A 1,153,433-nucleotide genomic window follows, 5' to 3' on the forward strand; every position below is an offset into this window, starting at 1 on the left:
GATATAAATATTTTTCTGTGATTAAAAACCAACGGAAGCATTAATTACATTACTTGTTTGCCAATTTCTTAACATTTAACATATTTTTATGTTTGCCCCTTTCATTAAGAGGTCAAACTAAGTCTTTCCCCCTCTTCGTTTCTTTTTTTCTGTTGGAGTCGTTATTGGCACGAGGTGATATCATGCATGTGAATGTCCTTACTTACTTTAATCTTAGCAACGTTAATGTGTTATTACAAACTTCGAAATCCTCAAAATTTTCGTTACCTCTCCGACCCCCCCTAGTGCTGGGAAGTGACGCCCAGGACCGCACCTAGCCCCCTTGTCCCTATCCTGGATCCGCCACTACTAGCGGCAACTCCCTCAATATATGATCTCCTAAAAACGAATGCATGAACCATAAAATGCAATGAAGTTACCAACTCGTGGAAACTGGGTGACAAATTTCGTGTTTTCTTACATTGAACTTAAAGGAGGAAAAAATACATGGAAAGGATGTCTGGTCGAAGCTTATCTTAATTTTCCATAAAAATTTATTTCAAAGAGTTGCGACTTTCTGTGTGAACCATTCAAAATTTAATTCGCTTAGTGCATTAGAGATCAGCTAAACATTATCCATAACAATATGTTTTCTTTTTTCACAGAGGAATCGCATTGATTACGGCAATGCATGGGAAGGTGGAGAAAGAAGACATCATTCCCACACCATTGCCGTTAATCCATGGAGGAAAGAGATCAGTACCAAGACAGAACTGAATTTCTGGGAAGAATTGTTGCTGGTGAAACCCAGCTGCGAGGAAGACAGCGGAGAGGTACATCAGATATGGCTTCCGATATCCAAGAATACGAATAAATGGTACACGCATTGAAATGTTTGAGAAGAAGAGGAACTCCTTGTTAACGGCATACAACGAAGGGCTGGAGAGACTGTCGAAGCTGAATGTACAACCCCAGGTTGTAAGAATACCACATGGCACAGTGCTGGATAACGTCACATGCAAGATAAATATGATAAAATTACAACTGTCACAAATGGATCAATATTATGGAATTGATATCCAAAACATTATTCACTCTCGTCAACCTATGAGGCAATATTATTAGTTTCACGGTTCTTATGTCACAAAAGGTGATCAAGTTCCTTTGTTCTTTGTAAAATCAAAATTGTTAGTTGTCACGCATCTTGTTCATAAAATGACATGAAAAATTGTGTGAGAGCATAGGTCATTCACGATGAACTATACTATCTTTAATAATATTAATCGAACGCTTACATTCTGGTCATTTTTCAATTCGGTGTGTTAATGTGATTTTCCCTCCATGGCCAAATTCTCCTACATATCATGATGCATGTCACCAAAGGCATCGTCACAATATCACCATGGCATGCAAAGTATCAAATTGTATTTCATTGAATTTACTTAGAGTTGAATTAAAATTTGATGACGTGGTTGGATGTCTAATTGCATTGCATTATAATTTTTTACCTTTATTCTCCCATTGATCTTTATAGATTATATATTCCATCGAATTTCATTCTTTGAATAGCATCCAGTACGTATTTATTTTTTTTTATCAACGATACTGAGCAGTTAGCTAATTATTTGTCCAGTTTTTTAGTTTGTAATTATTGCCACTATAAATCTCTATTTATGGCAAATTAAGCTAGAATGACGCGAGCAATATCCACGCACTTATTCAGGGATGGCGAAAATGACGGCTTAAATTTAGACTCTCACACGTAATCATTTTCAGAGATGGCAAAGGTAATCACAGTCCCTATTTCCATATTTTTTTCATTGAGTTTGCCATCACTGAACACTTACGTGGAGTCAACCTAAGTATTTTTTTCGATCGAATAAATCGATAATGTAGGGAAAATACGCAAAAATAGCGCGAGAATTTCGTATTTGTAGCCGTGTGGCGCTGGCCAGAACGCCCCAATCCATCACCATACAGTTATATGAAGAGTGGTAGTGGTGGGGGCTGCTGGTGCTATGACGTGTCTAATCTCCTGCCTCAAGGCCGCTTTACACGGGGCACGGAATTGCGCAGGTTAGAGCTGCATTAATTTCTAAAATGGCGTGAATGCATGAACGAAATTAGAACAGGGGCTAATTTGCCGTCTCGCATCCACGCTTTCTCCCATGTGTTCTAGCAATTCACCGCTTTACACGACGCAATTTTGATTGCGCCTTCGCACGTACGTCAGATTGCGCAATTCCGTGTACCGTGTAAAAGGGCCTATATGGAAGCCTTGGGACGCCGCCCGAGCATGCGCAGAGTGACGTATCTAGGGAGTTGACATCGCCGCACCGCCATACTTATAACATAAAACTCTCATGCTAACCAAACCAGCAATCATTGAACTATGCTGGATTTTGCGATATATGTGAGGAAAAATACGCTAAATAATAGCTGCGCGCGCATCTTTCCTCACAAGTATCGCCTCCTTCCTTACTTCCCTTCCGCGGCACCGAGTTCCACGATGCATGATACCCCTTTATGAAAGACTCAGAAAAGTGAGATGTGTAGCGGTATCTTTAGATTGTAATCTAATATTTTTTCACGGTGACCTAATTGGGGTGTCAACTGCCCACAAACACAGCTGCGGGGGTATCGGGTTTCGCTTGGGATCTGCGGAGGAGGGAAGGAATGGCTCAGCGCTGGAACAGAAGGAGGAGAAGGAGAGACGCGAACAGCGCAACAGTGCAGTGGCGCAACTATGGGAGGGATGAGGGGGATAGTTCCCCCACAAAGCCTCAGAGAAATAAAAAAAAATTAAACTATTGTCTAGTTTTAACATATAATAGGGTAGTTTCCTACATCAAAGAAAACGAAAGGCATTGATTGCGATTCGTTACCCACTAATAGTGTATTCATAATATACAAATTATTTCGTTTTAGAAATCCCAGTTTAGACGAATGTTAATGGGCAATTTTAACTTCATTTGAAATAGGCCAGATTGGCGCCTATGCGATGCCACTCCACGCGACGTCAGAGGGAACTAGACGAGTGGTCTGGAGTTTTACATCGTCTGATATTACCAATGCTTGCATGAAGCACAGAGCTCAGGGAAGTACCTCTTAATAATCACCTATTAAAATGCCTAAGATCCAAGCGCTACCTGCTAGCAGGGTACTCTGCTACCTGCTAGCAACCTGCATTTCCGCGGCGCACACATCCTCGCCCCAAGGTCACCTCGCACGGCGACAGCGGGAACCAGAACGACGTCACACAGGGTTTTCCCAGCATTCATACTTAGCCGGCGCGTTTTCGCGTGCTTGAAAATGTTCACTTTTCACTTAATCGCAGAAAATAGATATCGTCCTAAATATAAATCTGAAAGCCTTAAATGCATACTCGAGAAGTAATAATCTTTCTATTTAGGCAATAAAAAATAATAGCAAACCACCCTTATTCCCGAATGGATGACTTTTTTGGTTAGTTAAACTCGCAAGTGTGAACTGTTTTGTTTTCCTAAATATGAATTGTAGTCTACTACTCAATCACTTTATCTCTTAACCAATATTCCTTTCGTCAAAGTAGTATAGATCGTTAAAATAGGTATAGGTTTGGATAAAATATCACTGAGCATTTGCCTTACGAGTTTCTCCTTCCGGTGAAAAAACATTTTTAACATGAGGAACAGCAATGGAAACTCCACCGCACCCAGCAAAAGCCAACATATTGATGAAAAGCCTGGGGAATACAGAATGCCTCATACGAAAGAAAAATGTGGATCAGGGGTGGATTGAGGTCGTTATTTATGTTGAAGTTAAAATATTACTGCCGTGCCTTAGTGGAATGCAATACCGCACATCGATATTTCGTCAGTGGTCTGATAGGCGGAGAGAAGGGCCTTTTAGATATCAGTTAATACTTTTTAAACATTGTTCGCTTCATTTTCATCAACAGTCGTTAATTCTATGATTGATTCGAAGCTGAGGCCCCATAGATTCAGGGGCCTTAACTTACACGCGGGCCGTACCATCGCTGCAATTGAATTTTCCTGCCGGTTGTTAAGTGTGCTGCCGACGACCCCTTACGCAAATGTTTTCAAAAATCCCCGCTTGAGTCGCTAACCGCAGAGCGAATCGAACTTCTCGGAGAAATAAGCAATTGTTAATCTTTAAACCGGAAATTGTACGCGTCATCATATCATTCACCAAAATCATTCATCAAATCATATCATTAACGTTGCCACGTACGTTAATAATAATATTTGTTAAAAATGAGAATTCATAGTTCGCTTTCACCTCACGTCGTGCAACGGATATTTTTGAAAACCGATTGAAAAGCACCCACACTGCCAATATATCGCATACTTCTACGAGACAGACTATGACAATCTACATATAGTTTCGTAGGTAATAGTGCTGACTGTATTTTCCAAATGTTTTTCACAAATTGAGCGGCGCCACTTTCGCTGCAGTTTGGAAATTGAGTTTCGGTATTTTCTATGGTACTAGCAGGAGGGAAATTTGAACAATATCCCCATCTCCCGCAATATTGCTATTGCTAAATCATTTAAGGCCAATGTATGCGGTACACAAGGTGATGAAGGAGAGGTGGTCTGTGTCTCCCGGCGAAGACCTGTGACGTCACGGCAGACACCCAGCCATACTCTACGTATGCACCGCATTAAAATTCACATTTTTGTCAAACCCCTCAAACCCCAGTCCCCAGGGTGGGAGCCGGAAAAGCTGACCACTAGACCAATCAACCCATCTATAGACAACCGCGTTATTATAGAATTATATAGCGCTTGTTAAAAATACCGCTCGAAAATTAACTAATTAAAGCCAAATTGGGCTTAATTGAGTTAATTTAGCTAAGGCCCATTCAATGGAACCACTATCAGTTCACACATGTGTTCGCCATTCCTAATGCCATAAAATATACAGCATTGAAATAGGCGGAGCAAGGTACGTGGTCTCCCCTTGTAAGTTGAAGGCATTGGTTACTGAGATCGTAGATAGATTTTGGTTGGGAAACGTTCAAACGGAAACCAAAGTAAACTAATGTTAACTATCGGTTGGTCTCTCAGCTATTTAGCGAGATAAATTTCAGGCATTCTCTTATAAAAATAAAGCAACGAGGATCAATAATTATATTATAAAGGTAGGGAAATCGGGAGCCTAGCGTGATTCACAGGGTCATTCTTCACATAGATCTTCATTTCTGAAGACTTTATCATCTGCGATTCCGCGAAGTGTATGCTTATTTGATTTTCAATTCTATTACTGGGATAAGATCATAGTTTATGACAATGGTACCCAACGTTAAAGACTTGGGAGATAGAAGTTCATTCTAGGAGGCGAGAGAGGAAGAAAGAACGGTTGACTGAATCATGCTTGTACCAACCAATGCCCTGATTTTTAGAAGTACTTACTAGTAGTTAAGAAATGTTGTATTCACGGGTTAATAAGATTGTTTTTGTAAATGGCACTTTTAGTTGTTCTTCGGATATTTCGCTTTTTCAGTTTGGTGGTGACTATTCTGTGCGTTGGGAAATGCAAAAATAGCTGGCGTTCAACGTCGTCCTTTATTTATTTACTTTTTATATACATTTAGAACATGACAAGCTATTTTATTGAACGAAATCAAATGCCAAACATATATACCACCAACCCACAGTCGTTGCATCGATATATCTAGCTAATCGGTGAGAATTTAAATAAATATGACAGCAAAAACCCGGGAATAGCACGTTGTTCCTGCCAGGCGGCCGAGCGAGGTGTCTGCCGTGACGTCATTCACGAAACGTAGACAGCGAAGTGAGACCACCTCAGTTTCTATCACCTTGGGCGGTACATTTGAAACGTTTAATACCACATTAATTGTGCAGCTGATTATAGTAAATACCTCCAGAAATTCAATTTATTTTCTCTCGTGATTCATCGAGGTAGATTTCCATACAATTATAGCGCGGTAGCCTTATGATGAGAGTGAAAGGACGTAAAATACAGAAAAAGACATGCCGCAGTTCCAATGCAAATAATACCACACAATTCTAGTGTCAATTCTAAATGGCATTCAGTTTGATTTGGTGACAATAGAAGACTGTTTCGTTCCCGTGCATGACTTAGGAAAACAGGTGAAGTGACGCCTTCGATATCAGTGAGGAAGTTGGTGGTAAAGCAGCGGGTTTTCCACTGCAGTCAAATGAAGGCAGTTGCCCGTTCTTTTTAACTTTTCTTATTCTCGTAATTTTCGTGTTATGACCTGCGGTCGAAATTTCTACATGCAAAAGTGGAGAAGGTAAGTCAATGCTTCACATTTTGCAGCTTGTTTATGGCATACCGGTAACTTTTGTTCGAGCGACTTAAATGATCAAACTGTTAAACAACTCAGCTAGCGTATAAACTAATGGCTCAGAGTAACATAATTTGGGCTGTTGTGCCCTCAGAGTGTACGTATACAACGACGATTTTCGGCTTCTGCGCATTGGACCAAGTTTGAAATGGCCAAGACCGAGATCACGAGATGGGCCTGATTGGTTGACTGCGACGATATCGTTTGTTTTTATATTGTTTAATTCGATACTTTTATTGGCAAAGAGCGCTTTCTACAAAAAAGGATCATCTTACAGCTGAGAGTACAAGCATAGTAGAAGAAAGGGAATTATTCATCGGATGCTACATATGAAGCATGTGTCTCTATGGGAGCGAGGCTTGGACGTTGGCAGCAGCAGAGAAGTCGAGAGTGGAAGCATTCGAAATGTGGTGCAACCGAAGAATCACGAAGGTATAATGTTATGAGGAAGTGCTCAGATGAGTGGAAGAAAACCTTAAGATTGCAAAAACCTTAAGGAGAAGACGGGACAACTTAGATGGCCACATTTTGTGACATGATGGCCTGATGAAAACTATTTTGACTTATATTGAAAACTTTTTCTTGAGTCCTCAGCATATATTATGTTGATGTTCAGGAGATCTTCTTTAAAATGTGAAAAAGGTATTATAATTTCGGATTCGAACACTTCCAGAACTTTATTGCTACTACTACCGCGCACAATATAGACCTACTGGGCCACGGAGCGACGCGACGTATTAGTAAGAGATAAACGGTGAGTCCAAATATGAATCTAAAGATAGGAAAACCCTCGCCACGGAGCCCGGAAGAAAACACTCCGACGGCCCAACGTGAGCGTGGACGTGACTTACCCCAATACATTCCATCCGCTAATATTAATTCTGAAAGGGCTTATGCTCCTTGAGTTTGACTCCAGCTCCGGTAGCTAGGTCGCGTCCGCCTCCGTCATCGTCGGCTCTTGGTGACATACGAGTGAGGGATGCAGGTCGCTTTATGTGCCAACCTCACAACTTTTCACGACCCAGCCCCAGCAGTAAAGTGGGACTCCAGGGTGTCTACATACTTTTGAAAAAAATAGTACGTGTTAATTTCTGATTGCATGAACGATTTTTTGGACCGGAACGGAACGTACATCTAAAATGCATGAATTAAATTATAAAATGGTTCTATTTTCAGTTCATGTATTCACACTAGCTGGGTGGGTACACGGTGTATTTTGGCGTCCATACATTAAGGCATCGCCTTCTACGATCTAATGTGCGGTGTAAACAGTCCTTTGCCTGGCATTTTCCTACCGATGCTAGTTTTCCCACTACATTGTTTCCATTACTCGAGGACCTTGATGCACAGAAATATCCCCCTATTTGTAAGCCTTGCTTGCTTAAGCAAACCTGCGGGGTAAGTATCCTCGACCCTTCCTCTCATTACCTGAAATAGCCCGGACAGTTAGCCGATATCTGCCATTATTGTGTGATTGGCGTGTAGAATTGAGTCAGCGTCCCTAATTAACGAGAGCTTGGGGTAACTTCCCCGATGAAATCGGGTACGGATAGTCTCATCCAATGTCTCAATATTCAGAATCATCAGCTGCTAACAGCGGTACCTAAGCTGATTTGGTAGCCAATAGGGTGGTTTCCTTTTTTTGCCTAAATCGAAAGATTATTACTCCTGGAGTGCGCATTTCACGCTCGTAGATTTTCGAATGACAATATTTATTTTTCGCGATTAAACGAAAAGTGAAAAATTTCAAGCGCGCGAAAACGCGACGGCTAAGTAGGAATGATGGGAAAAGTCCATGTGACGTATTTCTGGTCCCAGCTGTCGGCGTGTGAGGTAACCTTGGGGCGAGGCTTGAGCGCTGATACGACGGAGGCTGCTAGAAGGTAGCTGAGTACCCTGCTAGCAGGTAAAAGCTTAAATAAGGATTATTATTCCCCTATCAAACGAAGGAAACATTCCGACCTTAGGCAGTTTTATTTGGTGATTTTTAAGACATGTTTCCCTGAGCTCTGTGCCTCATGCATGCATTAGTAATCTCGGACAATGTAAAACTCCTATCTACTCGTATAGAAACTAGGTCCCTGTGACGTCACGTGGAGTGGAATCGCATCGGCGCCAATCTGGCATTTTTCAAATGAGGTTAAAATTGACCATTGTCATTCGTCTAAACTGGGATTTCTAGAACCAAATAATTTGTATATTATGAATACACTAATGGTGGGTAAGGAATCGCAATCAATGCATTTCGTTTTCTTTGATGAAGGAAACTACCCTATTGATGCCCGTAATATTTCAACTGTATTATCCTGTTTAATCTTCACTAGGTGAAATGTATTGGGAACCAAGGAGAGAGGTGGCATAAACTTTCTAGGTAGGGACGGTCCCGTAGATGGACGGATCCTCTCGAATTTTCATGAAAATATTAGTAATAGCGACCACCTAGCAAAGACGGAAAAAGTGACAAGTGACAATAATTTCATCAAATATCGATTAAAGATCAGTTTTTGGGCAAATTTACAGTATTAAAGTTCAGAATAATTAATAAGAACGATATTAAGAAATATTTTGTCAAAGAAAAAGTTTAGACTTCTGCTTTAAAAGTTGAAAATTCTCAGCAGATCCTTTGACATCATGACCTCATAATGAGTCCTTGCCTTGGGGGACGCTATAAATAAAATTAATTTGTGAGAAAGATGAAGAATAACAGTAAGACATTCTATATAACCAGGATCGCAAGGGTATTTCGAAGCATTTAATACAACATATCTTATGGTTACGATAAAATGGCTTTTCAATTGCATTCACTCATGTTCTACACAGCAGTACGCAGAAAAATGCTTTCCACGAGGAAATAAGGGCTTCAGACTATTTCGTAACTCAAGCCTGTGAGGAATTCACAAGACTTGAGCGCGCCCAAAGGCGGTTGACCAGGTCGGCTATGGTCGGCAAACAACGAGGGACCCGAGCTTAGGGGACCCTTACAACACTTGCGTCTATCGTGAAGCCTATATGAAAGTGTAATTTGAAAAATCAGATTACTAGAACTTCAGTTTTTTTTGCTATAAAAAATTCTGCGTTTTCATTAGTTTCTTTATTTACAACGTAGCAGGTGAAAAAATATTATATAAAAAATAAATGAAATAAAGGTGCCAGAAGATAAAAGGGACCCTGATGCTATTTTGAACGGGTGATTCGAAAATTTTATTTTAGATGTTTATTAGATTTCAGTGTAGTTTCAGCAAACTCACCAAATATATAATGCAATAGAAATTCTATAAGCTATGCAATTCTAACTTTTCATCGTATTTTTTCTCACTGAATTGCCATTTTAATTAACTTTTACCTAGTTTTTAAAAGCCAGAATAGCGTCAAAATCCATTATCGGGCTTGCAATTTCCGATAATTTTTCGGGGGAGGACCCGAATCCCCTCCGCAATATGGACTCAATGGTCATGAGCCCGAGCCGAGGGACTCCTACCACCCCAGACCGCCCCTGGGCGCACCCCATCTCGCCAATCACTAAGCTGGTCGAATTCCCTTACTCGATGAACTGTGTACTCCTTTCCGACCGCACCGAAGAATAACTCATAGGGTTTGTTGTTCTCTGATGGGAAGGCGTGGTTCAATGTCATTGCCAATTTGGATAAACTTTCCGGCACCTTTGAATGAAGATTTTTGTGACTGGGACTTAGCTAATGCTGCACCGTGAATGTAAAGAGCATTCTAAATACATTCAGTGTGATTTATAAAGCCAGTACAAATTTTTACTAACAAACAACTGCATAGGTTGAATAATAATTAGTTTTAAAAGGTGAAAATTAATGTTACTTACCCGTTTCCGCGGATTTGCAGCCATTTGTCAATCAACTATTCCCCGATGATGAAGCCAAATCCTGAGATCCGAGTATAGTATTATATCTTATTCCTCTCTCTATAACTCTCATGGTAACACAATCAACTACACAATATAACACTATCAGCACAAAATGCTTCCCCACATACACCATCGAACACACGTAACACTATATCATGCGTTGACCCAGTGATATCCGTATTCAGATTTTTTTCTTGCTCCACAAATTCCCATGCACTTCTTCACAATGCGCAACGAACAATTCACATGTTTTAGATGCATCAATTACTTCCTTCATGTCATTGGGAATTGGGAATAATTACTTCACTAAACAGAAAAGCCGCACCACTATAGGGAATAAAATTCAACACTCTCATGACACGATTATCCTGCGACTGAACCAGATTCTGAGTGGCTTCGCTTCGATTCGAAATTTTCTCCGACCACCAACTCTGAATTTCGTCATTTCGAAGGCCTAAAGACATGACCTCATGCTATGGTTAGTACACGCCCACAGTTCACTACTTTTTTTAGTACCAAAACTATAAAGCAAATGCGACCGGTTCAGTGGGAATGATTCTCCGTGTTCAGTGGCGCGGCGAGGGGACCCCCATTTTAGGAGGCAAACCCCCCCCAAGAGCTCAGAGAAATTTTGAAGTTTAATCCATTTCACTTAATTGGATTAATATTACTTATAGAATACTGTAAATATTAATTAAATATCCCTCAGAAAGCCGCTAAACTTACCATTTTGAACCATTTATCTTAAAATTCCGCAATTTATTAATCTCGTACCTACCGCTTATCCTGGTGGGTATTCCATACCCCCACACACCCCGGTGTTAGTTGCACCTAAAGCCCCCCAGCCTTAATTCCTAGCAACGCCCCTGTCCCCACATCCCGCTTACCCTGGCGGGTATTCCACACCCTCAGATACCCCAGTGTTTTGCGCCTAAAACCCCCCTCGCCTTAATAGGGTGGTTCCCTATTATTTTTTTATTGCCTAAATGGAAAGATTATTACTCCTGGAGTACGTATTTCACGCTTTTAGATTTTTAAATGACGACATCTATTTTTCGCGATTAAATGAAAAGTGAAAATTTTCAAGCGCGCGAAAACGCGACGCGTAAGTATGAATGCCGGGAAATCTCTACGTACGACGTATTTCTGGTTCCCGCTGCCGCCCTGTGAGGTGACCTTGAGGCGAGGCTTAGCGCTGATACGACGCAGGCTGCTAGCGGGTAGCTGAGTACCCTGCTGGCTGGTAGCGCTTGACTTAAATAAGGATTATTAATACCTTATCAAACGAAGAAAACTTTCCGACCCTAGCCACTTTTAATAAGTAATTATTGAGACATGTTTCCCTGAGCTCTGCGCCTCATGCATGCATTGGTAACCTCAGACGATGTATAACTCCTATCTTCTCCTATAGAAACTAGGTCCCTGTGACGTCACGTGGAGTGGCATCGCATGGGCGCCAATCTGGCCCTTTTCAAATGAGGATAAAAACGGACCATTGCCATTCGTCTAAACCGGTATTTCTAAAACGAAATAATTTGTATGTTATGAATACACTAATGGTGGGTAACAAATCGCAATCAATGCCTTTCGTTTTCTTTGATGAAGGAAACTACCCTATTCCTAGCTGCGCCCCTTGTCGTGCTAAACACACTTGTAAATTCTACCTATTATTCATGAAGGCTTCGTATAACGAAATCTAGAGTCATTCTTCCTTCCTGCATTGTCAAACATAATACGAAGCGAAGAATAAAAGACCAGCCCTCACAACGGCGTAAGAAGGAGTCGACTCAAAATGAAACGCATAATGTGAGCAGAGGAGTCACAGATCCATTCAATGGAATAAAGATCGCCATATTTCGCCATCAGCTGAAGCATAGTCGCCCATGAAACGCACCAAGGGGACTACTAAACTTGGAAAGGACCTCGACCAATTTGTATTTTACGGAAAGCTCCGTCAAATTCTAATGCAAAGGGCGCGAGTATTGCAAAAATAGAGGACTCTCTTCCCAGGGGCGCAGCTAGGAATGAAAGCTGGGGGGGTTTAGGTGCAACTAATACCGGGGTGTGTGGGGGTATGGAATACTCACCAGGATAACTGGTAAGTGCGAGATTAATAAATTGCCGAATTTTAAAGATAAATGGTTCAAAATGGTGAGTTTTAAGGCTTTCTGAGGGATATTTTATTAATCCTTACACTATTCTAATAGTAATATCAATCCAATTAAGTAAAATGGATTGAACTTAAAAATTTCTCTGAGCTCTGGGGGGGGGGGGGGGGGTTTATCCCCCAAAATTTTTCCATATCTTTCCCATATTTTTCAGCAAAAACACGACTCAACCCTTAGACTGCGGGAACTTTTTTAAACGTTTTGTATGCTGACTGTGGTAAAAGTTTTTAAACGGTTGACCATTGCTCGACTACCTATGGTAGTCTCCCAAAATTTTTATTGCTGTCCGAGTAGAGCCCAAGTGCGCTTTCCCACTTTCACTGTAGGGATCGCTAATGCGGCTAAACTCTCCCTGGCCATCCCTCACAGCAGGGGGTGCCTCTCATAATAGGGTGGTTTCCTATTATTTTTTTATTGCCTAAACCAAAATATTATTACTCCTGGAGTACGCATTTCATGCTTTTAGATTTTTTAATGACGATATCTATTTTTTGCAATTACACGAAAAGTGAAAATTTTCAAGTGTGCGAAAACGTGACGGCTAAGCATGAATGCTGGGAAAAGCCCGTGTGACGTATTTCTGGTTACCGCTGTCACCGTGTGAGGTGACCTTGGGGCGAGGCTTTGAGTGCTGATACTATGCAGGATGCTAGCATGTAGCAGAGTACTCTGCCAGCAGGTAGCAGAGTACCCTGCAAGCAGGTAGCATTTGGCGTAAATAAGGATTATTAATACCTTATCATACGAAGAAAACTTTCCGACCATAGGCAGTTTTAATAGGTGATTATTAAGAAATGTTTCCCTGAGCACTGTGCCTCATGCATGCATTGGTAATCTCAGATAATGTAAAACTCCTATCTACTCATATAGAAACTAGGTCTCTGTGACATCACATGGAGTGGCATCGCATGGGTGCCAATCTGGCCATTTTCGAATGAGGTTAAAATTGACCATTGCCATTCGTCTAAACCGGTATTTCTAAAACCAAATAATTTGTACATTATGAATACACTAATGGTGGGTAACGAATCACAATCAATGCCTTTCGTTTTCTTTGATGAAGGCAACTACCCTATTTTCTATCGTACTGCCCATTTCGTATTGCTTCCTTCCCACTCCACGCTGTTACTATGTCTATTGTAAGGGCCCAAATGCAGGCCCATCCTTTGGTAAGAAAGAAAGAAGGGTTGCCCCAGATTATAAGGGTACACTCTTTTGGGACACTCGGCCAAGGCATTACAAGGGGACACTCGGCCAGGCTAGAGAACAAAATATTTCTTGGCTCTCCCCCGCACAGGCTGGCAACTAAAACCATGTACTCCCACAGCTAAAGGGTATAATAAGTCAAGGAATTTTGATTTTCTATAGAACTTAGGGAAGAAAATGACAAAAAATATGAAGCACACCATCTCCTTTGAATTAGCAAAATTTGTAATAATGAAGTTCTCCTACAATTTAACTTTAAATTCTTAAAGACTGCAAAAAACTATTCTCCTAAGCAAACAACGTAAGTTAATTTGACATACCACAGTTCTACTGCACTCATTTTTTAAACAGCACTTTAAAGTCAATCAACAAAGCTCTGAGCAAAAAAATCAAAATATACAACCCCCTAAGGGTTTGAATTAAGTCTATATTGTACGATACTTAAGTAATTAGACTAATTAGTTATTGCATCCATAAATTAATCGTGTTGGGATGAAGGAAAATCTATCAAAATGCATCAAAACATAGCTTAAAATCATCCTGTTGTAATATGCACTCAAGAGAAATAATTAAATTTGATAATGACAGCTTCACAAATGTATTACCTTACTTGGAAAGCAATTACTTCTCCATGGCCTCCCAGGCTGCCTCATGCTGCCTAGTCATAGTCTGCAATGATTAAGGCTGCTGTAGCTGGGGTTGAGTTGTCCGAGACGCTTGGTCACCAACTTCACCCCGAGCCTCCACTTCCACTGAATCCCAGATTATTTCAACAGGACCTGCCTTAAGGAGCAGGGTACTTAGCATGGATATGCTGGGTGTCACGGCTTCCCACCTTCCTAGTTACACAAATTTTTACACATATGGTGGACTTACTTGCACAACACTTAGTTTTTCCAGAAAACACATACGCCTACCAAGACCTGTGAATGAGATCAACATCTATACTGATGCAACCTTGGCCACCAGAGGAGTGATCATCCCAGAATGTAAGGTGTCACAGTCCTATACCATCCCTCTCCTGTCTTCGATTAATGCATGTGAGATTTACACTGCATTAGAGGGCCTGCAGAAAGCCCTTGATTTAATTACTCGTTTTGGATTGATTAACATGCAAATGAACATGTATGTAAATAATGTAACCACCTTCAGGCATTGTCCATAGGTCAAAGCATTGTATTTCATTTAAATCCTGTTCTTATTAAAATGTGCTTGACAACCACTATTAAAAAAAGGGAGTCACACAGCGTGAACTGGTCCTGGATCCCATCGTCCCTCTATCCAGCTGACCAGCCCTTGTGTGCCTGTCTAATATGCCATGGTCAGCCATATTGGATTCCCACGGTATATAGGCAGGCACGTGCCTGCAGGGCTCGATCAAGTGCTTGGATTGAGGTAGATGGTCTTGAGGGCCTGTAGTCATTCCATTCTTTGAGCCTCCTTAACTTTTAAGACACAGAAAAGACACCAATCAAATTAAAAAACTCAAATATGCCAAAAAATTTAATTATACAATATCAAGTGAATTTTGGCTCTTTCAAGATTCATGAAAACATAATAGGAGAGTAGAAAAGATTGTCATAGGCTTTAACTTCAGGACATTGATCAAGACGTTGAAAGATAAACACTTCTCCATCAAATATTCATACTTTGATTAAACATACACAAACTTGGGTTTCAAAGGGTGCCCGTCATCCCTCAAAATCTAGGTCATAGTGTGCTTAATCAAAAGTGAGGATAACTAAAAGAAAAGTGCTTTCATTTTACCCCAAAGATAAAAGTAGAGCTATCCGTCCATCCTCATTAACTCATTATTGAGCCAGTTGGCCAACTTATTGGCCCGGGGGGAACTTGCGAAGAGTGCCACATAGCTATATATCAGCTGAGCTTTTTTATACTCCCACCTTTAATTTTTTGAGCCATTTCATTCATAAATTGTTTAATTTCATGCTAATAACTTCCATATTAAAATCAAGAGAATACTTTGTGTACAGTAATTTTTGTATACATCTTGTTTTATATCTCAAGGATGAAAAGATTGTTTGCCTGCCAGACCCTTATGCCCCTCCAGAAAATAATCATTGATTTGCCCTTGAATGCATGAGCAGGAAAAAATTAGTAATCATGTATTAATGAGATTTGATAATTGATGTCAACATATTTTGACAGTGATATAGAAGAAAAAAGCAAAATGATGACACAGACCTGAAAATTCCTTGCAATAACTTATTTCGGTTGAGCAGCATTAAAATGGAAAAATTGTAATACAAAAGAGTGAAATGGAAAAATTATGTGAAATTATGGCACCAAAGTGGAAATTCTATCCAACAAACTGGCTCAACTTTGCTTAAGTAAAAACTAAAATATTTCATACTTAGAAGCAAGGGTGGTCTGGGGTGATTGGGGGCCTTCAGCTGGGACTCATTATGGGGCCCCTCCTCCTCATTCCCCCCCCCAGAAATTGCATGTCTGGAATTGGATTTTTATGCTATTCTGGCTCTTAAAAACTGGACAAAAGTTATGAAAAAATATTATTTCACAGCTGTATTATTGTAATTGTAAACTGTAATATTGTATTATGGTTCCATTAACTATTTAGTGAATTTGTTCCATGTGATTACACTGGAATCTAAAAATCTCTAGATGACCTTTTCGAAGAGCCCTTTCAAATAAGCATCAGGTTCTCTTCAGTCTTCTAAAACCTTCATTTTATTTATTTATTACATGTATGTTAATTTCTCAATAAGTATGTTGTAAATAAAGCACTTAATGAAAGTGTAGAGCTTTATCAATACCAAAAAACTTTGGTTCTAGGAATCTTGCACCACCAATACACTTCATGATAGACACGAGGGTTGTGGGGTCCCCTATGGTATGCAATCGCCAACCTGGCCAGATCGCCCCTGTATAGAAGTGAAAATACTGTTCAACAACATGTTTTCATTGTGCCGGAAGGAAATTCAAATTGATGAAATAGAAAAAAAAGCAACACATTTTAGAGGGCCAGGAATATGTACACAAAATGATGACGTGGAATTGAAAATTCTTTTCAACAGTGTATTTTATGAACGAAGAAATAAAAATGTGAAATGATGATACTGCATGGACAATTGTTATTATCAATGCATTTTAATCCACCAGAACGAAATTGAAATATTTTGGAGAATTATGATACCAGTATCAAACGACACATTTTGAATACTCCGGACAAAAAATGCGAAATAATGATATAAATGTGAAAAATCTTGTGAACAAACCAGTTTAACTTTGACAGAATACATTGCAAATTTGCTCCAGACAACTCACCACTTTGAACGCTTTGCCTGCCAGAAATCGCTATGTATCCAAGGTATCCGACAACGCAAGGCCAATTGGAGTGCTTGTCTCAAAGTTTCTGTGGTTTCTAAATAGTGGATTTTTGTCCCTAACATCACTATTAATTATGCTTCCTACAGGCATTAGCTAACTAAGGTAATAATTTTGTAATTTATTTCTCTAAAATTTCGTTCAAGTATTTCTCCACCTTGTGCATGAAAATAACAAGATTATTCACTCGCATCAGTAAAATTTCAGAAAGCCTGGAAATGAATTTAGATTAACCCTTTTGCACCGAATGCCTCACCTGTGCGGCGAGGATTTTCTTCCCTAAACAACGAATGCCACACCAGTGCGTCCTGAATGTTCTTACCCTAACCAACGAATGCCGTGCCTGTGCAGCACAGGCCGAAAAAATTACCGTCGCGGACATAATAGACCCACGGACGCGGTCGCCCCTCACGATCCGCCTTAGCGCGAGCCCAGTCCCATCTTCGGCCGCTCAGGTCGACCCTTTCTTATCCTCTCCATGCAGTCAACTACTGTAATTTGCAGTGTGTTTTCCAAAACTATATTTGTTGCTTACTTTTCATATCTATTGCTATAAATGAATTCATCTTTTATTGCTGACCACATGGAAATTTCAAACAAAATTCTAACGTTAATCTCAATGGAGTTATAGAACAACTAGTAAATACATTAAATCCATCTAAATCAACGTTAGAACTTCCTTTAAATTTCTGCACGCTCAGAAAAAAACACAAAATTCATTTTGAATGTAAAAAAATCGGTGCGAGCAACAAATATTTTCGTATATTTTGCATTAACATTTTAGCCAGTTAACCGTGAACTCGTGCTAGGAAGGGGCTTTTAATCCTTCTAGGGTCTGGGACAGAGGCCGAGGAAAGGGATCGGCACCCTCTGAGTTGGGTCCAAAAATAGTTAGGGAGGGAACCACTGCCTTCAGTTGACGCGAAAACGCTTCGTACAAGGGAGCAAAGAAAACTTTCAAGAGACTCGTATTGAGGAAGAATTTCCCTGAACCAAGGTCCGGCGCGAAAGGGTTAAAATATTCAAGAGTTTTATAAACCCCATTATAAAGAAATATAGAAGTATTCCTCGCTAGAGAGGGCTGTGACACTCCCCCCCCCCCCCTTGCAAAAGGCCTGTGGCCTGATACGGTCAACATGATTGGTCATACAATTTTTGTCTCTCATTAATATTGGCTGGATTAGATATTTCCAATTTCACATGCAAAACATAGTTGGTTACCTAGGGCACAATATAAAAATTAATTTTCATAAAATAGCATCGTTTTTAAAAGAGGCTAAAAAATAAATTCTAAGCCCGCCAGACTCTCTGAATTTTTTATATATTTTATTTTTTATTTATATATGCTCAGTGTCTTTGATGCACTAGCTTACTGATAACATTGCGTAATAAAATGGAAATTAACAGAAAAATTAACCTAAGCAAAATTAAAATGCTCTCGACTTGATAAAAAATGAAAATAAAATCATTTTTACCTACCTATCTCATGAAGAAGGTTTGTTGAGGAATCCTTCAACTGCAATCGTGCATCGGCAACAAAACAGGAACTACAGTCCACAGTACATTAAAAAGTGACATTGTTATGTTCACATGTTACCCTTGCAATAAATAACAACCACACATTTTATACACAGAATGCAATTCATCAAAAATAATATGTAATTTCCTATCATATCTTTCTCTTCTTTTCCTTTGAATATGCTTTGATGCACACAAATTTTTGTTCATATGGGAAGACTTTGACTTTTCACTAAGTAGATAGTAATTTTCCTACCTTATATTTCTCACCTTTTTCTTTTGGGTCTTTCTTCTTCTTTTCCACTTTTCCTATTTCACTTTGCTCCTTTGGTTTGCATAAAAAAATTGTGGCTATGATGATTTGATTGCAATGATGCTCTTGGATTTTGTTGGCCATATTTTGAACTAATCTCCACACTCAAATTTAAATGAATACATAGATGAATAATAGGAAATTTTGTGTTTTGATTATTTTTCCTTGTGTTTCAGACGATTTTAGAGGTGGTCGCTCATAAGACTTTTTATCATTCATTGCAAAAATTTGTGTGACATGTCGGAAGTGGGCTTCATAGCTCATAGATTCACTCGGTAAAATGGCCTAAAAGCATGGAAATTGAATTTATAAAAAAATATTCTGATGAATAGAAGTATTAAAATTTATGTGTAAAGCAAGGTAAAATCCCTTGGTAAAATGGTCATAAATGCTGGCACATGTATATGAATTTCATATAAAAAACATAAAAATATCCCAGGTTGGGCAGAAGCACAGGACACAAAAAGATAAAAAAAACACCACTCACAGAACTAAATTTTTGGTGGTATACATACACCTTCCTCAGAGTTAGGTAGGAGACTATTTTCATATAAAATATATAAGTGTGTCAAACAACATGAAAATAGTAAGAACATTCATTAGATGCACAAAGGTTAAGAAAAGACTTAGCTGTTTCACAAAATAAAATATATTTGCGACCGGTTTCAATACAGCGTATCATCATCTGGCGATGATACGCTGTATCGAAACCGGTCGCAAATATATTTTATTTTGTGAAACAGCTAAGTCTTTTCTTAACCTTTGTGCATCATGAAGGAGTTTCACCATGTTACGCCAACCACCATCGCAACATTCATTAGGTAAAATAATCAGAAAGCCTAGAAAAAAATAAGATTAATGGAATATTCAGAACCATTAAACTGTATAAAATAATAAGCAATACTAAGGTTAACTTTGTTAATTGGTCACAATTAGGCTTGATAGTGAATTTAAGGTAAAGAAATTCAAGAAGTAAAAGTAACCAATAAATAAAAAATAACAAATTATATAATAGGTAAGATGGTGGGAAAGGTGGAAAATAAATTTTGATAAAAAATATTCAGGTTGGTACAATTACCAAAAATCTGAAATCAATAGGAAACAGCATGGTTACACTATTATTGAAATGTTCAGAATGGCTGCAAATGCATGTGGATAAATATATTTGATAGTGTCAAAATGACCAAGAAAATAAAAAGGTCATTAACTTGGAATAATGTTTGTGTAAAATTATAAGTACCTAAGTAACAAATAATGGTTGTGTAGTCAATTTAGATAAAATAAATATAGGAACTAAAGGTAACCAAACATCCGTTACATATAAAAAGCAAGGTCTTTAGTTGGTTACAATTGTAAGAATAAAATTGGGTAAAAAAAATGCACAGGAGTGTAAAAATAACCAAAAATATAAAATTTGCAAATATGTACATATTTGTTAAAATTGCCTGAAAGGCTGCAAAAATGCATTTAGACAAAACATATTCCGTTAAAGCACCCAAATAGAAAAATAAAGCCATTACCAATGTGAAGGAATGCCATGGAAACCTCAGATCCAACTTGGTGAACTAGGTATATCTGAAAGGCTACATAATGCAGTTAGAAAATAAACATTAAACATTGTTAGAGTATTCAAAAATAGGACAATGCAAGGTCATTCACATGTTAAAATGGTCTTAATAGTATGATAATGCATTTATAAAAGTTAAATTCTTGAATGTCCAAGTGATAACGTGTAAAAAAAACAACATTACATAAGTCCAGAAATAATTAAACTAATTGAGATAATGAATATTCTGGAATGTTTAATTACTAAAAAAATATGAAAATTAGCAAGGTTTGGAAAAATGTTCTGAAAGGCTGGAAAAGCTTGTAAAAAGTAATACTTATGAGTGTAAAAGTACCCAAATATAAGAAAATATGTATCATACTTACGTATATGTTTGGCTAGATTCTGTAAGACTGGAAAATGAATTTAGGAAAAAAATTATGTATATCTTTTTCCTAACCTCTCTCTATGTTTTCTATTGATTGTTTAAAAAAGAAAATAATGATTATGTCAAAATTCTTGTCAAATACATTGCACTATAGCGATACCCACCCACATTCCTTACTTCTTCGAAAGCCCGCTTGAGCTCACCGAGTCCATTAGTCCTCCGCAGGATGACTAACGGATGGCGCGGCATCCGTGGCATTGATGACTGATAGGTGTATTCTCCTCTTCGTCCGGGGTATCCATGAGGCAGGAAAAGTGGACGACAGTCGCCAAGGCGTTGAAAGAAAATTCGTTATTGGCTGCATGCCCCCAAAAAAGGAGCCCGAAATCCATAAACCTGCCTGGTTTAGAACACAAATTCAACGTCAACATTCTCATGGGTAAACATGGAAGGAATAAACATGCCATCAGAGAAGTTAAAACGCTAACCTCCAATTTTGACTGCAGTCACCACCACTGACCTCGTTCTCCCCTTCGCCTTAATTTTGATTAATTCTTGCCGTTAACAACCGTCAAAGTACCAGGAAAATATTTATGCCATCAATCTTTTCATGCCAAAACCCACGCTAACCACTCGTCTTTTTCTGCTGGCAACTTGAGAGAAATAACATCAACCGACAACTTGACGCGCGGGAAAAGATATACGTGTTGCCAAAAGCTTAATTTAAAAAAATACATTGCCGCGTTGCCGCTGACTACAGGGGTCGCGTATATGTCCGGTAGATGGGTTCTGTACGGATACATACGTATGTTGGCAAAACTTACGATGGGTAGCACACGTGCAGCAAGGGAGAAGCAGTTCAAATCCATGAGGGAGAGGGGATACCCAAATGCTGCAGCAGCTCTGTGGCAGGGCAGTAAAGACATTCGGCAAGAGAGATTCAATGGAGTTATTAAGTTGACCAGGCATATGAGCCTACCGTCCAGTTCAGTGTCAGTAGGGCTCATGTGCAGCAAGGGAGAAGCAGTTCAAATGCAATGGACTTGCAAGGGAGAATGGCATCAGAGTTTCAGTTGAGTGCTCTTTTTCTTGTTGAGGACAAGGCAATGCAGTGCAATCACAAGGTTGTTTCAAGGCAGTTTTCACACATTCAGTGGAGTTTCAGCCCAGAACCAGCTGTTTCAAGGGAGAAATTTTTACTTGAGATAGTACGGTTATACACTTTATAGAGTGGTCTCTAGCAGAAGGCAGTTAGTAAAAAAGTTAATGCCTGTTAACTTGTTAATGAAAGTGGCAGGGACGGAATCATTAATCATGGGAAATTTGATAGTTTTTTGAAAGTAATTATTTTGGAAATTTTGAATTTCTGAGGCAGGAGAGGTCTGAGGTGATTGGGGGCCCTCGGCTGGGACTCATTATGGGGGCCCCCTTACTGGATTTGAGGGTCCTCCCCTGAAAAATTTTAGGAAATTGTATGCCCACAAATGGTTTTTGGCATTACTCTAGCTCTTAAAAACCAGGTAAAAGTTAATAAAAATTACAATTTCATAAGAAAAATTATGGTGCTAGGTAAAAATTTCATGGCTTGTAAAATATAAAATTAAAATATCCTCTAAAATAACCTAATCGGATAACCCCTTCAAAAAAGCATCAGGTTGTCTTTTATCTTCTAAAAATTCCATTTATTTATTTTTCATATACTCAGTATATTGTAAATAATTCAAAATTATGGAAACGTAGAATTTACAATTGCAAAAAAACTTTGGTTCAAGTAATCAGTCTTTTTTTTACCCCTATCATATGTGCTTCACGATAGATGCAAGCGTTGTAAGGGCCCCATAAGCACGGGGCCCTCAGCAATTGCCGACCAGCCGGCCTGGCCAGACTGCACCTGTTCTGAGGGAATAATGCATTGCATGAATCAAAAAGTACTGACAAAACATCAATGACAATTTACAAAATAATTTGCAGGAATGGCCAAACATTTTGGTGAGACTTTGGTAGGAATTCATTGACTTTTATTTTGTTCATGAAATAATATGTTCTGTCTGGAGTGGTTGTTTGAAAATTTTCAACTTCTGAGGGAACTTTGGATTAAATTTACATGCAAGTATTCGATGAAATCTTTTAAATTTACTGATAAATTTATAGTTACAGAATAACATAGCAACATTAAAAATGATGAGTGAACAGTTAAATTTAGACATTTTTACTGTGCATCAGATTTTGATGGATGATTGGAACATGGGAAAGATTTAACACTAAGAGTGATTCATGTGAGACCAGCCATTGCAGACAAGTGGATGCTTCACCATGGCAATGCCCCGTGTAAAACGGCCATTTTCATTGGTGAATTTTTGACCTCTAAATGTGTTGCTGTTGTTCCTAAACCCCCCTATTCACCTAATTTGAGTCCTTGTGACTTTTTCCTTTTCCTGAAATTGAAACATGCCCTATGACATCATTATGGAACCCTGGAGAACATTCAAAAGACCATGACCAACCAGTTAACCCTTTCGCGCCGGAAATCGGGTGGAGCCAACGGTCATTTTCATATGCAGAACACCTGACAGCTGTCGTGGATTTTTCAACGCAGATGACCGGACGTCGGCTCTGGCGGATGCGAGGGAAGAGAAGTGACTGCTGAGATAGAAATTGTCGGATGCATTCAGGCCCGGCCTGAAACCCAGCTTAGCGAGTCCTTAGGGCCACTCCTAGACAATAAAGCCCGACCCTCCCACTCATTTATGACCATCCTCACTGCAGGAATCCGTTGCATAGTAGATACGTTTTCAATAGTTTTTTCAGTGATATATTTTATTGCATACTGCTATGTTTTTATACTTTGAAATGAATTTTTTGTTTTGTTCTGTGCCCAAGCAATTTTATAAAGAATTTTTAGTGTTATAAATAACGGACCTCTGGACTTATAGACATATTACCTTATATTTACTAACTTTGTTGTTATTAATGCTAGAAACCCATTTAAAATTCCACAATGCATAAAAAACCGTTAGTAATTCTTTTAGAAGAGTAAATCATTTAAAATCAACTACAGTGTGTGGCTGAAAAAAAACACTGGTAACGCAATAAGTTGACTGTGGATTCGTACTATGATAGGGTTGGAGGGTGAAGTCCAGTGGCCAGGTTAAGGGAGGGGCGCACACTTTGTTGAGCTGGGCCCCAAATCTGAGGAACGAAAATACCCACGAAACTCACCCCCAAAACAGAGCTCCTTACAGAGAGGCTTAAAATATTCTTATGCTACTCGTAGCACGAAAACGTTTTTCTATTGTAGGCGCCGGCAGGAAAGGGTTAAAAGCCATTTCGAGACTTCCAGCGCAACTACCAAGAGTGGGGACAACACCTCCGCCAGTAAATAGCTGCCTAAGGGGACTAGTTTCAAGGGGATAACATTATTTTTTGAAACAAATAAAAACTTTAGTTATTACAAAATCAAGTCTCATTACTTTTCTAACACACCTCATATTTATGCATTAAACTAAAAAAATGACAGGCAAATCTGCCATCACTCCATTCACAAGGCACAAGGGTAAGTAAATCAAAACACACATTTAGGTTTCTCCAAATTCAAGCTCATGTTTATGAAAGAAATTACAATTATCAGAGATTTCTTCAACAATTTGATGCAATTTTTTACCATGACCAATAGCCATTCATCAAGTACGTAATGTCAGCAGAAGTTAGGTAGGAATGTAGTTTGAAAATTACTCCTATTTGTCATTTTAAAATGTTTCTCTCCATATCTGCCCTTATTGCTGAATGCATTAAGCTGGGTGATACAAAAAATAATTTTGCACCATTGTTACATTAAATTATATCTAACAAGCCTTTCTCTTTCTGCTTATCTCTGTCCTCAGCCTGTTGCCTTAGGTACGAAAGGCCAGCACTTATCGCATCATCCAAGGACGCCTGGCCCTGTGGTTTTGGCTTTGTCTTGCTTGCACTGGGACCATAGTAATCAAACGTAGGTGGGGGTGCAATTTCTGCACCTTTGCGCTGACCAGAATCAACTCCCCCTCCATCAAGGGATTCTTTATATGCGCTGCTGTGAGAGGGATCTGAAGGAGGATACTTTGGGCTGACATTCCCTTTTTTCCATTTGACTTGCCCACTGCCTTTCCCTCCACGGGACTTTTTGGACGTCGCTCTCAGATGAGATGTATTCCAGCCAGAGTCTGTGGCCATGAAATCATCCAAATCGTCCCCTTTGTATTCAGGGGGAGGCGCAAACTCCTGGGGCCGCTCCTCACGCTTCTTCTTCACCCATTCCTCTTGAGACATTGCTAGAGAAAATGACAAAACTCAAATTAGTTACATTAGTTACAGGGCACTAAAAATAAGTAGAGGGTTTTAAACTAATTTTGACACATTTCAGAATCGAAAAATTTCATTTTTCAAAGAAATATTTCGTAAACTTGTGATTTTTCAGCATTTTGCTTTCTTTTATGAAGCAAGTAATTGTGTTTTTATATTCTGGAGGAGGGAAGTGGCAGACCCCCTGGTCTTCCTCCTCACTAAGCCACTGCCTTAAGGACTTGACAAGAGAAATATGAATTTTTAAAATAAAATAATGTATTTTTTCAAGGAGTTGTGATATTTTTGACGCCTGCTAAGTAAGGTATCTTAGGGAGGCAGGGATGGGGTTTTAATGGGCTTTCACCTTCCCAGAAAATTAAATAAATGACTCTTTTGGATGAAATAACAAGGGAACCAAAAAATTAGGGTTTGAGCTACATGAATGCGGACTAAGGAAAGGAATATATGAGTATTTAAGTAATTAGGACTGATTGCTTTATGTCGTATCTCTTTGGTTATGAAAAAGTGTATCAGGAAGACCAATGTATATGCCTACGACGAATGTCTATTGTTGTCTTCCCTTTTCCTTTAAATGTGCCAGTTAATATACATACGTCTCTTCCAATTGCATGTTAAAGCTAAGTCAAGCCAATTCTTCCTGTTTTTTCCTGACTGTAGGTTGGGTTTGAGATTATTCAGGCAGTTATTCTTTGTGCATCCATTTTCCAAACACACTTTTGCTGCTTACTGGTGCATTTTGGGTGGCTGAGATGATCATATTCACTCACGGTCAGTTTCCTGTCCCTGGTATCTCTTCCCATGATCTAATATTTCTTGCTTACTCTATTAAAATGCCGAAAGCAAAGCAGACTATAATTCCTCATCGCAACTTAAAAGAGATAAATAACGATGATTTGCTTAGTGAAGCATGTACACTACCATGGTCCTCTATTGAATTCGTTGAAAAGGTTGAGGACAAAGTTGAAATTTTAAATAATCTTCTAACGTATCTTTTGGATAAATTTGCCCCGGAGAAATTGGTACGTATCTCTAAACCAAATGCACCTTGGTTGAATGCGGAAATTAAACAATCAATGTCAGCCCGAGACTTAGCCTTTAGAATTTTTAAGAGAACAAATGATATCAATGCATTCAGCAGGTACAAATGTCTCAGAAATAAAACGAAGCAGCTAATAAGGAATGCAAAAATTAAATTTTTTCAAACTGCTACTAAATCTAAAAATTCACCAACCATTCTCTGGAAGCAACTTAACTCAATCGGCATAGGTAAAAGCAAGAGCATTCCCAGCCCAACGAATGTATCCCTTGATAGATTAAATCAAACATTTTCACAGCCACCAAATGAAATTCCAAATGAGGACAAGGAGCGAGTCATACAAACATACTCCATCAAATCAGCCGCGACACATAACCATACTAAGAAGCTTACTTGGAAACCTGTGACTCAAATGCAAGTACACTCTGCGTTTAAGTGCATCAAGTCTAAAGCTCAAGGCTCAGATGGTATTCCCCTTGAATTCATTAAATCATTACTCTCATTAATTCTACCATACCTCACCTACATTTTCAACGCGTCACTATCACAAGATCATTTTCCCATTCAATGGAAATCTGCCCTAGTTAAACCCATACCAAAAAAGGGAAACACTCAAGATCAATTAACTTTTCGCCCAATTTCTTTTCTTTCAATCATTTCTAAGGCTCTAGAAAAACTTGTCCACGAACAAATCACTACCTTTCTTAAGCAAAATAAAATACTCAATGATTATCAATCTGGCTTTCGGCACGGACATAGAACCACCACTGCTTTAGTTAAAATAACGGATGATATGCGACGCTCCATGGACAAGAAAGAGATCACAGCACTCGTACTGCTAGACTTTAGTAAAGCCTTTGACTCGTTAGACAAAGACATTCTTGCAGCTAAAATCCATTGCATGGGTTTTTCTCCTTCTGTTGTTAAATGGATTACTTCTTATCTCTCTGATCGGAAACAGAAAGTAATTGCTAATAATTTGGAATCCTCTTGGATCCACCTTACTAGAGGAGCCCCACAAGGCTCCATCCTCGGTCCACTTCTATTCTCACTTTACATCAATGATTGCTCATCAGGACTAAATTGCAAGTATCACCTCTATGCAGACGATCTACAAATCTATTTGCATTCCACAGTCAATAATTTAAGCAATAGCTTGATGTCTATCAATGATGACTTAGCATACCTCCAAGAATGGTGCAATAATAACTTCCTATGCATAAATCCTAATAAATCTCAAGCAATACTAATTGGTTACCCAAGAATTTTAGTGAGAGTGCAGAGGGATAAACTGCCAAATTTACGTATCGCCGATTCCCCAATTTCTTTTTGCGATGAAGTCAGAAACTTAGGATTAATTATTGATCAAAATCTCTCTTGGGCATCACATGTAAATAAAATCACTAAATCTGTTAATCAATCACTTTATCCCCTATTAAAATTTAAATATGTCATCCCTACATCTCTTAAAGCGCAATTAGTATCTAATTTAATATTACCTTTATTTGACTATTCTGACATTGCCTACCAGGACCTTTCTCAAGAACTTAGTCTTAAGCTTCAACGTTCCATGAACAGATGCATTAGATTCATATTTAACTTACAATTATCGGATCATATAACCGATTATATTAATAAACTGTCATGGCTGAAACTTGACTCTCGACGCCGGCTGCATACTCTTTCTCTCCTATATCAAATTCTAAACACAAAAACACCCCCTTACCTATCATGCGAATTCAGGAGTCTTGACACTGTCCATATGACTAACACAAGAGGGAATCACAATCTTGTTATACCTCATCACCGAACTGTCATTTACAACAAATCATTTACCGTTACTGCATGTAGGGAATGGAATAATCTTAACCTTTCAATTAGGAACTCATCATCATTGGCATCTTTTAAGAGGAGGCTACACAAAGCACTTTTCACCTCACAACAAGTAGGTATACATGACACTGAGCAGCACCTGCGACAAAGTGATATACTGAATGCTTGTATATATATACATGTTATATTTTATATCTTAATTGCTTGTGTAATATTTGTGTATCCTATGTATCTCATGAACTATGTTGTATTTTGCATGTAACATGACATTAGCTTTCACTCAGTAGGTTTTCGCAGGTTTTTCACGCCCCCTTTCTTGAGTGGGCGTTTTCCTGCAGTGGGTTTTTTCACTGAAGGATATTACACCCTTATCCTCATATTTTTTCCCACCAACTCAAATCTTTTTTACACAAAAATGTCACATATAGTTGTTTATATTTTTTGACATTTCACAAACAGTGTATATTGTATATTCTTGGTACTGAAAACGTTTGTCTAATATTTTATAATATGCTTGCATTGACGTTATCGAGGGGTTAGGTGGAAGAGGGGACTTTCCAGTCTCAACCTCGCCCGAATAAAGGCATTTTATTATTATTATTATTATTATCATTGTCAGTCGAAGAAGGAATGCAATGGCCAATGGAGATTGCAAAAACTTGCCCAACTCTTATGGAAAGAAAAAAGATGACATCTCTGCATTCAGCCACCAGTAATTGTGCTGGTTTTTTGGCCATATTTAAGTACAAGAGGATAAATTCTGTACATGAAAACGTCGGCACCTGTCCTGAAAAGACTAGTTTGTAAAAATATGACCATGAGAAGGTGTGAAGGAAAAGTGCCTGATAATTAAAAAAAAACAGGGTACTAAATAGAGGGTTTTAAACTAATTTTAACATTTTTCATAATCAAAATATTTCATATTTCAAAGAAATCTTTTGTTAAATCATGAGTTTTTAGTATTTTTTTCTCTTATGAAGCAAAGTAATTGTGTATTTGTATTTTTGGGGGCTGTCCGGACCCCCACCCCCCCCTTGCTATGTCAATGGTTACCCGTAACTATATACTCAATCACTCCCCATCTATGGTTATCACCAAGAAATTTTCCAGGTATATCTCTGTTTTATATGTTACACAAGTGTGCTGCACCCGCTCCCAGTGGGCTACCCCTGCTCTTTTCAATGCAGGTCCACAGAGGGATAGGCGCGTTTCTAATTTTAAAATGTAGAAAAAAAGGCAGGGTCTTATGTACAAATTTAATTGGAATGTTCATGTACAAATAGAGGTCAAAGGACCTCTTCAAACACAGCATTGGAAGTAATTACACCATCCTCTGTTAAATGCACATGATGACTCATACTCACGTATCAACAGGAGACATGAATGTGGAATCAGCCACATTTTGATAAAAGTTATTTAAAGAATGCGAGATATTGTTGCAAATGAACAAACGTATCAGTTTGTGCGCCGTTAACGCCAGGAATATTTACCAGTTTTTGTTTTTTTGTTTTTTTTTAATTATTTAAAAACCAATTTTAGGAAACAATAGCAGTATTTAGGAAGTAAGGTATGCCGTCGCATGTTCTCTGATAAATTCTGTGCATTTTGGTACCTCATTTGTAGAGTTTGGTTGCGTATAAGTTGAGAAAAAGGTATCTATACAGTAGAAATAATATAGAAGATAAAGTATAAGGTAATCCATTACTGGCAAATTATTTGGGTTTAGTCTTCTTGGGATTTGCACTGGTTCAATTCGTTGTGTATCACCAACATTTCAATTGACAACTTGTACATCATCATCATGTCATCATGGTGAATAAATAATTTTGACTACAAATTATTTTGCCAAGCACTGGTGATGATGGACGAGTCATCCGTTGAAATGCTGGTGATATACCATGGATTAAACCAGTAGTAATCTCATGAAGACTTCACGCATATACAGGAACACCTCTTGGGTTTTCCACTGCGTGTAGATTTGGGTCACAGGTCCCAACGTTTTGATGACTAAGTCCACTATCATCTTCAGGGGTCATTCAATTCAATGTTGGGATCTGTGACCCAAATCTACACCCGGTAGGAAACCCGAGAACTATTCCTGCAGAGCATATTCTGGGAAAACTCAAATTCTTCATGCACATATGTTATATCTTCATCATCATTTGTCAGCATTCAATGTGTAAAAATTGAACATAAGATAAAATAAAGATGAAATTTCAAAATTTGAGACACAGGCAACGGTTGATATCTATTGATATGCCTATTTACTGAATAGTTTAAGGTGGCAGCAAAAGTTTTAACACTGTAATGCGTCACTGAAAAATACCAAAGTAACTGGAGTGATGCAAACTCTAAGGAGTTCTCTTCAAAATCTTATTAAAAATACAATGGTCATACTTCTCTTTCAGAATCTTTTTTCCTGAGCTTAAAAGGAGTGAATTTTACCAAGGGAAATAACATACTGCAGAGACCAATTTAACATATTCATGCATTAAAGTCAGTTTAGAGAAAAAAATTGACAATAAATTATCCATATAGGACACTAGCATAATATTTCAGCAACCAAATCGATACCTGCACTGCACAAACACTCAACAATTCCCCACCGAATCAAATCCGCTCATCTATTAGCCGAAAAATACAAATGCGCTCACTCATGGTATCCAGAGCATAAACGCTTACCTCCAATTCCCCAAGCTTTGGAGGTGAGCGTTAGTGCTCCGGACAACGCCAGCTGAGCGGATTCGTATTGTTGTGTATAGATGAGTGTATTTGATTCCGTGGGCGATTTTTGAGCGTTTGTGCAGCAGAAGTAATTATACATACACTCATGGGAAAACCAAGCACAGAATCTGTTGAAGTTAACATGAAAATTAGCACGGCTTTTGGTCAAAAGATGAGAAAATCAGTGTGAAGTGTGTAGCAGTCATTTGTTTCACTCTCGCTTCATCCGTTTCATGTTAACTCAAACCATGAGTCATGGAAGAAGACATCCATGGATGAAAAAACCATGGATGCAATATGAAATAGAGAAGTGAACTCAGGAAGAGACTTTTATGCTGGTGAGAAGCAACTTGACTAACTTCATTTCAAAAAAGTGTTTGTCGCAGTTTGTCGTTGGTCCTTAAGAAAAATAATCGATGGTATCCAGAGGGCATTTATCTTTTGTAGGAGAATTGAGGAGTAAATTCTATTTGTTTTGTAACTATGATATGTAGCACAATGTGGTAGATATTATCAATATGTATTAGTTAAATTAGAAACTGCAATAAATATTTCGAATTAATTCAGAAAAGTTACCTTAATGGCTTTGGAGGGTTTAAAATAAAACGAGGAGATTAGTTAAATAAGTTACAATAAGTTATGCATTGAAATATTTCCATTGAATTTTGTTTAGACGAATATTACTTACCTAATCACCTCGTCTCACTTCTAATCCCAATAAGCTAATTTGTCGCCAAGAGCTCTATTGAAATATTTGCCAATAGCTTTCTATGACCTAAAATAACTCACGGTCAGCAGATGAGGTGGAGGCTCCAGCCACCCCTTCCTTGCCCATGTCCCACGGCCGCACTGGAAGGGGCCTCTTCTCCAGCCTCTTCCTCCTCTTCTCCTCCGCCTCCTCCAGCTTGGCCTTCCTCCTCAGCCTCTCCTCCTCCTCTGCCTTCACCACTTCGGCCGCTTTGCAATCTGGCCACACTGTCAAAGTCTCATCTTCTTCTTTTTCTAATCCAAGCAATAGAAAAAGGTGAGTTAAGTACGACTGAATGAATGCACAAAATATCTCTCACTCACTCAGTGTATCAACTGGAAGGTTAGATTGGTTTCGTGAGGGTAGAGCTCATCCCTGACTAGGCCGCAGGTGTGTGTACTTCACAAATTCAGGGAAGGAGTAGCAGTTCCTTTCCCCGGGCCATCACACAGTTTTAGGATTCCTGCATGAAGGTATCCAAACGCTTGAGCCGGGATTTGAGCCTGGGACCATTAAGTCGGCATCAAAATGCTCTACCCAATACACCAACCCTTACAAAATGTCAGTGCAAAGAAGAAAATTCCATTATATCTCTTTTGAAAATCGTTGAATATTTCAGGGATTCACTCATAACATACCCCGAAATGCTTTTTTTTATAGTTTTAACACGAAAATGGAATCGAAAGAAATTATCATCAACCAATACTCTAGTTAAGAATGAAACAGATTAATTTTGCAATCTGACATGTTTTTTAGCATAAATGTAGCTTTAATCTCAGAAACAGTGGTTGGCAGTGTGTTTAAAGTCTCTCCTATGTTAACAGCCTTGGATGTATATACTATATATATATACATACATCCAAATGCATACACTAATATATACATGGATGTGTATATTACTGTATGCATGCTGCACATCTACGTACATTAAGCTCAATTCAAACACTCTTCCATTCTTTTCTAAAGAGTTAAACCTTCTATTCTTACGTTAGTAATGTCAAAAAAGTAAGCAAACTTGTTAATCTCCCCCCTCTCCAACTTCTTACTTAACACTTGAATATACCCTAAAACTCTTAAGGGCATATGAGAATTTAATTTTAGACCGATGTTTTGAGGGATAAATGGTAATATTGCATATTTCAGGGTTCAGAGTTTTAGGCAGGGCCGGATTTACCAAATGTAACGCTATAGGCACCTCTCCATTTAGTGCCCCTCCTCACTTGAGCCCCCCCTCTCTCCCCAATTTTTACGATAAGGCATAGCCACTCGCATGAGGTAAGGATCGGAAAAAAAGAATAAACAGATATACAGCTGACAGCATAAGTTTATGGTTGATTTTTATGCAGGGAAAATATAGAAAATTCTATTTAAAAAAAACAGCTTGGAGTAAAACTGTATGAAACAGTTTAACTTTTATGCAACTAAAACACTTTACGAATACCATTTCCAAAAATAATGTCTAGCCTTAATTCATACAATAAAAAAAAAGTATCCTCAAAAATAAAAACAATACGTACTGGTGTAACTGAATGACCTGCGGTAGCACGAAATATAGTTTAAATGAGTGGCGTAATTATGGGGGGATGAGGGAAATAGATCCCCCCTCCCCAAGCCTCAGAGAAATAAAGAAAATATTTAAAACTATTGTCTAGTTTTGACAAATAATTACTGAATTTACTCAAAGTGAAATTTTAAGTGCCAAAAAGATATAAAATGTATTTCCAGGCATGTAATTTTTCAAAAATTTTCCCGGACCCCTGTTGCTCGGAGGGGGGGGGGGGCCTCACCCCCAGACCCTACCATCCCCCCCCCCCCAAAAGCATATACCTAGTTACCCCACTGGTATAAATGAACTAATTTTAAAACGCTTGAAGAGCAGTGGTACGAACTACATTTTCAATTGAACAAAGCCTCTAAAACGCAAATACTCTCAACAGAATATCTTCCTGCAATATCTTTAAGAGAAATTAAAGTTGAGATTAAAAATATGAATGAAGACATAACGGGGCCTGCCTCAAGCTCAACAAAAACTACTTCAAAAGTTTCCTTCCTGTCTTATTTTTGGCAAATTCATTAATTATGGCATCGCATATTTATAGTTCTGCTATAATCCCAACTTACCACATTCAAAACCCTAGCAAAGAGGGCACCTGCAGGCAGACGGAACACACATTATAGGCCTGCTGACGGTGGTGCCCTTCGAGGTGCCTCCAGTACGGATCATCGTCGGTTGCCTAACAGAAGGCACCCCTTGGACTGCGACGCCCCTATTGGCACGTGCCTATTTTCCCTTACGGTAAATCCGGCCCTGGTTTAAGGGGATGTTCAAGTGTTAAGTAAGCACTCCTCGAAGAGGTGGGAGATTGATGAGTTGGCTTCCGTTTGCTGACATAAGAATGCAAGCTAACGTAAGAATGGAAGGTCTAACTCTGTGGGTGGAAATAAACGTACCAGGTGGCTTTTCCTCTTCCTCTGGCTCTGGCGGTAGTCCCTCGCGGGCCCTTTTCCGGGCCCTGGCCGCCTTCAGCCTGGCCGCCATCTGCTCCTGCCTGCGGGCCCTCAGCTCCGACGCGGCCGCCTGCCCTTTCTCCGTCTCCGCACGCAGCTTCCGCAATTCCTCCTGCTCCGCCTCACGCGTTTTTTCCTCTCTTGAGAACGCATAGTATGCCACGCCGTGAGAGCGGACCTCTGAAAGAATAGAAGCACATGTTAAGGAGGTCCAAACCAACACTAAGGACACAGGAATATTCGTACCATTGGAATCTGCCGGGGATAGCAAAGGAATTCGGTAATATGTACGCCGGGTTCTAAATTGTACATCACAGCCTAAGTAACTGTTTATATTTTTAATGTAATTTGTTTTTTTAAGAGAGAGTTTCTTCACCAGGCATTTTCATGGCACATTTAATACATTATTAAATTAAACCTTGCGGGGGCGCAGCTAGGAATTAAGGCTGGGGGGTTTAGGAGCAACTAATACCGGGTGTTTGGGGTACGGAATACCCTCCAGGATAAGCGGTGGGTGCGAGATTAATAAATTGCGGAATTTTAAGATAAATAGTTCAAAATGGTGAGTTTTACGGCTTTCTGAGGGACATTTTATCGATTCTTAGATTATTCTATTAGAAATGTCAATCCAATTAAGTAATATGGATTAAAATTAAAAATTTCTCTGAGCTCTGGGGGGGGAGGGGTTTATCCCCCAACCCCCCCCCCCTCGCTGCGTCCATGAAACCTTGGTCATTAATAATTTGGTTTATAACGGGAAAATATCTGATATATTAAGGATTACTATTTTCTTTAGACGATTGATTAAAATATGGCTCGCCTAAGCCATATTTATTTTCGAATTTATTCAACTGAGGGTAAAAAATTTCTGGATATTTACCACAATATTTTTATTAGCTTCAAATTTTTTCTCGACGCAGAATTTCTGGGAAAAATGGGCATGTCTCAATGATTATATTCTAATTTGCTCTCGGGGACAATGCATTAACCGTGCGCGCTTTTTTCAAACGAACTAATGCTGTTAGCCATATGGCTACGGTGGGTGGAAATGGGTTTATACATGAAATATGATTTTATGCCTTTCGAATAATGTGGGTAAACTTTTCTCGGCATTCCCACCGGGTTAATGTTTTTATAACGGCCAACGTTTCAAGTACCGTCTCGGCACTCATCATCAGGGCTGAATATTGATTTATTTAATGTTTGGTTGCTAAGTCTCATTGTTGTAATAAATTTAGTTAAATAAAAATAAATATTTAAAAAATAATAATAAAATAAAATACGATATCAATTCTTTTATCGCACCTATAATAAACAGTCTAATTTCCTTATGTGGCCTATTTACATAAATGAAGTTCTTTAACTGTAATTTCGAAAAAATATTGTCAACTACATCAAGATTGGCTATCTCTGTGACTGTAGGTGGCGTTAATTTTTGATTTTATAGTATAGATATTTATTAATATATATTATAAATTATATTGCTATATTATTATATTATTATTATATTAAATTATTAATTATATATCATATTCATTTTTTAATATTCAGCCCTGAAGATGAGTGCCGAGACGGTACTTGAAACGTTGGCCGTTATAAAAACATTAACCCGGTGGGAATCCCGAGAAAAGTTTACCCGGGTTTATACATGTTTAACTTTACTTCGATCCTTGTCCAACACCCTTCAGAGAATTGTTATACGCCTGGATTGCGTCTTCTCGGGACGACGGAATAATGAATAGAGAGAAATGTTAGAGGAAAGAGGAGGAGGACATGAGCAATTAATTAAGGCAGCCATAGGGGGAGGAGGGAGTTATGGACGGAAATAAAGGCGAGAAAAAGGGTTTGTGTTTACAAGATGAATGGGAATTAGGGCTGAGGGGCGCGAAGTGAGTCAGGGGAGGGGGTTGATGTGCAATCAATATTGAGAGGGGGGTGAGTGAGAGAGGTCTTTGACGAAAGTCTGCGGGTTTTCACGCGCGTTGCCATTTGGATATGAAAAGGGCTGACCTACTGCAAGGGCATGGCAAGGGGAGGCAGGGAGGGAAGGAGGTTCGTATTCCGAGAGTGCCCACCGCGAAAGAAATGAGGCGAAAGGACAGGAGAAAAATTTCACCTCGCAAGTTTTTTGGTTTCCTTTTCCTCTTTACTTATGGATTTTTCAATCTTTCCTCATCTTAATGTTTTTTTTTCATCTTGCCATTTTTAAGTAACCTACAATGATTTTCATAACTTAGTATCTTGTAGCTTGTTTCTCGTCTTTAGTTGGGAGAGTTTTTATTCCACAGTAGAGAGACCTATCAACTAAATATCTGCGCACCGGCTGAGCATGGATGTTTTCGAAATTTAATAGTTTTTAACACCTTTTCAGCGCATATAAGGACTGTGTTACCATTAATTTATTATATTTCTCAATACTTTTTAGCAACTCAACCTACTTAAACTGTGTAAATCCCCATTTCCATTCAATGACATCGAATATCGTCGTTTCGAACAAGTGAAAAAAAAACAATATTTACCTACTTTATTGGTAAACTTCTTTTAATGATGGCAGTCAACCTTTTAAGCATGTACTCTCGCTTTCTCCCCACTGTAGCCATAAGTTATTTTTTTAGTATTGATCGGAGGGTGTGATAAAATGCCAACAATTTTTCCACAAATTCAGAAATTTGTAAAAATAAATTTGACTACGCATCAATACATGCTAACAATTAGATAAAAAAATGATAGAAGCACTTTAATATTGGTGGGTAGAAAAGTGAGAAATAAAAATAAAATAGTATAAATCATACACGGGCAAATGAGCAGTAAAATTACGTTACATTTCTAGCTAAATTTCCGGTTGCTATAATCATTTTTGTATTCATTGTATGCAAATATCATGTAGTAGCCCTTTTTCGCTAAGAGTGTGCGCGTAAACTATCCAAACAAAGCATCATTTTCATTTAATTAAATAAATAAAGCCCAAGTTTTTACGAGTTTAAAATATAAATACAATGAAAAAATAAAGTTGATAAATTATGATAGCAGTTCACCATCTTGCTTTCCTTTCCTACGATGATATTACATTAATTTCTCAATTTAATTTTTCAACTGAAATTAAAATCATAATTTTTGCTCAATGACCTCGAATGCCGAATTTCAATACTTAAAAACTAGATCCAATAGGACAAAGAAACTTGGAAAAGTTAAAGAGTAAAAAAATATGAAAAATCGGAAGCAATTTTCGTACCTAATTTTAAGTGTCAACAGCTAGAGAAAGTACCACATTGTCCATAGGCATTAAATGCAACCCCTAATCTACCCAACGCTCCAGCAATGAATCACCTCACGCATTCGTTCTATTCTTCGTTCGAACTAGCGACTTCGTTTCTTTGTTTCAACGATGTCGCATTTCGATCCATAGCTACATCAACTCTTTTGAAAGACACATTTTCACTACCCTATGAGCGCATATCGATACTTTCACCGCACAAACGCTCAACAATCGCCCACCTAATCAAATCCGCTCATCTAGTGCTACTAGGGCTACTATAAGAGGGGATTTGATTCAGTGGGCGATTGTTGAGTGTTTTTGCAGTCGAGGTATCGATGTACGATAAAAATTTTCATTAATTTCTCACATTTAACAAGAACTCAGCCTCGGAAACCCACGTAGACAACCCCTTAGGTTACAGGAACGTACCCGTTTTCTGGACAACCATTACAGGCGAGCCAAACAAAACAACACAAATGGTAAAGCGATTCTCGGCGTAAGCAATGCATAAATGAAAAAAATGTTGAAATAAGCACTTCCGGATTGTGCGTCCAAATATTAGGCACATCTGAAATTCGACCGATCGTGAGGAAAAAAAAAATAATTGGCACGCCTGAAAAAGAAAGATCATTCATGTTAACGTTTCCTATCGATCGTTCATAAATATTTACGAGAGATGGCGTTCGAATACACCGCCGCCACGCGGAAAGCAAACTAATTAATGAAGCCGTCAAATTCACTCGGCCTGCGTAACAACTCTCGTTCCTGAGTTCCATTGTTCAGTGTAGTGAAGATGAAAATGGGAGATGTCAACTTTTTTGACGCTGTTCATTATTTATTTATCGCCGACCAATACGCGCGCAAAGGGAGAAAGGCAGCGAGCTTACATCCTCCGTTTGACTTTTATTCTCACGCTAAATTCGAGGGAAATTGCAAATCTAATGACGCATGAAAAAATATGAAAACATATCAGTCAATGAATTTCCGTAAAAAAATGTTCGGACGGCAATAAAGGAAAAACGGCGAATTAGCAGAACTACATTGTCACGGTAAATCGTTTCCTCGGAAAAGACTGTGAGAGGAAATCAGTCATAAAACCAAAATGTGGCTCGACTATGAAGTCCGTTACGTACGGGACTCGTAACTTGCACAATCTGATGTATGTACGAAGGCGCAGTCAAAATTGCGTCGTGTAAAGCGATGAATTGCTAGAACGCATACGAGAATGCATGGGCGTGAGACGGCAAAAATATAATCCTGTTTCTAATTTCGCAAGTGCATTCGCGGAATTCCACGCCAGGAAGAGAAATGAATGCAGTCCTAACCTGTGCAATTACGCGCCCCGTGTAAAACGGCCTTATGAATCTACACTAAATGCTCGCTTAATAAGCACTTCGGCGCTTAGATCATAGAGTTCAGCTTTTAGCTCAATTTGTCTCATATTTCCATTTACCGGCGTCAACATAGAAGTCTTCCTTCAGCCAAATGACTATCAACTGCACATAGAAACAGAGTAGATAAATAAGTATAGAGAATAAAACAGAGATAAAACAGAGTAAATAAATGGATTCCCAAGGAGAAACATCTGAATTTATACGAACGCATCAATATGATTTCAGGAATCGATAGTTGATATCCGACGGGTGGAAAAATAACAAACCTCAAAAAGGATAATGAATTATGAGCAGATTTGTTAAAGGATCATTACGGAAGTTCATCCGCTGATTAGTCACGCTATAAAATATTATCTTTTCGTTGGATACGGGTAGCTAAGAGACTGGAAATCAAAATTAAATACGGTTATTAGAAATGATAAATGAAAGAAGAACACTATGCGTGAATATAAAATGAATGCACCACTTTATGAAACTAATTAACTTTTTTGAACCCTTAATCGTTATTTTTTGACAGAAATTTACATCAAAATTAGACACTACCACATGCTCTAACTATAAAATCAACTCATACCTGCATAAAATTTCATCTGACATTTACAATTTACTTCTCAAATATAACAAATTAGTGCCATAAATAATAAATATCGGTGACATGAGCTCTTTGGATGATTAAAAGACTCGGATGATGAGTATACTGCTCGCATTACGACGCATCGCGACAGTCTGGAGAAATTCAGTCCTCTACATTGTCTCATAATAACTACGAAGTAAATTCGTTGCAGCAAACAGCCAGCAGCCAGTTCTGCACGTCCATAAAAATTGTACCCTAGAGTACGTATAAATATTAACATATTATTACATAGTTTAGTAATGTTACTAAACTATATAATAAAATACTCTATTTCATCCTAGCGTTTGTCCCGCGCTATTGCAGGGTCCCCTGTTATATAATAATATACTATGTAATGTTTTTACCCACAGTAGAGTATTTATAAGTATATTGCATGATATGCATGCACAGCCTCTACGGCCACATCACAAATACATAACGTTAAACACTTTTTCCTTCTTTGAATATGATTTGAATCGCCACTAAAAATGACGTCCTTAAAATTAATGCCAAAACATTTTTCGACAAAAATATTTATAAACAACAAAGTAGCAATTATGTTAGGTAGTTGACTTCTTGTGGGATTAAAGTCGGATTTCATGAATTCGACTAGAATAAAATTTGGATATATTAAAAATTATAACATGTAATATATGAGTATATTCAAATTTTGGTAATCCAGCTTGAGAAACAAAGTTTATTATGAAGTCATGAATCACTGGGTATCATAAATAAATAATTTGCGAATTCCGTATGCTTCTGAGAAAGTGAACAGTATTCAAATTTTGTCACAGTGTAGAGTCAAAGTTCAGCTTAACGAGGGACGGATATAGTGTTTCGCTTTCTCGTGATTATGGAACGCTGTCTATCAGTCATTATTTCTAAAAAAAAAAAAAAACGATTTCAACATGTCCCTCAAGACCTTCCCAACATTTCGCCGTTCGCGAATTTTTGCGCTTTCTCCGCAGTGTTGTATTTTCACGGATTTGTGGAAAAGAGTGAACCAACGATTTTACTGCGTAAATAAAGTTTTTTAGACGTAAATTAATTTTTGAACATTTCAATGAAGCTATAAAGGAACAATAGCTAGGATGAGTAGCAATTACGTGAGGAGAAGGGTTTTTTTTCACGCCACCAACGTCACAGCTTGCTGAATTCGTAAAAAGTAGTCACCACCTCAAATCATTATCTCAAGGTCAGCAATGTATTAGCTAGATGAAGAAATAACATTTGCTCGCGCATGTTTTGCATGAAGTGGTTAAGATGAAATACCATTGAATGAAGAGTTTTCCTTTTTACTTTTTGCGCAACGACTAATTATAATCATTTTCAACTATAATAATTAAGGAGACAACATCATTATGATTCAATAATTATTTTAATATTGGTTAGACGGATATTTCAACTGAGCTCAGAAGGAAGGCTTGTGCTTTGATAATTAATATGCATTCTAATACAAACATCATGCTTCACTCAACTCCGTCCTGATATTGAATTGAGTATATAGTGTAATTGGTGGGTATTTTTATTTTTTTTCACGCTTAACCCGTGATACCATTGAATGCGACTCGCGTGCGGATTTTCACGCGAATTCGTTCGCGCTTTCACGAGCAAAACCGCTCCAGCGACCTCAAGTGGGAGGAGTGGCATGTTCGTTGAGTGACCGTGTTTGTGGGTCGAGGTCGATAAGCGCGGCGAATGCACCTCGTGTCCACTTGCATGCGCCCTCAGTGCTGCCACGGCTAATTCCACGGCGGAAAGGGAAAATAACCTCGACAATATTCCGTCTCCCATTGAAATTATTTATAAAAAAGTTATCCTCAAGTATAAATACGTAAAAAAATTCACGCCGTAACCAAATAGGGTGGTTTCCTATAATTTTTTTGCCTAAATCGAAAGATTATAACTCCTGAAGTACATATTTCACGCTTTCAGATTTTTTATGACGATATCTATTTTTCGCGATTAAATGAAAAGTGAAAATTATCATGCGCGCGAAAACGCGACTGCTAATTATGAATGCTGGGAAAACCCCGTGTGACGTCATTCTGGTTCTCGCTGTCGCCGTGTGAGGTGACCTTGGGGCGAGGATAATGCAGGCTGCTAGTAGTTAGTGGAGTATCTGCTAGTAGGTAGCGCTTGGCTTAAATAAGGATTATTAATACCTTATCAAACGAAGAAAACTTTCCGACTATAGGTAATTTTAACAGGTGATTATTAAGACATGTTTCCCTGAGCTCTATGCCTCATACATGCATTGGTAATCTCAGACGATGTAAAACTCCTATCTACTCGTATAGAAACTAGGTCCCAGTGACGTCACGCGGAGTGGCATCGCATCGGCGCCAATCTGGCCGTTTTCAAATGCGGTTAAAATTGACCATTGCCATTCGTCTAAACTGGGATTTCTAAAACCAAATAACTTGTACATTATGAATACGCTAATGGTGGGTAACGAATCGCAATCAATGCCTTTCGTTTTCTTTGATGAAGGAATCTACCCTATTGGTTGAGTTGGGTTCTCGCGTAATTCGGACCCATGTTTCATAGAAAGGCGTAAAACCGAAAAACCAATCAAGGATTATTGGCGACGTAAGCATGTCAAAGTGCAACTTGGCAGACGAACAGCGACATGATTTGCCAGGCCTTTAAGGAGGAAAAAAATCAAAACGGCAAAAGAGAAACCTTTACCTTCGCTCCCTATGATAATAAAAGAGCACAGAATAACTTCATTTTGATAATTAAACTTATATTATAATATTTAATATTTTATTTATTATTATTTTACTTAATATTAATATTATATATCATTATTTATATATTATACAATATATTGTATATAATCTAATATTAAATCATTTTTTCTGAGAAAAGAGGAGGAAATGCGATTTCTACTTGCTATACATCTACATCTACATAATACCCTGCGAGCCACCTCTAGGGTGTTTGGCAGGGGGTGATCAATCACCAGCATGCAGCATGCATTTGGACTCCCACATGCACACCACACCGTCCAAAAAACGTCCCGTATAATAACAAACTATACTACTATATGCTGTTAGAAATAGAATATAGAATAGAAATTCAGAAACATGCTTTAAGTTTTACATAGGTTAGTAGGCTACACTACAGGTCATGCAATATATTTACGAGGTCTATTGCTGCCGTTATAATCTCTTATTGATCGAGGAAAAAATGACATTCGGAATCTGTCTGTTCTGCAATCTATCTCTCTTATTTTATTTATATGATCTGATCTTCCGTAGTACGTTGGCGTCCGCAAGATATGGTTAACTTCGTCAGAAAAGACACTGCTCTTGAATTTATCTAAAAGGTTTAGTCTATTTTTCAATCTACGGTCCGACAGAGATTCCCATCCGAGTTTATCTAAGAGGTCAGTTACACTAACAAGACTATCATAACGACCTTTCACATACCTGGCAGCTCTTCTTTGCACGCGTTCTAACTCTGTTATTAAGCCTTTTTCATGAGGGTCCCAAACACTGGCAGCGTATTCCAAATGTGGTCTAACGAGGGAAAAGTAGCTAATTTCTCTCACATTGTCGTCGCACTTTCCTAATATTCTTTTAACAAAACCCATTTTACGATTAGCTTGACCGGTTATTTCTCGAATATTTTTATTCCACGATAGATCATTATTGAGTCTAACCCCTAGATATTTCACGGATTCAACTGCCTTTAACTGGGTGCTCCGAATGATATAGTTACGCTGTAGGGAGTTATTCTTCTTCCAGAAATTCATTACGACGCATTTTTCTAAATTTAATTCTAACTGCCAAGCATCGCACCAAGCTTGGATAGCAGCAAGGTCATTCGTTAGTTCATCTATATCTTTGCTGGAACGGATTTCTCTGTAAACTACAGCGTCGTCTGCAAATAATCGTAACTTACTCTGCACTACTTCGCCAATGTCGTTTATGAGCGTTTCTACGTAACTGTCATACTAGGGTTCAAAAATTCAATTTGAGGTAAATGGACCGTTCAAAGTCCTGACATGGTGTAAATATTCCAAATTTTAATAATCCGTACCTGTTTCTCCCCATACTCCAACCATTTTTTACGAAAACGCCGCGGAATTGAGCTCTCGTATCACATGAGCAAATGATTCCGTTTACAGAGCCATTATATTACTGAAGATTTCGCAACTAAGATAAGATTTTTCTATGAAAATTTACTGTTAACCATTCTCCCCAATCATGACTGTGTCTTACCAATCCATTTCATCAATACTTGAAAGCCACATGGTCATGCAGAGGAATGTAACGCAACAGTGCGTCGTTTTGGTGTCAGTCAGTGACGATTGACATACATTTTTTTCCGCTGACCAAAATCGAGGGATGCGGGAGATAAATCGTTTCGTATCCAAATCAAGTCCATCCCAAGAATGAAAGATCAGAATAAAAACATTCCCCAGCATTCACCGTTTTTGTTCCTGAGGGCCGTCACTGACTGACATTTTAACCTGTGGTATTGTTCAAGTTTCAAATTTTGGTGCGTGCGCTTCATTGGCCCCGACTGGTACACTAAATTCGTGGCATAATATGTTCCTCGAGTAATAATGTTATATCAGTTTTATTTTTCTTGGTAAATTGTTTGTTTATGCAGCGGAATATTTTATTTTTTTGCCAATTGTTGACTTCGGCATGCCGCGTATCACCGTCACCTTCATTGTCGTCGCGTCGCTTCGGTACGTTTGTTGTGAAAGCGGGACATAGGAGCAGAATGATTGTTGAGATCTGAAATCCTTAATTGTAACATATGTCAGGATTTATTAAGATGGCAAAGACGGGAGCAGAGAGACAGCGCGAGCATCGTGAGAGGAAAAAGTAAAGAGGTGAACGCGAGGAATTAAACAGGAAGAATAGAGAGCGGCAATGAAGTCGTAACAGATCATGGCGAGGGTGGTGTTGATGCAGTTGGGGGCAAAGGTAGAAACATGACCTGGGAAGCTTTTAAGTCGGGTTCTCCTGTAATAAATGCAGTATGAGTGTGTAATTAAAACAGCATGAAAATAAAATTTGCAGAGATCCCTGTACACGGCATTTCTGCCTCCAATGAAATGCTGGACTAACAGTGGCACGGCATTTCACCCATTCGGAACACACTCTTTGTTCACCATGTGAAGTTAGTTGCTATAAATATAATTAAGATGTCTCCTTACGCAATAGATCATAGTGCTAGGAGAACTCACCATTTTAAGCGAGAATATAGAAATCGAAGCAAAATTACTGGATAAAATACATACTATGTGCTTATGTTTCAGTGGGGTAGCCAGGAATTTCGTTCAGGGGGGGTCACACAGGGGGAAAATGCTTTAAAAACAGGGTACTAGGTAGAGGGTTCTAAACTAATTTTAACACTTTTTCTGAAGGAAAATAATTGTGTTTTTCTTTTGTGAAAATAATTTCGGGGGGGGGGGGGGGGTCCGGACCCCCTGGACATACCCCTGGCTATGCAACTGTATTGTTTCTTTTAAATAAATTTCTGTGTTCAATATAAATATATTTTGTAATGCTCATTCCATGAAAAAGAAAAGTTAACACGCATCAAATCACATGTGTCAGTAAGTGACAATTCCCGTCAGTCAGTGACGCTCCATTTTTATGGCCAAAGAGAGGAAACCATTACTTACACAAAGTCACGATTTTGCATACGTTTGGGCAACTCTTAGAACTATTTTACGTATTTCGTGGATTTTCTTTATCTTGCATAATTTCAGAGCAATGCGAAGAAATGTGACAACGTCACAAAACGGAGTTTCATTTTTGTCAGTCAGTGACGACGACTTTAAAGTTTAAAATCTCCGGTTCTACTGGGGTCACATGGTGGTACCATAGCCAGTGTATGATTTCACTAACTTGTTTTTGGTGTAATCCTCCAGAAAGTTCCTAAATTAATTTGTATTAAGTCAAAGGGGAAATACATGAACAAAAACAGGGTGTAACGGTCAGTCAGTGACGCGTAGAAACGCTCTTATATAAAGAAGGAATAGGAGTGGGCCAATGACACTACCCTGAGGAACGCCAGAAGTGACTCTAACCGCATTGGAGACTGCACCGTCTAATACTACTCTTTGGACGCGGTTGCTCAAAAATTCTCTAATCCAGGGAATGACATCTTCGTCTAGACCATAAGATTTCAGTTTTATCATTAACTTTCCGTGGGATACTTTATCAAATGCCTTTTTGAAATCAAGAAAAATCGCGTCTACTGGAATGTTGTCTTCCCCGGAGACTAAAATATCGTGGGCGAAAAGCGCTGAGTTTCGCACGATCTCCTTTTCCTGAATCCATGTTGAGTTCCCATTAATAAGTTTTGCGCGTCTAGGTGTTTCATTACCGAGCTGACTACGATGTGTTCAAGGACTTTGCAAGAGATGGACGTTAAAGATATCGGCCTGTAATTAGATGGCTGTTTCTTGTCTCCACTTTTAAATATTGGCGTTACATTAGCGATTTTCCAGTCATTAGGTACTTCGTGTTGCTTGATGGATTTACTGAATATTAACTGCAAGTAATGGGCAATTTCTGAGGCTAGTTCTTTATATACGCGAGAAGGGATTTCGTCTGGACCAGGTGATTTATTTGGACTAAGCGATTTCAATATATTTTCTATTCCGAGCGTACTAATGTCAATATAATGTCAATCAATGTATACAGGGATTGTCATCGGTCTCGGGTGAGTTTTCGTAAGGCTCCGTGATCACGCTCTTAAAGTAGGAATTTAATAAATTGGCTTTATCGTAACTGCTTGTCAACACATCTCCATTGTCGTTTCTCAGCGAACATACGGTAGATCGTTTACCTTGAACTTCCCTAACATATGACCAAAATGCTTTTGGGTTATCCTGTAACTGCTCTACTAGTGTTTTTCTTTTAAAATTCGTGAACGCATTCCTAAACGCTTCCTTCGTGGCGGCTTTAGTCATCCTATATTTTTTAATTATTAGCTCGCGTTCATTAGCGGATAAATCCGTGCTGACTTTTTTCATTTTAGCATGACACGCTCTCTGTCGCCTCAATGATTTTCTCACTTCCGCGTCGTACCATCTCGGTTCGCTGCCTTCTTTAACTATTTTACTAGGGATGTAGCTATTTATTCCCGAAGTTACGAGCGAAAGAAAATCTTTCCAAGTATTCTCTACATTTAACTTTAATACTGATTCTTGAAACTCGGGGAAAGCATTTTTCAGATGACTCTTAAACCCATCAAAATCAGCTCTTTTAAATATGAAAACTTTACGCTCTTTTTTAAAGTTTACAGCGGTATTTAGAGAAACCTTTGCAGTTACTACATTATGGTCACTTATTCCTTCGAAAGTGCCAACGTTTATTACCTGATGTGGTATATTTGTCGCTAATAAATCAAGAATATTTTCTCCTCTGTTTGGTGCGGATGCTATTTGAAACAATGAATTAGATGTAAAAGTGTGTAATAAGGCCTCGCAGATCACTTTATCCCTCCCACCAGGAATGAAGCTATAAGTCTCCCAATCTATAGAAGGTACGTTGAAATCTCCACCCGCAATCAAGTTTCTTTCAGGATACTTGGATGCTACGCTGTTGATTTGATTTTGAAAATCCAACATTGACGTTATATCTGAGTTAGGTGGTCTGTAATACGAACATAATAAAATAGTTTTGAATTTTGGACATTTAATTGAACACCACACAGATTCAACGCTGGTCTCAGTTACGGTTATCGCTTGCCTGACGACTGAATTCTTTACAGCTATAAAAACTCCGCCCCCAACTCGATCAATTCTATCTTTCCGATAAACAGTGAACGATTTTGGGAAGATCTCATTGTCTGAATCATCATCTGTTAGCCAACTTTCTGTTCCAAAAATGACGTTACACTTCGTACTATGAATTAAATGGTGGAATTCGGGAATCTTATTTCTTAAACTACGGCAATTAACCACAGCCACGATTAAAACTTCGGAAGTAGTATTATTGCGATTCGGGAATAATTCTGATTTACTTTTGTCGAATGGACTATTCACAGGCTCTATACCGCTGATAAATGGAAATGCATGTCTTATTGTCTCACTATCAAAATGACTTGAGCCTTGACTGCCTTTGAACGTATTGCTCGACTGACGCTTCTCATGCTTAAATGTAATACCTGAAACGCTGATTTTTCTTTCTACTTCTCTATTCTCATTTCTGGAAGAATTTTTGTCTGTGAAAAAGTTTTGAACTTACCCCTTTATTTTTCAACCCACTAATATATCTACACTCTGCCCTACTCTCTACTCTAAAAAAGACCTACAGTGCTCAAATATGCTACTCGCTACACGACTAGCCGACTCGGCCGTGTAATGGACTCCCGAACGGTTCAGAGGGATCCGACACGATCGGATTGCCGGCCTAAGGTCCACGAAGGAGGCTCCGATGTCCGTGCAGAAACGACGCAGCCTCTGGTTTATGCCTTCCACTCGGCTCCAAACCAGAGAACCACGATCGATCCTCGGGACAAGACTACAAATCGAAAGCTCTATGCCTACCCCAATGGTCCCACCCACGCTTCACTACTTTCCTCGCTTTCAATCCTGAGAGTTAGCTTTCTTATGCATTGGAAGGAGATCTAATGGTTCACCTTACTCAGGCATTATAAAACACTCATAAAAAAGTATCATTCCATCCTAAAAGAGCAATATTTCATGTTTCTGAGGGATATAAAACTAGAAAATATTATGATAGCAAATGAAAACCGAAGGGAGAAGGAAAACGTTAGAGAGATTAAAAAATTTTTGAGCCGGAGATTTTTAACGTCAAGGAGGAGCTAGAATTAAGGCTATCTATAATGCATACATTGGATGATTCTGGGCGGAGGGGACCGATGAAACAAGTTCAGGATCCCAGTTCTCTGCCGAGGAAGGATCATAATTTTAAGATAGCAGTGGCGCACCAAGGGGGGAGTTTTGGGGGATAAAAATCCCCCCAGAGCTCAGGCAAATATTTAAGTTTAACCCATTTTACTTAATGTGATTTATTTTACTAATAGAATACTGTAATAATTAAAACATTTCCCTCAGAAAGCCGTAAAACTCACCATTTTGAACCATTTATCAATAAAATGCTTCCCTCTAAATGTTTCCCTCAAGGGAGTACCCAGAATCAAAACTAAGGAGGGGGAAGCCATGGAATTTCAAGTTGTAGATAAGTTTTCAGCATGGAAAAGGCAAATGAAATCAACATTTTAATGGAACTGTAATAGATCTTTATTAGTTTTTAAAATTATTTTTTGAAAAATATTATTTTCCTTTCAGACATTTGCGATTTAGCCTCTGGCGGCTGGCAGCTGCCCCTCCTGCCCCTCGCTGGGTACCCCCATCGCACAGTGGGCGGAAATCGAAAAAAGCTGGCCAAAACCTCTGTGGAAGAATTTTTGGCTAATTTATGGCTAATTAGTGGTGATTCTAGACGTTTTTGATCTGAGGAATCCAATTTTAGTGTTTTTAGGACTCTATCTCCACAAGAAGACGCTCTAAAAACAAAATGGCGGAGAGGCCGTTTTTGCGGTATCCGATGGGTTGGTCTAATTTTTGGAAATCTACCCCAAATATTTTTCCATTAGTGTAATATTTTGATATTTACTTTATAAGTCTTCTATTTGCAATACAAATTAGAATTTTAATAACTTTCTCATGCAAACAATATAGTAAACTCTTATAGATTCGAGGATGAGCTTAGTTCTATTTACATAGAATGGGGAGGATTAAAGTTATTAAACGCATTATCATATTTGAGTTTTTATTTTTACGAATGAAATAAACATAATATGAACGATAAAAACATCAAGAAGGTATATGAAAAGTCAAAATCTAGATATGATCCAGAATCTTCCTCTTTAGCATCTGAATCAATTTCTTCCGTCAATAGCAGTTTTCTGACTTGGTCAGATACCTTCTTCTTTGTATTTTTACCAACTTTTGGTTTAGATGAAATATATGGGTCGGATGTAAGAAGTATTCCGTGAAAAAGGTTGTGATTAGTGGCTAGTCTGTATATTTTTCCTTAGCGATGTTCTCTAAATCGTTGAATATCTTTATTCCTTGCTTCCAAGGACTCCTCGGATATCTGGCCAATACGAATAATTGCGTCCTTAATAACTGCCGCATCGTGAATCAAACCTTAATGCACATTATGCGGCATATAGAACCCGAATAAATTTTGACATAAATTTTGGCCGTGGAACAACGATATTTTGTTAATACAGCTTCATTTATTTGCAGCTAACAGGTAGCATTTCATGCTGCTCGTTTCTGCCAATGCATCGCATACCTACAAAACCAAGCTATGAAAGAATTTAGATATAAATTGAAGAGTAAACACTTGATAAAAACTAGTTATTATTATTTGCTTTATATGCCATATCTTTCCATCAATCACTATAAGCAATAATATTAAAGTCACAAAAATACTGTCGATCTGAATTCGTCAAAGATTCTTTATCTGCTCATTAATATACCTATCTTCTTCCACGAAAACCTCTCTCGTTACTCGGGTCCATTGAATAGTTATTGGTCCACAAAATTTGGTCAAGGATGGGCGAAGATTAGACCATTAATATTTACCTGCATCAAAAAAACTCTATCATTTACGTTTCAGAATGAGAACGTTGCGTGGTGCTAATACTACTATTTCCAAATGTGCTTACCTGATGCAGTGCCTAACAAGTGAAGTGGTACAAGAGAGGTCGCGAACTAGCTTTCGTATCTTACATTAGGTTTCTCACATGTGTGCTTGTGCTGGGAATAGCCAGAACTTCCGTCAAAACCTCATTTACATATTAGGATGGGTTGTTGGGGCAGACTTTCATTAAAAACTTAAGTGAAGATATTATCCTTAAGGCTGTGTGATTTAATGGAGACTGCAAGTTAGCTTCACATTTTACCTTAGAAATAGATATCCCTCAGGATATGCTGCACTTTTTGCCAAACTGATTTGGTCGTAACTTGGGTATGTTTTGTGGCCATGATTTCTCGCCGTTTCACGAATTAATATATACAGCGCCTTTGTCAGATGGCCCGCTACAATAAGGGACCTCTTCCCCGATAATTTGTTTGAGCTATTTCTTTCCTTCTCCATTTGTCAAGCATCCTCTTGGTCCTGGTTGGTGTAATTGTTGTTGCTTATCTAACATTTTTTTCTGCAGCATCATCTCCTTTGGTACGTAACTGAATTGAAGTTGCCACACATAATTCCTCTTTCGAAGTGCTGCTTCTCACAGTCTTCTGTTTTCCTTCTTTTGGACCTATCACTTGCTCTCTCAAAAGGCGTCAATGGTCTTCCTCCACGAGTAACTAATATTGAGGAAATAATTTTAGGAAAAAGCAGTTTATGAACAATACTCCTCGCACGTGCCCCTAAAATTTTTTGCATGCAGGAACCAGCTGCCGCTGTAGACAAAAGACTGCAAGGGACAGTGATAAAGGCTATTTATTGCCGTCTTGGTGAACCGCGGGCAAAGTTTGAACACTGCGGAGTTCTAGGAAAGGATTAAAACACAGGAGCTGGGAATAGCCCAAAAAGGAATAATGGAAATATGTGGAAAATACAAAATGAACAGCAAGTGTGATTACAATCCTAGTTTTCCAAAGAATTGGACATTCAGAACACCCTCAGTCCCGAGCGCTGCGACGCCGCTCCTCTACGCGCCGTGCGTCATTTTACTATATTCAACAAAAGTGGAAAAGTTGCAAGTATGCGCAGGATTTTATCGTTCCATTACATAGAATAAACCTCGCTCTAACTGTTGATGATAATATCTCCGCGGAGATAAGCGGAGATAAGTAAGTTTATCTCTGATTTAGTTCAAATTTAAACGAAAAACAGTTAATTTTTAATTAATATATAATGATCATTCGGAAAAAGTTGTTTTCAACTACGAATAGCGTTACAGTATCTAAAAGATGCATATTATTGTTGTGTATTCGCCAATAGAAAAATATGTAAGTTTTGTTTACACACCAGGGCAACAAACACAGAGATTTTTGAAAAAAACGTCGATTTGGAACTTTATCACTTTTTTAATCACTTTTGAAGGATATTATACATATAAAGAGCATAAATAAATTTTAAAAAGTTAACGTATTTGGAAGTATAGACATTCTAGAACAATACTACGTTACTTTTGGATTTTAAAAAAATAGTGAAAAATTGGGGTTTTGGCCAGCTTTTTTCGATTTCCGCCCTCTGTGCATCGGTGGATGGAGGACTGGAATGGCATAGGTACCCGGGAAAATATTGCAGCCCTTTCCAATTATTAATATAATTTTGAAGACGAGGCGAAAAAATTGAACTGTCAGGACCTTTTCGTGTACAGCGTTTTGTATTTTGAACTTAATATTTTTTGTACTGTAAAAAACCACACGACCACATGACTGACTTGTAATTTAAAAAAATGATGATAATAATATTTCTCGAGCCAGCTAACGAGCCCATTACCGATATTCACACGAGGCAATTGTCGTTTCAATTCGTGTTCCATTAAAAGCAAAGTGATGGAACTTAATACAGTCTGCTTGCAATGCAGACGGAACGGCATTTTTCTACGGGCGTTGAAATGGTCCATTCTCCGCTTCAATTCGTCCGAAAGAGACGGAGCGAGTCAAATTTCACGAAGCACGAGATGACTTCGCATGGAGGACCGAAAAGGGGAATCGCCGCGTGATGGCACCACCGTCGAACAGATTTCCAGCGGCCAGAACGAGCCTTCGGAAAGCAAAAGGAAAAGACTGGCTGCGCATGGGTTGAGATTGGCAACTCCCCATAGAAGCGAGGGGAAAAAGGCAATTGCAGACTTGATAATCGACGCAGTCACAGCTTAGGAACTATTTTTTGGAATCACGAATTCTTGACTTCCGACAAAGCAGAAAAATGCACTGCATTTCTCTGGTACACCACGTCCATCATAGTCTTACTGTTAGCGTCGAAAGGTTAGTGAATGTGAGATGAAAAGATACATTATATTTCCAAGGCCAATCTTTCTGACAATATCAGTATTTTTATATTTTAATACGAATTGAATGCCAAAACTACAGCAAAAAAGTGAAATAATAGAATGAAATTTTTTTGTTATCGTGTAACCGTGTTATCAGTTACCGCTGTTATCCCTGATCGTACTAGGAAAAATAATGAAATTTAAAATACCTATGTTTGCTTCCATTTCTTTCTCCTCTCTTAGGCCGACCCTCTTCCAAAAACCTGGGAGGTAAAAACAAGGCACGGACGACAAGCGAATAGCCGCCCACTTGAGCAGTCGTTGTCAACCGCTCCAACCCCACCTCCGCTCACTTCCCCCAAATTAAGTCCGCCAATCATAACGTTACGTTCGTCCTTATCATATCATACGCTAGTTTTGTTTTTTGTATGCAAAGCGTCAATCATTTAGTTTAATTTAATAACTTTTCTATTTAAATAAAGAGAATATTTCGCGTAGCAATTGTTGCACGTTGTTTTGAATCTCAAGTACGAGAAGACCGCTTGCCTGTCAGGTCCTTGTGCCGCCTCCCCTTCTCCCCCACAAAAAAATCCTGGATCCGCCAGTGTCGACCGTAGTCAGGGAAAGCTGTTGTTCTATAAACGATGTGTACTCACTAAAAACCTGAAAAAGGAAATTAGAGTTAGTTGAATGCGCACGACCTAATACGTAACTAACGCATGTAATTTACTCATTAAGGTTAAGTCAGAGGGCAGAGATTTTATAATACCGGTTATTTAAAAATTTAGCAACATTTAGAACTCCAATTTTCCCAGCCCGTTAACTTTATCAGCGATGACATAAGTCGTCATATGAGTTGAGTTTGCGGTGAGCTTGGATGTCCTGTGTCCGTCGATGTATGACTCTATTTGTAGTCTCATTATGTTCAAACAAGTCATAGAAACGTAAAATTTGGGAATTTGAACAGACAAAGTCCCAAACATAAAACCGTTTGATAAATTTTGCAGTGAGAATTTATCCGGCTCATATCACTAGCCATAAAATTAACAGTAGCTTTCCTATATTTAAGTTCAGTTAGTTATTGGCCTCCTGAATTCCGTTAAGAAATTAAGAAAAAATAGTACAATTGGAACTGGAAAAAATTAGAACTAATAAGCCTTAGTGGTAATATTAGAGGGAAGTTCAATTTTGGGTTTTGCGGAGTGATTAGTAACATGCTCCATTCAAACCCAACTTAACCGGAAGAAAACCTTTAATGGTGATTACAAATGGTAAAATGCTACCAATAATTTTTATAGCTATTTATATTTTTTATAGCTATAGCACTTTTTATAGCTATTTTTATAGCACTTTCAATTTATACTCCATGATAACCTACTCTCTACGCTTAGTTTTTTTTTAGCAATGGAGAGTAGATATCGTTCAGAGAAGCACGGAAAACATCATATTAGAAGTCCATAATTTTTCCAGGTCCGATAGAAAAAGTAAATTAAGAGAGATACTTTGCCGAACGGATAGGCATGTGGATTTGTTTAACCCAAACAATAAAGGGCTTAAATAAATACTTAGGAGGAACTTAGAGGATTTCCTTCTTATTAGCTAAAGGCTGTGTCCTAACATCCCCCGCCACACGCGTATTAGGGCAGTCTTCGGGGTAGTATGCAGATGTAGATGTAATCGTTAATAGAATTCAAATCAAAAAAACAAGAAAGATTTGATGCTTTCCCGGCGAATGATGTGAGTAAACTTCTCTCGGGTTTCCCACCGGGTTAAAGGCTTCATAATGGCCCATTATGAAGCCTTTAACCCGGTGGGAAACCCGAGAGAAGTTTACTCAAAAAAACAAGATTCACGGAAAACTTTATATTAGAACAACACTATATTTCCAGGTCCTACAGAAACAATAAATTAAGAGAGATAAGTTGCCGCGCGGATAGTAATGAGTTTTCGTTTTTCCCCCGAGCAATATAGAAATTAAATAAATGCTAAGGCGGAACATTTAATTTCTATTTGTTAACGGCTGTGTCTTAACATCCCCCGCCACACGCCTTTCGTGGAATTTTTATAATGGAGGGCCTCTGTTAGGTTGGAAATCGGCGACTTCGGGTGGAAATGTTAATACGACACACGCCTATTGACGCAGTTTGCAGGGAAGAATGTAGATGTTCAATTTAAATAAAAAATACTCATTTTCTTCTGTCAAATAAGAACTTTTTTTGATACTTACAAACTGAAGCTTACAATAGATAGGTATTTTTTTGGGTAGGGATGAGGCGGGGAAAGTAAATAACTGAAAGAGCTGGCAAAAAAATAAAAAAGATCGGAGAAATAGAAAGGGAAGAAACAAATGAGGTGAGATGGAAGGATAAAAAATATGGACGTAGGATGGAACGAGGGGCTGGGGAAATTTCGTGGATAGGTAGGTAGGTTAGGGTGTGAGTTGAGGCATTGTCCGCTGAGACTAGCAGCCAGCAATCACCGCGTCCGCCGATTTCCAACAGAAAAGAAGCCCTCCATTATAATAATGCCGCGATTTCTCCAGTTCTGTGAAGAGAAGACCCTCCCGACTCAGATATTTCACCATTCTTTTTTTTCCTCCATATTTGCCCATCTCAGCAAATTCCCGATATCCCGGCGCGAAATGAGCGCCTACGAACGGTAAAAAAAAATGACTGAAAACGTGCGCCAACGAATGGAAATTTGCCGACAAGGTATGCACAAAATAACGATGATCTCTCAGACGTATTTATTTAAGGAAAAGGACTAAAAAGATTTTTAACTGTAACTGCTTTTCAATATTAATTCTGCAAAACTTAGGCGCCGCCAACAAAAAACTTGTGTTAAACGCGTTTCCGGTTTGACTTAGTGGAACCACGATGTACGAAAATAAAATTTACTCGGCACGTTCAAAGCTGACAATTTATTACAGGCCATGGTTTAGACACTTGGTGAGTATCGAAATCAGGGTCGGTTAAACATTGTCCGTGGAACGCACAAAGAGAATCATATTTTCCTTCCACATTTGATGTAAGGTGCAGCTGCACAAGGAAACACAGTTTGAAATATTAATCAAAATAATTCAATTTAATGTAATGTAAGATTTTGTAATGAATTATATTTAGAAGTTAATCTTTGAAAAAGAAAGATTACAATTACGATTACTTACTTTTAATTTTGCTCCTGATACAATTAATGTCAATATTATCTTAAACAAGGATTACGGACATGAAAACCATAATAACTTAATGCCATTGTTTTAATTATTATTTGATGGCATTGCATAAAATATTAATTAAAATGTGTGATTCAGGCTCTTTAGGCATAAATAAATACGTTCTACCAAAAGTTTACGCCTTTGGTTTATGTAACCAGAACTGCCTTACGATCATTGCGCGGGGAATTAAAAAGATCACTATTGATGACTAAAATGTAATGATTATTCGCACGAGAATCGGAGTAAAAATCAAGTAAAAATTAAATAACTTTAAAAATTGCATGGATTTCCAGTAAAAATTACCAAAGATGTAATCGTTGACAATAAATAGATCATTTTTACTCGTCATATCACATCACTGATGACTCCACAAGTTTTAATCAAGCCAAACGTAAAAAAATAAGGCAAAATAGGCACGTACACGAGGGTTAATGATTCTTAAGAGGAAGTATCACTCCCTCTCGACAGGTCGTCTGCATCATTTTTTAACTTATTGCCATAAAATTCTCAATTAAGTAGTGGTGCGCTATGAAGAGGCACAGAGTTAAGTGGTATGTCTAACATTTTGCTTTATCTGCTATTTATCTAATATTTTGCTTTGATTCTGCTACTTTGGAATGGACGGCTTAAATTCTGTTTATCAGAAACATTATTGCATACTTGATTCTTTCCAGTGGTAAATGGAAAAAAGCGTCGTATCCTGTCCATTGCTTAAAATTGCTCAAACTAGATATTGATTAAGATGATACAATTAAGCATCTTACATTTCCAATAAGAAAGATTTACTCGGCAGTTTCTCATTCAAAAATTCTTAAATTTTGATGTAGTGGAAAATGTAGATAAAAATGTACTCTATATAATCTTTTATATCTAGATGAAAGTACACTTTTTCAACGAGCAACACCTTATGGAAAAAATAAATACGCCCGGTAGAGAGGCAAGAATTCTAATTACGAGCACGAAATTGTATCTCGCCGGAAATAGAAGCAAAAGTCAAACAACTCAGTGTAACTATAAAAAAGCCTGTGTCACTTCAATATTTCCCATGTGCCTGATGATGAAGATATTCTTCGAAACCTAGATCGCACAATAGATGTGGAATAAGCATACCTATTCGGAATTAAAAATGTATGATGATAATTTGGTTCTTTCCCGGAAAACAAATGCAATGAATTCTTCTTGAGTTTCCAGCCAGGTCAAGTCTTCTACTTATATTACCTAAGTACCATTCTTAAAGAATTCAGAGGTGTTTTACGACCAACTTAAAAGTAGATGGCGATACTTTGTAGAACCCTGCCACACTCGATTTGTGTTCAGAAAATAACGGGATATTTATTTATTTTTTTGAAAAAATATATTTTTTATTCGTCCGCATTAATTTCACCGCCTTCAAAATAGTCCATTAGATATTTTGCAACAGTGACAACGCTTCTTCCAATCATCGAAACACTTCTCAAATTCGATCTTTGGGATAGCCCATAGCTCTGCCAGCGATTTCTTTTAATTGCCATCTATGCTGGTAAAAGGACGAGCCATTTAAGGTTATATTTATTTTTTGAAATAGGAAGAAGTCGCACGGTGACACACGCACGGTCAGTCTTGCGAAGATGGAAGCTGGGATAATATATTCTCGTAGTCATAGACATCTTTGTGGCCCACAGATGTTCTGTTTCCGGTCAGCTCTATTTTTCTTACAAGTGGAATAGTACCGTTTAAGACAAATAAGGGGTGGTCGACAACTAAGTCCGTGGTCCATAGCTTTTATATGGAGCATACAAGCATTTAACTGAGATTAAGTCACAAATAGTTTTACAGTTTTAATTCCTCCAAGGGGATAGCTTTAGAAAAGTTTAAAAAGGCCTAATCGAGATGAAAATATCAAGCTGATAACTCAAGTTTTGAACACGTAAATATCACCAAAAATACGAAACGACCATCCGGTCGTGCGAGAATGATGCATTCTCTTACCATAGCAACCTTGCCAGAAAAGACTCCCCTGCTTGAGCAGACTGGATGCAGAACGAGGAGTGTAAATAGTGAATAAGCGAAACATTTCAAGTCCCAGAAGGGATTGGCGAGAGATCTCCCGCATCCTTTACGACCCCGTCCCCCCTCCATCATCTCCCCGACAAACTCTCTTCCATGACCCTTTCTCTCGAGGCGACCGCATGCCCCAAAGGGGTCAGCAGCAGAAATTGACATCAACGAGTTAAATCCATTTGTGCGAATGGCCCCTTGCATTCGGAGTGGACCCGCTTGATTTCCGGCTGCAATTTCACCCGCAAAAAGTGTCCGACCAATAATATTTCCTGATATTCTGGGCGAGAGTATCAAAACTATTGATGGAAAAATCGATTTGGCTTAAAATCGAAAATAGAGTTTAAAAAAATGGAGCGAGCCGAGATCGAGTCTTAATCTTCGAGTTTCGATCAAAATTCGATTTTTTGACTTCGATCAGGACCATTTCAATTAATCTCATTGTCAGCAGTATTAAAAAATAAAAGCTAAATTAAAAACAAGGACCGTCGATTTTTTTGATCAATCGAGCTTTCGATTCAAATTTGATTTTTGTTGAGAAGTCGAGCGTTACGATTGATTCTTCTCTTCCATTTCTTCTTCGTTCCAAGTTTTCCTGGCCTATCTTTCCGCACTTGTGGTCCATTCCCCCGTGACCATCCGCTTCAATCATCAAGTCTACTGTACACCTCCAATGGGTTGGAGGTTATCTAGGAACTGTTATGTAGGCGCCGTGGAGAGGCGCTGAAAAGTTACGTGTTTCGCTTCTCGAATCGGGTATAGATACGATTGTATTTATATTTTACGGGGGATAAGGTTGTGGTGAGGGATGTGATAAGGTTTTGAGTGCTCCATGAAATTAATCTCCATCTAGTTTAGAGTTTTATATTTTGCAGTTTAGAGCTAAAATTTACAGCAGAGTTTGTATGGGAAATATCTTATGGAGATAGTTGATACTCGTGAATAGTTTTAGGAATCCTCTTAAGGTTTGTGCTGTGAAAGTTTTCGTGCCTTCAATGTGGGGTAACGGAATGGAGGGGAAGGAGGAGTCCCCTTGGTTTGGGGCGAGGGTTTTTACTGTGTGGAATGGTATCTGACCAGCGAGGGGAGGGCGGGGTTAAGGTGGGTGAGGAGACGAATGCTAAGGGTGCCTTCACAGCTCTGCGTTGCGTCGATGCCACTAGAGCTTCCGCCCCGCCAGCAAATTTTGCCCTTCACAGCTCTGCGTTGCGAAAACAAATGAAAGTCAAAAAGCGTCGGCTACTAAAAATCAGCCCGGGAGCATATCATCTTATGATTTCGAGCCAAACGTACAATCCATAGGTTATTTTGTGCATTTTTACGAAATTTCATTTCATATAATATTCTTCTTGACTATAAATAGCATTGCAGGTTAATGTGGCGATCATAAAGTCGATATAATGTATGTAATGATGGCCCTTCCCTATGTATTGTTATGACCTTTAAATTTTATTTCCTAATTCTGAATATTCGAAAAATAACAAATTACATGCACTCAGTGAACATGAGTAACGTGGAATTTTATCAGGAATATTTATTAATGATAACTGTTGTTCAAACAGATTGTCCTAGTCACATTATCTAAATAGCTCCAACTGAGCAGATCATGAGGGCACAATTATTAGATATCAATTGGACTTTAAACGACCGTGGTCACCAGCAAGGAGCTCTCACGCTGTATTTATCTTCTGAAACCATTCACGGGTATATGTTACGCTAATCTATGCACCTCAGTGATTGTAATCTAATTTAGGGTTGACATTTGTATTATGTTTAGGAAAGATGCGAAATATCTATGCTTAACACTTCAAAATAATAGTAAAAAATGAAATCAATAGCATTTGTATCTCCCATTACAGCTAATCGTTGATGTTGGAAGAAGAGTTAAAGGGTGTCAATACCGATAACCATGGAGCCCAGCTGAGACATGCTAAGTCGCCGGCTCCTTGATATTCTGGTATTCACGCACTTGGCGACTCCATTAGGTGCTTTCCATTCATGCGACTCACGCGTCGACCAGTGTCGACTCACGGAAACTCGTTATAACTCTTCAATTCCTACGCGTAATCGTTTGTTGACTTGTGTCACAACAGTCGGCGACACACACAGAATGGAACACGAAAACTGCAACGTAAGTCGACATGTGTCGACGTGTGTCGATGAATGGAAGGTACCACTTGAAGGGGTGCCGTGTTTGATGAAAAATTAAGTTGTCTTTGTGTGCAGCCTCGGAAACAACCAAGACGCAAATTTTGGGCGAGATATTACTTTTTAATACAAATATTTTTTAAACACCCTTAATTAAGCATAGAAGCTAACTAACTAAACAGCTACATAAAAGGAATGTCACATACCTTTTTTTAATTTGTTTTTTTTAATGTTTTACATCTGTTTTTTTTAATGTTTTATTGAATTTTTTTCACTCAAAAATAATATTTAACACTTGACCACTTATTTGTATTACTTATTTATCGTACTTTCCATCTTTTTATATAATAGGCTTTGAAAATGGAAAATAAATTTCCAAAACGACCACAAATATGTTTTTGATAAAATAACTAAACATCAATAATTCATATTTATATACAAACAAGAGATCGGGAACAAAATAAATATATTGATTATATTTAAGTTACTTCTTTTCCATCGAGGGCATTAAAATACAAAATAAATAAAATTTCGAATCGAGACAAACAAGATGAAAACGAACACCGTCTTCATAGTCAGCCCCAATCTGATTCATCACGCAATCATGGATTTTTCCATTTGTACTTTTTCGCATCGAAAGGAGACCAACAATATATATTTCACTTTATTTATTCAAATCCTCTTGTCTCTCTAAATCTCTGGATTTCCGTGGTTTAAAAGTTCAACAGATTCAGGCGATATATGCTGGAAGTTCGACATTTAAAAAAAAAGCTGGCAGCACTTTTCCGCAATGATATTGTTTATTGTTTCCTTTGTTGTTTTGTTTATTGTTTGTTTGTTTTTTGTTTTGTTTATTGTTTTTTTTGTTTTTACAGTTCTATTGTGGAAAAGGTTTACCAGCTTTTATTTTTAAAATGTGGTTAAAAAGGTTTCTGACCGTAATATATTGGTCCTGCAATTGCACCATTTTACCTAAACTCAAATTCATTTAGTTCCTTCATTGAACGTTACCTGGAGTAAAAATATATCCAGCATATAATATGATGGAGAGAATCATATATAGGCTATATCAGTATTATCAGAGATTCAAGGTACAAATGTTGCCTAGCGCATTCAATGTACACACTACACACCATTTATTCCTGGAAGATGATGTAGTAAAATTGAAACCTACGTCGTAATAAATTTTATAATCGTGAAAAATTGCAATAGTATATTTCAATAATCCCTTGAAAAATTAAGGTAAATTTAGTCTATATATAAGGACATTTTCACTTTTAATACAAGTACTTTTATCCAGTTACCCATGGAGATGAATATAGCGATGCATGTGGAGGCCACTGCGCTAACACAGATTTGGAAAATATTCACGTGCTAACTTTCTTTCATAGCCTTAAAGTGCAGATGTCGACCATAACTTTTTTGGGAAAACTCACCTCCCTCTAAACGGGTGGCCTGAAAGGTAGATTAAGTTCCATATCCTAATCACCACAATCAATGGACTAACTCTCCAAGCTGGTCAAGATTTAACCAATTGTCATTTACCACCGCCTATATTTAATTATGATATCAAATTAAACGCATTCAAACAATCTGTGTCAAGAATCTGGAGCTCACCGACTTACCGACTTCCTGGTAAAGACGAATGCATGAGTTAACCACTTATAAAAAGATATTTACACTTCGTACCTACTTTTCTCTCTAAATATATAATAACTCTACTGCATATTCTTCGCACAACTCTGAATAGTTTGAAAATTGTTGAGTTGATTTAGGATCGTCAACTCACTCACTCAGTAATTCGATCCGAAGGTTGGCTTGGTTAGGAGCGGGTAGAGATCACCCCGACCTAGGCCACAGACGTGTGAACTTCACACGCTAAGGGTAGGGGGGCTGGCTCTGGGCTACCTCGCACTTAGAGAATTTTGATTCGGGGTCTGAAGGCTTCATCCGGGATTCGAACCGGGGACCACGCTCCCCAAAACTGGTTGATAAAAATTACAGGCCACCTAAGCAACATATTGGTTGTATATCACAGAAATAAATAAAAGCCAGATATTCATAAATACGTCCTCGTTCGTATATAACATCTTCTTAGAGGAAACGCCAAAATATGGTAATTAAAGGCATTCAATTAACCTACAGCATGAATATGGAGCACGCTGACTTCCAGGAGAGGACGAGTGAACGAATTTACCCGCCTATAAAGAGGTATTTAACGTGTGAAGTCAGGCGTCTGAAGCAATCTCATTCGTGAGATTACTGACAGCCTCAAGAGTTAGAGCGCGAGTTAAACTTTCGACGCCGTAACTGTGGACTCGTATTTGCAAATTAAGCCACGAACCTTTCCTCCCTTCTAGGAAGCACCAGAGAAATATGAAAAGAATAAACCGACTGTATCATTCGTCTTCAACGACCGAAACTCAAGCCCGCAACGCCACGATGCGAAATCCCTTCAGATTCATATCCTTCGGCATGACAGCGTTATCATAATTTTACGCCCTCTCATTGAGACGAATTCACCTCGCAGAATAATTCCTTACAGCCAAAATATGAGGATTTCTCCCTATCCATCTTCGCATTGGAATTCTGCTCACCTATTTGCTCACAATTTTGATGCTTCATCTTCTTGAATATTTGTAAAATGACTACAAACACCAAAATAATTTGAACCGTATTGAAATGAAATGTATGTTATCAAATTTCACTCCCGATATATAATCTGTTTTCAACATGTCTCGCTTTGAGAAGCAGTGAATGGTGATTGAGTTTGAATCACTGTTAGATTTAGTCGATACCCATTAAAAAACGTACCTCACGTTCTACCATTAACAGTTTTCATTTACCACCGCCTATAATTTAAACTAAAATCAAATTTTAAGTGCTGATAACACTAATAATCTTGCATTAAATAGTCTCACTTCAAGAGGTTGGAAAATAAGTCAAATTCCTGCATAGTTTTTAGCGCATCCTCCAAATTAAATGCTAATTGTAAGTCGTCAAAAGTACGATTGAAAACAAATTCATTTTTTCAGCCTTTCGTAAATATGGTATAATTATACTTCCTATAAATTTTATACCCTTTTTAAGTAAATGTGAAAGTTTAATAATTCATTGGCCAATTTTGCTGTTGAGCTCTATTATGACTGGACTGCATGAGGTTTTTAATTAGATATATATATTTTTTGACTTCATCACTGAATTACTTAATCTAAAAATGTCACCGTAGGCTTTGGGTTTCGATTTTATCACAGTCTCCCTCAATAACGGGCCTGATATAAGCTTACGGTCAAAATGAAACTTTACGATACAGTTTCAAACTAAATTTAAACTACTAAGACGAAAAAACCGCCATAAAAACCCAAAAGCAAATGCAGATTCCATATTTGATGTAGCAAAAATCTAATGGATCAAAAGTTAATTTGAAGTTAAGAGGATGACTTCAAAAGGTGTAGCATAGTAGCTACAAATAAACTAAACTATAACTACTAGTTAAAAATAAGAAAATAACGCTTTTTTCTAGTAGATGCTAGGAAAGAAAAAATGTATCGTGAAATTCAAGGCTTATGAAGTATTTTTAATAACACAATGCATGAAAAAAATCAAAACAAAATAAAACAATGCATAAAAAACCGGTTGAAACAATTCGATTAGTAATAAAAGTCGGACCGTGCTTCAAATTTCGTAATATCATGCATAATTTACTTCTTGTGCAGGTAAATCATTGCATGGGGAAAATTCCTCTAAATTATCCATAAATTGTATAACATAAGTTTTGGTGCATACAGGCATAAATTTTTCATTCGAGAAACATAGATATAGAATTCAAATCGCGTGAGTTTATGTTCAAATCATAGTTGTAATAATTTTATTAAAATATGGAATTATAATCCTTACTACTATTGATAAAATTTCCAATTTTTTCATAAAACCATTTTTCATATTTTCATTGTTATTATTATTATTTATTTTCCACTTCCCCGCAAACAGCTCAGAACGGCCTTTACAACGAGTGCTTCAAACATTAACAATAGAACATCACAAACATCTATGCCCTGGATAGGGACCACCTACCCAGGTGGGATAGGGACCACCTACCCAGGAAGGATTCGAACCCGCGACCTACGGAATGGCAGGTGAGGACTTTACCCCACCGCCACCGAGGCGATTATTTGAGTAAGTTTTCCTGGATATTACACTATTACTTATACCACTGATTTAATAGCGTAATATCCCAGAAAACTTATGATGTAATACCACAAAGTTAATAATGAGTAAGAGAATTTTTTTATTTAAGTAAGCATTTGCATCATGTGAAAATTATTTACTGTGGAAATAAATTTCATCAAATCAACACACGTTAAGCTTTACAGAAGTATACAATTTTCAATAGAGGTAAATATAACAACGCGTCTTCATGAATTAAGTACGATGTTTTTGCGCCAATACATCCAATGTGTACTACTTTGATATTAGTTCACTAATTTTAAAGCTTAATTTAGACCATACTAAACATAGAACCTCTAGAGTTAAGCATCTATTTCTTTGGTAAAAAGACTGTTGTGCTGAGTTTTCTGCAACACTTCAAGACTCTTCTAAGGCCAACACTCATAATGTATAAATAAAACAGTACATTATATATACATGATGTTTTTACTTCTGCTAACCCACAAAAACGGCATTGAATGAAGTTGAGTGCAAACTTTTCGAAAACGCTGCAATGGCCGGCCCTTGGTACCTCCTTGATTGAAGCGAAATCATTCATTAAAAATGCAACGGTCGACTAATTTCAAATTCTGTGCAATAGAATTTGCTTCACCAATAGCATGTCCTCGGTGAGAGCAGTGAGCATATTTAGCAAAACGTCAAAAATGAAAAGAAAACGTCGAATATTTCATTCGTTTAGACGCACGCAGTCACTGAGATAATCCCCTCAAGTTAAGTGCGGGGTCTTATTGAGGCAAAGGGCAATGGAGACTGCAGGCGATGGAGGGGAAGTTCAGGTGAAGGGGAGGGGGCTGTGGGGAAGGGAGGGGAAGGAAGGAAGGGTTTCCTTCCCTCCGGGGCCAACGATATATCAAATTTCGAGAACACCGAGAGATGGCAGGCGCGAGGGACGGGAAAACGTCGTTATGAGAAAGACCCGACATTCAGACTCGACCTCCAGAGACGATATTTTTCCAAGAATTTAAAATTTTTTGCCATCATAAGGGAGATGCAATTTGAAAGGTCACAAAAGAGCTAAGATTTTCATACTTTAGAAGGAAAAGCACAGTTTGAGATTAAGAAAGCTTTCTACCATTTTTATTCGTGTTTCCATCTCGAGTTAAGCCATGTAAGAAGAAAGAAAGAAAGATGAACCAAGTATGTTTCAAGAAGTGCCCGATGACAGTCACCGCTCTTGACGTAGATATATTTTAGCCCACTATTTATTCAACCATTTGAAGAGAAATATTTATTCAGTCGTTTGCCCTTTAACGGATAGGATCTGTTAGGTGCGGTTTACTACGTTGGGCGCAAGATCAAATACTAGAGACATTTCTCATAAACTTCCCGATCCCTGCTTGAGTGTTAAGCGTGAACCACTTCAAGTGCAGCACTCCGTCCGTCGGATAGGACGTTTGGCTCTTGTCCCGTAGGTGCCTTTCGTACGGAACGGGCATAGGCTAACGCTTGGATTCTCTCCACCCTGCCTACTCTATCCTTCTTTAGGGGGAAAATACGATGGTAAACTTAAAAGTAGGGTCTCCTTTTTTGTTTTTAATCATTGAATATGATATTTGTTTACATCGTTGGAAAGGTCATGGCTTCGGCTATTTTTCGATGTATTCACCCTGGTGCTCCATTACTTTCCTCCTCCGTACGATGAATTTTTGAAATCGGTCGTCATAGCAGCTCCCGTCCGCGTTGTTATGATGGGCGTCGATCTTCTCTTAAGGCCGCTATACACGGCGAATGATTTCATTCGCGTGATCAGGGATGCCGACTTACAAAAAATATTGGGGGGGCACAAACCAAATATTGGGGGAATCTTGCCGCAGGAAAGATTATAAGTAGTGAGTTTTAAGTTTTTCAAGCATTTTAGAAGAGTCAAATGATCAAAATAAGAACCCTGATAACTCGAATTTCGATATCTGGACACTCCGGAGAAAATCGACAAGCCTCACACATTTTTTTCTCACACGCATTACGAATTTTTGAGGGGCGTCGGGCCCCCTCAAGCCCCCATGGAGTCGGCGCCACTGCTCATGATCATTCAGCAAGCTCATGCGCATGATAATTCACCGTGTATAACGAAACAATTCGCGAATTAACCTTCATGCGCATAATCATTCGGTGAAAATTATAACATGTTCTATTTTGCTTGCATGATCCTGTGAATGATCACGTTATCATTCGCATGATCATTCACGATTGTATAGCGGCCTTTAGGTACATCTCGTCGTCGGTCGCGAACTTCATTCCTCCTAGGTGTTTCTTCAGGGCGAGCCACAAGATGAAATTACTGAGGGATAGTGCATTCCTCTTCAAAATGGCGCAAAACTTCTTCAGCACATTCCACGCGCTGCCTCTGGTGGTCTTCGGTAGGCTGTTGGCAGTGGACGTACGCGCGGACGAAAAGGAACTTGTAGCACCACTTACGTACGTTTTTAACATCCGTACATTTTTCACCGTAAACCTCAACCAATTGGCAATTAATTTCGGAATGGTGCCACCTTCTTCCTGGTCAAAAATCGCATGACAGACCGGATTTCATACCTGGACGGAGACGTGAGCATTTCCTGATTTCCATTCAGTGCGTGAAAACATCGATTACTGATTCCTGCAGGATATTTGAGCCGTTTGCCCAACAAGAGATCTAAACAAATGCATTTCGAAGCGTTCGAAATTGCATATTAAGTGATTGAAGATCAACACTTACACAAGAGAACCAAAAACAAAAAGAGTACCAAGGTATTTACAGAGTAACTACAAATTTAAGCAGACATTTTCCACGATTCGTTAGAATAGAATTCTTTAGTGTGGGCTCTTGTTGAATAATGGAGAATTTTCTCAAGGGGGAAGAAATATTTTTGCAATCGCCAGCACTAAAACTTTTATTGAAATTTATTTCAATGAACCTGAAAACCATTACTCCTTACGCTAAACCGTAAACCTGAGGTAAAATCTCAAAATTTTCTGTTCAATTAACGGCTTTTCTCCTTTCATATCAACAGCATTTATGCCTTTTAAATCAAAATGCAATTGGCGAGCATTTACATATACGCCGTATATGCCAGGCAGTAAAAGAGGTAGATAAAAATCTATTTTGCTGGAATCATGTTTTATTCAGGATTGGTAAAATTCTTGATAAACGCGAGAAATCAAAATGTATTCTGAATATCCATTTTGTTGGTCAAACTTTCCTTGAATACGATTTTGCAGTAGTTAATTTCAATTGTTTACACGAATACGTGCAAACAACATTGTCCGAGACATAATTTGCCGGTACACTGTGTATTAGCGGCCTTTTCCGCGATTAAAGCACAACAGCTTTATGAAAATGCCGTGCAAACAAATTACCCATTCGCATTTTGCGCTCACTCATGAGGATTTTCGCGTTAACGAGTTACACGCTTAAAATGCTCCACAGCGCTGTTTGAAATTTTCCAGATCAAGGGCTGCTCATTTTCCAATCGCAATTCAGCAGGTTCTTAGCTTAAATATTCCATGCTACACACCTCTTTCATCCCTGGATTGCAGATGCAAAATTGCCATACCAACACTACTGTCAGCGCACACTCACCGATAAAGTGTTATCGCCCGGAAAATATCTACAATATAACAAGCAAAGATTATCATAATTTCGTGATGGAATATTTCATTGTATCCCAGGAGAATGTAGGGATTGCGAGAAATTCCATTCGTTGATAACAATTGAAGAGGCAATGCTTAAGTTCTATCCACAACAACTTGGCTTATAATAACTATGCAGTAACAATTTTGAAAAGAGCATGAGCCAGTTTACAGCATAAAGCGGTATGACTTGACTTGGTTGACTGGAGCAAAACTAAAATTTCGCAAGGAAAACATCAACAACAAAGGAGTTGGTAATTTCTATCGAGAATCACGTAAACTGCAGTTAAAATTGATTAAATAATTGATGCGCAGTCTGAAATTTGATTTGTGCAATGTCTTACGAACTGATCCAGCGCATAATAAGGAAAATCAAGTTCAATAGCCTTGATCAGGGCTTATGTCTCTCAAAAAAGAATAAATGCAAATCCTTGTCCAATCTCAGCAAAATCAGATTGTAATAACAAATAATCTCTGCTGCGGGCTGCTTTATCGTTCTAACAGGTAACAAATATTCGAAACGGAGTAGTGAAAGAGTTCAAATATTTTGAAATAAGACATGCAACACGAGAAACTTTTGGACTGAAAAATGAGGAATCAAAGCCGTGGACAAAATACAACCATGAAGAAAAGATATCTCCAGAAAAGCCCGGACACATTTATAAGTAATTTACCAATTGAAAGAATTTTGAACCCCATATTCTGTCACTAACTTATTTATCACAATCATTCTTTATAAATAACATACAGTTCTGTGGACTGGTTCAACATGCAATTATTGAAATTACATATTCGATTTTAATAATGCCGAAATTTATATATAGATTAAAATTTTTTTATGTTGTATTAAGAAATGATTTATGCATCAAACAAAAAACAAATGCAATCAATGAACGGACATAGGAAAATATATTGCAATGTAAGAAATCAATATGGATGTAAATGTAAAAAATATAAATATAATACTATAACGTAGCAGTAAAAACATATGAGGTATGTAACATAATTTTTGTGATTGTTTAAAAAAATTTGAATCTATTTATTGAAATGTTTCATTGGATACTTTTGCACCACGAATAAGCTTTGAAAATGAAAAATAAATTTGCTAAACATTGAAAAAATATAATTTTTATAAATGTCTTAATGCTCATATATAAGTATAAGACAGAGGTCAAGAAAAATAAATATATGTCAATAAATATGTTCCGCTATTTACAACAATAACAAATTAATTGATATTAAATTCAAAAGGGTGAGGTGGGCTGGAAATATCCGAAAACAGGGCAATGAGCGTCGACTGAGGAAGTTATTTCTTACTGATTCCGGGGATGACGACCGAGAGGAAGACAGCGCCTAAGGTAATGGGACCATGTTAGGAAAGATTTGGAAAAGATGGAGGCAACAGAGTAGGAGGAAAAAAACCTGATGAGATGGAAGACCATTGTTAAGGATGCCAAATATACACTATGTCACAGATGGCAAAGGGAGAAAGAGTACTTAACTATCTTGAGAAAAATAGTGACACTACTCCGCAGTGCACATGAAGCAGATTAATATCTTAAAATAAAGATTAATGTTCCGCGTTAAGCCTTCTTGGAAGTTTAAACCATTCAATATCAATGTAGTTATTGGCAAAGAAAGAATAGCATCATACGTATTTTTTGCTTGTACATCTTTAAATAAATTTAAGTATGAATTAATTACTTAAACTTGGAAATCACATACCCTGGCATGTTCCGCAAAAATTCATAAATGAAAGCATTATGTTGAAATTACTTTCCGATCCAGCGTCCACGACAACAGTCCTGCATCTCGATGAGGGTCAGAAGGGAAGCACACATATTTATAAAAATTGAAAAAAGTCCTCCATCCCATACTTCCGGAAGCATGTATGAAATAACATAAAATTAAATTACAATAGAATCGAAAATAAAAACAAAACTCATCGCCCCCATATTTTGTCTCAGCATTTTAAAAGTAAATTCTGTATAAAAGTACAGCAGTATGACTTTAAGATGAAGTTTGGCACGTAGATATACGTCGTCTGAAAATTTTAACGCAAAGCTCATTGGCACCTGAATTCGCCAGCTCATGAACCTTTTTAGGACGTCCGCCTCCAAAATATTTTCCGCATAATGTTCTCATACAACCTAGAATTTTCAAACTATACACCCCCTGTATTTGAGAAATTCAATCGCATAGGTTGCAGTACTATAACGCATTGGAGACCTAACTACGAATCCTTACTCATATTTTCTGCAGTAGGCTTCGCCCATGTCTCTCCTGGAAATAGATTTTAGCGCAGCTAGGAACTAAGGCTAGGGGGGGTTTCAGGCGCAACTAATCAGGTATACCCGCCAGGGTGAGCGGGAGATGCCCTCCGCCAGAAAAAAATTAATACATATGGTTCTAAATGTTGAGTTTTACGGACTTCTGAGGATATTTTGTTAATCTTCACACTATTTTATAAACAATATCATTTCCAATTAAGTAAAATGGATGTAACTTAAAAATTTCTCTGAGCTCTGGGGGGGGGGGGGTTATCCCCCAACACCCCCTCGCTGCGCAACTGGTTTAGCGTACTTCGGAAAGTAAGAGGAAGAATTCGTAGTTACGTCATTTAAGCATTGTCATATTACGACGGATGTGATTGAATTTCTCCGTTGTATAGGGTATGCAGTTTGAAAATTCATGAGAGAAAAGTCATTCATAATTGTATGAGAACGTTTAGAGGACAAATTTTTTTGACGTAATTCAAATAGGTCCTGAGCCGGCAGCATTCAGATGCCAATGACATTTACGTTAATTTTTTTCCGCCAATGTACTAGGTGAATAAATGTCATTCATGAAAGTTTTATCTAGGCTACAAAACCAGTAATTACCTTTTCAAAATAATACCAACAAGAAAGAATAAATGTTTAAAATTGCAACATAGATAATACAAGAAAAAGAATAAATCCAAAACTACTTGCAATAATTCGTAACCGTCATCGCTAGTCTCAAACAGAGTAAGAGCGCCAATATTACATTTGCTTTTATAACAAGTTGCTTAATTAACCATGTAATTATCCAATTCACAAAGGATGCACAGTAAATTGTTCAAATCATTACTTCCAAAACCAATAAACGCGTTCCAAATTTTGAAGTAATTTGGAACGCGATTTAACTGACAATGGTAGGTAATCGACGCATTATTTTCTAAAGCTAAAGCCTGGAATTCAATTGGGGTCGTAATTATAGGATAGTATGCTGTCTCAATAATCATAGCTTCACGATCAAACTGGGAAATTGATACCAATTTATTTAATTAATTTAGTTATTAGTTTACCACATCAATATAAGCAACAACCTAACTGGTTTTGATTTTTTTTAAACGGATACCATTTTTATGCGCCCATGAAACGAAAATGAGTTCAAAATTAACAGCATCTCAGATGTGATCCACAGTGAAAAATTATTTGACTCTCACAGATTTGTGCCCCGAAAAGATGTGCTCCTATAGCATGATCACAGATTCAAATCCCTAGGTCCCGTTAAAAAGTCAGCCAATCGGTGAAAACCTAAGATACCGGTAAGATTAAGTGGAGCACGATACAGGAAAGACACTTTGCGAAATAAAAATGAAGGCTTCTGTTTACAGCAGATTATTGGGTCATCATCGATAAGTTTTCATGGATTTCATCAACTATTCACAATTATGCTATCTTTACACGACTGCTTTTACAATACGATTAACATTTACAGCGGAAACCGGCCTTTGGAAATTGATTTCTCTTCACTTTTACGATAACGTAATGTATTTTTTTTTCTCTTTATCTACCGTGGTTGCTCTTTTTTTAATTATTACCCATAGGTTTAGCGTAAATATCCCTTGCACACGGAGTTTCCTTTTTATATAGTCGTAAATATAAATGCGCTCCCTTCCGATAGAATAGATATCATCATGTTGATGGAGACTTTCGCGGGGTAGTGCAGCATGCCTAGCAAGGTTTTCGGGTTGACCTCCGCGTCGTTTCATCTTCATGACGACAGTTTCGCCGGCGTTGCAGCTGGCGTCTGGTGACTTAGAACCTGAAGGAGCCAACTGGACCGCCGGCGAAACTGTCGTCATGAAGATGAAACGACTCGGAGGTCAACCCGAAAATCTTGCTACGCAGGATATCATAATATTTATTCTACCCCATACACCCTACACTATTGTTCTATACATTCTTGATTACACTCCTACACCTCACTACATCCTACGCTCAATACATTCTAGACTATTGTGCTATCTCAATTCATAGCCATTTTAGAGCAAATCCTAGACAAAATTCGAATTCATCAATCCAAGCCATTTTTGCTCCTCAGCATCCGTCCCCTTAATTCCATGGGACAGCTCCCATGAAACCTTAAGTAGCAGTTGAAAGGCGGTCACCACACAGCCACGACCGCGCCCTAGTCGACCTCCAGCCACCTCCTTCGTGGTCACCTCGGGGTCAGAAGAGGAAGAGCGAAGTGCGTGAGGGAATTAGACTCTGATGAAGATGAAGTGGTCCACGAAGGTGAGATAATTGGGGGAGCTTAATGGCAAGGCGAGTTTCCCGGAGACAGATACAACGAGGCACTGTTGGAGGAGAAGATGGAGTTGGGACAAAAAAGGTACAGAAATGTTCGAAAACCTAGGTCGGAAAATAATGAAGCGTAGAATGAACAAAAAGTATTTTTTCACGAGAATGAAGGTATCTTAAGTGCACAATGCACCGCCAGCCACTTCTGAGAAAAGGTACCGTCTACACAAAGGACGAAAGAGGCAGTAGTTATACCGTAGCTGTGATGGAACCGACATATAAGTTTGTCACAAAGCCATACATGGCGATAAAGCGATAGTGCGGCCACATCGGTCGGAATTAACGATGTGTGTGGGTAAGAGAGAGAGAGAGAGCCACTGCTTGCAAGTGAACCAAAGTCTCACAGAATGTAATAAATAAAAATCCATAAATAAATTAAGATATTTTGGAGAAATTTATAGCATAAGGTGCGCGGAGTGTGTTGTTGCTGGCGCTCATAAATCATCCCGTCTTTCATAATCCAGATGATGTGGAGAGGGATTGATGTTCACCTGCTCTACCCATGAATTCATTTAAATGGACGATCAGAACGTGTACAGTAATTATGTAGTGTACTGCCGCGGCGGCGGTACCCTGCTTCTTGAATAATTCCGTTTTACACCCGAGGTGGTCTAGAAAGTGTTGGAATATAACAGCCGAAAATGTTTGCTATTATATCATATTTCTTTCCCATGAATCCATTTTTTAAAAGTGAAATCATACTTTGTGGTGGGAACTATTTTGATTATATTGATTTTAAAGCGAATATACAGTGAAAAGGATATCGAACAAAAAATACCGCCAACTGCTTGAGAGGGCAGGCAGTTGATTGCAACTATAAGTTTCTTAGAAAATGTATCCAGTGGTCTTTCCGTAGATATTAAAACAACTCTAAGCTGTATCGAAAAACGCATTATTCTGATACTTTTACAGATGATAGCCGTAGAAGATATGTGAAAATATTGAACTCTCCAGCAATGACAAAATACATCGAAAGTTATTCTCAAACAACCAATACTTCTGCCGAGTGAATTTTAGCGTATTATGTGTTAAACTTTAAACTTTGCCATCAAAAATTCTTAATTACACTTTTTCCACTACTTTCTCAGAATAAAATACAGCAGATGAATTATTTAAACGGAGAAAAATGTTAGATAGCATGAAATTTACCAGCTACAAAAGCAGTTGTTTATTTTTCAAACTCCTAAGTATTTAGAAATATTAGAATAATGTGAACCAACTGCTAAATAATACTATAGCCAAAAATCAGTTTATTATTTTTGTAAAAGATTTTTTATTATATTTTGCAAACATCTCACTAACTAGCGTAACAAAACTCACGGAAATAAGCATATACATATATTGCGAGAGTATAAAAAAATGTACGAGCCACCATTAGGAGTGCCTTAATTTTTTTATGATTGACTTAAGTGTTTTATGATTTTGAACGATTCAACGCCTACCGCCAAAAATACTTATTAACATTCCCAATAATACTTTCTCTAAAGAAATTCTTCGGTTGCTGCATTAGCAATAGAGATATAAGAAATAGCAATTTACATAATTCTTTTGCTTTTACCAGAGAATACAGCAGCCTCTCAAATGTTCATCCCAACTTGGGGGCGTAACTTTTTAGGAATAGAACCCTAAGTAATCTCGCAGATTTTGAAGGAATAGAAGCAACCGCTAAATCAATTCACTTTGTGCATTCGTGTATGTTACATTTTAAACTTTGCCATCGAAAATTCTTAATTACACTTTCGCCACTACTTTCTCAGAAAAAAAATCCTCAATTTCAACATGGACAAGAAAAATAAATGTAATAATAACAGCAATAATTCAACAGCATGTTAAGTTACATATTTAAGAAAAATTCTATCAAGCTTCTTCAATGTTCTTTAAATAGCACTCGGAACACCTAATGGCCCGAATACGCCGTGGTGGTGCAAACATGTACAGTGAACAGAAAGTTTTTAAGAACTGTTCAATTGCGAACCGGTTCATTTTGGCAGTGCGGTCCTTATTATCTCATCTCTATTTTTAGAGGGGTTTGAATATTGGAAAAATTGAAAGGGAAAAGGATAATGGATTATTCTCTCAAGGCCATGGTTCTAAGGATCCATCATCAATTCGACATCATCTCTCGGCACACAAACCAAATGAAGCCATCTCCCCTCTTTTCCCCTCTCATACCCCCACCGTTCATCTTTAAGCCATTGATTTTCCAGATATGTACGTTCTGAGTTGCGGGATTTTAATAACTGTTATTTAAAATACCCGAATTATTCACCAGCACGTACAATACATTTACTGATATACGGGTGGTAAAAAGTGGGAGAGTACAAATTTGGGGAAGAAAATGAAAGTTAAAAAGTAATCTCATGATGAATTTCGGCTCCTTTGAAATCCATAAAAATAATCCATCATGGAAACAAATAAACAATTTTGCATCCCTAATTAACGCAATAAATTCACTCCTAACTTATTTTACGAGTACATATTCCAAAATACGTAGTATCTCGTGAAAGTTAACTCCATACATATTTTACCTGGAGGGGAGTGATAGGAAAAAAAAACAGTTTATGGCCCACAGGAGTCAAAGTTATTCCTTATATACATCGATGCCCTGATCTTTTTTGTTTTATTGAAGAGAAAGAGCATAAAAGACCATGAGTAGAGAGTTTTAAGGATGCAGATTTCATTTACGATTACTTTGTTTTTTAAATTAGTAGGAAACGAGTCGATTTGCATAAACCAACGGTTTATTTTGTCAGCATGTTATGATCATATCGCACAAATGTCAGGAATAAAGATCCTACCCATTCCATGCGTACTCGGACAACATCGTTATGTAAGCGGCAGTTGATTCGTCAGCACCACTGACAGCAATGTCGAGTTTGCCTTCGTTTTGGCTGAGGATTCGGGAAAGCGAGAATTTAGGAATCAACAAACAGTTGAAGAGCATAACGTGATCCACGGTTTCGGATTCTGGCCTTCACTCTACGAAAGGTGACCAAACAAGCTAAAAATCAGCGATTCCCACGAAGGAAAATTTGTTTCAAAATGCAGACACATAATTTCTACTGCCTCCTCCTGGTGCACCAGTAACGCCTGCTAATAGATTGAGGGAAAACACAAAAACTGTATCAGATATCTGAATATCTGGTATTTCAGTCTTATAGCAGAAAGGAATTAGTTTAAAAATGTACTTAGAGTATCACATATTAAATGAGTAGATTATTTAGAGATTGGAATAAATTGATTGACTTTATTTCTAAAAAAATAGCGTCTCAAGAAAATTGACGTACTTATAGGTTCCAGAGAAGGATTTGAAATTCATCAAGGGATATCAAGTTCTCTTCACAGCCTACAGCACTCATGCACATAATTATTGGTGCTGCAAGACACAACAACAATAGCACGTGATGACGCACAAGAAATCTGAGATCGAATGGATATGGTGTAAAAGTAAGTAGAGAGAAGGAAAGAGCGGTCAGAATTTCCGGAAAAACAAACGCAAACGAAGTTCACAGTCCTGATGTCACACGAAACCCGATTCCTTTATTTCTCCGCCATTTTTCCCTCCATATCATTCATTCAGTCAACACCCCCGTTTTGCACGAGTGTTTAAGATTCATTTATTCGTCACCAGATGCAAATTCTGCTCGGACTCGCAGAAAGGGGATGCATAAACGATTGAAAAGGAGGACCGGGAGACAGAAAAAAGAGCGTGTCAAAACTACTGATGGGTAACTTTTTAATCTCACGTGAATCACTGAAATAGAATGTTACCACATTTTTTTTTCTTTTTTATACACAGAATCTTCAAATGTGTTTTAACTGTTTCAACCTTTGCCTGAAAACTGAGATAAAACCCTAGATTCATGGCGTATAAGTTGACAAATTCGTATACACTTTGATGCGAAAAGACATCCTGCTTCAGGTAGGTTTAATTAATTTTAAGCTTTTTATTCTTTGGGGAACTGGAAGTCGTGATTACAAGAAAATGATGAGGTATTGTTGTACATGACAATTTCCGACGCCTCCAGACCAGAAGTGTTTATGGTTCTGCCGATCAAATTTTGACCAGCCGACCTTTTCTTCATCCCCGGTAATCCATACCATCATCTACCTCAACTGAAATAACATCAATAGAATTCCACAGTTCCATGCCAAAACCACTGAAATAAATTTCATCAGTTATCTCTTTAAAAATTAATAAATATGTCATATAACAACAGTATGATTGAAGTTCGGTTCTCGTCGGTAAAGCGTAATAGAATTTTTCATTATAAACATGCGATCACAAAAACCGCAAACAAATCAATAAAAATGATGGTTGGTACGAAAAAAATCAACATTACATGCAATTGAGAGCGATGCACTCAAAATATTTGATAGCTATAGTCAAAACGGGAATTAAAATGGGAAAAATATACTTGGTCTCATAAAGCATTACACAGATCAATAAGTCTGCATATATGTCATTATATGGGTAATATTTACTTGTAATCGTTATCTTTAAAAAATAATTCGGATCTATTTATACTCGTCAACGCTGATTATCATTATATTCAAGCTCTTGTGACTGTACAAAGGCTTTTAAATTCTGGAAACCTTTTTTGACAAATCTTAAGGAAGCCCTGAAATCTGAGTCTTGGTGGTGGAAAGTCAGATTCAACTAATGAAATGATACCTCAATAGTTACTGGCGCATGTAAGATTGATCATCTACTTGATTATAGTAGCTTCAGGTACTCAAATCCTGCTATCGGCTTTCCAGCCAAGGAATTTAGATGATATGGAAGAAAGTACTTTGAAGAAAATATTACATGCATTGTCAAATCTGAAGAACCTAGTTTGTTTTAGAATACATAAGTCAACACGGCAGAATTCGGTATCCAGTGCAAATATTTTATCATTTATTAATACCAACACTTATAACATTAGTAAAAGGCAATAGAAATAAGAGAGAGATCCAAACCAATGGAAAGCCATTAGGACGTTAGGATTGTCAAATGGTCAGGTGTTCCTCCATATATGTCTCATTTATAAGAGCACGGAAGTCGCTTCAAAGACCATGGTCTAAGCTGAACAGCGAGACAGCATATAATATAACCGGAGAATACACTGGTAAAGTATTGCTAACACACGATCGTTTCAAGTTTTGGAGGCGGGTAAATTCTCAAATTTCAGCGTATTTCATCGACAAATATCACAATTCTCAACGATTGCCAACATTTTAACGAATACCGTTTCCGAAACATATGCAAATAGCAATGAACGCGAGAGAAATGGGATGTAGAACCTAATTTTGCAAATATTTACAAGACTGTATTTAATAATTTCGATAGGAGATCAACACGTTGATAACGAGACTCACATAGTTCGAAACTTCGTTATTTTCCTTCCTGAATTCGAAAGCCTCTTCATAATTGCGGGCGAGCATATTTCACCTGAAAGTTTTATATTTTTCCGTAGAGCTCAGTATCTCAAAATTAGGAACGTAAAATCGTACATGAAGTGAAATTTGGAAAAAAAACCTATAATGTAAGTAATGTTACACTTTTTTGAATAAAATTAAACATTTGCTGGTGAAACTGAAATACTGCCATAAATATGACAAAACACATAATGAGGTCATTTGAGATAGTTTTAAACAACAAGCTTTTCAGCAATTTCACTTTGAGCAAAAGATGGATTTGACAACCTCGATTCAAATCTTTCACACTGGGACGACGTAGCCTGCTTTTCAGGATCGATTTAACATTCACGCAAAGTGTTTACCACCGTGCAAATAAATCCGTTTCGAAGCTCGCACAGATAAAATCCAATCCGTTGCTACCAAGTCCCTAACCAAAAGTTTTCCAATCCTTAAAATAAGTGAAAGAATTCCAAATGGGCCTCACTCATTGGAGCTCTATCCCCTATGCTAACGCCTGTCATGAAGTCTAACTCCAAAGAAATGAGTAAACTGGATTCTATCGCTATTTTCGTAAATGAAAACGAAATATAAGCACATCTCTGTACCATGTAAATAAATAAGGATAAATCTTGCAGCGAAAAAAACATATATCTACAGGAAGGAACATACAAAAGCACCCTCGGCGCAGCATTGATTTAACCCTATTAAAAACCTAAAGCACTCGAAAATAAAATTTCTCTCGAAGATTAAAGAAGAGCTTAACAACCAGAGACTTTAAAGCTCCATCACACGGGAAAAAATGATAAATTCTTGTGATATATGCGCCGCATGGAACATAGCCCTTTAAGGAACGAATTAGCCGATTTCTAGCACAGAAACTTGTCTCCAACTCATCTTTGAATAGACCATCATCCTTTTTTTTTCATAGTTGCGTTCCAACCATTATATTTGCCTAATGACCATTTTCTATCCTCCGTAGAATCCACTCCGTGATTGCCAGGATCCAATACATACGTATTGCCGTAATAATTAATAATAAAATTGGAAATTGTTAAATTCTGATGACTATTGCTACAAACTTTGTATCTTTTCTCGTGGATTATCCTATAACGACCTAACATAAGAAAAATATAACTAATTCTTGATTGTACTCACCAAAAAAATAATTTGTTCCATTTTAATTAGACTGCAGTCGTTCTCAATTTTGGTATATTTTTTTAAAATTATTAAATGATCCCATTTTCAGTCAAAGCGGATATTTTGATTTCCTATCCTGGTTGACTACAGGACTAGAACTGGTCAAATTAAAACTTGTTGAAAGTTCGGATTAGTGGGTTTTCTACATAGTTTGGTTATAAATTCAGCATAAAAGTTATTGCTTCAGTACTACAATATTTAGCGACAGAGACATTCATTATATTATCAACAATTCAGTTCACATCAGGGAAAACCATACATTTTCCACTAGAGCGTTTTCGGTAACATAGAAATCGAATGTCTATCTCAATGATGCGGAGCCGCTACCCCATAATTTGCATGAAAAGCATTTAAGCATTATTTTTAGATATAACTTGGCCAGAAAAGCTACCTGCGCATACCCTCGGAGACCTATCAACGATTCATGGAAAAAAAGTGCCAATGTGATTAAACGAATGGAGTATTAATGTCGGTTCAGAGTGTTAACAGGGAAAGCAGATCTGTACACTAGAAATACCTTCCGGCCATACGCTTCACCAGTAGCGAAGTTTTACGCCAACTTCTTCGGAATATTAATTTCAGTCCACAAAGTTTATTATTTTGATTGTGATTGTATTTCGATTGACGCCGATGTCGCTATCAATATAGAAACCAACACTAAAATTTCCACAAAAATTCCATTTCTTGCCTAACCAAGGTTAAAATTTGAGATGGGTCGAATAGCAGATTTCTCGAACTCGAACATCGAATTCAAATATTAAATCATTGGTCGAATATTCGAACACCTCGAATTTCGAATACCTCGAATACTAAACGATGAATGCGGGAATGTTTGACTCGGTTGCCTATGCCGCAGGAAACCCAAGATAATGGGGATTAAGTTTGATTTCCTTTAAAGGATTCGAACAGGAATTTAGCTGATTAATGGAATATTTTAATTTTATGGAAACAATTGGGCATATAATTGATTCAACTAACATCTCTTTCAATTATTCTAAGGGGACACACCACCTCGCGAAAAATGATTGCATTTCTCGGCATTTACACTGCTACGATGGATTTCTGTCTGATGTATACATTCTTATCTACTAAACGCCATTTCAGCGGTACGCCCATCTGATACTCGGCCTCATACAACTTCTTATTTTCAACAGGTAGCTCGCTCTACCCCCACTCCTGCTGTCAAGTGCTAGCAAACTATCTGAGGCGTTTTTCTACACCGGATTTTCTTCAATTATTTTCAGTCCATCTTTGGAAGTTCTCACGAGATAAGAAGATGAATTCGTATTGCTAGCAGGGATAAACCAAATATCCTGTGAAAATATCCCTTCGTCTGTGTCTGTAAAAATAGAGATTTATAGCACAACTCATAAATTGTCACTTGATATATGTTTTCGGAAAAAAAATACCCATCAACTTCCGAGAAGCTCTGCTGCTCATATCGAGTCTCGCCAGAATGCTAAGTCTCCGTCGTATTTTGACATTTATTTCCTCGCGTAAAATGCTTAAATAAAGTCAGAACTGCGTCGCGTTTGGTCTTATTCCTTTTTAAATTACGCGCACATAACTAATATTTCAATCCAATAAAGGTGTAATATCAATTGCCGAAAGTCATTGTTAGACACCTTTTGGGCTAATAGGTGATTCATGCAGCAGTTGACCTCCAGAAACTGGGAACGTTGAAGCAGGCAGCCAGAAAAAGGTTAGTGGGCGAGAAAAGGGGCGAGGGCGTGAAACACGTATTTATTGTTCTGGTGTAACTTGATATTTTTTTCGAAGCTAAGGTCTTCGTAATACGATCCCTGCGCGATCTGGGACCTTTTGTTTGATTTCGGAGAAGGGGAAAGTGTCACAATGGGTGAGGCGAGAGCTGAATGGAGGGGGATAGCGGATCGTTGGAAATGCCCTAAGGTTGCTATCTCACGGCACTGAGGTTCTCCTGGTGGGGGAAACCGGGGATTTTCGGATTTTTTTTCACCCAATCATTTTCGGTTCCCCACGTCGAACTCATTTCACCACTCTAATCCGCGAATTTGATGTAGTTCGTCAACTTGCCTAAAACGGAGCTGCATGCACTAAACGACTATAGTTCTTTACAATTTTCCGAGTCAACTACCAACGACAGTGTACGGCGTGAAATTCAAAGTATTCGAGAGCGTAGCTTTAGCATAATTATTCGAGACCTCGAATATCGAATAATTTCTAGTATTCGAGGTATTCGAGTATTCACGGATACTATTCGCACATCTCTAGTTAAAACGTTTCGTAATTACAGTGCAATTATTAAAGTAGCATTTCCACAGACAACTGTACCTCAGTGACCTAGAAAGGAGGGTGCAACAACAGAGACCCGTGACGGGGTTGAGTAGAAACTAAAAAGAATACCGTAGACACGCTTAGATAGGTTGCAATATTAGGCTTGGAGCCGCCAGAGACTCGGAGGCTCGCGCAAGGCGCAAGGTTCAATCCCAGGTTACCCGGGTAGATAAAATTCATCGAAACACAAGCCGCTGCTTGAGCAACTGATAATAGATTTACTTCAGAGCGACAACAAGACCATAATATTAGAACCTCACAAAAAGTGTAACTAGAGATACGCTTGGGAAGGGGGATGAGTGGCGTTACTGGGGACTACCCCCCAGGAAATGGGGAGTTCAGGACAAATTTTGAAAAATAACATGCCGGAATATGCATTTGACATCATTTTGGCACCCACTATTTTAATTTAAGCAGACGCAGTTATTATACATCAAATCCAGACAAGATTTTTAGATATTTTTTTTTGATTTCTCGAAGGCTTTGGGGGGGAAAAATCCCCTCATCGTCCCCCCCCCCATATTTACGCCACTGGAACCTCACTATGTTTCAACGCCGGACAGAAACGATGACTTAAGAGGAATAATTTATCAAACGGATATCAAATGGGCATTCGTTTTCCCCCGAACAATAAAGAACTTTAGTAAATTCTAACTGCGGGGCATCGTTAGAGCATTTCCATATTATTTTGTTAACGGCTGGCGTCTGAATACCCCCCACCACGCGCCCATTGAAGCTATCTGTGGGGTAGTGTAAAGTTGTAGATGTAGACACAGATGTAGACACAGATATAGATTAATTTATAAAAATTGTATTTTTACAATAAGTAAATACATATGAAACATTTTCTGCTGGCCTCGCATTGGGTGGCAGTTAAATCACGTGAATCATTAAAAGATACACATGAATGAAAGCTAGGAAATGCGGTATAGATGAGGCGAGTAAACAAAACACATCGAAACGTGATCCGGGGATGAAGAGCCAAACCTAAACAAGAAAGGCTCGCTAAAATTGCAGAAGCCGAAACGTGTAAAATAAAGCGGAGAAAGCATAGAAGAGGGTTTGGTGTGTTAGTGGGTGGGGAGGTGAAATAGGTGGCGCTTATTGCCCGAGCGGGAAGCATTTGGCGGGAAAAAAGGTCATTGGCTGGCGGGAAGGGGAGCGCTCTGGTTAGGAATGCATGTCTCCGAAGGGAGAGCGTGAGAGAGAGAGGGGGTAGTCGTGATCGGTTTCAGAGATGATGCGATAGATGCGTCCGCAGGGGAAACCGGTCCGTTTATTCCCGCAACTATGCTGGAATACTTTAAAGGTTCTAGATTAAAGACATCGCCCGGGAGACTAAAAGTGCTGGAATTTATCAGGGAGTCCGCCAAAGACGAGGTCAGGTCTTAGCTGGAAAACTTAGTCAGATTTTCCACTTCAAAATTACAGTTTCACAGGCTTTCAAGATAAAAAGTTTTAAAAAAAGATTTTTGTTCACCATGGAAGTAATATTTTAACGAGGAATTCCGGTCCGATTTGGTTTTACTTTGACTTCCAAGATTCCACGGCCAAATTTAATGAGAGAAAGATATTTGTAGCAAAAGTAAAGAAAATTATTCAGGCGAGTAAAATCTTACGTTACACCAAGCGTTTGATTATGTATGATTTCAATAAAATAAGACAGGCGCATAAAACTCACTCACACCTATTTTGTTCATTTTGAATGAAATTTAGCACCCTTGTTCTTCCTCATTAATTTTTTTAAATTGCCCGAGTGCACGTTATTATCAGATACAAACACTTTGATATATCAAAAGCTTTGTTGAATCAAAAATATTTTTTGGAGTGTTTGTACCTGATATGTTTTCTCTGTGTTTCACGTACGTGTTTAATCATAGTAGTTGTACCAGATGATGATTTGTTATATCGAACCTGGATCCTTTAAATAATTTACGCGTAATAAGAAATCTGTTACTTTAAAATCAGTATTATAAGCATATTCCATTGAAGTCACGCCTGAGATAGACAACGTCAACATAACAGAAAATATCAAAATTTTGACAGTATTGAGTTTCAAATGTTAGCGATGTTCGTCCGATAAAAACCCTAATACATCGCCCTATATAAAAAATCAAAGCATCGGTTTCCGAAAAAAAATTACGAGATATTAAAGTGAAAAGGCAATCAATAGATTGTGCGTATATTCTGAAATGTGTCTCAATATAATCGGTGATGAATGGCATATCGTGATTACCTGCAAAAAAATAGTGTAACAGAGGGATAAATCGCGACAGTTTATAGGGAGGCGAATTTTAATCACGACATATATCAAGTTATTTTATCGTCATGTTTTCAACTGGCCATAAATAGCGATAGTTATCGTCCCGATAGTAATTTTTGTGATATTCGATAATCAAAATTCCTAAAGTATCACATTCAAGATTGAATTTTCAATATCGACCATGACTCCTAGATACGACTGCATTTTCACTTGTTTTCAAAACTTTTACCTAAAGTAGTGAAGCGGTCCAGTGGCGCAGCGAGGGGGGGGGTTTGGGGGATAGCCCCCCCCCCCTTGGAGCTCAGAGAAATTTTTTAGTTTAATCCATTTTACTTAATTGGATTGATATTACTAATAGAATAGAATAAGGACTAATAAAACATCACTCAGAAAGCCGTAAAACTCACCATTTTGAACCGTTTATCTTAAAATTCCGCAATTTATTAATCTCGCACATACCGCTTATCCTGGCGGGTATTCCATACCCCCACACACCCCGACATTCGTTGCACCTTAACCCCCCTCCAGCCTTAATTCCTAGCTGCGCCCCTGAAGCGGTCCACGGCAGAAGTATATGGAAAACGCACCACCAGATGACTTCCGAGTGATAAAGGATAAAGCAAAATCCCGATAAAGGTTAAGTCTAATTGGCAGAAGAGTTGAGGACCCAAAGGAGACGATAACGGAGCCGAGACAACAAATCACGTCGGAATGGCTTTAGCGCTTTGGCCAGGATATTGATCTCCTCGAAGGTATGTCGCACTGGGTCAGAGGAATGTCCGGATTTCTGCAGCAAAGCCGAGTTCATGCCTCCCTCTTGATTTACATTATCGACTGCTCCACATTACCCATCGCGAAAAAAAGAAAGAAGCTGCCTCCCGATTCTATTGTCGTCAATACAGTTTGAGCGACACAAAGAAACTCATAGCAACATTCAAAAAACGTTTAGGATGATATGAAAAGAATTCCTCGAGTTCTTCCGACGAATGACCGCATGCTTACGCTCGAGAGGCAGTAGTGTAATATACAGTTAGGAAGTTAAAGGATTGCTATTTCCATCTGTCATTCTTAATAATAATCAATGATTCGTCATAGCGTAATATTATGTAGCTGAAAACGTAATGGATGAAAATCCTATGCATGCAAGAAGTTTGAAAGAATTTTACGAGGTGAAGAATGACAGGGATTAGCAACAATTCCGTGTTTACGGGGCACATATACATGGCAATATGACTACGTGGTTCCTAAAGGTAAAAAATTATGAAAGATGTTAAATATTTTAGTGAAATATTAACCCTTAAAGGCCTGGTTATACAAATAAAATGCGACTTCAGAAAATAACGGGAACTAAATTTTTAATGCGAGTTTGAAAAAACCGACTGTCAAACATTTTTGGTATACATGCCTCTAAGTACGAAAAATTTCAGATGTATTATTGTATTACTTTGTCTGCGGCAGCCGCTAAGGATAGACGTGTTTTTACAAGCTTGGTGATTTTCGGCTCATAATTCACTATTTTTTCGTGAATATTTGGCCATAAGCAATGCTTACCGATGCTCCAGTCTCCATATTCACCAGACAAGCTCTCGTGTCACTTTTTTCCATTTCCAAAAATAAAGAGAACCTTAAAGGACCGTCGATTCACAAGAATGCATGGCATCAAAAGAAATCACTGGCAGACAGATAAAGACTATCCCAAAGATCGAGTTTGAGAAGTGTTTCGAGGTTTGGAAGAAGCACTTGCACAGTTGCATTATAGCTAAAGAGGGTAGGGCAGAAATCAACATAAAAATTAGTGGAGGCGATTATATGAACATTTTTTCAAAAAACAAAAATTGTCGTTGGTTTCTAAACACACCTCGTATATCAAAACATATCAATTAATGTGAGTATGCATAAACCTAATAAAGAATCATCAAATTCATCGTGAAATAATCCAGCTGCACAGTGCGAATGCATTATTTGATCCCATTCTAATTTGGTTAATGTATCCCACATTTTGCGTTCCGATCCACCGAAATCGCTCCCTCACTCACGTATTAACTCGTACGTGACAATGCATTTTGTTACTACTCTACCAAAATGAAGATGGGAAAAAATCAATCGGTCACACCACGAGACAAATGATGACAAAGACAATGCCTAAAGAACAAGCGGATGGAAATAACGGTAAAATATGGTCTCGAATGAGATTTATAAAACAGGTGATTTAGAGGGCAACAGAGAATGTTATAAAAACATATATACTGCCTCATGAAGTCACTCCTCAATGAGTCGTTCTTGTGCCTTTCCTTCTTCTAGTTTTTGCATTTTGAATTTATTAATATTTTTATTGTTATTAACATATTAAAAATAACTATAAAATGCTACTTGCAACAAAAATAATAACAATTACTGAATTTATTCATTTAACCCTTAACCGGTGACGTGCGGTCGGAGAGACCGCTGCGTTTATAAAATTATGAACATTTTAAAAATTGCGATTGCAAAATATCTATAATCCCCGTGAGCGTCTTAATTTTGTATAATAAGGACATGAAACTCTTAAAATTTAACGTTCCTATTATTCATTTCTGAAAATTTTCAACTGAATTTTAGTAGCGGTCTGTGAGACCTCACGTCACTAAATTGGAAAAACCAATAAACGTAATGCTGATGGAAATAATCCAAAAAGTTGTTAAAAACAATTCCTAGTGATTTCTCAAGAATAATAATAATTAATAATTGAATGAAATAAAATAACTTGGTTTTATTCCACACTTTATTTTAAACAGCACGACCTGATGATAACACTAGATGTTGAAACCCGGGTCGTGCTATTCAAAATAAAGTGTGGAATAAAACAAAGTTATTTTATTTCATTCAACAATGAAACAATTGCACAGAATAACGCCAGAGACCGTGTCTTATAATAATTAATAATTTGTAAGGAAGCATTTTAGCTGCATAACGCGGATAATTAAGTACTTAATTTAAAAAAGCACGATAATAATTACAACTCAAGTGTTTTTGAGATCAGTTTTTTGATCCTGTTTCAAATCACAATTTTTAATGAAAAAGTTGCTTCATATTGGGAATGTATAATATTAAATATAAGTTTTATAATAGTTGAGAAGTCAAAGAAACATTAAAACTAAGCAATAAAAATTACTTTGCAACGTTTTATGAATTTTTGTTTTATTGCGGTCTCCCAGACGGAACGTCACTGGTTGTGTAACAAGAATTGCACGTTACTGGTAAAGGGTTAAAGGTCAGGTACAAATAAGTTCAAGGGTCGGACTAAATACGACCAAGAGCAATCATTGGCGCATGGCCCAAGAGTGAAATGGCTAATCCGAAGTCTCGGGGAGGGAACTGACTGGCTGACTTCGACGATGGCGTATCTTTACCAAAGTTAACTTCAACTGAAAAGTTTACTTATGCTAATTAATAATTACAAAATGTATGGCTGGCTAATAGGGAGAAGTATAATGATTTTACTAAAACAAAGTTAGTATTTCATTTGATAATTTTTCCTATTTCTTGTAATTGAGTACACTTAAGTTCGGGTTGGTTTGGTGCTGGTCATAGTACTTGGTTTTAGACACCTCCGGCGTATTATCCTAGAGTAAGTATATACGTACTCTATGGTATTATACACATAAATTTCCTCAGAGGTACTCGATAAATTTTAGGGGATAACTAATTTTTTTCTTCTTACTTTGACCTCGTTTAATTAATGGTAAAATAATTCTTGGAGTATAGGTCAAATGTATGTGATGCAAAAAGTTTTAGCCAACGTTTCAGTTTATTTTGAGCTATCATCAGGCCTATGAAATAAAACGTGATCACAATATAAAATACAATGATATAAAATATTTTTACATAAATAAAAGTTACGATACAGTTTTTTTTACGATAGAGTTTTAAACTGAAATATTGGCTAAAACTTTTTTGCATCACATACATTAGGGGATAACATAATAGGGGATATTAAGATGACTACGTTAAATAAGATGCCCATAATTGGGCACTAAATAGTTTATTGTCCTCTTATGGGTGTAAACATATGTATCCTAAAAATATTTTAGAATTTTCATACTTAAAGCCACTAACAAGGGATAGAGGCAGTGCTTCGTCTATAAGCGACCCTCAGTTTGTGATTGTTGAATTATCATCCTCGACAGAGAGCCTTCGCTTTATGATATACAGTATAAATAATATGAAGTTCAATTTGAATAGAGTTAAAATTAGCTCACTGGTTTTAAAAGATGAATATGACTGAATAATTCATTTTTAACCCAAAGAAAAATATGGCCTCCGCTGAGTAAATATTTTAACTGAGTGGTGTTTGAATAAAACAAAATTCAAGTGGTGATTTCAGTGCATTGAATATTTAAAAATAATTCAAATAGTATGTTAATTGGCAGATAAAAGGGTGGCACCATTAATTGTATTGACTCAATAATAAAAATATATATCGCATTTCAACCGTTTCATGCATTGTCTGAAAACATTAACCATGAAGTCTACGAATCATCCTGACATTAAGGTGAAATTTCATATCTATAAGCTCTCGTCATATATTTCTTAAATTTATCTCCGTAAATATTACATATCACTACGAGCAATAAAATAATCATTACACATCACCTATCATTCATAGCTCTCTTAATGTGAGACGTATTTCCAACCTCTTTTACTTTTTCTTCTGAAAATCTTCTCACAACACGCTTCACGAATCCTAGCTTCTTCAGGGCTGTGCAGGAGATTTTTCTTATTTGTGTTCCCCACGATAAGTTCGAAGTTGTAGCAACTCCCCCATACTTCACTTAATCTCTCATCTTCACGTTAAGATCCACAACATATATATTGGGACGATAGTTGGGCGACTTACGCATCTACCTATGATCCGCCGTGCATTTGCTCCGATTAAGCTCTAGTCCCCCCTCATGGCCACACACGAGAACGTTGTTTAAGCGTCTCGTGTGTGTCTGTAAACGTCGCTTCAAATTCTTGTGTTCAACCGAAATGAAATTTCCTATCCAATTAAAAAAGGCGGAAACAATCACTACGCTAAGCGCTCGGGCACGTGGACCAATCACACTCATCACGTGATCTCTGGTCTGAATATTGCAGTTTCAATCTCGGTCTCATGCGCAGAAGACGGAAATAGTTCGTGCTTGTTTTTACTCACCTTAGAGGTTAAGGTACACGAGGTCAGGTAAGGTTGTTTACCGTCTTCCAATAAGGCACGCGAACAACAGGAAGTAAAATTCATATCTCAGCAAAAAATATCAGTGACCCGGAAGAAAGGGAGGTGGGTGCATGAAGGCGAGGGCAGCGACAATGACCGACCTTGGTCAATCGATTTTTTTTCTGCCGGTTGTTGACCTTCCCTCGTTAAAAATTCGATAAGGAGTCCGTTTCGGACAGAGAAATTCATGCAAAGGTCTGGACAATGTCCCCACATTCGGAGTCCTAAGAAAGAGGGCCGACTGAGAATTCGAAGTGAAATTTTCTATGATTCGTGAGTACCAACCGTTAAAACGATTATTTCAATGCAGGACTCAGGACTCTCCAGCCTTCATGCTTGCTATAAAACGTCACCCTTCACCGAGAATTGGGAAATGTTATCGACGATGAAAATTGCAGATGAATTAATACACGTAAAAAGTTTATATAGATCGTGATGCTCCCCGTTTTTTTTTTTTGACTCGTGGTGAATTTTGAATTTCTTGGACCCGAAGGAAAGTTGTAAATGAAAACAATTCTGTGTTCACAGATGCAATATTTCCGCCATGTATGTTCCATTATCTTCACAGGCACGAGGTGAATGAATTACCCACCCATGCTAAGATATAAATATATCAAAATACATGGAAATGGTAATGTTTGCATTTGAACAAAAAGAAAAAAATAATAATACTGGACCTATACTTATTGTGAATCGAATAAGAATAAAAATAAAAATAGAATTGCTAGAAAAAGGTAACAGAAACTAAGTGAATGTAAAAAAAGGAAAACATTGATTTCAGACAGGCGAGATTAGGATATGGACATGGAATTAAAACAAAACTGGAGAAAGTTCACGACAGTGATTCCTGAAATAAATCCCCACAGTAAATACTACAAATCAATACGCATAGAATTTTAAAGAGAAATCATAAAATATTATCCAGAGAAGAATGGAAGTTCAATTTTAATATCTTTAGTCCAGAGGCATTGAGAAAAATAATTTTTCCTAGTCAGAATTGCATCAACAACAAGGAAATTTATTAACCATAGAAGACCTTACCTCAATTTCGAAAAATATTTCTAAATATACACAAGAGAGAAATAGTTAAGTGAGTCTTATTAATGAGCTCTTAAGAGGTAAAAGTGAAAAAAGCAACACTAGAATTCTTGAAGAGCGAGCCGAAGCTGGTATACATAATAAAAAATCCTCCCCGGATTTGCGATAACATTCCATCGGATGAACAAAGGCAAAAAGTTGCGGTGAATTTACTCACGGAGAGCCTCACGAAAGAGTTTAATAACCCACGGGTGAATATTTGCAGAGGAAATGGCTGAATCCTTAGGGCGGTATGGCACTCGGGGAATTGTGAGAGCCAGATAGGGAGTTCGACGACCAATTAAAAGGAAATTTCTATTCCACGCTATCTCGCGGGCAGTATCTGCACCACGGTCTGCTAGCTGGAATGCTTGCTCTATACCTTACCATGACCGGAATTCCGGATGCACTAAGTGCAAGACCGTAATGAGATTACTTTAGTTCAATACTCCTTCATTCTCACGGTACGATACACTTAATGTGTACCATACAGTGTATGGAGAGAGAGAGAGAGAGTACAAATCATAGATTCTTTCCATTTAGCTCTACAATTCTTGCTTAATCGCCGTCCAATTTCTATTAATTGCCACCATACCTATTCATTACACAAACGAATCGTCTACTGATTAGATTATAAGATAGCCTTCAGATTATTTTTTCCGCGTAACACCCGGATACGTGGTCCGTGATGCGTGCTGTGAAATAGATACCCACGACGCACCCAAGCGGTAAATAGGAGTCCGAGAAAAAATTCTGGAGGAAGGGAGAAAATAAGGAGGGACTTATCGAAAACTGCAAACTATGAAGAAGAAGTTCTCGAAGACAAATATCTTGCATAACATAATATCTCAATATCTTGAATAAGATTAAAAATAAAAATAGAATTGCTAGAAAAAGATTACAGAAACTAAGAAAATTAAAAAAAGGAAAACATTGATTTCAGACAGGCGAGATTAGGATATGGACAAGGAATTTAAACGAAACTAGAGAAAAGTTCACGACAGTGATTCCTGAAATAAATCCTCATAGTGAATACCACAAATCAATACGTAAATAAGTAGTAGACATTGCTGTAATGAATATCAGTAGACATTGCTGACGTTGCCATAACGATGATGGTAATGTAATCCAGCTTAAAATACAGGGTAATCATAAAAGAATGGTACTGTTTCAGCAATGCTAAGGAAGGTAGATAGATAACGCAAAGAAGGGATATGGTGGCAGAGAGATTTCAGAGATTGCCCGATCCCTGCTGAGTGCTTTAGGAGGTTATTTCAAGTCGAGAACTCCGTCCGTCGGATGGGACGTTAGCCGTGGTCCCCTTGGCGCCTTTCACTAGGAGTAGGCTAATGTCGACCCAGGGATTCTATATTTTCGTGCGATAAATGGCGCACATTTTGAAATGTATTAATGAGAAAACCGTTTGAGAAGATGAATTCGAAAAATAAAAAAACATATGCAGTAAATAATCCCGTTTTCATTTAAATCACGTTCAAAAACGCACCCTTCATTTATGATAATCCTGTATAATGTGTCGGGTACGCACAAGAGTAGCGAGCATTAAATACACGATTTTTTCTCAAAATTCTCAAGGTTCGGTCGTACAATTATTGTGGTTTATCTCTGGTGGTACTTCAATCATAGTATACACGAATAATTCAAAATGTGATATGATGTTGTGCCTAAGCATATCTATCGCTACTCTTGATGGCATTGCTCAACATCATTTTCAGTTTTTAGGCAAAAAACTGATGCCAAGATTGTAATTCACACATATGAGCCATGCATTCATGCAGCAGCGAAAATGTCCCGAAAAACAGTACCTGCATGGGAAAAAAAACTTCAGGTACTAAGAAAAAGTATGAAGAGGGCATTAGTCAACATTATATTATTAATTAACTTTTTTCTTCTTATCTTGGCCTCGTTTAATTCATGGTAAAATAGTTCTCGGAGTATAGGTCAAATAAATATGTGGAAAGCTAAGCCATGATGATTGTTTAAAATAAACTGAAACGTTGGCTAAAACTTTTTTGCATCACATACATTTGACCTATACTCCGAGAACTATTTTATCATTGCATTATTCATTATTTGCATTCTAATATTCTTGCCTAATGGCCGTTCCATTTCTATTAATAGCTGTCATCCTTATTAATTGCGCAGAGGAATTGTCTACTGATTGAGCCTTTAGATTATTTTATCTTCGTATCTCTCGTAAAATTTTAACTTCGTAATTCCCAAACTGTTGTAGTTTCAGATAGATCTGGATGGAAAATGCAATTAATCTAACGTTGCTTGCACATTTTATGATTGAAATTAATCATTTTTATGTCAAAATGACACTAGTACAATTTTTCCCTTCTTTCAGTACATTGTTGTATGTTAAAATGATAATATAATTTTATTATTGATAAGGAGAAATTGTGTCCTCGATGCAATCACGCAATTCATTTGGCAAATGTAAATATATTATCATTTTATTAACAGCCAAATTACAAATTGCTATTATTATCGTAATACTTTATATACGTAATAACTTTGTTTGCATGTTATGATATACCATTCCTTATTTTCATCACTGCCATTACTTTCATCGCCATACGGAACCATAGTTTTTCCTTTAATTTAATCCCTGTACGTTACCATGATGAAACTAGGTCAGATTAAGTAACAACTTTATATGGGAATGAATTGAAATTTAAATTGAGGCTCAAGAAATCCAAGACAATATATTTTTTCTATATTTTGAAATTAAACGTTTTGCGGGAAAACATCTTGCCAAAAAAATTAATTCCACATTTCTTGACCCCAAAACTTATATTCCGATTTTCAAAACTAACTTTCCTCTATTTTGTTCTTCGGAAAGAATTCGAATACTCCAAGGATGGATGTTCAACTGGGTTTGAAAACAGTCTTTATAAAAAACTTTAAATAAAATATCGTAATTCATTCCTTTTTGTAACAGAATTTAATCTAGGTTGAGGAATTTTTACCAGAGAGTCGATGCGGGCGGAACCCAACTCCTCCCTATAGGACGAGAGAACACATTTGATCTCAATAAGGAATGCAGGCCTTATCGGCTTTAAGTCGGATTCCCAGCTTCAAGAGTTGTTTGGAGAGGGGAGCAACCGAACTTTTGAGAGCATTTGCCGGACCCAACATTGGTGAATGACCTCAACGATGGGATTCGAGAGGAAAACACAATTACAAGTTCTTCACAGTCCTCTTTAAGACTCCTCGAGCATTTAACCTTACAAACTTACAAATTTATGCAAAAATTCGCTCAGGTTCTTCAATTTGTGATCTAAAAAGATAAAAATATAGCAAAAAATACCAAAATATACTTTTGTATATAGTCAAAGCAATCCAATTGTATGGTTTAGAGAACGATTCAGTCTTGAACGAACATATCCTCTTCTAAGTAATATTTACCCAGAAAGGTATGGTTTTAAGGGTTTCTGAGAACGATTTATGAAGTTTATCTATTGAAAATTTTAGAAAAAATTATTTTAATGTAATTTTCAATTACGTGCTGATCCATTATGTCATACCCAAATCATGTTTCATTGAAGAGAAAAAATGAAATTATAATTAATGATTACTTATAATTAATGGTTGGCTTAAATACTGCAATATTAGTGATTCTCAACTTTAAGCGGGAATAGTTTCCGAATGGAAACAGAGAGAGAACCTCATCCAAACTTTCTTTCTCATACCCATCTAATCTAGAACCTTTCTCCCTTCATCCACCATGCATAGATCGACCAACGTAATAATAACTAGGATGGAAGCTAAAAACGTAAAGGTTGTGAATTTTAATATGAGAGTTTACACAGTCAATAGCTATAGTTTCGTGTGCATAATTGGGTGCAGAGTGCTAAATAATACCGTTCTAAATTGCGAATTAGCGATTTTCAAAAATCATAACAAAGCAGAATATAGTAAAACACGTCGAAACAAAGCAATTTACATTTGCTAAATAAAATGTGTGATTGCATTGGGGCAACAGAATATCTCCTCATCGCTAATAAACTTATTATATTATTTGAACGAACAAAAATGCCATAAAGAAGGAAAAAATCATACAAATGTTATCTTTTATAAAAATTACTAATTTCAATCATAAAATGTGCATACAACGTTAGAGTAATGTCATTTTTCATACGTTACTGTCTGCAACAATAACAGGTTGGGAATTATTATGTACCCATAACTGACGCTTACGCATTTTACGACTTATTCCTAATTTTTAACGCACTAGTGTCACATTAAATAGATGAATTAATTTATCAGCGAATGACAGAACTGCGTTCATAATTTTAATAACAGGAATAACATTCTAATCATACCACCATTTATAAATTTGCACTGGAAATGGAATTACACATAAAGTTTCTATTTATGACGAGCTGTGGGGTTTTAAATGGAAGAACGTGTTATGATTTAAAATTGCACCCAAAGTTACCAACTGATAGAAAGAAGAGGACGGCGATACTGCAGGGAGAACGAGAAGAGATGTCGTTTTCTCAGCCACAATTAGACTTTCGAATCAAATAATACGGGTTGCATGAGGAATTTAGTTTTTTCGCCAGTATTTTCTGGAATATATTGTCAACAGAAAATAATATGAGGAGGTTAAATAGATTATAAATATTTAGGGAAGATATTACGCATAATATGCCGGAATTTTAGTACAAAATTTCAATGGGCTTGTCAGATCAGCGAAAACTGATGATTACAACTGGGTAGAAAAAGCCGTGTAAAACACTGGTATAAGATGCTTAATAGCACAGAAACCATGTAATACATTAAAATTGGCTACCTCAACATGCTATTTACTGCCATATTATAAAGTTATGTTTCCAATAAATCGAAAATTGGAGAGAGTTCAAAGAAAAGCGGCTCGATACGTTTTGGGTAGGCATCGGAGGATAGAGAGCGTATCAGGCATGTTAAAAATACTAGGGTGGGAATCTTTGGAAAGTAGGAGAAAAAGAAACCGACTCTGCGGTATGTATAAAATATACAAAGGGGATAAAGCATGGAGGGAATTAAGCAATGAAGTGGGAAAACCTAATTTCATTGGTAGGAACGATCATAAGGTCAAAATCAAATGCCGGGCGCAGAGGACCAATGTTAAAAAAATTTCATACCTGAATAAAACAATTGAAGATTGGAACAGATTGCCTGCAGAGTTATTTGAGCCCTTTCCTAATACTGTAAAAATATTTAAGAAAAAGCTGAAAAAGTATTTACTTTTTTTGGAATTTTAATTAAATTTTAAAATTTGTACAACTGTCTAGTTGATATGTGACTTTGTGGGGATGTTGTGTTTTTATTTTTGGGCGCAGAGGACCAATGTTAAAAAAATTTCATACCTGAATAAAACAATTGAAGATTGGAACAGATTGCCTGCAGAGTTATTTGAGCCCTTTCCTAATACTGTAAAAATATTTAAGAAAAAGCTGAAAAAGTATTTACTTTTTTTGGAATTTTAATTAAATTTTAAAATTTGTACAACTGTCTAGTTGATATGTGACTTTGTGGGGATGTTGTGTTTTTATTTTTTGTATATACATGTTACCACCTGGCCAGTTGCCAAATTGTAACTTATGCAATAATAATAATATTCCTCTTGAGGGTTTGTCAATGAAAAAAAAAAAAAATTCGTCATTTAATTGATGATGTCACCACAATTGGCTCAAACCGCCGGAAAAGCGGTACCTAATTAAGAATGTATTCAGTGAATTTCACAAATTAACTGTACCCTAATTTTAGTTTTTAGTCCCGTGGAAATGCATGAATGGCAAAAAAAACATGAACAACGTTTTACAACGATAATTTTTTTGTATCTCCCAGTCATATTGAAAGCATCTTCTTTAGTACAGCTCTTCATTTAGGACTGAGAGAAAGGAATATTTCTTCCATAAGTTCGGCAGTTGGGTGTCTCTTCCTCAGTTACATCCAGCATTTCCAAAGATGTAAGGCGAGGTTAAATCAATATCCTTTGTTTGGCTAGAAAATAGCGTGATCTGAATCCATAAGGTAATTTTGGATAGGCGCATATTCGCGCAGTCACTACTACTATCTCTCCCTAAAATCAGCTGCGTAGCATTCTCCATCTGTGGAGCAAATACAAGTTCCAACGTCGCTATAAGCGAACCAAAACACATATCATTATTATTTAAATATAAATACATTCAGTCGGGTTAAGGTTGGTTTACATAGAGAGTTATGCGAGTTAGCTCAGCCTACTCAGATTGGACCTTCTCTTTGGTTGACAATAAGACCTATTCCCTTTCATTATATCAATAAATCCTCCTCTCTTCCATTCCTTCCATCGCTTACTTAGGTTTCTTCCTTTTATCACGGATTTTATCATCCCCATCCCGATCAGTATTTACCTCATCCAAACTTTCTTTCTCATCCCCATCTAATCTAGAACCTTCCTCTCTTCATCCACCAAGTCTAGATGGATCACTTCAACCTTGTGTAGCTGTGAAGAACCTTCGCGTTGAAAACTACCTCTTGAAGGCCGAAATAGCGCTATTCGCACATATCTTCATCTACATCTACATAGTACCCCGCAAGCCGCCTAAAAGGCGTGTGGCAGGGGGTGTTAGGACACCAGCCGTGTACGCATAAAAAATGAAGTGCTCTAACGAATTTGGGGCTGGCATTTATTAAAGTCCTTTTCAGGTTCAGGGGAAAAACGAATTCGCACATCTATCCGTTCGGCAAAACATCTCTCTTAATTTATCGCTTCTATCGGATCTGGAAATACAGTGTGGCTCTAGTATTATGTTCTCCGCGTCGCTCTTAAAGATATCCATCCTCAATCGTTCAAGCAATCTAAGCCTATTGCGCAGCCTCCGAGTCTCCAGCGGCTCCCAGCCTAATTCGCTTAACACCTGCGTCACGCTGTCTGTACGCCCGTAGCAGTTTTTGACGAAACGCTCAGCCTTCCTTTGTATTTTATTCAGTTCGCGGATTAAGTCTTTCTGCACCGGATCCCATACGCTCCCTACATATTCAAGGTGCGGTTGAACGAGAGCGAAATAGCAACTTTCTTTTACTTTCTCATCCGAAAATCTTCCCACAATGCAATTGACCAATCCTAATTTCTTCAGGGCTATGCCACAGATATTCTTTACACGTGTTCCCCACGAGAGGTTCGAGGTTATCATAACTCCCGGGTACTTCACTTCGTCTGTTGAATCTTGTCTCATTATACATAATGACCCGCTCTTCTCTAGCTTATTCTCCAGTCAATTTTAGATTTTGTATTAGTGTGTACGTGCACGAGTGTGTGAATGATTGTCTAGGCTTGCCGCTTGAGAGGGTGTGTTTGGTTCCTGCGGTCTTTAGTTCATCTACGCAAACCAATAGAGTAATACCCGGGTCGATGTAAAACAGACAAGTAGAATACGTTAGGTCTATCGGAGCAGTTCATCTCATAATATAATGTCTAGAACTTTGGCATTACTGAATAAGGCTCTCTCGGGTCTCCAACCGGGTGGGAATGTCCGTTATCTTCTTCGCTTCGAGGTATAACACGTTCCTCGTCATCAGGGAATGATACTGCTGCGGTGGCAGCGACCTGAAATTATACGTGGTTTGCATTTGTAGACTCTTACCAGTAGTTGGAGTCGATTTTATTCATAGTATATGTCGCGCCGAAGGCGCGTTTCCGCCGTACCGGTAAACCATGTTTACCACAACCAGCCACATTACATTACAATTTTATTTTGCGCATTTGTTTGCGTTGTTTGGGAAAGTGTGGTGTTTGTGTTTGCAGCAACTTACATACTAGAACACTTATTGAATTTAAAAATTCCACAGTAACATACATATATATAAATTTTTTTCATTGGATATATTATTATTATTTATTATTTTGATAATATTTTATTATTGTTTGTTCTTATTTTTTGTTACATTATTTTTTCGATGGTTTATTTTCATTTTTATGTAATTTTTTGAATTATTTTTTTCCAATATATTTTTTTCATTAAACAATACTGGTGGACACAGTTATATTTGAGTAAAAAAACAACTAAATCTAGAAGAAGGAAAGACATTGAACAGACTCATAGAAGAGTAATTTGCAGAGGCAGTATGTATGTGGTGAGAACTTCAGGATCGTAGTTCCAAATGTATGTAAGAAGTTTATTTTTTGTAGCCCCCGAGCCTGGATATGAAAATTTTTACAAGGTGATTGATGAAATCATTAATTGAAGGAATTCTCAGAGCACAGCGGACGTCATACATATTAGTTAATTTCGTAAGATTCAGGAGGAAGCGAAGCGATTTATTTTGAAAGGTTTCTAATTTGTTATTTTCGTTCCCCAATGACTAAATAGTTTTCAGCACTGGCCCCAAAGTGTTTCTCAGCTAAAGAAGAGACCACAGCCGCGATGTAAGTACAAATACATGCCCCGACTGGTGGAATTTCCCTTTTTTCCCTAACGCATGACTTGTTTAAACATTGCCCTTTCGCCATGAAATTTTCAGGGAGTGTAATAGAGATCCTAGTTATAAATCAAATATGTACACCTCGTATATATGGACACCTAGCCTGGGAGAATATACAGGGGAATGCCTCACTATCTCAAATACGAAAATCCCAACGCAGCGAAAAGATAGATGTACATCTATTTCAAATATCAATAATTGACCTCATCATTTACTTTTCCGGCAAAACGTTCACATTTAAATTTAGAAAAATGAAAAACTTAAGTCATTGAAGGACTAAAATCGGCGTCAACCAATGGGAAGAGACCACAATTGCGATTAATGTATAAATACAGGCCACATTTATCGCACCAGCATTAATTCTATTGTAAATAAAAAATTTAAAAAGGTAATAAAAATAAGAAACGAATGGCAAAAATTCCTAAATTGTAAATTATTTTTCAACCAATAGTTTTAACTTTCCTCTTTCACACAAACAAAATCTTACGCAGCCAACGGTACACATGTGCCATTGTTTAAATTTCTTTTTCTTAACTGGCTCGTTGGGGCGAGTTTGGACTCACTGGTATAGGTATGGTATTGGAGGAGGTGACCGACAGCTGAGGCCATTTGCGCCATGAGGGAAGAGGTTGGTAAGGATGGGTGGAGAGAAACCCGGCGTCGACATTAGCCTGCTCTTAACTAAAGGCGCCATGACGACTACGGCTTAACGTCCCATCCGTCGGACGAAATGTTACGCTTGAAATGTCCTCCACACAACATTCAAGCAGGGATCTGGAAATATCTCTGAAATCTCTCTTCCACCATACCCCTTCTATGCGTGATCTATCTACCTTCCTTAGCATTGCTGAAACCGCACCACTCTTTTATGATTACCCTGTATTTTAAGCTTGATTACATTACCATCATCGTTATGGTGACGTCAGCAATGTCTACTACTTATTTACGTATTGATTTGTAGTATTTGTAGTGTAGCAGCTGAGGCCATTTGCGCCATGAGGGAAGAGATTGGTAAGGATGGGTGGAGAGAAACCCGGCGTCGACATTAGCCTGCTCTTAACTAAAGGCGCCATGACGACTACGGCTTAACGTCCCATCCGTCGGACGAAATGTTACGCTTGAAATGTCCTCCACACAACATTCAAGCAGGGATCTGGAAATATCTCTGAAATCTCTCTTCCACCATACCCCTTCTATGCGTGATCTATCTACCTTCCTTAGCATTGCTGAAACCGCACCACTCTTTTATGATTACCCTGTATTTTAAGCTTGATTACATTACCATCATCGTTATGGTGACGTCAGCAATGTCTACTACTTATTTACGTATTGATTTGTAGTATTCACCATGAGGATTTATTTCAGGAATCACTGTCGTGAACTTTTCTCCAGTTTCGTTTTAATTCTATGCCCATATCCTAATCTCGCCTGTCTGAAATAATATTTTTCTTTTTTTTTATTCTCTTAGTTTCTGTTACCTTTTTCTAGCAATTCTATTTTTATTGTTAATCTTATTCAAGATATTAAGTTATGCAAGATACTTTTCTTCGAGAACTCCGTCTTCATAGTTTGCAATTTTCTCTGAAAATCCCTGCCACCGTCGGGATTTGAACCCGAGCCCGCCGGGTGGGAAGGCAACACTATAGCCACCACACCAACACCATCCCCGACTGACCGGTACAGCTATTTGCTACACCCGGTCATTTCGTGGTTATGTACCACCAACATCATTCCCTGATCACGAGAAACGTGTCGGACCAAGTAACATTGGAGAAAATGAACACACTAACCCACCTGCAAAACCCGAGAAAATCTTATTACGTCCATTCACTGGGAAAGCACCAGACCTTTTGCCATTCCTCTCAATCCACTCTACCTTCTCCATTCTCCTCCACACCCATGTCTCGGAGGCCAGTATTTTAAATTTTTTATGTAAATTATATTTTAATGTCTTCTCGGCTTAGGTTCTGCTCAAGAAGATTATTAAAAGAAAAAAAATGCGAAAATTCCGTCCCGTCCACGGAATTTCCACCCTGCAACATATTTTTCTTTTTAACTTCAGCCAAAAGATGTAGACTCATAAAGAAGTTGGTTTTAATACCACCAGCGGTCATAACGTTATCTTTGCGTATTTGCCACTTCTGATGGTAATGTGTATTCCCACAGCGTGGGTGTCTTTCTTAATCGCGAATAATTTGGAAACTAGAAACTTTCGACAAACTATGGCATCATTATACATTCCACAAGTGCGTTCCGTTACGTGAAAACAGAAAAATTGAGGAAATAATCTCAACACAAAACGAAACGGATGAGAAACGCATTTCAAACACTTAAAAGCATCGCAGAGAACAAATCTTTTTCAACAGTCCAACCACATATTTCCCTAAACGCAATTTTTTTGAGTTTCGGCGACAAGATATGTGCAACATATCTTGTCGCCGTTAGCTGCATGATATTAAAAAATATTGCTTCAAATAAAAATTCAAGAACGTCTGGTGGGAAGCAATATTCAAACATAGGCACACAGAAATATTAATAATTAGATAAAAACCTGGGGTGGCCAATCCGATGCATTTTACAAACAGTACTTAAGCAAGGCATTATTCCAGAATCTTTCAAAAGTTGATAGTACAATTAATACTTTGAATATGTACCACGCACTTGAACGGAATCAGCTGTTTAGGGCGTTAAGCTACCCACAGGAAAATATTTTGGTAAAATTATTTTATTTGATGGAATATCTCATCTTGAGTTCACCCTGATAGGGGCATGCCCGGGCAGTGGAAAAAAAACTTTTATTTCCTAGCAAGGATATTCATTAAGCCCAAATTTACTCTTTCTTCCCATGAAACACACCGAAAAGTTTAAATCCAAAACTTGATAAGCCCAGGCATACGGTGCTGTAATTAGATATAAACTGTACTTTTTTTAAGGAAATGAATCCAACACACAACCTTAAGGCGATACATAAGGGAAATGCGATGATAAAAGGAATCTCGACAAGAAAAATTATGTTTTTAAGGAATGCATGTTAGGACTAAAAAGAAAATTTTGTAACAGGAAATAAGAAAAGTCTTTGTTGTCAAAACTTTACGGCACATGTCTTCTTCGGAGGAAAATAAATTGAATTCGTTGCGAACGAAGCCGGGAAGACGTCATTCGTGCAACAATGGAGTTTCCATCCGAAAGATTATAGAAGAAAGAATTTGCTACAAGGAAAAAGTGAAAGCATGATAACAGAATCAAAGCCGTTTTCTAGGCTCTTAATGTTGCCGACCAAACACCTCAGGAAGAATCGGCATTGAATAACTTCTCATGATTCTCAAAGAAAAAAATAAATACTTCACGTTCATTGCAGCATAACTAATAATAAATTATCTCTTTCTTGGCCACTTCAACTGATCCAAATTTTGGAAATGAAGTTTGTAACTACCTACACGATTTGGTCATCTCATTGCTGGCGTCGCGTTAGCAGGATCTGAACGATAATAATAAGGGGTTTAAACCAATCACTCACATTAGGGACCACCTCAACTTTTTCATATTTTATCCCATCGATCTGGATTACTTCCCAGCCCAAGATTACTATACATACAAAACTTTCAAGACGGCGTCCATGTATTTCAATTTAACTGAATGAGTAAAATTGGGTTGTTTTATCAAATTGACAACACCACCGAAACATCTCAAAACTCCTCTTAGCCTATCGATTTCCTGCCGCCATAAGGGTGCGAAATCGTTTTACATTATATATAAGTATATAGCTAGTTATTATATTAACTCTTATGGATAAAAATACAAACGCGCGTTTCATGTTTTGATAATCCAGGATAAATGTGAAAAACTGACAATTCATCAGCGAATTCCATCAATGTTAAATGCACCTTTTACCCGTATTTTTACAGAACTTTACAGTTATATTTGAGTATTATATATACATCATCTCAATTGAGAACAAGCAAATATCATTTTACACAGGAAGATTAGCATTAATTTTGAAAATGCAAATTCCCAAGAAAAATCAACGTAATCGTCAACATTAAAAGTAACTTACACGTTAAAATATCATTTTCGCTAACGTCAAAAATCATTGGAAAGTAAAATTACTTTTAAAAGAAGTAAAAGATGAATTATGATTACCTTTCGGCTTCAACCACTGCTAGATTTGCGAGTAGGTGCTTGTAATTACATGCCATGCAACACCGTCGTGGTATTTCAAGTATGATGCTTAATAAATTATAAATATGGCACTCAAAGGCGATTACCTATTCCACAATCATAAACAGTCATAAATTTTACCGATTCAAGAACCTAGAGGTCGAGGTTTTCTTTTTCAATCACATACGTGGAATACTAAGTTCCTGCATTCAAACGAAAATTGGCGTCTCGGTCGCGCTTCTACTTAAAAAACCGGTTATCGGACAAGTAACGACCGTCAGTAAAAAGAAAACATTTTTGTTCATTCACCCGCAAGTTGAATTTTAAGGATAAATGCCACGCTGAACTCCAAATACGTGATTCAAAATAATCCCAAGACCGTATTCGGAGAACTTGGGCGAGTTACTTCCTCCTGAGATTCAAAAACAGCCGTGGAAATGACCTCGTCAGATGATTTTGAAGACATGAACCGGAGACAGGTTGGAGATGGCCAAGAAGAAAAAAATTAGCCTGTACATCACGAAAGTGCAAAATTATGATCAAGGAAAGTGTGCTGGGTTCAAAGGTGAAGGCAAGAGAGGGATAATTTGGGTAGGGGCGAAGAGATACCCAATGGGGCCTTAACTCAAGTGTACGCAGCAAAGGAATCTGCTGTTTGGCGAACAACTCCACAGCCATTTCGAGGCTCTTGACAACCGACCAGGAAATCTTGGGTTCAAAAATAAAATCACGACGCACGACTTCTCTTCCTTGTATCATTCCAGACTCCAAAAAAATTCAAGAATTCTCAACTCACAAATTCTATTCCAATTCGAATGAAGTCTCCACACAATAAAGGAACAATCTTTGAATCTATAATCTACTCTATGAATAATGCAATGAACTCGTGTGTCCCACAGTTATAGTTTTTATTATTTCTATCTCTATGAAGCACAAACACGTCTAAAGTATACCGACAGAATAAGTGGTTAATTTTTCCCAACAACGAGGTACCAAATTTAGGAGTAAACGTCATTGAATACTCTGCCAACGCGGGCTGCAGTATACCAATCTTAAGACTGGAGGGCAATAAAGAATAAATACATGAATTTTTTACTCCAACATATGATTGTTTTGAGCCAACCTTAAATATAAGTGAATATTAAACTTGAACGATTATTAAATACATGGGTATGGTCGTCTTACCATTCCCGATGAAAAACCGTAATGGACAGGAGAAAATGATCTTTCAACCGCATATGTACTCACCTGCAAAGAAAATAAGAATTTTAATTAGAAAATTAATCACAAAATATGAAAAACTTGATCCTATTTTTTTTTAACTTTTCAATACAAAAGCAATTAAAAATGATAAGAACCACTTCATCAACAAAATCAAAATTCTAGAATATATTTTAAGTCAACATGTATACGGAAAATTCATTCGAATTAAATTATTTACGAGCGTTTCAAGCAATAATCAATGACGAAAATATACTATGTTAAGAATGACACAAACTTAAAAATTCACTAGATAAAATAGCACAGGATCATGGAAGTATTACGTACCAATTCTTTTTATAAAAAAAAATTAATTCTTACATCTTGAAATACGTTATATCATGATCATTTTGTCATCGAACGAAAATAATCTGACTCAATGGCGTCAAAGATGGCAGATAATACTCTACCTAATTAATATATTTAATTTTAAAAGCACTAGAAATATTTTGGAGTTGAAGTGCTTGATGATCATCAATTATAAATGTAAAAATGTAAACTCTATCGCCATTTTTAATTCGTAACTAAATGACGGAAAGCAGAATTTAAAAGTCATATTAGGATAGACATAAAATAGACAACAAAATTCAGACGAATAATCATTTTCTACGACGTAAAAGACGTTTTCCGTTCATGTAAAGAGACAAATTGCAATACATCCAGAAGATACGTATACTTTTTACCATTTAGACGGATTAATGGTTGTTTACAAATTTCTCTTTGTCATTAGGAAGGTATTTCCATTTCACTATGGAAAATAAGGGCTTCCCGCTTCCAAGAAAGGTCACCAAAAGACCAACACATTGCTGTCGCTTCAGAATGTACGCATAACGCAAGTAACGAAAACACTAATGAAACGAGCGCTAGGGGGGTTAGCTAATGCTAAAATACTTAATTAATTGATATACCTAATATATTTTCAAAATACTAATAAATTCATTAAGTTGTATATGCTCCCATTGTTCTGCAATCGAACAACCTTTATAATTTAATCAGCATATTTGATAAAGAAAAAGTTATATTTTTTTTAAAACGTTGATGCAATACGCTCCGACAAAATGTAATGAGCGCTGTTTGGATATCCAATAATATAAAAAAATGTGGAAATTTTAATCATAGTTGGCCACCGCTGCATAAATAATGCTCATACGGCCTGCGGTGAAATGTAGCATGGCAAAATAACTTTAGGATTCTGAGTTCTGATGTCTGAAAATAGGAAACTTTTATATTTAAAAAATTCCTTAAATAATGGGTAAATTCGGATAACTTTTGGACATATAAAGAGCTTAAAACAATAATTAGCGAGAGGAAAAAAAATCACCTTTATTTTACTTTCTGAATCAAATTATTACAAAATAAAATCGTAATTCAAAAGGAAATGTCTCAATAAAACGGGCAATATGCTATAAACTAATTAATTACCTTTGTGAAACTCGCTCACAAGGCTTTCACTGCGGTCCATTAAGATATTAATGTGAACATGGAAAAAAATATTCCCATTAAACTTGGTGGTGTTATTAATTTGACCTACCAATGGAGAAATTGCTAATACAATCAAAGCTTACGCGCTCGCTGCAAAATTCAAAGCTTAGAATATTTTAACTTTTAGTAAAGGTAGAATGTGCGTCCATTAGTGAACAAAAGCAAACGAGTCGCTCAGAAAATGTTTTTCTCGCCACATTCCAGGAGTTGGAATGGAAGAGTGGGCTATGAATCACAGCGAGAACAAACCCTCCCATGGGCGTCCCTGCTTCCCTGATTACGCTGACCTTAACAATGACATTGATTCCGTGGCTAATTAGGCCTGCGGAAATCGCATCAGGTGAAGTACGTACTCCACCCATGCAATAGAGCATCTGAATAACGACACCGCCTATGGGGAACAGTGACGTCAACAACAAGAAAAGTCCCGACCTGAGAGTAGGGATTGGTAAGGAGGGCGCGTGACGTTACTACTTTCGTCCCGACATACCTAGAATGGTCTCCATAGTGACGTGGTATTGAGTCACGTGACTTTCTTATGATTATAGAACGGTAAACCGCTGCTGTGCTTTGGGAATTAAGACAAATCATTCAAGGGAAGGTCAGCGACATTTTATTGGTGAGTGAAGTTTAAAATATTTTAATATATTACGTACTTCATCTTGTCATGCGGCCAATTTTTCCTTCCACGCTCATTGAAAGAATTGATTGTTTGAGGCGTAACTTTGTGAAAGCCATTCATTTATAAATTAAAAAGAAGAACTTTGTTCTTTCACATTAATATTTATTCACAAATTTACGACCATGGTTTCAGCGTTAGACGTCATCATCACCTGACCTGACTATGGTCGTAAATTTGTGAGTAAATATTAATGTGATAGCACAATAATATTTACTCACAAAAAGTTCCTCATTGAAAGCTTTCCACGTAACACCATACATATGATGGGAACAAGTTTTTACCGAACAGGGTGCTACTACACTCCCTCTACGTACATCCTTACTGTAAAGCATGAATCGCACGATCATTTTTTCCGTCCATCAGAATGATAGCTTCAGCGATAGATTTTCAAGGACCTAAAGAGTAATCGCTCGACCCGTCATTTTCTGAATCACACGGTCATTCCCACTGTCCCTTCTCTCACCGCTCATTTCATCACTTTCCGCATTTATAAATGCAATGCCAATAAAAGCCAAACGCGGAGTAATAATCACTGTTAGAGCCAGTGCGTTTTGATTAGCCGAAAGAGGTTGCCGCATAAGGTTTCAGAGACGGAAAAAAAGACGTGCCGAATGATAGAAAATGTCAAGGGGACTGCGTAGAGTAGGCCCAATTCCATCCGATAAAACGCTGATTCCCGTTGCCACTTCGGTCGCATTTTAATCGGTGTCCAAAAATGCCCGCGACGCGGAGATGAGTGCATTGTGATCCCTTTTGTTTCCAATATTCTGCAGAATAATATTTTTAATGGCAAGGAATAGCATTGAAAAGGTATGAATTTGATAGATCACATCATCATATATAGCAGTTAAGTACCTAAGAGTTACGATAACCTCGAACCTCTCGTGGGGAACATACATAAGGAATATTTGCGGCATGGCCCTGAAGAAATCAGGATTCGTCAAGCGTATTGTGGGAAGATTTACAGATGAGAAAGTAAAAGAAAGGTGCTGTTTCGCACTCGTCCAATCGCACCTTGAATATGCAGCGAGCATATGGGATCCGGTGCCGAAAGACTCAATCTGCCAACTGAATAAAATACAAAGGAAGGATGCTGGGTTCGTCAAAAACTGCCACGGGCGCACAGACAGCGTTACCCAGGTATTAAGCGAATTAGGCTGGGAGCCGCTGAAAACTCGTAGGCTGCGCGATAGGCTTAGATTGCTTGAACAATTGAGAATGAATATCTTTAAGAGCGACACGGAGAACATAATATTAGAGCCCCACTATATTTACAGGTCCGACAGAAGCGATAAATTAAGACAGATATTTAGTCGAACGGATAGATATGCGAATTCCTTTTCCCCCGAATCATAAAGGACTTTAATAAATACCAGTCGTAGTTTCGTTGGAGCAAATCCTTTTTATGTGCAAATGGCTGGTGTCCTAACACCCCCTGCCATAGGCATTTTAGGCGGCTTACGGGATAGTATATAGATGTATCTATATTCGCGTTCTTTTGCCTCTATCCCTGTTCATTTTTTTTATAAAATCTTATCTGTCGTTATTTTACATTGTCAAATTGAATTTAAAAGTGGAGTACCATCTGGGTATTCATAAGATTGTGCTGGAGTGCATTTGGTACTCTCATACCGCAGTAGTAATAGTACACCGTTAGGGAGCCTCCCGAGAGGCAATGAAGAGTTAAGTTTCTATCTATTTTCAGGTCAAATGAAATCAATCTCTAGGTTTCATAAGCCTTTATGCAATCAACCCGTCAAAACTGGTCTCTCTACGTTGATTTTAGACTTGGAGGGGTAGTGTTTAGTGGTAGGTAGTAGTGTAAGATACTAGGCTCAGTGAGAGTGAGTATAAGTTCAGGTGATACGTGATCATAAAATATCTATGCGTAGACCGTAGACGTTTTTATTCGGCTACTTATTGTCTCGAATGTATAATACGTGGTCTCCCAAGAATGATATCCACACGTTTTTAAAACTGCAGCCGGATTTCGATTGCTTCAGAATAAAACAAAAAGTTTTAACAGAGGCCAAGGGTTTTACCTCAGTTAATCATGGAACCCAATCATAAGGAACATCCACTAATCACATCGGGCTGTCCTAATAACCCCTGCCACACGCCTTTTAGGCGACTTGTGGGGTATTATGTAGATTTAAATAAAAATTTCGGTTAACACCTTTAGGCCGTTTTCACACGTACCGGCAAAGCCGGTGCCGGTGTCGGCGCCGTCACCGGCACCGGCCGTAGGCCATTTCACACACATCGGCATCCCCGGGATCGGTGACCAGTTAAATTCTGGTCGTGTAAGAAGAAAGATGTGGTCTGAAGATAGAGAGGTCATTTGATCTTGCTTTTTACCTTAGCGGAAATACAGGAGACGAGAAAGATAGTTCTCAGTGCATCCACTTTTGAAAGTTGGATGTTTGGGAGGACATTTCTGTTCTACATATGAAAAACTTACAACGGACGACTCTTATTTTTTTTATTTTTTTGGTGAGTTTTCATACGAATGATTTTCTCTCATACACATAGGATAAGCTATTCAGTACCAAGATGCAGTAAATAGAGCATTTACACCGCCGATATACACCACTATAACATTTAATTAAGATTATAATAGGTACAGAGAAAAATTTGATAAGATTTTGTAACAAAATATTTAAAAAAAACAAAAGTCCTCGAATGGAGGGGTTTGAAGGTTAGATTTGCGGGTCACAGGGGAACTGCAGCTGTTCACGTTGAGGCAATGATAATTGTCTACTGAAGACGATTGTTGCATGAAATCTGTTATTGACGCTGATCATAAGATGAGGAAGACAGAGAAGCTGATGAAGAACGGGAAGGAGATAATTCTGAGACCGGTGATTTATCTCATGGGTTTCCTATTTTAATAAGTTTTAAGACACCCAGACGGAATTGATTTTTTTCCTCATCGCCCATTTTCCTCTCAGCGAGTACAACGGATAGAAAAAGTGCTTGGTCTACGTCCTCTCGGCACCTGAGTTTTTTTCCGTGAGTGGCAGGCTTTGTCCCAGTCATAAGATTCCTCATCATGTGCCTATATTTCTACTTCAATGTCCCTCAGTATATGATACCTTCTCCTGTGACCCCTCTAGACTTTATACAGTATCATCTTTTTGACATACTGCCGTTAAGCATTTTAAGTTTTCATGGTACGTATATTTCTTCGTATTACTTTGACCAGATCTCTTCACGTAAAATGTGCATTCGGTTTTCTGTGCAAAAAAAGGACAAATTTCCATAGATCCTCTTATATGTGGTCATACCTTATTTCCCTGTGAAACTCGGATCACTTTGTCCGTCAGCGACGCGAGTGGCGACTTTTGTGAACCCATTTAAATAAGTGGTGGGTGACAGCACATTTAGAGGCCTTGAGGATCTTTTTTCGTAATATTCATGGAAAAAGTGATCAAACTTCCCAATCCTGGATGCTATGGGCGTACCAAGCGAGGGACAGGAGGGGGCAGCTAACCCCCTTTAGAAGCAAAAAAACGCAAATTTCTTTAAGGAAAATAATATTTTTTCCAACAAATAACTTTAAAAACTAATATACTTAGAGCTGCTACAGCTTCCTTAAAATGTTGATTGCATTCACTTTTTCCATGCTTAAATCTTATCTACAACGTGAAAAACCATGGAAAAACCACTTGCCCCCCACGGTTTTTATCCTTGTCACGCCCTTGCTGGATGCAATGCGGGAAATGATCGCGAGAAACAATAATTGGCGCTATCGCTGGGAAGGGACGAGGTAAATGATCGTGTCATTTAGGCCGAGACGAAAAGTCTCGGCGCGACTTCATATCAATTATTTTTATCAATTTTACGAGAAAAATTAAGTTTTCTTTCCATAGGGAAAGGATGCTTAGATTGGTTCACTTCAGTCCACCATTTTCCCAAACAAGTTCTTCCAGATCGTTGATGTCCCTAGTCCTTGAGTTCTCCTTTATCTGAACCAACAAACTGTTTCTTTTTTCGCCTAAGTTTTAGCGGATAACTGCCATTCTCTAAGTGCCAACCTCCAGGTTAATACCGAAATATATACCCAACGGCGAAACTTATTCATATGATGTAAAATGATTGAGGCTCCGTAATATACGAAACTAAATTAACGTACTGATAACCGTATTAAAAATCTTGTCCATTTTTTAAGCGCCTTGGGGGGGGAGGGGGGGGGAGGTCACGTACCATACCCCTCTCCATCCCCCCTGAATTCCGCCTATGTATATTCCTATTAAAGAGGTATCACATCAATATGTAATCGGCTATTTCGTAACCGACATCTCGTAAATGGACAGTTCGCAACCGCGACAATTGGTAATTACCAGACAATTCGTAAGTGACTATTTCGTAAACGCGAAAGTTGATATTAAGTCGTTTCGTAACCGGAAGTGATGAAACCAACTCATGGAAGGTATGAGAAATATTAATACTCAAACTACCAAGAATTTTTTCTATTCTCTGAGTACGATTTCGATATTGTTTGAAGTTCATCCTTGTCTGAAATGTTGTGATGTATTTGATCCGCAGATGCCGAATATACAGTTATATTTTCTTAATCTTTGACAATTACTTTTATACCATTAAATAATAAAAGTTGGGGTGAGGAAACATAAAATTTGGGATGGGGTAAGAAATATTCAGGGGGTGGGGATAAGGGGGATGATGAGGACATGCACTGTATGAGACACCCAAACACGCTAACCAAAATACCAATCAGTCCACACACACACAAGACCAAGAGCATGATGAAAGGACAGCAAGGTCGTAAAAGGGAATATTAGGCAGAGTGGAAGGAAATTGCGAGTAACTCACGGATTATTCCTAAGAGAAAGACTGACAAATTGCCATTGTGAGTAGAATCAGGAAACAAAATCGTTCAACAAAGAGTTTTTGACAGAGGCATTGCCAATTTGAATTTACATGGATATTCAACGACCAAACGACATTAGCTCGAATCATATATTGAAAGCAAGCACTTGAGTAACCACCGAATCACGTAATTATGAGAAATCGTTAATTTAACTATTTGAGAGCGATGAAATAACTGAGTATGACCTAAAGTAGCTGCCGCGTTGCCATAAAAAAACAGCTTTTATAAATTTTCTCCTCCGTTTACAACGTAAATTCAACGGCGATACGATGAATCGCATGCGATGATCGCAATGCATTTTGAGATTCAAAATACATGGAAGTGAAAGCTATGAAAGTCGCTTTTTCTACTACTTAAATTTGTATAAAATCGGAAACAAATAGTTAAAAGTCATTACTCTACCATCAAAGTAGTTCATGCACCACTATTACGAAAGAAAAATGAAATTAAGATTATGAATTGAAAATGTATCGAATTTAATTACGATGCTCAAAATTATCAATAAAATAAATTTAATGGGGAAAATACTGTAGGAATGTAAGCTGGGGTCGAAAATAATAAACAGCTTTCAGAGTTAGTCGTGCAGATACAAAGAGGACCGCATAAAATTCCATTACTTCCGGTGGAAGCGAATGATTTTCGCATCAATTTTCCTGGAAAACTTAAACACTCAAGAGACTATTGCATTAAAAGAGCACGCACAATTAGCCGACAAGTTCAATGGCAATAACACATTAGCGGCTGCATTGGGAGGATGTTTCAAAGACCAGAAGGAACCTCTGGTTATACTCCGGTTCCCTTTTGCGCGAAACAAACTTTGGGCAAGTGATAACAGCGAAGTAGAGCCTTTTCGACTTCGGTGGAACACTCAGCATTTACGCCCGAGTTTCCAAAACCGCTGACGAAGTTCACAAGTCCCTCTCGACAAAACTTGGGCGTTACAAGTGCTCTTCCGATACACCCAATTCAATACTGACGCACCGGCAAGACGCGTTGACTCACCAGTGAATATAACCAAAACACAGATGTGGGAATGTAACACTAAAAGACTGAAAAAATAGTTTCCCTCAAGATTGTATTATGAATAAATAAATATATGCATACATAAATTGTTCCAAGATGATAATCTGTGGCTGATTTTTCTGAAAACTTTTTATTATACTTACAATTACCAAATTATCACCTTGCAACTATTTACTGCGTTAAAAATTAATGAAAATACAGAACCGAGAAACTAAGGTGTACCACACTGGACATAAAAGAAGGAGTATTTGCCAGTTGTTACCATTTTTAAGACAAAAAATAGCGAGGAGTGAACCCTTAAATTAGTGAAGAAAAATATCCTGTTACTCATGATCCCAATGGCCAGTTGTCTTTGAATTCGTTTTTCGCCTAATTCATCACAATACTGAGTTGAATTTTAGCACCCTAATTAAATATCTCCATGAAATAAAAAGGATGGTTCTCAAATAATAAGCCAAAATCAGTTTAAAACACACGAGAGTCTTCTATTAATTACAGATACAACATAGTAATTGCTGGCCAGATAATTTCTCGAGCCACTCTACTTTTACAATGAATTACGGAGCAAGCTTTCCATTTTTCCCATTAATTGAGTATCATCAATTATTTTCTTTTTAAGAATATGTTGAGTGAGCTATAAAAATAATTGCACGTACAAATAACGTTTTCATTTCAAGCTATATCTCATATTCCATTGCTCACTACATATTACTTATGATGACCTGGCATAGTAATATTTGCAACCAAAAAACAAATATTTAACTTAAAATTTTGTTTAAAGTCTAATTTTGGATTACGTCAGGGAATATTTTATCAACGTTCACATGCACTGATTGGGCATTCAAAATTATAAAAAGGTTGCTTTAGCCAGGAATCATAAAATCAAACACCAGCAAATCCGTACTTGATTAATCCATATTTCCTTAGTAGATAGGTTAAAAATCTCTCTCTAGCCTATGAGATACCGGAAAATTACTTTGAGCAGCAATTAAATAAATTAGATACAACGTTGAAGCTATATGTAACGTAACAAGTTAATTCAAAGGGTTCAAAGTTAAAATGTTTACTGAGAAGACCAAATGAAAATATAACTCATAAATGATTACCATTAAAATTTATTTGACATTTACCTTGTGAATGCCAAAAAACTGGAAACTTGCATAGCTCATGCAAATGAATATTATTCCGAGAAGTTACAGCGGGATCAAATATTTAGAGTGGGACCGCCGTCCTTTGGCACGAGATGGGAAACTCTCAGCTCTCTGCATAGGTTCGAATCAAAAGTTTTCCCCCGTAACTTAGTGTGTACCATCAGGGGCCTCCAGAATCCTTCCCTATCCAAATAAATCTAACTTAATCAGTCCTTCGTATAACACGTTCATAGGTTGACTGAAGGTGATATATATGCACCCGAAATGAAATCCATGTGTATGCTTTCGCTGTGTGGTAAAGATACAACGTGGCTTACGAGATATGCACTACGTTAGTTAATGTACGTTTGCGTGGTTTAGTGTTCTGATGCGTCAATTAATATTAAGAAATACAGTATGAACTAACAGTAGTAACACATGTCTCGATGACTTTTTACGATCTCATGTACCTAATAAGTACCTCAAATCATGATATATCGGAAGACCTGGTTAAACGGTACATTAACATGTACGAGTTAATGTGCATTTGCGTGAATGATTTTGGTGAACCGGAACGGAACATGTGCGAATGCATGCCGGTGCGTCATTGTGGCTAATTACAGACAAGTCTGGAAATTTGTGAATAGAGGTCAATATTTCACGACTTATTTTTTATTTACTCAATTATTCTACAATGTTCTTACTTCAAATTTTTATAAAAGATAGTGTCCGGCGTGATACGGTGGAAATCTTTGATATTCAGCTTAGTAAAACCACTTGTCTGTTTCCACACACTTTTATTTACACCGACCATGGTTTCGGCAACTCGTGCCATGGTCGGTTGCCGAAACCGTGGTCGGTTTAAATAAAAGTCTGAGGAAACACACAAGTGGTTTTACTAAGCTGAAAATATTTTTACTCACTCCATATCACTATTAATTGTATGAAAATAGTTTATTATATTTTTGATACAATTTAATTCCATACTTAAATAAGGACAAAAGCGAATTTTTATCGTTTTACAGTCCACACGATTTAATTATTACATTATTAAAATTTCAGGAAGGTATCCTAAGTTTTAATTGAGCAATTCGTCACAGGATGAAAAAAGACCGATCGGGTGGGCGTACAGTTCAATCAGTCGGAGAACAGTTGGGGCGCAGGTGAAGGACGCCTCTAAGCCTCACCGCGTTTCAGTAACTGTGGGAGGAGGAGGACACAGAGGGACAGAGAGAAAGGAGAATTTGTCAGGGGGGTGGGTTGGGATATCGGGGGGGGGGGGGGGGGGGGAAGGCGGGATGGGATCGTTGTGGTGACCCTTGTTGTAACAGCAACGGCGGCGGTCCGCGGAAATTCGCTTTCCTCGCTGAGCAAACGTGCGACCGCCGGTCCCGGCCGATGTTTACGCCCACAATAGAATACACGCCGCCTCTCACACAATACAAAGAGGAGCAGGGGTGAACACACTTCGGCGCTGTTTTGTTTGCATCCAAACTCCCGAGAGTCGATTTTACATCTGTCCGGCAGCAGCCGAATGGGAAGGGAGAAAAATTACGCCTGCGACAATACTCACCCACGCGCGTTCACAGAAACGAGCAGTACGTGCTCTGCTATTGAAAATATCACTCATTAAAGTATTTAGTTTATATCCATAGTCAGGGTGATTACAAAAGCAGTATTCTTTGCCAAAATTGCGGAGTTTAATGAATTCAATCTTTAAGGCTCATCATCATCATCATTAGAGATTGGTTTGACGCAGCTCTCCATTTCTCTCTCCTACCCGCTAGCCTTTTTGCAGCGACGTATTTCTTCTCTTTTACATCTTTTATAATCTGTCCTATGTAACTCATTCGGGGCCGTACCTTGCCCTTTTTCCCTTCCACTAGTTCTTCAACGATAGCCTTTATCAGGCCATCGTGCCCCAAACTGTGGCCAACTAGCAATAAGTTTTCCCGTCTTCTGCTTAAGGTTTTTAGGAGGTTTTTCTTTTCTCTCACTCTTCTTAGCACTTCCTCGTTACTTACACGGTCAATCCATTTTATCTTCATCATTCTTCCGTAGCACCACATTTCGGAAGCTTCCACTCTTGACTTCTCTGCTGCTGTCAACGTCCAAGGCTCGCTTACATAGAGAAAAATATTCCGTATGTAGCATCTGATGAAATGTTTCCTCACTTCTATGCTTGTACTCTCAGCTGTAAGAAGATTCTTCTTTTTGTAGAAAGCTCTCTTCGCCTGCGCAATTCTCTAAACTATTTCTTTCTTGCTTCGTCCATCGTTGGTAATTCGGCTTCCCAAGTAAGAAAACTCTTTCACCTCTTCAAGCTTATGCTTTCCACGGAGAAAACATTTTTAGGGCTACAGAGGAAGAAACATTTAATGGTATAAAACCTTCATCTCATAGCTTATTTAACAAATATCGATACAATTTTAAGAATATCGCAGCCAATTATTGCCTAAAATTCATCATTATTGCTACTTGATATTTGGATTAATCTTCCGACACTTATTGAGAGTGGAATTAATATAATATTAGAACTTAAAAAACATCAGCATGATGTTTCTAGGAACAACCGAAAGAGGCCTCTATGTGTCAACATATACAACATGAAAACGACATTCAATCGTTTACACCGCAAGAGAGCAGCTTGTTGTCGGTATATATAAAATTATAAACACCATATAAATCCTTAAATAACAATAAAGCGTAAATATACATATATAAATACATTGATAAATATATTCCATTTATCGGAAGCCAACGCATACCGACCTGTTTCTCAACAGACAGAGCCATCCATCCATCCACCATCAATCGCAGAAGGCCGCTGTATTATCTAACTTGGTCCATCGAGCCAAGTTAATATCAGATAATATGAGCATCTCATCCGAGATAAACCACCTTAAACAAAACATTTTTACGGAATGGCTATGGAAAACAAGAAATTTTTAAGGCCCTAACTAGATTCAATATAAAACAAAAGAGTTGCCCGGATGAGCCGCCTGAAAAACCGCTGTCCAAAGCCTTAATCCCATATATGTCAACCATTTCCAAGTAGGCATCCGCGGAGATTATGATGATATCTGGTGATTTTTCCGGGTATTCTTCCGCGTTTATCCATTGGATAATTGGATATCCAAAATAGATAAACGCGGAAGAATACCTGGAAAATCACCAAATATCATGTGTCAACCATATTTGGTAAGATCCACCGCATTCTACGACGGTATAACATCAAAACCATCCAACTGCCACCACCTAAATTAAGGCACCGCTTGGTGAGGGTGACAGATCCGATCGGCCTGAAGACACCGGGGGCTTATGGAATACCTCGTGAATGTGGTAAAATATATGTGGGGGAGACAGGCCGAACGATTGAGACGAGGCTAAAAGAGCACCGAAGATTTTTCAGATTAGCGCCACCAGAAAATTCGGTCGTGGCGGAACACAGCATTAATGAAGACCTTGCTATGAGATGGGAAAATACAAAAATTCTTTGCCACGCACAACGTTACTGGGACGGCATAATTAAGGAAGCAATAGAGATCCGCCTCAATCCCAAAAATTTCAATCACACCGGACACCGGCTTTCATCTTAGCAATACATGGAGACCTGTAATCAGCTGTATAAAAAACACAAGGGTTGAACGTGAAGAATTTCAAAAGACCTACAGCCAATCGAACGACACCTGAGCCGCATTGTTGTCCTCGGTAAACGGTCGATCCGGTTCAGGGTGACATTGGACTTCCATAAAGTAACACGGCCTTGAGGATGGGAGACAAGTCGTCTCTCGAACCGTCGGCTTATATAAAAGCATTAACCTGGCTGAGAACCCGAGAAATATTCGTCAGTAGCATTCACCAGGAGAAATTAAAATCGTTTACATATTATTTTATTTGTAGGGCTAAACCTTCATCAGACTTTTTTTCTATGTAGCCCCGAAGATGGAATTCATGTTACTCCGAAGCGTTGGCAAAAAATAATGATATTTTTTGACCTCCCAAACTGACGACCTAAACTCGATACTTATAATTTATGCATAAATCAAGAGGTCGAGAAGGATGATAATGTTGCGAGTTAGGGTAAAATAAAAATATGCAAAACTTTATCGGCCATATCATGAGGCATAATAGCCTGATGAGTGCAAAAGTCGAAGGAAAAAAAGCAAGGGCTGGCCCCGAATGAGGCACAAGAGAAGTTATTGAGGATGTAAAGGAGAAGTCAATGTGAAAAGAATAACATATAGGAGAATGGAGTGGAGAGCAACGTCAAACAAATCCTCCGATTGTTGACTGATGATATCGAGTATAAAATTTGTCAATTCCATCACATGTCAAAGTCAAACCAATCTGAAGATTATTGACTCATGATGAGGTTTCATGGTTGGATAATCTTTACTAAAACCACTTCCTTTTTACATGAAAAGACCAGGATTTCAATTAATTAAATCATCTTCATCAGGAGTAAATTACTAATAATATATTTATATCTTATAAATTAATAATATTTATATCTTACTATTGTAACCTTGTTACCTAACGAAGGAAGAGATAAATTTTGAAAATTTGATGGAATAATAATAATAGTACCTTACAATGGAATACCACACAGTTAAAAAAAGTGTATTTTGACTTACTTACCTATGATGAGTTCAAGTTTTGACCTACGTTATGTTTTTAAATGAGCGATTCGGCTCTATTTGAGCAATACATTTAATTATTTATTAATTAATACGCAACGACTACATTGAGGGTGACATTGAGAAATTTCCTTAGATATATCACGAAAACATTAACTATTGGATAATATCTATTAAACAAGAATAATTGCCCAAAATAGGACAATTTCGATACGAAAATGACACCAGCACGTATTGAAGAATAGCCGAATCCTTGGCTAAATTGTTCGCCGGCAATCATCGAGTTAATTGGCTTTTCAGACTCGTGAAATTACGCGACAATTATCCAACGTTTAAGCTCAGAGGAACGCCCGTACTTAAGGGGTACGATGATTGTTAACCTCAGATAATTGTTCGCGGTCGTGTGATTCGGGTATCCGTTCAACCAAATCCAGATGGCCCTCTAAACCGATTAAGTGGTCACCACAGGCCGGACTCATAACGGGAGGGCTAAATCGACCGACGACGGGTTGGATGCATTGCAAGGGCACTACAAAAGTGCCAATGGTCACATGCCTATAATAGAGCAAGGGAGACCTGGGGGACGCTTTGGTTCAAATTAGCCCAAATCAAGAAAAGGATCGCTCGAAAGATAAAATGCTGTGATTTTACGAAACAATACAAGGTAAATGATTATCCGGATTCAAAGGACTGATTCCAAATGATTCGGATGGAATCCATTTGAGGCTTTAACCGCAAAAACGCACTGATATCCTTATCAGGTAGGTACTGATTAAAATCACTGAATGATACTGAAACTTTGCGCGCAGTCACCTGCAATGGTTTAAATATAAAAAATAAATAAAATAATCAGAATAAATAATACTGTTTAATTGTTTAAATATTTAATGGTTTCATCCAGGATAAAATTCGTCATGAAGAAAATCATTTGGCTTAGCCGGGAATCGAGCTCGGATCGCCCGATTTCCTTCAGGTAAGCTACCAGTGTAAACTAAGTGCCACAGTGTAACTGGTAACCTACCTGTTACCCAACTGGCAATCGAGACATCCGAGTTCGATCCCCGGCTAAGCCAAATGATTTTTTTCGTGGCAAAATTCATCCATAGCTTAATAAAATGCTGACGCTAGTATGTAGAGCCATGTTATTTATAAAAGGTCGGAATATATTACCTACTGTTTGTAATTATTTTTATTCGGTAAAAGGGTAAATCAATTGATTTTATTAGATGATCTATTTAAAACGATCGAACTATATATTTTTATACATAGACTAAGATTTCAAATAAAGCACGAGAACATTTATAAACCTAAATTTTAAACCAATAGAAAATATTAGAAAAGCCGAAAATAGCATTTTCAAAATAATTATAACTGATTAAAAATTACACGCATTCATATCCAGATGAACATTCTTGTGTAACCACCGGGAACAATTTTATTTTGCGGTATTTATGAAAATTTTGTATTAGAAATTAAAGGCTCAACTGATTTTTAACGGGATGAACGGGTACATCGACCATGAATACTTTGCATATACATGGGAAATATACTGAATAGGACGATTGAATAAACACAGTCCCAGCAATAAGGGTCAAAAGTCACTAGGTACATTGAATACTAGATAACATTGCCACATAATAACGAGAATTTTAAATAATTTAGAGTAAAATGAAGCAATCAACAGGCGAATTTAGCTTTCTCGCTCTCTGTGACCTTTAACACTGGTCAATGTTAAGAAATATTAATGTGTATACTTTATCAAACTGAATCCAAATCACATTCACAAACTCTCGGCATGGATTTATTTGAAGAAATTAGAGGAAAGCTCCAGTTCGTATACTATAAATGTTAAGCAGTCTTTTCGGCCCTTAAAATTAGTTGAATTCGTATTCCGTCGTTCCAGAAAGAGTTCAATACGGATCCTCATTTTTCCAAATTCGCATCACAATTTATTATAAATATTACATCATTAATCGTTAAAAAGTTGACGACCGGCTTTAAATCTTCAGAAATCCCGTGAAGTTTATAGGTGATTGCCAAAACTGAAATTTATTCGTTAACTTAACGATACGAAAATTTGAAATTCATGGATTATCTCTCAAATGAAAGACACCAACAAGTGGAAGGGAATGTGTCAAAGAGGGTGATAAAATTTTGCCACGCCTAAAAGACACTTAAAATGCCACTCAACTGCTCAAATGACACGCCTGGAAATACAGATAGTCGTGCGGGATCGTTCTCATCAAAGAGACAAATAATCGGGGGGGACCGAAAAAAATTTCAAAGTGGAGGAGGAATTCAATCTTCAACACAGAGAACTATAAAAGCGAGAATTTCTCAATCATCGTTTCCTTTTTAGAACTCGCATTTGCGCAAATCATATTTGAAAAAAAAAACATCGAATTCAACGCAAAAAGTGCAGGTCAGAAGACTGAACAAATCCTCATAATTTCTAACGAATATTTCGGAGCATGAGGCAATTCTATTTCTATGGCAATAAACACTAAGGAGTACCACATTATTGAGAAAAAATGAACGTAGGAGGGTCATTCAACAAGTAATGCTCCATATTCTTTTCTTAGAACATACGGTTAAATTAGTCTCCTGCTCGGAACTTTCTTGACTTAGCGCTCCGATCGCTGCGATTCACCAGTCACATCAAAATCCTTTCCTTTTATCGTAATAAAAAAATAATCAAGACACATTTAAAGTGTAAGAAGGTTTTATTTCAACTGATCATACACATACAGGAGATAATATAATCTTATGACATTAAAAAGTTAAAATTGTGATTCTGCAATGTACGGCAACGCAGGCGGCCTCGCAAGGGGGAGGGGGGCGCGCGCCCCCTGTACGAAATCTCGATATCAATTCTCGAGATTTCGTAATCAGTGGATGCATAGCTTAAGGCTAAATGCAACATGCCAATAGTGCGATATATTCCCCAAGAGATGGAACTACCATAGGGAGAAACTCAGCGCCATACCATGGTAACTACGTCGCACATTTCCAAAAATCCGCATCAGCCCTCCGCCCTCTCCTGACGCTTTCCTCTTCTGCAAGACCACCCAACAGGCCCCAGACAACCCATATCAAGAATTGCTCAGGTTTCATGTTACGCAGACATCAGATTTAATTTCTAAAAAAAAATAAATATCAAGTTACAGGAATAAAGCTGGAATTGTGTTTCGCCCCTCCACTTTTCTTGCCAACTGACCCTTTTTTTTTAGCCGAAATGGTTGAGTTTCTTGAGGATAATTGCTCCTGAAGGTGTAGTCTAACATTGACTTTCAGCGATGGATGAGGTATCCTTATAGCATTGGAATATGATTAATATTCAAGTAATTCATAACATAATGACACAATACGTGATTTATTTATGACGCTATGTACTTAAGCTTGTTAAGCAAAGAAATAGCTGCCCCATGAATAATCACCAATGGAAGTGGAATAGCACGTATCTGGATATGGAAATAAAAACGTTGCACGTCCACCAACCTTATGGTTGATGACAAAAAGATGAAGTCCAGATATTTCGAAGCAGAGAAAACCCATCAACATGTGAATTAATTCTGCATGGTCTCTTAAATTAAAAGGCTCTCAAGCGCGGCGTGAAACTCAACCGACACATATCAACGCTATTTCCCGCGTGAGCGAGAAACGCAGTTTTCCTTGTGACCCGCGACCGGCATACCTTCATTTTGGTGACCGGATGCGGGCAAATTGTCTTTCCCAAGAAACTGGAAACAGTGCATGCAACGCTCTTCGAAGCCTTGCGACGGATGACGTGATGAGAGAGTATTTCGGCCATCGCTTTGTCCCATCCCAACCAAACAATCGAGTAACAACATCCCCCAACGCTGAATAGCCTTGTGCTGGTACATTTTCAACGATGCCCGCACAAAGCCACGAAAACAATGAAAAAATAATAACATCAAGGTGCACGGAGGCGGGGAGGAATGGGAAATGCATGCAAAAAAAACGCGAAAAATTAAATGCTGGTGGGCGGGACTGACGACGGAATAAAAAATAATAAACGTATTCCCGAGTGGTCTTTTCGCTGCGCTAAAGTCGTCACGCCTACGTGGGGAAAACACTTCAGTACTGTATGTATTTACTGCACGTAGAGACCACTCATATACAAACGGGACTGAAATTGACATATGAGGGAGTTGGGTGGGTGGACCATTATCAGCATAAACATTCGATTTAAGTTTTATTTGAGGCAGGCGATGTGAAATTATATCGCATGCACCTGAGGCTTCTGCTAAATATTAGCTGTCTTACCCCGAATAAATGTCCAAAATCGCAAGAAATCACCATTTATAAAGGCCTGGATACACGGAACGTTAACCCGTAAGAGGTAGTGTTGTCGCGAGACTCGAGACGAGACTATACCACTTCCATGAGATACAGATATATGTCCTTAATTGGCATTTGGTATAGCTTTATCCAAAAAACTATGCCCTTGTGTTAAGATGAAGTAACTTTTACGTTTTTATTAAATATTAAATTTGAAATATAATTCAATATTATTTTTCCGATAAATTATCTAACTACAAAAAAGGATTTTTTCTGAAAAATCAATTTCTGAATGCATGAGCGTGACTTTTGCAGCCATGTTAGGGATAATAACCTTGGAAAATTTATCCGGCAAAAATTTATCTATTTTCTAAAGTGGAAATTTACAGTGCTTACTCCTACGACATAAATATCTTGGATAATACGCGCATACATGTAAAGTATCGCTCAGCGACGCCTGCAATCCTTCTTATAGTTTGCTTGCTATGGGAAAATGATGGCTCATTTGGAATCGCGCAGATCACATTACCTCGGCAGAATGACAGATGATAGTTGAAATAACTATTTACCTCTTCCTGTATGATATATCTTCCGAGGTTAGTGAGGATAACTAGCATAATATCGCTAGATTGTGTTGAGGATGTTAAAATCATAAAAATGATGACTGCAATTGACTTTCCTATGAATTATTCTGATAGCCAAAAGTCCATTTAATCGAAAAGTTCATACTGGATCATCTGACCGGCATTTATTCATTAGCCATACATTCTAACTTCATTCATCATATTTTCTCCGGAAACACCAGTTTGCTGAGGGAAATCATTACCTTAACACCGAAGTAATTACCATCAGTTAAGTATATCATTTTGGTGTAGAGAATGTGTGACTTGATAATATGCATTTTAGGTCAAAATATGGATGCTACTTTAGCGGGGAAAAAATGAATATTTTTTTCAGTATTTTCTTAAAACTGCTTTGATGCGTTTCTGAGAAAAATAATACCCTGCCGAAGTTTGGCAAGTAACTGCAACTTATTGTTATATTACATACTTCGGTTACATTAGGTAACTTTTTGCCAACAACATTTTTCTCCAACATTTTAGTTCAGTTATCCAATTTGATGCATACCATTATTAAATGAATTTTAACATCACCCAAGTCATAGAGACAAATGACATGACTTTGATGTAAAAAGTGATAAATAAAAAAAGTGATAAAAAATTGATATGACTTTGAGTCAAAAATGCCAAGAGATGGTACTTGGAGTTATGTTTAAACCAGAATGCATGAAAGACGCGCGCCGTGACTTAGTCTAGGGTGAGCTCCCAAATAAGCCTTCTGTTCTTCGGTGTTTAAGCGTTTGGTGAGCAATTCATGTTAGAATCCGACTGGTACTTACCACGTCAGTATAGTGAGGTTAATTAAGTGTTTAACGTGAAATGGAAATGTCATAAGACGGATGTCGTGCTAATTTGAGTCCTTTTGTCTGAAAAAAGAGAAAAAAATAATGTAGGAAGTTCGATGGCATTTTAGTACCAGGTTTCCTATCTGAGGTAAAAATAACCAATAATTAATTATTTTCAAACATTTTCTTCAGTTGATTCTTGAGAAAAAGGGGAAATGGGTCGAGGGTGGAATTGAGCAAAATAAATTAATGACTTTTAATCTCCATATCATAATAGCAAAGAGAAAAAACTATATCGAAGTTAGGGAATACTTGACTCTATCAGCTTGAATGGCCTTTACGATGAGGCAATGGAAGCAGTTAGATACACTGGCTTGCAAATCCCACAGATACAGAGTGGGGGAGCAGTTGCATTTGGGTAAGTGTCCAACAGCTTCAACCCGAGACCACTCAGTCAAGCGCTGCACAACTACGCCAGGCTATTACTTTACCACACAGGTCTCATTAAATAAATCTTATAAGCAAATGCTACGTTAAATATTTCCAGTGGAAGTATAAGGCTTATTCTAGAAAGTTTTACCCTTTACTTTACTCAGTCTTTTTGAACATATGAACCCTGTCATAGAAAGATTAATTCACACCACATCCTCACTTCTCTATTGAATATAAAATAAACAAATCATGCTCTAGAATTGAGAGCGCGTGCAAACCGCTCATGAGCATTCTATAGTCGATTCGCTTGATCTAAAAATAAACAAAGAAAACAAACTCTCCGCATGCGCCACTGGCCTCCATTGACCGACATCGAAAGTGTTTCGCTGTTCTTTTTATTTTCAGCGAAATTTTTTTCTAAAAAAAATTAACAGATGATGCGATGGAGGAACGGAAACGGGGAAAAGAAAATAAACATAATAAAAACCGTGAGAAGAGGATAAAATATACGACGGATTAAAAAAAAACAAAACAATAACTGGGCCCGGGAGGCACCCATGATACCATGGTGACGGATTAAAATACGCGAGCAGGATACGCGGAATATGAAATTCTGAACGGCAATGTTTTCGTCACTCGAGTCGAAGTTCCGTGCACGCTTTCGCGTCGGAAGTAATGCTTGAAAAAGGAAAGCGCAAAATGACGGTGGTGCTGGGGAGGGGGGGGGATCCACTATTTCCCTTTCATCGTATCTCAACTCTTGCCTGCACACGACTTTCACGAACACCTCAACTACATGCTCCAATTAAAAACAAAACACGGAACAATGCATGGAACAAAAATATCTGACAATTACGTTTAAAATTAATAAAAATAATCAGGCACAGTATGAGGACGAAATGATTTAAAGAGAACCGGTTCCTCCCTCACCACCGGTCGAATTTTGTCTTTCATTGATCAATGAAAACCAATGCTACTTAATGTTAAAATAATGTAATAAACGATTTTAATTTTTCCTGGTGAATACTTCTGACGAATATTTCTCGGGTTCCCAGCCAGGTTAATGCTTTCGTATAAGCCGACGTTTCGGGAGACGACTTGCCTCCCATCTTCAAGGCTGTGTTAATTTGTGGAAGTCCTATTTCACACTGACTTACAATAACGTTGGCTTATATAAAAGCACTAACCTGGCTGAGAACCCAAGAAATATTCGTTAAAATAATGTAATTTGAAAAATTTCAGAATGTTGCGTGGAATTTTGTTAACATTTCTTTTAACAAAGCCCCTTTCTCACATATTTAAAAAATCACTATGCGTCAAATGCTAAAAAAATTCAATCCTAGTCTTAGCCCTACCCTCACCTATCCACACCAACCTTCGGGTTCAATCACTGAGAGAGGGAGAGGACTTACTGAATGTCACTCAAAAATGAAATGAAAACCTGAAATGACGTCATGAAATTTTCAGAGTAGGTATTAGAAGTAGACCTTTGCCAAAATTCTCCTGATTATAAAGAAAAATATTTAAACCTGAGAAAACCTGATATGATGTTTTTAAATATAACATACTGGAAAACAGCTCTTGAGAATGATGCGTAAGCATTGAAACCGGTTGAGTAAGATCAAATAAGTGCGGAAAACTACTACAGTTGTCTCCATTATTACTATATATGGACTTCCACAAAGTCAAATCGTCGACAATCAGGTTGATACTGGAAAACGTTGACCAGGGTAAAATATTTACATGCTTACAATTTCGATAGACTGACGTTTGTTTTTACGTTGTATAAAGTTATTCGGCGCCAAAAAAATGGCCGGCCGATGCCGAGGTAGTATGCGGGGAGTATCGCAAACCGGGTCTCAGATTTCAATCAATAATTGTAGAGTTGTAGTCTATCGGGAGCTGTCCACGAATCATCCCCATATGCAATTATGCAACCTATAAAGCACTCCAGGAACAAGTGACTTTGGACGCAGTCACGCGCACGGGTGCAAAGTTAAATACACCAAAGGATGAAGTTCGCCATGAAAAAATATTTGATAATATAATGGTTCTTACCCCGGCTAAGTCAATTATTTTTTAATAGCGAACTTCATCCTTTGGTGTATGTAACCTGTAGTTTAAATAAGAAACGCAGTTAATAATTTACACGTTTTCTATGATATACATATATTCCCCGGTAGCCCGGTGGTTAACAGGGGCGGATCCAGGATTTCTTTCTGGGGGGGGGGGGGGGGCACAAGCAATGCCGTATCCAGGATTTTTCTCTGGGGGGGTAAAAGGATACCTTGTAATATAAAACGATCGCAATGATAATGGGACCGTTTTAAAAATCTTGACTATTTTTTAAGGGCCTGGGGGGGGGGGGGGGGGGGGGAGCGTGCCCCCAGCCTCCCCCCTAGATCCGTCTATGGTGGTTACGGTATTCGACGCCTTAGGTTCGATTCGTGGGTGCGGCACTTTTTTTCGTAATTTGTTTCTACCTTTCATTTTACAAAAGGCAGCTTCTCATCATTATTTCCATGATTTTTAATCAAAATTTTATTTTTCTGCGAGGAAATCTTTTTCTACATATCGGCAGCATCAGTTGTTTTCTCATTTTTTAACACGGAAGCTTAGCTTCAATTACTTTATTTTCTTATCGCAATTATTATTTACTTAAATTAATTTATTTTCATATCGCAACACGAAGGATTTTTACGTTGCACATGTACTTGGTTACCTTTTATGCAGCAAAAGGGAGTCTTATTCTTACAATTCCAGCCTAATTTTTTTGCAATTGGATTACTTTATTATTCGAACTTTCAGCACTAAAGGCAATGAATAGAAAGGAAAATGATGACCGTGAAGCAATATGTTTAACGTATAAGAATTGTTAATTCTCTTTCGGGGTAAACAGCTTAAGTTCGTGGCTTAAGAGGTAAAAGCATAATTTACCAACAAGATATATCTGGTAAGCCTCTAGTTCCAGATGAATGGATTCAAGAATGGAACCTAGGACCTCCGGGTAGGGGTCTAATACCGTAACAACCTGACTACCGCTCCTAGTTGACGGGAGGTCATTTCTAAGGGAATATAATGGACGTGCAAATGTTTAACTGCGTTTTTTGTTTAAACTATTGGTTACATAGCCCCATATGGGGGTGATTCGTGGACTCCCGAAGGACTACAAAAATAAAACGTTTGTTTGAAATCTTAAGGCCATTTTACACGGGGCACGGAATTGCGCAGGTTAGAGCTGCATTTATTTCTAAAATGGCGTGGAATTGCGCGAATGCATGAACGAAATTAGAACAGGGGCTATTTTGCCGTCTCGCATCCACGCATTCTCGCATGTGTTCTAGCAATTCATCGCTTTACACGACGCAATTTTGACTGCTCCTTCGCACATGCGTCAGATTGCGCAATTCTGTGTACCGTGTAAAATGGCCTTTAGATTTTTTGAGTAGTAGAGAATAGATATCTATTTCCTATTATTTTTATCGCCTAAATCGTAAGATTATTACTCCTGGAGTGCGCATTTCACGCTCTTGGATTTTCGAATGACGATATCTATTTTTCGCGATTAAACGAAAAGTGAAAATTTTCAAGCGCGCGAAAACGCGACGGCTAAGTAGGAATGATGGGAAAAGTCCGTGTGACGTATTTCTGCTTCCAGCTATCGCCCTGTGAGGTGACCTTGGGGCGAGTCTTGAGCGCTAGCAGGTAGCTGAGTACCCTGCTAGCAGGTAGCACTTGGCTTAAATAAGGATTATTATTCCCCTATCAAACGAGGAAACTTTCCGAACTTAGGTAATTTTAATGGGTGATTATTAAGACATGTTTCCCTGAGCTCTGTGCCTCATGAATGCATTAGTAATCTCGGAAAATGTAAAACTCCTATCTACTCGTATAGAAACTAGGTCCCTGCGCAGGAGCGCCGACTTATAAAAAATATTGGGGGGGCCCATATCGGAGGTCTTGCCCCGGAAAGACGTTAAATTCAAAGTGTGTCGCAGCACCAAAACACTATCTAATTCACACCACTTGATTCAGTTAACCTGCTTAACCTTATAATTATTTGTTTTAACATATTGTTCAATTTATTTTAAAAGGTAGCTATCGTCAAACATGGGAAATAAAAATTACCAATGTATTTTTGTGATTTCACAAAGCATAATATAACTTAATTATTTTCTTGAATTATTGAGGGGGCTCCGCCCCCCCAAACGAATTTTTGAGGGGGCTCGGGCCCCCTCAGGCCCCATGGAGTCGGCGCCACTGTCCCTGTGACGTCACGTGGAGTGGTATCGCATGGGCGCCAATCTGGCCTTTTTTCAAATAAGGTTAAAATTGACCGTTGTCATTCGTCTAAACTGGGATTTCTAAAACAAAATAATTTGTGTAATATGAATACACTAATGGTGGGTAACGAATCGCAATCAATGCATTTCGTTTTCTTTGATGAAGGAAACTACCCTATTCCGTGTACCGTGTAAAACGGCCTTTAGAACCGGTTTTGTGACACCCCCCTTCTGATATAACCTCGCCATCGGCCGATCTTTTTTTTGGCGACGAATAACTTTATATTACGTTAAAACGATCGCCATCCTCTCGAAATCTTCATTTTCAGAATCTAAAAATTAGACCCAGGTCTACGTTTTCCAGTATCTTATATTTAAAAATAACACATCAGTATTTTTTCAGATTTTAATATTTTATACCTTAGAATCAGGAGAATTTAGGCAAACTCCTACTTCAAGTACCTACTCTGAAAATTTTATGACGCCATTTCAGGTTTCCATTTCATTTTTAGTGACATTTGGTAAGTCATCTCTCTCCCTTAATGATTGAACCCGAAGGTTCGTGTGGATAGGTGAGGGTAGGGCTCATCTCACACTAAGATTGATTTTATTTTAGCATTTCACGCATGATGATTTTTTTTAAATATTATAGAAACGGCTTTGTTAAAAGAAATATTGAGTGGACAGCTCCCGATAGGCTACAACACTACAAAGTTTGAATGAGAATCGATACCCGTTTTTGTAACACTCCTCTTGTTGGAGGAAATGAATGACGGATCGACTTTTGCAGCCGGGGCGAGGAATGAAATGGTAAAATCCCATATCACGTATGCGGCTGATTGTCTGACGTCATTTAGGAATTCTTCTCGGGTTTTACACCAGCACATTGGCTTCATTTCCACCGTCGTTTCGGAAAAAGACTTAATTCCCATTTTTAAGGCGTGTTCATCTCTCCGCGTCAAAGAGTCGACACTGAATAGAATTTGCTTTTGGCCAAACTCAATGCGAGAATATGGAACATTCAGAGAGATCTAAAAATTACGCTAATTTTAATGTACCTAAAGAAATACGAACTTACAACATTTTCAAAATCATTTTCCACCACTAGGAATAAATTATCAAGTCACCTCTGGGACTACGATCCTCCTCTATATCCAAAACACCGTTAATCTAAATATGCCCTTAACCCTAAGATTACCGCATACCCCAACTATACTCAAAATCCTATATGCCATTAATCGATAGATTTAAAAAAATTGTTATATTATTGATTTTATTAAACAAATTTTACACAAAATATCCAGGAGACAGTCATTTTGCTGAGGACTGTGGCAGGTTAATATCAAAAGCGAAAACTACTTGGACTTGGTCAGGCTCAACAACAGGGTAGTTTCCTTCATCAAAGAAAACGAAAGGCATGGATTGCGATTCGTAACCCACCATTAGTGTATTCATAATATATAAATTATTTGGTTTTAGAAATCCCTGTATAGAAGAATGGCAATGGTCAATTTTAACCGCATTTGAAAAAGGCCAGATTGGCGCCCATGCGATGCCACTCCACGTGACGTCACAGGGACCTTGTTTCTATACGAGTAGATAGGAATTTTACATCGTCTGAGATTACCAATGCATACATGAGGCACAGAGCTCAGGGAAACATGTCTTAATAATCACCTATTAAGATTGCCTATGGTCGGAAAGTTTCCTACGTTTGATAAGGTATTAATAATCCTTATTTAAGCCAAGCGCTACCTGCTAGCAGGGTACTCTGCTACCAGCTAGCAGCCAGCATCGCAGCAGCGCACAATATCCTCGCCCCAAGGTCACCTCACACGGCCAAAGCGGGATCCAGATTGACGTCACACGGGCTTTTCCCAGCATTCATACTTAGCCGTCGCGTTTTCGCGCGCTTGAAAATTTTCACTTTTCATTTAATCGCGAAAAACAGATAATGTCATTTAAAAATCTAAAAGCGTGAAATACTCCAGGAGTAATAATCTTTCGATTTAGGCATTAAATAAATAATAAGAAACCACCCTATTACGTTTTGCTGTGCCCGATTGGCTTTGTTCAAAATTGACCTTCAAATTACCTTCCGATCTTCCCTGATGTGTTTTATGCATTTTACTACAGGTGTTGCTGGGGTGAAATCCAGTATCACGATTGAATATTATTTCGGATTAAGGATGATTTCGATGGTCTCTTGATTACACGGTCCCAGTAGCGCTGCGAGTGACAAATAATTTTGGCATCTCCAAATTGAATGGCACGATCTTCATTGAAGCAGTCTTCTACCGCTTACTGCGGTTGGACCGAATACCTAGGGACCTCTATCAGTCTCGTCTCAATTATTCCGACAGTCTCCTCCACATATATTTTTCCAAACTTGCATGGATTCTGGTAAACCCTCAGTGAGTTCATGCCGACGGAATCCATTGCCTTATTCCTAAATATTTCTTACAAAGAAACACTTCTTTTTTTATTCTTGCAGTCTTATGGTTCTTAATCTCTGACTTAATACTTGCTTCACGTTCTCATCGATCAGTATAATCAGTCATTTATTTTGCCAAATATTAAAATAACACAGAAATTGAAGTTTCAACTTTGGCATCCATTTTTGGTTGTAGCTTATCCACCACGTGTGATCTTGCATATATTTTCTCTAATATTTTTAACGGTAAAAATCTCCTCAAAAATGACTCAGAGAATAAATTATGCACTTCGATGCTGATGACAGACAAATAAAATATGCATAACTAAGATCTGAAGCATTGCCGGCGAACTATTTGAAGAAATACTTCTCGGGTTCTTCACCGGTTCAAGATATGACCGAAGATTTCATAAGATCATTCGCACTTTGTGGATGCCCATTTAACACATTTACCATTTACACCCATTTGACCCACCCGAAACTTAGAAAATAAAATTATCATAATTACATTAACCTACCACAGTTTAGAAATTCGATACTTAACTCAATTCCTATGGGGTTTTCGGAGTTAAATTTTTCTCTGACTAATGGCAATGAATTTAAGTTTTTCATTTTTCAAATTAACACTGTAAGATAGAATTGACAAAAATAATTTTCATAGAAATATTTCTCCTGACATATTAAAGGCCCAGACAATCGTTATACTTCGAATATTAAAGAATGAAAATGAAATTAAATTAGATAGAAATTTTGGTCAATCAACTAGTAGCGGTTTTAGAACATAAATATGAAAATGACATCAGCGCCACAGAAATTCCAAATTGGCACATTTACGTATCGTAAAATTCATTCGTAAAAACATTTTAATGCCTGGAAAAAAATTTAAGGCCATTATTAACCAAAAGAGATCTTCAAAACAGTACACTGTGCCATTTGGATCTACAGATGGAGAGCAAAAAAGCGATTCCTGGGTTTGATAGATATAAGAACTTCTCGTTCATATTAACTTTAAAACAAGAAGATGTATCATTCAAAATATCAACTGGAGAAATAAAAAGAATTTCAATAATTCTCACAGGTATTTATTCATAGAATTGTTGAGAACAATTCAATTCCTTCCGAAAATTACATTTCCAAATAAACGCACATTATTCGCTGAAATCAACGAGGGTCCATTCTCCAGACACCTTAGAAACTCAATTAAAATGTATATTTTGCAAAATAATCCCACCATCTCAATTAAAAGAACGTTCCTCTATTTAAAAAAAACTAACAATAATTGAGGAATCATTCCCCGAACGAGGGCAAACGGTAAAGGTCAGGGGTGTGACGGTGTAAAAAAAATAAATCATGCACTGCGCTGAAAAACGATCGAATCTTTTCTCAAAATACAAAAAGCGACATTGCACGGCGGTGCAGACGATTGCAAAAGAGTTCGCTGTCAACGCCACGTTTTCCGATTACAAAAGAGAACCAGAGCGATGAATGAGAGTTCAAAAAACAAGCAGCACGGCGCGCACGTTGACATCGTCAACGCTGAGGGAATTTTAAAGGGTATCCCTTTTCGGAAGTCAGTGAATATAAAAGGGGACACGGCTTTGACCAACAGAATTGGAAAATACTCTAGTAATGGCAAGTAAGAGAGTTTTGTAACTCCCGACTTATCACATCCGATGCAAATAAAATGATCACACAATTACTCGGTAGGTTCAAGTGTAAATTTTGACTCAATAAAAAAAAGTGAAGAGCTCGGTGCGGTAACGGTGTATATCCTCCGTGATTAAGACATTAAAAAACGAATAGCTTGTTTTACGAGTCTATCAAAGTTTAGCACATATATGCTTCACACCAGAATGAAATTCGTTACGCAATAATGTAAAATTAATCAAGTTGGTATTATCTGCTATTGATACCAAGATTGAATCTATTTACGAGGATAATCCGCACTCGCTAAACCGGTCAAATGTGTCTTTTTCGTTGTAAATAATTTGTAAAGATTTCAAGGAGAAATTTTCAGAAGCATAGAATACCACTTTTTCAACTTTTGACTGTGTCAAACAATTGAATTCAATATAAAGAAAACAAAATCTAATAATTGAGAATATAAAGAGGCAAGACTTCAAGACTTCCAAATTTCAGATTAGGCAAACACCTGAAAATTTCAAGGTGATAGTTTAAGTTTAGATTAGCTATGCTCCACGAAAAATATAGGAGGAACGAAAGTCATGCATCCTTTTAAGTCATTCACGGCATGAAATTGTGGATAAATACCATTATATCACCCCGTATTCTATTTAGCCCACGCAAACGAAACGCATTGACGCCGAAACATAAAAAATTTATTTCCACCTGAATTCCTTTGAACAAGGAAGAGAAAATTATAATTAATTGGTAGGTAATAACATTGCGTAACGGCAGGAATTATTTTCTTCAATGTCCATTCCAGCACAAAAATTAATATGTCATACACCAATCAACTTAGTCGACAGTCTCATGAATGTATGTGAGGGATCATTTCTTGGGTTTCACACCGGGTGAGGTCCTTCAAATCTCCTTACAAAGTTTCGATGTGCAGCTCGCACAACGTCCTCAGGGATTCATGAATCCAATGTCATTCCGTCACGCCATTATAATTCGCGTTAAAGCTGTCCCGGTGAACCATGATCACCACCATCAGCCAGTTAACAATATAAAAATATTGTATTTGTTTACGTTTTGGGAGTAGTGTGTTGCGTTAGCAGAAACTTATACCTTAATATTTTGAACACTGAATTAAACAATACCCGGTGGGCCCGGGTTCAAATCCCGGCAGCGGCAGAGAAATTTCGGAGACTGCCCGATCCCTGTTTGAATGTTGTGTGGAGGACATTTCAAGCGCAACACTCCGTCCGTCGGATGGGACTTTAAGCTGTGGTCCCCTTGGTGCCTTTCGTTAAGAGCAGGCTAATGCCGACGCCGGGTTTCTCTCCACCCTTCCTCACCTACCCTTCCCTCATGGCGCAAATGATCTCAGCTGTCGGTCACCTCCTCCAAATACCATACCATTAAACAATTTTCGCATAAACATCGATGGCAGACTAATGTTTTTGTCGTTATCTTCTATTTTTGGTGTTTTTTCCATTTTGATTATATTTTAAACTTTTTTTGAAATTAGCTAATTTTTTTCGAATTGGCTTCTCCGGAGGTGTTCGCATATTTTGCTGATACTGCGACCACAAGATTCACTGGAAAGAAACGAAGCTCCCGCGTTGATCATATGGGCACTGGGATCGTGTAGTGAAAGGATCTATTGAGATCCGACAGCACGACCAACGGAGACTGAGGCTGCAACGCGAGGAACCCTTCACTGTCATTCTGTTCGACGGGGGAAAAACAAATATGTAGAGTATGTAAGTCATCGATCGTAAAGTCGTAGAGTATGCAAGTTATTGATCACTATTGATGACCCACGCCTGACCCTGTTTCAGATATGATCGCCCGAGAAAAAAAGGCTGTGGGGCAGTGAGATAGTTTCGTAACGAGATACACAACAACTGTAATGTGGTGTTAAATAAGATGACAAAAATGCGCTATAAATAGAAAACATGAAGAGTCACTACAAAACTTAAGACTTCAGAAAACAGGAGATTTATCCCACGAAATATCTAAAAAATTCTTTGATTCCTGCGTACAAGACAATACTGTGTGATTATCTTTATCCCTTAAAATAGCGTGTGACCCGTCACCTTTCAATTTAAAAGCTTCAAGTCTACTTATAAGCACGATAAGTATGTTGAAAGACAAATTAACAAAAGGGACGAACATTTTCACACGAGATATAATTGTAACTTAATACTTTGATATATGCTTCGCGGAATTTCTCCTGAGCATTTAATTTTAATTTTTCAACGGCTGGTGTCCTAACATCCCCCGCCACATACCTATTGAGGCGGCTTTGAGATATTATGTAGATGTTTAACATATCCAGTTATCTCAAATTTACGAATTTTCCATAACACATTTTCAGAAATCACTTAACGGAACCACATGAATATATTTGTGAATAATTTCACTTCTAAAGTAATATTCCAAATAAAGTTTTAGAATTTACTACAAATTACTTATTGAGGAGATATAAATAAATAAAAACGTTAAATTTGACGGGCCTAGGTAGAAGACCACTCTTTAAAAGTCATCCTCAAGGTTATTTATTAAAAATCGGTTACCTATTTAGAGTTGATGTATTAGGCGGAACTGAGCGTGGTAACACTCCGTGGAAACTCACTTAGCAAAATTATTTTGAAGCACCTCAAAAATTATCCCTCTCCATTTTCTCACATTCAATGTTTTTATCCATGAGATAAACAAATGTTTTCTAATTTCAAACCTTGTACTCCAAAAATGTACAGGTGAAAATATTCAAACGAGTTATTTAAGCAATTAATAAATGAAAAAACACGAATGATCAAGAAGGAATGGAATGTACTCCATACATCTCCTCTTCTGGGCGCGCTTCCTCAATAGGGTTGTTTCCTATTATTTTTTTATTGCCTAAATCGAAAGATTATTACTCCTGAAGTACGCATTTCACGCTTTTAGATTTTTAAATTACCACTTCTATTTTTCGCGATTAAATGAAAAGTGAAAATTTTCAAGCGCGCGAAAACGCGACGGCTAAGTATGAATGTTGGGAAAAGCCCGTATGACGTCGTTCTGGATAAATTGAGGTTCTACGAGAGATAATTGATTAATCCTAACACTATTCTATAAGTAATCCTAATCCATTAAGTAAAATGGATTAAACTCATACATTTCTCTGAGTTCTGGGGGGGGGGGGTTTATCCCCCAAAACCCACCCCTCGCTGCGCCACTGTCTGTCTCTAACATACTATTTTCACACCACTATTGAGGAGCGGAGAGTTTACTTAGGTTTTACAACCCCAATGATATACTCTGTATCGTAAATGAAAAGAAAAACTTTGCCATATCACAACAATTTGTTTTCTGGTACAAATAATTTCGACGCTGCGGCGGTTTCATCTTCAGGTACGACGCCGCTACTTCGAAACTAGTTTTGCCTGAAAATAAATTGATGGATTGTAACAATGTTTTTCTTTTCATTGAAGGATACATGAGCTTCCACAAGGAGGAGCCTCAGATGATAGAGACAATATAATCTTAATTCGCCCGCGTTTCAAGCACTTTCTTAGTGTGGTTCAGCTGATTATCAGGCCGAATTCCTCACTGCGCTTAAATTCACGGTGGAGGGAGGCGGGGGATTGAGTCTCGTGCTCCGAAAACTGGAAGTCTTGCGGGGAGGGAAAAGAAAAGAGAGTTGCCGGAGAGCGAGCGAGGGTGTGGCGGGGAGTACAGCGGAGTAGGAGAGGGAAGCTAACACTCGGAGAGTAAGGGGAAGGGCGGAAAGCAGGAACACGACGCTCCAGTCCCTCAGTGTGCCGACACGAGACAAAGCGTCCACAGCTCTCCCGCAGCTGAGCGCCCGGCCCGGGACCGGTCGACACGACGGAGACCGGCTTCACTGCCCGCGCGAATCGGAGAGACCGGCCGGCGAGCGAAGGGGTTGCCGCAGGAGAGAGGCGACGAGAGCCGAGCGCACGGAATTACCGCCGCCCCGGCTCGAAACCGTCCGAGTACGCCGACGAAAACACCGATTGAAAAACTGGTTTCTAAACGGCCCATTCCAGTACCACTACTGACGATCCTTTCCAGGGCCGCCAAAAAACGTGAGGTACTGCGAAAGAAAACGGTGTTCTCCAACGCAACTTTACTGGGAAGGCACAGATAACAAAGGCACCGCAAGCGGCCCCAAGAATACCATAAGTCTTCAGGAAAGTCCCGCTTAAGGTCCCAGAAAGGAGACCGCGAAAAACGCCCGGACCGCCTCCAGAGATCCTATACAGGGACACCACATACTGTCCTTTCCAGGATAGCCTAAAACACCAGGGTCCCTTAAAGACCAGTAATACCACCGGTCATCTCTGGGTCTCTCTCTGCATCTTCAGTCCATTATTCTCCCATATCTACGCATATTACAAACGGTATTTCACAAGGCCTCCAGCACATACAGAAACAGGCCTTTTCAGGACCGCCATAAAAAAAGTCCTCTTTTGCGGTCATCCTAATCTCCGGTGTCACCTTTCACGTTTTTTTCCCCCCGACGCCACCGCAAGCCTTCCGCATTTCGTGAAGGGCTCCCCACACGAAGAGCGCCGAGGGATCACAAGGAGTGCATGAAAGGGGGTGTTCACTGAGGAGAAGAGTTCCCAGGGAGAAGAGGAGCGGCAAGGGAAGAGGTTTCTTTCTTTTTCTCCGGAGGAGGGAAGTGGGCGAGGCCGTCGGTGTGTCTGTGTGTCGTGTGCTTGCTCTGCGCCCCACCCCCTTCTTTTGTTTTCGCCCCCAGTGGTTTGTTTTCCTCGTGTTTCCGTGCGTCCATCCCCCCCGATTTCGGGGGTCTCTCGAGTGGCAATGGTTTCCGCGGTCTCGCCTTCAACTGTCCTCCTCCGAGCCCTCGCTCTGCTGCATGCCCTAGTGCTGGCGCCACACCCCGCGGGATCCGTGCCCGCCGCCAACGGTGAGTCCCCGAAACAATCCCTGCCCTCTCCAATAAATAAACAAATGCACACCTCCCTGCGACACATGAGATTAAAGGAAAACAAAATGTTGCCATGCCCCAAATTTAAAAAATCCTGTACCCTTATTCTCATACCTTTTTTTGGTTTATAACCCCAGGTACCCGTTTTGATTAAAGGAAAACAAAATATAAAAACCACTCCCCTCCCACCCAAAATCAGAAAATCCTAAAATCCTGCCCAATATCTCGCACCAATACATTTTTGCATGCAATAATTGATTTATAACATGTAGAAGTGCGAAGAATTGAATAAAACACTTTATTACAAAATGATGGGAAACCAATTAAATTCAACCGTGTCAGGCGAATCATAATGGAACTCCTTCATGATGCATCAAAAAAGGAGATACATTGGCAGGTTCCACAATGTATTAATTACTGCGACCAGTTTCATACCAGACCATCAGGCGGATGATGATGATACTATGTAATCGAAACCGGTCGCAGTGATTAATAAATTGTGGAACCTGCCAATTGTGTCTCCTTTTTTGATACATGATGGGAAACCAATTAAATTTGAAACTATGGGAAGTATTTTACCAGCAGTAACTTTTAATGCTGTTGCAGCAATTTTTAGGGAATTCCTAAACATGAGTAAAGTGTCCACATGCCTCACTAAAGATATTATTTATCAAACATGAAATAACGATTTAGCAAGACGAGTTAATTCCGGAGCTAGTAAAAATTCGTTAGTCCACCTTGAGCGCCGCTACTAATTCTGGAAAAACTATTGAGACAGCGCGAAATATTTCCTCCCACGAGAAACCAACGCAGTAGATAAGATTTTTACGATTTACTCTGGGATTTTCCCAAATTTATCATCTTGCAGTGTATTGCATGCACTGCAAAAACGATGAAGCCAATACACACATTTCTTCCAAACCCTTTTTTTGCGAAATTAACCAGATGTAAACTATTCATTACTATTTCTAAAAAGAGGAATACATGTCAAGGTACATGAAAATAATTGTTTATTCTCATTAATTCGATTAATTTGAACTTTATTTAACGAAATCTTACCTAACAAAACAAATAAGATTGGTTAAACACTCGAAATCTACTGAGGAATTAACAATTCAGGTGAGTATACTCATTTATAGTTACTTTGCTGCTCCTTACTGAGTTTGATTTCCGGGAGCATAAATCGGGCGTTGCAATTGTTACGCTAACAGATTTCTGTGGTGATCTTTTCTATTTTATCCAACTGGCGTTTAGGTAAACGTTGAAGCCGAAAAGAAAGTGGCGACTTCTATGACTCCATTCCCCCCAGTATCACACACACTCATGCGATTTTTTAAAAATTTTATATGAGCAATTGTTGACATTAACTTTTTAGAAGTAATTTTAAGATAACAATCAGGAATGTGGATGAATCAAGGGCACATTTAGATTACTTTATGCGCATTAGGGTAAGTTTATACGTTCAAAATTGTGAAATAAATTTCATCAAAAAAAAAGTACTCCTTAGCTGCTTCTTTTATGAGACCTTTTTTTTGATAACCCATCCTTTTACCTACTCTTCGATTAGTTCGATTGAACGACTTCGAAAATTCCGTGCATTTAGAGTTAGAAGTGTACTCGGAGACTTCTATGGCGCTTACACTTAAAAATACTACGCATTTTGAAGTTATAATACATGCAAGGAGAGTAATTCTATCGTGACTAGTTATGTATGTGTAACAGCGCTAAAGACATTCATTAAAAAATAGCTTCAGATGGTCCTTCTAATTTAAGATACTCAGTTCGAGGTGGAACTGTTTCATCATCTACTGGTGAACAAAATGCAAATTCAACTTTTTTTAATGCTTACTGTGAGAGAGGTTTTGATGCATAATTTTCCAGCATGGAAATGCGACATAATAGAAATATAATTGAAAATCAGCCTGGTATCGCAATCTACAATGTAGCTTATCTACAGACTGGAGAATTTCAATATCCTACCACATCTAGACTAATGTCTTTGTATGGGTGTAAGGATATGAAGGGAAAAATGAACTATACGACGCAGTATAAAGGTACAGTGATTAGGATATCACAGTTTGTGCTAGAGGCAATGGAAGAAAAATGTATCGATAGTAAAGAAAAATGGTAACCCTGAAACCATCCTTGGTGTCGCCCAGTCCAAATTATTAATAAAAGGCGCAAACCGGATATTAGGCGTCAAAAGATTAAAATAGGGATGAAGAAGAGGTTATGACAAGAACGAATTTTGGCAGAGTCACGAAATCTTTAACCTCTGCGACACGGGACATAGCGGCGAGCAGTGTGCTTAATTGGGGCCGATCCCGAAATAATTCGTGGACGTGGGATGTCGATCAGCTGTGACAAGGCAGGAAGGAGTGGTTGCATGCGGGGAAAGGCGTCCATGTCGCCTTTAGCCGCAAGGGATTGATGTGTAATTAGGCGTTGGCAGGATTTCGGCGGGCTTGGACAGACAGACGTGTCGCCATGGAGAAGTGCCAAGGCGTGTATGACCAAAGGTCAACGTCCCACGGACTCCGAGCTCGTTCAAAGGTCGACTTTGCCCGTCGATCCGAATGATAAAAAAAGCAATGCTAAACCTATGAAGGCCTAATTTCAATTGCATCTATTTCAGTTGTTAAACGCATGAGGCTGGGAGCCTCTAGGGGCTCGGAGGCTGCGCGCTAGGCGTAGATTGCTTGAGCATTAAAGAATAGATACGATTCAGAGCGACAAGGAGAACATCACATTGGAACACCACTGCATTTCCAGGTCCGACAGAAACGATAAATTAAGAGAGATATATTGTCGAATGGATAGATATGGGAATTCGTTTTTCCCCCGAACAATGATGGACTTCAACAAATGCTACTGAGAACTTCGATGGAGCTTTTCCTTATCATTTGTAAACGGCTTGTGTCCAAACAACCCCCGGACACGCCAATAGGGTAGTTTTCTTTTATTATTGCCTAAATCGAAAGAGTATTATTCCTGGAGTACGTATTTCACGCTTTTGAATTTTTAAATGACAATGTCTATTTTTCGCGATTAAATGAAAAGTGAAAATATCATCCGGTCATGTAAGGCCGAAAATTGTGCTTAAACTTTTCATTTCACAATCATGAGTAGTAATGACGTCAATCAATTGATCAAATAAAACCGATTGACAATCACAGGCCGACAAAAGATAGAGTTGTTCCTTGATAGAGTTGATAATGCACATTTTTTAAACGAGATCTGTACAAATTTCATGTTGCTTGTAGCAACACTAGGTTAGAAAGGATTAAAATTCACTAACTCATGATTAACTTTGTGGTATTCTATTATAAGTTTTCCTGGGTAATAATTTTCCTGGATAAAATAATTCATCGAAACCCGGGTCATGCTCAGTAAAAAGAAGTGATATAGGTAAGTAATTGTGTAATATCCAAGAAGACTTAGAAAATATTAAGCTGAGGCCTGCCAATGGCACCTTTCTATGGTATCTGAAAGGTCAAAGTCATTGACCATATGTGAATTAAATCCTAACGTTACATGCACAAGAAATAATGAAGCATAAAATTATCGACAGTTATTAAAATTCACTTGATAACCATGCAAGAGGGAAGATTGCTAGGAGGGAGGGGCAGGGAGAGGAATACGAGTACTTTCAGATAGAATTAAAGGGAGTAGGCCTTACTGTGAATTTAAGGCGGAAGTCAATGAAGGGAGGGGAGACAGCAGGAAGAATTCGCAAATTCTCCGCGCAAACCTATCTCAACAGGCAGAAAACTTCATTAATAATAATAGTCGGATCGCTATATATTCAGCGTCGCGAGTGGCATCTTCTGTAAACTCATTTAAATATGTAGTGAAATGACAACAGCACGAATACTACAGTAGGTGATTCTCAATTTGTCCTTTAGATGTGTTGTCACCCACCCCTCAATTAAATGGGTTTATTAAAGCCGACAATCGCGTCGCTGAGGGGCAAACCGATGCGGATTTCACGGAGAAATAAGCAATACTCAGGGTTCAGTTAACCAAAAATTATATTCCTAACAATGTGATCTATTTTGTTAATAACTATTCAATTCTATTCCCGTCAATTGCGAATACTATTCTTCAAAATATTGGAAGAAAAAAAAGGATCGCATAGCACTCATCATCGAACAGCGGAAATGTTTTTAAAAGCGATTAAAAAGTGATTGGAGTGGTGACAAAAATCAATCTCCTTTGGAACAGCCTTGTCTCTGTAGTCCCTTTGGACAACAAATTCAACATTAGAAGGACCAGACCCGGGGTTTTTAGGATTAAACTCTACTTACTTAATCATATTGCCAAGAATTTTTTTTCTGACGTCTTCGTTTATTCTGAATTTCACTTTTTTTATGGCACGTATTCTGGTAAAATATAATTTAATTTTTTCGTATGTAAATGGATTTATTCCTTAGATAGACGATCATCTGAAAGACACTCAAGACTCGAGGGAATGGTATTAGTGTTTTGCTACAGTGGACACTAAAGAGGCTCAAATAATTATTATGTAGCATTTAATTTCTCGAAAATGAGATTGGTATGGACTTCCCTATTTTAGACCGCGTGATATGCGGGAGGTCATAATTCTCTGTTGACATTTTATAACCATGTGGTTGTGGGTATTAGCGTTCAGATTTGTAATAAGGACCGCATCCGATACTTGCTTTGTCGTCTTCTGGTAGTATCCGAAGCTCTTGGTTTCCGCTCTGGAAATCTCAGGTGTTACATTGGTTGGTAATGCCAAAAATGAGGTTAAAATATGATCTCTCTCTATTGAAAAAGGCTCCTGAGTGTAACATGGAGTGAGAACCACATAAAATGTAATGCAGAGCATATTTTTGTTTGTTATTTAAAGGTCAAAATGTGTAAAAAAATACACCCGCGAAAATTACGGGTTAATAGTTTCTATTCTATTCGAAACAGTAGCTCGTGTTTTATTTAACAAAAATAACTACACGATATCACGTCTATCCATTTTGATATTTTAGTAAGCAAATTTATGCATTTAAAATTCCTTATTACATTTTGAATGAAAATAGCCCGCATATTTGTAGTCCCGAGTGGCGTGTGGTAGCCAGGTCAGGGGAAGCAGAAAAAACGTGATCGCCGTTCAATTGAAACATTTTATTGGACAATAATTCATAAAAACTACTCAGATTAACTTTGCATTGATAAATAAAGGAAATAGTGATATTTAATGAAGTTACCAATGAATTTCTACATAACGAATAAATACGTAACAATAGGGTGGTTTCTTATTATCTTTTTATTACCTAAATCGAAAGATTATTACTCCTGGAGTACGTATTTCACGCTTTTAGATTTTTAAATGACGACATCTGTTTTCGCGATTTAATGAAAAGTGAACATTTTCTAAGGTTCGAAAACGCGACGGCCAAGTATGAATGCTGGGAAAACCCCGTGTGACGTATTTCTGGTTCCCGCTGCCGCCATGTGAGGTGACCTTGGGGCGAGGTTATGAGTGCTGATACGACGCTGGATGCTATCAGGTAGCAGAGTACCCTGCTAGCAGGTAGCGCTTGGCTTAAATAAGGATAATTAATACCTTATCAAAGGAAGGAAACTTTCCGACCTTAGCCAGTTTTAATAAGTGATTATTAAGAGACGTTTCCCTGAGCTCTGTGCCTCATGCATGCATTGATAATCTCAGACGATGTAAAGCTCCTATCTACTCGTACAGAAACTAGGTCCCTGTGACGTCACGTGGAGTGGCATCGCAGGGGAGCCAACCTGGCCTTTTTCAAATGAGGTTAAAATTGACCATTGCCATTCGTCTAAACTGGGAATTCTAAAACCAAATAATTTGTATACCTATTATGAATAAACTAATGGTGGGTAACGAATCGCAATCAATGCCTTCGTTTTCTTTGATGAAGTAAACTACCCTATTTCTACCCGTCAAAGTGACGTGTAATGGTCCTCCTAGGTAGCCATACAACCCTGGTACTGCTAGTGTTAAGTGGCTGAATCATTTATTGTTACTTTATTTTTGCTAGGAAATAGAACGTGTAGCTAAACTGATGCCTCGGAAGAAGCGGAATAAATCCCCATTGAAAGGCAACCAGCTCCGTCCAAGTGCATCGCGATCACGTGAGGGCAGGCTACGAAACAATTTCCCCGCGGGCGACGACCAGCCCTGCCCGTCCTCATCGACACCCAGCCGCTGCGGACACCCTCCGCCACCCCCCGAAGCACCTGGCCCCCGGCACCAGTCCCCCGCGACCGGTCCGCCCCCCCCTCCCTGCCCCCCACACCCCCGCATGCCCCCGACTACTTGAAGGCGGCCCGCCGAGATCAAGAGCCTCGGAGAGCCACCCACCGCGAGAAAATGCCCGAGTACCCACGGCGCTCAAAGCCGAGAGAGACTCTTGTAATATGCCGCTGCAAAAATAATCCCTGCGGTAAAAATTCAAGGCTGCTTCGAGAAGACTAAAGGTAGAGGAAACTGGATATTTCAATACCCAGAATTTCTTACGCTTCTCAAGCAAACGTGTCACTTTCGATTGCTTGATTTTTATAGAGGAAGTGCAAAGGTTGGTGCGGTGGCTAGAGCACTGGCTTCCCATTCAGTGGGCTCGGGTTCAAATCCCGGTGGTAGCACGGAATTTATAGGGACTGGCTTACTCTGCTTAAAAGTTGTGTGGAGGAAACTTCAAGTGCAACGCTCGGTCTTTCGGATGGGACGTTAAGCCGTAGTCACCTGGGTGCCTTCCGATAAGAGCAGGCTAATGCCGACGCCGGGTTTCTCTCCACCCTCCCTTCCATGCCCTTCACTCATGGCGCAAATGACCTAAGCTATCGGTCGTCTCCTCCAAATACCATACCACACAAAAATAAAAAATTGTAACATTATTTGATAAAAAAACCCACCTTCTTATTCTAACAAAATTTAAGAAAATAAACCACACGGTTTTAGCCCGAGGGCCCACGTTTAAATGCACAGATAAGAAGACTAAATTTTCAAAACCAAAAACGTGATGTGCATCAGTTTCAACATCTTAAATCAAATTCTTCTTCTCTGCAAATATTAATAGCATACTAAAGCTAAAAACTTAAATGCATGATGAAAACTTAACGATGATGAATTTATTTATGAAACCAAGAGCTTCGGATACTACCAGAAGACGACAAAGCAAGTATCGGATGCGGTCCTTATTACAAATCTGAACGCTAATACCCACAACCACATGGTTATAAAATGTCAACAGAGAATTATGACCTCCCGCATATCACGCGGTCTAAAATAGGGAAGTCCATACCAATCTCATTTTCGAGAAATTAAATGCTACATAATAATTATTTGAGCCTCTTTAGTGTCCACTGTAGCAAAACACTAATACCATTCCCTCGAGTCTTGAGTGTCTTTCAGATGATCGTCTATCTATGGAAATGAGCAAGGGATTACAGAGGATGCTTTCCGACGGTAAAGACTATTAAATCCCAAATTAAAAAAGAATAATCCGCTCTTTATTTAATACAGGTCTAAAAATAATGCTTAACATTGTAGTGGTAAAATTAATAAAACACGTGAATTTCTGAATAAATTACTAACAATAAATGTAGGCACGTAATGAGCACTTTAAACAAAAAAATCATAAAATTCATTCTGTTTAAAATAATTTAATGGTTACCTCACTTAAGTTTGTCACAAAATTAATAAAACTAAAAGTAAAAAATGAATACATCATTTTAATTCGCCTGTGCTCAATACTACGGAAGGCCTCATTATTTAATCTCCATGAACTGAAACAAAGAGAGCAAGAAAACAAAAGGAATTACTAATTAAAACTATTAATTACTTATTCACAAGATTTCACTCCAAGTTCCTCTTAAAATGAATGCTCACTAAACATTTATCTAAATTTTTCCCCAAACCAAAATCACAAAATTTGCTGGACTTGCGACGGAGATTAAACAGTCGGTGCCCATGGAGACCTTCCTTAACCCCAAAATGATTTCCCCTTGGTTTCACATAATCAGGACACGATTGGGTACCGGAGATCGATGCCCCAAAACTCAACGGTATATTTTGCGATTAAAGAACAGTTCCACAGCCAAGGCCTAGGTAAGGGTCTTCGACCTCATAAATCGAACGCGGACTCCGATGGAGAGTGATAACAACCAATCTCATCACTGACGGCAATTGACTTTGCTAGTTAATCTAGAGTCAGCCTTCCACCGGCCGCTGCGCATCCCGGTGGTGCTAAATAAAATATTACAGTGAGTTAAAAAATTAATGAAAAATCCCAAGTTGTTATACGATCGAAAAGAATGAAAACAAACCATCAACCACTAGTTCAAGGTTAAAATTTTCCAGACAAAAGTTCAAAATTGCTCGAAAGTAAAACCGTGGTTGGCATTCGATATGAATATGATACTGGACTGAATAATCTGGATCTGTACTGAAAAATTACACTCGAGAGCTAATCGGGAGTTGGGTTGGATTGGAGTTGCAAGATATTTTTTCTAAGGTTAAAAAAACAAACGTAAAAGAAGGTGACTTCATAAAAACGTGGTTAACATCACTGCTACCTCACTTGACAGCTGAGAACCTTAAGAGTGAATGAATACGTTTGATTGAACAAAACACGTTTAGATATAACTATATTGTAAGTTACAACTATCGGGTTCCTTTTGATTGGCTGCAAAGATTTAGGTGAATCGGTTTGAAAAGTAAAGAGTGGTTTTTAGATAGATTTTTTTAAAGATATCGTAACATTAATCTCTTAATTTAAAAAATAAAAATACGGTCTTCAAGGCTACCAAAAAAGTCTACATAAAAAAGGGCGAAACAGCAAAGCCTAAAAAAAATCGGAAATTCACTCTTTTGACGATAGACGAGTCGTGCGTTGAAACGTTGGAGGTATACAGCGAGTAAAATCGGTGGAAACTCCAAGAAGACTTTACCTAGTATTTAATTTGCTAAATAATTAATTTCCCATCGTAATACTGTAGGGGGGTTTCAATGCTGGTATGTTGGCCGAAGCTTTTGGCTACTGTACTCCCACCTCGAGTGATCTTATTTATATTTACTTTCAGATCAATGGTGGACATTAGGGATGGTCGGATCGGATTACTCGGATCCAAATATCCGCGGATATTACCCTTCATCGGATACATCCGATCCAAAGTCGCGGAAGACATCGGATCTGGATCCGAAATTTTGAATAATATCTTCAGTGAATGCAACGCCCAATAAGGGTGGAAAGAGTTCCGATTCTATATTCGAATGCGCCGTCGCATGCGACTCTTGTCCTACTCATGAACCGTTTTGTTTGAAAGTTCTCGCAGAGGTTACGTAGGAGAATTTCAGCCGTGAAAATTAAAAAAGGCAAAATACGGCTGGCACATAGTGTGACTCTTCCCAAGATATTGACCAATCATCGGGGGAATCACAGCGTCAGGAATTTGAAAATGCATTTGGATCCGAAAATATCCGATCCGAATCCTGATCCGAAAAAAATCGTGGATCCGTCCATCCCTAGTAGACATAACGGATGAGAGTGAGGTAATATGAGCCGGTACGGGATTTTGGAAGGGCTGGTCGACTCGCCCCACGCATAAACTACACCAAACTACACCGATAACCGAAACTGCATAAACACAAGGGAACTGCGTGGCCCTAGGCGATCATCCAATAGCAACATTTACGAGAGCCGATTTAGTTTACGGCCCAAAGCATACCATGTACATACAGATAACGAACCTTAAAGCTATAGCGCCTGGCCACGGTTATTTATTCATAGCGTTCATTAATTGAGCTAACCAAACGTTCAACAGATATTTCAATATTGATATATATGTATTCTCTTCTTATTTTTTTTAAATTATATTATTGTAAAAAACTCTTTCGTAGCATTTATTTATGTTACAATAGGGCATATGATTGTATTTTATTCTGTTCTCATGTTTTCTTTCATAGCCCTGATGAAGGTTTTAAATCAACTGAAACGTTGGCTAACAACTTTTTTGCATTATATGTAATTGGCCTACACTATAATAATTCTTTTATCATTAATATTTATATATTTGCAAATATACGTAATTGCTAATTATATGGGTCCAGCGATATTTATTCATAGATGGGCAACTATTGATAATCTTCATTTACACCAGGTCGTAAAAATGAGCATCAGTACTATACCAGATCAAATTTTCATACAAATAGACGTAGCCCCGCTTAGTTTTAAATATATTTCCATGAGTAACAGAGCTGATACACCGATTTATTTCATTCTGCTTTCATAAGCGGCCGAAATCCCTGGAGTAATAAAAACATTACAAAAGATATTTACGTGACCTCTTTCACATTCTGCAAACTCCGAAAGGTCATAAAAAAGTGACAATACGTTTTTATAAATAATTATACCACGTAAAGTTTATAAATAGTGGAAATATGCACGTTGTGATTAGAGTCAGTCACTAATAATCAATAAGTATATATATTTTTGGAAAAGATTGCCTAATACATAAAAAGGTTCAGTGGCCAATGGAAAATGCAATTTATTATCATTCTCCGCCTTTATCAAATCGATTAATTTACTGCAATAATAATGGCTACACACAGTTTCAGGACTCTCAGAAAAGTTTTTTTTACTATTTTTTAATTTACACAGTTCCTTTTTCTGAAAAATATTGCAACCAGAAAACATGCGATGTGTAAATAAGATTTTACGTTTAAGATGCAAAAAATTAGCTAATCTTCAGAAGATATAAACTGGTATCTTAATCATACCTACATCATATCAATCAGATATATTATTATTATTAAACAAAAAAATTAAGACAGATATAGATAGATAAGAATGTAAAACAAAAAATTATAATCCTGTTCCACGATATATGTATCGAGTAGCATTAAAATTAGACACTAATACAAGATTTTGATAGAGAATAATTATTAAGCATAAAGCATGACATAAAATGTAAGTCAATTTCAATATAATTAAATACGCCCAAGAAAAACTTTACTTGCGATTTTTTAACTGATTTCACAACATCTTACCAGTTTTTAAATTTGTCTTTAAGGTTTCTGAACAAATATGTACCACAGTCTCATGGCAGAAAATGGTTTCAATCTATCACGAGAACTATGTACGTTGTATGTATGATGAGTAAAAATTGAATTTAAATCGCCGCGTCTAACTATCAAATAAAATAAAAATAAAAATAATCAACTCTTCTTACTAGTTAATTTTCCGCAGAAGTTTTAATACTGTTATAGTAATTTACACTATTTATTAGCTTTTCACACTATTTTATTTCCTGGTAGAACTTTCAACAAAGAGTAAATTATGAAAAATGAAATATTTAAAAAAGTCTAATCGTAAACGCTTTATACGCCAATGTATTAAAAAATATTAAAAATGCAAACAAAAGTTGAAAAAAAAGCAGTCAAAATAAGGAATCGATTCTTCAAGGTATCAACAAGTAACTCTCATGGTTAACACGTAACTCTCACACGAGAACTATGTAAGTTGTATGTATGATGAATAAAAATTGAATTTAAATCGCAGCGTCTGATTATTAAATTAAATTAAAAATAATCAACCCTTTTTACTACTTATTTTCCGCTGCACGTTTCAACACTGATATAGTAATTTACAATATTTATTAGCTTTCCACACTATTTTATTTCCTGATAGAACTTTCAACACAGAGTAAATTATGAAAAATGAAATATTTTAAAAAGTTTAATCGTAAACGCTTTATACGTCAATGTGTTAAAAAATATTAAAAATGGAAACAAAATTTAACAAAACAGTCAAAATAAGGTATCGATTCTTCAAGCTATCGACACGTAGCTCTCATGGTTTAATCCCAAGGCAATATCTACCACCAAGGCCTTCTAACCTCACGGCCTAATGGCACTCGGACCGTATTCTAGTCACGATGTAATCACGCCCTAACAAGGAAGTGATGACCGGATAAAATGCTGGGTCCTCGCGACAGCGCGACTAATTGTTAATGACCATAATTTTGATAATGCTTCGAATCAACTCCGCTAGCCAGGCGTCAAACGTTTTTCGGGACTCAATTAACAGGTATTACAATTCATCCAATAATTTGCTGAGAAGTAGTACCTGTAATAGAGCATTAACAGCTTTTTAGGTTCATTAATTATTCAGCATTATTAAATCCTGATAATGATACGCGTTACCACAAGTCGCAATTGAAAAAGATGAGCGAGTTTGCCTGGCAATCATTAAATAATAACGAACCACCTTGATGGGGAGGAAATTAAATCAAATAACTATAAGTTATTAATAAAATTATTGATGCAATGCTAATTGAATTTATTTCACTGCTAAAAATATACTCTAAAATACATAAGAAAAAAGTGAAATTAGGCACCCCTGACATTTATGTATCATTAAATTAGAATTAAATTAAAACTAGTAAATTTTTATTTTATTCATTATTTAGGTTTGAACATGAATACATTTAAAAAATAAAAAAACATCATAAGAAGGACAAAAAAAACAATAGGAAATTACGGAACCAATTCTTCACGCTATCGACACCTAACTACTATGGTGCAGCCTCTAGGGCAAGAATGAATAAAGCAATATCTACTTTCACAGCAAGGCTACCGTCTTCTAAGCCCGCGGCTCTCAGACCTTATTCCTGTTATGATGTTATCACGCCCTAACAAGCAAGTGATGACCGGATGAGGGGCTGGGGTGCGAAGGGAGTAAACACACGGCCCGCCCAGAGCCACACGAGGACAGAGGGGAAGTCGGGAGGGAGAAGTGAAACGTAGCGAGCCCAGGCCGGGATTTATAAGGCCGGTCACGCGCGAAAAATTCACTCCGGGTCCCGGACCCGTTTGTTTTGCCAACAAAAACAACAACACACACACGCACCGGCGACCTGCGGCGAATGGGAGAAGTACAACAAAGGAGTGACGAAAAAATTGAATGACGGGGAGGAAGGGAAAAAAAACAAAAGAACAAATCGAAGGGCCCTCCAGGTGAGTCGAGTGGATTGGGACGGAGAAGGGGAGAAGAGAGAAGAGCAGCAAAGAGTATATATTTTACTATACAGCAGACTATATATTTTCTGAATTATTTTTTACGACTCGTATGTTATATTATTCGCCCGGCACTGGTTTGAGTTCTGTGCCCAATTGTTTTGAGAGGTAGAAGCAATGATTTAAGAATCGGCGAGTCTCTTAGTTTATGACCTTGAAGTACCGAAAACAAACCAGTCTTCAACACCCGCAATGGAAATGTAGTTTTTCAGCAATAAACCGGTTTTGGCCCATAAACAAGCGAACATGAATGTCCATTTCACGAGAGCGATACTTGAATTTAAGTGTCTTCAGACTCAATATGAGTAAAAAATAATTGAAATGATAAAATTATATCCTTAATTTATTTCGACTACTACGAGGGGCACTTTTTTAATCAAAGTTTTACATCTTCATATTTATTGCAGCCGTACCAGCGGTTAGTGAATGCGTGTTCAGTGGCATCTGGATACCAGCATACTCGAGCCATAACGCCAACAAAGCGTGAATTTGGCAAGATTTCATTAATTTTGTAAAACTTTGTTTCATGTAGTGAATTCGAGTATGAAAGCCCTCTTTCAATGCAATTTACGGTCGGTAAATGTGAAGCCGCCTAGTTATCTTACACATACATTTTACCGCCTGTTAAAAAATATTCTCTTCCAATTATCTTCTGAGAGCACTTCGAAAGAGAAGAGTGAAAGAAAGTTTGCAAGCGCAATTATGAAGTCCTCGTTTTTGTACTTCTTATTCCGGCATGTATTTTTGATGAGATACTTTGAGTTTCATAACAGATCTCACTTTATTTTAAAGAAAAAAAGTTTCAACATGTCTGCGAACCTCATCCCCTCTTCCTTATCTTCTCAATGATGGAATGAACTTTGATTTCTCCTAAAACTCTCCACGCCAAAAATATTTTTCACAAATAACATCTTCCACGATTAAGTCGCGACTCGCGAAACCTCGCGAGGTTTCACAGGACTACTGACACCCGAGGATGGTACAATGTGTTTCAAATTTCATATGGGACAATTTTCTTGACTTCTAAATCCCTCTCTCAGAAATGGGATACAAAATAAGCCATTCATATTTTGTGAAAGCAAAATAAAAGTATTTAGACCTGACTAAAACCTTTTCATGCGACGTAACAGTGCTAATTTACGAGAGAATTGCCTATTTTACTGCCGTCTCTCGAAGTCCGTGCTACCGCATATGTTCATTGTCAGCATACAATGCTTTTCATGGTAGAAAATCATCAAACTGTAACAATACAAAAAAATCGAAATTAACAAATTATTATAATAGTATTCTACCGAATAAGGTAGGTTTACATGGAGTATTCAAGAAGTGATCTGGGAGCCTCCCTTTCCTTCCAGCACTGCCTTCTTTAATTCACTGAAAGGCCTACTCCCTTTCAATCTATCTAAAAATCTTATTCTTTTCCTTCCCCTCCCTCGTTTCCCTAACATTCTACCCTCTAACACGATTTTCAACATCCCCTCCCCGCTGAGTACCAACTCCATCCATACCTTGTCTCCTCCGTATCCCATCTAAAAGCTGTCTCTCCTCACCCACCATGTCCAGCACTTCGTCGTTCCTTTTCCTCTCCGTCCATTTCACCCTCTCCATTCTTCTCCATACCCACATCTCGAATGCCTCCAATCTTCTCCCGTCTTCTTTCCTCAGTGTCCACGTTTACGCACCGTAGGGAGCTACACTCCAGATCAAACTCTTCACTAACTTTTTCTTTAAACTCTTAGATAACGATCCTCTCAGAAGCTCCTTCCTGTTCATGAACGCCTCCTTTGCCAGTGCAATTCGCTTCCTGATGTCCTTGCTGCTGTGTCCATTTTAGAGGAAAAAACTTCGCAATTCTATCAGAGTATTTGCAGTGCAATTAATACCCACATCACGGATCCGGAATATGTATTTTACCTCAAAATTAGCGACGGGTACGGATTATGCTGAAAGATGACCACCAACAAGAACATTGCAACTTTTCTACACTGCTCATAAATCCGTTGAAGAGTGGCTGAAACACCTATTACTGTTACAGTTTTCTAACGATTAAGGTATGTATTAAAAAAGTATTCTGGCAATTCCTTTCTTCATGGACTTCCCTCTTCAATTCATAATAAGGCCTACTCTCTATCAATTTATCTCAAATCCTATTTTCTTCCTTCCTCTCCTTCGTTCGTTTACGCAGCATCAGTGGCCCAGCCACGGGGGAGGGTTTCCTGGATTACAACCTCCTTCCCCCCTCCTTGAGCCTTTAAAAGAGGCTCTTTCACCTAATTAATACACTTTAATTTAATAAATACTCGTACAAAATTACTTCTACGAGTCCTAAAAATCACGTTTTAAGAATCAAAAATCCCAAAATATTCCCGACTCCCTTTTGCCCAGGTTTTTTTTTTCCATACACCCCGGAAGGGCCCCGAAATCTCCGGTGAACCCCACCCGTTTCATAATCCTGGCTATGCTACTTCCAAACATTCCACCTACTCACACAGTTTTCAACATACCTTTTGGGAGAAAGGAGGGATTAGGACACCAGCCGTATACACTTAAATGGAAATGCACAAACGAAGTTCCGCCAACTATTTATTAAAGTACTTCATTCTTCGGAGGGAAAAATAAATACCCATGCCTGATGGCAAAATATCTCAATTAATCGGAAAGAGTCACCTGACGATGTAACCAAGTTACGAAACCCGGGTCGTGCCCATAATAAAATAATAGTGAACCATACAAAGTTTTATTTCTTTATTTCCAATATGGAGAGGTTTCACAAAGTAAAGCCTGAAGTTATCAGTTACATCTCAATTAATCTTTTCTGTCGGACCTGAAAAACAGTGGGGTTCTAATATGATCTCCGTGTCTCTCTGAAAAGGCCGTTTTACTCGGGGCACGGAATTGTGCTCTTTAGAACTGCATTAATTTCGAAAATGGCGCGAATTCATGCACGAAATTAGAACAGGGGCTATTTTGCCATCTCAAGTCCACGCATTCCCGCATGTGTTCTAGCAATTCACCGATTTACACGACGCAATTTTGATTGCGCCTTCACGTACACACGGCAGATTGTGCAAGTACGTGCTCCGTGTAAAACGACCTAAAGACATCTTTTCTGAATTTTTCGAGCGATCCAAGCTTATCACGCGCAATCCCAAGTCTCGAACGGCGCCCAGCATAATGCTTTCGGCATTAGAGTCACGCTTTTTGTACGTCCGCAGCAGTTTTTGACGAATCCCGCAACTTTCTTTCGCATTTTATTAAGTTCACGGATTAAGTAATGAGTATGCTCACCACTCACCGACCAAACCGCCAGCCATAAAGCAGGAGGGACAAGAAAAATTTAAGGGTATGGGATTCATGACTTCTTCATCCCTCTCTCGGAATTAGGGTACGAGATAAGTAATACATACATTTTGGGAGGAAGGGAAAGAGGAGGGAGTTTACGACCCGCTGAGAAAGCTTTTCATGCAAGCGAGTGCCATTTCACGAGGGCACTGCAGATTTACCCCGCCCCCACATCTCGCCCCCCCACCCCATCCGTGCTGCCGAGCAGCGGCGATGAAGAGGATAGAAGCGAGGGAAGGTCATCATCATCTTCTTCCTCCTTAGGCTGCCACTCCGCCGTGCCCCGTTAATTACCACAATTACCTCCTCTTCCACGGCCCCTCCCCCTTCACCCTCCCCCTCCCCGGAACGAAGACTGAGCGTGCGTCTCTCGTGGAGGTTTTAAAAAGGAGGAGAAAGTGGCCTAAAGGAAAGGCTGTTCTCGGAAGGAGATTACCAGCCCCAATTCTTCTCCTCCGCTCGTGAATTTTTACTCTCAGAGAGGCAACACGACCGCATCAAAGTACTGGAGACGGAAGCTAAGAAGCTTTCTTTGGCTATATACCAGAGAGTACTGAAATGACCTGTAAGGCCTTAAACAGCCCTACCCGGTACCAAACACGAGAAGATGTTATCAATAATTTTCGTCGGGAAAGCTTACGATTTTTTAAGGCCGTTTTTTCACGCGGCACGTACTTGCACAATCTGACGTGTGTACGAAGGCGCAGTCACAATTGCGACGAATAAAGCGCAGTGAATTGCTATAACACATGCGAGAATGCGTGGACGTAAGATGGCAAAGTAGCCCCAGTTATGATTTCGTTCATGCATTCGCGCAATTCCGCGCCATTTTAGAAATCAATGCAGTTCGAACCTGCGCAATTCCGTGCCCCGTGTAAAATGGTCTTTAAGCAAGCAGATCTTGCACGCCTATCGAAACATGTGTTTTAGAGCTGCAAAATAAAATTAAGTGGGCAGTAGGATATCTTTGTTCCTCATTCGATGTGCTACTCCACGATATCTCTCCGAAAAAGTTCACTTTAACTAAGAGTACCCCTAGGGACGCACCCCCAAAACAAATCCTACAGTGAGTCGTGACCTATGGAAGAAACATGCCCTCCTTCCCGAAATTCTAAGGATTTTTTTGTTGTTGGTTGCCAATGGAATGAACAGGGAAGGAGACCTGATAAAAGACCAGATTACTCTCGTCATCATCATCACAGGCCTACAGTCCTAACAATGGTTAAACACGGACCTCTTTCCTATCCGCTAGCATTATCATACATACGAATTCCTTCTCTTTCACAATTACATAGAGCCCAGCATGAATTCGGGCATACTGTGTAATGCCTGGACGGTAGTTTACTACCAGTGAATGTAGTTTAGTACCAGTGAATTTAATTTTAAGGGGGTAAGTAGTATAGCTAGTAGGAATTTTCTGATGTGTAAGAGAAGTTCCTTGATTTAACCACATTGAATAAAATACCACGAATATTATAGCCTTCAAAGTTTCCCAGAAGAGTGGTTAGCCTGGTAATGTTGTAATTAAAATAAAGACATGAGAAATGTGTTTCATCATCATCATAAGTCAAGAATCCTAAGGTTGGTTTGACGCAGCTCTCCACTTCTCTCTCCTATCCGCTAGCCATTTTATAGCGACGTATTTCTTATCTCTTACTTCCTTTATAATGTCCTATGTAACTCATTCGGGGCCGTCCCTTGCCCTTCTTCCCTTCCACCTGTCCTGTTGCGATTGTTTTCATCAGGCCTTCATGGCTCATCATGTGGCCAACTCAGTTGTCCCGTCTTCTGCTTAAGGTTTTTAGGTGGCTTTTCTTTTTTCTCACTCTTCTTAGCACTTCCTCATTACTTAAAAAATCGATCCATTTTATCTTCATCATTCTTCGGTAGCACCACATTTTGAATGATTCCACTTCTCTGAATCTACCATCGTTCAAACCTCGCTCCAATAGAGAAACATCCAATTGTAGGATCTGATTATTTTTTTACTAAAGAAAATCACCGTCAACTTGAAAGACGAAATTTCGATGCCCACCAGCCTTAGGGTTTGGGAGAAAAAAAAAGAGAAAGCTTTGTTAATATAAATCATAAACTTCCTCATTACTTACTCGGTCGATCCATTTAGTCTTAAAATATTAAGGTAGTATATTGAAATTTTGGATACAGTAATGTGTGGAAAAGAGTCTCATCTAATTATCCTGTAAACACCATGACTAAAGCGTAATATTTAAATGAGTAATGTTTTATTAAAGAAGACCGGGAGTTTAGAGGGAGTAATGGGTCGTCGTAAGGTATATGGTAGACAAAACGTGCCGACGCACTCAAATGCACATCAGCCTTATGATCTCCTTTAAGGACCGCGGAGAGGTGTGGGGACCGCGTGAGATGACAAGCGACAGCCGCCTCAAGCAGAACAGAATCGCCGACAAGTGTCCGCCGGGAAAAAGGCAATCAGCAGAGCTGCTGCTGCAAGGGGCGACCACGCTCGCTTTTCCCGGAAGGCGGTCGTCGTCTTCTTGCGACAAGGCTCGCCAATCGGCCGAGACGTGAGCGACGCGACGTGACGGACTTCAGGCCATCTTTGCAGCCTCGCGAAATAGACCACGGCCGGCTAGGAAAAAATATACGAGGATTTAGAAGCCACCCATAGTTGCAGTGGCGTAGCCTAGGACAGTTTTAAGTTGTTAAAATCCCCCAATGTAAAAATGGGTTTTCAAGAGAAGTCTTGTTATAATGGAGTTCAATCAATGTAGGTACCAAGTTATCATTGCAAATAATTTCAATAATAGATTTAGGTGCCAATTGGTTCAATTAAAAACTTTTATAAGACATTAAATCAGATTTACCCTCAACTGACATTCACACTTTCCTATAAAGGGACTGTTCAAAATACGTAACTAATACCGTGATTTTAATTTTCCTAATGACTTGATACCACATTTTCCGATTTTTTGTAAAATTCATTTCAAATTATTTTCTTTGAGGTGTATTTTCCATTAACTTACAATATATATATATCGTTAAAATAAATAGATTTTTTAAATCAAAGGTTAACCAAAATTTCGAGTGGAAACAGAAACAAACAGAGAATGGGTAACTATATGAGTAAATAAAAGTGTAAATACCTAGAACAGAACATCCCAAAGATGGTTATATTTTACATTGCTTTTAGTTAAGAAAAACTTTTGCAATATTTCCACTGAATCTATTTTCGCACTAAACGTTTGATTATCAAAACAAATGTGAGCACTTGAAAATATTGTCGTAACAACGAAATGAATCGTGCGAAAATAAAATCAGTGGATAAATTGCAAATGTTCATTTAAATAATATTAATAACTTCCACCACACCTTGCCAAATACAAGGCTAGCCATATTTAAACGGTTTGAAGTTCCAAAAAATATTGAACATAGTTAATTGAACAGTTTATTGCACCCTATACCCTATTTTCACGATATTTTTCCCATAATTATCGAGCCACATGTGATTGATTGCTTTTAATCATAAATTATCTTGATTGCCTAAATTTATACCAAAGTAGGCGAATTACAGTTTTTCAGCAAGTGAGCCAGCAAGTGGATGAGGGAGGGGGACGGGGCAAGGACAAGTGATGACATGAAATTACTGCTGGTTTCTCCTAATTACTCTCTATTTTACGTATGTCTAGTATGAAAACGGCTAATTAACAGTTAATGGAGATCCTGAAAACCGAAATTCAAAATCACTAGTGTGCTGAAATATTTATAAAAATATTGAAAACGGCCAAAACTAGACATGCCGTTTGTCAAATAACTGTGCATGATGGAATTTTTTCTCTATTTTTCCCGTAATCAGCGTTGAAAACACTATAAAAATCACTTTGAAATTTTAAACAATTTTTAAGTCGCAGACCTTTGTTATATTTTCATCTGATCAATCGAAACTGATCTGGGAGCAAAGCCGCGGGATGATGTTGATCAACGCTTCTGGGTTGATTGGTCGCTTCAATCGCGGCCTTTGAGCTGAAGTGCACCAGTGCCGCGTGGGAGCAAGGAACGCCTGAGCACTGCGTCAGTGAGCGTCGGATATTGATCTCCAATGATCTCCTCGAGCGTACGGCAACACTCTCCCTTTCATTATTGGGTGGTTTTCTATTTTTATTAATTGCCTAAGTCGAGAGATTATTACTCCTGGAGTACGCATTTGACGCTCTCAGATTTTTAAATGACGATAAAAAGAAAAAATGACAATAAAAAATTATATCAACCCAAAAAATTTATATCCAAATAAAAAATATATAAACAATCATAAAAAAGATAAATATATTAATCAAAGAAATAAATAATGAAAAAAGACAAAAAAATATATATGCATATTCATCACTGATATTATAACACAATTGTAAATTCTACCCATATGTCAATGTACCCCAAGCTTATTAATATATGTACCCCAAAATATTTGTCAACGTATTAAATGCAAAAAATGATATGGTTAAATTCCTAATTTATTAGTTATAAGTTTATGCCCACACTACCCCCACAACATAAACAATTGCGCACAAAATCAATCAATTGTCATCTGCCTGGTTAGGGTGAACTGGTTCACCGGAACAGCGGGAACGCGCCTGCGGCGCATCAATTAATGCGTGGTTTCCGCGGAGTGGTGTCGATGATTGGCTGCTTTCAGGTTCTCTCCCGCGTCTGTTTATCTAAGGCGACGACATGTTTCGCAAGCGTTGCAGTTTGCATCTTCTCGTGGAGTGTCGTGCTGATAAACAGCTTTCATTTGCGCTTAATCGGGTCTCCGATTTTTTTGCAACGTTCTTACTTCTTTAATTCCCCTTTTTTTAGGCTACCCCGGCCTGATTCACAAACAGAGCTCTTTCCGTCCTTGTTTATCTCAAGTATTCGCTTTGATAGTAGCTAAATCCTTGATACCTAATTATTTCGTCAGTTTCATCGAATGTTTCGTAATATGTTTTACAATGTTCCCTTATAAGTGATTCTATAATTTTAATTCCGGCTTTTTTTTATATTCCTTCGTTTTTATATTCCTCTGAAACTCGTTTCCAACAGATAGGCAGTGTGTAGCCATCTTCTCTATTGAAATTATTTGGTTTTTTCTTTATTTACGTGGCTTCTTTCAGCGTAAGCAAGAAAGCGCACCAAAACGAACCGGCCGAAGGAAAGGTATATTAGAAAATCACCAATTGCTCCCTACACTTCGGACCTGAAGAAGCAAACTGCAACGTTTGCGAAGCATGTCGTCACCTGAGATGAACAGACGCGGCGGAGAACCTGAAAGCAGCCAATCATCGCACTTAAACGTTGATTGCCATTACCCTCTCCTCCAACGCCTAAAATCTGCCATTTATATTTTTTATATTTACCCTCACCGCCCCGAAAAAAGCGCATTTAAAGCCTTCATATCGGGGAATCTAACAAACAACAATGTATAACGATCACAAGCACTCATCCCCTAGATAAGTCCAACCTACCCTAGCGTTACTACAACACATGACAATCGGTTTGATTGGCGATTGGCGGTTTTCATTGGCGATTAGCACGGCCGCCACTGATGTCGGCAAAAACGACAAGGGTGAGATTCGAGCACATGGCGTATAGCTTCAGAACAACCTGTTCTTCCCAATAAACCATCTCATCACCCCTTTCAAGGAGAGAGCATGTGATGAATGTGGAAAATGCGCACGATAGCTGTTATCCTACATCGACCCGCTGAAAGAACGCAAAAATGTATACAATCCAACCGAAGAGACGGCTCATCTCCTCCGTAATTTTTCCACATTTCAACCACTTAAATTTAGTTTCTAACGATCCATCGCAGGGAAAAAATAAGTCTAACTACTCTTAAAATTTTGTGTGGGACACGTCTTCGACTCGCAAAGGAAGGATAATTTCGTAATTAAATCCGACGTACCACAAAGTATACGCCCGTATGTCACTTTTTAATGAAGGATAATTTCTCTCCATAGCACTCCATAACCTCCCTCTAGCCTAAAAACATTCTCTTTCCACTCTCTTCGATAAAAAACAAAATTATTTTGCTTTGTTTCTAGCACGCCTGTCAAAAAAACAATATTTATTGAATACCTTTCGATTTAAAGTTAAATCATTGATTGCTGTATCCAAGATTAATCCATGGGCGACAAATCTGACCCACTTCTTATCAAAATCAGTGGCAATGGTAGGCTCTATCACATGAAACATTGACCAAAAAATATTAATGGTTCTGCGTAATTAAATATATAGGCAAGAAAAAGGTTTAACAGCATCAAAAAGAAAAACCAGTCTCCTTACAAATTATTTGACTGGCAAATCTAAAACCATTTATATTCAACGTTAAGTTTTTCTATGTAATTTGTACTCCTAATGCGTAACTCATCTGTTTCCTAAAATTAAATTACTGAATTTTTTTCGAAAATATTTTATTAAAACGCCATAACTAATCCGAAAAAATTCATTTTTATAATTTTATACTGTCACACATTAAGCTGATTACGGTTGGATAAACATAACATCTGCTAAATAAAGTTTCTTAGGCCATCTTCCAACTGATTTTCACAGGCTCGATTCCCAAGAATTGAGTGGACAAGGTAAGGAATGCAGGAGTTATTTATTGAGAGTATACACCGAGTGTTTCTCTCCCCTAGGCCGCAAAGCCACGTTAAACAGGTTCTCTTGAAGGGGACGTAAAATACGGAGAAAATCGATGGGGAATCGCAGAACAGCCATAAAATAATTAAAATGGGAACGCGTACAAGTTGCCGGGTTGCAATTCACTGCTAATTTGTCGCCAGAAAAATCAATTTTTCTGAATTGAAGTCTCTAACTGGTTTTCTTATCATCCAAAGAAGTACATAAGAAAGATAATTGCTCTATACTTGCAAGATATACAAAATACGTTTAAAATATCTGAATTCATTTAGTGAGATTAACATTGCATTGGATGTTTGATCTACCGAAGAACTATAGAAACAAGGGATGAGCAGATACTATTTCTGTATATATAATTATGTCACCAAAGCTGTGTACATCTGTATCGAAGAGTAGTTTTTATCATCAGTTTAATACGTGGGAACGCGTACAAATTGCCGGGTTCCAATTCACTGCTAATTTGTCGTCAGAAAAATTAATTTTTCTGAATTGAAGTCTCTAACTGGTTTTCTTAGCATCCAAAGAAGTACATAAGAAAGATAATCTCTCTCTAATTGCAATATCTACAAAATACATTAAAAATATCTGAATTCTTAAGTGGGATTAACATTGTATTGGATATGAGATTTACCGAAGAAATATAGAAACATGGTATGATCAGGTATTATTTCCGTATACATATCATAATTATGCCAACAAAGCTGTGAATGTCTGAATCGACTGCTAGTTTTTATCATCAGTTTTCTATGTCGAGAAATGAGATTTTGATCGTAGAGGAAAATAATAGTCCGACTACGCCAGGGGTTTCCTTTTGGCTATTATGAGTCAATTTTTTAAATTACGCGCTCCACTAGCCTAGCATGCCAATCCAGCGGTCTCCCAGTGTGTACTGAAATAATTGCCCCGCGTGACGCTTTGGGCACGCGTGACATATCCCCGCACGTCAGACAATATCGCTACCTTCTGAGCTTTTTTGCGTTAAAATCATGAGAGTAAGAACATAAATGATTCGATAGGATGTCAATTAATAAAGCTTTTGAGTTGACCCGCGTCTTGTGGCTTAGAATTCAACGTTTCTTCCCCTCTACCGGGAACCTCTTTGAGATTAATGGGATGGGATTCAGCAGAACTTTCACGTTAACTGAAAGTGTAGGAAAATATACTCTGCCGTGGTTTTCATAAATAATAGAAAACATTCCTAAAAAAAATGCTAAAAATAGCTGAGGCGGCCGAGATACAGTGGAAGGACATCATGAGTAAACAAAAAAGAGTGATGGTATTTTTCCACGAGTTTCTTGCTAACTGTGCAACGCGTGCCAACCGTTAGATAATTCTCAAGTACACTAACAGAACACAGCAAATATCTGTACAAGCAGAGTAGTAATGTCTTAACGGTCGAAACGCTGTGTAGGATGTACGCGATAAACTTGTGGAAAAATGCCATCACATTTTTTCGCGAACTCAAACGAAATTCTATAAGAATACACTTGGCACTGAGATATCATAATATATTAATCCGAGATTTCAATGAGCGTCCGTTGCTTTCCTTCTCAATTGATAGCATCAAATCAATACTTGGCTGATGGCTCCCGGAGCGAGACGCGAATCTTCACACCTGAAGACGCCATCAAAACTGTCGCGCAAAAGAAATCGAAGCGAAGGATATCCCGTAAAGAGAGCAACGCCTACACACTTTTTGTTACGTATATAAGGCGAAAAAGCAATAAAGAAGCGCCCAAGGAGACGTCAACGTGCAAGAACTTCACAGTTTTTACAGTCCAAACACGACGCAAATTCAACGACAATAGCATAAGTCTCCTCGTCTTCCTTCCAGGACATCCTCTTGGAATCTTGGTCGTGAAACGGCGTTAACGACCACCAAAGCCACCTTTAAGGGCAGGCAACAGGAGTAAAATCGCAGGATCGGAAAACGTCACCAGAGCCAAGTTTCCTAAGAATCACGGGGTCAGCGGCTGCAAAACCTGTCCAAGCACAAAACGCACGAAGTGCACATAAATTTAAGAATCTTTACGTACCCATATTTTGTTCCATGACCGTTCGACTTCTCTGGAGGGCAAGACACAAAAGGTGTTTCTGTAGTGCATTGCTATTTTATCATAAGTTCACGTTCCGTGATCCAAGAGAAAACTAGTAACCAAACAAATACCACGAAGAAACCATAAAAATCACGACGTAGTATAAAGCATCTTTTAGAATGAATAAGTTTCGAACCTGAGAGATATTTAGAAGTGAATGTCTCAAGATTAAAATGAAAAAGGAATGCAGTTACCGAGCATCTCGTGTTTCGGAGTTAATGGAAACACTATATGTTGTTTCTTATTTTGCACTCTTATTACTGCCACTTATTGTTTACCATACTATTTTACAGAGTGGAATTAAAAAAAGCAGCGCTAACTCTAAGCGCTGCATTTTTCAAATGATATTTACGTCAGAGGAAAACGAGGACAAGTAAGAGAATGCCACAATATCGATGGGATGCTCAATCAAAGCAGATTTAAAGAAGGTGTAGTTTTAAAATTATAATATTAAAACTATTTTCATTATATTATATATAATATTAAAACTATTAAGTTAAAGGAACTTATTGAATATCGCTTGTGCCACCATATCTACCCTAAGAACCTCAGCTGGTATCTACTCTATTATTTCTTATTTACGTTGCACTAAGTATTTGTTTTAGACAATTTGTTCATATGCACATTTTATGAATCAATTTAAATTGGTAGAAGAGATGGCGGAAATGAGATTTTTTTACAGATCTCATTTCAAACCATAATTTTATTACTACTTGGAGACATCTCCAAAGTTATGTTTGGGATCTGAATGCGGATGTTATTTTCTGAAACTATATAGGTAAGGTTAAAAAAATGACACGGCTTTCTTCCACATAGGCCCAGGTTCGAGAGACATTCGCATGTAAAGATGTCACGCACGATGACTTCCCTTGAGTGATCTTAACGAAAGCAGTGGCAGTGCGTTGTATCTGCATTCAGATCCCGAACATCACTTTGGCGATGTCTCCTGGTACGAGGAAAGACTTTATGTCCAGGGTTCTGCATACTTTATCTTGATCATTTCAAAGCGATTTAAAATGAAATTGTCCACAACAACAACATGTCACCAAACTTGTCACGTACACTGTTCATTCACAAGAGAGGACATATTATAACCATAATTTAGTTGAGGCATATAAAAAAGCTGACAACTATTTCACAAAGTTTTAGGGAAATTAATATTTACAAAAAGGAGATATTTCATACAAAAAAAATGAGCATGCGTGCATTCAGATCCCGCAAGAAATAAATGGAGTACAAATATTACTTCCACCACTTCCCCAATCTATCTTCGATAACAACAGCTATCTCCAGCATTTTCATTCGGAAAAAGACGTACTTTTCACGGATTTCAGTTTTCCGTCCTTTGCGCACTGACGTTGCGATCGGGTATGGACCAAAATAGGGCAAAGCGGAATATTTAAAGGGGCTTCCTGTTATGCGCTCAAAAAATCCAAGTCCATTGTATGCAGCCCTATCCGTCGAGATGAAAAGAGATACCGGCACTGCGTTTGTGCAGGAATAGTATAGAAGCTGCACCCTCTATCATTGGTGCCTACTCATGCGTTTCAGGAAAAAAAAGGTTTCGATAGCGGAGTGATTTAAAGCGAAAAACAAAATACTTCGATAGGGGAGCGCGAGTCATGGAGTAAAGCAGTGAGGTCTATGCAGCACCAGATCAAAGGCACTCTATCACCCCGTGTCGCGTGGAGCGAAAGGCCTGTCATTGAAATCTCCACTTTAAACTTTTATCATCGTCGCGCGTCAGATTTTCCGAGATTTTGCTTTCTCGCTCGTTCCACAAGTAAAAAATGTCAAAATTTACGAGCACAACAATGGAATATGAATGAAATCGATCACATGACTACGAAAAACAACGATCCACGCGATAGCCATTCAAAAGGCCAAGGGTTAGCTAAAAAGAGGTGAAACACTCGGAATGAGCCCGTGACGTCATCAACTTGTCTGCGAGAGGGCTCAGGGCCACACATAGCTGGAGAATAGGGTGGTTTCCTATAATTTTTTTATTGCCTAAATCGAAAGAGGCTTTCAGATGTTTTAATGACGATATCTATTTTTCGCGATTAAATGAAAATTGAAAATTTCCAAACGCGCGAAAACGCGACGGCTAAGTGTGAATGATGGGAAAACTCCATGTGACGTCATTCTGGTTCCCGCTGCCGCAAAGTGAGGTGACCTTGGGGCGAGGTTATGTGCGCTGCAGCGATGCAGCCAGCAAGCAAGAAGCAGAGTATCCTGCTAGCAGGTAGCGCTTGGCTTAAAAAAGGATTTTTAATGCCTAATCAAAAGAAGGAAACTTTCCGACCATAAGCAGTTTTAATAGGTGATTATTAAGACATGATTCCCTGAGCTCTGTGCCTCATGCATGCATTGGTAATCTCAGGTGATATAAAACGAGACTACTCTCATAGAATCAGGGTCCCAGTGACGTCACGTAAGTGGCATCGCATGGGCGCCAATCTGGCCTTTTTCAAATGAGGTTAAAGTTGACCATTGCCATTCGTCTGAACTGGGATTTCTAAAACCAAATAAATTGTATATTATGAATACAGTAATGGTGGGTAACGGATCGCAATCAATGCCTTTTGTTTCCTTTGATGGAGGAAACTACCCTATCAGGCTGAAATCGGAAATAGTCGTATATGTGCCAAAATAACATTTTTTGGCACATATCCGACTTGAAATTTAACATAAATACTCATGGATGATAACCAATTATGGGTTTCTACATCATTCTGCATAAAGGTGAACATTCAAGGAGATACAGTATCCCCTGCATGACCAATTTTTCGAAAACACGCGCGATCTCATTGATCTTCGAAAATATTTGAATTCATGCAAGCGGTGTTGCGGCGATAAGATTTTTTGTAGAATAACAAACACAACATTTCTCTGACCTGGTGCTTTGCCTATATTTTCTATGCCCCTGGACTTTCAAGAATGATGTCAATATGCATTTCATGTCATGTTACTTCCATGGAATATTTTTGTTTCTAACTGCTAAGAGAATTGGGTAGTTTCCTTCATCAAAGGAAACGAAATGCATTGATTGCGATTCACTACCATCCATAAGTGTATTCATAATATACAAACTATTTGGTTTTAGAAATCCCAGTTTAGACGAATGGAAATGGTCAATTTTAAATGGGTTACTCCCCAATGATGTTCTATTGGTGGGGACTGATCGCATCGTGTTTGAATTGGAAATACAAAAATAACCTCTTCATCTCGAGAAAGCAGTCAAATTCTGTCAGACAGAATTCCCCAATGCACGTCCTTCCATCACCGAGATGCACTCTCCATTCGGTAAAACAGTTTTTCGCTCGAGTCCTATCGAACCGCTACAGGGAAAGGGAGATCTCGAATTCCAACCCCTATAGTGCGAACATAAGAGAAGGAGACAATGACTCAATGGGGAATATACGATGTCTTGTGATTAATGATTCGCACCAGTTGACGTCATATTAGCGAGTCGGGGCAGGTTCTAGGGGTTCATAAGCCTTCCCCACCGATATTTTCTGGTTGTACAGCCTGATGTGAGCCCTCACTAAATTAGCCATCCCCCCACCCCACCCTAATGCTACACTCTAGCTAATAAACACCCACGAAAAAAATTTCTGCGACGGTATAACAGTTGAGTATTAATAACGAAGGTTATACGTATACTAAGGGCATATGAATATGACGTCTATACATCATTTATAAAACACATACTTGCCGACATATCGAAAATTTATTCTCCATTTAAAAAAATTATAATATGAAAAGATGAGCATTACAGTAAATAAAACAGTGGTCAAGTATTAAAAATTGATTTTACTCTGCAAAAAATAAAATATTTAAAAAATGAAGTTTAAGTAAAAGACGAAGAAAATTGATGTGACATTATTTTATGAAGTTGTTTACTTTGTTTGATTGTGCTATGTTACAATTTTGTGTTTATATTTTCCACACTTAAATAAATTTTGAATAATTACATTACAATATATTTAGCTTAAACCATCGATGTAATTACTTTTATAACAATTTTTGTGTGCAAGCATTTTTGACCATTTCTTTCAATAATCTTCTGGAAATATTACATTCTGCGTCTAAAATTTCAGTGTTATCAAAAAATATAGTGTTTTCTTGCTATGCCTTTTACTTTTGCGTAAATACTTTACCCACAAAAATACTCTATATTCATGATGTTAAGGATATTTATAGCCTAGGATACTCAAATCCTGTTGTGAGCTAGCCCCAGTGGCGGCGAGAGTTAAGCAATGAAGTTTGTTTTAGTGAGAATATTCAGTGGATTGAATTGCATTCAGGGAAAAGTTTTGCATTAACAAGATTGGAGAAAGGTGTATTTAATAATATGTACAGTTTGATTCATTCCTTCTTAGGAAATCAATAATCTAAGCTCAAATGAAGATACTGCTGACCGATTAAGCTCGTAATTTCATATATATGCTCATTTTCTATGGTATGCATACCGTTAAAAATATCTTATGAAAAAATACCAACATTATTCCGTCAAATTAACCTGGCTTTCATCGCTACAAAAATAGTAAGATTTTTTACTTTAACAAATAGCAGCCGTCCTCGAAATTTATTCTGGGACCATACACAGCTTTCTAGGCACTATAATAATAATTTACTTCATTTCCCATGACCTATTTCTTATAAACAATGCATCAGCCAGCTATGATAAATCACTGGAGGGATAACTGCCATCTGTGTTCGTCAAAAAAAATTAAAAACACAACCTTTTAAAGTTAGATACTGTTTCATGTGCGTTATGATTAGCAGCGCTTGAATCATACTTGAAGCTCATAATTTACGCATGCACTAAGCGTCCTTGAAATACGTGAAAAGAGCAGGATGTACCTTTAATATTTATCCACTGAATGCTTGGAAATTTCCATAGGATGTTTGAGAAAAGAGGTAACCCATTTATTTCTGGTAATTTCTAAATATTTCCAAGTTAATAAAAATAACTGATAAGTATTTACTTCCACATCCAGCTTAATTTATCTTTACAGGCCACTTGAGTATAAAGCCTGGAAAATACATTAAAAAATAGATACGCAACTAAAGCAGTTAGGTAGCACATTATGGGATCATTGTAAAAACAAATTTCAGGCAAAACGTGGGAAATTAAAAGAACTTTCACAGTTAGGAAAAAATGTTTCACTTTTCCTAACTGTTTTAACTAAAAATGTTTTCAACGTAGTTCCTAACGTTGTCACTTTACGATGGTTAGGCGCTGGGAGATCGGAAGAGGAAGCGACAAGAGAAAGACGAAAAGCTCGTAAAGCTCTAATTTTTTCATGGATTTGTCCTAGGAAGGAAGAATATGGGCGGAAGAAAAATTATTCGTTGAATACACGTTGAAAATAGTAATATCTTGTCCCTGCATACCTCAACACCTTTGCTAACGGTCAATTTCTCGTTCACTTTAGATGTCAGCACTAGAGGGCAGCACAGGTTTTAAACATCGTTTTTGTGAATGCACGGTAGTTCCAAAGATCGCTGGAACGTAATCGTAATCTGAACGAGGCATAAAGGCCGTTTTACACGGGGCACGGAATTGCGCAGGTTAGAGCTGCATTAATTTCTAAAATGGCGTGGAATTGCGCGAATGCATGAACGATATTAGAGCAGGGGCTATTTTGCCGTCTAGCATCCACGCATTATCGCATGTGTTCTAGCAATTCACCGCTTTACACGACGCAATTTTGATTGTCTTCGCACGTACGCCAGATTGCGCAATTCCGTGTGCTGTGTAAAACGGCCTTAAGATTACGTTCTCGGCAGTGCGTGGAGACCTACGAAGGAAGCCACGCGAGCTGTTTTTTAGCGGAATAAAAAACCTGATCACTGGGATTATAAAAAGTGGGCGAAATTTTGCTGCCGTGAGTGAGCGAACCGTCGGCGCCACTTCATCCTGTTGGGAGACGGATTTCTCGCGTGCACCGGTCGACCCAGGCGACGTGGAGGGCGACACCCCCGGAAAAGCCCCGGAGGACCACCCCCCCAGGGCCTGCGGTCGCTGGGGAGTATGGCGGGGGTTGAGTTGACCGAGTGTTCAGGCGTCCTTCAGGAAAGCAGTGCGGCCCGATTTTCTGTGGCCCCCAGGGTGGGAAGAGAATTGCCGAGGGAAACCCCCGGTGAACCAACGGCCTCTGTGAGATGGAGTGGATCAAATGCGTACATCAAACATCCCTGCCGTTCCAACTGACGTATTCTGTCTTGTTTGTTGGCGTAATGCGCGTAAACAACAGCTATCATTAGGCTTATTTTAGTTTACGCGTCAATAAATTCATAAATATTCTTAAAATTTTCGTGTTATCAATAAAGTAAGATTCTGAGATATTTTATGCGTGTATTCGAATGAAAATTATGTTAAAGGACGACCAAAATTTCTAAATCTAAATTGAAACCGAAAGCAGTCACAAATGTATGCTTCTCACCACCATGAACATATAGTATATGATATCTGGCACACATTATAAAGGTTTATCATAATTGAAATGATTAAGTATACATAATTAATATGCATTGATTAATCCATGATTAAAACACAAAATTTATATGCATTGCTCTACCATATAGTCCATACAGATCGTCTCCATTGCGTATTCCTAACCTACTACTAAGCATAAAAGTTAGTTCATAAGTTGACGAATGCGAGTTACTTGAAGAAAGCTGTAGAAATCATGCCATAGGTAGCCTATTTACATTCATGAATTCAAACCGCTGATTTCCATCCGATTCTATCCACGAACAGGTAACTGTGATAATCGAGCATTATTCGAAGAAAATTTACAATGCCATTTCTAAGTCTCTCCTCTTGCGCAAGCATTTATTGCTGGTCTAATGACCTACCCTCATGACTCGTCTAACGGTCATGGTAAGACGCAATCGGTCGCGCATTTTATTTAAAAAGTAATCACTTGCAATTACCACTGCCCATTAAATCGACCACCCAAGCTAGGACGCTGTACAAGGACTGGAGATGATTCTTCGGAGGAAGTCTCCAGCAGATACCAATTTTATCGCCAAGGAAGGAGAAACAGGACTTTGATTCAGAATGAACCCATTCCGCGGACACGCCTATAAAAATGACCGTAATGGTTAGCAGGATCATAAATCAAGCAAGCCCAAGTATGCTCAATAAAAATAATGAAAAAGATAACTTATCATCCACGGTCGTAACTATTTCAAGGCATGCCATATGGTAAGAAATCACGACAGAAGCAGCATCTCCTTTCTAAAACTGGTTCTCGTACAACGGCATGTCATCCACGGGACACAAATGGCAATGCAAAGGATATTATTCTTTTCCAATCACTCCAAAAAGCTCAATAACAATGTACATACTAACTCGCGAACCCACCGAACTAGCTAAACGCAAGGGTCATGCGAAACGCTTTCATTTATTACATCTCCCGCAGAAATGGGCATCGAAGAGGCTGCCAGTATACACTGCGAAAGGTTGAGTAAGTTATTGTTACCGAGCAATATGTTAATGGAGTGACTACCGCATTATTACATAATTACGCTTGCCTCACCGTACTAAAAAATCTTACCTTACTCGATAGCTAGGCACTGCAGCATTCAAACTTCAAAATTGATATAATACTTCATGCGTAATCCTGAGTTTACTGGGCTGAAATTTTCAACTTTTTCTCGAGTTTAGCACAGATGCAGAATAAATGGAAGCGTGCGAGAAAATTGGAAAACAGTTTCCAGAAAAATAACGCATATTTTATTTACGTACATTTTATTTTCAAATTAAGAGCTTATGAATGAAATATGATGATTAGCTATTCCCTCCTGAATGCCCTTTATATAGGGTTCTTCAGGAAAACAAATGAGTGGAAATATCCTACATTTTGTTTTCTGTGAGCTTAAAATGGATCGTTTAAGTCGTTGAGCTATATCAACACATACAACACAAAACATTGTGTGACATAAATTGGGCTGTCACCAAGAAAACGCCGCTACACAGTGAAATTCAATACGGGAAGTTATATCATACTGTTTTGCATTAAAATTAACGTTTCTTCATCGCATTTAGAACGCTAATTCAGATAATTTAAGAGTTTAAATTCATTAAAAATAATAATATACATCAAGAGAAATGTTTGCTTTGGTGAAAGCATTGAAAAAATAATCGAATTGACAGAGAATTTTTAAAGCAGTACTAATTATCATATTCCTTTCATTAAAAAACCTGCTGAAATTTATTTATTTGAATCTCATTTTTGGTTTAAATCTAGTTATTTTCTACCTACAAGATAATTTAAACGCATGGACCACATAAATTCGTGAAATTCTATATTTTTCATTTCACCACCCCTACTAAATTTCACTTATTTTTTTAATTATTCCCACTAATGTTCAATGCCAACTTCGACTACAGGTATGAAATAAAATAAACAACATTTACGATGCCGCAATATAATGCGCAGTTTCCACCCAGTATTTTATTTAAATAAATAAATAAATTTTATAACATTTATCTATCGAAAGAGAATGCTTAATAATGTCTCCAACACCACTTTCTCAAGTACTACAAGTTAAACTATCCATAAGTAAGTGATCTTGTATGCTATCACGCGAAAGGTTTTAAACTAATAAACAAAAAAGAGATCCAGGTTCGAATGCCGGGCAAAATTAATTTTACAATTATTTTCATCTTTTTTGTTCAAGCTAGAAAGCAAGTGTCTATAATGCTATTATTTATCCTGATTATAACTAGGAAAAAATTTCATGAAATCAACGTAATAATCAGGATAAACGCCTAGCTATGGGTCGAGGAATCAGAATATTTATAAGTCACCAATCAGAAGACTGGTTTGACGCAGCTCTCCAATCCACTTTACTATCCAATAGTTTGTTTATATTTAGAATTTCATCTCTTTTACATCCATAATAACATAATAATTCCGAGAATTACTTCACCATTCTTACCATCCTGTCCTTTGACGATTTCTTCATTCAGAACTTCATGTCTCGGGCGGATAGGTATGGGAATTCATTCCGTCCTCTAACCAATGTTTTCAAAAGAATAGGGTGGATTCCTATTTTTATCGAAAAACTATTACTCCTGGAGTACGTATTTCCGGCTTTTAGATTTTTAAATGATGATATCTATGTTTCGCGATTAAATGAAAAGTGAAAATTTTCAAGCGCGCGAAAATGCGACGGCTAAGTATGAATAGTGGGAAAAGCCCATGTGACGTAATTTTGGTTCCGGCTGCCGCCGTGTGAGGCCACCTTGGTGCGAGGCTATAAGCGCCGATACGATACAGGCTGCTAGTAAGTAGCAGAGTACCATGCCAGCAGGTAGCGCTTGGCTTAAATAATGATTATTAATACCCTATCAAACGAAGGAAACTTTCCGACCATTGGCAATTTTAATAAGTGATTATTAAGAGATGTTTCCCTGAGCTCTGTGCCTCATGCACATTCGTCTAAACTGGAATTTAAAAAACCAAATAATTTGTATATTATGAATACACTAATGGTGGGTAAAAAATCGCAATAAATGCCTTGCGTTTTCTTTGATGAAGGAAACTACCCTATTGCTACCTTGCTTCACCGCTTGCATTCCCAGCTGTATAACTCGTAACTATTTACAGGTTTAAAAAAAGTTTACAAAATCGCAACTCGCCATATGTCAGGGAATCAAAATATTAGCATATCTCTCGGAAATTCAACAACGGGAACGACAGGAAGATTCTCTCTTGTTACCCTCAGCAGAGTGAAAATGTCACCGTAAATTATAAATATACCCAGTCATTTCTTATTCAAGAAAGGCTACGCGCGTCGAATGAAAATATCCCTCCTTCGCTTGCCCTGTCCAACGAGTAATTTTCCTCTGGCTCCCTCTCGTTACGAGTCAAAGATGGAAGCTACTCAAATATTCCTTCGTTTCGTGGAACCTATGGAGAAGAATAACTCTAGTCTATTCGCTACAGTTGATGAATTGAACATGAGCTGAAGACTCGCTTCCATTCAAGTTGATTGGTGCCAACAACTCCGCAACCATTAAGTAGCAATATCGATGAAAAATTTCTCGGGATTCCCACCGGGTGGGGTATTGGGTTAATTCTCCCAACGTTTCAATGGCTGAGTCTGCCATCGTCTTCAGGGGTTTTCTCATAATGGTACTTTATTTTAGTGTACCGTAAAAATGTACCATTAAGAGCAAACCCCTGAAGACGATGGCAGACTCAGCCATTGAAACGTTGGGAGAATTAATCCAATACCCCAACCGGTGGGAATCCCGAGAAATTTTTCATCAATCTATACGCCGGGAAAACCTAAAATTTACAAAGTAGCAATATTGCTTCACTATGAGTACCGTTTTGATAGTTACCATTCATCAATTCATTTTATTGTGTTATTTCTGTGATTGGAATACTGCAATTCTACATTTCTTCCTATCCCATTTAAAATTCCTTAGGGAAGAACGACGCCTCGGTAGCTTAACTGGCTAAAGAACTCGACCAAAATTCGGGAGATCGGAGTTCGTATCCCCGTAAAGGCGAATGATTTTTTCTCTGTGGATTTTTCGCAAAATCTGTGCGTTTCTGGCGACTCCGTAAAGTTATCACCGTGGCTAGTCCTGGTATACTTAAATTAACGGTACATCTACATAATACCCTGCGAGCCACCTCTAGGGTGCTTGGCAGAGGGTGATCAATCAACAGCATGCAGCATGCAATTGGACTCCCAATTGCATTGGTAGATGATGGTCATTCCCATTATTATTCATCCTGTAAAACTGCCGTTGCAAAATGCTCTAATTACATTCACATGATCACGCAAATGACGAAAAATTCGCCGATTTTCTGTTTTACACGGCAATGATGCACACGTTCATTCAAATCGCCATTTATCTTGTAAAATGGCCTCCAAGGGTAAAATTCACGATCAAAACACACCAATCTCCATCCCTCGTGCCGTTGTAGTTTTCAGATGGCGCAATGTCCGCAAGGTTGCTGGTCCCTTGACCCCACTTCGACCCTAGGATCCACAACACAGCCACCGACACTTCCCTCCCTTCACTCTCAACAACTCCTCCCACACCAACATCGATTTTCATTTGTCAGCGAACCCTCTTGGTTCCCCTGGCAGCCACTATAACTGCCCAAACTCACGCAACACCCTCTTTTCCCTTTCCGGGAAGAACAGCTACGTCCGTGTTCATCCCTGATGCTATCCCACAAGGCACCGCACCGCATGACGTCTATACCATGACGCCGCCTTTCCCACCAGATTTGCCAGCTATTAGTGGACGTGACGACAGCAGATGTCCGTCACAATACGGATCTGCTTTCACAACCGGGGTTCACAGAATATTTCATTCGGCGAAAACGAATCACCTCCTCCCACAGTTAATCAACGCCAAGGTGCTCGAAGGGCCCTCAAAAATAAACATTTTGAGCAACCGGCAGTAGCAGAACATGCGTTCAATAATCATCAAATGTCCTGGCCAAAGAACGATTTTATTTTCCTCCCATCGTGAGGCTATTAAAATCGAAAAATAAACAGAAAACTTCAATAGAGGTGATGGGCACTAGGCCGGCCCTTATTTTTCAGAATTGCGAAAAGTTATGTTTTCCTAGTCTCAAAATGATCCAAATGAGGTTTATATTCATGTGTTAAATTTTGGTTACTTTAAAATAACGGCAACCCGTGCCCCAAGGGCCCTAAGTACTGAGGACCCTCAACTGAGTTTTTTGGAACAGAAAAAGTGCTATTTCCGCATAAAACGTATAAGTAAAGGCCTTTAAGAACGATTTTCTGTTTATTTTGACCTATCTCTAAGCATTTAGGAGATATCGTCCGTCGTAATACAATCCCCCCCCCCCCCCAGGGTGCCACCCCGCACCGCGGCGCCGCTGAGGTAGGGCCCGCACCACTTACTAGAGACTTCCCCTTCACCCCCTCCCCTCCCTCGACAAAGATTTTACTCCTGATGACAATATCTACATGCTAGTGATACAGAACTGAACAGGTTGTTCCTCTTGTGTCCTGATTAATGTTGTTTAAGCCTACAATGTCAATTTTAACCCTTCACTGCCCTGCTATGCACTGGGTACCGACCCCTTAAACCTTAATTTGTTGCCACCATTCGGCCGCGAACCATTCCAGCAAGTTCCAAAATGCTCTTTATGTACAAAATATTATAAGCATGTGATAAAATTGTGTCTGTGCATTACCAAGGAATGAAGGAGATGAGCAGGGCTTCCAAGGCTCCAACGGTAGATAGAAATATTCAAGGAAGAAGAAATAGCACTTTTTCTGCTCCAAAAACTCAACAGAGGGTCCTCAGTACTTAAGGCCCATGGGGGACGGGTTACCTTTATTTTAAAATAACCAAATTTTAACATGTGAATATAAACCTCATTTGGATCATTTTGAGACTAGGAAAACATCACTTTTCGCGATTCTTAAAAAAAGGGCCGGCCTAATGGACTTACCATAAATACTACCTGGAAAAGACTTATACGCGAAGCAGAACGCCAAAAATCGAGGTCCTTGACGCTATAGGCCATCCTGAGGATTGTATTGATAGCGTGCCATTTCCTTCTATCGGCACTCAGACATGATCTGAAGATGTGACCGGTATAGGCCACGAAACGTCATCTGAACTCAACTCCGACGCAGCTAACCCAAAAAGCAATGGAGGGAAATACGACATTATAAGTTTTCATGCTGTCTTCACTAGCTCACTCAATCACATCTTCCGTTACCAAGTAATAACGCTGGTTTAGAAAGGGTTGAGCTCATCCCCTACTAGCCACAGAATAACACACACTCAGATTTTTTTCGGGTTTTCAGCCGGGTGAGAGTGACCCTATTCTCCAAAGTTTCCAGATCCGAAAGGTTCATTGTCAACAGGGAATTGTGCTGATGGCAATACTAGGGAATAATGCTGGTGTATTTACAGGCCACTGTCATGACACCAACATCATTCCTTGATGACCTCGAAAAGTTGGAGAAAATGGACACTCTTATCCCTCTGGAAACCCAATAAAACCATTTTCAGTCTATTCTCCAGAAAGGAACCAGATCTTTTTTAATATACATCCGGGGGGGGGGGGTAATTTCGTTACCCTGGGACACCTGACACTCCCGAGGATTTTTGTTTGCTGCGTTTGGAAGTTTTACTCGGGATTGGAACCCTCGACCCGGCTGGACCACCACTCTTACCCTAAACAAACATTTGAGGATATTACTTCGAAACAGTTCATCCTGCTTGGTTTACTGACTGTTTCGGGAAGTGAAGACAGCCGATGCCCGTCTCACTTGAATTCTGCAACCAGCATTTCCAGTGGGACAAACATATTTGTCCGTGTTCATTCCTGATGATAGTCCATTAGACATCCCTCCGGGTGACGTATACACCAAAAGGTATGCCAATCCTTTCTAGGGTTGAGTTTCCGGGAGGTGACAATAATCAAACTCTGTCACAGAAGTATTCTACTTTAACCAACTTCATGATTCGGCTCAAACAAAACACTCGCTCACTCAGTGTTTCAGCCCGAAGTAAGGTTTGGATAGGTTAGGGTAGAGCGTAGTTCAGACTAAGCCACGGGCACATGAATTACACACATTCAGCGTAAGGGCAGTTCATTATTTTTTCAACGCAACCCCGCATTTCGAGGATATCTGTTTGGTGAGTCCGAAGGTTTCACCCAAGATATGAACCAGGGATCGGATTTAAACCTTTGGCCAGTAACTCATAGTCCTTACCACTGAGCCATCATCCTCCCTTACAACAAAGAGTGAACATAAATAATATCCCTATAGTGGGGTATTTTATCCCACCAGGTTTTCAGACAATTCAGATAGGCGAAGACAGTCTTTTCCCGTTCCGTCAGGGGTCGGCTAAAAGTGACTCCACATAAAATTTCATTGGGCTCGTAAAGTTATAAGAGAAAAATTAATTTTACACTTTAGATAGGGGATTATTACTTCCTCGACGCTTAGCTATCAAGTTGGCAGTACAAATGAAAGCAGTATATTATGGGTAGCTTTACTTTTCACACGATCATGACTTCAATCGATAACGGATTGGGACGAATCAGTCACACAGTGACTACCATTACATCAGCTATCGTCATTCGTATCACGTCAATCTCAGGTAGAAGATTATATCAAAAGGTTTAGAGATTCAATCTAAATCGATAGTAAATAATCAAACCAGATTTCCGATGCACGTCTCTCTACATAAAATGATCGGAACACATAAAAAAATAGACTTTTCCGCAATTATCACAACAAATCGCAGTGTTCGAAAACAGGATATACCTATTAGTAATGTTTGAAACCGTGATTCAATATTGTCATAAGTATTTGATAGACTCTTAACAACCATTATGTAACGACCAACGGGGTGAAGATCAAGAGAATGTTGGAAGCAGTAGGTAAAGAGCACATCTCATCATAACTTGCATCGATCAACAACGCATTAATTTCGATTCATCGCAAACATTGCAAAAATTGAGATACGTGAATGAAATATCGCAAGCATAGATATATTTATATTGCCACGGAACTACAAAATTATACCGCGGGTATAGTATACATACATACAACATTGTAGCTTTTAAAAATACATGGGATAAAAAGTCAATCGACATCTCCTCACAACGCAAATCGATAAGGACTGCATTAATCTCAAATATTTGCGCCCATGGAGTCAAGGGTACTGTGAATGGAACAATGGTAATACAATACCGCAAATATGTTTGCTACAAAGGATTATCACCCAAATATTTCAAAGTATATGCCCAACATTCCACTGTACCCCACAAAAAGTAACAACGCTGAAAAAGGAGGATCTTTGGAAAACCCTGGCGAGGCCGTAATTAGAATGGGGAAAAAATTATTTTTCGCACGAAGGGCATATCAAGAGTGTGTACAAGAGGTAGCGGTGAAGTGGTTGGCGGGAAGGAGAAGACGAGAAATCTTTTTTTATTTCCCTCAAACTAAGGAAGGAGAGAAAGACATCCAGCCGTCGTCTTAGAAAGTAAAAAATGAACCGAGAGCGAAAAAAATGAATGCCTCTTAGCCGTGCGTTAACACCGTCCGGAAACTCCATTGATATCTCCCTGCGCCCCGCTCCACGCCCAACCACAGCGAAAACGCGAATCAGCTGTATCGGAAAATCCTCCTTCAAAACTACAGCCGGTATTCTCATATTCATGGAATCACTATCATCATCAGATGATTTACCATCCGAAGATTGGTTTGACGGGTTTCATCACTAAATTTCCCCTCAACTAACCTTAAAACACTGACATGAAGCTTCAGTTTCACATCCTTATCTGCTCCATTAATATTTTTACCAACGGATGGTAACGGTTGAAATTAATGGAGTTCTATTGTATTATTAATTTAAAGTGATGCCATTAAAATATCGCCGACATGAACATGATTCAAAAAATTTGAAATAATTTTTATACTTGCTCATCAATGTTTACACATGGTTGCTACGGTTATTTTCTTCATGCAAATGGAATAAAAATGGATAAATTTTAACTTACATATACAATTATGGTTTGGCAGTAATATCTTAAGCCATGATCTCAAAATATTCAGGATAAATACAGTAGGCCTTTCTCAACATTTAACTGCATCTTTAATACGACAATAATAATACCTCACTATTTTGTCTGACAATATATCCTGTATATCCTATATCTACCAACTCCGTGCACATCGATATTTCAGCACGCATTTCGATTTTTAAAAAAATATACACTTTCATTGTGGAGATTTTGCTTTTGGTCTTTAGTTTATATTCAAAATTCAAAGGAAAGCGTAGTTACAGATATAATTTTTCATTATTAATAGATACTCGTGTGCGTTAACTAAAAATTCAATTCCATCTTGTAAAAATGTTCCATTTTGAATTCAATTTATTCGGATTTTACATTGTGAAAATCCATGTTGAAATGAAAACACACAACCTTGGTAATTTTCCAGTGAAAAATGCTCCATTTTGATAGAATGTACCTCACAGTTTTAAAGAAAAAATATCTAAAACACTAAATCAGAGTACATAATAAAAGTAATTAGATAAAAAACAATTGTCCAATCAGAAACGTGGGAGCAAAGATACCTAATCCAGCATTTACTCCCTCGGTACCCGGCGCCCGTAACTGTAAAGAATGCATGAGACGACAATTCCAGCGCGACTATTCCCGTTACACAATGACTATGAAGAGCATGAGCGCTGTTTGCACAGAGCAAAGTGGCTTTTAAACTGTCGACGGGGGATCGAATCGAGTGGATTTTGAATCGAGGACTCGAGAGTAAACCGCTTAAGTGTTGTATGCCCACTGTCCCTTTTAAAGTCTCGGAGAAAATGCCAACGAAAGAAGAAAGGTAAACCAACATTGAATACTGTGCTACTTGTGGGAATGAGCTGGGTATGCCAGACTAGGTCTCGCTTATTGCGAAATTTTAAAATATTCAGCATTCATTATTTGGGAAACATTGATCTCCCAAAATTCTCGAGAACGCTTTCAGTGTCATACATATTTTGAAAATAAAATACTGCATTAAATTCCTATGAAGCCGACGTATTGGACACCAAAAGGCGTAGCTAAACCACGTATATAAAATAATCGCACTAAAATGTGATTTATCACATTCCGAATAACAAAATCTAAGAAATCTTCTCCAGTAAACGAAAATGTTCACAACTCGGTTATCTTCTCTCCTTTATCTTCTACGGTTTCCGATAGGTGTCTCCCATTGAATAGAAGATTCCTGATTGGTTACCAGTGAACGGGAAACGTGAAGAGATGGAATGGATAAAAGACGGCCATTGTATCTCATGAACATGACCGGCGTTCGCGTTCATAGATCGTAAAAAAAGTATTCATGGTTAACGTCCTTGCAACCATGAAAATCCCCACTCCCATGCGACCCACACTTCTACTACTAGCCACCATGTTAAGAGGCACATTAATGATTTTGCTTGAAGGTTTTCTAAGCCATTTTACTTTATAGATTTCTGTCTCTATCGGGAATTTCTGCGTCCGATGCACGTGAGAGGACTGAAATATTGTCGGACGCACCATACCCCGAAAGAAATAGCAATAGGTCCATAAATGGCTATGCTTAAGTTGCGAGCCTAGGTTTTTATGAATTTTGGGACTTCGATCAAGTGAAAACTTGGGCAAGCAAAAGTAAATAGGAACTCCTTCCTGGAAAAATTCCCAAATCGTTTGCATATATACTTTTAGAAGAGTTGGAATATTTTTTTTTTTACATTTCTGGCAACTGATGCATTTTGTGATAAAACTAACTAAATTGAGCATTGCAGGAAAAATTTAACTATTAAGGTGACACATTGAAATATGCAAAGGTTAAAGTATATTTCCACATTAATGTTAAAGTGAACACATACAAAATCCATCGCATATTTCATTTTACATCACACATGTTCCACAACATCTCGCTTCACGCCGTTAATTTCATTTAAGGAAGAATTTTTCCAAAATATTTTTAAGAAGAATGTTCCATCACGAATTACGTTGGTAGCGGTGATTCTTTCCAAATCATACGAACTTCATCAGCGCATGACTTGGCCTAAAACAATGCATGAAGTCACCAATTGTTATTATCCAGTTATTACAATAATCATTACAAGCTATAATTTTCGTTTAAGCAATTAAAATCAGGGAATTTATGGTATTTTTTCAGGAAGTGATTTATTAGGATGTGCAATCTTGAATTATAAATAACCGGGTATCGTAAGCCACCGTTCACGCCGTCTTTCTTTTTCCGCGAGGAGGTTAATGCAGGCCAAGAGGATAAGGGACTTGGGTGCATAATTCAGGGGAACGGTCGCCGAAATGCGCCGAAGTGCCCGCCCACAGCCGACCGGACGTCATGGGAAACCGCAGGAGGGAGAGGAGGGGGGAAAGAGGGGAAGAATATGCCCTTCCCCCGCCCCCACGCACCCCCTTCGGAAGTGGGGTAGACAGGAACTGGAGGAGCATAGCCCGCGGCACAAAGACGATCGGCCAAGCAATGCGCGTACAGCTGCGCGGTCCGTCAAAAACTTCAACGGGCGTAAAGAGAATGAAACGTTAATGATAAGCGAATTAGGCTGGGAACCGCTAGAGACTCGGAGGCTGCACTATAGGCTTGCTTGAGAAATTGAGAATCTTTCAAAGTTACAAACAGAACGTCACGTTAGTTCCCCGCTATATTTCCGGGACCGGCAGAAACGGCAGATGAAGAGAGATATTTTGCAGAATGATTTGGTAAAGGAATTCGTTTTTACCCGAACAATAAGGACTTGAATAAATGCTAGGTGGCACTTCGTTAGAGCATTTCATTTTTATTCTGTCGAAAACTGGTGTCATTACACCCCTCGCTATTCGTTATACGCCCGTTGAGGGCAATATGTAGATGTTGGTATACAACTGAAATAGGAAAATTTTGATGGTATGGTATTTTAACCAGGATTTGTTCCTAGACCACGAGACCATGCATGATAGCAAAAAAATTTCCACATACCTAAGTCCTTCAAGCTGGATTAAACTTCATTTCATATAAAACTTGTATTTTCACGCAGTATTGTTTTTGGAAATAAAAAAATATAAAAACTTAATTTTCCACATCATAACAATCGATGGTCTGATGAAAAAATGAATGAAGGACCTCTGAAAGAGAATAACGCTTAATATTGGTTGAAATAAAATTTTCCGTATTCAATAATGCGATACGTTCGATGCAACGTAAAGTAAATATAACTAAATATTAAAATCATGTCTACGTTTTCGAAATCGAATATTTTTCAATGAATGATTGATGACTATTGAAGGCCGATAGCAGTCGATGACAAGAACAGATGCTATCGCATGGGAATTCTGCAAATACGAAGACGTAAATAATATTTCAAGCAAAATGATTGCGGAAGTCAAATACTATATCTCAAGCAAGAGAGGTTCTAGAAAAATAAATAAGAAAGAGGCAAGAGCCGTAACCCTGATAAAAATTTGCGATGAAAATGGCCGGAAAATACCGATCAAATTCAACGGATAAGGTCACCGGGTACACGCTTTTGATATCACCAAAAAAATTAGAACTTCCCGGAGAATGATAGCCGATCGACGGATAGGATGAAATAAAGGTGAATACAAAACCAATAGCGAAATAAATACAGACTGTCCCAAGGGTCGTGTGTCATTTTTGACCTAAAATTTTAGTAACTTTCCATCGAGCAATTTTCATGAAAATTGGCACACTTATGGGGAAAGGTCCTAAGTTTTGTTGAATGCAAGCAAAATTTTACAATTTTGACCTTTTGACCTCACAATTTGGGTCCAAACCAAAAATTTGAATTTGCCTTATGGGGTTTCAATGTTAAAAAAATCGAGATAAAAAAATGTCTGAATTTCATTGACCAATATGTCAATTCTTAGGTTTTCGGACACGAGAAACCCGAAAATAATACTTTTATTTACGAAAATTCAACCATTGACCCAGTAAGGTCACCGTCAAGGTCATAAGGGTAACAAAAAGAATAGCATACCAACAAAGGTGTCGATCCATGGGTTTTATAGGGTGCCCAAGTCATTGGTATTGTCCAAATACCCGTATTATTCACTTATTGACCTCCGAGGGTCACAATGGGGGTCAAAGGTCATAGAGTTAAACGTCCGGCCATCATGACAACCAACGTGTCAAACCATATGTTTTTAAGGGTTCCAAAGTCGGTTAGGCAGTTCATAGATCCGTATTTTTTGATTTTTGACCTCCGAGGGTCACAATGGGGGTCAAAGGTCATAGAGTTTAACATCGGGTCATCATGACGACCAACGTGTCAAACCATATGTTTTAAAGGGTGCCAAAGTTGGTTTTTCAGTTCATAGATCCGTATAACAGATTTTTTTGATATCTGAAAGTCATAATGGGGGTCAAAGGCCATAGAGAAAATATGCAATGCGCTAACCCCTTCCTTCCAAAATTTTTCCATTTCCTCGCAATCTTTTCCGACAGACCGCCATGCCCTCTTATTTTCATGCCGCAGTTGATTATTTATTTCTCTAAACATTCTTTTGATTTGCCGCCCAAAGTGAAAGAAAAAACTCAGTTTAAAAAGATATTAAGGTAAAGCATAAAAGAAATGGATGAATCCTGCTTTTATTTTGATTGTATCATGCAATGTGATAAAAATTTGACCATTAAAGAGAAATATCATAAAACGACAAAATTAACCCATTTACGGCCAACGTTGCGAAAACGCAACATTATTGAGAAATGCAAAAAAATGTTTCAATTGAATTGTATTCATGTAGAATTCGCTTTTGTCGATGAAAATAAGTTTAAACTGATTTTTAGTGTGATTATAATGACATTTAATAGGTATTTCGATATTTATAAAAATACTCAAAATGTGTCAATTTTCGAGTCTCCTGTTAAGCAAGATAAATAATTTTTCCTAAGAGTAACTATTCCCTTTATTAAGTTTTTTATTCGTCCATGTGGACGTAGAAATTTCAATTAATAGATATTAAAGCTTATATTTCGTCAGGGAGTCAACATTAAGCGAAAATCAGATCCGGAAAATAATGTTGCGTTTTCGCAGTTGGCAGAATCCGATATCTATAGGCAGTTATGCAACCCGCATTATCACATATTTTCGTCTCGTAGGAATATGCCGTTTTTACTGTCAGATATAATCCTACGCATTTTTATGCCTCGTATTAGATAGATATCGTCATATTTGATTATTAAAATTCTTAGATATTATATTTCCAATGAGATGCTGCATTATTTTACCTAAATCCAATATAAAATTGAGATGCATTACGGCTTGAAAGAAATGAGTCAAAGTGAATATTTTTACAGAAGATAACGCATTATCCTGTTTTTAATAGACATTTTTATCACAAAAGATTGAATTACAACAAATAATGACTATTTATGAACTACATGAAAGCGTTCTGGGTGCAATGGAACAAAAACTTTGTACTTTCAATCCGAATTAATCCTTCCTTACTTCACGATTCAGCGACTATCACCGACTTCCACAACAGGATATTGGGTGAATGAAGACGATAAGGCGTAATTTGGTTCGGAAATGATTGAACCAAGACATATTTAGATTAATAAAAAATAATCTACACTTTTCAGACAATTCCTGTCTGGACCTAAATGACAGATTTGTAAATTATGACCTCAATTTGACGACTTGAATAAAAAATTATAACAATTCGGAATATTTGCGCATAAATTTTGAAATAATGAGCAAATGGTACCTTACTTTGGTCACTACAGTGCATAAATGTTCTTTTAAAACAAGACTTTTAGATTTTGCTTTTAACTTTGGTGCTTATGTTATTCAGACGGTTTTAGGGTATAAAATTACTTATATCGAAATTTAGGTTTGGAAGCAAGTGTTATTCTGGAATTTGTCAAGGTTATCCCTGATCCCTCGAATCATCGTATGTTTTTCGATAACTTCTTTTCATCTTGGACTCTATTTATTGTTTTGAAAGAAAAAGGATTATTTGTCACTAGAGCCATCCGTGAAAATACGAGTAAATACGTATAACGGAAGAGTGTCTGATAGAATATAATAAAACCATCGATGTGAAACCGAGAGGAACATGAAAACAAGCATTTGATAAAGCCAAAGGTCTTAGTATTGTTCGGTGGAATGATAAATAGATTGTCCCTGTAGACAGCAATACAAGTTTTTCGCTTCCATTTGGCACAGGGAAAAGTTTCAGCAGAAAAAAGAAAATACTATTTCACATACTATTCTATGTTAATAAAAGAAAATACTATTCGTGTTATTGGGGAATATAGTAAATACATGGGAGGTGTGGACCTACTTGATACTGCAAATGCAAATTACCGCACTAGAATTCAGGGGAAAAAAGGTCCTAGCTTATCAACTAACTGGACAGCGTTTGCACTAATGCCAGGAGATTGTACAGGTTATGCAACGGAAGTAAATTTCACTGGTAGACTTCAAATTGTATCTATCAGGGACGCGTCTAGAAAGTGAAGTGAATCAGTCAATAGATGACGTACTCCTATACAATTCACGTCCATAAACATAGAAAAAGTTAGGCTATATAATTCATTGCAGATTCGTGAAGCATGAAGGGACGAATTTGGCCATAGAGTTAAAAAAAATTCATTAGTTGCCGAAACACTGTAAAAACCAAACCATGTATGAATGTACGAGATTTATGTTCCATTGCACCCAAAATGCTTGAGTATTTCATAATTAGCCATTAATTGTTGTAATTCAATCTGAAATTATAAAATTAAAGTCAATGAAAAAATGTGAAACACATGCTCTTCTGAGAAAATTTTCGCTTTGACTTATTTCTTTCAAACCGTAAAGCATGTCTATTTTATAGTGGATTTAGGTCAAATAACAACAACATTACGTTGGAAACATAATATCTAAGGATTTTATTTATCCAATATGACGATATTTGTCATATGCGTGGCATAAAAAGGTATAGGATTATATCCGACAGTAAAATCAGCATATTCCTATGAGACGGCAATGTATTGTAATGCGGGTTGCATAACTGCATACAGATACCGGATTCGGCCAACGTTGCGAAAACGCAACATTTTTTTTTACCATAAGCAAATTTTTTTGAAGACCCATATTTTCAATTTACCTTATTTAGCATGCTACTAGGTAAAATGAAGAGAAAAAATTATATATTTTCAAGTATTTCTTTACTCGGCCGGTAATGGGTTAATAGGATTATAAACTGAAATGTGAACACGGAGTTTACATTATGCTAGTTAACCATTCAATTGCAGAAATATTTTCGATTGCCATGCGCTTCTTCTCGAAGCTCCTGCACCATTACACTTTCCAGGGCTTCAAGTTTAGAATATTTAAAGTTCGTCATAACGCACACCTGGTATTGTCCATTAAACCAATATTTTTAAAACCAATGGCATTTCAGCGTAGTTATCAAGAAAGTCCTATGTGGCGTTAGACCTCCATAGGACCTTCTTTGCAGAGAGATGTAGTGGAAGAATGTGGACACAGAGTCGGGCAAAAGGATGTCTAGGGAAATAAATAATCTACAACGGCGTGAAACTAAGAGGGCAAGGGAGGCTTGTCGGAAAAGACAGTGGATGTGTGTTCTATGCCACTCACTTGGTCACCATTCAAAACCTTTGGTTGGGGACATTAATTTTCCTATTATTTCAAAACACACATCTATGACCTTTGACCCCCTTTATGACCCTTGCAGGTTCAAAAATCGACAATATGGATGTACGCATTGCAAAACTGACTTGGGCACCCTTTAAAACATATGGTTCGACACGTTGGTCGTCATGATGGCCCGACGTTTAACTCTATGACCTTTGACCCCCATTGTGACCCTCGGAAGTCAAAATCAACAATACGGATCCATGAACTGCCTAACCGACTTTGGAACCCTTAAAAACATATGGTTTGACACGTTGGTTGTCATGATGGCCGGACGTTTAACTCTATGACCTTTGACCCCCATTGTGACCCTCGGAGGTCAATAAGTGAATAATACGAGTATTTGGACAATACCAATGACTTGGGCACCCTATAAAACCCATGGATCGACACCTTTGTTGGTATGCTATTCTTTTTGTTGCCCTTATGACCTTGACGGTGACCTTACTGGGTCAATGGTTGAATTTTCGTAAATAAAAGTATTATTTTCGGGTTTCTCGTGTCCGAAAACCTAAGAATTGACATATTGGTCAATGAAATTCAGACATTTTTCTATCTCGATTTTTTTAACATTGAAACCCCATAAGGCAAATTCAAATTTTTGGTTTGGACCCAAATTGTGAGGTCAAAAGGTCAAAATTGTAAAATTTTGCTTGCATTCAACAAAACTTAGGACCTTTCCCCATAAGTGTGCCAATTTTCATGAAAATTGCTCGATGGAAAGTTACTAAAATTTTAGGTCAAAAATGACACACGACCCTTGGGACAGTCTGTACACGTTGTGCGTCGGTTAAGGGACCACTTGATACCAGGCTGAAGGCAATTACCCTCAAAATGGCCGACAACTATGTTATTTTAACAATCTGGTAACTGAATTTCATATTACTGGGTCAATTGTTGAGTAGATTTGGGGGTACTGCAGGGACCGCAATGATTTTTTAATGTGGAAACGAAATTATTTTTAATCATAGCTTATCGATTTTCATCACCAGCCGTGATAATACCAAAATTTTAACTTTTTTTCATACATATTTTTCTGAATAAACGAAACACTTGTATTTCAAAAAAATTAATATTACATCAACATTGTTCCTTCGCGGAGCGGGACAACAGTCCATGTGAGGTTACTGACAGCAGTGGCACAGCGAGGGGGGGTTTTGAGGGATAAACCCTCCCCCCCAGAGCTCAGAGAAATATTTAATGTTAATCTATTTTACTTAACTGTATTAGGATTAATCAAATATCCCTCAGAAAGCCGTAAAACTCGCCATTTTGAACCATTAATCTTAAAAATTTTCTGGAGGAGGGCCCCCGCAAATCCCGTTTACCCTGGCGGGTATGCAACACCCCCACACGCCTTAGTATTAGTTTCGCCGAAAACCCCCCAGGCTTAATTCTTAGCTGCGCCCCTGACTGACAGAGGAATATTATGTAAACTTACAAATTTTCATAATATTTTAACTTCCGACAGAAGATAAATACGGCCAGCTAATGCGTAAATTATGCTTCAATATTAATGAAATTTAAACAACACCTTAAAATATCACCAACGAAGAAAATGTGTAACAGTGCGATAAGCATCGAATACCACGAGGTACTTATATTAGCGTTGGGCAAACTGGAAGTCTTCACTCTGGTAACCTTATCCTTTTTATTTGCAACTCTATCGCCCATGAAGAATAGGACAAAACATGACTTATTTCCCATTTATCACCAAGATATTACTAAATTCCTCCGCCAAATACAAATATATGCGATGCAACAATCACAGTAGCCTAGGATTGCTCCCTGCTGCCATCTGACCTCCAGCTTCAAAACAGTGAAACTAAAAATGTACAATGAAAGCGCAAAGAGCATGTTGGATCTGCTTCCGGTAATCCATATTTTGAGAGCTCACTGATCATCACCAACGACATTGATCTAATAAAGATTTTTCGACGACCAACCAAGAGTAATCTGATTCAATTTAACCACCAAAAGTAGACGAAGAAGATAGCCAATTTACCTTAATCGCGTTAGAAGCTGTGCCGCCTATGGTGGAACGTCATCGGAAGGCGGGTGCAAAAATAGAACAAAAAACCTTTCGCTTCGACCTTTTTTCAACCCAGACTGCCTCCGCTCTCGGAGTACCCGCTTGCTCCTTTTATTTTGCATGTTTCCTTCCAAAGTGAAAAGTAAAACCAACCAACCCACCTTCGTTCCCCACCCTGCCTCGCCCACCCCATCTACGCTTTCCTTCCGTCGTGAATGGGGTTGGAGGGCCTGATGAGGCAGCCGGAGGCAGGCGTGGCAACAAATGAGAAGACCAAGCACAAAGGAAAGGACGAACTGGAGGTCGTCCCACGATAGGCATTTACCACACACTTAGATGCGATATCAGAAGGCGTTACTTATGACAAAAAAAGTTAATAAAACAGTAAATTAACAAATCTTCAAAAATTTTGAAAAAAAGCGGCCTTATATGCGAAATTGAACCTATTCTGTCATCGGGCAGGTAAGTAAAGTTTCAAGATACTGTTCAATTAATACTAAAATACTAGAGTAAAATTTCGTTACGCTGATTGCATGATAATTTATCAATTATGCTTACCTACTAGTATTCAGTAATTATAAAAGTTTGGTGATAATTCATTTCTCGAGGATGTGAACTTCTAAAAATGCATAGTAGTGTTCGAAATATACGAATGGGTATCAGTTGGTGTAAAGTAATTTGGGTCTGGAAGACGATGCTGAAATTGAACAGACAAAGCGTAAAGAACTTTGGGAAATTCATTTCACCCGTGAAAACAGAAAAGAAATAAGATATTTTCCCACAGACTTCCCTGCGTGTGCAATTCTTCCATAGGGCGACTGACCATACTGCCTCCAGCGATATGATCGATGGATTTTTCTTCCTCATAAGAAAATCCTCCAAAATCGCTAGAATAGTAATGGCTTTGCCTGGTTTCGCTATTTAGTTGGGCCCTTTTTGCTTCTATAGCGTTGAGGTGTTTTTCCCCGTTCCATCCCTTCCGCACCTCTCCTCTCCCAGAGGCGTCGTCGGGCTCCTATCGCGGCGGCGCCTCTTTCCCTTTTTTCCCCTCTCCTCCCCCTCCCCGGGTGATCGGGCGTTAAGTCTCTGACTTGGTTCCCGGCCCCGGTGTGTTGTATCCCTGAAGTGCTCCCCTTGAGCCCTCATTCTGTCTGCCCATACTGCCATCTATTGATCGATCGCGAAGGCGACAATAGAGCTTGAATCTCACAAGCATTCTTACCTTTCTTTTCTATATTTCCTAGTTGGGAACTAAAACTGAAAATACCCTCATACCGAATACATGGAGAGAGCGCTCCAGGTGGTTGCCCATTTAACAACAGCCCAGCCCAACACTTAAACACTAAACTTTGGTGGTGTAACTCTAAATAAAATTTACAATCGACATATACATCTTAAGAAAAAACAATCTAGCCAGAATCAGCGAATCAAAAGAATCGCCCATCACTTGATTTCGGATATAGCCATTAAAATCATGATCCCAGGCGTGGAAGACGATTTTGTACCTCTGTCACACTTACAATGGTACCCTAAATACGAATTAGTAACATTAAAACACGGAAATACGTATTTTTAACAAAGGATCATGAAATTCAAAGGTATAACGTAAATAATGTAGACATTCTTTGAAACGAATCTGCCGCGTTTACGTAAATTTCGAAACTTCGGTAAGTAAAGAAGTCTCCTCAACTGATCTGGGTTGATTAACTGATATATTACATATCTTTCAAAAATCACTCAGTCGAACCGAAAACGAAAAAATAATCCATCTTTGGGATTACGCACCGGACGCAAGGCAAAAACACAGAACACCTAATTCAGCATTCCTCCCATACCATATTCCCTCCCCCTAAATTGTCTCACCACCCGCAATTCTATAATCAAAATCTGAAAAAACTTACCTGAAATGAAAATTATAGCAACTCATTGGAGATAGCCAGAAGGCTGGGACTAGTCCAGCACAAAAAACAGAAATTCCGGCGAGGCGAGCCGTGATATTATTATTATTATAGTATTCTACCGATTAAGGTAGGTTTTCATGGAGTATCTCCTTTTCCTTCCAGCACTGCCTTCTTTAATTCACTGTAAGACCTACTCTCCTTCAATCTATCTAAAAATCCTATTCTTTTCCTTCCCCTCCCTCGTTTACCTAACATTCTACCCTCTATAACAAGAAAAATTACCTGGTCGAGAAACTTTCTGAGGCATACAGAGTTGGCATTGTCAACATTTACTAGAAGATAATTAGGGTATATAAACATTGACTCAATAATTTTTTCAGCGTATGATACAAATAAGCGTTCACAAAGATAGAAGGGATTTGAACGCTAAAAATGGCATCCGTAGCCATAAATTACTCGTAATGTAGACGGGGCAAACATAAAATAAAATCATAGGACACGCTCAATTAGGGAGATAAGAAGGAAGAGCGATAGTGCACACACGGAGGAGATACGTAGTTTTCAGCTGCGGACTTAATGCCCAAGATGAACTTAACGACCTTTCATGCTGATAACACGATTAATGACCCTGCCAGACGATTGGTGGGCAAATAATCGCATAAAATAGTATCGCGGATAACGTGCAAACGTGTGCGATGACGAAGAAAAATGCTCATAAAATTATCATCGATAAACCCATGCCAGTGTTTTCGTATTTACTTCAACGAGGATTTGTTTGGAAAGTATGCAGTTGTAGTAATCGATATTTCATAACCACAGAAATCAATTCTAACAACGACTGTTACCGCCATTCACTGAACAACTATAACCTGTAAAATGCTCAGTTAACGAATTCTAGGATAGAATTTTTTTCAAGTGCTTTAACTGCCGTCTAGGGCCCCAGTACATAAACTAAATTTCAGAATTATACCAATTATATGAGCTGAGGAAAATAAAATGTGAAATGTCATGATATTTCATGCATTAATAGGAATAAAATTGCTCGAGGTCCATTCCGAGATGGCAAGACGCGCAATATAATGGCTTCTTACGAAGAGGGGAGGTCATCATACCATTGAATTGAGCTCAGTAGTTGGAGGTACGCATCGATATTCTTTATTTTGATAGTATATAATTTGTCAATCACCAATCAGGTGACAATGGCCGATCGATATCGAATCCCAATTATTAAGTCACTATTGAGGCGCTCCCATTCCTGTGGATAAGGTTGACTGTCATGGTGGTGAGTTCTTTAGTGAAGCATGCGTTTTTTCGTTGTATCTGAAGCAAATAATTTAGAGACTCTGTCAGGCTCACAGAAAATTTATTTTATTACTTTTAGTCCTTTACAAAAACGCTGTTTTTTATAAAAATTTATTTTTAAATTGTCTTCTATATACTATGCATTCTTTTAACAATTGAAATTGAACTATTTCCTATTTCGTTCTCCCTATCCATCGGATAAAAACGATCCTTTGGAAACAAATGGCAGACAAAAATTGCCAGAACTGGTGGAGTGACCTTACCGGGAAGGTCCGCGGGAGGGATAGTCAGCCCAGCGAGCGAAAGCGAGTCACAGCTAATAAAATCCTATCATTCAATGAAGATGACACATCCGTTAAACGTCCGCGTTGCTGTACTTGACACCTCTCACACTACTTTTGATGTGAATGACACACTATTTTCGACTCACCCACGACTGATGGCGGACGCCAAAGATGATGATACTGCTTCCGATCACGTTATACGGATGTACATACAAATAAAATATCACGCCCGGACGTGGAAATCCCGTTGAAAAAATGTTGCTGATGAAAAGTCAGGAGGTGCGGTCTAAACTGCGCACATAGGGGTTATGTATTGTAAACGTGTTTTGATGACTAATACACGTCATCAGCTGGTCTACTTTACAATCAATTACCTAGACTTTGTTTACAGAAGAAAATTCAGAAAAAGGGATATCACCACTCTACCGGCCAGTTTCCACACGCATTATTTGTTTAAAATTGTGCTATCGTTTTGAAATTTCTCGGATTTAGAGAGCAAGCCCTTGACGATGTTAGCACGCTTACCTCAAATAACAAAATTACCCCATAATTTTCTCTGAAAGAAGCTTTTCTTATGTCAGTTACAGATGATGGTTGACAATGTCCAACTCATTATGCTCGGAAAAGTGTTTGATGATGCTGTAAGATGCAGATAAAATTTCAGAGAATTGAGACAAAACATGATTGGTAAACCTGGAGATATGCGCCATCCTAACGCGGAAACACGTAGAAAACCGTAAAAGCTTTTTTAAAGCCAAAATTACAAAGCGAAATAATCATTTTCCTATCATGGATTCCGAACCCGTAACCTTCCATGTTTCATCATTGACGATTTCGAATTCTTTTCTCCGCGGAGTTCTTATTCTTAAAATGCATGTTTTTTAAAATAATATAAAAAATATTCATAAAATGATTTCTATTCTTAAAATGCATGGAATCATATGGAATTTAATAGTTAGTGACAGTAATATGCAATATCTTTTCAAGGATTCAATGGTGTACTGGTATTTCCAACAATGTTGGATTCCAAAACCAACTACATAAGTGATTATTGAATACACTGATGATTGAATTAGTAAGCCTGAAAATCCTCTTTATCGGTGTATTTAATGGGAACGACGCTATTAATCAAGACACAAGGGTGTTGAATTGAATTTAGCTTCATCCCATAATCAAACTCAAAAACAGGACAAATATTCTGTTTTCCCCAAACTTTATTCGTTCATTGCTATGCCTCATGCTTCAGATTATTCGATGCGGTGATTAAAACAGGATAACTGCTCGATAAACAGCAGTCATCAACGGTGGGAGAACTGCACGCCGTTTCGCAAACATTTAGTGCGTCGAATTTGAACTATCCTTCGGCGTCAACTGCATCGTGCATAAATATTGAAACCGGAACGTCGCGTCGCTCCGTGGCGGTAACGGAAAATGTCGATCCCACTGCATGCTTGGCGTTGAGTATCTCGTTACTACTCGGGCCCGCAGTCGTCGTTATTATAAAGCGGAATCGGCAATGATGCCTCGTAAAAATATATGATTCCCTCCGCCGGCTCCAGCCGTGCCTTGCGGGGCTCAACCTTTCTCCGTCCCTCCATCATCCCGCATCTTGCTCTGCACCTACTTCCCCGACTTCGCTCCCCAGATTCATCGGTCCTTTCAGACCGTCTCCGGCGTAGGATTTTTAGCCTAAGGAAGTTTTTCTAATCATTTATCCTATCTCAATCTCAGTTCATCATTAAGTATTTGCGATCAAATAGTGAAATCAAGTAAACATATCATTCTGCCCTCATGCCAAAAAACATTTCTCTCAAAAAAAAAAAACTTTTCATGCTAGGGTTGCAGGTGGGAAAAGTAAGAATTGAGGAAAGTAATCGCTCACTAAAATTTAAAGAACAACGAGCCATGCGAGGAGCTTGTGCAAGGAGAAGACAAGTAGCTGAGATGCGGTAACAATTTCGGCAGGAGTGCCTGACGTCATCAACTTATTTTGAGAGGGTAAGGACCGTCCATTTTTCGCTACGAATCGCTGAATCGCAACAGAACGAGAAACCAAAAAATAGGGGACCCCATTATTTTTCAAGCTAAATTAAAATCGACAAAAAAAAGAAAATATACGATGAACTCATTCTTATCCCTGGGTCATTTCGCACTGCAAACGATTTTTCAATGAGTTTCCATAAGGTTCACCCGCGATTCGAACCCAGGACCCTTTAGGTCAACCGAAGAATAAGCACCATCTACTCTCAAGGCCACCCAGTACCTTGATTGAGGATAAGAATCAAAAAGCGGGTGTACACATTGGGAGGGTGAAACGAAGTCGGGTCTAGATAAGACGGAAAGGAAGATGAAGGTGGTACATGAGAGGAGATGGGAGTGACGAGTTGGGAAGATGGGTGAAAAGTGATTGGGAAGAATGGGTTTGGGATTTGGAAGAGAGGGAGCGAGGTGAGAATAGGCTATTGGGGAAAGAGAAACACTGGGCCGCCTTGGAAGAAGAAATTGGAATTGAAAAACTGGGAGAGAGTAATCTGGAAGATAAAGCCTCGGGTGGAGGAGATAGGTGGAGGGATCCGAGAGGGATGGATGGATGGGGACAGAATGATTCGCGAAATTGAAACTTGAAAAGTGAGGACCCAGAAAAAGGAGTATGGCAGAGGGCAGAACGGGGGGGGGGGGGTTGGGGTCCGATGCGAAATGGGAAGAGGAAAATCAAAAGAATAGTCGGAAAACAAGAATTTATCAAAGGAAAAACATCCATACATTGTTCCCGTGTAAATGCGAAATGCCTTAGTGTGAATTTTTGTACCTCGTTACAATGAAGTTTTATTTATTCATAAACAAAAACTAATATTTTGTTATTCCCGCCACTCATTTAATTGCAAACAATAACATAGCCTTAGTTACCAACAAACTGCAGCAGGTCATTTTGCAAATATATCACAATCATCCAGTAAACTTGCATAAATACATCTTTTAATTGAAATTCACGAATAAAATATTTTTAAACAAAATAAAAATAGCATAGAACGTTAACTTAAAAAAAATTAAGATACCGATAGATAGGCCTAGAAATCCATAAGATTTTGAATGATGACTGTTTAATGAATACCTGACTTTTTTTGCACCGAGAGTCATCCGATTTCATAAGAAAAAGTTATGAAATTTTTATTGATTAATGGCAAAATAATCGCAAATCGTAATTAACCAAATGTAGACATGTATTGTAAATAACAAGTATTTGAATATCCCAATTTATGATTGCCCATGCTAACACTTACAAATTATCTATCTATAACGTTCATCAAATGCATGTTTTAGTAAAATTCATTTGCTGATAGTCTTACTAATAGTGATTGGAAAACAGAAATATTTTGAAATTATTACGACGATCATAAGGTTTCTTGACAGAGCCTGCTCTACATAAAATTACACTTAATTTTACTGTATATCGATTGATGCTGATGCTACCGAGGCACAAAAAATTTCATACTCGAATATCTAGACTTTCATTTGAGTGAGAAGGGTGTTGGCCCTTTGCAATGTTAGGGACTGGAGGAGTAGCTTTGTTCAAGGAGAGGCTATTCCAAGGGGAAAAATGAGAGGGAAGATAATGGATGAGGGGCGGCCTTCACGCTAAGGAGGAAAAGATCCAGTCAATTGGTAAAAAGGGAGCAAGCGAAGGTTATCCAATCAACGAATTCGTTCGGCGAAATCAAGAGATTGTAAAAGAAAGGGAGACAATTACTCAGACCTCTCCCCTACCTTCCATTTTCATTATCACGACTGACGAACGCATCACACCCAAAGGTACATTAAAATCGCACCCATCCATTTCATTGAGCACAGAATGAAATTCAAAATCAAAATAAAAAGATGTTTCTACGTTCATTTAACGAATATAAGTTTTTATTTAGTTGCTGCTTCGATAAAAAAATGCGTTTCTCACGAATTTTCCCCTGTGCCAGATTTTCCAAGGCAGTGCTCATTTCTATTCACAGTGATTTATAAGTACCTAGGTCTGCATGAAACTTGACGAGACTCATATTGTATCATAAATTCTTTTTGAGTATTATTTTTAGCGATATTTTTTACAATGGGATCCGTTTTCATTTAAAATCAGGAGTAATTCCGTCTTTAACGCGCACATAACGAAGTAAAAATGACTACGTTTAATACCTGTTTTGAGTACAGTTGAGACGGCTAAAATGGATCCACCGAGTAAGAAATGAGAAACTGCTAAGTGTGGGAGAAAAAGTCTCTATAAAGCTACTCTATAAAAGTCTCTATAAGAGGAGGGCGGAAAAACTTAGTTAGCCATATCATAATCTACATCTACATAATACCCAGCGAGCCACCTCTAGGGTGTTTGGCAGGGGGTGATATATCACCAGTTTGTAGCAATGCAGCACGCACGAGCATTACCATATGCACACGACCAGGGCCTATATATGTTACCAATAGGGATGGACGGATCCAGGATTTTTTTCGGATCCGCATTCGGATCGGATCCTAGATTTTCGGAGCCGGATCTTTCGTATCGGATATTTTCGGATCCAAATGAATTTTTAAATTCCTGACGCTGAGATTTCCCCGATGATTGTTCAATCTCTTGGGAAGAGTCACACTATGTGCCAGTCGTATTTTGCTATTTTTATTTTCTACGGCTGAAATTCTTCAACGTAACCTTTGCGAGAGCTTTTAAACAGAACTGTTCATGAATAGGACAAGAATCGCATGCGACGGCGCATTCGAAGATAGAATCGGAACTCTTTCCAGCCTTATGGGGCGTTGCATTCACTGAAGCTATTATATTTTAAAATTTCGGATCGGGATCCGATGTCTTCCGCAACTTTGGATCCGATGTATCCGATGAAGGGCAATATCCGCGGATATTTGGATCCGAGGTATCCGATCCGACCATCCCTAGTTACTTATACTAACAAATTTTACTACCTCAGTTAACCTGCCCCGTTGGAATTCCCGAATAACCTTCCTCGAACAGGTGGACGGGGAAGGTTATTCGGGACGATCCCGAATGAGTTACATAGAACATGTTACAAGGAATTTTAAAGATAATAAATATGTCACCATGAAAAGGATAGCAGAGAGGAGAGAGAAATGGAGAGCTGCGTCAAACCAACCATAAGCCTGAATTAAACCATCTTTCCCAATAAATCATTTTTTCCGTCCTCACAGCAGTGGCGTAAGTATGGGAGATCCCCCCAAAAGCCTCACAGAAATAAAAAAAAATTTGAAACTTTTGTCTAGTTTTGACAAATAATACCTTAACAACATACATTAAATACCTTAACAATATATATTACTTATTTTATAACTACATATTCTTAAAGTTAAATTTTTAGTTCCAAAATGATGTAAATTGTATTTCCAGGCATGTCATTATTCATAAATTTTACTATATTTAGGCTGGGGGAAGGAGTCGCCATCACATCCACCCAACGAATATTCCTAGTTACGCCACTGCCTCAGAATGATAGCTCCAGCGATAGGTTTTCAGGGACCATGATAGGGATCGCTCGACGCATCATTTTCTGAATCACACGGTCATTCCCACCGTCCCTTTTTCCATCGCTTATTCCGTCACTTTCCATATTTACAACTGCCATTCAATTAATAGCCAAGCGAGACGATAAACCGTTGTTAGGGGCCGTGCGTTCTAATACGATGAAATACGATAACAGCGATGGTTTCAGCGACGGAAAAATGCCCAGCGATGGGCCAAAAGGATGGGATTTCCATGCTTGGAGCCATCGCAGAAAGTTGATCGAGTGAAATGGTCATTTTTCCGCCATCATTGAAGCGATCTCTGGAATTAATGCTCTGAAAAGATGGAAACAACGATTCAGGCCAATGGTGTAGCCAGAAAATTTCGTTCGGGTTGTCCAAAACTAGGGGTGGAAATTTTTTAAAAACAGGGTACTAAGTAGAGGGTTTAAAACTAATTTTAACATTTTTCATCTCCGAAAAAACTTCATTTTACAAAGAAATCTTTTAATTCATCATATTTCAATATTTTTTTTTCTTTTATGAGGCAAATTAATTGTTTTTCAATATTTCAGGGGGTTTCGGACCCCCGGATCCCACCTTGCTACGCCATTGATTCAAGCTTTCAGATTGTTGAATTACGATGACGTTGAAATATATTTTTAGTTTTTTTTCACCTATTCACGGAAGACATTTTGTATCCACAAGACTGTTCCACGGTAACGAGCTATAAGCACATTTCTGCTGCTCCCAGCCGCAAAGAGGTATCTCAAAAAATCATTCCATTCAGCCGTATCTTGAAATTCTAGTCCAGAAAAATCGTGTGTGTAAAATATTAGCCATAAAATCGTACCTGAAGTTTCGTCCATAAAATCTTATGTGAGATTACCAGTGAAAAATCGACAAAATTTCAGATACGAATATATGGCTCCAATTTTACAAGTTGGATTTTGTGGACTAGAAATTCATGATACTCCTGAATGGAATGATTTTTTTTTAGATAGCACTTTACGGCTAGGAGAGATCGATTTTTGAACTTGCATCTTAATGGTATTTTACGCATCCTAACGGGTGATCAGGAGCAGTCAACGTAACTTTTCTCTCGCTAAAAGGGGTAAAAGGAAGCGGAGGGTTCGCTTTGCAAGAGAGGCTGGCTTGCGAGAAGCCTTGCTAAGGTAGTAGACACCACTCGCCGGTGCCAGTCGGGGAAAAAAAGAAGGGAAAAGGGAAGAAGCGTAGCGTAAAAAAAAAGCCACAGGCCAAAAGCTGCCGGCTCGATACTCTCACTGTGACCCTCATCCTTAGGGTTAATTCAACCGAAAATGGATGTGCTTCGAGGGACAAGAAAGGGGGAGAAGGGCCGGCCTTTTTTTACCCCAGAAGAGAGACCGACTTTGTAGAAAAAGTGTCCCTCACACGCTACTGGCTTACCGATCAGTCTAGCTTCCAGTATCGCACGATCTTCAGGCAATCGGCAGGGCGCAGAGCAGAAGGTCTTAGAACGTTTGTTCAATCAATCACCTCTATGTACCCGTTTAAAGTTAGGTTGCCGTGGAATTCAAATGAGACCCAACCCAGAATGATGCGGTTAATAGACTAGATAGAATGTCTCTTTCTTCATTGGAGGTTAAAGGTATTCCTCGGTTTGGAAACATAAACATAATTAAAAGGACAACCGACAAACTACACGGTAGGTTTTATATTTATCCGAAAAATCTGCAATGCGATAGGAAAAATGCTGACAGATTAGTTCCAAGCGAGATTAATATGCCTTGTGAAGATGGAATGAAAGTTTTGGTTGCCTTTTATGAATAATAACTGGAGGTTCTATCAAGTACGAATAAACACCATCTAACTCAATTTATCAATTATTAACAATCTTAATATCCACATACTACCGCGCAAGCCGCCTAAAAGGCGTGTAGCGGGGGGTGTTAGGACACCAGCCGTTTACAAATAAAAAGGAATAGCGAAATTATGATTAGCGTTTACTAAATTCCTCTATGGTTTGGGGGAAAAACGAATTCCCATATCTATCAGTTTGGCAAAACATCTCTCTTAATTTATCGCTTCTGTCGGACCTGGAAGTATAGTGGGGCTCTAATATTACGTTCTACGTGTCGCCCTTAACCCATTTTATTCAATTCAAACAGTCTGGTCCAAATTAATTTTAGAGAAAAAGGAATAATTGACAGGATTCATTGGTGCCTTTCGAATTTTTTATTTTGCAGTTTGAAGTACACTTCCACTGACTGCAATGTTATGCTATAGGTTGAAGTTAAGAGTTGATTATTTAAAAATTATCTATGTGTGATATCTCTTGAAACATTGCCCTCGTAAAATCCCTTATATACACAATGTACAATCCTTATATATATTATACATCCCTTTATATAACCTTGTGATGTTGGGCTCAACTTGACGTTGGACCTGATGCTTACACCAGGCCTGTCGAGCCAGCCTCGACGTTGGACCGCAAAGGGTAAACATATCTCAGTCCGCATGACTGTAATGTGTATAAAGTAAAAATATTACCTTTGTATAAAGAAAATACGATACAAAGGGGGTAACAACTTAAATTATAAAATGGAATAAGAGATAATGATCGGTTTTTTTACATATAACTTTCCTTTACTAAGTACTTAGACTAGAGAAAGCTCTTACCGTCACGATTGGGAGACATTTTCATAATCTCAAAGAATAAAAAATAAAATCGGAAACATTAGCAATGAACATAAAGGGTTCTCCAAAGCACCCCAACAAGAATATTATCATATTATGCATAAGCGGTAACATGGAAAGATCGGGAAATTAAAAAAAAAATATTTCCAGAAGAAATGATGCAAATGGTAGCATAAAATGTTGAAAGATAAAATTATTTTATGACTTTCCTAGAAAGGCAGGGCAACTTAAAATCTTGAGTACGTACAGGGTTTCGAAAAAGGGAAAAGAGAAAGGGTCAGGATAGTGGCAAGGGGCAGGGGAGAATCGCCAAGGGTGAAAACGGCGAGCATGTATGAAAATTTTAAAGGGGCGAATGAATTCTCGGTCCGAACACCTTCGCAGTCACCAGACACACTTCGGTGAACGCATAAAGAGCGTAATGGATGGGAAGGAAAAACAAGGTCAAGGAACTAGATAACGATCGATACAGACAAACTAAGCAGAGACTCTCCAGGCAGAGTCGTATTTATTTCTCCGCTAAGTTAATTAAGCAGTAATTAATTTTTTACGATACAAATTAGAATCATTTACCACAATTGCGGTAAATTGAAGGACTGGGAGGCATGTAAGTACAATCAATTAAAAACTGATATAGCAGCGGTGGAGGCCGTAAAAACATAAAATTTTGCATTTATACCCCCTTTGAAACAGCAATTGACTTGCTACTGATGACCGCAGTTCGCTAAAATTTTCAAAAATACATTTTTGCAAGCTTGAATACGGTGAAAGTATTTTATTTTTCAGGCGACATAGAAAATACGAATTTTACGTACCTTACTTCGAAAAATATACATTTGATTTAGCAAAAATGGCACCGTTATTTGAATCGTGCTATGGAAGGCCTACTGAATTTTCATTCAATATTTTTTTTAAACTTGGCAAGAAATTGAAATCTTTTGCCAGTATAATCCTTGAATATCATAAGAATTCTTTGTGAAGGTTAACAAAAACCTAATAAAATAGAACAACGCCAAAATCACCTTGAGCCTTCTTCCAACCTGCCAAACATAAACCGGGTAGGAAGAAAAAATTCTATAATATAGGTTAACCTCCCCAATAAAATTTTCTCCTTGGAATATCGACAGATTTTGAGGATGAATACTGAGGAATTCAAGCAACGCGAGATGTTGAAATGCGATAAAGTTTTCCCACGAATTTTCCAAAATCTAGGTCTTTCCCAATGGTTTATGGCCTTTCCTACCGTACCACTGATTTGGAATAAAAGACAGAAAAAGCTTTCTCAAGACTTATAAGTTGCGGGTCGAAAACAAAATATTGGATCGAATGAGAAAATATATTAAAGGAAATCCGAATGGAATCACGGGAAAAATTATGAGCTCCAGCAGCGCAAAGCAACTTTTTTAATGCTTTACATAATCATATAATCACCCAAAGGGAGTGCGACACCGATCAAGGCGGTGTAAAAAAATATATCCGGGATAGTTCAACATATTCAGGAGTTATATGGTGGAAGTTCGACATATTTAAATAAAAGATAGCAGCACTTTTCCACAATATTTTAATGCATACCACGCGTTTCAGCTCACAGAGCCATAATCTGGTACAAGAAAAGGCAAGATTTTTATTAATTAATAAAAAATTCGGGAATGATTAGTTGAAAAGGTGGTAGAATTCGGGGAGAGAAGGGTTCATTTTTAGGCAGTGGACTTAGCCCTCTGAGTGTCACGCACAATTACCCCATTCCAAGCGTGAAACTACAGGTTATTTTACATAGAAATATCTTTTCAAAAATTCCAATAGATAAAATAATGGCAATCCAAAGTTACCTTGAGAAATTGAGTCGCTTTAAAAACAACCCACTTCCTGATTTGGTAGTCTTCATTTAGAAACAAAGCAAAAGAATTGATATGGTGAAATTTTCTTTTATAGCAAAGATATTTTAAGAGTCACTAACGGCCAACGCGACGATGGCACTTCAAGGAATATTTTCCATTTCCCTCTTAGCGCGAGGTCTCGTCAATTTCGCACACATATCGAGTTAGCTTGAACCCCTTAACCCTCCAGCTTGGTATAGCCGTGCCAAAGATATCATTTTGTGAATATACGATTAAATTTTTGGTATTTTAGCGTGTTTTCTAATGAAAACTAACGTTATTCTTACCTGCTGGATGATTCCCCAGAGACATATCTGGATTTCATAAGTTAAAATGATGTATATTATCCGTTCTGAAAAAGACCTAGATTGCCGAGTAGAATAAGGAACGTAAGTTGATGTTTAAACGCACGCTGAAATTAACCAAACAATTTAATCATATAAATCCAGTGGTCCCTTAAGATTTCAGTCAGTTGTTTATATCACCTCGCTCACAGTAAGAATACAATGGAATCATTTCCCGGCACTGAAGTGCCGAAACAGTGATCCTTAAATATTGTATACCGATGGCAAATAAAATAGAGATATCACGTTTCGTGCGTAGGTTTCCTTCGATTTGAAGACGAAAGCAGGGTGGCTTTCGATGCTGTTGTCAGTCATAAACAAAAAAACGCAGCCGGAGAACCCAGAACCGTGTTTTAATCATGAGATCACTAGCTTTCAATAGTAGCTGGAGACTTTTTATTACTAATTTATCTTCATTGCTTTGAAAATAGTACATTTAAGGCCTTCACAGCAGGGGAATATGACGGCGTTCGAATAAGAACAATCACTAACACACGTGATCATGATAGGGGCAACCTACTCAGGCGAGGTGCGATTCCGCGACCTTCACTTTGGCAGACGTGGACTTCAATCCACCGCCACCTCGGCAAACAGTATGGCCACGAATAGTACTTTTTTAGTCCGCTGCAATAATTGCTGTCGCTAAGCGCGTATTAAAATCAGATTTCAAAACCGCCACTCGCAGAGCTACCAGCCATCAATATCGGCTACTTTCGGCTCGCCTCGGTGGCGGTGGGGTAAAGACCTCGCCTGCCAAACCGTAGTTCGCGGGTTCGAATCTAGGCTAGGTAGGTGGTCCCTATCCAGGGCATGGATGTTTTAGTCGTGCTTTGTTGATTCCTCCGTTGTAAAGATCTCTTTATGCTGTTGACGGGGAAGTTGGAAATAAATAAATAAACATGAATAAAAAATAAATAAATATACGGAATTAAAATGCAACTGAGCCAATAAATCATATGAACTACTCATTTAACGCATGCGAGACAATTCTCAACTAAAAAAGACCACTTCCAAAACGGTCAGTGGCAAAAGTACACTCAACGAGATACCGCGCCGCGGAATAAAATGCGCGCGAAACGGCAATATATATAATGCTTAATCGCCATGTTCTTGGGCCTCATTTAGTGTAGTCCTCTTCAGTAAAGCCTTACTTTCCTTACGCTGATGATTACACGATACATTAACACGTACGGGTTAGTGTCGAAATGTATGAACGCGAGAATGAACGCCAAAATGCACCGTGTAACCACCCTACTTGTGCGAATGCATGCACAGAAAATAGAACTTGTTCCAATTTGGTTCATACATCCGTACATGTTCCGCTCCGGACCACCAAAATCATTCATGCAAACGTACATTAACTTGTACGTGTTAATATACCGTTTAACCAGGCCTTTAAACTCGTATTTCATTACAAATTCGAATTCGGCGTATAAAGATCGCGGTCATATATGAAGGCCAAATGCATGACGCAGAGATCATGAAGGAAACGTACGCGCGGAGGCAGTGAGTCCGAAGAGGGAGGTGGAATTGGTTTCGGCTCATATTGGGTTTGGGCTGTGCTTTCGCCGATTGCCGCCGTCGCTCCATCACAGTCGTTTTTTTTATTTCGTGCGCGGAGAAAATAATAGAGAGACGGGGGTGGATACCCCATTCCATGGGGTACGTGGTATTCCTTGCACCATCCCATTATTTTAATGGGTGCGGGACAAAAAATGTATAAACAAACGTATCTGAAAAGAATACGAGCAAGAAAACATTCCCATTTCTACACGAGTGCGGATTCTTTTTCTTTCTTCAAAAGGACAAACTCTAATGATAGCCTATCAGCCTATATTCGCTCTTTCATTCGCTACATTTCCTTCTGTTATGCTTCACAGAGAAGCCTGGAATCATAACTGAAACTATCACCGGACATAAATGAAAATACATGAAAACAAATGGAAGTTAAGAAAATCAGGACTCAAATTCGTGAAAGATAAAAGAAATGAAGTCCAATTTTTTCTATATAAGTTATTAAAATTGTGTAAAAATCACAAAACAGAGTCAAACACGTTTCTATAGTACGGAGGCCCTTCAGTACACTACGTTTACGAGTCAAAGCCCCATAGTCCACAACAACCTTCAACCCAATGCACATCACCTTCTCTCCTTACATGGGTTTGATTCTTAGGATCTGGGAGAAGAGCTCTTCAAAATGAGGTGGAGCCCTTGAAATTGGCAAAATTACAATTTAAATAACTGTAGTACTGCAAAAATGAATTAATTACCATGGATATAATGCGTTTTTTTTCACAAAAAGTATCAAAATAAAGATTTTTAGTGAAAACAATAGCAATTGATTCTACCCCTCTAGGAGTCTCACTACCTCTCGACCAATCATTTTTCGAGTCGCCTAATAGTTTAAAACTAGCGTCTTTATTAGGACCTTTTCAGGATATAAGGTGTAACAATTTATCAGCCAATATTGAAATTACACGAAAATTTAACCTCAATAAAAATGTAACACATGTGAAATAACAAAGTTATCATTACTAAAAACTAGGGATGGTCGGATCCAAATATCCGCAGATATTGCCCTTCATCGGATACATCGGATCCAAAGTCGCGGAAGACATCGGATCTGGATCCTAAGTTTTAAATAATAGCTTTAGTGAATGCAACGCCCCATAAGGGTAGAAAGAGTTCCGATTCTATCTTCGAATGCGCCGTCGCAGGCGATTCTAGTCCTACTCATGAACAGTTTTGTTTAAAAGCTCTCGAAGAGGTTACGTTGAAGAATTTCAGCCGTAGAAAATAAAAATAGCAAAATACGACTGGCACATAGTGTGACTCTTCCCAAGAGATTGAACAATCATCGGGGAAATCTCAGCGTCAGGAATTTAAAAATTCATTTGGATCCGAAAATATCCGATACGAAAGATCCGGCTCCGAAAATCAAGGATCCGATCCGAATCCGGATCCGGAAAAAATCCTGGATCCGTCCATCCCTACTAATAACTCTTAACTGTCATATTTCAAGCAGTCACATCTGAAACAACGCAATAATGGAGTAAGGTTTGAACGAGTTGTACTACGTTACGAAAAACACAAGAGAAATAGGATTGGTCGTGCGTGCGCAAGGGGTCTTCGGTAAGTCCTTCTATCTCAATTTATCACCTACGCCTATAATAACTTACCTTAGGCCTATAACACGCCAATGCACAGTCGCACTCATTTTGAGCATCAACTCAGACCATGTGTAAATATTCAAGTCACTTGGCATAAACTTGCCTCGCACCTGAAAAGTATTCCAAATCATGTAATAGCACTTCGCGCTTCAGGAAAAATCACAAGAGTACAACGGAGCAGACCAAATGAGAGACCAGCACGACCCATCTGGGACTACGCCGAGATGGGAGTTTGCAAGGATGTATGTATGTATGTGCATTTGGCACGATGACGCTTGCTCTCTATGACGATTGCCTGCTATGAAATGGATGAGGGCAGGCGAATAGCCAACGATTGAAAGGATGTGAAGTGGAAGAGTGTCGCAGCGCCACCGTCGCTCATTCAGAGTAGGAATTGGACTAAATTCAATTCAATTTAATTAAATATCTCACCAAGATATGAAAATTTCATGTCTTCAATAACTAATTCCATATATTCTCATATTTTATGCAGGTCAATTATATTACTATTATTACTATTATGTGTATATATCATATACACGCACATCTCCGCATTGGGTGTACAAATAATTTGATCTCTTTGGCGACGAGGCAAAGTCTTTGCGTGCCAAACAAGAGGTCGTGGGTTCGAATCCCGCCTAAGTAGCTTTCCTCTATCCACGGAATGTTCGTAAGCGTATAGTTATTGAAATTTTTAGTAAACCCCAACGTAAAAGGCCAATAAGTGCTATTTCCGGGGGTATGGAAATAAATAAACATCTCACATAAACACAAAATAAGTATTGAATAACGTGAGCTATCATTAGGAATCGCAAAATAAACGATGAAGGGACTAACTTCAAAAATTTGCTTTGCGAAAACAGATGAAAGGTGGGAAGCGTCGATTCCAATAATCGACCCGGGAGCATGGTTATGTTATGACTTCAAACCATTTCTACTCTGCGAATACATCTTCCCGTTGCCTTGAGCATTTTCTCGACGATTGTATTACTAAAACTATACTCATAAGCTGTAAATTTAATTAGATGTAAACATAGCTATCATACTAACGTTAATCGTGTACATACTGCTGGCACTAGTATTTGCATCATTACAGCCTTCGAATTTTATTTTCTCATTCAAATTATACGAAAAATAAGACACATCATGCAGGACAACGAAAGTTCTGCTCCCACTAACGTCGAAAATAATGGAATTGTACAACTAAATCTTTGTTCATAGAGTGACAACCCATACCACATTGCCAAGCCAAGTTGCCACATTAATCAAATATTCATCAGCGATATTGAAATAATCGAAATACTGGAAAAGATTAATATAAATTGGCGCCTTGTTTTAAATTTGGTTTTCAAGTCACGAGGAGTACGAGAAATAAAAACTATCTCACCGCAAAGCATATTAACAGGCTTCCTGGACCAGAAAATTAGCAATGCTGTACCAAGGAAGAATTTTAAATCGATTGGTGATTCCAATAAGCACAGGGTTCAAGGAGCTAGCACGAAAGTAAAAAGTCGAACAAGAGACAGATGTCCGGTTGTTAATTCCGCGCAGGACGAGGTACGGATCGACACCGTACATATTGATCACTTCATTATCAATGCACAACTTTTTTTTCATTCGACTCTCAATGCACATTTCGTAATTTCTCTCATTTTAATTCCCATCACTCAACTCTCGTTGGAAGCAGTCAGACGTCTCACTCCCTTCCCAACATGCTACTCCAGAGCGATGAGGACTCCAAGCGCACGCGATGGAACGTCACATTGAGTCTATTAAATACATACAAACTACACCTTCGAATGAAGAGGGATGGAAAAGTATGAAAGGCACTCCGTTGATTGAGAGGAATGTGAAAAAAATATAAACCGTGCATCACTGAAAAGCACCAACTAGAATCACGGAAATACAGAATTTAGATCTTTATTTTCGTTCTGACAACAAAATAGCCTTTTAGACTATTGACCGCATAGCAACACAATTTCTGAGAATGCGGGCTATATGGAAGTACTGGAGAAATAAGAATAGTATTTCCTCTTCCATTTCACGAGCCTAATATACAGAAAGATATCATGAAGATATTTTATCGCGATCGAGAAAGTGCAATATTCACATATTTCAGGAATAACTATTAAAAATTGTCAAATAAACTACGGTAACTATTATAAACGATAGTATGTACTTCATAAAACATTTATACGAGTAATAACCCTGAAAATTATGAGTAAAAACGCAGTAACAAACAATATAATTACTATGCCATTAGTACGCTTCCATTGAAATAATCAATTTCTCTAGATCTTTAACATCGTTGAAGGGGTACGCATTAAAAATTAAACATTTCAATGGTCAACCAAAACGAACACCTATTCAGCGTTCATGTTTCCACACCGTTAAGCACGTCTCCTCAGATCGGATTTTTAGGAAGCCTTTTCTTAAAGCACAGTTACATGCAACCAATATGTCATCAGCCCTTTCCTATTCATAAAAGCCCCCTCTGCGAAAGCGATTCTCTTTCTTATATCTTTGCTGGTGTATCTATCAGTTGTCCATTCAGTTTTCTCCTCAAAGAGATTAAACTATTCCACAATTTCAAGGCTATAACCACCTAATGTCAAGACTCACGGCTCTTACAGAAGCCCTTGGAAGACCATGCGACTTTTTTCCCATCATTTCTGACTTAGTAACAACAAATTTAGGTACTTAGCATTTTTACAATTTAAAAATGTTCCAGCCAAACTAATCACCCCCAATTTGTGGTTTACTTGCGGCAGTAATAAGATTATATCGAATAAAAAATACGCAATACTGCAACGTCATCATAAGCGGATGATGCTTTCCCAATCGTCCGTGATTGGTTAAAATTACGACTTTCCATCAACCCGGAAAAAAATTAATGCATGAGATAGCGGTATTATGGGTAGTGTACGATAAATCTAAATCGCAAATCACGCAAATGCAGAGATTACAAAACATTTATGAATGCTCACATAAATAATGATCCGCGATCGACATTCATACGAACAGGACGATATGCTTGAGAGTTACGTAGTAGAAATATATCACTGGGAAGTCACTCTCATTAGGGTTCGAACTCCAAGCGAATTAATCATTCATCAACGGTAATGGCCCCTCGTGATTCATTGCGTAATTGAAGCCGAATTTTCGTCATCCAAGGCAGATTAATAATTCGAAAATTGAACGGACAAATATAATGAGAGAGAGAGAATATCAGAATATTCAACAAACTGGATGGTACGACACTCAGTTCGCCGTACACTAATTAAAATTTCCAACGACTTACCGGCTTCTAGGAGCTTCACAAAAAATTCGCAAAACAACATAAGGATCACCGGGTGTTAATTCCAAACAGAAGCTATACATGCGTTTTTTATACGCTAGAATGTTACATATATCTTCCAACGGTGTCAAAGAAATTTACGAGAGGATCGCCTGAAGCAATATGTATTGAGTCACATAAAAGTCAGAAAAAAATTTGCTCAAAATTGGGAATGGAAATTCAATGTTTTGAGGAAGAAAAGAAGCCACATCAGCAAATCATCGATGAACAAATTTTGTGGCCAAATGAATGAGAGGATCTGAGCCTGGGAGTAAAATATCCCTAAAATTTTGCTAGCTTGAATTACGTTGCCCTAAGAATAAGCAAACGATTTCAAATTATTTGTGAATTTTTGACGCGTCACAGCTCATTATATTTACGTAATACGTACTAGAGCTTTATACAGCACTTTTCATGACAGAAAATATTGGTTGGCACCAGTGGCGAATCCGGGATTGGGACAAGAGGGGGCTAAATGAGGGTCAATCTACCAGCAGTAGTGGAGATTCGAACAAAATTACAATTCTATCTAGTGTAAATTGGATGCCAAAGGGGGAGGGGCTGCTATTGCCCTATTAGCCCCCCCCCCCCCATAGATGCGGCACTGGTTGGCACTATTTAAACGACCACGAGGGGTTTGAGGAGAATAAAACGCAATGGTGGATATAAAAACCATGGATTAACCCAGGACTTAAGGAAAACAAGTATTGACTGGGCGTATTTGGTCTCTTTTCGAGGTATATACCGTTTTTAAAACTTAAGCTGTAACCTTGAAATCTTCCGGCCATGCAGGGTAAATTCTAATTCAAATTGCGAAAGTTTTGAGCGAAAGAATAATTGTTTAAATAGGATTTTTCGAACTGTATTATTTTCTTGCGAATTTATCGCAGTCATGAAATCCGAGACAATTATTTGGTCAAAATTAATTACCAAGAGAGTGGTCGGTATTCCATTTGCGAATCGTGTTTCAGCTTTTGAAGTCCACTTATTTCTTCGCACGAATGAAAAATAACGATTCCGTACATTTGTAGGCATAATTTTCAATTCCGGATATCGAGTTTTTGGATGCTCTTCTAGCATAAAAAATGTATGGGATGCGTATTTGTTGCCGACAGAGCTCTTTAAAAACTGGAAAATGATTTTCGGGGTTGGTCTTTAGGATAGGTCTGATAGGAAGAGGCCATAGCACGTCCAGGCCGTCCATGGAACGATGCGTCCCCTTAATATTGCGGGTGCCATATAGCGCAGTGCATTGCCCCGGTGCGCTGAGAAAAGAAATATTCCGTTCCCTGGCCAATTCATTCAACTCTTTCACGATAAAATCCAAAGCGAGGAAACATACAAGCACGACTGAATGTCCCGGCAATCTGTCACAGCCCGAAGCGACAGCGATTCCCAACGATACGGACCAATGCAAGCGACAAAGGACCACCAACATGTAGACGCGGAAAAATATGTAGGAATTATTCCGGCAAAAAAAGAGCGGCTCTCGGCTCCGTTCTCTGCGATCCCTCCGTATCTAATTATCTTGATGGATTGATCTCATTTCTTTAGGGAGGCCAGCCTTCGGCGAGTCTCAGGCCAGTCATCCAATGCAGTACTAGCGTCAGAAGCATCGATTATCCTCACAACAGAGGAGGAAAGCACCCCCTTCCTCACTCTCGCTATACATTCCAAACCCCAGCGCCTGTTCGCCCCCCCTCGGAGACGGATAGTCTCCGAAGAAGAACGAATCAAACCGAGAACTAATCTTCCGATCGAGAAAATCGAGACTTAAAATTAGTATCGTTATTGCTCTGGGACTATAATTCCAATGGAACACAGAAATAATTACAAAAGATAATAAATTAATATAAATAATGATTACCCAGCAAAAATAATAATATTAATCGTAATTAATTTATAGCAGACAAATATGTGTTAACATCATATAAAAAAAAAAAATTAGCAATTTTAAACAGGTTATCAGCTATGTTTCTCTTGAACATCGAAATTGAGGAGGAGGTTCTAATATTTATGGGTAAGCAATTCCATGACTTGCAGAAGGAGATTAACAAGGGGTGCTTGAATCACAAGGCACGGAACTTAGGGATAAGGAAAAATTCGGAGACACGAGAATATATTTTTCCCGTATCTAAATACACAAAACATTTTCACAAAAATTGGTGGAGTATTTGGGTTTCAGGATATTGATCATGCATAAATCCTTTCACAGCTTTCAGCGTTAATCCATTTTGCGCCATTTTATTTTGTCATAATAAGAAGCGACGTGTTCATTGCAGTCAATGTTGAAATCGAAACTCAAACAGGAGCTTTGACGACGCCGCAGGTTAATGCACAATTTTGAGTTAACACCGAGAAAATGTTTGAACGGTAGTCAACATCTGGGAATAACAGAGTTTGAATCATGTTCTAGCAAAGTGAAACTGGGAGCTGATGCCTCAAGTGCTTAAAGAGGAATTTAGTCTTAAGCCAGAGTCACGTGATCATTTTTCCACCTCTCACAATGATAGCTCCAGCGATAGGGAGCAAAAGTGTGATCGCTCGACCCATCACTTTCTGAATCACGCGGTAGTTCCCGCAGCTCATTATGTGAATCTTATTTTTACAGAATGCAAATATGTTAAAAACGATAAATAAAAAATATAAAATTGTGCAAGTCCCTAATATAGCCGGAAAATATTCATAAATTGCTGACGAATTCGGTTTTTACAAAAAAATTTCGGTAACTGTTCCAGATATCTGTCTATGAGGCTAATTTAAAAATACCTAATTGACAATCGTTCTCTACGGTAGAATTGTCGGTTGTTTTATCCATGGACAAGCAAGAACCTAATAGGGGCCAAAGATTTGGAGACGAAATTTTTGTTGTGTAAGAAAGGAATGGCCGATCCGTAATAGAACGTGTTATAAAACTATCAGTATCAGTTATTAGTATTTCGTATACACGGCGACATTGAGGACGTAAAATCAGGGTAATGGCCGGCAGGAACGAATCTTAGATGAGCCATTCCCTTCGATGAACTAGACAGAAAGGAACCAGCTCAGAAAATGAACGAAACAGCCCATCAATATCCTCTCAGCAAAGCAACTCTCGGCGCTGGGCGCGAATATAAAACGTTGCCGGCCCCTCACATTTTCTCTCCCCTCTTGTTTAGTACTCGGCCAGATAAGAACGACCCGCCGCGGACTTCGGAAACATTTTTTTATTCGAATCGGCTAAAAATACACACAAACACGGATTCACTTTCTGCTGCGCCACGAGAAACGTCATAATTCAACGATGGAAGATACACGGGGGAGGATAAACGTAGCGAGAGAGGGCTTTGCCAAGTGGATTACATTTTCGAGAGAGGCATCGAGGCAGTATGGCAGCGATGCCAATTCGCAACTGTAACGTCCTTGCTCGGATATGGACTGGCTAGGTGATCCATCACAGTGCCCCAAAAGAGGATTGCAATACCTACTTTCTTTGACAACTCGGGTGTCTTGAATTTTTCACACACAGTAGAGTTAGTCATATTGTAACGCTTCGGTAAACTGAGTATAGTCATATAGCTTTACTCCACTCACAAACAATAAAAGAATACCCTTCAAAAAATCAGTGGAATACATATATAGGTACCCAACATGAAACTGTTTTGTGGCGATCATCACACATTGTTCCAAGAGAACCGGTGCTATCAATATATGACAGAAATTTTCTTCAAATGAATTCGGTGATTATTTTATTTTCTTATCGTTTATGCATTCAGTTTTAAGAATCCAGTTATTATGCATAAGTATTCAATTAACATTCGTTCTAAAAAATGAGCATGAACTTTTGGTAGCAGCTCCCCTTTAAATTATATATAAATAACCATCAAACATTCCCTGAATTAACTTCATAAAATTAAAAAAATAAATATTTTATGAAAATTAAAGGATGTCTTTTAAAGCTAAAAAATCAATAAATGATTCGGATACAAATCAATAAATATAATGGGGGCACTTACTGTGGGAGAAACTGCAGCTAGCAGATGGAGCGTTTGTTTTAGAACCGAAAGAGGGACTGAGTAATTAGGTCAACTAAGGTCAATATTAAAATTTGCCCTCTCGCGATAAGTTTAGGCGGAGAACCTGACCCTCCAAGATGGTCTCAGTAACACAGCATGAGATTCAAATAAAATATAAGTACAAACTAACAATTCCGGGGAAATTATAGCGCTATAATTGACGTTACAGACAGATTGTCGCATTAGAATTAAACCAATCAGAAAAAACCTGGGTAAGCTCCTTAAATAAGAGAGGAAAAAATCATTGCATGACCCAGTGGAGTTCGTGAATCGAAATGTCGTTGATGGAATTAATAAACCTCAGTACTTCCATCGCCCATTTGGGAGACGAAATCAATGTATAATTTATTTATGCATTAAATTGCTATTTCTGTTAATGCAATTGAATTAACCCCAATCCTTTAAATCTGCAACATACAAATACATTAAACAGGTTTCAAATATTGAAATACTCGAGACCAACCACGAAATTCATTTTTCAGTTTTTAAAGAGCTCTGTCGGCAACAAATACGCATCCCATACATTTTATATGCTAGAAGAGCATCCAAAAACTCAATATCCGGATTTGAAAACTATGCCTACAAATGCACGGAATCGTTATTTTCATTCGTACGAAAAAAAAGATAAGTGGACTTCAAAAGCTGAAATATGATTCACAAATGGAATACCGACCACTCCCTTGGTAATTAATTTTACACGAATAATTGCCTCGGATTTCATGTGACTGCGATATAAATTCGTAAGAAAAATAATACAGTTCGCAAAATACTTTTTAAATTCGGATGCACTGGCCTACTGACGCAAAGAGAATCGCTCGTATTACGACTTATTACGGAGCGCAGACAAAATCGGAACGCACTAATTTGCCAGATGTGGAAATTGAGTGGAAATTCTATGCAATTAGCGTCGCTCGAAAAGCTGGAAAAAATTGGTTTGGCCTTTTCCTCCGCGAACGGGCGTAACATCCGAAAGGTTACATCCACGCTCAAAACGTTAGCGACGACTCTGCCCCTCTCGAATTACTACGGCCTCATCTCGATATGAAAAAATGACCTTCACCGGATCCCGCGCAAAAAAATATGCAGCAAGTTTCGTTTTACAAAAATGTATAAAAAATATAACAACCATAACCGGATGGAATTCGGATAAAAAGTGTGGATAAAAAATTCAAATCCCTATTTCCTCGGTAGTACTCCTCTAAAGGAAGAGCGGCTCAACCTGAAATGCCTCTCAAAGCCGTCTCTAACGGTAACATATCCCAGAAGCGAATCCTCCTCGTCCCATCAAAAAATGAATAGGGCATAAAATAATTCTTCGAGGCTTTTTTTTCGCCAACTATCTCCAGGGAAATGTCTACGGATCCCTGAGCTATTCGTTTGAAATTTGGTGATCAAGGGACAAGACGAGGGCTTAGCCGATGCTAACAATTTGAACACGTTTGGAAAGTCAGGATGTGGACATGCCGTTACAAAAAAGGTAAACCATTAAGGGTTAAAAAATGAGATATAAAATGCTTTTGCAGGTATGACACCCGTACATAGACGTAGTCCATTGCCAGAACCATGCCTGCCTTTTTCATCAACCGTGGCAAGCCAAATTATGGTTGATCAAATATGGATTCTTGCACGCAAACATTTAATCCGACATATTTTGAAACATTCCGCTAATGTTCATATTTAATGCATTTCACAGGGTGAGGAAAACGTGTTTTCCGGTGAAAAAAAAAATTTCATGTCCGTGGTACCGTGAAAATGGGCATTGAATTCTGCCAAAATTATTCGAAGATGGACTAGAAGTCGATAAATTAAAATTTTCTGGAAGGACCACCCCATTTAAATCTTCCTTTAGGTAAACAACTCAGGATGGGTTGGAAAATAAATTTTTACCGCAAAAGCCATTACTTTTATAGGTCTAGGTGGCATTTTGCCGCAGGACAGCCTAAAAGAGACCTTATTTATCTAATGCCAGGGGAAAAAAATTTTGAAATCGCACAAGCGAGTGGTATGAAGCCAGATATATCGGGGAGTGAAAAAAAGTTGAAGGGGAACACAGCTCCTGATATGGCTCCTCTGGCAAACATGAAAAATGATGCGAGATAAAAGTTACATTGGACGCGGATCGAGAGCTGCGATAACCCCGTCAACTGTCCAGCTCGCCACGAAAACCTGCTAAAAACCCATGAAAGTCCCCGTCCAAACGCACAACACGAGTCCAAAGGTGAGGCCCAGGGAAGACGATGACGCCTTATGAAGCCTCTCCACGAAATAAATGTACTCGGCGCATTTTCAGTATCGGTCCACTCAACACAGTGTTCAGAAAATGCGTGCAATGAAAATATGAAGATACATTTTTCGTGGAAGATTATTGGACGCGTATAATGGATAATTCTCCGCATCTGAATTATTGCTGACGGTAATTTTTTTTATTTTAATTTATCGAATCGTTAAAAAACAGCCGAAACAGCCTTTCCATTGAATAGAGAACTTAAAATCTACATAATATTAATAACTTTAATACAAATTTTATAAGTATTAATAATTTATTTTAAAAAATGATTCATAAGACAATTATAAACATAATTGGAAGTTGGGTTCCCCATTAATCAAAATGCTTAAGTGTACCAGTAGGTTTTGCGTGCATTATTAAAGTGAAGTAAGGATATTTCATTAATTATAAGAATATTTTTAACTAGACAACAAAAAACCTGCTTTTCATACAACGTGACTCTGGTAGAAAAAGAAATCTCAGCAAAGCACATTTTTAATAAACGATTAAAATTTTTCCTGGTGAATACTTCTGACGAATATTTCTCGGGTTTTCGGCCAGGTTAATGCTTGTATGAAAGCATTAACCTGGCGGAAAACCCGAGAAATATTCGTCAAATTTTTTATGTTTACGCAAGACAATGACCAATGTTTAACTAATTTTTCAAGATGAGTCTTGATACTGCAGAAGTGCAGTGAAACATGTTGAATCGGCTGAAATAAAGTTTTTACGTGGAAAAAAGCACAGTATTATCACTTCATATCTTATGATGGATCTCCACAAAGTATCTGCCTCCTCAATTCAATCTATTAAATACCAATAAATTTAATTTGAAAAAATATTTATACTTTTTATTCATCGTGAACATTAACTTAGATATAATTTCCCAACGAAATAAAGGGGAGCGTGGTGGTCTAGTGGGTTGAGCACTTGGCTGCTGATCGAGTGGTCCCCAGTTCAAATCTCGGGTGAAGCATTCAGACATCTCATATGAAAATTCTTGAAAGGCGAGGAGGTCCAAGGAAAGGAACTACCCACCCTACCCTTAATATGTGATATTCACACGCATGTGGCCTAGTCCGAGGCGAGCTCTACTCTAACCTAACCGAACAAACCTTCGAGTTGATTCACTAAGCGAGTGAATGGTCTACAAATATTTAAAAGCACTGCAGGAACAAGTGACTTTTTACGCAGTCACGCGCACGGGTACAAAGTTAAATACACCAAAGGATGAAGTTCGCGATGAAAAAATATTTGACTTAGCCGGGATTCGAACCCGGATCTCCCGATTGCCGGTCAGTCCGCTCTGAGAAAATGGCTTGGTGGTGGAACTGGTTAACACGCCTGACCGGCATTCGGGATATCCGGGTTCGAATCCCGGCTAAGTCAAATATTTTTTCATGGCGAACTTCATCCTTTGGTGTATTCGTAAATATTTAATTTAGTTCTTTTTTCCGCATAACTTAGAGCTTTGAAGATATGTGTCTCAATCATGGTGTCTGTTTTCGGACACTGCGCAGCCACTATAAGCACCCTTGTAAATGAAAAGCAGAACCTTTTCAGGTGGTAGAATGGACTTGGAAAGTGAAGTGGATAAAATAAGAGAAAGAAATTCAAAATGTACACGGGGAGGAAATTCACACGCCTGTAGTCTACTCCGAGGTGAGCTCCACCCTCACCTAACTAAACCAACCTTAGGGTTGAATCACTGAGTGAGTGATCTAAATAAATGAACGTGAAAACAAACAATTAGGAATCAACCTATCAACGTCATCTGCTCATCAACTTAACTCAGATTTTACTATTTCAATATTGGTCGCAAGCGCTAACGCCGGATATCAGTATTGTTTATAATTGGTCTAAGGCTTGCGACTGAGTTTCCTCGCGGAGTACACGAAAGGATGAATCATTAGGGCAGCCAAATGCTCCAGTTACACCCTCCCTACGATATGAAGCCCAGAGCTTCCCCTTCGCCCATCCTTGCATGCAAGCATCCAGCAGCCACTCACCTCCATCCTACACACAACCAAACCCTTCCTTTACCAGGGTGGAGATTGGCAACTCGATCCGGGCGAATCGAACACCCCTTATCCATTTGACCGGCCACCCTCGATGGATGCGGCGGGTGGTTGGGGGCGAGAGCAGCTGTGGACATCACCCCCTTGAATCCCTAGCACGCGAAATATCAAGTCCCCCCACGCCCAACTTCCACGCGGAAAATGGCAAAAGAAGCTTTAGCAATAGAAGGCGTATCTACGCAAGGCTTCTTTCTCCTTTTACATCCACGGCGAGGACGTCTTTCATTTTCGGGCTGGTTGATTGAAAATAAGAATGGATTTGCTATCCCCGATACGAAGAGTCCGAAAAATATATTTTTTTTTCGAAAAAAAGAGATCACGCACATTGTCAAGCAACTGAGGAACTAACGTAGTTTTATGAAACATTTCTCGGGATTCCCACCGGGTGTGGTATTGGGTTATTGGGTTCTCCCAACGTTTCAATGGCTGAGTCTGCCATCGTCTTCAGGGGTTTACTCTTAATGGTACTTTTTGGTTCTTAATGGTATGCCATTGAAACGTTGGGAGAATTAACCCAATACCACACCCGGTGGGAATCCCGAGAAATTTTTCATCAATCTATACGCCGGGAAAACCTAAAATTTTACAACGTAGGTTACTTTGGAAATCCTGGAAAAATATCCTTGTGGTACAATCATTGGTAAATCAATAAAAAAACGTGTTTTAGAGCGGAATGGAGACGTTTACCATTTTTAATACCCATTGTTGAAGACATAACCCATTCGAAGATAAGTTGGTGACGCCGCACACTCCTACCCATTCGGGCACCGCTATACAGCCTCGCGCATGCTTGGATGTTGTTTTTGGGTCCAGTGAGCCATTCATACCTTCGATCGCAGAACGAGTTGACCAATGGGTAACCAATGACCAAAATGAAATGGTCAAGATCGATGTTGAAAAATCGATTTTGGATCGAAACTCGAGGATCACGGCTCGATCTCGATTTCCTCGATACTCGGAATTTAAATCTCGATTTTCGATTTTAATCGAATTCGATTTTTCCATCACTAATCACAGTGTTGTACCGCCGTAGATTTGCGCGTATGCAAGAGGCAAAAGATGGACCACTTTTCTCACGCGGGCCGTGGTTGTCTTGGCGTCCGTGTGAGCATCTCATGAAGAGTCTCAGGGAGCCAGCGTTATGATGACACCGCGTTTACGGTGCGAAATGACCTTCGATAACGGAGCTTGAAGTAAAATTCCATGAGGAGCGATACCAACGCCTCTAATGGCTTGAGGTGAAAGGGGTGAGAGTAAGGGTTACGTTGATCGTTAAGCGAAGAAAGGTAAGTACTTACTGGGAGTGGAAATGGTCGCTCCAGGAAGAAGTAAACAGGGGAGGGTGATTAAAGGCATTCAGAGTGTTTACCGCAAAGTGGATTTGTGCAGCTGAAGTTTCAGGCATAAAGTAGTTCACGAAGGACTTCATTGCGCATTTGTTTTTCATGATATTCCTGAAAGTAGAAATTGACGACTTACAAAAATAAACTGTTCGACACTTTAAATGGCGGTTTAAGGGCATAAGAGGTTTGAATCTCTCCCTATCGACCGGTATTTGAATTACTCGCACGTATCACACCATCAAAACTTATGTTACCATTTTTATATTAACAGGGTACTTAGGAGGGACCTTTTCTAACGATTTCCATTACATGGAATTTAACATCACAGATCAAAAACACATCTTACGATTAAAACTCTGAAAGAGTAATTAAGTGCTGGCAAATCTTTTTTTTTCATTCCACGATTCGCTACAAAGGACATTAACTAATTTTTTGCGGTAATTCTATTTTTGAAGAAAACCATTCACTACGCGATTCAATCTGAGGGTTACTTTGGATGGGTGAGGATAGATATCACCACGGTCTAAGCCACAAGCGTGTTAAGTGATACACATTTATGATTGGCGGCCAGTTCCTATCACTGGACCACATCGCAATTCGAGGATTTTTGGTAGGGGAGTACAGAGCTATCCAGATATTTAGATAATTTTGCAATATGTAACCATCCTCTACCTTCCCGATTACTCTGTAAATAATGCAATCATCAGCAAACATACGTATTGGGCCGGTTACGTATCTATTTATGTCATTCGCGTATAATATGAAGAGTATAGGTCCCTGCACACTTCCTTGAGGTACCTCTATTGCGGCATATAATTCCTATTTTTACCTTCACCTAACTAATCGCTGGCTTCGGTGGCGACGGGGTCAAGCCCACGCAAGTCAAACAAGAGTTTGCGGGTTCGAGTCCCGCCGGGGTAGGCTGCCCCTATCCAGGGCAACCGAGATTTGAAGCCAAAAATCTATGGTCAGAGGCCAGGCGACCAAACCACTAGATTACCGCGCCCCTCAAAGGCAATTACGGTCCGTATATTTTGTTAAGATTTCTGAATTTTAGAAAATATATGAATAGAGGCACAAGAAATCATTATGATATTACGTAACGTGCTTCATGGTTCTTGGAGGTGGTGCGTTGAAGGAATTGACCGCTCTAATCCGAATTTAAGGAAAATAATTCACGTCCCCCTGGCTTAGTTCGAGGTGAACTATACCCCCAACTAAAAATTAAAATTAAACATTGATGCTCCCATGAAGAAAGAATATATAATTATAAACACTAGTGCTTGAGATATAACGTTGGAAATTTTATTTTGGCTGGAGAAAAAAACGTTGGAGAAGAATTTATTTCCATCATGATCAGCGTAAACGTGATTATCTTGAAGCATTAAAGGCTATATAGGCAATTTCCATTCAAGTGCAAGCGTAAAATTTTCGCTTTACCATAAACGTTGAAAAAATATATGCATGGAGAAACCCATAAACAAATACTAAGATATAAAATTTACCCTAAATATAGTAAACATACAAAAATGAAAAATTTCCCTCACAATTCAATTTTATTTAGCTCTCTAACGAAGTTTTACGCGGGAACGGTTCCAAAACTATCGGACTTAGGCGATTAGAACGGTCTACGCGGGTAGACCGTTCCAACCCCCTACGCCCGATACAGGAAAGAATATTTCGCAGCGTTTGAAAGCTGCTCCGGAGGGTAAATTTTGTGCTTGTAATATTTTCTTGACACATAGTGCAGCTTTTTAAGCCAATTTATGTTGTATATCCACACTGGATCGTCAATGTAGGATTTGTAACAATCGTATGCAAGGTTATCTGGCGAAAAATAGTGGAAATGCCTCACCTTTCCAATGAACCTCCACCCCACTCCCTGCTTCCCTGCTCCACCAGTGCTAAATAGGCCAACATTAAAATTGGGTGAAAATTCACTACTGTCTTGCTATCCATCCCCTTGCAACAATGGTCATAAAATAATGGGATATCCTTCTAGCCCTTAGAATAACATAATAAGTACTACGGAGATTTTTTCCGTCATGATCAGCGTAGACGTGATTATCGTGAAGCATTAAAAACGAGAAGTGCAATTTCCATTCATGGCTTGAGTGCAAGTTCCGTTTTCCCAGCAGCATGGCACGGAGGAGAGGAGGAAGAAGTGTGAGTGAGTGAGTTGAACGAACGAAGGAGAGGAGAGATGGCCCAAGGGCAACGTTCGCCGAGATCAGGGAAAATGCTACACACATTAAAACGACCTTTCCCCAACGAGTCCTCACCGTTTCAAAAGCCTCGAAGCATGCTCTCAAAATTTGCCTGCCGTGCAAGGGGACGAAGCCTGCCGTATTGGAAACGGCACTTTTAGTAGCAGGCAAAACTCTTTAAAGGTGATTGGCAGAGGGAGAGAGAAAGTAAACCACCACGATTGGTAGAACACTTGGATACTAATCGAAGGGACCCAGGATAAAATACGAGCCAAGCCTTCGGTAACCTTCAAACAAAATATCCGCTGTTGGCGCAAAGAGGCACAGAGAGAGAATCTGATAACATGAATCATGAAATTCTCACGTATGTGGCTTGGATCGGGGATTACTATTATTATTAAAAATGCAGATACAAGTTGACCATTCGGTTGAGTGGTAACATTTATTACTTTTACTCCAGTAAATACATGATGGTGCAATGTAAAAAAGCACATATACACGGAGAAACATATAACCAACTAATAAAATATAAAATTTACCCTATACATAGTAAACAAACAAAAATGAAAAAGAACCTGACAATTCAGTTTTAATTAACCTCCTCATGAATTTTAGGTTAGGTTACGCAATTTGTGTTACATGCGATGGGTTCAAAAACTACTTATGGAAGATCGTTCCAATCCCCTATTCCCAGATACAGAAAAGAATACTTCACAGTGCTTGGAAGCGGTTCCGGAGGGAATACTTAGTGCTTGTGATCTTTTCTTGAGAAATAGTGTGGCTATTTGATTATATATGTTGATAGCTACCCACACAAGATCACCAACATAAGATTTGAAAATTCCCTTTAACCACGGTTTCTTTCTCCTTAAGTGATTCACATTGCAGTAAGTTCATCATCATCGCTACATTACCCTTCCTTTTGAAATTCCCAGTCACGAATCTGGCGGCTCCACGGTGAAATTTTGACTTTTTTATGTCCTCTCCCACGTAAGGATCCAAAACTGTCCCACCATATTCTAAAATAGGCCTTGCGAATGTTTTATAGGCAAAATTTTCAGTGCTGGTGCAACTTTTTCCAAGGTTTCTCATCAAAATCCGTAATAATGTAAAAGCTTTAGTTGTAAGGTGCTATTGCTACATTCCTACAAATAACCTCCATTTACTCAAGTTTGTACAACATGATAAAATGCATATGCGTCACTAGTATCGCGCATGCCTTCGAGAGGAGTAAAAAGATAAGGGTAGAAAAAATCAGTACTTTGCCATGGGTCCCATCCCCAATTGTTACACGTTTTTTTTTTATTTGTTTCCTGAATACAACATTTACTGTGCTGTTCTGGAATGTACGCAGAGGCAGAATATCGTAGAACTGATAGCAGTTAGTTCATCGCAAGGTTATTTCTATTATTATACGGCTAAAACTAATCGTACCAGTCCAAAAATTATTTTTTGGCGTACTCTGCAACGACATAATTCTTTAGGTGGCGCTTTGAAAGAATTGCTCTTCCGTATTTGTAATAAAGAATTCATACACGGAGAAAGAGAAAACTTATGGAAACCCTTAGAATTATGCGAAACAACTTAATCGGCTACAAAATGAAACTAATTTCAACAGAAATGATGGTCAAACGAAGACAATCATCGAAGAATAGAAGCAAAGAATACAATAACCACCTCGTAACTGAAATGCGCGAATAAATAGCGCCATGGACAGAAAGCTCAAAATGATCTCAATGTTTTTTCAAGTTGTTACGCTATTTTTCGATTTAAATTTTGAATATTTATATAATAATCAATCACGAAGTTCCCTATAGGAATAAATGATGCTTCCAGTATTTAAACTACAAATAAAATGTTACTACCAGATCCAAATTGCCCAAAGACAAACGTGGAGGCACTTTAATCTCAGTTAAGTAATGTATTCGTTGAATGATGACAATGGTGAATTTTCGTTTCCATCACCACGGTAACTAAATTGACAGCGCCTTACATGCTGGCTTAGTAATCTTATTATTCCTAAAACTTTCAGCAGTAAAAATAAAAATAAGCTCCGGCAAATGAATAATTTATTTTTCCGAGACACGGGTAACGAAAGGAAAGCAAATGCAGCGACTACAACGAACAACAAAACTACACGTGGCATTATGTAAGAAATGGCGCAAGTTCTTGAATCTGAATGACGGGGAACGATTTGAAATGGCGTATTAAGGCGAACAAACGTATGCCCTAATTTCAAATTTCCATAATGCCTTGAAATTGCGATTTTCTCCAGAGCGCAATGAACACGAATAATTCAGCGTAAAATCGAGGCGACCGAGAGAGACACAATTGCACGCTCTGCCTCACACGAACACTCTTAGATTAAGCTCCGAGTTTGAACCATAACTTAGCGCAATCATAGCTGAAAATAAAGGGCGTGATTAATTTTTCACCTCATCAAAATCATGTAGTAGCACCTGTTCTTGGATTTAGTCAGAAAATCACTACGTTGCTTGAAAAATACCGAGAAAAGTTTAACCCTAGTTTTAAAGTAACGAATTCAATGCTTTACTAACGAATCATTCGTTTTCCCTTACGGAACATTTTCACGCAGTCATCATTATTTGGTCTTCGACAAAATAATACCTGAACGTACTCGTTATGTTTGTGTTAACATTGATTGTTCAATAAAAAATTCTCAGTGCATGGATGGGAATTTTGCATGGAACATATCGTTACGGAAAGTTTTCTGAAATACTCCCATAAATATCCGAAAGCGAGCTATTTGTTGAACATAAAATAATTATTGACGTAGAGACCAATTTCTACGCAAATATTTTTATCGTCAACGGAAGGCATTTTAAGAACGCAAAATAAATTTACCTGGCGAGCGAAAAAGGGAGATATGACGCAATAACAACGCTCGTTAAATAGATGATTAGATTTGGAAAAGATCTAATTCTATCATATTTTTTAAAAATTTCACTTTCTCTTTCAATTCCTCTGAAGAGATAATGTTTCTCTGAAATTTTCGAAAACATTACCTCTCTTAAGCTACGGATCAACGGATCTAATTTGGTCTAAACCTTAGAATGCTTAGACTGAAAATGGGTTCGTTGATTTTTATATCCTTCGGTGAGTTTTCATTCCTCTAACCTCTGCCCTCGCAACAACTTGCAAGGGTTCCCGTATCAATTTTCCTTCAATATTGGGTTTACAGGGGGAGAATTCAGACCCTTCCCATCTTCAAGAGAGTGACGATTCCAATTGGCAAAAAGGGATGATGAGCCAACGTTTTCTACCGCGACCTTTCACAGAGTTAGCCTGAAAAACGTCTTAGCCGCCCGAATTATTCCTTTAACACTTTGAGTACCGGCTGCTAATTTTAAATCCGTACTGACAAATCCAGCCATTTTTACTAAATTCGTACGTTTTTGAAAACATAAGCATCAAAAATACATTTATATCGATGTGCATTTCAATAAAAATGGACTTTGCTCTTCTTTATGAATGAGTTGAATAACATTTATTGCTAATTTTTAATTATATAATTTAACAAATGAAAAACTACTATTTTTGAAAAATAAAATAGTTTCAACAAATGCTGTACCGCCGCAACATGCAAAGTAATTTTTTTGATACGCGCAATTTGAACTATTTTAAGCATGGAAATCATAAAAAAGCATTGTTCCAAGCAAACTATTATAAATCCTGGATGACGAAAAGGGTCAATGCACCCTCAACGAACGGTCCATTGGCCCAAAGAATTTTCACACTAAGTGGCCTAAGATGAGGAAGCCGGTAGCTACAGAGGACTTTTCGTCCTCAAGACATAAAGTGAACTCTTTTCCCATCGAGTAGTTGATTTTTGAAATAACAGAACCCCTAAGCAGTAAACTGGAAAAGTACCACGGGCGAAATATTACGGCTTCACGCATACAAAGCCAATTAAATGGAAAGGCGTAATATTACGTCCATGGTAATCCTCAGAATGATTAGCAGGACGTAATATTACGTCCATGGCACGAAAAGTGTTAATGAATAAAACATGAAGAATTTCAGGATTAATAGTTCCCGGACTATTCGATTTAAATCGATTAATTCATCAAAAAAACACGAAAAGAGCCGAACGTGTATCGCATATGTTTTCTGCTAAAAATAAATTTACATGAAACCAGAAGGTTGGTTTGGAGAGGTACGGGTAGATCTCACCCCAAACTAAGCCAAAGATATTTGAATATCACACATTGAAGGTAGGTGAGTCAGTTTCCCTAGACCATATTGCACTTCGAGGATTTTGTTCAAGTCTGTCCTATGGCATAACCCGGGATCTGAACCCGGGACACTTCGATCAGCAGCCACACGTTCTACCCACTTCGATACTACGCTCCCCTCATAAAAGCTGGGTGACATAATTCAAGAAGTTTATAATGAAATTATGTTATAAAATATAATTAAAAATATCCTCGATTAATCAGTGCCCATAAATGCTTAAATTTCACACGTCTGATCCTTAGTTCAGGGTGAGCTCTAACCTCAACCATCCAAACCAACCTATGGATTGATTAGCTGAGTGAGAATAATGATTACCGATTAGTCAATGATATTGTGTGGCCTTTATATTTGCGCTGATACTTGTCGCTGCCGTTTCTTATGTTTGACATGAAAAACCATCTTTAACTATTGGGTGAAAGAAAATAATAATATGTGCTGGCACCAGCCACTGTCTACTGATATTATATGATGGTAACCACAACAAAAGATATCAAGGGCGTACCGAGGATCATAACTAGGGGGAGGGGGGCAAGCCAAGTTGTGGCATCTTAGCATGGAAAAGGTGATTGAAACCAACATTTTAAGAGAACTATAACTGTGCTTTATTAGTTAATGAGGTTATTCCCTTGAAAAAATAGTTTTATTTTAGTTACATATCTTATGCATATCATTTTTCGTGGGTTTAAAGAAAATTTATTGAACACTTTCATTTCAATCCAGTACTGATTTTGCTTAGGCGATTTTTGCTTCTAGGGGGGACAGCTGCCTCCCCCGCCCCTCTGGTGGTACCTCTATTCTCCCATTAAGTTTTACGACCTGAATTTTTTATTTATTTTTATGATGTGGAATAAAAGTTGTTATCATTATATTCGAACATGATGACGAATATTGGTTTCGTTTCAGTCCTTACAGACCTTAAAATTATCCTAATTGATATGAAAATGTGATTCCTTGGCCTCGTGATATTCTAACTCGATACATAAATCTTCTCCGAGTTGCTATTACAAAAAAGAAATTAGCAACCACTAGCAAGTACGCTTCATGTATGCCCTTAATTCTCTTCGACAGATATTTGAAGACAATTTTACCTATTTCACTTCTCTCAAAAACTATGTATTCAAATACTCCGAGTATATTTACTTTTTTGCATGAATATATACACACTGAAAGTGTAGCTTTCAGTTTGACTGTATGTTTTGAGAACACGGAAAGTGGTCGTGGCGAAGAATTAGGAGGGAATGAGAAGAGTAAGAATTTTAAATGTGTGGTCCGTTTGTGGCTCTGGTTATCGTTCTTGCGTGCGCATTCGTACATTTCCCCTCCTCCCCCCACTGGTGAAATGTGTGGGAGAGCTGTCTCCCGTGATTTGCTCGACCGAAGAAAGTGATTTGCCACTTCACACGAGAGCGTCCGACCACACCAATTTCCCCACCTCAAAAGTTTCCTCGGTTCCATAGAGCAAACGTTAAAAGTGTATAATAGCCAGAAGAAAATATTATGCGCCCTAAACATTTTTGCGTGGAATAGAGGCTGGGTATTTAAAGCTGAAAATTTTTGCATTTAATTAGCATGTTACTTTTACGAGTTAATTAAATAGTGGTGGTAGGCCGCCCTGAAAAATTTACTCATTTACTTTACCTGTCCCTAAAATCATTTTCAAATTGCCCTTCATTTAAGTCCAATTTTAAAATGTACGAATGAAAACTGTACTCTGTGATTGAACCGCAAGTTTTATATGGATAAGTGAGGGTGGAATAGGGTAGAAAAATATCTCATGACAATCCAAAACAACGATGTCCTCTTGCCTCAAGCCATGTAGCTTTTGTGAATGCCTCAAAATTCAGTAACTACAAAGTTAAATCTAGTACTCATATTTACTTTGATCTTAGAAGAATGGTAGTTGGAGTAGTGGCTTATAGTAAGTTAGGCAGGAGTCCGATAGCTGCACTCCAATAATGCACATATTCGTGTACATGTAATAATGTACTCATAGATATTTGAGGAACTGTACTCGAGTACTGAACTGTACTAGAAGTTGATTAGTAGCAGAGAAGTTGCGTGGTATTCCTGCGTTCGAGTTGTATTCTAGTGTTCCAGTTGTATTCTAGCGTTCGAGTGGTACACAAATGATTGATTAGCATAATAGTGGTCGAGTTGTACTCGAGTGTTCGAGCTGTACTCGAGTGTTCGAGTTGTACTCGTATATTCGAGTCGTACTCGAGTGGTCCAGTTTTATTCAAGTCATCGAGTTGTACTTCAGTGTCCAGTTTCATTACAGTACTCGAGAACGATTGTACTCGCGCACTCTAATATATTTGCCACAGTCCAAACAGCAGACACGAGAGTGGAGGAGAATGTCCTGTGAGGGGGAAAAAAGAATGCTTGGAGGAAGCGAGAGTGAAGTGCGGCCAGGAGACGAGGAGTTCTCGGAGGCGGTGGTGTGGGTGAGTGAAGGCAGGTGGAGGAAAGCACTCTGGGATGTGGAGGCTGTGGGTGGGATTCGGGGCAATTTGGACGCGGGGATATTTTTCCTTCCTTGGTCCACGGAAGAAGGAGGATGGGGGGGCGTGGTCGGTGGGCTGGGAAGGATACGGTATGTGTACCGGAGGACGTTCACTCGACCGCCGCCACGCTACCACCCAGTAGGGAGAGAATTCCGAGCAGTTCCGGGATGGAAGTGGCGGAAGGGGATGAGGAAGACATTAAGGTAGTTCCGCCAAGACAGCGGGACTCAAAAAAATAATGGAAACTCTTCAAAAATATTTCCAAAAATTCGTTATTCGTTAATAACCCAAAACTAAAAATTTTGAATTCACGAATATATGATTCAAAACATAATTAAATACAACTTTTAAATAAATATTCTAAAAAATTATTTCTCACCTAAAAATCTACCATTTATTAATTGTGACCGAGAGAATAGAAGAAGACGTAAGTAGATAGTTACTCTCAACATGTACAAATATTGAAAAAAACTGTGGTTTAACATCTTACAGCCTAAAGTTTTAGGAATCAACGTTAAGCCATAATCTATGAATGAAGATTTTTCAGCAAATATTTCCCAATGTAATCATTTACAGTTGGCACGATTCGCTTGAGCCGATCGTAAGGCCATTTGCATTCAGGGATCGTAATATGCAAAACTGCTACACTTATTAATGGATCGCCATAAGATCCACTCCTAAGTAAACATTTATAGCAGAGGTATCAGTACATAGACGTTGCACCCATTTATTTTCGTAGAGCAATTTATGCAAGTGATTTTTATCAAAATAGTTTCTTTTCTAGCATATGCATGAATTGGATAGCATCCAAAAAGTATGCATGATTATAAAAATCATCAATTCAACAATTTTGACGATCATTTGAAAGCAAATTCCCGAATTTCAACCAAAATGTTTTTTTTAATGGTAAAGCCACATTTTCTTTTTGAGTTTCCCCTCATGCCAACAACCAATGATAAGAAAATATAACGCTTTTGTCAATATCATACATACTTATGATCTATAACGCCTCTTAAACCTTTAATTTCGTTCTTTACCAGCAATTAAGTACGAAAGAGAAGTGTTCCCCAACGGATAGACTTGGAACGCAGTTTTTCAGCTACCTAGGACAGTGAAGACAAAGAGATAAAGAGAGGATTTGAGGACACACCGACCACATGGATATGTTCTTTCTGTCGGAGAACAAAGCCCAACCCCCTCTCCGCCCAGAAGCGATTATTCATGGCGATGTAATGAACGGACAGATCGACCGAAGCAAGCACACACCGCTCAAGTTTTAAAATCACCCACATCATCATCATCGACGTAGTACTTTTTACATTATTATATTCATTATTTCTCTTTCCCACTCTTCCTCACAGCCCGATTCCACTGCTACTGCGGAGCGTGGATTAATTAAATCCATGGCCATTGTTGAGTCCCACGAGAGAGGGGGAGTGGAATCATGTAAAAGGGATGTAGCGGGAACAAAAGGGACCTTATAGAACGGAAGAGGGTGCGAAATAATTAAAAAGGCGTCAAAAATATAGCTATGTTTGCCCAGAATGAGTAATCACACGGATGTGTTCTCAGCAGGGAGCCTTCCCACAAAGCAACCCATCAATCGCAATAAAATAATAAAACACTCTGCATAGAGGACGCCATAAATAAAAATTTAAGGAGAACTTTTTTTTGTATCTTCATTATCGACCTCTTCATTTCTATATCGATTAAAACTATCAAGTGTAGATCACCAGTTTGGGTGATAAAAAAATCATTAAATGCCAAAGTTTCGGAAGTGAATGATTTCCATCTTCAAGGCTACGCAAAAAGAATCATATGCGAGAAGAACACCCAAATCTCCTACGTTATTTAACAAAATTGATGCAATTTTATGAGGGAATATTACATTTGACTTTGTTATTTGGCTACATCATTAATATTATTTCATATGAGTGGGTGAGAAGCCAAGAGGTACAAGTGATTTCTCGTTTCTAAACAGAGCTAGGTACGGAAATTAGGTACCTAAAGATAACTAACGAGATCAATTAGATATTTAGGGTGGCATTTGATTTTCCACTCCATGTCAGCACAGAACAGAGACTCTCTCTTGGCAACCAATTTTTTGTGCTTTTTTTTCTAACAATTAAGTTTAGCTAAAAATGTGGAGAAAATATCACTTTTAACACTTAGCTTCTCATCCCCTCATATCTGGATAAATCCTTCTACACTTATAGTTAAAGGAATAAATATAATAATGGGACTTAAAAACCTCAAGCGTGATGTGTCATTTTTGATTAATTATTCTCGTCGGCAATACTTCTCGCCCCAGAATCGATTCGATAGGACAAACATATGGTAGGGAAGGAATTAAGTAGATAGTTGTGGATGAGGAGGATTTATATTGCATAATTTACCTCATTTGTTTACAACAATGTAGTGTTTATGATCTTGGAGTATAGGTCATGATAAATAAAATACACATTTGGCCAACGTTTCGGAGATTTATTCTCCTTCCTCAGGGCTTAATAATAAAAATAATAATTTATTTAAATAAAATCACTCTTTCTGCTCTTGCAAATCACAGTCTAGACTATAGCCATCATTTTGATTTCGAGAACACCAAAATTTTAGACATAGAAACCAATTTTAAGAAAAGATTATTTAAAGAAATGTTTTACATATCAAAATCAAATAACAGTTGCAATAAAAGATCGGACATCGAACACCTAAGTAAAATTTATTATTATTTAATTCATCGAAATTAAAATTGTTTAGTATAATTTAGATACCATTTGTTAACAAATGAATCAATATTTATAAGTAACCATGATTAGCCTAGTAACGAAACTTTTCTATCACAGGTATGTTGTTTAATTCTGTTCACAATTTTTAATTTACCAATGAATTTGTACTGCACAATTGTATTCAAAATTTTTGTAACCACTTAATTAATTTATTTTCTTTATTTTCTTTGTAAACATTCATTATAATTAAGAGCCCTGAGGAAGGAGAATAAATCTCCGAAACGTTGGCCAAATGTGTATTTTATTTATCATGACCTATACTCCAAGATCATAAACACTACATTGTTGTAATAATAAGGAAGGTCAGGAGAAGAAACTTTACTCATTTGTTTACAAATTTTTATCATTTGACCTTAATATTTTCTAGGAGGATAATTTAAATTTTGGTTATATCATAACGCGATACAAGTACTTGCGGCCCATATGATAATTTAAGGTTTTCATTGCTTTAATAAAGCGGAAAATATAAGAGAACATTCTACACAAGTAATTCTTTTTTATGCACAAATTCTTTCCACAATAAGTATCTTAAAACATAATTTTTTGTAGACAATTGGAAAAATCAGCATTTGAATCTCATTTATCAAGCGTTGAGGTTATTCAATACTTGTTCCTTAAAAAAAAAAAAAAAAAAAAAAAAAAAAAAAATTCACATATTATCTAAATATTCTATATACTTTCGTGCATCATCACAGATGTCAAGATATACGAGAAAAATAGAAATTATAACAGATACATTTGACCCATTGTAGATACTTTCACGGGTTTTCAAGTCATGATAATGAAATCGGACCATGTTCTCTCTTATTCTCGTATCTTTATCTCCAATAAGTTGAAAATACAAGGAAGGCTCTGAGAATACGGAAAAAGAAAGTCAGAAGTAAGGCGATTTCGCTGAGATGGAATAATTAATTATGTGCGTCAGCGCTATTACTCGTCCTTCGCTCCGGAATCGATACACTAGCGCCAAAAGAAGAGGCAGCGGACGGGGCAGGTAGTTTACGTGGTCGGGAAGGAGGGGGTGGGGGCGGAGTGTCGGAGCAAGCGGGCAGGGGGTGGGGGAGGGATGTAATGGAATGAGGGCTTTGCCGAATTACCTGATTTCGGGGAAGAGCAATACAATTTACTCGCATTAAGGGTTCGTTTCCTCCATGGAGAGCCGGAGGTGGAGGAAAAAAGAAGAACGGAGTTGAAATTGAATTTCCCAAGAGGAATTTCTTCCCTTTCGAGTGAAAAGTGATGAAGATAAAAAGGTAAAGGAGTACGCTACGGAGAAGCGAGGGATTGAGTGTTGAATATAAACAGGAGCTACTTCGCGCACTTTGAAAAATGCTTACGGCGGAAACAAGAGGAAATTTTATGTTAAAAATATTCCAAACTAATGTTATTTAAGTCATATAAAATTAATTTGGAACTCAGTTATGAATCATTCATGTGAAAATATTATTATAGTATTCTAACGATCAAGGTTAGTTTGCATGAAGTATTTAAGAAGTATTCTGGCAGTATGTTCTCCCTCATGAACTTCCTTCTTCAATTCACGATAACCCGTACTCCATATTATTTCTTTCTACAAATTATATTCCCTTCCTTCTTCCCCCTTGTTTACCTAGCATTCAACCCTTTAACAATGTTTTCAACATCCTCTCCCCGATAAGTACTCGCTCAATTCATACCTTCTGTCTCCTCTGTATCTCATCTAGAAGCTTCCTCACCTCACCCACCATGCCCAGCACGTCTTCCTTCTTCTTTCTTTCAGTCCACCTTCACCATCTCCATTCTCCTTCACACCCACCTCTTGAACACATCCAGTCCTCTCTCCTCCTCCTTCTTAAGTTTCCACGTTTCTGCACCATAAAGCACTACACTGCAGATCAAACTCTGCGCTAGCCTTTTTTATCAACTCTTATATAACGGTCATAAGTTCCTTCCTGTTCATGATCACTTGTTTTGCTTACACAATCCTCTTCCTGAAGTCTTATTTCTGTATCCGTTATCCTCTACTGTGCAGCCCAAGCAGTTAAATTGCTCCACATGTCCACGTTTGTGCTCATTTACTTTTATCTTGAGTTTCTCACTCCTAGCTCGCGATGCTTCACGAATCCCGCATAACCATGGTCGTTTTGAGAAATACTTGCCTCCATTGAAACTCTGCTCTTCGCTTAGGCTATTAATTTTTTTTAAATTCACTTCTTAGCGATTCAATCCTTTAAGTTCATTTTGATAGCTAAGGGTAGAGCTCGTCTCGGACTAAGAAAAAGGGGAGTGATATGTCACACATTCAGGTTAGGGGGAGACTTCTTTCATTATGACGCCTTGAGCTCCGAAGATTCTCTTCTCGTTCTTGAAGGCTTAGTCTTAAAAATTGAAGCTTAAACCCTTCCATCCATCACAAGCCCAGCGTTTTACTCACTGGGCGACCATGCTCCCAAGCCTACTTAATTACCACAAAAATATAGAATACAGAGCTGTATCACTAAATAACTTCGCATTTATAATAAAGAATATGCATTACAAATATTGCAAAGACCGTCGAATTTATTGAAATATCTATACATACAATAGATAAATTTTCAAAATATCATTTGTAAAATAACTCTATTTAAGAAATAAATGCAGCAACACAAATGAATGCATCAACGACAATTTTCGCCAATTATCGACAAAGGGTATTCATCATATCCTTTGCCGTTAAATATCAGCATTCCAACTTTCACAAATACCTGGATTCAATAGCTATTGACGGAGATTCCCCTAACGTTCGATGGAGGAAGGAGAATCCAGTTTCAACTAACCCCAATCCCTTCCGGAAACAGTGTCAACTGCAAACGATGAATCGGCTGCAGCGAATTCTGCTCCCGATCCGCTCATCACGAATGTTTACACGGCAGACCCATTCGAAGTTGAATCCACGGTTACCTGCCGCCCGTTATCTCGACATACCCAAAGCAATCACCTCTCAACGAATTCCTCATCCAACACACAAGGCTCCAACGTCCCTGCCACATACACCACATGTCTCCGGCTCAAACACGGCACGAAATCATTATTGACCGATTCAATGGCTATATTGTACGATTGTCTCAATGATGATGCTTTCTACATGTCTTGATTTCTCAGTGGCAATAAACAGTATAAGATCTCACGGGGTTGATAGCAGTGGGTACCACAGTTGTGAGAACAAGGAATTTGGTACGTCCGCTATGCAGGACAATTAGAAATTCAAGATTTTTTCCACATTTTCCGAAACGAAAATAACCTTTTTTTCGGATATTCAAAATAAGTTCTCAAGTTTTACCATGATAGTAATTTTTTGGCACGAATTACTTCAGAATAAGGGCTCAAATATCAGGTCCCTTAAAATTATACACCAATGGATAGGTTAAATGGTAGTATTTAGAAAAAACAGCATTTCCAAAAGTAGAGAAGGACAGTATATAGCCTGAGGATTAGTATCGATGCATCCCTTAAAAATGCTAACACATTACTTTGCTCATGCCCTGATTCTTCCTCATTAAATAAAATTAAATAACTTCTACCGTTTTTTTTGCAGAAAAATTAAGACCCTGGTGTTGTTCTTCTATGCATTAAATTACGCATATCTATTCCAACCGGCCATATCAGTTACAAGGAGAATTTTTATTCCCTAGCCCCAGGCTGCTTGGTCATTTCATATCAAATTATCAATTATACACATTTAATATGGATGGTAAGCTTAAGTTTGAACTTGGAAAAAGAGGAATTTAATTTGAAAACCAGGAAAAGCCATTAACTATAGATTAAAAGGTCAATGGTAGAACTAATATAACTAATGTAACTAATATACTCCTACCATGATAAAATAATGCCCTTGGCATCGAGGTTTATTTCAAATTATACTCTTGATAAATTTCCTTGTGAATGGTAAAAAAGATGACAGAACCACATTATAAAAAAATGATCTCCTCAGTCAAAAATTTCGTATAATTCTTTTCACTTCACATTACCACCCGCCATTCATTCCCATTTCGTAACAATCACCTATCAAACCAACCTAACTTCCGTCTTTCTCTCTCCCAGAGATCATTCTTTCACAGACTTCCAACCTTGTTCAACACTTTTTCGTCAACCTACCTTTCCCTGAATCTCTCAACGTCCTGCGAGAGGCAGCTTTTTTTAAAACCCGTTTTCTCCTAAATCTTTTTTTATTTTTATAGTTCGTATTTGCTAAAGCTGCAGATTATAATTTTCATATTCAATTTAAAGGTCAAATCGGAATTTTTTGAATGATTAAATAAATAAATTCTCCCCTCACTACTTGGGGGAGTATTTCAACAAAAATTGCACAACATTACTGGAGCAAATAAAGAGGACAACCTGCAATTTATAAGCACTCAAAAAACGGACGAAAAAATCGGACGCGTCGTTGAGTCTCCTAAATGACCTAATTTGGCGGTCGAGATGAGTCCAGAATTAATTACATAATTGCACATCTTGTCGTCTGATTTGGAAATTTAGAGAGGAGTACGTGCACGTCACGTAATTTCGAGCTTCTTGTATCCTCCGATCAACGGGAAATAGTCTCGGGAATAAGTGGGGCCGCACTGTTGCAGAGCATCGTCGATATTTCAGGAGATTAATTATCATTTTGGGGCACTAGGACAACCCAGGATGATGGTCCGCTAAATTTTTCCATCATCCCATTGCCCTAATTCAGTTTTAGCGTAAAAAGTATGCGTAATCCACTTTCAGCGATACGGAATCAATCAAGTTCCTAAGATTTGCCCGAATTGTATTGCCCAGGCCAGATCTATTTCCCCAATTAGGTATTTACACAGTATGTACACATTAAATGAGACCGCTTGGTAAACCATCCACCGAATTTTAACCCATAATCCCACCAGATTAGGCCTGAATCAGCTCTCTATATTCCCTCGTGAGTTAAAAACAAAAACACGTGAAAATTTCCGCCTTTTTTTCTGGAGTTGGTGACGACGTTGAGTGCCGTTGGAGACATGAGTTCCGTGGCGTGAACGCGTTTTGAGAGAACCGCTAGTCCAAGGATTGAATCGCTTGCAAGATAGCAAGTAACAACGAACCACGCGAGACCGAGGAGTGGCGGAGACCTGCACTGCAGGTGCCAGTGATGTCATCAACTGTTATGCGAAAAGGTTAAACCCGATATACAAATTTAACGCCGATTTTTTTTACGCAAATAGCTCGCAAAAAGAAAATATACGGCTATATCTCCGGAAATCTATCACAATCGACACTTAAAAAAATTGTGAACGAGCCCATTGCTCGAACAATAACATTTCGTGGGCTGATTTTCCGCACGGCGTGAATTATTTGGCTAAGTACATTTTGAAAAACTTTTATCTTTGTCTTGCATTAAATATAAACCCAGGCGAGACTTGGTGGAATAACTATGATTCGAGGACGCTCGACAAAACAGCTGAATGGCGTAACGTCTGTTTGAAAGGGATCACTGGTGCGATTTTAATGCTATTAGCTTACGTTGCATGAATAATGAGAGGATGTCGGACTTGGTGAAGCAGCACGCTCTTGCCACCCTCTGTAATCTATAATTATCAAATGGCCGAATTTCGATGAGCGTGAACTCACCTGAACACAATCTTTGAATGCACCGTTACCCGATATGCCCCCATTCGCGAAAAGTATAACACGGTATGATCATTACCACATCCATTCATACATAATTAATCAGATTAGATTGAGCAAATACGCCCGTCTTTATCATTGAACACATCTTTTTTATGACTGTGTAGAAACCGAATTGAATTTCCACTGTTACAACGTTAAAAGTAAGACACATTAAAAAAAGGCATACATGTTAGCCAAAGGTATATCGGTCATTGAGAAACAGTGAAAATAAAAAAATAAAGCTTCTTTGATGAATTCTTCCACGAAAGGCATTTTTCAATTAATTAATCGCACAGAATATTCGTAGGAGAAATCAAGATGATCTAGCATTGAGCTCAAATGAACCAATTTCAATCAATAACTTTTTTACTGCGCTTTTAAATATCAAATTCACAAGAGTCCAAGCAGTTAATGGTAGTTTGGTGTTAAAATTTGTATTTTTCTCAAACAAGGAGTACTAAAAACCAAAACAGCATTTTAATAGGGTGGTTTCCTATTATTTTTTATTGCCTAAATCGAAAGATTATTACTCCTGGAGTACGTATTTCACGCTCTTAGATTTTTGAATGACGGTATCTATTTTTCGCGATTAAACGAAAAGTAAAAATTTTCAAGCGCCCGAAAATGCGACGGCTAAGTACGAATGCTGGGAAGCTGTAGCTACCGGCACCCTTTTCTCAATCTCCTTTGTGTGAAAATTCTTTGGAGGAAAGAACCGTTCGTTGAGGGTCCAGTGACCCTTTTTGTCATCCAGGATTTTTAATGATTTGCTTGGAACAATGCTTTTGTATGATTTCCATGGTTTAAAGAGTTCAAATCGAGCGTAATAAAAATATTATGCATTTTATGGCGGTACATCATTTGTTGCTACTTTTTTATTTTTCAAAATCAGTCGGTTTTCATTATTTTCAAAAATTTAAAAGTTAGCAATAAATGTTATTAAACTTTTCATAAAGAAGAGCAAAGTCCATTTCTATTGAAATACACATCGATATAAATATATTTTTGATGCTAATGTTTAAAAAAAAATGCGAATTTAGTAAAAATGGCTGGATTTATCAGTAGGGCTTTAAATTAGCAGCCGGCACTCAAAGTGTTAAAGATATAACTATAACTAATAATAATTATGGATTAACTTTATTGACCCAGCAATTTTCCCATTGTATTTTCCCCGAGTTACAAATACCCGTGTGTTTTGCATCGCCATCCACAACTGCAGTCAACGTTACCTGATATTCCCGGGTGCACATTAACTACGAAGGACGCTCTTATTCAGGAGCTGTCTTCGTGCTGTCGCGTTCCTAGGATGTCGACCGCCACCCTGGGAGATCCCAACCGTAGCCGCACACGATGCATCAACGGCACCCACCGCACCCGGAGAGAATGTAGGGATAGAATTGATGCGGCGACCCGCATTCCGAAATGGCCGCGAGTTACGCTCTGAGGAAATTGGACTCCCCCTCCTGGCTCTGGCACTACAATTGCATTTCACCGTCCCTAGAGGTAAGACGAGGCACTGATTTGCGAACACATCATCCCGCTGTGACGGATGTTGCTGTCATTTCTTAAAAACTAGCATAAAAGTAAAGGCATCTTCGAACGACGACATCTGTGTCCCCGAAAAACAATTTCCGCAACTACTCACCCATTAAATGTAAATACTTAGGTCTGGTTATATAATTCCCAGTTCAAGTGGAATTTAGCACTAAGCGTCGGCTAAATCCCAAAATTCCGTTTTATAATTGACCTTTAAGTCAAATTAGGACATTGAAGTGGTAGCCAAGCTAAACATTGGATTTCCAAGGTTAACGCGAGGATTAACGAATCCCATCACAGTATTATTGACTGAAAATGGCAGTACTTATACCTGGCAAATAGTTGAGTACTAATACCTGGATATTGACTCAGAGACCTGGGAAAGCATACAGAATTTTATGACCTTCATAAATTTGTTTTTATGGTCAGGATTAAAAGAAAATTTTAAGGAACTTTAAATAAACTACATTTTGATTTCAAAAGGACTATTTACAGTAATAAATCTATAGCCATAGACAATTTTGAAAATTCATATACTTACCCCCGACGGACAGTGTGCTAAGTCGTTTACATGGAAACGGTTCGGATCTAGGAGGGAACTGACATGAAACGCAAGGAAATAATATACGGAACATAATACAGGTTTTTAATTGCTCCTGCAGTTCTTAGGCCAGGTACTTCAGTTCCATTTCTATAGCAAATCAGGAATAACAGTAGTAATCTAGCACAGGGAAGGAGGGCTTTTTGCAAAAGGAAGAATCTACGTAAATACAGAGAATATAAGTATAAATGTGAGGAAAAAAATCATCAGATGCTACACGTGGAGTATGTTTCTCTATAGGAGCGAGGTTTGGACTTAGGAAGATGCAGAGAAGTCAAGATAGGCAGCATTCGAGACGTGGTGCATTCAAAGAATGATAAATATGTATGGATCGACCGAGCGAGTCATGAGTTAGTGCTAAGAAGAGAGGGAAAAAAGAGAAGTCTCCTAAAAACCTTGAGGAGAAAACGGGACAAAGCTGGCTAAAATATTGAGGTATCATAGCTTGATGAAAACAATCGTAGAAGGACGGGTGGGAGGGAAGAAGGGCAAGGGACGACTCCGAATGAGTTACATAGGACAGATTATAAAGGATTTTTAAAAAAGATGAAATACGTCGCTAGGAAAAGGCTGGCGAATAGGACAGCTGAATGGGGAGCTGCGTCAAACCAATCATAAGATTTTGGCTTATACTGACGAAACTTTTTCCACAAATATCTCATCAGTTGAATTTTTACATTTCCCATTGCAATGTTGGAGTTTCAATGCTGGCCTCGGATTCGGTTACCACTCAAGCGCTCTCGCATGCATGTGACTCTGAGGGTGAACTCGAGCACCGCCACATGTGTTCTATGCCTATCAATGAAATGCATGGAGCCACGGAGCTTCTCGTGGAATTCAGACGCGTTGCGGATCGCCTTTCGGACAGGGCCTGAGATGACGACGATGGATCAAGCGAGGAGGACGGAGCAAATCCACGGGGGTCACGCAATCAAACACACTAAGGCAGGGAATTGGGGCCGATCGCATTTCACCACGGACGCGGCCGCGCGCGCGGAGATTCCGGGCGGATCCGTTTCGGAAAATACGAGGGAACTTAAAGAAATGCACGCATACGCCCACAGTCGAAAACAAAGCTATCTGCATTGGCCACGTAAGTTTACTATAAAAAATAACCAACTATGTACTCTCAAACCGTAAAAGATACAGTATCCGGCGTGATACGGTGGAAATCTTTGATATTTTGCTTAGTAAAACCAATTGTCTGTTTCCACACACTTTTATTTAAACCGACCATGGTTTCGGCAAATCGAGCCATTAATCCCCCCCCCCCCCAATGAACACACCCCAATAACCCTCCTCCCCCCTCCTGAAAAACTCTTCCGCTATAAAAAGGCTGTCACCCAAGGCTATGTACCTTGATAATGGCACGAGTTGCCGAAACCATGGTCGGTTTAAATAAAAGTGTGTGGAAACAGACAAGTGGTTTTACTAAGGTAAATACTCTAAAACAGATCCAATATCCAATGTTATCGTTTTAATCTGCAACGTTGAAAGTGTGCAAGTGGATCTCTCTTTCCTGTGCGATCCTACTTCACTCCTATTTCACGTACAATGCCTTTAAAACTCATTTGAAACTTCTGTTCCCATCTTGAAATTTTCAGAGTCGGTATACAGGGAAGGACTTCGATTACACATACCTGTATCTCGAGCATTAAAAAATCATTTCATAGAAGATAATACAGTGAAACCTCGGTTAGCGAACGCCTCTGATAACGAAGAATTCGGATAACGACCGAAAATTTCGCTAAAAATTTGCCTCGGATAGCAAACAGATGTGTAGCGGCTATGTTTGTGTTCCGTGCTGTGCGATATCAATTGGATACAAAGTAACCCACTCACGCCATCACATGGCATTAAAAACGGTTGGTTTTCCTCATAGATAACGGTATATTTCCTAATTTTTAAATACTTCCTTTAATGTTTTTATTTATATTTAACTCAATTGTAATGTATCATAACTATTCTCATTTAAAAAAGCATACCTATATAGCCTATAACTTTCATATAATAGCGAGTCAATAGGAGCTAGGAACCAATTATTCCTATTTCCTTTATTTCTTATGGGGAAAATTGTTTCGGATAACGACCAGCTTTCTGGAACGGATTGTGGTCGTTATCCGAGGCTCTACTGTACATAAAACTTTTGAATTTGTAGCACGGGCCAATGCTGGAAGATGTCTACTCAATATAAACTCTGAAATTAAAGATGAAAGCATACGTTTTGAATGAGAAATTCGTCGTGGAAAAAAGACTGGTCAAGTGATGCTTCTCGTTAAGGAATAATGTCAAACCTCAACACATAATTAAGTTTAAAATTATGGATTGTAAGCATCAAAGATTCTTATTATGGCACGAAAAATGGAGCCTGTTTTGGCATTGAACAATGGAGGCGATTGAGACAGTCAAAATGAGAAGTCGAGTCGAATTCATAATGAGTAGTCGAGGCACTCCCTTTATTTTCTATTTTCAATAATCATCGTTTCCCGATTAAAAATCGCAGATCACGTTCAAAAAGTAATGACATATACCGAAAAAGCAGATACCCACGAAAATTAGATGCACTATTGAAAACTTCAATACTAATCAGCGACTCCGTCGTCAATCGTTGCATTAGGCCATAGAGTATTGATGGGTAAAGTCATCCTTCGAATATAAAATCATAAAAAAGTCACAAATTTCCGCCCATCGGCCACTTGGAGGGATTGTCTCTTTTTCACCTGCTACCCCACTAGTCCTGCATTCGGCTGATCCAATCATATAGCCACCGTAGAGAATATTTTTTTTAAATATGCAACTCATGGCCAAAGTTTTGTTCTTCAATGAGAACATCATCATATTTAAAGTTAATTTTTTTATAAAACTACATAACCTTTCTGAAGCATTAAAGAAGCGTAAAATAAAAAAAATATATTAATAGTATTTACACAAGGAAAGTTCTACGAGGACGAAAACTAAAGAAAGTGATTCTAGGGCCTGAGGCAGGATAAGCAAAATCGTTTTTTTTTATATATATACACAAGAATCGCAAAGAGGCACACATGAAATCCGAATGGAATACCGAAATACAAGACTTTAAGGGGTAAGCCAGGATACCATTCGTAAATGAAGCGAGTGGCAGGGGAAGAGAGTAAGTACATCCAAATCTACAAAATACCCTTCGAGCCACCTCTAGGGTGTTTGGCAGGGGGTGATCAATCACCGGCATGAAAATGGACTCCCTTATGCATACCACACGGCCCAAAAAACGTCACGCATACTAACAAATTGTACTATCATATGGTGTCAGAAATTATAATTAAAATTCAGAAACATGCATTAAGTTTTACATAAGTTAGGTAGGCTACACTATAAGTCATCTAATCTATTTATGAGTTCTAACGCTTCCGTTATACTCTTTTACTGATCGTGGAAAAAAGACATTCTGAATCTGTCTGTTCCACCGTCTAGCTCTATTATTTTATCTATATGATCTTATCTTCCGTAGTATGTTGGCGTCCGTAAGATATGGTTAACTTCCTCTATAAAAGACACTGCTCTCGAATTTATATAAAACGTATAATCTATTTTTTAATCTACTGTCTGACAGAGATTCCCATCCGAGTTTATCTAAGAGGTCAGTTACACTAACAAGATTATCGTAACGACCTTTCACATACCTGGCAGCTCTTCCTTGCACGCGTTCTAACTCCGTCATTAAGCCTTTTTCATGAGGGTCCCAAACACTGGCAGCGAATACTACATGGGGTCTAAAGATGGAGAAGTAGCTAACATCTCTCACTTTGTCGATGCACTTTCCTAATATTATTAAAAAAAACATTTTATGACTAGCTTGACCGGTTATTTCCCGAATATATTTATTCCTCGATAGATCATAATTGAGTATTGCTCCGAATTATATAGCTATGTTGTACGGAGATCTTCTTACAGAAATTCATTACTGCGCATTTTTTTTCAAATTTAATTCTAACTGGGCAATCGTCCGCCAAAAGAATGACCCTGCACACCTTTTCTTACTATTGTTTCACGTTATCAATATCGGTTTTATGGACATATGAACACTAACTGCATATTTTTGAATTTTGAGCAATTCTGACACTATATTATGAGTGAAATGTTCAAGACTCAAAATTTTAAAAAATTAAGCAATTACTAGTTGGAAATTAGAACACAGGAATATAAGTCCTGGATAATTATTTTGATGCATCCCTGCGTTCTCCAACGCTAAAAGTTCTTTCAGCGTTTTCTCCTAAGGCCAATTTTGCAAACAAAGGAAGGAGAAATAAAAACACCACAGCAGAACTCTTTGAAGATGAATGGGAGAGCGATTCCCCCTCCTCCGTGTTACAGCAAAAAGAAGCAAAATGTCGCACACGAGAACTCCAGACGGAGAGGAATTCTGACGCACCGGAAGAAAAAAAAAAGTATGAAACTCGCAAAAAAAAAAAACACCCGCGCTGCAGGTGCCGATTTCGCTCGGAGGTTATCTCAACTCACATTATAATACGATTTTTGAAGGTAGGCATTTGTAGGGCTGACCCCTCTGCCTCGCTTTTCGACAAAAAATGGCAAAAACTTGTTTCCTCGGCCCAGAACTCGGACGCTTCCGTTACGAAACTTTGCTAATGTCCGTGGACCGCGCGGAAAATGCTCAGGTGTGATTCGAGAACGGAGAGATATTTGGCTGGATTTTGGTATTTGGTCTGGTATTTGATGAGACAATTCAACGTGAGAATCATTTGATAGCGAAGACAACTTGCTCTATGAGGTTTTACAAAATAAATGGAGCAAAAATATTTATGAATAGAGAAAATCATGTAAATATAAATCTATAAAGGTTATAACAGGTCCAACTTAAGAGCATTCCAGCTAATGAGCGATTTAAATCACATATTTAAGTCTAAATTATTTCGAATACTGCCAAAACCCGAATTCAGGATTTTTATTGGGGGGACTGAAAGGCAAATGGTCCCTTCACATTTGAGATTATGAGAAACATACAACAATTACTGTACGAAATATAATCTTCATCTCCATACTGCGTACAACAAAACGGCAGTAATGATCACGGGACCGTATTAAAAATCCTGTCTATTTTTAAGGCCGTTTTACATGGGATGCGGAATTGCGCAGGTTAGGTAAACACATGCGAGAATGCGTGGATGCGAGACGGCAAAATAGCCCCTGTTCCTATTTCGTTCATGCATTCGCGCAATTCCACGCCATTTTAGAAATTAATGCAGCTCTAACCTGCGCAATTCCGTATCCCGTGTAAAACGGCCTTAAAAATAGACAGGATTTTTAATACGGTCCCGTGATCATTACTGCATTGTTCGGCTGGTAATCACCAAGCCAACCACAGCAAGTTGCCTACGGAAAAATTCAATTTTTTCGAATGTTTTTTTCTTGGAAAAGCTCTGCCAATTGAATAAAAAATTCTTTATCATAATTTTGCTCGATTGACTGAATTTACTCACTCATTTATTCTCCAAACACTTGGTTTGGGTCGGCGAGAACTTATCCAGGACTATACTGAGGGCATATGAAATTCGTAGATTGCGGATTCTGTAGCCAACTGCTTTCCCCGAACCCCTTTTGCACCGCTGATATTTTTGTTTGAGGTGAACCCTGTCTTCATAAGAATGTGAACCGCCGCAGTCATCATCAAAAGAAAAAACATCGTGGGAATCATGATAGAAATTATCTATAATGAAGGGAATTTTTTTTGCGAGCGCCATGATGCAATGAGATTTTACCGTGAATCCACGGCAAGAAAATATTCGGAGGTAAGCAAAGCAAATAGCTAAGCAAAAATACTTCTCATGGCAAAGCTATTTGTACTCCCAATACCAGACGGCCAAGAAACTCAATGAGTAAATAAGACGCATAGAGCAGACTCAAAACTTCAATGAAAACAAAACACCAATCATGATGCAAAAACTTCGACGAGTCTTAGAAAACTCGTAAGACAATAAACCTCTAGGTCTACTAGCTCTAGAAAATTAAGCACTTATGAAAAGAATTTTTTTTATGATAAAGCACACGCACAACATGACTTCGTTAGCAGAAACTAATAATGCTTACAAATCATATGCTAATAATCTGCCATAACTTTAATCCAAAGTTAAAAATTAAGAGAAGTTCAGAAATGTCTGCCTATCCATTATTGAAATTGGTTATAGTTTATACCTAAGAGGGGAAATTAGAGTACATGATACGATAAACTCATGATGTTGCCGCTAAATACAACGATTGCACAGAAAAAAATCGCTAAACCACTTTGGAAAATTTATATTATACAGTTTATGATCGGCAAAACTAAACCACAGAATTTAATTTAATTTTCTGTATTCCTAGTCTCAGATATCGTACACGGGAAAATATTGAGAGTAATTGCACCTCTAATATTCCTAAATGGAAAATTCCTTGCACAATTGCAGTAGGTTTGTATAAAATATACTAGTACATATCTTTAAAATATATTGTAGATATGCATGAGGCCACGAAGCAAAGCCTTGTGAATAATAGCCAAAGCAGAGGACAGCACAAGAGATCTTTTGATTCCGCCGCGATCCGTTCCATTTTTTCTTCGATCTCAGGGCCATTATATTCTCGGATGGGTCACCGCAGCTCCGTAACCGTCTCGGAAACGTAAACACCAGATTTAGAGCTGAGGTTAACCGCACGCGGACGGGCAATTTCACGGGATATATCTTGCCCGCCAATCCTTAAAAAAAGAACGGGGCGACCCGTATTCATTAGGAAGCGGCTCGAACTCCTCTAGTGCCTATTTCCACGCCATATATCACTGTCTATCTATTCAATAAAAAGTTCCGGAAGCTCTAAGAATAAAAATACCTACTCTTTGTAGTCTCGAGTACACTTTTACTATTATTCACCACAATGATCTTCATTTTTGGCCACCGTTTCACAAATAAATATGTGCAGAGCTTAGACAACGCTTGGAAAGTCCAATACGGACGTATTCATTATTCAAGGCTTCATTCTCTCCCTTATAAAAAGTAGAATTTATTCCGCTTTGATATTAATGAAGAGCTACTATACAATTAACACATGACCGAAAAATACCAACTTTCATCACTCACACATATTATTTTTTTTAACGGTGAACACTTTTTTATAATTTACACATGCGTACAACCAAAAGTAAAAATATTCTTCAGGAAAAATGGTGGAGTAGCTAGCCGTGACCCCTATGTCAGTCGAATTTTGTCAATATTTTTTCCACAGTTACAAGATGGACACTTAAGGTGTGCGCACGAAATTATCGAAGCATAAAGAACAAAGTTTTATTATCTACTTTACTCAGAAAAACACGATTTGCCCTGCTAGAGAAAACAGAGGCCAAACTTTTTCGCTTGAATTTCAAGTAAATACAAATATAATAATAAATCAAGGCTTATCAGAATGTGCCCAAAGAATTTGAGGATGAGTGTATGAGTTGAAAATAAGCAATAGGTAGGGAAATAGACAAAATACGACCGGTTGAGCGGCAGTGATTCGTGGTTCTAACGAGATACCACAGACAAAAAAATGACATTTCGTCTTGGGGAGATTTTCAAAATGTTTAATTTTCTCGATGCTCCACCGATCGTTGCTTATAAAAACTGAGTCTACCATGCTACTTTTAAAAAATCTATAGAATTAAATTGTCTATTATTTTCGAAAATTAATATCCACTATATCTATAGTAAAAAGGCAAAAACTGATGTATGGAACGCAGTATCATATAAACATTGATAAAAATAAAACGCAAGAACTTCAACTTACTTCTTAATTATTTCACATAGTCACTGTCCTAATGAAAATTTGTCCTACCAATTTAAATGGGAACCACAAATGCGTTGACATTTCAAATGTCCATAATTCAATTCCTCGGGTCGCGTTTTTCTTTAATATTTGGTAGTATTTGATAGATGTCATGGGTAACGGTAACGATAGGATTCCAAAGACTTTATTTAATATGCAAGGTCTTGGTTTTTACAAAAGAATCAATTTGTAACAATTTAGTCACAAACGGATGAAAATTTCCAAGTATTACAAAATATGTGTTTCCGAACTATCAATAATGGTAATATAAAGAGACAAATAATCCAATTCAGGGAAAATTACGTAAATCAATATGGTTTTAAGACAATATGATGATATAAATACGTATGAACATAAAATGTAATGCTAAGTACCTACCTATTCTCGGCAGTCGTTTAAAAAGAAATATTATCATATGTGAGCGGAAGATTTCACAGAAGCAGCAAACCCCATAAAAGTTTCCAAAAGTCCAAATAAAGCAACACATCGGTACCTAATTTTAATGAGAAGGCTGAAGCAAAAAGCAAAAAAAAATAAATACTTTTCACTTCGAATACCGAGAAACCACTGATGTGTATTCCTTATCCAAAAAGGAAAAAAGTAACTGTCAAAAGGAAAAAAATGGACTGCATTTTGTCCCTAATGAATCATACTTTTTAATTAGGCCGAAGATAAAAAACGTCCATTTATTTGCGAAGGTACAAAAAATGAATGCAAAGCATAAAATATATATATTTATACAGGTAAAATTACATATCAGAGCTTTCATATCAACAATCGCTTAGGACGTGAATATATTATATGATCTATTTTAGGCTAAAATATTTAATCCCGTACATTGGACGGATGCATTCAATGCTGCAAACCCAATAACGACCTGGGTCGAATGTCCGACGCAAACACTATTTCCTGATTAAATGCAAACATTAATCGCGATTGATGACCGAGGAGAAAGGAGGCTGGCGAAATTCCACATTTCAAAGCGTTCCCCTGGGAAGTATTCTAAAAAATAAAAAAATCTGCACTCGGCATTACTAAAATACGTGAGTTTGAGATACGTAAGCAAGAAAATACTTGACGAGAACGTGTTTACGTTGCCTAGATTAGAATAATTGAAACCTCTTCCTGTCTTTACGACGGATATTTGTGAATTACCTGACAAATAAAACCTCGCTAATATAGGATTTTATAATCACCCCTTTGCATATGACGTATGATTTAAGCATATATTTTCTTTCCATTAAAAAACCTCGAATGGCAAAAAATTTTCTTGCATTTTCTTGAAATACCTCTCCCTCTTTTCAGGATGGGTGATTTTGAATTACTCGAGTAAAGCATTTTCATTCATAAATGCGATGCACTCCAACTTTAATATCACCAGCAGTTCTCTAAGTTCTCCGCAATTCGCCACGAAAATAAATGCCACCAACAAATTCATGCAGAATTTCTTTGTCACGGTAGATTTATGAACATCCGAAGACTAAATATTGCGTAAAATGGGAGAATATATGTTTTCCGAATTGCGATGAATCCTCTCCAAAAAATAACCCCGGATTTTATTTTTCATTTCATTTATAAGCATCCAGCACTAGATACTATGGAAGTGGATCCACTCTTCATGGAAGTGCATGTTTTCTTTCTAAATATAAATTGATGCACTCCATTTGGAATATCATCACGGACTCTCTTCACTGCGGAAATAAATGCCACCACCAAATTCATGCAGAATTGCTTTGTGAACGTAAATACCCTGACATTTAGGTTCCGTGAACATCCGAAGAATCCAGAAATACATACTACGATTCGCAGAAGTACAGATTTTCTGAGGAAATATCTGGTGCTTTCCCGGTGAATAGACTGACTACGGTTTTCTCCTGTTTTCAGCAGCGTGATAGGGTCCTTATCTCCAATCCTGAGCCAAATGAGAAGAATGGCGATAGCCTCCTTTCTCTTGACTCATCGATCGTGATAAATGTTTGCATTTAATCAGGAAATCAGCGTACGCGTCGGAGAGAATTTGTCGGCCTCGGTGGCGGCGAGGATAAGTCCCCGCCTTCCTCACCGAAGGCCGCGGGTTCGAGTTCCACCTGGATAGGTTGCCCCTTCCAGGACATGAACGTATATGATCGTCTGTTGTTGATTGTTAAAAATCTCGTTGTCATGGCCTCACTGTGCTGATTTTCGGGGGCAATTGAGATAAAAAATGGACACTCCCAACCGCTTGGATACCCTAGAAACCCTTATTCACCTTATTTTCTTTCCACATATGTATATATTTTTATCCAAATATTTTCTTTCCACATACAATGCATCGTTGATGCATTCCAACTGGAATATCACCAGCGATTCTCTGAACGTCTCCATTTCTCTCTCCCTATCTTCACCACGGAAAGATATGCCTCCGCCAAGATTCATGCGGAATTGATTATGTTACCATCCGCCACGTCTCGACTCGGGCGCGGGGAAATGTTTTCAAAAGGGACGGATGCCGCAGATGACGGACTCGTCTCTATTTGGGTCAAGAGTGGGCACACGAGAGAGAGATAGAGAGAGGGAGGGAAACAGAAGAGGCACGAGAGGCGAGCGTGATTCCAAAAGTGCCCTTCCCACCGGCGCGCCGCCCGCGGTCGCCGCTGCTGACCGAAGCGCCCTTCGAGAGCCCGCGTGTGTCGCACACGGGTCACGCGAACGCCAGAGTCCGGGCACGCGCCGTGCGAAAGAGCGAGGGAGCCGTGCCTAAATATTTCATTCGCAGCGAAAGGTTATCCACGAGAGACTCGGAAAATCCGGTTGAGCATAGCGACGGAATGGCTTCCGAAAAAAATAATTCGCGATAAATACCACCTGTGCTGCGAATAGCTACTGGACTAGAGTGATTTAAGAATGAGCTCCGAACGGATTGCACTAAACTTTACTCTAAAGAAGACAATAGTTTTGCCCTATAGAGAAAATAATCACGCCTTCACCATTGTATGAAAATTTATTCGTAAATAAGTATTCGATTGCCACAAGATACTTTACTTTCACTTGGTAATTTAATGGACAAAATGCTTTTCAGATGTATCCTGGATACGGTTAATGGAGATTCCTTATAAAATTTAGGATACTACATAAATACATAAAGTTACAAAATAATAGGAGTAGAGGTACGATGGCCTAAAAATATACTGTGCGAAAAAATCCACAGAGAATAAATCATTCGACTTGACCAGGATTATTTATTCCTTACGTTATACCTAAGTTATCACCGTGGCTAGTCCCGGTATACTATAAAAAACTACTGTCTTAGTTAGTTACGATATGTCACTGGCCAAACCTGTACACCCTAAAACAAATTTAAAGAGAATCAAACATTATTAATCATATTCGAGTGATTGCCTGATTTTTAGAAAAACACGTTTCGAAATAATAGTTAGCTCGTAAACTTTAGAAAAATATTGTCTACGATATTATAAGATACAGAAAATCACACATAATATAAGAATTGGGGAGAAAAATGTGTGAAACCCTAAAAACAAGTTTGAGAATCGGCATAAAAATGAAGTTGGTTTACGAGACCATTGAGGCTGTCGGCGGGCAGGTAAACCCCTACACGAATGCATGGCATAGGACCGGCAGAGAGAACGGAATGGCAACCAATGCCAGAGCGAAAGAAGTTTGATTCCCGCGGACGGAATACGTGAAACGTGCCACAGTTTAGAGTCCGCAGCGATATATATGTATCATGGCGTGAAAGAGTGACCTTTCGGCTGAGTGACCTTGTCAACTGTAATTGATTGCTGTGGAGGGAGAAAAGGTTCGCGAAGACCAATGAAAGTTCCACGAGAACGAGTCCGACACGCTTCCGTTTCGATTAAATGCACCTCAAATGCGGCCACCACTCCATGGGTTACAATTTATGAGGACGCTTGTCCACCGTATCTTCCAAGTCCTTCGATTTTAATTTTATAGCCTTAAAAAGCTCATACTTCAGATCGTAAAGAGGGAAAATGATTCGACCAATTTGCCTACAACTGTAGGTTACTATCTTGTAATTGAGGTCGGTTTCTTTCATTCTTACTGACGCATTCCATTTTTTTAATAAATAAATAAAAAGGGCGCAAACTATTCTTAAACTGAACCAAATCATCAAAAAAAGTAATTTTCAGCCCGAGTATATCTTTTTTGAGGAAGGATGCGAACGCCAATTATAAATAGATAGGGGAGGTGAACAAACTGGAACAGATAGGACTCTATGTATGAGTTTATCGGGCTTTTAGAGCCTTTGAAAGTTTCAGAAAATTCGAGCCACGTTGCTGAGACTTATCGCACCTCATTACAGAAAATGAAGTCAAATATATATCTGATCAAAAGAGTTATACTACGCACTGAGCTGTGCCAAAGCCACAGCAACGCTCTCTTGTCTTATCGCATTAATTTATAGCTAAATCAAGTCAACTGTACTCCTAATCAGCAGATTATTCCAAGCACTGTACTTTCCACAAACAACTGCGACGCGTATGCGCATAAGGTTTTCTTTTTAAGGTACATGTACATTAATCACCCAAGTGACTAGACCGCGTAAGAGAGACTTAAAAGGTAGCCAAAATCAAAGAACGCAACCTGTGAGTGACGAAAAAACATTTGGTGCGTTTAACGTGCTCACCTTAAAATAATTAAACATGCTAATTGTTAGTTCAAGTAATTACTCCACTCCTCGCAATCGCACTACTCATGTAAACCAGTTTGCGATCTCCACATCCAACAATTAATGATGGAGGATATGATACAAGAAATACCGATCAACAGTACTTTTTGTTCAACATAACGCATCACTGAAAGTATCATAGGTAGCATAGTAATAACCTTGATTCGCTCCAATTACAGGTCAAGCAGAAGTAGAAAAAAAACTGACGAAAGCTTCCAAGAATTAATCTTACTCCCAGACAAAGCTCAACATTGCGATCCGCGTTGAAATATGCTCACCAAACAATCGCTTTCCGACGAGTAAACCGAAGGGAATTAATTACCGATAGAATTGCATGGAAAAATAAAGTCAACGTGAATTACGAAGGAAATCGTGGAAGAGGTCACTTTCCCCATCTTCAGCCTAAAGTCAGGATCACGCCACAATACGAACGGAATGATGAAGTGTTTAGAAAACCGTATTTATCACCAGAACTTCCTTCTAACAAGTAAAGTTTGCATGGGAATAAAGATATGCTTGATCAAGCAAGCTTTCTTTGAAAATTAATGTTAGCCCTTAATAAGGACATGTGCCTCGATAAATTGGTTTGACAAGGTTCTGACGGACATTTTGGCCGATAATGACGCCAAGTCGTAAAAACCATATTTGAATATGCCTGACATGCAAAACTGACCTTATCAGGATTTGGCGAAAAAACTAGATGTTGCAGCGAAAATCACTACATACATCCTTACGAAAGTGCCCACCAATCAAGATTGGGAATGGGAGAAATACATGCAAATACGAAAGATAAAATATATCCAGGAAGGCATCCATCGTAATACGATACTGTAGCATTAATAATTCTACTTAAGAACATTGCAATAGAATCCCAGATGCAATGCCTATTAAAGTAAGCGGCTATTTTCCTCTATCAAATTTGAAACTCGAAATCGCACGTCCGGAAGGAAAAAGGATTGTGCGGTGATTTTTCAGAGCACCTTTTTTTCATTTGGAACCTCGGATGGCAAGGGGAAAAAAAGACAGAAGAAGAGTCGGCTACATCTTTTCGCATATCAAAACAGCCCCTCTGAAGCAGAATACAGCGGGATATAAAGGAATACGAAATCGAGTTTGCCGCGGAATCCACACAAGTCAACACGACGTTGATTCCGGAACGATAGCGAAAAACAAATCGAAATTTTTGCGTGGCTGGAAGCTGGGGAGATTTTGAGAGGAGATGATAACGGTGGAATTGCTTTGAGGGCAATGCTGGATGGGTGAAAGGTCGCATCGATCCCCATTTTGGGAGTAAAAGAAGTGCATTATGATAACGGAATAATATCAACCCCGTCAACACGTTCCAGGTTCACCCAACCACAAAGAATCAGGCCTTGTTTTTCTGAGAAAAAAAACGTAAGTAAAAGCTAAAAAAAGGAGAGTAACCATTTTTTTAAATTCAATAACCCAATGAAAAAATTGTATCCAATCAATAAACAGTATACATACCAGGTCTACTAATGTTAAAGGCTTCCAAGGCAGTTATTTAAGATATAGAAAGCGCAAACAAGTAGTGCACAAAAAGTATAACTTATATTTAAACAATTTCATGACGTTAGGCATTAATATGTATGCAATTGCGCATGGATTTTCCGAAATGTATTTCTTGTACACGATAAAGATTATCAGAACACTCATTGCATTTACTTTACACAATTTATGCTTGATAGAAATGCAAATGCAGATAGATGCATTATAACGGATAGAAATTGAAACAAAGAGACAGAAATATAAACACAGGACAATGACACTGTTATGAAACTCACAATTATCCAACTCCGCCACTAGCAGCCTATGCCATAGAAACAGTTACTCACCTGCAAAAAAGTAAAGGCAGACTATTAGGAACAGATATAATTTGTAAAAATATATTATATTTAGCTACTTGTAGCTATACCTAAATTTCACGTAAAATCTCCCAGTATTATGAATTTTACATAAGACTTTTTCCACAAAGACATTAACACTCCAGCACTATTCAACATTTTCCCCATGCTTTGGACAGCATTACGGTAGGAATAAATTTAAAAATTCAGAATTTCAAATGCAATTTTCAAAGGATGCATTTATTTTATTTTCCCGCTGATCGATGAAGGTCCTTCAGAAGGGGGTTATTTTGGATTGTCATGAAGATGGATTATCCTCCATTTTTCGGTGGAACGTCCATAACGCACACGAAGCAGAAGCTCAACACATTTTATCTAGTGGGCGATGGTACACCACCAAACTTCTCCACGTAGACGCATCACAGAAAAACGACTTGGGCTACAATCCACGTTTGTGCAGGAGAACTTAAATGTCCCTAGTTCCCGGCAGTGTCGTCACATTTTCGACTTCGGGCGAACTTCACGACCGAAATAAAAAGACGTAGAACAGTTAGTAAAGATGAACCCGTACTGAGGAGTTGTACCAGGCTGACTAAAGAAGCATAGCGTACACGGGCGAAACGAATGGCCATACTCTTTGTTTTTTAAATATTATTTTAAGTATCAACCTAAGCTACGCTTTAATGATAAAAAAGGCTTTTAAAAATTATACACTTATTAAACATATAGAAAATAGCCAAATGTAGAAAAGCTTATAGTTACATTGAAATTTGTAACCCTTTATCTGTATGACGGAACTACTTTGTGTTTGTGGGAGTATTTTTTACTGCGCCTTTGTACCGAGATGTCAGTTGTGTTTTGTCTTTCGCTGAAGAAAGACGTGTGCGATGAACTCCAGTTTTAATCACAGCAAATTAAGGGCCCAGGCAACCTAAACTGCGCTAGTAATCACGGTAAAAACTTGCGTTTACTCGGTAGTTTTAAGTTTGGAGCTAAGCGATTTGCTGCATTCAATTTCGTGTTGCGTACACTGCACTTATCGCCTCAATATTGATTCGTACGTTTCACTGGTTTTTGCGCGAGTTAAAAATATTTCGACAAGAGACATGGTGGTTTGGTCGGATTTTATGCATTCGTTTACGCTCACGCTCATATGATAATTGAAAATCGTGTTTCAAAATTAAACGGGGGCTAGCCTCTTTCAGTATTTATGATTTTAAATTGATTAATAATGCATGAAATTTAACGTAATCCATTAAAATTGAGGCTCTTCGTCAAAAAAATTCATAATTGAGCCATCTGCTGAATTGATTCCTCCAACTATCCCCGTATAAACGCAATGATTCTCCAAGAAACCCTAAAATACACTAGAACGGTCAGAAAATTAACAGTTCATAGTTCGTTGGACGGCAGCACTGGTGAACGAGCGCTTATGTCGTACGTAGGTACAGTCAATTTCAAACTTGGTGGCCGCCACGCAGGCATCGGTTTTGGGCATTGGCAATCTTTAGGATATTTTAATAGGTTATTTTAATAAATTAACGATTTATGACCACACATTTCACCAGATAGTAAGCATCGACCCTCTTGGGATTGCCAATGTTTTGGTAAAAGTGGGCGTGGCTAGTACTACCCAAGAACCCCTATCGATGATTTACTTGAGCTGTAACGCGGTATATACTGTGGGGTATTCATGGATCGGAATTCGGCCTAGGTCAAGGTGTTTGTGTGCCGCGGTTGACCGAAAGATGGTGAACGCTATATAGCAGGGCTCTTGCGTAAGCCACTCCTCCCTCGCCCCGTGACCCCTCTCCGCGGACAGGTAGTGTCGTGTCCCATCAAGCTTGGAAGGTGCACGCGCCACTCGTGTGGCAAGTGAGGATCGATGCAAGGGAACGAGGTATTGCAATGGGGGGAATGGGAGGCCCTGGTCGGATTTAGAAATTCGTGAAAGGGTGCGGCTGGGAGGGGAGGAACCTACCCTCATAGCCATTCCCGCTCATTAACGAATCCCTGGGTCACGGAGGAGTATGTCGTGAGCATCGTGTAACTTATATAGAGGCACTTATTATCACGCCAATACACTGAAGCCTAAAACAATGGAAAGCTGGTCACTACGCAATGAGCACGGGAGAAGTTCAAGCCGGGTACTCCAAATATGGCCGACTAGCATGTATTTGAAATGGGAAAATTTAATGAAGAAACAGCGAATTTTTAAGGTGAAAAATACAACTGTATGTGATATGAGTAATTTAACTTCCAAGATGAATTGCTATCCGAATTACATTTGCTGAGAAAAAATTTTGACGCAGCGCGATTTCACGTATCTTTAAATGGAGATCAATTTGAGAGCTACTTCTCAAAATGGCCAGATGCGCAACATATTGGCGTCACTAAGAAAGGGAGATAGACTTCCATTGTTTACGATTCCATTGGTCAAGGGCAACGATGCATGATCGATTGTTCAATTAGCCACTTTACATTGGCCATTGGCAGAGCGACAATGAATTTTGAAGTCCATTTATCTCTATGGGGCCGTTGACTCAAATTCGAAATCGCAAATCAGATAAACAGTTCGGCAGATGGAAGGAAAACATATGTTAGAACGAAAAAAAATCTTCCTCATTCAGCCATAATGCTTACGTTTAAAATATAAAAAAATGCGAAAGCTGATGTCTACTTTTAAAGAGTTGATGTCATCGTTATCGTCACTAGAATTAAACACCACGAGGTACAACTTCTCACTAAGGGAAAGAATCGATATCTAGAATGTTAACAACAACAAACCGAACCAGGCCTATTCGGAAGACGGAGAAGTAATTGAGACGCGGTGATCATGCACAAGTTCGTGACGTCATGACCTTATCTGAAAAAGGCTTAAGGCCGCTGATATTTCGTGGAGGATAGCACGATAGGTAGGTGTCCATTGGAAAACTTCGGGTCTCCTTATTCTCACACAATACGACAACCAACAATAAAAGATAATAGGCCAAAGATCCTATTCTAGCTCACCTCCTACTGTATACGGTTGTGTAAACCCAATTTGAATTTCGTGTGTAGTTGTATATTTACCCAGATATTCGAAATTCCAAGCCCCAGGAAAGCACCCTGGTACTTTCTTTGAATTATGAAGCCCAAAGAATTATCAATTTTGAGAGTGGTTGCAGCATAAATGTTGGGACGGGAAGAACCAATCACGAATTACTCGGCCACGGACGAGTGAAGTCCATGTAATATACTTGTAATCCATGTAATAGCTTGAGTTTAACCCAACACGAAATATAGAGGGAGTTATCCGTTATGAGAAATTCAGGGACTGAATATAAGCAGACGCGATGCCAATAATGAGCTCTTGCCTTCCGAAGCTTTACTGCTACCATTTAACTTCTGTGGATTATCAATTGAAGATTAATTAAGGTTTTATGGAGATATCACGGGGTGGGTGCGACAATGCTCTCAAGCCATCACGCATCAAGTCACTCATTACGAAAATGCAAAGATCATTCTCCATTCCATTAATTTATACACTTAACTCCATTAACTTCTTTAAACTTAATTAGCGATTACCACTGAATCGGACCAGTAATATACAAAACATAGTCCAGTATTGAAGATTTTCAGCTCCTAATTCTTTGACACTATACCAATTGACTTGAAATTTTGTACTTACAGTATCTTCCTTCTCAACCTCTTTATTTATAAATACATTAAAATATCGAGAGTACATCGCCAGTTCAGAAGATTTAAAAATCATTATTGGCCAACTTTTCTGAATTTAATGAATACACCTCCAGAGCTACATAGATAGAATAATACAAGGTACAACGTTTACATCTCATAGCTTTTTTTTAAAAAAATCAACACAATTTTAAGAGGGCTAATCACCTTAGAAATTGCTATATGCGAGAGGCGTATGAATGAATTAATTGGTATTTCATCGCTTTACAGGAAAAAAACCTCATACATTTAAGTAGCTACATTGATTTGTAATTAACTGGTTATTTCACACGATTAAATACTTCGATGTATGCTTCAAACGCTAAAACGATCGGATGTCATCCCTCCGTTCCCATTCCACTCTATCCTGTCACGAATCACTGGGTCACGGTCGGGTGGAGTCCACGTAATATAACGACCCATTGAGTCTGGGTGCCACTCAATTCGACAATAACATGCCCTCTGTGCAAAAATGAATTGGTGTAGGGATCGTACATCGACACTGCGACAATTATAATGGACATATGGTCATTAAGACATGTTCGATTGTTTATTTTTCGAAATCATTGTGGATAACCAAAGCTATCGATAAAGCTTCAGTGACTTTCAATTTCCAGGGAACTTATGGTAGCCTCCGTCGATTGATTCATCACCGTCAGCTGTGAAAAGTATTTGGTGAATAGTGAAGAGTGTATTTAAACACTGATATAACCAGGGTTTCGACACTTGTCGTTCGATATAGGCATCCTGAGTATTCGCCCTGGTTTGTGAGTTAAAGACGTTTAATTAAACATAGTAGCGGCAAACGATATGCTGGAATTGGAGGAAGCTACCCTAATAATATCACAAATAGCTAGGTTACGAGCGAGAGTAGTCAATGTAATTAACTCATTACACTTTGCTACCAATTAATACGAGATATGCCTCATCCATGAGAAAAAAATGGCGTAGAGATCGTGTGTACACATTGCAGCAATTAAAGCGGACTCAAGTAACCTTTGTTTCATAATATGGCTACACATAGGCATAGACTGCAGTACCTTTGGTTAAGATACAAGGTAGACTGCCCATCAGGAGCAGGAGTTGGACAATTCACATGTAAAAGATAGAAAACTTGTAATTTTATAGTCTTCTTTGTATAATTTTCATTGTTTTAATGTGCAATATAATTGGCAATCTTGTTGTATGAGTACCATTTTCTATAAAATAAAAATTACAATTCTGATGTAAAAATTTGCTTTCAGGCATTTTGAAAACCGGTTTGTAATTTACAAAAAAGTGTAGCATTTGAATCAAAATCTCATCAGTTCCCGAGCAAACTTAAAAGGGATAGCATTATTATAGCTTTTTAAATGGAAGACAGCTCAAAAAGACACTCATTTAGGAAATTCAGAAAGTAATCAACAAGGGTCGTTCACGAAAAAATTCATGCAAAAAAATTTATGATCCTCAGATACATTATTCCGAAGTCTTTTTCACCAGCATAGTCACATAAAATACATAGGGAAATGCAATTTTTTTTAATGAACACTATCACACTGCGTGAATGCCAATTTGGTTGGCCGTATTTTACCGCCATTTCTGCAAGACATTTCTCACTGTCCTACGCCTCTTTTTCACCGGGTTATGAGGAGTACGGAGCACGTATTAGAGCGTTCCATTACGCCTCGGTGGCACTCAATACGGGATATCGACCGGTGGCGGGAGAAAAAGAATTGAGGTAGCGCGGGGGTACGTAGTATATCGACGTGGCGGCAATTATCGGGCCATTAGCGGCAATACCTACCGGATGGGTATCGAGCATAACCAATCAAGGGAAGCAGAAGGGCTTTATTGAGGGTAGGGTGTCAGGAAATCAGGACGTTGGGGAGAAAGAAAGCACTTGAAGGCGAAAGATTACAGCAAAGGTAATGTCAGACTCTTTAAAGAAGAAAAATGTACCAGCTGTGAACTGAAAAGAAAATAATGGATGTTAGTGTTACATCCGTAAATTTAAGAACATGTTAATAGAACAGAAACGAAAATATGTGGCGAAAAGTGCATGGCGAGCAGGTCATCGAAAAATCCATGACTTCCCTTACAATTCGAACATTGGTCTTAGAAACAGGGCAGGGTGGGTTTTCTTTTAATATTCTAAATTCCATTAATTTGCGAACATAAAGAAGCTGTAAAAAATTATGAACAGAGTAAAAATTTTACACCTTTAAAATTCCACCAAGTTCTTTGACCAAATTATGTTACGGGGATGATATTTTGCAAATCACAAATTGTAAACCCAAATATGATTTATATTGCTTCCACTAGACAGTTCTTTCGTCACTTCTGTTATTTTTTGTTTAATATGCAAAAAAGCTGAAAATTTACTAATTTTTTAAGCAAAAAAAAATTCATTGTAGATTTGTAAAAACTTGCCTTCCAAATTTTGATAAGAGCACCTGCCATCTAGATATATTTTAAACACCATTCTAGCTTGCTTAAAAATATTCAAAACAAACTCTTTTCAGAATTTTTTCCCCGATTTCCCGAAGGCAATATGAAAATGTTGTCTTCAATTCTAAGAATAAATGCCTGCCAAAGAGATATACTGAAAAGGATATAAAAAATGAATGGACGAGAAAAATTGCCACGGGTGGTTGTTTTGTGCATAGCAAATTTTGGAACCCTCGTTGAAAATGCCGTGTTGTGCTGTTTACGGGGAAGACGGAAATTTAAAAAAAACGAACGATAGACAGGATTGAGGCGTTCACGTAAGGAAAAACAAAAGAGCATCTTATCAAAAAATCGAAAGCTTTCTATCATGGTAGTTGGAGCGGCATCGTCTGAAGCCAAGTGATGTACTCGGGCTACGTATTATTTGCTAAAAAGAGCCGCCAAAAATATTTAAACAAAGTAAGACATAATTAGGAATGGAAATTGGTTGAAATTTTGCACCTCAGCACAATGCAAGCGTCAAAATGATTTAAAAAACGTATTTACAGCATTCAACTTGACTACTTTTAGCACTGCTTCGAACTTTTCACACTTAACTAACTGTTGATGACACATTCGACTAAATATTCACAGTAAGTATAAGCGGTAAATCCTAAATAAATAAATGTATTTATAAACTAAAGGTATGTAAACGCCGGTAAATATATTTACGTAATTAAGACGAAGTCGGTGTAGTGGATTTCGTTTTGCGATGTTGGTACTAGAGATTCCCAGCCGCCTTGCCAGTTCCATGCAGTTTTTTGCAAATATCTTTAACATTTCAGCATGAACTTATACTTTCCCGCACTTATTTAGACTTTTCACAAACTTTTTCTTCTGATGAGTGCCGTCCAAGCAACATCTTGTAACAAACAGCTTTACCAACTGGAAAAAAACGAATTTCTCCCTTATGGGTCATGTTAAAGTATCCTAATTTTACCGCCAAATATCTCTAAACAGCTCATGAGAATGCCTTTTTCTTCGGATCATTTAAAGTGCGTCATTTACAGAATATGTGACCAAAGCTTCAACAAGTTCTTGTTACCTCTACCGAGGAGCTCTTCAATCGAAAGCATCGCCGTCTATTGACTGCCGTCGCCACAATTCTTGGGCACCAAAATAAGCCTCGTTCTCAGAACCACACTAAACTTGGGAGGGACGGGTGGAAGACGGGTGAGGGTAGGTACAACTTGAGTCTTGCTCTCGGGGCGACCACCGCGTCACGGCGCGTTCGGAATAATTCAGGAGACGAGCGGAGGACGGCAAGGGACGAGCCCCAATCGTCGAAATCAGGGTAACTACGTTTCCAGGGACGGAGGGCAGGGATTAAAGGGAATGAAATTTTTATCCGGCCGCTTCCCGACACACGCGGGCAGGGAGGCCGACAAAACGGAAGGGAGGTAATTAATTGATCGGAACAATCCAGCACCCATCTACCGGTGCGAATTCGGAGGCATTTTCCGATCGAATAACAACTTGCGCACCTGGCAACACAGAGAACCTTAAATCGTTCCAGCTTCCTTAAAGAATAATCAAAACAATCACTTTTCGGAATTCGTTTATCCTATTTCCCGAAGGCATTGCGAAAGGTTTTACCCAAGTTCTAAGAATTAATGCACACAAAAGATAGATAGAAGGATAAAATATACAGATAAAATTCTGGAAGCTACTTATTCGTTTCCCTATTGATAAGATAACAGTTTTCACACGAGCAGCTGTGACAAATTAGCATATTATCAACGGATTTTCATGTCGTTAGTACTATGGTTAGATATTTTTCCGGCATTCAGTACAGGAAATCTAATTAAATGAATTAACGTCTAAAAAATACACTCTTCTGAATGCTTCCATACGTTAAAAGCGCGTTCCAATATCATTTTAAGACACTTCCGTAAATATAATGCACTACCTATTTTGAACTGCTCCACATCTATAAAACTGTAAGAACATAGCAATTCTGGTATGGTTTTTATGGTATATTCATATGCTTATATGGATATCAACTCATGGTATTTCGTTTCTTTAGTCAATCAATCACTAGAGGTGAGAGCAGACACGCGGCCGACGCCGAATCTGCTGATTGTGAGAAAAATATAGTAATTATAACAGAATATACATGCACTGTGATGAGTAATTGATAGTTTAATTTTCGCAGAGGTTTCTCGATCCCTATGCACAAGCCTAATTTAACGATGTATAAAAGGAGTTTTTTGTATATGGGACCAAAATTGTATAATATTTTACCAAATACAATTAAAGAGACAACTTTTTTTGGTAAATACAAAAGGTTGATAAAGAAATGGATAATGACTTTTGATGACATCGAAAAGTTATGGTAAAGGGTCGGTATATTGCAGAAAATACCCTAGGCATCATATGTGTTGTACATTACACGTTGTATTTCATCTTACGGTCAGCTCAGTTATGATATTATTACGCACATAATGTTTTTTTCTTAAGGTATTGTGTATTTTGGTTCTGTGTGTTATCATTTCCGCAATTTATGAAATTTGAAGTTAGCCTAAACACAGGCTTATTGCCTCATGGGCTTCCTTACTTCCTTGAATGGATGTAATAATCTGTAAAAAAAATATGTATGCATGGAAGAATAAATTATTATTATTATTATATTATTATTAACCTTAGTTTTGGACTTATCAATTATTGACTAAAATGGCATAGGTATGTTACAAATTCCGTTCTTAGAGACCATACAACAAATACACCCGGACATTGCGCAGCTCCTCGCCGCCTTCAAATATATACAGGACGGATAAAAATTGTACCACGAAATTTTAACCCAGAATATCTGATCCCAGTAGGAACCAAAATTAATAATACGATTTACTCGAAAACGCATTTTTAAACGACAGAAACTTTGACGGAAGCGCTCCGATTGGCCGCGAGTTTGCCCTGTTGCCGGATGCTCTGGACAACTCATGACCTCGAACACTTTGCCTATTGGAGGTCACCATCTATCCAAGGCATCTGGCAACAGTATAAACTCGCGGCCAATCGAAGCGCATGACTAAAAATTCATGCTGTTTTAAAGTTAAGTGTCTTAACCAAATCATCATCAGTAATTTTGTTTTCTACTGGCATCAGCTATCCACGGTTAAAATTTCGTGGCAAAATGTTACCCCAAATGTTATTGTCGGAGATTTAGTCTAAAAGTAACGTAAGCTATTCATTTTTATTGCCCTACGGCATGTGGCGTTTTAACAATATGCAATATGCAAAAAAAATATCTGGGCACCTATATTCGGCCGACTTACCATTATCATCAGGTGGATTTTTCATACATTAAGAGACCTTCCGGGCGTATGTAAGCACGGAATGTTTCTCAGGTTCCCGCTCGAGTTAAAATCTCCATTGTCCCCAACGTTTCGATGTGAGCGTTGCTCGTCTTCTTCAGGGATGTCTGATGCAGGGATCGAACAACCGGGCTTGTATACGATACAGCCTGAGTATAGGGTGGTTTCCTATTATTTTTTTATTGATAAAATCGAAAGATTATTACTCCTGGAGTACGTTTTTCACGCTTTTAGATTTTTTAATGGCGATATCTATTTTTCGCGATTAAATGAAAAGTGAAAATTTTCAACCGCGTGAAAAAGCGACGGCCAAATATGAATGCTGGGAAAACCCGGTGTGACGTCATTCTGGTTCCCGCTGTCACCGTGTGAGGCGACCTTGGGGCGAGGCTTTGAGCGCTGATACGATGCAGGCTGCTAGCAGGTAGCAGAGTACCCTGGTAGCAGGTAGCGATTGGCTTAAATAAGGATTATTAATACCATATCAAACGAAGGAAACTTTCCGGCATTAGGCAGTTTTAATAGGTGATTATTAAGAGATGTTTCCCTGAGCTCTGTGCCTCATGCATGCATTGGTAATCTCAGACGATGTAAAACTCCTATCTACTCGTATAGAAACTAGGTCCCTGTGACGTCACATGGAGTGGAATCGCATGAGCGCCAATCTGGCCTTTTTCAAATGAGGATAAAATTGACCATTGCCATTCGTCTAAATTGGGATTTGTAAAACCAAAACATTTGTATAAGAGGAATACACTAATGGTGGGTAACGAATCGCAATCAATGGCTTTCATTTTCTTTGATGAAGGAAACTACCCTATTCGGCAGTCGCATAGCACACCATCAACAATGGCCACGCCATTATGTAGGAAAACACGAACCTGCTCTGCCAACCCCCAAGACTTCTGGGAGAGGTTGGTGAAAAAAGCTAACGATACACGGCTAATAAGAAGAAAAAGTTTTAACAGAGACCAAGGTTTACACCTCAGCCAATAATGGAGACCAATCAATACGTGCATCCACCGATCACATCACATCCAATGGACCTTTGAGCAGGTGGATCTATCTTGCAAAAGTAAAGTCACGTTTACACCCAACGTCTTCGATTTGCAAAGAGGGTTTGGTGAATTTGAGCCAGTGTAGTTGCCGACAGAAATGTTTGGGCCATTTTTGGCAGTCGAAAAGTTTTATTTTTTTATGCTGGCCTCCCTTCCACTCCGGTGGCGTATTTTTCTTTGAAATTTTCGTTCTCGTTAGAAGAAGCCTATTTTTAGCCTCGTCTCCTGTCATTTTTTTTTCTCTCGTTCCCTCGCCTGTTATTTCATTTTTTCCTCTTCCCCCGAAACCTGTCCTTTTTCATCGGATCGTCAATTCTTTGAAACCGCCATACGCCCTCGGATTGATTTCAAACTTCTCTTGATAGAAGCATTTTAAATATCCATATTTTCTTGTTACAATTTTTATTTTTTGTTGTTATTGCGCACTATTTATTTAGATTTAAACATTTATCACAGTTTATTCACAAAACAATCTGGAAGAAGCCGATATCAAGGTTAGGAAACGTTCTTTATTAAAGAATTGAATTTAGCAATTTTGTCAAATTTTCATAAATGCATAACTGTTTCCCCGCAGTCGCTTGATGCAAATATTGACTAAAATTTCGATAACCATATTGTCTAAATTTTATAAATTAAATGATCAACAGATAACTCTCGGGACTCTAAACATATTTAGGAAAACGGTGGATATAGCGAAAAGACTCAACGCAAAACTGAAACTAACTTACTAATAAGCATTTTTCTGGAAGCACTAGATTTGAATGTTGGCCGGTACAGTTTGAATTGTACGCGCCTTCGGCGCTGCCTGTGAGTGACTAAAAAGGTCCATCATTCGCCCCGATGACGATGGCAGAGAAGGCCGTCGAAACGTTGGCAGCAATATCCATCCTGACCCGCCTGATTTCCCGAGAAGACTTCATCAACAAATATTACAATAGTTAATTCTCATCGTTCTGTTTTACAGTCTTGTTAATTCACCCTGATGACGATGAACAAATCGTCAGTTGAAACGTTCGCGTTATAAAACGAATTAAACCGGTAGAAACCGAGAAGACTTCATGCAAATTATTCGCAGGGAAAAAAATTCATCATATTTTGGTTTACGTTTTAAGTAAATTCGATACACCAAACTCTTGTAAAGCCCAGTTGTAGGGCCAAACCTTCAAGTCAAGGGACCAAACCTTCAGTAGTAGCCAAACCTTCAAAGAGTTCCCTTATTGATTTCAAGAAAATTTTCAGTGAAAACTAACAATTTTAGTCCCCTACCGTGGTATAATTCTTATAAATAACTCTATATATTCTAGCGGAGTGAAATATTTTGCAGCCAGCCTCCAATGGAACACTTTTCTATCATTGTGACTGCTATGAGGACGATGGCAAAGTGTTCATCAGCAAGATTCGCCGGGAAAGCAAAATATCCTTCATAACGTTTGTTTATCAACAACATTGAGATAAATTATTAGATTGTTTGTTTATAGTTACATCTCAACGTTTTTTGTTCAGTCGAACTGACATATTCACCCTGGTGACGATGCGCGAGTTCTCCGTGGAAATTTTGGTTATTTAAAACGAATAAAGTAATTGCGAAAAGTCTCAACGCAAAACTGAAACTAGCTCAATAATAAGCATTTTTCTGGGAGCACTAGATTAGAATGTTGGCCTCTTCTTTCTGGCTACAGTACAGTCAAGTGAGGCGCTCTTGTTCATATTTACTATGAAGACCCACACACCATTTCAAACAGCAGCCGACCCCCCCCCCACCCCCACGGAAGCACACGCGATTGGTCGGGTAAGGGGATGTGGGAGGAAAACACGTCGATACAACCCCCTCTCTACCTTTATTCATACAAATTTCCCTTCATCTCGTCTTTTGTCGTCTTTTATAAAGGCGTGATCAATTCCTTCTCGTTTGCGTTTTTCTGCCAATGAGCCGTAAAAAAATTGATAAAATACATCAAGCGTTAATCCGCTGTCGATCGTATCTCTGTTGGCCATCCCCTAGCTCGCCGTTTAATTGCCCATCATGGAGAACCGGAAAAATAAGAATAAAAAGTAGAGTGAATGAATAAAAAATTGTAATAAAAAACTGACATATCTGGTTTCAGAAAAATATATTGTAATCCAATTAATTAAAATTGATCTAGCTACGTATATAATATTGCAAAAAACAAACTGTGGAACAACATAAAATGTATGCCACATAGATTTTCTTAATTTATTAAAAATTTAAATATATTTGCTAAAATTTTAATATTAGATATTTTTTGGTCCGTAAAATTTTATTTTTAATACTTGACCTCTTTTATACCTATTGGACCTCGCACATTTTCATTTAACAAGCCTTGATAATGGAAAATAAATTTCCAAAACATCGACACATATTTTTTATAAAAAAGCGAAACCACAAGAGTTTATATTTTAATATAAACAAGAGCTAATGAACAAATGAAATATAACAAAAAGTAGGATGATACCGAGGAATTTCACACCGGAATTGGACATTCATTGAGTAACACGCCATGAAAATGGAAGGCAAGTCGTCTTCCGAAACGTCGGCCAATACGGTTAAATTAACCTGGTCGAGAACCCTAGAAGAATTCTTCAATATTATTCACCAGGAAAAATTTAAATCGTTTATTAGGGTGATACCGTTTGACGGAAAAAGTCGGCCTTTGGTCTATCAATCATCCTCGCTCACTAATTGGATTTCCGGATATTATTCGATAGCTTTGTATTGGAGTAAACGATCAACGCCCCGAAACACAGTGAAGTGGGTACAAGTAAACAAAAACAGTGGTATGTTTACTAACGACGTCATACATGGCACATACCTATCTCTAAAGGCGTGAGAAATAGACCAATAGCATACAAACATAAAAGAGCCTTAAAATTACAATTTGGTAATAAAAATTATAAAGATATTGACAAGAAAAAATAATAATTAAACGCCATCTCATATGGCTGAAACCTATTAATGATTCTCCTTTTTATAAAAAAAAGTATTAATTTTTAAGTTTCAAGATTTACGTTTCCCTTTTTCACACAAACCACACTCAACATCGCTCCCCAAAAAATGCGCAAAAAATCATTGTTTACGTAAACTGGCTGGTTAAGGTTAGACACTGGACTTACCGTGACGGATCTCGCAAAAGCGCCTTTGGCACGGTCATAGGAATGTGAGTGGTAGCAGAACGGTAACCAAAGCCGAGGACAACATAGACAGTCAACTGCGGTGTCATAATGGGAAATCGATTAAGTCAGCACAAGAAGTAATTAAGGATGAATATCATTAAAACCCTCATAGTTCCCCAACGCCATACGCATTAGATGTAATGGAAATAAAATTGCAAATCGAAATAAACAGAATGCAATCCATATCGATAGAATCAACCAACCATGACAATTATACCAATCCATTGATCTCCGCTTTTGTCTTTTCAATTTTGATCGCAAGTTCAAAAGCAGATTATCTCTCTTGTTCATATTTCCACAGAGTGTGGGAGCACGTAGGTCGGGGCCGCAATGCCTTTTTTAAAGGCGACGTACATCGCACACTGCCCAACAGGAGTGGGACTTGAACCATCCACTAGTAAACGAAAGAACAGTGGGCTCGTGTATTAAAATGTAGTGCTATTGCAACACGAAATATATGCAATTAACAGTCATGGATACAGCTAATTCCAAATCGATTCAGTAGAGCATAGCAGATAAGGGAAGTTACATCAATAAATACGTTTCCGCCTACCATTAAGTGCCTTGCACTTATTAAGATACTCCATTACTCACCAATGTTGTATTTTACAACATAATGGCGTTCCATCCTGTTATAAAATCAAAAACTTAAAATTATCACAAATAATATCCAATTACGCCTTTAAATAGGTGAAATAAAAAGTATCTTAATTAATGAATATTTTCATCCAATAATTCTATAAGGCACAGGCCTTTAGATCTCCCACCAACAATTTCAGAGGACATTGTTCCTTTTTTCTTTTTTTATTGATACACATATCGGCCAATTACAAGGAGTATTTCGCATTAAAAATTATGAAGGCGAGCAGACCACTGATTTCCCCCATCCATCACCCTTCACGGAGCAAATAAAAAGGTATTGGCGAGGGAATGAAATAATTCGAGATCTCCACCGCAAAGAGAAATAAATAAATGTCCAGAGAAGATAATAATGAATGCCCTCCGCACAGCATACCACCGCCTCCACTTGACTCCACCCAAGAACGACAAAAAAAGAAGAAGGGAGAAATAGAGACATAACGAGATAAAGAAATTCGCTTCTTTTTTTTCTCCTCCTCCACCCGAACCCAATATTTTTTCACCGAAACCCGGAATCCATTTTTTTTCGGTCCGCCCCCGTGAGATTGAGGCTTTTTCTTGGCGAACGGGGAAAGAGAGGAGCCGGGAGCGATTCCTCTTTCCCCGATTTAAAAGGCAAATGCATTCCGGATGGACGACTTCGAATCGGGAAACAAGCAGAGAGCGCAGAGGGAAAAGGAAGGAAGGAAGGGGTGCTCGTTGAGGAATGCGGAGAATGCCAGGGGGAGGAATGGGGGGGGGGGTGGATAGAGATAAGGACAAACTGCGGATCGGATGATAAGGCGGAATCGAAGGGTACGACGAGGTGGAATATTTGCGGCGGACCGAAATCTACGCTGAAACGCATGGCAAAACTTCGGTATGTTTCCAGTGCCGAAAAGTAAAGTGCAGTTCAGGGAAATATATGTTACTGTTCGCAGGATTTTCATAACTAACTGAAAGAATTACTATGGACATAAAGGGCGCGGCAATTTCCTTTTTTCAAAAATTAATAAAACCCGTTGCATGAATAACATTTTCTTTTTATTTGTTTTGTGTAATGTAGGCAAATATCTAAAGCTCTGTTTTACACATTTTTGATGATCATATCAGGTTGGTATTGTCCTCACTCTCCATACACCGAGTAAACCGATTTATGACGTTTTTCAAGACTCTTGTCAGCACAGCAGGGGCTATTTCGGCTATTCCTTCCTGGATGTTGGACTTCAAAGATTGTAGGGTCCTTGGACGGTTCAAATAAACACGATCATCATCATTATCACCGGTCAACATTCCTAGGATTGAAATTATTACGGAGGCTTCCGCGGTGAGATAATTGGTGATTGTTTTTCGGGTTCATTCCGCGTTGACTCATATTTTGCGGACGACAGTTTCGGGCGCGTTCCAGCTCCCGTAGACGGGAGTTTCGTCTTCTTATTAAGGCATTTCCAGAAAACCCATTGAAAAAAATCACTATGGACCAAATTGAACAAATTGTTCTCATACCAAAGTAATTTATCGATCAAAATATGGGTATGGGTAAAATCGGTGGGGATATCAAGTGCAGAAAGATTTGCAAAGGCTCAACGTAACTCTGGAGCTGATGCGGGATAGAGACAGATGGCTAGCAGCAGTTGGCGAGGCCAAAACCATTTGTGGGGGTTGAGTGACCGCATAGAGAGATAGAAATATAGTTTCAGTGCCGAAGCAACAGTGAAAATAACACATTTGTTACGCTTGGAAGTCCTTATACTTATTCTAAATCCAGAGGAAATATCCATGCCCAAATCAAGTGCCGAAAGAAAGCAATAAAATTTCAACTTTAACTTAAAGCAAATTTTCAAATAGTTTTAGGACACCGAGAAGAGTGAAAGAAGTCATCACAAAGCTGACAGAAATCTAGACTACGTCGGGGCCTCCTTAGGAATATGTACAGGATAACGATACAAAATTAGCGAACTACAACCTTCTGATCTTTGTAACCGGTGGTAATGTCAGGGGAAATGAAAACTACCAGTGGTCCCAAAAAAATACTTACGAATAGACTCATCACGGACAAAAAAGAAAAATATGCAGTTCGAAAGCTTATTTGACGCCAGCATTATAAAGTTGTATTAAAATACTGGAAAATAAAAAAAACTACTGCAAGGTAGATGTAAAGTTTGATGAAGGGTAACCTGAGTAATTAGTTCCAGTATCTAAGGAACATGTATATAGACTTCTTCGAGCGGAGATAAAGGCAAACTTGGGATCATTCGATAAGGGGATCCGGAGTACGAGGAGGAGGAATATCTGAGGCAACGCAAGGCAGAGGGAACGAGAAATCGGGTCAAAGCATCAGGTTCTAGTTCAGGCGCAGGCATACTAGCTCTGTTTTTTTTTGCATGTAAAATCATCCACACAAAATCGCCTCGAAATAAAATGATTTCATTATGAGTTATGATTTCCCTTCTGATTACAGGGTTATTCTGAGGAAATAATTGGAAAATAATTTACAGATATAATTTTCAGAAGAATTCTATGCCTAAAAGAGGCAAAATCGCCACTTCTACACTTTTAGACAATTACCGCCACAGTTTTTTAAAGAGTTTTTACAATCCTGGAGAGAATTACAAGAACAAGTCATAGAGGACGATAGAACGAGATTACGAGCAAATATTTATGGTATTGATACAAATCCTGAAGCACCATCTGATACTGAACCAGGTGCTTCAGATACAGCACCAGAAATTAAAATGGAGCAGCCTACAAACGGAATAGTTTGTCTCAAAACTTTACGTTAGTAAGTTACGAAGAGTGTAAGATTACTTTTGGTAAAAATACTTCAGATGCGATTATTTGACCTTAGCTCACTTAATTAAAATGGAATGATTGTGTCGCTGCAGAGGGAAGAGGTGAGAAGTCATGGCAGGATTTATCTAACGCGAGAAGACCGTGAAATACTCGCGGAGGAATACCCTGCGGAGTGTACATCGCCCCAGTGCAATTTCGGCATGACAAGACAGCCACCCCCGAATGGAATTCCTATGAAACCTTGTTACAGGCTTCCTCTCTTTCCCTGCCTTATCTCGTTCGAGGAAAGGCGGATGGATTTGCACAAATCCTTTCCACCGAGAACATTGAAGTGGATTTGACCCTTTTTAGATTTCTCAGCGGTGACAGAAAGAGGAATGTATACTTCCCGCACCGTTTCCAAAGATACATATTTCCTCTAACTCCTCAGATTCACCAAACCAAAGATCTATCACTTTTCCTTCAGGTAATAGTTTACAAAATATGTTTCCTAAATATACATAGAACCAGGAAAGTCGCTTCCACAGGCGTGCGGATGGAGGAGTCAGGATACCAGTTGTTAGGCAATAAGAGAAAATTTAGATGCAAAGGAGCAAATGAAAACACAACATTACTATAAAATACTTAGTTTATTCAGACAGCCAAATTTCGCATCACGAGAGATTCGGCTGCCAAAATAAGCTTTTATTTACGTCCCATATTAATGGGGAAATACAAACTTCTTTTCCCATCCTCTCACCAAAATATCTCTCATATTTTATCGCGTCAAACAGAATTTTTTTCTTTCTGAAGCTGATGTTCTCAATCTTAGAAAAATAAGCCTAGCACAAATCATCCGAGTCTCCATTGGCTATCAAAATAATTCGTGTGAAAGCAGAACATCCATCTTTGCTCACTTGTAACAGTTTTTGATGAATCGCGCACATTATTAGAGTTTTTTTTTATTTCGCGCGCATTTCATTAAGTTAAATATCTCTGCGCCGGACCCCTTATGATTGCTGCGTATTCAAGATAGGATGGAAGCAATCCAAGATAGTCGTCCATATTTAATTCTCTGCAAGCCGTCATTAGCGACGCGGCCAAACATCCAATGGATATACGTTAACGGATAACGCTATAATGAATATATCCAAAGTTATTTCTTCTAAGCATAAAGATATAAGCTCAGCAGCTAACGAATAAAAAAAGCAAGAGGTGACTGACCAAATATTACGATGAAATCTTAATTATATAGCGGTTTTACATTTATTCTTCCTTATAGAATCCAGTGTATTAGATTCATTGGTTTTCCATTTCTACAGTCAAATAGATTAATAGGTAGTAATAAAGATAGAAAGTAAGCCAAAGAGAGATAGATGGTAAGGAAGGAGCTGTAAATTTTATGAATTTCATGCAATACTTATAGTTACAATAATTAGAGACCTACTTGCTAGTCAATTGTCTCAACATGTGTATCTCGAAAATAGGAGAAAGTTTTGGTGAATTAACTTCCCCAACTATTCCAAGGATAGCGGTTTCAGTGCAACACTTACAGTGATGAAGAGAATCACGACTGAGTACTTGCACAGTGCTTTGTATAAATAATATAAAATAATAGAACCTAAGGAACTAGCTTGGGAAAGGGATAAATACAGATATGCCGGACTTAGGATTGCAATGCTATGGAAAAACGACTGTAGAACACCGGAATTCGTAAATCTGAGGACGCGTGCTCGAAAAATATTTCATGGACTCTCGCGAGAGCCCTCGAAATAATATACTAAAAATATTTTTCCTTTTCAAAATATTTTCTTCGACGTCAACTTCCTCTGCTTCAACTAAATGTTCAACGTTTTAATGGTAAATACATATGATAAATTCACTAACATTTTGTCAGAAAAAGCTCCTCTTACTATAAAAATGTCTTTTCCGACTTTTCATTGGATTCATTTCAAAACTCGTGTATATAAAAAATAGTAAAAATACTGAGAATAGTTCCATTTCTGGCACTACACTCATCTCTATCTCTCATCTTTCGTTTTATGACAGAATATTTCGCAATAAATCACCAGCAGAAATACCTTTATCCGACGAGAAATTCGAATTCAAGATTGTCAGAAATCCAAATTTAGAAAAACGTAGCTCCGTCATTAGCATATGCTAATCTAGAGAGCTTTATATTATTTATCCAGACCCGGAAGGCTTCTAAAATCAAATAAATGCTAATAGTTACGCCACTGACGGGATAAGGTACAGCATTATTGAAATCATATGATCATGAAGTTCATATTTTGAGACGGCGTCATGCCACAGGTAGACATTTTTCTCTCAATCAATGATAAATTTATACTTTCTCATCAGAATAGAATAACGATAAAAACGTAATTACTAACCAAAGGAGTTTACGATCAATTCAACTGTCTCATATCAAGTAAAATTCAGCCGTCTAATCTTCTTAAGTATCTCCTATCATCTTAAAAATTACGTTGTACTTTACACAATTAAAACATTTAAAAATAACACTTAAATATGAAATAAATAGAACCGTAACATATGGAAAAAAATTCAAGAAAAATTAGATGGGACTGATCAAAAATAAAACAACTACATACAGATAAATATACTTTACGTCACTGCCATGAATATTTATTTCCCCTCAAGTGTGAAATTGAAGGGTTTGAACGTACTTAAATTATAAAAAATAACTTTCTCCTGATATTTTCCTGTCCTATCTTTTGAGAGGGAAAAAAATTATCCGTAAGAAAACTCTTGTGAGAGAATTTTTTTCCACGAAAAATAGAAATGGAAGTAATATTTCTCAATACCTATTTTGAATATCCTTGATACATCGAATCTGCATAAACTTCAATGTCCATAGCCCTAGATATACGCCAAGTGCCTGCGAGGCTTTGTGAGAACAAACTCGAGCCCTACTTCGATGCATGTTTTTTTATGAAATTTTTTTAAAATTCTTGAGATACTTGAATCTCAGGTCAATCGAAAGAATAAAAAACAATATTACTCTAAAAATGTTAGGCATACGCAAGGCATACGTAATCATATTTTTTTAGCAGTCAAATATCTTTGCGGGAATCTTCGAAAGAATGTGCATACCTCGGGAGATTTTATATCTATTCGTCGATGCTGTACATATTTGCTCGTAATATCCTTCACAAACTTATGCAAACGTTACTTATGGAATCATGTTTTTTTTTAGCAGCCAAAAATGGTCGTATGGAATTTCTCATAATTAAATGGATTAAATATATGTAAATATGGTTCTTTGGGTACACTGAAATAAAAAAATACAGAGAATATTCCTTTTAAGGCTCCTTTACTTGAAGAAGAGATTACTGGCTCACTTTACCCAAGGATTGGTGCTCATGGCTAAATGAACTAGATAGCGAAATGATTTTCAAAGCCCGTAATAATATTCAGGAATCATAAAGAAACGCCACTACTACCTATTGATAAAAAAGTACTTCTCAAAAAACAAACAAGTAGATATTTTTGCGTTGTAATATTAATTTCTAAAACTCGACCAGCTTTTGTATTTATCGTAACACTCCTATAATGTAATAAGCCTTGAAAATGGGAAATAATGCTCTGAAACGTCGGCACGTTTTTTTTTTTTTTTTTAAATAATAAGACCTTATCCTCAGGATTTCATATTTTTTTTAAACGTATGTGTATCGCAATTTACGATTTGAATTGTATTCAATTCAATACAGACGCGATGAAATAACGAAGGTGGGATCATATCCCAAGTCTAGCGAAATTAAAATATAGTATATCAAAAAGATCACCTAAATTGTTATGGAAACCTACTGAGATGGTCTTTCATTTTCCTCGACGGTGCCTAGCTGGAGCCCTTAAGCGCACACATGAATTCGGAAAACCCAGGATAGAGGCTGGGCGATGAGGAGAAAATAAAGCGTACAGGTCAAGAGAGAGAGGAGAGGAAAGGTCGACTACTTCATCCTCTCAGCGAGGAGATCCAATTAATTATCGATGTCAATCGTGGGCAAACGGCGTCTGCGGTTCGCGGAGAAAGTTAGCCAATGAGAGAAGCAAAGAGAAGTGGTGAAGAATCCTGGTGCTTTGACCAGAAGAGAAGGAAAAATGGGAAGGAGGACCCATCCCGAGTAACAACGAAATATTCTAATTACGCCGCAATCTTTTTACAGAGTTATCATAAAAGAATGGTGCAATTTGAGTTATTCATAGGAAGATGTTAGGGATAGGGTCGGAGGGATTTTTCCGAAGCTGCTCGATCCTTGCTTGAGTCCCATGAGGAGGGTATTTTAAGTACAGAACCCCGTCCGTCGGACAGGACGTTAAGCCGTGGTCTTCTTGGCGCCTTTCGCTAGGAGTGGGCTTATTTCGACGTCGGGTTTCTCTCTTGTCGAGCGACTAAGGGCGCACATATTGCAATTATGTTAAGTTTGTAAAAAAAACTGTGTGAGGCGACAAATTAGAAAAATTAAAAAAACGTAAGCTGCAAGTAATGCTTTTTTCATTTAACCCATGTTCAAAACCGCACCATTCTGTTATAATATCCCTGTATTTATCAGTTATGATTTATTACTGAAATTAAATTTGTTGATATGCGGAAACCAACATCGGAAAGTATGTTTTGAGTCGCTTCACAAAGGGACATTCCTTCCCGCACGACCTATATTTTTGGGTGAATAATAACTTTTTAATAATTTTCGTTCTAACTCGGAATTTTCAGATAGCATTGCACGCCTTTTTCGACATTTGACTAGATATAATTTTTTTTAATTTTACAACTAAATTTTATTAAATTAAAAAAAATATATTCACATCTAATAAATAATTAAATTTGGGCTGGAGTCTAGTCCATATAATCTTCATACTTCAAGAAGATATGTTAATTTTTTTAAAAGAGACACAAACGAAAAAATAAAGAACGTTGATCCAATGGCCCGGGAAAGAAGCTTCTTCTTATGGTTTGCAGAGTCAACGTTGTCAATAAAAAATCAAAATATCACTCCGTTATCATCAAAAGTCAACAAGATTGTTTTTCGCAGCTCCCCATTCCTCTCTTCTATCAACCCTTTTCGTAGTGACGTAGTCACTCTTTTACATCCTTTATAACACCTTATGACATCATATATGACCTACCTTATGTAACTCATTCGGGGCTGTCCCTTGCCCTTCTTCCCTTCCATCGATCATTAAACGATTTTTTTCATCAGCAAATCATGTCACATTTGTAGCCAACTAAGTTGTCCCTTCTCCTCCTATAAGGCTTACTTTAACACTCCTCTAATACTCTCTATAACGTTGCTGAATGTTCATAAAAGCAGTTGTGAAAAAGTGTTTTCATTCAAATAAATAAGATCAGTCGCTTATACTACCACACGCGATATATACTTTCCTCGCTGAGGGATGTCGTGGATTAGGACAGAGGGCCTTCTATCGACCGGCCGTGATTGCGACATGGGGGAGCCACAGGCAGTCGGCGCACGAATTATTTATTCGCTCCGTTTTCTAACCTCTAGCATCGCAGCCATCTCCACTCGCTTCGCCGCGGACACCAGCCCAACCCGCTCTTTTAACAAGAGGAGAATTAACAGGAAGACCGATTCACGGTGACGAATGAACGTTACTCACGACAGTGTCTCCATTGTGTCCACGACATTTCGCTCATTACAATTTCAAACGGGAATTGAGGGATTTTTTTTCTAAAGAAGGCATTTCCCTGGCTGGGCTGAGAATGAATTTGAATCCTTTCGGAATCTCCACGTCAGCGTTAGGCATCCTTTTCATACCTGCAGCTACTAAGTTTAACTTGGCATGTCTATGTCAGGCTTTACCTTGTGGAAATTATGAATATCCATCATAAAATGATAAAGCTGGTAAGTTCCTCACTAAATACTTATTAAACATTGGCAATGGGTTCAACACACAGTGTCATTATCACAGCGTCATCCACCTACATAGCGACAATGCGTCTGGAAACCATGGTCGGTTTAAAAAAACGTTTAGTGTGGAATTTTATCAACTTTCTCACTTCAATATGGTTATAACAGCTGTACAATATACCAGTTATGCCTCGTTCAGACGACGATTGTTCCAGCAATTGTCAGAAATATCGTAAATTCACACAATGGTTGTTAAAACCTGTGCTACCCTCTAGTGCTGACATCAAAAATGAACGAGAAATTGACGGTTAGCAAAGCTTTTGAGGTATGCAGGGTGCTAGATATTACTGGGTTCAACGTGTATTCAACGAATGATTTTTCTTCCGCCCATATTCTTTATTGCTTGGACAAATCCATGAAAAAAATAGAGCGAAGGGAGCTTCAGGAAAGTTTCATCTTTCTCTTGTCGCTTTCTTTTCCGGTCTCCCAGCGCCTAACCATTAAAACAATATAAATATTCCAAAATATTCTTTTTGGGTTGCTTTTATTCCATAATATTTATTATAATATGAAAAATCATTTGTCCTACCGAAAAAATCAAAGGCCGTGGACTGGACAGGAAAAAGGGGGAATTATTCATAGGATATGGTGGCAGCCCTAAACAACCAGTGTGTAGAGAAAGATATTGTTAGCTACATTAGGTTTTTTTAGTTTATACTTGATTCAGTGAATGTTTTAACGCTGGAAGAAAAATTTTGGTTCAGTATTTTGAAAGAGCCAAGATCAGTCATGCCCGTGGACAGGTAAAAATTAGTAAAAGTAAAATCTTTTAATAATTACAATTGAGAAATCTTTTGCAGCTATAAAATGTAAGTTCAATGTAGTAAGGACAGTGCCCTTATTGTAAAACCCAACTATAACTTAATTTAGAGGAAATCGCCATATCCGTGGACGTCATGTCCGCGGACATCGTGTTCGTGAAATCTGCACTCCATGGACATGATAGATGATAACGGACATCTACATCTACATAATACCCTGCGAGCCACCTCTAGGGTGTTTGGCAGGGGGTGATCAATCACCAGCATACAATTGGACTCCCAAAATTAATGTAAAACTTGTCGCCGTATGATCACAATGAATACAGCAGAATATACTGCTATGACGAAGCCTCGAACCCTGGCCCCCTGGGTGGGAGTCATGTACGCTACAACTACCCCATCTCACCCGACTAAAGATTTCAAGAGGAAATTTCTACACGGAGGGTATGAAGGAGCATAGTAACCATAGACAAGATTTTTATTAGAGACCGATAACATTTCTTTCGTTTTTTTATTTCCAACTTCCCCGTAAAAAGTCCATAGAGAGCCTTTAAAGCGGAGAATTAACAAAGCACGACACGAACATCCATGACATTAATAGGGACCACCTACCCAGGCGGGATTCGAACCCGCGACCTAGGGTTTGGCAGGCGAGGAATTTACCCCACCGCCACCAAAAGGGAATAAAACTCTCGACCTTTGCTTCACTGCCTTAACCCAATACGCCGCCATCGCTTCTTGACATGATGATACCTACACCATGACTAGCTAGAGAATGTCAAATGACAAATTGAAAAAACATTTCTCGTGAGTTAACACAAAATTACTCTTCTGCTACGTCCGTGGACATATATATCTTCTCCGTAGACAGCACAAAAGTAGAAATAAAAAATAGTGTAAATATTACTAATGATCTCTGCCACTTACTTTATTAGATTGTATGACTTACAAACTGTAATTACACATAAGTTTCCTGGATATCAGACAGTTACTTATACCACTTATTTTTTATCAGAGCGCGACCCGGGTTACAATGAATGAATTATCAACATCTTCAAGCGGAATTTTTATATATATATGCGGAAATATCATCTTCTTCAGGCGCAAATTTAAAATTTAATTTAATTTTTAATTTATGTTTTGTAAAATTTCCGCTTGAAAATGTTGATAATTCATTGAAACTCGGGTCGCGCTCTGATAAAAAATAAGTGGTATAAGTAATTGTCTGATATCCAGGAAAACTGTAATAGAATACCACAAAGTAAAGCAAGAGTTAGTGAACTTTGTAATTACACAATTTTTGTTCTCAAAAAACAATTTTTTTTTTTAATTTTGACTGTAGAGAATGTACGTTTTTTGGAGATTGATCCGTATGCATACTTTATTTACACCAAGAGATATTAGCGTCATGCCACACCGCGACCTACACCGAGAGCTCATGAGCATGACACAGTCCAGTAGTCGTCACGAAACGAGCTACAACAACAGTAATGAACGAGGAGAGCCCCGCTCATTCCCCGAAGTACCTAATAGATCAGCAATCACCCGCCGATTCTATGTATCTTCTTGTCCGATGACGGCGACTGCTGCAATTTGAATGACTGATCAGCGTCTGAAGACGTGATTACGCCAACACCTATACACGTGATTCCTCGACCAGTGAATGATGCACGCGGAGAGTGAGAAACCAAGTCACGAGCACGTCTTAGAAAGAAAATAAGTCATTTTTAACACGGATGTCAACTTCACGGGCACGAAAGAGAGCCGGAGATATTAGCAAGGAAAGCGAGATCAACCTTTCAGAGCAGACGCAAGCCACGTCAACACTTCCACGCAGCGCAAGGCTTATCGAAATTGCAATCTCTTTACGCTTTAAAAGGGTTCTTATCGCACATCCTGCCTTCTATTCTGAGTCGGAAGACTCGCGAAAGATGGCAATTAAACGGTATTACACATTACTGAGGTCTCCGATCTTAAAGGCAAATAAAAAATTGAGCAGTTGAGGCATGCACGCCAGGTAGACTTTTGCTTAAGACACAATGAAGCCCATTTTTTTCTCTATTACACCCGAGGTGCACCGCAGGAAGGGGTTAAAAAAATCGTTTGCTAAGGTAAGCTCGCGGGCATCTATTTACTATCAAGCGCAGTTCATAAAAATAAAGATCCCTCTCAGCAGAAATGTGTGTGCACGAAAGTGGGTTACAGTCCAGGAGACTTTATCAAAGAATCAACTCATGAATATACAATGTATTCGTGTAGACTAGCCATTTCAATTAAAATGAGAGCGATTTGAATAAAGAGACGGGACTCGGGAACGACCCATAGGCCGTTAGCAAACAAAAAAAGAACGAAAACAATATTTAAAAAAATACAGAAAGCCAGGCGCACGGGAATGAATTCGAAAACTGAAGTGTAAAAAAAAATCAAAAAAAGAATGAATCTCACGGGAGACTCCGGTTCAAAAAGGGAGGGAATTTCAAACAAGTGAAAGAGGAAGTGGACAGGGTGGGGGATGATGGCGGGGGAATAAAACAGAAGAATAACGCGACCCGTTCCACCAATCACTGCACGTCTCTGGTCTCTTATGGAACAATTACCTCCCATTTGATTAAGCTCACTCCTACTGTTCCACAAAAAAATCTTTCTATCGGGCGAGAGAGATGGGTACAGTCAGCCAGCAAAAACAGTTTAATTTCACTCACGCGTGAGGAATGAGGGATTTCCCATCAGACAGCAAAAGCCAGAAAGGTAGACTGCGACTCGTTTTAAAATATATTTTGTCCCATACTACGAATGGGGGATGGATCCAGGATCGACAATAGGAAACTCAAAACGGGAAATTAAACGATGATGGCAGTCCCTGAATATTTAGTCATGCTCCCGGCCGGCTACACAACTTTTCGTCGCTCTGAGGCGGAAAGTTCTTGGGCGCATATCGCCACAATTATAATCAGTTCAGTTAAATATAGTACCAACCAAATATTGCCAACACATTGGCAGAAAAACGAAAGTAGGAATATGTAAATAAACGGTAGAAAGTGAAATTATTAATTATTGATTGACAAAAACAAATTATGCACATAAAATAGTGCTATAATAAAATAAATACCGAGGACATTCCTTTTCAAGCTATTCAAACTTAAAGAAGAGAAAATTGGCTCACCTCAACTAAGGAGAAGTACTCATGCCTAAATACTTTTTCTAAATGATTTTTAAAGGCCATACTAATATTCTGGAACCATTGGCGAATCTATGGGGAGGGTGAGGGGGCTATATCCTCCCCCCTTGAACATCACATTTACACTAGATAGAATGGTAATTTTTGTTCGGACCCGCAATACTTCTGGAAGTTTACCCCATACTAATCATACCCCCCCCCCCCTTGTCCATATCCTGGATCCGCAACTGTCTGGATCCATAATGAAACGCCACTACTTCTATTAATGAAAGAAATATTTCTCAATCAAATAATGTGTAGATATTCTTTCACAGTAAAATTAATTTTTAATACTTGACCAGGAGATAACCTGAAGTGAAAAGGTATAGGATATAAAAGAAAAAACAGAAAGAGGGAAATTACGACAGATTTAACGAAAAGGAGCAGCAGACAGAGTCGGTTTGATAAAGATATAAATGATGCAATAATGGAGATGAAGGAATAGCTATAACATCCAGTTGAGGGGGTAGAAAGGAAGCAACTACTTTAGTTTGTTGGTAATAGGATGGATGACACCAGATGACCAAATATTGGATTGAAAACGCACAAAACAACTAAAAAGAGGAAGACCAAGAGTGAATTGGAGAGTACAGGGAATACAGAGAGCAATGGAAGCTAGAGCAATGAGAGACGAGGAGTGTTATTACAGAGAGAAATGGAAGCTGATTATATGCTGAAGCTGACTGCCAATATTTATATGTACTATGCATATATGTAGAATGTATATGCACTATACATATTGGCATGTAACTGTCAATCGTTTTATTTATTTATTGAAAATTCAATTAGTTAAATCTATCAATAAAAACTACGCAGAGAAAGAAGAGGCAACGAGACAAAGAGGAGAGGAGGCAGATAGGAATTTCAGCACTTTATGCGTCCATGTAAGCGACTCCGTTGTTTATGGCTTAAAATTCGGATTTAATAGGGAGGACGAAAACTTTTAATTTCCACTTAAGCTAACATTTCATAATAACACTCCAAAACACATCATTTCCGTTTTATTTGTTTTGGAGGTACTATCTGATATTTTCTTTAGCCAATAATGTCATCATCGCTCGTACCATGATATGGTCTTCAACTCACTCAGTTATTTATGATGATAAGTTTTCAACAATCTTTAATGGAAAACGGTGATTTATAACCTCGGACGGCACTGTAGCATTGCTGCGTGGGTCAGAGGAAATTTATAAAAGATTTTTAAGTAAAAATCGTCTGGATAATGAGATAATAGCTGAAAGAGTGAGATTTTGTTTTCTTTGTAATTACCTTTCCCTACCACCTACTGAATTTTTTATATTAATTGTATACTTAATGAATTAGTATGAACTACCACATTAACCAATATTTATGCATTATAAAAAATTATGAACTATCACGGTTCTCCACTTTCTAGTAAATATTAAACCAAGGTTCATGCAATTGAAATCATTCTGTGGGCACGGTTACCTACAATAGATTTTGAGGCAGAAACTGAATGTAGTGGGAAAACAATTAAAATAACGTCATATGTTAGTAGAAATCAATTGGGATCACGAACAAAAATCGTATACGTGACCTGCTGTGGTAACAGCATTACAATTCGACATTAATCGACTCCCATTCCGTCCGACGAATGTCACTGGAACAGCGAACGATACTCAATTCTACCGCAGCGAGGAGAGAGACAGCCTATCGCGTGACACTTGATCACGTTCGTTCCCATTGGCCGAGTATCGGAATTAATACGTCGCCACACGGCAATTACGAAAATAAGAAGAAATTCAACACGAGATATGAACCCACTCGACTCGGTTTGACTGCAATGGGAATTTGTATCGCGAAAACATGATTGCAATTTAGACAAGAGAGAAATGATCACGAGGACAGACGTTTTGATCACGACCTCAGCGACTATAATTAACTTTTAATAATATTTAATATCTCTCCTTACTGATGTCATTTGAAACTACTATCAATATCATGCAAATGTTTGGCACTCGCCAAAAATCGCAAGTAGATGCAATTATAATATTTCCGTCACGATATCACTCAGCTCGAAATGGAATATTATTTGTATGACCCGAGCCAAAATCCATCTTGCGCGATTTTTTTTAGATACATAGTTCCCCACATTACGATAAAAATTATTCTAAACGTATTAATGAGGGCAATAAAATTCATAAATGCACTCTCCAAAAGCTTGATTCACATTTGAGGCCAATTTATGACGTGAAAAAGGTCAATATCCGAACCACTTCTGACCACGCAAAGAAATCAAAAAAAATTTAAGATTACTAAAACCGATTCCAATTACAATCTCCTTTAAAAAAAGGATCCGAAAGCTTATAGAGATTTCAACGAGCAACGCTGCATCTGAGGAAATTTCAAAATATTATCCCTGAATTATTCATTCCAAAATTAGACAAGTAAACTGTAGGAGCGGTTTCCATGAATATATCATTAGAACATCACCTGCGACTAAGCAACAAAGTATAGCAACAGAATCATAGAACAGTTATTATCTAAATCACCATCTAGATTGTTAAGTATTATGACCGTTATTATTTGACATGGTACTGCAAATATTGAGACGTCGTAAATAAAAAATTACTCATTTTTTCTACACTTAAGTTTCTGAAATTAATGTATTCGATCTTCAAGGCTTGAAATGAAAAAAAAACTAAATCTAAATAATTATAATACAAAGCAATCATTCCATAATAATTGCACGTCATAAGAATTAATAAGGTGTGCAATTTAGCTTCGTGTCTTCATGGATTATCTCTTGGCAAGGGACCATTTTCACTCCAAGACGTGAAAATTAATACCAATATAAAATTTCGATTTGTAGGTAGAGAATTGAGAATTAATGCCCTACGCAAGATATTTACATTTGAATATGTATTTAGCATAAAACGTTAACCTAAATGTTATCCCGACACCACTACTTTGAGCAAGAAAAAAGGCGGAGCCGGTGGATCAGGCATGCGAACCACTTAGACCCATCCAACTCCCGCGATCATTAAACGGAAGGCACAAAAACACTGCACCACGGATTCTCCCTCTGACTCTAGCGGCGTCTCGACTGCTTCGACATTCCTGCGGCTGAGCGCCTTTCAAAACGTCTTGAACCACGAAACGTGTCGTTGCGACCGGAGTTAAACGAGCTACACGAAGAAAAAGCAAGACCGGCAGGCTCAAGATTGTAACTTGTGCTCGCGATGCACCAGAAATAACACGTAGTCTACCATAAGCTGCTCTGCCCGAGAAGGAAAGAGAACTTTTTAAAGGTGTTCGACTGAAATACCAAACAACTAACATGTCACACTAAGGTAGTAGTTTACACCTTATTTGAATCCAACCTTGGTTTCGGAAAAGTATGTAATCACCGCCAAATTTAGTGGCCTAAGCTTATTTCATTTGATTATGAAGCAGCTCCATAGAGTAACGTCAGGGGCAGTGTACTGTTACTAAATATTATTTTCGCAAAAATATCAAAATATAAATGTACCAACAACTGAGGCCTTTCGACTATTGTTACATGAAATTAAACCGTCCGTAATATGACCATTGGTAAACATATTCATAAATCGTCAATTTTCGCTGGGTTATAATGGCGATGTCTATCCACGTGATAAAAATTAAGTATTTGTAAAATAAAAACGACAAATACTATTCACCAATGCGTACTCGGATTCCCGGGTGTCGGAGGAGGTAATATTTTACCTAAAAAAATCAATGACGATGCTACAACGAGCAGGTGTAAGGAAAATTATGATACAATACTCACGATAAAATAAGAGGCACGTCAAAGTACTGCGTTTTTAGTTACTGATTAGTGATTATTTGATGATAAAAATTGAAGCTAAAACACTCTTTTCACATATCTCTCGCGGAAAAGGTAGCCTCTGACAGCTAAAAAAAAGTGATTACATATGGACTCATATTCACGTGTGGACTTAAGTGATACGCACCCTGAAATTAGAACCTTTGTCCTGAAAATCACCTGCTGATAAGCCGGCGAAACTCATGGAGCTCAATCATGGCGTTTAGAATCTCAATTCATGTGTAAATATTTTTCTTTTTAAGCATCAAAAGCTGCAGTCTATCCCAGCATATTCTAGTAAGAAATATTCAAGAAACACGAGTAAAGAAGAATTACTACAATGTAAAGTTTTAGTTTTTCCCGGCGTATAGACTGATGAAAAATTTCTCGGGATTCACACCAGGTATGGTATTGGGTTAATTCTCCCAACGTTTCAATGGCTGAGTCTGCCATCGTCTTCAGGGGTTTACTAGAGGTTCAGGGGTTTAATCTTTAGGGTTAGGGGTTTACTCTTTAGAGTAGACTTTACCACACCCGGTGGGAATCCCGAGAAATTTTTCATCAAGAATTACGACACTTACAGTAATTACAGTTCCATATATTTATAACGGATACTTCCCGAATCTCGTATAATATTTAAATCTTGATATTCCTTTTTTTTCGTTTACACCGAGCCCAACGTTGCCCTTGATTACAGTTTCGTCAGTCCTCCCTCCGGCATCTTCAGGCTTTACGCTCTTTTTCCGCTCTCATAAGATCCTTGCTAACCGAATAAGGGTTTCTCGAGCTTCAACGAGTCGGACCACGAAAAGCTGGAGAAAATGAACACTTTCACTCGGTTGGAAACCCGAGATAATCTTATTCAGTCTATTTGCCCGGAAAACACTATATATTTCTTCGTCCATCCTTGTTGTCATCATTGTCTAGCCCCTTGGTGACGTTTGTATTCTATCCTCTGGACATGGAAGGCGGTAAGCAAGGACTCTACATATGAGGGGGTGAGAAGCCAAAGGGTACAAGTGATTTTTTTTAAAACAGAGCTAGGAGCAGAAATTAGGCATTAAAGAAAACAAACGAGATTAATTAGATATTCAGTGGTGTATTTGATTTTCCACTCGATGACAGAACAAAATGGAGACTCACTCGTAACTCTTGGTAACCAAGTTGTTGTATATTTCTTCTATCAATTTCTGAACCTAGCTCTGTTTGAATAAAAAATCACTTGTTCCCCTTGGCTTCTCACCCCTCTATATTTAACGCCGAAAAAAGCGTAGAGTAACGCCTTCCAGCCGAAGACGCCCGGAGGAACACAGGAGAAACTATAATCAACGGCAGCAGCGATCCAGGACAAGGGGGAGCTAGGAAGCTCTCCTCTCCTGCATATATTCGACAACTGAACAAAATTATCTATTGTTAATTGGATACCGAAGAAGGGGATATGGCTCCCCCTAGCCCCTCTCTGGTTCTGCCACTGGTCAATGCCAATACTGGACACGGCGGTGTAACAAGACAATAACTAGTGATCGGGTATTACAATCGCCGGCAGAGTGTAGGTACGTACTGGAAACCGATTCGCCCGCAGCACTTTCAATGAAAGAAGGTTGGAGAACTTTTTTAATCCCGGGAGAAAGGAGATTTTTTGTGGTTCTAAACGACTGGATGATAAAGTTGACTCGAGCAACGCCACGTTTTAAAGCCAAGGAAAGATCGTAGGAGAGAAGGAAGATACGGGAGCTGGCGGTGATGTAAAATGCTTGGGTATTCACGACTTGTGTGATAGACATAATCTCAGAGTGAATACAAGAATGCTCAAAGTGACTGTGCAACCCGTGGTGAATAACCCTTCGGAAATACACAAGGGAAATACGACCAATGCACTACCTTATAAGTAATTAATGACATAATAGGGTAGTTTCCTTCACCAAAGAAAACAAAAGGCATTGATTGCGGTTCGTTACCCACCATTTGTGTATTCATAATATACTAATTATTTGATTTAAGAAATCCCAGTTTAGACGAATGGCAATGGTCAATTTTAACCGCATTTGAAAAAAGGCAAAATTGGCGCCCAAGCGATGCCACTCCACATCACGTCACAGGTACCTAGTTTCTATACGAGTAGATAGGAGTTTTACATCGTCTGATATTACCAATGCATGCATGAGGCACAGACTTCAGGGAAACATCTCTTAATAACCACCTATTAAAACTGCCTATGGTCGGAAAGTTTCCTGCGTTTGATAGGGTTCCTTATTTAAGCCAAGCGCTACCTTCTATCAGGGTATTCTGCTACCTGCTAGCAGTCTGCATCGGTATAAGCGTTTCCAAGATAGCTGTGAAGGCGTTGAAGATGAAGAACGCCCCAGAATATCAGAAACAAACAAATGAAATAAGTGGTTTTGAATATCTACTCTAATGAATGTGTAATTGGATCTATTTTGAAGGCGACAACATTAATGGAGGTGAAAAAATAAAATGTTTTCAAGAACCAAAATTCCTGTTATTTTCTGAACACATATCGTGCGCCTAATTTATGATTCAAGCGAACGAATTCCGATATGATGGAATAAAAATCCTAGACATTTTTTACCCTTTGGTGCCAATTACATCTTCAGGGTAAGTACTTACAAGAGAGCTCAATGCAACTGAGCAGTAATCTGAGGCCAACAAATTACACCCCAACTTAAATATGAGTATGGTAAATAGAATACGTTAAAAAATAAAATGCATATTACAAACAAATTTTACAATCACCTCTCTTTCATAGAGGGTGTTTAACATATTGGAAATAATATAGCCAATCTAAATAAACAACAAAAAACACAAGCTACTAATATCGCAGTCAGCCAGCCAATGAGATATATCCGATAATTTCGGATTTTGCCATTTCAATTTTGGTCAAATACCCGAAAATTAGAAATTGCTCTTGCTAATATTTATTCTGAGGTCATAACCCGCCTTGAGCCTAATGCCTACCATATTGAAGCGGGGGTAAAGCATCTCGGTTTGCATACGTGAGGATTGGAATTTGGAATGAGCTGATTCTGCAAGCGAATAGCATTTGTTTCTATCTGTAGAGTAGAAAAAATAGTCCTATCGAAGACAATTGCTTATATCTTTGTGAAAATTACCGAGGTGTGAAAACAACAAATAGGATGGGAAGAATCCCTCAGGGTGCAGATTCACATCAAGGGAGTCACGGGGAACAATGTGAGCTTCAGTGGGGTCTGCAGATCATAAATTAAATATAAAAGTCGGTTTCAGTAAAAAAAAAGTCATATAAGCACTAATTATACCATAATTTAAGGGTGACGACTAAAATGAAGCGCAAATATAACCACGTCTATGCCCTGTGCGAAATTTCAGTTATTCGCATATTAATTCCGAAATCTAAATACGTAATTAAAAAAATGATGCTACCGTTGGAATAAATCTATACCGAATTAATTCGCTAGATGACTGGTTTTTGAATGTCCTTTTGCAATGCATCAACTTAACCTTTAAATAAATCTTAGATGTCATTTTCATTAGTGAGACAAACTATGGGTAGCTCCATGAGCATTTATACCTTTTATAAGAGAAAGTACCCATATCGATAAATGCCCTACTACATTACTACAAGACGAAAATAGGAGAGAAGGAGGGAGATCATTGAAAGCCCTCAGGTGGCGGAGAAAGGAGAGTTTTTGTGCTCCTACACGGCAAGGCGATAAAATAAAATAAAATTCCCGCTCGAGCAACGGCAAGTGTTAAGGCCAAGGATGGCGCGTACGGGGAGGAGATACGGAGGCTCTTTGGTCGGGAAATTCCGAAGATAAGTTATGGTGCAACGGGCCAGGAGAGGAGTCAATTGGAGTCGTCACATAAAAAGCCTTCCCCGGGGCATTCGGGCGCTGTGCCACCAGAATTCCATTCGCGGGAGAGGATGGATGAAACATATCTCGTTGACACGCGGAGCGGCAAGAAAGACCAATGAATTCCCGGACCGGATCATAAGAACGGTCTTCCACGCTTCACGGCACAATCTGATCTAATTTCGCGTGAGAGACGGGGCAAATTTAATGGAACACCTTGATCGAGGTTTGATCATAAAAATTCTACCACTAATACTTAGTCGCATGGCATTCTTATAAAATGTATATTTACCCAGGAGTTTATTTAGTTACGACCTCAGTGAACTCCGGACATGAAGGTTTTTCTAATAATTAAATTGCTTTATAACCAAGCAGTACCTAATTATTACGATTAAGTTAATTTAGTCACGACCTCATAAACTCCCAATATGAATATAAGGTTTCCTGAGTGATAAGGTTTCCTGAGTGAAATTGTTGAAGTGTGACATTGCACGGTCTTCATCGAAAACCAACAATCAACGGTTCTTCGGCGTGGGTTAGTTTAAAATGAAATAAATTATAACTTACGAATCGAAATCATAAAAATTTGTTGCCTCGGAGTCACGATACGATCAGCTCTTATTTCGCAGGAAACCCGAGTGGCTTAATGGAACTCCGCGTTGCGGGGCTATAAAATTCTCCGACCATCGCACCAGCCTTCGCTCACAGCAGGAGTGTATTCCGATCGGTGCAAAAACGAAGCGATACCATGGCGATAAATATGCGATGCATATCCGTTGACGGGAGTCGTACGCAATGCGAGATATTTAGTTTTAATGTTTCCGGCGACCCCAGCTTTCCCCCCACGACTCTCACCATTCTCTTTCTTTGAATTGATAACACTCTGCCCGTCATCTAAATGTCCATACTACCCCGCAAGCCGCCTCAATAGGGGTGTTTGGACACCAGCCGTTACAATCCGTACATTGGAACCCCTTCGAGTGTAGTAAAGTAACACCGGGAAAAGATTTTTTTTAAATCTCTCGTAATAATATTATAAAAATCATAACTGCCCAATTTTTCAAAGAGTGCAGTATATATATTACTAAAAAATTAAGTATTTTCACTATTTTAGGTACTTACAATCTCGAAGCGATGTCTAAAACACCGAGGGCCAGGTTTATAATGTCTTGATTAACGTTAGCCATAAGACGATGCATCCTCTTACTTCACCTAGAGGCGGATGCAAGTTCTGGTTAGCATCTATGCAAGATCAGACTTCCAGCAAGCCAGAGCTTATATCCACCGCCAGGTAAAATTGAGGGCTGAATCATTTTATGGTTAGGGCAAACCAGTAAACTATAAAATCAGCGATAAATGTTTCATAAGGTGTGAATAATGCGGAAAAGCTATGAAGAGTGGAAGAAGAGAGAGCTTCTAAAGCATGAAACGGTACGAATTAATCAGCCTTATCATGAAGTATAAACTTTCTATGAAATAATGACAGAATTATTAAGAGTGACAAAAAAAGGAAAAGGAAGGCTTTGTAGGATAAATTACTAAGGAAATAATTGAGAAGATATGCATTTACATCTGAAAAGCTTTGCTGATATCAAAACGGTAGGAATAGCTGCGTCAAGCCAATCCCAAGCCTAATCACTTATAATAAATTAATGGACTTTTATCAATGCTCAAGGGAACCCTGTAAAAGTAAAGAAAATATTTTCTGTGAAATTTGCGCTCTCGTACGTGTAAGCTGCTCTGGACATTAATATATTCTTTCAGATTTAAAAAAAATGTTTCCAAGCTACACATAGATATCTTTTATTCTTACAAGGCTTTATAAGTAAGCTGAAGTGTGAATGTACAAGGATACGTTGAAATCAAATGGAATGGCCCGCAGGCAATAATTTAAAGAAAAGAAACACATCGGCGTACGTAACGGCCGCGAGGGATACAACAAGTTTCAATAGCTTATGTTCTCGCAACGCGAATGTAATCCCCTTGCTAATGAAACTGTGCGCAAACACCCAGTTCAAGAAGTTTTCAACTTCAGGCAACAGAGATAAATGGATTGTTATTCTGAGCAAATAAGGAGCAAGCACAGGAAAAAGTAGGGAAGCAAAAAATCTGCGTTGATTCCCTCTTTCCAATTACTGCCACTGGGTTACAAGACGCATGGTGATTGACAATGGGTCTTCCTCAACATGCTCCCTTGGAATATATTACAGCAGTAGCAGTTAAGTTTCGGTCCAAATCAACGTCAACGTATAACGAAATGACGTTAAAATCCAAACCCTGCACTGGAGCAAGGCTTCACGTGGTCACATAAAAAAATTTAAAGGGTAGCGAGAGATAATTAAATTTCGTGAATGACAGAATAATGGTGCTCATACGACATCAAAAGAAAATAGGTTTAGCCGACACAAATTCTCGATTCAGGGCCTTTCCTAACAAAGCCGTTACGATATAAATCCTCAAAGGCATTTTCCCTTCAAGGTACATACGAAGCCAACTTGAATTCAACCCTCTTCCTTTCCAGTTATTCAGGGAGAGTTTTAGAGACATGGAGGTCCACACAGTCGCTAAGCCAAGGAAGACCGTGGGCGGATTTTTCATAACGTTTATCTATAGCATTGTAAATTTCTCATCTGCAGACTAATGTTTGTCAAGCAAATCGGAGATACTTATATGGATACATTTCAACATCTCCAGCTAAGGATAGTAAAGGCAACGTGATGATTTACCCCATGATTTATACTACTCTTCAAATATTTTCAGTTACATTTAAAATATATTTTATGAAGTATCAATAACTGCTGTTGGTCATTATGCGCAGAAACCGTAATAAAATAAATACATTTATTTCATAATTTTTAAGATGAATAGTAGGCATATACCTGAATGACGTCCTGAGAATCTACAGAGCCTTGATAGATTTGCTGAAAATAATCGCAATGATGTAGCTTACACTCTCATTCACACTGATACAGCTCGAAGGTTGGTTTTGGTTGGCGAAGTTAGAGCTCGCCTCAGAAAAAAACAAAGATTAGGAGTAGGAGGTAAAGTTCCTATCCTTAGACCACCTCGATCTTCGAAGATTTTATTTGGTGGTATACGATGGATTGAACCGCGATTTGAACCCGTGATCCGTCAATCAGAAGTCCAGCGATGAACGCACTGGGCTATTACGATCCCTTATGTGATTCATATTTTCAAACCGACTTTTGATGAGAAACCGCCGACACCGCCGAAAGATGTGAAAAACCATTTGACACCTGTGTAATATTTCTAAACCTGCCGCGTTAACGGCGGTGAAATATACAAGAAATGCCATGAGAAAAAAAATTTAACACCTAGTACCATGAGCCTCGGTATAATTGCCATGAGAATTAAAGAACCTGGATAGCGTAGTGGTCTGCGCAGTGGCCCGGAAAGCCAAATGTCCGTGGTTCGATTCCCGGTCCAGGGGAATTTTTCTCATGGCAATTCTTGTACCATTTGGCACCATTGAGAATCGAGCCTACGAATCAAGAGTATACACAATGTAAAGTGCTCTAGTTATCACACCGCTACGCCACCATTGATATATTCGGTGTTATAAAATAGAATTTTGATTACCTCCAGGAAAAGAGATTATATTCATACCAGGTAACTTGCATAACAGCCTTTTTGAAGTTTCCATGAGTGCATCAGCTTGTTTCAATTCCACCAGAGCCGAAACCTGTAGCACAACTTCAAATGAAATACTGAGTATTATGAAGAGGGTAATCTAAATATATTAAATTGCTCATAAAAGTATACATAAAGACCCCAAAATAAATACTCTTGATTTTTACACCATTTATCGCCATCATTTTTTATAACCCCGAGCTAAATATCGATGCCGTACTTTTGCAAACATAAAGTGATACCAAAGATATTAAAGCTCGAAAAATTTCGTATTAAGTATTCCATTATTAAATTTTGATATCTTCAGTTAGAAATAAAAGTTAGAGGAGTTTACTTTAACCTCAAACTTTTGGAGCATAGAATGGGGAAAATAAGACGGTCTCACCAATTTTTTTAAGGTGAGCATGGAATAAATCACGTATCCAGTTAGAAAAATAACAAGCAGCGGAGAATAATATTTTTTCTCAAAATTATTGACTGTGGCATCTTGTACATCTTTCTCGAAAAACCCAAGCTTTTAATGAACGATGAAATCATCACAGAAGGACAGGAAAAATCCTAGAAACGACAAAGTAATTACTATCAGCAAAGTCATATCAAGAGAAGTCATAAATCTTTAATAAAAGGATATCAGAGCTGAACAACGCAAATCCCTTTCGGCTAAGACAGCACAAATACGCCTAGATTTCTCATTTGCCTCCACCCTGGTATTTGCGAAGAGGCCCTCAACAACAAGGTAGCCCCAAAAGGTGCCCTTGCTGAACCCTAACCTTTACCCCGCAACAAACGTTTGCTTAGGAAAGCAGCCGCCTTACGCGTCCCTGCAAACTAACTTCGAAGGCTAAGTAGGGGTTACGCCGTCCTTCACCATAACATCTTATGAGATACGGGCGTCAGGAGTGACACAGACAAACTACACCCGAAAACTCAGGGTTCACCAAAGCACAAAGCCACACACCCTATAAGAATCCTTCCCCATACTACGGACCCTACCACTGAGTCGACGTCAAGCCAATTTTTCTGCTTCTAACAAGGGAATTAAGGAATTTTATTACGGTGTACATATTTATGGGAATACTATTATTGATGCCTGGTAATTATAAAAGCTTTAGGTTTTTTTAACTAATCTAATTGATAAACGAAATATTATTACAAGGTCTATGGCGATATGAAATTCTTCGACACACTGCATCAAATTTAGTAAATCACTAAATGTTTTTAAAAGCAGGCTACCAATATTGGCTGGGGCTGTAACTCTAGACCTGAAATTTACCGAGCAAATTATCATTTTTATAAATTACGTCAATTTATAAGCTTTTCTACACATTATTCATTGCTATAACGGGACCCTGTGCTTATAATTCAATAGATCATTTTATTTCATTGATTTTCATGAATAAATTCCCGGCTTTATTTCTCCAGGATATGTTTATGTGTCCCAGAAGTTTCTACGAGTAATTTAGAGCCCATTATGAACACGTGAACATTCTATTGATTATCAATTCCGCAATGTGCCATTTGCATTAATTATTTTTATCATCTGAATGGTAGTACTAAGATAACCAGGCTCTCTTAAAAAAACATGGAACAAAAACAAATATTCATTAAATTTTTGAAAATTAAACCACGTTATAGAGTATAAGTTAATTAAAACGAGAAAATAAAAATTTATGTACATTTCTATTAAGCTCTTTCAGTCGAAACCGCAATTGCTACCAAGAGAAATAATTCTATAAGATGAACAGTTCTTATCAGGTCTTACGTTCAGAAACGTTTCTACTCATCCGTTAAAGGGTTAAGATCGCCAGAGCTAACAGGAGTGTCGACAATTACGAACCACGCAAGGGCCATGCACCCGATGGAGTAGCCGAGAAGTGGTGAAATGCCCGGAACGAGTTAGTGACGTCATCAACTTAGCCGCGAAAGATGTAAATCTGTTACGATAAATTTTAACGATTTTGATAACATAACAAATAGCTTTAATTTAAAAAATAAAAAATATGGTAATATGGATAATAAACCAAAGAAAAATAGCATGCAAATGGTCTTTATCGATGGCTAAGTTTTAACAACTCGTATCTCAAAATTTGGTCGGTTTGACTCAGGTATCATAAACAAAGTATAATGACATCAAAAAATAAAATTCAAGGAAAAAACAACTTTGTTGGCAAGTGTATGCTTCTTTTTCAGTTTCATGAATTTTTTGTTTTTTAATTTTAGCGTACAATCAGAAAAAAAATTAATCGTTTTTTTTTTTGCTCCCCTGAAAAGTCGCTATTTTCGAGATACGTTTTGTTAGGACTTAGCCATCGTTATGCAGAAAAATTGTTACTTGCACTGAATCTCACAGTTTGAAAAGCAACGTTTTGCATGCGACAGAAGTCATTACAGAAGGAACACTAGAAGGATAAAAGAAACGCCGGTTTGCAAGAAAGTAGTAAGAAGAAAGCGAGAAGTGGGAGCGGTGAATAGCCTTTGCAAATCCAAGGAGAACTTTTTTTTTGAGTCCCCAAAGCAACACCACCAGCCCCTTTGACGGAGCAATACACGCTTCCTCCACTGAGGGGAGGAAAGACAGTTTCCTCCGAATCTCTTACACCGCGCACTCCCCTTCGTCTTTTTTGCACGAACGTACAACGTTTCCCCTTCTTACCCCAGCTCCCCGCAAGAGCGTCGCAAGTGGAGAAAGACATAAAATAAGAAAGGGCGGCGGAAAAAAGAGGGGGTGGGTGGAATGAAGACATCCTTTACTCCGCATCCTATTCCACTTTCCACCACCCTCCGTCTCTTCCGAACCAGAAATTGTCCTCCCGGCTTCCCTTCTATACGCGTGTTCACTCTCCGTAAAGAGAAGAAAGCGGTAATGGAACCTCATTAATATTTATGCTCACGGCGGGATTTAAAGTATTGAGACCATCCATCGAAAAACATAAATCTTCGCGGCTCCAAGAGTTTATTTTTGTACTTATCTTCACCTCCCCGAAAACAGCTCATTCTTAAGGACTTCACAACAGGGGATTTAAAAAAATATAATTTTTGGTTTTCCCAGGCGAAAAATTGCAGTAAGTTTTTCTCGGGTTTCCCACCGGGTCAGGTCCTCCATATATCCATTCAACGTTTCGATGAACAACTCGCCCATCGTCATCAGGGGTTCAGGAATCCAAGGATATGTAGGACCTGACCCGGTGCGAAACCAGAGAAAACTTTACTGCGATTTTATAAAACTCATTCGTGCGAGAAATTGATGAATTTCACGAAATATTTAACAGAGAATGATTTCAACTAATATTATTCGTTCACTCTGGCATCAAACCTTAAATGATTCAGCTTACGATGATGAAACTCGGCGATTCAATACTACACGACTACCGAGACCTATTTCGCATTTGGAATTTCAAAAGTAGGATTTTTCCCGCCACAATCTGAAACCAGGGAAACGAGGGAACCCGCAGAATTTGGTCAAGTTTATGTGTACGTAGTAGGGATGTGCGAGTATTCGAAAATTCGAGTCGAGTCGAGAAGTTGGTACTTACTCGATTCGAGTGTTTTGAGTAGCATTACGAATGTCGAGTCGAGTAGTTTCAGTTAAAGAGCTGTCGAGGACTGTAAGCCAGTGATAAATTTACGTATGTAATATTTACAACTAAAGTTTAAATGCCTATACTCAGGGCTCTTGCAAGCCCTTTGGATACACGTATTAATTAAATTTTCGATGTATAACTGGGAATTAATTAATTTAAACTGTGCTTAAACTGTTTGAGATACATTAATTTCCTTTCGCCTCCTAATGCCGACACAATAGGGTAGTTTCCTTCATCAAAGAAAACAAAAGGCATTGATGGCGATTCGTTACCCACCATTAGTGTATTCATAATACACAAATTATTTGGTTTTTGAAATACCGGTATAGACGAATGGCAAGGGTAAAATTTTATCCTCATTTGAAAAAGGCCAGATTGGCGCCCATGCGATTCCACTCCACGTGACGTCACAGGGACCTAGTTTCTACACGAGAGGATAGGAGTTATGCATCGTCAGAGGCTACCAATGCATGCATGAGTCACAGAGCTCAGGGAAACATGTCTTAATAATCACCTATTAAAACTGGCTAAGGTCGGAAAGTTTTCTTCGCTTGATAAGGTATTAATAAACCTTTTTTAAGCCATGCGCTACCAGACAGGAAGGTACTCAGCTACCCGTTAGCATCCTGCGTCCTATCAGCGCTCAGAGCCTCGACCAAGGTCAAGGTTCTTAGACGGTAAGGTTGCCTCATTCGTAACTGCGCATGCGCCAGCAGAGGTCCCGTTACGTCACGGTAGACCAAACTTCCAGCGCCATTTCAAATTCTAGCCTTTCCGCGGGCCTAACTGCTTACCGCGGCGAGTTCTTGAATTTACCCTCTATCGAACACTATAAGCCGAATTTTAAATTGAAGGCCGATTTATGAAAATAATGATGATAAGATTTAAAAAAAGATAAATTCGTGTATTCAGACGCCATAATTTCCTGATGAAGTGATGAAATGGGAAGGTGTGCGAGTTGATTCCGTGTCCACACTTCCTTCCTGTAACTCTCAAAACACTGTTTTCCTTGCTACTTCCGCAATATAATTTAAACTTAGATTAATATGGCTGGGAGGGAAATACGCAAAAACCAAATTAGTTGCTTCAAAAAATTACAGTTCTGCAACTTTTTAAATAGAAATTATGCTCGTTTTCATTCTTCGCCGGGCTTTGAAAATACAGACTGTCACAAGGGTCGTGTGTCATTTTTGACCTGTAAATTTAGTAACTTTGCATAGAGCAATGTTCATTAAAATTAGCATATGTACTTATGGGAAAAGGTCCTAAGTTTTGTTGAGTGTAAAATTTTTTTTACAATTTTGACCTTTTGACCTCACAATGTGAGTCCAAACCAAAATTTGCCTTAATTTCAATGTTTAAAAAATCGAGATAGAAAAAAGTCTGAATTTCATTGACCAAGATGACTATTCTTAGGTTTTCGGACACGAGAAACCCGAAAATAATACTTTTATTCACGAAAATTCAACTGTTGACCCAGTAAGGTCACCGTCAAGGTCATAAAGGTGGCAAAAAGAATAGTATACCAACAAATGTGTCGATCCATGGGTTTTATAGGGTGCCCAAGTCATTGGTTAAGTCCAAAAACCCTTATTATTCACTAATTGACCTCCGAGGGTCACAATGGGGGTCAAAGGTCATAGAGTTAAACGTCGGGCCATCATGACAACCAACGTGTCAAACCATGGGTTTTGAAGGGTGCCAAAGTCGGTTAAGCAGTTCATAGATCCGTAGTGTGGATTTTTTGACCTCTGAGGGTCAGAATGGGGGTCAAAGGTCATCGGGTTAAACGTCCGGAAATCATGATAACCAGCGTGTCAAACCATAGGTTTTGAAGGGTGCCAAAGTCGGTTAGGCAGTTCATAGATCCGTATTGTTGATTTTTGACCTCCGAAATTCATAATGGGGTCAAAGGTCATAGGGTTAAACCTCGGGCAATCATGACAACCAACGTGTCAAACGATAGGTTTTGGAGGGTGCCAAAGTCGGTTAGGCAGTTCATAGATCCGCTCATAGACTTTTGCTTTTGAGGGTCACAATGGGGGTCAAAGGTCATAGAGTTAAACCTCGGGCCAATATGACAGCAAAAGTGTGGAACCATGGGTTTTAAAGTGTGCCCAAGTTAGTTTTGCTGTTCGTAGATCCATATTGTCGATTTTTTTACCACCGAGGGTCATAATGGGGGTCAAAGGTCATAGAGGTATGTTTTGAAGTAATAGGAAAACTAATGTCCCCAGCCAAAGGTTTAGAAGGGTGACCAAGTGAGTGCTATTAGTACACATATCCACTGTCTTTTCCGACAAGCCTCCCCCGCCCTCTTAGTTTCGAGCCGTTGTTGATTATTTATTTCCCTAGACATCCTTTTTCCCGACTCTGTGTCCGCGCACTATTGTCCGCGCAGCGTGTACTAGAAGATTCCAGGTGTGCGTTATAACGTATTTAAAAATTCTAAACTGGAAGACCTAGAAAGTGTAATGTTGCAGGAGCTTCAAAAGAAGAAGAGCATGGCAATCGAAACCATATCTGCAATTGGATGGTTGACTAGCACAATGAAAACTCTATGTTCACATTTCAGTTTATTATCCTATTAATGTTGTCGTTTTATGATATTTCTCTTAAATCGTCAAATTTTTATCACATTGCTTGATACAATCAAAATAAAAGCTGGATTCATCCATTGCTTTTATTTTTTACCTTAAGGTTTTGGACATAGCCAATATCTTTTTAAACGGAGTTTTGTCTTACACTTTGGGCGACAAATCAAAAGAATATTTAGAGAAATAAATAATCAACTGCGACGTTAAAGAAGAGAGCACGGGGGGCCTGTTGGAAAAGACTGCGAGGAAATGGAAAAATTTCGGAAGGAAGGGATGGTAAGCGCGTGGCATACTTTCTTACTCTATGGTTTGACTCTATAACCTTTGACCCCATTACGAATTTCGGAGGTCAAAAATCAACAATAATGATCTATGAACTGCCTAACCGACTTTGGCACCCTCCAAAACCTATCGTTTGACACGTTGGTTGTCATGATTGCCCGAGGTTTAACCCTATGACCTTTGACCCCATTATGAATTTCGGAGGTCAAAAATCAACAATACGGATCTATGAACTGCCTAACCGACTTTGGCACCCTCCAAAACCTATCGCTTGACACGTTGGTTGTCATGATTGCCCGAGGTTTAACCCTATGACCTTTGACCCCATTATGAATTTCGGAGGTCAAAAATCAACAATACGGATCTATGAACTGCCTAACCGACTTTGGCACCCTTCAAAACCTATGGTTTGACACGCTGGTTATCATGATTTCCGGACGTTTAACCCGATGACCTTTGACCCCCATTCTGACCCTCAGAGGTCAAAAAATCCACACTACGGATCTATGAACTGCTTAACCGACTTTGGCACCCTTCAAAACCCATGGTTTGACACGTTGGTTGTCATGATGGCCCGACGTTTAACTCTATGACCTTTGACCCCCATTGTGACCCTCGGAGGTCAATTAGTGAATAATAAGGGTTTTTGGACTTTACCAATGACTTGGGCACCCTATAAAACCCATGGATCGACACATTTGTTGGTATACTATTCTTTTTGCCACCTTTATGACCTTGACGGTGACCTTACTGGGTCAACAGTTGAATTTTCGTGAATAAAAGTATTATTTTCGGGTTTCTCGTGTCCGAAAACCTAAGAATAGTCATCTTGGTCAATGAAATTCAGACTTTTTTCTATCTCGATTTTTTAAACATTGAAATTAAGGCAAATTTTGGTTTGGACTCACATTGTGAGGTCAAAAGGTCAAAATTGTAAAAAAAATTTTACACTCAACAAAACTTAGGACCTTTTCCCATAAGTACATATGCTAATTTTAATGAACATTGCTCTATGCAAAGTTACTAAATTTACAGGTCAAAAATGACACACGACCCTTGTGACAGTCTGTATTTTCAAAGCCCGGCGAAGAATGAAAACGAGCATAATTTCTATTTAAAAAGTTGCAGAACTGTAATTTTTTGAAGCAACTAATTTGGTTTTTGCGTATTTCCCTCCCAGCCATATTAATCTAAGTTTAAATTATATTGCGGAAGTAGCAAGGAAAACAGTGTTTTGAGAGTTACAGGAAGGAAGTGTGGACACGGAATCAACTCGCACACCTTCCCATTTCATCACTTCATCAGGAAATTATGGCGTCTGAATACACGAATTTATCTTTTTTTAAATCTTATCATCATTATTTTCATAAATCGGCCTTCAATTTAAAATTCGGCTTATAGTGTTCGATAGAGGGTAAATTCAAGAACTCGCCGCGGTAAGCAGTTAGGCCCGCGGAAAGGCTAGAATTTGAAATGGCGCTGGAAGTTGGGTCTACCGTGACGTCAAGCCAATGGGAGCCCGAGTCGCGAATGAGGCAACCTTTACTTTAAGAACCTTGGATCAAGGTCACCTACCAGGCGGGAGGGGGAACCAGAAATGCGTCGTACGGACTTTTTCCCTTCATTCCTACTTACGCGTCGCGTTTTCGCGCGCTTGAAATTTTTCACTTTTCATTTGATCGCGAAAAATAGATATCGTCATTAAAAAATCTAAAAGCGTGAAATACGTACTCCAGGAGTAATAATCTTTCGATTTAGGCAATAAAAAAATAATAGGAAACCACCCTATTACCATCAATGCTCCTCATTATTTTTTTCCTTTTTACATCAGGATAAGCATTTAGAATAGAAAATTTACAAGGGGATTGGAAACAGAGAATATTTTGGAGCATGCCTTGTAGTATTTCCTGGTCCAGAAATTATCATACTCGACTCGACTCAATACTCGCGCGAAGTTGTCAACCCGACTCGATACTCGACTCGAGATCAAAAAGTACTACTCGCACATCCCAAGGGCGTAGTGACCTGATGGCAACGCTGAGGAATTAAAACATTTCGCTGATACAGATGGCCAAGGCAGGAGTGTGAATACAGGTTGGCAGAAACAGAGTGTCGCGGTTTTATGGTTTGGAGAGGCCTCGGGCAGGATTGCGGCAGCTAAAATGGAGCCATCTCCGAATGAAATTCCCCTGTCATCAGGGGGGATTATCCGGTGGTTATTTCTCATTGAAACAACCCGACGGAAACACAAAGCGGATGCAAGCTCCCACTCTCCGCATGATAAACGCCTAATATATTACCTCACCCAGCTTTTTTCTAACACATTAGGACTAAGCACGGAAAAAAGGTGGCATTACGGGTGAATAATGCGATATTTCCTCAAAACTGTGAAGCTTGACGAATGCATTGTCCTAGTTTCACAGGCAACTTCAAAGTTATGACTTTCTGCATTGCTTTGTACAGAGATTGAAATCTCAAGTACTTAGTCAAAGAATGAAAACACGCAATGGAGAGGAAGAAAATATTTCTTTGGGGATTACAATATGTTACCTTTGAGGTAGAAAAACTAAATATCAAAGAAAAGGTACACGCTCTCCTCGTAAGAGAGAGCAAATACGTTATGTATGAATTTCATTTTCTCGCAGTAGAATAGGAACTTCTGTGATTATTTCAACAGTTCTCATTCCACAAGAGCATTGATTCAAACCAAAAATTGTTTTGTCACATGGTAAAGAATAAATCTTCTCTCGGAATAAGCAAATTCGAAATTATTTCAGAAGTTCATGCGATTAATAATTTCCAAGAATTCACGCTTGCACAATTACTAAGATAACGCAGGATGGTGCATAAAATGTGGCACTATATTTATTCCACAAGTACATGGATAGAATTCTTAAAGAATATATTTGTATCTCTCAGCCAGCGTTGACATCAAGAGGATAAATATTGAATATTTCACAGCTCTTTTTATTAATCCGACCGACAAGTTCGAAGACATAAATGAACTTTGTCCCCATTCACCCACCACTTTATCTAAAAACTTAATCGCAAGACATATATTCTAATCTATAGTATTCATAGAAAGAATTTTTTGACTATGAAGCATGGAATTCTTTAATCGTGAACCACAACTTGGTTTCTATTAAATATTTATGTGGTTGTGACTAAATATTTAAACATTTATACAGAGATCAACAATAGTTAAAGGAGTAAATCCGAATCGCTACTGTTGAAAGACGAATTGGTATTAACATTATTAAAAAATAGTTTCATTTTCAACTCAGCCAGGGTGATGCAAAGTGATTAATCAAGCAGACAGGACATTCCACCATTTTTCTAACGAAACAGTAGTATATTCGTTGAACAGAGAGACCATGAGATTAAATTAGGCAATCCTTTAATATAAAATTCACTGATATTTGCGAAGCAAAACAGAAAATCTGTTTTTATTTCAATCGTAAGCTATTTTAAGGGATAATATACCAAGTAACACAGCCACATCACCTTTAGCTAAGCCTTAATTCGACACGCATTCCATCAACATAAAAAGTCAAAAATACTAAGATTGGTTTGACGCAGTTCTCCATTTCGCTCTCATATCCTCTAGCCGTTTCATAGCAACGTATTTCTTCTCTTTCAAATCCTTATAACCTGTACTATGTGACTCATTCAGGACTGTCCCTTGCCCTTCTTCCCGTCCACCTGTCCTTCTGCGATTGTTTTCATCAAGCCATAAAGCCTCATAATGAGTCCAAATAAGTTGTCCCGTATTTTGCTCAAGGTTAAGAATACTTCTCTTTTCAACCACTCTTCTTAGCTCTTGATCAACACTTACACTGCCGATTCATTTCATCTACATTATTCTTTAGTAGCACCACATTACGGTAGTTTCCTTCATCAAAGAAAACGAAAAGAATTGATTGAGATTCGTTGCCCACCATTATAGTATTCATAGGATACTAATTATTTGGTTTTAGAAATCCCAGTTTAGACGAATGGCAATGGTCAATTTTAACCACATTTGAAAATGGCCAGATTGGCGCCCATGCGATGCCACTCCACGTGACGTCACGGGGACCTAGTTTCTACACGAGTAGATAGGAGTTTTACATCGTCTGAGATTATCAATGCACGCATGAGGCACAGAGCTCAGGGAAACATCTCTTAATAATTACCTATTAAAACTGTCTAAGGTCGGAATGTTTCCTTCGTTTGATAAGGTATTAATAATCCTTATTTAAGCCAAAGAGCTTCCTGGTAGCAGCCTGCATCGCCGCGGCGCACACATCCTCGCTCAAAGGTGATCTCATAATGCGGCAGCGGGAACCAGACTGATGTCACACGGGATTTTCCCAGCATTCATACTTAGCCGTCGCGTTTTCGAGCGCTTGAAAATCTTCACTTTTCATTAAATCTCGATAAATAGATATCGTTATTTAAAAATCTAAAAGCGTGAAATGCGTACTCCAGGATTAATAAACTTTCGATTTAGGCAATAAAAAATAATAGGAAACCAGCCTATTCGAATGCTTCCGCTCTTGACTTCTCCGCTCCTATCAACTTCCAAGCCTCGCTTCCATAGATATACATGCTCCATATGCAGCATGTGGTAATTTTTTCCTCACTTCTACACTAATATTTTCAGCTTCAAGTAAATCTTTTTTGTAGAAAGTCCTCCTCGTCTACTACTTATTTCTTGCCTCGCCCCTCGTTGGTAATTCGGCTTCCTAAGCAACAAAACTCTCTCACCTCTTCAAGCTTTTGCTTTCCAAGTACAATGTTTGCCCAAACCTCCTCTATTCTGCTGCATGTTAATATCTTATGTGCCTTCTTTTTGTTTATTTACAGCTGATATCTCGCCATTATCCTCCCCATATTCGTCAGATAAAGAGACCCCAAAAATAGAATTTTTAAGAACATAAAGATGAATATGACGCTAAAACATGACCGTCGCACGGCGAGAAGCCTGAATGAAAGAATAAAGGGGTGAAAAACGACACTAAAATGCGACAAAACGCGGGTTACGATCCCGCAGGAGAGGACCATAACTCGCAAGAAACATTGAGCCGGGCGGAAAAGGCATAAATCTTAAGAACAGCACGACAAAGAAAGCTAAGCCCCGCGGCAAAAATGACGATGATTACGGGTCTAGCGTATTGATTCGTCTCGTTTCTTCCCACTTACACGCTAAAAATGTTATTATTAAAGTATTCTACCGGTCAAAGCAGATTTCCATGGAGTAATTAAGAAGTATTCTGGCAGTCTTGACTCCCTTCATGGACTTCCATCTTCAATTCACAATGAGGCCCATTCCATTCAATTCTATCTAAAAACCCTATTCTTTTCCTTCCTCTCCCTCAATTACCCAGCATTCTACCCTCTGACACTATTTCCATCATCCCCTCCCCGTTTATTAATAAACTGTCAAAATTAATTTTTTCACAAGCTATTGCGGCATACAAGACTTTGATTGACGTTAAGTTGTTGAGCGTCAGAATTATGCAATGAAGCGATTCTCTTGGATACCAATTTTAGTTCGATTTTTTTACTATTGAAGTATTCACTGATTTAAAAAATGTGCTTCAATAGAGAGGCATTGGTAATAAGCGCTCATGAAACAAACCTTTGCCCAGCTTCAGCGGCTATTTATTCTTAACACAGTTTTTCATTCAATTAAACCAAACAGCAGTTCCAGTCTGCGAGGCACGGGCGATGTTCTTGATTGGCACCTCCTCCGGTCTCACCTACAGCAAATGAGATGCACTTGAAACCCCACTCCCTCGTTGAATCCCAACCGGAAACTGATCGATCCGGAAATTAACCAGCCGCGCGGAGATTGGTTACATCGACTCCGAGAATTTCATGAAAATGCAATCGCTCAGTGGTCTTATCGATTGCTTCATATTTTTTTTAATTTTTATCCTTTGTTTTCCTACGTGTGGTTCTGGGACACGCGATGGGTCCCCGCCGAAAGCCACGGATATCGCGTAAGTCAGGGTCGTTCATGATGTCAATGATTGAATTCCGGCGGAAGAGGAGGATGTTTTATTGAAACGCTCTTCCCTCGTAGACTGGTTGACATTACCTTGTCGTGTCTTTTCGCTGGCCACTTCTGTTTTATCACGTCATACGAACGTCCTGGAGATGGATCCGTTTGTTATCTTCCGCCGAGCTATCTTTTCCACACACAAGGTTGCAAGTGGACATTTCGCAGCCGTATTAAGCCTCCATTTCTTTAATCCAGTAGAGTATAAATAAAACAAATTTGGAAATATATAACTATAGAAAACAAACCTTGTCCATTCTACATCGTAAAATTTAATATACGATCCGTGATTCGATAGTTACGTAGTTATAATAACAAAGTAGCGAGTGACATTTTACAAATTTAAATCAGCAATTGTTTTTTCTTTAGCTAACACACAGAAACTTACCATTGGGGTACTCAAAATACTGTACGATTAATGCAAACATTCTCAACATCTGCCAGTTCACGACAGAGTTAGAGGAACCAAAATCACACATTCAGCCAAACTAAACGTCTCGAATGACAGTTTATAAAGTTTACGGATGATAAGTGGGCTTACTTGATTTGATAATAGTGATATTAAAAAGATTTCATTGATATTTCTTTTTTTCACCCTCTCGCCAATTTCATTATAGAGCTTAGAAGAACTGACATTCAATCCAAGGCTCTATCACAAACAAATTTAGCAGATTGTAACATTATTTTTGATAGCTTATCCATTTTTCTACATAATATGATACGTCTTTGACTCTCGTAATTTCACTGAAATAAAAAATGAAGGAGAAATATATGGGTTTAATCGGAGTAATCGCTCATAGAAGCCCTTAAATTTTCAAGTATCATGAAGAGGAAAGACCTGATGAGAGGATCGCTATGTAAGAGTTTAAAGAAAGGTTACTGGAAGGTGAAACGGCTGATCTGGTGTGTAGCGCTTTACGGTGCGGAAACTGGATGAACAGGAAGGAGAACGAGAGAAGATTGGAGGCATTCGGATGTGGGTATGGAGAAGAATGGAGAAGTTGAAGTGGCCGGAGAGAAGGAGGAACGAGGAAGTGCTGGATATGGTGGGTGAGGAGAGGCAGCTTCTAGATGAGATAAGGAGAAGAGAGAAGGTATGGATGGAGCGAGTAATAAGAGGGGAGGGGATGTCGAAAGCAGTGCTAGAGGGTAGAGAGTTGGGCAAAGGGGGGAAAACGGGGAAGAGAAAAGGATTTTTAGATAGAAGGAAAAGGAATAGGTCTTAATGTGAGTTTTAGAGGAGTCATAAAGGAGAGGTCCATGAAGTGAGGTGAGACTGCCAGAATACTTCTAAAATATTCCATGCAAATTTACTATAAGAGAATGACTACTTTAATAAATATATATCTCTCTAAAAAATGGGCCTCTCCTGTTTTACAAAAATGAGAATGCGTAGTTGAAAACAAAATTGACCGATGTTTCAAGAGAAATTGCTTCACAACCCTACATACAAAAACCTATTCATAAAATTTGAGCAGAGTAACGAATTGCTACCATTCAATAAATTTATGCAAAGAAATCAAATGAAAAGGTATATTTTTTACGTTTATAAATTGCTTAATCATTGCTAAGGCTTGCGGAAAATTGCGATAAAATAAGAACAATCTATGAAAGAATCAGTCAGAAACCAATCCCAATGTGATGTTAAAGACATAATGAACCTATACTCAAAGTCATATTGCATTGCAGCCCCATACACACAATCTGGTTGGTGTTAAATGAGCGTAACTAATCGTTGAAGTTAGGTTAAAAATTGACATCGTTTAGGTAAATTGCGCGCGTGTATTTGCATAAAAATAATTGCTAAGACCATCCCAGGAATATACAGCAATGTGTCTCTACCCGTGTCAATATTTTAGCGCCCCGTTAAGCTGCAATGTGTCGTACATCACGCTAGAATTAGCACGGAATGCCCGTCGGCCCTCCGAGTCCGTTAATCACGCAATCCCGCGAATTATGTGGTCTTTGACGCGCAGATGTGTGGCAAGAGGGGCGGAGGTGATTGGCGAGAGGCGTGCATGCTTCGGAATCCTGTTGATCGGGTGATTTCCGGGCGCTGATGGACGATCTTCGGGTGAATCTATTCGGGAATTAACGGTCGTCGGGAAAAGGTGAGGAGGAGCATACAATATTGCAATGCGACATGGAAGCAATCCTCACGCAACTTCCATCGCTCCATGTCCATTGCGAAGCACACGTCTCATTTCACGGCATTCGTATAAGCTGCACACGGAACTATGCGCAATTATTCTCATTTCTCCCCAAATGTTAGGGAACTAACTTTTTCGACGATTAAAGCCCTGAATACCAAAACGGGAAAATATCATTCGGCAGGAATTAGAGGTGAACAGCTTTCGTGTTAACCCTGGGGGCTACAAGACTTACTGCTTCGTTATTTCGTGAATTCAAATAGCTCAGAGAAAAAACAAATGCACTCTGCAAAACAACTATTGTTTTACTGTTTAAGCAAAGGTGTCCATGGAGGGAGCAATCGTAAGCCGGAAGTCAATTGATTTTCCTTTGCCAGAAAATAAAGGAGTTAGTTTCCTCTTTCGACATTGTCATTTCTTTTGCCCTTCAACCTATTTCACCACTAAGAATTCTCACAGTACTAGGACTCCTCTGCGTTGATAATTGTGGCGAGATATTCCTGATGATCACCAATAAGATGCTAGTCGAATGCTAGATGCGAGCTCCTTAAAACAGTATTAGAGCAACTCACCCGGTTTGAAGGCCCGAGAGAATAGGATTAAAATACAGTAGACATTAAAGATAGTGCTTCAAGCAATGTTCCTAATGCAAGGAGTATACCTGATGATGACCAACGAGACGAAGGTCGACACGTAGAAGGCAATGGAGCGATTCACCCTGAGGAAGACCCGAGATAAAGGCAGTCATATAGTGTTAGAGATATATGCCAGCTTTCCTCAAAGACATATCGCATTATGACGCGTCACATGGCAACAGCAGCACAGCCCTACCTATAGGTGAAAAGGGGGACGGTCCCCTTCTAGTATCCGCTCCTACCGTCCCGGTATCACTCGAGAGCGGCCGCACTCAACTCTCGTTCCCGCGCCTCGGGTCGATTCCCGCACTCCACACGGCAGAGAGCGTGAGTGGAGGAACAAGAGAAGAACAGAGGGCGAAACGCTGAAGGCGGAAGACGCGACACAGAGAAGCGTTAAGGAGGACAGGGTCTGCGGAAGGATGAACTCCTGAGGGGTACACATCGATACACTGTCACAATCGGGAGCATTTTACTCAGTGGGGATGTACCGTACACATCGATGTAACGATAAATTCGAGAGATTTTTTTTGCTGAAGGAGTGTGCGGTATACATCAGAATATCGATTCATTCTACACCTATGCCGATTAAAAATGATGGAACGATTCATGATTAAGATACAATTATATAATCTTAACATAAACAAGAATAGAGTCATTGAAAGCTCGTGCATATCTGCAGCTACATTCTACCCCGCAAACCGCCGAAATATTCGTATGGGGTGGGGTGCTAGGATACCTTGGATTAGCATATATTTACTTTCAGGATATAATTGGTGTCGTTTTCCGAGAACAGTTTGGGAAAAATCTCTAGTTGACAATGTGGCATAAGCATGTACTTCGAATTTCATTTTCATTAGCTTCTGGCGAGCAGGAAATGGTCGACTGTCGCATATTTATGCTAACATTTTGGAAATAATGAGGCGAGAACGTTGAAAATCACTTCATTCAGAAGAGATTTTTCTTACTGTCCATTTAAAGTGCCTCTTAAAACGAATGAAACTTGTTGAAGTGTTAAACTAGGTAATTTTAAGGCGAAAACTACTATATCATCAGGGGTAAAACATATTTTATTGAGGAAATATTATCGCTGCCGACCCATAACTTTTCATTGAGGTTTAAATGGTTTTTCTCGAAAAGAAATCCTACGGCGAAATCAGAAATTGATTATTTAAATAGACAGTATTCAAACTCGAGCTCATAAAAATTTGCACGAAGGAGTTATTCTCTGCATTCAGATTTCGCCGATCTTCCCAATCTAATTCACTAAATTTTCTTCCACCAAAAAACCGATAAAGCTGAGCTTGAAAGATTTCCCTTTAGGATTTCGGTGTTTAAAACACGGTAACATTGATTATTTAAAGGCTCAGAAACCGAAAATATGGTCAAGCAGTGAAAGCATACTAATGCTTCCAGCAATTAAAACACTACCGCTTCAGAAAGAGGAAACAGATAAAATTCATTTATCATTTATTAATGTACAAATTATTGAGTTATACATTTTCTCTTTCAATAACCGTGGAATTTTCTTAAAGTCCTAAGTAAAATAGGTGTAAATACTCTAGTAATATAACACGATTCTTTTAAAAATACTCCTTTTGCCAGCATCAGAGGCGGCGGTAAAGTCCTCGCTTGCCTCCCTCCTTGGTAAGTTACATAAATCCAAGCATGGGTGTTAATGATCGTCCTACGTTGTCTTTGTTTGATTATCCCACTGTAAAGGTCTTATTGTTAAAGGTGATGTTTTCGGCAAGGTGAAGATAAATATAAATAGTATTGACGTTCTGGACTAATAGGGTGGTTTCCTATTTTTTCATTGCCTAAATCGAAAGATTATTACTCCTGGAGTACGCATTTCACGCTTTTAGATATTTAAATGACGATATCTATTTTTCGCGATTAAAAAAATTGAACATTTTCAAGCGCGCGAAAACACGACGGCTAAGTATGAATGATGGGAAAAGCCCGTGTGACGTCATTTTGATTCCGGCTGCCGCCGTGTGAGGCCACCTTGGTGCGAGGCCATGAGCGTCGATACTATGCAGACTGCTAGCAAGTAGCAAAGTACCCTGCTAGCAGGTAGCGCTTGGCTTAAATATGAATACCCTAACAAATGAATGAAACTTTCCGACCATAGGCAGTTTTAATAGGTGATTATTAAGAGATGTTTCCCTGAAGTCTGTGCTTCATGCGTGCATTGGTAATCTCAGACAATGTAAAACTCCTATCTACTCGTATACAGGATCTAGGTCCCTGTAGAACTGTAGAATCTAGGTCCCTGTGACGTCACGTGGAGTGGCATCTCCTGGGCGCCAATCTAGCCTTTTTCAAATGAGGTTAAAATTGACTATTGCCATTCGTGTAAACTGGGATTTCTAAAACCAAATAATTTGTATGTTATGAATACACTAATGGTGGGTAAGGAATCGTAATCAATGCCTTTCGTTTTCTTTGATGACCCTATAGTAAGTTTTAAATGGCCACGGTTAAAAAAGTCAATGACTACGTATTTCCCCGTACCTACTTAACCCTACACAGCATATTACGCTTCATCTCCACTCCCGTACATACCTATATAAAAGAGCAAACGGGGCAGAAATAATGCATGCAGCAGAACAGAGCTCCACACTTAACCCCACGCGCAGGACCAACGGCACCATCCCGGGGACTCAACTCGAGAAAGGGTTCATCTATTATGCTCAGACCTATAAGGTGAGATTGTCGTCGTGAAATTTAACGGCCACGTCCATGCTGCTTCTCCTCCAATGAGAGAGAGTCGCCGAGTGCATGCCGGGAAAGTCTCCGTGCCGAACTTTAAGCCACGATTCCGAGCGAGAAAAACATGAACGAAAGACTTCAGACGAGAGGACGGTGTAGCATTTGAGGGACCTAGGAACACGCCTAGCTTTGCTTCAAGCTCTGACTGAACAGCAGGCATTCAGGCGATGCATTTCTCCTTCTCAACCGGTCGTAAATATTTTTTTGGTTTCACATTTAAAATGTACCCTATCACCGTAAAATATTCAGGGTAGGTAGAGATCTCTATAATTTTCTGAACCTATAACATATATTTTTATTTATTAATACAGATTTGAGAACTTTTTATTACCGGAGTGGTGAATTACTTACACCCAGGGCTTATGAATTTAGATTCAATTATAATTATTTACTGATACCTAGGCCAAAAAAGAACTATGTAGAAATGACTATGTATTTCCCCTCCGCCCCCAGATTTGACCAACGTAAGTAGTTAAATTAAGTTCCTTAAATATGTTATAGATTGGTAGCTAAAAACTGTAGAGGTTGAGTTTTTTCTCATTTCTAAAAAATGAGAGCTGCCGCCAATCACAAAGAGAAATGGAGGGATAATATGAAGTGTTGTGCGTTTTTTTTTCTTCCTTTTCCTCCAGTAGTTCAGCGCAGGTTAACAAAAACATAAATGGAGCACAGGCCGTGTAAATGTTTACTTGTGAGTACGTCGCCAACCCTGAAGCGAGGCGATAGAGTAAATTGGTTTCTAATTCCTAGCTTTTGTTTGTTAATTTTATTTAGTTTTTATTATGAGATATAAAATAATCATAAAATAATCAATAATTAAGAATACCAACGTTTCAATGGCTAACTCCGCCACCTTCCTCAGGGCGTGGGAAACTCGAGAAGAATTCATCTCATATATTACACATATGATACTGGGTATTTACTATGCTCACGTCCATAACATATCCAGCAGGAATGAAAAACGTTTGCAACGTCAACACAAAATTTGGCGCCGGAGAATTGCATTGAACACAACTTTCTCGAAATATCCTCGGATAACAAGCGCAACACAACACAGGAGCATTGAAAATTTCACACGGACCAGACCAAATTCGCACGTGCAAAAAACATGGACAGCAGTATCAAGTAACATGATAAAAATCCTCCCTCTTGAAAGGATTGAGTGATCCCTTCAACTTTAGCGGGCCCGCATCCTTCACTTAAGTGGGCGAACTTTAGGGGAGCAGGAAGAGCGTGGGAGAACTCAACTTAAGGAGAAAAAAAACATCAGGAGAGTTGTCGAGGGGATTTGAGGGGCCAAAAAAATATAGGCGCATCCTCACTTCCTGTTTTCCGAAATGAAGGCGCATACTCGCTGGATACGCGAAGCGGGCATCATGCACGAAAAGTGATTTACACAATGCCTTCTTGAGATAAAGATTTTGCCGTAGCGTCAGCAATGTAGAATTAGGAAAAAATGGCCAATTTCAATATTTAGCAATCCAGAAGAAATTATTTGGCCTCGAAAAAGGACACGTTTGATACGAATATTTGGCTTTAATTTGAAAAAACGCATGCTCTATACAATATGTTGATTCCAACATAACCCAGTAGGGCCAACCCAAGAATGAAAACCCAGCATTTATTTAAGGTCAACCCATTCAGGCGTGATAAAGTGGAAGTTCGACGTAATGAAATGAAAGGTAGTAGTACCTTTCCACGATTATTTTAATGCTTATGACGCGTTTCGGTTTAGATAGTCATCATGTGGTCTTGTTGGTTCTATGAGCCGAAACGCATCTTACCTACAAATTAAATAATTGTGAAACAGTGCAACAACCTTTCATTTCAATTCCCATAATTCATGATGACATTGATAATTAATTGAAGTATTGATCCATCGCAAAATGAGATAATAATAAACATCTCTTTACCCGGTAAATGCATCTGATGAGTATATAGTGGTGTACTCCGCATGCCCACAAAGAATAGGGTCTCATTCGGCATTTAGCCACACCACATCCATAGGATCGGAAATACCTAAGAAATACCTACAAGCCGTGGCTTTAACCTCTGGTTGTACTTCCGCAATATTCGAAACTAGGAGTTGCATGGTTTTCCACATTCTTCAAGACTAAATTAACTTTTAACACGCTATGAATAAGCCTTTTTCCATTAATGCCGCAGGTTGAAATTTTACTTGAAGGGATAGAAAATCCAAGGGCTTAAATATCTTATCAGTTAAACAAATAGTAAATTCGAAAGATTAGGTAAAAATTATCACTTATAAAACAACTGCCCAATTTTCTTCAAAATCTAGAAACGAGCGCTATATATTACGGTGAATGATGACTTGCATGGCAGGAAGTATAATTTCAGGTTAGGCGGCTGTAGTGAGAGTGTGTAGCAGATAGCATGCCTAAAGGTGTCCATTAAAGTACGAAGAATTAAATTTTGCAGTTTCAGTAAATTCTCTTTTAGCGCTCGGGAGCTTTGTAACCAAGTGGGTGGAGCGATTGTGCAGATCTAAGGGTCGCGGATTCGTACCTTTGGTGATGACATCGGATATCCCATAAAATATCCTCTAAGTGCGAGGTGGCAGAGGGAAAAGAATTGGCGACCCTACCCTGAATGAATGAGCATTCCCGAGGTTTAGCTTGGCGATTGGTGGGCTACTCCATAACCTCAGCTATGTGAAACTATTCGTCTATTCGAATGAGAGCGTGAAGTCTTCTCGGGATTTCCAGCAGTTAAATTCGTTGCATATCACGAACGTTTCAACACACGAATCATTCATCGTGATCAGGGTGAATCAATAATTTGGACTGAACAAAACACTTAAAAAAGGTAACCATAGCCATGCACAATTACAATAATCTGGTTACTCCTTATCCTCCGGAAATGTCTAGGCGATTCGGATGAAAAGGAGTATCTCTATCACCTTTATTTTCCTTCAAACGGGATTCCACACGCTGCTAAGTCATTCCCGAGAAAATTTCACGCAAATAATTCGCCGGGAAAGAATTATTTCACTGAGTGAGTGCTTGAATGTTATTACGAATTTTCGGAATTCATTGGCCCACCATTTTTAACTTCAAAATGCCATTATTTTGTTACCACTTTACTTACTGGTGAATTGAGAATTACTGGTAATTTTCCTGATATCACTTCACAATAGGTTTCGATACATTTTGTGTTATGTTCATATTGACCTCGAATACTCTCCCGATGATAAGGAAACATGTATCGAAGCAAGTCGTGAAAAGGAACTGAAGCAGTCCGAACATTATTCAGTGGGTTACCTTTAATTTACTAATATGCTAATTCCCTCTGATTAAGCCTGAAAAAATTCGCTACACTAAATAGGTGTTTCCAATCCCTTTTATTGGAATTCCTAGGCCTCATTCATAGTTAAATGCTTGAAAACTTGTTATCGTACTATCAGGTACTCTTAACCATAAAAACCAGCCACCAATATGGCATTAGTATGGCACAAAAACGATTTCATACACAGATTTAAGTACCTTGAAACTTAATGAAAACATACGCCATTGTGAGTTACTACAAAAACATTTTTTCAAAGATATCGTCCGAATCAATTTGGAGACAACAGACAATCAAGCCACTCACACCGGTTTAAAGTGCAGTAAGTTTTGGATTAAAAGTAATCATTACTTGGGAGCATTCAATGTCCTTATTACCCCGAAAACAAGGAAAACACGATACTGCTGTGATTTCATTGCATTAGGACCTACCCTTTAATGTAAGCCTAGCATAATCCATAATTTTTATTGATAAAATTTTTAACTGTTTCAGGTGAGCTCTCATGGGTGAAATTGGTTAAGACAATACTAACCAATAGCAGCAACTTCAGGATTTGCGAAGGGGAGAGAGAACCAGGAATGGCACGTACCTTGCCAATGGTGGGGACGCCATGACGATACGGTATTTTATGCACCTCAAAATGTGAACGTGCAATCCAAGAAATGACATATTATACCTCACAATATATGACGCTATACTGAAAATGAAGTGAATGGGATGGTTTGCTATTCAATGGAAAAATGAGAATTTTCTTGAAGTTTCTTTTGCTAAAACCTAACGTCGTAAATCATAAAGGGAAATATTTAACGAGAATTTTTTTAATCAACAAATTAAAGAGAGAGATTTTCATGAATTTTTAACAACGTCATTACCAAGTCCACTGAAAACGTTTTTATAATGAAAAATAAACGTTGTGGGAGAACATAATAAAGATTCCACGCATTCTCTCACTATAAGATTGTTCTCTGGTATGAATTCACCGAAATAATGCATGAAAGAAGCAACTTTGTAGGCACAGATGTGAAGTTATATGAGCTAAATAAAATTATTCGACAACGACATTTGACCATCAAAATACCGTAAGTCTTTGCCAAAATACCGTACGGTATTGTCGAGATTCAAACCCTAATGTGAACAGAAATTCTTGTTCGAATCTAGGCTAATGATTTATTTCAAAGCGAATCTCGTCTTAAAGTTCATGAATGTTTTAATCATGTTTAATCTTTAAGTTAGCATAATCCCCGCATGAATAACTGATTTTACTAACTTCATTTTTCAATAAAACAATAATTTCGAGGTGTAACTGGTGGTGCATTTGACCGGTACCTGGGAAAACCGGGTTCAACTCCCTATCGGGCCGAAAGTTTTTTTTCACATGAAGTTCCGCCTTTGATATTTTTATCTAAGAACCAGTGCGCAAAGCAGAGTACAAAGGAAATTGCTTAAGAAGGGGTTTACTAATTCTATAAAGTAAGGTTTTAAATCTTTTTCTTTTATAATTTGTTTTTCTAAACGACAGCAGTCGTCTTATGCCAAAGTCACGAGTGTACAAACAAAATTCGGTATTGTGTACTATGCTACGGCGCGCCGCGGTGCACGGAAGACCCTTTGACTTTATGCCTTAAAGAGACACATCAATCCTGCATTACCGGTCTTTCTCTGTCGTTTAAGTATCATAATATGCTAGCTATCACATTGAAATTTTCAGGACATATATATCAAACCATATTTTTAAAAAACTTCCTGCATCAATGATTTGAAAATATTACCTCATGATTCACTCGAATGCAAAATTCGTGTATTTGAGATGCGGGACACTTTATACCAAAGGATTTTTTTCTATTTTCCCTGATTGGCTACATCATGATAGCATCATTTTGGGACGATCTTACGAAAAAAAAAAACAAAATTCAATCGGTCATGCGGGAGGGATGGGTCTTCCGAACACTAACGCACTAGCCTACAAAATAATTCATTTATGTATTCATCATTTTATTAATTTAATACTGTAAATTTTATCATACTATTTATTTTTTCGACTGTTTTTTCTTAAAATGGTTTTTCCTTAGAGTACTCACAGCCTTTTCCTGGCCAAGGCTTTTCCATAGGAGCAGTGATCGTACTAATGGCACATACTAATTCACGATGATACAGATAGCTCCTTTTCCCGGCAGTGTCCCTCAGTTTCCATTGAATGCTCAATCGTTGAACTATTTTCTACTTTCTTTTTTTATTTCCATGGCATTTTAAATAAAATAGTTTGAACCAGCGAAGGATGGCAACTTCATTTTAATCTTTATTCAATAATTATTGCATCAGAGCTAACTTCTACATCATAGCCCTACCTAATGCGTTGCATACGAACCCGGTGCCTTCGGACTACGGATTTTTCAAGTAGGCCGGACACGTTAATGAGAACGCTAACCGCATTGCTTACAGCCACCTCAAAGCACTTCTTATATTTCCCACCTGCAAAGCCATAATAGTATGGACAGCAAAATAAGAAAAAAAAACAAGGGCCCACGTGAAGTTTTCAAAAACATTCTTTTTTTTCACACCCTATTCCTCGTTCCCTTTTTTCCGGAAATCCTTCGCGAGGCCCTTAAGGGTAGAGACGGGGGTCAAAAAACTTTCAACCTCAGCGTCACCTCGAATTGCGTGAGAGAAGGAAGCAGGGAATTGTCTAGAGACAAAAATAAATTCTTTTCCGAGGAATTTCTCAAAGAATTCCATTCACGTCATTTCGGTGACACACGACGACTTAAAGGGATAGGAGGTGAACGCTTAATATTGAAGACACACATCTCACAATAACAACTTGTCTTATTTGTCGCACGATGTGGTGGATACTTATTAAAAATCAGTCAATATTTCCACTACATTCTTTTAACACGATGCGTTTCGTTGTTAACACAACATTTTCAAAAGGAGCCAAGTGTTTCCTGCATATATCCCGCAGGACATATTTAAGGAAAAACTCCGGCATAAAATTAAAATAAAAAATGCCCTGCATATGTCCCGCATACATAACTCAGCCATCAATAGTATCCGTTCAATGAAAATAAAATAAAATGGTAAATTTCCACAAAATTTTATTCACAAATTACCGACCCGGTTTCGACAGGTAGTGTCATTATCAAGGTTTATCAAGTATATACCTTGATAATGATACTACGTGTCGAAACCGGGTCGGTATTTTGTAAATAAAATTGTGTGGAAATTTACCATTTTATTTTATTCTCATGGATATAAAACATTTCCACCAGATATGGCCGGACACTGTGAATTATGTATCCGTTCAGGTTTTCCACCGAATGAAATACAACATTATAATAGCGACGGATTCGGGAGTCATAGGGTCAGAGATATTGGAAACAATTTTCCTCTCTTTTATTTTTAAAACACGCCGCTAGTTTCAGCTCACAGAGCCATCTTACACGAGTACTCACCGTCTACAGTGTTTCCGTAATGGATACTTTTCACTCCTTAACACGCGAATTGGTCGATATTATTCAGAATGCGAGCAAGACATATAAAGGCGAGGCTTTAACTTATTTGTCCGTGGAATTCCGCAAGGCGGAATTGAAAAAATACTTCTTTTAAGGCAGCTCAATACGAGGTTCAGCACCTAAATATGGCTCTAGGAGTTAACACTAGTAGAATCTGAGTAGTACTACTACACTGCAACACTAGTAGTTTGTTGTAAAAAAAAGTGGGGAATTGCAGAGGTGATCCTATTTGTAAATCATATGTTTTGAAGTTAATATCATGTGTCATTTTTTTCCTTCTTGATTATTTTTCACTCTTAGAATGTAGGTAGGCAATATTTATAATAAGAAATTTCTCATGTCTGAATAACTTCCAACAAAGCAAAAGTACGAATATAATAGCGAGTGCCATCATAGATTTCCGGCTATCTTCTAAATCTAAATGCAAGCCCGTAAGCCGGAAAAACGTATGTCTGGTGGGACGTTCTACGATACTAGCCGTTAACCTACAAGGGAACTTAAAATATTAACGAAAATAACCATTAAAGTGTGCGTTGTTAGAGATATGACTGCCTGAGTTAGTATTTATTAAATCGTTCGGGGGAGAAACGAATCCCTATACATCTAACTTTTCCCTTGAATGTCTCCCTTATTTGATCATAACTGTCGGACCAAGAAACGAAGAGCACGTCTTAAAATGATAGTCTCCGTATCACCCTGTACGATATATGCTTATAGCTGCTCCAGAAATCTAAGCCTTACACGTATTCTACGAGTTCGTAGCTGCTCCCGGCCTTATTCCCATAAAATATGTGTATTAATCTCCGCTTGCTCCTGCTTTTTGTCGAATTGCGAAGCTTTTCTTTGTATTTTATTACGTTTACTTTCATTAAAGACGAGAATACAATTCTTAAATGAATTTTACGGTCGATTTAAAATGTTCGCTTGAAAATTTGTGGGGAGATGAAATCTAAGGTAACGAATTCTTCCATTTGCCGACCTCGATAGCGAAGATGTAAGAGGTCGCTCGTTCGAGTCCCGCCTGGGTAATTTGCGTCCAAAACCGATCCAGGTTGCATGTATGTTCGTTTAAGTTTGATTATTGAGTAACAAAACCCCGAGGTTAAAAATCCAATGGAGCTATTTCGGGCAGCACAGGAATAAGTAAATAAATTTAAGAATTTAAGGCCTCTGAGTACCCTTGTTCTTGACTACTAATCTTGTTTTATGCAGATTTTATTTATATTCATGCGGATTTTTAAGTGAAAGTAAAGGCTGTAGCAAGTTGAGGTTAACGCTAGCCTGACGTAAAAAAAAGCCCTTAAACATCCTATTGAAAAACTCTGACTAAATACTTGCACCAATATGGTTCCCCTTTAACCAAAGTCTAATCCTCACTCAATGCGGACGACAACTGAAAATCCCCGGTGGATGCACTCCCAATATGACGTCACACGGGGCTATATTAAATCACGTTATCAGAGCGCCGAGCGCCCACCGAACATACGTCGATAAGAGCGCAGGCGAGATTCAGTGAGTAAACGGACTTTGGCTACCTTCCAAGGTCTGAACAATTAATGCCCGCGAGGGCGGAAGGGGTCAGTGATTGGTGCTTGATGGCATTAAATCCGTTCAAGTGCATGCAGTAGGTATAAAAGACTCGTGAAATATCGCTATCTAAAATCCTTTTGAAACGAACGAATGGATTCCACCAGAAATTACATGATAAAAATGAGTGGGACAAAGGTAGAGCCACTAAATATTCCACACGCCCGTTTCACGGATAAATTACCGGTTGTGAACAACCTTTATTCGAAATGTGTCGGTCTCTTTATTTCTCAAACCCAAGTAAAATCGACAGCAAAAGGAAATCATTGAGAAAGTGCATTTAGAGCACCTTTGTCTTTTTTCGAGGTGAATCCATCGTTAAACCTATATGCAGGTATACAGCTTCAAATTGTCAGGGTACAAGGGAGCAGTACCTTTATCAGCATACCCCTACATCTCAAATATAAAAAAATACGCAAGAGAATGTCAAGAGGTAGAAACTTAAAATTTAAGACACATTAAAATGCTGACAATTTTTCAATCAAAACACCCTGAAATTTTCAGGATATTAAGTTATTAGTCGCGATAAAAATATCTGTAAAGCGGGGTTGACGCGATTTCCTCTTAAGTCGTTTTCTTACATCGGAAATACCTGTACATTATCTTATATGATTGAATCAAATGGGGAACTTGCATGAATTTTTTTTATTTCACAGGCGGACAGAAAATTATTTTCTGAATACAACAAAGAAAACCGCATGTTTATCTGAGTTTTCCTTCGCGAGATATTTAATGATAAATATTACGAATTTTAAAGCGCGGGAAAAACTACCTCACCCCCCAAGCCACTGCCGACGAAGCCTCGATGACGTCAAAGGTGCCTAAACATCACGCGAAGCTATTGTCGTGATTGTTTGTAATAGTTGCCAGCAGTTGTGAAAGCTTCGTTTGTTAGACGTGTTGATTATTTTATATTTAAAGATAAATATCCGACGATAGAGGCTTGGAAGCCCTCATATTTTGCATTATTTATAATATTAATATCTGAGTACGGGCATAAAATATAAAACTGGTGCAGTTAAACCAAAAATTATATAATACCTAAATAACATCGTTGTAGGAGTCTGAGCCACGGCCATTGGAAGGGGGATACGTTAATTGTAAGTTGATGTTATCGACGGTATATCATTCATTTAAGTATGCAATTAGAACGATTTTGATGTTTACTGATGTCCGCTTAGCTTTTATATACAATAACTTCATCCGTTTATTCGTAGGTACCGGAGAATTCGTCGTTTAGGACTGTCTGTGCTTGTATTATGGGGTGAATTCCAGTCAATGCAACTTTTGCTCGCTGATTGGAGATCTCTAGGAACATTTTTGTGCCAAAATAGTGTTATTTTCAACGTGACGTCTCCCGTTAAACTACTGCTAATAATCACAGTGTCAGTGGTTGAAATGCACAAAGTTTGACAAGGTTGAAAAATATCGGCCAAGAGTTGTCAGTGTTCCATCGTGATTGAATTGTAAAAAGTGCTATTACGCTATCGATAAATGTTGTCAGTAGTGTAAAAGTTGTCAGTGGCGTGCTAATCTCCGTTGTCACAGTAGATATGACATTTCACGATCACGCTATTGAAATAAAAACTGTGTGTGAAGTTTGTTATTCCATTATTTCAACGAATAGTAGTGAGAAATGTCACCTGTGTCACTTGTGTGGGCTAATTTAAGGGTGAATCAGTGAATAAATAGTTGTATTCATCATAACGAGTTCTGTTATTGTAAGTTGTATGTGATGAATATAAGAATGTGACAGTGACATCCAGTTTTTGATAAGAGTATTTGCCTATTTCCCGCTATATTTTTATGGTATATGCTAGTATATTGTTTATGGATTTACCTATATTATTGAAATAGGTTGTAGCTTGTGTGTGTGTTGGCAGCGGAACCGATCGCGATATCACATGTGGATTGTGTGCAGACTGTTTTGCTGTGAATTCGTACCGTAGGACGGATAGGACTACCTTCTCCGCTAATCGGGCGTTGCCAAATTCAACAGCACAGCTTACGATCGTTATCCTCCAGTATTACAAGTTTCTTTTACAACTCGATTTGCCGCCAACGTATAGCAATAATTTGTCTTAGCAAATTCCATGAGGGTCATGGCATCAATTTTTGGTGTCCTAAAAAAAGGCTGGTGTCCTAACATCCCATGCCACACGCCTTAAAGGCGGCTTGCGGGGTATTATGTAGACGTAGATGAATTTCAGGTGTACTATTCGAACGAGTGGCAACGTTATCATCCATTTTTCTGATAACTAAAACACACGAAGTGAAACGCTTGTACTTCATCATCCCGATGCCGCGTTATTAATATCCCAAGTAATAATCTAGGCACAATAGCAATAGGAAAACTTGCCCAAGAATAACAGAACAAAATAAAGTGATGATGAGCGGCTAAATACTCCCTCAAAACAAATTTTACACCAAGCGCTTAGCGTATTTTCCAACTCCCTGCGGTTGTTTAGGCACCTATGACGTCACGCCTGGCCTCGGCAACGCTCGGGTGTCTTCGCGCAGTGGTCGGCTCAGAGAAATTTTTCTCGATTTTAAATGCAATTTTTTTATTTCTTTTGATGTTGAATGGAGAAACTGAAGGTATTTTTGCGAGCTAATGTATCCATTTGACCTATTCAAAATAGTTTTTAGAGCAATCTACGACCCATGCAAGTTCCTCATTACATTAAATAATTTAATGCCATGGTTAAATTAAGAGAAAAATTAAAAGACACGGTCATCTCGAAAAAAATAAAGTAATTAAACAATTGTCAACTTCACTCTTTAGTCTCTATACAATAGGGTCCACAGGAAAAGAGTTTTTGTTTGAAATTACTTAATAACGGTAACTTTTCCCAAAATCGACGTGGAAAAATAGAGGAAGAAGCGAAGCGATTTATAGACGTTATACGGCTGATATGTGAATAAGTTTGGCAGAAAAACAAACTATCCACTTTTTAAGGTAGATTTCGTATCGGTACGGAAATTTTTCTAGTTTTGTTCCAAAGTTCTTGGACATTTCTTGAATTACGAGATGCTATTAACAACAAAACAAATTGTAGAAAGTGTACTTAAATTGCAGATTGTAATGCGTGAAACCTTTTTTTTTTATTACATATCTATCATTGAACGTATCTAGTTGGCTCTATAGTATACCAGTGAAAATGGAAAAAAAGTGTTTTAAAAGATATTCACTATTTAGGCGGTGTCCAGCAATAGCAGTCAGCAGTGAACTTTAAAATCAGTATCATTAAAAGCTGCCATCCTCACATAAAACGAAGCAGCATAATTTCAACATTCGATGGCATAAAAAGCCTTTCAAAAAACATTTTCACGGAAAATTTCAATATTCCATGGCACCCAACGACTTTTTCAAGGTTGTTTGGAGTGAAATTACACGTTTCGAAGGAAACCTTCCCTTTCATTTTTTTCAGTGGTAATGATGAATACGAAATTCAGCGCGATTTAATTTAATAACAGGAGACGTACTTCAAACGAGCACCTTCTTAGACGTTCTCGAAGAGATTGCCACTCAATTAAGCCCGTAAAAGGAGGTTTAAAGCCCACGAAAAAAAACCGCAGGCGGGGAAGCCACTCTAATTTCAACGCGGTGTCCTGAAACACTTGCATTATACACATTGCAATAACTTTCATCGCCTCTTCCATACTTATCCCCCCAGCTGTGCAAGAGGACTGTGCTATCTTCAATGCGATCTTTTACGAGGTAATTTACGACGGGCGCACGGGAAAACGTAAATCTTCGGTATTCTTCCGTTTAAAATTCTAATGCACGTTTCTATAAATTATGGAGTTCAGTTGTTAACTTGGTAGCACTAGAGAGGAAATGGAATAGTTAATTAATTTAAGTCTGCTAGCCTCATCATCTAATTACAGAGAGTGCGTTTTACCAATAACTAGGAATTCCCATTATTCCTGACTCAGCGTGCATTAAACTCTTGTAAAGTCCTAGATACTCCTCCAGCTGTGAAACACAGATCGTCTTCCTCGATAAATTTATGAATTACATACGCCAATTTTTTATCATACCCATTCCTAATATCGTACCCATTAAATTATCGTACCCGTAATATTCCATACCCATTTCGTGTTACTACCGCGTCGGTTGTGATGTGTGTGTCGCTGTGGTGATGGCAATAGTTTCGCTGGTACTACTGTCAGTGTCTTCCGAGAGAAGAAACTGTTGTCATCGCCATAGCAACCGACGCGATAGTAACCGCAAATAAAGAACTTAATCGCACACCGCGGAAATCTCTGTATTCATAAAAAAAATATATAATTATGACACAGTCCCGCCGAGTAGGCTATATACAGGAATGTCATTGACACTTCATATAAAAACCTACGAGGGAGCTATCACGGAGGAATTAATATTTCAGAGTTCAGTCCACCCCAAAAATATACCATTTTCAAGCATAATCTGCTAACAAAACGCTACAAATTAGGGACAATTTTCATGTTGGAGCCGCAAAAAAATGTTACCGTCTAAAATTTATAAATATTATTACTATCAACATTTAATCCAGATTAGCACCCTTGCATTATTCTCCGAGAGATGAAAAACTTATATTCTAATTTTAATGCATTTTATACTGCTTTTGGGCAAAGCGTGTATTTTTTATATTTCTTTTAATTTTATTTTTATTTTCTAACTTTTAGAGGCGAATCACGTAATCGCTCTTTGCAATTCACTTACTTTTTGGTGATGGATCTGAAAGTATTGGATCGCAAAACAATAGTATTTACTATTAAATTTCTCACTAATAACTGATTGTGAAATACTTAGAAGTTAAATTTGAGAAACAAAAAATCGGAATGAACTGTCCTTGAGCTTGTTTCTCCGGACAACTTTCAGTGACAAAAGTTCTGGAAGAAACTAACGCCATTTATTGAGAAAATTTAAAACTTCTTTTATACTTCCATGCGTAAATTCAGGTAGTTCTAATTTTTAGTATACCGGGACTAGCCCCGGTGGTAACGGGAGTCACCCACAATGCACAAATTGTGCGAAAAAACTACATTTTAAAAAATCATTCGCCTTGACTAGGATACGAACCCTGATCCCTCGATTTCCGGTCGAGTCGAATCCTGTTCAAGGCGAATGATTTTTTTCTCTGCGGATTGTTCACACATAAATTTCGTTCATTGATTCCAGCACTATGAAACCAAACTTCAAATGTCAAATTATTGAATATTGTCATCAGAAGCATGCAAGTGTGCAAAAATTCAAGCCGATAAGATTACGGGAAAAGGGTTAATAATAAATTACAAGTTGTAACAGACAAACAGACGACGCAAGTTAAGAAATAGCGTGTAATAAAAACAGGGAGCAGCATGAACGAGGGTGTGGGGGTGGGACACGCCCACTCGCTGCGTCCTTGTCCTCGAAACCTTTCCCTCGTTCCTAAAATAAAGCAAGCGCCACTCTCTTTCCGCAAATTTGTTTAATCGCAGGAAACAATTTGGTTCCAGATCAATGCCCGCGATAGGGATGAGAGCGGCCGCCAGTGGTCTACCTCCGTTCACAACTCACGCATCCGCGACGATGCGTCCCCACCATGCGCTCCGCCACACTTGAATGAGGAAAAAAAAAATTACAATAAAAGCCTCTCTCTTGAGCCCCCTTCCCCACTTTCCCATGCGAAAAACCACGTCGGGGTTTCCCTAAGGCACTGGCGAAACGATCATGATAAATATAGAGAGCGATGGAGTACAGTATCCCAATCACAAACCCACTGCCTCATCAAATTACATCATATTTCTACGTCTTAACCTCCTTCAAATGAAAGCTCTTATATCACTGTTTTTTGCATTCAATTCACGAAAATAAAATAATTATACATCAGAACATAATCATTAAATTCACTGATGCGAGTAAATCCTTAAAATAAGAAAAGACAATAATCAAACATAGTAATAAATAGTTTAATTAACAAAAGAAAATTCGCAACATTAAAATTGAACAAATAAAAAACATTGAAATAATTACCAAAAAATATCATTGTAATCAACGAATTTTTATGTGGTTATCAACTTGTAATTCAATTTTTTTTAAGTTGCATTTTCACGCAAACAACACTACAGATGTTAACAGTCCATATGCGCCAAATCATGTAATTTTAAATTAATAATCTGACTGGTTGAGGAGAGAAAGGACTAACCGGAACAGTTAACATGATTGCGCCCTCGTCGTTGTCATGTATCGTGTGGAGGACAGGATTTTGTTCTTTCCCGTTGAACTAATGAGATGAATTCTTCCCGTTATGCATGATAATTGGTGGCCTTAGATTTTCTTACTCGCTTACTTGTCAATTCTTCCCGGGTTTCCACCCGGGTCAGGGCTTCTGCTGCACACGTTTCAATGAATATAATCAGAAGAACCAAGCGTGATGGAAGGGAATCTTTTCCATTTTAAGATAAACTTGTTTGCTTCCACTTGCAATCTTTACTATCATAAACTTTTACTCCCCGGTTTCCATGTAACTACATCAATCGTAGGAACCATTTTTTACCTTGAAAATGGTTCATTTCTCTAGCGATGGAATTATTAAAGTGGAGGAGTTTAGAAGAAACAAACTACATACCTAGCTCAACCAAAATGTAAAGCCTATTTTATATTTGGCTGCCATAAATATAACCTTAAAAATACTGATATACACATAACTTTACATTATTTAATAAACGAGCACAGAAATATCCAAAGCACTGCATGAAAATATCATCTTCTTCACGTTCGTGATAAAGAGTTCGAAGAGTAAAGAGGGCCTATTTTTCCATTTTTGGATCCGTCACCACAATAGCCGTAACCCTATCGCTGATAAGTTGATGACGTCACGCGCTCTTGCGAATCGGATCACCGCTTTTAAGCCCCTTATCGTTCTCTCCTGATTCGCTAATCTTCATACTCTAGCGAGGGATCCCTAACCTTCATGAGAGCCACTCCTGTACGAGTAAATGAACCGGAACTCTAATGACGTCACCAACTCGTGACAAGTGGGTAGAACGACTCTTTCGGTTTCATTTATTTTAAAATCCTTAGAGAATTCAACGCAAGGATTATAACCCGCCGCCACCGAGGCCGAAAAAAACGAACAGAAAATTGGTAATTTTGTTAAAATTAAGTCAAGGAATAACCACGGAGTAGCCAGCGGTGCACCTTTACGAGGTCACCCGCAGGTGCACAGTTTAAAATTTCACAGATGAAAATCATTTTCGTTGGCCGAGATCTTTTCGTCGAAGGCATGAGAAGTCCACGGAGGAAGAAGATGCGACCGTAGTCCAAGTAGTAGAAAGAACACTTGGCGCGACCCCCGGCCAAGGCAAATAATTTTTTCTCTGCGAAAATCTTCGCAATGTGTGGTAGAATGATAAAATAAAATAAAAATTCTTTGTTCTACTCCGTAGATTATTTTAAATAGTGCGAACCGGGTTTCTGCATGTCATGCCATCATCAGGTGATAGCATGACATGAAGAAACCCGGGTCGTACTATTTAAAATAATGTACGGAATCGAACAAAGTATTTCTATTCTATGATGAAGCAGTTCCACAAAGCAAAGCCGGAAATCGTGTTTTACATTAAAAGTTGTAGAATGAGTTTTAAAATAGTAATTCGCAAAATAAAATGTCTGCAGAGCGGGAAAATAGGTCCGTTTCAGAAATATTTTAAGATTTACAATTTTTCTCCGAAGATAAAAGCGTATACAATTCATGCACACCTACGTTAATCGGTAAAAAAAGCAAGCAAAATAAATGTGAATGAGAATGCATGATTTTTACCATAATTCGCTATTCTAGAAAGTTTTCCCATTCCTTGAGCCATTTTCCCATTTCTCTCCGAAGAAATTGCAGAACCTCCAAGAAAGTGAGAGCAGAGGGATATTCCCAGCTGTCAGGCACAAGAGAAGCCCAAAAACCCCTTGGGATTCTACGGAGGAGAAAAATTCGCTTCGTCCCTAAGTAGAAGTTTTCGGATTAAGTGGCCAGCTCTTGCGTCATCCCTTCCCGGAATTTTTGTCTCAATGATTTTAATGTCATATGCCTCGCCTTAATGTCCTATTTGCACTCTTAACACTTATTTGACCAATCGTATTTTGCACTTTTTCTGCTGTATTACTTGCTACGTACTAAATCTACCATCAAAAAGTTCAGAATATTTCGATGATATTTTTAGTATTTTATTTATTTATATGATCGATCCTTAACTCAAGTATCAATAAAAAAAATCTGACTACTATCATTGAGAATTTTTTTATTTTTGAAAGTTATGAATTTTCAGGTTTAAGTTTCATATTTGAATTTAATACAAACTTTACTTTTGAAATAAAATTCTAATATTAAATCACTTGAAAGAAAAATATTTCATATTTTACTATCATAGGTGCACTATGTGCTGTCTGAACATTACAATTAAGTATCAAACGAGAAATTGGTCACTAAGAAAGAGCAGTCGAGGGGGAGTGATTCATACTTTACGGCAGGAGACGATTCCAAAACTTATCCGGCCCAAAAAAAAACCTCTTTTTACATCAATCAGAATGAAACCTAAGTTTTACAGCCTTAGATATCTTCCAAAAGGATGTAATAAATAAATGTAATTGTTAAGGAGGAATGCTCCAGACTGCAAGAGTCAGAGTGAATTAGCATCGAATATAATATTCACAAAATGTTTTGGCATCATGTATCAGATTCATCAAAAGTAAATGCAAAATGGAGGTATGAAGAAAGTTTAAAATTCGATCCTCATATATTTTATTTGATTAATTAATCCAGATTTAACTTCAATAGCATTACAGAAATGGCTTTATTGTTTTAAAGCATTATACAATTATATTTTCACCAGTATGAATCAATATAGGAAACATTTTTACGCTAAGTGAAACAAAAATTACTTCATAGAAGCAGGTAATAATTTTCTTTACAATTGGAGTCCTTCTGAGCCATATGTAGATAATAAGAAGGTTCTCTGCCTTCCATTTTCTCCTTTTTGCAATAAAAATATGCAGTTAACAAGTAACGGTATACGTACCATGATATTTGCAAGTAACGGAAAAGTATTACAGTGATTCTTAAATCATTGCGAACATTATATCAGGTTTTTATCCAACCTGCATATTTATTTCAGCATCACTCAACGTTTCTCCCAATGTTTCGGCACATATTGCCAAAATACCTCGTACAAACATGAGGATTTTGAAATGTTATTTCCGGAAACTATTGCTTGGAAACCTTTTTTGCCACCACTCGTCTCGTGTCTTTTCCCAAAGCTCTTTCATTTTAGGAGAAACCACTAGGAGCAATATCGATATTTTCATAAAAGTTGCATCTTCAGTGAAACCCCTGTTCGCGGACACCTCTGACTTAAAGACAGTATTATACTCCCCGGCAAAAGGATATGCATTTGGATAGAACTCTTTGGTTTTTGCATTAGGATAGAACCCTTAGTACGTAGACTATCCCACTTACGGATACAGACACTTTTTAGGCACAATTTTACTCCTTTACGGACACCATCACCGTAGGTTTTCTGAACGATCAACCAAAAATTGAGTTTAAAATAAAAGAATTGCATTCATCTGACATAAATTACTACACTATAATGCAAGGTTCTTAGACTCTACGAACCTTGACTATAATGCATGCGGGTTAATAATAAGGGTAAAAAGAGGTTTTCCTTTAGGTCACTTCTGACTTACGGACACATTTGTGAGGACTGCAAGAATTTCGGGAACGTGATAATTACATACAAAATATGATAAATATATGATTGCTGGAGCTATCCCTCGAATAGGACAGAAAAATGAACTTGTGAGACAGGCTGAGGAACTATGTAAGTGTCCGTGAATTAGAGCACGACCAACCTCCTCAAAGGATGAGCCCGACATAATCTTACGGAGCTTATGGTTGGTTATCCAGGCAACCAGTAAAGTTATCTCCATGGAGTGGGCAAAGATTCAGAGAGTGGCCGAGAGAAGCTAATGTGGAGAAGAGACCGGATTCGAGCCCTGAGGTCAAAAAATATAAATCTCTCCCCGTGGCACTCCGTTTTATTTCGGCGAGACTAAAGCCGGGGATGGCGGTGGGCAAAGGCCTCCCTCGCCTCTTCCCCACTCCGGCTTCCACGCTCACTCCGACCCGCCCCATTACTCTCTGTTCGCCACTCAGAACGCTACCCCTTGTTGCAGCAGACACGCGACTCTCTACCCACGAGAACGAGTCTCGATTCCTTCCATTCTAAAGCCTGTCTCACAAGATCGTTTTTTCTGTCCTATTCGAACGATAGATCCAGCAATCACATAATAGGGTGGTTTCCTATTATTTTTTATTGCTTAAATCGAAAGATTATTATTCCTGGAGTACGCTTTTCACGATCTTAGATTTTTGAATGACGATATCTATTTTTCGCGATAAAACGAAAAGCGGCTTTCATCCGGCCCGCGCACCCGTTTCAAGTACCGCGCGATTCTAGCACGTTGAACTCTGTGAGACGCCGCTAGGAGCATTGCAGCGCTGTACTGCACGTCAAAGTCGCCTTCAACTGTTGGTAAATAAGAAATACGCCACCGGATACTTCAATCATCGTCAAATTTGCTATCCGGCCCGCGGGGCGATTCGGAACTCGGAATGTGGCCCTAGTGGCCTAGTAAATTGGAGACTCCTGCGTTAGACAGAAGCTAACTAGAACTTTCGGCCACCGTGAGGTAAAGTTGAAGGCAGCATCTTCTAATGGTTAGCGCTAACCAGACATTATAAAACCGGCTCTTGAAGTGTATTTGTTGAAGCTACAGAGGGAACAGGCGGATGAGTTAATGGAGAGGTGAGTAGGGAGAGGTGAGTATGGTGAGGCGGAGGAGAGGGGGGGAGGAGGCGCACGAAGCGTGCAATTAATCGGCGTGCCCCGCCCACCAGCCAGAACACGCGGGGAAACCCAAAGAGCGGGGGGAGGGGAGGGGACGGGAGTTGAACATCAGCACGTGGGCCCCCGTAGTAGCCACGCTCACCCGCCCAACTCAACTTCCTCCCTATCCAGATACTATCCCCTTTTTCTTAAATCTTTTTTATCTCATTCTACGACTTCCGAACATGATGTGGACTGAGTGATAGATGACAATGGACTTCAAAACATACGACGCTGTAATAGAAACACCAGAGCACTTTTCCGATTTTTTCTCAATTAAACCCACTTGTAGTTTCATAAAATAAAATAAAAATACTTTGTTCTATTCCACGCTTTATTTTAAATAGTACGACCCGGGTTTCTGCTTATCAAAAAATCACGTATTTATTTTATTTTATGATGAAGCAGTTCCACAAAGTAACGCCGGATAACGCGTCTTATGTTAAACACTTCTAGTTTCAACTGACAGAGTCATCTTCATCTACTTGCCGAATGTTGAGCTGCCTTTGAAGAAGTACATATATTCTCAATTCCGCTAACCGGATTTCACAGAAATGTCAGGTAAACCTTTACCCTATGTGACATGCTCGCATTCCTAATAATATCTTTTTGATCTTATTCTACACATTCATCTACATGATGTGAGATGAATGATTGATGACAATGGTTATCAAAGCATACGCTGCTGTAATTGAGACACTTGAGCACTTTTCTAAATTTTTATCTTTAAAATTCACTTCTGGTTTCAACTCACAGAGCCATATTCAGGAGCTCACCATATTTTGAGCTGCCTTGAAGAAGTATTTTCTCGATTCCCCTTGGCCGAATTTCACCAAAAAGTCGGGTAAATCTTCGCCCTATACGCCATGCTCGCATTCCGAATAATACCGACGTATTCGTGCGTGATGGAATGGAAGGAAATAATTTAGAACGTGAGCACTTACATGCAGATGGCTCCATGAGCTTAAACCAGTAATTCTACATCTACTTGCTACTCCGCAAGCCGCCTCAAGAGGCTTGTGGCGGGGGTGTTAGGACACCAGGCATTAACAAACAAAAAAGAAATGCTTCAACGAAGTTCTGCTTAGCATTTGTTCAAGTCCTTTAAGCCGTGTCCCAATTGGCCATTTGGCTATGCCAATCCTAGGATTTAGGCATGACGCCATCTTGGAAGGATGTCCTAACTCGTTAGCCATCATAAGGGAGAGAATTCAGGCCGCCAGATTTAGGCATCGAGGAATGCATCCTTCGCCCCACTTTTCCCATGATTCAAAGCGTGCAAAGCGTCTTCGGGAAGAAATCAGAGAAAGGGCATCATGGCTGTCAACAAGGGATAGTACTTGTTTGCAAGTAGCATTGATATTTTGAGACTTGTTCGAATAATTGTGTCTTTGCTCTGATGGTAATCCTCCCACAGGAATGGCATGAGACGAACTACTTTAACTTCTATACCCTATGACACACTGGAGAAATCTTTCTTTTCTTCCGTATCCTTCTCTGCGCACGGATACGCCAACCCCTATCAGGGCACTGCACATTCGATAGCCAGGGAATGAGGAAGTTTATTATTGAGCAAGTGCGCGAGGTCGAAAGGTTAGAAGGTCCACGGCCCATGCCCTCCGGGAGCCTTCCACGACAGACCTACTTTCAGCAGCAATGCACGCGCGGGACCTTGGGCCAAGAGTGCAGTACATATTCGCAAACTTTCGCAGAAAAACTAAACAGAGATGCTATCATAAATGGGGGAGGGGGGTTTTCACAGAGCGGATAGAGACCGCCATGTTAGCAGAAGCACGCAACTGAAATTCAAAACGAGGGACACCGTCTTAATCACATCAGGGCTTTGAAATTCCGTTCGCCAGGTCATAAATTGCGCGAAGAAGAAACGGTGTCTTTTGTTTACGACCACAGGGAACGGCTCACTTCCCATTTAGCATCCCGCTTTGTGCCTTTTCATTGTCTTATCGCAGGAATCTCACTCACTCAGCGGTCCAAGCCGAAGGTTAGTTTGGATAGGTGAGGGCAGACCTACTGATTACGGGAAATTTCGAAGGCGCCAATAATCAAGTTAATTTGAGTTGGATTTGACTTGATCACGATCCCTCGATTAAAATTCTCTCCTAATGTGCAAATAACACAAAATTTCAAATGACGTCACCATTTCATAAAATATTGGCGGCAACTTTTGCGTTAGGGAACGACTAAGTTGCCACCCGATTTTTATACGTTGGTGACTACATCAAAATTTCACCTCATAAACACGTTGATTGAGGGAAGGGATTGCTCACAATAGAATAAACAACAACGAACCACACGAGGCCCATGTACGAAGCCGAGGAGTAGAGGAGAAGTGATTTCGTGACGTCATGAACTTATCTCCTCGAAATGATTAAGGCCATCGATTATTCCACGCGATTCGTTCGAGAAGTAGGCAATGCATCGAAAACGTAAACGTAACACATATACTGTACAGACTGAAAGTTTCAAAATAAAATTGCAAGTTTTAAACGAACTATGAGTCACAAAAAACAACGACTGGCAGAGCGATGCGTCCTTTGACATTGCTGCACACCTTTTCTGGAGGTAAATCCTTCCAGCTAACCTGCTACTGACCGGAAATCTGTGGAAGATAGACTGCTTCGCCAAGGCGGAACAAAAATACTCACCAAATAAACAAGGCAGGAGAATTAAGACCCGGATAATAGAGAGGCAGGTGGGGAAGAAGGAAGGAGGTTACGTTCTGAGGTCACTCGGTCATTACTACGCCCAAGCACTCCTCTTAAGATCCCTAGCCAAGCTAAAGTAGGCAGCAGGTTTCGTGCACGGTTGGACGTTTCAAGGTTCACCTCCTCGGGAAACTAACCTTTCTCATTATCGATTCTCTTCGGGTTGAAGTCAGGCTTAGCACATTCCAAGACAGAATAACATAGAAGTCAGGACGTCCTCTAAAGTTGGACATGGGTCACTCAATATCTCCCACGACTGGCATAAAATTAAATTAAATTTAAACGAAAGTAGGCATCGGAATAACATATAACGTAAAGTTCGCTTATAATGATCACGCATGTAACGAAATCCCGCCTATAACGAGGTGAGTTTCCGGTCCCTTGGACTTTCCTACGATCGCTAATGTTATTTTTCCCGCATGTAACGAGTTTGGATGATACGAAATCCTTACAATGTACACTATTTCATTCTTAAACACCTATGAGAATTACATAAGATACAGTGTCAGGCTAATAAAACCTTGTCAGGCTTATAAAAAAATGCAGGATCATGCAATGCGTGGCGACCGTAAATTGTATTGTTGCCGAGGAGGCCGAGATGTTTTTTGTTTACGTACCTGGAATGTAAAAGGGCCTTGAATGTGGAGCACCGTAAATTAATTACATTACCGTGGAGACCTTATGATTCATCCATCTCCACAAATATTAATGTACCTGCGATTATGTATGTTATACAGTTCCACCAAATATCGAAATCCACCCTTAAACTTCGACCCCATCGTGCCACATATCATGATTGGTAATCGGACTAATAAAATATATCACATGATTAGTAACCAATAAATGGCGTTCGAAGAGTGCTATTTTAAATTAATTCAATAACCGCCAAGTCAATAAAGACCAAAAAACAGACTTGATGCTTCCTTTTCAAAATAAATCGCCGCGCAACACTACCCCCAAGCTATGGTTTCGACAGAATTCAATCGCTTTTAAAAAATGATGGTAACATGAATGCTTTTAATTAATTTATTTTTTAAATTTCATTGATAACGCCAGGGAATTATTCTTCACAACCACGGCAGGAGATTAAATACAGATATACACGTTGTTTAAATTCATTCTGAGGTTTATTTGGCTTCAATTTCATCAAGCCAAGAAGTTACTGTAAATAAAAGAGATTTAAATAAATAGCTACTCCCAAGCCCTGATTCAAATTGCTTTCAGAGTTTAAATAAACACTACAGTTAAAATAATACGCGACACAAAATTAAACTAAACATGAGGTAGCAGTAACATATGTATGCCATACCTTTCCGTAACCGTCAATGGTCTGTGCACGAAAACATTCGAATTAACCTTCGGATCGGCCTCTTTAAAATCCTGTATGAAATCAGTCGCGGCCAATCAATCAACCCCTGTTAAATCAATTATTTTTTACAAACGTAAATTACTTATTGAAAAATGTGCTGTGCTTAACATTTTCGTATTCCTAGTTCAATATCTCCCACACTTTGCTCACAGTGAGTGATTTAACCACCATTCCTTCACTTTTTTGTTCGGAAAACATACGTTGGAATGTTACAGAAAAATCAAGTGAAGTCAAGATTTCCAAACCAGCGCAGGTCCACTTGGAAGGATTGTGGGATTGACAGATTGCTTCATAGCTATCGGACCACAAAGCCTGTTACTAACGTATTTTACATATTGAAAAAATTCATTAGCCGGGAAAATTTGAAGCGAAGGCCACGGTTGCTTTGATGATGCGCAGAGGAAGTACTTTTTTGCATTCACAACTGAGTAGACCTGTGATGTTTGGGTAATGATGCCTTCAAATGTCACACGATAGAACGAGTATTTACACAGTAGTATAAGCTTCGGCAGAAAGGAGAAAATTATAAAAATAGTGGAGTACTCAAGATGAAGTACGAGAGCTGTTGCAGCAAAATTTGATATTCCGCTATTGGCTTTGTCAACGAAGCATAATTTATCCAAATTTGTAATTATATAGACAATTAAAAATAAAAGTTAAATAGAAATTATCAAATTCATGGATCTAATGTTCAAACATAGAACGAGAGGATCATCAGAGACCTTTCACACCAGTCACTCATAGTGGGAAATTGTTGAATATGCTTACACAACGAAATATTTCTATTAATTCAGAAAATTTCAATATTTCTACTTACAGATTTCACAAACTCCTCAGGATTCTTAACCACCAATGAAGTATCATAGATTCCACTTACCTAGAATTTGAAAGAAATCATATTAGAACTTTGGTGTCATCGAAATCGGACTGAAGTCGTGAACTAAGGATTAAAAGGGATTTATAACGAAGGGACTTATGATTAGAGGGATTTATAACGATATGAATTATTTTTCAACAATTAATTCTAGCCGTAATTATTATTATTATTATTAATATTATTTTGTACACGATGAAAATGGAAATGAAAACGATATGAAATGGCTTACATGCAACCTTTATCATAGCTATAAGTGATCCATCGACAACAGAAAAGGAATTCAGTAGACGTCCTTTTTCCGTCAGAATGACCTCAGCATATACAAAGGCCCATCTTAGTTAGAAGTACCAGGATCCGACTAGGAAATTCTGATACCGATAACATTTTGATGAGTTTTACCACGCAATTAGCGTGAAAGAGTTTGATAATTATAATTTGACGAATGGACATCGATAAATGAATAAACTTTGAAAGCGACAATTTCAAGACATCATAATTAGCAGCTCTAGCAATTTAAATTAATACTAATTATACCACTTTAAAAACGACCGTCTTTTTCATCTGGTATCGATGCATGAGGTGACACCGATAGCCAATGAAACGGTAAGAGGTTTAATTTTATTGCATAGGAATTCGTGAAGAAAATGTAAAATTGATTAGTTATAATATTCAAGGTGATACACAAAATGGGCCCAAATGTGGTGCACAGCAATTTTCATGCAATTTTATACTTCGTCTCCGTTTCAAATCACTACCAGTTGATGAAGACGGATTCCGTATGGTGATGATATGCAGAAATCATCTATTTCTACGGTGCGACCAGACCACCGGTGTTGAAAGGGTAGTAACAGAAGACCCGGCCACGCCACTCATTCAAAAAAATGGCATGAATATATAAAAAAAAACACAGGTCATTAGCAGGGAAGATGAGAGCAGGTACGCAAGAGGGACCAGGCAGGCAGCTAGCTTCTTTGACGGTTATGCAAATCAACGAAAACACAAGAGTTTCCAACCTTTCCTAGGAGCTCGATACAGCAGAGAAGGCTTTTGAGCCTTTGGACCTTGAGATCAAGCATACCTCTCGCTCGTTATTTTTTCTCGACGAATTACTCGTTTAAAACTAACGCTGTCCACTGGAAACTTCCAAGGAACAGGAGTAGATCCTCTCTGCATTTTCCTGCCATAGTATTTTCTCAAATGTAAAATTTTAGCCGGTGAACCAGTTTCCGGCGTTAACTCTGTGAGATTTCCCCATCACGGAAATAGAATAAATTAAGCACTGCAATTCTGCATAAATATTTTATACAAACAGTCCAATAAAATATTAATGTGAAATCGGAGTGTTTTATTTATTTAGTCTCCATAAAACTTTATTTTTTGAAATGGAGAAAAAGATTGACGCAGTAAAACTTTTACAGCATAATTTTGGTTTAAAAACACACGCGGTATTTCTAAAATCAATCCGGAAAAACTTTATGGTAGTTACCTTGGTAATCCCTAGTCTGCGACAGCATATATTTACTACGTCCATAAAATACAAGATATGAGTACAGATAATGGAGAGTCAGTACTAGATAACTTCGCACTGCAATGTAGTAAACAAAGGAATTCTAAAGTGCACAGTGACTCACTTATAACAAGATGTGACTACTTCTACTTCGTAGCGTGGGAAAAAATATCATTTTAAGATATTAACGATTGGTACGCCGAGTTGATTTTTCTTGGGAAGCTAACTACCTACTTTTCATCTTAGCTAGCCATAAATCTTTAGATTTGTAACTTAATTTTACAGAAATTTATGTCACCTGTCAACATCATACGATTTGAAAATATTCTTTCAATGCCTGTGAAATGAAGGAGACGGTTTCTTTCAGTATTACCTTAGGATATCACCAATCGCAGACATAAGCGAAGTTTCACGCACATGTGCAATTTTAAACAGACATTCTTTCCATCATTAAGGCCAAGTTGTAGCTAAGAATTATATTTTGCATTTTGCCTTCTTTGACTTAAATCTTCTCCATGACGCTAAAAATAAATTTTAATAGTTATTTAGGGATGATTTTCATGGATAAGCTAAGTTCTCTTGTAAAGCTTTATCACTACCTCATACACAATACAGCATTCCAGAGAAGAAATCTGTACATTTGAAACCAAACTATGCAATAATTTAAGCCAATTTCAATATGAATTCGTGTTAATATTGCATTGCATATCTTTGGAATGAAGAAAAAACTCACCATTCTTTCTCCTTTGTCATAGAACATCATAAATTAAGCATATTTGCGAAGTTTCACAGAATAGAAATTTTCAGAATATACCGAGTGGACTCTAGTTAATTATTGCCTACATTTCAAAGTTTGAAACTTTACCTAAGCACTTTCTAAGGTGTTAAAAGTTTATATTTGAGACCAGCCAAAGAAAGTTCTCCAAATATTTCGTTACTATATTCTGTAAGTGATGAGGATCAAATGGATCGACCGAGTAACTAACGAAGAAGTTCTAAGAAGACTAGAGGAGAAGAGAATTCTCATAAAAACCTTAACAAGAAGACGGAACAACTTTATAGGCCACATCTCGAGACATGATGGGCTGTTGAAGACAATCGTCGAGGGACAAGTAGAAGGCAAGAACGGAAAAGGAAGACCTCGAACAAAATATATGGAACAAGTAAAGAAGGATATGAAAGAATTGAGTGAAGAGCTGCGTCAAACGAATCTTAGGATTGTAGACCAATGATAATGTTTCTGTAAGTAATTTCAGGTCGATAGCATTATTTTTAAGCGAGTACTCCATCACCAAAAAGGACGATACACGATCGGTCGAGAGGGAAGTCTTACAACTGTGGACTCTTACTAGGATCCGCGGAACTAGAGGGGACCCAGCACAGGCCCTTGGTGGGCCATCGACCTTTAAAAGCAATGCAAAGCGGGAGGGGTGGGCGGAGGGTAGGTTTGTAGGGGAGTAGGGGGTGGAGGTGTGGGGGTACGTATAGCGAGGTTTGCATGCGAGAGAGCCCAGGAGGATAGCAGCAAGGTGGGGTCAGTGAAGCACAACTTCGCATGCTGGAGTTCCCAGGAGCGGTCGGTTAACTTTATTCATTAATTTGGCAAGTAATCCGGAAACGAGCCGGATGGCCTCTGAGCCGCTACGTTCGAGGGAGGGGGAGCTGTATGGAGTCCCACTATCATCGTACACCTGCGAGTACAGACTTCAGACTGCGTTCCTTCACAGAAGAGGCGTAGGGATGTCCTAGATTATTAGACCTAATGACTAACTAGGCGTTCCTAATTCGCGCACATTCTCCAATGTAATCTAACTTAGATTATGACAGACCTCAAAAAATTAATATTCCCATATGGAATGAAATGGTATTTGGAGGCGACCGACAGCTGAGGACATTTGCGCCATGAGGGAAGGATAGGTAAGGAAGGGTATAGAGAAACCCGGCATCGGCATTAGCCTACACTTATCGAAAGGCGCCAAGGGGACCACGGCTTAACGTCCAATCCGACGGACGGAGTGTTGCGCTTGAAATATCCACCACACAGCATTCAAGCAGGGATCGGGCAGTTTCTGAAAATTCTCTGCTACCGCTGGGATTTGAACCCTAGTCCACGGGACGGGAAGCCAACACTCTAGCCACCACACCATATGTCTGATATTTATTTGTCACTTTATAGTGCCGTCTTTCACCCCTTTATTCTTCCAGTCAGGCCTCTAGCCGTACGACGGCCATGCTTTAGCGTCAAATTAACCTTTACGAACTTAAAGAAATCTATTTTTCTAATCTCTTTATCAGACGAATATGGAAGGGACAGTGGAAAATGACCAAATATCATCTGAAAATCGCCAAAGAAGGTACATAAGATATTAGAATGAACAAGAAGAAAGGAGACTGAGACAAACATGGAAAACAACAGCTTGTAGATGTTAAAGAGTTGTATTACTTAAGAAGCCGAATTACCATCATTTAACGAAGCAAGAAATAAATAGTCAATAGAATAGCACGGGCAAGGAGGGCTTCATACAAAAAGAAGGATCTACTTACAGCTCAAAATACAAGAATAGAAGTGAGGAGTAACACATTTCTCTATGGGAGCGAGTTACAGGGCTGTTGACAGATGCAAAGAAGTCGAGAGTGGATGCATTCGAACTGTGGTGCTATCGAAGATTGATGAAGATAAAATGGATATACCGATCAAGCAATGAGGAAGTGCTAAGAAGAGAGGGAGCAAAGAGAGGTCTGCTAAAAACCTTACGGAGAAGACGAGATATTTTAGGTGGCATAATTATGAGGTATGATGGCCGGATGAAAATAATCTTAGGAGGACAGGTGGAAGGGAAGAAGGGCAAGGGACGGTCCCGAATGAGTTAAATAGGACAAAGGGTTATAAAGGATGTAAAAGAGAAGAAAAGCGTCGCCATTAATACTCTCCGCTCTATAGTAATATAAACTCTATGAGCGTCGCTATGAAAGGGCTAGCGGAAAATAGAGAGGAGTCTTGTTGAGGATCTGTTGAATCTTGAGGATTTTGAATCTTGTTCAAACCAATACTACTAGGATTGTTCAATTATGATTATGAGACACACACGAATCCGTTATTGGATCCGCCTTTACCTTCTCCAGCTATTTGCAACGAATAATTTACGGCTTTTCCACACCCACACCAACAGTACAAATAATATCGGAGGGCACTTATTTTGAATTTTCGCAAAGTGTAACATTTGTTTTATTTAGTACTCGCAAAATATTTTGCAGCAAGGCTTTCATCAGCAATAAAATGTGCACCCGTGCAATATAACTGCGCATTTGAAAATGTAGCAAATTAATGCATACGAGGCAATCAGACGTGAACGAAATAACACAGTTACTGACCATAATTATCGACGTTTATTGATTGAAAACGACCCATCAAGGAGGGGTGGGAAAGAAAAATGATGAGCAAGGACTCTGTTGCGGGCATAATTATGCCAAACCATCAATTTAATTAGTTTTACCACCCAAAAAACTGGGTACCATAATATTTATACGCCCCTACCACGATGAGATTCCAGATTCAAAGTCTAGAACCCAGTGACACCGGTTATAAAGCATATCAAATAACTGAATACAGTTCGCCCGAATAAATTCAATTAATGGAACAAAAAATGATAATTTATTCCAAAAACGAGTTTGTGAAAGCTAGCAGAAATTTCACGGTAAATGATCTTCATATTCATGCTCATTAAAAAGAATAACATAACGCTCCGCTGCAAGCACATCCGCGTGAATGCCAGAGGATGCCACAGGAAATCGAGGCACGTCATAATTTCACCTTTCACTTGCGCCAACGAATTGACTTTTTGAAAATGAGCATGCACATGAACTTGTATGGGAAACCAATGTAATAAACCGTATGAAAAGCAAAACCTTTGCGGGGAGTAGAATGGAATTAGGCAGTGAAGTGGATAAAATATGAGCAAGATATTCTAAAATTATACGAGAAGGAAACGATGAATAACACCTGAAGATATCATTCAGTTATTGAATCAAGGAAAAAACACGGGGGCAATATTATACAGTAAAATTTAGGGTGTACTTATGTGTATTTTTTCACCAAGGTTTGAACTAATCCCAGTTTATACATAAATTATTATCAGTTCGAAAACTTACAATTAGTTTTGTTATTTTTTTTTCTGATACTTTTTTTCGCCTGAAGAGATTTTGCATCTGCGCCAAACCTCCTTCATAAATTTCTTTCAAACGCATAGCAACATCCACCGAGTATATCTCCATCCCGATGTCCTCTTTGCTTATACTGAATCCCCACTTACCATTTTATCCTCCTTGAAATAGCTATTTACGAAATATGCACATCATTTACACATATTTCCCTGCTAATATCTGTCCCATTTACTATCTATCTGATCTGAGCTAACCTGAGGATTCAAAGTATTAAACCGGGGTCATGCGATAATTAAAATTGACAATCACTCTCCACATTATTACTAAGCCCATAATTCTCTCCCATATTTAGAAATCGTACCCACAGAAAATAATCAATAAATGCCGTGAAATAAAATGTTTAGTTAATTCCTCTCGTTCGTAGACGCCATTAAAATGGGCTACATAAATGGATCCCCACCTCTGTCGTCTTCCATAATGGATGGTGCACAATAACTACTTACCAAATTAGGCCGACGGAGAGTGGAACCTCAGATTAAATGTAAAAATTGAGTGGCTTTAGACCTCTAAGCATGGGTTCAAGGTTGAAACGGCAAACTCCGAAATAAAACGATCTCTGATGGGACAAATTAGTCCGACAACAGCGTTTGTTTACATGTTCCTCATTTCTCTTGCTATTTATTAGCATTAAAATCGACACTTAGAAGGGAGGAGAAGAAGAGGGTTTTAATCAAACCTATTGGCGGATAAACCTCGATCGTGGAGCGTGGTGGTTTAGTGGCTACCACGCTTCGCTGTCGAGGGATTCCGGGTTCAAATCCCGGTTAAAGCCTCTGGGCATCCCCGAAACAAAAATCTTTGAAGTGCGAGGTAGCCCAGGAATCCTCCCTAACCAGAATGCGTTACGTTCATATGCCTGTGTTCTAGTCTGGGGCGAGCTCCACCCTCACTTAACCTATTCAAACTTATAGTTGAATCACGAAGTGGATGATCTAGTGATGGGTGAAAATAATCGATTTTCGATGATAATCGATTATTGTGGTCCGATTGTTTCGATTATGTAATCGATTATGGGGTGTCGATGTAATCGTTGAATCGATTATTTAAGCTCGATCTTCATTTGAAAAAATCGGCAGCACTAGTCGTTGTTTTATTATATCTATAATCGCGTGATAATCAAGTACCGTTGGCTACATTATTATATAACAATTATATCGCAGTATATTTGAATTGCTAGTGATAGGGAAAATTCGTATCGAAAAATCGTATGATATCCTCGCGATTATCCAACATAGAATCGGTAAAATCGTATGATTCGATGCTTACTAAAAAATTCATATGATTCTACCGATTTTCAAACTGATCGATTATGCCTTCCCGATTTTTACACTGAATCGCTACTTGAGAACCGATGATCATTTGATACGATTAATCGATTACGGCGGAATTTCGCCCATATCTAGGATGATCTATAACTACTATACATAATTTAGTTACTCTTTCCATATTTCGTAGAATGTCATGTCTTCATGTAGGTCTCGGTTTTCTGATACTGCGCAACCACCATACGCACTCTTATTTATATTTACCCGGAGGGTGGAATCAGTCGAGCAAACGTAGGGTTACGCCCCTATGCTTAGCGACGTCAACTCATGCGAGCTTGTAAACGTTTAAGCATTCAAGACGCCTAGAATTTCCCGCGAGCGACAGCAAGGGATAGTCCCCGGTTGAACGGAGCCATAACTCAGCCCCGTTTGACGCGGGTGAAGCGAGATCGGGCTTCCCTCCGCCGCCGCCTCAGCGGGTGGCCACAGGTGCCGCTTCGAGCGTCCCAACAACGCAGGGAATTTCAAAAGCGAGCATCGCGGATGCAGGCGCCTCCACGATTGGGCCCATTCACACAAGAGGAGGCCGTGAAACGCGGAGGAGCATAACCACGGCGCGCAAGGCATTATGGGCGTTTTGCATGACAATGGGCGAAGGGCATGGGAGCGGGTGACCTTCAACGTCTCCTCCGACAAATGTCTACAACGTTTCTAAAACTCTCCTTCAGGCTAATTCGAGATAAAACCGTCCAACGCTACGCCAGAAAACCTTACGCTCCACTACAATAAAACGTTTGGCTCACAGAATTGAAGCGAAATGTACAAATTTTGTCTCCTCCAGAATGGAGAAATATCTCATTACTAACAAATTATAATGTCTTTAGGGTGATTTGGAAAATAAATTTCCATGATGGAAATTAAAACAAAATTTGGGCAAATTTCAATTATGAATTTTAACTATTACACGAACGCGGTTGCTATACTTCAATAGATACAGGATCATCTTCAGGAGCCTGAACTATCCTGAAGACAACACAAAGTATTGAAACATGGGTCGTGTGATAATTAACATTAATAAGAAAAAATATGCATTTTCTGTTTTATATCCGTCTCATTATTATGAAGAAGAATAACCACTTCAGAGTTTGTATACTGCCTTAGTTTCACTGAGGCGTAAAACTTATTGAAAACATTCGCAATTATCATTAAAGTGATAAAGTGTAGCGCACAGACAATCGAGATTCACCTACATCTTTAATTTTCAATTGTAACTATAGTACCGGTACCTACAGAGGATATACATTTACAATTGAGGGATATTATTATAGAGTGAAAAGGTCCCTCTCTAGTAATCCAATAAAGTTCGAGCTGATAGCATTTATTCTAAAAGTCATACTTTCGTCAGAATCTCACGTCAGAGAAGATGCGACCAGTTGAGAGGGGGTGAAGTATGTGTCCTCGTAATCCTGAAAATGTACGAGTCTTCATACGCATATTTTACTCGATGTAACTATGGCGTATTTTTCAAGTAAACCTTCAAGTAATTGATTCAAATTTATAAGAGTCTGAGCATTAATATAAGAAGAAACCGAATCCAAGGCGATCACAAACTTTATAACAGCGTGTACGAAAAATAATTAGAAAAAATTGAGTGCACGTTGGGAGCTATTGAAAATTACGTACTCCATTTTAGAATCATTAATATTGTTAGGAACACATAAAAATAAAAAAATACTTAAAATATCAACTAAATTGAATTTAATTAGATTGTATAATTTAAAATTGAATTCCTAACGATATATATTTAGTTCAAGCAACCCTATTTAAGTGTAACAAATAGACAAGGCCACCCATTTTCTTCCGAAAGTAGGACACGAAAAATATTTCGCGCTGATAAGGAACTTTCTCGACGGTATTGCTCCCGGATAATCCTAAGGAATCCTAAAATTTTTGAAAAAAAATAAATGGAATGCAGATTTTATTCATGCTTCTCCCTCCTCCATTATCCTATCATAAACAACAGCCAGAACGGAAAACACCGTTTTTTTCCTTGAGTTTAAAAGAAAACTAGAATGAAAGGATGATGCTTGCTGAATGTAGAGAGGGTCATAAAGTCCCTATTGCGTTGGTCTCACGACTGGGAACACGCAATGCCCACCTACTGCCTCATGCCAAGGACCGACGCTCGGAAAAGGAGTTATTCCACTTCAACCCGGCAGTGACGTTTTAACCCTGGACGCACCAAAGGGAGAGGGCTTGAATGAAAGGAAATAGCCCATGAATTACACGAGATCTTGATCTCGCGTCAAAGAGAAGGCTTGGGACAAATGTCTCCTTCAACCGCAAAAGCCACCAAGAATAACACTATCTCTTATCTAAGGACTCCCATGCGATTTGTGCGCTCCGTAAGCTATAAGGGAAAATGCTTCACATACACGGTTAATAGGATGCTCAGATTCATAGCCAAAATAGCGAAAAATGTTATAGGATGTATAAGAAACTTCTCCACTGCGTTACGCTTACATCTAAGAAAAGACTTCTCAGATATGTCATTCTAAAAGAATATAATAAATAAACCTAAAAAGAATAATAAATAATAGACCTAATATGAACATATAAATAATTGACCTATACTCCAAGAATTATTTTATCATTAATTAAATGAGGCCAATATAGGGGGAGAAAAAAATCTAATACGTCATTCTATGGACACACAGAATGACTGTCCATAGAATGACGTATTAGACGTTATCATGTAAAGATAACGCACGTAGATAATAACGTATATGACGTATTCTGTGTAACGATTTTTATACGCTTCTAGCAGAATCTAAGTTCAGCTATGTTAATATACTTATGAAAGGACACGGTTTGAAACAATGGGCGAATTATGAACCACCCTAGCATTCATCATGTTTCTGAAAATTTGCTTTTTAGCGCGTAAGCGACGCCGCATAATGCATGTTAAATCTTTCCTTACAACTAAAAACTTAGCTGTGATGCTTCGGAGATGCAAACTTTTACCCTTGACTCTGACTACGTACTAGTTAAATATGTTCAATATTTGGCTGCAGCCCCCCCCCCCCCCCCCCCCCCCCCGTAGATAGGTATGGTAGGTAGAGTGTGTCGACGTGGGGATCTTGGTCTCGGGTTCGATACCCGAGTGAATCCTTGAGACATTTAAAAAAACATCCTGTGGAACGCGATGATGCAGGAAAATGAAATTGCCCCTTATAGGCACCTTTGGCTCAGGCTTGGGCGAGCTTTACCTTTCGCGACTAACATTTCAAGGTCCCAGTGAGTGACTTGAAGGTTTGGAATTTGGAAGACTCAGAAAATGTGGAAATCCAAATTTGTTAAGTACGTTGAATAAAAGAGTGTAAAATTTACAGGAATGGAAACTATAAGAAATTTACAAGGTTTTTTTTAATTCACCATGAAGCAATTTCACCAAATCACGCCTCAAACTATCGATTTTCTTTATGAGGGGTATTTACAATAAGTTCATAGATTAACGTCTCAGAATTATTTTTCCCAGATGCAAGTGCAAAACAGGAATGACCTTAATAATGGTATATGTATTGAAACTAAGGTCGGCGTCAACATATATTCTGTGAGGAACGAAAGAAGTTAATTATATTTTCCTAATGGCAAGTAGGCCGTGCATGGAAGTTTAATATTTATTATTGGGTTGGCATTTCCCTAGGATCCTACAGCCTCGAAGTTTTACTTATCTCATACTCTGAGCTGCTTCCTTTTTTTGCAGCGGAAGACCGTGTGTGACGCATTGCCCAAGTCTTGAGCAATGTATGACTTAAGTTTCGCCTTTCGCCTGGATGTGCTTTGTTACGAGGGGAAAGCAGGGCGAGAGTATCCTTTCATTTTACCCTTAAAACCTTTCCCCATTCCCGCTCTTACACAACGCCGAATTACTTAAAGGGGGAAAGGGGTTTTCCGGAATTTACGACGGCGAAATGCATGGGTTCCCCTCTCATGTCTCGCCTCGGCGCAAAATTTAGGCTTTCCCCTCCCTCCACATTGATCCTACTCCAACCATTATACTTAACTCTCAAACAGTTTATCCAGACGTGGCCGGTAATCAAGTAATCATAATCGACTTTCCTAAGGCGATTAATATTCGGCAATATTTGTGTAAAAATTTAGATGGTAATATAAAGGTGATAGATGATGATGATTTTGATGATAAAATAACTAATTTTTCATTTAACAGCTTACCTGTCAAAATTCTTTGGAATTTTAAAATTCTTTCTACATTTCCTACGATAATTTTTCGTTTTTACACAACTAGCAATTAGTTTTATTTGCATGGTAGCACGTTCGTGTCCTTAGCACACTCCTAATTTCTGGTCTGAGTGCTTAGCGTGTCGTCCTGAGTGTTTAGCATGTGCGCGGTGATCAAGTGCGTGTATTAATAAGACTAGGGTGAGTGCTGCATGTAATCACCCCTATGCCACACATCCAGGTGATGGCTTGCACGGTACCTCGTAGATTTTATTTCATTAATTGTGAAAATATAGTATTCCATGATTAAATGTAACTGTGGCAGGCAATATACAGTGTAAATACATACAAGTTTTATCCTAAAAGATTAGTATCACCCTAGGATAAGAATAGGATTAGGACCATCCACTCGAAAGATTTTTCGCAAAGTTTACTCCCATAAGTTTTTCCATCTGTTTTCATTGTCAGTTCATTATCACGCACGTTTTTTGAAGTGTATTAGGCATTGAGATAATAATAAATACACTTAATGGGAGAGTATCATCTTGTTTCATTTAAATTTATCAAGATTGCATATTAAAGTCAGAATTACTCACAATATTCACTTTTATACCTATTGAATACAACAATTTTAACGTATCTGCGATAAATTAGTTACGTTGAAACTTAACTGTCCAAAATAACAACAATAATAGAGACTTAACAATTACCTTTAAAGAATGCTTCACCAAAACTTATGTTCTGCAATACAATATCACTTCAAAAATATTTCCTCATAAAATTGAATGAGTTCGTTCTTCGCGGGAGGTTGTAATAAGCCGGTGATGCACGCCCCCCTCCCGCCTTTATCCGCTGCAACGGCCGTGCCTTTCCTATCTATCTCTCGTTTCCGCGGCGAATCAGTTACGGAAGTACGGTTGAAGATCTTGTCTCTTGTATTTCCTTCGTCCCAGCGATGGATACCGATAGAAACGAGTTCATTTTTTTTATCTTTTTTCGGTTATCTCGGCTTCCTATAGAGGGGGGACTAATTGAACAAGGGTTTCCTCTCGATCCAGGACACATCTCGAATGGAATTACCCATCGATATCTAAATGAAATCCTTGCCTCGGTCCGTAGAATGGCGGACAGGATTGAATTCTTTGGGTTCTCGTGATTGAAAAAGAAGAGATTCATCAGTTTCGCGGCGACCATGTCGCAGGACGGGTGAATCCCCACCACTGGTCCACTCTATCAGCCCACGGGGTGAGATTTGAAAGGGAGTCCAACATTGCAGCCATCCGTCCAAGTTAAGAGATTTTCCCATTGAGGAAATCAGTTTTTGGCCTTGATTTTCCTTTTTAGTACGTGGATGAATCTACATCTATTTCGGCTTCCTTGCTCAAGCTTACGTGGAAACAACGTGAACACAAAAGAGAACAAACACCTCGGTCAATGACTTCTTTCTTAAATATACACCATTGGTAAATAATCAATATCGCGTGTTTTTTTTTAAATAACATAATCTAACTCGGTGAACGTAAACTCTTACAGTTAAAATTAAAATAAGATCTTTATAAAAGAAAAAGTGAGTGTCCACTAACTGATGGTTTCTCTTATGTTTTAAAAAATATGACATATTAAAGTAGCACATCAAATATGAAGAACTCATGGAAAGACTGAGCGAGCAATGAGGAAGTCCTAAGTAGAAAATATTAAAAAGAAGTCGAAACAACGTAATCGGCCACATCTTAAGGACTGTTTATGACAATTCTCGTAGAACAAGGGGTTGGCAAGAACGGAATACTAAGTCCTACGGATAAAATATTTGGAATGGTAAATGATGGATGAGAAAGAGAAGAAATACCTAAATGTAAATAAGAGCAGGTGGTAAGAGAACTGTTAAAATAATTTTAGGGTTGGAGGTGAATATTTTTGGTTTTCACACCAAGTACGGTCCCCCACATCTCCTTCCGACGTTTCGATGTCCAACTCGCCCATCATCCACAGGGATTCAGGAATCAAATTCCGAGTATGAGGACGATGAACATGTCACACAATGACTCATCGGAAGGAGATATGGAGGGCCATACTCAGTGCGAAATCAGAAAAGTCTTCACTGCCATTGTTTGCCGAAAAAAAACAAGATATTGCATCAATATTACCCCTTTGAATGCCAACCGATTTCCTAGATACTACGCTAAAAGTGACGAGGCATTTTTTCTAATTTTTCAGTCGGTTAGGAAATGAATTAGGTCTCAAAAAAATTAAAGGTTCATATCCACAAACTTTAGGAAATCTTTATTATATGTGGTTTCAGCTTTTTATTGTATTATTTGACGACTTTTTGGTAATATGAGTTAATTTTTATAATTTAAAGAAAAAAGTGTCAATTTTAAAATAAAATGTATTGACTATTGAATGATTAGTAAACTATCAGTATCTAAGAGTGACATTGGACGGCAGTTTTCGCGAGAGATAGGATGATCGCGATGGCGCTTCCCGGCACTCTAAGAGTTAAGATTGTTACCTATTGATTATAACTGATCAAGGGAATCCTTTGATTTCCAAAAATGCCACTGAAATTTAATACTAAAGGAAGGGAACTTTATGAAGCTGTTTTTTGCAGCGATTTTAGGTTTTATGACGTGATTTGATGACTACTTCATAGATAAATACCAGTAAAAGCTTTGAAAATAAGAACAAAATACCAAAAGAGAATGGACAATTTGTTTTTTAAAATTTAGAACCGTTAGCTTCAACGGCAACATAAGCATAAACAATTGTATTTAATAAATCTTGAATCTGAATATTTCTTAAATTAAACTTAGCTAATATTTATGATCAAGATTTCACCGAAGTAATAATTAGCACGCACTACTATCAGCTCCAGGGTGAATACTTTCCATCCAGAATATGATGATAAACAACGAAGTTGAAGCGTCGAAATCCGAAAAGTTTTCATCAAAAGTGTAATCGGGGAAAACCTACCAAATCTCATTGTGCTAAATATTATTCGTCAGTAATCTCAATTTGTAAGAACATCACGTCTCTCGCCCCATATTGAATATATTAGTTTCCTCCCAACTATGGAGGAAATGGAGGAGATAATGGAAAGCAAAGCTGATTCCTTGAATCGCTGAGGCCTTTATTATCCCCACGAGCAGCGCCGCGGAGCGAGGAGAGACTAAATAAACGCGAGCTGTAGGTAACATCCGGTCGGATGTGCAGTCCAAAGGAAGGGTTGGAGCGAAATGAGAGGGAGGAATCGCTTAATTTCGGCCTCGCATGAGAGAAGAGTAGCGGAAGCAGTGCACGGACGATCTACTCCCAAAGGAAAAGGCTTTTCGAATGAAAGAGAATGCCGTTGGCCACTTATTTCATCTACTTCTACACACTACCCCGCATGCATCCTCGATAGGCATGCGGCGGGGGGTTTTAAGGCCATTTTACACGAGGCAGGTTATTGTACACAATCTGACATGTGTACGAAGGCGCAATAAAAATTGCGTCGGGGATAAATATTGGGGGCGCAGGGGGCGCGCACTGCCGAATATAGGGTAGTTTCCTTCTTCAAAGAGAACGAAAGGCAATTATTGCGATTCGTTACCCACCATTAGTGTATTCATAATAAACAAATTATTTGATTTTAGAAATCCCAGTTTAGACGAAAGGCAATGGTCAATTTTAACCGAATTTGAAAAAGGCCAGATTGGCGCCCATGCGATGCCACTCCACGTGACGTCACCGGGACCTAGTTTCTAAACGAGTAGATAGGAGTTTTACATCGTCTGAGATTACCAATGCATGCATGAGGCACAGAGCTCAGGGAAATGTGTCTTAATAATCACCTACTAAAACAGCCTAAGGTCGGAAAGTTTTCTTCGTTTGATAGGGTATTAATAATCCTTATTTAAGCCAAGCGCTACCTGCTAGCATGGTACTCTAATACCTGCTAGAATCCTACATCGTATCAGCGCTCAAAGCTTCGCCCCAAGGCCACCTCACACGGCGACAGCGGGAACCAGAATGACATCACACGGGGTTTTCCCAGCATTCCTACTTAGCCTTCGCGTTTTCACGCGCTTGAGAATGTTCACTTATCATTTAATCGCGAAAAATAGATATCGTCATTAAAAAATCTAAAAGCGAGACATACGTACTTCAGGAGTAATAATCTTTCGATTTAGGGATTAAAAAATTATAGGAAACCACCCTATTACCCACGCAAACAGCACAATGTGGCCTTCACATCAGGAGTTTTTAATAATCAACAACAAACGATTACACTCACCCATGTCCTGGAAGGGGAAACCTACCCAGGCGGGACTCGAACCCGCGACCTTCGGTATGGTATGCGAGGAATTATCCCCGCCGCCACCGATGCCAACGCAGAGCCACAGAACCACATTACGGAACCGCATTTGGAATTTTTTTATATCACAAGATAGCATTGTCTCGTATATACGTATACTCAGTTTTAATAAAACCATCTTATATTTTGCGTTTAACTTGACTATTTGGTTGTCAGTTCCCGTCCTTTTTTATTTATCATAGCCTCTCCATGTAAAGGCCAAATCGAGCTGTTTTTGGGTGGCAAATAAAAATAAAGTCCGATTACCACACACCCAGCTTGAATGCTCTTGTTTTTCACTCTACATTTTAAGATACTATGGAGAATAAAAGAGTAAACTTTATTAGGTCCAGAAATATATTAAATAACTACCGGGGTTCCTTTTTGGTCGGTGAAAAAAATATTTAAGGGTGTTATGCGCTGCTTGATCAACAATTTAAAATGAAAGTTTTCTCGTTCTGTGTTATGTATCATTTTGGAAAAATTTCACACAGTCAAGTCGGAGGTTATCAGTTATCTTATTTTATATTGTTTTCCCGTCCCGAAGGAGGATCATATATTCATTTTAAAAAATCCCAGACAGTGGCGTTTGGAGTTACTTGATTGCTTCGAAAAACCTCTTTCCTTCGGAACCCCTTTCATCAACGCTGAAGACGAGTAGTTAACTCCTCTCCACGGGGAAGGCTTCAAAGGGAAGCGAACGAACGAGTTCTCTGAAGAACAGGCACTCGGCTAGAATATGCAGCATTACGGGCCAATTCAACACACGCGTTGGAGGCAAAAAAAAAAAATATTCATATTTTCGCTACCCTTTCGAGGGAGTTCGCTTTTTTTATCTTTTATTGTTTTTCTTCGTAGCGGGAACACGCGAGCATTATCGCACCGCGAAAGCAAAGAGTAGGCTGGGTGGGTCGTACAAACGGGCCGCCCTTTTGCCGCGGCAAGGACGATTTGGGCCAACTCGCGACGCTGCTACGAACAACGTGAACAATTGCGTGCCCTGCCGTGATAGTCAGAGAGCGTGCAGCTAAACAGATGGGAGATGAAAAAGCGTTTTCATTCATTTGGCAGAGACTGGATATCAGGAGTGGAAAAATATCTCGAGTGAGCAAACGGTGGCGGACAAAATAAACGCGAAACCCATCGTACTACGATTGCAGCGAACACGGTAGCTACTTGACAAATAAAGTGGTCTTCTGAAAATGTTCCCAAATTCAATTGCAACTAAACTTCACGTTAACTGTTCACGCCATAATATTTCCAAAAGGTAACAAGCGGTGGAGGTGAAGGAATGCATTGTTCTTGTAACTGCATCATCAACAAAAATTTCATCCTCACAGTTTACGGAAAACGCTTAATTAGTGAATTTTATGGATGTATTTCATTTTCATAGGGCGAGTAGATTGTTCGCTTCGTAACTCTGTGATTAATGATGATAAGCAACTCAATGAAATCATTCTCATCCCACGAACATCAAGTGTAACTTTGAATGGAATGAAGTACGGCGAGGTGGGAAGTACTTGAAATGCTAATGCCAATGATCGTCAAGTCAATTGTTTCTGCCATTATATCTGCAAAGGGCAAAGTTTACCTCTGAAGGACAAATTCTCAATATTTCATGGCTTTAAGAACCATCTAAACATACTCTTAGAATTGAGGGAATAAACCGCGTCATGCATAGACATGTAGCATCTCTAACTACAACAAAGACACTAATTACGGTGATTCTAAAGCGATATTATAATAATTCGGCTTAAATCATCACAGAAGCACTGGATTGGTATTAAACTCATAAGAGAGTAGGATAAGTTCAACAGATTCAGGCGTTATATAATGGAAGTTCGACATAGTTAAATTAAATATGGCAATATTTTATTTAATTATGTAATCCACAATATTTTAATGCGTGAGGCGCGTTTCGGCTCACAGAGAAATCGTCTGGTACAAACCGAAACGCGTCGTACGCATTAAAATATTTAGGAAAAGTGCTACCATCCTTTATTTAATAAAGGAGTAGGACTCTCATCTAAACGCAGCGGTAAACGACTAGAAAACTTTTATTATTTATTAATTATAATGATATACGAAATTACATTACTGCTAAATCGTACAATCCATTTATATCGCAAAATGGAGAGAAATAAAATTAAAGGAAAATGCATATTATATGCGACATTGTACGGACTATCTGAAACTATTAATACTGGATCGGAGACGATACACTTATGAGCAGTTATTCGGCAAAATATCTCTCTCTTAATTTTATTATTTCTATCCGACTTGGAAATATAAAGGGGTTCTAATACGATGTTCCCTGTATCGCTTGGAAAGATATATATTCTCAATTGCTCAAGCAATCTTATTGTAAGTCTAGCGCGCTACCCCCAAGCCTCTAGCGGCTACCAGCCAACTTAAGATCTGTGTAACGCATTCTGTGCAGCCGTATAAGTTTTTGGCGAATCGCGCAACTTCACTTTGCATCTAAGTACACGGATTAAGTGTTTCTGAGATGGATCCCATATGCTCACTGCATATTCAAGGTATAACCAGACGAGTGCGAAATAGCACTTCTCATATATTTTTTCATCCTAAAATCTCCCAAACCTCGCTTGAAGAATCCTATCCTCAAATTAGTGCCTACTAAAAAAGAGAAAATAGACATTATGCATAAAAACTTTTGGGCTATGTCGCCGCGTCAATTCTTGTGTGGCCCCAACGTTTCCCGACCGATGCTGGTCGCTTTATCAATGGATTCTGAAGAGGTGGGAATTTAAAATCTTTTATACAGGTATCTGTGTCAGGTGGTGGGGGGAGGGAAGCGGGAGGTTGGAGGTGTGGGTTGCTGATTGTTTTTTCTTACTACGGGTTGCCAAGTACAGCTAATGTTAATGCCAAAATAATTTCAAATCAATTTCAACAAAAAATAACAATTTCAACAGGGACACCGGCATTAAAATTAGCCGTACTTGGCAACCCGTAGTAAGAAAAAACAATCAGCAACCCACACCTCCAACCTCCCGCTTCCCTCCCCCCACCACATGACACAGATACCTGTATAAAAGATTTTAAATTCCCACCTCTTCAGAATCCATTGATAAAGCGACCAGCATCGGTCGGGAAACGTTGGGGCCACCCAAGAGTTGATGCGGCGACATAGCCCAAAAGTTTTTTATTCATAATGACGAGTACCCGCGAAAGTTTTAACGAAGAGAAAATAGACGATTAGAGCCAATCGCTCTGAAAAAAAGTACGTTCTCCAAAAACCCTATACAGGTCGTCTTTAAGTTTCTTCAATTAACTCTTCTCACCCCTTCACTTCGCCTCTGCAGGGACGTTGAAATTAATGCTGCGCAACATGCAAGCCCCAAAACATCGCCACGAACGAGGCAAGAAAGCCCTCGACCCCAAAAAATACGAATACGCGAACGCCAGAAGGGTCAGCTAAAAAGGTTGTAAACTCCCATAACCCTAAACCTCTTCCCCTTCCAGAGAATAAAATAATAACAAGCCCCGAGGAGGGGAGGGTGTGGAGATAGTAATTTAAGGGACCCCTCACCCTCCACCCCTAACTCCCACTCAAAACCCTGAGCCTTATCCGCAACATCATCAACTAGGCACGCCCCCCTCGATCCGGATGCCATATTGAGGGCGAAAGAAAAGTGCCAAATTAGGTCCACTCCTCTCGAAAGCTTTATGCCACTCTATACGCAAAATTCAAACATTATTAAAGAAAATAAATCGTTCAATCACACCCGATATAGCAATTCATTAAAATAATTCGATACGTGGAAAGGATAAACAACTACTGACGAAAAAACCTCCTAATGAATGTGTAATTGTGACCATTTACCTACAACAATGTTATTGGGGATGTTTAATAGAAGTAAGTCTTTCCAAATCATGTTACTTTTTTTTAATTTTTTAATTTAGTTCCCATTTCAGAGTTTATTTATCATTACTTTATATTGCTTATAATTCAAAAGTTCATCTACAAGATATTTTTACTCAATAATATACACAGTATTACGATTGTTCTCTGACGGTGATCACACCCACACGCAAATCATGACTATCGATGGCTAAGTTCTAACAACACGTATCTCAAAAAAAGCAACTTTTCAGGAGAGCAAAAAAAAACAATTAATTTTTTTACTTGAACACTCAAATTAAAAACCATAAGTTCATAAAACCGAAAAATAAACATTCATTTGCAAACAAAGAGTTGTTTTTGCTTCTATTTTATTTTTTTAAATGTTAATACACTCATTTTAAGATACCTGTCTCGAACGGGCCGAATTTGAGATACGTGTTGTTGGAACTTAGCCAACGATATAGATGTGCTTAGTCAACATTTTACGTGTCTCATATATTAACGATTGACAACAGAGAAAATACACAGGTGAAATTACAATGTTTCATTTAATGGAAAACATTGACAACGGTCTACTCCACCGTGAAAATTTCAAGATTACAAGTGAAATTTTCAACGGGTTTAAATCCGGTTTGCACACTTCGAATTTTCGCAGCTGACGCCTTGAAAGAGAGTAACGGATCAGAAGGAAAAAATAGCAAAAATCAATGCATGATTAAATGCCCAGCACTAAAGTCGAATCGACAGTGCAAGAATTTGTTGAAATAGCCTTTTGCTCCGTGCACCACTTGAGCCATGCTTCTATAGTTTCGCCATTTTAAGAACCACATGCTTTTACTCACATTTAATTTTTTTATGAGCCGACTAATGCCTTCCCATTGATGCAATATTGAAAAAAAATAATATGAAATCTACGAATTGAGAAATTAAAGCGAGATCTTTCCGAAAAATATAAATAGCTGTGCCTACCTCTCGAGCAAAGGGAAAGAATGGATTGCAATAAGTTAATTTTAATAATACTCTTGGCTCTTATCGTGTGCACACTGTGGTAGTGAAAATATTCTTGTTCTATGGATTATTTTTGGCATAGATTTTAGGTGTCCAACATTCAATAGCATGCAATGGAATAGTAAATCCCCACCCTATATTCCCACCCCAGCCATAAAATAGTACAATTTGCCCCCATCTTACGTTCGACCTTTAAGTATAGAGTTATATGGCTGCTTACGTAAAATTGATGCACACCTACCTCTTATTTTTATCATAGAGCTCTAAGTGGACTGCGAGACTGTATAGCTTAGATATCTCGTTGCATATTGCCTTGTTCTTACGTAGGTCACCGGCAGGAACTGTTCTCTACCCTGTAGATCCTATCCTATTGTTGCCACAACCATTCGCCTCACTGATTCTCCATTTACCCCTAACTCTTACCGCTCAGAAAAGGGCCCAACTTTAGTGACGAGGGTACCTTTTAGCAAAAACCCATCCGGAAGTGACCTAACGACATGCGCTTCCGGTTCCACAGGCAGCTGAACCTCCCTCACCCCAACAAACTCCACACATCTTTTTATCTGCACTGCCATTTTCTGCAACTCCGAAGGGGGAGGCAAAAAGGAGGAGGCTTTTTAGCTCTCATTTTATTCCGACTCGTGGGGTTCCGGTCACTAAAGCACCACTTAACGGGAGCGCTATAGTCGGGGTAGGGGGGGGGGTGAAAAAAAAGAGAATTAAAAGATTCGAAAAAAAAGATCGAGGAGAAGGGAAAAAAACATGGCATGCCGACGCTCGGATGCACTCCCAGTTTTTTTTGTTTTTTGTACCTTGCTCTTTTGCTTCAGAAATGTTTTTATTTCCAAGCAGGGGACGAAAACTAGAGAAGGCGAAAATACTACATATTAAAATTCAACAATGCGCAAGAGGCCATCCCATGAGGAAGATATGGAAATTAGGTAATAAAGAAACTTAACCCTCAAATGAGGATAATAGATATTGTACACTGCTCGTCCTAGCTATCCTCTCCTTTTAAAAAAAATCTTGAGTTCGAAATACTTAGAGAACAAAATAATGTGAACAGTGAAAATAAATCACTATATTTCGCTCTCAAAAGTCTGAAAATAGGTTTAAAAAAATAAGTATAATATCATGTTTATAAAAAATAAATATGAAATATATACCACCAAATAAAAATGAATACATTGAAATCAAAAAGCAAAAAACACAGAACTCGTTTAAAATATAGTTCTGGTGAAACGGATACACATTATTTCATAAATGGAAACCCCAATTGATGAAGATGCAAAAATGGAAGGTAATTTTGGGTATAGGCGGCATAGTTAAAGTAAAAATATATAATTTCATCACTTTTTGATTGCCCAAAGACTCCTGAAGGCTTTATGTCCACCCCCCCCCCCCTCTTCCAAAAAAATGCTTTTCTGATAAAATCTCGAGGGAAAAATTAATTGCATGATTGTTATTAAAACTACTTTTTCGGAGAAGAGCACTAAATTAATAAATAATTTCCTTCTCGTTTTCACGTCCGCAATTAGCCCACGGTGAAAATGCGCACAGGTGGAACTGGCGATACCACGGCGAGATTTCGAGCGACACGGATAATTTGTACGCGAGGATTTTCCGCGATCAACGGAGCGTTAAAATACATATTTCGGGACGATGCGAAAAAATAACAATGCCACGCCGGATGAATAACAATGATAGCGTATTTCCCCGTTTCAACTCTTTAGTGAAATAGAGACGGAAAATGGAGCATTTAAGATCTTGTTCCGAATAAGAACACCGTGAAAATGCGGAGTGGCTTTTAGAAAGGAGAATAATTATTTTTACTGTAAGCGAAGAATTGGAAAACTGAAGGGGAAAAAATTGATTAATCGTGTCAAAAAATATTGAATCCTTTAGAGATGATATTTTATATCGTACCTTAAACGGACAAAAATCATCAAGACATATTAACACATGGTTGTAGACTCACTTGATTTTCTATTGGGATGATTCCCTTGTGTATAAAAATCCTGTAGAATAGTAGTGGAGTGAAAACTATTCCCCTGCCGAATAACCAAGTGTGTCGTGTTGACACACTGGTTTCCCTCCGCACAAAATAAGTGAGGCAGGGAAGATCAAAAAATAAATACAAAGAATTAACTATTAAATCATTTTATACTTAAAGCATTCAAGCAATATACATATACTTAAAATCTTTCATTGCCCGATTTTCGTAAAACATGTCCAAATATACTTCACGACGGTAAAAAAAATAGCAGTCAGAAAAAATCAGTTGCTAGTTTGTTACAGTCTCTGTAGCAAAATCCTATTCGAGGATCGTAGAATTAGGACTTCACCATAATACAAAATTTACTCTGACGATAAACTCTATGGTCAAAGCTCATGCCAAATATCGTGAAATCAAATTGGAGGAAAAAAATAAATATTTTAATTAAATTATTGGCCAGATGAAATGTCTTCATCTTTCGCCATAATGACCCAAACGTTCTCATTCAAAACTAACAAATAAACCAAAGGGTTATCTATATCCACAACCATCGCCTTAATATTTATAATAATACTATCGTAATATTTATAATTTTATATTTAATAAATCAATATCGTAATATTTATGTCTATTAGCATAATTAATAACGAAATGATTAATCATACGCATTACATTTCACAATTGCTCAAATCATTTCACTTCAAAGCTGACAAGGAAATATCTCCACATTAAGTGTTCTCCGCAGCCGTCAGGTACCCTATTGTAATTAAATATCCGCAGTAATTAGGTGCAGAAATATAATTAAATAATCAACCCCTTGGAGGTCAATTTTTTTACTGGCATTGAAAATTGAACGATTGTGCACTAAAACATTGAGCACTCATAGTGTTGTCGAAAACATTAATTTGCACATATCATTAAAAAAAGTAACAAAACCGCATTCAAAATAAAATTATACACCAACTGCCACAATCAACGGTCGAAGTCATAATTACGTTGAATAATTCTTAGATTACCCTAAAGGAGATCGAGTTGGAAGATAAACTTATTAAGAGAATAAATTCAACTATATTATATTACAATTAATATAAGATAATAAATTCATTTCAATGTTCATACATCGATTACTTGGAAAACAACTCATGCGCAACAATGGTTTAATTCAGTGAGTAAGCATTCAGCGAGAACCACATACACTGCGGCTGAACGAGAAAAGTTAGCCGGGAACGTGAATTAAAACTTTGCAGCCCAACCTTCTGCATAATTAATCGCATTTAGAGCACTTAGCACTGCTTCGGTTCCTGGAATTAATTCATTTAACGATAAACGGGTCCACAAGAAAAAAAAAAGATTTCGCAAGATCTTTTATATCGGCACTCTACTCGATGTGTTCAACTTCAGATTCCCATGTCAAGAAGTTCAAACCGGCGCGGGAGATTTCTCGAAAGCGTACATAACGATGAAAATTAAAGACATGCCTCACCAAAGACGCCAGATGATTTCTCTACTCCGCAAAACCTTAAGCCTTTAAACACGCGAAATGGAGGTTAAAAAAGAGAAGTGGCAAGCCAAGAAGTCTAAGTATTTCCTAGGCACAGAATCTCACCCTTGAAACACTTCTGAGGCACTCGGCTCGAGAAAATGAGATCGTTACTTTGCGGAGCACGCAAGGGGCCCGGAAACGTAGAGTTCATAAATCTCCCAATTAAAAATAGCGAGAAGTTTTGAGGTCGTAGGTTAAAACGTTCAGGCAGGAGCTAAGGGTATCAATTTTTGTGTGGGGGATTGAACGCTTCGATAATTAATAATCGTCAACGCCAGAGCTATAAACGCATCGGCAGTTTGGAAGGATTACAGACGTCACGACTAACACCCGGAAATGTACTCGAATTATTTATTGTGTACATCGAGGAAGGCATGAATGGAACCAATGAAAAGGCTATGGATGACAATATCCACGGATATTGAAAAAAAATACGAATATTCAAGCAGATTTAGGAAACAAGACCCCAAGGAGAATATTTCATTGCAAATAAGGACATTCTGATTTTAATAAATAATGACTATTAGTTTCACTTCGTATTTTAAGAAAAGCAAGGGCCCAAGAGAAGCAATTTAGGCTCTTAGGCTGCTTATAGAGCAGATAATGGAGGAAAGCAAACCGAATATCATCGAATTTGTCGGCTTGGAGAATGCGTTTGATAACGTGGAATGGCATTAAATGCTTAGGAAAAAAACAGTTCCTGCCAGTGAACATCGCAGGAAAAGGTAATGAGGTCTCTACCCTATACCATGTCGCAGACCAATATGTTAAACATGATCAATAAAAAATAAGAGCTGAAATTGCGTCAATTTCACGTAAGGAGTCATATGACGCCATTCTTGAGGTCCTCAAATCGGGCAAGACAGCATTTTACGGCTAAAAGATGGAATGAGAAATTATTATTTCATTGCATACAGTTCAGTTTTAACCACATAAATTCGATGCCAAAAATTACCCAAAGAACAACAATATTTTCAATACCCTGTATACCTGCAGCACAGTGTGAATACGATAACAGTCAGGAGTATTATACAAATTCACTTCTAACAATCCATTCTCTCTCTTTACACGAGAGGTAATCACAGATATTTATGATTTTCGCAAAGATCTCGATTTTATTAGTGAATTTATCAGGTTTCATGTACTGTTCTTCAGAATCGCATCAAAAGGAAAGCATTGGTTGGCATAAAAAATGAAATAGGAGTAAAAACAAGGGGTTCTAAGGTTACAGAATTAGAGCAAAATATTTTTTGACAGCGGTGACGCAAGTTAGTTTTCAAGGTAAATAAATTATCTCGATATGGCCACCGCCATATATTTCGGAAATTGAAAAGCGAATGACTCATTATTTGGTTAAAAAAAAATGAACCGTTCACTTTCGAATTCACCGCATCTTTTGACATCAAAGCACCTCTTTTCGCAATAAAGTTAATTGAAATATTAGCTTGATCCGATACCTTTCGACAAAAAGCTGGTTCACCGCTCAATGATAAAATTTATATTTGGAAGTAAAGATGAGGCAGGAAAAATGTTACGATCGTGCCCACTTAGCATTGGAAGGCATTAAAATTTACCTGGGAGCTTACTTCCACAATCAGCGAACAAATAGACACACTGTTTTACGGGCCAATCATGGAACGTGAACAACACGGGATAAGGATCTAGTTACGCTTTAAAAAAGAAAGAAAAAAATGATTAGTATCATCGGTAGCGAGTACAGTGGCTGCCTCTAGCTATCGAAGAAATCTTCAACTCACAAACACACACAAGAAGGCTTCTCGTTATCTAAGCAGCACGCACGCACTTTTAATGAACTACCGCCAGACATTTTCTTGCTTGTTCCCTCCACGGAGCGAGTGTAGGCAAGACCGTGAAATTCCACTTGCTTTAAAAAAAAGTCGCGGAAAAAAGGATCGAATATTCATGAAGACGCTGAAATAAATGGCCCTGCCAACCTACTGATTGGCTTCTTGTTATGCAGCAAGTGTCTTTCGGATGATCAAGAAGAAAGGAGTTTTATTGAATTAGGAATGAGGTTAGGAAAGGCATTTCAATCGAGGAATACCAGAAGGAAACTAAAACTGTCACTATACGCCATTCTTATCCACAAGAGTGGCCAACTTAGCACTCCAATTACATTTTTAAATTTTCATTTTATGCAAGCGAGATAGCGGCATGAAAATGGAGAGTTCGACAATGAAACTACACTATTTCCTCTCACGATGACGTGCGGGCAGTGTATTTTTTTAGCTATCGACCAGCAAACTGACTGAAGCACGCGAAATGTAGTGTATTGCCTCCTGAGGAAAAGAGATGAGAATTTTCCATAGGGTTACTGGGTGCCGTTCTACGTGTTTCGACGGTTACGTAATTCTAGAGTAAGTACACTGCGATATCGTTATCTCTTGAGCTATGATTATCATATTTGGATGAGAGGGGTTTGAAAGTGGAATTCTCAACCTTACCCTTCTACTTCACACCCCCACCCATCTAAGTAGGGTAAAAACAGCTCCAGAAACTGACAATATCGTAGTGTACTTGAGATTAGCGTACCCTGAAGCCACACGGCTACCGCAACGTATTTATGCTCAGTAATCTACGTAACCAAATGCTCACTTTCACACGTAAGGTATCAATCATGCGGGAGCTGTCTCCAGTACTCTGGGCTTGTTTTTCTTTGCTCGGTTTCAGTTTGTGTGTTTTGTTTGACTTCTAACAATAATGGAAGGAATAGACCATTAAGTTTTGATTCCGCTTGTTGCGTGATAAAACCTGTGATGTGGGACAAAACTTCAACTGAATTCAATGCAAATGTTGGTGGTTGCTTTCGGGAATTGCTGCGTAGCTAACGCTACACGGGTATTGGCGAAGACGGAAGAATATCATCCGCGTCTTATACGTGAATCCGTCGAGATAGCGAAAAGGCCAAATAACATCAATAGGGAGGATGGATATAACCTCAGCCGCATTTTATGGAGAGAGTTCCTGGCCCAATATAATGATCAACGGCTATCGCCTTCCGTGAAAATTCAAAATCGGGTCAACAATGGGTTAACGAAACCTATAAAAGCTCGGGACGAGAACGGTTTCCTCCCATTCTCTTGATAACGCTCCCAGTAGGAGGAGTGAAACGTTGAGTAAGAAAATGTTACCTATGCAGCAATTCCCGAAAACAATCACCAACATTGATAAATGAAGCTGTGAAACTCTTCATACGAAAGTAGGGTAGTTTCCTTCATCATTCATCAAAGGCATTGATTGCGATTCTTTACCAACCAATAGTGTATTCATGATTTACAAATTATTTGGTTTTAGAAATACCGGTTTAGGCTTTTCCCAGCATTCATACTTAGCCGTGGCGTTTTTCCCGCGCTTGAAAATTTTCAATTTTCATTTAATCTCGAAAAATAGATATCGTCATTTAAAAATCTAAAAGTGTGAAATACGTTCTCAAGGAGTAATAATCTTTCGATTTAGGCAATAAAAAAATAATAGGAAACCAACCTATTGCATTCAATGTACTTGCCGTGTACTGTGGGTGTACTTGATAATTACTTAACGGTCGAAACGCGTCGTACGATACACAATAAACTTGTGGAAAAGTGGGATCTCTTTCTCGTTTACAATCGACCATCAGCCAAAGCAAATTCCCCTCATCTTATTTTCTTAAAGTCCATCATGAATTCCTGGCCAGTATTTGTCTACTTTTCATGCGTAAGTATATCCCCATCGGGTTCATTTCAACACCTCCCAGGGAAGCCACGGGCGAATAGGATTTCGTGCTTTATCGACGCACCTACTCCAAGATATTTTCTCGTGTCGTCCACCGGGTCGGATCCTATCGTCTGGGCGTCGACCTAGGATCGAGGTTCATTTTCAAAACGAGATGGAAGCAGTCACGGATCGAAACGTCGCGTCAGCCCAAGTGGGCGCCTTAAACAGGTAGACGACGCGAGAAAAAACTTCTTAAAGGAATTAAAAAAAAAAGTCTTGAAGTTAGGGAAACGACGAACGTGCGGACTAGTATTATACATTTTATAGGGAACTGCGATTAAGGGCATCGCTCCATTGGTTTGATAAGGTTTTTTCTGGAATTTTTGTCGAAGATGAGGCTGCCGTAAACGATAATTTCATGTGAAACAAAGATTACCAACTTACCCAGTATTCTAGATCAAAAATGTAATGAAAATCAAATTAAAAACTAATTTTTAGAGACATTAGTAAACCAGCTCCAACAGGACATTTCACAATGCAAAAAAATAATGTGGTTACATATAGGAGTACAGTATCCTGTTCGCAAAGAGCAGCCGCTGTTTGGGTTGACCGATAACAAGCCGAAATCATTTCACTCCTGAGGCCATAGATATCAGGGCATCGATAGCAGGGACCTTTTAGATCACTTATCTCCCCGCCAATGTAGCCAGCAATCTGGAGTGGTCCTCTGAGATACATCTATAGATAAGAGGTATCCATGGTATTCCAGGAACGCAACAACGTCAATAGGTCACTTGCGTGGATACAAGTGGGAAATTCGGCTAACGCAAAATTGGAGAACATCTGGTAACATAACCCACGGAACATTTACCATGAGACTTCAGGAACCTGGATTGCGCAGTGGCCCGGAAAGCCAAAGGTCTACGGTTCGATTCCCAGTCCAGGAGAAATTTTTCTCATAATGACTCATGTATATTTCACCACCGTTCACTCAGCAGGCTCGAAATATTACACATTACCGCCACGTGCCGCTTTAGCGCAGGTTCGAGGGTCTCAACCGTTTTTGGCTTCATTGAACTCCTTTCTCCCTCGTGTTAGTATCCTTGATGGACCGCGAGGACCTAGCATCTAGTACCATGAGCCTCGGTACAATGGCCATGGGAATTCAAAAACCTGGAAAGGTCTGCGAAGTCTGGTCAACGATCCGTAGTTCGAATTTCGATCCAGGGGAATTTTTCTCATGGCAATTGATATAAATAATTCAAGCACAAGGGATAGCTCAAATTAATTATTTAACCCTTTCAATAATCACAGAGTATTTTCTTCCGAGGAAGTGCCAAATAAAAATAATAATCGGAAAGAATTTTTTTAATGTGGGCCAAGAGACCAATAATTCTTAAGCTACCATGTAATTCAACACGTAATTTAACCACTACGTTAGTCTGGACAGGTGAGGGTAGAGCTTAATCCGGCCAAAGTCATAAGCGTCGGAATTGCTCATATCCAGGGTAAGAGGGTCACCTTCTTTCCCTGGGCCGCATCTAGCATAGATTTTTAAGGGACGTCCATAGATTTCACCCGGGATATAAACCCGAGCCCATTGTTCAGAGGTCCAACGTCATACCCACTTGGAAGCCACTCTCCCCTCCACATTACTATGCGCCGCGTGATTCCTGGGATGCCAGGTTTCTTACCCACAATGTGGGTCAATTGCTGATTTTGAAACTAATAACATATATAAGGGTTCCAATAATTTATTGCCCCCAGGGAGGACTAAAAACTAGTGGTATGACAGATAGTCAACAGGAACTATCTCATCTGTTCTGCCATAGCATTTCTGAAACATTCAGAAACAGTCTTACAATTAGTCAAAGATGATATAATCAATCTGAGATTTGTTGAAGATGAATCTATTATCCGAATATTTTATTCCTGCGATACGATTTTTCCTGGATTTCTCGAAAGGAATTACAAGTCCAAAGACTTTAGATTTGCCTCCTAAGATTATAGGGAGCGGTAAAAAAGGATAAAATAAAAGACAATGATGATCAAGTGAAAGATTTCTTCTAAAGAGAATCTAATTTTAATCCTTCGTCCATTTCTGATCATCGACTACGCTCCTCATAGAGCTAAATTCAACTACATGAGAGTGAATCGGTCGGTGATTGTTTTTCCGAAAGCTTTTGTTTGTACAGCGACCAAAAACTAAGCATATTTAGCAGGGTCTCTCCAGCTCTGCGAAGAATCCTGGGTTGTCGACCAGGAAATCTTAGTAAGTATAGTTTGTGTCCCTTCAGCCCTCAAAAAAGGATCTTTTTTGGTTGGATGCGTGCGTAGGTGTGTGTCTAAGAGAGTTTCGATATTCCGGCTGAGAGGCTGGGATTTGGTCCCTATGATAAAACTTCACTTCCCGCACACCAACGCAGCGATTAATTTTTCCCAAGGAGGACGAACGTTGGGAGATATTATGCGTGCATCGTAGTTTTTAATTTCACGTAGCCCCTTTCAAATTACAACCCGGTTGATGATTGCGGGATACAGAACGAAGCTTGGAGTTGCAGTGAAAAAATATATCCAAAGATTTTAATAAATGCAAGGCAGACCGGATTTCCGCACTGGAGTAAACGGGTGGACGAGTGCATCGCATACCGATCGGCCAGCCTCTTCACTGCTAGTCCGCATATCCGCCTGGAATACCGTTCCGAGTGAAGTGGACGACCTCTTCGTGGGGAACGGGATTCCCCGGCGGAAGTGAAAAAGGGGGCCGGTTGTACTTTATCTTAACTAGTTTACTTATTCGTTGAACAAAACTAATCTCATATTTCTCCAATCATAAGTTTTAAACAGTCCCCACACGCATGTGTAAAGTTTCGAGCCTGTCGCGTGAACTGTGGTGAAATTTACATGATGTGTCATTTAACACTAGAACCGCTGAACTTTCCAACCCCTCCAAAACCGCGGCATGGGGCTTTTTTGCCCCATTGACAAAATACGTTGATCCTGTCATGTTTAAGTATAATTGACGGTATTTTTGTGGTTTGTGTGAGCAAAACACGTGTTTAGGTAATGTTTAAAACGTTTTATTAAGTATATCTAGGAATACAGTAAACTTATTTTGACGTGTTGGTTGAAAGCTCAGACCTGCAGACGCGCCGGGCTGAGGTGACGCGGCCGGCGCAGTGCACAGATTATTCCCTTCTGCGCTTCTGACTGGCAGAATAACGGTATCTGTGCATCGATCCCCTTCGTAATAAACTGTTATTATGCTAAATACAAAATAAGCGTACAAAAAAACTGAAATTGTATGTTTTCCCCATATGGGACAAAAAAGTCCCACCCCGCGGTTCTAGGTAAATCGTCGTTTTTCTCGCGAACCAAACATCGTACAATATTTTCGATACGACCATTCGAAATAGCATAAAAAATGAGCAAAATTCAGTAAATTTCAAAGGTATCAAACCACTAGTACATGAATGGCAAACATTTGCAATGGGCGATGGGACAAAAAAGTCCCGTCCGCGGTTCTAGTGATAAGGCCGTTTTACACGGAGCACGGAATTGGGCAGGTTAGAGCCGCATTAATTTCTAAAATGGCGTGGAATTGCGCGAATGCATGAACGAAATTGGAACAGGGGCTATTTTGCCACCTCACGTCCACGCATTCTCGCATGTTGTCTAGCAATTCACCGCTTTACACGACGCAATTTTGACTGCGCCTTCGTACACACGTCAGATTGTGCAAGTACGTGCCCCGTGTAAAACGGCCTTCACAATTGGCTTGAGATGAAATTCCCTTCGACCGGGAATCGAACCAAGGATCCTTGACTTTCCCGGCCACTGCGGATACCATAATGCCAACTAAGTTTCAGAATTTGCATGGCAATTATATCGAGTCTTATAATGGTACCAGATATAAGGCTCTCGCGATTAATGAAGCCACAACCGTTTGAGAACCTCAAAATTTCGCTTAAGCCGCGGATGGCGGCAATGCGTAATATTTCGAGCCTGTCGCGTGAATGGCAGTGAAATATAAATGAATTGTTATGAGAATAAAATTACACTGGAATCAACTCACAAACCGCTATTCGTTTCCCGGTCCAGGGGATATTTATCTCATGGCAATCCATCCAAATTACACCAGCATATTTGAGTTTACATAGAGTATTAATAAATACCTGTACCTCAATAATGAAGAATTTTTCCTTGATTTTCTGACACATTGCCTTTTCATTTCTTAAGATATCATCTCAATATTCAGGGTGTACAGAGCTATTTCCAGAAATAATTAACACGTCTGTATCTAAAATATGAAAACTTTACCTGACCGAAAATGCCGATGCATAATGTTCAAATTTCAACCAAACCTGACACGTTCTAATTTTGGGAAGCGTAAATTGGTTAAAACTTGGATTAAAATATTTAAATTATCAGGGTACATAGGGAAGAAAAAAAATTCTTTCGTTTCAAATGTGAAAATTTTATCTCAGCATTCTTCCTAGTTCAAATCATCAGCTAAATTTTAGACGCAGATTCTCAGTGAATGGACCTGCTCTAAACACCCCAATCTTTATGTATTTAGTTTGTTGCGAGTCAGTCCGTCTGCATGTTGCCCAGTCACACTTTAGGGTCCATCTCAGTCGTAGCAATAGCCACAAGGATAGGGTTTGGTACGTTCGACGCTGACTCTCTGCGCGCACATTTTATACTTGCGCTGTAGCTCGACAATGCGTAAAGTTGCGGGCAAAAGACGGACCAAAAACAGCCTGTCCATAACCGGGGCGCAGCTAGGAAATAAGGCTAGGAGGGGTTTTAGGCGCAACTAATACTGGGGTGTCTGAGAGTATGGAATACCCGCCAGGGTGAGCGGGAGGTGTGGGGGCCCTCACACAGATAAATTTTGGGATAAATAGTGAGTTTTATGGCTTTCTGAGGGATATTTTTATAAATACTTATGAAATTCTATAAGTAATGTTAATGCAATTAAGTAAAATGGATTTAACTTTTTTAAATTTCTGAGCTCTGGGGGGTTTTATCCCCCAAATCCCTCCCTCGCTACGCCACTTGTCCATAAAACGAGCGACAAACAGTGGATAGCAACAATGAATACCTGTCGCCCCAATGCAATGGTTCTCCATTGCAAAACTCTAGCAACCAGTAACAGGTGCAACACTATGATACGATAGGCGACAAGGCAACGACCGGTATCGCAGCAGGGTCGACCTGACCGTGGGACAGGCACATTGGCACTGCTAGTCCTAACTTTTAAACAAACAATACGTCTGCAGGAATATTTCTCGGGTTTCCCACCGGGTGTCGTATCCCTGATGACGATGACCCCTGATGACGATGACGGACTTAGTCATGGAAACGTTGGGAACTACAACCCGATACGACACCCGGTGGGAAACCCGAGAAATATTCCTGCAGAGCATACGCCGGGAAAAACTCAGATTCTAAACAATACGTCATGAAAGTGAGAACAAATACGACGGATCTAGCAGGAGGGATGCGTCCCCGCTTAGAGAAGACTAAGGGTAGTCGCATAGTGGGGGGTAAGAGGTGAAGGTGGAGATAGAGGTAGAGGTTGCGGTACCTCGAGGTAACACAAATGCATTGTGTGTTACGGGCGCGCGCATAGTCAGCAGGTCGACGTAGAGTGTACCTCGCGGTTCACCAGGATGTCGCGCGGGACCGCTTTCAAAGGCAAACGAGTTTGTCTTTCGGACGGTGTGTCGCAAGGTATATATCGGGAGGCTTCTTCGTGATTGGTGCGTTCAAGGCCCGTTTCATGTGACATCCTAATATTTTCCCTAAATTTGTCAGGGTAATACTTAAGTTGCAAATACAGATGGTGATATTCTTCCAGATCTTGTCGCGCTTTGATTTTTGGGATGAACACTGAATTCGCGATTACTTAACGGCCAATCAGCCACCACTTACATGCTGATTACATGTCGTCACCATCACCACTACTATCGTTTAACATTTTAAAAATGTTACAATCAACCAAATAACCGTTATATGTGATGCCACACGGTGAAAGACTGGCTCATGGTCGAGGTTGTGGGAAAGCTGCATCCATAAACCTCTTTACTATGCGATACTACCTCGACCTGCACCTCAATCTCCACCTTTACCTCGACCTCCTCACTATGCGAGTACCCTTAGGGAGGAGTGAGGTTGGCACAAAATAGTTGGCCCAATCAAACTGCGATGACCGGAGGAGGACGGCCAGCAGTCAGGTCCCCTCTCTTCATTGTTGTTGATTTTTTCCCCTCCTCTTTACCCTTCGCCCCCACGCACTTTTTTTTTGGCCATCATTCTTACTCCGTCCCCCGAATCTCCAGGTGGCCGCGCTCCGTCCAGGAGACCCTCCTCCCCTTCAGACGTTGGACTAACAAACCGGTCGAATCAAAGTGTGGCCACGGACGCGAGACGGGAAGGCGTGCAATTTATTCACACTTCCCACCCACCTCCCCCTCATCACGCCGCGATTCTCCCCACCACAGAAAAGGAAGGGGAGACGGTGAGAATACGCAGGGATAGATGAGAGAGGAATGCACACGCCAGTAGGCTAACACTTTATGGTACGCATGGGGGTGAATATTTCTCGGGTATAACACCGGGTCAGGTCCTCCATACCTCCTTCCAGACCGAGGACCTGGGAAGGAGATTTGGAGGACCTTATCCGGTGTGGGACCGGAGAAATTTTAACTGCCATTGTTCAACGGGAAAAACCAGACTTTACAAGTTTATGGTACGTATCATACAGCGACGTGGTCGAGTCCGGGGTCAGCTCTACCTTAACATGTCCAACCCAACCTACTCCTGTGGCTATGTAAACCCATATGATAATAGGGTGGTTTCCTATTATTTTTTATTGCCTAAAATGAAAGATTATTACTCCTGGAGTACGCATTTCACGCTTTTCGATTTTTAAATGACGATATCTATTTTTCGCCATTAAATGAAAAATGAAAATTTTCAAGCGCGCGAAAACGCGACGGCTAAGGATGAATGCCGGGAAAACTCCGTGTGACATCGTTCTGGTTCACGCTGCCGTAAGTGAGGTGACCTTGGGGCGAGGCTTTGAGCGCTGATACGACGCAGATTGCTAACAGGTAGCAGAGTACCCTGCTAGCAGGTAGCGCTTGGCTTAAATAAGGATTATTAATACCTTATCAAATGAAGAAATCTTTCCGACCTTAGCCAGTTTTAATAAGTGATTATTAACACATGTTTCCCTGAGCTCTGCGCCTCATGCATGCATTGGTAATCTCAGACGATGTAAAACTCCTATCTACTTGTATAGAAACTAGGTCCCTGTGACGCCACGTGGAGTGGCATCGCATGGGCGCCAATCTGCCCTTTTTCAAATGAGGATAAAATTGACCATTGCCATTCGTCTAAACCGGTATTTCTAAAACCAAATGATTTGTATATTATGAATACACCAATGGTGGGTAACGAATCGCAATCAATGCCTTTCGTTTACTTTGATGAAAGAAACTACCCCATTAGCCTCGTCAACGACCCACCTCCACCTTTCTCCGTCTTGTCAAATCTCATCGTGGCCCTAAAATTATTGTCACCAAGGCATTTGTATTTATTCAAAGTCCTAAAACTGTTTTATGCCAGAAGTGATATATGCCGAGTGGATGTGATAGATACAAATATAATTTACGGAGTGAATCATGTGTAGTAACAAAGAGACCAAGGTTAACGTTGTTTTCTTTACATGGGGCCGAAGTTTTGTCATTTACTGCCCGCAAAAATTTTAAAAAATAAATCACTAAATAAAAAGTTAAGACTTGCCAAAGACTGGCTTTTTTCACAAGAAAAAATTGAACATTTACTTTTGTGTTATTTCTTTAAAATGCTCATGTATTATTTACTGCATTATTATGTTATTTCATTGGCATGCATTTTTGTTATTTGATGGTGGCTCAATTCTGGTCCTATGACGTTGGAGACCACCCAAATTCCCTTTCTTTTGTTACCTTGCATTCAGTTGTAAAATCAAAATGTAGGAGTAAATAAATTATTATTATTATTATTATTTCTATTTCTGCTCCAAGTGTTATTGTCAGTACTTCCTTCAGTACTCGCTCTTTCCAATGCGGTCCTGGTCTTCCTAGAGGTCTTCTACAATCGGGTCCAGTATCATAAACCTGTTTTATCACGCTCCTCCCTTCTCAATATATATGACCCATCCATCTTTGCTTCCACGTTTGCTTTTTGTCGTTGTAATTATATCCATCTCATTATAAATCTCTCTCAGTTCTCCATTCATTCTCGTTATTAGGTACACAATTTTTATTTACTACTTCGCTTTCACAGGATATGAGCTTTTTATTAAAATTTTGCTAGTGACTAAATTCCCCAGCCGTAGAGAATTATAGGTCGTAGCAGTGCAATAACTATGGGGGGATAAGGGGATAGATCCCCCCGCCCAAAGCCTTGGAGAAATTAAAATAATATTTAAAACTATTGCCTAGTTTTGAAATTTTAAAATTGCATTTGCTTGTAGTTAAATTTTTAGAGTCAAAATGATTAAAATGTATTTCCAGACACGTCATTTTTTCAAAACTTTTCCCGGAACCCCCGTTGCCTGTAAGTGAGGGGTTCCCAACCCAGGCCCCTTCATCCCCCCATGGTTTAATCCTAGTTACGTCACTGGGTTGTAGTACTTATAGTCTTATGGATCCTGGTTTTCGATTTCTTCTTAAGTAATTTGCTGCTCAGCAGCTTGTTTAGACCCCAGTGACATCTATCCACTGAGTTACTTCTATACATGATTTCATTTTCTTCTCTATCACTACTAACTATTGTTACAAATAAATATTTAAATTAGTCACTTGAATAAAATCTTAAGCACTTTCAATGGTAGGGCTCTATTCATCGCCTCTCTACACCTTTTACGGGTTGCTTCACAATAAATCGGGATAATTTGGATCAGTTACAAATATATATCCTGCTTTCTTTATGTCATGGTAAAAACACGTATAGATAATGAACGATAAATATCGGAAACAATAGTTTACCTCGATAGAAAAAAAAACAGTGCGAGGATGAAAAATCGATATTTTTAATCCATTTTGGAGAAACCAACGTGCCCAATCAGCACACTTCCTCTTTAAAGATCACATAAGCTGAGATTGATCTTAGCTCTGTATAATTAGTAACTGATTAAGAGTGAGTTCAAAGTTGTCAAATAAGACACTGCAATATTTTCACTGAATTCTTATTTAAACTAATACTATCAATACAATGATTTGTTAACGAATATTAATAACTGCCGTCATATCGTGCCACATATCCTGCAAAAACACCCAATTTTACCTTCCCCTCCCGAGTGCATTTTTTAAAGCAGTATCCAAATTTATCACATCCCCAGCCTAATAGCTTTTTCCTTCCATCCTTTCGTTTTTGTGGCTGATGGCCCCAAAACCCTATTTGGAGGCTGGGAAGGAAACACGAAAACGGTCAGGGGATGGTTAATGGGATTGCAGCATGGGACAAGGGAAGAAGACGGTGGAAAAGGTCGTGAGGATGAGAATAAAGAGCCAAGGTGCGGAGAGAAAGGTACACGCGGACCGAGGGGTAATTAATGCAAATTTAGCATTTCCGCCCGAAGCAAGAGGGAAGTTGCCAAGGGAGGAGTATGGGGGGGGGGGGAGGAGGTTGACCGTGGCGCGACCAGTAGTATAGGAGTGAGCGATACAAACATCGATACAAACACACACATCCTGCATATATTTACCTATGCATCGATACACGATACGTTTCTAAATTAATACCGGATATTAAAATATGATGAAATTGTAGGTTCCAAGACAAAGGACAAAATCCCACAGGACCTTTACGAGGGAGTATATCGAGTGCCTTGCTCATGTGGGAAAGATTACATCGGCGAGACTTGCAGATCGTTGAAAATCCGATTGCAGGAACATCGAAAGGCTACAAAGAACAAGCAGAACCAACTTTCGGCCATATCCGAGCATGCTTGGAATGAACCTGGACATAACATACTCTTTCAAGACTATAAAATAATAGCAAAGGAAAATAAATACTAACCTCGCCTTATCATAGAAGCCATTGAGATAGCGAAAACACCGGCAAATTTTAACAGAGATCAAGGCAATCCCCTGCATAACGCATGGAAAAGGATTCTCCAACCACCAACCAATGGGAGGCCGGCATTGAGAGATGGACAACAACCGATAAATGAGAGAACAGCCGCGGGATGAAAAGGCCTATTTAAGGCGGAAATTTACCGAGGTACTTCACCTTCGACCTGAAGACGAACGCTGACTAGAATTTCAGCGAAACTGTTTTCGCCAAAACACAACGGACGCGGTGAAAACCCGAAGAGAATGCAGTGATCATCATTAGAGATGCGTGAAAATCGAAAGTGCCATAAATGCGATATAGATGCGATGTGCGCAAATAAATGCAACAAAGATACGATGACTGAACTTTTATGATATTTTTACGCAAATCTGCCTTTTCGACGGCAAAATTCGTAGGTACATTTTGTGCCGAGTGCAGTTTAAATGCTCCGCCGACACTCACCGCTTTAAAGCATGTGAGCGACTGGCCAGCTGCTAGTCGGCTGGGAATCCACCACACGACTCGCCCGAGCATGGCTGCGAACTACAAGTGGGCGCGGACAAGCTACGCCTTCGCCACTACATGTCTTATTACTTAATTTATTATTGTTCTACAACATAATTATTTAAAATATTCTGTATTATGTCATATAACTGTGTTTCACTACATTTCATCGTCATCTACCTCATTATGCAAATATAAAATAGACGCTACTAACAAGGGAAATACACGACCTTCGCATCGCCGATCGAGCTCAAATTTTGCGAATCGGTAGTTTATGGGTACAAATGTAATATGCCGAAGCGAGACGACGCACTTCTCGTAAAATTCCGAGAAAAAAGCAATTAAAAATCGTTAAAAATGAAGGTACGCTATATAAACTGTTTTGAACTCTTATGTTAAACAATTTGTCGACAGTCCAGTGGATACGGTGTCCGACTGTGGAGGAGAAGGTAGCGAGATCGATGCTCACTCAGGGAACCTTTTTTTTGTGTTAATTTTTAAGAATTTTATTGTTTAAATTTTTAAAGTTCGTTTTCTTATCTTCGTTACTACTATGGAATATATTTTTAAAAGAGTTTTTTTTATATTTAAATCAGGAATGGATCAGCTTGGGATTAGGAACTGAGGATGAAGGGTGGATAGAAACCCGGCGTCGGCATTAGCCTGCTCTTAACGAAAGGCGCCAAGGGGACCACGGCTTAACGTCCCATCCGACGGACGGTGCACTGCACAACTAGTGTAATCCACATTACACGCAGGGATTGAATTTAGGAATGCCCCTTAATTCTTTACCGAGATTTGGATGTGGAAGGCCAGTACACTGCCTCACCACTCCAGTTAATCCTTTATTTGCAATTTTCAGGATGGAACTCATCATAAATACATGTAAAGCAAAGTGATTTGTGGCACCACGAACAAGCAGAAAAGCTTTTTTCTCGGAATTTTACGAGAAGTGCGTCGTCTCGCTTCGGCATATTACATTTGTACCCATAAACTACCGATTCGCAAAATTTGAGCTCGATCGGCGATGCGAAGGTCGTGTATTCCCCTTGTAAGTGCGATAAAATAAAAATGAAAGTGCGATTTTCACGTATCTCTAATCATCATATAATGTAATTGCACTATCCCACAATTCTTTTAATGCCCACGACGCGTTTCATCTGATAAAGCTATCATCTGTTAGAGGACCGACAAGAATAGTTTATTCACAGGAAATCAGCTCGGATTTTATGCCGAATTCAACGCTTTTCGACCTCATTGCAAATCGAGTGTCACCTAAATTACCGAGTCTTAAATCTCGGATAACCCGAAGAAATACAATAAATTCAGGCGCGCTAGATTGGAGGTTCGACATATTAAAATAAAACATAATAGCATTTTACCAAATTATTTTAGTGCGCACCACGCGTTTCAGCTCACAGAGCCACTATTCTTGTCGATCTTGTACCAGATGATTGCTCTGCGAGCCGAAAAACGTCGTAAGCACCGAAATAATTTGGTGAGATGCAATTATATTTTATTTTAATAAGTTGAGCTTCCACTCTATCACGCCTGAATCGATTGAATTTACTCGGAATACCGCAGATTTAAGACTCGGTAATTTAGCACACACCTGATTTACAGTGGGTTCCACTTACGATGGATTCGGCATGCTATCCAAGCTGATTTTGCGCGTGCTTTACAAAATTTCAAAGAATCAAAGGAGGGTACAACACCTACATCTCAGAGCTTATTTAGTAAAATGGACATAATTTTAAGAGTGATATTTACCTTAGAATATTTTATATCATGGGTACACCATTTCTGCTATTCCATATTTGGATTAATTCTCCTTTCTAAGCATCCCTGACGTTGGAATACAAAAAAATTCGAAACATTGACGAAGAATGATTTTTGAATCATTCAAACTGAAAATCTTCATTATATATTTTTAATTGGAAGGTGATTATGACTGCCGTTATAAAAAACAACCCGCATATTTTCAATCAATACATATTGGCCGATCGTTACAATCGAAAAATATCGAATTTCGATACATCGGTATATTTTTTATGCGATGCACATTCCTCTGGGTGTGGCACCTCTTTGGGTGAAACGGATAAGGTCGTCAGCGGAGAACACAGTTTACCTTATCCACTTAGACACTTCTTTCCCTCCAGGGGGAAAGCCTCCACGGTGATTGAGGCAATCATTAATTCCGTTGATAAAAACAAAACAAAGAAATACTCGCCTCGCTCGTAATTCCATCCCCTCCTCCTCCTCCTCCTTCCCCGCTACACTTCCAGTGAGCCTGGAACGTGTCTCCCTTGACAGCTGGACATGCGAAAGCGTTCCAAAGCTCGTCAATTCGCAACGGGATTGGTCTCGCGAGCAAACTTGTTTCGGAGTGACTTCGCGCTTTCGATATTAACCGTACACCTCGTACAGCAAGAGCAAGTTTTATATTATAGGGCAGCAAAATGTGAACTAAAAAGAGTGACAGTGTGCGGAGAAAAAAAAGTGTAGCTAAAACTACCACAGTCATCATGGCTGAAATTCTCCGGGGTACAACAACATAAATCTTGGTTCAAATTTACAGAATCCTAGCTCGTATTGCCAGAACCAGTCCATCATTATGAGCCAGAAGTTGAGTAGCGGCTGCCTTGTTAATTATACCAGACAACGGCTTAGGGACCATCTAAGTAATACGTAAAGCTAGCGTCTCACGGTCAATTCTTCCGTAAATTTATTCATAAAAATAGCAATTACCAGAAAATGTAGTAAATCTTACCAGATTACTTTCTACTGCACCTTATAGTAATTGTAACCATGAATCTGGTTGGTTCATATTTCACTACACTGTACAGTAAAATATAATCAAACCCTAGTTATTCTAACTAAAACTTTTTTAAAGCACTGAAGGAACAAGTGACTTTGTACGCAGTCACGCGCACGGGTGCAAAGTTAAATACACCAAAGGAGGAAGTTCGCCGTGAAAAAATATTTGACTTAGCCGGGATTCGAACCCGGATCTCCCGATTGCCGGTCAGGCGTGCTACCAGTTACACCACCAAGCCATCTTCTCAGTCGGGAGATCCGGGTTCGAATCCCGGCTAAGTCAAATATTTTTTCACGGCGAACTTCCTCCTTTGGTGTATAAAACTTTTTTGTTAGACCTCTTGTGGTACGTTGCTCTTTGAACTTGCCAGCGATTCCTTCCCTCGATGAAAAGTTCTTTCTAACCGCTAAAATCTAAATCTTACTAAAAATTTCGACTAAATGAAGCCGAAATATATTGACGCCAACAACTCATGAAATATGGGTGGCAACTTCGGCGTTTTTTTTTCTATTTTAAACTTATAATGTAATGGCTTCACTACTAGGAAGACTTATTTTGCAAGGTAACAACTTATATTTCCCTTCCATCTACTAAATTCTTAAAATGAATTTCGATTTCGGATGTGTGAGGAAGACCCAATTAGTATATCTGGATTTTAATCTAGGGTATGCCACATGAGTTTTCCATGGTGAATGTCATCCTTTTGAAGTTATCTTTCGTAGTTACTCGAGTTTCTCAAAATTATGAGATATTCATATTTTAAAATAGCTTAAAAATTCACACTAGACTCACTAACGTGATTAGAAGAGGTAGGCCTCCAAAACACTATATGCCTTTCATCACACGGAATGAAATACGAATTTTACGTTGCATGAGTCACAAGGGATGATTGATTTTCTAAAATTTACAACATATCCAAGGCCTCAACTGTAATCGTGGTTCCCACCCAAACTGAAATATAAAGTTCACGGTTTTTTTCAGGTTTTCACGGTCTAGATGTCGTCAAATCCACGGTTTTTAGATAAATTATTTCAGGCAAAAATATTGATCACGTAACGATCACCGGCCGCATGTTAACTAAAAATTTGACAAACGCGACAGACGCCGTGAATGCGAACGCAGCAATGAAAGTGCTATCTCTCTCTCCTGACGTCGCTGGCAAAATTCAGCTCCGGCTTAAGTTTGTGAGCGGGAAAATGGAGGGAGCAGTGTGCCAGGGAAATTAACCCGGTAACGCCTGAATTAAAAAGTTTCTGCGATTTTTGTGGTAATCATGTAACTAAATGTCAATGAAATTCTGAGTCATTAGGTGCAAAATTTATCCTTTTACTACCACTACTAGTTACGCCCAGTGGTACCATATGGTACCACCAAAATGTTTTGCATCATATCATCCCAAATATTAGGCTCACATCAAATAACCATCCCTTATTTGATATAAAAATGTTGTAACAATAATAATTACACAATAAAACTTTTGTATTAATAGTACATAAGGCGTAAGTAATGATAATCGTAATGCTTGCTCTAAATAATTCCGTTTTTTGGGATAGTTGATAATTCTCAATTTTCAAACGGCTCTAAATGCGTTATTTACAGCTTTAAAATAGCAAACTTTTCGGAAAAATGTTATTGACAATATTCTTATAAATTTAAAACTTTCAAAAACCCCATTAGGTTTCGATAAATGACAAAAAAAGTTACGTTTAGCACTACACTCCCAGCTGGTACCATTTGGTACCGCTAGGCGTCAACGGGTTAAGAAGTGTCTGAATTTTCGCCAGGGTTAATGAACACTTTGGTCACCAGTCTTCCGGCTTTGGTACAGGCTCAAGATCACTGTGTCATCACGGCACACGGAACAACAATTGCGCTTAAAATATACGTGTGGTGATAAATGCGTGGACACTGTCTGCGCATGACTGACCATGGAACATGATCGACACATCAAGTTTTCTCTTGCTCTTTCAATCGTAGTTCTAAAATCAAGTTTAAGAGATTTTTAAGGTCTCATGGCGAAATTCACGGCTTTTTCCAGGTTTTTTCACGGTAGAAAAATTCACGGCTCATTCACGGTTTTTAGGTTTTCACGGTTGAGTGGGAACCCTGGTAATGAAATCACAATACATAACTTCAGTAATATTTAAGATTTCAGAATATGGAATAGTTAAAACGTTTCCGTAATTAAAGCGGATGAAAGAGGCCAAGAAAGAACAAATGAACTCGACCCTCGGTTTTCATTGCGCACAGGTTCGTTGTCGAGCCATAACCACCAGCTTGGAATTCTTCCCGAACCGGATGCGAATGTTTAACCTTCAGGAGTACAAAGCAGTGAAGCTTCACTCTACAGTCCAGCAATTTATCATGGTTCTCGAGTCGGAAGATAATGAAACGGAAATACTGCTATACGTTACACATTCATGCTTAATTTAACGTAGCTTCATTTCAATAACGAAGATACCTCCTTCGAGATAATCCGCAGCTCTTGTATATCTATTGACCACGATGCTGATTTTTACACAGTAATTTCATGGTAGAATATGCTGATAAACATGATAATAACACGATCAGAGAGGTATATAATGTAAAGAAAAAAATACTGCATATGATATATTAATTTTGGCATTTAAATGTGTTTTCCATGTGTCAAAATTTCACAAAGAGATAATTATGTGTACTGATCGCGATCTAAACCTATATCTCCCGAACTCTACGGCTAAAAAATCCAAGATCTCTTCAGCCACTATGGAGTTTTTGTTAAATTTAGAGGATAAGAAGGTTTATACTACCACAGTCTCGAGGTCAAACGGCAGGTCTATCAATGTTCGAATCCCGGTAAAGGCAATAGATTAATCCTCTGCAGAATTTTCGCACCTTGTGGGCACTTACTGGAGACTTGCTGAATGTATTCCACCGTATAGTCCATAGTTAGTGTTTCCCTTGTTAAGATCAAAGGCCCTGAGAAAATACTAACTCTGCCAATGGCGATTAGGATATATTTTCGATTCTATACCCATTAATAGACCAAAAGATTCTCACAAACATTTCAATTCGACAAAGTATTCCATCCACGAGTGTTGGAAGCTCAGGAAGCATCTCTAAAAGAATAAGTAAGAGACATCGCAGCACCGACGAACAAAGAACATTCAACGGTAATCATTATGACAATGGTAAAGAAATCATGTTCCCATATTCAACACGACTGAAAACGAAGGACATTCCTTAAGACATGAGGAAGAAATAAAACGTAAAATAGGGAGACGAGCACCACACACATATTTTTTTCTTTTAATAACAAAATCTAATGAGTAATTTAGGGTTTGACAAAGATATCCCATCACGTAAATCATTATCCTACGCTGTGCCATGTCATACATATATGCTATACACACATTATTTCAATGTATGATCAACCAATTTCTTGTCAAACAACAAAATAATACCCATCCAATACCACGCATCACCTTCTTTATTTGTCTGTTTTACTTTCTTAGTATATCCACGACGTTCTCTTTAATCCATGCTATGCTATTAAACTGAGGCAGCATACTAGATTTTGAGGAGAAAAAACATAAATGGTGCTCATAAAAAAGATTTTTTTACTACTGAGGAGCTTAAAACTACGCTATAGAGTTATGGATAAAAAGATGCTGCAATACCAGCCAAGTCAACAATATATCTTTGCAAGAAAAATGAGACTAACTGAGATTAATTAAATCTGAAAGATTGAATTAATCTCAGTGGAAATTGAAATTAAATGAATAATTAAATGATAAAAAACCTTCAATTCAACGCATTAAAATTTACGTTTCTTTTAATTCCACCAGGATCATTTTTCCGTCCCTCAAGTTGATAGCTCCAACGTTAGGGATGAAAATAGTGATCGCTAGACCCATCATTTTATGAATCACACAGTGGCTCCCACCATCCTTTTTTCCATCGTTTATTCCGTCATTTTCCGTATTCACAACTGTCATTTAATTAAAAGCCGAGCGTGGCGTTGCAGTCGCTGTCACCGTCCATGCGTTCTGATTGGCTGAAAGACAATACCAGTGATGGTTTAAACGACGGGAAAAGGGGCGTGCCGAGTGATAGAAAAAGGGATGGAATTTCTATCCCTGGAACCATCGCGGAAAATAGTGTTAAAAGGCCCTTATTTCCGCCATCATTGGAGCGATCGCTGGAACAGTCCCTCGAAAGGGATGGAAAAAATCATCCTGTGATTCGGACTTTATCATCATTGGAGACTGCCATTTTTTTTAAACTACAACAAGAAAATGATTAACAACTGTAAAAAAATGCTTTGGAGCAAAAACGGCCAGGAAAACACTATTACAAGGCCACAATTACTGCGGTAGGGTCATCTTGCTAACTACTACTTCCTCCGCATTCTGAGTGATAAATATCGAATTGAATGAAAGCAACTGAAGGATTTTATTACCACTTGATGGTGGATATCATGAAAGGATTATCATGGTGGGCAGGCATGCTTTCAAATCCAATTTCTCATCCCTCTTCCACTATACTGTAATATTAATTCCTCCTTCCACGGTTATCTTTATAGACACTCTGGAACTAGACTCATCGCCAACAACTCTTATAAATGCAAATCCTGATAGCGAGAGGGATTAAACGATCAGTTTTACCGGCACAGCTTTCCCTTTTTATCACATCGAAGATGCCTAGCAACGACAGGTTTACGAAAGACAGGTGCACACCCATGCTCTTGGCTCCGCCGACAAACGCCGCACTGAGGATGGCCTGGGCCGTATATTGCCCACACGCTACCTCCAGGATGACGCGCCGATCGACGGGCAGAATATGTAGTCCCCCCAGATAACGATCGCAGGCCGGTGATAACGTGCGTCAACGTCGCGTCGGTCTCAGCCCACCTTCGCACCATCCTCCCTTTCCACTAGGAAAAGGATTTTAATTCCACGAGAGGCGGCGGTCTAATCCCACATGCTCAGAGCGACGTAATCCCAGATGAGCAAAGGCAATATAATCCCTTTATCGATCGAAAGAAAAAAATGACCAAAAATAGCACCATATATCGATAACCAATGAACAGGTAACATCGCCACATCGAGCGATGACGTTGTATTTTATCGCCGAACGGTTTTTAGGAGTATATAAAAGCAAATGACTGTTCCCGGAATCAATTAAATCGACCCTTGAGACATCGCGGCAGGGACTTATAAAGTTGATGAATGTTAATTTCCAAGATACCGAGCAAGGGTATGTTCAACTATTTTTCATTTCGTAACAATATTTCTTCCAATTAGTTTCTCATCAAAATAGCTCAGACTGCGTGATGAAACAAAAATTGCAGCAAGCAAGAATTAAATCCTCTCCGACGGATTTCAAAGTACTACATGAAGTAAGTAACTTTGAAAATAGTCACTCGCACGGGTACAAAGTTATGTGCACTAATGATGAAATTCGCCATGAAAAAATAATTGGTTTGGCTGCGATACCCAAACCCCAATTTATTATTAACCCAAATATTGTTTCAAGTTGAATTTAATCCTTGGTATATATTTTCGAGGGAGTTCCAAATGCCCGGTGTTCGGATGAATCAACTAGCTAATTACAAGTATTGATAGCATATAGTATGTAAACTAACGATAGGATAGTGTAGCAACATGATAATATCTTAACCTGAGCAAAGCGTGGAATCACAGTAGTTGAAGGTAGTTGGAAAAGCCACTTCCCGCTCCTCCAGTCAAAATCGCCCTCACCCATCAACAAATAGTACATGAGTCTGTCGCCTAAGCATTCGGCATCAATCAGCCCAGAGAAGATGGAAAAGTATTATATAAAAACTTCGGCGGAAATGGAGGGCCCGAACCGGGAGGAAACATAAAGCCTGAATCACACGATCATTTTTTTTCGTCGCGAAAGTAATCACTATCGCAATCACTTTTCCCGTCGCGAAAAGCGATCGCTCTAGTGATCATTTTTCTGAATCACACGGTCACTCTCGCCGTCGCTTTTCGCATCATTTCCGATATCACAGCTCGTTGTCATAGGACCCACATCACGAAAATATATAGCGTGTCTATATCTTTGTCAATATCCATGTCGTTCCCACAATTGTCAAACGCTGCGCTGCAATCACACCATACGGTTATGCCTTCTGATTGGCTGATATGCGGTTTTAGGGACGGTTTCAGCGATGGAAAAGCGACCGGACGAGTGATGAAAAATAGCGATGGGAATCCTCATCGCGATAGTGAAAAACAATTGCCGGCGACGCTGATTTTGCGAGTGATCACTCTAGTGATCCCGACAGTGATCACTTTCACGACGAAAAAAAATGATCGTGTGATTCAGGCTTGAGTAAGATTCATATCATTCCATCTAACTCAACTCGAAGGTTAGTTAGGATAGGTGAGGGTAGAACTAACCCCAAACTAAGTCACAGGCGGATGAATATCTCACATTCAGGTTAGGGGGACCAGTTCCCTTCCTGGATCACCTCGCATTTCGAATATTTGGTAAGCGGGTCACCGAAGACCCCCTGGGATTCGAACCCGGGACACCTCGATCAGAAACCAAGCGCTACATCCATCAGACTGCCATTCTCCACTTAATATAACTAGCAGTCTAATTTTAACAATGACAAAAACGAAGAGATATCATCAATTGATTTCACTTTCGTAGTCAATAGAAGTCAAATAAGCGCGTACACGAAAGCCTCAATACATTAATTTTTAAATTTTCCATCATTGCTGAAAGATTCATTTTACCCGAATATTAAATTCCCAGATCATAAGGAATCTGAATTAATAGATTGTTTTATTTTTCTTTTTTTACCGAACGATTTCAAGAAGGCCAACACCACATTTGCATTATTTTCCAACGATTTTTAAATATAAGTAATAGATAATTGGTTCCCGAAATAAAGCTCTATTTTTAGCGAAACTCGAAAATCAAGTTGATAGAAAATCAGTTTGTCTAGCTCAATGCCTTTCAAAAATTAATCGGTATCAATAACATGTAAATAATAAGCAAACCACACGGACGAAATTAAAATAAAACTTTGATCAGTTTTACCTTCATAAACAAAACAAGAACATAAAAAATGCACGAAGGCATTGGAGGCATTTTATGGAGAGCTGCGAGTAGGGATTTCGATAAATGCTACGAGTTAACTGTAAAAATGGAATTAAGCCATACACTATATATGTCTGAAATTGGAAGCTTTTCTGGCTGTTCCAGTTTGAATAACTATCCCTAGGTATTGCTCCTAATAGAGTAGAGTGCCAAAAATGGACCGTTTTATGCCCTGAAACTTTTTTGTTGTTTCCGAACAAAAGAAAAGCTACAATAAAACCTAAATGAATGAGCAAGTAAGAGAGCATAGGATTTTCCTTTGTTTGTAACACGTTAAGCCCATGGTACATTACAAAAAAACCGGTAAAAGGTATCGAACGGAAAAAAAGTACACGTAAATTTTAACACCTCACTGCATGAATGGTAATTATTGCGAAGCCTTAACACCTCCGGAGTCGGGCGATACTAAAGCAAAAGAATTTCAAAAACCATGACCTGCACCTGTGTAATAGCGATCCAGAGCACAGAATTCCTCGACACCCGAGAGTAATTCTAGAGATTTTTTTAAATCGCCTTTTCTTTTTGAGGAGCCGAAAATTGCCCCGTGACCATGTAAGCCGATGCGTCTTAATGGGCGATAAAATTATTTTCTCGGACGAATTCTTCTGCTCGAGCTCGCCAGGGGGCATACTCAACGGCTCAGAATGAGCCACGCGAGCGGCGGGATGCCTTTTGATTGGCTCATGCCGGCTCATGGCCGCTGAGAATACATAAGCATGCGAATATATTATCCCTGCCTTTCATCGCGGAACGCTAAAAACATTTTAAGGAGATATTAACGTGAAACAAAAGGAATACAAATCGCCTGGCCTCACTTTCCTCGCGGCAGAAAAAGGAAAATAAAAGAAAAATAATGATGTCCGGCAAAAGACGGGTAGTGTTACAAATAAAAATAAGTAAGCTGAGATACCGTCTTCTTTCAAACTAGTAATTAGTTTCTAGCACCAAACACAATTGGCAACGGGAACTAATCGCAACTAGTCGTTGTTTGATAACCGATTAATACCATGATTTTTCGACATTTTCATTTTTTACAGAATGAAAGGGAGTAGGCCTTACTGTGAATTCAAGAGGGAAGTCCATTATAAGAAGGACACTGCCTGAATATTTCTTAAATACTCCATGCGAACTACCTTAATTGGTAGAATACTTTCATAATAATAAATAATAAGTATTTTTTCAAACTTTTTTTACGCTTCTTGAACAAAGGTATTATCATTTTTTTAAATTGGAGATATCAACCTTCTCTATTTATAAATTTTGTTGGAAAATATTAAGTCGTGAGAGAAAATAAAGCTGTAGAAAATATTTTTTTCACTTCAGCATTTATAACGAGGAATAAATAAAATTTGAATATAAGATCATCATCAAGAAGCAATACGCTGATGTTGTCTCATAGAATAATGCGCTCCGAAACGAAGCCTCTGACGGAAAAGAAAAGGCGAGATTAAAAAAAAAGGAAAAAACTTTGCAATCGACGCACTGCAGTTGTTTCGCTCGGAGTGAAAGGATGTGTGGAGGGGGGGTGGGAAGACGAAGGGGGGGAGAGAGGGGAAGGGGTGACAGGTGGGGGAGGGGGCGTATGGGAGGGGTGGGGGTTGCATTAATGGGAGGGAGATTGAGTCGGGAGATAAGGCGAAGAAGGATGGGGAGGGAATCTGCAGGCGAGAGAAATGTGGAAGGAGAGCGTAGTCGCGCCGGCAAGCATAGGGAGAAAAAATGTACAACCACACACACGACAGTCCCTTGCCAAAATAAAATACATCCACAAACTCCACGCTAAAGCAGCGGGCTCTCACTCACGCGCGTGAAGTGCTGCACACACGACGGCGTCACGCCAATAACGGCGCTCGCTTCCTGCGTTTCCGCTAGAGGCCCGAGCCTCGCATTCCCTTGCCAAAGAAGCACCCTTTTCCACGACAGTGCAGCTTTATCAGCATCCTATATATTCATATAGAGAAAAAACAATTCCTTTGGCAAGCGAATTTTCAAAGATTTGCACACGATATTTTGAAACATTGGGTTGCACAAAGGCGGATTCTAACTGTGCTATAGGCTCAAGTGCTCTTATTTCTTGGATTTTGAGAAGGCATGCTTCACCCTGCTCCCCCATCATTTACAAAATTAAAAAAATCCCACGATGTTAAACAAAATTGTTGCATGTTCGTGAAAAGCATTACTGTTTACAATAACTATTAAAATACTAACAATTTTAGAAATTTACCCTCCAAAGCCAAAACTAATGTTAAGTGCGACCCTAAACTTAACAATTTCCCTAAAACTTAATGGATAGAAGGACATCTAAACCATGGAATGTAAGAGAATTTTGCTTTTATTATGCCAAGAGTCTTCTAAATAAGTTTCGAAATTTCTAATTTTTTCCTTAAAAAAATGCTCGGATCCCAAAATTGCTCAAGTATGTCCTTGCACGTAGTTTCTCCAATCTTCTAAAGATTTATGAAAGAAAATATAAGCGCATATATCACTAGAAAATGAATTTATTTTCCAGCATTCCTTCGGTAGGCAATGAAAAAAATGTCTCCAATTATCAATTCACTTACAAACATTCCGTACATAATAGTTGGGCCCTTCATTCCAAGTCAATAAAGGTAGCTCATCCTCAGAAGGCCACAAACTTGAATAACGTCCTACTTCATACGGACCACTTTAAAAAAATGCCTGCTTATTTTCGTTTTATAGGCAGTTTTCTTAACGCTCGTTTCCCGTTGTTCATTTCCCTAGTTTTTTCCTCTCATTTTGAGAGAAAATTAGCTCTCAAATTAAGCCATGAAATACTCGTAAACGACTTCATTATAGACATTTTCAGTCACAAATTTTTCATCGTCATCATCAAAAGTCAGCAATACTAAGATTAGTTTTACTCAACTCTCCTTTCCGCTTTCCTATCCGCAAGGCTTTTCATATTCACCCATTTATTTTCTTTTAAACCTATTATAACCTGTACGATGTAACTCATCAACCGTTCTTCCCTTGAATCAGTCATTCTAATATTGTTTTCATCGGGCCGTCATAACTCATAATTATACCATCTAAATTATCCCGTCTTCTCATTAAGGTTTTTAGAAGTCTAGTAGCACAGTAGAGGAAAATAGATGCAGAAGTATGGACATCAGGAAGAGAATTGGGTTAGTAAAGGAGGCGTTCATGAACAGGCAAGAGTTTATGAGAGTATCGTTAGGTAAGGGTTGAAAGAAAATCCAGGTGAATAGTCTGATCTGGAGTGTAGCGCTTTACGGTGCGGAAACGTGGTCACCAGGGAAGAAGGGCGAGGAAAGAGTGGAAGCATTCGAGATGTGGGTGTAGAGAAGAATGGAGCAGGGGAAGTGGACGGAGAGGAGGATGAACAACGAAGTGCTGGACATAATGGGAGAGAGAGGCATCTTCTGCATGAGATTCGGAGGAAAGAGACGGCATTGTAGGAGCGAGTACTGCTATCGACGCAAAAAAGAACGCTGTACTTCAAGAATATTTATGAAATTCTGCCAATGGGTCGTGTCATGTATCGTGTCGTGTTCGTCGAGGTCTCTCTATAAAAAATACAATGGAATGCACCAATCAAATATTTTGCGCGGGACGAGATGAAGAAGACGACCGTTTCAACGTTCTCATCGCTTTTCGCGTATTCTTCTCCACTCTTTCGGCCGTATAAGCTAAAAATTTACGTTTAAACAATGTTCAATGATTCATTGTTGTAGTAGAATAAAATATGAGTAAAATGATACATGACACATCCCTAAGGAACTTCGGCAAAATTGCATAAAAATATTTTAAGTTCAACGTTCTAACTTTTTTTGCGCCGATAGTAGATAAAAGTGGATGATGAAAACGGTGTTAGACGATAGAATGGGGAGGATAGGGCATAATGCCAGAATACTTCGTAAGTCTTTTTTATTTCAATTTTCTCTCATTTTAGCTCAATCTACATCAGTATAAACACAGGAATTGGGCAACAACCGTAATCACACCAAAAAAAACATAACTGACATACGTCAACCCTCACAAAAAATAACGTGGCACAAAAAGTTTTTTTTTACTACTAACGTCTCCTTCTTCATTAGATAATTAAAGCCTATATAAGACTGTGTACATGTTAATAATGCTTGGAATGTGGTTTATTTCTCTAATTTCTTTTTGTGGTTTATTTCTCTCTTTCTAATGTGGTTCTAATTTCATAGTTTATAGGTGACAGGGTAAGAAAAAAGGACGAATATACCAGTCTACTATTATACCGCGTCAATCACGACAATATGTAAGCTCCGATTGAAAGCGCGACAAACAAACGCTCCGTAAACATCAGCACCGTGCCCATCACTAGAAATAATTATTTCCTTTCCTCAACCAAGAGGGACAGCTGACGCCTATTATCCCTGCATGATTTACAAATTTCCCGCAAGTATTACTCACTTGAGTGGTCTAAAGTGGGCACGGTGAATTAGCCTGGGGAAATGACGAATACGAGGTCATCAGACGGCGTAATGTCAAATGTCATCGTGAGACAAAGAAAAATCATCTCCAGTCTAAAGTCGCAGGACGCAGGAGTGAAAATCAGGAAATTGCACCATAGAGTGTCTGAATTGGGCAATCATTTTTTTCCGTCCCTTGGGGCGATAGCTCCAGGGATAAGTTTTCAGGGACCAAAAAAGTGATCCCTGGACGCATCATTTTCTAAATCACACGATCATTTCCACAGTCCCTTTTAGTCATCGCTTATTTCGTCAATTTACTTATTATCTACGTAAATGATATTAGTGGGAATATAAAGAGCACGATTAGAATGTTTGCATATGATTGCATTATTTATAGAGTCAAAGACAAAGTAGATGATTATATCATCTTACAAAATGGCCTACATACTTTGGATAAATGGTCTAAAGAAAATAAAATGATCATCAATGCCAGCAAAACTAATCTAATTAGATTTCGGAAAGGTAAGAGTTGTGTACAAAATGATTACTATATTATTGGTGAGTTACTGTCAGAAACCAAAAGTTGTAATTACCTAGGAGTGACATTAAGCTGGGATTTGCAATGGGGACCACGTATCGAAAAAACTGCGACCAAAGTTTTCAGGGCATTACATTTTTTTATGAGGACCCTTGGAAAAAGCTGTAAAAAAAACAAAGGAATTCGCGTATAAAACGTTTGTTAGGCCCATTCTAGAAAACAGTATGGGATCCTCATTTGAATCGGGAGATAAAGCAACTGACAAAAGTTCAGCGATTAGCAACTAGATTTGTTTTGGGAAATTTCAGAAGGAAGGCAAGGGTCACGGAAATGTTAAAAACGCTGGGTTGGAAATCTTTAGTCAAGGAGGAAGAAAGCACGCTTGAAGTGTATATTTAAAACTTACAGTGGACTTCCTGCGTGGAGGGACCTAACGAAGCGGTTAAAAGGACCAAGTTATCTGGGGAGGAGGGATCATAATTATAAGATTAAGGCCCCAAGGCAGCTGACAAATAGACTAAAATTTTCCTTCCAACATCGGGGGATAGAGGATTGGAATGGTTTACCGGAGGATATTTTTTTTTAGTCCTTCCCAACTCACGCAACTATATTTAACAATAGGATAAATAAACTTGAATTTTCAGGGCTTTATAAACGTATATTTTTTTAATTTGGTGTTTCTTGTCTTTTTTACTTTGGCCTTCGTATATTCATCTACATGTACATCTATATAATACCCCGCAAGCCGCCTAAAAGGCGTGTGGCAGGGGGTGTTAGGACACCAGCCGTTTACAGCTAAAAAAAAAAATGAAGTACTCTAACGAGGTTGGTACTAGCGTTTATTAAAGTCCTTTATGGTTCGGGGGAAAAACGAATTCCCATACCTATCCGTTCGGCAAAACATTTCCCTTAATTTATCGCTTCTATCGGACCTGGAAATATAGTGTGGCTCTAATATTATGTTCTCTGTGTCGCTCTTAAAGATATCCATTCTCAATTGTTCAAGCAATCTAAGCCTAGCGCGCAGCCTCCGAGTCTCCAATGGCTCCCAGCCTAATTCGCTTAACATCTGGGTAACGCTGTCTGTACGCCCGTAGCAGTTTTTGACGAAACGCGCAGCCTTCCTTTGTATTTTATTCAGTTCGCGGATTAAGTCTTTCTGCACCAGATCCCATACGTTCGCTGCATATTCAAGGTGCGGTCGGACGAGAGCGAAATAGCACCTTTCTTTCACTTTCTCATGCGAAAATCTTCCCACAATACGCTTGACGAATCCTAATTTCTTCAGGGCTATACCGCAAATATTCTTTATATGTGTTCCCCACGTGAGGTTCGAGGTTATCGTAACTCCCAGGTATTTCACTTCGTCTGTTGCCTTTATGTTAATACCATCCACTGCATAAACATAATATATTATTATTGTGTAAATTTCGGTTTATACAGCTGTCGTTCAATTAAAAGCCAAGCGTGGCGTTACAATCGCTGTGTTCTGCCCTGGGTTCTGATCGGCTGAAAGACGTGTACAGCGATCGTTACAGTGAAGGAAAAAGGGACGTGCCAAGTTATGGAAAAGGGATGGCAATTCCATCCCTGGGGCCATCGCGGAAAATGACAGCGTGAAACTGTTATTATTCCGCTATCATTCGAGTGATCGCTGAAGCTATCGTTCGGAAGAGACGGAAAAATGATCGTGTAAATTCAAGCTTTAAAATATTCTCGGTCTTACAGCGGTATTCATACTCATATTGCCCGGGTGATTGCATTAATTACTAATTACCTTCAGCGATTTAATTACCAAGCATTCATTCCCGAAATATTAACGAAACTAATAGATCGTTTTATGATTTTTGAAGATTCCAGTATGGGTCACAGTTTAACAATGGTGTAATTTTTTAAACCACGATTGTATATTATATCGTCTATTAATACCAATACCATGTATATCTAGGATAATGAGACTGCTAATTGAATACAAATCAGGTTCGGAGATTATTAGTTTCTTTTGTTAATAGGCATTTGAACTTTTACGACTTCCGACATATTCAGCTACGTCAATTAGTAGCCCAACGCAGTCAGTAGTCTGATTGTGAGCTTCAACCCTGAATACGATTGTTAAGTAACATGTCTACGCCAAAAACAGGAAAAGCGCACACGAAAATAAAACCGAAAAACAAATGAACAACGCGGAAATACAAATTAATTCTGACCAACACGTCAAAAACTGCTACGGACGAAAAGAAAGCGTTAAAAAGATGATAAAGCGGCTGATAGCCGTTAGAGACTCGGAGGCTGCGCGTTAGGCTTTTATTCCATGAGAAATTGAGAATTTATAGCTTTCTGAGCGACACAGAGAACATAATATTAGGGCCCCACTATCTTCCCAGGTCCGACAGAAACGATAAATCACGAGAGATATTTTGCCGAAAGGATAGGAATGAGAATTCATTTTTCTCCAAAACATTGATTTACTTAAATTAAATGCTAGATGGAATTTCATCATACCATTTCCTTTTTATTTGATAACGGCTGGTGCCCTAACACCCCCTGCCACACCCCTTTCGAGGCGGCTTGCGGGCGTAGTGTGTAGATGTAGATGAAGAGAGCTTGCAAACTCTACTCCAGATTATGTGGTGTCTAAAGGTGGACTCTCCGCTGGTTAACATCCGTTGGACATTCGGATGCTGCGGGGCGTACTTATCCTGGAGACGGCGAAGGAGGACGATGACTAATTATGGAGATGGCGAAAGCACTAATGGGATGAGAAAGGGAAGGGAGTCATCGGGCTAAGATGCCCGTCTTTAGCCGCACGAGTTGTCTTAAAGGGGAAACGGGAGAGCAGCGCTAACAGACCACGGAAACCAGCCACTCTCAGAGGCTTGTATGTATTTGCTGCGTGAGCGACAATAGGGTGGTTTCCTATTATTTTTTTATTGCCTGAATCGAAAGATTATTACTCCTGGAGTACGTATTTCACACTTCTAGATTTTTAAATGACACTTTAGGCAGTCTTAATAGGTGATTATTAAAAGATGTTTCCCTGAAGTATGTGCCTCATGCATGCATTGGTAATCTCAGACGATGTAAAACTCCTATCTACACGAAGAAACTTGGTCCCTGTGACGTCACGTGGAGTGGCATCGCATGGGCGCCAATCTGGCCTTTTTCAAATGAGGATAAAATTGATCATTGCCATTCGTCTAAACTGGGTTATCTAAAACCAAATAATTTGTATATTATGAACACACAAATGGTGGGTAAGGAATCGCAATCAATGCAAACTACCCTATTCCAAAGGATGATATCCATCAAAGACTTTCGCATCGAATTTCGATGTCGAATACCAATCAAAGGGATGCGAAATAAGTGGAAAAATACAACGAGCTACTTCGACGAATTCTCGAATGGATTTTTCTGCGAATTCAACTCGTCTACGATTTATCCTGCACGATATGGGTGATAAAAATCGTAAATCTGAATCGACGGTTATTTATGGTATTTATTGATGAATATCTGGATCGTTAATTACCGATGTATTTCGATAGTTAAATTGTTTTTCGAACCCATCGATTGTAAAAGAAAAGACTGACACTTGCCCATCCTATAGGCTATTGATCAAATCAGGCAATCGCTTGGTCATCGAAAATCTATGATTAATGGCCATGCGATTGAAATAATGATAAGTTTCGAATATATCTAATAATTGTGTCACAGCCACTAAACATCACATGGACGCACATAATGGTGACGTAATAGCAGAAACGTAATTTTGGCTACAAGTAATTCATACAGGAGATTGTTAATTAATACTATATCTTACTTTGTAGAGAACCCGACAGTTACAGTTATGGTAGAATTTATTATTCGAAGATTTGTCCTCCCTTTCCAACGAAAAGGAGCGTACAATAGATCTGAAACGAAGTTACAAGAATTAAGGCACTTTATTCACTCATACGTATCTTAAAGTGTATAAACAAATAAAGAAATCATTCCTTCACCATGTGTTCATCTTAAGCCGCGATAATTTTCATATTTACAACATTGTATTCCATTAAAGCAAATTATTATAAATGTAAACTATGATGTAATTCTAATCTAGGCGAATCATTTTCGTGAAGTATTCCCGGTATTTCCACTGGTTTCATCCGTTGTATGTCTCCAATGTTTCATCGGACGACTCGTCCACTATTATCAGGGTGAATGAACAAGTTTGACTTAACCTAATTTTCAATTTTACCAACATTTCACCCCACCATCATCACCTAATTTTGATTTTATATGTTATTTCTCTCCCTACATATAATCTAATTTGCTAACCCACATTTTTACATAGATGCAGCCATTATAACCATATGGATACTGTTCCTATTAATTCTTTCTCCAATATTTGCCAGAGGCATGATTCTTGTAGCAATCGCACTTGTACAATGAACATTACACCGTAGCTTCAATTTATGGAGATGAAGTGGGAAAGCATGCAAGGATATTCATTTATTTTTTTTATTAATTAATCTTAGCCCTAATTAGTAAAAGCCCAATACTGGTATCCTCATCGGTCTACACTTAACTAAATAAGTTTCAAACTTACACCCAACACTTAGTTTCACTTCAGTGAGGAATAAGCTGCAGTCCAAGTGATATTAAGCCATAATGGGAGTTGATTAAAAGCAATTAAAAGGAAAATTAAGCTCGTTAAAGAGAACACATCATATTCTCACTGAGGATGTATCCCAATCATTATTTCTAAAAATCCTGCGCTGATGATCTACATACTCCTAACCCTCAATCAAAACTATTTGCTTCGAAATTGGTAGAGTAAAATATTTCAGACAAAAAACAAACAGAAAAGAAACTGATCGATTTCCGATGAATAATAAGACTATGTTGTTTATGAGGCACAGGCCTAAAAATAGACTGGAAATATTGCAATTGCAAGAGCTATACAACTGCGAGGATACCAAAATAATTGGAGCATGTTATTATATTTCTATATTCCAATAGGGGTCTCTCGTCGTCATACATTCCTTTGCTCATTAATAATTATAAATAAAATTTACTGGCGTAGTACTCGTTTAAAACTTGTCACCGTGAAATTTTCAGGGTATATAGTGTATACCTTAGCCAACATTTTCTCGAATCTGAGTTATAAAATTTCATCAACTAAAAAGAGGACAACTCACTACACCCTTTAATATATAAAACATTTGGCATTAGTTTTAATTAAGTAAAGCGTCGTTTTAAGCACTTAATACGACTGGTAGCATATTATAAACATTTTATATTGACCTAAAACTCCAAGAAATATTATTAAATGTAATAAACAAGGTCAAGAATAGAAGAGGAAAAAAAATAATTTTAATTATTGAAACACTTACGCTATGGTCACTAAGTTTAAAGTATCTAGAGTGTAACCCCAAATTGTGATGAAGATTAGACTCTCCAGACTAACCCGCAGTACCGCCGTATTCCAACTATCAATAAAGTTTTGGTTTCTTCAATACGTGTGAACAGCAGCTGTATGGAAATAAGATGACACTAAATAATATCACAATAGCCCAACGCCTTCGAAAAGAAAACATTAAGTGGTAAAATCTTGTTACTCAGCAGCATTCATATTCATCTCATATATGATAAAAGTATCCCAGTTTATACATCTCGATGATAGATTACTTTCACTTGAAAAACAAATAAATTTTTAAAAGGTGCTAGTGGTCTCCTCAAAAACGTTTGCAGCAAAAAACATTGGGAGTTTAATTTATAAATACGATTCGCCGAGAAAAGAACAGAATAATATCCAACCTGAAATATAAATTTTCTAAAATTTCCCGTATAAAATACAAAATAATACTAGAATTAGGTCTTTACAGAGATAGTGTTTTGCATACATTCTTGGTAAAATTATGATGTTTTCTCCTCCAAGGAGCTATATTTTCCTTTTAAATTTTTTAATCGACTCTCATTATGGCCTAATATCACTGAAACTGCAGCTTCTCGCACGCCGATGTGAGATTTGTTTAGATTGGAAAATTTTATAATACAGATTTGAGAAAATGTTGGCTAGGTATATACACTATATACCCTTAAAATTTCATGGTGAGAGCCCAAAAGTTTTATGAAAGCGAAAACCATTCATCATGTTATTATAAGTCATTAAGTAGATTCAGTAAATGGTAATGACAAAACGAGTTAAAACCAGGTTGGTGTTTTAAAACGTTTATTGCGGACTTTTACCAGATTTCGCATTTCAACATGGCTTTTCAGAATTTCCATTAAAGGAAAGCGTGATGTCAGTTCACATGGATTAATAAAAATTAATGCTTTCATTCGTTTCAAATATTATGAAAACTCAACCGAGTGTCGCCCGATGCGATCACTGCTAGCCAGTGGCGTAACCAGGAATATGCTTTGAGGGGGGGGGGGGGGGGGTAATGGGGAATGAAGGGAGTTAGTGGGAGCTACCCACCAAGGAAACCCCCCCCCCCCCCCAAGTTCAGGAAAAAATTTTGAAAAATAACATATCTGAAAATACATTTTACATCATTGTGGCACTTCAAATTTAACTTTAAGCAGATGCTGTTATTATAAATCAAATCAAGACAAGAGTTTTCAATAATTTTTTCATTGCTCCGAGGCTTTGGGGGGGATACATCCCTTCATCCCCCCCTATAGTTACGCAATTGCTGCTAGCCCAAGTTTAGAAAGAGTATTACGCTACCATAAAAGATTCGTTTGAGATAAAATGACGTATCCTCTTAAGGAACTGACTTTTAATGGTCCATCTAGGTAGCCACACTACCCCGGTCCTTCTATTGTTAAGAATGTTTGCCTGCAGTGGGCTTCGTTGAGTGTTGAGGCAGTTGGTCATTCGACACAAACACTCTGTCTACGCCGTCGCCGCCGCCTCCTGGGTCTTGTTCCGGCCGGAATCGCATAATTGCTCTTCCCACCGACAATCGTGTACCTCATCCGTCCTTCCCTTCCACACTCCGTGGCCTATCGGCGCGGCGGCGATAACCGTGGTTCCGGTCACCACCAATCACAAGTGGCGTCGAGTATCCGGGTAGTAATAGCTCAAACCGAATGGAATGACCGAGAGAGCAATGAGGAGGACGCAAAGAGAGTGAGAAAGAAGGCAACGATATAGTTTTATCCAATCGCCAATTTTCGTCGGATCATCACCAATACATAACTTATTTCACATTCTAAACAATTCTAGGGATGGGCGAAAGCGGTTCGAGTAAAAATAAAAATTTACTAATACGGTACTTATCTTGGTGTCTGATGGGTAACTTTTATGCAAAAGCAGCCATCATAGTCGAGAATAGACGATCGAAAACAAAGAACTATCACAGGCGCACCTTGGTACGTCCGCAACTCATTAATACACAATAACCTACCCATTAAAACAATACCACAATTATTACATGGCACCGCAAAAGCCTTTGAAGACTCACAACAGAAAACACAAAACACACTATTAACACATATCTGGACATATCAAGAACATCCACACTTCAAATATTACAGATCCAGAAGAGCACTCACTCATCCCACACAGCAACACAAAACTAGCCATGTAACACATTACCACCGATCACACACACTACCAAAAGCCGATTACCAGCAACAGCTGAACATCAGGTTAATAACTGCTGACCACAGTTAACAAACATGCGATGCGATGCCAGATTTTGGCGAGGTCCGTTGGGTTTGGGTAGAGACGGGGCATGATGTGTCTTGTAAAGGCTGCAAATTTTCCCTTCTAAATTTTGTAAAATCCCAGCGAATGAATGGCTTATCCCTAGAGTACGGTCGTAGGACCTGACGGGTGGGTTGGGTAGCGAGTTATTTATGCGTAGACTGACTCCGACAGACGGGCTTATGACGGCATTAGCGAAATTATGTGGTCGGGTGGGTTGGGGCATGGTTTTCGTATTAAAGTCATTAATTAGTCCCTCGAAATTATATCAAATCCCTCCTGATCACCCGAATTGATACAAACTAATTTGTTAGCCTTAGCAACAGTTTGTTTCCGATCGTCTTTTCTCATCTATGATGGCTCCTGTAACGCACAAGTTATCCATCCGACACCAGGATAAGTACCGTATTAGTAATTTTTTATTTGTACTCGAAGGGCTTTCGCCCTCCCCTAGAATTGTTCAGAATGTGAAATAAGTTATGTATACTAAGTTTGGTGAAGAGTCGACGAAAATTGGCGATTCGATAAAACGATTCTGTCACTAGAAAGAAGTTGAGACTGAAGTAAGATCTGATGCTTTCCCGGCGAATATATTCGAAAAAGGATATTCGGGCAATAGAAGAATGATGAAGATCAAATGGATCGATCGAGTAAGTATAGAAGAAATCATGAGAAGAATAGGAGAGAAAAGAAGCGTCATGAAAACCTAAATAAGTGACGGAACAACCTTATAGGACACATGTAGAGACATGATGGCCTGATGAAGACAATTACCAAGGGACAAGTGGAAGGCAAGAACGGATAAGGACGACCTCGAGCAAAGTATATGGAACAAGTAAAGAAGGATGTGAAAGAGAAGAAATACGTCGGTGTGAAAAGATTAGCTGATAGGAGAACTGAGTGGAGAGCTGCGTCAAACCAATCCTAGGATTGTTGACCAGTGATGATGATGATGATGATGAGTGGCAGTTGTATTTGAAAAGGCAAACTTCATCCACTCACCATTAGCCCTGAGGATGGAACCCGACTCGTGTTCCGAAACGTCGGCAGAATGGAGAGAGACCACCCGGCAGGAAGCACGAATAGTCTTTTTCGAAGTGAAGACTGGTTTAAAACGTTGGACAAGCGTGATCAATTGATCATTCATCATCATCACTAGTCAACAATCCAAAGATTGGTTTGACGCAGCTCTCCAATCAAATTTTTAATCAGCTAATCTTTTCATGCCTACGTATTTCTTATCTTTCACATCCTTCTTCACCTTTTCCATGTATTTCATTCGAGGTCTTCCTTTTCCGTTTTTGCCTTCCACTTGTCCCTCGACGATTGTCTTCATCAGGCCATCATGTATCAATATTTGGCCTATAAGGTTGTTTCGTCTTCTTGTTAATATTTTCATGTGGTCTCTCTTCTCTCCCACTCTTATCAGGACTTTCTCATTACTTACTCTATCGATCAATTTGATCCTCATAATTCATCTATAGCAACACATTTCGAAGGTCTCTATTCCTGAATTCTCCGCGGCTATCATTGTCTATATCTCACTTTCGTAGAGAAGCATATTACAAATGTAGGCTCTGATACCCTAATTCCTTAATTTCTATATTTAAATTTTCTCTTGTATGTATCTTTCTTTTATACTTATCAATGTGCAGAACTTTAATACTTATGGGGCTCAAAAACGATATTACTATTGTCAACAAAGATGTGTTCCAAGCGTACCAGTGACGATTTTTCGGGTTTTCCACCGGGTAAGGTCCTCCACATCTCCTAACAAAGTTTCGATGTGCAATCCGCCCATCGACCGCAGGGATTCAGGAATTGGATTGGAACAGGATTTGGATTCCTGTATCCTTGGAATCATTCATGGAAAAGTATTTCATTTCACGCCATGCGTCAAAGTTGCCTTCCAGCCCCCATTGCTTTGATAGTCAACCGCAATTTGTACCTTGAAATCACGTTTGTGTGGCGGTCAAAGCGAAAACGATGCAGCTCAGTGAGCTAAGTTGCAGCGATGAAAACGGCTCGCCCTCAGGGAAGCTTTGAGAACTAAATTTGTATTTCTCCTGTGGCCGGAAAATTTATGCGCATTCGTGTTTAACTGTGAATTGCCAAATAACGCAAAAACAAACTATACTCATCCTTTTTTTCTTTTTAATTTCTGGATTAATTCGAGCGATTTTTAAATGAAATTTCTGTCATTGAAAGTAAATAAGACAATCATGGCAAGCGAACAATCCTAAGATTGTTTTTGTAAACGTAATTATTGTTTTCTACCTGTTATATTGCATCTTCGTCCTCTAATTTATGTGTTGCTACAAGGCCAGTATAAAATGGCAACTATATGCTGAATGTGATTCTCTTTCTTTAAAATAAAAAATAAAATAAAAATAAAAATTTATTCGACGCAGTTCCCCATTCTCGCGGCCGAGCTTTAAGCCACCGAGTGTGTTAACTGGGTTCTGGAAGCGTTTCGGAAATGTAGACTTGAGAAGTCAACACCATGTTCGGTTAACCAAGTCTGAGATTCGTCTAGTAATAGATGGCTTAGAGGTGTAACTGGTAATAGAGATATCCGGGTTCAAATCCTATGTAAACCGCATGATTTTTTCAGAGAAATTTCATCCTCGGTGTAGGTACATAAAATTGTATTATTATTAAAAGAAATCCTCATTTAATTTTTGCAAATCATTTTCGGTTAGCACGTACTCGAAAAAAATTCTCTCTTTCAAATATGAAGGATCAAGAAAAACATGGACATGCTTGTTTTCTTCTCTTGCTTCTACATTCAATAGTACGTATGCGGTGCATAGGGTCATTATTAACGTCACCAACGCAGGCCTGATCCAACGTTTCCTACAACCACTCGGAGAGAGATTACGCCGTTAAGCAGCCCGAAAGGACTGCTTAACGGCTAATGAGAGGAAGGGAAAGGTCACCTGATTTTCTCCCCGATCTGATGAGTTCGCCTTTAACGCTCGTTCTCCGTACCAAGCACCTTGATTAGGCTTTTAGCATAATTGGAAACTTAGATTTTTACCATGCAAATACACAGCAACGAATAAGCACGGTCATTGGTCTCCAGGAGTGTTAATCTGTACATCCAGAAAATAAGACCTAATTCGGGTGACGTCACAGATTTAGACAAATAGTGGAATCGTTTGGAAGCTAAAAATGTGACCGCCGACGGCGTGCGAGTAACGGATCACTATAAGGGCCCACTTCCACAGGAACAGTTCATTTTCATTGCGTAAACGTTGCTATCTCGAGCAATTAATGGCTGATTGAACGATTCGTTCGAATATCTAACAGTTCCCCGATTGCAATTATTTTCATTCGGACATAAAAACCAATAAACAGAAAATAAGATTCATGATATATATGATAGGATAAGGTTTCGTTTCCAATGGTTTCGTTTACTTCTGTTCAGATGAGGTATAATACACCTCAATCATATTGTCTCTCTCAAGGAACTTTTAGACAAATAATATTGGCACATAAATGGAGTGAGTAAAATTATAACCCCACGGTCGCACTGTTCAATGGACAATTAAAGGGAATGAGTAAAGGAGAGGAGTATTTAATTCTTCGTTTTTTTTTCAGCCTAATTCCTTCTTTCATCCAATCCCTTGAAATGGCCATTGAAGTTTGCGATCTTGGGGATTTCCTTTGATTCGGCTAAGTACTGCAAGGCCGCAGAGGAAGCATAGATTGTTACGAGAATGGGTGATCTCTAAAAACCCTTGAAACCCTTCAAAGACGCATACAAAAATTGACTGGTAATTTCCGTGATATTGGAATGAAAATTGCCATCGAAAGTAACACACCACCACATTAATTTGACAAGGATCTTTTAATGGAATTTCACTCGTGAAGTGAAATGGAATCAACGAGCTAGATTTAATCAAGCAGATGTCTGGCGGTGAGGTCGAGTCACCTATGATTCTAATTATCTAACTCGCTAATTTGCCAACTCAATCGCGCAGTACAAGGCTGGTAAATACAGACATCTACAATGAGCCGAGGTTACGCAGAGGTATAATTTAGCCTGGGACGTTGACTGAAATACGGTTGGTGAGGCGCAATATCCTTCCATTATTGAATATAGGGCGACATTAGGGTTCATTAGCAACAGTAACCAGGTAACAAGCTGCGGCTTAGGCATCAATATTGCGCTGCTGTGCGTCAACGTACTCGAGAAATGTGGAGCACGAGTATACATGAACTGCTCAATTCCTTTTTCATTGTAATTATCACCCGAGACAAGTTTCCAAACATAGAAAAGACTCCCAAAGCAACATGTTTCAAAGGCCATATAATATATATTTTTATATTATTTCGTTCTTGACCTCTTGCTTATACTTAAATATGAACTCCATATGAGGCTTATTAAATGACAAGATGACAGGCATAAGGAGAAGAAAAAAGTGGTCAAGAATTAAAAATTAATTTTACACTGCAAACAATATCCAAAAAATCGGAAATTTTATGTACAAAATGTAATTTATCTAACAGATTAATTAAATAAATGGTTTAGATATGCAAACACACAAATAATTGACATAAAAAAACTGATACAGGTGATTTGAGCAAAATATACTGCTAACTGATTAATCACAATTGATACATGGAAAAAATATGAAAACATTATTTGCTAACGTAGCAACTAACAAAAAATCTAAAATGCTACACAAAAGGTATGTCACATCAATTTTCTTAGTTTGTTTTTCTACATTTTAAAGGTATTAGTTCGAATTTTTCATTGGAATTTTTGCTCTCTCTAAAATTTATGTTGAATACTTGATCATTCATCTATTTACTGTGCCTCTCATCTTTTCACGTAATAAACATTGCAAATGGAAAATACATTTAGAGAAAGTAGGCAAATATGTTTTTTTTTTGTAAATGACCAAAACCTCGAGAGCTTATGTTTAAATATTTGTTTTGAGTCCTCTCAAATAGTGGATCTACACTTTAATTTACAGTGACTAATTGGAAAAATAATCAGTTTCATTGCGAGAGGGAACGAAAATGGCATATTTCCTACAGCAAAAATAAAAGAAATTTCCACGATAAAAAATTAACTGAGGGAAAATTTTCTCGGAAAATATGCATTGTGTAAAAAATTAAGTCACATAGCGTACATTTTGCGTAGTAAAAAAAGCAGCAAATAATTCCAAAATCACTTTTTCAACGAAAACGGAAGAAAACGGTATCCACGCCTGAAAAAAAAATTCGGAAAACATCGAATTCACAACGAAAACATCGTACTGAACATATTAAGTTGATGGACGTTAAGGTGAATCGTCGACGTAGATATTTTAAAAGAAGAAAACGGCACACATAATGATTTATTTTTACCTTGGCGCCATGGTTAGACCGGACGCATAATTTCGAATTGTTTCAGAGGACAAGTACGGCAATGCAAACTGCTACTATGAAATTAATACGCCTGACGGCCGGGCAAAGATGTCGTTGGAGTGCAATTGAACTATTTTACGGACAAGCATGGAATGAAAGCTATAGAATGAACGTATGCAATGCATGAAATTACATCATCAAAGAAAATATAGTTCCGTTGTGGCAAGCATTGACGCAGCCATCCAGCACTGCAGTAACACGCAGACAGTCAAATCGACAACTTCTCACAAGTTTTAGTAGCAAAAACCAGTTCCAACGTAACACTTGCCCTAATTTTGACCTACATTTACAGCGAAGCCCTCAGCATTAACTAATTTGGAGGCTTATTAAATTCCCAGTACCTAACCTAAAATAGTTTCCATACATATTCCCTGCTATGAATTGAATAATATCGAACATATGAGAAAAAATACAATACTATCCGAGCGCTTGACGAACATAAACATTTACAGGGCATCATTAAGACATTCTAACCCTTTTTCTTAAACAAATTTCCCAAAACGTCCTCATTAGACCATTTTAAACCACAAAAATAGCCCTACATTTTTATTAACGATTCTAATAGCAACTACAAAAAAAACCCTCAGCACTTACAAAAGTTAAAAAAAAACACTTCAGACGCGTCGTTAAATTATTCGAAGATTCTTTTTCAATCAATTGCATAATGCACATCTTATAATATTCAAAATACTTTTTCCGCAATAATTATACTTAGTAGTACATTTATTAGTTGGAAATTAAGGCACAATAATGATTTACTGCCTCATGCAAGAGATATGACAACACAAGACAACATTCTTCACGTTTCGAGGCGTCTAAAGGTCGGGGTGTGGTAAGCACATCAAGCTTTGAATAATGTCAAAAATATTTTGACACAAGGACCCTTCCAAATAACCTCTGTCAATGTGATTGATTTCTCGGCGATCCGCTCCGCACCAATTGGAACGAGAATGAAGATGGTCACGAGCAGAGGATGAAATCGGATGAAAATGATAATTCTACTTCAATGGAGCGTAATTGACACAGAGGGACATTTAGCCTTTCATCCATTATATACGTACGAATTTTATTTCAGCTTGCGATTGACAGTAAAAAATATGAGGAATAGATAATATCAACCAGAAATTGAGAAATTCCAGAATAAGTAAACATGAAAAGCACATTAAAACAGGGGCAAAAATGAAAGTTCGCCATGAATGATTAAACCAATAAGGTGATAAACTCGTAAGAGCATTAAAGTAAATTAAGTAATATCGAGTTACTACTCGCGAGTATCAAGTCCATTCGTGTGAACCATGGTAATTTCTGGTCAAGATAATATCATAATGCATGTGCCAAAATATTCTCATTTTTCCAATTCCCTAGTGAATTTTCCCTTCTGAAAACTTGGCCTAATGTAAAAGGTAATGGACGTTAAGGAACGCTGATGGTAATGTGTCACAATTCGGAGATGAATGAAAATTAATATATCACGATCAGTTCTAATAGTTGGAAATGAATTTTCCTCTGGCACTTTTATCGGCAGCGCAATTAAATAATGTATTCTATAATGCATTCTAATGGATGATAACGCTATTTATGGGCAGATTTCTGAGCCTACTGGCATCTACAGCTCTGTAACCGGAACTACTCGACTCGACAATCGCTACAGAACTCGAAGCAATCGAGTTGAGTACCATCTACACCACTCGAATGTTAGAGTACACGCACATCCCTGGTAGAAAATAAGGAGGAGCGGCGACGGAAGGTTAGAAGAAGTTAGTTAATATTATGTCAAAATTTGTCATCTTCCATCGGATGTTGTTGTCTTATTGAAGGTCTTAAGTCAACTGATCCAATACCAACGAATAAGTCATAAAATAGAGAGCTTAAAGGCAGATGAACCTGATCCTGAGTCATACGTAAGGGTGAATCCTCAAAAACGCTGCAAAACTTCCGAAAACGGTAAACTGGGGCAAGAGTTACATGAATATAAATGAACTTGATTTTCTTAAGACACATTCCAATTTGGGCCCAAAAAGTTGCATTAATTACGGCATCGCCATCGCCATCTCATGTAATTACCTAATATAGGAGGTCATTGAAATTTACCAAGCAGTATTGAGTAAATTTCACAATTTTTTTTCCTTGGTCGATATAATAAATATTTTGTGACTCTTTAAGCATAGTCTGTGAGACAAACATCGACTTCACACTATCATGCCTTTAAAAAATGTCATAAACTAGGAGAACTCAGAAACCAATTTTTAAGCGTTCCATAACATAAAAAACTGACTTATCATTTGATAAAATAAGAAAAAAAGGTATGTTCAAGGCGGAATGCCAATTTATACGAGAATGTAAATAACAGCGCCACGATACCACAGGACAATAATTACAGAACTTAATCAACGGGAGGAACATAACATGAGCCTAAGAGGCAAAGCCATAAGCATTTTTTCCCCCTACATTCCGTCATCGCTCCTCATCCATCACGCCAAGTTAAGCCAAAACAAAGCCCATCTGGACTATGGCTCGGCTTAAATTTTTTATGGATGAATAATACTTCTAGACGTAAATTTTCATAGCGTCGCACGGAAGTATATCCTGGTGGGCTCAGCAAAGGGACATAATCCTGCGATAGCACGCGGGTAAAGTCCAGTCCTGCAATTTCAAGCTCGCTAAAATCACCCGCGCTTGACTAGAACGCTCTAATTACAATGAGCACCGGAATTTAGGGCAAAATGAGGGTATTCATAGCAAAACTGGATGCATAAATAATTGAAAATCATCACAATTGTAATGGAAGGTACACATGTTCACACAAAACTTAAAACATAGGTCGTTGGACAGCCAAAGAAGATTACTGCAAGATAGAAGACACGGTCTCAGGCGTCACTTTGTGGAATTGCTTCATCATAGAATAAAATAATATAAAATTACTTTGTTTTATTCCACACTTTATTTTAAATAGCACGACCCGGGTTTCAGCATCTTGTGCTATCATCAGGTGATAGCATTAGATGCTGAAACCCGGGTCGTGCTATTTAAAATCAAAGTGTGGAATTAAACAAAGTAATTTTAATAACAAAACGTTATTGTACTTTTCCACACGATTTAATTAATACGACCGGTTTCGTCGCAGAGGCGACATCATCAGGTATATAATCCGTTATAATAACAGTTATTTTGTTCTTGTTTAACTGTTTATAACTTTCTTCTTTCTTTTTTTGTTCTTGTTTATAACTGTTATTATAACGGATTATGTACCTGATGATGTCGCCTCAGCGACGAAACCGGTCGTATTAATTAAATCGTGTGGAAAAGTACAATAACGTTTTATTATTAAGAATGGATTTTCACAAAGTAAAGCCAGAAACAATCAAGTTTAAAGTAATTTTAGTTTGATTGTTTGAGGCGTAACTTGGTGAAAGTGATTCATAATTAAATTAAAAAGAAGAACTTTGTGCTTTCACATTAATATTTATTCACGACCATGGTTTCAACGTTAGACGTCACCTGATGAAATCTAACGTTGAAACCATGGTCGTGATTAAATATTAATGTGAAAGCACAAAGTTCTTCTTTTTAATTTAATTAATTTTATTTTATTATATGATTACTGCAAGACCCCAAGCAGAGATTATTTCTCTTCTTAGTATCAGAAAAGGACAAAATTTTAATGTAAATATATGAAAATAAGAAAGTGAAATTCTAAGTCTGATAAAAATACATGCTTTTCAAACATTTTCTTCAGTTTGACAAAGGTAAAATTATTGCACTTAGCCGCAAATTACTTAGAATGACTCTCGGATATCTAAACAAAAACATATAATGAATTTTTTTAATAGCTGAAACACGCAGTGATAGATATAGATACATGATGCAGATTTATAGAATTCCAAGCACATACAAATAACATACAGATTTCTTCAAGTCTTAATTATATGTATATTATACGATGAACTAGTAATCTCAATAATATGAAAATATATTTACCGAAGTATACTATACCTAAGCGCAAGTTCGGCAAAACATGTACTTTTAAGTTCAAAACAATTTCCACCTGCTGAAATTTCTGAATAGGTTTTTTTGCCTTCGTCAATCACTCTCTATACCCAGAAAATGTCTGTGATTGATCCATAGTTGTAACGTGCGTAGATATCCCAATAAATGTAAGACCACTAGCTATCATTATTAATCAAAACCAAAAATATTCGAGGAGATAAGATTTCTCAAGGTCGTTTGAATACACCAAAATTACTTCGTATGCGGTAAAGAAATAAGGTCGTCAAAATGCATTTATATTTATAATGAATTTAATTATTAAAATGCCATCATCAACGAAACTGATTATAGATGGATTCTTGACAGGATTTCCATATGTAGGGGCTTTCGCTAACTCGTTAACGAATTGTTGTTAACGCGTTGTTAACGAAATTCCTCTCTTGCAACGACACCCTCTTATCGAAAGTGAGTTTCTGGAACTCACCTTAACGACAGCTCGTCGTTGCAAAACAAGACCACGGCTCGTCGATAGCAAGCAATACACCGTCGGCGCCAGCGAGTGAGGCAAGAATTTTCAACCAATCACAATGCCTAGATTTTTTCGTGCAGTAACATCAAGAAGCAACACCTAACTACGGTCACTGATAAACAATAAATAGTCACAAAAAATAAACAAGAAGCTGATAAAGAACGCATCGATCGATTTGGTAAAGTATAATAGATGATGGAGAAAACTGATTAGTATTATTTTAGTGGTGGATTTATTTACTGTTTTCATGATGTGTAGTAATATGAATAACGATCCATAAAATAAAATAAGGGGGAAATTAGAGCGAATAAGCGTGTGTATTTAAGGAATTAACAGTCTTCGATGGAAGATTATCGGCAAATTTTGGTTCATTACAAATCATAATTTCCAAGTGTATTTATCTTGAAGTGAAAGTGTTCCTATGATTTTTCAAGTAAAAATGCCTTCATAGCTTTGTTGTAGCAGAATTAAAACTTCACCACTTACTGAGAAACCGATACCGAAAAACATTATGGCGTGCGTTGATAAGCCTAAGACGTGCTCTCAAGCACCCGGACAGGCTATCAACATTTTTCGTTAGCGCTTTCGAGAAAATATCGTTAAGCGAGCATAGAGAAAACCAATTGGCATTAGTTGAGATTTTCGATGAGCTAACGACGTAGCCACGTCAGTAAGACTTAATATCGAGTTACAAAAAGTCCCACAGGTGAGCTGTTGAGTCAGAGCCGACGCGACGTTCCAATGGATAACTCTATGGTCAAATGACGTTGAGTCCTGAGGACGATGGAAGAGTTAGCCATTGAAACGTCGGCTATGAATGAACAGCTCACTAGTCGGTAAACCCGTAAAGAATTCATCTACATCGTGCGCCAGTATAAAAATGATTATTACGCGAAACAAAATAATATCTACCTCTTCCATTATTTTTTTGCATTCACCTCCTGCTCTCCAACGGAAGTTCAGTGCATTTTACTTCCACGGCTTTTATGAGTTTTCACCTCGGCGCTCAAGAAAAGAGAGCCTACTAAAGACGGTAAAAAATTCTCGATAGGGTGACGAAATTCACCTGAGTGGAGGGCTTGAATTCTGATAAGCGCGCCAATTTTCATGCGCGCTAAATAAAATACAAAATCAACAAGAACTTTATGAAACTCCGCGCGGCGATGGAAGACGTAACGCGGGCTTCATAATGTAAAATACACAAAGTAAATAAATATAAACCCGTCCGCGTTAAATAACAGGAGGGGGGATCATTGTGAGGCACTTACTCGGCTCCCACTGGTGAGAACACCCGACACTCCTTAGGCCTTAAAGTTGACCTTGTTTGAAAATCCAATTTTCACGGTGCAAGAACTTCACCTTCAAGGGGATGATCTAGAACTTGGTCCACGGAATATTCTGCATTAGGGCCTGTCCCCAAATACTTTGGAGTTGTGCCACTATGCAGTCATTTTTTTTATTCATGTCAGATTATTTGTAAAGACTTTTGTGGAAATGTGATAATAGTGAAAATAATATGTCCAAGTTGAAAAAAAATCCTTCATGACAAAGAAGTACATGAATCTCTTAAATCTATATAAAAATTGGGTATCCAAGAATACCATGGTTTTAGCAATACCCCATACTTTAGGAGTTTCTCGCGTGAAACATTTATTTATATTTTTAAGGCCAAAACTGATTTTAAAAATGCTTAAATGTTTTTGTCGCCATGCCATGCAAATTTTTGTACTCAACGAAAAAATACGAAAGTCTTACTTAATTAAGAAAAAACCATCTTAACTCAGAATCGTGATTAAAATAAAATTCAGGTATGCAACCTAATCCCTTAGTGTTAGAATAATTATCAAAAAGAAGTGAAGTCCACTTAAATTACTTAATATTATAATGACTATTCGGTCGTCTCAAAATGCTGCTATTCTTGTAGATGAAAAAAACTAAATGCAATGAATTGTCAATATCGTGAGTTCTAACCCTAGATAAGCTTCTAAACACCTTATAACTGCGTAAATAATTATAAAAGTAAAGTATATTTCACAATTACACAAGAATAACAACATAGCTTTAAATTACTGAGAATCATCATCCGAAATTATAACGATGCTTGGACATAGAAATCAGAGTTACTTCAACAATTCTTTATCAATGAGTACATAATGATTACACATCAAATACCCGGACAACAACTGATGATAATTGTCAGATATCCAAATTTTGATCATTTTCCATGCAACCGCACACTTGCTAATATCATTTAATTTAATTAATAATGAAGAACCCCACGAATTTTCACTCGGTCATTTGTCGTCAATAAAATCAGGTTCTCTAGGATACAGGCAAGAGGTCGATTTGGATAGGTGAGGGTAAAGCTCCTCACGGAAAAAGTTTGAAATATTAGGGTAGGAGGACCATTTCCAATCACTGGGCCACCTCTCAAATGTCAGATATTGAAATCTTGATCATCTTCCATGTAACCGCAAACTTGTTAATATATCATATGATTGGTGAATTTCCGAAGGTACTACTCGGATTTGAACCCCGAACCCTAAGATCAGGAGCCAATTCCTCTATCCTATTTTGCCACTCGTTTCCCTCATTAATGAAGGCTAACCATTTTATTAGAGACATCGTCATCATCATGGGTCAACAATCGTGCGAATGGTTTTACGCAGTATTCCCTTGCGCTCTCCTATCCGCTAATCTTTTCATAGTGACGTATTTCTTCTCTTTCACATGCTTCATTACCTGCTTTACGTAAATTATTCGGAGCCGTATATTGCCTTTCTTCCCTTCCACCTGTCTTTCGACTATTGTTTTCATCAGGCTATCATGCCTCATCAAGTGGCCAACGTGAGCTGCCTCGGTTAAGGACATTTAAACCCTCTTAAAGTTTATAGAAGCCTTCTTTTTTCTCCCACTCTTCGAAGCACTTCCTCTTTATTGATCGTTCGCTCCATTTTATCTTTATCATTTTTTGTTAACACCACATTTCAAATGCTTCAACCCATAACATCTCTGCTACTGTCATCGGATGAACTGTTTCCTTACGTAATTTTTCCGCTGTGCGTAAATTCTTATTTTTTTAAATGCCCTCTTGGCCAGAGCTTCCACTTACGATTCCTTTCTCGCTTCTTCCGACACCGGTTAATCGTCTTCCAAGCTATCAAAACTCTTTCACCCCTTCAACCACCGCGGAAATAGTTTTCTTTGAATTGTGCAGCCGAGGGGAACAACCTTAAAGTGAATCATTGGTGATTTTTGTTAACGAAATTTATTGTTCATGGAAATGAGGAAGCCCATATCATTCTGCCTCGTGTTTTTTATGGAGTGTATTTTGAATTTCTTTTTCACTAATGAAAATTACTTATTTAGCCAAAATGGGCAACATATAACAGGATATAGATTGCATGAGTTAACAATTAATCAAAATTTTTGGAAATAAACTTTGTTCAAAATTGCGCCCAAAATTATTTCCAATATTCGAAAGAGTTGCTCCGCGTTGCGAATCTTCTTTTAATGATTTTATTTCGCTTTGGAATAGTCTCTTTTGATGTCTTTTCAAATTGACCATACAATTTTAGTTCTTTTTCGTAAGTTCAATATATATACGACTATCTTTTCAATGGAATAATTTGATTTATTGAGAAAGAATAGACGAATAAAATATACATGTCAGTGTAGCATCTTGCCTCAGGCATAGGTGGCGCCAAAATGTACTTCTCTCTTTAATGACACTTCCTAATGCGATGGGAGGTAGCTAATTAGCTTATGATACACATAGGTTTATCTTTCTCTAAATCTGCTTAATTGTAAAAGAATATGTTCACCTCAAAATCGGACTTATTGAACAATTAAGGGTAAAGAGATATATCCGTTGCTGGGGTGACACTCGTAATTCTTGATCAACCACCACTTCTCCTAAAAGCCTCCTCGTCCATTGTTGCTGCGCATGACCCAAGCTCCAGATCCGGCACTTCGTGACCTTCGGAAAAAAGAAAATAAACGAAGGAGACGGAGGGAAACAAAAATACGGGGGAAAAGTCAAAAAAAAAAAAAAAAACCTGCCCTAAAACCAACATCCACTCGGGATTTTTATTTGCACTAGTCTCGTCCGCTTCGGGGTAGGGTATAGAGGATGGGTATGGCTGAAGGTGGGGTGGGGGGGGGTAGAGGCAGGGTGGAAGGAATGGGGGAATAGCGAAAGGTGGAGAGGAGGGGAAATGAGACGAAAACGGGAATACACTTACGTAGGCAAACACGCCATACTTATATGTTTGCACACTTCCCTTCCCAAGGCGTTTCCCCACCTTTTTTTCTAATTTCCCTTCAACTAACCTTTTCCACGTGCACCAAATGCCTACTCTTTCCAGTGCTACTGATTTATTCACGCGCTCCCTTTCTTTCCCCATCTTACAACGCTCGGTAGAAAATGGCATTAGGGTAAATGATACCCAACTAGGCATGCAACGATCATTTTTTTCCGAAAGATAAAAATCACATGAGAATTGTTATCGGCCGTCAGTTTCACCAAAACAGTGTTAACCCTCTGGAACGCGCAATCAAAAAATTACGTGGGAACGCGCAACGACCTGAGAGGTCATTTTCGTATTTCCCCGCAGAAACTATATTTTATTTTTCAAGTATTGCGAAATTCTGTTAATTTAAACTTAAGAACCGTTGTGTATTACTTTTTTTGTGGTTGAAGTCTTCTCTGGTCTTCCACCAGGTCAGGTATTCAGCTACCGCCGACGTTTTACTGGATGACATCGTCGTCCTCAGAGCGATGACGCCGTAATTGACGACGCCCGAACATCTTCACTGATCGAAGACCCGGAAGACTTTACCCACATCTTATGCCGGGAAAACGACAAATCCTTCATTACTTTATTCAAAAACGGATAAACTCTAAAATTTACAATACATCTGGAGGTTACACGGAATGAAAATAATTGTTGAAGGAACAATTAGTGCGAGCAGGAAGACAAAATAGTAGATTTCACCGAGGAGTGTAGAATTTGAAAACAAAATTCAAAATATCATTTTTATTGAAATAAAATGGCATAAATATGTTTAAAGGACATTTACAGGAAACATTACTGAAGAATAATTGTCATGTTACCATTTTTATGAGCTTACACATTGTTTATGTTTATATCATACTCTTTTCTTTGGCATTTCAATTGAAATTAAAATCACACTTTATGCCCTAAAAATCACAACAATATATATAAAAGAAACACATCAATAAATCATTATGGTTATTTATAAAAATTACTTCTTAGAGCAAGAATTACATGTGATTACCGCATGCTCAAGGCACAAATACGTGTCACCAAACTTGCAGCTGAATCTCGTTGATTTTTCCTTTTTTTCATGCTTGCAAGGCATGCACTTTTTCCTCTTTACCCCAGGTGTTACAGAATTTGAAGCTTTACCACCTGTCTCAAATCTTCCTTTTACATCAGGTTCTAGGCTCCTTGTTCCTCCTGAAGACTTGTCGGTTGGCTCCTCCACCTTCCATTGACTCAGCGCCTTGGTGGCTTTTTTGAGATTCTTGGCTGATTTTGGAGCTGCAGGGTGTAGGTTCAGCAGTGGCTAGCGTGTGTTCATCGGCAGTGATTTCTTGGAGTGGTTTACTCTCCATTTTTGAAGTAAGCTCTTTTATTTTCAGCTGAAGAGGGAGAGTGATACCCCTTGAGGTCATTTCTCTTCGAATTAGCTGGTCTTTCACCAATTCTTCGCCATGATTCTTCAAAAAAACACGTCGTCTCACAGGTTTTACATTATTACCAGCAAGAATAACTTGGGAATTAATACCAGCCAAATTGAGCATCGAATAAAATATTACCATCGGCCATCGTCTTGTGCTTCGATTGACACTGTAGGTTTCGCACATTTCATCACTAGTGTCCACTCCACCCTTGTGTTTATTGTAATACGTGATGATTTCTGGTTTTTTATTTTCACCCGTGGTACTGTCAATACCATCGTCGTCGTGCATCGTTGATATGAGAAAAACATTTTTTTTTTCAGTTTTGGTACATAAGACACCATAGTTGTTTTTTGGCGAAAACAAAAAAAGCTTGATTTTACTTCGCGTCCTGACACATTCTTCAAGGGCAAAGGAATTTGAACATTATTTTTTTTCAGTGTTCCCACAATGCTGATTTTCTTGTCCACCAATTCTTCTGCCAGTCCTACATCCGAGAACCAGTTGTCCATAGTTACATTACGGCCTGTGTTATGCAATGGTGTGGTGAGTCTTCTGACCACATCAACAGGTAAATTGCTCATTGCAAATGGAGATTCTTCAGGCTGTTTTCCCGCGTATATTTCTAAATTATACGCATAGAACACTTCACTATCGACCAAGGCATAGATTTTTATGCCATATTTTCGAGGTTTAGATGGTAGGTACTGGACAAAGGGACATCTGCCTCTAAATCCTTCCAGTTTTTCATCGAAAGTAACATCGGCTCCAGGAGAGTAACTTTTCTGGCAATTATTGACGAAGTTTTGGAAAAGTTCGCGAACATGGCAAAGACGATCTTTTTTCTGCCGCTCTTCTCGGGTAGTCCTGTCATCAAACCGTAGGCATGTAAGAAGAAAATGGAATCCCTTCCTACTCATTACCAGACCAAAAATTTCAACACCATGGCCTTGGTTGTTCCATAAATCAAGGGTGTTGAGACGGTGAGCTCGGAGTCGTCCAGCCAAATACAGCAAACCAATTACAGCCTTGATTTCGGTAATATCTGTGAAACGGGTATCCCTTTCTCGCTGATATTTTGCACGCTTCGTGAGTTCAATGAACTGATTAGTGTATTTTACGATCAAATCCAGCATGGAATGATCAAACAAATTCTCCCACGCTTCTAAAGGTGTTATTGCAGCACGACTTACACCCATAACAACCCCTATTTCACCATGTAGAACATTTTGTTTTCCTCTTTTCAACCTCATTGGGGTTTTCTTCCATCGCCAAGAGTCAATAATTTTATTCTTCTTTTTCCTGTATGCGACGAAATAATTCTGCTCGTTTTGTATCCCACTCAATCTGCATTCCTCCTCATCATCTGACTGCTCCGTTTCCGAGTCCCCAACGCGTGCCTCAACAACCTCCTCCTCATCTTCGTCTTCATCACTTATTAGTTCATTTGTCATATCAAGACCATCTTCTTCTTCATCGAATAGAGCACAACGAATTCTATCACTGTCGACTGAATTTTTCGTATTATACGTTCTCCGTTGCGTGGTCATTTTTTCTGTAGAAAAAAACGAAATAAATCTACGAAAACATACACGCAACATAGACACGCCTAAACATGAACACTTGGCTTTTATTACTTACCGATAGAAAAAAGCGTCGCACCAACTGCACGCAGATAAACTCAGACACACCGAAACACAGACACTTTGGAACTATAACGGCCCAAAATATTCACGCGGAAGCACAGACACCATGAAAAATTGACACGCCGCGCCGTATGGTATACACGAGCAAACTGAGGAAAGGCGTATCACATACATGCCGCAACATTGGAAACCTGCACTACAAGCACGTCGAAACGAAATACACCGACAATCAGAAAAACGTGCCCAAAGTAACATAGAAACAAAATATCACACACACCACAAGGCAGACACGCAAGATAGACACAAAAATTAATAGTAGTATAAAATGAAGCAGAAAAACTTGGGAACGCGCAACAGACCTACGAGGTCTTCTTGCCCACCAGTCGCGCAGGTACAACGGAAAAAACAAAAGAACCTACTCTAATATTAGAAGAAAGGGTGTAGTAGGCATCAGCGGAACCCTCCCCTCTATAGAAATTAGCAGCCTTTAGGAATTTAAGAAAATGTAATTCCAGGCGGACCTCACAGGTCGCGCGTTCCGAAGGGTTAACTGTTAAATCCCGGAAATCTATTTTCCTTTGACTTAATCCATTTCATGTCACCCAGGCAATGTTGCTCGACATTTTTAATCATCTTGATTTCTAATCAATGGTCACCTACAAGTAGACAATCACAAAACACCATTTGAAAAAAATTTAGAAGCCATAATTTTTTTTGGCAGTCATTTTTAAAAGGGCCGCCGGGCAAATTTTGATGAAAAACGTGTTTTGCACAAAGTTTCATTTCGAAGCTATTTTAAAAGGTATCATAATCATTTAAAAACCAGCTTTTTGTAAAGTTATATATGAATAGGGGAGCGTGCTAGCCTTGTGGATAGACCACTTGGCTGCTGATCGAGAGATCCCGGGATCAAATACCGGTGAAAGCCTTCGGAGACTCCCAAGCAAAATCCTAGAAGTGTGAGCTGGCCTAGAGAAAGGAACTGGACCCCCTTCCCCTAATATAAGAACCTCACACGTCTGTGGAAAATTACTGGTGAGCTCTAACCTTAATAGGATAGTTTCCTTCATCAAAGAAAACGGAAGGCATTACCCACAATTAGTGTATTCATAATATACAAATTATTTTGTTTTAGAAATTCCAGTTTAGACGAATGTTAATGTTCAATTTTAACCTCATTTGAAAAAGGCCAGATTGGCGCCCATACGATTCCACTCCACGTAACGTAACAGGGACCTAGTTTCTATTCGAGTGGGTAGGAGTTTTACATCGTCTGAGATTACCAATGCATGCATGAGGCACAGAGCTCAGGGAAACATGTCTTAATAATCACCCATTAAAATTGCCTAAACTCTGAAAGTTTCCTTCGGTTGATAGGGTAATAATAATCCTTATTTAAGCCAAGCGCTACCTGCTAGCAGATTACTTAGCTACCTGCAAGCAGCCTGCGTCGTATCAGCGCTCAAAGCCTCGCCCCAAGGTCACCTCACAAGGCAATAGCTGGAACCAGAAATACGCCACACGGGCTTTTCCCAGCATTCCTACTTAGCCGTCGCGTTTTCACGCGCTTGAAATTTTTCACTTTTCGTTTAATCGCGAAAAATAGATATCGTCATTTATAAATCTAAGAGCGTGAAATGCATTCTCCAGGAGTAATAATGTTTCGATTTAGGCCATGAAAAAAATAGTAGGAAATCGCCCTTTTGTTCATACCGAATTTCGGCTTGAATCACTGGGTGATGTGAGAGAACAAGACGGCTAAGTTCTAACTAAACGTATCTCAAAAATAGCAGATTTTCAGGAGAGCAAAAAAACGATTAATTATTGTTACTTGCACACTGAAATTAAAAACCAAAAGTTCATAAAATTGAAAAAGAAGCATTCATTTGCAAACAATGAGTTGTTTATTGCTTCTATTTTTTGTGTTATTACACTCATTTTAAGATACCTGTCTCGAACCGGCCGAATTTGATACACGTGTAGTTGGAACTTAGCCATCGATATGTTGTCTTACAAAATAAATCACAGTACTTGATTGTGGGAATATACGTCCTTTCTACGGAAGTCCAAGCATAGGGCAAGGATTACAATATATTGCCTCGATTTCTGAGACAATAATGCACATTTTAATAAAAAAGGTATTTTTCTAAAAAAAATACTGGCCACTATAAAAATAAGACACTATTATAATCATAATTTAGGGGAGGGGAAGGAAAGTTCAGGAATTAGTATCTGAATTTATATGCTTACACGCCAATCTACCGTAGACCAACGGTTTCTGGATTCTTTTTCACCACATTAGACACAATATCAACTTTAAATTTGAACGAACGAAGAAGCTACCCCAGTACATGGTTTCTTTAATAGGTGCATACATTATTTCTTAGTCCGAAATGCAATTACATTAAAAACAATAATACGGAGTACATGACGGTGAGGAATTTAATGTCGAGAAGGGGTTGCGAGTTACCCCCAAACTCTCGAACAAAATATTGGCAGCTAGTTAGCGACCTTCCACCGCATTAGGGAGTGTCATTAAAGAGTAATATTTTTGCGCCACGGAAGCAACTTTTGGCTAAGGTAGGATGCTCCAGTGATATCTATATTTCAATTACCATTTCTTTCTTAGTAAAGAAAATATTTTCCCTTAGAAACGTTATCGTGAAGATACTAAATTTATTAAAAAATCTAAGGATCAATTTAAAAAGACATCAAAAGAGCTTCTTCCAAAGCAAAATAAAATATTTACAAGAAGATTCGAAATACGAAACAACTACTTTCAACATTGGAATTAATTTTTTGCGCAACTTTTTGTTAGGAACGTACATTAACTTTGAAACAAACACTCAAAATAAGTCACACTAATTACATAAAAACTGGCCAGGATTTTGGAATTTCAGCACTGGATTTCCGGTCTCCTAGTTGCCGCCGATCTGCCGAAATCCCGGTTCAATATTGATCAAATAAGAGTAGAGTGTTACCATTATTTACTTCAACATGAACCTACGACGTCGAATATGACATAAATGTGTTACTTGTTCGACACACAATGTCAGCGAAAACTATGATCCTATAGGTTAAATGCGGTAGGATATAAAAACGGAAATGCGATATTCGGCTAAATACAAGGGTCTCTTTCATTGATTATGTCACTTACCGAAACTCCAATTATTACAACCTCACAGATAATAGAGAGCAGAGCAATAAAGAGACAATAAAAACAATATATTTCAGATGAGCTACTCGGCTAAAAGAACTTATTATATAATCAATGCTGAAGGACTAATAACTTTTAGTTTGACGCCTGCCATAAATTGTCACAGCCTGATTTCTCGAATTCCATGTCATAAGAGAACTTTAACAACATTCTCATACCTTGCCATTATTGGAATTAATTTTTGCGCATTTTTTTTGCTAGGAATGTACATTATCTTTGAAACATACACTCAAAATAAGTCACACTAATTACCTAAAAACTGGCCAGGAATTTATCATAAGGAAAACCGACCAACATAGCATCACCTAAAGTTTAGAGACTAAAAAAAAGTTTACAACTTAATGGTATAACAAATTATATAAAACAAGATTAATTTTAATTACGTTACAAAGATTGCATGCATAGTTGGAAAGATTTGACATAAAAAGACGTCTTCGTAAAAATATAAAAATGAATAGCAGAAACTTAAAAGCTAAAGTACGACACGGTCACACTAAGTTTCGCGATAGTGAGACGCGCAAAAAATATAGTTCATAAAGTTTGCAGATGAGGACAAGTTTTTCTTCCCTCCTTCCTCATGCATTCCCTTAAGAGCACAAATCTTGATTTCCTACTCATTTCAATGTGAGAAGTTTAATCCTCTCTAAACTTCTTGAAAGTGCACACCTTCGGCCGTGGGAAGACAAAAGGGAGAGAAAACGGATTCTAGCATTGCCAAATACCGCCAAAACTGCCTTTCTGCTGCACAATGGCTGCTTTTTTGCATGAATAATTGATGGAGAGATGGTGCACTCATTCTGGAATTTTACCCTTGCCCGAAAACACAATCGTCATAAATGGAGATCCTTCATTTCGCGAATTTGAATTTTCACCACGTCACACTGTTTGCAATTTTCACACGATTTTTGGCATTAGAGGCATGATTTGCGATTTTATTTACACGTTTTAGAAAGATATTTAGACCTTGCCTCCACATTTAAAAACTAAAAACAATGACGGAAACGAGAAAATAAAGTTATAAATCTACATCAGCGAAGACACGCTTCTCACACAGCAGATATACATGAAATCAAAACCCAACACACAAGAGGGAATGTGCGAATTTAAGAAAGTTGTGTCGTAATAGCTTAGAGAGCAATAAATGTTCATTAAAACTTTTCGCTAAGCAATTGAATTTCATATATTGTTTACTGAATAGGCGAGATGAAATATGAGACTGTCTAAAAAAAAAAGCTCAGATGACGGGATAGAATCTCCACTGATACATATTCGACGACGTCGGAATTTAAATCAAAGTTAATTATGAGTAAGTTTGAATGAACAAAAAACGTTGAGCTGTAACTATAAGTCACAAGAATCAGATTACCCCCGATCGGCCGGAAAGACCTACGTATATCGGCTAAAATGGAGATTTCAAAACATACTGCCTCATCGCATACTCTTCTATGAGTCTTTCCTACGTCTTTCCTTCTTCTGGATTCTAAAGGCCTGGTTACACGGTGCATTAACCCGTACGGGTTAATGTCTAAATGTATGAACGCGAGAATGAACGGAAAAATTCACCGTGTAACCACCCCAAAATGTACAAATGCATGAACGCGTGAACGGAAAATAGAACCTGTTCTAATTTCGTTCATGCATTCGCACAAGTTGATAACAGAGCCACCTGGTGGGAAACGACACAATTAGTTGTCATCTGCAAGGCTATTCAGTAACTCTTTACAAGTATTTGTACTGTATCGTAAGAGCTTGAATCCTACCATAAACTCACCATTTGCATCTACACTAATATTCATATATAATATCCCTGTATATATGCCGGACATACTAAGATTATGCCTATGGTATCTTATTGGTTGTATTATGCCGGAACAAAACAATCGATGAGGTTATAACAGAGTTTTCAACACGACATTTGTGAAATACAACGGCTATCATACGACTTATAGAACACATTTAAACATAATTTATATCATACGAATTAACGGCAATTCTACCTTTTATACGTCCGAGGTGGGAATGCAATGGCCCACCACAAAAAGACGACTAACATTAACAAATTCATAAATCGACCAGATCTCTAAACCAACATCTTTTCCATCAACAGCAAATATCTTCTTAACTTTATAACCGACAAAAGTAGAACAAATTATTAAAAATATCTACTCTCATACATCATCTACACTAAGTGAAACAGATGACAGAAAAATGTCTGGTAAACACGGCTTAAAACAAAATGCGTCAACAAATTTTCAGTCTAAGTATTAACTTTGATAACGCTTTGATACAAATAGAGTACTATTAAGATAACATTAAGCGAGTGATAACGATAAACATGAAATATAAATAAATATTACTGGCACGAAATGAAACAACTTGGGCAACTACAATGAACACCACTGTTTACACGGCAGCGCAAATATATTACCAGGATGTGAAATTTCCTGGTCCTACAGGAAACAACGAAAAGGGAATTATTTTCTGGTAGGTATCGTCTGCTTCCTACCTAATGATACTGTTTACACATTTAAATTTTGCGCACTGTAAAGGGAATAAACAAAAACTAAACGCCTCGCGTTACGAGAAAATGTGTGAAAACTTGTGCGAACGCATGTACCGTGTAACCACTCATTCATGCTTCTCGTTCACGCAAACGTCCATGAATTCAGACATGCAAACAGACTCGCATTCATACATTAACCCGTACGGGTTAATGCACCGTGTAACCAGGCCTTAAGTGATCAATGCATGACCATGATTGTTGAAATATTTTGAGCTCAAAAAGCAAAAAGGACAAAAAATATAAAATAAAATGATATGAATTGCCACTTGCAAAAAAAAGGAAAATGTACCCATAAAAAAGTAAAACAAATAGTAACAATCGATTTTTCAAAGTCTCCAAAAAACATTGACCTTACTATTTATGTCTCTTTGCAACAACAATGTAGTGTTATGATCTTGGAGTATAGGTCATGATTTAAATTAAATACACATTTGGCCAACGTTTCTGAGATTTATTCTCCTTCCTCAGGGCTCTGTGAACGAAAATTTTCTATCACAGAGCCCTGAGGAAGGAGAATAAATCTCAGAAACGTTGGCCAAATGTGTATTTAATTTAAATCATGACCTATACTCCAAGATCATAACACTACATTGTTGTAATAATAAGGAAGGTCAGGAGGAGAAACTGTATTCTCTTTGCAACCACCAAGTTTATCAAACATCATGAACCAGGCACATAATTTTCCAGAAATCATCTGCACATGCGGAAAACAGAGCGTTTAAATAACCAATTCCAAAGGAAAGAATTGAATAACAGTTCACACCTTCATATTTGATTATTATGCCTTGTCTGAAGTAAATTGTCCTGATTCTTGCTTTTAACGTTTAATTTTTCAGTTTCTACGAACTTAAACAACACAGTACTGACACTACACAGGCAAATGTGCTCCGAAATTATTATATTGTTAACTGGCTGGTTGGGGTGGGCATGGTTTACCGGGACAGCTATGAACGCGCCTGCAGCGAGTCGAATAACCTGATGCATTTTTCTCTCACCCTTACAAAGATGGTCGAGTCGTCCGTAGAAACATTGGTAATTTACAACGAATTAAAGCGGTGGAAATCCCTAGAATCCCTGCATCAGACTCGTTCTTTTCTGCTACATTCTTTCAGGCATAGCACGAAAAGGTGACACCCAAGGTCTTCGTGAATGCAAGGTAATCTGAACCAATATCTAATAGACCGAAAAAAGTCTCCCTTCTTTCAAATGAAGCAATAAAGATTTTTATGACGCGCATAAATCAACCTCCTCGACTCAAAGTAACTAATTCCACGGACGGAATAACTGAAATGAGCATAAAACGGTAGCGGTTAAAATCAGAATAGCCGCATTCAGCATTTGCGGAGGTAGTTCAGGAACCGGAAAGGTAGGGCGATAAAATTGTTACATCCCCACATAAACTCCGGCATAAAGATTTCCATCCAAGCCACTAGGAAATACACTGGAATAAAACTATACGCCCCGGTGGGATTCCAGGAGTCAAATTCCACCAGATAATTCAAATTGAGAGCATTCTAGCTTAGCTAATGAGAAAATCCGCTTTAGACAAAGGCCGCTTCCCTTCTGAACAGGTTGCGGGATTCATGCAACCTGGTCCAGACCACTTTCAATGTATGCCGCTTGATATCGTAAAACAACTCGGTGAATCTTATTTATTCATTTTATGATTTGTGCTAACAAACTGCTAAAGTGAAAAACAATGCAGAAACTAACACTCATTAAACGTCGATATTATCGAAAAACACTGAAATTTCATAGCATATATATATATTTTAGGACTAAATAAAAATAAGAAAGAACAGAGGTTCTGTAGTCAGCATATCAGAGCCAAATACAAAATAAAGTAATCTTGTCCAGAACTCTTTAGAAATTCTGTAGGTAGTTAACAAATAAATAACAAAACATTGGAATTACGAATAATTCCAGTTCCTACCACGATTCTAACAGATGCGATTAGAATGCCTAGGGAATGCTACCCAAAAAATCCAGCCACATACGCGATCCAAAATCGAAAAACAGGGGACAAATGTTATTTCAAGACTTTTTTGCGAGAAATTTAAAACTAAGCTTACCGATTTGCTAGACTTGCTAACAACGCGAAGACCCCTAAGAGCGGCAACGTAAATTAAATCACTCAGGCAAATAATATGCTACAGATTGGGGGAGCTGCACGTGAATATAGATATTATGGCCGCCGCAGAAATTATAACACCAAGCCTAATGAATTCACGCATACCGACCATTCTGTAAGACCTCTCTTCGTCACATCAACGATATATAATAACAACAAGACTCCATCCATCGATCACCTTAGGGGGACGCACCCATTTCGAACTCGCGCAGCAATGATTAGGCAAATATTTTGCGTTTAACTCTCGGGAACTTGTTTGCAAAGCACTTAGCCCACGAAAATAAGCTAGACTTGACGCGCGAGTCAGCGTGGGGTAGGGAGTAAGGACGACCACCGACGATAGGGATCGCAGCCGTACGCAAGGAGGAAAATGACGCAGCGGCAGCGAGTGAGGGCTTGGCTCAGGGCTGACTACGACGATGCATCACACTTTCCCGGTCTTTCTCATGGAGTTCAACGGTCATTTAAAAAATCGCCCGCCATATATTCGTCAACGCCAGTTGCGCTCGAAGGCGAGATAAGTAACGCATTGACTCAGTAAGCAGTTTGATTAATTACGACTTGGGGAGATAATCTGACCCCGAGTTGTGAGCCGTCACAAAGAGAGATCCTTCATTTTCGCGAATTTGAATTTTCACCACGTCACATTATTGGCAGTTTCCACACGATTTTTGTAACCAGAGGCATCATTCGCGAATTTTTTTACACGTTTATGATAGGTATTTAGATCTTGCCTCCTCATTTAAAAACTAAAAACAATGACGAAAATGAGATAATCGAGGATCTCTGGTTATAAAGCAACATCATCGAAGTCACGTTTCTAAAGAGCAGATATAAATGAAATCAAAACCCAACACACAAGAGGGAATATGTGAATTTAAGAAAGTTCTGACGTTAACGCTTAGAGAGCATAAATATTTCATTACAACTTTTCGCTAAGTAATTGAATTTTATACATTGTTTAAAGAATAGGTATACTCAATATGAGACAGTCTAAAGAAACACAGATGACGGGATAGGAAACATTTTAATACAAAGAAGTGTAATGAAATCGCTTTCTTCACAGTGTTTACGGATAAGCAAAAAAGAATAGGGTAGTTTCCTTCATCAAAGAAAACGTAAGGCATTGATTGCGATTCGTTACCCATCATTAGTGCATTCATAATATACAAGCTATTTGGTTTTAGAAATCCCAGTTTAGACGAATGGCAATGGTCAATTTTAACCTCATTAGAAAAATACCAGATTGGCGCCCATGCGATGCCACTCCACGTGACGTCACAGGGACCTAGTTTCTATAGGAGTAGATAGGATTTTTACATCGTCTGAGATTACCAATGCATGCATGAGGCACAGAGCTCAGGGAAACATCTCTTGATAATCACCTATTAAATCTGCCTATGTTCGGAGAGTTTCCTTCGTTTGATAAGGTATTAATAATCCTTATTTAAGCCAAGCGCTACCTGCTAGCAGGGTACTCTGCTACCTGCCAGAGGAAACAAAAAGAGTATGACTACCTCACCCTTTCATTTACATTTCTGTTCCTATAACTGCATTGTGCAACTAAGCTCTCGATTATTTCCAACAGTTATTTTTTCAATCAGAAAACTATATCTTCAGATACCGACTTCTCTTTTAAGTGTCACGGGAGAAAGGGAGAGTGGGAACACAAAAAAAAAGGCTTCGTCGACCCGGGAGCCAAATGTTATTAACGTTGCCCACAGCGATCGACCGTACAATATTTCACCCGGGTCGCAAAAAGAAGGGAGGAGAAGACCACAGCGCCACCAACGGTGAAAATGTCAATCTTCGGCCGAGAAAACGTTCAGCAGTCCCACGGCCAACCCCAGGGGCCGCAGCCGGCAACGAGGTCGGTAAACAAAGCGGGGGAGACAGGAGGAGAAAAGGAGGAGCAATCATTCCAATAGATGGATAGGACACTGGAAGGGTGGAAGGAAAAGCTTGCGAAAGGACAAAGTCCTAGAAAGATTAAACTAGGGATGGTCGGATCGGATACCTCGAATACAAATATCCGCGGATATTATCCTTCATCGGATGCATCGGATCCAAAGTCGCGGAAGACATCGGATCGGGATTCGAAGTTTTAAATAATAACTCCAGTGAATGCAACGCCCCATAAGGGTGGAAAGAGTTCCGATTCTCTCTTCGAATGTGCCGTCGCATGCGATTCTTGTCCTACGTCACTGGTCAGTGGTTTATCCGAAGATTTTTCCTACTTTCATTTCCAAACCCAAGCGTAACAGCTTAGCTCCTGAGCATGTAAAGATGCTTCAAAAAACAACTTGAAAGCCTATAAAAGTGATTTTTAATTTATAAAAATGTTAAAATGTGTATGAAAATCTAAAAAGCATTCCTTCGACTGTACGTACCTAGAATAAACTTGAATAATTAATTCGTTCAATAGCAGGAATTTGAAAATGCATTTGGATCCGAAAATATCCGATCCGAAAGATCCGGCTCTGAAAATCAAGGATCCGATCCGAATACGGATCTGAAAAAAAATCCTGGATCCGTCCATCCCTATATAAAACCAATTCACTTATGATGATGATCGTGATGAGGACATTTTTGATTTTCCATGGGATGAAAATGAAAGACTATAAATTTCCACATGATTTTTATGCTGACCGACCCGGTTACGACACTTGGTGTCATTATCAAGGTGCAAGTAGCTGCTTTAAAACCTCTATATTTACTTTTAAGCGCGGGGGAAGAGATAGGAGCAGCAGGGTGGGAAACGGTTTGACAGCTCAGGGGGCGTCCTTTAATTACATGAGGTGATTTTGGAGATTTTTGAACCCTCTCTCATATACACTCCTCTCTACAGAGACATCGTGATATTTGCCTCGACCCCCTCCCTCTAATCTCACGCGAGATTGTTAAAAATAGGCATTTCGAAGGTAAATGGGTTAATCTATGCTTCATTGCGCAGGATATACTAAAATGAAACAATTTGTTTGATTATTTTCAATTAAGACTAGTTAATACTAGTATTTAAGATTGCTAAGAACGTAGTGTAGAATCAATTAATACACTGTTTATTGCGGAAAAAATACGTGATACTTGCCATGATCCCCCCCGTGAGATTGGGTGAGAATCGGCTTGATTCCCTTACCCCCTAAACGCCACACGTAATTAATGGATGACCCCTTAGGTGAGTAATGGGCATTGGCGGATTTAGGAAGGGGGCACGGGGGAAAGTGCCCCCACCAGACGCTTAAAAAAATAGACAAGATTTTTAATACGGTTATCATTACATTCGTTTTATTTTGTGCATTACGGATCCTCGATCATTTAATTTCATATTATTAACTTTCATTTCAAAACGAAGCGAATATTTTTTACAGCAATTGTTGTATATTGTTTCCAATCTCAAATATGAGATGACCTGTTAGATCCTTGTGCCATCCCCCCCCCCCCAAGAAAACATCATGGACATGGACAATGACATACATCAGGATGACGTGAAGGCAATGAGCAGAGGCTACGATGAAATTGAGCGGTTAACTACTGTCTTTAATTACCATCCCATGGATATTAGGTATTTCCGCAAATTTTCGCCAGATACTCTTAAATGCTTGGCATTTTAAAAACGTGGTAACCTGGTGGGTTTGACTACTGGCCGAAACAGGGACTGATTGAGGTTGGTGTTTTGGGCTGTATAGTTCATTATTTCGGTGATAAGCAATACTTCTCATCGACTAATATACATCAGGTCTAATATACGAATACAAGTGACTTCCAGACATTCATCTATTATTTTGAAATAATGTTCGCTAATCTGGTAAAAGAAATTTTTCAGGCACGCTAAAAATTGCCATTTTTGAAATTTTTTCAGAAATTAGTGCGAGTCACCCCCCCTTACTCCGCCACTGGCTCGAAAATTCCTCGGTTCAAATCCCGGGTGAAACCACCACACCCTCCAAACAAAATCCCCGACGCGAAAGTGGCGCTGGGTTAAGTCACTGACTAGAAAAAAACTGAATGTGTTCCGTTCACACTGCTGTGGCTTAGTCTAGGTTGCTCTCTATCCTCACCTATACGAGCCAATGCCCTATTTGGGTTGAAACACAGAGTGAGTGCATCTCGAACAATATGGATCAATACTTTTTTCGGCTTAGGAGACATACACATAAAAAATAATTGCCTTGAAAGGGTAATCTTCCCCTCTTTTCTCTGCTATTCCCTAAAAGATAAAAATATCATTCATTAATGAACGATATATAGCCCTTCGAATACCCACTTATGGAATCAATAGAAACGTAAGCGTCAATTATGAAATAAAGGTATTCACAGGGGTACATAGAGCTCATGGTAATGGGTTCGTTCACCATTTTTTTATATGTTCGATTGAAATAAAGTTTGAAAAATAAAGAGACCCTCATTTTTCCGTTTCTCTATCCGTCGCCTATCCCTCGGGGGAATCCCGGAGAAATATGGACGAGCTTACTATTATCACCAAAGAAAAGTTCATGACGTAACTGACTCTTGACGAGCGGTTCACCGCTTCTCCGCTCCTTCTCGATCACGCATGCGTCCCACGTAGTTCGTTGTCATGAAAACCCTAATGAGCGATTCTTTCCGTCAAAGATTGGGTTCCTCTGAACGATTAAATGACACGGCACTTTAATGGCGTCACTAACTCATGAAAAGTGGGCGGCAACTTTTGCATTTTTTCATGTTCAAGTTACCAGAAAACGGCTGAATAAGGAAGACTTTTATTTCTTTATAATTTAACTTTTCCATCCACTTACGGAATTATCTTAATGAATCGCGATTTCGGGTCTGAGTTTACGACGCAATTACCCGCAATATATTCCAGTAAACACGCATGCCGAAAAACGAATTACAATACGATATCTATCTGCAAAATATCTCTCTTAATTTATCGTTTCTGTTGCACGAGATAAAAATATAGCGGGGTTCTAAATTATAATAAGTTCTCCGTGTCGCTCTTCAAAGATATATCTTCTCAATTCCTAGAGCAATCTAAGAATAGGAATATGAAAGTAGTTATCTACACCATTGAATTTTGCAAGAAACATTTAAAAAGGAAAGTTTACACGGAGGAGTGGAAGATTTAACGGAGGAATATGGAGGCCCAGTGTGAAGGCGAAAGTCTGAAACAGTAAGGTCAAGATTAAATAATATAAATGGAAGGAAATATACGAGGGAAAGACGTGAAGCGAAAAAGGGCGGCGGGACGGAGTTTGGGGAATGTAGTGGGATGGAAAAATCCCAGAAATCCCAGAGGAGGGAAGTAGCAGGGCAGATACCCTGCGGGCAATGTACGCGGGCGTAAGGGGGGGAAGAGTCCCACAAACAGCAGGAACCACAGAAGCAGAGTTAGGGGAGGTTGCCAAGGAGTGTTCACCACGACTGCGCAGTTCAAATATTATAAACTAGGTAACCCGTGCGAAAATTTCCCACGACTAAACTCCCACACTTTACATATTAATTCATATTATTCCCTACATTTAAAACAATTTCATAATAAACTCCCACTCTTAAGGCCTGTTTACACGATACATTAACACGTACGAGTTAATGTACGTTTAAGTGAATGATTTTGGTGAACCAAAACGGAACATGTACGAATGCATGAACCAAATTAGAATAGGTTCTATTCTGTGCATGCATTCGCACAAGTTGGGTGGTTACACGGTGCATTTTGGCGTTCATTCATTTAGACATTAACCCGTACGTGTTAATGTATCGTGTAAACAGGCCTTTATGCATAATTTTATACCATTAGCCCATGCACAATCGCTACGCGCATTTCGTACTATTGTCATTTTTGTCGTCCATTCCCGTTGATAATAATTTTTGAATACGTTCAGGACGATATTTTATTTATTCGTGATATGCGTTATCTACTAAGTTCCTTATACACGATGTCTGTTTTAGAGAACGTTTAACATTCTTCAAACTTCTTCGATTTTATTTTTAATATTTTGCCTCCTAATGTTACGTTTCTTTGGTTTAGTCGTGAATCTTAAACCTTATTTTGAAGTACAGAATTAAAAAATGTTAAGAGTCAATAGACATTGAGATGGCATTCGGCATATAAAAATCGAAGGATTTGAATCACATTAATGATTAAGATTGTGTTTTCGTAAAAAAAACAGTGATTCATCATTTAAAATAATACCTCATTTATCACTGTGTGTGCAGTATTAACGTGGCATATACGAAATGACAGAAAAAGACCTCTCTGTAATAATATATATGATATTTCTTCATACATAAATAAAATTATTTCCACTCAAGGAAGTTAGGAGGCCAGCAAGGCAATAAGCCTGTAACTAAGCTGATTTCAAAATTCTTAAATGCGGAAAATGAAAAAAAAACAAAACCAAAATACTTATTATCTAAAAAAACATTGAAGGAATTGGAGGCGTAAAAAAATTCAAAACTGTAGGAACTTTAACATACAAAACATTGCAGAATAAGCAAAAAATATTAAATTAAGCATAATATACACAATATATGCACAGACTCTTTACAATAAAGTTTCCATATCATCAAAAGTTATTATCCGTTTTTTATCAACCTTACGTACTCACCCAAATATATAGTTTTTTTCATTGTACTAGGTAAGAAATCATACAAATTAGGCCCCATATACTAGAAAATCCTTACGTAATATGCTAAATTAGGTATGGGCTTCAATATAATTTTAGGCTGTATCCGCAACACATAAAGAACATTTTTAACACTTTAAAGCAATACATATATCTCAACGGGAGTATGATAAGCTCAATAAATATAGGATGGGAGTAATCATAATGTTGACTAAGCAATATAAGTCCATTTCTTTCTGCACAAAGTAGGCCGATTTAATAGTGCTGTAGTATCAATCGCCATCAGGTGTTATCGTTGTTACATCTAATACGAGCGTCATATTTTAAATGGAAAAATGAAACTTAAATGAATATTAATGGTATTTTTTAAATTTCATATTCATCGCCACAAAAGCAGTACAATTAGGTCTTAACGTCAGTGGGCTACAACAAATAACAGTTTACCTTGACAGACTTCTACGCCCTGGATAGAGGAAACCCACCCAGGCGGGATTCGAACCCGCGACCTGGGGTTTGGCAAGCGAGGACTATAATCCGTCGATACAGATGCCGGGGATTTGATAAAAATGAGTGTTTTTTTCAGTAATAACCGATGAATATAATGAGTAAATTGATAAATACAATAAAGTAAACATAATATAGTAAATAATAAATATAACGAGACGAGTACATTTTATTAAAAATAGTCGAAATGAGAGACGCAAGCAGTATGAGGGCCATATTTGGATATAAGAATAAAAAAAAGAAATATATTTCATTCCTCGTTGGAACGAGTAGAAGGAATTGCGGGGAAAAGGAGCAAGAAGCTGGTAAGGATGTTAAGGTCGTGAAGCGGGCGTTGGTCGCGGGAAACAGACGGAAAAACGCTGCGAGGGACATTAAAAAATAAAAAATAAGGGTTCGCAAAAAGGATGGCTTGATACGGTAAAGGGAAAACACAATAGAGGAAGCGGTCGTGAGAGGAGGGAGGACGGGAAATATATCTTCGGATGACAAATACAAACGGCTGCTTATTTTTTCTTTATTCCGAGATAAACCGAGACTCTAAAGCCGATCGAGCTTCTTCACCTCCTCTCCTGAAGCGAAAAAAATTGGCGCGGCAGTAAAATTAAGGGACCGTTTCGCCCCTGAATTATTTCGGTGATTAAAAGGGTTCGGAGGTAAATGAGGGAAAGAAGATCGGGGTAGTCACAGAACGATATGACCCGAAAGGAGCGGCATTATTAACAGTTTCAGAAACAAGGCCGTTATTGCGACGTTTGGGGTTAACAAATGATCTCATGCGCATGGCCGAATGAATCAAATTTTTAAGGGTAGAGGGAAACCAGAGGTTCAACAAATGAACACTCGCCTTAATTTATATATAGGAAATTCACGAAAAAACTGCCCATCATAGATTAATCCCTTTCCATATTCGACAATTAATTAATTTATAAACACATTCACGTCAAATTGCTGTGATTTCTTCCTTCCTTCCTTCTAGACCTTCTGGTGGTAGGTGACGGAAACATTAACGTGAATAATGAAGTTAACTTCAAACAAGAAAGCACAATGAGGACCAGTTTCACAGGAGAGACTTGAACAAGCTAAGCACCATTGCTACAAAATACATTTTCAATCCTGTCAATTATAGTACCATGCTGATATATGAAATACTTTACCATGTACAAGTTTGACTATTTATTCATAACCTAGGAGTAAATAATGTAACCGTAAAATAATACTATATTGTAATTAACTCTACTAACGCCTATTATTTTGCTCTTTTCGTAGAATTAAGTCGTGCTCATCCTCGTAAAACTGCAAAACCCCAGAGACCTTTCAAGGAGACAAAAAAACTCGTTAACTCGCCGCACGTGAGTGAAACAATTAATTGCACCCCTTTTATGCGAACTTGATAATTTCTCGGCTTCAGATTCCATTGAAATACAAATAAACTACTATAGTTTGTAGCAACGACAAGATCTATACGTGAGGACACTTGCTCCAATGTTACACTCAAAAGAGCAGCCCATCAAAAATGATATTCACGGAAGAGATAATGGGAATTTACAATACAAACGCCGATTTTACATTTTTCATAAAATAAAGTCGAGCATCGATATCCATGTATAACTGCAAAAACCCCAGGGACTTCTCAAGGACACAAAAACAAACTCGTTAACGCGCCATACAAGGGTAAAAAAGTTAATTAAATCCCTCTGACGCTAACTTGATAATTATTCGGTTTAATATTCCATTGAAAAACGAAAAAATACAATACTTTGCATCAAAGCAAGATCTCCACATGAAAGTAAGGAGCTTGCTCCAACGTTACACTCAATAGAGCCTAACAACAATAAATAGAAGGGATAAAGGGAATTTACTCTACTTACGCCAAACTATTTTATGCTTTTCGTAGACTTAAGTCGTGCATTGATATCCTCGTAAAAATGCAAAACCCCGGGAACGTTCCAAGGATACAAAAAAAACTCGTTAACTCGCCATACATGGGTTAAACAGTTAATTAAATCCCTTCTACACTAATTTGTTAACTCCTCGGTTCAAGATTCTATTAAAATACAAATAAACTAGAATATTTTGTAGCAAGACACGTTCTCTACAATAAAGGGATGAGGTTCCTCCAATGTTACACTCAATAGAGCCGACCAACAATGATACTCACGGAAGAGATAAAGGAGAGGATGGAAAAAGCACGCGAAACCCCTCAGGAACACCGCGGGAACAGTATGGAACGCAATCGAAATTAAGGGAAGAGGCGTGGCCAGGGCCGTGGGAAACGGGAGAGGAGCTTATAGCGGGCAGGAAATAAGGAAGAGGAAGTGAGTGGATTACGGAGGTGGATAAAAGCGGGATAACACCGAGAGGAAGGAAGATTTGGAAATATGAGCATGTGGACGGTGCGTGGAAATGAGAGGAGGGTGGAGACGCAGATTGAACCACCAATGCGAGGGAAGACGTGTGCGCGGGAAAGAATCCAGATAATAGGGAAGGGAGCGGAGAAATTTCAACATTTCCATAAGGTATACATTTTAATCTACCACTCAGTATGCAGGCAAGCTGCACTAATGTGCAGTCATCAGAACTAAGTATAAAAAAACAACGCCCAAACTTTTTACATGTACAAGGAGGTAATAACTTGTGGTTTTCAACTGATGGCACCGCCTACCATTAGAGTATTTAGTATTTTTTTTAAAGAACTGATAAATATATTGTCCCTTGAAAAAGAAACGTTTATGCTTATTTGGAAGAGACAGTGCCTCCACCATCAAAAGACATGCTAAAATATCGGAAGGATGAAAAAAGGCATCCATATTTGAAGAAGTTCTATTAAAAAACCTCTTGCAAACAACACCACCATCTCTTAGAGACTATTGAGAACATTAGGGATAATATTTGATACAAGAATCGCATTAGAATGGACCCTGAGCACGCCGGAACACTAGTTTTTCTATACGAACACCTCCATTTAAAGGTTGTTTTCTTTTAGATGCTTCTTATTGTTGGGGTTTTTTCTGCTTTATATGCAAATTTTAGTTGTGTATTGCTTTGATTTATCTTAAATTATCGGCAGCATCAGCTACAACTCTTTAATGTCTATAATAATTATTATTATTAATTTTTTACGACGTATTAAAGAGATTAGAGGGGTAGGAGAACCTCTTTCAATTCGGAATTGGATTCGAGAAATGTTAGGATTCGTTTTCAGTGCTACTTTTGTTACTCATTACTTTAAAAAGAAGTGGTGAGGCAGTGTTGAGATTATTTTTTTTGTCCTATAAAAATGGTGACGGAAATTCATTATTCCTTGAGGTTTTATTTATTAAAAGTTGTATTTCCCATATATACGTAGTGAGAATGGAGAAGCATAACCGATATTTGAAACAATTTTGAAACCAATGAAAGCATGAATCGATGCTGCGGAAGGCATTAAGATTCCTTAGGATAAAAGCACGCTTTGAGTTTACATAACAAGTCATTTGCAAAACACATTTCTGAAGTTGAACAGATTGAGAGATGCAGGACGACAAATGTAAAAACAGCCCTTGAGTTTCAATATGCAGGTAAATTTGAATGTGCCGATCAAAAAGCAAGAAGAAATGCTAATGTAAGCATGGAGCAACTCACTCACGATTTGCTCAAACATAACACGGGCGTCTCTATCCACCAGCACTCGGAAAATTTTACAGAGCGCTCCTTGTACAACCCAAAGGTCCGATAATTTTTCAATTTTCATCATGCGCCTGGGGGAGTGCGCCAAATTTTCCCCTGGCGGCCATCTTCAACAGATGGAATAAATAAAAGAATGAATTCAGCCGCGCTCTCGCCGAAATTTTTGAGTCGAGGCACAGCTCTCGAGATAATTAATGAGCGAAATATGAGACTGTGTTCCTACACAAACTACACCTACTTTCCTCTTTCCGCAGCGTCTATCTTTTGATGTAAGGAGCGACCTTTGAGCGGCTTAGAAAGGAGGCAGGAAGCAGATGCCAAACAAGAATCGTCGGCGGAAGGAAATAAAGTCGAATGAATAGTAAGAGATAGAGAGAATATAATACGGAAAAAACATCTGAAGCATACGGTTGAACTGGAGGGCATAGTTAAATACCCGATAATGCGGCGCGGGAAATATTAAAACGAATAACAAGAATTCCCACACACAAGGATAATTGAATGAATAGATTATTGCACGAGCAATTCACTATTTCCGATTCCGTAACACAACCTTGGCCTTCGAGCACTCCATTTTTTCATCATACTCAAAAGCAAGGAGGAATTTGCAGTCATTACCAAACGTTGTTCATTCCACCGATAAAATGAAGAAAGAGCAGAGGTAAAACTTCCGTTTTTATTCAGTTCCCTTTTCCAAATTAATGCTTTTTGTTCCCCGAAAAAATTAAGATTACATATGATGGAGTGAGAAGCCAAGGGGTGCAAGGGCTTTTCTTTCTAAACAGAGTTAGGTTCAGAAGTTGAAAAAAAATATACAACTCTTAATGGATTAAAAAGAATAGAACTAACTCTGTTATGTAGTGGCATCTAGTGGAAAATCTAATGCACTAAAAAATATCCCGTTGATTTCGTTTGTTTCCTTTGTCAAATTTCTGTTCCTAATTCTGTTTATAAAAAAATCACTTGCACCTTATAGCTTCTCACCCCCTCATATAATAGCTAACGATTTTGGCCATTTCTCTCGCATGAATGACTTCATTTGTGAATAAAAGGCAACATTATTGAAACTATTTACGTACATTTTTAGATTTCTCACTGCTGCTCTTCATGGCGTTATCGGCAAGACACAAAATATTCGTTAGTAAATTATATACTGTGCATATATATTGTAAATTTACTGTTGCATATAGTTAAAACAATAAAGTAGAGGACGAATTGCGCTACTTATTTTCCAGCGTTAAACATTCCACCTAAGTTATGAACTTCATTTACGTAATTTTAAGACTTTGTAACTGAATTATCAGATCTTAAGACGCGAAATTGGAAATCTCCAGGTTGGCCTACATATCAAGACGTTTCAGACTGCATCTCTGCACGAGCAAATTAATTTTTACGCAGTCAAGCGTAAATGAAATATTTTCCGTTACAAATCTAAATTCGAAGTTAGTCCGGGTGTTTTTCATAAGGACTTGAGAACGTAAACATCTATTCTTGGAAAAATTATTCGTGTCAAATTATAAATTATTTTTACAATTTTATTTGCCATTTTTAGAGATTTATCCCGCATTCTTACGGGTCTAAATGGTAGAAAACTTCGATATATCCCCAATGCATAGGCCATAGTTTTCATAATTCTGTGATTTTTAAAGATAAATAATTTTAGTTCACATTTATAAGTTCTCAGTCTATAGCTTAAATAAACGATTAAAACTGGTTTTCATAACCGTAGAATAAATGTGCACATTCCGTACGACTCAAGCATAAGTTTATTATCCGTACTAAATCCATCTAAATAAATAATAAATCATACAATTAAAAATATAATAAAAAAACATACATAAATCTAAATACAAAAAAAGCTTTCATAAATCTATCTACTCTTTCCAGATTCCGTAGTGGGTAAATGTGTAATTTCTAGGAATTTCGAAATGGTTAAGTTAGCATAATACGCTTACTAAGGTGATTCAACCCTATTTTCACGCAAAAAAATGCTTACAATCGCCTCCCATACACCTCGTTGTATAATTGAACGTCAACTCTAGTGAATCCTTTTGTATGGGTACTGAGCGTCAATTTATTTGGTCTACAAGATGAGCAAACACTTCCGACTTTAGCGGAAGCATTAATGACTGCAAAAAAAAGTGACGAGGGACAAATTCGTCCGCGCTGTTCCCTCCCCAGTTCCTTAACCCCGTCTCTCTCCCACCCTCACGACTGACGGTCGGACATCCCCTGCCACACTCCGGAAGCCTGCTCAGGTAGTCATGGAATGTAATGAGTGCACCTCTCTCCAATTAGACACTTGCGGTGGGAGGGCGAAAGTTATGTGGCAGAGGGGAAGAAGCGCCTATATCTACCAGATGGATCGGGTTGATGAGTTGGGAAAGTTATGCAAACCTTCGGTTACCGCAGGAGACGAGTGCTTTAGTGCCTCGTTGCTGAATTTACTCCGCTGAGGAGGACGTTTAAATGAAGCCGAGGAAATTGGAGGGATAGGTAATTACAAAAAAGCTCTAAATCAAGTTGAATGAAGGAATTTAAGAGACATTGAATTAGTCTCGTAGATAAAGAGTCATTCAAGTATGTGAGATTATCCGGCGAGACTTCATGGATATGCCTTATCTCCAAGGGATGAGAATTAAAGACTTTAATTCTCATCCCTTGGAGATAGTAATAAATTTACTAACAATTGTAATGTTGACCGACTCGATATAAGAAAGTCACGCAGTCATTAACATCTCTGTCAAGTCAAAGTAAAGTAAGACGAGGAAAATATTAGTCGCGAAAAGAATCATTTTCCTAGCAGTTAACGTGAGGATGGCATCAACATTTATCGAAACCATGGTCGCTAAAAAAAACTACTCGGTGAAATTTGCTAAATATCTCTTTTTCTCCACACTATCCGCCATGCGTCGATGCAGTAGTTCTCCGAGTAATAAGCGGCTGAAGTCATCTCCGTACTGACGGAAGACTCCCACAGTAACGCGATAGTTTTCTTAATTCCCAACACCCCATCCCCCTTCCAAGCTCAAACATTTCCTCGGTCCTCTCCTCACCCAGTGCCGCCCCACACCTAATTGGAAGCGTAGCGCACTCATTAGAAGCGGATGGACTAACCTACCGAGATATTAGTTGCCGCAATCCCAACATCTTTCCGGCACATACACATTTCCCGTCTCGCGTCTCTTAGCGACCCCCCGTTGATTTTTAAATACCCACAACAATTACCCGTCTCGGTAGATGTAATTACTTCGCGGGCGCGTTAACACGCCATCGCATCAAATTAGTACTTTTTTGTTTTCTTTAATGCGGTCCCTTAAGCAAGAGCTTTAATCGTAGGCATAAAAAACCGCATTCGGTCGCAAAAAAGGGTGTTCCCTAAACCCTTTGAACGAGGCTCGAATTTTGGGTCATTAAAGGTGGTGTTGAAATCTTTACTTGAGAAGAAAACAAAACTAAAACATCACGAGCGAAAGGGTCGACTGAATTCCTTCCCTTCATTTTTATCGGTAAGATGCAGTTACTCTTAAAATAATGCAAACATATGCCTAACACCATACTGGATGGCAATTAATTCATTGTGAATAGCACTTTACCGACTTAAAGAGAGTCATTTACACTCAGTCTAAAAGTAAAGGATGATAAATTATGCCTCGAAAAATTGAATGCGCTAAGGTTGTGTTTAATCAACATGAAGGCTCATTAACATTAAATACGAGCAATATTTCACACTTACCAGTATGATCAAAGTTATAGAGAAAATATTATTTTGTTTAATTTCAAATTACTGTCAGCGCTATAACAGAACTTTCACATGTTGCCTTAATTTTACTAGGAACGATGGATAATTGACATAGTACTATTTATCTACAGAAAAATCCCACAGTATCACCATTAGGAGATTAACAAAAACTTAACCAACTTCGTGTACCATCAGAAATAAGAAGAACCCTAACCGAGTTTTCGCGAAGGGAAGTGTTTCCCTTTAAAGCTTCTCCACGTGTCCAAACTTTCATTTCCGGATATGAAGTAAAGGGGCCTCTTTGAGAAGACCTTTCAAACTCCACGTCGCTCGATAAACTCGGCATAGAGAGCCTATTTTCGAAATGCAAGCGGTACTACATCCCGCAGAAAGAGCTCCACCGTTGAATAAAGCCTTGGCTGGCTTATCTCGCCAGATTTCGCACACATTAGGTTCACTAGCGTTAAATCAGGAATTCCGTATTCTGCCTTTCGTGCGATTTTTTATGACGTCTATAAATATAGAAGTAGGCGTTGAATGTATGTCGGAGATCAATTCAAGGCTTTGAAACTATGCCCCTGATCACCATGAAATATGGTACATTTACATATTCACCAATAGATTTCTATCCTGTGAATGTACTTCGTTTTGACACCCCACAAGGGCCCCCGCTGTACTTCCCTTTCCTTGCCAACTAATCATAAGGCCATCCTAACTAATGGGTTCTGTGAAATGGAATTAGATGGCACACATTACCCAGGTGGCTGATAGTTTCTTATCCATTTGATCGATTTTATTTTCCTTTGCTAATTGTAAAATAACCTCTTATATTGTATATGAAGAGACTCTTTCCCAGGGTATGTGAGTACTAAATGTTTCTCGGGCAAGCAGGCGAATCCACGAATCACATCCGACCAATGGGCAATCAAGTACAATCACGGTAGTCCGATTCCAGCATCAGACTGTCCTGAAGCCGATGAGCTACGCGCTCTTCAATACGTTGGCGACAATGGAATTCTTAACCCTAATTTTTACAATTAATTTTTAACCCATATTTTAACAAACCCAAAATAATCAATTTTTAAGCCCGAGAAGCATTCAATACTCATTTTTTTCACTCACAATTCTGACATTTTGCCTTGTAATAAACTAGAGCATGTTTCCTTGACGACTAGTCATAATAGGTTGACATAATGATAAAGAATTTGATTTGCAGTACCACTTCCATTCGAATCCTGTTCAAAACTGGGCTTTTACAATCATTACTCTTCCCAATGGTGTCTTTTCATATACACTGGAGTAAAAAAATGTACCCTGGCAGAAAAACGTATCCCAGCTAATGTTGGTGAGATATATCTTTTAAATACTTGTATGGCCCGTTTAACAACGTAAAAAATTACACGACGATGGTTCCAATTCATAAATAATTCGAACTTGTTGGGCCGTTCTCCTGCATCAAAATAGTCATCATTTACTCAAGGCCTTAGTTTATTAACAGCAGCCAGGAACGCAACAATAGTAAAGCCGTAGCGATAAATTTCTCATTTATATATCATTCTTAACTACAAGAGAAATGAGCAATTTTGGTACTCATAAAACAACAATCATGGATGTATCGAACGTGAAAATTGAGAAATCGTGTTATTTGAATAAAAAGGAGCGTCACGTAAGTAAAAACAAGATCATAATTCTTCCGAGTTAAATATTCGAGCAAGCCTCAAATACAATCTAGGCAAAAAAATGAAATATAAGTAAAGTTAAATCCTGAAAAAAATAATCCACCTCCGCTTTAAAATTTGCATTGTATTGGCCACCATATCAACAGATATCCTGAGAATTTATACTAGCACATGATACACTCATTCAAAGATGAAAGTTTCATATATGAATTCATACCAGGAATAAAATCGGAAGATTTAACTGTGATGGTTGGATGGTTCCATATTGAAATAAATGGTTGCAATTTTCCACGATTATAAAACTTATTACGACCTAGATTTCCATGTTACTGCGCCATATTCATCACCTTGAAGATGGCGAAGTAAAATAGAAACCTAGGTCGTAATAAATTTTATAATCGTGGAAAATTTCAAGTATGCATGTCAATATCATACTTAAAATATAAGTTGCGTTAAATCCTAAGTGAAAATAATCCCCTCCGCAAAAAAAAATCTCATTGCATACGTCACCATAACAACACAGACAATCTGAGAATTCATACAACAATTCAATTTCGATAAAAATACACAGTCGCACTTAGGATAGCCATGGACGCGGTCCATCTCAGTCCACGAGGACACCAAAGAACCACGTAACATTGTCCCGCATTCGGACGACACCGAAAGTCAATTTTTACGGGAGCGGGTACAAGGCTCGTCCGTCGGTGAAAGGCATAATCCCACAACACTCGCCCGCATCCCTTCTCCCGAAATGTAACATTTCCCCCAACCCACTGCACACGACACACATATCCTCTTAATCTTCCCACAGGCTCCAACTGGATCCCTTAAGGACTTAATAACTCAACCGTGGTTCTCCTTTTTCTCGACACCTGAATCCCTTTCCACTCGCGCTTTCTCCCCCGAACATTCCCAAGCAACTATTCCCGTTCCTCTCTATCAGTAATGATAAGTAATTAACATGATACACCAAAGTTCTAATAAAAATTGTTAGTAACATTATGCTTGTTATTTCATTTTAATACGTAACAAAAACCACTAAAGCTAACACTATGGATAATCTAAAACAAAATTTGTGAATTCTAAACATATCTTGAATATGAATGTCGATTAACACCCCTAATTGTAGCTTAATTCTCCGAGAAATTCGAATCCCTCTGCCGTCAGTGACGAACATCGTAAACCAATTTAAATGCGCATGGTTGACAACACATCTGAATATATAGAAGCTTCCATAGAATGAGGATGAAAGGCAGTAGTGAATTTCCACACAATTTCAAAGTTGAGTGACCCGGTTTCGGCACTGCGTAATTGTCGACAAAAAATCGAAAAGCTAGAATTCGCAGCACCGGTGACGTCATGACAAAGTTAGCAGTGGCGGAACGGATTTTCTTTAACTTTCTTTAGAAGTGAAGTATTACTCTGTGTTTTTTTATTTTAGGCTATCATCTACATTTTATCACATTATTTGTTTTGGTTACGAATGTTAATATTAGAAATATTGAGGAAACAAAATTGATAAAAGTTGTCCATTGTGTTTTACTTTACCGATTATTATTTCTTTTGGCCTACTGACTATGTATTATGTCTTTTGTTAACCAGTGCCGGAATGGCGTTCTGGCGCCTTCCTGCACCATGACACCATTACGGAGCTCTTGATAATGACATGAAGTGTCGAAAGCGAGGGGGGGGGGGGGGCGCCAACTTTAAAATTGTGTGGAAATTTACTACTTTCTTTCATCCTCATCTCACGGAGATTGGACATTTTCGCAAAGATTCGGCGGATAATCTTGCAGGGGAATCCTTCATTTTTATATTCGTGTCTTAAAAGAACACTATGGCGGAAATAAACAGCATTTTCAACATAACTGAATTTAATGAAAAGAAAATAATAGTATTCGAGAATCCAGACAAGCAATGCGCCAACTATTGGCCGAATTTGGAAGTAGAGCTCGGAGGATACCAAGGAATTCCCTATGTTAACCGCGTTCTCAAATCATTTGTATTTCTGGGAATTTGCTGGTTTTTCTAATTATATTTTTGGTATTAAGCTATCATGACGTCGTAAGTAATATATTTTATCCATTCATATTCATGTAACATGCTTTTTAGTAGCCATTTATTGCTACAATACATCATTTACTGGAAAGGTGGTTTGTTTAATGCACTTGGGGTAACCGACGTATTGCATTTTTTCTTTTCTAGCCTGCTAAGAATAATGTTTTTTTACCGGAGTCACGCATTTATGGTCATTAGGAAACAGTTGAGTAATCGCCGTGAGATAGTGGAGGATATTTCAGCTACAATTTATTAATGCCTGAACCTAAAACTGCTATTTGTCGTTGCCCCTGGGCATCATCACAAAAATATCATCGATGCGTCAGCCATGTTGGCAAATTACGTCACTGTCTACAGCGCCGCCATCGGTTATTTGAGTCTCGAATACAATAATTACTGTGGCGTCGAAGGACCAGCGATGATCAGGTAGATGAGACGGCAGCAGCCGCTGTCCTTTTGCTAATGCAATACCTTTAAACGAATAGATTCAGGCGGAAAACAAGCAAGAGCGCAAAAACCAAATATAAAACGACGCGAGAGACTGAGAGCACATGAATGTCCATTTTGCGGATTGCGAATGAGCGATAGGTTTTTTTCGTGCTCAGAATTGGATCGACCCTTGAATCTTCCTTCGCAGTAGAAAGAGAGATGGAGAGAGAGACGTTGGAGACCATTTTTTCTCCTCCGACAATATGGGCTCCCTTCATTACTTTATTTTTTTACACGGCTTGCTCGCGCTACGTCAGGCGTGGCGCATTTCACGAACTCCATCCGTCATCATTTACTCACCTGACGCGAGAGTCGAAAATATTAACTTGCGATCTCCTTCCTCGCTCTCACGCCCCATTCCTCTTTTTTATGAAGAGTTTTCGGGATGCGGAACGGACCCGGAGATGCTGTGCGCACGGCAAGGTTTGTATTTGGGTACGGACTTTGGTGACCGCGAAGCAATATACATATCGATGTGGTGATGGAAAATCGATTTCCATTAAGGCCGTTTTACACGATACACGGAATTGCGCAAACTGACGTACGTGCGAAGGCGCAATAGAAATTGCGTCGTGTAAAGCGGTGAATTGCTAGAACACATGCGAGAATGCGTGGATGCGAGACGGCAAAATAGCCCCTGTTCTAATTTCGTTCATGCATTTGCGCAATTCCACACCATTTTAGAAATTAATGCAGTTCTAACCTGCGCAATTCCGTGCCCCGTGTAAAACGGCCTTTATGCCTCGTTCACATTACGATTGTCCGAGCGATAGTCCTAACGATAGTTGGCCGAACTAGCCGTGTGAATGCATGTCCTGACAATAGTTCACGTAGTTCCGAACGTTGCCACTTTACGATGGTTAGGCGCTGGGAGACCGGAAAAGGAAGCGACAAGAGAAAGACGAAAAGCTTGTGAAGCTCTATTTTTTTCATGGATTTGTCCTAGGAAGGAAGAATATGGGCGGAAGAAAAATTATTCGGTAAATACACGTTGAACACAGTAATATCTTGTCCCTGCATAGCTCAACAGCTTTGCTAACCGTCAATTTCCCGTTCACTTTAGATGTTAGCACTAGAGGGCAGAACAGGTTTTAACCATCGTCGTGTGAATGCACGATAGTTCCGACAATTGCTGGAACAATCGTAATGTGAATGAGGCATTAGAAATGAAAATCGACTTATGACAGTGAAATGTCGATTAAAATCGATATCGTGCCCTGATCTTCAGATTTCAATCCAACTCGATTCGATTCAACTTCGATCTTGACCATTTCGTTTGATCTTAGCAAAGTCACTGCCGGCCAATAAAAAAAACTTCCGTCCCACGTGAAAGAATTTTGTCTAAGGCCAATAGAATTGGAAAGACACACCCTTTATCTTCATGAAAGTATCGCAATCATCTTGATCTTTATTAAAAGATTTAATGAATCCAAATGATTCCAAGCGATGATTCCAAAACTTAAATGTTCGTGAATTTTTAATTAATTAATCTAATAGGAATTTCTTTTTCATTGCAGGTACGTATCCATTTAGCTGATCGATCTTTTTTGGATTCGAGACTGCAGGGTAAGTAAGTTCCTACACAACAGCCCACCACATCGCATTCGAAACTTCACAACCGCCAGCGAGCCACTTCATATACACTACATAGACACAACCAGACCGAAAAATGTATGTACTACAACAGTGGCTTGACTAGGAATATGCTTAGGATGCACGTAACTAGGAATATGTTCGGGAAAATGTTTGAAAAAGGACATGCCTGCAAATACATTTTGCATCATTTTGACACAAAAAATCAAACTGTAAGCAGATGCAGTTATTAAATGACAAAAATAGACAATAGTTTCAAATATTTTTTAAATTTCTCCGAGACTTTGTGCGGGTGGATCAATTCCCTCATCCCATAGCTACGCCAGTGCACTACAACCTCTAAAGATGATTTCAGCTCTATATATACGTTTCGTTTCGCACGCATTTCTAAGCTGTGAATTATCTTTAAATACAGTGGAATGTATAAATATAATGTACAATACATAAATATATGATACAAATGTACATACATAGTACATGATATAAATGGTATGGTATTTGGAGGAGACGACCGACATATAAGGTCATTTGCGCCATGAGGGAAGGGTAGGTAAGAAAGGGTGGAGAGAAACCCGGCGTCGGCGTTAGCCTGTTCTTAACGAAAGGCGCCAAGGGGACCACGGCTTCACGTCCCATCCGACGGACGGAGTGTTTTCTCTTGAAATGTCCTCCACACAACATTCAAGTACGGATCGGATAGTCTCTGAAAATTCTCTGCCACCGCCGGGATTCGAACCCGAGCACACGGGGTGGGAAGCCAACACACTAGCCACCACGCCAACCCGATCCCCCCAAGATATAAGTATACTCGAAGTGAGATTAGCGACGCGGCAATATTTTTCTCTTCCTTATCATCATTTTCTAAGGAAAAGCGTTCTCTCCTTCATCCAGAATTCAATTTTCACTTAAATACTTCCGCATTGAAGATGACATAGTTTTCGGGTGCATAGTAATTAGGTCGGAGTAGCACTTCTATGTTCCATTCCCAATACCAGAAATTGTACAGCTCGTAGACACCGTTTTTAAGGAAAAGCCTTCCTCCTTTTGCATTTTACCTACTTTAGGAGTCGATCTTTTTAAGGTTCCACAGACTTGCGAATCGTGATGGGTCGTCCGCGATTAAATCGTTCAAAGTGAATAAATCAACGAGTGAATCAAATGACTCACGAGTCTTTGAGCGGAAAAAGTCGATCATCAAACTCTTACTTTTCTGGTTTCATCAAATGGAAATATAGTGTGGTTCCAAAATGATGCTCTCTATGTCGCGTTGACAGATATCTATTCCCCGTTAAAACTTTCGCGGGTGCTCGTCATGTTAAATAAAAACATTTGGGCTATGTCGTCGCGTCAATTCTTGGGTGGCCCCAACGTTTCCCGACCGATGCTGGTCGCTTTCTCAAGGGATTCTGAAGAGTTGGGAATATATATATATATATTATATATATATATATATATATATATATATATATATATAAGAATTTAAATTTAAAAATTAAATTTAAACATTGGGGCCACTCAAGAATTGACGCGGCGACATAGCCCATATTCAACATATCTATTCTCAACTGCCCAAGTAATCTGAGCCTAGCGCGCAACTTCCGAAAATCCAGCGGCTCCCAACCTAATTTGTTTAGCATATGCGTAACGCTTTATGTATGCCCATAGCAATTTTTTTATAGCATTGGCGATACTTCCACTAAACTTCATTGGAAATATTGCAATATCTTATTTAACGTATATTAATAACTTCCACAGCATCGTACCGCACCACGTACCGTACAAGATATCCATTTCAAGTCTGAATTTTTCCATGACTGCGTCCGAAAACTGCGCCGGAGTCGAGAAAACCCAGGGCGTGCGGAAAAAATCCAGTCTAGAGCAGAAGACAAATGGCGCGAAACAACGTATTCATGGGCCATCTCCTTTCGGAGTGGAGGGCGCCCCGACGGGGCCCATGAGTATCTCGACCACCTCCTGCGAGGGCATCTCCATTTTTTCTCGGCGCATACGTGCCCAACGCCCTCTTATGGGCGGCTCTTCGCCCTCGCAAGACACGCAGGACGCACGCTCACCAGGGATAAAGGCGCCTACCAGGGGCAAGCGTGTGTGATGTGCGTAATATGCGGCGCCATCCCCACGGGAATCTTAGGCGAGACGCCTAGGTTAGCTAAGGGCTGCAATAAGAATGGAAACGCCCGCATTTCCAAGGGGTGAACTGTCATAGGGGTCAATTTTACTCCAGGCCATTTATATAAATAGCTTCACAAAACGAAACTAAAATTTGGATAAATACACACTTAATAGGGTGGTTTCCTATAATTTTTTTTATTGCCTAAATTGAAAGATTATTACTCTTGGAGTACGTATTTCACGCTTTTAGATTTTTAAATGACGCTATCTATTTCCCGCGATTAAATGAAAAGTGAAAATTTTCAAGCGCGCGAAAACGCGACGGCTAAGTATGAATGCTGGGAAAACCCTGTGTGGCGTCATTCTGGTTCCCACTGTCGCCATGTGAGGTGACCTTGGGGCGAGATCATGTGCATCGATGCGATGTAGGCTGCTAGCAGGTACCAGAGTACCCTGATAGCAGGTAGCCTTTGGCTTAAATAAGGATTATTAATACCTTATCAAACGAAGGAAACTTTCCGACCTTAGGCAGTTTTAATAGGTGAGTATTAAGACATGTTTCCCTGAGCTCTGTGCCTCATACATGCATTGGTAATCTCAGATGATGTAAAACTCCTATCTACTCGTATAGAAACTAGTTCCCAGTGACGTCACGTGGAGTGGCATCGCATGTGCGCCAATCTGGCCTTTTTCAAATGCGGTTAAAATTGACCATTGCTATTCGTCTAAACTGGGATTTCTAAAACCAAATAATTTGTACATTATGAATACACTAATGGTGGGTAACGAATCGCAGTCAATTCCTTTCGTTTTCTTTGATGAAGGAAACTACCCTATTCCCTGATCTAAATAAAATACCAAAGAACGCTGCGCGATTCGTCACAACTGTTACCGGCGTAGAGAAAGCGTTACAAAGATGTTCAACGAATTTGGCAGGGAGCCGCTAGAGACTCTTGAGGCCGCTATACACGGTGAATGATCATGCTGAATGATCCAGCGAATGAAATCATTCGCCGTGTATAACGGAAAAAATCGCGAATGAACCGTCATGCGCATGATCATTCAGTGTAAACCAGAACAAGTTTTATTTTTCTCGCATGATCCTGTAAATGATCACGAGGTCATTCAGCATAATCATGCGCATGATCAGTCACAGTGTATAGCGACATTTAGGCTGCGCGCTAGGCTTAGATTGCTTGAGCAATTGAGAATAGATATATTTGAGAGCGAAACGGAGAACATAATATTTGAGCCTCACTATACTTCCAGGTCCGAAAGAAACGATGAATTAAGACATATTTTTTCCGAACAAATAGGTACTATAATTCGTTTTTCCCGCGAACAATTAGGGACTTAAATAAATGGTAGGATAATATCTTTAATGAAAATTCATCTATTTATGTGGTTACCGCGTTAGAGGTAGTGTCCTAGTTATTTTAAAGTAATGATAGGGTTTTTACTGTAACGTTCCGGCCTCTGATTCAAATTTTATTCTAAAAGAGAAATCCGAACCTAACTTAGTCGGTGATATGTACGATGAGATTAGAACTTAGTTCAACATAATCAACTGAACGTATTTGGGACTTATTGTAGAGAATAAAATTTTCTGCTGATAAAGGGAACGAGGGGTAGCATTGTGGAAATCTCATTTCTGCAAAAATTATTCCTTATGGGTTCATTGCACTTAGATATTTAATTATGTTCAAAATAATAGAGAGAAACAGGATTTAGATAGAATATTTCAACCTCTTAAATAATCCAAAATGTAGAATTTTGTTCATCATTAGTCAACAATCCTAAGATTGGTTTGACGCAGCTCTCCATTTCTCTCTCCTATCCGTTTTTTTTATAGCTACATATTTCTTCTCCTTTACATCATATAAATATCATCATAATTAGTAAACAATCCTAAGATTGGTTTGACGCAGCTCTCCATTTCTCTCTCCTATCCGCTAATCTTTTCATAGCTACATATTTCTTCTCTTTTACATCCTTAATAACCTGTCCTATATAACTCATTCGCGGCCGTCCCTTGCCCTTTTTCCCTTCCACTAGTCCTTCAACGATTGTCTTCATCAGACCATCGTGACTCAAAATGTGTCCAACTAAGTTGTCCCTTCTTCTGCATAAGGTTTTTAGGAGGTTTCTCTTTTCTCCCACTCTCCTTAGCACTTCCTGGTTACTCACACGGTCAATCCATTTTATCTTCATCATTCCTCGGTAGCACCACATTTCGAATGCTTCCACTCTTGACTTCTCTGTTACCAGCGTTAACATCGAATAAGTAAAGATGGAAATAGAAACATACGCTTAGGCCTCGTTTTCAGTTTCTTCGAGTCTCTATGAAATGGTGGAAATGAAACTAGACGGATAGCGTACACATATCTACTAGAACCTCTCCGGGGTAGACATAGTGAGATGGCCCAGCGTGTACGTGTGTGTGTTGAATGCCGGCGCACTGAGTTGGAGCAGCACGAGGAGAGGATGAAAAGCAGATTTGCCAACTCGCTCTATGCCGTCCAGAATTTCGAGGAGCGCGATGAGCTCTCACGGTTGACTCACGAGCCAAAAGCATGCCTCATCCAATAAAGCCACCACCAGCGTCCCCACTCAGTAAGCAAGTGATATCGCCACAGATTCACTAAAAAGCTGGTTTAGCGGACCACTTAAGCTACTTGAGGGCTTGGAAATGGGCCAGTTTCATGGCAAGAACGGCAGGTCCTATCTAGGCGAATGGAACGAGCATAAATAACCAATTACAGCTTCTTTTTATCTCCTGCAACATTTTACTTTATGCATATCTTTATAAGGACTTCGCGCATGAAATCTTTCTCAGCACCAGCGGTGTTTTATTTTTTAATTTTTCGAAACCAAATTTTCCCTGATTCTGATTTCCTCGTTCCGATTGGATTTAAAAAAATAATGAAATAGTCATCATCATCTCAATTTCGCAGTGCAAATTTCCATTCCGCTATCCTATCCGCTAACCTTTTTATAGCGACCCATTTCTTCTCTTTTACATCCTCAATAACCTGTCCTATGTAACTAATTCGGGGCCGTCCCTTGCCCTTCTTCCCTTCCACCTGTCCCTCTACGATTGTTTTCATCTGGCCATCATGCCTCATGATACCTATTATTTGTAAGTTGTCCCGTCTTCTCCTGAAGGTTTCAAGAAGACTTCTCTTTACTTCCGATTGTATTAGTATTTCCTCATTACTATTCGATCCATTTTACCTTCATTATCCTTCGGTAGCACCACATTTCGAATGCTTCCACTCTCGACTTCTGCTACACACGTACCCTCCGATAATTTTTTTCTTCACTTTTAAATATGAATTTTCAGCTGTAAGTTCTTCTTTTCGTAGAAATCCCTACTCGAATAAAACAGTGAAACCTAGAATACGAAGTCGTTCCTGTTTCACGCTATATATTTCCTTACCCGTGCGACTATTAGTAGAAAAGACTAATCCAAATAGGAGTATTTTCTCACTTAAACATAAATGTAAGCATTGGACGCAATACAAATGGAAATGGAAGGTGGATATTGCGGTTTGAACTCACTCACCATTTAATAATCATTGTCACAGTCCCTATTTATTAATAGTACCACTAAAATCTCATTCTGAATACGTTACACCTTTAATTTGCAGATGTTCAATCTTCATAAATCCATTATCTATCAACGCACTCCCATTCTTTTTCCTACGGCTTAGCCCATTCTTTAAACAGCGGCAGTCTTGCTTACTTGCAACACGACACCCAGACCACATTGTCCGCGCTGGTTGCGAGCCCCGCATTAATCCCAAGAGACTCGGGTTCAAAGCCCGCTGCGCAAGGCACGGTTGCTCCGACCATTACAAGATTAAGCTCTTACGCTAGTGGATTCGTCCAGAGCAAAGTACTTTGCAGAAAAGAATTACATCTTTTTTCTTAATGCCGTTGCAGGTATCTAGGATTTTCGTTTATATTTTCCTATTCTTGGCAGAATCACGAATAAATACGAGATGAAACATTTGTATAATCGACATGTGTGTATAATTGTTTCCATAGACTGAATATCAGTCTTCCAAATGAACTCCAAATTTCATATTGAAATATAATGAATAAAAATATAACCAAATACCAATTAGGTAGGTGTAGTTGTAAACGCTCTGATGTTGCCAAAAGCATTTTTCAAATAAAAATATAATAGAAGCGAAAAATGCGACTTATCTGTTTATTTTTCCCAAGTTAATACATATAACGTGGAATATCATTGTATATTAGGCTAATATCTCACTAGATTAAAAGATATTTTTAAAAAGAAGGCAGTAAACGGCAAAAGTTAAATCCTTTGCGCGTGGAATACCGATGAGAATGATTTTACTACAAAATAATCTTCCTCTACGATGCAGCAAGACGGCTGTAGTCTAAAAATTGATTCTCTGTAATGGACTCCTCCATCTCCACCTAAGTAATGCTCGTCCTGGGATAAACAAGTGAACATTGAGATATCCACGTTAGCAGTGCACGAGAGCTGGCCTACATGGCAGGATTATCCTGAATTCCACCCGGAAAGCTTTGGCGATGTCATTATGACTGAACGCGTTTTATGCCTAAATGGCCCCCAAGGGACCCATTTGATAACCCTCGGGGCGCATTTAAATGCTCGCAGGCCACATAAGGTTCGTGAGTTGCTCGCAACTTCCAGTAACGAATCAAGGCATAGGGCAGGGAAATTTTTCTCCCCTTGTATTCGGAGGCAGAACTTAATTATTTCCATTGCGCGTCGAAAATTCCTAGAAAGTTATTACGCAAGCAATTGCAAGCCCAAAGTATGGCACAATGATGATTAAGGTAAGAAAAATATGCATTAAGAATGGGGCTCAAGAAATTTTAAACTACCTCAATTTTAGCCTGCATTAAAATAAGGACCGTTGGGAATTTTATATGATATAGACCAGGCTCCGTACAATCTTTTCTCATCCGGGATAAATCAACAGGCTTTCGACTTTTTCCCCTTACGCCCGGAAGCAGAAATTATACTCTATCATTTGCCGTAGTAATGTATGGAAAAGTTCTGAAACAATCTACTTGTAATACAAAATATTTTGCAAAAAACAAAATAGGATATCAAAATTATAGTATTCCATTTTTTCGCCATTCCTGATCACCTTACTTGATAAATATTAACACATATTTCCTTAAAAGTTTCATATTTGGCTCGATGATATTGTGACCAAGTAATGCGACCAATTACGGCTTTTTCGACAACATTTTGCACGAAGGAATATTTTGAATAGCATCAATCCTCAGAGAGCCACCACGAAATTAGTTAGAGCTTTTCATGCTTGTATTTCTTTTTAATTAAATAAGGTGAAAATCTGAATTCAAATGAGGATTTATTCAAGCAAAAGTTTACGTCTTCAACTTTCATCCTACACAATTTATGGCCTACACATCCATGCGTACCTCCGATGCTTTTGTTCCCATGAAATCTTGCCTCATTAATTCCTCATCAAGCACAAAGTAGTCAGCCTATCCTAATAATTCAAAAAGCAAACGCATGAATATGAGAAATATGACGGATACTGACGGATTCCTGTCTACGAAGAACTAAACGTTACTTAAAATTGCATAAGAAATACTAGTCACGATGAAGAGGAAAATATATTTTGGCATAAACGAGATCAATTCATAAAATAAGTGAAAAAAATGGGAATTTTGAGAGAAAGTTAAACGATGCAATGTAACACATTTACTTAATCGTGACGGGAATGATTGCAAATCCGTAGTGTTCAATATTTAAATTGATGACGTAAATATTAATATTTGGTAAAATTGATAATAAATGGTCAATTATGTCTTATTTTATGTTAACACTGTGCGTGGTTCGGGCGTAATATTACGCCATCCGTCTTTTGAAAAATCGTAGTTTGCCATTATTTAACGAAGTGGTGCCAAACTCCACGTAAAAAAATATAAAAAAACAAAAGAAAATTTAATTCTTTGAAATGATACGAAACACCTTTTCCTCGCATCAAAGTTTGGTTGTTAAGAAATAACACTAAAGCAAGCACTGGGGTACAGAACTACAGTACCAAGATCAGCGCGGCAAGTGTGATACAACCAACTACAAATACAACAAAGTACAATACACACAACTAAAGATTTCAAGATGAGAGGTGAACGGAACTTCAGCCACAGTCCGTAAAACAAATTCAATTATGGAAACATCTTTTCTCTCCCAAATTTCTCGCATTGTCCTCGCATCGGGCGAAGAGGGCACGCACGCGATGGTTCCGCCGAATATTGGCGAAAAACTTTACAGCCAAAAATGAGTTTATTATGACGCACAATGAATAATGCAAGATTTTCATGAATATTAATGGAAGAGCAAATTGAATACCCATGACCATAAAACCTCACGGAAGAGTTGACGTTTTGACCTCGAGAGGCCAATAATCATTTCACGTTCGATAAAACGACGAATTATCTCGAATAAAACACGAAAAAGAATCCATAGTTGCGCAATGGAACCCGCATTTATCCTTTTTGATTATCATAATCGCCTATACTCTATCCCGTCAGAAATTATTGCATGGATAATTTTGGTAACTACGCCACATTTCATCTGAAACAACCGTTGTAGCGGCCAGCATTACGTGAGAATCCTTTGAACTAAAATCCACATGGTGCGCGCGGGAAAGGAACTGTCCCTTCCTCACCCTAGACGTGAGAAATTCTCACCTCTGAAGGTTAATCCAGCGCGAGCTCTACCTTCACACATTCCCAAACCAACTCTCAGATTGGACCCCTAATTGAGTGAGTGATGCTAATATTACTAAAATTATAATACGGGAAAAAAGCATGTGATAGAGAAAGGGAAAGTACCTGGGGTGTTGTGTGATCGCAGGATTGAAAACAGGAATAAAGGGAAAAGAATACATAACCGTAGTTTGGCCAGCACTGCCTTATGGTAATAAAATCTGGCGTGCTAGAGAAGCCCACAAAAAGAAAATGGATAAGGCAGAGATGACAATGCTGAGACGGACGATGGGAAAATCAAGAATAGATGGGATAAGGAATAAGACAATCAGGGAGATGGCAGTAATGGTTCAGGAATGTGAAAGAAGGTGCAAGGGGGAAGAATGCGATGGTTCGGTCACATTTTATGATGGGATGAGGAGTACATAGGAATTCGAAAGTTGCAAGTAGAAGGGAAGAAAAGGAGGGAAAAACCAAAGAGAAGATTGAGGAACTTGTCTAGAATGATTTGAGGGAGACGGGATTCCCTTGAAGGAAAGCCCAGGATGACTTGGAGGCGACTGGTTAGGAACAGCAAGAATGTCTCTCGCTCATCTCACCTCTCAAAGAACAAAAGAAAAGCAAAATAGTATGACAGAACATAATTTACTTAAACATATATTTGAAGAGTTTGCCATACTACAAATGGTAATACCCGCAGGGAAAAAAGAAGAAGACGGATATAAGGCAAGATCCAGCCCAATAACATTTTCAGCTAATGAACTAACTGCCTTCTACAAATCCACAGCTGAGGCATCAACTCATTTTAGGGAAGTTCACTCCAGTAAAACTGAAGAAATAACCGTATAAGACTTCCAAAATCTAATCACTCTACCATTTAATTAATACGAAATAGAATATCTATCTCAAATGTTTCATCAATTACTCTATTTTGACCTTCTAATTTCATAACATATTATCCTATGAATTTTTTTATAGAAGCAGTATTACTTATCCATTTAATTTTTTTTCACAAATTTTCTCAGTGAATCTAATTGCAGCAAATCATTTCTTTTATTATGCCGCAATGTAATGAACCTAAAACAGTTTACGTTTTCAATTAACTATTTCCGGCAGGGGAAATACCGGATAAAGGTCACGGAATGAGGTCGCGAAAATCAGATAATCCGATGCAAAATTGTAAAGATCAATAAATGATTCGGAAATGTTGGTTTAACCGTGAAATGAGGTACATCGCAATCCATTTTCTCTGCAATATGCAAGGCAGAAAATGTGGCCGATGAGCATCGCGATAGGGAGAAATTTTGCAACACATTTACCCATCCACCATAACGAAATTTCTCCGAACAACGTAATGCCCATTTATTCGCACCGAAAGAAGCGAACGAACTGAAGCATGATGTATGGAACATAAAGGATGCAGCTACGAAACAAAGGAGATGGAACAGACATAAATAATGAATTGCAATTAGCGAGAAGACTTGAGCTAAACGGGGAACCCGCTTGATCCGGAGCTCGGAAGTAAAACGAATGAAATTTTTAATATTAATACTTGCATTAGCATTAATGACATGCACGACCCCATTACAAAATGTATTCAAAATTAACGAAGACTCAAAAATGAGGTTGCATAACAGTGGATGCCACCGACGAAAAGTTTTTCGAGCCCTGACAAGCTGTAAAATACCTGACCGCCTAGAGGGATGGTAAACTTAAACTTTGAGAAGAAAGAATTTCTAGACCTGGATATTTTCCATACACACAAAAAATGTACGAGCAATTAATGTTAAACACGAAGTTATAACTGAATCCAATTTGGATGCTAAATGTCATATCATTTCACCAGGAAAATATTCAACGACATTATTTCACAGATAAAAAAGAAAGATATCGATGGCTAAGTTCTAACAACACGTATCTCCAAAATAGCAACTTTTCAGAAGAGCAGTAGAAACGATTTAAGATTTTAATTGTACATTGAAATTAAAAACCATAAATACATGAAACTGAAAAAGAAGCATACATTTGCAAACAAAGAGTTGTTTTTTGCTTGAATTTTATTTTTTTATACACTTTGTTTACGATAACTGTCTCAAACCGGCCGAATTTGAGATACGTGTTGTTAGAACTTAGCCATCGATATGCAGTTTACTCGAGGTTTTCGTAGACTATCGAAAGAAATCTAACCAAAAGCTCCATTATCACCATGGCAACATCCGGAGGTCCTTATGTAACGCACGATACTGCCTCAATGCGACTTAGAACCACCTGTCTCACTCCTTTCACCCTCATACAGTGTTAATGTAATCACTCATGCCTTGATCAAGGACGGTTTTGACATGTGAGGGTAGACCTCGCCTCGCACAATACGCAGAGAGGTGCGAAGCTCAAACACCCAGGGACCAGCAGCCCCCTCGCCATCTGCGGTTTTCCACGAAGCTCTATTGTCCAAGACGTAAATGACTGATGAGGGTAGGTGAGAAATACGCATGGTAGAGCTATGCATCAAACTACTCACCAAATGAAAACCTGTGCCACTTCAAATTAGTACACGGCGTCAGATGCTACATCTCTCTTCGTTCCATTTCCATTGCCTGCCATCTTTTGATTCATTTCTCGGTACAAACTTCGATAGAACATTAAACTAGAATTCCATGCCATTTATACCTGTAACAGTGAATTGAGTCACTAGATAATATTTACCTGGCCACAAAACATATTCCTGATTAACTCCAAATAATTTGTTACTTGTGAAACTGCATATGCCATCGCCGTCAAAAGCAATTTGCGCTACAGATTAAAGAATAGGTACAGCCTGGGGCTGACTAGGATATCATGCATTTTTTTGTTGTTACCCACAAACTGCCTGCATTCACGAGTAGCCATAAAATATACGCTATTTTACAACTTAGGGTAAATACCCATCACATTTAGCACTCAAAATCGATGAAAACTCATACATTTACGACTCATAATGAGTTAACACGCAGTGGTAAGAGATAATGCAAATTGCTTCCCAACCGTAGGGATATTTTCGAAGCGAGAGAAGTTAATTCGAAAATGACATTTTTCATTAAAATTAGAGAGAGTGAACAAGAAAATACTACCTGATCTTTTTCATCATCGTGTATCTTCTCTAATGCACACCCTGGATACATAACCACCAGCCGCCACTGTTACTAAGTAAATACTTCACTAGATAACTTATTTATAATCTTGATGCATTTAGAGAACATGCTGTGAGATTAATTTTGAATTACTTACCTGCATCTACAACATGAAATTTTTCACAACACAATTTTCTTAAATATACAAGTTGGTATCCGAGAAAAAGGCAAAGTGAATAAAGTTAACCATACTTGCCTTGAAAATTTCGACTCGATTGTTTAATTTTGAAATGAGCATTGTTACGCAAATAAAAGACAAAATACGGTCGGCAGAGCGAGAGTCTTCTTAAGTTGAATGTTTGGATCCCAGATTCAAATTCGGAGGGAAGACGTTGGAATCCCCAAGTGAATATCCCCTCTAGAAAAAGAGGGACACCGAAATGAATTAGCCTTATTTAGGAAATCCGCGCGCCTGAGGCTAAACCTGCGGGAGGTCAGGATTAGGGGATATAATCCATTCCATCAATTCTAAATTCTAATAAATAGAATTTAGAGGAGTATTCTTCAGATGAAATACAAATAAATACGGCCAAGGTGATCCTCGTAAGATTGATATGTTCAGAAAAATCGAGCGACGTAGCCCATTCTAAAATATTTCCCTCCCCAAATGGCGGAAGCTCTCATCAGGCTCTGCGGTCCTCCCTTCTACCAAATTCACTAACATCAAATAACGTTAGTTACATAAGGTTGGCTTAAATTAATGAAAAAATAATCAACTAGGAAATGTTTGGACTGAACTATCCAAATATGCTATTTCTATCCGATGGTTGCCGCCTATGTTGTCAATGAACTTCAGCCTTCTCCTTTCCCTTCTTCTGACTCCTTCCACAGTTCCCTCCACGGCTACTTTCAAGACTTCATTCCCTCTCATCAAATGTCCCAGCCAGCTACCCTTCCTTTGATTTATTTGTCCATCAACGTTCTTTTCTCATCTATCCTATTAAACACTTGCTCATTACTAACACGATCGCTAGCGCTATGATGCTGTCGCCTATGATTGCAATATAATTTTTGGAATGGAATATGGGAAACATTTCCGTTTTGAATGGCGCAGCCACGACCTCAACTCCTTCAACGGTCCAAGGATGAAAATCTGCAGCACACGGTTCGACAACCTCACGAAAGTATCGCATGAAAGCGAGAAGCGCGCATTCCAACGCGAATTTCACACACTCATTACGTATTCACACCTATCTTGCAAGCCTCAACGGCATCCTAACTGCTAAAACGAAGATGGCGAAAATAAAAAAAAGACCGCGGGAACGCCCACACTTCCAAGCCGGAATTCGAATCTCGGGAAAATCTTGGAAAGACGACGCGATTGGAATTCAAGATGAAATTCCATCGCGGCATTTAAAAAAAATATTCACAACTCTTGACTTGCGTTAAATGCACCACTTCCCACTGAATACATAATGGGGAAGTGAGCTCAACGGTCTCAAATCACCATCACTGATCAACAATCCTAAGACTGGTTTGACGCAACTCAACACATTTCTCCTAGCAGCTAATCTTTTCACACCTACGTATTTCTTTTCTTTCACATCCTTTTTTTTACCTGTTCCATATATTTTGTTCGAAGTCTTCCTTTTCCGTTCATGCCATCCACTTGTCCCTCGACAATTGCCTTCAAGCCATCATGTCTCAAGATGTGGTCTGTGAGGTTGTTCCGTCTTCTTATCAAGGTTTTCATGAGCCTTCTCTTCTTTCCAACTCTTCTTTGGACTTCCTCATTTAATTACTAAGATAACAAAGATACAATTTGAAATGGAAAACTCAAAAGACCGTACGATATCTCCCAAAGATCGTCCACCTCGCAACAATGAACCACTGGTGTGATTGCATTGTGTGTGACTGGTGCAACAAGTGCAACAATGCATGGTGGTTGCAAAAATGAATCACTGGAGTGATTAATTGTGGGAAGGTGGTGTATGTGAAAAATCAAATTTAAATTTTTAGTTTAGTAAACGTCAAAGTGTTGATGTAGTTATCTTTAAATTCATCATTAAAATCAAAAACAGCAGAGAAAACACTTAACTTAGAATTTTTAAACAAAGACTAAAATACAAGAGGAAAAAAGCAAACAAAACAATTCATCATAAAAATAACTCCGATACTGCATATTATAATCACTGACAAGACATCCTCATCCACTGTGGCAATTCAGGGACCAGATCGGAGAGTAATTATGACTTTTTTCCCCATGGTCATGGAATTAAAAACCATAGTGGGGGCGTGGATTCCTCCGGTGATACAACCTTTTAAAAAGTTATGACCTTAGAAGTTTCACTTGCGTGAATTAAATCGGCGGCAGGAATGTAGGATAAAAAATTGAAATTAAATATAAATATTTCGTTCAAATAGTTTCCCCTAACAATTGGCAATTTCAATAGTTTTCTTTTACAAGTGATAGCGAGTTTAAAAAATAGAGAGATAACGCATATTTCCGTTACTCGATCTGATGCTTCCTTCTCGAGCTATTGCTCGCGATAAGTTGTGAGAGTAAAACCATTGGCAAAAAAGATAATGACGTCAAGAACTCATCCCGAGAGGGTCACCGCTCCGCAGCTACTCCACGGTCTTGTGAATTGGCTTCGCCAGGTTCGTTGTAATTTACACTCTTGAGTGATTCCTTCCCTGACTGAGTACACGAACAAAAAAACGCTCAATGACGTCACCAACTCATGAAAAGTGAGCGCACCAGTTACTTTTTAACAGTTGGCGCCAAGACGTTTACATTGCGATCCTGGGCCTGCCATTGGATGGAGCAAAATTTTCGCTAGTGCCTTTTTGTCCACTATTGGTGGTGAGGAGTGTGAGAGATTTTTTCAGACGCCCAAATGCCTCATCGAGCCAACTTGTACATTAAATTTGCATTTAGAATACAGTCCCACTAATTTTCTTTAAAGTTGATTTATTTATTCATAGCTCTCTCCAACTCCTTTAGCCCGAAAACATTAACTCATGAGAGAATGGCTGGATAAGGCAGATCTTCTTTTGTTCCCCTTCACATTATAACGATTTCTATAACTGAATTTCGATTTTAAGTGGACGACCTAATTCTAAAGATAACCAGAAAGGCGTCCCCGGTTGTCGACCTTCCCCACCTCGGACAGATAAAGCGCCCCACACGGTCACGGATTGCGAGAAACACATTGAAAACAAAAACGATCCGATAGCGTTCGACGGAGATTACGTCAAGAAAGACGGGAAGAGTAGGGCTTCACGCAGGGAGACATCGACCTCCCAGTGGGCAAATCGTTCGTGCCCTCTCACAGGAAATATTCGATATCGGGAACAACTGGTGGAAAGAAACAATAGAGTAAAAAGACCCAGAAAAGTTTTCCTCGCTCCACCGAGCATATTTGAAAGACGGAATACAAACAGCGTTTTTCTTGACAAAACAGCTGAAATTCATGCGCATCGTTACGATAAATAAATAATTACAAGTAGGAAATATTCTTGCGCTCCGAGTTTTGACCCTTAAGGGAAAATTATAAGTACAATGTAGCTTGATACTAGCGCGATAACCTAGACAGTGGAATCGAGATGTAGTTTTCACCGCAAAGTTTTGGGATAGCTTGGATTTTTCTGCCCATCATGTATGTTTTTACGTCCTTAGGGCTGCAGAATCCGAATTTCAGGTTAGTTAACAGATGCTAAAAATTACAAAAAGGTAAAAAAATATTTATATTTTAGCATTTTTCATTTCTGACTCGGAATCCGGCAATTTTTAAGGAACATGTTTTCAGATAAAAATTAAATTACATATATTGACGTACAACTTATGCCTAGGATTTCTTCAGCAACGAATCGTTTAGACACCAACTTCATTAGAAAATATGCATGTTTAGCTGCTAAACGCAAAAATACTGTCCTCCGTAATTGATTAAACAAGCCTATTATGGTTACATTTTTAGTTTAAAATGATTAATTCCTAACTTTTTTTTGACAATGATTCCAAACGTAACCTTCAAATTCTTCCAACATGCCCAATATTTTTTAATGTGTTTTTCTCTCGATGATATAATAAAGAAAATGAGAATGCTTCTGGAAACTTTACTTTCCATATGTTTTAAATTAATACAGTGACTAAGTACTTAATTTTAAACTCTATATTTTAAGTTTTCAATACTTGCCTTACAATAAGCTAACACAAAAAACAATTATTTTACTATATAAGTAGTAGTTCATAACCCCATTGCAACTTAATTGCCAAAATAAATAATGTACTTTATTTTTTTTTAATTTTCAATTTATACATTTTTCTTTAAAGGAAATGTAATAATTAATATTGCCAAAAAAACAATTCACTTTTTTCATCAAACCTTTTAATGAAGAATGCAGTTTATTAAAAAAAAAAGTTTTTTCTGTTTTAAAATTTATTGCACCAGTTGAGCACGGCTTCACTCTGTTCTTTTCATTTTCCGTTTGGGGTCCATTTCGACGCAACATCATCCCAAAAATCAGCACTGCGTGTGATGAACTCAAGAAGCTTGTCATCATCTTAGGGGTGATGTAATGGCAATGAAGATGATTAACCCAGGAGGTGATGGCATACTACGTCATCGAAACGTTGGAGCAGCTCAACGCATGTCACTCCGAAAGAAACAAAAGCACAATTCATCACAATCATTCACTGTCCAAGCCCGACTCCTTAGCATACTTACATGTATTTAGGAAAAATTGTATTAAAAAGAATTTCAAGACAACTTCAACTGCTGAATTATTAAAATGAATTGGATTTCGGGTGTAAATGAACGAACTGAGAGTAAAAATTATAAAATGCCACCACAATTATTAACTTTTAAATTACCTCCAGCCCGAAAAATGATCTCTTAATTCAAGCTTCCATATTGAATACATAGAGTGTTTCCTCACGCTTAATTTTGTGTAATTCTAACTTAATAGTAATTATTAAGTTGCTGGTAACTTCAAAAATATTTTGATTTCACTTCACTATTGGTTTCAATACATTTTCTATTGTCATCATTTTGTAATATGTACAGACTCCTCGTCAAGTAATCACCTGAAGATAATACAAAATTTATTGAATCTGGTCATGAAGTGAAATTCAAACACTAGGCAGTTCGTAACTCCCTAAAAGGACGTGCATTGGTCATTTCCACCCATCAAGTTATCCAGCTTCCAGCACATTTCTGTAACCAATATACCCGATTCCATGGCATATTTCCGCGATGCAGAGTGAATTAGGTCTTGATGGTAGGAAAATAATTTCCTAACCAAAAAATTCACGAGACAAATGCTGTTTTTTTTGGAACAAAAGAAAGTAATAATCGTTATTTTGGCAAGCCGCGAATCTGGACTATTCTTTAAATCGGAGAATAAAAGTTTAGTTGAACAATGAACATGAAAATTTACTCGTAAAAAATACTTTGGGTGAGCAAAAAGAAATGAAGAGAAAATCTGGCCTCAACAATAGGAAAGGGGGCGTCCATAAATTACGTGATGTGATTTGGCGATTTCTGGGCCCTATCTCCCCCCTTACTGGGATATCGCGAGATTTGGAGACTCGACCCCTTCCTCATCTCACGTGTGATTGATATAAATGCGTATTTTCAGTGTAAATACGTTAATCTATGCTTCATTGCGTTGGATTCTTGGATTAGATTGGTTGTTTTTTAGATTAATTAAGACTTGTATTTAAGATTACTAAGAGCGCAATTTTAAACTGTTTCTTGCGGAAAAAAATTACATGATATTAGCCAGGACCCCCCCCCCCCGTCTCCCCTACGTGAGATTGGATGAGAATCGGCTTGATCACCTTCCACCCCTGAACGCCTCTCGTAATCAATGGGGGAGGATCAGTCACGGGCCACCCTTGGACGACCTACCATGTAACAACATCCATCATAAAAATTTCCTCAAGTAATTTTTTAAATTAATTTTTACACTAGCGTAGTATGGGTACACAACCATACATAAAGTTACGATATTTCATAGGAATAGGGTAGAAAAACGAGGGTTGAATTTCATTTTGAAAACGATAATTGGGTCAAAATGACCCTGGTGTTAAGTGCCTATCAGTTCAAAATTGCCAGTTAATATCAAATTACTTCCACAATACGTCTTCTGCGAATAGAAGGACGATGACGAAGGAAGGGGAAAGAAGTGGGTTCACTCAAAAAAGCGGCTGAGTCAAGCGAATAAAGAGGGAGTGGGCGTGAATTCTGGTTAATTGATGAGGCAGATTGCGTCTCTTGCCGCTCCTTTGTATCAACGCCGACGCGATCCCAGAGAAAATGCATGACTTTTCCAGTGGGAGTTGCACGCTGCCATAGACATGGGGATGAGAATTGGAAGACGCTCCCCAAAACCTATCGAAAGCTCACGTCTATCATATGTGCAGAATAGTGGAGGCGAAATATGAGGAATGGGCAACAAATCTATATCTACATAACAATCCGCGAGCCATCTCTGGCGTGTGTTGGCAGGGGGTGACCACAGACCAGTCACCAGCATGCAAGATGATCTCCACATGCAAGCCACAATAAAAATATACATAATTATATGTATACAAAAAATGTTAAGTTCCAAATTTTTATCATTTTTTTCATCCCTCATCCATCTTGCACCATCACTATCGTAATTTTCCCCCTATTCCTCGCACCACCCGATGAAATTTACTATTCTTTGCTATTTGTTTGTAAATACTGTGGAATACTTTTTGTTCATTATTGGTTACGTTGCTTAATATTATTGTTTCTCCTGTTATTGTAGTCCTCTGTAATTGGCCTCGTGCTGTAATAAATTACTGTAATGGATTAAATAAATAATTAAATACGTGCAAATTCATGCTAAGGCAAAACTTGACCACGGTTAGTAATTCCTGTCGTAAATCCAAGCAAGGTTAGACTCCATGCCGTTAGAGAAAAGGAAAAATAAAAACATGCAATGAGTCGTCCTAGCGAGTGACGCCATTATTTTTAGAAATCGAGACACCGTTGCTGTCCTTAATAGCATCTACCGATTCGATCGATAGATTTTTCTTCCTCATAGGAAAATCTACTAGGATTGGTAGAATATTAATTGCGTATGCTTGGTTTCGTTTATAGTAGGGCCCGCCCGCCTCTGTGACGGTGCGGGATTCCTCGTCCCCTCCCTTCCTTCCTTTCCTTCCCCTGGAGGTGTCGTCGGGCTCTCATCGCGGCGATGCCTCCATTCCTTTTTCCTTCCTCTGTCCTCCCCCTCTCGAGAGGCACGGGCGTATAAGTCTCGGACTTGGTTCCCGGTCCTCGAGAGCGTAACCTTTGCGGGGCCCGCCCTGGGACCCCCGAACCCACTGTCCTTAATAGCACGAGGAGAGAATGATATTTTCAATCTCTCTATATTGCAGTCTAATACCCTTTATTTTTTTCTCGTGATCACGTCAACCACTTCACGGAGATGAACGAAAGATATTTTCCTTCGTTGGTGGAGATATCGACATTCTCCGAATTTAATAAATGCATTTAGCAGATAATTTGACAAGGCTTCGGTAAAGATTCCCATCCAAACTCGCCAAGCATAATAGAAACGCTGTATGCACCAGTGGCGTAAGTAGGAATATGTTTTGGGAGGATGAGTGGGGTTAGCGGGGGCTACCCCCTACGAAACGAGGGGAGAGTTTATAAAAAAAATTGATAAATAACATGCCTGAAAATGCATTTTACATCATATTGGTACTTAAAATTTAACTTTAAGCGGATACAGATATTATACACCAAATCCAGACAAGATTTTTAAATAATGTTTTGATTCCTCTGAGGCTTTAATGGGGGGATACATCCCCTCATCCCCCCCCCCATTGTTACGCCACTGGGTAGCACCAAAAGCAGAATGACCTACGTAGCGTCGCAACGAAGAAATGGTATTCAGAGCCCAATTCATCTATAATTTCGTTCACTCATTGTTGATGATCACATCTCCCGACTTGAGATAGTTCCTTTGAAAGGACGGCGCAACTTGGTGACCTCAGGTTTTTGCACCGAATCATGAATGGCCACTTCAGGCCTATCGACATTCTCCCAATTTTCTCCCTCAGTGTCCCTTCCCGTAAAATATGGGACTCGTCCCTCAGGCTCCGAGATCCCTTACCTACCGCCTACCTCTTACCTCCAATTACATGCGAACTCCTTCTGTTGATATAACATCATCCATTTCATCGCATACGACCGCCATCAGAAGACTTCCTCTCAAAATCTCTCCCTGTCTAAATTGCAAACAGAGCTCATGTGGCGGTCATTTTAGTGATATTATACGTGATATGTTATCTTATTAAATATAATCTTAATAATATTATTTTTCTCAGTAATAATTTGTTGCGCTACATTATTTAATCCTTTGTTTATAAATCCAATGGAAAGGTTTTATTGACTTTTTGTATGAAGATTTTCACAGCTTCTTTTATCAACGTTGGTGGTTGCTTTTGGGGAGTGTTGCGTAGGTAGCATTATTTGCTTGACGTTTCACTCCTCGTAATGGGAGCGTTTTCAAGAGAATGGGAATGACTTTTTTCCAAAAGCTCCCAGTAGGAGGAGTGAAACGTCGAGCAGATAATGTTTCCTATGCAGCATTTCCCGAAAGCAACCACCAACGTTTTCTTGACTGTTTGGAATTGATGATATCCGCCATTTTCGTGCTCATCGGGGTCAAAATAAAGGGATATTAAGGAGGGATGCCCAAACGTTAATCGAAATGCTTCTCTTCTTCTAATGGAGTCCCTTTTTTCTCAAAAGTTAGCCAAGACTACATCGTAAGTCAGCCATTCTCTTTTGATTTAAAGTTTTTAATAATCACGAAAGTATGCCCCCACATCTTAAAGGACTATGACGTAATTCCAGTCCCGATTTATAAACTCGTTCAGGGAGAACGTCTCATTGAGCGAAGGATTCGCTCTCAACAATGCAAACAATGATTTGTGCGGCATAGACATAGTTAACATTTGACTGTTCCTCAAATATTAAAAAAAAATTAAATCAGGAAAAAACACTAGGGTAAAATTTTCAAATCTATGAGACATACACATGCTGAAGAAGGGCTACCTACTTCAAATACCGCGAATATTTCAAAAGGACAGTCTAAGTTTTGTTTAGACCCGTCGCCATAAAATACCGACCAAGAAGGGGGTATGTGTCCCCTTAATAACACCAATTACATACCTGAAAACCCTGTTTCTCAGACGAAAGCCTCTCCTTTAAGACGACTCAATACTCACGCTCAACCGGTATTTTTTTAGTGCCATTTGAACACCTTAACACTTACACCATCATCTTGAAATTTAAATGGCGAAGAAAGCGAATGTCTTGAAATTTTCCGTTTCCCAAACTTAAAAGTTTTACCACAGGATTTCCTAGGGTATAAATTTATATAAATATGTAATAAGTAATAATATTTACACATACACAGAAGATGAAACTAAATGAAAGATAGACACACCAGACGGTAGGGTAGATGTAGCACACGCTTAAGTTATATATACATACCAGGGAAGTAATAAAAATAAGAGGAAATGGATTGAAAGATGGACACCCACACAGAAAGTAGTATAAATTTGGTCATACGTTTCCGGGAACGCCGATCCCAACAAGAAGAAACTAACCATTCATGTTACATAAAGTCCAAAGTCACATAAACACGGGTCGCCTTAGGCGAATTTAGACGCATAAAAACAAATACAAGTTGAAGAGACAGGAATATAACATATGACGTTGACACGGCGGTGGCGTGGAGATGCAATGATGGCCAAAAACAAATGGACAAATTTCACCTCGACCGGGTATTGAACCACGGACTTTCTGCTTTCCAGGCAGATGCTCATACCACTCAATGGAGACTTATCTTGTTATCACCGTTTTCAACGGGGGATTTGTGCTACCAATTCCTCCAGATGTAGGTCAAAGTGTTAGCCAAGAGATGGCTCTGGGCACGGTTTCCGCCACCAGGGAAGAATTAAACACACAACGAAGAATAAATGGAATGGAATATTGACACCCACACACAAAGTAGGATAAATACAGCTCGTCTGCTGGGGCGAACGCCGATCCCAACAAGATGAAATCAACCATTTCGGTCACTTACGTCGAATACGCAATCTCACAGGTCGCGAGCATAGAAACATAATGGGGAGCATGCATGAAATTTGTTCATCATACAAGTAAGTCTCACTGAATAGACAATTTTCTCACGATTCCAAATATGTAAGCCAAAACTCTCCTAGTATTCCACAAACGTCATGAAATGACAATTCAAAGAGCTCGAATATCGCTTGAAGTCACGTGACCTGAAACGCCTTCTGACGTCATCGGACGGTACACCATTAACTTCGCTGAGAGAATAGAGCGGTGGAGCCTTGAATGCAAGATATCGAAGTAAAAATAGCAATTATTCTCGCCAAATTTGCGTTTGAGCCCCTGCATAGACCGATTTTCTATTCACTTCTTCAGTCTGTCATTAGTGGATACCGTAACATGACGTCACGCTCCGATTGCGTCGTGTTTTCAAGCAGCCGATGAAGATTAATTGTTTAAGACTCATAACTCTGACAAAAAAACCTTATTCATCCGCCAGATTTTCGGCGAGTACATTTGAGTTAGGGACCTTTTTATTATAGTACTTTTAAAAACTTGTGCATGTTCCCCATTACAAATAAAAGGTGAACCACGGACCTTGATATAATTTTCGTCCCTAATATCCGAAGAGAGTGACTTGCGACTCCATTCCTCCCACAAAGATGATCAAGTCACTTTCAGTTCATAGAGAACAGAGATTCTGTAAAAAATCAAATGCCCCAGATTTCTTCAGCACTGGAGACTGATGGAATAATTTCTCTGCATAATGAGTTCCGTAATCACTTCAGCAAAACATACAACACACATGTAGACATCGGCTCAAAATTCGTTATGTCTAAGAGTGTTTGCGCCACAACCATACATTCGAAACGGAGACCTTTCATTCAAACAGAGATAATTAGCAAGGCATAACTCCATACGTGTAGTAGACAAGCAAGAAAAAATTAATCTAAGAATTCATTATAATACCACCTTCATTAACTTCAGGCGATGTACCCAACGCCAGCGAAAAAAATTAATCCATTCTCCATATCTGTGCGTATGATTTCTCACGTCATACAGTTACACGAGGGATAGGAGAATTTTCATTACAGTGGTGTCATGGAGGCAAAAGATCGTTCTTCACGAGACTAATAGCGTAATTACGACACCCAGCACATAATATGACACGTATGAATGGGAAAACAAAATGCTGTCGTAACTTAAGGAGTTAGTAGGAATGGTTTCCACACCTGACGGAAACAGATATTATGCCACAAAGACGTGGTAGGGCAGTGGTAAAGTTAATGAAAAAGCGCAACAAACAAGTACGAATGCACCATAAAAGATTCGAGCGAGCAATGGAGCAATAATTTGGTTTTATCCATGAAAATCGTTTCAATAGCAGGCCTAAGAAAAATCGCGAGATGAATCCAATGCTAAGCCCCACAGATATTAGATTTCACGGACGGTGGTGTTTAATTATCTTCATATTGACATATACTATATCATATTTGTGCTCGTAAATATGTGATTCAAATCCAATAAGTTTCCAATTAAATACTTAAGTTTGAGTTTCAACGAAATTATTTCACCTAATAATAGTAATTCAGTTAGAAATTTTTAAATTAAGCGTAAGTTGAAACAGAAATTGCCGCGAAAATTATGAATCCATTAAATCTAAACATCTGAATAATCCTAACCATGCGTCTATTATATATATCTCACCTTCTGAGGCATTCAGTTTATTTATCACCCTTCTCCAACCTAATCATGCTATCATTGCATCTCATAAGACACTAACGCAATACATAAACGTTTTAAAGGAATAAGCCAAAATATTTACAGGCAAGAGAAAATTCAGGAGTTTTTCCGGGGTTCCCACGGGTCGGAGCAGCAAATCTTGGTTTTTTTCAACCGATAGTAGTCATGTAAACATGTAAAAAATGGAACTAAATACATTACTGGATCATATATCACCTATTTATATAAGATACAACTGGCAGATGGTAGGAATAAAAATTCAGAATCAGACGTCGGAATCGTTGCTACCTAACCAACGTTCAAAGCTAGACGTCGGAATGATAAGGCACTTTTTTGATCAGTCGCGTGAAATTAACAAAAAAATTAGCATTATATTCCACAATTATGCCTTCCCATTATTACCCACGGAGGTAATGGGTTATTACCCATGGAGTTTTCTCGGGTGAATGCAAAAAATTTATTTGTAACCAGGAATTTGTCACCAGGATACGTGATGATGATAATCATAAATAAACTAACGGCGCGCCGTTAGCATCGCGTACCTCACACTGTGGAACCCCCAAATTACTTCTAGACATCGCTTGCCCGAAATGTTCTCGCCAAAACTCAGTTTTACTCAGATTTTGCCAAACGAAAGACGTGAAAGTTAGTTTCCTCAAGCGTGAAGATCGAGTCTTGAAAAAGTCGAGTATCCTCGAACTTTTTAAAGAAGACTTGTGGGGTTGAAGAAGAGTACCCATAGTGTTTTAGTTCGATAACTCTGAAAATTTTCACGTGTCTTGAGATGCATGAAAAATTTCTTGAAAGTGGAAAAGGGTCCGTATCGTTTAAAAACCAATACTTATTGGATTGCTGGAGCAACAAGTTAGAGATAGATGAGGACGTTAATTCAAAAGTTATCCTAAAAAATTGCTGAGAAGTGTTTTTTCTCTCAAATTATCTTCGCCGGTGGAAGGAAAGAAAAAGAAATGACAGGTTTTTTAGAAGAAAGTTCGCTGACTGCCTAAATGAGAAGTTGAAATTTCCTCCGCCTTTATTTAAACAATTTGAGAAGTCCAGTGAAAGGGCCTAGAGATGGAAAACGGAGGATCTTAGAGCTAGCACATCGCCAGTAGAGCATCCATGAGTTATCGAAGCAAAGGTGATGAGTTAGTGGCGAAAATAATAAATGAGGTGACAACAACCACTCTCTCAAGAGCGCGGCGAGTGTTATCAAAATGGAGAGCCAAGGATGTGAGGCAAAGTAAAATCTCCCACGAAGAAGCCCTTTCCATGATTGAGTGGATGACGACTGTGACGAGGATTTGTCGGATAGTGATCATGAATGTATTTAAATTTTTTTCGTAACAATGACTGAGAAAGATAAGGAGAAATGTTAACTTATTTTTTTGATAATTAAAAAAGCCCAAATTAATCGAAAATCTCATTTAATTTTTCCTACCAAATCATGTGCTCGTTAAATTGATGCCTCACTTCGTAAAGAGCTTATTGCAAGCGTATCAATAAATTTGATGTTTAACTTGAGTTATAGGAGTTATGAAATATTGTTTATAACATTTCAATGATTGTAATAATGCCTCCGTTGAAACTTGTGAAATACGGAACCAAGTTTAAAATTGCTTCCAAATCCATTGGCACGTTACAAGGAACTATAAAATTGTCTACTTAATTAGAATTAGATATTATAATTTTTAAACAATTAATGCAGTACAATAATATTAATAATAAACTTATAATATAAATTTCCAATTAATATTAACTTATTTTTCGTATCAAATACGATCAAACATATGAGAAAGTAGAAAATGTTCTCTTGGTTCATTCAAAATAAGTTGTTCAAAATTTGTCAAAAAAAAAAACAATGCAGTCATTTTATATGCATTTATGTATGTTTTAAATAACTAATTCAGTTTTATGATATGCATAATTTTAATTTACTATCACCAGTATAATCTCAAATTCCAATGTTAAAAAAATTAATTGTTTAAACAAAATGTGAAATAGCAATAAAATTATTGCAAATACATAAAAAATAGTTATAAATTCAGAATAAGCGGGTCAAAAACAATAAGAATAGACCTTTAGGTCAAATATATACATAATAACAACGGCGTAATTAATTTTGGCCAGCTTTTGGGACCACTGTGCGGCGCGGCTGTAGGTAAAGCAATGCAGGGGGGCGTATGAGACTGTATATATATGGGCTGTTAGGATTCATAACAGACACGTTATCAAAAAAAAAGGAAAAACATTTTAATGGATACAACATATTTGGAACATTCAAGAGACGGCTTCGAAAAGTCTTCACCTGAATCGCAATTTTTTATTCTTATTATAGTTCATATTTGTTAAAGCTTCGGAGAATAAGTTTTATATTCAATGTAATGGAAAATCGGCTGTTTTTTACAATTATATGAGTACATATTGTTCCTTTAAGGATACTTCGAGATAAAAGTACCACGCAAACACAAAGAATAAGTCTTCATACTATAAATCTGAAAACATCACATATATACTGTGATTTTGAGAATTTATCCAATCCATTACAGCAACGGTTTCCAACCAGTTGTTCAACCAACCAGTTCCAACCACGGTAGTAGGTACGTGTACCAATGGGGGGGAACACGACGAACCAGTCTGGGGTACGCCGAAAATAATCAGTAATGGTGGACGCTAAGTTCCCTCTATACAATAAGTGGTTTCCTATTATTTTTTATTGCCTAAATCGAAAGTTTATTATGCCTCATGCATGCATTTGGTAATCTCAGACGATGTAAAACTCCTATCTACTCGTATAGAAACTAGGTCCCTGTGACGTAACGTGGAGTGGAATCGCATGGGCGCCAATCTGGTCTTTTTCAAATGAGTTTAAAATTGACCATAGCCATTCGTCTAAACTGGGATTTCTAAAACCAAATAATTTGTATATTATGAATACACTTATGGTGGGCAAGCAATCGCAATCAATGCATTTCGTTTTCTTTGATGAAGGAAACCACCCTATTATTTATAACTGACCCTTTGCCTACCCCTTTTTACCTAACACCTACCCCTAGTGGTATTACGTAATAAAATGTGCACGTTATATTTCAGGGGGTACACTATTATTTATAAAATTTTTACTGGTGCTGGTCGCGGCGGCGGGGTGAAGTCTTCGCCTTTTAATACGATGGTCGTGGCTTCCTGTCCCGCCTGAGTAAGTTACCTCTATCCAGAGCACGGGTGTTCGTGCTTGTACAGTTTTTAAGTTTTTGGCATCCTCGATATAAAGGCAATTGCGAGCAGTTTTTTTAGTATTTGGATGTAAAAATCGATTTAAATATCACCCTATTATATGATTTCTGCATTCTATTCGGGTTTTCACCGCGTCCGTTGTGTTTTGGCGACAACAGTTTCGACCTGAAGACGCTGACTGCAATGTCAGCGAAACTGTTGTCGCCAAAACACAACAATGCAGAGATCATCTAATAAACGCCGCGAAAATCTTCGAACCTACATCACCCTATTATATTTATCTCTAAGCTGAGTGCTTCCTTAAGAAAAGTCATCCCGGGAGATAAAAATGGTCATTGTAGTCATCTCTACAATTATATGTATTACGGAAACTAGTCTGCATGAGGTCACATCCTGTGACACGAAGGAATATGGAATGTATTGTTTAAGGAGGGGTATAAGGGGAAAACGGTAGAGATTGGCCACGAACGTCATACATAACTACATTATATTCTAACCTCCACGTTGGCCCCCAAAATATCCTTGGGATCAAAGCGTTTTTTAATATTTTCTACGGCCATACATATAGAGGGGTACGGGAGGGAGAAAAAGTCGAGAATGGCTGCATTAGAGAATACCAGGGTGAAATACATTTTTAAAATCCTCTACCTACAGATAGTGAGAGAGAATTTTCCTATCCAACGCCATTATCTCCAGTGCGGGAGTATCAAATGCCAGTAAATCTAGGCACGTGTATCGGACAGTCTCTTCTGTTGGTGGTCTGAGAGGCGCCCCGCGAAGGCCAATGCGGAGTGGATAGGCAGAGAGAGAGAGAGAGACAAATGGATATGGAAAATTTCGAAATGTCCACGCACAGAGCGAATGCGCACTCAAAAGTCACGCTTTTCTCTTCCGACGACGAGGTGGGAACTCAACGGACGATCTCAATGCGAATGGAAAGGAATAGCGCTCACGCATGGAAAAGCATTTCTCCACGAATAAATCCAATGCTATCCATAATTGTCAAAAAAGACATTGCAATACATGCACCGAATTTATTTTCACACGACGCGTTTCGCTGCTGGAACAACATTTTCAAGTGTCTCATGCACAGCCAAGTAGTTCCTTAGATATGTCTCACTGTTAAAGGAAAGGGGGAAAGAGGAGGAATGGAGTCTGGGTGTATGATCTTAGGTTTTCCCGGCGTATCAGTTGCACAAAAGTTTCTCGGGTTTTCCACCGGTTGAAGTCGTCCATGTCTCCCGACGTTTCGAGCAGCGACTTGCTGATCATCCTCGGGGGATCTTCCGAAGAATTTCGAAGAACGGCATTCGTAAGATCCCCTGAGGATGATCAGCAAGTCGCTAATCGAAACGTCGGGGGACATGGACGACATCAACCGGTGGAAAACCCGAGAAACTTTTCTGCAATGGAGTATGGGTGTCGGGAATTGGGAATATTGAAGTTAGTGAAGGCCGGTCCACCGGGTAATATACTCCATGGCTAGCGACGTTTCAGGATACGAGTCGGACTCGATCCTAAGATTCAGCCCTGAGGATTGTCCAGCATTCGGTCCAGTCGCCGAGAGTTGTCCGATGATATTTAGACGGGTCTAGTTCAGGGTAGAGGACAAGGTTGCTACATAAGAAAGGGAAACGCCCACGCCACATATAAAGAAAAGGGTCCCGTGAAGAAAGGAGCCAGAAGGGAAGACGAGCGTTAAGGATCCAAAGGAAGAATTCTTTATTTGGTTTATTCGAAGAGAGGGCTTGTTCTGGTGGCTCAGGCTTATTTCAGTACTTCAAAATCACGTGACCACGTTGTATGACTAGGCGAAGGTGTGACTGTGAGGTGCGTTTGGGCTGCAAACCGTGCTGGCGCAGGGTTCTCCGCCCCTCATTTTGAACTGTCATCGGAAAAATTTCGCTGGCCGGACTGTACCAGCATACGCCAGGAAAGAATCGGATCTTTTTTCGGGAAGGTTGTGGAAAAAAGGGTCGTTTTTTAGGGTCTCGGGAGCAGTGGCGCATCTGGGGGGGGGGGGGGGTTTGGAGGATAAACCCCCCCCCCAGAGCCCGGAGAAAATTTGAAGTTTAGTCCATTTCACTTAATTGGAATGAGATTACTTATAGAATAGTGTAAATATTAATAAAATATCCCTCATAGGGCCGCAAAACTCACCATTATGAAACATTAATATGAAAAATTTTCTAGGGGCAGGCCCCCGCACCTCCCGCTACCTCCCGCTTACCCTGGCAGGTATTACACACCCTCAGATACCCCAGTGTTTTGCGCCTAAAATCCCCCCCCCCCCCTAGCCTTAATTCCTAGCTGCGCCCCTGCTCGGGGGATGAGGGGGGAGGGAGAAAGGTTACAGGATGAGGGTACCACAGGCGTCTTCCCTTTCAGTGTTGAACGTTGTGGTCGTCAGGATGGATTCCTCGTTCCGGATGATCTTCTTCACCTGCGTGTGAACACTATGTCCATCTTCGATTGGTCTTCTACGGTGTGGGATGGGAAGCAGTGTTTGAGCGAGGTTTTCTATGAAGGGTTGTAGAAAATCTTAAAAAACGCTTTGATCCAAAGGCTATTTTGGGGCCCAACGGGGAGGTTAGCATGTAATTTAATTATGTATGCCGTTACTGGCCAACCTCTGCCGTTCTCCCCTTATACATCTACATCTACATAATACCCTGCGAGCCACCTCTAGGGTGTTTGGCAGGGGGTGATCAATCACCAGCATGCAGCATGCATTTGGCCTCCCCGTGGCCTACATGTCTATGCATTTGGCCTACCTGTCCTAAAGCAATAAATTCCATATTTCTTCGTGTCACAGGATGTGACCTCATGCAGAATTTTTAAATCGATTTTTTTTACTTCCAAATATTTGAAAACAGCTCGCAATTGCCTTTATATCGAGGATACCAAAAACTAAAAAATGCACAAGCACGATCACCCGTGCTCTGGATAGAGGTAACTTACCCAGGCGGGACAGGAAGCCGCGACCTTCGTATTAACAGGCAAAGACTTTACCCCGCCGCCACCAAGACCAGCACCAGTAAAAATGAAATTGTTGAACAAGTACGTTGTATACTGTACAAAAACCACAAAAGTCTTTATTTTGTCACAAATGAGATGGTTTCTGCATGAATTATGTAGTGCCAGGGAATATACTGCCATGAAGGCATGAAGAACTATAACCTAAACACAAAAGAGACACCTTGATGGAAGTAAAACGAGGCAAACAAGAATTCATGCGGACTCTTAAGACGATGGAGAGCTCTTGGGATGGGCAGTGCACACGCAAGGGCATTCAGTAAGCCCTTGGGCAAACAAACATTCCGGCCCCGAAGAGGAGGAATATAACTAAGCCCCTTCACGACCCCCCTTTCTCCCAGACGCGAAGGTAATCCATAAAGAGCCGGGAAACTCGTTCATCTTCGTTTGCGAACGGCGTAGGATTGAATTTATGATGAACAGCGGGAAGTGGCGCACGGATGAAAACAAGGAGAGAGATATATCGCGACCTCTGCCGAACGCGTGGTGCGAACGCCATGCCCCCACGCTGGATGCGGCGGGAAAATGAACTAAATATAGACGAGAGTTTGGTGTCGAAGACGCGAAATTATATCGTCATTCGAGGGGTTGCCAATGGGCTTTATCACGGAACTTATTTCCATTAAAAATACCGAGAGTACATCTACATAATACCCCGCAAGCCGCCTAAAAGGCGTGTGACAGGAGGTGCTAGGACACCAGCCGTCTACGTATAAAAAATTAAGTGCTCTACGAAGTTATGACTAGCATTTATTAAAGTCCTTTATAGTTCGGGTAGGTCGCAGGTTTGTGAGATAAAAAAGTATTCTCAGCCAACGTTTCGGCATTGAACGAATTCCATTTTCAGGGCTTACGGGGAAGAATAATATGAGGGTACATCACCTGCATCTCATAGATTATTGTACAAAATTAATGCAATTTTAAGAGTATAAATTATCTCAGAATTAGTCATATGGATACATCATTATTGCTACTCCATATTTGGATGAATCCTCAAATATCCATATAAAGTGGGATAAATATAGCAATAGAATTTTTTTTAATATCAGCGTGATATCTCTATGAACCACCAAAAGACACCTCAATGAGTCAACAAGTACAACATGAAAACGACATTCAACTGTTTATATGACAACAGAGCAGCTGGCTGTCAGTATGTAAAATTATAAACATTAATACAAATCCTCGCATAAAAATAAAACTTAAGAATAGAGAAATACGCACACGAACGAATATTCGCCATTATCACATTTTTTTAATCACACAGGATCAGAGGCGGATTAAGGATAAGGACAAGGGGGCGGGGCTACGCGAGAGGTCTGGGGGTAACCTCCATGAAGTACAAAATTACCATTTTATCTTACGTAAATTAGATTTCCCACTGCACATGATAACAATTTGTAACAGCGAAACGCGTCGTGTTAAAATAAAATCCAGTAGAAATATTGAAATGTATCCTTTAAATAATAATTGCAAGAATTATAAATGGCCATATGACTCTTTTGTTAGTATCCCTGAGGATGAAATTAATTTAATTCCGAAACGCTGCAACAGAATGATATTTTAATCGCCCAAACTGACGATCCAACTTCGTTATTTTTAATGGATAAATCAAGAGGTCGAGAGGAAAGATACAGAAGATGTATCCGTCCAAAGGCTAACATTTATGATGTAATCACCAAGACCATGAGACCAATAAAAAAATACTAAAGTTATCGCGAATATGGGCTACAAACGGTACAATATGACGTGATCCTGTACGCAGACAAGACCTTTTCGGCGGTATGCGGAATGCGTGCACTATTTTTTTCATTGACATTCATCGTAAAACAATAAGATTTCTTTCAATAAACTCTTAAAATCGCAAAAATAATGCTGAAACCGGAACTAAACGGAAATCGAAGAAATAAGCGATGGAGAAAAATACGGTGGTAATGACCGTGTGGGTGACAGAAAATGTTGGACCGAGCGATCACTCTTCAGGTCCCCGAAAGCTTATCACTGGAGCTATCATTCTCAGGGACGGAAAAAATTATCGTATACATATAAACCATTCTACGCAACGGGAGGCGGGGCTATAGTTCCCATTAGTTAGCTCTCCCATACATCCGCCACTCACTGGCTGGCATCTTTCATGCAACGGTTTCAGATGCATGGGTGCATTTCTATACGCCTGGATAAACAAGTAATCCTATAACACAGCCACCACGGCAGCTCACGCAACAACAGGGGAATTGAGCGAAAAGTCGACGCTGAAGTAGGAAGTGACTCACGTAAAAAACTGGGAGCACCTACAAGAAGCCTTACACGCATGAATGACTGAATTACGAGAGAAAAATATAGGGTCAACGATCGTTGCACGAACCATCTACGCCGTCGCAATCTTTAGCGATAAAGCATTTTTCTTTAGTTAAAAAAAAAAGGATCTTACGCGAAACGGCATGCATGAAAAATCCAAACAACCCTTCATATAAGACGAAAAATCTTCAGAGTAAACTGCGTGGTGGATTATTTAAGTGAGGGAAAATGGAGTGCTGCTTTTAAGTGCCACTCAAAAGACTTAACTGAGAAGCGTGAGCAAACACACCACATCCGGAGAGAATAAACAGTGCGTAAAAATAAAAAAAAATACGCAGCGTCTTCAATAACAAATAAACCCAATGAGTATAAATATAAAATAACACAATAAAAGCATAAAATTTATTTTTTAAACCCAAGTATTTATTCGAACCAAAAAGAAGAAAGTAAACCATCCTGCCCAAGGTTCCACGCTTACATTTTACACATAAAGGATTACATTTTCAAATTCACAACAGTGGCACGCATTCGCTGTACATTGGACACGGGAGTGGCCTTGCTGAAATTGATTTACACCACATATCTGGTACCTTGGTCCAAGTGGAACCGTGGACTTAGGCAGGGTGTTTTATTTTCTTTTTAGTTAGAAGAAAAAATTGCATTTTTAAATTAAATTTTTAATCTGTTTTATTTTAATTTCTTAATTTTAATGTGTGAAAAAGAGGCCTGTAGCACTACCGAAAACTTGTACCGTACGAAATACGAAAGTGATGGAAGATGCGCAACTCCAACGTGTAGAAAACATGAAAAAATTACAGGAAATTAGTAGAAATTCTACCAGTATCCATAGAAAACTGCACCTGACAAACAATAAGAATGAGAAGGTAAATTCCCAGGTATCCAAAGCGCCGTGCAACAGATTTGTGGCGAATAATTTAACTGTTAATATTTATCCTGCAGCAGAGATATGTAACAGAGATTATTACAAAAGTTAACTTTCGAAAACGTAGCTCATCCTGCCTCTGAAGAACTCAAAACTGTGCAAGAATACATTGTCATGTGATTCTGATCTGTGCTGAAAAATTTAAGTCTCTACAGCGAATCGGGAAGTGGGTTGAATGTGAGTTACAATATTTTTTTCGAGAAGGAAAAACAAGCTAACTGACAATAAGGTGGCTTTGTTAAAAACGATTTAAAATAAACCAACTTCATTTCTATGACCACATAAAAGGTTTTGAAATGTCTGTTCCAGTGAGGACAACATTTTATACAGTGGAGTGAAACACAAATAAAAAATGAATAGACTTTAAAAATGAATGAAACATAACAATACTCCATCGAACCAAATTACTCCATTGAACTTAAGGGTTCTGAGGATTAGTCGTACAATCAACATTCGACTTTCCGTGCGAGTTAATGCTTGATAATCCACAGGTTATCAGGGAGAATAGATTACCGAAAAACAGTAAAATGACCGAGATACAAATATTAGCCAGGGATGGCAAGAGAAACGAAAATAAAATGCCTCGTTTCGACCCAGAGGGAAACGAAAATCCAAGGCCTAGGTTTAGTTTCGATCCCGCACGAAATTAACCCTAATACGGGCAACATATTTTTCTGACGTAATCGGGCAAGGTAAGTCCAATGGACTCTTTTAACTTTTGCTTTTAATTTAAACTATTACACAGTGAAAAAATATTACTTTTCACATCAATTTGTACATATTGTGCACCTTAGAATCATTTAACATAAAATTGATTATTATTTGTTTAACAATAGTTTTACATTACTTATTAATTTCATACATAGTCAAACAGAGAGTACAGTGGACTCTTTTGACTAATTGTTTCTGTTTTCACAACATAAAAATACAAAATATTTATCGTCATATGTATATACTTAGTGATAATTTTACATTATTTTGATAATTCAAACCAAAATTTGTAAAATGCACATTACTTTTTACATTTCGTGCAAACAGACTCACCTTGCCCGGATTTGTGGGAATTCAGGGAAAAAAATTATTTCTAAGTTTCTTTGATTCCGAAAGAAGTTTGAATTACTCTAATTTATAGGAAATATACCATTAGAAGAAGTAAAAAATTTACAACATGCTGACATTTGAATAACATAATAAAATTCTCAAAAAAATGACGCAATGAGTCCAAGAGACTCACCTTGCCCGCACTAGGGTTAAAATCATCAAGGAGTTTAGTTTTTACCCGTGACGAAACTTAACTCCCACGAACGAAACTAAACTAATCGAAACTCCGCTGCTCATATAGTTACGTTTTGATACCAGAAGTTGAGTGGAGGGGGATAAGAGGGAATAATTTCGACCCATTACGTTTAGAGAGGTTAAAACCATTGAGCTTAAAAATCGAATGGCCAGTTTGTGTTCACCAAACTCCTGTTAGTGGTAAAAATACAAGTGCCCCATACATGTGATGGCAGCAGACCGAACCTCAGCTACTTCATTCAACCATACGTCTTACTCGGAGTGTGGGTCGACAGTAAACTATTCGAAGGTGAGGCAGGTGATACCTGCGGTGCGAAACATTATCTGTGTTTCGTTTCGTCCCAGAGTTTTAGTTTACTTTCGACCCGAAGTAGTTTTGACTCCGATTTCGTTTCGACCCTGAGTATAGCTCCCCGGGTTTAATTCCATTTCGTTTCGTTTCTGCATTTCGCTCATAGGAACGAAACTATTACATTTTACTGGTTTTGACTTTCGTTTAGTTTGCATTGCAATCTCTGATATTAACTTCGTAGTATGTATGATATCCAATCAATGCCACAGGATAAATAAAATAATAAATTAAGATCTGAGTCCAAGAGTCAGACAACAACCAACTAATGCAAAAATGAAATTTCCAAAAATATATTAAGCCCCTCATCCCCTTAGACAGAGGGCATTGTTAATTTCAACAATAAGTTCCAAATATGGTCAGCAGCCATTGCTGAAAAGTTATGCCTTACTCAATGAGTGCAAGAAAAATTATTATTCTCTCATTTTTCTCGAAACTTGATAGTTAAAATCTCGGAAATTACCAGGTTCTTGGATTCATGTCTTCACTGTGGAAATCGTCAAGCATAATTTACACTTGTATTTAGAAAAGCTGAACCACATATTTTTTTATTTCCACCAATGCTGCAGTCAGGAAGGAGAAAAAGTACAAATACATCGTAAATCAGAACATGGGGAGCCGTATAATAGAGGGTATTCCCACCACAGCAACAGGAGTAGATCCAGCGTCACTTAGATGCAGATAAGTCTTGGCATCGTCTGGCCATGAGTAAGAAAAAAGTGAAATGTCATTGTCATTTTAACCATGGGGATATGTATCCCGCAATGCATTTCTGAATTATACTGCAGAAAAACACATATGTACTAAGATTGAATAGGTATATCGGAACATCCAACTAAAAATGATTTTTATTGAATGAAATAAAATAACTTTGTTTCATACCACACTTTATTTTAAATAGCACGACCCGGGTTTCAACATCTAGTGTTATAATCAGGTGTTGATTCCCGGGTCGTACTATTTAAAATAAAGTGTGGAATAAAACAAAGTTATTATATTTCATTCAATAATGAAGCAATTCCACAAAATAACGCCTGAGACCGTGTCTTATATTAAAAACAATTTTACTTAATTTTGCAGGAACATGAAATATTTCATATGCAAAATTTATTCAAAGATACTAGTACAACATTCTAATAGCCTTTAACTGCTGGATTTAAATCTAATTTGTCTTCTAACATGCTTGAAATATATTCACTGAATTGTTGAGGCTTTAACCTTGTAGAATTTCATTATAAGTTAGGATAGATAGCAAACTTTGATTTCTAATGCTCAACCTTTAATTGTAGACTAGTTTCGATACATCATTTTGAAAACTAATGAAATCAGTGTCGAATATGAGACTGAGTATTGAAACTACATAGTTGACGATTGAAGCAAGGGCGTACCCAGGATCATAAATAGGGGGGGCAAGCCATGGTCAAGGGGGGGTTCGAGCAATGGGATTTATGAGATTATTTCCTTGAAAAAATAGTTTTATTTTAGGTACATACCTTATACTAATATATATAATTTTTTGTGGGTTTAAATTAAATTTGTTGAATACTTTCATTTAAATTCAGTCCTGATTTTGCTTAAAGACTTAGCGATCTTTGCTTATATGGGAGGGCCCTGATTTTGCTTATAGGGGATCTTTGCTGCTGCCCTGCCCCACCCCCCCCTACTTCCTGCTGGGTACGCCCATGGATTAAACATTTCGTTATTAAAGATTTTCCCTAACTCTGCTTTAAATTAGCATGCCAAAGGCACCTAGTGGAGCTTTTTCCCTGTGCCCATACAGCCAATTCAGGTGATAAAAGATTATTTTACACATTCCCTGCATAGCTAAACATTTGAAAAAATAAATACATGTATTTCTCTTTTCATAGGAAAAGGCCATGAGGACAATGATGGAAGGAGTATGGGGGGTCTACAACAACAGCAGAGGTGCTTTGTGTGCGTCCCATCTCAAGATCCATGGTTTGTTGATGACATAGTGAGGCTGTTCCCACTCTACCCTCCACCTCCGCTCTGCGACTTTCAGCCTCCGGCCCCACAGCCTGAGATGGTGCGGACATGCCCATCTCGCCACGGTAGCTGCCTCACTATTCACAATGGTACGTACACTGATTTTATACAAACAACTACGCATTTGTGACTTCATAGAGCCAAGAAAAGTGGAATAGCCCAGAAAATTTTGTATAAAATTTGCCTCCTAATTAGGTACAATAATTCCATTGGTGATAAATAAACTTCCTTGATCTGGTATCCAAACTGGATATGCAAATTTCATACCATGAGCAACATAATAAATTGATGGCCCGTGAGGAAACTTTGTGTATTATATATATCTATAAATCAAAGACCTTATAAAATTGATTGTTTGAAACTTTCTGAAAGCGATTCATAAAAACTTTCCAATATATTTCTCCTTCTTTGATGTGTTTCTTTAACTCAGGGAAGATTTTAATTTTTGGATCAATGAAACAGGGAGCCCATAGTAAAGGAATCATTTGACACATTGCCTGCAGCTAAATATTTGCGGAAGAACAGTGTGGCTATAGTACTAGCCATAGCAGAAAAATATAAATAAAAACTTACTAACAATATTATTCATAACACTGCTCTCAATACACGTATTTCGTATTGTCATCAGGTGACTTTCTCTCTAAACATGTCATTTAAATACCCTGGAGGGTAAACATGCAGAAGAGAGACTGATAAGGGGAAAGAGGAGGGTAGGAGGTGAGTGGGGGAGAATAGAGAGGCAACATGTCTGGTGGAAACGTCATTCAAGGGTTCACCTTCGGAAGAATTCCGGGTGGCAAAAAAGTCTACTAAGGATTGGGGAAGGGGGATTTGCCCATTACGGCACAGCATGAAATAAGTGACTTTGTGCACAGTCAAGTGCACCGGTGCAAAATTATAAATGTATGTACACTAAGGATGAAGTTTGCATTGAAAAAATATTTGGTTTCACCAGGATTCAAAATTGGATCTCATGATTGTCGGTCAGGCGTGCTAGCCAATTGCACCTCCAAGCCATCTTCTCAGACCAAACTTCATGATAAGTTTTACCAAACAAGGTGCTGATATCACAAGTCCACTCTGTGGCATATCAATGGCTAAGTTCTAACGTCACTCAAAAATAGCAACTATACAGGAGAGCAAAAAAGAGATTAATTTGCTTTACTTGTGCACTGAAATTGCAAACCAAAAGTTCATAATACTGAAAAAGAAGCATTCACTTGCAAATAAAGAGTTGATCTTTGCTTTAATTTTATTTTTTTAAATACTATTACACTTTGTTTAAAATACCAGTCTCAAACCGGTCGAATTTGAGATATGTGTTGTTAGAAGTTAGCCATCGATATGCTGTGCTTTCTAAGCCACTGTCGGAGAAGTAAACCCCACTTCCTCGCTGTTCAGCAACAACAAACTTCAAGGCACTGCATGAAACAAGTGACTATGTACGCAGCCATGTGCATGGGTGCAAATTTATTTGAACCACGGATGAAGTTGGCCACGAAAAATATTAAGCTTAGCTGGGATTCGAATGCAAAACCGAGATAGTTCATTTATCACCAATATCCGAAAAAAATTTCACAACAAACTTCATCCTTATTGTCCATTAAGTCTGAGGTACGGTTTGCTTTGATATTTAGACTAGATCTACACCTTCTTACTGGACAAGTAGGGTCTCCATTTTCCCGCACATACCTTCCCCTCAGTCTCTCTCCGACTTGCATATTCTTCCGGGTATTCAAACGACATGTTTCAATAAAGAGATGCCTGGTGATAATACGAAATGCATTGAAACCAGACATGTGAATAAAATTTCTTGTGGGAGATTGTTAGAAAGTTTTAATTTAAAATATTTTAGAAATCCACTGGGTTAGGTCTTAGAACTCAACCCTCTCAACAATTTTGGGTCATAATCCAGAATATGTCAGAAATATTCAAAAACTTTTGAGTCTTATTAATAAGTCTGCGTAATCAACTGAGTATTTTTTTCATTTCCAGGATGTTACAATGAAGCCCCAAAAAATGAAATAGTGAAAATTGTAATCCTTTTTCTGCTGTAGCCACATTGTTCCACAGCAAATAATCAGCTGCAGGGAGTGTCAAATGATTCTTTTACTATGATCACCCCATTTCATCTACCCACTAATTAAATATCTCCCAGAGTTTTATTCTGAGTTCTATATATATTGAATAAGGAGTAAAATATGATAGGAAATGTAGAAGTTTAAATATATAAAGCAGTGGAATGTTATTTCAAGAAAAATACCAACAACTATGGTCACAAAGGCTATTAGGATAGAGTAAGGAAAAACTAAGAAATAAAAATTATTCGTCACTGTGACACACAAATTTCTCCACCCATTCTATCATTGTAAACATCTTTCATTTGACAACTTGAATTATGTTATCAAAACAATGGCACTAATTGTACAACTTACCGGTGCAAAGTTTTCTCGATTATTCCACTTAAACTATTAGCTATCATATGTGAATAGATACTTTGTATTTCCAAAACTAATGGCCTATGTCTCAATGAAAAGAGAACACTCGTCCTATGAAAGGCCTCTAAAGGACGTCATCAGAGTGACAAAAACTTGAATTCCTTTTGTTATATCATACACTAATCAACATAGTTTGCACCTATCCCAGCAAATCCAGTGAGAACTAGCCTAAAACATTGAGGCTTACTAAGTCAATTAAATTAAATCCTATGGTATGTCACAGTTTTCTCCTTGAATTAATATGTTATTCATTCCAGGCTCCTAAAAATGTTGATTGATAAAGGTACATATATTCATTGACACTAACCAGACAAAAAGTAGATGATTTTAGTAGAATGTAGAAATCCTGACCACTAATATGTTATTCCAGGAACAAAAATTAGCAGGAACTGTGGAGAGATGCCAGTGGTAGATTGCAAAAATGCAAACAAGATAAGATACTGCTATTGCATAGGGGACCTCTGCAATGGAGTTCATGGACTGAGTGGAGACATTGAAGGATCTGATGATGAAGATCTCGGAGACGGCAGTGGAAACGGAGGAGGAGGAGAAGGCTCAGGAGGACTATCTGGTATGAGGCCACCGATCAATGACGATGGCTACTACCCTGGTATAAATTCAGCCACTGCTAAGCCAAATACTAATTCTCAAAGTTCTACTTATGCTCTCAAGTCAAAGCATATGAGCATGATCACATTGTGTGCTATTTTCATTTCCATTTGGCAGTAGGTTTTAAATTAATATTCTTATGATGAAAGAATTGATGGCACAAGTGCGTCAGGATATGTTAAGACAAGGAGAAACAAACAAAAAAATATGAGACTGCAAAATCAAATTGGGTTAAAAGGAAGCAAAGTTAAGGGGTTGAACATTTGGTTGATGATGATTAAAAAGATAGGCATTTCTCTCTTTAGACCTTCATTTCCTCTAAGCAGAGCATAGCTAGGCCCATGACTCAAAAATGTTTCCAAATAGAATGTTAGCTCAATTAAGCATGTGCTGAGGTTTCTCATCTGCATGCATAAAAATTGTTTCAATGTATATAAATATTTTACGGAAAATACTCCATAAATATTAAGATTTCTATGTGTCACCAAATAATTGATGAATGATGATACGAGTGGATTTGTGTAATATGTACAAAATGAATTAAATTAAAACCTTGCCAAAAACTTCACAGATAATTTTCCCGCCCTACAGCTTCAATTGAGCAATACGGAGAACAAAGGTAAGTAAAATCAAGTTGTGCATCAAGGATTAGAGTAACATTACATTCATTTCACTGACATAATGATAATGATACACTTCTTGATGACTATGTAGTTTGCACCTTACGCAAGATTGGGATTCAGAGAAACAGACCTCATCACCTTGAAAATTTACAACTTAACTCTTAGCATAGTGTGCCGCTGGAATGATACAAACATAGGTTAAATTCAATCCTTTGACCAACAAAAAATATTATCCCAAAGGAAGATGTTATCAGGATATCCAGCATATGTATTAATCATTATGTTTCACTCAATGCTTTGCTCCTACAGGAAGTGTATTCAGGAGAAACATTTCCCAGCTTCTCCTGTACACTGGGAGGAACAATAATGTCCACAATACATTGAAAGGTTACATTTTGGTAAGGAGACATTCCATAATCAATTTAGCAGGTGCAAGAAACTACTTCCAAATGGGTCTCAGGTTCTATCAATCCTAGGTATAAAAATGCTCAAACCTTTCGCCAGATCTTCAGCCTAACTTATTAAGTGCAAATTATATTCTCCAACCATTAAAAACATGTGTTTGATTGAGTATTATCGAATGAACAGGACTCATGGCAGAACGTTTTGTGACCTCTAACAAGAGCTGAAGAGCATAGATGATTTGACCATTGAGCATAAATGGGCATATCAATGGTTTCCAAACATTGCCAGTTAGTTATGTCCATGTGAACGCTGTAGTAAAAAAAGTCAGCAATACCGCATGATGTGTGATGACTTCATTGTGTGCCAGTCACCCTCATGGAGGCTCTGTGCTACTGGTTTTCAAGCATTGCAGAAGGTGAGGGGGGCAATCACAGAATCCATACCGCAGAAGTTACCTCTCGGCAAATTTTCATGACATGGTGTCAGACATAAAAGTTTCTGATGGTGTGCAGTGGTTTGATGCACACTCAAAAACCACTTTCCCGCTGCCGCATATTGCAGATCGTGCAGCCGGAGATGCATTGTTTTTGGAAACCACAGTCGATTCCCATGATAATCAATGGAATCAAGAATTGAATAATCCTCTTAAAAAGTTAAGAGAGTACTCACCGTCGAAGAGGACATCTTGATAGTGGACATCACTCTTTTCCCTCAGCTCCGCCTCTTGTTGTTCCCACTTCTGCCGCAATTCCTGTTTCCTCATATCTTCTGACATAAGCTCAAGATTTTCTCGGACTGGCTCGACTTCTTCACGACCCTCAGATGAAGTTGAAGGTTCACTGGTCACTTGTTTCACTGGAGCTATGATAAAATACAAATTGTATTTACTATTGAGATGCTTGGTATATACGTACATAAATAGATGTTTTTCATTATCCCCGATAGAAGGATCTAATGCCACTGTATCTTTAAATTAAAATAAAAAAAGAAAATACTTCCATAACATACCAGAAGTAGAGGTTTTACAATTAAGACACCCAGCTAACGAGCTCAATACCAAGTACATAAAGAGTAGTTTGTTGGAAATAATTCCTTCAAATTTACCAAAATGCAAACAGTTCCATAAATGTGCTAAAACAAAACCATGATAGAAATTAAAGAAATAAAACATACAAAATTGATACAGATTATACAGTCTGTGACTTTAGGCTTAACTTGAGGAAGTATTAAGTGTCCATAAAACTAAATACTCTAATACAGGGGTCTCCAAAATACGGCCCGCGGAGGGCTTTCATTTGGCCCTCGCACTTGTTTCAAGTATCGAATATCGTATACTTCAGTAATCGGCAAATTTGCTATCCAGCCCGTGGTGCGATTCGAAACTTGGAATGTGGCCCTCGTGGCCTAGTATATTGGAGACCCCTGCTGTAATATACTTTACCACAGCAATTAAATTACGGTGGAAAAAATTTCAAAATGGGAAAAAAATTGAAAATGGAAATAATGCCATTCTCTGAAGGAAATACAAAGTTCATCATTCAATAAGAATCAATGTTTTTGGAAATGTAAGAAAAGCCAGGGATAACCTTATATTGTGTAAAATGTATGTACATATGTACATATAAGTGCAAAACTTTCCCAGAGGATAACCTTCCAATAACTACAGTAGATATCCCCTAATTATAAGTAAAAATAAGTAAAAAATCAAGACTAGTTCTCACACCAACAAATCATAACACATGATACATTGAACAAATTCAAATCCGGTGTCATTACTCCCTTGAACTTCACATAGATTGGAAACCATTTCCATATGAGAGAAGGACCTGTATATTAAACCATATCTCTAAATATTCTATGACCCATAAATTATTACTATTTCAGGGCATAGTGGGTAAGTACTAGACAAAAATAGAACCACTTTTCATTCATGATTATGACTTGTGCACCCAAAGTTAAGTTTAAATCTTTCAAACTGATGGCAGTACTTCAACAGTCATTCACCATGAAGAACCCAAAGGAAGGATAAAAAGAAAGCAAGTGAGTGAATAGGTCATCTCGACCCGTTTTTCTTGTGTTGCCAACAATTTGCCAAAGTCCTTTATATAAAAAAGTATCCTGGGTGCCCACATCCAGCATAAAATTTCAGGGTGTAGTGGGAGAAATAGCTACTTCTTATCATACGACTTTATCTGAGCACACTATGATGCATTGGAGTCAATGGTATTCTCAGAAAATTCCATCTTTTTCACTCCTTGGTGGCACACACCTCAAGACCTTGCTTGCTTATGAAATATGTATGGAGCTATTATTGATGAGTCCATTTAGTTCTTGGTTTCATCAGTTCTTGAGCATAGAACTGGAATCAATGCTGAAGTGACTGAAACCCAACTTCAGAACTTTCCTAGAGCATAAAATGCATATCAGTCGTGTTGAAGTGAAGTTAACTTAAGTGGTGTCATGCATCCTTTCCATTGAGGTATAACTTGATGCATTATTTGAGGCAATTTCCATAACACCCTAATGAAAATCATGAACATCTTTAAAAAAATCAATGACAAAAGAAATGAAGGAACCAACAACCAATACCGGGAATAGAACCAGGATCGGAAAAAACAAAATACAGGAATAAATCCATCCTTAGTTGCTATATTAAGGCCACTTATTTATTGTTACTTTCACTTCCATTTCATACAGGGAGGGATATTAAATTTTTTAAATATTAAAATCGTTAAGGGAAATCTTAAAAGTGTAGGGTGTTTATGCTGAGTACAAAAATTTCAATATTTAAAATTTAAATCATTAACTTCATAGACTCATTGAAGCAAACAATCTATATGCCATCAGCTTAGGATGGATATTCCAAGAGCTAAAAAATAAGGTGTAGTCAATATTTTTTGTGGTTAATCCCCATTCCCATCATATCCCACACCCTTTAATTTCAACCCAAGGGCAACAGGACAAACCTCGGTTGGAAGCAGGTTGTCAAACCCAAAGACTTTTTCAGGGTAAATCTAACTGTGCACATTCTGCATAATCCCACAAATTCAAGTTGGTCCACTTATAAGTTTGTGCAAGTTGGGAGGGTACCACCAGAAGCATGATTTGGAGGGTCAACGCATCAAGGTAACTCTGGCCATTTGGGAACACTACAATATCATGCTAATATAATGAGGCAAAACACCTCAATCAAAATATACACATGCTGAGATTTGTATCATAAATTTTGCGCATAATACTACCATTAAACTTCTATAACCACCCATAACTATGGCATAAATGAGTATGGATTGTAGATTAAATCAGTGGCGGCGCGTACGTATACGCATGTTAGCAAGTGCACACCCAAAGATGAATGGTTTACAAAAGAAAACTATTCCTTTGCTACGAGAAGGATAAAAATCCTGTCTGCATATGCAAGAAAAATGAGCCTTCGAACGCTACAAGCTATCTCCTTTTCGAATTCACCGCTCTACAAGTGTGCGATCCCGTGGCATCGCGCCGGGCGCATTTTCGGTCTATGGGATCGCTTGAGGGTGCTCTGGCGGGACGAAGTAAGCGGGGGGGTGTGTGCTGTTCAAATGGGTGATGGGAGCAGACTCAAAACGATGCGAGTGCGCACGCGCATATTATTGGTGAGCGACTCGCAGGTACTGTAGTGGTGTAGACGCCACCTACACTACCTGCCCCCAGGATCCTAGTCCGTCTACAGAGTCATCTATATGGCCGTTTTCTACACTACTTCCTCATAGGATGTTTGGAAAGGAGAATGAATTTTACCTACCGTCACTTGTAAAGGTGTGTTTAGAATAATTATTTTCATGCATGCTAATATTATTTCTGTTCATGCAATTTTAAGGGTAGAATATACCAGTGATATGTTTTGCTTGCTATGTAGTCTATTACGACGAAATGTGATGCTCATGGATTAGTATTAACATAATATAATTAAATCATCCTATATCTGCTCTAATGCACACCCTAGATAAATTACAACCAGCCGCCACTGGATTAAATCAACCACTTTCTATCCATAAAAATATGTATTACATTTATATATTCTCTTCACCACAATGTCTCCAGGTCAGCAAAGCTTCAGAACCTGATATACTGCTTCTATGACACGAGAGTTCAACATTAGTTTTATGGCTATTGCAAACTTGATTTGCATCAAGTGTTTTGATTCATACATACTTTGGATGTTTCATCCATTGACTAAACCAAAACAGAGGAAGGTCTCCAAATTTTTTGGAACCCATTTTTCACAGTAAAGAATAGAGTGTTCAACCTGATATTTCTTCCACAAAAATCACACATTTTGTAACATGAATAATATGATCAAAACAAGTTTATCTCCATACCATATCAATTGTATCTACATAATTTTAAATGAAATATAAATCTCTTTTCTCCATTCAGCTTTCTGCTTTTGGCAACAGAAAATGTCTCCCGTATGGTGAGGGACAGCTTTGAGAGACTACAGTATAAGAAAAATTCAATCGCCCCTCTCAATAGTTCCTCCAAGGTAACATTTTATGTGTGAAATTAGTTTTGAATCGGGACTACACACCCTATAATCACAGACGGGTTAAAAGAATTTACAGGAGTTTAGAGTTGTAAATCCCTTTGCCAAACCATCCACCTTGAAATACCTAAGTACATACCTGCCCTCAGAGTCACTATGGCAAAGTCCAAAAGCAGCAAGGTAAGTTCCAAGGAAGTAAGCTAATTCAAAAAAGGGCTGAGTACATAGGTAGTACTTTCTTTGTGGAATGAATTCACTCTCCATCATTGGTACTATCACGCTTGTTATACCCTGAGCAGCCTCACTAATATGAAACTAAAATTCCCTGACAATTCCAGGATTTCTAGACCCCATTAGCAATTTTTGAGACTATAACATAATTTGTATTTTTAAGATCAATTCATCTTAACAGTACATAAAAATTTTATTAGGTGCAGGTAAACGGTAACCTCAAGTCAAATTCAGTTAAATCACCGCATAAAATTGAATTTCTAAGGCTATTAAGGTCCACTTGAGTGAGATGTTGGGAATTGGATATTCAAATATCCACGATAGACTTCTGTCATAATATGAGGAAATTCCCACATTTAATTACGCAGACAGTCCATGACCTTTTACACACAATGAAATTACAAGACTTTTCAAGTTTTCCAGAAGTGGACAACCAGTCTCAAACAAAAAAGATGGCATACGGATGTCTCAATACTTTGCCAAGAGGTAATTATAGGATAAGAGAGATACTTAATAGGACAACCAAAAACTTAATAGATTTGGGAAGTGAAACTGCTCGTACAGCTACATATAAATGTACAAAAGAAATCTCATCATCTGTTGCTGAAGAGGCGCAAGCCTACACCAGCTCCACGAGCTATTGTTATTGTTATAGTTGTTTTGTTAAATTTCTATGTATCTGCTCGTGGAATAAACAATTTTTGAATTGAAAAATCATCATCTGTTGACCTCTGCACAGGTAACTGCCATAAAAATATATTCCTAGATTGAACAATTATCCCAACCACTCGATCAGTGCTTATTTTTATGACCAAAACTCTTTCATTCCAAAAAAGCATAACTGTAAATGCAGGGGCACAGCTAGGAATTACGACTTGGGGGGGCAGGGGGTTTAGTTGTAACTAATACCGGGATGTATGGGGTATGGTATACCCACCTGGATAAGCAGTAGGTGCGAGATTAATAAATTGCGGAATTTTAAGATAAATGGTTGAAAATGGTGAGTTTTACGGCTTTGTGAGGGATATTTTATTACTCCTTACACTATTCTATTAGTAATATCAATCCAATTAAGTAAAATGGATTAAACTTAAAAATTTCTCTGAGCTCTGGGGAGGGTTTTATCCCCCAAAACCCCCCCTCGCTGCGCCACTGTGTAAATGCACCCCCATCACCCATATCAGTTCTTTTCCGACTCATTGTATATGATACACTACCTTCAAATGATGATCTCAGGAAAAAATTAGAGTTACCTAAAGTCCTGTTTTCATCACAGCATTCTTTAGTCCATAGGCGGATCCAGGGGGGGGGCACGGGGGCACGTGCCCCCCCCAGACCCTCAAAAATATGCATGATTTTTAATACGGTCCCATTATCATTGCGTTCGTTTTGCATTACGAGGTATCCTTGTGCCCCACCCAGAACAAAATCCTGGATACGGCCTTGCTTGTGCCCCTCCCAGAAAAAAATCCTGGATCCGCCCCTGCTTTAGTCACCACAAAAATAATCCAACATTTTACAACCAGACTTTAATTTAAAGGCAAATTCAAAAAGGTATATGTATTTCAGAACCCATGAGTAAAAAGTGGCAGAATTTAATTGCCAAATTGCAATTTGTAGTAATGTAAATAAATAATATGACTGAGTCACAAGCCAATATATATTCATTCATTTTATAACATTAAGAAACCCAAGCTTGAGAAGAACTTCGTGACTTTTCATGAGGAGGCACATTGATTCCAAAGAAAGTAACTCATCTGTAGTACATCTACCTTATTGAATTGTAAATTATACATAGGAAAATCCAACAGGTAATCAATACTATAATGTAGGAGAAGTCAGATAACCTCAGTGACAAGAACCCACCTCGTGCACAGGCTAACTAACTAATCCATTACCATATTTCTTGTATGAAAAATTTACCAGTTTACACATACAAAATCAAAATACTGTCTAATATCAAGAAAATTCATAAAATCTAAGTTTCACCAGGGTAATTCCCATCGATTTCCAACTGGACTTGAGTGTCGCTGCTTAACATTAAGAATTTACGAAAAACCAAACCAAAACCATATTTTATAATGGACGATTTACTGTACAGTAAATCGTCCATTATAAAATATGTACATATACTATTTACTGAGCATAAGCATTATAATAAAATTTGGAATGCTATTCTAACCAATAGCTGAAAAAGTTCAATTTTTATATTTTTAGCCATTACAAGATGATAAATCATCTGCTATACTTAAACTGGAGTCTTACCATGAGCCTTTATTTCCTCTGGTGGTTTGCCCATCCCAAGTGAATCTGCCAATTTAGTGTCTTTCATCTTCACAAAAGGGAGATCTTTGCGAAGGCACCGTCTTGTTCTGCCGAGACAGTCGCGATAATCAACCCTGTAAAGTAATTTCTTTAGTTATAAGAAATACGGAATATTCCTTTCTTTCCTTTTTCTTGTGAATTTTCATTGGCTAACTTTGGAATAGCTATAACTACCCAAAAGACACCTAAGAAATTTAGACTTGAATCTTTGAAAATTATAATCTTCCTTATGTATTACATCATTTCAACAGGGAAAATATTGGCCAGCAACATCTCTATTTCTCATTGTGATATTAATCAAAATTTTTACTAGAAACAAACAGAAGAAAATTTTCAAGATTCATCAGCATATCTTCAACTGAATTTTCAAAGAATAAATTACATACCAATCTTCTTCTGGATCTGATGGGCGATCATAATCATCGCTATCATATTTATCCTCTTCTTCCTCATCCTCTTCTTGGCCATGATCTGAATCAACACTGGTACTAGCTTTTTCCACCGATTTTTGGCCAAAATCTACAAGATACCTGGGATAGATATCAGGTAAATTAATACACTGACACCACGGCGACATAATCTTGAATGGATTTCCGAAACTATGCATGAGGATAAAACTACAAACCTGCTTTCGTTCTCAGAATCGCCGGTATCTTGCCCTTGGCTGAGCTTTTCATAGAGTTTGGCTTTCTCTTCCAGTGCAGCCCTAAATTTAGGAAAAACAGGAAAAAAATTCGTTTAAATAAAGCTTCCTGTTCTGAATAATTTAAAATATTGCAAATTATTACGTTGGAATCCAATTTAAACGATACGTCAACACAAGAATAAAAATGACCCTCACAGACAGATCACTAGCCATGACTTAATCAATTACAATGGCGAGATGGCAAGCATGCCATTTTGTCAGAAACGAAACAAATGAAAGCCCATCACTACCAAGTAGTCGTTTCATTGCCAAAGAAAGAAGCCTACGTTCGCTAAACATCTTCATAAAAATACATACTCTCTTACTTGGATTTTTTAATTGACGCTTCTTCTTCTGCGATTTGCTCCACATCTCTTTCACTTCTTGCATCCACTCCTTGATTTTTGCGACTAAACTCGGCTACTTTCTGAGGTATTTGAGTCGGCTTGACGGTTTCTCCATCGGCCCGTAACCTGGCTTGACGGGCTTCCTCTTGCTTCTTAGAAAGTTCTGCTTTTAAATTCACTAACTGCGAAAAAGTAAATAATCCATAGGAAAGATTGATACACAAGGATATATTACAACCAAAATCCAAAGAATTCAATGAATAATTTCCACGTACCGCGGATTTACTGAATACATCTATCTTCTTTGACGATTTCATTTCTGCCGTCCCAAATTTCCGCTGCTCTTTTGTTAGTTAAAAGAGCAACGAGTTGCGGCATCCATCCGGCGCCAAAATCAATTTACAGGGAACCTCTGCAAGAATGATGGGTAAAATTTGCCCTTAATACTTCAATTTACGGATTTAAAACTTATTAGAAATATTTATTATTTTATTAGCTAATAAAGTATATTCGAATGTAATTCCTGTTTATAAAAACAAATTTTTTTGCCATTTATCCATAGACCCATTTCTGCAGGCTGCCAAGTTTTTGTGCATTCTTTCAATTGAAAACACATATTATTATTAGTAAAATAAATTTTAAACTTCTGAGTTTTTAAGAATAAACAGTTATTAATAAGACAATAAATGCTGCTTCTATGAGAAATGTTGCTGAATTACTCAAATCTTTTCATGTCCACATTCCAGGCCTAAGCAAGAAAATTTTTCAGTAGGGGAGAATATGTTTGGAGAGATTTTTTCCTGGGTGTTTTGCTTCTGCTCTCATTCATTAAATAATTCTCTGTAATCATGGGTGGTCGATCAAGAATATATTGTTTTAGGTTTTCCATCCCCATTCTACTAACACGATACCTACAGGTCGCTGCCCTGTACCGGGTAAATGTTACAGTGCAGTGACATTAATGTTCACATCTGCATTACCAACAGTGGCGCATCTATGGTGGGGGTTAAGGCAGCTCTAGCCCCCCATTGGGTCGAAACACACACTAGATAAAATCGAAATATTTGGAGGCTTGCCACATTGTATAAAAGTATTTAGTCATATTTTCCAATATACTTTATACCTACTTTAATGAATTGAAATACAAATTAGCTCTTAGCTTAGGGCCCATTTTACATGCCTTTGGCATGTTACTATCCAGTGGCAGAGCCAGAGAGGGGCTATTAGGGGTATCCAAGTTACACTACCTAGAAATGGTAATTTGTTTGGACCCCCACTACTGCTGGGAGGATATCCCCGCCTAGCCCCTTGTCCCTATCATCTGCCTCTGATTACCAACATATGTAACTCTGAAACACCGCACTACCCCCCTCCATCAAAATTTTGGGAGAACATAATCAAACTTATTAAATATTTGACAAATTGTTCAATATCCTTCTTGATATATCCAGCCAAAACACTACAGACTGAGTCGTGAGTGTTACCATAGGGTAAGTATATATGCTTACTCTGCCTTTGATATTAGATTTGCCTTACTTGTAGAACAGTATGGTGCAAATGACCTTAGTTGTCGAGGCACCCTAAACACAAATACTTGTAGAACAGGAGTGTATCATATTTGCTGATAGACTTAGTTCCTGCTGTGCTAAGGATGCTGGATGACCTTTATGCAACAATGCAAGCATCCTAGAACTTAGCACAGCAGGAACTAAGGCTATCAGCAAACATGACACATTCCTGTTCTAAAGGTGAAGTGTTACTTGTTGTTTGCAGTGGCGCAGCGAGGGGGGGGTTTTGGGGGATTAAACCGCCCCCCCCCCCCCCCCCCCGAGCTCAGAGAAGCTTTTAATTTCAATCCATTTTACTTAATTTGATTGATATTACTTAAAGAAGAGAGTAAGGATCAATAAAGTATCCCTCAGAATGCAGTAAAACTCACCATTGTAGAACCATTTATCTTTAAAATTATCTAGGGGAGGGTCCCCGCACCTCACGCTTATCCTGGCGGGTTTACCACCCCAAAGGTTTAGTTGCGCCTAAAACCCCCCCTAGCCTTAATTCCTAGCTGCGCCCCTGGTTGTTTGGAAAGACGAAAGGGAAGTGAGGATGATTAGCACTATTCACAACGCTAGCATGGGTAACTCAAAGATAAAGGATAGGGTCACAGGAGTGGCAATCAAAAAACCCATGTGTATTTTGAAATACAATGAGTGCATGAAAGGAGTAGACAGAGCGGATATGTACATATCCTATTACTCCATAATGAGAAAAACAATGAAATAGTCAAAGAAAGTAGTACTGTGGCTCATAAATTGTGCTTTTTTCAATGCTTATAGGGTTTTAAACTCTAAACGTTTCAAGTAGCATTTGTTTCAAACCATTTTTGGTCCAGATTGCCAAAAAGTGGGCAGCGAGTTAAGAGTCAGTTGAGTCATCCTCGGACGAGGACGGCGAAGATAAGCCAACAGAGCGTGTCCCTTCAAGAGATCACCCACAACGCTTCTCAAGAGGCCTTGGAAGACATCATCTCATCCATGTTATCGGAAAGGGGAAGAAAAAATACCACACCAGAAGATGCAAAGTGTTCGCTTAAAAAAAAGATTGGGAAAGAGACTAGGTATGTGTGCTCAACTTGCGGCATTCCACTCCACAAAGGAAAATTTTTCATGGAATATCACACGAAGAAGAAATGCTGAAATTATTTGTGAGTACTACATTCAAAGTAGCATTTAAAAATATTAATTTTTTTTAAGTTATGGAATTTTTACTATGACTATTCACGTTCTTAGATTGATGTTTAAAAATCTGCCGGAACAGAGGGTTAAAAGGCATTTAAATACCCCGGTACGAAATGTGTTAACTTGGCTTGGTATCCAGTCCTAGTTAGTTTCCACAGTTATCATTTCCCTGCTAAATGGTAACACAGGAAATTCAGCTATACAACAACAAAATTGATGGTTTGAGGCGTAACTTTGTGAAAGCAATCAATCGATCAATTTATATGTCGTTAAATGATGAAAACACAATAGACATAGTCAAAAAATATACATTTACATACAGAAATAAAAAGTAAAAAACTATATGAAACAAATTGATACATAAAATGATGTAAAAGTCCAGTATTGCAAATATATTACAATAGTAATTGACCCTTTAGTCACAAAGGCCTTCGAAATCCCCAGACATGTATTCTTCAATTGACTACATGGGTTTCCTGCACAACCATTTCTGGATCACGTTTTTAAAATTATGGAGAACGGCTTTGGCACAGCTGGCCATGAACGCTTCCTGAACAGATTATATAATTCAAAATTCCAGGCAACTGCCTCCACAGTTACTAAATATAACATGTCATTCATGCAATCTATGATTCACTATTTTACACTTAGATGATCATGAACATATCATCATGAATTAATTATTTTAAATCATACCTATCTAAGCCTTTCACTCTGACTTATTTGATGAAATAGTACATTCTTGAATGGCTTTCACCCTCTTTAGTAACTGTTTGTATTGAGAAGGACCCAACACAATATGTACCCAAAAATTCCAATTCTGGAACAATTAACTTGAGCTAACTGTCAATGATATGTGCGTTAAATTCATTTTGCCTTAAGAACTTTAAATACAAATTCCTCTTTAGTTTTTTCCTCCAAAAATTGTTGTCAGCATAAGGCTTTACCGTTGGTACTCCCAAAATAATATGGTCCATGGAAGACTGAGAGCAAGCACGGGTACTTGCCAGACCATATGGCAACCTTGTTGGCTTCACTAAACCCAAACATGTATTCACCAAAATATCTTGAGACCTCTCAACAAGCTGAAATTGCATATGTACCATCAGCACAATTGATGACACAATGCATACAACTACTACCGTATTCCTCCGAATATAGTCCCCCTCTGAATATAGTCGCCCCCCCCTAATTTTGAGGCTTGAATTTTGGGAAAAAATCAAAAAATGGTTTTGAATATGGTTCCCCCCCTTAACTGTTATCACGGGCATTTTTGGAAAAAAAGGGGGACTATATTCAGACATATACGGTATTTAATGAATTAAAGATATCCGCTGGGACGGGTAATGGATAGTGATCAATATTAGGATTGACTGTACACTTTTAATCATAAAAATTCTTACTTCACCAGAATTGGCTTTGGTATTCGCAATCAGGGGCAGATTCAGCATAAAATTTGTGGGGGCAGGGGTTATGGCCTTGGTCCAAGGAGTACCCGAGGGAGGAGAGAGAAGCATTCTCCTGTCTAATATTTTTTAAAGACACATTTTTTGTGCATGTAGGAGCCTAAAATTTCATTTTTATTCTTAATACAGATGAAATTGAACAATTTTAAACATTTAACCCTTTCTCTACTTATGACGAAAGTATGCTGCAGGACGTTTCTTGACCTGGGAGACAAAAGCTGCGAATTTTCACCAGAGATTTTTCTATGTAGGAGAACATATACGTTTCTTATATTACCCCTCTTCGTTGTAAAGGACTGGGTCATTTAATTGTTCATTCAGTCAGTTTTCTAAATAAATATTTGCTCCTTTCTCAAAAAATAAAAAGAACCGTATTTCTCCGAATATAGTCCCCCCCCCTAATTTAGAGGCTTCAGTTTCGGGAAAAGTTAAAAAAATGCATTTGAATATAGTCCCCCCTTTAATTATACCACAGGTATTTTTGGACAAAAAAGGGGGGACTATATTCAGACATTTACAGCTGTAATTGAATCCTTTGTCTTTTGAGCAGCATTTGAAATTTTAAATGAAATTGTACGATAAATATTAACTTATATCTTGATTTCAGTATAATCATCAACATGGAAATTGTTGCTGCATTAAATGCATTAATATTGATGGTAGAGCTTTGTTTGAAATTTGGCAATTTGCCAAATAAAACGAGGAATTCAGTTCAAAGTCTGCAATTAACCCGCAAGCAATAATCAACAACCAGTCTGGTACCAATTGTCAAAGCACATATGTACCATTACATATCTTTGTGACTTTAAGGGCTAGAGGGGTAGAATTTTGACCTTTCCTGCATTCTACAAAATAATCTATCTCTTTCTTTCCCCTTCCATGGTACATATATATATTGTATATATAAGAAAAGTTTTTCCCAAAAGTTCCACTCCTTCCCCCCTTCTTCCACACCCATAGAGCTCAAGGAGTTGGAGCAGGTGTGCATTTGGGCTTCCTGCATGTGTTCTTCACCAGAAATGAACTGTGCTCACTAAAGCTCTTCTAATCCCATCAACCACTCTCATGCCCCTTCCATCTTTCCTCTCTCTCTCTTCCACCTCCTTCCACCAACTCCTCCCCTGAAAATTTTTCAGCTAAAAAAATAAGGTATTGGAATATTTCTTCCTTTCCTCAAGGTATGACATGAGATATTGTTCCTAAAATATATTGATATTAACCATTATCATGAAAAAAATGAACTAAATTTGGCTATCAACTCATTGCACCAATTCTGTCTCCTTACTCCCCAGAAGCTTTCTGAGACCTTAATAAAAACATTTAAAAAATCTTTGCTATCTTAAGTTAACAACTTTAAATATGTAATAACTGGGTTATACTCTTATACTCCCAAGGCAGGGGTGGAACCAGGGGCGCCGACTTATAAAAAATATTGGGGGGCCCATATCGGAGGTCTTGCCCCGGGAAGAGGTTATATTCAAAGTGTGTCGCAGCACCGAAACACTAACATGATTCACACCACTTGATTCAGTTAACCTGCTTAACCTTATAATTATTTGTTTCAACACACATTGTTGAATTTATTTTAAAAGGTAACTATCGTCAAACATGGGAAATAAAAATTACCAATATATTTTTGTGATTTCACAAAGCATAATATACGTAACTTAATTATTTTCTTGAATTATTGAGGGGGCTCCGCCCCCCCAAACGAATCTTTGAGGGGGCTCGGGCCCCCTCAGGCCCCATGGAGTCGGCGCCACTGGGTGGAACCAAGACTGTAGGGTGTGGATGGAGGTGTGGTGGTTTGTACACCCCCTAATATATGTATTTCGGAGATACACATCATGTGTGCCTCCTCCAACTGAATCTCCATTAACTAAAATGTAGCCCTCTTTATATTTTCTGATTCCTGGTGTAGCCTTGGGTGGAGTTGTCAGTGACTGTATACTTTTATCAAATGGCCAATTTTTTTCAAATTTTCACCGAATTTATGATTTTTCAAGTATTTAACACTCTAAACAATCCTACATATACTGCGACTACTGTTAAAAAAATGGTACATATTATGTATTTATTTTATTAAGGGAAGGGTTAATTGTTTCATCGGCTTCCATAACAGATGACAACAGACAATCGAATCAACAAGTGGCTCAGCGACATGAAAGAAAGTAAAAGTAAATGTGCACTTTTGGGTATCGACAGAGGAAAATAAATGATTTCAAGCAGAGAAAATGATTTTCAATTATGTATAAACTTAGGAATGATGAGGAAATAGGATCCTTAATTCAAACACCATTCCCTGACCAAACCCAAAACCCAACCCACCCCAGCATAATCCGACCTGCCCACATCAACATTTCTAAATCCATTTGCCCAGATTTTATATAATATAGGAGGGCGAATGTAAATGTACAATATTGTAGCGTCCGCCCCGTGCTCTTTTGTGCGACGGGGATCGAACTCGGCTTCGCCGTGTGGGTCCTTGCCTTTGGGTGCCGTAAGCAATGAATTGATTCAAGCTGTAGTTTTTATAGATAGGAAAAGGCACTTTACCTTTGGGTCTCCCGAGAAGCGCACGGGCTTGAACAGGCGAAGGTCGCGAAGAGGCGGATAGACGTCGGGCGTTCGGCAAGGCTGAGACTCTCGCTTTTCCCTTGGATGTTCGTGGGATGCCGGGAAAGTACTGGTTACCGACAGGGTATCTCAATATGGCACGGAGTAGACGGGCGATCTCTGCTGCACCAAGTGACGACCCCTCGTGATACACACCCCGGTTGTCACTCCCCAAACACCAACTGCCTTCCTTCAGATTTTGAGAGTTTTTATATTCAAAATCTTGGCCCCCTAGGTCCTATCCCCCCCCCCCCCAGTTGACCTATAGGACTATATGGGGCTCTAGGAAGTGGAGTGTTTGTTACGACAACTCCATGGTGTTGCATCTTCCCGTCCTCTCCAAGAGTATTTTTGTGTGCCGTATTTCGCCTTTCACTTTCTTAGCCTCGAGTCATCCTCCCCTTCCGCCTCGCTTCGCGCGCATAGTCACTTGCTAGCGAGGGAGTAAACACTTTCGTAACCGAATTTGCCGCAAATATCTTGCGCTCAAATTCCGGTCATCACACCGCTCCCCGCTGTCTCTAAATTGAGCCGTCTCTATCACGAGACTGCTCACATTTTAAACCATTTTTTTTTTTTTTTTTTTTGTGTATGCTTCTCGTGAGTGTCCCACCCTCCAGTTAACCGCCATTTCCTCTTTATTCTTATAATACAATGCTTGTAAAGTTTTTGTACAAAAATTTCTTCTTTTTTTTTTTTTTACTGTGGAGTTCGTAGCATCTCCATCTCCTCCGGTGCCGATGGTGTAGGCGGGGGTTGAATCGACCGCTTCCGGAACCGGCGGAAGATCGCGACCCCCGTTGCGCATATGGCGGCTCCTGCCGTAAGGATCAGGCCAAGGTAGGAGATGGTGTGCACAGATGGTACCCATGACGGTTCTTCTAGGGCCTCTGCTTCCTGGAGCATCTCGTGGACCTGCTCCACCGGAATACCTCCCTGGCTCCCGAAGATGCGACGAGACTGGTGGACGAGGTTCTCCAGTCTCTGTTGTTTCTCTGCCGATGGGTTGTTGACATAGTGCTGTAGTGGGCCTTGCAAGATGTCCTTCATCTCCGGCATGTAGATATCCCTCCGTCGGGTGGTGAGGGCTGAGCTCCGGTGGAAGAAAGGGGTCAGCACCTGTCCCTCGCTGTAGCCGGAACATCCGGGTCGCAGCTCCACCACCCCGGTGCCGCTGAGAAAGTCTTCTGTGACGTTCAAGGCTTCCTCTCTCCCGGGGCATCTCTGTAGGAAGTGGCTCCTCCGCGGGACGCTGTATACCCACCGATTGGTGGACTTGGTTCTGTAAAACAATGCTCTGGGGTGGGGGATTAGTCTTGTGTCACATCGTATGTCTTTGTCAGCTCCCATAAAAATGGCGTATAAGCAGTTAGTATATGGGAACTCCGTCACTTGCCTTCTCGGCGGGCAGATCGTCAGCGGCCCGGAGGTGCAACTGTTAATGTCGCGTTCATCTAATAACATATGCCGGAGGTGATTTTCGGAAACTGCCAAGAAAGGGGTTTCGGGAATGATAGTTAGGGATGCGTTTATATTAGGTATTTTAACCGGTAAAGCCACCACTCGATATAATTTGAAAAGCTGATTTCCTGATTGTAGCGGGATCTCAGCAACTACTCTTATCTTTTGATTGAGGACGGCGTACGTGACTCGAGCCGTCGCATAGTACGAATAAATGTCCGCAGGCGTGAGGGGAAAAGGAAAGCGAATGCCTGGGGACAACCTAGTTTGAACTTGTTTTAACGCTTCTAGTAATTGAAAGGGGGGAATGAAGTATGGGCTCAGGCGATTGTGTATTGTCCCTTCCCATGCTTGTGCAAAAGAGTTTATTTCCGTTTTCAATTCCATTAGTACGGTCTCTAATCGCCGTAGTCCTGCGGAAATGGATAGGGTGACGGATATCCTATGGGATAATACACGGAGGCCTTCGCCTAATTCTAAATTCATTAGGGCTAGTTCGGCCGCCAACCGTGAAGTAACGTTGCTAATCCTCGCGATGACTAGTTCGTTCCTTCTAGCCAGAGTATAAGTTGAATTGATAACAGTCGCCTGCAACTTTATCAGGTGTATACTCTTTTGGGTGGCGGTCCTTACTGTTACTAATTCTTTTTCTATTGAGTTCAGGTCCTCTTCCGTGAGGGTCCCAAACAGGAATTTCAATGCTTCACCTCCGACATTGATTAGTCCCCTCTTTTCCCTCTGCAGAGTCTTTTCAAAACCCCCCAGACTCATCAGAATGGTGGAGACTTCCATCTCGAGTTGCTTTCCCTCCGTTTCGATGATTTTCTGTATTATTTGCTGAAAATATTGTCCCAATTTATCTGTCTCTTGTATGCATAATTGGGAGGAGGGAAAAAAATGTATATATATATATATATATATATATATATATATATATATATATATATATATGTATATATCCAATAAAAAAAAAGAATGAATTGGAGTTGCCCACGACTTATTATCCACCTGAAAACCGTTTAAATCCCACACTAAGAGATAAGGCAACCGAAAATCTTTCACCATTAGTTCCGCGCGGCCATCCCGCGTTTCGTCACCCCTTTTTGTTTACACTTCCCTCGTCAGCTCGACCGGTCCTCGGCTGCGGAGGGGGTACCGATGTGGCGGGGGAGAGAGGGTGGGTAGTGAGGGAGGGGAAGGTCTTGAAGGGGGACCCGTGTCCCACTCGACACCTGGGACGACACAATATGGCGGGAGGGGAGGGGAGGGCTCTTGCCTCCTCCGTCGTCGTCCTTTCACTTTTTCTTCGGCTGGTAGGGGAGGGGAGGCGGGGGCACGAGGGGCATCACTTAGTTTGCACTGTTTTAAACGATTCACATGCACTATTTGAGCGCCTTTATGCCCTTGTACACTTTTAATTCTATAGTTCACCGGACTGGTTTGCTCTAAGATTTCATATGGCCCTTTCCAATGTTTATCTAACTTTCTAGTTGTCCCTGGCCGTGTAGCGTCTTTTCGCACGAACACCCAGTCCCCCTGTTGGAACGATACTTCCGTAGCACGTTTATTATACTCTTTTGCCTGGGTCTTTTGTCCGGCTCGTATTCTTTCTGCGACGGCTTGAAAAGAGAGTTTCAACCGCGCTTGGAGTTCGGCTGCGTAATTACTGTCCGTAGCGTAATTAATGGAGGCTGGCGAAGTAATATCGTCGAACGGTAATTCAATATGCCGTCCGTGCATGAGGAAGTAGGGGGTCTCTCGGGTAACGGAGTGGGGAGAGCTCCTATAGGCCAGCATGGCGAACTGTACCCAATCATCCCAGCTTCGTTGATATTTGTCCACAAAGTGTGACAAAATGTTCATCAACGTCCTATGGCTTCGCTCGATCAGCCCGTTTCCGGAGGGATGGTAAGCTGTTGTTTGTAACTTCTTTATCCCTAAGAGCTTACATACTTCTCTCATGAGCTGGGAGGTGAAGTTTGCCCCGCGGTCCGTCAACAATTGTCGCGGGACGCCGTGACGAGTAATGATCGACTCCACAAATACCCTGGCTACCGTTTCCGCTTTCTGATCGGGAATGGCTATCGCTTCCGGGTACTTGGTAAAGGCATCCTGGAAGGTAAGGATGTATCGGTTCCCTCTATCCGTCCTTGGTAGTGGTCCCACGATGTCCATTGCTGCCCTCTGCAGGGGGCCAGTCACTTCCGGTAAAGACTGTAATGGCGCCCTGTTTTGTTTCTGAGGGTCTTTACGCAATTGACACGAATGGCAATGCGTGCAATGGGTGATCACATCACTTATCATCTTGGGCCACCAAAATTTGGCCCCAATGGTCCCCAGGGTGCGTTTTATTCCCATATGGCCCGCCCACGGCGAGTCATGAAACGCTCTAAGCACCCTCTCCCGCATGCTCTTGGGAGCAACCAACTGCTCTTCGCCCTTTTTCCCCTTCCGATACAAGATCCCCTCTTGATCGGTATAGAAATCACTTTTTCCCCCGGATTTCTCCATTTGTTCCATCACCTTCCCACACCATTGATCCCTTGCCTGCTCGTCTCGTATTAATTGTCTATCCCACACAGGCTCGAAAGGTGTTTGAATAACCGCCACCGGGTTACGAGACAAAACGTCGGCATTTTGGTGTATTTTCCCGGGCCGATGTTGTATTTCGAAATCATATTCGCTTAGGAGAAGAGACCACCGAGTCAACCGTGACGATGAATCTTTTAGCGAAAATAACCATTTCAAAGGCCTATGATCCGTAACAACTGTAAAGGCCCTCCCGTACACGTAACACCTCATATACCTTACCGCCCATACTACCCCCAGGCATTCCCTCTCTGTAGCGCTGTAATTACGCTCCGCTTTATTTAATTGCCGGCTAGCGTAAGCGACTACGTACTCCCCACTGGCATCCTTCTGGGCTAAGACGGCCCCCAAGGCTTCCCCGGAAGCATCCGTGTATAGTATGAAAGGTTTCTTGAAATCTGGGTACCGAAGTACCGGCTCATTACATAAAAAGTCTCTCAATGTTGCGAAAGAGGCAACGGCTTTCTGAGTCCATTCAAATTTCACACCCTTCTTAGTGAGTTCCGTCAGAGGTTTAGCTATTTGGGCGAACTTCGGAATAAATCGGCGGTAATATCCAACTAAGCCCAAAAATCCTCTGAGTGTCCGTAGGTTATGTGGAGGGGGAAAATTACTGATTGCCCTAATTTTATTGGGATCTGGCTCCACTATCTTCGATGAAATAATATGCCCCAAATATTTCACCGAATTTTCCAAAAATTTGCATTTGGCGGGCTGTAATGTCAGTCCCGAGGCCCGCAATCGCTCAAACACTTCCCTTAGGTTAGCCAAATGCTCCCCTGTGTCTCGACCATGAACAATTATATCATCAAGGTATACGAGACACTTGCTTCCTTTAAGCCCTGATAAGACGGAATCCATCAGTCTTTGGAAGGTGCTTGGACTATTGGCCAGCCCGAGGGGCATCCTGAGATATTCATAATGCCCCTCGGGGGTCGAGAAAGCAGTTTTTTCCCTATCTCTTGGCTCAACTTCTATTTGCCAATAACCACTGGCCATATCTAGCGTGGAAAAATATTTCGCTCCTCCTAGTTGGTCCAGCGTCTCTTGTATATTTGGCAAGGGGTATTCGTCTCTCCGGGTAATCTGATTGAGTGCGCGAAAGTCTGTGCAAAAACGGAGTTTCTCCTCACCGTTCTCCGATTTTTTCGCGACTAGCACCACCGGCGCACTCCAGGGGGATGTAGAATCCTGAATAATTCCTTGTGCGAGCATGTCTGTGATGTGGGTGCGCATTGTCTCCCGCTGCGCCTGTGGAACCCGATACGGTCGTCGAAATATGGGGGCATGGTTTCCGGTGTGGATTTCGTGGCGTACTCGCGACGTTTTACCCAGCGGCTTCCCTTCCCTGTGAAAAATGTCGCTATACTCCAACAATACTTCCCGCAACCTCTTTCCTTCCTCCCCTGGTAGTTGCAAACACTTAATCTCTAATTCCTCGGGAAGGCTATTCTCCCTCCGAATAAACTCCTTATGAGCGGCCTCCGGAATTTTAAATTCCCGCGTAATGTTTCCCACCACCATATTTACGGGAATTTCCAATTCCTCATTCGAGACATTAATTAATTTCACCGGGATTTGATTTCCCTCCAATCGGCGCACAATTCCTCTTCCGACCATGATCCCATGGATAGGAACTTCGACCGGTTCCATTAATAATGTCTGCTCGCCCTGCCCTCCGTTCTTCCCGAGGATCCCCATAGTGACCACCTCACTGCGCGGGGAAATCCGCGTGCGCTCTTTTAGTCTAACCATCTGAGGATTTTCCCCTTTCTCTCGCCTCCCTCTCTCTTCCTCCCGCGCTACAACCCCCGTGTCCTGGCCAAAGACAACCGCTTCCAAAGGGAAGTCTTCATTACCCACTCTCAACACTTCTGTTTTTAGATTTAGACTCGCTTCCATTGTCCGAAGGAGATCCAATCCTAAAATGCCGTCGGCGGGTAATCTCAAGTCCGACCCCACTACCTGAAATTCATGGAAAAACGTGCCTTTTCCTAACCTCACCGGGAGAGTCACCGTCCCCGTTATGGCTAGGTGATGGCCAGTGACTCCGCAAAGTTGTGTCAAGGGGGGGTGAAGGGGGTGGTTGGGGCGGGGGACTTCTTCTCTGAGGAGGGACAGCGTGGCTCCCGTGTCGATGAGAAGGGTCGCGCGGCTGCCTCCCACCTCGACGGACACGGCATAACCCGTTGTGTCTGCTCGGCGGGTTGACGGCGCCAATCTCTCCCGCTTTCCTTTCACCATCGCCGAGTCCCCTCCGCGCGGCGGGACTGGTGCCCGGAGGGAAGTCCGTTTGGGTGGGTGGGGCGTCGTCCTCTCTCCGCCGGAGCGTTTCTTCGTGGGTTGAACGCCGTCTTCGTCCCTCCCGTAAGGTTAGCATTGGGGGGAGGGGCTCGCGATCGGACGGGGGGAGGAGGGCTTCCCGCCCGAGGCAGTGCATAGTTCCGAGTGGAAAATCTATTTGCTCGACACTCGCGCCTCACATGCCCCATCTCGTTGCAATTAAAGCAGCGCATGGGGTTTATTACGCAATCCCTTGCGAAGTGCCCGTATTGTCGACACTGGTAGCACATTGGCCGTGATGGCGCGGGTGAAAAGGGCGGCGGTGATGGGGGGTGATTATCGCGGTCACCCGATGGCGTGGTGGGACCGGCCACTAAACATAGTCTATTTCTGCCTTGCTCGTCATTTTGTTCCTCCATTTTCGCGAGGCGCACTGCCTCTTGAAAAGTGGACGGCTCCCGGATTAACACGAATCTCCGGATCCCTTCCCTCAGCCCCTGTAAAAATTGTTGTAACATCGTCTCCTCCCGCACTTTGGCCCGCCATCGGCGTTCCTCCGGGTCGGTCACTGAATCTTGCGGAGTTTCGCCCAGAGCTCGGATTCGCTCCGCGTATTCTCTCACCGTTTCGCGACCCTGTCGGCAATCTAGTAATTTCCTCAACCTAGCCCCTGCGTTTTCCCGTGCGGAGAATCTTTCCCTTAGCGCGTTTTTCAAGGCCTCCCAATTACTTCCTACTTCGGGCGCGAGCGTATTCACAAATAGCCTTGCCTTGCCCTTGATACGTAATTTCAATACCATTACTCTATGGTTAGGACTCCATTGGCCCAAAGTGGCCGCGGTTTCAAGAGTTGTCAAAAATTCCTCGACGGCTATCTCGTCGTCCTCCCCTGAAAATACTTCTACCGCGTATAAAAACCCGGATACATTGGCAGGAGCCATGGTGGGCGGAACGGTGGGAGGATCCGGCATTTTTAAATGGATTGTGTGGCACGGCTTACTTTTAAATGACTTCCCGCGGGGTCACAATTCTTCGTGATGCCACCGTAGCGACCACACAGCAAAATTTTGACAAAGAGCCACGAAACTACCTGGCTAAGGTATATTTACAAATCGGAAAACACAAATTTTTACACGAAGAAGGAAAACATGGGGACACGAAACGAGAGACCCGAAAGTACAGCTTGTATGCAAATCACGCTTCCGGCTCCTGTAAGTGAAACCATTCAGGTCTTACAGTGCCCTGGCATTTGAGAGTAATCTTCTCACTCGGAGGCGAAATATCAATCCCGGAATGGGAATGACCGAACAACATCTTTCCTGAGTAAAAATTTTGATTGCCTCAAAGAGCGAAAAAATTTTAATTCCTCAATCTCTCAAAAAAAAAATGAATTCGCCCCATGCGGGCATTTCAATTATCGACACCGCTGCCACCATTTGTAGCGTCCGCCCCGTGCTCTTTTGTGCGACGGGGATCGAACTCGGCTTCGCCGTGTGGGTCCTTGCCTTTGGGTGCCGTAAGCAATGAATTGATTCAAGCTGTAGTTTTTATAGATAGGAAAAGGCACTTTACCTTTGGGTCTCCCGAGAAGCGCACGGGCTTGAACAGGCGAAGGTCGCGAAGAGGCGGATAGACGTCGGGCGTTCGGCAAGGCTGAGACTCTCGCTTTTCCCTTGGATGTTCGCGGGATGCCGGGAAAGTACTGGTTACCGACAGGGTATCTCAATATGGCACGGAGTAGACGGGCGATCTCTGCTGCACCAAGTGACGACCCCTCGTGATACACACCCCGGTTGTCACTCCCCAAACACCAACTGCCTTCCTTCAGATTTTGAGAGTTTTTATATTCAAAATCTTGGCCCCCTAGGTCCTATCCCCCCCCCCCCCCCAGTTGACCTATAGGACTATATGGGGCTCTAGGAAGTGGAGTGTTTGTTACGACAACTCCATGGTGTTGCATCTTCCCGTCCTCTCCAAGAGTATTTTTGTGTGCCGTATTTCGCCTTTCACTTTCTTAGCCTCGAGTCATCCTCCCCTTCCGCCTCGCTTCGCGCGCATAGTCACCTGCTAGCGAGGGAGTAAACACTTTCGTAACCGAATTTGCCGCAAATATCTTGCGCTCAAATTCCGGTCATCACAATATAATGTCATAGCACTTAGCCTTTAATTGATTTGATTGTCTGTATTCATATGTGATGGACAGCAATGTAAACCCTCATTAAGATAAGTATGTGCCATATCGATAGATAATTGTAAGTGCTAGTAACACGGATCTCAAAATTTGGCCGCTCTGAGTTAATACCTCTAATACTGTTAATAAAAAATAAAATTCAAGCTAAAACAAATCTTTGTTTGCAAATGCATACTTCTTTTTCAGTTTTATGTATTTTTGGTTTTTAATTTCAATTAAAATTATATATATACATAATTAAAAAATTAAACCTTTTTTTGCTCTCCTGAAAAGTTGCTATTTTTGAGATACGTGTTGTTTTTGTTGTAGCCATTGATAAGCAAAATCAATTTATTTGTTGCAGCACTTTCATCCATATCTAGGTATAAATAGAATGTTAAATACATGAAAATTCTAAATTTGAAGAAAATCTGACAAAAAATTTCAGAGAAAATCCGCCGCCCTTGGTGTCAACGGGGTAAAGTCGTTGCCTGCCAAACAAGAGGTTGCGGGTTTGATTCCCACCTGGGTAGGTTTTCCCTATCCAAGGTATGGTTGCTCATGTACCTGCATTTGTTACATTTGTTGAATACCTAGTAATAAAATGGATGACATGAGCTGTATTCGATGGTTTGAGAATTTAAAAATAAAAAAATTGGCTATTCAATCATACTGGACTGTAATCAAGTTGTCTTGGTCCACTCATTGGGTAGAACAGGACAATCTTGATTATTATAACCTTAAAGACCACTCTAACTGGGGCCCTCCCTCTAAGTAACGCTCCTACTGGCAGTGGGCCTTTCACCCTGAGAATCCCTTATAATGGTGGTGGAAGTGCTTGGCTTATATGCTTGGAGATTTCGCCACTGTGGGTGGCGGTTTTTCCACTAGTGTAAAAGCCGAAATATCTGGATAAAAGCTGATGGCACATGTGGGGGTGGGCACCCCTGGTGTGACTGGTAAGCTCACTGGAAATTCCACCCCTTACCAAAAAAAAAAAACAAAACTCGAATTATAATCTGAACTATTTCAAAATGTAAGATTTATCTGGGATGTTTTGGATGCCCGCTGAACCAAGGTCCGTAAGGGCAAGTCATGCCAATTGCTGCAATTAAGACCCAGACGGCACAGAATCCTCCGTATCTAATTCATATGCAGATAGTATCCATTGACTACCGCTCCGTCGCTTTTCGTCAATGGATACTATCTGCATACGAATTAGATACGGAGGATTCTATGCTGTCTGGGGAGGATATGTAAAGGAATTTTTCTGCATTCAAAATTGTCTTTACACTGGAAAAAATCTATGAAGAGACAATAAAATATCTAACACTACCATGATCTCCAAAAATGTACACTGACTACCAGACCCGTGATGGACCCCTTCTTAGGGCGATGGACAGCCATGGCGAGAGGGAGCCAGGAGTATGCAGGGGGAGGACCGCTGGGGAGTCTGGGGTTGTGGAATATAATAATTAATTTTGAAATTTTACACCTTCACCATCTTGAGATTCAATTGAATCTTACCAGATTGAATCGTATTAAATTGAATTACTATTATTGTATTTTTACTCAAGACGGTGTTCATTGTGATGTTAAATGAGACATCATTGAAACCAAGTTAACTGCTCAATGCTGGTATTCTGACTGTAAAAATTCGTCAGTTTCGGAACAGGAGGCTGCCAAGGATTTCCTGGCTGGACGGCGCAGTGGGATACATCTTGGTGTCCCGGCGGCCCAGCACAGGCCTGCTCAGTGGCACAGCGAGGGGGGGTTTTGGAGGATAAAACCCCACCCGGAGCTTAGAAATTTTTTTAAGTTAAATATATTTTACTTAATTACATTAATATTACTTTTAGAATTTTGTAAGAATTTATAAAATATCCTCCAGAAAGCCGTAAAACACACTGTTTATCCTAATTTTTTCTTCGGAGGGCCCCTGCACCTCCCGCTTACCCTGGCGGGTATGCCGTACCCCCAGACACCCCAGTATTAGTTGCGCCTAAAACCCCCCCTAGCCTTATTTCCTAGCTGCGCCCCTGGGCCTGCTGACTACAGAACTCTAAAAATATATTAGAATAACGTGTAAAAAAAAGATAGGAAACTGAGGTAGAATCTATATATGTACGTAAAGGAGGATGTGAGTTTGTCTGTCCGTAATTCATTTCCAAACGGCAGAACGGATTGCGACCTATGTCAGTACATAGGTGTATCTCATACTCCCGAACCCCATAGTGCTCTTTCTGGTTGTGTCCGACGTGTCTTTTGAGTCGTTTTCTCATTACCGTTTGTTTCGTCACGTCATACAACTTCTGTGGTTGGACATCCTGCCGGCTAGGCACATCTGCGAAATTAGTGATTACTCTGACTATGAAATTCTATCATCTGACTTAAACAACGTTCATCTGTGGAGCCAAGAAAGGGGACTTGAACATAATCTGAGCAAATGCATGACGGTACATTTCTTGCGGAATTCGCCCAACTCTAACCATGTTTATGCAGTGGATGGTATTAACATAAAGGCAACAGACGAAGTGAAGTACCTGGGAGTTACGATAACCTCGAACCTCACGTGGGGAACACCTATAAAGAATATTTGCGGCATAGCCCTGAAGAAATTAGGATTCGTCAAGCGTATTGTGGGAAGATTTTCGGATGAGAAAGTAAAAGAAAGGTGCTATTTCGCTCTCGTCCGACCGCACCTTGAATGTGCAGCGAGCGTATGGGATCCGGTGCAGAAAGACTTAATCCGAGAACTGAATAAAATGCAAAGGAAGGCTGCGCGTTTCGTCAAAAACTGCTACGGGCGTACAGACTGCGTTACCCAGATGTTAAGCGAATGAGGCCGGGGGCCGCTGGAGACTCGGAGGCTGCGCGCTAGGCTTATTGTTAGATTGCTTGAACAATTGAGAATGGATGTCTTTAAGAGCGACACAGAGAACAAAATATTAGAGCCACACTATATTTCCAGGTGATAGAAGCGATAAATTAAGGGAGATGTTTTGCCGAACGGATAGATATGGGAATTCGTTTTTCTCCCGAACCATAAAGGACTTTAATAAACGCTAGTCCCAACTTCGTTAGAGCACTTTTTTATGTGTATATGGCTGGTGTCCTGCCCCTGCCACACGCCTTGTGGGCGGCTTGCGGGGTATTATGTAGTTGTAGATGTAGATCTCTTTACACGCTCAAAGGGAAAACATAAATCAAATGATCCTCTTGTTGCACACCTTCACGCTGGGGTATGTGTTCACTAGACATTTTTAGTCTACGCACTTATTAATGGACACAAATAATAATCATTGTTGTGGAACGAGGAATAAGCTGATATCGTGCGCGCGTATAGCACTCAAATGAAATCCTGAAAAGTCCCCATCGATCCCGTGTTTGCAAAAAATTTTATTCAATGTCAAAGGTCACAAAAATAGGTATTTTGCATTTTTTTTGGCCAAACGATTAGTTTAACGATCAAAAGAGTTTAGACAAAATAGTAGATCAGGATAATATCTACAAAATTTGCAGTGTAATTTCTTCTCTAAGATTTACCATTTCTGAGAAAAAGCCATTCGAAAGTTAGCTGGCGCTGCATTCTCCGTAATAGGGATGACTTTGACTATATTGTTGCGCTCTCGGAACGTTATTGGACAGCTCCAGCTAACTTTCGAATGGCTTTTTCTCAGAAATGGTAAATCTTAGAGAAAAGATTACACCGACAATTTTGTAGATAGTTTCCTGATCTACGGTTACGGTCTGAGCAATTTTTATCGTAAAACTAACCGTTTTGCCAAAAAATGCGAAAAACCCATTTTTGTGACCTTTGACCTTGAATAAAATTTTTTGCACACATGGGATAGATGGGGACTTTTCAGGATTTCATAAGAGTGCTATTCCCAGCGTTCCTGTAAATCTTCAGCTTGTTGGGAATTTATGCAAGGGTCAATGTCTACTTTGACCGGGCTATTGTTTGCTGTTACATTATATGTCTACTATCATCATACCTCCTCCTTTCCTTTACTGAAAACTCCTGCCATATGACCATGAATTCCAAGTTCCCCACTTCTCTGGCTACTATCCTTCACGAACAACACCGGGTGATCTGCTAGTTATTTATATTTATTTACTCCGTACAAGTAAATGAATATCCACACTTATTTTTGAAAGGTTCCCATCAAATAAAAAAGAAAATTCTCAATCTAAATCCCGACTGGATGAATGCGATGGAAATGATCTGCGCCGTCTGTTACTACGTTTAATGACATTGAAAATTCAAGTCCAAGAGCATATCGTCACGCGTAGCAATTGGAAGAGCTGTCTTCTTTCTCCAAACTGTCTCTTGAACGCCTTCAAGGTCGTATCAATCTTATTATTTGTTTATCGCATCGTCCCTTTGCAAAGTGAGTCTGTGTTTCTTCCGTTGATTAGCAATGCACGCGACTCACACACACAAATGCTCTCGCCGGCAATGAAATGTACCGGAAAAGTGACGTCGCGACGCGTCATTTCGAGTTTCCTTACTTGATACCAGTGGCGGATACAGATGGGGGGCGCAGGGGGCGCGTCCCCCCCTCTTGCGTGGCCGCCCCCATTGTCGAACATTGTAGAACCACAGTTGTAAATTTTTTGTATCGTAAAATATTGTCTTATATACGAGAATAATGAGTTTAAATGAAGCGACCGACAGCTAAGGCTTTTCCCACCTTTAGGGGAGGGTAGAGAGAAACCCGGCGTCAGTATTAGGCTGCTCTTGACGAAAGGCGCCAAGGGACCACAGCTTAACGTTCCCTCCGACGGACGGAGTGTTACAGTTTAAGGAATCTCCACAAAGCACTCAAGCAGGGGTCGGGCTGTATCTGAAAAGTCTCTTCCTCCACTGGTATCTGAACCTGGGCCGATGGGATATGAGGCCAACACTCTAGCCATCATACCAACCTGATCCCAATCTTATTTAATTTTTTTTACTGCAGCAGCATTTACGTCGGTATCTTCCAGGAGCGTATAGGGCGGGGAGATGAGGTGGGGATCCAGGAGACCCCCCCCCCCACTGAAATGAGAAAAATAAAGAAACTACCGCGGTAATATAGTTTGAATAAGTTTAAGGGATCATACGCAGTGGCATGACCGCGGCATGCAGCTATATTAATCCATATATATATCCATGTTGGTCAAGTAAACTTCATTATCTGTCAAGGGTGCTTAGGGTTTAACTAGTGTAATCTTAGTTTCGCTAAAATTCATTATCGATATTACAATGCAGTAAAGCGATGTAGTATGTAAAAAAACCCGGTCGTGCTTCCTAAAAAATTTTACTGCACAACCCTTCTGAGAATACGCTCTGTATTATCTGATTTCGTTCCAATTAAAACAGCCAATCTTCATAAGTTCAACAGATTCAGGCTTCAATTGGTGGAAGTTAGAAATATTTAAATAAATAAAATATCGTAGCACTTTTCCACAAGATTTTTTACTGCGTACAACGCGTTTCAGCTCACTGAGCCATCATTTTATGCATTTATAAAAATGGGTTATTCGGAAATTAAAACTATGAAATTGGCGTTAAAGAGATTCTACGCATCTGGCTACCATTCCCATGTGGAGGAGCTTAATCACTAGAACTGAAATAGGTCAATGCGGTACACGGGGGTCGAATTCTCAATTGGATCGGTCAATTACATGTGAAGGGTAAGGTTTTCAAGGGCGCAGATTTTTACTTCCAACCCAAATGCAACATCTGCCGTCATATCCCTGTTAATCTTTAGACAACAATTCGGAATCCATATCATAGTTGCATACATTTTTAAATCGTAGACGCCCATTAGGACTGAAAACACAATTGCCGCGCTGAAGCTGACTTAAAAAATGGGTAAGAGAAGTAATTTTAGGATGGAAATAGCTTCCTTAGCTGAAAGTTAGAAGGTATTTCGTCAAAGAAACGAGGTCAAGCTTATCTGACCATTTAATACTCTCTACCGATAAGTTTTCAGCCTCGCTCACTGATACTAAGGCTACTCTAATATTTTTCCCTCATGTCGATACAACTTACACGAAGTACCAAGTGAATACAATCGTAAATCATTTCAGTGAGAAATAAGATCTAAACAGTTCTTTGGAAAACCATTACGGAGAGGATTATGTTGGATAAGAAAAAAATCGAATATCATGAAGTCATAAAGTCTTTATCGATAATGATATATCATGAATGATTTCATGATATTGTGGATAAGCATAAAATACAGCGATACTAAATAAGGAAATGATGGAGTGGTAAGTATCCGGTTTGAAGAATTTAATAACCGCCTAAAGTGGGCACAGTATTTCTATTAACAAAAATGTCAGGGCAACGAAAAGATAACAGATTTGCCCAACGAACTACGGGAACAATCCAATCCACTTCCTCCTCCATGACTCAATCTGCAGAAATTTAAACAGAATTATCATTCAATTAATTTACCATAGATATTTATTTCAGACGATTTTGTTATAAATACTTTTATATTATGAAAAAAAATCGTTGCTCTCCCTCATTTTATTCGGTTTACTTGCATATTTCTTTTTTGCGACGAAGCGCTGAATTGATACCAAAGTATGCTAACCCAAAACATCGTCTTTCATGGCTCTCTACCCTTTCCTCCCGTTGCCGAAGCCCAGTCTTCTATTATTAATCAGAGAATCTACCGCGTCTTTCCCACATTATTTTCTCTGCCATTTTTGTGACGTAAATAATCGGAACGCTGACGGAGGCATTATGTATCATGGTACGATATAGGAAATTGTCAAACAAGTTTGTTTTGATAATAACAATACTAAAGTTGAAATTAAAGAAACTTACTCCATTTTTAATCTGCTACTAACCAACTTTATAAAGCTCTCTAAAATTTTTGTCAACGCTAACTGGCTGAGGCCATGATAAATATCAGTTGCGAATTGTTGGATTCAATTTCCTCCACCAGAATCCATTGGCATATCTGATACCTTCCACTCTCTTACCCTGCCACCCTATATTTCCATTAGCTCTCTCAGTAGGTTTTCGCAGGTTTTTCACGCCCCCCTTCTTGTGTGGGCGTTTTCCTGCAGTGGGTTTTTTCCATTAAGGACGACAGTCAATATCCTTAGGTTTTTCCCACGTTCACTAACATCTTTTTACACTTGGTCAATAGTAACTTGGTTAACTTATAATGCTAATTGTTGATTGAAAATGGAACTTCTACTTATTTTCATGTAATTTCTCTGCATGTAATTTCATGAGCAACTTGACAATGTATTTAACTGCATATATTTCATGTTTGACGAGGGGTTAGATGGAAGATGGGAATTTATAGTCCTAATCTCGCCCAATAAAGACGTATTATTATTATATGTATTAAAGCCACCCCTTTTTTGCTTTCCTCCCCCAAATTTGTGATTGATATCGGATAATTTGTCATTAAAGGCATTCCATTGTATGAAAGGATTATTTGAAGAATGCATACATTCGATATCATCTCCTCTATTTGTTTCTGCAAGTATTTGGACAAATTAAATAAAAAATAATTATTTACAGATATGCCAATATATTTAAGAAAAATACATAAATATATTTTGGTGCATCATTTAGTCAATCGGTTCAAAAATAGAGGCCTTTTTGACTCATGCAATTCCATATCTAAACTCTTAATCTGTTTATCCAGCGTAGATAAGTAGACTAAGGTTATATCACAGTAATAGAATGATATATCTCTCCTATTTTCAGCCCTTCTCTCCTCTTTTATCGTCGATATCATTACCTTCCCCATTTAATCCCTTCCCCTGTCATAAATTATCGCATAAACATCGCCATAATACACCGCGCTGTCTTGCTATTGCACCGCACTTAACCTTAACGAATGTATTCTTTCATTTCCTTTGTAACGTACCCGTAGCATTTTCCTGATGATTAGTGCGGTTGTGTCATTGCCGTTCCACGTTCCTGTTCCGTGTTTTATCTCGATTTCCTCTTCTCCATCTTATTTATTTATTTTCAACGGATAACAACACGTTACAATAATGATCAACTGTAGAACGAAAAAAGACGACCAAAAACAATGAACAAAAGTAAAAAAATTATGAAATAAAATAAATAAATAGAGGATTAAGATTGCCAGAGCTGAGTCCACGGTCCTCCGCGACAACAATCGGGACTTGACCAATAGCGCCCCTCCTGATACTGAGCTACAACGGTCACTTCAACATCCATTCAGTAGCCGTGAGAATGGGTAACGAGTCGGTACCCGTAACGTAGGCGCTCTTAGAAAATCTTACCTACGCGGAATACAAAGAAAAGTTTAAATAATAAACAAAAGCTAAATCTAAAACAAACGATTACTTAACAAAAATAAGTCTACAATATTCAACCGATACCATTCAAAACAGGAGTGAACATGATGGTTATGAAGATATAGATAACGTGAGATATAAAATTTTGATGCATAGATTACAATCCTTCTGATTTTCAATGATGAGGTGTAAAACATGAATGTGTACCAATCTCAGCGAACATCCCATCTTTTCTTCTGAACAAATCAGCCGGGGTGGATCCAGGATTTCTTTATGGGGGTGGGGGGCACAAGCAAGGCCGTATCCAGGATTTTGTTCTGGAGGGGGGCACAAGGATACCTCGTAATACAAAACGAACGCAATGATAATGGGACCGTATTAAACATCTTGCATATTTTTTAAGGGTTTGGGGGGGGGGGGGGGTACGGGCCCCCGTGCCCTCCCCCCTAGATCCGTCGCTTATGGTGAGAACGACTTAGGTAAACGAAAACACGCCCGGCTGTGAGAAGTAAACAATAAAAAACCTGCTAAAGAGAGCGATACCTCCACTCATAAATACTCTTCACTATTATAGTAATATAAACTCTATGCCTCCACTGCAAAAACGCTCAGATCCGCCTATTCAAATCAGCATATTCGTGGAAGAAATCCGGGTGCGTAGCAGCAGCGCTAGTAGTTCTGAGAAGACTGAAGAGCCCATTGTTAATAGACGTAGTTGGTAGCAGAGTAACGTCGGCGAAAGATGGTCATAGATTCCCTGGACACAGACAAATCAATACCGCCCTTTAGTACAGGACTGCAGACGATGCTATTCACCAATCTCAACAGCAGAAATACATCTGCATATTGGCGCAGCAGTTGAAGAGGGAGGAGATAAAAAGGACTCTCCAAATCGCTGACTGGCTGATTGACTGGACTGCGGAGGGTGTTACCAAATTGCACTCCAAGCATTCTGATGAATCTATTTTGTATGTCGATGGCTAAACGCATCTCAAAATTTGGCCAGTTTGACACAGGTGTCTTTAAAAAAGTGTAATGACATTAAAAAATAAAATTCAAGCAAAAAACAACCTTTTTTGGCAAATTTATGCTTCTTTTTCAGTTTTATGAATTTTTGCTTTTTAATTTTAGCGCAAATTTAGAAAAAAATTTATCGTTTTTTTGCTCTCCTGAAAAGTTGCTATTTTTGAGGTACGTGTTGTTAGCATTTAGCTATCGATATGTTGCAGCTCATTAGTGTGGTCTCTAACACGTTTGGAGGTTATTCACAGGGGTTCATAGCCTCGTGGTAATGAGAAATTCAACCAAAGCCTTATCGTATCAATATGAGTATTAAAAAACCACGACAAAGTCAATCCTTGGAAATCATAAGCCTTAATGCCAATTAATACTATTTAGAAGACAATTAGAGGACTAATGCAGCCGGAAACTTTGCCTTGGAGTTGCAAGAAATCCATGGAAAGACAACTCTCTGAGGCTAATATTTATCGTGACCTCAGTCAGGTCACGTTAACTCTAAGCCATTAAAAATATTTTACAACAGAAAATGTGATTAAAATAATTAGCTAAGTGAAAAATTGACGCATAAATAAGCATCAACACTAAGTCCTTTGATATATTCCCATTACATTTTTAATATGATTTGCCTAATGATTTCGTTTTAGTTTCAAATCTTTCGCTCCTTGGAGATAAAATTATAATATTAATATAAAAAAATCCATTAGAACATATTCTATTTGCTTGTAAAAAACAATTGAATGGCATATAATTTGAAATACCGCATACTCAAAAGCGTTCGATGCGATAATTTCATGACATTTCGGTACTAAATGTTCTCGTTCACGGAGAAATATCTTTTTATCTATATTAAATAATATAAAAAGATATTATAACATCAGGTATTTTTAATTTTTCAATCTATATCCCAATTATATACGCCTGACCACGCGCGAGAGAGGCAAATTCGTAAATACCCAACTGAATTCGATGAACATTCCTTAGGTTCGCATCAATTTGCCCAAGAAAGAAATTCTCCTTGACCGGGTATTACTAGATAAGTGAAATTCCGCACCATGTTTTAAACTAGACACTTAATAGTGTGAGTAAACTTCGAGTTAACTATGAAAAAGAAGTTAAATCCCTGAGCAGCCCCAAATAGCCTCGTTAAACCAATCCATAGTAGTAGAGATATAATAAATTGTTTTGGGATAACCATAATTATGAAGGCTACTGTGAGATACATCCTTGTTGACTGGTGTTCTTATTTGTTTTAGTTCACGTACGTGCTACTTAATTTCTCACTCCTTGAAGTTAAAACCCTGAGCAGCCCCAAATATCCTTGTTAAACAAATCCATATTAATATAGAAATAATAAATTTTTTTGGGATAGCCGTAATTATGAAGACTACGATACATCCTTGTCGACTGGTGTTCTTATTTGTTTTAGTTCACGTACGTGCTACTTCATTTGTCACCCGTGTGCCTCCCAATCGTTTTGTTAATTGAATTATCCGTGTCCACTCAAGGATTCGCGGAGGGGTGGACGAGGTTGTGGGAAATGTTCGCCAGTCGACGTCTAGCCACCGGCATATCCACTTCCATCCCTTATTGCTAGGAGTGTGTGCGTCAAACGGATAACCCCGAGTGGTCCAGGGAATCGTCAGTGCCTTCCATCACAATCTAGGAACAAGGCGGGGAGGAATTCTATTCTGCGGTAAGGAATGTTCCAAGTCATAGTTTTCTCAATCTGCGACCGAGAAACGGAATGACGCAAAAGGTTGGCGAAAGATTTCTATACCCAATTACGAAACTAACAATTCGCAAAAAAAATATTTCGAGAGAGAATGCATTCCGCAAGTTTTAAACAAATAATACATTTCGCATATAACACTTAATATTATGAGGAAAGCTACAAGTTACCTACTAAAATGAAATTATAATCCAGAGCAGCCTAAAATTAAGCTTAGGAGACCACGGTAATTCCTTAAAATTAAAATTTACGTCCTAGAAAAATGATACTCCAACTCTGCCTAATAATAGAGAACCACTCCAAAGTAAAATGTATATTGGCCCATATTGCCTGTATTTGCGGTAGCCTGTATTGCGGTATTGCCTGTATTCCGGCAGCTTACGACAAAGAGACATTTTGAATCGAGTGGAGAAAAATAGCTAATTGCCCGTTCACCCTGTTTTTAAAGAAGATGAGTTCAGAAAAAGATCATTTTGTTACCATGTGCTTATGGCGGTTAATTGGCAATTGGCTGTATGTCTAGTTCTCCTGTTTTAACCGAGAGAATCTACGGAATTGTGACTTGCGACGTGAATTCTAACTACTTGACGAAAGAGTGACCTTTCCATTGAGCTTTTCGGAAGTTGTGGTTTTACTTTGCTACTTTTGGTCAACGAAAATGATTTTACCAATAGATTCTGTCAAATCATGGCATAACTCGGACAACTTTATGTCATTAAAACTAATTTCTATATTTAAATATAAAATTTCATGGAGTGTCCTTATTGAAAATGACTCTTCCTAAGCTTACATTGCTTTCCGCCCCACTTTCTATTATTAACCATCAATTTTAAATTATTGCTCATGCTGACTTTATGACCTGCTGACTACGTATAAATAAATAAATATCAATACTAACTTATTTGGCAGTTTCCCATAAAGTCGTAAGTTAGTTTACCTTATGACTTCGTTTTAGTTAGAAAACATTCGCTTCTTGGAGAGATTATTTCAAGATTAATAACAAAAATCTGTTATATAGCATTCTATTTGTTTATTAATAAATCATAACTGAATAGAACTGAATTTGGAATACCGAACTCTCACAACAAATATTTCATGACTATGTGAATATGTCATGACTTTTAGGTATTAATTCGTCTCATTTAAGGAGAAAAATATTTTTATCGGCGTTAAATTCCCTTAAAAGAGATTCTAACTTCAGCCATTTTTCACCTTAACTTAAATCCATTACCATTTCTTCAGTTATTCTCTTATTCTTTTTCGCGTGCTATGATTCCAAAATAAATGATCATTTCCTAGAATTTCTCAAAAATTAGGGCAACTTCCACATTCATTGTAGTCACGAGTGAGAGAATCGTTACTGCAACGTCTTGAGGTCAACGGATGGAATTATTACGGTGATGGTGAGGGGGTTGTGATTTAGCGCATTCCGTCGCAAATTCAAAAAGAACCGCCATTGTTTTTCAGCGCCTGTCGCCGCGCGTGTTAATGAACAATCTTCGTCCTGTCGGCCTCAAATGTTGAACGAGCGAGTAGTGACATTGATCGCACTCTTAACCAGTGAGCGCTTAACTGAGACAACTGGCTCCCTCCGATGGTGAAACTCAAATGCGCGGCCCGCTCAGAATCAGGAAGATACGTCGTCGGAAGCCCTCTCTTTCGGAATGCGAACTCCGCTGAGGAAGGTGACGGTGATCGGACCGTCTCGCACCATCGTCTCCAACACACGCGCTGTTGTCTTCAGCTCGGTTTGGTCGCGCCGGCAGGGGGCGAGTTCCAGCGACCGCAGCTTTGACACCCACCAAAATTTCCACAGTTTATTCCGTCAGTATTGTGCCTAATTAAACAAACACCCAGTGAAGAGAGCTATCTACAAAAATTGAATCATTAATTAAAATTTATTTCATCCACAAACAGTATTTTTTGGCAAATGTGGCGAAATGTCATGTTAGTATTCAGTCTTTGCGTCAACGCATCTTTTCACCTCCAGCACTTAGAGAGGGAGGCTGGTTTGATATTAATCGTGATAAACCTAGTTCCCTAAACCCTTGAAAACAAAACCTGGTTGCGTGGCTTGTTCAGTTGTTTCTTCTTTTGCGTGTGAGTGAAAATCACGAACCAGAATACGAGAAAAGGAAACATTTATTGGGACAGAATGCACTGCCAGGCAGTGAGCAGCAATTCCACCTATTGACTTGAGTGAGTATAAGCTTTTTTTTCTTCTTATAATCGGAAACTAAAATTCCAAAGTTTTTTACTTTAACCCCATTTAGAATACGCTGCCAGTGTTTGAGATCCTCATGAAAAAGGCTTAATAACAAAGTTAGAACGCGTGCAAAGAAGAGCTGCCAGGTATGTGAAAGGTCGTTACGATAGTCTTGTTAGTGTAACTGACCTCTTAGATAAACTCGGATGGGAATCTCTGTCGGACCGTAGATTGAAAAGTAGACTAAGCCTTATAGATAAATTCAAGAGCAGTGTCTTTTCTAACGAAGTTAACCATATCTTACGGACGCCAACATACTACGGAAGATCAGATCATATAAATAAAATAAGAGAGATAGATTGTAGAACAGACAGGTACAGAATGTCATTTTTTCCACGATCAATAAGAGATTAAATCTGCAGCGATGGAACTCATAGATAGATTGCATGACTCGTAGTGTAGCCAACTAACCTATGTAAAACTTATTGCATGTTTCTCAATTTTATTATTATTTCTAACTGCATATGGTAGTATAATTTGTTAGTATGCGTGACGTATTTTGCACTGTAAGGTGTGCATGTTCTAATTGCATACTGCATGGTGGTGATTGATCACCCCCTGCCAAACACCTTAGAGGTGGCTCGCAGGGTATTATGTGGATGTAGATGTAGACTAGTCACGAGGGGTAAAAAAGGAATATTCACTTATATCGAGTGTACTCCAAGTCAGATAACTTCAATCTAATCATTGATATGCGTGATTTCATGTTTCTATACTCCTTTCACGTGAAAATAATACATCGAAAATTTCTAAATGGGGTAGGACTATCCACGAGGGAGTAGGACTATTAAAAAAAATAAAAATGGAAATATTTCATTTGAAATCGTGTTGGGGTTTCTCTCTCGCAAACAGAGAAGGAACTGGAAGTATAGTCATGTTTAGCGAAGGCGGAGCGCAACATGAATTCCAACTATTTTTACTAATTTTTTTTTACTTTTTTACTAAATCATTACAGATTTTACTAAAGCATGGCAGAAGGATCAGTGCCTCTCCAAGGAGCACTTGTTATTCACTAAAAGGGTCTGCTATTAATTGCTTTGACTCTCTCTCGTTTTCTGTTCGATTGTTAACTTAGAAAAATGTAACTGAGGAAACAATTTTATAAGAAAATATTGAAACAGCCTTAAATAAGAGAAAAACGCGAAATTGGCATACTGCACTTCTTTCTCTCACTCTCCCTAGAACCGTCCAATTCGAAGCCCTTCTTGCAAATGAAGGTGGGAGTAAAAGGTTTGGCTTTAACAATCTGGTTCAAAAAACGCATAGCGCGAATCTGGTTTAAAAATTGGATTCAATACTTGCAGAAATTATTGCGATATTTCTGTCTGAATATTTCTTTTCCAGAAATATCTCTCCCCCTGATTGTAAATATCTCACATCTAATAGCAGCACTGTATCATTTCTTGCCCAACGCTCTGGAGCTGTAGTCTAAATTGGTGATGCTTCTCAAGGAAAATAATTCATGTCAAAACGAAAGACATGTCAATATGTTGCCGATAGACACGAAACGAGTGTTGCATACATGATATTGTTTCCTCATTTTAATACTTTTGATTCATTATATTCCTAATTTTCCTTTTACATCATTAATTTTTTTCTTCTTATCTTGACCTCGTTTAATTCATGGTAAAATAGTTCTCGGCGTATAGGTCCATGTATGTGATGTAAAAAAATTTTAGCCAACGTTTGAGTTTATTTTAAACTATCATTAGGGCTGTGAAAGAAAGCAAGAGAACATTATAATATACAATTATATACAATAATTTTACATAAATAAATGTTACGATAGAGTTTTTTTACAATAATATATTACATCATTGATACCAGGCGAATGGAATATGTGAAAGTGTATCAGCTCCAACTCATCGTATTCTGAATTCTCTACTCCAATGGGAATGATTCACAAAAAGTAAATTGATGAAAATTAGCTTCATTTTACACAATTAAAAAAAATGAGCCGTAGCTGATATGTATCTATTTTTATTTATTTCCACATAACCCGAAAACAGCTCGCCATAGCCTTTGCATCGAGGATCACAACAATTAACAAGCACACAGTCACAATTAAATGATTCGCATTTTTTTTTATCTTTACCCATCTTCCAAATTATCGGCGAAAAATATCACTTCTTTTATCCAGGCGAATGGAAAGTCAGCGATTTCGTTTTTTAAACTTGCGAGTGGTGAACAAAAGACATCAGGTTCTATGTAATCCATTATTTCCCATCTACAAAATGATTATATCGTATAATCTATTTGAAATCAATTTACTCAATTTATCACCCAGATATAAATGATATGTATTACGATTTTAGGTCAGAGAGAACGATGTATAATCGTCCTTGTTTTTCAGTGCGATACGAGAACAGTGAATCCTCAATAGAAATGGCGACGCGACGTAATATTACGTGGTGCTGGTGGTGGAGGAGGTGGTGACAGCCAAGGCAATTTGCGCCTCAGGGAAGGGTAGGGAAGAGAGAGAAGGAATGGAAGGGTGGAGAGAAACCCGGTGTCGGCGTTAGCCTACTCTTAGAAAAGGCACCAAATAAACCCCGGTTTAAGTGCTGTTCTTATAGAGCCCTCCACAAAGCAATAAAGTAAGACAGTCTCTGAAAAATCTCAACCACCGCGAGGATTTGAACGCAGGCCCACGGGGTGGGAAGCAAACACACTAGCCATGCAGTTACTGCACGGGAGAAAAATACTGATTTCCAACTTTTCCTATATTTTCATTGTTTTAAAAATATTTGTTCCAGATGTGATATCCTTTCATGTTGTGTATCTAAGCCAGACTGCATATCAAACGTTTTTCAATTAAAAGATTCAAATTAAATTTGTTTCCCAGCATTAGTAGACGATATATGACACAAGAGATGAAAAATAAAAGTAATCATGATTTGATCTCTGCATTTCTCCAGGGTTTTTCTCCGCGTCAGCTTGTTTGTAGACAACAGTTTCGCTGGCTATCCTGCCAGCCACGGAAACCTACGTTCTAACAGTAATCATGATTATTGAATGTGCCTCTTGAAAATGTTGGCATACCAAAGAAAGACTTGGAATTCTAAGAAAACTATTCCCAAATTTATTTCATTCATATTTTGCCTATCAAGTTGTGGTAGTTTTTCGTGAACAGCATACTTAAAATTTTCAAGAAAACGAGTGGGAAGCGTTCGTAAAGATATTAAATCCCAATAAAAAAATAATATCTTACAATACCCCAGTACCGTCTTGATTCATCAATTTCCATTCATATGAACCTGCTTAACATGCACGCTGCTTGTTTTCTTCCGCGGGATCCAACCGCCCGCCTTCCTTTACGATCGTTCATTCAGTGTGACGTTTGCAATTGACCTTGCGAATTCGTCGTGCGTTGCTTGCAGTCCCATTCCCGGAATACGAATCCGTACACACGCTATATACGTACGAGGCGCAGTGGCGCCGACTCCATGGGGCTTGAGGGGGCCCGAGACCCCGCAAAAATTCGTTATGGGTGTGAGGAAAAAATGTGTAAGGCTTGTCGATTTTCCCCTGAGTGTCCAGATATCGAGATTCGAGTTATCAGGGTTCTAATGTTGATCATATGACTCTTCTAAAATACTTAAAAAAAACTTAAAACTCACTACTTATAAAATTTCCCGGGCCAAGATCCCCGGTTTGGGCCCCCCCCCCAATATTTTTCGTCAGTCGACATCCCTGACGAGGCGTGTTCAGAAAACGACGGGAATTTAACTTTTTTAATGTGATATGTATTTATTCCTTTACAATTTTGTTGTTACCTTCAAAATGCTCCTCAATAGACATTACACACTTTTTCCAGCGCTTCGTACAATCCTCGAAACAATTCTCAAAATCGATTTTTGGGACTGCCTGTAGCTCTTTTAGCGATTCGCTTTTAAAGTCATCTATGCTTGTAAAATGGCGAGCTTTTAAGGTTCTCTTTACTTTGGAAACATAAAAAAGTCACACGGTGCCATATCTGGCGTTTATGGAGGCTGAGGGCATCGTTACAGTTCTGTTTTTGGACAAAAATGCGCGAACAAGCAATGAAGTGTGAGTCGTAAATAGCCGTGCTCGTAAAAAAACGTCTTACCTTATCGGCTGCCACAGACAAAGTAAACAATGAATACAGCTGAAATTTTCATCACACTTCAGAGGCATGTAAACCAACGTAATATTGTTTGATTGTCGGACTCTACAAACGAGTAGAATGATCCTCCAAAATCGTTAGAACATTAATAGGTTTGCTTGGTTTCGCTAATTAGTTGGACCCTCTTCGTTTCTATAGCGTTGAGGTGTTATTCCCCGTCCCATCCCTTCCGCACCTATCCTTTCCCAGAGGCGTCGACGGGCTCCTATCGCGGCGGCGCCTCTTTCCTTTTTCCCTTCCTCTCCTCCCCCTCCCCGGGTGATCGGGCGTGTAAGCCGCGGGCTTGGTTCCCGGCCCCGGTGTGTTTTATCCTCGAAGGGCTCCCCTTGAGCCCTCATTCTCTGTCGGACTCTACAAACCAACGAAATTTTTAAAAATATACCCGTTATTTTCTGAGCAGACCTAGTAATAAGCGAATTTTGTCTTTTCTCTCCATGACTGCTTCTCTAAGTTTTTGTTTCCAACTGACTCAGTTATAATCAGTAAGGGATATAGAAAAAACTCAAGGGTTGGAACGCAAAATATATTTTGAGCTACCCTTACTTTTGTCGTGAGACAAATAATCAAGTCACATGCAAAGTTTAATAAATTTCTATTTAAACTAGAAATACGCATATAAGCACAAGACAATGACATCTTATGATATAAAAAAGCTACAATAGGGTAGTTTCCTTCATCAAAGAAAACGAAAGGCATTGATTGCGATTCATTACCCACCATTAGTGTATTCATAATATACAAATAATTTGGTTTTAGAAATACCGGTTTAGATGAATGGCAAGGGTCAATTTTAACCACATTTGAAAAAGGCCAGATTGGCACCCGTACGATGCCACTCCACGTGACGTCACAGGGACCTAGTTTCTATACGAGTGGATAGGAGTTTTACATCGTCTGAGATTACCAATGCATGCATGAGGCACAGAGCTCAGGGAAACTTCTCTTAATAATTACCTATTAAAACTGCCTAAGGCCGGAAAGTTTCCTTCGTTTGATAGGGTATTATTAATAATCCTTATTTAAGCCAAGAGCGACGTGCTAGCAGGGTACTCTGCTACCTGCTAGCAGCCTGCATCTCAGGGGCGCAATTATTCTCGCCCCACGGTCAGCTCACTTTGCGGAAGCGGGAACCAGAATGACGTCACACGGGCTTTTCCCATCATTCATACTTAGCCGTCGCGTTTTCGTGCGCTTGAAAATTTTCACTTTTCACATACCTAATCGCAAAAAATAGATATCGTCATTTAAAAATCTAAAAGCTTGAAATGCGTATTCCAGGAGTAATAATCTTTCGATGTATGCAATAAAAAATAATAGGAAACCACCCTATGGTCCTTGTCACACTACGGTTCACAATCAGTGTTTTGTCAGTAAAAACGTTTCTGTAGCTCCTCGGACTCTTTATTCACCCGACTGAGTCCATGTGACTTTTTTTCGGTTCTCAAGATAGAAAAATTACTTCAAGGAACAACATTTTGGACGAGGGACGGTATTCAAATAATATGAGATACTAGCCACGGTGAAAGACATTCACCTGCAATGCAGAAGTATGTGAAAATTCCACAGAAAAAAAATAATTCGCTTTCACCGAGATTAGAACCCAAAAAACGCGAGATCCGGTTTCGAACCCCAGTCAAGGCGAATGATTTTTTTTTAATCTGTGGAATTTTCGCAGTATTCAAATAGCCGAAACCGACCAGCTGTTAGCTATGAGTGCCAGAAGAATAGTGTCACAGCTATGCTAGGGTGCTTCAGATGGAAACCATTGAAATTAAAGAGAATCATAATTAGGTTATTTGGGGTCTACAGCGATTTTATAAAAGATCCTCATCGGAAGAAAATAGGTCCAAATCAGGACCCACCCAGCTACAAAGGAAGGAACAATCACAAATTCAAAATTAAATTAAAAAAGAAGAACTTTGTGCTTTCACATTAATATTTATTCACGACCATGGTTTCAACGTTAGACGTCATCATCAGGTGAACTCTACAGAGGTCCATCACATCCTTTTATACCAGGCTAGGAGGGGGAGGGAGGAAGGTAATTAGGTTGAATGGATTGGTCAACAGAGAAGAGGGAGGGGGAAAAAAACTTGGTCGTATGGTATGAAAGAAGTTAGGGGGAGGAGACTCCCTTAGGGAGGGCATGGAAGATGGAGGGGGGGTGGTTCAGGTGGAAGAGAGGCCGAAGAGTTCGTCATGTCATTAACCCAGGAATTTAGGAGTGGGAGGCTTAACAGAGGGGAGTGGTAGTCATACAAAAATTCGTTTACAATGTTGTCATTGGGACGTACGTGCTGCAAAATTTCCATTTGTTCCAAAGCGTCTAATCCAGGTACTTTAGGTTCATAATGAAGCACTTCAAAAACAAAATCACTTTGATGATTGTTATCTAACAAATGTGTAGCAAATTGTGAAGTAGTCTTTTTATTTCTCTGGTAGGCTTGATGTTCTTTCACCCGCTCTTGAAATTGTCGCCCCGTTTGCCCAACATACACCGCGTTGCATTCACATTTTAGTCTATACACCCCACTCCTTTCTTCTCTTGGGATGGGATCTTTTGTGAGGGAAAGAATGTTCCTGAGGTTGGATTTATAGTAAAACGCAACTTTAATTTTATCCTTAGGGACCTTTTTGTAAATCCTCGGCCCGACGTCCTTTAAGAAAAGGATTCTACGCCACTTGGCCGTGGATTCTTGTCGCGTTCGGGATCCATAAATTTCTCCCACTGCTTGTTTTTTTAATTGTTTCCGATATAAGCTATCAATTAACTGCTCGTTGTATCCGTTATTTTTAGTAATTAGTTTAATTGTGCTTAATTCCTCATTGAACTTGGCAGGGGACATCGGAATATGCTAAGTGACAGAGGTAGTGAACGGGTATTTTGAAGGAATACTTCCTGTATAGAGGATTAAAGAAATGGAATGGCCTTCCTGAATACATTTTTAAGAACTTCCACGCAAATATAAATTTTTTTTAAGAAAAAGCGCTGCTCGATTATTTGTTGATGCCATTGTGATCCGGAATTCATGTTGGAATTGGATTTGTAAGTAGTTTCGTAATCGTATTAGTGTACATTTTAGAGTTTTCTAAAATTTCGGCAAATAGGGTAGTTTCCTTCATCAAAGAGAACGAAAGGCATTGATTGCGATTCGTTACCCACCATTAGTGTATTCATAAGATACAAATTATTTCATTTTACAAATCCCAGTTCAGACAAATGGCAATGGTCAATTTAAACCGCATTTGAAACAGGCCAGATTGGCGCCCATGCGATGCCACTCCACGAGACGCCACAAGGATCTAGTTTCTATACGAGTAGATAGGAGTTTTACATCGTCTGAGATTACCAATGCATGCATGAGGCACAGAGCTCAGGGAAACATCTCTTAATAATCACCTATTAAAATTGCCTAAGGCAGGAAAGTTTCCTTCGTTTGATAGGGTATTAATAATCCTTATTTAAGCCAAGAGCTACGTGCTAGCAGGGTACTCTGCTACCTGCTAGCAGCCTGCATCTCAGCGGCGCACATATTCTCGCCCCGCGGTCAGCTCACTTTGCGGAAGCGGGAACCAGAATGACGTCACACGGGCTTTTCCCATCATTCATACTTAGCCGTCGCGTTTTCGCGCGCTTGAAAATTTTAACTTTTCATTTAATCATGAAAAATAGATATCGCCATTTAAAAATCTAAAAGGGTGAACTACGTACTCCAGGAGTAATAATCTTTCAATTTAGGCAATAAAAAAATAATAGGAAACCACCCTATTATGTGAATACAATATTTACAATTTTATTGGTGCATTTCATTTTCCGTTATCCTTGCGTAGGAAGGCTTTTCATTCAGTTCAATTCAATTCTCATATTACCACAATACGATACCCTCCTTGTAGTATTACTTGTTAAACAAATAAATATCGCGAAATATAACGCATAGACAAAGTTTCGCGCAAACACTTACGTATACCAAAATTCATTCTGAATAAATTAAGGCCTTCTGGTTGGGCTGTTTCTAAGTTTTACGAATGCCACGGTTTTTCCGCGCCGAAACTGTATCACGAAGACATGTATTTTGAAGACGTGGGCTCAAAAGTCACAAGTCCCCGCCGCTATCTCAGACATGGAATCTGATCCACCAGCCGACGCCATAACGGCCTTCAAAAAAGCATACGACGAACTTGACCTAGTCGCACGAGCGATATGCCTCGTTCAGCGGCAGTAGCGTAGCCAGGATTTAAAAATGGGGGCGGGGGATTTCGGGGCCTTTCCGGTGTGTTGGGAAAATACCCCAGGGAAAAGTGGTCCGGGTCCGAGGAAAATTATGGCATTTATGACTTTTTTTTAGCAATACCATTATTTCCTCTTAGCATATGAAATCCTGTTTTTTTTACCTTCAGTAGCCGATATTGTCGTTTTATTTATTGAGGCATCCTACTCTTTTTTGGCGCCTCTTTTAAAGTCTTAAGGGTCGGGGGGGGGGGGGGGGGGGGGGGGGGGGGAGTTGTAACCTGGGAAAGCCCCGTTGGCTACATCGCTGTTCCCCAGGAAAAACATGGTGTGCGGACGTGCAAAGAAAAAAGTACCAGGCGTTGCGGGGGAATTGTTCTTTTAACATACAGTTTACGAGAACTATATTGCTGGCGTGTTTTTTGTCACCAATAAATTTCTAACAATAGACGATTTTTTCATTCTGATAGAAGGGAAGAGCAGTTTCGCATTGATGACATAAACATTTTGGAATACGGTTCCTATCCTTTCCCATCCCATTTTTTCCATCCATTCTGAGGGGGGATTCAGTGACAGCTGATATGATCCGTCGAAAACTAGTATGCTTCGAACAGTTTTCAGGAATGCTTTGGAAATCGGTTCCCCCATCGCTTTTTCTACCAGTACTTCGAGTCTCTTTTCTTGTGAATATTTTTTTAATATATTGAATATTTTTTGCTACTCAATAGCTCAGGCAGCTCCATTCATGGGAAAATGAATGGCAAAAATTACTATGTGATCCAGAAAATTATAGCTCGAGCACTGATTTTCACGCTCCTTGAAAAGCTATGAGCTATAAAAAAATTGATTGTATCATCCAGGCTGGTTAGTCCCCAAGTTAAGTCCAGAATTCATTTTTGCCTGGCTTGGAATATTCTTGCATGCCATAAGTTATTGCAAAACTATTATTCACATGAAGAGGAGGAAAAAAACTGACGAACAAAATAAAATTTATCGAATCAGGTTTCAGTAAGCGGAAACATTTCACTTAAACATAGTACAATAATTTCTGAATTGATATAGGTTGTATTATAAATATTATCAGTAATATAAAACCACATTGATTGATCATAGCCTCATCCTCTTATCACGTGAGATATCGTGCCATTCTTTTCTCTTCACATCCTTCGCCCACCATATCAATTTCCTTCTATGAGTCTTTCTTCCAAGGTATTACTTAGTAGCTTCCCTAGACACGTAGTTTCCCTTCTCCCAATCTCTCATGCACTGCTGCTTAATGCAGTGATTCCGAAAATTATGAATTGCTTCCCGTTTTTTTACACCTCATCCCCTAATATTCAGAGTCAAGGACGAAAATCTTCAAAATAAAAATTAAATACAGTGTGTTTCATTTTCGCAATATGCAAACTAAGATCGTTATGTCAAAACCATTCATAATTAATTATTAAAAATTCTCAAAACTGACAATAAACTGATCCACAGCATCCTCAACTCTACTATTGACTGATTTGCATTGATGGAATCATTTCCACACACCATGGGTTACTATTATCCCTCTTCGAAAACCGTTACTGATCGTGCCTCTAAATATCTCACTGAGATTTTATTACCGATTTTCCTTTTTTATTTTTATACATTGTCATACATGTTATAACAAAATACAAATTTTATACCATACGCCCACTTAAATGACCTAAAAGCATGTGCTACTCTCGAGGCATATTATATCACCTTCAAGTACTTACATTAACACTGGCACTGAGTACTCAGCAGTACCTGAAGATAACATAATACGCTCCGGAATCAGCTGTAGTATTAAGCGAAGAAAATTGGACACATTCAATACCCTTCGTTTTGTTACATTTTAAAAATTTTCTCTACATCTTGTCTCATGTCGATGAATTCGTTGATCTATTCTTTTCTTGAATGCGTGTGTTCTACAATATACCTTCTCTAGCTATTGTTGTAACAGAGTGCCACTGTTCAACGGCAATCATTCTCTACGAGGAAAATTTTCTAAATGATAAGTAATGAGGCCTTCTCATTGAAATAGATTAGCAATTGTTATTGTCATTTTGTTTTTGACATTCCCTCAAAGCTTGATTTTGAATTAATTTGTATTGACAGGGAATGGAGAGCTTAGAAGAGCGTTTGAATGCTGTGACAACTAAGTTTGGTCTCTGGCAAACTGGAGTGTTCCTTTTGGTGGCCCTTGTAAAGATTCCGTCCGCATGGCACATGTTGGGAGTGCTCTTCAAGGCGCCGGACGCGGAATTCTGGTGCGAGCAACCGAAAACCCTTGCACATTTGCCAACAGAAGTGTGGATCAACATAAGCCATCCAATCAAGGAAGAGGTACGTAAAATCTCACAATTTCCTCCCAGGATGTGCATCAAGAACTTATAATCGGGGTGCACACCGGGTCTAATTCTTAATATTTAGCTAGTAAATACAGGTAGAGTTATGCCTCGTTCACATTACGATTGTCCGAGCGATCGTCCTAACGATAGTTGGCCGAACTAGCCGTGTGAATGCATGTCCTGACAATAGTTCACGTAGTTTCGAACATTGCCACTTTACGATGGTTAGGCGCTGGGAGACCGGAAACGGAAGCCACAAGAGAAAGACGAAAAGTTCTAAGCTCTCTTCGCTCTATTTTTTTCATGGGTTTGTCCTAGGAAGGAACAATATAGGCGGAAGAAAAATTATTCCGTAAATACACGTTGATTAGAGTAATATGTTGACCCTGCATACCTCAACAGCTTTGCTAACCGTCAATTTTTCGTTCACTTTAGATGTCAGCCCTAGAGGACAGCACAGGTTTTAACCACCGTTGTGGGAATGCACGATAGTTCCAACGATTTCTGGAGCAGTCGTAATCTGAACGAGGCATTATACGATTGCTTCAAAATCGAAAAGAATCGAATCTGCCAATATTCGATTCAAATATACAGCGAATTCAATAATTCCTCTAAATCAGGGGTCTCCAATTTATTAGGCCACGAGGGCCACATTCCAAGTTCCGAATCGCCCCGCGGGCCGGATAGCAAATTTGCCGATGACTGCAGACTGCAGCATTCGATACCAACGTCTACTGATGTATCCGGTGGCGCATTTCTTAGATTTCTTATTTTCGAACAGTTGAAGGCGACTTTGACGTGTAGTACAGCGCCGCAATGCTCCTAGAGGCGTCTCACATAGTTAAAAGAGCGATAATCGCGCGCTACTTGAAACGAGTGAGCGGGCCATACTTCGGAGATCCCTGCTCTAAATAATGTCAGCGGTGGCAACAATCTTTTCCCTCTTTGATGAGAACTGACCTAATCCTCTTAGCATACTTCATGAGTCTAAATCGTTTAAGGAATGAAAATTTTCTATTGGAAAGCAAACGTTTTATTAGGTGCCAAGCAATTTCTTCCAATAAAAATTTTCAGGATTTCAAGGGTTTGTTCCATTCTACGCCGTTTATGAATCACGCGATCAGTTTTTCCATCCATTCTGAGGGTGGATTCAGAGACAGCTAATATGATCCGTCGAAAAATAGATTGCCATGAAGAGTTTTCAGGAATGGCTTTGGACTGCGGTTCCCCCAATCGCTTTTTATACCAATACTTCGAGTCTCTTTTCTTGTGAATGAATATATTTTGCTACTGAATAGCTCAGGTAGCTCCAATCATGGGAAAATTAACGGACAAAAATAATATATGATTCAGAAAATTATAGCTCGAGCACTGACTTTCACGCTCCTTGAAAAGCTATCAGCTATAAAAAATTGATTGTACCATTCAGCGATTCATCAGCGGTTCATCTAGCGATTTGATCGATGGATTATTCTTCCTCATCGACTAATCCTCCAAAAATCGCTAGAATAGTAATGACTTTGCCTGGTTTCGCTATTTAGTTGGGCCCTCTTCGCTTCTATAGCGTTGAGGTGTTTTTCCTTCTCTCGTTCCTTCCGCTCCTATCCTATCCCAGGGGCGTCGTTGGGCTTCCATCGCGGCGGCGCCTCTTTCCTTTCTCCTTCCTCTCCAGCCCCTCCCCGGGTGATCGGGCGTATAAGCCAATGGCTTGGTTCCCTGCCCCGGTGTGTTGTATCCCTGAACGGCTCCCCTTGAGCCCTCATTCTCTCTGTATCATTCAGGCTGGTTGGTCCCAAAGGTAATGCCCGAATTATTGACATTTCAGAGAAACGGTATCAAGTATTATAACCCCTGTGAGATATATGACGTTGGATTCGATGGAACGGTGGGCAATGGACATTATCAAGAGTTCAACGTGGCAGATTACGCGAGGAACATCAGCTACTCCACGAAACTTCGACCATGCAGAGAATTCCGCTTTGATAACAATTCAGTTTTTCAAGAGACTGTAGTGACAGAGGTGGGTTATTTTCCCTTCACTGAATCTCATTGAAATGTGTATGGAGTTGAGGACTTAAGCATGGAAATTGAGTTTTTTTTACTTTTTTGTTAAAGAATAAATTCAATTTTGTCAAAATCATTCAGAAAATTTTAATTGTTTCAGTGGCATCTCGTATGCAACAGGAGAATACTGGTGAATGTGTCGCAATTCCTTTATCTCGTCGGGATATTGACGGGTGGTTTTGTTGCCACCGTCACACTGCCCAGGTGAGACCAAAATAAATATTTATAATGAAGTTAAAAGTTACATTTAAAAGAGTTTCTCAACAAAGACAATGAGTATGTAAAAATACTGAATTTAAAAAATTAATAGCGAAAGCAAAGCTTGGTTAAAATATAGAACATAAATTCGTTCAATTGTATTAGGCTCAACTATGTGGAAGTTAATACTCTAAAATGAAAAGGAGACTTCGTTGATTTCCACAGATTTATTTTGTCCGTACGACATGTTTCGAACCATCGAGGTCATTATCAAGTACTTCTTCTTTTCATTTTCTTGGACATAAATTACTAATCAAATAATTAACATCCTTTTTGGCTATTTCAATTACCAGGGTTGGGCCTCGTTGTGTGCTGTTGTTTGGAGCGGCTGTTCAAATAGTCATCGGCACCGCGAATGCGTTCGTGCCTCTATTTGAATTGAATATCACGATGAGATTCGCGGCGGCATTTGGATGCGCGTTCATGTTTACGGCTGGATACACGATATGTGAGTAGAAAATGAAGTAAATAGAAATTCTTTGAGAGATATACTTCAGTCATATTTTCATGAAGAACCATAAGGTTGATTTAGATGATTTCCACTCAGTGTTGGCGCCAGTTTTTTTTACGCTCCTTCGCCTTGCATTGGATGGAGCGAAATTTTGGTTTGTTTTTTTCCTGTTGGTCAACAGGGGTGGTGACTAGGGCAGATGGCTAAAGACGGGGGCGCAGCCAGGAATTTAGGCTGGGGGGATTTAGGTGCAACTAATACGGGGTGTGTGGGAGTATAGAACACCCACCAGGATAAGCGCGAGATTAATAAATTGCGGAATTTTAAGATAAATGGTTCTAAATGGTGAGTTTTACGACTTTCTGAGGGATATTTTATTAATATTTACACTATTCTATTGGTAATATCAATTCAATTAAGTAAAATGGATTAAACTTAAAAATGTCTCGAGCTCTGGGTGGGGGGGTTTATCCCCCAAACCCTCCCCCCCCTCGCTGCGCCACTGGCTATAAACGCTCACAAACCTTTGCCGAGTCCACGGATATTGTCGAGTCAACTTGCACATTTAAATCGCTTTTACGATACAGTCCACTAATTTTCTTTGGAGTTGATTTTTTCTTAGTTTCTGCCTGCTCCTTCAGCGCGAAAACATTCACGACACGTATTTCCACAGAAACATTACCTACCTTGTATGATGTATTTATTAGTGTAAACACAGCAATTGTTACCATAAGAGTTAGATGAAGAATAGCTAGTGCGCGACATTCTCCAATCCATCGGATTTCCGCACTCTTACTATCGTGTATGTCAATATATGATTCTGACTAAACTTGTTTATGCAGGTGCCTTATGTTGATTTAAAAAAAGAATCCAAACGCATGCTTCATTACTTGTAAAAAAATATGGCACAGTTACTTATATGCAACAGTTTTATCACAGCATAATTAGTAATAGATAACACAACTATACCCATTTGTGTACGACATTATATTTACAGGTAAAACTTCACATTAATAAATTTGAAATAATTAGGTAACAGCATTATCGTAGGGATGGACGAATCCAGGATTTTTTTTCGGATCCGGATTCAAATCGGATCCTAGATTTTTGGAGCCGGATCTTTCGGATCGGATGTTTTCGGATCCAAATACATTTTCAAATTCCTGTCGCTGAGATTCCACCGATGATTGTTCAACATCTTGGGAAGATTCACACTATGCGCCAGTCGTATTTTGCCTTTTTTATTTTCCACGGCTGAAATTCTCCTACGTAACCTCTGCGAGAGCTTTCAAACAAAACGGTTCATGAGTAGGACAAGAATCGCATGCGACGGCACATTCGAAGATAGAATCGGAACTCTTTCCACCCTTAGGGGGCGTTACATTCACTGATGCTATTATTTAAAATTTCGGATCCAGATCCGATGCCTTCCGCGACTTTGGATCCGATGTATCCGATGAAGGGCAATATCCGCGGATATTTGGATCCGAAGTATCCGATCCGACCATCCCTACATTATAGTGTAGCATTACTTCTAATTTCTATGAATTATTTATTTTACACGGAGAAAACAGGCAGAGACATCACATGGGGGAAAAGCAGAATCATTGCCTGCGCATCTTACGAGTTTTTCTGGTCATTTGGAGTGATGAGCCTTCCGGGGCTATCACTCCTCTTCGGAACAACATCGTGGCGTTTACTGCAAATCTCAATTTCAGTGCCCACCACGGTGTTGCTTATATTCGCTTATTTGTGAGTATCTCCCACATTTTTCATCCATTTATGTGTTCATGTTTATGGAAATATTCGAGGAAATTCATTTGCTGTTTTTTTCCGTAAATATATTTTTTTTGCTTGCAAATTTCTCAGATTCTTACCCGAATCCCCGCGATGGCTGATGGTAAGTGGAAGACCAGAAGAAGCTGAGATGATTTTGAAGAGAATTGCTCAAGTTAATCGCCAGACAATACCTGAAATACCTTGTGAACCTCAGAAGCCAAGTGAAGAGACGGTTCCTCCAGAATCAAAGTGAGTGACGTCATCGCTCTTATTTTTTCAATAGGGCTGGTTGGTTTACGAATTCTTATACAGAGTGTCCCATTTATCTTGACCACCTTAAATAACTTTTTGTCCAGATGCAAAATCAAAAATGTGTCAAGCAAATGTTCATTAGCTGTCAAGGGGACATTAATCAGCATGATTGCCTTCCTTGCAGCTTTGTTATTTACTAAGATATGAACAGCGGTATGTCTTTTTCAAATGGCACCCTATATTATTTATTCGGCAATTCAATTCATCTCCAAAATGTAGTACAGTGGACCATTAACATAAACAAAACGTTATGAAAACATAAGAAACTCGTCCACTTACCGGAGTTGGCAGTAAACAACGTTTTGCGAGGAATGATTGAAGTGACTTGACTTAAAATTTTGAACTACATTATTTATTTCAATCAGGTAAATAATTGTAAGATAATTAGCATGCCTAGACATCAGTAAAAGGCCTCGTGCGTGATGTACTATTATTTTCCGCGCGTCATATTTCATTCAAGTGAACTAAAAAAATTGATACTAGTGTTGTATACGCATATATTGACAATTTTGAATTCTTATATCTAATAAAAAAGAAATTAATACTTAAGGTATTAGCCAATGCGGTAAATACAAAAAAAATCCTTTGAACCACAATGTCCTGTGACTTGTCTCAGCCTTTAAATTTCGATCCACAATTCATATAACCTTACCTCACGGAAAGACCGTGTCCATCTGATTTGCGTATGATTAGGAAGAAGAAGCATCAAATGATACCGAAGGATCACGTTCAAGGACCTCTAAGGTTTGGGCAATCGTTTATATTGTAGCGAAAATATGGGCTTTGCACGATTTGTGATCCGGCATCGCCCAGGTTTTTCAGTCAAGGCCGTTGAACGTTGATTGGGATTTGAGGGATCCAAGGCGAAACTTTGAGGAAAGAAAATATTTTTGACGAATGGAAAAAATTTTTAAGATGTTTAAAAATTTGAATGCTTTGTCTTCGCGCATGATGACTTTTCAAGTTCATTATCCCTTCAATGTTCATCGCTTCCCGTGAACGGTCACTTATTGAAACTCCAAACATTGCACATATTTGGTTAAATCTGCGACGTATCCCGAGTTTTAGCCTTAAGAGCGGAAGCTCAGAATAACCCCCCAGATGTGGATTCATTCGTTCAGCAGTCTTGGCCTTCATGCTTGCGTCTGAGGATTTCGGATGAAACCCTCGGACACCCCCCAGCAATAATGATGCTGGGAATACGAGTAGAGCCAGAGTAATAAAGCCCTCCATACTCTGAATGTGTGAAATCCACAGGCCTTTTGCTTAGTTTGGGGTGAGTTATACCCTCATTATGCAAACAAACCTTCGCATGGAACCACTGAGAGAGAAATGAATTTGGAGACAAGTAACTACAATTTGCGCTAATTTAGGCGAGATATTTTTCTGCTGTTATCTATTATATCTTGCATTACATGTGGCATGTGTGCGGATGAAGAAATTGATATCTATTAATTAAATAATACATTGCAACATTTCCACTGAATTTACGCGTTTTTATTACAGCAATGAAACGCGTCGAGCGAAACTATATGCAAAATATTGCAATGTCTAATTTAACTGATAATGATAATATATTTTAACGATATTTTGAAAATATTGTTTACATGAATACCAATTTTGCTTTTGATAGGATCCTGGGATATGTTATAGTTAACGCCTTTTCACCCCAACATGTTTTAATTCCTTTGGTTTAACGTGAGATGTTTTTTTTTCTTTCAATCAGGAGACGTGTCGAAGGACACGATAAAATAATGCAGCGAGCGCTTCTACTCCACAAACCCATTTTATTTCGTCTGTTAATTAACTTAACCTGATGTTCGAAGTTCAGCTTTTGTAGATGCATCAGTGACAGTTAATGATGTACAGCATTCCGCCTCAATCGGATCGGATTTAAACCTTTTCGCGTAGGCATGAACTCTGGGACCACCCAGTAAACCTATGCGACGAAATTTCCCCATTAATAACGGAAGTTTATCGACAAAGACCTGTATCAAAATATATTTTCATTAAATGAAGTGTCAGTCTTCCCAATTAGGATTGGGACAGGCATTGAATTCACGCACAGTAATTATTATGAAAACCGATGCACTTAAGGAGTTTTTATCTCCATATCGTATCTTATATCTTTTCCCTTTTCCCATATTTTGATAAGGAAACCTGGAAAAAGATCTACGTGGCTCATCTGGTTTGGATTATTTGAAGGTCCCGCCTTTTTCAAAATGGTGGCATTGCATTTACTATGGATCACAACAATTGTGACATACTATGGTGCTTTGCTCAATGTAAAAAATCTTGGGAGCAACCTTTTCCTCAACATTGTAATAGCTGGTGAGTTTCAGAATAAACATTTTATCGCAACAATACACAACTATGGAGGGAAGTATATAGAATTAGGAAAAGGACGTATGCATGGCGTAATACGTTTGATTTTGATTATTTGAAATTAGGACTAAGCTGAAGTTATTTACCTAGTCTGCTATACTTCAGAGTATCATACTACTACTCATTGTCAGTCTGAATTGTTAGCGGGTTAAAATGATTTAGTATAATATAGGCCATATAATATAAACTTTGCATAAGTACTTAATTTTACATAATTATGTTCAACAAAATCTCACGTCACAAGTTGATTTCATTGATAGTGGGTTATTGCTCCTAAAAAGCGCAGAAAAATCAATCACATCTTCTGTAACACGGGGCCAAAAGGATTGCTCAGTTCCTTATTTTTAGACAATAAAATAAAACCGTTAAAACGATAAATAGAGTGTACATTTTCAACTAGATTCAAAGTCATTATGCAATTAAAATTCTGAAGAACTTAAATAGATCGGAAGAAAACAAGGTACGGGAATAATTTATTTATTGAGAGCCCTGTGAAATTAACAATTACCACTCTGCGCGAAGCCTTCTCGGAATTTCCACCGGTTAGTTCGTTGGATATCACGAACGTTTCTACGGAAGACTCGTCCACCCTTATCAGGGTGAATAAACAAGTTTGACCGAACAAAAAAAGTTGGCATGACACGTTTTCAGCGTTTCAGATTTTTCGCCATTTCAACGGTTTTTGTTCAGTCGAACTTTTTCATTCACCTTGAGGAAACTTTCCGTCCGTTGAAATTTTTGTGAAATGCAACTAATGAAACCACTGTAAATACCGAGAAGACAACACGGAAATAATTCAGTGGGAAAGAATTACTTTATACAATTACAACTCCTTTTCGTTATAAATATGTACATTTAAGTTTTGGATTAGCCTAACTTACGAGGAAATTTTTATTCCAAGGAAAACTGATGAACTTACTTCGATTGACATTTTTTCAGGCTGGGCTGAAATAGCGGGAGTAATAATTGGTACCCTTTTAATTCTTTTTGCCAAAGTAAACAAGTGGAAATATTTGGGTGCGATAATGCTGACTGGAGGAATATGCTGTATGTCCACATGGCTCCTGCATTTAGGTGAGTTTACAAAAACGGAATGTTACTTCAATTTAATTGTCCTTTAATTGCATTAATTTCACAAAGATGTGTATGAAACAAGTGGCTTTGTACGGAGCCGCACTCACGAATGCAAAGTTATATACACCAAAGATGGAACTCAACAGGAAAAAATCATTCGGCCTTATATTTATTTCTCCGATAATGGCTTCGTAAGCACAACCTACGCCTCCTGTGTGAACTTTTGAGATCAACACTTTGTTTGATAAATCCAGCCCGATGCTAGCATTGAAATATGTTGGTGGTGTAACTGGAAGCTAATCAGACCGGCAATCAGAAGGTCCGAGTTCTAATTCCGGCTAAGCCAAATAATTTTTCATGGTAAATTTTATCTTTGGTGTATATAACATTCATTTGGTTCCAAATGTTTGTCGGCAGTAAAATTAAGACGCAAATAGCAAAGGCGTCAGCATGACACCATGTGGGCTCACTGCTTCGGCGGAAATCGTAATGCCCGATTTATTAAAAGAAAGCAATAAAATTGAATTGAGCTCTTTGAAAAAAAAATGCGTCCACAGTTCTGTGGCTTTAATAGATCAAATCAACACGTGTTGGTGGCCATCTATCATCCTGATGCATAACACAGCACAAAGAATGACATGGAGTCGAGTTAAATGAAGGCCGCATTAATGTCTTTTACAGAGTTTATTTCTCAATTTCAAATATAATATCCATTTATTTATTGTTTAGTTATTTGATCCCCAAATATATTCTTCCATAATACAAGACTAGTGATTATAAAAAAAACTGATGATAGTCGCACGATAAAATGACAACGACCAGTGGCGTAACTATGGAAGGGATGAGGGGATAGATCCCCCCCAAAGCCTCAGAGAAAAAAAAATATTTTAAAATATTGTCAAGTTCCGAAATTTGATTAAAAATTTGATAATTTGATAATTTGATTTGATGTAAAATATATATATCCAGGCATGTCATTTTTTTAAAATTCCTAGACCGTTGATGTAGCGATCATCCCACCCCCCAAAACATATTCCTAGTTACGCCACTGACAACGACGATACGCGTTTCAAAATGCCACGCTAATTTTACCCCTCCATTCAAAATGGACCGAGCTCCAAGCTAATCTACCGAAAAAAAAATTAATCAGCTTCCACGCTAATCGTTTCTATATACAGCGCCCTTGACGTATGGGCTCTCACGCTAAGTACTCCCAATGGAAACTTATTCGCTGATTTTTTCAATGATCCGGCTAAAATATTATAAGTGTAATGATATCATACCATTTTTGTCTGAAGGCTTTCGCAGCTTCTTTAATTCATCTGGTAACTTCCTTTCGTGAAATGCTGCGGTGATAACATTTTCTGATCGACCTTTCACTCCCACAACTTTTCAAGGGAATGAGAAGGAAATCATCTCGTCCCGATCTTATATAGGATTCGTAAGACGAATCTCATCCCAATCTTATATAGGAGATAGTGCCAACGCAGCATTTCCCGAAAGGAACTTACCAGATAAATATCGTATCATTTTCACTTTGCCAACACATGATCAGAAAAAGTCTAAAACTTTGCTAAAGCAGCTTACTTATTTGTTTGCAATGTCTGTACCTTAAAATTTGTTCCGAGTATACTCCAGGTCCCTCAAAGTATCATATGTGCAGATTAAGACAATAGTTTAATAACAGTTCGCCCCATTAAAGTTGTTCACTTCAGTATGCACTAATACTAGGCTGTTACATCCACTTTGGGTCCAAATTTACTTTGTCCAGCATTTGTCCTAAAGCACCTTACTTATTAGTTTGCAATGCCTTTGTACCTTAAAATTTGTTCCGAATATACTCCATGACACTGAAAGTATCATATGCGCAGATTAAGACAATAGTTTAATATCAGTTCGCCCTATGAAAGTTTTTCATTTCAGTATGCACTAATACTAGGCTGTTACATCCATTTTGGTTCCAAATTTGCTTAGTCCAGAAATAAATTATTTCTTTGCGCACGGAAATTGAGTTGTAAGCATGGACACCGAATTTCAGAATAGCGAAATTTCTGAGTTCATTCGAACGATTTTTCTGCACGTGATTGTGACAATGGCCGTATGGAAATGTTATATACACCATTTAGCAATAGTTATGCGTTTTATTAAAACTATGAATACGAATATTGTTGAAATAAATCACAATTGTAATTAATATACGACGAAAAAATCGGTGGCAGTAAATATAGGACGTTGGATCATAATTTGAATTATGAAAGTTGCAAAAAATGGACCATCTTATAACGATTTCAGAACCTGCTATGTCCAACGAATGAATGATTTCGACCCATTTAAATGCACTCCATGCTCATCAGATTCATGACTCTGACTCATATTTTCACGTATTACTCTATAATTTATAGGGATGGTCGGATCAGATACCTCGGATCCAAATATCCTCGGATATTGCCCTTCATCGGATACATCGGACCCAAAGTCGCGAAAGACATCGGATCCGGATCCGAAATTTTAAATAATAGCTTCAGTGAATGCAACACCCCACAAGGGTGGAAAGAGTTCCGATTCTCTCTTCGAATGTGCCTTCGCATACCGATTCTTGCCCTACGCCACTGGTCAGTGGTTTATCCGAAGATTTTTCCTATTTTCATTTCCAAACCCAAGCGTAACAGTTTAGGTCCTGAGTATGTACAGATGTTAAAAAAAACGACTTGAAAGCCTATAAAAATAATAAATTGTTTATGGAAATCTAAAAAGCATTTCTTCGATTGTACGTACCCAGAGTAAACTTGAATAATTATTTCGTTTAATTGTAGGAATTTGAAAATGCATTTGGATCCGAAAATATCCGATACGAAAGATCCGGCTCCGAAAATCAAGGATCCGATCCGAATCCGGATCCGAAAAAAATCCTGGATCCGTCCATCCCGAATAATTTAATATTAGTTTGCTCTATAAAAATTGTTGATTTCAGTATGCACTCAAACAATGTTGTTATTTCCATTGTAGAGTCAGTAGAAGGAAAGTTGCACCTAAGTGACCGTTACTGGTGGCACCAATCGGCACTGCTGATATTGGCAATGGTCGACAGAATCGCCATTGCCTGCTCTCTAACGCTGCTTCAAGTGTCAGCAGCAGAAGTAGTCCCGGCGGATCAGCAAAAGATGGCTTCCGTATCGACAGTTACACTGGCCAGAGTTTTTCTGTGCGGTGCGCCATTTGTGGGAGTACTGGTTTGTATATTAAATACTCAGGATTTTCTTATACCCCAACGGTACCTCTATACTCTAATTTAAGACTAAAAAGTATAAAAATTTTGCGCAAAAACTGTTATGCATCTACCTCCCTATGTAGGCTAGCATTTTGTCCACGATTTTCGATGCAATAACCAACTACATTATGATACTAATTTGGGCAACAAAAGTCATTTTATTGCTATGTGAAATGGAATGAAGTGGCGTGGCCAGGGATTTCGTTCGGGGTTCATTCCAAAACTAGGGGGGAAAATTTTTGAAAAACCGGGCACAAAGTAATGGGTTTTAAACTAATTTTAACACTTTTCGTAATCGAAAAAACTTAATTTGTTAAAGAAACATTTTGTAAATTCCTGATTTTTCAATATTTTGTTTTCTTGTATGAAGGACAATAATTGTGTTTTTATATTTCGGGGGGTTCGGACCCCTCGGACTCCCCCTGGCTACGCCACAAATGATGTCGTTGAAAAATGTTAATAACCTAACACATCCAGGGCATAAAATAGGGTTTAACATTATTTTATAGCTATATGTTAAATGTTTGGAATAAAATTATATAAAATTTATATTTTTTAAGTGGTATCTGAAATAGAAAACAATTCCTCGTACTTAATCAACACCCTGTGCATTTACTTGCATGCGATGTATTTGTTTTTGTTTTCGGCGAATAATATGCAGAAATTCCTATAGGGTTGTCAACAGTGTGAATGGCTCCATCTTCGGCGTTTCGAGTTTCGACAACTTACTCCACTACCGTCTTCAGGGATGGAGAGAGAGAAGAACAGTCACTCTTAACCTCTGAAGACACTAGCAGAGTGAGCTGCCAAAACGTTGAATAGGGAGCCATAAAATCGGTTACCGACCCGAGAAAAATTTCTTTACTTCCTAGTATACAGATTACGAAGTTAAATCTTTTTCAAGCGATAGTCAAACTCATAACACCAACATCCGAGTTGAAACGCTAAGTTAAGATTAGTGCTACAAAGCAGGGGTAAAAATATAATTGCCATAAATTTTCATTTTATTGTCATTTAGTGAATCCTCAAGTAAATATATCACTTACCCATTAAACTCAGTTTCGAAAGTTAAGAAATAGTTGTATAACGCTTGTAGATATTGTGAGATAGTAAATAAATGCATTATCATCCCCTGAAATAACTTCCTCGGAGTGCTGCCGACTGTTATTGCGCCGAGGAATATTTTAGTTCCTCTTATACATTAATTTTGAGAATCGGTGTACGTATCTGTCTATTTACCTATTCACTGGTGTTTTTGTGGACTTCTTTCGCTACGTAAACTCTCCGCATGAATTTAGCGGCGCATAATTCGATAACGCAAAGGGAATGGCGACAATAGGATCTCTCACTACATTCATCTTACAGCTGTGGTACATAGTTTATGGTTGTTGACTTTACAAAAATTAAATTCTTATTCCTGGAAAGAATAAGTTTAAAATTAATGTTTACTCTTTGTCTGCATAAGAAACTAATTAAATACTAATAATTCTTTTTTAAGGCCTCTTATGGTGCTCCGATGCCTTTGACAGCATTTGGCAGCCTCTCCATCATTGGAGGAATAAGTGCATTCCTGCTGTCTACACCGAAGGAAAGTCCTCATTTCTACTCTAAAAATTGGAGCATGGCGAAATTTTGGCCTACGAATGGAAAAAATAGCGTTTGGACGGTGTAAGTTGCAATTTTTATCATTTGAATCATAAATAGGGTAGTTTCTTTCATCAAAGAGAACGAAAGGCATTGATTGTGATTCGTTACCCACCATTAGTGTATTCATTATATAAAAATTATTTGGCTTTAGAAATACCGGTTTATACGAATGGCAATGGTCAATTTTAACCTCATTTGAAAAAGGCCAGATTGGCGTCCATGCGATGCCACTCCACGTGACGTCACAGGGACCTAGTTTCTATACGAGTAGATAGGAGTTTTGCATCGTCTGATACTACCAATGCATGCATGAGGCACAGAGCTCAGGGAAATGTCTCTTAATAATCACCCATTAAAATTACCTAAGTTCGGAAAGTTTCCTCCGTTTGATAGGGCAATAATAATCCTTATTTAAGCTAAGCGCTACCTGCTAGCAACCTGCATCGTATCAGCGCTCAAAGCCTCGCCCCAAGGTCACCTCACACGGCGACAGCTGGAACCAGAATGACGTCACACGCGGTTTTCCCAACATTCATACTTAGCCGTCGCGTTTTCGCGCGCTTGATAATTTTCACTCTTCATTTAATCGCGAAAAATAGATATCGCCATTTAAAAATCTGAAAGCGTGAAATACGTAGTCCAGGAGTATTATATAATCTTTCGATTTATGCAATAAAAAAATAATAGGAGGCCACACTTTTAGGTACTTAGTTGATTTTTGTGGAATTGGTAATAATTTTATTTCAGCTTTACGATATAGCCACAGATTATGAAGGATTTTCATGCGATTTTCAGTACATTATTATATTTGTATTACATTTTTAACTTGCGGCTAAGCTTAAAGCTATCGAGTGTGTCCACCGGGTCGCGGTTGGTGGTTACCTCTAGATACAGAGGTTGACTGCGAGATAAAGAAGTTTACCCGTCGTATACAAAAAGGGACGACACTCCGAGGGGTATGGGCCTCTCCCTGATAAGCCATCAAAATGATACATAAACACTGTGAAGATGCCGCGACTTGGAGATGAGGGGCCGCAGCCAACTACATATAATGCCTCCCATCATCAGGGGTAGAGGGTAGCAGCTGTTCTGCAATTTTTGAAGTTGAAGACCACAGTGGTCTCAACGGGTGTCACTCATATCACTACAGGCGCCATTTACCACCACGATTTACGTTATTGGCTGTTTAACTGCGATGCGGAAGGCGAGGAGAAACTACCACATTATTAACCCGAGGAATCGCAGCCACTCGAATTATTATTTCATTGAAGACATGATGGCACTCGATCGAGCCAAATTTTCTAAAGGTTAACATCTCCATATTTGCTAAGGCCTTTGGTAGCGTGATTTGGAATTCACTGCTGAGAATTCTAATTGTAAGAAGAAATTTGGCTCTACAATGACCGAAGAGTTCTCCGTTTGTATAAAAACCAAGGAGCTGAGATAAAATCTAGGCTCAACGGTTAAGAAGCATGGATAGGGATCGAGTGAAACGAGGATATACAATGATCCTCGTAATTATATTGATTAGATCGACAAAGCCGTCAATAATATTAAAGAGAAGGCCTCAATAGTCTATACCAGGGGTCTCCAATTTACTAGGCCGCGAGGGCCACATTCCAAGTTCCGAATCGCCCCGGATAGCAAATTTGCCGATGACTGAAGTATTCGATACCAACGTCTACTGAAGAATCCTGTGGCGTATTTCTTATTTACGAACAGCTGAAGGCGACTTTGACGCGCAGTACAGCACTGCAATGCTCCCAGCCGTGTCTCACAGAGTTAAACGAGCGAGAATCGCGCGCTACTTGAAACGAGTGCGCGGGCCGGATGAAAGCCCTCCGCGGGCCGTGTTTTGGAGACTTCGTGAACCACGAGCGCCAAGGAGGAGAGGACCGACTCAGGTAGCTGGCGGGTCCGTATGGTATACAGACTAGAGTCAATCCACGGGAAAAAAATTAGCCTGTTTGGATTTGCGGGCGAAATATTCGTCTTATCCGAGACAGCGGGGTTTAAATCGCGTTTAAAGAGATCAACCAGGGTGAGAAGGGGGGAGAGAGACTTCAAAATGAAACACTTCCCGTTGTTCTTGGGTAGCTTGAAATTTTTGCTCAGCGCCCAATGAACCTGTCTCCGTCTAAGGTGCTCCGAGCTCTTTCAAACTCTTCATTCCGCTTCCGATCATAATTTTTCACGAGGAAAATTTTCCGTCCTAAAACGCTTAAATAACGTCAGAAATGCATCGTGTTCGGTCACATTTTTTTAATAACATGATTATTACGAATATTTCAATGCAATAAAGGTCTAATAACAAACGCAAAAAGTTATTATTAGACACTTTAGGGCCCAATAGCTTACTCATGTAGCATTTAATCACCAGAAAAGGTGGGCTTTGAGACAGGTAGGCTGAAAAAAGTCACTTGGTGAGAAAAAGGGTGGCGTGAAACACGATTCTATTATTAGCGTGTAATTTGATATCGTCTTTCGAAGTTAATGATTTATGGTCTTCGTAACATGAACCCTGTTCGAGATATTATCTGGGGTGTCTAGGGCCTGTTGGGTGGTCTCCGAAACGAGGAGAAAGCCTTAGGCGTGGGCCGAGGGCTGATGGAAGGGGGATATCGGATTTTGGGTAATGTTAAACGTAGTTACTAATTAATATCCTAAAGCGCTGAGCTTCTCCCCGTGGTAGCTCCATTTCTTGGATAAAGATTGAATTCTTGGGTAAAGATTCGCTTCAAGAGCGGGTCGCTGCAGGATTGTAACTAGAGATGAGCAAAGTCGTTCATTTCAAAGATTCGATTTTTACAATTCCAGCCTCTTGGGTGATTCCATTAACTCCAATCATACCGGTACACTTCTTGCGGAGTTCGTCCAACTATAACCATGTTTATGCAGTGGATGGTATTAACATAAAGGCAACAGACGAAGTGGAAAACCTGGGAGTAACGATAATCTCGAACCTTTCGTGGGGAATACATATAAGGAATATTTGCGGCATAGCCCTGAAGAAATTAGGATTCGTCAAGCGTATTGTGGGAAGATTTTTGGATGAGGAAGTAAAAGAAAAGTGTTATTTCACACTCGTCCCACCGCATCTTGAATATGCAGCGAGCGAATGGGATCTGGTACAGAAAGACTTAATCCGCGAATTGAATAAAACACAAAGGGCTGCGCGGTTCGTCAAAAACTGCCACGGGCGTAGAGACATCGTTACCCAGGCTGGGAGTCGCTGGAGACTCGGAGGCAGCGCGCTAGGCTTAGATTGCTTGAACAATTGAGAATAGATATCTTTAAGAGTGACACAGATAACATAATATTAGAGCCACACTATATTTCCAGGTCCGACAGAACCGATAAATTAAGAGAGATGTTTTGCCGAACGGATAGATATGAGTATTCGTTTTTCCCCCGAACCATAAAGGACGATAATAAATGCTAACCCTAACTTCGTTAGAGAACTTCATTTTTATGTGTAAACGGCTGTTGTCCTAACACCCCTTGCCACACGCCTTTTAGGTGGCTTTCGGGGTATTACGTAGATGTATATGTAGAACTGATTCAACCATTTCGATCATTCAATCATTTAGATTGATGATTTGGAATTGACTGAAATCTCTGATTGAATCATGCAATAAGAAGAATGAAACCGTTTAACCAATCAACACCGATCATAGACGGATGGTGACATATCAAATTAAATGAACCGAATGACTAGCGAATTATAATCGAGAGATTGCAGATTCTGATGCCAATAAATGCAAAATATAAAATGTAGCCAGCCGATAATTTGAAATAAACCATCTCCTGTGATTCAGTGTTAATAGCGAATTGGTATTTTGAAGATAGGTAGAAATGTTTTTGCTTTGATACATTTTTGGAGAGATTTACGAATATAGAGGGAAATATGTTCCATGAAAATATTCATACATGCATCTGTAACATCATGTCTGAATAGAAAGAAATTCGATTTCGGATTTAGAATACCTATACTGATCATTTCTAATTCATTTCTAATTTCACTCTTAAATCACTATTATACTACATGTAGAGATACCAATCTCATTGCCATATTGAAAATGTCGAGTGTGCAAATCACAGAGAATTCATGTGTGTGACCAGTCCAAGATGTTTAACTTCAAGAAAAATGTTTTCATACATTTCATCAGAAGTGACGATGAAAAATAAAAGATTCATCAAAGTTTTGAAAAGTTTTTTTTATTTACCGGATTTTTCCCAGCGTTGCAGAAACGCAACATTACCTATGTAAATTATATATTAAGATGAATATAAAAATATTTTCGAATATTCATCTTAAACAGGAAACCGGAAAATACGAACAAACCGAAGTTAAAAGCCCTACATATATCTATAGGTACTCTATACAGTCTGTGGAATAATGGGTTAATTACGTGTACAATTATCTATCGTATGTCATATGATATTCACGAAACTCGCTGCTAATACAACACGGAGATAAAAAATACAGTGCGAAGTGGGTGAAAAAAGCTATTATCTGGAAGTATACGGATGAACACATCAATTGGATTCACAAAAGCGCAACGTCAGATATTTTCACACCAAAAGTAATGACTCAGAATCAATCGCCGAGTAAACAGGAAATCTGGCTGATTGATGTATTATCAAAACACCGAAGAAACCGGAAGTCGGACGGATTGATGATCTACTTTATTTTGCGCTATGAGTCATTTGAATTCCTGGGTGATTCAGTCATTTTGAACGAATCCATCACGAATGACCCATCACTAATTGTACCATTTACACAAAAAGATAGATGGATGAATCATACCGCAGAGAAAAGTACATGTCAGTCGACGGCGTACCTTCGTATTGACTGGGGAGATCAGTAATAGGGTGGTTTTCTATTACTTTTTTATTGCCTAAATCGAAAGATTATTACGCTTGGGGTACGCATTTCACGCTTGTAGATTTTTAAATGACGATATCTATTTTTCGCGATTAAATTAAAAGTGATAATTTTCAAGCGCGCGAAAACGCGACGGCTAAGTATGAATGTTGGGAAAACCGCGTGTGACGTCATTCTGGTTCCAGCTGTCGCCGTGTGAGGTGACCTTGGGGATAGGATGTGTACGCCGCTGAGATGCAGGCTGCTAGCAGGTAGCAGAGTACCCTGATAGCAGATAGCGCTTGGCTTAAATAAGGATTATTATTGCCCTATCAATCGAAGGAAACTTTCCGAAATTAGGTAATTTTAATGGGTGATTATTAAGAGACATTTCCCTGAGCTCTGTGCCTCATGCATGCATTGGTAATATCAGACGATGTAAAACTCTTATCTACTCGTATAGAAACTAGGTCCCTGTGACGTCACGTGGAGTGGCATCGCATGGGCGCTAATCTGGCCTTTTTCAAATGAGGTTAAAATTGACCATTGCCATTCGTCTAAACCGGTATCTCTAAAACCAAATAATTTGTATATTATGAATACACTAATGGTGAGTAGCGAATCGCAATCAATGCCTTTCGTTTTGTTTGATGAAGGAAACTTCCCTATTCGTATAATGACAGCTTTAATTCCCGTCTGTATCCTTATTATTTTACTGTAAATCCATGCACGGCTGAATTGAAAAAAAAATCATTGAACTTGGATGTTTCACAGAGAAAAATAGTAAATGTAATTTTCATGAAAATCCATAAAAATGCTTCTCTGACTGTACTTCATCGACTGATGACAAGAGAAACTTGACAGGGAAGTATGTAACTCGGCGTTTCCGTTTAAACGCATGATCGAAGGTATGCACCATGAATAGAGGGTATGGATACTTATTCTTCACATGGTGCGGGCAATGCGCATGAAACTTATTATTATCGTTATCATTAAATTATTTTACCGGTCAAGGTAGGTTTACATGGAGCTATTTGCCTGTCTTCCCTCTCATATTGGACTTTCCTCTTTAATTGAAAATAAACATCCAAACACCCAAGAGGTAGCTCTCAGGGTATTAAGTAGACGTAACTCCTTTCATTCCTACACCTACAAATGCTTTTCTTTTCCATCCACTCCATCGCATGACCAAAAGTCTTTTCTATTGAAATAAATACCTACAATTTTACACGATCATAAATTTAATAACGATTAAGTTTCAATGTAACTTCATCATCTTCAAGGTACAAATGATGTGCTAATAATTTCATTAAACAATTTTATAATTTCGGAAAATTGCAAGTATTTATTTCAATATGTAAAAATTATGCATCATATACGCATCCATATTTGAATGCTCGAATCTTCGGACTTCATTCAACATCCTTTCCTCTAACCCTGTTCTCATCTTGCTCCTCTGTCGACTTGTGACGACTTAATAACTCAACTGAATTCTAGTATTCAGGTAAAATTTCATAACAGCAGCTTTTGCTTCTACAATGTTATGAATTTTGATTGAGACGCCTTTGTCACTTTATCAACAAACGTGGCATCCTAGGCAACTCTACAATTATTGAGCCTTTTCTTAATTTAGATTAACTTATGTACTTATATTAAATTTAAAAATTCAACACCTACCCGCTCAAAATTGAATCCAGCCAAACCTTCCTCTTCCTCCTCAGCATCTCATCTCGTAGTTGCCTCTCCTCACCCACCACATCCAGCACTTCATTGTTCCTCCTCCTATCTGCACACCTTCTCAATTCTTCTCCGTACCCACATCTCCATGACCTACGTACTTTGCAAATTACAGTTAGTGGTTGTAGCCTTCAATGGCTGAAAATATTTAAATAACACATTAAGGCGAACTTCTAGATGCCACATGAATCATTTCACCTTTTTCTTTCGCAGGAAATCTGAAGCGACCCCAGAAGGAAAGATGGAATGTTACAACCCAAGTTTTATAATTGAGTGAATTACTGAAATCGATACCAAATATATTCATGGAATGGAAGAATCTCGTGTACGAACAGGCAACTGCTTTATGAAATTCTTAGATTAAAATGTTTTTCAGACTTTTTTTGGGCAATTGCTCATTGTTATTCTCTAATAGGAAGACTCTAATGGAGGAGTACTTCGAGTGATTTTTTCAAAGGAAAAAGATTTACACTCAATAATTTCTTGGCCTATATCTGTAGTGATTACTCAGGAAATCGTTGGAAGTTTTCACAATTACAATTTGTACGTGTATTTTTATAAATAAAGAAAGAAATTCAGAAAAATCTTTAATGAATCTCATTAAATCCTGATACCCAGTCCTTTTCCAATTAATAGGGTAGTTTCCTTCATCAAAGAAAACGAAAGGCATTGATTGCGATTCGTTACCCACCATTAGTGTATTCATTATGTACAAATTATTTGGTTTTAGAAATACCGGTTTAGACGAATGGCAATGGTCAATTTTATCCTCATTTGAAAAAGACCAGATTGGCACCCATGCGATGCCACTCCACGTGACGTCACAGGGACCTAGTTTCTATACGAGTAGATAGGAGTTTTGCATCGTCTGATACTACCAATGCATGCATGAGGCACAGAGCTCAGGGAAATGTCTCTTAATAATCACCCATTAAAATTACCTAAGTTCGGAAAGTTTCCTCCGTTTGATAGGGCAATAATAATCCTTATTTAAGCTAAGCGCTACCTGCTAGCAACCTGCATCGTATCAGCGCTCAAAGCCTCGCCCCAAGGTCACCTCACACGGCGACAGCTGGAACCAGAATGACGTCACACGCGGTTTTCCCAACATTCATACTTAGCCGTCGCGTTTTCGCGCGCTTGATAATTTTCACTCTTCATTTAATCGCGAAAAATAGATATCGCCATTTAAAAATCTGAAAGCGTGAAATACGTAGTCCAGGAGTATTATATAATCTTTCGATTTATGCAATAAAAAAATAATAGGAGGCCACACTTTTAGGTACTTAGTTGATTTTTGTGGAATTGGTAATAATTTTATTTCAGCTTTACGATATAGCCACAGATTATGAAGGATTTTCATGCGATTTTCAGTACATTATTATATTTGTATTACATTTTTAACTTGCGGCTAAGCTTAAAGCTATCGAGTGTGTCCACCGGGTCGCGGTTGGTGGTTACCTCTAGATACAGAGGTTGACTGCGAGATAAAGAAGTTTACCCGTCGTATACAAAAAGGGACGACACTCCGAGGGGTATGGGCCTCTCCCTGATAAGCCATCAAAATGATACATAAACACTGTGAAGATGCCGCGACTTGGAGATGAGGGGCCGCAGCCAACTACATATAATGCCTCCCATCATCAGGGGTAGAGGGTAGCAGCTGTTCTGCAATTTTTGAAGTTGAAGACCACAGTGGTCTCAACGGGTGTCACTCATATCACTACAGGCGCCATTTACCACCACGATTTACGTTATTGGCTGTTTAACTGCGATGCGGAAGGCGAGGAGAAACTACCACATTATTAACCCGAGGAATCGCAGCCACTCGAATTATTATTTCATTGAAGACATGATGGCACTCGATCGAGCCAAATTTTCTAAAGGTTAACATCTCCATATTTGCTAAGGCCTTTGGTAGCGTGATTTGGAATTCACTGCTGAGAATTCTAATTGTAAGAAGAAATTTGGCTCTACAATGACCGAAGAGTTCTCCGTTTGTATAAAAACCAAGGAGCTGAGATAAAATCTAGGCTCAACGGTTAAGAAGCATGGATAGGGATCGAGTGAAACGAGGATATACAATGATCCTCGTAATTATATTGATTAGATCGACAAAGCCGTCAATAATATTAAAGAGAAGGCCTCAATAGTCTATACCAGGGGTCTCCAATTTACTAGGCCGCGAGGGCCACATTCCAAGTTCCGAATCGCCCCGGATAGCAAATTTGCCGATGACTGAAGTATTCGATACCAACGTCTACTGAAGAATCCTGTGGCGTATTTCTTATTTACGAACAGCTGAAGGCGACTTTGACGCGCAGTACAGCACTGCAATGCTCCCAGCCGTGTCTCACAGAGTTAAACGAGCGAGAATCGCGCGCTACTTGAAACGAGTGCGCGGGCCGGATGAAAGCCCTCCGCGGGCCGTGTTTTGGAGACTTCGTGAACCACGAGCGCCAAGGAGGAGAGGACCGACTCAGGTAGCTGGCGGGTCCGTATGGTATACAGACTAGAGTCAATCCACGGGAAAAAAATTAGCCTGTTTGGATTTGCGGGCGAAATATTCGTCTTATCCGAGACAGCGGGGTTTAAATCGCGTTTAAAGAGATCAACCAGGGTGAGAAGGGGGGAGAGAGACTTCAAAATGAAACACTTCCCGTTGTTCTTGGGTAGCTTGAAATTTTTGCTCAGCGCCCAATGAACCTGTCTCCGTCTAAGGTGCTCCGAGCTCTTTCAAACTCTTCATTCCGCTTCCGATCATAATTTTTCACGAGGAAAATTTTCCGTCCTAAAACGCTTAAATAACGTCAGAAATGCATCGTGTTCGGTCACATTTTTTTAATAACATGATTATTACGAATATTTCAATGCAATAAAGGTCTAATAACAAACGCAAAAAGTTATTATTAGACACTTTAGGGCCCAATAGCTTACTCATGTAGCATTTAATCACCAGAAAAGGTGGGCTTTGAGACAGGTAGGCTGAAAAAAGTCACTTGGTGAGAAAAAGGGTGGCGTGAAACACGATTCTATTATTAGCGTGTAATTTGATATCGTCTTTCGAAGTTAATGATTTATGGTCTTCGTAACATGAACCCTGTTCGAGATATTATCTGGGGTGTCTAGGGCCTGTTGGGTGGTCTCCGAAACGAGGAGAAAGCCTTAGGCGTGGGCCGAGGGCTGATGGAAGGGGGATATCGGATTTTGGGTAATGTTAAACGTAGTTACTAATTAATATCCTAAAGCGCTGAGCTTCTCCCCGTGGTAGCTCCATTTCTTGGATAAAGATTGAATTCTTGGGTAAAGATTCGCTTCAAGAGCGGGTCGCTGCAGGATTGTAACTAGAGATGAGCAAAGTCGTTCATTTCAAAGATTCGATTTTTACAATTCCAGCCTCTTGGGTGATTCCATTAACTCCAATCATACCGGTACACTTCTTGCGGAGTTCGTCCAACTATAACCATGTTTATGCAGTGGATGGTATTAACATAAAGGCAACAGACGAAGTGGAAAACCTGGGAGTAACGATAATCTCGAACCTTTCGTGGGGAATACATATAAGGAATATTTGCGGCATAGCCCTGAAGAAATTAGGATTCGTCAAGCGTATTGTGGGAAGATTTTTGGATGAGGAAGTAAAAGAAAAGTGTTATTTCACACTCGTCCCACCGCATCTTGAATATGCAGCGAGCGAATGGGATCTGGTACAGAAAGACTTAATCCGCGAATTGAATAAAACACAAAGGGCTGCGCGGTTCGTCAAAAACTGCCACGGGCGTAGAGACATCGTTACCCAGGCTGGGAGTCGCTGGAGACTCGGAGGCAGCGCGCTAGGCTTAGATTGCTTGAACAATTGAGAATAGATATCTTTAAGAGTGACACAGATAACATAATATTAGAGCCACACTATATTTCCAGGTCCGACAGAACCGATAAATTAAGAGAGATGTTTTGCCGAACGGATAGATATGAGTATTCGTTTTTCCCCCGAACCATAAAGGACGATAATAAATGCTAACCCTAACTTCGTTAGAGAACTTCATTTTTATGTGTAAACGGCTGTTGTCCTAACACCCCTTGCCACACGCCTTTTAGGTGGCTTTCGGGGTATTACGTAGATGTATATGTAGAACTGATTCAACCATTTCGATCATTCAATCATTTAGATTGATGATTTGGAATTGACTGAAATCTCTGATTGAATCATGCAATAAGAAGAATGAAACCGTTTAACCAATCAACACCGATCATAGACGGATGGTGACATATCAAATTAAATGAACCGAATGACTAGCGAATTATAATCGAGAGATTGCAGATTCTGATGCCAATAAATGCAAAATATAAAATGTAGCCAGCCGATAATTTGAAATAAACCATCTCCTGTGATTCAGTGTTAATAGCGAATTGGTATTTTGAAGATAGGTAGAAATGTTTTTGCTTTGATACATTTTTGGAGAGATTTACGAATATAGAGGGAAATATGTTCCATGAAAATATTCATACATGCATCTGTAACATCATGTCTGAATAGAAAGAAATTCGATTTCGGATTTAGAATACCTATACTGATCATTTCTAATTCATTTCTAATTTCACTCTTAAATCACTATTATACTACATGTAGAGATACCAATCTCATTGCCATATTGAAAATGTCGAGTGTGCAAATCACAGAGAATTCATGTGTGTGACCAGTCCAAGATGTTTAACTTCAAGAAAAATGTTTTCATACATTTCATCAGAAGTGACGATGAAAAATAAAAGATTCATCAAAGTTTTGAAAAGTTTTTTTTATTTACCGGATTTTTCCCAGCGTTGCAGAAACGCAACATTACCTATGTAAATTATATATTAAGATGAATATAAAAATATTTTCGAATATTCATCTTAAACAGGAAACCGGAAAATACGAACAAACCGAAGTTAAAAGCCCTACATATATCTATAGGTACTCTATACAGTCTGTGGAATAATGGGTTAATTACGTGTACAATTATCTATCGTATGTCATATGATATTCACGAAACTCGCTGCTAATACAACACGGAGATAAAAAATACAGTGCGAAGTGGGTGAAAAAAGCTATTATCTGGAAGTATACGGATGAACACATCAATTGGATTCACAAAAGCGCAACGTCAGATATTTTCACACCAAAAGTAATGACTCAGAATCAATCGCCGAGTAAACAGGAAATCTGGCTGATTGATGTATTATCAAAACACCGAAGAAACCGGAAGTCGGACGGATTGATGATCTACTTTATTTTGCGCTATGAGTCATTTGAATTCCTGGGTGATTCAGTCATTTTGAACGAATCCATCACGAATGACCCATCACTAATTGTACCATTTACACAAAAAGATAGATGGATGAATCATACCGCAGAGAAAAGTACATGTCAGTCGACGGCGTACCTTCGTATTGACTGGGGAGATCAGTAATAGGGTGGTTTTCTATTACTTTTTTATTGCCTAAATCGAAAGATTATTACGCTTGGGGTACGCATTTCACGCTTGTAGATTTTTAAATGACGATATCTATTTTTCGCGATTAAATTAAAAGTGATAATTTTCAAGCGCGCGAAAACGCGACGGCTAAGTATGAATGTTGGGAAAACCGCGTGTGACGTCATTCTGGTTCCAGCTGTCGCCGTGTGAGGTGACCTTGGGGATAGGATGTGTACGCCGCTGAGATGCAGGCTGCTAGCAGGTAGCAGAGTACCCTGATAGCAGATAGCGCTTGGCTTAAATAAGGATTATTATTGCCCTATCAATCGAAGGAAACTTTCCGAAATTAGGTAATTTTAATGGGTGATTATTAAGAGACATTTCCCTGAGCTCTGTGCCTCATGCATGCATTGGTAATATCAGACGATGTAAAACTCTTATCTACTCGTATAGAAACTAGGTCCCTGTGACGTCACGTGGAGTGGCATCGCATGGGCGCTAATCTGGCCTTTTTCAAATGAGGTTAAAATTGACCATTGCCATTCGTCTAAACCGGTATCTCTAAAACCAAATAATTTGTATATTATGAATACACTAATGGTGAGTAGCGAATCGCAATCAATGCCTTTCGTTTTGTTTGATGAAGGAAACTTCCCTATTCGTATAATGACAGCTTTAATTCCCGTCTGTATCCTTATTATTTTACTGTAAATCCATGCACGGCTGAATTGAAAAAAAAATCATTGAACTTGGATGTTTCACAGAGAAAAATAGTAAATGTAATTTTCATGAAAATCCATAAAAATGCTTCTCTGACTGTACTTCATCGACTGATGACAAGAGAAACTTGACAGGGAAGTATGTAACTCGGCGTTTCCGTTTAAACGCATGATCGAAGGTATGCACCATGAATAGAGGGTATGGATACTTATTCTTCACATGGTGCGGGCAATGCGCATGAAACTTATTATTATCGTTATCATTAAATTATTTTACCGGTCAAGGTAGGTTTACATGGAGCTATTTGCCTGTCTTCCCTCTCATATTGGACTTTCCTCTTTAATTGAAAATAAACATCCAAACACCCAAGAGGTAGCTCTCAGGGTATTAAGTAGACGTAACTCCTTTCATTCCTACACCTACAAATGCTTTTCTTTTCCATCCACTCCATCGCATGACCAAAAGTCTTTTCTATTGAAATAAATACCTACAATTTTACACGATCATAAATTTAATAACGATTAAGTTTCAATGTAACTTCATCATCTTCAAGGTACAAATGATGTGCTAATAATTTCATTAAACAATTTTATAATTTCGGAAAATTGCAAGTATTTATTTCAATATGTAAAAATTATGCATCATATACGCATCCATATTTGAATGCTCGAATCTTCGGACTTCATTCAACATCCTTTCCTCTAACCCTGTTCTCATCTTGCTCCTCTGTCGACTTGTGACGACTTAATAACTCAACTGAATTCTAGTATTCAGGTAAAATTTCATAACAGCAGCTTTTGCTTCTACAATGTTATGAATTTTGATTGAGACGCCTTTGTCACTTTATCAACAAACGTGGCATCCTAGGCAACTCTACAATTATTGAGCCTTTTCTTAATTTAGATTAACTTATGTACTTATATTAAATTTAAAAATTCAACACCTACCCGCTCAAAATTGAATCCAGCCAAACCTTCCTCTTCCTCCTCAGCATCTCATCTCGTAGTTGCCTCTCCTCACCCACCACATCCAGCACTTCATTGTTCCTCCTCCTATCTGCACACCTTCTCAATTCTTCTCCGTACCCACATCTCCATGACCTACGTACTTTGCAAATTACAGTTAGTGGTTGTAGCCTTCAATGGCTGAAAATATTTAAATAACACATTAAGGCGAACTTCTAGATGCCACATGAATCATTTCACCTTTTTCTTTCGCAGGAAATCTGAAGCGACCCCAGAAGGAAAGATGGAATGTTACAACCCAAGTTTTATAATTGAGTGAATTACTGAAATCGATACCAAATATATTCATGGAATGGAAGAATCTCGTGTACGAACAGGCAACTGCTTTATGAAATTCTTAGATTAAAATGTTTTTCAGACTTTTTTTGGGCAATTGCTCATTGTTATTCTCTAATAGGAAGACTCTAATGGAGGAGTACTTCGAGTGATTTTTTCAAAGGAAAAAGATTTACACTCAATAATTTCTTGGCCTATATCTGTAGTGATTACTCAGGAAATCGTTGGAAGTTTTCACAATTACAATTTGTACGTGTATTTTTATAAATAAAGAAAGAAATTCAGAAAAATCTTTAATGAATCTCATTAAATCCTGATACCCAGTCCTTTTCCAATTAATAGGGTAGTTTCCTTCATCAAAGAAAACGAAAGGCATTGATTGCGATTCGTTACCCACCATTAGTGTATTCATTATGTACAAATTATTTGGTTTTAGAAATACCGGTTTAGACGAATGGCAATGGTCAATTTTATCCTCATTTGAAAAAGACCAGATTGGCACCCATGCGATGCCACTCCACGTGACGTCACAGGGACCTAGTTTCTATAGGGGAAGATAGGAGTTATACATCGTCTGAGATTACCAATGCATGCATGAGGCACAGAGCTCAGGGAAACATCTCTTAATAATCACCTATTAAAACTGCCTAAGATCGGAAAGTTTCCTTCGTTTGATAAGGTATTAATATTCCTTATTCAAGCCAAGCGCTACCTGCTAGCAGGGTACTCTGCTACCTGCTAGAATCCTGCGTCGTATCAGCGCTCAAAGCCTCGCCCCAAGGTCAGCCCAGCTTCGCAGTGGCGCACAATATCCTCGCCCCAAGGTGGCCTCACACGGCGGAAGCTAGTCACGACGTCACACGGAGTTTTCCCAGCATTCATACTTAGCCGTCGCGTTTTCGCGCCCTTGAAAATTTTCACATTTAATTTAATCGCGAAAAATAGGTATCGTCATTAAAAAATCTAAAAGCGTGAAATACGTACTCCAGGAGTAATAATCTTTCGATTTAGGCAATAAAAAAATAATAGAAAAACCACCCTATTGTGAACCGTGTCCATAGTGTTTTCCACCGCGATGCTTAGATGCATGGGCGATAAGGGAGAATGTAGTACCTTTGCGTCTCATCTCGAAGCTGCCTCTCCTCACCCACCATACCAAGCACTTCATCGTTCCTCTTCCTCTCCTTCCACCTGATCTCTTCTTCGCCATAACCACATCTCCATGGCATGGACCCTCCCAGCCAGCGAGTTGGCCTCTTTATCTTCATGGGCGAGAGTCAAAAGGACCTTCCCTGTCTTCTCTAACTGTATATGACGAGGGCAAGCATCGGCACGGGAGCTAATGCTCTCAGTCCCGGAACTGGGGCGGAGTAGAGGGGGCACGTACCCCGGGTGAAAAAAAATTAATTAAAAACAAATAGATAAAATAAATTTCAATTACTGCATCTCATAAAAATAGTTAACTGATGCGTTATTCTTTAGTGGTTGGGGTGGGGGTGGGGAGGAAAGAGGAGATATCAGGGGAGGGGGCGGCACAATGCTCTTGTTTCCCCCAGCAAAACTCCTAGTTCCGGCCCTGCTTGTGGCCGATTACAAAAGGACCTGCCCTTCCTCCCCCAAGTATTCGAGAACGGCATGTCTATGCACGGGGGCGATTCGCATATTGCATTGGTTTTCGGGGTTGAACGTCCCGTACTCACTGTAAATGCAACGCCGCCGTATCCTCGCCATCGACTGCCGCCCAACTGCACGGAGGCCACGCGATATCGAAGGAGTCGGGAGCGAGATATCTAAAGAGCTTGATCGTACGCATTCCGTCGATATGTCACTTCGATTTATATGATCGGATAAGATCTAAAAGGAACTAAATTAAGTTGCTGGGATGCCGCGCCTTTCCGCGGACTTTTTTTTAACCATTTTAATAAGTTTTTTTAGCCTGCTTCAGTGATCATTTCTTTATCACTGAATATATGTAATTAAACGAGGGAACACTATCTCCTTTCCTTAATCTCGTAACCTTTCGAGACCGCCTACGACGCCAGGCCCTGGTTAATGGAATTCAAAATAGTAGACTGCGATCCGGTGTTATTCTGCATCTCATCCACTCACACGCGCCTCAATGGCTATATTATTAATAATGTTTTCATATTTTTTAGCCTTCTGGAATATTTTTACCAACTCTTACGTGTCATTTTTCCTGAGTTATGACGAATAATTATCAAATTTTATACAAGATTCCAATTTTAATGGCTCGCATATCAATCAGGCTTGAGTTGAAAATGACTTTAATTACGACTGTTTCGCGTTAACCATGGCAATATACGGTGATAGGCTAAACTTGAGAATGATTGAAAGTTACACTAGAACAGTTATGAAAAATTATCAACAAGAAATTCGTGAAACTTCTCATCATGTTCAACAAAAATTTATGTAAACATGAAACTGACGATAAAATCACTACTGAAAAGCGTAAGTGAAGTTTAAAGCATGAAGACATTCATTTACTGGCTTTCCTGATCCGCAAATATTCAATATTAATTTTTCTGAACGGCAAGAATTCGTAGTTGGGTCCCTTTCACGTCGTTGATTCATGGTAATGCATTCGATTGAATTTTGGAGGCTTGAAAAGTGGGTTTGTAATGTTCTCCTATATTGCAAAAAAGATTGAGATATGGACGTGCTTATTTAAAGTGGTTCGGTGGCAGACATGAAATTCGAATGTACCGAAAAACGGAGTGTCGGAGCATGGGCGTACCCAGCGAGGGGCAGCAGGGGGCAGTGACCTCCCCCCTAGACGCAAAAATCGCAAATGTCGTCAAGGAAAATAATATTTTTTCAAGCAAATAATTTTAAAAACTAATAAAGAGCTGTTACAGTTTCCTTAAAATGTTGGTTTCATTCACCCTTTCCATGCTTTAATCTTGCCTATAACTTAAACAGCCATGGCTTGCCCCCCCCTTTAGTTTTGACCGTGCGTACGCCCCTGTGTCGGAGGATAGATACCTGTACCTTTGGTAAAGTGGCTGTCTTTGCGGCTGACAGTGGGCACTGGGCGGTCGCCACAAAGGAAACAATTTATTGAGACTTTTTCATGCTGTCTGTCGCTGTAAACGATAGAAAACATAGAAATCGCTCTTTTTACTCGCCCATCTTTTCCATATTATTGTGCAGATAACGGGCAGTGCACTTATTCTCTGTTGGTAAACCGTGTTTGTATTTCTACTATACAAATTGAAGATAGTGCGCAAAAAAACTCTTGTATTATGAGTTCGCAATGCACTTTCCGATAGAGAGTAGTCGCGAGTTCTTTCATGAAAACATTTCTCTTAATCTTTATTTTGAACGATATTTATCAAATGCAATACCGTTCATGATACATACGACCACCGTGTCAGACTTCGTCCATCACCGATCACCTCCCTCCTCTATATCACGGTTGCCCTCACGCTTTCAATGACTCTGACGAACATATGCGACGGCCATTTTAGTGCTTTACTCTGAATACACGTATGCCATGAAAAATTAGCGAAGACACTGCCGCCGACGGATAAAGCTGCCGAATACTATATGTTGTGTACCGGTCTGCTCGTGTTTGTTATGAATTTTAAAACTTATGAAGGAAATAAATTTTACCATTTTCCGTTGCCAGTCTAGGCGAAGAGAGATTTACAATTGTTCTAGCCCTGAAGAAATTAGGATTTGTCAAGAGTATTGTGGGAAGATTTTCGGATGAGAAAGTAAAAGAAATGTGCTATTTCACACTCGTTCGACCGCATCTGGAATATGGAGCGAGCGTATGGGATCCGGTGCAGAAAGACTTAATCCGCGAACTGAATAAAATACAAAGGAAGGCTGCGCGTTTCGTCAAAAACTGCTACGGACGTACAGACAGTGTTACCCAGATGTTAAGCGAATTAGGCTGGGAGCCGCTGGAGACTCGGAGGCTGCGCGCTAGGCTTAGATTGCTTGAACAATTGAGAATGGATATCTTTAAGAGCGACACGGAGAACATAATGTTAGAGCCCCAATGTACATATTTCCTGGTCCGACAGAAGAGATATATTAAGAGAGATGTTTTGCCGAACGGATAGATATGAGAATTTGTTTTTCCCCTCAACTATAAAGGACTTTAATAAATGCTAGTCGTAATTTCGTTGGAGCATTTCCTTTTTATGTGTAAATGGATGGTATCCTAACACCCCCTGCCACACGTCTTTTAGGCGGCTTGCGGGGTAGTATGTATATGTCAATGAAGGGAAATAGCAGACTCCTTGAGTCTCGAATTGTAGTCATTTACTCACAGGGATACCTAAACATGTCTTGATAATTTCTTGTAATAATTATAATGATGATGATGATAATAATAATAATAATAATAAATGAGTCTTGATCATGTTGCAGTGCAGCGAAACATGTCGACTGTAGTTTAATAAAATTTTATGTGGAAAGTGCAAAGTGCTTCACTTCATATCTCATACCTACACAGCTCCAACTAGGCAATCCTCAAAACATGCACGACTCCTCGTGGTACCATATCAGCAACATATTCCGCCATCAACAAAACAAAGAAGATCCGTTGGAAAACAAAGTCTTCCATCGGTACCATTATTCACGACAAAATCCAGGAAAAAGCCCGTTGGCGTAAATACTACCTAAATACAGTCCATATACACTTCAATACTTTCCGCAGGGAACTAAGTCCAATATGCTAGCAGCGGTATCGTACGGTTTGTTATGAGCGAGCAATATGACGTGAGCCAAATACAAAGCGACTTCATTGCAGGTTGTCTTACGAGAGACGCTACTCTACCCCGCCTTCCCCTCCTCAGGTTTTCAGAAACATGTCCCGATCGACTGCGGCCATTTAACTGGTGGCGGTCAAATTAGTTTAAAGCTGAGTTCATGTGGTTTGGAGGTAAAGGTAACATGGAGGGACTGTGGAGGTATAATAAGAGAGATTTAACCATCCGTCGAGCGCAATGGACCTCACACGCACAGCGAGAGAATTTTTGTTTTTATTTCTTCGCGTCACTAGGCGGTATAGACCAAAACATTTAATACAAAAATATTTTTAAATTAAAATTAAACCAAAAATATTCAAAACGAAAGCTTTCCAACTATTATAGCGTATACCCAGGAAAAACGAAAAAATTTAACACGCATAAAGCATAATTTGTATTTCCACAACAATGACTAATGCACGTTTCTAAGCAACATACACGAATCTTGAGCCTGGTACTGGTGAAAGAGAAGTTGCTAGTTCTAACTAGAAGAAGAATACAACAGAATATAATACAAGGAAAAGAAGAATAATATAGTTAATATCTCTAATATTACTAAACAACTTGGGAAATAACAATCAAAGAAATTTATTTCCAATCGTTCCGGAAGAGATAATTTCGACGAAAGGAAAGTCCGTCACGGTAAGTTTAGATTCCAATACACAGTCAACCTTGCTAATTATGCGTAAATAATTTAAGCACATGGAAAATCATTGAAAACAAATATCATTCTTTATGTATTGCTTCATATGTATAGGTAACTAATTCAATTTTATGAATAAAAACTGGGTGCATGACGATTGAATAACATTTAACATTCTACGCGTTCGATTACTTTTTGGGATAGTAATTCATTCATTTATAGCTAATGAATCACAATCATTCCGCTATCGCAGAGTAGAGGAAAGCACACTACGGTGAAGACTTCGGTGGAAAAATGAAGACAACCGGAGGGATAGGCATGATGGCAGGAGTACTCGTGCTAGCGGCTGGAGCAGTATGTGCTACGGTCATTAGGAAGAAGAACAGAAAGCCACTTGAAAAGGGCATCAGGGAATTGGAGGAGAAAGAAGGACATGATACGATTAAGATAAAAGAAAATTATGAGAGTCAGGGAGAAGAAAAATTTAATGGAGAGGCTGATAGTGATAATAGAGAGAAATTCCATGTGAATCAGCCATTTTTTGATTGGGCACATGAAATGACGGTTCGAGTAAAATTTGCTCCTCAATACCACTCGAGTATCTTGTCGAAATTGCTTGGAGACCTCGAGCAGTAATGTCACTAGTAATGAATCATATGCATGTTAAAATTTTGTGTTTTTTCAATAAAGCATTCATTTCGATTTCAGTTATCAGCAGTTTTTTTCCTTTTAAAACGGTGTCGCCAAACCCAGTGATTTTCTATCCATAGGGAATAGTCTCATCAAAACAGAGAACATGGAGAACCTCATGAATAATTTAGGTGGAACTAAAACAGTCGTGGTGTGAGGTGAAAAGGATATTCCAACTGAATGAGCCATTTTTAGATTGGGCACATGAAATGATGCTTCGGGTAAAACATTCACCTCAATATCGTTCCAGTATTTTGACATAATTCGCTTGATTACCGCGAGCAGTAATGTATCCTCTGCATGCAAAACTTTTTGTAATTTTAATGAAGTCTCCATTTCGTTATGAATTATCAGCAGTTGTTTTTCATTTTAAAACGTAGAAGCAAAAACCTAGTGATTCTCCATTTACAGGAAGTAGCCTTATCAAAACAAGGAACTGCGTGGTTCTCATAACTGTTTCAAGTAAAATTACTCAAGAGAGAGTAATTGGCAAACACTACATGAAAAGATTTCTTGAATTTAACATTTGCCTCTTAGAATCTCGTCCACTATATATGACTGTAATTTGTTATTGTCCTATAGTTATACATTTTACATCGGTAATCATATGCATTTAACTCAATTGAGAGAGGATTTGTGACTTGGCCTAATGTATCGAGATTTACACCTACGAAATTAAGGATATACAGAAATGGGACGAATAAGATCACGATAAAATAAGTAGTTTACCATGGATTTCTCTATGCTCTGCCTTCTGGCAACAGAAAATAACCTCTTATCATAATTCCCTTTTATTTTAAGCCACTATTTTAGGTTGTGTGTGCTAGGCTGTGATATTAGATTCCAGCTGCAGAAATATTTAGCGGGACAAAAGATCCGAGCACATTGGATTGGGGGGGGGGGTGTCGGCAGCAGGACCTGGACCTCAAGTAAAAACTCCAAGGTGGTTGAACTGCCAAGATAACGCGATACCTATAGAGAGGACGAAACAGAAGAAGCTGAAGAAGTCCACCTGAGTGACGTCTGGGCAGACTTACCCAGGTGTCCTTCTCTATTTCAGAATCTAATCGATTCTGCACAGAATAGACTGCAATTAGTTTTCCAGAAAAATGGAGACATAACTAAGTATGAAGCGTTATACGTACAATTTTGACATCAAAACATATTTCTTATTAAATTGGACGTATTGATTTTAAGCACTGAACCATTTTTCAGATTGATCAGAATGCATTCCCTTGTGACTTGTGAAAGGTGTTTTAGTAGCATTTAGCTGAATGAATGTTGTAAAAATACTTTAAACAAATTTTTGTAGCGGATATACGGATATTAAAATATCAGTATCAAGAAGAAATTATCCCGTAAGCCGAAAAGTGGAAGAAAGTTATCCAAAACACATTCCTTTATTACATTTCATTGGTTGCCCAAGATCCTAGGAAATCGGTGCCAAATATGTAACGTCACTCAATGCTTGTGCTTTCCGTTTTTTTTGTTGCATTTTTCATCGTAGACCATGAAAAAGGCCTTTAAATGTGCCATTCAGAGTCATTGAAAGCGTGAGTGCAACCGCGATATGGAGGAGAGAAGTCCTCAGTGAAGGACGAAGGCTACGATGGAGGTCAAAAGCGCAGAGAGCGATGTTGTATTTGACGAATATCACTTAAAATAAGAATTGAGGGCAACCTTTTTTTTTAGATAGAACTACTTACTGCAGGGGATCGAGTAGTGCACTGCAAACTCAGATTATACGAGTTTTTTGTCCGGCATTTTTACTTATAATAATATAATCAACGCTCCTATGAATCAACATCGTGATGCTTTGAAAGGAAGGTTTGGGAGAGTAAAATATCGCGGTCCTATGCACTGCGTACGCTTGTGTTTCGCTCTACCGTTTCAAATCGTTTCTTTTACTATTATTTCGGCAAATGCGAATAGGGTTCGGACTAATAGAGTTCGGATTAAGGGGACCTTAGTTCATTACATGACTGTGTCGTATCACAATCTACCGTGACAGCGATAAATGTCGCTCCCGTACTGTTTGACCTGCAAGTGTTAACGGCCGGTGCCTTAACCCATTTACGGCCAACGTTGCGAAAACGCAACATTATTGAGAAATGCAAAAAAAATGTTTCAATTGAATTTTATTCATGTAGAATTCTCTTTTTTCGATAAAAATAAGTTTAAACTGATTTTTAGTGAGATTTTAATGACATTTTATAAGTATTTCGATATTTATAAAAATACTCAAAATGTGTCAATTTTCGAGTCTCCTGTTAAGCAAGATAAATAATTTTTCCTAAGAGTAACTATACCTTTTATTAAGTTTTTTATTCGTCCATGTGGACGAGGAAATTTCAATTAACAGATATTAAAGCTCATATTTCATCAGGGAGTCAACATTAAGCGAAAATCAGATGCGGAAAATAATGTTGCGGTTTCGCAACGTTGGCCGAATCTATATATCTATAGGCAGTTATGCAACCCGCATTACCAAACATGTCCGTCTCGTAGGATTATGCCGTTTTTACTGTCAGATATAATCCTACTCCTTTTTATGCCCCGTACTTGGCAGATATCGTCATATTTGATAATTAAAATTTTTAGATATTATATTTCCAAGGAGATGCTTCATTATTTTACCTAAATCCAATATAAATTAGAGATGCATTACGGCTTGAAAGAAATGAGTCAAAGTGAATATTTTTACAGAAGATAACGTATTTTCCAGTTTTTAATTGATATTTTTATCACAACAGATTGAATTACAATATATAATGACTATTTATTAATTACATGAAAGCATTTCGGGTGCAATGGAACACAAACTTTGTACATTCAATCCGAATTAGTAAACAAATCCTTCCTTACTTCACGATTCCGCGATACCACCGACTTTCACAACAAGATATTGGGTGAAAGAAGACGATAAGGCGTAGATTTGATTCGCGAATGGTTGAAGCAAAACATATTCAGATTATAAAAAATAATCTACACTTTTCAGTCAATTCCTGTTTGGACAAAAATGACAGATTTGTAAATTATGACCTCAATTTGACGACTTGAATTAAAAATTATTACAATTCGGATTATTTGCGCATAAATTTTTAAATAATGAGAAAATGGTACCTTACTTTGGTCACTACAGTGCATCAATTATATTTTTAAAAAAGCCTTTTAAATTTTGCTTTTAACTTTGTTGTTTATGTTATTCAGACGGTTTTAGGGTTCAACCAGGCGATAGAAAATTACTTTCATCTAAAGTTAGGCTTGGAAGCAAGTGTTATTCTGAAATTTCTCAAGGTTATCCCTGATCCCTCGAATCATCGTATGTTTTTCGATAACTTCTTTTCATCTTGAAGACTGTTTATTGTTTTGAAAGAAAAAGGATTATTTGTCACTGGAGCCATCCATGAAAATATAACGGAGGAGTGTCTTATAGAATATAATAAAACCATCGGCGTGGATCCGAGAGGAACATGAAAACAAACATTTGATAAAGCCGAAGGTCTTAGTATTGTTCGATGGAATAATAACTAGATTGTCCCTGTAGACAGCAATAAAAGTTTTTCGCTTCCATTGGGCACAGGGAAAAGTTTCAGCAGAAAAATGAAAATACTATTTCACATACTATTCTATGTTAATAAAATAAAATACTATTCGTGTTATTGGGGAGTATAGTAAATGCATGGGAGGTGTGGACCTACTTGATAATGCAAATTACCGCACTAGAATTCAGGGGAAAAAAGATCCTAGCTTATCAACTTACTGGACAGCGTTTGCACTAACGCCAGGAGACTGTACAGGTTATGCAACGGAAGTAAATTTCACTGGTAGACTTCAAATCGTATCTAGCAGGGACGCATCTAAAAAGTGAAGTGAATCAGTCAGTAGATGACGTACCCCTATACCATTGGCGTACTTAAACATAGGAAAAATAAGGCAATCGCGGATTAGTGAAGCATGAAAGGACGAATTTGGCAATAGAGTTAAAAAAAACTTCAGTAGTTGCCGAAACAGTGTAAAAGCCAAACCATGAATGAATGTACGAAATTTTATGTTCCATTGCACCCAAAATGCTTGAGTATTTCATAACTAGCCATTAATTGTTGTAATTCAATCTGCAATGATAAAATTAAAGGCAAAGAAAAAATGTGAAATACATATATACATATGCTTTTCCGAGAAAATTTCGCTTCTTTCAAACCGTAAAGCATGTTTATTTTATAGTGAATTTAGGTCAAATAACAACAACATCTCATTGGAAACATAATATCTATGGATTTTATTTATCCATTATGACGATATTTGTCATACACGTGGCATAAAAAGGTATAGGATTATATCCGACAGTAAAAACAGCATATTCCCATGAGACGGCAATGTATTGTAATGCGGGTTGCATGACTGCATACAGATACCGGATTCGGCCAACGTTGCGAAAACGCAACATTTTTTTTTACCATAAGCAAATTTTTTTAAAGGCCCATATTTTCAATTTACCTTATTTAGCATGTTATTAGGTAAAATGAAGAGAAAAAATTATATATTTTCAAGTATTTCTTTACTCGGCCGGTAATGGGTTAACACCCCCGCCACGCGCCAATTGAGGCGGCTTGCAGGAGAGTATGGGGTTGTAGATGTGTAAACAGGCCTAGTGATTTATTCCGTCGGTATTCTTGTCCGAAGACGGATATTTGACCCACTTCTCCACCGGAAGATATGAGCGTTCAATCAGGTTGAACGCAAAAAGCGTCGGATATGCTCGTAAATACCCCGACAAAGTGAATCCTTGTCCATGAGCAACGTTGTCAGAGACATTAGTGGAAAAACATCGGAGAATTTTTGGTTGTATTTCCTGCACGTTGTCTGTGCATAGCGATGGGCTTAAATGCTAAGCGGAACTTCGCTGGAGTATTTCCCTTTTATTCCCAAGCGGCTGGTGTCCGACCACCCCCACCAGATGTCTATTTAGACAACTAAGGGGGTTCTATGAAAATGTAGATATAATTCTGTGGTGGGCATAAAAGTAACATTTGACTGATATTATGCGTCGTCCATCCTCGCTTCAGCGTCTCTAGCCATCACATGCTGGTCGGTTATTTTCAAATCGCTTTTATTAGAACATAGGTTTCCGCGGCGATGGTCTGATCTCTGCATTTCTTCAGGGTTTTCTTCCGCGTCAGCTTGTTTATAGACAACACTTTTCTACCTGAAGACGCTGGCAGGATAAGCCAGGGAAACTGTTGTCCATAAGCAAGCTGACGCGGAAGAAAACCCTGAAGAAATGCAGAGATCAAATCGCTTTTATATTCTAATCCTCTTTTTTAATCCACTCCCTATTCTGAGCTCGGGTATGCATGTGAGGGATGACGATCCTAAATTTTCGTCTGGATTTTACATCCGAGTAAAGGGCCACTTGCCGGAGTGCAGCTTCACCACCTCTTCAGAGTGGTTAACCGCGCGTTTAAACGCACTGAGGGGACAAATGGCACAGCAACAGTAATGGGACCGGTTTAATCTTTTGAGATAATAATATTCCGTCGACCACGCACAGAAACTCCGCGATGCCCAATCCACCGTATACGACAGCAGGGGATGGAATATGAAGACAAGGCCACGTACCTTGGGGTGACACTGGACGAAAAACTTGCTTTTAAAGAACATATTAACAATACTACTGTAAAGACCGGCTTAGTACCAATTTCAAACAACAATTCAACGCCAAGAGATGTGCTACTATTTATTTCTAACACAATGTACATAAAACCCACAATGACATACGCGATACCATCATGGATCGGAATAGCCAATAAAACTGACAGAGATAAAATTTACATTAAGGAGCGAAAATGACTAAGATTATTACGTAAAATCAGATGGGGAACGGAAAAAACACAACAACGAAGGCATATACAAAAAAGCTGGAATTGCTGACATTGAAACAGTGATGCGGGAACATTGCTTGACATACTACGAATCACTAGAAGGGAATACCGAACTACTAATACTTATAGGAATTATCAACTTCAAACGTGTACACTTGATAAGAGAACAGAGTTCTGCATGAAATTTTAGGGTGAAAAGGCAGGGTTGGCTTAGAAAAGGGAAAATAGAAGAGATGTGCATTGGGAAAAAATCGAGAGAATCGATTAGAGCAAATATAAGCTGTTATCAGCAAGACGCACAGCATTTTGAGAGAAAGTGTCGGTGAAAGTGTGCAATTCACACTGAAAATTAGGGGATCTAAACCAAACCGACGACTGAATACGGGAAATGTCCGATTGGAAAAAAAACAATTTTTATCTTGACCTTGATAATGACAGTCAATATTGTCAAAACATAAATCGGTTAAGAAATAAAATATGGGTAATAAAACCAGTGTTTGATCTTTTATCATGTTATCGTTGCAGAAACAGTTTGTCTAATGCCTTATGGAACTGTTCGTTTGTTTTTTAATTGGTAGAGCGAGTAATCAATGTATGTCGCCTATCAGTCTTTTATCTTCCATCGTCTTTGGCCTACTCTGACGGTTGCTGTAGCGTAAATTACGCATTCGAAATTAAGGTAAGTATCGTTTTAATCCTATTTCAATTTCCATCGCAACCATATCGTCCATGGAAAGTATTGTCTAGAATATGGAACAACCGGATAATACTAAATTAGGAGGAAACCCGACAAAAATTGGCCATTAGGTAAAATATTCGACTGTTACCAAAACACAATCAATATTACTCGAAATAAAATTAAGGCTATGAGTGTCCTCAAGATACTCACTCGACATGATACAGATGATGAAAATGGCTTCCTCTGAATGACCGCGACTCATGTCATCTCCACGCCGTCGTTCTCCGGAAGGAAAATATAACAGACTACTTCGGTCTCGAATCGTAGGCATCTGCACGGCCCCAACTTAGGTACTCGCCTTAAAAATGCACGGCTATCATAGCCCCTAGTGGCACCATACCAGCAGCATATTCCTTCATTAGCCCCCCAAGGAAGATCCGGTACAACACCAATTTTCGCTCAAGTAACACGCACTATTATTCTTCACAAAGTCAAGGAAACAGCTACGCACACACAAAAACAGTCCATACACACTTCAACACGTGTAGCAGAGAACTGAGGCAGGTATGCTAGCAGCGCTATCCTACAGTTCGTTATGACCAAGTGATTTGACGTGATTCATACACCAAACGATCTTGCTTGCAGCTTATCTTACAAGAGGCAGGCGGCGTTACCCGGCCTGGCTTCTCTTCCTCAGGTTCTCAGAAACATGCCCCCGATCGACTGCGGCGGTTAAACTGGTGGCGGTCAAATTAGTTCAAAGTTGAGTTCATGTGGTTTGGAGAAAAAGGCAATATGGAGGGACTATGGAGATATTACAAGAGAAGTTTAACCTCCCGTCGGGAGCAACGGATCTGTCAAGCACAGCGCGAGTGTTTTATTTTTTATTTTTTCACGTCACTAGGCGGTACCTGTAGACTAAAATATTCATTACCAAAATATTTAGGAATTAAAATCAAACAAAAATATATGTAAAACAAATTTTTTTTATCATTTACAGCGTAGAGCTAGGAGGAACGTAACCATTTAATACGTATAAAGCATATCTATTTCCATAACAACGACCAAGGAACGTTTATAAGCAACATTTCCGAATCTTGAGCCTTGTACTGGTGAAAGAATGTGAGAAACTGTAATCTCTTACTAGAAGAAGAATACAAGAAACTACAGAATATAATACAAGGAATAGAAGGATAATATAATGAATACCTCTTATATTACGAAACACCACGGGAAATATAATTCAATGCTCAAACAACATGATTCCTTATAATTCCGGAAGAGATAATTGTAAATGCCATTCTATATTTATTGCTACATGTTTATAGAGGAATTATTTAATTTTATGAATAAAAATTGGGTGTATGATGATTGAATAAAATCTAACACGATACACATTAAATTAATTTTCGGGAAAATAACTCATTGATTTATAGCTAATGAATCAAAATTATTCCGTTATTGCATTGCATTGAACGTGTTGGGGTGTAGACTTAAGTGGGAAAAGGAAGTCGACACTGGGAGGGATAGCCCTGATAACAAGGGTGCTTGTACTATTATAATTCATTTTCGGGAATACGTCTGCGTGCTATTAATATTTAACTCAACGTTTCGTTCCACTTACTGGGAACGTCGTCAGGAGAATGAAAATATAAACACCTATCATACCGTTGGAAAAACTGGTCCATTGTTGTTAAGGTATTTAAAAAAGTAAATAAAAATAAAAATAAAATAAAAGCCAACTTCTTTAAAACATCTAATATAAAAAAGGAAGATGAAAGGTGGAATATTGTAATTAAATTTTCGAAATGTATCTCTTCCACACATGGCTTAAATTATATCCATCATCCCTGTTAAAATTCATTGGTCTCTTAGAAATTTCTATCGCCTCTCTAATAAGCCGTGGATAATATGCAGATTTTCTTGCAATGGCTTTGGCCTCATCCAGGAGGATCTTGTGTCCTGGCCCCGACATAAAATGATCGGCGACAGCTGAAGTTTCCCATTGCCTTGCCTTCAGCGCCCTTTCATGCTCTTTCAGCCTTGTTACTATCTTCCGTTTGGTCTGTCCGATGTAACTAGACCCACATGAACACGGAATCTCATATATGCCTTCCATTTGTAATGGGGGAACAGCATCAATGACGGATGGAAGTAGGTCTCTGATCTTCCTCAACGTGCCAAACCTGGTTTCAACGTTGGCTTTTCCAAGGATGCGAGCAATCCGGTCCGTTGTTCCTGATACGTAAGGCAGAACTGCAAAAGCACTTGGTTTTGTTTTCTCCATCCTACGTTAAAAACTCAAGCCATTTCATCGAGCTACTAAAGGATTTAAGAACATCAGAGAATGATATTCTGGTCAGTTTTGACGTTGTGAGTCTTTTTACTAAAGTTCCGGTTAATGATTCAGTTCTGATTTTAAGGGAACTAACTCAGAAAGGGCTCCCTAATTATGTACCCGATCTCGCAGAATTATGCCTCAAAAACAGCTATCTTCGCTACGACGGAGAAATATATTCCCAAGTAGAGGGAGCTGCTATGGGATCCCCTCTCTCTCCGGTCATAGCTAACCTCTTCATGGAGAAGTTTGAAGCCGATGCTCTTTCATCAAGTGAATATCAACCGGTATGCTGGCTCCGATACGTTGATGACACTTTTGTTATTTGGCCACACGGGAAAGAGGCTCTTGAATATTTCCATGAACACCTGAATAATATTCATGATAACATCAAGTTCACCAAAGAAATCGAAGAAGATGGCTCCTTACCGTTTCTTGATGTTCTAGTAAGGAAAAGGCAAGACGGAAGCTTGGGACATTCGGTCTTTAGGAAGAAGACCCACACAGATAGGTACTTAAACGCGGCATCACACCATCACCCGCGTCAGAAGTCCTGCGTTATCAAGACCTTAAGACATAGAGCCCTTGCCGTTTCTGATGAAGATAGCGTAGAAAGTGAAATGGAACATCTTATTTCTATTTTAAAAGGAAACGGATATGCTAATTCATTCATTAGGAGAGCTTTAAGGGAAGTTCAGGCCCCGATGGAGAAAACAAAACCAAGTGCTTTTGCAGTTCTGCCTTACGTATCAGGAACAACGGACCGGATTGCTCGCATCCTTGGAAAAGCCAACGTTGAAACCAGGTTTGGCACGTTGAGGAAGATCAGAGACCTACTTCCATCCGTCATTGATGCTGTTCCCCCATTACAAATGGAAGGCATATATGAGATTCCGTGTTCATGTGGGTCTAGTTACATCGGACAGACCAAACGGAAGATAGTAACAAGGCTGAAAGAGCATGAAAGGGCGCTGAAGGCAAGGCAATGGGAAACTTCAGCTGTCGCCGATCATTTTATGTCGGGGCCAGGACACAAGATCCTCCTGGATGAGGCCAAAGCCATTGCAAGAAAATCTGCATATTATCCACGGCTTATTAGAGAGGCGATAGAAATTTCTAAGAGACCAATGAATTTTAACAGGGATGATGGATATAATTTAAGCCATGTGTGGAAGAGATACATTTCGAAAATTTAATTACAATATTCCACCTTTCATCTTCCTTTTTTATATTAGATGTTTTAAAGAAGTTGGCTTTTATTTTATTTTTATTTTTATTTACTTTTTTAAATACCTTAACAACAATGGACCAGTTTTTCCAACGGTATGATAGGTGTTTATATTTTCATTCTCCTGACGACGTTCCCAGTAAGTGGAACGAAACGTTGAGTTAAATATTAATAGCACGCAGACGTATTCCCGAAAATGAATTATAATAGTGCATCTAATCGCTGCGAAAACCTTAAAACTAAGGGTGCTTGTGCTAGCGGCTGGAGCAGTATGTGCTACGATTATCTGAAGAAGAAGAAGAAGAACAGAAAGCCAATTGAAGAGACCATCAGGGAATTGGAGGAGAAGGAAGGACAATATATGATTTAGACTGTAGAAAATTTTGAGGGTCTGAAGGAAAAAAAAGCAAACGCAGAGGACGATCGTGGGAATTGAGAGATATTCCGACTGAATTAGCGACTTTTATATTGGGCACATGAAATGAGGGCCCGGGTGAAATATTCACCTCAATATCATTCCAGTATCTTGTAAAAATTGCTTTAAGACCGTGAGCAGTAATGTATCTTCTGCAAACAATTGTTTTCAGTATTTTCAATAAAGCATCCATTTCGATTCGAATAATCAGCAGTTTTATTTTTCATTTCAAAAAGTAGTAGCCAAACCTTGTGTTTCTCTAGCAAACAGGTAGTATTCTCACCAATACAAGGAACTAGGAGCATCTCATAACTGCTTTAAGTGAAATTACTCAAGAGAGGGTAATTAACAAGCACTGCGTTAAAAGTTTTCTTGAATTAGCCAATTTGGCTCTCAGAATCTCGTCTACTATGTATAACTGTAATTTTTATTGTCCTATAGTTTTATATTTTACATCGCTAACCTTATGCGTTAAAATGTATCAAGAGAGGATTTTTGACTTCCCTTAATGTGCCGAGATACGCATCTAAAAAATTAAGGATTCGCAGAAATGGGGGCAATAAATCACGAGAAAATATTTAGTTTACCATGGATTCCTTTATGCTCCACCTTCCGGCTACAGAAAATGAACTCACTTGCCAATTCCTTCTGATTTTGTGCTACCGTCCCGAGCATTCATTACTTTTACTCTTCTTTTACGTCCTCATTTGGTATTCTGTGAAATTGGACGAAATATTTCTTTTAATCCTTCTAAGCTCCCTTCTGCTCACATTTTCTTTAATGTAGTTTATTTAGTGCGCATCTATCTAATGACTTATAACTTACACTGGCGAAACTAAGCGCAGTCACAAATACGACAAAAATATTTTAAGAATGCAATGAATTTTCTTGCCATATGCCTGTGAATCCTGGCATGCTAAGAAAGCCCACGAAAATATAATGAACGCTTCAGAGATGATAATGCTATGAGATTGATGATGGGGAAAACAAGAAGTCTAAGGATTAGGAATAAGGCAATGATGGAACAGGCAGGCGTGGCTGATATCTCAAGGAGGGTTCAAGAGAGAAAGACGGAATGATTTGGACATATTTTAAGAAGATTTTATTTATTTATTGCCTACTTCCCCATAAACAGCACCGCACGGCCATAACAGCGGAGGATTAACAAAGTTCAACATAAACATTCATTATCTTAATAGGGCCCAGACGGGATTCGAACCCACGACCTACGGTTTAGCAGGCGAGGACTTTACCCCTCTGCTACCGAAGCTGGCTAACTTTTAGGAAGGACAAAAACACCCATGCCTTGAGCGGTTGTGAAACCACTCGTGCCGGACTCGAACTCACAACCTCAGAATGGAAGACGAGGTTTTTACCACCTGCCATCGAAGCCGGCGAGGAATATGTGGGGAGGTGGCGCAGCGAGGGGGGGATATTTGGAAAGTTCAAAATTGATGTAGTGTCAGCCGTAAAACCAAATCGCAATATTTATACTTATTTGATAAATGCAACTTCATTAAATTTGGTGAGATACTTAGCGACTCCTACACAAAATTCGTTACCATATCAAAGGATTATTATATATGATTATATACGATTTCAATCACATCGATTATAGGCAAGATACTTGAGCATATCGTCGTTAGCAATATCATGACTTTCTTGGACATACGTAACTTCCTCCATGACTGTCAGCACGGATTCCGAAAAGATAGATCATGCGAAACACAGTTCGCACTCTTTCTTCAAGATGTTTTAAAATCTGGTGAATCGGAAAGACAAGCTGACGCATTATTTCTAGATTTCAAGAAAGCTTTCGACACGGAGCCTCAAAACAAACTTTTATACAAATTTTATTCACGCGGATTAAACGAAACAGTGTAAACTGGATACGCGATTTTCTCAGTGATCGTAAAAAAAAGTAGTTCTTGACGGAATTATCTCTGATGTTGTACAAGTTACATCAGGTGTTCCGCAAGGAAGCGTAATCGTCCCCTTTTTGTTCATTGTATGCATTAATGATCTCTGCTCCCGCATTAGTAGTAAAATACGTTTATTTGCTGACGATACTGTCATCAATCGCGAGATTACTGATTACTCTGACTATGAAATTGTATAATCGGACTAAACGTTCATTTTTGGAGCCAAGAGTGGGCACTCGAACTTAATCTGAGCAAATGCATGGCGGTACATTTCTTGCGGAATTTGTCCACCTATAACCATGTTCATGCTGTGGATGGTATTAACATAAAGGCAACAGACGAAGTACCTGTTGTACCTGGGAGTTACGATAACCACGAACCTCTCGTGGGGAATACATATAAGGAATATTTGCGGCATAGCCCTGAAGAAATTAGGATTTGTCAAGCGTATTGTGGGAAGATTTTCGGGTGAGAAAGTAAAAGAAAGGTGCTATTTCGCTCTCGTCCGACCGCACCTTGAATATGCAGCGAGCGTATGGGATCCGGTGCAGAAATACTTAATCTGCGAACTGTATAAAATACAAAGGAAGGATGCGCGGTTCGTCAATAACCGCTACGGGCGTACAGACAGTGTTACCCAGATGTAAAGCGAATTTGGCTGGGAACCGCTGGAGACTCGGAGGCTGCGCGCTAGGCTTATATTGCTTGAACAATTGAGAATGTATATCTTTCAGAGCGACATAGTGAACATAATATTAGAGCCACACTATATTTCCAGGTCCGATAGAAGCGATAAATTAAGAGAGATGTTTTGCCGAACGGATAGATTTGGGAATTCATTTTTCCCTCGAACCATAAAGGACTTTAATAAACGCTAGTCCCAACTTCGTTAGAGCAGTTCATTTTTTTAATCTGTAAACGGCTGGTGTCCTAACACCCCCTGCCACACGCCTTTTAGGCGGCTTTGGGGTATTATGAAGATGTAGAAATGCTCTTTCTTTAAGGAAAGCATCAGTGATCTTGGTGACATAGTGTCGCACAATCAGATTCAAAAGTGCTCAGCTAAAATTCAAGCATTTTCTCAGATGTCACGACCAAAGAATGTGGGTTGAATTGAAGAAATTTCTGGGCTTAGTCACATATAATTCCCAGTTTATAACAGACTTCTCTTAATCCTAACCGCTACGCCGTTTGCTAAGAACAGGTGAATGCTTCGTTTGGTCTGCTGCTGAAGAAGCTGCCTTCGCATATCTCAAATCAGAGTTGAGCTGGAATAGACTACTCATTTCATTTGGTCCATCAAAGCAAGCCATACTCACAACTGATGCCTCGCCAAACGGGATAGCTGCAGTACAGAGCCACGAAATTGATGGTCATGAGCGCACATTTGGTTGCGCCTCACGAGCTCTGACGCAGGCCGAGCCAAATTATAATCAGCTTGACAGAGAGGCCTTGGCCATCGTAAATGCAACAACGCACTTCTTCAAATGCGTTTTTTTGGAAATCGTTTCGTTCTCGTCACAGATAATGAGCCACTTTCGAGGATTTTTCACCCAGATCGTCCACTACCACAGATGAGTTCTTCGCGTTTACTGAGGTATGCATCTTTTCTGAGTGGTCTTGATTAGGCAGATCGATGCAAGACGGGGAGAGAGAACGAGAATGTCGACTGCTTGTCTCGCGCCCCAGCCTCTACATATAGTTATTCTCCAGAGATCTCAATCGACCAAGAAATCAACGCTGTGCACGTTGAAACCCTGCTCAAAATCTTCATCTCATCAATCACTGCAGATATTCTCGCTGAGGAAACCGCAAAGGATCCAGACTTGCAATCGCTTCTACAGCAGCTAAAGACCAGCCGCAAGGACAGCCTATACACTGTGTCTGGCTACATGCTTTTCCGCTCTGATCGTGCAGTGATCCGAAGTCTCTCCCAGCACAAATTCTTAAATAGCTTCATGCGTCGCATTTGGGTGTCACGAAGATGAAGCAGCTCTCCAGGAGATAAGTGTACCGAGAAGGTTTACACAAAGACATAGTGCGTTTCGTGAAGAGCTGTGAGTCCTCTGCTAAGGTCCGATACAATCTGCAGAAATCGCCGATTCATCCCTGGTGTCGGCCTGATGAGAATTGGGAGAGGGTGCATATCGACTTAAAAGGGGCATCTGATAGCCATTTCTTCCTGATGTGCGTGGATGAAAGGTCAAAGTGAGCATAAGTCCGTACGATCCGTGACGCTCCGTCCTCTGCCAAAACTATCGCTATGCGTTTGAAGGCATCTTTTCGGTTCATGGCTACCCTTCCGTAATGGTTTCGGACAATGGTAGCATCTTCTGGAATGAAGAGTTCGTAAATTACTGCAAAGAGCGTGGGATATTCCATAAGTTCAGAGCACCTGATCACCCAAATGGACTCACGGAACGCAGCATCCAGACGCTCTAGAATTGCGGGACTGGGAAAAATGACGCGAATGAGAGGTGGACTGACGGCGGATGTCTTGAGATTCGGAACTCCGGCGGCTGCGATGTTTTCCTTCTTGACAACGATAAATCTAGTTTGTATCTGCGGCTTGATCCGATGTCTCCTCTGGCGGTTTACTCAATTTTCCCGACTCGAAGAGATATGCCTCCAGTGCTGTGGCTTTCGTCTGAATAGGGTGGTTTCCTATTATTTTTTTATTGCCTAAATCGAAAGATTATTACTCCTGGAGTACGTATTTAACGCATTTAGATTTTTAAATGACGATATCTATTTTTCGCGATTAAATGAAAAGTGAAAATTTTCAAGCGCGCGAAAACGCGACGGGTAAGTATGAATGCCGGTAAATCTCTCCGTGTGACGTATTTCTCGTTCCCGCTGCCGCCCTGTGAGGTGACCTTGAGGGAGGCTTGAGCGCTGATATGACGCAGGCTGCTAGCGGGTAGCTGAGTACCCTGCTAGCTGGTAGCGCTTGGCTTAAATAATTATTATTAATACCTTATTAAACGAAGAAAACTTTCCGACCTTAGCCAGTTTTAATAAGTGATTATTAAGACATGTTTCCCTGAGCTCTGCGCCTCATGCATGCATTGGTAATCTCAGACGATGCATAACTCCTATCTACTCGTATAGAAACTAGGTCCCTGTGACGTCACGTGGAGTGGCATCGCGTGGGCGCCAATCTGGCCTTTTTCAAATGAGGATAAAAATGGACCATTGCCATTCGTCTAAACCGGTATTTCTAAAACCAAATAATTTATATATAATGAATACACTAATGATGGGTAACGAAACGCAATCAATGCCTTTCGTTTTCTTTGATGAAGGAAACTACCCTATTCCGTAGAAATCCTTGAGATTTGTCCCTTGCAGTGTCGATTCGCGTATCCTGCTGTCTTTCAGGCCTCTGAAAAACTGAGCACGGATGAATAAATCAGCTATGGGGAACTTCTTTTTACAGGTGATATTAGGACAACTGGCGTAGAAATCACAGCCTTTCAACTTTCCCTTCAGCGATGCGACATTATCCGAGATTAATTGATGCGGCAGTTGAGTGATGCTGAAAAAGTTGTGCTGAGAGACGACGCGACGGTTGATACTGATGGTGACAGGATTTTCTCGAAATGAGCCTTCAGGGTTGAGAAATCGATTCTCTTGATTGGATCATCTGGTCCCAGGAATTCGGCAAGATTGTACTAATGATCTTTTCCGATCGATGAACGCAGGAGTTGAGCCTTTTATGAATCATCACAGACGTTCATGAGATCGCAGTAATTATTCACGCGTTCCATGTACGAAGGAAACTTCTCACTTTTTGCATCTTAGACTTAAAATGGAATTATCTGCGGAGGTGGAGGGGTTTGCTGATTCTTGATGACGGAAGTCAGAACTAAAAGCAATTCTTTGAGCTGTTTTAGGTCCCTTATATCCGGTTAAAAATTGTGAAAATTAGCTTTGACGTCGTCTTACTGGTTATACCCTTAATGTCACTAATTTCACTATCTTTTTTAATCCTCGTCGCCAACTTGTGACTGACGGCTGGTAAAAGAAGGACATAAAACTCTCGCATCGATCACCATTTATGATAATATATTCCTTAAAGATAATCAACAACTCAACAATACTTATCTCTATGTAAAAATAGAAATGTAAACATCCGTAACAAAAACATTTAATCACATAAGTTTCCTACACCATGGGGCCAATGTTGGACCAAGATGTCAATTTTGGCTTTCATTGGTCATGGACTGCTAATGAAAGCCCATGATGGCCCAATATTGGCTACCCACGTAACCCCACACATGCGCAAAACCAGATCACGAAGGACGGATATGCAGTAAAATATTTGGAAATATAGTTCGATTCGCTAGTAAAATACCACTGGTAACTAGAATAGAAGCACACCAGAATATCCACTGAAACAGGCGCACTAAAGAAGCGAAATGAGTTGCAAGCGAACTGAAGTGATAAATTTGAATGGGTACATCAAGAACTTCAATGCTCAGCTCCACTCACAATGCTAAGTTGACTGAGACAATGGGGTGGTTTCCCATTATATTTTTATTGCCTAAATCGAAAGATTATTACTCCTGGAGTACGTATTTAATGCATTTAGATTTTTAAATGACGATATCTATTTTTCATGATTAAATGAAAAGTGAAAATTTTCAAGCCCGCGAAAACGCGACGGGTAAGTATGAATGCCGGGAAATCTCTCCGTGTGACGTATTTCTCGTTCCCGCTGCCGCCCTGTGAGGTGACCTTGAGGGAGGCTTGAGCGCTGATACGACGCAGGCTGCTAGCGGGTAGCTGAGTACCCTGCTAGCTGGTAGCGCTTGGCTTAAATAGTGATTATTAATACCTTATCAAACGAAGAAAACTTTCCGCCTTAGCGAGTCGCGATGGCTAAGTATAAATGCTGGGAAAAGCCCGTGTGACGTCGTTCTGGTTCCCGGCTTCACCGTGTGAGGTAAACTTGGGGCGAGGATTATTGCGCCGCTGCGATGCAGGCTGCTATCAGGTAGCGCTTGGCTTAAGTAATGTAACTTTTTAAAATCTTCATTGCTTTATAAACAAATAATTCCAATACAATTCGAAACAAACTCTATATTTTGAAACTTAGAGTATAAAACCAACATCAAAAGCCACCATGTTATCACTATTCCATTTATATCTACCACCACCACTCTTCTGACCCACCGCCATGAACTGCATCAGCGTGGATCCTGAGTTCCGCCATATTCCACTCCTCCCGCTCTCTTCTCCTCTCGTAGGCGCCTCCCCTTCTCTGCTACATTGCCACCTTTCTTAGTCCCTCTCCCGATCCTTTCCTTCTCCTTCCTTTCAACACGTTTCACTGGTTCGACTCTCCATACACAACTTCTCCGTTTTCCTTCACAACAATCCCCCCGTCCCTCACTACCATTGTCAGTTTTAAATTATATAAAAACAATATGGTGGCTTGTTTATGTTATGTTACAGTAAGGATTATTAATACCCTATCAAACGAAGGAAACTTTCCGACCTAAGGCAGTTTTAATAGGTGATTGTTAAGACATGTTTCTCTGAGCTCTGTGCCACATGCATGCATTGGTAATCTCAGACGATGTATAACTCCTATCTACTCGTATAGAAACTAGGTCCCTGTGACGTCACGTGGAGTGGCATCGCATGGGCACCAATCTGGCCTTTTTCAAATGAGGATAAAATTGACCCTTGCCATTCGTCTAAACCGGTATTTCTAAAATCAAATAATTTGTATATTATGAATACACTAATGGTGGGTAACGAATCGCAATCATTGCTTTTCGTTTTCTTTGATGAAGGAAACTACCCTATTGGGGAGGGGCGATACTTGCAGTGTGCAGGTCTGTGGCGTAGCCAGGAATTTCTTTTGGGGGGGGAGAGTCCAAAACCAGGAGGGATTTTTTTTTAAACAGGGTACTAAGCAGAGGGTTTTAAACTAATTTTAACACTTTCAATAACCGAAAAAACTTAATTTGCAAAAGAAATATTTTGTAAATTCATGATTTTTCAATACAGGACACTCCCGATTATCTGGGCTATTAATTTTTTTTCTATTTATGGGAAAATCTGTTATCAGCTCTTATGAAGACTCGCTGAATTTCACTGGTGTGCTTTAAATTCACGTCAGGATGAGCAGCGTAGCATGTGTAGTACACTGTTCAGCTGCCTTTGGCACCCCAACAGAAGCGACTTACATTATCTGAGGATATTTGATGGCATTCCTTCCCTATTCTTCCCTAAAATCTTACCCATGCCTTATATATGCCCCTTAGCTTACAATAAGCTGCTTATCAATTTTTTCTGTAAGAAAACCATAAGAAACGGATAACTCTCTTACTTTGTGCTATCTGGGTACTAACTATACTCAATGCACTGTGGGCTGAATTTCTAGTTTTTGTCCTCATGAACAGGGATTCTATGTACTATTAGCCTGGTGAACTCTTGTGGAAGCACCCTGAACTCACCCTGAAGTGAGTGGATCGGGCTCAAAGTTCAGGGGGGCCCAAGCTTCAGAATCAACCCCCTCGGATTATGCTCCTATTCACTTTAACAAACGTACATGATAGGAAATTCATTGCCCTATAAAAGTGAATAAGAGACAAAAGCAACAAGTTAAGAAAGTGAATATAGACTTAGCAGTCTTTATGAACGATACCTGATAAGTGTCCGACTGCACTTGACTCTTGATTCATTGAGGGCTGCAAATTCTGGTCCCATGTCCTCCAATGCTAGGTTTGATTTGCAGTGAATTCTGCACCAGGTCAAATTAAGATATGAATATTCTTAAGCTTCAGCTGAATCCAGGGACTAACTTAAGGCAGGATTTTGGAGTGGTTTATCCACGAAATCTGAAGACCCAGACCTGAAACCAAACTCTTCTACCAAAATTCTACTTTCAAAATTCTACTAAAATTCTACTTTGATTCCACTCTGTCACTTTGAAATTGAAAGACATGGCATCACAACAGAAAAAATTAAACAAATATTAATTGATATTTCAATATTAAGTTGGAATCACAGAATTATTTTGGCAATTTGGGAGATTAAATCCATACCACCAGGTCAAAAGCGTATGTATATTTACATTAAAATGTACCAAAAGTAGTTTTCAATGTGAAAAAATGTAAAACAAAGTTCAAAAGGGGTCAATTATTAAAATTATTAAAAATTGACTACATACTTATCTCAAGTGTTAATGTTAGAAGGTGAATCAGGACATTCTGTACAATCAAATTGTAGAGCAATGATAATAAAGTTTTGATAAAAAAAGTACACTGACAAGACATGAAATGCTGAAGAAAAATATCGCTTGTTTTTGGATATTTAACTTTTTTAATCAGTAACTTTTTTGCTATATAGTAATAGTCTCCTCTTGCTCTCCAGCAAAGCAAAAGTATAAAAAGCCAGATGCCTACTCATAATAATGGAAAAACTGGGTCAGTAGGTACTGTAAACTTTTGCATATTTAAAAATTAAATTAAAAATTAAGGGCTAAAAATACATTGAACTGTAAAAATTTACTTGAAAATTCTCTGGTTTGTGATTCCCTCAGTAAGATCAAGAAAAGGTTTAAGCTCCAGTAAATACTTAATTTTGATGTCAGGATTTCCAAAGTTCAGTTTAATATCATTCAAAGGAGCATATACTTCTTGGTGGAAATATCAAATTCAGATAAATTTTAAGGTTGCACCAGGATAAGTCGGAGGTGGCATTGAAAATAATGAAGCATTTATCAATTTTCTATCTGTGGAAAATGAACTTATGTAAAAGACACGTTCAGTCTTAAAATAGTCTAGAGTACAATGAAGTCAACTTTCGTGGAAACAGTACCAATGAATTTCCTCGATCTCCCAGATTCAAATGTGGGTTCTCTGAGGAGTAAGTAAATGCATAGAGAGCAAACCTAATGAGAGTAACACTGCAAATAGACAACACTCATAACCTTCATGCGCTGCAGAATAGTCTAACCACACATTTAATTTCATGGTAAGTTCTTCAAGGACAAGACTTGAATCTGTCGATGGAAGGGAAGCATATTATAAAGAATTCTAGTGGTTTATGAATGCCCATTCAAACCTAAAAACAAAGATGAGGAGTACTCTAATAAAACTGAATACAAAATTACTATTCCCCTGCTGGTTTATTCATTCCAATCCTTCAGGGTACCATACAAATACTTGGGAAGGCACAATGATTGCCCATTGAACTACAATATTTTCAATCAATGGAAAATTTGCATCAATTTAGGCATAGGGGATTGATTTCTTGATAAGTGGATGTAAAACTACTCAGATGTATCAATACATCTATTCAGTATGAAAGCAGGGTTCTGAGGCATAGGCCATATTTAAATTCTTAAAAGAGGTGACAAAACTACTTGTGATTGGTTAGGAGGTTCCATTTTGAAATGAATTTACATGGAACACTAGTTTTTTAAATGAATTGGACATGACGATAGACAGCTGCCTTGTGAAAATATGCCCATGAAATTAAAAATAAAGGGTTTTGATGTGTGCTTAGGGAGGCAAGATAATAGATGTTATTTGACAGCCCAAAATACTGGTCTTTATTTTGAATCAAATTTAGTATATCTTGGATATCATATCAACATATGTAGGTACTACATAAAAAGAGGCAGTTTAAAGATTACATAAGGCTGTCGCTAGAATAACATTTATGAGGGGGTTTTTAAGGGGAAAGAGTGGATTTCAGGAAGGTGGGGGGTCATTTACAGGGGCAACACTTAATACCATATCCTGAGCATTTACTAAGGGGTTTGGACCCTCTCCCCCCCTTGCTAGAGCCCCATGAGTGCATGATAAGAGAAAAAACTCAAGAGGCTCTACCATGGGGGTTGGGCTGAAATAGAAAATTGATGAGATAAAGAAAAATACTTAGCATCACAAAGATCCAACAAGAGTATGTTGTCACTATTATAGATTGAGAAATTCATAATACCATAATAAAAGAAGGCAAAATATGGCATGCTTCTTTGAATATTTATTGTTTACTATACAAATTTTATATCATTATAACATTATTTAATCAACACAAATATGGTTGGTACATGGTAATGACTATTAACAAATTTGAACACTTTTAACAACCCCTCTCACCTATTATGAGAGAGATATAAATATTTATATTTTAATTCAATCTTTATATAAGATCACAACTACTCGATGCCAGTCAACAACTTGAAAATGTTTCATAAAATTGTTCACAACACCATTCAGTCAGGGAATAACTAAATAAACCTATTTCACATTTCAACATGACTACAATTTTAACAGCACTTGAAAAATTCCCTGATTTGACAATTATAAACATTTTAATAATTTCAAATACACATTCACAACAACCTTATAAAAATATGACACAATTACTGTTAATTTAAGGTTATGCAAATATTTACATACACAATTACAGTCAACTTCAGTGCAATCATTACAATGACAAGAATAAATAAAATTATGAGGAAAACGAGAATAATGATTTACGCAAACTCATTCACTCTCACGACATTGAATCCCCATTGTAGAAATGCACGAGCCAATTACAAATTTTGTCAAAATACTCATGTAAATTTTTATTTCATCAAAAATTGCTTACTTGAAACGTAAATTTTTGGACAGGCACATATTCAATTCTTAATCTCAATGCTTTATGTTACTACTTACTTTTCTCCAAATCTCTATGTGTAACAATAAAAACTCACAATTTTTTTGCCATTGAACGACTTTGAAAAACCAAAATTATGATTGCAAATACATATTAAATCGATAGTTGTTCATTTTGGATAATACAACTGCACCTTTGCACCTCAAACACAACAGATACCACAAAAAAAGGAATGAAAATATTAAATAATGAATTCATAGAATAGGTCAACGCTATATCAGTTGCTTGGTTGTAACATTTAAAAAAAATTTAAAATACATGCAAATTCTATTTTTGGGCTAACAACTGGTATATGCTGGGAATCAAATATGTATAACATTTACCAACATATTTAAATATACACGGTATCTGTTATGGCAAATATACCAATACCTATATCTGCTAGGGGATACCGAGGTGCAAGGCTTGCTTTCATAAAGAATGGAAACTAATAAGAAAGTCATGCAGTTCAAAATTGGAGGCAAATAGGCATTAATCAAAGAAATCTAATCTGGCACACACAGCCGAATTTTCGGGAATTCAATGCGATACAACTTTGGATTCATGATTTGGTTGTTAAAATCTTGACAGATTATATATAGATACTATTAAAATATGCATGATAAAACATTCAAATCTCTAATGCTCTTCACATTAAAGTTGACGCATATGTCATACTGATAAGAACAGTAAAAATTTTCTAAAAGAAATTGAAATGGAAACATTCCAATAATTATAAGTGAATTGAAATTTACTTATCACTTGATTTCCCACATAGCAATGAACCTCTCAGAGACGTCTCACTATGGTCTCGAATGACTCGAATATCATGTATGTCTCACAAATGTCTCGGAGATGTAATTGTGAGACGTTCAGGAATTTAAAAAAAACGTATTTAAATGCCATCAATGCCTTCCATATATATTTTTCGGTGCAAATCTGCAATTTTGATTATTAAAATCACGACTTTTAATATGGGTTTCTTATTTTCAAAAGGTGATCCATCACAAAATTTGTCACTAAAAATGATCGAGAAAAGTAGGCCATAACTGTATAATTTAAATTTAATTATTTTTTTGCCTAAATTTAAAGCATATCATAGTACAAAGTCTAATGAGACATCTCAGAGACTTATGTGAGACGTCTCAAGAGATGTCACATAGACCATTTTTTTGGACATAGTGACATCTCAGAGAAGTCTCAGAGATGTCTCTGAAGCTCTCAGAATGTCTCTGAGTCGTAACATGTGATATTCAAGACGTTTCAGAGACGTATCTGAGACGTATTTCTGCTATGTGGGTTGTGACCAAACTAAAATTGGAATGATGTTTTGGAGTAACTGATTGCAAAAACTGAAGAAATTTGCTAACATCATCTACACACTTTTCTGTTTAATCATTTATCGTCCATTAACAAACTCAACAGCGTAATTTCTACACATGTAAAAACTATGTATTCTAAACCTGTCTTATCAATTACCTGCCTGCACACTTTTTTCCACGCTGTTTTCTGTATTAGGTACCTTACCTTAGTCATGATGACATTACTTTAATCTTGACATGAAAAGTAACTGAGACATTCACATTCACAGCTAAAGTACCACAAATCTAATACAAACTCCACTGCCAAGTAAACCTATATATTAGCAACATCCTAACAAACAGCAGAAGAACTACAGTTTTACACAATGCATTCATTCAATTTTTTAAAAATTGTATGCAGAACACAAATGTCATTTTTAAATTATTCACTCAGTGAACTTGGCTACAAAATTAGATTTCACACTTTGAATCAGCCAAAAAGTTATTCAAAACAGTTAGATGGCAACATATCTCTTCAAAAAAAAAACTTTATAATTGTTCAAATATATAAATGTTATAGCTTTATGAACTAATAAGGCCATTAATGATTACTTCGTCCAATGAGTAGTACATAGTGTACATGCATATCCTAAATCATCATATACATCGTCATCACTGAGTAATGGTAATATCAGCAATCCATTTATGTAATGCAATAAATTATGTGAAGGAAATTGAATAGAAATGTATGTATGAAGCAAAAACTTTCAAGGAAGCATTATAAATGGTTCAAAAAGGAGAGTTTTTTTTTAGAAATAGGTGGTTAGACAATATTTAATTTTGAGAAAAGTCAAGATGAATAAACTGTTATCATCAAAATTTTGAGAGCATTAGAATTTCTAATGAATTAGGAACGAGGCATAAAATACAGCATGGCTGCATATTTTCATGGTATGCGCATTTCATTGTCTCAGAACATCAAGACTACAAGGATCATTAGTTTAGTTTTATCAAGTATCATTAAATTCATTTATTACCATTGGCATGGCTTAAAAGTCAATGTCACAGCTTCTCCAGAAAGATTTTGAGCTAAATTTAGCTAGCTGGATAGTGTGACTTAGATAGATATTTAAAAAACATTGTATGGATATAAACCTATTTCATGAATAACGCCAGGTCCTCTCCAAAGACAGACTGATGACATGATCACTATCCCTAATCCTTCACGATCCCGTGATTTCAGAGCTTCATTAAATATCTACTGCATATAGGCATATTTACCAATTCAAACTAAATATATAGCGATAGACAAGTTTCATATGATTTAGTTTAACTAGTGGGAATACACTTGCTGATGGAGTAATAATACAGGCTTTAAAAATTCTTCAATTCTTTTCTTCATTAAAAATTGCAATGGTGGTGAGCAATAGCTCTTATTTGACATGCTCTCTACTTGATATTTTTGAAACACACCGGTGAGTGTAAACCAAGGGTGACCCAATAAAGGTTGGCATTACATTGGCTGTTCTCCGCAAGCCTACTGTGGTGAGATGATTAAAGGGGATAATAAAAGCAGCTCAGCAAATGTGTACATGAATATTCTCAAAACATCATCTTATTCAGAGAATACTAATAAAACCAGCACCCAACTGACATGCAAAACTGATATACGTCAAAAGAGACATGCACAAGTCTGCATCAGCCTAGAGAAATAAGTTTCTATTCCCCACCTATTTGCAAAATATTAGCAATACTATGACTGCATAATTACTTAGAACTTCATAGGTTAATGCAAACATTGCATTTCAAAATTATAATAATAATTTGATTATTTTACAATGAGATGAAATGCGAGTCAACGACACAATAAAATTTTTAGGGCTGTACAACAATCACATATGTTAAAATACCACCACATTCACCAACAGATCTTAGATCAGTCTGTCTATCCACGAGCTGAAAAATTAATAACCTCAACAAGGGTGGCCTGACAGATGGGCTGACTCAGTTCACTTTTAATACCAGTCTGAAAGAAGGCTGTGGCAAGGAGATATTTTCTGGGGTACTTTTGAGGGGAGGGCAAGAAGAGCATGCTTAAAACTATATCACCCAAGCATTTCAGGGGAGATTACCTCCTAGACCCCCTTCACACAGCTATGGCCTTGATCAGAAATCTCAGACTAAACATAAGTGTATGGTCTGGTATTTGGAGGAGCAACCAACGGCTAAGGTAATTTGTCTCATGAGAGAAGGTAGAGTGGAGAGAACCCTAGTCAAAATGAATGGAGCTAAGGGCTAAACATCCCATCCAAGGAGCTGTACTTGAAGTGCCCTCTACAAAGCTCTCAAGCAGAGATCCAGCAGCCGCTGTCAAATCCCTACCACAACCAAGATTTGAACCGGACCCACCAAGTGGGAAGCTAGAACTCTATCCACCACAACGACCCAATCCTATGCATCAAATGGGCTGCAGAGAGTCAGGAAGGCATCCAACTGACTGCCACAGATGCACATTTCCTAACATGCTGGTGGAATCAGAAGGAAATGACAGATAACAGATGTCATATTGCTATTAAGGGAAGAGAAAGAAAGGGTGGCAAGAGAAATAGCATCTGCATTAGCCTTGGTGCCTGGAACTCTACAGCCCAATTTGAAACTAAAGGATGGAGTGCTGTGATTAAATTGTCCTTAATGCGGTGCCTAAGAAAGGATCAACATTTCTCAATGAAATCTCTGGCAATGCCGGGATTTGAACCATCATGGGAAGCCGAGAATCTAGCCATTATAAAAACTCTCCCCACAAATTTTCTTTTTTATTTGCCTGTGAGTACTAAGTAGGGTAGGGATGCTGTAAAAGGGAAGAATTTTATGTAAGAGGCGAAGGTGTAGATGGAGAATAGGATTTGCAGATAAGATGTAAAGAAATAAGCCTTGTGGTGAATTGAAGATGGAAGTTTAATGTGAGAGGTCAGAGAGGCCAGGGTATTTCTCAAAATACTCCATTTCAAACTAATTTAAGTAAAATACCTTTAATTGCCTTTTTATATTATTCTCATCCATGGAAAACAAAATTAGGTAATAGGTAATTTATATGTGTCAATCAAGCTGGTGGTCAAGAGATTGGATTTTGGTAAGGATATTTTGATAGTGAAGGTGTAAAACCACAAGGATAACCACACTCATTCTCAATTTTCTGATAAACTTAACTAAAACAGATTTTTGCAATGCTACCAAATGATTGGAAAAGTTGGTTCTCAACGCCATGGTACCCTCTAAGCATTGCAAAAAAACTCCCAATACGTATAAAATGTAAAATTTCAATAGTACCAAGGAAATCAAACAATTGATGTAATGTACATACCAAAAGAATTTAAAGACAAATATTATGATGAAAAATCTACATCATCATTATTCTCATTTCATAACTCACGGAAAACAGACTGAGCTGAGATTGTTTGGAAAACATCACCCGCTGAATAATTAGAAGAAATAATAGGAAAAATGAAATTAATATAAATCAATTTTAATCCTACTAATGCACAATAGAATTTAATCCAAAAATGAACAGAGGAGAGCAAAAAAGGTATAACTGAACATCATTGTACATGCATGCCTAAAAACATATGATTTGAGCAAATAAGATCTCAAACAAAAGTTTGCACTGAAAAATAATTAAACAATCAACTTTGAAACAGAATGCCACAGTATTTTCTCTGCAAGCTGTTGATGGCCTTCATTAGGGAAAGATATAAGCTTCTTTTCAATATTAAGATAACAAAAATCATTAACATGCATGCCTCAAGAAATAAGATAAAATTGTAAAACATTCATAAATACAAATTAAATAACAGCAATATAAAACTCACTCTATCACAGTTAGAAGAAGAATTGAAAAAAAAGAGAGTTCAACCAAGTTATGAACATGGAAATTTTAACAGAAGGCTGAATATACATGACTGCATTGGCATCAAAGTAGCCAAAAATCAAGTCATGCTCTGAAAATAATGAAGATCCAATATGCTTACAAAGATAAAAATTCACCAGTGATAAGCTCAAAGATTTTGACAAACATGGTGAAAAAATTGAAGAAGCATTATTTCCATTAATCACGTTGATGTTTTGCTAATACTTGTCTCACTTTGAAGCCCATGCCTAAGTATGGCTCAAGGCAGTAGCGAATCCAGGATAGGGACAAGGGGGTCTAAGTATGTAGTAAACCCCCAGAAGTATTGCGGGTCTGAACAAAAATTACCATTCTATCTAATATAAATTGGATGTCCAAGAGGGGACTATAGCCCCCTTAGCCCTTCCCCCCATAGATCCGCCACTGGCTCAAGGTGCATACTTTTCCTCAACAGCAATTGCCCAAGCAGCGCTAGTGTAGAAGTGATTTTGTTGGCACATATTTCACCACATTTTTTCAGGCATAGGCTCCCTGGATATTGGCTGTGCTCTCTTTTCTGTCTTCTAAAGGGAAGGTGCAGCAGAATTTAGCTCATAAATGAACCAATGGTCAGCACATAGTGAGCAATTCATTAGGGACCAATTCTGGTGAAATGACAGACAAAAACCTTAGATCTTCTATTGAACAAACTCAAAATTCAAGGGACTAAAGTGCTAAATAATGTAAGGAACTATTTTAGAAATTACATAGGTCGCCAAGAGGCTCAATAACATTTGAAAGTCAAATGTAGTGTGTACCTGCAGCATATAAATATTAAATGGTACACAATTATGCACCTATAAACTATGCAAAACCAAATCTTATCAAAGTATGCCCATGCAAGGTGATGAAATTACACATGCCAGCTTAATTACCTATTCCAAATTTAAATCAATATTTTTGAAAATAAAAATAATCCTACCAAATGGCACAACGAACTGAGACTAATGGGAAAATAATTATTCTAGCTCCCTAATAGCTTTATTTTCATACCTAGCAGAAGTAAATTTTATGTGATGATGATTAACTCTTTCATGCCTATCAGTTGCTTTGGCCAACGAAGATTTTTCTTCGCAAACAAATGAATGCAGGCTATAGCCGACGAGGTTTTCCAATGCAAAAGAATAAATTTGAGATATTCACAACAGAAAGGATGGGAAGTGACTGCATCACAAACAAGAGTGTGCCTCCACTCCACAGGAGGTATTAGAGGCCCACTCCGTAGGACCTGTACATGACCCATCCACTCATTTTCCATCACAATAAATTTGGGGTTGACAAATACAGTATATTCTGTTTAATGGGTCCATAGGTTACTTGGGGCAGCCGCTTATTTGGGACAGATCTTGAAGAACAGAACCCAAAGAGGAATATACTACAGTATTCTCCGCTTAATTGGGACAGCATGCCGCTTTATTGGGCCATGAGTCGGCGACATAGACTCTATACTCGCGACGAAATTAAAATTTTTTGTTTCCAGAATACAATTTTTTTATATTTTCCTCCCTTGATTTACTCTTTATTTTTCACAAATGTTCCTATTCTTGCCTTATTTTGAAAGCTATTGTTGTTATACTATCCCCAAGAGGATAGGACTTTTCTTTTATAGGACTTAGTAAAAGACATTCATTCAGCGTTGCCTGAGGCTGTGAAAAATATTTTTAACTAAATTGTTATAATTCTTAAAAATCATTATAAATTAACTAAACTCGCTGATTTATTAATCAATTATTAGTTTAATGAACTTATGTTGCATTATAAACATTCTTTAATCTTCTTTCTATCATTTGAACGTTTGTTTATGCCCATAGTTTGCCTAATTGGGGCAGCCGCTTAATTGGGGCAGAGTGCACAAGTCCAGATATGTCCCAATTAACCGGAATCTACTGTAGTATTGAAGTATTGGTAGTGTTTTTATGAGCAAATGCTTTACACATAAATAAAAAATTAAAACATGGAAAGGACCAAATTGGTTTACAGTGAGTTCTTACAATTTTCAATCGAAATTCTTGCATGCAATCTTGCAGAGTTCAATGATTGAACCCAACACAACAGAATAGTATTATTATCAAAATTTTTATGATTGCAATCAGAATAAATGTTCTTTTAACTATATTTTTTACAGTAATCTTATTTCTAAATTTATTTATTTTCATGTATCATTACATTTTCCTACTAATTTTTCTCTAAAATAAGAGCTAAAATTTTGGCTCTCTTGGGAAAATAATATACCTTTAAAGAAGGCTGGTAAATATGGTTTTTACCAAGGTTAATAATTTACAAAAACATTAGGAAATTCTTGTATCACTTAATAATCACGCTAAAATTTTGTTTTAAAAATTGATTGCACAGAAAAACACAAATACAACATGCTAAAACTAAAAAATCATGGACTAGTTCAACAAATTTTTGTTTGAATAAAACTGCCATATTGTTACCACCTATTCATGCCGCAAAAAAGTCTGCTCATTCATAGAAGGTTTGAAGCTAAGTGACCACCATCACACTGAGTTGGGTCCTCAGATGGGCCCACACAGTTCTATGCATCTCGAGAGATCCCTACAGAGAGGCAATAAAAGTTTGGATGACGCCTGTCACTGGGAAAGCATTTTCCTCCGCAAAGCTCGGGTGCAAAGTCATCCTATTCCTATAATTTACACTACATTTTTTCGATAAATTCATAAGCAAAGCAACGTCAATCACCTGAAATTAACTAAGTAAAATTAATGCAAATTTGAATGGTACCAATTGTATTAATATTTGATTCTCACTTCTTCAGACATTTGTACCGGTTTACTGCGTATAGCTCCTACAATAGTATGTGCACGGCATCCCATGTTTTCTCATAAAAATGAGGAATTCTCAAGATAGTAAGTTCTTAATTCTAGAGGGGTCACTATAATGCACTCCATAATCAACCCTAAAACGTTGTTTGTATTTAATGAGACAGCTTCAACATCCACGTGCCTATGAAGTAAGCACTCAAATATGTGTGTTTTGCTACCTCAACATGTATATATTCCTTCAATTCCATATATTGAAATCAACTGGGTTGAACAAAAGGAAACAGATTCAAGAAAAATTATTTTTGAAATGAATTAAGCATAGTAATTTCAGATAAACTAATTAAAAATACATATTGTTCATCTTAAGTCGTCAACTTAAACATTATATTGATAGCTTGCTAAGAATATGGCACATACATTTTCCAGCAATATAATTGTCTGCCTTAAGAATATAATATGTATGAAACAAGAAATGGCAACAGCACTTTTGTTTACTGGAAACAAAGAATTGGGTACATAACACAAAATATTACAGAGCTGGATTGCATATGTAAAGAGGTGAAACTAACATGGACTCAATATCAGTAAGACTAGACTAAGAGAGGCCTCATGAGAGGAAATGTAACTCAATGAAGGGTGGATCAAAGAATGCAAAAATTAGTGCAATGATGGCTCTTTCAAATAAATTGACTTCAATTTCAACTTAAATACGCTGATATTTTTGTTCATGCATTTGGAAAAAAATAATACGAAATTTCTCAAATGACTGTCAAATGCTAAATCAAAAATATTCCTATTTAAAAAAAATAAAAAAAATAAATGAATTTTCAAAAGCTCTTCAAGTACTAATACATATTACTTCCACATGTATTTGCAATAATTTTTATTCTTTAATCAATACGTTCGCTCAACTACGTATTTTCACCGAGTTGAACATGATGACAAATTCAGTGAATCAAAATATGTGTGAATGCATGTTAGCTAAACACTTGAAATGAAATGAGACAGGAACTACCCTTTGATTATCCGATTTGTTATGTCTTACTGATAATCGCATAGATTTATATTATTAGAAAAACTTATAAGATGATACTTCTTCAAAAAATAAAACCTATCCCAAAAATTAGGCCTTGGAAATATGTAGTCACAAACGGGTAAGAGAAGCCAAAAGTGAAAAGGGAAAATGTCCATGATAGTAGAAAATGAGCAGCGACCCAACACACAAGAATGAAGCAGCCCATACAACAAAAAATATTCACAGAGATAATTATGGCCTTTACTGTATCTCATTTCAGTCAAGTCAATTGTGATGTATTAATTAACTGGAACCTTTCGATGTAGTATCCTACACTGATGGCTAAAACTTAAAATTTTGAAAGATGGAAGATAATTAACTACTTAAAAACTTAAATAATGGCTTCAGGAATGTTACCTTTGAGTAAATTTCATTATAAGTAGGGAAAAAAACGAGTCATTTTAACCAAGGGCTGCCGCAGTACAATTCTCTTAAAGTTATGGAAATTTGTAGGCTTTACAAAGCAAAATGGTCATCAACAATATATCATATAATCTTTGTTAAATATAACTTTCACTAAAAGTTTCAAAAGTATGTATTAAATGTAGAGGTATAGACACAATTTGCGGCAAAAGGAAGCAAGTAAAAATCCTTATCTACTGAGCATATATAGCACTGACACATGAAATCCTTTTAAAAGTCCAGATGCTAAAACCTTTCAATCACAAGTGTATGTATGGTATGCATAACAAACTAGGTATTATTAGGCCATATATGAGTATCATTCTGCAAAAATTGATAGTTAGCATCACTATTGACATTCCTGCAAGATGAGCAATGGCACTTGAATCTATAGAGTCCAACATTACATAAAAATGAGTAGCACTGAATACTTCACAAATAGGATTCTCTGTCCCATTATTTAAAAACATAATTTCTTTTAATTCTTGCAAAAAATTCTTTCGGTAATCAGGCATGTTACATAAAATATTTTGCTCTTAAAATGATTCAACAAACTATAAATGTGACAAAAGCTTCATCACATCAATAATATAAATATGCTTGTTAACATCCATGGATTTCAACTGGAAATACTACAAAATAAATCACATACTTAGATGTTTTTATGCCTCTTTCATCAACATTACAGGCATAGAGAACCACTTCTCGGATAATTATCCCAAAAATTCCTTCTCAATCAAACATATCAATTGATACTTCACAGAATAGGGAACAACATGTTCTTATTAATCAAATACATAATTGCAGTTCATTCAATCATGGTTGCTATCATATTTACATGTAATAATTTCTCCTCACCACTGAAGGAAAAACTACAAAAATACATATGCAATGGCATCTAAATACACTGAATCAGACTTTAAAGGGCCAGTATGATGGCCCACACAGTGAAGTGTTCTTTTCCTCAATTTACGCCTATTCACACATGAATTGACTCTAGTACAGACATTTGTCCTACGGTGCTACACTTTAACGCATGCTTTGTTTTCAATATCCATTTACCTTACGATGAAACCGACATCAATCCAACAACTATTAAATGTCCATCCCGAGTTGGCAGAAGGAGATGAGTATTTCCATTTGCGACAGCAACTGACTCAATTGGTATGTGAAGGGGAAGTTCAAACACTGGCTTCAGCCTGATCAAATAAGAGGGAATGTTTATTAAAATTCAAGAGTGAATTGGAGAAAGGTCATCTTTTCAAATTTCATCATTCATGTAAGATGAGGAACGATAATCCTCAGAAAATAGCAGACAGGAGTGACTACTTTATTTATTTGTCCTTAGATACACACTTGCTCAAATATGGGATACCTCATAAATTCCATCTGTACAGGAAACTCTAGATTATACAAAGTCATTCAGACAAAAAAAATTGATTGGAAAAATTATTTGTGATATCAAATAATGTTTTTTTTCTACAGTTTGTGCTTACAGAATTGCTTTAAACATAATGGGATATTACACAAGTTAGTATTCTACAATAAATGCTTTTGCAGTAGATTTAAAGTCATAAATTATCGTGACATATGCAATCTCCCGTGGAGTTGAGAAACCAAAGAAGATTTCATCTATATTCAACCTTGTATTAGGTAATCAACAATATCCCCATCATCAGAATTCCAGCATAACTTTGAAAAGTGAGCAAAATATACATTGGACTATTTTATTTAATAAACAAAATTTTAGAATCATTCCTGAAATACAAAAATTATATCGACTAATTTAAGGTCCTCTCCTGTTCAAAAAATGTTGTTACCCTTGAGACACAATTAGTAAGTCCTGAATTGACAACATGGTGAAAATGCAGCAGACACCCCTATTCCAGGGCCACAAATGCTTGTACGCCCACTGCCTGATTAAGGTCCTATGCAAGAAAGGACCCAGAGGAGCTTTAAGATGTATGCCAATAAAGAATTATTTTCAAGTCAAGTGTACAGCATTTTTCCAGTTAAGAAGCAAAAATAGCATCACAAATTTCTAGGAGTTGATGACCTGAAGATATTTTGCTTTAGATACTTTCAATTTTAATCAATTCAATAGGGAAATCAATTTTATTATTTATTTCTATTTATTATTTTGTGTTCCTCCTCTACCTTGCTGACCACCATATGTTGTAGGCATCCCTTTCCCTAGTAGGGCATTCAACCACCTGCATTTTATAATGTCGCTTTCACAAATGCCCAAAAATTGTTCCCCATGTGACCATTTAACAAAAGACTCAAACATGATCAGGACACTGAAAAAGATATTTAAAGCTACAAAAGGAGAAGTTTATGAGTGGAATCCCATTCTGACATGTTCATCCTTGGTTGACTGCCAGTTCTTCTGCATAATTTTCATCTTCCGGTCTTTCCGTCCAATATAAGATATGGTTAAAAAATACACAAGGAAAAAAACTGCCATCCAAAATACTATGTCATTAATAGTTTTGTTGCCAAGTTTTTCACACTTTTTTTTGTAAAGATGAATATTAATTCTTTCTGGGGACTGAGGAGAAAGTTTGAAATTTCTAGATACAGTAAACTCTCGTTTATAGGGAGCAAGATACTACAAAATTTTCGGTAAAATGTTGAGAAATTGTAGTCCTGGCAAAAAGCCTATGGTAAATACATGCTGCTATTCAAAAATAGTATGAAGTTTTGAAAATACTAATTGTTTAAAATTACAAATAATGGGCTCAGTCCTGAGGAGCAGATGGATTTCGTTTATACGAACTATGGCAAAAAATTGGTCAACAAAACTAATAGCTAGCATAACTAATTAAAAAGATCATACATTTACCTAATAATACAGAGAAAACAACAAATATCAACCCACGAAGGCTATTTAGGAAATGGGCTAAGACCCTTTTTTCTTGTTACTGAGTGATAGAGGGCGACATAAATAGCAGTGGCTACAAAACCCTAGGGCAGGCTCGCTAGGTTACTCTCCTGGGCCGAGGTCTGGAAGCGTTAGATTATGACCTCTGCACCGCAGAAGGGGGAGGACAGGAAGGAGAAATGAAGGAGGTGCCGCCGTGATAGGATCTCGACGACGCCTCCTGGGATGGGATTGGAAAGGAAGGGATGGGATGAGGAATCCCGCACCGCCACAGAGGCGGGTGGGTCCTACTACCAGCGAAACCTGGAAAAACCATTACTGTGCCAGCGATTTTAAAGGATTATCCTATGAGGAAGAATAATGCAACGATCAAATCGCTAGATCGACATAAATAGCAGTTAGGCCGGCTGCCGTTAAAATTCCATGGGCGTTGGAAAAAAATATCTATCTTATGCCTAAATAATAGTTGCTATTTGCTACTGGCCACAAATTTCTTGGGCATTACTACCTAATAAACATACACATACTATTTAATACCATTCATGGGAAAAAGGTTTTGTTTCACATCATATTTCCAGCTTACCTAATGAGGCTCCTTAGTGTTAAATCACCAGCATCATCAGTGGTGATCACATGACTTTTGTAGTTCTGATTCCCTCCTATTATTGTTAATCCTGTTACCCTTCCTGGTACAGGTTCTGAGCCAAGGTGATGACCATTCACAGTATAAACATGAAGAGAACATGATCCCTGAAGTTAAATAAGCAAATTTTAAATTAATGTTATCCTTGTATACATATTTGAAAAACAACAATCCCATTTTTTTCCAAACTTATCCGTAAGTAATTACCTTTTCCCTTGTAGCAAATGCTACATGCCCATTGTTGGAAATTGCAATGTGCATTATTTCTTGACTTAAATTTTCGATGCACTCCAAGGGAGGAAACGTTCTGAGATACTGGCCCTCTTGTATCGTGAAAACATTTACTGTACCGTCCTGGAGAAATGACAAATTGACAGGATTAAGGGACAAGAACTAGCAATACAAATGCAGATAAAAGCATATAGACTCACAGACACCAATACTTTATATCAGCACAAGGCTGAAAGAGTCTGAGGTGTCATACATGTATGTAGCAACCTTAAATGGTGCCATTATCTTTCATACATGAAAGATGAGGCACATCTCCAAGAAGATCTCCATAATCCAGGGAAATAAATGCATATTTTGCATTGCAAAATCATGGAACCTCACAATCTTGTAGGTTTTTTACTTAGAAGTACATATAATTATCGACGACGACTCGAAATTATTTTCGTGCTTAGATTGTATACGACTGATATACCACTGTGCGGACAATCCGTGGATTCGCGACCAATGCACATGAATGCGCATATAATGTGCATTTCATGCTATCAGGTGCTGCTTGGGTATTGTTGCAAAGGGGGCCTTGCTGATTTTTTATGCTAATGTAACTAACTCATGATTGAGAACTAATGACTGAGATTGTAAGGAGAATTGCATAAAAAAGCAATAATAAATTGATTGGATAATCATGGAGTTTCACTACCCATGATTTCACCACCCATCTCCACATGCACTGAAGAGTACAATTACAAGAAGACATCAATTACATAGTATGTACCTTGTGTTATTTTTTCAAAACTTAGACTTAGACTTGTAAAGACTATGCAAGACATCAAGGATCTCCATATTAATAAAATACAAGGCCACAAAAATATTGACACAAAAAAGTGTAAAACACATATGTAATATCATAAATTTACCACGTATGCATGTTGACAATCACCTATATGAAGGCTTCATGTAAAAGAAAGCATGACATAAATGGGAGACTTGGAGGCATCACACCACATCAAATAAGCAGTCAACCACTTGAGCACTCCTCCAGAGTGTCTAACACAATATCAGAAACTCATTTCTGAGTATAGTGGTTAAAGAACATTGAGAAAGGCATAATTTATGCACAAACATCAATAGCGTGGTTCCTCTGAGTATTCTATTTACACTTATGACCAATGAGACTTTGAAGAACTTATAAAATACATAGAAGCTTCATACACGAATAGATGCAAAGGATGAAAGTCACAGTGAGTAAAAGCATTTGGCTAGGCCAGAATTTGACCCTGAGCCTCCAAAACATATTAATTATGTATGAATTAGTACTAAATTCATTTGTAAAATTCAAAACTGTTCAGAGAAAAATATATCAGAACTGTGCAAGAAACACATGCATTCGGTAACAGAGTTCAAAGGGTTAAAAATTGATAGAACTAACCACAGAGCCGGAGGCTGCAATATCCAACTGAGTCAAGATGGCTACACAGGTGACGGGAGCATCGTGACCGTGCAGCGTGTGAACAGGGACCAAAGCACCTCCACTGATGCCCGTGCTCTGACCCATATTTGTGGTGCTGCCACCTCCAAACGGACCTCCACCCCCAATGTCCATTCCACCACTCGATCCCGAACCTATGTTGCCACCGACACCAAAACCACTTATGTCCCAAACCACACACGTGGTGTCCCGAGAACCCGTGATTAGGTAAGACCCACACTCGTCCAGTGCGACACAGGTGACCAAATCTGTCCCCAAATTAAAGCAGAAGTGTTAATAGTATATATTTGTAGAGTTTATAAATTTGAAACTAAAACATTGCTACGTATAACAATACGTAAATTATTTTTATATTTCAATATTATATCCATTTTAATTTCAAGCCCTGTAAAAAGAAAATAAATTTCCAAAATGCTGGCAAAACATTGCATTAAAATTTTTTCAACACAATATCTACACTCCAAGAAACTCATTAATATTAAATAAGACATTATGAAAAGAAAAAAAACTAATTTTACAAAAATTATCGACCCATGGGATAAGATTAGGCCTGGGTTTAAAAATTCATCTAACTCCCTATTAACACATTCAGTGCGGAGCACGTGAATTGACATGGTCCCATCCAAGCCGACATACAGAGCACGTCAACTAACGCGCTTTGCGGGTCGGGCTGGGAGCCATTTCTCCACCTCCGCACATGACTAAAATCCACTTCTGAGTCTTTCGATCGTGTGTATGGCCTTCAGCAAGCTTCCCTCTTTCGAACCGTGTTCGGCATTTGTAAAAAGCAGTATTTGAACGGAAGTTATGGCACTGAAACCTAATCTAACAACATCTAAACAGCTAAAACCTCACAACAAATGTTTTTGAAACTCTGCATGAAACAAGTAATTTTTGCAGCCACAAATGTGAGTGCAATTATACATCAAGAGTGAAATTTACCGTGAAAAAAATTTTGGCTCAGCCAAGATTCGAACCCAGACATTCTGGTTTTTTAATAGTGATAAAAGTAGGGCTGTTCTTTCCAACAGTGGCTTAGTGAGCATAACCTCCATCTCCAGTGCTAAGTGTGGAATTGAGACTTCAAAATATGGTTTGGTTATATGTACCACGTAAGGAATTCAAATCAGAAAAGATGGCTGAAAATTTGGGACATACAGTTTGGAATCCAGGCTGAGCCAAAATATTTTTTCATGGGGAATTTCACCCCTGGTATTGAGGAAAGATGTCTACTTGAGGTTAGTTAGTCAGAGGAAAAATAATGTGGCGTTGCATACAAAATAATGAAAAGAGGACACATAAAATGGAAAAAGAAATTGAAGTGCTTAACCACATACGGGGTTCTCCCTTATGGATGTGGATTTATGGAAGTAGCCTCAATTTACTCACCAAAGTGACGAATAGCATGAGCAATGGTTTTATTTCTTGAGAGACTGTATACATGAAGACTTGAATCCCAATGGCCAACACTGAAGAGCAGCTTCCCATCATGAGATACAGCAAACATTTGGCTGCTCAACGTTAGTCCAGGATGGAAAGTGCTTGGGAGTTTCCGCCTATATCTAATGATTGATGATGAAAACATACAACATATGATCACATTTTCCACTTTATTCAAAATAGATTACCATAAATTACTTGTACAACGAATATTTCCTACGATTAAATTCCACTTTGAAACATTCAGTACAGATCAATGGCGACATTCTGTGCCTATCCAGCCGACCACATCATCACATCCCATTAATTTGGTCACATCAATTGAAATATGTATTTGTTTTATATTAAAAAATGAATTACACAATTACTTTGTGTTTTCATAGTATAATATTTTTCGTATGGTTAATAATTCATAAGTCTGCCAAACAAGCGGCAGGCTATAAAGACAAAAAATTGAAAGAACTTACTTATTGCTGTTGATAGAAGGATCGATGTCAAAATTAAAGTTCAAATTGCTGCTTGATGTACCATGAGGAACCCATGAATGCACTCCAATAATACCAGATCGAGTTACAGTAACCACATTATCAGGAAGACTTGTTTGTAAAAAGCTGCCTCGTGGTGGAGATCTCGGTGTGCTCACAAATACCAGCGGATCATTTTCATTTGATACCTACAAATAAAAGTGAATAGTAAAAACGAGAATACTCACATAATGTTTTCTATGAACCATGTATCTTTAGCAACTTCATGAATCTTGAGCTTTGTACAATCATGGATCGTTCTAGGAGAGAAATTTCTGAAGAAGCAGGATTGTTAGACACTATGTGACGCAGGTGTAAGAACCTGTCCAGGAGGCAACGACTGCATGATGTGATTCAATGATCACACAGCAATATTCTGCCCCTGCACTGTACGCAATATGTACTTGGAAACAAAATGCACAGACCTCAAGTAAAGACCACTGAGCTTGGTACTCTGTCATACATCATGCAGCCATAGATGCATGGTTCTTAGAAACCAGGGTTTAACTTGACTTAATGCTATGAAAAATGGGTTTTTAGACAAAAGACTCTTCTAGTCCCAAACTTGTATGCCTAAACCCTTTTGCGCGGAATGTTGGGTGGAGCTGAAGGGCATTTTCATGCGCAGAAGACCTGACGTTGGGTATAGCTGTCGTGGAATTTTCAATGCAGACGACCAGACATCGTGTATAGCTGTTGCAGGGGAAGAGAAGTGACTGCTGAGATAGCAAATGTTGAATGCATTCAAGCCTGGCCTAAGAACCAGCTTAACTAGGCCACTCTCGGAAATTAAGCCCAACCCTCCCACTCATTTATGACCATCCTCACCACAGGAATCTGTTGCGAAGTGGTAATATTGTCAACAGTTTTTTCAATGATATATATTGTTGCATACTACAATTTTTTTATACTTTGAAATGAATTCTTCGTTTTGCTCTGTGCATAAGCAATTTCTAAACGAAATTTTAGCATTGAAATAATGGACTTCTGGACTTATAGCTTTATTACCTTGCATTTACATATGTACTAACTTTGTTGTTGTTAATGCTAGAAATCCATTTAAAATTCCACAATGCTTAAAAAATGTTAGTAATTCTTTTAGAAGAGTAAATTGTTGAAAATCAAATACAATGTTTGGTTAGCAAAACACTGGTAACACAATAAGTTGTCCGTGGGTTCGTGCTATGATAGGGTTAGAGGGTCTTGTCCAGTGGCCGGGGTAAGGGACGGATGGATGGAGGTTGAGCTGGGTCCCAAATCTGAGGGACGAAATTACCAGGGTAATTCCACCCCAAAAAAGAGCTTTGTACAGAGATGTTTAAAATATTCTCATGCTAATAGTAGCATTGAAAACATTGCCGATAGGAAAGGGTTAACATAATCTTTTGCGAGGACTGTAGTAAAGACTTTCACACCAAATGTATCGACATACAAGATGCCCATCACTGAAGGAGTACCAATGAGGCAAACATGTAGGCACCTGAGAATATTTCACTCTTCTAACTTTAGTGACTTTTTGAATAAGGCCAAATTATGTAAGTACATGCTTCGCACTTTCAAGAGTAGTCCACCATGCAGTGATAAAATTAGGTGTAAGAACTATGGTAAAAAGAATTTTTAAGTCCAGAACTCCATATAAAATCCCTATGGTGACGTCAGTTTCCGGTCCCCATCCCGCTGGCTGCCTCGGCTCTCGCTCGCTACATCCGGTGTAGATAAGAGCTTCCTCTCTCTCTGAAAGAGTTGAGTGTCACTTTTGACGTCAGTGTTGGTACAACATGCCTAAGTATCGTTCTGTAAGAAGATGGGCTCCTCGGAGACCAGTGGAGAAAATCATCAAGGATTGTACTGTTTTGAAGGCTAATCATGCTGGAGGCGTTAATGTTTGGGTTGCTGATACCATTGGAACACTTTTTGGTTTTAAGTTTACCTTTGCTGTAGGTAATGATCACAATGTACAAGGTTCATATTGGCTTACAATTTGCTTCGCACGTATACCTAACAATGTTACGATGAATATTGGTGGCCTTGAAAGTTTTCCTGCATCTGATGTTTTGTGTTATAAAACAATTCAAATGAATAATTTTCAGTCCTATCAGAAGGAGCATTGTACTACTGTTTCTTCAAATGTATTAACATCTAAGAGGTGTATGAAATTCAAACCTGAAGATCGTTTAATTGTATTTTGTAAAAGTAATTTGACCCCTGATTCTGCTTCCATTGCCGTTTTTGGTGATGTACATTTTTATGTTAAAGGTTAATAAATAGTTTATTATACCATGCGCATAGCGTGTTGTCATTTGTTAATGCGACCAGCGCCATCTTGGATTTTCTGGACTTAGAAAAATTTTCAGTCGTATGCTCCCTAGAATAAATTAGGAGCGTACGGAATTAACGAACTTAGAATGGTCAGTGAGCATATTTCCAGAAAAATATTCAATAAACAAGTCCTTGAGAACGGGATGTATGTTTTCCACCGACATCCCTGGGATCCTTATTGTATGGATGCCATAATGCAAAGCTAAGTCCCACAAATGATAAAAATTACCACAAATGTAAAAAAATATAAAACGCAAACATTAAAATGAAAAAAGGTGAGCTCAATTGACTTACCAGAACAGATACGGAACAGAGTCGCTCGAGATGCAGAGAAAGGTCAGCCCGCTTGATCAGCATTCTTTGCAGTGCTTCTCCAAGAGGCATTCTCTTGGGATGTGGGCCATGCAGAAGCTGCGACGGTGTCTGCCCAAAGTTGTTAATCATACCCTCCACTGCCTCTCTTTCAAAAGAGTTAGCTATCGCATCCAAATCCACCGCACCTTCATAGCTTTGAAAATAAATTGATTAAAGGTTAATTCCTACGCCTCTTTCCAAAGCTTATATCAGCAACATCTACCTGCACCTTACATCCAATCAGATTTGTTTGGAGAATAGACTTCAGTTAAAATTTAAAACTCTATCACAGGGGTCTCTAAATTATGGCTTGTGAGCCAGTTGTGGGCCTGTAAGGCCCTCTTTTCAATCCCATAGAGATCTTTTTGTCAGCAAAAAAATTATGGACATTTACATGAATCCTGCAAAGATCAGCCACCCCTTGTAAAGCCTTTGCACTTTTACCACATGATAATTGAGGCACAGAGTATTGCATTATGTTTCCCAACCAATTATTACATTGTAAAACCTCATTTAAATGTGTAGTTGGCCCCCAAACTGCTGTTTAATATTGATGAAGTCTTCACGGGAAATCAGCTGGGTCAAGATTGACATTGCTGCCAACATTTCAATGGCCTTCTCTGCCATCGTCTTCAGGGCGAATGATGAACCTGGTTAGTGGCAGGCTTATATACTCATATGGGGCGGTCAAGTTGTCTGTGATTGGTCAGTTTTAGGTTGTCTTCCTCCTCTCAACTTTCTCATTCTTTTGATCATGGGATTCCATGTTTTGCTGAGGTTGAAACCCGCGTCTCTATTCACTTATTATTTTCGATTCTTATTTCGACGGCCTCTTTTGTAAGACAGTCGCAATTGCAGAGGATTTTGGTTTCATTGAACTTGATGGTATGATTGTATTTAATGCAGTGGTCGGCTATGACAGATTTCTCTGGGAATCCAAGCCTAATGCACCGTTTGTGCTCTGATATCCTATTTATTTCCCAAATGGGTATATAAGCCTGCCACTAACCATGTCCATCGTTTGCCCTGAAGATGATGGCAGAGAAGGCCATTGAAATGTTGGCAGCAATGTCAATCTTGACCCGGCTGATTTCCCGTGAAGACTTCATCAACAAGATTTGCCAGGAAAGTACTATATCCTTCATGAAAAGGGGGGGAAATTTTTGAAAAAAAAGGTACTAAGTAATGGGTTTTTAACTAATTTTAACACTTTTCATAATAGAAAAATCTTCATAAAAAAAAAATATTTTGTAAATTCATGATTTTTTAATATTTTTTTCCTTTCACGAAGGAAAATAATTGTGTTTCTCTATTTTGGGGGGGGGGGGGGAGGGGGGGTCCGGACCCCCAGGCCCCCCTGGGTATGAGGCATACTGCAATAGCCTTACATTGAGTAATACATTCCAACACCTTACAACAGAGCAATACATATACCTAATCTTCAATTACATAGCAAAAAGGTTAAGTCTGCCATAAGTACTTATTATAACTCTGATTAAACTTCTGATAAATTAACACAACTTATAAGTTTTAGTTATACCTGCAATAATAGAAGACATTTAATGCCTCAACAGCTTTTGGTCCTTTTTGCTTGAAGCCAAATATTAGGTCAATCCATTCATGCAGATGGGCAGACACATACTCAGATTCCTAGAATCGTGAAAAAGAAAGTTTTTAATTACATTATTATAAATCTAAGATAGGGTATTGCTCTTCAAAATAGACATGAGAGGAAATGAAATAAGCTTACCAAAGCATCTCTGTGCTTGTGAATGAAGTCCACAGGATCAGAAGCCCATTTTGGTAATGTGACATCGTTAATTCGCTCCTTTGATCCCTGCAACAGGCCTAGATCAAACCTAGAATATTTGAGAAAAAAGGATATAAGAAAAGCAGATGAAAATATTATTGGCAGGAAACATTATTTTAGAAGATCTCATAGATGAGCCTATTGGATTGGTCACACGTTTACACACAGTATTCATGTGAGATACACAATGGAGAAAAAAATCAAATGAAAAGTTCTCCAAAAAAGGCCATGAGACAATTAATTCAGCCAGGTAACTAAGGACAAATGGAAGAAAAACACCAGGAAACTGAAGAAACCACCTTGGGAGAGGGAAAAAATGTAGGGCTGCAGTAAACCAATCCTAACATTGCAGTGCTATGAAGAAGAATATATTACCCATTATGATTAGTAAGAAATTCTGGCATGTAGAAAAACTCTGGTATTAGTTCCTTTACATCATTTGGGTTGTCCATCAATAGTTTCCAAGTCTGGGGTATGGAATGAAACTGTCTATCGGCTACGTCAAATCTGGAAAATAAAAAAAGTATCACAAAAAATTGACTTCTCCTAAAATACCAGAATTTTGGACCAATACATAATAATTTTATCAACATGTGAGAACACATGATAGATCCATCAAGGAAAGACAGACTTAAAGTTAAAAAAATAAAATATTTCCACAGTATACCTTCCACTCTGTAGCTCAATGTGAAGGGTTGTGAATGGCTCAACTCTGACGAGGTAGTGGAGAACCCCAGCAGAGTTAGAATAGTGAGTGCCGTAATGAAACTTTGCAATAGTCCCTGAAATAGAGAGCAATGCACATCATTAGCAAACAATGTAATGCATCTGATAATTGGTCAACTCAATTCTTGGTTTTTTGTATTCATTTTCACCACCCTGAAGACCGTGAATTTTAAGGATTTTATGAAGTGGAAATCTGACGAATATCAATATTGCCTTGATCGCCATGACTTGGAGAGGGTCAACTTATCCAGGTGGGGCTTGAACCCACAACCTTTGGTTTGGTAGGCAGGGGCTTTACCCCACAGTCACTGATACTGCCCCTAATTCTTCAATGCTAGGTCTAAAATTGGAATAAGGGTTGACAACTTCGAGTGGTAAAATACTGAATCTAATGTTTTAAATTGTAGATACCAGGTTTTGCATTATAACTTACAATAATAATTTTTTAAAAGTATTCATTCAGTGGCATAGCCAGGAATTTTGTTTGGGGGGGGGGTTCCAAAACCAGGGGGATAAATTTTTGGAAACTGGGCACTAAGTAATGGGTATTAAACTAATTTTAACACTTCATAATCGAAAAACTTAATTCATTTAAGACACATGTTGTAAATTCCTTATTTTTCAATATTTTGTTTTCTTTTATGAAGGACAGTAATTGTGTTTCTATATTTTGGGAGGGGGGGGGTCCAGACCCCCCGGATCCCCCTTTGGCTATGCCACTGTATTCATTCTATGAAAAAATATCTAGGAATGCAGGGGCTGGATATTGAACCTGGACCTCCCACATGGGAGGCAAGAACTGATGGGCCAATGCAGCAAGTATTTGTTCTAGCACTGCCGCTATGAAAAATTGTACAAAATACCCTGGGCAATTCTCTTATTTAATATTCCTTTCCAGCTTGGCAAAGGGTGCACAATTATTCATTTCATCAATAAACTCTGATCTATTTTCCCATGTACTTCCTTACCCAATTCTTTCCTGTCTATAACAGTTATCTGTCTCAAGCCCACTTAGTTCTCAATCCATCCAAATCCTTTGCCTCCTTTAGCTGTTTCCTCTCAGCACCTCCTATGCCTAGCACTTCCTCATTCCTTTTTCTCTCCACACTTCTCGCCTCCATTTTCTGCCAGACCTACGACTGTACCCCATCCAGGCTAGTTTTATCCTCAGCATTATGCCACATGATAAATAAATTATGAATAGCCTCAAGAAACTTAGGAGTTGATATGAGTAACACTCGATGAACTGCTATCACATCAGTCAACCCAAAAACCCATCAGTATAAGCTTGTTTATGGATCACCTATCCCATAAAACATGATTCTGTGTGAAGTGTTGCCTATACACTAGGATAATGAGGTAAATTACAAGTCATTTCCATATATTTACGAGCAGTGTAAGGTACTTTATTTTTTGTTATACCATTTGTTTCCCATTATTTAGAAAGGGTGACCAAATATTCATGATAAAAATGTAGCTATTTGATTCTAAACCCTAGTTTAAAACAAAAACTTGTAAGTTGGAACTTATAATGTTATTACCTGATGGATCTTCAAAACTGTCATACTTTGCTTTCACTTCTTCCACATTTTTGGGGTTCACCACTCCGATTGGTTTGGAGAGATCTCTGAAGGAATCTGAATTGTCCAAGTCTAATTTTTCTGATGTATAGTCAGCTAACACCCATGGAAAAACTGGGTATTGAGAGAGATCATTGTATGTCCTCCCAGCAATGGTATTCAGCTAGAAGAAAATGGCAAATATATGAAGTAGAATCAATCAGAATAATCTTGATCAACCCCAAAAATTTAGAATTAATAGTTGACGAACAGGCTTAAGGAGATAGTTAATGATTGTATAAATAATAGGAATTAAAAATCGACAAATATAATGACCGTATTAATTTTTTTCCCATCAAAGATATCTAGAAGGAATGACTTTGATAGGAATAATGAGAGAAAGAAAGATAAAGGATAAGCAAGGAGTTAAAAATGCTAGTTTAGAGAGTTAGATAAAACATAAGGTTTAGATATAACTTCGTAATATAAAGTATGCTGTCAGATATTCAACCTTACCTGCATTAGATAGTCAAAATTGTTGATTTCCCTTGCAACCCACTTCTGAGTGAGACCAGATGCTTTGAGCAAATCTGCTGGAGACCTTGCATGATGAGTTGAAAGATTAGGAGGCCGCAGACTGAGAATGCTTGAGTAGACTTTATTACGTACCTATCGAATAAGGAATACAAGTGAAAAAAAAGCAATGCATCTCATACTCTATATCATTATTGGCTTTAAAGTGATAAAATACAAATAGTTATAATTTAATGAAGGCACTTAAAAGATTTCATTTATTCATTAATGTAAACTAATAAAAAAAGAGAAAAAATTAACCTATGTTTGTTCCGGGTGATTTGCTTTTATGCAGCTGTATTTTTTCAATTTGGCATTTTTAAATATACATTCTACACCCTGAAAACAGCTCTATTTGGCCTTTTTACTATGAATAAAAATGAAACTCCACAAACATTGATCCCCTGACACTTCCCACCTTCCCAATCTGGACTCAAAACTGCAACCTTCACTTTTGCAGGTAATTACTGTACCCCTCCGCCCCTGCAGCAAGCAATACACAGTACCACAATATGTACTTCCCCACTGAATACAAGTAAGGATGACACGTTTTAAGAAAAACTGCATAACAAAGTTCTAAAAGTAGTAATTCATAATAGGTTGCCCATAAAATGAAGATTGAATGTAGACACTCCAATTTTAATATTATGCAATGTAAATCTCACAGTTATTCTTTTCCAAAATGAAATTCAGAGAGATTGCAGGCTATTTCTGGCCGAATTGCTGTCAAAAAGGACCACGAAAACTTCATTCTCATTAGAAATCACTCAAAAATGCAGGTATTATGCAATGCAATTAGATACCACTGAGATGAGAAGTACATACATATATGTCATTTGCATTGTTCAGCATTATTTTTACACCACAGCCACTCTCACTACAATAATATTGATAAATAAATTGAACTAATCAAATTATGCAGTTGAATGGTTTGTTGCAGTGAGAAAAGGGTCAAGGAACACAGCCATGGCAATAGAAATACATACATTGAAGCCTTCATACTTCACAAAGAGAGGCCACTTTTTAAAGTAGCTCCTTCTTTCTGCAACCAAAAACCTAACAGGTGTAAATTACTCCTCCTTTCAGCAACCATCTATAATTCTAGTGATGACTGCATTTGGGAGGCAAACTTAAAATTTTACAAATTAGTAGACATTTACTGCAACTTCCACTGCAATTTCATTTCCAAAATTATTCATATTTGTTCACTATATGTATACTTATATATTTATTCACTTCCCGAGAAGAAGAAATCTGATAATTTTTCTAGGAAAAAATGTAAGGATCAACTCAACACAGATTTTGGTGCTAAATAAAGTATTCTTAATAATCTTACCTTAGTGTCAAAGTTAAGGAAGTAATTGGTCTGATCAGTCAAAAAGAATTCAATTGCACTTCTTCGCAGGTTGTATCTTCGAGGATACATATCTTTCAGCCTTGATATAGGCAACTGAAAAACAAAACAATAATTGTTAATTTCTGCTGCAAACGCACTCAACCATTTGTATTTATTTAAAAGCAAGTTGGCTGTAGCTGTACCATATCAAATTGATTTAATGAAGTCATCAACTTAACTTCACCAATGCCACTAGAAGTTCATGCTATTGGGCATTAAAAATATGGCTAAGTTTTACTAATACACATAAAGCATTATGTCACACTCTTCCATCATTGACTTAACCAAGCTTATTTCCACAAGTTTGCAGGTTAAAAATAAATTATTACATCGCATGGAAATGAATTTGATAACTCACTTTGAAGTCCTGCCTTTCGACATCTTCTTTAACAGGGCTGAGATCAGTAAAAGAAATGTGTGCCGTAGTAACTTCCAGACGGCCTTTCACAACTGACATTAGGGTGACCAAATCACAGTCTTGAGAGATCACCATTTTCTCCTTTCCACTTTCTTTGGCTCCTTCAAGACTAGAAAAATTCACATCCAACAATAAACATTCTATCAATCACTGAACCGTTTAAGTTTTAGCAAAAAGGTTTTTTTCATTTAAAACTGGAATGTGTGGTAAAGAAACAAGAACTTGTTCATCACTCAAACAAATGACAGCCACAGGTTTGATGTGACCAAAATGCATGATCATTCACTCATATATAGAGACACATTAAAAAAATAAATGACCAGTGAAATTGTACAGTGAATATTCACCACTACGCTGCAATTTCACTATTGTGATCATGGTTTTGGGATTTCCACCTTGGAGTTCGATGTGACAGCTTTGCTGGCAATCCTATCTTCAAATCAGAAGTGGAGATAGATGCAAAATAGCCTGCATATATAAAACAAAGAATAGGTCGTTGCAATCCTTTTTTGTACAAGTTTGCTGGCATTGAACCCTAATATTAGGTTGACTTTGAGAACTGGAGAGTGATCTCCAAACAATATAGGTACTGCCAAATCACCTGAGAAGCTATTAATTAAGTCACCAAAATGCCATGAAACTTCAATAGAGAGGATAGCTATTCACTATCATATGCTTGGGGAGACCATTTCATGGAAACTCTCTCAAAACTCAAATAAAACCTCAACCAATCACAGCAAACCTCACAGAAAAACAAACGCAACTACTACCACTCTAGTATATATGTATACCTATAAAGATCCATTTTACTTCATATTCCACTCCTGACCAGAAGATGCTGGTGAGATTGCTGGCCAAAGTGTCATCAATTTGCATCAAACAACGAGGTAAAAGCCATGAAACCTTGATCACACTTACTATACTCACATTGAAAGCTTCCACAAGAATAGTGTCACTTGTGTACAGTGCACTTCATAATCACAACTGCCGGCTATCAGAGGAATTTTACTTGGTAAATGAAGAGTGTGTTGAATATATGTACATAGGCGTAGTTGGAATGGATGTGAAAGAGTGCATTTAAAAACATTAAAACTAACAACTGCTGCTGTCACTGGCAACCAACTTGCCTAGTATGTTGGCTGAACTTGCTAGAGCCAGTATCAGCACCAGCCCATTCATCATGTGAAAGCTTCCATTTGATTATATTGCACCCAACACCAGCAGCAGTTTTACTGGCAAATGCAAGAACAACCTAACACAGATTCTAGCCATATGCAATGCAAAAATAAGTGGTGAAACAGAGTAAGTTAGGGGAATAAATGGCTGAAATCATACTCAAAATCTGATAGGGAACGTAGATCGTCATCGGTCGTCGTCTCTTCTTCTGACTCAGGGCAGACAGCAGCGGAAATCGTCATTGAGTGAGGGATGTCATCTGTGTGGATTCTTGTCACCCACCCTGCCAAACAAAAGCTTATAAAGTTAGATTGATAACTCATACATAATGTGTGTGAGGATTGAGCAAAAATATTAATGCTTAAACCAAACAAATATAAATAATATGTCACGTGATATTCATATGCATAATATGCTAATTATCCCTTGATGTTTTGCTCTAATTAATTGAAATGCAATGAAACATGGGGTGAAAAAAATATCAGGATTAGAATCTTACTTTATAAACATGAAGCTCAATTTTCAACTATGCCAATTTCAAACTGTACCACCATAGCCAATATAAATCAAGGTATGAAGTATCATTGCTGGCATAGATATTAGAATAAAATTATCCATAGGTTTCATATTTAACTTTTCTCAAGCTGCACAGAGAAAAGTTTGGGGTAGCCTAAAACACTGTATAATCACATGAGTGGCACAACAAATTTCAAAGGATAATTCGAAAGAAAAAAAGCATTTAAATGAACAAATACATTTTTTCACATGCCTTCTAAAACTAAGTCATTAGCTGGTGAATATGCAGTACTGAAAATGGGGATAAACAACCGTCAATCGTGCAAAATAACCGAGCACATAAATTTAATCAACATATATTTAGATGCAGGTTGCTCATACCTCAACATGCACAGTTGTAAACACACCCTATGTCTGAAAAAGATTACAAACCTTAGCATCACCTATAGAATGATAGGGAGCATCCTATTCTGGATAATGTGGCAAAATCAATGACTTTGCCTCAACACAAGTAGCTCATTACACCACTGTTAATCTCCTTGCCAAATTAGGTTGGCGATTGGATACCCAATAGACCATTACTAGCGCTTGAATTGGCTGAAAATTAGCTCATTGCGAGGAAATCAAATTCCTGATTTTTGGAAAGTAATGAACCCCCCTTCCCAAAACAACAGCATTAATCCGCCAACTGAATAACTGAAGGTTTATAAATCATGATGTAGTCATCAGTCCACAAATGCAGAAACAAAGTGAAAGGGACAATTTTGCATACGAAATAGCTCGAAGCATTACATTGATGGATTTACGGGAGAGGAGGGAGAAAGATTCTCCCAAGGAAAAAGGAAGCAAATAATGTCACCAAAATAGACGGAAATAGTGGGAACCTGGAGTTTTTACTCAGCACTCATTCCTTTCTGACAAATATTCTCATGCAGGAATCAAGTATTGCCTTCAGAAAAGAAAATGAGTTTGATTGCAGGTAAAATATTAGTGAAAACTGATGCATTACCTTGATGCAAGACAAAGACAAACTTGTCCAAAAAATCTACATGCATAAGTTGAATATAATTTGAATTAGAGAGAATATTTGCTAGGGATGGGGAGTGATATCAGAGGAGGAATATGAGAGCTCTGTAAGTGCGATGTAAAACAAAGCTAGGGTATTTAGGTATTTTTATAGAGGCATGCAGGGGCGGATCCAGGATTTCTTTTTGGGAGGGGCACAAGCAAGGCCGTATCCAGGATTTTGTTCAGGGGGGGGCACAAGGATACCTCGTAATACAAAACGAACGCAATGATAATGGGACCGTATTAAAAATCTAGCATATTTTTGAGGGTCTGGATCCGCCTATGGAGGCATGATTGCCATAAATTATGTAGATGTGAAAGAAAAATTACACCAGTTTTGGAAGTTTCCTATGTGTTTACGCAAGCAATCAAATGCAAATTTCATGGGGTAGGTACTATCAAAATACCTGCTTTGGAGAATGAAGAATATTCATCTACCTGAGGGAGGTTCCTAATCCATTAATTGCAATGGAAACCCACTATTTTACTACTAAAGCACTACTATTCAAACGAATATAAAAGTATTTAATTTATTTTTTACATTATACATACCAGTGCATGCCGTTTATTGCACCAGAATTTCTTGGCTTAACCTTTCGTAACCACAGCTGGTCACTTATTCATGGGAATGTTAGTAGCTGCTTATAGATTAATGCCCTTACAAAAGTGGCACGCAGAAAGAAATTTTCTTCAGAGAGTATGCTATTTGCCTACATAGACATTTTTCCATCAATTTGCACTCTCTGGGAAACAATACATTTCATTAAGCCACCTGAATAATTCATTTGAAATGTGCTCAAAGTTAAAATCATCTTAGACTAGTGGCAGAAATTATGAACTGTAGCTACCCTCTATAAAACAATGGCATATCATATGGTAAATGTCCCTAAGCCACAGTCTAAACAAACTTCGTTTACACTTTACTTAAGCTCTTCTTCTCAGTCTTCCCAGAAGATGGATTACGGGTAGCCACCACAAGTGAAAAAAGTCAGGGTAGCATAAGGGATAAAGTCCCCAAATCCTGGCTGCATGCCAGCCTGATGATATTAATAGAGCTATCTAGCCAGCTGATTAATTCAATGAATTTACCACCAGCTACACAAAAATTGAAACCCATAGCTCCATTGTCGTAACCGTTTAGAGGAAGACTCACCAGAAGCATTTAAGCAATAATAGGAACAAGGACAAAAGTAACACACCAGAAGCAGCAATAGTCAAACGCCAGAAGAAAGCCTTTCTCCTGAAAGTTAAGGAACATCCAATAAGATGAGAACAGTCCAAGGGGAGTATTCAGAAGAGGGCTCAGCCTTAAAAGCATGATTTTTGTTGCCATTTCGGGTGCATGTTAATCGGTTTTCAAAAATGTCTGCAGCGCAGTGATGGCAGAAGAGGATTAATTAATTATCCATACTTACGAAGTACTGCATGAAACAAGTAACTTATCATTGCACGCAGTCATACCCTCGAGTGCAAAGTTATGGAGAATAAAGGTTGAAATTCGCCAAGAAAAAATTTGCGGCTTGGCAGAGATACGAATCCGAATCTTTAGATTTCCTGTCGGGTATGCTACCAGTTACACCACTAAGCCAACATCGTGACAGCCAAATATCACACTCAGGTTTAAGTGAACAAAGTGTTGACGTCTCAAATCCACATTGTAGCACAGGAAACGGAAGTCGTGCTTACTAAACCACAGTCGGAGACATGAAGAATTTCATCCCTGAGGTGTACATCTCAAAATTTACATTGTAATTCTTGCAATCGTGAGGATTATCACTGAAAAGTTATGAAAGTGATAGACAGCATCATCACGAATATAAATTTCCCTAATCATAGTTTGTTTTCAGTTAAATTCGGATCACTCTGCCCATAGGCGGATTTAAGAAGAATTTCTGCATCTCCCTATCTAATGGCATGGTATCCATTAACGCTGTGAAATCTAAACGGTTGATACGGTTCAGCGTGAAATTGGACTTTTATTGTGTAACACGCCCTGATAATGGGAGAAAAGTCGTCATCCGAAACGTCGGCCTATATGACCGAGTTAACCTGGTTGAAAACCCGAGAAGAATTCATCAATACAATTCACCAGGAGAAATAAAAATCGGTAATCTTTTTTCTGTCCCTCAGAGTGATCGCTCCAGCCATACATTTGAAGGGACCAAAAGGGTGATCGCTCCAGGGGCGCAGCCAGGAATTAAGTCTAGGGGGAGGTGATTTAGGTACAGCTATTACTGACGGGTACCCGACTCTCAGACGTCTGAGGGGTACGGAATACCCTCCAGGGTAAGCGGAACCCACGGGGGCCCTCCCCCAGAAAACTTATAAAATAAATGAATAAATGCTTCAAAATGGAGAGTTTTACGGCTGAGTGAATACTTTGATGTTTTATTTGCGAGTCATCCGTCCTCCAAATATTAGTTACAAAATTTATCACATTAAAATATTTTTATAAAAAATTTCTCTGAGGTCTGGGGGGCGGGTGTTTATACCCCAAAACGCCCCTTGCTGCGCCACTGGATCGCTCGAATCACACCGTCATTTTCTGAATCACACCGTCATTCCCACCGTCCCTTTTCCCATCGCTTATTCCGTCACTTGCCGTATTTACGACTGTCATTTAATTAAAAGCCAAGCGTGTAGTTGCAATCGCTGTTTGCAGCCGTGCGTTATGATTGACTGAGAGACGGTATCAGCAATGAAGTTAGCAACGAAAAAATGGACGTGCCGAGCAGGGGCGCAGCTAGGAATTAAGGCTAGGGGCGGGGGTTTAGGCGCAGTACACTGGGGTTCAGAGGGTGTGGAATACCCGCCAGTGTTAAGCGAGAGGTGCGGGGGCCCCTCCCCTAGAAAATGTTTTAAGATAAATCGTTAAAAATAGTGAGTTTAAAAAAATATTAATCCAATTAAGAGAAATGAATTAAATTGAAAAACATTATCTGAGCTCCGAGGGGGGTTTTGTCCCCCAAACCCCCCCTCGCAGCGCCACTGGTACCGAGTGCTGGAAATAGGGACGGGAATTCCATCCCTGGACCATCGCGGAAAATGATTGCGTAAAATGATGATTTTTTTCCGCCATCATTACGAGCGATCGCTGGAGCTATCGTTCGGATGGGACGGAAAATGGGAATGGCATAATTATATCTCATTCCGAATTGACTCTTACCTCAATATATGAAGTGCCATTGCATTTATTAATTTAAAAGAAGAGCATCCTGAAGACTTATTTTGGTCCATGATTGATCATTTTTTGATCAAGTGTATCACTCTTACATAAAAATAGCAGTGATAATCGCCAAAGCTCATGAAGTCATTGAACCTCTCATCTAATAAACCTTAGTCCTGACTAAAACATGCGGTTTGTAAAATTTTACGCTTTCCCGGCGAACAGAATATTTAAACTTTTCTTTGTATTCCGCGTAGGTAAGATTTTCTAAGAGCGGCGACGTTTCGGGTTCCAACTCGTTACGCATTCTCACGGCTACTGAATGAATATTTGAAGTGACCGTTGAAGCTCAGCATCAGGAGGGGCGGGATTGGTCGAGCCCCGATTGCTGTCGCAGAGGACCGTGGTCCGTGGACCAGCGTAGACTTAGCTCTGGCAAGCATAACTCTTAAAAGAGTTCCATTCCAAGAGCTGCTGATCGAATATCCTGTATCTCAGTTGACATTTTTATTTTCCAGTCTTATCTACTATACCCACACAGAAAATAAACATCTATTAGATATCTAATAGATATCTACAGATAGATAAATAGATATCGAATAGACATCTATCGTAGATATCTATTAGATATATTATTGTCAAAACAGCAGCATGTCTAATAGATGTCTACGGTAGATGTCTATTAGATAACTACTTATCTATATGTTTTATACTTACCTTATCTATATCTATAAAAAATTGTCTCATGCCGTTGCTTGCTGCAATAACATTAGTGAAAAACTTGTCGCCGTATGATCAAAATGAAAACTACAAAAGATACTACCGTGACAAAGTATCAAACCCGGGCCTCCCCGTGTGAGAACCGGACGCGCTGACCAACTGATCCTGTTGCGAAGAGTGCGTTATTTTGCGGTTATATTACGCTTGTTAAAAATACCGCTCAGAAATTAATTAATTACAGCCAAACTAAGGCCCATTCAATAGAACCACTATCAGTTCAGAGATGTGTTCGCCATTCCGAATGCCATAAGTAGCCTCTTTAGTTAAACGATCCCAAAATTGATTTGATCGCCATAAAACTCTGGTGTCATCCCACCTTAATTTAGGGTCCTCATCCACGCTATGCTCGACTATGGCTGATTTTTCCGGTTGACCAAGTTGAAAATGCCTTTGGTGTCCTTTTTCCATGCGTTTCGGAAGAAGTTCATTCATTATCCTTGAGAATGGGTGACGAGTCGGAACCCGAAACGTCGCATGATGGGCTAGAATCGAAAAAAGCTGGCTAAAACCTCAAAAACAATTATTTTGAGCTAGGAAGATGATAATTCGCATACATAATCTCAAATAAATTGTGCAATACTTACCAGATTATATATTTCCTGTATTTTCACGTTAACAATATATGTGAGGTCAAATTTGAACAAAGTTAGCGAAAAAGGACCACCCTCGATTTTCTAAAAATTGCCAACTTTATCCCCATGCAGTGGTTTCATGAATAGATTCATCGACAAAACTGTTATATAATCTTAATTGACAATTCTTTTCCTTCCATTTTAAGGGTTTTTAAAGATTTTGTTTCATCAATAACCATAGATGTATAACAAAAAGGCGGAGCCTGTTTTCAGCCCATTTTTTTATATAAACGTAGAGAAAAAGTAGATATTACCACGAACCTCCGCCAAGTGACTGATATCACTTCGTTCTATGAAGCTTATACATTGTGGATCTAAAGTAAAACCTTGCACCAACCCGCAACCCCGAATTTTAAATCGTTTTTTCGGGCGTGCGGTTGACTCCGGTTCTGGCCGGCGGCGGCGGAGAGTACGGCGACGCGGCAAGCGTGTGGATGCAATATGGTGCACTTTTATATCTGGATAATACATATAATAGTGATAGAAAATAATCACCAGAAATTAAAATTAATAAATATTGCTACGAATGACTCTTATTATGCAATCGCTGGGCACTGCAAGAGGTGCACTGAAAGGTTTCTTTCTTTGAGTGCATTCCATGTACTAGGTACTATGGAGAATGGACTTAAATACAAATATAATGTTGTGATTGAGGCCTTAAGTTAGGCAGTGAAGACTTCTCGGGTTTCAAACCTGGTAAGATACTCCGAGTCAACTTCCAACGTTTCGGTGAGCGACTCGCCCATCGTCCTCAGAGATTCCGGAATTTAATCACTTTTTAATCTCACTGGATTCCTGAATGCCTGAGGCAGATGGGCCGAAACGATGGAGGCAGATGCGCAGAATGTTACCCAGAGCGAAACCAGAGAAATATTCACAGATGATGATGCTTGATGGCGATACTTGGTGGAACTTGGTGACAGGAAACAAAATAAAAGATACACTGTTGTATGTTCCACAGAAATTTACTTAACCGATCCAGGCTTCGGCATTACACTATGTTATTTTCGAAGGTATGAACCTTTGAAAATAAGAAAAGTGAATAAATAATACGAATTTTATAAAAATAAGACATTGCAATATTTCCACTGAGTTTCATTATTACACAACGCGTTTGTGTAATAATGAAACTCAGTTGTGTTTGATAAATTGTTTGTGTTTGTGTTTGATAGATTGTGTTTGATTCAAGTGTGTTTGATAATGTTGTTTGTAACGACGAAACGCGTTGTGTAATAATGAAACTCGGTGGAAATATTGCAATGTCTTATTTTAATAATATTAAGAACTTCCACCATATCGTGCCCAACATCATACAAGAATAATATGAAAAATGAAATGAATAATATGAAAGGTATGAACCTTTGAATATAACATAGTGCAGTGTCGAAACCTGAATTGGTTAAGTAAACTTCTGTGGAGCATTAAACAGTGTATCTTTCATTATGTTTCAAATCTTCACTGACATTGCCCGCCGAGGCAAAAACCAGACAAGCATCTACGAGTCTAATAAGATAAGACATGCGCGCAACCCAGCCATACACAATAGTTCTCAGCTTCGTTTTTCCAGTCCAAACTCCATCTTTCCTCGATGGATATTATTAAAAAGGCAAAATTCGGCAGCTATTTTCATTCCCACGAATATGTGATCAGACCTGAGCCACGAAACGTCGTGCCAAATGATCCTGGTTCATATAGTGGCACACATACGAATGTTTAATTTATCATCGTGAGCCCGAAAGCTTCAATGAAGAAATAATTCTACATCGATCCATGTTTAACTCTAAGGGCAGAAGCAGATCATCTTAGCAAGCAAGAAATGGTTCAATACTCACCAACGCTATTTCTTTTGGTATTGGCTGCACAAACAATTCAAAAGTGAACAACAGTTTAATGAAATCCTGGATGTGTTAACATTTTATTTGCTTCTATATTTCCAACTTTCTTTTATGGTTAATAACACATTAGCTTCACACGCACAGTAACATTATCAAGGGGTATACTTATAATAAGCATAGGGCACTGACACTAAGATAAGGAGTAAGTAAAATAATTTTAAGTACCTCAGCTAGCCAATCCACATTTTAACAAACTGCAACTCTGGAATTCAATTCCAAATAACTGATGAGATTTAAAAGGAGATTTAAGGAAAAATAACCCATTGGGATCTCAAACAACAATTTTTAAAGGGGAAAAGAAAGGCCAAGGAAATAGCATGCATAATATTTTGATGAAGTTTTCACAATGAGTATGTAAATGGTGGGATCACACATCAGAATTTCTCACAGATCATCTCATGAAACATTTATATACTATATTTTCCGTTGAGAATATTATGAATAAAAATGTACTGACCGTTGTAATTAGCAAAAAAAAGAATTAAAGGCAATTCATTGTGTGGCAGACTTTGTTTATAGCCGTACACAGGCATGTGTGCTGCCACCTGAATTAGTAATTCGTAAGGCCACTTTACACGGGGCACGTGCTTGCACAATCTGACGTGTGTAAGAAGGCGCAGTCAAAATTGCGTCGTGTAAAGCGGTGAATTGCAAGAACACATGCGAGAATGCGTGGACGTGGGATGGAAAAATAGCCCCTGTTCTAATTTCGTTCATGAATTAGCGAATTCCACGCCATGTTAGAAATTAATGCAGTTCTAAACTGCGCAATTCCGTGCCTCATGTAAAACGGCCTTTAGGATGGTAATGTAGCCAGAAAATTAAGAACAAAAGTCATATGCTAGCACCATAACGACTTCATATTGGCGATGATAAAATATAAAAAAAAACACCAGCACATCCTACAAAATTAGCACAGAATGAAGGGCTCGAACCAATTTAAAAAGGTTTAAAAATATAAAGAATATAAAAAAGTGGACGGCAGTTATGAGCAGGAAATTTCTCTTATTAAATTTTACAGAAAATTATTCAAAATATTGGACGCATAAAATTTCCAAAAGGTTACCTACTCAACAAGAGCAAGAGAGACAGTCAACAAATAAATTACACATAATAAAATAAACCATATAGTTCATATCGTTTCAAATAAATGGTCAAAGTGTTTGTGCCTCGTAAGTTTAAGTTGCAAGGTATGCATTTTTTACATAACCATAGAATGCAAAAGCGGATCTAATTTCCACATGCTTAACCATGCCACAAAATCCCAACAGATGGTGCATACCATTCAAAATTTTAAATGTCTAATAAACACACCATAAAAGTGACGAAATGTGCTCACGTAAAGGCCTAATGCCACAAGTATTTCATTCATAAAAATACATTTATTTTTGAAGACGAATGATCACCAAATTTCCCATAAAAATTAACACAAATCTTAACTTAAATCCTAAATGAATGACGAAATAAATTAAAAGATGCAAAATTAGGTCACGATTATTTTTCCTCCAAAGAGATAAAATTGTCCAGACCCAAGCAGTACAGAAAAATCATTTTATAAAAAGAAACAATCACTGACGATACGTATTTTATATTACCACAACGTCAACGTCATCATCAACAAAAGTGATATTTAACAATTATGTCATTTTGATCTGATATAAGTAAGTATGAATCGGTGAAGTGATTGATAGCCATTTCGGAGAACTGCTACCATGCGTTGCAATGAAAAATATCAACTAGCCAAATATGGACAGTTACAATTACTCAACCATTTTATCAGTATACATTTTTCATCCATAGAGGTGATATCAAATTTTGATATTCAGAATTATATTTTCAAATCACCGGGAAACATAAAAACACCGTTAACTCTCGCTAAAGTTTTCCTACGTTTCAAGTATTTTAACGAGTAAATTTTACCCATGAAAAAATAACGAAATAAAATTGATATACCTGAGACACAACTGATTACCGAAATTTATTCCAAAAAGGGGAAAATACCGAAGAAAAATTTACAAATATGAGATAAATAGGTAGAGGATTTAATTCATGTATCTTGAACATTCCATACGACACCAGCAATTACAAACGAGTAATAGCTCCGGAAATAGAAACCAAAGTACAAGGGCCGAGTGGGATTTAGGCGATCTCCTAAATGGATTTAGCCTTCACCCATCTAATTAACACAAGAGCCTAATTTTTTCACGGGAGCGCATAAGTACGGAAAATAGGAGCGGAAGAATATTTCGAAGAGGCTAAAAAAAAATAATACTTAACTGTGAGCGCAAAAACCTTGGCGGAGGGATATTCCGCAGATAAATTTACACCGAGTATTTCTTATATTATTAGGCAAAAATAAACATGGAAAATAAATTCAAATAATGAGCAAATAACATCGACATAAAATGGTAATGTGATCCTTAAATTCCATTGGGAATATTTTTCCAAATAACTTGAATCAAAAGAATAATGAATGAGCAAAGCATTAAAAAAAAATTCACACAATGAAAGAATCGTTTTCTCTTAAAAATTTAACTAAATTCAATTTGGTTCTCTCATTTGAATGAAAAACCATATGAAACATGACGCAAATACTTTATTTACACAGAATAATTATGAGTAATGAGAATCGAAAGAATAAATATGAGCAATATACGCGTGTTAACGACCATTCGCTGATAATGATGATATTACAGCTCTTACAACCCAACTTACCCAACACAAATTACAGAAACCCTAAGTTATATATACGTTGATTAATTCTTGAACTCTTAAGGCACGGAGGCGTTGAGAAAGCAATGCAAAATTCAATCGGCGATAAAATAAAACAGAAGAATGCGGAAGAGAGAAACCGATAACAGGCCTTGCGCTATGGTCTCTACGAGGAGTGAAATTGGAACAGGAGAATCTTTCACCTTCACAGGAGGTAGGACACGAAAGAAATTCCAATGGGCACAACTCGCTTACTCACTGATTTAATTCAAAGGTTGGTTTGGCTTGCACTTAAGAGGACTTTTTTACAGGGGTGCCCGAAGATTTACCCGGGATATAGAATTATTCAAGTGCATAAGGCTCAGGGCCAGTGGCGTAGCCAGGAATTTCGTTCGGGGGGGGGGGGGGGGTCCAAAACCAGGGGGGAACATTTTTGAGAAACAGGGAACTAAGTCGAGGACGTTAAACTAATTTTAACACTTTTCATAATCGAAAAAACTTCATTTTTTAAAGCAGTCCTTCGTAAATTCATGATTTTTCAGTATTTGGTTTTCTTTTTTGATGAAAAAGTAAGTCCGCTTTTATATTTCGGGGAGGGGGGGGGGTTCAGACCCCCCCTCGCTACGCCACTGTTCAGGGCTAACTATAGAAACTGCCATGAACAAGTGTGAGGGTGTATTTCTTATCCCAACTTCTTATTTCTATAATTAATTAGCAAATGTTCAAGGATTTTAAAATGATATTATACCGTACCTTTCGATCACTTAATTAAAATAAAATACGAGTCACATAGACTTAATGTATGATAACATCAATAATAGATCGATCACTAAGCCGCGTCGCGCCGCAGCCATAAAATATATCGGGTGGCTTGAACGGATATAATTATATTTAAGAACATCAATGAGCACATCGCACTACTGAATCATTTTTAAAATTATAAATTCCGATCTTCTTCTTCTTCTTCCTTCCAGGATTAGGCTACTAAGCCTGTTCCGGCTCCACATCACCATCTTTTCCTTGGTCTTCCTATACTTCTCTTGCCAAATGGTTGATATTCCATTGCTTGCTTTGGAATTCTTTCATTTGGCATTCGAAGTAAATGTTCTTTCCATCTATGTTTGTATTCTTTTAATTTGTCAGTGACTGCTTGGACACCCAGTTCATCTCTTATTTGAGTGTTTCTTATTTTATCCAATATTGTGCAACCTTTAACTGATCTTAAAAATTTCATTTCAGACGATTCTATCTGCCTTAATTCCTTCTTTTTTGTTACCCAACATTCTGATCCGTAGAGTACAGTAGGGACTGCCATCACTTTGTAAAATTTTATTTGTGTTTCTTTTCTTGTTTTGTTCTTCAGAGTTCTTCTGATAGTGCCACATATTCTCTGGAAAGTGTTAACCTTATTTATAATATCTTTTTCCTCGTCATATGTTATGTCGCATCCTAAGTACTGGAAGTGCGACACTTGCTCCAGGACTTGATCCTCAATAACAATTTTTGTTCTTATCGCGTTGCTTCCTAAAAATGCCATATTCTTTGTTTTGTTTTTTGAAATTCTCAGGTTGTATAGCTTGCTCAACTCGTGTAGTCTGTGTACTGCCATCTGGAGTTTGTCCTCTTTATCTTGTATTATAACCAGATCGTCAGCAAACAGCATCGTATTTAAGTATTGAGATGGTCCTATTTCTATGCCTGGTGATACATTATTCTCTTTCCACATTCTTAGAACGTCATCTATATATAGATTAAACAAGGTTGGGGATAGGCTGCAACCCTGTCTAACTCCTCGGTTAATGATAATTTCTTGGGTGATCTGTTTCCCTGTGTCAATTACAATTCTGGTGTCTCTGTATAGACTCTGGGAAGCTTTTATCAGATGTCTAGGAAACCCTCTTTTCTGCATAACTGACCATAACATTTCTCTATTTACACGATCGAATGCTTTTTCAAAATTTATGAATGCCAGATGCGTTTCCAGATTGAACTCTCTTCGTTTTTGAATTATTTGTTTTAAAGTAAAAACATCGTCGATGCAAGATCTTCCCTTCCTAAATCCAGCCTGTTCTTCTAATAAAATGGCATCAGAGATAGCTTGTAGTCTAGTATTTATTATTCTACTGTAAATTTTGTATGCAGTATTTAGTAGGCTTATACCTCTGTAATTCTCTGGATTATTTCTTTTTCCTTTTTTAAACAATGAAACAACCTTCGCCACATTCCAATCCTTTGGGATTTCAAGCTTTTTCCAACACATGTTATATAGATGGAGGATTCTTATTTGTAGGGATGTGCCTCCATATTTTATCAGCTCTGATTCAATTCCATCTATGCCAGCAGCTTTCCTATTTTTTGTCTTATTCAGAGCACATTCTAGTTCTTTCAAATCAATAGGGTCTACTCCTATTGTTTCCTCTGGAGTGTTGATCGTATCATCTAATGTTGGATCATACCATAATCTCCTATAGTGTTCTATCCATTCTTCCTTCGGTATAACATTTAGTTGGGCAGTATCTTTCTCTGATTTGTTGAGTTGTTTCATCAGTTTATATGCTATTCCGATAATGTACGAAAATAAAATAAAAATACTTAAGATTTATCGTGTGCTGGCGCGTAAACAGATATATGGCTTCAGTCCACAACGAAAAGGACAACAATTAAAAACCAACTCACGCATTATACTCGAAATTAACTTTGATATCCAAAAATTATAAGGGATTAAAATATTCGCCCGTTGCAAAAAAAGTCCAATTTTAATTAGCAAGTCAACGAACGGATTCGGAAATTTCATAAAATTGTGAAACACTAACGAGGAGTGAGATCAGTTGGAAGGGGTGCGCGTAAGACTGTATCCTCGAAATATTTTGGTAGTGGTTTGAACTGTTACACACCCTCGCTCGCTACGTGATATATACGGTATATTTACCACTCATTCGTTTATAGGTCATGTAGAGAGGAAAACTAAAATTAGAATATCACTCAGCACTTCAGCCCGAAGGCTAGTTTACATAGGTGATAGTAGAGCTCATCCGGAATCAAGTAGTAAGTGTGAATCTACCCCGCAAGCTACCTAAACAGGGAAGCGGATACCAGCTGTCAAAGGAAATTCTCTAACGAAGTTCCGACTAGCATATATTAAAGCACTTTCCCTGGTCGGGGGAAAATTGTATTCCTACTTATCCATTCGAAAAAATATCTCTCTTAATTTGTCGTTTCTGTTGGACCTGGAAATATATTGGGATTCTAATGTGATCTTCTACTTGTCCCTCTGAGAGATATTTGTCCTCAATTGCTTAAGAAATTTCCTAGCGCCCCAAGTTAATTCCGTTTGTTAATGGATTAAGAGATTAAATAAAAATAAGGGAAGTAACTGCTCCCAGAATAAATGAAAGAGAACTCTAAATTTTGATGAAAAATCAGGACATATGAATAACAAATTTTAATGAAAGGAAAAAAACACCCTCACACCGTAAGAAGGGAAAAATTAATTTATTTACGAGCTAAGTGCGATTACATGAAGGTGCGTAAATATATAAAAATAATACAAGTCTGGCTTCGGCGCATGACGAAGTTATGGAAGGATAGGAGCATATTCATACATTATATTAATAGCTACCTTCGCTCTAAAATTAATTAAAAACGAAAATGGCCGCCTCAATAATACGTTCTAATTTTAGAGACTAACAAAATGTAGAAAATAAAAAAACTTCGCATCGATAAAAGGGAATAGCTTTTCTAGCGTTCAGGATAAATGAAAAACAAATTTAAGAGCAGAGTACGTATCATTCAAATCTTTTTGGGAGAAAAAATATGGAAGCTCACGATGAAGAAGAAAGAAAACAATAATCTAAGTCGATCGAATAATACACTATCATTAAGTAATATTACCAATGTCAATGCATATGCCCACCCGATGTTAACACCTATGCATTGAAACTAGCATTCATATTTTGATTTTCAAATTTCAGTGTTTAGAAACATAGCACTTTTACTTTGTTACTTCAAAAATCAATTATTTCAAAGGGTAATATTGATGGCTAAGTTCTAACAACACGTATCTCAAAAATAGCAACTTTTCAGGAGAGCAAAAAAAACGATAATTTTTTATTACTTGTACACCGAAATTAAAAACCAAAAGTTCATAAAATTGAAAAAGAAGCATTTATTTACACACCAAGAGTTGTTTTTTGCTTTTGTTTTATTTTTTTAATGTTATTACACTCTGTTTAAGAGACCCGTCTCAAACGGGCCGAATTTGAGAGTCGTGCTGTTAGCACTTAGCCATCGATGTGCAGATCAAATTTTATATTAGCACTGGGCATATATTCTATCGGTTCACTAAATTTCAATTCATCTCTGTCATTCCGTTCACCCGCCGACCTTAATGAGCCAAGGGCGATGACGCTCGACTTCCTAACCATTAGAAAGGTCTAACTGTAATTGCCCTAGTAATGTCTTTCTACTCACCAGAATTATCGCGAAGGTTGCTGGCTTCTGTGTGGAGGCTGAAATCTAGGTTCGGGCACAACTTGAGCCGCATGCGGGACGAATTCTCGTGCTTCGACAATTTCCAGTGCCGTTCCTTGGGTACCCTGCGAAGAAAAACAAATTTCACATCAGTACAGCGAAAAACACAGCTTTTTATGGTAAATATTGAGCGCAAGTCTTTGCCTTCCAAATAGTCCCCAATTTTTTTCATTCTTTGGGTGCGATTACAAAACACCGAAGTTGCCACAATAATGGGTTCAATCAAAGATTTAATCTCTAAAGGCTAAATCCTGTAGATGGTGATATTAAAACCTGAAACTCGGGCTAAGTAGTACGCTAATTGTATGAAATGTACTCAACATCCACATTAAATTGACAAAAATTCATATCAATCTATGAACTTGCAATGTCTTTGAATTCAAAACCCCAGCTCTAAGGAGTATTAAAAAAAAAACAGACATAAAAACGTACAGATAAACAGATGAATTTAAGGTTATTATATTATTTTTCGTACGATGGTGCCCAAAAACACTCTACAAGTTATATTTAAAACATTTCGGGAGGAGAGGGGGCTCTGAAACCCTTGATCGCTTCCTATCTATAGCAAAATGAGATGTTACCCTTACAAATCCAAATGATGACAACATCAAGTTCTGAGCCTTTGGCAAAGTAGTTCTCTAATTCTATGACCAAGTCTCTAATAATAAAAACCATAATAAACTAACATGGATCAAGATGCAATACAGGACAAAAATGCCAAACCAACCATGTGCTCGTGCTCGATTGAGCAAAGAATGATGGCCCACAGTCTCAGAAGTGAAGTCCTAGCAAACACTCGCGGCGTAGCGCAGTAGACAATTTTGAGAGAGGAGAGGCCTATTCTGCAGTTACCGCTAGTCGTGGGTGGAAAGTTAAGAGCTAGTGGGCTCTTGCTTTCAATTTTTCAGCCAACTTTTACACTTGTGATAAGATTTCGATGAGTCCAACTATTTTTCGGAGGGAGCCCTGTCCCTTCATTAATGAAGCCGGTGAAACAGGAATTCACATTCGCGATTACGAGTTCCCTCATATTCAAAACTTTTCAATGATATTACTAGCGATTGTAAGCATTAAAATGCAAATATTTACCATTTAAATATTTCACTTAAATGTTAACAAATGCATATAATATTTTGAAGAACTATTTTATTGCATTAAAACCATTATACAACAATATTTTCACCAGTATTTATCAATTTTGCAAACATTTATACTTTGGGCGTACTAAAGCAATTAATATAAACGGGTCATAATTTCCTATACATTTTGAGTCATTCTGAGTTACTCAGCCTTTTCCTTCTCTCGTTTTTGCAATAAAAATATAAATTTCATATGTAATAACACACATACTATAATAAACATTGTGTGGACAGCTTTTGAAAGAAATACATGGACTTGATGGAACGGATACAAAAGACATTTCTTGGAGTTATTTTCTATAGGGAGTATAAAGTATACCCAATAAACAAAAATCATATAGGTATCATAAAAAATTTCCTAAATTTTTATGGAATTATGTTAATTAATGCAAGAAGGAAGAGTACAGGACTTAAGTTTTTATATGAAATAGTAAAATATGGAAAAGACGGAGCTATTCTCCATAAATTAGATTTTTATGTTCCGCAATATAACCAAAGACGCCAGCAAACCTTCCTCATTCCGTTTACGAAATCAAAATATTGCTGCAACTCTCCCCTAATAGGAATATGTAGGGATTACAACACTATGTGTAAACAGTTAGATTTATCATGGGATAAAAATGTATTTGTATCTCAGATAAATATCATAATTAAGAATAATATGTCATTGTAACCTGCTAAGTATGCATTGTTGAACTTTATTTAATATTTTATTTGATGATTATTGTAATAGTTTAATGTAACAGTGTGTTTATAACTTATTTTTACGTTTTTTTGGTATATCTTTTGTAAAGTGTTTTGTAATAAGCTCTTTTTTAAATTTTTTCCCTTGGGTTTTTGGGAGAGAGTAAAATAAATAAAATAAAAAATAAAATAAAACATGTTATTAAATTATAATTTCTGTTGTTCTTTCATTAAAACACAGTTTAAAACGAGCTTTTATTAATCAACACCAACACGCCTGCCATCAGCTAAAAATTTCACGATTGAAAAAATGACATATTTATAAGCTTATAGAATATTAAAAGTCTCATCACATGTAATAATAAATTCAAGAATAAATGAAATGTTTAATAAATATTTAACAGTTTAAATGTTTAAATAATTATTTTATACGGGCGATGGGGAATTGCCGGTCTGAGAACGTTAATGTGCGAAAGATGGCTACAAGCGGCTGCGCAATAACCCACAATCTGAGGCTAACACTGAAACCTCAACTTCAGGATTATTATCTTAAATGAAAAAACTTGACCCATGAAATACGTTTGAATCAATTTTATCATATCGTGATTCCTATACTTAATCGTGTTGCATTTAATTAAAATAAATGTTACAACCAATGTGAACAACATGAAAAAAAAGACTATCATCGAAGTCGGCCAATCATACCAATCACAACTTCTCGGATTTTCCCCCTTCATCCACATCTATACACTACCACGCGAGCCGCCTAAACAAGCGAGTGGCGGGGGGTGTCCAGACTACAAAAAGAAAGGACGAAAGACCGTGGAATAAACACTATAATATAGAAATATTCTTGTTGTGTATATTCACTCTGAGGTTAAGAGCACGCCGCTAGCCAGGAGTACTATAGGAGAAGGGAAGGCGTGGGTTGGGATGTGTTGACCGCGTATCCACCGTGGCCAAGTAGGCCGGCCGGCAGTCGTCCGAAGGCAAGCGGAGCGCGAGCCGTGACCGGACTAATCAAACGGGCGAGTTCTCACATGCGGCGATGCTACCGCCGGATTCCCCAATCGACTCCATATTGCTCAACCCTGGCGGCAATCGAGCAGTTATGGAGGATGGACTGTTTTTATCATCGTCCACGCTCAGGGGTGTGGGACGGGCTTGACACGTGCTGAAGCGTGCCTCCGAACGGGGATAGAATTGACGATTCCAGATTACTTCATCGAAAAATCGAAGAAAAAGATACAAGGAAAACTTATTGGTTGAGTAATGAAATGTAACGACATACCGTTAGACACATACGAGGTAACCCTTTGTAAACATCCATGATCTGGTGACTCAATGTCACAATACAATGGCATGTCTCCCACTTTATATTTAAATATTTTACTAAAACTTTTCTAGCATAACGTACGTTTTTCACATTAGTGCCAACTCAGCCGTGTTAATGATATAAAGACTTTATTTTAACGATTGAGTGGCCAGGAAAAATCGAGCGTGAAAAATATCGCCTCACCTATTAGAACGTTTCAGTTGCATTTTTAACATGCGGAAACATTATAGTTATTTAGGCTGGAGTTAAAAACTCTGGCTATCGTAACATACTATTCTGGTGGTCCCTTTTCGCCTAACTCCCAAACTACAGGATGCTGGAATCCATAGAAAATCAACGTGAACGCATCCGTTACGATCGGATGCGTTCATGCGTAATTTCTCATTAAAATAAAATATGCTCCTATAGTTTATAATGTAGCTCCTGCAGTTCTCGATATAAATAAGCAATCAAAATCACTTAGATAAACCGGATACTTAATTTTTAATAATAGAAATATTATTAATTGGTTAACCCGTTAACGCCTGAATTAAAAAGTTTCTGCAATTTTTGTGGTAATTATGTATCTAAGTGTTAATGAAATTCTGAGCCATTAGGTGCCAAATTGATTCTTTTACCACTAATAGTAACGCCTAGCGGTACCATATGGTACCACCAAAATATTTTGCATCATAACATTTTTTAACGCAAATTTTAGGCTCACATCAAATAAATATACTTTATATGAGATCTACATGTTATAACAATCATAATTACATAATAAGATTTTTGTATTAACAGTAGGTACATGAGGCGTAAGCAAAGAAAATCGAAACGCTTGCTCTAAAAATTCCATTTTTTTGGGGTAGTTGATAATTCCCAATTTTCACACGGCCCTAAATGGGTTTATTACAGCTTTAAAATTGCAAACTTTTCGGTAAAATATTATTAAAATTTTTTTAATTAATTTAAAACCCTAATAAATTACGATAAATGACAAAAAAGTTACGTTTAGCACTGCAATATCAGCTGGTACCATTTGGTACCGCTAGGCGTTAACGGGTTAACGTCACTTTTGCTGAGCTTTCATCTCATTCCCTAAGTTTATTTATTGAATATCATAGAATAATGCAATTCTACAATCGTTATAAAATTTCAATTTCAGTAAGTACTAATACAAACTATATGAGCCTCAAAAGTGAATTCTCTCACTTTCCCAACTTCTCACTTTCCAAATAGGAATATTCCTAAGGTTACAGGCCGAAAATAAGGTCAATTTTTTATCCCTACGCAATAGCTTTAGATGAAATATAGGCATTCGTTATGATGCATTCAACTAAACGCTTCAAAGGAGTCAACAATCGTTAAGACTTGAATAAATATTATTTTGCTGAAATTCAGAATTGCCATAGTGTTTAGAAAGGGTGCATCTCTAACTAGTATTGCAGGAGATTTTGAAGTGTTTAATATTTTACGTCAGTGACTCCTAAAAATATTTAAAAAGAGGTCTGCGTTAAAGTTTGAAAAAAATAGCTGCTAAAACTAGAAGAGTATAATCAACTAGATGAAAATATGTTTGCTGTACTGTACGAATATGAGCTGAGACGAAGACGAAACTAGTAGAATTTTCAAAAAACCGAGCCAAATTTGGCTGAATATGTTCCATTTCGATAACTGGAAACGGCAATAAGATTAAGTCAACAAACCATGAATGCAAGAATTGCTTTATAAGTAGGGGATGAAAAATGGAAAGGGTTTTGGAAATGAGATAATCTTGTTTAATGCATCATAAAAAATTTTATTTTCCATGTTATTTTGAATGTCATCCATTGGCGAGATCCCATTTTTTGTTATGTGGTAAACAGGTAGTAGGAGTGGGGTGGGAAGGGTTGGGAATCAAGGAATAGGGGTTGGAAAAATAGATACAGTAAACATTTAAAAAAAAAGTCAACGAAGAAAAGAGCAACAGAAGCTGAGAGGAATGAAGACACGTGGTCAAATGAACCACACAATCAACAGCACACAATCGTCATCACACAACACGCTAGTCCACGGACACTGCTTCACTTAATATCCAATTCCGTCACCGAGCATCTAGCCAGATCGGTGAGGATGGATAGTGTCTTCAAACAGTAGACATAGAAATATACAAACAAAATACGAAATTAGGCCTCCACTTTATAAACCGCACCCGGATGAGACACAAGCATTTCACTGAACCCCTTTACGATGACTCACGAACAGTGATCGAACTAGGAGACATAAACCGTCACAGTTTTACACGCTTGTTGAGCAAATAGTCTTGTATGTTGGCAAGCTGCGTGATAGGATGGAGAGTTGTATCGATGAGGTGATAACTTCTGTCCAGAGAGTAATACATTCAAGGTGTTCTGCATAGGTAATGGAGAGGGTAAGGAAATATTTAAAAAAGGGATGGGATAAGGATTATGTACAGTATCCAGAACTGATGGGGGAACCGTAACGAGTTGGTCTCCTTTACGGTACGATAGAACCAATAGCTGCTATCACCAAGGATCTTCTCGGGATCGTGTGGGGGGGCGTCCGTCTTAAACTCGGGTTAGCTGGAGGATTAAATGGGACAGGAGGGGAGATTAGGGTCGGGGTGTTGTTAGACGGCGACGACCTTAGCGGGTGCGGCGACGGCAACCCTGGCGGGGGCGACGGCCACAACATCGACATCGCGCTGGACGACTGCGTTGAATCCGTTGACTGGGTCGGCGTAGTAGTTGACGGTGCGGCGGCTGCCGTCGGGTTCGATCAGGCTGTAGGATCCCCTCACAATGTCACCGTCGCGGGTCTCCTCCTGGGCCTTGGAGTCTCCGGTGATGGCGTCGTTGACGTCGTAAGCGAAGGTGTACTGGGGGTAGGCGTCATCCTCGCGGTCAACGACCTTAGCGGCGACAACGGGAGCGGCAGCCACGGCGGGAGCGGCGACTACCCTTGCGGCGGGGGCGGCGACGACGGGTGCGGCAACGGCGGGAGCGGCGACGAATCGTGCGGCGGGCGCGGCAACCACTGGAGCGGCCACAGCGGGAGCGGCAACTGCGTATCTAGCGGCGACAGCGGGTGCTGCGACGGCGGGTGCGGCTACAGCGTACCTAGCGGCGATGGCGGGAGCAGCAACGGCGGGAGCAGCGACGTATCTTGCGGCAAAAGGTGCAGCGGCGACCGCTGGGGCAACTGCGTATCTGGCGGCGTAGGGCGCGGCGACGTATCTAGCGGCTACGGGAGCGGCGACGGCGGGGGCGGCGACGTACGGGGAGTAGGCAGCGGGGTAGGTGTAAGCGGCGGCGAAGGGGGCGGCTGCGTAAGGTGCGGCTGCGTAAGGTGCGGCTGCGTAAGGTGCGGCAACCACGGGTGTGACGGCACCTGCGCGGGCCAGGCCGAAGAGGGCCACGAAGGCGAGACAGAAGACCTGGGAAGATGGTTTACAATTTTTCTCGTTATAAATAACAGATTATCAAAAATTGAATCGGTTACAGTAAACTTGAATAAAAATAAATTATGAATTACAACAAGGAATGTAGCGTAGTAGTCTAATGGGTAGAGATGTAGGTTTCCTGATGAGGGGTCCCAGGTTCAAATCCCCGGTGAAGCCTTCGGGCATACTCAAAGAGAAAGCTTCGATGTATGACATAGGACCGGTATCTGTTCCTTTATACGCCTGCTATTCGGATTCTCCAGGGTTAACTTTTCTATCGCCTATGCCACCAGCCTCCGCATTTAAAGACTGAGTATATAGGAGAAGAAAAATAAATACGAATCCTGGCAGTACGATGTCATTCAGGGTTATGCACTGGTCCTCTGCTCTTAAATCGTGAAGCTTAAACGCCTTTGACGCAGTACGGCGTAAATTCTATCCTCACAATAACAAACCTTCGGCCTGAAGTCCCGAATGTACTTTTTTGATGATATGTAAGGAAATTCCACATAGTGCCTTACGCTAAACTACGTGTTACTGTTGAAGAAATTAATGCCTAGAGGTACAATTTGATATTACAAAGCTAATGACTATTCTGCATGTTATCCTTTATGACCCAGTATTCACGGATTCATGGATCCAGTATCAGTCATAACGGAGAAATACAAGAGCTTTGTGTGGAATGTCGCGTTGTATCTACATTGGCTGCATGAAACTATTGAGCCGCAAGTAAACAGTTTTGATGACAACAAGGAAACAATAAGCAGCAGGGCAAATTCCAAATAAAATCATTGCTCAACTTCATACGAAATGTTTTCAAAATGTAATAACTGAAATAGTTCCCTAATAATTCACTACGGGAAAACCAAATTCTGTTGCCTATTTGCAATTAGCTGCTAACCCTTAATGCAATGAAATTTATAGGTGATGGTTGATAACTTGACTATTATTTTTGCAGAAAACAAATCAAATACATACTTTTGGGGGATCTTTCCTTCCACAAAGCCTTTTGAATGTATGAATTAGACATTCGCGTAAATAATTGAAACAATTAACGTAAGCTAAACGGGAAAAGTAAAATCGACTAAAAACAAGCAGGAAGATCTGTTAGATGGTGAAGGTTCTTCTAGGAAAAAAAGACTCAGGAAGGAGATTAATAAAAAAATAAGTGTTTTACTTTTAAGCTGGTCTGAGACTTTAGTTCCGAGAATATTTTTAATATAAATAGCATTTAAGGAAATAAATGAATGACCATTATGATGTCTTATTATAAAAATTCTCAGGGACTATTTAAAATTTCCCTGTGAATATTGAAAGCGATGGAAGATTACGAATGAAAGCAAGTAGCAAGTAGTGGTAAAAGCAGATTCTTCCGATGATTCCACGAATCATTACGAGGAGAAGGAAATGTGTTGAGACGAATTATAAGTGAGACTTAGAGAAACTGAAAGTTTTGTGCATCACTGAATAAAACATGGCGGTAAAAGCAGTTCTTTCCTGAAAATGCAAATCCCGCCGAAGGAGATGCAACTAGACCAAACACATCGGGAATTCTTAATTAGAATGGCGGAAAGCGTGTTATTCTAGCGTTAACTGGACTTCATGGCTCTATTTTCAAACCGATGTTGTTAGTTGGTTTTAAAATGTTTAAATTGGAGTGAAATAAGAAGTTTTACTTAGAATATGATTTTTTGTTCAATAAAAAAGCATGAGCGATTGAAAGTATTAATAATTATTAAAAATTATGGTCCGGAGAAAAATGGAGAAGGTGAGGTGGACGGAGAGGAGGAGTAACGACTAAGTGCTACACATGGTGGGTGAGGAGTGGCAGCATCTACATGAAATACGGAGGAGACAGAAGGTAGGGATGGAGCGATTGCTGAGCGGGGAGGGTATATTGAAAATAGTGTTGGAGTGTAGAATGTTCAGTAAACAAGGGAGAATCTAGGATAGGATGTTTAGATATAATAATGAGTAAGTCTTGTTGTGAATTTAAGAGAAATGTTCATAAAGGGAGGGGATATTACTAGCATGTATCGCAAATACTCCTAGGATATCCAGCTTGTTTGGTAGAATACTTGAATAATAATTAAATATTTGAAGGTGGAGTAGAAGCGTTGTAGGTAAGTTGGACATTTACTAGTAAATATCGTACTGAGCTAAGAATGCTCCAAAGAGAACGAAGTATCAGGCATACTCACTTGTAGGGAAGCCATTTCTGACGATTTGGTGAGGTTGTCTCTTCTACTGCACGGTTGAAGACGTTGGAACGACCAACAGCTGAATGTGCTTTGACCAGCGACACCCCCCGGTATTTATACCGATGCGACACCCCGAAGATGACCAATTTCCACCCGATCGAAGAACAAAGACAAAAGGTGGGGCGGGAAAGGAGGAGAGGGTGGGGTCGGATGAGAGGGAAAACAGGAGGCCGAGGAATTGTTTAAGCAGACGCGTCAATGCTCATCGCATTGTCCCGCGGTACGCAACAATCCCATTCCAGAAGCCACCGGACGCCCCACACCAACGTACCGTTTGAATGCCGCGACTGCCCCCACTCCAAACCTCTGAGATGGGGACAATGCCGGTGGTGGGGTGTTTACGGGGCGTGATACCTTAAAGACGAACCTTTTCCCCACATCTCCAACTCCCAGCCCTTTGCCCAACTCACCTTCCACGCTTATCCCCTGACCCAAAACGCCGCGATCGAAGGCGGGAGATGTCCCAACTTCCCCCTGAGAAAGATTTCATCCCCAACGCAACACCGCGACATCATCTTATTCATCTACCCTTGTTGGCACCGTCCGCGGTTGACGTCGCCGATATCGGGGTGAGGAAAGCTCAAGGCGGGCAATCGGCCCAGAAGCTTCGATTTTTTTATTCGGGGATGGTTCGTCAATGTGTAAGGCCTGCCGAAATCTTTGGTGGGACACGCGGGCGTTGAAGTCTCTTCCGCGTTCGACTTTATTTTTTTTAAGGAGTCGATAAGCGAACGCGGGGACTCGTCCTAGGTTCGGTGACGCAATGTCGGGCACGCGTCTTCGCAGGTTTCATAACGGCCGATTCGAAAACGGAAGCGGCCCTGCGTAACGATTTTATTACATGATTCAGGGACAGCTCGAGGCTTCTATTATACAATTCGCGCCCGTCACAATCAAAATCGACGTGGGCAATTTCCAGTGATAGACGGTAATGGAATGAAAGCGATCAAATCAACGGTAACGATTACACTTTGGGTAATAGCCTGTAATCGTTACTTTTAATAGTAATATGGCTAAGGATTATAATTTAGTTGAGACATTGAAATTTTTCCACTGATTTTATTTATTTTTGCGCGAATCGTTTCGTTGTTAGAAAAAACATTTTACTTGAAAATGTAGAAAAATTTTAAATTATAAATGTATATAATAAAATATATTTTCGTACAACGCTTTTCATTGTTACCACTATATTTTACTTGAAAATGTTTCTGTGACATCGAAATGCGTCGTGCGAAAATAAATTCAGTGGAAATATTCCAATATCTTATTCATATATGTAATAGTAATAACTCCCACCACATCATGTTACATATCATACAAGATACTCGCAAGAGATCACATTAAATGCTGCTTGATTCATGGATACAGATAAACATAAGAAGAAAGTTGTCTCGCAAACGAGCCTTCGCGTTACAAGAAACTACAATAAAACGTAGATACTTTCTTCAGAGACGCATCATTCCCGTTCAACTGGCATTTTTTTCGAGACGAATTCTCTGAAAACTTAAGCTATCGTCTTAAAATAGACAAGGTACAGTGTAGACCTGTATTAATATTTTATTGCATCTCAAATTTGAAAATAACGCCTCAGTATTTTCTCAGATGCGTAATTTTTATACCTAAGATACAAGAGAAAATGTTGGCAAAGTTCATAGCCTGAAAAATTCAAGATGTTAAATTGGGTTTAATAAAATCAGTTCGTTAAGGAAAATACTGCAAATGCGTCTTCTAACACTATCAATAAAATGCTGCACCAACCTTGTATAATCATTAGAATGTTTTGCCATGAACTATCACCTAATTACAACTACATAATTGCTTCATAAAAATTACATTGGATGCCTTCTTTTTCTCTTTAATTTTCCTTTCCCTAGCTAGTTTTTTTCCTATTGACCTTTAATTTGCGTGGTCAATCTAATTTAATGGCAAAATATAGGACTAATTTTGTTACATAAACCCTATCAAACTAAAATGGTCCCTATGAGATTTCATTAACATTGATAGCAAAAGTATCTAAATATTGTAAAACTAGAATGTCAACTTAATTTGGAAAATTATCTTTGGAACAAGTATTTCCATTGACCAGGCAACCATCTAATGGAACGAGAATTAGCACTTAACTCCCAAGTCTTCTGGATTTTCCTATTTTAGGATGTAGGAGAAATAGGACTGCTTCTGTAAGCCAAAGCCTATGTATTTTAAAATTGATTTAGAGACTTCATTGACATTGATACAGTCAAAATATCTAAACTTTTTAAAACATGAGTAACAATTAAATTTATAAAAATATCTCCGGAACAAGTTTTTCGGTTAATACGCAATCATCAACGGGAATAAGAACAGATGTTAAACTGATAGGAGCTAGTCCTTTGGATTTCCGTATCTTGTGTTATCTTCACCGCAGCCAATTAGCTACTGTTTTCCTCGATACAGTACCTTGATTCTCATGTCTAGTGCCCAGGTCCGCGCTATTCTGTCCGAAATTCAAACACTTCTCTGCACCACCTTTGAGTCTCTCGTTTGAAAACGATATAGGGCAGTTTTATATACATAATTTAAAGCATCAATCGGCGTATAAATATCAAGTAGTGATTATATTTTCGAAAAGGTTTGTTTCATGCGCAAATACTTATTTTGATCTCGTGTCCTTTATCGTAATCCTTTGTCATTTTCATCCATCTGCATAAAAAAGTTGCATGTTCTTTGTGCAGCACTACGTTAGAAATCCACGCGGAAACTGAAAAATTGACGACCTGGCATTTAGTTGGGGGTAATTTGATTCTAAATAACAATATAGGATGAAACTGTTAGTTGCGTATATTTAAACTTATTATGGGCTCTTTCTCCTATTCCATTCCATCGTCCTCAATGCCGGGTAGGTATGATATCAGTTTACCTACTCCAAGGTGAATTCCAGGAGGGAAACTAAGCAGTTATTTGCTTATAAATAAAAATATCGGATGAAACCACCAATAGGGTAGTTTCCTTCATCAAAGAAACCGAAAAGCATTGATTGCGATTCGTTACCCACCATTAGTGTATTCATAATATACAAATAGGTTGGTTTTTAGATATCCCAGTTTAGGCGAATGGCAATGGTCAATTTTAACCGCTTTTGAAAAAGGCCAGATTGGCGCCCATGCGATGCCACTCCACTTGACGTCACAGGGACCTAGTTTCTATACGAGTAGATAGGAGTTTTACATCGTCTGAGATTACCAATGCATGCATGAGACACAGAGCTCAATGAAACATGTCTCAATAATCACCTATTAAAACTGGCTATTGTCGGAAAGTTTTCACACGGCGAAAGCGGGAACCAGAATGATGTCACACGGGCTTTTCCCGGCATTCATACTTAGCCGTCGCGTTTTCGCGCCCTTGAAATTTTTCACTTTTCAGTTAATCGAGAAAAATAGATACCGTCATTTTAAAATCTAAATGTGTGTACTGCGTACTCCAGGAGTAATAATCTTTCGATTTAGGCAATAAAAAATAAAAGGAAACCTCCCTATTGTGTACTCAAAAACTTATCCTGAGCTCTTTCTCTTATCATATTACCCATGTATCATTCACGGTGCATAAATATTTAAAGCTTCGGAAGCTCTCTTTCTGATGAGATATTGAGTCAAGTGAAGTCAAAACCATGTCCATGAAAAGTAGACCGTACAAAAGTAGTTTCAAAGTAGCTGGGATCGGTGGTCTTAGTTTAAAGTTTTCCCCCGCCAATCCGACGATGGCAGGCTCGAGTTCCCCCTGAGTAGATTTCCCCCATCCAGGACATGGGTGTTTTCGATCCTCCGATGTTGTCATTACACAAAAATCTGTTGGAATTCTTTCTCTTCCCATACTACGTATATGTGAATCTGTTTCTGAAGTGATATGGAACTTGGTGAAGCCTATAGTATACAATGACCAGGGAAACCAAAAACGTGCAAATTACATGGAAGCAAACATTTGTCAACTAAATGACATTCACACGAGTCGTCAATGAACTAGTTTCCGCTTGGATATTAATGTTTGACTCTAAAAACAACAAACACCACAATTTTAGTAGATGGATAAAAATGAAAAAGGGGTATGACAAAAGGCTCATGAACGAAATGAGTTTTTGCGCATGAAACCCAAATTCTTAAAAAAAAACAGAATCTGATATTTTAGCGTCGAAAATAGCGGAGCTTATTAGCTGGACTTCTGACAGAATAGCACAGAGAACGGCACAAGACATGGGAATCAAGGTACTGTATCAAGAAGAACCACGGTGCGCTGCTATTTGACTTGAGTGAAAATATCCTAAATAAGGAAAACACAATAGACTCTCGGCATTTTAACACCAATTCTCGTTCCCGTAGATAATTGCTAAGTCAATAGAAAACTTATAATTTTTTCCTGGATGTACGCAATTACTTATACCACTTATTTTTTATCAGAAAAATAAGTGGTATAAGTAATTGTGTATATCCAGGAAAAACTTATAATGGAATACCACAAAGTAAACCATGAGTTAGTGAAGATAGGCTTTATCCAACAAATGCAGTCAAATTTCTCTTTTCTTGGGATGACTTAGATCTTAAACATTCCGTAGAACGTACACTTCCACAGGATTATTTATCCGGCGAGTTTATAATATGTGCTTACTATTATCCACGGCATTAGCTCTTACAGCGCCCTAATCATATGCGAATTCAGAATTGACGTTTTCTCTGGGTAACCACCAGTTTGGAGTTTTGGATCGGCTAAGGCTATATCACCACACGGGCATCACAGGGAAAGCCAAATAGGTCATTGTTTCAAATCAGGAACACGGGTAAATGTAAAGATGGTGGTGTAATGGCCAAAAGTTCATTCTTATCGCATTTGATTAACTTGGAAATAACTATCATATATTAACGGTAGAAATTTAAAAATATATTTATCCACTAGATCAGAGCCTTTCAACCACGTATACACCACGTTCGGCTAAGTTTCCGCAATGAAACCACAAGAAAAAAATGGGTCTAATATACCATGACCTGGTACAAAGAAAAATAAATAACAATGATTTAAAATGCAGAATTTATTTCTAATCTTCATTTTCATGCATTAGCCATAAAATCTGCGGCCATGGGTATCGTGTTGGGCGTGACATTAGGGTGCTTCAGATTTGTCTCCGTCGTTGGCGTTGATCTGAGTTTCTGCATCTGCATTGGCGACATCCGCCTTGCGGTTTTCTAAGTTTTCCACTCTGTAATGAGCGCTATCGGGCGAAATTGCCATGTAAGTTCCCAGTTCTTCCTGGAACAAGACCCCGGGCAATGGCCACTGTTTCAGTGCAGGTGATGGAGATAGTAAGTGTTGCTGTATTGCCTGTGGTGAGTAGCAGCCTTGAGGTTCTTTCCGGAGGCCAGCTTGGGCGACTACCGCAAAAGCGGCGAAGATGACGAACTGCGGAGTAAAAATGCCGTTAGAAAGATCCGATGGTATATTGTCTGCCTGATTTAGGAGGTCCATCGAAGTGAAACAGCAAAATAAGGGTACGTAAACTGAGGATAATAATAATCTTTAAAATTTTTAGATTGATACTCTTCCCAACATTTTAGCCAATCGCTACGGCAACTTCATGTTACTGATGGCAAATTTCATCTGCTTTTGGGAGGCGAATAAGCAAAAAAAAGCCTAATAGATAAAGCTTTTCCTCAACCAAGTCATCACCACGAGATATTTGAAAGTCACTTTTGCCAAATAAGACAAAATTCTTACAAAACCGAGAAAAAAGTCTTCTTGGGCATCATTTGATTAAAAATAAAAAATAATTAAAATCACAGTGCATTGATACCAAATGTACGCTACATTCAACGTAATACCTACTTATTTTTATGCAGAGTAGAGACAAGGTTTTGTGGGGTTGATGCTTTTTTTTACTCAAACTGCGATTTAACATCTGCATGATAGTAAATAAAACAATGTACTTTCGTTGCCTTATAGTTCGTTTTCTAAGTAAGCTCCCTGTTTTGAAGCTGTACAATGATTACCCAAATCATTTATCTTACAATAGGGCTGCAAATAGTGAACCTGATACTAAAAATAATAACTTTAAATCTAAGCACCTGCATATCATTTTGGAGAAAGAGCAATTAAATTAATTTGTAAAAAAAATGAATGCAGCCATGAGATAATATATATGATTTGGATAATCATTGCACAATTTTAAAACAGTGAGCTCATTTCGGAATCGAACTAAAATATGAAAATAAATCCGATTTATTCCGAAAATAAATACAGTATTATTTACTTACTTAATTACAAAATAATGACTCCATTTTATATGGAAGCTGGTTATATTAATTTTAATTTAATTTCTGGAACGTGAATGAAAGGAGTGGACCTACAGATATTTCAAAATGAATGAAATAAATATTGTGATAAATTAAATAAAAGCTGTATTGCATTCTCCTTGATGTTAAATTTACGTGGCAAATATAATATAACGACGATAAATAGGGCTCCTTCTGTTTGACAACGCCTATATAGCTAAAAGAGGTCAATATGAGACTTCATTGAAATACATTACAAGTCATACAGTAAAAATATCCAAAAATTTGAAAATTTGAATGATAATGAAAGCTTGAATTATATATCCGGATTTTTTTCGATTGATTACGCATTCATCAACGGAAAGAAGAAAAGTTGTTCAACTGCCTGGAGCTAGGCCCTTAGATTTCCCTACATAGTGATATTTTCAACGCAAGCCAACTATCAGCTGTTCTTTTGATACAGTACCTTAATTCCCATGTCCATTGTATTGGTCTGTGCTATTCTTTCAGGTGTCCAAACACTTATCTCCGCCACCTTTGAGTCTCTCGTTTGAAAGCAATCGCGGGACTTTTATACACCTACAGCGCTGTTATTTTCCATCACTTCAAGTAAGTTTCGACGTCTAAGCGTCATTTCCTCATCATTTTTCGAAATAATTAGGTTTCACGAGCTAAAATTTATGAGCTAACATACCCTTTGTTATTTTAACCCATCTGCTAAAAATGCGGTTACTGTTGTTTATACGGTCCAACGTGAAAACCCACGCGGAAACTGGTTCACGTCATTAAGCTGGGAGTTATTTGCTTCCAAGTAAAAATATAGGATGAAACCGTCAGTTGAGTACACAAAAAAATATTATGGAATGCATCTCTTGTTATAGTGCCCATACGTAACTCAAGCGACCTAAATACAAATTGCTTCCTGCATTCAAAACGATTCCACAACATCGTCATCATTAACGGCTCTTTCAAAATAATATTTGTTTGTGTTAAATTTTATTTATCTTCCCAGCGATAAAACAGCGCATTTAACGCCTTTATAATTGAGGACTCTTTACTAGTAACAACGTTGGACGGTAAAAAACACCCATGTCCTGGATAGAGGCAATCTACTCATGCGGGACTCGAACCCGCGATCGTAGGATTGGCTGGTGAGAACTTTAACCCAAGGCCACCGAATCCAGCGCATTTATAACTAATTTTGTACGTTCTACTTTTCCTGCACATGGTTTAGACTCCACTCAAATCGATATCTCATCAGATACAGAGCTTTAAATATGATAAACTTTAAATATTTATGCCCCATGTAAGATATATGGGTAATTAGATAAGAAAAAGAGCTCAGTATTAGTACTAAGTATTAAATAAAATAAAGTATAAGTAATAGTAGTATTAAAGAGTACACAATTGGTGGTTTCATCCGATATTTTTATTTGGAAGCAAATAACTCACAACTACATGAGGCGTCGTCCATCGCTCAATTTCTGCGAGGATTGGCAGAACAAACAACAGGCACCACGTTTTTAGCTAGTTGGCGAAAATGACAAAGGGCATAAGACAAAAATAAATGTTTGCACATAAAACCTATTTTATTCGAAAATATGATCATTGATGATCAATTATGACTCACTGTTCATATTAATAAAATAAAATACCTTTAACTCCACGCTACTCGCAAATATCATGGCATAGGAATATTGGCTTAATAAGTTAAACAAGCAATGGGTAGTTTACTCACACTCCAAATATATTAAGAGAATTCGTCAAATGGAATAAAGAGATTAGTTGCGAAGACATAGGCATACCCATTTAGGTATTCTCTTTACGTTTAACGTAAGAAAACGCGAAAGTTACCACCCATTTTTCAAGAGTCGGTGACATCATTAGACAGAATCAAAAATAAACTATGTTATATTCCTCGCAGTATTTATTAATAACTCTACCGGTATAGACCTTTTCAGGTCATTATTAAAAGGTAAAAGAATCAGATCGACCCACATGTTATCTCTTGATTACGACCTGAAAAGATTGAAACCGATAGAGTTTTTAATAAATACTGTGTGGAATATAACAGAGTTCAGTTTTGACTCCATCATGTCACCATCCCACAAAGAGAATTCGCGGACTGAGATTTAACGCCATTAGAGTTCGGGTTCATTTAGTGGTTGTTGCCAATTATAGAGATGAGGATGGTTATGTAACTAAAACTGAAGGCATTTATTTTTTTAGAAAATTCACGTTGCCAGTAATGCGACGGACTTAAAATACCCAACGAATACCAGAAAATATGGGAATTTAAGATGCTTTAAAGTAGGCTTAAAGCAAGCAGAAAGCGAGAGATTATTCATTTCCTTACGGACGAGTAGTATCGCGATTTCAATCCACGGATAATCTTACCATCACTGTTATAATATTACAGGCATCATCACTTAGTTTTCCAATGACTCCAGCATGATTTATCACGCGTGCCAATGTACTAGTGGTAAATAGAATGAGATACCTTCCTCTGTTATCACAGCATCACTTAATGCATCGATGCTCGTTCTACTGCCAAGGTATTCATTATTCACTGAGGTAAAGCACGCTTGGAAGAAATTTACGTTTAAAGTTACTTGTTAATGTTTTTCCAATTATATGCAAAGCAATACACCGTAATAAAAGCGTATTGCATGCTTGTGGAAACACCGCTTTCGAAGTCCATTCAAGTGGCAAGTACGTGATTGTCAAATTGGGCATTCAATTGCTATCTCAATATTTCAGATCTGAATCCTTCCGATTAAAACTGCAATACCCAGTGAAAAACAGCGTGAGGATGAAGATAGCGCTCTGAACGATGCCAAGGATTCTGCAGATAACCATGACGATAACGAGCATACCGTTTGAAAGCGACAAGAAGCTAAGATTGGCATTCTATCGCGAGGAGAGGCTCGGAATTTGCATTGTTACGCTTGGATTAAAGGATATCCATTATCATCAACTCACCAAACTACCAAAATTGGAAATTCATAACGTTTTTATGTCTGATTTGTATTCAGTCTCATTTAAATGAACGATGGAAACAAATTTTCTGGGAAGCATAAAAAAGCATGCACAAAACGAAGAGATTTCTGCTCGGAAAAATAACTGATACACATGAATAATTCTAGCGATACATATTTGCTACTTTATTATTAGCCGTGTATGGGTGTTTTGACGAATTCAACCACCAAGCTATACCAATCAATCTCTAATGATATACATTGAAATTCTACAGTTTAACACGCAAGGTGAAACGCATGAACTAACAAATATATACAAAGGAAATTCATTTGACTACTATTTGAAGCGCAACGTTTCTATGCCTCAAATGGACGCAAAATTAATCCGAAAAGTCAGATACCTCACGGATATTCATTGGTTTGAGGTAGCTTGCCGTTGCCTCCCAAAAATTGTCGATAATTTATTTTCTTAAGATACCAGAATTTGTAGTTACCAAGATACGAACCTGCGACGTTGGAATTGCGGATCAAGCATGCCAAGTACTACAGCCCTGAGGATGATAATATAACCCTTAACCAGTGACGTGGAATTCTTGTTACACTAGCAGTGACGTGCGGTCTGGGAGACCGCAATAAATCAAAATTCATCAAATATTGCTACGCCATTTTTATTGCTTAGTTTAACGTTTCTGTGAATTATCAACTGTTATAAAAACTATATTTAATACTATGAATTCCCAATACGAACCAACTTTTTCAGAAATTTTTTTATTTGAAAGAGGATCAAAAAACTGATATAAAAAACACTTGAGTTGGCATTCTTATCGTACTTTTTTAAACTAAGTGCTTAATTATCTACCTTATGCCACTAAAAATACCTCCTTACAAATTATTAACTATTATTATTCTTGAAAAAACACCAGGAATTGTTTTCAACAACTTTTTGAATTATTTCCACCAGCATTGCGTTTATTAGTTTTTCCAATATAGTTACGTCTCACAGACCGCTACTCAAATTCGGTTGCAAATTTTCAGAAATAAATTTTAAGAACGTTAAATTTTAGTTTAACGTTCTTAAAGTTAGTTTAACGAACGAAAAGTTTTAATAACCTTTGCTTTAGCATCGAAATTCTGGAGGGTAAAACGACCTGCAATTGGCTATTCGTTACGTGACGTCATCTCCCATAGTATAGTTGCAAGCGGACGGGAGCATTGATGAATAACTTATATTTCACGTATTTTACGCGATATTTCTTCATTTTTCTGCAAGTAAATTTGCAAAATGGAACCTGGTTTCGTTAAGGCTTGTTCAAATAACCTCCCAGACGTAGACCCCTTCGTGATCGGTGTATACCTAGGGCCTATCTTCGTTTTTGTAAGGTCTGTAACTTCGTTTTCTCCCGAGTTGGGAGAAAATAGACTCGTGAAGCGTTTCATCCAACACTTAAGTCTCTAACTCGATTGCATATAGACGATGAAGTAAAGAGTGAAGCGAGTTGTGAATGTAACATCTTCGAGGAAATTATTTCTTCCATGCTGGTTCAACCAACCGTATACATTTCGATCAAAGGTATCTGACTATTGCGAAGGGGATATGTTTCATATTTGAACTAGTTGTGCTTTAGGGATACATCGAACGCGTATTAATTTTCATTCGTTTGTTCGCTTCTAAGTTCTGTTTGATTTTATTACGTATTGAACCTATTGCCAATTCATTGTGAGCTTTCGTCAGTGTTTACATTTCACGCATTTCGTTGCGCTGTTGTTCGTTTTTGTTTTGGTCATATTTTGGTTACGGTAGGAGTGATAGTGAAATTCGAATTTTTCGATGTTACAATATCTGATTTAGCTATTTGTTTCAGCCTATTCATTTAATTGTCTTCGCAATGTTAACGTGAAATAACGTAAACTGATTCTAAGTCGTTAGTGATGTGTGGGAAGTGACATGTGAAGAATCCTTACGAATTTCAAGGAGTGCAAATTCTTTTAGTGTGGTGTGCAGAGTGATTGGAAAACCGATGATTATGCTTTATTAGTGTTACATAATAGTGTTTTATATTTATTGTGAGCCAAGTTCTTCATTGTTGATTCGGCATATACTGATTATAAGTATCAAAAAGACAGCTCGTGAAATGTGTGCGTGGTAGTGCTATTTGTGATATGATGAGCAATAAATATGTACAAGTAAGGGTAATTTTGCATTGTTTTTTATAAATTAACACCACTAGTAAACTATTTTTCCCTAAGTCTCCGCACTTTTATGCTGTCAATATTTGAAAATTTAAATGTAGCGAGGCAGGTTGTTGTGTTTCCTCAACTATAACATTTTAGGAGTTGCAAACATATGTCACTAATTGCTCGCATGTAGGTATTTACAATGCATCAAATTTGTACCATTCATACATTTACCGTAACGTTATTTTCTTTACGATTATTTACTGCATTGTAAAATTTTTAAATTTTCCTTTTCCACTCCAGCATTGTGTATATCTGCTTTTCGAGTATAAATGCTTACAACACTGACGTTACTAATTATGTTTTTCCATAGTCATCAAGCATACATAATGAAAGTAAGCATCCGATATCATCAATGAATATCATCAATGAATACACGGCCGTTTGTATACAAGAATAACTGCATCTCAAACATACATATGCTTCAGTATTACGCATTAGTCTCTAATTTCTGAAGAGTCTAAAAGAAACGACTGTAGGAATTGGAATTTTGCTTAATTAAACCAAACTGATATTTTTAACAGGCCTCACCAAAAAAGAGCAAATACTCTATTTTAGAAATGCAGCGGTCTCTCAGACCACATGTCACCGGTTAAGGGATAAATTCGGGAACTATGTTTTAAAAACCAAAGTAATGCCAATATATGCATGCATATAATAAACTAGCTCATTGACGATATCGAAAGAATTTTTTTCATAATAGTGGTACAAGAGAGATAAATGAAGAGACGAGAAACAAATTATTAATCGCTTTTGTTGATGCCCCACTTTGAAGAGTTTTTACGTAAGTAGATTTTGTACTTTTACGTTTTTTAAAATTTTATTTATGATTGTTTAAAGTTCAAGTTTTCACATGTACGAGTAATATGGACAAATAGAACCGATATGAATTAAATTTAGATGATAATACTACATTTTAACACTAGTGAGGGGCAGTAAAATAATTACGCTTCTTATTATTTGGCACTCTAAAGATGGATAAAGCCTAGCCCTTTCCAAAAATATTAAGATGTCTACTCAATGACCCCAAACACCCGTGTCGCACTTTTTGGATAAAGAAAAATGCGTTACATTAAAAAAAATCCATGGGCAATGTTATGAAGGAGTGAATCTCATGGTATTAATTTGGTTGGTTAGGTCACGTACACATCCCGAAAGAAAGCCGGGACCACCATGATTCAGATGGGACCGTTACTCAATTGTCTTTGAATGACGCAACGGAAACGAACCCTCGTAGACAAAGCAAGGAGAGTGCGTGGCCAAGGTCGTCGGAAAAGGACGATAGAAGGAAAGCGACCCTCGTTATCAATCCATGCCGCGTATTACGCGCCTTTGCCAGTAAAAAAAAAAGAAACTCTATCGATGGAGATGACTTTGAAAAGCGGAATGTAGAAACTAATCGCGTGCCTCATGATGCTTATCAATGAAAAGACGCAAGGGTGACAATATATATGCCCTTAAGGGTTGTGGATATGACCAAAAAGGTGGAATTTCTAATACGAAAATCACTTGAAGTGATCGGAAAACTAACTGATAATTCCTAATTTTGGGTCATACGTGCAACCAGTTATAACGTTAAGACCAGGTCACAGGAAACTTTAAAGGCATGGTTACACGATACATTAAAACGTACGGGTTAATGTCTAAATGTATGAACGCGAGAATGAACGCCAAAATGCACCGTGTAACCACCCAGCTTGTGCAAATACATGCACAGAAAATAGAACCTGTTCTAATTTGGTTCATGCATTCGTACATGTTCCGTTCCGGTCCACCAAAACCATTCACGCAAACGTACATTAACTCGTACGTGTTAATGCACAGTATAACCAAGCCTTAACACGTTAGAATGAATGTGTGAATGCCGGATTTACCGGAACGGAACATGTGAACCAAACTGGAACAGGTTCTATTTTCTGTCGATACATCCGCACAAGTTGGGAAGTTAACTGGCGAATTCTCACGTTCAGAAACTCATACGTGTGAATGCATCACGAAATCATGCCTCCAGAGTAAGAAAATAAAGAGCACTCAAGATGTCTCCGCATCAGCCAAAAGCTGAAGATAGTATTGAAACTTTCAAAATCAAATTTATAGTAAATATAGAAAAAGTAAGCATTTTTTATCTTTATTTACTTTAAAATGCCCCGAAAACAGCACATCGAGGGTACATCAGGGGATACAAACATTTAATAACCGTTCGACGGGATGGCGGAACACGAACCTGCGACCTTTGGTGAGGGAGGCGTAGACCCTGCTACCACTAAAGCTACCGAAATATCGTCAATAGCATTCTAATATTTCTATTTATAAATGCATACAACTAGGGATGGGCGGATCCAGGATTTTTTTCGGATCTGGATTCGGATCGGATCCTTGATTTTCGGAGCCGGATCTCTCGGATCGGATATTTTCGGATCCAAATGCATTTTCAAATTCCTGACGCTGAGATTCCCCCGATGATTGTTCAATCTCTTGGGAAGAGTCACACTATGTGCCAGTCGTATTTTGCCTTTTTTATTTTCCACGGCTGAAATTCTCCCGCGTAACCTCTGCGAGAGCTTTTCAACAAAACGGTTCATGAGTATGACAAGAATCGCATGCGACGGCGCATTCGAAGAGAGAATCGGAACTCTTTCCACCCTTAAATGGGGCGTTGCATTCACTGAAGCTATTATTTAAAATTCGGATACAGATCCGATGTCTTCCGCGACTTTGGATCCGATGTATCCGATGAAGGGCAATATCCGCGGATATTTGGATCCTAGGTGTCCGATCCGACCATCCCTACATAAAACGCATAAATTAAATTACATAAACCACCGAGGCTGGCAAAATATAGTCATTAACATTTTAATTTTACCGGGCAAGTATTACGTACTTTTTCCTTAAGAAACAGTGTGGTAGTCACTCTTAAGGCCATACACGAGTTCTCGTGGAGTGAATTAGAATGAATATTCATTCTTTTACCAATTTCAGCAGTTCTCATTTCAGTATTTTATTGGTAAGTAGTTCAATATTTTACTATGATTCTAGGATTTCGATCTTAGTACTTAATCTTAAATACTAGTCTCGACTACTTTTAAATAAAAATAATTATTTTTTTAATAATTCCAACGCAATGAAAAATAGAACAGCGTATTTACACTGAAAATACGCATTTTGAACAATCCCACGTGAGATTAGAGGGAGGCGGGGAGGGGCAGAGTCATATTTCATTGTGGGGAGAGGTCCAAAAATCGCCAAAATCACATCATGTAATTAAATGGACGCCCCCATTATAGAATCTCCAATGGACAACAATGAGATCATTACTATGGAGGCATTGAATGCATTGCTATCACGATTCCAAAACCTGTACACGTGCATATACACCGTGCACGCCGAATATGTGACGTTAATCAGTGAATTCAAATCACCATTTGTTCACTTCTTTCGGCACAGGCTTACCCACAGTATAGAATGATTAAGGCCCGTATTCCTAGTCAACCCTGCAAGGCCAACCAACCCTGAATACCTCATCAGCCCCTACATAAACCGATATCGCCCTACATACGCCACATCAAGCCCTAAATATGGCAGTTTTTGGAACTAAAAGGGCCCTACTTGATGCAGGGTACCCGAACCAGCCCTACACCCTACAAAAACAGGGCGGCCAAATATCGTCTGTTGATCACTTCGATTAAAGAATCTATGTTACTATGGATATTAAGGGAGACGAGCTCACACAAACCATTTTAAAATGTACAGTAACACAGCGGAGAGGTAATAATACTACCACTTTATAGCCACCACGTTAAATAAATTATAAAATTGACTGAACTAATAAGAACAATATAGCGGTATACATGCACCTTGTTTCTACGAATATACAATAATATATTTCACGTTTGGCACTTGGTATACTTTTGGGACCAAACCAATACTTCGTTTACGTATAACCATAGAAAACGTAATTTCATGCCACTATTTGCCACATAATAAACTTAACTACGGAAGTAGAAAGCGAATGACGAACCTTGATGATGCAACGTAAGTTCCCAAGTCAATGATCATATTTGCTCCGTACTTATTACTATCTTGTACAGGCCGCTTTTGAAGTACTTAATTTAAAGACAAGGTTCTACTTTTGGCTCGATGTGAGAGTACTTGTAGCGATAATTAAGGTACCGACACGACCTGGTGGACTACACCGATTGTTTATTTACCTTGAGCCGTTTCTCCAACAATACGCCCTAAAATTAACGATCGTCTTTTCTTAGTTTCATAGTTAGTTCCCATTACGACACCAGAGTGGAAAATTGGCGCTGCACCATCATCAACGTCATCTCAGAGAACTTTACAATGGAATCACCCCCACCACTTATGTAGGGTCGACTGAGAAAAGCATGTAGGGGCCTTTAGTCATGTAGGGACGGATATGTAGGGTCGACAGAATACGGCCCTAAGTATCAAGCGCTGCCACCGGACGTTTTCTTTGGGAAGAATCACCATGGTATTCGCAGGGGTCGGTCTTCACAATAATGATTTACCGGGGTAATTGTTTGAGGGCAGCGTGACCTTGGGTCAGAGTCCCGTGGAGTACGGAGGGATTTTTGATAGCGGAATGGCACCGCCCATGAGAGGCAATGCCGCTTCAATAACTCTGCCAATCTTCAATTGGACACGTTAAGGGTTTACGCACGCTGGCCTCACCTAATGGATTTTTTTAAAATTTCCATTTCTTATTATTTGACTAATGAAGAAGTCCTTTATCTTCAATACGGAGGTCACCCATTTGATGACTTATGAGACTGGCAAGTTTTTTCTTGCTTCTATTTTTGGGAATATTGTTTGAAAACAGCATTTACCACGTGTTGCCTCATAATTTTTAATGCAACCTTTTTTTCTTGGACAATTGCTCTTTGATTACATTTTGGGTAATTTTTTATTACTCTTAAAATTAAAATACTAATATTCCAATGAACCTGAATCTTTACCTATACTCGCATTGTGTAGTGATGTCGATTGCACATCTGTACTGGAGCCACTGTTCTTGATCAACTAAGCAGCCAAGTTTTTTGAGATGCAATTAGCATCAGAGGGTTTTTTCTTCTTCTCATTTCTTTGCCGCGCAGCATTTTTGTAAACACGTTTCATGTTAACACTTTAAAGAACATTAAACTCTCTTATTAGCCAAACCAGCAACAATTGTACTATGTTAAATTAGGCGATCTTTGTGAGGAAAAATATAGAAGAGTTGCGCCGTGCGCACGCATCTTCCCTCTCATGAACCGCTTCCTTCTACTTACAAAAACTGAGTGCTTCCCGCCCGAGGCACTGATTTCCACGGTGTATCGATGATTCCATTCCAAGTTTCAGAAAAGTGATATGTGTAATGGTACCCATGCATTGTAATCTGATATTTTTTCTCGGTGACCTAATTAGGGTCTCAACTACTCAGAAACGCAGCTGCGGGGATATCGGGTTTCGCTAGGGAACCGGAGACTTTGGGAAGAGTAGACGAGGGAAAAAATAACATATCACATGATCCGTAACAGTCCCCAAAACATATACGTAGCGAAATATACATGGTCACACTTGCGGTTGCCACCGTGGTCTCATCTCGCCCGGGAGATTCACACCAACTCGTCTTTTGCTTAATCGTGGGCCAGATGAGGGAAAGGGAGAGAGAAGAGTCGCAACCAGATCTCCAGCGCACGGCGCGGCGTCCGCTTCATAATACACGCGAGCGTTGTGGGGGCCCCCTTAGCTCGGGGCCCTCGGCGATTGCCGCCCTGGGGGGTTACCATGTAAATTCGAGACCGTCTCCGGATTCGCCTTCGGCACGGAGTTCGACTTCGGGTCCGCTTCCGAAGGCTTGCCGAAGACGAAGCCGAAGGTGCTTCGGCGCGACCACGTAACGACCTTCGACTCGCCGGCTTCGAATTCGAAAAGCTTTTCGAAGAGACGCAATAACTGACGGATGAAACAATGACGTTATCATTTGCAGCCAATGAAGAACGTGCGCCGCATTGGGTGTGTCTGCTTCACAAATACAAAGAATAAGAGGTAAGCATTTCCATTTGAGGTAAGTAACTTGGATAGTTGCTCGTATTGTAAATATCCTTCATTACTTTTAAGGCGGAAGAAGTTGTCTTTATCGTATAAACTTATTTACGTCGATTACGGTAAATAATGAAATGCTGATGATTGATAATGAATAAACAAGTCAACGAAATCGAGGCCAACGATGTCGGAATGCCAAACAGCAGCTGTTTCAACATTCTGAGGCTTTTATTTTCGTCCCAACAATAGATAAACAACCTTTTAAAATGTCAAACAAAGTATTTATCCCATAATACGTGATGCGTATTTCAACAAAACAAACGTTACATGCCGCCTAATTCGTTCGTTCATCCACTGTTGGGACTCCTGAATTTAATCAATGTGAAATCAAGCGACAATTAAATAAAGGTATCAAGAAATAACTCATTAGCCGAATATATCACCTGACCATAGCATTGATTCTTTAATATCCATTCATTCATCAGACACCGTTGCGGCTTCATCTATTCACCAGTTTTGGTTGCAATTCTCTCTGCACAAATTATACTAATACTGGTATTTTATTTTAGATTTTGCATTTCGAAAGTGAAGAAGACTGGAGCCATGGAAGGACAACATCATAAAGGTGAACGACGATGTTTGTTAAGCCACTTCTTTTGAGGTAACACATACTTGATCATTTTTCAATTTCTGTAACAACTGTGAGCATACCCTGAATACTGACGGGATAACCGATAAGGCAAGTGGTATAAACCTAAAGGTATGACATAATCATTTGGCGCATTTTATGATTTAAGTGCTCTATATCACTGAGATGGTATGTTTCGCAATCACTGCATGTCTTCCTTTACCAACGAAATGAAAGTCTTAACCCGGAGAGGTAATTTGTTTATTTGTTGTGTATACGGTGGTGGGAATATTTATTTGTATGATGGGAATGTGAGGAAATATAATAAGCTGTAAATGAATTTGCATTATGTTTTTGTGCATACGAAAGGCGTACTTGATACCATGAGGAAGGTATTTACCAGAAAAGTAATATTTAATGTATGATAGTTACTTTGGCTGTAATGATACTTGCATTGAATTGAAATAGCTGGTAAAAATGCCTCTAATTCTGTAGTAAAAGCATAGACAGTGACATAAATGGTTGCAATCCTCCTGAAAGATGAATTATGTACATCTTTAGTTTGAGTGTTAGTGTCATTGATGCCATTCCATGATTAGATGGCATGATTCCTGTGAGACTCTTTTTTACTGTGTTACCCAACCTGGGTTATATTTGTGGTAAATACCTCATCGTGGAATATCAAGAAGTATATATATTAATTGAATGCCTTTCTACTTAGTTTATAAAGTATGCTGTATTTTAATTAGATCATAAAGCTACTGTCAGTACATGCAGATGTTCCGCGGTAACAAATGTCATTTATTTTTACAATAATGGAAGTTATATTTCTATGCCTAAGAGGCAAGATGTTTTTGCAGTATGTAATCATGTTATTTCTATTGCTTTATTATGTTTTCTACTCAATGCTTATGTTTCTCTGCCAGCAAAGATTACATGCTGTTGTTTGTTACATGAGTGGAAGGCGTGCTCATACTCAAAAGGAAAAATTAAAACCTTAAAGTGCTTTTTAAAAACAGTTTTACCTAACAAATACATCTTTAAGATAATATTTTTCCCTCAGCATTCATATGTCGTCTAATCCATTATGATATTTCTAAACGATACCTTTATTGATTATATTTTGTTTACAAATTGTTTTGGCTAGTTAAATGAATGTGAATTATTATAATTGAAGGAGATAATTGTTTTGCTGTGATTGATTATTCACCATTCATCTTTACTGAGTACTTCAATTTACAATTTCAGAACATGATGCAGGCAAAGGAGCCAATTTCAGGGTCTCTCTAGAGCAGCGAGCCATAATATTGCAATTTATGGAGGAGCACCCTGCATTTGCTCGTGACCAATTATGTTGCCCAAAAGGAGCTGCCTCCTCCTGCCTCATCTCATGTACCCTCTACTTCACATGATCCCTCTCCAGTTCCACACCCAAACCAGCAGAGCGATAAAGGCTCTCAGGGAAAGGGGAAAAAGGAAGAGAGAAAAAAGTGGTGAGTTTTCTGGCTATCTGGGGATAAATGAATGTCAATTACTGTGTTAGAAATGAAGTGATCTCTCGAAACATAGTGACTGAAAGTAGCTGGCTCAATAAATACGAAATGCATAAGTAAGGGATGTTCAAATAGTGATATGTTTTCTCATAATAATATTCTATTCTTCACTCTTTTAATTTATTTTGTTAAAAATTATAGATATCTCCAGAGCGTATTTGGGTTACCTTTGACTCCAATCGAGCCAGCACTAAAATACCTTTAATACGGATGACATCCTTAGAAACTTTTTTCCAAAATAGCAATATGTTTATGGTTGTTAAACACTTTTATCTTTGAATGGAATGAAATTAATACTAAACATTATTTGTAACGAAGCCTCAATTAAGGTCATTCATGTGTAATTTCCTCTGTCATAACAAATATTTTGATGTTCATGACTTAGTGAGTATCTAGTTCAATTAGATTCAGCCAGTTCATTCCTTTGAGAATCTTAGAGAAATTCTCACCTTAAGATAGAGATAAATCACAAAGTTATTTTTAAAAGGACAGAGGCACTTTCTGCATATGTTGATGACATGATAGATAATTATCATTTTCAGCATACCATTGCAGTGTTGCTATGTCAGAGTATTTATATCTGAGCCGTAATTTTCTATATAAATATTTGTTTCACAAAAATACATTAATTTAAATTTTTTGAGAAGTCTAATGCGTTGTGAATAAATTTATTTCAGACGATAACTCCACATTGCTCGATGAACGCATGGTCAAGGCGGCTGATGTGAGAGGAACTGCTGTGGCCCAAATGGCGGAGACCTTCCAGACTGTTGCGAATGAGTAAGTTAAATTGGAGAAAGGGAAAGGTATCCATACATCTTTCAACATTTCGAGAGATTAGAGATGCCTCCAAGTAAAAAAAAATGCTTTATTATTTCATGCTAACATTTTCCACTGGCTACTGCCTACATTAGCATAACAATGAATTAAGTCGGTAAAAAGGCAAATTTCCAAATTTCACAATCTAAGAACATACAATAATTATATAGAGATGATTGAAAAAAATGTCATTAGTCGTTCTTAGAAATAATTCAGTCCTAATAGTGAACTATTTTTTGAATTGGATTTATTTGAAAAATACCATGTCATTAGATTTCCACTAACTATCATAACATTGATGGGATGAAATGATTTTCTATTTAAAAATAAGTTTTCCTGCTCTTTTGGTGCTTTGATGACTAAATAAGTTCCATCAACATAGCCTATTGTGCCAGGTATTTGTGTGACAAGGTAATTCCTGGGTGAAAAGAAAGTATATGTTATTATTAATTCTTGATTTCTCTCTTTTATAGATTCATCGAGTACCTGAGAAGGCATTAACTTTGATATTTTTAATGGTAGTATTTCATGTAAACCAAATTGATTTTTTTATTGAAAGTAAATGTATATTTTAATTTATTAATTTATTAAATGTATTGATAACTTTGTAATGTTAATGATAAATAAATCAAGAATTAATATATAATGTATCCATGCTTGCGAATGATCCTGCTCATTTCCTCTCTCCTCAATGGTAAGTGGATCTATTTAGCAAGGATTTCGTTTGAGTTGAGAGCTTCTGTTAATTCCTCAATGGAATTGGACACGCTGCTTTGGCAGAGTCAGAGATTACTATCGGTTCCGGTGCTTTTTTGGTAGCTTCCCTGACCATAATAGTGAAGTGCATAGAGGACCTACGTAAGTAATTGGAATAAGTCAGTAGCGTATAAGTCACATGCAGAGATCATTTTCTTAGCCTTGATTTATTTTAACTAACTTTTGACTCAATGGGTATGGCCGTGCTCCTCCGTGCTACTGCCATGTGTGGTCTCAAACCTGCCACAAGTTCACGCACCATATCTTTTGTCAGGCGGTAGAGCCCATTAAAGGCAATCTTGTCCACGGCAAAAGGGTCTGAGGAATCCCTGATTCCACGCAACCTAGCGCGATTGTGTGCAATATTTTGCTCTCTCTCTCTCTGCCTTCGCCTTCTTTTCAAAAAGTTGAGTCCCCATATCTCATCCATTGATTTAGTTCAGAGTTTCATCATGCATCACAGATCAATCAAAGATAAGATTTTTACGTTGACAGAAATAACATGGAGATTAATATATCATAATTATTCTAAATGGCAATGTCCACAAATCCTTTTCACCATTCGAATTGTAGCTCCCATTGTGTTGTATTAGCCTCAAATATGAAAGTTCGCGAATCATCACTTCTGCCACAGCCAAAATTGCGATATTTCGGAAATAAATTAACGAATTCATCGAAAATGTTTAGTGCCATCATGTTTTCGTGACAGTAATATTCCAACCTAACTTCATCAATGTGCATTGATTGTCCATATTGGACATTTTTTGAGATAATGGATTGGCTATGGCATCGTGGAAATGTCAGTAATGACGATGATTACTTACCGATACAGCTTAAAAATTCCATATTTAATTAATCGTGAAGATGTCGGCCCAAAAGATGCGAACGGATTAGTTGCATTCCAACTTGCATGAAGTAAATTCGAACGATAACATAACTTGGGCATTTTAATATGAAAACTTGACTATTTCATGACTTCAAAGGAAGCTTCAGGATATTAGATGTATTCAATTTCTTACTCATACCTCAACGTAACTATAATCAGCATAATACGATACACGGAGTCATCATCTTGGCCAAAACACACAACGGGGAATTGATTCAAAATCTACAATTCGAAGCCTGTAAACGGATTTTGTTATTGTGCCATGTTTAAAATTGATTAAATTAAATAGAAGCATCATATAAGCAGCGTGGTTAACGTCAGAGGACACAAAAATTACGATATACGAAAGCTCGCCAAACCTTGAACCGAGAATCCGTATTCGGCACTGAGTACTCGAAGCCTCAAACCCCTTCGAATTCGCATGCCGAAGTTCGATTCGAAGGTCGTGCCGAAATTCGGAATGAAATGCTTACGTGGTCGCAACAATCGGGAACCACTTCGAATGTGACGTAACTTCGGCTCCGCTTGCCGAAGTCGAAGTCGAGAGTTCGGAATCGGCGTTTACGTGGTAACCCCCCTGGCCAGACTGCTCCTGTAAATTACATTACACCCCCGACGCAGACAAAATATAGTCAATAACATTCTAATATTTGCTATTTATAATATACACAGCACCTAAATATGTGTTTTATAACCATTTGGACACTTCTTATTTTTGTGAGTTAAATTTATTATAAATTAAACATTTTGATCGAAATTAACAACGTGCAAAACAGACACGATCAGTTAATCGGCGTACCCCGTGGACAATAAAATGCATGACGCGGAGGGGCTACGGATCACGCGATCTGGGATTTTTTCATTAATCCTGGTCGCATGCGTGCAAGGCACTCTCGCTCACACACATTTTGGGCCAAATTATCTGAAGTTAAATTGGAAAAAGTACAGACAAGGAACTTCGGAGTGGAGGACAGTTGAGAGCAGATGCAACAAGTTGTTCAGCTATTGTTGCCTAGAATGGTCGATAGCCCTTAGCTTCTCCGCCCCGACTGAAATCATCTTAAATCGTACATAGGAGTTTACTTGTCTCATTAATCACTCTCGATAAAATTAAAATAGATAAAATTAAAAACTCGCTTCGCCAAAATCGCTTTTCATCAAAAGAATTCGGTTAGTAAGTAAATTTACAGGAAAGATATTTTACCTGCGACGCAGTAATTCAGCCATTCTCTTGTAATTTTGAAACATTCTTGAAATTTGCCACTTACTCTTCATGAGTTGGTGATGTCATAAGAGATATGGTTCATTCACTCATTGGGGGTGGAGTTTTCCAAAGTGACTAAAGTAACTCTATGCATATGAAAGCATAGACTAGAATTTCTAATTGACGATATCGAAAACATGTTTTCATATTAGAGGTACCAAAGAATTAAACGACGCGACGGGACGATAAAAAAAATTATAAATGCTTTTTGCTGATGCCAAAGTTTTTGAAAAGATTCATGATACATTAAATTTAAAGTTTTCACATATAACTTACATTTTGTCTAACTGCACGAAATGAATGAAATATCTATGATTTGATTACGTTTTAACACTTGTGAGGGGCAGCGACACGGTCAATTGTCTTGATCCCTGCATTCTCTTCGGGTTCGGAACCTGAAGACGCTGACTGCAATGTTAGCTGATGTCGCCAAAAGCCAACGGACGCGGTGAAAACCCGATGAGAATGCAGAGAAATATCTGATTAACGCCGCGAAAATCTTTGAACCAGTCAATTGACTTATTTGTTTACACTCAAAAGATAGATAAAGCGAACTCCATAGGAGTTCTACGTTTATGTTGCCAACTAAAATATCCTTTGAAATTCTATGATGGTAGGAATCGCTCACAAGAGTGGAAACAGCTTCGAACCACGCAAATCTATGCAAGAAGCTTACCGATAGCTGAGAATCGGTAACCCGCTCAACATGAGCTCGTGACGTCAACAACTTATATGGGCAAGGATATATGTCGTCGATTTGATATATCTCGGCCGTCGAGTACTTCGGAAAGTAGCCGATGTAGCAAATCGGAAATCTATGGACAAAAAATCCAAAATAGCTTTCTTTTAAGATAGCTTCCTGTAACTTAAGGAAAAAATGCACTATATAATGATTGGTGATCGAGAAATGGTAAGTCACTTCTCATTGGTTTCACCCGTTAACTCCGCCTCAAGCATTAAGTTTATAAATGGTAATGTTCCTTTCATTACTTCTACGTCTGGATAGCCTTTAAGATTTTCGCAGAAAAATGAGAGCGGGCATTTTTTTTGGAAATTTGGTCGAGTTTGAGCTTCCGTACTTAGGTAACGTGTGATACTAATTAGAAATGACTTAACTCCAAGAAGCTATCTAAAGAATAAGATATTTTGGGCTTTTGCCAGTCGATTTTTAATTTGGGACCACTGTGCGAAGGATAGATAAACTTAAGAAAACGGGTCCCTTTTTCCATCATACTCAATCATAGAAGTAATTTTTTAAAATAGCAAACGAGTCCATTACGTTTGCGTTTTAAAGGGCGAAGAATTCGGATTTGAATAGAACTGTATTGAGCCGATAGAATTTAAACAAAGGTGACGAGATGAAAAAAGGTATCGGCGGTTACGAGAAGGAAAACTTTCACTGGGTAGAATGAACGAGATGTGCAACGGAGAGAATTCAAGAAAACGGAATACTGTCCAATACTTTCTCGCGTGAGATTTCGTAAGGATAGTGAGGGGGAAAGCGCATTACTTGAGCAGAGACACTTTGTCACCCATTTAAAATAAAGAAAGCCCAGGATACGTGTGAATACACTAGAATAAATCACCAAAGACAATGAGTCAATACAGAACAGACAATGAGTCAATAGCCTTTGTAACCCACAGCTGTTTCTGGGAGAAATCAAATTTCAAGATTTCTTTTTTGTTAGACTTGAAAATTTTGCACTCAATCATAATTATCGTGGCAGCTAAATATTTCGTCATTAAACTTTACACCAAACAATAATGCGTAGTTTAGACATTTCCTAAATAGAACTGAAAATTTAAACATTTTTGATGTTGCTTAGAAGCAACATTGGGTTATGCCTGTTCTACACGCTCATATCAGCTCATCCAGCTTAGCTCAGCCAAATCGCCCAGCGCGAACCCATTCTTAACGAGAGGCTTAAGTCGACCCCTCGCCATCTGATGGCAATAACTGAAAGCCTGAGAACACTTGAGAATCGGCGAGCGCTGAAGTATTTTATGGAAAAAGTTCTAGCAAAGCAGATAATTACCGGCTAATTATTTTGGCAGATCAGTGGATTCCCGAGTTGATATTTCTGAGGTACTTCTACGGAAGGAGACGAATTTAGAATAACTAAGATGATTTTTCGTCGGCTAGGACGATAATACATTGCTTCCTCCGGTTTTGTTATAGGTTAAGTAGAGATTTTTGAAGTTTTTACATCGAACAAAAATCTAGATATATATTTGGTATATAATGACTTAGTTAATTCAATATTACGACTGTTTTGGATCATCAATGGAATGGTTATGAAGGTGACCGCGAGAAGAAGGCAAGAACGCTGACGAGAAGGCGACGACGGCATAGGCTTTCAAATTTCTTATTCACTGGGAACGTATTATAATATTCCAGTAATGACGTTGGTTTTCCCACAATCCCATTTCGAGCCCGCACCACTGACTTAGTCATTTATGAGCTCAGTGAGAAGAAGCACACTCAGAAGAAAACCAAATGTATCCAAATACACGCGCCATTTGAGAGAGAGGTGATGACAACAGCGCAGCGTTTAACGGTTTAACTTAAGCTGGGGGTCCCAGGCGAGATGATCCGACCCCCTCGGCTGAGCCACGGTAACGTCTCTACACGGCAAGATCAGCCGCCAGGACGGCTGATCATAGGCGCTTTGCCGAGCATGTAGAACAGGCATAAAATGGGTTAAATGCTTAAGCCATTAAATTTGTTTTACCACAATTGGACTGCATGAAACAAGTGACTCAGTTCGCAGTCATTCGGAAATGTGCAAATTTACATACACCAAGAATAAAGTCCGCCTTAAAAAGATATATTCACTCAGCCGAGATTAAAATACGGATCTCTCAATTCCCGGTGAGACGTGCCTGCCATTGCACCACCAAGCCCTCTTCCCAGAGCGAACTTCAGGGTGGATTTTACGAAACTACTTTTGTACTATAACCCATAAATTGATGCTCAATAAATTCGACACTGTCATTACCCCTAATTAGGTCTCCGGTAAAGGAGAGGAAATGTTGGCCATTGAGTTGCAAATAAACAAAAACCTCAGATAAAAATTTTACTTCACGTTGGTATTAAAAATTTGCTAAAAATAAGGTAAAAATTTTCTAGCACCGAATGAAATTAAAAAAAGTGCATAAATGATCAAAACTGTAAAATAATTCGTTTATCTCTGATTTGTAACAAACGAGAGCCAATGTAATACTTCAAACCTGGCAAAATGAATACAAATCTGCCACCAAAGAAATTTTTTTAAACATTACCGTGAAATGAGAGTCGCGTTGTAAATACACAGCCAAAAACTCCTCACTCTAGGTCTTTGTGAACTCACCTGCAAAAGAAAGAAAAAAAATATTAGATAAGTATGATAAATTACAAATAGAAAGTGCCAGTTGATACATATAAATTGAATATTTATACTGAATAAATATTAAAGAATATAAATTATTCAAAAACTTTGCATTTAAGTCAATGCGATCATCGTTACCGAGCAAGCAAATATATAAATAAAACATTTTACATCCAATATTATGCCGCTAATGTCCAAAAATATTAGGCTTCGTATTAGATTTATTTCTTTAAAAAGTTACAATTTGATTAAATGGCACCTTTGCGATAAATTAATACGCACTTAACGCGCTAAAAAGCAATGTTCGATTAAGTACAGCTACAAATTTTCAAGAAATAAATTCTCTTTTGAGACATAAATATATGATTCAGTCAATCTTTCACGGGAATCCAAGGGGTAGATAAAATGCCTCTCACAATTTTCGTCAGGTAAACAACATATAAGTGTCTTTGCGTCTTCAAAACATGAAGTAGAGGAAAAGGCACGCGTTCCTGAACGTTATAGAACAGATTTCAGCGACAATAAGTCCCTCGTAAGATGTACAGAATAGACTTTCAATCTGTTCCTCTTCTCATGAAAAGAAACAAAGTAAATCAGGGAACTCAAAAGCAAGATTTCTCAATCACGGTTTTTTACTATGGCAGATGAAGAATTATTATATAATTGATCAAGTTTATATTAGTTTTCAGCATACTCTCTTAATTATAAACGTTTTTAAAGATAAAATAGAGAACTAAAATGCATCTTTCTTAGTCAAATACCTATCAAAATATCCCGTAATAAAAGAGAAGGGAAGTGCTCCGATTTTCCTCGCATATTTAAAAATGGGTATAGTAAACTGTTATTTATAGCAAATTCAACACAAATAGAAATATATATAATCAAAAAGTAAGTAAGTTCATTAGCACTGACTGCAATCCTCGAATTTCGTATTGCGTATCTTCAACAAGCAGGAAAACCGGTGTTGGATATTTCAATTAAGGCGATACCAGTAGATTGATGGTTACAGCTAAATTGGTAACTTAAAAGCTTTCTCTTGAGAATTTTCAACTAAACAAGTTTATAAACATAAAAAAGGACTTTATCCGATAGTTCATCAGTGCAATTCCTCCAATTGCGAAAGGAGAATGATCATCTGGTTTCCATCGCTGCTCACCTCACAAAAAAGCTAGAAGTACTCACAGCGTTAGATTACGATTAGGAATAATAGATTTCATATTATATTATTAGTCATACTAAATCGAGAGCTAAAAATTATCAAAGGGAAATCAGTAAAAACAATTGCCCTTCACACAAGCCTTTGCCACCATTTCCCGGATGACGAGAGAGTTGAAGAGATTGGATCACGCCCGCTTTCCCGCCAGCATTCTGTCTTCTTTTGTGACTCAGCACTTGTTTAAAAAACGCAAGCTATCATCTGGAAATTTTTAGGGCATTAACGAGGCTATCATAAACATTTGGAAGTTCCTTCACACAAAAATTTGACCACTACGAAAACACCGGGGTTAATTGCCAATTTTGAGATACAATTAAATGTTGAAAAGGGTCTCCTCCAAACAGTGGCGCCGACTCCATGGGGCTTGAGGGGGCCCGAGCCCCCTCAAAAATTCGTTATGGGTGCGAAGAAAAAATGTGTCAGGCTTGTTGATTTTCCCCGTAGTGTCCAGATATCGAGATTCATATTATCAGGGTTCTAATGTTGATCATATAACTCTTCTAAAATGCTTAAAAAACTTAAAACTCACTACCTATAAAATTTCCCGTGCCAAGATCCCCGGTTGGGCCCCCCCAATATTTTTCGTAAGTCGGCGTCCCTGCCTCCAAACGCAAAACAGTGAATTTATTGTACAGGCCGTCCACTTTTCCCCACGTAGAGTATACCGTAGATGATGTCAACATAAAGACGACAGATGAAGTGAAGTTTTCATTAATTATCTTTATTTTAAACATACTCAGTGCAAAAGGATCGTATAAAAAAATAAATGAAATAAAGGTATCAGAATAATAACGTGATCCTGATGTTATTTTACAGTTTTTTTTCTGTTTTCAGTACAGTTTCAAGGAACAAATTCACTAAATAGGTAACAGAATTATAATACATTATTAAATTTCAATAAGCTGTGAAATTCTCATTTTTCACGGTATTTTCCCATGAAATTGCTATTTTTTATTAACTTTAATCTAGTTTTTAAGATTGGAAATAAAGGAATAAAATTTTGTAAGGTTCACTATTATATTAATATGGGCACGACCCGGGTTTCGTAACGTAGTTACATCTTCAGGTGACTGATTTCCAATATGGAGAGGTTTCACAAAGTGAAGCCTGAAGTTATCAGTTATAGTTTTTAAGAGCCAGAATAGCTTCAAAATCCATATCCAGACATGCAATTTCCTTAATTTCTTTGGGGAAAGAAGGCCCCGGTAAGGAGGGCTCCATCAAGAACCAATGCCGAGGGCCGCAAATCACCGTAGACCGCCCCTGATGCCACGAAAATATACCGGTCGAGTGTGAGTGATTTGTCCTCTTAGGGTAACGTAATGTAGTTACGCACACGGTTTCATGGAAGATGTAATACGATTCCCGCAAGTGTTGCGGTGCGCCTTCGGACGTAACATTCCTCTTCTTTTCCCGACCCCACGGGCTGCAGGGGGGGGAGTGGTGGAGGGCCCACGCCCCCCCAGGGCAGCTCGACCCCTTTCTTTGCGAAGGCTTTCACTTCGTCAAGGCGTCGTTCGCGTCGTCGACACCTTTAACAGATCGCCGCTGCGTCTCCACTCCGACCACACTCTCATGCTGTTCACACCTCGGTATTCGAGCCCTTTTCGAGGAAATAATCGTGTATGCATGTTTGCTCCATAACAGTTTACATTATTTGAGTACAAATACAATGGCAATAAATATCAATGGTACGAAAACATTTTTTTCGATGCATTTTGTAGTTACTATGAAAACAGTTTTTCTTGGGTTCCCAGCCTTCTCGACATTTTATTTAATACTCTGGATTTTAAGGACATTAAATAATTAAGGTTGGACGTAAATGTACATTTATAATTGCCTGAAGCAATTAATCTCAAAATGGATTAGATTGTGCAAACGTACTTTTGATGCTCGCTCAAAGCTCTCGTTTAATTGTTTCAGACTGTTGTAATGATATATTTTCGTACAACCCTATTTAATGTCCTTAAAAATCCTGAATATTAAATAAAATTTCGAAAAGGCTGGATACCCAAGAAAAACCATTTCCATTGTAACTTCAAAGTGCATCCAAATAAATGTTTGCGTTGCTATGGCACGGTAACTATGAAGTTGCGATCTCATGTTTACCGGACAAAAAATGATTAAAATTGTCTCCCCTACCACCTCCTGAAGTATTGGCCATTCCTCCTGTAACACGCTGCATATGTACACAAATAAGGACTATTTCCTTTATGCCAGTCTGTGAAAAAATCCCGTCTCTTTATAATATTTGTGTACGTCTACATACTATAATACGTATTAATAGGCGTATGGCAGGGATGTTAATGCAGAAACTGCAGAGGGCACGCACTATTTCGGCGGAGAGCTAGAAAATTATTATGGTCATGTACGACACGTGGCACACGATTTAGGGGAAGTAATTGATATGAGTTAAATCCAACACTGAAATATTTCCACTGAATTTTTTGTCTCGCGATACGATTCATGGCTGAAACAAAATTTTCTTGGGTACTTGAAAATGTTGATGTAACAACATAAAGCGTCGTGCGGAAATAAAATCAGTGTAAATACTGCAATGGCTTGTTTTCAAGAGCATTTTATTACCAGTATTATCTGGGTATTGCGTGGCTATAGACAGCTGTAGAGGACTGTAGTGGAGGGTAAGCATCACCATTTGCATAAAAACTTTTTATATTTATTTCATTTACTATTTCCATTGCCCATAATATTGGTGAATTTAGGGGTTTCTAGGTTGGCCTTAGCTTTTGGTTGGATGCATCCATCTTGACCGCTCCTGTCTCGGATTGCTCTCACATTTTAAGATATTCTTGAATGAATAGTAGAATAGCACAGGCGAAGAGGGTTTCTAATACAATTTAGAATCTACTTAAAGCTGACCATAAAAGTATAGGCGTGAGGAAAAAATTCATCAGATACTACATATGGATTATGGAGTATGTTCCGTTAAGGGAACGAAGCTTGGACGTTGATAGGTGCAGAAAAGTCCACAGTGGAAGCATTCCAAATAAGGCGTACACAAAGAATGATGATGTAGGAATGGGTTGACCGAGTTAGTAATGAGAGAAGTCTTCTAAAAACCTAAAGGAGAATACGGGAAAACTTAGTTTGGCACATTACGAGACATGATGGTCTGATGAAAACAATAGTAGTAGGATAGGTGGAAGTGAAGAAGGGCAAGGGACGGCCCCGAATGAGTTACATAGGACAGACATTATTAAGAATGTACCTAAGATGGAAGAAATACATTACTATGAACAGGCTAGAGGACAGGAGTGCGGTATGGAGAACTGCGTCAAACCAATCGAAGGATTGATGACTTATAATGATGATTTTAATAGCATGATGCTTTAGCCATAAGTTGAACTTTAACCGTGAAAAACGAGAAGTGGGTCACTTTTAACCTGTTATATCTGAGATACAATAAATCACTGAAACAATGATAAGTGTTCGCCTCCTCTACCCTTGCAGTTGCTATAGATATAAAGTGGCTATTTCGTAACTTGGAAGGCTGACACTAAGTATCAATAAAGATTTGCAGAAAAACAAATGCGTAAGTCATTCCCCTGTAACGAATGCAGTCCAAAACATTAATATAATGCATGATGATATATACATAAGTCAAAAGTATGTGCCAAATCCGCAAAATACAGGATAAATATAAGATGTAAAGTATACTGCTTGAGAATTATTGAGGAAAAATAGAAAAGCTAATTGCCATTAAACACTGTTTATACCTTTATATAATTTTACGTCTTGGAAAAATAAGCAACTATAACTTACAAAGTTAAAATTACATGTACTACGTAATAGCAAAAATTAATATGAGTGTTTTCAACTGCTAAAAGCAAATTAACTATTCAGAGAGTACAAGTCTATTTAGAAGAGTGCAAAGTGCTAAACAAAGAACCAGATCACTAATATTATGAAATTACATAGTGTGGTGGATCATTTAAAAAAAGAAGCAACAGCGACGGTATCTTTTGCGTTGATTTATTACTGAGGAGGATTTGGGAAATCAGCAGTCGAAAAATTATGAAAGTAAGCTTCTTTTGAATACTAATACGGCATTCGTCTTTATCACATTTTCTCCATTCATGGTCCCCGTCACTCATGCAATCGATTTAATATTTGCTAAAACCATCTGTTTACGAGCGTCAACTCTGTTTTCAAGCTCATAAAACGATATCTATATGTAAAATTATCCAAAAAATGGTTAAAATAATCTTTTTTTGGTAGGAATACATAGTTATTTATGTTCAACCATGGCCTAAGTCAATATGTTTCATGAAAATATTATCTTTACCTTGTGATGGAAAAGCTCGATTTCGATTAAAATCAAACATCTTATATATATAAAAGAAAGTCGAAAATCGTGTTAGTTAGAACACTTATAACTCGAGAACGGCTGCACCGATTTCAATGAGATTAGGTTCTTTGGATTCGTCTCAGGCGGGGTTAACATATAGGCCATTAAAAAAAGGACAATTTCACAAAAAAAATTCATCTCTTTCCTATGGACATGCTTTTAGGAGTTATAGTAACACAACAATTGATAAGTCGGTCAAAACTACAAATTAAATAATTTGTTTTGTTTTTACCAATTTATTAACTAAACTTAGTAGCAATATAATATTTTAACTACTAAAAATACTAAATATATTCAAAATATTGAAATTGTATTTAAAAAATTAAATTCGAGCTAATTGTAATCCCAGCTCGAGTTGACTCTTAACTACCGTGTTTGTAAACAAATCTCCAAGCAATTGTTGACAAACGGTAATGTCCGTGTTCCTGTCGAGGACCTTTGAAAATTATTTTAATCGGAAGGTGAGCTCATCAACAAAGTGTTCCAGAATATGATTGATCACCACAAAAATCAAAAATGGTTGATTGAGCGAACAATTTTGACAGCCTAGAACGAAGATGTGGATGACTCAAACGAGGTATATCAGGATAAGATAGTTGGTACTCTGCATGAATTTGAATCTTTTAACTGTGTAACAAACGAAGACGAAATCACCAAATATCTATCTGAATATTTTAAGTCCTTGGACGTACCTGGCTTACCAAGGCACGATTTACAGCTAAATGTTGGCTCTGCGTTCATGATCTCTCGAAACCTAAACCAACCATAACTATCCAACGGAACGCGTTTGGTGATTTAAAAAAATTGATAATGAATGTGATTCACGCGACTTTACTCAAAGGAAAATTCAAAGACGAGGAAGTTCTCATTCCGAAGATTCCATGATCCCAACTTATATGCCCTTTTGAAATTAAACGTATTCAATTTCAAATTCGTGTTGCATTCGTGATAACGATTAACAAATCGCAAGGTCAGTTTTTCAGTTTTTGTGATATTTGTGCTCATGTGCCAATGAAAACCCATGATTTTCTCATGGTCAATTAAACGTGGTATGTTTACGAGTCGGTAAACCATCCGCTGTATTTCTTCCTTCGCTTCAAGAGCGCAGCTAGGAATTAAGGATAGCGGGGTTTAAGGCGCAGCTAATACTACGGGTCTGTAGGGTATAGAAAACACACTGAGGTAAGCGAGAGGTGCGGGGGCCCTCCCCCAGACATTTTTAAGATAAATGGTTCTAAATAGTGGGTTTTGCGGCTGTGTGAATAGTTAAATATGTTTTGTTTGTTACTCATCCGTACCCCAAATATTAGTAACAAAGTTTTTTATAAAAAAATTCTCTAAGCCCTTGAGGGGGGTTTTATCCCCCAAAACCCCCCTCCCTCCATCACTGCTTTGCTTCACTATATTTATTTAGCTTTATCGGCTTTGTCTTGCGCCTAATAACAAAACAAAAACTGTTGTTTATCAGAAGGTGCTTGACACAAGACATTAAACCCGAATGTATAGGGCACACCTTGGTGCGTTTACGCATGCAGCACGTTTACGCAGTGTATTTTTTCCAAACAGAGATACTATGACTGGCGCGCCTAAAGTAATTTGATACGAATGCTTCATATTAGGGGCTATTCTTACACGATTTTGAGCATCAGTCAAGCGTCGGTCTGGCGTTGTGTTAACTTGCCCCGTGAAAATGCCAATTTTACGCAATAGACTTGGACCTAAAAACATTTTTTTGTGGTTAATAACACATATAGCCAACCACTGAATGCGTATAATTTAATTTCATTAACTGCTTTATAATACCACAATGCCCAAAATTTCTTAAGCTAAAACGTAAGAAAATTCATTGAAAAAAATCCGCGTAAACGTGCTCCGATTCACCCTATGTAGATTCAATGAAGAAAATTTCTTTCTGACAAGCAATTTTGATCCTCATTCACGTAGTTTTATTGAATTTGTATAATTATTTTATTATAATAAATTAAATATGAATAAAAGTTATGCAGCCGCTCTTGATTTATAAATGGTGTAACTAAACAGAAAGTTCATTGAATTTTAGGCGGTACGAAGTTCGCCGGGTCAGCTAGTCGATATATAATTGTCAAAGATGGAGGAACTCGAGATTGAGTCATCATCATCGAATTGCGATTTAAACTCGATTTTTCAGATTCGATCTTGGCCATTTAAATGTATTAAAGGACTGGACACATTGATGAATAAATTTGCACGAAGCTAGAAAAACTTAATGGGTCAAATAAACACCCTCCTAGGTAGTGGCTTCCTCCTAGTGTTAATCAGGATCAGGTACGCGGATACGAAGCAACAATCGTTTCTCGCGAATCAGGCGATTTGACCATGTAACGCCGTAATAACGAGGATCGCTTCATCTCCGACCACGGACCCGTTCTTCCGCAGATTTCCAACCCACCTGTGGTCCATGCAGAGAAACGCCCAAAGGCTCCGTATGTTCCGCGTTCCTCAACGCCTTCAAACGGGCCCCGCTTCATTCTCTCACACTATACGGAGAAAGATGCAGTTGTGGTACTCCGCTGCAGCCCACAGAGCTTGCGCAACGGTGTAGGAGGGTTAGTATCTTCGTTCATTGACCTGGTGGAGCCGCTCGTTACCTACACGGACCAGAACTATTACTCGAGAGTGTGAATGGACCAATGGACCCAGACAGGATCGAAGAACATGAAGCCATTCACGAGGAACATAAGAAAACTGAAAGTATTTTTAAAATTACTGGCTAAGGATTGATTAGATAAGCTCTCATTTATGCATATAATCTTTTGTCATAATGACGTTGATGTTACTGTGCTCTAATTTTGATATTTTTTAATGATGTACAATTTCCTGCGCATGAACTTGCCTTGATGCTTAGATATATTGTTGTTGTTATCTGTGCTGCATTTTGTATCGAATGGCAGAATACTGATAAAAAGAGTGCTCTTCTGCGGCGCTTAATATCATAGTATTACAGCTGGTGGTTATTGTACGTCATGAATAATGGAAATGTATGAAGTAAAGTCATATACTATTTTATTATACATAATAATATACATTTCGCCTCGTTCACGGCGATGAAATCTGTCTGGATTTCTTGAAGGATAATAAGCGATGAATCGACAATGAATTAAAATTAGAACTAGCTCAAGACACCGCTGAAAAGAAGATAAACTGGGCTCCAGTCGTTCATAATAATATGGCAATTGAATTCAAATGAATCTTCCAGGAAATCTAGTGGTACAATATGTATTCATAAAATGTCGATCCTATTTTATGATTACAAAAAGGTATGAAAAAATAATCCATACCAAAGAGTATCATTATTAAATCTAGAAAATTGGAGAACACTACTTCTGAAGCGTTATTAGGGTTGTGATGGGAATGCCGCTTCAATTCGAAAATCGAGTTATAAAAGTCAAAGATCGAGAAAATCGAGAGAGTCGAGATCATCGAGTTACAACCTAAATTCGATTTTTGGGTCGGAAATTGTTAAACTAAAGGATTCGACAGCATTCGTGAGCGTTCGACATAGATTGGCTCAAATTTCATGTCCAGGACCGCAGTATTGTATTTTCTTGAAGGTTCATCAACGGCAAAAATCAGCGAACCACATAAACAAAAAATTATTTCTTTCCCTAAATTCCTCTCTTCTTAACAAGAGTTTTTCAGACAAACTTCGCCACTTACGCTCAAATACTAATATTTAAAAAATATACAAATTTTATGGATCCACAGTATGAAAATGGACATAATAAAAAGCAATGAAAATTCTTAATAATTCCCTTAATGATTAAGCGCAAAGATGATTAATATTCCCTCTGCGGAAAAAGATTCACGTCACGTGGCGTTAGGAATTTTCATCGGTTAAAAATGCAGCTTAAGTCTCAGCCATCATTCACACCTCTGGCCACAAGGGATCGGAAAAGCGTGATCTGGCCGTCAGCCAAATGCATACCTTCCAATTATGTCGCTCATCTTAATGCAATGTACTTACGATGGAATCGTTTAGAATAATAAGACGGTTAAATTATGTAAAAATTCTCTTTTTCCCAAGTATCATAGAAAGCAACAATTATTAGCATTTATTTTTCCGGGTTAATAAAACATTAATTTTTTCCATTCACTCAAACTTTTTAAAAAAATTACTGCAATCGTTCAATTCAACCAAGACTTTTTATGAAAATAATCATGCCCTTTGAGAAATTTCGTCGATATCGGAGCAAGTAAATGAAACATTTTATGCAGAGACTGAATTCCTTATTAAAAATCACAAAAAATAGATATTATCAAAAATATAAACATCCGGTGCTAATGATTTTTGGGAAATATTCCAGAACCACTTAGGACCAAAATAATGAAATGACATGACTATGCAGTCAATATATCGACACCTAAAAATATCTAGTATTACATGTGGCACGATGTAATGGAAGTAATTATTATTAAATGAATAAGATAGTAGGATATTTACACTTAATTTCAGTGACATTTGATCCAAAGTATATCTAATGCAGAGATAACTGAAGACCTTAAGTTAAACATCATAACATAGAGGTAAATTTATTCTCCCGTAAGTCAATGTCATTCGCTCCTAAGTTTAATGAATAGTATTAACTAATCCAATTTTCACGGAAATATGGCAATGTCTTATTTAACTAAGACATAAAGTTCAAAAATTGATATAGACACATGATATTTTTCTCATTAAATCCCATCATTCGATTACTACGTATGATGGCAAGATCCTTCATAACTTATACACAAATGATAAAATAAAAGCAAGGATGAATAAAAATTTGAAATACAGTGTATCTATGCTGGAAATGTTTAGCAGTAAATTTCGATTCAGTAAGGGAGACATCTCCTTTAAAAATGTGATTTATGGGTAATTACTATTCAGTTCGTGAGTATTTGGTATGTAAGCGATGAGTTGCCAAGTTAAGAAATTTGGAATGAAATCTTGGCAAGATCACGGGACTGCCCAAGCGTTTCCAAGAATCATCTTCGCGACATTCCTCGCGTGGAACAGTAAAAGAAATTGGAATTCGACTCGCATATCGCTGCCACGAGTAAGAGCTATATTGCGCAACTCGATGCGCAATGAGGTCTCCGCTGAACTATATTCATTTTTGGAAACCTATTCAAATCAATATGCATTCCTAGTAGCTGGGTCTGTGAACAGCGTGAAAACTACGTAAATTAAAAAAGTAGGCCAAATCCAATGCTACACTAATGGAATTTAAAAATACCAAACTGTTAGTGCCTAGCGATAAGAAATGGAGATGATACACGTTAAAACAGTATGTATTCTTTTGCACGCGGCTCTACGCCATAAGGCCAATCATACTTAAGGTCAATCTAAACATACTAATCTAAATCGGCCATACTTAAGGCCAATCTAAAAATAAGTCGAATTACAACCCCAACACTTAATAAGATTCAGAGTCAAAATGTATTTTTCGAGAAACGCGGACCAAAGTAGACGTTCAGTTGATTTCCAGGTCCAAAAATATTTTGGACCGAATTATTCGCTCACATGTAACTTCTTTCAAAATTGGAAAATAACGATTGCTATTTCCGAGCCTTAATTTTTAAACCATGTATGAGGTATAAGAAGCAGTTGGAGACTTACTTTGTCGAGAAAAAGACCTCGTCTAAGAATAGATAAAAACCTAAACTCTAATTGTTCTGTAGGTATAGCATTTAAATATGCATTTTAGAAATGAAAAAATAGGGCTTCAAATTGTTTTGCAGCACGTTCCGTTCAAATGGAATTTATTACACTCTCTTAATTATATCCTACAGCAGTGGCGCCGACTCCATGGGGCCTGAGGGGGCCCGAGCCCCCCCAAAAATTCGTTACACATGTGAGGAATAATGTGTCAGGCTTTTCAATTTTCCCCCGAGTGTCCAGATATCGAGATTCGAGTGATCAGGGTTCTAATGTTGACCATATGACTCTTCCAAAATGCTTAAAAAACTTAAAACTCACTACTTATAAAATTTACCGGGACAAGGTCCCCGGTTTGAGCCCCCCCAATATTTTTTGTAAGTCGGCACCCCTGTCCTACAGTAAATATATTACATATAGTGTTAAATGCGTTAATCTGTAAATGGACTCGTTAAAACTCCACAAAATTTTCCAGCTTTGGTTTTTTTGTAATTATGTTGTTCGTCATTGTAAAATTCTACATGTTGTTTTTAAAGGATTTTCGAGGATCATTGATGCCAATTTTGGATGGAGTCAGAGAAGCTGGGGTTGAAAATGTTACGCTTTGCGTAGGTTTGACATGGGATGACCTCAATAATATATTAACCCATGTTATGACTGCTACGAGCTACGTGTTTGGGCTGTTCAACGCAAGGTATTTGCAATTGAAGTTTAATACTTGAATGCTTCAGAATATATCCCAACATCTGGCAAAAAAACCTAATTTTATAATGCTTCGGCATCATTTTAATTAAGCTTGTATAATAATAGTCGTGGGCTAGTAAACCATGGGATCATTTTTTATTGCATTTTCATTTTTCTGTCCGTCGCCTACTTTTCGAGCCATTCGTGGCGTAAAATTGACGACCTCAACCCTTTCGCAGATAAGTTGATGACGTCATGAAGTCATACCGGGTGGGTTACCGCTTCTTAGCTACTCTTCGACCTAGTGTATGGGTCTCCAGTGGCTCGTTGCTGTTTATTTTTTTGGGCGTGATTACTTCCCTCAAAGTAAGGATTATGAAAATGAGAAATAAATGCTTGAAATTTATCACCAAAAGCAATGTTAATTTGTTTTAAGAAAGGTTGCTATACTCAGGGCCAAAAATTTATAAATTTTGGGCACAATCAAAGACTGTAGTATCATATACGTTCCTAAAACATGTGAAAATTTGACTATTTACAAACAAAAATATTACTTCGGGTATCAAATAGAAGTATTTACAACATATTCATTTTTTCATTTTGTTTCATTTCATTTCAATTCCATTGATTTTATTTACTGTATCATTACTAAAGAATCACTACTTTATATTATTTATGAATCAAAAATTCTGTATTCCGAAGAGTTTTTGTTTCTCAAACATTCAAAATACTACGATTGTTTTTTTTAAGGTAATCCAGCCAAGACCCTCTAGGGTCAACTTAAGCTCCAACCTGGTTTTGAATCAATGGCATTTTAAAATGTTTAAAGATCAATAAAAATATATTATTATTCTCTCAGAACGAGGCAATGGGAGAAATCTCCTAATGAAATCACAAACTCAATGAAATGAAAAGTGGTTGGCAAAATTTGTGTTTTTTTTAATTACAAAAGTATGGCTGAACGAGGGAAGCTTTTTTACGCTTAAACTAATCTTGTATGATTTTATTCTTTCTTGCTTCTCCCATCGCTAGTTATCCTGCTTCCCAAATAACAGAATTCCAGTTTATGTTTATTTATTACTGCATCGCTTATAATTGATAGGACGCTTCAATCTATATCATAATCCACTCTTTGTTGCCGGCAATGTAGTCGTTTACAATTCACGCCATCACCTTGAAAATTTAGGCATTGCCCTGGGTTATTGTTTTGGATTGCTAGGAACCGCTCGCGCGTCCTTGAGTGTGAGAGACGTTGGTCGCCCACCATCTGAGAAGACGAGTCTCACATTTCGAAACGTGCGGGCGAAAGTAATAATGAAGCTGGAGTACGAGGAGGATGAAGACCAGCCAGATTCTTCGTGGGAGAGGGAGCCGCAGCGGAGGTCACGACGCTCCGTGTCACGGTGAAGGTCACAGATGGAAAGGCCCCTCTCGGCAGATTGGCGATCCAACCGTGAAACTTCGCGGACCGCTTTCATCCCAGATGAGGTGAGGAACTCACGAGGTCTTCACTAAGGCGAAGTTGAAAGGTCACCAGGAAATCTTTCAAGGGTGGCAGGAATAGATGGATCAACAACTTTGCTATTACTTTCACCATGGTCTCGCTACAAAGTAACATTATCAAGGTGAAAACACCTTGATAATGTTACTCTGTAACGAAACCATGGTCGGTGTCAATAAATTACTATGTGGAAATAGCAAGGTTGTTGATCCTTCTATTCCTGCGATTATGGATTTCCACCAAGTTACGCCCGCTACTATTAATTATACTGTCAAGGGTAGGCTGAGGTCTTTTGGAGTGGTGGATATCATCGATACATGTAAGAACTCTTTGCTATGAAAGAACACCTTCCCGACGTACGTGAGCACTGAATTTTTCTCGGGCTTCTGCTCAGGTTAAAAACTCCGTCGTCCCCAGTGGCGGATTCAGGATTTGGGCGCTTGGTTGGAGGTCTGGGGGCCAACCTCGAAGCAGTAGAGGGGGCTCGGAAGGTTACGAAAATTTTGAGAATTTCAAGGATTGTAACAGCAATTTAAGGGCGTTCTGTACCTCCACGAAAAACGGTTCCGCAGACTTTAGTTTGCTCGCAATTTGCTCGCTTACTTAGTATACACTCTAGAGAGAACTTGTTTTCCATATGGTTTAAGCTAAGATTATTGCTATCGGCAAGTGAAAATTTTTTTTTGAAAAGCATTATTTAATTAGTAATTGGCGCTCAAAAAAACAATAAAACCCCTGTTTTCTGGATGTAATTCTACCTCGTAGAAAACGCGATTTGAATTTTTAATCGGTAGATGTGAACATTCATCCTTCTTCTTGGAAATAAGATACACTTTTCCAAAAAATTAAGTTTTTAAAACAAACAATAATATACATTTTTTTGTAATTTTACCTCACGGTCAGTTTCTATAACGCATTAAGTTTTTATTCCTTATCATAAAAAGTCCAAAACGGCTCTACTCCCCTGCATATATTCGAAAACTGAAAAAAAATATTATTATTTTTATCTAGTTTAAATTGGATACCCCAGGACTATAGCTTCCCCTGGCCCCTCTCTGGTTCCGCCACTGATCGTCGGCAACGTTTTGAAGAGCACGGTATTCATCTTATCAGAGCAGTCTGATGCAGGGACGTCACTAATTGTCACCGCCGAAGGCGCGTGTACTATTGTTGTACCTGTGACAACAAAACTCACCACAACCAGCCAGTTTACAAAAGAAGTTAATAAAAATTGGCGCATGTGTATCGTTGTCTGTGTAAATGATTGTTTGTGTAGAAAACGAAAGATTGTGAAACATTTTTTAACAAATTTATTTAAATTAAATTATATCATTTTTTTCTTTTGCTTAGAGAGTAACATGTGCTTTGCAAGCAGCAAAAGATATATTTATTGTATTATTTTTTGTCACATTTGGAATTCCATTTGCAGGTAATGGAATAATAATTGTCTTGAAAAGCAAGATCAATTTAAAACCATTAATAACCTGTTATTGGAAGACGGTAAGACATACGAAAGGCACATAGTCGGGAATATAATTAAGATAGTGTTAATTGTATTTTATAAAATATCTGTAAAAGTTTTAATATAGCCCTGTAGCCTGGGAATGGATAATGAGCAGTTATGACAGTAGAAACGATTTTTTTCGGCTATCGAAGTTAGAGAATTTAAATGTAATTGATGCCTAAGAACCATGAAAAGAGGTCTTGGTTTACGTTGGCGGGAGGAACAGAGGAAGGTTGTTTGGTTGGTAGGGAAGGGAAGGAGTCAGGGTTTGCGGTAGCGGCGAATGATCTAGTAAGGGGAGCAGGGTTTTGAAAGACAGCGGCTCGTCGTGCGGCCATTGCCGCTTCTGTCTCCTTGTGCTTGATGCAGCCGCGATAGTTGGCAGGATGGGCGTCATCACACAAGGCACATTTAGCCGGCAGTTCTTTAGGCTTAGCACAATCATTGCTGAAATGGTCCGGACCGCAGCGAACGCACCTCGGAGGTAAAGAGCAGTGGTTTTGCTGGGATCGAACAGCCACGTTCATATAGGATTGCTCAGGGGAGAAGCCCGATGTGATTAGTGGATGTTCCCTATGATTGGGTTCCATGACTAGCTAAAACTAGGCGAAAAAAGAAATAGTTTGTTGGGGTAGATAAAGAAGGACTCAAGGACTAGGGACATCAACGATCTGGAGGAACTTGCTTGGGAAAATGGAGGACTGAATTGATATGACGTCGCGCAGACACTTTTCCTTAAGTCATAAATGACACTATCATTTATCCCGTCCCTTCCCAGCGATAGCGCCAATGATCGTTTCTCGCGATCATTTGCCGCGATGCATCCAGGGATGGGAGGTTTGATCGCTTTTTCCATGAATATTACGAAAAAGGATCCTCAAGTCGGCCTCTAAATGTGCTGTCACCCACCGCGAATTTAAATGGGTTCACAAAAGTCGCCACGCACGTCGCTGACGGACAAAGTTATCCGAGTTTCACGGGGAAATAAGGAATGACTAAAGGTGTTAACAGAAATTTTTTTTTACATCTATATACTACACCACAAGCCGCCTAAAATGCGTGTGGCAGGGGTTATTAGGACAGCCCGATGTGATTAGTGGATGTTCCCTAAGATTGCGTTCCATGATTAGCGAAAGTAAAACCCTTGGCCTCGGTTAAATTTAGTTTTATTCTGAAGCAATCGAAATCCGGCTTCAGTTTTAAAAACGTGTGGATATCATTCATGGGAGACCTTTTATTATACATTCGAGACAATAAGTAGCCGAATAAAAACGTCTACGGTCTATGTATAGATATTATATGATCACGTATCATCTGAACTTATACTCACTCTCACTGAACCTAGTATCTTAGGCAGCACTACCCTTCCAAGTCTACAATCAACGTAGAGAGACCAGTTTTGACGGGTTGATTGCATAAAGCCTTATGAAACCTAGAGATTGATTTCATTTGACCTGAAAATAGATAGAAACTTTACTCTTCATTGCCTCTCGGGAGGCTCCCTAACGGTGTACTATTACTACTGCGGTATGAGTGTACCAAATGCACTTCAGCAAAATCTTATGAGTACCCAGATGGTACTCCACTTTTAAATTCAATTTGACAATGTAAAATAACGACAATTATGATTTTATAAAAAATGAACAGGGATAGATGGAAAAGAACGCGAATATAAATACATCTATATACTATCCCGTAAGCCGCCTAAAAGGCATGTGGCAGGAGGTGTTAGGACACCAGCCATTTGCTCATAAAAAGGAAATGCTCTGACGAAATTACGACTGGCATTTCTTTAAGTCCTTAACGGTTCGGGGGAAAAAGGAATTTGCATATCTATCCGTTCGGCAAAATGCGTCTCTTAATTTATCGCTTCTGTCGGGCCTGGAAATATAGTGGGGCTCTATTATTATGTCATATATATTAGCGCCCCACTAGATATTCGAATACTGTGATGTTGCTTAGAAAGAAATGGTGAAAGGAAGTCTAAGTATGACATATTTCATTACGAGGTAGTGATGGAAAAAATGGTAAATTTGCAACAGACGTCTTAAAGTTTGACCATACCTCCGCAGCGGGTCACCATCACCAACCATTACGATACGATAAGTAGCAAATTAAAATGCTCTAGCATGAGTTGATAGGGTCGAAAACGAGCTATTAATTATGCAGGAAATTGCCTACACTCGGAGATTCATCACCATCGGTACGGTTAGAGTTGACCCTGGACAAAGACACAGTTGTGTGAATTACGCGCATTCAGGCAAGAGGGCTATCTCATTTGATTACAACGCTTAGCTCAGTGAGGATCTTTGCTGGGGAATCAAAAGACTTCTCCCGATATGGAAACCAGATCATTTTGGTCGGTAATCTCATGCTCTGCTCATAAAGCCATCACACACGCAAAAAATGTTTTAGCTATATTTTAGGATATTTTTCAGAATACATTTAGCATACAATAAGGCCTCAAACATAAGCTTACGTTAATTCTTTCTCGAAAAATTTGACGCCGAAAATTTCGTGATTGAAAAATCCGAAAAAATATTTCTGCAAAAAATTATTCAAAAAAAGATAAAAGAAGAAGACCAGTATAAGTAAGACAACTCTAACCACCAATACAATTGAATAACCTAATTTTGCCTCAGGTTGTTGAATTAAATGCTGATCATTGCCCGACGAAAGGTGATGAATGCATAAATTTTACTCTCTGTACTTTTCACGAAGTAAACGTGAACTTAAAGGCATTTTATTTAACAGCAGCATCATTCCAGCCCAAATTTCTTCCACCTTCTTATTGGCTTTAAGGGGAGGAATCACCCCTGTCAGAACAGTCTTTGTTTGCAAGGAATTACTCATTACTTAAAAAAAAGCGCTCACTATCTTGAATTATTTGAGGCATAACGAGTAGACCTTAGTCAAAATTTGCCAGCATATTAAATTCAAGGCTTAATTTCAGCATTTTATCAGGCATAAAACGTTAATATTTAGAGGAATTCAATGGTTGACAAAGTTCTATTACCAGCACCCTGAAAATTTCAAGATGATAATGTGAATTTTAAACAAGTAATTCGTCGCGAAAAATATCACCCGTTGGGAAAGAGTGATGAGCTCTCTTAAAATGTTTTTTAAGTCTTGTAACTTATATTCCTTGCAATACTAAAAACATCTTAGGGCAAACATAATTAGATATTACACTCTCTCTGACTTTCTGACTGACTTTCGTGCCCCCACCTCTCTCTGACCATCAGTAATTGCGAATACTCATATAATGTAAATTCTTACGCCATTATATACCTATTGCAATCATAGTTTAGAATATATTTCTTTTTACTTCGACCAACAATAATTGCAAAAGATATATTTATCACTATATATTAGGGCGAATGAAGTCATTTGGTACGCTATTCACGCTGCCTAGGGCATTTGAGTGCTGCCCCAGATGTTGAAACCCGACTTGAACGATTGCAGTCATAGGGCGAGGTCGACACGTTATTCATGCAGTAATGTCTAGAATGCAGCTCTCCAGGAGACATGGAAAATTGGAGATAACAGCCGTGACGAAACCAATACAGCCATACCTCGGTAATTAACCTACCGACGACCTCTATAACGTGAATAAGTTTACGAAGATATTAATTTTTTACCTCTATATAGAGGTATTGTGTCATTAGGGCTAAAATTGATCATTAAAAAACCATGGTTGTAAAATCAATGCAATATAATTTTCATAATGTAAAACAAAACTTAGATTTCTAATTGAACACATATACAATCTCATAAGAACTGTAATTTGAAATGAAATTTAATCAGTAATATCTTTTCACAGTCGTAAAAGCGAAAATATTTCGTACTCACATAAAAATATATATTCACACTGAAACAAAAGTATATTTACTAAGGAGAAAATTTATCGCATATTCTGACTCATTAAAAATTGTGTATTTCTAATGGCACTGACATTTGAGTTTTAACCGGCGTAAATATTTCGCTTTGTACAAAACTAGTTCATTGCTTTAAGGTTCAGATTAGTCCCGAGTTATCAATACTTGAGACAAATTTAATGTTTTAGAAGAAGAGAATGCGAAAACCGGAATTTTTATAATGATCTCATTTTCTCTAACGATAAAATGAGATAATAGTAAAAATTCCAGTTGTAAAATAAACTTCATTATACCACTCAAAAGCCAACAAACTTTCTTTTCATTGACAGCTGAATAAAGAACATAATATGTATTCCGTAAATCAACTTCATCTCTCTTCCAATACCACATGTGTTATTATTTTGCAACAGATTTCACTACCGTACATATAATATTCTGCAATTCTTTTAAAAGAGCGCAGTATCTCATATATAATCTGAAATGCCATAAGAAATTATTTCCGGTCACCGCAGTTCTCGTGCGGTTGGTGTCTATTGCCCAGGCTATCTAGGCAGGTAACTATAATCCGTCGCGTGAACGCTCTACTCGAGCGAACGCGTGTCTCTTCTCCTTTGTTCGCAGCGTGCACGAAGCCGCGAGGGGGCGCAAACCACGCATCCACGCCCCAGTTTCCGCCGAGCACCTCATTAAACCCCTTAGAAGGTTGGGAGACGATGGAGGTGACATCTCACCTGATTCTTGAAGCTGCTAGATCCGGCATTGTGTGCGGAAAGTCCTTGCGCTAATACGCACGTCATTTCTCATTTGTCACTCAGTCACCACCGGTTCATTCTTCAATATATGATGGTAAGGCTAAACCTTTATTTCCCTGAAATAACAAGCACAGTTTATATTTTTGTTTTGAACGTATTGAAAGACTGCACATAGGTTTCAACCCGTGACCCATCAGATTACTTAGATTGCTTGAACAATTGAAAATGGATATCTTTAAGAGCGACACAGGGAACATAATATTACAGCCACACTATATTTCCAGGTCCGATAGAGGCGATAAATTAAGAGAGATGTTTTGCCGAACGGATATTATGGGAATTCGTTTTCCCCCGAACCATAAAGGACTTTAATAAATGCTAGACCCAACTTCGTTAGAGCACTTCATTTTTTTCTGCATAGACGGCTGATGTCCTAACACCCACTGCCACACGCCTTTAAGGCGGCTTGCGGGGTATTATGTAGATTACATCTCATAAATTAGCTGAAGGTTTATACTTCGGTAGATTTCAACCCTTCTTTCCCTGAAATAACTCGCTTAGTGTATATTTTTTTTATTTTGAGCGTACTGAAAGACTCCACATAAATATGAACCCGTTATCCATCTAACATTATAGGTATCATAATTTACGCTGAAGGTTTTTCTTACATGCTTCTGTAGACTTTTAAAATTTACAAACTCTTTAAAACGTACTTAACCAACTTTATTGAGCCATTGAGTGTTTAGATATGCACTCTACGTAATGTTTAGGCAGCAAATTATAAGTAGAGTTCTAAACAGTTTCTACTCCTTTTTAATTTAATGATAATTAACCAACTTTGGTTGAAATGAGAAAATTCGCCATTTTATGTAAATAAGAAGAAGCAAAAAAGTAAAATGTATAATTTCATTATACGTAAAATGCGCTACATTATTATGTACCGAAAAGGTCTTAGAAGGCTACACCCAAGCATGAACCCGGGACCCATCGATAGGTAGGAAAACACTCACTTTGCAAGAACACCATGCTCCCATTTTTTTACATGCATTACCTGAAGGGAATGAAACTACAGCGTCTTCCGTCTCGACCTCTTAATTTATAAATTCATAAAAAATATGGAGCGTAGGTCGACAGTGTGGGCGATTAAAAAATCAGTCTTTGCCAACGTTTTAGACTTTAATGAATTCCATCTTCAGGTCTCTTCATAGAAAGAATCATATGAGGGTGCAACAGTGCAACACATACATCCCATACCTTATTTAACAAAATTGATGCAATTGTACGTTGGATAATTATCCTAGAATTTTTTGCACGGGTGCATCATTATTGCTACTTCATACTTGGATGAATCTTCCAGCAGTTATAGTGGAATAAATATAATAATAAAACAAAAAAAAATACCTTTAAAAACATGCCTTTGAGAACCATCAAAGAGGTCCCTTTCGGTATGAGTGAGGGATTCACCCAAATATGAAGTATCAGTAATGGTGTACCCATGTAACATATTCTTGGATAAGTACGTACTACCACAAAAATTGTATCAGTTTTGATAAATAAGCTGTATGTAGTTGTTATGCCATCATATTATTCTTTCTGTGAAGCCCTGAAGATAGAATAAATGAAGTTCCGAACTCGATATTTTTAACGAATTTATAAATCAAGAGATCGAGCAGGAAGATACCACAGTTTAATATCCTTCTGTGTAATGTATGTAAATATCTGGAAATTGGCGTTCTGGCAAAGATATTGCTTTTCTACTTACCAAAGGATCCGCGGTATGTATGTTTGGGTATATCCTTTGAAGATCCTCATTTTGGTACATAACTATGCTATGTAATGTACGAAATTTGAACTTATCCATTTTACGCTTTTTCTGCTTGTTATTCATAGCATATTTTATTATTGCGGATTTCCTCATTTCAATCAAACTTGGTTAATGTTCATTAAATTAAAAGGAAGTGGAAACTTGACAGTGTTCTACTTACTCTTTACCGCCTTAATATTACCCTCATACGGTTTTTTTTATATAGCCCTGAAAAAAGAGTTAAAAAATGCCGAACGTTGGAAAATATTTTTTCAAATCACCCAAACATACCTGCTACACCCGATATTTTAAATTGAAAAGAAACCGTTCCGGCAGCAACGATAAGGCAAGGGAAATTAAGGCGACACAGTTTTGGGACCGGTCCGCAGAAGGGACCACTGACCAATTACGGTAGAGTAAGAGAAAGGGATACACGCATGTTCACAATAAACGGGCGGGCGAGGAAGAAAATAAACCACGAAACACACACACTCGCCTGTATAATACGTTTATCTCTCACACGTTATTGCATGCAAAAAGAGCGAGTGAAGAGAAAAGGTTTCGTCACAGTTTGGGGGCGCGCGGAAAGCGAAAGTCCTTTCACTTCCTCCCACGATGCAACGGACACCGCCTCATTTTACTACGCAGGGCACGCGCCCCGGGCGGCCGACGACGACCACTGGGGGGCGGAGCTGTGCGATGAGGAGGGGCCATAAGACGAGACGTGACCCGTCCTGCTACGACGCCGTTGGGAGAACCACGGATGAGGACGAACGGACGCGAAGAGCATTTCAATTGCATGACGGGAAGGATTGCGGGATAAAGGTGGCCAATCACTCTCACTCACTCAAGTGATTCAAACCGAAAGGTTGGTTTGGGTGGGTGAGGCTAGAGCTCACCCCGTGTAAGATAATAATAATGATAACAATAATGTCGTCTTTATTTCACAACTGAATTTAGGACTACTTAGATAATCCTCTCTTACAATTAACTTATTTGACAACTATGCCCTGGACCCAGGCGGGATTCGAACCCACGACCTCTAGGTTAGCAATCAGGGACTTTAATTAACCCCGGCGCCACCGAGGCCGGCAAATTGAAGTAGCAAAGTTAAGATAGTGGTTAAATTTGAAAAGAGTCCACTCGCCATGCTTTGAAATGTTATATTGACTGCATAAGTTGTAAAATAGTAGTATAATATGTATTAATATTCGACAATACGTTTTTGTCTTTGAATCGCAAGGCCGATAAAATTTTCCTACGTCGTCCCCTTGCTAAGCTATGACATCTTATACGCTTTTCAGCAAAATTAACGGATTTAAACCTTGTTAGTGGTTAAACCAATGCTCAGTAGGAAAATAAATACGACCAGCGGTCTAGCGTTGTGACGCGCCCTCTCAAGTCGGCGTTTCGACATCGAAGTTTTGGACAGCTTGAAGAGAGATTTATTTGTCTTCACACGTGGAGGGCGAAAAATTTGAGAGTCATGATCAATACATACCCAAAGAACCCTTTTCTACCCTCACTGGTCGTATTTTGTCTCTTTTTTGAAGTCTAACACTTCCAAATTACAGCTCTGAAAGTGCGAGGTATTTAGGAAAAGGATCATCCCCCATGCCCTTAATGTGTGATATTAACACGGCTGTGAATAAGCGTGACAAAATATAGTCAATCGGGGGTTGAAAAGGAGTTTCTGGGCAAACATTTATCATGACACTCAAATTATTTCGCTCTCCACGTGTGAATACAAATAAATCTCGCTTAAAACAGTCCAAAACTTCTAAGTAGAAACGCCAAGTTGAGAGGACCTATCACTATCGTTCGACCGGTGGCACACAATCGGTCTTTTTCCTGGAGTATTAATATTTTATAATTCATGCAGTCCATAAAAAATTTCAAAACATGTACAATAGCCGATTTTAAACTTTAACTACTATCCCCTAGAAATTTTCCGTGAAAATGGCATAAAATATTCGCATGATTTCATTTTCTAAATGAAAAATTATTTCTGTATTTTCCTGAAGGAAAAAAATCAGATTTGAGACATAGGTACGTTCCCGTGGATGCTCACAAGGGTCTACTCTACACCTACTTGGTATATGGCAGGCACTGGATTGAAAAAAAAGGAGAACTCACAACTAAAGGCCATGCCGAGGCTAGTTACGTGAATGTTAGCAGTTGTCAACTGGTAGAGGCTTTCCTCAAGTTATCCACTCCATTACCACGTCAATTTACGTAAATTTTAATTGTGTCGAACACAATTCAATACGATGACAAGTATATTAACTGGTGACATTACACTCACCATCTCAAATTTCACTTTTTAAATCATCGAAACTTCCTGATACTTTAAAAAAAATCATTCTTAGTCAATTTACCCCGTTCAAAAGAATTTTAATCGGGTTTTCACTATCTTTAGTCGGAAATTTCTAACATTATGTAGCGACCATTTCTTCATTTCAGTCACCTCTAACAAAAGAATCATACAAATGTTGAAAAGTGTCTGATATATGAATGAAGAGCAATAGCAAAACTTGGATGAATGGCCTTTATGCATAATAAGTTAGCCTGGAGACTATTGTAGAGAGGAAGCAGCATACTGAGAAACTTAACGCATAAGTGATTCGCCGAGCGTGAATTAATATGGCAATGCGGTCAACAGCTATTTGCATAGTGAAAAGATTGACCATTGCCAGGCACAAGTGACCCTGACAAGACACCTCACGTAGAGAAAATATAGATTAATTTTTTACGAGGACAACTTGGCTGAGTATCTGTTACAAAGATTATGGATTTCTACTACAAAAGACAAATTAATTTTAGGGGGATGAATTAGGGTTCACCTCTGATGTTATAAACAATGCCACTTTTTGTAACGACGCATACTAATGAAACTTTGACTAACTCTAGTACGACCAAAATTTATTCTTAACGTTTGATTACTCCGTACCATATAAAAATAGCTTAGTGGATACAAAAATTATCAAATACTTAAGAGCCACACAGAGAAAAATCACCCGCTCATATGCGGAAACCTACCCTGATGGAAAACCCAGGATTTTCTACATTAATGGGCTTGACGAAATGTTTTTAAGCAAATGGAGCGGTTAGAGGCGAGGGAAAATATTTTCAGTAAGGTCGCTCGCATTTTCTTGACACGTTTTGCAACGGGTGTCCATAGTTGGAGACGAGTGAGAAAGGATTAGAACGCGAGATATCCGGACGGTTTCTGTTTACGGTACGTGAAAAAGCGGTTAGGACGAAGAACAATGAGCAGAGATTTAGGGGACGATAAGTGACCAAGGAGACAGGAGTTGAGCGGGTTTCGCAGCAAGTAGGAAGAAAAAAAAAAGAATCGTCATAGATTTCTATCCCCTCACAGCCGCATAATCGACTTCCAACAATGGAAAGAGCTGACTGCGAGGAGCGTGTTGGTTTATAGTCGATTACGAGAGCTTAAATTATACACGACTATACGGTGGGAACTAGAAAATAGGAGGAAAACGAAATAACAGAGGAGTCCTCTTACTAACATAACTGGATCGTAACATGAACTTGACACAGATGTAACAGACGCGCAATAAAGAGTAGATTCTCCTGCTCGATCTAGCGTAACAGCCTTGCAACAAAATTAAGTAAGGCCTTTAAACTGGAAATAATTTTTTGCTATAAAATAAACCGTGAACAATTAGATAAAAATACATGAATATAGAGTGAAAATTTTGCAAAGGATGCTATTGACACATTTACACTTTTTTTTCGAATTATTTTTTTAGTTGAGTCAGTAATTATATATTCCCTCAGGTAACTAAAAAATTACGTAAATATTCAAATAAGAGCAGTATTTTAAAGTAATTAAGAGGGATAGAGAGGGTGAGATGTTAAAGAAAGGATGTATAAGTAGGTCAATTGTAAAATATCTAGAGAGCAAGAGCTAAGCGCCTTAACATGGCTTTTACTCTGAAAGCGTTGAAGTCTCCATAGAACACGAACCGAAAATTGAATTATTTTTAAGTTAATATAAATAAGGTAGGTAATTTTTTCTAAGAAAAAGATGAGATTTTTCGTATAATTTCTTTATTTCAAGAGATAAATATACAAATAAGACTTCAAATACGAAGCCCATAGGTGGCACGCTAGGGAGAATATACAAGGAGGTATTTAATGGAAGGATGTGATGAGTACATGAGGTAAGCACCTCAACACGTTTCAGAGATCACATAAATTGCAACTTCTTCTTCAATCCAAGCCCTAAAAAAGCCACGAAACGTGACCCTTGGGCACTGTGAAGTTCAAGTTACACCCATTTCAAGGATCTCCCGGGGGTAGCCCAATGCAAGGCAAGAAAACCTGGGGTAGTTTGCTGTCAGCTACATTCCTACGACTCTTCGGGAGTTTGAAGCGCAGAGTATGACAATGCTTTCACATTACAACTCGCGCCATGATATGATTCAGCCTTCTCGAGGGAGGGAAAAAAGGTACTTCTGGAATGGAGTGTTTAGTGGTAGTAGGCGGGTGCGGCGTAGTGGGCAGCAGGCGCGGCGTAGTGGGCAGCGGGCGCGGCGTAAGCAGCCCTCAAGGGTGCGGCGTAAGCCACGGGTGCGGCCACCTTGGCGATGGCTGGTGCGGCGTAGGCGACGGGTGCGGCGACGGCAGCCTTAACTACGGCAGGCTGGCGGTGGACCACCGCGTTGAATCCGTTGACGGGGTCAGCGGTGTAGTCGACCTGCCTGTGGGTACCATCGGGCTCAACAAGGCTGTAGGATCCCTGGACGACGTCTCCTTGGCGGGTTTCGTGCTGGCTCTTGTGGTCACCAGTGTGAGCGTCATTTACTCCGTAAGAGAAGGAGTATTGGGGAACGGAGTAGGGTTCAGCGACGACAGCCTTGGCGACGGGGGCGGCGTAGGCCACTGGCGCAGCGTGGGCGATAACTGGCGCAGCATGAGCCACGACTGGCGCAGCGTGGGCGTAGGCGGGAGCAGCGTAGGCGGGGGCAGCATAGGCGACACGAGCAGGGGCGGCGTAGGCCACTCGCGCAGGGGCGGCGTAGGCAACTCGAGCGGGTGCATAAGCAGGGGCAGCTACAACTCTGGGTGCATAAGCGGCGTAACCATAGCCGTGGTTTACGGGGACAGAAATGGCTTGGGTGAGTGCCACAAGGGCAGCGAAGGTCAAGACCTGAAAGCATCACAAAGAATGAGAATTTCTGTCGAAGGTCAGAGTTCCATCCGCAAGATGCAATCCGACAATTGGATAAACTGAGACAATAAGGGTATTGTTGCCGTAATATTTACGAAATAAATATTTTATCGGAATTAGATTAAACATTCTCGTACGATATTGCTAAAAAAACAATGAAGTGAGGGTCGATGACTCAAGCCACCTGTTCTCCGAGTAATTAAAATTCGAATATAAAATATTAAAAACATTTTAAAGAGTAAAAGTAATGAAAAAGTGAAACTGTAAAATAAACCACAGACTAAAGGCAAAATAAAATAAATTTGAACTCTCAGAACGAGTGTATCATACAGCCAGTTATAGTCATACTGTAAGTACTACGAAAATATATCGTGAATGGAGTTATCAAAGATTAATTTCATAAATATCGTTACAATTGATTAATTAATAGGCCATAGTTGAGATAGAATAGCAACGATTGTATAAAAGCGATAAAAATATATATTTGAACCTTGAAGTAGATTTAAAAATTCATTTTCGCTAACTTGAACTTTAAATACAAAAAATGAACTAATTTTACACTTCCTTAAATTAAAGCTTCCCATACGAATACCTTTAGTTGAACATTAAACTAAACCATAGCTGCCATAGCTGGACTGAGAAAATTGATAAGCCTCTTTGATAAACAAAAATTAAAAAGTATCGTTCAAAACAACTTATTATACTCTATGAAGTCATCAATAAAAAGTTTAAAATTTTGATTGCATTGAATGTTTTTTGGAAGAAGAACTAAACGAGAAAACAAATAATAACTAACGCTGAATAAGGTAGAGTGCACAATTTACATAAAAATATGCATTTTTCACTATTTAGAATGTCTCTTAAGCGAAACACTGAGCAAGGAAATAAATAATAATAGAGCATAAAAAGAGTTGGTGTTAAAAATTACGTAAAATCTTTTTTTATAAACCAAAAGGTACTATTCTATGATTAGCGAAGATGACTTCCCATAAAAATGATGACAAAATGTAACTACAACAGGCCCTGAATTATCCCCACGACTACCAACACCAAAACCCCGGAGAAAAGACTCGGGAGATCTGCTACATCGGTGCACACGAGTCGCTCGGCTCTTCGACAGGCTGGACCCTGTTCAGGGCAGCCACACCAGACCCTGGTCTCACAACCCTCAGCACCGTAGGGCCATCTGCAGGTGGGAGTAATCCATTGAGAGGCACCACTTACTCTGACTAAAGCCATCGCTCTGGTTTAAAATGCTTGTCGGCGTTCGGCTTCCTGAACTTCCTAGCACGGTCTCCGGTTGATGAGTGATAGTTGAGCCGGGGGTGACTCTCGCTTTTATACAAGACAAACCCCCCGGACGAGGGCCCGCGGGGCGTCAGGATTAAGCGAGCCACTGCTCTCTCACATGTGACCCAATAAGACGAAAAAAGCGGCGGCAGTGGTGGTGTGGGGTACGCGAGAGAGAGAGAGAGAAAAAAGCGAAGCGGGCCGCGCTGCTTGAAGGCGGTGTTTCTCACTCCAGTTTGCGGGGGGCGTGGAGAGCGGGAGGAGAAGGAAGTGATGGTCTGCAGGGTGGGCGGGGTGGGAATTTTGACGGACAGAGGTGGCGTGGGAAGCAGTGGTTTGGGGCTGGGTGAGGTTAGGGGCAGACATGGGGAAGCCTTGCCAATGGTGCTGTGATACACATTCTGTATACATATTTTTGATACAGTGTAACCTGGAGAATTCGAACTCCTTTAATTCGAAAAATTCTTTAATTCGAATATTTTTCTTGGTCCCAAGCATTTTGTATTAAAACAATGCAAAAGAATCGTGGATAATTCAAAATTTTGATGAGTCAAATTAAGGTATAAATTATAATCAACGAATAAAATTAATTGTGAATCCATCGGAAAATATGCTTTACTAACGCTATTGTCAAAAGGTTTGCGTTAGACAAAATGCGTGCCAGTATAGAGCCTGATAACTAAACCTTCCCCAACACTGGGCCGCAACAAAACAAAGCAAAACAAAACAAAAATGTAAATAAATGAAGAACGGTTTAGCGTGGTGGCTTGGTCATCATCATTACTGGTCAACAATCCTAAAGCCTGAATTACAAGGTAAATTTTTCCTTCCTACCGAGCGATAGCTCCAGTGATCGCTCCAATGATCATGGAAAAATGACCGCTTCATGTGACCATTTTCCGCGATGGCTCCAAGGATCGAATTCCCATCCCTTATTCCATCACTCAGCACGTCTCTCTTTTCGTCGCTGAAACCGCCGCTGGCACCGCCCTTCAGCCAATAAGAACGCTCTGCCGCTAGCAGCAACGTTAACGACACGTTTGGATTTTAATGGAATGGAAGTTGTTGTAAACACGAAAAGTGAAGGAAGAAATCACAACAAAAACAGGGACGGCAGAATTACCGTACGATTCAGAAAATGATCGGTCGAACAATCACTATTTTGGTCACTGAAATGCTATCATTCTGAGAGATGGAAAGAAATGATCGTGTGATTCAGCTTTAGATGGTTTGACGAAGCTCTCCACTCAGTCCTCATATCAGCTTATCTTTTCACAGCCACGTATTAACGCAACAGCCTCAAGTGTATACTTATTGCTTTCATCGTGAATTTTCTTTTCGTTTATTTTATCACGCGTTTTTTTATATCTAAAGACGCGGATAATTCAAAGGGTTCTTTTTTTGGAGTTTGGCGCTCATCTAGCTTCAATTTAATCAGTGAATCCCAGGTTTTTTATGCGGGAAAATGCTTTTTTAGTATTCAAAACACTTAAAAATAAAGGAAGCTTAAATCCTTTTCCTCTACCAATGGTTGCCTTCCCCAGTATTCGTATGGATGGTTAATTTTTGCATTCTTTGGGCTCAAACAAATGTTTGCGGTTATCACTGTGTTTATTATACAGGGTGCCCCATTTATCTTGACCACCCGAAATAACTTTACTATGTTTTCATTTGTTCACTGTCAACGTCAGCAAGTGGAGTAGTTCCAATACCCGCGTACCTGCACTAAGCGCTAGCGAGTCAGTCATTTGTCATAACACTGTGTTTGTGTAAATGGTCCACTGTGCTACATTTGTTAATAACTCTTTAGGAGAGGCAATGAATTTCCGAATAAAAAATATAGGGTGCCATTTAAAAAAGATATACCGCTGTTCATATCTTTGTAAATAACAAAGGTACAAGGAAGGCAATCATGACGACTAATGCCCCCCTGACAGCTAATGAACATTTTCTTGACACATTTTTGAATTTGCATTTGGACAAAAAGTTATTTTGGGTGGTCAAGATAAATGGGACACCCTGTATTGTTTAGGGAAAAATACATAAGAATATTATCGTTGACAATTTCATGATTTATTCCGTTCAACGTTTAAAAAATAATTATGATTTCTTTAGCAAGCAAAACACTCCCAAGTAATACAGGTTAGCTATCGCCATAGCCTACTTCAATAAAACTAAGCATAAGATACGGTTCTGAAAACATTTGTAATCATGAGAATATTTTGGAAATGACCTACCTCAATCATCTATACAATTCCATCAACAATCGAAAGGCAGCTTAACGGATTCTGTGGTCATTCATGGCCGGAGCCGAAAATGTTTTCGGGGAATTACCTTTAGGGTGGAAATACATTTTGGGAGGTTCACTTAAGAAGCAATCTCCCAAAAATTTCGGAAGGGGGGATTCAACAGCATAACCACCCCCGGTCACCACAGCCTCGTTGTCAATGGAGGAGAAGCTCTATGGTGGGGTGTTTCCACACAATCAGTGTATACAATGATTGCATAATATACACTATTCTTCAGTAACACTTGCCAAGTGTGAAATCGGAGGAAATGAAAAGGAAAATCTAAACCCGTTTCTCAAGGGTGAATACCATTTCTCCAGAATTCCTTAAATTTCACGTCTTACTCAGGAGTCATAAAAAGTCAGAGAGAAAATCTGATAGCGCAAGAATTTCTTGGTTATAAAAGTGAAATCATCATTTTCATATAACATAACTTTTCGTGGTTTCTCGGTGAACCTCTTTGTCTACAAGGAACATGCAATTTTCATGAGCAGTTTTGCAAAAAAAAAAAACTCTTCGGCTGGTACTTTATCAACCGCCAATGTAAAAATTCAACTTAAAAAAAAAATGAGAGAATTTAAATAGGCCCCCATGCAATTCCTTTTTATTCGTAGAAAAGGATTCGCGTATAACACAACGATCGTGTTGAAAATGGAGTTAGCGGATATCAGCAAGCGTAAGCATTTATTGAAGTCCTTTATTTTTCGATGGAAAATTGAATTCCCATACCCATCCGTTCGGAAAAACATTTCTATCAATTGATCGTTTCTGTAGGGCGTGGTAATATAGCGGGGTTCTAATGAGAGTGGACGAAGTAGGCGATAGAGCAAAAAACAACAGAAAATATGGATCAATCTCTTTAAAAAAATCTTTAATTACCAAAAATAAAATGAAAATGGCGAACGGACCACGTCAGAGTTGGAGTAGAAGAGTTGAAAGCCCTGTTCACAACAATTCATTTTAACTAGGTGTAACTATGGAGTGAAATACTCGAGAGGAGCGGCTACTGGTTCACAACAACTCATGCAGCGGCGTGTCATAATTTGAGAAAAGACGGAAAGTTTTGGAAGTAGCCTGTAGTGAGGAAAATAATTACACTATCGACAGCCGCATAAACTACCCGAAGTTATCTTCACGACTGACAAACGGTCTGAGCTTTGATTGGTGGAATATAATTTGTTACTTCATTTCATTCATTACATGATTTATAGCATAAAATAAGCATCAGCTTTAATAGAATGAAATAAGGCACCCCAGAAGAGCACTCTTTGGGTGAGGTTGCCATTGATGCATATGGCAGCGAAGACAGAGAACAATATCTACGCATCAAAGTAAGTTTATGCAAGGGAAAGTGTTCAGTATTACAAATAATTATAATTAGTGCACAACAACAACAAAATATACATCATTTTAACAATAGTTGAATGGAACTTACGAGCAGTTTCACTAATAGGTCTGAGTAAAATTACGTCAAGTGACGCCTAGTTAAGTTGTTGTGAACGGGACTTTATTAATATTCAAACTATAGAGCAATCTCTGTAATCCGGCCTTGCTGTACTCCGATACGTCCAGTAATCCGGCGTGCAGGACCTCCCTTCGGCTGATACAATTTCGTCGGTTTTAAATAAAAGATTTGTCAACACATAGTAAGTATTTGCATTATGATAATGCATGTAGGTGTTCTTTAGTTTATAATTTGCATGACGTTTTGGTTACGTGACCAAATGAGTCGGGAAAAGAAATGTTCTTTGCATGGTGTTCAGGTTTCATTCTTCCTTTATCGACAATAACCGTTATTATTGATTTAGTATGGTATTTGGAGGAGGGGACCGACAGCTGAGGTCATTTGCGCCACGAGAGAAGGGTATGAAAGGAAGGGTGGAGAGAAACCCGGCGTCGGCATTAGCCTGCTCTTGTCGAAAGGGGACCACGGCTTAACGTCCCATCCGATGGACGGTGTGATGCGCTTGAAATGACTTGCATACAATGCATCTACAAGTCTCCAGAAATTCTCTGCCACCGTCCAGATTTGAACCCGAGCCCACGGGGTGGGAAGCCGACACTCTAAACTCCACATCAACTCGATCCCCTATTAATTTGGTTATCTACTATGACTCACACCTTAAACGGTAGGGAGAGTACGCCTCACTATAATTATTCACGCGCTGGCACCGGCCGGTTAGCTGCCGGCCATTGTCACTGTGGATCGCCGGCGCCTGCTCAAAAACATAGCAACTTATCGTTTGACCGGTAAAAATCGGCGTGTGTGCAAGCATCGCTTCTCCGGTAAAATATCGGCCGTCCAAAATCGGCGAGTGTGCAAGGGGCCTTACTCTAATAACTTTTTAAAGATGTTTTTTTTAAGAACTTAATCATATGGCCTGGTTACACGGTACATTAACACGTACGCAGTATTGAGTATTATGTATTTAAGTAAATGAAAGATCGTAGCACTTTTCCAGAAGAATTTTTAATGCGTACAACGCGTTTCGGCTCACTGAGCCATCATCTGGTACAAGACCTTATTGTTGAACTTAATATGTATTTCATTGCAAAATTATACCTTAAAAAGCTTTTTGTGCATTTTGCTTGTTTCCTGTAAGTGATCAGGCAGCGTTTTCGATAATCCGAACATGCCGCGACTGCATATGAGTCGGATTACCGTGATCGCACCGGATATCACAATCGACGGTAAGACAAAATTGGAGAACGAGTGTCCATTGTGAAGTAAGAGCGGAACCTCGGGGTGCGAATCAAGCGGAGAGCCGAGGGCGTCCGCACAACTGGATGACCCAGTAGGAAGTAGGACGAGCGGGCGGACGTAATGAGGCGGTGAAAGGTGCGTGGCGTGGTGGACGAGGGCGAGAGTGTTGAGGGGGAGTTCGAAGGGAAAAGCACGATGAATGGGCGGGGAGTGGAATGCGGCATTTAATGGCACCGCTGTGCGTCGGACGAATCGATTAGGAGAACGCAGTGGACGTCTGGTCGAAGAGTCCCGGGTTCATATCGGGGTGTAAAGCCTTTCAGACACCTCACACATGCATCCTCGAAGTGTTGGGTCTCCTAGGGAAAGGATCACGAACCTCGCTATGGGAAATTCATATACCTGTGGCTTAGTCTGGAGAGAGCTCTACCCTACATATTGGCCTGCCTCTGCGGTGGCGGGGTAAAGTCCTTGTCCGCCAAGACGAAGGTCGTGGGTTCGAGTCCCGCCAGGGTATGTTGATCCTCTCCACGGCATGGATAATTGTGATGGTCCTACGTCGTTATACATTAGTTTTTCCCCCGGTATGTAGAGTGGTTTACGAGAGAGGAGAACGTTGGTGACGCGTCGCCTACGTTCTCCTCTCTCATAAAACGACCGTTTTCGCAGTAGAATCCTGGAGGTCAGGGATCGACGAGTAAAGAGGGCATAACAGTCTCAGCTGGTGTCTTTCTGGTAGGCCGTTTTGTATGAGTCCCAGGAAAACAACTCACTTTTTCGAGGTTTGAACGCTCATAATAGAAGTATGGTCTTCGATCGTATCCAAAGAAAACGAAATGAACTTCAATGAAACTTACACTTACCTCGGCTGAAAATCCTCCACTGTCTTCACCATAGTTTCAAGTTTATAACTCAAAAAAAAAGCCATTTTGTAATTTTGTCCGGCTTTTTCCGATTTCCGCCCACTGTGCGACGGCTGGGCAACTGATCAAAAGTCTCGGGGTCTATCCCAGGGAGTCAAGCCTGAACCACACGGTCATTTTTACCGTCCCTCAAGGTGATAGCTCGAAAGATAGGTTTTCAGGATAAAATTCTTCACTAAGCGAGTTAATGAACTGATCCGCAATTGTGCCTGGGTACTTTCGATCAGAACCCAAGCAATAGGCCACCGCCACACCAAGCAATAGGCTCAAATCGGAGGGCAGATGTACAAGACAGTTTTAGAGTTATATCTCTGGATACAGAAAATGCTGGATAAAAACCAAAAAATATCGAAGAAGAGCGTTTTTTGCCTATTGCGCATGTCACAAAGACAAAAATGGCAAAATCCGAGATAATTCAAATGGTATGATTGGCTTAAAACGAATACAGTGATTGATTCCAAATGATTTATTTCAGTTAAAAAATTGCGTTACAAGCAATTAAAAGCCTCATTGACACGATCATTTTTTTTCTAACCCTCAGGGTGAAAGCTACACGGATAGATTTTCAGGGATCCAAAGATAAGTCGCGCGAACCATCATTTTCTGAATCACACGGTGATTCCCACTGTCCTTTTTTCATTGCCTATTCCGTCAATTTCCATAATTACATTATGTGATTCAATTAAAAGCCAAGCGTGGCGTTATAATCACTGTTGGTGGCAGTGCAAGGTTTGGCTAGTCGAAATGAAAGAAAATCTTTTTTCCAGCACAAGGTTAACCAATTCATCTACTCTTCGTAATTACTTTAAGTGTTAATCGAGAAAAATGATAACAGCAAAAATTTCAAAGCTAAAAGTTGTATCAAGTGGTTAAAAAATTATCATAAACTAAAATAATTTGCCCCTATCTAAAAAGAAGGAGCTGGTTGACGTGATTGATTCAAATTTGATCCATATTTATTTATTTACGTTCTCTCAGTCCCATTTTGGTACTACAAACATTTGAACGGAACATTAGAATGGAAGCGACGTGGAAATGTGGCACTGTTTTGAACTCCGCATGAATGGGAAGCGAGACGGAAGAGCACAATAGTTTTGAAGGCCTCTTCACTAACCATCACCTGATCGCCTTTTTGCGGCTGGCAATAACATGAACCGTGAGCGGTTTTTGGCAACGATTTCAACTAAACAAAATTTATCGAATGACTCTGCTATTAATGATAATGATCACCATCATAGATCACTTATTCTCTGATTGGTTTAACGAAGCTCTTCACTTGAGTGTACAATAGGGTAGTTTCCTTCATCAAAGAAAACGAAAGGCATTGATGCCACTCCACGTGACGTCACAGGGACCTAGTTTCTATACATCTACACAATACCCTGCGAGCGAGGGAACTCTGCTACCTGCCAGCAGCCTGCATCGTATCAGCGCTCAAAGCCTCGCCCCAAGGTCACCGTACACGACGACAAAGGGAACCAGAAATACGTCACACGGGGTTTTTCCAGCACTCATACTTAGTTGTCGCGTTTTCGCGCGCTTGATAATTTTCACTTTTCATTCAATCGCGAAAAATAGATATCGTCATTAAAACATCTACAGGCGTGAAATACGTACTCCAGGAGTAATAATCTTTCAATTTAGGCGATGGAAAAATAATAAGAAACCACGCTATTACCTAAGATTCGCGCTAAAGCGACTGATTAAATTTGGGAGGGAGAGAAAAATACAAAAGAAAAACATTCCTAGTGCCACAGAAATGTGACTAATAAAGGTATTCACTGAAAACGTCCGCATGCCCAAATGCAGATGCAGAATTTGTCTTTCCTTTTCCGGCAGGAAACAAATTACAGTTTGAAATGCAGAACTTTCACGGCAGCCTCCGCGAAAATTCGACAGTTCTTATCTCCTCCCGATTCAACCACCGAGAGTGTCTCTCTTTAATGCACCCATTTCTCTTCTGACAGAACTTCGACAACGCAACGGCACATGGAATCACATGCTCGAAAGCGGAAATCGTGTTGTCTTACTGAAAGAGTGAAACTTAAACCATCAGTCACGCAGGATAGTCGAATTCGGCAGAGACACTCGCCAGATGCAAGGGAAAACACTCTATTTTGGAAGGGTTCTTCAAGATCAATTCTCATCATTTTCAAGTATCGCCCTAGCATTTTATCGAAGCACTCATAAAATTACCTTCCATTAGAAGAAACACATTCGCTGAAACTAAATGAAATAGTGCAATATAGGCCTCTAAGTGCAATATTTGTATTAACGTTTAGTACCAAGAGCCTCGGTAAAATTGCGATTGGAATCAAAGAACGTGGATAGCGTAGTAGTCTGCGCGTCAGCCCGGAAAGCCAAAGGTCCGTGCTTCGATTCCAGGTCCAGGGGAATTTTTTCTCATGGAAATTCATGTATGTAGGGCTCAAGTTCCGCTTTGACTTAGATCCTGTTCTACTAAACTACTTTACAACTCACGACTTTACACAAAAGGATGGCTAGAATAAAAAGATATACACCAAACAATAACAATTTGAACACGTAAATTAGCTATAATATCGCCAAATGGTAGACTTCAAAATTTCAATATTACCATTATTCCTAAAGACAGCTTCATTAATACTGCGATATGGACAGCTAATAATAGATAATTATGCATAATAAGAAATAAGTTACTACATATTTTGCTAAACTAGTATTTATTTATATCTTAACTTAAACACGCTCGATATTAAATACTTGTAAACGGTAGAAAGAGAAACACAGGGATATTTTAAGAGTTGAAAGGAAAGGTGATGGATAAAAATACCGAATTCATATATTTACACAATCAGATACATTAACCTTCGTCTCACCATATCCCTTACATAACAGATCTTACGTCAAAAATGTACCACTGAGGCTAAATTTAGATATGAAAAAGCCCTTCATGTACTTAAAAAAATAACATTGGAGCTCGTGTCTCCAATAATTAGTTTTACCGAGGACATTTTAAAACTGTTTCGTGAGAGAAACCTAGATGACGCTAAGAAATAAAATCATGAAATTGTTTTAGTATCATTTAGCACTCTCTCACACAGTAATTCAACCCGAAGATTTGTTTCGTTAGGATAGGGTAGAGCTCATCCTAGATTAAGCCTCAGGCAAGTGATGCCACACATACAGGCCAATGGTCCAGTTCCATTCACTGGGCCATCTCGTAGTACGAAGCGGCGTTTTGTTTCTGTAGGACGGTGATTCAGGTAATCGTAGGGTCCTAAGAAGTCATCGGACACCCAAGATTAAAGGAAATAAAATCAAAATTCACTAACTCTTGTTTTACTTTGTGGTATTCCATCATAAGTTTTCCTGGATATCAGACAATTACTTATACCACTTATTTTTTATCAGAGCGCGACCCGGGTTTCAATGAATAGGAGCGATTTTAAAATGAAAATTTTAAAATTTCGCAGTGACCACCGTAAACTGGACTCTAGGGAGCAGTTAGAAATTTTAAAAATTATTGAAAGTCAGTACAGTACCTTCTCTTATAAATGAATATCTCTACCCATCCTTTTCCCCTATTCTGGCGTCCGTTTTAAAATTCATCAAGTAACTAGGTAACAATAATAAGATAAACAAATCATAATTAGCGCCTGAAGATGATGATAATTCATTGGAACCCGGGTCGCGCTCTGACGAAAAATAAGTAGTATAAGTAATTGTCTGATATCCAGGAAAACTGAAAATAAAATCCTCGAAGTGCTAAGTAACATAGAGAGAAGAACTAGACCGACCTTTTACTTCGAATATGAAAAATTTACTCGTCTGCGACTTTGTATGAGTCGAGCTCTCCCCTAACCAAACCAAAGTAACCTTAGGGTTGAATCAATCAGGGACCTTATTGTGAATCGCCCCAAACGAAGCATGTAACTCAAGATCATTTCATCCATATCTTCCGAGAGATAGCTCCACGGATCGCTTCAATTCTGGTGGAAAATGACTGTTTCTCGCCATCATTTCCATCAATGTTTCTACGGATGGAAATACCATCCCTTTTTCCATCACTAGGCACGTTCCTTTTTCCGTCGCTGAAACCATCGCTGGTGCCGTCATTCAGCCGATCATAACGCACGGCCACTAATAGCGGTTTTAACGTCTCGTTCGGCTATTAATTGAATGGCAGTTGTAAATACGGAAAGTGACAAAATAAGCGATATAAAAAGGGACGGTGGGAATGACCATGTGATTCAGAAAATGATGGGGTCGAATGATCTTTATTTTGGTCCCTGAGAACCTATCGCTGGAGCTATCATTCTGAGGAACGGAAAAGTGTTCGTGCGATTCAGTGTAAGTATACCTTTTCTTGCACATAGTTGATTTTTTCATAAATTAATAGATTTTAACGCCATGAAAATCGAAAAATTAGCGAGATGATTCCAACTAACAAAATATTTGGAATTCATAACGATTCTTCATGAGTTGGCTCTAACATGCTTGTTGCATTTCATTAAAGAAAGAAATGAATATCCAGCAATACGCCATATCAAACTTTCCTCGAGTCTTTGGCAAGGGTCAATGCGAAAGATAAGCGATAGCGAGCAAGTGGAATGCGGAACGTCTTCCCGTTGGAATGCAGCGCTAAGGCCTTGGCAATCAACATTCCGCCACAACAGTCAATCAATAACCCACTAGACGCGCACCTTATGGTCAAGGTGCTGGCTAATAATAAAACTCCGCTATAAACAGGATTTTTCTGAAACAATAGGACTTCGCTAAAACGTGCAGGGGGATGCAGCAACGAGTAACATCCATTGTTGTAGAAAATAAGATCTAAAGACCTAATTACAAGGTACATAAACCCGTACGAGCTAATTTATGAACGTATAAACGCGTGAATGAAGGAAAAATTGCATCGCGAAACCAACTTGTGTGAATGTACTTATATTCAGAAAATGAAAGCTGTTCTAGGTTGGTTCAGACAATCGCCCATTTGTCATTCCGGTCCACCGAAATCATTCATGCATTTAGACATTAACAGTTACGGGTTAATGTACCCTTAAATCTAGCCATTTATTGTATTAATGCGTCATTTTAGCCTCCTGAAGTTTAATTTTGAATCAGTACTCTCAATTTTGGAGATAAAGAAAAAATAACTTGATGAATTTTAAAACAGAAAGATTTTACTTTCGCTCCGAGTTTGCCTAGGAATGCCACAATTTTATGTGTACATTGGAATATTTGCATTGGTAAAGGACGACCAATTTGTTGTAGAAGTAAAGCTGATTTTTGTATGAAACCTTAACCGTGAATTTCTTTTCGTAACGGCTGTGACGAATTCCAACTTACACTTTCCACCAATAATTTCACTATATTGTTATATAATCACTAGCAATTTTCCGCGAATGTACAGTCACTTTCAAAAATAACAGTTAAGAATTTTATATCAGTATTTTTCCAGAAAGAGAGCAAAATAAAATCATAATCTATGTATAATTATAATATTTAATCATAATTATTCATAATATTATAAACAATAACGATTAAGACAATTCATATAATAATTATCATCATTATTATAATATTATACTTATATTTAATTAAATTTTATGACTATATATTTCTTAGTTATCCCACAACCATGGGAGAAAGAAGAGATTCTCAAAAATTAAACTTACCTAGTAAGGTAAGGTTGATTGTTTGAGGCGTAACTTTGTGAAAGCGATTCATTATTAAAATTAAAAAGCACAAAGTTCTTTTTTTAATTTTAATATTACCTAGGTAAGTTATAAAAAGTAATGGAATTTCGTCCGATTATATCTTTAATCTTTAATCATAAAATTATGAAACATCACCAATAAACGAATTGAAAATTCCAAATATCTTACCGATAAGCTGAAAGACGATTTAGCATTGGTTACTTTCCCACTAAGGACAGATCTCCCCCATCACTCTTAAGAAGGCAGGCTTTTCGAATTTTTGAACAGCGAAGGAAAAAACAGCAGGCAACAGACGGCAAGAATATCTCCTACGATCCAAGAAAGGCCCATTTCCTCCACAATACGAATCTAAAACCCAATCTTCCGCCAGAAATGAGAAAAAGAACGATTTCCATGGCTGCTCATTTTTTTTATACGAGCGTCCGAGTTTTTCACGCTCTTCAAAAATTAGTGGGAATAACAGTTTCCTGCGATGCTGGGGATCCATTCAATTGCGGTTTTGCAACAGCTTAGCGCTCACTTTCCGCTCCTCCTCAGACAGAATTTCCCTTCCGGCCCACCCAACGCAAGCACATGGCCCTCTTACGGCAAGTCGAACAAACACCTACACACAAATCTCTAAAGGACCAAAACTCATTATGAGGTCACTCAATCCTGAGTGCCGCAAAATATTCAGCCGGTAAAATTTATCAACCCCTTTTGCAGGAACGAAATAGGCGTTGCTAAACCTACTGATATAGTATATACTACGACAATACTATATTATATTACTAATATACTATACTACTTTATTATACTATATTATATTACTACCATATTGTTCTATATATATACTACGATATTACTACTCTAAGAAAGTCAAGAAATGACCGAATACCGTCTGAAAAGTTGAGCACGGAATAATATGAAAGTTTCTATACATTATAGTAGAGGTGGGTTAAACTGTTCATTTTTATGAACCGTTCACTTTGATCCTGTTCAGTAAAAAGAACAGTTCAAAATATCGGTTCATAGTGAACAGGTAGGGTCATTCGGTAGAAAATATTGTTTATCATACGTTTAGAGTACATGAAAGCTTAGTGTGGTATCGTAAGGCGTTTTAAACAACATTTTTGGAGATGCATCCACATTGCACAATACAGCGCACTTAAAAAATTAAAATTTCATCGTAGGCGCCAAAAACTAAGTCCAAAGATCATTTTGGTAAGGGGACCGAAAAAAATGTTCCACAATCATGAGTTCAATCGTTTCCTAAGTTCATGAATCGCGTTTTAAACAATATTTTTGGAGATGCATCCGCATTAAAAAATTTCATCGTAGGCGCCAAAAAGTAAGTCCAAATATCAACTTGGTAAAGGGACCGAAAAAAATGTCCCACAATAATGAGTTCAATCGTTTCCTGAGTTCATGAATCACGTTTTAAACAATATTTTTGGAAATGCATCCACAGATCCACAAATGTTCAAAATACGAAATCAAAATGAACGCGATATCCCAACTGAACGCCCCGAGGAAACTAATATTTGATCTAATATTTCGAACGGTTCGAAAGAACTGATATTTTAGATATCAGTTCAAATATTAGTTGGAACGAACGGTTCGAAAGAACTAATATTTTAAATATCAGTTCAAATATTAGTTGGAACGAACGGTTCGAAAGAACTAATATTTTAAATATCAGTTCAAATATTAGTTGGAACGAACCGTTCAGTGGCTATCGGAGGGGAATAGTAGAGAAAGAAGGGGAGGGGTTCGGTCGTCTACGACCAACCAGTGCGATCTCTTACGGGGCTTCCGGGTAACTTGCACTCTCACGCCATCTGAGAGAAGTATTGAAGTTGTAGGGGAGGTGAGAGAGGGAGGGGGAAGTAGGGGAGGGTTTTCGTGGAACTCACGTGCGCTCACGTGGTCCCAGCGCCGTTATAACCACGTGACCACGTTTTGAATCTGTTCTCTTGGCAAGTTAGGAGCTCTCGTGATCCGTGTGATAAGTCTTTATTTTTATAGAGTGAAAATCAAGCACTACCGTAGTGTTTTGGAGTGTGGTGCCCATATTTCGGATGGGAGGTGGTGTACTGCCTTCTGCTTCGTATGTCAGTGTTAAAGCCAGTTCTCTGATTTATATTCAGTGCTCACGCGCCTGTTAATGCATTGGATTCACAACTGTCCTTTGCTGAAGTGTTTGTGTTGTGTTGAAGTGCCTCCGACTGTTGGTTTAATTGTCTTGCATGGTTATGCTGTGGTGTACTGCCTTTTGCTTCGTATGTCAGTGTTAAAGGTAGTTATCTGATTGCTATTCAGTGCTCATGTTCCTATATTAATGCATTGCATTCACAACTGTCCTTTGCTGATAGTGTTGATTGCCTCTAACTGCGTGTTGGTTTAATTGTCTTGCTTGGTTATGCTGGGTTGTACTGCCATTTGCTTCATATGCATGTGATAAGCAAGTTGTCTGATTGCTATTCGGTGCTCACGTTCCTATGAATACATTGCGTTCACCACTGTCCTTTGCTGATTGTGTTTAAGTGCCTCTGACTGCCTGTTGGTTTAATTGTCTTGCATGGTTATGCTGTGGTGTACTGCCTTTTGCTTCATATGCAAGTGTTGTGGCTAGTTATCTGATAACTATTCAGTGCTCACGTTCCTATTAATGCATTGCGTTCACAACTGTCCTTTGCTGATTGTGTTGATTGCCTCTAACTGCGTGTTGGTTTAATTGTCTTGCTTGGTTATGCTGGGTTGTACTGCCATTGGCTTCATATGCATTTGATAAGCAAGTTGTCACATTGCTATTCATTGCTCATGCACCTATTAATGCATTGCATTCACAACTGTCTTTTGCTCAATGTGTTCGAGTTAGCAATATTTCTTTCCTTATCCCTGAATGTGAGGTTATTTAAATGCCTTAGTATTTTTTCGTGCTTTATAAAATTGTTTCGAACGTAAGGCATTGAAGTGGTGATCTATTGTTTTTCAGTGATCTTTTTCAAATGTTAATGTTGCCTTGTTTTATAAATGTATTACTGTTTTTTATCAATAAAAATGACTTAATGTTTAATTACCATTGTTTTTTTATTTAAAAGAAACAAAAAGTTTTGTTTTTCAGGAAATGCGAGTATTAATATTACTGTATATACTGGATGACATATTTGAATACCCAGTTTTGCTGCTAATTGTCAGTGCTGCCATCTATCGGCAGTCACGTACACTTTTTTCGGGCTGCCATCTATAAAAATCACTGTACTACGTCGAGTAAGGAAAAAGCGGGGGGTGGGTAGGGGAGGCAAGGTACCTCCTCTTAACATGGCAGTTCGCAAAGCCTGTCTACGACGCACTTCGGCGGCCTTGGATGGCCTCCCTCGTAACCGCCATCTGTTGTACCCACAACGCACTTGCTCGAGTAAGCTGCAGTTCAAAATGCCTCTTGATGATCATACCTACTGTACCGAGTACGCCGCAATTCTGCAGTGCCGACATGAACAGTGAACAGGGTGTTTTAGAGAACGGTTCATTTTCGAACCGGTTCATTTCAGTGAACAGTTCGTTTTGGCAGTTCGGTTCTTTTTGACCCATCTCTACATTATAGGGGACTGTAATTAAATCCATACTTCATTCAACTTTCTTTAAAGCGTTCGATCCTTCTTTTTCAAGAAATTCCATTTCGCAACTCATAATGATAAAAGATAAAAGTTCAAATCACACTTTTAGTTAATTTTTAATCGCACACCCTCTTACCTTCAAATTGGGAATGATTTATCAAAATTAATTTATATATGAAAATAATATCCGGAAAGGCTTACCTAATAAATTATTTTGAAATAAATCAACGTGTATGGTATCGAAATATTTCTCAGGCTAGATTAATGATAAAAAATAAGACTATAAGAAAAAATAAGATAAGTTCCCAGTCACTAGCCGTCATACATTATCAGATCGCAAATGAAAGTGCTAGAGCTGTCGTAACAAATGCCAGATGGCGATCCATTAAGGCAGTCATTCATTAAAAGACCCATTTTCCTTTACAATCCGCAATCATGCGACTTGGTGCTCGGTGCTAATGATGACTGGGAGAGACTCTTTAAATAAAGCACAATGAGTGGTGATTATGATAACTCTGATAAAATAGTTATTTAGACGTGATTAATAGCTTTAGTAGACTTATATTTTAATGAATAAAATTTGAAGGAAAAGAATACCTGTTTGTGAGCGACAGAAAATATAATCACAAAATGTACTGCATAACACGATGAAAGCACTAATATTATTCAAAATTGTAATAAAGCTGAAACTCTAGATAAATATAGATTTCCTAAAACGTTACAAAATGCGAGTATGTCATCGATAATGGAAATGGTGGATTTAAGTACTTTATTTGAATCTCATGAGTGTAGCGTAGTCTTCTTAAAGGTGTACAAAAATTAGAGCTCCATTCACAAGTTTTTGTAGCCAGTGTAACTTAACTTACTACGACCCAGACAAATAAGTTATCTACTCCACCCATCACAGCAAAAGATGAAAATTCAACATGAAATCGATTTTCGAGGATTGCTACGTGTTTAGGAATGTTGATGCACAAGGTTACATTCGCTACATTACGGCTAGAGCTATGAACAGACAGAACTCTTATGAACTAAGTCATGCTAAGGAGGCTTGCGCCCCTTAAAAAAACTAGCAGACACACCAACAATAAGACAAAGTTTTAGGCAACTTTGTGGTAGTCTTTTTCGATATACAAAAGAGAACAATTTTACGTTTTATTTAAAAGTTTCTTCCATGAATATCAGCAAACGCTCCTGATATTCTATCGGCACTCCTTATTTTCCACAGTTACCTCCTGCCTACCATGCTAAATATATTATACCTAGCGCTTGTAGCTATTAAGTTATTTGAAATGCCGTCAGTATACTTAAGGAGATTCTGAAAAGAGTTCCCCACTGCATGTTAATAACAATATTTCGGTATTCGACGCTAGATTATATATTAAAGTAATCCTCCATTATCCGACTTTAATATCATTCTAAAGACAAAGGCTTTGCCAGTGAGAGTTTTGTGCGATCTAGTGCCGTTAACAGGTGAACGTTACGCCCGATTATAAGGATATATACACCATTATTTGGAACAAATTCTGGTGCCTAAATAATTGTCTCATTCTAAAAGGTATCTGATCAAAATAGGTTGATTGTTACAGTTTTTCTGAGCATTTGTTTATGCTTCCAATTTTATTTTGAGCGTATAATAGGAACAAATTTAGTGATATTTTCTAACATTATTTGAATTCAGTATATAAACATTGAAGTAATTGTGACCAAAACTCAATTATTTTTACACTTCTACAGATGCTTTCTGGAAAAGGTCTTCCTTCAGAGATTGGTAAAAATCAATTTTTTTCCTAGATGCATTTCTACCTACAGTAAGAACTCAAAACTTTACCTAAAAAATAAAAGGAAAAGCGAAAGCATTTGGAGCCCAAGAACCATAGTTTAAAAATCCAGAGAACAGGAAAGAAATAAACGGATAAACTTATACCTATGGTCGGCATATGATTATGGTACGTTTACAAAAATAATTATTTAAAAGTTCCGTACAAGGTTGTTCGTTAAAATACATATAAGAGATATTACATAACGAACGGAAACGAGAGGAAAGATATATTTGAGAACTATAAAGAGATATATTTATTAAGACCGATGAAAATTTGAATAAACTTAATCCCCATGATGAACCAGCTCAGGATAGGTGATTTATACTCACGGATGTAAGTTACCACCAGATATAGTCGCAATCGCTTGGACACCATAGAATCCATGATGAGAGGGTGAGGACGATATTTCCCTATCGTCCCGAATGGATAAAATTGAAAATTGAATATTTTCCGCCACGATGTAAAGGCGATTGAATATTCATTGGCATAAGACGACATGACGGCTATAGGCTACCCACGGTCGGCTATAAAAAAGAAAACTCATTGCTCCTCTCGCTAGTTTTCTGGCGGCATACGCAGAGACTAGCACAAACGCGTTCCAACGGCATCTTCCTCGTCTTTACCGCAACGTAATGAGGCACTCACTTAGTATTCATTTTGCACGCGGAAATGATGAGAGGATCTTTGAAGGCACTAACGGGCCATGAAGGCTAGCTTACAGCCTCACAGACACTAGGCAACTGGAGTATAGTAGTGAGCCGATGTTGCTGTGCAAATGAGACAACCACATATACAGGCGGAGATGATTTTTTGAGCGCTTCTCGCTTTCATAGGAAGAAAGCTGGGTTTCACTTAACGCACTCACTCCTCTCTTTGCATCATTAAGCATTTAATGAGCGTTTAACCAGCGTGACTAATCCCTTGGGCAAATTATCCTGAAAGATGCTCAACGCCTTGGCCATCAATTACCGCGATTAAGAAGCACATATGACTGCCACACTAGATTATATTTCTTAACTTCAATAAACTTTACTTTCACCATTCGCTGTGGCATTCGACAGGGACCATTAAAATGAAGAAGTACATGATTTGTTAAAGAAATCAAAGCTGTAGACTTTGAATAAGTTAGGAATAAGCATCATAAAATTCTGGAACAACGAAGTCTTTTGAGTTTAGCAAGTATAAAAAACTATCAACAAGTGGGGCTATGAGAAAAACAAGAAAGAATGAAGCAAGATGTGGTAGTACCGTTTTTTAATTAAATTACTTTTTAGTAATTTTGAAATTTGGGAATTTGAAATTTGAAAATTTCTCATTTATTTCTTTCAAAAATGGTAAAACAAAGATGTGAAACATCTCATGGAATTTATGTCGATGAAGAATTAGTTAAAAAAATACAAACATATTGCAAAAATGTCGACCAAAACCAAGTGAAATGTATTTTAGAAAAACAAAATTGCAAATCGGTAGAGCTAAATGTAAACTAGTCTAGCATCAATTATATCACGCTTGGTCAAGGAAATACCATTGAGACCAGTTCCTGAGACAATCCTTGATTGACACATCAGCTCGTATTATGAAGGAGATGATCAACCTAAATCAAGAATAGAGGACTTTTAGAAGTAGAGTGTAATGGGAAGGTATCAAAGATAGAATTAGGCCAGAATATTGGAAGTAGATATCAGCAATGAATCACGCAAGCTCCAAGACGCTCCTTGGAGAAAAATATTCACTTAAAAATGATGATGGAATCTTAAAGAACAATGATGGCATGGTAGATATGATGATGATGATACTAAAACTGTCTGCAAACTGCAAAGTCTGATTCTAAAAGTAACCAACTTCACTAATCGTTGTGTCAGCCGACCTTCAAAAGGAAAAAAATCAAGTCATTTTTTGATGAATTATACAAACAGAAAAGTTGCACAATTACTCCCTAAAACCTGAAAATTTATGAAGATTGATTTACGAATACTGCTTCTACTACTACTTCTACTACTACTGAATACTGAAGATAATTTATGAATACTGCTTGACGCCATGAAATCATAGATCAACTATTCACGATTCTGAAATCCTAGAATACATATACTGCACACGCATTACTTCCTAAATAATTGCTCACGTGTTTTCTTGAGAATTTCACAAAAACATCCACTTCAAAATACAATAGGGGAAAATGAGAAAAATTATTTATTTCATATTTTGCATCATTTTATCACTTCGATGCTCTGTATCTCGACATCGCGTAAAGTTGCGGGGAAAAAATGTGCAAAAACGGACCAGTAACAGCCATCCCACAAAACCGGAGACAAACAGTGGCAAGCCACCATTTCCAGAGTCCCCAATGCAATGGTTCTCCTTTGCACAACTCTCCTAGCAACCAGCCGCAGGTGCAACACTACGATTCGATAGGCGACTAGGCAACGAATGTTAGCGCAGGAGAGTCAACCTGGCTAAGGAATAAGGAGGAAGGCACCACTAGCCACCTGAACCCCTAACTGGATTTCTATATGCGTGATTAAATTTGTTTTCCTTATAAAATATAACCGGAAACGCTTCAATTTTAATGAACTTTTTCTGCTATTTTTAAAATAAAATTTGACTATTTATCTCATATGACACATTATGATGATAGACAACTGTAATTCGCGTGCATCAATAAATACGATAGCTTCTTAGTTTATTGTTTAAGGTTTAGGGGACAATAAAATATTAAAAATATTTTTTCCTCCTTCCTTTTTTGAATTAATTCACCGTTATCACTCGCGTAAATCCTCTTAATTGTTTGTCATGCGGAGAGCTGACTTACTGTACTGAGAAGCGCGTACTGAGAAGCTGATCACTAATAGCAAATACTGACTCTTCGAGAAACAACTTAATATATAATCGTCATTGTGTAATGTATCATACAAGATAAAAAATGCAATAAAGGGTTAGTAAAGTTAATATTGCCTGAAAAAACCTGGAAAATCCGTGGCATTCAATGCCACAAATAAAACTGAAACCGCGCTATTTTCCTCGCTACCCTTGCCACACCTCTGAGTGAAGTGCTCAATCATTCGCTGTTATCTACGATGATCTTGGGAGATGGGTACACGAGAGTAGAAGGATAAGGTCGAGCATTGAAGGACACAATAGCTTGCTTTCATCCGCGCGGGTCCCCATGGGAAACAGAGGTTTTACAACGTCCACGACGCTCGCATACTCTGGCGCCAAGATCCTCACTCCAGTCGGACACGGCGTGAGAGAATCCCAGCCAAACGAATTCCCTCCCAACCCGTTTCATTTTCACGAGGTGGCAGAGGGGATAGGAGTGTCGCCACAAAACCTGCTCACGTATGAACCTGCCGAAAACAAACCCTTTGCGAAACTTTAAGGACTTCGAAATCCAGCGATCTATGAATGGAATTTCAGATAATGCAGGAAGATATTTTTGTACAAAATTTATGCCTATTGTTAGTTCGAGATGTGGCCTGATTTAAAATAGGAAAAGAATTTATGAAATCGAAACGAAAATTGCTCAAGGGTTCGGAGGAAAAAGAAATGGGCTGATGAGGGAGAAGCATAGCTGTTATAATCGGTGAGGTTATCCCAAAGGTCTTTGGAGAAATCTTAAGAGTTAGAAGTCCCACCAACAAACAATGTATCGGAGAAAGAATAGAATTTTAAATAATGCTGAAAAATATTTGGGGATAAAAATTATGCCGATTATTAGTTCTCGATGTAGCCTGATTTTAATAAAAAAAGAATTTAAGAAATCTAAATAAAAATTGCAAGTATAGCTATGATTATTGTTGACGAAAATCCTGAAGATGTAGTGTTTCGGCACAGTACTTTTAGAGCACTTCGTATATCTCAGGTACTTCATCAGACCATGAGAATTGTGTTGAGACCCAAAGGGCTCACTAAAATTCGAACCTGATACCCGTTTATTGCAGCTCTATGCACCAGGGGCGCAGCTAGGAATTAAGGCTGGGGGGGTTTAGGTGCAACAAATACCGGGGTGTGTGGGGGTATGGAATACCCGTTAGGATAAGCGGTAGGTGCGAGATTAATAAATTCCGGAATTTTAAGATACACGGTTCAAAATGGTGAGTTTTACGGCTTTCTGAATGATATTTTATTAATCATTATATTATTCTATTAGTAATATCAATCCAAGTAAGTAAAATTGATTAAACTTAAAAATTTCTCTGAGCTCTGGGGGGGGTTTAACCCCCAAACCCCCCTCGCTGCGCCACTTCTATGCACCATCCTCAAAATCATCAACCTTCTTCTAAATGATTAGATACCCATTGCTGTTAGGTACTGAGTACTGTTAAGTGGTGCTGGACACCATTAATAAGTGGGAAACATAGACTTATAGTCAGAGATTTTTAGGTGATCGTATGGGTGGAAGTCGTTACTTCATACGGAAAATAGACGGCAGATTGGGTGAGGGGTATATTCCTCAAAATAAATACATTCAAGAGTGTGCACATGGCGGTTGGGTCTCAGTAAGTCCATCCTGCGCCGTAAATAAAGACTGAGGCCAACATTTAAACTCCAACTTCAGTAATATTTTGGAAAATTGAAAAACGAGCATATTAATTACCCAAAAACATATTATACATAAAAATCTTGATGATTATCTTCCACTGCGAGCATTAAATTTAATGAAAATGAAATTATCCAACGAATTAAACTACATTAATAAAACGCTATTAATGTTGTAAAATCCTAGATTTTCTCGTAGTATCATGTGCAGAAAGAATTTTCGGGTTTTCCATCTGGTAATTTGCTCCATGACTTCTGACGTTTCGAAGAACGACTTGCTCTTCATCCTCAGGGGATCTTCCTTCAGAAGAGACGCATGGAGCCAACTACCAGGTGAAAAAAAACGAGAATCCTCTCTGCGCTATTATCGTTCTCAAACCCATAGCATAATCTAGTTTTGCCATTTTAAACTAGGTCGCATGCGCAGACGCTGAAAATGTCTTTGCTTAAGCCTCAATCACACGATAATTTTTTCGTCGCGAAAAGTCAAGCGATCGCTTTTCGCGACTGGAAAAGTGATCGCTCGAGTGATCATTTTTCTGAATCACACGGTCCCTCCGTTTTTCGCATAATTTACGATATCACAGCTCGTTGTAATAGGATTCGCATCGCGGAAATATGTCGTGTGTTAATGTTTACCTATGTCGTTCCCACGATTGTCAAGCGATGCGCTGCAATCGCTCCATACGGGCATGCGTTCCGATTGGCTGATGTGGGGTTTTAGTGACGGTTTCAGCGAAGGAAAAAGGGACCAGACGAGTGATGAAAAAAGTGATGAGAATCCTCAACATTGGAATGATCGCGAAAAATAATTGCGCGCGACGATAATTTTTCGAGTGATCACTCGAGTGATCGCTGGAGAGATCACTCGAAAATGACGAAAAAAATGATCGTGTGATTCACGCTTTACATTTATTTTGTGCTATATTATGCGTAGCACCCTGTGCAGACTACGCCTCTATGGCGACATCTCAAGTAACCAATTCACTCTCCTCCGTGAGAAGAGGGGCAAACAAATTCGAGACGTGAACGCAGACCGGCGGATTCCACGCCCGATCGTTGCGTCGTCAAGGTGGATTTCTGGAGCGAGACCGCGCCTGCCGGTTGCTCACTCAACAGGACACGATCAATTTGGCTTCCACGAGCATTCGGAAACGAAATCTGAAGGAAAGGATGGGCGCCACGCCAAATTTAATTTTGGAGGTCGCCCAGCCCGGAACATGGCACTGAACGATTCAAAATGGCGAAGAAGATATTTGAAAGACGGATTGCAAAAGGTAGTGCGCTACCAGCGATTACACTCGAGGCCGCCATTTCAGTGAAGTTGCCTCACGTCACAACGAACTGAAGATAAGCTTCAACAAATTATTAACGCAACAAATTTTTACAGCTAAGAAGACAGTAAAAAAGCACAAGGAGGACTATCCATGACGTTGGTTGGATATATACAAAAGGTAAATATTAAAATATATATTTATGAAGTATAATACAGCAAAAATCACAACGATTGTAAATTCTACAAAACGAGGCAAGAGTAGGAGACTAATTTCCAAAACGAGCAATGGGAAGCTTAAAAAGACGAAAAATACTATTCATTCCACTATTAATCTCACTTCTTATGAGAAAATTCAACGAAATAAGAGATGTACAAATGTTAGAATGAAGGGTAACTTATCGCCAACTTATGCATGCATTTTGATATAAAATAAGCCACATGAAGAAATAATATAACAAATTAATTGGAAAACATATCATTATTAATGAGGTAATAATAAATATGTATTTCAAGTCCAGTATAGTAAAATGAAGTGCTGCCAACAAGTTGATGAAGAGGCTTTACTTAAACGATATCATCCTGGAACGCCGATGCTTCCAAATTTTATTTATTGTGCTTGACTTGACGCAAAGCTCTTATTGACTTAGTGCCGTTGAAGAAACAAAATCAATCTTGAAAATTTCAAAACCTTTCGTTAAATCGTTTATAAGAGCGCAAAAATCATGGCGGAATGAGATATTCGTCCACTGGAAAAATGAAAATTGATTTCAACATGCAACAAACATATCTTCTTCACAGATTACTCAAAAACACGAGCGAAAGAAATTCCCATGAAAAACAGGAGCCTAAGACTTTGAGGAAAGCTGATGAGCAGGCCCGGATGATTCTTTCCCGCGAGAACGGAACCACTCGTGTTCCCAACGCCTCTTTTAAAAGAAACTCCGGTAAATTAATGAGAAGCATCGTTTTTCCCGGTGCAATTTTGTTAAGAAAGAAATAAAAATGAACGTCCTTTCACAGTTATCGCGGCGTTGACTGGATGAAGTCAACATTTTTGGGATGAAGACAACATCTTGGCTTAGATTAACAACAGTTTCCATCACCTAAAGTTGCCAGCAGTATAACTGACGAAACTGTTGCGAATCCTTGTAAACATTCGCTGACGTAGCCTGAAAATGTTGACTTCGTCAAAATGCATGTGAACATCTCATTAGACCTGCATAGATTTTCGCTGGCGAATGTAACAGTTGTGACAAATTTGCTCTAATCGGGATAAATTTGTATGATTTGATCGGATTCTTAATAAATTGAATTAAAAGTTAAGATTAAAGTTAGCAAAAACAAGGTAAATTGTAGCAAAAGTTGTATCGAAAAAATGTTTAAAAAATGTGAGATGGTAAAGAGTAAATTAAAAGGAGTGAAGCGTGAAGTGCGGCCAACATTTTAGAATCGAGTAATAATTATTTTCAATAATCTCATCGTAAGCCTAACATAAGAGTGACCACAAAGCATCAGAAATAGCAAACATTTTAACACTGGATGTGATTCTAGGAGGTTTTTCACAATGATGGCAGTTGTTTACACAGCGTAGCGGGTAAAGCGGTCCTTGAAAACTAATTTGGAAATGACATGAATTTCCCAGCTAACGTGGTCATTCCAGTGCTTTTCGCCATAATATTTTAACAGGGGAAGCGTTTTGCGTAACAACAACAAACCGGGAAAAAAATAACGCAATTTCCTACGAAATTTTATGACTCATACTTAAGTGTGGAAGAAAAAAAAACAAAAAATAGATCTTTCCCACGATTAGACGTGTTACGGGATAGCTGAGGAACCTAGGTACGCATTTTCACTCCCATACGTAAGCATCCATGGCCTGAGGGCTTTGAGAGCAGGTTCAGATTCCGAAAGTGCAACGACCGATCGAAATCGATTACCTCTTGCCTCGGAACTCGAAAAGAGATTATGAGATGAATTATAAGGTAGTTGTCAGCTGCATAAACAGAAGCATTTGAGCTCTAGAGAGAGGGAGAGCTTGACTACGTAATTCTGGGATTAACGGCTTCATCCTGGTGTGAAGATTTTACTCAGCGTCAATTAGAATAAGACTCAACGAAATAATAGCACGATCGTAGATCTGTGTAAGGACGCTCCATTAGTATGACCAACAGTTGGAGTGTTAGTATTAAATTAAATACAGGCTATTAAGCTGGATACTAGTGAAAAATGATGAACTTTTAATTAAAGGAAGAGGATCGAGGTGTAGGATTGCGAAGCGTTAAGACTTTTCCAGGTTTTCCAGATCAAAAATACCCTTCTCAACGCTTTCACTGAAATTATTTATACATTCATCGTGCAAGTGAAAACGCGTGAGAAGTTTCACAAATACCTACTATGGGCATAAAAGCTGTGCAGATTTTGAGCCAAAAAGGCACCTTCAAATTTGAATACGCAGAAAAAATAAGGCAATAGGATAAATAAAATAATAATACCCGATGATTTATTTTCCATTCAGAATTTCGACTAGATTTGCATATATATGTGCGTATTTTTAACACTTTTATCACATTAGTTAAGATAAAAGTTCCTGGTTTCTTTAGGTCGCTCGAAATAATTCGATATTGCCGTAGACCTCTACATGTTATTTTTCGAGTTTTCCATGTCATTTTTACGCCAAAAATGAAAACAATTACGATTCACATATTTTTAGCTATACCTTGCCAATTTACGATATTCACCCTAATCTTCGTAAATAACAATCGAAAATTAAATCGATTCCACTATATACTTGTCGATAGCACAAACTTGGCATGATATCTTTACATTGGATCGCAAAACAACAGGCGACAGGTGTTTTATATTAGGAATATCCTGAACACGAGCGGTACTAACGTAAAGTAAGCAGATGTAAAAATGGTAAAATTTGGTGAGTTTAAAAAACATTACTTACTATGCTAAGCTTTTCACTTTTGTATAACTGCAGGAAGTCTGTTTAGCACATGATCAGTGGCGCCGACCCCATGGGGCCTGAGGGGGCCCGAGCCCCCTCAAAAATTCGTTATGGGTGTGAGGAAAATTGTGTCAGGCTTTTCGATGTTCCTCGGAGTGTCCAGATATCGATATTCGAGTTATCAGGGTTCTAATGTTGATCGTATGACTCTTCTAAAATGCTTAAAAACTTTAATTGCACAACTTATAAAATTTCCCGGGGCAAGAACCCCGGTTTTGGCCCCCCATTATTTTTTGTTAATCGGCATCCCTGCACATGATTCCTTTCTGCAAAATTAATACGGCAACTTACGAACAATATGCAGTAAAGTTTTCTCGGGTTTCATACCGGATCAGGTCCTCCATGGCTCCTTCCAAGGTTTCGATGAGCACCTCACCCGTCGTCACCAGGGATTAGGGAATCCAAACAAGATCATGGCCAATAAATAAAAATCACCTGAAAATGTCGCATTCACGTCGCTTCCTGCTCCCACTCCTCAAATAAGAATCAAAGTTTGATCTGCGGAAGATTTTAAGAAAATGGATTTTTATTAAAATGAAAAATTCGATAACATAACGATTATAATAAAGTCAACTTTTTGCGGAGAGATGCCGTGAAACAACATAACGAATGATAAAGATACACAACTTATTGCCCACTAATTTTATTATAATAGCTTACTACACGTGACTCGATTGCTACACAATCATCATATGCTATTAACAATATCCCATTATAGATCCTCATTTATTATCATTCATTACAATAATAATATTGAATGTGGAGCCAGAAAGTTGGCTCAGAAAGGACAATTTGGAACAGGATTCCAATCTCTAAATCAGTATTGTAGCACACGGAAATATCTGATCATTATGACTGGTCAGATTTAAGACGAGTCTGATTTACAAGTTCATCAGGTCAAGTTCAAAATCTTTTATCTGATTTTAATCACAATGTTTTACCCTCGTTTCACTTTCGACACGATATCAATACCAGCACATTGAAATAGGAAATAGAACCTGAGTTGATGACGTATCACCAGATGCAACTTATTACTAAGAGACCTATTTTAAAATAAGTATAATAAAATTGCTAATTTCATAAAATGGCGATTTTTAGAGGAAACAAGAAAAATAATTCAATACAGAAATACCGTATCTTCTGATGGATTTAACTGAGCTCATTGCTGATATAGTTTTCGGATGGGATAAATTTAAAAAAAAGAACATAAAATTTTTAATTTTCCCAAGAAGCGGGCGGTGAGGTGGTAACTTAAAGCGAAATATTGCGACCGTCAGAGGAAACGTCAAACCGTTGGCCCCTAATCGCAACTTGTTTAGATATGACCCGACACCTCGGCTAAAGATCTCTACGTACTTTTCATCCCTTACCCTCAAGGCTCAATGCATTAGATTACCGTTCGCCTACTCTAATTCCATTACGGTCAGCTCCTATGCTATACTATTACAATAAAACCTGAAAATAGAGGCTAGGCACGGAAAATACTCTTGGAATCAGAGCATGTTGAATGAGAAATCTCCTTAGTCAACAAAAAATGCAACGGCAGAACTAAATGAAAGAAATATCCTCTTGAACAACCACCTATTCAGGATCCCAAAAGGGAAAACAACGCAATCAATAAACCTCTACGTTTACGTGTGTATTAGAATGCTTTGCAACACCAAAAAGTTTTCGCCGAAGGAAACCTAACCCCATTAACCTACCGTAAAATAAAACCAACCAAAAGTGCATGTCATGCTTCGCTGCAGACTGAATTTTTACGAATGAAACTGCAAGTTCACTACGAAAAAAACTATACAATCGACAGTAGAATTTCGAAAGCTGGGCAAAAAATCGTCGCAAATTGTTCCCACATAATGGGAAGCAATTGAAAACGTGGAAGAAAATTCCGAAAATGAATATAAAAAGTAGCGCTTTCCTTTTCATTTGATCAAATCAAGTTACATAAATACTAGCCAAGATTTGTGGTCATGCAGATTTTCTGACAATTAATCACATCACATTTTTTTATTCTCACAAAGTTACAAGAAATAGTATATAATACAGGAATCTGTAAATATATTTATAGCAAAAAATAAAATAGACGCATCAGAAGAAAACGCCGCTGTAAGATTCCTCGCTTAGAAAAAATATTCAGCAACCTATAAGTTAATCCTTTCTTTACGCATAACATTAATTCCAATAATGACGAGGGATGTCGTCATTGTAATTGACATTGATGAAAAACCATTTGTTTTAAATCAAACCTTTTATGACAGAACTTATAGCAGTTTGTATCCTGCTAGTAATAATTAAGCCTCTTTCTCGGTCATTATAGAGAGTAGGAATGTATCGTTACATATCATGCACAAAAACTGGGTAATATGAGTAATTTTCTGAGATATGAACCTATAAATGACGAACAGAAACTATTTACAGCTATAACCTCCATACTTTACAGTTTAATGGTTTGTATGCAATTTTTCCTCCAACTTCCACAGTAATCACAAATCTATTCGAGGAGCATTCGCTTTTCGTAAGTGTAAAGTGTGCAATAAATGGTATTCAGATATTTTCTCGTTAGTGGTAATGATTTCAATGCTAAGACTTCAAATTATTATTAAAGAAAATATATTTCTCAATTCACGTAATTCTCACTACCAATTGCATCTACGATAACATTTCATAAAAATATTCATGGCGTTTTGTCAAGGACATCAGCCACGGAAAAAAATGCATGAAAAATTTCCTAACCATTTATGCTAAACAAATTCATTGAATAACAAGCGATAGATAGTGAGATAAGGACTTTGGCAACCAACGTTAAGATTTCCTCGCCGTAACTCTTTCTAATTACTCCTGATTAGGCAGTGTGCTTTAAGTAAACGCAGTGGTTATTTCTAGGCTCTATGAGTCAATATTAATGTATACGTTCATGAATTTATTATATTGAAATATAATATATAAACTTGGTAGTTGGGACTCTCTACCCTCTCAGAAATGTAAGCCGAAGAATAGCTGCCTTTCATTTTATTTTCAATTTTGAAATACAACTTATCATATACCAACGTATGCCACGTTAACAAAAAAATGTTTATTCGATACTAGTGTCATAATCTGTGAATGTACCCTATTATATCTTACTTTGGAGAAGATGCTTTCCTACATTAAGGATGCACTTAGCCACAGGTTTACCCGGACATTAAATTCTATTGAATATTAAAAAAACTAATCGAAGAGATGGCCATAAATAATTTTAATCAATTTCTTTAACAACAAATGTGTGCTATATCATCGTAGGTTCACTAAAATAATCTCCAGATGCTGAGGCAATAGTAATTTTATCCAAGGGATGAATTTTTTCCACATTACCGGTACATTCAAGTGGGTCAGTTTCTTTCCGCCGATGATCTAGCACAACCAGGATTTTTGCTTGGGGAATCCAAAGGCTTAACTGGGCATGGTATGATATTTGGTGGACGCGACCGACAGCTGAGGTCATCTGCGCCAAGAAGGAAGCGTATGGAAGGAAGGTTGAAGAGAAACCCGGCGTCGGCATTAGCCTGATCTTAACAAAAGTTGCCAAGGGGACCTCGGCTTAACGTCCCATCCGACGGAGGAAGGGTTGCGCTTCAAATCTCCTTCACTCAATATTCAAGCAGGGGTCGGGCAATCTTTGAATATTCTTTGCGACCGCCGGGAATTGAACCCGAGCTCATGAGATGGGAAGCCTACACTCTAGTCACCACACCAACCCGATACCCTGGGGATTCTAACTTGGACCGTTTGATCAGTAGTCACCCGCTCATCATGTTTGGCTTCCTCGCTCCCAGCTGCCACGGGATACAAAACAAACATGGCTAATGTTTCACAGAAGCCCTTGCATTGAAAAATCGCTCCATCCACCGCATATTATGAACAGCATTCCATATCCCGCCTCCCAACAAGAGCCATTCCTCAAAAGAAGCGGATTTGGGGCGCCTTAGGCCGTTCCACCCGCTCCGGCGCCACCATCGAAACTGCTGCTTGATGACTGGACACAGTGAATTAATCACGAAGTGTGCGCGCTAATAAAAAAAAGGCTCCGGCAGTAACCTCGCCCCGTTGTAAGAAATTTCACGCTGCCTCCCTTGATCGAAGTCAGACGGGTATTTCGAGATTTTGCGGCACGTTGAGGAACGCAAATAAAACCAGCAGGAGACAACGACCCTACGAGCACTTTCAGAAATATCCGACAAGGGCAAAACCTTTCAACATCTTACTCAATTGAAACGTTACTAAGGAAAATTCTTTGTCTCCAAAGGAAATATTCAGGACACCTCGAATTATGTTCATGGCAAATTCCTGCGTCGGCGCTCGACCTGCTTTGTCAACAGACTCCTTGCTGGGAAGGAGGGATGCTATTCGTTAGTAAGTCAATACTGATCAATTTGATTACTATTCAGAACCGATGAACGTAAATTCCAAGTGCTTTAGAAGGCTTTCTTGGTGTGATGAAGATGATTTAGTGGAGAGATTTGCGGGATATGCAACGCGTCTGTCCATCTTTGTAGACAACAGTTTCGCCGGGTTTCCAAATGGATTCTTCAGAACGATGAAGTTCAGAGGCGTGATAACGACCGATGAAATAAAATACAGTCGATACAAGCTCTATGCACCTGAAGAAGCCACCTGAAATGCTGACGCTCTGAAAATTCTGTACTGTTCTGTATTCACGTACTTTTATCTCGCAATAGTGTCAACGATAACATTTCATTAAACAATTCATGGAATTTGGTGAAGGACATCAACCACGGGAGAAAATGCAAGAAAAACTTCCTAGCCTTTAATGTTAAACAAATTCATTTAATCACATGCGATAGATAATTAAGGCAGTTACTTTGCGCACCGACCATAAGATTTCCTCGTCCTACCTCTTTCCAATTGCTCCTGATTAGGCAGTGAACTTTAGGTAAACGCAGTGGTTATTCCTAGGCTTTAAGAACCAATATTAATGTAAACGTTCACGAATTTATTATATTGACATGTAATATATTAACTTAGTAGTTGGGATTCTCTGCCCTTCCTGAATGGAACTATTCTTCAGCTTACATAAGCTGAAGAATAGTTGCGTTCTATATTATGACCATTATTGAAATACAACTTACCATTTTGCAGATGGCTTCTTCAGGTGACAACGGTCAGAGACGTGATACCGACTGTAAGAATAAAAGACAGTCGATACAAGCTCTGCGCACTTGTGTCGACTTGCTGACAACCGCGGAACATAGCCCGTAAATCTCTACGCAGAATACAAATGAAGTTCTTTTGCTTTAATTTCATAGTTACAAATTGATTTTTTAGTGATCAGTGGGCCAAACACATATTTTAAATTTATATTTGAGACTCATCATCACTGGTAAACATTCAAGAGATTAATAAAATTGACTCTCCGTTAGAATCATAGGTATAAGGATAGAGTAAGTATACTTACTCTATAGCCTATCTATCCATCATCATCATCATTAGTCAACTATTCAATGATTGGTTTGACGCATCCCTCCATTCCTCTCTCCTATCCGCTAACTTTTTCATAGCGACGTATTTCTTCTCTTTTACATCCTTTGTAACCTTTCCTATGTAACTCATTCGGGGACGTCCTTTGCTCTACTTCCCTTCCACTTGTCCTTCAACAATTGTCTTCATCAGGCCATTATGTCTCATGATGTGGCCAACTAAGTTGCCCCGTCTACTGCTTAAGGTTTTTAAGAGGCTTCTCTTTTCTCCCACACGTCTCAGCACTTTCCCGTTACTTACACGGTCGTTACCATTTTATCTTCATCATTCTACGGTGGCACCACATTTTGAATGCTTCCATTCTTGACTTCTCTGCTGCTGTACCAAAGCGTATTTGTAATATTTCACGCCTTTCACCACGTTAATATATATCTCATACGACATGTTATGTATCTTCCTTTCCTTCATTTCTGCCACTGTGTTCATCCATGATTGTCAGGCCATGTTCTCTAACACGGAGGATTAAAGGTCAATAACCTTACATTTCGGAAAGTTCGAACTCTGATATATTTTTTCTTTCTCCTTACGCCTATCACATATTTCTGTCGATGATTTCATCTCCGCCATTGTTTTACATCATTTTGCGCGAGATTTGATAAAATTACTTCATTTGAAACACAGAATTCATATTGAACATGTGCACATGACAGCGTTAAATGCCAATTCGAAAACATCCATATTTATAGAAAAGTTTCTCGGGTTTTCCACCGGTTGATGTCGTCCATGTCTCCCGACGTTTCGATCCGCGACTTGCTGATCATTCTCAGGGGATCTTCCGAATGCCCTTAAAGGGCATTCCGAAAAGGGCATTCGGAAGATCCCCAGAGGATGATCAGCAAGTCGCGGATCGTAACGTCGGGAGACATGGACGACATCAACCGGTGGAAAACCCGAGAAACATTTCTGCAACTGATATGCCGGGGAAACTTAAGATCAAACATCCGTATTTACAAATTTTTCCACTCATCTCAACCCTCCCAATCGATTTTTATCCATTTCCAAACACCTCGAAATCAGCTCGTAATGACCTTCACATCGAGGATTCCAACGATTAACAACTGTACAAACACGAACACCCCTGCCCTGAACGCAGGTAAATTACCCTGGCGGGACTCAAACCAAAGACCTTCAGATTAGCAGTCGAGGACTTTACCTCGCCGCCAGTGAGGCCCGAAAATATCATCAAAAGTTGTCACCAAAGTCAAACAAAAATGTCACCGAAAGTTGGATTACAGCCAAAGATTACGGACTACTTGCGTATCCAGATTGTTTTTCTCGCACAGAACAGCGATCTCTAACGAGAAAGTTCATGTGTATTGGCTTACAGACGTATAGTGTCCGTCCTTCCCAGCAAGGAGTCTGTTGACGGAGCAAGTCGGGCAGCGACGCAGGAATTCGGCGACGGCGAAGACTGTGGACCACACCCCCATGAGCGAGGATCGGGTGGTCGTCATAGAGACACCGACCTCGATTCAACGACACGCGACTGGAGTGTAAGTTCTCACGCCGCCGACGAGTAGATGGAGCAGAAGAAAGGTGATACCATTTCGTGCTTGCGCATCTACGGTATCCGGGCGCCAGCAAAAGAATAATTATGAAAACTCACATTTTGATGCCATAGCGAAAAGTACTTGTCTATTTCCACACTTACTTACTCCAACCGACCGAGGCTTCGGCACATAATTCCATTTTCAAGGCACCTGCCAGGTACCTCAGGTCGGTTGGAATTAATAGGTGTTGTAATAGACAAGTAGGTACTTGATGCGTAGTTTTCCGCGGCGTTTTCTAGATGATGTCTCCATGCTTCTGGGTTTCGCCGCGTGGATTATCTTTGCAACGACAGTTTCTCCGGTATTCCAACCGGCGTCTTCAGGTCGATGTCGGGATACAAATTTTGTTGATTTATATCGTGCATTCTTGGCGCCAATTTTTCATGCTGGAGGCTGATTGGTCCACCTCCTTTTTTCTCGAATGAACCTCTTCCACGAGTTGTGGAGAGGGTAGCCGTCTTCTCTATTCATGTTTTCAGGTGTCTTAATTATTTAAATAGCCTCCTTTATTAGCCTGGGATAATATCTATTTTATTTTGCAACAACTGTTGCTCCGTCAAACAGTATCTGGTGTCCGGGTTTGTGGACGCCGAAACTAACCCAAAATATTAATTGATCTAGCATATTATGTATCTGCTTCACCATATATCTGTCGGAAATGTCTCTAGCGCCAAAATCGGAAATATAATACGCTTAGCAAAGGCTTATAATCAATACATTTTTCAAGATTTTATTGAAAACGGAATTCACGAATATCGGAAGTTTGGATATGCTTATAAAATTGTACAATTCCTCAGCCTAACACATAAAGTTGCCTCAGATAATCATAACCAAATATTTGTTTAACATGCGCTTCCACTCGATAGTTATTCTAAAAATTCACCAGAACAAAGTATTTTCCATCAATAATAGTGGGAAAGTACTCAATAGGGTGGTTTCCTATAATTTTTTTATTACCTAAATCGAAAGATTATTACTCCTTGAATACGCATTTCACGCTCGTACATTTTTAAATGACGATATGTATTTTTCGCGATAAAATGAAAAGTGAAAATTTTCAAGCGCCCGAAAACGCGACAGCTAATTAGGAATGGTGAGAAAACCCCGTATGACGTATTTCTGATTCCAGCTGTCGCCGTGTGGGGTGACCTTGGAGCGAGGCTTTGATCGCCGATACGATGCAGACTGCTGCCAGCTAGCAGAGTACTCTACTAGCAGGTAGCGCTTGGCTTAAATAAGGATTATTAATACCCTATCAAACGGAGGAAACTTTCCAACCTTAGGCAGTTTTAATGGGTGATTGTTAAGAGATGTTTCCCTGAGCTCTGTCCCTCATGCGTGTATTAGTAATGTCAGACGATGTAAAACTCCTATCTACTCGTAAAGAAACTAGGTCCCTGTGACGTCACGTGGAGTGGAATCGCATGGGCGCCAATCTGGGCTTTTTCAAATGAGGTTAAAATTGACCATTAACATTCATCTAAACTGGGATTTATAAAACCAAATAATTTGTATATTATGAATTCACTAATGGTGGGTAACGAATCGCAACCGATGCTTTTCGTTTTCTGTGCTGAAGGAAACTACCCTATTATCAAATGCAGGCGTAATCTCTGAACACTATCGAGTAAATATGTTTGCATTGCGAGGCTGCTCAGGAAAAGGCACTCGCCCTATCATCCTGAACGTGTTGTGTTCAAACGTCACGCCGCAAAGTGGGCTTAAATCGAAAAAAGCTGGACAAAACCTCAAAAAAGGATATTTTTGATTACGGAATTTGAAACTTTGCACAGTTATTGTCATATACATTAGCCAATTTTTTGACGCAATATCTTTTTAATAAATTAATTTTTCAAACAAATAACTTGGCCTCGAAGTTGAACAAATTTTGGCAAAAATTGCCCGCATTGATTTTTTTTCGAAATTCAGCATGTTAAAACTAAAGCCACAAAAGGCCACAACTGAGTCATGAAAATTGACAAGAATTAACAATTGTAAACGGCTTGATAATATCGTAAATTTTTGCTGCTGTTGAATAACCACAGATGGTGTGTTTTGCGAAATATGTTCCACTTTGAGGCCAAGTGATTTGTTTGAAAAAATAACCTATTGAAAACAGCATGCACCAAAATATGCACAAATGTATAGACAATAACTGTGCAAAATTTCGATTTCCGTTCTAAAAAAAATCGTTTTTGAGTTTTTGTCCAGCTTTTTTCGATTTTAGCCCACTGTGCGCCGGCGGAAAATTATGGAGTGAATTCAAGTCTCAATATAAAGCAAACTAATTTATTGGTAGGGAAACTGAACTGTTGATTACGGAAATAAAATGAATTGAGCACAAAGGTATTGATCTCATCTCATTGCCACGTGATTGTTAGCGCGAGGAGATGTGAAATGTAAAGCCACCACAAAGAGGAAGAACCCGATTCGCGAAAGCGGTGAAGCCGGTTGACATGATGGCTCGTGCGAATGACACAGCTGCCGTGTTTAAAGAAGTCACGCATTCGATCGGATTATTCAAACGTTCACGAGAGTCCACAAGTGGACAGAATAACAGCGATTAGGCTACGTGACCTTTTCACTTTGAAAAACACTTTACAAATATAGAATAGGGCGATTTCCTATAATTTTTTTATTGCCTAAATCGAAATATTATTACTCACGGAGTACATATTTCACACTTTTAGATTTTTTTATGCGATATACATTTTTCGCGATCAAATGAAAAGTGAAAATTTTCAAGCGCGCGAAAACGCGACGGCTAAGTCTGAACGCTGGGAAAACCCCGTGTGACGTCATTCTGGTACCCACTGTCGCAAGTGAGGTGACCTTGGGGCGAGGCTTTGAGCGCTGATACGACGCAGGCTGCTAGCAGGTAGCAGAGTACCCTGCTAGCAGGTAGCGCTTGGCTTTAATAAGGATTATCAATACCCTATCAAACGAAGAAAACTATCCGACCTTAGGTAGTTTTAATAGGTGATTATTAAGACATGTCTCCCTTAGCTCTGTGCCTCATGCATACATTGGTAATTTCAGACGATGTAAAACTCCTATCCTCTCGTGTAGAAACTAGGTCCCTGTGACGTCACGTGGAGTGGAATCGCATGGGCGCCAATCTGGCCTTTTTCAAATGAGGCTAAAATTGACAATTGCCATTCGTCTAAACTGGGATTTCTAAAACCAAATAATTTGTATATTATGAATACACTACTGGTGGGTAACGAATCGTAACCAATGCCTTTCGTTTTCTTTGATGAAGGAAACTATCCTTTTTTAGTTTTTGCCAGGGTATTGAATTTAAATCGGCTTATCACTAGGTGATAGACATTATTTCTCCAAAGCGTTGGAAATTCCAAGATAGAATCAATATTACATATAGTACAGAATGAGGCAAATTTTCATAATTCACCGAGAAATTCGAAAGTGGGCGTTCTTTCCGAAGTTATGTTTTTCAAATTTGACCCCATATGCCCATCTGGCACGATTTCTTTATTGTTTTTTTTATTTTCAATATGCCAAAAACGTCAAGGAGATGCTTATATGATGGAATAGAAAGCGTAAAGACAGTATAAATATACATATGACTGATAATTTCATCAAGCATCATATAAGGCTGGTCAAAAAATGAAACACTGTTTAATTCACCCTTATATTTTGTTACCGGCTGACCCGGCGTACTTCGTACCGCTTAACAATCAGTGAACAGTTTACTATTATTATTACATATTGCTGCGAGTAGGCAATTTCCTGGTGGTAGCATTTGATTTACATTCATGAATAACAAATGCACCAATTTAGTAACGAAGTAAGAAACAGAAAATACACCTACGGTAAAAAAAACAATACATTAATTTGAATATCATACAACTAACAATTGAACTATGACCCCAATAGCCCAATTCCAAACAAACTGCAAAATACATTATGTCTAATATCATACAACTAACAATTGAACTATGACCCATATAGCCGAATTCCAAACACAATGCAAAATACATTAATTCTAATATCATACCACTAACAAAAGAAAATTGACCCAATTAACCCCATTTCGCACACTCACTAATAAATCACTATGTAATTAACCGATAAACGATGAACGTTTGTTCCTAAAAATTTTCGCTTATGCGGGGAAGATCTTAAAAATAACTTCAGGTAGGTCGTTCCATTGCACTTACTTTTATAGCTGATTTAACCCGGAAGTTTTTGTACCTTTTATCATCGTAGGAACTTGTGGATCGGCTCAATTAACGCATTGCGCTGAAATTACGAGTCTAGCTCGTCATGAACTTTCGATGTCAAATCATGCAATGACGGGTGTAGCTCGTCATCGGATTTTCATAATTTTAACACAATTTAAGGACAAAAATATCAATATTTTTAAAGTGTAACAATGTTAATGAATAACATGAAGAACTTATATTTCATGAAATATGATGTATTGGAAGTAATCAAATGATATTATGCGAGTAGCGATAGGTGTGTTCTCGATGCACGTAACTAGATACCTCACCATATGAAATTATAATCACTTTTTATTTCATTGTTCTTCGTTGATTAAAAGCCAAAAAATATCATTTCAATGCCTAGCATTCCTTTTAAAAAGAATCAAAATAATAAGTTGATGATAGGAGCGCGATTTTCAGAAAATAAATTTAAGTGGATGGGGTTAAACGTAAGATGTAAAGGGGATCGGCAATAATTGGTAACGGTTTACAGGCAGCAAAACGCTTCCTCTAGTGGCCCGCATAAATCAAAAGACACTCTTCAATTTCTGTCGCTTGCAGAGGGTAGCTTGCACCAAATATTGCCAGTGCACATAGCGCTTAGCAAATAACCAGCGCCTGTGAACACAATGGAAATTAAGTAGTTACTTGAGCACTGCAGACACAATATAAACATGCCTCTGGACACAATACCACTTAGTCGTGATCGCTTCACTCAAGTCGGCACGATTTTACCATGAAGTTCTACTTCACAAAGCTCTTTTCTTAACGACTTAAGTGCCGGATCTCAGAAGGAAACTACATTTTCTCACAAGATGCACGCAACCCCATACTCACCTCGGTGCACATTTAATGCCAACGAATTGCATGAGGCGATAAAGCCTTTTTCAGCCACGTCGTAAATTAAGAAAAAACATACACACAAAGAGATGATTATAGTTCCTGAATTAAAGACGCCAAACAAGAAATATGCCAAAGTACAAATAATAAAAATACATGTATACGTCAACAATTATGCTGGAGAATTATTAGCCGATTTTTTAAGGCAAATAACGACAAATTTTGAGACAAATTTGAGGTTTACAGGTCTAAATAACTCCGAGGTGGGAACATAGCGAGCTCTAACATAACAGTACATTTGTCTGTGAATTCAGCACAGCAGGTTATCCAAGAAAATGTTTATAGTGTACAATTATAAATATTATATTCAAATTCATAAAAATTAAAAAGAATCCCTTAGTAAGGATTGACAAGTAACTTCAAAATGGGAACCACATAAGCCCAAGGAGATGAATATGCATATGATTATTTTATAATAGGGTCTATTACGACTCTTACTTTTTCATCATATCACACTGCATTGTAGAATGAATTTTGATGTTTTGGAATGAACTGTGAAGAGTAAATAAGAAGTGAAAATAAATAATACATTTCGAGTGAAGGAAAATCAGCCCCGTGTTTGATAAACGGAAGAAAAATTGAATCGTTAAACGGAACGAATCTCTCTCATGATTTCATGGGACTCCTAGCTCCATTTCTTTCATTAGCCTATAAGTAGAGTCAGATATTCATTAATTGAAGCCAATCTATTTCAAACAGTTTTAGTTTTTTTCTAGCTGTCCTCATAATGTACAGAATGATAAATTCAATTTAAAATGCGTTGTAAACAAGCTACGCCGTAATACCTTTCGAACGCTGTCGCAGAAAAGAGCTACTAAGAGCTAGGTAGGTACGCGATAAATAAACATGTAGGAATTTGCAAAAGAAAATGCAGGAATCGATGAACAGGAAGAGAAAAAGCACGAATACATGATCCAAGTTAAATAAATATATATTTAAAAACAACATTTTGTAAGGTTTACGAATTTAAATTTTGCACCTTATCTCCATTTAAATCATACGAAACCCAGGTCATGGATATTAAAAAAACATAAAATGAACATTACGATGGGATATTTTATTTTCCATTACGGAAAGGGTGAAGACTATCATCATAAATAAAGAATGCACTCAATTTTCTTTTCATGCATTCGTATTTATGTAAGCGAAAGTGAATTTACACGGCGTATTTTCGCGTTCTTGCAAACACAGGTTAACATGTAATGGTCAAAGTGTCTTTTACAAGGCTTTTATTGATTGTATCTCTAACAGGGAAGAATTGGACGCCTTTTTTTGCATCTGCATAATCTATTGAGCACTCGGGGTATTGGACGAAGAATTCCTACATAGTTTTTCAGGCATCTACATCTACACACTACTCCGCAAGCCACCTCAATAGGCGTGTGGCGGGGGATGTTAGGACACCAGCAGTTAAGAAAAAGACATGGAATGCTCTCACGAAGTACAGCATAGAATTTATAAAAGTCGTATTTATTGTTCGGGGGAAAAGTTAATCCCCACACCTATCCCTTCTGCAAAATATCTCTCTCAAATTATCGTTTCTGTCGCATTTGGAAATGTAGTGGAATTCTAGTACGATGTCTCTCCGTGTCGCTCTGAATTTTCAATTGTTCAAGCAAACTAAGCCTAGCGCACAGCCTCTTGAGTCTCTGTCGGCTCCCAAACTATTTCGTTTACCATCTGCGTAACGCTCGCTCTCAAGCAGCAGTTTTTGATAAATCGCGCAGCTTATTTTTGCATTTTATTAATTTCACGGTTTATGTATTTCTGCGCCGGATCCCATTTGCTGGTTGTATATTCAAGTTGCGACCGGACAAGTGCGAAATAGCACCACCTTTTGGGGCGCAGCTAGGAATTAAGGCTGTGGGGAGGGGGGTTTAGGTGCAACTAATACCGGGGTGTGTGGAGGTATGGAATACTCACCAGGATAAGCGGTAGGTGCGAGATTAATAAATTACGGAATTTTAAGATAAACGGTTCAAAATGTTCCGGTATCGCGATTGACATTTTTGGGATTGAGGCGGACCTCGATGGCTTCCTTAATTATGCGGTCCCGGTCAGGGGCGCAGCTAAGAATTAAGGTTGGGGGTTTTAGGCGCAGCTAATACTTAGGGGTGTGGGGGTATTGCATACCCGCCAGGGTAAGCTGGAGTTCCGGGGGCCCTCCAGAAAAAATTTTAGACCAAGGGTTCAAAATAGCGAGTTTTACGGCTTTCTGAGGGATATTTTATTAATATGTACTTACAGTATTCTATTAGTAATATCAATCCAATTAAGTAAAAGGGATTAAACTTAAAAATTTCTTTGAGCTCTGGGGGGGGGGTTTAATCCCCAAAACCCCCCCTCGCTGCGCCACTGCCTCTCTTATACTTTTACATCAGAAAACTTTCGAGCAAAAAGCAATACGGCGTGTATTCTCTGTGTTTCAGCTCTACACTGTAGGAGAAGCATGGTAGGGAACTTACTGATCTGTATGATCTGAAAAGCACATGGGGCATTGGATGAGGAATTCCTACATAGTTTTTTAAAAACAACACGGAGTGTGTGAGCTATGTTTTGTTTTTCGTTTCTCTCCGCGTGAATGAGGTGGGGCCTCGCTTAAGGTTGCATAAACGCTTCCCAGGCGGGAGGAGACGCAGTCCGCGGTGGTGAAGGTGCCTTTAATAACAACTCGGAACGGAAAGAGAGAGGGCAGCACACGCGGTCGACGAGAGAAAGGATAATTTAATGTTTTCGGCACAGCAGGTCGGAATCGACGATCATTTACGAGCGCAAAGTCGACGAAGAACTTCCAAAACGGACCACTTCCCCAATTGCCGCGCGAAATAAACTCGCGTCGTATAAACCACTTGCGAGCAGAATGCTCGGTTCTTTTTTGGACGAGACTCCAAGGATACAGGATCGGAACTGTGAGTTTTTTTGGGGGGGGCAAAGATCAGTTTGCCGCCCCCTCCCCTAATTCAACCCTCTTCCCAGCCACTAAAATATAATACACACCGTAAACAATTTTTTTTACTTCGACTTCCTGCTCGTTAGTAGGTGAATATCAGACAAAATTTACTTATTGTTTTGACAATAAGCCCATCGATAATATAAGAATTACAAAAATATTAATCGAAAGCACTTCATCAGACGACATTCAGACGAGTTTCAGAGAGTTAACAGTGTAAACTGAGTTTAAAAACCGTAAATTTTCGCCACAGTGACTAAAAAGGACATGAGGGTGTGCAAATAAAGAAAATTATACATTACAATATGTTTAAACAGGAAAAGTCGTCCAGATACATAATTAATATCTTGTATTCCTTCCCAAATCATGCCCTTTCCATGACAATTGATATTGCAATGCTGGTTAGGGTACCATAATGCGTGTAAATGCGAAATAAATTCTTCAACGCAACTGATTGGAATTATTTCCTTTCAAAGTTGAAAACAGACCAGCTTTCACTTCCGACTTTTCACCAATTACTCCATTATCAACTATCCTTTATGTGGTCACAATAGCCGCAAACCGTAGATATCAGTGGCATATAAACAAAGGCGAAACCACGTTGAGTATCTCAGAACCAGTCCATGAAAACGAGATTTCGCCTAGCCATCCAGCTCTCCCTTATCTAATGACTGGAAGCATGATCAAGATGAACAGCTGTGGGTTACGGGGAAGCCAGAAACTTCATGATGGGAAAATAATGGGAGACTCCGGAAAAGAAAAAAGGAATAGGTTATAATCACAGTCGCGAGTATACTTTTCATCAGAAATGAAGTCATTTCCGCGATTAATACGAGAAAAACACCCATGAAGACAGAAAATGTAATAATCTAAGTTTCCTGAGTTGCTACCCTACACCACAATGAGAAAAATACTCAAAAATTCTCAATATTTCCAAAGCTGTGTTAATTATAAAAAAACTAAGGGAGATGAGACGAGAATACCACCTACGAAGTGCTTTTTCGAAGATCGGAAACAAAATAAAGTAACAAAATAGCACTTTGATTCACAAAATGATTATTCTGAAGGATATGATAAATTTTGTTTAAGAGCTGCATTTTTGCAATTTCCAGGAAATCTTGAGCTATAAAAAAAGAATTCGAGTAATTTCGTAGAAAAAAATAGCAAGTCAACAGGCAACAATAAAGCAATTGGCTTGATTTAGCTCTCCACTCAAATATTCTATCAGTAAGTCCCTTTGTTTTTCGCGAAGGCGAATTCTCTCCATCTGATACTTTCTTGCGTATCTAGAATTATCCTAAAATCATCCAAAATTGAGAAATAATCTAAAATAATCCCACGAATACTAAAAAGCGTTTAAACATGAAAAAATATGAAGCCAAGAACATTTTTATACGCGAAAATCAAGGAGTCAAACTAAATGTCCATTCTTATCACATTTAAATAAGCCTTCCCGTACACATCCTCCAGTAATAGTACCATAGAACAAACTTGGAGGCCCACATTTGCCATTCTTACCATGCACAAGTCTTATGATGTTCGACTTAATCGATCAAATAATTGGGAGGAGGAAGTGACCGCCCATTTGAATACAACCCGGAACATTTCACGCTATACGTTGAGACAAAAGAACGTCGTCGTCATGTCGATATCAGATGGGCACTTCAATACAAAACGGGAGTCGGAGAGGATGAGGAAAGTTGACAGAAAGAGAGCAGCGAGAGAGAGAGAGAGTAGGAGAAGCAGGGCGGACAAGGAATTATGCAACACGATAAGGAAGCCAGAGAGGAGATTAGGCAAGGAGAAAGCTCCGGGAGACATAATACATGGAATGATTACGAGAGAAAGGCATGCACCGAATTTTATTCTCAAATGGATTATTTATCCGCACAGCCGACAAAAGCAGGCAATAATGCTGCACAAAGTCTGCTCTGGATTTAAACCGGTTAAGTTCGTTGCATATCACCGACGTTTCAAGACCCGTCCGTCGTCATCAGAGTGAATGAGTAATTTTGTCTGAAAAAGAAACGCTTATATCTACACATATCTTCTCATCTCAACATCTTTTGTTCAGTCAAAATTATTTATTCACTCTGATGATGATGGACGAGACGTCCGTTGAAACGCTGGTGAGAGTAGCGGTTCCAGCGTAGGGACAAGGGGGGGGGGAATAAGTATGGGGTAAACTCCCACAAGTATTGCGGGTCCGAACACAAATTACCATTCTATCTAGAGTAAATTAGATGTCTATAGTCCCCCCACAGATCCGCCACTGGTTGGTGATTCAAAAATAGCTAAACCGGTGGAAATCCCGCGAAGACTTCACGCAAATAATTCACGGGGACGGAATTACTCCCGAGAATAATACTATTTGCATATCATACTGATGAATTATTCCCGTGCACATGAGCCATTCAAATTCCTTCACTTATACATTAATAAATCATTAAAAAGTAGTCGGTCGATTCTAAGAAGGAGTATTTGAGAAATGTGATTTAACGGATTCTCATAATATTTCACGAAAAAGTCAAACGGAATTATAACGATTTTAATGAAAAACATTCATCATAAAAAATAAAACTTTCAATAGGAGCAATCTTAATTTTTTAAATATTAGGCGTTGGATGAATAAAAAATGGAACTGAACGTTATTAAGGTAATGATGGAAAAAAGCTTTGATAAAAGGTAACTTTAAATAGAACCATATATGTTAGCATTGAATAAAGGATACTTTGTTCGAGTACAAATCCAGGGTTATTGTTAAAATATAAAATTTGGGATATGGAGGCCTTCACAGTATTAAAATATAATATTCTGTAGCCTAAAATCAGAAAAATTCTACGCCAGCATATTCCACAGGGAAATTTCTAAGTTAATGATGAATATCTTGATATGAATTTCGATGCTAATTTTTCGACTTCCCCCATAAAATCTTGACCTTGCATATATTATGTAAATGACATGAAATTTGGGGTCAAAGCTTTTGCTGCACATAATATCGCATGAGAATATCTTGTATATTATCATAATATGACCCATTTCAAATCCTGGGCGTCGCAATCGACGCAAAATATGGCGGTTCAAGCAATGTGTTCATTTCTACGAAGGAAACCCTTATAAAACCTGCTACAAAGAATCGACACTTCAAACTAAAATTACTTGCATGCAAGACCCATATAAAAGTCATAACATTTATATTCGCTTTGAGCACTTAACTTTCTCGTCAAGAAGTTAAAATAGAGACGCCAATTGTGAGAGAAAAATACTCAATATCATTCAATGCTATCAAAATGACAAGTTTGCATACAGATATCATTTGATATTAGTGTTATATCATTTATAATAAATATCTAGCGACAAAATGGAGCAAAAAGAGTCGAAAACCAACAAATCCTTTGGGAGAAGTTCTCAATGAAATTGCTGAGACAGTAAATCGAAAACTAAATACTCTTAAGCCCTGCAAAGGGCGACGGACCACTTACATGTAAAAAGGGCATATCACATACTAAATAACCATGAAGGAAATGAGACTGCATACTTTTGGCTAGAGAAGGACGTGGTTTTAACCCATTTCCGCACAGAAAACTTGCTGCTGGTAATTGTGAAGGTACATATTTAGGTTGCTCCTACGTATTTAGTAATCCGGTGAAATATTTTGGTCATACATCATCTTGTTTCTTCAGTAAGACACGTAGCCATATAGCAACACTGGATGATCACTAGGGGCAACTCTATTATTTTTATTTCTACGAGTGACCTTGATAGATAGGATAAATCCTAAGGGCAAGCATATTTTTGGACGAAGGAAAGATAAAATATAAAATGCCATTTCCTGTTTACTTATATGATATTTAATTTACGCACAGTAGTCGTCCGTATTGAATTTCCGTTTCGCACCAGTCTCCTCCGCCAGTGAGATTACTTCGACCAGCGTCAGAAATAAGTGCATAAGCTATTGCAACCTTTAACAACATATCTGAGACAATTCGACAGAAAAAAAGGAGTGTGGGTCTTCTTCAAGAGTCTCGTATACTCACAACGGTAGGATGCAGCCATATGATATGGCGGGCAGAAATGGGTAAAAAACAATCGTTTAAAACAACTAATAAAAAACAGGAAGTTTTGTGCAAGGAAACTTTATTTCAGTTATCAGTACAACAGGAATAGGTGGTTTGTACTCTGGGAAAATGCACTTGGTAACTGTATTCATTCAGAGATACTTGATAAAGCCGACTGCAGCAGTAAGTTGCCACAAACTATGAAAACGCACTAGTGAGAGCACCCATACGATGAGTACGCCGAGAAAAGAAACCTAACGAACACTTCCGGCAGTCCAAACATTTGGGGCGATAACAGCAACGATTCTTCGTGACACACCACACTGGATTCCGAGAAAAAAGTCACCAACGAAGGAAGTAAAGGGCTGCATATTCTTCCGGGTTATTGCGAGACCAAATAACGAAGCTCACTTGCCCGAATGCGGATTATGATTAAGGGGAAGATATCGGCAGTTAAGGCTCTTCGTTTGACGGCGCGTGAGTGACATCGGTCGTCACGGGCTGGCTCCGATTTCTCCCCACCGAGAGTCGCCGGACACCACCCGTTATAACGAGCCTGCCCTAGTGGGAGTAGGCAGCGTGAGGGGAGGAGAAATGGGTCGTGGCAAAAGCGTTGCCGTGGTGAGCACCGGCGTAGGCGGGAGCGACGTACGGCCTGGCGGCGTAGGGAGCGGCAGCGTAGGGAGCGGCAGCGTAAGGCCTGATTGCTGCGGCGGCATACGGCCTGATCGGCGCGGCGGCGTACGGCCTGATGGGCGCTGCGACGTAAGGCTTCGCCACGATGGGTGCGGCGTAGGCCGGTGCGACGGGTGCAGCGTAGGCGGCCGCAACGGGTGCGGGACGGTATGCCAGGGGTGCGGCGTGAACGGCGGCGGGACCAGCGGCGATGGCTCCAGCGGAGCTGACGGCAACCTTGTGGGTGTTGTGGACGACCGCGTTGAAGCCCGCGACGGGATCGGCGGTGTACTCGACGGTTCTTCGGTTGCCGTCGGGTTCGACCACGCTGTAGCTGCCGTGGACGACGTCCCCGTTGCGGCTCTCGGTCTGGTCCTTGGTGTCGCCGGTGTAGGCGTCGGCCACGCTGTAGGAGTAGGTGTACTGCGGGTTGGGGTCGTAGTCGGCGTAGGGGGCGGCCAGGCCGGCGGCGTAGCCTCCGCCGTATCCTCCGGCGGCGTAGTGGTGGGGCCGTGGGATTCCGGGGCCGAGCAGGGCGGCCTCTGCGGCGACAGCCATCACGGCAACGGCGAGCACAAACTGTGGACGTTGACAGAACTTATTTAGATGGCTTACAATTCGCAATCACAACAAATATCCTCGAATATACTTTATGCGAAGCAACTTATCAAAAAAAAGTGAAGGAAAAGGGGCACACGAATATATGAGCCGATAGAATAACCAAGAGTAGTTAACAAGTGTATATACAGTAAAACTCACTTATAAGAATTTCAGGAGAACATATACCTACTCTGTTATAATCGGGATTTATTTACATGCATAATATAGGATTTTGCACCATACTTCACCGGATTTCCGTCTAATATTCCGTAAATCGTCTTTATTTAACCAACAGATCTGCTACAATTAAACATGGTCTCACTGTTTCAATCAAACGGCTGTAAAGGGAAGAATTTAAAATCAACAGTAGAACTATGCGGTAATGGTCACACGTGAGAACACCTAATGATAAGGTAAGGAACGGTTAAGTAGCAAAGATGGCCGTGATTTCTTTACAAAAGAGAAAATCATTCTCCAAAGGACCAAAGAGTAGTTTGTAATATCGGGGATTTCGTATCACCCGAATTCGTTACATGGGGGAAATAAACGAGTTTTACTGTACTTGACAGTTTCCACACTCCTTTATTTCAACCGACCCAGATTACGGCACATGAAGCCATTTCAAATGCGAAATATTGGCGCAATGTGCATTGAAAATGCCATTGCTCCGAAACGTGGGCGGGTAGAAATACAGACGTGTAGAAAAGGACAAGTACTTTCATTATGCTAAATATCAAAGATTTCCACCGAATAATCATTTTAACTGTATCCTTCTAACTAAGAGTAGAAATAAATATTTCAAAAATATATAGCTTATTAGAGACATGCTATTGGATTTAAAGACTGATGAAAAAGTATGTCGAGGAAGTTGGGGAGAAAAATTCTGGTGACCAGTCTAGGAGAAGATCCTCGCAGAAGGATAGTGGCAGTATTCCATTCCTAGGCCTGTGATACTTTCAATGAATAATATCTGATGATGATAAACGAAACTACGTAAACTAGACTAATATTCGAATCTTTGTAGCCGCCTGTCATGATTAAACCGCCTGTGACATACGGAGGATATAGAGCGCGTGGATGGAGCGAGTACTGAGCTGGGAGAGGATGTTGAAACGGAATAAGGGCTCAAGGGGAGACCATCAGGGATACAACACACTGGGGACGGGAAACAAGCCAGAGACTTATACGCCCGGTCACCCGGGGAGGGGCTGGAGAGGAAGGAGAAAGGAAAGAGGCGCCGCCGCGATAGGAGCCCGTCGACGCCTCTGGGGTAAGATAGGTTCGGAAGGGATGGGACGGGGAAAAACACCTCAACGCTATAGAAGCGAAGAGGGCCCAACTAAATAGCGAAACCAGGCAAAGCCATTAATGTGCCAGCGATTTTAGAGGATTTTCCTAAGAGGAAGAAAAATCCATCGATCATGTCGCTAGATAGAGGATGTTCAAAATAGTATAAGAGGTTAGGATGTTGGGTAAACGAGGGAAAGGAAGGAAGAGGAAATGAATTTTTAGATGGAATGAAAGGCCATATTATGAATTGAAGAGGGAAGTCCACGAAGGGAGGGAAGACGGCTAGAATGCTTCTTAAATACTCCAAATAAACTCAACTTAATCGTTAGAGTACTTTTATAACTATATCATAAGCATTTATTTTAAGCATATAACAACCGCACTGATATTTTAATATCATTTATAATCTCAAATCGGATTCTTCCCAGATGGCGAATCTCCTATATATCATCCCCTATACTGTCTTTGAATATTCATCTACTGGGCGGATATGAAGTACCCTACTGGACTGAACTAAAGAAAATTCAACGCTTTCTGTGTTCAGTGAAACTCCTTTCCATATAAGAGCAAAGATGAAAATCCTGTAGGTTTAGCAAAAGTTATTCCATAGAATGACTGAGTAGGAGGTCCTAATTCGATTTAAGGAAAAAAAATTATAGTTGACGCCATTTAAAAAATGTAGTGTAGCAGAGCCTAGGTTTGTATCCTTTAACTTCGAGCGACCTTAAAAAAGTACTACGATTCTAATCGTACTTTCACTATTGTCCTAATGAACTTTTGCTTGGCGAACTGATCCACCGGTCATACTGATCTAAAAGATATCAGCCCTACCTCAACACTTGAGTAATCAAACCAACTTTCTACGAGGGTGTTCTTCCGTATTTCACAAAAATTAAAACGTGTAATCGGGATTTTGTTAAAGGATAAAAACAGACTGTAAGCATAATCATATTTTCCTCGCCGGCAAAACCTCAAATTATCGCGAAAATAACTTTTAAAAATAAATTCTCACGTTAAAGGCTCAGTAGAGATTTTAACGCGCGTGCACTCATTGGAACGACCCCCACGACCATTCAAGTTCAGGCTCAAAGAAAATGTTACGCGGAAGTAATCAACGCTCCACCTTTCACCAAATACAATGCAATACAAGACTATTTATTCATTAAAAACCACTTAGAGCGTTCAATATGATCTTAAAATATTAAAAAGGATAACGGATTTCGAGGAACATTTGAGGTACTTACAGTACATGGATTACCATTTTCAGATAAAAGTAAGATTAGACCTGATGGATAAATGAAAGAAAAACGAAAAAATATGTTCAATTAATTACCAAATATACAACCTCAAAAGTAATTGGCACAAGTACAAAACCGTGCTTAATATCATAACGATTCCTAACTGTATTAAATTTAACAGAAGAATTTTACTTTTTAAAGTACGCTGAAATTTGGTCATCTGAGATTATACAATATATAATATAAAAAAAATGCAACGGCAGATAAAATTTCTCAATTATATACTCAATCACACGTATAATGATTGGGTTATCTGTTTAAAGTGAGCGTTGCCTTTTCGGAAGAAGAGTCTGCTGAGGATAAAAGAACTGCTCACTCTCAACTTTAAGCACCACCAATTCATTAAATTTTAGCGACGATTAACTATAATTACATGACTTAATCTATCTTAAAGGGAAGGATAACGTATTTACTTTGACGATGCAACAATGAATAACAATATTAAATCGTAAAACTATTTATGCATTGACGAATTCGTTATTCATGAAACGGGTACAACAACCTTTATGAGTGAGGCTCCAGATAAATTATATGGATATGGCCCCTTATCCAATTTAAACACAAGGATGAGCATTAAAATGCGAAAGTGAATGGTAATATTGATTGGAATAGATACATGCCAAAAGAACCTGTCCTCCCTATTGCTCGGATTCGATTGTACACATTGCAGAAATTTTTCTGAGAAAACTTAATTGTTAATGACTATATTTATTGCGTGGAGATCACTGTAACTGCTTCACTCAAATACCAGCGAGGTTTGAGCATGGACATACCTTAAGAGTTAATTCGGTCATCACAGCGGTAAAAATTCTTAAATACTAACGACACAATAAACTCTAATAATTACACCAATTAAAAAGAAAAGTAGAGCAATGCGAGGGAGTAAATGAATAGTGAATTAAAAAACCGTTGTCACTGTCTTTGAAATACAGAGAATTTATAGTGAACTTAAATGTAAACCCATATCATTTACGAAATAATACGAATATAAATGTGATACTTTCTCTTGTACCTACTCATTCAAATCAGCTGTCAAAATATATGATTAAAAGCCTTCATTAGAATAAAATACATTTACGGAAATGTTAAGCAACAAAGGCATTGAAAAAAATGAATGAACTACATAAACAATATATAAAGAATTGGACTAGCAAAAAAAAGGAACTGGTATGAACGAGCTTTAATTTTACACGATCAATGAACAAAATATTGGAAGTTACATGGAATCCAGCATAATTGGAAGTAAAATTAGTATGACCGAGGGGATCTTGATGGCCTTTTGCGAGCAGCATAAGGACGCATTTTCTAAAGGAGAAAACTTTTAAAGATTGAATTTCAAACAAATGAGAATCAACCACAGGGCAGAATATATGACTATATTAGGGGCAGATTAAATTTAAATCTTGCTCCTCTATAAATCCGTAAGCCAATCGCGGCGGCGTTTAAATCACTCATTTCCATTATTTTTACGCTTAATTTGGCACAATGAATCCACAATGGACGAAAAAAATCAATGTGCTCAATGATGGAGGGGATAGAGATCCATATCACTAGAACAACCCCTGAAAAAGTTATGCTCAACACGTAATTTTTCGCATGTTATTTGTGGCGTCATTGGGTGGATAATCGTGTAATGCGCGCTTCATGTATTATTTCCTCCCCATAATAGGAATAAATGTAAAGATATAAAGATAACATGAACTCGAAGAGAAACTATCCGCAGTTGTAAAATAGATAGAAATTTGTACAGGAGATAAATATGACACTGGGTTGCCTATATATATATTGGTATATCATAAATAATGTAATACTTGATGCATAGGGATAAAAGTTGAGTCGACGAAAGTGAACAAGGACTGATAAATATGAATGAAAACTAAAATTAACAGTTTTCCTTGAATGAAAAATGATGGCTAGTGACAAAAAATGACCAGTTGCGATGATATAAGACGGAAATCGTTCACTTCATTCACACATCAGATTGACTGGCAATCGAATTTTATAGACATGTACCCGATCCCCTTTACGTTCAGTATTGTTCACCCAGATGATTCCACTGACGATATGAACCCCTTATATCCAAAGAGATTAGTCTTCCCTACGATCTCCCCATTCGTAAATGTCGAGAGTGAAGGGCGTAGTATCTTATTCACTGAGAACTCGAGACACTTCTGCTAAGGTTTTATCAAATTTGTACAGAAGAGGTTGATTTATTCAGTCAGGAGGAACTCAAATTCACAATGTAACCGACGTCGATTTTTATACATGAGAACGAGAAAAAAATGGAATAACAGACAAAACTGGGGGTGCTATATAATCAAAATTGGTTACTTCTCAGTACTAATTTCGATAAATAAAAGGAAAATTCTTTAATTTAAATCAACTTATTCCAACCAACATAATTAAATTAAATTTGGAAGCAAATGACGCTCTGTAGTAAAACTCGGAAAATAAAGCAAATGCAATCTTCCAAAAGAGTCCGAATGAAGATTCTACTATGGAAACTATTTAGGCTTAATGCATGGATGCAAATGCGAACTGCGAGTGACAGTAACCGATTTAGGTGTACGTGGACTCGAACTCACCATGTTCCTAATCATGGTTAGCCTTGGTGCCCCGTAGATCTAATAAACCTGCCTTGGATATAATAAGATAGTAAAATGTCCGGTTTGGATGTGATAATATCGAAACAAGTTAGCTGATTTAACCAGCTCGAGGACTAAGCAGTAATATTCACCGATAGTAAATACGTTCAAATGAATAACATGCGCAAAAGTGTCAGTTGCCAACATGAATGATTGCAGGGAACCAATTGTGCATTAATCAAAAGACGGAGAAAAGTGAATACAATTAACATTAACGAGCTGGAGTTTATATTCCTCGAGGATAGAGGTTGAATTGCTTTCAACGGCAGTAAAATTTTATCGAAAACTGATAAAATATATTTATATTTTAGAATAGCATAGAACAGTAGCACAGTAGTACAGCGCAATATTTCCACTGAAAATAAAAATGCCTATTTTAAACTAATATTTTGTACGACTTGTGGAATGATGTGGTGGAAGTTATAAATATCAGTTTAATAAGGCACTGAAATATTAATACTAACGATACATTTGAATAATATTAATACAACACTCTCGATTAACGACAACAATTCGCATCGCCTCAATAATTTGAACTTTCAGTCGAGCGAACACTTACCGGCAGAATTGAGCAGCGTACACCTTTGTTAGGAAGTAAAAGCTTTCTGCAGATATAAGGCGATATGATGATACAAACAGATATTAGCCCAGAATAATATTTCACCTTGAAAAACATGTTCCTGATCCTCTTTACCAACTTTTTCCCGTCTGTTCGAAAGAGCCTCCCTGGGATAGGTCTTCCTGATAGACGTCAAAGCCTTTTCATAGTCCCATCCCGTCCCTAGTGAATCGATGACCTAAATTTAAATGGCTAGGGTTTTCATACACGGAATAAGAGAATGGAGAGGGGGAAATATAAAATTTTTCATTTTAGTATGAGAATCTAGGGCTGCCTTCTTAAAGAGGTTGATCACAGATATGAGGATTTTGGGGAATAAGAGATAAAATATCCAGCTGGAAGTCTTTCAATCTATGCAGCTAATGCCCAAGATATGAACGTTTCCAAGATATAAACGTGATTCTGATTGAAAATAAGGTCTGGAATCAAGTTAAAATCGTACAGCAGATATCTTTTGTGATGGTTAACATGTACTTAAGGCAGCAAAAGGTTTTTGTGCTATAATATCGAAACTGGTCAGTCTATTAAAAACGGATAAAATGCTTAGCAGACAAATAGTGTGGTTAGCAGTACTTCATGTGAAGAGGTCACAACTAGCAGAAAATCTATTGCGGGCTTGAAAGTAAGAGAAACTTTGGGACTTACACTAATGGGACTTTCATTCACGATGATGTAGTGCTATCATTGGGTTAAGAGAGAATTTACTTGTCTTAAAATGCAAATTTAGCATAGACACGCTAAAGCAACTGTAAGTGAAAAGGCATAAGAACAGCTACTACATATACTCACACACTTTGTAAGTTCCACTGAATAAATTATACCCAGATATCTGTCTTAGAGGGTATATACCTAGCTACTTTCGCAATATCTACCTTCCTACACCTATTTATCCTTTAAGGAAAAATCTGCCTTCCTCATAAATTGTATAAGTCTAGAAAAATCGAGCGCCCGGCGTACTGCAAGCAATTGCAACGAACAGGTGGAGATATCCGTGCAGTCGAACTCACCTTGATTGACATGTCTATATCCAGCTCGTTCTCGATAATCTGAAAGGACCTCCATTTGATACAGATCCCTTTTAAATACACTCGCTAGTCTTTATAAGAACCCACCCTGGTCGTACAGCACCGATGACGATAATTTAGACGCTTCAGGGAGACGGGGAAGGGTATACATATAGAATAGTTCATTTTATCCTCAGAATCTAAAGCTTCCAACACCAAGGAGTTTATCACAGGATTTTGAGTTGGATGTTGAGAATCTATGGGTAGCTTAAAAGACCCTATTTCCCACTTAGGTATGGTATTTTGAAGGAGGCGACCGACAGCTTAGGTCATTTGCGCCATGAGGGAAGAGTAGGTAAGGAAGGGTGGAGAGAAACCCGGCGTCGGCATTAGCCTGCTCTTAACGAAAGGCACCAAGGGGACCACGGCTTAACGTCCCATCCGACGGACGGAGTGTTGCACTTGAAATGTCCTCCACACAACATTCAAGCCGGGATCGGGCAGTCTCTGAAAATTCTCTGCCACCGCCGGGATTTGAACCCGAGCCCACGGGGTGGGAAGCCAACACACTAGCCACCACAACAACCCGAACCCCTATTTCCCACTTCGCTCGCAAATAATGCCTAACAAAGAATTCAACCTACACTTCAAAGTAAGTAAAAAAATTTAGTTAACTAATCGTCGCATTGATCCAGTGATACATTTAGGTTAAGATAGAATCTAACCGACTTGGCATGAATGTTTACCATAGGAATGCAAGTGAACCTTCGTGCAAACAAATGGTGCCTATCGTTACAATTATTGGAATAAAATACTATCTCCGGCAAGATTTAAGTCAGGACACACTTCCCTCAAAATGTATACCAAGCGAAAGTAATGTGACGACACAGGGTGACCAGCAAGCGACGGCACAAACAGGTGGAGTTATCCGAGCACGTGCACTCACCTTGATAGACATGTTCCTGATCCTCTTTTCCCACTGGTTCCCGTTGATCTGATGTACCTGCCTTGGAAACATCTCCCTTTTATATACTATGTTCACCCTACCCTTTATGAAGTCACACCCCGTCCGTGCTGCACCGATGACGAAAAAGTAGACGGTTGGGAGGGGGTTGCGAGGAGAGGAGGAGGAGAAATATGGAATAGTTTATTCGACCCCGAGAATCCTTCTGCTCTGGGATCTACCTTCACCCATCCCATGGTGCCCCGAGGGGAAGATAGCCCAGTGACGTCCCACCCTCCATCCAACTCCTCTCTCTCTAATGGAACGGCCGAAAGGATAGCTGAAATACCGCCAATAGCTGAAAGGGCGTGAGAAGCAGATAGTGTAAGAGGCGGAGGGGATGGAATTAAAAAGAACGCGAAAGAAAAAAATAATATCTTCATGAGGATGTGAGGTGTGGCGAGGTCATTTGGAAAGGCTTCTAGCGTGGAGGCTGAGGATTGCAGAGTCTGCGTGTGGAATTATCTTCCGCGGAGGAGAATGGATCGGAAGAGCAAGGGAGGGTTGGTTGGTTATGTGTTTCGGGCGCGTAGGTGGAGGTGGCGTTGCTTCCATCGCGCTCCCCGATGCTCCTTTTTTTTAAATCTTTTATTTTTCTCGCCGAGGGTCGGGGGAGGTCACCCGTTTTAAAGTTCAGGCGTTGTATGCGATCCCATTTCCTTCTCCATCGCCCACGTCCGCGGATCTTTCGCCGCCACGGCAAATGGTTTCCCTTTCTATAACAATCCACTCGGTCGATCATCGGCTACCCATCACTAGTTTCCATCGGCATTCATTGTCTTGATACAATCCACAAACGATATACGATACTATACGATTGTCTCAAAATCGCTTTTCGAAGTAAATTTTGCTAATATTTTATCAAGCACAGAAATGAATATTTTCATTGAAACGCATTAAAAATATTCCACAACGCCCTCTCGCTATTATTCCAGCTTTACGTCGATCAGTCCGCCAGAATCGTTTTTCAAGGCTACCCCATCAGAGGGTTCATTTGCCACGGAAATTTTTCCACAAAAAGACCAAACGATTTTCTCATAATCACTTTTCGAAGTAAATTTAATAATATTTAATAAAAACGGACGTAAATATGTAAATGCGGACTCATTAAAAAATGTCCACAAAATTTGTCGTGGAATCAGCACCATTCCCTTACTTAGAGGAATATGTCAGAATTCCAGACGTTGCGTTGGTGAGAATGGACACTCTTACCTGGCCATAAACACGAGAAGACCTTTTTCAGTCTGTTCACCCGGATATTTCTTCAACACTTTATATATTCTGCTGCGGCTACCATTTGATTTCAATATACCTTAGTTAAAATAAAATGGGGACTGAAAACATTTTAATTTCATCCGATCATCCTAACGGCTACCCATCAGTAGTTTCCAAGGGCTTTCATCGGCTCAATTTCTATAAACAGAAATCGATTTTTCTTTAATTCACTCTTCCATAAGATTTTATGAATATATAATAAAACATCGAAGTGAGTTTTTACTATGAAACTCTTTCCAAAAATAAAAACAAAATCTCTTACTAATAATAAGGCTTCGTTAAACTTCATCATCATTTCCTTGCATCAATTTTTCGGTTCGTATCACGTCGAATGCTTATTTCTTCAGATTTTTTTGCTACAAATGCAATTTTAAGAGCATGAAAATTTTAGCAAAAGTAATAGGAACCTGAAAATAAAATCATTTCATAAAATCATCTAACCATATAATTCTTGATTTCAAAACATCGGGAGGACAATAAGCTCATGATTTTCTATCAAATGGAGCAGAAAAAAAGTTTAATGCAAACTGTTTTATCTTGTTCGGTCACACATATATTATAATTTTCTCGCTTAAAAAATGCTGCCAAATAGATCAAAATATTTTACATACTTATTAATAATTAATTACACTTTTACAAGAAGTTAATGACGCATACACTCTTTGATGTATACATTTTAATACTTTTTACCTAAAAAAACTATGACGAAGGTTAGTATAGTTGAACCATGAAGGCTACCTCAAAAGCGGACTGTGCCAATTTCTAAAAAATATTTGGAAAATGTTGAAAGAATAACACCCAAGACCTTTTAAAATCCTTACAGCGGGCCACCTAAGTTCCAAAACCTGCCCAGGGTGACAAGAAAGATCGACTTTTCAGATAAGAATCGCATTCTCACGCGCTCACGCGATGCCGTAGGGGGGAAGACGGATCGAAAGCAGAACGAGAGATTGCAGCAAGAGCATCATTCCACGAATACCCTAGATATGTCAATTAGGTAGTTCAGACAAAGGAAGCCGAATTATCAGGCTTTATCTTGCACTGGGGTTCAACAGAACATTGTTACACAAAATTTATCCTAGGAATCAATGGAATTTACATCACTCACTCATATTTTCCAATAAAATGCATTAAAATATTTTAAATACGGTTAAAAAATTGTTTTTATACTTTTACTTACCGTGCACGACAGAGAATCATCAGGAAAATATGTATGAAGAACCAATGCCGAAAGAAAATTCACTCTGAACAGCAAAATAAGGTATTAAAGCGTTACTGCACAAAGGTAACGGTAGGTAGTATGCATGAAAATTCACTTCCATTGAAGAGAGATTTTTTTTTCAAATTAAAGAGATAGATTTAAGATTAAAGAGGTATTTTAGATTATGTAACCTTCTGTATAAAAGCACGACTAAAATTTAATTCCATTGCCCATCACTCTTACTTATACGTGCCTCAACATATACAAGTGGGGAATTAGGATGCAGGACTGAATAAAAGAACTAATTTTTTAAATAATTGACGCTCATCCATCCCATCTTATGAGTTCAATTTAAGCCTCCCTCAAACTTTAAAAAGACCTTAAATATTCGATAGAGGGCCAGTAAACGCTAAAACTTGCCCTAGAAGAAAAAAAATCTTTTACTTGGAGGATATACATGCTGACTAATGAAATCTTTCGATGAAAGAGATGATACGAAGGAAATTTGATGCGATGCAAACATAATGTTTAGAGCGTTAGGTATTTTAAAGTATCTTCACAAGAATAGCGTACGTCCTTCACCAGATAAACGTGATTCGAGGTAGTACTTGAGTTTTGTAACAAAATTATTATCGTCAAACCCTCTAGTTATTTATTCAAGATTAAGTAGTGGTATTAGTAGCATTATTAGTATTTAAAGGATTGAATATGTAACAAAGATCCTCCTCTTGGCATATTGAAGACATATGAAAAATAAGGAAGTTTTTTATGAATTATTTTTGGGGGTGAAGGAGAGGAATCGTCAATTTAAAAAAAATAAAGGACCATTGTTGATCTGAATTTCTAAATTTCAGTCAAGTTTCCAAAAAGTATGAAGTATCCCTATCAGCTTAAACGGATAGCCTAGAGGGACTTTCGCATCTCCCATCCTGTCCCAGGCGGAAGTAGCGACAACATTTTTCAAGGATTACTTCCCTCATCATACGAGTCACCGATAACATATTTTGATCCGATGCTTATAAGTTATCACAATTGGGCATGAAACAGTACATGTTTTATCTTTCCAACGGTTCTCTTCTCCAGAGACGATACCTCAATTGGTGACTTATAAACACAGCAAATTACTCAGTACTGATATTATATAAAAGCGAAATTAGTAGGCTAGAGATCAACAACAGAATTACGAAGGGAAAAACTATAACAAAAGCTGAACGAATAATTCTCAGGATTCCCACCGGGTGTGGTTTTAGGTAACTGGTCACAACGCTTTGAAGTCTGAGTCTGCCATCGTATCCAGGGGTAGAATGAATCAGTGGAAATTACTTCAGTCAATGAGTGGTGGTGCCTCGTTTCTCAGCCATTAGCAGTTACATCACATTCCAAAAGACAGTATGAATCCGAAATCTTTTAGTGATACACTTGATATGCGCGAAAAATCCTCAGAGGAAAAATCATTCGCCTTGACCGGAATTCTAACCCGGATCCCTCGATTTCCGGCCGAGTGCTTTTGCCAGTTAAGCTGCAGAGGCGTTATTCTCCCTTGTGGAAATTTGTGGGCTTTACCGGACAAGGCGGAATGGACTGCTGAACATTGAACACGAAGAGGTGTTCGCTCTAAAATTAACTTGCTAAAGCACTCGGCCGGAAATCGAGGGACCCGGGTTCGAATCCCGGTCAAGGCGAATGATTTTTCCTCCGAGGATTTTTCGCACGATTTGAGCATTGCGGGTGACTCTGTAAAAGTTATCACCGTGGCTAGTCCCGGTATACTTAAAAAATATACTTGATATATTTCGGATTCAAACTGTGTGTGACTTCAAGTTAGGGGTTATCAAAGTTTGAAAAGATCGAATGATGTAATATAACTCGTAATTGCTGAACAAAGGACAACACACTCTCGCCGATCTAAATTTCTGAATTCAATATAAGTATTCCCAAAAATAGTACTGAGCCCGCACCTAATATGCAATCCAATCCCCGAACTTCCCCGAGATGACAGCAACAATCGAATTTATCGGTTAAGACTCCTGATTTTTAGATAAAAATAAAAAGATCGAAGTACAAACGTTCATTTTTCCGTCACTGCTAACCGAGGCGGCAGTAATAATCGAATTTTTTTAGATACCCTGTAAAGCCGTTGTTCTCGGTCAAAAGTAAAGGTTACGTCAGAAATGAAAAGGATTCGATGGTGGGGGAAGTATTCAAAAATAGATGCCGGAAATATCAGAAGAACAGTTACCCTATTCAGTAAGTCAATTAAAAAAGATTAGTAAATGGTTTTTCTTTATAATTTTCACCTTTATTCTGAGGTAAGAAACCACAACCATTAATAAACTCTTTTCTTTGATTAAGGAACATGAGGCCACCTTCATTTTAAAAAACTCTGCGAATCGAATATCGTTAGACAAAATGAATACACAATCAAATACTTGCAATCTCACTTAATTGCTCATTCCTCAGGCAATCGAGACAATAAACAAAAAAAAGAAAAAGTGACAAGAGAAGCAAGTGAAATTTCGATGGAAGACTGAAGCATCAATTGTAACGCAAAATGAGTGGGAAATGAAATAGACAAGTAGACTACGAAAAGAAACTAATGGAAAGGAGAGTTCGAAACATCTGGTTCGAAACTAGAGTCAATAATAATTTTTACTCATAAATTTACAAGCAATAAAAGTGACCTTTTAAATTGGTTTCATATTATATTTGCACTGTTTTCAACCCTGTTTCCAATCCTTTTAACTCTTTGTTCAATTGGAGAGAAATTAGCATTTCATTGGCATTTTAAAATATGGATAGCTCAATTGTAAGCCACCTGCACGGAGTAATAATAAAGATTTATGGCCAAGGAAACACTTAAGGACAACTGTTGCCTGAATTATTACCTTCATATATCGAAATTTAAAAAATCCACTTTAATCTCTCTCAAAACATAAAGGAATTCTCACTATTCTACTAGAGGACCACTTCATTTTTCCCGAGGCGGTTTCAACAATCCAATATTTTTTTCCGTAAGATTCCCTTTCTCACGTGTAAACCGATGCTCTCGGTCGAGGTAAAGGGACCTTGTGGGAGAGGAAGAAGGATGTGAAGAAGACACGGGGGAGGCGGTTTTAAAACTGGACGAGATGATAGAAGCCCGCTCCACTGGAGATGGAACAAGGTCTTTCCGTGGGCACGCTATATGGGCGGTGGCAAATGTTAGGGTTGGCTTCAGGGATGAGCGGCCGACTCTTGCTCATCCGTAGCATACGAGAAACTCCCGGATTTATGATAATTGCCTGCCGCCTCCACTCCAAGGGCGGATGCTAACCGTGCAATCAACCCACGCTCCTACACTTAACCCACTCTCAAGATCTGAACGAGGTGGAAAAAATTGCCTTTTAAGTTGATGCATCAATTAAAAAAGCATGAGAAAAGAAGCGGTGTTTTGTAGTAAAAAAATCAAGTATAATTTTTAAATTAAAAGAGCATACAGAGTTTACAAATTGCACATGTTTTTGCACACCTGGTGAAGCTACCTCGGGCAAACTGACTGAAGTGACTCTCTAATAAAATAGTGAGGGTTTTTTAATGTTGTGAGAGCTAATAAAGAAGAATTCAAAATTTTCGATGCGTGAAGGTAATCTTTCAGACGAAATTCATTCTTAATTGTGTTCTTGCTCATAAATATTGGTTTTTACTCCGTGGATGTGGCTTAAAATTGAACAATTTATATAGAAAAATGTTATTGAAATTTTTAGTTACTCTCCAGTAGGACATATTTTCATTTTTGACTAAAAATAATTGGAGATATGCATCTGATAGGCTGGCAATATGAATTATTAAAATTTGATTCTACACAAAATTTGAATTTGATACCGAGGACTCAAAATACTAGAATGTATACGTTACAGTACAGATTCGTTCCCCTATTACAAAAAACAACCATAAACTTATATCAGATTACATTTTGCAATGAAAGTCCTCATTAATCACAGCAGCTCACGATGAATACCGTACTTGAGAGTCTTGATGACAGAAGGCCTTAATTCATAGAGGTGAGGGGCACGAAAAAATACCGCGTTTCCATCCTTTCTGCAGTGATATCGAAAACGGCATTCCAACCCGGTCAAACACATAAAAATCTCATGTTTCGATTTTTCTTCGGCTCAGTCTCCGAGAAACCGTAAACTTCAAACGCTTGCCTACGATCCAGCCTGCCCTTTTACTAGGATTTTATATCCATGTTAAATATGAGCGCAAATTCCTACATAACCCCCATTTACCTTTGAGTAGGTTCTCAAACCGCCTATATTCTACATCTTACGACTTGCCGGAGGCAAATGAAAAAATAAGCATAGTAAAATGTAAGGTATTTCCAAAAGAAATAGCAAATTGACAACAAAATGACGCATCAAAATAAGCGAGAGTTCATAAATATGGTAAAATATGAAATCCATTGACATTACTTTCAGAGAGTTGAATAAATAGGGACGGGACGCTGATTCGAAGGATTCCACAGAAAAAAAACAACCTTTTTAAACTTGATTTTGAGTTCAGACACGAAGCTTTAGTATAAGAAGTGACTCCAAAATAACACACAAGTATCTGAGATAGTTACATTCACAGGAAAGTAATATCATGGTCTAAAAATCACTATAGGTATAGCAAAATCTTGAATGAAATAAATGAGGGAAGGTACCTGATTTAAGGGTGCAATTCATTCTATTTTGCATTGTTATCGGTTGCCAAAGGGAATCTAACGTACCAAACAAGCATAACATAATACGATGACCAAATTAAGTTATTCATGAACGGATTTAAATTTTAGGTGGTATCGCGTACGCCTCGATACTTCTCCCATGGATTTTATATGAAACAGCATGGAAACAAAATATGAGAAGCCTCTTCGTTAATTCGCTCTGAGAAGCCTTTTGATTCGCGTGAAGAAGGATAATACATACCAAGGTTTCGAGGAAGACATTTCCGACTGTTAATCTCTATTAATACTAATTTTCACATGAATTCTACTTCACGTTCATTTCAATTTTTTGCAATATTATCTTCCATGAATGATGTGAAAATGGAGTACGTTTCCCTCTTTAAAGCGATTTCCGAAGTAATGGGAACTACATACGCAGGTTAAATCTTGGGAACACTAAGTTAGGGGGATATGAATTCCAAAGGAATTTAAGAATTTATAATGCATGAGCAGATACTATATAGAAACTTTAAGGTCCTACTCGAACCGAAATGGAGATTTTTGCATTTTATGTTCATATACGATACCCAAATGTGATTATCAAACGCTTTTCGTCAAATTGCCCGAGATAGTTGAAACATTCAGCCAAGAAGAGGCAGTTTTCTCGTGTGTTTTTGGGATGGGAATTTTTGGGAGAGGCATGTCAATTATGGATGCACATTACTCACAGGAGAACCCAAACATGGGTAATATTCCAATCCAGTGGCATGTAATTTCATCAAGTACATTTCCAAAGGAGCACCCAAACATAAATCGGGTTTCCCGTATAAATTTCGATTATTCAAAATCCAGACCTTCATCCATCTGATCATATACACATCCATTCTAGAATATTACATTTGATTCTTTATTTGTAAGCCTTTTCCATTTCACTGTAAATAATTTCACCATGAAAGCTTAGGTAGAGTAAGAAATTACTCCATCATAATAATAATATTTGTAATCTTTCATAAAATACTTCAAAAGTTGACAAGGATAGAGGAAAGTAGGCATAGCGTGAACTGCTGCATAAGTTAGTTAATTCTGCCTTGTAATAAAAACTGTCTTGAACATAGATCACTCATAGATCGAGTTTCCCGTATAAATTTCGATTTCTGTCTTTAAATACAGTTAAAATTGTAATTTTAGAGATTTAAGGTTCTTCTGGATGAGTCAGTTTGATTTTTTGTATTTTCTTCATATATGGAGCCCAAATGATTTCCATTTTCGAGTTCATTCACGCTTTCATACATTTAGACATAACTCGTTCGAGTTAATGTACATTGTAAACAGGCCGTAAGTGTTGGTCTCTTATGTGCATTTTTCAGCCAACTACTTCATTGCCGTTTTTTCTGGTAAATAATCCTAAGGCTGCTTAAATCGAACTGCTTTACTGCTTAGGTACACAGAGAGCCATAGAGAGATAGTTTTCTTGTGCATTTGTGGGAATGAAATTTTTTATGTCCCCTTCCCCCGACTCCGCTATTGATTGAAATATACCAACCAGCCAACATGGAACCAAAAACAGCGACGCAACACCAGACTCGGTCCGTCGATAGCTCAACCACCACCACCTCTTCATCTCCGAAAACCCTTCACCGTTCCCTTTGACCTGCTAGCGTCGACACCCGGAGGTCACGCATTATTCCCGATAAAAGTGCCGAAAAAGTTACACAAGCGTGTCGAAAAGGGCAACCAGGGCGATGGCGATTAATCGCGCAACACTTTAGCGGGCCACCTCAAACAACGGGCGCCGATGAGGGTGGAGGCCTGCATGGGACAACAACAGACGCAAAACGGGAAAAGGTGATCTTTTGCCCACAGCACGGCGACTGGGTGAAAGAGTGTGCAGCAACGAGCAGGCACACAGCCACGGAGGGGAATTCAGCAAACGCCGAAATTTCTTTTATAAACATAATGCTGTGATGGCTCACTGATATCATGAGGAGGATAATACATTATTGCAACTTTGATTCAGTTTTAATGTGTTTCCTACGAGCGTTGCATTTTGCTGTTAGCGCTGAAAATATTGTTTGTATAAGTTGTGGGGTTATGTATAAACTCTCAGTAGCCGTGAAGAATGGGTAACAAGTCGGTTCCCGAAACGTCGGCGATCTTACAAAATCTTACCCGCGCGGTATCCCGAGAAGAGTTTATACATATTGTTCGCCGGGAAAGAGTAAAATATTACATAGTAATGGGGTTGTTTCCAATGCATTTGACATGTGTGGACATTTAGAGCGACTGGATTCCCGGGTATCCGCATCCGGGATGCAAGTAATAAATGCTTTTGTATAGGTATATATATTTTTTCTTATTTTATTTGTTTCATTTTCCTTTTTATTTGTATTAGCACTTATTGGGCCATGTTTTCGTGGTTTTCCATACCTATCTTAATTGATTTTTCTGAATTGTAGTGCGTTTGTATAATATCTCATGGGCTGGAAATGCCCGAGATAATATATGAACTGAAGTTAATAATGAATTCTAATTTTTCAGATTGGATATTTGTTTAATTCCGAAGCTAGAGTATAAGAGAAGTTTCATACCTTTATCTCTGCACCATATCCTCCCATGCGGAGATTTAAAAATGTTTGAAAAGATTTTATCAATTTAAGTATGCATTAACCCAATACATTAATACCTATGTAATACTGAATAAACTGGGTATCCCAAATTATGCATACAACCATAACTTTAAAAATGGGTTACAAACGGACCCTCAGCATATTATCATTTAAATTAAAAATCAAAACGAAATCATTTTTATTTAATAGTGGCCACTTATCATTCAAGTGGCATATAAGAATGCAGCGAAGAGATTTGTTTGCTGTCGGCATTCAAAAGTAAAGCTAAGTTATTTACAGTTTTGCCAACACATTTCTCTCGAAGCTCGAGAATGACAGTAGTTACATATTTAGATCTCCGCACTAACTCCTCGCACGCGGAGAATGAAAAATGCTTAAAATAATATAAGTATGAATTAACCCGATGCATTAATCCATATGTAATTCCGTATAAAATGGGTCACAGCATACAATTATGAAGATGAGGGCCAACACGGGAGGGCGTTGACAGAAACCCCTCGCATCGTCGCGCGTCCGTTGTTTGGGCGGAGCGAAGATGCTGCGCTTGGCGCGAAATTCCCATCGAGGCGTTCTCCTAACAATCCGTGAAACATCACTCATCGTCGACAGTCAAATGCGGCATGAAGCCTCGTTAACGGGAAAAATATAATGGAGCCGATCACGAAGCGGACGAGAGCAAGGGCGAAAAAAGAATATACGACTACCGTGTCGGTCATTAAAATCACCACGTGAGTTGCGTCGCCGTAATAAATATGGAGCGCGCGTGATTCTGACGATCTTCAAAAGAAGTGCCACGTTAGGCAATCACCAAGCCATGAAGTATAAAAGATAGAGAGAAATATTCATAGATTTAATACTAGATTTGGAATCACGTGGCACAACATTTCATGTAGATTAACACTAGAACTAGCGATGGAGTCATTTTGACTCGCGATTTTTATTTATCCGCCCTGAGTCTCATTTTCCAAATTCCGGCCTGATTTACTTTCGAATTTCGAATACAGCAATACTTTCGAATCTTGCATTTAAAAAAATTATCATTTTTTTGTTAAAACTATGGTTTAAATATTACATTCATAAACAAAAATGATTACCTTAAGTAATGTATCAATAATGTACTGTTTTTGGGTTTATTGCAAATAAATAAATAAATAAATAAATAAAAGCCGAAATCATCGACAACAATCAGCACAAGCATACAATGATAAGGTAGGAGTCAGTATGACTCCATTCGGTAGTTCTAGGAGGGGTGTCAAGTCTGGTGTTTCTAGTGTTAAGCAAGTAATGCCACATTTTAAGCAAATAAACTATCCAAAGCTGTATTCTAAACTTAAGGAAAATAATATAGTCATTTCTAAACTGTCACATTTATTAAATTTTCCAGATGTTAATCGAATTAGGCTGGGAGCCGTTGGAGACTCGGAGGCTGCGCGCTAGGCTTAGATTGCTTGAGCAATCTAAGCCTAGAATAGATATCTTTAAGAGCGACACGGAGAACATCATCTTAGAGCACCACTATATTTTCAGGTCCGACAGAAGCGATAAATTAAGAGAGATGCTTTGCCGAACGGATAGATATGAGAATTCGTTTTTCCCCCGAACCATAAAGGACTTTAGTGAATGCTAGTCGCCATTTTTTTCGAGTATCTCCTTTTTAAATGTAAGCGGCTTGCGCTCCATGCCACACTCCTTTATAGGCAGCTTGCAGGGCAGTAGGCAGATGTAAATGAAACTAGAAAAGGAATATGCATAAGATTTTAGATTCTATGGCGTTGAAAATTTGCGACAGATTCATCAGGAATTGGTAGGTAGCATTATCATGACTATCCTCCATCGCGAGAAAGCTATTACAATCGAATATCACTAGTTTTTCTCCGGTTACATGAAATAATGTTACAGAAAACAGCAATAACTATGTTCACTGCTTTAAATTACACTATTATATACTATTGTATCGTATTTCATAATTCGCTCTCGGGAGTAAACATTATTCTGTAGGAAAAACTTAAAATAGAAACAGGACAGCATACCTGACCTGCTTGGCCACAACTATTCCCCACCGATAACATTAGAAGAGAACGGAAAGGACTCCGGGTGGAAGAGGGGTGCCCGATCGGGTATGGAACATTACAATTTGCGCGAAGGGAATTGGTAGACTGATTGAACCTGGGCTGATTCGTATGGTCTGCGGCGTGGTAACATTTCCAGTATCCCACGACGCGGGTGCACTAACTTGTGACCGCATGAAAACCTCAATTCACGATCAAAAAATCATTATCCAGGACAGTTAAAACGTATCAGGAGTGGAAATGATTTTTCGAAAGGTCAGCTCCACTGTATTTCAAACGTGACACGGATTAACCTTGTGTGGGGTGGAAAAATATTTAGTGACCATTTGCTCCTCGTGCGTTTCCTGTGAGTCACGACTTCCGATTTCCACGGCGATAGATAAGAGAGAGAGGAGCGATGACGCACGCTATTCAAAACTTGGATCAGAGGTCAATTTCAAATATTTTGTGGAAATTCTTAGAATAAAAAAGAGAGGATACCGATTATCCTTTCCAATTCGTGAGATGCATAACGCTGAGGCAAAAGAAAATAAAGGCATCATCTAGAAAGTAAAGGATATTTGACGTGATTAAAGATTATTCCATTGGAATAAAAATGTTGGGAAAAATATTATTTAAAATGAAATACGCAAAGGATTTAGCTTATGTTCACTTAAGTGTTGACTCGCAACTCGTTTTACATCATAATGATCCGACGGCCTGGTTACACGGTACCTTAGCACGTACGAGTTAATGTACGTTTGCGTGAATGGTTTTGGTGGACCGGAACGGAACATGTACGAATGCATGAACCAAATTAGAACAGGTTCTATTTTCTGTGCAGGCATTCGCACAAGTTGGGTGGTTACACGGTGCATTTTGGCGTTAATTCTCGCGTTCCAGTACGTGCTAATATATATGGTGTAACCAGGTCTTGAAAAGCTGAAAATGCACCAACGATCTTGACGTTACCTCAACATTTGGGTTTGTTAGCAACAGGTACTAAGTTCTCTTTCACAAAAACCTTGAGTGTTTCAGGAGCTTAAATGCACCACGCCAACCGCAATTTGTTACCATAAATCATTTCATGTCATTATATGCAGTTGAGTTATAATATTAAACACATTATAATTACGTTAATGGAAAAATTCTCAAGAAGTGAGGTGCATTAAAATGACCTTCTCAGGTGCTAATGGAGAGCCATAAGGCTGACTGCTGGAGGGAGAGAAGAGCAAATCCGACGAAAAAATATCTACCTGACTGACCCTGTAAATATGAAAGGATATAAATTTATTTTAGCTGCGAAATGAAATAAAAAATTGAGGTCATAAAAACAAAGTGGAGATCACCACTGCTTCCGCTTGGAAATAATGAATGCTTTTATGGTGCGGGATAATTTACTTCCAAGTGAAGTGACTTAGCATCATACACCCATGTTACCGCATATAGAGAGCGCTGAGAAAACTCCACAGAATCATCTCCTACACCCATTTTCTGAAACTTATCCAGCTGGTAAGTGGCCAAATTGGTACCTAGGTCGTCAAAAGAGTTAATGCGTCCAATAAATATCACGGCACAATAAAGAAGATCGAGTAGCTTCCCTATAACATGAGGATTTCACTTCGCCAGTGGAAAACCATCACGCCACAGCATGCTTTCTAAATCATACATTGAAGCATAAAAAAAACCCAAGGTCAGCTAATAGGAAAAAATAAAACATTAAACCCGGAAAGAAATACATGCCGAAGATACGTTAATGGCGAATGATGATTCGAAAATATCAGCAAAAGTAATGCACAGCGTAGCGATTTCATTAAAATGGAATAGGGCTGGCACATTCCGTCGTGCGAAGGAATGAAGATGAAATGTAAATAACCTGCGATACCAAAATGGAGCTGATGTTAGAAGCGCGTGAATTCTGTGACGAAGAAGTAAAATTAGGAACACAACGCAACTGATGAGGTCAATCCTCGAAAGTGGTAGGAGCTAAATTGAAATCAATAGTGACACATCAAGACAAAAATTAAATACGTTAGGTATCACGGAAAATTTATACTCACGGGAATGGCAGAAGCGAGCAAATTGAGGAAAAAATTAGGATAGACGTGTTCTGATGCGTCAATTAATATTAAGAAATACAGCATGAACTAACAGTAGTAACACACGCCTCGATGACTTTTTACATTCTCATGTACCTAATAGGTACCTCAAATCACGATACATCTGAAGGCCTGGTTACACGGTAGGTACATCAACACGTACGAATTAATGTGCGTTTGCGTGAATGATTTTGGTGGACCGGAACGGAACATGTACGAAGGCACGAACCAAATTAGAACAGGTTCTATTTTCTGTGCATGCATTCGCACTAGTTGGGTGGTTACACGGTTCATTTTGGCGTTCATTCTCGCGTTTTAGTGACACATTGCGACAAAAATTAAATACGTGTGGTATCACGGAAAATTTATACTCACGGGAATGGCAGAAGCGACCAAATTGAGGTAAAACATTAGGATAGACGTGTTCTGATGCGTCAATTTTGCTCTTAATGAAACGCTCCCGTCCAAGTGGAAATTTTCATCCTGGCAGAAAAAATATGATGCGAAGATATTAAGAAAATGCTTTGAAAATAAAATGGTGTTGAAGAGGGATTTTATAACTAGAGATGGGAAAATGGTGTTTACTTACACTGAATAGGCTATATTTGCACGCCAATGTTTTTCACTTTCAAATGAAATGAATCCACTGTGGAGGACGAGAAGCAATCACGGTGTTAATAGAAATTAATTTAAAAAAAGCAGTAGCTGTAAAGTAGCACACATTAAGGATACTACAAGGAAATAAAGTGAACACTAAAATCTGAAGGTTAAAGAGGTGCAACGCAGCTTAGGATGATATCAATGCGAACACTTTCATACCCTACCTATTATCGGAATATATAATTTGTATGGTAAATAGATAAAACATGTGTTCATTCAACTAAAGAGAAGATATTTACTTCACACGAACAGCTAATACAGGGAAAGAAAGGCAGGAGCACAAAATGTCATCACTCTTTCAATGCCAATGTAAGAGGTAAAAATTGAACTCCTTACCTGATGGATAACGCGTTTCAGCGAAAAAATACCGATAAGACCCTGGTAAACTATTCATTCACTTCCATCCAAAAAAGGTCCTGATATAAAAAACGTTCATGTACGCCAATAGCCATCTATTTCCATGGACTTCCACGATATAGATCTAACTCGCCATAACCAGTATTATACCGTTGACCTACTGGATCAGATCCCAAAATTTTGAAGAACCAAAAGACTTGGTGCAAAAAACCTCTGCCACCACTTACTCGCCAGAATCTTCGTGAGGAACACCATAAAGCATCATTCATCTGGAAACTATTTTCAAATTAAAATCGGGGCGCATGGTCGTGCATCGGCAAAAAAAATGAATATGCGTTAAATGATAATCGTCATAATCGCAGGGCCAAGAGTAACGTAATCGCCAGCAGATTATCGGCGCAACGCAAACCAATGGTTTGAGCATCAAGGTCGATCAGGTAAGGCGAGGAGAGGGCAGGATTTATTCGCCCAAATTTGATGTTATGCGGATCGAACGAAGGGTTGAGTTCTTATTTTTTTTATTCAGCCACCCGACCGATCGAAGTTCAATTTTCCAAAATCCGATCGTTCCGCCACTCCTTCGAATCGAGAGGGAAAGGATGAGTCATCAAGCATATCGTCCATCTCCACCTTTCGGCCGGATCACGAAACACTTTTTTCCCACTCGCCCCCCCACCTTGCAACTCCGCGGAGCCATAAATGGTAGTGCTCAGCGTGTATCTACCCGGATGGGAGACGAAGAACACACATTGAAATTCACCGCGGACATGAATAGGAGCAAAAGGGAGCTGGGTTTTATGGAAAGCTTTTAAAGTGCTCGGCAAACATTGAGGAAAATAACGCCTTCGAAGAAGCTGAGAACATAAGAGTTTAAATTTCCACGCCGCCGACACGGATTAATATCATACGCGTTGAATAAAGAGGGATAAATATCATGAGAGTGAGACGCTTATAGTCGTCATTTCTCTCGCGCGCGATTAGAGACCAATATAGCCCTATTTATATTAATGAGAAATTAGCATAAGTTATGTGTTTATTGCCCTGGATTTTTATAAGTCTATTATTATAATCATTGCTTTCTTATTTTACAGCATTTTAGCTGATATATTATGCATGATTAAATCATGCATGTATTTTTTCAATTATATATATATATATATATATATTTTTTCTTATATCATCAGTTTATATCCGGCATCAATTAATATTTAGCCAATCCTGTACGCGACTTATGAGTTACATTTCATTAAAAGACAATTTTTTTTCGCACAGAAAAAAAAAAATCTTCTATAAATTCATATGGACTAGTGGAAATACGATTGAAATTTTTAGGATCATAATTGTTAACAGAAAGCCTTCATGGTTATTGTTCTTTTTTAATCACAGTTTATGGAATAACTTTGACACACAGTATGGAACAGAGATGTGTACAGTGTACCTGCCGCACATCTATCCGCGACACTGCGTGGGCGTTGAAATATTTTCTTCGCGGACGCGCACTCAAATTAGGCATTTTGTGGCTTAAAAGTGGCAGAATACGTCAAAATGCTTGTTTGTCCTTAATGGAAGTAACTCGGAAAAATCTACTGGGGATGGCCCAAAAATATTGAATTTTCGATTTTTCGCTCTCCCCTAAATGGCATCTGAGCGAAGATTAGGAGTTCTCCTAGAGGTCTCAAAATTTTCAGGCCCTATTTTGACTAGTTCCACAACTTTTTTTCATTGGGCCAGATTGATTAAAACAATCGACTTTTCCGATCCACCCTAGTGTGCACACCGTCGCATGCATTACCATTTGTCATAGTAAGCATAACTCACTCACCCATTGATTAAACCATGAAGTTGATAATAATAATAATAATAATAAAATGCCTTTATTCGGGCGAGGTTGAGACTAAGAAATCCCTTCTTCCACCTAACCCCTCGATAGCGTCAAAGCAAACATATTAAAAAATGGTAGATAAACGTTTACAATACAAAGGATATACAATATACACTATTTGTGAAATGTCAAAAATATACACAACTAAAAGTGAAAATTTTGTGTAAAAAAGATTTCTGTTTGTGGGAAAAAACATGAGGATAAGGGTGTATTATCAGCGAAAAAACCCACCGCAGGAAAACGCCCACACAAGAAGGGAGGCGGGAAAAACATTTGAACTCAGTAACCTCTTAAGTCCATATTTAAACACTGAAATCACTAGTGATTAATCCAAAGTGATTGATTTACAGTCAATTCTCCTTTAAAACTAGAGGATCATTAAAATGGCTCTTATTGCTAACAAAGCGTTTAATGTATATGAACAGCTCTAGGCAATGCCAGTAATAACGTCCCAAACGGCGATTTCAAGCAGAAAATGTTACTCACAGGAATGGAAAGGTGATTCAGGATTTAAAAAAACACTCGATAAAGCCAAAATTGTACTCGGGAAAGGAAAGTTATAGCAAAAATATGACACCGGTCCCATCACTGCAGAAAATGGCTACAAGAATGAACTTCTTGCTTAAACAATAAAAATAAGATTAACGTGAAAAGCCAAAACATGGCATGCAAAATGAGTGATATCAATATAAACAACAGCAGATTTGTTTCTGCAAAGATCAAAAAAGGTACGAAGGAAAAAAAAGACGGAGATTTGAGAGAATTGAGAGCATAAAAATGAGTTTTCGAATTCTAAAAATGGATATAAGTCATATTAGAGTTGTCATACGTGATAATACAAAAGTATTAATGGAAAAACATAATCAAGTAATAATGAAACAGTAAAGTAAAAAAATGAGTTCAAAACTTATGAAATGAAAAAACAGAAATATTACCAAATAAAATTTAGAAATCAACTGATTATTTATACTTTCAGTACCTAATTAAATAAGGAATAAAAAAACATTAAATGCGTTACATAAAAAAAACGTATGATCCGTCAGATACGGTTTGCCATAAACGAGGTATAGAGTTTCTCTCCTACCGTAAGCACGATATATGTATATAGAAGTTCACGATGGCTATCACGAACGGTAAATGCTACATAGAGATATCAGCAATCTGGAAAAGCGATAGTCTATATTTCCGAAAGGTTACTGTGTACCGAGGCGATCTCCAAACTGGTCATACCGCTCTCTATTAAGCACAATTATATCCCAATAGCTTTCAATATTTGCGCAAGAGATATCTTCATAATTTCTATTGGTAAATTTGAAATAAATCTCAATAAGTAGCAGCGCTATATCAAAATGAAGCCAAAATAAATCCGCCTAAGTTAAAAATTATAATAAATAGGGTGTTCCCAACCAAAGATGCCTGGAGAGAGACACACCAAGAGAAGGTGGGACTTGAGATATAAATACCGTGAGAACGACAGTTAAGGTCACGGGAGGCGTGGTATCCAAAGGCATTCAAAGCATCGGAAAATAAAATGAGACGAATCTACATGGATAAACTACGAAGTAACTCTTTAACGGTTTCAGCGGCGGCTCCGTCACGGCATATTGGGGGGCATCAGGAGGCTTGCGACTGCATACTCATTTGTTCTTGCAAAATTTTCGCCAGCTCTCCTGTTGGAATCTTCACAAAATGTATTGTATAATTATGATAAACTAGCTGACCCGGCGAACTTCGTACCGCCTAACAATCAATGAACTTACAGTTTACTTACACCATTTATAAATCAGGAGCGGCTGTATCGTTTTTAATCATGTTTAATTTATTATAATAAAATAAGGGTACAAATTCAATAAAACTACGTAAATGAGTACCAAAATTGCTTGTCAGAAAGACATTTTCTTTATTGAATCTACATAGGGGGAATCGGAGCACGTTTACGCGGATTTTTTCAACAAATTTTCTTACGTTTTAGCTTAAGAAATTTTGGGCATTGTGGTTTAATAAAGCAGTTCATGAAATAAAAATTATACGCATTCAGTTGTTGGCTATTTGCGTTATTAGCTGTAAAAAAATGTTTTTAGGTCCAAGTCTGTTGCATACTCTTGGCCCATTCAGGGGGCAGGTTGACACGACCCCAGACCGACGCTTGACTGATGCTCAAAATCGTGCAAGAAAAGCCCCTATGAAGCAGCATTCGCATTAAATGACTTAAGGCGCGCCAGTTTTAGTATCTCTGTTTGGAAAAAATGCACTGCGTAAACGTACTGCATGCGTAAACACACCACGGTGAGCCCTACACATTCGGGTTTAATGTCTTGCGTCAAGCACCTTCTGAGAAACAACAGTTTTTGTTTTGTTATCAGGCGCAAGATGAAGCGGATGAAGCTAAATAAATATAGCGAAGCAAAGCAGTGACGCAGCGAGGGGAGGTTTTGGGGAATAACCCCCCCCAAGAGCTTAGAGAATTTTTTTATGAAAGATTTTGTTATTAATATTAGGGGGACGGATGACTAACAAACAAAACATATTTAACTATTCACAGCAAAACCCACTATTTTGAACAATTTATCTCAAAAAATGTCTGAGGGAAGTGCCCCCACACTTCCCGCTTACCTTAGCGAGTTTTCTATACCCTACAGACCCGTGGTATTAGCTGCGCCCAAAACCCCCTATCCTAGCTACGCACTTGAAGCGAAGGATGAAATACAGAGGATGGTTTATCGACTCGTGAACATAGCACGCTAAATTGACCATGAGAAAATCATGGGTTTTCATTAGCACATGAGCACAAACAACACAAAAACTGAAAGAATGACCATGCGATTTTTTAATCGTTATCACGAATGCAACACGAATTGTAAATTGAATACGTTTTAGCTCAAAAGGGCATATGAGTTGAGATCATGGAATCTACGGAATGAGGACTTCCTAACCTTTGAATTTTCCTTTGAGTAAAGTTGCGTGAATCACATTCATCACCAATTTTTTTAATGATCAAACACGTTCCGTTGGATGGTTATGGTTGGTTTAGGCTTCGAAAGATCATGAGCACAGAAACTACATTTTTCTGTAAATCGTGCCTTGGTAAGCCAGGTACGTCCAAGGACTTAAAATATTCAGATAGATAGTTGGTGATTTCGTCTTCGTTTGTTACATATTTAAAAGATTCGAATCCATGCAGAGTACGAACTATTTGAATTTACCTCGTTTTAGTCATCCACATCTTCGTTCTTGCTCGCTAAATCAACCATCTTTGATTCTTTTGGTGATCAATCATATTCTGGAACTCTTTGTTGATGAGCAAACTACTCGATTCCTCGACAGGAACACGGACATTACCGTTTGTCAACAATTGCTTGGAGATTTGTTTACAAACACGGTAGTGAAGTGTCAACTCGAGCTGGGCCACGGCTGGGCTTACAATCAGCTCGAATTAAATTTAAAAAACGTAATTTCAATTTAATTAATATTTTGAATATATTTAGTAATTAAAATGTTATATTTTTACTAAATTCAGTTATTAAAGTGGTAAAAACAAAACAAATTATTTAATTTGTAGTTTTGACCGACTTATCAATTGTTGTGTTACTATAACTCCTACATGCATGTCCATAGGAAAGAGATGAATTTTTTTTGTGAAATTATCCTTTTTTTAATGGCCTATATGTTAACCCCGCCTGTGACGAATCCAAAGAACCAAATCTCATTGAAATCGGTGCAGCCGTTCTCGAGTTATAAGTGTTCTAACTAACACGATTTTCGACTTTCTTTTATATATATAGATGAGGAGGTGAAAAATTTATGCTGCATCATCATCTTGTGGTATTCTGCCCGTCGTCAGGTCCCCCGCGCCAATGCTGTCTCCATTCCCTCCTGTCTCCGAAGTCTCCATATCTTCCAATTTTTATGTTTTCAATGAACTACAGCCTTCTCCTTCCCCTTCTTCTGACCCCTTCCACCGTTCCCTACTTCCTTAATGCATTTAAGTGCGACTGAATGCAATTACAGGAATCTTGCGATATAACGAGAAGGATTTTTATGGTGTTTGACTGAAGTTCCCTGACTTAACCACATTGAATGTAATACCATGGCTTTCATAGCATTCAATTTTTTCTAGATGAACGGTATCATCATAGTAAGGCAAATGACTACGGTACTGATAACTGAATATATACTATGATAACTGATACTATGGATACTGATAGCGGTAGTCCTAATGGGATATGGTACAAAGGAAGCCAAATAAAAAAATGGACGAAATAAGAAAAAAACAAATCAGTAGAACAGTACAGGCGAGGAGGGGTAGCTACAAAAAGAAGAATCTAGTTAAAGTTGGAAATAAATTGGAAAGAAGAGAGGAAATAATTCATCATAAGGTACACATTGAGCATATGTCTCTACCGCAGCTGGGCTTGAAAGTTGACAGGGGCAGAGAAGACATGAATGGATGCATTCGAAATGTTGGGCTACCGAAAAATGATGAAGATAAAATGAATCTACCGAGGAAGTAATGAGAAGGTGCTAAGAAGAGTGAGAGAAAAGAGAAGTCTTCTAAAAGCCTGAAGTAGAAGACGGGAAAGCTTAGTTAGCTGGACTATGAGACATGATGGCCTGATGAAAACAATCGTAGAAGGACAGGTGGAAGGGAAGAAGGGCAAGGGGTGGCCACGCATGAGTTACGTAGGGCATGTAATTAAGGATGAAAAAGAGAATAAATACATTGCTATGAAAAATCTAGCGGATCGGAGAGAGGAATGGAGAGTTGCGTCAAACCAATCTTAGGATTGTTGGCTTTTAATGATGGTGATAAAAACATCACTAAGGAAAGCTTTTTTCCCTGAAAACCCATTTTTCTTATATTTTTTTAATTCTAGCATTACCAGGGTTCATCTAGAAAAATTTGAATGCTATGAAAGCCATGGTTATTAAATTGAATGTGGTTAAGGCAGGGAACTTCAGTCAAACACCATAAAAATCCTTCTCGTTATATCGCGAGATTCCTTAAATTGTATTCAGTCGTACGTAAATACATTAAGACTTTTTCACATTACACAGTATGCTGGATATTATGGCGGAGACGAGGAAATTATAGTTCCCACCTCTACATTTCGAAATTAATGCACTGCTGAAACATTCTTTCGTAACTACTCTGCCTCTTTCCAATGATTAATAAGAAAAGCGAGAGAAATATCAGAAATAAACTATATTTTCCTCATATTTCGTATCAGTTCCTAACTCATATGAATAATATTGTCGGATCAAATTCAATCTTGCATCAAAATGAACTCATACAGGTTTTTTTCGGGAAACACGAAAAATTGAATAAAACAAAGTCTCGAATGTAGAGGGCCCCCCAAATACAATTGCTATTTCAGGTCTGAGTTGTGGCGGATCCAAGATAGGGACAAGAGGGGATTATGCAGGAGGGGCTTGGGGTGTGATCCCCAAGCAGTAGTGGGGCTCCGAAAAAAATACCATTTTATCTAGTGTAAATTGGATACCAAAGGTGGGGGGGGGGGGGGCGGCGAGGACTTCATACATTCATTTAAAAAGGAAACCCTATGATATTTTCCAAACGAAAAATATCAATCCTCAATGACTATCATCTTTGTTGAAAATTCCACTCTTTCCACCAACATCGCTCCATCTTAAACTTTATGCGTAATGGGTGAAAGTTACCTTAATTCATAGTTTAACCACCGCAATATCTCAGACTTTAAAATACCTAGCTGTTTTGCATCACTACTGAGATTTAAAAACATTTTGCTTCCCAAATGAAATCATGGAGATTCGGTCATTTTTCCGGCCAAATTATTATGCTTACGCACACACCCTTCGCAACGGAACAAACATTCCGATCAGTCCTCGTAATTAGCTCACGGTTGGGACGCGAAGGAACGAGGATCTCATTCGCTGACCAACCTCAACGCCATACGGCACAATGCATTCAAGTCTCGCGCCACAGGAGGCGAAGCGTGCAGAATGAAAGGCAAGGACATTACGGTTGCGCTCTTGATGGAGGGCTTTCGCTTTTTCCAAGCCACTTGCGAGACACCCAGAGGCCCATGTGGGGTGTGGTGGACGTCGATTGTTGAGAGAAAATAATCGAGAGCTATCTAAGGACCGCGCAATTCATATTTGGCCCGGATAAACACTCATCGTCATCGGGTGAAGTGCGTTTGTGAATGGGTAAATATTGATGGCGAGTTCAAAAGCATTTATTAACACCCTAAAGTAAAATCCTTGAAATCCGAGGTGGCTGAGGGAACCGATCCGGAAACTTCTACCTTGAAATTGCGAAATTCGCAAGGCTTCGAACGGGGTGAACTCTACATTTACCAGCACAAACCAACCGATAGGTTTCAATCACTAAGTGAATGATTGAGCGGTGATATACTGGGGTGGGATATTTTGAATAAAAAATAAATCGTTCAGTCATAACTTCGGGGTATTTTATTTAAAAAAATAATGTTTAAATTCTGTTATTTTCACCCCGAGTTAAAATACCGAATGTTTTATTTAAACTTTTCTCGGGATTCCGGGCGGGGAAAGATTTTCTAAGAGCGCCGACGCTTCGGGTTCCGACTCGTTACCCATTCTCACGGCCACTGAACGAATATTCGACTAATACTACTGCTATCTACTCGACTCAAAGAACACCAAAGGCATTTCCGACTTGGTCAACCGGAAAAATCAGCCATAGTCGAGCATAGCTAGGGTGAAGACCAATAAGGTGGGATGACACCAGAGTTTTATGGCGATCGAATTAATTTTGGGATCGTTTAACTAAAGAGGCTATAGTAGATAAGACTGGAAAATAAAAATGTCAACAGAGACACCGGATATTCGATCAGCAGTTCTTGGAATAGAGCTCTAAAAAGAATTACGATTGCCAGAGCTAAGTCTACGCTGGTCCTCCGCGACAACAATCCGGGATCGACCAATCCCGCCCCTCCTGATGCTGAGCTTCAACGGTCACTTCAAACATCCAATCAGTAGCCGTGAGAATGCGTAACGAGTCGGAACCCGAGACATCGGCGCTCTTAGAAAATGTTACCCGTGCGGAATCCCGAGGAAAGTTTAAATATTCTGTTCGCCGGGAAAGTGTAAAATTTTACAAACCGAATGTTTTAGTCAGGACTAAGGTTTATTAGATGAGAGATTCAATGACTTCATGAGCTTTGGGGATTACCACTGCTATTTTTATGTAAGAGTGATACACTTGATCAAAAAATGATCGATCATGGACCAAAATACGTTTTCAGGATGCTTTTCTTTTAAATAATAAGTCAATTAGGAATGAAATATAATTATGGCATTAATGATGGCTTATCCTTAGAGGGTTGAAAGGGGAAAAGTAGGATTTTTTAATAAGGTAGAAATCGTAAGGGGAATCTAACAAAAATCACCATAGGGAGGCAACTGATCAGTTTAAGTAATTGAAATTCCAATCCCTATGTTTTAGCAATGTGCGCCGCACAAAAAAGTCGGGGGCGATTTTCTTATTCGCCTAAAAGGTATTTACTATTAAATCGTCATAAAAAGTTTCAATCAATCATATATTCATTTAAAAGGAAACCGTATGCTCTTTTTCAAACGAAATACATTCAATCGTCAATGACTTTCGCCTCCGTTGAAAATTTTACTTATTTTGTCCAACTTGCACTATCTTAAACATTATGCGTGATGGATTGGTATATTATGGAATAACTTCATCGGAATTCAGACGTAAGTATCGTAGTATACCTAGCTGTTTAGTATTACCACTGAGAAAAATAAATATTTGCTTCCCAATGAAACAATAGAGAACAGATTAGATTTCTGGCCGAATTACTGTCCTATTTTCCTACGAAATATGGCTACAAAAATCAATAAAAAAAACTTTATAAAGTTATGTTTGAAAGCCATAAATAGTCGAGTTTTTGTGAATATGGTGCCTCGATGAGTCTTAAATATCCAGAATATTTACCTCTTGTTTTGAGTCTTACGTGTTCAGACACAGTATTGGAGTTACATTTTGTAGATAAGGCTCTCGATTTTCCAGCAAATAATGCGAGAGGCCAGGCAGAGGGGAAGGTGTTGAGAAAAATCGAAAGCAATCGAGCACAGGCGCAGGCGACGTCTGATTTCCCGTTGTGGACGGTGACAGTGCTAAAGAAAGTGGGAGGAGGGGCCGGAAAGGAAAGTAACAGGGCAGGAGAACGTATAAGGGAAGTAAGGACGAGCAGACTACGAGATTAGACGTAGGATCCCTATTATAGTACTGAGGGCTTTAAAATATCAAGAGGTTTAGCAATTTCTTACCCTTGCCGGCCAGGGATGGAGAAATTTTTGGCCATTGTTTACCATATAAATTAAATTTAAGGAATATGCTGTCAACTTATGAGCCAACCAACAAATTGAGGTATTAACAACAATTTTACCCATTTGCTTATTCATCAGGGCATTTAACAAGCTATCATAAATACTCATTGTTTTTTTAAGCCGTCTACATTCAGGAGTGCATAACTTTATAAAAGAAACGCAAAAGATGCGAAGAAGAGAAATAAACAAAATATTGTACCCAGGAAAGGCAAAATCGTTTAGCGTTGCTTGTTAGAAACAGGGAACATTTTAAGCAATTTATGACTCTTAATTTATGTAATATAGTCCACCAATTCTAAAAATGCTTACGTATGCGGTACTATTCCCTGTTTCTAATAAGCAACGCAGATGGCTTTTGTCTGCTTTTTCGGCGACGCACAGTCACGATGAAATAGAAGCATATCGTCCCAGAACTGGGTGACAAAATTATAGCTCAGTGTTCCAGTCCATGTTTGCATGTGATAGGTTCCAAAATCTCGCATTAGGTCATTTGCAGCCAGTTAGATAAGTTGAATAAGCACTTTTTGTCAAAAAGTACTCGAATATAAAAAGGTGAAGGTTAGATCAGATTACTGATATAGAAAATTCTAAAATAGAATGATAAAATACAAACAATAATGGACGTAATATCATGCATTTTATGAATATGATGAAGCGTTTCAAAGTGAAAAAGAGCTTCAGTTTTCAACTTATCGAGCATAATGCTAACACTAATTGAATACGAATTTCCGCAAGCATAGTATGTAAAATGTTAAGGTATTGATTGAAAATACAAAGAAAAAATCAGAACTTTTTTCATATTTCGCGGATAGAAACGAACGGTTTATTTTAGGTTCATAAAGAAAAGTAGCAAATCAATCGTAAAAATTAAGGATCCATTCCTCAATATCTATAAATTTATCTACAAATACATCGTGAATATTATAAATATTGGTATTCATATAAGGAAGTACTCATTAATGCTACCAACTCAGTCATCCTTTATATAAGAATAGCTCAGAGAATTTTGCTTTTTTTGGCGATTGGAACTCTAATACGCAAGTGGCGGTCGGAAAAGATTAAGCGGCGTTACAGTCACTCAATCAGCGTTCTTTTCAACATCAGAAACGGCCTTCATTGGAAAATAAAACCGTTTTCCAGCAGCGGGCCTCGGCTCTTTATTAATTAAACCTAAATGCAACCAAGCGTGTCCCTAACCCGGCGTGTATAGCGTGGATAGATGGCCATTTCAAAATACCACTTCACAAGCAGCACAATTATTCAATTACGAGAGCGACGATGACCACGAGTTGACGGAAAGGTTAGAGCAGTTCATGATATTTCAAAGTGATGTTCCATTAACTCTAGAAATTCGTTAATCAAGCAATTTTATTCGAATCCTTGCGTATGATATGGGCTTTAAAGGATTGTGCAATGTCCGATAGAGGGTCACGCACACCTTCAGCTTTAACTAGGTAACGCATTCGGCCATGTAAAATCTACTTTTCCAGATATAATAAATTGGGGCCCTCCTCTTGAGGTGAATGGTGCGATTCTTTAAATATTAAATTACGAAATGAAATACAAACGGTAAAATGGCTGAAGATTATCTATCTGATTTGGAAAATATTATTTCCTATCCACATTGATTAATGGTACTTAGCTTCTAAGTTTACATGGTTCAGATGCAGATTAAGATCCTGAGAAGGCATTCCGACATATTACGAGAATTCCAAAATAATGCATTTCTTACCAAGGCATTTACCCTCCCTTTCTACCTACTAAGTTTCCAACTTCTCAAGGCTTGGGATACTTCATGCACAATTTAAAAATTAGAACAAGTACTTACAATCAAGGAACCTACTAATTGTAAGGGGAGACCATTTATTACGTTAGGTGATGAAGAGTGGCGGAAATATGAGGAAACCCATCAGAAATCAGGCGGAGGTAAGGGGAAGGTGTTAATTAATCACGTGAAAACTCGGGAGAAATTTCATGGTAACTGGAGTCTCATAACTTTCAATGATAAAAAATTTCATAGATAAATGCTGAAATTTATTTTATACAATTACAGAATAAATATAGTTTCCGAAATCGGCTTCAAATGACTTCTATAATTTTGTTTTCGCTAATTACCTTGAAGGTTGGTTAGGAAAGGTGACAGCAGAGCCCATGCCGAACTTAGTCATAAAAGCGTAAATTTTAAACGCAAAAAAGAGATGGAGAATACTGAGATACACCTCGCATTGCGAGGTAAATGTTCGGGAGATCTCTGGGCTGTCGGAGATGTCTGGGTCAGATAAGAATGCACGACCAATTGATCAGTATTCAAACGGGCTATCCAATACGCCACATTGATTACCCCTTCATAATAGAACGTGCCTGAACAAGATGAACACAACATTTTCTGCGCCACTTTCCTGGGTTTTCACAGAAAATTTTCTCCATAATATTCTAAAGGCCGTTTTGCACGGGGCACAGAATTGCGCAGGTTAGAACTGCATTAATTTCTCTTCATGGCGTGGAATGGCGCGGATTCATGAACGAAATTAGAACAGGGGCTATTTTGCCATCTCGTGTCCACGCATTCTCGCATGCGTTCTAGCAATTCGCCGCTTTGCACGACGAAAATTTGACTGCGCATTCGTAATCATGTCATATTGTGCAAATAAGTGCATCGAGTAAAACGACGTTAAATAATTGCTTACTATAGGTTTCCAATGCGTCCCGAAATATATTTAGGTAAATTGGAGTATAAATGAGCTCTTTTACCATCATAATACATTCACATTTTCACGTACAATTGTTAAATTTTAATTAGTATGCATAAACTCCTGATTGTTGCGTTGGTAGATGGCGCCAAAAAATTCTCATTCATTCTCACATTTCGAAAAAGATTCCCAGATACGAGGCGTTCCCCTGTCTCTTCCTTATTTTCTCAGTTGGCGAACATTTGCTTTAAAGGTTTCAGACCCCGTGGAAAACGGAGAAGATGACACTCCACTCATAGGTAATGGGGTTGGGACGGAGAACACACCAAATACAACAATACCGAGATCAGGAATACATAAACTGAAATCAAGGAAGCAAGAGATATATTCACTTAAAAATTTAAACCAATTACGTCTCGGTATTAGTTAGTGTTAGTGAAAGGAAAACGTAATCAGAGACTGACCATGAGTGTCCTTTAAGCATACTAATACATAAGTTTTAAAAACCACGAGTTTTCAGCAACTTGCCAAAGTCACACTAAATCTAAATTATACATATAATACTAGTCAATAGAAAATATTTAATACAAAAGTAGCAGTAGATGTAACTTTTCCAGTGATGAGATATGCTTTTAAACATTATATAAAAAGTATTTTTTTTAAATATGGATATGGCAATTGTTCCATGCGACGTAAATTAAATATAGCTATATCATAATTGTTAAGAAGTTAGGTGATTTCGATTCAATGTGTTCCGTATTAAAACAATGCCGTCTCTTTTTAAGCAAAAGTAAATGACGCATGTTTAAAACTATTTTAAATGGCTAACCTTTTCCATGAGGACATTCCGATGCATACTTCAATCACAAGTTTTTGTCTTGAGATAATTTTCAATTTTACAATTCATTTTGGATTACCAATTTCCTAAGATTTGCGATTCTTTCCGTAAAATGTCAGCATTCTCGCAGGTTTCAAGTCAAGAACTTATCTCCATTTTTCCATGCCATTACAGGAATTTAAAATCAATCAGCTCACCATTTCGTAAGTTTATCTGAAATTCGAAAGTTCCATGCGTGAAAACTGCAAAGCGTTTACAGAACTGGGATTTGAAATTAAGCATGCGTTCGGCAGATTTCAAAGCAATTTCCACTCAAAACTAGAGAGCTAAAGAATCGCCGGGATATTTCGATGGTAAGCAACAAGCACGTGCTTAGAAAATGGAAAATAGGTAGCAAAAGATTACTCCCTGCGGTCGCACTGGATTCTACCACGTCCGATTTGATCCAAATTCCTCCAATAATCATTCGAAGCACGAAATTCTTTTGAGACGTGATAAAAATTCTTTTTCTAGAGCATAAAAATTAGTCACTACTCGGTCAGACAGAGTAAGTCGAGTATTTTCACTTTGGTCCAACCTTTGTTCTTTGCTCGAAGTCTTCTCGCCATTTCAGCCGTTTTAATTAGTCCTATATCACGAACGTTCCAACGGACGACTCGCCCATCGTCATCAGGGTGAATGAATAAGTTTGACTGAACAAAACACGTTCAGTTGTAACCGTATACAGTCACAACAATCAGGTTACTCCTGATCGGCAGGAAAGATCATACTTTAATTCTTTGGTTAAACTGATAAGCAACAATAACGTCACATAACCAGAACATAGATAACAGAACAGTTATTGCCTGGAAATATTTCACTGGAACAAACCTTTATTTCTCATGTATTCAAAGGCAGTATGAGAATAACAGTGAATTAAACTTCGGTCACGAAATTCTTCGCTTTAAAGTTACAGTTTTTGGCAGGAGGAAAACTTTTGATTCTCTTTGAAAACGCAAACTATCATAACGCCCAAAAAGCGCAAAAAATTCATTCCAAAGAGATTCTTCTACGAGTGAACATAAATTTTCGTAAAAATTTATAAAAGTTTCATAAAAGTTTTTGAAATAGCTACAGATGAATAATATGACAGTCACACTCATATGTTTATTATTAAAGCGTTTCACCAAAAGATACGTCGTTGGAAAAAGTTCTTTGTGTTGCAACTTACCTCAAAGATATTTTGGGTCTGTGCTCATGAGCACTTTTCTGACAATGATGCAAAAAAGAGATGCTCATTTTAACATCACTCCCACAGCTGTCTTGTCTTCGACTAGAGATATCATTAAGTTTAAAATTATTAAGGGAAACCAACCACGTAAAAAATTAATTATACGGCATTTTGCACTACTATGGTAAGGATAATGAGGAATACCAAAAATTCACCTCAGTGGTTTGCGTTTGGACAATTTATATATTACGAAATGATAAGGTAACTATGCAAAATAAGGCTGGCTTCTCCGTGATAAATGTTATGAAAGATATTCCCAAGGAGAGCAATTGATCAAGATGTACCCGCAAAAAAAGCTGTAGGGGTTGGAGTGTGGGAAGTAAATTGGTGCACTTTTCGCCAGCGAGAAAATTTCCTCGCCCATGCTGAATGGAATTGAGAGATAACCAGTTGTCGAGAGCAGTTTCAAGCAGGGTAACACTAATGTGCACCTAGATGGCGACATGACGAATTGAGTGGTGCTGTACCAAGCAAGAAAGCATCCATCATGTGAGTGATAACACTGGAAAACAAACAGTGAGCTCATTATCCACTTCTCTTTGTTTTTATTACCTCGCTCACCTTGAGGATGAATACGAATGATGAATGTGGGAACATGAGAGCACATTTGATTGATTGAATAGGAAGAACTTGACTAGAAAATTGTATGCGAAGGACAAAAAGAAAGTCTTTTTATTATAAACCATATGAAACATCAAGAATTAATAAGAATAAGCAATATTGATGAATACACGGTGGATTGTACAACATTTAGCCGTCCTATGTTTGACTCCTTGTATAAAAATATGTATAATATAGATGCAATTGTGCCAGGACGGATCTCCGGACGGGCCTGGCAGTGCTAAAGTATGTATTTTGATCCCTACGAACGTGTTGGAATGATACAATAGATAAAAATCTAAGTATAATTCATGTCCTTGTGCTCGTAACTACTCCGTGTTCTTAAAGTAAGGCAAGAAGGGACTTATTACCCTGACAGCATTGTAGCATATATTTAGATCCCTGAGATAGTGTTGAAATAATGCTATAAAATATACGTATGTTTAGCATGGCCTTATGTTCTTAATTACTTCGTGAACATAAAATTTAGAGCTGTGCTAAAACCGACAGATCTGTGAAGGGCCATCTCCTATCGCCCAAAAACGTTATATTCTAAACTTAACAATAGGAGACACAAAATTAAAATTATTTGATAACTATAATGGTTTGGGTAGATAAGAGGGCTGAATCAGATTCGGTTTTCTTTAAAAACAATACATAAAGTTAAATGTAAATTGTTTAAGCTCAACGCGTGGAGCATTGCTGACTATTTATTAACATTGTCATATTATGTGCCCCGTGATACAAAATTAATATTATATATTGCCAGTGTCGTTGGCAGCGGGTTAAGTCCTTACCTGTCTAATCGAATGCCGCGGGTTCGAGTCCCGTCAGGGTAGTTTGCCCTTATCAAATGCACGAGTATTTGTGATTGTCCTACATTATATTGTTAGTTAGATTCCCCCAGTTGTAAATGCCTTACATGCGTTGTTTTAGGGGCGGTGAAGATAAATAAATAAATGAATAAACATGAAAACATTTTTGCACAAGCCCATTAGTGTACCACCAAGCAATTTCATCATCACTGCTTTCTAATACACCCTGTTAAGTTGCTTGGTCAAAGTGCCTAGAAGTACCTTCCTCAGTCATGGGATCCAATAACATACTTGTTAGAATAAACTTTTAATAGCGGCGAAGCAAAGCTATTCCTACTCGACGGCATAGCTTGTAGCCGAACGAATACTTTATACAGCCGCATTCAAAAGAGGTGGGTGATTGCTACAGCTAGCCTGGTAACCTCCTATGGAACAATGAAGGATGTACCAGCATACGCTGAGAGTGGCCTCCAAATGAAAGATGAGATGGGGCATAAAAATCCTCTCAACCCGAAGTGGCCCTTCGTTATACTTTTCAAAGACTCCTGTCGCCTGGCGGATGCATTCACGTCCGTAATAAATACGAACGCATTCCGAGTAAGTGCATTCTAGTGAGATGCCTTGGCAAACAGGGACGAAGTTAATAATGGGACAGGAATATCTGAGGCCGAACTATCGCTAGGGAAAGTAGACATCAGAATTTTTAAAGGTTATGAAGCATTTTACCGTTGAGGGGGCCTGCCCTGTCATATGGCAGAAAAACCTGGCAGGCTGTGAAAGGCCACGAAACGGAAATAGGTAGATCAGAGATGAAGACGCTGAAATGGATGATAGGAAAAAACTAGAAGATAGTAGAATTAGAAAAAAGACAACGATGGAGATGGCAGGAGTGGTTGAGATCTCAAGGAAGGATACAATGGTTCGGTCATATTTTAAGAAAGGACAAAGAAATGTTTATCGTTCTTGGACTCTTGGTCCACTAAGAACATACAAAGGTATTTATTAGTATCGGAAATCGAGTACACAGAAAAATTAGATATATACAATAAATGATACCATAATGGTAACAGAATATACTAGCATATTGGTAAAATTCATTTTTATCATGTAATAGCATTTTATTGAAATGTATATTTTTGAAAGACAGTAACGATTTTGAGTTTTTAATTAGTTCTGGAGTACTATTCCAAATCCTTGCCCCAACAACCCTTGCCCAAAGGATGAGGAGTATGTGGGAAATAGAATTCAAAACCCGCACCTATAATGAAATAAATAGAACGAGGGTAAGGTCAAAGAGAAGATAGAGGGACTGTTAGGAGAATGGTTTGAGGAAGAAGGGTTTGACTGTAATCGATGGATACCCATGATCGTGTTACTTAGTTACTTCAGAGGCGATCAAGTAGGAACAGCGGCCCCTAACGGAGAATAGCTGCAGAGAAAGAAGTATAAGAAAAAGCGTTTATATCTTACTATTTCGCGCGCAACTAAGACGAAGTAATAGAAATTTTACTTTCCAAAGCACATTCAATGCAATAAGGTACGCAAAGATCACAGATAAGTAGCAAAAGACGCAAACATGCAATGAAACATGAAATGGGACACGTTAAAACTAACCCGCACGAAAATTAAACATTCCATAGCTGGAAACTAAGAGCGCTCACAATGTCACGACTCTCACATTACTCTGCGATTAGATGTTTCCTTATTCTTGCTATTAGATCCACTTTAAGTCACCAGTATTCACACAATTTCATTAGTCATTTCTAAATATATATGCAATGCACTTACTAACGTATTTGTCGTCCTTTTGGTTTAGCTTAAAACCCATCCCTAAATACATTGCGGTAGTTCATTTTCATACAATTCACGAGCATTATTATTCTTAATCGTTAACATAAATGAGATGGAAAAGAGCTCAAAAAATCAATATTCTTTCAAGAATATCCGCGGCGAATGTGAACCACGGAGATAATTTTGAGCACAGATTGAATATCAAGCAATTATTCGGATGCAAAAAAAATATTCTAAACTTTACGTGGGATATTTTTTTTCCTTCATTAACGTCAAAAAAGGAATGATTAGTAATGGATTTTATGACTTTTGGCCATGAAACACAACAAAATAAGCTTCAACAATTGAATGACAGGCATTACGATTTAATGTAAGACCTAATGTTTATTTAAAGGAATTCAATACTATCATAAACACACAATTTAGGTAAGTATCCGTATAAAAGAAGCAGATATAAACTAGAACTATAGAAAATGGAGAATTTTTAATGAGCCGAGAGGAACTAAATGACTTAGTTTATGATCAATAATAATTCAACGACCGTAACTAATCCTTCTAGCTAAGGAAATAAAAGCTTCTTCACGTCATATAAATGAGAGCTTATACTTTGCAACAATATAACATGAATATGAAAGACAGAGGAATATAATTATTCTCATGCCTGCCGGAAAACATATAGAACTATTCTGGATGCAAAAATTTCATATATTCACTAAACAGAGACGAAAGAGATGATCACTGACAAAAACAAAATATTAAATTTTATCAGATCAATATTAATGATTATTTTTTATTACGGATGAACATGTTTTAAACCTTAAAATATGGATGCAAAACTTACCGCATTAGCAAGTAAACGTGACCTTTAGCTAACAAGGTTAGTTCCAAATTGTAATGTATCTTTCGCTTTAGTTTTTTACAGGTACGTAGCCATTTTTTAATACTTCGTTTCCTCATACCGCTACCGCCGAAAACAGTTTTAAATTGGCCAGTGCTTCGGGGTTTTCTACCAAGTAAACAACTAAACGTACACTGACACTCATACCCAAGGAAAAGGCAATCTCGCGACGGGACTCAAACCCAAGACCTCCATCATTGCAGCCAAAGACTTTACCCCGCCGCCAACGAGGCCGGCAAAATGACTTACTTAAACGGTCTTTAAAATGCAAACTATCGCCGCTTCCACGACTTTAACAATAGGTCTTTAGGATGGCCAATAAGAGCAATGAACAATCACCTAGAAAGGTATATTCTGGACAATGTAACACCGGAAACTCAAGGGCAACATCAGAACGCACTAAGTCTGTGCTTCAATGCGCACAGACATGAAAAGATGCCTGATGTTTTTCAAAATTGGAAACCAAAACCTCTTAAGATTTCAAGGACACCTACACAAAAAAAAACAACCCTTTCTCTTTATGCGGCGCTTGTTTTCGACTTACTTTCTTGCTAATTGGTAAGTAAACATATTAAAGTACGCCATCCATTCCAAAGTCACATAGCGCCAGCTACGACTGCATCTCAGACCAAGTGGCAAAAGTAGACGCAAATTATGTTTGTACAGGTAGACAACATAATCAGCCTTTAAATCAGTAATAAACCGTTAAGAAGACTACATATATTATGTAAAAAAATTATTTCCCACAACATTGTCGTTTCAATTGCTGATTAACTTTACTCCCAAAATCGATAGATGTACAGTAATAATACTCCCCAAATAAATGTAATAAAAATAGAATCTTTAGTCTCTTCACATGAAGTAAAATGGTTTGATTTGTAATGGCGGTTCCTAGGTACATGTTATTAAATATATTGATATTATTCGAGGGAAATAGTAAAAAATTCATGTTAAAGCTTGCATTGCAATGTGGAAAACAAATAAAAATCAATAGCTACAACAGTATTAAGCACTTTCAGTACTTCAAGTATGGGATGTTTTGCATTCAGATCTCCAGAAGTACCTTGACCTAAAGTATAACAAAGTGCAGAAACTTCTAGGGAATGTAAAAGTAATTATAAATCAAGCAATAGATATTATCCAAACGAAACATTAAAAAACAACCAAATATTTATTTGAATTATGAAGAGCACAGGCAGATCAGATGTCTTATTTAATTATACCGGGACTAGCCACGGTGATAACTTTTTACGGAGTCACCCGCCATGCACTCGGCCGGAATCACCCGCAAAGCATTCGGCCGGAAATCGAGGGATCCGAGTTCAAATCCCGGTCAAGGCGAATAATTTTTCCTCTGTGGATTTTTCGCACAAGATCAGATATCACTTCAAATTTCAGGGATTACGGTGAAATGAAATGCTGCAGGTAAATATCAAAGTGTGGATAAATTTCCATCATAATAAGCTTTGCGTGATTTACGGTGTTGCATACAATCATCATCTCATATTAGTGGACCCTTGTGACTCTCATATAAGGTATTTGGACTTCCAATATGAGCTATTTCCAAGTTTATTCATGTTATAATGACGCAACGACAATCCGCAGACGACGTTACAGTTCTACGCCAAAAGATAAGAAAGCATTGCCAGCTGTAATTTGATTTTCTTAAGTTTCTTTTCCAATTCATTTCCCCGTCAAAGAATTCCCACTGAAAAGCGAAATTAATGCTCTCGGATGAAAATTTCAAAATAGTCTCTTCCAACTACACATCACCAACTTATATTTGAAGCGAACTCTCCCCTTTTTCTTTTTGAGAATGGCCATCAAAAAGTAACATTTTCGCACCGAATCTAAAGGTGAAGCTTTTCTACGCATAAAAACGCGGGTTATATGACAATTATAGCTCAAAATTATGAAACAAATGGTAAGTTTTATCTTTTTACAACGAATTGAAAATGAAAATACTAGAAAATACTAATACTAAAAAAAGGAAAAGCAACCGTTGTCCCCTACCCTAAATGTGTGAAGTTACTGTGGTCTAGTCCCGGGTGAGCTCTACCCTCACCTAACCAAACCAACCTTCCTCTTGAATCACTAATAAGTTAGAAGAGGAGTAACATGACAAAAAACAAGAGTTAGTATCATTTAGTTACGTACCTTAAGATACTACATTCGGAGTTGAATAATTAAGCTGCGCTAATAGGTCAGAGGAAAAGAAATCCAAATGCCAATTAAAGAAGAAAAAAATACCTCTAAAGCCGGTTTTCCGATTATCTCGGGCAATCATCATTGGTGAGGAGAACAGGTGTTGATCTGCCGATGTTTAGCCTGAGAATGCACCCGAGCTCACCCTTATCTAGCCCTCGGCGGGACAACACAAGTTCCCAATGATGATCGGTTGAGACAATCGACAAACTGCCTCTGGAGATATATTTCCTCTTGACTTAAATTTTTAATCGATTTCCTTTCTTCGGCTTTATCATTTCCAGAGTTCTTAGCGAAACAATTCCACGAATTCAATGAAAATTATGCAGTTTGGCAATAGTGCTGCCGTTTGCTCAAAATTCAAGGAAAAATTGAATATAAAATATGTTCAAAATGTACATTCACTGAATTAGCCTCATTCTATGGGTAATAATTTTACTATATTCAACATAAAAACCTCTCAAAATGAAGGAAAATGTTTTTTAAACTAATTCGATAATTACCAATGAATTAAGTATTCAAGTAAAAAAATTGAATTAAAAACGAGCACTCCTTGACACTAGAAGGACCAGACCAGTCATTTTGACGAGAAACCTTTATTCACTTAGTCATATTGCCTAGAAAGTTTGTTTCTTATTATCATTTCTCCCTATGGCACGTATTCTGTTAAAGTATAATTTAAAAATGTTCACATAGAAATAGAATTATATCACGAACACCCGTCAAATTAATGGATTATGCGTTTCCATTTTATTTGTAACGGTAACGCGTGTTTTATTCAGGAAATCACTACACTGTATTAAATCTGGCCATTTTGATGTTTTAGTTAGCACATTTATGCTTTTAACATTCCTTATCACATTATGAATGGAAATAAGCAGCATATCTGCCGTACCGAATGCCGTGTGGAGGGCCAGGGCAAGAGAAGCAGGAGCGACGTGACCACTGTTCATTTTAAAGTTTTCATTGTAAAATAATTTGTAAAAATTACTCAGTAGTATTGATAAAGAAATGAAAAGGTGATATTTAATGAAGTTATCAATTTATTTTAACATAAAGAAATATTAAAAATAATCACTACCCTTAAAAATGACAGGTAATTGTCCTTCTAGATAGCCATAAGACTGCGGTCCTTCTAGCGTTAAACTAATAATCAGCAACACCTAGTACCATGATTAGAGATACGTGAAAATCGCACTTTCATTTTTATTTTATCGCACTTTCTATAACAGTTTATCGCATTTTGTAGCGTATATTTTTTTAATTTTCGTAATGTGGTAGATAGCGATAAAATGTAGTGAAACACAGTATATGAAAAAATACAGAATATTTTAAATAATTATGTTGTATAACAATAACAAATTAAGGAATAAGATATATACTGGCGGAGGTGTAGCTTGACCGCGCCCACTTGTAGTTAGCGGCCTCGTGGAGTCCCAGCCTACTAGCAGCTGGCCAGTCGATCACATGCTTTAAGCGGTTGAAGAGGCAAAGTTGCGTAAAAATATCATAAAAGTCCAGTCATCGCATCTATTTCGCATTTATTTGCGCACATCGCATCTATATCGCATTTGCGATTTTCACGCATCTCTAACAATCAGCCTCGGTAAAATTGCCGTGGGAATTAAAGAACCTGGATAGCGTAGTGGTCTGCGCATTGGCTCGGAAAGCCAAAGGTCCGCGGCTCGATTCCCGATTCAGGGGAATTTTTTCTTACGGCAGTTCTTGCATAATCGTCAGAAATATTAGAGATGGGAATGGGTTCGACTGAAAGGTTTTCACGTGAATTCGAGTAGGTGAAGGGAAAATGAAGAATGCAGATGAGAGGGATAGGTGGAAGCGAAGGCAACGGGATGCATCGCAAACGAGAAAGGGAATAAAAACGCCACAGTGGACTGAAAAACGGCGGCTATCAATACTAGTATACGATCGAAACGAGGCAAAAAGATCTCAAAGGAAGTTGTGCAACTTAAAGGAAGGATTTAAGAAGCCCAGGCCGGATGGATAGAGATATTTCTTCCTATCAAGGGACTTCCTAGAGCACCATAACGTATACTATTATCATTTATAGATAATTGTTAGAATTGATCAAAATAGAATGATTGCATTAAGGCTGCCTCCCTAGTAGGGAAGTTGAGAGGCCGAGGTGAAAAATGTTCTCAATTTTGCGTCGCTTTTTTAAAGGTAGTTATTCTTAGGTAAAGAAGATAAAAATGTCTTGAGTACGTGCAAATGTATTTAGGCTTGCGACCATGATCTCATCGTATCGAAATTACAATAATGCATGTAAAAGTGGTATTAAAATGAAATTGAAGAGAAATTTATCAACGCAAGTTTTCTAATCCCATCAAAATGAAATAAACACGGACATACTGATTAAGCGCAATTAGTAGGAATCTTACTCCTTACTTTGCTATATTTATGAGTATTTAATCCTAATCTTAACACCCAATTATGACCTTAATTGTAAATTCCCCTCTCGTTACTCAAGTGTAAGCGATTTTCACGGTTCTCTTCTCCGTGTACACCACTTCCTACAAACCCTTTTCCAAATTCTTAACCAAATTATCGTCTTTTATGCGTTTCTTCAACGAAATAAATCGATTTTCGGCCATTTCAAGGTACTTTCACTACAGCAGTAATCACGGCTAAGAAAGAGGTACGTTTCATAACTGAGAGAAAGATGGATTTTTGAAAAAATGGGACCGACTATGAAAACTATGCACCATTGGCATTTGGAAAAATGAGAAGTTTTCTAAAAGAGTAATGATCGTGACGCCTTGAATGAATGAAATGAACCTATTAGCTATCTTCTAGCTTAAATAATTTAAACAAATTTTATACTGACGAAGAAGCATAAATTATCAAAATACAGTAAAAAAGAATCAATACGGTGAAGTTTTGATGCTATGGTGAAATACTTTCATGTTTTGGAAAACCCAAGTGGGGCCAATCAGAGGAGAGGACCTGCCATATGGGCGAAATAAAAGTAAATAACTTTCAACGAGACCTTGAGCGAACAATGGATATCAAATAGCTATTTCAAGGTTAACGTAATGGCTAATGCCGTTAAGTAACCAAATGAGAGTAATTGCAATCATATAATTACACAAATTAATCTGTGAACTGAATCGTTTCACCAACTGGGGGAGATACCATCTATTCTTCTTCTTTTCATGATGATTATTAAAAAAGCGAGACAAATTAAAACGTAACCACCGCGTGAACGGCGATGTAATTCACGCGACGGGAATCGAACCACGAGCCTTTTTCTGTGCTGGCCACATCGCGCAGACCGAGAGGCCATCCTAGTTTCTAAATTCATGTGAATTGATGAAAATTTCACCGCCGTTCAAGCGCCTAGTTTGAAATACACCACTTACACCACCGAGCGAAGCTGGAATGGGGTTCACCTTTGAATAGTGACTCCTTGGAATCCCATATTCCCTTACGTTGCCATCTTGTATGAATCTCAAAGGGTAATATCTGGGACCTTGGAACTCGGTAAAATTGGCATGGGGATGAATGAATCTTGAGAGGGAAATGGTCTGCTCAGCACTCTGTAAAGTCAAAAGCCCGTAGTTCGAATCCCGGTCCAGCAGTTTTATTCCTCATGGAATTTAATTTGATCTCTTAAATAAAAGAGATACGAAAAAAGATTTGCACACACATGTCATCTCAGTGTTAGATAGTTTCCACATAATTCAATCGAAGTACTGTGTTGCAGATTTTTTTGGTTTTAAAATGTGCGCCCTTGCGGGCTTTTTAGTCCCTGCTCTTGCCGCTAGGGGAACACTACGGTGCAGCTTGTCCGCGCACCTGCTGTAAATGCGGTGAGCGCCTGTTCGCTCGCCCTCGCTCTCTCTCTCTCTCTCTCTCCTGAACTGTAGATTAGCTAGGACACTTCTCTCCCTAATTGTACAAGTTCTCCGCGACGTCTCGTCCGATTTACTCTACTGCTGAAGTAATAAATCTTACTTAAAGGAGCTAACGTGCCTTTATTTTTTTGTAATACGCAACATACTGAGTTTCTACCCATGAAAAGGACTCCAATTTACTAAATCGCGGGTTTTAAACTATTTAATGGGCTATCGCTATTTGGAAAACCTATCGATATCATAAAATATTTACAGTATAGTGCAATTGACATGGAAAATTCAGTAGCATATGATGTTGAAAATACTGAAACCATGCTTTTTTCTATGCTCGATACTCTGAACTCATACCGTCTGTCATACACTTTCCTGGACAACTAAAATTATTCCGGCTTTATTTCAATCAATTTCACAATATGAAATTAAACTGCCTGCATTTCATATACTTGCAAAATCTGTAATTACACTGTCCCTCCACACACTTCGAAAGAACTGCAATTTTTACCCTGCACCATGCCCTACATTTTGAAAGGATTTTATTTTTTTCGAACATTTGCCACTCATCAATTCAGACTGATTACAACAGTGTGGAAGAGAAGTATAAAAAACAGGATTCTTGTTTCTAAAAAAAATGCTAATATCATTCACTTGATAAATAGTTACATAGAGACTTGAAGAGAAAATAGAAGAAGCCTCGAATATACTGTAGTAAGTGGGCACTGGCGGGTAAAAGTGAGTATTCTAATTAAAGGAATTTCACACGAAATTGTACGTGAGTTTTTACGTCTGTATAGGGCTCCAATTTCCTAAAAACAAGATCTAAAAACACTTACTGGGCTATCACTGGTCGGAAAACCTGGAAAATCATTTTAAAAAATTAACAGATTTGGGATATATTGTATCAAGGTAACTCACTCATTCCCGGGAGGGCTCAAAATAATAAAATCGAACACGAATTTGCCATTTATCATTCGACTGAACTTGATAGACCCCATTTCAAATGAATCACGGCCCACGGACAAGTTCTCAGAAGCAGTTTCCGTGAAATACTCAGCCCTTAACTCTCTCTCAGAGTCTCACACACACAGAATGAATACAGCCATTGATGCAACACACACAAACACACACACAAACGCGCCATGATTGAATTATGCGTGCAAAAAGGTATCATCAAGCGCGTGGCTACCGAGGTTCGCGGAAAGCGCTTACAACACATCCTCCTCCGAAGTGAAAACCAATCGAACCGGAATCAATGGATGACCAATTGCGCGTGACCACTTACCCCCTCGGCGGTGGAGCTGGATCGAATGCGCTAAAATCCCCCCGATAAACGATCACCGGATGCAATCGAAATTCCGACACGTATATCACTAAACGGGACTCGCCCCCACAGTGGAAACACTCACTGCTGACCGACACAATAACTGTAAAATTATAATACTTTCCCACTTTCATATTTGTTGTACCTCTCATAATTTCACATAATTAGCCTTGAAAATGGATAATTATTTCTCAAAACGACGGCAAATATTTTTTTTATAATTCACCTAAACCTCAAAGAGTTCATCTACATACAATAAAACCCGCTTCCAGCCACTCACTAACTCCCTCCCTCGTACAAATGTTTGGGGTGAACGAGACGAGATACGGAAAAGTCACTGAATCGACAACGTCTAAAATCGTCTGAAATCAAAGGAACATGTGTCAAAACACTAAGTTTCTATTTTTTACCTATGTCTATTTATTCAAAATTGAATATGGGAATTATTTGAAAAATCGATTACTTAAATATAAACTTGAGGTCAAGAAGTAAAGAAATAACAGCAAAAATAATCCTCTTGGTAGGCGTTTGCCATTAAAAAACGCATTAGTCTCGCTAAAAACATTTCACTCACTCGAATCACTCGAAAAAAAAACTAAATCAATCGACTTGAATATTTCTGAGTGTCTACAATAGAATACAATCAATCATTTCCTACACATACATTTAATTTTAAACTTATACCACGGCATTTATTTTCAAAATTAAAATGTCTATATTTAGGCAATTAAATGCTGAAAATGGTCAATACTATACAGCATTTGGAAATATCAAGATGTTAGCGTTGGTATTACACGAGTGATAGGCCACAAAATAAGAAACCAGACGATCAAGAGTGATGTGCTCTTTCGCACCTGTTATTTAATTAAACTATTATTACATAAAATAAATGCTGTACCAGATGGTGGCTCAGTGAGTCGAAACGCGTAGTGCGCATTAAAATATAGTGGAAAGATGTAATATTACATTTAATGGTACAATACTTATTCCATGAAATGACTCTGAGGACCGCAACGCGTCGTAGGTACACATTGAAATAAATTGTGAAAAAATGCAAAAATATATCCTTTTATTAAATCTAATTTAAAAGGAAACATAGAAGGAATGCCAATTTTTTTCATAGTAGAACATCGTGGAGAGAATGGTTAAAAAATTTCGCGACACTGAAATTCATTTAGTTTTCTTCTATCTATCAATCTATAGCCTAAATCTATCCAATGTAAGATTAGTATGGTAGGAAGAATCAATGATCTAATAAAAAAGAAGATATTTCCGACAAAATAACTGCACTTCATGAGAATAAATGCAGTGGGAAGGCGGAAAAAAGTGTAAAGCGAGATGATTCACGATACCGAACGTTTTGGGAACGCCACAAAAAAAAAAGACAAGGCGACAGCGTAATAAACTCAGCTGTGAGAACACAACGCGTGCTGGCCACTTTCACTACTTCCCCAGCCTTAAGCCATCCCCGCGCAACCTGCATGACAGGTGTTTTTTTTTTCCTGGGCGGAGGACAACGGGAGGCGGAGATGGCCGCTGGATAGTGTGTGGGCAGTGAGCCAGGAGGATGGGCAGTGAGTGGCAATCGCGTGAGGCGGGCAGACTAGTTTTTCTCCGGTCTGCCCGAGATAACTCGCGCGCCGTTCCCGATGAAATGACCGAACCGTTATGGCGTGCGATAATGCTTCCCAAGCCGACTACACATGTAAAGAGATGAATGCGGACTAATCAATACTTTCCAAAAATCGAGTACAAGTAATCGAATTTCTCGTAATGATTATTTTATTTATTTGCAATAAACCCAAAAACAGTACATGAGACCTTTTACACTGGATTTTTATACAAATGGTTAAATAATAAAGTATAACAAGAAACAATGAGAAAAAAACATGATTAAATACACTCAGATATCACGTAATACTCCACTTCTATGAACGCCCCATCCGCTCATTTGTTATTTGGGAAGGGCGGAGAAAGAAAGAGGGATTTAAAGAGGAAGTTTCCTGATGGCGGTCGTAAATGACGAAATTTAACTAAATTTGTCTAATAATCGCTCCATACTTGTACCAGCAATTTTACTTTCTATTTCACGACCTATGATTTAATCTTCATTACTTGAGGTCAACATTACATATAAGCAGCAATCTAAACTGTTGGATGTGCGAATGTTGACACCAATTAACGAATATAACCTGAAGATGGCTATTCTTTCAAGTTTTAAAGATGTCACAAAAAAAATCGATGCAGAAATTAAGTCGAAGAAAATGTTCGGAAGTCAGTTGTCATTACTTACAACTCACCATCAACTATACACACTTCCACAAGCTTCTGGCAGAGAAGAAAAAAGAGCCTTCATTTACACCCGAAGATGCATGCAAAAGGTTACTTACAGAAAAAAACACCCCGATGGTACATCCAGCTGAAGAGAGGGTGGGCAATTTTTCATACCTGCTGGTCGCATACTAACGTTGCCAAGACTATCTAGGCTGGGAATAAATGTATATTTCAAAGCATACCTACACATTATTGATAAAATGTTCTACGTTTAAATAGAAAAGTCACCGATTTTGCCAATTCGGCCGTCTCTCGGTCGAATTCCTTGACATTTGAAATTACCTCTATGTAATGATACACAAAAAATTTACTTTCCCGGTCATATTCAATACGAATGTGCCATAAGTCAGGTGACGTAATAGTATAATAGAATTGCAATTATTCTTTGGCAATGGAAAAAATGTGTTTAAACCAAGAGGATAACAAATAAGTTGTGCAATATTCATCATCAACTGGTTTTCTGCCCAATAGCAGATCCAAAACACCGAAATTGTCTCCACCTCCTTCTGACCTATAATATGTCCTTCTGTGTAATATTACTAACAGAAAAATAAATTGTATGATCTCTTTCCCTCGTCTGAACTCATTGAATGACCTCTCTGTCCTTTAATCGGCACTTTTATTTTTTATACATATTCCTTAATGGGTTCGAAGTCCGCATCAATGGCCTAATGAGATTCCTCCCAACTGAGATTCAAAATTATTCTGATAATACGCCACCCCTCGAATAAGACGTTCCTTTTTTAGAGTAGAAACCTACATTTTTCAGATACTTAAGCGAACATCTTTTGTCCGACGCGACGTATTGAAGTTATCTTCAATCGATAATTTTTAGGGCTATAATTGATACTTGTAATAATATATATTTTTCTTAGAGAGCTGAAATCGTGCCCAAACACTTTTTTCAGCAATCTGGCATTAGGGGGAAAAATTAATTCTGCACTTTCTACAAACTCTTTCAAGAATATAGCCCGATAGAGGCAAAAACAGGCGTAAAATCAAGGTAAGCAAGCAACTCTGATGCTGTTAGACTAAAGGACTTAAAATAATGCTGATGAATACCATCCTTAGGGCTGGGCTATAACTGAAAGTCCATTATAAAATCTTTACACAATCGATAAAACATAAAAACAGTCAATCTTAAGCGAGGATGTAACAAGAAAAGTATGTACGCAGATAGCTGTTGTGGATGAATGCAGGCCAATAAAATCCGCTCGTTTGCACAAGGAACGGGATGCTAATCCGATTGGTATCTTCAGGGCACAGTTTGTACGGATATAAAATCAATGAAAGGCAACTCTGGTCGTATAAGTTTTAAAGATGCCATCTCTACACAGCTCAGATGAGCATCATCTCTAAAAGGGGGCTATAGATGTACATTGTACATGATACACCATTTACGTAAGCAAAATAAAATTAAAACAGGCAGGCGCAAGAGAAACATGCTTGAACAATTTTACACGAGCAATTGCTGAGATATATGATTAACTCCATGTTATAAGAAGACTTAAAAACATATTCAGTAAAGGAATACTGGCTACAGAGCAAATCATTCTGCGATTTCGTGAGCAGATATTTTACTTGATCCATAGATTGTGATCCTACGGATTCTTTCTTCCTAGAACTTGAGGTTAATTTTGAACATATGCGATACACACAGAACTGGTCAGTATAAATATTTGGGGTGCTGGAGTGGCTCCAAAAACTCGGATATTACTACAGTCTTAGGACTATTATAAAATTTATAATAAATGCTGCAATGAAAATAATTCCATAGAGCTGCAGTAGAGAGCTTAGAAGGCGGGAGAAATGTAGTTATATTAGTTCCAGATGCTGACATCATCAGGCTCCCTGCTCGCGAATTTCCTATAGGTAGTAAATTTGCCAAAAACACTGCAAGAATTACTACATTTTTATGAGTACTTACAATGATTCTTTTCCACACGATTAATTTCAGACGATAATCCGCAAAGTACAAAATCTCGCCCGAAGTAAAATGGCACAGTTGAAATATTTTATATAAAATGTATAAAGAAAATCCACAATATAGAAGAGAAATATTTACACACTTTACCGTGAAATGGAAGCGGTATATTGCGAATCAACGACAGTCTCCGCCATCGTGACAAACAGAATCTTCTATCTCTTTGGTCTTACCTGCAAAAGAGATGGAAAAAGAATGTAAGGCAGAGATAAAACATGATAGTAGTGATTATAACTTAATTTTCCCATTGTAATTTATTATGCTGTTTAATAGGATAGAAGGTATAACATTTAAGAGATATTCATAAAACGTTATCACAATCATTGGAATTTAAATGCAAAAAATAGTGATTTTACTAAGATGTTTCAGCATATGTTTTAAAAGTTTATTTTCACTCAATTCACACCGAATAGAAACTCTGATTGAAAAAATGAAATATCAAAAAAGATTAGTGCGAAAACGTGGAAATATATAAAAAAACATTAAATTAAGTAACTGCGCAAACAAGCCATGCATACGAGAAAAATGAGTCTTTAATTAATGAGGACATTAACTTATTCATGCTATCATCCACTAAAAATAAAAAAGGTCGATTAATTTCCCTAATCTTCGGAATGATCTTCCAGCAAAACATCAGAAGAAGAATACCACTGAGGCAGGAAAAAGGTACTATTTATTTTCCTAATTGCCGGCTATTCTTACGATTACTATGATCTTCCGGGTGAGCTACTAGGCCATCGGCATTGGGCAGTCGCCCATCTGATACGGAGGCACAAACGGGAGTCTGTCATTACGAACGAGAATTTAAAAAAACATCGCAATTTCAAACGTTGCTGAGCGGATTTATTACCAAGGAATGGTATCGACTAGGTAGTGTTATCACCTTGCGTTTTCCGGCAGGTACTACGTCAGATTTTTTTAAGAATTGAACGAGAGAAAATTTCATAATTGAATGATTAATCACAATGTTCTGGGAGCGGATCTGTAGGATTAAGAGGAAGGAACCAGATTCCCACAACTTTCATGGTTTCTATCGGAAAATCCTCGCATACCTTTATTATCATTTCCCAGTATAAGAGATGAGAAAGAGTCGATAATGACTACACAGGAAACGAACTGGATTGGCTGGTTACAAGCTGCGAAGTAAACTTATGACACTTTAATAATCCCACTGAAATATTACCCACCACCGTGGGATTTCCCCGTATGAATAAATTACTCTTTAAAACTCTATAGCAATAGAAATTATTTCATTTTCACACCAACTTATACCATGAAGTGTGAATGAATATGAAAAATAATACGGTTTGCTGATACGTTAACTCTACATAGTGATGAAGCATTGATGAACAATCTCCATATTTTTAAGTGCTAATATACCTCGAGTGGCACATAAGAAGGCTAAGCAGTTTAAAAAATATTTTAAATTAATCGATGCCATAAATTTAATGACAATTGGGATTATCACGCGTGAATTAAGGATGAGAATGTTTGAAAAATTTTAACATAGTAACAGTAAAAGTTCACAAATTCGTTTAAAAAAACGATTCAATATTGTATGACTAATTAATATTTCGCAAAATATGTTAAATTTTGGTCAGAAGGAAAATGAGACGCCTTCGGTCTCGTACGTAGCCTAGAGGTTTCTCCTCTTCATCTCCAGAATTTTTTTGAGTAACAATTGATTGATTAATAGTTAATAATGTTTTATTTATGGACCATTTATTTATAACCATTTATGGACTACCTCATCAAATGTAGCCTCGATAGGTTAGGAAATGCGAGTGTCAGAAATGGGTAAAGTTTAGGTACTAATTGCATGTATAAACGACCTATTTTTCCAAAGAAGTACACAAAAACTCCTTGCGAACAAATTCTTTGTTATGTTTTAGTTCTTTTGTGAGCGCTAATTTGATAAAATTTTAAAACAAATCTGTCCATTGAAAATCTAATTAAGTCATAAATAGTCTCATTATTTTCTCAAGCAAGGCATATGGGTCACAAAGAATAGATTATAACCCCATGCATAGCCTACTCACTTGATCATCAGCTCATTAAAACCGTTAAAAACATTATTCATGAATTAAGAGAATTGGCGAAAGTGTCGGAACCAACATGGATGCTAACTTCTAGATGTAGTAAACATTTCCTACTGTCGCAGAAATCTGAATAATGAAATACTCCTCCAGCTGAGTAAACAGTAACAAAATTGAGTCATAAAATCGAAAGATTCATAGTTGCTTATAACTTAATGTAAGCATGGAAATTACGATTTCATTTCTCATTAGGATGATAATTAGAATGAAAAAAACTATTTCCGAATATTGCACATAATTTTACATTTTGAGGCAATCCCACGACTTTAGGGATGCTTAGAAGCCCTATCACAATCTACAGGGCGAATTAATTCAGTGCGATTCACTCAATTAGATTCATTCACCCACACGCTGAGTTGCTTCCGTATCGAGTGCTACTTTCAAACGCACTTCCAACGGTGGCAGCACATACCAATGGCCAACGATGAGAGTGACAAGACTAGCTTCCACTTTCCAACACCAGAGCTCTTTTATTTAAAACATATATGAAACCACCGCGCGAAAGTTCTCGAAAGCGTGTTAGTCATAAAATTACTTAATTCAATGATAATCCCATTTAACTTATACAATATATTAATTATATAAACTGAACTACGTTTAAATACGATATATATTGAACAATGATTTTGAAGTCTCTTGAAAAGCATTTTTTTTGCCAAAGTTTCTTACATTACTCAATTCCATCTCCACTGATAAATGGAAAGAAACATACAAGGGTACAACACCTACATCTCAAAGTTTATTTAACAAAATCCATGTGACTTTAACGGGGATAATAAGCTTATAATTTTTATATGGGGTCATAATTATTGCTAAATCATATTTGGATGGATTTACCAACACTCATCGTAAGTGGAATAAATATAATAATAAAAATGAAAAATCATAAGCATGATATCACTAAAAACCACCAAAGGAGATCTTTATGAGACAGAATGTACAAAATGAAGACGACATTCAATTATTTATATGACAACAGAGCAGCTACACGTCGTTACATACAATTGTAAACAATCTGCAGCTCTGTTTTAGTATAAACAATTGAATGTCCTTTTCATATTGCACATGTTGAATCATAGAAGTCTTGTAGAGTTTTAAGTTCTACTATTATATTCATTCCATTGATTGATATCGTTTCAGACCTTAATGAATCACATCTCAAGAGCAACACCGAAAGAATTACATGAGGGTACAACACCTGGATCTCATTGCTCAATTAAAGTAATCGATGCAATTTTAAGAGGGTGTTTAATTATAATTAGTTATATGGATGCATCATTATTGTTAATTTATATTTGGATGAATCTTACAGCACTTATATTAAGTAGATGGATATAATAATAGAACTTAAAAATAAACATTAAAAATTGTAGCTAGAAACCATCAAAGATGTCTCTTTTGGTACAAGTGTTGAAGAATTCATCCAAATATGAAGTAGCAACAATGATGTACCTATATAACAGTTTCCAAGGTAATAAATAATATATAACCTCCATTACAATTATATAAATATTGATAAATAAGCTATGAGGTGTAAGTGTTGTACCATCATATGATTCTTTCTATGTAGCCCTGAAGACGGCATCCATAATATTCCGACAAGTTGGCAAAGAATCATTTTTTAATCACCCTCACTGACGACCTACACACTGTTAATATTAATCGATTTGCATGAAAAAGTTGAACATGAATTCACTCAGGGAAGTCGTATATTCTTCCTTGAGGATACCAAAAGCTTTAAAAGGTACAAGTGAAATCATGTTGCCATTGAGACCGTCAAATGCAATATTCTATCCCTAAAGCAGAAGTCGGTATTTTACAGGGTACCTACGTAACAGGTGATAAGTGCAAGCAGATAGCCTTGTAGAACACTTGAAAGCCACATGTTTCTCACATGAATATTTAGAAGTCATTTAACTATTTATTCAGTAATTATCTCAATAGAAAAAGTTCTACTGAACCATTTTTCCATATCTTCAAAAATATATTTTTTCTCACACCCCGTAATAGACACACTAGATTAAAGTTAATTACTTTCATTCCTAAAATTTTCAGCAAACACATGTAATTTTCTTTCCATTTGTGTACGCATATACAGGGCGCAGAAAAAATGTGCCATAAAATGCTAACCCAGGATTGCTGATACCAGTAGAAAGTTATCAACGATGTTTAGGTCGAAAATGCACCATTTTTAAACTACAGAAACTTTGAGCCGAGCGATCCGATTGGCCGCGAGTTTGCCCTCTTGACGGATGCTGTGGACAACTCATGACTCCGAACGCTTTGTCGGCATTTAACTGTTTTTTAACATTGCAGACAAAGCATTCGAAGTCATGAGCACATTTAAGTGTACACTCGTTTTGCAAAAAAAATTTGTGTAATATTGTCTAAAAATTATTATGAGCACTTATTTCCGTTGTTTGTGGCCCTAAATTTGTTGCCACAAAAGCTTTTTTATTTATTCGAAGTGCTTAAATTGTTTTTTGCTAGAAGTGGAAGTATGCCGAGTGGATGTGATAAATCTATATATATAAAAGAAAGTCGAAAATCGTGTTAGTTAGAGCACTTATAACTCGAGAACGGCTGCACCGATTTCAGTGACATTAGGCTCTTTGGATTCGTCTCAGCCCCGGATAACATATAGGACATTAAAAAATAGGAAAAGTTCACAAAAAAAATTCAACTTTATCTTAGAGATATGTTTTTAGGAGTTGATTGTTAAGACGGTTAAAAAAATAAGATTTGTTTTCGTTTTTACTTATGTATTTACTGATCTTATCAACAATATTAAAACAAATTTAAATGTGCAAACATGTTAAAATTATGAAAGTAATATTAAAATAGTATTAAAATAATTGAATTAGAGGTAAGCTCAGCTCAAATTGAGTTGTCAACAAACACATAACTACCGTGTGTGTAAACAAATCTCCAAGCAATTGTTGATTATCAGTAATGTCCTTGTACTCTGCATGAATTCAAATCTTCTAACTTTGTAATAAACGAAGACGAAGTCACCAACTATCTACCTGAATATTTAAAGTCCTTGGACGCACCTGGCTACCACGGCACGATTTACAGCTAAAGGTAGGCTCTGTGTTCATGATCTTTCGAAACCAAAACCAACCAAAACTATCCAACGGAACGTGTTTGGTTATTAAAAAAACTGATAATGAAAGTGATTCATGCCACTATACTCAAAGGAAAATTCAAAGATGAGGAAGTTCTCAATCCGAAGATTCCATGATCCCAACTTATATGCCCTTTTGAGCTTAAACGTATTCAATTTCCAATTCGTGTTGCATTCGTGATAACGATTAACAAATCGCATGGTCAGTCTTCAAGTTTTTGTGATGTTTGTTCTCATGTGTCATTGAAAATCCGTGATTTTCTCATGGTAAACAATATGTGGTATGTTTATGAGTCGGTAAACCATCCGCTGTATTTATTCCTTCGCTTCAAGGGCGCAGATAGGAATTAAGGATAGGCGCAGCTAATACTGGCGGGTCTGTAGGGTATAGAAAACTCGCCAAGGTAAGCGAGAGGTGTGAGGGCCCTCCCCCAGATATTTTTTAAGGTAAATGGTTGAAAATAGTGGGTTTTGCAGCTGTGTGAATAGTTAAATATATTTTGTTTGTTACTCATCCGTCCCCCTAATATTAGTAACAAAAGTTTTCATAAAAAAGTTCTCTGAGCTCTTGGGGGGTTTTAACCCCCTAAAACTCCCCTCGCTGCGTCACTGCTTCGCTTCGCTATTTTTATTTAGCTTCATTCGCTTTATCTTGCGTCTGATAACAAAACAAAAACTGTTGTTTATCAGAAGGCCCTTGACGCAAGACATTAAACCCGAATGTATAGGGCACACCGTGGTGCGTTTACGCAGTGCATTTTTTCCACACAGAGGTACTATGACTGGCGCGCCTAAAGTCATTTGATACGAATGCTGCTTCATAGGGGCTTTTCTTACACTATTTTGAGCATCAGTCAAGCGTCGGTCTAGCGTTGCGTTAACCTGCCCCGTGAACGAGCCAAGTTTACGCTACGGACTTAGACCTAAAAACATTATTTTTACCGTTAATAACACAAGTAGCCAACAACTGAATGCGTATAATTTTTATTTCATCAATATTTTCTCATTTAATTTATAATAAATCAAATATGATTAAAACGATACAGCCACTCTTTATTTATAAATGGTGCACCTAAACTATAAGTTCATTGAATGTTAGGCGGTACGAAGTTCGCCGGGTCAGCTAGTATAAATATAATTTAAGGAGTGAGTCATTTCTAGTAGCAAACAGACATAAGTACGTTAACATTATATTAACGCTGTTTTCTTTACATGGGGCCAAAGTTATTTCATTTACTGCCCGCTAGAATTAAAAAAATAATAAATCCTCAGATTTAATGTTAAGGCTTACTAAAGACTGGCTTCTCTCACAAGGATTAATTGAAAATTTATTTTGATGTTATTTATTTAAAACACGCATATATCATTTACTGCATTATTATTTTTTTATTGGCATACATTTTGTTACTTGATGGTGGCTCAATTCTGGTCCTATGACCTTGGAGACCAACTAAAGCGCCTACTCTTTGTTATTTTTGTATTCAGATGTAAAAACAAAAGAGAAGTAGGAGTAAATAAATAATTATTACCCGGCCAACACAACATTAATGGCCACAGTGTGGCCAAATTGTGGGTTGCCTGTGGCAACTATGGCTATGGCTAACCACAGCTTGCCATATTATGGCCCGACTGTGGTTGCCATGTGGCAAGCCATAGTTTGGCTTGCCAAACATGCCAAACTATGGCCACCCTGTGGATCGCCTTAGGAATGCCAAATATTGGCAAACCAAACATTTGTAAACATAAGTATATTACGGTTGCTATTGATACAGGTTAGTTGGAAAGTTATTAAAATGGAAGTGGCTTGATTCAATTGATATGAAGAAAGTGTATTATCCACACTTAAGCCACATTATGGCGAGCCACACTTTGGCCACACTATGGCCGGGGATCAAAACCACTATGAGGCCATAATGGCAACCCACTATGACCACAGTACGGCCACATTGTTGCCACAATTGTTGTGTTGACTAGATAGTGTTATTATGAGTTGCCCTGAGCATCCGGCAACGGGGCAAATACGCAGCCAATTGGAGCGCTTGACTCAAAGTTTCCGTAGTTTAAAAATGGAGCGCTTTCGACCTAAACATCGTTAGTAATTTTCTACTGCCATCAGCTATCCAGGGTTAAATTTCCTCACGTAACTTTCCTCCACCCTGTATACTTCTTCAAAGAGATAAGCCATTATTGCTGTGAGGATTGAAAAAAACTTTTCAACATTAAAACTGCAAGGAGACCTCTAAATTGGAAGGTGCGAAAAAATGGAAACTGGATACTCAGAAATATTTCAGACACCTATTTCGGAATACTAGGATTTTGATGAAACTCCGAATTTATTATTATTTATTACCATGTCTACCAACCAAGGCGTTCGCAAACGAATATTCATGCAGTGCATTGTCCAAAAAACTCTCATTAATACGTTAATAGTGGTCTAGAAGTCTTTTTAGGAAAGCAAAAGAAATAAAATCTACAATGGCATGTAATAAATGTTGAAGAATATGGATACAATGTTTGAAAACTGAGGCTTGGCGGAGTGGCAATTAAATATTACATTTAAAAAAAATTTAATGTTCCATAAATTTTGTAAACATCCCGAGTGACGACTTAAGAGACCCCGTAAAATCCAAGGTGACCTAGAAAAAGGAATGGGCTTCCGTGCCCAAACTTTTTTACACATTCGCAAGTCCGTGGTTTATTTTTTGAGGAGAGCTACCTTTGCACAACTTTCAAAGGCCTCATCCAGGCCTTTGCGAATCAATCTTCGAATAGAACCAAGAAGAGAGTAACAACATTTCAATGACTACAATAACTGGTTTTACGCTATGTGCATCAATAATAAGCAAATATTAGCTGCCGCTAATGTTTTAATCGTCCAAAGCATAGAGGAGGGTGATTAGTTTTAAAAATCAATTTCACTTTCATATTGAATGTGTTCTCATAACTCTTCGCAGTGAATTGATTTGATATGCAAGTTAAGAATCCCTAAAATGTTTTGTTTTAATGATTTTTATTTTGTTTTTTTAACTAATTTTGATATTTTCATTAATAATAGGCACTTTTCTGTGCATAAACTTGTTTTACTGCTTAAATAGTAATGTCAGTCTGTGCTGTCATATGTACGGACAGCAAACCCACCAAAAGAATACTTTTCTGGGGTACCTAATTTAATTCCATTACAGCTGATGCTTATTTAACGCTTTGAATTTTATAAATGAATGAATTAAAGTCATATATTTTTATTTAAATATTGAATTTAAAAATCAACTGGGATGAATGTTCCTTATGATAATGATTACAGTACATTTAAAAAAAATGAAATGCCACCTCTTTTATGGTTTTCAAATTCACCATTCAAAATTAATACAAATATTTCATTCAAAGATGTCACATCTTATTCTTTTTAGATGAACCTTCCCGGACTTGAGGCTTACAGGACGGAAGAGAATGATAAGCAAACTCAAAACTTCGCAACACGTTACCACAGAAATTAGAAATTCAATTTTGTTACCGTAAACTTTGTAAAAATGTAAAATTTAGCAATTTTAGGTTGAATTATTATGAATTTAAATATTATAATATTTGCCAAATAATAATGCAGCAAGCATATCATTTCAAGTTTTGATGTTTGAATTTTGATAGATTCAAGTTAAAAGCTCATTACGAAATGATTAACGCCCGAATCATTAATTAGTCGACTTAATCGCTAGTAATTGCACTCATCAGGTAACATGTACAACGGAGTTGATTACCTAATATGAATGATGACGGTCCATTAATGTCAATTTAAATAGTGGTAAACACAGGTTACAGTAAGGTTGATTGTGGCCTAGATCGGTTCATTAAAATGGGTTGAAAATGGCTAAATATTCACATCAGAATAAAAGGCACCTTTTTCAAATTAATTACAAGCTTAGTTCAACACATCATTAAAACGGAGGTTTCGTAGGATCAAACAAATTCGTTGGATTATTTGAAATGTGCAAATTAATGCGAAGATTAATATTTATATCGGAAATGAGTACCCAAGATTCTATTTCACCAAGCAATAGAGAGCTAATTAAAAAAAAGCGATCTAATCAAATGATTTCATTTCCCCTTATCTATTTTCAACTTTTTTCGTATTAAAATGATAATAATAATGGAAAAAACTTCATGAACGCAAACTAATGCAATTATAACTTAAATACTGCTAATAGTTATACAAACGATTTCAAACTGTAAGCGTGAATTATAAAACAAATATATTAACACAGAGAAATTGATTCATATATCAGGGTGGAACAAAATAGGGCAAAAAAACAAAATCATTTTTATATATATTCGTATTTTTTATTCCTCTTACTCGTACAACGAATAAAGAAATATAATATATACGATGATGGCACAGGAGTAGGGCATACTAAGTTCACATTTCCACTCCACTTCCATATTGAATGGTCAGGTCATGTTGAGCACTATCCACGGATAGGAGAGGAACTTAGAATGGTTTGGGGTTTTTTGTTTTGGGGGAAGGTAAGGAGTTGAGGAGAATAAAATAATTAGAAGAGTTCATAGGCTTTAGTAAGCGTAGTGAGCGAAGGGGCCGGAGAAGGTTGTGTGGTAGGCATTGCCGATGGGGTGGGCGTAAGCGGCCACGGCGGGTGCGGCGATGGCCTTGGCCACGGGTGCGGCGTAGGCAGCGTGGGCAATGGTGGGAGCGGCATAGGTGGCGTAGCGGGCGGCGTAGGTGGGTGCGGCGTATGCGAGGGGAGCGGCATGAGCCACGGCGGCGGGTGCAGCGAAGGACCTAACGTAAGGGGAGCCGTAGCCGTAAGGGGCGCTGTAGCCGTAACGGGCGTAGGCGGGTGCGGCATAAGCGGCAACGGCGGGAGCGGCGTGGTAAGCGGCGACGGCGGGTGCGGCGTGGTAGGCGACAGCGGGAGCGGCGACGGCGGTCCTCACGACGGTGGGTGCGGCGACAGCCTTGACGACGGGTGCGGGGGCGACGGCCTTAACGATGGCGGGAGCGGCAGCGGGTTCCTTGTGGACGACTGCGTTGAATCCGTTGACGGGGTCAGCGGTGTAGTCGACGGTGCGGCGGGTGCCGTCGGGTTCGATGAGGCTGTACTGTCCCTGGACGACATCACCGTCGCGGGTCTCGGTCTGGCTCTTGGAGTCTCCGGTCAGGGCATCCTGGATGTCATAGGAGTAGGAGTACTGGGGATGAGGGTCGAAGTCGGTGTCGACGGCAACGGCCTTGGCAACGGGTGCGGCGACGACGGCCTTGGCGACGGGTGCGGCGGCGACGACGGTCCTGGCGACGGGTGCGGCGTAGGCGACGGGAGCGTGTGCGTAGGCGGGTGCAGCATAGGCGGTGTGGGCGATGGCGGGAGCGGCATAAGCACCGTACACTGTGGGTGCGGCACCGTAGGTCGCCACTGGGGCGAATCCGGCGCGGGAAACGGCCAGGAGGGCGGCGAAGACGACGAACTGTGCACACATTACATAACAACGAGGATGAGAAACATTATCAGGACGGAAAATACACCCAAAACAATTAAACATCCCAACAAAAAAGTTTACTCGTTCATTACATCAATTTCTTTCCTGAACTATGTAAACCAACCTCCTCAAACTATTGCTTCGCCATGGAAATGAAACAACTTGGATACTTAAGAATAATTACCTCAAATACAAGTCTAATCTAAAAACAAAATGTAACCCTCACTATGGAGGAATCATTAGGCGAAGCTCTAAAGATATAAAATCGATAAAGTCGTCAAATAAACACAAAACGACTGGTTGGTAAGCAGGGTGTTGGAGGAGGTGACCACTGACTTAGGTCAATCGCGTTACGAGCTATAGGCTGGAGAACCAAGGGTGGAGAAAACCGGCCGTAAGCATTGGCCTGCAATTCCACAATGGGAAAAATTGCCTTCAATCCCAAGCGACGTATGCGGAGCTGGTACATGCTTGCACTTGTAGTTCTACAGTCAAAATTTAAGCAGGCATCGATAGGGCTTCAAAAACTCTTGTTTATTTCAAGATTTCCTGATTTAGTAAATGAGCTAGGCTGGGAGCCGCTAGAAGGTGTGCACTAAGCTTAAATTGTTGAGTAATTGAGACTAGATATCTTTCAGAGCTTCAGAGTAGAGACAAGGAGAGCTTCATATTATAACTCCAATATATTTTCAGGTCCGACAAAAAGGATAAAGTAACAGAGACATTTTGCCTAACGGACAGGCATGGGCATTTATTCCTCCCATATATGTACTTCAAATTTTAGCAAAATCCCGAATTACCAAGCAGAATTCATAATGACGTTCCGAAAATTTGCCTACTAGAAAAGAGAAGCGTATTTAGGGAGAAATATTTAACTATAACTTGGCAAATGCTTTCAAAGCACAAATTTTGAAGGCGCAATTACAGTAAAACCCACTTGCAAAGGCGTGCACCCCCAAAATAACGAATGATGAAAAATAAACCTGCTCAATAACTTTCCTGCATCATGAAAATCAACCTCTTCAAAAAATTTGTTTGCTACGGCAAAGAAATACCTTGGAAACTAAAGAATAATTACCTCAAATACAAGCCTAATCTAAGAAAATGTAACCCTTTCAGTTAGATTAGAGAGTTATTAGGTGAAGCTCTAAAGAAATAAAATCAATCGTTGAACCTTTAGCCTAAGTTTACATCAATGCTTAAAGTTTTGTGGATTATGATGAAAAAAATAAATAAAAACGCAAAAGGAAAATATAGTGCGTGAGAAGATCAATTAAGAACTCTCCCTCTACCCTCCCAACTTTCAAAAAGATATGATGGAATTGGAGATACTAAAATGCATAAAGGGCATACAATATAAGAAATTGAACATACACATTGCGGTGAAATTAAGGGCTCCCCATCTGAAGTATTGTTTATCCGTTCACAAAAAGAGATGATTATATATATAGAATACGTGCGAGTATGCGAAAAGAGGTGAGTATAAAAAGAGCTTTTCATATGAATTGAACTGCATTGAAAAACGTGCAACACTCTGCATTAGCTAAGCGCCCATCCTGGTCCAGTTGAAGTCATGCAAACTAGAGATTTACTCTGATGGAGAACGGATGCTAATGAATTTCATTGGTGATTGACTAATACTGGAACAGGAAGCAGTAAGGAAGGCAAAATTTAAGTTAATTTTCTAAGAGACCAGAAAATGAGTCCATTTCCAAAAAATATAAAGTATATGATATTAGGTGTTGAATAACTCAAATAATAATAAAGCTAACTTTCAGTAGCAGTCTAGCATTAAATAATAAAGATATCAGCATTTAAAATTAGGGAAATTTAAATAAGAGGAACAGCCACTCACTGAGTTTCAATGGAAAAACAATTCAATTATTCAACAAATTAAATAAAAATTTTCCCAATAATCTAATTGATAAAAATCAACAGAAATTAAATAATGTTTGCATTAAAATACATTACGTACGTTAAACTGTGCGGCGATTCGAACTAAAAAAATTAAATGTAACAATAAATGAAGACTAAAAGGTTTTCCCATCCCTACAAGATGAAAAAAAAATTAAAAAGGAATTCGCGAAAACCTTGCGAGATCAGATACATCCCCCAACGAAATCACAGCGCAGGCAATATCACGCGTATTAGAAATGCATCGAACGGTCAACAACGTCACTTGTCGTACTTGATAATTGACCCAAATGTGCACGTGGGCGGAAATCGATCTGAGGTTGAGCAACGAAAGGAAGAGTTGAGCTGAATTGGGCCAAAGAAAGAGAGACACGTAATGACACGTACTCGCGAATTCCTGGAGATTCGATATTGAAAAGACCCGGAATAGAAAACTCTGGGCTAATTTAAATCCTGAGTTCTTTGATCGATGGAGGGAATTATGAGGAAGAATTGATCCATCTGACTCCATACTTCTCAAATCTCGTCTGCCATGGTTGTTGCAGCTGCGATGGTGGACACATTTAACTTTCCCCAAAAATATTTTTCTTGATATTAAAATAAGGGGGCGATCCTGTCCGGATAGCAATTGGAATATAAACTGGCCCGATATAATAAAACATTGGACCTGGGTATGATAGACTGCTAGTGAAACTGCATATGCTGAACCAATCTTAGCTACGGAATCCAAGGACCCAAAGAGATATCGTCCAACTAACACTGAAGTACTATCTCGTTTTTTTTCGGCGAGTACTCGTGATGCAGAATTCTCGGGCTTTCAAACGCTTGATATCAATAAATTTAACTTTCCCAATAACATTCTCCTAGATATTAAAATAAGGAGGCGATCCTGCCCGGATAGCAATTTAATGTAAACTGGCCCAATATAGGAATAAAGTGGACCTGGATATGATAGAGAGACTGCTAGTGAAACTGTCTTATACTGCACCGATCAAATATATGAAATCCAAAGAAACAAAGAAATATCGTCCAACTAATAATGAAGTATTATTCCGGATTTTTTCGGCGAGTACCCGTGATGCAGAATTCTCGGACTTTCAAAACGCTTGATATCGTGAACAGCACCAAAGTTTCGACTGCGTAGCCTTTCACAACCTTCAGGGTAAATCACATGGCTATGTTTTCACGCCGAAGACGATGAGAAGCTACGACAATGAGAAGTCGGTGCCGCACAAAGATATCACTGCCGCATCGGTGACGCAGTCTTCCAAGATTTCCAGGGTGAACCGTCTGTTTGTGTTCAACCTGAAGAAGATGGTAGACTACCCAATCGAAACGTCAGCGAAGTTCCAGATGAAACGCGGATGGAAACCCCGAGATCTCTGCATCAAACTCCAGGAGTTCTCGCCGATGGGAATGGCTGCCGCTTCGGTACCGTACCTTGAATGCCATGTCTGGTTGCTCGTGTGCTCTACAGGTGGAGACCCAACTGTTTGATGTCCTCTGCCGTGCCTTGGCCGCCTTATATATCCGCACGCACGGTTGGTCGAGGGGCAAGGGCGGGTCGGGGCGCTTCCAGGCCTTCTGGACTCGCCCTCTTAGCCATCCACCCCTCCTCCTCCTACACCCTCCCAGTCCCCCCTCACAGGGAAAAGCCCGGCTCCACGCACAATATCTCCCCCACGGAGGGATCACGCCGGTTCGCGAACTGTCCCGCTCCTCACCCCACGCATCGAAATGTAACGCCCCCTTTTTTTCCCCCACCTCCCCATCACATGGCGGCGAGAACATAGACTCCTCTCATCGTTTGCCCGACGCACAAAGTCCACCTCCGCCTCTCCGAAACCACCCCATCCTCAACACCTTCTTCCCCCACCACCACACACCGTCGTCTCCACTCTTCCACACTCTCGCTTTTTAGCCAACGGTGGTGATGCTCGCGGTCACAGTCCACCACCTCGCAGCCACTCCAGCCTACCCACCACCGGGGCCCCGCCCCACCTAGTCGCCCTCCAAGGGTAACGGAGCCGCGAAGGGACATCTCGCGCACGAGAAATAAATGACGCACGAGGAGCAAAGGCCGCGAGAGACACCCGATTGGATCAAAAGACATTTAAGTGCACACTTTCGTAGCTGATAGGGAAAAATACACCTAGGATCTAGGAAGAGACTCCAATTCACTCAAGGACGTTTTGCACCTGTAGAAAAATATGACGCACAAGAAGCGAGCGACCTTAAGGCCGGAGGGAATATGCTATTTTCTCAGCTGACGATATGATGAATAATGTTAGAGTTCAGGGAATTTTAATGCTCCTAGGGTCTAGGGTCCTAAATGTATTAAAATAGTGTGTGAAGATTTAACGGTGTTAAGGCTGAGACACATATTATAAAAGCCATTTTGGCGCATCATACCATAGTTTAAAGCTCCTAGGACCGAGGAGGAGACTGGGTATAATACGTTCAGAATTATTTTTTTAACAACCGCAGGATAAAAAAATGTTCGATTATCTTCGGACAAGAATACAGCTGTGGCACCATGTTGCAAATAATGTCCATTTTTTACTATGGATAATTAAGCTGATAAAAATATTCATGCGTAAAATATCAACAATAAATGGTTTCTAGCAAAAACATTTTTCCCACGAATACAGAAGGGTTCCCAGAGCTCGTTTCAGGATGATGATATCTCTTACTTCAACTCGATTAGCGAAACTACTAGTTGTTTGAGGGTATCGATGTGAAAGAGCTTACCTCCTTAAAAATAACTAATTTTCATTGATGCGAAGTTTGTGCTTCAGAGTAGCATGAACCAGGATTCATCGAAACCTAATTTGGTGATAACTTAGCCATAAAATGATTTTAAAAAGGAAATTTTCATATGTAAGTTGTATTTACTTCTGAGATAGAATGGAATAATACCTTCAGCCAATTTCTACTGTCGAGCCGTTTCCAAAATGCCTCGAAATATTTTTATTTCTCAAAAAATCTCAAGCGGATAACAAGAAAAATCTTAACGACGTCCAGAAAAGAAGCCGCCGACTTTCGCTGATGTATTACTGGTTGACATTTATAGCCTTTCCCCCATTTTCTCACGAAAAGTGCACGCGGAGTCGCCGAGATTCCCAATAAAAATCAAGATGACATATTCAAGTGATTTCCAATCGTCGATCTCGCCGGACCACCTTTTCTCACTGATGGATTCTTTTATCCCGGAACGACACCTGTCACTCCCAATCACCATTAAGTCAACTTTCCTCAACTGCGGCTAACTCTTTCATACGTCAAATATTTTTGCATCCTAAACCCCTTTTCCGAGCAGACTTTTACTTCACCGGGTTATTTAAGACCAGAATAAACGCAGAGTCCTAACTCACTTTCACAATAATCTCTAATTAGGGAGTTAATATTGGGGCAATCATATCAATTTTATGTTATTGAAAATGAAAGCATCAGTATTTTTACAGTCGCATTATAACCTCGCTTTCAACTGAAATCAATTCCGTGATTTTACTAACAAATTCTGGAAAATTTTCACATATTTTTGCCTCCTCGTACTTAAATAAAGAATCTCTGAAGGAACAAGGGGAGTGATATGCACGGAATACGAAAGGCCTCAATCCACTAATGAACATGATTACACACATTTTAATGAAGCCACGCATCAAAATAAAAAGACAATTATTTTATCGATCAGACCCTAACTTCGAGGAAACCTTTGAGTCATAAAGGCAATGCTTGAATCAAAAGTCATTCGTAAAGAATTTCAGCATCACCAGTATAACAAGAATGGTTATACCACTGGGCACTACCATTGATGGATTATAATCATTTTGTTCTGTCACTTTTAAGACGAAAACACTTCTAATTAGTTAATTTTGGGAAATTATTTGCGTTTATACCTAATTTATACTGGACATCTAACTTGAGTCATACATAATTGGGCATGCTTGATCACCAACCGACTAGTAGGTAATAGTATAACTTTCTCTAGGATAACGGCCAGTTATCCTAGAGACTGTTATCCTATAGAGTATAGACTATCCTGTAGAGTTATCCTATATCAACTTGGATCTCTACTTGCAGTGTCAAGGTAGATTAGTAGCAGAATGAGTCAACTTTTTCGGAAGAGATATCGTAGAACAGCATAGTGAAGAGATACACGAAGATAACGCACTTTCAATTTGTTTTAATTTAAAAAATCTACACCACGTGTTTCAACTGTATAGCAGTCGTCGTCATGTAACGGAGCATGACGAAAGGTATTTTGATTGTACTTGATAATGACCGCGAGCTAGTCGAAACACGTGTTGCAGAGTTTTGAAATTATAATAAATCAACTGCACGATACTTTTGCGTCTTTTCATTAGGCAAAAAATTTAATTAAGAACCCTGAATATTTTACCATCTAACTCGTAAGGAATCAGTATAGAAGACACGGTCTCCGGCGTCACTTTGTGGAACTGCTTCACCATAAAATAAAATAAAAATACTATGTTCTATTCCGCACTGTACTTTAAATAGTACGACCCGGGTTTCTGCATATCATGCTATCATCAGGTAATAATAGTATCATACGTAGAAACCCGGGCCGTACTATTTAAAATAAAGTGTGGAGTAGAACAAAGTATTTTTATTTTATTACCCTTTTGGTAACGGCACATTCGCAGCGTCGTCGTCTATGCAATCCGCCCCCACACACTCCGGCCGCCGCCGCCGCGTCACTTTTCCTTTCTTGGGGTCGCGAACCAGTTTCCCTCCCGAGTGATCCCTTCCTCGCGGCCCAGCCCTGCGTAGCGGTGCTGAGACGCACGTCGACACCACACGGCCGGGAGTCCGGCTCCTCCCGCCGGGGGCCCGCGGACCACGCCTCCGCGCCTGCGACACCCGGAGATGACAAACGCGGGGCAGTCGGTCACGCGATCTCCACCTCTGCAAACCACCGCAACGGCGAGCCTAGGTGTCCGGCCCAGCGGCCAACAATTTCAGGGTATCGCTGCAATCTACACACGCTTAAATACCTAGGATTTTGAAAAATTGCACCACTTCGAGAGAAGCAACGTTCAAGCATTTATTCTACAATACTTCAGAATAAAAAGGAAGAAAATTAATATTTTAATATTATTCTAAGGGATATTCAATGCAGTCAATAGATTTAGTCTAATGGAGCAGCTTATGTAAATTGCGGGTTATTTGAATTTTAAGCGAAAAAAATATTTTTCCAGCTACATTCAATAGGCAAATTTTGATGTTAGAATTGCTCCATTAGGAACTTACAAAAATGAGCGATTCAAATCTTCATCACATAAAATATCATTAAATCTATAGTCATTTTAAGTGAGTGGGGAAGATTAGACGAATTGAAGATAATTAACAAGCATCCCAATGAGTTGACGTAAACACCGTGAAAAGACTGAGCTGATAAGTTGTTCTAGAGCCCTGATTGTCTGAAATTGAATAGTCACTAGTGTATCGAAACGTTACAATCGCAGTCTCGAAAACAAAGCGATAGCCTCGAGAAATTTTTCTCTCTACTTCACATAAAACACGGAGCTACGAGTCCACAGGTCTAACACGCTATATAACTAAACAGGTATGAAATACAACGATAGGAAAATAGATCATCACGCCACTATTTTACCAACCTAATTACAGGATTTACTTCGTAATTAAGTAAATTTTTTGAGAATAGAATAAGTAAAAAGTTCTCAAATCCAACTTGAAAGGTTTTATTGACATTATTGAGCTTAGAAATATGTTATCAGTCGGATAGTTGCTTTAACGGCCGAGATGTAATGGATATTCAGTGCATCATGGTGACGCAAATACTAAAACTAGTCGTCTATATCTAATAATTCACAATATAAGCATTTATGTACTATTATTGTATAGGGACTGTTACGAGACCTTACGTACCTTACATACTGATGAAAAAGTCGACGACTCAAACAGCACCGACATTACAACAGCTTGCGTGGGTGGACTTGCTTCACAGGAACAAGGCAAATCGAACGCGGAGAAATGCAGCTTCAGAATAAGCCACCGTCGCCGATATAAATGTCAGCGGGATCGACCTCCCAGTCAAATTTACGAGAACGGACTAAAAGCGCGTTACACTAGACTCGAGGGAAGTCGGAAATGCTTCTGCCTCATTGGATCTCATTGGACGTGAGATGAGGTTGACAATATCCCGCATGGTGGAAATGAAAAAAGGGAAAGTTCTCCGGAAGAAAGTCTCCTTCCGATGGATTTTTATACCAAACAAACATCGGAAATCTCCTCAGAGCCAAGGAAAAACAGAAGGATGACCCACAGAAAGGCTGCGAGCCACGACTAAATGCTCTTGTAAGGGAAAGGAATGTATATTTTTTTACTTATCTTTCAATCGAGAGGAAAGTCAGATACGAGGAACTGTTTGGATAAATCACACATGCAAATTATTATGAGCATAAGTCAAACAGTGGACCTGGGCTCGTTCGTTATTGCCTCTTGTTTGCGATGGGCGAGAGCGCACGGCATCTGCTGTCCAGTTTTATTCGTTCGAACGGTCAGAAAGTTTCGGAGAATGAAATAGGAAGCACGAATTCCCACTGCAAGCTGGGAAATAAGACCACGGCCAAGGGCTGTGAGAGTAAAAGTTGTTCTTACCTCTATGCTAATTTAATAAAGAAATTTCAGGCTCAAAATTGAGGTCACAGCAGTGGACTTGTGTTCTAGTAAATGCCCTAGGAGCAAAACTGTTAAAGACTTTAAGTAGGAGCATTGTGAGTAGACTTTTTACAACTCACTTCAAATAATTACTTCGTAAAATTGTTAGCAAACTATCATAAAACTTCTTACAAAAAAGTACTTCGTGGTTTTAGTTGTGTTCTACATTAACGGATGTCTCAATGTACAGTACACAGTCGAACAACTACAAGACCTCATTCGGAAGCAGAAGTAAAGTCGTAGACCATATTAAAAAGTTGGCATTATTTGTCAGCAATTATGTGTTTGGAAAAAATCAACAAAGAAATCGCTTTTAAAAAAATGAATAATCCGAAAATAGAGCATATTTTCAAATAAAAAGAGAATTTTTCAAGCCGAAAATTAATTTTCAGATTTAATTACATTGGTCAGCAAACCTTCACCTCAAAATACTGTACACAACTGGCCAACAGAAAAGGTTCCATTGGAAGCAACTTAAGAAATAGTGAAATAACTTAAGCACAGATAAACACATTATATCACTTCACAAACTTTTTTCCAGTCCTGAATATTTCCCATTACACAACACACGGCATGGGAAACCGGCTTTAAATTTATAGAGTTGACCACTAAATTACCTCACAAGCTTTGAAATTGATTACAATACATTGCTGGAGGAAAAGAAATATATTTCGCCGTTAATTTCACTCACGTCGAAGACTACCGTTCACCTCTTCATTCACCTCCCCTTCGATCGTTCAAATCTCCCCTCAAACTTTCCATGACCGAGGGCCTCCACTAAGGTATCACGTAAGTTGATATATAACTCTGGTTGCCGAGACAATAATACACCAGTGGGCAGCATAAACGATCGTTAACTGCTTTCACCGACACATTTTTTTTTTCAAAAATTTCACCCGGCTTCGATCTGATGTTACGTGAAAATAATTTTGCCGGAATTTCCACCACGATGGTGAGACTAAAGTGGTTGGGAAGTTAAGCCTACGTGGAACGGAAGGCAGTTTGGCTCCTGCCTCGATAAAGACGATGAATTCTTGAGGACTGTGTCACCGGCTGAGCCGCTTATTGGTTTGATGACTAATTCCTCATGGGTCACTTGGCACGCGAAGAGAGATGCTGAAGCTAACTCCGGAAATTTAAGCACGAGGCCACATCACGCCACACACCCAGTTGATTATTCACACATTGATGAAATAAAGTACATGATAAACCTTCATTGCCAGGCGAGTTTCAAGCTCTTAGGGAAGACGGCTCAAAATTCGTGGACCCATACATTCTAGAGACACTTTAGGGGTATTCCGTTCTAAAGGCGGACACCAAAAAATAAACGGTTAACTTTCACCGTTAAAATACTACATTTAAACAGAGTCGAGGATTAAGACATTTTTGAAACGAAAATTCGATGCAAAATGACCAAAAAAGTTTAAGAAAGCATCTTTAACCCAAAGAATTTACCATGAATTATAAAAAGTGCCTAGCACAATCATCATCATCACTGGTCAACAATCCTAGGATTGGTTTGACGCAGCTCTCCACTCAGTTCTATCAGCTAATCTTTTCACACCTACGTATTTCTTCTCTTTCACATCTCTCTTTACTTGTTCCATATATTTTGTTCGAATCGGTGATGAGAGGCATAATTGTAGGCGGCCCCCAGTCGCCAAGTCACGGTATCTTCACAGGTTTTGGTATCTTTTAAATGGTCTACCTTACCCAAGGGTAGCCCAATACCCCCTCAGAATACCGCCGCTTTTTGTCCACGACTGCTTATTCGACGAGAGAACTCGCTTATCTCGCAGCTAACCTCTATATCTAAAGGTCGACCCGCCATCCGCAACCCGGTGGACGCACTCGGTGGCTTTAAGCTCAGCCTAGCACAATACCTTATAAAATTGCTGAAAGAGACTCACGAAACGCTGTCTGTACCTTTTATTCTGATACCAGAACAAAATTAAATAAGATAAGTATTGAAACTTATGAAGAAAAAAGACGCACATGCACCATTTCTTATATCCAACGCGCCATGTAACGATCAATGGCAAGCTTCCACAAAAGACCAATGAGTAAGCTCTAATATCTCACACACCTCTTTCAAGTTCAACGAATCTAATATATCTGTACGATATTGCAGTCTGACATTGGGAAAGTAATATTTGCAATGGGAAAATCAAAGAACAAAAGGACTAATCCAACCAAGAGTAAGCCTGAAATGAACGTCGTATCGGATTGAATTTGAATAATAAAATTATAACATACATTTGCACAGCAACATAGAATACACTGTAACATTAAAAAATGTTTATAGGACAACAAATTTTAAAGTCATCCGCTTTCCAAATACCAGGAAAAATGCAGTCGTAAATACCAGGGAAAAGATTTTAACAACCAAACCGGCTACTTTGATATAAAATATTGCTCCAAATGAGATTATAACAAATTAGGCAAAAAACAAAGGAAAATAAAAAAAACGAAAACGGCTCTTACACTGATTTGCATCGTAATTTTCCCCAAGTACTTTTCTGATACCAAATTCTTGTTCCACCATCTAAAATACCAATCAAGGATGCTGAAGATATTAAAAAATAAAAGTCAACTAAAAAGACATAAAATCGTAATAATAGGCACCTGTACCAACCATGCTAAACAAATGAATTCGTCATCTTCGTAATATTTGAAGAGGGCAATACTCCGTTCATATTTCGTCACTCATTTGTAGCTGGCGAGAAACACTCAGTAACACCACCAACGCAATGTCGCGGGAAAATTATCCGTTCAAAAATATAACTCAACACTTTACTTTCTCTCTGAATCAACAGTCAGGGCGTAAGCTCACATAACGTGAATTATGCGACCATTCACGACGATCATTCATAAAGATCACGGGATAGAGCACCATTTTTACGAGCAACACGAAGGGGGTACATGATGCTTTTATGAATTTTTTCCGGAGCCTTGGAAAATGTCACCACGAAATCACAGAGCAACATCCCATATCGGGCCATGCAGCAAGGGATCAGCCGGGAGTTGAACGAGGAGCGTAGATGACATTTACTCCGGCATTTTCAAATTCACAGCAGCACACTTAAATCGACGCTGAGCTATGGAAACGTATGCTTCAAAATGTTCCGCCAGCTTGAGCACAAGCCGCGTTCGAATTATACCAGGGATAGGATGCAATTTCCTAGTCAGCAAGAGCATTTTTGCCACCAAAGCATTTCAGTAAATCCCTTACAAATTGAAGGGTAGATATTCGCACACAACGTTTCAAATCAACCTTTGGAATTCACGGTTAGGATGCTCTGACAGACGAGAGATAATTTATGACTAAGTTTCCACGTTTAATAGACAGCATCTTTTAAACTTAGTCCGAAAAAAAAACAGTTTCAGTAGCATTATAGCTGATATGTTAAGGCAGAAACTACGCTGCTGCTTGGTGATGTAAGCGCAAACCTGGATGCAAGAAAATACACATAAAATGGAAAATTCTACTACAATCAAACAACCCGCGATACATCTGTAAAATCAGTAGGAGAAAATTTGTCTTGAACATTTCACTTTTTTTATTACAAAAATAAAAAAATAGGAACATGTTATCCAAGCAGGTGCATCGATTAACTTCATGAATTTCGCAACTGTTAGTGCAAATACTCTCAGAGGAAAGAATCATACCTCATTGCTCTGAAGAATAAATTCTTTATCTTCCACTTGCTATCCCCAGTCATTGTGCGACACTAAGTGATAATCGAGAAAAAAATTACCACTAAGTTTCCACGTTTTATATGCAGAACTTATATATAGAATATATTTTCAACTCAGTCCAAAACAGCCAGTTTCGGTAGCATTAGGCATACATGATTTGTAAGGGTAGAAATAACGCAGCTGTTTGGTGGTGTAAGGGCTAAATCTGGATGCAAGAAAATGCATTTGCAATGCAAAATGCCGATAAAATCGAACAAACCGCACTACATGTAGTCGATCGGCAGCTTTTGGATTTTTTTTCAGCTTAAATTTTGGGTATTTGTTTGTTAAATTAAAAAGATAGAAATGCAAAAAGTTATCCAAGAAGGTGCACCGATTCATTTTATGATTTTCGCAATTGTTAGCTCTCATATAGTCCGTGGAGAGAATCGCATCTTACACCTCTCTGTTCTGCAGTCTAAATCATTAAACTTCCAAGTTTTCCTGAATATCAGACAATTACTTATACCACTTATTTTTTATCAGAGCGCGACCCGGGTTTCCAAGAATTATCATCATTTTCAGGCGCAAATTATGATTTATTTATTTTATTATTGTTACCTAGTTACTTGATGAATTTTAAAATGGACGCCAGAATAGGGGAAAAGGATGGGTAGAAATATTCATTTATAAGAGTGCTGTCTTGACTTTCAATAATTTTAAAAATTTACAACTGCTCCCTAGAGTCCAGTTCACGGCGCGCCGCGGCGGTCATTGCAAAATTATTGAATATTCATTATTTATTATTTATTTTATTTTTATTTTTTAATATTTATTTTATTTTTTTGATATCCAGGAAAACTTATAATGGAATACCACAAAGTAAATATAAATTTAGTGAATTTCATTAAACTTCCACTTGTCACCAGTGTCACTGTATGAAGCTAAGCGATGGATAATTTTCCCATTGACTACGAAAAACTGCTTTGTTTTTATGAAGCCTTTTTTTGCGTCCACCACACGATGTTCCGATTGGTAGGCCAGGAAGCCGTGGCGTCGTTTTGGTGGCAGAGGGACAACGTGTTTCGCAACGCGCTCCACATGCTGCAGGTTGCAAAGCCTTCCGGTGAGAAGACGACACAGGTGTCCCTTCATGCGTGAACACAGCCTCTTCTCCTCTTTCACTCTCGCTTTCTTTTCGAACCCTTCCGCCCCAAATACCCTCCCCCAAAACATTTCACCAACTACCCCTAACCTCTTCCAACCCTTGCCAGACCACTTTATCACATTACCTGTGCATATGGGTTAGTGATCAACCTTTGTTTGTTTTTCATTAGCCTTAACCCGACGATTTTGTTTATAAATGATCAGTTTCGATTAGGTTTTGTTAGAATCAAGTAGAACCTCCCCCATAGAGAATACAGAATTGTGTTCATGGTTTTTGAAAAGACTTGTGATATCATGTTATCATTTCCGGGACACTTGGTAGGCATAAATTAATCCTAGGTAGAAATATCCATGTATATATGCAATTAAGGGAGATTCATCAGAGCAACAGCATACTAATTAGACCATAAAACTGCAATTTTCCTGAACATTCACTAATCATCACCATCGTTTCTTAAGATCACCGAAAAGTGCTACTGCCAAACGAGAAGCTCACGAATCCATTGTGAATAAAAATAGAAATAAATAAATAGTCCAAGGAAATACTTAAACAGTTTATTCCCTATTTTTAGCCAAAATTATTTCATAAAGCACTTTATTTGAAATGGTTGACTATAAACCAACGGATCACAGAAGAACGTTTAACAGCTGAAACATAAGCATTAGTTGGACTCTATGCTCTAGTTAATCAAATTTCATTCATCAAAAAGAAACGGGATAAAAAACTCTGCAGTGAATAAAGTTAGCAAAATTAAACCTATAAAACATTAATACCTATCATGGAATATACCTAAATGAAGGGTTTAAAACTAAGAATCATTCACCAATTCCTAATGCCTTTATTGGAACCCGCAGCTTCTCTCGTATATTGTAAATCAATTCATTTTACGTTGAGAGAGTGCTTCTTTATATTTTATTCATCAACGAAGAGAGTCGATAGATTGCTAATCGAAAGCTGTTAACTCAATTTCATTAAATAAAGGTGTTCTGTAAAGATAAACCCTCGAGTTGGAGGAAAGTTAAGAGGGGCAATTTTGAGACAGAGAAACCAGAGGGAATGGAAAATAATTGCCCTTTTAACCAAAACCGCCTGTTCTTTAAGCCACGCCCATATTTCCGTGGAGACTTAGATAAATCCAACAAATGAAGGTAGAGTGGCGGTTCAAATTTCAGAAAAAAGAAAAAAAAAAAAGATTGATAGCATTAACATACGAGGTGATAATGGGGTTAGTGAAACTATCTTGTTAATTAGAAATTAGCCACACCTTATGAGATTCTAGGAGTATAAAAATCATGGAAACTGAAAGATGAAACTCCAGTGAATGAAAAAATTAAAAGATATACTCTCAATATTTCACATATTTAAGTTCAAATTTAAAGAAATTGCTATCTATTTCGGATATTATATCTTTAAATTGGGCACTTTGTCTAAGAGTTAAAAAAACCTGTTTTCAAAACTAGCGAGTACAGATTCATTAATACCGATCTCTTTTAGGGTTTATGCGGTCCAGGTGATTGTAATGATCGTCAATTAGAAATTCGCCGTACCTTTGGAATAAAAACTTCTTCAAAAGCCTTCGAGATCTGATGCTATCGGCGGGTGATGAATATAAACGGAGGTATAGTACAAAACAAGAGGAGGTGCATCGAAGAATAGAGGAGTTGAAAGGAAGAGCGGAACACCATACGCCAGAGAAAGACGCGCTGAATAGGCCATGTCGTAAGACAAAAATTACGTGGGGAGTATAATGGATGAAAAACTAGAGGATAAGTTACCCGATGGGGACCAAAAGATGAGTATTCGGAAGAGATTAAACAGGATTCTATTTATTAGCCGACAAAAGATATTAATCTAACGAAAAACCCCCGTGATCGAGGAGAGTGGTATATTCATAATGGTATTTTCTTGTCATCAAAACTGAATTGGCCACGTAGTAAGACAGTGATTACGCGCGGATAGTGTAGGAAAAACATTGAAGGAAAACTCACCTCATGGAAATCAAAAGATAAGAACCAGGAATGGAATAAGTACTGAAGCAAGAACTTCTAAGGACCGAAAACATGAGCACGGGAAAGAAAGAAATGGAGGAGTTCAGAACACTAAATTTACTTCTGTAATGCAATGCATGAAACGTTAGACAGACTCAGGTGATACAATGGAATGGCATCGTCTGCAGCGACAACGATTTACAGTTGTGGACGGAGACTTCAACGCTAAATGACTTACAACAGTGCACGGACACTTTAACAGCGCTCCACGATTTACAATAGTGGATGAACGCTCGGTATTTAACAACAGAGGTCGGAGACTTCAACACTCATCCACTTACAAAATTGGATGGAAACTCCAACGCTCCACTATTTACAACAGTGGACGAGGTTTTTAACGCTCAACCATTTACAAAATTGGATGGAGACTTGAACACTCAACACTTTACAGCAGTGGAAGGAGACTTCAACGCTGAACGATTTACAATACTGGATGAATAATTTAATTTCTCAGAAATTAACAACAGTGGAAGGAGACTTCAATGCTCATTAACAACATGGAATGGAGACTTCAACACTCAACTATTTACAACAGTGAACGGAGTTTTTAACGCTGGGCAATTTACAGCAGTGGACGGAGACTTCAACGCTCAACTATTTAAAACGGTGGACGGAGACTTCAACGCACGCAAATGCGATCCAGTTAGGGTGGGAGGAAAAAAAACAGCAGAACGGGTTGGAGTGTGGGCTATTGTGGGGCGGATGGGCTTCCAGTACGCCTCCTCCTCCGTCGAATTTAAGTGGGTCACCACCGGACGGACGCCTTGGCTTCTCGCAAGTCTCCTCTTCCTCCCCGACCCACCCAAACGAAACAAAACCTATAAAAAAGTCTCGGAGAACGGTGTTTGGTAACCGGGCGCTTAGCCATTTTTTCCACCGCTTCCCGTTATATATTTACCCTTCCTTTTTTTCACTATCGTCAAAACTCTTCCCACGCGACAAATTCCATTCGATGTTTCCCAGAAAAAGGCCACCCTGCCAAGGCTATTGGAAAATAAAGACCTTGCCAAACACCTATTGGCGACTCATAGCTTAAGGGTGGAAAATCATATTTTGCACAGAGATGAGAAATGGTAACCTTTTCATGAGTGCTCGTCATTTATAATACTATAGAAAACTGAGAATGATATTTCTAAGACGGTGGATGATGGTAGAGACAGTGGATTGTGATGTTAAATATATCTCTTAAAAATAGAGGAGGAAATCAAGTTTACAAACGGCTATTTATCAATTTAGCGCTCGAGTAAAGCACAAAAATTTTAGACTTAAATCAATGAAATGGATACCAAAATTTGATTTTCATGTCTACGCAGAGTCTAATGTCTATATTCTGCTCGCAATAAAACTTAGGCACAGAGAAAAGTGAAATTACTTTATTTCAAAATTAGTCATGACAATATAGGTCGGACTTATAGTCAAATAAGTAGGACAGAAGATTGATGAACCAAAAGGAAATACAAATTTTAATGAGCATAAGAAAGACGGTAGCAAGTCCTACCTTAATAAATGCCAGTATTGAAGACAAAAATTGGAAATTACATTGTACTACGTATAATTGATCAAAGGCTGATGCCTGACAATTTTAACGCATAATCAATTAAAAGTATATAAATAAAGTAATAAAAATAAATTAAAATATTAATAAAAGTATATAAACGCGACAAAAACCGGTTACTAACACGAAATTTCCTTGGACTTCACGTGTCATCATAGAAAAAACTTCGAGAAAAAATTAGTCTGATTACGGTTAGAAATTTGAAAATACATAATATTTACAAAGGAATGAATATTTCCACTGGTAATGAAGATCTAAGATAAAATATTATTTAAACATACAACAAAACTTACTGATTGAGGACTAAGACGTATCTTAAGTAAAGGGTTGCATTGCAAAGTCGTATATTATCGTAAAGAAAATATCCAATTAGTGGCTTCCTACTTCAGATTTAATTATTTACCTCGATATTATACTGTAATTTCATAAATTTTCATCATAATCTATCCATTCAAATAGTACCATAACTTTTGGTTGCAATGATTATTGCATGCTCCATCGTAGGATTACGTTGTCGATGTTATAATTCACCTGGATCCATTTCTCTTTCCTTTCCTCATTCCGTTTGCATTTGCACAGATTTGCCGCGACTGATTATCATTATTTTTTGCTCGACATAAATATGTCAGCCCTCTAGACTGGGGCGGAGCAGTTTTCGGGATTGTAGGCGAAAATCTTCTCCTCGAAGGGCCTCGCCTCCCAATTTCCCGAGTTTGCGATCGAAGGTAGGAGCGGAGACCTCCAGTTGACAGATTGACTTATTGTCTGGGCGTTACGCGAACACGAAGGAGCAGTCGAAAGTTTCGCGGCATATGCTTCGACGGCAATACCTGCCCCGAGGATAAGAACGGAAATCCCAAGGCGGATTCCACGTGAGAGAAGAATCTTTTTCCCCCGCAGTGCTATCTGCCAATTAAGTGATCGCTATTAGCGCAAGATATGTGATTGCGTCGCATTAAAAAAGACTTATGCCAGTCTGGTGCGCACTTAAATCAACGGTAGGTTAAAGAGCGCATTATGACCTCTTCTTGCCTAAAATATATTCTTGAAACTGAAAAGAAACCCTAACTGAATATTTATGTTCTCGGGATATATATTAGTTTGAATTTCCCTGGAATATGATATTAATTAGTAGTAATGGTATTAATAATTATTAATATGATATTAATAATTAATTAGTCAAATGCTCACGGCGCCTCATTGATAATTTTGCAGCAATAGAGAAACATACATTAAGAGAAGGTACAGGAGTAATTAGTCTCTTGAGGGACTAAATCAACTCAACTTTGTAACAACATAAGGCGTTATCCTAAATTTGTAAAATATGAACTTGTTTTTTCATAAGTCTCGGATAAGAATAAAAAATATATCCATTTGGAACAAAAAAAAGTCTTCAAGGAATCAAAAAATATAACTAAACTGGAAGCAAGATAATTACATCCAGATTTCTACCAAGCCAAGCAAACATAACTTCAGTTAATTTGGACATCAAAATTAACAATGTCTTGAACGGGAAACCGGAGCCATTAATTAAAGAACTCACCATAAAACATCGAAAATCAGAGCAAGGTTTTCCGATCTACTGAGCTGTAGCGCTCCATATTAGCCTGAAACCAGAATTAATAATTGCCCTTGGCAGTGAAAGGCATCGATTACAAAAAAATCCTCAATTGAGATAAATTTGAGAGAGTAAACATGAAATAGTTTCCGCCGTCCATAAAAAGCCTAATTTCAATGTTAGGCACATAATGGAGCCAATGTCGCAAAATGGCTAAACTATTACCAGATATTTTCTGGAAATAATAACAGCATTACGGAAGGCAATCAATGAAACTCATTTGAACCTTTAATATTTATTAGAGGACGATGTCATGAGATTAATCATCAAGACTAAAACCTAATAAGTAGCCCGGTTTCCAGTGAAGAGCTAAAAATTTATCTTAAAACATATTTTCAACCATTATAAGTTTTTTGAAACCTACTCACTCCTACCATTGTAAATTTCCGAGGTTTCCTAGAGCTTACATGCCCGTAAAAATCATTATTATTTTTATTTAAATGGTTGCTAAAGTAATTCTGACCTTTTTGAAATCGAAAAACTTACTGTGAATTTGTATAAAAACATTTACTGTGCTTTTAATGGATTTTATTCGGGAGTTAAATGTATATTAACTCGCGGTGCGGTCAAATAAACTAAAATTGAATAAAACAAATAAATGGTTAGAAAAACCAGAAGGGGTACAATACATAATTCTGGGAGAAGTCAAAACACTAGCAGCATTTACGAAAATAGCAATCGCATAGGCCCACATTAAGCATGCAAACGATACCACGGCAATAATTCTTGCATAACAATTAAAAACTATTTGACGTACAGGACCAAATATGCTAAAAAAAATGAGCTCATGCCAAATAATCTTTGACCTTCTCGCTGGAACACAAAAGTGCTTAATAGGTGCCTTTTAAAGTCGTAAAGAACCAGAAATAAGGGCCTTGGCAGGAAAAATCAAGACGGACCAAAAAACACGTCCCGGTGGGCAAGCCGCCGTTAATGGAGTATCCAAGTTTTTGAGGATTGGACGAATCGACTCTCTTTTTTACACATTTTTTCCGCAGCAGCAGCAAGCAGAAGAGGAAGGAAATGGATTCTTTCACATTTCTTGGGCCACTTACGCAGCCGTCCTTGGCAACTTTCCCTTTCTAAACGTCTCATCCATGGAGGAATCCCGATCTTACCCTTGGCGCCGAAGCAAGTAGGGAAACAAGAGGAGCAGAATAAAAAGAGGAGGAAATTTGGACGCGTTGGGAAAGCAATTTGAAAGCAGACGGTCGTCGAGGATCTTCCCCAAAAAAATTCGTAAAGGGTAACCCATGAAGGGGAATATGAACGAGCCAAGGTCGAAGAAGATACCAGATATGGTTACCATGGGATACTGGGGCAACGGAAAAGGGGTGGAGACCGAATTTACTGAAGCAGTGCAGACAAGCAGGACTCCTTGCGGAGAGGATGTGGTTGATGCACGACGATAAATCATGGGAAAATGAAATGTACGCACAGTGACGACCTCATGGCGACAATTTCACTCGAAAGCCGATGTAAATGGTAGAGAATGGTGAAGTCCCGGATAAAAGCCATTAGGTTAGAAAAGATATTTGACCATATTGTCAAATCTAAGGTATATTATTCATACTTAAAACAAATACATAAAAATTAATGTTTTAGTAATTTCTGACACCATGGATCAGTAAAAATTGAGATTATAGCGCCATAATCGTAGAAAAAAATTTGAATCACGAGCATAAAAAGAGAATAAAATGTAATGTTAGTCGTACGAATATGACACTATAAAAAACAGGTATTGGAACAATAAAAATTTTCCCAACATTCTATGGTCATTTATATTTCATGAATCAAGCCACACTACGATGTAAAAATCATTCAGGACAGGGCGGTAATAATAGAGCATTGCATGTTTTAGAAAAGACACATGTGTAGATTAATTGTAAATTATTGCATGATTCAGCACATAAAAATCCAATGAGAGTGTCGATAGTTACAAATGATTCAGCAACACAGAACCCAAAGTTAACCAAAGCATTCTCTTTAATATACACTTCGAATAAGGAGTAACAAATTAATTGCTAATTCGAAAGGCAAAAATGAATCATATGCAACTGTATCGTGGTACAAAATGTTATTTTTCTTGTTGTGGTACGGCATTTTTTTTCTGCGTTGGAAAATGACAATTAACTTGTAGATTATAGTTATCTTTAAGAGATTACATTTGGATGAAGATAGATATGAAAACAGCCCAGAGGACTCATACTTAAACTCAGGTAAATATCGAACACAACTAATGGGAGAATACGCAGAATTACTCAATATTCTGTAATAATTAGGTAAAAACCCTAACTATGATTTACCGACCACTAATCTTAAAATAAAAAGTATCAAGGTTAGTAATAATTATTTTTCATTAACATTCCAACTAGAAAAATTAAAATAAAAGGAAAAATCCAATGTGTATTTTATTCGACTTAATAAATTTCACTGAAAAATGCGACAAACCACATTAATTTTCACAGATTTATATTCAATAAAAATACAAATAAAACCGAATGCATTTCAAAAGTGAGACTTCGAGAAAACACCCCCGAAATTCATGAATAGCGTCAAATAAGCAAGCACTGTTAAATTAAGAAGTAGGGGACATGATTCTAGATCCATAAAGTACTGTCGGCATTAAATTCAAGTCGAACACCAGTTACGCATTGACGTGAGCCATTGATTTGAATGAGGGTGGATGCCAATAGATTAATCGAGTACAGCGAAGTAGTTTCAATGTCTCCGGGAATGTAAACATAGACAGGGTAGTTGGAAGCTCATCCAAATTAGAGATTCGTGGGATAGTTGATCACTATAGATGCAGAGAGAAGAGGAAATCTTCGATCAGTCGTTTTCTCACCTATGGCGATAGTTCTCACTCCAGAGAACGTTACGCATTGAAATCCCTTCGGCAGCGGAATTTATCGGATGAGTGCTTCTCGCAGCAAAGGTCAGTGGGGCACATTGAGAAAGAACAGCAAAGAGGTTTATCAAAACACCGTGATACATGAGTGGTTTCAGTCGCCACATTATTTATTCACGATCATTTTTTCCACGCTGTACCCAATTGATCACAATTATTCATCATATATTGTAAATAGTAAATACATAAATAAATCAATTAAGTTTGGTCGAGACAATCCTACGCAATTGCAATTCGGGAAACAAAAACGAAAATTTGCCAAAATCAAAATCATGTATTCTCAACCACGTATCGTCATCTCCATGACGAATATAAAAAGAAGGATAGCAACCATGAGGTCATAACACCTATGTCAGTAAATAACCTATCAGATCTGTCATTCACTAAATGAAGCGATGGCAAATAGAAAGAGTAAAGATAATAATAATAATGTTTATTCCACAAATTACAAATTTTAGCAGCACATATGTATTTAGAAACATAACTACCGCAAAGGAATTAAGACTCCGTTTTGGGGGTACCGACTAGTTTTAAATTTGGATTGTTTTCGAGTGTTGCTTCGTATTTAAACAAAATTTAACTGAATGCATAAAAAATTCCAAAAGGCTGAAATCCCCAATACAGAAAATTATCTACATACATGCGACTAGAATTATTTTTCTTTAGATCAGCAGCAACTTTTTGAAACCATAATTACACGCATGAACTTACTACCGCCGAAATTTCAAATTATAAAATAAGGTAGTTCTGATAAAAATTAATGTTTCAATGTACATACAAGAGAAAATGTAAAATAAAGTACCCGGACACAGATTATGTGGAATTAACAATTTGGAGAAATTAGAATTGTTTGGTAACGCCGCCTAATTGGGTAAAAAGTTAAAATGAACGCAAAAACGCTCAATGATTTCCTCCGAAAACAATGCTTTCGCTAAGCGAGGTCTCAACCACGACAAAAGTTAAGGAAATCATAAATCATAAAAAAATCAGCGACTGCGACTTTAAAGAAACATAATTCACAATCAAATAAAAGCTGTTTTGCGCCTCTGAAAATGACACAAATGGAGTCACCTACTCTACGATGCACACATGGAGCCTTAGAATGGCATATAAATCAAAATTTCAACGCCCCACAATAGTCTAACCCCAGCGTCCACACGCGTTCTATTCATGTCACAGGAGATGACATTAGGCTAGGCCATTAAAACACGCTAATAAATAATAGTCCACCAGATTAGAGGATGAGGAGTAATGATTTACGGAAAGGTTGAATGCAACGAAAATACACAATGAAGAAGGCCTATTAGTAATAGTGTAGTGCTACAAGTTACACTTGTAAACTCTCAAATTTATATAAATATTTATCACGGAAAAGGCGGGCCAAGGTTGAGAAAAGATATATTCTGGAAGAAGCAAGTTAGAAAAACATCCGGGTGGAAAACCTTAACGCGGTAACGGTTTTTTTATGAAATACATGCCACAGGCTTACGTAGGATAAATAGTTTTGAAGACATTAAAGTAAGTGTTGCTCTAGGGAATTTTCCAAGAAGAGCATTACTTCTAATGACATACAGCTTTCAACAGCATGAATGATGTTCAATTCTAGGGAAACTGAGGCAATTTTTATTCATATATCCAGCCGGAGCCGGAGTTTCATCTTTAAGGCGAACAAAATTGAAGGATTATGGCTGGATCCTGGCTCGTCCTCGTGGTAAAAGAGATTCTACTAGAAGGCCGACGGAGAACGTTCCGAGATTGCTCCACTATGGAGAGATCAGTGACTTGCATATAAATTCACGTTTTGGCGAGAAACGCAGTGAGAAGAATACATTCCCGTCATGAGAGTCGCTAAAGTGAATTAAAAATGCATGGATCCTTAAATGAGAAATAACTCAAAAGCAGTTGCCATTCCAAGATTAGCTACAACGGGGATAATTTACCTAGCTTCCCTTGGCGACAAAAGACTCTCTAACGGTAAAATTGTCAGAGAGCTTAATAATCAATGATTATTTCTGTACAATTCCAGCATTCATCTGAATTAAAATATTTTTGGACCTAGTGCTGACAATGCAGACTCCTCGTTGAATTTGACTATCAATAACGTCAGGCGATAACAGGACAAAAATGGTCTTGAAAATCAACGCAAAAAGACTATCCAACGGTAAAATTGACAGAGAGCTCACTAATTATAATTTCCGGAAATCAGAACCACGCCATCATTCACCTAAATTAAAAAAAAATCATTTAAACCTATCGCTGGCAATAGACGAAGATCATTGAATTTGACTAGCAATAACGCTAGGCGTTAGCAGAAGAAAAATAGTCTTGAAAACCAACATTAATAAGGAATTCTCAGTATGCCCTTAATACACAAGAAATCCAGGAAATCAAACGACTACAAAGGAAAATAAAACATGGAAATTCATTAGAAAACGCAGAGGAAAAAAAGAACATCGTAGGATATCTTGATCAAATATTTCATCATACGTGATGCATCTTAAGGAAGCAATGAATGCAAGATTATCTGAATACTTGTATATTTTATGCTAAACTCTGTTTGGCAGATCTTTCAGATGTCTTTATCCTCGAGCCGTATGCAATTCTCATTTCTGCACGAGCATAATTTCACTATATAATCTACTTCTTCCCAGCAAACAGCTAGAGGTTAATAATGCATTTGATGCAAGTGATGAAAATTCATTAGATTGACCAACGGTGCTACCTCTGTTTGCAACCTCCACAACAGAACTATCGCCGTCGTTATATTAAGAATCTTATCAACTTCCTAGCTTCCATCACGGCTCCTTAGCATATGTATCAAGGTTACCAATTTTTTTCTGTTTTTAGGATATTTTTGGAGGATACGTTGATGGACTAGACATTCCATAAACACAAACAGAAAAGTTTGGAAGTAAACTCAGACGATCACTTCAGACATTCATGAGATTTGGAGCAAAAGCATTTGGTTGAAAACTTACACGGAAAATATACAAGTAAGGAAAAAATGAATGCAAAACAACGTGTGGCATTTTAGTCTCAAGTTTTAATATATTTTTCAAATTTAAATAAATCATGCACCTAACCCGTTTCCGCCCACCGTAGCCATGTGACTGCACGCTACCGAGTCGGAAAACTTAGGCTCTTGATAAAAAAATACGCACTGTGTTGTTTTCACGCTGTCACAAAATGCTTCCAACGATTTGATCGCTGGGTTTTTCTCTTCAATGGTAGAATCATCCAAAATCGTTGGCACATAAATGGCTGGTGCCGGGTTTCGCTTGTAAGTGGGCCCTTTTCGCTTCTATAGCGGTAAGGTGTTTTACCCCCTCCCATTCCTGCCAAACCTATCCCTATCCCAGAGGTGTTGACGGGCTCCTATCGCGGCGGCGTCTCTTTCCTTTTTCCTTCCCATCCAAACCCCTCCCAGGGACCGCGGGCGTATTAGTCTCGGACTTGGTTACCGACCCCGGTGCGTTGTATCCTTCAGAGGAGTCCCGACGTCCCGATCCCTCTCTGTCACCAAATGCTGCATAAGATATTTCAACCTAATCCATTTATGAGTTAATTCCTGAATCTGGTAGAAATAGTCTTGCCGAAAGAGACTGGTGCAAATCGGAATTTCAACATGGACGCCAACTGTCTGTAGATAAGATGCAAGTATAATTTCAGTAAAAATAAAAGGGCATAGAAAATATAATTTTAACTTTCCTTCATCAAAACTATGCTTTTCCTGAAGATTAATTTTTTTTGGTAGAAATATATTACATTGGATTTTGACACCGCTAAAGCCCAGTGTATCCATGCTACCACAGGTAATTCTGAGAAAACTGTTTGATGAATGCATCCACGAATTATTTAAAAGGATTACTAAACGCGAAAATAGTATCTAAACACCTAAATACCTCCAAAATTGCTAGTAGACATTCATCTGGACTGAAATGGTTTGAGAAGTAATTCTCTAAAATTAACCAGAAATATACATGAACAGTAGGGTGTTGTTTATTTTTTATTTTTTTCCTCGGATTTTTGATTTCTACCTCTTTTGGCAATGGGGTGCAGAATAGAATCTTCTCAAAAATAGAAATCTTCTCAAGCGATATTTAGCGGGAGTTGTTGACCTTCATAGTAAACGACAATTTTAAATTTCACACTTATTTTGATGTTCACAGAACCCATGTCTCAGCCACAAAGTCAGTTGATTATAAAACAAGTATGGAGTTTACACCTGTGCATTATAGCAAAAACTAACACTTATACATAATTGAAAAATATAAATAAATTGCTACAATTGAAAAAAAATATTTCACCCGCTATTAATTTCAGTGCCAACCCGTCAATTACTTGCATCAAGTAGTTCCTACTATAAGTATATAATAAGATGGAAAACTAAGCTGCATTTTAGGTCCAAAATCAAATTATAGACTGAGTGACCTTACACGTTTCGTGACGAAATCACGCTTCAGATAAGTAATGGGGAGCACCATTAATTAATTGGTTAACAAACATGACTGGGAACAGCAAATCGACCCGAATCTTTAGAGATTCAGTTCCTCGAATCTTCAAAATATTCACGCAAATCCATAAAGAACGACCAATCTCATATCTTTCGGGCGATCTCCGACCATCGCAGATTGTGACGCCCGCCTCTTGCGAAAAATACCTCCCCAGCCGACCAAGAGAATCTCGGCTAAGGCGTCTCCTTTCAGCTGAAAATATTTATACCCACTCAAAACACACAAATCACATTACGAATATTTGGATAGTCATCTCACCTCAGCACCATCTTTCTGTAAGAAGCAACGGAAGCATCGTAGAAGAAAAAAATACAGTCTGTAGTCCCAAACTTTGGATATAACTTGGTACAAAAGGGTACTTCTTACTTTTTCAGGCTTGCTTCCATGATATAGAAAGCGTGAGTGAGTGAAAGTCAGAGTGGTATCTGTTGTGGCATAATCAAACTGTCTTCAAAGAAACTGTTGATTTGGTAGATTTTTAAGTTCATGTGCTTTTACCAGGTAAGCTTTGTTACCTTTACATGTAAATAAAAAAATCTATTACAGTGTCCCAAGGAAGAGTATTTGCGTTCTAGCACGCACAGGCATCAGAAAAAGGTGTTCCAAGTAATTGGGAGGTACCCCTCCCTTAGCGCACCACAACAAAACCAAATAAAAATTAACAAAAAGAACTGTGGGTTAAGAATTCCTCATTTTCAAAGTGTGGGCTCTCTTAGGGAGTTTTGGCTGACATTGTAAGCATTTGCAATTGAAATCTGAACCACCAATCCTATGTAGACTGCAGAAATCTCGAGGAAATTTATATATTATTGTAATTAATTTGATCGAGAAAATATACTATTGAAAGAAAAATTGTTCGTAACGCAATTAACAGTGGAAAAATATGACACAATACACGGATGAAATTAAGAATATGTTCATTGTGTCAGAAGTTATCAGTGCGTTTTTATACCGATAAAGATTAACAGTAATACAAGCCTGAGTCATCCAATGTCTACTCATTGAATTATTTTACATTTTGTAACTAATACATTTATATTATGATTTTAAAAATTGATACTTTTACTGGTCTAAATGCAATAACAATAAATAAGATGAGAAAGAGTTCGAATGCTTTACCGTCGAATATAGTCAAATAATGGCATTCGGACTTCTAGCCTGATTATCACTCGGTCGACGCTTCGGAACCTGAGTCGCGTTCCATCATCAGGGCTGATATTTAACGCGACTCAGGTTACGAAATGTCGGCCGAATTAATAGAGGTAACGCCGCTAGAAACCCCGAATAGCCTGCTTAGAAGATGAGAAAGAGTCTGTATTCAGGCCCCCTAAAAGCACTTAATGCTAAAAGTAAAAATAATCATCCACCACTGAGTTAAGATCTATAACATCAATTAGTGGGAATATAAAAACAGCCCATAACCAAACCCCTAGGGCTAGGATATTCAACCCGCTGCCCGCCGGCTAATTTCTGGCGGCCCCTAGAGGCCTAAGAAAACATTGTATCGCAATTAAAAAAAATAAAACGAACCATCAACACTATTGTAAAAAATAAACAATGTGGCAAACTCGGAAAAAAGATGGGAAATTACATCCGCTGTCAAAAAATGGCTTATGGGGTATGAGGAAGTAGAGTTTCTGATAAGAAAGGTGATATAAAAACGTTTTCAATAAAATGTATATTGTATTTATGTAATTCTTATGCGTTTATGTAAGAAAGTTAGTTATCCATGTGTACATTTATGAAATATCACAAGTGAATTCAATCGGTAAAATTACAAATCACTGAGTGCAAAGAAATAAATTCACTTTTCATGTGTGTGTGCACCAGACCTGTACAAAAAGTGTGAGATGGTAGCCCCAAGACTATTCAATAAGGGGTACCTATATATTCCACAATTATTAAAGTGTTTTCTAATGTAATATATTTGAATATAAATGGATTAAAATTATATTATTATTTTAAAAATATATTTTCAAAGAATTTTTGCTGGTTTTATTATTATTATTATTATATTATTATGTTAAAGATCTCATTCATTGATTAACTTTTTAACGAATAAAGATTATTACAATTTGTAATTATATGTTTTGTTTATTGTATTAATGTGGTGGTAAAGTATCGCGGGTTATTGTGGACATCTGGACAATGAGAAATCGCTTTTTGGCCCTTGCATTAAAAAAGGTTGTAGACCCCTGACCAAGGGAATATTTGACCCACGCACCTTTAACGCTCGCAGAGACCCGAAAGGCGCCGAAATGCTACGGTGCTTGGTGCCACCGCACCCCACTTTAAAATGACGCACCCTCCGATCGAAAATATTGGGCGAGGCTCTTTTACACCAACCACGAAAGAGGAGGCGCGGGTGTTATCGGAGTGGGAAACATGTTCCATCTTCGCGTGAACGCAGGCGCCGGCCGCGGGGACGGGCTAGGCATCGAGGAAAGGTCGCCACGAGATACATCCGCCCATCACCAACCAGCTACGGGGATTAATTGATTGGTGAGATAATCGGTGAATTTCATCGCTTCCACGCAGAAAAGAAAAGACTTGTGAATCCTTTCCTCATTGCTTTAACTTGCAAAATAAATGAAAAATTGAGTCCAGATTCTCCAAATGATTCGAGAATAAAGTTATCCATTGATTAAGTAAGCGGCTACACAAACGATCTCAATAATTAACTAAATATTTAAAAAAGTGGATTCATAGACTAACTGCTTTTACTTCATATTAAGTTCTATACAAGGAACTCACGAATTTCAGACTCAACCTGATACAACTTCATACAAAAACCATCCATAGAGCATAAATGAAATGCTGCTTTCGCAACTTTTACACTTAATCTATGGTTCAAAACCCTGCAAAAGTATATCCAATTTAAACGTATATTGGACGCAAGTAGATGCTCTTTTGGAACTTGGCCCAAACAGAGGGTTATAAGAGGCCCATTATGCATAACTCGTCTTCATTGAGCTTGAAATACGGGAATGGCAAATTTCAACGAAAAAGTGCATCACAAACTATTCAGAAATGGCTAGCTATTTCATTACCAGCATTAAAGCTGGCATGAGAAAATGAATGGCTGCCCTTGTCCCCAATACCCTCCATTCTTCCGTAGTCTTCTAAGAACTCACACAGGCGGATATCAATGAGATTCCTTCGCTCACCGATCGCATGCAGTTTCAGAATTAGTTCACGTACATCAAGGTCTTTCTCGAGGGGCTTTTTTTCGAAGGATTCGCTTACGGGGTGACAACCAGTTAATTCAAGGAACTCTGGGATTCCCCATGGACCCTTCTGGTACATCGATAGGCAAACAACTGAACATTTTGAAAATTTTTAGGTTTTCCCAGCGTAAGGATTGATGAAAAATTTCTCGGGATTCCTACCAGGTGTGGTATTGAGTTAATTCTCCCAACATTTCAATGGCGGAGTTTGCCATCGTCTTCAGGGGTTTACTCTAAATGGTACCTTTTTACGGTACTTATTTATTTATTCATATCCCTGGTTGCCGTTGTTGTTGTGTGCGGATGTAGCGATCGATTATGGCATTCCAGTCACTGCTCAGTTGGAAGCCTTTATCTTTGTTTAAGCTCTCCTCGAGGCTAATAGCAATTGCCCAGAAAGATAAGATGAGAAGAATAGAAGAATTCTGATAAGAAGAATAGAATAGAAAAAAAATAAAATAGAATAGAATTGTAAAGGTTCATCAACTGAACATTTTGATTTTCCAAGACACATTATTCGTCCAAGTTAAAATTAAAGCGGCAGTCATTAATTACTGTCCGCGTCAAAATGATGTGCCGCTGTATTTTGCAAATTAATACCGGGACTTTAGTGCATGCCATACTAATGAACAATACGTCATTTTAAAGGAAATGTTATTATGAATTCCGATTTATTATTTGTTTTATGAAAAATTCAAAAATGTAGACACGCAAGTGCAATAAATGACTCTCCGCACCGTAAAATAAGCCGTTTCGTCAACTTCATGAACTTTGTAACTCAACCTAGAGAAAATTACTACGTTTACAACATTCACCTTCCATAATAAGTTGCAAAAGTTAATGCAAATTAATAAAATGGCTTTTTCGCATTATTACAACGCACATTTTGTGGGAAAATACCGAAAATGTTTAAACATTATCTAGTCCTACAGTTTACCCCGAAAGAAAAAATTAAATTGATAGAAATACTTATTAATCTATTTGCAATTTTTCAATGATCCGAAAATACATGATTTTTATTCATAAGTATGACATGCACAAAAGTTCAGGTATAAATTTGCAAAATACAGGGACACATTATTTTAACGCCGACAGTAATACTAGGCGGAACTTCATTAGATAAAAATTCCTAATTATTTGTTAACGGATGTGCCAAAGCAACATCCCCACACGCCAATTCAGACGGCTTGCGGGGTAGTATGTAGATGTAGATGGAATTTACACACCAATGGTTAGTTGATTGAATCTATCCTTAAATAAAATGATTACAATGGCGATTCCAAATAGAATCAGTGGGAAAGATTTTAGAATTAAAACGCTAATTTAACCTAGTAAGCAGTCTATCTTGTTAAAGTAAGAAAGAAATAAAAGGTATTTATTGCTCTCGGACTCTTTTCCTTTAAGAACAAATAAAACTTAAAAATACAAATTCCGAGAGTAAATTTAAACATAGAATTAATTAAAAATAAAATCATGAAATAAACTCAACTTACTTATTGTGAGCGATAAAATAACAGGAAAATATAACAAAAGAGTTCCATTTTACAAAGAAATCATGTCATCACTACGCTGCAATAACAACAACATTATACAAAGAAAAACATATGATACACAACGCTCCAGCGACCAATCACAAAACCAACGAGGAAGAAGTTTTAGGAATAGCAATAAGTAACACGAAGAAAATAACAAACAACCAAAGAAATATAAGAGATACACATTTTTCTTCCATTAACCAATAAGTTATTATGGGGCAGTAAGTATGGGATGCAAACTTTTACCTTGAACGATTTAAAAAACCGAGTATTTTTAACATCATCTGGTAGATATTCCAGAGATTGGATGCTACAACCTGGAATGACTTCTGAAAAGGAGTTGGGCAATTAGCGAGATAATAGATGAAGTTAGCATCTGATATTGTAGTCATTGTAGTCTTTTTAGGCTTAGTTTTAAATAGGTTATGTAAATATTATGGATTTTCATAAAGAAACAACGCGTAAAGAAAAGCAGCGAGGAAATATTTTCGTCATTTTTTAGTGGAAAGCCATCCAATTTCATCGAGGTATGGCGATATATGTACATTGTACATCTCTTCGAAGGTTGAACACAAATCTTACACAGGAATTTTATTTAGCGTTGAAGTTTTAAATCAAGTTCATCTGAGATATCATTATGAACTAAACAGCAGTAAGAATCTGATGATAACAGAAAAACCGAAATCCATTACAGGATTAATTAATCCTTTCTTAAAAACCTAAGAAGAATCTCAACATTGTACGTAGTTGAAAGAAGTTCACTACCCGTTGAAAAATACTTTGCATCAATTATTTAAGGCGCGACATATTACACTCTCAAAGTATTTAGTCTTACAAAAATGGTAAATTTTGATGTGTTCGTTGATTTCAAAATCATTCGCCATTAGTGTATCAATTGATTTTTGCGTTCGTCAATACGAAGAAGCTGGGAAATTCACATAAAATATGGATCACAACAAGAAACTTATTCTGCTTCATAATTTGAATAGTATTCGTAATTATTATTGGAGTCCAGAGTATTCTAGCTACAATTTTATTTTATTCAAAGATAACAATTTATCCAGAACGAATTATTCTAAAATTTTTCTTCCCACAGAAATATCCCATTGACTTGAGAAAGAATAAGTGATGCTTACAATATGCTTCGTACCGTATTTGAATGGAAATCACAGGTTTATGAGACCGAAGTAATTTCGCAAGAAAATAAATTTTACATTCTACCGTTAGCAATTAAAAAAAAACTTTTAGCACACTAAAATAAATTTTATGTCCGCATGCTGGGGACATGAGCAAGGTGGACTTCGTGGATTTATGCGAAACATTTTTTCACGCCATGTTATCATGCATTAAGAAAACACTTTCACGGTAAAAGAATCCCCACCCACAATAAAACAGCCAAATACTTCATATACTTCCAGTTGTATCTCATGAAATCTTTGGTCGCTAGCAAAGTTATTACACTTAGGAATGAAAATTGCCTGTCCTATTTTTAAGAACAATTGAAGAGATTAAATAATCTCTCACTAAAACATGGGCATGGGGCACATTACTTGATATATCATTGGTCCCGAGGGCTGAGTTAATTGAAATTAGTTTCCACGATAGAATTTTTCAAAATTAAAACTTACTCGAAACTCTTACATTCGCCATCGCCCACATTAGCTTACTATCATGTTGACAATACGAATCCTATCATGCAAAAGACAATCATCAACATTTTTATGAGTCTAAAACTGATATAACCAATGGAAAGGTGATATAGTAAAATAATTAATACATTCAAAACAGAAAATCTAGATTATAATTTCAGTTCAAACTCCGTTGCATTCCTCAAATAAGAAAATAAGACTCATAGATATTATCTGGATAGCGCTCAAACTTAAAGTATAATGCCATGTCTTAGCAGAAAAAAATGAAAATAAGTGGTGAATGCATACATAGTAAATAAGTGATACGTATATAAATATAAAAGTGAATATAAATGATAAAAAATAAATAAAACATTCCGAAATGAGCAACGAACGGTATCGAACGCATATGCTATAACTTAACAATTTCGCTTTCTTCAGAAGTTCCACGTCGTCAAACTGCCTAAAGAATGCATTGACAATAAGGTAAATTATTCCTTCAATTTGAAAAGAAAAAAGGACAAGCTCAAGAAGACTGATTTGCCCTTTGCAAAGGTTGAAGGAGAGAAGAAAGAAAAGCCGAAGGAGGAGAGAACTTCTGAATATCACGCATCCATAAAAATCTCGGACTCTCGACGTGAAGCGAACGGTATCACGAGCCCCATTTCAAACGAGAAAACCGATTCTTCACGATCTGGAATGGAAAAAAATAAAACTTTCAAATGTCGTCCACCTCATAAGAGTGAGAAAGAGGAGGGTTTCCTAATCCTCGCTCGTCGACTCCAATGCAAGAGTAGAATATGAGGCGAAACGAGGTGAAGAGGGAAAAAGCAATGACCGACATGCAGTGCTAAATAAGTTATGGTGTGGCACACAAAAAGCCATAGCGACGCAGTTGAGGCAAAATAAGCCGCGCCGCTCCACTGTAGTCACGGTAGAAACGAAATTGATCCCTGATTTACAGCTTCGAAAGTCGCGAAATATAACTTAATCAGTAATTAAGTAATTATTTGAACTATAAATTGATGTTGAATTTGGTAGATTGTTATTTTTTACTTAATTATTTATTTATCTTCATAGCCCCGAACACAGAGCCTACACAACGAAAGAATGTAACGAATAATATCGGAAAATGATTTACAAGACTTGTTTTGAAGTAGCAAGCTGGATTATTTCAAGTTTTTGCGGAATACAGGCAGTGCCTAACTTTGAAAATCACCACGTACCACCATCCTCGTAAAAGGTAAAAATACATTTTAATAAAGGAATATTTTGATTTCCTTAAGTTATAAAACAGGCAAAAAGGCAATTATTCAATGAGAGACACGATTCTCAGATATCAATTTTTTCAGATGAACATTTGCAACAGCATAAATATTATAAGCAACAGCATAAGTATATAAATATTGTAAGCATAAGTATTTCGTTACCATGCAGTGTAGTAGCTGCCCGGGCAATAGACGATTTATGTGTCCTTAGCTTTAGAAATACTCTTTAAACAGCAAAATTCGACTTTTGAACATTCCCAAAATATGCGATGCCTCGCCCAACCGTTGTCTAAGCATTTTAGAGAATGCATCTTCCCTGTTTTGCGACCTTCCTGCGGTAGTCGCGAAATATTTAGAAGCATACTGAGACATTGTCAGAGTGCTACGAGAAGTCTTAGTGGATAGAGAAAGAATGTCAAAATGACCTTCGAAGTCAATGAGGTCATAGGCACTATCAGTACTTTGAGCCCAATGGAAAACGTGGTTACTTTTTCTTTTCGTTGGGACCGACTTTTACAAGTGATAGTACTCTGTTGCGAAGGAAATGCTAAAAGATGGAATCCCATTTCTTTGAGAAATCATGGCCAGCGTAACCCAACTCAAATTGTAGATATAATTAAGTATTTTATTTATTCATAATTGTGATTTTAATCGAATTATCAGCTAATAAAAAGTAGTACTTTTGTAAACTTTAAAAGCCGATAACCGATCCTATATTTTTCCATGCGTTTTTCTATTTTTTTCTTTTTTTTCCGAATTTCAGAAAACACACTCGACGGTTCAATGAGGACGTATGTTCCCGCACCAAGCATCATGGATGGTGCTAGTTTTTCTTTCCCCATCGCGATGGCCTTCAGCATGCAGATGGTAGAGCAGTACGTAAGCAGACCAAGGATGTCCATTATAATCGTCTGAGCACGCTGTATTCACGGTCCAAACATATTTTTTTTATTCAAATCAATTCAAGCATGATGCACCTTACGCGGAGGAGTGATTGGGTATTTCGTCGGAAGACGTTTTCAGCTCAAGCGAGTGACCTATATAATTTCATTTTGCAAGAGGCGTGGTGGACGTTGGTGAGTGAAAAGCGAGTTTCATTACAAAGAGTATGGGCGGTTACGACATTCGCAATTTTATTGATGGTGCGCTGAAAATATAGCAACCAAATATAGTAACCAAAAAAATCAACATAACATCCTATCTTCACAAGTACTAAAAAAATAAATATAATTATAGTAAGGAGGCATAAAATTTTACATACTCGACAGTACCATACTTACTAAAGGGGATCCAAAAAACTGAAAGTTATTCTTGATAATAGCATTATTTTGAATTATAATATGCCATTTTACGAATATGCCTACCAACGTGGTTTCTACTAGCGACAGTTTTGAACAGTTTATGGTTTTCAATCGAGTTTTCTACATCAAAACCTTAAATTTTCCACCAAAAAGAGCAAAATTATTTTCACAAAAATGAACACTATATATCTATCTAAAATAGAATATATTTTTCGCATCTGTATCTTTTGAACAGGCAAGTAAAGTAATTACATAGCACTATATATTTATCAACGACTGCACTAATATTTAAAAAATCAACTAAAATATACCATCCACCCTCAAACCATTTTTAATATAATGCAACACTTTTCATCTTACCATCATAGAAATTTAATAAACGATTACTTTAAACATTCAAGTGCAGACTTGACCGTAGTCGAAAATTCTTAACAGAATTTTTTTAATCAGCCGATGAGGAATTTAACGCTATGACTATGAAAGGTAGAATTAATTAAAGCTTATGTTTTTGACTGATGGATATGGATACAAAGAGACGGTAAAATTCGATCTTAGGCATTGAGATAAGAAAATACAATGAGAATTTTATGATTGAATATTCAACTAAATAGATCCAAGTTTTCCCACTTCACGAGATTTTCATAATAAAGCCCAATGGAGGAGAAAGACATGGGATAGCAAATATATTAAATGTGTTTTTCAATCTGCAACGAACCCCTTGCGCTGTAATGACGAGTCCAGCTCGTCATGAACTTTCGATGCCAAAAAGCTCGATACACTCGTCATTGAGCTTTTTCGCATCGAAACCAATGACGAGTGTATCTCGTCATCGGATTTACATAATTTGAATCCTGTTTTGAGGAAAATTATAATCATTTTGAAAGCTTAACATGTTAAAACATTCATAGCACACATGAATAATTCAGATTTCATGAAACGTGATGCATTGGAAGGATTAAAATGATTTTATTCTAGTAGCGATATCTGTGATCTCCATTTTTAATAATCATATTTTATTTCACGATTCTACGCTGATTAAAAAAAATCATTTCATTACCTATCATTTAAAAGAAAACCACAGAAAAATAGAGAAAAGGAGCACGATATTCAGAAAATTATCGGAATTGGATGGGGTTAATAAACTAAAAGCTGAAATGAAAAGTAGAAATTTAAAAAGTTGCCAGGACATGAAAAAAAAGTTCGCTGATAAAAGGTAAATAATTGAAGGATCATAAATTCACTCGGCGTGACTAAAAAATTAAGTCGACTCCGGTTTTGATGAGCATAGGCACTTATCCTGGAATTTCTCGCTCTCAGTAGAAACGCTCTCGCTCAGTGTTTGCGTCAGTTTTCAAAGAGGCTAAAACTGAGGAGGAGAGATGATAGTCCAGAAGACAAAAAATTAGTCCTGAGGAAAACTTGAAACATCGGAAAGTGTGAATTGGACTACCTGGAAAAGTAGGGCTATCGGGAAGACGGAAGAAACTTGTGATGAGTGACAAAACCCATCCAATTTCAACAGAATTCCTTGGACCGCCTCTAACACGAACTGCTTCGTTCCATGACGGCCCGAAGTCGTCATCTCCCTCCTCCCGTTTCCTAGTTCCCAGACGCGAAGGCTAATAAATAGATGGCGGTGTTGCGGAGACAGGAAATGACCCAACGAGATCCACGCAGGCAGCAGGAGAGAGAGAGAGAGAGAGCCAAGCGACGAGGCGGGATTTTGAAGTGAGCAAGTGAACCGTGTCGAAAGGTATTTCATAGAGTCCCCGGGGCGACACTTCACGGGCCCCACAACGAGAAGAAAACTATCGGACGAAATTTCGTTCACGATTTTCGCGCAAGAATTATGACCCCATACATTACTCACTCGCCGACGACGTTTCATTAGAAGTTACGCGATAAATACGCTCTGAAAAATTGGATCATTTCCACACCGTGACAAATGTTATCGGTATTCATGAGCATCGGAGATTGAATGAAATGTAACCGCTTGCTTCATCGTAGACAAGAGATGCTTAAATTCCAGCATAGAAAACTATCCGAAAATGGTAAAAATGACACAATTTCGTGTTTAGCATACAAGAATGCTGAGTATTCGTGGTATCTTAGGTGCAGCTAAAATTTTCGTGAAAAATCAACTTTAAATATACAGTAATAACAACAAGCTAATAGAGTTAACATTTACACTAAAAAAATTGTACGCATAATATTTACAAGAATCCTAGTACCATAGCATAGCAATCACATACGCCGATAGGGTACTGGAAAGAAGATAAAGCCGTAAGAATCATGCTATTATATGAAAACAAATTAAATATACTATGTATTTCAGTGGGACCTATATTAAAACACATTAAGGGTACCTGTAGTGATTGGAGACAAAGAGAGAACAAATATAAGTTTATATAGCATTATTTCAAAGCCATATCTTTCCTCAACCTCATAATAAATTACCAAATAGATTATACCACCCCTTATTTTATTCAACAAAGGTTTCTCTGAGCGATATTATTTTTCCTACGTTATTTACTTTTTTCGGCTTTCTAATTCTTCCACAGATAAGTTTAAAGCACACTATAAAATCAAAAGCACACCAAAAATCATCTTGCCATCATAATCACGGGACAACAATCCTGAAATTAATTTGACGCACCTTTCCACTGCATTTTCTAATCAACATATCTTATGACACCTACGTATTTCTTCTATTTCACATCCTTCTTAACCTGTTCCATTTATTTCAATCGCTGTCTTACTTTCTCGTTCATACCGTCTTCTTGTCCCTCGACGATTGCCTTCATCAGGCCATCATGTCTCAAGATGTGGCCTATAAGGTTGTTCCGTCTCCAGTAAAAGTTATTATGAGGCATCATTCTATCCTACTTATCTGAGGACTTCCTCCTTACTTACTCGGCCGATCCATTTGATTCTTATTATTCTTTTGTAGCATCAGATTTCAAAGGCATCTACCCTTATTTTTAATTTATAGTAATCTAATAATAATAGAATTTAATACTGTGTGAAAAGTAATACTTGAGTACTTCCTCGCGTTATATCTACACGAGCGTTTCTATTGGTTCTACAAACAACAGAACCATCATTCCATCGGAGCTATCTTTCGGCTATTTAAGAGGAAATATAAAAACGAACGAGTTGAAACGAATGGTCGCAAATTATTAATATAATTTACTACGGCGGTGCCCTTAAAATTCCTTGAATGAGCCTCTCCACGACCTTAAGAAATAAACTCCTCGACCATATTTTCAGCAACAACCAGTTACGGACATATTCCGCGAAAAGGTTTATCACATTCCCCAACCGACGAGAAAAAAACCGTAAGGGTAAAATCAGCAAAAGGACGTTAACAGAAAAAACGAAATAAAGAGGTCGGACATTCTTCAATCCCGAGCATTAGTGACAGGACGAGGTCCACCACATGGGAAATACCCGGGAGTAGAACGAAAATCGAGAAGAGAATGCATAGAGGTTAGGATATGCGCAGTGATGCGGGGGAAGAGATTAATCGAAGAGGATAGCGGGACAGAGGAAGGAAATGGAGGCGAGGTCCAGATCAAACCCGCCCATTAAATATTTTATCCTATTGTGTGAAAATTCCTCATAGTTTCCCAGTTCCAATTTTAGGATTGTTCACCAGAGACGATGATGATTGTCACTTTTATAGCATACCTGAAATTGATCTTTAGAAGAATTAGAAAAACGAAAAAAGTAAAAAGTCCCGGAAAAATAATATCACTGAGAGCACACCTTTGTTGGGTAAAATTAGGGGTGGTATATTGTATTTGGTAATTTATTACGCGGTTGAGGATAGAAATAGCTTTAATATAATGCTATGTAAACTTATATTTATATCATCATTGTCCACCATTGCCGTAGATACCATAATAATTCGCCTTGACTGAGATTCGAAACCGGATCACCCGATTTCCGCTCGAGTGCTTCAGCCAGTTAAGCTACCGAGGTGTCATCCCGCTGCTTGGAAATTTGTGGACTCCACCGGCCGAGATTGTCTGGGCTGCTGAGCATATTATGCGACAGGCAGTCCAAGTCGTGCGCACAGAGCCACAGACAGAGAGCATCCCGAATTTTGAACACCAGAGGTATTCGCTCTTAATTAATTTCAGCATACCGGGACTACCCGCGGTGATTTTTCTCTGTGGAATTTTTCGCACAATATGTGCGTTGCGGGTGACTCCGTGAAGTTACAGCCGTGGCTAATCTCGGTATACCTACTTAAATTACCTTATCTTATCTCCTGTCTCACAGTTTGCTCGGCAAACTCAGGGATAGGTCATATAAGTGCATACTTAAAAGTCCCTTGGGAGTTTCTAATTGCGATTGTATAATGACTTAGACATGAAGGTTACCATTGGAAATAAAAAAAGACATTTATATTATGGGAGAAATATTCCAGCTATTAATGAAATTTAATGTAGCCGATATATATGTAAATATTTTATGAGTTTACAATTAGGAGATATAAATATAAAAATGGCATATAGTTAATCCTTATTATAAAAACAACAAAACTATAAGACGAAATGTCGTTCACACTTTCTCATGGAAACATATTCACCTGATGCATGACTAACTTGACGACGACGTTTCATTAGAGCTACGCGATGAATACGCACAGAATAATTATAGAGTGTTTCCACACCGAGATATTCATGAGCATTAGTGATTGAATGAAATGCAACCGCTTGCTCCATTGCGAACAGTTTATTAAATAAGCGAACAGTTAATTTCAAGTAAAAAATTAACCGAAAATACATCACACACAGAACCACCATTCCATATGAGCTGCGTTTGGGTTATTTAAGAAAAGGTAACGCAAACAACAACGAACAACTTTAAACGAACGGTCGCAAAGGGCTCAAGTGATCATTTGTCAGGACATATGGTCGCTTTCACAAGCATACAATAGAGTTCAAGCGACACAATGGAACAGCTTCCCCTGAATTTAACCACACTATCACGACTTTCACACTGATAAGAGTAATTTGTACTAGTCAAAGATAGTATCAGGTAACACACACATGCATCGCATTCGGCAGTGATAGAAAGTAGATATCCAACAGTGACCTGGAAAGGGCCACAGTCAACGCGAAACGACAATGCCATTAATTTTCGGAAGGACAAGTCTGGAACCGATCGGGATAAAATAAATATGGATATCAAGGGGCTCGTTCTCATATCGCACGTGAGTGTGTGTTTGGCAATAGGGTGGTTTCCTATTATTTTTTTACTGCCTAACTCGAAACATTATTACTCCTGGAGTACGTTTTTCACGCTTGTAGATTTTTTAATGACGATATCTATTTTTCGCGATTAAATGAAAAGTGAAAATTTTCAAGCGCGCGAAAACGCGACGGCTAAGTATGAATGCTGGGAAAACCCCGTGTGACTTCAATCTGGTTCTCGCCGTCGCCGTGTGAGGTGACCTTGGGGCGAGGGTATGTGCGCCGCTGAGATGCAGGCTGCTAGCAGGTAGCAGAGTACCCTGCTAGCAGGTAGCGCTTGGCTTAAATAAGGATTATTAATACCCTATCAAACGAAGGAAACTTTCCGACCATAGGCAGTTTTAATAGGTGATTATTAAGACATGTTTCCCTGAGCTCTGTCCCTCATGCAAGCATTGGTCATCTCAGAAGATGTAAAACTCCTATCTACTCGTATAGAAACTAGGTCCCTGTGACGTCACGTGGAGTGGCATCGCATGGGCGCCAATCTGGCCTTTTTCAAATGAGGTTAAAATTGACCATTGCCATTCGTCTGAACTGGGATTTCTAAAACTAAATAATTTGTATATTATAAATACACTAACGGTGGGCAATGCATCGCAATCAATGCCTTTAGTTTTCTTTGATGAAGGAAACGACCCTATTCTTTTGTGCGAGTGCCAAAGACTGAAGGAGAAAGTACAATCCGATGAGACGCAGCCGCCAATGTATTCGCAAGAATCTAATGCTTTTACCAAGGCTTTACTGCATCACTTTCATCTCCAAAGATAATTTAACCCTCGTATCTCTGTACCTCTAAACGTTGAGCGAAAAAAACGGGCTCTAGAATAATTGCGTTCAACTGTCAATTGTGATAGACTTTGAAAGAAAAAGAGACCTGTGAAGAAGTCGGATGAATATCTTCAGAAAATATATTGCTTCTATACGATTCAACCTCGTCACTCGACTGATGCACTCGTAAGGAACCATTGATAAATGGGTGTACTCCTGGAACTGGGAACTGCATGACCCTCACAACATGTATAAACCTCCCAAAATCCACAAGAAAGGCATGTCATTGACACAAATCGTGAGTTCCACAGGAGATTTCAGCGTTGCTTGACCCGTCGCCTACTTCTCGAGCAATATGCGGCAAAAAACTACAATCGTTAACCCATCCGTAGAAAATTTGATGACGTGCCCGACTGCTGCCGAGCGAGTCACCGAGTCGCCGTTCGAGAATAGAACTAACGTGGATCGTAGCTGTTGGCACTACCAGGAAGGATTCCTTCCTACAATGTGAGGTTCTTACCGAACTGTCAATGGGACGAAACTCATAACTAGGATTACCCTGTTCTCGTTCTTCCTCCGGTATTTCCTCCTCCTGTCAAGAATGTTCGGAATTGAAGAATGTCCCTCTTCATTTCGCTTTTTCCGCCATCGTCCTTTTTAGGCTTTTACCCTTATGGTTTTCCTTTCTCGTTGGTTGGGGAGAAATCTTTTTCGAAGAATATGTCTTCAACTGGTTTATGCTGAAAATATGGTCGAGGAGTTTATAAAGGTCGTGGAGTGAATCATCTAAGGTTTTAAAAGAAACACTCGCGTTAATTACACAGGGTTATCATAAAAAAATGGTGCAGTTTTTTGTAATAAAAACCGGCAGAGAATTTTTAGAGGCTGCCCTTCTTGAGTGCCTTGAGTAGGACGCTTCCAGTGCAGCTGTTAATCGGTCGGATGGGACGTTACGTCGCGGTCCCCTTGGCGCCTTCCGTTAAGAGTAGGCTAATGTCAACGCCGTGTACCTCTCGTGTCGAACAGCAACTAAAGGCGTACATATTGAAATTTATTAATTATTGAAAAAAAAACTGTTTGAAACGGAAAATTGTACAAATAAAAAACAGAAACTGTAAGTAACTCTGTTTTAATTCAAACCAAGTTCAAAACGGCAACATTCTATATTACAACCCTGTAAATTTAGTTTTATATAATGCTTCAAATACATCCAAAAGACGTCGCAGACTAGTACAGTTGCCATGGGTACTAAGGAACCTGGATGGCGCAGTGGGCCGGAAAGTCAGGGGAATTTTGTCTCATGTCAATTTATGCATGCGTCACTAACTCATTACAATTACGCGGTGCGTTTTGCCTTTTTTAGCATTTAAGCTATGAGATAATGGCTTAATAGAGTACATTTTTGTTTTCGTCGTAACTATCCAGCAAGCGTATTCGGATTCCGAATGCGAGTGATCAATACACCGCTCAGTTTCAGTGCTCATCCATAAGCATTATATGTAATTTAGAAAATATGGAAAATAAATTAATAGTAATTTATTTAATTTTTCCATAGCTAAACCACCGAAAACAGCACTTTATTGCCTTTAAATTATGGTTTTCCCAACATTTAACAATTAAAGATACACGAAAAGTACTTTCCCAACATTTAACTATAACACGAAACCATAAAAGACTTTAATAAATGCCAGTCGTAATTTCGTTAGAGCATTTCCTTTTTATGTGCAAATGACTGGCGTCTTCACACCCCCTGCCATACGCCTTTTAGGTGGCTTACGGGGTAGTAAGCAGATAAAAATCCATGCCCTGAATAGGGGAAACCTACCCCGGTAGGACTCGAGGCGTCCACCTCCCGATTTGTCCGGCGAGGACCACTGCCACCGAGGCAGCTATAACCTTTAACTATCAGATGCAAGGGGACAGCATAGATGAGGCCCAATTAAACCCCTTTCAAGGCTGATATCTTTTGCCACCTCGGTACCATTTTAATCGGTGTTCAAAAATGTCCGCGGCGCGGTTATGAGTGCAATGCGATCAGCTTTTTTCCAATATTTTGCATAATAATGTTTTTAATTGCGAGGAATAGCAGTGAAAAGTCATTAACTTGATAGAATACATCATAAATAATACAAATTTTGGTTAAAAACCCCTAATTATTCCTAATTTCCCGGTGAGGCTCGGATCAATTTGTCCATCAGCGACGGGAGTGACGACTTTTGTAAACTCACTTAAAAGCGCGATGGCTGACAACGCTTATAGATGCACGATTGAGGATCCTCTTTTGTTACATTCGTGACCAGATGAATGAAAAATTGCACTCTAGAAAATGAAAAAAATATCTTACCAATAACTACTTATGTTTGAAGGGGATAACAACGGTGCCGTATAGATTCAATTAATTCATTCCTGAAAACAATACCATAATTTTCCGTAAATACTTATTACTTTGGAATAGCAGCCAAATGGAACTAAAGCGTACGATAACCTTTGAGTGCATTGAATCCAACTTGGAAGCTGCAACTCCAAGTTAGCTGCGTTACCTTCAAGCGATCATTTTTTATACGGGATAGTGGAGCACGATGAAATTGGAAGGCCTTCGCCTACCAACCAAGATACAGCAAAGGATCTAAGCGCCCGACCTTGAGTCAATAACAGAAGCATCACCCAAGAAAATGTACAAGGACCAAAGGATGAGGATCAACAGTGTAATACGAGATGCTTCAATTTCAAAATATTTATAAACACCTTGCCACCTCAATGTTCACACATCATAAAACACGCTTTAACTGAGCTATCGTGCTACCAGGGCTATCAACCTGCTTTTCACCGGGTGACGCAGTCTATGGCAACAGGCGAATTACTTTCTTCACATCGATGCATAAAATGCGATCTTCGGTCACTATGGACAGTATCTTTCCATTGAAAACTTGAGAAAAATTACTCCAGATATTTCGACCGGAAAGCATGATGCCACATATTTGTAAAATGATATCACCACATTAATTGTCGGATCGCAATAAACATTGCGCAATATTCATCATGAGAAACAGGATTGATTAGTATTGATTGGAATGCATGCATGTTAATAAAATTAGGAGGTAAAGTACTTAAACATCTCAATTCTAGTAGTGAAAGCTCAAACTACGCGTGTGATTGGACGAGGTGTTAGCGCTGTTGAAACTCTAAGTGCAAATATTATTGATAAATTATGATCTCCACTAACAGGCATGGAATTCTACAAACACATCAATAAATATTTCCATCAGTGAAAATCACCTTGGGTATATTCTGAAACTCAGAAAATTATGAAAAAGTATAGGAAAAAAATCATGTACATATAGGATCGGAAATGGAATCTAATGTTTTATAAAAATAATAATGTCCTAATACTTAATTCGAGGATTATCAGCACACCTAAATGTAGATGAATAAATTAATTATACCTTCCATTTGAATGGCGTTAGACTGGCCATGATTACTCATGTCCAAGAGTATCACTTTATACATGATGCGCTAAAGCGACGAAACAAAAAGAATCAAAGGATCTACAGGATCATTACATGAAGACTAAGGCAAATTTTCGAGGCAACCCGTATTAATCAAATGCACGATTACGAAATATTCGATCATAAAGTAGTTGAAAACGAGATTCGGCCACGCCCAGTCCCAAGGTCGAGCTCACCAAATGAATACTGTTATCAATTCTTCGAGAGAAACCTAAAAAAAAAAACTCATCTGGGCATCATAAAACGTTCAAAAGAAAGAAAGAAAGAGAAAGCAACGACTTTGAAAAGTTGTCAACCCCACTCACGAAAGCGGTTACGACACACTATCATAAAAATGCTTCATTTCGACCGAAAGACTATGGATCTAACCGCACGTTTTGAAGGAGAAGGCAATTCTCACAGAAAGGTATTATGATTGTGATTTATTCCGCTGGTTGCTGGATCAGACGGTTGAATAAACATTCATTTTTGTGCTCCGTAATTCCCTTCCCACTTCACTCGAAATTAATAAGAGAGACAGACTGGAATTCAGACATTACCATGATTAAATTTTGGAAACAAAAAAAGGAATACACATATTTGAAAGAAAATAGCCAGTTTCAATGTTACAACTATAAAAATAATGTGATGACATAATGAGGATGTAATGAAAAGAGTATCTTCTTGAAGCCTTGATAAGAAGAAATAACAACCAAATCGGCATTGCCTTGAGACATGATGGCCTGATGAAGAAAACCATCAAGGGACAAGTAGATGGCAAGAACGGAAAAGGGCGGTCTCGGAAAAAGTATTAAACAGGTGAAGATGGATGTGAACGGGAAGAAATACGTAGATGTGGAAAGATTTGCCCGCAGGAGAATAGAGTGGAGAGCAGAGCGGAGAGCTATTAAAACCAATTTTAGGATTGTTTGATCAGTGAGAGAGACGTTTTTGGGATGATCATCTATGTTAGTCAGTAAATATAAAACATCAGGCCATTTAAAAATAATTAAACTTATCTAAATGTTATTGATTAGGAGAAAGCAACTTACGATAGTTCACGTATTTTTCAAGGAAGAACAGGATGAAAAAAAGGTAAATGGAAAAATGTATTAATAGCGAGAATAAATCATCAATGCTAACTCATCGAAGAAATATAAATATATATAAAAAAATCTGCATTCTCATAGTAAATGATTTTAATTTTTCCTGGTGAATACTTCTGACGAATATTTCTCGGGTTCTCAGCCAGGTTAATGCTTTTATACAAGCCGACGTTTCGGGAGACGACTTGTCTCCCATCTTCAAGGCTGTGTTACTTTATGGGAGTCCAATTTCACACTGAACTGGATCGACCGTTTACCGAGGACAACAACACGGCTCAGGTGTCGTCCGATTGGCTGTAGGTCTTTTGAAATTCTTCACGTTCAACCCTCATGTTTTTCATTCAGCTGATTACAGGTCTCCGTGTATTGCTAAGATGAAAGCCGGTGTCCCGATTAACATTTTTGGGGTTGAGGCGGATCTCTATGGCTTCCTTAATTATGCGGTCCCAGTAACGTTGTGCGTGGCAAAGGAATTTTGTATCTTCCCATCTAATAGCATGGTCTTCATTAATGCTGTGTTCCGCCACGGCCGACTTTATGCATTTTCATAGATTATACCCACAATAATAGCCCAAGGTCTACTAATTTATCTAGCCCGCAGCATCAGTCACCTAGACCGCGGCGTCAAATACAATGGGGAACAGCAATTTTTGCTGTCTTAGATCAGTGATATGTTTTCGACCAAATATTGACCTCTTTATGAGGAAATTACCTCAATTTTTGTCTATCACATCAATTTTTAATGCTGCAGCTTACAGTCCATACATAATGATTTCATTTATACCAAGGCAGGTACTAAAGGCTGGCTTTCCTCGCAAGGAAAAATTGAAAATTTATTTTGATGTTATTTACTTAAAACACGCATGTATCATTTGCTACATTATTTTTTTTTTAATTGGCATACATTTTGTTATTTGATGGTGGCTCAATTCTGGTCCTATGACCTAGGAGAACACCTAAAGCAACTTCTCTTTATTTTTTATTCAGATGTAAAAATAAAATGCAGGAGTAAATAAATTATTGTTATTGTTATTATGAGTTGCCCAGAGCATCCGGCAACGGGGCAAATTCGCGGCCAATTGGGGCGCTGGACTCAAAGTTTCCGTAGTTTAAAAATGGAGCGCTTTCGACCTAAACTTCGTTAGTAATTTTCTACTGCCATCAGCTATCCAGGGTTAAATTTCCTCGCGTAATTTTCCTCCACCCTGTATACTTCTTCAAAGAGATTAGCCATTATTCGCGCAACACCAATGCTCCCCTACAAAGCAAATTTTGGGCACCGTGCCCGTGTCTCAATGCAGTGCATCCTACATAATTTGACTGCTATGCACTTTTCGCTGGCCTCCTAAGGCGTCATTCACCCGGCAAAAGTCGCATAAGGCTAATGTCAGCCAACTGGTGAGTAATGATGCCTCCTTCGATCGACGCTCAATCAAGCAACGAATTGTCGCAATAGGGTGGTTTCCTATTATTTTTTTATTGCCTAAATCGAAAGATTATTACTCCTGGAGTACGCATTTCACGCCTGTAGATTTTTAAATGACGATATCTATTTTTCGCGATTAAATGAAAAGTGAAAATTTTCAAGCGCGCGAAAACGCGACGGCTAAATATGAATGCTGGGAAAACCCCGTGCCACGTCATTCTGGTTCCCGCTGTCTCCGTGGGAGGTGACCCTGGGGCGGGGCTTTGAGCGCTGATACGATGCAGGCAGTTAGCAGGTAGCAGAGTACTCTGCTAGTAGGTAGCGCTTGGCTTAATTATGGATTATTAATACCTTACCAAACGAGGGAAACTTTCCGACCATAGGCAGTTTTAATAGGTGATTATTAAGACATGTTTCCCTGAGCTCTGTGCCTCATGCATGCATTGGTAATCTCAGATGATGTAAAATTCCTATCTACTCTTACAGAAACTTGGTCCCTGTGACGTCACGTGGAGTGGAATTGCATGGGCGCCAATCTGGCCTTTTTAAAATGCGGTTAAAATTGACCATTGCCATTCGTCTGAACTGGATTTCTAAAACCAAATAATTTGTCTATTATTAATACACTAATGGTGGGTAACTAATCGCAACCAATACCTTTCGTTTTCTTTTATGAAGGAAACTACCCTATTACACAAGGAATAGTGAAAAAACTTTACGCGGTAGAACAAAAAGCTAACTACAGCTTTGAAATCAGCATGCCTATTTAACCCTAAAGTATCTCAAAAATTGACGACAACAGAAAAAAGTAAACAGTTTTTTCCCCAGTGTTATCCATCCTCAGAGAAAGGCAACGCTTAATCGGAATCTAAGAAATGAGTGAGATCCATTGTTGAGAGGCCTACTAATTCAACTCCGACCGTTACAGGCATGGATACGCAGTTCCTCTACTCCTAATCCTATCACTAGACTCCTTAATGTTCCGTTTGGCTATAGGTATTCCATCTATAGCCTAGTTGCATGCCTTCTCATCGGATCTCGGCAACATAAGCCTCTTCCAGCAAGGATTGAAGTTCTTGAGCATTGTGTGCCAACCCTCCAGAGTTTTACCAGAAATTGGCCCGATTCATCATTTAACCGGTGACAGGAGCATAGATACACACCGACTTCTCGAAACGGTAGTTCGTGGGGACATAGTCTCCACAGTTAAAAGGAGAAGGTAATATTTGTAATAACGCCTAACGGCTTGCGAAGTCAATGGTTACCAGGGGCTAGGTTAATTTAGTTTCCATGGGGAAAACAATAAGCTATAATCTGACTTCGTCTTACCTTTCCAAAGGTTTTTCTCAAAGATATATTTAAATTGTTATTTCCACAAAAAGAATCAATAGAAGTACCATACAGCCCGTATTTAATAAAGCGTTAACATAATTAAACTAATAAGCATAAGACTTAGGCAAATACTTTACAGATTATGATTTCATTTTCCGAAATATTCCCTTCGATCCAATATTACATTAATATTGCATTAATATGGTTAAAAAAAGAAATAAAATTAGGATGCATAAACCACTGTTATATACATGAAACCGGTTAATTTCCTTTGTAATTTCCATGAGGTTAGTTCAGGAGGTATGCTTTGCAGACGATGAAAATGGATCTATTATTACCAAAGTTAAAACTATTTTTCTCTACATCAAATCCCAAACGCTTTCACTCCATACCTGCAAAAAATGAAGAAATTTAATGGATCCAAAAGTTATCTATCAAACAAAGGTAAACGAAGAATATTCCATGAACGGCGATGGAAAGACTGCTTTTCACGTTGCAACGATGCTGTCACAATTTTTCTCTAATATTAAGTTTTCAAAAATTTCATGCGTTTATCTAATAATTTACTATTGCAGGAAATGTATCCACAAGCGTCAAACTGCATAATACTGAGCCACTGCCGGTAATCAGACACGGAACAACGGCACGGAGGGGCATAGCCCAGTTCGTAAAAAAAACGGAGTCACCAGTTCATTATGTATTACTTCACGTGGAAATCTCAATTGGCAGAGAATAAGAAAAAATAGTTTTCATTCCGACCACGGTCCGGCACAGCGCGAGAATCTAACCAAATGCTGAGCCATTCGCAAACAAACGTCAACTCCTATTACGGTCCAGTGGGACGGGCAGACTGGAAACTCGAACGGGAGGCGTTAAGAAGCGGCAGTAGAACTAGTCTTCCTGAAACCGATGGGCAATCTCTTTCAAAGACAGGTGCGCGTCTCGCGGTCAGGTATTCACTCGTATCGACCAGGCCACGGAAAAATGACGCGGGGTCTCAGATAGCGAGAGCGGCAAATGTGAAAAAAAGCAGACAAGCATAGCGGGCCCTCATTATTTTACACTCAATGGATGCCTACTGTCCCAGCCCGTCCGCTCTTCCGGGATTAGCTCGCTAGGTTTGTAAGATGAGCCGTTTCGTGCTCTGCAGCCATCGAGTTGCAGGCGAAACTATTTGAATATCGCCCTTCTCCCTTCTCCGCGGTAGACCACATTTAGCAGGAAGAGTGCCACTTATTAGAAAGAGAGTGCAAGTGAAAGAAACATAAGTACTCCATCGAGGTGCATTCAGCATTATTTTACGGTGGCAGGAGCGTATTTAGAAAACTTATAGATTTGCGTGAAACTTTGAACGAGTCGGTCAACGTAAAAAAACCACAAACGGATCGACTAGTATTGCGCAGCTTAAATCAATAGTCTCATCAAGCATGAATCTGATATAATTATAAATGAACTATTAGCGTAGAAATACTGTCCAAGTGAGTAGACATAAAATACTACAATATATGTTGTACAAATCAAAAGAATAATCGTTTTCAAGAAATGTAAAACGTTTTAGGCAATAATTCATCCAACAGCTATTGAATTAATTAATTCAACAGTTGATTAATTTTCTGGCATCACAGTTAAGTACATAGTCAAATTAGAATATTAAATATTTTTACCTTTTCTGACCTAAATTTCTATGTAAACGGTGATTACTGCCTTTTAATCGTATATGAATAGGTGACGTACTTATTGGAAAAAGTTATAAGAATTATTAATATGGGCCTTAAAAAAAGCAAACGAATACCTCTTTAGCCATCTGATATTCACCGATCAAATGAAGAAACAATGGAGGTAGAGACTTTAAATCTCTAAGATTACGCGAAGGGTTTAAAAAAAAAACTGGCTGGTCAGAACTCAATCATTCATTTCCGATGAGAAAATGGGCGACTCATTGATATACCAAGACGAACTTCTCCGAGAATTTAATTGATTTCAAAGCGGGTTTTTACAGTTTTTTTTATTGCATTCATTACCAGGAATACAATATCGTTTCGCCTTTATGTCGGAAGGCTACAACAAATAATTATGGGCAATCACAAGCATCCATTACCTGGAAGGAGGTAATCAACTTAGGCGGGACTCGAACTCGCGACTTTCGGTTGAGCATACCAGGGCTGTACGCCACCGCCTCCGAAGCCAACAATTTACAAGTAAAAGTTGCCCTAATGGTGTAACGGAAATCAAAACACTCGAGAATAATCTCATTGATGAATGAAATGAAAATAAACGACCTTGTTAACTTTTCACTGAAATTTTTTATTGGTACGACGCGTTTCAACGCTGAGGCGTCATTTTCAGGTACTTGTAAAAATTTCCAGTGAAAAGTTACCAAGGTTGTTCATTTTCCATTTTAACAAGGATTTTCACAAAGTTAAAGTCGAATCGATTGATTTCATCACTGATGAATATTTACTCTTTTCTACAATTACGGGTAAATTAAAAAAAGAAGAACTTAAATTATTCTCCAGAAGTAGCTTATCGAGGTTTCATCAACAGAATTAGGGCTTAGTCACAGAGGAGGATACTTACTACTTAAATACCAGAAACGAATTTTCACACATTCTGTAGAAAACATCTTGTTGCACCCGATTATAACTCTGACAGTTGTAACTCGAAGTAACTCTGAGAGTTGTACGACGAGGTTTCTTTGAAGTGGAAAAGAGCTTTTAGGATGTCATAACTTGAGTTTTTATGTGGGCGATCTAGCAGTTTATTTTCTAAGCTCCTCTCTAAAAACGAAGCATGTTAGAGAATGACAAAGACATTGGATGAATACACATGCGGTTTAAAAGTTTTTTTTCTGGAATGCAGCAACGAAAGTCATTTTTAAAAATAATTACAGCAATGTCAATCACAGTCATAGTTAGCGTCATGCTGCGCATGAATGACGTCGACAGAAAGTACGAATGAAATGATAAATAGGATGACAGGAAAGTTTATTCCTCACACGCAATATTTACGCTCTACTTAGCACAGAAAATGTTACGTATCACCCTTCACGCATTTTATAATTATTTCTGCAGGCTATTTCTATGACGTAAAACTCCCATACACAGCTTTTCCAGGACACCCTGAGCGGTATCCGACATATTAACAGATGCAACGAGGCGGTAGCGGTAGCTTAGTAGGTCGGTAACGCAATGACCTGGAAAGACAGAAGATCGCGGAATTGAATCAAACCTTGGACATAAGAGTTGAGATTGCACTTGCATCACTATCTCAGCTGCATCAGATAATCTATGCTACTGACACGGCATGACATTTCACTTTTAATTTCAATTTATTTTAAGTACCTTAAAATTCATACATTTACTCTTTCCCACAGAAAAATATTTCAATGATAAATCGATTTCCGTAAAAATAAACGACAAAATTTCGTAAAAAAGACGTGTTGAAATTATTTATTTATAGGAACACATCTTCAAAATTCTCCAAAATAGTAAAAACACTATATGTTTAACTGAAATGTTAAAATATTCCATGACATGGGAAAACTTCGTTATTTCAGCCATAACCAAGAAATATGTATACCGTGGCTTTATTATTGTCACCAGATAAACGAAAAATGAAACTTATTGCGTGATTTATAGCTGCCCATCATTGGAACGGCATGCTATTACCTTAAATAGAATCATACAGTCGATATAGTCTATTTGCTACACGAGACAAATAGCATCTTCCTATTGTTTTGCCGTAAACAATGGATCATCTCTTGAAATATGAATCATTGAGTCTCTCCTTTCAATTTTGATCAGAAAACATTCAAAGACATTTCTTTTACACTATCGCCATCTCTTGTGGTTTTCCCGATCTACTTTGATGTGCTTCTTTCACTTCAACAAGGTAGCAAGCAGATCAATACCTGGTAAATCATTGGTAAGTTTTGCTTTTTTATATATTTATTGCTTATGAATATGCGGAAGCCCGAACCATTCTGACTTATGCTCATTATGTAGTAACTTTTGTAATTCTTTTTCACCAATGCAAATTAATAATATACTTAGCCAAAATGGGCATTTTATCTCAGGAGAAACGTTGTGCTATTTAATAATCAATCAACGTTTTTGCAAATAAATCACTATTATTGTAATTTTACCGCGATTAAATGTAAAAAAATATGTTAAAATCAAAATTTGAATTATTGACGAATTACAGGTTAAGACGACTGTACCTGAGGTCAAAACGGAGGAGATTAAGGATATTTAGCCCCCTGGCACCCCGGGAAACATTTGGATTCATAGTCCGTCACCATGAGCCACTCGGAATAGTATCTGCATAAGAATGTTTTCATTAAGAGAGCACACTATTAGATCACGCGGGACAAGTCGGTCAAAGCGCTTGAGTGGCTATTCGTCAGCTTGGTTTACGGATGGCTTTGACAACGAGGAAGGCGGGCAGTGGAATAAATAAGGTTGACAGCTCAGGAGCAAAAAAAAAAAAAAAAAATTCGTAATAACAGACATATGAGAGCAGAAGTGAAGATTGGGATCGAACACACGCGCGCACCTGTATCTATATGCAAAGTATACAATGAGGAATAAACCAGTCCATAAAATGTGAATTTTCATAACTTTGACAGCATGGATCCCGCTGGTGCGGGCCTTTGGCGGCCTACTTTCTTTGACGGCAATCAATTTTCAACTAGGACTAATTTAATTAATATAAAATTGTTAAAATATTATGAAGAAGGAAAAACCGTGTTAAATAATACTTCCATTTAAGACCGTGAGTTTAACTTAAAGTTATTTGGAAATATTTTACTTTCCTTTGACTTTCAAATATTATGAATTTTAGATTACAGCTGCATCATGTTCCGGTAAACGCCAACCAGAAATTATAAAACCAGCCCAAAGTCATCATTTTGTGGTAATTTCACCGACCAAGAGACGTAAAAATCTAAATAATTCTATTTTCAAACTGGGTTCTTACTTGCACACATTGCACAATTACCTGGGGAGCATATGAAGACAGCGTGTTTTGAGGTGGCATCGCAAACCTCAATTTTTAAAGTTTTCCTCTGACTATTAAGCAAAAGAAGCCCATAATAACGTTAGCATACATTGTTTTCTACCTAGTTCAGATTTTCTTTATAAGCTTAAGCCTCCCTACATCATGATTTCTATGAAAAAATTTCACGCATGGAAATTTAGATTTAGTACGACGCATAAAATCATTAAAAAACAAAAAAATGTGTCGATAAAAATATCTTCACCAATAATCTCCACGATATAAAATTATTAATTGTAAGATTGAATACCCCATAAAATACATAAAACACTAAAAATGGGTTAGATGATTGATCAGGTAGTTGGAGGATGAATTGGATAGTTAATTTTAACTCTCCATCCCATAAATTGAGGCTTATTGGACATTTTAATTTGTAAAGCTGGGATGGCATGATATTTGGAGGAACCGCCTGACAGCTGACGCCATTGGCGCCACGATGGAAGGGTAAGTGAAGGAAGTGTGGAGAGAAATCCGGCGTCGGCATTAGCTTGCTCTTTACGAGAGGTGCCAAGGGGACCACGGCTTAACGTCCCATCCGACGGACGGAGTGCTGGATTTAAAGCATGCTTCGCTTTGTCATTTTATCCTTTTAAAAAGAGATTGCGTAGAAAGTTTATCCGCATTTCTCCACGACTTAGTTGGAGGACCTGACGCACATATGATTCAGCTTCAATAAAAGGTCAAATACCAAAGCGGAGGCCTAGATAGAGCCGCGCAATTTCATGCAGCACAAATATTCGTACAGAAAATTTCGCTGGATAAGCTTTTCCGCAATCGTTGTAGAATACGACCAACACTGCGATTAACTGGGTGATGTACCTGTTGATTGATGACTCATATTTATGATCCCGATTTATAACTGATAATTTGTGATTATAAATCGAAGCAAACTTGGGTTGACCTACTTCCAGTAGCCGATCTGAGATCAAGGATAAGTGGAGTTTCATAATAATGCAAGTGCGATGCATCAATCGCTCAATTGCAACTATTGAAATTAGAAGCATAATGAACATCAGATAATCCTCTTTGAAATATGAACGACTAGGAGGCTTTGTATTTTCCACCTGTGAATGAAAAACCTCGTAAAGTAGTAACGATTGCATCAAAAAAATGCTTTCTATAGGTAAAAACTTAATTTTAAATGAAAAATCGTATTTACTGTACTTTCTCAAAAAATTTCAAGCAATTACAAGTAATTGTTCAAGCAATGTAAAGATCTTTTTCAAGCAAGTAATAATTTTAACCAAAAACAAATTTATACAATTTTTTAATGATGAGACAAGTAATGGTATTTTGATTTTTACTATTTGGTACGTACGTCATAAACACCAATATTTTTCACAATTTTTGCTTCTGATTTATCTAAAAATACAGTCATCAAAACGGAAATGGCAGAAATTGAAAACAACGTCTCACAAATTTATCAAGGATCTTCTTTCTCTGAAAGAAGGTGGGAAGAATTTCACGAAGCTATCACAAATATATGGGTTGGATTCGCATTCATTCACTCGGCGATTAAACCCGAAGGTTGGTTTGCACGGATGAGGGTAGAACTTGCACCAAAGACACAGGCATATCATGGTACACATTCAGGGTAGCGTGTCACTTCTCTACGATGGATGCCTAGCAAATTGAGAATAATTTTCGTTTTTTAGTTTCCGAAGGGTTCATAAAGAACTGAACCCGGTACCCTTAGATTACAAGGCCAACCAAGCCACCATGGTCACAAAATTTTCCCTTCCCGAGTTGAAACATAAAAGGGATTAGCATTATCTAGATCAGGGGTCTTCAAAATACGGCCCGCGGACCGGATCCGGCTCGTTTCAAGTAGCGCGCGATTCTCGCTCGTTTAACTCTGTGAGACGCCGCCAGGAGCATTGCAGCGCTGTACTGCACGTCAAAGTCGCCTTCAACTGTTCGTAAATAAGAAATACGTCACCGGATTCTTCAGTAGACGTTGGTATCGAATACTTCAATCATCGGCAAATTTGCTATCCGGCCCGCGGGGCGATTAGGAACTTGGAATGTGGCCCTCGTGGCCTAGTAAATTGGAGACGCCTGATCTAGATGAATATTCATCATATTCTAAATGTAAGACGCTAATTCGACAAATTTTTGAATAACAACAAAAATCATTCCCACAACAGTAGTATATTCTTGTGAAAGTAACGATGTTATTTTATGAGCAGTCACAGTTGTGCTATGTAGAGCAAAAGTCTCTCTTATCAGTTAAATGGAAACTTTTCCTCAATTAATTTATTATTCAAAGAATGCACCAAAAGGTGCCTATAAATATTTCATAGTACGAGATAACTTGGGCGCTAGGGCAGTCTTTGTGCGGCGGCGGTCCGACGCAGCTGCCAAGACAACAATGACAAGGCAGAGCGTGGGAGGGAACATGGACCACGGAATGAGTGCAACACAAGAAATGGAAAGTTCAGTGCAAAAGGACGGCAAAGGAACGTACCGTGGCAGCGTGGGAGGTTCAAGGTGAGCGTTGCCAACTGGCGAAAGTGAATCTGATTTCGTTTTGGGCCGAAGAAAAAGAATTAAGAGAAATTATAAGCCGCTCAGTGTCGAGATAATTTCTCTCATCATGGAGATCAAGATAATACAGTGGATTTACGGAGCGGAAAATTTTAAGTCACAGGAGTGCTAATAATATAATGGCAGTATTGCTATGAAAATAAAAGAAAAGATTGAAACCCAGTGATTCAAGCCGGTTGGCTTGGATAGGTGAGGCTTGAGCTCACCCCGGATTAAACACGAACATATGAATTTCAAGCATTCACGGTAGGGCAGCCTGTTCCTATTCGTGGGCCACCAAGCACTTCGAATGTTTTTGTTTTTGGTGGAAAATGTTGCTCGTGTTGAAATAACTATCTTCAAGACAGAGAAAAATTTAAGCATGGAATACGCATTATTCATTCAAAGGCTTTAAAATCTCGCCGAGTTTTAGGTGCCTTCCATGACTTTATTTTCAATTATGTATAATCTATTGTAATTTAAAACCGTCTTAACTATGAGAGCCGATCTACATTCTTCGGGCGGTTATTATTCATTATAGGTATTCCATTGGCATTAATACTCAATTGCTAATGGATTTTACTTGATTAAGAATAAAATAAATCAGTACCATATAATAGATATGAGAAACTGTTTACCTATATTATCGTGCATTTAAAATTATAATTCGCAACGATATATTACGTATCTTAAAAAAACGATGGAATTCTAGGATGGAAAGCACTCTTTACATGCTAGATAGGATAACGACCTCAGAGAAATGCTGTCAAGTCATCCGCGAGCGGCAGATAATGAATTGATTCTGACGTGAGCAAACATCCATCAAGATTCCATTCCAGATACGGGTAAGCTCCGGTTTGCCTCGAAAATTGCGAAAGTTGAGCGCACAATTCAATGATTGGGTTTCCGAATAAGCCGACAACAATACTCCCACCAAACTCATTCCTAGTCATAGTTAGAATGATGCAGTTTTTATGCTTGACTCGAGAAATAGTAGGATGTACTGGATAACATCCTCTCGTTTACATTGAATTCATGAATACTTCGTCAAGAGAATGTCACATGTAGATTCATGCGTAAAATATTAGGTGTAAATACATAACAGGTTCCAAGTTAATTATTCATTTTTATCACTCAATTTCTTAAGTACTTGCATTGGCTGCTTGAAAATAACCTTCACGATAGTAATGCAGCGTGAATTGATTAATGTGCATCGCGCACGAGAGATTCAGATTCCTTTTTCCCATTTCTTTTTAAAAACACCCTCCATTTCTTTTTCAGTCCTCGGCATCATAGCTATAAATCGAAACTTGAAGCTTGCACGTAGTGGAAGGGCTCCATATTATCAATAACTGACACCTTTTCACTTCCACAAGATATTTAAAAAAATTAAACTTGATAACGGTGTAACATCGAAACTGGTCGAATTTTTTTATATATATTGTGAAAGTAACAAAGTGTCTGTTATCGATAATATCATAGCTATGATAGCTTTCTGATTAGTTGTCGTACCGGCGAGTACAGAAGCTGTCCCAATAAACCAGGTTCACTACAACCAGCCAGTAGACACAATAAAAATTATTATGCACATTTGTCTGTCTCGTGCACTTGGGCTACTATTTGTTTTAGCAGCGGAAGCTTAAAAGTTAAACGTAGAGAACATGAATCAAAGTATTTTTAAACAATTTCACACAAAATGTCATTTGAAAGGCATTTATTTTTTAACATTTATTTCCCTCTATTCTTTGTTATTTTATTTATTGCTATTTTTTCTTTATTTTATGCAAGTAGCAATCTTTATCATTTTATCATATTTTAGTTCTTTTCTTTAATATTTCAAATACAATAAACATATACCACAAATGACACTGATGAAACTAGAAGAAGGGGAAGGACATAGTAAAGACTCATAAAATAGTAGCAATTAGATGATTGTATGTATGTATATTGTTGGAATTGTACGTTCAGACTTCCCAGTGTCTTTAAGAAGTGCGCTATTAGTAGAGTTTGAAGTTAAAATTATTGAAAAGTTGGGAAGTGAAATGATTAGCAGTAGAGAATTTTGAACTTCTTTAGACTTGGTCTTAGTAAGTTCTTTACTTCGATTGTGAAAGATTTTTAGCATTCAAAAAATTGCTTTAAGTCAAAATTCTGAGTACTCTAATCAGGATAATTGAATGAGTTGAAACAGCGTTGCGAAGTTATCCTAATTTCGTTTTTCAAATATTAACCAAAATACTTGAGCACAGAGCAATAACTTAACTAGCCGGCCACAACGGACTAACGTCAAGAAATTCTCATACCTCAACAGGACGATTACTGAATGGAATAGACTCCCTACAGAACCGTTTAAGCCCTACCCCAACAATATAAAGATTTTCAAGAAGAGGTGTAAAGGATTAATATTGGAAAATTAATATAATTGTATTTTAAATATTCAATATCTAGTTTTCATTTTGGCGATGTATTTTTCATTTACTATTTTTTTATTTTTTATTGTATATAAACTGTTACCACCTGGCAAATTGCCAACTTTTAACTTGTACAATAGTAATTATAATAATAACTCTATGATAAAAAGGATTCAAAGGACTAGGCCCTCAACGCATGAGGAGTTCCAGTAGGGCGAGCGATTTGGTGGGTAAATCAAAACTGCGTGCGCGCATGCGCGATGCTATCCCAGCAGCGCGGGTCGTGATAGCAGGAGAGGGCGCGACCGCCTACGTCGCAGGGCCAAGAAGGCGACCTGCACGAATTCGCGCGACGGGTGGGTCATGCCCCCACTCAACAACACGCTCGGCTGTTATTCGCACCCCCCCCCCCCCCCCGGCGGCTGCTCCCGGGTCGCTTGGGCAACTGAAATGACTCTCCCGCGAGGCGGAAGAACGAGGGTGGAGAAAGATGCCACGCGAGAAGTGATTCCCGAATAAAACAAGTTACACTGGACTAGAAATGAATTCGCCAACGGGTGGTGGGAAGGGAACATTAAATCGAAACTAGAGGCTTGTACAGCCTCGCAATGCAATGAGACGAGAGACCGTCTTGGAGTGGATCCCGCCCGCCGTGACTCGCTCCCTACAGTTGGTCCCGAGATGACCCATCCAAGAGCAGTGTTCTGAGCGATGATCTGTCGGTGAGGGAATCTTTGCAGCCCTTGGCGTAGTAATAATCCGTAGACATCTGCACCAAGGATGAGGTCGATGTTCTCAGTTTCTCTAGTTCAGTTCTACAGTTCTGAACATAATGGAATTGAAATGGAACGTAATTCAATAACTCATTCTTAACTGTGTGGCATTCCATTATAAGGTTTCTTGGACATTTCTCGTGCTTTTACCACTACTATCATTATCATTAATCATAATATCGGGGTGAGGAAATAAAGGGATAGGAACATATAACAGAAAAAGGACGAGGACAACGGTGCTGTGGTAGATGTGGAAAAAGCCAGAAATCAGAGTGTTTGCAAAGACATTTAAGAGATCCGGGTTTTAATACCGTAAAAAATAATGAATGTTTTCCCTAAAAATTACATCCATGATGAAAAAGGCTCCGTGAGCGTGATTACTTACAAAGTTCTTTTATTCATGGACAACTAAGAGGAATTTTGAAATCGACGACAGACGCCCACAATTACACGCCCCAAAACGTCCGCAATGTACAATTTTCCTTTCAGTTTTAAATTCTCCTTCCATTACATTTCAGCAGTTCGGGACTCCATCAGCCACTTTCCCTTCAATCGCGTTGATCTGATAAGGGGACATATATAAGTATGAAAAAGGTGCAGTCACAGAGGCAGGCGGAGCATCGCGAGAAGTTGAAGGCCTCACATTTGAGCCCACCTTGACACTCTCCCCCACGCCCTCCTACGCTATGTGGAACACACAATGCCCCGTCAACCGTAGACACTCATACAAGCTTATCCCTTCTCCAGAGCCCGAAATGGGTAAGGAATTTTTACACCGAGAAGCAAAGTAGGCGCATACCCCTACCATGAAAGCTTTAAAACATGCTCCACAAGCCGCTTCAGTAGGCGTGTGGCGGGGGGTGTCAGGACACAAGCCGTTAACGAATAAAAAGCAAATACTCCAACGAAGTTCAGCCTACCGCTTATTGAAATCCTTTAACTGTTCGGTGGAAAAACGATTGCCAATATCTATCCGTTCTGCTAAATACCTCTCTTAGTTTATTCTTTCTGTCGGACCTGAATATACTATCGTATATTGGGGCTCTTATATGATGTTATCCGAGTCAATGGCCCAAGACGATTAAAAAATATTTGCACCGAGAAGCTGGGGCGTATCCTGGATTTCTTTCCGGGGGGAGCACAAGCAAGGCCGGATCCAGGATTTTATTCTATTCTGATGGGGGGGGGGGGGGGCACAAGAATACCCCGCAATGCAAAAAGAACGCAATGATAATGAGACCGTATTAAAAATCTTGCCTATTTTAAGGGTATTTCCCGTACCCTCCCCATAAATCCACCTAAGCCGAGAATCAGAGTATGTGCATGCCCCTATCATGAACGCTTTAAATATACACTTCTACTTCATCAACTGACCGCTAAAAAATTAACTTCCCATGTCATCTTTCATCAAAGTTACAAGTGAAAATCATCCATATTTTGGTAGTTTCTCATAGCAATTGGTGTCTACGAATATACTAAATGTTGTTTAGTGCAAGCTCGAGGTATCATAGTGGGTGGACAGCTTGGCTCCTTATCCAGGAGTCCCGGGTTCAATTCCAAGGTGACAAGCATCCGGACATCCCCAAACAAAACCTTCGCTGTGCCACGTGGCTCAGGGAAAGCAACTAACCTCCTCACCCTGAATAGTATGAAATTAACACGCCAGTGGTTTAGTTCGTGGTGGGCTTTACTCTCACGTACTCGAATAAACCTTCGGTTTGAATAACTGAGTGAGCAAATGGTGGAATGCGTGGTTTTAGAGAAAACCGATGCAAAATACAACACGGAAAATTGAAAGTAAAATCGAATAGGAAGGCAGGTGGCCACAATTACCCACCCCAAGACGTCCAGAATCTCCAATTTTCGTTTTAATTTTCAATGCCCCTTCTACTGCATTCTATTCTATTTTAGTAGCCCAGGACTCGATTGCTCTCTTTCTATCAATCGCTTTCGTCTGATACGGCGTAAGATGCATGAAAAAGGTGCAGTTATAGAGCCAGGTCGAGCATCGCCAGAGGTCATTTAAGTTCAATCTTTAATTCAATGCAATTCAAAGCACCATGATCTTCATTGAAATTGCCGTTGAAATTGAAGAAACTCGGATAGCGTTGAGACTTTGGCCCGTACAGCCAAAATGTCCGTCTTGGTTACATTAGGCATTGCAAAATTAGCACTGACCTCATTTTCGATCGGTGCGTTTCATTGTTTCAACGACATTTGCAAGTGCTTTTTCGAAACATTTTCTGCGGCAACAAAACGCGTCGGACGAAAATAAATTCAGTGGAAATATTTCGATGCCTTATTTTAATAACTTCTACGACTAATATCAATAACTTCCACAAAATCGTGCCACATGCCATGCAAGACTAATTTTCCTTTGCTTGACTCCCGGTCAAAAGGATTTTTTACTCCAGAATCTGAGCAAATGTTAACGAAAATTGTCACAATTTTGAGAAATTTGAAATGCTGGAAAGGGAGAACCCCTTCCCCTTAATTATTTCAAGACGATAGCTTCAATATTGAGAATACAAGCATGGAAGTAAGGAAACAATACATCAGATCCTACATATGGAGCATGTTTCTCCACGTAAGCAAGGCTTGGACGTTGACAGTAGTAGATAAGTCAAAGAGTGGAAGCATTCAAAATGTGGTGCTACCGAAGAATGAAGAAGATAAAATGGATCGACCGAGCAAGTAATGAGAAAGTGCTGAGGAGAGTGGGAGAAAAGAGAAGTCTTCTAAATACTTTAAGAGAAGACGGGACACATTAATAGGCATGATGCAAACAATCGTATAAGGAAAAACAATCGTACTAGGAAAAGTGGAAGGAAAGAAGGTCGAGGGACAGTCCCGAATGAGTTACATAGGGCATGTTATAAAGGATGTAAAAGAGAATAAATACACCAGTACGAAAAGGCTAGTGGATAGAAGATAGCAATGAAGATTTGCGTCAAACCAAACTTAGGATTGTTGAAAAATGATGATGATGGTGATGAGAATCAGCACAAAAGAAATAACGTATCAGGAAAAGAGACCAGTCTCCCAAGAGGGAGTGATACGTCCTCTGAAGGTGGTCCAGGCGCCGGCATCTGCGTCTATCACTGAGGCGGAGTCTCACAGGTTGGCGCCTCACGCCTCCCACTCCCCATGGCCAGCATCCCATCGGCTCTGGGTGTCGCGCCCAGACCACACTCAGATAGAGGTCGACAGAGCATATGCGGGACAGAAGCGCCTTTCACCCGCCACCCGAGGAAAGTCCTCCAAATTCGGTAATCTCTTCGCACAATGGGATTGGCGGGCTGGTATTTGGAGGAAGCGGCCAACGGCTTAGGTTTCAAGCTTTTGATCAACTGGCTTCAATTGTATATTCCTTTGCGGCAGCTCCCATTATAATTGTCACCAGCTTTCACATATTATTATTAGTAGAAACGATGTAAATATAAATAGTAATATTAATAGTAAAACGATGATGAAGATGGATATCGTTAACGACCCAGATCTAAAATTATTCTTTATACCAGGGGTCTCCAATTTACTAGGCCACGAGGGCCACATTCCAAGTTCCGAATCGCCCCGCGGGCCGGATAGCAAATTTGCCGATGACTGAAATATTCGAGTCCAACGTCTATCCAGTATCCAGTGGCGTATTTCTTATTTACGAACAGTTGAAGGCGACTTTGACGTGTAGTACAGCGCTGCAATGCTCCTAGCGGCGTCTCACAGAGTTATACGAGCGAGAATCGCGTGCTACTTGAAACGAGTGTGCGGGCCGGATGAAAACCCTCCTCGGGCCGGATTCGGCCCGCGGGCCGCAGTTTGGAGACCCCTGCTTTATACGATGATAATGCCGTACGTGAATCTTTATTTCACTTAGTCATTTACGCATTTGAAAACGGTGTGTAAGGTCGCTTTTGGGCAAACCACGCGACGCATGCCCTTAATGAAGGCATCGAGGGGACTACAGAGTCCTCTAGATTGCTCTCTAAACCCTACTCAGTTATTATATGGCAATATAGAGGACTCTGGGGGACTGGCTTTACGTCCCATCTGGCGGACTGAGTGCTAAACTTAATAGTGCGCTCCAGCAAGCATTCAAACTGGGATCAGGCGTCCTCTGATTACCTTCGGCCATACTACTAAAATACATACCTACTAAAATACCATACCTTCGGCAGTGTCTGAATTTGAGTCGCAGACCGCTAGATGAGAAGCCAGCTCTAACATTCACACCGACCCGATCCATAGAGGACTGACCATTACTAGAGATGCGTGAAAATCGCAAATGCGATAAAGACGCGATGTGCGCAAATAAATGCAGCATAGATGCGATGACTGGTCTTATATGATATTTTTACGCAAAGCCTTTTCGACGGCAAAATTCGTATAGTTTGTGCCGAGCGCATTTTAAATGCTTCGCCGGCACCCACCGCTTAAAGCATGTGAGCGACTGGCCAGCTGCTAGTTGGCTGGGGCTCTACGTGGCCGCGAACTACAAGTGGGCGCGGGCAAGCTACACCTCCGCCACTACATGTCTTATTCCTTAATTTATTATTGTTCTGCAACATAATTATTCAAAATATTCTGTATTGTGTCATATAACTTGGTTTCACTACATTTTATCGTCATCTACCTCATTTTGAAAATAAAAAATAGACGCTACAAAATGCGATAAACCGTTATTGAAAGTGCGACAAAATAAAAATGAAAGTGCGATTTTCACGTATCTCTAATCATTACGGTCATTACGTTTCCGGCTCTAGCCATTCATTGACAGCGTGGTCGCTAGGTGTTGCTTTTCTCTCGTGAACGAATCTGTGACAGGGATGACATTTTTCCGTGGAATATGGTAAGAATGTTAGACCCGAAGAGAAAACTTTCATTTGCTAACCGCAAAAGTCTCCATACCAACCAATCTAGTTGGTCGGATTTCCTTTGAAAATGATACGTTGTTGAATTCGATTGGGAGTAATTAAAAAGCTACGTGGAAAAAAATATTTTCATTGAAAATGTTCAACGCTCAGAAATTCGATGAATCGCCTTAATCCATTCATTTCATTTCGAGGGGGATTCAATGGGGTTAACGACGGTTAACGACCAAAACTCCATCTCGCAAATCAAATCACAAATAATTGAACACTGTACAGTGGTTTAAAGGGCTTAGCGCAATTATCAAGACCAAAAGTTTTGATAATTTTTAATAAACTCTTTAACAGCTGTTTGCCCTGATAATGACGCTAAGTCGCTGAAACTTGAAGACGGTTTTTTTAGACTAACAGTCTTGATAATACTTAAACAGCTGTTAAAAATAATAATAAACTCATTTATTGCTCTAAGAGTGAATACCTTTGGATCATAGCATCGATTTAAAATGGTGTGAAAACAGAAAAGATAAGGGAAATTGTCATTGCGATCGTTAGCAATAGACATCAAACAGGTAACAACGTTATCATTCAGCAATATTAAATGAATAACCGGGTTGTTTCTTCTAACACAAAAATGAGCATTAAACATATCGATAAGAAAATAGATCAAATAACTCAGTCAATAACAATGTAACTAAATTCAGTATGTCAGTCATAGTATAAAAAATCAGTAACAACGTACCAAAAGTAATAACGTTGTCGCTCAACAATGAGAAAAAAGAACGAAATTGCTTATTCTTACACTGCGATGAACATAAATTAGATCAATAAAGAGATACACGAATTACATAATCAGAATTCATGGGTCCCTGAAAAGAAAGTGTGTGACTATCTTTCTCTTAAATATTTCCACTGATGCTCTGTCTTTCATATTTTCAGCAAATCATTCCACGGCATAGAAAAATTGATAGTATTAAAGTATTTGTGCTATAGTACTTTGAATTTACTTTGTTTTTACTACCTTGCAAATATTTCGGGTGGTTTGAAAATCCCAGGCCCCCTCCGCAAGCCACGGCGTTTTTTATGCAACGCATTCATAAGTAAGTAAATTCAGATTGGTGTGAACTAGCTATCGCCCTTGGGCGCTTCTGCGTTCCCAACCTCATACACCAATCACTTTTCCTTCTTCAACACTCCATAGCCGCACTTTCGCTTACCGCGCCTCAACAATATTCATCCAGTCCCGAGGTCCGTCGCCTATTACGCCTTTTATCCGCTGGCTAGGGTGTGGGACGCCGGCGAACGATATACTCGCCGCGGAGGAACGCGGTTCTTGCGGAGGGACTAGTTTCATCAGTCCACTTCCGTCGTCACGACTTGAACCCGGGTAAAGTTCACGGCGTGTGTGACTGGCTCTTACGTCATGGCACGACCGCACAAAACAGGTGTAGGTTATGATGGCGCGTAATCCGAGGACTCTGTCCTGTCTGCCTGCGCTTCAAGTAACAGTACCGTAATTCGCTCGGATGTGATGCACGCTCATTATGGCCGCGAGGCGATAAACAAAAGCGACTATCCGTGAGAGCAAACGATTGACTCCTAGGCCAAGTGTCGAAACATTTAATATTTCAGTGCATATGCATAGATGTAACATATATCACAAGATTTTATTGATAATGCAGGGTGGTGATTGGGTGGTCCTTTTGGAGGAACGTCGCAAAAGTGGAGATTTATGATTTGCGCCAAAAAAGCACGATTTCTAGCTAGAAATCATGCTCAGGGATGCTGAAACGTTTAAAACACATTTTAGTGAAAAATTAAACAAATATATCCTTAAGATCTCGCTTTAAAGTGTTTTAAAGATTGTAGTTGACATTATAGTTAAAATATAAGGCTGCCCCTGGCTAAATTTTTAGGGAGATGTATTCGAACATCACCAATTCCTGACGTGCATTATGGTGCCAAACGTTCTCCTCAGCATAGAAAAAATCACGTGTTCCTATAACATCAATAAAAATGAAAATCAAAACGAAAAAAATAAGGAATATTTTGCAATAGGATATAAAAGACAAGGAACAAAACTGAATTACAGCAAAACCTTTCGGAAGTAAAAGATTTATGCAATTTGGGAGGCAAAGTAATCAGTGATGGATGGAGAAAGATAATACATGATGGAAGTTCAGGTGTTTTCCCAGAGAACAATGGACAAAGAGCATCAATGACATTTAACCAGCCAAGACAAACGGAAGCAACTGTTGAGCCTATTAACAGGTTGGAATGCATAGAAGCCTGTCTGCAAGAAGTAATTGAGCGTCGAACAGTCAAGAGCGCAGGTGTAACTGCAATTAGATTCTTCAACAAGAAGAATCTATTTATATTTGAGATTATCAGGATGAAGTGAAGAAAAAACTCACTTTCTTGCAACTTTGCGTCTCCTCAATAAAGTGAGGAAAAGACGTTGATATAATTAATAATAATAATAAACTCATTTATTGTTCTAGGAATGAACTCCTTTGGAACATAGAAATTATTAAAGTGGTGCGCAGGACAATTAACATGGTAATAAACCAATCTGAAAACAAATAAAGGAAGTGGTCATATACATTGTTAACAATAGACGTATACAATGTTATCATTTATCAATGAACTGGAAAAGAAAAATTTCTTCTTCTAACAGAATAACGAACATTAAACATGCCAATAAACAAATAGCACAACTTTAAAAAAAGAAATTTAACTTAACAAATTAAAATAGAACTAAATTGCTACTTCTCACACAACAATGGAATCACAAGATCAGTATTCATGGGTAGCCAGAAAGTAAGTGGGTGACAATCCTTTTCTTAAATTATTCCTGTGATGCACTGTCTTTTACCTGTTCCGACAAATCGTGCCACAGCTTTGAGGCAACAACAGTAAATGATTTCTGAGCTGTGGCTGTACGGAACCTCTTGGCATGCAAAAAACAGGGGCCTCGTCTTTTAACAACATTAGTGCGTTTACAACTAGGGAGAAACAGATAAATACAGAGGGCTACCATGTTTGAAGAGACTGAACATAAAACAAGCCATGTTATATTTTCTCCTTGATTTGAGATCAATCCAGGACAGCTTTTTAAAATAAGCGGTAAATATAGGCAGAGAAATAAATAGTGGAAGCATTGGAAACGTGGCGATTCAGAAGGGTGATGAACATAAATCCGAAAGAGTGAATTACACGGAATAACTACTACAATGTAGGGTATACCCAGTGCAAAAACCACAAGGAATTGACGGAAACGACTGTAAAGGTGCCCTTGGAATCGGTTTGATAGGACACCAAATGAAGGTTGTAAAAGAGAATTCATACGTAAAACGAAAAGATAAGAAGGTGCAATATTTGAATGCTGGGTTATGCCAAACCGATCTAAGTATCATTGGCTCGTGGAGTTATCAACTTCCGTTTTGAATATAAGCCAATAAATGGTGTTCTGTAATATATCTAACGTGATAAAAATTAAGCTCAGAGTGAGAATAGAGCGGGGAAAAAAGAATATTTACCGGGAAGGCGGTAAGCCTTCATTACTGGGAAAAATTAAAAGTTATTCACTAATATTCCGCAAGATTGAGGGCCAAAGTCAGGTTCCGTCATTCATTATGAATTGAAGCAAGTCCCACCAATTGAAGACAGGCAACATGAATAATTTTATTCCATTTGTCGGTATTTTTTATGATCGGAACAGGTCAAGACTCCTCTCACTAATATCAACACCCTTGAAATAGGAAACGGTTGCTATTGAATGCCCGTTTTTATGGCTAGAAACAATTATGATTGAGTGATATTACATGGCCACAAGAAAAACGGATCGACCGAAGAAGTAACGAGGAAGGGCTAAGGAGGGTAGAGGAAAAGAGATTTCTTTTGAAAACCCTTAATAGATGACGAAACGACTAAATCGGCTACAACATTAGGCATGATGCCATGAGGAAAACAATCTTAGAAGGACATGTGGACGGGAACAAAGGCACCGAATGAGTTTCATACTACGAAATACGTAAGAATACGTAATACGTAAATGAGCTAAGGTTAGCAGGCACGAGAGCGGAGTGAAGACCTGCGTCAAACCAAGCCAAGCGGAGGTTTCTTTATATTGATGGATCCGGGCTCCCAGCCAATCAGCTGTCTCCTCGGGGTTTCAGGAACTGGGTTGATTCATCAACTATACTTATTCATTTCTTCAAATTTCTGTGATGGCACTGCGGGGATTAGGTGAGGAAGGGATTAGGGCACATTTATGGGTTCTGTGTTTAGGTTTATTATGAATAGTATAGTCCCAAAGATTCTCTAATGATTGGTTATTTGTTTTTGAAAATGAATGTGGAAATTTAACTAATGAGGCTTTCAGGGAAATTAAAATGGGAGTGAGCTTGAGATCGCTGCGGATTTGTCTATTGCTAATGTACCAGGGGGTGCCTAATATCTTTCGAACTATTTTGTTTTCACATGTTTGGATGCGTTTGAGATGGGTTGCAGCGGCATGCAGCCATACTGGCGACGCATAAGTTAGCAGCAGTTTTATCGACGAATTATAGAGCAGCAATTTAGTTTTCACAGCCGATGGGCCTGCGTCAAACTTATCTCCGGACTGATTACTTATGATGTTGAAGACGAATTTGACGACAATAGCTGAGCCGTCATCTAATGGAAGGATATCTTCTTTTTGACAATTATTTCATATTTTTCTAGCCTTTAAAATGAAAATTCCCAAAGTTTCTGGCATGAAATAAAAAAAATCCAGAGATGTAAAGTCTTATAACGAGAACAGAAAGGGTAATCTCTCGTGAAATCACTGTGGAATATTCTTTGCTGCATCGGGGCATAAGGGATTGGAACTGCCAAGTGAGTCTGCCAACGGTAGTTTTAGAACCCTTCTCGCGAAACCTAAATACCTTAATGAAACGGTTAACTAATATGGTATTGCAAGATACTTTCTCATTTTGTATATTTAATATATTTGGCTTAAAGTTTATATTGTATTACTTGTTTGAGTGTTTCTCCATGTATACGTTTTTTTTCCTAATTTCAAAGTCATGTATTAACTTGGATAAACAATAACCAATAAGGTGGATAAACCGGTGACTAATATACGTTACCATCAGACCGAATGGCCGACTTGTAACTTTATTATTTTATTATTAATAGTAATAATAATAACAAAGATACCACTATTCCCCATATGCCTAAGGGTTAGGCGTAAAAATATTGTTGTTGCAATGCTCAGACCAACGGCTTAGACTGAAGATGAATCAGGGTGCATCCATGAGAAAGCACGGGTGGTTTCATTTTGCTGGGCGAGAACGCTTCACGGGAGCCCGCAGGCATATAGCCGTTCTCCGGCCTCTATCTTCATCAATCTCACCGAGCTGGCGAGAATTTACGAGCTCTCCCGCAAGCTTATTTGCCAACGAAGGTGAAAGTTCGACTGCTAATCCGATCACCAGAACATCCAGCAATGGATTGGACTAAAAGATTACAGCATTGGAGAAAATAAACAAAATAATAATAAAATATTAATACGTTTCAATCAATGTAAAATCTGTTCACTAAAAATATCGGATGCTCGCTTCCAACACCATACACCAATCAGTTTAAATACATTTTTTCTACAAAACAATTCTCTTTGTAACCCAAAATTGTTTTCAGAACGAAATTGTTTAAAAGTCCTAATTTGTTCCCACCCAGACTGACACTGTGTGATTTGAATGACAAATTTTAACTAAAAAACTAACAACTGTTCCCGATAATCCTTGCTTTCCATTCTAACTGAAGGTTTTTGATAGCAATATTTGAATACTTTACTTCCATGTTGAAAAGTATGTTCTTTTAAGCATACGGCCCCTACAATCGCCGTTAAAGAGGAATACTAGTATAGCATGGAGTACTAGTATCTCCATGGCAGATAAAAGAGCTGCTTTTCTCGGGTAATAATTTTAAGTCAGAGTCAGAAAATTATCAATAATTTAAACGTACAAAATAGAATTGGTCTGGGAAAAAAGGTAATCGAAAGGCTTAAACTAAAAAAAAATAATTCAAGGTTAAAAACCAGCTGAATGCAAAACTTGTTCTTCAAATTACAGATAGCTTGCTTCCAAAACCAGGAACTCATCAGTCCAAAACTTTCATTTACAAAAAAATTCCATTCATGATCCAAAGTTGTTTTCAGTGTAAAATTCCAAATTTACTTTCAATCACCATAGAAATTTTATCGTATATACCCTTAATCTGAGCGATTTGCATAAATTATCTGTATACAACTGAGAGGCGAACCCGTTACCAATGCAAAAATGGGAATCCATGAGAGAATTACAATGAATCATATTCCAATGCTACAAAGTTCCAACAAAGGCCAGTGCATTAAGACATCACCTTGACACAAAGGTTTAATCGGCACAGAAAAAGGAAGTATGACCATAGCAGTCATCCACGGCTAGAGAGGAGCATAATTCTCCTCAAGAAATATAGCCGGTTCAGTTAAACGTTGTGCCAAGATATGGTGCACGTAGGCAGTAAAACGTTTCCTTAAATATCAGGCAGACAATCAAGGAAATCACCTTAAAGTGCTGCTGCTCTTTCAACGAGTTTCCTTCCATAAAGGACTCGACCTTTCATTAGAGAAGCAACGTTATTTCCACGGCTAATTTGGATAAAAGCCACCCAAGGGCAGGCTAAACTGGCGCGCTATGAATATCCAACGATTCAAATAGGCAAGGTATGAGAAAGAAGACGTAATTGTCATTCTACAACACTCCAGACAGTTTATTAAGAGGATGTATCACTACACTCGATCGTTCGTGTTTTGCAACGTATTACTCGATGAAAACTTGTCATATTAAAAATTTCATTACGCTAATTGTACACCACTGCCAACATCACCAACTTTGAAAATTTTTTGTCTCGGCGTTTTCTTGACAATAGATTAAAAAAAAAACATAAATGAGACAAAGGAACATGTTCACCGCAGTTCTCATACCTTAATTTCAAGTTGGAAAATTAGGATATGACAATTGCTTTCAGTTTTTAAACAATTTTTTGTTTTTTTTTCAAAAATCGTTCATGATGGTTATACAAGCAAGAATGGATAATATGAAGTAACTTTTTACAACATCGGCAATTAATATTATCACCATGATGTAACCTCGAAAAGCTTATAACACTATGAAATTTATACCGAAAAAAGCTTAGCACGTAATCACCAAAGTTGTAAAGCAATTATGTAATTTTATTTTTTAATAAAATTTTATGCATAAAACTTGTTCATGAGATATGGCGCTTTGGACGATACTACGTTTAAGTTAAATCGAAAAACATGAAAATTTTTGTGTATTATAATTACGTCTTCATACATTAAAGGCTTTGAAATTTTTTTATCTCGGCGTTTCCTTAACTATACATTTAAAAAAACATAAATGAAACACAGGAATATGTTGAATGTAGTCCTCATACCCTAATTTCAAGTTGGCAAATAGGGATATGACAATTACTTTCACTTTTTAAACAATTTTTTGTTTTTTTTTTTAATACCAAAAATCCAATAGTGTCGTTACAATCTCTGTTGGCGATCGTGCGTTATGATTACCTGAAAGATGGTACCAGCGATAGTTTCGGCGACGTAAAAAAGACGAAAAACGGGTTGAATGACGGCGATAATTACGGAAAGTGACGGAATAAGCGATGGAAAAAAGGAAGTTGGGAATGACCGCGCGATTCAGAAAGGGGAACGTCTTAGCCAAGTGGGTAGAGGGTGTGACTGCTTATCCAGGGCTTCCAGGTCCGAATCCTGGGTGCTTTCGAACACCCCAAAGAAAATCCACAAGGTGTGCGGCGGCACAGTGAAAGGATCTGACCAACATACTCTAAATTTGAGAAATTCACCCGCCTGTGGCCCAGTTCGGGGTGAGCTCTACCCTCACTTAATCAAAGCAACATTCAGGTTGAATCAAATGCCAAAGGCGAGGCGGAATTGAGATATTATTTATTAAAAAAAAACAAAATAGCTGCATTAAAAAATCTGACAAAATTCATATACTTGGCGGTAGCAGATTTTCTTGAATAACCATTCCATTCCTAAATGACAATTGACAGAGAAACAACTGACACATTTTAAACATGACAAGATATTGTTGTGCCTTATTTTAAATCCAATCTTCTTTATGCCATGGGCTTGTTATAGATCACTTGATATTCTGATACTGTCATGGATCTTGCACAATGGAAAAAAACTAAAGGAAGAAAAAAATCAATATAAGTAAATAGATGACGCATTTTCTTAAACCTAAAATACACGACAATTGTTTCCGTCCTTTAAAAGCGATAGCTCTATTGATGGCGGAAAAATAAATATTTCCCGCACCGCGAAGTCTCCAGAAAAAGATGGAAATCCCATCCTTTTTCCATTCTGCGCTCGTCTGTTTTCCGTCGCCAAAGCTATTGCTGGTACCATATTTCAGCTATTAATAACGCACGATCGCTAACAGAGACTATAAAGACACGATTGGGTTGCAAAAATGGGGGTTGAGCTACTAATTTTGGGTGTCCTTCCGTCCCCTCCACTTTCAGTCTCGTGTTCTAAGTGCTTTTGGTCCTTCCTTCAGCACGCTGAAGAGGGCTACTTTGTAGCCGAAATACGTATACGTGTGTCTCCTCGTCCCCTCGCTGATCCCCGACGACGCTCTCTTGGAGCAATATTTTTTCTCCCGGAAAATCGAAGCCATCTGTGGGTGAGTGAATGTGTGAGTGGCTGCTTATTGAGTGCGTGTTTCCACAAATCACTGGCTATCCCCAACAGGCCCATTCTGTGAAGTTTCCTGGTTTTTTGTGGAGCGAGAATCCTTAGTGGAGGTCCCTACAGCCCCCACAAAGGATCTTGTTGTGTGTGTTTGTTGTGAGTGAATGTGTGAGTGTGTGTGTTTTGGGCTTTCCGGTTGAGAGGCTGGTGTTCGGTCCCTGCGGTGAATTTCTCCCCCTTCCCGCACACCAACACAGTGACAATTTTGACTTGCAAGGTGGACCAGCCGTGGGAGAATTGTACGGCCAATTGAGAATTTCCTAATTCTTCGTTAAAACATTCGCGGGTGCTCGTCATTATGATTAAAAACTTTTGGGCTATGTCATTGAAATATCCAAAGACGATAAGAATAATTTCAACAGAGACACCGGCATTAAAATTAGCCGTACTTGGCAATCCATAATAAGAAAAAACAAGCAGCAACCCACTCCCCCAACCTCCGGCTCCCCTCCCTCCACCACCTGACGCAGATACTTATATAAAAGATCCTTAATTCCCATCTCTTCACAATCCTTTGAAAAAGCGACCAGCATCGGTCGGGAAACGTTGGGGCCACCCAAGAATTGACTCGGCGACATAGCCCAAAAGTTTTTAATGATAATGAGTATTTCCTTTCTACACGATTGGGTTGAATGACAGTGGTAATTACGGAAAGTGACGGAATAAGCATGGAAAAAAGGAAGGTGGGAATGACCGCGCGATTCAGAAAATGATGAGTCGAGTGATCACTCTTTTTGTCCCTGAAAACCTATCCCTATAGCTATCACTTTGAGGGAGGGACAAAGTGATCGATTGGTTCAGTCTTTATGGATCCTAACAAATTCGACGACTGATTATGAAAGAAATATTATCCACAGCGACATAACATATATAGTTGTATTCCACGAATATTTTTTAATCGGGAGAAAACGCCCGCGTTCAGTTCTGCATTGTCATCGGCGAGGTGTAAAAATATGCAGACATTTGACCTTTTGGCAGAGAACGCACACATGGAAAGAAAGCGTTGTCACAACTTTTAACGCCCATTATTCAACCGTCAGACGAGCCTAAACAATAGGAGAGAGTGCTGACACCTTGATTCATTCACGTACTTTAATGTCTTCAAAACTATGTGTAGGATTGATTTAAAATGTAAGTACCTTTAATGAAAGCATACCAGAGTTATATACTTATAGAACATGCGTAACGGTTGAATGAGCATTACATACTATATGGTTTTCATCGCTCCAGCTGATTCCCGCTTAGATTCTAGGAAGATGAGAACACCAAGTATAATATTTTTCTAGGAAAATATTTTAATTTGAATTGAATTTGATTTGATCCTTAATATCTCATATGCCTATCACGCATGTTTACAGCGTGTATTTTCTTCACAACGATTCTTAAATGGATAAGACCTCGAATCCATGCACATGATTGCATAAAAAATCATCTGAATATTCACTGCTATGAAAGACTATCTAGCGATTTGATCGTTGGATTATTCTTCCTCATAGGATAATCCTCTAAAATCGCTGGCACAGTTATGATGGTCTTGCCTGGTTTTGCTAATTGGTGAGCTCTTTTCGCTTCTATAGCTTTGAGGTGTTTTTCCCCGTCCCTCCCTTCCAACCCTTTCCCTACCCCAGAGGCGTCGTCGGTCTCCTATCGCGGCGGCGCCTCTTTCCTTTTTCCCTCCTCTCCTCCCCCTCCCCGGGTGATCGGGCGTATAAGTCACGGACTTGGTTCCTGGCCCCGGTGTGTTGTATCCTCGAAGGCTTCCCCTAAGCCCTCACATCTTGCTATGAAAGACTACATGGGAAAAGATGACGCCCATGTATGATCTTAGGTTTTCCCGGCGTATCAGTTGCAGAAAAGTTTCTCGGGTTTTCCACCGGTTGATGTCGTCCATGTCTCCCGACGTTTCGATCCGCGACTTGCTGATCATCCTCAGGGGATCATCCGGATTACGCCCATAACTATGAGATGGTGTAAGGTTTTCTTCAATATTTCCAAAAAATCTTAACTTGCGAGCTAACGTATTTGAGATATTTAAAAGCATGGCATGGCTCTATAGCATGATATTATGACAATCAAATGAAATCTTATTAATAATGCTACAGAAAATTTAATCAATACGTGGTCCACCAGTAACAGTAGGTACATGGAACGCGACGCATTAAGTCAATACTCATACCCAAACGTCCAATTTTTCTCCTTCCCATTTTGATTCTCCATCTTCAGTTGACCATAGGATCAACAATAACTCATTCCATCCTTGATCACTACTATCTTACTCTCTCTAGTCTACCAACCTTCTTCCCGGCATTACCTACTTGCCAGAATTTATTTAGAAAAAAGAAGAAATATTTATTTATATAAATTATTAAATACATCGAACCTGATGGGTAACTATTATTTGTATTAGCTTACTTGAAATCAATTAACAAATCAATGTCATAGCAAAAAAGGTACGTAAAAATTCTTGTCTCCAATTTGTTTCAATTAATGTACAATTATTTCTTTTTTTATACTACTATTAAAAGAGCATTCAAGTACCTTTTCATGGATTTATGTATCAAATTCACATAATCATATCCATTCATAGCCCTATAGAAGGTATAAAAATACACCGTAACATATTTAAATAAAAGATCGTAGCACTTTTCCACATGATTTTTTAAACGCATACGCCTATGGTACATAACATTGTACATATGGTACATAACATTGTACATATGGTACATAACGCATATGGTACGCATTATAAAATCTTGTGGAAAAGTGCTACGATCATTTATTTATTTAAATATGTCTAACTTCCACCAATTGAAGCCTGAATCTGTTGAAATTATACATCGTAACGTTGGCCAAAAATTTTGCAATTAACCCATAAAGGCTCTACAACAAAAACCCATACACTCCGAGATGATAATCATCGAAAAAAGTAAAAAAAAAAAAGGTCACGAAGTGATCAAATCACCCCATTAACATGATTTATGAAGATCGCTTCCCAGAAAAGAACGCTTTTGCTCATCTATTCTGTCTGATTAACTAGGAACTACGTCCTCATTCGTCGGAATACGCATTGGAAAAAGGGACGGTGGAAACGACCGTGTGATTCGGAAAATGATGGATCATTCTTTTGGTCCGAATCGTTGGAGCTATCACTCTGAGGAACGGAAACATTGATCGTGTAATTCAGGCTTCAGCATAGCAAAGTAAATTGATGCAAACATTGAATTACACCTCGTTCTGAGGAGGTAATAGTAATAGTGATTTTAAGATGAAGCACATCAAGTGAATCAAAGAAAGTTAAATGATCCGCAAATTAATTCTAGTCGCATAGCACTGTCCCACATTCGTGTTACTTAGCGGTTGAGAGAAAAGCGATATTCCAAGAAATAATCCACGCCTTTATCGCTTTTCCATTTCATTCCACAGGAAGACTGTCCGAGACGGGACAAAGTCGCGTAATAAGAATTCCGAAGGGTGCTGTGTCTGAATTGGCTCTTGAATATTAAAAGGAATGCTGATGCATATCTCCCGGAGCGAGAATGCAAGTCATCCATTTCCGATGACTCCATACATCAGACGGCAGTAGATACATAATAATTAAAAGCATTCCTAAAAGGCATCTACAATAACTGAACCTGGATGAGAGTTTTTGAAAACATTTTTAACAATTTCTGGGATGGATTCTCTGTATGTATGTCATAAAAATCGACGAATATAATTAACATTCTTTACAGGGATGATATTTCTTCCACAGAGGGTTAACAAGGGTTTCCAGATATATTACATTTGAATCTACTGTATAATTTTGCATATTTATACAGAATAAAACGAAATGAAAGTATATTACCATTTCACAGTGAAATGACATCTTATTAGAAAACGGTTTTTCTATCTGTCTTGCTACAGGATAATACGGTTTTAAAGGCATAATATCATAACTACAGATTCAAAGAAGGTTATCCATTAAGTGTTTATTTTCTTTAAAAAAATATTTATTCGCCTAAGAAAATGCATGAAAAACTGTATTAGCAATTTTTATAGCTTAAATTATGTATCTTCATTTGTAATAAAAAAAAACCAGACCGCTAATTATGCCACACCTAGAGCCTTTACTCTTGCAGCCATCACATCAACGTACGAAATAAGTTGACAAGATAGATTTCTAGTTCTAATTAAGTGGCCATGAAAAGTAGTTTTAACTATTATTGCAATTATTTTTACCCTTTGTTTTTAAATAATTTGACTCCCTAAAGTAAAAATTTTGCTAGAAAAAGTGAAAGCTGATGGCAATAAATAGAAGGACATGAATGACCAACCACGATGACAAGGCATAACTCGTACAAAACTTTAATCTTACAATTAGTCATGATAACACTATTTCGACCAGATATTATCTGACTGACTTTCAAACTACTAGTACAAAATAGGCGTCGTGACCAAACATGGAACTAAATAGATAACAAATAATGGAATACTTCAGTCGATCCATGGATGTATTTAATTGGAGTATATTTCGACAAAGTATTCCATTGGTTTTAACACGAATATAAAGTAGCGTGGCTTTTCGCATCGGCCACATAACTACACATTGTGCAGTGGGACTTTCTATTCCATGCATAACTTCGACCGGGGAGTAGTCAAGGCGGGGCAGCCTATTACTTCACTGAGATACTCGCCTGGCTCCCGGAACTCTTAAGTAACGTTCTCGACACCTACAAAACCAAAAAATTCTGTCCCAAATGAAGGACTGACCGAAAGCGGTTGAGTGAAAACCGCTAGCTCTCCTCTTTTCCCTTCCTTCTTGCACAACCAAAAGCATTGAAAAACGCGGCTCCGTCTTCATAAACTGAAAATGCGACACGGTGAAATGACACCTGGAAACAATGAGCAGTAATTCACGATAAAATATGCTCTTGACAGGAATGGGGAGCCGAAATCGCCACGCTAATCTAAATTCGTTTCGAAAACGAGGTAATACTAATGTTGGAACGCCTTCAACGTTCATAAATTCATGGATGATCTGAAGTATTCCATAATATTTGGTAAACAAGGCATATATTAGCGCAAGATGCCATGAGGGCATTCAAAATATCGTAAAAAGATGTCGTGTGGGAGACAGAGAAATCACCACGCCCGCATGTTTCTTCTTACTCAAAACGAGCAAAGGCAAGTACCTCCCTTCCTCGTGACTCATACACTTCCAAGGCCAACAATGCAACTCATCGGAATCACTGAACAATGAGTGGGATTCAAGAAGGAATATTTTAGTTACAAAAGAAAGACGGAATTATTTATTTTTTAATTTTCAATTTTTTTTCCTTTAACTGTATTTATGCAACTTATCGATTCTTTTATCGATTATGCAACTTTCGGGCATCTGTAGTCGTTGAAAAATTCGGCTTTCCTCTGCATATTTTACAAATGAATTCGAAGCTTAATAATCGCCAGAATGGAGAAGATATGCCAATAACATAAAGATTGTTGAAGTCGCTTTGAAGATTGAAGAATATAACGGGAAAAAATATATCAATAACCTAGATGAGTTTAAAATTTGAAATTTCAAACAGACTGAGCAAATACAATATTTTTTCATGCGATAAGCCTCATAAGTTCAAGTGAAGTAATCGAAAAGAAACGAGGAAAATCCGTGGGAATAAATTCAAGCCATGAATTCCAAAACGACGAAGTCTACATGGCATGAATTTAGAAAGTATCCTAATTTTAGAAATGAACTTAAAGTTAATTTTTATCTACGTACATTATTATGTTTTTGGGGCTACTAGCGCCGATTAATCCATACTACATTTGAATGGGTGTATCATATATATTTAGGCTATGAATTTCAAAACCGCTGAGTACACCTAGCATCAATTTAGAAAGAAATTTTTTTATGTACATCATTACATCTTCATGGCTACCAGCTAGGGCCGGAACAAAGAGTTTTGTCAGGGGAGCAAACATCAGTTTGCTGCCACCCTCCCCTGACATTCACCAGACAACACCCACGCTCCCTCCCTTAACCTATCCCACTACTATATTATAACATCCATAAGCTATTTTTTGAGATGCGATAGTTGAAATTACTCACAGTTTCTTTGTTACTAAGAAGTTTAATAAATAAATTTGCTTACAAATTTGTAAATTAATAATTATTCTTAAACAATTCAATTGGAAATATTAGATAATTATAAAAAGTAAGCATTTCATATTTTGCCACCCCCTGAAATCTGCCGCTTGGAGCACATGCCGTCTCTGCCCTAGTGCTAGTTCCGGGCCTGCTACCAGCGCTAATTATTACATGCTACATACGGATGAATATAACACATATTGAAATATTTATTCACAAGGTAAGTATAAGCGGTGGCTGTGGTAGCTCCTTAACGGTAGTCTCTGGTAGGCGATGCACAGGACAAGGGAATTGTTTCAATAGCTTGCAGACAAGACTCAGTTGAGTCTCTCAGCTAATTCCTCTCACTGATGGATATCTCAACTCCTTCTCTTCGGGGCGGTGCGTGGGAAAAAGAGGAGTGCCTCAAAAGGGAAGTCACTGAAGCCAAATTCATCATCTCCGCTCCTTAAATCTTCTAACTGACAGCGCCTCGAAGAAATAGACAGCTTCCCTCGCGCCGCGTGATATTTACAATCGCTTCTCTAATTTTCACGACCGCAATAAAGGATGCTGGACGGGCAACAATTCAATCCGAGGTTGACGAAGCATTCAGGTGAAGCAGAGACCCCTCTCCAAATGATATTGGCCCAAACAAATCAGAAAAGAACACATTTTACAATGTTCGAATAGCGACCACCATCTATTTATGACGCTTCAACCTTAAAATAGGACTATAAACATTTGCTCGACCTTATCTTCTTTACCTATTACTTAACCCATTGAAAACCAAGGCTACTGTTGTCTATCTTGTTTTTGCGGTGCTTTGGAAAACGTCCGTCCGCCTCGGAATAGCGGTAAATAAGGGTTTATTCTACGACAGTGGCTTATTAAACACGAATTCCGTCTCCTGTGCCACAGAGTGGACTTGAGAAGTCAACACCTTATTCGGTTATTCCATCTGAGCTACACTGTGCAAGAAGATGGGTTAGTGGTGTAACGAGATAGCATGCCTGACCAGCAATAGAAAGATTAGTGTTCGAATCCTGGTTTAGCAAAATGATTCTTTCACGGTGAAACTTATCCCAGGTGTAACTATGCTATCGCCTTAAAAAACTTTCTGCGTGTTTTGGTTACAAACTTTTCAAAACTACACTGTAAATAAAATGTATCAGTTTCATCATAGTCTTATATCACATAATATTTCATCATCGAGTTGATATCGGCTCTAGGAAACTATCAAGTAACGATTTCACATTTAAAATATACAAGAAAAGTGTTAACCATCTAATTACGAGGTATTACAATTAAAGAAGGCTCCACACTCCCGCAATTTCTGTTGAGACAAATAACCTGTTGAAAACTATCGTCGTGAATCTTTTAGAATATATATTAGGTAAAACCTTCAAAATTAGCGAGTGTCTAAAATGTATAACTTTTACTACATAGTTATCACCGACTAAATTTTTGTAGGCACAGGCAAATGGTAACAATTTTTTCTCCATAAGTATCATGAAAATTTCAAGGTAAAAACTACGTTTTAAACTAGTAATGAAACGAAGAAAAATATTGCGAAAGGATGTGAGGCGATCTCTTAAAATGAAAGTCCTAAATGATTTTCTAAGACATATTAGGTTAGTCTGTAGGCGATGTCAAAGGCGATTTGGGATTGGAACCCGAGCCCACGGGGTGAGTAGCCAACACTCTAGCCACCACACCAACCCGATCCCCGATCGAATTTCCGCGGGCAGTCCCTAAAAATCGTTTTGCACGAGAAATTCTGATGAACGTGATGACACGCAAGGAAAATTTCATCTTGGGCTTGGTTGTAGCTAGTTGGCTTCACACTCCAGAAACACAATGAATAATTCATCAAAACATCAAATTTGGTATGAGCACATTTATTTCAGCCCTGGCATCACAACATAAAATGAATAACATCAAACGTGTTTTATGAATCGTAACATACATCTGGTATAGATAAGTGCATTCCCATTTGCAGTCCCTAAAGGCCGTTTTACAAGAGGCATTTTAGTGTACACAATGCATGCCGAGACGCTGTAAAAAATGTATTATGCGGAGAGACGAAATGTAAAAACTAGAACAGTAATGAATGAAAAGGATTCAATATAATAGTGGACCCTGTTCCATTATTTCTCAGACACGCTGGATTACACGAAAGGGTGCACCGATTTTAGTGTGCATCTTAGAGTGTCGTGCTAGCAGCCGTATACTTCGTCGGTCGAGTAGAAAAAAGTGAATCACCCGTGGTAGACCCCCCCGTGCCCGTAGGCAAGGGCACCGTGTCCGCCGTAACCCAGGGGTCCTCCGTGGTACGCCAGTGGTGCAGCCACGGGAGCGGCAACGGCCGCCTTCACGACACCGGGACCGTCACGGTGGACGACCGCGTTAAATCCGTTGACGGGGTCAGCGGTGTAGTCGACCTTCCTGTGGGTACCGTCGGGCTCAACAAGGCTGTAGCTTCCCTGGACGACATCCCCGCTTCGAGTCTCGTGCTGGGCCTTGTTGTCTCCGGTGAAGGCATCAGCAACGCTGTACGAGTAGGAATACTGCGGGTTGGGGTCGTAGTAGTCTGGTGCCGGGACGACCGCTTTGGCGATGGGGGCAGCATAAGCACCGTGGGCATAGGCCGCAGGGGCGTAGGCAGCGAGGGGCCTGGCGTAGGCGGCGGGGCCCACGATCCCTGGGGCCCCGAGGTATCCGGCGTTGGCAACGGCGACGAGGGCCGCGAGGACCATCAGCTGTCGGCGGCAAAGGGTGATGTCGATGAGGGAGAGAAATGAGCCAATGAGGGGACACGAACAACTTGTACCTTAAAGTTAATTGACCATGCGTCCCAGTTTACCCAGGACAGTACCGTTTTCAGAACGCTTGTCCCGGTGTCCCCGCGATGTTCCCCGGGACAGGCAAATGTCCTGGTTTTTGACTTGCATCTGTGTGAACTACTGAAACTTTTATTTTGCGACCTTTTAGAAATCTGTTGCCTTGACAAAAAACAACAATAAATAATAAATAATTATGCCACTAATGGTGCTAGTATCTTACGGTCTCTATCCTGATACTGAATCGAAAGATTATGGAGGGGGAAAAACTGATATCCGACATTTACGACGTTAGTGTCTTTTTTGTAATTTCTACATGCAGTTCACCGTAAACAACACAATAAAGTGTATGTTTGAAAGTCGCCCATAGTTAAATCACCTGAACATTTTAAAGGGCAATGTTTAAAATTTAAATACCCTACCCAAAAAGTTTCGCGCGCGAAAATGCTTAGGTGCACTATATGTCCCGCTTTGTCCCTTCCAAGATAAGGCCACTTTACTTAAAGCCTCTTTCTTACAGAAAAGAAAAATTACTATACACGAGAGGGTGAGGAGATAAAAGGTACAAATGATTTTTTTCTAATCAGAGTTAGGTACATAAATTGATTGAATAAATATACAAAAACTAGATGACCAAAGGATACGAGTGAGTCATTTTTTTGTGCCGTCATCGAGTGGAATGTATAAAGCAATACTATATATTTAGTTGATTTTACGTTTGCTTTCTTTACGCAATTTCTGTACCTAACTCTATTCAGAAAAAAAATTACTTGTACCCCATTTCCTTCTCATCCCCTTAGATGTGACACCCATAATTCTCATATCAACTACTTGAATCAATAATTATAGTCCGTCTTATGGAGTTATGGTCCTGGAATAAGGTTCATTTGGCTTTCATCGCCATTGCTTACTCTATTCTTCTATTTCCATTCAGTTGCAAAATAAATGCAACCAAGACATCTTTAAGATACCTACCGTTAAAATTTAAAATTTCTATTTACGTCAAGCTAAAAATTTAAATAAAGACGAAATCATAAAAAATGTTTCTGGTCGCCAGAAATTTACGAATGCATTGAAAAATAGTGGAATACTTGAATGAATATAAAAGCAAAGTAAAAAGAAGAGCCCTGATATTAGCAAACAAATTTGCCACCGAAACGCTTGATTCACTCGCAGATTCAAAATTAGATTCAGATTTCTGAACAAAAATAATTTATTATTCCAAAACAGCTTCGATATTTCGAAACCTAGAGTCTGAAAACAAAGTCAATTTTACTTTCATGGAAATCTATTCTGCATAACGTGTGAAATTCACACGAATGAGTATTAGTTCGATGTGGGCTCTATCCTCACCTATCCAAACCTACCTTCGGCTAGAACACTAAGTGAGACCATATCACTGGAGACTGAATTTTTAAACTCGCTATTTTAAGTAAATAATTATGACCATGCTTTTTCCGATATACGCTTATTCCTGCCCTATCGATTATAAGGGTACGCTACACCAAGCATCAATCAATCATTACCAATGAATGTTAAGAGGAAGACGAATAGAAATGATGTAAAAACGAAGTAAATATAGTTCATTAAAAGGATACAAAATTTTCATAAAATTCATTTACTCTGCCTTAATATCAAATGAATGGCGAACTTCTTATGATAACTTTCACCTAGAAACGAAAAAGGCCACCTGAAAATTTAATGAAGCTGGCGAGCTGGTATTCTGATAAATAGACGAAGCCAAATGATAATACAAATTCATGAAGGAAGACGTACATGCCATTTTCAGCTTAATCCAAAAAAAATGAATAATTACAATTGAATTTCACGAGAGAACTGCGCGACTACGACAGAATATTAAGATTTTCCAGCAAAAATTCAAAGTAGTCGTCTAATAAGATTTTTAGGTACATACGGAGGTTCGGGAAATATAATCAGATATTGAATCATAAAGATCTATGCATCCCCTTCAACGTTGAATATCAGTACAGGCATATTGCTGCGAGACTATTTGAAAGAAACTTCTAATACACAGTTTTTTTCAGTTTGCAAGACAAATTTTAATTGACTGTCCCTCGGCAAAAAAATTGACGGCGTAGGAAAATAATTTACCCATCGCAATGTGCAAAATCGCAGAAACGATTAGTCTCAGCATCAACTCTTGTAAAAAGACTAAGCAAACTCAGATAAAGGAATTTTCTCTGGGGGCCTAAAAGATCCCTACCCTAGGACACTATCCTTGTCTAAAAAAATTATCCTGTCGCTAAAAAGCGGCAATTAAAAAAAGAAGTTCTATTTCAAAACCACACAATTTTTTGAATGATAACAGTTGAATTTAGATGATGCTAACTGATTTCGCATGATAATTTCATCTTCAATTTCATATATCAAAATAATAATTTTCTCAAAAGGTTGCATGCATATTAAGGCCAGTGAAGCCAATAGTTCGAAATTAAAACATTAGCATCACCTGGTAATCACAACAAAAACAACAATAAAAGTTTACCTAAGCAAATGAAACTACATCACAAAATTATAATACTTGAATCTGTTATGGGAAATAAATTCATCTGCTATAGGATTGAATATTAAAGAGAATGCATCAAGCCCTCTCAATCGCTCAAACTTTATCATTCTTCGCGGGTAATTAAATTTAGAAAGCTTACATTAAATCATGATATGTCGCGAGAAATAGGATAGGCCTTTTTCAAAATTATGTTGAATCTCATATTTAAGAATTTTACTCCGCAGAAAATTCTGAGGTAAAATTTATAAACTAAGACACAGGCGGGTGTTAACAAAGATCAACTCCATACACCCTGAATATTTTAAGATGATGAGGCAAGTTTGTAGGAGTAACTGCAAAAAACGACTAGTTGAGCGGGATTATTGCATCCTTCCAAGGTTTATGATAAAGTTGGCAATAAGTCTACAAACAACGCTAGCAACAAAACGGCACATACTGCTATTGAGAGCAAAGAGCCTACATTACAGCTTCAAAGTTGGGAGGAACCGCTTACCTTGCTGGCCATGGTAGTGTTTTGGTGCAGTGCTCAACAATGCTGGGAAGGCAACGAGTGGGTGAATGCAACCAGCAGACAGGATGGTCCCGCCTTTATAGGAAACGCGATCAAAGTGAGAAGGGATGGGAGGGGTTCACGTGAGGAGGGAAGGGCATCGGAGGGAAGGGTCCGTGGTTCTCATTCGATCACGTCCATCCATCCCCCTTCACCTTTTGCTGAAGGTTCCCACAGGGCGAGTGGATAGTGCACTGGCCAAAATGCACGACACGAGATCGCCAACGGGATGATGGAGCAGGAGAATGTGGAAACATTCGAGTGAAGGGAGTGCGGAAATTCCACGGCGGGGAGAGAATGAAAATAAATTTCAAAAAAATATATAATTATTTATCTGGCTCGTGATGCGCGGGTTATGACTCTGTTGAGGGTTGCGAGAGGTCTTGGAGGCTGAGATGGTCATTCAATGGATGGAAGGCATAACTGATTCAGATAATTGAAGGCGTAAATCGCTCACATAAAGTTTTATTCCCCACTCTTGGCTCCACACGTGAACGTTGTTTGATTCCTATGATAGAATTTCATATTACTAATTTCGCTCCGATGAGAATGAGTCTTCCAATAAACGTACAGTACTGCTAATGCGGAAGCAAAGGCCATTTCTGTATATTTTGAACGAAACAGAGCCTGTAACGCTACCTTGAGGAACACCTGATGTCACTTTAACTACATAAAGGGAAGGGATGACTGAGAGGGTCAAACTATATCGGCGAAAAGCGTCGCTACAACCCATTATCACTCAAGTCATCACATCACTTTCGTTTATCCGTACTTCTGTCAAGACATAAGTCCGGTTAAAATGCAGTTTTACCAGGGAATGTTTTGGAGTGGTTTCAGTTTCTCCCCCTTAATAGAATTTTGGCAATATGACTCCGAATCTAAGGTTTGATGATAAAAATTCGAGACACACAATTGCGAAAAAACATTAAACGTTGATATTTTTTGAATTCTTTGTTAGCAGCTCGGAGTCTGTCATCCTAAAAGAATAATTACTCGATTCAAAATTAGAAAATCTCCATACATTATAGCATGTATGATTACAGTTTTTCATAATTTATTTATACTGGGAGCGCATGAGACATGAGCGCAAAGTGACATTATTTCCATCATGCAAAAGTTTTACAAATGCAAAAAATACAAATTAGCATGAAGTCTGGAAATCTAGTAATTATCTGATCCAAAACCTAATTTATATTGATAAATTATTATTTTACTTCGTTATATCCTATTATCAAGGGCTGAAGAAAGAAAAAAACAAGGGGAGAGTCTCAATTCTGTGTACAGTTTTTTAAAGAGTATTTCTATTTTTTATAAAATCATCCTTATTGCCAAACATATTCTATTTTACAATTAATACATTAGCTGTTTCTTTCGATATAAATTCTAGGTCAACATAACCCGACGCAAGGAGATACATAATATAGCCTTACGCTACCACGTAAGAGTAAACGAGACATTCAAAAAGAGCCGATTAGATGAGAAGGGAATGAGTGTTCCACGTCTGCAACGAAGGCTGTGTGATGTGAAGAGCCGGAGGGAAGAGACAGAAAAGAGAAGGGTGCAGTGAGTCGTGGTTGGCAAGGAGACATGAAATATTAAGGCACTAATCTAAGTGGCTGAATCACGATGGCCTGGCAAGAGACGATCAACACGTGTAGTGGGAACGAAGGCTGGGAAACGATTCTAATTAGGATAGGTGCGGTGAAAAGAGTGTTGCATACCCAAACGTTGTCTCGCGTTCATATCCCAGAAGTGGTGGAGGGTCATCTGAGACCCTTGCCTGAGTGCTATATGGCATACATATCAAGTACAGCACGCCGTCCGTCGGATTAGACGCTAAGCCGTGGTCCGCGTGGAGCCACTCCACTCTTCCTTACATACATCTTGTTCAACGCGCAAAGCTGTGGGATTAGTACTATAAATATTTTCCTATTTACCAATCTATAGGAATTATTTTGCTGACAGTAATTAATTCCCCATCGTAATCAATATCAGTGTTCAATAATCCAAGGGTTGGTTTGACATAACTCCTCAGTCAATCATCCTATCAGCCAATTTTTTCTATTTGAGTATTAATTTTCCTTTTCATACCTAGGTCATTAAATATTAATATGATATTTTCGTGTTATTCCACAGATTTCTTATGAAGGTTTCAATTGTTCCTGACCCAAGTTTCAGTCGATTACAAGCTATAATGAACTGTCGAACTCTAGATATAACATAGAGATTTGGGGCTACCACATTACACTTTTTGTACAGGTCTGGTGCAAGCATACATGAAAAGTAAATTTAAATCTTTGCATTCAGTGATTTGTTATCTTACCGATTGAATACACTTGTGATATTTCAAAAATGGATAAGTAACATTCTTACATAACCGCATAAGAATTACATAAATACAATATAGAATATACCTTTTATTGAAAACGTTTTTATGTCACCTTTCTTAACAGAAGCTCTACTTCCTCATACCTCATAAGCCATTTTTTGACAGCGAATGTGAATCCCCATCTTTTTTCCGAGTTTTCCACATTACTTGGCAGCATACTAAATAATTTAGGCCCTAATTATTTGTATGACTGTCGATAAATTTCAGTCGTCGGCCTAGGTATATCAAAGTTTCTCCAAGATCTGATGTCATAAGTTTGTGGTCTGGCCTTTTCACCACTACGGTTATAGAAAACTCTAAGGACTTTATAAATGAATAGATGCCCACTAAGGCATTTAATGTTTGTAAGATATGCTCCACCCCAGCAGGCTATTCCATATTGCAATCTTGAATTAACAAGAGCATAACATACCATTCTTAACACTGATTCAGGGCGTATGTATCCGAGGAAGTAGAATTTTCTTACAATAGAAATCATTTCTGATTTTAATGCATTGATGTGAGACTTCCATCTACAATTTTGGTCAAAGTATTTGCCTAAATATTTTATGGGACTAACCTGTTCGATCATAAGTTCAATATTCATGTATTCTTCTAAACTTAGGAAATTGAAATCTGCCTTTCAGCCCTTTGAAATATCAAGGAATGGGTACGATTTAATTTAAAAAAGCTATTTTCAATGCATAGATGTGGTTCTCTTTAGGAAAAATAAAATGAAAAACAACAACCAAATATTTAGTCCGCGTTGAGATGAAGAAGACGACCGTTTCTTCGTTTTCAAAGTTTTTCGCGTGTTTTTCCTCACTCTTTCGACCGTAGAAAGCTAAAATTCTAAGCTACAACAAATTTTAATTATACATCGTTGTAGTCAAATAAACAATGAGTAAAACGAGACATAACAATACCCTCTGGAGCTTCTGCAGAACTTCGTACAACTGTTCAAAGTTTAGCGTTCTACCTTTTTTTGCGGCGACAGTAATTCGTATTCTGCTTCTATCGCTAAAGCTGTGTCTTTTCCATTAACTGCAACATTAACACCACGATCAAAAGTCCTACCACCTTCTCCTCGGCACTGCCACAGAAATGCCTTTTTTGCAATTTCGTATTTCCTACAGCATTCATTTAATCTAATTTTTCTCTCCCTGTTCATTCAAGGCCGATTTCTTGTACTCAAAAGGACCATCGGCCATAAATCCTTCTCACCTTTTCTCCTAACTTTCCTTCCTACATTTTGCTTGACTCCCGATAAAAAAAACGAAAAGCCAAAACTTACGTTTGTCTGAGCCACTCGAAACCGCTCAAATCGCACCGGAAAGGAGAGACGTGGTGCGATTTGGGAGCGGCCACAATTTAATGTTAAATCATTTCCACTGCATAAACACGTGACCATTCCACGCAGGTAATGGCACCAAATGAAAAACTATAGACTTCAGAAATATGTTATGTAGCTAAAGCTATGAAAATACGACGTACCTGTTTTCAACATTCTTTTGAAAACACGAAAAAATAGCAGAAGAGACACATCATTTCTTAAAAACCTTAACCCAGACTTGTCACAATATCGATGGCCGCAATTGCAGTGTCATGTGCTTGGGGATGCAGGAAGTTTCAAATCCAGCTTTTAGGATGGTAATGCGATTTGGTAAGCGGTGCGATTTTGGCAACTCTACCCTATAAATTCCCCAAATTCCCCAAGCCCGCACCAATATATATTTCAAATCTTTTCATCCAGCTGCGTCTAGATTCTGGAACTCTCTTCCGCCAAATATAAAGACGTTACAATCACTTCAGTCGTTTAAAAGAAGGTTGTACTTCTATTAGAAGTCTGGGGCTTAATTCAGTCTCCTTAACTCATTACAGTTATCATCTTAAAGTTGTGATGTTATCAAAACTCTCTACATAAATGTGTATATGTATGTGAGTGTTCATTACTATGTAAGTTAAAACTTATATTTTTTGTGTTATTAGTACTGAATATAGATATCAACTACTTGTTAACCAAGCAATAATCTCCATAATGCCTTATTTTTGTCAAAATGCCTTCTAATATGATTTAGAACATTTCCTGTATTTTCCATTTTTTTGCTCTCATAGGTATTACCTAGAGCATAGTAAAAATATTCTATTCTATTCTATAATGTTGAAGCTGATACACCAAAGACAACACACCTTGCATACTAATTAGTTTAAAAAAATTCAGAGCCCAATTCAAATATTTACCCTAGTGCGAATTTCATAACCTACTCTGTCACAGATCCTTAGTCTATGAAATATTAACGATTTTTTTTAAATTTCTAAGTTTCTTCATGAAAAGTACAAGTTATTAAACAATTGAAATGGTAGAGATAAAAAATAAATAGAATACCTTAATTTGGGATCCGCAATTTCATATTCTTGAACGGTTGCCATTAATTGCATGAATTACAAGTGTTACATCAGCCAGCACTCAAAAAACGGTAGAACGATTATTATAACAAACTTTTTTGCTGCATAAATTCTATCTTATGAAATACGGTTATAAACTGACATTAAAATACTTATCCCATACTAACCTAAGGTAAAATATTGCACAGGATTCACTCAGATAAACTTTGTTACGCATCATAATAAAGTTTTTCGAAGAGAAATTAACGTAATCCCTCAAGATTAAATCAAGGCATAAGGTTGTTCTAGATTCACTCGGATAAATTTTGTTAACCAGTGTTTAAAAAACAAGTAACGTGTGCTAACCACTTGAATTAAGGAGTGGGGTATGCAAACGTATTATTGAATGCAAGCCCAGAGACACGAAATAATACCAAGGCAGAGAGTGGGAGGTCAAAATCTCTGAGGGCTGCCAAGCGAAGCTCAGCTAGTGATAGATATCAACCAGGAAATCACAAAACGGTCACAGCGTCGGTGCAGCCGTTCAAGCGACCTTTCCCGATGCAAGAAGCCGCCTGAGGTGAAACAGCCCGCGGAATAAAGAGCAAAGTAGGCAATGAATACCTATGACCAAGATTACTCTTTATGAGTTCACCATTGGGAGATTACCAATCAATAAATCAAAATGGTAGTTTTTGAAATCGACAGGAAAATACGTAACAGAGCCAAAAAAATTGATAGTTTCTTCGACTCAATAGGTTAAATGCAAGCCAATCAACCTTTGATAAACATTTTTTCTGTCAAATATCTCAACCATAGCACCACATCAATTTAATCACGCTAGCAGGTTTCAGCGAAAAATAAGTAATTAATTTCCTCATTATTAGATTATTTAAAAAATAAAATTGTTTGCCATTCATGGTATTTTTAATTTGCCTCCTTATTTAATACTTTATCATTGTTCTGTCCCCAAGTCCCCAAGCCACGGCATTCCTGAAACATTCTAATTATATCATTCATTGCTGAAAATTAGTGATTTTGTTGTGATGCCTAGAAAATATCATTTTATACCACAAAATATAAAAAAAATCCGTTAAAAGTTATATAAATAGAAGCATACAGTCATAAATCTCTCACCTTTCGCGCGCAAAGAAACTTACTTAAGTACTCAGAAATTCACTCCCGATAAAATCGTTCTTAAATACTCTTCACATATTTTCACCGCCATCTTACCTTTACACGCCTGCTTTCATTGACTGCCTGAGATCTCAAATAAAAGTTCCCAAACAGAAGTTCTCCTTAGCAAGATTATAATTATACGTAATCTAAACACGCTAAAACGCATACTTCAAGATTTTGTAGATTATGAATTAGAAACAGCACTTCCGGAATCGTGTATAAACGTCATCACTAGCGGCATACCCTAAAATACGTCTTCTTTTATAGTCGTCAGTGATTCCTCGGGAAAATCATAAATGAAACAAATACATGATGGATGATCGAATTAAGAAATATTTGATGACTTTCGATTACTAAGAATTATTTCCTGATGAATTTCGCGACATATTTGCAAAAAGCCTCGATCTGTATTAGCCGAGGTTTAAAGAACAACTTAACCCCACAGAATAACTGGCAACTCAATTTTTCTCTCTTAATATACAAGCACGAATTAAAAAACAAACAAAAATGTAAAAAAATAGCGTCAATAAGAAAGAAAACTTAAACAGGATGACACTCTAATTCACAAATCACCCGTCATCTCATGGATAGAAAAGTAAGAAAAAATAAAGCCCGTGCTGACGCCGAGTTATTCTGCGATTGATTATTTATTTATTAGGTGTTTGTGTTTCGATCTGTATTGGCAGAGGTTTAAAGCACAACTTAACCCCACAGAATAAATTGCAACTCAATTTCACTCTCTTAATATACACGCACGAATTAAATAGCTAACAAAAATATAAAAAATAGCGTCAATAAGAGAAAAACTTAAACAGGATGACACTGTAATTCACCCGTCATCTCATGAATAGAAAAGTAAGAAAAAATAAAGTCCGTGCTGTCGCCGAGTTATTCTGCGATTGTTTTGCAACACGTGAATGGTGCGGGATTGTTTCCGCAAGGAGTGAGCACAAGTGGTCGTCGGGAGAAGAGATCGACTCGTTTCCCTCAAAACAGTCAGGCTTCCTCGATCCGCAGGTCGATTTGCAAACGCCCAGATGACTATCGGGAGACAGTTCGCCCCAAAAGCGTGAACTCTGGAGATCACGAGATGATTTAAATAAGAGAAAACACTTGCGTGGAAAATCGGACTTGATTTCAAAGAGTTTCTGGCGTGACTCTGCGCCAAGGATGAAATTCCCCATGAGAAAACTCATTTGGCTAACCTGGGATTTGAAACGGGATTGAAAAAACTGTCATGTCAACAGATCCTCGCAGCAAAAGGATGGTTTCCCATTATTTTTTTATTGCCTAAATCGAAAGATTATTACTCCTGGAGTACGCATTTCACACTTTTAGATTTTTAAATGACGTTATCTATATTTCGCGATTAAATGAAAAGTGAAAAGGGCGAGGCTTTGAGCGCTGATACGACGCAGGATGCTAGCGGGTAGCAGAGTACCCTGCTACAAGGTAGTGCTTGGCTTAAATAAAGATTATTAATACCTTATCAAACGAAGGAATCTTTCCGACCATAGGCAGTTTTAATAGGTGATTATTAAGAGACGTTTCCCTGAAGTCTGTGCCTCAAGCATGCATTGATAATCTCAGACGATGTAAAACTCCTATATACTCGTATAGAAACTAGGTCCCCGTGACGTCACGTGGAGTGGCATCGCATGGGCGCCAATCTGGCCTTTTTCAAATGAGGATAAAATTGACCATTGCCATTCGTCTAAACCGGTATTTCTAAAACCAAATAATTTGTATATTATGCATACACTAATGGTGGGTAACGAATCGCAATCAATGCCTTCCGTTTTCTTTAATGAAGGAAAATACCCTTTTCTAATTTTTGGATGAATAAAACTGATTACATGGTGATTCGTCATGAAATTAAACGGTACTCTATCGAGTCTGGTGCAAAGTTTTATTTTTAACTATCGCAGTGGGATAATTATGTGAGTCATTCGAAGGTAAATTTCAGGCTTTATTAAACGAACAAGGTGTTGACGTCTCAAGTGCATGCAGAGGCACTGGTGGCGGAGGTCGTTCTTAATAAGTCACTGTCGAAGAATAAAATCTTCTTTGTCGATATTCCGCGACGGACGGTTTCCCAAGCATTTGATAAAACAAGTAACTTTATACGCTATACAACTTTACATCAATGCGCGTGATAGCTTATAAAGTTACTTGCTTCATGCAATTCTTAGGAAAACTTCCGTGACCACGCGCAAAATTACTTGTTTCATGCAGTGTTTTGGGTTGACAATGCGATTTAAAGGTATAAATATTCATATCCAAAGTGTCGCGAGATTGATAGAAGCATTTCTTCTCATTATGAGCTTTCAAATATTTGGCCTAAAATATCAAAGTTGGATCGCTTGTCGTTCACTTTATTAACCATGTGTATCATTCTATTAAGAACTTCCTCATCCGTGAAGTAAGATACGACGCTTTCTCGGCGAATATAATCAGAGAAGGCTATTGGGGCTTTCAGCCGGGGTTAAAAAGACTTTAGCTCATAAGATAGTGCGTGTCCTCAGAAAAAGAGTGGACTGCCTTGGTAAACCATGGCAAAGTGGAGAGAGATCAGCCGGTTGGAAGCCCGAATAGCCTTCTTTGCCCTTACCCATCCCATAACTTGGACAATTCACTTCACCCGAATCACTTCATTCAATTCGTGCATTTTTCCCTTGGATCTCATTATGATATGTGTTTAAAAAATCACGAAATAAGAGCGTACGTGTGAATTAAGTGTGAGTTATGAAGCACCAAAAAAATCTGTTTAATTCACCTAAAAGATACAACTACAGCGAGGAACTGAAGGCATGACGGAACGATTTTTCATACCTTGATGGCAAGAAAAAACAGTCTTCCTCGGGTGATTTAGCTTATTTTACTGCAGTAGTCTACATTATTTATAAACGCGGTGACATTTGTCGATACCAGATCTTCACATATGGAAATTTTCGTCTTTTGAAAAGCAATCTGCAGAAAACAGGTAACCTAGTCTAATTTTTTGCCCTTTAGAAGAAAAATAGTTTCTATAGCTTTTATGTATTTGAAGCCACAAAATCAATAAGGAAGATCAATAAAAATTTATCCGAAAACAAATAACACTTAGAAATATCCCATCAACCCCGAAAAAAACATGTGTGATCTCATTCGCCCAATAATGAACGACATTTTAGAAATGTTGAGGCCACTGAAGAATGCGCCCATAAAAAAAGCTTTGGCTCAAAAGAGAGCGCGTGTCCTCAGAAAAAGAGTAGATTGCCTTGGTAAACCACGGCTTTAAGAATGACAAAAATGAAATCAATCAACATCGCCCAATTAAAAACAGGAGTGCATGTCCAAATTCCGAAAAAATATTCTTAGGAAAGGGCACGAAAAATAGTATCATAAGTGACCTAATTAGCTGCGATTTATTTTTTTAGAAATGCCAGTTAATTACCAGGAGCGCATGAAAAAGTAGCCTGCAATTGTTCAGAAAAGCCAAGCGCCAATTGGGAGAACAAGAATCGGTTTCACCCCAAGTCAAGTAATTTTTTTCGTGGCCATTTTCCAACTCATCATTTGCCTCCAATGCAGCTTGGAAAATCTGGAAGGCCATCGGTACATTCTGAACGGCAATTAAAATTCCTGAGCTTAAGAAGGATCTTTCAATTATTCTTTAGTGGCAAGCAAGAAGAAATGTGGTCTCATTTATGATTCTTGCCCTCAGATTTCAGACACATTGCTGAAGTACCGGAGAACATAGGATATGAATGTGTGATGAAACGCCGAATGCCGCATGTCTCAATTAGCACCCGCATTACTTTTGGAAATATTCAGATATAAAAGGAAAATTTAATATCAATAAACTTCTCAGAAAATATTTAGTGGCAGCTGAAAAAAAATAAAAAATACAATAGCTGTATGACTCATTGACACAGATTCCATTATCGAAGGTTTTTTGTGTGGGATATACGCGCATTGGCATTTAAAAGGATATAAGCACTTCAAACATGTACTTCATCTTTCATTAAAGGTTCCAAGAAGAAAAAAAGTAGGCTAAAAATAAGTAACCACCCATTTTATAACATAATATAATTTTTAACACATTCAATGAAAACTGTTACCATGTGGAGAAAAAGAATTGGCAAATTCAGCAAAAGTCATAGGGAACATTACCTGAAGCCTATCACAGTATTAAGGAGAACACCGGGAATTATATGCGAAAACACGTAATGAAATAACAATTTAAAGCGAAATATTTGAAAGACTGAGGAATAAAATAAGAGGCATATTCGTTATCCTTAGAGTTAGATATCACGCATCGAAGTTCTAAGAGAATTTTTTTTTCCGGGACCTCAATGGGAAGATTCTCAATACACAAGCTCACAGGATGGAATATCTCATCCGTATATTTTTCGTGAATTGTAAAAAATTAACTGAATTGCGACTCAACGATAAGATGAAACTGTATATGAAAGGTCGCTAATACGAGATATGACGACAAAAGTATCCATCAGATATAGTTTTTACCCAAGATTAAATATTTTGTTCCGCGAGAAAATACTAAGAGGAAATAAGTCTATGCGAAGGATTACCAAAGCAATAAAATGCAAAATTCTAGGGTGAAAAGGCAGCTCAAACATGAAGGCCACTTAAATTAGGTACATTCTATGATGCGACTATCCATAAAATTGAGGTAATATTAATTGTCATTTAGAGAACTTGTGTATGAAAAATCTTTGTTCCTAAAGTGAATGTAAGGATGAGTGTAGAATTATGGTAAGGAAAAAGAAGAAGGCTACAGCAATAATGACTCATAACAGCAGTTGCTTAGAGGGTTCAACGTCCAATCCGAGTGAATACATCTTTCGACGCGGCAGAGTACTACATTGTGTGTCTTTTCATCTAAGTCAAAGTATACATCTTACTTTGGCCAGCTTCCACACTACACAGACCAAAACGGATTGCCTCGAAACGGAGAGAATTACGATGATTTTCTGAGGGATTCATAGGACATCAATCTCGTTTTCTATTTTCACAGAAAAAGAATAAAATTAATCATTCCAAAGAGAACCTTATTTAGGGTAATCAGTTTCTAGGTCGATAGTCAGAGTTACTATTATCCCTACTTCACAAAAAATGGCGGAGTTTTAAAATACTTAACTTTTGATTGGATATTGCATGTGTGAAATGGAGTGAATTTTTCCTTTATGACCACTGTGTAATTCGGGGCTCCTCGAAGAAATAGATGAAGCTTACGAAAACATTGATGGAAGCCACTTTTTTAAAAATAACTGTCTTTCAATATTCTCCATTTTAAATATAAAAACTATGACCAATATAATTGCCGATGCACCCAAAAAATTAAAATGACCACTTAAGAACCGACAAATCTCATATAATATGAATGAATTTTTTACATTTTTACTTCATGCTCTTTATAAATAAGCTATAATACCAAGTTGAACTGTTATTACATGATAGGAATCTTACTGCGGAGAGCAATAAACACTATAACTCTAGCTCCAAAACGAAATGTTATTTTACAAAGTATAAGAACCTGATCTAAGCGTATAGAAAAGTATTATTAGCATATTTTCGATTATTAGTCACCGAAAGTTTTGAGATAAGACAAGAACCCTGGTAAAAATTCAGCGGAAAATTTAGACTTCGCAAATTCCTACTCCAGTTTAACTTTATCAACAAAATATTTTTAGCTCAAATTCAGCGTTTTTCCTTCTATTTTCACAGTTCAACTTCATACAAAACATTCCATGCATTTTTCCAACAAGACTATAACAAATTCTAATGACAACATATAATTTTAACCAGATTCAAGGCTCTCCCAACAAAAACTAATTCAATCAAAAGTTAACGATTTCTTCACGTTGATATTCATTGTACTTTTTATTAAGCAATCAACTCTTCTTCTCAAAGTCATGTCCATAAACAGAAGGCCATCTTCCTATACTCAAATATTAAAGAGAATATTTTGAGATGACTATTTGAATTGCATCAATTACTCTAGCCGGTCATATTTTGTCTTATTTCGCAAAGAATCACTTGTTAAAAAAACTCCAAATTAACAGGGTACACGGAGAAAATTTTCCTCGCCCTTGACTGCATCTAATTTCATCTCATAGACTGCATTTCATTCTGTTTCACCACAGAAAAAATCTGCGGAAGTAATTCCGGTTTTGAGAGAGGGCCAAATGTTAACACAGGTCTCCTCTCTACAACCTAAAAAATTTAAGATGACGGCATTAGTTTTAAGGGAGTAAATGGAAGCAAAAAAAGACCGGTTGAGCGGGTATGATGCGTTGGCTCGTCTTAAAGGCCACGGTGACAAAAATTCACGCCCGCCTAGATCTCCACCACCGTCCAAACAAACCGAACTTTCCTCCAATAAAATAAATATAAAAAAACAGATCAGTCGAGCACGCATAAATTCCAAACTAACTTAATTCCGTCACTAATTTCGAGACCTTTCCGTTTCTATCCCGAATACACCAATGTCTTGACCAGAAGTCGTCCTTGCCACACCGGTTGCCTACTCTCACTAGTTCGGTTGGAAAACACGGTCGCATTCCAGCGCGGAAGCTCACTTGTCACCGATGACCTTTCAATCGCCGCTGCTGCCATCTCACACTCCCGATCGTGATCTCCTAAAGGAAAGAAGACGTGCGAGCGATGCCCTGGACGTTCATTAATCTTACTCCGCATCGCTGAGAATTTTATTAGACTTTCTCGGGTTTCCAACCGACTGAGAGAGTATATTTTCCCCTACATTTCGAGATCAGAGACGTTCCACAGTGGTTCAAAATAAAAAAAAAGTGGTCGAAAGTATTACCGATTTTATTCTCAGTCACTGTTGAACTATGAAGAAGCGTTTTATAAGAATTTTTTTCGCTAAATACGAATTTGAAGCTATTTTTGTTGTATCTTTGATATTATTGTTTTTAAATGGTCAATTATTTAAACAATTAAATGTTAAAAACAGATTTTGTATACAATTTTTCATTCGAGGTATTGATAGATGCGCATCAAATAAATCGAGGTATTTCTTCAGATCTGCGACTGTTATTTGTTAAATTTAATATTATTGATAAATTATATAAATAATTAAAGTTGACCGTTTTTAAAGCAACGGTAATTTGTGTACGTATAACATTTTTATCTGTTCAGCCTAAAGTTAAATTTTTTATGCATAATGTATGATTCTTTCATTTTTTTCTCCGCTTTCTTCGTTATGGAGGAATAATGCTGAGGATCATGTCATCATTCCCTGATGACGAGGAACGTGTCGGAACTCGAAACGTTGGAGAAAATGGACACTCTCACCCTGCTGCAAACCCGAGAAAGCCTTATTCAGTATATTATCCGAGAAAGTACCAGGTCATATCGTATGGTATTTGGAGGAGATGGGGAGCCAGTTGTTTTTGAAGATGCTTAGAAAACCTCAATTTTATAAGTTTTCCTTTAACTGTTAAAAGCAATAGAAGCCTGTGAAAACGATATGATAAAAATTTTCTACCGGGTCCACGCTATCTTTTCAAGTCTATTCCTACATACACCACGATTTCAATGAAAAACTTTCACGCATAGAAATTTTTATTTTGTACGACGCATAAAATCATTAAAAACCAGAAAATGTGTCGATAAAGTATCTTTACCAATAATTTCCACGATCTAAAATCGAATCGATCGAAAAGATCGAATAATTCATAAAATATTCACTCTACAAATTTGGCTAGATGGATTATTGATCAGGTCGTTAGCAGATCACTTGGATAGTTAATTTTAACTCTGCATTCTATAAATTGAGGTAAATTGGATATTATTATTTGTAAAGCTGGGATGGTATGATATTTGGAGGAGGCGACTGAAAGCTGAGGTCATTTGCGCCGTGAGGGAAGGGTAAGGAAGGAAGGGTGGAGAGAAACCCGGCGTCGGCATTAGCCTGCTCTTAACGAAAGGTTCCAAGGGGACCACGGCTTAACGTCCCATCCGACGGACGGAGTGCGGCGCATTTAAATGTCCTCCACACAACATTAACGCAGGGATCGGGCTGAAAGTTCTCTACCACAGCCGGGATTTGAAACCAACCCCACAGGATTTGAAGCCAACACTAGCTACCACACCAATCCGATTCCACCAGTTCTTTCTCCACTAATAATTATTTGGTGTTTTCCCGGCTAATAAGTAGGTTGAATCATTCTTCGGTCCCCTGCCAGGCGAGCGGGTTCATTTCTCTCGACGTTTCAATCAGGAGCTAGATGGATTCTACTGAATAAATTATACTGAAATCAGAATAAAACCAGCCGACGATTACCGAGTCGATGTTCAAAATATCAAAACAATGCAGTCGATCACCCGTTGAACGATCCGAGAAAATTTGACTAAATTTCACAACCTATTTTTGCTTGCATGGTAAATACAATTGCATTTATATCAATGTCCCCGTAGCCACAGCGTGGTGAAGGATTTATGACCCTTAGATAATAATATTAAAGCACACATATAATACCCAAAAGCATTGGATATAATTTATTAATTACCCTGAATTACAACACAATTCAAGATAAATCCTGGGACACAGTATTCATTGTGTTGTACACGATTGCAGTCGCTAGGATAAGGTAAGCTCACCTGCATTTTCTATTAGCCTTCACATTGTGATGTAGGTACTAGAACTCCTTTCCATGTATTGTTCGTCATTTTATATTAGTCAGATGATATAAATTGAAGATAAAGATAGCAAGAAAGAACTCTCCAGGTAAATTAATCTCAAAAATGCCAACTCAATACTGAAAGATAAATTATGACATTACGCGACCAATCATTAGACTGCAGTCATCTTGTTTTTTTTGTGAAATATCTCATTGATTTAAGTTAATTACTCTCCAGAATAAGCCATTCAGAATATGTGAATTAGGCAAATGCTTGGTTTTCGAATACCATTAACAGTCGACTCATTACATGTTGTTCCTCAGCATCCTAAGCAGTCACCAACACAAGCTACCTACTTTATAAGATCAACCAAAACAAAAAAAACTGGTATTTCTCAACCGTAAAGCATGGATGTAACTCCCTTGGGAGCCAATGACAGATAACTTAAAGGTGAAGGAAAGCGAGAAAAACCAGTTGGGGGGCTCGGGGTACTGTATCTGGGAGTAGCAGCGATGGAACTTGGAGCAAAAGAAAAACTCTTGACAAAACTGAAAAGGCAGGTCACGCAAGGTACCCGGAGAAAAAGAAAAGAAGAATACAAAACATAAGATTGAAATTGGACCCGAGGTCATTGCCATACCCTTAGAGAACGTGCGCCAAATGGACTAACCAGTTTAATGACTCGTGTAAATTCGGATCAAGTGCAAGTGCAAATGGAAATGCACTTCTGGAAGCTAATTTTACCGAAACCCACGATCGGAAGGCAAGCATTGTCGACCAGAAGGGATGATTTACGAGCATTCTTCCAAATTTTCACGATTTTAACAGAGAAATAATAAATGGTTAAAGAGTTCTTGAAGTATAGGTACAGTATATATGATGCAAAAAAATTTTTAGCCAACGTTTCAGTTTATCTTAAACTATCATCAGAGCTATGAATGAAAACATGAGAACAATATAAAATACAATGATATACAATAATAAATGTTACGATATGAATTTTTGTGGTAACACACAAACCTCCCTGCAACAAAACCCACAGCTACCCATGCCGACCCAGAATAGGGTAGTTTCCCTCATCAAAGAAAACGAAAGGCATTGATTGCGATTCGTTACCCACCATAAGTGTATTCATATTATAAAAATTATTTGCTTATAGAAATACCGGTTTAGACGAATGGCAATGGTCAATTTTAATCGCGTTTGAAAAAGGCCAGTTTGGCGCCCATGCGATGCCACTCCACATGACGTCACAAGGACATAGTTTCTAAAGGAGAAGATCGGAGTTTTACATCGTCTGAGATTATCAATGCATGCATGAGGCACAGAGCTCAGGGAAACATGTCTTAATAATCACCTATTAAAACTGCCTATGGTCGGAAAGTTTCCTTCGTTTGATAGGGTATTAATAATCCTTATTTAAACCAACCGCTATCCGCTTGCAGGGTACTCTGCTACCTGCTAGCAGCCTGCATCGTATCCGTGCTAAAAGTTTCGCCCCAAGGTCACCTCACACGGTAACAGCGGGGACCAGAATGACGTCACACGGGCTTTTCCCATCATTCATACTTAGCCGTCGCGTTTTCACGCTTGAAAATTTTCATTTTTCATTTAATCGCGAAAAATAGATAACGTCATTTAAAAATCTAAAAGCGTGAAATTCGTACTCCAGGAGTAATAATCTTTTGATGTAGGCAATAAAAAAATAATAGGAAACCACCCTATAGCAAAGATAAGAAGGCAATGGGGAGTGTGATAGCCTGGTGATTAAAGCGAAGGGTTCTCATTTCAAATCCCGGGTAAAACCTTCGGAAGCCCTAAAAGAATATCCTCCAATTGCGAAGTGGCTCAAGGAAACGAAATGGTCCCCCTACCCTGAATTTATGATGTTTATCAGACTAACTTATATCGGGGTGAGCTCTACCATCAGCTTTCCAAACCAACCTTCGGGTGAAATCCCTAAGCGAATGAAAGAGAGAGTGTGGCGATAAATTCCGGAAACTAACCGTCATAATCATCATGTTCAACACCAGTGGTTCCCAAAGTGGGCGCTACCGCCCCCTGGGGGCGTTGCTGTAGTCTATGGGGGCGAAAAGTGCCGAGGGGGCGGCAGGGGGGCGCCGGAGGGTCCTTACAATATGACAAATGCGAAGGTTCCCTAACCTTCCTTTTGTCTTTACAGGTGATAAATCCGTTTGTAGATATTGAGAAAGTTGGGGTACCTATTTGAGGAAGAATTAATTGCACTACAAAATGACATTGAACTGAAAGCAAAGTTTAAGATAAATTATCAAGAATTTTTCGCTACAGAAGGAGATTTCCAATCATTATCCTGCAATATGAATGTTGATTAAAAAACTCCTTCTTGCATTTCCGACTTCATATTTGGTTGAACTTGGTTTTAGTGCAGTCACTCAGCTTATTTCCAAGCAGAGAAATAGACTTCAGGTTTGCGAACGCGGTGATTTAAGACTTCTGCTAAGTGACATTAAACCGGACATTGGAAAAAATTATCATGTCATCAAGCTCATCCTTCTCATTGAAATTTCATTTGATGGAAATATGTAATTAATTATAGCTATAGAATCTTCTTAAATGACTTCTAGACCATGAACAACTATAATAAAAAGTCACTCAGTTGTCAAAATATTTTTAACAAAACATGATTGGTCACGTATATAAATTGAAAATTTTCATGCGATATAATTGCTTATTTAAAGTAAAACAATGACATGAAAAATTCTGAAATAGCTTTCTTAAAATTATTCATTTTTATGTCAAAAGTATATTCTCAGTTAAGTTCCTTTTATTGTGCATTAGATCATTTGCATAAATGATTTTAAAAACTATACATGCATTGGATTCTAAACAAACATTTAATTAGTACTTCTGTTTAATTTAATTATTACAATGTTCCTCATTTGGTTAATAAAGATACGATTCTTATTATTATTTTAAAGACACCGATTAGAGGGGCGTTGAGTAAAGGTTTATGGATCCAAGGGGGCGGTGACTCGAAAAAGTTTGGGAAAGACTGTTCTACACATTCAAAAGGATAAAATAGGAAACATTTCCACCGCAAAAGTGCAATCAAAACCAAACTACTAACTTATTTTATCACCACACAAGGTATCGACTAAAAATAAAACTTGTAATCGCTAAAAAATGTCACCATAGGGCTAAAGAGATTCTTCGATTTAGATTTTTCTAGATCCGGATATTGAGGACTGAAATTAAAATCATTAAACAAACGTCAAAGATCTAAGTCCTTCACAGAAAACAATTTACCTTTGTGTATCTACATGAAGACATTTGGTATACGACAAAAGGCAAGAGATTCTACAAATATACATGGTACAGACCTTAAAGAACGTTTGATAGTGACACGGATACTAATTGGATAAAAATAACTCAATTGGCCACTTAGAAATGACCTTAATCGAGAAATAGTGGTGGCGGAGAAGAAAAAAATTAAATTGTGACGGAAGGGCATTTAAAAGTAAAACGCATTATTAAGACTTTACGACTATCTCTGACTACGACGTAGCGATACAGATAACATTTCCATAATACAAAGAGACAATAAAGTTAGGAATAAATTTCATCCATCAATAACTTCTAAAATCTACTTTTTACGGGCATTTTTTTAAAGAAGAGGTGGACGAGTCACGTTTTGGACCATTAAGAGGTCTACCAGATATAACTGAAATGTATCTTTAAATGTAATAAAAACCAACAGACGAGATTGGACGAATATAATTCATAGTATCATTGCCGGCCTCGGTGGCGGCGGGGTAAAGTCCTCGCCTGCCAAACATGAGGTCGCGGGTTCGAGTCCCGCCTGGGTAAGTTTCCCTTATCCAGGGCATAGTTGTTCGTGTACGTTTCATTGTTGAATTTGTTGAATACCCCGATTTAAAATGGCCTACGAGAGCTGTATTCGGAGGTTTGGGAATAAAATAAAAATAAAATAGTAAATACTGGACCTATTACAACATGCTCGGCCTTCAATATGGGTAAAGTTAAATTTACATTGCCATTGAGTGACACAAAATATAGATTTCCATGCAAAATAAAAATTATCATTTAGGTTTCGTACTACCTAATATGAAGCTTTGAAAGCTTGTCAACAATAAAATGCTCTTTTTATGCTAAAAGTTTTAATCATGGCAATAAAAGCCAATGGAAAAAATCATTTCTCAGAAGAAAATCTTACGTTACCAACATTTACTTTTCAGAAATCTTTTTAAACGCTTCCAACGATCAAAATGGGTTGAAGCAACCTACATAAAATATGTTCAATGAAAATAAAGAGCACTTAGTGATCGAAGTATATAAAGCGGTAAAAAATAAGGAGAAATTATTCAATGATCCCCTCACGCTAATTCTCCGTACTTTTATCTTAATGGAGGTGTAAGAGATCCCCGGTGGATAACTAACTGGTCATCATCTAAAATGCCGTTTATAAAATGTTTGCATTCATTCAAATTGAGACATCATTCCGTTGCCATTGGTATAAAACTCACAATTTATGCTGAGGTCTCCGTGGCCATACTCTAGAGGAATACATATTATGGCCAGAAAAATGTGCATATGGATAAAAATGGATTAAGGAAAGAAAGAAGGCTTTAAGAAGCTAGAGAAGCAGATATATGACTGTGAATTTATAACTACGCTACCTCGTGTCTAGCGGTACCATATATAGCTAGAGTAGTGGATTTATAGGCGAAATTTCTAGAAGCATAGCTTCTAAAGGTATTTTAAATAGATTTCGTGAATCACTGAACGAAACCACTTACCTACTTAACTAATACAGTTGATTACGCAGAGAATTTATTTTAAAAAGGCCAGCATATAAATTTCACGACTAATGCATTAAAAGAGACAGCGTATGAAATGTAAAAGGCATATGTTAAATATTGAAAAACATATTTCGAAGGTAATACTTTACTCACAAACTAAATATTCATTAAACAAAAACGTTGGTTAAGATTAAAATACATAAGTGAATCCTTCGTGTAAATTCATTTGATTGAAAACGCGTATGCAAGAAATTTCAACGGAGACTAAAACATAGGGCATAGATATCTTAAGAAATTATCTTAACAAAGAGCACAGGAAGAACAAAAATGAAATGACATCTGACCAAACCAATAATAAAATAGAGTAAAGTATAGTGCCCTTTTTTTAAGAGGTTGGTAGTAGGATAATATGAATTTCCGATGATGTCTAACCATACATACGTAAAATAGCGGGCATTTTATAACAAAAGATGAATCAAATTCATGAACATTAGATTGGAGAGGCGTTGTTATAAAAATATAATAAAGCTAAATTGAATATTATCGTAAAACACTGTGTAAACGGTAAAGCCTGCCAATTGTAAAATACTACAATAATGTTATAGCTACGTTTCTTTGAAGCAATTTAAAATTTTAGAGACAACACTTTTCTTTGCACTGCATAAACTGGTCATAAGCTAATAGCAACCAATAGACGCCACTTCCAATTATAAGAGGCTAAGTAGGGCACGACTATTTTCAAGCGCGTAGTGATATTAATATCAAGCGTGTGCGTTAGTAAATTGCCAGGTTGATTTGATGATACTAGCGCGATTGATTAAATGACCGAATAGTAAAAGGAACAGACTCATCTTCCTCGCTCTAGATTTTTCTCGAAAGTATTTTTTTTGTTATGTAATACCTTAATGGGTATTACATAACAAAAAATAGTAAATAGTAATACTGTATAATAGTAAAACAATTGTAGAATTCCATAATTGTAAATAACAGAGTTTCAATTTTACCTAATGATCCACATTATGATTTCCCAAAACCTATCCTCCGATATTATTAACTTATAATTAAAATATAAATTGGTATCTTAATGCAGGGGTCTCCAAAATACGGCCCGCGGGCCGGATCCGGCCAGCGGAGGGCTTTCATCCGGCCCGCGCACTCGTTTCAACTAGCGCGCGATTCTCGCTCGTTTAACTCAGTGAGACGCCGCTAGGAGCATTGTAGCGCTGTACTGCACGACAAAGTCGCCTTCAACTGTCCGTAAATAAGATATACGCCACCGGATTCTTCAGTAGATTTTGGTATCGAATACTTCAGTCATCGGCAAATTTGCTATCCGGCCCGTGGGGCGATTCGGAACTTGGAATGTGGCCTAGTAAATTGGAGACCCCTGTCTTAATGTATTATCAACCATGAGCATTTTTTAATCAGGTGGTGAATGTTGCGAAGAGGTATGCGTATGATTACGATTTCATGAATGAATACAGAGAAAAATTACAAATACAAAAATTACAAGGACTGAATAACGTCAATTGTTTTCCACCCGCACAATAAACTACGATAATCTAAAAACATTCCCGCACTCATAAGACCTTTTTCCTTCACAGCTCATCCACCTGTCCCCAATGACCTCAGCAGCGCGCTCGCGCGTAATTGGCGTCACGACCAAACGTTCTTTTACCAAGGGAGAGAATGGCCACGCCTTATCAGACACCACGAACCAAATCAGCCCCCATTCTGCTGGTCACTTCTCACATTGAGCTGGACGAAGCGATTTATTTGCACACCAACATACTACCCCGCCAGCCGTCCCAGTAGTCAGGGGTGTTATGACACAAAAATAATTAGATAAGAAAGTACATGTCGGAAAAATTAGACAACAGAGCCCCAACTAACAGCATACGATAGATGTGTAAATATGGATGAGACTGTCTACTGAAACACTCCTTCAAAGTTTTCCATAGTTTTAATGGCACCCTCATGGGATAGGTCCCCCTACGCTGATTGTTAATATTCGAAATATAATCTCAGATACACTAATATTGTATGTGCCACACATTTTTATTAGTCAGACACGGGTTTCGACAATTTACACTGTGCCATTCTCAAAGGTTTGAGAATGACAGTGAATAGTGCCTATCAATACCTTGGTCAGGCTTATAAAATTTGTGGAACATTCAATATTAGTGTATCTGTGATTATGTTTTCTGTAACTCAGTTTCACCAAATATTGCCATCCATCGTTAAGTTGAGCATTATTATTATTCTTGGGGCAATTTATGAACCTTCAAGAAAGGTCCTCTTTCCAATTAGATCAATTTGTTGGCAGCATGTAAACCTGTCATAATTTCTCTCCGGGATAAACCATACCTACCCTTATTTTGTGATTTATGCACATCTGTGACTTAATCTGGGGTGAATTCTCTCCTCGCCTATCCACACCAACCATTGGATTGATCACTGAGTGAGTGACCTATGGAATGTCATAGCAACGAAGTTAAGACAAAGAAAAGTTGAGTCCGATAAGGTTGAATCCAAACCACGAATATTACAAAAGAGAATCCTCGAGTCTGCCTCCGAATATGTTTTCACCTGCCGCGCACTTAAATGGTTTTACAAGCGTCGCCGCTCGCGTCGCTGACGGACAAATTGATCTTCATGGGGAGATAAGACAATTTCAAAGTAGACAAAGAGAGTTTCACGGGGAAATAAGATATATAAAGAGACGTGTTAACCGCAATTTATATACATGACGATGTGATCTATGAAATTCATAACTTTCCAATGCTACCCCTCACAATAAAAACAATATTATGCAAAATATTGAAGAATAAGGTCGCATAGCACTCATCACCGCATCCGCGGACATTTTTGTAAATCGATTAAAATAGGACCGAAGTGGCAACAATAATCAGCCTTCAACGGGATAGAATTGACGCAACATGTCCACTAATGCTATTCTCTCCTCCCTCTTCATCCCTAATCTCACTACCCATAGGCTCACAGCTGATTTAAAACTCATTTATAAGATTCTCAATTCCATCATCAACTGCCCTACATAGCTCTCTTTTGTCAATTTTAAAGTTCCACCCCGCCCTACCCGTTCTCATCCCCTAATCCACATGCCAGTTCCTAGACTTTCACTTACTAAACGTTCGTTTTTCTACCGCATTACTTCTGTGTTGAACTCACTCCCTCCACACATCGACCCCTTTGCACTTCCAATGAAAACCTTCATAAGCCTTTCCCTATCCTATCTGTCACCGAAGTAGTCTGTACCTGCAGTTTCTTGTTGTCCCTTTGCTTTTGTAAATGTAATTATTTTTTTCTACTTGTTATATTGCGCCTTCGTCCTCTAATTCATGTATTGCTACCTGGCCACTATAAAATGGCAAGTATGTGCTGTATGTGGTTATCTTATGTTAAAATAAAATAAAAAATTGGTCCCCTAGATAAAAAAAAATCAAAGGAGATCTGTTAAAATGACGTGGGGGTGTTTGGGATTGCGAGGGAGAACCGTTAGGTGGAAAGTGGAAGAGTCGAGAGAGGGACGGACGACGATTTGACCTTTCCAGAGAGAGAGAGAATGGCTGGGTGGGTGAGCACGAAACCGCGCCCATTCTGCCGACCGACCCAGAGACACAGTGGGGCGGTGTGGGTGGGACGAACGGTCAGAGGCCATCGCTCCTCTAGCGTCAACGTAAACTGCTATGGCAGTCTCTCGAGAACGGCATCTCGCCAATATATCTATCTATTTTATTTTTGTGTCATAACACCCCTGCCTATTGTGACGGCAACCTTATCGGACTCAACTTTTCATTGTCTTAACTTTGTCGCTATGACATTCCATAGGTCATTCACTAAGTGATTCAATCCAATGGTTGGTGTGGATAGGTGAGGAGAGAATTCACCCCAGATTAAGTCACAGATGTCACAAAATAAGGGTAGGTGTGGTTTATCCCGGAGAGAAATGATGACAGGTTTATATGTCAATAAATTGAACTAATTGGAAAGAGAACATTTCTTGAAGGTTCATAAACTGCCCTAAGAATAATAATAGTATCCACACTGAAATGCCCCAAGAGTGCAAATGAGTTTCGTGATAGCGTTGATAAAAAACAATAGTATGGTATTTGGAGGAGGGGACCGACAGCTGAGGTCATTTGCGCCATGAGGGAAGGGTGTGGAAGGAAAGGTGGAGAGAAACCCCACGTCGGCATTAGCCAGATCCTAATGAAAGGCGCCAAGGGGACCACGGCTTAACGTCCCATCCGACGGACGGAGTGTTGCGCTTGAAATGTATTCCACTCAACACTCAAGCAGGGATCGGGCACTCTCTGAAAATTCTCTGCCACCGCCGAGATTTGAACCCGAGCCCGCCGGGTTAAAAAAAACCAAAGAAGTGGCAATTGCGAGTGATAAATAATTTCATCCCCTATTCTTTCTGTGAAAATTAAATCATTTTTTGGATAGAACTTGATACCCTTAACTATTGGTCATTCAGTAATTCTTAATTCAAACTGTGACGTGAAAACATTCTTTTACATTCAAGAGCACACTGGCGGATACAGAGTATCCAATTTACACTAGATAGAATGGTAATTTTGCAAGCATGAATGCTGGGAAAACCCCGTGTGACGTCATTCCGGTGAGCTATCGCCGTGTGAGGTGACCTTGGGGCGAGGCTTTGAGCGCTGATACAATATTAGGCTGCTAGCAGGAAGCAGAGTACCCTGCTAGCAGGTAGCGCTTGGCTTAAGTAAGGATTATTAATACCCTATTAAACGAAGCAAACTTTCCGACCATAGGCAGATTTAATAGGTGATTATTAAGACATGTTTCCCTGAGCTCTGTTCCTCATTCATGCATTGGTAATCTCAGACGATGTAAAACTCCTATCTAATCGTATAGAAACTAGGTCCCTGTGACGTCACGTAGAGTGGCATCGCATGGGCGCCAATCTGGCCTTTTTCATATGCGGTTAATATTGACCATTGCCATTCGTCTACACTGGGATTTCTAAATTCAAATAATTTTTATATTATGAATACACTAATGGTGGGTAACAAATCGAAATCAATACCTTTCGTTTTCTTCGATGAGGGAAACTACCCTATTGAGGAAATTAATTGAAAAAGTAGGGCCTCTGAATCACTGGGACATTATCCTTTGATATCATCCGAGAAGATCACTAACACCCACCAGTTTTGGCCGTCCATGGCCTTTCTTTCTCTTTTCTCATTACGAGACTTCCCCAACCACGCCTTTCACCTCCTCAATAGATCAAAAAGTTTCTAAGCCAAATCCACGATGTTAAATGGTTCATCGTTGGGCTTGCTTCCTGTTTTGTCCACCATGACGTCATACATAATCCTCCACCACTTTCCCCCTCACACGCCTTACGTTACCTATTAGGCCACTCAAACCTCAGAAGATTTTTGGCCTCGTCAACAGCACCGATTAGGTCCACGTCTTTTAAGATTTGGTCCACCCAGCGTAGACGAGGCCGTCCCAAAGGTTAATACTTCCTCGGGCTAATCCTTCTGATACAGCTTTTATCATTGTGGTATGCTCATTCCTCCGTACGTGGACTGCCCGCCTGAGTCTTTTATACTTTTGATTGGTGCTAACATGCCTGAGTCTTTATAAAGGTCTCAGATTTCTTTTTCTGATCTGATCCTCCACTTTTCATCATCGTTTGCAGGACCATAAGTCCATCTCGAAATTTTATTTTTGAACACTAAAAGATTTTTTCTGTCTACTATGACATTTCACATATTTCTGACCCATACAAGACAACAGGTTGTATAATGTTTTTTATACCCTTAGATAAGTCTTCCTTGAAAGTATTTTGCTTTCTAAAAGCCCTCATAAATCCCAATAACATCCGTAAAGCAGGTTTAATTACAATAAACTGTAAAATGAGGCAACTATTGAAAGTACTCAAACAGTATTGAGCTGGAAGGAGCCAATGAAGCTTCTGAAGTGAAGAAAGGGAAGATTCTCGGAAAACAGGAGATATCGATAGATGGAAATGATCAATGGAATGTATTTTCAACCATTTTTATTACAAATTTCGTTGTAATTGTTGTTATGTTGACCACACTTGGAGGAAGGTTTATTTAAAGATTGATGAACATAAAAAATCATTTCTAAACTGTGACGACAAATGTATGTTTGCAAAAGATTTATACATACTTGTGACCATTCATCTGATTTTAACTTGGGAATTTTGTTTGTATTTGACAAAGGTAACGAACTGGATTTAATGGAAAATTTTGCAAGCAGGGTATTCTAAGTAGTTTGGAGAAAGTCTGGTTAATGAGGCGGTGCAGACGAAGAACTCACCTTTCCTTAAGGAGTGAGTCCCTCCCCCCTTAAAAACCTTGTCCGATGACCCTGTCTTGACCTCTGTCACGAGAGTCCCCAAGGTAAACTCTCCATTCCTACTTCCAAATTTTAATCCACCTACTCCTGCCAGCAATATGTATTCCAGGCTAGCTGCTCTTTATTCGGACAACTCTTGATTATGCTGTGAAAACATTGAAACCGGTTGAGCAAATTAAAAAGCGTGGAATATTACTGCAGCTGTTTGTCTCTCATTATAATGAATTTCCACGAACTCGTCAACAATCGATGTGATTAGCCACAGTCGTGCGACCATCACACATTCAAGGTAGGAGGGGGGGCAGTTCTTTCCCCTGCCCCACTTCGCACTTCGAAGATTTTTATTTGGAGTATCCGAAGGCTTTACCCGTGATGTGAGATTACCACGCTCCTAGCTTCAATATATGCATGATTCGATGCCTTGGGCGTATCTCCATCAAATCGAATGATATCGAAGTTGACATAATAAAATGTGAAAAAAAATTTGAAATTCCACATAAATTTAGTACTGTACGAGCTAATTTCCGACGTGGCTAGTTATCATTCGGCACGTTTTGCATAGAAGAGAGATATCTTTGGTTTCGATGCAAATGTATCTAATGATGACTAGCCACATAGAAAATTAGGTCGAACAGTACTAAGTTTAAGTGAAATCACTAAATTCTCTTCCATTTCATTAACATATGCAGTTATATGAAAAAGGACAGATTTGAAAGATCATTCCCTCTTTTTCTTCATTTGCGTTTGCTTCCGTTGAGGCATCTATATATTTATGAGTTCCTGCGATGTTTCTATGCTATAAGTGGCAACTCTTAAATATTTCAGCCCCTGCCTTCTCCCTTTACCCTGCGTGAAATAAGTGTGCCCTTACCACAACCAAATTTGACTTTGTTTAAAAGATATTTTTTGTGCGTAGAACCAAAGGTTTTTAATTTGTTACGCCAGTCATGCTTTATTTCAAAGTCTCTGAAAAAGTTTTTGCAAAATGCACATTCTTGGCTTCTCACTAAAGAAAGTGTAGAACAAATATTGTTATTAAATATTGTATATGATAATAAATGAATAGAATTGAAATGAATTGTATATGATAGTAAATGCATTATAAATACTACTTTTGTTGTTTTTTTCATGTACGCACTTAAGCTTTGTTAGTATAGATTATCAAGGTATCACAAAATAAGCTACACTATGTGTAATGCATAATGTACTATTATTTGAGATGGTAGCCTCAAACAGGTTATCCTTCGCAGCTACCTAAAATTACTCAATTTTGCTATTGTCATGTAATTTGTGCGTGCAGTAATAAAATTATTTATTATTATTATATTTACGTTGCATGCAGTTTATTTTTATTTGGAGGGTTCCGAGGCTCGCTATTTGAACCCGAGACCTAGTTCAAAATGAGCGAATCATTTTAATAAACCCAATAATTGAATCATGATTCTCTGGTAAAATCGTTTGTTATGAATCATGATTCCATATCCAATTTAGTTGATTGTGATGCAAGAGAATCGAAAGATGCTAGCAGAATCGATCGGACAGAACTCGTTCTTAATGAACGATTTATATTCAGCAAATTCAAATTGAAGCAGATTTGGATTTCTACGAAACCATGGACGGGGAATTACGAGGGGACTAAAGTTTTATCTTTGTTTACCATCCTTGAAAGGGGTGCTGAAAATTGCCAATGCGAATTGGTTGTCAAAAGGATTCACCTTCTTCGCCGTGAACTAATTTTGACTTCGGTATAAATTCGACTTAGATAAAAAAATATGCTCATTACCTTAGAGGTTCATCTGTGATGAAGTCATTAATGACTTAATCCATCACGCATTAGGCATGTATTCGTGGAATCAGTTAAATCCAAAGAATCATGGACTTCGTTCATTTCGTTCATATTGAACGATTAGAAGAATCGAATCTTCATCATAGAACCCTCACGTTGAATCGAAAATCCGAATCGAAAATCCCAAATCGAATACAGAAAACATTCCTGTCAGAAGCTGATTTCTAATCACAAAAAAATGTGAGGCGCAGTAGCCAAAAAGGGAAAGATCAATGAGGTAAAAAAAACTCCTCAGTTTTACATGATGGTGCTAACGGTATGAAAAATAATGAATTAAAAAAATGTTCTCTCTTAAGTATTGGCTACTACAGGGGTAAATACAAGAAGAAGGCAGCCCTTAGCCCTCGAAATATGTTAACAATTTAGCAAAATTTTTCTGACCGTAACAACTGCAATTCGAATTATTTTAATTAATAATTCTTGAGGATACGGCTGCGGTAAGCAGTAACACTTCGTCGAATAGATATTTAAGTATGTAAATATAATTGGATTTTCTTCTTCACAATAAATCAACCTAGCTTTACATCGATGATTCTTCCCTCCGCAGGACACGAACAATATTCCCTAATGGCACACACAGCGACAATATAATAGTAAACAAATGGGAATCAAATAAAAACTAAAACCTACACTGACGAAACAAGAAAATAAATTGAGGCTGAATAATAGAGACGAAGACAACACAACCTCTATATCGCCGATAATGAACTGATTTCTTAATCTTGACAAATTCTATCTCAAATTTCGTCGCAAGGTTCTGACGGACGCAAGGACGACGCTCTATGGATTCAAAGAGTTAACTCCACTCCTAGAAAACGTCGAAGCAGGAAAAATGAGAAGGTAATACGATACGCTTAAAAATTCCATCGCAAAATGGGATAGATTCATGCCATGCAAAAATATTCCCCTCGTGAAAAGGGCTGAGAGAGACAGTTTGCAGCAAAACGGTTGGGGCGGTAATCGCTACAGAGGATTGGAATGGTCTTGGAGCACGCACACGGCAGTATGAAAGGCTGGAAGGCCGGTTACCCGCTGGGCACCGCTCGGAAAGCACTTTGAGTTAATGGAACGCGCTACAGCCGGCTGCGTCTCAAGGGGATTTTGAAGTCGCGCATTAGAAAAGGTCAAGAGGATTCTAGTTGCAATGAGATACGGCTAGAAAATGGGCAAAAATGGAGCATTTCACGGAACGATGTTCCATAGATTTTTCTTGCTCAAGACGAACCAGAAAACATCGGGTGAATTGCGAAAGGTAAAATTTGCTCCGCAATGTAGGCAAGGATGAAAACCAAATCCCGATTCGGGTTTTTCAAAATTAAGAAAATCGTGTCGTGAAAAAAAAGACAGTGCAAAGACGAAGTATTGAGATTAGATTTAGAGTATTGAGAGTAGATTATACACCCTATAAACATTCACGGTAGATGCAGAAAAGTTTCTCGGGTTTTCCTCCGGTTGATGTTTTCCATGTCTCCCGACGTTTCGAACAGCGGCTTGCTGTTCATCCTCAGGGGATCTTCAGAATCTTCTGGATTTCAGAAGATCCCCTCAGAGGATAAACAGCAAGTCGCTGCTCGAAACGTCGGGAGACATGGAAAACATCAACCGGAGGAAAACCCGAGAAACTTTTCTTCGCCTGATACGTCGGGAAAACCAAAGATCATACATTCACGGTAGATACTGGGTGAAGAGTGCACTAGCGACCATGCCAGGTACAAGTGTGGAAATTCAAAATCCATAAAAATATGAGAAGAGGATTTATAAATTATAGCGAAAAAGGAATGCTCTACAAATTACCGTCATTTAGGTTCGATTCTGGATCAATATTGTTTACATTGACAGCAACACGTGAACTCATTGAAACTTAATTTAATTATTCACTAGAGTTGAACCTTTCTTCCATTTCCAGAAAATTAGTAGGCAACGAGAAAAGAGGAATTTTAATTGCAACTTCGTAGACACTACCTCGGAAAATTGTCTGCGTGGCATGACTATTGGTCAACTTTCAACTATAAATATGAAATAAAATGACGTCCTCGAAAATTCCACAACTGTCCAGGTCGTTCATGTCAGCGGGTGTTTATCCTAAACCATTGATTCCTCCCCTTCTAATTAACCTATCTCGCCCTATTTGAATAAAAGTTGATCCAAACTGACAGCGCCACCATAAAATACGCGGCCAACCTAAAATACTACCCATCGCATAGAAAAACAGATTAAAAAACGAAACAACCATAGTGAGAAGAACTAGGGATATTGGGTTCAAGGAACAAGAACTCTGGCGAAAAACTTGACGGCACCTTTCATTTTGACATTAAGCTTATGATAAGGACACAGATCAAGACTACATTTTTCAAAGGCACAGTGGACAAGGAGAGCGAGAACTAACACTGAATTCGTGCAGTCAAACAGATGATTATTTGCAGCTTCAAAATGTCGATCGCGTAAATATTCGTAAAACTAGTAGGGGCAGGTGTTAAAAACGTACTATTACAGTGGATTCCGTTTATTGGATCCACGGGTTACTTAGGGCAGCCGCTCAATTGGAGCAGATCTGGAAGAACAGAACCCAATAGAGGAATATCCCAGAGTATTCTCCGCTTAATTGGGACAGCATGCCGCTTTATTGGGCCATGAGTCGGCGACACAGACTCTATACTCGCGATGAAATTAAGTTTTTTTGTTTCCAGAATAAATTTTTTTTTTCCTCCTTTGATTTACTCTTTTTTTCACAAATGTTCCTATTCTTGCCCTATTTTGAAAGCTCTCGTTGTTATACTATCCGCAAGAGGGTATGAATTTTCTTTAATTGGACTTATTGTTAGTAAAAGACATTCATTCAGCGTCGCCCGAGGCTGTGAAAAATATTTTTAACAAAAATGTTATAATTATTGAAAATGATATTAAATTAACAAAACTCGCTGATTTATTAATCAAATTAATAGTTTAATAAACTTATGTTGCATTATAAACATTCTTTAGTCTTCTTTTTATCATTTCAAGGTTTGTTTATACCCATATTTGGGATAGTTCGTCAAATTGGGGCAGCCGCTTAATTGGGGCAAGATGCACAAGTACCGATATGTTCCATTTAACAGGAATCTACTGCACTTCCAAAATTTTGCCAAAAAGGGTGCCCAGTGAACTTTGTACTTTACCTGTAAAGATCGATTAAGTATTTCTTTCAACTTTATGCATCAGTTGATAGTGATCTCATAAAAAGTCCTCGGGGAACTAATACTCAAACAATGAGCAAGAATACAGTCAAAGAGTTGATAAAATATAAAATAACTGCACCCTCTCTGCATCACAACTCCTCTAAACATACCCATAAATTACCATGAAAAAAATCCTCCATTACCTGGAATGGAACCATGGACCTTTGACCTTACAATTACCATGGAATATCAGGAACCCGTAATATCCCTAAAAACCCAGGATGCCGTAAGCATCTGCGCTGGAACGTGGAAACCCCGAGGTCTGTGGTACGACTCGCGGTCCAGGGTATTTTTTCTCTTAATAATCGATTTGCATTTAACCGCCGATTGACATTAAAATATTACACATCCTCTGAATATATGCAGCAACCCAACTCCAAAATTACTCATTAATGAACAAGTAACCAGGATACAAATGTAATTTAATCTCCTTTGCTTTTCTTTAAAATCAATGAATTACACGCAAAAGTGAAATTTATAGCAAAAAAGAGTCCAAAAACATAATCGTCATTTATCTGAGCCAACAGCCCACCTGACAACGAATAGTTTGAGTCACAAATAAAAACCAATTGAGCTTATGTCGATAATTTGAATATCAAGGTGCACGTGAGTAGGTTCACAAACGCACATTTTTAGAATCTAACGTAAATGAATAAGTATCCTTAATCGTATTGTCGCCAGCAATTTCTACTACTTCAGGCTAGGCGAGAGTTAGTATTCAACCGTTGTAAAATTCGCTCTTTCCAGTCGTGGAAAATATGCGAGGCCACCGTGGGGCCAACGAGTTCGATAAAATTCCATAAGAGCGCGCAACTTACTGAAGGCCTCACGAGAGAAATCCTCTCAAGTTCAAGCAATCACCACCAGAGGACAGAACCCAGGGCGGGCCATTTGAACGGTTGGAGGCAATCCGCCATTCGTATTTAGAAGATATTGGCACATATGCGTCACTTTAAAACGAATATAACTAAAAAAGAGGGTCAAATATAGATTTGAAATGTGATAAATATCTCCTCAAGGCAAAGATTCGAAGTTACTGCCGCAGAAAAAATTACACCTGAGAGGTAACGGAACTTATCTTCAGGTATTCAATTTTCATTGAATTTCCTACCGCATTCCTGCCAGGGATGCCGACTTACAAAAAATATTGGGGTGAGCCAAACTGGAGACGTTGCCCCAGGAAAGTTTATAAATAGTGAGTTTTAATTTTTTTTAAGCATTTTAGAAGTCAAAGTAGAAGTAGAAGAAGATCAACATTAGATAACCCTGATAACTCGAATCTCGATATCTGGGAAAATCGACCTCCCTGACACATTTTTTCCTCACACCCAAAACGAATTTTTGAGGGGGCTCGGGCCTTCTCAGGCCCCATTGGGTCGGCGTCACTGATTCCTGCGAAGTAATTAAGTAAAAAGTACGCCATTCTCATTCAATCACACCAATTATTAAGCCACTCAAATGAATTGTATTCTCCGACCATATATATGATTTTTATGAGTTTTTTGATTGCCCCTCATATAAAAAAGAAAGGCACTACTTCCTGTATGCCTGTTCTTTTGAAACGTAAATTCGTTCGCTTTTACTCGGGTAGCAATTCAAATGTCATTTGAAAATATCTTTCTTAGATTTTTTCCAGCATAGTTTACCAATAACGCTCCCGATTTTTAGGTAAAAAAAATATTTTTCTAAATTCAATAGACGAAATTAATAATTGACGATAAATTTTCTTAAATCTTCTAGTAAAATATTACCATAATTAAAAATCTATTAAAGCAATAATAAAAAACTCACAAAACTCAATGTATCCTGAAATTTCCAAATTCGATTAATTCTAATCAATTACGAGATACTACTTTTACACAAGATTAGTACGAAACCAAAACTATTATGAAATATAATAATTTTTTTACAAAACACATTTACTGAATATACCTACTAATTACGCATTAAGATTTCTAACAAACTAAACACCTCGAAAAATTGAGACAAATTTAATACATATCAACGGAGCAATATCAAACAAAAGGTAAAGATGTAAGTAATGGAAGTAAGAAAAAGTTATTTCTTATCAAGAAACAAATAATAACGGATAGCACAATTATCCCCCCCCATAGAAATCGGAACGAGTCTGAGGTAAGCACTATTAAATTACATGGGAACTGAATATTACCGTGTCTTAAGAATTTGACTAAGATCAGTCATAATGAAAATTACACATTAGTGACGTAAACTAAATTGATTGAAAATACCGAGGACCTCAGAATGGGAAGTAAATAATCATAAGCGATGTGTAGACAAGAAAACTCTTTATATGGCTGAATGCAACAACAAGCGCAGCTGTTAACAGTGTTTTGAGATGAGAGTCGAGGCTAAAGCATATCGAAAGCCATGGAGATCCTTGTGACAGTAGAATGAGTAAAATAAACTGTACGGCTCTCCAGTGAAGAAGCCAAACTCATCTCTCGCGTAGGAAGAAATCTGGAACGTGAGCGGTGAATGCGTGAAAAAATCAATTAGTCAAGCTCTTCCGCGCATAAAGCTTCTGTTGACACGGAAAGAATAACACGCGAGCGTAACCAAGTATGGACAGAAGGCGTCAGTAAAGGTAAATGAAACGTCTATCCGAGGAGATAAATACTTTTTGAGCGTACCTGGAATACATATCATGGATAACGACAAACTTGGGGCTGGTTTAATAATGTCTAGTTTGGAATTTTTTGGAGCATAAAAAATCAGCGCTGGTTTGGCATGGTCTTAGTAGTAGGCAACCGACTGCTGAGGTCATTTGCGCCGTGAAAGAAAGGTTAGGGAAGGAAGGGTGGAGAGAAACCCTGCGTCAGCATTAGCCTGCTCTTAACGAAAGGCTCAAAGGGGACCACGGCTTAGGGTGCCTACACAGTTCGGCGTTGCGTTGACGCCGCGGCTCGCGGGCCAATCAGAGCCCGTTTTTGAGAATTGATGATCCCAGAGCTCGTTGCGTCGTCGTAGAAATTCTGATCGCGTCAGATTTTCTCTGCGTGAAGGCTACTGCCGCTTTTCGAAATGGTGTTTGTTTAAGGGACGCTTAGGTACGCAAGTATGCTGGAGTGGCACTAACGGGAGTGACGAATGCTTTTAATTTCATTATTTACTATTAGTTTGAAGTTTTACGCATGGATATTTCATATCTCTCCTAACCATAAGACAAATGCTAACCCTAGATTAAATTACAATCACTGAGGAGTATAGATTAACATAACACATACCTGTAAAGGATATCACAGATAACTAAATACAGCGTGAGAGCTCCTCGCTGGTGTCTACGGTCATTTAAATGCCAATTTATATTTTATATTTTTTTTATAATGATAATAATAATAATACTATCAATACACAATACTATCAGGACACTCTGTTAAAAACTCAAAAAAAAATTCTCAAATTAATTCAAGCAGGGATTGAATCAACAACAAATCATATGAATGCAGGTATATCCCTCAAGGGTTCTCCTGAACATAATAAATCTTTGTATGAAGAACTCGGTATACTAAAGGTCACTGACCTGTAAATTTATGTGTTAGTAATTAATAATTATTTCAACAATACATTAAAGATTCATAAAGATTACAACCACTCCATGGAAATGAGAAATCTTACTCATTACTATGTACCGAAATATAATAACAACTATGGTAAAGGTGTAATGAATACTAAAATCCCAATGGCAATAAACGAGTTACCAGATAACTTGAAGAGAATAAAATCTATTAGGGAATTAAAAAGTAAACTAAAAAAGCACCTACTGGAGAGATCGTAAAACTGATGTCTTATAATTTTCTCAGATATGTTTTTGAGTATCATAATGTAATACTACTATGTGGCTAGGGAATTTAGGAATACTTTAGTGCTCATATGTTTGATGGGGTATATGTATATTGTCTGTGTGTAAAAACTTAATAAATGTTTTGTAAGAGTAAAGATAATAATGGAACCTGCTGATAAACTTAATGCTTAGCAGGACCATTAAAATGCAAAAATAATGTAGTCTTCATTCAAATGTAAATATTTAGAGAACTTAAATGTTTTATTGGAGGGTATACTTAACTGAATTGAATTATATAATGACAATATCATATTTTTCAGATAATATTTTATATTTTGTAACATTTTTAAAAAATTTTGTAATATGCTATGCAATGTGACTACTTATTTGAATGGATGTTAACGAATGGTAAATATTTTATAGGTATGGAACTATTGTTTGAAAAACTTTTTAACTATCAAATGTATTATTTAAAGAATTTTTATCATTGTAATAAATAAAAATTATATTATTATAAAAAAAAAAATAATTTCTTACTCCTACATTTTGTTATTACATCTTTATACAAAAAATAAGAGGAGCTTTAGGTGGTCTCCAAGGTCATAGGACCAGAATTGAGCCATCATGAAGTAACAAAATGTGTGCCAATAAACATAAAATGCAATAATGATACACGAGTGTTTTCGATAAATAACATCAAAATAAATTTTCAACTATTTCTTGAGAAAAGAGCCAGTCTTTAGCAAGTCTTAGTATTACATTTGAGGTTTTATTTTTTTTAATTCTAGCGGGCAGTAAATTATATATCTTTGGCCCCATATAAAGAAAACATCGTTTATATAAAGTTAACTTGGGTCTGTTTGCTACTATACATGTACCACATCAGTCATCATCATTGTGCCATCATGGTCTGCTCAGTTGAAGCTATTTTGGTAACATGGCTAGGACAATCTGTTTGAAGAACACTTATCAGTAATTAATGTTCCTGATAACTTTCCACGTTACTCACGTTCACTGAGTGTATGTAATCTGTTATTTTTCGTATATTCAGAGTTAGAAAATAAAACTTAAAGGTCAGAATAATGCATAGGCAAGTGCCATCATTATATATATGGTTAGCGACTCTATGGTCGCCATATTGACTTCCAATGCTATTAATAGTTAAGGAGAATATTTTAAGAGCTGGAATTGCGTGAAAATGCACAATTTAACATATGTATTGTGCATTTGGCTCAACAACCTAAGATGATATGCTCCCGGGCCGATTTTTAGGAGCCGACGCTTCTCGCCTTTCATTTGTTTTCGCAACGCAGAGCTGTGAAGTCACCCTTAACGTCCCATCCGATAGACGGAGCATTATGCTTGATATATCCTCCACACAGCTTTCAAATAGGGACTTTTGAAAATTATTTGCTACCGCCGGGATATGAACTCGGTCCGAAAGGGTAGGAAGCCAGCACTATAGCTACCACACCAACCCGATACCTCAAAATTAGTGTTCACTATGCTTTCCACTTGAGGTCACCTGCTAAACTAACCGTCAACCTGAACTACTTTTCATTAGGTACTTTGACTTTCAAATATTATTTAGTATGGTATGGTATTTGGAGGAGGCGACCGACAGCTGAGGTCATTTGCGCCATGAGGGAAGGGGTAGGTAAGGAAGGGTGGAGAGAAACCTGGCGTCGGCATTAGCCTGCTCTTAACAAAAGGCGCCAAGGGGACCACGGCTTAACGTCCCATCCGACGGACGGAGTGTTGCGCTTGAAATGTCCTCCACACAACCCTCAAGCAGGGATCGGGCAGTCTCTGAAAATTCTCTGCCACTGCCGGGATTTGAACCCGGGCCCACCGGGTGGAAAGCCAACACTCTAGCAACCATACCAACCCGATACCCTATTATTTAGTAAAGGTTACGAAAGTACGATATTCCCAATTACTCTAACTAGACATTATAAAACCGGCTCTTAGAGGTCCTTAGGACCAATATGCAAACACTATTCACTCACGCAGTGATTCAACCCGAAGGTTAGTTTGAATAGGTGAGGGTAGAGCTCACCCCGGACACGGCCATAGGCGTTTGAAATTCACACATTCAAGGTAAGAGGGCCAATTCCGTTCCCACGGCCACCTCGCACTTCGAGATTTTTGATTTAGTGTGTCCAAAGGCGTCACCCGGGATTTGAACCCTAGTCCCCTGGATCAGCAGTTTAGTGCTCTGCGCACGCTTTTTTTTACTACGCTTTTGGCTTCAGATATACCCTCCGCCACCCTCTTCATCCTATAGTATCGGAGTTAAATGCAAAAACCTCAGAAATGGAGCGAACTGCGCGAATCTTAGTTGTTTCGCATCAGATTCAAATCAAATGAAAACCTTAACAGGCAAAGCAAACGGCTCAATGAAGAAGAGGTGAACTCGGCACAAGTAAAATAAAAAACAAGCTTACTAAATGAGTTTTGGTATAATCTTCCTTTTACACATATTATGAATCCCACACCTATGCATTAGGGAAGGAATCATCCTTGTAAACAGCATTGGAATTGTTTTATTTTATTTCCAAATCGCTGAATACAGCTTCTATTGCCCATTTTAGATTGGGTTATTCAACAAATTTAACAATCAACCGTGCACGGGCAGCCATGCCCTGGATAGGGGATACCAATAACACTGCATAAGTATTGCACACATGAAAAAGATATTCCACATGAAATAACTATCAATATACCCCTGTTTTCATGATGCTTTACAGGGAAAAACAACTGACTTAAACCTTATGGAAATTCGCCAAATTAGATCTCACATATCATTGCGATGGCTCGAAGTTTTCCCCTTCAGCACTACTGCAGTCAATTATTTTCACAGTCGATGAAAAAATCAATAACAGCCAAAGCAACCTTCATTTACATCTCCATACTATCCTACAAGCCACCTCAATAAGCGTGTGCGTGGAATGCTAGGTCACCAGCCGTGTACTAATAAAAAGGAAATGCTCTAAGCGAAGTTCCACCTAGCATTTGTTTAAGTCCTTTATTGTTCGGTGGAAAAACAAATTCCAACACCTCTCCATTCGGTAAAATAATTTCGTTATTATTTAAATAAATTGTGGAAGTACCGAAGTGTTATCATTGCTCAGAGAGTGGCACACAATACCGACAGGGAATGATTACTACATCTCCAAACTAATTAGCTACCCGTCTCAATTGGCGTGAGGTGGGGGGTGCATGAACACCTTGTGTTAGATTCTCCTTAATTTTTTTAAGGATGAATGGATCGTCTGATGGATTTCTACGTTTCTGTCATCATCTTACTTCAACCAGAGTGAATACCAGGCGAAAGGAATGTTTAATTTCTAGTTCCTACCGACTTATCCCATTTGGAATCGCAATATAACAATATTATTAATTTCTTCATGGTTTTGTTCAGTCAAGGAACTCTTGGTTTACAACCACGTTCTACTGCTCTTTAAGCCGCTTCAATAAGCTTTTGGCGCGGGCGGGAGGACACCCAGCGCTAACAAATGAAAAGCAAGGCCCCAATGAAATTTCGCTTAGCATTTATTTTATTTACCGTATTTAGAGGCATCAGAACAGACCAACTAGGTGCGAAGATTGAAGCGATGGCCAAGGATTTCCAAACAAACTCTCCAGACGCGGTAATTCTTCACGCAGGTACCAACAATCTTAAAAAGTCATCTTGCGCCGAGGAAGAAATGGGTGATGTTTATGACTTAATTCGTGCAACAAAAATGTGTTTCCCTAAATCAAAGATTATGATAAACGGTGTCACATTTAGACGTGATATTAATCATAGGTATCTTGTGAAAGTGAACGAAAATATTAAATGGGCCTGTGAAGTTTTAAAAGTTACCTACTGTGATGTCTACTCAAGCATAAAGGATCGTGGTATTGGACGTGATGGCCTACATCTAAATAGGCTTGGATCAAATATCCTTGGAAAAGAAATAGAACGTTTGTTAAAAATTAGTACAAATAAGGGAAACTAAGTGAAGGTTTGGTGGATGATTACAACGTAAAGGTAATTAATGTCACTATATCAACTCCATCAAACTGTTCCCTAAAGCCTAAAGAGTTTTGAATTTAAATAAGCCCAGAGGGCAACAGATGGGTGAACTAAAATTAATGCATGTGAATATACAGTGTTTGAGAAACAAAGTGAATGATTTAACAATTGCAATCTTAGATATTTCCCCTGATATTCTCTGCATAACAGAGCATTGGCTCTCCGAATCTGAACTATTGAATACCCATTTACCTGGATACAAGTTAATTTCTTATTTCTGTAGAAAAACTTATAAAAATGGTGGTGTTGCAATCTTTGTGAAACCAATTTTGGAAGCAAGTCCATTGAACATTTTATCCATTGAAAAAACCTTTGAATGTGCTGCAATGAAATTAACAATTGGAAAAGTATCTCACAACATTGTTACTGTATATAGATCTCCAGATAGTGATGCATGTATGTTCTTAAACCACCTAGAAAATGACATATTTCGACCAACTACAAACACCGACAACATCCTAATAAGTGGAGATTTTAACATCAACCTACTAAACAATGACCGACACAAATCGCAGCTTCTGGACCTTGCAGCATCCTTTGGAATGAAGCCTGCTATCCAGTTGCCAACTAGGATCACTGCCAAGTCCATATCCCTTATCGATAACATCTTCATTCCAATTTCATTATTATGTAACCTTTGCAATACAATAGAGCTGGGACTATCGGATCACAATGCCCAGTTCTTAAGTTTTCGTACTCCAGTTATCCTAAGAGGACCTTTCATGAAACAGACGTGGTACATTTCATAAATAGCCTAAAAAATTCTAAAAGGGATGAAATCTTAGAAGCCTCAAATGTAGATGACAAATTTAATGAATTTATCAACATCTTCTCATATCACTTTAACTGCCATTTCCCAATCAAGACCCATAAAATACATCATGATAGGAAACCAAAATGGATTACTCCAGAGCTAGTAAACAAGGGAGCAAAATTGCGAAATGACTACAGCCTTTTGAAGAGATCGGATAACACCACATCCTCTCTTGAAAATTATGAATCAGAACTGAGGGAATACAAGAAAAAAATCAGGGAGGCAAAAAGACTCTACAATGACAAACTAATATCTAACTCTCATAGTATCTCTAAAACATCTTGGAATATTATAAAAAAGGAACAAAATCAAACTAAACTTCTTAAAAATATTAAGTTATTGATTGATTGATAACAGGGAGATTTCAGATCCTAAAGAAGTAGCTGATATTCTGAACGAGAAGTTTAATGAACTAACTTCTATTACGAACAATTCACCCACTGTGCATAATGCAAATACTCCTCAAAGAGCGCCCTCACCTAGCAACTCATTCTTTATAGCCCCCACTGACGAAAAAGAAGTTATGTCATACCTGCAGGAACTTAGGAACAGTCATAGTATAGGCCCTGATGATATCCCTGGGCACATATTAGCAAAATGTTGTTCAGTAATAACTTCACCTCTTACCCATATTATAAATGAATCCTTAAAAATAGGTGTGTTCCCCTCAGGTCTAAAAATAGCCAAAGTGATCCCAATACACAAGAAAAACTCGACTCAGGATCCCAACAATTACAGACCCATCACAATAACATCATCTTTCTCAAAAATATTTGAGAAAATAATTTACATACTTCGTACTTGATAAAATATAATATTCTGAGCCCAGTTGTAGTACAACATGGCTTCCAAAAGGGTAAATCCACATCCACAGCTCTTTTTGATTTACTCCAATCAATTTATAATTCAATTAACAATAAGGAAATCGTTATTGGTCTTTTTTATGACCTTTCAAAGGCTTTTGATTCAGTTGACCATCAGATACTCCAGAGAAAACTGATGGAAATTGGACTAAATGGAGTTGTATCTGAGTGGATAATGTCTTTTACTTCCAACAGGTAGCAATATGTAGAACTAAAATACCACTCAAAAGATGGTAATCTAAGCATATACAAAGTCCCAACCTCAAAACATCAGCAAGGGTGTTCCACAGGGATCCATTCTTGGCCCTCTGTTATTCCTACTATACACCAATGACTTGCCTAGCATGATGAATATAGGCAAGTTAGTTACCTATGCAGATGACACTAATCACATCATATACTCAGTGCCCCCTCTCTAAAGCAAATTGAATCTGCAGCTGATCAGGCTACAACCGAAATATTCAACTGGACATTCCAAAACAACCTTCTACTCAATCTCACTAAAACTTCGTATTTAATTTTCCATCTTTATCAAAAAAGGGTCGAATATCCATCAATCCAGTTAAATAATTCACAGATCAGACACAGCAAAGAGATAAAATTCCTTGGTTTAACCATAACAGAAATCCTTGACTGGTCAAATCATGTCGAAACCCTATCCAAGCAGTTGCATTCACACATTTACTTATCAAAAAATCTATGTGAAACAGTATCTTCCAATATTTTACTAGTAGTATATAATGCATATATATATTCAAGGATAATGTACGGCATTCTATTTTGGGGGACATCTTGTCACAGTGACAGAATCTTTAAGCTGCAAAAAAGGGCAGTTAGAACTATAGCCAGAGTCTCTAACAAAACCTCCTGCAAACCATACTTTAAGAAATTTAAAATATTGACTTTTTCCTGTATATTAATTTTAGAATCTGCCACGTTTGCTAAATCACATCCTAAATTATTTACCCTTAATAATCAAGAGCATAATCATTACACCCGTCAAAACACTGATATGCACTACAAAAGAAATAACCTCTATCTTTCAGATCATAGTCCATACCATACAATCATGTCCATTTATAACAAATTGCCATCAGATTTAAAAAATATTAACAATTTAAACATTTTCAAAATTAGAGTAAAAAAACACTTATTGAAACACCCCTACTACTCTTTAGAAGAATATTTATTGCAAGTAAACTATCTCCTTAATCCATTTTGTACAAAACCCGTGTTATTTCTTTTTTTTCTGTAAATTTATACATGATTATGTACCCAATTTACCTTTGAAGTATGTATCTTAATTTATAATTTGACCTCCCTTATGTTTGTAATCCAAACCAACCGGGCCAATAAAGATTATTATTATTATTATTAAAATCCTTTATTTTTCAGCGGAAAAAAGAATTCGAATACCTACCCATTCGGTAAAATATCTCCCTAAATGTATCGCTTCTTTTGAACCTGAAAATAAGGAGGGGTTCTAATGTGGCATTCTCCGTCTCACACTGAAAGGCATCCATTATCAGTTGTTCAAACAATCTAAGCCTAGCGCGCAGTCTCTGAGTCTACCAGCCTAATGCACTCACCATGAGTGCAACGCTTTCTACACGCCCTTTGTAATTTTTGACGTATTGAGCAACTTTTCTTTGTAGTTCCTTTCCTTATTAAGTTCACGGAGTATGTCTTTCTGCGCCGTATCACATATGATCGCTGTATATTCAAGGAGAGTGCGGGCGAGAGCGAAATAGGACCTGTTTTTAACTTTTTCATCCGAAAATCTTCCCACAACACACTTGACGAATCCTAGCTTCTTCAGGGATCTGCCACAAATATTTCTCGCATGTGTAATGAACAGCTATGACATAAACAGCCACTGATACGAATCATTGGAGTAATCCACAGGCCTATAAGATATTAATTCACCACTTGGGTGTTTTTTACTGCTCATGTGCTTCCAGTAATATATTACTATCTATCTGAGCTCAAAATGGAAACGAAAAATAACAAGTAAGTATTGTGTCATGATTAGGTCCATGACAGGGAAGAACTATTTATCTATCAAATTGATTTTTCATAGAAATCAACAGTGGAAGAATTCGAAACGTGGTGCTGCCGTAGAATGGTGAAGATAAAAGGATCGACCGTGCAAGAAAGGAGGAAGTGCTAAGAAGAGAGAAGTCTTTGAAATACCATATGGAGGAGATGGGACAGCTCATGGCAAAATTATGAGCCATGAAGGCCTGATGAAAGCAATCGCAACAGGACAGGTGGAAGGGAAGAAGGGCAAGGGACGGGCCCGAATCAATTACATACAAGATGTAATAAAGGTTGTAAAAAAGAAGAAATACGCCCCTTTGAAAAGGCTAGCGGATAGGAGCTGCGTCAAACCAATCTTAGGATTTTTGACTTATAATGATGATGATGAACACGTTTCAAGTTAAGATATAACCTTCAGGTCGATTTTCCGAGTCATATATGTCATTTGGGTAGATGGATAATGAAACGAATCAGTAAGAAGAAAACAGTTTTTATTGACAAAATATAAAAGCTAGATGCGTACACTACAGCATAAACATGCCATATTAATGGGAGAAAACTGCTGATAACAAAAAATACTCGCAGAGCTCTGATGAAGATAACATGCAACGAAGACTTTAATACAAAGCAATGATTAATGAAACAAACACTAGCACCACATTACAACTGTGGTTCGTGCTCGAAAAAATTGTAATATTTCTTGCAAAAACTACATTCATCAAACTAACAAATTTTCTCCATTAGAGAAGAAAAAGGTACAAAAATAATAAAAGGTAATAGCAAATAGGTTGGCAGAAGGGGCCTAGGGAACATACGGATGTGAGGTACGAAGATTGGAAAACAAGAGGGAGAAATCAGCCCTTTAAAAAAAAAAAGAGCCGAGAGCGAAGATCTTAGTGGTGCTTGACCATCACCATTTTCATCTGTGGTGCTGGCTCGTCGTGCACCATCATCATCACTGGGCCCTTTTCGCTGGACATCACCATTGCCTTCTTGGCTGGCTCCTTGCGGACCGTAGCCTGAAATCCGTGAATGGCATCTGCCGTGTAGTCAACGGTTCTGGTGCTTCCGTCGGCCTCAACCATGCTGTAACTACCGCTCACGTTCCCCGCCTCATCCCTGGACTCGTGCATGGCCTTGTGGTCACCGCTGTGGTCGTCCGAAACCTCGTACGAATAGGAGTACGCGTTCCCCTTCTCGGCTTCCTTCGCCACCACGATCGCGGGAGCGGAAGCTGCGTACGTGAGTGCCGGAGCGGGCGCGGCGTAGGTCAGTGCTGGAGCGGCAGCGGCGAAAGAGATCTTGGGTGCGGGTAGGGAGATCTTGGGTAGGGACAGGACGGGTGCGGCAGCGGCGTAGGTGAAGGCAGGGGCGGGTGCGGCGAATGAGATCTTGGGTGCGGGCAGGGATATCTTGGGTAAGGACAAGACTGGGGCGGCAGCGGCGTAGGTGAGGGTAGGAGCGGGCGCGGCGTAAGTCAGTGCTGGAGCGGCAGCGGCGAAAGAGATCTTAGGTGCGGGTAGGGAGATCTTGGGTAGGGACAGGACGGGTGCGGCAGCGGCGTAGGTGAAGGCAGGGGCGGGTGCGGCAAATGAGTACTTGGGTGCAGAGTAAGTGATGGTTTGTGGGGGTGCAGCAAAGGATATCTTGGGTGCGGCAGTGGCGATGGTTAGGGCTCCGGCGGGTGCGGCGAGGGACAGCTTGGGGAGTTGTAGGGCGGGTGCGGGAGCCAGCGCTATCTTGGGCGAGTAGGAGATGGACGGAGCGGCGGCCAGTGAGAGCTTGGGAAGCGTGATGGTCTGCGTCTGCACTGGCAGCGACTGGAGTGCGATGGCCGGCTGGTGGATGTATCCTGCGCCAGCCACGGCGACGACTACGGCGAACACGAAGCACTGCAATGCGGTTTCGGCGAAAAGCACACAAAATTACTTCCGATTACAATAATCCTCCTTACTGAAATGCTTCTAGAAAGGCATAAGTTGCATTTGTTACTCAGGTTCCTTAATTGAGAGGAAAATGAGTTAGAATCAGAGGACATGAGTTGATGGAGTGGGATTTTACCATATTGAAAGAAGTTATAATAGAACTATTTTGTACCTTGAAGATGATGTACCAACACCGAAACCTAGGTCGGGAATAAACATTTATAATCGTGGAATAATTTAAAGTGTTTCTAACGGATTACAAACATTACCATTACACCCAATCCATATACGTTAGACAATAGATCTTCCTCTACAGGGGACAAAATTAAGGTGAATAAAACTGATTGATACAGATTTAACATGGTAGAAAAGTTGGTTAATCATCATTGAATAAGTAAACTCGTAATTTTCACATGTTTCTCGGGGAATTGTAATTTTTACGTATTCAATCATGACTAATTAAACTGGTCGTATTTTCAGCACCAAAATTCAATATTTATCGGCGTTCATTAGGCATCAAAAGCGTTAGAGGAGGGACTGCTACTTTAAATTATCAGTATGCATATACTTAAGTGAAAAATAAAAATTGCATCCTGAGTATGGGGATGGCTCTTAATTTAAGATTGCAATCGAGATATAATGGTAAGAACGCATTATCCAAGCTCTCCAAAGGAGTTTTACCATGCAGTATTTTGACCTACCACAACACATGAAAAAGAAAATAACTAAAACATCAGACGAATAGTTAAAGAATGGATGCATGGGATCCATTAAAGGTATTTCTATTATGCTTGTAAAATTATTTTAAATTTGAAACAGTAAAGTGCGATTTTTCCTCCAAAACAGAGAGCTGAACTAACAGTTAAGTAAATATCATGATTTTACATTGCGTAATGCTCATCAACTATTCTTCCGCAGAAATGAACAGCCGGCAAATATCCATACCCCTTTTACTGGGATCAAAAGTACGGTGCGACACTAAAGTATATCTTCTAACACAAGCATACTTGGCGGGAATAAAAAATTGTCAGCGAAACTCAAAGCTCCGAAAACAATAAAGAATTAATCCATTATTCAGTACTCGGCAAATCTCGCAAGATACTACAACTGTACAATAACAATGCACACTAACATAAGAGCTCTTTTCAAAGTGAGTTCAGGGGATATTTAGTCTCTTGAGATTTCACCATGAAACACACCACGCAATTTTAAGCCACACAACACGATGTTTTGGTAGAAAGAATTCGACTCAGCATGTAAATTTATGGCATAACGATAAAATAATTCAACGAGTTTCAAGAAGAGACCAGTAAAATTAAACTAAAAACATTAAATATTGCGTGACAGTAATATTTTCTAATCAAGCATTGAAATTTGCCCTGGAAACGGAAGCCGCAAACTATAACTGCAAAAGCACTTGAATGCATCTTGATAATATTCTTCGTCAATCGGCCTCTGCAGCGGAAAAGGAATGGTAACTCCCTACACCTAGTTTTTCTCATTATGTTACGATGGAATAGCAGATAATAATAGTACAGGTTGTAAAATTCTATAACCGCTCACTAAGCGACACGTCAGAACATGAAAGGAATACCTCAGAATATGAACAGGAAAGAAAAACAGAATTGAGTGAAAACTATTCGAGATAATGTCTAAGAATAATGAAATTCAATAAATCACTGCATCAAATATTACGGTATCACAACATGTCTTGCTCTAAAGCATCTAATGATATTAAGGTTAATAAGATTTAAAATCTTATTCGCTAATTTTCCATCCTTAGGGGAATAAAAGATTTCTCTATAAATAAAATGCAAATAAATTGAAGAGATACATTAGTTAACCTATTAAATTTGTACAAGGGTTAATATCACTACTTGCTGTCATCTAAAACACAACGGAAATTATTCAAGGCAAATCCTTCATATTCTATTCAATAACATCACGCAGGTAAGAAATATATGCAATACGATAAATGTTACTTGGGGACAATGAAGTTGTAGGCTGAAGATAATAGGTTGTTTTGTACGAATTAGAATGGCTGAGTAGAGAAACCCTGGCCTAAAATAATTGTGGTGTAATTTTCTACACTGATTAATGGAAAAATAAAAGCTAAAAAAATCATGAAATGACTACAATATTGGAGGAAGGATTACAGGCAGTTGCCATAGCCAAAAGCTCAATGCTGTTGAGAACATTACGAAGGCATGCACTAGATTATCGCATTGAAATCAAGCTGAAAATCCTCGCAGAAATCCTAAAATAGGCGATTCCAAGGACTATGGATACTTTGGAGGTATTTGATGGCCGAGAATGGAGCAACACGTACCAGTAAATTCACTTGAATGATAAACAAAGATATCGTATAGCCCACTAAATTTTTTTTAATAGCTAACAAATTGCTACATTAACATCATCAGGCACTTAGTACCTGATGATGACAGGGTAGCAATCGAAACAGATGTTGTAAGCTGCTAAATAAAATAAGTGGGCAGTAAGATATCTTTGTTTATCATTCGATATGTAATCCCACGATAACTCTCCACAATAAGTTGAATTTATCAGTAAATTCACGCTTCGATGAAGCACTTTCCGTTAAGTTACTTTCGATGATTACCTGGTAAATCATCCTGAGTGGATTCCTCCTTGCTTTGCTGAGAACCTGCTGAGGGAAGAGCTGTCGAGTGACTGATGATTCCAAGGGTCCTGAGGATTCCTTATAAACCCTCCTTCAGATGCACCCCTCTCGTGTCACGGGCAGGCGAGAATCATTGGAACTGGGTTAGCATACGATTCCAAAAACGAAGAGTCCGCGTGCTGGCAGGCAGAGCCCCCCCGCTAAGGGCGCCCGTGTCTTACTAGGTTCATACGGAAACACTCAATCTGTCACCAATCCCGATTGACAAGTGGATGACCGGCTGATTCAAGGGCAAGCGGTGGATCGCGCAGAAAAAAACTACTCAGCTACCAACACTCGTGGGGTTGAAAAAACTTCGGAATGCAGCAGACATCACCCATGCAGTATAGCGATATACTTTTGAAATATTTTCATGCCTTAAGTCACTATTTGCACCTTTCATGCGTAAAAACTAATTATTTCATTATAAAAGAGATTTTTTCCGAATAAATCATTTTGATCTAAAATAGGCATCACTTGCTGGTGCGTACTTTAGATCCAACTTTAGAAATGAGTACCTAAAAAACAAAATTCCTCATAAGAGATGAAATCATAATGCCATTTATTTCGCGATAACTACGGTAGTAAGTAACTATAAAAAAATATTAAATGGCTTAAGTTTGGCCAGTTGCTGTCATTGTCAGAGTTACCAAATATTATTATCCAAAGTGAAATTGAAATATCAATAAAACTGCACCCAGGCTTTCAAGGAGTAAAAGTGATGGACACGAAAAGAATGGTATTTTAAAAAGTATTGCAAAAGTGATATTAATTTCTACATTTTCGATAGAAAAAGGGAAAATAATGCTGCTTGTGCAGTATGCACAGCAGGGACTATCCCCAATTTTACTACAATTTTACGCCACTACCTTAATAATTATATGACTGTATTTCCTATTTTACGATTAAAACCAAATGTAAACGTACTATTGATAGAATTCTATTCTACAGAAAATCATATCTAATTAATTATTAGTTTTCTAGAAAAATATGTCTGGAGTGCCTGGTGTAGTTTGATATCTATCCTCCGATACACTTATCCTTTCAGTAAACATTTTTTCAGTTTTTCCTCCAAAAAGGCATACGTAGACGCAAGGTATGTATTATAGATCGGAGATAACCTCAGAAAAAATTTGATAGCCGTCAGTATTCGCATAACCTTCAAAGCATTACTTCGTACCACCACTTCCATAAAGCGATGCCCTTAACAGACTTCAAATTCTTAAAAATATTTGAGACAAGTTCAAGCCAACGCTCTTAAGTTATGAATAATGATTTATTCAGAAGCTATAATACTGAATAATTTACTTTACAGTTAATAAACTGATGCAATTACAAAATTTATTTTTTTTATTAAAAAATTCTCCTCCGCGTCCAAACAAAGAAACGGCCAAAATTAAGTAATTAAAAATGTTAAACTTGAAAATGAAATTGTAAGCATAGTATCAATTTTCCTTTATGGTCAGGGGATTCGATTATTTGAGATGCCTAAGGCAATCTAAGATAACTCCATACACGCAACATGATTGTTTAATATTCAAAGATTTCTTACCCTAAGAACACCTCGTTCTTTTTTATTCACTTTTTTCCATAAATAAGGCATGTGAGGCATGAAGCTACCCAAAGATATAGCTATAGCGAGCACAAATGGATAAAACACCTTTTCAGTCGGAATTGAGCAAAAACTAAAAGCAAAGAGTTCAAGAACGTCCAATCTTCTGGATGAATAAAAAAGCACGGGGATCTACCATCTCCGCTGACCACCGTCAATCTGTCCCTCGTTGGATTATTAGGATCCACCGATCATTTACGGAGCTATTGCTTTGAATTGAAAGCACATCTAGGGATGGGAAGCATGCAGCGTGACTGACTGCATTAAGAAATGTGGGTTAGAGCCTCTACCCTGGGGGAGGTTGACGGAGACGATCGCTGAAGTCCTCTTTCGATATCTTGAGCGAAAAAAATTGCTTCATCTCGGATTCGTGGGTGATTCGTAAAAGGCGCGCGGCTAGCCCAACGCCTGCGATGACAGAAATGACAGCCGATGAAGAGTTTTCAACATTCTCGGCGAGGTTGTCTCTAGCTTCGCCTGCTTCCAAGTTGAGGTCACCGCGAAAAGAGCTCATATCCAACTGGCGAGCGAAGGTGCAAAGACCAATCGATGGCTCATGTGGCCAAAATGAGACATGAAATAAATTGAGCATTTGAAAAAGGAATTTTCCCTAATTAGATGGGTCGATCCCATGCTTATAAACAGATTTCCCACCTGTCAACACATGAAATCATTATCATTCGAGGAGATATAATTCTCTATCCACAGAAATTACTAAGAGAGTGCTTAAGTTAGTAAATATGCTAAAAAAAAGATTTAGAATCTTTTAAAAACGTTTATTTCAGTTAAAATCTGTATTTATTAATCAGAATGAAGGTAAATTTTGTGGAAGTTATTTCCCACTTAAGGAAAACGCAATTGTAGTCGTACGACATATGACGTATTTCAATGCTAATGCATCATAATTCACCCGTACCCGATGAATATTCAATTCATCGTAAGCACAATAAAAACTATAAAAGAACTACATGAAATAATTTCCCTTCCGATTAAAGTAAGACACTGAAAGCATTAAGTCTAAATTGTCGCCTAAGTTTGTGGGACCCTATCGCATTTTACGATCAATCTCTCGCAATGTGTATGAATTGGAAACAGATCAACGTCAAAGTATTGGAAAATGGCATGTAAAAGATTTGAAGCCATACCTGAGCCCTAACACATAATTTTTTTTTTTGTTAAGTAAGGGGGGGATTTGTAATGTGTAAAGTGCGTCCGGGAAGGTTGGAGGTCGAAGAGCAGGTGGGAGAAGTTAATGTATAAAAAAATATGTATATATTATGTATGGAAATAATGTAAAGAGATTATTGATTGAAACTATGAATATGTATGTTCTTTTTGGGACTTCAATCCACTTTACTTTCATTATGTAATTAATCATTACACTTGTTTCTTTTGTTCTTCGGTATCGTCTCGCGTGTCCCAAAAGGGGGGAGCATTGAGGCCAGATAGCCACTTACGTTACGTGTGTGATGTGTGTTAATGTGTTTTCTTTGTTTTCTTTTATGTGTTTGTGGAGCATGAATGTTGAGAGGAGAGGGAGATAAATTGGAAGTTTACAGGCATGCCGCAGAGATCAGCACTGCAGCGAAGAGATTGGTCCTCTCTGAGGGCAGTCTTAAGGAAGATCGCCACTTTACTTCCGCGGCTGACCACGGCGGAGTATCTTGGGCGACGGGCGGCCAGCGGTCCAACTGCGATGCCAGTTTAAAGACCCGCGCGTAAGGAGAAGAGCGCGCGCGGGCCGAACAGATGACAAATTGTGTCGTCTGCTACGCGGTGTTGGGAAAAACGGCAACACTGTGGGTGCTAGGTAGTCAGCGTGGCGAAGGAAACCGTTCTCTCGGCCTGCAACCTTCCCGCTGAACGCACCTAACTTGAACTCTCCTGACTTGAAGTAATTCTCAGTGATGAAGCATGGACTTCAGAGTATGTGGGTTGTATGATTGTGTGTGTGTTAGCGTAAGGTATGTGGCTGTTGGTTTCATTTTGGTTTAAGGGGAAAGATCAATTTATTGTTGTAATTTTGGGGGAACCCATATTTGGGACTATTCAGTGGACATTTGTCTCCAATTTATTTATTCATGTGTGTGAGGTTCGTCGAGTGCAGGGGTAATTGTGATGTCAGTGGATTGGAGTCGTTAGTGTGGATCAGGGAAAATCTTATTTTGTTTAATGCAATTGTCATTTTGTAGAAAACTCAAAAGGTGCAATTGTTAAATAAATGCCCAAGTTGTGGTACGATTTGTTTTATAGAAGTGATTCTCTTTTCTTTTGGTTTATTGATCCCTTGCGTGAGGTGTCCCGGACGAATCCTCGTGGTTCTTTTAGTTTTAACTAAATGATTTCTCCACTGTTAGCTAGTCGCGAGCAAATTTATGTAACGCGGTACTACCCTCGTCTTTTGGGTTCTGAGATTTAGCATTGGTAGTTGTTAGAGGGTACATTATGGCGTTACAAGGTACTGAAAGGCAATTGAAAGAATTAATTATATGCTCCAGGACAATATTAAGGACTAGATACAAATTAATTTTAGTAATGTACATCTGTACATGATTAAAATCACGAATTGTTCTTAATTTTTTCATGATTTTCCTCGGAAATATTTCCACATTATAATTTGGATATTATATATGCTTGCACACGTCACTCATGGATAAGGTTTATTTCTCAATAAAAGGACCTCCGGTAGTAACAGTTAATTAATATCGTTTTCAAATGAGAGGAAAAGACAGGTCATTGCGAGAAGGGCAAATCAGGAAGCAAACAGCTCATTCAAACCTTCAACTTAGGATAAACTCTGTGAAGTGAGATCAAACTCCAATAAAACCTTCCCCTTCTCCAGCCATGGTAAACAAAAATTTGACTATAAACTTTTATCCATTTAATCACATCAGGAAGACTGGAGCAGTTACTATTTGAGCCTAGAGAAGAAATGGCGTAATCTCTTTATCTAGACTGTGAACCACAGGAAACATCACAGAATTCTTGAAGAAAAACTGGAGAAAAGAGAGCTGTAGAAGAAAAATGTAATCTCTCATACCGATCGTGGAGTTTGCAAAAGGTACGTTAATCATTAATTTTTGTCAATTTGTCAAACAATAAACAAGTTGTTATGTAAATGAAAAATGTTTCACTGATGACATTAAAAAGGGAGTACTTAATATAAAATATATTCACGGTCTCTCTAAAAAAAAAAGCTAATTACAATGATTTGAGTATTTAAATAGGGTATCACAATAGAAAAGTAGAATCGGAACAAAGATATGTCCATAAGTTTTATTGAAATTTTTTTCTTTTGGTTGCTAGAAAAATTAAGTTTAAGGTAAAAAAAATCAATAATCATGAGGAAAACATTTTGAGATATATATGCACACGTAATTGTGTGATGCATTCCCCATCTGCCGCATTAAGGGCGGTGAAATTAACTATTTTGTCCTTGGCAATGAATTGTGAATTACGTAATCGTTTTGACTGCGCTTAGGCCGACCTAATCACATTTGGCGTCAAAGACGATTTTGAAAGAGAAGTTTAGGCATGCATTGGAAGTTTTTTTGGGGTTCGAGCCAGGCTTCATATCCATGGCTTCAAACTCTTCGTATTCTGATTCGGACAACCACATCAGTGAATGACGACGGTATCTGAAGAAATTGATAAGCAAAATTTTTAATCCGCCAACGAAGCCAAAAGAATGTAATTTTAAATATACATTAAAACTAGCCAAAATTTACAATTAAAGTCCATAGAAGGGTCTTTACGCAATTCCTATGAATAAAAAATCTAAAACTGAGACCCAAAATTCTAAAACAGTATATGTCCAATTAGCAAACATTTGAGACAAGCTACGTTCTCTGAAAATATCAAAGCTAACAAAGGCATCGTTCAAACTTTTACCCTTAAAATACATGCTCCTCTATAGACTGTTTATTAATACAAAAAAGTATCAGCAAGAGCTTTGATAGCCCAAAATATACGCAAAACATTCTTATCTAGAATTCTTTCCGTGTTGGCTTGATCTTTCTTTGGATAACACAGCTTCAATCTAAGATTTATAACATGCAAGAAGTTTTAAAGCCTATCGTTTCCAATATTCGGGAAAATTTAGACCATACTTTAGTTTAAAGCTTCCTCAGCCGCTGAAGGTCATGTACGAAGATAAGGAAAAGTGAGGCTTGGATGAAAGTTTACCATTTCTTGGTATTTAGAGAGGAGATATGACTTTATGAGGCGAGCATCAACCAAGGAAATGTCTCCACTTTCTATTTGGATTATAGCTACAACTGCACTTACGGCAATCTCAGCCATAACACGACCAACGCCCGGCAAGGCCAAGCGCAAGTTACGTACATACTTATCCTCACGTAGATGAATGTGAATAGAGGCTGTTTTAAGATCAGGCCAAGGTGAACGATATTTAGGTTAAGAAATAATATTAGATCCTTCCCGACGAAATCGACTGAAGAAAAACAGTTAATCGCTGGTCGAAATGACTTTTACGCGAAAATCTTCATGAAGATTCATGGATTTCAATCCTGAATTGTAAAGCTGTTACATTTCCACAGCCCTTGAGAACTATAAAAATTTACAATAGGGACTCTAACTGTACTTCAGTTTAATTGGAAGCATAATCTTTTCAGTGCTCCTACGAGAAATCAGGCATTCTTCCTCGTACTAGAAATTTCACTCGCTTAATTAAACGCCGCATTTACGCCAAGGAAAAGGGGTGACATGTTCGTCTTATTTAGATCAAGGCAGAGAATAAGTTATTACCACAACACGCATAATACCAATTATATCGGTATATTTGTCAATTAAAAAAATTCTCTTTTTTTATCAACTTTGCTGATCTTTATAATATGTAGCTGGAAAAATAGGTTTCTTCCGAAACATAAATACATGAAAATATTAAAATACTAAATGTTGACCGATTCTGTTTCAGCACTCCTGATGCTAAGCAACACCACAAAAACCTATCGCATAGTAACTTAATGAAAGTAGAATACTAAACCCATCGAATCGTCATAAAAAGTTGGTCGTATATGGGTGATTAAAATCAAATCTATATATGCAAAAATCTGAGGAACGATTGCGTTGAAAAAGAAATATTTGCCATGATGAAAAGTAGAGAGTTTATAAGAGGGAAACAGTACAAGTTAGTGAGTTAAAATTGTGAGGTACAAAAAAGGTAATCAACAAATTTTTTTTCCGTAAAACGGGGCGAAATAGAACAGCGGAAAGAAGAAAAGACACTCCATGTGCTATTCGAGATGCTCGAGGTGTGTTCCGAAAATTGCGGTAATTTTATTTTTTGAATAAATATATATCTATTTATTGGTTGATATTAACGTTGTCGCCTTCAAAATAGTCCCGATTAGATATTTTGCTGCTGTGTCAGCGCTTCCTCCGATCCTCGAAACACTTCTCAACCTTGACCTTTGGTATTAAGTTCTGTCAGCCATTTCCTTTGATGTCATCTATATTTCTAAAATGACGTCCCTTAAATGTTCTCTTTATTTTTTTAAATAACAAAAAGTCACGGAAATAATAAAAAGCGAATATCGAGGCTGGGGCATCGTTACAATATATTTTTTGGCCAAAAATTCGCGAACAAGAATGAAGGGTGAGCCGAAAATCACCGAGATCATAAAAACACGTCAAACCTCAGCTGCAGCCGCAGACAACGTAAGCGATGGATGCAACTGAAAACTTTGTAAGTAATTGTGAGCTAAGTGGTGAAGGTTTTGGCTATTAAATTCATTCACGACAATTTAAGATTCATTCATAGTTACATATGCACTAATTCGTATTTTTATTTCCCAACTGTTGCTATTACACCCGTTTGACTGAAGGGGAACTTATACATAATGGCGATAAGCCGCTAATTATAAACTACAAATCTCCAATCCCAATTTTTAATTACACAAACCATAACAGCTGATTACGAATTTCAGTTCATTTCTATGCGTCTGAAAATGGAAAGCAATTACGATACTGAAACCCGAATAGTATCTACCAGTTCAAATCAAACGGTCAGCTTTCACTCTATTCCATCTGATCAGTGTATATGGAAGATCACTTCAAGGAATTTCCCGCAAGGGGATGAACCTAACCGAGGCTCAACCCAATCTGGCACTCATTTGACGAGAGTGCCACCATTCCAGCCGAAGTCCGTCCGTCGACGAACGTCCCATATTAAGGCACGCTTTGACGGATAGGCCCGAATCGACTCCGTATCATATCAGGAAGACTCGGATGGCTCTGCATATACGACGAGTCCGCTCGCGTCCCACGAAACCTTTTCTATATTTTTTCATTCCTAGGATGGCATCGCGAAGCGTTCGAAGGAATTTGACACGCTCATGTCGCCTCGTGGCGAAACGTAGAGTGGCGGCGGCCGCTTCTGCGTGATCTATGACACATCGCATATATGCCCGATATCCCTATTGCCCGCAATTAGACTGACAGTTCATCGTAGACGGAGACGTGCCCGGGCATACGTGATGAGACGAATCGGGGACAACTTAATCCGCGGACCTCGGATACCTCCTCTGATGCACTCTTCTATGAGCATATGCACATATCGAGGTGCGGCGACTGAGTGGTGCAAAAATTCCACGCATTGGGAAAGGTGGAGCATTTGCACGAGCAGGCGTGAAATTGATTCAATTGGGTGTTGAATTATGTCCATATCTGAATCTAAAAGAGACATATAGAAAGCTTAAAGAAAATCACAATTTCACGCGAAGCAATATGGCAATGCTACACATACACAGAAATGTGATTACGTAAATATAACTGCATTTATTAAGTAAATGTAAAGAAATTGTAATTCCACATAATTTAATAATGTACGACCTGCCACATCATCATCTGGTGCATTTGAAAAGTTTTTTTTTTACATTTTTTTTAAGCGTGGTAATCTATTGGTCAGAGCATTTGGCTGCTGATCGAGGGATTCCGGGTTCAACTCCCGGGTGAAGCCTTCGGATACGAGAAATAAAAATCTTCAAAGTGCGAGGGAAAGAAACTGCCCGCTTACCTTGAATGTGTGAAGTTCACACGTCTATGGCCAGGTCGGCGGTGAGCTGTACCGGGTACAGTGTACCCTCACCCAATCAAAGCAACCCTCGGGTTAAAGCACTGCGTGTATCACGTTGGCTAATGTCATGATAAATGGCCAATCTTCAGTTAGTATGATAGCCTTGGTAATATAAATACAAGGGGTAGAAACGTAACGGCATATTGGTTATAATTTCATTAATCCTAAAAAAAAATCAATTTTTGTTTGCAAGTGTAAAAAAGCATACCATTTAAAGCATATTTGGATGGAATTAATAAAATATTGTTATTACAGTTCTGATTAAAGTCAACTCATCAAGATATCGTTGGTAAGGAGGAATCCGAATTGATTTAATTGATAATTTTTTTCGGGTTAATGCCGCGTTGACTCATTTTGGTGCACGACAATTTTGGGCGCATTCCAGCTCCTGCCTCCGGGACCAAAAAAATTGTTCTAACATTGCATTCAAACTTGCAGATTAAAAATCATATTAAAATAGCATTGCTGTATCTTGATACCACTCCGCCGGCAATGCATTCTTTTCACTTCATCTTATTTGAAGAACCTCCCACGGACTCAGAACACCATGAATGCAAGCATCTCCAATGTAGATCGACCTCTCTCTTTTGGTGACAATGAACTAATTTAGAACTCAGTTTTGATAATTATTTTCGGGAACAAAGAGTAGGCCCCAGTTACTATACTCTATATCGTTGATATAAAAATATTACGATAAAAATTTCTCTGCGTGAAATTTACAAAGGAGATAACAGAGAAATATTGAAGAAGCTTCCCTCAGCACGCCTCAAAAATTTCAAGAGGATGGAGGAGTTATAAACGAGCTTGCTGAACGAGTTGCGCCGAAGACAAAGGAAATAATATTATCCAGTTAGCAGGAATTATGCGTTCTCTTAAGTCACATGAGGCATTCAAACACAAACATGGGGCATGTTTCCAAAAGCTATGAAGAAGTCCTGCGTAATCGAAGCCGGAGACCAAGAAAGTTTGATGAAGGAGGGGATGAGTGAAAGGGGAAAGAAATTTTCCAATAGAGCGTTCCTGGGGCTCCCGCTTGTCATGATCGACTCGCGACGCTTTCTCGATTGCACACACTGCCTGAATTACTGATTAGGTAAGTGCGAAGAGTCACGGACGCAACTTCCGGCTGTTACGTTACCGAGACTGGAAGTCTACGGCACGAAGGGGTGAAGACTTAAGCCACGCTCAAAAATATATCCTTGGCGTAAATTTGTGTACATTCAGAGTCCACCTGCGAAGGGCATCTTCTCGCTTACAACTTGAAACGGCGTAGACCTTGACCTAACATGGCCAATACGGTGGTTTCCCATTGTTTTTTATTGCCTAAATCGAAAGATTATTACACCTAGAGCACGTATTTCACGCTTTTAGATTTTTAAATGACGATATCTATTTTTCGCGATTAAGTAAAAGTGAAAATTTTCAAGCGCGCGAAAATGCGACGGCTAAGTGTGAATGCTGGGAAAAGCCCGTGTGACGTCATTCTGGTTCCCGCTGTCGCCGTGTGAGGTGACCTTGGGGCGAGGCTTTGAGCACTGATACCATGCAGGCTGCTTGCAGGTAGCAGAGTACCCTGATAGCAGGTAGCGCTTGGCTTAAATAAGGATTATTAATACCCTATCAAACGAAGGAAACTCTCCGACCATAGGCAATTTTGATAGGTGATTATTAAGAGATGTTTCCCTGAAGTCTATGCCTCATGCATGCATTGGTAATCTCACACGATGTAAAACTCCTATCTACTCGTACAGAAACTAGGTCCCTGTGACGTCACTTGGAGTGGCATCGCATGGGCGCCAATCTGTCCTTTTACAAATGCAGTTAAAATTGACCATTGCCATTCGTCTGAACCTGGATTTCTAAAGCCAAATAATTTGTATATTATGAATACACTAATGGTGGGTAACGAAACGCAATCATTGTCTTTCGTTTTCTTTGATGAAGGAAATTACCCTATTATTGAGCAAAATTAATATTTCCTAAAAAAGGTGTATACCATGGATAAAGTTTCATTATTTTAATAAGCATTGCAAATATATCCCCAAGATTGATCTTAACAGGATATTTTCAGCAATGGAGGAGATATTCCATACATGACACACAGTTAACTTCGAACAATCCATCTAGTAGCGAAAAAAATCCTTATTTAACCACAGCAGTTGGGGAATCTTCGTTTACTCTCTGTATATCTTTCACAGCTAACGGGATTGAAGTTATGACGACGAGAAGCTATAACCGATAAAAAAAAAAAAACAAAAAAATCGCCGTTTCTAATCAATAAGAGGGAAATAAGCAATGTCAATCGATTGCTTTTGGACTCGGTGTTTTAAAACCGATTTCACGATTGAACGGCAAGCACTGATTGGAGGAAAATTAAACTATTGTCTCGGTTCACAACGGACCAAGGTAGGGTAGCCACGTTGCTGTGAACGACCTTCAAGGTGGTTTCGTCGTTATCATGACCTTTTAGCAGCAATTATTTAAAAATGTGTGAAATGTATCAATGATTAAAAAATTATGTCTGACTGATTGGTAAAGAGATACTTGAAAAATACTTTTTTCTTAAATATACGATCATTGTAATGGGTAAAAAATCAAATTATTCTATCACCTACAGAAATATGAACTCTCCAATGGGCTAGGAGCAAGTTCCATTGCATTTCTCATCACACGGCTGGAGAATGGATGGAGAATGGGGGAAACAGTAATTTCTAAGCCATAATGTCATATTTTATCAGCAAAATATAAGAAAGTAAAACACAGATATCAATTATGCAAGCTTATATTCAAACTTACTACCAAACATAATTTTTCTAGTTCTACACCGAGGAAAAAAAAATAGTCGATGTTAAAATTAATTGTGGAAATACCGCTTCAAATGGATTCCTAGTCCATGAACAAATTTTAAATTACCTCTCAAACTACACCTGAACACACAGCATATTCGTAGTAGGTTGGAGAATTTGTTATTGAATGGAAAACAATTTCAGGGCTAAGAGTCGACGGTGGAAACAATGGAGTTTATCCTTGGCGTCGCAAACGTTTTTAAAATATTTCCAATTAGTTCTATGGAAATATCTTTCGTCTGATGTACTATGACGAAGTAACCCAATGCCATTCATCCGAATAAGTATTATATTGCCTACTTTGTGTAAAATTTTTCCCGAAAAAGGGTTCTCAATTTTTTTTCCGTACAATTACTTTAATATTCTAAAAAATATCTAAACTCTTGCATGATTTATATAAAATATTCTGTGCTGAAATTGCAATTTTCTATAATATGAAGCCAATAATTACTTCTGCTTATACCTCTGTATCTATGTAACGGGTGGTCCATAAGAGAAATAACTTACCATTTCCTAATCACCAATCATTTGTGCGTTTTTTTCGCTAAGTTCCAAGAAGCTATCTCAAAAAAGCCATTTTGGACTTTAGTCCGGTGATTTTCGAATTGGTATCACTGTGCGACGGAACGATAAAATTTCACAAACCGTTAAGGATAAGATGATTACTTAGTCTGGTATTTTAATCAAATATGAGTACTCCAAGTATCATCGCTCGTTGACCTGTATTTATAATGCAAATATAAAGGAACTGAGTTTACTGTAGAGTTCTCAGTTTTAAAATCAAATCGCTGGATGATGAGGAGACGTGAAGATTAATGAACAGGATGATAAATAGATTAATATTTCGAACCCAATTCACAATTGTTCCAAGGTGAACTATTTCAGGATTTATGAGAATACCGTAGACATGTTGTTCCCCAAAATTTTCAAGCAAGATATGCTTAAAAGCGCAATATTAGTACGTTAGATCACGGTTAGAGATAGAAATGTTTTCCTCACTACTGCTCCAGTTCATCAGGTAGATACGTCACACATCACAAAGGCAGAAATCGTTTACAACAGACGATTCCAGTTTTTAAGGGAAAATTTTCAATGAATAAGACCAAGGGTTCAAAAGCATGTACATTTATTAGAAAACAAAAGCGAGTAATAAATACTGATTACAAAAAATGACTGTTACAATCCACCAGGCAAAGTATGGCAGCAGGATTACCAGCATAGGAAAAACGTATAAAAACACTCACACACGGAGGAACTCTTTCAAGAATCATACACACAATATAATATGTCCAAGGTATTGCCGCTCGCACAGTGCATTAGGACTAAAAAACTGTTTATATTGAGAAGTCGAGTTATAACCGAAAAATATGCTTTTCACCGTCCAAAAAGTCAAGAAACCCGTAAAATCTGACGAAGCAATCACAAAATGTAAAGGTAAGTTGGCAATTCAGAAGGGGATTAATTCTAAGAATAATTAAAGATCTACAGGAGAAAATAATGAAAAGTAGAAGAATTCCTGGATGAGGACAAAGGCGGATTTAGGAAAAGGGGAAAAGCTAGGAGATGATAAAAGAGAGGAAGCAATTCGTAAGATGTCAAGTAAGTAAGAATGATTGTTATTGGAACGAGGCTTGGGCGTTGACTGCTGGAGAGAAGTCATGAGTGGAAGCATTCGAAATGTAGTGCTACCGAAGATTGATGATAATAAAATGGATCAAGAGAGTTAGTAATGTGGAAGTAATAAAGAGAATGGGTGGAAAGAGAAGTCTTCTAAAAACCCCAAGGAGAAGGCGGGACAGCGTAAGTTCACCACATCAGAAGAAGAGTACTTCACTTTGAAAAGGCTAGCAGATAGGAGAGTGGAATTGAGAGCTACTTCAAACGATTCCTAGGATTGCTGACTTACGATGATGATTAACATTTTTATTCATTGGATTACAAAAACGATATTGCACGTCACCCCAAAATGTCAAACAAAATTAAATGGATTGTAAATATTTCCTACGATGGTGAAATTCGCTTTAAAAAAAAGGTTGACTAAAGTTCCAATACCAAGTTTTGTTTTTTTGCTACCAATACCAAATAATCATGCGTGATGAGTAAAGCAAATATAACTACATAATTCATTACACCCGAAATATCCCAGGCTGCCTTGAAATAGTTGTCACCATTCATACGGAAATGAGGTATGCATACTTCCACAAATAAGTATTCGTTCTAGAGTTGATAGGATAAAAAATAACCTCGACTGGGAAATGATTCACAAGCCTGAGGCTACCTGAGATAAAGATCAGACCATTGAGCTACTCAGATGAATGGTTCTTTTCCCAATTGAAGGTGAATTATTTCTTGGAGCAATTCATGCATTTTAAACACCATTTACGCGACAGTATTGAAATCAGCTGAGGCGTATCTCGTTTCCCTGAATACGCCAACTCCTCGCAGAGACAAACTAAAACTTCTAACTTGTTCATAATCCAGACCATTTAGCGTCCTGTACTATTACGATTTTACACGCCATCATTTACAATTAGAGTTCAAGGTGATATTTCTTTAGTATCAAATAGATGAATTTCTTATGATGACGCGAAAATTTTACGACGGCAGCACTGAATACAAACTGCGCAGAATATATTACCAAGTTTTATCATTCAGTAAATAAAAAAGTCCGAGAGGAAACACTTGTCAGCACGTTCATCCTTGGAAATAGTCAAAAGTTATAAAATAAAAAAAACAAAACAAACTCTTCGTGTCCCAAAATCGTGGAACGCAACGAAATAGTCCAACGAGGGCAAATCCAAAGCACCGGATAACAATAAATAGTCCAGAATTAACTAGAGCGGCACGAGCGATCGCGACTCAAACCACGAGATGAAGAGCGTTATTAGAACGCCCGAAGCACAGGCTTGAGCGGCAAAGCCGCTGGGACGACCCTTCCGGGGACCACGGGCGCCGCGACCGCCACCGCCGGTTCCCGCCTCACCACCGCGTTGAAGCCGTTGATGGGGTCCGCGGCGTAGTTGACAGTGCGGACCAGGCCATCGGGGTCCACCAGCGAGTAGGCACCGACCACGACGTCTCCGTTGCGGGTCTCGTGCTGGGCCTTGCGGTCCCCCGTCACGGCATCCGAAACGCCGTACGCGAAGGTGTACTGCGCGGGGGCGTAAGGCTTGACCACCGCGGCGACGGGTGCGGCAACGGCGACGGGTGCAGCGGGAGCGGCGAATGCGGCGGGTGCGGCGAAAGCGGCGGGTGCGGCGAAAGCGGCGGGTGCGGCGAAGGCGGCAGGTGCGGCGAAGGCGGCAGGTGCGGCAAATGCGGCGGGTGCGGCTACGAACCTCGCCGGGAATCCAGCTTCGGATGTGGCAACGAAGGCGCAGAGGGCCAAAAGGGCGATCTATGCGTAATAAACATGTTCAGTAGAATTAAGCCAGCTTAAATAGGCATGCGAAAAGTTAAGTACTACCCCAGGAAGTAGGACCTCGAGTAGAAGGCGATACGATCAACTTTCAAGAAATAAATGTAAGAACTGATGCATTACATTAAAAAATGAAGCTGCTTTAAATTCATATGCATGCTAGCGACATCGATAGAATATAATCAATAAAATAAGGCGGACACATCAATACTCCCAAAAAAAATTGAATCACTGTATTTTTGCGATCAAAATAGGCAAATCAGCCATAACGATAGAGGTAATAAGCGGATCTGATCCAACAATTAAGTACAAGACTTACATATTGAAATTACTATCTCGCAAACAAAGAAAAATATCATTAATGGAGAGGATGTCAGTTGCGAATAAAATTAAAACGCTAGCAACATCTTTCAACTACAAAGAAAGGACAAAATCAATTTTTGATGAGGAAACAGAACAGGACTAGGCTAGATATATAATTTTTTGAAATTGGAAATAAAATGTTGGAAGCTTTTCATATGATACTGAAGATCATCGGCAGAGAATCCGAGTGACTTTGTAGGAATCACTTTAACATAATCAAATGAAGTTAATCTATAGTACGTACAAATACACTTACGATTACATTTAAAATTTGACACCATCTATCCAAAAATCTACAAAAATTTGGCGTCACCCCCATTAAATTAAACCTCACCATGAAACATTCAAAGAGTGCAGAATTATTCCCAAACTGACCCATCTCAGAGCCCCAATAATATCGATGAATCTTTCCCAATGCCGGCTTGCCGCGAAATAGTCATTTATCTTTGATAAAGTTCATAAACAGATAGCATACCTCCCTTTATACATTTCACAGTTGATCGGGACATGAAATCGTACCACTTACGTCACATTGTTTACATTTTTGCCCCGTGCATGACCAGGTTCTTTAGATTAAGAGGATCTATTTACTTAGTTATTTATACATACATGTTATGCAGTACTCAGTATTATTGATGGTAATCTAGCATAGTGACAATATAATGGCGGGAGGGCAAAGGCGTAAAAGTATAGTAATCCAAGAGTACCAAGCTAAAGCTCACAGCTAGTTACTAGGAGGTATCGTACCTTGCAAATCATGGCTGAAATCCGTGTGATTCGAATGGCAGGAGTGTGAAGTATAATCCTGGGAGCGATGAGCTACAGCGAAGAGTCCACGAAACCTTTCGGAAGTACGGACAAATGGATTGTGTGTGACTGTTACCTCCGGAAGACCCCTTTATATACCGAACCCAGAGCAGCAGTGTCGGGCGGAAGACGTTGCGTATCGCGGATGAGAGCCAAACAGGAAACACGCGTGCTATGAGCGTGTGCTATGAGGAGGAGGAGAAGGGGGGTTGTTTTGGGGGGTGGGGGTAGGCATTAGCACGCGAATATATGTTACAAACGCGGGGGTGCGATCGGATACGGAAGAAAATCGGTGTGAGTGGGAGAGGGGGGGAATTATAGAAAGGAAAATCGAGCGGTGTCCGAGGAAGAGTCGGGGAGTCCGTAAAGGAAGATTGCGATGACATTGGTGGCGTGGGGCATATATCGGACGTGGGGACGGGCAAGGGAGAGTGGGGAACGATTTCGTGAAGAGGGTACGTGAAAAGTAGACCGCGATCGAAAACGGATTTGGCGGTTGAGGAAAATGAAAAGTTGACGAGACGTTGGGCGCTCACACTCTCTCTCTATGTTACTCTCCTAGGGAAAACTAGAGCTGGGCACCGCCAACGGTGAATCTGTTGAAAGTAAGACAGTTTATCTGCTCCGTACAACGGAGCATACTCGATATTTAGACACACAAGAGGAATACACAACCGTCGGGTGGCCTATCGAACTCAAATTTTTCGATTCGGTAAATCATGCCTATAAATTCAGTAATTCAGAATCGAGACGACGCTCCCTTATTTATTTTTATTTATTTATTTATCAAGTTGTCCACATACAGCATAGTTGCCATTTTATAGTGGCACAGTATAACAAACTTAAAAAGTACAAACGCAATTAAACATTATAAATTTAAATACATGACAATGCACTGAAAGTAAACTTATTGACGAAAATGAAAAGGAGACTTCGTTAATTTCCACTGATTTATTTCGTCCGTACGACATGTTTCGAACCATAGAGGTCATTCTCAAGTACTTGACGAAATAAATCAGTGGAAATCAACGCAGTCTCCTTTTCATTTTCGAGTATTAACTTCCACATAGTCGAGCCTGACACAATTGAACGGAACTTATTGACATTAGAGTTTCTATTAAGGTAGGGAAGTGCGCGGTTTGTAAAGGAGTGGTTCGGAAAAGAGAACGGGTCAATGTGATCTGGGAGGGAATTTATGAAGGAAGAGAGTCGAGAGAGGATGGAACGTTTGGTTATTGACAATCTGGGAAGGGGCATGTGGAGGAGCGAATGCGTTCGAGCGGGTCTGCATGGAACTTTAAAAGTTAGATTGGAGACGAGATCGGGACAGTCTATGACAGAGTTTAGAATGCTATGTAATAGTTTAAAATCGGATTTGAGGATTAAATTTGGAACATTAGATATGAAGAGAGTGAGCAAAACAGTATCAGCGGCCGTATTACAAAGATGAGGGACACTGTACTTAACTATATTAATGAACCTCCTGTAAAATTTCAGAAAGAAGCAATTAAAAATCGTAAGAAATGAATCTAAGATTTGTAACCTGTACAAATGGTGATATATTCCGTGATGGGGGCAGCCTAGTGGTTACGGCGCGGCGGTCATCTACGAAAATAATTAAAGCAGTTTCGCCCGCGGAACTTCTTCTAATTTATTTTTTAAAGGATTTCATTGTTTAAATTTTTAAAGATTGTTCCCTCATCTTTATCACCGCAAAGGAAAATATTTTTAAAGCCATTAAAAAAATAGTTAAATCAGGAATGGATCAGCTTGGGATTCATTCATGATATACTGATTCATTGGGTTCGCTCAGTACTTATTCATTCTTCAGTGGCAGATATCACGAATATGACATGATTACGAAGAAAATTTCCACATATTAAAATGAGAAATCTTGAAAATTGATATCTCCTAGAAGTAGGTCTCAGTTAGATAGGGCAAGGGGGAGGAGGGACGTAATTTCTGCAATAAATTTTAAAAATAGCGTAGTCTTCGAAGTGGCTCTCCCATGGAAGTATCATTTATGTTTTATTACATCCTCATAAAAAATAACTTTAAAAATAATTGATAAATAGCTAAAACCAACGGTTATCAGGCCTCGGAAGCAAGAGTTCTCTGAAATATCCCCATTCGTATTACTTCACATTCCCACCCTCCCTCTCCTAACAGTCACCTACTTCATGAACCTAAATTCTGTCTTTCTATCTCTAAGGGATTAATCACTTTTTTCATACACACATTGTTCAACATCATTTCTTCTACCTACCCTTCCTTGACCTTCGGTACATTCGAAAGGCAACTTCAAAAAGCTTTTTAATGTCAACGGCTGGTGCCCTAACACCCCTCGCCATACGAAGCGGACAGCGGGGTAGTTTGTAGATTTAAAATTAAATTTGAAAGCCGATGGCCAGATAATAAATCAACGATTTAGTTATTGATTGATTAATAATACGATTAAAAATATTAATGCATTAGTAACTTAATATGGACCACAGCTCCCCAGGTTAGATATCTATTTACTAAAATATAGAAAAATCCTTGCAAATGAGATCGTCAAGTTTTTGATTGGTACACGACCCGTGGTGATTTATTCATCTTCGACCATGTTGGAAAACAGATAGCATACGCACCTTCATACATTTCACCAATAAAGCAATTGGCCGTAACACCAACTCGAACCACATGACACCATTGTTTACATCTTCACCTTAGGACCCCCGTCATGACTTGGTTTCATAAGCCTTACAGCATGTATTTACGTAGTTATGGTACACATCCTATGAGTTTTCAGATACCTAATTGTTCTAGATCGCGAATAAACACGAAGTCTCATGAAGCATATGACGCTTGAGATATTTTTCATATTACGAACAATATTTTGCCCTAGGAACACATCTTCTGCTCACCTCATTCAGGTCACATAATTCAAACAAATGAAAGATGCGATACGCCGCAAGATATGGTTGGCATAAAGCGGCTATATTCCTCCGCCTTCCGCAATAGCTCCTAGGGCGGGCTAGAGGACGTGACCAGATAACTGAAACGCCTAAAGGGACAAATGATCGACGAAATGCTGTCACGCGAAGAGATTTATTTGCCGTCTTAAGTGGAAGAAAGGGAAAGAAGAAATGCTTGGAGATGAGAAAATTAGATAAGAATCATGGACGTTGTCCAACGTTGAATACCTACGAAAAGAGCCGTGAAGCCAGAAAGTGAAATTTAAGATAAAAAAATGTCAATAGAAATCAGAATTTCACAAGCAAAAGTCTTGTTGTACATTCTAAGTGGAATAATAAATCCAATATCGCATCATATTCTCTTTATTATTTATTTTATAAACGAGAAATTGGGAACATATTTCATTACAAACTTATTCCATCATTAAGTTTCTACCGACCAAGATTACATTCTTCAAAATAATTAATCACAAGAAGAAAATTTAATGAATAACAATATATTAAGAGTTTTTCGTTTAAAAATATTGTCATAGCCGTAAATGAGAATATCCTCGATCGCCGTCATTAAGGAGTAGACCGAAGTTTTCTTTTACAGGGTCATATCCGAATCTCAAGTAACGATTCTCAGAAAGACAAAAGATATGTTTATTTTATTAAATCCCCTTTACTATTAGCTAAATCCATCACTTCCAATGAGATATCAGGGAATTCATTTGCTTTCCTGGACGTAGAAGAAATCCATCACTTGCCATATTCTCCTAAAAAATGTCTGATTTGAAGTGTTCTAGAGAGCTAATAATAATTATATTCGATCTCCTTTTCCTCACAGATCAAATTTTATTTTCATTCGATCGGGTTTCATAACCATTTCCTCGAGGAATCACTGTTAAAGAGTTTATAATCTTCCTCAACTCTTGAGTATTCAAGGCCGAGGCCAAGGTATTACGCTCCGTCTTCACGCCGCTACTAGGATAGCTAAATTATGCCATGTACTCAAGTTATTGGGAATAAAAAAGGTACTGAACGCTTGTTCCTACGCAAATAAAGAATTTCCTCCGGTGAAATCGCCAGTTCTCCCGGTAGTTTTACTGTAGCTGTAGCACAAGGATACAATACTTGAACAAACTATTAGTTTTTGAGAGGCGGGAGATAAGAAAATGTATGGACCATACCAGGACAAACTAACAGGAGAATGTAGAAAACGACACAATCAGGAACTATACCATTTTTATGGGGACAATACATTAGTGTAAATTTTATAAGGCAGGAGATAGGATTGGATAGAACATGTGGAACGGATGAATATTGAAAGATCCTAAATTAGCAAATTATTTCGTCTCAGAAAGAAGAAAACCTGAACGAAGAAAAGGTGGGTGAATAACATGAGAGAAGATTTGCAACGAATAAGGGCGTTGATTCGAGAGAGTTGGCTAGAATAAGAGAAGAGTGGAGAGCCTTGGTTTTGACGTCGCTCGGTCCACTAACCTTGATCGCATAAAGTAAGTAGGTACTAAAGGCATGTCAGCAAGCGTGAAGGTACACTAGTAAAAAGAGTACACATCAATCCCACTAGAATGGCATTTTTTCGCGACGACTCATTTCCTTACAACTTAAGTATTATCTTAAAATTTACAGAATATGTAGACCCTAGTCGAAAATTACTAGCATCTAATATTTGAAAAATTTTACTCGTCATTTTCTCTAATGAAAAATTTTTGTGTTCGACAATCAGCCAATGTCGACGAGGGTCTACTCTATAATCTCTGAAATTTTCAATATGTTAGCGACTGTTAAAGAGTGACTGCAGTTTCCTCTTAAATGGGACGTGTACCTCCCTCTCGATAAATCGCTTTGTGTCTTTATTGATGAACATCTACTGATTTAAAACTGGCTACATCCGCTTGAAATTCAGAGTATGTAGAGTAGACATTTACCAACATTTGCCTGTGCATCAAATAAAAAGCGAGAAAATAATTACAAGTTAAAGGGCTCAATTTTCAAATAGGGCACAACAGCATATATTGACCGCGTTCAACTCAATATAGCCAGAATATTTTTAAGATTATAAAAAATACCTTTAATAGTAATTTTCATCAAATAACAGTTATGAAATGTATTCAGTGAGAAAAAACAGAATAATAAATACAGAGATGTCATATGATTAAAAAAAATAGAAAAGAAAATTTTCGGATGATTACAACAAGAAAAAAGTGAATGAATTTGGTCCTGTACCTCACTGGTTTGTCGGCATTTTCTCCAAAACCGCCATATAAGAATGTGTCTCCAGACATAGCGACAGATATTAGCACAGCAATTTTACTAGTACATAAAAATACACACATAGGTGTGTGCAAAAATATACTCAAGGCATATATATATATAGATAAAGGTGAAATCAATGGCGTAACTATGGGGGGTGAGGGGATAGATCCCCCCCACCCCCAAAGCCACAGAGAAAAAAATTTTATTTAAAACTATTATCTAGTTTTCACATTTAATAACTGCACATATTAAAAGTCAAATTATTAGTGCCAAAATAATTAAAATGTATTTCGAGGCATGCCTTTTTTCAAAAATTTTCCAAGACCCCGGGATTTTCTCGAGGGGGTCGGCAACCCAGACCATCCCATCCCTCCCCAAAGTATATTTCTAGTTACGCCGCTGGGTTAAATTGTATAGCAATTAATAAATAACATAAATTTTCTTAAAAAATAATTCTCTTTCAGTAGGAATAGTTACATTGTGTTAAGATATTGTTTTAATCTGCATTATATTTCACTGAATTGATTTCGTCTCTTGAGGCTTTCAGGTAAGCCATTGAATATCATGGATATTGTAACATCTAAGATGTTTTTGCCACATATATTTTGGTATCTTAGCAAAAAATATTTTGGATTGTTCTAATGTACATTGGTTTTGTTCTCTCTACATACTTTAACCCTCTTAGCGCCGCGGGCCGATGCATCGGCTTTTGCTTCTCAGCCGAAAAGGCCCCGAGACGTAATATCGGCTTTGAGGTTATTAATTTTTAAAAATTAGTAATTAAATAGTAACTCCACTCTTGAATAAAAATTAGGATTAACTATGCAGTTAAAATTATTATAATAGCAGTAATATAAAAACAGCATTTTGATGAACTAAAAAGTGGCATAGCAGAAACTTATTTTTTCTCGAAGACGTTTCACTTTTATTTCAACACCTTTGGCATTTCTCGCCAGTGCTACTCCAAGCAAGTGGCATCTAGAGGTTTAAATATATATGAAAATAATGCCATTAGTTTTAAACTCGTAATAAACAGCAAAAAACAGACTGGTCACGCGGGTATTTTGCATCTTCTTAAGGGAGCGAAAAAAGTGAAATGAACGGGAAGAAACAGGAAAAACCTCAGAGGAATGACCGCGGAACAATGGGTTCTGCTTCACCAACTGCACTTAACCTTGAATGCACCACAACTAGGCGCTGGAAACCAAAAAAAAATCCAACTTCATTCACGGAAGTCCCCCACGGCACAAGTGCACGACCGGATCATTAGAACTGGATGAGTGAGGCCTAGCTATCCCGATAGACTCGCGCACGCGCTTCGTGCACTGGACCGGAACGACTCTCTGTGCGCGTTGGCTAATTGGAGGGTGAGTCAACCCCATTCAACGTCCGAATGGGGGAAAAACGAGAGTGCAGGCCGGAGTGTAATGGGAGCGTTCGGGCGACCATTTTAAGCGAGTGCATAGTGTAGAGAGAGTGATTGAGAGAACGAGGGTGGCGGGACTTATTCGGATGCAATCATTTCCCCTAACGGGACGCCACGACGGCATTCACGGAGAGAGAAATGTTCCACTCGGATGCGCGCAACCTTGCGTGAGCTTCTTGCTCATCTCATCACAACAAGATCATATTGCCCAATTAAATGCATATCCCCTTCAACACCTCGTTTACTTGACATTGGAGTTTAATACTTAAAAGTCCAGACCCTTGATTTTGACGGGTCACCTCTAATTACTTAATCACATATATTGCCTAGATTTTATTCTATCCTCTTAGTTTTTTACTTTTGTTTATTTTTTCTATGCTAATCATTAAGTTAAAATATAATTTAGGGGAAATACACATTGAGATGGCGTTTTATTTATTTATATTAATTACCCCCGAAAACAGCACAATGCGGCCTTTACATCTCGAGTTTAAACAATCAACAACAGACGATCACAAACACCTACGTCCTGAAAGGGGCAACCTATGCAGGCGGGACTCGAACCCGCGACCTTCAGTATGGTAGGCGAGGAATTATCCCCGCCGCCACCGAGGCCGACCATCCATCTGTCATACTATCTACTCTAATAGACCAACGCTGGTTAAAAGGAGGGGTTAAGCGTTTATATTTTATTTGTAACAGTAGAGCGTATTTTATTCATAACATCACTACATTACATTACGTCTGGCCATTTTGATGTTTTAGTTAGTACATTTTGCACTTAACATTCCTTATTACATTTTGAAAGGAAATAAGCAGCATGTGTGCCGTACTGAGTGGCGCGTGGTAAACCAGAACAAGGGAAGTAGGAGCAATGTGACCGCTCTTAATTTTAAATTTTTTAAAGTGAAATTGTTGGTAAAAACATAGTCAGTTGTGTTGATGAATAAAGAAAAAAGTTATATTTAATTAATCTATCGATTAATTTATGTAAAAACGAATATATATTTCAAATAATTAATAACAGTCTAAATGACGGGTAACGGCCATAAATAGTCATGCAACCTCGGTCCTTCAAGTGTTTAGAAGGTAGGGGCGTTAATGCAAAGGCGAAGTGGCAAAACTCCCCCCTTCAGCATCAGAGCAGACACAACGGAGTCGAATCAATAGATCGGCGAGGCGCAATTTGGCCGCTACATGTCTTTTCAACCTAATGGAAATTTTAATGCCTGTTACAGAGAGAATTTCCGGAAAAAATTCGTAAGTTTTTAACATGCAGTACTAGTTGCAACTTTCCTAGACATATTCCGAATTTCAAACTTCATAATCATCAGCGATCGTCAATCCCAAGATTGATTTGATGCAGCCTTTACTCTATCAATCTTCTGAACTATGATCACCTAAATAAATATTCAGCTTTATATACATCAGTAGCTTTTCTTTGTATTGGATACGCCAGCGTATAAGTACCGTTCTTCACTTCCACCTGCTTCTCAACGACAATTTTCATCAGGTCATAGTGCTTCATGATGTACCCACTTAAATTGTCCAGTATTCTACCGTAGGTTTTCAAAAGACTTTTATTTTCTCCTACACTTCTAATTACTCCCACATTACTCACAAGATGTAATCATTTAATCTTCATCATTATTTCGATCTTTTAACGCCACCTATCGAAAGCATTCAACTTTGATTTCTCTTCTGCTGTTATCTTCCATGTCTCACAACCATAAAGAAGCATGATCCAAATTTAATTTCTAATCCCTTCCCTACTTCAATGCTTATATCCCCAGATTTAAAGATACTCCCCTTTACTTGGATTTCATAGGAAAAGAATTTAACTCTTGTTATACTACCCAAGTAATCTTTTCGCCCGAACCGATTGCATTATTTACATTCTGCGAATCCTACCTTTGATTTTTAACCAGTAAAATCGCCTAAGTGACCCAGCTACAATGTTAGTTAAAATAATGCCAATCTTCCAGTTCCATTAAATATCGCCTATAACAATTAAAATGTTGACAAGTTTGTACCCCATTATCCTCCTAGATAGGCCTTGAATAAGTATTTTAATAGATAGATATGATTCCTTTTAACAATTAAAATGATAGTCAGTTGCACTTTTCTGCAATTATACTTTAACATTTACTCACTATTTCCACAAAAGTGCGACTACCTTTTATTTGCAATATCTTCCACTACACCACGCCTGAATCGGTTGAAATTATTGCTTTTAACCGAAGAAATAAAACGGGGCTGCTTTCAGCGCCACTTATTATGTTCATAAAATATTTACTCACGAATGAGGTGGAGTAGGGAGGAGAGCGTATTATTTTTACAGCTGAAAAAACGCAAATTCAGAAGATTTAGACGGTTTCGTTCCACATAGATGAGATGGCAAGGAAAATAACTGAAAAAGGATAGACATGACGAGAGGAAAAGGAGGCGGGTAGGTAGGTGGGATGATATGGTAAGGAGTTCAAGTAAGGAGGAGGCGCAGAACAGGGGGCGTGGAGGGAGCCACTCGAAACGGCCTGAAGGAGAGGGGTGAAGCAAACATTGTGGGTCTATATAAACCAGAGACAGGAACGTATTCGAGGGCCAGAGCCAAGCTAAGACCGTAGGAAAGACATCCGAGTTCTCGGGGAAGGGTTGATCATTAGGATTTGAAATCGCAAAACAAGAATTTTCGTAAATACCAATATTTACACACGTCCTTCCAATATTAGCAATTAATTTATAAATAATAGCAGGAAAAACGCCTGAATAAGCTGTTCTTACGTCTCGTATCACCTCGCCAATTATCGAAATCTTGGTAAAAAAAATTGCTTCGGGGGCACAAAAAGCGTTATACAGATGTAAATTTGGCTACGAACCGCTACACTCGGAGGCTTTGCGCAAAGCTTAAATTGTTTTAGCAATTGAGAATAGATATCTTTCCGAGCGATAAGGAGAACATCATACTAAATCCCAACTATTTTTCCCGGCCCGACAGATGCGATAAATTAAGAGAGTTATTTTTCCAACAAGATAGGTATGTGAATTCGTTTTTCCTTATAAACAATAAAGGACTTCAATAAATGCTAGGCAACACTTCATCATAGGATTTCCTTCTAACTTGTTTACAGCTCTGTCCTAACATGCATTATGTAGGTATAGATGAAAGGGATTCAACAGGATTTTAGAGCGTGTACTCGTGAAATATCTACAGATAGTCATGAAAACTTGGTTACATTTCATAAAAATAGGTTTTAATTTCAAGTTACACCGCAGACCAACATTATGCGACGGTTTGAAGGAGATTGGACATTAATAGATGAATTTAATATCCACCTATTTCGGGCTGGTTTAAAAGAAACATAACGCTGAATCCTTCAGTTCCCATAGAACCATGAGGTGAAAAATTTTCTTTCCATTCTTCCGACGGTAGTTATCTCTTAAACCGAGTCAGAGGACAGGCATCATTTTCGAATCCAAATTCCGATTAGAAAATTGAACAAATCTCCTTCACCCAATTAAAAAATAAAGCATCACATCATTCTGCCAAAAATGGTGAAAACTGGTCAAATTTAAAGTTATTTGGGTGATGTTACACTTTTTTAAATTGCCATTCCTCGTCGAAAACTTATAAATCGAACGAAAGTATCAAAAGAAACTCCTAATTTTTTGTTTTTATTCAGTATCTATCACAATGTCACAAAAACCTGCATGAAATTATTTTCTGCATTCGAAATCATTCCGTCCAGTAGTGTCTCTAAAATTCAAAGAATAATGGAATATAAAGTTAAACATGAATGCTGAGGGAGGGCGGAAATTGCTCTACCATTCAAATGTGAGGAAATAAAACTAACAAAAAGATGAGAAAACTTATTTATTGTTTGAAAGACAGATTAAAACGTCACATATGCTCTATCACTTGAAATACTCTTGTAGTCACAACATACACATATTTTTTACTCTGCTTCTCTGATACCGAACGGAAAGATTTTTTTTTAAATATCTTAAGGTGCTAGGATGCAATATGAGGCGACTCTTTCAATTTCTCCGTCGACTTTTCGCGGCAGCAGCGAGCTCCGAGGCAGTCTCCCTCTGGATGACCGCCTGAAAGCCCTTCTCCGGCGTCGCGACGTAGTACACCGTCCGCAGAGCTCCGTCCGGTTCCAAGACGCTGTATTTACCCTTCACCACGTCCCCGGCCCGAGTCTCCGTCTGCCCCTTGCTGTCACCCGTCTGCGAGTCACTTATGTCGTACGAGTAGGTGTACTTGGGAGTCGGGTCGAAGTCGCCCGTTGAAATCTCCAGGGCTCTTCCGGACAGCGGCGCTTCGGGGACCACGGCGGCCCTTGCAGACAGGGCTGCGAGGGCCAGCAGAGCGAAGGCGAACTACAACGGGACCGGCATTAGAAGCGGACGAAAATATTCGGAGGAGAATAATTTTAGGGCAAAAAAAACACTCTATAAACGTGTGATATATATGTATATATATATATATCGAAGCCTGCCGCGGAAACGGCGGTTAAGTATACATATGAATTTCCAAGAGAAGAAAGTTACACTGGACCGGGAATCGAACCACGGTCCTTGGCTTTCTCGGCCACTGAGCTGACCTCTACGCCATCAAGGTTCCTTAATTCCCATGGCAATTATACCGAGTCTCATGGTTCTAGATGTTTGGCCCTCTAGGTACAATTAATAGGTGTAATTGCCATGATAATTCAGGAACCTGGATTGCGAAGTAGTATGCGTAGTGGCCTACAAGCCAAAGGTTCGTGGTTCGATTTCCGTCGCAGGGGAAATTTCTCATGAAAATGCATGTATTATATAGAAACGTGTATACACAAAGAAACATAAATGTACTCAGTAACCTTTCTTGTCACACAGCTGGCTGTGAATTAGATAGGGCCTTCAATTTCACAGTGAAATTGGTCGCTTCAGAGCCCAAATTAGCAGTAGCGTAAACTACAGGTTGACATAAATATTTTACTTGAGGAAATTTAAAAATTAATTCTGCAAAAATATTGCCACAGATACACTTATTCACCAAGAATATTATTTTTGGAAAAATATGTTCTCTCGATTTTATTATTCCCCCTTGAGTCACTCCGGATACAATTCACCAAATCGAATACTCAGGTTTCATCAATTTATTTAACAAACGGTATATAAACCAACCAGGCTCCACAAAAATAACCAAAGTATCGCCATCATGTCAAATAATATCGTCTATCAAATTAATCTGATACACCGGGGCAATGACTATTAAAAATAAATACAAACTTTATAATCCTAAATTAACGCACACAGTGGAAAAAATTATCACCGAATTATCTTTAAAAATACATATATTTTTTAATAGATAGAAGTTCTTTAGAGGATGATATAATTATACGATTAAAAGAATTAGAAAATTCCCTTTCGTTGACATTGACACATCAACTCTTACACCTGAACGAAAGAAAAGCTCAAGTTAAAGTTATACATCAAAGTAATGTTCCAAATAATGTATCTCGGCTGCTGAAAACAGAGCACTTTTGTCAAGAGATGCCTTCATGCGTTTACCCAGAGAGAATATTAATAATATTTGCTTAATAATTTGCACTGAATATTGTGATAATTTTGGAATTCCTAGAATACGCCTTTGGAATTTGTGGGTTTCACATGATATAATTATAATGTTTCTCGAAATTAACTGTACATAAAATAAATAAATAAATTCAGCAATGACATACGCACGTTATTCTTAGCTCGAAATAACCACGGTCCGATTTTTAATTTGATGAACATTTGAGGAAAGGGATTCCATTTTTTCAGCAAATTAAGCAAGGGAACAAATCTCCAATCATACTTAAGCAATGAGTTCCATTACGGTACAAGACCTCTTGGAAACCATTTGGTATAAAAAATCATTTAGGAAGACGAAAAAAGATCTTTAAGGCTACTAGAGCAGCAGCTTCAATTTTTTAAACTATGAATGAATACTACATATAGAAACGCTTCTATTAATGGGGAAAAATTTAAGTTATGTCTCTGGTAAGTTTGAAAAAAGGTAGCAATATCTCCGGCGTATATAAGCACTCAATGTTTTCTGTTTTCTTTAAGAAATCGAGATCCGCTTGGCAAAAAGAAATGTTCTTAACAGAGATCAAGGTTCTCACCTTAGCCAATCATGGAAACCAATAACATACGGCTAGACCAATGGAAAATCGCATTTAAACCCCGGTTGCTCGATCCCTGCATCACAGTGCCCTGGCAACGATGAGTAACGCGCTCTTAGAAAGGTTGACGACGATAAAGTTTTTAACCCGAGCGAAAACCCAAGAAACAATCCGTGCGCAAGAGTAGTTTAAATAAAAATAATTAGATTTACGACTTGTACTGTTTTGAAATGCACGGCTTCCGTTATAATTTTTCAACCCGATCGAGAAGATAGTTCCTCTTCGATCACCTGGAATGACAAGAGCGAAAGTGAAAAGACACACCCGCCGGGGAAGTCCGCAAAAAAAGTTTTCCAAGCGTGCCTCTCCAGAGAAAGAGATGACACGACACGTCCACTTCGACGGGACATGACCGCACGGGAGAGGCGACAGCCAATAATATAATCCAAACGGATAATTCAAAACGAGACGCGGCGGCGGCAGTCACGTGACAATGGGACAAGTGACGCGTGATGTCGCAACCATAATCTAAAATTGCGTCAACGCAATTTCACCGCGACAGTCCGGAGAAAAGTGGGCCATTGAGAGGAGAGTGAGTAAACTATATGGATGAGGTGTGGGAGGGAAACCCATGCCAACGAGACGCGATATAAATCAGATGCCCAGGTGGCCCATCGACGCGAGCGCCGCCAACATGCACAGATGGGGAACTAAACAGAGGGAAATATTGTGAAGGAAAAAATCAAGTCACCTGCAACCTAAAGGCTTCTAAAAAACGTGTTAGAGATGCAGTAATCCTATTGTATCCTTTTTCATCCGTGAAATGTGAAAAATAAAAAAAATGTTTAAAAGACTAGGCGGCATGATACCGATTTATAATATATAAAATCTAATATAATCATACCCAAACATATTAATTGCAGCACAATTATTTACTAACAAGATAAAGAAGATAAATAATTATCAATTCCTTACGTGTCATTGCCTTTTAAGCTCGGCTCACGTTCAAGCAAGTGTCAAACATAATGGAAAATATGACTTTTTAGCATAAGATGCAAAGTATTTCACGATGTTTTAACAAAAAAAGTATTTAGCATCCTAAAGAGAATAAAATCACTTCATTATTCTCCACCGATATTACCTTTATTATAACGACATGGCACCTAGATTAGGAAGACAAAATAAAGAAATATAGGTGGAATTTAGCGAAGTCGTTTAATTCTACTTATAGTGATGTGGTTAAGTCTGAGAATGTGATTTATATCTAAAACTCTAATATTTCAATGGATACGTCATGTAATTTGTGCGTTTTAGTTAGTATGCTTTATAAGTTAAAATGCGTTAAACAAGTAATTTGCAAAGATTATTATTGATTAAGGAGATATATTATTTTGTACTAATTGCTCCCAAAACTGGTTTTATGAGCACATTTCTACAATGGAAGAAGGAGACGGAATCTCAGTCCATTGCATGTTTCAAACATTAGACATGACCTTACATGGCATGCCTCCTAATCTCAATAAAAAATTAAACTTCCACAGCAATAAATAATCCTGGTTAGCTTATAGGCTACTGGGCTAACGGGATATTAGATGATGGGCAAAAAATGGTTAATTAGTAGTAAAACAAGTATATATAAGCTATCACTCGAAACACAAATTTTAATATATCCACTAAGAAATAATACTTATCAGCTAAACATGTACCCTTAAAGAGATACAAATGAAATGCTAAAAATAACAATTAGCTAGCCCATTCCTAATTATTTTGGCTAGCTATTATTACTTATAAGCAATTCAAGTCTACGCTAGCCCAGAGGCAACACAATTTCCTGAAAACATTGATGTTTGCGGTCCGTTTACCTTGATAGACATTTCCCAGGAGAACCTCGGCTTCCGCAGTGGCATCGCTTCGACTGGGCGCCAGTCTTTCAAGCCATTTGACATTTATAAGGGAAAATAAATTACCGTTATGACAGACGAGATGAGCCTCGTTCGCTTCAAACGATTTTGCACCGCCTGCTTAACCGACGTGAGGTTATGGGATATGGCGAAGGGGCTTGAAACAAAGATGAATGGAAAATGAGAAGCCGGGATAAGTTTAGGAGTGAGGAGCAGGCTATAAGCGGAGGAACTGCGGTTTGCGAAGAGGCCTCTCCTTCCGCAATAGACTTAGCAGCGGGAAGAGAGGGCAGAAAAACAAAACTGTGATGCGAAGCGGCCGCACTGGCGTCGTTCCTCAAGGCTACATATTGTGCGCGCGGTTTTTCAACAAGTGGATGGAAGCAACAGGCCGGGATCTAGAGCGGGGCAGAGGGGGCAAGGGCCCCGGGCGGCATATTTAAGTGGGCGTCAAAAGTTGAAAGGTTTATTTCAAAAAGTTCCAACATTTTTTAAATAAAAAACAAATTATCAATAATTATTAGTTTATAACGCTATGATTCTTTAAGGAAAAGTATAGGAGAAATAAAAAGAAGGATAGGAATGGAGAAAGAAGTTTTCAAGAAGAAGAAGAGAGCATTGTGTAACAAGGCACTGGAATTAAAGTGGAGGAAGAGATTGGTGAAATGCTATGTGTGGAGTGTGTTTATGCATGGATGTGAGACTTGAACGATGGGGAAGAGAGACTGGGACAGGATTGGGGCGTTTGAGATGTGGGTTTGGAGGAAGATGGAGGGAATACGGTGGACGGATCGAGTTAGGAATGAGCAAGTGTTAAATAGGATAGATGAGAAAAGAACGTTGATGGACAAAATAAATCAAATGAAGGGTAACTGGCTGGGACATTTGATGAGAGGGAATGGAATTTTGAAAGTAGCTTTGGAGGGAACGGTGGAAGGGATCAGAAGAAGGGGAAGGAGAAGGCAAGGCAATCATTGACAACATAAAAATTGGAAGATATGGAGACTTGAAGGAGATGGCCGGAGACAGGAGGGAATTGAGACAGCATTGGCGCGGGGGACCTGCCGACGGGAAAACTGTAACTGGTGTACAGAAAGCATTACAGCGATATCGGACGAATTATGCTGGGATCTGCTAGAGACTCGGAGGCTGCGCGCTATGATTAGATTGCCTAAGCAACTGAGAGTTGATATCTATCAGAGGGACACAGACACCATCACCTCAGAACCACATTATATTCACGGGTCCGACTGAAACGATAAATTGAGAGAGATACTATATCGAACGTATAGGTAGGTAAGAACGCTTTTCCCAGAACGATGAAGTGCTTTAAAATATGCTAAGCTGAACTTCGTTAGAGCATTTACTTTTTATTCGTTCACGGCTGTCATCCAGCCATACGTCTATTGAGGCGGCTTGCAGGCTAGTATTTAGATGTTGATCTTTGAAGGCGACGAATCGCATATCGTTGGACTATGGACCACATTGGCTGTTACATTGTACGGAGACTATGGCCGCCCTTGCAGATACAGTTGCGAGATCAAAGGCGAACTTCAAAGAGAAGGATATGAGAAGGAGTGAAAAGGTTTCGTAGAAGGATACACTTTAATGTAAGACTCGGTCTCAGGCGTTACTTTGTGGAACTGCTTCAGCATAGAATAAAATAATATTACTTTATTCTATTCCACACTTTATTTTAAACCCGGGTTTCAGCATATCATGCTATCATCAGGAATGATATCACCTGATGATAGCATGAGACGCTGAAACCCGGGTCGTGCTATTTAAAATAAAGTTTGGAATAGAACAAAGTAATTTTATTTCATTCTAGGATACACTTTAGGCAAAATAAACATGAAACACTATTGAAATGTGAACGCACAACAATTAAAATTGATCAGATTTCTTGCATGATAACGGAATACGGTACCTTACTTGACATTCTTGGCTGTGGAGTGGATAGGGCCTTCAATTTCACAGTGAAACGGTGAATAAATTGGTAGAACAGTAATCCACAGGGCGATGTAAATTTTTTCCTTGAGGAACTTTCAAAATTAATTCTGTAAAAATATCGTCAATAATTCAATTAATGCACCAAGAAACCAATTTTTGGAAAAATATATTCCCACGATATTCATTCTTCCTCCCTCAAACACACGAGATGCGATTTGCCGAATCGAATAATCACGCTTCATTAATTGATTGTGGTAGTCAAGTGGGTAGATATCTCGGCTGCTGAACGAAGGGTACCGGGTTCACATCCCGGATGAAGCCTTCAGACCACACCTGACAAAACCCTCGAAGGGCGAGGAGGCACAGGGGAAGATACTGGCTCTCCTACCATCAATATGTGCAATTCACATACCTGTAGATTAGTTCGAGGTGAGCTCCGTCCTAACCTATCCAAACCAACTTTCGGGTGAGTGTGATATGAAGGCAGATATCATGACAAATGGCCAATCTTCAGTTATTAAGACACCCGCTTTACCAAAGAATTATAACAGGAAAAACAGTAGCGGCATATTGGGCATAATTCCATAAATGATCAAAAAATCACTTTTAGTTGGCGAGTATAAAAAGAGTTTACATTATTTAATACATAATATATTTAAATTATATCTTATTATTATATTTAACATTTTCAATGTATAAAAATACATTATTTAATACATTTTAATGGAATTTTTTAGTATTCAGTTAACATATCTGATTCGAGTTACCTCATCAATAACTCATTTTATTAATACTGCAGATTGAAAATTCATAGTGAAATTATACTGCTGTATCGTGGGATTACTCCAACGGCGATAACGAGAAGTGCGAGGGAAAGGAACTGTCCTCCCCTACACACTCAATGTGCTAAATTCACATGCCCGTGGTTCAGTTCGGGGTGAGATCCACCCTGACCTATCCAAACCGACCTTCTGGTTGAAGCGCCGAGTGAGTGATGCACCAAAGAGCCTGAGATATCACCCACCCGTCAGATATGAGTCACTCGTGATGCACGGGAGTAAGGAAACGCGAAGCGGTGTCGCATCTTCATTCCGTGATTGCTTAATAACGCCCAAGGTCTTGAGACAAATGCCACGACTCCTTTTACAGACCTTGCAAGGACGCGCGGGAAGTGGAGGGGGCGCCGGCGTTTGAGACGCTCACAAGCTATCCCGTTTCAGCTCCACGAATCTTCGCGACGAGAGTGAAGACGTAGTCGCCTCCTCCGGTGGAAATGCTGCTTTGATCTTCGCCGCCGATGCACCACGCCCAATAAGTACGACAAGGGGTCGCACGATACAGTGGCGTTACTATGGGGGGGACGTGGGGGTAGAACCCCCCCCCCTCCCCCAAAGCATCAGAGAAATAAAAAAGTTATTTAAAAATATTGCCTAGTTTTGGAAGATAATAACTGCATCTGCTTGAATTTAAATTTTTAGTGCCAAAATGATGTAAAATGTACATTCGTGTATGTCATTTTTCAAATATTTTCCCGCCCCAGACCATCTCATTCCCCTCCCCCATTCATTCTCATCCGCCCCCCAAGGCATATTCCTAGTTACGCCACTGGCACGATATGTTGATTGCAAAGCTCCCGTACTTCTTACACACAAATTATGCACACCGTGGTGTGTTAGCGAGTAGTCTTCTCAGGATTTCTAACGGGTTCCTCGTTGCACATCACTAACATTTCAACTGACAACTCGTCTATCGTCATCAGGATGGATAACTAATTTTGACAAAAAATAAAAACCTTTGAGATGTAACGTTAAACATTTACAACAATCAAGCTAATCCTGATCGGCAGGGAATACCTAAATAATTCAGGTAAATAGGAGGATTTCTATAATTTTTTTTATTTTCTTAAAAATGGGATCCCCCGCATTGCCAGGTTTATACATGCCGTAATTTAAAACTTATTACTAATTGTAGGTCTTCATTCATTAAATATACGGATAACTAAAGATTTAAATCTATTTTTAATAAAGCTTTGGCAATTCCAAGAATTCATTTTGAGCATATCTTTCGAAGAAAACACGAAATTTCCATGCAAAGAAGTATATCGCAGAAGTATAGCATATATATTAAGTCGATTCACAATTTTTAATACTAACTTTTATCTAGTTTTTTATTAGATATGTAATGTAAAAGGTTTCATTTTCTACGTAATCTCTTAGTATCAGCGTTATTTTTTATAGAGGAGTATGGATATTTATACTAAATACTAACTACTACTGGCCACCATGAAATTTATTGTACACATATCTAGATACCTATTTATATCTATCTATCAATATTGTGCTGTTACTCTTCAATGCATAACCATTAACCTATTCGCTTCAAACGATTACATGATGTGGTCGCTGAGTGAAAAGTTAGCTTCTAATTCCTTCGGGCATTTCGTATATCATTATAATTCGCACATTCAAGAGATTGCAACACCAGTGAAAACGAGAACAATTTGAATTTGAACAAAAGGAAAAGCTTTGGAATTTAAATTTCGTTACCCCAGCTATCCTCTCCTTCGTTACCTCATCATTTTTGTGAGAGAAATTGTTTTGAGACGTACCATTAGTTATTTAGGCAGAATACTGAAAGCTATTTAGGCTGATGCACGTTTCAATTGGCACTAACACCCAAGAATACTCCTCTGAGGGTTTCCCTCAACTGCAACTCAGAAAGGCTCACCTCAAAATGATTAGGCTCACCTCGCCATTCAGCGGCACTATTTTTTTTAACGAGCTTTCAAACGCTCCTCCATGAACGAAGTAGCCGTGACGGGCAAGGCATTTGGCTTCCCCGAGACGCATAAGAATGCTAACATGACTTCCGCTCCCATTTCGAAGACACTCACGCAGAACGGTGAGGCCTTACACGGGAGGAGGAAGACTTGCTCGTGAATTAATCATTGGGTGATTATCTACGCCAACATACCACCGAGCAGTAAAGGCGGCAGTAGGTGCATTAAATCTAAATTCACATCAGTTGACGCAGCATACGTTCTCAAGTACATAACTATCTCATAACTTCACAAATTAAGAAAGGGGCATGAGTTTTCGAGGATAATAGGGTACTTTCCTTCATCAAAGAAAACGAAAGGCATTGATTGCGATTCGTTAACCTCCATTAGTAATTCATTAGTTATTCATAATATACAAATTATTTGGTTTTAGAAATCCCAATTTAGACGAATGGCTATGGTCAATTTTAGCCTCATTGGAAAAGTACCAGATTGGCGCCCATGCGATTCCACTCCACGTGACGTCACAGGGACCTAGTTTCTATACGAGTAGATAGGAGTTTTACATCGTCTGAGATTACCAATGCATGCATGAGGCACAGAGCTCAGGGAAACATCTCTTAATAATCACCCATTAAAATTACCTAAGTTCGGAAAGTTTCCTTCGTTTGATAGGGTATTAATAATCCTTATTTAAGCTAAGCGCTACCCGCTAGCAGCCTGCATCGTATCAGCGCTCAAAGCCTCGACCCAATGTCACCTCACACGGCGACAGCGGGGACCAGAATGACGTCACACGGGCTTTTCCCAGCATTCACACTTAGCCGTCGCGTTTTCGCGCTTGAAATTTTTCACTTTTCATTCAATCGCGAAAAATAGATATCGTCATTAAAAATGTACAAGCGTGAAAAACATACTCGAGGAGTAATAATATCTCTATTTAGGCAATAAAAAAATATTAGGAAACCACCCTATTCATTATTTCCCAAATGAAAGAGGGGCTCAGAATTAGCGTTGACGTGAGACGATTAAGGTCGTAGTTTTAAAATGGGTGAACATATTCATATATTGAGGTGTATGTAACATTTTTAACGCAAAAATAATACGGAAGGATATCTTGCCGAAAAGTCAGACACAAGATTGGACTGGTAAAAATGGTATGCCAAATACCACTTTAGTAAGTGCTATTTAACACTTACTCAGGTTGATAATCCACGCCACAAAAATCCTTTAGTGGTCAACAAACTAAAAAAAAGAGAATAAATTGACTGAATTAGCAACAAAGTATTCTTCACTCAATCATACACCAGCTGCCGGCAAAAAACGAAAGTGGCTGATGGCTTTAACTGTACCCCATCAGGAACGCAGGTTCGAATTTTACCTATCCCAATACCTTATTGATGGCAATATATAATCGATTTCTATTAATTTGACGAATGCATCATTCAAAATGCCACCAGACAATTCGTAGGTAGATTAAACAAGAAGACATACACGATTTTATGCTAATTAATGTTTATTCCATCAGAGAAAATTCTATGAGTTATACTTTAGGGATATGTCGATGTGAATTAAAGAAGTGATTAAAAGTAAAACGTCACTAGTTTTGGGGAAAAAAATGGCACGAGTTTTGCAAAAGTCACTGTTAATAATAATAATATGCCTTTATTCGGGCGAGGTTGAGACTAAGAAGTCCCCTCTTCCACCAAACCCCTCGATAGCGACAATGTAAGCCTATTAAAAAATGGTAGATAAACGTTTAGAATACAAAAGATGCACAACATACACTATTTGCCAAAATTCAAAAAAGATAAACAAGTATGTGTGAAAATTTTGTGTAAAAAAGATAACTGTTTGTGGGATAAAAACATGAGGATAAGGGTGTAATATCCTTCAGCGAAAAAACACACTGCGGGGGGGGGGGGGGGGGGGGGGAACACACTGCCCACACAACTAGGGGGGCGTGAAAAACCTGCGAAAAGCTGTTGAGTGCCCTATAAACGAAATTTGCACCTGCCTGTAGAGCGAACTTTGAATTCTATCACACTGTCTTTAAAACTGCAATGCCTTTTCCCTGGAACTCCCACAAAGAGAATAAACTAAACTGGCCAAAATTCACAGTGGAATCTCCATTATCGAGTTCCAAAAACCTTTATTCACTTCATCGCAGCCATTAAAAAATACCTGACCAATGAAGACAAGACAATTGAAAGTCTTTTCTAAGTTCTAGGCTACGGATTGATTTGATAAACAAAGCATGCATAGAATAGTTGTGGTGGCTAGTGTTGTAATCCCAGCTCGTCGGCTCGGGTTCAAATCCGAGAGAATCCTAGGTGGTAGAGAATTTTCAGAGACTACCCGATCCCTGCTTGAATGTTGTGTGGAGGACATTTACAAGCGCAACACTCCGTCCGTCGGATGGGATGTTGAGCCGTGGTCCTCTCGGCACCTCTCATTAAGAAGAAGCTAATGCCGACGCCGGGTTTCTCTCCACCCTTCCTTACATACCCTTCCCTCATTGTGCACATACCATACATATGCTACTTTCCAATTACCATTTCTATGCTACGCTACACTGAAATTTCGCTGCTTTTCTTTGGTCTCAAGTTCCCAGCTGTTATGGCTGTCTCCTGAGAGTTTCTTGGCTATTAGTAGTTTCAGGCGTTTAAAATTCTCGTTGTTATCATAGCATATCTACGGCTTGCTTAAGTGGGAGAGGGAATATTGGAGGGGATAAAGGCAGTTATGGGGACTTCGTGTTTTGCGTTTTCTGATGGGGTATAATCCCAAAGGGTTTTCAAAAGTTCGTTCTGCGTCGCTGCGAAAGATTTTTCAAACCGGGGAAGGTACGATTTTAGAATGGAGAGAAGAGGAGTTATCTTCAGATCTTTTCTGATATTTCTGTTTGAAACGAACCAAGGTGCCCCAACCATTCTTCTTACGAGCCAGGCCGGGGATGCATAAGACAGGAGAGGCTTGATGCAGCTGTTATACAGGAGCAATTTGGTTTTGAGACTCAGCGGCGAGGTAAATTTTAGTAGAGGTCGCAGTGCTGCGTGGATTCCTTTCGCCTTATTGATTGAAGATTTAATGTGTTCGTTCCCGGTCAGCCGTTTGTCCATGTGGACACCAAGGAATTTCGTGTAACCGAATTCTTTTAATGAATTACGATTTTGATCAAACAAACCCGTTGCTACGTCGAGAGAGAACCTCCTTCTGCGTGGATCTCACGTTAGCTTCATCCTTGGGCGCTCTGATTCCAGCTCCTTCTGCCTCAAAGGGATATCAACGGCTATTGCTAGCTGAGCGTCCGCACGACGGGAAGCTATTAACGGGAGTGCCGGCGAAGAGCGAGAGCCGCGCCCGCCACCCTCCCTCCACCGCCTCCGGAGGAGAATTTGTAGGAGGAGCAAACACCGCGCGGGGCAGCGACCAGCAACTAGAGCTCGGCTCGGCACGTGGGATGGCCATAGACGACGCCTTCGGTGAGCCTTGCCCATGACGAGGCTCTTGCGCAGGTTATGAGGTTGGCATTCAACATAATGCTAATAGCCCATGTGAAGTATCGAATACTTGATTAACTACAGTGTTGGAAATATTCGTTATGAACAATTTTCGCTAGCTAAAGAAATGAAAAATAAAACTTGTATTATAATTCAAATTTAAACAATTTTTCCTTCCGTAATGAAAGGAAAATGGATACCGTGCGATAAAAGTCATGGATCATCCTTCGGTACGTGGTCTTAAAGTCGCATTAATGAGGAAGGCACCTCATGCATTTCATGAATTACCTTCCTTCTCCTTCTTTATCTGCAGCTTAATTTCCTCAAGGGTTGCTGTTCTTAACTAGTTACCTCCAAATTACTCTTTCCTGGGCATCCATTTCAGTCAAAACCTTTAGAGGAAATGAATAACCTCTAAAGGAAACTGATTTTCATTCAAACACTCAGTGATTCAATCCGAAGGTTAGTTCAAGGGTAGAGCTCACCTCACACGAAGCCAAAATGGGGTGAATATCACAAATTCAGGCAGGGGGGGCCAATTCCTTTCACTCGGCCACCTAGCTCATCGAGGATTTTATTTGAGGGAGTTCGAAGGCTTCACTCAGTTTATGAACCTGGGACTCTTCGATCAATAGCTTAGCGCTCTAATCAATAGGCGGTCACTATACTTACTTGTCTTGCAAAAAAAATAATTAGGGTAATAGTGTCTAAAATTTATTATGAGCACTCATTTCCGCTGTTTGTTGCCCTAAATTTGTTGCCGCTAAGGCATTTTTATTCATTCATAGTGCTTAAATTGTTTTTTGCCAGAAATGGAAATATGCCGAGTGGATGTGACAAATATAAATATAATTTAAGGAGTGAGTCATTTATAGTAGCAAACAGACCTAAGTTAGCATTATATAAACGCTGTTTTCTTTACATGGGGCGAAAATTATTTAATTTACTGCCCGCTAGAATAAAAAAAAATAAATCCTCAATGAAGCTTGAGACATGCTGAAGACTGTCTTTTCTCGCAAGAAATAGTTGAACAATTTTTGATGTTATTTATTTAAAGCACTCATGTATCATTTACTGCATTATTATGTTTTTATTGGCATACATTTTGTTATTTGATGGTGGCTCAATTCTGGTCCTATGACCTTGGAGACCACCTAAAGCTCTTTATCTTGTTGTTTTTTTTGTATTTAGATGTAAAAACAAAATGTAGGAGTAAATAAATTATTATTACTATTACAATAAGTTTAATTGAAACATTTTTGGTTAAAATAATAATGGCGGTAGTCTTTCTTTCTCATACATGAAATGACGGTAAATAAAGTAAAACTATACAAACAAATTTTGAAAATAAAAATAGTCTTCCAGTTGCTCCTGAACTGTCGGTAAAAGTGATAAGAAAAAAGGAAATCCAAGAAAAAACTGAAGTTTACCCAGAACTTAACTGATATGAGATTCAAGTTAAAAATTAAAAGTCTTGAGCTGTAAGAAATTTTCCATCTATCCACACAAAAATGAGTATGGATGCAATTGCAAAACCAAATAATCGTATGGACCTTAAATTTTACTTTGCGTGTAATTTTCCGTATAGCAATACCTGCTCCGTCTAACATACGACAGACCTCCGTCCAACAGCCAATTAACTCCTCTTTTTACATTTGGCTTGCATTAGACTACGGATTATCCATGCATTACATTATTTATGAAAACAATAATTAATTACAAGCCTAAAATGTACTCAATTTCATTGTTCAGTATTTACAACTGTTTTGTGAAGGTGATTTTTAATCAATAACGTAAAAATAAAGTGCTTCACATGCACAGAGAGCTCCGAGGGGGTTAGAAAAGCACGACAAAAAGAGCAGTAGTATAGTTGTTTTGATAGAATCCACTTAAAATTGGGGACTAATCTAATTGTAAGTGATTTTCTCTACCATAAGTAATGACAGTGTACAAAATAGCAATTGTTACGGGTTCACTTGGGCCAACACATCTTCATACGGACTTATCAAGACCAGAGGCGTATCTAAGAATTTCGTTCGGGGGAGGGAGGTCCAAAACATGGGGGAAAATTTTAGAAAAACAGGGTACTAAGTAGAGGGTTTTAAACTAATTTTAACATTTTTCATAATCGAAAAAACTTCATTTGTTAAAGAAATATTCGGTAAATTCATGATTTTTCGATGTTTCGTTTTCTTTTATGAAGGAAGATAATTGTGTTTTTATATTTCGGTGGGGGGGGGATCGGCACCCACCTGGCTACACCACTGATCAAGACGAATGCAATGAAATTGTACAAAATATTGATATGGACATATAATTAAATGGTTATCATTTTTTGCCACGAACGTACTCGGTAGAATGCAATTTATTTAATTCAGCAAAGAGAAGCAAATACGAAATCCTCCTGCGTGCATAAACAACAAATAACCACTGACTAGATGCACGTCTCTCAGAATGTTACGCGTATGTGAGGAAGCAACAGCCGCTTTCGTAGTCACGCCACGACAGCTAGCGCCAGTGCCCGCAGGAGGACCAGCGGAATGATGACGAACGAGAACGAAAGCGAGCGCGAACAGCGATGACTGGCGGAGCATGGTCGAACTTCGAGCATCTTTTAAATGATACATTGCCACGCCTCCGAAGCCAGCGTTCCGTAACAGAAGATAAAGATCAGTAACGAAGGCAGGACTGAGGCGACTTCTAGCATTTACTTTGCAGCGTAGGCGAACCGGGTGCTGCGAAGTTGAAGATCACCTCGCTGAATAATAGAGATTGGGTTATTTTCCACCAAGAGAAATTATCGACGAAGAACCAAAGCTCCAGGTCACGATAGATGGAAATGTCACAATTGACAATTGGCTATTTACCGCCTAACCTGGAGCCAGGCGAGACCCGTACGGAAACCTCTCATTGGACGTCCATTCGCGGCATAGTTCCAACTCTGAGACGGCTAATTTACTGACTTGACATGGCTTTGAGTTTATTTTCTGAAAAATGAACCCAAAGCGAAATTATTTTTTTTAAATGAGAAACAGCGTTGAGTCCTGAATGACTGAATACATTTCTATCGGGATTGCGCGCGGGTAAGAATACCTAAGGTAACAAGCGTTTCTGGTTCCTTCTCATTGAACATTCTCATGGCTACTGATTAAAATTTTGAAATTTAAAATTTAATTCGCAACCTGAAACGCTGTCTTCATTTTTCTGACCCGCAGGAAAAACCGAGATAAGTTTATTCATCCTATCCGTCGGGAAAGTTTTACATCGTGCATAAATGATTAAATTGTAAGATAATATGAAAGGAGGTATGGTATGGTATTTGGAGGAGGCGACTGACAGCTGAGGTCATTTGCGCCATGAGGGTAGGGTATGGAAGGAAGGGTGGAGAGCAACCCGGCGTCGGCATTAGCTTGATCTTAACGAAAGGCGCCAAGGGGACCACTGCTTTACCTCCCATCCGACGGACGGAGTGTTGCGCTTGAAATGTCCTCCACACAACACTCAAGCAGGGATCGGGCAGTCTTTGAAAATTCTCTGCCACTGCCGGGATTTGAACTCGTGCTCGCCGAGTGGGAAGCCAACACTCTAGCAACCACACCAACCCGATCCCCCATATGAAAGGAATGGAGGACAATGCAACAATAGCCAAAAGCAAAATTGTTTTATTTAAGGCATTCAGAAAAGATGAAAATAGATCGTATTTTCCATTTTTACACTATACATTCGACGAGAACACTGGTGAGGTTAATTAAAGAAATGAAGGAAAATAGAGTTTATCTGACTGTAAAACATGTTTTAGAATCATCTAAACCAAAAAAAAATCATGAGAAACATTTGATGCTTTAATAAAACTATGCTTAAGAAAGTTAAATACCTGTAAATGATGTCTTCACCGTTATTTCAAATCCTCAATATTCTATTATTCCGTAAATTACGAGAGATGATTATATTTACAGCGTTCTTACGGAATTAAAAAAACAGTCTCCCGTAGATGACGCAGGTCAATCAAAAGATGTCATTACTGCCTATAATTGCTATATTAAATACGGTGTCATAATTATCCCTTGCTCGCGAAGGTATTTTAAGGGAATGGATTCACACGCTAGAAAAAATAATGCGAAACGGAAGGTGAACAGCTCCCAGTTAATGTGTTTGTCAAACAATAATTAGATAATTATGGACATTGGCAATAAAGTAAAAAATGTCATTATAAACAAGTAGAAATACCCAAAAAATTTCGCGATTGCATAGGATGATTTTTTTGCTGATTCATTGCTAAAAAAGCACTTAAATTCAAGACAATATACCTCTAAATATATATACCAAGCAGACCGAAATAATCCGCAAATTATTTTTCCCCCTCATTCTTCACATACCAAATTAATTCTAGCGTAGAGCGAAAAAATATCCCCTTTATGATGGCAGTTTGTACCTCAATAATATCAAATCGAAATTACATTTCTCCAATTTTAAATATTTATGTTTTTTAAAGTCGCAAGTTATATGTCGCTGAAAGACTAAAAGTAAAACTATACGGTAGAGATATTATTATAAATTTGCCCGACGACGATGGATACCTCCTCCATACTTAAAAGACTAATAATTCAGTGAGAAAGAATCAAATCATATTTCATTATGAATTATTAGACCATTTTTGACGCTGAACTTTAACTGTAATTATGCCACTTGAACTATGAGTGGTAGTGAACATAAAGGATAAAAAAAACTCCGATGCAAAAATATAAAACACATAAATAGTGAAAAAGATCAGCGACGTGAACAGTGCCCCATTAAAGCATTAACAAACAAAATTAATTGGAATTCGAGATCAAATACTTGTGCTGATCGGAAAAAAATCATTAACCTAGATCTTGAACGCCACGATGACCGTTTGAAAAGTTGACGCCCACAAAAAAAAGAGAATTCCGCGCGGCCGTTTTCCATACGTAATTTTTCCATGGACATGTGCTGTTGCGTCACACCTCCAGACGTAACCCTATCCTTCAAACGACCGCCAAAGGAGAAAAAAAGAGGCACGAACGACAGATGTAATATATATCACACACTCTCGCCGTTGCATGTGGTCTGCCGCCATGTGCCATCAGCCGGTGCCCAACCCACACCATCCCCTCGGCAACTCTCACCGACCCAGTCTAATCACCCCATCCCTCCCTTTCCCGCCAAGACTGTTCTGGATCGAATGGGCCCGCCCTAAAGAAATGACGCAGCGCGGGACATAAGCAGGGGAGATACCGCTCCGAAACAATTTTAAAATGTAGACCAATATGCTGAGGAGGCTTTACAGAGAGACGAAGTAAATATCATGATTTCGAAAATCAAAAAAAAGCAATAGCCGATATTTCCACTATTGACTCTCATAAAAAAAAAATAAAAACAAACTTGGGTTTTTCGTACTGCATTGCCTTGAAATAGCATTTATGAAATCGAAAATGCAAATAGGTTTTTAATTATATGTTCTAAAATAATATGTAGAACTTCATTTTTATATTGTCTGCGCAAATAATAGAAATAAGAAAGTTTTCAGCAGCTAACATTAAAATTTTAATGAAAATAAATATTATTACAAAGGAAACAATTCCATTTTTGGCAGCTTGAAAGCGTAATATGCATGATAATAATACTCAGATGAGTGCAATTATTTCCTTAATCATATGAATATCTAATACGATATCTGATTTGAACCTGTAGAATTTTTACAAACGTTGATAAGTCAGCATACTATAATCGAGTATTTAGGAATTGAATGCTATCGTTGTAAACATAGGATACAATTTGAAGGGTGATCCTGGGTATTCCGATGAAACAGCATGATATACATAATTTAGAAAATACATTCATTGAACAGACCACAACTAGTCAGGCCTTAATTTAGGTTTAAGTACCGACAGATGTGACCGTTAAAATGAAGAAATTAATTCACAGCATGGATGAAAAAAAAGTTATATTGAATCTTGCAAGTACAGCAAATCATATTTTTTGGGAAAAAATCTGCGCTTCAAAGTACTTTGCGTGTTCATGATATCACATACGACAATTAAAATTTCCTCACGCAATCAAAATATCAGTAGTACCATGTTCATTCTCGTCATCAAAAACGTAATTTCTCAAAGCAATGCATAAAATAAGTTACTTTGCTCGTAGTTAAACGTACAGTTCCTGAGGTTCAATATGGTGGAGAGAATCAAGTAAGGCATATTTACAAGGAACATGAAGCTTCTAAAATTATCGTATTAAGCATGAAAGTGTACTTAGTCATGTACACAGGTGGAATGACCAAATGGTGCTAACATGGAACAAATAACTTGACAGACTCTCAATAGCGGCTTTATGGTGCAGCAGGGAAGAGCACCGAGTTATAAATTTAGTTTTGATGACCAGCATAAGTAGAATGGAACGCATGTGTCCTGATAGAGCTACCCACTGAAAACATTTAATATCTATCTATTAACATAAGTTTTTCATGGTAATTTTCAACCTGGCTCAAAGATCCCAGACATCAAATTCAAGGCAAATAAAATATTTTTGAGATCTAATGTAATCCTAGATAATAGTTCCCAGTAGCTTAGCGCGTGAAACTAGGAGCCGACAAAAATTCACGACCTGGCATTTAGCGCGTTGCTTCCTGCCGGCAAACGCCCACACGTACACTCCTCTCCTGTGGTACAGCGTCGGCATATCCCACCTTCTCTCGTTTTGTGCACACTTATTCCACGAAGGAAGCCTCACCCCAAAACAACACCACCACCCAGCAGAGTTTCAAGAGAGCCACTCCCTCGTGAGTGTGTTACCTCATCGCCGTAAGACACCTCTCCCGCAAACATAACCATTCCCACCCCTATTCGGAGCGCAGGAGGAAAAAGAGAAAAGAAAAAAAACTATCTTCGCGAAACCCACCCCACGCGGCTCACACAGATGGCGAGGAGGTGGTTATATCCCACGCCATCTGAGAAAGGAGGAGTTGGTCGGGGAAGGATGGTAAAGAAAGAGTGAAACGGGCGAGGGGCCGTTGCCCCAGATTCCCGCCTCAAACCAGCGCCGCTGCGCCCGAGACGCTACTCAAGCCCCACCCGATTGGCGCCCGCGGTCGAGGAAAAAATGGCGGGAGGGCGAAGCACACTGACACATCCATGGGCAGTATGGGCTCGGGTCCATCATACCAAATAAACATAGCTACAAAATTTACTAATTCTTGATTTAATTTGTGGTATTCCATTATAAGTTTTCCTGGATATCAGACAATTACTTATTGCACTTATTTTTTATCAGAGCGCGATCCAGGTTTCAATGAATTATCATCATCTTCAGGCGCTAATTATGATTTAAATCATAATTAGCGCCTGGAGATGATGATAATTCATTGAAACCCAGGTCGCGCTCTGATAAAAAATAAGTGCAATAAGTAATTGTCTGATATCCAGGAAAACTTAAACATAGCTCGTAAAAAATCTCATAAATTAGTATTTTTGAGCATAAAAATAAACTATGATCTACTATCAATTGACGTGAGGGAACAACATGTAAAAAAATTAGTAATTTATAACAAAGGGCAGCGGTGGCGTTTAGTTTACCCTAAAAATATTATTATTTCCCACCAGTTCCACAGAATTAAGAATGTACTTCATTTAATTTCACACAAACGCATGAGAGCGATAAGAAATAAATCCTCTAACATAAACATAATTCGGGAGCGCTCGGGTTTGAAAAACCAAGTAAGCACAACCCCGAAAAAAACTCATAAATAAGTATTTTTGAGCAAAAAATACACTTTGTACAAATGTTCACGGATGAAAGAGTACTTTGCAAGTAAAAAATAGTTTTTTATGCTCAAGTAGCGGTCTCGTTTAGAATTACTATACGAAAGTATTTTAATTTCCCAGAAGTAGTATTGAAGTAGAAAAATAGTTCGTTTTATTTCACACGAATGCATGAGAACAATATCAAATTAATGCTCTTGTGTACATAGTGTTCTGTTAACCGTATAAAAAAACAGTCTCAAAATATTTCATATATTAACTCACAACTCTCAATGAAAAAGTATACTTTTTCAATTCCGCACAAATTCAAGATAAAACGTGGAAAATTAGTTGTATCGTGCATATCACGACCAAATTAAACCATAACTAAGTAATCGCGTTTCCACAATGAAGTGAAGTCATTAGATCTGCTCCTATCATTGAAATGTTTTTCCACTACGTGAGAAAATGACACGTATGCGAACAGGACTAACAAACCTATCGACGTGAGCTGTAGCTTGGATAAAAAATAACCCCACAAATAATCAACACTTGAAATCCGAAGGGAGGTACCCAGACTTTTGTTTTCATTAATTTATATGAGCGTTGAAATATAATATTATAAATCATCTTAAGTTATTGGGTAAAGCAAAAGTTACAAGGGGAGCAAAAAATAAAGTAATGCAATATTTATCCAAATAACATACACTTGGAAAGTTTAAGTTAGCTATTTAAAGTAGGTGTATTTTTACATGTGATAGTCTTAACATGAGATTTTTGCACGCAATGATGCAATGGAATGCACATTCGCGATACCATTTAGTACATCTACCCTGGGGAACTAGCTTACAAATGCAAATAGGGTATAGCAAAACTTTGAAAATTTGAAACACTCAAATTTTTTCATTGGACTAAAAGTCAAATCTTTCTACCACAATAGTCAAGGTGAAAATACTTCGAGAGCAACAATGAATGATTATTTTGAATGCAATATAGATTCAATCGAAAGACGGTCTGGTAAAAATTCTGCGAAAATATATCGCTATGCAGCAAGCAATAAAAAAAGACGAGTGACTCATAGTGAAACGCCTCATAAGATTCTTTAGCAACCAGCTTACCGAGTTCACAAACAAATTAAGTCCCACGTAGGGGATTAAGAGAATAGAAAGCAGGAGACTTCAACGCGTGCACCACTCTAGGTCGAACAATTCACCTTTTAGGACTTAATTTTTTTGTTGTTATGCATACAAGTGTATCCTCAGAAAGGGGTTCCGGAACATGTTTATCAAATGCGGAATTTTTGAAATTGAATTGGAATGATGAAAACCTGGTTTAAAAATTTGACTGACCAAAGGCTGGCAAACTATGGTTTTCGACTGCGTACACCCAACCATCGCCGGCGTTAATGATAGTGGTTAGTTCACAAAAAACATATTGCACTATTTATAAAGTCAGTATCTACCAACAATAGGTAAAAGATTAAAAACAAAGACCACAAAAGACTACGGGAATGAGTTTTCTATATAAGCCATTTAAAAAAATCCATAATCGCATCACTACCGACCATGGATGAGAGTAATGGATAGTAAATTAATTAGTTATTAGATTGATCTAATTATATTTCAATTTCCCTCGATAATACATTACATCATTCTGAACATCCATTTAATATAAACAAAAAATGTGCACGAGTCAGGAAGCAAAAAAAATACCGCGAAGGTTTTGTTAAATTAAAAGCAATACAAAACTCAAAATACTCGACAGGGGCAATAATTTCAACAACTTGAAAAAAATGAAAATCGCGTACTTTGTTAATAAAGAGTACGTATGACGCTATTTTATGAAAAAATAATTTATTCATAATAAATTAAAAGATTTTTTTATGTTAGAAGGAAAGTATTGATTACTTCATGGAGTTAAAGAGCATTAAAGGGAACGAGAAATATGGAATGAAAATCGATTTGTGGGTAACGATGGCCCCATCGAAGGGAAGAAAATACATTCGGTAGAACTGTCTTTCAGCGGTTATTGTGAAGAAAATTAAAGTTAAGCCAAGATGAGTTACTGAGAATCATGCTTTAGGACTGGCAGAAAAGATTAGGAGATACAAGAAATAAAATCCATTTGTGGTTAACGATGAAGGGAAGAAGACGGCTACGAGATGAGAATATGTTAGATAGAATTTTCTCTCGGTGGTTATCGTGAAGAAAATTAAATTTACGTCACGTTGAGTTGCTGAGAATCATGCTTTAGGGCCGGCAGAAAGGGAAACGAGAAAGAAGAAATCAAAATTGTTTCGCGGTTAACGACGGCCTCAACAAAGGGAAAAACATGGCTGCAAGATGAGAATGTATTATGTAGAACTATCCCTCAGCGGTATTCATAATAAATTAAAGGATTTTTTAATGTTAGAAGGAAAGTATTGATTACTTCATAGAGTTAAGGAGCATAAAAGGAAACGAGAAATAGGGAATGAAAATCGATTTGTGGGTAACGATGGCCCCATCGAAGGGAAGAAAGTACATTCGGTAGAACTGTCTTTCAGCGGTTATCGTGAAGACAATTAAAGTTACGCCAAGTTGAGTCGCTGGGAATTATGCTTGGCCGCGCCCCTTTCCAGAGCAACCTTCCACAACCCGTTAAACCCTCGAGCGAGCGATTGAGGGGAGTGGACCACCAAGAGGTCTGCATTGGAAGGACTAGAAGGGAGTGAGATGATGAAAAGGGGGGAGGGGAGTCCAAAGAACCCAAGCAGTTCCCCGTGACCCAGTTTCTCCCCCCCCCCCGCCCCCTCCCCTCATCCACCACGCATCGCATGGATCACACACACACACATCCTGCCCTCGGCGCGGCCCCTCCCTCAGCACCAACGCCGCCTCTGCACCGAAGCACGTGCTCCACCCGTGTCTTTTGCTCAAACCTACCGGGGAATCAAGAGGTCGTTCCGTGCACCCCAACCCACGACGCGGGAGACCACGCGCGTCTCTTTGGGAACGGTCTCGGGGGGAGGTATGGGTGGGCTATGGCCTTCTCCACTCCGGGACGCTGATGAGGGAGGGAAAAAAGCACACACCACGATGCTAATGATTAAGGACGAATAAGAGTGTCCCCCCCCCCCTCCCGTCACTTGGGGTTCCTCACCTCTCGTGCCCACAGCATTCGGTCCGCACGTCGGGATACGCCCCGAAATATGGCCACCTTTCCCCTGCACGAAGGACGCCGAGGTTGCAGCCCTTGCAGAAGTAGGCCGAGGCGATTAGGGCTGCAGGAAGATATGCCTACCACACCCCTTTCACCATTCCCTGACCCTGGGCCTCCACCCTCGGACAGGATGTCCACCTGACTCGAGTGAGAACTAAGACCTTAGGGGTTTATTTAGATGGATTTTGGAATTTATTTGGGATACATTATCCGTGCGCTACACCCCAATCACATTTTACTACCACTTGACTTGGGCAGGGTGTCTACGACAGTCGAAAGGACGTCAGGTGATACAGTCTAATTTTTTTGTAATAATAAAAAATAGTGAAGATACAACAGGGAGGAAAAATTGACCCATTAGGTACGGTATCTTTTATGATATGCGGAAAGATTTGGTAGAAGTTATCAATTTTAGTTCAGTAAGACATTGCAACATTTCCATTAAATTCATTTTCTAACGACAATTTCCTTTTTGAAACAACATTTACAAGTGCTTACTTACGTTTTCATGTACGCACAGGTACTTGAAAATGTTATTGTAATAACGAAACGCGTCGTGAGCAAATGGAATATTTTAATCGTAAAATATTTCAACTAAGTGGTTAAATTATAGAAGTATAAAAGACATTAAGAGCGTTACCTCCGACTGAAGTGCATATTTGTAAACTGATCATTTTTATAGATGTATTAGAAGTTCATATACCAAAGGTATGGTGTACACAAACATGCATACCATTAGTGAGTACTGTTTACTTCAACCCCGTGCACATTCAGAGTCTAAAGCAGTTGCAAGTTCTTTTCACAATTTTCGTCTCGGAATAAATGGCGTGTTTATCGACGTATTTCATGTCTTTTTTTTACATAAATGCACTTTGAAGCCAATTATACCTGTAAATGCAAGGAATAATTATTCGGAATATATGGTTCCTTGAGATGTGATTTCATTCACAACTTTGCTGGCACACCAACGCGGATAAAAAGTTAAGGCCTGTTAGTGATACTGAAATAAAAATAGTATCAGGAAAAAGATTACGTTCGCACACAAAATAGCAAAATCCTACACCAAGGTAAGCGATGAATTCGTCTACAGAAATAGCTAGCAATGTCGTCCAGATTTCTTTTAGTCTTTAACTATTCAAATAAGAAGAGGATAGTTTAAGTGCTTGGCGATATAAAATCGAAGATTTAAATTTTACTGAAACTTAAAACACAATGACGATTAACAAGGGGCTAAAATTAAAAACCATAGAGGAGGCCGATGACCTAACGTTATGGTCCGTTTAGCCATGAAAGAGCGTTACTGGACACGAAATTTGGACCATTCCAAAGACAAAATCGTGGTTTTAGTGACAACTGAAACATTTCAGAACGGTACTATTCGATACAAGGGAGACGAGTAGGCTACTTACGCAGACCCTAAACACTAAGAAGATCAGAGAAAGGAGCTTGGGCCCAGCAAGGCCGTTCGGGGTAATTAATTCTCTGAGGCGGTCGTTGCTTAGCAGCGAATTCAAAACGAAAATCGAAAGTGGCATCCGGCGGATGTGGTCGACGATGAACCAGCTCCGAGAAATAGCTGGCAAGGACGTCAAGACGAACTTATACCAGGGCATTTCGCAAACAAGTAGTTGCCACGAGGGGTTACGCAAAATAATTTCCAACAGTGCTTCCTCCAGGAAAGGTGCAATGATAGACACCAATCAAAACGCCTAGATGGTTAAAAATGACAGTTAATATAGGACACCGTTCACCGAGATCGACTGAAAATGTAATAATGAATACGATTTCTTGCCGATATAAATTTAAATCGGAATCGACGGGGCTCATGTTAAACATGGTGTATGCTGTGTACAAACGCATTCGCAAGTTCTACTACAAAGTTTGAAGCGCCACTTCTGTTTTTCAAGGAAATGTAGTTTCCCTCACTTCTTTTGCAGTCCCTGGCGGCGCAAAATATTTCGTTTTGATTAGGAAGGGAATCGTGACTTCATAGTTATCCAATTTATCATTCCTTTTTGACTTAGGTTGGTTTTTATGATTATTCCGTGTGCATTCACTACGTACTTTCCTTGGTTTCCACTGTGTGTATGCATTTTACTTATCATAAGGCACTCACCAAAATGAACTGACAAGTGAACATGAGCTGCGAAGAAAGTAAAGGACCAGAGGTCGGGTGCCCGTCGCCGGATACATTACTTAAAACACTTTAGCTCGTTCACTCGTTTTTATTTATTTATTCGTAGGTTCATAAATACCGTACATTCACTGCAATCTATTTATATACTTTAATTGGTAATGGGTCTTGTACATGTTAGGCATTGGGCAACGGTTGACGTATCCTTTTTTAGAATTGGTAAATTTTAAAGGCTAGGGATTTGCAAAAGAGGGGAACTCGGCGGGAAATGGTGGATAAAGACCCGGCGTTGGAGTTAACGTGCGGTTTAAAGACTAGCATAGGGAGTCACACATTTCAATTTATTATTTGAAAGTTATAGTTCTTTTTCGATATTTTTTTGTTTTTACATTTGCTAGCAGGTACTCATTACCTACGCGTTCGCCTCGGCTTTTTCTGCTGTATGGTAAGACTAGCTAAGTTATCCTGACATGTTTGAAAGAAAAAACTGTTGGTCAAACACCTTTATAAGTTCCGTAGAAATACTTTGGAAAACGCAGAGGTGTATTTGGTGATCTAGTTACAGTATGGTGTTCGTAAAAGAGTAGAGCAATCAATAGCAATGGGGAAATGTTTAACGCTACAGAAATTGGTTCAATGTTTGAAATAAAAACAAAAAAAATATTTGGAGCAATTTGGTCATCCCGAACACATACTGTAAACAAATATGGTTTATCATACTAGACAGATTTTCTTTAGCTTACATTAGATGGACACGGAGGATACATAACCAATAATAAGCACGAATTACAGCTTACTGAATATCATCAGCACATATATTTGAATTTCAATGAGAATAAATTTAGTGCGATTACAATTAAATCCATTCCTATTCATACAAAGGGAAGATTTGAGATAAAATTGAGTAAAATGGAAAGAAAATCCCCCCCCCCCCCCCAACTAGCTTCCCTTAACCACTTTCCCGAGATTTAAAAGAAAAGTGAACACGTGTTTGACCTTGCTGATGAAGCGTGATTACGAGCGTACCAGACTATTTCGATCCGGCAAATGCTGGCACGACTCATCGTAGGGTTGGGGCAGCATCAATTTCAACAAGAATGGGATCTGGGTCGACCGATTACGAACAAAAAATCAATACATATATCAATCGGGATAACAGTGACCCATTGGCGAATTTGGGCGGTATACAATAGTTATCCACCCCTAAATGGTTGTTCGAGGTAGAGCTCTGGGCAAGGACGTTTGCAACCGGTGAGATCGCCCGGCCATCGAGTACGGAATCAGTCAAAAGATTCGCAATCTGCATTCGAGATATTCGCCATTCCAGAGACCGTGAGCTAAATTAAACCGACGTCTGTCACGAAAGCCGCAAGACTCGAAAAAAAGGGTTCCTAACCTTGCCATTCGGAACCGAGAAAGGAAATTTACCGTGAAACCAGAATGATGGCTGAATGAAAGACTTGGGTTATGTATTTTTTTTTCTTTTAGTTTCGACTCACTCTGGTTTTAATGTCGCTCCCACACTATTACGATCCCAATCAGTGCAATTACGCACGTCCAGGACTAAGAACGAGAAAAAATACAAATTTTGCAACCGATGAAGCTAACTCGATAGCAAAAGAAGACTAAAATGTTCTACTCAGTTGAACAAAACATGAATTTGGCATATGATCTGAGTGATACATGAGTAGCTGAGACCCTATTAGAATAAAATAGAAAAGAAGGTAACAATCTATGATGAAGACGTGAACTAATATACCTAATCTTCCTGCAGGTATTGTTATTCCTTACTTCCAAGTACGAGGGCACATTAGAGAACAAAACAAACGAAGACTAACATCGTAAAGGATGACACGTGGCACAAATCTTGATATGGTATGGTATTCGGAGGAGGCGACCGACAGCTGAGGTCATTTGCGCCATGAGGGAAGGGTATGGAAGGAAGGGTGGAGAGAAACCCGGCGTCGGCATTAGCCTGCTCTTAACGAAAGGCGCCAAGGAGACCACGGCTTAACGTCCCATCCGACGGACGGAGTGTTGCGCTTGAAATTTCCTCCACACAACACTCAAGCAGGGATCGGGCAGTCTATGAAATTTCTCTGCCATTGCCAGGATTTGAACCCGAGCCCGCTGGGTGGAAAACTAACCCTCTAGCCACCACACCAACCCGATCCCCCACAAATCTTTTTATGAAATATACCTTGAGAGATGAGCTTTGAGTGCCTACAAAAATTGGACACCAGCCTCCCTAACGCAAGAAGACTAATAACGTGAAAGCCAAACATATTGCATACATGAGCACTTTCTGCAATACAAGCCACGGATATTAATCGGCTTAAGTTTAGTCCGAGGCATTCGGAACCTGACGCAATTTTAAAGCGAAATTTGCCTGTCTTTGGACTCCCAAATCTCGTTTCGAAAGCAACGAACCGAATGACGATCCACAAATGCAAAGTTTTTCAAAGCGACTGCGAGATGATTCACTGGATGACGTTGCGGAGCCCAAAAAAAAAAGAAAAACAAACAGCCCTTTCCCTTACCCAAAGAAGACACTAAGAGGAGAATTGATTGATTGAGACGAATCATCCGGACGAAGCGGTCCGTCCACCTTAAACCAACAACCCGACGCGAGTTTTTTGTATGGATATCCTCTATTTAGTCAAAAAAATTCCAATACATCAGGTTTTTTCACATGACGCATGCCTACATTTTTCTCACGCCACAATAGTAATCATAATATCGAAGAATTTATAAAAATTGTCAGAGGGGTATATATGCATTCGAATTTATTCTAATTTTCAACATCAGTAAAAAATTTTTTTCTCACAAAATATCAAGGATTTGACAAAAATATTGAATCCACATTTTGGATCCGAATACGATCAAACGTTGAAAATGCTTCATTAGTAAACATCAATTACGCTCTAAGGTTTACGTACATGTGGTATATTTCGAGCCGGCCATCTGAACCGCGGTGAAACGGGGGGGAAAACCCTTCGACGAGGCTATTACGAAATTTAAATGAAAATATACGAACATAGGAATTCAAGTACTCGGATGGTGCTCGAGAAAACCGTCCGATTTATTGAGGACTGACTGAGAACTTAATTATAGTACAAGGATGTTTTATGGCACACTCTTACTTGATACACGAGTACAGGTAAAGCCTGAATCGCACGAGTATGTTTTCTGTCCCTCAGAATGATAGCTCCAGCGATAGGTTTTCAGGGACCAGAAGAGTGATTGCTCGACGCATCATTTTCTAAATCAAACGGTCATTCCCACCGTCTCTCTTTCCATCGCTTATTCCCTCACTTTTCGTATCTACAACTGCTATTCAATTAAAACCAAACGGTGACGTTAAAATCGCTGATAGCGTCCGCGTATTATGATTGGCTGAAAGAAAGTGAGGAGGGGGGGGGGGCGATCGGCGGGGAGACGCGTATTGATGGCGGGGAGGGAGGGAGGGAGGAAGGGGATGGGGAGGGTTTATGGGGTGGGGCCCGAGAAAAGAGTGAAAGCTGCCCCAGAGAGACGACGGTCAGAGAAAGCCGTGCTTCGTCAGCCTTAAGCTGTGCTCCGGGGCGGGTGGAAACGGGATCGCTGCGATTCAAAAAAGGTAGCATTGTGGATCGACGCTGGTTGGTTGGTCACTCACTCGTTAGGAGCGCGTGCGTGTGCGTGTGTGCCTGTGCGCGCGTGCTCCACGGTGTGGTGCAACCTTTTGCTCGGCTTTGAGAGTCGCGATGCGTCAGGCGATTATCTTCGAGAAAAAAATCACTCATTTCAGTTTTCTTCCGTAATAAAAATACTATGAGGAAAGCCACTGCATTCACTTCGAGCAGAGGAATAGAAACGAAAAATAAATTCAAATTATTTTCTTTTCTTTTCTCGGCTTTGAGAGTCGCGATGCGTCAGGCGATTATCTTCGAGAAAAAAATAACTCATTTCAGTTTTCTTCCGTAGTAAAAATACTAATAGGAAAGCCATTGCATTCACTTCGAGCAGAGGAATAGAAACGAAAAATAAATTCATGGTAAAATAGTTCTCGCAGTATAGTACAAATGTATGTGATGCAAAAAAGTTTCAGCCAACGTTTCAGTTTATTTTAAACTATCATCATGGAGCTATGAAAGAAACCTTATATATAAGAACAGAATGCACAAAAATGTTTGACATACCTTAGCTTTGCACATATTTATTGATATTACGTTACTAAGCTATTACCAAACCTAGTTACCATTAATTTTGATTAATTAAATAAAAATAAATTTTACTTAGGTTTTCAATGTCTATTTTTTATTACAACTGTTAATTGTTTTAGATATAGGAACCTTTTCTAACTAAAATTCTAACAACTTTATCGTAACATTTATTTATGTAAAAAATTGCATATCATTGTATTTGATATTGTTCTCATGTTTTCTTTCATGGCCCTGATGATAGTTTAAAATAAACTGAAACGTTTGCTAAAACTTTTTTGCATCACTTACATTTGACCTTTACTCCGAGAACTATTTTGCCATGAATTAAACGAGGTCAAGATAAGAAGAAAAAAATTAATTATCTGAAAAATAAATTCAAATTACCGATGGCTAAGCCCTAACAACAATTATCTCAAATTCGGCAGGTTTGAGACAGATATCTTACACAAAGTGTAATAACAATAAAAAACAAAATACAAGCAAAAAGCAACTATTTGCTTGCAAATAAATTTTTAATTTTGCAAATAAATTTAAAATTTTTATATTTTATATATATTTTTCTTGCGAGGCATTTCTGTGGTTTTCTTGGTCCGTGATTAGAGTGGAATAAAATAAATATTTTCAGTAACTAAAATTTATCAATGTCCCTACATTTTATGCAAGTGTATTATTGCTTAATTGCCAAGATTAGAGTTTTCCTTTCTCACAAAAACTGCATCTGCATAAATTTTTTGACGAGGGGGTATAGATGGAAGATGGGACTTTCTAGTTCCAGTCTCGCCCAATAAAGGCGAATTATTATTATTATTATTATTATTAAAAACCACACATAACACCGAAAACGCAAAAAATGCGCAAAGCTCATAGTTCAATCGAAAAAAAAATCAATGCGCATAAGCTCATGTAAACTGCTATTTGTGTTGAGTCACTGGACTCATCTGGAGGGTAATTTATAATGAGTTCATAGAATCATGAGCGACTGACTCCTTGTTTCCGAGAAAATCCGACGTAATCGATTAGATCAGATTCCGAGATGTAACCAAACACATCGGTGTCTAGCTAATCCGGCAGATATCCGACCAGAGCACTGCCGTATTGCCGAAAACCTCGGATCGCTGGAAATCACTAATGATGACACAATTAAACGGCAGGAACTGTGTTTTATTGTATAAATACGTAATATATTCTGTTATACAGTACATGAATAGCAATTCACACCTCTCTCAGTAAGCACAACTTCACCAGTTTTCTGAGTTGGACTGGGCCCACCTGTTAGACTACTCGAAATTACAGAGCAACCCGATTGGTAGCTGCCTGTATAAAAAAAAGCCGGATTGTAGAGGGAGTACTGTTATATCTTTTCGTAATAAAAATCAACATGCAGGGGTCGCAAAACATCGGAGCTTCCTTAGAAAAATGCGCATGTATCTATAATTAGTCATATAAATTAGTATAATAAAAACACGTATCTCAAAAATAACAACTTTTCAGGTGAGCAAAGAAACGATTATTTTTTTGTACTCGTACACTGAAATAAAAAACCAAAAGTTCATAACAATGAAAAAGAAGCTTTCATTTTACAAACAGAGTTGTTTTTCGCTTGTATTTTATTTTTTCAATGTTGATACACTTTGCTTAAGATACCTGTCTCAAACCGGCCGAATTTGAGATACGTGTTGTCAGAACTTAGCCATCGATATAGACCATCCGACACCGCATGAGTTTTTGCGGTTTACGCACAGGATAATATACTTTATTTCTTGTCTGATATGGCATGTGGAGTAAGCAACATAAGGTTGAGGTCATTTGCTTCATGAGGGAATGGTGGTTAGGTAAGGGTGGAGAGAAACCCGGCGTCAGCATTAGTTTGTTCTAAACGAAAGGTGCCAAGGGGACCACAACTCAACGACCCATCCGTCGGGCGTGCTGCGCTTAAAGTGCTCTCTTCGAATCAATCAAGCAGGCACAGAGTATTCCCAGAAGAATCTCTGCCAACGCCGAGATTTGAACACGGACCCACACGGTGGGGAGCCAGCACCTTAGCTCTGAATGCCAATGAAAGCAGAACACACTTATGTCCACAACGAAACATACGTCATTGATCGAGAGAAATTAATTTTTTGAAGCAATAAATCGAGGTTAAAGGCACCGCATATTTAAAAAAAAACGGTGAATGAAGATGATGATCAAATAAGAGTTGCCTTGGGTTTAAAAAATTTACGAAGGCAGCGTGAACACATGGAAATCCTCCATCCTTCTCGGCCAACTTCTCAGAAGATAATTACATAATAACACAATAACTATGGATGGGAAAAGAAGGGTCTTTAAATTGCAATTAGCGATGCAAAACGAATGTAGGGAAAGTTAAAGCTTCGTTGATAGTGTTATCTTAGCAAAGGCAAGTTGGCATTGACCAACTTACGAAAAATATTTATTGTTAGTTTAAACTAAGTCGGCAAATTACGTGTGCAAAGTATGGGAATCATTTTCCCACCCGTACATTTGGAAGCATCACCATGCGAAAGAAAAATCAAGAGTGAAAGGTAATTCTATCCTGGGTGAAATCAATGACGAGGATTGAGTATTCTGAGAAGAAGGACAAAGCTGACACAATTAGTTTGCCAATTCCGTTATTCCTACCGGGAGGACAAAAAGAGCAGCTAAAAAGAGTGTTACCAATTTCCTTACGTAAGGTGAGAAGGAATGTAGTCAACGTCTCGGGTAAAAAAATAAGTAGGTCATCCTCAAGTGTTCCAATGTGGCGTCCTTAATCGGTCAAAGAAAGCCATTTCATTTCTGGACAAGAAATGACATTCGAAGACCGTATCCGGCGATAAAATATAATGCTTAACATTCTCCTGTAGATTTAGTCGGACATAATTTCCTAAAAGAAAATAAATGAGAGCTAGTTGTTCAACTTGATTTTCACTCCAAATCGATTGGATGAAAGAATACCAGGTCTTATCTCATTAAAGAACGATAGATCACCATTATATTGGATTTTAAGATTTCCACTTTAATTAGTCTCAATTTATCCCAAAAATATTTTGGTGTGAAATAAAAGACCCTAATTCAATGAAGTAGTCAATAATTTTCTCACCAAAATGTGAATTTCTCGGGGTTGTGAACTTAAACGAGAGTGCTCGCTTGGAAATAATGAAACTGCTGGATGGAGCATTGTTCCTCAGTTCAAAGGCGTGAGCGGCTCAGCGACTGGATGCAATTTATTATCTCCAAAATAAGGAATACCGCGAAAAAGAACTTTCGCAGCTTTCCTCATAGGCTTCGTAAGTCGTTGATTTTCTTGCCGGCGAGCAACAGAATTTCCTTGAGCATAATAAATCTAAGACGTTAAGAGGTTCTTTGCTCAACAACCCGACCAAGAAAACACTAATAGCATACTGTCGGCTTTAAGATCCATGAACGTTCAAAGGGTTCGTTCACTTCACCATCCATCCATGTTACTAAAAAGCTTGCTCGAAACCGTTTCGTTATCAATCTCCTACTTTACCCACACGAAGGTAGCTGCTGACTTAATTAGAAAAACGATGAGATGACAGCATAAACAGTGCAACAGTAAATACGATCAAAAGCAATAGCGAATGAATTAGCCGTCAAATTTAGAAATTCAAGAATTTTAATAAAGCTATTGATGTTAACTCATCATTTACCACCAGTGCCGGTTAAACTTCGATTGAATTTTCGCTCTTATATTATCACCATAAAGAAATATAGTTTGGTGCTGCATTCGTAGCTAAATGTATGTTACAGTATGGGTCATAGAACAGCATGAAAATAAAAATATCGATTACGTCTTCAAAACTAGGGCCAAGATGAATTTCCATTAAGTCCATAAACCATTAATGTATTCAATAACACAACATCTTACTAGCGTCCAATAGAATTATCACAGAATTACTGGAATAGCAACGTATACATTTAAAAACGCCAAATATAAGATCAAAAATTACTGAATAATAAAGAAAAAAACCTTTCAGATTAGAAATTAAGTCATGAAACAAATACGCTTTATTTCATATCCGGCAGCTTGAATAGATTTTCAAATATTTTGCCTTGACAGCTTAGAAAAACCTCGCAGAGGTTACGTCTTTTACGGCATCAATAACATGCATACCATTTATTCATAGGAAAGAAAAATATAACCCAAAGGAGATTAAATATGGCCAGTTAAAAAGCAATGAATGAAACTTCTTTGAGGAAACTTTTGACAATAGGACTCGTGTCATGAAACAACTGAATTTCAACTTTCATGTGATCCAGCTCACTCAAGAGGAAGAATCACACCCGCTATAATTGTAGAATTTTGTCTTCCATGCAGTCTCGTTAAAAAAAACACATTCACTTTGAACTTTCCAGGTGTATACCGAGAGGAATCTCAGGCAACACGAAAGCTCATTTCTCATCTACAAAAGCTTACCATGGTAATTACCGGTGGTAAACGTTTTACGTCTAATACACTGGCGAATAGTAACAGGGATATGATATGGATAATATTTAATGCTCATTACGTCTGGAAATTGGATAAGTCGAGCAAGAGTTAGGGATATTTTGAGTAACCCTACGTATCTACTACAGTAAAATGGACGATGAATATGAAAGTAAGTGGACGAGATTTGAGATTGTAATGGTTTAAAATTAATTTTCCCTGAGAGCGATTATTGACCATCGCAAAATTCACCACGATATCATTTTTTTCCTATAATGATTTATTAACTCATTTGCCATTTTTTACTTATTATTACCGAATGAAGCATTATACATTTATACTTTATAATCATCTATCAATACTGCAAAAATGTTTTTTACATTGAGTGTAACAAAAATTTATAGAAGCCAGTCATACTTTCCATAACATTTTTAGTCCTTCTGAGCCACATAAGGCTCATCAGAAGTTCCTTTTATTTTTCAATTTTTTTACAATTTAAATATGCATAAAACAAGTGATAATGCACATATTATAAGAAAAAAATTATTAAATACTTATTTTTGTTGTTCTTTCATTAAACATAGTTTCAAATTCATGTTCAATTCAATTCAAAATCACGTTCTTTAATAAATAACAGTTTAAACACATTTTAAGAAATAAGTACATGGAGTATATGACTAAGAATACTAAATATTCATTATGTATCTTTTATTAGATGTCCCAAACTGTCACTGTCGAAATAGTCTTGCGTAGAGGAATGAATGATGCATACCACGTTAATGCAGATAAAGTTATTTAGACACTTGCATGTAATTGAGCAACATGAGGGGAAAAAATACTGACCCCTCTGCCACACACCCAGGAGGTGACTCGCATGATATCATGTACATGTAAATGTGTCTTATTACAGGCTAAAACATATTGGAAGTTCACGTTACCCGCTGTCTTTCGCCACATTGTTGGAATCGTCGGGGAGAATACTTCGAGCAACGCTTCCTTTCGTTGTCACGCGCGAGCCTCAAACATTGCCAAAATTCCGGCGACGAACGTGAGGAAACGTGGCGTCCATTTATAGCTTGGGGCTAAGGGAGAGACACGTTGCGGTAAGAGTGTTGGGTGTTGCATGGGTTGGGCTGTAAACCTCTGCCAACGTCGCATCACCGTCGGATTCAGAAAGATCACGATGGGGAAAACGAATCGAAAACAACACAGCGGAAACAGACAATATTCTATGGAGGAAGCACTTCTGCCATCATTCAAGGCGGAACACGGAAATGTGTTACAGAATTCAGATTGACGACCGTTTATCCCAGAAGACACAGAAATCGAGGAGTGATGCCCGGGTGGAAATGTCAGTATGAGAAAATTTATATTGATCTCAACCTCAAATATCGTTAAATCTGTGATTCCCCCTAGGTTGATTTTATAATAGGGTGGTTTCCAATTATTTTTTTATTGCCTAAGGCGAAAGATTATTACTCCTGGAGTACGTATTTCACGCTTTTAAATTTTTTATGACGATATCTATTTTTTGCGATCAAATGAAAAGTGAAAATTTTCAAGCGCGCGATAACGCGACGGCAAAGTAGGAATACTGGGAAAAGTCCGTGAGACGACATTCTGGTTCCCGCTTTTACCGTGTGAGGTGACCTTGGGGCGAGACTTTGAGCGCTGATACGAAGCAGGCTGCTAGCAGGTAGCAAAGTACCCTGCAGCTGGTAGCGCTCGGCTTAAATAAGGATTATTAATACCCTATCAAACGAAGAAAACTTTCCGGCCTTAGGCTGTTTTAATAGGTGATTATTAAGACATGTTTCCATAAGCTCTGTGCCTCATGCATGCATTGGTAATCTCAGACGATGCAAAACTCCTGACTACTCGTATAGCATCCAGGTCCCAGTGACGCCACCTGGAGTGGCATCGCATGGGCGCCAATCTGGCCTTTTTCAAATGCAGTTAAAATTGACCATTGCTATTCGTCTAAACTAGGAATTTATATTACCCAATGAATTTTATATTATGAATACACTAATGGTGGGTAACGAATCGCAATCAATGCCTTTCGCTTTCTTTGATGATGCGATGGATGTGTTATATATTCTTCGGGTGGTGGATGTTTTCCGGGGTTGGTGCTCGTTAAGAGAATATGATCTGATCCGTTGAAAGGCGAAACGAGAGACGGACGCAGAGAATGGGGCGAAAGGTGTGCCCCGAAAACTGGAGGAGTGAAGGGATGCTTAGAGCGTCTGCCAAAAGCAAAAGGTCTTCTCGCTTCCGCCTTCCTCAACCCTCGAACATCTTTCCCTTCGCCTAGTTCTCCATGCCCCATATTTATTATCCAAAGAGACACAACAAATTTACGGCCTCATGGCCCGTGATGTAAAGGCCGTTTTACGCGGTGCACGGAATGGCGCAATCTGACGAAGGTGCGAAGGCGCATTCAAAATTGCGTCATGTAAAGCGGTGAATTGCTAGAACACATGCGAGAATGCGTGGATGCGAGACGGCAAAATAGCCCCTTTTCTAATTTCGTTCATGCATTCGCGCAATTCCACGCCATTTTAGAAATAAATGCAGCCCTAACCTGCGCAATTCCGCGCCCCGTGTAAAACGGCCTTAAGAATCACTATGAACAGTCCAGGCGCAGCGGCTATTCCATAAGGAAACAAAAGCTGTTCCACTTTAATTAATCCCCAAAAATACTCCTCGTCACTTCTGCCTAAAAAAATAAGGCAAACTAGCGAAAGGGAATTTGGTGATTCCGCATCCCTTAGGGATGGGTTGAGGGGCGTGAGCGCTGCCCCTCCTCTTATTTTGATTTCGATCCTTTGAGCCCTCGAAGAAAGGACCACAAGCAGGCGAATGGGCACACCTCTAAAATCGTCCTTCTGGGATGCGTTCTCACCATATTTCTCATAGCATAAAAATCTATTTTTCTTCTTTCTCAGTATTTCGCTGATAGAACAAGCGACTTGTAAGATTTTCATGCCCAGTAAATTTAAATAGTGTCTTTGGTAGACCGTTTATTACTTTTGGTCGCGGAAATGCGATTGTCTCTCTAATGCTTCGGGATAGTTTTAGTAGCCACAAATGATGGGGAATCTCTGGTATTGGCCATAGTTTGCCCTTAGCGAAATATACCAAGATAGCTACTTTTTAGAACAATGATTCCACTATTGGATAAAATATTTCCCTAGATGACTGTATCCATAGAATTATTAAGAGCATGAAGATGATGCCTTTCCCTAGATGAAGCCTTAGGATAGCCTAGGATAAGCCTAGAGATAATAAAAAATGAGTGACCCCAAGCCTCACTTCCTACTTGGTGATTCAAACCTAAGCTTGTATGAATTAGTGAGGTAGAGTTCCTACCATAATAAGCCACAGGTGAGTAGGTTCACCAATGCAGGGTAGGGAAGCCTTTTCCTTGGTCCACTTCTAATGCAGAAGATTTTGGTTTTGTCTTGACTTAAGGATTCTTTCAGAATTTCAACCCGGAACACTTCGGTAAGTGGCGTAACTATCTTCCCCCAAGGCTTCAATCTTCCATAGTTCTATAAGATCCATAAGTCAACGGTTTGTTTTGTGGTGACTCCCCTATAAAAACCATGTGTTGTTGTGAGTGAGCAAAGCCTCATCGTCGTAGATCCCGAAATGGAACGGTTAATGGGTGCAGAGAAAGCAAGCATGCAAATGCCGTCAATTCAAAAACGTACAGCGGCGATTAAAGCATAAGGAGATGAAAAGAGATATGGGTGTGCGCGTGGAATCGCAGAGGAAGACATAATGGCATCTATATTCAAATTTATTCGTCGGCTGTCGCAACTTTCGCCTCGGCCGAGTCCGCCTGGAGTGGGCGACTCCTATTTTTCAAATATTTGCTCTTGGGGAGAGTGATTTCGAGCGAGTGGTTCAGATTATGATCCGAAGGCATTAAGGGGAGCTAATTGGGTCACGCCGAAACGATACGCTTTTGCCCAAGTGCGAATGGCGACGACCCGGGGAGGCCGGTCCGAACACGCCTACGCAACGGGACAACACCATGCAACGGATACCGAAGGAAATCTCACACGCGGTCTCTTGGCATGACCGTTTGAAGTTTTCTTTCTCAGAGAATTCAAGCGGATTGCGTAACGAATTCGACCAATACGTCTGACAAGTGCAACGAAAAGTAAGGGTTACATCACCTCCTCCTAATCGTGGTACAAGTATATTGCTTGCGTTTAAGTATGCATTTTTACGCGGCTAAAGGTGGCTGTTGAGGCTATTGAGATTCTTGAGAGTGAAAGTAAGCTCTGTATTATCAATAAAAGACACTTTGTTACATCCACAATATATTTTAAAAATCCGACATGTTTCGGCTCTTACTTTATTATCAGGTACAGAAAATATAATAATAAATATTACGGAGCCCTTCCACCACGTACAAGCTTCTCGATTTGATTGAAAGTAAGCTCTTTTAATTTTTATCGTCACAAAGATAGACAGGCCTTTGGGGTACATCTAATACGTAAATTCTATACCAGCCAAATCCATTAATCAGAGTTTACAGGCGTACCGTTTCCTGTGCACATCTTATAACCAAAATTAAGTATCCATAAGTGTTTTCATAATTACTTCTATTTCTTCTTTATTGTTCCATTATTTTGGTATTTTCAATAATGAACACATTTCTGTGCATAAACTTGTCATGATGTTTATACAATATTTTTGTTTGTCTGTGCTGCCGTATTTATCGGATGGCGACCCCATAGAGTTCTCTTCTGCGGTGTCTTATTTCATTCTATTATAGCTTATGCCTATTGTATGCAATGAATTATGTAAATGCCATATATTATTATATATTGTGTTCCTTATAGTTACCAAAGACATCCCTTGACTTATACTCATGGATTTTACTACGGCTAAGATCCTTGGATTGAGTAAAATCCACGCTGTAGCTCTAGAAGTCCCAAAAAACTGTTCATCTTAAATATTTGCCGAATTGAAAGATCTTGTGCAGTTTCGGAATTGATGCCTTCACAGGGGCGGATACAGAAAAAACTCAAGGGGGGGGCGCAACATATCTTGAGTTGTCTTTACTTTTATCGTAATAAAAGGTGATCAAGTCACAGGCAAAGTATATGAAAATTTTATTTAAAGTGATTATAAACATGTAAAACACAATGCCATCTTATGATATAAAAAGTTAAAATTGTGGTTTTGCAATGTTCGGCAATACAGGCGGACCCGCAAGGGGGGGGCGCGCGCCCCCTGCGCCCCCCATCTGTATCCGCCACTGTGCCTTCATATATCGTTGAGATATTACCAAAGACATGATTTCTTCAAAACACAATTGAGATTTTACGTCGGTCAGCATTAATTTGTGGAGCTTCGATTCTACTCAATCATTTGCATCTTGTATTCTCTGTGGCTGACACCTAAGTCGAATTCCATAAATATCGCCAGGTCAACTTAGTAATTAAATTAATTTCGCATACAATAGATATGGAAATATAGTTCTATATATACAATATATAGAAATATAGTAGAGATGCCTGGGCTATCCTCTAGTCTATTCCTATGGTCACCTCTGGATGAAGATGTAAATATCAAAATTATTTAAATTTAAGTTTGAAGATTAGTGAACACTTATTACGAAATCTTTTTGAAACTCTATTTCGTAACCGTACCCGATGACTGGTTTTAATGAGTGACAAAACAGTTCACCCCGGACTTTGCTACAAGCATGTGACGCTTTAAAAAAAATTAGGGCTAGGTGGCTGATTTTCTGTGATACTCGCAATTGGAGCATATATTTCTGGGATTGCTCGAAGTTAACTTTCGTTATTTAAATCTGAAACCCATAGATAGGAAGCCAAAAGTTCTATCCGCAGAGTTACCACTCGCCCTAATAAGCGTTGCTGATCAAATTTTAGAAGCCATAAATGTCCACGACAAATATTAATCATTAAAAGTTAGATTTATTCAACGGGTTAATTGTTTTTTCTGATACATAACCTAAATACAGAGCAGAGCTGCTATGTTTTTGCGTCAAATATGACAATACGGATATCGTGTGCTTCAATTAGTGCAGCAGGACAATAAAAAATTCGAACATAAGGCATGACGACCTAAACCGACTAAAAGTCGACCTCATCAATATCATCCACCAACACAGAAACTTTACAGTCACTTTTTTGCCAATTTAAAAAAATTCTTGTAATAGGAGACGAGGTATTCGAAACAAGGTGAGGGAGCGCCATCAATTTAGAAACCAAATTTACTTCAAATAATTTTATTTCACAAATGGAAAGCTTACGGCATGGAAACAACGAATGAAAGAAGCGTAAATTTAACATTTGGAGTCAAACATCAATTAGAGAATACTATCTTCCACTCGAGTGGTCACATTATGACACGAAGTACTTGTCTAAGGATTATTCTACTATCTTCAGGCACAGAATAAGACTTTTCAACATTTAAGAATAGTTAAAATACTAAAATTTTCCGTACTTTAGTTTAAATCCCCACGAATTCTGACAGTACCACGTCTACATATTTAGGGTGACTGTTATTTTAGTTTGTCACAGTAAAAACCTATTTGATGTCAAAATATAGGCTGATATGCATTACTATAGTGCAAAAACCTTATTGCGAATTAGGCTGGGAGCCGCTGGAGACTTGGAGGCTGCGCGATAGCCTTAGATTGCTTGAACAATTGAGAATAAATATCTTTGAGAGCGACACGGAGAGCATAATATTAAATCCCCACTATTTTTCAGGGTCCGACAGAAGCGATAAATTAAGAGAGATGTTTTGCCGAACGGATAGATAAGCGAATTCGTTTTCCCCCGAACCATAAAGGATTTCAATAAATGCTAGTCCTAATTTCCTTAGAGCACTTCCTTTGTAAGTAAGAACGGCTGGTGCCCTAACAACCCCTGCCACACGCCTTTTAAACGGCTTGTGGGGTATTATGTAGATGCAGATGATGAGCCTCTAAGGATTTTAGGGTAGTCTCACATAGTATCACTCTATTGGACAAAAACCCTGAATATACTGGTGTGACTCTGTTTAACTCTTTGCCACCACCATCCGAGGAAACTTGTCTTTTTTAAAGGTTCAAATATGAAATGACCAAATACCAAGCCAGCAATTTTTCCTGTTCTATTGAAGAGTTTTTGTCATCACCATTGGGTACCTGTGTGATACGAGTATTTTGTACCTTTATGATGATACTAGTACATTTGTTTGAATGATACTTTGTAAAAATATTTACATGTCACTATCGAGGCGTCTCATCATTATTACGAGTAGTATTAAATACATATGCAACAGAATGACTTGTTCTCCGCATGCTAACGATGTGTCGTTAAATTTGTGATATTGTTCCGGGTTTGGTCAGTGATTAAAAAACCTACCAGTCCAACTGCCTAAATTTCTTAACTTTTCAGCCTTCATTCATAGGCATGGGTTCTGTGTTGAAAAAATGAATGGAATAAACACTATTTCCTTGTAGTAGATTCTTTTTCAACACATGCTCTTGTAATAGGTCCATCATAAGGACTCTGAAAATTCCATGATGGTGGCTATTTAAATAAGCAAAATGCGTTGGGAAAAACTCGACCAGCTGAGAAGGGAGCGATGCGTCTTCAAAAACACGAGAACTTTCAAAGTTAGAGAGAGCGACGACAGCGCCAACTCCTTGGAACTAACGTACCGCGGTCGAGAACTTTGCAGCGGTTAACTTCAAGCTCAAAAAACATATATACAGGCGCCAAAGTATCAAAACTTACGGCTCGTTAGTTGAGTAGTCTGAAATGTAGGCATTTCTTCTCATGTCGATCTGGTTTTTCAATATTTATCCTTGATTGGATAGCATGGAATTTTATTGGGCTACACAAAAAGTGTTTTATTGAATTTTATTTACATATTACTAGTAAAATACTGTTTTATACGAGACATTCTTAGGTTAAAAAAATAAGCTAAGCTACAAGGAATACGAATATTAATTACTTTGAGTAGTTATCTTGTACTATTTAAATTTTACACACAATAGTTTTTCCTAATGTTTGATCCAACAGCGTCTTTTTCTCCGAATAAGGTATTCAGGCTTCATTTACATTAAAAATAAATCATAAGCATTGAGGTGCCGTAGAGTCATTAGTCTAATTCGCAGAGCGGTTGGTGATTTACCGAAGGATACCACGCTCGAATCCTGAGTGAGACATTACATCACCTCCAAATAAAATTCGTTCAAGTACGAGACAGCACACAGACAGGAGAAGGCCAACTACCCTTACATTCTCAAATATCAAAGCTACCTCAGGTTTGAAACAAAGAATATGGGCGTTTTCGATTAAATCTTATGTTACTCCCAATACCTGTCTCCGAACAAAGCCTGATTATGATGGGGGCGGCCTCCCATGTAATGTATGGCAAAATTGAAAAAAAGCCAATCTTCATGATGGCTCTCCAATGAAAGTTTTTATTTTACCAGCTCAACAAACAATGTTTAATAACAATTGACGAATATCTAAAAGCGGGATAATCCCTGTCCTGGCGGTCACTATTATGAAAATTAAAAAAAAAAAACGTACCAAAACACCCTCCTCCATTCATTGGGAGATGCTAATTCCAAACTAAGCCACCATTCAATATAATCTTCTGCTGCATCTACATATACTCAGGCAGAAAATATAATACAGGGTCATACGCATCGTAAGTTCGTTCGTTAGGTAAGGGTTCATCGCAGCACCTTGGTTTTAGGCAATAACACCCAGGTAATGAGTCTAAGGTCCAATTTGCGAACACAAGCGGCTTTTATATCTTGGACAATAAATTCTTTCTAACGCTTTTCGAGCTCATGACGTAACATCTACGTCGAGTGACTAATGACGTTAGCGTAATATCCAAAATCGGGAACAATACCATCGCAAAAAAATCGGCAACACACGCAATACTTTTCATTAGAGTAATAAAGCTTGATAGTAAAAATAAAATTTATAAAACGGTATCAGTTATTATCATTTCCAGGCCAACAAATTAATTTTGACTGCACCTTAATGTCGTTTCGAGTATTTTTTCCACAAAATTACAAGATTTGATCCGGGTTTCTCCAAAATGCTGACGAAGAGTGAAATAAAAGCAGCAGAAATATGTTTATTGCTGTAAATCATCACAAATATGGCAGGATACTAGCAAAAATATAATTTCAAACTTAAATAAATGAAGGATTGGTAGGATTGCCTTTAAAATAGAGTGAGCACGGAATGTGTTAAGCTGGTCACTATTATGTTAGTGTCAAGTCTGTCACTCTCACGAAAATATTCGTTAAAATGACTGACTGCCATTAGCGCGCAACGGCAGAAATTTTTAAAAACTGATCAAATCTAGCATAGGTACGTGAATACATTTACCAAGCTTCAATGGGACGGAATGACACTTCCTCAATGTCTTCCCCTTGGTGATAAAAAAGCACAAAAAAAATGAGTTCAGATATTGTAATACGCTAAGTCTCTACTGATGAGGGTAAAAGTCTGATTTCAAAGGCCTTAATTTAGAAGAATAATAAAAAAAACAATGTTGTTAGCATAAAGCATTAATAATAAAACAATATGGTTCAACGGACCACAGTCTCAGAACTAGTTTGGGGCAGAGGGAGCACGTACCCCGGGCGGCATATTGCAGGGGGTGGCAAAATTTTAAAAGACTCATCAATAAAAGTTATCAAATATTTCTCATTCAATGCATTATTTAACAAAACTATTTTTGAATTATCAAACAATAATAATAAAGTAACTTCTAAATAGCAATAATACGGTGTACATTTTCAACAACCACACATAGAGAAATTGCTCACGAATGTATTATATGCAGTAGCACCTTGAAAATGCAGTGAGCGTATGGGATCCGGTGCAGAAAGACTTAATCCGCGAACTGCATAAAATACAAAGGCAGGCTGCGCGTTTCGTCAAAAACTACAACGGGCGTACAGACAGTGTTACCCAGATGTTAAGCGAATTAGGCTGGGAGCCGCTGGCGACTCGGAGGCTGCGCGCTAGGCTTAGATTGCTTGAACAATTGAGAATAGATATCTTTAAGAGCGACACAGAGAACATAATATTAGAGCCACACTATATTTCCAGGTCCGATAGAAGTGATAAATGTTTTGCCGAACGGATAGATATGGGAATTCGTTTTTCCCCCGAACCATAAAGGACTGTAATAAACGCTAGTCCCAACCTCGTTAGAGCACTTCATTTTTTTAAGCTGTAAACGGCTGGGGTCCTAACACCCCCTGCCACACGCCTTTTAGGCGGCTTGCGGGGTATTATGTATATGTAGATATTTTAGTGGTGAGGGGAGGGCGGAAAACTGATCTTTGCCTCCCCTGGACAAACTCCAAGTTCCGCCCCTGACTGACCATATAAGAAATAATTATCTCTCCCGAATAGTATTTTGCAAAGATGGCCAAATTGGAAAACGTTCGTAACAGTGACATTCGATTCGTTTTTCGGGGCGTTCGAGGAGCGGATGGACGCAATTAAGTGGGGTGGAGAGGTGATTCGAGGCAAGGGGGGATGGAAACGAGGGCACGAAGGGACGGATGGAATGAATGGCGAAAGAGAGAGTGGAGGAGGCAGGTGGGGGAGCCATCCGCCGTCGACCCCCGAAGGCGGCGAGGGGGAGGGGCGGGGGCCGCCGCGCCCCGGCGAGGACGACCGGTGAACAAGGGGGGAGAGAGGGAGGGCGGGATGGGACAGCACCCCACCCTCTGAAAAAAATTGTTCACGCACCCTTTTTTAAGGCAAAAAAATATCGAAACTTGTGGGAGGTAAAATCTAGGTATTCTGGAAATTTTCAAGGGTGCATCAAAGAATCGCTCGGAAATATTGAGAAGGCTTTAAGGGTATACTTATTAGTACAGATGCGTGAAAATCGCAAATGCGATATAGATACGATGCGCGCAAATGAATGCGACATAGATGCGATGACTGGACTTCTATAATATTATTACACAAATTTGCCTTTTTGACGGCAAAATTCGCGCATATTAAGCCGAGCCCAGTTTCAATTCTCCGCCGACACTCACCGCTTTAAAGCATGTGAGCGACTGGCCAGCTACTAGTTGGGTGGGACTCTACGTGGCCGCGAACTACAAGTGGGCGCGGGCAAGCTACACCTTCGCTACTATATGTCTTATTCCTTAATTTATTATTGTTCTACAACATAATTATTTAAAATATTCTGTATTTTGTCATACAACTGTGTTTCACTTCATTTTATCGTCATCTACCTCACTATGAAAATAAAAAAATAGACGCTACAAAATGCGATAAACTGTTATTGAAAGTGCGATAAAATAAAAATGAAAGCACGATCTTCACGTATCTCTACTATTTAGTAGAAGTCCCAAAATTACATGGTGATTGATTCTAGTGATTGATTAACAGTTTCAACTCTGATTTTTGGGATTCTTAACGAAAGAAATGGCTACCTACCCTACACCTACTTACGGCTAAGAATATAAGAACAGAAGTGAGGTAACAATTAATCAGAAACAAAATATGAAGCATGCTTCTCTACGGGAGGGAGGCTTGGAGGTTAACAGGTACAGAGAAGTGAAGAGTGGTAGCATTCAAAATTCATTCATTCAGTGGCGCCACAGAAGAATGATGAAATAAAAGAAATCGAAAGTAACAAGGAAGAGTTATGAAAATTTGGAGAAAAGAGAAGTCTTCTAAACACCGTAAGAAGCAGACGTACACTTTAGTTGGCCACACTATGAGGCATGATGTCCTGATGAAAACAATCGAAGAAGGACAGGTGGAAGGGAAGAAGGGCAAGGGACGGCCCCGTATGAGTTACGTAGGACATGTAATTAAGGATGAAAAAGAGAAGGAATACGTCGCTATGAAAAGGTTAGCGGATAGGAGAGAGGAATGGAGAGCTGCGTCAAACCAATCTTAGGATTGTTAACTAATGACGAAGACGTTCCGTTCACGATAAGCGTTTTCAGCCAAAAATGAAGTTTGCAAGCATCCTTGGACCTCTTGGAAAGTAAACTGAGGAGGTTGTGTAGGTAGTGTTAAAAATTTGCTGGACGCCATAAAATTCACCCAAAATTCTCTTCCTTTTTTTCCCGTACATGAAAACTCTCAATCGCCGAAGACAAGGGAGGATTCCGGGGGACACACCACGTTACGTACCGGTGAATCAATAGGAAACATAATTAAGGAGCAATAACGATTATTATAAAGAGTATTCGTACCACAATCGGCTACACGATGAATCATACAGGCACAAGATGGCCTGCCCAAATTATTATAATAAGATCCGTCAAACATTGTTAAATTATGCATGTAAAAATCTCAATGTCATTTTATTCATTCAAGGACAAATTTAAAAAAATATAGATCTCGAAATGAATATTTCCGGTGTATCCTTCTTTGACGACATCATTTATAATCAAAATCAAATAAATTTTTTCCATAGAACTTCTCTCATGCAAACAATAATGCTTGAATCCGTTGACATGGGGCAATTTAGGATTTTCCAATTCATTGGACGAAGGAAGATACATATTTTTATTTAGAAGGTACGTGGTGTTCTTCCAAAAGGAGCCACTAATTAAATGTTTTCAAATACATTTTCCGTTTCCATAATTTACTTGGTATTTTCTGAGACTTATTGTAAATAAGAGCTTGCGGTCAAAGCGAGATCATCAAGGAGTGGACAAACGGCTTGAACAGGCCGAAATTGTAATAAAATCGCTGATTGGAATGAATCGATGACTAAGACGAGAAATAAAATCCCAAAAAAATTTTTAGAGCTCCAAAATTACATGGAAATTGACATTGGCACCTGTATGAAATAGTATAATACATGTTATTCGCATACAGTATGAATACTTACATCTATTATCCCCTCTGCGTTGGTGACTGAAAATTTCCTCTCTACAGGATCACGTGACGGGTTCTTAGTGGAGTGGTAGCAGTGGCGTAGCACTCATTACCCTTACCGCCCGGTTCGCAATTTTCGAACTGGAATAATACCTTTAAAAAGTCTTAGTAGTGTAGTACGAATTAATGAATTAACTTAATGCACTCGCCATCAACTTCCCCAAATTTTTAAACCGCGTAATTCACTGCCCTTAGATAAATTAACTTGTTGATTTATTTTATGAGTTTACAATATTTCATTCATTTAAAATATTTAGAGTAAAGCGTAAGGAAAATCAAATTTTTTAACAGGGCCTTAAGGCGGTGCAGGTCAAAGCATTTGAAAGATGTTTTAACACCTGAAAATAAATTTTCGTCACAAATGCATACACTTTATACATACCTATTAAATACACGCATAACTGATTCAATCAAATACGCGGGAAAAACACTGTAATTGTATTTTGTCGACTCTAATTACTAGTGTCGTATTCAAGGCGTTAGCAAAATAATCACGATACCAAAGCAAAATCAGGTGAACCAAATGAAAAATGAAAATGGCACTGCAGACGGTAAATATATCGGGAAAAGCATAAATTAAAAATAAAAGCACTGAATTATCAACTACCTGCGCTGTTTTCAAACCCTCAATGCCAATATTGGAAGCATTCAAAATGTAGTTCTACCTATGAATGATGAAGATAAAATGGATCGACTGAGTAAGTAATGAGGAAGTAAAAAAAAAGAGTGGGAAAAAAGAATATTAACATAACATGCTCTTAATTGGCCACAATATGAGGCATGATAATATGTTGAAAACAATATAAGCGGAACAGTAGGAAGTGGCTTTAGCGTACAAATTTAAATTGATACTCCTCCGCTAGCATAATTCAATTTATGAGACGTTAACAAGTTCAAAATTTGAAAGTTCTAAGTAACGAGGAAGTGCTGAGAAAGGTGGGAGAAAAAAAAGCCTCCTAAAAACCTTAAGCAGAAGACGGGACAACTTAGTTGCCACATTTTGAGGCACGATGACCTGATGAAGATAATCGTTGAAGGAAAAGTGGAAGAGAAAAAAGGCAAGGGATTCCCCGAAGGAGCTACATAGGACAGGTTATAAAGGGTGTAAAAGAGAAGAGATTAGTCACTGTGATACGGCTAGCGGATAGGGGAGCCATACGGGGATTTCCGTCAAACCAACCTTAGGATTACCAATCAATGATGATGAAACCACAATGGAAATCAATTTTTTTTTAGAAAATACGCGAAAAATCTTTGATGATATTGTTTCATTCGCCTCCTTAGCCACTGGTTTGACCATCACAAAGGCCCTAAACAAGGGGGTTGCTTGGCTGCGGAGGGGCGGGGCGGATGCTTCGACGAGGGCTCTTTGAGCTGGGGCATTCCTCCGGTGGCCTCGCTGTTTCCAGGCGCCGCTCATTCGCCCGAGACGACGACGACGTTCCAGTTTCGAAGATGCCGGGACCTCAATCCCCTCCTCCTCGTGCGCTGAAAAGCGAGAGTGAGCGGGGCGTGGCCGCCTCGGAAAACGTCTGCGAGGAGCGCGGCGTGTGTGGTGTGGGCTATTCGCCTCTCGTGAGTCGCCCCCGGCTGCGGTGTTGGTCGGTGGTGGCAAGGACGCCGCTTGGGAAAGTGGATCACGCCAGCTAGCGGCGTGCGCTGTCGGGTCGGATGCCGAGGAATTGGTTCGTGTTCGAAGAGTGGGGGCGGGGGGGAGAGGGTGTTCCCTGGAAGGAGGTGACGAATGGATGCGGTGGTCTCTTTGTGGGTGCGGTACTGAGGGGTGCAGAAATAGTTGTAGCCACCGCCTACGTTTTCATGACCCGCTTCTTCAACAATGCTCGAGTATATCATGCACGTCCAGAAAACTTTAAAGTCCAACCCCGGCATAGTAATGGCCCAGCCCAGACATAATAATAATGCCGTTTCTATTCCTGAATTCGCTAGCAATTAATATGATATTATTATTATCATCATTATTACCTGATCCTATCGATTGATATGAGAAGGTTGGGCTCTGGCTGTAATGTTTTCTAGGCGTACATGATGTTGCATTGTTGAAAAGGCCACCAGAATTTGAAGAGTAAAGCTCACCAATCATGCAAACTAATTTTAGGTCAATATACTCTTCATATTCTCCATATTTTCGACACTTTAAATAGGGAAGGGTAGGATGAAATTACTAAAAATAAATCTCGCACTATGTGCTTCATCCCGAAAGTTGGCAAAGATTGGTGAGTGTAGATAAAACCCAACCTTAGCTAGGGCTTACACTGGTGAGTTGAATCATTCAGAGGAGATGGGCTAATTCCTACACCGTGAAAAGTGGTCTTGTTATGTATAAAATGAAGGATAGCTAGCGCTCCATTCTGGTGAAGAAAGGAAGAAGGGCGAGGGTAAGTTCCCTGGAAGAATATGACGAATGGTTGCAGTCGTCACTTTTCTGGTACTCGCACGATCATTAGGTTGGACTGAGAGCGGGAATACGGGGCGCAGAAATGTATGGAACTACTTCCAGGGTTACAAAGATGAGGTGAGCTCTTGCGACTAGGAAAATAAAAATAAATATGGTTCACCTTCTGTAACAGAATGTATTTTAAAGTTCCCAAAGCCAGAACATAAAATTTGACCACGCATCGATGTGTTACAAGTAATGAAATTTTCATTCGTGGAAAAACTGAAAAGCAAAAAAATGAAGTTGAACATACTTCACAATCTTTAAGTGGCCATACGAAGCCGACTGTTATTTGGAAAGTCGCTAGCCATTACAATTATAAATATAAAACTATTACTAGGATTTTTCCGGCTAACGTAAGATCCCCTCCTTCGACGAAATAGTCTTATTTTCTCAAGAAAGCATGTGAAAATATGTACGGCTGCCACTATCACTTGATGTAAACAAAAGCTATCACACATACTCCGACCGCTACCACTACCAACTGGCATCAAAAGCTCTCACAGAATGACTGACTACTTAGCGGCCACGAACCAGTTATTGTGATGATCTAACTCTAATGGTCTCAGGGATTTCACAACCAACAAATGAGGAATGCTTGGGAAATATTTTGCAAGCACCTGCTAACGCTATCATTGCAGTAAATAACTTGAATTACTCATCATCTCAAAAAATTGCAACAAAAGATGTAAAACTCTTGTTTACAGCATCAATGTGGATGTCATGTCTCAACCAATTCAAATACCTGAATTTTCACTAAGGGAGCAGAAACTATACCCATGCTTACGCGCCCACATTACTCTACTTGCTAAGTATTTGCTACATTTTTTAAATATATAAAAATAAAGATGAAGCATACCTTCAAGTACATATCAAAATTTCTATCATTTTCTTTATGAACCCTAAGCTATGAATGTGTGCCAAACTAGCTTTATAAAGGTCAGTTTCCTTTCGATTGCTTCCTTTTTTAGAGGCGAATTCAAAATCGCTTCCCAGTTACATTTTACGAAGCTGTTTTCTCCAGCATTACTCCCTCAATCAGATGCATGCCTGCCACATGTGGTCCGCCAATGTGTTCGCGTTACGCAAACCCTTTGGGCGCGGTGACCCACCCCGATGGAAAGCTCTCTGATCCAGACCGTAGGACATTGGGTACAGTTACGTTTGAGTGTGCTGCGTGGGACCAAATTAGGATATGCGATTTACCTGGAGGCTTGGACTTCGCCCAAGAGATGCGGAAGCCGAGCCTCTCGGCAATTACTCCAATTTGAGGGTGCCAATGATGTAACCACAAACGGTCGCGTCACCAAAGGTAGATAACATGGTGATAATGGTAAAAAATTAAAATAAATTTTTATATGAGACACGGTCTCTGGCGTTACTTTGTGAAATTGCTTCATTATAGAATAAAATAAAATAACATTGTTTTATTCCACACTTTATTTTAATAGCACGACCCGGGTATCAGCATCTAATGCTATCATCAGGTCACCTAATCAGTCATAATATAATATAATTCTATCATCAGGTCACCTAATAAGTCAGGTCCTCCAATGCTATCACCTGATGATAGCATTAGAAGCTGAAACCCGGGTCGTGCTATTATAATAAAAAGTGGAATAAAAGAAAATTATTTTATTTTATTCAATAAAATTTAAAAAACAAAGTTTTTATCGCAAACCAAACCAAAAACTTTCACCGTACATTTCAAATTTCGGTAAGGGTAGAGACGCTCTAGAGTCATAAATATCTATAAAATTAGAAATCATATACCCATCCAGCTGCTTCATTTAGATTTTAGTCGGCGAAATGTATTAGCGAGCATAGTTTCGGTTGGTAATAATTCCGAAAAAAAATTTTAGTTCAACCAATTTTTCAATGAACATTGATGTAAACAAGTTAGCCGTAATGTCTCTCTAACATTCTCGTTCTTTTGAATGATCATAGCGCCGCCATCGGATTTTGGTGGCCATTTTTTGAACTAATATCCAAACATAATTTTAAATACTTAATAATAGCCTATAAACATATAAAATCACAATAAAAGTGATAGAATATTACTTTGTCATCTGGTTTTGACTTATACTGAAATTTTCAGCTTAATAGCTAATCGAAAAATGAGATTAAATTGAGTTGAAAGATTACACTCGGAAAAGATAACAAACAGAGTTTATGAATATAGCATAATAATAATTAAGTGTTCATTAAATCGGGGATATTAGGCCTGTCCAGTCCTTTCATGCGTCTGTGCTAATTGGCATTAATACCCATGTCGAATTCGAAGCCAAAATCTAAGGGTTAGCAGGCGAAGAAGTTACACCGTCGTCAGCAAGGCGGGATAGCAGGCACAGTAATCACACAGTAATCAGGGACGGGAATAGCGATTTAACTTGGCAGAAGATCTAAGTCGACGCAATTATATTTCAGTATTTCTCCATAAATCAATTAATTATTATACTTGGTGATGCTATCTTCATAAGCTCGATACTAAAATACGACGAGTTAAAATTAACTTTCTATAGTTAATTTAAACTCGTCAGTACGGACATTAAAGTATCCTCAGAGCTACAATTGACGTTTTAAGCGACTAAATACAACATTCAATAATCGTAATTAATATATACTCAATACTTAATTCAATGCTCAGCAAAGGAACAGGGTGCATTACAGAAAGGGTGACAAAGTTTCATTTACGAAAATAGTAATTAAGTATCCCTATATTCTTGACGAAAAATAAGAAGGATTAAGACAATGACAAAATTTCGAAGAATATAAAAATAGCAGCCTTTTTTTAATAAATTAGAAATAAATTATTCAATACTTTAGGAATGCCTAAACATTAATTATAACTAGTTTCTCCTGAGAAAATGATTACTTCTACTTTTTGTAAATTCTGATATTTCAGTGCAAGAACAAGTGAAGTTAATGGCAACTTATATTCTGATTGTATCGTCTTTGTACCCTCATTTTAAGCATTTCTCAATTTGTTATTCATAAGAAAAACACTCTTCTGCAAGAGAATTTACACCTGGCAAGCTCAATACATAGCTTAGCCTCTTTCACAAGTTTTCAACAGTTACACTGCTGGATGGAAGATCGATACAAATTAAACTAGCGAAATTCACTCCATGAAGTTTAATCATGACACAGCCTGAGTTTCAATACTACCTATCATTCATGGGATGACTTTAAGATGCTGAAAACGGTCAAAACTTCCTGGCTAGCGACACCTCCTAAAGACAACGCATGCTACTCCATCCTTACAAAAACAAAATTCCAAACACAGGTGAGGCATTGATACAATACAACCCCGCTGAACACATTACAAGGCATCATAATGTTTCAATACTTATAAATTTTTACTAATTTTTAGATAACTAATAGTTTAAGATAAAGTGGTGTTTAACACTGTAAATATTCCTCACATTTGTAAAATATGATTCTCGTTATCTCTTTTGACTTTCATTAATCAAGTCCTCTCAGTAATGTTGTCCAGAGAGAATGAGAAAGGCAAGCAGCCAACACATATACAACGATAAAACAACGAATCAGTCACTTTTTCCCGATACAGAGAAATCATCAACAGTGACACAACTGGAATTGAACATGAAAATAAAAAAGGCAAGGTAAGTATAAAATTGAAGATATAATTGCCGGCGATATCCATTTTTTTAAATCTTCATCACCGCGAAAAAATTCATTGAAGGACTTTACAAGGGGGATCTAACGAATAACAACGTAGGACGATCAAGCGTTATCGAATAACAAACTATTATACACAATGAACATGAAAGAGGGAAGATAAGTCAAAATTCAAAATATAGAATCCGGCGGTATCTATTTATTTATTTTCATCCCCCAAATATAGCACATTTAAGGCACGTAAAACGGGTAGATCTAACGAATAATAGAAGCGATAAATAAAGAGAGATATTTTGCCGAACACATATGGGAATTCGTTTTTTCCCCGAACCATAAAGGACTTTAATAAACGCTAGTCCCAACTTCGTTAGAGCACTTAATTTTTTAAGCTGTAAACGGCTGGTGTCCAACCACAAGCCTTTTAGGCGGCTTGCGGGGTATTATATAGATGTAGGTGTAGATGACAACGTACGGCGATCACGAACACCCATTCCTTGGATAGGGGCGTCCTATCCAGGCGGGAGTCGAACCCGCGACCTTCGCTTAGGCGAGCGAGGACTTTACCCCACCGTCACCGAGGCCGTTTCTATTCTTATCTCTTGAGAAAGACACCGTTTTCCACAACGCCCATACCCGAGGGAGCGCTTGAACCCGCGAACTATATGTCAGCACGTGGGAGCACTGCCTACCTGACTTACAGCTTCGTACCACATTCTCCACGGTCCTTCCATTCGTCACAGCCTATTTTCAAAGGGCGAATGCTCGATGCCGAGCGAACTCAAAATTTATAAATATCCATAAATAGTTCAGGAAATATGAGCCACTAACATTTATGACAAATATACTTGAACATCCACGGAGATTCGGCAACAATAATATGTCATTTGCACAGATTCGCGAGGCGAATCATGCGCTTAAAGCGTATGTAAACGTATTGCAATTAATTTTGCTCCATCAAAAGGTCGGCAGGAATGGAGTTACAAATCCGGTCGGGAGACCGAGAAAAATTCATCACTGGTTTTCACCGGGAAAAACCATTAAATCCTTCTAAATTCCACTCTTTCACTTTTCCCGAAATCTCTTCATTGGTCACTCTCTCCGTAGAACTTATTTTGCACATCCTCCTACGACGCCACATCTTAAAATCCTCCAGTCCTTTCCTCTGCCTCCCCGACGCGACGGTCCACTATCGTCCCCATACAACAACACATTCCACACAAAGGTCTTAACCGACGTTTTCCTCGTGGCTCAAGAAATATGAGCCACTAATATTTACGACAATTATCCTGGACCGTCCATGGAGATTTGGCAGCAGAAATATGTAGTTTGCATAGCTTCGCGCAACAAATCACCCACTTAAAGCAGCTAAATACACATTGTAAGGAATTTTCCTCCATCAAAGGGTCGGAAGAAATGGAGAGCCTAAACCGGTCGGAATACCGAGAAAAATTGTCACTGGAGTTCACCAGGAAAAGCTTCAAATCCTTCTTACATGCACGTTACATTAGCAACTATAATATAATTTCTCAATATTGCAAGACTGCTTTATAGTTGCAATGCACTTCATGTAACTTTAAATAGAGCAAGCAATATCTGAGACATATTTTTAATGTACATTTAGCATTTATTGGTCGTGAAAATTCCACTGAATAGCTGCCATACTAGCTATGCAATGGGCCTTCAATTTCACCAATATCATATTATGTATTATCTATTGAGATAGACATTGAAATGTAAGACCCTTCCGGGAATTCCACCAGGTGAGGTGATCAGATAATGCCTAGGTTTCGACGGCTAACTCCGCCTGACCATGGCCAAGGATAATAGACCCGACTCAACGCCCTGAGGAAGATGATGTAATAAGCCATCGAAACGTCGGTAATGCAGGACTAACTCACCTGGTAGAAACTTCCGAGAAGATTTCAGCCGAATCGGGTGCCAGCAAAGCATCAAGCCTAACCTAATGATACCTGTATTCTTCCGTTTTTCGATCCACGGCCTAATTCTCGGGCAATTCGCGATGAAAATTGGACGATCTTAATCATTCCGCAGATGAGTTGATGAAGTCACGAGCTAATGCCGAGCGTGACACCGCTTCGCAACTACCCCTCGGTCAGTAGTACGGGCCTCTCGCGATCCCTTTTTCTTAACCCTCTAGAGAGATAATTCATCCCTCAATGAAAAGTTTTTCCTAAACGAGTTAATGAACTGATTAAAAATGGGTAGTGTAGTAGAAAGTAATTTCGCCTTTTTTATTTTAAAACTTATGAGAGAATGGTTTCCTATTATTTTTTTATTGCCTAAATCGAAAGATTATTAATCCTGGAGTACGCATTTCACGCTCTTAGATGTTCGCATGACGATATCTATTTTTCGCGATTGAATGAAAAGTGAAAATTTTCACGCAACGGCTAAGTACGAATGCTGGGAAAACCCCGCGTGACGTCATTCTGGTTCCCGCTGTGGCCGTGTGATGTGACCTTGGGGCGAGGGTATGTGCGCTGCTGCGATGCAGGCTGCTAGCAGGTAGCAGAGTACCCTGCTAGCAGGTAGCGCTTGGCTTAAATAAGGATTATTAATACCCTATCAAACGAAGGAAACTTTCCGACCTTAGGCAGTTTTAACAGGTGATTATTAAGACATGTTTCCCTGAGCTCTGTGCCTCATGCATGCATTGGTAATCGCAGACGATGTAAAACTCCTATCTACTCGTATAGAAACTGGGTCCCTGTGACGTCACGTGGAGTGTCATCGCATGGGCGCCAGTCTGGACTTTTTCAAATGCGGTTAAAATTGACCATTAACATTCGTCTAAACTGGGATTTGTAAAACCAAATTATTTTTATATTACGAAAACACTAATGTTGGGTAACGAATCGCAATCAATGCCTTTCGTTTTCTTTGATGAAGGAAACTACCCTATAGCTCACTAGGGAGGAACATTGAATGTCTACGGCTCTCGACTTCTCTCTATCTCCTACCATTATCTTCATTAACCGTAAACTCTCCAAATCCCGAAAGACCACAATTGATCAAAACCAAACCCGGTGAGAAACCCGAGACTTATTTCTTCAAACTATACACCCGAAAAAGCTAAATTTCCACATAGCCCAGATCCTCCATTACTGCTTCCAATATTTCAGTGTAAGGCTTCCTCAATATCTTCTGCCTTTCACCATTCCTTCGAGGATTATCTTCACCAATCCCTCATGCAGTGCAATCCATCCATACCGTCTTACTTTTAAATTTATCCATAGCGTCCGCTCTTCTTTCAATTTTCTCCAAACTTATTTATTGGTCACTGCCTCTGTCCAACTTTTTTTGCACATCATCCTATGGCATCTGAAAAGCCTCTTTTCCTCTCTGCTTTTTCGAGGTTCCCTGCTCCGTTTCCATACAATAACACACTCCTCACAGTAGGTCTAAAACAACGTTTCCCTTAAGAAATGTTTGACTGCGTCGCAAGTTTTACTTAATTTCCAAATGCCCCTACCATCTACCTAATTCTTACGATTATCCAAAGCAATCGGCAGAGTGAAATATTTCGCAAACAATAAGAAATTGAATTTCAAATACACCACCGCAAGAAACATTTAACAGAATAATACTTGTAAATAACCACCAAAATTGAAAACATTTCAAATCGAAGTGACGAGAGTTATTTTCACTTCAAAACAATAACGTATGAACAGGGACCAATATTGAAGGGCACACTGCTTCATTCCAGCAAATATATTTATTATATTTCCTTCAATCTCAGTTTCAACACGAATTTTAGTTGGAGGTTAACGTGAAGACATACCTCAGATTTCAGTAGTTGGCAAGCGAATCATAAATACACCTCTTCCTACGCCTTTTACGATTCTTTACCAAGTTTGAACAAGTAAAATCGCAGAGCGAGGATAATACCCTCCACTTGCCATGCTAAATATCACAGGAAATTCGCTGCACCAGACGGCACTTGGCGGAAAACGGTGCAAATATCTGAGACATAAAATATTAATGGGTATCTCAATTTTTTGAACTTGTACGCAAACATCGTAGCGCTTTTCAACATAATAGATTCGATATGAGAGGGCACAATCAAGATGAAATTTTACCAACTGGCTGACCTTTACGGGACTGAGGATGGATTACGCAGGGCAGGAAATCTAGAAACTTCGTTCAAAGCATTAATTTAGGTCAGAGGTGGAACGACCGGGCGGAGGGAAAGAATTATATCCTAAGCTCTGGGCTCCACCCATGTTGAATAATTCTTACGTGCTCAACTGCAAGAGTTTCTCTCATTGTGAGGCATCACATAATATTATTTGAGCACATAAGATGACCCAGGTGATAAGTTTTGAATTCATTTCAGCAAATTATATAATATAAAAAGGTAATTTAAGCCACAATGCTTCAAATTACATTTTGTCCTCGGAATAATCAGCGCAGTTAGATAGTTTTCCAACTTCCATCACAGAGATTCAACTTTTTCGAGCAGGGATATGAGGTCTTCCTTTCCTTAATGGACAATTTTGGAAAAAGCGACTATATATAATGAAGCGACGACGAATAAGCGGTTTTACACAACGACCAATCCAAGTACGTGAAATACACATGCATACTTAACACTAGCTAAAAAGGTAGGAGGATAAAAGGAAGTACCCCTGAAGTTGATATTTCAACGTGTGATGGCAGCAAAACTCGTCGAGAAAGAATACTTTTCTATTTCAAATTTGAAAAATTAACGTCGAAAACAGTTCTAATTCATGATTAGGATTAGGGATGGACGATTTCAGGATATTTTTCGGATCCGGATTTGGTTCGGATCCTTGATTTTCGGAGCCCGATCTTTCAGATCGGATATTTTCGGATCCAAATGCATTTTCAAATTCCTGTCGCTGAGATTCCCCCGATGATTGTTCAATCTCTTGGAAAGACTCACACTATGTGCCAGTCGTATTTTGCCTTTTTTTTATTTTCCACGGCTGAAATTCTCCTACGTAACCTCTGCGAGAGCTTTCAAACAAAGCGGTTCATGAGTAGGACAAGAATCGCATGCGACGGCGCATTAGAAGATAGAATCGGAGCTCTTTCCACCCTTATTGCGCGTTGCATTCACTGAAGCTATTATTCAAAATTTCGGATCTAGATCCGATATCTTCCGCGACTTTGGATCCGATGAAGGGCAACATCCGCGGATATTTGGATCCGAAATATCCGATTCGACTATCCCTAATTAGGATCATTGTCCATGAGAACTTAATTATTATCAATATTTTCCAAGCTGACTGAGGCAAAAATGTATTTTCTCCATCGCATAGAGGAATATTACTTGCTGATTTGGTAAAGGTTTGTACAACAAATTCGACCCAATTTATGAGAATAAGAAAATGCGACTGCACATTATAATCTAGGCTGACTAACTAAATGAATAGTTGTTGAACACATGCCATCAGAGCCTATCCTGGCTTTTCGTGACCTATCATACATAACTATTTTAAGTACATACCATATGAAATACAAACCGGTACGAACCAGCAGTAGCATATACTGATCAAATGTAAGCGCGTGCACATTAAAATACCGGCCTCATGAATTTTTTATACTACAGAAAAGAAAATGGCTGTATCATCTCTAAATTAAAGAAGCTTTCCATTGACTGATATATGAACGACTCTGTCAACGGCCAACTCTGAAATTAATTCCCAACGATGTTACATGAAGTCATTAAAAATTCATGGTGGCATTAATTTAACATTATTATTTAAACCATGCCCAGATGTAACGGCTCTTGTTACCATGGCGATGACGTAAAGCTTTGTTTTCCTTTCTGTATTAGATATAATCAACAGTAACATATCGATGGCTTAAGTTCTAACAACACCTACCTCAAAATTTGGCTGGTATGAAATAATACTGCCAATACCGTTAATGAAAAATAAAATAACAGCAAAAAGCAACTCTTTGTTTGCAAATGTATGCTTATTTTTCAGTTGTATTTATTTTTGGTTTTTAATTAAAATTAATATTATATACAATAAAAAAATAAATCTTTTTTTGCTCCCCTGAAAAGTCGCTATTTTTCAGATACGTGTGGTTAGACCTTATCGATATATTCCTTCCGTATTATTTCTGTTATGAAATTCGTGTAAAAGTTAAATACTAAGTTTTACCTAAACCAACAATACCATTTCCACAAAGAAACGACCGAGAGGTTATCTCTATGAGTAAAAAGAGGATGTCTGTTTATTTGTCCACTATGCGTTTCCAGATGGCTGCAAGGATTGCAAACCAAGGTTAGTACATAGGTCCATCTCATGCTCCCAAAACCTATAGTGCCACTTTCGGTTGCGCCCGACACGTCCTTTGCGTCGTTTCCTCATTACCATTTGTTACGTCACATATTACAACTATTGAGGTTGAACATCCTGACGGGTAGGCACACCTCTTTACTCGTCATATATATATGACGTAATATCATTCACGAATCCTATATAGCTACCATGGCCGATGAAAATGAGCCATTACATTTTATAAATGCAAAAAATAAAAGGAAACCGGTTCATGTGAATAAAATAAATTTTCATTCCTGGTGGCGGCGAAGGGAAACGACTTTCAGAGGCTAATCTCGGCCCCACAATCATATTCCAGATCCGAGGAAATCGCTAACGATTTGGTACAACGGTGAACAAGTTTAGAGAGAAATATCAAACATCTTCTCGATGAACGAAAAGAATACATCTACCCCTCACTTCGCAATACCCAGTGCCCATTTGAATAATGACCGAGTTTGGGAAATTTCACCAGCGTGGAGAGCGCAAGAGGTAAGACAAACGTCCATGGCCCTCAAAAAGTCCACGATTAGAGCTTATATCGCGGTTGGAATCTTTCGCCACCGCATACCGATCCGCGGAGAAAAATTAAGGAGGCTGGAACGAGGAGATATCGGATTGGAGGAACCTCTTTAGAGCTTAGAAATGTTCAAACTCCGAAGGTCGCGGCGTTTCGAAAGAGAACAATCAGCCAGAAGGCACAATGGAGATGCCCTCGCATTCAACGCATCGCAATATTGAAAATGGGAACTCGCAATTCACACTAGCGATGATTGATGATCATCGAGATTCTAGCCGAAGGCTATCAAAGAATGCGAGAGATCGATAGACCTCCATTTGATACATGATAGCCAATGGATCGAAGCTAATCAACTTTCACGAATACGTAACTAATTAATCATTGGTGATGATCATCCCTCGACCTTTTGCTCCCGATCTTACTAAGGTCAACTATTAACGTTATTATGACCGAGAGATTAAACTCCTAATAAAGGTCAACTAAACCTTTTTGGCTTATTTATTTCGTTACCGATAATGTACCAATAAAATTACAAGAAACCACGCAAGTTATAATTTATATACCCGACGAATTCCTCAACCTGTTGCTCCCTAGAGTGCCTCGTTTTGCCACCTTTTTAAGGAGCGAATAGTAATACCTGGAAAAATTTAAGTACCCGGGTATTACAGATATAATTTTTTTTCAAAATCTGTTAATATCATCTGCTCCACATTTTGTCTTGAAATTTCGAAATTTTTAACGAAAAACGTAAAAAATGTAAATAATTTAAATTTGGTTTTAGCAAGCATTCATTTTTTCCAATGGCCTATAACATAATTCTTTTCTTGATATTTAAGACCAAATATGTCAGCTCTGTCGATTTTAATTATCGAGAAAATGACCTTTTATCGAGGAATGCTCCCACTCCCTAAGGTTAACTATTGACACTATTAGAGACGGGATATCAAACTCTAAAGAGTCAACTAAGCCTTGCTAAAAGGTCAAGTGAGGCTTTTTGGCTGATGTATTTCGTTATTGCTAATTTACAATTAAAATTTCAAGAAACCTGTTCTATACATTGTAGATTCTCATTTTCTTACGAATATCCTTATTCCTCTTCAAATAATTTTGCCACACGTTAAATTATATTGCTGCATTATTAATCTTATTCACGTATTGAATTAATTGCTGACTGTTTACATACTTTTGTAAGCCGTTGAAGCTGTTAGTGGTGAACTTTTAAAATATTGCGTTTGTTTTTCACATAGCGCTATAGAAATTGAATTAAATAATGAATTGCAATACTTCCATTTAAATTATTTTGGCACCACATATTTTATTGCGACAACGAAGCGTGTCGTGCGAAAATGAATTCTGTGGAAATATTGCTACGCCTAATTTAACTTACATTATAGTCTGTATACCGCAGGGTGGCGAACGGGCCTGCCAGCTACCTAAGTCGGTCCGCGAGCGCCGGGGGAAGGAAGCGACCGACCATAAAAACTGTATGGGACCGACTCAGGTAGCCGGCAGGCCCGTGCGCCACCCTACGGTACACAGGCTATAATAATTACCAAAACCTTGTGCCAAATATCCAATCCTACCATCAAGCCAAAGATAGACAAAGAACAAAGAAAGGCAGCGAGATACGCATTCTGGACAATAGGGTAGTTTCCTTCATCAAAGAAAACGAAAGGCATTGATTGCGATTCATTACCCACTGTTAGTGTATTCATTTAATACAAATTATTTTGTTTTAGAATTCCCAGTTTAGACGAATGTAAATGATCAATTTTAACTGCATTTGAAAATGGCCAGATTGGCGCCCATGCGATGCCACTCCACGTGACGTCACATGGACCTAGTTTCTATACAATTAGATAGGAGTTCTACATCGTCTGGGATTACCAATACATGCATGAGGCAGATATCTCAGGGAAAAATGTCTTAATAATCACCTATTAAAACTGGCTAAGGTAGGAAATTTTTCTTCCAAGCCAAGCGCTACGTGCTAGCAGGGTACTCTGCTACCTGCTAGCATCCACCATCGCAGCGGCGCACAATATCCTCGCCCCAAAGTAACCTCACAAGGTGGTAGCGGGAACCAGAATGACGTCACACGGGGTTTTCCCACATTCATACTTAGCCGTCGCGTTTTCGCGCGCTTGAAAATTTTCGCTTTTCATTTAATCGTGAAAAATAGATATCGTAATTTAAAAATCTAACAACGTGAAATGCGTACTCCAGGAATAATAATCTTTCAATTTAGGCAATAAAAAATAGGAAACAACCCTATTCCTCTTAACAGAATCATACCACTTTTTCAATATTGTTTCTCGATGGTGGGAATATGAAGCACTAACCTCTTAATAATATGCTGCAGATAATTTCATGTAATTTAGGAAATTTCGGCCTCTGTGATCTGTGTGGTCGAGGCAATGCCTGGAGGGAGGCGTTTTTCCAGTTTGCGCATTCTCTCAGAGCCAAATATACACATTTCATCAGAGTCTAATTGAGGTTAGGTTATCGTGGCCAAAATTAGAAAATAAATTAGGGATCGGACTATTAGTGTGGCAAGGTTGCCGACTCGATGAGCGAAGCAGAGAAAAATCGCGAAAAAAACATCTCGGGAATTCTGATAAAAAACCTAAGTTTACATGCTTCATACATCCGTTGGATGATATGCATGCATTCAGTTTTAAATAGTTATGAAAAAGATCTATTGGTAGATTAATGCATAAAATTGACATCAAAATATATGTTTTCAACTGCAACGTGGCGTAATATTACACCTTAATGACTTGAAATTAAAAAATATTAGATAAAATAGAAAGTTCATTCAATAGGATCACAGATTTGCATAGAAAACTGCTCACCCAACTCCAATTCTCTACCGCCTGGTTATCTGGTTATATGAAACATAAATACCACTCACACCAAAAAAATTTTAAAAATTGCAATAACAAGACATTTCTGTATGGTATGCTCGGACATTGAAGGTGTGAATCTCAAAGCAGCTGAAGCCAACCCAACAATATTTTGAGACAGAAGATTTGATCCAATAAATATTAAAATACACTACTGGCCTCTACTTCCATTTTTCAACCGCAAAAAAAAATCAATACCTATCCATATATATTCATATTTAAAACCCGTAACCATTTTTATAGGCTATTTATGCATAAAATGTTTGGAATGGAATGCAACAACAACTGTATAGTAAAAAAATCAAAATTATGTGCAGAGAAGTCAAATCTCTAGGGACAGAAATCGTAGAATAGCAGAGCGAAAATATATCCAAAAAGATGTCGCATACTTCCTTTCCCCCTCCCACTGCGATTGGAAGATTTCGATGATATGATTCAAAATGTCCTTCACTTCAGATTATGAATGCGCGTGCCTCGTGTACAACGGCCTTAAGAAGCAATAGCGTGATGAAAACCGCGGCTTTCCTATAATTTCGAAAACTGCACAGGATAACCACCGCCCTTGATTCCAACCGCCAATGTCTGGCAAACCGAACAGAGCAAGGACGAGCGAAGCCAATTTCTTCGCGAGTACCGGAAACGTGAAAGTGAATCCAGAGGCAAATGTGGTTTCCTGCCCGGCCGTCATCCTCAAGAGGCATCGAAAGTGCTCGATGCGTGACACAAATCCCCGAAACGCGAGGGAAGATTGGAAGGCCATCAACTTGGAGTGCGATCGACGCTTCCTCTTCCCGATCGCCATCCAACAGGTTCTCCCAATTTCACATCTCCGCGATGCCCTCACAGGTGACCTAAGAGGCCATATGCTCCCGAAAGAATCTTACGCAGCGGGCTTGCGAGGTAGCATTCCAAGAGGAGGACAAACTGGTCCGTGACGGAAAAGTGACTTCCTACAAGAGCGTGAACAAACGAATTGACGGATGGAATGAACACTTTTAGGAATCCGCCCACAATTAGGAGCCGCTGGAGACTCGGAGGCTGCGCATTAGGCTTAGATTGCTTGAACAATTGAGAATGTAAATCTTTAAGAGCGACGCAGAGAACATAATATTAGAGCCACACTATATTTCCAGGTCCGATAGAAGCGATAAATTAAGAGAGATGCTTTGCCGAACGGATAGATATGGGAATTCGTTTTTCCCACGAACCATGAAGGACTTTATTAAACGCTAGTCCCAACTTCGTTAGAGCACTTCATTTTTTTTTAGCTGTAAACGGCTGGTGCCCTGAAACCCAATGCCGCACGCCTTTTAGGCGGCTTGCGGGGTATTATGTAGATGTAGATGAATTTCTGCATTAAATTACTATATGAAGATTATAGACAGCATTTCTACACGAAGCAAGTTATCATCTACGACTATTTGTTTAAAATAAGGCTTTCAAAAAGAGCGCGAACAGCTGACATAAAAATGAGAATATTTTATTTCGGGGGCTAATTGATTTCTGTTCTTTAACTACGCAAGCTTTTACGCAAAGATTTTAGAAAGCCTTTCTCGCAAAAGCAAACCATAACTCAAAGCAGCATTCCCAAGAAGGATGAAAGACATCAGTCAGTCGAAAGGCAGTTTCCGTGTCTCCCAGTGAAAATTCCTTAATATATGCTCCGTGGACATGGGTTGATCATTTTAAATATTTTAAGCAACTATAAGCCCTCTCGAAAATAAAGATGATTAGAGACTTTAGAGCCGAGGACAGGTGACCCTTTTAACGAGAGAGAAGCATTCAAGTTACATTCTCCTGTAGTAATAATAACAATAGTAATATTTAATTAGTCAAAGGTCAAAAATACATAGTGAGAGCAGTATGCACAGTGATATAAGGCGCGTCATTTATTTTCTATAATTTTAATATGAGCATAATCGGAGGCTGTCTATTGACACTGATGCGGGCGAGAGAAAATACTCCCTTGTGAGTGATCCTGACTTGCCTGGAAATCTTAAATCGAGAACTAAAATTGGCCAGTGTACCTAAAACTGTTGCTTATGTTTTTCACTCGAATTATTCCATGCCTTTAAACCTTGTCAAAGAGCCCTGGTGCAGAGGAAGAGGGGACGGGATTGTGGCCTCGCCTGAGCCGGATTAAATAAAACCTAAGTCAAGTCAATAAGGGAAAAAACTAAAATTCAAAAAAGGATGCACTTAGGTATGGCTTGATGCATTGGAGTCAACAAAACAAAAGCCATAATGTAGGAATGTAAAAATAAGAATCATAAGTTAAAAGACTCGCTCAAGAACTCATTCAATGACTAGGACAATTTCCCTAAATAAATTAAACTTTAAAACTTAACATCGGACACTGTTTTATTTAAGCACATGAGGACGTTCGTTATATGTAGTCACAGGGTAAAGGCAGGATAATAAGGTCGCTAAACAGTGGTCGGTAGGGTGTTCGCGGGCCAGCTTGAGAAATGAGTCTGATAATTCTTCTTTGAGTTAGTAAAATAATTTTAGGGCAGAAAGAGAGGATTCCAGAGAAGAATGCAGTAGGAGACATGAGAATAATACTGGCCATTGTAGAGAGTAAAAAGGGCATCAGTGGTAAAAATAGGACGTAAAGTACGAATATTAATAGTCATAAACAGAATTAAATATAACTGATGGTTTCAGACTTTATTTTGTAAAAAATTTACGCTATGGAAAATCAAAGAATAAACTTTGCAAGGTCCACTTAATTTATTTAAAAAATATGACCAGAGATTCTTAACGTGGTTACATATAAAACTTAAGATATAACCATGTTGCGAAACCTATGTTGTGTTTTGTAATATATTAAGTGAACCTTTAAAGTTTTATTCTTTTACTTTCCAAAACAGAATTAAGTGTATTTGCTAGAGAGTTAATATGAGTATCCCGAGAAACAAAAGAGTCAACGTGCAAATCAAGGAAATTAAAACAATAAAATTCAGGTGAATGCAAGTTAACTGGATATTAATAGAAAAAGATTGGTCAGAATTTTTTGAACGAGCAAAGTGCATCATTTGAGAGTACTAAAACTTGAACACTTGCACAAAGTGGTTCCTTTTCCATTAAGAGTTGACGCACACCTATATTTCTACCACAGAATGCTACCCGCATTTCCCGACGAATAGTCAACCAGTCTTCGCTAGATAGGCAGCACCCCCTACTCAAGGCGTCGCGGTTGCTCTTCCCATGATTTTCCATCACCGTTACCTCTTTGCGTCCCTCCCTCTACGGACGAGCAGGGTAAAAAAGCTGACAGAATAAAAACGCGGGCAGCCACGCAAGAATTTCCTTGCCGGATGCTTGTACCTAGACCCAGATTCCTATATCTTCCTGGGCGTAACTTAACTTGTATCCTATCAAGATTTGAATGAATAGTGTATCCTGAAGGTCATGACCCTCCCCTTAGATATGATCCCGACTGATAAATGATTATGACTATCGCAAGAGCCGAATTTACTGCATGAAAGTGGCCTCAATACCAGGATGATGTTAATCCTTTTCCTTAATATAGGTTACATATTATTATTACATCCTTAACAGCCCGTTACTGGCAGTGCTGCCAGTAAGGGGCAGATGATGAGAAATGAAACGTTTGATTTCTTTAGCAACGGCCAATTTTTACTCGATCGGACACTTGACTGCACATTTATGATGGTGAACTACACACATAGAAACAGCGTGTAAGCAAACGTTTCATATCTGCAAGGAATCCTCCCTAACTTGCAAAATCAGTTATTCAGTACGTACATAAATAAGATTAGAATAGAAAAACTATAAGGGGGAGTAATTTAAAAGGAAGCAACCAAAAAACCAGGCTAGTAATGGAGTAGAATTTTTTTAAATTTGGCATTTACAGGGAGTGGCCTATACACAAAGCAAGAATGAAAATAAGATAATAGAAGGTTTAAAAAACACGCCTATTCCAAAAAAAGTATAAATACTAAAGTGTAAAAAAAAAGCTAAACATCGCTCGGAAAATAAAGTGTGGTTGCTGAATAGGTTTAGATGTTAATATCACGAGCCAATCCTTACTCGCCTATCTGGCTCCCATACTTTTCATTTCTGTCAAACCTAATCAGCACCCTCGCTTTAAGCTATTTCTCTTACTTTTTTAGAGATTTGATAATGACTCCGGAAACTATTTTTATTATTATATATTTATTTTCTACTTTGCCGTGATGAATCATGTAATCGATAAAATCTCAGCTCTTAATGAAATTTCGGCTAAAAAATGCATGAGAAAGAAATTATCAAGTGTTTGTCTTCATCTAGTTATCATCTGCGCGCAATTGAATTTATTTTCAAAACTATAGCAAAAATTAAATTTTTCGCAGATTTCTTTCAGCGGAAGATTTGAAAATTTTCATCTGCTGAATTTTTCATATGCGCGGAGATGAGACGTACGTGAAGATAAAAAATTTGGGCAAATTTTACGCAATTATCAGATTCATTAAAACCCCTGATATTTAAATAAAAAAGTTGAAATTTGAAGAACAAAATTTCGAAATGGACTGGGCTTGAACTCGTTCTTTACGACAGCTTCCAGTGTCAAACGTTTAAGAAGAAACTCATGTAACCTAACGAGAATATTAAAAACTATTTTCCCAAGTAGAAAGTTAGATAATTAATAAGAGCAAAATGAAAAAAAAATCAACTTACTGATTGTTGTCTATTGTACTTTCGTCAAATGCAAGCAGGTACGTGAATTTTCAACCCGATTCGACAATCGGAAGTGGGTGAAAAATCAATTCCGAGACTCAATCGATGAAACAGACTAAGAGACGAAGCAAGTTAAGAAAAAGCGTGATATAACAAATTGGAATAATTTTCACGCCCGGAAAGAAACCTCCTTGAACAAATCGCTGCCTGTGCTTCAGGGGAGTTGAGGAAACAAAGGAAGGAGCGAAGGGCACAGAGATAACCACTCCCACTTAATCAGTACAAACGTGCTCATTTTGGCAGAAAGAACGACCAGATTTCGGCAAACCGAGCACCTAAAAATCGAAAGGTGACCTCAGGAAAGAATAAAAGGAACGAAATGTAATTTACACACGAACAACCTTGAAGCAGTAAAGGATGTACATGCTCTACGTCGAGACGATGGGGGCAAGGTCGAAATTGACGACGATACCCCGATATACCGATAATAACGAGGTGGGGCACCAAGGTTTTCAAAGTCACGCGGAACGGATGTTTATTTATAAATGTATCGCTTCTACTTTCAAAAATGCGAAGTCAAAGTCATTTCGTACCCATAGGGCTTTCTTACACTTTAGAGACGCAAGCTTAGGCTCATACAGCCATATGCCAGCGGAAGGTTAACATCATGGCCAAGGATAGCAGAAGACCACCGAGATAAGAAAGTTATATGAATATACGCCATGAAAATGGTGAGAGGACCATCATTAGGCTAAGAGCCAAAATGTTCCTCGTTGAGGCTAAGCACGTAAAAACTAGCCATCAATACGCTGTTAGTTGGAATGAAATAGCCACTTTGAACATTCTTCAATCTTTTCCAATACCATATCATAAGAGAGTAATGCTAGGATTCTCACAACCGTGAATCTTCCTTCCTTTTAGGAATGCGTTACATCCGGGAGTGCCCCTGGGGTAGAGGGTTTCCCGTAGTTTTTAAAATCATATTTTCGGTCTTAGAGGCGCAAGTAATGAATCGCAATGCGTAGCAATGCTGTCGCGTATCAGAATAATTCGCTCAATGGTCATTTTCAAATCCTCTAAAGGCCATTTACAATATAACCTTAAATAAATACTTAAAATAACATTAAAAATCCTCGGAAAGGAAATATTTATCGTGGATACTAAATCCAATTTCGGTTTCGTAAAACAATCCTCTAATATTCTGTCACACGAATGTAGCTACTTTCATTAAAAATCGGTATAAAAACAGTTACACAAGGAAAATACAAGGACGTTTGATTACGATACATGATTCCGCTTAAGGAGATATTTTTTTTCATCATGCACTTGTCAGTCAAAATCAAACAGTAGTGCTGCGGCAATAATGTGTCACAGAATTGCCGGGGGATATGAGATATTTATAGTTGTTTAGGCATAGAGCTTTACAGTCCAAGCAGTTAAAAATATCAATAAAGAACGCCGTTAATTTTCATCGAATATGGGTAATTTCTTTCGTACACCGCTGCGACCTACAATGAAATGTATAACAACAAATTATTTCGCACATTCGCAGGGTAGAAAATACCTACTGCTGTTATTATCAGCAACAAATAGCAGTACTTACCCACTCCTTCTTACAGCAATATGAATGTAGGGTGGCAAGAAAATATATCACCTACCTGGAAAAGAAATATGGAAATATTTTAGTTCAGTGATATGTAACAAATTTATAACTTTCATACTTATAAATAAAAGCACAGTCATAATAGTACTTTCAAGGATTAGAGTTTTGTTGAATAGAGGCAATAGATTGTTTCCTAGTTATTGCGTAACAGGCTTCATACCCCAGGTCCAATAATCGTAAAAATATTTCTTCAATAAATTTCATAAAAAGTTTAAGCGTGAGTCCTGTTACGTTCAATCGATTGCAAAACATTTCACGAGCTTTTATGCAGACGTGGTCTTACACCTTAGAAAAATATCATTCGATATTTATCTCTTGGTCTTAAAAAATATTTAAGTTAAAGTACACAAAGTACATGCACGAAAAATCAAATTACCTTAAGATAGACAATTTCTCGAAAGCAGATAACATGGGAAAAACATTATCAACTTTACACGCACTCCGAATTTAGAGGTCATATATAGCCTTAGGGGACAACAGAAAGCGGATTTCAATCACTGCAGATTCAGGTATCGCTCCGACATATTTCAGACGTAGCTCGTACGGCACACTTTAGGTTTGAAAAGATTGATGCCAGTGTATTTTGGAGCTGGAAGCAATGTTTCCAAGGGCAATAAAGAGATTTGCAGCATTATTTGCAATTTTGAATTTATATACGTAGGATGGACCTCTAATCATGTCCTCATCAACGTTAAAATAAGCTTCGCTTTCAAGTTTTGTGCTGATATCTTCGTTCACTAGAGTATCTTCGCTTCCAAAAAGAGAGAATAAACTGAGTAACTTTGTAATTAATTATAGAATTCTACGCTTGTTTTACCCAAATAAAAATGACAAAGAATTCAATAAAAATGAAATAACGATACATCCTCCCCAAATGAAGCAAAAAAAATACAGTCGGTCATCTGGGGAATCTCCAGCATAATGCATACATAAGAATTACATTTAAATTCATGGAAACCGTTGTACGTACACGTGTTTTTTCGACTCATATAATTCGAGTAAGATAGCGACTTGAATAATGAGTCACTTGGATCCCATACCAAGATTTTCACCCAAAGGTTTACCCCGAGCATTCAAATTTTGTGCACTTTCCAACTGAACATAAATGGATAGAGGGTTGCGTACCGTCTGAAGCCTGGGTTGAACCCATCCCGTGCTCGGTACATAGCAACCAACATTCCATTGTTTTGAATTATTCTCGATTTACTTCTACTGAGGTCACCTGGATACGAATCAACAGTTTGTAAAGGTATCATTTATGTAGGTATGAAGCGAAATTTTTCCTTCTTCACCTGGTTTTATGTTTTTCTTTGTTGGGTTTGTTTAGGAATGAAGGCATTTTCTGCATTGACCAGAGAATACACCTACGTCGGTAAACTTACTGTAGCTCAAGCCTATTATAATGTGTCATGAGACTAAAAGTATTATCATCATTGCTAATATAGCACATTATATAATTTTGAGCTCAAATCCCCGTGGTGGCGGAGAATTTTGGTAGGCAGCCCAATTCCTGGATGGATGGGGTGAAGAGGGCATTTCACGTACAGCACTCCGTCCGCAAGATTAGGTGCCGAGCTCAAATCCACTTGTATATCTGTCACAGACGGAATATTCCAGCACCAGTGTTCACTTCATCAATCCTCCCTTTATCATCATTCACTGATACATCATCAAATTTCTATCAAATGAGGAAATTGAGCGAATAAGCGCTCTCCACCACTCGTATTGAGTCTATTTTTCGTGACAAAATAGTCATTTGTAGCAAAGGTTAGGTTTTCAGGTGCTAAGAAGACTGTGAGAAAAAATAAGTCATTTAGAAACCTTAAGTAGAAGACGAGAAAACTTATTTGGCTACATTATGAGGAATGATGGGCTGATGAACAATTGTAGAAGGTGCAAGGAAAGAAGGGCAAGGGACATCTTCGAATGGGTTACAAGAAAGGTTATAAAGGATGTAAAATACATACTAGGAAAAAGTTAGCGGATGGGAGAGCGGAATGGTGATCTGTGTCAGGGGCGGAGCTAGGAATGAAGGCTAGGGGGGATTTTAGGCTCAACTAGATCTGAGGTGTCTGGTAGACCCGTCAGGATAAGCGGGATGTGCGGGGAATTATTTTTAAGATAAATGATTCAAAATTGTGAGTTTTATGGCTTTCTGAGGGATATATTTTTAATCCTTACACTCTTCTCTAAGTACATTAATCAAATTAAGTAATATTGATTAAATTTAAAAGTTTCTATCACCTCTTGGGGGGGGGGGGTTTAATACCCCAAAACCCACCCTCGATGCGTCACTGATCTTTGTTAAACCAGTATTAGGGTCGTTGTTAACTCATGATGATGATGCTGAATACTCGTTTAACTCAGGTTGTAACTTTGAAATGCAAGGGCACCTAGACTAGAGCTAGGTCAATAGCTGCATGTATCTTAAATTTTTTACAATTTACACACGGTAAAATTAATGAGGCAAATTTTCCAAGGATAAGAAGAATGAGAACGAATAAGGCTTAGAAAAATTGATAAAAATGTTTAACATTATCAACTTTATACTCCCCGCAAATATCATGGTGATAACACAAGTTTTAAACGATGGAATAGTCACAAGAAAATCTTGGTCGATGGAAGTGAAGCATCTTCTAAACATGAATTACTGGAACACTCATATTCGTTTAAAAAAATAAATGCGTCCATGCCTCTCACACTAAAGCTGCCTTGCCCTTTCCCTCCATTTAATCCTCACGTGACTCAAAATTTCGTCCCATAGGTCAAAGCGTCAATAAAAAGAATATCGGGAGTAGAGGGCGTGTCCGTTGCACTACACACCACTGTAAAGGTTTCGTTTTTAATTTCGGAACTTCGACCCGCACGAAGGCGTGGAACCGGTCCATGGTAATTGGGGCAAAACGGAAGGCAAACATGACGAAAAGGACGAAGAAAAATGAGATTGACTTTACGATTCGCCTTCAGTATACTTGCATACGACAAATAAAATAGTTTCCCAAACTGTATTACATAATCTCAACTTCCCGCATTTTGAAGTAATCATCATGGGGATCGGGTTGGTGTGATGGCTAGAGTGTTGGCTTCCCACCCGGCGGGCTCGGGTTCAAATCCCAGCAGTGGCAGATAATTTTCAGAGACTGCCCGATCCCTGCTTGAATGTTGTGTGGAGGACATTTCAAGCACAACAGTCCGTCCGTCGGATGGGACGCTAAGCCGTGGTCCCCTTGGCGCCTTTCGTTAAGGGCAGGCTAACGCCGACGCCGGGTTTCTCTCCACCCTTCCTTCCATACCCTTACCTCATGGCGCAAATGACCTCAGCTGTCGGTCACCTCCTCTAAATACCATACCTGAAGTAATCATGTTTAAAACTTACAATTGATTTCGAATTGATAGATGCAAAATTATGACTTGGCATTGAATCCTGGCATCAGAATTGTAATAAGGCTGAATAATTTCACTTAAAACTCACCGTACTGAAATAAATGTACAATTTCCCAGAGAATTTATTTTAATCCAACACAGGATTCCATGATACAACATCATTTTCAGGTTTTGGTACCAATTTCACACTGAAGATGATTATGAAATAAAAATTTCTAGAAATTTTCCACAAATAATTTGAATTCTCTTAATAACCGCCACAAAATCTAAACCGGCCGTAAGAAGGCCCAGAAGTCAATGTGTACCTTTTATTCTTATCCCGACCTTTACCTTTCAATTTCGTAACTAAATGCAATAAAAGAACCAAAAATAAGAGCTCAACGGGAAAACAATGCCAAATTCAGGGTCCACATTAAATACACCATAAAACAAGCAATGAATGCCTAGCAACAATGGCGAAGTGTCTGATTTCTATTAATACTGAGCAAACGTCAATGCTCCGGATATTGGTTTAGTGAACGAAAAATTTGAAATTTTGTCTCCTGGTTCATAAAAGCTTCACGGCTTAGCATGAAAATTTTTGAGGGAAATATTGAAATATCATTCTATATTGGAATTCATTTACAATCCCCTTAATTCCCACTTCGACAGTCCTGGTATTGTTGCCTTCATCAACATAAGAGTACCTTCCCGCCAAACCCGTTCGAGCTCTACAAAGCAATACCCAGGCTATCGAAAGTTAAACGTTCTCTTTCATATCGTCTTTCCATCTCATTAAACTCCTGATAGGAATCCCATTTTCTTATCAATTTATATTTTAAATAACCAGGCAAAATATACACTGAACAGGCAGGTATCATTCAAAGTAACAGAGTAACTTCCTAATACTAAGAATGTGGTCAACGTATCGTTTTTTTTGTTTTGTATCGTTACTGCTTGATCTTTAAAAATTTTGTTCACTTCTTTTGTTTCTTTCTAATTTTAGAAATGCAATTTAAATCGGCATTATCGCTCTATATGCACCATTTAATGTAAAATAAAATTCTGCAAAATGAATATGGGATACTCAGTAGACCACGTTTTCGGCAGTAAAGAGAGGGGAGACCCCCTCAAAAAAAATGGAATGAGATAACAATCAGGGGGAAGAAGCAAAATGAAAACCAAGATGAGCGTCCGATGGGCGTTACCTGGGTGACTGAAGGGTGGGCTGTTGGTAGGATGGGGGAGCACCGGACATACGAAACGAAAGCGATTTTGGCGGCCACGCCGAGTGCCAACGGGTAAGGCTCGCGAATACGTATAAATAGGCGGCCCATCGCCACCAAGGGTCAGTGTTCAAGCTACACACAGCAATGGCATACAAGGTAAGCACGCCTCGGACAACGTGTGTGGATTACCGGCCCAAGCGAATCCCCTCGTGGCTATTGGATACCAGTGCCGTTTGCAAGCTTCAACGTGGACCACTCCACCCGAAATTCACCATTGCGAAGGAGGAATACAGATTCCAAGAAGGACTTTAGTTAACTTCAATGTACCGAGAGCCAAGCCTTTCTCAAATATTAAGCTCATACCATTTTATAAAAGGATTAAAGAGAGATTCAATGATGAACAATAAGGAATCGATCGAAAGGCAGGGAAATAGGCCGCTATTTCAAGTTTTGGGTTCAGTCCCCCGTTGTATTAAAAGAGTCACTTCGTCTTCAGTGGCATCATTTTTCTCAAGTATATCAGAAAGTAAAAATGTACGTTTTGATTCGTATTTTCATTCCGAGATAATTAGGTATACAAAATTCTGAATATCAATAATCAAGTAGCTTCAATAATCGTATTACGTCATGGAGGTGAATTCAGATTAATTCCGACTTTAGACGCTTTAAATGTCATTTTCGGAGGCAGATGGAATAGTATGGGAGACAATGAATAATGATAATCTTGACGCACTTACATTTCGTTATTATGAAGCACGGATACTCTGATCTACTATGATTTGAAACTCTGGTCTAAGCTAAGTAAATTAACCGAATATTAGGTAGTTTAGGATCCGAAGAGAGAGTAACAATCAATAGTATGACATTAAAAGATTAATCCAAAAACGACCTTCGTAACGATTAATAAGAATTAAACACGACAACGAAAATAATTGGACAAAATTTCATAGAAGAAATATAAATACGGATACTTTACATTTAATGTACATCTTTAGGAAGATACAGTTCGGGTAATGATTAATGCATGAAAATTAAGGATAAGAACATAATCTCTAGAGACTTAAGTTTGACATTGTACATCACCAGGGTAAAAGTAGCCGAAGGAATTGATATGCAAGTGGTTTGGCGTGTCATTAAAAAAAGTCCTGAGCTGAAAATTCTCTGAGCCAACATGACAATATAACGGCGGTGTAGGGCGATAGTATCAATATGACGTATTCCAGCTTCGACAATTCTGACTTAGATTCAACTACATCTGGTGATGAATGAGGTTTTCGATAGTATGATATTGTACTACCTCTATCATAGGATTGCTTCACGGTAATCTCATTTATATCCCATGCCAGTTCCATTACTCCCATGATTCTCAAAATAATTTTCGACTAGTCCTGGAAGTTCTTCACATCTTCCTTGCTCCTAACTATTTCTTCAAATATTCCCAAAAATGTATTTTCCCCACATTGAACTCGCCAATGATTTCTTACTCTATTATTCTTAACCGCAGTTCGTCATCCTCGCCGCCCTCGTGGCCGTGGCCCGCGCCGGATACGTCGGCTCCCCCGCTGTGGTTGGATCAACCGTCAGCACCTACGCCGCACCCGCCGCTTACGGCTATGCCGCACCCGCCGCCTACGGATATGCCGCACCCGCCGCCTACGGATATGCCGCACCCGCCTACGCCCGCGCCGCTTACGCCGCACCAGTAGCCGTCGCCCACGCCGCTCCTGTTGCTTACGCCGCACCCGTCGCCAAGGCCGTCGTCGCCGCACCCGTCGCCAGGGCTGTCGCCGTTGACACCGACTTCGACCCCAACCCCCAGTACTCCTACTCCTACGACATCCAGGATGCTCTGACCGGAGACTCCAAGGGACAGACCGAGACCCGCAACGGAGACGTCGTCCAGGGACAGTACAGCCTCATCGAAGCCGACGGAACCCGCCGTGTCGTCGACTACACCGCTGACCCCGTCAACGGATTCAACGCCGTCGTCCACAAGGAGGCCGCCACCGCCGTCGTTAAGGCCGCTCCCGTCGCCGTCAAGACCGTCGCCGCCGCCCCCGCTGTCGCCTACCACGCCGCCCCCGCCGTGGCCGCCTACCACGCTGCCCCCGTGGCTGCCGCCTACCACGCTGCCCCCGTGGCTGCCGCCTACCACGCCGCCCCAGTCGCCGCCTACGCCGCCAGGGCCTACGCCGCCCCCTACGGTTATGCCGGTTACGGAGCCATCGGCTACGGCAAGACCCTCATCCACTAATTATAAACCCTCTCCCTCTCCCCTTATCTATTTCCTCGGATTACATCGCTAATCCTTGTAAATAAATCAATAAACATTTAGTTTATTCTATCCACGCCTTCTCATTTGATTCTATCCTCCTGAAAAACACTGACACAGAATCCTTTAAATCAAAGAAATAATCAACTATTCGAATTCTCATTATAAACCTAGATTATCAGTTTGTACAAGAGAGGAAAACATTAATATAAAAATTCTTCTGTCCGATGCGGTATAGAGAAAGCATGATAATCGTAGTGAAATAATATGTTCAAGTCTACCAGAAGGTATCAGCACCATGTTAAGAAATAGATGAGAAGTAATGAGGGACACTGGTACGGCGTTCAAATGGACGGATTGCTTTCCGCTTCAGAAGTAAATAAAATCCATAATCACACAATCAGGGATAATGGCTGCTAAAAGGATACACGAAACTGGTGAAATTTGCCCTGAGACCCTCGGAATTGGTATTCAGTAAGTATCTGATCGATAAGCAAAGCAAATGCGCCGCTTTCCCCACGACCACGGCTACTGACACGACCTCTTAACCATTTATGAAACTTCTCAAACGTTGTAATCAACTCAAAAGTAAGTAAGTAACCTTGAGCAACACAATGTTTCAGTGTCTTGGAGCAAGAGGAATGTTGAATTTAACACGAAAAATGAATTTCAATGCTTCAAAAGAAATTGACCCATGTCACTTCTAGATACACATCTAACATTAGCAAGGTTAAGGTAATGATAACTTCAACGGATGCATAATTAATATCAAACGCTCGTCACCACGTGCCAATCTTTCATTTCGTGAAATATCTTGTTCAATACACTTTAAAGGTATGTGAAATGGGCCACTCGATTCATATTCCCGTTTACTACATCTTTTGATCTTCCGCAGCAAAATTGTACCAATCGCTTCAATTCCCAATTTCTCAATCGACTGGCTCTAATATACCATCTCTATGAATTTAACTACAATTAGTAATTTTAGATTTTTTACTTCAACGCCTACCTTCAACTTAAAGAGTCAACGATCCCATATCCAAACAGAATGGTATTCGATCATTCATGTGGTCTCCATATTCGAAAATGCGATGATCCCATTGCGGCATTTTAATTTTAATGAAATGATTGAACTTTCGCTTGTGAATGAGGATCCACGGATACTGTAGAAAGACAATTACTTATACCACTTATTTTTTATCAGAGCAAGACCCGGGTTTCAATGAAGTATCATCATCTTCAGGCGCAAATTATGATTTGTTTATCTTGTTATTGTTACCTAGTTCCTTGATGAATTTTAAAACGGACTTCAGAATAGGGGAAAAGGATGGTTAAAGATTTACATTTATAAGAGCACTTTCCTGGCTTTCAATAATTTTTAAAATTTCTAACTGCTCCCAAGAGTCCAGTTCACGGCCAAAAAAATATTATTTTAAAAATTATTGAAAGTCAGGACAGTACTCTTACTCTTACTCTACCCATCCTTTTCCCCTATTCTGGCGTCCGTTTTAAAATTCATCAAGTAACTGGGTAACAATAATAAGATAAACAAATCATAATTTGCGCCTGAAGATGATGATACTTCATTGAAACCCGAGTCGCGCTCTGATAAAAAATAAGTGGTATAAGAAAATTGTCTGATATTCTGGAAAACATATAATGGAATACGGTAGTAAGAATTTTGCAGCTATTCCGTAATTACGGTGGGATTTTCACATCAATTGAGAAAACCTGTTGCACAAAACTCACCCGCATTGATGTGAGCTCGAAACAGAATATGACGCTAAATAATTTCTCCCAATTTGGGAAATTTCTTCACTGAAGCGCAATCACAGTTTTCGAAAAGTGATGGTAGCAATTTTATCCAATTTTTTAAATCCAACCTCGGTGGCAGAGAGGTAAAGTCCTGGCCTGCCAACCAAACCGTCGCGGGTTCGAGTCCCGCGTGGTTAGTTAACCCATATCCAAGGTGTGGGTGTTTGAGAAAGTCCATTTCAGTTGATAATTAAAATCCCCATATGACGTTAAATGTTCTGTTTTAGGGCCGTGAAGAAAAATAGATGGTAAATGATGCTGATGAATTCTTTGCATCACCTATTCGGTAAAGAATCCGCGAGGTTTCAGTGGCACTCTGAGGCTTCAAAAATATTCTCAATTGTTTCATCCTTCGGAACAATCTGTAGCTTAAATATACTTTTCGATGCCACTAAATATTTTCTAAAGACTATTGTGAACAGAACAGCGAAGAAACAACGAGCTATATTCCGCAAAATGAAATTGAGTTGAGAGTCAGTTTTCAACAGATCTTAATCATAATCTGAAATTTGTGAGTCAAAATTTAAACCTAGGAGGCTCGTTAAGTCACTAGAGTAGTTGCGTACAGATAAATGTCTAGTGAGAAGCATTTTGTTTAGACTCAGTATCCCCTATCTAATGAGTCCCTGTCGCAGAATTTATTTTCCGAGGGAATTCTTTTACGGGGATCAAGATAAAATATAACGAAGTGTGTGACCAGTTTACTGCGCGAAATTCATTTTGGGCATAAGGGTAAATAAGACTCATCAAACACTATTATATAGTCGAGAAATAAATAAAGATTAAGGGACAGCAACTTAAAAGTAAGGCACGCTGCAAGTTCAATGCTTCAAGGAATTAGCATTAAAATTAAAACAATGAACCAAGGAAAGACCTCAAAGATTCTTTAATATTTTCTTCACTTTCCCGAAAACAGCACATTTAAGGCCTTAACGTAAGGGAAATCCAACAGATGACAACGATGGACAATCACAGACACCCGTGCGCTTGATATCCCTCTTCAGTGGCCATAATGAGGGGAAAGCAAAAAAACAAAGGAAAAATGGTATACGTCTTCATAATTGCACTGTTCAGAGCTTAAAAAAATATGATTCTAAAAGTATGGAAAGTTTAAGTTTCCTGTGAACCTATTGAGAGGAGAAAAATAAAATCTTTTTGGGCTAACTCTATAATCTCTAGTAATTTTTTCGGCGCATGAAAATCAGAGTAAATAATGCCTTCCGTTCAAGGCCACCTGGTAAACTAAACATTTTGATGAATATTCTGCTAACTTTCAACTGTTCTCAAGTTTAGGCCACAAAAGTAACATGTTCCGCTAAATGCTAGCTAGACATTATAAAACCGGTTTTTTGTCTCACACGTAACAATTTAGAGTTAAAGAGTTAAATTATATCACTTATAGTTAAATTCATCGTTACAAGTAACGAAAGAGAGTAAGCCTTAGGCTAACGAATATCAAACAAAAGTAATAGTGGCGCCAATATTTTATGGTAAATGATAGAAGAAATTTGGATCTCAGACAGTGCGAGCATTATATAGTGTGATTTTTATTTCCTCAAACATTGAAAATTGAGATAAAACATTGAATGGTGGCCACGGCTTTCGAATTAATTATTAGTTAATTTATCACATTACATTTCAAACATATACTCATCTTCTAAACAAACATTTTTGCTGTTACATATATTTGAGATTCTCATAATACGATATCGCTAACTATGGTAAACGAAACGTATCAGTTTAAACCAGTCGCCTGGCGACGTCAAACGGCCTTTACGTCGTCCAAAATAATTGATCATAGATTAAATGAATCATTGACGCAGCTATGAGTTCAAAATTCCAACAAAGAGCTGGTGGACTTTTGGGATTATAGTATGCAATGTAAGTTATTCCTGAAAAAATAAGTCCAGGGATTCCGTTTCCCTAACGAATATCAAACAAAAGTAATAGTGGCGCAAATGTTTTATGATACACTATGGAAGCAATTTGGAATACAGACACTGCGCGAAATATATAGTGTGATTTTTAGTGAGATTCGTATGTGAGATTCGCCACTGAATGGGTGCCACTGCTTTCGAAAATTGGATTTCTATGAGTTTTACAGACCACTTATGAAAAAAATTTAGACAATTTTTACGCGAAATTTTCCATTGCCCAAATCGAAAATTTCGGGCAAATTCCACGATAGTCCTTATAATACATCCACTACAGAAGTAAATAACGAAGGACTTCAGCTAAATAGGCTGAGGTAGCTCTTGACCCTCGCTCAATGACCTTTTTGGGGTGGGAGGATTGAAGATTTTAAAAATCATAATTTAATTGTCATTCCCAACAAGTGTAGCCAACTTATGGCCAAATAGGGAAAATATTTTGTGCACTTTGCCGTATCTGCAACCGTTTACCGACAATATTCACAATACAGATCGCGCTGGTTGATGATTCCGGGCAACCTAGACAGGGTGCGGCGTCGCCGCGCAGCACAGTGGGCTGAAATCGAAAAAAGCTGGACAAAACCTCAAAAACGAATTTTTCTAGTGCAGAATTTGAAACTTTGCACAGTTTTTGCCAAAACATTAGTGATTTTTTTGACGCAAACCGTTTTTCATAGATTATTTTTTAAACAAACTACTTGGCCTCAAATATGAACAAATTTTGCAAAAATTGCCCGCATTGAATTTTTTTCGAAATTCCGCATGTTCAGACTAATACTACACCTTCTGTAATAATTCAACAGAAACAAAAATTTGCAATATTATTATGCGGCTTATTTTCGTCAATTTTTGGCAACTTTCACGACTCAGTTGGGTTATTTGTGGCCGATACGATACAAAATAGCGGACCCTGTTTTTCGCCAAAATTTTGTGTTTATTTTGGATTATAAGAAAAGAATCACCGATTTTCCTCAGGATATTTAAGTTAAAATGACACCATAACTTATCAACAATCCTAGGATTGGTTTGACGCAGCACTCCGCTCAATTCTCCTATTAACTAATCTTTTCACAGTTAAAATGACATCAAGCGTTTTAGAGTGTCATTCCAAAGAAATCAACTACGAGCGTTCACATCAAGCAAAATAAAATCGATGTTTTTGCCGCGCGCACTGTCCCCGGCAACTCCCTGACGTTATGGAATGCGGAGACACGGCGTACTTTACAGTTTGCTACGCATCGTCATATAGTATTTTTTGCGTACATCGTTAGTCTTATGATTTAATTAATACGATACACATTTTTAGCATTTTTTCTCTGTCTCTCCATTAAAATAAAAGATTAGCACTAGATAGGTTGATAGCTGTTGGATATACCGCTCACGTAATTGCATGACTTGGATTCGGTAGAAGTACTGTACCTTCCTCTCCCATGCTGCAGAAGTCCATATCAATCGTTCAACAATAAGAGTTAGTGCATCAGTCCAATCGGAAAGCCTTGGGTATTTCGTTGTAATTATCTGTGCGGTGTTCGAAGCTAATGGAATCGAAGCTTGAAGGTGCTGGCGAAATAAGTCTTCATTGTTCAAATTTGAGGCCAAGTAATTTGTTTAAAAAAGTAACCTATGAAAAACAGTTTGCGTAAAAAAATGCACTAATGTTTTGGCAACAACTGTGCAAAGTTTCAATTTCTGCACTCAAAAAAATCGTTTTTGATGTTTTGCCCACCTTTTTTCGATTTCAGCCCACTGTGCGCCGGGGGACGGACAGTAAGCTGTTCTCGCCTCCTCCATACTCGCCGCATACGGAGCAAAATTAAAAAAAAAAAGTATGCGTCCCCAGTCGAGTATTTAACTAGTACGCGATAAACAAACAATTTCAAAGGAACAAAAACGGCGGAAGAACACACACAATTGCAGCACATTTCCTAGGGTGATCCTCCTTGACTACTAAATCAGAGACCATTACAGCAACATAAACTTTACGGAAGGTTGTAGTGATTCATCGGAGTTGTCTAAGGGAGGCTTTTCAAGGATGATCAAATGCATACGGATAGCTTTGGATTTGATCAGTTTTCCTGAAATTTTCACTGTCTTTAAAATTTATTAGCATTTTAAGATCAACTGTGGGCAAAAGAAAGAGCTTTCTAATCGTTGTGGCTTGCTAATAAAATGGCAAACGCAATGAATGTACATTTGAATAAAGACCATCCAAATCACATCATAAGCAGTATAAATGGAGAAACAGTTCCGTTTATGTTCCGGGTAGCAAGTATATTTACAGATGGGCAAGGTACCGCTCTAGGATGACTTTAAATCATCAAAATCATTACATTTCCTTCCATTTGGTAATACCGACTGTATTTTTTGTCACTACGTAGGTTTCCGCGGTGTTCAGGTTCCAATTTCTCCATGTTTCCGGTGCAAACGCGTGGGTTTGTTGGTGATGACCAAGGTGGTACTTCTATCACCTTGGGTGATGACAACATCTTCTCCTGAAGACGCTGGCAGCAGTGCCAGCGAAACTGTTGTCATCACCAACAAACCCACGCGGTTGTACCGGAAACGAGGAGAAATTTGAGTATTTTTTTCTTTTATTTTTCGAAAAAAAAGCTTCATTACAACACTTATTCGACAAAGTTGTTTTCTTGAACTACATGTATATTTATTTTGATTAACCGTACGTGTCCATCCTAGAGCGTGTTAAAAGAGTTTTTTTGTATCTCTCCAATATCTTACTCAAACTACCCCCTAAAACAGGAATTTGAATACGAGAGTTTCAATAATTAAATTGGGCTTATACGATAAAAGCAAAATGAATGCTAAAGAAGGTAATCTTGAAATAAAGACTTACATCCAAGGAGTTTACTATGATTTAAAGCAGGGTAATTTTTAATAAATACCAGGAGCATCGAACACTCGCAGTGCTGCAAACCAGGTGAAAAATTTGGAAGCACCATATTCCATCCTTCATCCACAATAGCATGGCTCTGCTCAGCGATATCCACACGTGGAACACGTGACATAGAGGAAACAAATTTCTGGTTGCAATCCATAGGTCCTCGCGTATGGCGGGATCATTCATATGCACCTTTGCCCGCGATTTTAATGCCCCGTCGGATGACCAGAGACGTGACTGGTCAAGGATGAAGGTGATCCGACAGTTGGCAAAAAAATACAATGTGGCCTAGCTACATAATAATTTAAATTATCTATCACCGTATCAAGTTTTTTACTGATGACTGTATTCCTTCATTTCCGTATCTATAACCTTGTAAAGAGAGCCCTGGTTCAGAGGAAGAGGGGGCCGGATTGTGGCCTCATCTGGACCAAGCAAAAGAAATAAATCAAATAAAATCAAATGCAAAAAATAATAAATCCTTGATTTTGATACAAAAACCCTTTTTAGCAATCCCAGCAAGAAAACATGGAATTCTACGCCGAGGTGAATATAAAATAAAAATTAACATAAAATAAAGGACCCTGATTTCGATGCAAATGAGTAATGTGTGAAAACTCAATGTAAGAAAAGAAAGGCCATACGATTTCGGATCACGTCCACAGTTGCAAATTGAAATCTGTTAATTGCCGAATAATTCCTGCCCCAGGAATTATTTTTTTCGGCTTCTTTTATGATAAGCTTCCTTCATTTCGAAATTTAACGCATCGATGAATATTTGATACGCATAAGGTTCTGAAAAAATATACATGGAATTCGTCTCCACCCATTTTCTGCACTTGCAGACGATTGATTTTTCTGGCCCGCATTCCAAATGAAAATCTTTATCCATCCGAAGTAGAACTTGCGCACAGTCATTAACTTAAATAGTTTACGTAAGCGAAACACCTATGCCAAGAACCAAGAGTAATTGAAATGTGTTTAATAATAATCAACGAAAAAAATGTTGGCATTTGAAACCGAAGTACATATTGGGATTCCCCGATGGAAATGACGACAACAGTTAGCATGCATTTGAACATAAAATGCTCTGTATTACAAGTGACACGATATACGACATCATACGGTCAGCTCGATGTAACAAATTCCACAACAGGGCCATAAGAAGAAATCATTTCTTGCGAGGTATCAGCAAGCAATGATGGACATAGCGGCCATTGAATACATAATAACTAAATCATGATGCCATAACACGAGATAGTCATATCACGACAACAACTTTAGCAACACACCAAAAGATGTTCTGGTTGTACTCAAATACCGATGCGAAAGGCTTAGTGGGAATGAATTTATGTTTTTCTAAGACTAAAATTAATTTTTCCTTAACCTCACCCAAAAAAATAATATAAATAACGACAATCACAAATAACTACGACTATTAAATTACTTTTATTGGTTGGTTATCACTGCTTCATTTCACTATAGCCGAAAATCTTTGAATGGAGGGACCTGCCGACGGGCAGAACTCGAGATGATGATGGCATGAATAATGATTCATTTCTATCATAATTCATCTAGAATTATATTAAGTTTTTAATGGTTGTTTAGGATTGATGTGCCATTTTAGAATCTTGACCACGATTTTGGAGATATTCTACATTACAAGCTGGCTGAAACGGAGAGCCTATTATTATCGAAAGCCATTCATCGCAGTAGTTCATCGGGAAAGCATTAAACCTTTCTGTGCAAATACAATATAAATAGCTATTATACAATGTATTTTGCCAATTAAATCCACCATTGTCTAGATACAAGCTTTCAAGTTTAATAAAAATTCCTGTAGAACGGTAGCATGCATTTATATTGGTATATGTAACAAAGTAAGTACCTACCAGCTGACGCATTGAATTATTTGTATGGGATAAAAAATTGTACAATCTTTCAACACGAGTCCACGCAACTGCCTCTACGTTATTTTCGCGTTCAAAGTGACTGGTGTTCCTACCGAAGCTAACATTGAAGAATGATAAGCAAGGGTGACGCTAAACGAAACTCGACACGGAAGCAGGTTTGAAAAGTTACATAAAACTGGGACCACCAAAATTCGTGGGCAAGACAGGAATAAAAAAAACGGGAGCAGAAAAAAAGTCAGAACGAGGGGTTGAAGGTAAGGAATGTGACACACAAAAAGCGACAAGGGGGTTCAGTGGACAGCGAATAAAAAAAGTGGAAATATTCTTGCGGAGCGGGCGTTGTTTGAATCGGCAGGAGTGATGTGCAATTCGACGGAGAGGTGGGAGGGTCGGAGGTACCGGACGAGAAACGAAAGTTTTTCGGTCGGACGAGGTATAACAGTGAAAATGGATGCGTATAAATATGGGGCACCTTGCCGATACTGGTCAGTGTGAAGTTTGGTGTCGACTACACAGCAATGGCATACAAGGTAAGAGCCAAGGAAAGGATATCGAACTCAAAAATCCAAACATATTAGCAGGTTATTCGGACCACACAACTATTAACTCGGAGGACGTCCAGATTTAAGAGTAAAGAATTATTTCTTCTCAAAAGCTAACATCAAATACCGGGAGTATAGCAACATTTCCTAACTTACGACAACAAGATGGAGGATGTGCCATTTGCATATGCTCTAATTACTAACTAATATCAATATGATTCATTAAAGCAACTGTAAGTTTTCACAAAAAGCTTTCCAGTACTATATATCTGCCAGAATATTGGGAATTTAAAGACACATATTCCAGAAGGTACTTCCGAAATAACCACAACAAAAGTTTCTTGGCCATGAAAGTTGCTCATATTTAATTATGAAGACCACGTGAAATTATGGGCAGCGATTATTCAAGAGCAAATTTCACAAATATTTCCATAACTTATTAAAATTAGTTCAAAAATATATCATCAACAATGTATCAAAAATTAGTCCAGATTGAAATTATTCCATAATAAGTAGTAACCATGATCAAAAGGGGTTATACCAGATCGATAATTAAGGGCATCGTAGGAAAGAGCGAATCCTAGAGTTGAAACTCCTATTGGAAAAAAAACTAATCATGCATGTAATTAAGTCTGACGATCCTGTCTTATATTGACATTCCTACGATCTATATCGATATCAAGAGGACTAGAATCATTCAGATATTTTAAGGCCTGATTAAACCGCACATTAAACCGCACGAGTAAATTTGTATATGTAATAAGGCGTGAATAAACACGAAAATACACCGTGTAACCACCCAGCCTGTTCGAATGCACGTTCAGTAAATAGAACCCGTTCTAATAGGGTTCATAATTTCGTACGCTTTCAATTTCGGTCCACAAAAATCACTCATGCAAATAGATTTCACTCGAACGTTTTAATTTTCCTGGAAACAGACCTTTAAAAGTCCAAAGACGGGTTTGATAATTGAATCGTTGGGTGCTTTCGGGAAACAGCAACAACACAATACAAACATTACTCCCCACATATATTTATCAGCAAATGAGTTACATATCAAACCACTACATCCCCATCACCATCACTAATTAATATTTCATCTGTGCCAACATATGATGAACGAATTTATTCGAAAAGTGTCATAACACACAATTTCTCCTTTCCTCATCGCAGTTCGTTATCCTCGCCGCCATTGCGGCGGTGGCCCGCGCGGGACTGGTCAGCAACCCTGCAGTGGTTGGAACAACAGTCAGCACCTACGCCGCACCCGCCGCTTACGGATATGCCGCACCCGCCTACGCCCGTGCCGCTTATGCTGCACCCGCTTACGGATACGCGCGTGCCGCATACGCCGCACCCGCCTATGCCCGTGCTGCTTACACCACTCCTGCCTACGGATATGCCGCACCCGCCTACGCCCGTGCTGCTTATACCACTCCCGCCTACGGTTATGCCGCGCCCGCCTACGCCCGTGCTGCTTACGCCGCACCCGCTTACGGATACGCCCGTGCCGCTATCGCCGCACCAGCTTACGGCTACGCCGCACCATCCTACGCCCGTGCTGGATACGCTGCATCTTACGGATACGCCGCACCCGCCTACGCCCGCGCCGCGTACGCCGCACCTGTTGCCACCATCGCTCACGCTGCACCCGTCTCCTACGCCGCACCCATCGCCAAGGCCGTCGTCGCCGCACCCGTTGCCAAGGCTGTCGCCGTTGACACCGACTTCGACCCTCATCCCCAGTACTCCTACTCCTATGACATCCAGGATGCTCTGACCGGAGACTCCAAGAGCCAGCACGAGAGCCGTGACGGAGACGTCGTCCAGGGACAGTACAGCCTCATCGAATCTGACGGCACCCGCCGTACCGTCGACTACACCGCTGACCCCGTCAACGGATTCAACGCAGTCGTCCACAAGGAGCCCGCTGTCGTCAAGGCCGCCGTTGCCGCACCCGTCGCCGTCAAGACTGTTGCCGCTCCCGTCGCTTACCACGCCGCACCCGCCGTGGCTGCCTACCACGCCGCACCTGCCGTGGCTGCCTACCACGCTCCCGCTGTCGCCTCATACGCCGCCCCCGCTGTCGCCTCATACGCCGCCCCCGCTGTCGCTTACGGTGCCAGGGCCTACGCTTCCCCCTACGGCTATGCCGGATACGGTGCTTATGGTGCTTATGGCGCCTACGGCAAGACCCTTCTCCACTAAATCAACCACTCCTATTTATTTCCCATCCCTAATACCTACCCGTTTGGATTAATTTGTTAATCCATGTAAATAAGAAATAAACGATCGCTTCGGTCTATTATTAAACCGGCTTTCTTCTTATTTTTTTAATAAGTACCATAAGCAATGAAAGAGCGGCGCCTCTGGCAACCATTCCCCTGCGGTGACTGTTTACAGCGCCACACCTGCCTTTCACTACCAGGGCATACGCTTCCTCATATGGCTATCTGAGATACGGGGTTTATAGTTGAGGCAGAACCCGCCTCCACGAATTTCCCCATTACTACCAACAAATTAATTCCTTCAAATGGCAAATTTGATCCTTGTTAATACTTGATGAATAAAAATTTACGTCTATTGAACACCTGCGTCTTTATTTATCATTAAAGCTATCATGTGTCAACCCAGTATATGCGTAACCCATAAGGCGGCTTCCCGAAGGAGGTGAGATTAGCAATTACTCCTAACGCAGAGAATTCTAAAATCAAGGTTTGGTTATTTATTACCTAAATCATAGTAATCAACGTCATACGGAAGTCATGGCACTAATGTGGCAAAAAATACTAAAAAATAAAAGGGAAATAATTTATTGTTTTTAAAGCAAAGAAATTAAGTAATATAGATTTTGTAATTAATAGGGACTATGCTTGCACCAAGGCTATACTAACACGTTCAATTACGGCGAGTATTGAAGACACAGGTTTATTGTAAAAATTCTCACAAGCCCTTAATGGAAAAAGGTAACATATAAAAAAATTAATACATAAAATAAGGTAAATTGATAAATACATGAAGCCTTCAGCATTTAATGAAGTGTTGTCTACGTTCATTATCCAAGTACAATTAGCATTGCCAATAATCACTGAGTTACACCTTGGCTAGCTCATGTTGCATGAAAATTTTAAGAGAACTATAAAATATAAGCATAAATAATTGGCCCCAATGATGCTGTTATATTTTAGCCACTTTTATTAAATATGAAGACGGCTTTTTTGAGATATTTACTCTTTTGACTGCGCAAAAAATTCATTTTTCATTCTTCATAGTCATGCTAAACACAAAACCAACAATATTACATGTTTAAAAAAATACGTCGCCTGTAAAAATTTTAAGTACATCATATTATTTGTGTTTCTTATAGCACTTTTCTCAGACGCAAAATATGTCAAAAGCTACACAGTTTTTTATATTTTGAATAATTGTGAAATTCGAAAATGAAAAGGAGACTTCGTTTCTTTCATTTTCGTGTATTAATTTCCACAAAGTTGAGCCGAAAACCATTGAATGAATTGTGAAATTCCTATTTCTCTTCACATTCAACTGTTTTCGCACTAGAAGGTGAAAATTGGTAATAAATTAACTACAAAAAAAGATTTGTTTTCAAAATTTTAGTCTTATTATCGTCCAAATTACACTTTTTTCAAATTTACTATTTTACCCTTGCTCCACAGATTAGCATTTTCCAAAGTTTATTTCTTTATGGATTTCAAAAAATAACTATTAAAATTAAAAGTGGCAAATATATATATCATTTACATAGGTCAACTACAAATAGCTTTTCATAAGAGTCCACGATGGTGACCCCGGAACTCCAGCATGAACTTCCACGGAAAGATACAACATATTTCTATCACAAAGACTGTAACTTTATCTTCCCCACATACGAAATAACCTCCACACTAACGATGTTATAGTTTCTTTTAAGCCTGATATGATTAGTACTTCATCGCGAAGCCCATCATCAACGATAGATTGATGCGGTGTGCTCACTAAGATGAGTTTTCAGTGCGGAAGTTTACACAAGGCAAAGACGTTCAGACGAAGTAAAATTCTATTGAAATGGCACATTTGGAGCAACAAACATCAAAATACAGCTTTATCTGACAAGAAGGACAATACTACGTACGTGCGTCTTTTAACTGCCTTCACAGATCAGTCAAATTCTGCAAAGTCATTCCTTTCAACGAAGCAAGTGACATTTACATCTGGTGCGGATTGATACAGATAAGAAACTTGGAAATTAGCAAACATGAGCAAAAAATTGGAGCAGTCTAATGCAATTGAGGAACAGCCATTGGACGCATAATTGACAGGGGACAAATAAGGGAAAATTCGCTGATACAGTTGATCAAAGAAAGACGAATTTTCCGGAATATAAACAGGAAGATAATTAAAAGGGAAAATGGTAAGAAAACAGAAGACGCGAAAGAGTGGGATTATCCTTGATGGGATCGATGAAAGAACGGCCATACTTGGTTGGGAGGAATATAAAAACGAATATACAACTAGGAGGCTATCGCAAGTTTGAAGCTGACATTTTACCCGACCGCAGTGAACTATAAGGTAAGAATATCCCAGCAAGACAAATGTATTGCGCCATAGAAGTTCATAGACAATGCAATAATACTCTTCGCTATGTGCGGATACTAAGTGCTCAGTGAGCTAAAGTATAAGTTCCGTTCATGGCTTGTAATTCAAGGATATGCAATATCTTATCCGTAGAGAAATGCATTTATTTCCAAACATTTTGTCCAGAATTATGGTTAACATGCGTTTTCCTCTGACTCACGTCTTATTTATATGTTAACTGTCTTTCGAGGAATGTCAGGGTTTATGACTATTACAACGAAGTCTTAAAATGGATTGTCATGTCGCTTGCACAGTTAGTTGAATGACATGAACGGTATTAAAATTTTATACATTTACCTGGCCAACAGTGAATGCGAAACAGTGATTAAAGGCCATATTAAAAAATAATTTATATTAAAACTGAAAAAAATCGGAATATTTACAAAATAAAACAGCACTAATGAAGTTTACACAAATAGTTTTGCAATAGTAGGTGTTTAAATCATTGGTGAAGTCATTTGGAGTCAAAGTTTTTATAATAATAACATAATAAAGTATGCATAAATTTACTTGTATATTAGTGCTTATGGCGTCGTGAAAATGAATGTGGTAGTGTACATTCAAATTGTTCAATGCGTGAGATGAAAATTGTAGGAGTCGGCATGAAAAAACAATGGAGCCCTGGGCAATAAAATCAACAGTAATCCAACACGTCTTCCAGCTTCCATAATTTAACAGCTATATGAAATGATCGATGAGTTTTCCGTTGGTATGATATTGTATTATCGCTTTAATGCGATTGCTTCACTGTAGTCTCATTTATATCCCATGGCAGTGTCATTGCTCCCATGATTCTTATACTCAAAATTCTCTTCAACCCTTCCTGGAAGTTCACAGCTTCCTTACTCCGCATTATTACTTCAAGCATTCCCAAAAATAAATTTTCCCCTCAGTGAATACGCCAATGATTCTTCGAAGTCCTATACAGCTAACAGGGATGTCGACTTAGAAAAAATATTAGGGGGGCCCAAACCTGGGATCTTACCCGGGAAATTTTATAAGTAGTGAGTTTAAAGTTTTTTAAGCATTTTAAAAGAGTCATATGATCAACATTAGAACCCTGATAACTCGAATCTCGATATCTGGACACTCCGGGGAAAATCGACAAGCCTGACCCATTTTTTCCTAACGCCCATAACCAATTTTTGAGGGGGCTCGGGCCCCTCTAGCTCTATATTTCCCCCATCCATCATAAAATTCACATATTTGCCATCATTTACTCCTATAAATTTCGTTTTCCTAGCATTTACTTTCATTCCTTCCTCTAATATTTTTATCATTCCTTGAATAACCCAGTTGTCATCGGCAAGGATCACTATGGCATCGAGAAGCCTAATACGTTTTATCTCTCGTCATCCAATCCCCATCACGTTTTCACTTTTCACGGTTTTACTCACCCTCTCCTCAATGTACCTTGTAAATCGAGTGTGTCAAAGGCAGCAGTCCTGCCTAACTCCCCTGCCCATGTCCATCCATTCTGTCAACATTTGCATTAACTTTCATAGCCACCATCTGGGTTTTGTACACTTCCCTAATCAACTCGCAAAGCTTTCACTACATTTATTATTCTTCAACACAGATCGTCATTATCGCCACCCTCGCTGCCGTAGCGGAAACGTGGGTCATGGGGACCCTGCTGTGGTTGGCTCAACCGACAGCACAGACGCCGCAGCACTCGCTGCACCCATCCACAAGTACGGCGTACCCTTTGCTCTTGCTGTTGACCTTGCTGAAACAAACTTCGACCCTAAGCCTCACTACAGCTACTCGTATGACATCTAGGATTCAACACTAATTCCCGTTTAATGCAAGCATTAAAATCTCCCAATATTAATTCAACATTATCTTCCGTTCACACAGTTCGTTGTTTTCGCCGCCCTCGTGGCTGTCGCTCGCGCCAGAATCGTCCCAGCTGCCTCCTCTGCACCTCTCGCCTACTCCACACCCCTGTCCTACGCCGCACCCGTCGCCAGGGCCGTCGCTGTCGCTCCCGCCGTCTCCAAGGTCGCCGTTGACACCGACTACGATCCTCACCCCCAGTACTCCTACTCTTATGACATCCAGGATGCCCTGACCGGAGACTCCAGAGCCAGACCGAGACCAGCATCGGAGATGTCGTCCGCGGATCTTATAGTCTTGTTGAGGCCTACGGAAACCGCCGTATCGTCGACTACACCGCTGACCCCGTCAAAGGTTTCAACGATGTCGTCCTTTTGGAAGACGCTGTCGTCGATGCCGCTTTTGCCGCACCTGACGCCGTCATGACTGTCGTCGCCGAACCCGCTGTGGCTGCTAACCACAAACCCTCTGTGACTACCTATGCGGATATGCCAGATACAGAGCCATCGTCTAAGGCAAAACACTCATCCAACAGTTCCCTCCCTCTCCATCCCCTTGCCTATTTCCCCGGATTACGTCGCTAATCGCGGTAAATAAAGTAATAAACATTGAGTCCATTCTATTCACGTCTTTTTAACCGTTTTTTTTCCTAAAAGACACTGACACAGGACCCTCTATGCCAAAGTAATTATCGCCTTCATCAATTCGACTTCTTCTTATAAAACTAGAATGCCACGATGGGAAAGGGAGGAAGAGTTTAATACAAAATTTCTCCTCTACTGAACATTATAGTGAAAGAAAGATAGTGGTGAATTGGGATGTTTAAGTCCACCTGAAGGCTTCGGGACCACGAGAAGAAATAGTTGAGGAGTAATGGAGACAATGGTAATGCGTTCCACTAGAATTGGACATCATTCTGCTTCAAAAGAAGCATCAAAAATCATAAAATCAAGGATAAAAAACTGGTAGAAAAGCTACGAAAACAGTGAGATGTGCCCTCAATCTTGGGTGCAGTCAGATTTGGTTTCTTCCTATGGCCTGAGCTCATAAATCTCGGTCGTTCATCTCTGACTTCCGGAAGTAGCTCTCCAATCATATACGACCATACGCATTGGGCTATCGCGAAAGGCAATATGAAATCTAAAACTACAGGAGGTTATCTTTAAAAAAAAAGGATTTTAGCCAAAATAATTAACTTTCATTTAAAGCAGGGTCATTTTTATTACATATTCTGAAACAAAATATGATATTTTCTTCATTCCAATTCAAAGAACATTTTCTAGAAACCCCTGTGAGAAACCATGGAATTCCGCACTGAGGTTAACACTAAGAAAAAATAAACGACCCTGACTTCGATAAGTAATGCAGATAAATGAAAATTCCACGAAAGGAAAGGAAGGCTATACGATTTTGGGTCACGTTCATAATTACATATATAGATCTGTTAATTGCCGAATACTTCCTGCCTCTGGCATTGTATTCTTCGGCTTCTTTTATGACACGCTTCCTTAATTTCGAATTTCTACGCATCAATGAACATTTGATACGTGAAGGTTTTGAAAAAGATGCATAGAATTTGTCCCCACCCTTATTTTTAATCTTGCATGCAATGGTTTTTTCTGGCCCACAGTCAAAGAGAAAATCTTTAGCCACACATGAAGTCTATCTTGCACACAGTTGATTACGATTCTTACCCATAAAATATAGTTTATTTAAGTGCAGCACCTCCACCTAATTTTCCCAGAGTATAATTGAAAATTAAATCTTTGTGTATGCCCACAGTATTTATTATTGTAATACGCGTTTCAACGAATCACCTTCACCATCATCAGATACGACCTACACAAAGTTTTAATTTTCAATTATCATAAATATGTTCCACAACATCTCGCCAAACACCGTTGAATACATTTCCCAGAGGAATTATCGTACGATTAATAATAATCAGCACAAACATTTTGACTCTCATATCCAAGTTTTTGAGTTACCCTAATGAAAATAACGACAAAAAAATACTTAAAATTCTTTGCGTTAAATGTGACCAAATTAACACACAATACGGTCCATTCTACGAAGCAAATAATACGAAAGGGCCAATATAAGAAAGCATTTATAGCGTGGTATCCGAAAGCAATGATGTACCTTATGCAAATAGCGGCCACATATTACATTAAAACTAAATCAGGCTGTCAAACCACGAGATGATCATAGCATGGCCTTAGCAACACACTAAAAGGATGCAGATTAGCTTGCCAACATTATATACGGTAGTACTGATGTTTCTGACTTCGGCTAGAGGGCGAAGAAAAAGGCTAAGTGGCAATACATTACGTTTTTCTATAACTTAAATTAATTTGATCCTAACCTCACACTAAAGATAATATAAATAACGAGAGTAGTTTAGGTACTGTAATTAATAACTTCACTTGATTTTATTTCATTATTTTATTTCACTGGACCCAAAATCCTTGAAAGCTAGGTCCTTTTTTCATCAGGACTGCAATGCCAAATTCTGCAATTACGCAGAATCTGATGTTATTAACTATTTGGATGTACATCTAGTAATTTGTGTGACATTTATACGGCTATTGCCTCTATTAGTATTATAATTAGAGTAAAAAGTTTTTTTTATCCGTGCTTGGTATATTTCATCAGGAAATTACGTCACCTTTTATAAATCACTTTTACAGGTATAGAAAACAAATTCTAAGAGTTCACATTAAAGTCTATGTCACTATTTTTTACTTTTTTATTGAACGAATATTTTTATGCAACGAATATTATTGTTAATCAATTGTATCTACTAAAAACCTCATGAAAAATAGTTTGGTAATGATCGACCCGGTAACGCATTATGCTTACGTCTGAAACCATGGTTCCAATGACAAGTTCTTAGCTAATACTTGAGTGGCATATTACGAAACCATTTTCGGTTGTTGCATGCATGACGATTTTTTTCGATCATACTTCCTCAGTTCTTGAATAGGCTGGTGTTTCAAGAATTAATTACCATTTTTGCGTCTTCGAGGAGATATCGGCTAATTTCGACTCTCTGCGTCGACAGAAATAGAGATCCTAATACCAACGGAAGCTGGAGTAAAAGTAATAGCAGAACGGCACCGGGAGGCATCCAATCATTCCCTAGGAAAGATAATAAAATAGCTGGATATAAATGCATTTTCGTCACTATCATTGCCATGTAAATTTTCCAGGCATTCAAGGTTGACATACTCCCTCTGGTACGATGGATATATTACAAATTATATAGTTTCTGGCACTTTGAATTATTTGTATGAGGTAAAAAATGGTACCGTCTTTCAACACACGTCAGGGAAACTTCCCCAATGGAATAAAATTCTTAGACGTTCACCGTGACAGGTGTTCCTACCAGAGCTAATACCGAAAAATGATAAGCAAGAGTGACGCTAAATGAAACTCAACACGGAAGCAGGTTTGTAAAGTTACATAAAATTGGGACCACACAAATCCGTGGGCGCGACAGGAAAAAAAAACGGGAGCAGAAAAAAATGTTAGACCTTAGGGGGTTGAAGGTAAGGTATGTGACACACAAAAAGTGACAAGGGGTTCGGTGGACAGAAAATAAAAAAAGTGGAAATATTCTTGCTGAGCGGGCGTTGTTAAAAACGGCAAGAGTGATGTGCAATTCGACGGAGAGGTGGGAGGGTCGGAGGTACCGGACGAGAAACGAAAGTCTTTCGGGCGGACGACGTATAACAGTGAAAATGGATGCGTATAAATATGGGGCACCTTGCCGATACTGGTCAGTGTGAAGTTTGGTGTCGACTACACAGCAATGGCATACAAGGTAAGAGCCAAGGAAAGGATATCGAACTCAAAAATCCAAACATATTAGGAGGTTATTCGTACCACACAACTATTAACTCGGAGGACTTCCGTATTTTAGAGTAAAATCTTATTTCTTGAACTCAAGTAGTAAAAAACACCTGAAAACACTTTTACATTACCTTATTAACGATCACAAGATAAAGGTAGTACCATTTCCATATGCGACAATTATTCATATGCATTGATGAATACGCTTTAGAAAAGAAACGGTAATTTTTTACAAAACCTTCGAGCATTGAATTTTAGCGAGAAGATTGGAAATCAAAATAAATACCATTTTCAAAGCACATTCTGAATACCCACGACAAAATACTCACTATCGTGGAAGTTTCCCATATTTAATTCTAAAGAGAACATTAACCTACGCGCATCAATCAGTCAAGATCAATTAAAATTCGTCATTTTATTAAGATAAATTTTATAATGATTCATAAATACTATTCCTTAGATTCGGCGAAGATGGAGATGCTTCTACAATTATCAAAAAACAAATAGAGGACAAGGGATTGATAACTACGCGCAGCATAGGAAATTGAAAATCATAGGTTTGAAACTCTAATTGAAACGGAAAAGCATTATAAATGTATATTTGGATCTTACGAAATTCTAGATTACACTGAAAAAGCTGTAATCTATTTCCATTTCAATTGGACTAAATTGATTTATAAATGTAAGAAGCCTAAAGACGGTTTGAAGGAACGACAATAAATAAACATCGCTTTCCGCACATTATTTTCAAAGAAAGAGTGAGCTACTATCGAACGTAAGAGTAAGGAATTATAAAACCACAACAGCCTCATTGCCATTACTAATTAATTTTTCATCTGTGCCAACATATGATGTACGAATTTATTCGAAAAGTGTCATAACACACAATTTCTCCTTTCCTCATCGCAGTTCGTTATCCTCGCCGCCATTGCGGCGGTGGCCCGCGCGGGACTGGTCAGCAACCCTGCAGTGGTTGGAACAACAGTCAGCACCTACGCCGCACCCGCTGCTTACGGATATGCCGCACCCGCCGCTTACGGTTATGCCGCACCCGCCTACGCCCGTGCCGCTTATGCTGCACCCGCTTACGGATACGCGCGTGCCGCATACGCCGCACCCGCCTATGCCCGTGCTGCTTACACCACTCCTGCCTACGGATATGCCGCACCCGCCTACGCCCGTGCTGCTTATACCACTCCCGCCTACGGTTATGCCGCGCCCGGCTACGCTCGTGCTGCTTACGCCGCACCCGCTTACGGATACGCCCGTGCCGCTATCGCCGCACCAGCTTACGGCTACGCCGCACCAACCTACGCCCGTGCTGGATACGCTGCATCTTACGGATACGCCGCACCCGCCTACGCCCGCGCCGCGTACGCCGCACCTGTTGCCACCATCGCTCACGCTGCACCCGTCTCCTACGCCGCACCCATCGCCAAGGCCGTCGTCGCCGCACCCGTTGCCAAGGCTGTCGCCGTTGACACCGACTTCGACCCTCATCCCCAGTACTCCTACTCCTATGACATCCAGGATGCTCTGACCGGAGACTCCAAGAGCCAGCACGAGAGCCGTGACGGAGACGTCGTCCAGGGACAGTACAGCCTCATCGAATCTGACGGCACCCGCCGTACCGTCGACTACACCGCTGACCCCGTCAACGGATTCAACGCAGTCGTCCACAAGGAACCCGCTGTCGTCAAGGCCGCCGTTGCCGCACCCGTCGCCGTCAAGACTGTTGCCGCTCCCGTCGCTTACCACGCAGCACCCGCCGTGGCTGCCTACCACGCCGCACCCGCCGTGGCTGCCTACCATGCACCCGCTGTCGCCTCATACGCCGCCCCCGCTGTCGCTTCTTACGCCGCCCCCGCCGTCGCTTACGGCGCTAGGGCCTACGCTTCCCCCTACGGCTACGCCGGATACGGTGCTTATGGCGCCTACGGCAAAACCCTCCTCCACTAAATCAACCACTCCTACCTATTTCCCATCCCTAATACCTACCCTTTTGGATTAATTTGTTAATCCATGTAAATAAGAAATAAACGATCGCTTCGGTCTATTTTAAAAACGGTTGTTATTTTATTTTTGTAAGTAATACCATATAAATTATTTTTCGGTGCTGAAGTCATCAACTTCCCCGCCATGGTTACCTAAAGGGCTCATCTGCCCTGGCTTACTGCACCAGTGCCTGCGCTTCTCGATAAGGCTTTCCGGGATGGCTAAGCTTATGGCTACGGCAGAATCCACTTCCATTAATGTCCCCACTGCCACCTGTCAATTTATTTTTTCTAATGTCAAAATCGATTTAGAAGTCGACACACAATATATAAAATCCAAAAGGCCTTATCGTAGGAGGAGAGAGACTAACAATTACTCACAACGCAGAGAATTCAAAAATAATGTTTACTTATTTATTAGCCATGTCATAATTACTCCCAAAAAGAAGGTTTTATATTTCATTGAACATTAGCAATAGCAGTGAGCAGTATCTTTTTAGGCTTCAGATTATAACTAGAACTAAAAATAATGATTTAAAACCTTTACAGGTTTTCTGAGAACAATTCTAAGGCAACCATAACGACTCGTGAATGACACTCCCTTGTCCTATATTCCTCAAATATGCTATGGTTCTTCAACATAGGTGGTACACTTCCTTACACTTGAAGTGGTTAATTCAATACCACATAAAATTAAGGAGTGATTCAAGAATATTATAGTATTTACAAAATGGGAGTATTTCCCTGAATTTTTTTAAATTTATCGTTACTCGACAAATTAGCAATTAGCATTTGCTTTATTTCATGAAGGTAACTCTTGAAAATTAACTATTTTATATATAAGTGGATAATTTGAGATTATTTATAAAGGTCAATAACAATAATAGTTTTTTTTAATGTCCACGATGGTGGCCCCGAAACTGCACTCTGTATTTAAATGGAAAGGTATAATATTTTCATCGAAAAGGCTCGAAAAGGCCTGCATATGAGACAACCTTTACAATGACGATGTAGAGTTTATATTTTAATGAGCCAAGCCCATCATCAACGAAAGATTGACGCGGTGTGCTCATAAAGATGAGCTTTCGGTACGGAAGTTTACACAAAGCAATTTTACGCAAAGCAAGACTTTCAGACGAAGGAAATTTCCATAAAAATGTCACAATTGAAACAATAAGCATTTAAAATATAAAACTTAATCTGAAAAGTTGGACAATAGGAGTTCTTCCGACAGCCTTTAGAGAATTTGCAAAGACATTCTACTGAATGAAGCAGGTGACATACATATCTGGCGGGTGGATGCATATAAGAAACTTGAGAATCAGCAAACATGAGAAAAAAATTTGATAACTCCGATCCATTGAGCAGTAGTCATTTGACACATAAGTGACAGGGGACAAATAAGGGAACATTCTCTGATACAATTGATCAAAGAAAGAGAAGTTTACAGAATAAAGGAAACAGGAGGTAAAAGGGAAAAGGATAAGAAAACAAAAAACGCTAAAGAGTGGGATTAGCCAGAAGGGACCGATAAAAGCACGGCAAAACTTGGCTGGTTATATAAAAACGAATACATACCTAGAAGGCAATCGCCAGGCAGAATTAGTGTGAAGCTGACTTTTTGCCCGACAAAAATGCTATATCAGGTAAGGAAGACACATCGATTGCGCCAAAGAATACCATAGAAAATGAAATCGTATTCCTGGCTATGCCTGAATACTAAGTAGTACTCTGTGAGTTCAAGTATTAATTCTGTTCATGACTCGGGATTCAAGCATATGCAATATCCAGCTCTATCTTGTCAGTAGTGGAGTACATCAATTTTTCAAAATTTTCTCCCGGAATTTAACATTCCATTTTCCCTACTTACATTCAAAGCAGAATCGATTTGATGTTAGAAATATTAACTATAATTCGAGGAATATCACAGTAGTTTACCGTTAAAACTCAGTTTTTAAATGAATTGCCATTTTGTTCGTACACTGAATTGAATGAAATGAACGGTATTAAAATTCCCTGCATTTTGCTAGTCAGCAGTGAATGGGAAATGGTGACCAACAGCCATATAAAAGAAAATGTAAAATGATACGAAAATCGAATTGTTTACACAAAAAGACTACCAGAACTAATGTAAGTTTGCACAAACAATTATGCATAAGATTTTGAATGATTAGAGGCTGGATTTGTTGTAAAACATTTTATAATGATAGAATAATGTAATATTTATTTAATATGCATATTTAATTTTTCAACTTTTTCTCATCAAAACACTTAAACTAAGTTAATTGATTAGAAAAAAGAATAACTTAAAGGTGCTCAGAATTTGACCACAGTGGTCATTCTCAAGACAAAATTATAATAAACACGTAGACGCTAACTTATTGACAGGGAATAAAATATTAAGCAATAAGGGAAGCAGAAATGAATGTACCGCAGTTTTTTTCCGTTCAGCGAAATGAAGCAATCTTTCAATAAAGAAAAGCAAAAAATAAGATAACTTTCTGCCATAGCAACGATAAAGAATTTCATATCCTCCATGCAGTTCGTCATCCTCTTCGTCCTCGCGGCAATGGCTCGCGCCGGTATTGCTCAATTCTACGGCTATACCCCACCCGCCGCTTACCCACACGCCGCATATAGCAACATGGCACCCAACAACACCGTCCCCATCTACGCCGAACCCTTCCAAAGGCTGTAGGATGCCATGACCGGAGACTACAAGGGACGGATGGAAAACCGTCCTGGGGATGTCGTCCAGGATGCCTCTTCGAAACCGAAAGCACCCGCCGACATGTTGAGTCCGTCAACGGATTCAACGCCGTCGTCCACAAGGAAGGCGCCGTCGTCAAGGAAGCCGTTGCCGCACCCGTCGTTAAGGATTCCTCCGCTCCCGTCGCTAACCACTGATCCTTGCGGCGCCGGACCAGCCTTAGCCTACGACACCAGGACCAACGCTTCCCCACACGTCTATCCCGGAAAAGAGATTATACCTAGGGCAAAAACTTCATTTATGTCATAGTAAAAACGAAGAAAATAAAATACCCGAAATGAAAGTTTTGTTGATTCATTGAGCTTTATCTGTACAAGTAAGCAGTATCCTTTTCCGAAATTAGGAAATAACATGTGATTAAAAGGTTTTTGCACAACATCTCTCAAGGAAAAAATGAGATTCGTGAGTTACATAACCTTTCACGATTATACGCTCTTATTTTGCGGGCTCTCCATTATTTTTCATCGCTACACATGAGGTGCAAGTAAAATACATGGTATATTTTGGGCATAAATAAAAAATACAGTATTACTTACGAAATTAATGCATTCCCCTCAATTATAAGCGTCTATATTGTTCATATTGATAATTAAGCTAGCCAAGTTGCCCAATAGGCAGCCAACCTTCACCATGAGAAGGGCATTGTTTTCACCATTTATTCCTTTCACGATTCGTATTTTCATGAGCCAAGGCCACCATTAAGGCAAGGATGACGCGATGTGCTCTTGAACATGGGTTTTTCGGCGCGTCAGTGCCCCCCAGGCCTTTTCCTCCCGCGAGCGACTGCCGCCTTGACTGATATTTCAACAATCCCCTCGCTCCATGGAACACCGCCACGCCTGCCGTCAGGGTCCAGCACGCACCCGTAATTTCTCCAAATCCCTCGGGGGATGGGAGGTAAGGAGGGTTTACGGTAGAAGGAATACTTGGCTATGCGGAAAGCATTCGTGGACCAAGGCCAGAAGTGGAGGTCGGCAATGATTTGAAGAAGAATGGAAGAAAGAAATAGGGGAATATGATGAAATAAGTTAAAAAGCTACCTCACTGAAATGAACATTTGGAAGGCTGAGAAACATATTGGTGCTAGTCAATTTTTGTTGATTTTGAGACATGCATGGCCAACGAATACAAAATAGTCCACCTAGAAATACAGTGATACAAGTCATAGGTACGCTTAGGACAGATAGGTAGCAGCACATAATGGGAGCTCTCAGCATAGTTCCAACTTCAGCGCGAATTATTATTTAATCACTGAAAAACTTTGAATTTTGACTCACAACAATATGTTCCTAAGCCATCCATATAACTGAATAAATAATATGCCGAAGATAAGGCAGGAGATGAAACTGAAATCCTATCGAGGCCAGTAAATGAGCGCCTCACTCACTTCAGCGTTTAAACTCGAAGGTTGGCTCCGATAAACAACGTTAAAACTCACCCCAAACTAAGGCTCAAACGTGTAATTTTACATATTCATGTGGGGCCACCCAGCAGCGTGATATTATTAAGGTACGGACGGCTAAAGGCTTAACCTGGATTTATAGTATGTATACTGTAAGTTGGCACACGGGACAGATATTCCCAAAATGCTAATCGTTCTTTTAGATATGTGAGTTTAACTGATCTTGGCCTAAGGACGTTAATCTCAACCAACATTGTGTTCTTGAAAGGAAAATCAGATGCCCTTGTACGCCTCAAAACGATGTTTGCAAAAACTGAGGATTCGTATTCTGAACGGATTATCCACCTCCAACAAGCATCAAAGGGACATTTTTGGGATTAACTAAACGTCTTGCGTGATATATAGGATTTCAGAGGTGAAATAAGGCCTCTAGTAAGACTTATGGAAACACCAAAGGTGGAAGGATGGTGAGAAGAAATGCCATATTTGGAGCTGAAACGTTTACAAAGAGTTTTTAAACGCCAACTGAAATTTTGATGAAGGCTCTACAGTAGAATCATAGAGTTTACATTCGCTAAGCACGACGGCACACAATCAAGCATTTAAAAGCGTTTACTACCGCTTTGCATGCCTCTCCCACTGTTGTTTTAACGCTTTAATTATCTACTAAAACACCATAGAACGCATTAAAAACAAATAAACATGGTACGAAAAAAATCAAGCGATTAAGGCGCGACACAGAGGAAGTTCGACAAAATAGAATTAAATGTAATTACTTTTTCCACAATACTTTTAATGCGTACGCCACATTACGGTTCACAGTGCCATAATCTGGTAGAAGATTGTCTTATACTAGATAATAGTTCTGAGAGCAGAAATACGTCGTACGCATTGAAATAATTGCGGGAAAGTGCAATGACATTCTATTTTAATAAATTCCGTCGCTTGAACGAGGGATGAATTTTATTAGGTGTCAAACATATTGGGATTTGATATCCAGCTTCTCATTCGTCAACAACCGTGAGGCCTGGGGCGTTGTTCACGGGCTATTCAATATTCACGCACTCCGATAACATCAGGTATGTGACATCACATCCGACGCCGAATATCCAGTTCGACGGGTCCTGCCCGGAATTTTTCGCAACGATGACGGTGGAATTTCGTCAACCACGAGAAGTGGAAACATCGATTATTAGAGGAAGAAGGGGTAATTTTTCTTCGCTACTTTTGTCAACCCTAACACTGACCCAAATAAAACTATAACAAAAAATTATCGCTATGCGCACGGTTCAGTTAAATTTATTTAAAAATTAAACCTTCGAGACAAAACTGTAACAGAGACGTATGCCTCCACGGAAACATGTTTCTCATATTTAGACTGCTGGTACGGTTCTAAGTGTGAAATTCTCATAATGCAGTGGCGTTGTGACCACCCGCCTTCTCCCATGACGGACGGAAACCAACGCCAAATTTCGCACGATTGTATTTCAGATCCAATACACCCCGAGGGTACTTGCCACACGGTTTTATTATAATTTAAATCTGATATACAATTAAAACCACGCCCGAGAGAAGATTAAATCTGGAGAAGGCATCATTAAATCGATTTCTCGGGCCACATTGCCGAATATGGTGGATACTATTTGGAAAAAATTTAGTTCACCAAGGTGACACTACCTATCGAATTTATTATTAAATTTGAAATAAATATCAAAAAACCTTCGCGAAGCAACCCTTTTTATTCACGAAGGAACTATATCAAAGCGAGTTCTCACCAAAGTCCATGCATATATCTAATATTTGGAAATCCTCGAATAAGAATACAGATGGTTAGCGCCGCAATAGCGTAACTAGGATTATGCTATGGGGGGAATGGAAGGATCTGGGGGTGCCCCCCCCCTCTCCTAGCAACAGGGATTCCGGGAAAATTTTTGAAAAAAGACATGCCTGGAAATACATTTTACATCATTTTGGCACTTAAAATTTAAATTTAAGTAAATGCAGTAATTATATGCCAAAACTAGACAATAGTTTAAAATATTTTTTTTATTTCTTTGAGTCTTTGGGGGGGGGGGGGGGGGATCTCTCCCCCTCTTCCCTCCCCATATTTACGCCACTGGTTAGCGGCACTGGGAATTCTCATTACATTGTATCATAAATGAGACAAAGGATGAGTATCCACTAAATACATAGCGCACGGCGCGTTATGTAGCATACAGAAACATAATGACTTGATCAAAATCAAAGTCAGTAATCCTAAGTTTGGTTGGAAAGGGTTCTCCATTCATTACCTTCACTAGGCCAACATGCCCCATAAATTGGCCGACTAGGTTTTCCCATTTTCTCCTTAGGGTACACAGAACACTTCTCTTTTATCTCACCTTTCTTAGCACTTCCTCATGAATTACTTGGCCGATCCATTTTATCCTCATTAAGCGTAGTCACCATATTTGTAAATAAGAAATAATGTTGTAGTATACAACCAAATGCGTCGTGCTCCAATAAAGTAAAATAATACTAAGCAATATTTCATTCAAACGATTCCAAATAATACTCTAAAATATAATGAATGAATAAGAAATATATTCCTTAAAGCACGATCTGCTGACGTACCAGAACGTTACTGTATGAATTTAGATGAAAGCTTACCAAGGAAATGTGTCCGACTCGGTTCGATACAATCTACTCTAAGACGCGACCCGAAATTTTAGGTACAGTAGAGGACCTTAAGGTTTCCCGAATAATAAGGTCGTAAGCAAAAGTCTTTGAAAATAAAAGAAACATAAAAAAGACTCTTAAAAAAAACGTCTACCTTGGAAAATAGTTCAGGAGCCACATGATTATATTAATCGCCTAAAAATGACCAGTATTTGATTTTTAAGGAACGAAAAGAAATATTTTCTAACTATGAGAACAGTAACATATCTTATAAAACAGATCAACATCATATACACCACAATACTGACATAACACAAACTCTAGATACATTTAAAACGATTTTCTGCTAAAATGAGGCATAGAATCGCATTTATCTTTCACTTACTTAATGATACAACCGTAAGTGTCATTTGGATAGGTGACGGTAGATTTTACACTGCACCAAGTTAGAGGAACATAAAATTCACAAATTCAACATAGAATGGCCTTCATTATTCCTCATCTACGCCACCACGAAATTACCCTTCCATCCTTAGTCCAACTCACTGCCCTCTGATCCTCTACGCTCCCCAAAATAACATTAAGAACAACAAACATAATAGATTAGGAAGAATAATAATAAACTAAAGCGAAATAAGCCCGAAAATGACAACATGAGCGATTGAGAGAGTCATAGAGTCGTTCAAAGCACTCAAAAAGCAAATAATACGAAACAACGAGGAGAAATATGATGTAACAAAGAGATTTTCATGGTAAAAAATAATTGGGAAATAGAGCACGTAATCCCACCCTCAGAGCAAGGAAACAGATTCCCAATGACCTCAAGTCAGGTAAAGATTAAAATGAGCCTTTCTTACGAATAAAGCAGGTGTCATTAAATTGAGTTCGGCTCGATGGCGATAAAAAAGGAACGTGTGAATGAGCTACACCCGAAATGAAAGCCATTAATTCTAGAAAGTTGCTATTCGGTAACGCCCCCTTAATAACAGATTTGAGCGACTTACTGGACCAACGGTCAAAACGCAATGCGGTAATTCTTCCGCTGTCAAACAAATCCGAACCAAAAATCCCAGACGGAGTAAAGTTCCATAAATATGACACAATTGGAACAGCAAAGAATTAACAATGCATCTATATCTGACAAGCTGAAAATAAGCATCCTCTGAAAGCCTTTAGAGATAGTTTAAAATCGTGCAAAGACATTCTTCTGAATGAAGCAGGTACCATTAAAACCTTTTGCGGATGGATACAGATAAGAAATGAGGGACTTTGCTGATGTGAGTGACAAATTTGTTAACGCCGATGCGATTGAGCAACAGCCGCTTGACGCCTAAGCGACAGGGGACATGCAAGAGAATATAAAAATATAACGCTCGCTGATAGAGTTGATGAGAAGAAAGAAGAAATTTCAGAATGTGAACAGGGCGTTAGCTAAAAGGCAAAAGGGTGTGCAATAAGGCGGGAAGGAAGGAGTGGGAAGGGCCAGGAGGGACCGGTGAAAAAACGAAAGTCTTCTTTGACGGCCACGCTTGGTTGGAAGGAATCTAAAAGCGTATAAATAGGAAGGCAATCGTCAGGAAGGGTCAGTGTTAAGCTAACAGTTCACCACACAGCAATGGCATACAAGGTAAGTGCAAGACACATGGATTACGCCCTAAATAATCAGAGACGACGAAACAGAACTCTGGAAAAGTGCGGATAGAAATTACTTGGCGAGTGAAGATTAAAATTTATTCATGGCTCGTAATTTAAGGAGGAGATTTTTACATTTTTACCATTAGAAGAAAAGTATGATCAGTATTGCAGTATTTATCGCAGTGAAGTACATATTTCTCTGCTCGCGGTCAGTACAACTAGATAAAATGGAAACAACGGACTGGATATGATATCATTAATACTAATAGTCACTCGTGGAGTATAAAGGTGCATCACCGATGTAAAAGAGTTTGAAATTGAATTATCAAGGAGCTTAAAGTAACCTGTATTGCATTTTTCAGTAAGAAACTAGATTTAGTGACCAAGGAGCAGTTTCTTTAATAATTCGAATGCGAAATAGTAGAAGGAGAAAAATAATTATTGAAAAATCTTTATAGTTCTGTAGGTGTACAAATTACTCTTCAAGCATAATTTATATCCGTAAACATTGAATTTAGAGTACAAGCTTTTAAATGAAGGGCCACCTTAGAGACTTCAATTTCTTATTTAAGAATGCTCGAAATTCGACGACGAGAATAATTTCTAAAAAGTACGATATTTGGGAATGGATAGGAAATGAATAAAGAAGTGAGAGCTTGACAATTCGGAGAGACGACAGATACTGCGCAGTTATGAATGTACAGTAAAATGGGTAGCATTCAGAGCACATTTTATGAATTAATGTATTAACAATGAATTAAAATTTATGCAGTAATCAAACAAAATGCATACAGCTGACTTAATGAAACATATGGATACGTGCGATGTGAAAACGAAAACATATGTATAACAGGCAACATGTATACGTCAAAAGCAGAAGCGACTTTCTGGCTGCGTAACTGATAGTCGCGTTTGAACATAACAAAAAGTTTTAAGTCTAGAGGCAAGATCCCAAATAATATCTAGAAAAATAATAGTCAACGAATATCTATATGTTCTAAGGCTCAACTTTGCGGAAGTTCATCTTGAATGAAATGAAGGAACTTTGTTGTATTCCAACAATTTATTTTAAGGCATGACTAGTTTCGATGCAGCGGCGTAATCATCAGATCTAATGTGATTAGTATTTAACATTGACGCCGCTGCGTCGAAACGAGTTATGCGTTAAAATACATCGGTGGAATACAACAAAGTTTGTTCATTTCACAAATGTTATAAGTCAACCACTTTAATCGAAAATAATGGTGTTTGGAAAAAAGCGTTCCTTTCGAAGAGAAGAATTTATCTTTCGATACGCAAAATTAGTATAAAAATACTAATATCTATTGTGTCCATAGCAATCATGAATCACATTTTCTTCACTGCAGTTCGTCATCCTCGCCGCCCTCGCGGCCGTGGCCCACGCCGGAGTCATCGCACCTGCATCCTACGGCTACGCCGCCCCCGCCGCTTACGGATACGCCGCACCCGCCTACGCCCGTGCCGCATACGCCGCACCCGCTTACGGATACGCCGCTCCCGCCTACGCCCGCGCTGCCTACGCCACACCCGTCCACACCGTCGCCCACGCCGCTCCCGTCGCCTACGCCGCACACGCCAAGGTCGCCGTTGACACCGACTTCGACCCCAACCCCCAGTACTCCTACTCCTATGACATCCAGGATGCTCTGACCGGAGACTCCAAGAGCCAGCACGAGAGCCGTGACGGAGACGTCGTCCAGGGACAGTACAGCCTCATCGAATCTGACGGCACCCGCCGTACCGTCGACTACACCGCTGACCCCGTCAACGGATTCAACGCAGTCGTCCACAAGGAACCCGCTGTCGTCAAGGCCGCCGTTGCCGCTCCCGTCGCCTACCACGCCGCTCCCGCCGTGGCTGCCTACCACGCCGCACCCGCCGTGGCTGCCTACCACGCTCCCACTGTCGCCTCATACGCCGCCCCCGCTGTCGCTTACGGCGCCAGGGCCTACGCTTCCCCTTACGGATATGCCGGTTATGGCGGTTATGGCGCCTACGGCAAGACCCTCATCCACTAAATAAACCACTCCTATCTATTTCCCATCCCTAGTCCCTACCCATTTGGATTAATTAGTTAATCCATGTAAATAAAAATAAACGTTCGTTTCGTTCTATTTTTAAATCAGTTATCTTTTTATTTCTTTAGTAATTACCATAAATATACCAAGAACCTCCTCCCACCCAACCTACCATTAGTTCATCTGCTTAACTCTTTTCCTCGATGCATTGTTTCGATGTTCCATTATCTTTGATTTAGAGAAAGGTATCAAAATCATATAATACAACGCAACTTGCTAAGTTAAATGAAATAAAATTTAGGAAAGGAAATTCGGACGACCAGAGGAAACAAATAGGCGCGGGAAAATCTTATGGGGATTTATTCTTAGCATAAATAACTAGGCATGTAAACCTCTTTTGCAAGGTTGTATAAGATCGCGACTCACAAATTCGATCCGATGCAAGTTTTGAGCAAAAAAATCAAACGTATTTCAGAAAGGTTTACTCCTTTCTTCGACAGGCAAATAATTCTAATAATCTAAATAAATTATATGCTTGACGAGATGTTCAAAGTATTGGATTCTATCAACATTTTAATGGGAGGAAGCTAAAAAATAACGTACTGAAACAGATAAACTATTCATGTGCTTATCTTTTCCCCTAACAGTAGGTATTACTTTCATTCCGCGCCTACCGTTTTCAAAAATGTCGTTTTTGGATAGTAAATAATTTTGGGAAATCCCAAGGGTTAGAATCTGCCTTTTAACAAATAGTCCTCGTTTTCCAGGAGTGTGTGAAATAAATCTCTAAATCAATGGCAAAAGTACATGGTGAAATGCTCTGCACTTCACCAGCTCTATGGTTGACTTAATTAATGGCTCTAAATAACTTTTCGGGTAATAATGGCTAACAAACGTAATTTTACACCGTAAAAACAAATTTAGCACAAAATACTACAAGAATAAATATATTTTAGTTCACAAAAAGAGATATCCTGGTGTTAGTAACACAATCCTAAAAACCTTCAAGGACTTGTAGTAACTAACATAACTTAAGCGAAGGAATAGGTTTTTAGTAAACGTTCATCAAATAAGTCCATAACAATTAATACAATATTTATATCTGCGATAAATCAGCATATACCATGAGTTAATAAACACATTCATTAAAAAATAAAATCTAAAATAGCTAACGGTGTCCCAGTCAATTCCTAAATCGTTCACTCTCCTTAAATATATTAATCGCAATCGCTGGAATCTCAACTACTGGAGTCACATTTCTTTCCGTTCCGTAAACCTCGACGTTTACGCCTATCGCCAAATTTATTTTTCAACCTTGCATTATCTATTTAATAATTTTAGTATTTAAGCAAATGTTTTCCATGCACGCTAATCGACTGATTATATTGCTGATCAGGTAAGTATATGCAGCAAATAAATAGCTTCATTAGGCTCCAGGTGTGTGATAACAGTGATCCACTGGCCAAAACAATGCTGGTTGAGAAAAATATAAAAGTCTTATTCGACCTAAAAAAAAAATATTCAAAGAAAAGAGATCTTTTTCTGAGAGAAAGAATATCACAATGACAAAGAATGGGCACAGTCATACATCACTCCCATAAATAATCCTCTATCGTGACCGATAACCCTCAATTCTGAGGAAACCCCAATCTGGTGATATGTGATCAAAGTCTTATTCACAATCATGATAAATTTATGTACTGCCGAAAAACGAGCCAAATAAAAGGGAGGGTTGTTTTATATTTCCCATGCTCTTAGCTCCATTGGCTCACACTCATCACGAATAACTCCATTCTCAAAATTGTTGGGAATACAAATATCTTCGCTAATTCGAAGTATTTCCAGAAAATAGAGGAGTTACGCGTTCTGATTGATAGTGAAAGTGACACACAGTAATCTAGTGATGGAATCAGATCCTTCAGCAACCGAAAATTTGTTTTGAAAATTTGAAAATTTTTGTAGCATGCACATGTATTTTATAGCTGAGATTATGCGAACCCTCATTTCTTATCTACGTCATGGATGCAATGGAAATATACTGCAAATAACAATTAGGGATCTGTATTTTTGTGCCTATGATTTTCCGCATTAACCTTTATCGTCCTTGCGGTCCCTTTAGCGACCACTGAGACACACTTCGCTTAAAATCGGCTTACAATGAGTTTCGTCGCTCGAGACTTAACTGGAGAGCTGCTTATATTTTAAACCTAGGCCATTTACATGCCCGGTCATGCAGTGATAAATCTGGGATTTAAAGCTGTCCTTCAAAGGTTAATATTGAGTTATTCAGAGAAGATTTTAAACAACGGTGCATTGGAAGCCAGCACAAATTCTTTCTTCGCAGAAGGTAAGGCTATTTATATTACCAATGAAAAACACTTCGTTACTTCCACAATTTATTTTTTTTAATAATACCGGTTTCGGCTGTTAAGCCATTACCAAGGCCATAAAAATCAATTCTATTTAAGTCATTTTTTCAAATCAAATCATAGGATTTTATGTACTAGATAAAGGCGCGGGGCGAATCGGGGAGAGACGCCACATACGGGATAGACTGCGCACCCCCCTTAATTTCGGCGTTTCCTCACACTTCGTGGGCAGATGCGCATTGCAGGTGGACAGTAGATATAGGGAATAAGTGGGGATGCCCCGTTTATTTTTCACTGGTTTCACAGATTTTAAAGCGCAAATACTGAGATAAGTCTGGTATTTTACCTTCAAAATTTCTCCTCGCCTTGCACTAAATTCGTAACGGACGCTGAAATACTGCTACATTACGTATGTTTGAAGTTTGCAGCAACAGTAAGTTCTCCTCGGAATGTTTTCCGTCTAGTTGAGACATATTGGTCTTTAAGGCCATAGAGCCTCGATGTGCGGCGTATCACCCGTGGATAAAGGGGGAGACGCCGCACGGAATGAAAAATGATTTCAAAAGAATTATTACAGGTTTTAGCAACGTTATAACTGTTTATGCGTGCATGTAGAAACTACAAATTGTTTTTGGGTGGTGTAGCATTTAATTATTTATACGCATAATTTGCACATTACTATGTTAAGTTCGTAGGCAAGAGCAAGGTTTGACTTAAACAACGTATAACTTAAATTAATTGTCTTAATTTATTTTTCAATTTGTATTATGCAATTATAAAAAACTCCTAAATTAAGTCTCTGTTATCTAAACTTCTTCGGTTCAACTTGTATTTTTCAATAAAAATTGGATAAATATATCCCATGTTAGTTAAATTTATTGGTTTTTACATGTGTATGTTTATAATATAACCAAATAAACATAGCTCTGGTTTTACAAACTGCATTTCAGTTGCAATACAATCGTAGATATGAACCATCAATTAGAAAAATAGTAGCAATACACCAAAAATATTTTCATATTTTATTTTTCAAAAACTTCAATATTGCGAAAATTTTCCTTTTTAATGGAGCTGCAGCATATAGAAATCAGTTTTAGTCGGTTTTAGTAACATTACTAATAAAAAGTTAATAATATTTATTACATGCGGCGTATCACCCTTATAGGTGCGGCGTTACACCCGCAATATACGGGATAGATGCCGCGAGGTAATGTTTCACAAAAGTAAGTCTTACAGCTAAGAGAAGAATAATATAAGAATATTTTTTATGCGTACGTTAGACACAAGATTACTCCCTATATTTACCACATAGTTTAATCGAAAAAGAAAAATATGACGAAATACAGTAATTTTACAAGGTGTGCGGCATCTCTTAATTTACCCTAACAGCCAAAACCGGCAGTAATTTTGAAATAAATGATGCATATAACGAGGTGTTTTTCATAGCTAATATAGAGCCCTTCCACCACTTACAAGTACTTAAGTACACTTCCACGACATGCAAGTATTCAAGTTTCGATTTAAGACCATTCATGACATAACGAAAAGTAACATTAGCCAAGTACTTTCGTTTTGTTTCTCATTTAGTCAATTTCGACTTCCGTGGGTTGTTCTACGGCCATACCATCTGAAGTGTATTTCTAGTCGAAATACTCGGAAGCATGACCAAATTTTTAATTACAGTCACAGATATTCATCCAAAGCTACTAGAGAAATGAGGATAACCTCAAAAAAATATCCTCGATAACTTATGCTATGATATCCCTCTGCTGTGTTGCTCTAGTACATATGCTGGAAAGGCCATTGGGTTTTCACAACAAAAGTAAGCTCAATCATTACATCACGATCAAAATATATTCTAATATAAAATTCTAATGAGCTGGTTGGAAAATTTGATATTTTGTTTCGAGAAATTTCTTTTGTATTTTGTGATGAGTTACTGATGCTTAAGACACATTAAAACGTAATAGTTATGCGGCAATTAAAAAAAACCTTCTCTTGGGCGATTCATAAATAATATCATGGTCAAGACAAACTCGAGAATCTTTCTAAAAAGTTAAATGAGTTTGCGCGAAGAATCGGAGAGCTAATAAAAGAACTTGGAGATCCCGTAGAACCTTATGAAAGAGTATATCGATGTGGAACCATGTGAAAGAGCATGTCTATAACACTGGGAATGCATTTTTTGGGCACAAGGACACTCGCTGTCCTAGAAGCAGTTGTTACTGGTAAAGGCGATAAGTAAATTTCATAGGAAACATATATTTTGCAACGAAAAAAATTACTACGAGAACAAAATTTTCCCTGCTCTTTCGCACATGTGAGCAAATCGGCAAAGAAAAACAAACAATTTGGATTTAATCTAAATATTCCCAGTAAAAATGAGGAATCGCAACTTGCTACATTAACCAAACTCGCACCGTGACAGTTATCACTGCCGAAGCGGTTTACTCACTATGTTAAGTTACCACAGGAAGCAACGATTTAACACACATTGTATCATACTTATTATATAAGCTATCATCCACTGTCTCTAAATTGTAATTAAGTTTCAAATTCTCAAGCCAAAAGCTATGTTGTATAATAAATTATCTTAATAACATTACCAAACAATATATGGCGATATTTCCAAATATATCAGGGCCACAGAACCAAATAAATACACTTCTCCAGGTGAAAAGGCTTTTTAGGTTTAATAAATAATGGGTCAACTATCAATCGATTCCAATATTTAATACAGTCCCCCGGAATAAATAGTTTTGAATACGAAAAAGGAACCTAAATTGGACCTCTCTCTCAATGACTGGTCAGTAAACTATTCTGACAAGCTATACTGAAACCTGTTCCATTCATAGAAGCTTCTCATATTCCCATACACATAGATATTTAATGACATTTGTAGCATAGGTGAATAATATGTAGATTTAAATGATAACGTTTCGCCTTAATGCCATTTACACCACATTCCCTAATGTTTCAGCTCACGAACTGTAATGAAATAACATAAAGGAAAAGAAAAAAATACTTTTTTAAAAATCAGAATGAATGAGATCCAAATATAATACGCTCATACTGAAAGGGGCTATAGACAAAAATAAAATTTTATCTTTAGGGAATAAAAATTTACCTCCTTTTCCTATGCGATGATTATCATCATGGTGAGATTTGATCAGCTCGAGCATAAAAAAGATTTAAACTAATTCTTGAATATAACACTGAAAAAGATGTTCGAACCTAACCACAAGCACAAATGCCAAAGGATATATCCAATCCAATGAGTTTTCAGCTCTAAAAGTACTTTTCAGTCAAACATTCTTTTCATGACTTAAGCCAAGGAAAAATAAACTCAGTAGGGAAGTAAAACTACAAATCCACCAAGTAAATCAAAATTCCTAGTACCTACATTATTAAATTTCTAATACAGCTACAGAAATAGAGGTGCAGCGGTCTATCGCTTGGGCCAAAAATCTGATAATCCATGGTTCAGTATCGGAAATAAGCAATATACCTATGATTAGAACGAGAAATACACCTTGACAACTCGTTTCTTTTTGTATTGAAGAAGGTACTTTACGTTATTTACTACGATAATAAATCCATAATTTCAAAGAGGAAGATGATAAACACAAGGCAGCACAATTAATTTTGTCTACCGGAATTCTGATATATGCTGAATAAAATTCACAACCAAGGTATTTTTAATCAAAGATTAATTGGAATCGTACGAGATTTATATAAATTCCTCATCGCTTTAATGATACAGCTGCGGTAAGTGGTCCCTGAAAATTTAATGTGAATTAATCTGCTAGGCGTTAATAAATGCCGCCGCTCCGTTAGAAAATGCCTTTCCTCGTGCTATACCACTCTTGACCTAAACAGCGTGTATTCCACCACCGAATTTTTTTTTCTTCAGATCAACCTCGTCAAATTTAATAACCACCCCGAATTCTTGCACCAAACCACGCTCACTTTCGGAACATTTTTTATAAGGTCACGCACAATTTGACAAAGGCACAATTCGTGAACAAGGTTCCCAGATCGGAACGAAAGGTGGCCTAAGGGCCGCTTCACCTTCTCCCTGGTCACCGTCAGGATTAGTCCAAGGCTATCACTGTTAGAGGGGGGGACCCATTAAATGCCCTGCCGAAAACAGGGGTCAAGCAGTGAGATTTCGCAGCACCCCAATGGAACCGCCTTTTTCTCCCCCTTACGCAATCCGGAAACTTCTCAGCTCGAGAAATGGAGTAAGAGAATGCGTGAGGGAGGGGCGCGGGGGGAACGGAGGCGTTTTGAGTTTCGTACTGAAAGGTGGAAAGGGTAGCGGCAGAGTTGGATAGGGGGCAGTGTAGGGGGAACGGATGGACGGACATAAGTGGACCGCGGTGAGAACAAAAAAAAGCAAATATAAATGAAAGATAAAACATGAAATAAATTCGAAAGAATCGAATTGAGCTGGTGGTGTGTAACCACGTGAATTACCAGCAATCGGTACTATTTTTTGCGATTTATAGCCTCGAATAAACCATATGTTCCATCATTTGCAAAGGTCAACTACTCCCCCGTTATAAAACGAGCGTGCTCTACGATACTCCGTAATCGACCGGTCAGTTACATAAGATAAATCAGTTCCCAGTGACATTATGCAAATCTCAATAAAATACCCATTACCTCCAACTGTGATTTATAAGAAGATGCTTTGGGAATAAACTGAGCTCAAACATTCTCCTCCCAATACGATATAAAGTATCAATAATTTTACATGGGTATATAAATTACTTAAACTCCATTCAAAAGATTGAGTCCTAATAATAAAGCAAAAATAAAGCTAAATTACAGACATTAACTTGCTTGGTATAGAAATAATAGAATAAATAAAAATATGCAATGAATTATTTCTGAATAAGTCGACAAGGCTCAAGCTTAGGCAGACAACAGGAAATGAAAAAAGTCTGAAGTCAGCTTACATGAGAAAATCTGGGCAAAGGAATGAATACAAACATTAAATACATGAATGGATATAAAGGGCTATGAATACAAAAAAATCAAGTAATTACATTACATAAAAATTTAAATATTAATAAATGTTATTTAAAATTTAATGTATAAATATAAATGCACAATAAGCAGGAACTTATGGTAGCGTTAAAATATTAAATATAAGAAACAACAAAATCAGCATTAGGATATTTAATTTGTTAATTGTAATGATTATTTTGATAATTATAATGTAACAAATAGGAGCATAATCATTATATACGAAATACAAATTGATAGTATACAAGCTAAACATACGACTGAATAAAATAATAGGATTTTATTTCATAAATAAATTTAAAAAAAACATTATTACAAACTAATATCCATGCAAGACCACGGAATGAAACATTCAAAGGAAATACGAAATGCGAGGCTGGTAGCATAGTTCTAAAAAAATTAAAATCGACAACGACACACACTGACCAAAAAAAAAGACATGACAAAATTATGATTTACAACAGCAACTTGTACCAGCCACATAATATAAAACCGAGGCATAGGAGTCGAGTTTTCTCTCTAAGTATCCAGTCAATATCAATACCGCCATAGCACTTGAAGAAGCGATTCACGATTACGTGTATTATGAGTAATTAGGGGAACATGAAGCTAATAAGTAAAAGATATATACAGAAACAAATTTTTACACGCAAAAGAAAAAAATCACATCTGAAAGGCATGGATGAGGATCGTACATAAATATTTCCTCGTAGAGACTATACTGACGGACAGAAATTATGTAAAAATATGCGGAGGTTTTTGCCCCACTGGAATTATATTGCCACAAATAAAATTTATAGAACTAATTTCCGCATAACTGTGATATTAAAAATCGAGAGCCAATCGGTCCACAAAATCAATGAACAAATACCATAATCACAAAATCGGTAAAATAAAATGTTGGCAAATTTAAATTCAGGAAAAGATGTTAAAATAGAATTAGGACTCATTCTGCTTCCCAAAGATGTTTGCACTTATTTTACACTCTTAAAAACTTTAATTATTACAACGAATTCTTGTGTACGAGGCAATTTGGTTTACAATTACTTTGGAGTTACGCAATATGGGAATGTGAAAAAAATGCATGCACACAGGAGATAAATCAAATCAATACAAAGGCACAATGAGTTTCGGCGAGGAGAGGGATAATAAAATTTAGTGGGTGTAGAAGATTGAGATCAAAGGATAAAAGGTCTGAATAAAAAAATGGGCGTTAGCCACATGACTGAAAGGTGTGCAATGATTTGGGGAAGGAAGGGAACGGTCCCAGGGGACGGACACAAAATGAAAGTCTCCCTTTCCGCCGATGGGAGACTGGGGGAGGCATTCGAGTGGTATAAATACGCAGGCGATCACCAGGAAGGGTCAGTGTTAAGCTACGAGTTAACCACATCGCAATGGCATTCAAGGTAAGCACAACTGCGACGAGCGGTCGGACTACGGTCGTAAAGACCCCACGGAGATTGTGCCAGAGAAGTTGGATAACAGTGCCACGGGGAGCTTACGCAGAGACCGAGTCGTTGCGGGGGCTAGTTTTCCTTCTGCTCGAAGGACCTGGCCTCGACTCCCGTCAGCGGCGCAAACTTTTCGGAGGAAAATAGTTTCCTACACTAGTGAATCGCGGAGAAATTACTGTTCAGAAAGAGACACTTTAAATACTTTTCCTTAGAATTGCATTGATTCTTGGATATATTTTCTAGACTTTTTGTAGACCATAGGAAATCGAAACCCATTTCACGAATTTCTTCAATACAATCAATTGCACATAAGCAAGTCAGTTTTGGCAACAATCCCCTATATTTGCTCACCAAACCTAGAGAATTTCCAAAAATAGCTCAGTCTTCTATCAATCTCCTCATAGCTGGAATGCTTTCCAATTGTCTTCCTTAGGCCTAATAAATGAAGGGCCGGTTTACCTTAACGAAAACTAATTAAAGTCGCAAAAAAACTCGGGGAACGCCAATTAAATATAACATAAATGTCATTACCAATACAATTATTGGCCATTAAGTAGATTCAAACACGGGATCATTACAATAAAAAGCTTAATGAGCTCATACAGTATATCCTGTATAAATGCGATTGCGATCACCACAAATATCAAATAGATTTTTATTTCATAAAATTAAACACGGGTTTTCGCTCCGATGACTAATTGAGAATTCAATTTACATATCTACTTAAATTCACGCAAAGAGAACTCCAAGTTATTTATTCGAAAGTACTGTACGAGCAATCAAAACTCCCCATACTAATTAAACAAACACTCCATTAATCAGCGAGCATTGTAATCCCCCCATTCTATTTTAACATTTCCTCCGATTAAGAGCGAGCATTGAAGTCTCCCCAGCCTAATTCAACTTTAACTACCGTTACATGTGAGCATTGAAATCTCCCCACACTAATTCAGCATTGTCTTCCGTTCACACAGTTCGTCGTTTTCGCCGCCGTCCTGGCCGTGGCCCGCGCCGGAGTCATCGGTGCACCCGCTGTCGTTGGCTCGACAGTCGCCACCTACGGTGCACCCGCTGCGTACGCCGCCCACGGCTACGCCGCTCCCGCCTACGCCCGTGCCGCTTACGCCGCACCCGCTTACGGATACGCCGCTCCCGCCTACGCCCGCGCTGCCTACGCCGCACCCGTCCACACCGTCGCCCACGCCGCTCCCGTCGCTTATGCCGCACCCGCCAAGGTCGCCGTTGACACCGACTTCGACCCTCATCCCCAGTACTCCTACTCTTATGACATCCAGGATGCTCTGACCGGAGACTCCAAGAGCCAGCACGAGAGCCGTGACGGAGATGTCGTCCAGGGATCTTACAGCCTTGTTGAGGCTGACGGAACCCGCCGTATCGTCGACTACACCGCTGACCCCGTCAACGGATTCAACGCCGTCGTCCACAAGGAAGCCGCTGTCGTCAAGGCCGCTCCCGTCGTTAAGGCTGTTGCCGCTCCCGTCGCTTACCACGCCGCTCCCGCCGTGGCTGCCTACCACGCTCCCGCTGTCGCCTCTTACGCCGCCCCCGCTCTTGCTTACGGCGCCAGGGCCTACGCTTCCCCCTACGGCTACGCCGGATACGGAGGTTACGGCTACGGCAAGGCCCTCCTTCACTAATTCCCTCTCATTCCCACACCCCACCTCTCCCTTTGGATTGATTATTTAATCCATGTACATAAAAAAATAAACTCCTAGTTTAAATTAAGCCTGTCTTTGAATTCGAACCTAAGTTAAGCGAGCGGAAAATGACGTTTTATCCAAGCACCACTAGAATTTAGAATATTTACGTTTAAATCGCGTAATTTAGCTGAACTGTACCTACATTTTCTCGAAAGGTTCCCTCTGAACTTCAAGGAGAACAAAAGGCTACAGCTATGCATCATTCAATTAGCAATTTTTTGGGGTTTGCAAACAAGGAAAATTGCGGAAATACACTTATGTTCCTATAATTTTGTCCCTCAACATCCAAAAGTTGAAGATAGCGACTCACGTGACGTTTGAAAGCTATTTCATACAAAATCAGGGCAGCTGAGAGACATTTCATAGCAGCAAATCTGAGAATTATTCATCATTACAAATTGCTGCGTAAATATGAAAGTCTCTCCATGGAAAAGAACATTCCGAGAAAACCTTACTCATTCCATTCACCGGGAAAGCACTAGATATTCATACACAACTCACAGAAAGTGTCCGACCACACAGTGGAATCCATTTCTCGACCATGACGTTGTTTCTGAAAATTTGGCGTATCCCTAAGACATGCCGCTTGATTCAAAATTATTAAGGATAAGAATATTGGGAATTCATTCCATCTGTAAGAGCAATCGGGAACTATAAATAACTGAAGTTCTTTTAATGAAAATGGACAGACACGTTTAGCTAGTACTTCAAATAGGCACAAAGAACTGAAACACCATGTAGCACACTTGGGCCAACTTTCATCACTGTGAAGTTAAGTGATCTATTAGATACATAGTAATTCAGGAAAAAGGTGCTTCGTAATTTTATCACAGGTACGTAAGCACTAGAACGAATTTATTATTTGTATTACTTGTGGCAACACAAATATATCGTGGAAATCCATTTTTGAAATATGGCTCCTCATTCCATTGATTAGTAATACACTGCGAAAAGAAAATGATAAACTACAATACATATGGAGAACTACCAAAATATCTCCGAGCGGCCCTGATTTTGTATGATCTATGCTTAAATAGTTAAAAAAATATGATTCGCACAATAGTTCTACACACATTAATTTTGAAACGTAAACATAGCATTGAGGTAATAAGAATTAAGGTTGCAGCCAAAGAAATATCAAATGACAAATGTATTGAATATGGAGAGATTACACGTTTCGAGTAAAAAAAGTATATGTTTACCTCCAATTCATGGTGAGCATATGGATGTCAAGTTTATTGTTCCAACGGAAGCATCACAGTTTCTTTTGTGTCAGATCTGAATTAATTTTCATGAAAGGTAAGATAAAAACATTTAAGACAAAATTATATGGCTACTTTATGAATTGCATTCAAAACATATAGCCTGCATGCGACAGCAAGCGATTTTTCACTGAAAAAATAGGGATTTACTTTTGATGTCCTTTTCTCCGCATAGAATTACCACTGACTTTGAAACACCAAGAGATTACATCGTTTTCGGGTACCGTTGAAAGCCAATTTCCGTTTCTTGCAAACAGTGAAAGCTGCTATCACTGCAGAGAGAATATTACCTACACTATGGGAATATCCTGAATGGTATGTATCCCAAAGAGCAAATATCTTCATCTACGTATGTTGACCTTCTGTGCTCTGGAAGCGGAGTATTGAGTCGGAATTTCTTCCTTATAGATCCACTTCATAGCTTTCCAAACCTCAGCTACTAAATTATTATGATGGCATCAAAGGGGCAGTATATATCGCTATCAAGATGGCTAGACCATTGGATTCTTAACTATTTAGGACTCCAATGAGTGCATCGAATTGGAGTCTTTAAGCATGGAAATAATAGAAGAAAAAGAAATGAAAACTATGCCTGCGAATTCTAAAATATATATATCATTTTCAGTTCCTCCCATTCAGGGAATTCATAAATGTTGGATTTAAAAATAAATAATGCACCGTCTCTTAAGTAATTTAACCTTCCTGGACAAGGAGGAAGAAGAGATAAATTCTGAAATCCTTACGCTATGACACCTGCTAAGAAACTCAGTAGCTATTTTTCAAATTTCACGTTCAAAATTATTTTACAAAATTAAGATCTTTGAGGAATAAAGGAAGACATATTTATCAGTACAGGTAAAGTAAATACCTGCCATTAAATATTTTCCAGAGGGTTTCCTTATGTTATAAAATGCATACGGCATAAACTATCATAAAATTCCCTATGCCATCTCATCTCAGCGTCAACCAATGCAGAAAGATAAAAAACATTTTTCTAGGAATTTTTCTTTAACAAGTTTCTTCTGATTGTTAAAATTTCCAACGTATAGCAAAAACGCACCAAATATTCAGCGCACCACTGATCGTATTTATTCTTCATGAAAGCAAACAAATTATGAAGCACTTCAGAAAATACAGCAAATCATAAAACGTGGACAGGTATATCATTCTTCATTAGAGCTAAGTGCGACATCAACAGAATTTTAAGTTTCAAGAGCGGAATAGAATTATGCAAATGTATGGAGAAAGGAAAAAGTTTTGGAATCCTTTTAAGTTTTGCGGTGGGCCATAATGGCGTAGGAAAGCAATAACTGGGATAATCTTATGCAAAGACAACACATTTTTCTGACGATCTCGTAAAACAATAGAGCTAAGACCACTTTACTCAGTCTCAGAAAGGTTTTTAAAAATATTAGAAGCCATAAATATAGGAGGGAACACAAGGAAGTGTATCAGGTGCCGTAAGGACGAAAGAAAGGGCTGGGGTATGCGACCAAAAGACCCCGTTGCCAAAGACTCGACCCAGCTGTCAAACCAGTTTCAAGGAGTGATGAAAAGCCATAGGAAGCGCGGTATAGCTAGTTTGAACTGACTCAGGAAGTTGTGGTGAAGAAACAATTTTCGTCGGGGAAAAAAGAGATGAATTAGGGAAAGATGTGGAAATACGATCAACATATAGCATAATCACTCTCCTTAATTGCTACATGATTTATATGTCATGCATGTTACTAGGTACCTTACAATAGTCAGTTTATTAAAACCACTTTTCTGTTTCCACACACTTTAATTTACACCGACCATGGTTTCGGCAACTTGTGCCATTATCAAGGTTGGCACAAGTTGCCGAAATCATGGTCGGTGTAAATAAAAGTGTGTGGAAACAGACAAGTGGTTTTAATAAGCTGAATATCAAAGATTTCCACCGTATCACGCCGGACACTGTATCTTTTACCTTACAATAATTGAGTTAGGGTACTCATTCTCGGGTACATGCAGTTAAATACGTGGCAAATGAACACACCCACTTAGATTTCACAGTACTGGGATACGGATAGGAGAGATGTGGCTTAAAGTATCCTAGAAATCTTAGTGTATTCCTAGTTTAAAAATCCTTTTAATCAGGCTTTCTGCGGTTAAAAAGCTCACGAATGCTTTATGGTAGGTGATGGGTCTTCCTTAACCTGAATTTAAAGTTCTCATACCGACAGTTATATACAAGACAAACTTCATAATCACTTTTTAATACTATTTTTGAATTGAACTTAACAGCAGTGCAATAAGAGATTATTTCTTAACTTATAAAGACTGATCTCACTTGCTTTACAACGGTACCTGCTTAAAAAATTAGAAGAACGAAAAAAACGAATGCCGGCTGGAACGAGAAAAACGAATGCCGGAGAAGATACTGAAGGGAGGAAGATACTGGAGATAAATTTATCGATAACCAAACTAACAAGGAGGTAAAAGTAGCAGGAGGACATTCAAACAGCAAAATATCCTAAGAAAAAGGGCAAAAAACTTAAGAACACATTATTCATTACCTATAATCCCATTCAAGCTCTTTCAGGCGGAATAAGAGATAGGATACAAGAGGAAGATCAAGGATATAAGAAAACCTTCAAATCATGCATTTGTTAAATAAAATAGAAACGTTATCATGTATCATCTTCGTCGTGAATGTATTGTATCGTCTTTCAGAAAATACTTCAGGTAATATAGATTATTCTGCAGAAAACTGGAGTGAAATAATGTATCAAAACAACCATTATGTTAACGATACATACCGATGAGTCGCTAGAACAATCAACTTTGAAGAAAAAATTACAATTTTAACAAAGATTTAACGCATAATTGTTCAAAACTTATGAGAATTCTCAAATAATCACATTGATGCATTCTCACAAAAGAACGTAAAAAATATGAGATTGAAAAATCTGTGATGAAAGCCGTGATCGGAGTGAAACCAAATATTTCGTCTCGGCCAACATTATCCGACGAAAGGAGCGCGGCGCGCACGATTGGCGAAGAGTGGGATTTGCGTATCGGAAGGCCGAGCACGTCGGAATGCGTCGGGACGAGAAGGATTCGGTGAGAAAGCGATCACGAACGATCCTCCAACGGCCGCAGGAGAGTGTGGTGTGGGCCATTATTATAAGGCTCTGTTACGGCGTGGGAGTCGCTCTCGCAGAATGATGGGAGAGGCAGGAGCGATGCATTAAGGCATGGAAACCAACCGAGAGGGAATGGGAGGACTATGGGAGAAATTCTCAAGGTCTCTCACTTAATTAGTATTCAACTACATCTACAAGAACCCCTCCAGCCCCTTCAAAATAGCGGAGTGACGAGGGATGTTAGGACACCAGTATTAACACGTTGCGCACGGATTGGGAGAATTTACGTCTTTTTTTCACAAGCGTTCCGGACGGATAACGAAGATTCTAGTCATTTAGGTGCGTCAACTTAAACAATTTTGAAGCATGGTAAAGGTATTTGTTAGTATGTTGTCAGTTGTTGTTCCTTACTTATTATGAATGGACTTATCGTAACGTTTGATTATGTAATGCTTTATATTAAGCATTGGCTTTTTAACCATATTTAAACCAAAGACGGTTCGCCCAAATTGACGCATATTTTCAATCTCAACACCTCTGACAGGCACGTTGTTCCTTTGCATTTAAATACTCCGGTAATCAAAGTGATAAGCAAATAAAAATGGAAAGCTCTGATGAAGTTGTTACAATTTATTATTTAAAGTTCATTATAGTTCGGAGGGAAAATACTAACTCCCATTTCTATCCAATCGACAAAATATCTCTCTTAATTTATAGCTTTTAGCGGATCAGGAAATACAGAGGGGTTCTTACATAATGTTCCCCGTGAAACTCATTATCAATTGTTCAAAAAATCTAAGCCTAGCGCGCAGCCTCCGAGTCTCTGGCGACTCCCAGCCTAATTCGCACACCATCTGGGTGACGCTGAAGGGGGGGATGTGGCAGGGAGGGCGTAACAATAAGGGTGTGGTAGTGGGTGTTAGGATAGCAGCCATTAGCAAATAAAAATGAAATGCTCCAACAAAGTCTCACATAGTGAGAGTGAAATATAAATTCCCATGGCTATGTGTTTGGCAAAAAATCTCTCTTAATTTATCGTTTCTTTCGGATCTGGAACCATAGTGGGGATTTAATGCGATATTCTCCTTGTAGCCCTGAGAGATGCACAAGCAATCTAAGCCTAGCGTGCAGCCTCCGAATACCTCCCGGCCTATTTCGTTTAACATATGTGTAACGCTTTCAGTACGCCAGAAGGAGTTTAAGACGGATGGCTTTTCTTTGTATTTTATTAGGTTCAACGGTTTCACGGGTTAACTCTTTCTGCGTTGGATCCTATTTGCTCACTGCATATTCAAGGTGTGGCCTGACGGGGGCGAAATAGCATTTCTCTTTCAATTTTTCATCCAAAAATCTTCCCAATTTATGTTTCTTCGAGTCAGACTTGGACCAATAACCCCATAGCATCCCAGCCACACCCACAATCAGCCACAGAAATTTTGGGATAACTAACGATTTAGTTCCCCCAGACAGAGGTATAAATTTGAAGGACCCAGCATCAGCAAGGAGTGTGGTAGCGCACTTGGTAGAAAGGGTACTCAGCACTAAGACCACGAGGCAGCTATATTTATTTTATTTTATTCCTAAACCACCGAATACAGCTCATATTGGCCATTTTAGATCGGGGTATTCAACAAATTTTAACAATCAAACGTACACGAACAACCAAGCCCTTGATAGGGGGAAACCACCCAGGCGGGAGTCGAACCCGCGACCTCTTGTTTGGCAGGCGAGGCCTTTACCCCGCCGCCACCGAGGCCGGCAAAAATATATTTATTTTTTTATATTTTATTCTCAAACCACCGGATACAGCTCTCATTGGCCATTTTACACCGGGGTGTTCAACAAATGTAACAAGTTAACGTACACAAACGACCATGCCCTGGACTGGGGAAACCTACCCAGGCGGGACTCGAACCCGCGACCTCTTGTTTGGCAGGCGAGAACGTTACCCCGCCGCCACCGAGGCCGGCAAATAATTAATATATAATTAAAATATATTAAAACCTCTGGTTGAAATCCCACGTAAAGTCTGAGGAAATATTCACATTCCTCAAAAACAAAGAAAATTGATGAAAACTGGATCTAAAATAAAAAATAATTCGATGGCGACGGTATCCGGGCATATTAATTGCAGCCAGTAATGCACGCCGGAGTCCATGCCTATGGCCTCTGCGGCGCGAATTGATCACTAAAGACTAAAAATAGTAAGAATGAATAAGCGCCCAACTAGGATTGAATATTGTGTGTGGATCCAAATACAAGCGGGTGAGTACCTATACAGGATGTTTCAGGAGGATTCTGCAATACTTCAGGAGGTATAGGGAAGACAATATTGAGCATTATTTATCCATTATTACCGCGGGATTGCAACTCTTTGGTTACTGAGCTATGGAAACGCAAACATTTTTGATGCACTTTACAGTTGACACAAAAACAGTTTTTCTTGGTTACTCATACTTTTCGACGATTCATTCAATACCTCTCTTCGGGATTTTTAAGGACATTAAATAATTATGGCTGGGCGAAAATGTGCAATTATAATTGCCTGAAACAATCTCAAAATGGGTGAGATTGTGCCATCGTTTTGTTGATACTCGCTCCAGTTTCTCGTTTTATTAAGCTCAAAGACTAAAGTGAAACGAGAACATAGAACCGTGGATTCAAATATCAACGGAGACAGTACTAAATAAGAAAAACTTGGACGTATCATTAAAATCATTACATGAATGCATTTTAGATAGACACCTTCTCCAGAAGTTTAAACCAATAGTGTAATTACTAAAATTAACTTTAATTAAATTTATTTTCCAGCACAGTATTATTTACCATATGGTATATACCTCAAATATTTCACATAAATAGGTCCAGATTCTATAATGGTCACGGCTCTCTATTTATATGCATTGCCTGTCCAAATAAAATTTACATTTTAATTTGGGCACCAAAACATGATTTTGAAGTTTTCATTCGAATTATGCACAAAAATCAAGAGGAAATCACCATCACTTTGAATGAAAATGGGCGAATTAATTCACATAAGGAGTAATCTGTAATATATATTTGCTACCTCTAGGACTCCTTCAAACATGTACTGACTTGTACCTGTAAATTAAAATCTAATTTTTCTTATTATTCGCCCATAATTCACGACAGATGGGAGGCATGGAGGCGTTAGACGACGTCAAATAAGCTAATAGCCCCGTGAGCACTTCTTCCACCCAGGGTGTCCTATGTAATCTCAGGAAGAAAGAATTTTGGAGTTTAGAGAATAATGAGAGCGGAATAATTCCTAATTTAGGCAAAAATATCAATAATGTCGTGCCTCGGAGCGTTCTATTTAAAGTTTACACTAATGGAAATTTAAAGAAGTTATCAAATGGAAGATTCATGCAAGATTGATGCTAAGGATAGAATTCTCCGCAAAAAAAAAGCATTTGCCATAGCCAGAATTCGATCCTGGGCCTCCCAAAAACGTGGCCGGCTAAAACTTAAACCACCAATCATTCTTCCTCCAATGCAAATTTAAGACAAAAATAAACTCTGCACTGGGGCCTATTACAGCATGGAGAGTTTCCTTTGGATGGTAGAAATTTCATGCAAGAAATTTAATACGCACAAACTTCACGCAGGAAATTCGTGCAGAATATTCTACGTGAGAAATTTATGTGGGAAATAAAATGTAGATTATATATGAATGCAATTTCACATAGAGAATTACCTTTATGAAATAGTATACAGCTAACTATTTTCTTACTTTGAAGTACAGTAAAGTATGAAGAAAAGTTGGCTGGCCTGAAATCAGGACCTGAATTCGCTTCAAAGCACCCAGGATAGGAAGGGGTGAAATGAGCGACACGCAACCGAGCCGTCACCGCCCGGAGCGCTACGTCAGAGTGACGACTGCGAACGATTCAGGGTCGACACGGAAAAATCACGCCAAGTGACAAAAGGGTGAGGAAGGGGCGTGGTGGTGAATGGAGGGGGGTGCTATTGGGGGCGAAGTGAAAGTGAAAGACCCATTCCGTGAAGGAGTGATGAAGGCGGTAGGGAATGTCGGAATGTCCATCTGGAATGACCTGCGGGAAGGTGACTGGACGTCCGAAATCGACTTTGGCGACAATACACGTCCGAGGTGAAGGGGAGATTGCACAGGAGGTGAGCTAAATATTGAGCAGTAAGACCTATATTCCACGGTCACAGGTCTGCCAACCCAACCACTGGAAGGAACCATCAAGTGGAGAGGAAAACCAACAGAGACGCGTCAGAGGCAGTGAACATTGACAATATTTTTTTCAATTTTTTTATACAGGGTTATCAATAGGAATAGAGCGTTTTCAGTAATTCACTGGAAGAAACGATTAGATACATTTTTCAGAGATTGCCCGATCCCTACTTGAGTGCCCTGAGGAGGGCACTTCAAGTGCAGCACTCCGTCCGTCGGATGGGACGTTAAGCTGTGGACCCTCGGCGCTTGTCTTCAGGGGAAGGCTAATATCAAGGGCGAGTTTCTCTTTTCCCGGTCGACCTGGGGCGCACATATTGAAATTTATTAATCACGTATGAAGGAAGACGACAGATTCGGAGAAATAATTAGTGATTCTGATTTCATTTAAACCATGTTCAAAACCGCACCATTATTTAATGATAAACCTGTATTGAGCGAGTGATGAGTGGGGAGGGGATGATGAAAACAGTGGCGGAGGGCAGAATGTCAGGCAAACGAGGGAAAAGAAGAAATACAATAGGATTTTTTGATTTAGAGAAAAGGTCCAGGTCTTATTGTGAATTGAAGAGGGAAGTACATGAAGGGAGAGGAGACTCCCATATTACTTTGAAAATACTCCCTGGAAACCTCCTTAATCGCTAAAATACTTATATTAATTATACACTTTGTGGAAGGAAATTCCGTTGAGTAATGTAGCATATATTTTTGCCTTGGATGAAGTCATAATAAATTGTATAGCACGACATTTAACTTAATTTTTTCTATATTAATTAAATTGACTACAATAAATGAGGTAATTTCCAGATGCACGCGGGGGAAACGAATCTCAATAAGATCCCGCTCCAGCATATGAATGTGTAAGGCACAATATACAGCGGCATATATTTGTAACGTTATTGAAGGTAGATTTATATCAGTGTAGTAAATATTTACTCCCTTGTCTCTACTCAATTATTCAATGTTTTGAGCTGGGAATAAGGGTATGAATAGGTTAGGGTAGAGCTCATCCCCAATAAGCCACAAGCAAGTGCATTTCACGCCTCAGCATACGAAGGTCAGTTCCTTGCAGTGATTTTGTTGAGCAAACTCAAAAGACTTCACCCGAAATTTGAACTCGTGGACTACTTAGGCAGGGGCCAAGCGCTCAACTCGCCTCACCCATTTTTCGGAGACCGCGATAGCCTGGCGGATATAATGCTTGACAGATCATTAGCGGACCTAAGTACTAATCCCGATTGAAGCATTTGGAAATTCTCAAACAAAAACCCTCTAAATGCGACGTGACTAAGAGAAAGATATAACAAAAATAGAAATCACCCCCCGGCGAAGGCCTGTGTGACGCTTGGTGTACGAAGCCTTTAATTTTGCTGTAGCCCCTTGGTTTTACGCCATCTACCAACTGGGAACAAGTGAGTGCTTGCTTTGCTCTTCTGCAACTGAATGCAACACATTTTAATATTTGCCATGATATAGTCACTGGCGCGCAGATGTAAATTCTCGAATCAATGGAGGTCTACTGTGTTTCTCGCTGTTAATCTGCAAAAAAAAGACGCGTGGAAAATACATCCTCAAAAAATACACACAAGTAAATGCTTGCCGGTCAAATTTTAACAATTTGTTTAGTGAATGTAATAATAAATTTGCCGGGGTTAAGAACAGAGTCAATAATTAGCACCGTTTTCGTATATTACGTCCATTTTCAGCGCTATCAAAATTTGCATACGCCATTTGTTCTACAGACAAGTTAAGTCAAAATCATAGTGTAATCATGCCCTAGGGACGACATAGATTTTTTTCACTATTTCTGCTACGATATCGCTTAATTTTTATTTAATTGAGTTCTTAAAGAGGCAAGAATAATTCATGCTCGACGGGGAATCGCTGGAGGCGAACAACTAATAAGTAGAACCCGGTGGCAAGTAGGGGCAAAAAAATTGAGACCAAAAGGAAGGGTCAAGGCTGAATCATTCGGTAGCAACTTTTACATCCAAGGAAATCATTCCATGAGCATAATGATTCTCTGCCCATTATGGGTCAAACATCAATGAATTGCTGCCTGCAACCATTATTTGTAGCACTGACATACACTTTAAGATATTTACCTTCAGATTAACGCGGGAGACTGATACACTAATTTGGATATTTTTAGAATTCTAAGTCTTCCGTGAGTATAATGTATTTTTCGGTCTAAATTAAGTTTAAGCTTTAAATTATTAAAAAAACGAAATTGCCATTTTATCATTAATTCATTACAAAGTCATATAAAAGTCAAATGCTAAAGTGGAAATTCATACGATTGGAGGGATTTAGTGATTGTGTTTCTGAGGCGCTGAAAATTATAACAAAAATTTATGGAAATTATATTGAATTGCTCATTACCTGGAATACCTAATGCGCAGAGATACAACACCTCTCAGTAAAGTAAAAGTCAGACTCCACTTTCCACTTCCGCGCCTAAATACAACACGATTTATTATTTATAACGACATGATCTTTGGCGCGCAAAAGGTGTAATTTCTCAAAATAATGGTGTTCTCCCGTTTTCTTAGTTGTTAGCATGCATAAAAAGGTGCGTGGAAAATAAATCTTAAAAAAATACACTATAAGAACGAAAAAGAATGCATTACGATTCCTGATATGATAATTATTGCGCCCACAAAAAAATTTCAGACATGAAAAATTATGGATTTAAAAGTGAGCAGCAATAGCACGCAGATCTTATCTCAAGCAACGACAATCTATTCTCAAAATCCAATAACAGTAGCTGCCTCATCCACTACAACAGCTGTCCACACAACACGCTTAGGGAAAAATATTTAGTTAAATAACATCGAGGTAAAATGACAAAAAGTGGAAAGTACACGTGAAGAACGTAATCAACCACTTTGATTTTGAAAAAAAAAAATATTTTTTCTGTTATTAATGGAATCCAACTTCATCAGATTGGATAAAAGTCATCTATTAGAATCAAAAATAAAGATTTCTCAGCAGTTCTGATATATCAAAATAGAACCGTTCGATAGTGCTATTACCATACCATTTCATTTCAATACACCACACCTTTGCTACGCTGATCTTAACTTGGCGCGAAAACTTTTACGGAAATTACTAAGTACACAAGCATGAGGCTTCGGAAACTAGCACGCCGTAAGTTGAAACAAATATCTAAGATGACCACAGACATGACAACACGCATAATAAAAGCAGAAGATAACAAAGGTAGTTAAAATATCCAGTATCAATTCTGAAAAAATATTTTCTAGCTTATTATTAAATTATCATAATTGATCTGTAAATAAAATGACAGCTACTAAATAAATGTAAATGACGAGAGCAGTAAGGGGCTATAAATTAATAGTGCAGTAACTGATAAACTGGTCTTGTAACATGATGCCGATGAATCAGCCCTTTACTTCCGCATAGGCGAGAAAAGCGGGGACCGCCCTCACGTTTTAACCGCATTCAGGCTGGTGATCTCATGAGCACAATGAAGTGCTGTCACCCGAAATTAACCGTAAGCTCCAGAGTTATGAAACATATACAAGGCAACATGGAAATAAGAATAATAAGCTTTTTGTTATTCAATGAAAGGCTAATGCTTTGGAGTGCTTTAGGGTTACCAAAATTAAATTTTTAAAGGCATAACTCACCTTGAATACGACCAAGGATTCTTCGGCTCAAAAGAGGAAACATTAATAGAATCAATTATAATCAACGTTTGCATAATTTGCTAGGAAATTCCTATCCGATTTTGTGTCACTAAGTTCCTCAATTAATAGATACATAAGTTCACAAGCATTCACACCATTTCACAGTTATCACCAACAATATTAGCTGAAAAGATTTTTTTTCTAGTGAAGTTATTCAACGAATCTACAAGTATCAAAATGTTAAAAATTACAAAAATTATATTTTTTAAGTTAAAAATAATTAATACCGTAAAATATTTTATTATTATTATTATTATTATTATTATTACCTATATAAAGATGGTTACAGGGAAGTTACTAGGTGATACAAGAAAAAAATGAAATCAAAATAAAATTAAGATAAAATACAGCCGATGCGTCGGCTTCATTAAAATTTCTTAAACATTATTATGTTTTTGTAAAAGGCTAAAATGTTTGGCTGGTTATACAACCCACCCAAACATATTTCAATTCAAGTAAATATGTAAAAGAAAGTAAAAGTAAAGGCGAAAGTAGAGTATTTTACATTCGCCCATTTTTACCGGTGCTACATCTTGAACTCCCAATAACTTTTACCCACCAAGTTGGATTTCACGATGTCCATCCCGCATTCTTCCCACAAATTATAACGACAAAGAGTAAGAGATGAATATCAATCAAACATAAACAAGCAGTGTAGACAAAAATATGACGCAAAAGATAACAGCGGATCTAAAGTGGAAGATAAATGAAAACAAGAGCACACAAACACAAGCTGGATACACCCGGAACACAGGTAACGCCTTGGTAACGGCATATCACAATGGAAATTCGAGAACGCCCATAAATCGGTGGGAACGAACCAGTTACACAAGATGAGAACTCGTTTCGGAAAATTGTGGCCCTCATAAACCTAAGCTAATCAATTACATAACTCTCTTTTTGAGAAAATTTGAAAAAAATGAAATCACATGAGAATAGTGAGACAGCAACGATCACTCATGTAACATAAGGCGTGATGCACATGATTTTAAGTGCCATATTTTCATTAGGTACCTTCCGTAATTTTTAAGCTCAGTTCGATACTGCAAAAAATGTTCTAGCACCTGTAAACATCTTTGAAATAAAGGCTCAATATTTTATCGTTGAAAACTAATTTTCACAATGAACAAGCAAAAATTAATAAATAATAATGGTAACAATCAAAGAAAGTGATTGATTAATTTACTATTGACTTATCTCTGTCTCTATGACTGGATGATGAGTAGCCAGCCGAATAATATTATTGCCAGATACAATGTCATTGATCATTAATTAGTCAGATTGCTGACAAAAAGGGGAACATACACCCAAGCGAAACTTGAAATACGATTTGTTTCAGAAACCTAGTTCGATTAAAGATGACACCGAAGAATACCTTACGCCAGCCCTTTGAGAAGACGAGTTCATAAGATGTTTAAAAGATTTATAATGCTATTACTTCTTTCATGAGTTAGTTAAGCATTTGATAAGCATTGCAGTCTGATGAATGAAGCGCTGGGAAAGTGTTCGAAGGGTTACGTGATCCAGGGGTAGGCGTTGAATTCCTCCAGCAAAATCCTCTAAGAGCGATATAACCACAAGGAAAACGGTGATCCCAACGCCCAGAATGTGTTCAATCTACAATACTGAGGCTTATTCCACGACACACACTACCATTGCGCCTCCCCAGATACCAACCTTAGGGTTGAATCAGCGAAGAGCAGCGAAAAAAGTAATTGGAACGCCCAATGTTCGTAGAAAACCTGCGTTATTGAAAAATTCTTTCCTCAAAATTTGACATAAATCCAACAAAAAAAATCTATTCGGCAGAGGAAATCAGTCGTCAGGGAATAAAAATATATACGACTCGGTAAAATCCATTGGAATAAGAAAAAAATGCAAATTAAAACTTACTTTATTAACATGAACGAGAGAGCGGTTTGTAGAGAGAGAAAGAAGATAAAATCCTACACCATCAAAAAGGCACTAAAAAGGGATGAAAAGAAATTTCCAAAACGCTAAGTACACCCATTTTTCCAGTAGAAAAGTAAAACTTTCGTTGGCATTTTACAATAGTTTATTTAGATAATTACCACACTCGATTACCATCTCGATATGAAAGAGAAAATATTTGTGTACAGCAAGGAGCTACCTGAAAACCAATCAATTCTAAAAGAGGGAAAACAGGATGCAGAAAAAAATCCCACAGTGCTAGGTGAGGCTATCTTCGACCAGACAATCACTAATTTTCATGAACACCATGATTTTCCTTACGACGCTCAGGATAATTTTCTTCGCCTCGCATTCACAAATAATTCCGCATAACCCGTTGACATTTTAATGAAACAGAAAGCCGTTTTCGACCATTTTCGTGAGACGAGAACCAACGGTTTAACTAGACGGTTGGAAAAAAGGGAAAAGGAACCGGGTAGAAGGAAGGCGATTAATTCGGCAAGTAGGAAGGGTTAGTGCGGAGTGGGGTGGGGAGGTAGAGGGCGGCGATTGGTGGGGGAACACAGATGGGTGAAAGGCACGAGGAAGGGGCGTTAGCGGCAACAGCTGTCCGATATGTGCAATGGCTGACGGGAAGGAGGCACTCATCAGGGGCGATGGAAAAAGAGAGAGGGATGCGAACTCCAGAGATGTGATGCAAGCGCCAGGAGAGGATGCACGGCATTGTGGGATAGCGGGAGGAAGTGGAAGCGAAGTCCACTCCGTATAAATACGAGGGCAGGCGCCTCTCGAAAGTCAGAGCAACTCCAGGAGTTAACCAAAACACAATGGCATTCAAGGTGAGCACTCGTGAGGATTATAACCGTCTAAGCCTATTCCCCTGGAGCCTGGGTGAACGTTACCGCAGACATCCATGGCTCTAGGACTCAGTGAAATCCCACCGGACTCTACTAGTTACGCTGCGGTGCTATTCACGACTTCGGTCCCAACATCAACTAGATTGTGACGTCATGAGGCATCCTTGTATTCTTATAGTGCCATTTACGTGACCGGGTTACCACAAGACCAACGCGTCAGGGGTAACATGGTCACTAGTGAATTGCTTAATTTTTCTAGCTGAGCAGTTGTTCATTTAGAGCAACAAGTTACATCTTCAGCATTACCTGTTACTAACATAGGTCCTACATTACATTCAAAACGTAGTTTCATATGGAAGATATAATTTTGTAGCCTTTTATTCCATAACAGCCGATTGAATGCAAATATTTATTCATAACGATTTAATTGCGGCTACAGGACGTAAATACACCGTGTGCTACCTATAGCAAACCTATTCTACACTTGAAACGGGTATGATATTGGGACCTACACTTTCTCTTGGCAACGAATCAAAAAGTATCCTTGTGAATCATTTAAATATATGGCTCCACTAGGAGGATGGATCGATCTTCTAGATATTACGAGGATTTTCTTGATTTTAATCGACTTCTTATCGTTTACTTGCCTCCTTCCATACAGTTCGTCGTTTTCGCCGCCGTCTTGGCCGTGGCCCGCGCCGGAGTCATCGGTGCACCCGCTGTCGTTGGATCGACAGTCGCCACCTACGGTGCACCCGCCGCCTACGCCGCCCACGGCTACGCCGCACCCGCCTACGCCCGTGCCGCTTACGCCGCACCCGCCGCTTACGGATACGCCGCTCCCGCCTACGCCCGCGCCGCCTACGCCGCACCCGCCTACGCCCACGCCGCTCCCCTCGCCTACGCCGCACCCGTCGCCAAGGCCGTCGTTGCCGCTCCCGCCATCGCCAAGGTCGCCGTTGACACCGACTTCGACCCTCATCCCCAGTACTCCTACTCTTATGACATCCAGGATGCTCTGACCGGAGACTCCAAGAGCCAGCACGAGAGCCGTGACGGAGATGTCGTCCAGGGATCTTACAGCCTTGTTGAGGCTGACGGCACCCGCCGTATCGTCGACTACACCGCTGACCCCGTCAACGGATTCAACGCCGTCGTCCACAAGGAGGGAGCCGCTATCGCCAAGGCTGTCGTTGCCGCACCCGTCGTCAAGGCTGTTGCCGCTCCCGTCGCTTACCACGCCGCCCCCGCCGTGGCTGCCTACCACGCTCCCGCTGTTGCCTCCTACGCCGCCCCCGCTGTCGCTTACGGCGCTAAGGCCTACGCTTCCCCCTACGGCTATGCCGGTTATGGCGGTTACGGCAAGGCCATCCTTGGTTAACTCCATCACCTCATGATTTATTTATAATTTATAAAAAAAGTCATATACCTCTCTCTCTCACATGTATAAAAAAATAAAACTCATTTCCTTCTAAAAAAAATATGCTTTCTCATCATTTAATTGGAACCTCTGAGGCGAAATACAGGAGCTGCGGTTTTCACAACTGTGATCGTAAGGGGGAATTTCCTCCAGCTACGTAACACAAGAATAAAGTTTTTCGGTTTCTTTTTCATGAGGATGTGGTCTTCTCCAGTTGAATGGGCACATATGGCTAATTGGTTTATGGCAGCGATAAAAATTTTTTTTAGAACCTCTTCTTCAAAAAACAAATTATTTCAATGTAACAAGAAGGAAGCCCGCTTCCTATAAACTCACAATGCTTCTCAAATTATAAGACATTAGAAATAGAAAACTGTGCTTGGGTCAAATGGAAAACAATACTATAATTCTTAAATATCCTCCATCCAAAAATTATATCCAAAGATGGGCCTAAGTCATAGGCAGCGGTTCATGCAGCGATCCTGCTTCTAGGTTTTTGTGAAACTTAATCGGTCAATAGCCATTTAAAAAAGTGCAAAACATCAATCAATTTATCGGTCATTAATATTTTAAACTTAGCTTAAATTAATCGGAGCAGTTACAAAAACCTGTGCTTGAGCTAACTTTACATTTGAAATTCAGGATGCTTTACTATAATGTTAGCAAGTAGTACAAATCACTATACGGGCTTTAAGATAAAAAAAGTTTCTTGAACTTTTGTCAGGCGCAATATTGGAATTGCTGAGTTCAAGCGCAATGTGCCTGACAAGCACAGATGTGAAAAAACATTATTAACACTATGCATGGCTAAGTGGTACACTTTTAAAGTTTAAAAAACCATTATTAGTGCAAACGAACACTAACATGTAGTCTTATTTTCTATGTATATACCCCTTTAGACAACGTCATGCGGCCCCGGACCGATCCAGCTAGGTGCGATTTAACGTGTTTACTACATGCAGTGTATTTTAGCGTGTGAATTTTATAAGATCAGTGATTTTTATTTTGCTATCTTATTTATCTATTTATGCTTTTCTTTTGCTTTTTTGTCCACTATTTTTCTTAATTATTCTGAATAATCCACCACTGATCTGTCGGCATAAATGTGAAAAGCAAAAGTCGATATAAGTGCCGAGGGTCTATGCCGCCTTAGGGATAGAGTGGTCCTTATTTTTAAAGTTTTCGAATTTCTTTCGGGACGCCCCACAGTTTTTTTTTCCATTTGGTGAGAAAATGAATCATGAAAATTATTTTTGCAATCGGATTCTGGGTAAACGTGCCGCATCGCATTTAAAGGTTTGATATTTTGATAATTTTGGGTATTTTTCCGACATAAGTGAAGATCATGTCACTCTCGGATTATTTTATCACTTTTTTGTCTTCTACAACGACTCATTAGACATTTCCAGAGTATCAACTCAAATTTATTTCATTTCTGCCCTTTGGTTCCTGAGATATCGCACCGAGAGTGAGCGCGCGCCACCCCAGTCAGACACTTTGGGTGGCACGCGGGTTGCATACACTCAATTTTTGTTGCTCATTCTCACTCGCCATAAAAGCATGGAATTCTTTAGATAAACTTTAAAATTAAGGCGGCATTGCCGCCTACTCCCACGGAGAAATGAGAAAAACACTCGGCTTATGCCTGTCAAACCCACTGCGCCCGGCGGAAGGATAAGAATTGTCTCACAGCTATTGTTCAGTTACGTTCTAAATTTTAAATATCATCTGCGTAAAATAATAACCCTTTGACGATTAAAAAAATTGTTTTTGGTTGAAAACTTTCGAATTCGCGTCATAATGATTTTCTCGGATACTATCGGTCGCTCCTTTCAGCTACCATCGCTCTATGAACTAAAAACAAAACAAATGACGAACGCAAGGGCGTTATACTAATACGTCAAGGATGAAAAGAAGTCAGAAGACTTCAGTATCCGTAGAAATGAAGACCACACGCCTACCATCGCTCGCACTAATCAAATTTAAATACATAATCTCGTCGATACATGATAACTATGCTTCCGACCAATATTTACGTTTTTACGCAATGATCAATGATTGTGGGTTGAATTTATAGGGCAGCAACAAAGAGATTCGGCTCAGAAGTGAATGTTTGAATCGAGTAGATTTCACGGTTATCAAGATAAGACAACTAATGAGTCCACTTTACCTTTCCAATTCACATTGAACTTCACGCTATTAGACTTGCCAAGTTTTCATGGTCCAACTGAAACGATATCTTATTTTACGTTTACTTCCAAGGATGATGGTAAAGATCGCACCCGAATAAAAAAAAAACTTCCCTTTCAAATGAATACACGATTAATATGAGATAATAACCAAAGATGAAGAAATTGGAGTACTTAGTTCGAAAAGGGATCGGATTATTCAGATAAATCTGCGGTCGGATAACTTACATAAATCCATTGAAAATACTAATTGCTTGAAGAAGAGCGGTAAAAAATAACAATTGTAAGAAATAATCCCTTGAAAAAACACAATAAGGCGATTTTTTTGTATTATTCAGTTGCTGAACTACCAATGGTGGAATAATATTTCAAGACTAGAAAATCGTTTAAGCATCATCACCAATACTTCCGGGGGCGAAAAGGGTCTGGAAGACTACGCAATCAATCATGTGTACCATAAGTCATCCGCGCATCTATCAACACAATCTGTTCCTGTAATATTCCTCTTCACTTTTTAACGTGATAATATTCCATTACGCTCAACGGACATCCAATTAACATAAATAATATTCCCGGCTGTCATTCACTCATTTCTACACGAATAAATCCATTAGCTGTCAGTTTTTTTTATGTCCACACATTTCTACACAGAATACTCTATAAAGTACCAATCTCGATTAAGGTCTCACTCGGAGTATGCTACAAGCGTGTGGGACCCTTAAGAAGTCACACTGACATCTGAAATCAATAGAGTACAGCGCAGGGCGGCCAAGTTTGTGATGAGTTGTAACGATAAAAAGTGCAGAATTTCCAATGTGTTAGGCGAATTCGAAAGGGAAACTTTAGAAGAGCGCAGAGAAAAGGAAAGGGTAAATTTACTTAGTTCAGATTTTTCTTAAATAGCGTGAAAATTAGCCTTCTTTCGCCGTGATACTATGGTAGACGTGATCACGAGAAGAACACAAAGGAAATAGTCTGCATACAGAGATATTTAAAACGTCATTCTTCCCTCGAGCTATCGGGGATAACAACGGTATCTCCATTAATAAAATAAATGGTCACTCGCATGTTTATATTTTTCCATTGTATTAACCTTGCATGGATCTAGTACAGAAATTACTGACAGTTGGCAAGTTTGGCCTATCCGTGAATGTGCACGTATTTTTTTTCTCAGAATGCGTGATATGTGTTTGAACGTGGGGTTCGCATGTGTGGATCCTCGTGCATGCTGGTGACCGGTCACCCCCCACCAAACACCCTAAAGGTAGCTCGCAGGTCATTACGTAGACCTAGACGTACAGTCATGTCTTTCCTGATGAGGGCGCCCAACACAAACTGACATATACCCATATCTTTTTTCTCTTTGCCTCAAACATTGACTAAAATTACTATACTGCAAATTTGCAACGGAATTATCAAATTCCAGTTTGATGAATGAGTAGTAATTAAAACTATAATACAAAAGAAACACATTAACCTCATATCATATACAAATATTTTGAAAGTGTTCTCTTACATTAACACGATTTCACCGGCTAATGCACCAGAAAGAAATTAATATCACCAAAATCATCGCATTGATAAAAGAAACGAGCACGCCGGACCACAGTCGAACTGAAGACGAGAGCCGTAATTCTCGAAGGAAGTGAATTTCATCGGTATCAGGAATAAACGAGAAAAGCTAAAAATTCGACAGTTTGAAACCAATTCTAAAATTATATCAAAAGTTACGGACGGAAACGAAAAATAACCTCCACAACAAAATAACTCAAGTGTAGCGTGGCCGTGGTGTGCTGACGGAGGGGTTCCAGCTTCAAATCCCGAGCAAAGCCTTGGGATACCTCAGAAAAAATCCTCGCAGAGTCCCATGAAAAAGCACTGGCTCCTTAACCAACGATTAGAGTGTGATATTGACACAAAGGGACTTAGTGTTGGAGGAGCTCTACTCTCACCTACTCAAACTAAACTATGAATCACTGCATCAGTAAGTCAACAAAAACTCAAAAAAAAAGATCAATCACTCACCAGAGCATACATTTATCGAATAAACGGAAAATATTGCATACATATTATATAGTTTTCAACCGATGGGTTGAATTACCATATACCTTCACATTCTTTCCGCAGCGTACACTTTCGTACACTGATAACAAAAAATGAATTAGGAATTTTTGAGGATGGCCTTTAGGTAAAGATAAATTTTTTGAGTTCATGAGTGTTTTAAGTCACATTCTCAGAGATATCAAACGGCGTTCAGCCTAAAATGCCATGATGCAAGGCGTAAGAGCAATGGAATGGTATGCAAGTCGAGGAGCACTAAGCAAGCATGTCAAGCGATTGCTCCGGAGTCTAGGGCATGAATAGGTGTCAAGCATTCATCATTTCTATCTGCCAAGAATTACAAAATTTTATTTTTTTGGTTAGCCGATCCTACTGTATAAAAAACGTAGAGATGCTTCAATAGCAATAGTTTTCCCAACAACTCATTTTTCATATTTTCTGATTTTTTTGCCGATCACATTTTTTTATTATCAAAAATTTATTGAAGAGTACGTTCAATCAATTGAATCTAAGCCCGTCGCTTTGTATTCAAGCGAACGTAACAACAAGGTCATCCTAAAAATCACAATCTAAATCTATTGCAAAACTAATGCAAAATCTCCGACAGTGTGTGTATTATAACGTCACACTGCTAAACGCGATAAAGGTCGTTCAGCGTGTCACAAACGGCTTGGGAGCCACAGGATTACACATCGGGGCATTGACCGGAGCGGTCCATTCCGGAAGAGACTTCCAGCCACGCCCAGCTGAATCCGAACACGCTGATTTCTTTCCAATAGGGAGGTTACAAGATATTTACGAGATAACAGTTACTCAGAAATTTGCCATGTATAACCACCTAAGTAAAGATCGAAATGAGTCTACATAGCAATTCGATATTAACTACACTAAGAAGCGAGAGTTGCATCTTCGCTGTACAAAACATAGGGTGCGATTATTACAAAGAAAGTGAACGTTATCAAATAGCCTGATAACCTGACTTGGCACATGACTTGATCTGTCATGTACTATTTTTTTACAGTCAGCGCAGGAGGCCATATAACGCTCTGGGTAAAATAACAAATACGTTAAACAATATTTGGCCAAGAACTACCACTTTAAAATAAATAAAAAATAGTACAAAAGAGACAATCAATTATATGGAAGAAAAAGAATTTTAAAAAGCCGACAACTACGCTGTTTCAAACCAATTCAATTTTGTGACTAAATTTTTAAGCTACGGACTTCTTATCCGCAGAAAATTATATTAAACCAATTACATCTAATGCTGTAATAATTCAAAAAGTGCACGCAGGTGCTGTCAATTAGCAGTAATCCAGCATTTATCTGCTTACATTTATCACTTAGCAAAGTGCTTCCATTTCTCATTATTTCGCATTCAGAACTTTAAATCTCGAAGCACTTCCTTCTTCGTGAGTATTGAGTAATCCAATAATCGAGTACGGAGTACATTCCAAAATAAATAAACAACATTAACACAACTGCTTTTGTCGTAATCGCCCAATCAGGCCCATTAGATCTATCATGTGCTGTACGATTTTACTATTTCAATCCAGGTCATATGAACAGAAACCGACGCACACTCTCGCACTAATATCCTCTGATGTAGACTATTGGATATCAATTACGCCAGGTCACTTGTTATCCTCTAGAATTGTATTAAAATCACAAAACTATTTTAGGGCATTTCTATTTCAAAACACACTTATAAAACGTCACTGGCGAAATCAAAACAATGGATAAAACGCATATAATTAAAAAATATAAAAATGATTCTTATTTACATCATACAACACTTCGAAAACTTGTTGGCACTCCACCAAAAGACATGAAAGATTTACGAATGAGTTTTTCAGTAAAAATAAATATAGCGAAATAGTTCGATAATATACTCCTCGGAGGAAATGTACGGGACTCATTGCAAAAATAGTAGGTTGACTTCCATCCGTAAGAAAGAAAAAATTGAAATAAAATAATACGTCTTAAAGAAAAAGTTTGGAATAGTAAACTTTTTCGAGGACATTCGAAATAATCTATTTCAATCTTTGAATAAGAAAGCAATATATTTCATTAAAAAATGCCAGTATTCATTCGCGAAGCACATTGACATTCTGAAAAATTGGATGTTACTTACGACCATAAAAAAAAAAAAAAATCGTATTTCAGGAATGCATTCCTGTAATAATCAGCAAATACAATGCATCGCTGCCATTGAACTTGCCATTGAAAAAGAGTGGATACCGTGGAAGGTACGTAACTTCCACGGGTATCACGGAAAAATGTTAATCTTGATAAGCATCTTCATAGTTTTCACGAATCTCGGTCCAAGCTACTCGTTTACTATCAACCACTTCGGAGTAAATGCACAAGTCACAAAAATATTACGATGAAGCACATGGAACATGTTGTTTCATAACCTGAGGCTACGTGAAAATTGAATTTATAGTAAAAAAAACTGTCACTAAATCATGTTTATGAAGAAAAAAATGTATGTGGCATCAATGTAGAAAACTGAGAAAAATATCAAACAGGCGTATATTTGTGTTCTGTGGTAATCATCCCAACTGAATATGGAAATTAAAAAGAGGCTTTATGTATGAAGAAAGTCAATAATGTAGAGATAAATAACCCAAGATAGCAACAGATAGGACAGAATATTATGAGAGGAGCAAGATATCGAACATGAAAGAAATAAAAAATTTGAGTTTTTGAACCATAGAATAATTAGAATCCCACCACTTCGGTTAGTTAGCAAGAAGTCAAATTCAACACGTATACAAAGCTATAAGCTTTGTTCATATAGCATATTCACCTGATGTTTGATGGGTAACTCAATATAGACTGTTGGTTACAATGAAAACAAGGCATTTTTAAACAGCTGTTTACACAATATTGAATGAACGAAAATCGATGCCCTTACCAACCGAAGCAAGAAACAAGAAATGTGATGAAATGGCTTGCCATATTTCATCAGCATCATAATGACGTTATCACTAACTGCAAGGCTTGAAACATTTACACACATTGAACAAGGACTGAGTAACCAGACTGAGTAACGTAATGATGTGTTCTTGAATTTCAGTAGCGAGAAAACGTCCATAATTAATGAATTTATTTTCCATTAAAAGTAGTACACTACGGGATTATTTTGCTTTCAGATGGAGAATTCAACAATTTTCATTTATATTCATGAAATTAAAATGGTCTAAGAAAAGAGAGACCTCAACAACATTAATTTTGGCTAGAGAATCTTAAACGAAAACATCGGCATTCGTTGCGCGCGCATTATTCTCTGAGGAAAGCCTCAGGCCACCATGACAGACATTATATTGCCCTCAAGCATATCGGCCTCATTTCTAGGCCATGGTCCCTGCACACTCTCAATTTTAATGGCTTTACGTTTACAAAGCAATTGTGTGGAAAAAACCACGCCACAAACGAGATGAATACACCACTCACATTCAAGGCCTTGATTTAAAAAAAGGCTCACGTTAATGTACGCATAAAATTCAACAATTGCACTGGTACTGTCAATCAAAGAATACAATCACCTGTCAACATGATTAGAAGACATGTTTACAATGGTCAATATTGGTTTACCAAAAGATGTGGATGCAAAAAAAAACTATTTACTTCTTTAGACATGATGATTGTAAGGATACTACGGTAATTCCCATTAATTCCATCAGGACTGGATCGTTAAAATATCGTTTCTATCGGCGAGATTGTTTCACACCCTATTTCTCATTTGGGCGGCATTATAACAGTTCATCTTTATTGAACAATATTACCTTTCATTGAAATGCATGACATGTAGCACGAACAAAGTCATTCAGAACGGCATAATTACATCATAATTAATGGATATTATGATAAAAATTCATAGGCATCAAAGTCAAGGGAGGGGAAAAGGTTAAACATTATTAAAGGTTAAAGATTATTCATGATAGATTAGCGAGAATTGAATACAAGGATGCGATAAGAATTTCCATCCACACTAGACTACACACCACAGACTGGTCCGACAACTTTCTAAGGCAACCCATCCATGATGAACAGAAGCAAAAAAATGACAAGGAAGACGGAAGTATGAGCCTTTATTCGATACTGATGCATTATCAGAGTACTGATTGGCCTGACAATATATTAAATATGACACGCAAACTGTTTTTAAAGACATAGCGAAAGAGAAGACAATGTGAAAGAGTTACGTACGTTACGGACGCACGTAACTCTCGAAGCCTTTCTCTGAACATCATTAAGAATCCGGTGGGAACGAGGGCCCATTGAGACGGCTACATCACGTTTTCACCTCTTAGGCAAACCTAAAATTGCAGATGACGCAAGCGCTGCGGGTGAAGTCATCTATCTCGCATGCCCCAGGCTCCGGAGGGATCAGAGGCGGATGCAGGCGGCAAAGAAGGAAAACCAACTGGCCAAAACGCCGAGAATTACCATTACTCGCTTACACATAACACTGAATCTCAAATATCTACATGGATTTACAAGCACACAAGTTTTTCATTATGTTACTCATTGAAAACACAATGGTTTTTCATAAAGAAACCACGGCTCCCGAATCTATTCTGCTATACAGAAATGAGGACAACCCATAACATGTGACGGTATCACATGGGGCATAATGTTTTAGCAATAAAAAGCCACGATTCAATCCGTTCTCCGATTTTATTTAGTCTGTCTCCATGTCTTCCCATGCATTCGTATCTTAAAAAAATGTACAAATGAATAAAAGAGGTGGATCACACCGAACTTTAATAAAAACTAATTATACGTGTAAGCCTTACAGTTTCCTAAGAGCCAAGCATTAACAGCTAAATTAAGAGGTTGAATTATTCACGTAAGTTTTATTTCTCAATAAATTAATGTATTATTATAAACGAGTAGTATTAAATTACACCATAAGTGACCAGATAAATTAAAAGAAGAGATTATGACGAATGAATACAAATAGGACTAATACAAATGAATTTTCGGAAAAAATGTAGAGATGCTGTCTTAATGTAATTTTCCATTGAATAAATGCCACAAAGGTTACCACTCTACATACGTATTTCAACACTAATAAATCACTACCAGAAATAAATTCTGACTGTTTCTATTTCAATATACCCAATAAATTAGTTACTCCAATAGCATCCTCATAAAAATTCAAAAGTGATCCAGGTTTCAAATGCTTGGACTCAAATCAGGACATCGTTTTATTGCCGCACCATTTGCGCCTATTATTATGCTTGTTTTCATTATTCATACATTGGAATTCTTTTATTGCCTCTTCCTTCCCGTCCACTTTACAGAACAAGAAAAATTACAAACGAGAGATTACTTTAATTGAATTACTATTTTACAGGGAAACGATTGCTGCCATGGGTTTTACTTACGAAGCGACCAAAATATTTGCAAAAATAAGGAATGTGTATACACAGCACACCAATGCAACTGGTGGGTTTTATGACTACCATTAAGCGAAATTTAAAATTAAAATTTCCTCCTCGAGTTCTGGAGAATTCCATCACGATGTCATTAGCACTCCCGACAGGTTTTACACCGACCACGACTCGAAAGACACCCATAGCCTCCGACCATACTTTTCCCACCGAGATTAGAAACATTAATTACTCCACTCTTAGACTATATTTCAGCGAAGTAATCGAGAAAAATCACGGAGAAGGATAGCTTTCATGGCCTCGAGGGGATGTTGCCTTGGGGATGGAAAAAAATCACCACCACCCCATTTTCAATCTTCCCCGACGGACCATTCGGCGGTCTGTGCAGCACCACGTGATCCGACCACGAAATTCGCGCCACCCTTGTGGGGGGGAGCACCTTCCGCTAAGGGCGTGGTGCTAGTCGCGGTAGGCGGAGTTTTAGGGTGAAAGGAACGCGCTCGCGAACCCCCCCGACGATGGTACCCTCAAACGCAAAAGGGGGGATTGCACCATCGTCGCAAAAGATCAGGGGCATGTGAACACCAAGAGAGACGGTATATAAGGAGGACGCAGCATCCAACGAATCAGATTCACTTCGAGAGAAGATCCGAAGGAGCCTACTCAAGCCATGGCATTCAAGGTAAGAGGGAATAGTGTGACCACAAGCCTTCCGACGTCTATTCAGTGTGAATAACGACCAAGATTGACCAAGTGCCATCCGGATTAATATTTTATTCCAAGGAGGATTGAATCCTACGGGATACGTGAATAACTCGTGCGTTAAAGTCTCTGAGCGGACTCGTTGCACCGAAAAAGGACTTCATGGAAGCATTAGAGAAGCAGAAGGTGCTTTAGGACCCCTCAAAGTCCACTAGACCAAGAATTGGACGTCTGCTCCGAAATTTTTTTACGTAACGCATTGGGCGAAGATTGATTGCTCTTATTGACAATGCACGGACTAATAACGAACGAATATTTAGCCTGAGCATATCAATTAGAGGTAAATATCTTCACCTAGTACGGTGCTTCAGAAGCAATTGAGGAGTTTACATTTTCCGAGAGTAGATCGCAGTCAAGGGGAATTTAAGACCAAATTGCGAGAGTAATACCCAAATTCATTGTATTAAGGCCAATAGGGTCTCACTATCCTTGAAAAAAAAACGACTGTAATTTCTGCTTTGTCTCTTGAGGCGTTCAGGATGATAGAGTTCGCATATTCATTAGCATAACAGCGCAAGGACCTGGGTTCAAATCCCAGGGATCATGGAGATATTTCAGATGAAGGCGGATTTCTGCTACAAATATTGACGGAGGCTCCCGATATTCTTTTAACTTCATTCCACAGGGTACGTAGGATCAATGAAGACATGAAGCCTTGATATCCCTGCGGTAGGCGTCGAAAACTCTGACTGAATTGTCATATTTCGAGATTCATGACTGACACATTCGCTGAAATCTTGTTCATTTAGGAGAGAAATGGGATCGGACTGACATCGTATTTAGGGCATAAGAGCAAGATCGATTACTGAGGGGATGGAACTTTTGAACGGATTCAAAATGATTACCTGTGCTCTGAGCAGAAGCTTTCAAGCGCAATGCCTAGAAAAACGCAAGAGGTTTAACTACACCCCTTATTTTTAGAGGAGCATATCTCTGACGCCAGATTTGTTTCTTCATTTCATTTTGCCAATTTACCTTAACTCTCTTCTTCTAACCATCCCATTAATTCGCCTTGCATGGCATTTAATAATTTACAATTATTAACTTAGGATTTCTAACGGGATCCTAAGTTGAAAAGCTAAAAAATAAATGGATTACATTAGACGTCATAATTTTTTTAGCCTTCACTGATTCCCTGAATTAATGGAGATAGTGAAAGAGATCAATATGCGATCTTCCGCGGCAAACATCAGTTATTGAAATCAACAACGCTCATTTAGGTCTCACCAGAAGAGTAACCTTCATTTTAAAAATTACCAGAATTGAAATAATTTAATTCCTAATCACTACAAATTTTCTTCCAAAGTATTGACGGATCTCACAATCGCGTTACTAGAATGCAAGGAGAAATATGAATTTTCCACCACTTTCTCCTCGTAAGGCCATGCATCCTGATCCTACATCGCATATTCATCATCACTTTACACCGAAAATTAAGGATACCAAGGATTTTACGTACAGTTTCATTTTCTAATACATAACCTACACAATCGATGGAAGATAAAGAGAAGATCTGTACATATGTCCTAACATTTTGACGGTTTTATCGAGGAAAGAACCAATTTAATCTCTTCTAGGGGGTAAATATACGATTAAACACCTTTTGTCGAAACTATGATTCATATACAGTGATGGCTCGGACTTTTGAAAGAAAGAAATTAACGCAGTTGGGCGTCAGTGCCAAATATATGGGCCATATTTGAAAAAAAAAGAATTTTGTTCGATTTGAAATGCAAAGAAAATTCACGGTATCAGCATGTTCAATGTTCCCTAGATAAAGCCTGTCCTACTTCGCGAAATGCCTAAAAAAAATAGACATTTGAACATTCATAATGCATCCTTTTTGGAAAACTGGGTCATGATGGGCCAGAGTCGTTATTAGGCAATGATACGGCAGTATAGACGGTTTAAGCGAAGATACGATGATATCTCACGACATGGATACTCTTGACAGACGCAAATACTAGCAAACTTATGCTGCTATTTTTTTATTAAGATCTAAACTCTTTTTCTTTTCCAACAGTTCGTCGTCTTCGCCGCCCTCGTGGCCGTCGCCCGCGCCGGAGTCATTGGTGCACCCGCCGTCGTCGGAGCCACCGTCGCCCGCTACCCTGCCGCATACGCCGCACCCGCCGTTGCCCACGCCGCTCCCCTCGCCTACGCCGCACCCGCCTACGCCCACGCCGCTCCCCTCGCTTACGCCGCACCCGTCGCCAAGGCCGTCGTCGCCGCACCCGCCGTCGCCAAGGTCGCCGTTGACACCGACTTCGACCCTAACCCCCAGTACTCCTACTCCTACGACATCCAGGATGCTCTGACCGGAGACTCCAAGGGACAGACCGAGACCCGCAACGGAGACGTCGTCCAGGGATCTTACAGCCTGGTTGAGCCCGACGGCACCCGCCGTATTGTCGAGTACACCGCTGACCCCGTCAACGGATTCAACGCCGTCGTCCACAAGGAGGGAGCCGCTGTCGCCAAGGCTGTCGTTGCCGCACCCGTCGTCAAGGCCGCCGTCGCCGCCCCCGTGGCCTACGCCGCCCCTGTCGCCAAGGCTTTCGCCGCCCCCGCCTACGCCGCTCACGGATACGCCGCCCCCGCTTACGGAAAGGCCATCCTCGGTTAGACACCCCCATCTCGCATAAAATATTTATCTAATTTATCATCGACATGTAAATAAATCAGTAACAATAAAATCAGTCATCAAAGCGCGAGTTTTACTCATTGATGTATCCTTTCCAACTCCTATTAAAATTAAATACTTTGGAGGCTCTTACTCTACCCTAAAAGTGTGTTATCATACGCTCGTGGTTTAGTCTGCGGAGAACTCTATCCTCCCATATCTAAACCAACCTTCAGGGTTGAGACAGAAATAGTGAGTATTTTCCAGCGATTATTCCAATTTTACTACAGCAGTATTGCCTCCATTTGGCACTTTGAATAGCTAACTGAAAGAGTGTTTGTTATCAAACTCCTGTGGCTTAGTCAGTGGCGAATTCTACCCTCCCCCATCCAAATCAACTTCCGGGTTGAGACACAGATTGAGTATTTCACAGCGATTTTTCCATTTTTACGACAGCAGTATAGCCTCCTTTCGACACTCTGCATAGCTAATTCTGGTAGCAATATCTTGCCATAAGAACCTGAAGAAGTTAGCCGCGAGGCAAACGGAAATGAGGTAAAAAATTGATAACAGCGGGGAAAAAATCCAATCGATCATAACTAGAAAATCATGAATAGAGGGTTTGAATCTATCGAAGGAATCTCTTATTTCGCTCGTCCCAAGAGTATGTTACCCCATTTCTTCGTTCCGAGATTGTTTGTATACGATATAAAAAAACAGAGGGATAAAATATTCTTCTGCGTAATGAAGAACTATTTATTATTCATCCGTAAAATCAGAATGCGTTAGATCAAGATGAATGTGGTGGTTGTAAAGATTGAACATTTTGCACACATCCCATTCCGCGCAGACCTTGGTCACTCTTTCACTCAAAAATGCCTAAAATATGACCGAATCCAGTAGAACCGAAGAGAAGTATTATTTCTGTTTTATTATTGTCTAGGCTCGTAAGCTGACATTTACAGAACAATACTTGTTTGTAGCCTAAATCCCGGTAAAGTTAATCATTCAAGGAGGTACCCAACTTAAAACAGAGTTTTCAACATTCAAATGGCCGCATTTCATCTATATATTTACCGTGATAATATTATGATTATAGTGAAATATTTACTATATATGTACAAACCTAACTCCATAACGCACAAACTCATGGCGTTCATAATTAACAGAATGCAGATATTTCTCAAGGTGTCGCAAATATTATTCTATCTTTTAACTTTCTCACTAACAGTAAAACCAACGAAAAGTAAACACACTTTTTTCAAAGTAAGAAATACTTTTGGAGATCTATCCCAGATGCTAATAAGTAATTTAATGTTCGAAATTTTAAAAATAAATCCCCACTAAAAGCAAGTGTAGCCACACTCACGAAGGATACATAAAAATTCAACCATTATTTCATACAACATCATAATACTCTTTTGAGCATCGCAGAAACAAAACGAAGATGTGAAGCTAACACTCAGATGAGAAAAAAACCAACAACAAATGAATTTCAGCCGCTTTCACCCGATTCCGATTCGAGAGCACACGAAATACTTTCATTAAGCTTAATCATCACTTTCGGTTGCTGGGAGCAACAAAACTTGGCAGGAATCAATTGAGGCCACGGACCAGGAACTAAACCTTTTGACTGAACTCGATCTTGCATATTTCTCGATACTAAAAGTATTGAGACACACACGATTATACATGGAATGCTTGAGCTGAATCCATGAAAACCATTCGATATTGCAAAAGCACCTCTTAATATTACTGAAGGAGGGGTAAACTGATTCCATCTATTAAAATTAAACATCACTTGAAAGTAAGACGGACGAAGATAGTGAGCGTTCTACTATTTATTGCCCACCCATTTGTATGTTAATAGAGTGTACACTGATCGCCACGACCACTTCTCTAGAGTGAAGTACGCTGAATATATCAACAATTAGACTGCCTGTATTTCTCTCGCCGACACCACGGCAGAGAAACCTAACACGATAACGCTAAAAATAATTGACTTCATAAACAACAGCATGCAGATGCTTCTCACCGTATCGCAAATACTTCCAATTATATAGACTGGAGATATTGAAGTCAGCAGAAAGCTTTGGAAGTAAGAAACGAATACGCATAACACGAGTACAACTAAAGATTTTCACTTGTTCATTGGCTGATTTTCTCGAATCATATTACAGCATGCGAATAATAAATAAGCAAAAACACAAACAATAGGTATGATGGAACAAGACCGTTATTTTCCTTAAATAGCGATGAAAACAATCAATGATTAGAATTACCTGACTTCTGATCTTACTGATATGATGAAGATGAGAATTATCTTAATTCGTGCTAGAGGCACGTAAATATTCACTAAGTTTTTCCTTATCTAAGCCTGTTAGATAGATATATGTATGCATAACGGCCTGTAGCATACAAATTATCTTGTTACTTGCTAGAGTAACATTTCAGCACATTAAGTTTCACATGCTTATAAAACGGTTTAACGGAAAAATACCATGATAGACAGCTGAAAATAGATTATACGTCATACGATTCGAGACACTAACAACAGAAATTAGTTGACAAAAACAGAATTATTTATTCATCAACTGGTAGACGCGTAACAAAAAGTATTGAGTCACTTAGATTTCTTTCGGCCTGACTGGTGTTACGGGGCCGTAATCTCAGGATATTCTGATCCACATTTCTTCAAATGCGTCGCTGCTAAAAATGAACGTGGACATAAACTATTCCCATTTTCCAAAACGGGCCATTAAAAACCTAAAACTCGACAAACAATAATTACTTCATCGAGGACCCTCCCTGCAAATTCACCATGGATCTCTCCTACTTCATAAATAACCAAAATGAAAATAAGGAACACACTTACTCAACAAATTGGTACACACAAATCTATGAAACGCCATTCATCAGTCAGTGTAAAGCCAGAATCGTACGACCATTTTCGTCCCTCTGGAGTGATAGCTCAAGCGATAAGTTTTCAAGGACCAAAAGAATGATCGCTCGAAGCATCATTTTATGAATCGAACTGTCATTCCCAAAAATTTCCCATGTATTATTTCGGGTCCAACGCTCATTTACAAAGACGGTAGATTGAAAAAAATACGGCACTACCCACACTGAGTGGCATGCGATCCGCTGATACTCCTGACTTCCGCACTGCCATAACAAGGAGTCGTAGCCCAGTATGCAGAGCCACTGAATTAGACATTTGAATGGCAAGCAAACAATCTCGATTTAATGATTCACTCCATTTAACCGCGTATTCACAAAACAATACCGCTCCAACATAGGTACTAGCCATCGTATTTACATAACCTCCAAACAAATATTCGTCCGATCACGCCATTGCATCATCATCATTCCGTCACTTTCCGTATTTACAATTTACATTACATTAAAAGCCAAACGTGTCGTTGCAATCGCTGTTGGTGGCCGTGCATTCTGATTGGCTGAAAAACGGTTCCCCCGATGGTTTCAATGAAGGGAAAAGAGACTTGCCGAGTGATGCAATAAGGGATGGGACGTTTCCATCCCTTGAGCCATCGCGTAAAATGAATTCGTGAAACGGTCATTTGTCCGACATCATTGGAGCGATCGCTGAAGCTATCCCTTGGAAGGGATGTAAAAAAAATGATACTGTGAATCAGGATTTACGGCCGTCCATTTATCCATCGCTCATTCCGTCTCTTTCCGTATCTACAACTGTCATTCAATTAATAGCCATTGCGTGAAGAGACAATCATTCTTAGCGGCCGTGAGTTCTGATTGGCTGAAATACGGCACTAGCGATGGTTTCAGCGACGGAAAAAGGGACTTCCCGTGAGTTGGAAAAAAGGATAACTACCCAACATTAGTACATTAACACTGCAACTTCATTGCATTTAACCATGTAATAATCATGATTGTACGTTCTGCATTGTTTTAACATATTTTCCTTTGTCGCTGATTTACAATTATTATTATACTAAGGCATTAAACTGAATGCTGACGTACAAACTGTTTAAGAACAATGTTTTAATCGGTTTCCATAATCTGAGAACAATAAATTAATAACACAATGTTATCTGTAAAGTAAAAATGACCGTTTTTATTCAGGCTTGGCGTTAACCGCTTCGCAACCTCCACATTAATTTTAGTATACCGGGACTAGCCACAGTGACTCACTTCAAAGAGTCACCCGCAATGCGTAAATTGTACGAAAATTCCACAGCGAAAAAATCATTCAACTTTATCGGGATACTGGTAAAGGCAAAGTTATTTTTTTCTCCGCCAAACTTAAGCACTATCTCCGCATAAATTCAATAGGTTTGAATTATCACATAACTCATAAATTCGGCACAGTTGTTCTCAGAAACTTAATTTTTTCGCATCTGAGAAATCAAATGTATAAAGTAATTACAAGAATAGCAAAATACAGCATCCCAAAAAAAATATAGAACACTGAATAGTGGATATCTTCTAGTTTGTGAATGGAATGCGTGAAACGTGAATACAATAGAGCGCCACCATTGTTAAATCGTGGGGAAAAAATTCACGGCCTCGATATAAAAGTAGGTTATTGTCGAATTCCATTCACAGAAGAGGCCAAGGGTGCAAAAAATGAGTTGCAAATTACCACTGCATGGAGGAAGAATGGCAAAATTGCGTCGCGATGAATTCCATTATTAGACGTGATTTGCGCAACACCTCCCAATAATATCAGTGATGATACGAATTTACAACCCTAAATAATTTCAAAATCTCAGCTAATCTCAACTGTGCTGATGGATAAATCCATCTATAAATCGATAAAAGCAAATTAAATTAATCGTCTCGGAAATTGGACCCTGCATTGATCTTCGAAGATTTTATCGCCATTAAATATATTACCCCTGCACCTTTTCGAAACGAGTAAAGGTGGCTTACGATAATTTCCTCGTCATTGATGACCGACAAGTCACCAATACAGAAAGTTTATTAATTATCGCGGACGATTACAGATTATAAAATACTTGCTTTTTTTACAACGTTTTTCATTACTCGCTTTGTTGTTTGTCATCTTGTCCAGGTCAAATCGTACCACTCAATTTAAACCTACTTTCCGATTTCTATGGAGCTTAAATTTTCAGCATAGCTCAAAAACAGATGGCAATGCCATATTCTAGCATTATTATGTTTGGAACGGTATCTCAAAATTTCTTCGAAGCTTAAAATAAATATGGAGATAAGAATTTTTTTAAATAGACACCAAAATACGGAGAAGGAAATGCGATCATTAAGAAGAATAAAATAAATATATGCAAAAGTCCAGAAAATTAAAAGAAAAAATTTAAGAAATAATATAAAGATATTAAATTTAATTTTCATAAAAAAACAACGATATTATCGCGAAATAAAAAAAGTAATTTTTTTAAGAGTCTGACGATATTGACGTTTCAAAACACAGCTTCACCCTTGCAACGGCATCTGCTGATTCATTGAGAATCTACAGCAACACTCATTTATTATAAATACTCGGCGATTTTTCTCGGCGAATATTTATATGAAATATTCGCCGAGAAAAAACAAGATCATATATAACACTCATTTAGTTTCAGAAGTCGTTTTCTTGTCCGCGCACGCAAACAACAATATCCGCGACAATCGTTAATCCCGCCAACTGTGAAGTGCGTTCCGTCATACGATCCTTGTAATACACAAAAGAATTGCCGGCAGCTGAAATTCATCGGTTTCATTCAAATTCATCGCTTTATTCAAACAAGCGACGCGGGAAACTTAAATCTTTTTTTATTTTTATTTTAAAGAAAGAGAGCCACTTACAGCATATACTTGCCATTTTCTAGGGGCCAGATAACAATACATAAATCAGAGGACGAAGATGCAATATAACAAGTAGAAAACAATAATATTATTTACAAAAACAAAATAACAACAAGAAAATGCAGGTACAGACTACTCCGGTGACAAATAGGATAGGGAAAGGCATATGAAGGATTTCAATGGAAGTGCAAATAAGTCGATGTGTGGAGGGACTGAGTCCAACACAGAAGTAATGCGGTAGAAAAACGAACGATCAGTTAGTGAAAGTCTAGGAATGGGCATGTGGATTAGGGGATGAGAACGGATAGGGCGGGGTGGAATTTTAAAATTGATAAAAGAGAGCAATGCAGGGCAGTCGATGGTGGAATTGAGAATCTTATAAATAAGTTTAAAATCAGCAGCGAACCTATGGGTAGTGAGATTAGGGATGAAGAGGGAGGAGAGAATAGCATTAGTGGCTATGTGTGCGTAAATGCGGTATTCTATTTTTTACTATATTGGCAAAGAAATTGATGACACAGTCCAGGGATGAGAGGTAGGTTTGTCTCTCTCTGGCGCAATTCTCCTCGGGAAGTCTTTGACCACTCACCGCGCAGTGGTTTGTGATGCCCTCTTACGCGGACATAAGTCGATTTTTCGATGGCGTTCACACTGGCCAAAAATACTAAATATGTGACGCTAAAAAGTCATTCCACTGTAAATGGATCTTTTTATCTTCCTTTACTGCCCTTTTTTCGAAATACAAGAATGGTTTTCAGCGGAAGTTCTTTGTGCGTAATTTCTCACCTACTTTTACCCCTTTGCAACTTTAAAAATATCCTTACCAATACGGTAGTTTCCTATTATTTTTTATTTCTGTGCCTCATATATGCATTGGTAATCCCAGGGGATGTAAAACTCCTATCTACTCGTATAGAAACTAGGTCCCTGTGACGGTTAAAATTGACCATTGCCATTCGTCTAAACTGGGATTTCTAAACCAAATATTTTGTATATTATGAATACTAATGGTGGGCAACGAATCGCAATCAATGCCTTTCGTTTTCTTTGATGAAGGAAACTACCCTATTGCAAATTTAATCTCGTTTTGTGAGTTTTTTGAGCAGCCTCACCTTTCAATGATCCATTGACCTAGTTTTTTATGTCATTAAGCTGTCCGGCTTCTGATGACAGCGTGCTATGTTATTATGTACAAATACTCTTTTAAATTATATACAATTTGAGGTATAAAAAAACCACGCAGTTCCACCGGGTTCTCATGTGATAGAATGTAAATAAAACACTGTTGTTGAATCTATTTCGAGAGAATTATCTGCCTTTAGTTGCCTTTTCGATTTTTTTGGGGCAAATCAAAATTAAGTCGGGCGATTCTCGCGCCCCGTGACCCGCAATACACGGGGTACGCTTAGTCGGAAATTTAGCGTAACGTGCGCAGCAGTCCGTCTAAGAGATTGGATTTTCCCAAAATCATGAGTGAATTGAACTCAATTACTTACGAGAGTGGATCGATAAGTAACGCACAAATTTTTTTAACAGAAAGTTTAATCAGTTAGGCAATATAAATTTTATAGCATTGAAGATACATATTTTACCTATTTTTCAACATAAGATCCAAGTCCCTCGACAAATTTCTCCCATCGTGACACTAGTTTGGAAATATCCTGTTCGTAGAAGTTCCATTTTTGAGAATACAACCGTCTCCGCACGGTCGATTTGACTTCATCATCAGCGTCGAAACGTTGGCCCCCAGAAATTTCTTCAAAAAACCGAACAAATGAAAGTTCGAAAGTGCAAGGTGTGGACTGTAAGGTGGGTTTTGGAGTAGCTCCCAGCCAAAGTTGTAAATTTTTTCACGAACAGAAGCAGCAATAAGGGGACGAGCACTGCCATGGAGCAGTATCACATTTGCCCCGCTGCGTTTGTCGCGAATGGCACGATGCCACTTTGACAATGTCTTTCCATATTTTTCAGCAGCGTATGTCACTCGGGCTTAGTACCTTGGCCCACAAAAAAACGAACTTCACTTCGTTGCTCTTCGCGGTTGGACGATGCTAACACGCGCGCCTTCTTAGCTCAGTAGTTCACGCTCCTGCCACTAAATAACTAAATAAATCAACAAATAACTATTTGTACCAATAAAATGTTTTTCGCATGAGTACATTTTTTCCTGTGACCAAAACGTCCCTTACTCTATTCGTATGCCTATGTAAAACGAACAATGTTGGGCGCATTTTCCACAATAACACTCAATTTATCCTTAACATCCATTAAAATGCAATTATTTAAAAGAAAGTCTTGGGTATTTTTGTGCCTAAACCAACAGAAAGTCCAAAATCCTAAGAGTTTAAATTAGGAAAGAATCCTGAGCATCATGTATAAATTCCAAAAATTGTGTTAGACAGGATATATTGTTCAATGCTCTTCATTACTCCCAGAGCAAGGTAAGAATCCTGCATTGATGGATGAAATATCCTTTGCAGGTGGACATTTGGCAATGATGCATCAACGCCGATACGTGTGGTGTCCTTTATAAAGTGGAATAGTTCATTCTTTCAAGATGGAACGGTTCCATAAACTGTCACGCGTAACAACCGGATTCATCCTTCATTGAGTTATTATTAGTCAAGCGTTTAATATGCCACGCTAAATCATCCGTATTCTTCCAATTTACCTTTGCTCCAATTGAGTTCAATTCTGGGCACTTCTTCACAGTCACGTATCATACTGGGCAGTGAAACACTATTGAAGATTCCAAATCGCAAAAACAGCAGTGAAACACTATTGAAGATTCCAAATCGCAAAAACCTTATTTTGTTTTCTTTTTTCATGTATTTGACTTAACAGTATGTAGGAGTAAACTCAGCTCCATACGCCTTCAATGTCTATTAATTTAATACAACAGATTTCCCCTACTTTTTTTAAGCAAAAATTCCTAAATTTGGCCTAAAATCAGCATATAAAGGAATTGCGAAATGATATTAAGGATGTTTCATATGTCAGACTGCATACGAACACTATCCCCACGGCATTTATTTCCTTATTTTATGGTATTATTTAGTACCACAGTTGAAGATAGAAGACCATGCCTAGAACTGTAAAATATGGCTGAAAAAGATCATTGCTATAAAAGGAAAAAAATACATAACAATAGCCCGAATCCGATTCAATAAAGGAGGTTTAAAAATGGTGCAACGGTTTTCAGCGAGTGAAGAGAACATGGAGCTGAATAAAATGTAAGAGGTACCTATGATCTCTCAATTATTCTCTTCAACTGTCACACCATAACATGCCTCGCCCATCTTATAATTGATAGATGATGCTTCTCATTTAACCCTGCCCTATTCATTAGCATCTTACTCACAAAAAGCTGGGAAGTCACACGTGGAATTCCTACAAGGTCACCATACACTAAAAAAGAAGTTAAACAATGCTGTCAATAGTGAATTTTACGAACAGTAAAACTGATGAAGGGTAGTGGTGACTGCAACAATACTTGGAAGTGGAGCTAAAGGGATTAAAAACATGACTTGTCACAATTTCATTAAGGTAGAAACCATTTAGCACTATATCAACGCACACAGGTATCTAAAAGGCTTTTCTTAATTAAAAAAAAAAACGAATTCATACTGAACAGGGTTACGCAAGCATATTTTTTATGACACTGTGCCACGGAAGTCAAACACATTGAATAAAAATAAAATCTAACGAGATATTCGTTAAACCGTCATTGGAAAGGTGGAAATTATAATCAACCCAAAGGTACGTAAAGAGCGGGAGTTGACTCTAATTACAAGGTGTTCAACTCGACATTTTATTGAGCCAATCGCTAGATCGGAGGTGACTAAGATTCGACAAATTGCGAAGCCATAATTGTGAACGTATTTATTCCCGATTTTTTACGTGTTTCATGTTCCACTGGCTGGTTTCAACGTCAAATATCAATCATATCCACATGAACGTTTTAACTTGCAAGCCATCTCCAGAGGTGTTGGCAAGGGGATTCACCATCACCAACATGCACCAGTGGATTAAAATTTACTTCCACTAACATGTACAATGCAAGATGAACGCTTCATAATATTAAGCAAACCAATTAAGCAAGAACATGTAAAAAAATGCTGTATGAAACACAAAGAAATTTCAGAACTATGAATTAAGGAATACATAAGTCGGTAAGCTATTCTACCATCCAAATAACCTATTTCTAAGTCCTAACGCTTACGCTATAGTCTCTTATCGTTGGCGGAAAAAAATGGCATTCGAAATCTTTATGTTCTACGGTCTATCTCACCTATTTTAAAATCAGATCTACCGTAGTATGTTGGCGTTCGTAATATATGGCTAACTTGGCCGGAAAATAAACTGTTTTTGCATTTACATAGAAGATTATTTTTTATTTTTAATCTACGGTTCAACAGATCCGAGTTGTTCAATGAGGTTAATAACACTAACAAGGCTATACGATTGGTGGAACTTTAATTAATTACTTTATAATCATACGGCTAGGTGCAAAGTTAACTGAGAATGATGAGTCAATTGCTATAGGGGACATATGTAGAGAACTAAATGTGACAAGCATTCATGTACTTCGGTTGCATTAAAAACTAGTCGAAACACGTTACAGTAACCCGCCGGCTGTTAAAGCGACCTTCACATCGATGAATGAAACCATTCAGACACGATTTGTTCTCGCTGAGAGCGATAAAAAGGTGTCTGTCCACGGATACGCTCCATCGCCCGGCCCCGCCTCGGAGACCACGTGGTCCGCGCTCCACGTGGTCAGCGACCGGAACTCATAGCGCACACTCGACCGCCGCCGCCGCCTCTTAAGGGCGGACCACGTGGTCGGGGCCGGCGAGCACTGTCCCTGCGGAGGCCGGTCTGCGACCCCACGCCAACTGGAAATGCCTGAGAGATGGATTCCGCACCACTTCCTCCGCGCGGCCCCACAAATATCGCCTGACACTTCTTTTCTCATTAGAGACGCTCTCACTCTTGCCTGTCTGCCTGCACCCACTCGTCTGGGAGAATATCACGTGTCCAACCCGCAATCGCAACCCATACTTGAAGGAATAGGTCGGCGGCATCCAGCAGGAGGCGTTGTGGTGGGGGGAATCCCTCACCTCCCTCCCCTTCCTTGGGAATTCTGGGCGAGGGTGGGGTTTTTTATGTGTGTCCCCCGGTGCTCTCGGAAACATGCAGATTGAGAGGGAAACCTTTTGTGATAGGGGGGAAGGCGATGACTGCGAGGGGTGGGGATATCATGGGGAGGAAGGCCCTATGGAGGCGTGGATGGATGGGGAAGATACGATAATGCCTCGCCCAAGGGCGTGGGCTCCGACCGCGCGCGGATGTGCAAACTTGACGGATTCAGGTGGGCTACAATTCACGGTTCTCGCTGCCTGGGAAACCTCCGATTGCGTCAACCTGAATGTATATGCATGTCTGAGTGCGTTTCGTCTGTCCCCGCGGGGTTGTCGCGCAGCCGAAAGGGTAACAAAGGGGAGAGTGGCTTGTCGCGTCGGAGCTATATAAACGCAGCGGATGAGGGGGTATCATCACATCCGAGGAACGGAGCAGCAAACAAGCACACCGACAGGAGCCATGGCTTTCAAGGTGAGTTCGCGGATGCGCCCCGGCATCCTTCGAGACGCGGTAAAAGATTAGCAGTTGGAGCTACTCGAAAAAGTCTACGCTTCCCAACACCTCGACAGCTGGAGACGCCGCTATTGCGTTACCAAAAGGATTAACCATCAGTGTGATATCAAGCGGGACTATGGTGACGATGAGGGAGTGACGATACTAGCAGTTCATACTTCCAGGCGTGATAGCACAGCTTTACTTTAACTTTGGATTGCACGACCGTGTTTAATATTAAGCAACCGAGTATTCACACCGGAGACGCGGATGTTCTTTATACAAGAAATCCCTAGCCTGATCGGTGTCGGAAATTTTCACTGGGAAATTATAATAATTGAAATATATAACTTAAGTTACAATACTTTACGATAAAATTTAGGAAGGAAGATGCGAAGTACTTTCCCGTGTAAAAAGAGTAAGACTAAAAGAAAGATCTAGGATCTTTCAGAGGGTTTGCAGACACTATAGGAACGTAGAATAGAAGGTAAAACAGTAACGAGTTCACAGAAAATTACAACTGATTTAATTAAATGATTTAATTTGATATTACTGACATATGATTACATTTGAAATTTCTCCAGTCTCTCAAGAATGGTGAATTTTGCAAGTATATGGCTAATTTCATATGTAGAGCAGAGTAAGAGATCACATCGATGACCCGAAACGAAACTTCATTTAACAAAATTTTAATTCCTCTCCACAGAAACCGTATAAAGCTTGTGCCACTTTCAAAACTAAGGTTGAATATTGGACAAAATATCAGCATTCAAAAATCGATCTTAATTTTTAACGGTTGAGCCATTGTTTTGGAATCCGCATTTTGCTTTAATGTTGCTTCTCATCACGTGCATTCCACGGAAAAAGGGAAAAATGTTGGGGCGATGAAAATATTAAAAATAGAACTAGAAACCAAGTTGTAAAACTATACGATGATCAGGTTAGAAATTTGGGATATTTTCTATTGCCAACTCGAGATGGAGATAAAAGAAATACAAAGACGGTAAGTTTAAGATTATAAATTGAAATCCTTTTCAGTATCTCCACCTGCAGCTTTGCATGAAATTCCCTGAAAGTAAAATCATTTGTACTTCAATTAGGCGAAGCTGTAGCAATAATTTAAAAAGTCCGCAGGATGCAATCGACAACAAAGTAAAGGCTAATCACCCGATGGAAATACATATAAAATCCGAAGATCCAAGCGTGAAGGAGAGGACTAAATCCATATTGAAATAAACACTAGCAATTTTCCACAATAATAAAATTAATTCCGACCTAGGTTACGTTGCTACAACATCATCTAAGTGGGAATAAATTTTATAGTTGTGGAAAATTGCAAATGCTTATTCGAATACGACAGAAATACAAGTTGATTTGTCAACGCCACAAATTATTCATTAACTGCAGTTTTTCAGTAGTCAACTCTGTGTTCATCTACAGCTAAACTCCGAAGATATTTGCACAGCCTCAAACGATATGAAAAAAATAGAGTGAAATGTTTTTAAAAACTTGTATCTATAATCGTGCGAAAGATCCACAGAGAAAAAAATCATCCACCTTGACTGGGTTTCGAACCCGGATCCCCCGATTTCCGGTCGAGTGCTTTCGAGGGTTCGAATCCCGGTCAAGGCGGATGATTTTTTCTCTGTGGATCTTTCGCACGATTGTGTATTGCGGGTGACTCCCGTAAAATTTATCACCGCGGCTAGTCCCGGTATACTTTGAACTAATTGTAGCTATAACCTAAAATCTAATGAATGCCATCTTATTTTTTTTATCCCGGACAGTTCTTCCTCTTAGCAGCCCTCGTGGCCATCGCCCGCGCCGGAGTCGCTCCGGTCGCCTACTCCGCACCAGCCCTGGCGCACCCAGTCGCAGTGGCCCACCCCGCCCAATTCGCCTACGGCGCACCCGTCGCTAAGGCCGTGGTCGCCGCTCCCGGCAAGGCAGTCGCCGTCGACACCGACTTCGACCCCAACCCTCAATACTCATTCTCCTACGACATCCAGGACGCCCTCACCGGGGACTCCAAGAGCCAGCACGAGACCCGCAACGGAGACGTCGTCGAGGGGTCGTACAGCCTGGTGGAACCCGACGGCACCCGCCGCATCGTCGACTACACCGCTGACCCCGTCAACGGATTCAACGCAGTCGTCCACAAGGAGGGAGCCGCGACCGTCGTCAAGGCACCAGTGGCCGCACCCGTCGTCACCAAAGTGGCCACTCCCGTGGCATACCACGCCCCCGTAGCCGCTTACCACGCACCAGTCACCGCTTACCACGCTCCGGCGCAGATCGCCTACCACGCTTCCGCACCCGTCGCGTACCACGCCCCTGCACCCGTGGCGTACCACGCCGGGCCCGCCGTGGCTTATCACGCGCCCGCACAGCTGACCTACGCCTCTCCCGCTTACGGCAAGTTCATCGGTTAATTCGACGCCAGAGAATGAGTCAACATCAACGCCCAATGTACATCACTAAATAGCCTGTATATATATTTTATACGCCATATTATTTAAACGAATGGATTTTAAATAAAATATTCATTGATTTTAAAACTCTGGACTAACTTTTACTTCCGATTCAAGAATTCGGAATGTAGATTTCACTCAAAGGAGCAATTCGTTGGCTGATAATTTTGCCTCCTCATTGTGGTTGATTTTCATGGAGTATTAGCATCAATAAGCTGGGTTAATCGAACAGAAGGGCAAAAAATAAGCTTATATGTGTAATCTGCTCATCGTGGTCATTGGAAAAAGAAAATTATAGGAGAAAAATGTTAACCGTAGCATAGCAAATATTCACCTCGGCATACTAGAATAGATCGCCTTGATCGGCCTAAATATGTAAACCAACTGCGATGATAATTGTTAAAGGTTAATATAATACGCAAGATGGGCTCATGCTGATATGATTCCCCGTATTTAAGCTGCAAACACTAAATCCCGACTAATATATGAAGAAAACCATCATTTTTATTTTACAATAAACAACAGCTAGGGCCATATGAAATTTAAGACATTATCCAAGTTAATCGGGAACTCCCGACTAATGCTAGTAATAATTTTTTAATTTTGAGAGATGTAATGCGTATAATTTATTGTAAACGTTAACATTAAGTCTTTCCCTTATCATCGCATAAAGGTAACAATATTCGGCCTCTAAGAGCAATGATTTCAAATGCCACAGCTCATAAAACTTCTTCAAAAGATGCTGAAGTTCAGAGCACGGCGTATAAATGTATGCGACCTGAATATTTCAGGCCGCAGGTGGATCATCTCTGTCTCGACCAAAAGCAATTATTGTGTCTCAATTGTTTCTCAACCTCTTTGCATTGTTCTCCACTCTCTCTTCCTGTGATGGCCGTGAGTCACACGTAGGTGGGAACGGGGATATACCTCCACGGGAGGTGCTCAGCCGAACCGTGGGCGTATTCATTTCACTTACATCTTGACAAGAAGTCCCTCTTTTTCAAGCGATGGACGGTCCACAGAGAGATACATATAGAATATATCACAGACCAGGATATTACAAAACACACTCCCCTTTTAAATATGTACTGTAACAAATATTTGCGCAAGGAAAATAACTTGGAATGAAATGAATAGTTTGAGGCGCAACTTCGTTAAATTCCTTCACGTTGAATCAAAAAAAATTTTACATTTCACATAATAAATTTTGATACGGACCATTATCGTGGTGCGACAATGTCAGGCCTGACCTGTCACATTGCGACAAAACAGGTGGAAATTAAAATTATTTATGTAAAATCTACAAGTGTTTTGATTAAACAACTTGGAATAAGTTGTAATCACCGCTTATAATTTTTTTCAAAGAAAAACGGAGGTAAGTAGTGAAGCTATTTCTTTGTAATGCATCACAATTTATATCAACAATAGAATCCTCATTTCCCGGGTCCTAAAGATATTTACAAACAATGAATTGGCTGAAAAGTGTTCAACAATAATGGATTAGTCCATTTCATCTGGATTTCTGCACTGGGAAAAAACCTTGAACGACCTGTCTCGAAAAACACTATGTATTTGTCTACGATAGCCATGCACTGATATACATATGAGTCTTGGCTTCCGGGCGTTCCTCCGCGTTTAGATGTCCATAAGTGACGACAGTTTCTCCAGCCATCCTGTTGGCGTCTTCAGGTCAGAAGTAGCGATGCATAAAATTTGGCCGTCTTATGTAATCGGCTAATATAATCTAATATAGGCTTATCCAAGAAGCTATAGAGATAGCTAAGCACCCTGAGAACTGCAACAGAGAAGACGACTACACATTAGCCAACACATGGAAAAGGGTCTTCCAATGACCAATCAGAGCCCACCTGAATTCCAACCAATCAAAATCGGCCTCTGATCCCTAGGTACCAATATAATACGGCCAAATTTTTTCTGACCTGAAGACGCCAGCAGGATGACTGGAGAAACTGTCGTCACTTATGGACATCTAAACGCGGAGGAACGCCCGGAAGCCAAGACTCATATGAAGAAACGCCGCGGAAAGCTCAGATCAAACACTGATATACATGAAAACATCAAAGAGATGAAAATGTAAGGGTGAAAAGGATTTCACAGGTTAAAAGTCCGGCCAGTGTGGTGAAGAGGTATTTTTTTAACTGAGGATGGGTGTAACAGCTTCATTTAAAGTCAAACACATGCAAAAGAGAATTCAATAAACATGTGACTCTTATTGACATATTCTTGTAGTCATGACATCTTTCACTTGACTTAATTAGCCATTACCGCAAAATTTCTCCCTAAAGCATTTAGAATGTTGGATATTGAGGCAGCGCGCGTGTAGCACACAGACGGAGATACACATGCGTAATAAAACTTGAGAAAAAATATTCACTTCCCAAGCAAAACAACTAAAGACGATTTCATGACGAAGTATGCCCCTCGGGCACTTAAAGGCGGTTCAATCACTCCGATAGGCAGTACATTAGCTAAAGGTCACGGGCTGCAATCCCCGTAATAACAGCTCTTTGGTAAGTCCTTTTTCTTTGACTTAGAGCAGGATGAGTTTCGAAACTCGGCCTCGTGGACATAAAAAATATCATTCTACCAATCGTAAAAAAACAGGTAGTCCGCATTTCCACATGATTTTTTCTCAAAAAATGGACTATAATTTCTTTCGAGACTGATCGAAACTACTTGATATATCTCACAAGTGTTTTAAATATCAAGTGTGAGAAAATATTGGGGCTTTCAGGACAAATATAAGCCCAAGGATATTTTATATATGACCTGGTTTACAAGCATTGGCATAAAAACAAATACTAAATTTCTAGAATATAAGTATTCTGGAAGGCCAAGGTACACTCGGACCTATATGATATAAATTCCTATAAGGTTAGAATATGCACTATTAGGAAAAGATTTCTCGAAAACAATAGCCGATGGTATTAAAGAGCTATTGGCTACAATTTTACAAAGTATTAGAAATTACGTTGCTGCAGAGAAGTTTTACTTCAAAAAAATTTTTTAAATACTTCAAAAAGCTTACAAAATACACTTCAGAAGTTTTTATCCAAGAAAGGACACTTGCTACATATTTCCTCGCCAGCAGATAATTTTTCTTTCCAATTTTTTAAAACTTATGTTAGCCAGAAATCATACTTATTTTAAGTACAGGTTCTCATAGCAGGTTTATACTAGCAATGAATGTACTCCGGGAAGAAGATTTTAATTAAGGGTAACATCTGAAAATTTTAACTTCAAAAAGAAAACCAAAAGATACTAAAATGCGGGAAGAGCATGGGTAAAAAATAGCGAACAAGAATCAATTCCTTTCATCATAGGACTTCTTTCGCGCACTCCGATAATTTAAACAATAAAAAATAATAAATCTGTGTTATCCGGGTTATTGCGGCGTTTTTTCATTTCAGTGGACATATGAGTCAACGCGGCCACAACCCGGAAAACGTTTATCCATGCCAATATCAAAAAAGTATCAAAAATACAATTATTTAAAAGTCATTTTTACTTCAGCACGACAAAATTGGGCAAATTATGTGAATTACCAAGCAGAATAAAACATTTAAAAGCAGCATGCAACACAACTTCGACAAAGACATACACGTAATTTACATACAATAGTCAAAGGAAAGAATTTACCGGCATTACTAAAGAACAGCTAAGGCTATATACAAGATGATAAGAAAATAACAGGTAATGAATTTTTAAATTTCTCGTGAGTTTAGAGAGTACGACTGTCAATTTTTTACTATGCTGGTATACAAGTATATCAGTAAAATTTTCAGCTGCATTATTCAATGCTCGTTCGTGAATTTATGGCCAAAAACAACATAGTTACGAAGCAAACAGCCTCTCTATTAGCAAACAATGGCTCCGTGTGACTTTTTCCTATTTCAGAAAATAAAGACCGTCGTTTTACAAATATACGTGACTTGAAAAGAAATCGTTGAAGGAGCTAAAGGCTATCCCACAGATCGAATTTGAGAAGTGTTTCGAGGATTGTAAGAAGCGCTGCCACATGTGCATAATATGTTATGGCGACTATTTTGAAGGCGACAACATTCATTTAGACGAATAAAATAAAATACTTCATTCAAACACCTGGTTTCCTATTATTTTTTTATTGCCTAAATCGAAAGATTATTACTCCTGGAGTACGCATTTCACGCTTTTAGATTTTATAATGACGAATCTATTTTTGGCGATTTAATGAAAAGTGAAAATTTTCAAGCGCGCGAAAACGTGACGGCTAGGTATGAATGCTGTGAAACCCCGTGTGACGTCATTCTGGTTCCCGATTCCGCCATGTGAGGTGACCTTGTGGCGAGGCTTTGAGCGCTGATACGACGCAGGCTGTGAGCAGGTAGCGCTTGGCTTAAATAAGGATTATTAATACCTTATCAAACGAAGGAAACTGTCCGACCATAGGCAGTTTTAGTAGGTGATAATTAAGAGATGCTTCCCTCAGCTCTGTGTCTCATGCATGTATTGGTAATCTCAGACGATGTAAAACTCCTATCTACTCGTTTAGAAACTAGGCCCCTGTGACGTCACGTGGAGTGGCATCGCATGGGCGGCAATCTGGCCTTTTTCAAATGCGGTTAAAATTGACCATTGCCACTCGTCTGAACTGGGATTTCTAAAACCAGATTATTTGTATATTATCAATACACTAATGTTGGGTAACGAATCGCAATCAATGTCTTTCGTTTTCTTTGATGAAGGAAACTATCCTATTTTCTCGTTATTATTTGAACACACCACGCATTCAACGGCAAAGACTCTTCTTATCCAGCTTTCGACTCTGCCAGAAAGTTTTATTTTCGTCGAAACGTAATGCCATAAAGCTCAGCCAAAATCTTATTTCCAATTCGGCCCTTTGAAAACCAATAAAATTTCGTCACGTCGGCAATCATATCATAAAACACAGCTCCCACCCGCTCCTCGCTATTTTGATTAATTCTCCGGCAACTTCTCCTCCGAGGCAGGCCGCTTCTGAAATTATGTATCGCTGCAGAATCCGTAAATAAGAGGGTCGTATCTCATTCGGGCTCATAATAAAAACCAGAGGAACTTGATGGGCCGAGAGAGAGAAATTAACACACGGCCGCTTCCACACCTTTGCGCCCCGCGGGGACTCAGAGCGTCCGCAGTGTCGGCGTTAGACCAAAGCGTCCGCAGTGTCGCACGCGCGTGTTAATGGGCAGACCTGACCTGCGACACGACGGAAGGCGGAAAAGGCGCTGGGAGAGGAGAATGATAAGCTGGCTACTTTGCGTTGACACACTACGATAATGATAAACAAAGAAAAATAATGATAAGAAATTCCTTTTTACTTAATTAACACAAAGTTAGGCGAATAATGCTGAATTACACACCAGACTCACAACATATTATAAAATACAACACAATTTTGTGAAAAGGCCTGATTGCACGGTACATCTAATCTTGGATTGTACGCATGTAATATGTAAGCTATGATATATTTTTTTTAAATAGAAAGTAGACTTCAATAAATGTGCTTGGTCTCTAAGAGCATTCTCTTTACTAATAAATTATCAAATTGTCTTCGTGGAACAATGCTCAGATTTTCATGCAATGCAATCTGTAAACACGCACCGCAGAAATTCTAAACATGTAAAAACTGTGCTGCTCTATAGAGAGTAGCACAGCTTTTACATGAAATAGGCTGGGAATAAGTAGAGAGTATATAGGAATACCTCGGAAGCGGTCAATCTTTTCGGCAGGAGCTTTTGACGTTATCGATTTACCTGCAAAAGGGTCAAGGCGGTCGATATTTCGCCGCAAATAACTCCAGGAGTGGCCGACACGGATAGTAAAACGGAAAATTGTAATTTTACCGTCCGTTTTTGGTGCTTTACGTTCATTTTTATTTTCCTATACATATCGCAATCGGCAAAATAAAAAAACTAGCATGCACTAGCCACCAATTTTCAAATATTCTAAGCCTGGCTCGTATCTTTCGAATCTCTACTGATTACCAACATAATCCTGTGATACTCCCTAAGGAGGATCGTTCGGTTTTCTTCAGATGTTTTGTTTTTCTTCAATATATTTCTTGTTATCCAACTTGTATTTCCCTTTTATGCACCTAACCTTATGAACAAATTCCAATTTTTGATCTGAGTGAACGATCATCTTGAAAGATATTTCTTATTTTGACGCTGGGTACACCATTTTGAAACCATATTTTGAGTGACCGTGTGCTTATATAAAAGCATGCCTTGAAAGTATAATTATTACCGATGAATACTGCAATGTGAACTTTCTCTTAGAAGAACGGAATAAATTATAGTGTTTTTTTCAGATTTTAGCGAAGAGAGTCACCGGGTTTTTTCAACATTACTTCCTCCTCTATAGACGTGGCACTAATGACCTATCCTTCACACAGACATTTTGGTATACGCTATCTTTGCCTCACAAAATACTTTCGGAATAAATATCACTAAGATTCTCATTTTATTTATCAACCATTCATCTTTTGACCTGGTTATGTGGTATTTCAATCGTGTTTCATATTAAAACTAAATGCAAAATTTGCTCCTTTCCACAATTATTTTGATACGTACGACACGTTCCGGCTCACATAGTCATAATCTGGTACACAACTGGAAGGTCTTGCACCATTTGATGGTTCTGTGAGCCGAATCGCGTCTATTGCTTTAAAATAAGTGTGGAAATGTGCAATTAGAATTCATTTTAATAATTCAAACTTTCTCTGTATCACGCCTTAATAGGTTTAATTTATTTATGGCCCGTATTAATGACTTGGGTTTTAACCAGGGGTGGCAACAGAAACTATACGAAAGTCAAAACCAGTAAAATTTCAATAGTTTCGTTCCCGAAAGTAGAAACTAAACGAAATGGATTTAAATGGAAACCCGGGGAGCTAACCTCAGGGCCGAAAATAAATCGGAGTCAGCAATACTTCGGGTCGACACTAAAGTAAAAGTCTGGGCATTCAATTACGAGGATAACTTCCTACTCAATTTAGAAGCTCCAGTTACTAATATTAAGTGGAAACCGCAGTTTAAAATGGCTAATTGCAGTGTATGTAATGTGAATGTTCTTAAGCGCCAGCTGAGGATTACCTGCAGTGAATGTCAAACTCAGTGTCACGCTACTTGTGTTCACTTGTCCAAAGAGGATATCGAGTATATTGGCGCTGAAAAGCAAAGTTGGCGTTGTCCTACCTGTGCTGCGGAAAAACGTAAGAGCATGTCAGTAGTTCCTCTGGCGGATACGGACACTGCTAGTATCTCTCATATTATAAACCTTCTAGAAGAAGCTAAAGAGGATAGGAAACGCATGGAATTGGACTTGAACAAGGCTATTGAGTTTGTGCACAATAGATTAGATGAAAATACTAAAGTGCTTCAAGAAAACTCAGCGCAGATTGCTGAATATTTAGCGACAATAGACTTGCTTAGGCAAGAAAATGTTGGCTTAAAATCTCGAGTGAGTGAATTAGAAAAGAGGTTAGACGACCAAGAGCAATATTCTCGCGTTAATGACCTTGAAATACACGGCATTCCCCAGCAACCAAATGAAAATACCTTAGAAATCGTGAAAAGTGTGGGGGACGCCCTTGGTGTTAAAATAACCGACGATATGGTGAACACATGCCACCGATTGGGAAAGAAGGGACACGAAGGCGGAACGAGAGGTATCATAGTCAAATTCGTCCGTAGGTATACAAAAGAAGAAATTCTTCAAAAGAGGCGAGTGAAAAGGACCTTCTCCACACGGCACCTGGGCTTAGCGACCGATACTCCGGTGTACATAAACGAGAGCCTGAGTCCAGGTCGGAGGAGACTCTTCGCTGCTGCGCGTCTTGCGAAGAAAGAAAAGGGATACAAATATTTATGGCTAAGGCATGGGACAATACTCATGAGGAAGAAGGAGAATGATCAAGTAATCACTCTGAAATCCTCTGATGACCTGGAGAAACTGTAAGCATTCTGTGAGTGAGTTATGTATGTCTTCAACCTATCTTTACTAACAAAATGCAGAGTACTGTTAATGATAGTGGATTTAATGGTGGCAGGTTCCTTGTCTTGCATCAAAATATAAGAAGTCTAAGAGCTAATTTTGATAAATTTGTATTTCAACTAATTAATCTCGATATAAAACCCGCTGTAATTGTTTTGACAGAAATTTGGGTCAATGACACTGAAGTATCTATGTATCAAATAACTGGCTATCGGAGTTTTGATGTGTGTAATAATAACTATAGGGCTGGAGGAGTTATTGCATATGTAGCAGATACTTATGAGTGTTCTTCTATTGATCTGGGTGAATTGAAAACTGCTGATATGGTTAAAATATCAGTAGGGATAAATGATTCTTCTTGGATAAGCATTATTGGTGTATATAGACTTAATTTTAATCCTGTTGAACATTTTTTGAGTGAATTGGAGAATGTATTAACCATCTCTCGTGAGAGGAATTTAATTGTAATTGGTGATATTAATTTATGTATATTACAACCCAACGATATTTCCTTTGAATATCAAACCCTTATGGCTAGTCATGGACTGGACCAGCTTATTCGAGTACCAACTAGAATAAGCAAAACGGGTAGTACATGTATAGATCACATTTTTTGCAGAAGTAGAGATAACTATAAGTATGAGGGAAGAGCGGACGATTGGGGTTTAACAGACCATCATGCTGTATCATGTTCTTTAAATATTAATGTACCCATTAATATATACGAACGAGTTTATCGCAGCCATTGCCGGATAAACTTTAACCATCTAAATAATAGTTTGCTAAGATGTGACTGGAATGATGTTTATTCACAACAAAATGTCAATGAAGCCTATGAAATATTTATAAATAAATTGAAATGCTGCATTGAAAAAGCTGAATACGTGTCAGACAGTAACAGATCGGGAGGAATGAAGAGGCCATGGATGACTTACGCTTTGTGCGGGAGAATTTCTAGGCGAAATTTTCTGTATAAAAAAATGAGGAAACACCCTGAAAATGAAAAGCTAAATAGGTACTACGTATCGTACACGCAAAGATTAGAATATGATATTAAAAAGCGCAAAGAAAAGTATTACAGGGACCTATTTGATAGTAATGTCAATAATACCGCTGCTCAATGGCGCATTTTAGATTCACTCACGGGAGGAAAGCAAGGAAATGAGAATTGTGTAAAAATTAGAACTAGTAATGGTATCGTTGTCACTAAGTGCCAGGACATTGTAAACGAATTTAGTTCACATTATGGTAAAGTAATTCAAGAATTGACCCAGAACAATTATTTTGAAAGTAATACGAATAAATACAAAGAAATATTCCCAACCTCCAATTCAATTGACTCACTGTTTTTTGTTCCTACTGATGCGAAAGAAATTAGCAGCATTATTAAGGAATTAAAGTCTAAAAAATCTAAAGGTGTTGATAATATTTCCACACAAGTTATAAAAGAAGTAAATGCAAATATTTCGGAGGTCCTTGCCCATATTGCTAATCTAAGTATGTATACTGGAATATTTCCTAAACAATTAAAAACTGCAATAGTGATACCAATTTTTAAAAAAGGTGATAAAATGAACGTAAATAATTACAGACCAATATCCCTATTATCTGTATTTGCTAAAATAATAGAAAAAGTTGTCAAAGTCAGACTTCTTAAATTTCTAAATCAGCATAGTTTTTTCAATAAAAACCAATTTGGATTTATGAGTGGTAAGAGTACAGAGGATGCATTATTAAAATTCTGTTCAGAGCTGAACGACGGACTGAATAAGAACTGTAGAGTTGCTGGCTTATTTGTAGACATTACCAAAGCCTTCGACTCCATTAATCATAACATACTAATGAATCGATTATGGGAAGCGGGTATACGTGGAACCGCATATGAGTGGTTTCAAAGTTATCTTTGTGATCGAGATCAATGTGTGCGTCTCAAAAATTGCTACAGTGAAAAGATTCGACTCACCTGTGGTGTCCCACAGGGTTCTGTGTTGGGACCCAAACTGTTTTTAATATATGTAAACAATTTATGTGCTGGCAGGTTTAAAGGTCAATTAACGTCATTCGCAGATGACACTGCACTAAGTTACTCTGTTAATAGTGTTGATGATCTATATGAACACATACAAAGTGATCTATTAACACTCAATATGTGGTTTTCGGCTAATTATATGTTGTTAAGTGAAAAAACGAAATATATTATGTTTAGCATGAGTAAATCTACCTCAAACAAAAGTAAACTATACTATCAATGTGCAAATTGTATAGAAGATAATGTTACTTCCTGTGATAAATGTATTTTGATCGAACAGGTTAGTCACATAAAATATTTAGGTATATATTTTGACCAAAATTGTAAATGGAAGTCTCACATAAATAAATTAAAATCAGAAATGATTACTATTGTAAGAAAATTCTACTTCCTCAGATACATATGCCCTGAATCAGTGTTAAAAATGGTATATTATGCTCTCGTTAATTCAAGATTGCAATACGGAATAGCCTGCTGGGGTGGAGCATATTTTATCAACATTAAACCATTGATAGTGGCGCAAAAAAGGGTTATCAGGGTTATAACGCGATCGTATAGGAAAAGCCACTCATTTCCTCTATTCAAAAAATTAGATGTCCTCCCACTAAGGCATTTATTCATTTATAAAGTCCTTAGAATATTCTATAACCGTAGTGGTGAAAAGGCCCGACCACAAAACTATGACATTAGAGCTTGGAGAAACTTCCATATACCTAGGCCGACGACCGAAATTTATCGACAGTCATACAATTACTTAGGGCCTAAATTGTTTAGCATGTTGCCGAGTAATGTAGCAAACTCGGAAAAAAGATGGGGATTTAAATCCGCAGTTAAAAAATGGCTTATGATGTGTGAGGAAGTAGAGTTTCTACTAAGAAAGGTGGGTTAAAAAGTTTACAATAAAAGGTATATTGTATATTCTATGTATGTAATTATGCGTTTATATAAGAAAAATAAGAAAAATAGTTATCCTTGTCCAAATATTTGAAATACGTTTTGTAATAATGAATGCAATCGGCAATAGAACAAATAACTGAATACAAAGAAATTTTACTTCTCATGTGTGCTAGCACCAGACCCATGTAAAAAGTTTAGGATGGTAGCCCCAAAACTACTCAAAGGGGTACCTATATATTCCAAAATATTTAAGTATGTTCTAAAATGTAATATTTGATTGTAAATGGAATAAATTATATATTATATTATTATTATTAAAAATGATACGCAGATGATGTTTCGCAGCGGAGGGACCACGTGTTTCTCCTTCCAATGGTTTAGTTTCGACCCACACACCGAGTACGAAGTATGGTTGAATGAAGTAGAAGTTCGGCCTACCGCCATTTGATGCGTGGAGCACTCAAATTTTTACCACTAACAGGAGAACGGAGAACACAAACTGGCAATTCGATTTTAAGCTCAACGATTTAACCTCACTACACGTATGTCAATCGTAATGGCTCGAAACTATTCCCTCCTATCACCCTCCACACAACTGTTGGGATCGAAACTTAACTATGAGCAGCGGAGTTTGAATTAATTTAGTTTCGTTCCCGAGATTAAAGACTCGTCCCGGGTCGAAACTAAACTCCTTGGTGATTTTAATTTTGTTTCGTTTCACTTGTCATCCCTGGTTCTAACGAGCATTTTCATTAAGATGTTTTCACTGCTTATTGAGCGTGCGAAACTTCGTTCACCCTAAGCAGTATTCCCCCATCACGCATCTTACGTCTTAATTTAAAAGCGAATGCAATTTACCGATGCGACTTCAAGAGAAAGGTGCATGCGACGGAGAATGTCCTCTCAGCGTGTTTCATACAAGGTAGTAAAATTTTATCCAACATCTGTTGCAGCGAGTAAAAAAAAGCACCAATGCCTGTTTTGTAATGAATTATATCCAAAGTTTTTTTTTGTTTGTTTTTTCATAAGAGGTATATTTGATGGGCCTTGATTGTATTTGCCCAACAATAGAGTAAGGATTTCTAAAAAAAAATAATAGAACGAGGAGCTCTCTCTAAAAAAGCTCTCACTAGCTTATAAGAACCTCAGGCAGTCATTTACCGATTTCCAGTTTGGCGAGAAAATATATATTCCCTCATCGCGTTAATACTTAGGTCTTCGGGCATCTCTTAGCTCTGACCCTGAGGTCAGCCAGGAACATTTAACGTTCTCAGGCACGTAATGCTTCGGCTTTTATTTAATGGAAAAGTTAAATTTATGTCACAAATTAACTCGACCGCCTTTTTAACCATACCTGAAATCAAGCTAGTACCTGAGTTTTTTTAATCCATGTCTTACGCCTTGAGTGAATATTGCCGCAGAAAGGTGCTTATACGGTTTATATTATATTTCTCATGAATGTCAAGAAGCTATAGACCGCGCATAATGTTTTATTTTCAACTTACACTCCTCCACTTCTGAAAGGCTTGAGGTCGGAACACTAAAGATGCCGCGAAAGAGTTCAACTTTCACTTCGGCGAGCCCTTCCGTTGCCTTCGGGAGATTTTCCCACTGGACCAATTCTTTCCCCTTTCAGACGTCATTGCAGGACCGCCCCCGTCGCCCGCCCGCATTGTCAGTCGATTGCATCACGCCCGTTATCCTTCGTCCCTTTTATTGCCATTTTTGGTCATTATTCTGAGGAATCTTAAGTTGTCGATCTTGAAAATAAACGACGCGTCGCCGTAGCCTTCCCAAGGTTTTACCCTTAATGACTTTGTTGAAGAATCTCCATCTGAAAATAAAGCTATCACCGTACCTTAAGCCAAACACACGATAATTTTTTTTCGTCGCGAAAGTGATCACTATCGCGATCAATAGAGTGATCACTCGCAAAATTATCGTCGCCGGAAATTGTTTTTCGCGATCGCGATGAGGATTCCCATCGCTATTTTTCATCACTCGTCCGATCGCTTTTTCCGTCGCTAAAATCGTCCCTAAAACCCCATATCAGCCAATCAGAACGCATGACCGGATGGTGTGATTGCAGCCCAGCGTTTGACAATTGTGGGAACGGCATAGATAAACAAACACGCTATATATTTTCGTTATGCGGGTCCATGACAACGAGCTGTGATATTGAAAGCGATGCGAAAAGCGACGGCGGGAGTGAGCGTGTGATTCAGAAAAATTATCACTACAGCGATCGCTTTTCGCGACGGGAAAAGTGATCGCGATAGTGATCACTTTCGCGATGAAAAAAAATGATCGTGTGATTCAGCCTTTAGGGAATTGAATGAGGTTATCTCGGGTTTTATGCCGGGTGATATAGTTCATTTGTTCCAACGTTTCGAGGTCCGACACGACATGAGGGAATGATGCTTGTGCCATGACCGTGGCCGTCACGTATACTTGTATCACACTCATTATAATTCATTCATAACTGAGTGGTTTTCTATTTTAAGGCTTCTCAGTTGGATAAATATTACTCATAACACTTCTTTTTTTTAAATAAAACGACCCGGGTTTCGATGAATAACCGTCGTCATCAGGTGTAAATCATTGTCTATTTACATTACTTTTGCAACCTTTGAGACGTAACGGAACAAGATATAATTTTAAAACGGACGCCAGAATAGGGTAATAAATGGTTAAAGACATCGAAACCCGGGTCGCTTCATTAAAAAAAAGTGGTGTAAGAAATAGTTATCCGAACAAGAAACTTTAAAGTGCATCGCAAATGTGATCTCTTCCCACTTTCCAAGACTAAAATTCGAAACGAAAATATTAATGTCAGATTCCCTTGTCCATAACCATAGGCGTATCTAGGGGTGGACACGGGGGCACGGACCCCCCCCCCCCCCTACCCTTAAAAAATATGCAAGATTTTTAATACAATCCCGTTATCATTGCGTTCGTTTTATATTACGGTATCCGTGTGCCCCCCCAGAACAAAATCCTGGATACGGCCTTGCTTGTGCCCCCCCCCCCAAGTAATAAATCCTGGACCCCTGTCCATAACAATTTCCGATTCGCCTATCTCATTCGATGCAAATTATTTTTCGCTGGAAAAGTAATCACTGTGTACACTTATGAGTGGAAAGCTTCAAACTTTAATTTGGAACACAGAAATTTCAATTAGTCACGCACTTAGTTTTAGTAATACAGCTACATACTATTGAATTCCACCTTAAAATAATTAATGTCTGTTTGCATCACGAAAGCAGGACGTCTCACTTTCCATTAAATTTAAACGTCTATTTTCATTGTGAAAATCAGTTTCTGGTTTTTAAATTTAAGAAAACCCATAATCTTCGCCGAAATTGTAGTATTTAGTCTTTTTTCTTGTAAAGCCTTACATGCTTAAAACTTTGTCTTTTTGGTGACACTCACCGGACAGAGAAAATATATTTTCAGCCTTTTTTTATCTCCGGTTGATGCATTTTATATCTGAGGAAATTATGAGGTAAAATATTCAAATTTGAGGCATATATGTGAATTTCAAAAATTGGGCATTGTATCTCTAGGAACTACCCAAAGAGACATATGTGACTCAACAAGTACAACGTTAAAACGGCAATGGATATGGAAAAGATCTGGATTTCAGCGGGTGAAATGAATCAGATGCTGGGAGTTCTTATCTAACATTTTGATAAAAACCCCAAGCTTTTAATAAGGATTTCTATTTAAGTAGGAAGTTCCTTTGGATCTTCGATTAGTAAAAAAATACTCCAGAAGATTTGTTTAGAATGCAATAACCGTAAAAACCCCATGTCTGTGCGGAGGCAAGACTTAAACCCAAAGCTATTCGTATATTTGAAGAACTGGACTACGCTGTTTCCAACCATAATTTTTCATATAGACTTAAATTACTATTTATTCATACATACTTTACTGCCATAAATCATTAATTTAGTTTGGCTCACTCTCGCTCAGGCATTCAACTCGAAGGTTGGTTTGATTCGGTGATGGCAGGGTTCACCCCAGACTAGACCAAAGGTAAGAACCACGCTCCCCATAAAAAAATTTGAGGAACTCCATTGGATACAAACCGCTAGTCAGCAATGAGTCTTCAACGGCTTGCCTGCGATCAGATAAATAAGAATATAACTAGTTCAACAATACTCCCGAGGAGAAATTGAGCTCTCTTACTTCACGTAATAGAAGCTGATGATTATCACGATCAAATGTTTTGCTAAATTCAACCATAAACAGAAACGTCACACATATTTTGGTTTCTGGCTTTCAAATTTAATTTTGATTGGGAAATTCGTGTACAAAAACACCACGAAATTCATACTGATATGGGTCCAATCTTGAGTTAGATTATTTAGGCGAAAGAAGTCTACAACCATATACAATTCTTAGGAGGCATTTAGAGATATTATATATGATGGAGATAGGACTATAATCGGATGTTTTCTAAGGTTTTTTTTCGCCTAATCTATTAGTCTAATTAGCGAAGTTTTCCATGCAGTAAGAACTTGAGTGTACAGGAGAGAATGACTAAATATTTCTAAAATTAACGGAAGAATGACAGAATGGGTTTTCTTGATACATCATATGATATTTCATCGTACTCAGTCAAACTAGATTTCGAATGACATAGCCTTTTCTTGACCACATCAGGAAGAATTAAATCAAAATAAAACATCTCACTGTTAAATGGAGCATTAATGAGAGAGGAAGAAGTCTCTATACCCTCAAATGGATGATTTTAAGCATTGCGGTTGACAATGGCTAATGAAATGTAGTTGTCATAAAGTAGATCAACTGCTACGTCCGATATTATGGGAAAATCCTGGTTTCGAATTATTCCTATTCTTCGAAGTTCAACCCACATGCTGTGTACGTCGGAGAAACAAAAAAGAGACTCAGCAAAATGTCGCCGTTTCGGATAGGCGGTTTTGCTTCATATCTAAATGTATTAAACAATGAATGGAATATCAGACTTCATGTATGACCAAATATATGGCGACGTCTCATCTACATCACAATACTACCCCGCAAGCCCCCTAAAAAGGCGTGTGGCAGGCGGTGTAAAGACACCAGCCATTTCAAAGGAGAAATTAAATTCTCAAACAAATTTACGACGAGCATTTATTAAGTAGTAGTAGAGATGCGTTTTTAGGGGTGCGTCGACGACAGGGTCATTTGCACCGCTTATTTTTCTTTTACATTAAAGAAGCTTATTGGTTTCTATTAAGCGCTTTCAATAAAAAGGGGTCTCCTATTGTATAAAGTCACAAGAGTTAAACTATGCCTGTGCTGATGATTTATTATTGTATTACATTATTGATTTTATCTAGATTATTACCCAGAACGGTTCGTATATCTTGGTTTCCCACTAGTTTCCTACGTTCAAGAGAGTATTTTGTGCATTCCTCCAGAACGTGTCTCACAGTAAGATGGCAATCACAGCTATCACAGCGGGGAGGTTGCTTCTCTTCGGTGAAGAGGTATGAATGTGTGAGCGCGTTATGACCAATTCTAAACCTAGTGAGGGCGACCTCTTCCCTACGACTATTCCTGGCTGAGGTTGGACCAAGCGGTCGTATCCACTTTGATGTTTCTCAGTTTGTTGCCAGCAATATTATTCCACACCTCTAGCCATTGCTCCATGCATGTTCTCTTCAGTGCGGCTCTTAGATCGTCGGAGGAGATCCTATCAAAATCGATGATAGGTTTACATCTACATCTACAAAATACCCCGCGAGCCGCCTAAAAGACGTGTGGCAGGGGGTGCTAGGACACCAGCCGTTTACAACTATAACAAAAAGAAGTGCTCTAACGAGGTTGGGACTAGCGTTTATTAAAGTCCTTTATGGTTCGGGGGAAAAACGAATTCCCATATCTAACCGTTCGGCAAAACATCTCTCTTAATTTATCGCTTCTATCGGACCTGGAGATATAGTGTGGCTCTAATAATATGTTCTCTGTGTCTCTCTTAAAGATATCCATTCTCAATTGTTCAAGTAATCTAAGCCTAGCGCGCAGCCTCCGAGTCTCCAACGGCTCCCAGCCTAATTCGCTTAACATCTGGGTAATACTGTCTGTACGCCCGTAGCAGTTTTTGACGAGTTTACTAAGTGCCTGCCTCGCTGCTGCATCCACCATCTCATTGCCTCGAATTCCGACATGCCCCGGGATCCACGCATTTATTATTTCGGGTAAAAAAGTATTTTCATACGTATCCGTTCGACAATATATATCTCTCTTAATGCATCGTTTCTGACGGACCTAGAAATGCAGTGGACCTCTAATAAGATGGTGCTCTAAAATACATCTGCTCTCGAGGGTATACTCTTCTCGGGATTGACTAATATGGATAATTTAACCAAGTGGGAATCCCAAGAAGAGTATACCCACATTATTCGCCGGGAAAGCATCAAATCATACTTCATATCTGCTCTCAATATCTCAAGGAAACTAAGCTTAGCGCGCAGCCTCCGAGTCTCTAGCGGCACCCAGCCGAATAGGGTAGCTTCCTTCATAAAAGAAAAGGCATTGATTGCGATTCGTTACCCACCATTAGTGTATTCATTATATATAAATTATTTGGTTTTAGAAATCCCAGTTCAGATGAATGGCAATGGTCAATTTTAACCGCATTTGAAAAAGGCCAGATTGGCGCCCATGCGATGCCACTCCATGTGACGTCACAGGGACCTAGTTTCTATACAAGTGGGTAGGAGTTTTACACCGTCTGAGATTACCAATGCATGCATGAGACACAGAGCTTAGGGAAACACGTCTTAATAATCACCTATTAAAACTGCCTAAGGTCGGAAAGTTTCCTTCGTTTGATAGGGTAATAATAATCCTTATTTAAGCCAAGCGCTACCTGCTAGCAGGGTACTCTGCTACCTGTTAGCATCCTGCGTCGTATCAGCGCTCAAAGCCTCACCCCAAGGTCACCTCACACGGCGACAGCGGGAGCCAGAATGTCGTCACACGGGGATTTCCCAGTATTCATACTTAGCCGTCGCGTTTACGCGCGCTTGAAATTTTACATTTCTTTTAATCGCGAAAAATAGATATCGTCATTAAAAAATCTAGAAGCGTGAATTAGGTACTCCAGGAGTAATAATCTTTCGATTTAGGCAAAAAAATAATAGGAAACCAACCTATTCGCTCATCGTCTGCGTAACACTGTACGTACGCCAGTAGCAGTTTTTGACGAATCGCGTAGCTTTCCTTTGTGTTTTATTCATTTCAGGGATTAAGTCTTTCTGCACCGGATCCCACACGCTCGCTGCATATTCAAGGTGCGGTCGGACGAGTGCGAAATAGCAAGTTTATTTTTCTCGAGAATTTTTCTCTTCATATCACCAGTTAAACCAGGGGCGAAAGATCGTTATGGGATGTGTTTCGCGTGAACGTGGATGAAGATTTATCTAGTCGATAAATTTTCTGTTGAATTGGTCAAGTTTGCTGACAATTGGAGAGTCATAGAAGACCTCATCCCTATCCATGGAAGTTTAGTTAGCTCCATCATCATTAGTTTACAATCCTAAGATTAGTTTGACGCAGCCCTCCATTTCTCTCTCATATCCGCTAACATTTTCATAGCTACATATTTCTTCTCTTTTACATCCTTTATAACCTGTCGTATATAACTCATTCGGGGCCGTCCCTTGCCCTTTATCACTTCCACTTGTCCTTCAGCGATTGTCTTCATCAGACCAACGTGTCTCAAAATGTGTCCAACTAAGTTGTCCCGTCTTCTGCTTAAGGTTTTTAGGAGGCTTCAATTTCTCCCACTCTTCTTGGCACTTCCTCGTTATTTATAACTTTCAAATTTTGAACTTCTTAAAGTCTCATAAATTGAATTATGCCAGCGGAGGAGTATCAGATTTAAATTTGAACGCAAAATCCACCAGATCACCAGAAGAAAGAACTGATATGAGAAATAACTTTACGGCTATTGCGCTCAGATTAATACATAATGACGGTAATGGCTGAGCACTGAGGGACGGAAATAGAGACATGCTCAATGACGAAAAAAAGATACATAAGTCTAGGCTGAGCTCCATCTTTGCCCTAAAAACATTAAATATAGACAAGATTTCCATTTTCATCCTTTACCATTATTGGCGTTCAAACCAGACCATTACATCTCGGCGAACAAGTATGTGCATGTATTCCTTGGAAAGTGCATTCATGACAAGGGAGAATGCGTCCACTTTCCAAATGCAGGAGTCCCAAAAATTTCACTTGGAGATCATGTCCTTGGACGTTCACTTTTGGCTGGTTCACCGAGCCTACCTTGACTTTTCCACGAAAAATAAAGGATAACTTTCAGCATTGTAATTCTTTCACGAGTGCCTTAAAAAAAAGTATTCAGGGCAAAATAAAAAATCGAGCACCGAATCAACTCGGCCGACGTGATAAACGGTGAAGATTTCTTAATTCGGAATATGCTCTGATTTTGCAACTCAAAAAAGCTGCATCAAAGAAATAAGACATTACTATTACATATAATAATGAACATGGAAGCATTACCTAGGGCTAAGTATATCAATAGCATCTTAATATTAGTGTACTACAGACGAAACATGACATCAAGCGTAATCTTAAGTACAGCAGCGTATTTTCTGCAGGTTTGCAAAAGCCTACGAAGCAACAAATTATATGCCAGTCACTAGCAGCCGATTTATTTCAGATACCATTACGTGCATCGGATTGCCTTAATGTTTGAACGAAATTTCAATATTTAATTCATCGCAGAGCCCATACGGAAGTAGAAAATTACAAAAAATGAAGATTTTCTCAGACCTAAATGTACTTACCGGCCGCCGTGTCGCAAATTTGGTGAAATCTCAAAAATTCCCACCCATTGACGGTTATTGATGCTGGGATCGCTCAAAAGATCCGCAGAAAAAATCGCTTCGAACATCGTTTACCTTCCTCCATAAGGTAACATAATTAAAAAAGAACCCAAGACGGCCGGAAGCAGTTTCATCTTAACTGCTTCGTAGTCACGGGGACTTAATGGATGGGTAAACTGAACTATTTACTCAATTCATGACGATTCACTCTCAACCGAAATTCACAGGATGTGTTAATTACGGATAGCTGTGAAATTTCAATCAACAACTAAACTATACTCCATAAATTTTAGGAGTTTTGTAATTCCCCTTTTGGAGTAGTAAGTATTGCTCTCTCCTCACGCTTTAAAAAAATTAAATAAACTTCCTTGCTGTAGCTCAATGCCGGAGAGCACGTTTTCGCGTTAGCTATGATGAGAAAAATAAAACACTTTCGGTTTCATCAATGGTGGAGTGGTGGAGTCATTGACTGTAAATGGAGAAGACTGGTTTTTAAGACAATGGGCCAACTGACTACTAATAACCGACATTGCCGAAATTGCGATGCACAAAAAACTTCATAGTGGACCAAACAATGAGGTACCTACTCCTGCTTCAAATCACAGTGGTTTAGTTCCCCGAATGAAAATGTCATAACACACTAATTGAATTCTGAGTCCTCTGAATGACCATTTTCTACACAACTCCCTCATCACAGGGCTATAATTTAATACGCGCAATAATAGGAAATAATGCATCGTTATTAAATATCGGATATTAAGAAAACATCTACGAAATTAATACACTGTATGATTTATTTCGAGTATTCCACTTTAAAGTAAAGAATTCTGAGTCTCACTGAATCCACCAATCCAATTTTTTGCATAAAATTCGAGGAAATAAATGAGCCACTTTCGTAAAATGACCCAGTGATGAAAGAAAAAAGTTATTATGAAAATGCAAAAAAAAACTAGATCGCTGACTTCACATATCTGAGAGATGGACTCAGTCCAATAAAGCATAGTTTGCACCTGAACTAGCCACCTGCAGCCGAACAGCCTCAGATGATGGAGATGATGAAATCCATCGATAACGCTCATCAAATTTCTGCCTCAAAATAAATTATACGACACACCTCTTGAAGGTGATTGAAAACCTAAAGTGCTAAAATATACGCCCGATGAGGTAACGCCCAACCGAATGTTGACCTCTACAATCAATTATACCTGTATTATCTGATTATTCGTTAATGGAAAAAAGTTTCAGCAAACCAAAATTATTATTTCCGGGGACTACGATGCAATCAAACATTTCATTCTGGAGATCTAATTATCAGGTACAATTTAGGACATACTTCCAACCCCTGACAAATCGATTTTTCAAGTTAATTCTAAACATTATAGTACCCAAGATCGAGAATTTTGAAACTGTAGCGGGCCATCCTAAGTAGACAAAATACCTACTACTGGAGTTGGCAAATACAGTAATTATTGTAAGGTACATGAACTTTGGACTTAAACGCTTAGAATGAAAACGGCTATGCTTTTGCCAGCAAACTCCCTAATTGAACGAAAAAAAAACGCCAAATTGAACGAAAAGAGGCGTATGAAAGCATAAATCAAATGAAACACACCGACCAAACCGGTGTGCCCCAAAGATATAAAATGATGAGGCCGGATCCCACCGTAGTCGTAGGGCACAAATATTGTGACTCGTTAGACATTCATTGAATTTTCTCCCGGTCCTAATCCGAATCGTCCGAACATGTGTAACCAAACTACCACGGACACCCACAGCGCGATGGTTACCACATCGCGGACAGATGATGATGACATGCGATCCAGATCTCACGAGGAAGGCTTCGAAGAACTTCCTACCGCAATATATATTCGGGAAGATGTCAAGAGCGCCCGCGAAAGTCCCACCGTCTGCGTCCACCTTTACAAACAAGTGGCCGAGCAAAGCAATTAGCCATTCGGCGGAAGATATATCCAGAAAGACGCCCCGAAAAAAGCGAATGCAAATTAGTTGGATCAATGAAAGACGGAGAAGCGCTCTACAGCATATTGGATCTGGACTGGACAAGGAAAGAGGACCGACCGGGCTGGTGGAGTAACATCACTTAAACGGTAATTGCCCCGGGGCGAGGCATGTGGGGAAATTTCGACTCCTCAGAAATTCCCTGCGACTCGAGGAAGGGAGGAGCGAAGTGATCCACTTTTTGAGGTGAAAAAAATTGACATCTTCGGGAGCAAGTAAAAGGGGCATCGTTTCGGGATTATAAGGGGTTGGGGTGGATGTCCCACGTAACGCACCACCATCCCTCTCTCTCTCTCTCTCCACCCCGAACGCGCAGTTTTGGTGGGTATATAAGCTGACCATCGAGTCCACAACGACACTCCAACTCAACCAGCGAAAATGGCAGCTAAGGTGAGTAGTAACCGACAGCATCTCTCTGGATTTTTTCCCGTGGAGCAGAATGGTGGTGTTGTTTTGGGGAGTTTTTGGGGACTAGCCAGTGATCTATTTCGTAGGAAGTGACACTTGAATGCAGTATAGTGCGAAAATTCCATCGAGACATATTCATCCGCACATCCACTGACCTGGACGTAAACCAAGGTCTCAAAATTTCGCGCCGAGTGTTTCATCCGAATAATTTAATAAGGGTAGGAAATTCTTAACGGGATTTCTTCCGGATTAGGGGGTTACTGCCCAACGTTTCCATAGCTTCCTCTAACATCATCCTTAGTGGCTGCAAAGATAGAAGAGTGAGCTACAAAAAAAAACGCCGGCCAACAACTACCTCATCAGGAGGAAATCTCAAGAAAAGTCATAAGTATAATTGACAGGGGAAGAATCTTCCAAATTTAATCGGCATTGTGACCAGATTTTGATGAATTTAAAAAAAAAGCAATTTAATGCTATTGGGCAACTACTCGTTTTATCTTATACGCCAAAATCCGATTAGGAGGAAGGCACCTCGATAGCTTTATTAGACGTGTGGTATAAATCTGGAGAATAATGTAGTAATTTTTCTCCTCGCAATATTTGCACTTACAATTAGTCAATCGCATACTATGAACGGGAGACAAGGGTATTTGCTCCAAGTCGAGTCAGTGCAGGTTTGACTGGGACATAGGTCGATGCAAGGGTATTTCGATGAAGCAGACATCCTATCCCTTAGTATTCTAAAACATTTAATTTTCCCCCATACTCTAATATTGAAAAGGACACCTTTTGCAGTCAGGAGCCAGAGATATAATAATGTTAACATAAATAGCAATGGGATTTAAAAAGGATATCAACGTCTGAAAATGAGAGATCATAACATAAGAAATACTGAGGTTGAAAAAATAATTCATAAGAGGTCGATTAAGTTCAAACTCACTCTTTTCCGGAACTGCGATAGAGAGAAGTAATGAAAACAAAACATGCAGCCTTGCATCAAAGTTTTTTTCTCGCGTTTTCTCACTTATTTTCAAAATATCACCTAAGAGACAAAAGCGGAAAAGGCTTACAAGAATTCCGAGAATTCATTGCGGATATATAATTAATTGACGTTCCGAGGGAAATCGCACATGCAATGGAGATAGTCAATACTAACTAAAAACCGCCTCACCTGCTACGTACTTTAACGAGCAAATCAGACATAGAACGATTTCTACGATAATTAACGTTGACAAATTAGAAATGACTCGTATTAGTTCACCTATTAACATTTTAAACACTATGAAAACGAAATCCAACTGTTTCTCAAAATTTGCGCAACCATTTCTACTTCATGAAAGATCATCTACTTCATGAAACATTTCAATAGTATTGTTACATCATTCATCTAATTCGTTTTTATGCAACGCTATTATCTGTTTATCTTCACTCCACCCATATCTTAATTTCTTTTAATTCTTCATCCAAAGATTCTCTTTCTCAAGATTTCACTTCTACGAGTTGCAGATTTATTTCTAAACTATAAAATAGCATGAGATTAATTTACAGTTATGCCCGAAATGAATTAGCGCTGTAGAATTGCCTCACTTCATACTTCATCATATTTTTATCTTTATCTCCGCAAAAAAAATTAACTGGAAAAAGAAATTTCTCCGCAAGAATCATTACATCGGGAATAATGAGTTTAAAAAAAATACTTTTCACTAGAAATTAGACTGCACACTGATATCAAAGTGACTGAACGAGCGATACCAGGTTTAAATTTCGACGCACAATTGTTAGGCGAAGATAAAGGTGTGATGAAAACTGATCCAGAAACCCAAGTGCATTTTGAGAAATATAGCACGTCATTTATTCGCCGGTCTGTTCACAATGGTCTTCAGAAAATACTTAGTTGCATCAAAAGTAATATTTAAACTACAGAATTTTCGGGAGGATGCAAAAATTGAGAATATTTTTGAAGTCTCAGAGTGACACTGAGGACGACCTCACGGTTTTCCACCGAGTAAGTGAGACGGGCATTCCGCGAAGAATTCATCAGCATCGTTTACTATTTTTTTTTCATTCATTCATCTTCACCGCCCCTAAAACAGCACTTGGATATTGAGTGAAGGAAGCACCTCTTGATCTGAAACAGGAAATTTTTGTCTCTGGAGCTAGAAGGTTCCGTTGTTGCAGTCGTGACCCCAAGAGTTCAGCTTGTTGTTTTGAAAATTTTAGATCGCGGACCAAATCGTTCAATTCTTCTTGATTAAAGAGCTGAGGCGAAGTGCCATGATCTTGAGGGCAGTACTCTTCTATATGTTCCATATGTGGAAGAGGTTAAGGCCTTTACAGAGGGAAATTATATCCGAGTAAGTGAGACGGAGAATTTGCGAAGAGTTCGTCAGCATTATCCACAATTTATTATTATTTTTTTATTTAGAAGGTATTGTTAGATCGTAGGTTTCCGCGGCGATGGTCTGATCTATGCATTTTTTTATTTATTTGTCTTCACCTCCTCGAAAACGGCGCACTTAAAGATTTTATAGCAGGGGAATGTAATGATTAACTACGTAGGATGACCACAGGGACTCATGCACTGGATAGTGGTAACCTACCAAGGCGGACCTAATTCCCGCGACATTTGTCATCATCGGGGTAAAGGAATTTACCCCGACGCCACCGAATTCGGCCACGGCTGCAGCGGATGAGGACCCAGGGCGGGTACAACACACGATGGCGGGGTACAATGTGCAAAACATTTGCCCAGTCAAATTCGGGAGGGGTGTGGAAAGGAAGGAAAAAAAAAGGAATGGAAGCGACGCCGCGATAAAGAGCCCGCCGACGCCTCCGGGGTAGGGATAGGGGTGGAAGGAGCGGGATAGGGAAATCCCACGCCGTCATCAAGGCGACGTGGGCCATAATTAGCGACACCATAGTCTGATGTATCTACTAAAGAGAAATATTTTTCTATCGAGAAGAAAAATGCTTCAATTCTTCCTTTAAAAAGTAGTTTCCTCCGCGTACGGCTAGATTGGAATTGGGTACCCAGGGCGGGCCCGCAAAGGTTACACTCCTGAGGGCCGACAACCAAGTCAGAAACTCTTACGCCTGTGTTCTCTCAGGAGGGGAAGGACAGGCCCGACGACGGACGACGGTATCCAGGGGAGGGAGAGGGTTGGAAGGCTATTGGAAAGGGAATCCCGTACCGTCATCAGGGAAACGCGACGTGGGCCACTATTAGCGAAACCAACATTTAATGTTTGTACATAAATAGAATAAGTTTTTTAGAATAAGAATATTCAACAGATATAGCCACACTAGGTAAAACCTCATTTCCTTAATTTTCTCTAATTATATCAGTGTTAGCGACTGCATTTTCCACTTGCAATAAAACTTGGTAATACACCAGATTCTTAAGTTGCTCAAATTATATCAGTGTTAAAGAGTGCTTTTTCCACTTACAGAAAAGTAAGGAAAATATCACATCCTCAATTTTCTCTAATTATGAAAGTGTTAACATGTGCTTTGTTTCCACTTGCAGTACTTCGTTCTCGCCGCCCTCGTGGCCGTGGCTAACGCCGGCATCCTCCCCGGAGCAGGCTACTACGGCGCCCCCGTGGCCTACCAAGCACCCACCGTGGCCTACCACGCACCCACCGTCGCCTACCACGCCGTGGCCAAACCACTGGCCGTCGCTAAGCCCGTCGTGGTCGCCAAGCCCGTGGCCCCAGAGCCCTTCGACCCCAACCCTTCTTACACCTTCTCCTACGAGGTTAAGGACGCCACCACCGGAGACGACCACGCGCAGACGGAATCCCTGGAGAACGGCCTCGTCAAGGGAAGCTACTCCCTCGTCGACTCCGATGGATTCAGGAGGACCGTCGAGTACACCGCCGATGACGTCAACGGATTCAACGCCGTCGTCCACCGCGAGCCCCTGGCCGCCCCTGTCGCCGTCGTCAAGCCAGTTGCCGTCGCAAAGCCCGTGATCGCCGCTCCCTCTTACTACCATGCTCCCCTGGCCTACCACGCTCCCCTGGCCTACCACGCACCGGTCCAGAAGGTCTTCGCCGCCCCTGTCACCAAGTTTGTCGCCAAGCCTGTCGCCTACGCTTCTTACCCTTCCGTCCAGAAGGTCATCCACTACTAGAGAAGATGGTCGTCAACAGTCAACCAAACTATCAGCATTCCCAAGGAGTGCGTGAGCCACACGGAAATATGTATACCTCAGTATATCTGTAAAAAGTAAAATAAACTTTCTAACTATTTGTAAATATATTGCTTTCTTCCGACTACTGCATCGACCATTGACACTCTCTCCTCCTGACACTAAATGTAATGTAAGTTTCATCAGAAAAGCTGAAGCTAGAAGGAAAACGAATCAAAGAGGTAACTTCACGGCCATTATCGAAGTCGTTGATTGACGCGTCTTTATATTACGCTTTGCAAGCTGTATTATATTAAAATACACAGGTCCTACATAGGTGATTCACACGAACTGTAACAAACACTTTCCTCAATTAGAATTCAAATCACACAATTCTTTAGGTTCATCAAGTACACTTCATCGCTTTTCTGCATCCTTTCCACTAATGTGCGGCAATTCAGGATCAACTTGACAAGTGGAACTGAGATTAGCTCAGGGTCTTCATTATTTTACTCGAATCCACTAAAGTTCCCGACTGAAATCCTTTTAATTTACTCTGCCTACAAAATTTGTCCTTCATGTGCCTAGTACAATAACACACTCTCACAGCTCACGACGGGGCGCGAGAGCCTCATGGAAAAATGCACGCATATGTGTTTTGTCAAAACTGAAACAGGTTTTCAAAAAATGTCTGCTGATCATTTTTTTCCAATAACTCCACTAGTTGTTACTTTTTCTCACGCTTACCCTGAATGTGATCATGCATGGTAATTCATATAAACTGTAGTTAAAAAGTAAAACATTACATAAAATAATGATCAACATGAAAGTATCAGTATCATGAGTACTATAACCATCAACAGAATGCACGGGTTCCAAATTAAAGACATTACGCTTGACGTTCACTGATCTTAACCGTGCTTCCCGAGATCACTAGCTGTAATTATGCAAACTGAAGTCGTGCGGGTTAAACGAAATAGTAGTACAATTGGGTAAGAGACTTTCTAAGTGATCTTAAGCAAAACGTAGTTCTTGACCGATTTAGCTCCGATGCCGTTAACGTGACTTTAGGGGTCCCACAAGGAGGCGTCATCGGGAGCATGCATGGAATTTGTTCATCATTCTATGAAGTCACATTGAATAGACAATTTTCTCACGAGTCCAAATATATAAGCCAAAACCCCCCTAGTACTCTACTGACGTAATTAAATGCTTATTAAAAGGTCTAGAATATCGCTGGAAGTCACGTGACCTGAAACACCTTGTAACGTCATCGCACGGTACACCATCACTTAACTAAGGGATTATTGAAGGCCTCGATTGAAAGAGACTAATTTTTCGATTGAAGAGAAAGAGGTAAATAATATTCATCGAGCTTTGTAGTAGTTCTAATAAGGAAAAATTGACTCAAAAGGGATTTAAGAAGGCACAATACGATAGTTTACCTTTTGTCAAATCCCTAATGGCGGCTGATTTCCTGAAAAACAGTGCGGAGTTTTTTACTTTTTAACAAAACAGATTCATGGAGTAGAGGCAAGAAGGTGAATAATCACACGATTAATAAAAATTATATTACGAGCGTTATTTAAATAAAAATTTATTTAATGCACAGTAAGATTTAATACATCCATTTGAAAACTGAAAATCTGATTTATATATTTACTTAGAAAGCTACCATGCGGGACTTAGATAGTTTTCTTAATCGGCCGCAGTTGAGAGCCAAATGATCATTAGAAGGTAATAAAAAAGTAGTTGAACATATAGAATTAAGTTTCAACTGCTAGTTACGCAGTATTTACTTGAGTTTCTGTTTTTCAATCGCGACCCACTGCAAAAACGAGTCGAAATTTTAGATTTTACGTTGAAATTCAGCGAACGTTACGGGAATCACAATAGCATATATTGAGTTTACCTTGATAAAGCCTCATATTTCTCGTATATTCTTTATTTCCCCTCGAGCTTAATTGTAACCATTATTTATTCTCGTGGATAACTACCTACAGGTAAATTCCTTTCTATTTAATCCTTCATCGGGGAAACCAATTTTTCGACATTTTTAGGGTCGTTTAGTAAATGAAATAAGTGATACGTCCTAAATTTGGTGGCCTTCCGAGAAAAACTGACGATTTGATAAAATCCTGCGATAAATCTGATGCAAGAGTGTACTTATGTTGAGAAATACCCCGTTGACGTCCCCACATTTAACACGATAAAACACCTTTCATCCATGCATATGAAAATTTGGTGATCATACACTAGATAAAATGGATAATTAAAACACAAAAAAAGGATCAAATCTCTGACGTTCCAAGGGCAACAATTCTGTAAGGAAAAAATTATATGCTCGTCAACCTTTTAATATTTTTGTCGACTGTGAAAGTGTTCCAGAAATTAAAAGCCCCGTATTTTGTTTTTAATTTTTCGATCATCATCCTATTTATCGAGCCATCTGCGGGGAAAATATAAGCGGGCTCAACCCTTTCGTACACAAGTTGATGACGTCAAAATATTCTTGTCGACCGCCTCACCACTTCTTCGTCGCACCTCATCCACCTCACGTGACTCGCTGTAATTCATTCTTAAGAGAGCGAATCTTCCCATCATACAGTAGGCCGGGTTTCTCTTATGAAGGGTAAGCGGCAATGTTCGCATATTTTTTAAAATAAAATCCGAAGATGCAAGGGAGATATAGAGGAATTTTTCCATGCTAAAAAAATACTTTCAATGTTCCTCGATTATATAATTCATTAAGAACTAGGTTTAAACGTAACTACATCATCTTGATGGTACAAATGATTTGTATCTAATTAAGTTTATACAATTTTATCAGCAATTAGTCGTTTGGATTCATTACCCTCACCACTTATAGTTATTTCACAATAGGCAGCGAGGTTCATGAACTCCTTTGATCATATGGGGCCTGTGGGTTTTATTTGAAACCTTTGTTTAATTTAGCTAGTTTTGAAGGGAAAGTCACAATCTGGGACCAATACACTCACCTGAGGGCAAATTCACATGCTTTACTTTCTAATTATCGGTGGTTTACTGGTGTAAAATGTTTTTTTTCTTTTTCCAAACGAGGGAATCGACTTGACGGAGTGTAGTTTCCTTCCACTCATCTCCCTAGAAAGGGTTCTCACAGGTTCGTCGAGCACAAGAAGTTCAAGATAAAGGAACTTGTGGCACAGTTCTGAATGAAAGAGATCAATGTAGAATCTCATGGCTTCCCGTTTGCATTTCGCATATTTACGTTCTTAAGTCATAAGAAAGTGACTCAATGAGAATGACTTCTATTTCCGTGTGCATAAATATTTTCGAAAAGTTAAAATCACTTCATGCTTAGATAATTCACTCTCGTAAAGTAAAATACAGAAAGAGAGAGAGAGAGTAATTGATTTTAAGCAAAGTACATTGAACGGCAATGTACTTTGCTTAAATTTGGCGCAATCGCACTGGAAGTTTTCATTAGATTCGTAGGAAAGGAAAGACATGTGAAGCAATACACACTCGTTGCTCATTTATGGGTTAATTAGAAGGCAAAAAATAGTTCAACAAAAGAAAGTCATTTGAAAGAGACAAACTTCGGTTATTTAAATGGGCATTAAAAAATGAATATAACTTTATAAATATCGACGGCCAGTTAAAATGCCAATTTAATTAATTTGAAAATTAGAGATCCTTTCCTTACCTAATATTTATTTGTACTGTGCATCGATGATAATAAGAGATTTTGAATTCCCTTGTCAAGAATCATGAGGTTATTATTATTTACCGTACGAGAAGCAGAATGAGTACACTGATAGTCAGCATAACCTTTCTGTATTCAACAGTACCTAACAGTTCTATCAGTACAAGAATTTATAATCAATTATCCAAATATTTGAAAGGTAAAAGGGCACCATAAAATTTCAACGCTAATCTACGGTACCACCTACTGGGCAACTTCTTCTATTATGTAGATGAATACTTCATATTGCTGAGTGATGTATTCTTTTGTAATGTGAAATTGAATTTTTTCAATAGTAAAAATAATATTGTTGTAGCTTACTATCTCCACGGATGATACACATGTAATTATATGTCCAATTTGTCCAACAAAACAGTAATGATAAAAATAATATTTAAAAAAGTAAAAGAATAGGAAATGAGAACGTATAATTTCAAAGTTTTCACCACCGTTTTTGAGAAAAATACACTTGAACTGCAATCATAAATTCCAAACTGCATTCTTACACCGATATTCTAATATAGCCGAGAGCTTTTATGCAAGGATGGATGAAAAATCACGACCATTTCTTTTGGAGTAACAAGATGTCAGTCAATACAGAGAGAGCATCCTAATTTCCCCTCCAGTAATTTCCAATTTCAAAGTTTACTAGCGGGTGACTTGTTTCACCGCTGTCTTGTCCGGGGTTGTAGCTGAACTCGACCCCTAATTGAGCCAACAACACAAAGTTATGCTCTAGCTTTAATATGGAAATATTCCACGAAGGAAGATCTTATTTACACAATCAACCCCTAATATTGCTTCTTCTCGTTCAAGCAGTCTACCAGGGAATAAAATCTTACGGTGAATCTTTAACATAAAAAAGAGCTCCGAGAGATTAAATAACAGATACACTTTCATTCAACCGTCTATACTGAGGAAAGTGATACAAGGAAATAAAGTTTCCTCAAGTCATTCTTCAACAAACTCCCTAATGCCATTGCAAAAATTTCTTTGTAACTACCCCCAGTCTAAAAATACAAAAAAATATCTCGGAAATATCATGCGATTCAGACTTAATCAGCTGACATTTTACTTTGCTGCACATGATAGAGTTTATTACCAAAAGAGCATAAACAGAATTAACTGAAAAAGTTAACAAAAACATTTTGCTACATTTACATGAAATTATACAAAAATATTTGTTTCACTGGGCCAAAAGCGAATGCAAGGCACAACCCTGAAGGGTAAAAAGGATAGTTGAAATTAATGTGAAAAACTTGACGGAAATGAGAAAAAATACTATGGTTTTCATTTATCACATCAGGTCTTAGCCTATGGCTTATTTTAAGCCTTTAAGAATATCACAGGGAGAAATTTGGACTAATTTAAAGTGGAACGCGTTCTAAATCAATCCAAGTTTGATCTTGCGGTATTCTCACTTCGAGGGAGTAACCTGTGGGGAAAAAATAAGGAACGATTTGAAGGCCTAGGAGGTGCAAATGCCTGGGAGAAGCATGTGGAGTTGAATTAGCTACTGAGGAGTACTATTAAAGATTAACTTCGGTCTCGCACACGACCTCCTTGAGAGGGATAGAACAGATTGGGTGACGAATCTATGAGACACTGGAAATTGATATTAATATCACCCGCGGATATGCAAGGGTGACGACTACATAAGTAAGGAGCAAGGGATTAAGTGGGTAGCGGATAGAAAAGGAGGCGGTAATGGAGTAACCAAATACACACGGCGGGAATTGCAAAACGTGACGAGACAATCCCGAATGGATCAAAAGGAAACTCAATAAGAAAGACGTAGGGGAGGAAGGAATTACGAAGGATGCAATCAGGGTATATAAACCTAGTGGAGACCACTGCATGCATCACACACAGTTGCAGACTATCCTGAGGAAAAGATGGCTTCCACAAAGGTGAGTCGAAAACATTCACTCTGATCTTTGATTGAAATCCAGTCATCTTCGCAGAATTAACGAATGGGGAAAGAAGTAGTCAAGTGGGTAGAGTATTGGATTTCAGATCTGAGGATCCTGGGTTCCAATCCCGAGTTAAGTCTTAGAAAAACCTCAAACAAAACCCTCTAAGTGAGAACACCGTAGGATCAAACATGAATTTATTTATAACGTCTTCCACTTTAAATTAGTTTAAATTTCTTCTTGTGATATTCTTAAAGGCCTACGATAAGCCATAAGCTAAGACCTGATGAGATAATGAAAACCTAAGTATTGTTTTCTCATTTCCGCACAGGTTTTCACATTAATTTCAGCTATCCTTTGAATGATTTCAAACCTTAACAATCTTACTTGTGGTAGAAGCTTTTCATTCTTTATCATCTTAAACATGTAAGAGTAATCACTATAATGTCATGACATAATGAATAGTCCCATAAGTTTTAATAGGAATTAATTTAATTGGTATTGGTGTGTGTTAGTTGTAGCTTCAAATAAAATTTCTAAATTGCGCAAAATTCTAAGGTATCCAACACCATGCAAGACGAAAACTTGTCGCAAGACGTCATCCAACTAGGCCATAAGCTAAGATTTCATGTGATAAATGAACATTAAAGTCTTTCTGGTCTCATTTTCGCACAAGTTTTTGCATTAATTTAAGCTTTCTTTCAAATAATTCCAAACCTTAATAATCTTCCTTTTGGCATAGTGGCAACCACTTCATCGTTAACTATAGAGAACTTTTTGGCAATATATTCTTCTAATATCTAAATTTCTAATCCAGTATCCTATTACCAGTAAAATTCAGTGGTCTTTGATTTTTTTTCTCTCCTCTTGTCAATTATTATCGCTAAGGAGTCAGTACTAAGAATCATAGCTTCAATCTTTGTTCAATATTTTGTTTAAAAGTAATTACATCCTATGATTTAACTCTAATTTAAATGGAAATTTCACTATTTTCTCTCGTTTTCACACCATTTTTCGCCGCTAATAAACCAATTACTATAATATTTTCCAATAGAGGTTAATCATCATTTGTGAAGCTCATATTTTAACCCTTTTAGCCATTATGTCCATTAAAATGGGCATGACCTTAAGGATATTTTAACCTGCCTATGTGTTCACCCGTCCATAATTATGCACATAGACCTCAAAATCTACTACGTGAAAAATAGCCAAACCTGATATCATAAGTGTCCATTTGACCAGCACTAAAGTTAATAGCAAAAAAATAATATTCTTCAAAATGGAGAAAAAATATCTGACTGATAGGTTTAAGTATATTTTCCAATATGAATTATACTTTATGCTTTTAAATTCTACCAAGTAGGTTGAAAAATTATTCGTTTCTATCCATGCAGTTCATCGCACTAGCTGCCCTCTTCGCGGTCACCAACGCCGCACCACGCGAGGGGCTGGGATACTCGACCCCCGACTACTCGCGCAGAGGGACGCCGG

At 38.6% G+C, this 1,153,433-nt stretch overlaps 21 protein-coding genes, 1 long non-coding RNA gene, 1 other non-coding gene and 1 pseudogene across 24 annotated transcripts in view; 13 read left to right on the forward strand and 11 right to left on the reverse strand.

The window, feature by feature from the left end:
- Window positions 1-24,272: 24,272 nt before the first annotated feature.
- On the reverse strand, window positions 24,273-567,489 carry LOC124166053 (coiled-coil domain-containing protein 174). Its single transcript, XM_046543649.1, has 10 exons — window positions 567,167-567,489; window positions 487,876-488,012; window positions 487,580-487,782; window positions 487,194-487,274; window positions 486,955-487,098; window positions 486,509-486,642; window positions 480,157-480,348; window positions 33,832-34,068; window positions 31,422-31,634; window positions 24,273-25,005 (listed from the first exon to the last, which is right to left on the reverse strand). Exons 2-10 carry the CDS (start codon window positions 487,915-487,917, stop codon window positions 24,530-24,532), a joined length of 1,722 nt encoding a protein of 573 aa, XP_046399605.1. The 5' UTR covers window positions 487,918-488,012; window positions 567,167-567,489; the 3' UTR covers window positions 24,273-24,529.
- LOC124166055 lies at window positions 135,462-479,022 on the forward strand. The gene is made up of 3 exons (XM_046543650.1): window positions 135,462-136,628; window positions 475,214-475,441; window positions 478,221-479,022. Exons 1-3 carry the CDS (start codon window positions 136,523-136,525, stop codon window positions 478,577-478,579), a joined length of 693 nt encoding a protein of 230 aa, XP_046399606.1. The 5' UTR covers window positions 135,462-136,522; the 3' UTR covers window positions 478,580-479,022.
- Window positions 373,179-373,250, reverse strand: Trnaa-ggc. The gene has a single exon. It is a non-coding gene; the product is annotated as a tRNA-Ala (tRNA).
- LOC124166052 (organic cation transporter protein-like) lies at window positions 513,797-547,390 on the forward strand. 2 transcript variants are annotated; one of them, XM_046543648.1, is made up of 12 exons: window positions 513,797-513,925; window positions 526,730-526,957; window positions 528,788-528,982; window positions 529,127-529,230; window positions 529,578-529,732; window positions 531,310-531,487; window positions 531,605-531,763; window positions 533,982-534,157; window positions 535,151-535,285; window positions 538,292-538,515; window positions 540,052-540,221; window positions 547,018-547,390. In XM_046543648.1, exons 2-12 carry the CDS (start codon window positions 526,733-526,735, stop codon window positions 547,079-547,081), a joined length of 1,785 nt encoding a protein of 594 aa, XP_046399604.1. In that variant the 5' UTR covers window positions 513,797-513,925; window positions 526,730-526,732; the 3' UTR covers window positions 547,082-547,390. The 2 variants fall into 2 exon arrangements, with proteins under 2 accessions (XP_046399604.1, XP_046399603.1); XM_046543647.1 differs by lacking the exon at window positions 513,797-513,925 and adding an exon at window positions 515,571-516,160.
- Window positions 559,425-560,172, forward strand: LOC124166056. The gene is made up of 2 exons (XR_006866388.1): window positions 559,425-559,704; window positions 559,959-560,172. It is a non-coding gene; the product is annotated as an uncharacterized LOC124166056 (long non-coding RNA).
- Window positions 567,490-590,008: 22,519 nt separating the features above from the next.
- Window positions 590,009-624,931, reverse strand: LOC124165820 (neurobeachin-like protein 1). The gene is made up of 17 exons (XM_046543345.1): window positions 624,811-624,931; window positions 609,731-609,854; window positions 608,336-608,504; window positions 607,918-608,031; window positions 606,525-606,677; window positions 605,991-606,192; window positions 604,391-604,505; window positions 604,099-604,230; window positions 603,664-603,772; window positions 603,454-603,563; window positions 601,854-602,067; window positions 599,184-599,389; window positions 598,666-598,838; window positions 597,217-597,524; window positions 595,767-595,913; window positions 595,500-595,666; window positions 590,009-593,231 (listed from the first exon to the last, which is right to left on the reverse strand). The coding sequence occupies exons 1-17, from the start codon at window positions 624,881-624,883 to the stop codon at window positions 593,096-593,098; spliced, it is 2,652 nt and encodes an 883-aa protein (XP_046399301.1). The 5' UTR covers window positions 624,884-624,931; the 3' UTR covers window positions 590,009-593,095.
- Window positions 624,932-629,785: 4,854 nt separating this feature from the next.
- On the reverse strand, window positions 629,786-633,725 carry LOC124165288 (cuticle protein 21-like). The gene is made up of 2 exons (XM_046542630.1): window positions 633,652-633,725; window positions 629,786-631,444 (listed from the first exon to the last, which is right to left on the reverse strand). The coding sequence occupies exons 1-2, from the start codon at window positions 633,664-633,666 to the stop codon at window positions 630,638-630,640; spliced, it is 822 nt and encodes a 273-aa protein (XP_046398586.1). The 5' UTR covers window positions 633,667-633,725; the 3' UTR covers window positions 629,786-630,637.
- Window positions 633,726-685,993: 52,268 nt separating this feature from the next.
- On the reverse strand, window positions 685,994-688,434 carry LOC124165290 (cuticle protein 21-like). The gene is made up of 2 exons (XM_046542632.1): window positions 688,352-688,434; window positions 685,994-687,106 (listed from the first exon to the last, which is right to left on the reverse strand). Exons 1-2 carry the CDS (start codon window positions 688,364-688,366, stop codon window positions 686,426-686,428), a joined length of 696 nt encoding a protein of 231 aa, XP_046398588.1. The 5' UTR covers window positions 688,367-688,434; the 3' UTR covers window positions 685,994-686,425.
- A 45,131-nt stretch (window positions 688,435-733,565) lies between these two features.
- Window positions 733,566-742,666, reverse strand: LOC124165289 (cuticle protein 21-like). The gene is made up of 2 exons (XM_046542631.1): window positions 742,581-742,666; window positions 733,566-734,757 (listed from the first exon to the last, which is right to left on the reverse strand). The coding sequence occupies exons 1-2, from the start codon at window positions 742,650-742,652 to the stop codon at window positions 734,065-734,067; spliced, it is 765 nt and encodes a 254-aa protein (XP_046398587.1). The 5' UTR covers window positions 742,653-742,666; the 3' UTR covers window positions 733,566-734,064.
- A 55,322-nt stretch (window positions 742,667-797,988) lies between these two features.
- LOC124165415 (cuticle protein 21-like) lies at window positions 797,989-802,649 on the reverse strand. Its single transcript, XM_046542820.1, has 2 exons — window positions 802,517-802,649; window positions 797,989-799,150 (listed from the first exon to the last, which is right to left on the reverse strand). Exons 1-2 carry the CDS (start codon window positions 802,526-802,528, stop codon window positions 798,239-798,241), a joined length of 924 nt encoding a protein of 307 aa, XP_046398776.1. The 5' UTR covers window positions 802,529-802,649; the 3' UTR covers window positions 797,989-798,238.
- Window positions 802,650-880,055: 77,406 nt separating this feature from the next.
- LOC124165416 (larval cuticle protein A2B-like) lies at window positions 880,056-884,135 on the reverse strand. The gene is made up of 2 exons (XM_046542821.1): window positions 884,034-884,135; window positions 880,056-880,932 (listed from the first exon to the last, which is right to left on the reverse strand). The coding sequence occupies exons 1-2, from the start codon at window positions 884,043-884,045 to the stop codon at window positions 880,432-880,434; spliced, it is 513 nt and encodes a 170-aa protein (XP_046398777.1). The 5' UTR covers window positions 884,046-884,135; the 3' UTR covers window positions 880,056-880,431.
- A 42,857-nt stretch (window positions 884,136-926,992) lies between these two features.
- On the reverse strand, window positions 926,993-931,160 carry LOC124165618 (cuticle protein-like). Its single transcript, XM_046543081.1, has 2 exons — window positions 931,061-931,160; window positions 926,993-928,410 (listed from the first exon to the last, which is right to left on the reverse strand). Exons 1-2 carry the CDS (start codon window positions 931,070-931,072, stop codon window positions 927,412-927,414), a joined length of 1,011 nt encoding a protein of 336 aa, XP_046399037.1. The 5' UTR covers window positions 931,073-931,160; the 3' UTR covers window positions 926,993-927,411.
- Window positions 931,161-945,346: 14,186 nt separating this feature from the next.
- LOC124165473 (larval cuticle protein A3A-like) lies at window positions 945,347-947,429 on the reverse strand. Its single transcript, XM_046542905.1, has 2 exons — window positions 947,203-947,429; window positions 945,347-946,071 (listed from the first exon to the last, which is right to left on the reverse strand). Exons 1-2 carry the CDS (start codon window positions 947,212-947,214, stop codon window positions 945,559-945,561), a joined length of 525 nt encoding a protein of 174 aa, XP_046398861.1. The 5' UTR covers window positions 947,215-947,429; the 3' UTR covers window positions 945,347-945,558.
- Window positions 947,430-957,761: 10,332 nt separating this feature from the next.
- On the reverse strand, window positions 957,762-962,025 carry LOC124165555 (larval cuticle protein A3A-like). Its single transcript, XM_046543008.1, has 2 exons — window positions 961,925-962,025; window positions 957,762-958,290 (listed from the first exon to the last, which is right to left on the reverse strand). The coding sequence occupies exons 1-2, from the start codon at window positions 962,006-962,008 to the stop codon at window positions 957,943-957,945; spliced, it is 432 nt and encodes a 143-aa protein (XP_046398964.1). The 5' UTR covers window positions 962,009-962,025; the 3' UTR covers window positions 957,762-957,942.
- Window positions 962,026-1,031,808: 69,783 nt separating this feature from the next.
- Window positions 1,031,809-1,033,926, forward strand: LOC124165004 (cuticle protein 21-like). Its single transcript, XM_046542243.1, has 2 exons — window positions 1,031,809-1,031,820; window positions 1,033,169-1,033,926. The coding sequence occupies exons 1-2, from the start codon at window positions 1,031,809-1,031,811 to the stop codon at window positions 1,033,916-1,033,918; spliced, it is 762 nt and encodes a 253-aa protein (XP_046398199.1). The 3' UTR covers window positions 1,033,919-1,033,926.
- A 9,083-nt stretch (window positions 1,033,927-1,043,009) lies between these two features.
- Window positions 1,043,010-1,045,543, forward strand: LOC124165006 (cuticle protein 18.6-like). Its single transcript, XM_046542244.1, has 2 exons — window positions 1,043,010-1,043,021; window positions 1,044,207-1,045,543. The coding sequence occupies exons 1-2, from the start codon at window positions 1,043,010-1,043,012 to the stop codon at window positions 1,045,239-1,045,241; spliced, it is 1,047 nt and encodes a 348-aa protein (XP_046398200.1). The 3' UTR covers window positions 1,045,242-1,045,543.
- A 3,749-nt stretch (window positions 1,045,544-1,049,292) lies between these two features.
- LOC124165007 lies at window positions 1,049,293-1,050,091 on the forward strand (annotated as a pseudogene).
- Window positions 1,050,092-1,053,321: 3,230 nt separating this feature from the next.
- On the forward strand, window positions 1,053,322-1,055,321 carry LOC124165008 (cuticle protein 18.6-like). Its single transcript, XM_046542245.1, has 2 exons — window positions 1,053,322-1,053,333; window positions 1,054,272-1,055,321. Exons 1-2 carry the CDS (start codon window positions 1,053,322-1,053,324, stop codon window positions 1,055,319-1,055,321), a joined length of 1,062 nt encoding a protein of 353 aa, XP_046398201.1.
- Window positions 1,055,322-1,063,788: 8,467 nt separating this feature from the next.
- LOC124165009 lies at window positions 1,063,789-1,076,466 on the forward strand. Its single transcript, XM_046542247.1, has 5 exons — window positions 1,063,789-1,063,813; window positions 1,065,189-1,065,840; window positions 1,067,202-1,067,256; window positions 1,074,612-1,074,672; window positions 1,075,695-1,076,466. Exons 1-5 carry the CDS (start codon window positions 1,063,802-1,063,804, stop codon window positions 1,076,376-1,076,378), a joined length of 1,464 nt encoding a protein of 487 aa, XP_046398203.1. The 5' UTR covers window positions 1,063,789-1,063,801; the 3' UTR covers window positions 1,076,379-1,076,466.
- A 15,004-nt stretch (window positions 1,076,467-1,091,470) lies between these two features.
- Window positions 1,091,471-1,092,945, forward strand: LOC124165707 (larval cuticle protein A3A-like). Its single transcript, XM_046543193.1, has 2 exons — window positions 1,091,471-1,091,519; window positions 1,092,199-1,092,945. The coding sequence occupies exons 1-2, from the start codon at window positions 1,091,508-1,091,510 to the stop codon at window positions 1,092,916-1,092,918; spliced, it is 732 nt and encodes a 243-aa protein (XP_046399149.1). The 5' UTR covers window positions 1,091,471-1,091,507; the 3' UTR covers window positions 1,092,919-1,092,945.
- Window positions 1,092,946-1,103,223: 10,278 nt separating this feature from the next.
- LOC124166017 (larval cuticle protein A3A-like) lies at window positions 1,103,224-1,106,083 on the forward strand. Its single transcript, XM_046543594.1, has 2 exons — window positions 1,103,224-1,103,294; window positions 1,105,398-1,106,083. Exons 1-2 carry the CDS (start codon window positions 1,103,283-1,103,285, stop codon window positions 1,105,998-1,106,000), a joined length of 615 nt encoding a protein of 204 aa, XP_046399550.1. The 5' UTR covers window positions 1,103,224-1,103,282; the 3' UTR covers window positions 1,106,001-1,106,083.
- Window positions 1,106,084-1,117,332: 11,249 nt separating this feature from the next.
- LOC124165950 (larval cuticle protein A3A-like) lies at window positions 1,117,333-1,119,996 on the forward strand. Its single transcript, XM_046543495.1, has 2 exons — window positions 1,117,333-1,117,421; window positions 1,119,230-1,119,996. The coding sequence occupies exons 1-2, from the start codon at window positions 1,117,350-1,117,352 to the stop codon at window positions 1,119,872-1,119,874; spliced, it is 717 nt and encodes a 238-aa protein (XP_046399451.1). The 5' UTR covers window positions 1,117,333-1,117,349; the 3' UTR covers window positions 1,119,875-1,119,996.
- Window positions 1,119,997-1,142,140: 22,144 nt separating this feature from the next.
- On the forward strand, window positions 1,142,141-1,146,361 carry LOC124165010 (larval cuticle protein A2B-like). Its single transcript, XM_046542248.1, has 2 exons — window positions 1,142,141-1,142,152; window positions 1,145,697-1,146,361. Exons 1-2 carry the CDS (start codon window positions 1,142,141-1,142,143, stop codon window positions 1,146,303-1,146,305), a joined length of 621 nt encoding a protein of 206 aa, XP_046398204.1. The 3' UTR covers window positions 1,146,306-1,146,361.
- A 5,495-nt stretch (window positions 1,146,362-1,151,856) lies between these two features.
- Window positions 1,151,857-1,153,433, forward strand: part of LOC124165329 (cuticle protein-like) — a 2,435-nt gene continuing 858 nt past the window's right edge. The window contains exons 1-2 of the mRNA XM_046542685.1: window positions 1,151,857-1,151,939; window positions 1,153,337-1,153,433. The exon at window positions 1,153,337-1,153,433 is cut by the window's right edge and continues 858 nt beyond it. Of these exons, the coding sequence (XP_046398641.1) occupies window positions 1,151,925-1,151,939; window positions 1,153,337-1,153,433 (112 nt within the window). The 5' untranslated portion in view covers window positions 1,151,857-1,151,924. The remainder of the gene's footprint in view (window positions 1,151,940-1,153,336) is intronic.

The sequence above is a fragment of the Ischnura elegans genome, chromosome 9, assembly GCF_921293095.1.
Source record: "Ischnura elegans chromosome 9, ioIscEleg1.1, whole genome shotgun sequence".
NCBI classification, from domain to species: Eukaryota; Metazoa; Arthropoda; class Insecta; order Odonata; family Coenagrionidae; genus Ischnura; species Ischnura elegans.

What these genes read in the sequence shown, in the direction of transcription:
- LOC124166055 (XM_046543650.1), top strand. Translation starts at nt 136,523, where the DNA reads ATGGTTTCCGCGGTCTCGCCTTCAACTGTCCTCCTCCGAGCCCTCGCT. An exon ending in ATCCGTGCCCGCCGCCAACG is followed by an intron (nt 136,629 to 475,213) that starts GTGAGTCCCCGA and finishes CTCTTTTCATAG; the next exon opens with GAAAAGGCCATGAGGACAAT. An exon ending in CTGCCTCACTATTCACAATG is followed by an intron (nt 475,442 to 478,220) that starts GTACGTACACTG and finishes ATGTTATTCCAG; the next exon opens with GAACAAAAATTAGCAGGAAC.
- LOC124166053 (XM_046543649.1), bottom strand. Translation starts at nt 487,917, where the DNA reads ATGAAATCGTCAAAGAAGATAGATGTATTCAGTAAATCCGCG. An exon ending in GCGTCAATTAAAAAATCCAA is followed by an intron (nt 487,275 to 487,579) that starts GTAAGAGAGTAT and finishes TCCTAAATTTAG; the next exon opens with GGCTGCACTGGAAGAGAAAG. An exon ending in AGAGGAAATAAAGGCTCATG is followed by an intron (nt 480,349 to 486,508) that starts GTAAGACTCCAG and finishes ATTTTATCATAG; the next exon opens with CTCCAGTGAAACAAGTGACC.
- LOC124166052 (XM_046543648.1), top strand. Translation starts at nt 526,733, where the DNA reads ATGGAGAGCTTAGAAGAGCGTTTGAATGCTGTGACAACTAAGTTTGGT. An exon ending in TTGCTTATATTCGCTTATTT is followed by an intron (nt 531,488 to 531,604) that starts GTGAGTATCTCC and finishes CAAATTTCTCAG; the next exon opens with ATTCTTACCCGAATCCCCGC. An exon ending in AAAAATAGCGTTTGGACGGT is followed by an intron (nt 540,222 to 547,017) that starts GTAAGTTGCAAT and finishes TTTCTTTCGCAG; the next exon opens with GAAATCTGAAGCGACCCCAG.
- LOC124165820 (XM_046543345.1), bottom strand. Translation starts at nt 624,883, where the DNA reads ATGCGGCTCAAGTTGTGCCCGAACCTAGATTTCAGCCTCCACACAGAA. An exon ending in CGTTCCCTATCAGATTTTGA is followed by an intron (nt 608,505 to 609,730) that starts GTATGATTTCAG and finishes GAATTTTTCTAG; the next exon opens with TCTTGAAGGAGCCAAAGAAA. An exon ending in TTTCTTACTAATCATAATGG is followed by an intron (nt 603,773 to 604,098) that starts GTAATATATTCT and finishes CAAATATTCTAG; the next exon opens with GTTTGATCTAGGCCTGTTGC.
- LOC124165289 (XM_046542631.1), bottom strand. Translation starts at nt 742,652, where the DNA reads ATGTTTCCAAGGCAGGTACATCAGATCAACGGGAACCAGTGGGAAAAG. An exon ending in TCAGGAACATGTCTATCAAG is followed by an intron (nt 734,758 to 742,580) that starts GTGAGTGCACGT and finishes CAACGTCCACAG; the next exon opens with TTTGTGCTCGCCGTTGCCGT.
- LOC124165555 (XM_046543008.1), bottom strand. Translation starts at nt 962,008, where the DNA reads ATGTCAAATGGCTTGAAAGACTGGCGCCCAGTCGAAGCGATGCCACTG. An exon ending in CCTGGGAAATGTCTATCAAG is followed by an intron (nt 958,291 to 961,924) that starts GTAAACGGACCG and finishes GTCCCGTTGTAG; the next exon opens with TTCGCCTTCGCTCTGCTGGC.
- LOC124165009 (XM_046542247.1), top strand. An exon ending in TGGCGGTTATGGCGCCTACG is followed by an intron (nt 1,065,841 to 1,067,201) that starts GCAAGACCCTCA and finishes TAATAATTTTAG; the next exon opens with TATTTAAGCAAATGTTTTCC. An exon ending in ACATCGCAATGGCATTCAAG is followed by an intron (nt 1,074,673 to 1,075,694) that starts GTAAGCACAACT and finishes CCGTTCACACAG; the next exon opens with TTCGTCGTTTTCGCCGCCGT.
- LOC124165950 (XM_046543495.1), top strand. Translation starts at nt 1,117,350, where the DNA reads ATGAGGGGGTATCATCACATCCGAGGAACGGAGCAGCAAACAAGCACA. An exon ending in CAGGAGCCATGGCTTTCAAG is followed by an intron (nt 1,117,422 to 1,119,229) that starts GTGAGTTCGCGG and finishes TATCCCGGACAG; the next exon opens with TTCTTCCTCTTAGCAGCCCT.